Source organism: Pleurodeles waltl, chromosome 6 (genome assembly GCF_031143425.1).
Source record: "Pleurodeles waltl isolate 20211129_DDA chromosome 6, aPleWal1.hap1.20221129, whole genome shotgun sequence".
Taxonomy (NCBI): Eukaryota; Metazoa; Chordata; class Amphibia; order Caudata; family Salamandridae; genus Pleurodeles; species Pleurodeles waltl.
In genome coordinates, this window is record NC_090445.1 from 467,287,992 (window position 1) to 468,441,424 (window position 1,153,433).

The window sequence follows — 1,153,433 nt, forward strand, 5'->3', positions numbered from 1 at the left end:
GAACAGGTGGTAACCAGATCCAAAGTATAAAAGGAGTCCCACAAGGCATCTGGCGTTTTCAAAATGACTGCACTATACGTGATTGCATGGAGGAGGAGAGTCCAGGCCACCCAGCAGAGGAGGAGGAGGCAGAGACCGGAGAGGATATACCAAACCAGGCAGACACTGTTTCAACAAACTGAGGATGAGATTTATGATAAATATAGACTGAGCAGTGCAGTTATCCTAGAGATCATTGAACTGCTGAAACCTCAGCTTGAACGCCAGACAATGCGCGGATGCTCCATCCCCACACATGTGCAAATGCTCTGCTCACTGCACCTCTTGGCCTCGAGTAGCTATCGGGGTGATTGCAGTGGTAGGTGGGGTATCCCAAAGTGCCCTCTCAGGATTCTTCCTACGTTTCCTAGATGCCATACTTGCACACATGTCCAGATATATATACCTTTCCAAGGATGAGGCGGAAATTAACAGCACCAAGTTGGACTTCTACAGAATTGCCAACTTCCCCCATGTAATAGGGTGTGTGGATGGGACACATATACCAATTTGCCCACCAGCAAATCTGGAATATGTGTTCCGCAATAGGAGATGTACACACTCACTAAACATCCAGGTGGTATGTGATGCCCATAATGTCATTACTGACATTGTGGATAAATATCCAAGAAGTACACATGCTGCATACATAGTCAGGCACAGTGGGATACACCAACGCCTAGAACGTGGAGAGTTTGGCGAAGGATATTTATTAGGTACTGTTGAGTACACTCTGATGTCTTAAATACATGTCACTGCATAACCCTGTGATGCCCTGCTAATTTTGGCTCTTTTGTCACACAGGTGACAGTGCATATGCCCTGAGACCATGGATACTCACTCCATACCTAACACCTGGCAATCAGAATGAGAGGCAATACAACATAGGACATCAGTGGACCAGAGCTGTCATTGAGAGGACGTTCGGCTTGTTGAAGTCACGTTTCAGATGCCTGCACAAATGTGGAGGGGCACACCAGTATGCCCCAGAAACTGCATGCAAGATCGTTGCAACTTGTGCCATTCTCCACAACATTGCCACCAGACGTGGGCTATATCTCACCCCTGACTACACAGATTCGGAGGATGAGGAGCAAGAGCTACCACACCGACAGCCTGGGGATGGAAGCATCACAATGGAGGGCAGACAAAGACCAAACCACATTGCAAACCACTACTTTGGCAGGTACGTGGCAACCGTGACAACACTCACTAATGAAAGACATACATAGCCCAGTTGTGTAGTACAACATTTTATCCCTTTAATTTCAGGAATATAATGCAGAAAATATTGTCAACTCAACTGCACGAAGAAAGCAAAAAGTAATGTCTCACACATTAAGTTCATGTGCCTAAGTTAAAACATAGATTGGTAGCTCACAGCCTCCTGCGACTGCGGCCACCATGGCCCAATCCAGGTTGGTCCCCTGATCCTTGCCGGACACTGCTACTCCGCAGGATCTGTGCATCAGAGGCAGATACACTGATGACACTGGAGATCTCCTCGCTATCCTGAGGGGTATTGCCAATGCCCCTTGCTGCCTGGCTGGTCTCTATCAGGTCCACTGCATGGCTGATGTGCCCTAGTCCTCTTGCCACATCACCAGCAAAATGGCCAAGTTCCACCTGCAGCTTCACTGTTTACCTTGACAGGCAGATTGTTGTGGTTGCAAGGCGCCCGATTGATACACTGTCTGTCCAAACGGGCAGCAGTGTTGCGCTCTCTGAGCCTTGCATGTGCCCTACCTGCCACCATTTCCCTGACCAAGTCGTTTAAGGAGCTTGTAAGGTTTGACATGTTTGTGTTCATGGCAGTAATGTGGTTGTTCACATTGGCAAAACCCTGGGAGAGTGTCTGCTGCAGTCTGTTCAGGTTCCTATTCATCACCCGCATGTGTCTGTTTCGCAGCCGGAGACTTTGCAGAAAGGATGCCTCCAGTCTTAAAAAGTGTTCATCGTGACATCCTCCTCACTCGCTGACTGCATTGGGCGTTGCCATCTCCGCAAATGGCCAGCTGACCTATGTGGCCGACTCTCCCTCATCAGTGGCCCCAGTGTCAGGTTGCCTGCCTCAAGACCCAGATCAGTCTCACCCATGTTCTCTGGTGCATGTTGGACGGGTGGTGTAGTCATGCACTCCCCAGAAGTTTCCGTGGCTGCCTCGTCTGCTGTGTGTGTGGCTGGTTCATCTCCCTGCACAGTGGGGTTGTTGGTGGGTCCTTGTGGGAGACCTGTGGGACACAGGTGATACACTGTCAGTGCCTCACATATGTTTGATGTCTCAGAATAAATATTTCTCAAAATTTGGACTACTGTACTACATTGCCCATAATGTACTGTTCTGTAGGTTGCAACATAGGCATGGAGCAAATCTGGAGGATGCATGCTTATGTGTACTGTGGTTGTGTGCATGGTGCATAGAGTGGTGTAAATAAGTTAATTTTGGTACTTAATTTTGGATGTTCCCAGAGCAGAACTGTCAGTCTCCAATTCTGATTACTGCCTCCAGCTCCAGAGTGGTCTCCACCATGGTCTCTATGGCTTAGGGGGTGGTACTGTATGGTGCTCCTCCAGTGTCATGCATCTCCCTCATCCCTTTCCTTGGTCTTGGACCAGAGGTAATACCAACTTTTGCGGACCTCATCTATTGTGTGATGGCTGACTCCAATGGCATTTATCTTGGTAAGGATGTCCTGCCAGATTTTCTTCTTTTGGGTATCAGGGACACTCATTGCTGCCTTTCCAAACAAGACATCATGGTGCAGGCAGCACTCCTCTGTTAGGACCTCCAGCTCCTTTTCAGAAAACTTCAGTTTCCTTTTCCTGCCAGCACTGGGTGTCTCCTTGTCCTGAGATGCCATGGTTGTAGTAGCTCCTCTCAGCTGGGTGTGACTGTGCTGTTTGCGCTGGGTAGGCTCCTCCCTGTTTCATTGGGGTACTTCCTGGTTCTGATGTCATCACTCAGAACCAGGAAGTGTGTTTTTAACAATTTTTTTTGCACCTGCATGCAATTTGCGACCCAGTCGCAATTTGCAACTCCGGACCACACCCTTGGGCAATTTGTGACCTCGCAAATTGCGAGGTCGCAAATTGCGGTGCGACTCCGCACCGAATCGCAATTTGGTATTGCGATTTTTTTCATGCATCTTGTTTTGCGAGTCGGAAATAGTGATTCGCAAGGAGTCACTTTTTCCGACTCGCAATTATTTTTCTTCCTACATCTGGCCCTAAGTCTCTTATCCCCTTAATGTTATTCGGTATGTCTGAGCAGCAATGGCTAAAGTTAATCATTTTACAGACTCCGTCATCCTTTGCTAGAAGGATGTCTAAAGCGAGACGGTTTTGGAGAGTCACATCCACAGCCAATTCAGTATCAATCAGGAGTATTGACCCTGTAAAAGTTGTCAGCATGTTATCCACAATAGTAGACAACTTTCTAATTTTGATTGAGTTCAGGATGACTCCAAAAGAAGGAATCACCGCACCAAATATATCACCCACCATTGCAGAAGAGGATTCTCTTCTCTGTCTTTTATGATGTAATTCAGTCAATTTCGGAAAAATTTTCAAGTCATCTATCTGATAAATCTTTAAGAATACCATCCCCAAATAACATGTCCCATACCATCATCTTTGAAGACGGTAATAAGCATTAAGTCCATTCAGGACCTGTGTATCTTCGACTTGCTATTCTCTTTCTTTTCAACTTACGATCACCACTTAATTCTCCTTCACTCAATTCTTCCTTTCTTTTTGTATCTACTTCTTCTTCTATTGTCTGATTTATAACAATTTTTTTCTTTTTCCCTATTTGCGATTCTGGCCACTTGTCTCCTTTTCTCGTTCCTTCAGCCAATATCCTTTTCAGGATTTGACTCTTCTCCTTTTCTTTCTCTATGGTGTTGTCTATTGATGGACCTGCAACAGGCTCAGGAAGAGTCGAATCGCCTTGACTTTGATCGAGCTCAATTCCTTCACCCTCTGGGTCTGTTGCTTGCTCTGTTTGCTTCTTGGATCGGTCTGCTTCTGGGAGAACCCCTGCTGAGCTATGCTCTCCAACTGTATCAGTTATAATAGACTCTCCTGCTGCGTCAGTCGAGAGAGGTTCTTCTGCACCCTCCTGTAGTTCATCACTTTCATCTCTTACAGGGGTGATAGAACCATCTTCCACAAGATCTGGTCCGACTTCAGGTCCTTTCTGTTCCTTCTCCGGTTCTGGAGCTGCAACTTGCTTCGCAATTGCTGGAGTTCTCAGTAATGCTTCTTCATGATCCAGTGGACATGCCACTTTCTTCATATGACTAGCGTAAATCCAGTTTGTGATTCCTGCACACTTCACAGCTGTCGTAGTTGTTAGGATCAGCTGGTAGGGCCCTCTCCAATGAGGCTCTAAACAAGTCTTGCAAACATGTTTTCGGACAACTACCGATGTCCTGGTTCGTGAATTGGTGGCAGTGTGCTGGCCTCCACCTGGTGAGTGAAAGAGCGAACCACATCAGCTAGACCCTTGCAGTAGTCCAACACCATATCATCCATAATAGTTACAAGTGTATTGGCTGGAACTGCTGGCAACCTCTATGTTCTGCCCATAAGGATCTCGTGGGGTGACAGTCCTGTCTTCCTGTTTGGTGTATTTCTCATTGATATCAATACCAAAGGCAAGGCATCTGGCCATTTCAAATTCGTAGCTGCACACATCTTGGCAATTCTCGATTTTATCTGCTCCACTAGTCCTGATGCTTGAGGGCGGTAGCTACAATGCAACTTCTGCTCAATGTTTAGTGCTGCACACAAATGTTTAATCACTTTAATGAAATGCGCTCCCCTATATGATTCTAAAGAGATCGGAGATCCGAAACGTTGTAGCAACTTTGTAAGCAACAACTTTGTTACTGTGAGACTTTCATTCCTTTGTGTAGGGTATGCTTCAATCCAGTGACTAAAAATGCACACAGTCACCCACACATACTTCAAACCTCCACACTCCGGCATCTCAATGAAATCCAACTGCAATCTGCTGAATGGACCTCCAGCTCTTCCAATGTGGCTCAAATTCACCACAGTCCCTTTTCCCGCATTTAGCTGCTGACAGATTACACAGCGATGGCATACTGCTTCTGCTGCTTGTATAAATTTAGGATTGAACCAGTCAATTTTGAACACTCGAACCATGGCATCCCTCCCAATGTGTGTCTGATTATGATAGTACCTCGCCATTTGTGACAGCAAACTATTTGGCAAGACCATCTGATCCTCTTCGGATACCCATATCTCATCCTGCCTCTAAACACATTTTAATTTTGGCCAAAGTCATTTCTCTTCTTTGTCAACATTACTCTGTAAGGTTTTCAACTCTTCTAGAGTATCAAACACTCTTAATGCAAAACTTGTACATGTTTAATCTTCTTCTGACATCAGTTCCCACTTGTCCTTGAACGATATACAGTTCAAAGTACAAAATCTTGCGACTTGATCCGCATATCCATTTCCCAATTACATGTAGTCTTGTGATTTTAGATGTGCACTGCATTTCACCATGGCAATCTCTTCAGGCAATTGCACTGCCTACAGCATTTCTCACTGATGAACCAGTAGACGTCAGGAAACCTCTCTGTGACCACAACTGACCAAAATCATGAACAATTCCAAATCCACATTGGCTATCTGTATAGATAGTGACTCTCAGCATCGCAGAAACATGGCACACCCTAGTTAGAGCTACCAACTCTGCTACTTGTGCAGAATACACTCCTCGAAACCAGGAGGATTCTAAAGTACCTGTTATTGTGCACACCGCATATCCTGCTCTTAAAGTTCCTGTTCCATCTCGGAGACAAGAACCATCAATAAAGACAATTTGGTCATTTACTTCCAATCAAGTATCTATAAAGTCAGGTCTCGGTTTGGTGCATAACTCAAGACAATCATGCTCAATGTCTTCCTCTTTTTCAATTTCAGCAGTCACTTGGAAGTAAAGTTGCCGGGCTCAGCACTGTACATCTTTTAAGTGTCATGTTAGGAGCACCTAAAATACTTGTCTCGTACCTTGTCAGTCGAGCACCCATCAAGTACTGTGTTTTCGTCCTTATCAGTAAAATCCCAGTTGAGTGAGGGACCATTACCGTCAGGGGATATCCCATCACTACTCCCTCACATTGTGAAAGGCTTTGACCAACTGCAGCTACTGCATGCAAACAGCCTGGTAAGGCTGCTGCAACCAGGTCCAAGGTAGCTGAAATATATGCTACCAGGCGATGAGCACCTCCATGGACCTGAGTCAAAACAGACAATGAACATGTATCGTCCTCATGACAAAACAATGTGAATGGTTTTGTGTATTCAGGCATACCTAATGCTGGGGCTCTGCACAAACGCTCAACTCAGTGAACGCCTTCATCTGCTCTTCGTCTAAGGCTATGGGATCGGTAACATCCTTGTGTGTCGAGATCTCAGCAAAATTTGGAATCCACTGTTGGCAGTAACCCACCATTTCCAGAAACATCCTGACATCTCTGTGAATTCGGAGGACTTCTCTGCAATATCATTGTGATCCTTTCTCTGGTATTTTCCTCAACTCTTTCTCGACTTGGTGACCCAAGTACTTCACCATTTTATGACAGTACTGCCACTTTAATGGTGACACCTTATGGCCAAACTTTCACAAAGGATTTAATATGGCAATCAAGTCATACTTACACTTGTCCTTTGTCTTGAATGCAATCAACAAATCGTCAATATACTGTACCAGAGTCGATTGATATGGTAATTCCAATGACTCCAAGTTCTTTTTCAGGATCTGATTAAACAATGATGGAGACTATGTGTACCCTTGAGGAAGTCTGCACCAGCTGTAGACTCTGTCTAAGAATTTGAAACTGAAATTAAACTGACTATCCTTGTGAAGAGGCACAGAAAAGAAAGCTTCTGACAAATGAACCACTGTGAACCACTCTGCATCGCATAGTATCTGAAACATTATTGCTGCTGGATTTGGCACCACTGGACAACACAGTCCTGAACAATTCGTACTTTCCCACATGGCTTCTTTAAACTTATTATCGTTGAATTTCATTGGCTACTCAACACTTATTTTAAAACTCCCTGCTTTACAAAGTTTCCTATTATCTGTGCCACTTTCGTCAAGACATCTTGTGCCATATTGTACTGTGGAAGCTGCAGAAACACTGCTTTCGGTTTCAAAGTGACTTTAATCGGTTCCAAACCCTTAATCAAACCCACTTCTTTTCCTGTTAAGTCCCACACGTTTTCCTGCACTGTTATTTGCAAATCTGCATGCAACTCTTTCACTGTGAACATAGGGGAAAAACTCAATCAGTGGATACTCTTCATTTTTATTCTCACACTCAGTTTCTAGAGCTGGGTCCTCCTCATCATCGCTATTTGTCTGACTCTCAATTCCATCAGTTGAACAAGTAATTGAAAACCTTGTTTTACACAATAAGTCCCTTCCCAGTAGGGATACTGGACTCGAATCACAGACCACAAACTTGTGTAGTCCCTGGAAGTTGCCAATCTCAACTTGCACTGGATCTGTAATCGGATTAGTCAAATGTTTATTTGATACCCCTACCACCTGGACCTTTCTTCCTGAAAGCGGTAAATTCAGTACTTCACTCCTTACAGTTGAGCGTGTAGCTCCTGTATCTACTAAGAATGAAACCTTGTGACCTTTCCCTGCACATAGGGACCTCGCTGATCTACTTCTAAGGAAGCTGCAAGCACACATGGCTCGTCATCTGAACTATCGCTCATCCATCCATCATTTATTTCATTCTCAATGTGTAACGGGAACTGGTGCACTGTGCTATTATTTCTGTCTTGTCTCTGACCCATGACCTGTGGAGTAAGTATTATCTGTTCCATTGGTGCTTGAGGTATCTGCATTTGTCATCTAGGTACCATGGGAACCTGCTGCTGCATTGGTTGCAACTGTGTTATCTGTGCCTGCAGCACTTGTACTTGCTGCATGGGTTGAAACTTTTGCATAGGAGTCATGTTATTCTGTAAATTTAGATGAACAACTCTCATTCTGGGCACTCTTACATTTTGCATTGTATTGACATCACCATTCTGCTGAACAACACCTTCCTGCACCATCGACGGACACTCTTGCTTTCAGTGTCGCACGGCCCCGCAAATGTGACACGGCAACACCTTCTTCATCCCTTGCACATAATTTTGAACCACCACAGTATTCAAATCTGGGCCACGATTCATATTAATTCCATGTCCCCTACCTCTTGCCTGAGCCTGGAACATAACAGTTCCCTGCTGCTGTGTTATCTGCTGGACAAAATGTCCCTGTGCTCCTGTTTGAGCTGCCTTGATCTGCACAATCATTGCCTTCTCCTTTAACTTTTTCTGCTTCAATTCGATTTCATCACTACAGTATTTCACATACTGCAACACCTCATCAGTGGGCTTTGCTTGCCAACAAATCAAATGACTCTTAATCATCTGACCTATTTCAGGTCTCAGTCCTTCCACAAACCTGAACACAAAATGCAACATATCCTTCGGCTCAATTGCTTCCTTGCCACTGTACTCACTGAACGCTTTTACCAATCTCTCATAATAAGCATGCATTGATTCTTTTACCTCCTGCACTGTCCTGTCAATCCTCTGCCAGTCAATATTTTTAGGCAAAATTATCATCTTCAGGAACTCAACCACCTTATAATAATGCTTCATTACTTCAGGTGATGGTGCCCCTGCAGTCCTGTCCCTTTCTGGTTCACTTGTCAGCCAATCTACTGCTCTTTTGCATTTGACCCAGAAATCAGCTGGAACCACTATTTCCAACAGAGTATTCAGATCTTCCCAGAGACATTTTGAAAGCTTCACAAACCTGTCTGTCTACTGATACCACTCAGCTGGTTTCTCCCTCAATTTCAGATAATCATTTGTGAATGACTGAATGTCACTCCAATGCCAAGGGACATGAACAAACTACCCCCCTGGAATGTCGCTCATTGGCAAAATCTTTACTGGATCATTACTTTCTGTACACTTTCAGACCCTTCTGGAGAATTTTGTTTCCGTTTATCCTTCTTTGCCCATCTGCCTTTCCACTTTTCTAATGCCCCCCAAATTTGTGCCCTCTGCAGTAACTCTTCAAGGTGTGCTTTCATTCCAGCTGATCTCATGTGCTCAAAATCCTTTGCCTCAAAATCTAATCTATACCTCTTTTTCAAGTGTTTTTCTTTTTTTAAATATCTATGTCATGTTTTTCTGCCTAATCTGCCAGTTTCTGATGCATCTTTCTCACCTCTTTTGTAACTCTGGGACAAATGTATCTCAATTCTGCTTGCGTATAGGACTCCAACCTATTCACCCCCATTGATCCCTCAACTAGTTCTGTCACTTCGGTAATCAACCTGACATGATCAATCTGCTTTTCCCCTTTAGACGTATTCTGTGGTGTCTTCAAATTGTCTAACCATTATTTCAACTGCTGTGCTCTCAATCCCTGTAACATAATGTTGCTTGCATTCGGTGTCGGAGCCTGTTGCACCACTGCCCTTGGAGTCTGTGGAGTCCATAACTTTAAGCTCTGACCTGCACTTGGGCCATTTACGGCATCATGAAGTGTGACAAGTGGACTGAGATCCAACAAGGACCTTGATCAAAAGTCTGACCCATAGAAGAGACTACCTGAACCTGTTCACTTGTCCTCCTCCTCACTAGGCTCTGAGACATCTCACCCTGTTCCCCTGTGATCGGTTTCTTCTGCGCAAATAATGTTACTGCTGGACCAACAGTAATTGGCAGCGATATTGCATCTGGAGCTGCTGTAGCACCATCATTCTGTGGGAGAGTTACTCCCATACTCTGATGCATGACTGGAGTCAAATCTGAATGGGTCCCTGTCATTGGGATAAACCTCGGCATACCCTGTGGCTACGCATGGGCATCATTTTCGGAGTCGGCTCGGTCTGGAACAGCGATGGTCTCGGAACCACTTGCTCCGTGGGCACCACTAAGTTTCAATATATCACATTCGATATCTCCTCACCATTAACCTGTACTGGACTCGCTGTCCCCGCTGCCTGTGCTGGGGCTGTTGGAGCAGAACTAGTACTCGGACCCCCTCATGCACTGCATATGGTGGAGGTCGGTCTCCTAGTATCTGTGTAATAAGATCCACAACATCTGAATCTTCTTCTACTATGTAAGTCTTTTTCTTCTTTTTGCTTCCAGACAAACTCTTGTCACTTTTGCTAGTCTTGTCTTTTACTTCTGCCCCATCTTCCTCTGTGATGGCAGGAAACAACATCATGCAATGTCACCGTCTTCCACTTATTCTGTTCCCAATCCCATCTCGCTTCTGCTAACGACTTCTCTACCCTTTTTGTTCTTCTCTGGAACTTTATTTCCTGCTGTTGCCTCGCTATCAGTTCCCAAACCGCTGATGCCTTGAACTGTGCTGGTCTCAGAAGTGGTCTCATGTCATACAGTGACATTCATAAATGATCTAAAATTCTCAAATTAAATGATCCATGCTCAGGAAATGCTAAAACTCCCACTTTATCTGTCAATTTGCACCATTGCTTTAACCAAAGACATGGCGTGACACCTCGCTTCCTCCATCACAATGTAAGCCGGAGAATTTCCCGGTGGGATAGGCTCCCCTACAGTCACTTTAATATACATACCTCCCTTCAGGGCACTCTTTAATGTCTTGAAAAACTTCATCTTGCTTCTGTTGTGTTTATTCAATTCAAATCAGGAAATGACTTTTACTCCCAGGATTCCCTTCACCAGAGTTCTCAACCAATTGCCTCTCACGGACAGCTGCCAATCCGATCGCGACTCTTCTCACTAACCAACCTATCCAGTGCTGCTTCAATGACATCACACTCACACGTACTGCGGCTGACAAAGTCTTGTGGCTTATCCTCCTAAACTCGGAAATCTCATAACTAATGCAAAATATTTCGAGCACTAATCAAAACCAAAATTCAAAACAAATCTGCTGGTTTACTACAGGAAAGGTAGCACAATCGCTTCAGAAGCCTTACGGATTTTCACTGATGGCACTTTCGCTCAGCCAGCTATTCCTCTTTCTCAGTTCCTCAGATTCGCAAGCAAAATTCGACCTGCAAAGTTTACTCTCATCTGGTCAAATGGTCTGTCCTGGTGCACATAATACTCGCCAAATCTCAGTCAAATTTTTTCCCTTACTCACTTTTAACTCCCACACGGACTTGTTGACCATGCCCGATCAACCTACTAAACCAGACAGATTACAACATATACCCAAGTGTCTCCTACACTGGTCGCTATACTCCAGAGTCTTAGACCACACAGGGTCCGTACATCAACAACCATGTGGACAATTTGTGAGCACAAAGCGCCACACACATATGAAGTCAGACGACTTTCCTACTCTTATACTGCAGAGTACGCTCACTCCTACTAAAACTTTACCTGGAGTACGCAGACTCCCTAACCTGCCTCGCATACGTCACAATTCACCTGCAATTTGCATAAGCTGTGCAAGCACAACCTATCACACATTCTGTCACTAAAATGCTGAGAACATACCCAATATAGCTAGCAGGATCCAGGACCTAAGAAAGTCATTTCTGGGCTTAAGGGAACATCATTCTTGCTACCATTGCCATTTCAGAAAACAGAGTCCAAAACTGAATAATGATGAATAACTAACCGAGCTTAAACTACTACAATAACCACTTTGTCACCATATAACTAGTTCTCCAAGGAAACTAACCATCAAGCTGCTACCAAAAACTGCTAGTGCATCGGTCAACTTACAAGATGACGCATATAGGTGGATGAACCTTTTTATTCGCATGGAGTATTCTAGCCACAGTGTGACAAATGTACACAATAATCAATACGCAGCTTCAATAACATTTGTCAAAGGATTAAACAGTTAATCAAGAACATCAAAATGCTAGACATGCTATGACTTTTCAGCCATGAATAACCACACCTCAAGATATACGTTTAGTAAGTCATAAGATTAGTTCAAAACTCGATTCAATAGACTGCGATTAGTTCATCGAAAGATGCCATGAACATAATCTAATCAAAGCTTGTATCAAGATACATTCTAGTGCATTTGCACAAATCAATAAGAAAATCAACTCTAATAACCCAATTAGTGGCATACGTTCAGCAGAATTGTCAGTTAATCAATTGTCATATAATCATGTCAAGTATCATCATGCAAGAGAAACCTTATCTAACCCAGATCAGCATTAGTATGTGGGGCATCATGCGAAAACAATTTAGAACATGAATTTGAAGAAAAATATCTAACTAAGGATATTATATAAACAGCGCAGTTAGTACCTAGAAAGGAAAAGCAATGCAATACAGTCACATTGTCATATCTACCTATCCTCTGTATGGGTCAGTGACAGAATCAGTCTTCGTTCTCAGGTCATCAGTCGATCAGCATCGCATCAGGCTCTCAGTCAGAGTGTTGAGCCCAATGACAGAATCTCGAGTCACCTCTGCAATTTTGATAATGGTCTGCTGTCGCAAACTGTCCCTAACATCTCTCCTTCTCCCTCTCCATCTATCTGCATCTGAGGTCTTTTCCCTCTGTCACGTTGTTATATCAAAGTCACCCAGACTATCTCCTAATTAGTCAATTAGTCGTACGTTATTTACTTAGCCAATTAAATAAACACATCAAATCCATAGATTCTAATATTTCATAGTTCACAGGTCGTTGATTGCTTTGTTTTGCGATGTTCTAATCATCCAGCTCGTCAGGTATCGAAAATGTTGCATCTTCATCTCCAGTCAGTGTCTTATTGTTCGAGTCCTGGGAAAGTACACTCTGTGCGCTTTACACGACAATTGCTACAATTCTGATCCTACCATCTCATGTCTGTCAGTTCACGTGGAAGTCTTCAGCTAAGAAGAATTTCATTAAACAATGAGCAGTTCATGGTTAGTTCAACTCATCAGCATTTTCCATTTACCGTTAGAAACACAGCTTTTGCATGAGGCCTGGTAAGACTAGGCAAAGACATTCGCTAAGTTAAGGCCTACAATTAATAAAACATAGGTTATATCTTTCAGTATGTCATATTACTGCATTTTTTATAACATTTTCTTTTTTTTAAGTATAGCTTAGTCTTCTTAATACTTTTTGTTAATACTTGTGGCCACCCTCCGAGGTCACAATTTCAAACGTGCACATTATTTTCTATATTATTAATTTTTCTACTAATTTCATTATTCAAAATACATAAACATTCATTAATAATTTCTAATCAATACATTTGCTTTAACTCCATTCCTATCAGTGTGTAGGATCTCTGTCGTTTTAGGAGTATTAATGGACAGCATGTCTCTTCAATTTGAGGCAGGAAACGGGTGCAATAATATGACCTGTGTAAAGCATGCTCATTGGTCAAGTGGATATACAGACCCTGTTTTAAGGTCTCACAACCCAGCAACTATTCTCCGAAGATCCTGGATGCAAGACTACAGGCAGAATCTTGCAGAATTTAGGAAAGTGGGCATCTTACAAAACTGCTATTACCTTTTTGAAAAGGCTGTGGCTGTATCTAGAATTAAAAGTGGTGCTGGGGGACGATCTGTTTGCATGAGGTAAAAACAAGCTTTCACACGACAGGATCGCATAGCAGTCAGTATCTTAGGAAACCATTCGGGGAATAGCAGAACAGAGAGAAAGAAAATAAGTAACTTCAAAATAATGCAGTACATAATATGTTGGTGCCCTAATGTACTCAGCCATTGGCCAAGTGTGCCAGAGGCATAGTAAAGAACTCTATACCCTGTTAAATATAACGCATCATTTGCAAACTTCCACAAGGAGACAAATACCAGACAATTTCATCAATGTGCCAGATCAGTGAAGGAAAAGGACGATCTTAGTGCTGTAGCTCCTGGTGCAACAATCTTTTTTTGGCGCCCTCCAATGACCTTCTCCATTGATTCCCATTGTACCATCCTCGAACAGTGCCCCTCATCTCTCCATACCCCCTCCAACACATAAATTTCATTTGTTTAAAAGGTCTACTCATACCAGTGTAGTGTATCAGGGCACGCAAGCAGATTATACAGTGACAATTAATCATGTGTAAGTCAGTGATATGTTCCACCTCAGGCATTCCTCAGTCAAGAAGTGAGCCCTCGCCACATTCTGTGCATGGTGGTCAATGGAGAACAAAAATAAATGAAAAATGAATGTTATTCCATGACCTTACGATCAGTGACTATGCTGCAAATTGAATGCTTGACAGTGTCATGTGCATTAATTACTTTCATGTAACTCAATAGGAAAAAAGACAGAAAAAAAGACAACATTTAAGGTTGCACATAGATGGCATAGAATAGTGTTTCCCAACCATTTGGGAACCACAGCCAGATCATAAGAAAGGCAAACGTCTGCGATCCACATAGCTTTAGTGCACATGTGGGAAATTCTTCAATGTAACTAAAGCATCATGTGGTAGCACCCTTCCATTTAGACACCCCATTTTCCATTAAAATGGCCACTAAATTAGCAAAGACATACAGTTTTACTTATAAAACTATATTGCACACCAATAATAATTTGTGGAAATCGACTTTCTTTTTTTGTGCATCACCAAGTAAAGTCCCTAGATTTATTTTGATCGTACTAAAATCATGGCTTTCATCACACTTCAGAATTCCCCCAAAAAGTGCTTTGTTTGTGCTTTCCTAACTGTTAAATGTGTGTGAGGTATGTTGGAATACATAGCATGGAATTGTAAAGTGCTGACCACTCCTGCATAAGAATGTGCTGATTCAAAAGAACAGGAGTTGAAGCTGAGAAGCTGGAGTAGGCAGACTGCTGATGGATGGCATCTCTGCATTGGAACCAGCTACTCACAATAAAGAGTATACCTCATCAACCAAGTGTGAGTCGTCTACATTTTCACAGTGTACAGTTCATTTAAAATTTGTTGCGTTAAAGAAAAATGACATCCTAGAGCCATTAGGTGGCTTAGCAAGATGGCCACATAGTCATGTTTCCCAGAGCTCCAACGAGCAAACTAACAATCCTGCCTTAATTCTGTTGCTAACGCGTCCCTTTCTAGTTATTTTATTCACTCTGGGACTCGTTTTAGGCCAATGAATCTTTTGATCCTGACTGAAGACACCTCAGGACAAGATAACTAATTAACATGTCAATCAATATGTCAATAACATCATCAATAAAACTCAGAAACCACCATGACCTTTCAGTCATGAATAACAAGACCAGTTTAGTACGATTTTGTGATATTTATTCCCTATTGATTACAATTCTACTAGCAAGTTTATTAGTCTCATAACCATGAAACACATTAGCATTGTCCTAATTTGGCAACTCGAATAAGATTTCATCAAAGCCAAAATCACTAACATTAGAACATAGCACATCAACATAGGTTAACGTCAGCAGAGTATCATTAGCGCATTGATAAACAAAGCATTGAATCAGTCATTTGTCTGATTTCGTTCAATTCAGTGAACCCCTTTGAATTAGCATTGGCATGTTGGGCTTCATGCAAAACAATTTGGTAACACCAATTTAGAAAACATCTAGTTATGGTCTCTGTCAAAAGAAGCAGTTCATACCTAGAAAGGAAAGGCAATCAGACAATTACAATTTCATCATCGTATAGTTACCCTCCGTATTGGGGCAGCATACAGATTCAGTCTTCATCCTCAGGACATCAGATGATTCGCCATCAGACAGGGAATTTAGCAAAACGGGTAAGAAGGGACACTTCCCTCATAAGGAGGAAAAGTATATAACTGGCAAGGCAAGGGCAAGGTTGGTTTGAAGAACCAAACAGCAAAGTCTCTATGCAGAGTGACAAAGTATCTGGGCCATAGCAAAAGTTTGCATCTCCTAATGGCTCCTTGTGTCATAGGTTTTGATCCCTTTTCTGTAGTACAGTCCCCTAATTCTTGATTGGTTGGGGTTGGTACCCCACTGTCTCCATCCAGTAGGTTTGCAATGAGTTCATCAAAATTGTCCCCCCCATAACAGTTCTCACGCAGTTTATTGGTTCTTATGATTGACGTTTCCAGTGGGCAGAATGTCCGGTATGATTTTATACTCTTGTGGTCCTCTCGCATCTTCAGTCAGTAGGTCCATTGTTCGTACCGGTTTAGGCGACCTTGTACCTGTTGTAGTCTACAGTGTTTTATTCGGCATAAAATGTTTCACTAAGCAAGTCGAATTTCATGGGAACGGATCTACTACGATTACATTCATCCTTTAGCTTTGGAAAAACACGAGTAAATGTCTTTCAGCAAGTCAGCACACTGCACGTTAGAAAAACACATTTAGTATGAAAACCCAGGCAGCTAGGCCTCGACTCGTGCTAACTAAAGCCTAATGATTTATTAGCAAAACCTTAACATATAATTCTTAATATTAGTGTAAAACTTATATTTTAACATATCATCTTTTAATTATTAATCAGTTTCATTAGTCATTGTATATATTGTCGGCCACATTAATACATTTTCTATGCAGCATTATTACGCATTAGTTCATAAACATTTCATGTTAATTTTGTGTATAAGTGCTACGCTCTCTTAGTCCCTCCTCCGATGACACTTGTCATCACACAAAACCTTTCCCTTCACAACCTTTCATTTTGTTTCAATAAATGCATTTCATTTTCTTCCCCCGTGTAATTTTTCCCACATTTCTTGGAACATTTTCTCCTTTTCTTTTTCCTCTTTTCTTTCATTGCGTTTTGCCAAATTTCCTTTAAACCTTTTACTAATTTTGCATGACAACCATAGTCTGAATAAACAAGTTAGAACAATCAATATACCCCCTAATATTTTTGCAAGCACCCCATTCCAAATACTACTAAACCAATTCCTTACTTTAGTGATTCCTTTTCCAACCCTTTCCAAGACTCTAGGTTCCTTCAGCTCCTTTAAATCTGCACTATCTCTTGTTAGCAAAAAGATTAGAGGTATGCTTACTAACCTATTATCTGGCATGAATGCACAACAATGGCGGTCATTAAGCATCTTATAGACTCCGCCACTCTTTGCTAAAAGAATGTCTAAAGCAAGCCGATTTTGAAGAGTCATAGCCCTCTCCGCAGCAAGTTCAGTATCCATCAGGAGTATAGCCCCTGTGAAGTTTGTCAGCATGTTATCCACAATAGTAGACAACTTTCAAATCTTTATGGAGTTTAAGATAACCCCCACTGAAGGAATTATGGCTCCAAATATGTCACCTACGACAGCAGCCGCTGTCTCTCTCTTTTGTCTAATATGATGTAATTCAGACATTTTAGGAAGTTTCTTTAAGTCATCAATTTCGTATATCTTTGGGAAAACTATTCCCAAATAACATGTCCTATACCATCCCTTTGGAAGACGGTAATAAGCATTAAGTCCACATATATAATAGATCCCAGGGGTCGCTGGATCCTGTCCATTTAACATGAATGTCCATTTACTCTGGAACAAAACCACATGCCTGCATTCACTCGTTCCCACAAATAGTGTCATGATCAGATTTTCACCTATGTATACAAAGCCTTCCTACATATAATGCATCTATAGCTAATTTGCCCTGTGTCTTTATTGCACTATAAGCATACTCATTTGCAAACGTTCGCTTTTACAATCCCTTTTCTAACCTTTCCTTTAATGCCTTTCGTCTATCATCAGTGTGATCTAAGAAGCTCTTTTCTACAGGCGTTAGTAAGCAGGTTAAATTATTGCGGTGCGCATAAGCTGTTCCAAATGTCAATGTCGGCTCAAAGAAACCTCTAACTATTTTTATGTTATGCTCCTTAGCTAATTTATTCAGAAACTCAATCACACGCACAAACGAAAACACTACATCTAGATTAGAGTAGAAGTATTGAACATGTTCTTGATCATAGAATCTCGTTAATAGCAAACTACAACTTATCCCGTAGGTAAGTGGCAGACTATGGTAAGTAACCCCTTCTTGTACTGACGAAGGAATCGTTGTACACACACAGCAGTTCTTCGCATCCATTGTGTCAACATACTCATTCAGCAAGCGATAGAAGACATTAGTAGATAGTTCCCCCTTTGAATTAGTTCCCTCATGCAAGTACTTTGTATCCTGCTCAAACCTCTCCCATGGTGTTAGTGTAGTAATTTTGGAAGTTGAAGCATTATTAGTTGCATTCTTATCCACCAATGGCATTCCCACCTATAATTATTATTGCACATACAATACCCAAAATAGCACTCAACCAGCCACACATCCTACCCCTATCATTATCTCTAGTGTTACCCATGATCTATAAAAAATCGAAGAGCAGAATAGGATAAAACAAACAATCAACATTGAAGTAGGCTAAAAGCTATTTTTTTTCTCTTTGTGCAAAGTCTCTTTCTCTTAGCAAGTATTTACAGCGTTTCACTCACTCCCAGACCCTTTTTATCAAATCAAGTTAGCAGCTTGTCATAATCGGTTTTCCAGAGTCAATTCAGGTTATCAATGTCAAATCCGGTAATTATCAGTCTCTTTTCTCAGATTTTCTTTCTTTATGCAATTTTCAAATTTAACACAGTCTTTTTCTAGGATTGAATTCAGGTGCCGTAGTATTGACCTGGAATCTATCGATCAAAACAGAATGGCAAGAATTCTTGTTGCCATTCAGCTGATGTTGCAAATGCCCATTCAGGACCTGCGTACCTTCTGTTTGCAACTCTCTTTCTTTTCAGTTTGTGATCACCCTGCAACTCTCCTTCACTGAGATCCTCTTTCCTGGTTGTGTCAATTTCTTCCTCTATTGTTTCGTTAGGGATTACTCTCTCTTTTGCACCTGAACAATTTTTTCTTCTCCTTTCTACACTACACTCCCCATTTATTTGATAGAGAGCAAAGAGGGGAGTAAGCAATCTAAAGGAAATCTAGAATAGGAATTGTCAATATGAACATTCCAAATATGGATGCAGATAGAATCTTAGTTGTGGAAGACGACAGTGTGGACTGGGTAAATCAAACTGATCATAACTACAAGATGCGGTTAACAAGACCGATGGCACATTTAGAAATTTGTGGGAGCAGGGTTAAACTTATGATAGACTCGGGGTCAATGCATACTATAATCCCAGAAGATGCTTTCAAAACTCATTGGTGTGACAATAAATTTATTCCCAAAGACATCAATCCAGTTGGCTATCAAGGTGAAGCCATTGAAATATTAGGGTATTTGAAAGGAACTATTAGGTTTGGCTCACGAGAAGTCACAGGTAAAGTTTATTTGTCAACTGATGGTCCAGCTATTTTGAGGTGGGTACATCAGTATAATTTAAACATAGTGGTCAATCCAAGAGCTTCTCCTCAAGTCACAGTGGTGGAGGACATGTCCTTAGATGATGTGTTGGGGAGTGCACAAGGTCTATTTAAGTGCATAAAATAATTCTAAAGAAAAATGTTGTTCCTGTGCAGCATAAGGTGAGGCGTGTAGCGAGTTTGTTATGGCAGCTGTGCTGACAACGGGATAGAGTCACCATTGCTGACACATGACATATCCCTTGGGTACATCAAAAAGGGCTGTACGTCAACCATCCTGACTCACGACAGCCTACAATAAGGCATCCGCTTGTTATGGGATTGAGGGAGACTATTCTTTTGAGGGGCACAATGGGACACTATTGGGGTCCACCTTCTCCCAGAAGAAGCCGCCTTTGAATCTGCAAAGCAGTCCCAGGAGCGGTATACAGTGGTTGTCAGGATGATGGAACATCAGATTTTCCAAAATACATTAAACAATTGGGTGGGCAGCTAAAACACATGGCTAGAACAGCAGCAAAAAAATCCAACAGAACAACACAGTCTGTGGTTTTTGTCAGCACATCTAAACACACACCACTGAATGGTGCCACAAATGTTAAATTAGACATCATACAAGATATCCCATCCCACAAGCATATTATTTTCCACCCTTGCCTCTCACAAAGCCATATACTCGCACCAAGAAGCTACTACCAACATTCTAAAAATCATAACGTACTGCAGACATTCTATTACATTCATGGGGAGGGGAATGTATAACTGTCGTGCCTCTGCACGCGGCATGAGCCGAACATTTGGCTCGGGCCGCAACACGTGTTTCCCAGACACGGCGCACCCCCAGTCTGCTGTGTGTTTTCCGAGGCCCCAAATTGGGCATGGGGCCTCGCTCTTTTGCTGTGCACACCGTTTTCAGGCATTTCTGACCCCCACTCACCTGTTCTTTTCTTCTCTTTTTTCTTTTCTTCTTTTCTTGGTCATCTGGTTGTGCCTTCCTTTATGTTTTTTCCCCCTTCCCATGCTACCTTTCTCTTCCCAGCATTCCTTGTTCCCTATTCTCTATGGTTCCTAGTCCATTCTGTTCTATGTACTTTTCCCTATCTATAATGGTGTCCTTTTACTTCCTGTTGGTCGTTTCCTGTTTGTTGGTATTTAAGGGCTATGATTCTTTCTCTCCTTGCGCTGCAACACTTTCTGTTTGGATGGTGTCTTTGCTCCTGCTTCCTCGTATTCTTGTGCTGGTTCTCGACAGTTCGGAATACTTTTTCCTGTATTTGCTCTTGTTGATATCTCTTCCTTTCTGTTCCTGTTTTCGGAAAACATATCTTTGTGGAGGTTTTTTCCCCTTTTCTGGTGTTTTTTCCCTTTGGCGCTACTTCTGAGGGACACGGCCTGCTCTTGGCGTACCGGTTGCCTGCAGCACCGTGGCTACCAGAAAGAGTCGCCCCTACTTGGGCCAAGGCCGAACATTCAAGAACAGGATCCACGCCACTCGCTCTGCGGCCTCCAGGGTAAAGCAGCATGTAAGTTGTGACAGATTGCAGCGCCCAATACTCCTGACGTCGTCTAACATCATGGATGATACAGTGGCGGCTGCTACAGATCCTGATCAATCTCTTCTGGCAACCATTCAGCAACAGGCTCAGGAACTGCAACAATTACGCAACAACAATGCTGCTTTACGACAAGCTTTGGCCTTTCGCAGTGCGGATATTCCGGCCGTCTCCACCTCTACTCCTCATTTCTCCGGTGAACCAACTAAGCTGCGAGAATTCCTCGATGCATTAACTGTGTATTTCGCCTTCCGACCTACCCAATTCTCCCACGACAAGACAAAGGTGGGATATCTTATCAGTGCCTTATCCGGTCCTGCCTTGGCCTGGGCAACCCCGATGGTATCCTCCAATGACCCAGTATTATCAGACTATCATGCCTTTGTGAGTCGGTTTAAACAGATGTTCAGTCGTCCAGGATTGGAGGCCTCTGCGGAAGAAGCCTTATGTGACATCCAACAAGGCTCACAAGATGTCCTCCAATATATCACCTGCTTTCGACAGCTAGTGGCTGAGACCACTTGGGTGGAACGAACTCTGGTGACTTTATTTTGTAGAGGACTTAAAGAAGAAATCAAAGGCGAGTTAGTACACTCCACCCGAGTTGAAGATCTTCGTAGTCTGATGGATCAGGCTCTTTCTATCGAATACCGTCTCCAAGAACGACGTATAAAGAAGAGAAAGAGTAGAGGATCATCTCAGCCAAGCACTTCACATGTCTTTATGCATCGTCCCGAGGACCCTCGTCCTCCCGCCAGAGACGCCGACGGCGAACTTATGCAGGTGGATACCACTGGAAGACCACTTTCCGTTAGCGAGCGGGAAGACAGACATAAGAAGGGATTATGCCTGTATTGTGGTGCTGCCGGCCACATGCTCCGGACCTGCCCCATTCATCCTCAAAGGCCATCAGGAAACGCCCCTTCCTGTCCTCTGTAAGAAGGGAGGGGACGGGATCATCAGCTATACCTTCCATCAGTTCCTTCAAGGACATTGCCACTACTTTGTTTATGTTACCTGTGACGTTACATTTACCGGACGGCCGTCAAGGGAGAACACAGACTTTACTTGATTGTGGTGCCAGTGGCATATATATGGGTAAGACTTGGGCCACGACTCAACAAATACCAACACGACCCAAAGAAACCCCAGAACAAGTTCACACAGTGGATGGGTCTTTAATATCCTCTGGTCCAGTTGATACCACCACCATGACACTGAGTTTACAATTTGGAAACCATCAAGAACACATCTCTTTTGATCTAATATCATCCCCTAGTCATACTATCATTTTGGGAATTCCGTGGTTCATAAGACATAACCCTTATGTAAATTGGGAAACCCAGACTATTTCCCTGTCCTCCCAGTTTTGTCATGAGAACTGCTTTGCTTCAGACACTTATTGGTCACCCAAGAGGTTGATGCCTACTGAAAGTATTACTGGATGTTCCATCAATACAGTTCAAGGAGTTCCTGATCACTATCTAGAATTTCAAGATGTGTTCCAAAAACCAACCAGACCTGTGTTACCCCCACATCGAGATTACGATTGTGCTATTCCCTTGGAACACGGAGCTATTGTCCCTTTGGGAGGATGTATTCACTCACTGAACCTGAAAGAGAAGTACTAAAAGAATATCTGCAAGAAAACATACATGGCGGTCTTATTGTACCATCGTCCTCTCCGGCTGGGGCTCCTCTCTTTTTTGTACCCAAGAAAACGAAGGATCTTCATCCCTGCCTGGATTTTCATGGGCTAAATAAAATAACTATAAAGGACCGTTATCCTTTGCCTCTCATTAAGGATATACTAGAGGCAGTCAGAGGGGCTCAACGATTTACCAAACTGGATCATCGTGGAGCCTACCACCTTTTGCGTATTAAAGAAGGAGACAAGTGGAAGACTGCTTTCCAGACCCCATTTGGTCATTATGAGTACAGAGTTATGCCTTTTGGTCTTACTAATGCCCCCTCCATTTTCCAGAGATTTATGGATTCAGTATTCTCTGATCTCTTGAACCATACGGTCGTCATCTATTTAGACGATATCCTTATTTATTCTAAACGTCCTGAACTTCATTCCTCTTACGTTAAACAGGTCCTCCAAAGATTCTGGGAACATAAACTGTCCTGTAAACCCGGAAAGTGTGAGTTTGACACGACCAAAGTCAAATATTTGGGATATCACCTTAGTCCCACTGGCATAGCTATGGACCAAGAAAAGGTACAAGCCATTCTAGATTGGCCTGCTCCTTCCTCTATTAAGGAACACAATGCTTTTTAGGATTGGCAATTTTTTATCAGCAGTTTATCTTGGACTTTGCAGAACAAACCAGCTACATAACACAAACATTAAAAAAGGAAAATCTAAAGAAAGGCTTTGTTTGGACCAAGGCGGCTGAACAAGCTTTTCAGAGTCTAAAAAAGGCCTTCACTCAGGCACCGATATTGAGGCACCCAGATACCAACAAACAATTTATTGTTGTTACAGATGCTTCCGAAAGAGCCATCGGAGCTGACTTACTCCAACAGCAAGAAGATGACGGTCTTGAACATCCTGTGTTCTATTTGTCCCATGTACTTTCGGTGTCAGAACAACATTACTCAGTACTTGAAAGGGAGTTGTTAGTCCTGAAAACAGCCTGCCTTGAGTGGAGACAGTTTCTTATGGGTTCCAAAGAGCCCTTCGAGGTACGAACAGACCATCGCAATCTACAATGTTTGCGTAACTTTGTATGCCAGAACAGTCGTCAGACTCGTTGGGCCTTCTTCTTCAGTCAGTAAGACTTTTATGTCACTTATATTCCTGGATTCAAAGACATTCTGGCTGAAGGCTTATCTCGACGTTATCCAGATTGTACTTCTACCCCATCACAGTATCTTCTTGAGCCCAGTAAAATCATTGGAGTAGCTCAGTCTTTCCTGGATGAGGTACAACTGGAATACTCCAATCTGACTGATCAAGAAATCAAGAAACCGAACATATGTAATATGCAAGGATATTATTATTATAAGAACTTGTTGTTTCTCCATACTAATGGAGTCAGAGAAAAAGCACTACAAATGTGCCATGATTCACCGGTTGCTGGTCATAGAGGCATTAAGTCCACACAAGAACTACTCTTGCACTCTTTCTGGTGGCCTACCTGGAAATCAGATGCCGAAAGATACGTTCAGGCTTGTCCCATATGTGCTCAAGTAAAGATTCCACGTACCAGACCGGCAGGATTACTACAACCATTACCTGTTCCTCCGGCTCCCTGGCACACCATTTCTACTGATTTTATGTGTTCATTACCTCCATCAGCAGGAAACCGGGTTATCCTGGTCACCATAGATTCCTTTACTAAGATGGCTCACTTCACTGCTCTGAAAAAACGACCTAGTTCCCAAGAACTAAATCAGATATTTATCCAATATATTTTCAGTCTCCATGGACTTCCACACAGCATTGTATCCTTTATGTTTTTTCCCCCTTCCCATGCTACCTTTCTCTTCCCAGCATTCCTTGTTCCCTATTCTCTATGGTTCCTACTCCATTCTGTTCTATGTACTTTTCCCTATCTAAGATGGTGTCCTTTTACTTCCTGTTGGTCGTTACCTGTTTGTTGGTATTTAAGGGCTGTGATTCTTTCTCTACTTGCGCTGCAACACTTTCTGTTTGGATGTTGTCTTCGCTCCTGCTTCCTTGTATTCTTGTGCTGGTTCTCGACAGTTCGGAATACTTTTTCCTGTATTTGCTCTTGTTGATATCTCTTCCTTTTTGTTCCTGTTTTAGGAACATATCCTTGTGGAGGTTTTGTCCCCTTTTCTGTTTTTTTTTTCCCCTCTGGCACTACTTCTGAGGGACACGGCCTGCTCTTGGCGTACCCATTGCCTGCAGCACCGTGGCTACCAGAAAGAGTCGCCCCTACTTGGGCCAAGGCTGAACATTCAAGAACAGGATCCACGCCACTCGCTCTGCAGCCTCCAGAGTAAAGCAGCACGTAAGTCGTGACAATAACTCAATAGTTAACATTATTTCACAAAGCTCTAGGTCAGACTATGTAGTGGTGTTTTCTAATAAATTATTTGCACAAGTTTTATTTATGTGAGGAAAATTAGGTTAAGTTGGCAGGTTACTGAGGATGCTACAGTACTTCTAGGATGTGGCAGTCTTCACCAGGCCTTCGGCTGCCCTTTTAGGAGATCCTGACAGCCCAACATGTAGCTTTCTAAATTAGGCATTAAAAAAACGTTTGTCCTGTGCATGCAGGTTCAACTTGGACACCTTATCTTTGAGCCCATTTCTTCTCCTAAGCTGCAAGGGGCTTTGAAGGTAAGTAGAGTGGTCATTTTGTCTCTAATAAAACATGAAGACAAAATCCCACTCACCCATAAGAAATGATGAGGTTTTGTGATGGACGTCATTTGAGGTTGCTAGGGGTCCCAGCTGTGGCCCCTAACTAGTCCCTTGCAGCCCCCTGCACTGCCTTTGCAACCCCTGGCCTCAAAGGTGGTAAAATCAGTGCCAGGAACACAGCACATCTTATCTTTATGGACATCGGTTGGGGGTTCCATTCTCTTTGTTTTTTTACAAATATTCAGGGGCGGCTGGTGTTCATGGGCAAAGGGGCATTGCGCTGCCACCCTCAGGGGACCGGCAAGAACAGGGAAATAACCATGGAGCAACTGAAAATAGATCACTGCTCTGAGACAGTGTGCTGAATCTACTGGGTGGAACTCTAGTGAACTTTGCAGACGTCCTACTGCGCAAGTGCCAGCCCAGCGAGGTTTTCTCCAACCTGAAGGCACAAGTTACAGCAGTAATATTACATGAGAGGGAGTGCTAAATTAGAAAGCCATGGCTCCAGATGCTTTTAGGGCCCATAAACAGTGGCCCTGGAAGGAGTTACAAACCTCCATTCACTTCAGTGGCTGGGGTTGGGGCAGGCATATGAGGACAAGGAGGGAGTGGGTTGCAACAATTTGTTGGTTATCTGAGAGGGCAAGGCTGTAGGAGGGTGCAGAGGGCCTCTCTCGTGGCAGTAACACATGTTTTGTACTGCATTTGGTTTCACTTTGGGGAAAAAAGTTATGGAGCTGAGCAAGACAGCATGCTTCTTACCTCAACTGGACTCTGTAGAGGCCCAAGAGAGGGAAGGAACCAACTGCGGACAACAATTACACTAGTGGACTAACAGGTAAGCGTGCAATTAAGCCTCTGCACCACTTGCATCGTCACCCCCACACCCCACTCCCTGCTTTAGCAGCTACAGAGGGGTTTGGGGTTCTTGATGGGCCTCTTCTGTCTGCAGGTCGGCAGGTAAGGGCTCATAATGTACATGGGAGGTTGAGTGAGTGAAAGGAAGGGAAAATACATGGATGAACGAGTGAAAGGATGGACGTAAGAAGGCTAGAGTGAAAGGAAGAAAGGGTATATGAGTGAAAGGGAAGGTGGATGGATGGATGGGTGAAAGGGTGCGTGGATGGAGGAGTGAGAAGGATGGATCGATGGATGATGAATGGAAGAATGATTGAAAGGGTGAATGGATGAGTGGAACTGTAAAAGGACGGATGAGTGGATGAAGTGAAAATATGGATGACAGAAAGGATGCATGTAATGATGGATTTGTAAAACAATGGATGGGTGAGGGAAAGGCAGGATAGATGGCTGTCTGGATGAAAGGATGGATGAGTGAAAGAATTACTTCATGGATGGATGAATAGTTGGATGAGTGAGTGAAAGGATGTATTGCTGAGTGAAAGGATAAATGGAGTGATGGATGCAAGTATGGATGGCTGAGTGAAAGGGTGGATAGATGGATGAGCCAAAGGGAGGATGATGGAAGGATGGAGTGAAAGGATGGATAGATCAAGCGAATGGACGGATGGATGAGCGATTGGATAGATGGATGAATGAAAGGATGGATGAATTGGTGGATGAAAGGGGGTGGATAAGTGAAAGAATTGATGAGTGAATGGATGGACCGGTTTGATGGATGGTGACCCTGGACCAGTGGTGGATGTCCTTTATGAGCTCCACCGCTACACTACACCCTCCTTGTTTTGTGGTCCATTTTTATTCAATCAAGAGTGAATAATATTCACTCTTGGTACAATAAAAATAATATGCAGACCTGCTTTGGGTCCAACAACAAACTGTGGCAGCTAGTGACATTGTTTGATTGCTGCCACAGGTGCCCGCGCCATTCCAGCACTGTGAGCATGTCGTTGTGACTGTGTGTGAGTTGAAGACAGAGAGAGTCGGTGAAGGGTGTGAGTGAGTGCGAATGAGTGACAGTAAGGACAATTATGTGTGAGAATGAATGAGAGTGATGGAGGGAGAACTGTGTGTGAGACACAGTAAGACTGTCTCACTCAGTCCCACTCATTCTGAATTACTCAGAGTGGGTCAAAGCAGAATGAGTGAGACTGTATGAATTAGTGAGACAAAGTGAGACACGAGTGAGTCAAAGCGAGACAGTAAACTTAGGGGGTTCTTTACAAAAGGCCTGCACCACTGAAGCATCACTTTTTTGTAGATGCTGCAGTGGAGCAGGCCTCACCACACGTGGCTTTACATGGCCTCATAAATATGGAGTAAGGCAAGGCCGCACAAAGCGCTGCATTGCCTTACTCTGTGTCAAGGAGACATTCCATGGGTGTTGCGGTTGATGTTCCCACGCAACACCCATGGATTTTGAAGTTGCTCCAGATTTACAAAGTCACGTAAACCTGGAGCAGCGACAACATTTCATGCCTCCTCAGAGCTGGCCTAATGAGAAGAAATGTTTTCATTTCTCCTTGTTTTATCCTCTTTCCATGTGTGGGCATCACCTCTATGGATTGTTTTTGTGCAGGAATGTGTCTCTTCTTGCACTAAAACAATCCTTCCAACAATGCAGAACAAGAGTGCCTGCATTGTCACTAGGCACCAAAGTGTGCACTGGCTCCGACTCAAAGGACAGGAATGCCCCATATCTGGTAGATACAGTGCATTCCTGCCCTTCCAAGTTAGTGTAGGGCAGTGCAGCAAAAAGACTTGCAAGGCTGCCCTATTTCAAATCATTTTAAATGAGGCCATTAGTGCAAGAGTGTGATAGAACCTTTCAAGAAGATCATTGGAATTCGAACCAAAGATTATGCCCACCACGTTTAAAAGTCACCAGCCTCCACTGCAAGTATATTACATTAATAGTGAATAATATTTTATTATTCACTATTAGTGCAATAAACAAGCATTGGCAAAGCCAATAGGTTTCGCCTATGCTAGATCTATTGTCTTTACCAATGTTTTTAAAGATGTTGCACTGCAGCATGGGTTGCTGTGCAAAATGGCTTAAAGTAAATCAACAAAAAGCTATTGGCGTGGCCATCATTGACCATGCCGTATTACTTTGTTTTTACTTAGTTTAAGGCATAGTGCATATCAGTTTTGACTGCTGTGAAGCATCTTTAAAGCATGTTGACAAAGCCAGTAGGTCTTGCATAGGTGAAACCTATTGGCTTTGCAGGCTTTTTTTCATTCTTGCCACGCGGGGGTAGAGGTTAGATAGCAGAGACAGCAAAAGAAAAGCTCAGCTCATTTTGGGCTCAAAGGTCCATGAGGACCTTGAGCTGAATTAAAGCCAGGCTTCTGTCTCAAGACTTTAGGGGATCGCCATCGCTAGTGGAGACATGTATTTTTGAAAAGGGTGCAGATTTGGGTGCCGGAAAGCTTTGCAACTTTGCTCCCCACCCGAAACCTGAGTCTTTCTAACAGACATAATGTATTTGATTATATGGCGTTACACTGCAAAGTTTATGCCTCCTTCCTGGGCTGGATCAGCTAGTATAGCTCCTGGTTGGATTTAGGACCAGCTTGTTGAGGCAATAGCATGTCTCACAGGCCTAAGTTTTGTCATTGTGAAGGACTGGTTGACAGTTGGTATTGCAGTAAGCAGGCAGAAGGGATAAGGCAGCATCTTACAGCCCCATCAGGTAGTAGAATAACAGCTAAAGGCCCGAACAATTCTACGTTAGGACCGGAGGCTTCAGATTATGCTTCTCTCGCTGTACTGATCATTAACAGCAGCCAAACAAAAACCTTTAAAACACAAACTACTTTTCCAAAGCACCTCAGTAGTCCATACTGAACACCAATCACATGTCTGCCACATGTATATCTGTCCCTGCAAACACAGCCCTTCCTCTTTCTTTGCAAGCAGTGGAAATCATATTACTTGCCTCCTTAGAACTGGAATCCAACCAACAAACTGAATCTCAGACTCCCAAGACGTCGCCTGCCAAAAGTGCTGAAGATTTTGAAACAAAAGTTCTCTTCTGTTGAAATCAATCATTCAGGCCCCTTTTACCATCCACACTTAAGGTCAAACAAAGAAAACAAATAATACCCAATCCAAACCCATGAAACAACATATTGTGCATCACACATCAACAATTTTATAAATAACAATAGAAACGGGTAGATTGTTTTCCATGTGGGATAATCCTCGCCTCCGTGTCCTAATAGAATTAAACATTTTTGACTTGTAAACTAGAATTTCTTTTAATTCTTTGTCAAGACTGGAGGCATGGGATTATGCTAGTTCAAAGCTGTTCCACCGCCGCAGACGCCAGATCAACAATAGGTTTGTAACAAAAAAACATTGAAAGTCGAGTCCAAGGCCAGTCAGCTGCTGTCATAAATATGTCATAATGTCCTCTAAACGAGAACCAGTAGTAAATGCTGTAGCGCCCATGGCTCCCCAAACAGAGTGTGCTCCAAACATAGAAATATCTACCCCAGCTTCCCCCAATAACCATCTGACCCATCTTGCCAGGTGTCCTTATCAGAATTGAAAATTCTTGACGCATAACCTAGAATTGTTTTTATTACCTCCCTTCTACGCTTGGGGAGTTCTGCTGTGGCAAAATGGCATTATGCTTGTGGCACTGAAAACTCCGAAGAGTTCCTGAGAGCAGTGTATAAGTTCATGGTGTTGTGTAAGAAGGTGGACTGATATGCAATTTAACATTCAGGTTGCATTATCGAAGGCGTTCAGCCATCCAACATGCCACCATTAGGAGCATTTTCATGGCACGTTGCTTGCTGGTGTTTTAGAAATCTAGTTATTACACATGCCAAAAGATTACAACCACTTCGTAAACTAAATCAAATCAATTACAATCCAGAGCAATTTTTTTTTCTTCATTAAACCACCTGCGCGGCAGGTGTTTAAATAGGTGAGGCATGTGAGCGAGCATGCTTCTGTGTACAGCACAGTGATTTGCTCATAATGTGCACTGTGCAAGCCATATAATGAATCTATAAATAAAGTGCACAGGGAGAGTTGGGAGAGAAGGGGAGAAGAAAGTGATTAAAAAGATACATACAGTGCACATTTAGAGTGCATTTGTGATGGTTATAGTGTTGGGTCTGAATGTTTTTGAGTACCGGTTATTTCTTATATAGATAGACTTGAAAACCGAACGTTACTTTTAGGTAATTACTAATTCAACAGTTGTGTATTTTTTATTGTGGGCAGCTTTTTGGCATTCTAAAATACAAGTATTTATGTGTGATTTTCTTCTGTAATACTTGATGTGTTGACGTAGAGATATGTGATTTTTCTTTTCTGTTTAAGAAAATGTCACTTTAAGCGTCAAATGGCCTTTTTTATGCTGATCTGCAATGTTTAGAGGGTTGGGCTGTTTATGTATTCCTGGGGCGTGTCAGTTTTGGGGAGGGGAGGCTCAGCAGTAAAAGGCTTGCCTCAGATGGTAATGGGGTGCCCTGAACCACCTGGAATTATGCGGTAGGGGAGGAAGGCCTGATTATGCAGGTTAACACATTTTCTTATAGTATTACTTTGTGCTTGTCATTTAGACATGTGAACCCCCGGGCCCTGGTTATGAGTTTAACATCTAAATGCAGTTATAAGGAACAGATATCTTACCAGTCCACCATTCTAAATGAGCTTGCACTACATGGCAATGAGTTTTATCTTAGTTTTTTTAGTAACTTTTAGAGCATGTCTGCCTGGAACAGGCACATGGTGTGAATAGCGCCCTGTTTTAGCTTCATCCTGTGCACTTTAGATAGTGTACAGCTATCCTGATGCCAGGTGCTAGGGTGCTTTTAGTAGATCAACCAGGAGAAAAGATGGCCTGCACATTCACTCATAAGGAGTGCTCATTCAGAAATGCCAAAATAGTACCTTCACAGTGAAGTAGCCAGTGGAAGGACACTGGCCAGTGACCGGAAGCTGTACTTGGTCTAGGCTCCATACAATCGGCATGGCCAGCAAAGCAGGAAGTAAAAAAGCAGACAATGTGCTGCCCAGTCAGAAGCTCATTAATTAAGAATGACACTGAAATACACCAATGGTAAGTTCAGGTAAATAAGGGGCGGGCGGTTCTAAGCCCCTTTTAAGATTTTTTTAATTATCAAAAGACTGCAAGCACAGTGCGCCAGCGCATGCAGGCAAAACCTAAAAATGGAGAACAGTTAGCAGGAATATGATCTTCCTTGGCAGCCAAGGTAAGTAAATAATTGCTTTTAAATGTATGCTGTGCCTGCTTGAAGGTGAGAGTGTATTTGTGACTGTGTGTGTGTGTGTGTGTGTGTGTGTGTGTGTGTGTGTGTGAATGTGCATGTATGTGTAAGCATGTGTGAGTGAAAGTGAAGGTCAAGGGTCAGGTGAAGTCACTTCTGCTAGCCCTGGCATTTCAGTGAATTGAGGTCAATGAGTTATGTACTTACATATTTTTCAGCTAGAGTTTCTTGAAAGGCTATTTGTGAATCTTACATTCCAATAGCTTTATATTATCTTAGTACTTGTCAGTTGCGCTCAGAAACTTGCCTAGCTCTGTGAGAATTTATTAGTTTGGTTTATTTTTAGCAAGTCTTTGTGCAACATCTAGTACAAGCAAAATTAAAAATATTAGAAAAATATTCAACTTGTGATTACTTTTTTTTATCACATTCTACTGACATCTTTGTGGATAAAACAATTTATTATGAAATGTAGGAGGAAACGTTATTTTAGAGAGACCTTTGTGTAAATACATTATCTCCAGTGTTAATCTATTCTTCTAGAACAATTAGTTACAGTTAGAAATGGGTTCTACAGTTGGCAATGGTTTGCACCCTGCCCAAGTATGGACCTTCACTATAGTCAGGGCAAGGGAGGCTCACAGTTAAGATAGCCCCTGCTCACCCCCTTGTTAGCCCGGCTCAAGCAGTTAGGCTTGTCTCAGGTGCAATGTGTAAATTATTTGTATACACACACATACAGTAACGCAGTGAAAACACCACAAAAGGACTCCACACCAGTTTAGAAAAATAGCCATATGAGTAAAAATGAAGACGATGCAGGCCACAGGGGGAAGTGAGATGCTGGGTAAGCAAAACGATGTGTTGGTTCCTTACTGAGCAGGGGATGTGACGCGTCGATTCTTTCCTTGCTGGAAAGGTGATGCACCGATTTCCGGACACACTGCCTCGGTTCCTTACTGTGGTGTGAATTAAAAATTGGTGCCCAGGGATAATGCGTGTAAAATCCAGACGCGCAGTGCTGATGGGACTGTGGTGAAACAGGCGCTGCGTCGAATCTGCAGCCACAAGACAGGCACTGCATCGATTCTTTCAGCGTGGTGTGTTGATGTGTGGATTTTCTCCTTTAAATCACCAGCTTTCGTTTCCAAGGTCCAAAGGACTGCATATGGCACCACTAGGCAAGTCAGAACTCTCAGCAAGAGAGCTCAGGTGCTGGGAGTGGGATGTCTTTGATGTCCTTGAGACTTCTTAACAGGAGGCAAGCTTAGTCCAAGCCTCTGGAGAACCTTAGGAAACAGAATGTAGAAAGCCAGGTCCAGTCCTTTCACTCTCAGGACAGAAGCAGCAAGCAGCAGGCCAGCACAACAAAGCAACAGGCAGAGTGGCAGTCCCTCTTACAGCATCCAGCTCTTCTTCCTGGAAGAATGTCCTCAGTCCAGAAGGATTCTAACTATGTGGTTTCAGGGGCCCAGTATTTATACCAACTTCTGTCAAAGAGAAGCCTTCTTAGTGCACAAGACCCTGCCTTTCCATGCCCTGGCCCCAGACACACTCCAGGGGGTTGAAGACTGCTTTGTGTGAGGACAGGCAGAACCCTATTCAGGTGCAAGTGTCAGCTTTTTCCACTAGTCTAGCTCAGGAAGACTGGTGATGAGCTATCAGGATATGCAGGGAACACCTCAGCTCCCTTTGTGTGACTGTCTAGAGGGAATGCACAAACAGCCCAACTGTCATCCTGGCCCAGACATGTATTCAGCAGACAGGCAGAGGCACAGAATGGCTAAGCAAGAAAATGTCCACTTTCTAAAAGTGGCAGTTTGAAACTTACAGTATAAAAAACAACTTCACCAAAAGATTTATTTTTAAACTGTGAGTTCAGAGACCCCAAACTACAGATCTGTACCTGCTCTCAATGAGAAATTACACTTAAAATATATTTAAAGGCAATCCCCATGTTAATCTATAAGAGAGATAGTCCTTGCATTAGTGAAAAATAAATGTAGCAGTATTTCACTATCAGGACATGTAAAACACACTAGTACATATCCTGCCTTTTAAATAAACTGCACCCTGCCCATAGGGCTGCCTTGCGCATTCTTTAGGAGTCACTTACATGTAGTAAGAGGGACGGTTTGGGCCTGACAAGTGGGTGCACTTGCTAGGTCGAAATGGCTGTTTAAAACTGCACACACAGACAATGCAGTGGCAGGTCTGAGACATGATTACAGGGCTACTCACATGTGTGACACAATCAGTGCTGCAGGCACACTAGTAGCATTTGACTTACAGGCCCTAGGTAAATATGGTGTACTATACTAGGGACTTACTAGTACATTAAATAGGTCAGTCAAATCACCCATGCAATTTAGACAGGCAGCACTTGCACTTAGGACTGGTCAATAGTGGTAAAGTGCCCAGAGCCGTAAAGCCAGCAAAAATGCAGCACACAGTCAAAAACAGATCAGAGGCAAAAACTTTGGGATTAACCCCTTCATTTGATCAGTCCAGGCTCTAAACCCTGTAAATTATTTCATAAGCATTTATTAAATCTTTTGGCTCAGGTTTGTGGTGTTTACATGTTTTGAACTTGGTTAAAGGACTCTGGTTTTCACTACTAACACTAATTATGTCAGTGTGGCAGGTAAAAATATTTATACAATTGTTTGGAAGGATAATTTTTAGTTAAATTACTTAATGTAACTGGTTTGCCATATTTTGTAATTTCTGAAGCAAATGGCAGCGCCATAAAACACATTTATGAATGTGATTGTGACTAACGTGGGGCAGACGTACTTGGCAAAAAAAAAGTTAGGATCTTTAACCGTTTAAGACGTGTTATTCCATCAGCAATACTAAGGCTTGTAAAATATATTTATTTTGAAATAAACCTGTTGTCCACTTGCTGGTTGTAGGCTATGGTCCACTGGTAGCGCGGGGACTGTGTTACAGGTATATGGACACATCACTGTAGAAGACCTCCAGCACATTTGTTTAATAAAGTCTTTCTGAAAATAAGAATTAATGCTTCACTAGAATCATGTTCGTATGTCTCGTGTTAGGTGCACACTAATCTCTTCCTGGCAGGTGATGGAATACATTTCCAGTGTAACAACATTAATATTTTTATTTACCGTGTCAGGGTTTTGAGCTGGGTCCGGGCAGATGCTCAGGGTTTGCTTAATTTTTTTTTACTCGGAGCTTCTGTAAAAGAAGAAAAGAGTCAGATAGCTGTTCAATGTGTACCAATCGGGGCCCTGTGTCACCATGAAACGTATTGCGCATACATCATGCTTACTTCCGCTGCACTACTCACTGTGTTGTTGCGTGAGGCCTCTTGAGTGTCTGTGGCCATCCCTGAAGTGGACCTTGAAGGGCTCATAGTCTGCTGCGCAGAGAGTTAGTTCAAATACAATAAATTATTATATCCGTTCCTATGTAGTGTTGCATTTGTGAGTCTGGCTGCAAAGTTCCTGCATTTATGGCAGCAACCTGCCTATTTAAGTAATACTTTTTTTGGCCTTCCCAACACATGATGGTTTCCGTAGCTGTTCTTACCTATTCATTGATCTTTATGTGATGCACTAGTAAGTGGGTGGATACCAATGATTACAGCATTGGGATGTCACAAGCTCCAAAGAAGAGATCTGAGTCGCTCAGGGTTAATAATGGCCCGTACAGACCTCCAGTTCCAACATTTGAATGTTTGCTATAATCCCACAGATAGCAGCTTTGACCCCATTCGTTCCTCAGCCAAGCACATATATCAAATGTCTGAACCTGTGGTTCCTCTTGTTCCGAGCAGGATCAATATTGCAACAACACATCAGTAGGGTAAAACTAACCTCATAAAGGGGGGGATTGCTGGCTATGCTGTGAGGTGGACTACCTGTCCCAGGACACCATGCATTGTAGACCCAGGGGCGGAAAGAAGAGGAGGCGCCTCCTGGGAAATGTTTGGTACAGTATAACACGACTGCCATTCACACAGCTCAGCCCACGTCCAAGTAAAAACTCAGGAATGGGCAGACCTCTTCTGACCCCTCAGCGCCAGGAAGAGGCAGGGCAGGGCCACCCTGCTTGGTTCTGCCACAACAACATGTACATCAAACCTGACTGCATTACAACTAATTCAGCAGTAAGATGTACACATTGTTAACAAGTGGGTGAATATCTTTGAAGACAGGAAGAAAGCCCCCTCCATCACGTCCTAGTCATTAACAATTGATTCTATTGGCCCTCTTCAATTTCCAGCAAATCATGGGAATGAGAAAGGTGACAAATGTTCCCAATAGCCAACAAAAAGAGGCCCGAAGCAATAAGGCATGCTGCTGAAAACTGTACTCTACATGAGATGTAGGATTGTGAGATATATGATAACTGATGGTGGAAATAGAGGACATTCTAAATAAAGAAAGGCAACAGCTTCCATGTACGAGTAAAATAACACACTTTTTCACAGAAAACAGCAAACCAAATCATATGAAAGCACAAGAATAAACTGACCCCTGCCATAAAGGAATGACAATTTAATGAGGTATATGCTTGATTCTAGGCACATAAACCACAAACTTCCTAACATACAAAGGAGAGGTGATATGTTCTGCTTTAATAATAAGCAGAGGCTGATCTCCAGAAGAACTTTGTTCATCATGGAAAATCCATCTTATGATTGCCCAGATTTGAAATCACAGGTTGATCCTGACACAAGAGCTGCCATTTATATGAAGAACGTGGCCAAATTAAAACCATGACAGAGGAAGGTCAAGTATGCACTCATCAATAAAACAATCCTTTGGATTCGATCCAACTGTAAGTGTTATTCTATGATACGCAAAGACTAAGGAGCTCATTCTGAGTTTGGGAGTCGGACAAGCTGACTGCCAAACTCGCAGGGTGAGGCAGCCGTCAACGCGGCTGCCTCACCCCACACCATTTTATGATGTTCCCACCAGGCTGACTGACGGGAACATCATATTACGATGTTGAGAGCAATGATACTGGTCTCAATTTCTGTAAGGATTCAGAGGCCAATAATGTAGCACAACACAACCCTCGGAATTGCAAACAGTGCGCATTCCGAGGGTGCAGGGGAGGGGGACAGGAGGCCATGCCACAGACATGGGCAGTGCAGTGGGCCCCCTGTGGCCGCCAGCACTGTGTTGCGGGTTCCCCACCATGGAAAGTTTGGCAGAAACAGGAGTCGTGATCAGCACAGCGTTGCTGAGTTTAGAGCCGCCGTGGCTGACCATGAGTCCAACCACCATTGAAATCCACCTATAGGCTTCCCAGTCCCTACTAGCACTGAAGCGGACTGACTCAAGATTGCCTTGCTCATGAAGGAGGATGGAGGAGTTATCCTACCTTCTATCCTTCTTACTTTTTCAGATGCTGCCAACTTCACTGCCTCCCATATTCAGATTCAAACACGGAAAGATGCAATAGAGGGGGGAAGATTGTTTATCTGATCTGCAGTTGCTGTCATAGAACATAGCAGGGCTGCATGGTAAGTTGTCAGATCCTGACCGGGCTATTTTTATTAGCCAATCTGACTTTATATTGCTCCAAGAGACGTGGTCTACAACATCTCTCAGTATAACTGGATACACAAATTATAGTATCAAAGGCCTGCCCTCAAGATCTGCCCGTCCTTCTGCAGGAGTTTTGATTTGGATATGGACATTGTTAATTTTGAATATCAAACAAATCTCAATAGTGTGTGCGGATGCAATTGGTTTGGTTTTAAGAGGTTCCATTGGTGCAGTTTTAAGTTTATATAATATTAACCGTTACTCTATGGGCTCAAATATGGAATGCTTTACTTTGGATGAGTTACTTTATCATTTGTCAAATAGGTTCTTGTGTTCTGAAATAATCATTGCTAAGAGGTTTCAGTGTAACCTTTCAGCCAATATATTCACTGAAAAAAAATCCAAGGTTACATGGATTTTACAGCAAGTTCCAGAATTTACACACACAAACCATATAAATTCATCTGTTAGAGTTATTTAAATTAACTATAACTTGTGCTTTGGGGTAACTATAACTCGTGCTCTGCCATGCGCAGTTTTCCCATCAATAACTTTACTGTAAATGTTAGTGATATAATCAATGATGTCATACAAGATGTCATGAGTGATGTAATATCTGGGGTAATTAGCAGTGCATGGCGAGGGCGTGAGCTAAAATTACCTTAAAGCACAAGTTATAGTTAGTTGAAAATAACTAACAATAACAGCTGAATTTCTATGGTTTTATGTGTGTAAATTCAGGACCTAACTATAATGTCCCTGTAACGTTTGTTTTGTTTTTTGGTGAATTTTATGTTTTTCTTTAACGCAGCGGGGGGTTGGCCGAAGGGCCTGGCTGCAGGCCAGATTCTGCGGCCCTCCCCCCTAACACTCCATGTAGCGTACACCCTTCTGCCATGGCACAGCAGTGGTTGCCCTGCAGCCAACCCTCCGCATTCATCCAGCCTCGTGCACGCCCTTCGGCCATGTGCAGCTGGGCTTGGCTGCAGGGCCTGGCCTGCAGCCCGGCCCTGAGGCCAACCCCCCAGTAGGCATCCAACCGTGTGCATACCCTTCAGTCGTGCGAGGTTGGCCTTGGCTTAGAGCAAGAAATTAGGATAATTTTAACTTTATGGAAGCAGAGCTTCAAGTGGTACACCTATTTTGGTATATTTGTAATTGCTACCTGTTGTGATTTAATTTCTGTGAAATGAGCATTGGTGCCAGAATACATTCTGAGATGCTTTTTTATCCAAGGAGAATCCAGAATTTTGCGCAAAATGTCTACCCAATGAGAATACTTTCTATTACCTTATTAGTAAGTGTTACCTCATTGGGTAAATGTACACTGTATCTCCTACACTACAGTTCTGTAAAGGACCACAAGCTAATGTCTCCAGTGACCTTGTGTGCCTGTAATTTTGGCAATGTGATAGTTCCTCGAGTGCTTACATGCAGAAATATGCGATACATGAGCCTGTTGTGGAGAAGACGATGATACTACAGAGCTGAATCTCCACCAAGCAGGGGTACTTAAGTGTAGTAAGTGCTTGTTTGTTTGGTGGAGATGTGCTCATATTCCTCTGCTTCAAGAACGCATCTCTAGTGTCGGCACCAGAAGCACTCCAGCTCCTTCCTTTTTTGTACACATCACATGACCCCGGGTCCTGACCCATCTGCGGGCTCATAAAAAAGCAAGCATGGGAACCTGTGCTTGTCTTGTTTTGTTTTTCTCCCCCCATCGGATCCACTGTGGTTTCTGCTGAAAAATGATAAAAAATACTTTTTTTGGCCTGGCAGGACCCCGGGGGGGACCCCAGCAGTAGGGCTAGGGGGTCATTGTAGTCCTACTCTGCACCCCTGTCTCAATTTTTACTTCATTTGTATAGCGACTCAGCGGAGTCGGCTGCCAAGACTTCTTGGTTGAAGTAATGGCAGCCAATCAGATTTAAGCACAGGACTGTCGGATCCACAGAGGCTCCGTGTCCCTAGATATACAAATTTAATTTTCCTTTAATAACTTCAAAACTACTGACAGGTTTACACCAAATCACAAAAAGTACGTTTTCTGGACCAAGACCTAGCTTTCTGCCACATTCGGTGTAATTCCGTCCTGCGATTCAGGCTGTCATTGTGTCTAAAATCTCTATGAAAAATTGCATGAGCAAAAACACAACTTGACCCCCCTTTTTCTTGGCCCCTGCTTAATCAATCACCCCAAAACATTCATGACAGCAGATTAACCGAATGTTGTATTAGTTTTGAAAGTTTAGTTCAGAGTCGTCAAACAGCGTCAAAGTTATTGGCAAAACAAAAAACCCTTTTCCTGTGGATACTAGGTCCTAACTATAACTAGCTACTGGCGACCACTAGTAGGTTATATATATATATATATATATATAAAGGGACTTTATAGATAGGTGAAAAAGTCAGTCAAAACATACCATTTTAAACAAAACCACTGAAATGCTCCAGTTATACTTATCTCAAATAACTATAACTTCAGCCCCTGCCATGCACAGTGTTGTTATCAATGATGTAATTTCAGATGTTGCAGTGAAGCTATCAGTGATGTCATAGAACATGTCATGAGTGATGTAATATGGGAAGTAATTATCATTGCATGGTGAGAGTGTGAGTTATAATTAGTTGAGGAAATTGGTGGTGAATACTACTGGTGAATCTCAGTAGGTTTGTTAATTTAAAACATTTTTTTCACCTAACTATAATATCCCTTTAAACCTTGGGTTTCTTGGTGAATTTCTAAGGTTTTTCTTTTAATTTAAAGTAAGATATTATCACATTTCATAACTATAACATTGCTTCAACCGTTGTGTTTTTTCAGTTAATGTATATTGTTACCTGTAAAGAGGTCACTGACGTGAGTGGTGGGGTGTAGAATGCCCAACTTCGTCCGCAGTCCTTCATCCAATGCTCGCAGTGAACAGCCATTGGCCATATGCGACATGGGTTTAGGCGAAGAGCCTGGCCTGTGGCCAGTACCTGTGCCCATCCCCCCTCTGCCAAATCCCCCCACCCATGGGGCATGTGCCACAATGTGATGGTAACAATATACAGGGGGGTCATTTTAAAAAGGATAGACCTACTGATTTTGTCAAAGGGTTAGAACACCAAAGTATAAAAAACATTGCCTCTTGGCTTTATCGGAGGGTCTGCACATTAATACATATAAAGCAAAGCTATTGTCTTTGTCAAAAGGTTACCAATAAAGTATGGTCATATGTATATTTTATAAATTCACACATTGCAATGTTCAATAAAAGTGATTCCCAAACCATATTTCAAATTGGCTATTTCAAAACATCAACATAGCTTTTTATTTATTTATTTATTGTTTTACATTTTCAGGCCACAAAATGCAAGCCTAGAGTCATCCACAAAGTCACCCTGAGCTCCAGGTGAATTGCATACAGCTCCAGCAGGAGTGCAATAGAAAATATTTTATGCTCTCATGGGGTCATGGATTCTATGACCCAGGAGACTTGCTAAGTTTTTTATTGTTGCTTGGTAAACTCTGCATTCCTTGAAGACCCCACAACATAAAAAATAAGTGGTTGGTGGTGCCCCTGGCTCGTCTAGGGGCACCACCAGGAAGAATAAATATAGTTTATTAAATCCCTACAGATGTATGTGGTGCTCCATGCACTGAGCAGTAAGTAATTAATGAGCAGCTCCTGACACTAATTTATTAATTTTGGGGTTTATTTTTGGTACTTGTGTTCTGGTGCCCACCTGGGGCACCCACATCATATCAAATGCTGGGGGCTACGAAGGAGCTCCAAGGGACTCATACTAGTATGAGCTGGCTTTTTTTCTTTTATAGTGTGTGCCCCCAGGGCCACCCACAAAAGGCAAATAGTCTGCAGCCACTGGCAGGAGTCCCAAGGTCCCCACAGCCTCTGACGTCACCGTAGCCAGCACCTAAGCCAGATGCTGGCATTTCATTAATTTATCTATTTATTTTGCATTGGCCACCCCAGTACCACAAGGAGCACCACAATGCAGATAACGTTAGGAGCCATGGAGAAGTCCCAAGGCTCTCAATGCCCCCAAGCCCCCTGCCAGTTACCCAGCTCCATTACTTTACTCCCATCCCAGCAAGAGCAGTTTATTTCAGGGCTGGAGCAAAGTTGTGTTCACTGCCCAGGTGTGTGGGGGCAAAAAATAAAAGTTATATTCCCTGCCTGCACTTTCCCTAGAAGGGAACACCAGTGGTGTAGAGGATGGGGACCCCAGGGTCAATCTATGTCTCAGGGAGGCGAGCAGAACACCCTAATCCCAAAAATGTTAAACTTTGCCCTGGGGGTTGGGGTCCCAGGGACACCATCAGGCGGGGGCATGAGGGGGCATACCCAACCCCCTTCAAAACAATGGATCACAGGGGATAGGGTCCCTGTGACCTGTAAAAGGCTCAGAAAAGGGGATCACATAGCCCCTCTCCATTTAAATAGTAAACTGTGTTAAACCTTTAAAGGAATTATTCATATACATTGGCAATACCAGCCTTACTTTTAAAAACATTGACTGTAAACAAAGTGAATAACAGAAGAGGCAGCTTAACTGCAAATTAATTATAGCAATTTTGTTAAGAATGGCACCTGCTTTGCAGCTCCTTGAAATGACAGAACCTGTATAACCAACACTATATTAAAAAAATGAGTTCATCACTTAAATCATCCCTTGCTACCAAAAATGAATGTGTTCTTGTGTAATGTAACTGTTGCCCATGTAAAGCGCTGTAATACCTTTGTATTGGGTTTGTGCTATATAAAATGTCTAAAGAAAAAAATAAAGGGCTCCAATATCTTTGTGTCGACATAAAACTGCAAAAAAAAAAATACATAATAATAATCCTGAGCTTTTTCACCTCTGCAAGGACGATGCTAATTAATTATAGCAATTTTGTTAAGAATGACACCTGTTTAGCAGTGCTATGAAATGGCAGAACCTGTATTCCTAAGTGCTGTATATATAAAAAAAAAAAGTTATTCCCAAACTGCCCCAACACGCACCTGACAAAGAACCCTAGAGGAGAGAATGTGGTTTAAGGGCTAGAGCCGCCGACTTTGGAACTGGGGGATTATGGTTCGAGTTGCGGCTCAACATCCTGTTATTCTGGGCAAAGAACTAAATTTTCCCTAGCTACCAAAAAACTTAGCTGGATCCCCACCTCCTGTGGGAGCCAGCATTGCTGTCACAGAGAGGGAGCTGCTAAAGCAGCTCCCTCTCTGTGAGAGCAATTGTTTCCTCTGTCTCTCTGCCTGCATCTCCGTGGGCAGGGAGACAGCAGAAACCTCTGCTGGCAGCTCTTCCTCGCTGCGAGCAGAGTGTTTGCTGTGGCTTGGTGGCAGATGGAAATCTGCAGTCAAGCCACTGCAAACAGGTATGTCCTGGGGTGGGCACCCCCGGTCAGAGCAGGAACTGGTGCTGGGAGGTGGTGGTCCCCAGGGCCATCTGTGGCTCCTTGAGGGGGGCTGGACAGCACCCCTCACATGAGATGAGCCCCTTTCTATTTTTTTTATAAATATTTGCCCCAGGGAGGTGGTGGTCCTGGGGCTGTGGAGGGGGTGAGTCACCCCCTACACCAAGTTTAGTGAATCCCCCAGGGAGGTTGTGGTAGGTTGTGGTACCTGGAGCAACAGGGGGCACGGCCCCCTCATCACATTACAATAAAGCCCCAGGGAGGTGGTATTCTCCGGGGATGTGGGGGAAGCTGGGCAGTCCCCCCTGCATGAGTTATCCTTTTTGCCCCGGGGAGGTGGTGGTCCCCGGGGTTCAGAGGGGGCCAGGATGCCCCCATTTAAAAACAAACCTGTCGGACCTGGCCAACCCAGGCACTTATTAAAAACAAGTATAGGAGCCCGCGCTTTTTTTTTATTTTTATTTTCCTGAAAATTTGTGACAATGACCTGATTTCGCTAAGGGTGTTTCTTCCCTAGCCCCTTTTATTTATTTTGTTGTTTATTTTAGCTCAAGCCAAGTCCCAAGATGGCTGCCAACACTTCCTGGTTTGAAGTGTTGGCAGTCAATCAAAGCTGTGCATTTCCCTACACAAGCTTGTCTTTTTTCGCGATTCATCGCAAAGGATCTGCGGCTCTAGATATACAAATGTATTTTGCCTTTAATTTCTCAGAAACTACTTAACAGATTTACACCAGATTAGCAAAAGCACAGTCTGTGCATCAAAAGCTAGCTTTCTGCCAAAGTTGGTGTAATTCCGTCCAGTGGTTCAGGCTGTAGTTGTGTCTAAAGGTCTTCTGGGAATTAACTTAGGAAAAACAACTTGTTTGGCCCGCCCCCTTTTTCACAGCCCATGCTTGACGGGTCAGCCCGAAACTTTCAATGTGCAATAAGAATCACTGGGGCACTTTTTCATCAAGATTCGTCAAACGGTGTCAAGGATATAGGCAAGTCAAAACATACTTTTTCTATGGGAGCATGGTCCTAACTCTAACTATCTAGTGGCAACCACCACTAGGTAATATTTTCTCTGTAGAGTGAAATTGATTAGGCAGTTTGCTGGTTTTGTCATCTGCAAAGTAAGCCTTTGCAGTCTTCACCCTGAAGGTTATCCTTGTGTGTAAATCCTTTTCATTTTTAGAAGCTTCTACACTTATTTTTCCCAAAGTGAGCCCATTTTTGGTGGGTCAAGAAAGTAAAAGCAATAAATAAAGATGCCTTTTAGTTCTGTTTTTATCTTGTCACATTTGCTGCAAGTGTTTAAATGTCAGGCTATGTCTTCTGACAAATTGCTGCATATTTTTTTTAACATGGGGGTGGTGGTTACAAACTTCTCTCACTTTGCAGTCGGAGAAAGAAAAGTCAAATGAATTATGTGACAGTCTTGCTGGAATACATGGAGTGTTGAAGGATCGGCTGTAGGATTTTTTGTATAAGGATTTTTGCATTCAGGCAACAAACATATCAATAATGGCATATTGTAAGAACCATTTCAATATATCCATGTAAAAGTACTTCAACAACCCAACCCCCACTCCCCTCACAGGTTCTATTTCCTAAAGCAGGATTAGATATAATGTAACCAACTGGTTGTAGCATAGGCGGCCTGGAGATCATTGATGCCCCTCATTGTATTTAGTACTAAGATACCCTCCTTGTCCCCTATGTCAGGCTAACATCATGCACTCTTAATTGGGGGGCATGGCATCAGGGGAATCCAGTAGCTCGTGAGCATTGCCATCCAGGCCTGCAAGTCATCTTCAAGTTTATCAGCCCTGCATATTTTGTGCATGTGGCACCCCTCAGCATTTACCCATTCAGCCATATTTCTCATCCATTCCACATTTGTTGGTGCTACAACGGCCATTTATTTAATGGCAATCCTCAGTTTGGCCAATACAACTTCCTACTCAGTTTCTTTTTCTTCTTTATTGGAATCCGTCCCAAGAGACATTGCCCCAAGTCTCTGGGAATTGACCAACCAGTGGTAGATTTCAGGTACTTCAGTATTGACTCCCACTATTCATCCAGTTTAGAGCATCCCCAGAACATATGTATGAAATCTGCATCCAGCTAAGTAGTGGGGGGGCAGAAGGAGGGACTCGCTAAGTAAATTGCATGCAAAGTACTATGAATGAGATAGACCGGATGCACCACATTATAGTGAATTAACTTAAACCTCGAATTAGAAGAGGTGATCTTCACCCTCTCATAGATATAGTCCCTGTTGGAAAATGGGTTATTGGTAAGGGCAGGTAGGTACCTACACCTAGCAACAAGCCACTAACCTCCACCTAGGTACAGTTAGGTCTCAGTAAATTAATCCCAGCTCAACCCTTGGTAGCTTGGCAACGAGCGTCAAGGCTTAACTTAGGAGACCGTGTGTAAAGCATTCAAATATCACAAAACAGTAATTAAATAAAACACAGGAAACAGTTTAAAAATCCAAAACCAATTTATAAAAATAGTTTATATTTTTATCTTTAAAATGACACAAAAACGAATAAAATCGGATAAAGGGAACCGGAGATATGAATTTTTAAAGAATTATTATTTTTCTAGCGCTTAGAAACAAAAAGCGCCAATCGGGTCATCTGGTTGCACCAGGACCGGGGCAAAGTCAAAGTTTCAGGCCGACCGCGATGGAGCCCTGCTCGGCTACAAGTCGCGGGAGGCCTCGGTTAAAAAGTTACCTTCTGACTTAGTCTTTATTTTGAAGTTTTTCTTCACCGGGACGAACCTGCCAGTTGAATCCGACCTCCTGGAGCCCTTGTCCGGATACGCGATGTGGGTTTCCTCGGTGGAGACTTTTACCTTCGGACTTTTCGAGATGAAAATCCTTCGACCGGGGTAAACCTGGATCTTGATCCGACGTCCGTGGAGCCCTTCTCGGATACGATGGCTGGGAGGTCCCGGTCAACTTTTTACCTTCGGACTTAGTCTCTTTTTCGGAGGTTTTTCTTTACCGGGACGAACCACCAAGTCAGGCCGGGTCGTGGTTGAGGCAAGCCGGCTAGAATTTCCGCGGCGGGTCGGTCCCTCTCTGGAGCTTTTTTTAAAAAATTCTCAAATCTTTTCCAAACTTCTGGGGCTTCACCCAGATGTTCTTTTAAGGTTCTTTTGGGGTCCACAGCTCACCCCAAGGGTCCAGAAGTTCTGTGATGGTCCTTGGGGGGTGCGGACTTCAACTCCCAGAATGCACCTGGCGCAACCTCCTTTTTGGCCACTGGACAGTGGTCAGCTGGTCACTTTTCAGGAGTTGGTGCAGGGGGACTCTGGATAGCAATTTTTCACCTGTAGCAAACAGGGAGTCCCTCCTTGAACCAGTTGAAGCCAGGCAAAGTCCTTCTTGTGGTGAAGCCCAAGTGTGCAGCTGGTGCAGTCCTTCTGAGTGCAGGTTCCAGGTGCAGGCCAGGGGTCCAGCAGGGCAGTCCTTCTTCTCCTTTAGTTCTTTTCTTCTTGAAATCTGGCGGGGATCTGAGGTGTGGGGGCAGGTCTGCCAGTTTTATCCTTGCTCCTGGCTGAAAAGCAGGGGGGTCCTGGTCCTCCAATCAGGTACAGGGTCGTCCCCCTGTGATGACCACTTCCTGGGAAGTGTGGCAAAAATCCATCCCAAAAGGCAACAGTCTCTAAAAATCCAACATGGCTGAATCTGATTTTTGGAGGTTACATCTGGCTAAGCCCACCCACTGGTGTGGCTAAAAATCATAAACACACCCCTCTCCTGCCCTCTCCTACCCTCTCCTAATCTAATCAAGGGGGCACCTAGTTGTCTGGGGTTGTAGGATGTGGGGGTGTTGCTGGGTGCTCCAGATGTCCTTCTCTGCCTTTGAAGACCAGTTTGGCAGCCCTCCCCCTTCCTGCCTCACCATCTGCTGAGGGGAGATTCTCTCCCCCAAGCACATTCCTTTGTGTGAAGCCAGGTCACTTCACACCTCATCAAGGCAGCTTGGCAAAAGCTGCTGCAGGCTGGCCAATCAGAGCACAGCAGCAAAAACAATGCAGAGCTGAAATTGGCAACTTTTTAGGTAAAGTCTAAACTTTTTACCTGAACAAGTTATATTAAATCCAACAACTGGAAGTTGTGGGATTTATTACAACAATTAATTTTATACCAAATTCTTGGTATGCAACATTTAAGGAGACTTTAAAATTTAAAATAAAGTCTCCCCATTCTAGCCTATGAAGGCCATTTACTTCAATGAGGGAAAAACGAATTTGGCTGTTTTTACCTCACCAGGGCTTATAAATCTATTTTTATAAAGTCCCTGCTTATAGTTACATGGCACCCAGCCCTAGGGGCACATAGGGCACACCTTAGGGGTGACTTATATGTAAAAATAAGGTAGTTTAAGACTTTGGAAGTACTTTTAATTCCAAAGTCGAATTTGCATATAACTTTAATTTAAAAGCAGCCAGCAAGGCAGGCTTGCTTTTAAAATGACACTGGGCACTTCAGCAGTGCACCTAGGTGTGCACCACCTATGCTGTGGTCCCTTAACCTACATGCCCTACCATATACTAGGGACTTATAGGTATGTTAACATAGCCAATTATAATTAGCCTAATTTGCATATCCAGTTTACACAGAGCACTGGCCCTGGGACTGGTAAGCACAGCCAAGAGTCAGTAACCACCAGTACCTATCCAAAAAGTGTGGAGGTGATCAGGCAAAAAAGGAGGACTTTCCTACACTGCCCCCCCCCCCCCCCAGATGAAAGGTGATGGGTACTAACCTACACCCTGGTAGTCCTCATCAGCTAAGTGGAAAAACCTGGAAGGCCATCTGCATTGGCATGAGCAGTCCCAGGTCTGTGCTCCACTGTGAAGTCCATCCCCTGTAGGGAAATGGACCACCTTAACAGTTTTGGGTTCTCCCCCCTAATCTGCATCAACCACCTGAGAGGTCTGTGGTCAGTTTGTACACGGAAGTGAGTGCCAAACAAGTAAGGCCTCAACTTCTTCAGGGACCAGACCACAGCAAAGGCCTCCCTCTCAATGGCACTCCATTTTTTCTCTCTGGGGAGTAGTCGCCTGCTGATGAAGGCAACTGGGTGATCATGGCCCTCTTCATTAACTTGTGCTAACACTGCCCCAATCCCTTCCTCTGAAGCATCTGTTTGTACTACAAACTCCTTGCTGTAGTCAGGGGCCAGTAACACTGGTGCTGAACACATAGCCTGTTTTAGGGTGTCAAAAGCTTTCTGACACTCTGGGGTCCAAATGACCTTCTTGGGCTGTTTCTTGGAGGTAAGCTCAGTCAGAGGGGCCACTATGGTCCCAAAATTCTGAACAAACCTCCTGTAGTACCCGGTCAGGCCAAGAAAGGCCCTGACCTGAGTCTGGGTTTTTGGAGCTTCCCAATCCAGAATAGTCTGGATCTTGGGCTGGAGAGGTTGTACATGGCCTCCACCAACAAGGTGGCCCAGGTACACAACAGAGCTTTGCCCTATCTGGCACTTGCTTGCCTTGATAGTCAGGCCTGCTTGAAGCAGGGCCTGAAGCACTTCCTTCAGGTGGACCAGGTGGTCCCTCCAGGTGGAACTAAATACAGCTATATCATCCAGATAAGCTGCACTGAAAGATTCCAACCCAGATAGGACTCTGTTCACCAACCGTTGGAAGGTGGCAGGAGCATTTTTCATGCCAAAGGGCATCACCTTGAACTGAAAGTGGCCCTCTGGTGTGGAAAATGCTGACCTCTCCTTAGCTCTTGGACTTAAGGCAATCTGCCAATATCCTGAGGTCAGATCAAATGTGCTCAGGAATTTGGCAGCCCCCAACCTGTCAATGAGCTCATCAGCTCTAGGTATGGGGTGAGCATCAGTCCTAGTGACTGCGTTTAGACCTCTGTAGTCCACACAGAATCTCAATTCTTTCTTCCCACCTTGGGGATTAGCTTTGGGCACCAGTACCACTGGACTGGACCAAGGACTATCAGAGGGCTCAATTACCTTGAGGTCCAACATCTTAGCCACTTCAGCTTTGATGTTGGCCTTGACCTGGTCAGACAGCCTGTACAGCTTGTTCTTGACAGGCAAGCTGTCACCAGTGTCAACATCATGGACACACCAATTGGTGAGTCCTGGGGTCAGGGAGAACAGACTAGCAAACTGTCCCAAAACTTGCTTACAGTCTTTTTGTTGCTGATCTGTCAATTTGGGAGAGAGTACCACTCCCTCCACTGACCCATCTTTTGCCTTTGAGGACAGGAGGTCTGGCAGAGGTTCACCCTCCTCCTCCTTCCCTTCATCAGTGACCATTAGCATGGTCATGTCTGCCCTGTCCTGGTGGGGTTTCATCCTGTTTACATGCAGGATCCTGTGAGGATTCCTGGGGGTGCCAAGGTCCACCAAGTAGGTGACCTCACCTTTTTTCTCCAGAATTGGATAGGGCCCAGTCCATTTGGCCTGAAGTGCCCTAGGAGCCATAGGCTCCAAAACCCACACCAGCTGTCCTGGGTGATACTCAGGCATGGTAGCCTTTTGATCATGCCAGAGCTTCATGAGCTCCTGGCTGGCTTCCAGGTTTCTGCTTGCCTTCTTCATATACTCAGCCATGCGTGACCGCAGGCCTAGCACATAATCTAGCACATTCTCCTTGGATTCTTTGAGAGGCTTTTCCCAAGACTCTCTCACCAAGCACAATGGGCCTCTTACAGGGTGCCCAAACAGTAACTCAAAGGGGCTGAATCCAACCCCCTTCTGTGGCACCTCTCTGTAGGCAAACAGCAGGCAAGGGAGGAGGACATCCCATCTCCTCCTGAGTTTGTCAGACAAACCCATGATCATGCCCTTCAGGGTCTTATTAAATCTTTCCACCAGACCATTGGTCTGTGGGTGGTAGGGGGTGGTGAACTTATAAGTAACACCACACTCATCCCACATGGCTTTCAGATAGGCTGACATAAAGTTTGTGCCCCTATCTGAGACCACCTCCTTTGGGAATCCCACTCTGGTGAACACACCAAGTAGGGCCCTAGCCACTGTGGGAGCAGTGACTGTCCGGAGGGGTATTGCCTCAGGGTACCTGGTGGCATGGTCCACTACCACCACAATGTACCTGTTACCTGAAGCAGTTGGTGGGTCTAGGGGACCAACAATGTCAATCCCCACCCGCTCAAAGGGAGTCCCAACCACTGGCAGTGGTATCAGGGGAGCCTTTGGTTTGCCTCCTGTCTTGCCACTGGCTTGACAGGTGACACAGGAGCTGCAAAACTCCCTGACTTTTTCTGACATTTGGGGCCAATAAAAATGGTTGACCAGCCTGCTCCAGGTCTTGGTCTGTCCCAAATGTCCAGCTAAGTGGATATCATGGCTTAAGGTAAGGAGGAATTCTCTATACTTCTGGGGGACCACTACTCTCCTAGCAGCCCCTGGTTTGAGGGCCCTTGCCTCAGTGTAGAGAACTCCATCCTCCCAGTAAACCTTGTGGGTCCCACTGGTATCCCCTTGTTCTTGCCTGGCAGCAGTCTGCCTCAGGCCCTCAAGAGTGGGACACTCTCTTTGTCCCTGGCACAAATCTTCTCTGGTGGGCCCACCTGCCCCTTGCAGTTCTGCCAAATCAGGCATAGTTTGCAGGGAAAGTGTCCCTCCCTCAGAGTTCAGATCCTCCCCCTCAGGGTTGGATTCTTCCTGACCCTCTGTACTTGTTGGGACTGGCAATCCAGACCCAGTGCCCTTTCTCTTTTTCTTGGAGGCTTGGCCCATTGTTCCAGGGTCCAAGTGTCCAGCATTTCCCTGTTGTGCTGCCTGTGACCTGGTCACAGCACACACCCATTCAGGGAGGTCCAGCATCTGTGCATGGACCCTTCTCTCCACTTCTGACCATTCAGATGCTTCAAGATCATTTCCCAGCAGACACTCTACTGGGAGGGCAGGAGCTACAGCTACCTTTTTAGGGCCAGTCACACCTTCCCATTCCAGACTCACCATAGCCATGGGATGGAGTTTGGTTCTGCTATCTGCATAAGTCACCTGGTGGAAGACACCAGGTAAGACCTGCTCTGGAGAAACCAGCTTTTCTGTGACCATTGTCACACTGGCTCCTGTATCTCTCAGAGCTTCCACTTCAGTCCCATTGAGTTTAGGCCTCTGCCTATACCTCTCCATGATGGGAGGTAAGGTGGCCATAGTTGCAATGTCCACCCCACCCACGGATACTAAGGTGACCTCTGTGTACCCTGATTCCACCCCTGGGCCAACTTCCACCCCCAACCCTACACTAACAATCCCCTGGGATTGCCCACCAGTGGGGGGCTTCTTGGAGCAGATAGCATCTCCTCTTTTATGTCCAGGTTGATGACAATCAAAACACTTGCCGGCCTTAGCAAGCTCCTGAAACCTTCCTGCTTTAGCAGGATCATAATTCTTTCCCTGATACCCTTTCCCTTTAAAAGTGAATTGGCTCGGGGCTCCCCCTCCCTGAGAAGTTTTTGGGGACTCTTGTGAGGACTCTTTGGGCTTTTTATCATCTTTCCCCTGGTTCTTCCCCTGAGAAGAACCATGTCCTCCCTTTTTCTGATCACCCCCTGGGGGTTTCTGGTTAACCCTAGTGCTTAACCAGTCATCTGCTGCCTCCCCCAGCTCTCTGGGGTTGGTCAACCTAGAGTCAACTAGATACTGGCGGAGCTTCTCTTGGACACAATTAGTTAGAAGGTGCTCCCTCATAATCAAATTGTACAGCCCCTCAAAGGTACTTACCCTGTTGCCCTGTATCCAGCCCTCCAGTGCCTTTACTGAAATGTCCACAAAGTCCACCCAGGACTGGGTGCTTGTCTTTTGGGTGTCCCTAAACTTGAGCCTATACTGCTCTGGGGTCAGACCAAACTTTTTAGTCAAGCAACTCTTCATACTGGGGTATGAGTCTGCATCTTCCCCACTCATGGTTAGGAGCCTATCCCTCCCAGAGTTGGGAACTAACTCCCAAAGAAGTGAACCCCAGTACTGAGGCTTGACTCTCCTCATCTGGAGGGCCCTCTCAAAGGCCCCCAGCCACTTATCTATGTCATCCCCCTCTACATAGGCAGGAACCACCCCTTTGGGTAATCTGGGGGAAAAACCCCCATCCAGGGACACCTCAGCTTCTTTATCGCTGCCACCATCTCTTTTTTCTTTGTTTGCCCACTTTTTCTTTTCTAGGGCCAGCTTATCTGCTTCCAAAGCTATGTATGCTAGCTGGGCCTCCAGCTCTCTTTCTCTGATGGATGGGTTCTCTCCTCCTGAAAGGACCCCCTTCCTACCACTAGCTTTGGGTCTGCCCCTAGTGACTGTATCTACTGAGGACCGTTCTTCCTCATCCTCACTTGGGCTCAGATGCCTTCCCTCCCCTGAGAGGTTAGAGTTAGCATCCTCCCCTTTTTCTTCCTCCTCTGGAGCTTCCTCTGTGCCTAGCTCTTGGGCCTCAGCCCATGCTGTCAGGGATTTAATCAGGATTTGCTTCCTGAGATCAGTGGTTGCAGGCAACCCTCTTTCAATACACAACCCCCTAAGCTGTACTACTGTCAGTGTGGGTAGGCTAGCCAGATCAAGCTCCATGGTTCCCTAGTTTTGTGTCAACAAAAACTTTTTGCGAAAATTGGAAACAAGAATTTAGAAAAATTACAAAAATTCAATAATTGAAATTAATCCAAATTAATAATTATAATAATTAAAAAAAAATAAAATAAAACATTTAAAAAATATATTTTTTGCACTAAGACAATTTAAAGGATTTTTAATTTGTTTTACTTAAAACTGTAACGTGATACTGAACACAAGTACAGGATCCCACCGCTGCCACCAAAAATGTTGGAAAATGGGTTATTGGTAAGGGCAGGTAGGTACCTACACCTAGCAACAAGCCACTAACCTCCACCTAGGTACAGTTAGGTCTCAGTAAATTAATCCCAGCTCAACCCTTGGTAGCTTGGCAACGAGCGTCAAGGCTTAACTCAGGAGACAGTGTGTAAAGCATTCAAATATCACAAAACAGTAATTAAATAAAACACAGGAAACAGTTTAAAAATCCAAAACCAATTTATAAAAATAGTTTATATTTTTATCTTTAAAATGACACAAAAACGAATAAAATCGGATAAAGGGAACCGGAGATATGAATTTTTAAAGAATTATTATTTTTCTAGCGCTTAGAAACAAAAAGCGCCAATCGGGTCATCTGGTTGCACCAGGACCGGGGCAAAGTCAAAGTTTCAGGCCGACCGCGATGGAGCCCTGCTCGGCTACAAGTCGCGGGAGGCCTCGGTTAAAAAGTTACCTTCTGACTTAGTCTTTATTTTGAAGTTTTTCTTCACCGGGACGAACCTGCCAGTTGAATCCGACCTCCTGGAGCCCTTGTCCGGATACGCGATGTGGGTTTCCTCGGTGGAGACTTTTACCTTCGGACTTAGTCGTTTTTTCGAGATGAAAATCCTTCGACCGGGGTAAACCTGGATCTTGATCCGACGTCCGTGGAGCCCTTCTCGGATACGATGGCTGGGAGGTCCTGGTCAACTTTTTACCTTCGGACTTAGTCTCTTTTTCGGAGGTTTTTCTTTACCGGGACGAACCACCAAGTCAGGCCGGGTCGCGGTTGAGGCAAGCCGGCTAGAATTTCCCCGGCGGGTCGGTCCCTCTCTGGAGCTTTTTTTAAAAAATTCTCAAATCTTTTGCAAACTTCTGGGGCTTCACCCAGATGTTCTTTTAAGGTTCTTTTGGGGTCCACAGCTCACCCCAAGGGTCCAGAAGTTCTGTGATGGTCCTTGGGGGGTGCGGACTTCAACTCCCAGAATGCACCTGGCGCAACCTCCTTTTTGGCCACTGGACAGTGGTCAGCTGGTCACTTTTCAGGAGTTGGTGCAGGGGGACTCTGGATAGCAATTTTTCACCTGTAGCAAACAGGGAGTCCCTCCTTGAACCAGTTGAAGCCAGGCAAAGTCCTTCTTGTGGTGAAGCCCAAGTGTGCAGCTGGTGCAGTCCTTCTGAGTGCAGGTTCCAGGTGCAGGCCAGGGGTCCAGCAGGGCAGTCCTTCTTCTCCTTTAGTTCTTTTCTTCTTGAAATCTGGCGGGGATCTGAGGTGTGGGGGCAGGTCTGCCAGTTTTATCCTTGCTCCTGGGTGAAAAGCAGGGGGGTCCTGGTCCTCCAATCAGGTACAGGGTCGTCCCCCTGTGATGACCACTTCCTGGGAAGTGTGGCAAAAATCCATCCCAAAAGGCAACAGTCTCTAAAAATCCAACATGGCTGAATCTGATTTTTGGAGGTTACATCTGGCTAAGCCCACCCACTGGTGTGGCTAAAAATCATAAACACACCCCTCTCCTGCCCTCTCCTAATCTAATCAAGGGGGCACCTAGTTGTCTGGGGTTGCAGGATGTGGGGGTGTTGCTGGGTGCTCCAGATGTCCTTCTCTGCCTTTGAAGACCAGTTTGGCAGCCCTCCCCCTTCCTGCCTCACCATCTGCTGAGGGGAGATTCTCTCCCCCAAGCACATTCCTTTGTGTGAAGCCAGGCCACTTCACACCTCATCAAGGCAGCTTGGCAAAAGCTGCTGCAGGCTGGCCAATCAGAGCACAGCAGCAAAAACAATGCAGAGCTGAAATTGGCAACTTTTTAGGTAAAGTCTAAACTTTTTACCTGAACAAGTTATATTAAATCCAACAACTGGAAGTTGTGGGATTTATTACAACAATTAATTTGATACCAAATTCTTGGTATGCAACATTTAAGGAGACTTTAAAATTTAAAATAAAGTCTCCCCATTCTAGCCTATGAAGGCCATTTACTTCAATGAGGGAAAAACGAATGTGGCTGTTTTTACCTCACCAGGGCTTATAAATCTATTTTTATAAAGTCCCTGCTTATAGTTACATGGCACCCAGCCCTAGGGGCACATAGGGCACACCTTAGGGGTGACTTATATGTAAAAATAAGGTAGTTTAAGACTTTGGAAGTACTTTTAATTCCAAAGTCGAATTTGCATATAACTTTAATTTAAAAGCAGCCAGCAAGGCAGGCTTGCTTTTAAAATGACACTGGGCACTTCAGCAGTGCACCTAGGTGTGCACCACCTATGCTGTGGTCCCTTAACCTACATGCCCTACCATATACTAGGAACTTATAGGTAGGTTAACATAGCCAATTATAATTAGCCTAATTTGCATCCAGTTTACACAGAGCACTGGCCCTGGGACTGCTAAGCACAGCCAAGAGTCAGTAACCACCAGTACCTATCCAAAAAGTGTGGGGGTGATCAGGCAAAAAAGGAGGACTTTCCTACACTGCCCCCCCCCCAGATGAAAGGTGATGGGTACTAACCTACACCCTGGTAGTCCTCATCAGCTAAGTGGAAAAACCTGGAAAGGCCATCTGCATTGGCATGAGCAGTCCCAGGTCTGTGCTCCACTGTGAAGTCCATCCCCTGTAGGGAAATGGACCACCTTAACAGTTTTGGGTTCTCCCCCCTAATCTGCATCAACCACCTGAGAGGTCTGTGGTCAGTTTGTACACGGAAGTGAGTGCCAAACAAGTAAGGCCTCAACTTCTTCAGGGACCAGACCACAGCAAAGGCCTCCCTCTCAATGGCACTCCATTTTTTCTCTCTGGGGAGTAGTCGCCTGCTGATGAAGGCAACTGGGTGATCATGGCCCTCTTCATTAACTTGTGCTAACACTGCCCCAATCCCTTCCTCTGAAGCATCTGTTTGTACTACAAACTCCTTGCTATAGTCAGGGGCCAGTAACACTGGTGCTGAACACATAGCCTGTTTTAGGGTGTCAAAAGCTTTCTGACACTCTGGGGTCCAAATGACCTTCTTGGGCTGTTTCTTGGCGGTAAGCTCAGTCAGAGGGGCCACTATGGTCCCAAAATTCTGAACAAACCTCCTGTAGTACCCGGTCAGGCCAAGAAAGGCCCTGACCTGAGTCTGGGTTTTTTGAGCTTCCCAATCCAGAATAATCTGGATCTTGGGCTGGAGAGGTTGTACATGGCCTCCACCAACAAGGTGGCCCAGGTACACAACAGAGCTTTGCCCTATCTGGCACTTGCTTGCCTTGATAGTCAGGCCTGCTTGAAGCAGGGCCTGAAGCACTTCCTTCAGGTGGACCAGGTGGTCCCTCCAGGTGGAACTAAATACAGCTATATCATCCAGATAAGCTGCACTGAAAGATTCCAACCCAGATAGGACTCTGTTCACCAACCGTTGGAAGGTGGCAGGAGCATTTTTCATGCAAAAGGGCATCACCTTGAACTGAAAGTGGCCCTCTGGTGTGGAAAATGCTGACCTCTCCTTAGCTCTTGGACTTAAGGCAATCTGCCAATATCCTGAGGTCAGATCAAATGTGCTCAGGAATTTGGCAGCCCCCAACCTGTCAATGAGCTCATCAGCTCTAGGTATGGGGTGAGCATCAGTCCTAGTGACTGCGTTTAGACCTCTGTAGTCCACACAGAATCTCAATTCTTTCTTCCCACCTTGGGGATTAGCTTTGGGCACCAGTACCACTGGACTGGACCAAGGACTATCAGAGGGCTCAATTACCTTGAGGTCCAACATCTTAGCCACTTCAGCTTTGATGTTGGCCTTGACCTGGTCAGACAGCCTGTACAGCTTGTTCTTGACAGGCAAGCTGTCACCAGTGTCAACATCATGGACACACCAATTGGTGAGTCCTGGGGTCAGGGAGAACAGACTAGCAAACTGTCCCAAAACTTGCTTACAGTCTTTTTGTTGCTGATCTGTCAATTTGGGAGAGAGTACCACTCCCTCCACTGACCCATCTTTTGCCTTTGAGGACAGGAGGTCTGGCAGAGGTTCACCCTCCTCCTCCTTCCCTTCATCAGTGACCATTAGCATGGTCATGTCTGCCCTGTCCTGGTGGGGTTTCATCCTGTTTACATGCAGGATCCTGTGAGGATTCCTGGGGGTGCCAAGGTCCACCAAGTAGGTGACCTCACCTTTTTTCTCCAGAATTGGATAGGGCCCAGTCCATTTGGCCTGAAGTGCCCTAGGAGCCATAGGCTCCAAAACCCACACCAGCTGTCCTGGGTGATACTCAGGCATGGTAGCCTTTTGATCATGCCAGAGCTTCATGAGCTCCTGGCTGGCTTCCAGGTTTCTGCTTGCCTTCTTCATATACTCAGCCATGCGTGACCGCAGGCCTAGCACATAATCTAGCACATTCTCCTTGGATTCTTTGAGAGGCTTTTCCCAAGACTCTCTCACCAAGCACAATGGGCCTCTTACAGGGTGCCCAAACAGCAACTCAAAGGGGCTGAATCCAACCCCCTTCTGTGGCATCTCTCTGTAGGCAAACAGCAGGCAAGGGAGGAGGACATCCCATCTCCTCCTGAGTTTGTCAGACAAACCCATGATCATGCCCTTCAGGGTCTTATTAAATCTTTCCACCAGACCATTGGTCTGTGGGTGGTAGGGGGTGGTGAATTTATAAGTAACACCACACTCATCCCACATGGCTTTCAGATAGGCTGACATAAAGTTTGTGCCCCTATCTGAGACCACCTCCTTTGGGAATCCCACTCTGGTGAACACACCAAGTAGGGCCCTAGCCACTGTGGGAGCAGTGACTGTCCGGAGGGGTATTGCCTCAGGGTACCTGGTGGCATGGTCCACTACCACCACAATGTACCTGTTACCTGAAGCAGTTGGTGGGTCTAGGGGACCAACAATGTCAATCCCCACCCGCTCAAAGGGAGTCCCAACCACTGGCAGTGGTATCAGGGGAGCCTTTGGTTTGCCTCCTGTCTTGCCACTGGTTTGACAGGTGACACAGGAGCTGCAAAACTCCCTGACTTTTTCTGACATTTGGGGCTAATAAAAATGGTTGACCAGCCTGTTCCAGGTCTTGGTCTGTCCCAAATGTCCAGCTAAGTGGATATCATGGCTTAAGGTAAGGAGGAATTCTCTATACTTCTGGGGGACCACTACTCTCCTAGTAGCCCCTGGTTTGAGGGCCCTTGCCTCAGTGTAGAGAACTCCATCCTCCCAGTAAACCTTGTGGGTCCCACTGGTATCCCCTTGTTCTTGCCTGGCAGCAGTCTGCCTCAGGCCCTCAAGAGTGGGACACTCTCTTTGTCCCTGGCACAAATCTTCTCTGGTGGGTCCACCTGCCCCTTGCAGTTCTGCCAAATCAGGCATAGTTTGCAGGGAAAGTGTCCCTCCCTCAGAGTTCAGATCCTCCCCCTCAGGGTTGGATTCTTCCTGACCCTCTGTACTTGTTGGGACTGGCAAGCCAGACCCAGTGCCCTTTCTCTTTTTCTTGGAGGCGTGGCCCATTGTTCCAGTGTCCAAGTGTCCAGCATTTCCCTGTTGTGCTGCCTGTGACCTGGTCACAGCACACACCCATTCAGGGAGGTCCAGCATCTGTGCATGGACCCTTCTCTCCACTTCTGACCATTCAGATGCTTCAAGATCATTTCCCAGCAGACACTCTACTGGGAGGGCAGGAGCTACAGCTACCTTTTTAGGGCCAGTCACACCTTCCCATTCCAGACTCACCATAGCCATGGGATGGAGTTTGGTTCTGCTATCTGCATAAGTCACCTGGTGGAAGACACCAGGTAAGACCTGCTCTGGAGAAACCAGCTTTTCTGTGACCATTGTCACACTGGCTCCTGTATCTCTCAGAGCTTCCACTTCAGTCCCATTGAGTTTAGGCCTCTGCCTATACCTCTCCATGATGGGAGGTAAGGTGGCCATAGTTGCAATGTCCACCCCACCCACGGATACTAAGGTGACCTCTGTGTACCCTGATTCCACCCCTGGGCCAACTTCCACCCCCAACCCTACACTAGCAATCCCCTGGGATTGCCCACCAGTGGGGGGCTTCTTGGAGCAGATAGCATCTCCTCTTTTATGTCCAGGTTGATGACAATCAAAACACTTGCCGGCCTTAGCAAGCTCCTGAAACCTTCCTGCTTTAGCAGGATCATAATTCTTTCCCTGATACCCTTTCCCTTTAAAAGTGAATTGGCTCGGGGCTCCCCCTCCCTGAGAAGTTTTTGGGGACTCTTGTGAGGACTCTTTGGGCTTTTTATCATCTTTCCCCTGGTTCTTCCCCTGAGAAGAACCATGTCCTCCCTTTTTCTGATCACCCCCTGGGGGTTTCTGGTTAACCCTAGTTCTTAACCAGTCATCTGCTGCCTCCCCCAGCTCTCTGGGGTTGGTCAACCTAGAGTCAACTAGATACTGGCGGAGCTTCTCTTGGACACAATTAGTTAGAAGGTGCTCCCTCATAATCAAATTGTACAGCCCCTCAAAGGTACTTACCCTGTTGCCCTGTATCCAGCCCTCCAGTGCCTTTACTGAAATGTCCACAAAGTCCACCCAGGACTGGGTGCTTGTCTTTTGGGTGTCCCTAAACTTGAGCCTATACTGCTCTGGGGTCAGACCAAACTTTTTAGTCAAGCAACTCTTCATACTGGGGTATGAGTCTGCATCTTCCCCACTCATGGTTAGGAGCCTATCCCTCCCAGAGTTGGGAACTAACTCCCAAAGAAGTGAACCCCAGTACTGAGGCTTGACTCTCCTCATCTGGAGGGCCCTCTCAAAGGCCCCCAGCCACTTATCTATGTCATCCCCCTCTACATAGGCAGGAACCACCCCTTTGGGTAATCTGGGGGAAAAACCAACATCCAGGGACACCTCAGCTTCTTTATCGCTGCCACCATCTCTTTTTTCTTTGTTTGCCCACTTTTTCTTTTCTAGGGCCAGCTTATCTGCTTCCAAAGCTATGTATGCTAGCTGGGCCTCCAGCTCTCTTTCTCTGATGGATGGGTTCTCTCCTCCTGAAAGGACCCCCTTCCTACCACTAGCTTTGGGTCTGCCCCTAGTGACTGTATCTACTGAGGACCGTTCTTCCTCATCCTCACTTGGGCTCAGATGCCTTCCCTCCCCTGAGAGGTTAGAGTTAGCATCCTCCCCTTTTTCTTCCTCCTCTGGAGCTTCCTCTGTGCCTAGCTCTTGGGCCTCAGCCCATGCTGTCAGGGATTTAATCAGGATTTGCTTCCTGAGATCAGTGGTTGCAGGCAACCCTCTTTCAATACACAACCCCCTAAGCTGTACTACTGTCAGTGTGGGTAGGCTAGCCAGATCAAGCTCCATGGTTCCCTAGTTTTGTGTCAACAAAAACTTTTTGCGAAAATTGGAAACAAGAATTTAGAAAAATTACAAAAATTCAATAATTGAAATTAATCCAAATTAATAATTATAATAATTAAAAAAAAGTAAAATTAAAAATTTTAAAAATATATTTTTTGCCCTAAGACAATTTAAAGGATTTTTAATTTGTTTTACTTAAAACTGTAACGTGATACTGAACACAAGTACAGGATCCCACCGCTGCCACCAAAAATGTTGGAAAATGGGTTATTGGTAAGGGCAGGTAGGTACCTACACCTAGCAACAAGCCACTAACCTCCACCTAGGTACAGTTAGGTCTCAGTAAATTAATCCCAGCTCAACCCTTGGTAGCTTGGCAACGAGCGTCAAGGCTTAACTTAGGAGACAGTGTGTAAAGCATTCAAATATCACAAAACAGTAATTAAATAAAACACAGGAAACAGTTTAAAAATCCAAAACCAATTTATAAAAATAGTTTATATTTTTATCTTTAAAATGACACAAAAACGAATAAAATCGGATAAAGGGAACCGGAGATATGAATTTTTAAAGAATTATTATTTTTCTAGGGCTTAGAAACAAAAAGCGCCAATCGGGTCATCTGGTTGCACCAGGACCGGGGCAAAGTCAAAGTTTCAGGCCGACCGCGATGGAGCCCTGCTCGGCTACAAGTCGCGGGAGGCCTCGGTTAAAACGTTACCTTCTGACTTAGTCTTTATTTTGAAGTTTTTCTTCACCGGGACGAACCTGCCAGTTGAATCCGACCTCCTGGAGCCCTTGTCCGGATACGCGATGTGGGTTTCCTCGGTGGAGACTTTTACCTTCGGACTTAGTCGTTTTTTCGAGATGAAAATCCTTCGACCGGGGTAAACCTGGATCTTGATCCGACGTCCGTGGAGCCCTTCTCGGATACGATGGCTGGGAGGTCCCGGTCAACTTTTTACCTTCGGACTTAGGGGGTTATTCTAACTTTGGAGGAGTGTTAATCCGTCCCAAAAGTGACGGTAAAGTGACGGATATACCACCAGCCGTATTACGAGTTCCATAGGATATAATGGACTCGTAATACGGCTGGTGGTAAATCCGTCACTTTTCCGTCACTTTTGGGACGGATTAACACCTCCTCCAAAGTTAGAATAACCCCCTTAGTCTCTTTTTCGGAGGTTTTTCTTTACCGGGACGAACCACCAAGTCAGGCCGGGTCGCGGTTGAGGCAAGCCGGCTAGAATTTCCGCGGCGGGTCGGTCCCTCTCTGGAGCTTTTTTTTAAAAAATTCTCAAATCTTTTACAAACTTCTGGGGCTTCACCCAGATGTTCTTTTGGGGTCCACAGCTCACCCCAAGGGTCCAGAAGTTCTGTGATGGTCCTTGGGGGGTGCGGACTTCAACTCCCAGAATGCACCTGGCGCAACCTCCTTTTTGGCCACTGGACAGTGGTCAGCTGGTCACTTTTCAGGAGTTGGTGCAGGGGGACTCTGGATAGCAATTTTTCACCTGTAGCAAACAGGGAGTCCCTCCTTGAACCAGTTGAAGCCAGGCAAAGTCCTTCTTGTGGTGAAGCCCAAGTGTGCAGCTGGTGCAGTCCTTCTGAGTGCAGGTTCCAGGTGCAGGCCAGGGGTCCAGCAGGGCAGTCCTTCTTCTCCTTTAGTTCTTTTCTTCTTGAAATCTGGCGGGGATCTGAGGTGTGGGGGCAGGTCTGCCAGTTTTATCCTTGCTCCTGGGTGAAAAGCAGGGGGGTCCTGGTCCTCCAATCAGGTACAGGGTCGTCCCCCTGTGATGACCACTTCCTGGGAAGTGTGGCAAAAATCCATCCCAAAAGGCAACAGTCTCTAAAAATCCAACATGGCTGAATCTGATTTTTGGAAGTTACATCTGGCCAAGCCCACCCACTGGTGTGGCTAAAAATCATAAACACACCCCTCTCCTAATCTAATCAAGGGGGGCACCTAGTTGTCTGGGGTTGCAGGATGTGGGGGTGTTGCTGGGTGCTCCAGATGTCCTTCTCTGCCTTTGAAGACCAGTTTGGCAGCCCTCCCCCTTCCTGCCTCACCATCTGCTGAGGGGAGATTCTCTCCCCCAAGCACATTCCTTTGTGTGAAGCCAGGCCACTTCACACCTCATCAAGGCAGCTTGGCAAAAGCTGCTGCAGGCTGGCCAATCAGAGCACAGCAGCAAAAACAATGCAGAGCTGAAATTGGCAACTTTTTAGGTAAAGTCTAAACTTTTTACCTGAACAAGTTATATTAAATCCAACAACTGGAAGTTGTGGGATTTATTACAACAATTAATTTGATACCAAATTCTTGGTATGCAACATTTAAGGAGACTTTAAAATTTAAAATAAAGTCTCCCCATTCTAGCCTATGAAGGCCATTTACTTCAATGAGGGAAAAACGAATTTGGCTGTTTTTACCTCACCAGGGCTTATAAATCTATTTTTATAAAGTCCCTGCTTATAGTTACATGGCACCCAGCCCTAGGGGCACATAGGGCACACCTTAGGGGTGACTTATATGTAAAAATAAGGTAGTTTAAGACTTTGGAAGTACTTTTAATTCCAAAGTCGAATTTGCATATAACTTTAATTTAAAAGCAGCCAGCAAGGCAGGCTTGCTTTTAAAATGACACTGGGCACTTCAGCAGTGCACCTAGGTGTGCACCACCTATGCTGTGGTCCCTTAACCTACATGCCCTACCATATACTAGGGACTTATAGGTAGGTTAACTTAGCCAATTATAATTAGCCTAATTTGCATATCCATTTTACACAGAGCACTGGCCCTGGGACTGGTAAGCAGTACCCAGGGCACAGGCAAGAGTCAGTAACCACCAGTACCTATCCAAAAAGTGTGGGGGTGATCAGGCAAAAAAGGAGGACTTCCCTACAGTCCCATTCCTTGGTTCAAAGTGGCTCTTCCAACATAGTGTGCCACTTGGTATGTATGGGTAGTGCTGGTAGAGGTAAGTCATCTCTCAGTGCCCTATAGATGTGTGGGATTAACATCAGGCCCCTGACATTTTTCAGCAGAGTTACCAATGTGTGGGACACCCTGGGGGCCTCTGGGAAGTAAGGCCATATTCCACAGGCTGTAGCTGCTATTTCAGCAAATTGTAGGAATTGGCTTGTCCCCAGGTGGAATGATTCTGTGGAATCTGCTGGAGTAAAGAAGCATTCATTCAGGTACACATCCCCCAAAGTCACACAGCCACCTTCCCAATAAGTGAGAATGGGAGTAGTGCCCAGATATTGATGTCCAGTGCAAATGGGGCCCTACACAATACAAGTCTGATCGCTTTGTCCCAAGTCCTGCAGACCTGTCTGACTACATAGGGTACAAAGACCGGAAACCTCTCGCCCACCATCAGTAGTTCCGTCAATCGAATGTTGTTACAAGTACCCCTAAGCAACCTTTGGTACCAATTCTCAATGCAGTTGAACCGCTTGATAGTAGAGCTCCAAATGTGTAATTCTAGACCACTCTGACTTCACGGGCACCTTCTGCCCGAGGCCCACAGACGTTTAACAATCACCAGATCCAATTTCACAAACTACATTCTAGGGATTCAACTAGGGTCCCCAGAAAAATATGAAGGCATTGGAGCAACATTATTATTTTAACTAGTTCCAGTTTCCCCATTAAAGACAGGGGAAGGGCATTTCACAATTTTAATGTTGGTTTTAACCCTTCTAGCACCCTACCAATATTTGCAGCTTCAAACTCCAGTTCTTCATGTGTGAGTCTAATTCCACGATACTTGGCACGTTTCATTTCCCAGGGAAGATTTAATTAGGGAAGGTCCCTCTCCCACTTGCCAGGCAGTTCCCCCATTGGGAACAGTTTGGATTTAAAGTGGTTAAACTGCAACCCAGACACCTCACCAAAATCAACAAGTACTGCTAGCATTATGGGTACTGAGTATATAGGCTGTTGTAGGTAGAGTAAAGCGTAGAGGAAGACCCATATGTATTGTCCCCAGTCTGTATTCCCCAGTCACGCAACACCTCCTGGAGTGGGCAAGGCAATGGCTTCTTTGCTAACCCAAAAAGCAGGGGCGATAGAGGGCAGCCCTGTCTTGTTTGTCGGTGTAGAGAGAAGCGGCGCAACACCATCCCTCCACGCTCACTCTTGCAGTTGAGTCTCTGTACAACAATTGCACCCATTTCAGATATTGCTCTTCTACGCCTACCTTCTGCAAAACTATCCATAAGAACTCCCATGATAGTGAATCAAACACTTGTTTGATATCAAGGAGTGCCTGTGCATATTGGTCCACATCGATAACCGGGCCATGCATAACCAATGGAATCCTTCTTAAGTTGTATTTGGTATTCCAGTGTGGCATAAATCTACATTGGTCCTCGTGAACCAATCATGGCATACGCTCCAGTTGTCAAGATGCCAGTATTTTACTAAGGATTTTCACGTCAACATTTAGCATTGACAGGGGCTGATAGGAAGTCAACTCCGAAACATCCTTATTCTATTTGGGCAGCATAGCGTTAAGTGCCTCCCTCAGATAGGCCAGGAGCCGCCCCCTCCCAAAAACTGCCACCACATACCTCCAGTAATCGATCTGCCATTCTTCCTGCCCTCCATTGATAAAATTAATCCAGCAGGCCGTCTCCACCAGGGGTCTTAGCGGTCTTCAACTCCCTTATAGCAACTATTATTTTTTCCCTACTTATGGGGCGTCTAGGCTATCCCTTTCTTCTCTTGATAAGGAGGCCCACCAGATATGTGTACTCTTCCTCCACAAATTGAGGCAGGGCACCAGACAATAAACAATAATCAAGACAACTATGTGTCCCTTTTTCAGGCATGAAGAAGGAATATACTCTGCCTCAATGTAATCTCACTCTCCATATACCTTGCAAACTCAAGCCAGTAATAATCTTCCTGAGAGGTCCCGTCATTGCAGGCTTAGTGTCCATTCTTGTGGGAAGACAGTACAGACCACCATCTAGTACACAGTCCACGTCTCTTGCTAAAAGGACCTCAAGGCCAACACGGTCAGCAGCCACCCTCACAACAGACCCAAACAATTCCACATCATCCACTTTGGTGGCATACACATTCACCAACCACAAATCCCCGGCATCCAGCACTCCCAAGACAATCACATATCTCCCCTTAGTATCCAGTTAAATTCCCTTGGCCACAAGGGGGACTTCAAGGGCCACCCAGACCAGGGGGTCCCCTATGATAGTTGGAATACGAGGTCACAAATATCTGTCCTCACCAGCGTCACTGCAGTTGTGTTATGTAGTCCCACCAAGTGTGAGTTTCCTGCAAGAATGATACAGAAACCCCATTATGCCTTAAGTACGAGTAAACTTGATGTCTTTTTACAGGTTTGTGCAGCCCCCGTTAAAAACTTCCAGGTAGTAGCCACAGTCCTTGTGAAGCACGTACCACTCCATCTCACTGTGCACCTCTCATTCTCCACCCCATAATCATATATTGTGCCATTGTTCAAGCATAGTGTAGCCAATTCTAATCAACTATGCAAACATTCTCACTCAACAGAAACAACTTGTAACCCTGCCAACCGTTAGGCGTAGAGTCCAAACAACTACGGCCCCAGACAAATAGGCAAACTTTATGGTTGCACTGCCCCAGCCCCCTTAGAGGCTGATGACTCAACCTAGTGAAAGGACTTGAGCCGTGCGTCTAGCATCCCATCAGGGTGGCAAGGCCAGGGGTACTCCAACCACCCACAATGAGACTGCAGCACACATGGGCCTCCCTCCAGCAAACAACTTACCACCCATCTTCAATAATTACATTATACAGTTGTCATATCAAAATAGCATTAAGCAGAGTGTCCCCCATATCAGCATTTGTTTCACACATACAGTGGAGTGACAGTCATCGTCACATAGTCCATCCATACCCGCTACCTGGCTGCAAAGGAAAAAAAGGATATATTACGTTACATGTTCAGCCAAGATAGCGGATCCCCACTGATTACTACTCATGGAGTCACTCTGGTCCCTGCTCAGTGTCGGCACTTTGATAGTCTCTGTGGGCCACAAGTATCTGGCACACAGTTTGAGTCCTCCAAAGTTCCATCGGGGCACACCAGGATTTTCCAGGTTTAGTGGACACCTGGGCGCAGAGTCTGCAGAGTGCCCATGTGGTCTTATTATCCTCAGATTGGCACCACTCTCACCTGCTCTGCTGTTCAATGGTCACTTATGCAGAACCCCAACCAACAGATCCAGCCAGCCATTGTCTTCCTCTGGGGTGACAAAAAAATACATTTTTCCCTCATATTGTACTTTGCAGGAAACATGATGCTGTAGAAGAGGTCCCGCTCCTGTAGGGTTGTCTTGGTTGGCATAAAGTCCTTGCAGAGTTTCCTGCACACTCCGGTTGTAATCCAGAAAGATCATGATGTTTCTGCCTACGAACTGAGGGGCTCCGTGGACCTCACATGTTGCAAAATCATTTCCCTGTCCCTAAAGTTAAACACCCTGGCGATGACAGGCACTACCGCCAATGTGCAATGAAACCTCTCAATGGAGAAAAAAATAGAGAAGAAACAACTCTACAGACCAACCATCCACCCACTCAGGGAAGCCAACAAAGCAAAGGTTGTTCCTCCTTTAGTGCCCTTCTGCATCTTCAATCCTGTGTTATATGTGTGTCGTGAGTGTTTGGTGTGTGGGCATGGTCTTTTTCAGTGCCTTCACTTCTCGTTGGAGCTTTCTTGACTTGCCTCACTGCCTCTTTGCCCCTCTCTGAAATTTTGCAGGAGTCAGATTAGAGCAGGCCCACCTCAAGGTCCACAGTGTCAATTTTACCAACATAACCTCTCAGAATCCCTTTATTTCTGCTATGGTGTCTGCCCATCAAGTCCACCGGGGGATCTTATTTCACCTGTTCACCACTGCGCCATCCAGGGTGGGCATAGTTATCAATTTTGTTGGTCTGTACAGACTTTGCAGGTTTATCCTTCCCCATTTCGCACCCCCCAAAGAAAGTCTTCATCTGGTATTCACTGTCCGTGGTCCTGTCACATTTTTTTGTAGGGTCTCACCCTAAAACTTTAGAGGTTGTGGTAATGAATTAAAGGTCTCCTTATATATGGCAGTTCATGACCCAAAGTCTCACCTAGACACAATGTATGAAGATAGCTCTGAATGCCCGTCTCACATCTCAACTTTCTAGGCAACAACCAATTTTATAAGTGCTCCTTTTTATACCCAGGTGGAGGTAACAGCTCCACCAATCCTGCAGAAAGTCTGCCCTTCCCTCTGCAAATGTGCAGTCAGCTCTCAGGGTCAGTAATGTGCACCCCCCCCCCAGGGGCTACAGTGGGTCAGCTCCTCTTTCTACAGGAGTTGATGGAGGAAAAACACAATTACACTCTGACACCACCGGGGCTAACAGGCTTACGTCCTACAGTCTGAGGGCAATCAGGGGTCTATAGTGTTGCCCGTGGGCCAAACTGCTCACAGGCGTCAGCCCTCCTCTGCCGCTCCACTGCAGGATGATTAGCCTCTTATTCAGCCTTTCTGATTCCCAGGCCTCCAGCATGCGTGTGGGGCAGTGTGACGGGCTGACCGCCACGGCATCGGCCCCACAGTACCCCAGGGGCACTGCTGGCTTCGACCCGTGTAACCCGGAGGCGCTGCCGCCCCTCCAATCAGGAACGACTTCCGGGGGACACAGAACTCCAAAAAGCCCTTAGGGAAGTGTCCTGGGGTCGTGGAGAGGAAGACCAGGAAGCACGCCAGGATCGCGATAGGACAAGGAGGATCGTAGGAACCGACGGGAAAGGTCGGATGACCAGTCCGATTCCAGCGACCAGCACAGCAGGCACCCGACTCGACCAGCGGGACACAACGACAGCAGTGGTTTTCCCGAGCCCCGGACCGGAGGATCAGGAGGTGCGAAAACTCACAATCCGGCCACGCTCTGGGGAGAGGGTGGCCTTGGCAGGTACGGTCCCACAGTGGACGGCTCTACCTTTTTCACAGTATTAGGCAGGAGGCGGACATACCGGTTGGTGTTTTTGAACACTATACCAAAAAACTGCCTAGGAGAGAGAGATAAGGGGCTGCATACAATCTTATATCCATTGAAACAGTAAACAAAGGAACAAACTATAAAGGAAAATAAAACTCAAGACCTCAGAGTGTTAAGTTGTTTCAATTATTTTTATTTGCACTAAAGACAATAGGTAAAACAAAACCAAGACGGTTGAAATATATGTATATTTTTTTCTCTCAGTTTTTTCCTTTTTGTTATATGGTAATTTGCCCACATTACTAATAACAGCAATTAGAAGGGACAGAGACAGGAAAAGAGAGAACAATAACTCAGAAGAGTCAAAACTGAGCCTAGAAGAAACAAGAAAAGATAAGTCCAGAAGGAAAAGAGCAAGGAAAGAAGAAGTCTCAGGAAAGTAGAAGATAGGCAAAAGAAAAAATACCTCAGATGAGGTAAGACTCAGAGCAGGGGAGCAGTAGACAAAGAAAAAGAACACTAGATAAGAGAAGAAACAGAAATAGATAAACCAGTGTAGAGGAAAAGAAAACAGAGAACCTTACCATTCCACTAACAGTTGTGTTTTCTCTTCTTTTTCCCACATGCGCCTCCTGAGAATCCACCTAGAAGGAAGAAACCAGAGAAGAGGAACACCTTGTGAATTCCAAAAAGCTGACCACAGAAGCACCTAAGATTATAACCTATGCACCATTGTTACTATCCAATAAAGGGATATTTCACAGCATACAGCTGACTACAAGTCCTCCTTACGGTATCCCCTGTCACAGTGGTGTCAGAAGTGGGATCTCCAAAGATGATTCCCTAACAGACAAGGGACCGTAATGGAAGAGAAACCATCCCTCGTTGATATGATAGCCCACTTAGCAGAAGGACAGCGACATCTCCAGTTGGTATGGGAGGAGCAATTAAAAGAGGCGAAGAAAGAACGAGAAGCGTTACAGACTGCTTTAAAAAGCCAGGCCACAGTTATTGCAAACAATCAACTGGTACATGAAACTGCCTAGGGGAAATTAACAGAAACCTTAGCCAATACTAGGATGCATCTCAACGTTCCGAGCAGTGTCCTTCAAAAGTATCAGGATAATGAGGACCCGGATTCATTCTTTACTAATTTTGAGAAGGTCGCAAGTGCAGCCAATTGGCCCACAGAGAAATATGGCCAGTATATTGCCCCTTTATTAACCTGCAGTTTGCAGGCGGCGTATTAGGCCGTCAACCTAGGAGGAGTCACGCCTTACAGCTAAATCAAGAAAGCTATCCTGGAACACATTGGTCTGGACCAGGAAAGTTATCCGGTTCGTTTCTGTCAGACAAGGTGGATGCCACAGGAAAATCCCGGTACTCTGTATTATAGGGTTTACCATGCTTGGGGAAGATGGCTAAATCCCACTGAGACTTCCAAAGATGATATGTTTGAAGCCATTATTTTAGAGCAATATTTAGATGCCCTCCCACCCGCCACCAGAAACTGGATCAGACAACATCCGGTGCTCAGTAACCGGTCGGCAATAGATCTCACCTGCGCCTTCCACCGAGCTCCCGACTTTAGAGGGGCTCAACCGAAAAACACTCCTCCAAACCCCCAGATCACTACTCCCAAGCCCTTTTTTCCGAAAGCAATAGCAAGTCCCAGTAGTGACAGATCTAGTGTCCTTCGTCCGACTCCCTCCAAAGACTTCATGACGGGTCCACAATGCTTCCACTGTGCAGAGTGGGGTCATATAGCCAGGCACTGCCCATTAAAAAAAAGAGCAGGCCGAACCTATGGAGATAGGTATGACGAAGGGTCGTGTTTTATGGCTAGGACACAACATGGCGAAATATACCACCTCCATGTGGATAAATAAAGAGAGGAGAAGTGTACTTATTGACTCCGGATGTAGCCAGAGTGTGGTAAAACAGGCATACGTGCAACCAGATCAGTGGGTTCCTAATACTCAGGTGCTAATTACGTGTGTACATGGAGACCGAAACACATACCCAGTGGCCACTATAGAGATCAATTGGAGATGGCAGAAGAAGTACCTTTCCATGGGGGTAATTCCAGAATTGGGGGAAGACATGACTATAGGAACTGATTATGAAGAATTTTCCCAGCTACTAAACATGGAAAATCAGGAGAATATAGCGGCCTCTTGTTGGAGGGAGGCTCCTTTCGTATCCTCCAACATAGAAGAAATGAAACCCAGGAGGAAACACAGTAAAAACAAAAAACGCAAACAAAAGCGTTCATTCCAGAAGGAGTCTGATTTTAACACAACTCCTATCTCTGATGTCCCCACAGCGATAATGTCCATATCAGGACAATTCTGGCAGACCCAAAGAGAAGATCCTACTCTGAAGAATGCTTGGGAACTAGCATTAGCACCTGATACCCCTTCCGTAGGTCCTACTACTATACTATACTACTCCTTATACTAAAGACCTCAAAGATAACCTACACAAAGTATGGGAAGAAGCACATAAGACTCTGAGAGAAGCCCAGGAGAAACAGAATTTTCACTATGATGCACATAGTAACCCCCGCAGCCTAACAGTAGGACAAAAAGTGTTGGTACTATTACCATCTACCGAGAATAAAGTACTTGCTCGTTGGCAGGGACCATACACTATTCTGGACCAAATCACGCCTACCACATATAAGATTGAAATCCCCGACGGGTCGGTAACAAATCTATCATATAAATCTGCTTAAAACATGGTATGATAAGAATGAGAATGAGCCCTCCACAAATATGTATATAACCAGTGGTACTGACAATGACATTCCGGTATATCCCACAGAAGAGATCACTCAAACAGAGATAATAATGCCCCAAATTAGTGAGACGCTCTTGATAGATCAAAAGACTCAACTAAAAGAGTTAGTTAGACGTCTTTTCCAAAAAAAACGGCAGAACCCACATGATCCAGCACCATATACGTTCCATAGGGGATAGAATGGCCCGACAACACCCATATAGGATACCCCAGGCCAAACAACAGAAGGTGGAACAGGAAGGTAGGGACATGCTACACACTGGTATCACTGAACCCTCCTCCAGTCCTTGGTGTTCCCCCATAGTCCTAGTACCTAAACCGGACGGGTCTACTAAATTTTGTATTGATTTTCGACAAGTTAATGCTCTATCTCACTTTGACTCCTACCCAATGCCCCGGATTGATGAGTTATTGGAAAAATTCGGACAAGCTACATGAATGACAACCCTAGATTTAACGAAAGGTTATTGGCAAATTCCCCTTAAAGAAGAAGATAGCGGAAAAAACAGCCTTTGCCACCCCCTCAGGTCTCTACCAATGTACTGTCCTACCCTTTGGTCTCCATGGGGCACCAGCCACATTCCAACGACTCATAGATATGGTCCTATGGCCCTTTCAGGCTTATGCCGCCGCTTATTTGGATGATATAGTTATCTGTAGCAATACCTGGGAAGAGCATATCTCACATTTACAAGACATCATACAAGCTCTTCGCACAGCCAACCTCACACCTAATCCTGACAAATGTCATTCAGGCCACGATTCCATTGAGTATCAGGGATATATTATAGGTCATGGAAAAGTCCGACCTCAAATCAAGAAAGTTCAGGCCATCACCCACCTTCCCCTTCCCTGCAGTAAAAAAATACATCAGGGCTTTCCTCGGTATGGTACGCTATTACAGGAGATTTATTCCCCATTTCTCAGAGATAGCTGCCCTTTCACTGACTTGTTGGGAAAGAATAAACCCAATCATATTTTGTCCCTCTCTGACACCGAAATGAGTAGTTTTGAGCAGCTAAAGACCTTTTTGGTCTCCGAACAGGTACTCAGTTGTCCTGATTTTCGTAAACCATTTCAGGTACAGACTGATGCTTCTGATCTGGGGTTGGGTGCCATCTCGTCACAGATGGACGAGGATGGCTTCTATCATACCATTGTGTATTTGAGCCGCAAACTCTTACCCCGCGAACAGCATTATCCCACGCTGGAAAAGGAATGTCTATTAAGTGGGCTGTTGAGTCCCTCCGATATTACTTAGCAGGACGCCCCTTTACCTTGCTTACTGATCACGTTCCCTTGACCTGGTTGGCATGTCATAAGGAGATGAACGCCTGCGTCCTCTGCTGTTTCTTGTCATTGCAATCTTTCTCTTTTCAGGTCCAACATTCCCCTGGCGCCCAGCACAGTAACCCTGACTTCCTGTCCCGTTATCCTTCTGCTGTGTGGCTCCATCAGCCACATTCGAGGGGTGATGGGTGTGACGGACGGACCGCCACGCCGTCAGCCCTGCAGTACCCCAGGGGCACCGCTGGCTTTGACCTGCGTAATCCAGAGGCGCTGCCGGCCCCTCCAATCAGGAATGACTTCCCAGGGACACAGAACTCCAAAAAGCCCTCAGGGAAGTGTCCTGGGGTCATGGTGAGGAAGACCAGGAAGCACACCCAGAATCGCGACAGGACAAGGAGTATCGTGCTGTGCGCCGGTTAACGCAAAAGGATATTACATGGGTTTTCCTCTTCCAGAAAAACAAAAGGAAGAGACTAGATACGTACATTACATTGGAATGCTATATAACTTACAACTTAAAACATTGCACTAGTATAAACAACAGTTTCACTATTCAATACTGTTAGTAATTTATACAGTATTTTAAACATTGAGAAAAAAAACAAATAAAAGCAAAATGACAACGTAAAGCTATGAGAAGCATAGTACAATTAAATTCAGAACAACAATATCCTATACAAAGAACAGGGATACTAAATCAAAAAAACTGTCAAGTTCCCGTCTCACATAAGCACTTCAGCGTACAGTGGAGAAAATAAGTATGGTTCACGTTTAACATGTGTACTAACAGTACAATGGTGAAAACTTCACTGCTCACTTTCATCTAAATCTGTAAGGCTTACGTCTTACACGAGTACTAATGCATACCATGGAGAAATCATCACACACCTTGCCAGCGCTCTCTCGTTCTTTGCACACATCAAAATGAATATCACAATTTTTACGACTATCAACTTCGCTGCCTAAAATGCTTGTACTGGCTGGTGAACGAACCTTCACGAGCTTAGACTTATTCCACCAATGACCACCCTCAACCCTGACGGCATTTCCGCATACTTTATTGACCAACACAGGAGAAGAAAACTTTGATTCACCTTTCTTGATGAAACCCCCAAGCTTGATTTTCACAAAATCTCCAGCATTCACAGACAAATCAAACACTTTCCTCCTTTCATCATAGTGGACTTTCTGTGAAATTTGAGCTCTGGCTAAATGTTTTCTTACAAAATGATCTAAACTCTGAACACACACCTCTTGTTTCAACAACTTGAACATCCACGCAGGCTTAAACTCAGTGGCTGGTTTCCTTCCACGTAATAATTCGAATGGAGAAACCAACGTGGAAGATTGGGGTGTAGTCCTATAGAACCACAACATTGATTGAGTAGCTGAGTAAATATCAACTTTGTTCTGCATGGCCCATTTTATACAATCACCCAGGACTCGGTTAAAGCGTTCCACAAGACCATTAGTTTGTGGATGAAACAAAGAACTTCTTAGATGTTTAATACCACTACTCCTGAAAAACTGTTCCACTTAATTGGAAACAAATTGAACCCTATTATCAGAGACAAAGCACTCGGGGAAAGCCTCCCTCATGCATAAATCTCGGATGAATTTCACTACAGCTTTTGAATTGGGTTTGTTAATGAATCTAACTTCTGGCCATTTTGAATAATAATCTAACAGAACCAAAGCATACTTAGAATTTGATGGCAAGGTGTAAAAGGGACCAATCAAATCAATACCTACTTACACCCAGGGTCTCTCTGGCAGTTCAATAGGCATTAAGGGTGGCACACATGTTTTAAGGACTTTATCGCTAGATGCGCATATAACACATTCCTTGACTACATCATCCACTTCTCTATCCATTTGGGGCCACCAGAAAAAAGAATGTACCCTACGTTTAGTGAAAGTCGAACCTAAGTGTCCCTCATGGGCTTTCGTTATGATTTGATGTTTGAAAATGTGAGGGGGTATCAATTTGTCCGATCTCATAACTAATCCACCCTCCAACGATAATTCCTCATTAATTTAGTAAAAAGGTTGAATACCTGGTTCCAGTGATCTCTCCTTAGGCCAACCTTCGCTGATAAACTTAGAAACGGTTTTTAAAACAGGATCACTGTCTGTAGCAGAACTCCATTCTGCCTCAGAAAATGGACCTAGTTCTACAGACGCTATTATGCAACTTTCATCGTCACATTCATCTTTTAAAACATAATCCGAGGAAACTGCAGGAAACCTAGACAAATAATCAGCTCGTGCATTTTTACCAACAGAAATGTGTTGAATATCAAATTGAAATTGAAGAAGACGAGCTGAGAACCTTGCAATCCTGGGTGAACAATTCTTCACATTCCTCCCACTAAGAATAAAAATGAGAGGTTTATGATCTGTCTTGAGCAAGAACTTTGTACCCCAGAGGTAAGTGTGGAATTTCTCTATCGCCCACCAGCAGGCTAAGAGATCCTTTTCAATTACAGAATAAAGACATTCTGACTCTCTTAAGACTCTGGAAGCAAATCCTACAGTGTTTTCACCCTCATGGGTTCCTTGCATAAGGACTGCACCTAAACCAACATTACTGGCATCAACGGTGAGTACAGACTTCAGCTCAGGATTAAACGGCTTCAGCGCCACCCATTTGGAAAGCTGAAGTTTAATCCACTCAAACCCTTCAACACACTCACTATTCCACTTAAGCTTTAAGTAGGTTTGAGATCGGCCTGACTCTGGAAGCAAAATCCCTTATAAACCGTGAATAGAATTCACAAAGACCTAAGAAGCTTCTAACACCGCTTTTACCAGCGGGAGGAGGCGCTTCGAGAATGTTCTGAACCAAACTAGGTTTGGGACTGACACCTGAACAAGAAATCACATGCCCCAAATACTCAACCTTTCCTTTGAGAAATTCACACTTTCCCCTTTTTAACACAACACCTCATTGTTGTAAAATAGACAGAACTTGTCTGAGTGTGGCATCATGGGATCGACGATCTGGCCCAAAAATCAAAACATCGTCTTGGAAAATGGCTACTCTATCAATGCCTTTAAGTAGATTTTCTGTTACTCTCTGGAAAACTGACGCAGCTGATGCTAAACCGAAAGGTAACCGGCAATACTGATAGTTACCCCGCGGTGAAACAAAAGCCGTAAAGTGCCGGGATTCAGGTTCCAATTCAATCTGGTGATAGGCGGATGCTAGATCTAATTTAGTAAAACATTTAGCACCTGCAACCAGAGCTAACAAATCATTGATTTTCGGCAAAGGATGAGAATCAATCCAAATCTCTTTGTTCAGAGCACGTAAGTCTATGCATACTCTAATCTCACCATTTTTTTTCCTAGCGACAACTAAAGGAGAAAGCCACAGTGAAGACTCTATTTGTTCAATAATACCTGACTTAGTTAAAGAAATCAATTCCTTTTCCAAATCTTCACGTGCGCTAAATGGCACACCCCTCATCTTGTGCTTAATGGCAAAGCACCTTCTTTTACTTTTATTCTATGCTTTTCCCAAGTTCTCCGGAAAAGACTTTGGGAAAATTGGTTAATAAATTTTCAACTAACTCGCTAGCCGGTTAACGCAAAGGATATTACAAAATGTTTATGAACTAATGCGTAATAATGCTGCATAGAAAATGTATTAATGTGTTTTTGCTAAACTTGCGCTTGAAATGTGCCCACGGGGAGTGGCCGCTAATATATACAATGACTAATGAAACTGATTAATAATGAAAAAATGATATGTTAAAATATAAGTTTTACACTAATATTAAGAATTATATGTTAAGGTTTTGCTAATGAATCATTAGGCTTTAGTTAGCATGAGTCGAGGCCTAGCTGCCTGGGTTTTCATATTAACTGTGTTTTTCTAACGTGCAGTTTGCTGACTTGCTGAAGGACATTTACTCGTGTTTTTCCAAAGCTAAAGGATGAATGTAACCGTAGTAGATCCATTCCCATGAAATTTTACTTGCTTAGTGAAACATTTTATGTCGAATGCAAAACTGTAGACTAGAACAGGTACAAGGTCGCCTAAACCGGTACGAACAATGGACCTACTGACTGAAGATACGAGAGGACCACAAGAGTATGAAATCATACCGGACATTCTGCCCGCTGGAAACGTCAATCATAGGAACCAATAAACTATGTGAGAACTGTTATGGGGTGACAATTTTGATGAACTCATTGCAAACCTATTGGATGGAGATAGTGGGGTACCAACCTCAACCAATCAAGAATAAGGGGACTGTACAACAGAAAAGGGATAAAAACCTACGACACAAGGAGCCATTAGGAGATGCCGTTGTGAACTTTTGCTATGACCCAGACACTTTGTCGCTCTGCACAGAGACTTTGCTGTTTGGTTCTTCAAACCAACCTTGCCCTTGCCTTGCCATTTATATACTTTTCCTTCTTACCCGTTTTGCTAAATTCCCTGTCTGATGGCAAATCATCTGATGTCCTGAGGATGAAGACTGAATCTGTATGCTGCCCCAATACAGAGGGTAACTATATGATGATGAAATTGTAATTGTCTGATTGCCTTTCCTCTCTAGGTACCAACTGCTTCTTTTGACAGAGACCATAGCTAGATGTTTTCTACATTGGTGTTACCAAATTGTTTTGCATGAAGCCCAACATGCCAATGCTAATTCGAAGGGGTTCACTAAAATGAACGAATTCAGACAGATGACTGATTTAATGCTTTGTTTATCAATGCGCTAATAATACTCTGCTGACGTTAACCTATGTTGACGTGCTATGTTCTAATGTTTGTGATTTTGGCGAAATCTTATTTGAGTTGCCAAATTATGACAATGCTAACGTGTTTCATGGTTATGAGACTAATAAACTTGCTAGTAGAATTGTAATCAATAGGGAATAAATATCACAAAATCGTACTAAACTGGTGTGGTTATTCATGACTGAAAGGTCATTGTGGTTTCTGAGTTTTATTGATGATGTTATTGACATATTGTTTGACATGTTAATTAGTTATCTTGGCCTGAGGTGTCTTCAATCAGGGTCAAAAGATTCATTGGCCTGGAACGAGTCCCAGAGTGAATAAAATAACTAGAAAGGGACGTGTTAGCAGTTCTGGTAGCAGAGCGACGGTTTAGGCCCTTTGGTGCCCCAGGACGAGGGACCATTGTTGTTTAAAAGTGTTTTTCGAAATAATGCAAATTTGGAGGTATGATGTGTCTCTAAATTCCCCATGACTTTCCCGGAATCTCGGAGCTTGCTTAAGTGAGTTGGGTATGTTCTCAGCGTTCTAGTATGCGTGGTGTAGGATTTGCGCTTGCTCAGCTTATGCATATTGCAGGTGATTTCTGTGAAGTCTGTGTGAAGTTAGGTCAGGTTATGTTGTTTTAGTAGGAGTGGGCGTACTCCGCAGTATTAGAGTAGGGAAGTCGGCGAACTTCATGTGAGTGTGGGCCTTTTTGCTAAAAAATTGTCCACCTGGTTGTTGGTGATGTACGGACCCGTCGTGGTCTAAGACTCCGGAGTATATTGACAAGTGTAGGAGACACTTGGTTTATGTTGTAATTTGTGCGGTTTAATAGGTCAATCGGGCATGGTTGACAAGTCGAGTTTGAGTCAAATTGTGTGATTGAAACCTTTGATGGAGATTTGGCAAGTTCTAAAGTGCACTAGAACAAACCATTGACAAGTCGAGAGTAGGATTTGCGGGTCGAATTCTGCTTGCGAGTGCTGGAGCTTAGAAAGAGAGAGTAGCGGCCGAGGCTTCAAGTAAAATCTCTGTAAAGTTCTGAAGTGATTGTGTTACCCTTCCTGTAGTAAACAGGCAAATTTGAGTTTTTGTTGTTGAGGGAGCTCGCAATATTTGCATTAGTTTTGTGTGAGGAGGACAAGCCGCAAGACTTTGTCAGCCGCAGTGTGTGTGAGTGTGACGTCAGTGGTGCCGCGCTGGGATAGGTCAGTTGCTGAGAGGGGTCGCGCACGGATTGGCAGCCGTCTGTGAGAGGCAATTGGTTGAGAAGGTAGGCGAAGGGTGTTCTGGGAATTAAAGTCACTTCCTGATTAGATTCTAAACTAAATAACTAAATAAAAGACGCAAAGATGAAGTTTTTCAAGGCTCTAAAGAGTGCTTTGAGGGGAGATACATACATTACAGTGAGTGTGGGGGGGCCTACACTGCCTGAGGGTACTCCAGCTTTGGTTAAAGCAGTGGTGCAAACTGACAGAGAAGGAGGGATGTTTAGCGTTTCTGGAATACAGAACGTTTAATGTAAGAATTTTGGAAAATTTACGAATGATATTAAGTGTGCAAAAACCGCCCTGAGACCAGCTCAATATGAGGCATTATCAATCTGGGATTTGATGGCCATACGACAGTGACAGCAGAAATTTGAAAGGAGAATGAAAAGAGCAGAAAAGACTTTAGCTGAGGCTAGATGGGATAATGAGACCAAGATGTGGGGAAGGGGAATAGTTGACAGACTTAAGATGTTTCCGGCAATAAACCAAGAGGACGCGACACAGGGAAAAAAGGCTACTTGTAAGACAGACAAAGGTTCTAGTAAACAAAAGGAGACTCGGAGGTATTGGGCAGACGCAGATGATTCAGACGATGAAGAGTTTCTTAATCAGTTGCTACATGATCGCCCGCCTCCATATGCTATAAATGATAATGGACAGAGTACTAGTGTGAGTTCCGAAGAGCTGATACAAAATAAGGAAATCACAAACATAGTACCGACAAGTGATACAGTTTCGATACAGAATGGTGTCATTGTACCCACTGCGCCTGACACGCAGATACAGTTGCAGCCACCACAGATTCAGAGGCTCTATCCTGATATTCCAGTATTAGAGCAGACGCAGATGATTCAGACGATGAAGAGTTTCTTAATCAGTTGCTACATGATCGCCCGCCTCCATATGCTATAAATGATAATGGACAGAGTACTAGTGTGAGTTCCGAAGAGCTGATACAAAATAAGGGAATCACAAACATAGTACCGACAAGTGATACAGTTTCGATACAGAATGGTGTCATTGTACCCACTGCGCCAGACACGCAGATACAGTTGCAGCCACCACAGATTCAGAGGCTCTATCCTGATATTCCAGTATTAGAGACAACTACGAGTTTGATGGTGCCGTCTGATCCAGTATACACGAAATCAAAGTTAGTGCAGATTAAGCCAACTCCGCAATTGCTGCCCCAGCCGCAGCAACAGCTGGTTCCGAGTTACACTTCTGTTGCAGGACCTCAGTCAGTAGCTACAGCACCCATGATGAATCAAGCTATGGGAGTTAATGCTCCACAGGGTTTGGGAGTTGGTCAGCCCCCAGCCACTATATCACTGCCAATTACTGTTGCTCCACCAGTACCGCTGAATGCGCAATGTAAGCCTATTGTATGTGATCAGGGAGTAATGACCCAAGAGGCAATAAGAGGAGGGTTTACCGAAAATTTGCAGGGAGTGACACAGGGAGGACAGACAGCTGACAGGTCTAGATCTTTGTTGGATTTTTGTCCAATTGGGGTTCCTTTGGAGACAATGAGGCAAGCAGGGTTGGGAACACTAACCCCACAGGTAATGAGTACCAATACGACACAGACGCCAATGATACAGTCTGGAAATGTTTCGTTGCAAGGCTTAACAGCACAACAACTGAACGAGTGGTTAGACAAGCTCAACACTCCGCAGACTACTACCGTGACCGCAGAGAGGTCAGAGAAAGAAGAATACCTGAATATTGTGAGACTGGGTGTAGAAGCCGCTGAATTAGTAGAAGGAACAATGGGGCTGAACAGATTAGGGTCATATACAGAAGCAGAATTGAGGTATCTGTGCCCCAAAATAACCAAGAAAGTGAGCAGGGTGCATCAGAGGTTGGCAAACCTGGCGGACAAATATGATATAACCTAGAACGTACTAAACATTTGAAGAGGAGCTATAGGTTAGACTTTGAACCTAAAGATTCTGATCACATGCGATCTACTGGAATGAAGGCACACCTCAAGGAGATACTGCAGAGTGCTCAAATTTGGGGAGCATTATAGAAGTGGAAAGGCAGATGGGCAAAGAAGAAAGATAAGGAGAAAGGTGACGGTCCAGAACCAAAACAGGCGAAAGCCACACCAGACACAGGGACAATAAAGATGTTACCAATGAGAGAGACAGCCGGAGGGGTTCTAGTCCATGTACCGTGGTCTAGGGGTGACATCCTGTCATTCACAAATGATTATCCCAGGTTGAGGGAGAAGCCGATAGAGTGGTACCAGTAGACGGACAGGTTTGTGAAGCTTGCGAAATGTCTCTGGGAAGACTTGAATACCCAGCTGATTTATGGCTTGAGTGCAAGAGGGGTGTGGACTGACCAACAGAGAAACCGGCAACGGACAAGGTTACTGGAGCACCGTCTTCTGAGGTGATGAGGTATTACCATAAAGTGATTGAGTTTTTGAAGCAGAAGGTGTCGCCGGAAGTGACTGATTGGCAGAAAATTGATTGAACATCACAGGAGACCAAAGAGTCGATACATGCTTACTACGAGAGATTGTTGAAGGCCTTCAAACACTACAGTGGCACTGAGGTCATAGAACCGAAAGACATGAATCATCTTGTGTTCAGGTTTGTTGAAGGGCTGAGACCAGAGATTAGCCAGATGATTAAGAATCATTTGATCTGTTGGCAAGCGAAGCCGATTGATGAGGTGTTACAGTATGCGAAATACTGTAGTGCGAGATTGAATTGAAGCAGAGAAAGTTGAAAGAGAAGGTGATGGTGATGCAAATTAAGGCAGCGCAAGCAGGGATGCAGGGAAATGGAATACAACAGATGGTACAGCAGCAACCGCAGGGAAATGGCATGTTTCAGGCACAACCTAGAGGTCGAGGAGGTTTTGTAAACCGTGGTCCAGACTTGAATACTATTGTGGTTCAAAATGATGTGCAAGGGATGAAAAAGGTGCCACCATGTCACGCGTGTGGGGGCGTGGGGCATTGGAAGTGGGAATGCCCAATGGTGGTGCAGGATGGTGTTGCTCAACAAAGCAATGACATCGGTACATTTCAAAATGTGAGGGGTCCAAAAGTGAAGGGCCGAAATCAGAAATTCCAGAATAACATGGTGCAGATGCAGGGTCTCCAACCCGTGCAACAAATGCAAATGCCACGTGTTCAACCAGCACAAATGCAGCAGGCACAACAGCAGATTCCCATGGTACCTAGACAGCAAATGCAGATTCCATTAGCTCCAATGGGACAGCAACAGGTGATGCTTCCTCCACAGGTCACAGGTCAAACCATGAGTTAAAATAACGCAGTACAACAGTTCCCATTGCGTGGTGAGGATGGAATAAACGATGAATGGTCGGATGATTGTTCAGATAGTGAGGAGTGCAGGCTTGCAGCGTCCCTAGAAGTAGATCAGAGGGGACCATTTGTAGAAGGGAAGGTGATGGGTCATAAGGTTTTGTTCCTAGTTGATACAGGAGCTACACGCTCTACTAAGTGCAGAGGTTCCGAAATTGCCACTTTCGGTGCATACCATAAGGGTGGTAGGAGTAGCAAATCAGTTCCTGACAAATCCGATTACAGATCCAGTCCAAATTGAGATTGGTACTTTCCAGGGATTACATAGATTTGTAGTCTGTGACTCGAGTCCCGTATCCCTACTGGGAAGAGACTTACTGTGCAAGACGAGGTGTTCAATTACCTGTTCCAATGACGGGATTGAGGTGCAGACAAACAGTGATGATGAGGGGGACGATGGTCAGTTTTCAGAGTTAGAGACGGAGACTGCAAATGAGGAATACCCTTTGATAACTCTATTCCCGATGTTCACAGTGACTGATTTACCACCCGAATTACAGGGAACAGTGACAGAAAAGGTGTGGGACCTGACAGGAAAAGAAGTGGGTCTAATAAAAGGAGTAGAACCAGTCAAAGTGGAGGTAAAGCTAAACGCAGTGTTTCCTCGGGTACCACAGTGCCACATGACACAAGATGTCCTTATACAGGTGACGCAGATAATTGCAGACTTTATAAAACAGGGTGTCCTAAAGGAAGTGAAGAGTAGCCCGTGTAATTCACCAATAATGGGTCTGAAAAAGCCTTGTGGGAAAGTTCGAATTGTTCAAGACTTAAGGAAAATAAATGAGATTGTGGTAAAATGTTGCCCCATAGTGCCAAATCCAGCCGTGATCATGTTTCAGGTTCTGTGTGATGCAGAGTGGTTCACAGTTGTGGACCTGTCTCAAGCATTCTTTTCGGTGCCTCTTCATGAGGATAGCCAATTTCTTTTCAGTTTCAAATTCCTGGACAAGGTTTACAGTTGGTGTCGAATTCCTCAAGGGTTTTCTGAATCACCTTCCATCTTCAATCAGATATTGAAGAAGGATTTGGAGTCATGAGAACTGCCTTTCATTTTGACTCTAGTACGGTACTTTGATGATTTGTTAATTGCGTCCAGGACAAAAGATGGCTGCATGTATGACACAATTGCCTTACTGAACCACTTGGGAAAGAATGGACATAAAGTGTCCCCAAAGAAGACGCAATACTGTCAGAAAGAGGTGAAATACTTGGGTCACCTGATTGAGAAAGGGTCGAGAAAAATATCCAAAGAAAGAGTGACAGTCATATTACAGATGAATCCCTCGACAACTAAGAGAGATGTTAGGATGTTTCTGCGAATGGTGGGCTACTGTCGTCAGTGGATTTCCAACTTCTCGATTATCTCTAAACCTCTGGTGAGATTGACTGTTAAGGAAGTTCAGGATGGCCCAGGTGCCATAACCATGTCCGAGAAAGAGATGGAGGCATTCATGGAATTGAGGGAAAGCATGTGCAGGGCACCAGCTTTAGGTATGTCTGATTACACAAAGTCTTTTATACTGTTTTTTCATGAACGTGATGCTTGTTCTTTGTCTGTCCTGACACAGGTCCATGGAGGTGCAAACCGCCCAGTAGCATATTTTTCAGTTACTTTCGACCCAGTCGCAGCAGCCTTACCGGGTTGTTTGCGTGCAGTTGCAGCAGTTGGTCAAAGCCTCACTCAGTGTGAAGTCATAGTGATGGGACATCCCTTAACCGTAATGGTCCCACATTCAGTTGAAATTCTGTTGACCCGAACCAAAACGCAGCATATGACGAATGCTTGCCTTACTAAGTATGCAACAATTATACTGGGGTCACCGAATGTATCCTTAAAAAGGTGCACTGTGTTAAAGCCGGCAACCTTACTTCCTATTGAAAATGCAGACATTGATGATGCCGAGGAGGTAGAACATGATTGTCTTGAGGTAAGCCAAGACCTGATATTAAAGATACCCAATTGGAAGAAAATGATTACATTATCTTTGTTTATGGTTCATGCCTGAGAGATTCAGTAGGAGTACTGAGAGCTGGATACGCCGTGTGTACAATCACTGGTATCTTAGAAGCTTCCTGGCTCGAAAGAGTATACTCCGCTCAAGTGGCTGAATTGATTGCTCTTACTAGGGCATGCCACGCAGCTGAAAACCTGAAAGTCACTATCTATACTGACAGCAGATACGGATTTGGAATTGTACATGATTTTGGCCAGTTGTGGTCACAGAGGGGTTTCATGACCTCTTCTGGTTCACCAGTGAAAAATGTGAGAAAATGAAGGATTTGTTGCATGCGATTCAGTTACCTCTTGTAATTGCCGTGGTGAAATGCAATGCTCATGTTAAGTCACAAGACTGTGGCAATGGGAAATGGATATGCAGATCAAGTCGCAAGGTTTTGTGCATTGAACTGCATATCGTTTCAAGATCAATGGGAGTTGTTACCTGAAACTGAAAATGAAACTTTTCAAATAATGCATTGAGGGTGGTTGACACACTAGATGAGTTAAAACAATTACAGGGGCGTGCTAGCAAGGAGGAGAAACGTTCCTGGCAGAGAAGGCAGTGTGTACAGAGATCTGATGACTTATGGGTCTCAGAGGAGGGGAAAATGGTTTTGCCAAACAGTCTTCTGTCACAATTTGCGAGGTTTTACCATTGTCAAGCACATGTTGGAAGAGACGCAATGATCAGGTAGTTCAAAATCGATTGGTTCAATCCAGAATTCAGACAAGCTGCAGAGGTTATTTGTCACAGGTACATTATCTGTCAGCATATGAATGCGGGGAAAGGGACTGTGGTGAATTTGAGCCACGTTGAGAGAGCAGGAGGTCCATTTAGCAGGATGCAGATGGATTTCATTGAGATTCCTGTGTGTGGAGGTCTGAGATACGTGTTTGTGATTGTGTGCATTTTCAGTCATTGAATTGAAGCTTACCCTACACGTAGGAATGACAGTCTCACAGTAGCAAAGCTGCTGCTTAGGGAATTAATACCACGTTTCGGGTTCCCAAACTCTTTAGAATCAGATAGGGGAAGACACTTCGACAATGAAGTGATTAAGCTCTTGTGTGCTGCATTGAACATTGAATAGAAGTTGCATTGTAGCTATCGCCCTCAAGCATCAGGACTAGTGGAGCAGATGAATGGTACCTTGAAGTCGAGAATGGCAAAAATGTGCGCAGCTGCAAATTTGAAATGGCCAGATGCATTGCCCTTAGTGCTGATGTCAATGAGAAATACACCCAACAAGAAAACAGGAGTGTCCACCCATAAAATCTTAATGGGCCGAGCTATGAGATTGCCCGCAGTGCCTGCAAATGCTCTTGTAAATATCACGGATGATATGGTGTTGGACTACTGCAAGGGTCTGGCTGACGTGGTCCGCTCTTTCTCTCACCAGGTGGAGGCTACCACAGGTCACACCCTGAAAGCCGGTGACTGGGTTGTTGTCAAGAAACACGTGAGGAAGTCGTGTTTGGAGCCACGTTGGAAGGGGCCATATCAAGTAATACTGACACCACTACTGCTGTGAAATGCGCATGTCTTCCTAATTGGATCCATGCCAGTCACACAAAGAAGGTGACATGTCCAACTGATGAGGAACTTGATATGTCCAAAACAACAGTTGCAGAAAAGGAAGTCTCAGGGCCGGAAAGTAATCAAAGGGGAACTGAGACCGAAGGAGAGCCTACTGAGGACGGCTTAGTCACTCAAACAGTAAACGAGATCCAGAGGGGTGACAGTGAGCCTATCTCAGCCGAGGCAACAGGAGAACTGAGACAAGGAGAGGTTCTCCCAGAAGCAGACGGATACAGGTTTGAAGTCGAGCACGTAACAGACCCTGAAGGCGAAGGAAGAGGTAGAAGGAGGTCAAGGTGTTCTGACTCCTCCTGAGCCGCTTGCAGATCCGTTAAGAGAAAACACCATAGTACAAGAGGAGGGCGCTGTTCAACATCCTGAAAGACCAACCGGAAAGAAAACACACAAAGGAGATAACTGGCCGGAGCCACAAGGCTATGTTCATAAATGACGAGGAAATGAGAGAGAGGAGTGACAATGAAGTGGGGAGCAAATATGGATTAGGTGGAGGAGAGGCGGATGAATCTAATGTCAGAGCACAAGGTCTTGAATTAACTGTCAGATCACAGAGGCTTCATAAACCTCCTGCTTATTTTAAAGATTATGTAAGATCATAAGGTCAAGGGATTATATTTTGTGCAGTTTAAGAGCACATAATTGTTTTCACTCAAGGTATTTCCTATGTTGGATTATTATTAGACTATAAGTAATTTTTGCATATGATGTGTGTTATCTATAAATGTTTAACTTCCATCTCATCTTTCTAAATATTATACTGTTAATTTCAATATTCGTGAAGGGGAGGAGATGTGGTATGATGTGTCATGCATAACATTCTTCATGACATCTGGTGGTTCTCGAATGGTGAGGGGTTTACAGGAGTTACGATAGGAGACTGCAGAGAGGAAGGAGGCTAGAAGGTGGTTTGACACCAGGTTGTTGTTCCGAATAAACTTCTGTTTATGCTCCTTGAAGACTGAACCTTCATTTGTGACCTCGTCACTACAAACACCTCGGCTGAAATGTTCTTAGGTGAGTAAGCTAGGGAGCTAAAGAGGAATGCTGCCTTTTTTTTTTTTACAGCTGCATGAAAAATGAAATAAACATTCAATGTTCCACAAGCCATTTAACCAACCCAATTTAGAAGGTAGGTTTTTCACCAATCAATACATGTTTGTGGCAAACATAGCACACAAAAAAAGGTAAAGATTTGAATAGTTTCCTAACAATACTGGAGTTACTATATGCCTTCAAAGGAACAATGGACTATAAACAGTAAATCTGATGTATTAAACTGATATTGGAAAATATTAATCATGCAGATCACAAGCCCAATGGAAAGCTCTGCAATTTAGATCAGTGAGACTGAACATTTTCACTGTTAATGTTCTTGGAATTGCGTTTGTTATACTGTAAGAAATTGTTCTTCTGGCTGGCAGAGGTATTTTCCCTGTCCAAGCAGTAACCACAATCCTAGTCGGGGTAAGTCACACACACACCCTAGGTTAATCTGTGCTCACCCTCTGGTAGCTTGGCACAGAGAGAGCAGTCAGGCTTAACTTAAGAAGCAATGTGTGAAGTATTTGTGCAACGCTTCAAACAGTAAACCAGTGCAAACACCACACAAAATGATACCACTGCTGGTTAGAGAAATATAACTTAATTTAATAAATAAAACAAGACCTAAACAACAAAAATCCAATAAGTACAATTGGAGATATGAATTTTCAAATAATAAACTGTGAAATAGAGCTCGGAAACAAGGAGAGCCAACCGAGGATATATGGTTGCGTCAGACCGGGACAAAGTCAAAAGTTCAGGCTGACCGTGATGGAGCACGGGCCGATTACAGGGACCCTCTTGGGATAGCTGAACAAAAGTATCTTAATCCTGGTTGTGTTGATGTAGAGGATGCGGGGAGCAGACTGAAGTGATCCGTTGGTGTTGATAGCTACAGTGAAGGCGAAATGTCGATCCTTCATAAGCAGTAGCGAAGATGCGTCGATTTTCTCCATTCAACAGCAGTGATGCATCGGGTCTGAGATCAGTTCCGAAGGTGATGGGCCGAGGTCGATCCATGCTGGGGAGGCAATGTGTTGGCCCTTATCCATGCAATGGGGCCGATGGACCGGTTCCGATCAGTAACAGGGGCGATGCGCCAGTTTTGATCTGTGCAGTGGTGGTGATGCGTTGCTTCTGACTTGAGCAACACTTCATACCTACTTCCAAGGACCCAGGACTGGACTGGCACCATTTGGCAGGGCAAGAATCTCAGCTGGCAAAGCGCAGGTGCTGTAGCAGGTGAGCTGGATGTTTTTGTGTCCCTGAGACTTCAGAAAAAAGGAGGTGATCCAGCAAGCCCTTGGAGTCACTTTGGTTCTGGGCTGGAGAGGTGCAGGTCCAGTCCTTATCACTCCCAGGCAAAAGGCAGCAGCCAACATGTCAGTAGAGAGAAACAGGAGTGCAGCAGAATAGCAGTCCAACAGAGTGTCAGTCCTTGTAGCAGCACAGCAGTCCTTTGTCCTGGCACAATATCCACAGGTGCAGAAGTGTACTGAAGAGGTGGTGCCAGAGGTCCAGTACTTATACCCAGGTGTGCCTTTGAAGTGGGGGAGACTTTGAAGAAAGGTCTTAGAAGTGTACAGAGGTCCTCCTTTCCTGCCCTCGCTCCAGACTCAATACAGGGGGTATTCAGGTGTAAGTGTCAGCTCCTCCCTCCTATCCTGCCCAGGATGGCCCATCAGGATGTGGATGGCCCATCAGTCCCACCTACGCTCTCTTTGTGTGTGGCTGTCTAGAGGAAATGCAAAAAGCCCACCTGTCACCCACACCACACTGTATTGAGAGACAGGCAGAAGACACCAAATGGCTAAAGTAAGAATTATGAGTCCAGAGACACCAAAGTCGAAAAACGTATCTCTTCTGGATTGTGAATTACACTTACAAGACATAGGGCCTCATTACGAACTCAGCAGGAAATCCTGCCGAGTTCGGTGCTGGTGGTCGAAACAACGACCGCCAGAGCGCTGAAGTCCCCGCTGACCAAATAAACAACATTCCGTTGCGCTGGCGGGCAGAAACAGTGTTTTCGCCAGCCTCCCCAGAGGAATTCAGGGCCTAAACATTGCCGCCGGCTCCACATGGAGCCAGCGGCAATGTAGCAGTGCGGCGGGTGCAGCATCACCCATCACGCATGTCACTGCCTGTAAATCAGGCAGTGACATGCGCAATGGGGCTGTGCACGGGGGCCCCGGGCACCCATTCCGCCAGCCTTTCCCTGGCGGGCTAAACCACCAGAGAAAGGCTGGGGGAAAACAGGTTCATTATCTGGCGGGCAGCGCTACTTGCAGCGCTGCCCTGTCGGTTAAGGAACTCCGCCATTGCCAGGCTGCCTGGCGGTGGTAGTCTAGCGGTGGTGGAGTTCTGCCTGTGGCGGTCTCGCCATGTTAATTATATGGCGGTCTGGACTGCCATACCAGTGGAGGTAATTTCTGCCACCGCCATGTTCATAATGAGGGCCATAATAAGGTAATCCCAATAGTATCCTATGGGAGGGATAGGCCTTGTTGTAGTGAAAAATTACTTTGGGAGTTTTTCAATACCAGGACATGTAAAACTTAAAGTGCATGTCCTGCTTTTTAAGTACTTTGCACCCTGCTCTCTGGGTTTTCCAGGGCCTACCTTGGGGTCAGTTTATATATATATAAAAAAGGAAGGTTATTTGCCAGGTTGACATGGTAGTGTAAACTGCGCCTGCAGGCTCTACAATGGCAGGCCTGAAACATGTTTAGAGGGCTATTTAAGTGGGTGGCACAATCAGTGCTGCAGGTCCACAAGAAGCATTTAATTTATAGGCTCTGGGCACATGTAGTGCACTTTACTAGGGGTTAATAAGTAAATAAAATATGGCAATTGTGGTTAAGCCAGTGTTAGCATTTTTTAGGCGAGAGAGCACAAGCACTTTAGCGGTAGTAAATTGCACAGAGTCCTGAAGCCAACAAAACCAAGACCAACAAAGTGGAGGAAGTAGGCAAAATGTTGTGGGGAAGACCACCCTAAGGCTGTCAGATCTAACTGATATGTACACAGTGTGTTCCTTTGTGGTCTGATGTTTTCTTTTTCCTTAATAACATTGTAGGAAGCTGGCCCTGTATATACTGTATCAAAATGAGAAACAGTGTGCATAGAGTCCAGGAGTTCCCCAGAGGCTTAACAGAGGCTAAAGTAGATAATACTAATGCTCTCTTTTATGGTAGTGTGGTTGAGCAGTTAGGCTTATCAGAGGGTAGTACAAAGCATTTGTTGTACACATACAGACAATAGAAGAAGCACACACTCAATGACTTAACTCCAGACCAATGGTTTTTATATAGCAAAAATATAGTTTCTTAATTTATTTTTAGAACCACAAGATTCAAGTTGCAGGTAAGTATTTTAATAGTTTCATATTTCACACATGTATCAACAGTACTTTGATTGAAATCAGTAAGTTATACAGTTTTTGAATTTTTGGCAATAATCTGTTTTAAAAATGGACACACTGCAATTTTCTGAAACAGTTCCTGGGGGGAAGAAATGTTAGTTTGATTTGCAGATAAGTACAACACTTACAGTTTCAGTCTCCAGGTTTTAGGAAGTCCACCGGTTGGGGTTCAATTTAACCCCAAACACCCACCACCAGCAACACGGGCCGGCCGGTTGCAGAGGTCAAAGATAAGCAATTTTAACGTGGGCTCCTATGGAGACAGGGGGTACTTGGAATCAGGTCTGCCTGCAGGTAACGACTTGGAGGGCAGACCAGGGGGATTAGAGGAGCCCTGGAGGGGACACAAGTAGGCACCAAACCCACACCCTCAGCGGCACAGGGGTGGCCGGGTGCAAGGTGCAAACAAGACAACAGGCTTCCAATGCTGGTCTATGAAGGGCCCACGGGGTCACTCAGAGGCTGCAGGCGAGGTCCAGGGTGTCTCAAGCACACCACTGGGTGGACAGGGAGGAGGGCTGTCTGCTGAACATTGTTGCACCGGAGGTCGGTTTTTCCAAGGCCTGAGAGCTGCGGGCGCAGTGTGTCTTTAGGCGTCAATAATCTTTGTCCGGAGCTTCGTGGTCAGGGGGGTCCTTGGGATTCCCTCTGCAGGCATTATCGTGGAGGGGTGGAGAGGTCAACCAAGGGGGGGGGGCACTTGCTCGCAACTGCCTGGGGACCCTCTCTAGCTGGGTGGACCACCTGGACATGGGCCGTGGGCGTCAGGTGCGGAGTGGTCAGGACTCACGCATTCGGAGTGAGGCTGGAGTCCTTGGTTGGTTTTTTTTTTTTTTTTTTTACAGGGCCGCTGTCCTCTGGAGTTCTTGGTCTTGGTCCTTTTGGATGCAGGGCAGTCCACTGGAACTGAGCAGAGGTCACTGTGCCCGCTGGACACATTGTTGTTCTTTTGCAGGTTCTTTGAAGCAGGAGGCAGGCTGGTAGGGCTGGGACCAAAGCAGTTGTCATCTTCCTTCTTCTCTGCTGGGGGTTACAGCTAAGCAGTCCTTCTTCTTCTTGTCAGGTCTCCAGGAATCTGGTGAGCTGGGTTCAGGGAGGCCCTTAAATCCTAGATTTAGGGCCGTTTTAGGGGTCAGAGGGCAGTAGCCAATGGCTATTGTCTCCGAGGGTAGCCACACCCTCCTTGTGCCCACTCCATTTGGGGAGGGGGGCACAAACCTAATCCTATTGGTCCCTGTCCTCCAAACCAAGATGGAGGATTCTGCAGGGAGGGGGTAACCTCAGCTCCGGACACCTTAGGGGTGGTCTGGGCTGGAGTGGTCACTCCTCCCCGTTTTTCCTAATTTTCCCGCCGGACTTGCTGCCAAAAGTGGAGCTTTGTCTGGGGGGCTGGCAACTCCACTATCTGGGGTTCCCTGGGGCACTGTAATCCGAGGCTTGAGCCTTTGAGGCTCACCGCCAGGTGTTACATTTCCTGTAGGGGAAGGTGTGAAGTACCTCCACCCAGGACAGGCTTTGTTTCTGACCACCGAGAACACAAAGGCTGTCGCCGCATGTGGTCAGAAACTTGTCTGAAAGTGGCAGGCTGGCAGACTGGTCAGTCCTACACTTGCAGTTTGGCTGACATACAGGGGGCATCTCTAAGATGCCCTCTGTGTGCATTTTTCAATAAATCTCACACTGATATCAAACTTATCAGCACAATAAACCTCCACTGATGCCAAACTTCCCAGTATTCAGTGAAGCCATTATGGAACTGTGGAGTTCGCAGTGACAAACTCCCAACTCATATACTCAATATGGCTACACTGCACTTACAATGTCTAAGAATGGACTTAGACATGGTAGGGCCATATTGCTCATGCAGCAATGCCTTCACCTCTGGTATAGTGCACCCTGCCTTAGGGCTGTAAGGCCTGCTAGAGGAGTGACTTACCTATGCCACAGGAAGTGGTTTGTAGGCATGGCACCATGAGAGGAATACCATGTCAACTTTGTCTTTTTCTACCCCCAGCACACACAGGCTGCATAGGCAGTGTACATGTTCCTGGTGAGGGGTCCCCCAGGGTGACATAATACATGCTACAGCCCTGGTAAACCTTCCCTGACCACAGGGCCCTTGGTACCATGGGTACCTTTTACAACAGACTTAACTGTGTGCCAGGGTTGTGCCAATTGTGGAAACAAAGGTACAGTTTTTGGGAAAGAACACTGATTCTGGGGCCTGGTTAGCAGGATCACAGCACACTTTCAATCAAAGTTGGCATCAACACTACGCAAAAAGTAGGGGAGGGGTAACCATGCCAACAGTGGCACTTTCCTACAAACATTAAAACATCTCCTAGCCAAACACTTGCATAATTATTTGACAGCCACATTGTAAAGAAGGGTATTTCCTATCAAAAAGAAATTAGCAGCATACCCACAGTATGTAAACAGAATACACACAACTCTGGCATCCTGAGGCAGGTTTGAAAACATAGTTGGAATTGACTTAAAGGGGCACCTTTTATTGTGAGATGTTATTTGTTGATTAGCAACATTTGCGTCATGGCAATCATTTCAAACGCATTGGAAGGAACTGCTTTTAAAGCTTGATGCATGGCTCCGTCAACATGAAGGAGCTTCTCATCGAACCTATTTTACTTTTTCAAAAATAAAATCCCAACGCAGGATTTTCTTTTTGTGGATAAAAAAAATGCCCAAAGTATCCATGCCGCCAAGATTTAAATCTGGCCCTATGTAGGGTCAACACTGGTATGAGTGGCAGTGAAAGTGACAAATCAGGCAAGATTTGCTTTTAACACTGTCATTATGGCCGTCCACATGTACCAGCAGGTCCATGTTGAAGCATATCTTTACAGATATGTATAGTGCTGTAATGCTATTAGCATCGCCTTTCGGTGCTGGCAGGCCTGGGTTTATTGTGTTGTATTGTAGTGCCATTTATATGGACCTTCATAAGCCTCACAAGTGATTGAAGGGTTTTATTGACAAGTAACATGCTACTTCTTTTGAATCTTACAAAGTGAAGAGCATGTGATTGTCATGTTGCCTATATGGGCAATGTTTTGTTGACCTTTGTCACGGACAGAGTTGAGTTTCTATAGTTTACAGGTCTTTAACATTAGACACCAGAGTAAGAATGGATACAAGTGTATAAGGATCGTGTAACCTATGTGGAAAAAGTTTTGATTTCGTGACTTATTGGCAGACTTTAGTTAACCGGTGTCACAAGTGTGTGGTTGCACCTACACATATGGTTGTAGGAGAAAAGTGTGACAAAAGACATGGTCACTGATGCCAATACCTGCCATCTTTATAGTAGTTTGTATTTACAGTTAGTCCCACATAAAATATGGGATTAAGGAAGTTCCCAGGGATGAAAGGTGCTGCCACTGGAATGTTGTAGGAGAAAAGTGTGACAAAAGACATGGTCACTGATGCCAATACCTGCCATCTTTATAGTAGTTTGTATTTACAGTTAGTCCCACATAAAATATGGGATTAAGGAAGTTCCCAGGGATGAAAGGTGCTGCCACTGGAATGTATCAACTTGCTTCACCTTGGAATCTATTTAGGTGCCCCAAGAGTACCAATTTTAAACCAGACTTTATATACCTTGAAAACCACCCAGTACCCGCACGGAGCAATAGGAGTGAGAGAGCCACTGAAGGCTTAAGCCAGATGCCTAGCTCTGGCTCATCTTGAGGTCCCCTTGAGCCCAAAACGATCCAAGCGGTCATGTGGCTTCTGATTGCCACTATGTTGTAACGTCTTGCAACAAGAATGATAGGCAAAGTATGTATGTTTGATGTAAAACAGGAGAATGCAGTAGCCATCTAGTGGCTGAATTGCAGTATATGAAACTAAACAATGTGGGCTCAATCCAAGCTTCCCTGCTTGACCAAATTGTGTGGTAATAAACTAATATTTGATTTCACCAAACCTCTTTTTTAAATTATCACATAAAAGAGCATTTTCAAAAACATGAGTCCAGGACGTGTGCAAAGCTCCCTTTAGCATCTTATCTTGATTTATTAGAGTATAACGTTGCTCTATGTATAATGAGAATACCGGCCACATAGGGTACATATACATACTTGCTTTTTAGATAGCTAACGGCATTATCATCAGTGTGGGAGAAGGCATGAGCATTTCCACGTTCATGTAAAACTATCATTTTTATTAAATGCCTCAATGCAGTGATATAAACTGAAGTATAAGGTGAAATGCTGTACAGAAATACACTCTTTAATTCTGAAGATACTGTATCGTGGTTTTATACTTGTTTTTTGCACAATTTGCACAATGACATGCAAACATTTTGTGGGCTCTCAGATTCCAGCAAGACCCTTGGCTTGGATCAGCTATGGCTCAAATCCCCCTGTTATTGCTTTTGGTTCAGCCACGTATGTGGAGCAAAGAGACATGCCATATTTTCTGAGGAGTCCAGCCTGAGCATGTGTGGCAGGGAACAATCCATACGAATGACTACAATTCCTTGGTCCATTCTAAATGGGTAGCAGGTTTCCCACTTGAGATGGTAGCCCAACTCATTGAGTGGATGACATTAGGAAACCAAAGGAAGGAGGTAAATGTGATTCTGTGGAAGGAATGCATTTATGGTACCGAACAACAGAGGAGGGCAGTAGGACTGGTTAAAGGATGAATGTGATGAGGAGAGAACAGGGCAGGGTTTCTAGCCCTAGCCTTTACTTTAACCTATCAGAGGTAAGACAGCTTTATACCCAATAGTACATCTTTGACATTTTCACCCTGCCGACCAGTATTTCTGACAAAACACATCAGCAGCTCCCCAACAGTTGTAACTTACACCTGGATCTTAAGGATCAGTACCAGGGAAGGCCCCAGGATGAAGCATGACACCTGACTGTTGGGTGCGAGCCTTCTGTCCTGAATCTGAGAGTATTCTGAACTCTCCGTTCTCTCTCATCTATGCCCTATATTTATGGCAATTAGTACTGGTGTGCTTTTTATTTATGACATGTAGGATGTACTGGTAGCATCTCTTCCTCCCAACTATTTTGTGATACAAGCAACAGTGAGGCTAACATTGTTGCGCACCAAGGGCATGCACATTCAAAACCTTTTAGACCATTCTTAAGCTGTGGCTCAGCTGCTCCTCAGAAGTTACCTATAAAATTAATGTGACATCACAAAACCAAGAAGTCAAAAACAATACAAACCATAGGTCTCTGGATAGACAGCAGCAGGACTTTCAGGATGTTGATTTTGAATATCACCTTAGTGAGAATGGTGTCAGAACTCACATATTCACTCACTCATCTACCTATACATTCCTCTCAGTGAGTTAAGCCTCCAATCTACAGATTTGTCTGTAACCTCTATGTAATTCATGCCTTAACTGTACATATTCTGTGAGCTATGAAAGCTTCTAGTTGTCTGCCCTGTTGAATATGTTCTACGGGAAATTGAAAATTGTGAGAGAGGGAGGCATACTTTGCTACTGCGATGCTGTGCCTGTTCTTTGAGGAAGCAAATCTTTGTACTGCAGCTGCTCAATTCGTGTGTATTCTGTGACAGCGAAAGTTTGACCTGCTGCTGCTCTAGCTGCACTTTTCCTCTGAAGAAGTAGGACTTGCACTGCTGCTGCCCAATGTATGTCTATGTAATGAAGCAGGAGTGCCGCTATTGCTCTTGTCCCACCTTATAAAGTAACAACAGATTTACTGAATGCCTTTGCACAATATCCCCTATGAACCTGGGACTATTGGCAATATTTTATGTGAGATACTGAGACTATAAACAATGAGAAAAGCACAAACTCCTGAGGGGTAACATATGAGTGCCAAAAAAGGCATAGGGCCTGGTGCTCCATCTTCCTTTTTTTAATCTTGTGGTAGTGATACATCAGTAAAAAAACATTTTAACTCACCACATGCAATTTTAGTTTAGGTCTGACAGTTTAACAAAAGGAGCACATAAATGTAAACATAAGAAACATACCCTCACCCAAACTAGGGAACCCATTCCTAGGAGACTAGTCAACCATTGATCAGTGGTACTCTCAGATGCTTCCTAGTGCTATGTCCAGAACCCAAAGGTGAAGTATATCTCACTAGAGAGACGTGGGCTCAACATCTTATGTAAGTACATGAATGTTTGGTAATGCCATAACTAATAGGTTTGGCTGTTTCTTCCAGAAGTGTGATACTTCTTGTATCTTTGTTTGCAGAGAGTGTACAGCTGTTCTTTAATTCCTCTCGCTTCCTCTTTAGTGTGTTAGCTACCTGTGTTGCACTTGTGTGAGGTTCCTCCTGCAACTCTCACCTGTCCTTCACTTGTTCTTTGTGTTACGGAACGTTGCACTGCTGTTGACCATGTTACTCCCTTGTTGTATAATGAAGTGACGTTCAGTATAGCATTTTGCACTACACAAAAGACAAAAGGATTCACATTGCAATTCCTTGTTTTAATGCATTCTAGGAATGAAAGAATGAAGCCTCGTAAAAAATTTGAGCAGAGTTTAGTTTTGGTTTTATATGTGAAAAAAACATGTTTTGAAATGGACTAGACCAAATAACTAATTCTAATGGGAAGATTGGAGCTTTTCTAAATTCAGTTGAAGCCACTCATCAGTTTTACTGTATTCTGTCTGATGCATTTGCACGACTCCCATGAATGAATCTGGGGATACCAATTTCACTTTTAGCCTCAATTTCAAATTCCTTCACGTTTCATAGAGTGTTTTAAAATCTTAAATTTTTACTTCCTTGTACAGTTTATTAACCTGTTAATATTATTTAATTTTCTAAGCTGCAGTAGCCATCCACTTTAAGCATCGAAGACCCCCAGGTGTCCCAGAAATACCAGCTAAGAACCACTGGGCTAGACAACTTTGTATGTTTTACCACATAGGTGATAAGTAGCTCCATATAATGTATGCCACTTGCATTTCACCTAACAGAACTTTGCATGCTAAGGTTCTGAGGCCATAATGCCATTGCCAAAAGCAAAATCACAAGCCCCGCAATGCAACATGGTGTTGGCTGAAAATCTAGGAATGGCTGATGGTGACTTAGGGCCTGATTTACAACTCATGAATGGGTTACTCCGTCTCAACAGTGATGGATAAACCCGTCTGCCGACACCTAAAGCCCATAGGATAGAATGGGATTTAGATTTCGGCGGACAGGATACACGTTACTGTTGTGCCAGAGTAACCCGTACGCTGAGTTCTAAATCAGGCCCTTAGTGCTACCTGGCAGACTTGTAAAATATAAATGGTTAGAGGGCAGAGATAGCCTTTCACATGCAATGCAAGCAACTCACTGTCAATGGACTAATATTAACAGATCTTAGCCCTCCCAAGTGCCACTTGTCACAGCATAAGCTAGTGCTTCTTGTTAATTTCCCTGGGTCACCATGAGGACCAGTGATTTTCACACTCTCACAGTTGAGCAAACACAAACTAGTAGTGCTTTCTTTTTCCCATGACTCACAATGCTGTCCAGGGTGGCACATGATTCCCCAAAGCACCTGGATATTGACTCCTTAGCTTTGGACTTTGCCCTATTTCCAATATGATTAGCATGTACACTAAGGTTCGACCCTCATTGCAGTGTCTGTCTGGACTGACTCACCCTTCTGACACTGGTTGGGCTATATATGTTTATATGGTAACAGTACGCTCAGAGATGTTTTAAGGCATAGGCAAATTGGGCAATTGCCCAGGGCCCCCAACCACCTTCCAAGGGACCCCTGGTACAGGAAATGGGTCAGTGGAAATTCCTGCTATAATAACATGAATCCCAAAATTCGGATTAATTTTCTCATTAGACAGCTAAGCATGCTGAATAGAAACTGAGGGCCAGATATACTAATGGTTCCCTTTTCTCAGAGCAAATAGTGATTTGTGCCACTTTGCACCAACTGGGTGTTAGTTGGGTGTAACTTGGGTGGATTAGTGCAAGTACTTGAAGTTTTTGATGCAAATCCCTATCTACTAAGGCAGCAGACTGGGGGATTGCATAAAAATATAATGACTCCTGTAAGACTTGTCTGCTTTGGCGTGGTCTCCCTTAACTTTTTGCCTCCGTTTCCCAGGTTGTTGATGTGTGCTGGACTCTAACTGCTAACCAGTGCTAAAGTGCAAGTGCTCCTATACAAAATGTGGATGTAATTGGTTCATCGATGATTGGCATATTTGATTCACTAGTAAGTCCCTAGTACAGTGCACTAGAGGTGCCCAGGGCCTGTACATCAAATGCTACTAGTGGGCCTGCAGCACTGGTTGTGCCACCCACATTAGTAGCTCTGTAAACATGGCTCCGGCCTGCCACTGCAGTGTCTGTGTGTGCAGTTTTAAACTGTAACTTCGACTTGGCAAGTGTACCCACTTGCCAGGCCTAAACCTTCCCTTTTCTTACATGTAAGGCACCCCTAAGGTAGGCCCTAGGTAGCCCCAAGGGCAGGGTGCAGGGCATGGTTAAGGTAGGACATATAGTAATGTGTTTTATATGTCCTTACAGTGAAATACTGCTAAATTCGTTTTTCACTGTTGCAAGGCCTGACCTTCTCATAGGTTAACATGGAGGCTACCTTTAAATATGATTAAAGTGTAGATTCCCTTTGGGAGCGGATAGACATGTGGAGTTTGGGGTCTCTGAGCTCACAATTTAAAAATACATCTTTTAGTAAAGTTGATTTTAAGATTGTGTGTTTCAAAATGTCACACACAAGTGTTGTAAAGTGAGCATTTTCGTGCTTAAACTATTTCTGTGACTCTGCCTGTTTGTGGATTCCCTGTCTGGGTCAGTTGGACAGTTAGGCTGTTTGCACCTCTCTCTAGACAGTGACACAAAGGGAAGGTAGTCTGCATTTCCTGATGAGCCATCTGTGCTAGGAGGGAGGGGGTAGTGGTCACTCACAACTGAAAGGGCTGTGCCTGCCCTCACACAATGCAGTCTCCAAGCCCCTGGTGTGTGTCTGGGGCCTGGCCTGGGCAAGGCAGGATTTCACAAACAAGAGAGACTTTGCTTTGAAGTAAGCCTACTTTCAAGGGCAAAATGGGGTAAGAAGGGCACCCAAAACCACAGACTTTACAACCCTTCTGGAAACCAAGAGGAACCTCTGCCTGGAGAAGAGCTGAAGAGCTGAGGAAGAAGAGCTGCCCTGCCTGTGACTGTGCTTTGTGGAGCTATCCTGCAGTTGCTGCTTCTGCCTGTGCAAGAGGACAAAGACTGGACTGTGCCTTCCTGCTTGTGAAGAACTCTCCAAGGCCTTTAATCAGCGTTTGCCTCCTGTTGTTTGAAGTCTCAGGGACAGCAAAGACTTCTCTCTGCCAGCACTTTGAGCCTCTGCTGAGACTCCTACTCTGCCAAGTAGTGCCCATCCAGTTCCTGGGATCCTGAAAGGAGAAGCTGGCAGACCAAGAGTGAGAGATCGACGCAACTCTAATCCACGGCTGAAAAATTAACGCACTGCTGGCTTTGCGACTGAAAATCGACGCTCGCCTGCAGCGCGACTGAAAGATCGACGCATGCAGCTGGAGAAACGATGTGCAGCATCGCTAACGGAGGCTGGTGAGATCGCAACCCGCGCTGCGTGGTTTTCGGATCATCGTGCGTCAGGATTTCTGACGCAAACTTCCCTGGGCGTGTAAAAACTACGCAAGGCCTGCCCGGACCCAAAAGTGCGGTTTGAATCGACACATCGCTTCCCTGCGAAGAGAAGAGATGACGCACGCCGACTCGACTGAAGGAGAAACGACGCACGGTCTCGCTCGTGAGTAGTATCAAAGCATCGCAAGTCCTTTTTGACGCACACTCGCCCGTGCACTTGTGTATTGTGGATTTTTGTCGTTTTGGTCTTGTTTTGTTTAGATAAATATTTTCTATTTTTCTAAACCTGCGTTGTGTCAATTTGTAGTGTTTTCTTTAAGTTACTGAGTGTGTTGGTACAAATACTTTACACCTAGCACTCTGAAGTTAAGCCTACTGCTCGTGCCAAGCTACCAAGGTGGTGAGCGGGGTTTAGCTGAGGGTGATTAACTTTTACCCTGACTAGAGTGAGGGTCCTTGCTGGGACAGGGGGTAACCTGACTGCCAACCAAAGACCCCATTTCCAACACCTCCTTAAAGCTGAAGCTAGCATGAAGCAATGTTTTAATTTTGTCAAATTATCTACACAATGCGCATCCCCTTTCTCTACCTCATCTCTCTGTTTGTATTTCATTGCTCTTTTTTCCATCCTACAACCCTGTATCTCTCCTCCATCTACTTAACTTCTCACACAACTTCATCTCTATCTTTACCTCACTTCTCTGTTCCCTCTAAATGTCTCTACTACCTTACCTCTTCCTCTTTTTCTATATCATCAACCCCTTTCTCTCTCTCTCACACACACACACACACACAAACACATATCTCTTCCTGGACCTCCTTCACCATTTCAACTCACCCACTCTACCTCAACCTCTTTCTTTATAGATATCTCTATTTCACCATCTTTTCTTCTCACAACTCTCTACTTCTGTATAAACTTCAGCTCTCTTTCTCTATTTGGCCAATGTCTCTCAGTTTCCTCTTTTCGCTCTATACCAGATATCTCTTTATACCCTTCACCCCCTCTCAACCTTTTTCTCTTCCACAATACTCTTTACCTGATCCATTTTTTTATATTTCTTCTCATTTTACTCCAACATTTTGCTCAAGTCTCTCGTTCTACCCCTTGCTGATCTACCTTCCTCTAATTCACCTGTGTCCACATCACCTCCCTCTTTACCTCATGCCTTGGAGTATTTCACAGCTCTATCTACATTCCCTTCTACCTATCTCTCTCTATCATATTCTATAATTGTGCCTATTGTTATATCTCTTTCTCTACTGTTCTTCCTCTTTCTGCCTCTTCTTACCTTTGGTTATGGCTGCCTCTCCTTTCCTTATTTACTTTTCTTCTGTCCGTACCTCACTCATCTTTCTACATCGTCTCTAACTCTACCGACCTTCTTCCGCTACTTCACATCTCTTGCTATACTGTTTTCATTATGTTTCTACTCAATTATTGATGATGCTTAGTCCTATATCTCTTGCTCAACATGGTCATAGGTAAATGTCTAGCCTGAGCAGTGTACACATATAAAGAGGAGAAGGGGAGAATGCAGGGGGAAATAAGTTAGGAGAGATTTATTAATCTTTAACCAACAGCATTTTGATCTTCACCATTCAAGAAGAACATCAGAAGTGAAGTGGGTATATGTGATTACCAACATTCTCAAACTAAAGCTACAATTTTAAACGCTGTTATCATTTGTCTTATGTTAATAGTATGCATGTATCCACTTAACATCTAACATGTCACCCTTGGCATATTTTTCCACCAATTGGAATAACAAGCTGGTTAGACACTGAATTCCACACAAAATGTTGTTTTGTGAGTAAAAAATCTATATTGAAATTCAAAAAGGAATAGCTTTATCAATGCTCGCTTAAGTTTTCTTTTGGCACAATCAGGATAAACTAAAGAGGCAATGTCTAAAGTATTTGTGTGCACACACACACACAGTTGCACAGTAAAAACACTACAAAAGGACTCTAAATTGGTGTAGAACACAGCCAATAGTTATCTCAGTCAAACAATACCAAAACAACAAGAATCCAACATACACAAGTCATGTTATGAAATTTTTAAAGTTACATCAAAATGTAGTGCTTAAAAGACAATAGCTCCAACCGGAGCTATCTGGTTGTGCTGGTCCGGGGCAAATCCAAAAGTGCAGTCTGACCACAATGGAGTACGGGCTCGGTACAGGAGTCACACAGACCTGCTGACAATACCTTTGTTGCGTCACTGCTCAGTGACGATGCGTTGGTCCAGAGGGGATGCGCTGCAGTTGAAGACAAAGCGTTGTTTTCTGATCAGGCAACATTATTGATGTGTCGATGTCCAGAATCTATGAGTACTTGTTCCGATGCATCGGTGCTGTGTCTATCAACCCTTGCTGCATTGTAAATCGGGATCGTTGTGTCATGCAGTCAGTGAGTGGTGTCCAATGTTAGCCTATAGGAGAGTTTGCAATAGTAGAAAACAAATTTAAGAGATTTTCCCTACCTGGACATGTTAAACTTAAAAGAACATGTCCAACTTTTTAAATACACTGTACCCTTTCTTTGGGGCTAACCAGGGCCTACTTTAGGGGTGACTTACATGTATGTCAGCAACTGCCCAATCACCAGAAAAAACGAGATCTCAATAAGTCTCTCTTCTCCCCTGCAGGACGAATACCACCGATTTAAGGGAAGTTAACATTCCGAAGAGGAGGAGCGGCTAAAGGATAAATTCTGAGTACTGACCCTGGTGTCCGGAAGAAAGGAGGGGACAGACTTGGAGACGGCATCTTTGCAATGGCAACCAGAGGCAGAGCCAGGAGAGAACAGTGCCCAGCGACTGGAAGAAGAACAGACACTCTGACATCTTTGGGGTTGACTGGAGTTGAAGAAGACGGTGGGAACTGCCCCCTTCGCTGTGACCCAGAGCAGGAGACGATGAAAAGGAAGCAACCTGAAGCAGACTCAGGAAGCTGTTTGCTGTGGAGCTACATCTTCCCACCACACCTCAGGAGGAGCGTGGCTTTGTCAGGTGTGTAGCCGGGTGCGGGGACAGGGAAAGATGCTTGCAGCTATCCAACCGTCCCAGCAGTTCTAACAGGAGGGAAATCATGTGGTGGAAGGGGGTGGGAGGTGAGGTGGCTCTGTCTTGCATGTCGGGAAAGGGGCATAAGCCTTACTACCCTATTGGGGCACCGTATATGTTTCTTTATATTCTTCTTTTCCCTCCCGTACCTAAAAGGGAAAGAAACCTTTCTTTTCCCCCCATTCCACCCCTTTGAGTTTCAGTGCACATTCATTGTGTTTATGGTGATGGTATTAACCTAAGAAGGAGAATCAAATACTCATTAATACTTACTGTGCTACTCCTGAGGGAACGGCAAACGGACCTCCTCCTTGTAACCTAGAAGAGAGAAGAAAAAGAACAAGCATTACTTTTCATCTGATGTTTATGTTGAAATATCTTGAGACAAATAAATATGAAAAGTGCAATCCCTAATTAGAGTGTGACTAATTCCTAAGATGCGCTGCTAAAGCATCACAATGTAATACAAGCATTTGCAATGCAATGGGTCTTGCGTTTTCTTGAGTTAAAGCTATTAGCGTTGTAAACTCTTACCAGACTGTTCTTGCCACATGAACTGAAAAGTAAAACAGTTTCACATAAGTGAGCTGATGGCAGCTGTGAGCGCAAAGCAAACATACAAAAGGAAACAGAAGTTTGCTCGCAGTGAAACGTATCGGCAAAAGTGCAATTATCCATGTAGCATGTCATGCAAAGTGCTCGACTCCTGCCCAGCAAGATCATGCTGCCTACGAAATAAAGAGAAAAGTAGTCCAGAAACCATACGGAAAACATGGAGCCTCATATGTTTTCAGTAGTTGGCTGGTGCGCTCGAGGTGGGCTAAACACCGGACAAGGCATGACGTATGCATGCCTTTCACTAATTAAATCAAGCAAATTGTAAAAGGCAAGCCCACAAACCAACCAAACTGATGGGCAGGACAGGGGTGTGGTTACAACAACAGGGACAGAGCACTTTGCGCTAGACCCTAAAAAAGGAAGGTTCAGGCCTGGCAAGTAAGCACACTTGCCAGATCGAAATGGCAGTTTAAATTGCACACACAGGTGCTGTAAGGGCAGGCCTGAGACATGTTTGAAAAGCTACCATAGTGGGTGGCACAACCAGTGCAGCATGCCCACTAGTAGCATTTGGCTTACAGGCCCTGGGCGCATCTTTACTAGGGACTAACAAGTAAATCAAATATGCCAATCATGCAGAAGCCAGTGTTACCATGTTTTAGACACAGAGCACATGACGGTTAGCACTAGAAAGCAGTGGTAAAGTGCACAGAATCCTACAGCCAACAAAATGGAAGTTCAACACACAGTCAAAATGGGAGGTCAGAAAGCAAAAAGTCAGGGTAAACCACTCCAAAAGATGCCACGTCTAACAGTATTATTTGGGAGGCAGACATCATGCAGTTTCAGCAGTACTATATAATCCAATCTAAATTTGGCATCACGAGGGCCTGAATGAGTTAAAAATGGCTAAAGAATTCAAAGCCCCAAATTGCCCTAGGTCGCTCGGGGCCTTAAAATGTCACTGAGTAGGCTGGCTGTCCCACACATGTAGAATTGAAAAGCCATCAGCAGGACAGAACCCAAGAGCTATGAAGGAGTAATGGAACGCAGCAACAGGAGTCTGAGATGCGTAATTGGTGAGATGACTCAGTGAATGACCCTGCCACCCCACATACAAGTGATGCCCCTGCAAAATGAGGAGGGTTTTATGTGGGATGAGGACCCCGATCAACCAGCAGCTTGACAGTTAATGTCGGCCTGGCTCACTGTGAGTGGCATGACATCTGCTGGCCCCTATGGCCTGCTGAGTGGGGCTATCTAAGACTCCCAATAGCAGTCAGTACTGAAACTGGCACTGTTTCGCAGTACTGAATTCAATGCATCACCTGGCCTGACTTTGCAAGCTGGCAAAGAGACTTATTTGGACCACTGGTTGGAGACTGCACTGGCTTCCTCTCATGCACCCATGGTGACCTAGCAACATGAATCAATGAGGACAGAAGGATGGGCCACCAAGCAATTGCCAGAGGTAATTCAATCACTGATTGGTGTTCTGGGGGCTAAGTCTGAGACTGCTGACTAGTTCACCACCCTGAGAGTGGCCAAGGAGCTGCATCATTGAATTATTATAGCCCTAGAAATGGCCCCAATTTCATCAGCTGCCTGTCACTGACCAAGCATATGAAGGCTGCAGCCTGGGTCTAACTGCTGCCCATCAACAAGAGCCATAATTTCATTGCCACCACTTGATTTCTAAGTAGAACTTTATGTGAAGTCATCTTTATTCATTTTAACATGGCGTTTCTGTTTTTGTTTACTTCAATTATTAGTCAGTCATTAGGGCTGCTGTAGTACGCATTTAAAGCGTTTTCTTACATTTACTGTTTAAAGTATAAGGAGAAAAAATATCGGCTTTAGATGATTTTTCTAATGGTTGTATGAGCAGGACATTAAAGTACTAGTCATGCTTGTAGAGCTGGCCAGGTGGCAACCCTAAGTAACATAGCTGCCACGGTTTCAGGTTGCTATGTGTGACATTTTCATAATTTCAGTCTATTTATGAGTGACATTTTACCGGCTATAAAAGACACTTCTCGCAAGCAAAATCGAACAATGAAGACGATGGAAACGTATAGATATCAGAAATTACACCCATTTGAGCAACAAGACACTCTAAGAAGATTTTAAAATTGCAGCAAAGCACCAGAAATGGAAGCGCACTAATCAGACTCTGTCCAGGCTCTCCAAGTGGGACCCGACTGTCATAGCTGTCAAGTTTTCAGACTGATTATGAGGGACATTTTCATGGTTCAAGTGCACTTATGAGTGGTATTCAACTGCCAAATGTGTGACACTTTGTTGTGACTAAAACCAACAATAAAGTGCATATAAAAGATAAATAACACTGGTAGGTCAGCAGCAACAATTCCTAGGGGCCGGGCAGGGAGGAAATTGAAACATCCTGCTTTAGCCTGTGCCAACCGAACCTAGTGCCAGGCTCCTCCTGGACCCTGGCAGTCAATCAGTGCGTGCATCGAGACAGAGCCTATCCAAGCAACCTCTGTCAACATCGGACCTGACCGACCAGGCTGAGAGGCGACAGCGTGGATTTCTCAGCTCATAATTAATCAATAATATTATACTGACAGTCTAAGTCAACTGATCCCAGCTTGCCATGGCACCAGCCTGGTGAGCAGTGAGCTACAGGCCCAGGCTGTAAATTAACTATTGTCAATTAGTAGCGAAAATCACAATTCACACAGTCCAGAACTGAGTTAGAGCCGCCAGCAAGGATCTCGCAGCTGCTAACTAATGATCATCTCTCAAGATCCTGCCTCAGACAGACATTGTCGGCAAACGGACACACAACTGAAGTGTTTGCTGCAATCACGTGACTGCCGCCGTGGCCAGCCTGGGCTGAGTATCACCAGCTGCAATTGGGTTAGTGATAACGCGTCCCAATCTAGATAATTTATTCACTCTGGGACTCATTTTAGGCCGATGAATCTTTTGACCCCAATTGAAGACACCTCAAGACAAGATAACTAATCAACATGTCGATCAATAGATCAATAACCTCATCAATATTCACAATAGCAAATCAATCAAATTATTAAATGACATCAATAAGAATTGAAGCACACCATGACCTTCAGTCATGAATAACCACGCCAGTTTTAGCAAATTTTATGATGTTTATTCCCTATTGATTACACTCTACTAGCAAGTTTATTAGTCTCAATACCAGAAAACACATCAGCACTGTAAGAATATAGCAACTCGAATAAGATTTCATCAAAGCAAAGATCATAAACATTAGAACATAGCACGACGTCAACATGGGTTAATCTTTAGCACAGTATCATTAGCGCATTGTTCAACAGAGCATAGATTCATTTGTTTGTCTATTTGCGTCCGTTTAGTGAATTCCTTAACTAACCTCGAATCAGCATTGGCATGTTGGGCTTCATGCAAAACAATTTAGCAACACAAATTTAGAAAACATCTAACTATGGTCTCTATCAAAAGAAGCAGTTAGTACCTAGAAAAGAAAGGCAAACAGACAATTACAATTTCATCATCATATAGTTACGCTCCGTAATGAGTCAGCATACAGAGTCAGTCTTTGTCCTCAGGACAGCAGTTGATTCGCCATCAGCCAGGAAACACAGCAAAGTTCAGCAAGACCGGGCAAAAGGGAATACCTCCCTCATAAGGAGGAAAGTATAGAATCGGGTAGGGCAAAGTAAGGATGGTTTGAAGAATCAAACAGCAAAGTCTTTGAGCAGAGTAACAAAGTGGCTGGGCAATAGCAAAAAGGCACGCAATGGCTAGGGCAAAAGGGCGGCATAGATTGGCTCGGAATGGCTGATTTCTCCTCGTGTCCAAGAATTTTATATCGAACTTGTTGTACAGTCCCCTAATTTCCAATTGGGCAAGTTTTGGCGCACCATCATCTCCATCCAATGGTTTACTTGTCGTTTCATTAAGATTGTCACCCTATAACAGTTCTCATGTAGTTTATTGGCTCCTGTAATTGACGTCTCCAACGGGTAGAATGTCAGGTACAAACGTATAGTTTCTCAGGCTCAGTCAGTAGTTCCATTGTCTATACCAGTTCTGGCGACCTTGTACCTATTGCACGTTTACACTGTTGCATTCGGCAACAATGTCTCCTTGAGCAAGTCGAGTCTTCATGAGAAAGAACCTACTACGGTTACACTCATCTTCTAGCTTCTGGAAAAGTACAACTAGATGTCCTTCAGCAAGTCAGCACATTGCACGTTAGAAAAGCGCATTTAATATGAAACCGGGCAGCTAGGCTCCGAATCATGCTAACTAAGGCCCAGTGATTAATTAGCAAAACCTTAACATATAACTCTTAATACTAGTACAAAATCATACATTAGTACATTAATATTTCATTATTAGTCCATTTCGTTTATCATCGTATATATTGGTGGCCACTCCCCGTGGGCACATTTCGAACGCACGTTTAGTAAAACACATTAATACATTTTCTATGCGGCATTATTATGCATTAGTTCGTAAACATTTTGTGTTAATTTTGATTATCAAACTACACACCAACAATAGTAATGAATGGTGGAGCCAGCACAGGCCGGCATGACCCACACGCCTGACCTTATATTTATGAAATTTTATTTTTGCACAGTGATTGTGTGCACTAGTGCAGTCACACACTGCCAAAGCAGCCTGCTTGCTCATGAGTCCTTGGGTGGCACTTCCCATTCCACTTGTGTCTGTCTGCTCTGTGTGAGTGCAGATGGTATCAAGGAGGCACAAATGCATGACTTTGCATTTTAGTGCAGTGATGCGGACCACCACACTAAAATGTGTTAGTCGAACTCATGATGCATAGTACTTGGCAGGGCTGGGGTAAGGGTCACACACTTTTACACAGGTCTGGTCTTTTGCCCAGCTAATATAAACAGAGAAAATCCCTCAAAGAGATAGTTTCCCAAAAGGCAACCAACTGCTTCAAATTTTTTTAAAAGGGCTGTAATATCTAAAATAGATCTAATTATATAAGCATACCCGATTGAATTAACTCATAATAAAGTGGCACTCAGCATCACAAATAATGTTAAAACTTAGTAGCTATGAAACCTTAGAAGAGCAAACTGACATAACATAAAGATTACTAACCCTAACAATGAAAGCAGACACTGTGAAATAAGAAATAAAAACGATCTGAATGGCTAACACCCCCCTTCTTGAGACTATCTTCGCCGAGATTTGGGTGTGATTTAGGTGGAGCGCCTCCAACGACACTGCCGTTGTTTCTGCATTTAGCCGCACCCCGTCCGAATCGGGTCGGCTGTGTTATGTGCGCATGCGCACAACTGTGCGCATGCGCACCGGCGATTTTGACAATTTCGCCGTCTGGAACTGCTCCCCTCAACGGGCAGTTCTGTAGCACATGCGCGCTTTAAATTTTTAACGAGGATGACGCGCATGCGCATGCGCGTTTTGCATTTTAACGCTCGGCATTGAAAGGGGCACAACGGATTGCGGTCGGAGCAGCAGTACCGCGTTACAGACTCGTCGGAGCGGCGCTACCCCTTCTTTAAGGTCAGTACTCGTGCCGATTATATATTCTATATATATAATCTCGGCTTTCCTCTTTCAGTGACTTTCTTTTGTGTCACTGACCTTCTCCTAGTTACCTGTTCCCGAGCTGCGTCACGGCACCTCATTGGGCCGTTAGAAGCAGCTCGGGACGCCGCACGCATTTTGTGAGCACTAAATAAATGTCAGTTACCGCGATTAGCATTATGAAATGCGAGCCTCTGTTTAGGTGGGGCCAGGCGCGGAGGCATGAATGTTACTGTGAGTAGGGTGACCACCTGTTGGTTATTTCCACGGACTGCCTGTAATTTGGCCTTGCCGCCCGTTGTCCGCAATGAAAGGGTTAAGGGGCGGTATTTGTCCATAATTTTAGCCTTTCACCAAAAGGACAACGGAGGCAGGGCCAAATTACAGGCAGATTAGTTTCCCCAGCTGGACTGTAAGGCAGGGGGTCTCTTGTGCTCCGAGGCAGGGAGGGGCAGATAGATAAGACACTGCCTTCTTGCCAGGGGGTCTCCTTCCCTGAAAAAATGCAAACGTGGGCAACTGGTAAATCTGCAAACATAAAGGGGCTTGAAAACCTGCATTGACTTTAACCAAAGGAGTCACTTGAAGTTTTCTAATAGCAAAGATATTTTCTTTCAGAGAGATACTGTAATGGTGTTCCAAGGTGAGCTGTGGAGTGGGTGGTTTTATTAGACTGTTATAAATAATGTTAGTATTAGGTATAAACTATATATTAATCAAATCTGTATTTGAAAAACACTTTTTTTTAAATTTAACTGGAATGTATTTGCACATTTTGTAGCAGCCTATATTATGATGTAATTGTATTTATATAACGTTTACTACCCCCGAGGAGGCATCAGTTGCATGTTTAAAACAAGGACTTACACATTCACAGTTCTTTCAGGGACATCCGACCTCATAGTACTAACAGGCATTGGCAAAGCCAATAGGTCTTGTCTACGCAAGAGTTATTGGCTTTGCCAATGTGTTTTGACCAGAGTGGCTGCTGTTTAGCATGGCTATAAGTTAGTGGCGTGAAGTTCATTTAGAGTACAGTGCAGTGGGGTACTGTGCAGTTGTTTATAGTGCATTTGCGTAGAGTGCAGTGGCATGGGACAAAGTAGAGTGGAGTAGAGTGGTATACAATAGAGTGGCAGAGTGCAGTAGTGTAGAGTGGTGCAGTGGCATAGAGTGCAGAGTAGACTTGTGTGGCAGAGAGTGCAGTGGCGTAGTGTTGAGTGGTGCAGTGCAGAGTTGATTATAGTGCTGTAGAGTGCAGTTGCGTAGAGTGGAGTGATGTAGAGTGGCATAGAGTGCAGTAGCGTAGAATGCAGTAGTACAGAGTAAATTGCTGTACAGTGGCGGAGAGTGCAATGTTGCTGAGTAGAAGGTAGTGGTGTACAGTGTAGTTTAGAGTGCAGTGGCATGTGGTAGAGTGGCATACAATAGAGTGGCAGAGAGTGCAGTAATGCAGAGTGGTGCAGTGTCATAGAGTGCAGAGTAGACTCGTTGCAGAGTGCAGTGGCGTAGAGTGGTGCAGAGTATAGTGCCTAGAGTGCAGTGGCATAGGGTGCAGTGATGCAGTGTAGTGGCATAGAGTGCAGTAGTAAAGAATAGTGTGGTGTAGACCTCCGACCTGCTTTAGGTCTAGAGCTCACCCCCCACGTCCGCAGCACCACCCTGCTGTCTCGTGCCCCTGACCCCCGCCCACGCTGCTGCTAGCGTGTTCGAGGCCCTCCTCCACCCGCAGGCATCCTCCTGCGCCCCATCCCTGGTGTCTAGTGGGCTCTGTTTAAGCTTCACTGGACCCGTGTGCCGCTTTTCGACGTCCTGTAAGTGTTTTTTCCTTTTGTTTCAGCGCCTTGCCTCCTTGCGCTTCTGCCCCCGATGTGCCCCTTCTGATTGCTGTACCCTGATTGTAATTTGTGCCAGAATTGTATTTTGTGACTGTTTTTGAACTTTTCCTTACTGTTTGTGCCTTGCTTTTTTCCCTGTTTTTTTTGCCCCTTGGGCGCTCCCCCTTGCCGATCCACCCTTGCCGCTGCCTCCCTGCGGCCCGCCCCCCTCGCGCCCCCATTCGCCGCTCCCTCCCGCCCCCCAGCTGCTCCTCCCTCCCGCCTCCCTTCTTAATGGCTGGCGCAGCACGTCGCGAGTGAGCGACCTCTGACCTGCTTTAGGTCTAGAGCTCGCCCCCCACGTCCGCAGCACCACCCTGCTGTCTCGTGCCCCTGACCCTCGCCCACGCTGCTGCTAGCGTGTTCGAGGCCCTCCTCCACCCGCAGGCATCCTCCTGCGCCTCATCCCTGGTGTCTAGTGGGCTCTGTTTAAGCTTCACTTGACCCGTGTGCCGCTTTTCGCCGTCCTGTAAGTGTTTTTTCCTTTTTTTCAGCGCCTTGCCTCCTTGTGCTTCTGCCCCCGTTGTGCCCCTTCTGATTGCTGTACCCCGATTGTAATTTGTGCCAGAATTGTATTTTGTGACTGTTTGAACTTTTCCTTACTGTTTGTGCCTTGCTTTTTTCCCTGGTTTTTTCGCCCCTTGGGCGCTCCCCCTTGCCGATCTACCCTTGCCGCTGCCTCCCTGCGGCCCCGCCCCCATTCGCCGCTCCCTCCTGCCTCCCAGCTGCTCCTCCCTCCCCCCTCCCTTCTTAATGGCTGGCGCTGCGCGTCGCGAGTGAGCGACCTCTGACCTGCTTTAGGTCTAGAGCTCGCCCCCCACGTCCGCAGCACCACCCTGCTGTCTCGTGCCCCTGACCCCCGCCCACGCTGCTACTAGCGTGTTCGAGGCCCTCCTCCACCCGCAGGCATCCTCCTGCGTCTCATCCCTGGTGTCTAGTGGGCTCTGTTTAAGCTTCACTTGACCCGTGTGCCGCTTTTCGCCGTCCTGTAAGTGTTTTTTTCTTTTTTCAGCGCCTTGCCTCCTTGCGCTTCTGCCCCCGTTGTGCCCCTTCTGATTGCTGTACCCCGATTGTAATTTGTGCCAGAATTGTATTTTGTGACTGTTTTTGAACTTATCCTTACTGTTTGTGCCTTGCTTTTTTCCCTGTTTTTTTCGCCCCTTGGGCGCTCCCCCTTGCCGATCTACCCTTGCCGCTGCCTCCCGCCCCCCAGCTGCTCCTCCCTCCCTCCCCCCTCCCTTCCTAATGGCTGGCGCTGCGCGTCCGTGCCTGGATTGCGCCCAGCGCCACCCCCCCCCTGGTCCTCACGCCCCCGCATCCCCAGCCTTCGCTACTCGGCCAGCGAACTCCTCGCCCTCAACCCTGGCCCATCCACAGCCTGCTTCCAGGCCACCCCGAAGCACACCAAAAGACCCTTCTCTTGCCGCACCGGCAAGTTCACCTGCAACAGAACAACGAAGCCTACAACAACCAACACCAACCACCTGAACTGCATCCTCCTCAACACACGCTCCGCACGAAAGCACGCCATCCAGCTCTGGGACCTGCTCGACACCACCGCCCCAGACGTAGCCTTCCTAACCGAAACCTGGTGGAACGACTCCTCGGCCCCAGACATCGCCATCGCCATCCCTGACGGTTACAAGAGCACCAGAAGAGACCGCACCAACGGAATCGGTAGAGGGATAGCCATCGCCCACAAATCTACCCTCAAGATCCACACCCACATGGGAGACACCCTCAAGACAGCCAAACACCTTCATTTCCAGATCCACACGGACCCCAACACTACCCTCAGAGGAACCCTCATATACCGTCCTCCAGGACCAAGAGCCCCCTTCAGCGACACCATCTCCGACCTCGCAAGCACCCACGCCCTCGCCTCAACAGACTACATCCTCCTGGGAGACCTCAATTTCCACCTGGAGAACAACAATGACGCCAACACCGCATCTCTGACCACCAACCTCTCCAACCTCGGACTCAGACAACTGGTCAGCACACCCACCCACATCGCCCATCACACCCTTGACCCACTCTTCTCTGCAAGCAACCACATCTCTTTCAGCCACACCTCCGAACTCCACTGGACCGACCACCACTGCGTCCATTTCACCTTCAAGAAAAACACCGAACACCACCGCACCCCACTACCGCCTCACCGCCGCTGGGGAAAAGTCACCATAGAAGAACAACTAACCAGCACCCTCGCCAAAAACCCACCACCCGACCCCACAGACCCGGACTCCGCCGCCATCAACCTCCAACAATGGATCCTCAACTGCGCCAACATCCTAGCACCACTCAAGAGACCCACCGTCAACCAAGAAAAGAAAAAACCAGCCTGATTCACAGACGAACTGATCACCTCCAAACGCAACTGCCAGAAACTCAAGAAAAAATGGATCCTCGAGCGCACACCCGACAGCCTTGCAACCCTCAAGGAAGCCAACCGCGAACACCACCAACTGATCCGACTCGCCAAACGCTCCCACTTCACAGAACGCCTTAACAACCACGCACACGACTGCAAGGAACTTTTCTGCATCGTGAAGGAGCTCTCCAACCCCAACGTCAACGACGTCCCACCATCCCAGAAACTCTGCGACGATCTCTCCACCTTCTTCTATCAGAAAATCGCAGCCATCCACAACAGCTTCAACACCTCGCCTCCCCTGACCCCCACCCCCAACAACTCCTCCCACGCCGACCGCCTCACCACCTGGACCCACGTAGACGTCGCCAAAACCCTAAAGACTATGAAGTCCATCCACTCAGGATCTCCCTCTGACCCCTGCCCACATCACATCTTCAACAAAGCCGACGTCACCATCGCCCCCCAACTCCGCAAGATCATCAACCTTTCCTTCAACACCGCTACCTTCCCGGACAGCTGGAAGCACGCAGAAATCCAACCCCTCCTCAAGAAACCTAAGGCTGACCTCAACGATCTCAAAAACTTCCGCCCGATCTCCCTCCTCCCCTTCCCAGCGAAGGTCATCGAGAAGATCATCAATGCCCAGCTCACCCACTACCTCGAAGACAACTCCATCCTAGACCCCTCCCAATCCGGCTTCAGACGCAACCACAGCACAGAGACTGCACTCCTCGCCGCCACAGATGACATCAGACAACAAATGGACAATGGCGAACTTCAGCCCTCATCCTCCTAGACCTCTCCGCTGCCTTCGACACGGTATGCCACCGCACCCTACTAAATCGTCTCCACGAAGCCGGTATCCAAGACAAAGCCCTCAACTGGATCTCCTCGTTTCTCTCCGGCAGAACACAGAGAGTCCGACTCTCACCCTTCCGCTCCGAAGCCACCAACCTCATCTGCGGCGTCCCCCAAGGCTCCTCGCTAAGCCCAACGCTGTTCAATGTCTACATGTCCCCCCTCGCACAACTGGCCTGTCAGCACAACCTCAGCATCCTCTCCTACGCCGACGACACCTAGCTCGTCCTCTCCCTGACCAAAGATCCTCACATCGCCAAAGCCAACCTCCACGAGGGACTGAAATCCATCGCCGAGTGGATGAGCAACAGCCGCCTGAAACTAAACTCCGACAAGACGGAAGTCCTCATCCTCGGTCGCTCTCCCTCGGCCTGGAACGACTCTTGGTGGCCCACCGCCCTGGGCCCCCCACCCAGCCACGCACGAAACCTCGGCTTCATCCTTGACTCCGCTCTCACCATGTCCAAACAGGTCAACGCAGTCTCCTCCTCCTGTTTCAACACCCTCCGCATGCTCCGCAGAATCTTCAAGTGTATTCCAACAGAAACAAGAAAGACGGTGACCCAAGCCCTCGTCAGTAGCAGACTCTACTACGGCAACGCACTCTACACAGGCATCCCAACTAAAGACATCCAACGACTCAAACGCATCCAGAACGCATTTGCCCGCCTGATCCTCGACATACCCCGCCGATGTCACATCTCCCACCACCTGAAGGACCTCCACTGGCTCCCCGTGGACAAGAGGATCACCTTTAAACTCCTCACCCACGCACACAAGGCACTACACAACACTGGACCCACCTACCTGAACACCAGACTCAACTTCTACGTTCCCTCACGCCAACTCCGCTGTGTCAACCTTGCCCTCGCCATCGTCCCCCGAATCCAGCGCAAGACCTCTGGTGGCAGATCCTTCTCCTACCTCGCCGCCAAGACCTGGAACTCACTCCCGACCTCACTACGCCAGACCCAGGACCTCCTCACCTTCAAGAGACTCCTCAAGACATGGCTCTTCGAACGATAGCAGTCTCCCCCCGACCCCTCCAGCACCTTGAAACCCTAACGGGTACATAGCGCACTTTATAAATCGAATGATTGATTGATTGATAGAGTGCAGTTTTGTAGTGTCAGTGGAGTGGCACAGAGAACAGTGGCATAGAGTACAGTGGTGCAGAGTAAAGGGCAGCGGCATACAGTGCAGTTGTTTAGAGTGCACTGGCGTAGAGTACAGTGGCATGGGACAGAGCAGTGTCATAGAATACAGTGTGTATTGGTGCAGAATGTATTAGTACAGAGTAGAGTGGTGTAGAGTATGGTGGCGACCAGTGCAGTGTTTCTCAAAGATTCCAAAATTAAATGGCCAGTTTTCAGAGGATCTATACAATCTTGTATTGTCTGACATCTGCCCCATTACTGTTTCTTTCATGGCAAGAAGAGTGACCTTCATTTGTATTACAGACATTTGAGATAAGTAGGTGAGGTACTGGTTAGTTGAGGTACATCATCATACTTAGTATAACTCACATATAGTATAGCTTCCCTGTTAATATAGTTGATGTACAGTTAGCAGCTGAACTTAATTGTGTATGGGCAGTCAATTTCTTCTTTCAGTTAATTGGTTAGTCCAGTCTACTGGTATTTTGTACGAGCATCTATCCTATCTGCTCAGTTTATATTTTTTTCTGCAGGACATATTGTTACAGTGGCTCAAAAATGAGAATCAAATACAATATCTGTATGTATTTTGCGTTTTGCTTATTGTCAAATGTCCTTCTCTTAAGGTTCACCCCCAAATGTTGGCCTTCCTACTCTTTCTCAGACTTTTTCTTGTTGTCGGGCCTCTGAGCACTTTACCACTACTAACCAGTGCTGAAGTGCATGCGCTCTTGCCTTAAAATATGGTGATGTATGCTTAACACAGTTGGCATATTTCATTTACTTATGAGTCCCTAATAAATTGTACTTACCTATGCCCTTAATTTGTAAATTAAAGGCTACTAGTGCGCCCACAGTAATGATTGCGCATCCCAAGTAGTAGGTCAACATAACTTGCTTGTCATTCCAGAGTCTTTGTGTGCAGTTCTAAACTTCCATTTTGATCTGTCAAGTTAAATCTTTCCAGGTTCAAACCTTTATTTTTAAAACATATGTAACCCCTTTAGTGGGCCTGGGACAGATCAAAGGGCAGGGGCAAGTTGGACGTGTATTTTTAATTTTAACCTGTTGTGGTAATACAAAAACTATTACACTTGTCTTTCACCACCGCAAGGCCTAACTTTCACTTAAGCTAACATCAGGGTTACCTTGAAGCAGCCTGTCTAATTTCGAATTGAAAAAAACAAAATTTGGACTTTGGTGTCCATGGACTCGCAATTCAAAATCACAACTTATGGTCAAGTCTAACATTAATTTGTGTGGCTGAAAATGTCACATTAATAAATTTGCCGTTTCATTTTCTTAAATATTTACTGCCTACTGGCATGTCTACCTGTTTGGGTGGGTGACGCATCATCTCTTGTGCATTCCCTCCAGACAGGCACACGCCAAGGGAGCTCAGGTGTGACTGGATCATAAATATCCTGATGGCCCACCCTGGGCAGGATGAAATGGTGCAGCTGGCACATCTAAATGGGCTGGCTATTCTTTCCACACATGGATGCATAATCCCCCTTAGCGAGTCTGCAACTAGTCACTGCACTTCCTGTCCTATTTGCACTTTCTTCAAAGGCCTCTTTTTTAAGTCTCCCCCATTTCAGAGGCACCACTGGGCATAATAATTGGACCTTTTTTTTCCCTTTCACTTGCTGCTTTTCTGTCCTTTTTTCGTTTTTTCCCTCTTGTGTTTACCCCGCAATGCTGTTGTCCCAGCATCCCCACCCGCCCCATGCAAAGCACTTCTCCCACCTCCTTATCGCTGGACCACCGCCTCCATACCTCTCTTCCTTAACGACGGCCGCCACGCTAGTGCGCCACAGGGAAGCATGTTTGTGCATGGACGCCACCCAGCACCAGGGACCCTGGTTCTCACCCCTTCTGCTGGTTTAACGCAAGCACTCTACGTGCCCTCAACCCCATAAGATCATCAGCATGCCACCAAGCTGACCACATGTACAAACATGGATCATTTTCTTGCTGCGCCTGCTCCAGCATACTCCCAAGTACCACCTCATGATTCCTCACTGCTTCTTAACACATGCTCCCTCGTCAAGCATGCACTACAAGTCTGAGACCTCGACTCAACAGCTCTGGACGTCACCATCTCGCTATGAGTTGGATCACCCCTGCAGCTACCACGGACATTGCCACGGCCATTACGCACAACTACAAAATCATACACAAGGACAGAGCCAACCTTCCTGGAGGTGTCATTGCCATAATCTTCTAAAACAACCTCCGCCTTTCATCATCTAGTCACATTCTGTCAACGCATGAGCATCTACATTTCCACATCCTGACCAACCGAAACACCTTCCTACGTGGCACCCTCATCTACAGGCCACCTGCACCTCAACCCCAGTCTTTACAGGACATTGTCAACCTCATTGCCTCTCCAAGCACTCACTTCCTCCTGTTACATCCCACTCTGTGATCTCGATTTACAGCTTGATACCCTCAATGACCCCCAATACATCAAACATCCTGTACGACCCCACAATTCTCGGCGTCAAACAACTAGTCATCGTCCCTACCCAGAAACCCCTTCACATCCTCTACTCCATTCTCTCAGCAGGGGACAACCTCACCTTCATCCATACCTCCAAACACTGTTGGCTTGACCAAGTGCATCTACTTAACCTACTCAAACACTGCATGCCACCACATTCCCTAACCCCCTGGCAAACATTGGGGTATAGTCACGGAAGCACAGATCACCAAACGCTGTCAACCACTCCAATGAATCCGCAGACAAACTAAAGCACTGACTCTGAATGTGCAGCCAATGTAGCCCCCCTAAGGAAATTGGCATGGAATCTACATAGCAAAACTCCCAAGTGGTTTACGCAAGACCTACATCAATCCAAGCGCGCTTGCAGACGATTGTAATGCAAATGGAGCCTCCGCAAATCCACCAAACCGCACCGCCTGCAAAAATACTGACACAACGTACCACCAGAACATACGAGCCACCCAAAAAGCTGCAATTCAAGCATGCCTCAACACCAGCACTCGCAATATCAAAGAGCTCTTCATCCTTCACGAACCGCAGGGCAGAAACCTCATCCATCCCTCCCTCCCAAGACCTCCGCAACGATCTTCCCCACCTTCTTTCACTGTAAGAACTGGGACATCTACAAATGCTTCAGCATACAGAGCCCGCCTTCACCGCTTAGCACCATGGACCTTGCTCCTCCACCAGATACGAACTGCTGAACCACAATTACTGTAGAGGACTCCCAAAGAATAATGAACTCCATCCACTTGGGAGCACCCTCAGATCCATGCCCTCATCACATCCTCAAGCTTGTCATTCCCATCATTTCACCAGAGCTTTGCTGAACCATCAACCTATCGTTTAAGACTGCCACATTCCCCTCAGACTGTAAACACGCAGAAATCCGCCCGCTACTCAAGAAACCCAAAGCCGACCCTAGGTAGCTGAAGAATTACTGACCCATGTCTCTGCTCACTTTCCCAGCCAAGGTAACGGAAAAAGCCATCAACTAGGAACTCGTAGAGTTCCTCGAGAGACACTGTATCCTAGAACTTTCCCATTTCTGATCTGGAAGCAATCACAGCACCGAAACTGTACTTTTGGCCACCACCAACAACATACGCATCATACTGCACAGCGTAGGCACTGCCGCACTCAACCTTCTAGACCTCTCTACTGCATTCTAGACAGTCTCCCACTTCAGCCTCTGTGACAGGCTGCTCGACGCTGGCATCTGAGACAAAGCCCTGAGCTGGATCTGGTCCTTCCTCACCAGAGGGTCAGACTACCACCATTCACATCAGAACTTATATACTTGCTGCAGAGTAGCCCAAGGATCCACACACTGCCTGAAGCTTTTTAACCTCTACATGGCTCGCTCGCTAAGATCATCAAACACGAGGTAAAGATAGTCTCCTACGACAATGACACCCAACTGATCCTCTCCATGTCGGACGACTCTGCTCAAGCCAAGATGCATTTTCCCAATGGGAGGAGAGCAGTCTGCCCTTGGATGGACGTCAGCTGCCTCAAGCTCAACTCAGACAAGAAATGCTTGTGATTTCCTACACCCCATTCTGCCTGGAACGACTCCTGGTGGCCCCCCCACTCATGTTAATACCCCGCCCACATTAACCAATTGCGTAACCTGGCCTTTACCCTTGGCTTCTCTATCAATAACACAACAAATTAATGCTGTCTCCTCAACAAGCTTACACACCCTCTGTAGGAAAATGCCTCCTTTTTGCAGTCCACAACCCCCACCTACCCCAAACACTTTTATCCTGCTATTGATGCTGACTCTACTGAGTACTAAAGTGTGTTGAGATCCTGCTAACCATGCCCCACCACCAGTGTTCTTTCAGTTAAAATGTACCATTATTTCCCCAAATTGGGACACCCCTCGCACACAGATAAGTCCCTGGTACTGACCTCCAGGACCAAGAGCCCCCTTCAGTGACACCATTTCCGACCTCGCAAGCACCCACGCCCTCGCCTCAACGGACTACATCCTCCTGGGAGATCTCTACTTCCACCTGGAGAACAACGATGACGCCAACACCGCATCACTGACCACCAACCTCAGACTCAGACAACTGGTCAACACACCCACCCACATCGCCGGTCACACCCTAGACCCACTCTTCACTGCAAGCAACCACATCTCATTCAGCCACACCTCCGAACTCCACTGGACTGACCACCACTGCGTCCACTTCACATTCAAGAAAAACACCGAACACCACCGCACCCCACTACCGGCACACCGCCGCTGGTGAAAAGTCACCGAAGACCAACTAACCAGCACCCTCGCCAAGAACCCACCGTCCGACCCTACCGACCCGGACTCCGCCGCCATCAACCTCCAACAGTGGATCCTCAACTGCGCCAACACCCTCGCACCACTCAAGAGGCCCACCGTCAACCAAGAAAAGAAAAAAGCAGCCTGGTTCACAGACTAACTGATCATCTCCAAACGCACCTGCCAGAAACTCAAGAAAAAATGGCTTCTCGGGCGCACACCCGACAGCCTCGCAACCCACAAGGAAGCCACCCGCAAGCACCACCAACTTATCCGACTCGCCAAACGCTCCCACTTCACAGAACGCCGAAACAACAACGCACACGACAGCAAGGAACTCTTCTGCATCGTGAAGGAGCTCTCCAAACCCAACGCCAACGACGTCCCACCATCCCAGAAACTCTGCGACGCACTCTCCACCTTTTTCTACCAGAAAATCGCCGCCATCCACGACAGCCTCAACACCACACCTCTGCCAGACCCCACCCCCAACAACTCCTCCCACGCCGACCGCCTCACCACCTGGACCCACGTAGATGACGCCGAAACCCGAAAGACCATGAACTCCATCCACTCAGGATCCCCCTCAGACCCCTGCCCACACCACGTCTACAACAAAGCCGACTCCACCATCTCCCCCCAACTTCGTAAGATCATCAACCTATCCTTCAACACCGCAACCTTTCCGGACAGCTGGAAGCACGCCGATATCCAAGCCTTCCTCAAGAAACCCAAGGCCGACCTCAAAAACTTCCGCCCGATCTCCCTTCTTCCCTTCCCAGCGAAGGTCATCGAGAAGATCGTCAACGCACAGCTCACCCACTACCTCGAAGGCAACTCCACCCTAGACCCCTCTAAATCCGGATTCAGACGCAATCACAGCATCGAGACTGCACTCCTTGCCGCCACAGACGACATCAGACAGCAAATGAACAACGGCGAAACTTCAGCCCTCATCCTCCTAGACCTATCCGCCGCCTTCGATACGGTCTGCCACCGCACCCTACTAACTTGTCTCCACAAAGCCGGAATTCAAGACAAAGCCCTCAACTGGATCTCCTCTTTTCTCTCCGGCAGAACCCAGAGAGTCCGACTCTCACCCTTCCGCTCCGAAGCCACCAACCTCATCTGCGGCGTCCCCCAAGGCTCCTCGCTAAGCCCAACGCTGTTCAACGTATACATGGCACCCCTCGCACAGCTGGCCCGTCAGCATAACCTCACCATCCTCTCCTACGCCGACGACACCCAGCTCATCCTTTCCCTTACTAAAGATCCACACACCGCCAAAGCCAACCTCCACGAGGGACTGAAATCCATTGCCGAATGGATGAGAAACAGCCGCCTGAAATTAAACTCCGATAAGACGGAAGTCCTCATCCTCGGACGCTCACCCTTGGCCTGGGACGACTCCTGGTGGCCCACCGTACTGGGTCCCCCACCTACTCCTGCCAACCACGCACGCAACCTCGGCTTCATCCTCTACTCCGCTCTCACCATGTCCAAACAGGTCAACGCAGTCTCCTCCTCCTGCTTCAACACCCTCCGCATGCTCTGCAGAATCTACAAGTGGATCCCGACGGAAACCAGAAAAACTGTGACTCAGGCCCTTGTCAGTAGCAGACTTGACTACGGCAACACACTCTACACAGGCATCCCAGCAAAAGACATCAAACGACTCCAACGCATCCAGAACGCATCCGCCCGCTTGATCCTCGACATACCCCGCCGATGCCACATCTCCCACCACCTGAAGGACCTCCACTGGCTCCCCGTGGACAAGAGGATCACCTTTAGACTCCTCACCCACGCGCACAAAGCACTACACGACGCCGGACCCGCCTACCTGAACAACAGACTCAACTTCTACGTCCCCCTCCTGCCAACTCCGCTCTGCCAACCTCTCCCTCGCTCCCCGAATTCAACGCAAGACCTCCGGCGGCAGATCCTTCTCCTACCTCGCCGCCAAGACCTGGAACTCACTGCCGACCTCCCTGCGCCAGACCCAGGACCTCCTCACCTTCATGAAACTCCTCAAGACATGGCTCTTCGACCGATAGCACTCAGGGCATCTTAGAAATGCCCCCTGTATTTTACCCAATCCTTCAATGCAAGACTGACTGGTCTGTGCCAGCCTGCCACAGAGGGACTAGTTTCTGACCTCCTGGCGTGAGAGCCTTTGTGCTCTCTGAGGCCAGAAACCAAGCCTGCACTGGGTGGAGGTGCTTCACACCTCCCCCTGCAGGAACAGTAACACCTAGCAGTGAGCCACAAAGGCTCAGGCTTCATGTTACACTGCCACAGGGCACTCTGGCTAGTGGAGATGCCCGCCCCATGGACACAGCCCCAACTTTGGGCGGAAAGTCCGGCGGAGATAATGAGAAAAACAAGGATGTGTCACCCCCTCAGCCAGTTCCACCCCTAAGTTGACCAGAGCTGTAGTGACCCCCTCCCCCTCCTTGGAAAATCCTCCATCTTGTTTTGGAGGATTTACCCAATAAGGATAGGGATGTGCCCCCCTCCCCAAAGAGAGGCACAAGGAGGGTGTAGCCATCCTCAAGGTCAGTAGCCATTGGCTACTGCCCTCCAGCCCTAACACCCTCCTACACTCAGTATTTATGGGCGACCTTGAACCCAGGATTTCAGATTTCCTGAAAACCTAAAGGACTGCTGACCTCAAAACACCAGTGGAGAAGATGGAGACAACAACTGACTTGGCCCCAGCCCTACCTGCCTGTCTCCAGACTCAAAGAACCTGCAACAGCGACTCATCCTGCGGGACCAGCGACCTCTGCCAACTCGGGGTACTGCCCTTCAACCCAAAGGACCAAAAAACTCTAGTGGATATGGGCTCTGTCAAACAACAAGGAAGAAACCATCTTTAAAGTGACACCCACCTCACTCCTGAAGCGTGAGTCCCCACCACTCTGCACCAACGCCCCCAGCTTGTGTCCAGAGAAACCAACATTGCAGCGTGGACCCCCAGGTGACTCCAACGACGTGGCCACCCTGAGACAATCTCCCTGCATCCCCACGTGAAGCCTGCAGAGAGAATCCAGAGGCTCCCCCTCACCGCAACTTCCTGGTAACAGAGATCCCAACGCCTGCAAGAAGCACTGCCCCTGCAGCCCCCAGGCCCAAGAGGAACCAACTACCGCTCCAGAAGTGACCAGCAGGCGTCCCTCATCCTGGCCCAGTCGGTGGCTGGCCCAAGAAGAACCCCATGCCCTGCCTGCATCACCAGAGTGGCCCCTGGGCCCCTCCATTGATTTCTATTCAAAACCTGACACCTACTTTGCACACTGCACCTGGCTGGCCCTGTGCGCCTGTTTGGGACACCGCCCAACCCAGTGCTATACAAAACTCCCCTGGTCTGCTCCCAGAGGACGCAGGTAGTTACCTGCTAGCAGAGTGGAACCGGAGCACCCCTTTTCTCCATAAGCGCCTATGCTACTTTGACCTCTGCACTTGACCACCCCTGTGTTGCTGGTACTGGGTGTTTGTGGTTGACTTGAACCCCCAACAGTCGGCTGTCTATGCCCTGGAGACTGAACTTGTAAGTGCTTTACTTACCTGCTAAATTAACTTCTACTTACCTCCTACAGGAACTGTTGAATTTTGCAGTGTCCTCTTTTAAAATAGGTTATTTGCATATTTGCCAGAACTGTGTACCTTACTGTTTTCATTCCAAGTTCTATATTTGCTTATGCCAAGTACCTTACAATTTATGTACTTACTTGAATTCAGAATCTTGTGGTTCTAAAGTAAATTAAGAGAAGAATATTTTTCTATATAAAAAACCTATTGGTCTGGGGTTAAGTCATTGAGTGTGTGTTCATATTTACTACCCGTGTGTGTACAACAAATGTTCCATTTAATACTTGTCTTTTAATTAAACATCACACGCAAGATAGAACAACTGTTTGTGTGGGCTCTTTGTCTCTTACCCACTATTATTCCTCAGTCTAGTGTGGTGACATACAGCCTGCTAGTCAATATGAGTCTTTAAAGTCACAACATAATCTGGCTGAGGTCTATGCGTTTTTGTGCCCTCTGTTATAAAGTTTCAGTTTTAGACACCCACAGGCTCTGCACCAGAAAGTTCAAGCTTGTACACACCATGGAAGATCCACAGGCAGCTATCAAAATGTTCTGCGCTTGTGTGACTAACGCCTCAACATTTGGTGCTGGCAAGGAAGATCAGGCTATGTGGGATCGGCTCTGGATGTGGATCTTCGCAGACTTGGCGGTAAAGTGCCTTTGGCTTGGTATTTTTTATTTTTTCAGTGCCAAGGTTTGTGCTGACTAACAGAAATGGGAGGGAGTCATTGGGAGGAATGGAGATGGCAAAAGCAACAGCAGTGGTCATCTATGTTAAGAAACCTGCGAAGCTCATGACCTGTTGCTATGTTCATTCAGTGTCTAATGGAGAGCTAATCTTCCTTGCTCCAGCGGGTGTTTCCATCTCTCTTCTGCAGAAGCGCAGAGTAGGTTGTCCTACCTCCAGAGATAGGTTGTGGTTCTTTTTCTTTTTCATTTCTTTGTGCACAAAAAAAACTAAAAGGTCCTTTTGGGTGGTCAGTCAACAGCTACCTCCACAAAGACAATTTCTAAATGCACACCCTGGCTGAGGTGTTGTCAGTGCTCAAACAGATACTTTATAGTAGTGCTGGACCTTCACAATGCTTATTCACACACCCGCATCCTGAATTTTTCACACATGTTAACCGTGTTTCAAAGTGAGCAAGTAGCTTTTTAAGTTTACTGTGATCCTCTTTCATGTCTTCACACAACTGATGATGGTGGTGTCAGCTCATTGGCGTGGGACTATCGTCATCTTTGAGCACAAACAAAGGTTATCTTTCAGTGTTTCCAGCCTGTTTGCGGGTGCCTGACCGATCTTCCATGTTAGTCACCAGCTGTCGATAGTATTTCAAGCAGCTTGTTTCACTAGCAGCCTAAAAATGTTTTTTTAGAGCACACTGAAATCTTACATTTTTTTTTGGATATTTTCTCGTGAACGCCATTTGAGCATAATCACTATGGCCCTCATTCCAACATTGGCGGTAACACCAAAGGTCAGTGATAAACTTGCGATAACACACCGCCACGCTCAAAATACTCTCTTACAAAACACAACCACATTGGACAATTCCAAATACACGCACCTTATACACATACACACACCACTCCCACGTCACCCACAAACCCTTACTACTCGATATATTGACGGAGGCCAGAGAGACAGCACAGCAAAGATGACACCAAACAGAGGCACAAAACACCATCAAACACACACATCCACGCACAAAACACCACACACCCCTAAACATCACCTCAGACATCACCCACACCACCCCATGTTCACCGCAAAGACGCCCCAGGTTTTCTGAGGAGGAGCTCAGGCTCATGGTGGATGAAATCATCCGGGTAGAGCCACAGCTATTCGGATCACAAGTGCAGCACACCACCATAGCTAGGAAGATGGAGCTATGGCGCAGAATCGTGGACAGGGTCAGCGCAGTGGGACAGCACCCAAGAACACGGGATAACATCAGTAAGAGGTGGAACGGCCCATGGGGGAAGGTGTGTTCCGTGGTCTCAAGACACCACATCGCGGTTCAGAGGACTGGCGGCGGACCCCCACCTCCTCCCCCACAACTAACATGGGAGGAGCAGGTCTTGGCTATACTGCATCCTGAGGGCCTCACAGGAGTAGCTGGAGGAATTGGTAAGTCAAAGCTTTCACTACTTCATCCCCCACCCTACTTGCATGCAATCACATACCCTCACCCTCACCCCCCATCACTCCAACTCCTCACAGATGTCCCACCATCTCAAACCACACATCCCAACACCAGGCCCTTCATGCAACAACAAAGCATGGATACACATCATAAATGCATGTCCACTGCACATACCCACACAGACCCCTAAACATCAAGCGCACAAGCTCCTACACAGGAATGCAACCACTGGGGTACAGGGTCACCCACCCATTGCACACCATGGAACACACAGATAAACTATGCCTTTTAACCCCCTGCAGGACCCCTAACCAATGTCACCGGACAGGATGTTCCAGACATGTCCACTCCACCCACAGAAGAGGCCCACATTGATGATAGCAGCTCTGTCCAACTGGATCTAGATGACCAGCCCGGCCCATCTGGGACCTCAGGACAGTCGGTTCCCCTCACACTGGCAGAAGCCACAACAGAGCCTCCCCCCTCTGGAAACACCAGCACCCACCGGGCCCATACCTCTGTCCCCATGACACGTCAAGCAGCAGTGTGTCCACCACTTCAGGGAACTCAGGCTAACCCACCACCCCAAGAACAGCAGGGACTTGGGGGCATTGGCAGTGGGCACACAGTTCATGGGACAGAGGCCCAGGAACACAGGGGAACTGGGAGGGCTGCTGGGCAACAGGGGAGGACAGGCCTAGGGAACCCACTCTCCATGAGGCCCTCCAACGTCATGGGAACCTACCACTATTCCCAGGAGACGATGGCAACAGTACTGTCCAAGTTTCAGGAGATCCAGCGGCTGCAGGAGGAACAGTATTTGGGGTTCAGGGAGAAACTCGGATCCATCAATACCACCCTGGGCACCATTGTAGGGGGTGCTGAAGGAACTCGTGAACACCAGGAGGGACACTGTGGCACAACAAGGGGCCCCTGACACTAGCCTGGACGATGAACTGCCCACCGCCGGCGCTAGTAGACAGGAGGCACCGCCACAGGACCTCGACACCAGCACCCCACCCCCTGCAGATGGAGAACCACCCCGCAAGCGGTCCCTGAGATCTAGGACAAAGACAGAGCATGATGCCAAGACCCCCGTCAAGAAATAAGACCACCCTGATTGTCATCCTTCTATCCCACTTTGTCACCCTGTTCAACCACCAACTGCCCCAGCTCCACTTCCTGTGTCCCTTTGGACAATGCACCTGTGAAACAAATAGACTGGACTCTGCCATGGACATTCCTCCATCATCACCCCTGACCATTTTACAACCCCCTCCACTATTTAGCACTTAAATAAACACACTTAAATCACAAAACAATCTGGAGTCAGTCTGTGCTTTCACAAATGTGTATTTGCAATAACTGAGGAAAATAGCAATATCCATTGTATTGTCAGCATACCTATGTCACACCGCTCTAGTCCATGAGGAAACATAGCAGAGGTCACACAGTGGGACCCACATCTGTGAAATCGAAAGGGAAAGTGACAAATCAGGGTCCATACACTGGGTGAAAGTGACAGACAGATGAGAGGTAGAACAAGTGTATCAGATGTAGCAGGCAGTGATGTCGTCTTACCTGTGTCTCACTGGAAGTATTGATGAATCACCTTGTTTCTGTTGTCGATTTCCTGTTCTGCTTCCTCGTCTTCACTATCCACAGGCTCCACAGCTGCCACAAGACCTCCTTCAGGACCATCCTGCAGAAAAGGCAGCTGTCGTCGCAAAGCCAAGTTGTGCAGCATACAGCAGGCCACGATGATCTGGCACACCTTCTTTGGTGCGTAGAATAGGGAAACACCCGTCATGTAGGCACCTAAACCTGGCCTTCAGGAGGCCGAAGGTCTTTCTCTATAACCCTCCTAGTTCGCCCATGTGCCTCATTGTAGCGTTCCTCTGCCCTTGTCCTAGGATTCCTCACTGGGGTCAGTAGCCATGACAGGTTGGGGTAGCCAGAGTCATCTGCAAATGTTGTTACAACTGTTAGACACACACTTACCCTTAGGGGCAACCCCATTCCCAGACACCTAGTCACACTATATAGGGTCCATGTCCTCACCTAATAGCCACACACAGTGCCTCTGGAGTTGCCCCATCACATAAGGGATGCTGCTATTCCTCAGAATGTAAGCGTCATGCACTGATCCAGGAAACTTGGCATTCACATGGGAGATGTACTGGTCGGCCAAACACACCATCTGCACATTCATTGAATGGTAGCTCTTCCGGTTTCCGTACACCTGTTCACTCCTGCGGGGGGGGGGCCAAGGCCACATGTGTCCCATCAATGGCACCTATGATGTTGGGGATATGTCCCAGGGCATAGAAGTCACCTTTTAACTGTAGGCAAATCCTCCATCTGAGGGAGCACGATGTAGCTGTGCATGTGTTTCAGCAGGGCAGACAACACTCTGGACAACACGTTGGAGAACATAGGCTGGGACATCCCAGAGGCTATGGCCACTGTCGTCTGAAAAGACCCACTTGCCAGGAAATGGAGTACTAACAGCACCTGCACTATAGGGGGGGATACCTGTGGGATGGCGGATAGCTGACATCAGGTCTGGCTCCAACTGGGCACACAGTTCATGGATTGTGGCACGGTCCAGTCTGTAGGTGACAATTACATGTCGCTCTTCCATTGTCAACAGGTCCACCAGCGGTCTGTACACCGGAGGATGCCGCCATCTCCTCACCTGCCCCAGCGGACGTACTCTGTGGAGGAGAACAGCGAGCAGAGGGTCAGCCAACACTGATGTACGAAAACACAACTTTATTGCACACATTTTTCAGTCCGATATGTGCCTGTCTTAGTGTGTATGCAAGGCCTAGGTATGTGTGACGCATTTAAACATAATGCCATGTGGCCCCCTGAAATGGCGGCTGCCTGTCCTGTAAGGTGGGACAATGGGATATGAGGTAACTGCGCTGGCGTTGTACACCGTCGCAGTAGGCGGTCGAAGACCGCGGCGCAATCCTGCATTGGTTAACATTGGGCCCTATGGGTCCCAGGAGCCAATGACGATGTACGCTGGCGGTGACGGTACGCACCGCAGCGGACATGACCGCCATTTTCTATCTGTTCACTCACTTGATACCTGATGTTCAACAGGAGATGACCTACACTGCAAGTGCTGCTGTGACCTCAGTCTGGAAGAGACAATAGCTCATGTGTTTGGGGAAAGGGCCCCTGCCTTCACCACGGAGGAGTTTGAGAAACTAGTGGATGGGGTCCCCCCCCCCCGTACACGCTGCTCTACGTTCCTCCAGACAAACAGGTAAGTACACTGTGAGCATGCTGTATGGGCAATGCCTGTGTGGATGGAAGATGGAAGGGGAGAATTAGGTGTGAATGAAACGACGGTGAGTGTATGTGTGTCATGGCAAGGGTAGGAATGCGGGCCAATGCGGACGGTTATATCTTCTCCTTTTCCCCTGTCCTATTCCTGTAGGTCAGCGCCCACCAGAAGAAGGATATTTGGCGTGTCATCGCCAAGGAAGTCAGGACCCTGGGTGTCCACCACAGACGTAGCACCCACTGCCGGAAAAGATGGGAGGACATTCGCCGCTTGAGCAAGAAGACAGCGGAGGCCCAGCTGGGGATGGCCTCCCAACGGGGGGAGGAGGGGGTTGCTTGGGGGGTGGGGTGCCCGTCGCACCATGACACCCCTGATGTTCCAGATCCTGGTGGTGGCTTCCCCGGAGTTGGATGGGCGCTTGAGAGCATCACATCAGCCACAAGGGTGTGAGTACGCTCTCATTCAGCTGATTCAGCGCACATTGGAGGTGTCTGGTTGGGGGAGGTGGGCTGTGGGTACCCCTTGGCCAGGACGAGTTTTGTAGGCATGTTCCCTCCGTAAGGCAGGCTATGTGGCACCCCACCAGTGTTAAGAGCCATCTACACCTAGTCAGGCTCCTGTGACTCATGTGTGCAGCAGTCGGGCATAGGCCTTGTACCCCATGTCCCTGTGATTAATTAGGGAACTCTAAGTGCATGGCGTAGTGCAGAGGGCTGCTGTGTCTGTAGTGTCCGCCAACTGTAGCGGTATTGCATGCACTGAACATGTCTTTCTTCTGTCTTCCCCACCTTTTTGTGGTCTACCTGTTCTTGTGTGCATTAGCATCATCAGGCAGAGGAGCAGTGGCACCGGAGCAGGAGGGAGCTGCATCCCACATGGCCCTGGAGGGCGAAACAGCGGACGGCGGGCGAGGGGAGTTCCACAGTGGGGACAGGAGCTGAGACCAGCGACACGGACTCCTCAGCACTGATGGCAGCCATTGTCCCGGTGTCCAGCCTCCCCCCTCCAACTTCTACCACCCAGACCTAATTCCCTGTACCTCAGCCTATCCCAAGCACACCATCAGACCAGCATGCACACACCTCAACACACAAGGGTAGCTCTGGCAAACATAAGCACCACACATCCCACAGGCACTCACACAAGCATCATACCCATGCAGACATACCAACATCCACTGTGTCCCCCTCCTCCTCGTCTCCCTCATTCCTCCCTGTCACGTCTCCACTCACACCTGCATGCACTACATCTTCAGCCACTACGTCCATCACCACACACCGCTCATGTGCACACACCACTACCAGTCACACATCCCCAGTTTCCTCTCCCAGTGTGTCTGTGATCCCTCCTCCCAAAGTACACAAACGCAGGCACCCACCCACCCAACACCCATCCACCTCAACAGCCTCCAGCCCATGCACCTTCACCCAAATTCAGCAGATGTACACCTCCTACAACCACTACCTCTTCCTCCACTCCCAAACCCCCTCCATCTACCCTTCCCAGTGTGTCTAAAACTTTTCCTGTCAAACCTTGACCTCTTCCCCCTCACCTCCCCCACCCCTTCCGTCCCCTATGGCACGGCTTTCCAGGTCACAACCCAGCACCTCAGCCACCACATCAACGGGAAAAGTGGTGCCAGCAGTAACCGGCTTCTGGAGTGCACCAAGCAGCAGGGCAGCCAGTGTGCCAAGGAGCCAGACCACAGACAGTCCCCCACCTCAGAAACATAAGAAGTTGGCCACAGCCCGGAGGGAGAAGGGCAAAACACCTGCCACCAAGGGCTCTCCCAGGACTACAGTTGGGAGTGTGAACACAGCTGCGCCACCATCCAAGGTGGGGAAGGGGCACAGAAAGAAAGGGAAGTCGCCGCCAACCTGCACGGCGGACAAGACCGCTTCCCAGGACACTGCCACCACCAGCACTGCTTCCCAGGACACCGCCAGCACCGCTTCCCAGAACACCGGCGCTACCATCACCGCGTCCCAGGACACCGCCGCCCCCAGCACGCTCACTGAGCCACCCACCAGCACTGCAGGCCAATGAGCGCCGCAAGCACCGCCGCTACTGAGGCTGCCACAATCACTGGCAGTGGACACGCCACATATGCCAGTGGCACCACCGCAGATATGGCTGCCATCCTCCGTGGTCAATCGTACGGAGCTGGTGGTCATTTTCAGGGGCCTGGACAGCTTCCATGGCCCACCGTGAGTGGAGATTCACATCCACTACCTCTGTCCTTCACAGGATGAAGCACTCTGGGCACCAAGCCCCCTCCAGAACCAGTGGAGATTCACATCCACTACCTCAGTCCTTGGCAGGATGAAGCACGCTGGGCACAAAGCACCCTCCAGAACCAGTGGAGAAAAGCATCCACTACCTCAGTCCTTGGCAGGATGAAGCACGCTGGGCACAAAGCACCCTCCAGAACCAGTGGAGAAAAGCATCCACTACCTCAGTCCTTGGCAGGATGAAGCACTCTGGGCACAAACCCCCCTACAGAACCAGTGGAGACTGTTATTCACTTGTGAGACTGTGGCTTTGCACTCCCCAGGATGCAGCAGTGGTCATGGAGCCCCCTCATAGATCTGGCGTTGTGCACTCATCCGGCTGAGGTGCCCCCCCTTCCATTCCCCCTGAGGTGCCTGTTGTATTTCGATCTGATGACCCTGCAGTGTTCGCTCCGTTTTGATTGGATATCTTGTGTGGGCCTCGCCCATGCATTTTGGGCCCAGTGGTCCACGGACTATCTATGTGCAGCACATGGACTTTAATTCGTGGTGTATATATTTGTTAATGGTGTGTATATATATTTATGAGTACTGGATTTTTATTGATCAGAATCGTTACAATCATTTCCATTGTCCTTGCATTCTTCCGGGGGCCTTGGGGGGTGTAACTGTAATGTATCAACATGTATTTGTGTGTGTGTGTATGTGTGCTGTAGTGGGTGGGGGTGTTGCGTGTGTGTGTCACTCTTTTCCCTCCCCCCCTCCCCTGTGTCGTAGGTGCAATACTCACTGTGGTCTTCGCTGCTGGCGTTCGTGCTCCTGGTAGAGGAGCAGGAAGACAATGGCTGGTAGAATATGGAGTTCCGGCTCCATGGCATCCTGGTTCCTCGTATGGTGTGTAGAGGTGAGCATTTTTCCTTCCAAGTTCTTTTTCCGCCGTGTTTTTGTTCGCATTGAATCCGCCCCTGAAAAAGTGGCGGATTGGCCTCTCATGATTCTGTGGGCGATACATTGTCTTCCGCCTGTCTGTTGGTGGTGACCACCATGCTGTTTGTTTGTACCACTGTGGCAGTCAGAGTGTTAAAGTGGCTGTCTATGTTGGCGGTTTCCGCCACGGTTGTGATTACATTTTTTTTACCGCCGGCCTGTTGGCTGTTTTACCGCCGCTTTAACACCGACCGCCAGGGTTGTAATGAGGACCTATAGGTTTGTTGACGATACAATATTCTTTTTTTCCCGTAATTACTTCTTACATAAGGGTTAACGAGCATCTAACCCTCTCTGTAGCCACACATTTAACTACCATCTATTGAGGCAAGCTGGTTCTCTTTTTCCAAAAGTGTTCACTCTTTCACGTTGGTCTAAATATTGTCCTGACGACTTTTTCTCTACCTCCTCATTCTTACATATATTTGACCCACAGCAGTCATTCATTGTACTAAACAATGCTAAATGGATGATCAGCTTTTTATTTGCTTAATTGCTGTGAAAATTAGGCAAGCTGATGAGAGAAGAGGACCATCTCCAACTATCTTTTTCTTCCTATTAAAAGGTGCAATGCCTTGGCGAAGAAGCAGACTTCTGATGGCTTATGTGCTCCTCCCACCAGAGCGGAGGCAGCTACTGTGGAGAGATATTCTTATGGTATCCATTTTCAAAAAACGAATGTGTGGGTGCAAATTGTCAATCAGAGGAACACATTATTTACCTTTAACGTATATTCATCCATGTGATTTTATTTTTTTACTATTACGATGTTTAGATTTTCTTCAGTTTATATTTATTTTGTTATTGTAAAGAACAATGGATGCTACAAAGTACAACCAGATTCTGAATTTTATATACGCAGTAATGTGTACCCTGATGATTTCAGTAAAATAATGAAGCATGGATTACGGAGACTTTCCAAAAAAATCACCATTGATGGTAAGTTATTTTTCAAATTACTTTGGAATTAGAAAATTGTTATACATTCATACAATTTACTGTACTTGTTTGAATGAAGCTTCATGAATTGGTGATCCTTTCAATTATATTTATCTACCTACTTATGTGTTAACAAATATTGTTTAGTCTGATTCATTTCATTATATTTTATTTTTTTAAATGATTGTTAGCGTGTGTGTGTGTGTGTGTGTGTGTGTGTGTATATATATATATATATATATATATATATATATATATATATATATATTACGTGCTTTTAATGTATCTCTCGTGCAACATCTGCAGTAAATAGAAATCGCCCTTTAAACGTTCTCATGTTTTTTTGGCTAATTAGGTGAAAAGGTGTTCTTTGTAGGAAAGGGGAAGAAGGCACAAGTTATCGTTGGTGAAGAATTGGCAAAACACATTTTTAATAAGTTACATTCTTCACTAATTGGAGGTCACTCTGGAACTAACAAAACTAAAAAGAGTATTGGCAGCCATTTCTAGTAGCCAAACATGACTGATTGAACAGTGGGTGAGTTATGTGTTGCTAATCTTTCAAAATAAATTCTAGGTAAAACATTTCTTTTCTTTTATGTTTTTATTGAGACATACTTGTAAAGCTATTGTTAGGCAAGTTTTTCATTCCTAATAAAGGTATTTTTGCACACATCAGTCATTTGAGCAATCAGACGCTTTTAAAGGGCGGCTTATCACCCATGGAGGCTCAAATAGCTGTTGCGGACGTGCTAAACACTCTGCGATCCATGTCTTTAGATCCTTTGTGAACTGGTTCAGTGAGTCTGCATGTCTGAGTTTGAGTGGAAGCGTGTTTGACTCGGCTACAAGGTAAGAAAAGCATCTGCCTTCTGATGTGCTCTTCCTGATTCTGTGGCTGGCAGCAAGGGTGGGTTTGGAGGATAAGATCTGCCTGGTGTTCTTTCCCTAACCGGTACCCACAATTGGCACGGCCCTGGCACACAGTTATGTCCATTGTAAATGGTACACCTGGTACCAAGGGCCTGTTGCCAAGGAAGGTCTCTAAGGGCTGCAGCATGCCGTATGACACCCTGGATATCCCTCACTCAGCACAGACACACTGCTTGCCAGCTTGTGTGTGCTGGTTGGGAGAAAATGACTAAGTCGACATGGCACTCCCCTCAGGGTGCCATGCCAACCTCACACTGCCTATGGCATAGATAAGTCACCCCTCTAGCAGGCCTTACAGCCCTAAGGCAGTGTGTACTATGCCACAGGTGAGGGAATAGCTGCATGAGCACTATGCCCCTACGGTGTCTTAGCAAAACCTTGGACATTGTAATTGCAGGTTAGCCATAAGAGTATAAGGTCTGGGGGTTTAACAAGCACGAACTCCACAGTTCCATAATGGCTAAACTGAAATATGAGAAGTTTGGTATCCAACTTCTCAGCACAATAAATGCACACTGATGCCAGTGTGGTATTTGTTTTAAAATACACCCAGAGGGCATCTTAGAGAGGGACCCGGAATACCAGTCCGACTACTAGTGCTAGGCTGACCAGTTTCTGCCAGTCTGACACAACCAGATGAGTTTCTGGCAACATGGGAGAGTACCTTTGTCAATCTGTGGCCAGGAACAAAGACTGTACTGGTGGATATGCTTCTCACCTCCCCCTGCAGGAACTGTAACACCTGGCGGGGAGCCTCAAAGGCTCATGCCTTTTGTTACAACACCCCAGGGCATCCCAGCTAGTGGAGATGGATTCCCCCCCCCCCCACACTTTAGGCAGCAAGGCTGGAGGAGATGATGAGGGAAACAAGGAGGAGCCACCCACCAGTCAGGACAGCCCCTAAGGTGCCCTGAGGTGACTCTTAACTTTTATAATTCCTCCATATTGAGATTGGAAGATGCCCCCATCACCTCAGGGTGGAGGCACCAAGAGGGTGTAGCCACCCGCAAGGGCAGTAGCCATTTGCTACTGCCCCAAGACCTAAACACACCCCTAAATTGAGTATTTAGGGGCGACCCTGAACCCAGGAAATCAGATTCCTGCAACCTGCACAAATAAGTTCTGCTGACCTAAAAGCCCCGCAGAGATGACGGAAACACCAACTGACTTGGCTCCAGCCCTACCGGCCTGTCCCCAGACTCAAACTGCACAGCGACGCATCTGTCGGGGAACAGCGACCTCTGAGGACACAGCAACATTTTTGCAAGTTTTGAAAGAACTCTCCCTTCCCGCCGGAAGCGTGAGACTTCTCACTCTGCATCCAATGCCCCCACCTCGAGCTCCAGAAAACAAATACCGCAGAGGGGACTCCCAGGCGACTGCGATAACGTGAGTAACCTGAGTTGAATCTTGTGGTTCTAAAATAAATTTAAATATATTTCTGATGGATACAACTACCTGTGGATTCCTCACCTTGTAAAGCCTGCTTGAGTGTTGACTTACGTATACCATCGGCAGTGGTTTGTGGTGTGGCACACTGAGCGGTGCAATGTCAAATTTGCCTTTTTCTCAGCACCAGCGCACACAATCTGCAATGGCAATGTGCATGTGCTAGGTGAGTGGTCCCCAGGGTGGCATAAGTCATGCTGCAGCACTTGGGGACTTTCCAGTTAACAGGGCCCTTGGTACCGTGGGTACTTTTTACAAGGGACTTAACTGTGTACCAAGGGTGTGCTGTTGTGTGGACACAATGCTACAGTTTTGGGAAAGCACACTAGTGCTGGGGCCTGGTTAGCAGGATCCCATCACGCTCTATCAAGTTATCACCAATATCAGACAAAAAGTGGGGGGCAACCATGCCAACAAGGGCACTTTCCTACACAGATTCTCTGACTTTCTTCCATGACACAAAAGGAGTGTGCAACAAGACTGCAAAACCATAGACCTAAGAAGCACGACTGACGTGGTGCCAAGCCTGCTGCGCCTGGCCCTTGAGGAGCATCTGACCTGTCCTTCCACTGCAGGTTCCAAAAATCAGGGAGCGCTGTCCGTGCTTCACAAATCACCAAGAAGAACTCTTTTGGATTACATGAGCTGCTGCCCTGCATCTGCAGGCACCCAAGGAAGAACCATGAGGACCTTGACTGCCAAAAACCCAACACTGGGCAACATCACTGCAGCTGAGCTGCCTAGCCCGAGTTGAAGTGGGCCAGTGGTGTCACCATGGTCCCCAGGCGTTTCAGACACAGCCTACCCAGGGCTTGCCCTATGTGGACTTCCTGACAGCGTTTGCAGCCTGATTCTGCAGACCCCTAGCAACAGTGAGTGACAAAGACCCCATGTCTCAGGACACCTCTGCACCCGTCTGCCCTGGGCCTAGGAGAAGAGGACCAAGGCTGTCCCCACATCTCTCTGACTCGTGAGACCTGAGGCCACTTGTTGGCTTGTTCGGACTAAACCCCAAGTCGATGCCTATAGACTGTTTCTACGTGGCTCCTTACAACCACAAGGAACTCCAGCACCAGACCTGATGCGATAAAACACCACTGCACCTGCACCCCACAGCCTGAGGTGAAGTGGATCGGTGGTGTCCCTACGTGCCTAAGGGTCTCAAGGTTCGAAACCCACGTGGGTTCCTCTGATGTGGACTCCCAATCCATCCCTCAAGCAACTTTGTGACCAAACCGGTCCCCATAGACTAACATGGGGCACTTGACGCTGAGCTGTACCCATGCACCCTGCTGCCTGAGGTGAATGGTCCGTGTGGCCGAAGTCCAGGAGATTGATCACGTAAGTCGCTTTACTATACCTGTATGCAGTGCTAGTTCTTCCTTCATAGGATAACTTTACCACATCTGAAAAATGCACTGTATCAAGTTTTGCAAGCTGTAAAAATTAATAAATCAAAATATCAGACTTTATATAAAAGTACATGTTATTACTATAAATTGGTGTGATTTCTTTCAGTGTGTGTCTCACTTACCGTAGGAGTCGCTTGACCACACTACCGAAAAAAGGAGCATTTTGGATGTAATTTGTTCCTCTGATTGCTTTGACTTTTTGCGCAGTGTACCTCGTTTTGGTTCACTATATATGCTGCTTCCTACAATACTCACATACTCATGCACCCAGTAATACACCCACAGAGGCACTTGTGAACTCACACAGACCTGCTCAGAGAATCCCCAAGCACTCACACTCACTGAGGTACTCATGCGCACACTCACAGAGCCACTCAGACTCAGCGACTCGTGCACCAACTGAGTCTCTCAGACCCAAACAGAGACCGGTAACTCCGCTCTGCACAAGTTGCCCTTGCTGCCACCCCTAGAATTGGTAACAATGCAGCCAGAGGGAGATCCTTTTCCTACATCGCAGCACAGACCTGGAACATGCTACCTCGCCAACTCAGTCAGTCCCCCTCACTCTTTATATACTATATCAAAATGACATGCACAGACTCCAGGTGTTCCACAGAGGCTAAAGTAGATACTACAAATGCATTTGTTCTACACACAGACACAATAGAAGAAGCACACACTTAATGACTAAACTACAGACCAGTAGGTTTTTATATAGAAAAATAAATTGTTTATTTCTAGAATCACAAGATTCTCTTTGCATGTAATTACATCAATAGATATTATTTCACATATATATCAATAATATTACTTTGAATGGAATTCATATAGCATACAGTTTTTGAATAAATGCCAATAAAGCTATTTTAAATGTTGACACTGCAATTTTCAGGACACATCCTTGGGGAAGAAACTAAAGCACAGTTTTAGAGGTAAGTACTTGACTTAACAGTTTCAGTCTCTGGGGCTTAGGAAGTCCACAGCTGGGGGTTCAAGTGAACCCCAAGCTCCCAGCAACACTGGGCCATTCGGGTGTAGAGGTCAAATTTGAGCCATTTTAAAGTGGGCTCCTACGGAGACAGGGTGCACTCTGAATCAGATCTCCCAGCAGAAAAGTACCTGTTCTTTGGTGGGCAGACCTGGGGGTAGGAGGGGGAGGGTTAGAGGGGCACTGTTGGGGCCACAAGGAGGCATCAAACGCACACCCTCAGTGGCACTATGGCAGCTGGGTGCAGGATGCAAACAAGGCATTGGTTTTCCAATAGATCTCTGTGAGGAGACCCCGGGGTCACTCAGATGCTGCATGTGAGGACCCGGGGGTCCCCTGGAGCAAACCCTAAGCTAGACAGGGAGGAATGTACCTGTGCTGGAGGTCGGGTTCTCTGGGGGCTGCGGGTGCAGTGGTCTTTTAGGCATCTGTAGGAGGCTGGCCTTCTATGCAGTGTGCAAAACTAGGCACACTATGCAGTGGGTCCAGGCGACCACACTTTGGTTTCCATGAGCAAAAATTAGACCACTTAATGCTACAATTTTTAAGGTAGCTGGTCGAGCAGTTAGGCTAATCCAGGAGATGTACTGATCATTTGTTGTGCTCACAAAACCAATCATGCAGCACATGCACTCAATAAATAACTCGAGACCAGAGTTTATAAAAATACTTCAGTTTTATTTAATTTTTAAGACTAAGATCTTTCAAATACTTTTTTATATATTCGTTTTAAAAGTTGTAATAAAGTTAGTTTTTCTGCCCATAATTACGCATCATTGGAATCAATGTACAGTTACCATTCAAAATCGTACAATTGAGTTACCAGTCTCTTTTGTGTGTTTTTTTTTTTTTTGCAGGGTGGTCGCAGCAGTCAGTAGGCACCTTGCACCAGCCGGAGAGCCTCTTGCGGCTCCCGTTTCCGGCGGGAGCAGTGTAGGAAACGCTTTTGGCACAGGGCCACCTGTAGGGGCCACTTGGAAAAGATGGTTTCTGGGGGTCCCCTTGGGCTGTCGAGGTCGCAAGGGTTTGGGGATCAGTGGAGCACAGCTGGTTCCTTGTTGCGGGCGCAGAGCGGCCGGATGCGGGATGAGATCCAGAGCTGTGCGCAACTGAGTCCTTTTGGAGGTGAGTCTCTCTGGCTGCTTACAGGACACTGTGAGCATTCTGTTGGTAGGTCCCAGGGTGTTATTAAAGTTCCTCTACAGGAGCTTCCTCCTGATCCTTTCAGCTCCTGGGGAGCTGGTTTAAGGTTGTCCCAGGGAATTGGCGTAACTCGGCCACTGGAGGGCACAGTGCCACCAATCTTGGCACACTTGTAGGTCACATCCGGGACGGTAGTTAGTGTGTCGTGGGGTCCGGCTGCAAATTCCGGTTGTGGACATATCGGCCAGCCAGTGAAGCGACCTTCACTGGCTTATTGGATCTTGCTTGGTTTTTGAGTGGTGCCTCCACTCAAAAGGGATATCTGGGGTGATTCTTTAAGCCTGGATATTACCTGGGTTTCTTGGGCTCGGTCCAGTGTCCAGCTCCTCCACAGCAGCAATTTGCAGGTCCTAGGTGCAGCAGGCAGGGTTTGGCGCCTTTTCTTGTGCAACAGGTCTGTAGTTCTTTTGCTTTGGATCTTCTTTGGTGCAGGTCTTCTTTGTATTTTGAAATCTGATTTTTTGTTCTAGGGATGTCCAATAAATACAGAATTTAGTGGGCGTTCTAGGGGAAACCTGGTAATATCCAATGGGACACTTACCTATGGGTGGCTCCACCCACTTTAGTGTCCACTTCCTTTGGGAAGGGTGACTTCCCTAAACTTGATTGGCTAGTTTCCTTCATTTCAAGATGGAGGAAACTGAATTTGAGGGTCCACTTCGCAGACAACACCTTAGAGGTGGTGCATGCTAGGCCGCCACTCCTAATCTTTGTCTGGTTTCCCACCTTTGCTCACTCAAAAAGTGGGTGTTTTGCAAAGTGGCAACCCCTCAGATGCTAGCAGCAGGCCTGGAGGCTCGAGTTTCAGGGGCTGTAGCCCTTTGAAGCTCACTACCGGGGTTTTGCACGTTCCTGGGGGAGTGGGTGGTTTGCTCCTCCACCAAGGGAGGGCATTGATTTACGAACCAGGGAGACTGGGCTCTCCACCAAGGTTTGAATATAGACTGTGTGGGTGTGGCAGGCTGGATGAAACCAGTCAGAAAATATGCCAGGATAGTTGGCTTTTGCAGGGGACACCTCGAAGGTGATCCCTGGGTACATTTTATTATAAATCCAGTACTGGTACCAGTTTGAATTTATCATTCGGAGTGGTTTGATACCAAACAACCCAGGGTTCAGAGTAGCCATTATTTTGCTGGGAATCTTGTTTTGGCCAGTGTCCAGCACATACATTAAAATGGCAGCTCTATTCACTCACTATATCCCAGGTTTGCCAGGGACACGGTGGGAACATACTGCTCATTCAGCTGTGCCCTCACATATAGTATGGAGTATCCTGCCTTAGGTCTGTAAGGCCTGCTATAGGGGTGTCTTACCCATAGTTAATGCAGTGTACGGTGGACCGGGCACACAGGTAGTGTGCCAAGTAGAGTTTGTATTTTAGGTTTGCAGCAGGAGACTGTCTGCTATGGCAGTGCTGTGCACATCTTGATGCATGTCCCTTGAGGTTGTCACAATCAGTGCCACTGCCACCAGGGGCTTATCCAAAGTACTGCATGCCCTGGGTACCTAAGTACCTTTTTACTAGGGACTTGTAGTGATAGCTAAACATGTATCCAATCACTTTTAAAATGTTTTATGTAAAGAACACTGGTACCGGGAACCTAGTTAGCAGGATCCCAGTGCACTCCAGTCCAAGTTGCATTCGGAAACCAGGCAAAAATGTGGAGGTGTACTGCAATAAGGTGCCAGTCTCTCACAGTGCGGGTATATTCATCCAGTGCTTTCGCGTTCAGGGGTTGGGGTCCTCTGTCTTCCCTCTGCAGGCATCTTTGTGGGGGGGTCGAAAGGTCAACCCAGGGTGGGCACTTGATCACAATCGCCTGATGATTCTTTAGCTGGTTGGGCCACGTGGTCACCGGCCGTAGGGTGTCTGGTGCAGGGTGGTCAGGACTCGCGTGTCTGGAGGTGTGCCAGAGTCCCTGGATGTTTCGTTCCTGGACAGGGCCACTGTCCACTGCAGTTCTTGGTCCTTTTGGGTGCAGGACAGACTTCTATAACTTGGTCGAGGTGGCTGGCCCCGCTGGATGCCTCACTGTTTTTGTGCAGGTTTTTTGAGGCAGTCAGTTGTCGTTGTCTTCTCTGCTGGGGGTTCAGCTCAGCAGTCCTTCTTCTTTCTTGTCAGGTCAGCCTGAATCTCATGAGCTAGGTTCAGGTAAGCCCTTAAATCCTGGATTTAGGGGGGTTACAGGGGTCAGAGGGCAGTAGCCAATGGCTACTGTCCCAGAGGGTGGCTACACCCCGTTCTTGTGTCCACTCCCTTTGGGGAGGGGGACGCAAACCTAACCCTATTGGTTTCTGTTCTCCAAACTAAGATGGATGATTCTGCAGGAGGGGGGGGGGCAACCTCCGCTCTGGACACCCTAGGGATGGCCATAGCTTTAGATGGCAGGGGGAGGGGTGAGTTTTGGGGGGGTCACTCCTCCCTGCTTTCCATAATTTTCCTGATCACCTTGCTGCCAAAAGTTGGGCTTTGTCCGTGTGCGGACAACTACACTAGCTGGAGTGCCCCATGGCACTGTAACAAGAGGCTTCAGCCTTTGAGGCTCACCATCAGCTCCTGCAGGTGTGATATTGGAAATGGCCCTTTTTGCAGGGTTATCCCCAAACGTTTGGCTGCCTTCCTACAATATTTTTCTGGTCCGTTTTTGATGGTTTATTGTCTGTGCACTTCACCACTTCTAATCAGTGCGCAAGTGCTCCCTATAGAGCTTGTACCGTTTGGTTTATCCATGAGTGTCATATTTGATTTACTGGTAAGTCCCTAGTAAAGTGCACTATAGTTGCCCAGGGACTGTAAATCAAATGATACTAGTGGGCCTGCAGCACATTAGTAGCCCTGTAACCATGGCTCGGACCTGCCACTACAGTGTTAGTGTGTGCAGTTTTAAACTGCCAATTCGACTTGGCAAGCTTACCCACTTGCCAGGCCTAAACCTTCCCTTTTTACTACTTGTCAGGCACCCCGAAGGTAGGCCCTTGGTAGCCTCATGGGCAGGTTGCAGTGTATGTTTAAGGGAGTACATATATGTAGGACCTTGACTCTGTATATACTATTTCAAATTGAGAAGTAGTTTGCACAGAGTGCAAGGGTTCCCCTTAGAGGTAAGATAGTGGCAAAAAGAGATAATTCTAATGCTCTATTTTGTAGTAGTGTGGTTGAGCAGTCGGCTTATCAGAGGGTAGTGTTAAGCATTTGTTGTACACACACAGGCAATAAATGAGGAACACACACTCAGACTTACTCCAGTACAATAGGTTTTTATATTGAAAAATAGCTTTTCTTAGTTTATTTTAAGAACCACAGGTTCAAGATTTACATCAAACACTTTAAATGCAAGGTACTTCACATAGATACTTTAGGAACTTTGAATAAACACAATATCATGTACAGTCTTTGTAGAAATGGCAATAAGCTATTTTAAGTGGACACAGTGCAAAAATCAACAGTTCCTGGGGGAGGTAAGTAAAGGTTAGTTTTGGGGATAAGACAGACACTTACAAGTCTCAAGTTTGGGGCATAGGCAGCCCACCATTGGGGTTTCAAGGCAACCCCAAAGTTACCACACCAGCAGCTCAGGGCTGGTCACATGCCCAGGAAATAGGTATCCAAAACACATAGGCGTCTATGGGGAACAGGGGTGCTCCGGTTCCAGTCTGCCAGCAGGTAAGTACCTGCGTCCTCTGGGGGGGCAGACCACGGGGGTTTTGTAGAGCACCGGGGGGGGGGGGGGACACGAGAAGGCACACAAGGTACACCCTCAGCGGCACAGGGGCAGCCGGGTGCAGTGAGTAAAGCAGGCATCGGGTTTTAGGTTGAAAACAATGGAGGAACTGGGGGGTGGGGTGGGGTCACTCTAGCGTTGCAGGCAGGCACAGCGGGGGCTTCTCGGGACAGCCACCACCTGGGTGGGCTCGTCAGAGGGTCACCTGGGAGGCGCTCCTGCATTGAGGTTCGATTCCTTCAGGTCCTGGGGGCTGCGCGTGCAGTGTTGGTTCCAGGCGTCTGGTCCCTTGTTACATGCAGTCGCGGTCAGAGGGAGCCTCTGTATTCTCTCTGCAGGGGTCACTGTGGGGGACCAGGGGGGTCATCTCTGGCTACTCACAGGCTTGCAGTCGCCGGGGAGTCCTCTCTGTGGTGTTGGTTCTCTGCATCTCGAGCAGGGGACGTCTGGTGCAGAGTGTAGTGTCTCACGCTTCCGGCAGGAAATGTGCAATCTTTGGAAGTTGTTTCTTTGTTGCAAATAAGTAGCTGGTTTTGAACAGGGCTCCTGTTCACAGGAGATTCTTGGTCCTTAGGTTCAGGGCAGTCCTCTGAGGCTTCAGAGGTTGCTGGTCCCTGTCGGATGCGTCGCTGTTGCAGTTTTCTTTGAGTCAGGCGACAGGCCGGTAGGGCTGGGTCGAACGCATTTGTCGTCTCCATCTTGTCTGCAGGGCTTCAGGTCAGCAGTCCTTCTTGGTTTAGGTTGCCGGATTCTAGTTTCCTAGGTTCTGGGGAGCCCCTAAATACTGAATTTAGGGGTGTGTTTAGGTCTGGGAGGGCAGTAGCCAATGGCTACTGTCCTGGAGGGTGGCTACACCCTCTTTGTGCCTCCTCGCAGTGGGGAGGAGGGCACATCCCTAATCCTATTGGGGAATCCTCCAAACTCAAGATGGAGGATTTCTAAAGGCAGGGATCACCTCAGCTCAGGACACCTTAGGGGCTGTCCTGACTGGTGGGTGGCTCCTCCTTGTTTTCCTCATTATCTCCTCCAGCCTTGCCGCCAAAAGTAGGGGCAGTGGCCGGAGGGGCGGGCATCTCCACTAGTTGGGATGCCCGTGGTGCTGTAACAAAAGGGGTGAGCCTTTGAGGCTCACCTCCAGGTGTTAACAGTTCCTGCAGGGGGAGGTGAGAAGCACTTCCACCCAGTACAGGCTTTGTTCCTGGCCAGCAACATGTCTGGTCTGTGGCAGGCTGGCAAAAACTAGTCCACCTACACTAGAATTCTGGTTGGCATTCAGGGGGCATCTCTAAGATGCCCTCTGGGTGTATGTTAAAATAAATTGCACACTGGTATCAGTGTGCATTTATTGTGCTGATAAGTTTGATACCAAACTTCCCAGATTTCAGTGTAACCATTATGGAACTGTGGAGTTCATGTTTGACCAACTCCCAGACCATATACTCTTATGGCTACCCTGCACTTACAATGTCTAAGGTTTTGCTTGGCCACTGTATGGGCATAGTACTTATGCCCTCACCTGTGGTAGAGTGCACCCTGCCTTAGGGCTGTAAGGCCTGCTAGAGGGGTGACTTACCTATGCCACAGGCAGTGGGAGGTAGGCATGGCACTCTGAGGGGAGTGCCATGTCGACTTAGTCATTTTCTCCCCACCAGCACACAAGCTGTGAAGCAATGGGCATTAGGGGCAATAGGATTAGGGATGTGCCCTCCTCCCCACAGGGAGGAGGCACAAAGAGGGTGTAGCCACCCTCCAGGACAGTAGCCATCGGCTACTGCCCTCCCAGACCTAAACACACCCCTAAATTCAGTATTTAGGGGCACTCCAGATCCCAGGAATCAGATTCCTGCAACCTGAAGAAACGAGGAGGACTGCTGACCTACAGGCCTGCAGAGAAGACTGGCGACCACAACTGCTTTATCCCCAGCCCTACCGGCCTGTCTCCAACTTCGAAAACCTACAACCAGCGGCGCATCCATCAGGGACCAGCGACCTCTGAAGCCTCAAAGGACTGCCCTGGACTAAAGGACCAAGAAACTCCCTTGAACAACGGCCCTGTTCAAAACCAGCAACTTCTTTGCAACAAAGAAGCAACTTTCAAAGACTTCACGTTTCCCGCCGGAAGTGTGAGACTTCACACTCTGCACCCGACACCCCCGGCTCAAGATCCAGAGAACAAACACTACAGGGAGGACTACCCGGTGTCTGAGAGCCAGTGAGTGACAAGAGACGACCCCTCCCTGAGCCCCCACAGCGATGCCTGCAGAGAATCCAGAAGGGCCCCCTGACCGCAACCTCCAACAAGGGTCCGGCGCCTGGAACCAACACTGCACCCTCAGCCCCCAGGACCTGAAGGAACCAAACTTCAGCGCTGGAGTGACCCCCAGGTGACCCGGTGCCTTGTCCAGGTGGTGGCTGTCCCAAGAACCACCCCCTGTGCCTGCCTGCACCACTAGAGTGACCCCCAGGTCCCTCCCTTGAAACAAGACGCCTGCTTTGCACACTGCACCCGGCGGGCCCTGTGCTGCAGAGGATGTATTTTGTATGCCTACTTTTGCGCCCAATCCTCCCTCCGTGCCCCCCCTCCATTCCCCCCCCCCCCCAGTCTGCCCCTAAGGACGCAGGTACTAAATTGCTGGCAGACTGGAACCGGAGCACCCCTGTTCTCCATAGGCACCTATGTGTTTTGGGCACCACTTTGACCTCTGCACCTGACTGGCCCTGAGCTGCTGGTGTGGTAACTTTGGGGTTGCCTTGAACCCCCAACGGTGGGCTGCCTATGCCCCAGAACTGAGACTTGAAAGTGTTTTACTTACCTCCTAATCTAACCTTTACTTACCTCCCCCAGTAACTGTTGATTTTTGCACTGTCCATTTTGAAAATAGCTTATTGCCATTTTTACAAACACTGTATATGATAGTGCTTTTATTCAAAGTTCCTAAAGTATCTAAGTGAAGTACCTTACATTTAAAGTGTTAACTGTAAATCTTGAACCTGTGGTTCTTAAAATAAAATAAGAAAATATTTTTCAATATAAAAACCTATTGTACTGGAGTAAGTCTTTGTTCCTCATTTATTGCCTGTGTGTGTACAACAAATGCTTAACACTACTCTCTGATAAGCCTACTGCTCCACCACACTACCACAAATAGTGCATTAGTATTATCAGATTTTGCCACCATCTTACCTGTAAGGGGAAACCTTGGAATTTGTGCAGACTATTTCATACTTTGAAATAGTATACACAGAGCCAACTTCCTACACATGGCCCCAGAGGTTCACACTCCTACTAAAGTTTTCTGCCCACCTCAAGGACCAATAGGTTTTGTGAATCCTAAGGACTTGCGGTTCTTACTCCCTATCAGTTGGTGGATACTGCTCAGAACTCCGAGGCTACAGCTCACTGTTAGGTGCCTTTGGATTCCAGCTCATCTTCTGATCACCTGATTTCATTGGGCTGACTGGATAAGAACCAGTTTTTTCATCCATACAATGTGAGTCATAAAACTTATTGGTACTAGAAATTGTTTATCCTCCAAATCCAGAGGGTAAAGTACATTGCGTATTTTGTTCCTCATCAGACAACCACATGAAGTCTTGTGTTTTTCCTTCACTTTCTTCTGCCTGTCATTGAAAGTCTTACTGTTACAGAAGCGGCAGCCTCCACTTCATATGTTCTGGAGAACGTAGCAAGGGTGAAAAGGACACTGTGATTTCATACCTGAAATGCCCAAAAAAGGCTCAACCATGTTGGCATTCTAAAGTCTGACCTAAGCAGGGGAAAAGGCTGTAGAGTGTTGTTTGCTGCCCCCAGTTCCCATCTCAACCAGACCTGTATTTTCCTACTTGTATCTTGTTGTATCATACAAAAGTTAAGTACTTCGAAATTGACTGAGGTTCACCTTGCATTAGAGAAACCTTTCAAAAGTCTGTGTATGGATACCTACCTTCCATAAGCCACTACTTTGCCATGCAATCATCCACAACATTTTAGTTCCACTACTTGAGGAAATCGGCGTAGTGACGTCCGTTCTTTTCTGTGCCACACGCTGATGTGGAGAAGAGATACCCTGTTAATTTTTTAAGTGTATTGGACCCTTTTGTCTGTTTTTTGTGTTGACCCTTGGCGCATCATGATGTCCCCGAAGAACGGGTTCAAGCCTTGCGAGGCCTGTCACCATATGATGTTGGGGACAGATCGGCATCCGGTCCGTTTGTGTTTGTAGTGCAACCCGAAGTTGTGCTTTGAGTGCCAGGCCATGCACCCGAAGGCTTTGAGGGAGCGGTCCCTAAAGCTCATGAAGGCCCGACGCTCGACTCTGCATCGTTCATGGTGTCACTCATGAGTGTCTTGAGACTGTTCGAAGTCACCACCACTCATCATAAAATTTGTGTCATTCAGGTCAGAGAAAGAAGTCGTCAAAGAAGGCCAGGCGTTTTCCAACTTCACCGCATCGCTCAGCCGATGCGACGTGGGAGGAGTGTCCTTGCTGTGCTCCGCACCTCCCCAATTTTCCGTGAGCCAGGGCGACCCTTGCCAAACTCAAGGAGTTTTGAGGCCATGCGCCTCATATTTGGTCATTCTGACCCTTCTGTGGCACCTTCGAGGCCTAGGGGTTCATATGAGGGCCCTTTTGGTTCCACGCCAGCGTCTTTGGCCTCTGCCCCCAGTGGTCCCTCCGGATCCTTGCTGACCCTGGTTGTGCCATCGCGACCTTCCCCGACACCAGCTAGGTCATCAGTGCTTCTGACATTGGTGGTGCACACGATCGACGTTGACCCAATTCTTACCCACGATGACCTGGAGAAAGAACGGTGCCTGCCGACGCTGCTTCTGACTTCGATGTGGTTCTCACCCCAGATTGGGTTTGGACCCTTATTACTATGGGTACAAATACAAGGAAGGATAGGAGGGGACACTGGACCCTTTAGAATACCAGCTAGATAACCCTGATTTGGACTGGGCACAGGAATAGGGTGAAGCTAATGGTCTAGATACTTCTCCAGATGCTGGCATGCATTCTCCTCCTACCGTGGCTACGGCGGAGGGAACCTCTTATTCTGTTGTGGTCAGTAGGGTGGCTGAGGTCATTGACATGGAGCTGTCCACTGTAGCGGTCAGGACGAATCTCCTGACGGAGGTGCTTCAAGCTGGGGCTTCTACCGCCGAGCCTCCCCTTCAATGAAGCCCTCATTGATGTCCTTCCGGGTACTTGAGGTTCACTATAAACATGCCAAAGTCTCACCTGACTTCCTATCAGATGCTCCGTTTAATCGGGGCTGTTCTGGACACAGTGCAGTTTCGGACCTATCCTCCCAAAAAGCGAATCAAGAATATTCATGCTATGATTCTGATGTTTCAGCCTCTATCCTGGCTTTCGGTGAAAACAACTCAGAGGGTGCAGGGCCTCATGGCGTCCTGTATCCTGCTAGTGACACATGCCAGATGGCATATGCGGGCTCTTCAATGGGACTTAAGTTCCAGTGGGCACAGCATCAGTGTAATCTCTCCGACATGGTCTAGATCTCGGAGGGGACTGTGAAAGATCTGCTGTGGTGGCTTTGGAATCTGGATCTCTTGCTTCCCCAACCAGATATCTCAGTAGTGACAGATGCCTCACTACTGGGATTGGGCGGCCACATAGGAGAGGCGTAGATCATAGGCCTCTGGTCTCATGCGGATTCTGGGCCCCACATCAACCTTCTGGAGCTCCAGGGAATCACGCTTGCATTGAAATCCTTCCCTCTCTCAAAGGGTAAGTAGTGCAAGTGTTCACAGACAGCACTACTGGCATGTGGTACTGCACCAAACAGGGTGGAGTAGGGTCCTGGACCCTTTATAAAGAGGCTCTGTGATTCTGGAGCTGGCTGGCACATCAGGGCATATCACTGATGGTTCAACACCTGGTGTGATCCCCAAGCGTCAGAGCAGACAAATGCAGTCATTGAGTCAGTCGATCTAGAATGGCGTCTACATCTAGAAAAGGTGCAAGGTCTCTTTCACAAATGGGGAGAGCCTTGGTTATCTGTTCGGCTCTGTAGAGAGCACTCAATGTCAGCTGTTTTGCATGTTGAAGTTTTCATGACTGCACTCGCTCTGCAACGCTTTTAGTCTTGAGTGGATCTCTGGCTTCCTTTACGCCTTCCTGCCAATACCACTTCTGGCCCAAGTAATCTTTGTGGCTCCAGACTGGGCACGGAGAGTACGGTATCCAGAGCTATTGAGCATGGCCACCGATCTTCCAGTCAGACTGCAAATTAGGGAGGCACTTCTGGTGCAGCAGCAGGGGATGGTTCTCCATCTGAAGCTGTCCAATCTTCGCCTTCCATGTGGCGATAGAGCGGCGGCAGTTGACGCCTTTTGACCTTCCACACGAAGTCTGTGAGTTTATCTTGTCAACCAGGAGTCCCTCCACCAAAATGGTATACGCTTGTCGGCATCAATTTGTGTCATGGTGTAGAAACAAGTCTCTTGATTTCCTCCACCGACCCCCTCCCCCCACCACCGCTTCTTTCTCTGCAGTTCTTTGGTTCATCATATCTTTCACCCAGTAGGGCTCTGCATTGGCACTGTTTAAAGGTTACTTGGCGGCTCTCAGCCTCCCTAATGTTGGCGGACAAACATTCTCTTTAAGTCTCCTCTTGTGGGTAGATTACTTAATGGTCTTACCCATTTGTAAACCCCCCCCACTTTAGCACGCCTCAGTAAGACCTTAATGTTGTTCTTACTTGGCTGATATGTGCTTCCTTTGAGCCATTACACAGCTGTTCTGTGCGGCTCCTTTTTCTTAAAACTGCATTTCTGATGGATACAACTACCTGTGGATTCCTCACCTAATGAATTCTCCCCATGCGCAGCATTCAACGGAAACTTCTCTCTAGCTCTGCACGTCGGCGAGGACATCACAATTGCCCGGCTCCGCGTGATGTCATTGTGGAAATAAGAGGTCCTCGCTGACGTCAGTTCACTTTTTTCTGTGCCTCCGATAACGGTTACTTTTCTGTTACCTGTATCATTAGCTCTTCGGAAGGTATACTTTGTGTATTTCCAGGATGTCGGCTCCGAAAAAGTCGGGGTTCAAGCCTTGCAGGTTGCATGTCTGTGACTGATCCGCACAACGATTGTCTTTGGTGCCTCAGTTCCGATCACGACTTCCAAGAATGCGGATCCTGCCAAAAGATGAATACGAAGGCATTGAAGGAACGCGAGGCAGCTTTTCTTGGCAAGGTCCAAGAAGGAGAGGAAGCGGCACCATCGCTCCTCTTCTGTAAAGTCATCCCATAAGAAGTGACGTCATCGTGACTCCCGACGTCAGTCCAGAAGTCGGTCGAGGTCTCCATCGTCCTGGCACCAAAGGTCTTGGGAAGTGAGTCCGACTGTGTCCCCCTCAACCTGTGATGCCGCAAACGTCCCCGGCCCCGTCAGTCTTTGAAGTTGTGGATCCTCAGTCATCTGGCTTCGCCGGTGCATCCTGAACCTGAAGAGTCCAGCCCGGCACCGGGTACACAGGCTTATCCTTCGTTCCCGGCTCCGGGTACGGATCTTGAGGCATTCCTTAATGCCATGTCCAGATTTTTCAAAATATGGCTCCGGGAGGTGGTGCGCCGGCTGGCCCCACTGGTCCCCTGGCTTTCAATCTCGTTCCAGCTCCATATAAACCGACGCCGTTTATACCATTTTGTTTGGCTGGAGATTCAAGTCAGGCCCCTCTGCCGACAGTGTAGCCCTCGACGTCGAGGGAGAGACCTTTGATGCTGGTGTTGGAAGTGATGGGGTCGGATGTCGGCATCGGATGCGGGTGCCTTCTCCATGGCGCTGATGGATCCATCTGCGGCGTCGGTGGATCCGGAGAACCTGTCATGACGCCTTCCCGGCGCCATTCACCGACGTTGCTCTGCTCCATGACTTAGACTTTTAGAGGAGAGGGAATATCAGCAGCAATTCCTCGAAGAAGGGGAGATCACTGACCCCCAGGGTGATTTCCCTGGGTTGGACACAGCAAGTGGTCTTGATACCTCTCAAATATGATCTGGCCTCCCCTGATGAATATACAGAGGAGGCAGCCTCTTACCAATCTTATTAGGAAGGCCGCAGCATTTCTGGATCTTCCTTTACCGACGGCGCAGGTGAAGACCAACCTTTCGACTGAGGATTTGCATTCTGCTACAGCCGTGGTGGATCCTCTTTTACCATTTAATGAAGCCCTGATGGATCCGATCGAAGAGGTTTCGAAGAAGCCTGTTTTTTTCTTTGGCTGATAGGTCGGTGGCCAGGCATTATAGATCTGCACCTGGGGAACCGGAGTTTTTATCCAAACACCCTTCACCAGAGAGCTTGGTGGTGCAAGCATCCTGCTCTTCGAGTGCGGCCCCTGGTTCGTTTCCGGGAGTACCCTCGGACCGGGAATCCAAATGGATGGACCAATCGGCCAGGAAGGTGTTTTCTTTTTGCAGCAGGGCTCTAAAATTGCCAATGCAACATGTATTCTGGGCAGGTATATCCATGCCATAATGGATGCGACGAAGACTGTACTTCCGGACATGTGCCAGGACTTGTGTAGTCTTCTTTCGGACGCTCGGGTGGCGGCTACACAGGTTATTCAGACAGGGCTGGATACCACAGACTCTATTGCAAGAGCCATGGGGACTTCCGTTGCCTCCAGACGGCATGTGTGGTTACGCACTTCAGGATTTTCCACAGACGTCCAGTCTATGTTGCTGGATCTGCCCTTTGATGGGGCAAAACTGTTTGGTTCAAAAGCGGACTCTTCGCTAGAGCGCTTTAAAGAATGTAGGGCCACAGCTAGATCTTTGGGTCTGCAGGCTGCTGCTACCCCATTTCGATTTCTTAGACGGCTGCATGTTTTTGGAAGAGGTTCTTCCTTTCGTGGGAGATCGCAGCAGTCCTCCAGCCTCCCTTATCGCTCATACAGGGGGCGGGGTAGAGTCGGCACAAGAGGTGCGACCCAGCAGCAGCACCCTTCCTCTTCCACTGGAGGGTTACCTCAAGGAAAGAAGCCCTAGTCCTCTCACCATTGTTTCTTATACCTCTCCGGTAGGGGGGAGGCTTTCACTCTTTCTTCCCATATGGGAGTCCATAACAACAGACTTCATCAGTTTGGTGAGAAGAGGTTACGCCCTTCCCTTTCGGGAGATTCCGCCTCACTTCCCTCCCCGTCTTTCCTTTTTGTTCTGAAGATCATCTCTTGCTGTTACAACAGGAGGTTCTCTCCCTATTATTGAAAGGTGCAGTGGAGTTGGTTCCAGAGTAAGAAAGGGGTCAGGGGTGTTATTCCAGGTACTTCCTGATCCCCAAGAAGGATGGTCATCTGAGGCCTATTTTGGACCTGAGGATTTCGAATTGGTTCCTCAAACAGGAGAAATTTAAAATGCTGACTCTATCACAGGTGCTTTTGGTGTTGGACAAGGAGGATTGGATGGTGTTGGTCGGCTTGCAGGATGCTTATTTTCACATTCTCAAGTCGCACAGGAAGTATCTCCGGTTTGTGGTAGGATCGCAGCACTACCAGTTTGCGGTCCTTCCTTTTGGTCTTACTTCCGCACCACGGGTCTTCACGAAGGTGATTGCAGTTGTTGCAGCACACCTCAGGAGAAAGGGAGTAGCAGTATTCCCTTACCTGGACGATTGGTTGATCAAAGCTGAGTCTCCGGGGCTTGTGCTGCGTCATCTGCAGCTGACAACCCAGTTGTTGTTCAGTCTGGGTTTTTCAATAAATGCGCCCAAGTCTCACCTAGAGCCCTCTCAACGTCTCCTGTTCATAGGGGCAGTACTGGACACAACATTGAATCAAGCCTTTCCTCCGCCACAGCGGATACGGGACATTCAGGCGCTGGTTCCAATGTTTCAAGAAGGAGCAGTAGTTCCGGTCCTCAAGGTCCTTTGTTTGCTCGGTCTGTTCGCTTCTTGCATTCTGTTGGTCACGCATGCACACTGGCATATGAGGGCTCTTCAGTGGTGCCTCCGCAAGCAGTGTCTTCAGCACAGAGGAGATCTCGGGGAATCGATAAGGGTCTCCAGAGACACTGCAGCGGATCTCCGATGGTGGGCTGTGGAAGGCAACCTTTCTCAAGAGAAGCCGTTCTCGCAGCCAACTCTGGTGGCCACGGTGATAACGGATGCCTCCACCGTAGGGTGGGGAGCTCATCTGGAGGATCTGGAGATCAAGGGTCGTTGGTCTCCAGTAGAGCCGAGGTTTCATATTAATCTGCTGGAACTGCGGGCGATTTGTTTGGCCCTCAAGGCCTTCCTCCCTTCCCTTTGCGGTCAGTCAGTTCAGATTCTGATGGACAACACAACTGCGATTTGGTATATCAACAAAAGGGAGTGTAGGGTCGTACCTTCTTTGCAGAGAGGCTCTGCGACTCTGGTCCCGGGTGCGGGACCATCAGCTTTGTGTAGTGGCAAACCATTTGGCCGGGGTCTAAAACGTACATGCGGACAAGCTCAGTCGCTTCTTCTCGGACAACCACGAGTGGTGTCTGCATCCGGATCTAGTTCTTTACATCTTTCGGATGTTTTTTTTTCCCTGAATAGACCTCTTTGCCACTCGAGAATGCGCACTGTCGGTCGTTATGCAGCCTCCAGTATCCGACGCAAGGAGCGTTGGGGGGGGCGCGTTTCAGATGTCCTGGTGCGACCAGTTGCTTTACGCGTTTCCTCCCATACCCTTGATTCCTCGGGTTTTGAGGAAGATTCGGCAAGACCGGGCCCAAGTCATTCTGAAAGCTCTGGATTGGCCATGAAGGGTGTGGTATGCAGACCTTCTCCGACTCACTGTACCCGCCGCTCCGTCTCCCTCTCAGGGGCAGGTTCGACACACCACCTCCAAAGCCTGCAGCTTCATGCCTGGTGCTCGAACGGGGCAACCGGAGTTCCTTTTCTCTCCCACCGAAGGTGGTGGACGTTCTTTTATCAGCCAGACGACACTCCACCAAGTTGGTCTATGCAAGTAGGTGGGCTAATTTTGTTCGTTGGTGTGGGGAGAAGAAAATGTATCCCTTAAGTGCCCATCTTTCTGATGTTTTGTTGTTCGCGTTGTCATTGGCTCAGCGTGGTTGTGCTTTTCCCACGGTTAAGGGCTATCTTTCGGCCCTTTCGACTTTTTTTTATATCTTCCAGATCAGCCCTCCCTATTCAGATCTCCTTTGGTTGTTCGATTTTTGAGGGGGCTTACTAATAAATTTCCTCCCAGGCCTTTTATTATGCCGCAGTGGGACTTGAATTTGGTGTTGACTTACTTGCTGCCCATTAGGATATTTGTTTTTCAAAACGGTGGCCATCACTTCGGCTAGACGTGTTAGCAAACTGCAGGCTCTTTCTGCTCACCCGCCTTTCACCACTTTTTATAAGGATTAGGTGGTTTTGAGGACCAGGGTGGCTTTCCTCCCCAAGGTGGTGTCTCCATTTCACTTGGGACAATCAATAACTCTCTTGACGTTCTACCCTCCTCCGCATCCATCTAAGGAGGAGGAAAGACTCCGTCGTCTGGACCCTAAGAGGGCTCTCAGTTTTTATGTCGACAGGACACGAGAGTTCCGGTTGGATGAACAACTCTTTATTGGATACGTGAGGAAGGGGAAGGCCGTCCACAAGAGAGCGATTTCCAGGTGGGCCGTTCTTTGTATTAAAATATGTTACTCATTGGCAAAGGACGATCCTCCTGAGGGGATCAGGGCTCATTCCACCAGGGCCAAGTCAACCTCATCGGCTTTGGCCAGAGGTGTTCCGATGGTGGACATCTGCAAGACTGTGACTTGGTCTTCCCTCTACACCTTTGTGAAGCATTATTGTTTGGATGCAGAGGTGCAAATGGATGGCAATTTTGTGCAGTCGGTGCTGCAGGATTTCCTAGTTTGACCAGACGGACACCCTCCGAGGTGGTACTGCTTTGGGACTCTATTCATTAGGTGAGGAATCCAAAGGTAGTTGTATCCATCAGAAGAGCAAGTTACTTACCTTCGGTAACGCTTTTTCTGGTGGATATATTAGCTACCTGTGGATTCCTCACGGTCCCTCCCGCCTCCCCGTTGTCGGTCTGGTCATACCAGGATCGGCTTGGGTGTGCACTTCAGTTTCAATGTTTCTACATATGTATATATGTTTATAGTTCACATTCAAGTTATTTTCAAGTTTGCAAACCATTCATGTTGGTATGTGCCCTTATTTAAAGAACTGTGCAAAAGTTTTTAGATGAATATTCTCTATAAAGTTTATTCTTGTTAATCTTAAAGGGTGTAGATTGTCGATGTTCTTTATATGTTTCAAAGGCACCTAAAACATTGCATGAATTGACGTCAGCACGACGGCGAGGACCTCTTATTGCCACGATAACGTCAAGCGGAGCCGCGTGGAGTCGGGCAATTGTGATGTCCTCGTCTGACGTGCAGAGCTAGAGAGAGAAGTTTCCGTCTAATGCTGCGCATGGGGAGAATTCATTAGGTGGGGAATCCACAGGCAGCTAATGTATCCACCAGAAAAAGCATTACCAAAGGTAAGTAACTTGCTCTTCTGGTTGCCGTGATCTGTGCTCGCTGGGTGAGTGAGCTTCAGGCTCTTTCTTCTAAACCCCGTTGTTGTCTGTTTTCCCTGACAAGGTGGGGCTCCATACGAGGGCCTCATTCCTTCACAAAGTGGTCACGCCCACTCATGAAGCCCAATCCATCACTTTCCCTTTTTATTCACTCCCACATTCTTCTCACGAAGAGGAGAGACTCCACCGTCTGGATGCAAAAAGAGCCTAGGCATACTACCTCAATCTTACCAAAGATTTCGGGTTGGATGATGAACTCTTTTTTTGGGGGGGGTACGAAGAAAGGGAAGGCGGTGCAGAAGTGTAACATCTCACGATGGGTGCTTCTTTGCATCAAAAAGTGCTACGCTTTGGCTAAGAAGTTTAAAAAAAAAAAAAAAATACGTATTTATTTTTATTTATATTTTTGCCAACTTTATAGGGATTCGAGAGGTACCCATACTTTGTGGGTTCCCCTGGAGGAGAACAAGAATTTATCCCAGACGACTCGGAGAGGCATCGGTCGACTGCACCATCGGCTTCAGTGGGGCCTATTCACCCAAGGTCTGATTCGGAACCTTTTTCCTATGGGGAGGAATTGGATGGATCCCTGGACCATTATGAATACCAGGATGACCATGCTGTGGACTGGGAACAGGATTTGGGCGAAGCCAGTGGTCTGGATACTTCTCCTGACGCTGGCATGCTGTCTCCTCCTACTGTGGCTACGGCGGAGGAAGCAACTTACAGTATGGTGGTCAGTAGGGCAGCTGAGGTCCTCAGCCTTGAGCTACCTACTGTGGAAGTCAGGTCTAATCTCCTGACTGAGGTGCTTCAGCCTGGGGCTTCTACTTCAGAACTCCTTCTCTCATTCAATGAGGCCCTCACAGATGTCCTTTTGGGTACATGGTCCAAACCCAACACAGGGGCTCCTGTGAACAGGACTATTGCTAGCCGCCATTGGCCTGCACCGACCGACCCAAAATTCCTGTCCCAACACCCCACTCCAGAGAGTCGTGTTATCCAGGCGCATTCCCTTCCGTACCCCAGGATAGTGAATCCAAAAAGCTAGAACAATTTGCCAAGAAGTTGTTTTCTTCCTGCAGCCTCGCACTGCGGTCTGTGAACACTGCATGTTTTTTGTGACGTTATACCAACTCCCTGTGGGTTACAGTTGCGCAAGTCCTGCCGCAGATACCGGAAGAGGCCCGTGCTATCATCTCCCAAGCAGTGAAAGATGGGAGAGATGCAGAAAAGTTCACTATCCGTTGTGGGCGGGATACGAGAGACTTTCTGGGCAGATCGGTTGCAACAACCGTGGTCTTACTGTGCCATGCCTGGTTACGCACTTGTGGCTTCTTGGGGGATGTCAAACAGTCACTCATGGACATGCCCTTTGATGGCACCCGTCTCTTTGGAGACAAAGCGGACTCTGCCTTGGAGAGATTCAATGATTCCCAGTCTACGGCTCGGACCCTTGGTCTTTCCTCCGCCACTCGTCCACCGCATTCAGCTTTTCATCCATTTCGTGGAACATGGAAGGGGCACCCTGTCATGTCCTCAACCCAGCCATCGTGCCACGCACGCTGGGCAGCCTATGCATGGCCGAGGTCGCGGAATTCCACGTGGATGTGAGACAGGGAACCATAGGTCTGTCCATTCCACCTCTGCCGCCCCCCCCCCCCATGCAGTCTCCAAACCCTCCTAGTCCGTCCCGTCACTCCTACCCAGTTAGGGGCAGGATCCGCCATCACCTGCCCCACTGGGAACTTATCACCACTGATGGGTGGGTTTTGCAGATCATTCGGAAGGGCTACTCCTCCCCACCCTCCTTTGGAATCTGCAGCACCACACATGCCACCATCCTTCCATCATCTTCCGGAGGATCATTTTGTGCTTCTCCACCAGGAAGTCATGGCTCTCTTGGCCAAGGGAGCTATAGAAAGAGTCCCTGTGCCAGAAGTGGGTTGTGGTTGTTATTCCTGCTACTTTCTTATACCAACGAAGGACAAGGGCTTACATCCAATCCTAGACTTTCGGGTCCTGAACTACTTTCTCAAGAAGGAGAAATTAAAAATGGTCACCCTGGCTCATGTTCTTTCTGCCTTAGACCCATGAGACTGGATGGTAGCGTTGGACTTGCAGGACGCTTATTTTCACATCCCCATCCTGCCTGCCCACAGACGTTACCTACGATTCATGGTAGGTCACGAGCACTTTCAGTTTACCATGCTCCTTTTCGGCCTTACCAGCGCCCCTCTGGTGTTCACAAAAATGATGGAGGTGGTTGCAGCTCATCTGTGCAGGTTAGGGGTCTCAGTTTTCCCCTACCTCAATGACTGGCTGTTGAAGGCGCCTTCTCACCAGACAGTCGTCTCTCACCTTCAGACTATGGCGAACCTCCTGCACAAGCTGGGGTTCACTATAAACGTGCCGAAGTCACACCTGACTTCCTCTCAGACGCTCACTTTCATTGGAGCTGTTCTGGATACAGTGCAATTTCTCGCTTATTCTCCAGACAAGCGAGTCCAAGACCTTCAGGCTATGATTCAGATCTTTCTTTCAGCCTCGGTCTTGGGTTTCGGTGAGTGTGAGCCTGCTGGGCCTCATGGCCTCCTGTCTCCTGCTAGTACACATGCCAGATGGCATATGCGCACTCTGCAGTGGGACCTAAAGTTCCAGTGGGCGCAGCATCAGGGAAATCGCTCAGACATGGTCCAGATCTCGGAGGGGACTGCGAAAGACCTGCAGTGGTGGCTTTAGAATCCAAATTGTGTCAACAGCAGATCCCTCTCCATTCCCCAACCAGATCTCTCTATAGTGACAGATGTGTCACTTGTGGGTTGGTGTGGACACATGGGAGAAGCAGAGATCAGAGGCCTCCGGTTTCCGGCGGAGTCGGGCTCCACATAAAAATGCTGGAGCTCCGGGCTCCGGGCAATCAGGCTTAGGTCAAAAACATTCCTTCCCTCTCTCAAAGGGAAAGTGGTGCAGGTGTTCACAGACAACACTACCGCCATGTGGTACTCCAACAGACAACGCGGGGTAGGGTCCTGGACCCTTTGTCAGGAAGCACTACGCCTCTGGACATGGCTGGAATATCAGGGCATTACGCTGATGGTTGAACATCTGGCAGGCTCTCAACGCCAGAGCAGACAAACTCAGCCGCTGACGCACAGTCGATCACGAATGGCGTCTCTATCTGGAGGTGACGCAAGGTCTCAAGTGGGGAGAGCCTTGGTTAGATCTGTTTGCCTCTGCAGAGAACACGCAATGTCAGCTGTTTTGCACGTTGGAATTTTCGAAGACGGCACTCGCTCGGAGACGCTTTTCATCTCGAGTGGAGCTCCAGCCTCCTGTACGCCTTCCCGTCTAGCCCTCTTCTACCCAGAGTTCGCAAGAAAATCAAGTACGACCGGGCCCAAGTTATCTTGGTGGATCCGGACTGGGCTTGAAGAGTGTGGTATCCAGAGCTATTGAGCATGTCCATCCATCCTCCACTCAGACTGCCTCTTTGGGCGAATCTTCTGTCACAGCAGCAGGGGACGGTTCTCCATCAGCACCTGTCCAACCTCCACCTTCATGCGTGGAGATTGAGCTGCAACAGTTGAATGCATTTGCCCTTCCACCCAAAGTCTGCAATGTTTCTTGGCATCCATCGACTAAAACTGTATATGCCTGTCGTTGGAATAAATCTTGTGGCATGGTGTACCAACAAATCTGTTGATCACATTTGTGTCCCTCTGTCAGAGGTTCTTCTGTTCATTATTTAGCCCAGCAGGGCTCTGCTTTGGGCACCCTTAAAGGTTACCTGATCAGCCCTCACTCTTTAAATCTCCTATTGTCAGTAGGTTCTTAAAAGGGCTCACCCACTTATTATCTCCCACTCCATTTATTATGCCTCAGTGGGATCTTAATCTTGTACTTACTTATTTAATGTGTACCCTGTAGGAAGTTGGCTCTGTATATGCTATTTCAAAGTAAGGAATAGCATGCACAGAGTCCAAGGGTTCCCCTTAGAGGTAAGATAGTGGCAAAAAGAGATAATACTAATGCTCTATTTTGTGGTAGTGTGGTCGAGCAGTAGGCTTATCAAAGGAGTAGTGTTAAGCATTTGTTGTACACACACACAGGCAATAAATGAGGAACACACAATCAGAGACAAATCCAGCCAATAGGTTTTGTTATAGAAAAATATCTTTTCTTAGTTTATTTTAAGAACCACAGGTTCAAATTCTACATGTAATATCTCATTTGAAAGGTATTGCAGGTAAGTACTTTAGGAACTTTGAATCATTACATTAGCATGTATACTTTTTACATAAAACACAATAAGCTGTTTTAAAAGTGGACACAGTGCAATTTTCACAGTTCCTGGGGGAGGTAAAGTAATGTTAGTTTTAACAGGTAAGTAAGTCACTTACAGGTTTCAGTTTTGGGTCCAAGGTAGCCCACCGTTGGGGGTTCAGAGCAACCCCAAAGTTACCACACCAGCAGCTCAGGGACGGTCAGGTGCAGAGGTCAAAGAGGTGCCCAAAACACATAGGCTTCAATGGAGAGAAGGGGGTGCCCTGGTTCCAGTCTGCCAGCAGGTAAGTACCCGCGTCTTCGGAGGGCAGACCAGGGGGGTTTTGTAGGGCACCGGGGGGGACACAAGTCAGCACAAAAAGTACACCCTCAGCAGCGCGGGGGCGGCCGGGTGCAGTGTGCAAACACGCGTCGGGTTTACAATGGTTTGCAATGAGAGATCAAGGGATCTCTTCAGCGTTGCAGGCAGGCAAGGGGGGGGCTCCTCGGGGTAGCCACCACCTGGGCAAGGGGGAGGGCCTCCTGGGGGTCACTCCTGCACAGGAGTTCCGTTCCTTTAGGTGCTGGGGGCTGCGGGTGCAGGGTCTTTTCCAGCCGTCGGGAAATGGAGTTCAGGCAGTCGCGGTCAGGGGGAGCCTCGGGATTCCCTCTGCAGGCGTCGCTGTGGGGGCTCAGGGTGGACAACTTTGGTTACTCACGGACTCGGAGTCGCCGGAGGGTCCTCCCTGAGGTGTTGGTTCTCCACCATTCGAGTCGGGGTCGCCGGGTGCAGTGTTGCAAGTCTCACGCTTCTTGCAGGGAGTTGCAGGGGTCTTTAAATCTGCTCCTTGAAACAAAGTTGCAGTTCTTTTGGAGCAGTGCCGCTGTCCTCAGGAGTTTCTTGTCTTTCTTGAAGCAGGGCAGTCCTCAGAGGATTCAGAGGTCGCTGGTCCCTTGGAAAGCGTCGCTGGAGCAGGTTTCTTTGGAAGGCAGGAGACAGGCCGGTAAGTCTGGGGCCAAAGCAGTTGGTGTCTTCTGTTCTTCCTCTGCAGGGGTTTTTCAGCTCAGCAGTCCTCTTCTTCTGGTAGTTTCAGGAATCTAAAATCTTAGGTTCAGGGGAGCCCTTAAATACTAAATTTAAGGGCGTGTTTAGGTCTGGGGGGTTAGTAGCCAATGGCTACTAGCCCTGAGGGTGGGTACACCCTCTTTGTGCCTCCTCCCAAGGGGAGGGGGGTCACATTCCTATCCCTATTGGGGGAATCCTCCTTCTACAAGATGGAGGATTTCTAAAAGTCAGAGTCACCTCAGCTCAGGACACCTTAGGGGCTGTCCTGACTGGCCAGTGACTCCTCCTTGTTTTTCTCATTATCTCTCCTGGACTTGCCGCCAAAAGTGGGGGCTGGGTCCAGGGGGCGGGCATCTCCACTAGCTGGAGTGCCCTGGGGCATTGTAACACGAAGCTTGAGCCTTTGAAGCTCACTGCTAGGTGTTACAGTTCCTGCAGGGGGGAGGTGTGAAGCACCTCCACCCAGAGCAGGCTTTGTTTCTGTCCTCAGAGAGCACAAAGGCTCTCGCCGCATGAGGTCAGACACTCCCTCAGCAGCAGGCTGGCACAGACCAGTCAGTCCTGCACTGAACAATTGGGTAAAATACAGGGGGTATCCCTCTGTGTGCATTTTTTAATAAATCCAACACTGGCATCAGTGTGGGTTTATTATTCTGAGAAGTTTGATACCAAACTTCCCAGTATTCAGTGTAGCCATTATGGAGCTGTGGAGTTAGTTTTTGACAGACTCCCAGACCATATACTCTTATGGCTACCCTGCACTTACAATGTCTAAGGTTTTGCTTAGACACTGTAGGGGCATAGTGCTCATGCACATATGCCCTCACCTATGGTATAGTGCACCCTGCCTTAGGGCTGTAAGGCCTACTAGAGGGGTGACTTATCTATACTGCATAGGCAGTGTGAGGTTGGCATGGCACCCTGAGGGGAGTGCCATGTCGACTTACTCGTTTTGTTCTCATCAGCACACACAAGCTGGCAAGCAGTGTGTCTGTGCTGAGTGAGGGGTCCCCAGGGTGGCATAAGATATGCTGCAGCCCTTAGAGACCTTCCCTGGCATCAGGGCCCTTGGTACCAGGGGTACCAGTTACAAGGGACTTACCTGGATGCCAGGGTGTGCCAATTGTGGAATCAAAAGCACATTTTAGGTGAAAGAACACTGGTGCTGGGGCCTGGTTAGCAGGGTCCCAGCACACTTCTCAGTCAAGTCAGCATCAGTACCAGGCAAAAAGTGGGGGGTAACTGCAACAGGGAGCCATTTCTTTACATACCCCCTTTGAGCCAATGCATAATTGTCCCTTGCGGATCCTCGCATTCAAACTGTCTTTCTTTGTCGCTATCACCTCTGCTTGCAGGGTGAGTGAGCTCCAGGTGCTTTCTTCAATGCCTCCAAACTTGTCTGTACACCCTGACAAAGTGGTGTTATGCATTAGAGCTTCATTCCTTCCTAAGGTATTTACACCATTTTATGTAGGCCAGTCCATCACTTTGCCTACCTTCTACACACTCCCACACCCTTCCCATGAGAAGGGGAGAGACTCCACTGTCTGGACCCAAAAAGAGTTTTGGTGTTCTACCTCCATTGTACTAAAGATTTCCAGGTGGACAATCAACTCTTTGGCTATGTGGGTGCTAAGAAAGGGAAGGCAGTGCAAAAGAATATCATCTCTCAATGGGTGCTTCTTTGCATCAAAATGTGCTACACTTTGGCTAAAAAGCAACCTCCGGAAGGCTTGCGTGCTCATTCCACCAGAGAAATTACGGCTTCCACTGCGTTAGCACGCGGAGTTCCTGTCCTGGATATCTGTCGGGCAGCTACATGGGCATCCCTGCACACGTTTGATAAGCATTACTGCCTGGATAGTCAGGTCCGTCGAGGCGGCTACTTTTGTCGTTCAGTCCTGCAAGACTTTCTAGTATGATCTTTGTTCGCAGCCCACCACATAGGATGGCATTGCTTGGGTATCAATTCTAAGGTAAGGAATCTGCAACTAGAAGTCTCTATCAGATGTACAGGTTAGTTACCTTCGGTATTTGAAATATCTGGTGGGAGACACATTCTAGTTGCAGCTTCCTTACCGTCCACCCATCCTCCCCGCTTTGCGAAATTATTTCTGGGGACAGGTGTTCCACCCTTTCAGGTCCTTAGCTCTGTCGCACCAATCTCAGTGTTCTTAGCGGCTCTGCGCTCTGGCGTGGAAAGTCGTTAAAAGAAACTGACATCACTGCGCGAGGGTGTAGTGCTTTCCTCTTATTTAGTTTCTAAGCACTAACATAACACAACAGAAATGCACTTCTGAGGTCAAAGAAGACTTTTATTGTTGTTAATTCTTCCCCAACCCCAATTTTTATGTATGACGAATTAGTGGCTTTCAAGTCCGCGTTAATCAAACAAAATATATCAGTTTGCAATATACACAGCAGGTTATATTTATAAGATATTGAATGCAAAACAAAACAAATACTTCACCGTGTGGGAACTATCTACAGCTTAATCTTTCTAAGGTCTGCAAGCTGATGACCCCTGTCAGCCGCGAGAAAGAGATTCATCTACCCACACGGGATTGCTGGCAGCTGGCGCCAAGCTCCAGCACGAGGTCCGGCAGATTCGAATCTGACTCTCTGCAGCCTGTTACATTCGTTACAAAGGTGTGCCCCCTCCTCTCAGACCTGGGAAACTGAGCAAGCCTTTTGGAGACTGGCCAGGTCTCCAAGACTACTCCTGTTCCCAAGCTCAAGCAGAGAGAACAACACCCATGTACTCTCTTATCATGTCTAGTCTACTGTGAGAAAAACATCTTGGTTCTCTTGTGCAAAAACACAGCTTGGAAAAATACAGCTTGGATTCTCAACTGCAATGTCTAACTCCACGTTAAAGGCAATAGGCAGCTAACCTAAATATCAAATGCAATGTCTAGTGTCATATCAAAGCCAATAGGCAGCTGAGCTGAATACAAAATGCAATGTCTTATATCATGTCAAAGCCAATAGGCAACTGAGCTGAATACAAAATGCAATGTCTAATATCATGTCAAAGCCAATAGGCAGCTGAGCTGAATATAAAATGCAATGTATAATATCATGTCAAAGCCAATAGGCAGCGGAGCTGAATACAAAATGTCAAAGCCAATAGGCAGTTAAGCTGAATACAAAATGTAATGTATAATATCATGTCAAAGCCCATAGGCAGCTGAGCTGAATATAAAATGCAATATATAATATCATGTCAAAGCCCATAGGCAGAATATCTAATAGCATGTCAAAGTCAATAGGCAGCTAAACTGAATACATCATGTCAAAGCCAATAGGAATGCAATGTCAAAGCCAATAGGCGGCTAGACTGGATACAGCATGTCAAAGCCAATAGGCAGAATACAGAAGGTAATGACTAATGCAATGTCAAAGCCCATAGGCGGCTCAACTGAATACAGAAAGTAATGGCTAATGCCATGTCAAAGCCCATAGGCGGCTAAACTGAACAAAACATATCATGTGCTACTGGTGAACATTGAGCAACTAATATGCGCAGTGGTGAAACACAAAGTCATTGGTCAAAACAAACTCCATCAAATGGCAGTACAGAGGGCGGCGTCAATGTACTACTCCAGACGTCACCAAGGCATCAGTCGATGCCTGCGGAGTCGAACGCCACCTACAGATGCCCAAGGGTATTGCTCGAAGAAAAATCTCCAGATACAGTCTAACGCCTGGGGGGAAATTCTAAGGTAAGGAATCTGCAACTAGAATATGTCTCTACCAGATATTTCATTACCGAAGGTAAGTAATTTGTACTTTAGGCCTTTTGGGAGCTTGCATAAGGGGTCGCACCCCTTATCAGTATAAAGGTTTAAAAAAAAAAAAAAACATGGTTTCTAGTGGCTTCTGCACCCCACCCCCTGCCAAAAGGGGCAGATCGGCCTAATTAATAAAGGCTAATCTGCCCCCTGGGGGGGCAGAAATGATCTTTTAAAAAAAATGCTTGAGGGGGGGAACAACCCTTGCCTAAGGGGTCACTCCTGTTCTCAATATAAATAAAAGCATCCCTGGTGCCTAATGGCTTCTGCCCTCCCTGGGGGGCAGATCAGCCTATTTCTGATGGATACAACTACCTGTGGATTCCTCACCTAATTAATACTCCCATTGCGCCAGCGTTCGACGGAAATCTTCTTCCTAGCTTCTGCACGTCGACGAGGACGTCGCAGTTGCCCATGCGACGCCGTCTGACGTCATACAGGCAATAAGAGGTCCTCGCCGACGTCAGTTCACTTTTTTCCGTGACATTCGAAACGGTTATCTTCGAGGGAGCTACTGTTGCTGTTCAACAGTTACAGTGTGTTTTTTGGATCTATAGTTTTCTTTGAGATTACAATGTCGCAAAGAAAGTCAGGATTCAAGCCCTGCCATGAGTGTGGGGGCAAAATGTCGGTAACTAACTAAGACTGTTTGTGGTGTCTTAGTTCCGATCATGATGTTGACAAGTGCGATTCTTGTCAACATATGAATCCTAAGGCCCTGAAAGAGCGCGAGGCTAAGCTTTTTCTGGCGAAGTCGAAAAGGAAGGAAAAGAGACCTCATCGAAAATCCTCGTCACCGAAGTCTCATCGGCGTCATCGGGACTCCCGGCGTCATCGAGAATCACGGCGCTGGTCGAGTAAAGAGAGGTCGAGGTCACTATCAACTCGACGTCGGAAGACTTGGGAGGTCAGTCCCACGATCACTCCCCATCCGTCGACGCCGTTGCCTTCTCCAGCCTCACCGACTTCGCCCGGGTCATCGGGCCAACCACTTTCAGTGTTTGAGGTTCCGCAGCCTCAAATATTTTCTCCGTCGTTGCAGACGTCGACGTCGAGGTCGGTGTCGCCTTCGAACCAGGCACCCCAGTACCCGGCTTTCCCGGCCCCTGGAGCTGATAGTACCGCATTTTTAAATGCGATGTTTTCCATCTTCCAGCAGATGGCTCCAGGTGGTGGACCGGCTGGTCCTCCGGGCCCTTTGGCCTTCAACATGGGTGCTCCGGCTCCGCTTCGACCGGCACCCTTTATGCCCTTTCTCCCCCTGGGGAACGTGGGCTCGGCGCTGGTATCGGCTCCGGTGGCTCCTGAGACTTCGGCTCCGGCAGCTTCGATGTTTCAACCAGTGGCGCCGTCTAGACCTCCTGCAACTCCGAAGCAGTCTTCTCTCCATGCGACTCCTCGATCGGCGTCGTTCTTCATCATCCGCTGACGCCATGTTGACGCCGAGGATAGAGGAGAGGCTGCACTCGAGGAGGCTTGCTCTCCGTCTCCTTGAAGAGCAGGAGTACCAGAGACAAAACATGGAGGAAGGAGAGATTGAGGACTCTCGTGAGGGTCTCCATGGGCTGGACACTGCTAGTGGCCTAGATACTTCCCCCGAGTGGGACTTGTCATCTCCTGGGGAGTATACAGAAGAGGCGGCCACTTTCCATTCTGTTATCAGGAAGGCAGCTAGCTTCTTGGATCTTCCTTTGCCGGTAACTGAAGCCAAGCAGAATTTGTTGACAGAGGTGTTGCACCCGGCCTCTACATCGGCAGATCTACTTTTGCCGTTCAATGAGGCTTTGCTGGACCCTGTTTTGGAAGTCTGGAAGAAGCCGGGGTCTTTTTCAGCTGTCAATAGATCTGTGGCTAGGAGGTATCGGGCTGCACCGGCTGACCCTGGTTTTCTTACCAGACATCCAACACCTGAAAGCTTGGTGGTCCAGGCTTCCTGCTCGGCAGGGTCTGCTCCTGGCTCTTTTCCATCTGTGCCCTCAGATAGAGACTCCAAGAAGATGGACATGGCATCCAAAAAGGTGTTCTCTTCGTGTAGCATGGCATTGAAGTCCACCAATGCAACATGTATTTTAGGAAGGTACATTTATGCCCTGATGGACGAGATTGCATCAACGCATACGGAGGTCCCTCAGGGGCTGTTAAATCTAGTATTGGACGCTCAGGCAGCTGCAACTCTGGTTATCCAATCTGGGTTGGATACAACTGACTCCATTGCTAGGGCAATGGGCACTGCTGTAGTTACGAGGAGGCAGGCTTGGCTTCGTAACTCATGATTTTCCTCTGATGTGCAGTCGACCCTACTGGACCTTCCTTTTGATGGGGACAAGCTCTTTGGTGCCAAGACGGATTCGGCCTTAGAGAGGTTCAAGGAGAGCAAGGCCACGGCCAAGTCGCTGGGCTTGCAAGCCACTTCTTCTGCCTCCTCCAGATTTTTTAGGAGGTTTCGAGGATTTGGTTGTGGCTCCTCCTTTCGAGGGAAATTCCAGCAGCCTACCTCTGCTCTCTCCTATAGATCTTTTAGAGGGAGGGGTAGGGTCCGTACCAGGGGAGCCTCTCAGCAGCACTCTGCCTTTTCCTCTTCCTCTGGAGGGGTGCAGCAGGTGAAGCAGCCTTAGGCTTTCACCAATTCCCACTCACTCCACTCTTGTAGGGGGGAGGTTACTGAATTTTCTCCACAAGTGGGAGGTCATAACTTCAGACTCCTGGGTTACCAGCATTGTGAGAAAAGGCTACACCCTTCCCTTTTGGGAGTTTCCGCCCCCCATCCCGCCCACCCATCTTATTGTTCAGAAGAACACCTCCTGTTGTTGGAACAGGAGGTTCAAGTCCTCCTTTCAAAGGGCTCGGTGGAGTTGGTCCCAGAGCAGGAAAGGGGTCAAGGTTGTTATTCAAGGTACTTCCTGATTCCCAAGGAGGATGGTCGGTTGAGACCAATCCTGGACCTAAGGATCTTGAATTGGTTCCTCAAACAGGAAAAGTTCAAGATGCTGACCCTAGCTCAGGTGCTTTTGGCGTTGAACAATGGAGATTGGATGGTGTCTGTCGACTTGCAGGATGCTTACTTTCATATCCCGATACTCAGGTTGCACAGGAAGTATCTCCGTTTTGTGGTGGGGTCGCAGCACTATCAGTTTGCGGTCCTCCCGTTTGGTCTTACTTCAGCACCTCGAGTCTTCACGAAGGTGATGTCGGTGGTTGCGGCAGAGCTCAGAAGGAATGGGATAGCAGTATTTCCTTATCTAGACGACTGGTTGATCAAAGCCAGGTCTCCGGAGCTCGTGTTGCATCACCTGCAGTCGACAACCCAGTTGTTGTTCGACCTGGGCTTTTGGGTGAACATGCCCAAATCTCACCTAGAGCCCTCTCAGCGCCTCCTGTTCATAGGGGCAGTACTGGATACAACATTGAACCGAGCCTTTCCTCCGCCTCAGTCGATTCAGGACATTCAGGCGTTGATTCCAATGTTTAAAAGTGGAGCAGTCATTCCAGTCCTCAAGGTCCTACGTCTGCTCGGTCTGTTTGCTTCTTGCATACTGTTGGTCACGCATGCTCGCTGGCACATGAGGGCTCTTCAGTGGTGCCTCCGAAGGCAGTGGTCTCAACACAAAGGGGATCTCGAAGGCTCGGTGAGAATCTCCTGAGATGCTGCCATGGATTTGAAATGGTGGATTGCGGACGGCAATCTTTCCAGAGGAAGGCCGTTGTCGCAAGCTACGCCTGTGGCCACAGTAATAACGGATGCTTCCACTCTAGGGTGGGGAGCTCATCTGTGGGACGTGGAGATCAAGGGACTTTGGTCTCCAGTAGAACAGGTGTTTCATATAAATCTGTTGGAGTTACGGGCTGTACGTCTGGCTCTCAAGGCCTTCCTCCCATCCCTTCGTGGTCAGTCGGTTCAGGTCCTGACGGACCACACTACTGCGATGTGGTATATAAACAAACAGGGGTAGGGTCGTACCTTCTCTGCAGAGAAGCTCTACGGCTATGGTCCTGGGCAAAGGACCATCAGATTTGCTTGGTAGCAAATCATCTGGCCGGAGTCTTGAACGTACGTGCGGACAATCTCAGTCGCCATTTCTCGGCCGATCACGAGTGGCGTCTCCATCCAGATCAAGTCCGGTTAATCTTCCAGATGTGGGGGTTTCCTCGGATAGATCTGTTTGCCACCCGGGAGAACTCACACTGCCCGTTATTCTGCAGCCTCCAGTATCCGGTACAAGGAGCTTTGGGGGATGCGTTTCAGATGACCTGGTGCGACCAGTTGCTTTACACGTTTCCCCCCCCCCATACCCTTGATTCCTTGTGTGTTGAGTAAAATTCGCCAAGACCGGGCTCAAGTCATCTTAATTGCTCCGGATTGGCCAAGGAGGGTGTGGTACTCGGACCTTCTCTAACTCTCACTGTGCCCTCCGCTCCGTCTCCCTCTCAGGGCAGACCTCCTCTCGCAGTCGCAGGGGCAGGTTTTACACCCCCACGTCCAGAACCTGCACCTTCATGCCTGGAGATTGAACGGGGCAACCTGAGTTCTTTCTCTCTCCTGCCTGATGTAGTGGATGTTATCTCATCGGCCAGGCGACACTCCACTAAATCTATCTACGCTAATAGGTGGTCTGAATTTGTGGTTTGGTGTGGAGAGAGGCAGATTGATCCCTTACGTGCTCATTTGTCAGATGTTTTATCTTTTGCTTTGTCTTTAGCACAGAGGGGTTGTGCAAGGGTTACTTGTCTGCCTTGTCAGCCTTTCTTTGTCTTCCAGACCAGCCTTCTTTATTTAAATCCCCAATAGTACTTAGATTCTTGAAGGGCCTTATGAATAAAATCCCTCCAACTCCTTTCGTTATGCCTCAATGGGATTTGACCTTGGTTCTAACTTTCCTTATGGGGGTCCCCTTTTGAGCCTATGCATTCTTGCCCCATAAGATTATTGGTTCTTAAAACGGTTTTCCTGGTTGCAATTACCTCTGCAAGGAAAGTGAGTGTGTTGCAGGCTCTATCGGTAAAACCCCCTTATACATCTTTTTATGGGGATAAGGTGGTGTTGAGGACGAAGGCTGCTTTCCTTCCGAAGGTTGTTTCACCCTTTCATTTGGCCCAGACAATTACTCTATCCACGTTTTATCCTCCGCCTCATCCGTCAAAGGAAGAAGAGAGACTACACCGCTTGGACCCAAAGAGGGCGCTAAGCTTTTATATAGACAGGACAAAGATTTCAGGCTGGAGGATCAGCTTTTCATCGGATACGTGGGAAAGAGGAGAGGAAAGGCAGTCCACAAGAGAACACTCTCCAGGTGGGTTGCTCTTAGCATTAAAATGTGTTGCTCTTTAGCAAGGAAGGATCCTCCTGATGGTATAAGAGCTCATTCCACCAGAGCTAATTCGGCCTCTTCGGCCTTGGCTAGGGGTGTTCCTGTGGTCGACATCTGCAAGGCCGCAACTTGGTCATCCCTTCATACTTTTGCGAAGCATTACTGCTTGGACTCTGAGGTCAGAAGGGATGGCCATTTTGCACGGTCAGTGCTGCAGGATTTCTTGGTTTGACCATTCAGGCACCCACCACAGAGTGCGGTACTGCTTTGGGACTCTATTCATTAGGTGAGGAATCCACAGGTAGTTGTATCCATCAGAAGAACGAGTTACTTACCTTTGGTAGCGACTTTTCTGGTGGATACATTAGCTACCTGTGGATTCCTCACGGTCCCACCCGCCTCCCCGTTGCCTGTTTGGTCTAAACAAGTAATTCTTGAGTGTGCTCCTCTTGGTTTTGAGGATTTGTATATATTATGTATATATGTTTATATCTATCTATATATATATATATATAGTTAATTTATTTACTTGTTTAAAAAAAACAAATGGTAGGTTGAATTCTCAGAATGATGTGTTTGGAATATCATTAAATATTACTATTGTTCTTTCATCTCAATGGCCTAATATTCTCAGGCACGTAAAAAATGTTGGTACTGATATCGGCGAGGACCTCTTATTGCCTGTATGACGTCAGACGGCATCGCATGGGCAACTGTGACGTCCTCATCGACGTGCAGAACCTAGGAAGAAGATTTCCGTCGAATCCTGGCGCAATGGGAGTATTCATTAGGTGAGGAATACACAGGAAGCTAATGTATCCACCAGAAAAGTCTCTACCGAAGGTAAGTAACTCGTTCTTTAATAGCATTATATCCATGGCAGTGAAGGGGTTAAGGACATGAAGACAACACCCGCTTTAGCAAGAGGTTTCTGTTGACCCAGTGACAAAGTTGATGCATGATACATTTGGGACTTTCCTATGGTAGTAGTATGACTATTTTGCCATTATCATGCTTTTGAATACTGTATTTGAGATTTAAGGTGACATTGCTATTTGCGTGCCCTCCACTTGAACATCATATTGGTTCTGCATGGAATAGTTACAAGGTGTATTTTCTCTTCTAGGGAATGACGGCTCCAAACGGGAATGAACAAGAAGGAACTGACCATTTTTATCTCACGAAGAGAGAGGGGACATAAACATGGACTATGTTATGAATTTAGAGTTTGATAGGTTATGTGGAATACCCCTTCCCTAAGATTTCTGTGAAATAAAGGTTTTTTTTCTAATTGTAAAGGCTGCTGATTAATAAAATGGACAAAGGAAATGCATAATCCATGGCTCCGGTCTTGAGATTGAATCATAGTTCATAATTTCAATAATTATCAAAAGTAAATGTGCTTTGCTAATGTGTCCCTCATTAGTGCTGACCTACCATTAGTATTTTTTAGTGAAAGCTAACTACCCAACTGCATCTCCAATAACTTTTTTTTAACCAGTTTTAAATTGTATTTTCAATATCACAATCTTGAATAAATTACATCTATGAAAGTTACATTATCATTAGTAAAATCCGCAATCCAGCTACATCGTCATTAATAAAATAGTTTCACATCAGTATCAGCAGGAGCCCTTGGTTCAGTCCTTAAACAGCAACATTGGTAAAAACAAGTCATGTGTCGATGTTAACTCACATTCTGCCATTACCATAAGTGCTATTCAATCTTGCTATCTCAAGCAGGTACTGCAAACATTGAAAATCAACAGTGACATCCATGAAGCTATAATGGCCACTAGGAAGCTATTCGGGGACATCAAAGGGTGTAACAGAAGGGTGTTGTCACTCACCCATGGATAGGCTGGAAGGGGTTATGATGGAGGTGTGGGAATGTGGATAAAAGGGGATGGGGGGGGGTTATGTCCCCGCCAGGGTAGGTTTAAGTACGGGCCACCAACTCTTGAATGTGTGCAAGTCAAGTAATAGTGCTTCCCATTCCACATTTCTGGGGTATTTGTGTAGTCCTCATATTTCTTGCCTCCTGAGCTCCTCTCCCTGTCCCCACTTCAGTATTGCTGCACACCAGTGGGCTATATCTAACAATACCTGGGCTTTCCAGTGCATGGCAATTAGTCTGCATGCTATCCGCAATGTTTGGTTTATAAACCGGTTCGCAGCTTTATCTGTTTTTGAGCACCTGAACAATCCCAACAGTGCAACTTCCATTGTGAACACATCCAGTCACCTCTCAGCAAGTTGGACACTGACACCCATAAGGTTAGACTGAGCAACTCCAGAATACGTGCATCGTGTCAGCACCTGCATGTTGGCATCTCGGGCAAACAGAGGAGGACCCAAACATTTAGGACAGAGTTGCAGGAGTGAGGTAAGCTATATGAAATATATTATGCAGGATCTACTGAACTTGGTATTCTGCATCATCCTGGGGTATGTAAGTACTGTTTCCAGTATTTCCTTGTCGACTCGCCACCTAAGCCCCACTCCCTAAGGACTACATTTAACAGGTTGTGTGCGGTGTATGCTAGTGCACAAACAAACCAGGTGACAAGTCTACAGCCTCAACCCATTATATACAGTGTGTGTATGAGAGGGTGCTTATGGGGTTGCCATGGAGCCAAAGATGGCAGCCGTGGAGTAACTTTGCTCCAGGACCTGAATGCCGCAATCAACATTAATCCTGCCATTACACACACACACACACACGACATAGACACAGTGCTGCATCAGACTGTCGACTGGCCAGAACCAACCTTGCATACCATACCGGGGCATGCCCGGGGGAGGGGGAGGGTGTAGGGAGCTGGCTACTACAAAGACCACAGCTGACACTAGCAGACTTTTACCCCACGGAACATGATTTTAGTCATCCTGCATACAGTGATCCAGCAACGTATTGGTGCGGTAGACTTGGAACACGCCATGGGTAAACCGAAATCACCAAAACCTCACCCCCGTCCACCCTAGCCCACACTCCATCATGGGGAGGAGCCTTGACACAGGGCAAAGACCTCCAGCTCTCCACAGGACTTGGGTGAAAAACAGGCCACCATCCTACTTACCAATAAATCCTCTTGCTCATCAGTAGAAGCGCACATAAAGGAGATGTGTGGAATTTGGTCTCCTTCAGAAGGACCTGCGAAAACTGGCTTCCCGGTTCACCAACACAGAAAGTAATATCACAGAGATGGTACCACAGCTGAAGACCCAAAAACAGACCACCCAAGACCTTATGGACAAAGTGCACTTGTTAGGTACATGCTGAGTCATGCCAGGCTAACGCCAAGTGAAGCATGCCAATGAAACTCATGACCAGGTTGTGACCCTGCCATTAGCAGACTACCTGTAAAAACTAAAAACCACGGGCCAGCCCATCTACTTCTTTCTTCAACACTGTAGGCGGCTTTTTAATCAGTCTGCTCCCCACTATTAACGAGGGCTTCCTGAGGCACCATACTGCAGTATCTCTCAGATTGCCAGCCTTACTCTAGCAAATACACAGCTCGAATCCACTCATAAGTGGACAAACCTTGATAACTTCTGGTGTGGTGGTCCCCTACAAGAACAGAAATCACCCTGCCTACAGGCTGGATATTACAATTGCAATCTGCCATTCTTCAGTATGTATCACTCTGACCTACACAGCTAACTGGCCACCCCTATATCATCTGTCGCCTATTCAGTGTAATAGACCAGGCATCCTCACTATATACTAGATCAGCCTAATAGTCTGTATTGATTGAGTCTTATGGAGCACCTGTTTGCGACCCTATCATCCTTCGTTCTAGGTCCATGCCTCCTAGCTTACAACAAACTACTAAACATAAACCTCCCTTCAAGGGTCCAAGTGGGCTGCCTAATATTGCCCCGCTTTCCTGTTGGTTGTGGTTAAACAGGGTTGTCCCATCTCCCCAATCCTGTTCTCCAAATCCATGTAGCCAATGGCGCACTGCCTCAGTTGGAAGAGCCCTGTTTGTGTGTGGGGGGGGGGAGGAGGATACAGCTGCACGGAGGAACTTAGTGTTCCTTTATGCAAATTATGTTCTACTTTACATCTGAGACATGAAAATCGACACCTCCTGTTTGACATCTGCCTTTCAGGACTTCGAAGCGGTGACTGGGCTCCAAGTTAACTAGGGAAAATTCTATACTTTCTTGTTCCGAGGTGAAACCCCACACCGCCAGCATTGCCCCTACACCCTTAGCTTGGAAGTCCACAGCCTTCCGTTACCTGGGGTTCCACTTCACCACTTGCAGGAAGACAAATTTGAGGGCAACTCTGTCAACAGCTCCCCAGAGCCCTCACCGGCAAGATTGCATTCTCAAAGATGATAATCCTTCCCCAATTGCAGTATTTTGTCAACGTACCAGCCTTTCCACCATACCACTTCTGTGATCTAGATCATTTGATGGGGGATACAATCTGGAATGTTGGGTTGACAGTGGTTCAGGGAGGTTTGAGGGGACCCATGTTTTGAGTCTTACTACCTGGTGGCACAGCTTGATTGGGTGGCTCGATGGCTGGTGGGCAAAAACACATTCAAGATCACCACTGATGATGCCCTGCTCCTTTCCTGGATGGTTGCCGTGGAAATGTCTAACCAGAAACTTTCGCCTAACAAACAAACCAGATTGCTCCATATGCCCCTAACATTGCAATACAGGGCCTCACCAGCGTGTAGGGCTCATTGACAAGAGAGCAGCTACCAGACTGGCAGGCACACTCATTTGACACAGTGGAAGACCTCTTCCAGGACGGCCAGCTTTTGACCAGGACTATGCCATCTCCCAGGACAATTCACATACTGATGCCTGCTGCCTCAATGGACTCCCTATGGTAAATCCTTACAGAAAAAACTAGACACAAAGTTGTTTGTACAATATATCAAATGGTACACGGGTGACATCTTATCATTTGGCTTTGTAAAGCCATTGGAACACTTGGACATACCCCTGATGCAACTTAGGCAGTTCTGTACGGAGAACCACAGGAGGCATTTTCATGATCATCAATGTGCCAGGGCCCTGGAATCACATAAGATGGTAAGACATAAAGCATGCTACAAGAATAACCAATAAGTGCTTCTACATAAGGGCTACCTCAACCCCTCCCCCCCCTTAACAGAATATTCCTAGTGGCACACCTCACCTGCCTGAGATGCTCTTTCCCAGTGGTGCACCTTCAACACATGCTCTAGTCCTGCTCCACATTGGCACACTTTTGGGACAAGCTGCATAGCACTTTGGCCAAAGTCCCATAACTTAATGCACTGAAAAAATGGGACGCCACCGCACTAGGATTATTCCCATTGATGGAACCAACACAAAGTACAAGCCAAATTTGCTAAGCTGGCCCTCTTATTGGCCAACTGCCTCCTCTCTTTGTATTGAAAGGCCCCGCAACCGCGTCGCAGGCCCATGGCAATTGGCAGTATCCTGCTAGGATGAGGCAGATAGGCTTGCACTACACTGTTTGTAGGCCGGCTGTATCAGACAGTGCCCCATCGCAGCAGCATGGGATGTGATGTTGCTACAATATAAGGCCCTTACAGCAGGTGCTTCCCCTTGAAAAACCCATAACTCACTAAACTACAGCCTTACCCAATGACAAAGTGGAACCTTACCCATGCCAACGGGAGGCCCCATATTGATGAAGGCATCACGATTTCATCAGTTTACCCACACAACACCTCTCAATTCCCCAGTCAGATGAGAACTTCTCTTGCAATCCCCCTATGCAGGTGTACACATCACAAAGGAGAACCGCCACCGTTCTCCTCAATCCACCCATCCCCTCCTGTTAAAGCAACCTCTCATGTAACTACCATTTATGTGCTCACTGTCACCAGGAACTTCATACAATTAAGAAGCAACCGACACATGGCCAAAGTTTGCCTTTCTGCTCCCAATTAGAGAGTTCATCTCTTTTTCCAAATAATTATTTCTGTTTTATTTCCCAACACAGCACTTATTACATACAGCGTAACTCTGAGTGCTCCTGAATTCCTTGACCAGCAGCCTTCCACCATAGTTAGCCGCCCTCAAATTGCAAATCGTACCAGGCAATTTCCACTGCCCCAACCAGACAGCCCTCACAATGCAGTGCACATGATACCCCAAGCTGGAGTACGGCCACCCTCGAGTGACGTTCCCATGCACACGAGATTGCAAGGTACCTACATAGCTGATAGCTATGTATTGCATGATGTAATTCACTGCCAAATTTCCTTTTCCACTGTATAAACTATGTGTAATGTGTTGTTTGTCGCTGTACTGGCATATTGTCTGTGATGGCCCAGAGTATTTCCACGGTGGCCCAGCAAGCGCCCGTATGCCAAGAAATGACCTGCTGGAAGGGCATGTTCCTCCTGTAAGCATTTATAAGAAAATAATGTACCCCCCTGATACAAAGCAACTAGTGTACTTATGCCTGCCTCTACCCAGGCCCTCGTGCCCACGCTACCAAACATTTTGCTGAATGAGGTTATGTAGCTCAGTGGTATCTCAAGCAAAGAATCTGCGTGATGTATCGCAAGCTCTGATTAAAACTCTCATGGGATCAGCAATAATCCATTAGCATCATGTGAAAGCCTGTCCTGGGAGAGGAAGATCCGCTAGACCACAAAGTGTGCTCGGGCTGCTGTGGGAGATTCAAGTTCTTCTGTGTGATGGCCTGACAAACAACTTGCCGACCAATGCACCTGGGCCGCCAACTAGTAATGTTCAAAATCTGGAGCACCAAATACCCCTTAGTCTAGGGACAACTGTAGTTTACGGAGTGCAATGTGGCAACTCCCCTTGTTTTGAATGAAACTCCTTATGGCCAAGTGTAATGGATGGGATGTGCCTCTGGGTGACACAGACCAGGAGGTTATAGGAAAAGTAAAGTAGCAGAGGGAGCATTACCATCTTAGATAGGGACACTCTACCTTGCAAAGTGCTCCAAAAAGCCATGTGGGGATGCGGGTTGCTATGCTTCTTATAAGGTTGTCATCTATTAGATACTTTGTCTCATGATAGATGTTTATGCCAAGGTATCAAAACGTGCGGGGCTCCTAACACAAAGGATTGGAATCCACAATGAAATGCTGCTGGGGACAGTTCGGGTGCAGCATAAACAGGCATGATTTGGCACAGGTCACCCCCAGGCCAGAAGCAACATGAAACTCCAGGGGTATGTCTTGGATATCAGCTATGCCCTACTGTATGTTTCAGATGTAGAATAATGCATCATCTGCATATAACAAGACTACATGAATCTCCCCAGACAATGGGATACTCCAGGAACGCCCCTGCTGTTGGAGCCTCAGGGATAAGGGCTCCCTTGCGAGGCCAAAGAGCAGAGGGGACAGCGGACAGACTTGCCACATTCCTCTGCTCACTCATAAACATGGGAAGATACACTGGCCAATATTCACCCGCACTGTGCGTTCAATGTATATGAGTAAAATTAACGCATCTAGTCATCCCTTGATGCCAAAAGTAGTCACGGTCAAAAACGGGCAATTTCAATCCACTATATCAAATGCTTCATGCAAGTCCAGCACCAAGCATGCAGCAAATGGCCACTGGACCAGAGGAAGCTTCATTACCCTGTGCAGAAGGTGTATATTTAAAGTGGTGGTGGACCTACCTGTGTGCACCAGACGTGGCATGTGTTCACACAGCCTGCCCGCTATAACCTTGTTCAGGATTTTATAATCAGACCTCAACATAGAATGCGGGTATTAAGAGGCAAGCTCCATGGGGTCTTTCACAGGCTTGGAAAAGGATACTAAGATTTGCGGAGGGTGGGCAGAAGTCAACCGTCTGTTTGGAACTCTTGTTAAGGTTTGAGGAGTTTCAGGGCTAAAAGGTGCTTGTAGGCTTTGTAGAATTAGATTTGGAATCCATACCCAGTGTTTTATGAGTTGCTGTGCCCCGCCTGACACCGTCTCTTTCTCTCATGAAAGGGGTGCGTTAAGATCTTCCCTAGCTAGTGGACGACGGACTACTAAGTTGACAGACGCAAGAAAGTGACATATTGCAACCTGACTGTCCATAATAGAGGGTCATATGCGGTCTGATAATGCATAGTAAATGCCTTGTGAATCTGACTGATTTGTGACAATTGCTGGTGAATCCCTGATTATCGTGATCTGTGTGGGCAGGTTCATGCTGCGCAGGAGCCAGGACAATAAACATCTGCATACTGCTTCGCTTGGTACGCACGGATGTCGAGGTGTTGTAGTTGCTCACTCATTTGAGCATGTCTATGCAGTGCCTTAATCATTGCACCCAGCATTGTACAGTCTGCTTGGGCCGTAGTTTGCAGTGCACCCAGGGATGTCTAAATACAGGACATGTCACTGTGTGGGCCTGCCTTCACCCCTACAACCGCATGGATGCAGTGACCTCTGAGGATAACTTTCATCGCTTCCCAGTCAATTACCTTGGACACAGATGTTCCCCAGTTGTCGAGTAGGCTATGGGAGAGTGTCTCTGCTGTTGTGTCACAGAATACCTTATCTCCAAGCATGGTGGGCTGTAAATGCCTAGTGGGAACCTGTGACTATGACACACCCCACTAAAACTGTACCTGGAGGGGATTAAGGTTGGAATAGGTCTTCCCCCAGATATTCTGCCCTTGATGCCAATAGCCTAGTAGCTGTGACACAGAGTATCCAATCGAATCAGATATGCAAAGCATGTGGTGGTGGTGGTGGTGGTGGGGGGGGGGGCGGGAGAATTAAAGGAACATTCCCTAGAGTGAGTTCAGCAATCTCCTTCAGTCCAACAAAGTCCAGTGTTGAAGCCTACACCGGGGAGTATGGGAGTTGTTGTAGGTGGGATCAATCACGCTGTGGGTCAACTAAACACCTAGAGTCATTGATACAGGGGATGCGGGCCCATTTAGTGAATATGGAGAACAAACGTGAGAAGTAGGCCTGCTATGTTGAATGGAGGGCCCTAAAAACAAGACCGTCCTCCCATCTAGTTGCCCCTCGACCAGCATGGGACCGCCCTTCAGGTCAATTTTGATTACTGTGAGCCTGAAGAGAACACCTGGTCTAAGCAAGATTATGGCTCTGCAAGCAAAGCCAGACTATGTGGTACAAAACATTTCCTTAAAGCATTTTTTAAAACGGGAACCCTCCCCTCCCATGATATGAGTCTCTTATAGCAGTGCAATTTGAACACCCCATCACCTAAGATACTGCTGAACCGCATGTCTGTTACGTGTGGAGCCCATACCATGGACATTCTACCAGATTATGCTAAATTTAGACATGTCAGTATCCTAAGTGGGGAGAGTGTGGGCTCTGTAGCGGATCATAAGCCACATCATCACAGTAATACAAAACTGTAAAAAAAAAAAATCCTACCGTGGACAGCCCTCAAACATTATGATCACCTAAACAGTAAAAAAAAAAAAAAAAAGGCCCATGGCTGAAAAGGTCCTGCATGTTACCAGCATGCATCATGTTTGCTAGGCAAGGGGGGTAGCCAGGCTGTCTTCAGTTTCCACAGTGTGTAAGCAGTCTTCAGTTCTACTCTCTCTGGGTCAGTTGGGACGACCTGTTACTACAATCTGATGAATACAGATTACTTCACCTGAGGTTCTTGTTGTGATATAAGCTCCTCTGCTGTTTCCCTTGTCAGCTCCTGCAGGGTTGCTGAGACCATGCTTTGACATCGGCTGTGCCATAGTCTGAACAGTAAACAAGGGGTGAATGCAGTCTGCCCATAATGTAACCTCCAACCTCAAGTCTGGGTTTGTCCCTCCTTTGCCTGTTCTGGGGTAGATGCCCCTTTGAATCCAGCACCACCATGTTTGCGTGCCCAGTGCTTCTGGCGATGCGATGTTTGTGCCTCATGTTGTCGGCATGGCAGTGAAGGGAAAGCGGATGTCTCAACCCAGTCCCAGGCATCCATGGGCTTGGTAAAGCATTAACTTTTAATTCAAACCATGTCCTTCAGTTTAACTTGAAAAAGGAGGGAATAGTGGAGGTCAGCCTGTCTCAATCTGCACGTCATCCCCAAAAAGGGAGCCCTGCGGCACTGCACTGATATAATCCGGGAAGAGGAATACTGGCATTTTTGTAACGGAATGGCTTTGCTGTTCTAGCTGAGAGCCTGTGCACACCACTTGACCAGCAGCAATGTCAGCCCCTGCTGCACTCTACACCCAGTAATATATGTTGTAAGACCCGAATTACCCCACGTAGCAAAGGGGGACAGGCAGTCCCAGTGCTGCACTGGCAAATACTCAAGTGTGGTCACTATAGGCCCTGGGGAAAAAATGGGTGGTAGCCCGCACCCACTTTCAGTCTGCACTCCTTCGTGAAGCCCGCAGTGGGGTTGTTGGTCGAAGTTCAGGCCCACTGGGTCGCCGGGATTCTCAGTAACTGGTATCAACCAAAGTCTGTTCACTGATGTGTGGTGCAAGCTCCTATGCTACGGCAGTTCAATGTAAGATGCTATCTAAGGTCGCCTATGCCCTGAACTCCCCCGGTATCAGGCCTTTCTGTGGCCAAGAGTTTTGTGGTGGCGGGTGGGTCGCAAAAGGGATGCGGCCTGCTTGGTCAGTTAGCATGACACCAGCACACTCTGATCCCCAAACATTCCAATTCCTGCTTGGGGGTCAACAGCGGATTTGTCAATAATCTCCCACAACTAGTCTGCTTTACCAGCAGAAAAAAGATGTGGAGGGGTATATGGTGGAGAGGTAAGCCAGTGTATAATACCATTGAAAAATGATCATATAAGCTATTTTACAGTGGGATAAGCTTTCTTAAGTTTTAGGTATGTCTCGCCAAAGGGGTTCCAATTGCTTAGACAAAATGCCATCTGCAGTGGTAGTCTGCCTGAAAGTTTGAAATGTGTGGGTTTGAAGAGGTGTAGAGTGTTGAATGGTCCGGTATGTATTGGAGAGTAGTCCTTTAGACCCGTCATATGCGCTCACTAATTTTTCAAGTCAGTATAGGATATGGTAGCCCCAAAATAATTGGAGGGGTGCAATGCCTAATGATGCAGCTGGCAGTACTGTAGCCTTGTTGTTTCAGGGAGAGAGTAATAAGCCTTACACTGTTCAAATGACTTAATGGAGGCTCCCGCCAAGAGGTCTGTTAATTTCCTAAACTCCTCTGCCTCCAAGCTAGTAAATAATGGAGGCAGTAGCACAAGAGTGAAATCCGGGTTGCGTGCAATTGCAGTGTTGGAGGAGGGGAAGGTAGTAAGCCCTCACCTGATTCCCAATCTGTCTCATATGTCAAGTGCCGTCCTAATGGGGGGTAGCTATGTAGGTGCTGAACAATGAAACGTGCTTGGGTAGCCAGCCTAGAACCAAGAGGGGCTAGCAGTCCACTGACAGATCCATGTGGAACCAGTGTTGCGGCCAACTGGCCTGCGTCCAAGGTGGCAGTGTGGGAGTTAGGTTAATACCCCAATATCTTATTGTGTTAAGAGCCCATTGGATCTACTAGGGCTTGCATATCAGGGAGGTCCTTGGGTATAGTTAAATTGAGCAGTATTCCATGTAGGGGCGTGTGCATGGATCCAGCCCCCCTCCATATACGCAAGACTCCGTGTTCTCATAATTTACTCAATGATGGGTTGGCCACTAATTAAACCGGGCCCTTAGTTGAGTGAAACAAGTCCAGTGCAGAGTTTCTTAGCAACATAAAAAACTCCAGTTGTCTGCACATAGGATTCATTCTGCAATCTCATTTTGCACTTATCAGATACAATCTGTGACAGATGACTAGCCCTATAATAAAAACACATTTTAGGAGACGCAGGCCTTCCTTCAGCCTCTGTGTGAGCCTACAGTTTAGTCCTCCGGGTCCTAGGTTTAGTTGACCCCCAATACGAATTGTTTTATCATTCTTTCAACACTCGTCAATAAAGATTTAGCAATTGTAAGCCACAGCATACCATGGACATAACTGAACCTTGATGAAAAGGTAATTTTTATAATCCTTCCATGAGTTATTCTTTCCGGGGGGAGGGGGGCGGTCTTGATTTCTCTTTGCCATGTTCTAGCAACAGGGCATCAAAAACTCAACCTAGACCTTTTCTGCCAGAGCGTCCATGTAATGTTAGGTAATAGGACGTTTGAGTATTGCAGATTTAGAATTTCAGAGGGCTCACACAATAAGGCTCTGTAATGTACCCTGGCAGTCAGACTCACCGAAGAACAAAATAGCCATCTGACATGACATCATAATGTCGGAAATATTTTACAGATTGCCCGAAAAAGTGAGGCCTATTAATATGGAATGGACATAATATGTATATCTCCACGGACTTTCAAATTGGTTAACTTCTACTGTAACCTGGCAATATCTGTACCCCAATCAGGCGGTTGACCATAGACATGATATATTTCATCTATACTTTTATTAGTGTTATCTACATGTTGATGAATAAAAATCAGTTCTAATATGAAATATTTTACATTGGGTGCCATGTCTAGTAGAGTAGTGTTAAAGGTTGAGATCTTCATATATAATTAACTTCCTTAAGAATCGTGGCAAGTGTGTCTGTTTCTGCCCTTGAAAAGACTAGACCACCTTCAGCCATATTTCCAACACCTGTATTGACGTATGAAAGTTTACGGTTAGCCTCTAATCTGTCATGTATATTTTGCTCCACAACAAGTTAAACTCTGATTTAACTTAAAAAGAGAACAAATAAAAACATTTAAAATGATATGACGCATAACAAACAGTCACAGCATCAGTTGCTGCGAATACAGTTATCAATGATATTGGAGGATTACCCACAGTCCAACCGTCATGATCTCTGGAGGTGGGGGCATGAGGGGTGGTTAAAAACCCATTGCACTCAAAGATGTATCTAAAAATATGAAAGTAAAATATGTTTGGAGACCGCCAGCCTCAGACCAGAATTCCAGCCCCTTGGACTCTAATGGTCCTTCTCACTCACCCGTGGGAAAGACTGGAAGATCTGCCCTCATTATACCTCCAGGGAACACAAAGATTACGGAACGCCAAAGATGTTGCAAAACAAGCATTTGCAAAATCAATAGATCTCACATATGCAGGGGTGGAACCTCCGTTAGGTCGGAGGAGCATCGCCCCTGCCAGCAGCGGCAGCTGCCAAACCTCTACAATACAGCAATAATTAACTATGTTTATTATTGTTGTATTGTAGAAGGGGTGGGGCCACGGGCCCTGACGAGCACAGAGGGGGAATACTCAGTACTCCCCCTCAGTGCGCATGTATGTTAGCCGGCCGTCTCAGGCTGGGCAAACATACATGCGCACTAAGCTCTGTCCAATCCAGCAATGCAGTGCTGGGTTGGAGAGAACAGGCAGACTCTCACAGTCTGCCTAGGAGCACCCTGGCTTGGCACTCCCCCAAATCTGAACACTTGTGTCATGATGGTAACATTTAAATTGGCCGCAGGGCAGGCTGGGAGCCTGTGCCTGTTGCCAAGGAAAGAGGTGATGCTTGGTGGTGGTGATGGCGGCAGCGCATTCAGGTAAGTTTTTTTTCTTCAATTATTAATTTTTCTTCACCCCTGCACCAGCCGCCCCCACCACGCACTGCTCCTGCACATATGTAAACTATATTGATTTAGAAGGAGTGGAGTGGCATTGTGTTGCATGGCACTGTGTGGAGTGGAGTGTAGAGGAGTGAAATGTTATTAAGTGGACTTATGTTATGTTGCAATAAGTATAGTGCACTGACTGAAGTGGAGTGCCTTGGCTTGGGGGAAGTGTCATTTTGTGGCCTGGAGTGTAGTGTATTGTCATTTAGTGGACTGGCATGGTTTGAAGTAGCATTGTGCAACATGTAAAAGAGTAGCATTGTGTGGATTAGAGTAGTGTGGTACATTGTGGGATGGAGTGGCACTGTGTGGCTTGGAGTGTACTGGAGTGGCATTAAGTAGTGTGGAGTTGCACTTAGAGGAGTGAAGTACGGTGCCATTGTGTAGAACAGGGGGCCTTCAAACTGGGAGGTGGGTTCCCCTGGGGGGGCCTCAAATGATCCCAGGGAGGTGAGGCACCAGGCTATGGCCAAGAGAAGCATTACGGTGAGAACCGTGCTGTGTCTTAAGCTGAAGAAAATGAACAGTACATGCCTGACCAGAATAGTATGGTTGGCATCATGTATTTGATTGCATTTTTTATAACAGTAACACAAGTTATCTGCAATATTTAAAAAAGTTTAAACATTGCACATTTAATAGAATAATTGTGAAAAAGTTGGTGTGGGTGTGTGTGTCTGTGTGGGTGTATGTGTCTGTGTGGGCTTGGGGTTAAAAAGTTTGAAGATCAGTGGTGTAGGGTGGAGTGGCTTAGTGCTGGTGGAGTGGAGTTGGTATTGTGTGGTGTGGTATTAAGAGCGGTGTAATTGTGTGGTGTAGGGTGGCATTGTGTGGCTTGGAGTATAGTGGCATGGAGTGTAGTCATTATGTGGTGTGAGGTGTGAAGTGGTGAGGCACTGAGTATAGTGAAGTGGCACTGTGTGGCTTGCAGTTGCATTGAGTGGAGTGGAGCCATACTGGAACCCACAGATATACATGGACTTATGAGAAAAAGAGGAATAGCAATATTCCGGCCATAGACACAGAGGAGTACACCAAGTACAAAAGAGGACTACATGTTGGAATTTGAATAAGACACTATTAAGTCAATGCAGTAGCAGTAGGACAACAATAAAAGGGCAAAATAAAATGCAAAGAGTACAAAAGAAACACACAGACCCACCAGCCAAGACATAACCGACAACAAGCATCGAGTAACAGTGCCTAGGGGCCGAGCTGAGCAATGAAAAGAGCAACTGCAGACCAAAAACGGTGCTAGGAGATGGTGGGGCAGAGAAGGAGCCCTGCTAAACAACAAATAACAAGGCATCAACTGGACTAGCAAGAACAGCTAAGGTCACACAACCAAGGGCAAAAAGAGGCCTACCTCTCTATGTCAAGAAAGTTACATAAACACAAACCAGGCTTGGCTACTATTGAGTCTCCAACAAGGTAAGTGCAAGAAATGCATCCCTGCAAGAGTGAGCTACACACTAATGAAATATACTATCATGAGGTGTGAATAAACTGTCATACAGCATGAGCATTGATACATTAAGACAACAGCTCAGCTATATAAGTAAAGATAGATGCAAATAAAGCACCTTGCAGCTGATGCACGTCTCAAAGGAATAAGTCTGTGTTGATTGCGGTAGATAGGATTGAGGTATATCCGGGTAGGCTGCAGTAGAGTGGACTGAGATACACTGGAATGGGGTAAATTGGGGAATAGTGGATTGGGGTATACTGGAGTAGATTGGAGTGGAGTAGTTTGAAGTGGGTTAGATTATAGTGGAATAGTGTAGGTTTGAGTGGATAAGAATAGGGTATAGTGGAGTAGATTGAGGTGAAGTAGATTGTAGTGGAGTATACTGCACTAGACTGTAATGCCGTAGATTGGGGTGGAGTGGGTTAGATTGCAGTGGTGTGTGGTACATTTTTAGTGGGATTGATTGGAGTGAAGTGGGGTAGATTGGGGTTAAATACAGAGTGGTAAAGGGGATTAGAGTGGAGTGGGCTAAACTGTAGTGGAGTACAGTGGGGTGGATTGGACTGAAGTAGAGTGGGGGTAGGTTAACATGGAGTGTGATACACTGGAGCAGAGTAGATTGGGTAATTTAGAGTATGGTAGATTGAAATGGAAGGTTTGAGTGGAGTGGCATAGATTGTAGTGCAGTGGAGTGGGGTAGATTGGGTTGTATTGAATTGGAGTGGAGTGGGGTAGAATGGAGTATAGTGGTGTGGAGTGGAGTGGCGAGCCATGTCATAGAAAGTCTTACAGTGGAGTGTCTTGGAGTGGAGTAGCACGGTATGAAGTGAGGCTTGCATGGAGTAGAAGGGCATAGAGTGGAGCAGAGTGTTGCAGAGTGAAGTGATGTAGAGTGTTGTAGGGAGGAGTAGTGTAAAGTGGAGTGGTGTGGTGTTGCCCTACATAGGAAGCTTATGCCCAGATGTTTATCCTGTGGTCACTGTGCCACTGAATTCAAGCTAGCCTGGCCCATAGGTGGTGATACCCTAAAAACGGTCCCAGAATGCTTGTTTATGGTCCAGGGAGGATCTGGCCTGGCATTTCAGGCTGGACTGTTCCTTGAGCAGTAGGGTAAAAACTGCTTTGCATATGGCAGGTTCCAAACTGGGGTGATATGGTGGCATGGTGGGCAAAAGAAATGTTGTAATGGGATGCTGCCCGAGCAATTTCCATGGGCCGGGATTAATTCAAGCATTCCATCCATCACCTTGTCGTTTTTGCGTCCGGTCCAACAGCAAGCAATGAATAGGCTACAAACCCCAAAAGGTATGCTGTATATATTGCAGAGGCAGTAAATGCACTGTGGGTAGTGCAGACCTAAGAATGGAGAGGAGGTGACCCCCAAGACATCAGACGTACGTACACTCCTAAATCCCATACATTCTTCCAGGCACCTGTGGAATTCAGCTTCCCAGAGTCCCAATAAAAACATAAAAAGAAAATGTAACAGGATATGTATAGTCTAACAGACTAGCTTTGGTCCAGGGGTCCCCCTGGGACCCCACCAGGGCTTAAAGGTATTTTGTTCTTAAATATCTGCAAAATCTGCGGCTGGATCTGTAGATTTTGCAGAGGTTTAAAAAAATGGTCTCCCAAGTTTCACAGTTATTTTTCCCCAGGGTTGGCCAAGTCCTCAGGGTATTATGGCTTAAAAATAGGATGGGGGCACACAGGATCCCCCCTACTAGTGCTTTTAGAAGCCCCAGAGACCACCACCTCCCCAGGGCTAAGCTTAGTAACTATGCAAGGGCTGCGCCTAGCCCCCACACCCTGGAGACCACCACTTCCGCAGGGCTAAAAGTAAAATAATATGATAGAGGTTAAATATAACTTGTGCACTCGCCGTGCGCTGATAATTAACCCATATATTACAGCACTCATTACATCTGTTATAACAAAATTGATTTGTGACCATAACATTTGTAGGAAAATGTTCGATGACATAACTGCATGGCGGGGCGGAGGTTCTAGTTACTGTAGCACGGCTGGGTGCGTCGCGCTGACTGTGGACTGTACGGCCTAATGGGGGAACAAAACCTCGTTGGAGCAAGCTGTACAGTTAACTAGTGTGCCAATACCGCGCAGGCCGGGCACCTCTTTATTTTATAACCTCCGCCCCGGACAACGTATGGTGTCACAGAGCAGGCAACAATGTAGGGGAGAGCCCGGGTGATTGTCTACTTCCCCCACATGTTTAGGTGAACTACTACAAAAACATTCACCCTCGAACAAGGCATATGAATAACAATAACAACCAGAGATACAAAAGAAAAGAGAGAGAAAGGAAAAGAAGATAACAGCAGGAGTTATTGGCTGTACATGCACACCAGTCACTTTTCTTTTAAACACATGAAGTCTCTTAAGACTTTGGCTGGGTTCAGGGTTGGGCAGCAGGTCGTACCTTTCACTTCTCCCGCTCTGCTTCAGCCCTCGTGCGGGTCCCCGATATGGGGACCAGGACCCTTCGAGATCTCTGCTGGGACCTCCGTCACTTCCTGGTCAGCATTCATCTGGAGAACTTGGCTGTGAAACGTAGCCTCCTTCAAGCTCTTCGCCACTCTCCTCCAGCGGGTCAGCTCCTGAATCGCCATCCCGAGGCTCCACCCTCAAGAACCAAGACACATTCCGGGTCACCTGACGCCCCACTTTTGTGGCAGCAGCGATGGTCCCAGCGTTCTTCTCGACTATCTAGATGTCAGGTTCAAAAGGGGTACGGAACTTCCAACCTGGGTGGCGATCCTTCAGAATGACGGATTCCCCCACTTTTAGGTCAGAATGTTTCGCCGTTCTCCTCTTGCTGGACTAGACATTGGTCTGTTTTCGCTTCTCCTGCGTCTTGAGTATATCCAATTCAGTAGGTTTCCACTGCTCATCAGCGTATCTGCAGTCCTGTGGTGGCGAAAGAAACATCAACGCTGCCGGGGCACACCCCGTCGTGCTATGGGGTGTCTGCCGGTATGCCCTCAGGAACGCATGCAGACATTTCTTGGCGTTCTCTTGTTGACTTACTCCAGTTCGTAAAGCAGGGTTCAAGGTCCACATGAAGTGCTCAACATCCCCGTTTGCCTGGGGATATTGAGGGGTAATTCACCAGTGTGATATGGCGAACAAAACCTGAAACTCCTGGCCGTGAAATGGAGGACCATTGTCCATTGTTATGTCCTCCAGCAGACCCAGGAGAGCGAAAACCTTCTCCAAGACAGGATGGACATGCTCAAATGCCGTGGACGTCACCAGTTCCACCATCGGGAACCGGGCGCACAAGTCAGTCATGACAGCCGTCAGCCATCCATCAGGAAAACTACCAAAATCCAGGCTTACCCGGGGCCATGGTCGAGTGCTGGGAGGTTTGGTCATCACTGGAGCAAGGACGGGATCTCGAGCGGTGATCGCACAGGGATCACCTGTTGGTATCAGGTCATCTACCATGGCGTTCATCCTGGGGAACCACACCTTCTCACGCAAACAGTCTTCGCTGTCCCCTGATGACCCTGGTAAGCTAATTCTACAACTCTAAGGTGTAGACTGCGGGGTATTACTAAGCGCTGGCCCTGGAGAGGAAGACCTTCTGGACTCACAGAGAGCTCCAGCCCTCACATTCAAAATCCACTGCATCGTCTTGCGCTCCTCAGAGTCAAAATCGTACTTCTTGTCAAGGAAACATTTCCATGACCGATTGGCTCAGCCGATGACTGCATCTCGGATTGAGGCATCAATGATCTCCGTCACCATCAGCGCTGTGGGACATGCTAGGTTCACAATCATGTTTACGAAACTCTCTGTCCGTCCATCCTCCTCCTCTTCTTCTACCTGCAAGCGTGGCCGCAACGGATGGCGTGATAAGTAATCTGCAGGATTGTTGACTACAGGCCAGTAGACAATGTAAAACCGGTAGGGCTGGAGGAGCACCGCCCACCTTTCAATTCTTGGCGGGGCAATTCGGGCCGTGCCCGCAAAGAGGGATACCAGTGGTTTGTGGTTGGTAACCATCATAAATTTGTGCCCTCAAAAATACAAGTTGAACTGCTGACAGGCCCGTCGTATGGCCAGCGCTTCCAGCTCAATTTGCGCATACCGGGCATCCGTTGCCGAGAGGGCCATGTTGGCATAGGCCACTGGCGTCCACTGCTGTTGGCTCTGTCCTGCAGCAATACGGCTCCGAGCCCAATGGGGCTGTAGTCCACCATGACTTCCGTTTTCTTGTGCGGGTGGAAGTATGCCATGACCACAGAGTCCAACAGTGAACTTTTGACTGCTTGGAACGCCTTGTCCACTTCTATGCCCCACTCCCACGGGGTGTTGGCCTTCGTGAGCTGTCGAAGAGGTTCGGAAAGTGTGGCCAGATTGGGGATGAACCTCCCAAAGTACGTTGCCATACCAAGGAAGCTCCTGACTTCAGTGGCGTTGCGAGGTAAGGCTGCTCCTTGGATGGCCTCTACTTTCTTGGGGTCAACCTTCAGAAGTTCCCTTGCAAAGATGTAACCAGAAAAATTCGATGGAGTTGTGGTACAAGGCGCATTTCTTCCGGTGCAACGTTAGTCCTGCTTCTGCTAACCTCTGGAGAGTGGCTCTCAGCTGTTTTTGATGTTCCTCTAACGTGTTGGAGAAAATTAAGATGTCGATTAATGACACCGGTCAAACCGGACAGTGTCTCCCGTATGGCATTGTGGAAGATATGCACGGCCGAAGAGCCCCCAAAGCTAAGGCACTTGTAACGTCACAGCACCACCTGGTTTGAGAATGTGGTGACGTTACGGCTTTCTGGGGTTAGCTCCCGCTGATGGTATCCCGAGTATAGGTCCAACTTAGAGAACCACTGGGCCCTGTTAAGATCCACAACAATATCATCCATGGTGGGTGTGATGTGGCGTTCTCAATTTATGGCAATGTTGGGAAGGCGCATGCCCACACACAGGCGAATGGTGTCAGGCTGCTTAGGCTTTGGGACGATGACGAGTGGCGACACCCAGGGCGTCGGGCCGGTCACCTTCTCTATGACCCCCACTCCTCAATTGTCTGTAGTTCACTCTCCACCTGGGCTCGTAAGTGGAAAGTCACCCGCCGGTGCTTTAGGGCAATGGGTCGTACTGCAGGATCAACATGTAACTGGAACTACTTTCCTTTCAGTTTTCCTAGCCCCTGAAACAACTCCGGGAAATGGGCCAGCACCGCCTCAGCCAGGGAGTCGTGGACTTGCCAGGCGAAAAACACTAGCTCCAGGTCTTCCACTGTGTGGCATCGGAGAAGGGTTCCTTTCTTGCCTTCCAACACATGGCATTTGGCATGTGTCGAACAGCGCTCACTACCAACAGTAACCTCTATCGCCCCTCGCCGGGGTAAAGGGTCCACGCCCCTATGGGCATATATCTTGGTCCAGCATGGTGTGAGCTCTGGTGGGGGAGATATCTTGCTGTATTGTTCCACATCCATAACGTTTACTGACGCCCCAGTGTCTATGAGCACTGTCGTGCCATTTACCGTTATGGTACACATGGGTGGTGGTCTCCACCTCTGGTCCAACCTGTCAGCAAACGAAACAACAAATATCTCCTTATCTTCATCATCCTCGTAGGGTTTGTTGCCTGGGTATGCGTCAACCGCCACCATCCCAGTTCCATCGTCTGGCGTAACTTGCTTTATTGCCGCCTTCCGGGCCAACATGGTCACGGATCTGGGCCACCTCCCTCGGAAAACTTTGGCAAAATCGTTGGGCTTATCACATTTGGAGAAGTTCTTTCCCTTGGCAGGGCATATTCCTGGTATCCTGTGCTCTAGACCACAGCTACCGTACCTCTTTTTCTCCAGTCTCGGTGGTCGAGCCACATGCGGCTGATTGTAGCATCCTTGGACGGCGTCAACCCGTTCTTCCTTTACTGTGCCCAATTTGGCCTGGCCTGGTGCCGGAGCAGATCGCGCTAGGGCAGCATCCATGTCCTCTGCGACTATTGGACAGATTGTGTGACCTTGCAAGGATAAGTATTTCATCCAGCGATATGCCTGTATATCATCACGTTTGGGGAGGCACCGACAGACGTACAAACTCAAACATACAGGCAGCAGCGGTATTCCTGAGCACCCTCTGACATCAGGGGGAGCGAAGACAGACGGGGATGCGCAGACAGATGGGAATGCGCAGACAGCTAGAACACCGGAAGAGAAATGCTTTTGCATTTCTCTTCCGACCGGGAGGTGGGGTGGGAGGGACAAGAAAGGAAAGGAAAGTCCTTACCTTTCTTGTATCTCACAGCATTTCTGCTGTTTGATCGCAATGCGATTGGGCAGCCGAAATAACCACTAGACACCAGGGAATTTTTATTTTAGGTACTGTCAATAAGGGGAGCAGCCCCTTGGGAAAGGATCGCTCCCTAGGGGTCCATATTATTTTTAGGCCATTTCTGCCGCCCCTGGTGGCAGACAGATCTAATATAATTAGGCCGATCTGCCCCCGGGGGCAGAAAGCCCCTAGACACCAGGGATAATTTTTTTTTTGTTTATTTATTTTTTTTATGTGGGGGAGCAACCCCTTAGGCAAGGGTCACTCCCCGGGAGCCAAATTATTTTTAGGCCAATTCTGCCCCACCTGGGGGCAGAAACCACTAGACACCAGGGAATTTTATTTTTTTAGCATGCTGACACATAAGGGGAGCGGCCCCTTGGGCAAGGGTCGCTCCCTAGGGGCCCGTAATATTTTTAGGCCATTTCTGCCCAGTCCCACCAAACCAGGGGGCAGATCGGCCTAATATGAGCCCCTAGACACCAGGGATATATATATATATTTTTTTTATATGTGGGGAGTGACTCCTTAGGCAAGGGTCACCCCCTGGGGGGGGCAAATTATTTTTAGGCCATTACTGCCCACAGGGAGGCAGAAACCACTAGACACCAGGGAATTTTTATTGTTTTTATAGTTACTCAGAAGGGGAGTGGCCCCTTGGGCAAGAGCCGCTCTCAAGGAGGGGCAAAACATTTGTAGGCCATTTCTGCCCCCACAGTGGCAGATCGGCCTAATATAATTAGGACGATCTGCCCCCAGGGTGGGCAGAAAACCCCTAGAGACCAGGGATAAATTATTTTTTTGTTTCGTTTTTATTTGTTATATGTGGGGAGCCACCCCTTAGTCAAGGGTCACTCCCGGTGGGGCCTAATTACTTTTAGGCCATTCCTGCCCCCCCCCAATTATTTTGGGTCTTGGTTTTATGTTTGGGCCATGAGAGCTTGGTAACTCTCAAAAGTGTGCCACTTGGAATGTTGAGGGCTGCGCTTTTTGGACTTTGGGACGCTGCCATTTAGAAACATCCACAACACCTAGACACATCTGAAAACTTAACATCTAGTTGATTCCAGGATAGTGTGCTTCACATACACCCCACACCATTTTCTTTCCCACAATGCCTTGCAAACCTCCAACTTTGCTGGGAATCACACATTTCTACTACATTTTTGTGATGGAACCTTCCGGAATCTGCAGGAATACACAAACCTCCTACCTCTCAACATTGTCTCATCTATACCGATAAAGATTATGCTGCATTTGTCAGACAACATTTTTTTTATTTCAATCTGCCTTTTTGGACCCGCTTTGTTTCCCCCTCGATTTCCACATGTTTTTGGCTCTTCCCTATCACAGGCACTTGGCCCACCTACACAAGTGAGGTATCATTTTTAACGAGAGACTGAGGGGAACATTGGGTGGTAGGAAATGTGTCCCGGTGGGGTGATCCCAAACAGAAATGTTGGAAATTTTAGATTTTTTAGCTAAATGTGAGGTTTGCTGAGGATTCTGGATAAGAAAACATTGGAGGATCCACGCAAGTCAAACCACCCTGCACTCCCTCTAGTGTCTATTTTTCAGAAATGTCTGGGTTTGGTAGGTTTTCCTAGATGGCTGCTGAATCCAGGAACAAAAACGCAGGTGCCCCCCTCCCCACCAAAACAGGTAGTTTTGTATTTAATAATTTTGATGTGTCCAGATAGTGTTTTGGGGCTTTTTCTGTCGCAAGACCTAGGAGTACCCACACAAGTGAGGTACCATTTTTATCGGGAGACTTGGGGGAAATGCACAGGTTTGGTAGGTTTCCCTAGGTGCCGGCTGAGCTTGAAGACAAAATCCACAGCTAGGCACTTTGCTAAAAACAGCTCTGTTTGCTTTAGGAAAATGTGAAGTGTCCACGTTGTGTTTTGGGGCATTTCCTGTTGCAGGTGCTAGGCCTACTCACACAAGTGAAGTACCATTTTTATCAGGACACTTGGGGGAACGCTGGGTGCAAGGAAATTTGTGTCTCCTCTCAGATTACAGAACTTTCTGTCACTGAAATGAGAGGAAAATGTTTTTTTTGGGACAAATTGTGAGGTTTGCAAAGGATTCTGGGTAAAGGAACTTGGTGAGTGCCCCACAAGCCAACCCATTCTGTAATCCCATAGGTGTCTAGTTTTAAGAAATGTCCTGGTTTGCTAGGTTTTCTTAGGTGCTGAAAGAGCTAGGGGCCCAAATCCACAAGTAGGCACTTTGCAAAAAACACGTCAAATTTCAATGTAAAAATGTGATGTGTCCATGTTACGTTTCCTGTCGCAGGCACTTGGCCTACCCACGCAAGTGAGGTACCATTTTTATCAGGAGACTTGTGGGAAAACAGAATAGAAGAACAAGTGTTATTGGCCTTTGTCTTATTCAACATTTTTTCTTTCCAAATGTAAGACAGTGTGTAAAAAAGACATCTATTTGAGAAATGACCTGTAATTCACATGCTAGTATGGGACCCCGGAATTCAGAGATGTGCAAATAACCACTGCTTTTCAACACCTTATCTTGTGGCCATTTTGGAAATACAAACGTTTTCTTGAATCCTATCTTTCAATCTTTATATTTCAGCAAATGAATTGATGTTCGACCGGAATAGAATGAAAACCCATTGCAAGGTGCAGCTCATTTATTGGCTCTGGGTACCTAGGGTTATTGATGAACCGACAAGCCCAATATATCCCCGCAACCAGAAGAGTCCAGCAGACGTAACAGTATATTGCTTTAAAAAATCTAACTTCGCAGAAAAAAGTTACAGAGTAAAACGTGGAGAAAAACAGTTGGTTTTTTTTTTACATCAATTTTATTATTTTTTATTTATGTTGTTATTTCAGTAGGAAAACACTGTAGGATCTACACAAATGACCCCTTGGTGAATTATAAATTTTGTCTACATTAAAATGGGGTATGTCCCAGTAAAATGCCAAAATTGGGTTGAAAAACTGCGTTTTCTGATTCAAGTCTGCCCGTTCCTGAAAGCTGGGAAGATGGTTATTTTAGCACCGCGAACCCTTTGTTGATGCCATTTTCAAGGAAAAAACATGAGCCCTCATCTTCAGCCCTTTTTTCCCTTGTTTGAAAAAACGAAATTTTTGCTGCATTTTGGCAAATTTCTTTGTCTCCTTCAGGGGAACCGACAAAGTCTGGGTACCTGTAGAATCCCTGGGATGTGGGGAAAAAAGGACTAAAATTTGGCTTGCGTAGCTTATATAGACAAAAAGTTATGAGGGCCTAAAAGCGAAGATCCCCAAATAGACAAAAAAAATCCCTGGCGCCTGAGAAGGAAAAGTCCTGGCAGCGAAGGGGTTAAACACTGGCAGCGACGGGGTGAAACACTGGCAGCGAAGGGGTTAAACATTGGCAGCGACGGGGTTAAACATTGGCAGCGAAGGGGTTAAACACCTCGTTTGAATCTGTGTTGCTGCGAAGGGGTTAAACATTGGCAGCGACGGGGTTAAACATTGGCAGCGAAGGGGTTAAACACCTCGTTTGAATCTGTGTTGCTGTGAGCGCTCGCGCATGCGCAACATCGCGCTGGGGGAGCGGAGACGGGCACCCGAGCTGAAACATTCAGGAAGGAGCTGACTGAACAAGCACCCTCTGACGTAGGGGGTGCAGATTCGGACGGGGGAGCGTCAAGCGTCAGAACACCGTGCGTCCTGCCCTGCCCATTTCGGGCAAACGGCAGTTTCTCCTTGAATAATAAAGTCCAACACGCACTAAAGTTCAACAAAGATCTCCCGGCAAAGATGTGCAATTTCGGTTCAGCGCTTATAAATCATCTTTCGCTCCCTCTACATCTCCACTTTGCGGCGGCAAAGACAATAACTCCCTCACCCAGCTCCATAAGGATTCTAAAGATGAGTTAGTCTAGCAACATGGCGCCCAGTTACGCGACGCTACGTGGAGTAAGTTAACGCTCTAGTCACCTGGAGTGTTGTAGTCTTCAGTCAGTTCCGCAGCCCGCCTCAGCCTCTCCTGTTCCTCCGTAGTTACCATATGTGAGGGTCAGGAAGAAAAGGGTGTGTCGGTTTGAGTACCCCTACCCTGCCATAGGCTGCTTTTTGACAGCTGAGTGTTTTTTTCCCGAGGACGGACTGAAAGCCGGTGGAGAGCAGACCCTCGCTTCCCGGAATCAAGGGATCAGATCAGCGCCTGAGCGGGTAAGAAAATAACTTTCATCCAAGCGGTACGCGTTTAGGATTGCACTGTAGGGACGGGAATTCACCCAACAGTTGCGCGACCCTGTTGTTGTAAGTGCACGAGGATCAACCCTTCCTTCTTTGGGAAATCCAATGGTAAAACGGGTAACAACATCACTTGCTATTTGTAGAGCAGTCTGAAGCGGCCGAATCGTTTCATTAAAAAAGTTATTTTGATGATGTATCGCGATACCCATGTAGGCACGAATTTAGAGCACAAGTAAATGTAAGTAGTAAGCACGATGTAACTGCTACAAAATACAACGAACATCAATAGTTCGTAATAAAACCTGGGCTTACTCGGATAATCGCAGATTCTAGTCAAAATCGAGTTCGCGATAAGATCACTGAACCATCCCAATGCCTTGCAGTTTTACGTCAAGATGATATGTTGCGGAAATGGACAGAACTATAATGAATAACCATCTCTACAAAGTGTTCCTATATGTATGTGACTTTCTGGGTTTGGTGTATAACTCAGTTTATCATGAGCAAAAAAATTGGTGCAATAGCAGACTTCTACTTTTATTTTTTGTTTTACTCTGGGACATTTATTTTTGTCTCTAATTAAAATATCAAAACAACCCAGAGAGTGCAGTTAGTAATAAAGGAAAATTAACTGAACCTCCCAACTGACACTGGACAACTGGTAAGTCGAATTTAAGGGCAGAAGCTTTGTTCCAAGTAAAGTGACATCCTGATGTGTTTCGACACTGTAGATGTAATGTCAGTCTCAACTTGGTTCATGCCATGAATGAGAAGTTCACTTCGTCCTGTGTTTTTCCCTTGCATTGTGAAGTTTTTGTTTTGCGTGTTCCAGTACAAATTAACTACCAGAATGACAAATAATATATAGTGCCCAGTGAATGAATCTAGTGCAGTGCAGTTGGGACGAGCAGATAATGCAGGAAATCAGACCTACAGGTCTGAAAACAGTTTTCAAAGCCTGTACTCTTTTGATTTTTGTTTAAGCAGTTTGCCAGAGTGCATGTTTTTTTCCTGACGTCTCCCTTGTGTGCTTCTCTCTCCTCCCGCTCCTCCGTACTCGGTGTTCCTCTCTCTTTCCTGTGTGCTTCCCCCCTACTCACCTTCATGGCCTTATCACCTGTGTGCTTTCTCCCTGCCACCTCCACATTGCACTCGTTCACTCTCTTCATTTTGTCACCTGCGTCCCTGTCTTGATTCTGCAGTGCACTCGCACCCCTGTGTTGCTTCTGCCCTGCTTTCCCACGTTGCTTCCAACCCCTCCCTTTCCCCTACATGATACTCTCTGTGTTGCTTGCCCCCCAATCGCTTTTAAAAATGTTTTTGTTCTTTTTAGTTACCAATCGCAACACTGTTAGCTTACTAAAAATAAAATAAAAACAGCTGTGTCGAAAGCTTTTTTTTTTTTTTTTCTTTAGCCAAGCAACACAGCGTTGGGGATTCTGTGTCGCATAGCTAGAACCATTGGTAAAACCAATATATTCCAAATACGAGGCTTGCTTTGCCAATGCTTGTTTTGTTTTTTGCTGTGTTATGTAGCTTTATTTTGTGTTGCAGCATTGGTTTGTTGTGGTTTATACCGTTGTAGTATTATGTTGTGGATATTTGTAAGGTGCTAAATATGTCACAAAACAAGCTGCATCATGCAATGTCTATAATGAGGAGCACAGAAATAACAAAGTCTTGCAATTGGCACCAATTCTGTCCTATGAAAGTTGTGCAGCATCTTTTGTCTTGAAAATGCCACTAGAGTCCGGGCTTTCAGATGAAAAGCACAAAAGCAGAAAAACGGTTAAATGGTCATTAAATGAAACAGGTAAGATGTAGGGGTTCGTGAAAGAGAGTGCATTGTACATACTCTAAGATACTTAAATGAATAAAACAGGTGTATAAAGAGATTGGAACAAGCAAGTGCTTTATGTAGCTCAACAAGAAGCTGTTGTAAATTCTAAGAGCAACTCCTAGGCTATACGTGTGAGTATCGTACATACACATACAAATATACATGTAGCCTAAAATAAGTAACATTTCTGTAAGCATTTTATGAGTGGTCTGTAACTGTTACCAGAATCCTGAGATGGACAATATTATACATGTTACCCTTTGTCGTTTTTTTATATTACACGGTTTCATATACACATGTTTATTCTGGGGGAGTTTGAAAACGCTGTTATCTTTAAAGTGCAGCTAACAATGGGTACTGATTGACATTTGAATGCTTAGATTTTGTTTACTTTTTATGAATACATTGTTAAAATAGTGATAAAGGATAGTAGAATGATGCATTTCTGTGTGTACAGTGTTTAACAAAAAATAGGAGTTTGCTATGTTTGCACCACATTTTTCAGATTTTATACCAAACGCTTTGCCTATCTCAAATCAATGAAAATAATACTACTAGAGAATGTGCCATAGACTTTTTCTTTCTGCTGCATAAATTACATAACTTAGCTGCATAATTTGGTCCTCCATGCCATATAATCGTAGTAGCCCTGACAGTGGTTGAGCTCTACAGAGTGGTTTGGTGCCTATTGCCCTTCCCACTCTAGGACAAGCTGAATCTTAGCACCCTGAGGGTAAACCTTCCCATTCCCCACCTGATGCCTATGTATGACTACATTGGACTGCTCCACCTGGCTCTTGGTTGCCTTGATGGTCAGTTTCACCCTTTCTCATTGACAGTAAGTCCTAAAGCAGACTGCCCGTAGCCACTGATCAGAAGCAAAGACATTTTAACCCCTTGGGTGGAGGCGTCGGACACTGGCCAACGCCTGCACTACCTCTCTGGTGTGTGTCAGTGCCAGTGGCTGACCCCTGGGTGGGGGTTAAAAAAATATCCTCCATTGCATTGCACCGGAGGATTAAATTTTTTATAAATTTAAATAACACCGGGAGACACAGAACATCTTCCGTCTCTCCCCTTGCCCCACACCCCTTTGTGACGTCAGCGCACTGCTTGGCTCTGGTGGGGAAAACAGGCCCAAACGGGCCTCCCCAACGTTCAGGAAGACCACGTTTGAAAGGGGAGATTCTCCCCTTTCAAGCGAGGACTTCCTGAAATGGTTTCCTGGCCCTCGATTGCAGCTCAGGGCCAGGAAACCCCACTAGACACCAGGGATTTCAATTGAGGGTCCACTATGGCCCCTAGGGAAACCTTAGAGCTATTAAAAAAACATTTTCTCTCTCGCTCTCTCTCTCTCTCTCTCTCATCTGTATGTATATATCTATATCCAATCCAAACAATGTTGGCGTGTTCTGGCGCACTTGCTTTACGCGGTGGTGCTGGTTTAAAAGTAGGACACCCATTATAAGCTCTAACAATTTCCTTAGCTTCCAGAAAGAAAAACCGCACTCCAAATATGTTGATTTATCTAATGCTTTAATGCTAAGCTCAGTTTAGTTTATAATAGTTACAAAAATGCCTGACGCGTTTCGGTCATTCCGACCTTGCTCACAGGCATTTCCTGTTGTGCCTTTCTCAGTCTTTATAAATGTAAAGAAAAGACGTCATTAACAACTACAAATGTATTCAATATCTCATTTCTACCCTGTTCATGATTTTGAACTTCTTTATTTCATCAATAAGGAAATTATTACTCTATTTTGTTTGAATTTACCAACCATAACTTTTTCACATTTATGATGAATTATGGGTAATGTAGTCTTTTATGTTGCTAGTTGCTTAACTGTTTCAAGGACATTTTTACTTTTATCTCATACTGATGTTTCTTGTCATACACTTTTGCTGAATTCTGTAATTTCTTTATTACCAAGGTGTGAATACAATTTGTTAAAGTTTACATAGCATGTATGGACGATACCTTTTTTTTTTTTTTTACCAATATTGACTATGAGACTGGAATTAACAAATCTCACAATTATATTCATACTCATGCACCTAAGTGTGCAAACATTGTCAAAATACTGAAGACATTTTAGGAATCAGCAAATATAAAAAAAAGCCATAAGGATGTATAATGTTGTGATACATAACGTTCATTCATGTACATGGTCACTTGTGTTAAATTCACCCAAGTTGGAACCTTTCATTATAAATGTATAAATAACTCCTCATCCTGGTTCAGCCCTAAAGGGGTCAATTAGCGAATCTCTAAAATATGTCTTGATTCAGGCTGCCGCAACTTCTTCTCTCTATCACCTCCCCGTTCATTTATGGGAACTTGATCAATTGCATAATACGTCATAAATTCCCATTTACTACTGTGTGCCCGTTCCATATGTCTTGACGTTGCGTAGCTTCTGTACACATTTATAGTGGCCTGAATATGTTCTAAAATCTGTTTTTTTTTTGTCTCACATGTGGTGCTCCCTGCATATTTCAGACCACAGGGGCATTCAATGACTTAGACTGTGAACCGACTCTTACAAGTGATGTGTTGTCGAATTTGTTTCACATCTCCATTGCCAATAGAATATTATTTTGTATTTTTGCCAATTTTGCATGCTTTACAGTCTCCACACTTTCAAAAACCTGATCTTTGTAGACAATTTTTCTTTTGAAAACTAAAATGACTTCTCGTTACTTTGTCCCTTAAATTCAGTTCCCTCCTAAATGTCAATTTAGGTTGGTCCCCCCCATGATTTCACTAACTGTTGGATCCATTTGTAATATTGACCAATGTTTTGCCAACATTTTTCGGATTTCTGTGGCATTTTTAGAATGCGTAGTAATAAAACGTACCTGGCTATCTTATTCCCTTATAGGTAAGGACCGAACATTGTGAATTAATTCCATCCTTGAAACCTGATTGGTACGTTGCTTTGCCATCATAATACATTTCTCTGGGTATTTTCTAGCTATAAATTGATAAATTTCCCTCAAAGATAAAGGTCTCCCAAGACATCACACCCCCTATCCTTCCATTTCTTCATGGACATATCTAAGGCAATCTTTGCAAATGGCTGCATATCCCACACTGGTGCATCCCTTGTGTATGGAGTGCAGCACAACATGCATGACACTGTGCACGTACATTTGTTAAATACCTGTTGTACTATATAAGGGACCTTTCTTGGCGCCGCACGGTTTCCCAATAACTGGGCCGACAGGGGGTACTCCACACACAAGCCCTCTAAGAGCCTCTTCTCCCATTTACTGTCAGGGTCAAACCAATGCACTGCATGCTGCAGTTGGTAGGCAAAATAACAGAGTTCCATACGAGGGAGCTCAGTCCCTCCGCATTCCCATGTCTGCCGCAGCATAGGCAGGCTCACCTTCTCCCTTTTATTTTCCCATAGCAAGTCTAATATTAAACTATATAAGCATGCAAAGTGTGATCTGGGTACATCATAGAGAGTATTTTGTAGACCATATTGGCATTGTGGCAGAATTACCATCTTCGTAATGGCTGCCCTACCCATCAAAGGAAGTGGCAAATCTCTCCAAAATCTAATGGAAGTCCGTAATACCCTGCAGTGATTAAGGTCATAAAATGGATGTGCCAATCAAATCCCTAAGTACCAAAGACCTTCAGATCCCCAAGGTAGTCCCACAGCCGGGAGGGTGTCTCTCTGGTCCTATCGGAAATAAGTAAGACTTTTGAAGATTAACCCTGACCCCCGAGCACTCCCCAAATCGCCATAGGGCATTCAAAAGAATGGGGATTGAAGACTCCGGTGGTGTACGTAAATCAGGACATAATTTGCATATAAGGAGACAACATGCGTAATCTCCCTAATGCGCAATCCCCAAGGGTTCAGTACTGTGAGAAGGAATGCTGCTAATGGCTCCGTTGCCATAGCAAACAAGGGGGGTGGGGTGGAGCAGTGAACATCCCTGTTGCGTCACCCTTTTTTAATTGAACGGCTTTCGAGATTAGTTCCCCATATCGCACACAGGCCACTTGACAATCATATGAACTGAACCCTGGATATATATTTCGGGCCGAGGCCCAGTTAGTTCATAACTTGCCATAGATACCCTCAAACAACCGAATCAAAAGCCTGCTCTATATCTAGGAGAGCAAACACAACAGGGATCTCCCTCTGCAATGAGGTATGATAAATATGGGAGAGGCAACGAAGATTAAACATCATTCTGAGGTGGGGAAGAAACTCACATTTGAGGGATGCCAAATGTGGGAGAAGACGTGTCGCCAGGATACTACTTAGTATTTTAACATTGTTCAGAAGTAATAATGGCCTGAATGTGGCCGGATCTACTGGATCTCTATCCAGCTTGGGGATCAAGGGCACCTATGCCTCTCTCATTGAGTCTGGTAAGCGACCGCAGGGAGTTGCCTCTTGATAAACCTCTGATAGTTTTTCAGAGAGAATGCCAACATAATTTTGATAAAACTCTGCCGGGAGTCCATCTGACCCAGATGTTTTTGACTCTTAAGTGTTTTATGGCTACCTGTATTTATTGTTAAGTGGTAGGTTCATCTAATAGGGTCCTGTTGTTGCGTGTTATTCAAAGGAGCGTGACTTTGTCCAGGAAGGCAGTCTCAGTATCTAATGGCACATTATTAGGCGAGGTGTAAAGTCTGTCAAGGTGCTCTTTAAATACTTTAATTGCTATCTGCGTACATACCCTCTTACCGGTAGCATCTACTAGAGCAGTGACTGGCTTGTGGTCAGGTTGTTGCTTTAGCATGCATGACAACAGTGTACCTGCCTTCTCGCCCTCTGAATGCAAACAATGGTGATATGCTGTGTAAACATGCCTTTACAGGCTTTGCCAATCATTTAGCAACGTTCATCGACTTTTCCGCCATTCCTCAGCACACAGTGGCTGTGTGGGGTGGCACTTCTGTAAGTCCCGGAGCTTGGCTTCACGCCTGGAGATATCTTTCTCAAGCTGGCTCTTGACACTGTAGATAGTCTGAAGACAAAGTCCCCCAGCCACCAACTTCATAGCTTCCCAATCACAGACCCCAGGGGCTACCAATTTCAAGCCCTCCTCCCCCCTCCGCAAAGCCGAAATAAGAGGTCACATAGAGTTGGCCTCCCCAGCGTTTTTTGAAACTAGGAATACAGTTCCCCCACTTATGACTCTCCTGTTACAGTGCCATAGATACATGGTAAAGTTTTTAAGATAGGCATGGACACAGTGACACTTATCCAATTGGGTCAAACAGCATACATTCCAAGATAGTATTGTGTAAGTGTCTGTCATAAGTACAATCTAGTGAATGTATCCAAAAAGGCCATCATATACTTCATGACTGAGAAAAGCACATTTTCAGAATCCAGTACAAGCAGTAGACCTCCCCTTTCAACTTGTAAACTAAGAACCAAAGAAAAAAACATTCCCCAACTTTCCCCCTCCCCCTGGCAGTGACCCAACCCATTCCTGTGTTAACCAGAATTGAGTAGAGGCCAGTGGGCCCCACCCCATTACCCAATTAGATAATGGGGAAAAATATATATATATCCCGGTTAATTAATTATGCAAACAAGTCTGTGAACATTACACTTTATCAGAGGTCATCACTGAGCCAAACCACGAGACAGTGCCTCCAGTGGCTACAACTTCTCATGAACCACTGTAGGGCCAGCCAGCCAGCCCCATATACCATAGTAGGATACGTAGCATTTTTCATCAGGATATTTAGACTTTCACACAATACCAGGATGGAACTAGGCAGTAAGAACGTATCACAACAATATTGCTGCCAATTAACATCTAAACAACCAGTGTAGTTCATCGCATTTCAGTAATAACAATACTGGTACAGACAACTCATCATTCAGCAATGTCAAGGCAGGCCACCCCTGTAGTAGCTGTGTTTGATTCAGGATGGCTTTGCCGATCTACAAAGCTCCTCTGCCCGTAAATGTCATCTTCCTCAGAGGCAAGAGTACCATCAGGTTGCACAATGAGTATAATAGTTAACGCTAAGGATGGGTTACGTACCTCTCTAGTTTCAGGTCTCCCAGCTTCCAGAATATGTCGCGATACCGGTGGAGGGGACATCGCGTCCACCCACTCACTAGCTTCTTGAGGATTGGTGAAAAATTGCACCCTGTTGTTGTGGATTACTCTGAGTTTAGCTGGGAAGACTAAGCTGTAGTGCATGAGCATATCTTGCATCCCTTTCTTGACGTCCATAAAAGATTTTCCTTGGTTCTGAACTTTCTGGGTATGGTCTGGAATGAATAGTATTGGGTGCCCTTCATACTGTGGCTGTCCATTATACTGCACCTGGCGCAGGATTAGGTCGTGATCTTTATAATGAAGAAAACAGGCAATAATCGCAATGGGCGGCATCAGGGCCCTAGGAGCTCTTTCAACATTAAAAAAGGCTGAACATTTCCCCTGGGGAGGGGAGGCAATGAGTCTAGCCAATTCTCCAGGAGTTGTTCCACATTTCGCCCCACAACCCCCTCCGGGAATCCCACAAAGCGTAAATTGTTTCTACGGGATCTGCCTTCTGCGTCTTCTGCCCATTCCTCAGCCCCACAGTGAGTTTCTGAAAGGAGGAGGCAGTATTCTTCAATGAAGCTACATCACAGTGGAGCTCACCAATAGTATCCTCTGCCACTGCCACCCTGTCCACCACCTTATGCAGGTCTGCACACAGTAGAGTGACATCCACCACCATGATGTTTATATTTGTGACCAGCTCTGTGCACGAACCTCTAATTTTTTTCGGGGTATCGGACATGGAGGGCTCCTGAGGATCACAGCCCACCACAGCACTCCGAGAAACGTCTGGGGATTTTGTACCGATCTTATACCTGTCATGGGTGGCCTGCGTATAGTTCAAAATCTTGCTGGCCTGAGGCTGCTGTCCCCTCTTGTCCTTTCCCTTATCTGCTGGGCCATTTCAGTACTAGGACCAATCCTCAGAGTAGGGCACCAAAAAATCTCAAACCCCTCTGGTAGTCCCAAGAATGTATTCTGCAGTCTTCAACGAGCCTGCAGCCCAGCCAGGTACCAAAATACGGTGGAGGTGCTCCCCCATCGCAAGCACAACAAACGCCTCGAATCAGGGAAAGTTTATTGGCATGCTTCACTTTTGTGCCTCAGACTGGGTTCTGCCACACTTCATATGGGCCCCCACAACCTGATGCCTACACTCACAGTAAAGGGAGACTGCTTCAGCCAGTCACCGGGTCTGCCGTTCCCCCTTAATTCATGGCACCTCCAAATGTCAACATTGCGAGAGCTCCAGGCCCAACCACGTCTCCATTGAATTGGTGGCCGTCCTTAGCTGTCTGGGCCAAGTCCAACTGGCCAGGTGAAAGGTGCTACGATCCAAGCCAGTCGGAGGTCCGACACAGGGCACGGAGGGCACAACTGGTCACCAGTTCTCCATTCCTAGCAATACTTGGTAGCTGCCAGCGTTTATCCTGCAGTGTTTGCCGCATCGCTCCCTTCTGCGGGAGACGGGACCCACCAGCCGTATCTGTCTTGCAGGCCACACGACTCCAGGCCCGACAGTTAGTTGCAGCTCAGACAGCACCAGTGCCTGGGCAGGGCTGCTGCCTCCTCGTGTCAGGGGGGCGCACACTGAGTGCTGCCCGTCCGCGTCCTGTGGTCCAGCACTCCATGCACTCCTCTTCCCTGTCCTCCTGTGGGAAGAAGCGGCGCTGCACCATCAGCTCAGGGAAGCCGGCCAGGCCGCACTCCGGAGCCTGTCCGCCACAGCTCTGCGTCTTAAACAAGGTTTTACCCTGACGACGATGCCCTGAGTGTTTCCTCAGCCGGCATTTCACCTTGAAATAGCAGGATTCTCGATATGTATGCAGGATTATTTACGGGGCTGGCCGGAGCTCAACGAAACATGTCTTTGCTGCCATCTTGTTGGCCCCTCCCCTCCAGCAAGCGACACATACGAGTGGCTGCCTTAGACACATCATTCAAAGCCTGTGCCTTACAAGTAATCTCGAAACTCACAGACCTCTCCCAAATATCTTTTCACTGCACATACATGTGCACAAGCTCGTTTGGAACATTGACATGAGCTCCTGAAGAACTGGAATCGCTTTTCCCTGATGGAGCTGTCTTCACTGCCATCCCAAGCATCCCTTTTTTCTTAAGCTATCCTCTCTCTCCAATTCCCCCTCCTTTTTTCTTTACCTGCATTTCCTTTTTCCTGCTCCTCACCCCCACTTTCCCTCCTCATGCACCCACACTTCATGTCTCTCTGTTTTTCTTTCCTATTGGTTTTTGTGAGTACATCTCAGCTTCTCCCTCCCTAATTCCGTGCATTCTTATCATCCTTAATGTTTTGGAGAGTCAACTGCAAGTTCAGTCTCAGCTAGACTTCATCTTCCCAAGGGACTAACTCATGGAGTTGGTGGCAATGGTACCCTGGACATTACTGGCAGTGATTGCCTTGGGGAGTAGTTGGAAAGACAATTTTGGGATACACATCGTGTGAATGTGGGGGAAACATTTGCTATGGGGCTAAGAGAGTCTGGCTTTATACACTCCCTTTTCAGTCCCTATCATGGTGCCATCTCCAGAATCCATCAGAGTTTATTTCCACACCTCTAGTTTCTCCTACTGGCACCTAATGTAACTCAGAAAGATTTTCTTGCTCTTGCTTTTGGGAGCCCTCCACCATGTAGCTAAACACAGATCTCTCAAATGATCAAGGGGTAGGGTGTCGAGACTTCTATGCTTGCATCTGACATTTTGTTGTGCAGGCTTTGAAGAGTAACGGGTAAACTTATTACTCCATTGTTGAAATTTGGAACTGACCTTTCTGACTTCTCACACCACTTGCTGCCAATTGTCAGTCCCTGTTCTGAACATTAAGGGGCTACTGGGTCTTAGCTGTGGCAGGTGAGGTCATTTTACCTCTTATCCCTCAAGGTTTGTCCTATTATAGCTGTGAAAACTGTGCCAAGTACAGTTCATTCAGAATTTGGCTATCAGTGGTAACAATTGCAATCTATCAAAGACTTCACAGAGAGGTAAATGAGTGGATACAGCAAGCTGACCAATCAACAGCGATCCAACAGCATAAAAGCTTTATTATCCAGCCCATTGCTTAGCTTTGTAAAGGAGATTAAAACATATGAAATATGATCTCTTACGTAGGCCCCAGGCAGGCCGCCTTATAGTTCAATCTGTGTCCTCCTTTCTGTGTGGAAAGATTGGCCAGCTGCAGATGTGCAGGACCTCTGCCCCAGACCTTGTTGTCCAGACTTCAGATTCCAGAGGTGGCAGGCAAGAGTGTGGCTGTCTGGGGATCAGAGGCCTCTTCTTCATACACAGTGAGTTGGCAGAAGGTTGGTGAGGCGGTGGCTCAGATAGCCAGACTTCTGCGGTCAATGCAACAATGTAGTCCTGTTTTGACTTCAAGTCTAAGTTGCAGCAGTTGGGCTGCCTGTAGGCGCTTCACAGTTCTGCTGCTGTGGCAAAATGTGATTGGGCTTAATTTAAGTCAGCATCTTGGGGATCAGCATAGTCACTCAGCACACATTGGACAAGTGCGTTGAGGCAGCAGCTTCGATAACGGACTTGTCATCCATACGGGCAAGCTTGGACAAGTGCCATGGGCTTGGTAACAATCAGTTCTTTAGTGGCGCAGGCTGCTCTACACACTTGAGTGAGTGCTGCGAGCTGCAACGGCAAGGGTCCTTTCGGGCAGGTGCCATGAACCAGCAGGTTTCATAGGGGCGATTTAGTTGAACACACCTAGGCAGTGCCACAGATCTTAAACATCACCTTGGGTAAGGGGCTCTGAAATAGGAGAACAAGAGTCATAGTTCTGGGAAGTCAATTTTGATACTACATATGCAACAATGTACTTTGTTTTTGAGATATTAATCACTGTTTTTTTTTCATGACCAAACTCTTCCAACTTCATCAACAACTGATGCATCGATAACTCCATTATAGACAGTAATGCAGCATCATCTGCGTACCCTACTTGAGTGGGTATATCAAGGTTCAGTCTGCGTAGGAATATACCTGTATCATTAATAAATAAACTAACAAGTAAAGGGGGTTAAAATGCACCCTTTCCTGACTTCGGTTAGAATTCTAAATGCGTCAGTGGCCTCTCCCAGTCGTTTGTATATCAGCTTTGTCATTGTATGTTTATGCAAATGGTGCAGGCTACTACTGTTCATTCCAGAATTCCCTGCCCTCTCACACTGTCAGGGCAAGGGATGATCAGTGGATTGAAAGGCTGACTTAAAGTTGATAAATGCCCTGAAGATTCTATGTACAGATCATAATTGAACTGAGCGCATGTTAAATGGTCCCCATGCCTTTTCTGAAACCAGACTATTAGTTTCACAGAATGCTATCATTGTATACCCACTCCTTTATCCAATACAGTAGACATCACCATCAATTTCTTAGCCCCATCAAGCAGAGGAACTGGCTTGGGGTTTGAGGGTTTACAATGAACACCTTTTCAGGTCCTGTCTACATTCAGCTTCTAGCTATCTGTTCTCGAAAGATACTTTGTGAACCATACCAAAAATGCACAGCAGGCTTTGTGCTAGCCCATTTGTTACTGTTGGTTGTCTTTCTTGTCACTGTCATTTGCATGCTTCTTATTCAATGGCTATATATTTCTATTTGTGGATTTATAAAGCATGTAGCTGCCCCAGAGGGCCTCCCAGTGCTTGCATAAAAAGTGCAAAGCTAGATCGCCCAGATTTAAAAAAGCCACGTCTTGAACTGCTTCTGAAAACTCTTCATAGAGGGCACAACAAATACCACAATTTGGAACTAGTTGCTACAAGGTTCAGGATACTGGAGCACAGAGGCTGCTTGGGGCATATCAAAGCACTAGATTTTTAAGATATTGGGGGCTGTTCTAAGTCATGGCTTCATACATGAAGCATAGCTCTTTGAGTTTAGCGTGCTCATCAATGGTAAGCCAGTGCAGGTTCCACAGATGAGTGGAGAGTGAGACATGCCGGAGAACGTGATAAAGGATTCAGGCTGCAGAATTTTGTACAGTTTGCAGCCTCTTCAGCAAAGAATTAGAAATTCTAAAATAAAGTTTCTTGTTGTAGTTATGGTGAGAGATAGTAAGAGTTTGAACTACCTTCCTTTGAGTTGAAGCTTTTAGAAGCCAGGGAACCTCACCAGGCATTTAAGAAGACCATAGCAGCTTGCAGACGCCTTATTAATTTGATGACCTTGTGAAAGCTTGTTGTTCAACCAGTTTACCAAGTCTCTGGCCACTTGCTTCAGAGTAGGGAGTAGCCACCAGTTCTTCTGGTCACCATTGAGCGCCCCGAAGATGGAGTTGGTATTCCACAACTAGAACTTCCGTTTTGTTGCCGTTTAAGGCTGTTATCTTTCATTCTTTGACCCACTATGTCTAAACATGGCCTGAGATTAACGCTTTTATTATCCTCTGAAGTGGACAAAGAAAAGACAATTTGCGTTTGTCTACTTAAGAAAATAATGTAAGGCCATAGTTCTCCACTATGTCTGCTAATGGGGCGACATAAATGTTAAAAAGAGTGGGACTTAGGGAAGATCAATGTGGAACACCAAACAGAATCCTGCGCATGGAGAAAGACAAAGATTTTAATGTAACTTGAAAGGTATGACCTTCCAAGAAGGAGGGAAACCACTGAACAACTAAACCATGAATTCTGCTTTCAGGTAGCCTCTTGAGAAGCACGGAGTGGGAAACCATATTGAAAGCCGCACTCAAATCCAACCGAAGCAATGCTGCCATCCCTCCTGCATCCAAAGTCATTCTAAGATGCTTAGTGACCCCTGGGAGGGCAGATTCACTGAACTTCGGTAAATATAGAAAGAACTGTACACAAGATGGGAGATCAAAATATGGCTCACCACCACCATTTCTGTCCTCACCAGGGGAACCACCCATACCCTGGAAACAATGGAAAAAAATATTTTTGACCTGTATATTCACTATTGGTGGGGATCGTTATGGACCACCTAGAAGGTAAGCCATCCTTCTGCATCATTTAGGGATTGAAGGAAGAAGGGTTTATGAGGATTTACCTGAAGTATCTTTAGGGATGGGAGATGGACAACCTACAAATGTTTTTGATATGTCCATGCAAATGTTGGACATTCAGTTTACTCCAAAAATGAATTTGGTCTTGGAACACAATTTTTCTCAAGAACCCAAAGAGTGGATGAGGATATTGTGTCATATCTATCGGCATTAAAGGGGCTTGCATTATCTTGTTGATTTGAGCAGTTAACTGGTTCATTAATAAGAGATCAGTTAGTCAGATGCACATATAACAAAAAGATAAAGGAAAATCTATTAATGAAGGACCCTAACTTGGAAGAAGCGATACAAATAGCTAAGAGAATGGAACACACAGTTGTCTGGTTGCAAGAAATTGATGGACCAAATAATGAAGGAAAAAAATAGTAAAGTTAACAAAATTGAAAGTAAAAAAAACTAGAGACAAATGTAGAGAAAAGTTAAACTTTTAAAGACAATGTGGAAGGGATTAAACTAAGAATGGGAGGAGAAGAGAGACAGAAGAACAGGGTGGAGCGACGTTAAGTGTTATCGGTGTGATGCCCAGGACATATTGCATCTAGTAGGATGTGTGGAGCAAGAAATGTGATATGTAGAAATTGTGGTAAAAGAGGACATTTTGCAAAAGTATGTAACTTCAAACGTGGTGAGGGAAGCAACAAAAGAATTCAGGCTATAGATAAAGAGATCCATGATGTTTGTGAGAACATTAGAGAAGTAATGGAGTATGAGGACCACAACTTGAAGAAAGATGTTTTGTGCTCAATGGAGGTGATGACACAACAACATCAAGTGAAAATGGAAAGTACTGGTAAATTGGAGAAGCCACATGAACAGATGCTTTTGAACAATAGACCAATTAAGGTCTTAATAGACTCAGAAAGTCTGTTTACCCTCATATCGAAGGAGACTTATGAATCAGTGTGGTCATCTATAGAAAAATCACAACTAGTCAAATCTGATTTAAAGGCTGTTGGCTATGCAGGGAAATAGCATAGCCATTTTAGGAATGGAATGGATGACAATAACCTTTAAAGGTAGGGCTGTATTTGGAAGGGTATATGTTACGGACTGTGGATCAAATTTATTGGGATAGCGTCATCAGAAAGATCTGGGGATAATATTGATTTCCAATGCGAAGGAACCGGTAATGTTAACACAGAAGCAAGAAGTAGGAGAAGTAAACTTTGAGTGCCAAAATACCTTAATTGAAAAATATCCTAAGGTATTTTCAGGTAAATTGGGTTTGCTAAAGAGTTTCTCTCATAAAATGCTATTAAAGGGAGGTGCAAAACCAGTAGCCACAAAGCAAGAAATATTCCTAATATGATGAGGGAACCACTGAAACACAAGATAGAAAAATTGTTATTAGAAGACATAATTGAACCTATTGAAGCTTCTGAATGGCTTGCACCTATTGTGGTAGCACCAAAGGAGGCAGGAGAAATTCGGCTGTGCATTGATCTTAGAGATTTAAACAAGAACATGTGGGTTGATAGACAACCACTTCTAAACACTTCTGAAATGCTGACAATGGAAGGAAAGGGACTTTATTTAGTGTTCTTGACATGTCATCTGCGACTCATCAAATACATCGGCATGAACAAACTTGGCATTTGACATCCTTTCTTACACCACTTGGGGCTTTTTGTTATAAAAGAATGCCTTTCGCCTTGCTTCAGCCTCCACAGTGTTTCAAATGGTAATTGTAAGGAAATGCCTCCTTGGCATGGTTACCCCCTGACTTTTTGCCTTTGCTGATGCCAAGTTATGATTTGAAAGTGTGCTGAGGCCTGCTAATCAGGCCCCAGCACCAGTGTTCTTTCCCTAACCTGTCCTTTTGTTTCCACAATTGGCACACCCTGACATCCAGGTAAGTCCCTTGTAACTGGTACCAAGGGCCCTGATGCCAGGGAAGGTCTCTAAGGGCTGAAGCATGTCCTATGCCACCCTGGGGACCCCTCACTCAGCACAGACACACTGCTTGCCAGCTTGTGTGTGCTAGTGGGGACAAAACGACTGAGTAGACATGGCACTCCCCTCATGGTGCCATGCCAACCTCACACTGCCTACATGTATAGATAAGTCACCCCTCTAGCAGGCCTTACAGCCCTAAGGCAGGGTGCACTATACCATAGGTGAGGGCATAAGTGCATGAGCACTATGCCCTACAGTGTCTAAGCAAAACCTTAGACATTGTAAGTGCAGGGTAGCCATAAGAGTATATGGTCGGGGAGTCTGTCATGCATGAACTGCACAGCACCATAATGGCTACACTGAGAACTGTGAAGTTTAGTATCAAACTTCTCAGAACAATAAATGCACACTGATGCCAGTGTACATTTTATTGTAACATACACCCCAGAGGGCACCTTAGAGGTGCCCCCTGAAACCTTAACCAACTACCCGTGTAGGCTGACTGGTTTTAGCAGCCTGCCACACACCAGACATGTTGCTGGCCACATGGGGAGTGGCTAGTAACAAAGCCTGTACTGGGTGGAGATGCTTATTACCTCCCCCGCAGGAACTGTAACACCTGGCGGTGAGCCTCAAAGCCTCGCCCCATTTGTTACAGCACCCCAGGGCACTCCAGCTAGTGGAGTTGCCCGCCCCCTCCGGCCACGGCCCCACTTTTGGCGGCAAGGCCGGAGGAGATAATGAGAAAAACAAGGAGGAGTCACTGGCCAGTCAGGACAGCCCCTAAGGTGCCCTGAGCTGAGGTGACTCTGACTTTTAGAAATCCTCCATCTTGCAGATGGAGGATTTCCCCAATAGGGATAGGAATGTGCCCCCCTCCCCTCAGGGAGGAGGCACAAAGAGGGTGTAGCCTCCCTCAAGGACAGTAGCCATTGGCTACTGCCCTCCCAGACCTAAACACACCCCTAAATTCTGTATTTAGGGGCTCCCAGAGCACAGCAAGATAGATTCCTGCAACCTAAGAAGAAGAGGACTGCTGAACTGAAAACCTGAAGAGAAGACGGAGACACCAACTGCTTTGGCCCCAGCTCTACCGGCCTGTCTCCCCACTTCTAAAGACACTGCTCCAGCGACGCTTTCCACAGGGACCAGCGACCTCTGAAGCCTCAGAGGACTGCCCTGCACCTAGAAGGACCAAGAACTCCTGAGGACAGCGGCTCTGTTCCACAAAGACTGCAACTTTGCTACAAAGAAGCAACTTTGAACCAACACACGTTTCCCGCCGGAAGCGTGAGACTTTGCACTCTGCTCCCGACGCCCCTGGCTCGACTTGTGGAGAACAAACACCACAGGGAGGACTCCCCGGCGACTACGAGACCGTGAGTAGCCAGAGTTGACCTCCCTGAGCCCCCACAGCGACGCCTGCAGAGGGAATCCCGAGGCTCCCCCTGACCGCGACTGCCTGCTTCAAAGACCAGACACCTGGTGAAGACTCTGCATCCGCAGCCCCCAGGACCTGAAGGATCCGACCTCCAGTGCAGGAGCGACCCCCAGGTGGCCCTCTCCCTTGCCCAGGTGGTGGCTACCCCGAGGAGCCCCCCCCTTGCCTGCCTGCATCGCTGAAGAGACCCCTTCATCTCCCATTGAATCCTATTGCGAACCCGACGCTTGTTTGCACACTGCACCCGACTGCCCCTGTGCCGCTGAGGGTGTACTTTTTGTGTGGACTGGTGTCCCCCGGTGCCCTACAAAACCCCCCTGGTCTGCCCTCTGAAGACGCGGGTACTTACCTGCTGGCAGACTGGAACTGGGGCACCCCCTTCTCCATTGAAGCCTATGCGTTTTGGGCACCACTTTGACCTCTGCACCTGACCGGCCCTGAGCTGCTGGTGTGGTAACTTTGGGGTTGCCCTGAACCCCCAACGGTGGGCTATCTTGGACCCAATTTTGAACTCCGTAGGTGGTTTACTTACCTGCAAAAACTAACAATCATTTACCTCCCCCAGGAACTGTTGAAAATTCCACTGTCTAGTTTTAAAATAGCTATATGTCACTTATGGGAAAACTGTATATGCTATTTTGCTAATTCAAAGTTCCTAAGTGAAGTGCCTTTCATTTAAAGCATTACTTGTAAATCTTGAACCTGTGGTTCTTAAAATAAGCTAAGAAAATATATTTTTCTGTACAAAAACCTATTGGCCTGGAATTGTCTCTGAGTGTGTTTCCTCATTTATTGCCTGTGTGTGTACAACAAATGCTTAACATCACCCTCTGATAAGCCTACTGCTCGACCACACTACCACAAAATAGAGCATTAGAATTATCTCTTTTTGCCACTATGTTACCTCTAAGGGGAACCCTTGGACTCTGTGCATAGTATTCCTTACTTTGAAATAGTGCATACATAGCCAACTTCCTACAGTAATGAAGAACATTTTAGGGGATATGACCCATGTATTTTGTTTTCAAGATGACATACTTGTTGTAGGAAAATATTGAGTGAGCATGATCTTTTATTTGAAGAAGTCATGAAAAAGCTAGAAAAACATGGACTCACTATTAAGGAAGAAAAATGTCAAATTAGGAAACAAGAAGTGACGTACTTAGGACATCTGATAAATAACAGTGGGATCAGACCGAAGAAAAGTATAGTAATAGTGATAACAAATGCACCTGAGCCGGGTAACAAGGATGAATTAAAATTGTTTCTTGGTTTTGCAGAATATTGCTCAAAATTCGTAAGGAATTTTACAGTAGTAGAGCACCTAGGAAAATTAATGAAAAATGGAATAGAATATGTGGAGTGAAGATTGCAAGAATGCTTTTGAAGGTATAAAAAGGTGTATTGTGCAAGCGTCTGCGTGCATTTTGATGTAACAGCAAGGACTTACATCACTACTGATGCAAGTAGTGTAGGTATTGGAGCAATTCTAACACAAGTAAGAAATAATGAGGAATATGTAGTTGGATTTGCATCCAGAAGATTGCAAGGTGCAGAAACATCATATTCTGTCATAGAGAGGGAGGCCTTGGCATGGTGCTGGGGAATCAGTCATTTTTGGTTCTTTGTGTGGGGCTTACCTTTCAAATTAAGGATGGGTCATAAACCTCTGATGTACATTTTTAAGGGTGGAAGGGGTTTGGAAGGAAATATTACACCACGTATTTCTATATGGTTATTAACGGTGATGGATTATAACTTTGAGACAGAGTATTTGAGAGGCGGTAGAAAGGTAATAGCAGATTATTTGTCAAGAATGCCAATTGAAGTAGAGGAAGTTGAAGAAAATGTAACTGAACTGTGGGTGGTAATATTCAGGGTGATGTAGCAATACATTTAGAAGAATGGAACCTTGCAAAAGAGAATGACCTGGTCATGAGAAAGGTTGATGAAAATGTTGTGCATGGGTGGGAGAATAAGGATGGAGTGAACAGTGACGTAGCTGATTATTTTAAAATTAGAGATCAGTTAAGTACACTAAATGGAAAACTAATGAGGCAAAATCATCTTGTTCCTCCAAAAGGCATTTGTAAGCATATAATTGACATTTATACATAAAGGACACATGGGTTGAGGAATGATGAAAAGGAAGGTGAGACAATAATACTGGTGGCCGGGCATGGATCGTGAGGTAGAAGAGGCAGTGAAGAATTGTGTAGCATGTGCAAATAGTGATAAGACTAAGGTAGTGAGGCAACCCCCATTGGCAGCAATGAACTTTCCTAGTAAACCTTGGGAGAAACTGGCTATGGCCTTCATTGATCCAATCTCAAAACTAGGTTTGAGGAGTAGGTATATACTAGTGTTAGTAGATTATCATACTAAGTGATTCATAGTAAAAGCAGTAGAACATGTAAACACATCAATGGTGATTGAGTTTTTGTAAGAAGCTTTCATGGAAGAAGGGATACCCAAGACTTTTATCTCAGATAATGGGGTGCAATTTGTACCTAGAGAGTTGACTAATTTTCTAGATATGATGGGGATAACGTATCAAAGTGTCGCTGTGTTCCGACCACAAGCAAATGGTTTAGTTGAAAAAATAAACTGGGTTGTGATGGAAAACATGCAGCATTCGCTAGCTAATCATCTTCCATGGATGAGAGAGTTAAGAAGAATGATCTGGGCACATAGAACAACTCCTTTTTCTGTGACAGGGCATTTCACCATTTGTATCTCTGAAAGGAATGGAACCCGGAGTGAAAGAGTGTCCCATATGGTCGAGGGAGAAAGAAAAGGTAAAAATAAATCGTGAACTGATAAAAGAGAGTGTAGGAGATACAAGAAAAGAGTATCCAGTATTACAATAATACTGAAAAAGTAAAACAGTGCTGTGTTCAGAGTGTTGGTTGGGTTGTGATAAGAAAGGGGGTATTGTTCAAAAAGGAGATAGCAAATACTCTACTCCACATAAAGTGAAAAAAGTTAGGCGTAATATAGTGATTTTGGATAATGGGGCAACTTGGAGTATGGGAAATGTATACAAGGTTAATTGGTGATAAACACTTGTATGTATAAGAACCTATAGGAAGAGAGCTTGTAAGGGACTAGGAAATACAAAGCTGAAGTTCAGTGTGAAAATTTATTTAATGTGAATAGTATGTTAGCTTATTAAGTTCTCATATTTCTGTTCTGATACTGCTAGTCACTGTTAATAAAAAGTTTTGGTGTCGGAGGAGCTCTGCTGAAGATGTCACACAAATGAAATTAAAGAGAAAGGAATCAAGAGGTTATGAGTGATCTTTAAATAACTCAGCCTGTGGTGGTCTGAGAGCAATTGGACCACCGCCAAAACATTCAGAAGGGCGTGCTCTTTCTGTTTAGGCCATCTTGTGGGTCACGCTAGGTGAGAGGGGACCCTACTATCAGAACCCCTTCCACCATTCAAGGCACATTTAAGTTTTCTCATAGCTAAAATGGTTGTTTTTACAGCTGAGAGGAGTTTGTTTTATAAGAGCCTTGTTTGTAATAGTATATTGATAGTGTTGCTTGGCCTGCGTTGCTCTCTCAGGGCTGAATAATGATTATTGTTCCAAGGCACTCCTAATTCATTTGGCTTGACAGGGGCATCTAGTTATTGCCAGTACTACTTCGCCTTCTGCTGTTGACTCTATATGGACATCTACCCATAACCAGTGGTACTGCATCTTCAGTTGTTGACTCTGCAGAGGGATGTAGCCACGACCATTGGTATTGCACCTTCTGCTATTGGCCAGTGGTACTGCACATTCTGCTGTTGACTTTACAGAGACATCTAGTAATGACTCTTGTGCCACTGACTCCACAGTTAAATGATATTTAAAGGCCTGCTAGGCCTGAAAATGCGTAATACACCATGCCCTCAAGAGGCTGATTACATGATTACACTACAATATTCTTTAACACTCTTTTTTTTTTATACGATTATGCCCTCTAGGGGCTGAATATATGTTTATATGACCATGTTTCCTCCAACTGCTATTTTAACTGGTGCTTTGTAGTGGCTGTTCAGACCATTACAGTCTAATGCCATTTGTATGAAGGAATTCACAAATATAGTTTATTTCTGATAAAGGTTTAATGTGCTGCATGGCAAAATATTTATAAGGTCCCAAATGTGAGGTTGTCATTATCATTTACAACGCCAACAGCTCTAACTCTAGCTAATGCGAGACCTGTTGCACTGCAAATGCTTGTTTTTATTAGCAATTAAAAATAGTTGTTTCATTATTTTTCCAGCTGAGATCCAGTATTAGTATTTAGTATTGCTTCCCAGTATTTCTCTATTGGCCAGCCAGCCATCTTACAGTGAAAATAGGATTTGGGAGCTAGACATTGTAAGGAGATGTTAATATTAAATTTCTACATATCCTACTTTTAAATACCATGCGCTCTGCCTTGTGGGCAACAAGACCTATGTTGGGCTCACTTATTAATATGTAAAAGGGATTTTCTGACCTCTCCAAAGGGTATATTTTGACAGGTTGAATTGCAGTTTTTATACTACCATACTACAGTCAGGTTACAGTGGTAGGCCTAAAGCCATGTTTGCACTGCTGCTTTTGTGGCTGGCTCAGTCGGTGCTGCATTACACTAGTGGTATTTAACTCCCAGGCCCTGGACACACTTTGTACTATATACTAGTGACTTATAGCCAAGGTAAGTATGCCAACTCAACCATGTTTAGAGAGGGAGCACATGTACTTTACTGCTGGTAAGCAGGGCTAACGTGCCTACAGTTCTAAAGCCAGCAATAAAAATAGGGTCAGCAAAGGCAATAAAATCCAGGATGGCCATGCCGAAAAGGCAGATTTCTTGCAGTGGATATTTTTGTAAATATTAAGTTTCTGCTTGTGCACAAACTCTCAGGGCATTCCAGCCCTGGAATAAGTCTTCTCATCCTGATATACAGATTTAGAGAAAGGGGGCTGTTATAAATGGCCTTTTTTGCAGGGTTACCCCAAACTTGTTGCCTTCCTCCTCCTATTATTCTGACCTTTTTTTGTTGGCTTTAGGACTCCAGGCACTTTACTACTGCTTGCCAGTGCTAACGTGCATGTGCTCTCTCCTCAAACATGGTAACATTAGCTTATACTCAGTTGGCAGATTAATTTACATATAAGTCCCTAGTAAAGTGTGCTACATGTGCTCAGGGCCTGTAAATTAAATGCTTCTAGTGGGCCTGCAGCACTGCTTGTGCCACCCACCTAAGTAGCCCTCTAACCATGTTTCAGGCCTGCCACTGCATGGCCTGTGTTTGCAGTTTACTGCACTTCGACATGGCATTTAAAACTGCTTACCAAGCATTAAACTCACCTTTTATTACCCGTATCTCACCCCTGGGGTAGGCCCTAGGTAGCCATCTGTGCAGGGTGTTTGTATAGGTAAAAGGTAGTACATGTACTTTTATGTTCTGCATGTCATGGTAGTGACAGACAGCCTATTTCGTTTTTCACTACTGTGAGGCTTGCTCCTCTCATCGGTTAGCATTTTGAGTTCCCTTACACACTTTTTAGTTGTAATTCCTGATCAGAAAGGAGTACCTTTTTCATGTGTGATATGTTTAGAATGGTGATGATAAATCCTCCTTTCTGGTGAAGTTGGATTCCACATTACTGTTTCAGAAATGCCACTTTTAGAAAGTGGGCATGTCTCTGTGTTTATAGCTCTGTGTGCTTTTCAGACTTTCTCCAATACACGTCTAGCTGGGATGATGGCTACACCTTGTGTGTTTCCTCTAGAGAGCCACCACACAGGAAGGGCTAGGTGTGAACGGAGATACATCTACATTCACCTGTATACTGATGGCCTTCCTGGGAGGAAGGGGGAGAGGTGGCTTACACTTACACATGAATAGGTTGTGTCCTGCCCTCACACAGATGGCTGATTTAACCCCTGCTGATAGCCTGATTCCAACGCTGGGCTGAAAGGGGTTTTTGTGCACTTCAAAGAGCTCTTTGAAGTCCTCCCTAAATAGGCACTTTTGGGTATAAGTCGTGGGGCTCAGACCCCATCTAATCAGACACTGCGTGGGACTTGTAACCAGACACTGCTGGCTCTGCATCTGCACATTGCCAGGAGGACTGCTGTGCTGCCAGGAAAAACCGCCATTCCTGCTAATTGCTTTACTGTGTCGGCTTGCTGCCTGCTGAGTGCTGGACTTCAGGAGGGATGGCCACTGTGCAATTTGCCTGCATGTGCTGGCTTGCCAGTTGCTATCTGTTTTTGTGCCCCCAAGTGTTCTCCAAGCGCTTGATGGCTTGCCTCCTGTTCTCTACGAGCCTCAGGGGCATAAAAGTTTCTGCATCATTGTTACTGCCCTGGGACTCTGAGTCCACCAATTGAAACAAGTTCAAACAAAGCAGCGCTTCAATTCTGCAAGCAGAGTGGTTTCCATTGCCTGATTCTCAGCATTTCTGGTGGAGTAATGAGGTGCTGGTGATTTCATCAGGACCAAGCATCCTGGAAGGTGAAACTGATGCCAAAGTGCCAAAGGAAGCCTGCCAGAGCAGCCCATTCCTTGATGACCAGGGACTATGGGTGTGGGGAGCTTAGCGCTGTCTGATCACGAGTTGGGCTCAGTGCTCCATTGGTATTTTCCTGAACAAGGGCCCATGCTGAAGTGCCAGATGCGGCAGCATCCAAAGTAACATCAGCGTGCTACTTACTGCCGTCAGGCGCAGATGTGTTGCAAGGAAGACTTTTGACCCCTCCTTTTCTCAACAAGAGGCCGCTGCAGCACCGCCTTGATCCTCTGCCACATAGATCCTTTGTGGCCCAAGGGAGGAGGACACCCCTCCCGAGGTCCATGGCAGAGATTCTCCCTTGCAGCAGCCCCGAGTTCCCCTCGACCGAAAGAAAGTACTGCTATCTTTGAGGCACTTCCCATGCCAATGATAGTGGACAGTTCATTTGACAAGTGTGTGGCCGAGAGGGACCAAGGGAGCCTCTTGCGCTCACACTGGGCATTTATCATTGCGAGACAGTCATACCACTCACCAGGACTTTTCCGAACTCTGCTTTGCCCGCTCCTGCATTTAAAATGTCCAGTGGTAAGTTCCCGACGTGGATCATTGTCTTTTGAGAGTGCTCACTGAAAATTACGGTTTAAAGTCCAGTAGACGTGCAGGAGCCTCTCCACCCTATGTTTTCCTAAAGCAATTGCTAAATTGTTCCTGCAATGAGATTCTCTCTAATCCTGCATTACTTGCACTAATTATATGAATCCTAACGTTTTGGCCTTGATGTGTTTTACAATATAGTAAACTATTTTTATAAACACTATGTGGAGTCTCTTCTTGTGGTGTATTCACTGTGTTACTGTGAGTGTGTTTTGAACAGATGCTTTACATATTGCCTTTGTAGATAAGCCTGCCTGTTCTGCGCCAGGCTACCAGAGGGTGAGCACAGGCTATCTTTGGTGTATATCGTGCTCTGGCTAGACCTTGACCAACCAGAAACCCCATTTCTAACTGGCAAAATTGGAGCCTCGCTAGAATCCAAATCATTAGTTAATGTGAGCTCTGGCATAATCAAAACTGTTGTCAGGGCCATAATAATGGGAACGCTTTATTAATTTCCCACTTCACTATGTGGCACAAAAGGGATAAGTGGATATTTTTACAGGACAAGTAGATTTGTGAAGCAGTCCATCCCTTGGGCAAGTAGATAATTAAATTTTATACAGTTCAACTCCCTTAACTCCCCTTGTACAGTTTTCACAAACATTAGCAAAGCCAGAAGTCTTAAGCCAACAACAGATCTTTTGGCTTTGCCAGTGCTTGTTCTTTATAGGAAGCAACTCTCATCTCATTTTGTCTGTAGGACGGAGAGATTGTTGCCACTGTTCTATGCAAGGTGAAGGAGAAAGTGATGCTCATTGCACACCACCATTCCTATGTGATTCAATATAGATTGCAAAAAACAAAAAAGACTTTGTGAGTTGACTCATAATGTGTCTTGATTTATTTCAACCTGCATTTTTGTAATTGCAGAGCATGAGTTTGCGTTTGGCAGGCATTGCAACAGCAGAAATGCTTTATGTCTCTGGCCACAAATTTGTCAAATTCCTATTATGTATTTTTATGAGTTTTAAAAAAAAAACTTTAAACAAAAATCAGATTTCTGTTTGAAGTGAACATTCAGCAATCAGGGTGCATAAATGTAGGCACCAAGAAGGTCAATCAGTATGCATGCGCATTTGCAGCAATATTTATCGAGAACCGATGTGCTCAGCACTCCAGATTTGGTTTAGAAAGGAGAACCACCAGTGACTCTCACATGGAATCCTGTAGTGCACCCGGATTATTTAGAAACGGATTCTGGAAGGAATAGCTCAAAAGGGGGGGTGATTTATGCAGACGGTATACTTACTGTCTTTGTCCTGTTGCTCCCTCGTCTACCAGAAGAAAGAAGCTGTCCAATAGCTTGGAGATGGTTATTGCACTACGTAGTCTGGGAGGGGTTCGCTTTCCTGAAACTGATGGGCTGCAGTGAAATAAGCTTGTTTTAGAAGGAAGCAGTTTGGACAGAGTTTCTTCTGTTGTCACTTCCTTCACATGTCATGATCTGGCTGAGACCAGCGAGCTGGTTGGCAGATTGCCGGCGTCTGGAAGATTTGTAGTGCTTAATGTTCTGCTATAGGTACAGGGAGTGCAGAATTATTAGGCAAGTTGTATTTTTGAGGATTAATTTTATTATTGAACAACAACCATGTTCTCAATGAACCCAAAAAACTCATTAATATCAAAACTGAATATTTTTGGAAGTAGTTTTTAGTTTGTTTTTAGTTTTAGCTATGTTAGGGGGATATCTGTGTGTGCAGGTGACTATCACTGTGCATAATTATTAGGCAACTTAACAAAAAAAAATATATACCCATTTCAATTATTTATCATTACCAGTGAAACCAATATAACATCTCAACATTCACAAATATACATTTCTGACATTCAAAAACAAAACAAAAACAAATCAGTGACCAATATAGCCACCTTTCTTTGCAAGGACACTCAAAAGCCTGCCATCCATGGATTCTGTCAGTGTTTTGATCTGTTCACCATCAACATTGCGTGCAGCAGCAACCACAGCCTCCCAGACACTGTTCAGAGAGGTGTACTGTTTTCCCTCCTTGTAAATCTCACATTTGATGATGGACCACAGGTTCTCAATGGGGTTCAGATCAGGTGAACAAGGAGGCCATGTCATTAGATTTCCTTCTTTTATACCCTTTCTTGCCAGCCACGCTGTGGAGTACTTGGACGCGTGTGATGGAGCATTGTCCTGCATGAAAATCATGTTTTTCTTGAAGGATGCAGACTTCTTCCTGTACCACTGCTTGAAGAAAGTGTCTTCCAGGAACTGGCAGTAGGACTGGGAGTTGAGCTTGACTCCATCCTCAACCCGAAAAGGCCCCACAAGCTCATCTTTGATGATACCAGCCCAAACCAGTACTCCACCTCCACCTTGCTGGCGTCTCAGTCGGACTGGAGCTCTCTGCCCTTTACCAATCCAGCCACGGGCCCATCCATCTGGCCCATCAAGACTCACTCTCATTTCATCAGTCCATAAAACCTTAGAAAAATCAGTCTTGAGATATTTCTTGGCCCAGTCTTGACGTTTCAGATTGTGTGTCTTGTTCAGTGGTGGTCGTCTTTCAGCCTTTCTTACCTTGGCCATGTCTCTGAGTATTGCACACCTTGTGCTTTTGGGCACTCCAGTGATGTTGCAGCTCTGAAATATGGCCAAACTGGTGGCAAGTGGCATCGTGGCAGCTGCACGCTTGACTTTTCTCAGTTCATGGGCAGTTATTTTGCGCCTTGGTTTTTCCACACGCTTCTTGCGACCCTGTTGACTATTTTGAATGAAACGCTTGATTGTTCGATGATCACGCTTCAGAAGCTTTGCAATTTTAACAGTGCTGCATCCCTCTGCAAGATATCTCACTATTTTTGACTTTTCAGAGCCTGTCAAGTCCTTCTTTTGACCCATTTTGCCAAAGGAAAGGAAGTTGCCTAATAATTATGCACACCTGATATAGGGTGTTGATGTCATTAGACCACACCCCTTCTCATTACAGAGATGCACATCACCTAATATGCTTAATTGGTAGTAGGCTTTCGAGCCTATACAGCTTGGAGTAAGACAACATGCATAAAGAGGATGATGTGGTCAAAATACTCATTTGCCTAATAATTCTGCACTCCCTGTATATGTATCATGCCAGCGAGGCATGTGTAATGTGCAAGAGAGGATATTGAGTTTGATCTAGACTTCCACCGGGCATTTTATTGAGTTTGTGTAGGGCATGGGGCTACTTTACTTTATAACTGTGACGAGAGAGTCGACAGCAGTCTGAGGACTACTGATTTGGTAGGTGGGGAGCCCTTCTTAGTTGGTGTTAGACTTGTTAAGTTTGGAGCCCTGCTGAGTGCTGGCTATACTTCTATGGAGCCCATGAGATAAGAGGGCGAGAGTTGTTAGATTTGGGATAGCAATTCCATTCATAATTGGCGTTGTGAATGTTTATGCTGAGGTCAGAGTGTAAATATTAATGGGATTTTTACCATAGAGGGGCACAGCTACGTTGAAGACGTTGTTGTCATGATGCTGTAAGTTTTTCTCCACCTTAGCCTGGATGTTTTTCTTTGTAATCTACCCCTCGATTGTTGGTAGGCATCTCTCCCATAGGGCTAGACTGTCATTGTACTCTGACATCAGTACAACCCTAGAATGTTTTCCTATAATTCGAATGTATGTTTCTCTATATGAATGCATTTGTGCTATGCATTCATTTATGTAGGTTTTTTTGTATTGTTCATACTGCGCACTAAAGCGTTTCTCAGCGCTTCGGAGAATTTCTTCTGCAGATTGGTGCAGATGAGATGTGCTGCATTGTGAACGGCAGAACCTTAGGGCTCCAATACGATTGCAAGCTTCTCAAAATGTCCACGAGTTCTCAACAATCGAGCTCTGACAGTTGCTATGCCCATTCAAATCTCGCCCTCCAGTCACATACCCCAAATAAAGCTGTTGCTTCTTTGCCACTTATGATGGGATATTATTTGCTCATGTAATAATATATTATTAATATGTTTAATTAATGATATACTCCCAGCAGGAGCTGAGTGCTGTGGACAGGAGAAGATCCAACTGTATGTGTAGCTATGGAGGAAACATCTAGGAAAGTACAGGGGTGATAGAACGGATACATTTCCAAGGCACTTGGGAACATCTGGACCAAAACAGATGATTTTGGTCTACAATTCTATTAAACTGTACGGGACCTAGAGGCGTGTTTTGAAAGCTCCAAAATGCAATTTAATTGTGTAGAATAGAGTACAAAAAATAATTGAGTACATTGTAATGCTTTAACTCTTTGTCCACTTTTGCTTTAAAGCACGAAACCTGGACCACATGGACATATATTCTATATAAATAAAATGTAAAATTACAAATATGGACAAAAATGGGAATCATTATATACAAATTATTCAAGCTCATTGAGGTCACGTTGACCTAAAACTGTAAAAATGCATAATTTAAATGAATTTAGATTCATCCTATTTCCCTGACAAATAGGCATTTTGCATAAACTTGCTCTCACTGTCTCTTATCTTTTATTGAGAGTGCAAAACTTAACATTCCTCACTCCCTTCCTCTTACATATTTTTGTTTCCGTGCCAGTCTCTTACAGATTTTTGTTTCCCTGCCAGTCTCCCTGTGTCTATCAGCTTTGAGTGGAGTTTTTTTCAGAATGCCTACCTCATGGAATTATCTTGTTAGGGTGCAGGCTATATAAAATTAGCTACTGTACCTAGAAAAACGTACAGAAATTTGCAAATTATCACCTATTCCAACAAGCAACATTTGAGTTCTCCAGTCAATGAGCTTTGTGTATCGCGCGAATCATGGTAGCAAACATCCAAAGGCACGTAATTTCGCTAACTGAATAGGAATAATCATAATTGGCCAACAATTTCAAACGTCCCTTTCTTTGGAGTGAAAACTTGTGGATTTATTGAGATATCATATGACGCTAGTTTTCTGTTTGGCAGGAAGTTGCTTGTGATATGCCTGGGTGCGGCACATATTCATAGTAAACCGAAAACGTTTATGCAAATTTTGCTAGAAAGAATATTTGTCCATCCGAAAGGAACGAATTTAATGTTGATGCATTTTTATAGCGCTAGAAACACACTAGGGAAATCAACAGCTTGGTAAATGGGGGTTTCTGGTCTATATTAAGATGTTTGGGGTGGGTGGTACTTGCGACTCAATTGTTTTCTAAAGGCTGGTAAGTCGTTTTTTTAATTATTATTTTAACTGGAACAGATGTTTTTTGCGTCTGTTTTTTTTTTAGTTATGTTCCCAAGTCGGGTACCTTTAAATTATGGGCAACACAAGTGATTTGAGGCGTGTTCTGAAAGTTGGTAGCTAGGGGTGTTGATGGGAATCATGCAACTTTTAATATCCACCAGAAGCCTGATCTGTGTTTTTGTTTCTTACCGCTATAGGCCTGGTAATGTTGTTCTCTGATGGCTGCTAGGTTGTATGCATTTGGGAAGGATTTCCTATACAGTCTGTATTTTTCCTTGAGCTTTCTAAAACGCTGAAGGTTGGGTGTGTCATGGTAACCGATGATTCCCAAGTTAGTTATTGAAGACTTGTGGCCTGGTTCAGGTGTTGGTGCCATAGGTCGGGTTTAAATATTTTTCAAGTAGTTGGCTGGTTATTTCTTTGTGTTGTTCTTTGAAAAGTCTTCTTCAGGACCCGTAAGACATGTCTCACCGGTTATGTGATGGTTTCAGAATCGTAAGTTGAATAAAACATCACTGTTTATTTTTGTAGATATACACCGTGTGGGTTTTGTAAAGCGCACACTGCGAAAGAAGCAGTGTTTCTAGGCTTGCCTGTTTGGTGTGCTGTGTTGAACGGAACTTCGAGATAAGAGCCTTCTCGTGCCTGTGGGTGTTGCAATCATGACGTTTTTCTCTGCATTTCCTAGCTGCCCATTAGTTCTCTGGTTATCAGTAAAAGAGCAGCAGGTGCATTTTTTAAATGTCTTCTTCTTCCATTGGTTTTTAGTTTCCGTGGTGACTCAGTCCGCAGGAAGGGCGTCCCGCCTTGGCTGAGTGAATTTCTTGGACTGGAGCCAGCCGCCCCTACACCCCCCCGTTGTTTTGGAGAGGGCTCCAGGCTCATAAGGCGTGATGGCGGCCGGACGAATGGGAAGAGATCGTTCTTTGGTTTCCATCTACTGTGTATGGCTCGCTGCCCTCGTAGTCACTGCTGTGGGTGAGAAACCACTTTTTTCATTTATGTTTTTTTTTCTAGCTAAATATGAAAACAGATTAAGTCATACCACAACATTAGCACAAGCAAAGCAGAATTGAATATTCGATTTTTTTATGTATTGTGTCATAAACCGGGAATTCTCAGTCTGTTGATTATTTTACGATACGCATACTTCTAACAGTGCAATGCTGCCATTGGGGTTGCTTTGAAATTTTATCGACAACTCAACAAAAACTAAACTAAATTTTCATAAACCAACATACCGCATAAGTTCCTGCCCAATTGGACGCTTATGATTCGCATATAATTGTTTTTACTTTACTGCCGTGGTGTGCGCCTGTGCTTAAGAAGTTTCCATTAAAGCATTTGATATGGGCAGGGCTTCTATAATTTATTTATTAACAGCGGGTCTTTTTTTTGTAAGAGTGCCCACAAGGAGCACATGGTTAGTGTTGGGATTTAAAAGGTGGATTTACTTAAATATAAACTACCTAGTTTTCTGTAAGACGCATAATATGGCACGTTACATCCTTGTAAGTGACCTACATTTTGTGACCTAGGGGTAAGTCAGATGCAGGGACAAGAAGAAATAACTTGCCCAGCGCAATATCATGTGGTCAGGTTGGAACAGAAGAATTTGACTCTACGTCTCTTATTCTATAATTGTGAATGTAACGTTTCGGCTACTTAAAAGAAAATGATAGAAAGTTGGAGACTGTTTAAGAGTTGTAGACAAATGGCACTGGTGCCAGTGTTGTTAACACACTTTTTTTCCCCATTCTTTGTTGTAAATTTATCACAGTGTACATGCTTGTGCTTCTGAATAGGACCATTTGACCCAGCACATCACCAAGGGCCAAATGTATCATTCTTAACAATAGTGATTACCTAATTGCGATGTTTTGCGAATCGCAATTAAGTGATCGCTATTGGAATGTATGAAACTCCAGGAGTTTCATACTGCCATTCGCAAGGGCTCGCAAATGGACCTACCTCATTAATATTCATGAGGGAGGTCGCAATTTGCAAGCCATTACGAATGCTACAATCACGGGGTTGGTGGCCTGCTGAGCTCAGCAGACCACCATGTCTGTTATTGCTTTTCAATAAAGCAATTTTTTTTTTTGTTTTTTGTTTTAATGCAGACCGTTTTCCTTGAAGGAAAACGTGATGCTTTTAAAAATGTAAAATGAAAAGTTTTCTCTTCTTCTTCTTCTTCTTCTTCTTCTTCTTCTTCTTCTTCTTCTTTTAAAAAACTTTTTCGCATGCATTCACAAAGGAGAAGGGGTCCCATCGGGACCCCTTCCTCTTTGCGAATGGGTTACCACCAATTTGAAATTGGTGGTAACTGCGATTGTTTTGCGACCGCATTCACGGTCACAAAACAATCATACATACCTCTGCGATTCGGTATTAGGAAGAGACGCCCTTGACATGCCCCTTCCTAATACCAAATCGGTATGTAGTTGCAAATCCAATTTGCGATTCGGTGACAGGTTACCGAATCGCAAAGGGGACTTTTTACATACCAAAATGCATTTTTGCAGTCGCAAACGGCCCAACGCAAAAATGTTTGATACATCTGGCCCCAAATGGACTATTGCACATTCTTACCTTAATTTCCTTTGACAATAGAACTACGGTTTTGAGTGGTGAGGCCCAGGAGAACTATTAATCACAGTCATCCTCAGTATGAGACACTGTGAAGTGGTAGAAGTGAACCTCAGGAACACCACAGACATTCAGGCATTGTTGAGTAGAGACATGGGAAATGCATCCAGGAACATTGGAGGCAACCCCCATGCATCCTGCAGGTGCACAGTAGTGGTTGTCCAGAGCTCCACCCCTCCCCGAGGGGGCAGCACCAAAGGATTACCATAGATCCCTCAAAAGAGAGCCTGTAGGTCTCACCCAGAAGTAGTGGTAGCGTAACCCACAGATTCTCAGTAAAGGGTCTGTGGGGCGCCACCGTGCAGCAATATAGGTGAGCACTAAACTAAAAAATAAAGTTACACTAAGGATGATCTCAGACTGTGCGTGATCAGTCACTTCTTCGACTCGACAGCCTTTAAGGTTGCCCTTGGGTAAACACAGTGGTCTTTCCTTCTGTTTCCATTTAACTTTAGGGTTACCTGGGAGCTATTTATATGGAAAAGATGTTGACCAAATAATAGGCAGATAAAATTGGAGTTGCTGATACACAGATGGTATTAGAACTGTAGGAGCTATTAGTGAGTGAATAATTTGGGATTTTTTGATATACAGATATTGGTACTCGTGATATGCTAATTATATGATAGCTGTAATCTCTAGACAATATTCATATGATGGGGATGATATGAAAGGTATTATGCAGATGAAATGGAAAGCATTTAATCGCAGGCCCTTATTGTGGTGATGATGTGGAGACTATCAATGTGCTGATGATGTGGAAGTTATTAATATGCAGATGATACAAGAGTTGTTAGTACGAATATTTTATGTTTTACATTAATAATCACATGATGGGACTGAGTCACATAAGACGTAGTACTATAGGAATTCTGTTTTACATACTCTTGTATTCCTCTGGAATCAGCCCCTTAACATCCAGCTACGTAATTTGCAAGGGGAGAACCCTTTCGTATTTGTACTAGTTTTATATCCATACCACTCCCCTCCCCCCCCCCATTCTGATATTTTTTGATGATTTGGGGCAGACTCTCAAAGGCACGAGTATTCAAAGAATTCCTTTGTGAATAAACCTGGCTAGGAGGATGTTGATGTGAGCGCCATGATGATGCAGGTATTATTTCAGTCATTATTATGGAGATGTTATTATCCAGATGTTATGTCAGCTGATAATGATATGAGTTGCTTCATATACATTTGTGTAGGAAGCATTATTAAGACTATGATGAAGCCATTAATAAGTAGATGACATGGGGCATGATAATATGGGCCTCACTAATATGCATTTTATATGTGATCTATTACTATGCTGCTCATTTGGGCCATTCGTATTATGGTGATATAAGAAATTTATGTTTAGTTAGTGATGTCAAGGTATGAGTATGTAGAGGATATGGAAGTTTCGGTAACACACTGATTCTATTGTAGTCATTATTGTGCAGCAGCAGGGAGGATGATAATCCCCAGGTGTCAGTCTGGATCCAGATTGTGGTGCTTGGTGTGGGATCATGACTCCAAGGCTTGCAAGGACTGCTGTGCCATGCACCCTAAGGTGCTGAAGGAGCCCTTCTTCAAGCGCCTTGCCGCTCGATATCGGTCAACTCTGTGATACTTGAGTTGCTCATGGAGTCTTTCCTGATGGTTATTGTCACACTTGTTATTCCTGCTACTTTCTGGTGCCAAAGAAGCGAATAGGGCTCCATCCTACCCTGCATCTGTCCCTTCTCCACATCTTCTTGTGGAAAGAGAAGTTCAAAATGCTCACTGTTAGAAATGGGGTTTTTGGTTGGCAGTCAGGTTGCCCTCTGTCCAAGCAAGAACCCTCACTCTAGTCAGGGTAAGTCACACACAATCCAAAATCAGCCTGTGCTCACCCTCCGGTAGCTTGGCACGAGCAGTCAGGCTTAACTTAGAGGGCAATGTGTAAAGCATTTGTGCAATAAATCATACAACACCATAGCATAACACCACAAAAATACACCACACAGTATTTAGAAAAATATATAATATTTATCTGGGTATCTTCAGGTCAAAACGATCAAAGTTGCAATACGAATTTGTAAAGATATCACTGAAAAGTGATAGAAAGTGTCTTAAGTCTTTAGAATATAAACAAAGTCTCTTTCAAGCACAAGTACCTGGTTGGGAGTGGAAAAATCTCCTCAGAGGGCCACAAGAGACGAGGTGCGTGGAAAAAGGGTGTGTGCGTCGATTTCTCCCCAGCACACACGGACTTGCGTCGTTACTTTCCACGCGGGAAGTCTGCGTCGTTTTCCGGCGCGTGGACAGTCTCTTTCTGTGGATCGCGGGGATTACCAGATGTCCCGGGTCTGTGCGTGAATTTTCCTGCTTGTTCTCCGGCTGCACGTCGGTCTGCGGGGCTGCGCGTCGAAATTACGATCTCACGGCAGGCGTTGCGTCGATTTCTCCTCTAGACTTCGATCTGCGGGGCTGCGCATTGAAATTACGATCTCACGGCAGGCGTCGCGTCGATTTCTCCTCTAGAGGTCGGGCGGCGTAGTCCTTGCGAAGCCGTGCATCGGATTTTCGATCGTCCCAAGAGCGTCGCGTCGATCAGCGTCAGAGTGCGGCGTTTTTCTCGCCGCGAAACAAGCTGTGCGTCGAAATTTTCGGCGCACGGAGCGTCCAAGTAAAAGAGAGAAGTCTTTTTGGCCCTGAGACTTCAAGGAACAGGAGGCAAGCTCTAACCAAGCCCTTGGAGAGCACTTTCACAGCCAGACAAGAGTTCAGCAAGGCAGCAGGGCAACAGCAAGGCAGCAGTCCTTTGTAGAAAGCAGACAGGTGAGTCCTTTGAGCAGCCAGGCAGTTCTTCTTGGCAGGATGTAGTTTCTGGTTCAGGTTTCTTCTCCAGCAAGTGTCTGATGAGGTAGGGCAGAGGCCCTGTTTTATACTAAGTTGTGCCTTTGAAGTGGGGGTGACTTCAAAGAGTGTCTAAGAAATGCACCAAGCCCCCTTTCAGTTCAATCCTGTCTGCCAGAGTCCCAGTAGGGGGTGTGGCAGTCCTTTGTGTGAGGGCAGGCCCTCCACCCTCCCAGCCCAGGAAGACCCATTCAAAATGCAGATGTATGCAAGTGAGGCTGAGTACCCTGTGTTTGGGGTGTGTCTGAGTGACTGCACAAGGAGCTGTCAACTAAACCTAGCCAGACGTGGATTGAAGGGCACAACAAGATTTTAGTGTAAAGAAATGCTCACTTTCTAAAAGTGGCATTTCTAGAATAGTAATATTAAATCCGACCTCACCAGTCAGCAGGACTTTATATTACCATTCTGGCCATACTAAATATGACCTTCCTGCTCCTTTCAGATCAGCAGCTGCCACTTCAACAGTGTATGAGGGCAGCCCCAATGTTAGCCTATGAAGGGAGCAGGCCTCACAGTAGTGTAAAAACGAATTTAGGAGTTTTACACTACCAGGACATATAACTACACAGGTACATGTCCTGCCTTTTACCTACACTGCACCCTGCTCTAGGGGTTACCTAGGGCACACATTAGGGATGACTTATATGTAGAAAAAGGGGAGTTCTAGGCTTGGCAAGTACTTTTAAATGCCAAGTCGATGTGGCAGTGAAACTGCACACACAGGCCTTGCAATGGCAGGCCTGAGACCGGGTTAAGGGGCTACTGAAGTGGGTGGCACAACCAGTGCTGCAGGCCCACTAGTAGCATTTAATCTACCTGCCCTAGGCACATGTAGTGCACTCTACCAGGGACTTACAAGTAAATTAAATAGTCAATCATGGATAAACCAATCAGTAGTACAATTTACACAGAGAGCATATGCACTTTAGCACTGGTTAGCAGCGGTAAAGTGCCCAGAAGTCAAAAGCCAACAACAACAGGTCAGAAAAAATAGGAGGAAGGAGGCAAAAAGTTTGGGGATGTCCCCGTCAAAAAGCCAGGTCCAACATGACCCCCTACCAGCCTAAAGCCAGGGGAGAACAATCACTATCCTGATGTACTTCCCTGTTTGAGGCGACAGAACAAGGACCCAGGCCCACAACAGCAGGGGCATGCTCCAGTTCTTCACCTTCCTGACTCCAATTGGATCCCTCTGTCCATACTCTCAAGGCCCACTAAACCAACCCATGGGGAACCTTTCTCCTTACCTGCGGATCCCATCTGTGCAGCACCTAACCTTACTTTGCTCACAGATGTATCCCAGGAGCAGGATAGTACCACCATGACCAACACAGTGGTGTTGCCCACTCTACCCCCGGGGTGTGACACTTGTCCCCTCCCCAGGGATAACTCTGTCCACCCGGACAGCAAGCCACAGTGATTACTGACAGCTGCCAGGGATGAGAGCCAGGCCCCAGGCCTCTCCAACCACTGTGGCTGTGGAGAGTGGGGGACGGTAGCCCCAGGTGCTGGGCACCCTTTAACCACTCTCCCCTTCACCAGGTCAGGGATGACAGCCTGAACCTGGTCCTCCCCTCTGGGGCTCTGTACCCTCCCTCCTGGAGCGGTACCCCCAGAGTCCAACATGGTCAGGGTGCTTACAGAAGTCGCCCTGTACCATTCCTCCACCAGTGCAGGGCTGTTAACCTGCAACTGGCCCTCCAACCTGGGGTCTGTACCTTCAGGTTGGACTAGGGCCCAGGGTGAGGCTTCCCTCCCCCTGCCCTCCCTTCTGGGGTCCAGCACCCTCCAACTAGGAGTGGCTTCCTCAGAAGACAACAGGGTAGGGGCACTGTTATCAGTAGCCCCTCCCTCCAGGTCCGGGGGGACACCCTGAACCTGGTCTTCCAGCCCAGGGTCTGTACCCTCAGACTGGATCACTGCCTGGCAAACCAGGACTTCCTGGGAGGTACACCTACCCTCCACCAGGTCAGAGTTTAACCTCTGCACCTGACCGTTCAACTCAGAGTCACCACCCTGAAGTTGAACAATTGCCTGGCATGCCAGGACTTCCTGGAGGGCACACTGACCCTCCACCAGGTCAGAGTTTAACCTCTGAACTGGGCCATTCAACTCAGTCACCACCCTGAAGTTGAACAATTGCCTGGCGCACCAGGACTTTCTGGGAGGCACACCTACCTCCCACCAGGTCAGAGTTTAACCTCTGAACCTGGGTATCCAACCCAGAGTCGTCACCCTGAGGTTGGGCAACTGCCTGGTACACCAGGTCTTTCTGGGAGGCGCGCCTGTGAGAAAGTAGCCTCTTTCTAGCCTTGTTACCCCCACTTTTGGCCTGGTTGTGAGTGTATGTCAGGGTGTTTTTACTGTCTCACTGGGATCCTGCTAGCCAGGGCCCAGTGCTCATAGTGAAAATCCTATGTTTTCAGTATGTTTGTTATGTGTCACTGGGACCCTGCTAGTCAGGACCCCAGTGCTCATAAGTTTGTGGCCTATATGTATGTGTTCCCTGTGTGGTGCCTAACTGTCTCACTGAGGCTCTGCTAACCCGAACCTCAGTGGTTATGCTCTCTCATTTCTTTCCAAATTGTCACTAACAGGCTAGTGACCAATTTTACCAATTTACATTGGCTTACTGGAACACCCTTATAATTCCCTAGTATATGGTACTAAGGTACCCAGGGTATTGGGGTCCCAGGAGATCCCTATGGGCTGCAGCATTTCTTTTGCCACCCATAGGGAGCTCTGACAATTCTTACACAGGTCTGCCACTGCAGCCTGAGTGAAATAACGTCCACGTTATTTCACAGCCATTTTACACTGCACTTAAGTAACTTATAAGTCACCTATATGTCTAACCTTTACCTGGTAAAGGTTAGGTGCAAAGTTACTTAGTGTGAGGGCACCCTGGCACTAGCCAAGGTGCCCCCACATTGTTCAGGGCCAATTCCCTGAACTTTGTGAGTGCGGGGACACCATTACACGCGTGCACTACGTATAGGTCACTACCTATATGTAGCTCCACAATGGTAACTCCGAATATGGCCATGTAACATGTCTAAGATCATGGAATTGCCCCCTCTATGCCATCCTGGCATTGTTGGCACAATTCCATGATCCCAGTGGTCTGTAGCACAGACCCTGGTACTGCCAAACTGCCTTTCCTGGGGTTTCACTGCAGCTGCTGCCAACCCCTCAGACAGGTTTCTGCCCCCCTGGGGTCAAGCCAGGCTTGTCCCAGGATGGCAGAACAAAGGACTTCCTCTGAGAGAGGGTGTTACACCCTCTCCCTTTGGAAAATGGTGTGAAGGCAGGGGAGGAGTAGCCTCCCCCAGCCTCTGGAAATGCTTTCTTGGGCACAGATGTGCCCAATTCTGCATAAGCCAGTCTACACCGGTTCAGGGACCCCTTAGCCCTGCTCTGGCGTGAAACTGGAAAAATGAAAGGGGAGTGACCACTCCCCTGACCTGCACCTCCCCTGGGAGGTGTCCAGAGCTCCTCCAGTGTGCTCCAGACCTCTGCCATCTTGGAAACAGAGGTGCTGCTGGCACACTGGACTGCTCTGAGTGGCCAGTGCCACCAGGTGACGTCAGAGACTCCTTGTGATAGGCTCCTTCAGGTGTTGCTAGCCTATCCTCTCTCCTAGGTAGCCAAACCCTCTTTTCTGGCTATTTAGGGTCTCTGTCTCTGGGGAAACTTTAGATAACGAATGCAAGAGCTCATCCGAGTTCCTCTGCATCTCTCTCTTCACCTTCTGCCAAGGAATCGACTGCTGACCGCGCTGGAAGCCTGCAACACTGCAACAAAGTAGCAAAGACGACTACTGCAACTCTGTAACGCTGATCCTGCCGCCTTCTCGACTGTTTTCCTGGTGGTGCATGCTGTGGGGGTAGTCTGCCTCCTCTCTGCACTAGAAGCTCCGAAGAAATCTCCCGTGGGTCGACGGAATCTTCCCCCTGCAACCGCAGGCACCAAAAAGCTGCATTACCGGTCCCTTGGGTCTCCTCTCAGCACGACGAGCGAGGTCCCTCGAATCCAGCAACTCTGTCCAAGTGACTCCCACAGTCCAGTGACTCTTCAGTCCAAGTTTGGTGGAGGTAAGTCCTTGCCTCACCTCGCTAGACTGCATTGCTGGGAACCGCAACTTTTGCAGCTACTCCGGCCCCTGTGCACTTCCGGTGGAAATCCTTCGTGCACAGCCAAGCCTGGGTCCACGGCACTCTAACCTGCATTGCACGACTTTCTAAGTTGGTCTCCGGCGACGTGGGACTCCTTTATGCGACTTCGGTGAGCACTGTTTCACGCATCCTCGTAGTGCCTGTTTCTGGCACTTCTCCGGGTGCTACCTGCTGCTAAGAGGGCTCCTTGTCTTGCTCGACGTCCCCTCTACCTCCTGGTCCAATTTGCGACCTCCTGGTCCCTCCTGGGCCACAGCAGCATCCAAAAACGCTAACCGCACGATTTGCAGCTAGCAAGGCTTGTTGGCGTTCTTTCGGCGGGAAAACACTTCTGCACGACTCTCCACGGCGAGAGGGATCCGTCCACCAAAGGGGAAGTCTCTAGCCCTTTTCGTTCCTGCAGAAACCTCAGCTTCTTCTGTCCAGTAGAAGCTTCTTTGCACCCACAGCTGGCATCTCCTGGGCATATGCCCATCTCCGACTTGCTTGTGACTTTTGGACTTGGTCCCCTTGTTCCACAGGTACCCTAGATTGGAAATCCATCGTTGTTGAATTGTTGGTTTGTGTCTTTCCTGCATTATTCCTCTAACACAACTTCTTTGTCCTTAGGGGAACTTTAGTGCACTTTGCACTCACTTTTCAGGGTCTTGGGAAGGGCTAATTTTCTAACTCTCACTATTTTTTAATAGTCCCAGCGACCCTCTACAAGGTCACATAGGTTTGGGGTCCATTCGTGGTTCGCATTCCACTTTTGGAGTATATGGTTTGTGTTGCCCCTATCCCTATGTGTCCCCATTGCATCCTATTGTAACTATACATTGTTTGCACTGTTTTCTAAGACTATACTGCATATTTTTGCTATTGTGTATATATATCTTGTGTATATTTCCTATCCTCTCACTGAGGGTACACTCTAAGATACTTTGGCATATTGTCATAAAAATAAAGTACCTTTATTTTTAGTATAACTGTGTATTGTGTTTTCTTATGATATTGTGCAAGTGACACTTGTGGTACTGTAGTAGCTTCACACGTCTCCTAGTTCAGCCTAAGCTGCTCTGCTAAGCTACCATTATCTATCAGCCTAAGCTGCTAGACACCCTATACACTAATAAGGGATAACTGGGCCTGGTGCAAGGTGCAAGCACCCCTTGGTACTCCCTACAAGCCAGTCCAGCCTCCTACAACGCCTACCTCCCACCAGGTCAGAGGTTAACCTCTGAACCTGGTTCTCCAACCCAGGGTCACCACCCTGAGGTTGAACAATTACCTGGCACGCCAGGACTTTCTGGGGGGCACACCTACCCCCCACCAGGTCAGAGTTTAACCTCTGAACCTGGTCATCCAACCCAGAGTCAACACCCTGAGGTTGGACAACTGCCTGGCACGCCAGGACTTTCAGGGGGGCACACCTACCCCCCACCAGGTCAGAGTTTAACCTCTGAACCTGGCCATCCAACCCAGAGTCACCACCCTGAGGTTGAATCTTTGCCTGGCATGCCAGGACTTCCTGGGGGGCACTCTCACCCCCCACAAGGGACACACCGTCCCCAAGGGCCACAAAAGAGTCTGGTTGGCGCAGGTCTCCCGACCTCTGCCCATCCGGCAGAGTCTGGGTTTCCCCCAAACCAGAAACGGTCCCACCTGGGTCATTCCTGGGGGGCTCTGCTCTCAGAGCTGACCCCTGATTCTCAAGATCCTCCACTGGGGTCTGCCACCCCCTCTCAACCCTATGTCTGGACTTCTGCACCCCCTCACTAGGAGTGGTACTGCCAGACTCCAGAACTGTTGGCATGCTGTCTACAGTCATCCCCCCAAGTTCTTCTGACACTGCGGGGCTTCCCTCAAAAGGTGGCCCTACGGTACAGGTTAGGCTCTGAGACCTACCTGGGACACTACAATCCTCTCCCACCTCACTTGGTCGGGAACCACCTAGACCACTCCCTTCAGGAGCACCCCCAAATGCCTCTTCAGACTCTCTGGTACTCACCCAGAAGTCTGCCTCCATTGTAAGTTCCCTGGGGTCAGAGAACTCACACTCCACCTGGTGTTGGCGTAGCTCTGGAAAATAAGGACCAGACATATGCTCTCCAGCAATTACATCACTCTGCCCTTCACATGTATTAACCACCGTACCCTTCACCCAACCACCCAGTAACTCAACCTTGGAAAAGCACTCTACTTCACCCTCCTGAGACTGGTGAGACAGTATCTGTCTATCCCTGACACTCAACCCATACTCTTCTGGGATGTCTCTACACTCTATATCCAGGACGTCCACCAGGGGGAAACCCTTTTCTCTGTCACTCTCTGCTAGAGTCAGTAAAGTGTCCCTCCCCCCAGTAGGAATATGACTCCCTGTGCCAGTTCCCCAATCCTTCTCAGGGACCCTGTGCATAACGGGAACTACCTCATACCCTTGAACCGCCTGGGGTGTGTCAACTCCCTTCTTCAAGTTGGGCACCACATCTCTGGGCTTGTCCCCTCCTTCAGCAGTACTAGATGCAAGATTTTTGCTGCCACCATCTGAACTGGACTCAGCCCTTCCGGCCTCCAGTTTCAGCTCTTTACAGCTCAGCTCTTGAGCTGCAATCTTTTCTTCTTCCAGGGCTAAGAGTCTTTTTGCCTCAACCTCTGCAAGATACTCCTCTAATTGTTGCTCCTGTCGCCTTTGACATTGGAGCCATTCATCTATTTCTGGGTCACTGTCCAAATCTGAGTTGTCTTCCTCCTCATGTGAGCAGTCTTCCTCCTCATGTGAGCAGTCTTCCTCCTCATGTGTGTAGTCCTCCTCCTCATCTGAGGGGTACTTAGTCATTTGGTTTCTTGCTGCCTCTCTCTCTGCCCATCTTTCCTCCCCCCAGACTATGTAGGCATGTAGCATCTCCGCTTTAGTAGATCTCCTTGCTACAGGAAGGCCCCATTGTCTGCAAAGCTTCCTTAGGTCAGCCTTAGTGAGGTGGTCAGTACGAACAAAGAATGAGTAGGTAAGCAATCCCATTCTGATAAGATCTTACTAGCAAAAACCAAAATCCAAAGTCCAAAATATCAATAGTATATCCAGGAGGACATCAGAGAACCAAAAGGCAAAAAAAGATGAAAAATCAAGTTGACCTTCAACTGTGGGTAGGTAGTGAAATACTTAGCTACTGTATGTCACTGCACAAACACAAGTCCTATCCTCACCGCTGATCACCAATGTTAGAAATGGGTTTTTTGGTTGGCAGTCAGGTTGCCCTCTGTCCAAGCAAGAACCCTCACTCTAGTCAGGGTAAGTCACACACAATCCAAAATCAGCCTGTGCTCACCCTCCGGTAGCTTGGCACGAGCAGTCAGGCTTAACTTAGAGGGCAATGTGTAAAGCATTTGTGCAATAAATCATACAACACCATAGCATAACACCACAAAAATACACCACACAGTATTTAGAAAAATATATAATATTTATCTGGGTATCTTCAGGTCAAAACGATCAAAGTTGCAATACGAATTTGTAAAGATATCACTGAAAAGTGATAGAAAGTGTCTTAAGTCTTTAGAATATAAACAAAGTCTCTTTCAAGCACAAGTACCTGGTTGGGAGTGGAAAAATCTCCTCAGAGGGCCACAAGAGACGAGGTGCGTGGAAAAAGGGTGTGTGCGTCGATTTCTCCCCAGCACACACGGACTTGCGTCGTTACTTTCCACGCGGGAAGTCTGCGTCGTTTTCCGGCGCGTGGACAGTCTCTTTCTGTGGATCGCGGGGATTACCAGATGTCCCGGGTCTGTGCGTGGATTTTCCTGCTTGTTCTCCGGCTGCGCGTCGGTCTGCGGGGCTGCGCGTCGAAATTACGATCTCACGGCAGGCGTCGCGTCGATTTCTCCTCTAGACTTCGATCTGCGGGGCTGCGCGTTGAAATTACGATCTCACGGCAGGCGTCGCGTCGATTTCTCCTCTAGAGGTCGGGCGGCGTAGTCCTTGCGAAGCCGTGCGTCGGATTTTCGATCGTCCCAAGAGCGTCGCGTCGATCAGCGTTTGAGTGCGGCGTTTTTCTCGCCGCGAAACAAGCTGTGCGTCGAAATTTTCGGCGCACGGAGCGTCCAAGTAAAAGAGAGAAGTCTTTTTGGCCCTGAGACTTCAAGGAACAGGAGGCAAGCTCTATCCAAGCCCTTGGAGAGCACTTTCACAGCCAGACAAGAGTTCAGCAAGGCAGCAGGGCAACAGCAAGGCAGCAGTCCTTTGTAGAAAGCAGACAGGTGAGTCCTTTGAGCAGCCAGGCAGTTCTTCTTGGCAGGATGTAGTTTCTGGTTCAGGTTTCTTCTCCAGCAAGTGTCTGATGAGGTAGGGCAGAGGCCCTGTTTTATACTAAGTTGTGCCTTTGAAGTGGGGGTGACTTCAAAGAGTGTCTAAGAAATGCACCAAGCCCCCTTTCAGTTCAATCCTGTCTGCCAGAGTCCCAGTAGGGGGTGTGGCAGTCCTTTGTGTGAGGGCAGGCCCTCCACCCTCCCAGCCCAGGAAGACCCATTCAAAATGCAGATGTATGCAAGTGAGGCTGAGTACCCTGTGTTTGGGGTGTGTCTGAGTGAATGCACAAGGAGCTGTCAACTAAACCTAGCCAGACGTGGATTGAAGGGCACAACAAGATTTTAGTGTAAAGAAATGCTCACTTTCTAAAAGTGGCATTTCTAGAATAGTAATATTAAATCCGATCTCACCAGTCAGCAGGACTTTATATTACCATTCTGGCCATACTAAATATGACCTTCCTGCTCCTTTCAGATCAGCAGCTGCCACTTCAACAGTGTATGAGGGCAGCCCCAATGTTAGCCTATGAAGGGAGCAGGCCGCACAGTAGTGTAAAAACGAATTTAGGAGTTTTACACTACCAGGACATATAACTACACAGGTACATGTCCTGCCTTTTACCTACACAGCACCCTGCTCTAGGGGTTACCTAGGGCACACATTAGGGATGACTTGTATGTAGAAAAAGGGGAGTTCTAGGCTTGGCAAGTACTTTTAAATGCCAAGTCGAAGTGGCAGGCCTGAGACAGGGTTAAGGGGCTACTGAAGTGGGTGGCACAACCAGTGCTGCAGGCCCACTAGTAGCATTTAATCTACCTGCCCTAGGCACATGTAGTGCACTCTACCAGGGACTTACAAGTAAATTAAATAGTCAATCATGGATAAACCAATCAGTAGTACAATTTACACAGAGAGCATATGCACTTTAGCACTGGTTAGCAGCGGTAAAGTGCCCAGAGGTCAAAAGCCAACAACAACAGGTCAGAAAAAATAGGAGGAAGGAGGCAAAAAGTTTGGGGATGTCCCGGTCAAAAAGCCAGGTCCAACACTCACGCTCGCCCAAGTTCTGTCTGCTCCAGACCAGGAGACTGGATAGTAGCGTTGGATTTTATTTCCACATTGCGTCCTGCCTGCCCAGAGATGTTACCTGCAGTTTACAGGGGGGCCAAGAGTATTTTCAGTTTTCTCTGCTCCTTTTGGGCCTTACCAGCGCCTCTCAGGTGTTTATTAAAGTAATGGCAGTGGTTGCAGCTCATCTTCAGAGGTCAAGGTTTCCAGTCTTTCCCTAGCTCGACAATTAGCTGTTGAAGGTGGGCTCGTCTCAAGCAGTCCTTTCCCATCTTCAGATTACGACAAACCTGCTGCACTTACTGGCATTCACTGTCAACACGCTGCAGTTGCACCTGATGCCCTCTCAGATGTTACCCTTTATCAGAGCTGTTCTGGACACAGTGCAGTATAGGGCCTATTGTCCAGAGTGGTTGGTCTGCGATAGTCCAGCTGTGATTCTGATGTTTCAGCCTCTATCATGGATTTTGGTGAGACTGACTCTGAGGCTGTTGGGCCTAATGACCTCATGCATCCTGCTAGTGACGCATGCCTCTTGGCATATGAGGGCTCTGCAGGGGGACCTGAAGGCCCAGTGGGCACAGCATCAGGGGAATCTCTCTGACATGGTCCAGATCTCGGAGAGAACTGCAAAAGACGTTCAGTGGTGGGTGATGAACTGCAATCAGCAGCAGACATCTCTCCCTTCCCATCTGAGGTGACTACGGAGACAGATGCATCACTCCTGGGCTGGGCTGGGGCAGCCACCTGGGAGAGGTGGAGAACTCTGGTCTCCGGCAGAGTCCGAACTCCACATCAACCTGCTGGAGCTCCGGGCAATTAGCTTGGCACTGAAAGCTTTTCTTCCTTTGATCAAGGGAAGACTATTGCAGGTGTTCACAGACAACATCACCGCCAAGTGGTATTGCAACAAACAGAGCGGGTGGGGCTGTAGACCCTTTGTCAGGGGGTCCTGTGTCTTTGCACATTGCTGGAACATCAGGGCATATCTCTGGTGGTTGAACACTTTGCAGACTCTCTGAATACCAGGGCGGATGTACTCAGGCGCAGATGCCTAGCTGATCACAAATGGCATCTGCACCTGGAGGTGGTGCAAGGTCTCTTTCAGCAATGGGGAGAGCCTCGATTACATCTGTTAGCCACCGCCAAGAACTCACAGTGTTAGCAGTTTTGTCTGCTGGAGTTTCCAAGGCGACTTTCACTCTGAGACGCTTTTCACCTTGAGGGGAGCTCCAGCCTTCTGAAGGCCTTTCCAGCTATACCACTCCTGCCCAGAGTTCTCAAGAAGATCAGGAACAACCCGACCCATGCCATTCTTGTGGCTCTGGATTAGGCACAGAGTGTGTGGTATTCCGAGCTATTGAGCATGAATATTGGTCCTCCAATCAGGCTACCTCTTCAAGAGCATCTTCTGTCGTAGTCACTCTGAAGGGTTCTTCACCCGAACCTGCAGCCTCTCCACCTTCATGCACGGAGATTGAACAGTGACAGTTGACAGCTTTTGACGTTCCTCCCAAACTCTGTCATAATATTCTGACAACAAGACGTCCTTCCACTAAGTCGGTATACACCTCCTGTTAGGACAATGTGTGTCGTGGTGTGCTTCCCACAACATTGACCCCCTTTCTGAATGCATAGCTCAAGTTCTGTTGTTTGCATTATTCTTGGCCCTGCAGGGTTCTGCCCTGGGCAGTGTTAAGGGTTACCTTTCTGCCATCTCAGCATTTTTGCTGTTGCCTGACCAACACCCTCTCTTTAAGTCACCCGTATTAGCTAATGTCCTTAAAGGGCTGCAACATATATTTCCCCCTATGACTGTCATAATGCCTCAGTGGGACCTTCATTTGGTCCTCCCTTTTCTCATGTGTGCACCATTTGAGCTTCTCCACAGTGGCTGCTTAGGCTCTTGACTTTAAAAACTGTCTTCTTAGTGGCCATAACATTGGCCAAGAGGGTCAGTGAATTACAGGCACCCTCTGCTCATCTTCCTTATATCACCATCTATCCGGACAAGCTGGTTCTCTGGACACGTGCCTCCTTCCTTTAGAAGGTGATGACTTGATTTCATGTAGGCCAGAACATCACCTTCCATACTTTCTTTGCTCCATCTCATCTCTCCAAAGAGGAGGACAGATTCCATTGTCTTGACCCAAAAAGAGAGTTGTCATTCTACCTTGACTGCACATGAGAATTCCGGGTGGGCGCCCAACTCTTCATGGGCTATGAGGAAGCAAAAAAAAGGGAGGCAAAAGAGAACCATCCCACAATGGATTGTCCTGTGCATTAAGCTCTGATACGTATTGTCCAAAATGCAGCCTCTTAAAGGCTGGGCTCACTCCACCAGAGCCAAGGCTGCGACCACTGCGTTAGCGCTCAGCATCCCAGTCCTAAACATCTTTCACACAGCAACCTGGACCTCACTGCACACATTCACCAAGCGCTACTGCTTGGGCAGTCCGGTCCGTTGTGACAAACACTTGAGCTGTTTAGACCTACAGGACTTTCTAACCTAATTGATTTCGCAGTCCCACTTCCGGGGAGGTATTGCTTGAGTATATAAATCTGCAGCTAGAAATCTCTAGTTAACTCAGATTAACAAATTACTTACGGTGGGTAATGCCCTATCTAGCTGCAGATCCTTTACTGATTCCCCCCCAGCTCTGAGAAACAATTATGGTGTCATAGTTTGCCTCACCAGTGGTCAGTGATCATCGTGGCTCCACGCTCCTGGCGTGGAAAGTTTCAAAAGTAAATGATTTCAGCATGCCAAAGTGCTGCCTATATGTGTACCGTACACATCACTTTCAGTGCAGACAACTCTGGTGACGCCACATGGAGCCAAATGACACCACCTACCAGCACTCTGGGGCACTGCTAGGAAATTGTCCATATCCAGTCTGATGCCTGGGGACTTATTCTAAGGTAAGTAATATGGGGCTAGATTGAGTCCCTACCAGATAAGGTGTTACCGAAGGTAAGTAACTTGTTCTTTAATATCATAGGACCACAGAGTCAATATTTTGTGACCGTCTAGCTCCCAGTGTCTGCAGTGTGAGCAAATAGGGAAAGCTGTGCCCTTCTGCCGCAGAGCTCCTTCTGTCTTCTTTAATTGAGCTGCCTAAACATAGATGGCTGTGTGCACATGCTTAGAAGAGGCAGAGAGAGCTCAGCACCAGGAAGAAGCCCCTTCTGATGAGGGGCTTCTTATGCTTTGCCAGCGCTCCTTATTTTGGGTGTGTGTAGGGGATGCTAACATCCTTATTGCCCTTACTTGCACAGCAGTAAGAACAGTTAATTACACTCCCTCGTTATGCATCCTCTCCTATGGCTTGGACCTATAACTATGTGGAGGGTAAGTAACAGCACTTAATTAAGGCGTTGATGGGGGACTATTAGTGATAGCATTTATGGAGCCACAATGATTTACTTATTTGATGTGTGGCCTACGAAAGAGCTGCTGATACCTGGCTTATCAGCCAGGTACTACAGACATGCCTTCCTTTTATAGTAACGCATTTAAAGCTACAGGGTTATGAATGTGCTGATGTGAGCAGTAGGTTTGGCCCAGACACTGTTTATCTTCTGTAGATCAGCAGCTCATTATGTGCTGATGTGATGTACTAGTTAACTGGTAATGGGTTTTTAATCAAGAGATTTGGGAGGTAGACGTTGAATGGATAGGGAACAATATTTATGAGATAATGCAGTAGATTCAGAGTATGTGATAGATGCTAAACCTGAAAGTTATCCAAGCTGATACTGGATACTTACAGCTGAGCACATTTCTGAGGCCAGTGGGCTGAAATGTATAGCTAAGCAAGAGCAAGAGCTAATTCGGTAGTGTGGAAGGCAATATGTGAGCTGATGTGGGTTGGTTGTTTATGAGTCGTTAATGCACAGATAAATAATGACTGGCATTCCAAGATGACTGACCGAGAGGAGCTCGCCTGAGAAGCTCCGGGCTAAGGATCAAGATTTAGTGTAAATCACAGTTTTAGCCCTGTCCTACATCGCCCTAATTCTGTTTTGCTAATCATATTAAACTGTTTTACCTGACAATCCACCTCAACCCCACTATGAACACACCTGATACTCATACCTGACAATCCCCCTTAACCCCACTATGAACACACCCGATACTCACAGGAGTAACCAGCCTTGATTTGCTGCCCTAAATAGCAGCTGCTGATTTCTTTTTAAAACACATACCCTGAGCCCTGTCCCCTGTCTCGAACATTTGGCGTTACACCCTTGCAGGCAGACCCATCGGAGGAAATTCATGATGACTTGCCCTGATACCAAACTTCATAGCTCTGACATTGAGCGATAATGTCCTAACTCTTGGAGCATTAACTATCCTAACAATCTGTCTAAAACTGTCATGAAACAGTTCAAACATAACCTACTCAAGCAATTTCCGGAACAACTAATAGGGGACACCTACTTCTGTGCAGACAAGGGTTATCGAAAGATTGGTTTCATGTTCTACTCTAAACATCCAGCAAAGTGGAGAAATATTTCCTCTACTCATCTAGAAGTAGCAAACACAACTAAGATCCCTTACGGAACCAAACTTAGCATTACCTCCTCCCAATTTTGCAAAAGGAAGGTCATCATATCCATCTTCAGAACAGGGAACATATTAATCCAAACTACGAAACAACACCCCACCTTCTAAGATTGGTATTTCCCGACACTTATCTCACTTAGTGCAGAAATTGACCCAGCACCAGCTATCCAGCAAGACCACACTGTTACTTTACTCTCCAACTCCCTTCCTGTCATGAGCTCTATTTGTTACACAGCAACCCAGACCACCACTATACACCTCTTCCAGGACAGCGTCTGCCCCAACCCTTGGAACTCCACAGACCTTTCCCCAGCTCCTCTGAACACAAACATGAACTCCAGCAAGGAACCCACCCAGCCTAAACAAACACATTTCACCTCCAACCTGACACCCCTTACTTCAACATGAATATGACTCATCCACCACCTATAAACATTAGCACCGTCACCTGTCCCTTCTCTTACGACGTCGGAACCCTCCCTGACCTACTTAACACTACCCTTAGCCAAATAGAAAATAAAATGAATGCCCTTGCTGAAGAAATCTTGCACATAAAAAGGAACTATTGACCGAATCCAGATTATTTCTCATAGCCAACTCCATGACAGGAAATAGGATGCCCTGTAAAAGACCTCTGAGTGATAATAGACAAACCTCTCACTTAGCTAACAGACCTCACAGAGCCTATAACCCACTATCTCCATCTGAAGTGAAAGCTCTCAGTGAATCATATTGCTCTAAGGCTTCCCAAAAGAACCTTAAGCCTCCAACCAGCACCCCAGTAATTATCGGCACAAGCAGAATCCCGCAAACAAACAGTGCCCAGACCCCAAGCTCAGTATACCACCTTACAAACACACCACTCCCTAAACAATAGCCCTGACCCCTTAAGATGTTTACTCCTGAACTGTCGATCAGCAGTTAAGCATGCAACTGAAATAGCTGAAACCATATGAACAGAGGGAACTAACATTACATTCCTAACTGAAACTTGGCATAATGAACACTCAGCCCCCGTCCTCGGCCTACTCTCACCACCTGGCTATTCTGTTATTTGACAGGACACACCAGGTTGTATTAAAGTCAGACTGGCAATCGTTCATTAAGATGTCATATGTCTCAACACTCTTGAAACCATGAACTGCTCAACATTCAAATACCTGGGAGTTGAACTTATGAAAAAAAGATGTACCCTATCAAATTCCATACCGTCTATCATCCCCGGGTAATTGCTCAACTTATGTTGAAGAACTATCAGACCTGAAAACACAGGTGTCCCTAACCAACACCAATAACGTGTTCTTGGGAGACTTCAGTCTTCACTGGAATGACAATAAGACAGCATGGTCTGTAACTTATTAAACCTACTTGAAATCAACCACCTCAAGCAACATTGCAAAGAACAGACCCACAACAGAGGTGCTATTCCTAGATGCGATAATTACCAAAAGCGAACTTGTCACAACTATCCTGAATCAAGTGCAGATGAAATACCACCTATAAGCTGACCATGCACAACTTTATTACAAAATATCATCCCACAGCGACATCTACATTTGAACACCTCACTAAACAAGACACAAACCTGGCTAAGCAATAATCACCAGAAACTGAACCCCTATAAAACTGAACTCTTACTCTTTCACCCCCAGTGACAAGCCATTGCCAATCCAAGAATGGCTTAAGAGCATAGATGCTTATAACTATTCTCCCACACTCTCTCCCCCTGTGAAGTCCCTAGGAATCATCCTAGACAAAAACATGTCTATGAAACATCACGTCATAAATTCAGCCAAGGGGACACTACACCCTAAAACCACCTCAAGAAAATCAAACAGTTCATCCCCCCTTGCGACCTAAAGAGTGTAGTGCAATCACTGGTCCTTTCGAAACTTGATTACGGCAATACCATAATTACCGGGACCCCCAAAAGCCACCTTGAGCCTCCAAGAATAACTCTTAAAGCAGCCGCTCGTCTCCTTACAGGTACAAAAGATTTGACCACATCTCACCAGCTCTCAAGAATCTCAAATGGCACCCATTTGAAAGAAGATGCATCTTCAAGGCAGCGTGTATCACCCACAAAGCCCTGCAATCTACAAACCCTAAATAGTTAGAAGACAAACTATTAAGAGCAGGTAGATATTAGGCATTGAAGCTCCAAATCGCTCCTCCTCATCCCTCCCAAACTGAAAAAAAATCCCAGAAACGTTCTTTCTTGAGGTAACGCGCCATGGATTTGGAATCTACTTTCTAAAGACCTCGGTGCAATCCTCCTATACTTGTTTCAAACTGAACCTGAAATCACTAATACTGAACAAATACTTAGCTCTCTCCCCTTAGATAATTCAGTGTGGTTGCCAAACCCAACTCACAGTTTAATCTGTCATCATTGCATCTGATGAATATTGTATTATTTGTTACTTTTTTAATGTTCGTATATATTTGTTAGACTGTGCTTTTTATTACTTCCTTATAGACTGTCAACTTGTAATCCTCCATCAGTGCTGTGTCTGTCACATTTCTTATAAAGCTGATTCCCTCGGGTCTAGCTAGCGTTATATAAAACTTACAAATAAATTACTTATGTCCTAGAGGTTTCTTATTAGATAATTGGCAGGTTTAAGTTTAGGGGCTTCTTGTTGAATTTGCAAGTTCTGTTTTATCAACTGGAAAACAGTTGTGTGATAACTATAATAGGATGCCGACTTCACCTCTGTGTGACCCTTGGTACAGCCTGTGTTTTCTTCGATTTCTAAAATCTCTGAATCGAGTGGGCGGGAACTGGGTATTTTATGGGTATTCTGTGGGGTCGTGCTTCCTATGGCAACTCCACCTTGAGACAGCTCCCCTGTTTCGAGGTCAATGGATAAGTGTTGTGGCAATCCGCTTTGGCCTTCTCTGGCAGAAGCATTGTGGGAAGAGCATCAGTGGTGCCAGGCCAGTCTGCCTGTGATTTATAGGTCCATAAACAATGTATACCATTCTTCTCTGCAGTTGCCTCTTTATAGACGCAACGTGATTGGCAATCTAATTTAGGTAGCACAATTTACTGTCACGGGCTGGTTTGTGGTGCTTGGGTGACTAAGTATCAGACAGCTTGAACGGTTTAAAACTACTGTAAAGAATAACGTCCGGGAATTTTGATTGGGGGCGTAGGGGTGTAAAAGCGTGCGTGGCCATGAAGACGAATGGTTGAGCCCAAAAAATGCGAACAACAGAGTTCTTGCGTGATCTGATATTTTAGGTACTGACACTACCCCAATTTTGACATTGTGACTCAGTAACCACCACATAATGAGCTACGTTACATGCTTCATGTTCTCTGTTGCACGAATTCCTGCACTGGTGCTCTCCACTTGGCTGAATGGGAGGGGCGCTGCTTGTCCGATGCAGAAAGGGCGACGAATGCATGTGCAGCAGTAGAAACGCTCACACAAGCCCTTTTTGTTGATTTTCATTTACAAAAAAAAACAACTTTGGTAGCTTAGTATTTTACAAAGCAATGAAGTTAAAAAAATGTGATGCACTGTAACTGTTTTGCCAACCTTTATCGAATAATATAATGCACAGTTTGCTCTTATTATTTTTTTTACGCACATGATTACTGACAAAACCACTGTTATGGTTCTGGCTCAAATACCGAAATCCACTGAAATTCACTATTTATGGATAGCAGTGCACACAACAGACACCATAACCTGTATCGCCCGCCATGTGTGCAAAACATCAGTTTGCCAGCAGAACATATATAAAAAGATCAAGCATATGCGGCGGCGCGATGTTATGTGTACTGTGTATTGTTAACTAACCATAACTAGGGACTATGTGAAATGCCGCATTTGTGATAACTTTGCAAGATGTGATACTGTGCCGCGTATTCCTATGACGAATGCGGTATGAGCCAGCATTATGAGCCAGTTCAGTAGTTTAATATCCCACAAAAGATTCATGGAAGATTCTTTGGCCATGTGAAGCCAGTTGGTTCTCAGTGAATGCATCGCGACATTCTGTGCAGCTTCCTTCTTCAGTTTCTCGGTGTCTGACCTGAATTACTCAGGCCTGCGATCCCTTTCTTTCAAGTCTTTTAAGGACACAAAAGCCAACGATCTTCTTTAAGTACACTGCAGCCGAAAACATTGGCATTACCCACGATTGTTAATGTTTGCTGTCTCAAAAATATACTTCAGTTTCATACTCCCACATCGCAGCAATCAAAGCAAATTTCAGTTATTCTGGATCAGTACTGGGAAGCAAATATTTGTGACGTTTAAGTGAATGCTGTTTACCTACGTGTGTGCGTTGACGCACCAGCACTTTCCCGTTCCTTCTCTTAACCACTTCGCTGCCTGGCTTTTCCCCCCCTCAGGTGCCAGGCCTTTTTTTGGCTATTTGGAGCAGTTCGCGCTTAGGCTCTCATAACTTTTGGTCCACATAAGCTACCCACGCCAAATTTGCGTCCTTTTTCCAACATCCTATGGATTCTAGAGGTACCCAGACTTTGTGGGTTCCTCTGAAGGAGACCAAGAAATTAGCCAAAATACAGCAACAAATATGTTTTTTTTTCAATAAATGGGAAAAAAGCACTGCAGAAGAAGGCTGGTGTTTTTTTTTTCCCTGAGAATGGCATCAACAAAGCGTTTGTGGTGCTAAAATCACCATCGTCCCAGCTTTCAGGAACAGGCAGATTTGAATTAGAAAACCAAATTTTTCAACACAATTTTGGCATTTTACTGGGACATACCCCACTTTTACTATATTTTGTGCTTTTCACCTCCTTCCAGTTAGTGACTGAAATGGGTGTGAAACCAGTGCTGGATCCAGGAAAGCAAAACCTTTCTGAAAAGTAGACAACATTCTGAATTCAGCAAGGGTTCATTTGTGTAGATCCTACAAGGTTTTCCTACAGAAAATAACAGCTGAGATAAAAAAAAGACTGGAATTGAGGTGAAAAATACAGCCATTTTTGTGCACGTTTTACTGCGATGTCACATTTTTTAAAGCAATATACCACTATGTCTGCTGGATGCTTCTGGTTGCTGGGATATATAGGGCTTGTAAGTTCATCAAGAACACTAGGTCCCCAGAGCCAATAAATGAGCTGCACCTTGCAATGGGTTTTCATTGTATACCGGGTATACAAGAAATCATTTGCTGAAATATAAAGAGTGGAAAAATAGGTATCAAGGAAACCTTTGTATTTCCAAAATGGGCACAAGATAAGGTCTTGAGAAGCAGTGGTTATTTGCACATCTCTGAATTCCGGGGTGCCCATACTAGCATGTGAATTACAGGGCATTTCTCAAATAGACGTCTTTTTTTACACACTGTCTTACATTTGGAAGGAAAAAATGTAGAGAAAGACAAGAGTCAGTTACACTTGTTTTGCTATTCTGTGTTCCTCCAAGCCACCCGATAAAAATGGTACCTCACTTGCTTGGGTAGGCCTAATGCCCGCAACAGGAAGCACAACATGGACACTTCACCTTTTTGCATTGAAAACTTACGTGTTTTTTGGAAAGTGACTAGCTGTGGATTTTGATCTCTAGATCAGCCGGCACCTAGGAAAACCTATCAAACCTGTGCATTTTTGAAAACGAGACACCTAGGTGAATCCAGGATGGGGTGACTTGTGGGGCTCTTACCAGGTTCTGTTACCCAGAATCCTTTGAAAACCTCATAATTAGGCCAAAAAAACACTTTTCCTCACATTTCGGTGACGGGAAGTTCTGGAATGTGAGAGAAGCCACACATTTCCTTCCACCCAGTGTTTTCCCCAAGTCTCCTGATAAAAATGGTATCTCACTTGTGTGGATAGGCCTAGTGCCCGCGGAAGGAAATGCCCCAAAACATTTTCTTGACCCATCAAAATGATCAAATACAAAACTACCTATTTTTGCGTTGGAGGCACCTGCGTTTTTGGTCCTGGGTTCAGCAGCCTTGTAGGGAAACCTACCAAACCCAAATATTTCTGAAAACTAGACACCCGAGGGAGTCCAGGGAGGTGTGACTTGTGTGGATCCCCTAGTGTTTTTTTTTATTTTTTTTAACCCAAATCCTCAGCAGATCTCAAATTTAGCTAAAATAATCAATTTTCCCCACATTGCTGTGTGGGATCACCACACCGGGACAAATTTCCTACCACCCAACATTCCCCTCCGTCTCCTGATAAAAATGATACCTCCGTTGTGTAGGTGGGCCAAGTGCCTGTGACAGGGAAGAGCCAAAAACATGTCGAAATTGAGGGGGAACCAAAGCAGACCTAAAAGGGCAGTTTGAAAAAAAAACATTTTTAGGCTGACAAGTGGGGCGGAATTGTTATCGGTATAGATGCGACAATGCTGGTTGGTAGGAATTTTGAGGATTCCTGCAGATTCCGGAAGGTTCCCTTACAAAAATATGGGGAAAATGTGTGATTTCCAGCAAAATTGGAGGTTTACAGGGCATTGTTGGTAAGAAAATGGTGCAGGGAGCATGTGAAGCACACCACCCTGGACTTGCCCAGATGTTTAGTTTTCAGATGTGTTTAGGTCTTGTGGATTTTTCTACATGGCAGTGTCCCAAAGTCCAACAGGTGCATCCCCCACCATTCCAAGTGGGACAATTTTGAGAGTTAGCCAAGCTCTCATGGCCCAAATGTAGAACCAAAACCCAGAATAATCAAATGTCCCCTAGCCTGTCATGAGATAACATGTTTTAGTGTGCAGGGGAGAGCTGAAAGACTGTTACCCCCTTCAGTTGGGGTGGGAGCATAACCATGCCCATACTGATTGGTAGCCACCGGCCCACTATTTTTTTTTAATTCCCTGCCATCTAGTAGGCTTTCTGCCCCCCGGGGAGTGGATCTGGGGTAATTGCCCAATCTGCCCACCGGTGGGCAGAACAAATTTGTCCCCATTTATTTGGGGTGGGTGTGGGGGTGGTGATATGGCCATCCCCTCACCCTCTTTTTTTTTTTTTTTTTTTTTTTAAAACAATTCTTCCCTGGTGGCTTGTGGGGTTTCTGCCCCCCTGCCTTACAAAAATAGGCCGATCTGCCCCCCTGGGGAGAAGAAATCGCCTAAAAACAATTTGCCCCCACCGGGGAGCAACACTTGCCTAAGGGGTCGCTCCCCTTATCAATGTAAACAAAATAATAAAAAAGAAAAATCCCTGGTGTCTAGTGGCTTCTGCCCCTCCTCCTGGGGCAGATCGGCCTAATCAATAAAGGCTGATCTGCCCTGGGGGGGGGGGGGGGGGGGGGGGGGGGGCAAAAAAGGCCTAATAAAAACATTTCCCCCTGGGGAGCGACCTTTGGCAAAGGGGTCGCACCCCTTATGCCAGTTTCATAAAAAAAGAAGATTCCTCGTGTCTAGTGGCTTCAGCCCCCCCCCCCACAGGGGGGGGGGCAGATTGGCCTAATCAAAATAGGCCGATGTGCCCCCAGGGGGTGCAGAATAGGCCTAATAAAATTATTGCCCCCCTGGGTAGTTACCCTTGCCTAAGGGGTCGCTCCCCTTATGAAATAAAACAAAAAAAAACAAAAAACCAATCCCTGGTGTCTAGTGCCTCTGACCTATTCAATATAGGCCGAAGCGGCCTAATAAGAAAATGCCTCCCTGAGGAGCGACCCTTGCCCAAGGGGTTGCTCCCTTTTATATATATAAAGAAAAAAAACTCCCTGGTGTCTAGTGGACATTTCTGCTGCCCTATTGCATCGCGATCGGGCAGCAGAAATGCTCAGAATGACATCCAAAGAAAGGAAAAGCCTTTCCTTTCTTTCGATGTCTCTGTCCGCCCCCTCCTCCCGAGCAGAAGAGAAATGCTTAGCATTTCTCCTCTGCATCAGTGGGAGGTGATCTCTGAGGTCAATCTCGTGCTGATGTCATCATTCCCCTTCCATCCCTGATGGGGGTGTGGGTGGGAAGCCCACCGGGGGGGGGGGGGAGCACTAGCGCTCCCCCCGTAGGCCCAGTGCAGGATGAGGTGGTCTCGTCCCAGGCACACGGGAACCGTGTGCGAGGACGAGACCACCTCTTCCCAGGCACCATAGGTGTTAAACAACCTTATAGACTGACACGCGCATGCACAGAAGATAGAAAAACCGCTTTGGTATGCTACCAAAACTGCACTGAGAGGTTAGACAAAATGGATTGCGCCCAAGTTGCTGTAACTTGTACTTAGTCTTCCGTGTCGACGTTTTGCTACATCATAATGCAGCTCTTTATGTTATGTCTGTCTGCAAATGACCTTTCCATGATATTCATGGCCATTTTGTTTCATTTCGCGTTGACAACATTTGAAATTCACTTTAGATGATCCCTGAACCTCTGTGATGCGTGGCTGACCTTGTACATGCCATATGAAACTGCAAATCTGTAAACTTGAATCCACAGATAAAGTATTTCTGAAAAACTGCTTCCATATTAGCATTAGTGACTGACATGCTTTGTATATCACATGTTAAACGCAAGTTAGATACCTCAGTAGGACAGTGCGCCTGGTGCAGACAACTATGTGTAACCCGTAGGTAAGAGGTTTGTTGTATGTTGAAAAAACTCATGGGGTTCAGTCCCTTGATTTAGGTCTGTGTCTTAAACATTAAAATCACAGATTTAAATTCTAGCGCAATAGCTCCTTTTTACCCTGCTCGTGTCTATGCAAACATCCAAAGACCATTTTTGCATTTTCTTTTGCCCCCTTTTCTCTGGTTTGACGTAGGTGGACATCATGCTTTGATGCTTTCTTTTGCATCATGGGCTCCACTCTGTTCTGTTCATCTGTGGTTCTGCTCTTTTCGGTCTTGTCACTTTTATGCTTTTTCCTCAAGGGCTTGCTGTCCTATTTAGGTCATGCCTAGCTAGTGCATTCTCTCTCGAGACATGCTCTATCTCCTCTGAGCTTTCAGCATGCCCATCGCTTTTCATTGGTTCATCTCAGATTCTGTGTGCCTTTCGAAATTCTTTTAATTTCTGTGGTCAGTTGTTCACGATTGTGCCTTCTTTCGATGTGTGTTGTTCACGACCGTGGCAACTGGCTCTGTTACATGTATTAGTTCTCTTGCGTGTATTTGTGTTCGTGTCGGCGCACTATTTTTTTACTTTGCTTTCTGGCTGTAACACAGGCGCTCACGTTTTGAGTCACTCATGTTTTCATTTTTTAAATGCGTTCACCTGACTTGCTCCCAGAGCACCGTTGTAAACAGGGCTGTTATTATCTGGACTGCTTCATGACTCTGCCCTTAGTGGTAATTGAAGATTGCCATTCTAGACATGAGCTCTTGTGTTTTTTCATTTTTTCATTTAAATGCGGTCACCCGACTTGCTCCAAGAGCGCCGTTTTAAACATCACTGTACTTATCTTTTGTGATAGTATTGCTTCATTATATTGAAATTTGTACACATCAACTCTGTATATGCAAAAGTTTCACCCCGTTACTACCCCCTTCCTCCCGGTCCTTGCCTCCTCGCTCGCATGGTGCCCTCTGCTAGGCTGAACCAGTTCACTGGCTGGTGGCTCGTGTTTTCATTTTTTAATTTAAACACATTTACCCGACTAGCTCAGAGTACCGTTGTAAACATCACTTTTCTTATCTTGGTTTGTGATGCTATCGCTTCATTATATTAACATTTCTACACATTACCCCTCTGTATGTGCAAAGGTTTCACCCTGTTACTACAAGGTTAGCACTCAAATATATTGATAAGCAAAAGTCATTTAACCTCCCCCCCGCTCACCTCTCCACCTTCACACCTGCTCACTCTCATGGTGCCCTCTGCTAGGCTGAGCCAGTCTCACTGGCTGGGGGCTCAAAGTGATGGACACATAGCAACACCCGCTTTCTTCCAGCTGCTGACACCCATTTCAGAACTCTGACCCTTGTTGCAGATGGCCTCCCTGTTTTTTGGTTTTCACTGAGGGACCGGAGCATGGACATGTCACTTACAGGGCGATAAAACCAAGAACTTGCGTGATCCAAGTGGTGAGGGCAAAGTTTAAATACTGGACATCGTCACTATCAAAGGTAAAAACATGTCCAATGCTGAGTAAAAAGCTTGTTGGGGCTGAGGTGTTTAAATAGGAGAATCCCCCATGATACAATTGTGAATAAACATTTGTTACATCAATGTGCTGCATAGCTAACACTTAGAAAGTCCAAAAGGCGAGACCTGTTGGCTATGCCAATGCTTTTTACCTTATCTGTGCTGTATTTGTTCAATTAATTAACATTGTCTCTCCAGAGACCAGAAGGACAACTAATCCAGTGCTTCCATCTCTGATTACTTTCGCAGCGTTTTTTAATACAGCCTCCTTGGAGTGGAATCTTCTATTGAAGCTAACATCATCCTCTTAAATCCTTCTAAAATTATCTATTTCCTCATTATTATCAGAATGATCTTGTTCTAACTTCCTCTTCCCCTTCTATTCACTATCATATTTACTTTCCTTTGTCTCTCTCACACCTCTGTTGTTTGAAACCGTTGCTGTACTAAATAACTCAACTACATACTTTGAAAGTACAGTCTCCTTCATTCTTTATTTATACCATTACCATCTGTGGTTTGTGAAAAATCTACCTATTTGCTAACATTTTCTCAGTTTTAAACTTTTACTACAATCTTGATTTTTTTATCTATTATTGTCTGTTCTTTAAGTTGAGCTCCTTACTCACTCATTTTCAAATGTTTTTTTTTTTATATAACGATTTTTATTGGTTTTATGAAGGACAGATTAACAAATACAAAGGCAAAACATAACACCAAAAGAAAGGAAGGAATAATTAAGCACCCGGGGGTGCTTTGGGACGGTTGAAACAAAACAGTGGTTCCAATAGCACCATCATCAATAATGACGTGTACACAATAAACCCAGACTCTGCTGTTTGAGTGACGCTTGCATAATACTAATGTTAATACTAGTGTTCACATCGTCTCTTGTGCGCTCTGGCTTTGGCAAAAATAGAAAAACTGTGTCGTCTATGTCCATTGGGTAGCTCTTTGCAGATATGTGCGCGCGTAGCAAGTCTCGCACTCTGGTGCGCCAGGCAGGCTACTTATCTCTCCATTTACCCCTTATCTTCTTGTATTTGTTCAGGCATCCCCTGGCTTCATATACAGGCTTTTCACATAATGCACACCAGTCTACACCTCGCCGCCACTTAGCTATAGTGGGCGCTGTGTGGGACTTCCACTCCACCATAATGTCTCTCTTTGCTACCAGGCAGGCCACTCCCAGAAAAATATGATCCGTCCTCCCCAGCCCCACCTCCCCCATTGCCCCCAAGAGGAGCGACGTGGGCGAAGCCTCCAGCTCCACATGTAGGACTCTTTCGACCTCTCTTATGACTGCCCTCCAGTAGGTTGCTATGACCGTGCAGGTCCAGACCATATGGAAAAAGTCAGTGTCTGGGCAGGAGCATCGGGGGCAGTCGGCTGATGATCGCAGGCCTGCTTTGAATAGTCTTTCAGGAGTGAGGTATGCTGTGTGTAGGTAAAAGGTCTGGAGTACCCGAAATCTGGATGTCATGGTCAGGGTTCTGGGGGCCATCAGCACGTCCCTCCAGTCCTCCTCCTGTAAGGGACCCACCCATCCCTCCCATTTTTGTCGTAGACTCGCAAGAGGGGGAGTAGCGTTAGCAAGTAGGGAATGGTAGATCTGGGAGACTCCTTTTCTGCCCAGGCTTCCCATCAAGGTCTTTGCTTCCATGGGGCTATATTCAGGGATGTTGTCTCCCGGTCAGATATGTATCAATAGTGCGTGCCTAAGATGCAAATATTTGTGGAATTGGGTTTTGTTTAGTGAGTAGATTTGTTGGATCTCCTCAAAAGATCGCACGTGTGACCCCTTCCAGACATCTCTGAGGGTAGATATTCCAATGTTATCCCACTTCCGGAATCCCTCTAATGTTGAGACTTCCAGTAAGCGTCTCCCTTGCCACAGGGGGGGTCTGGTGAGTGAGACGACCTGTCACTTTCTGGGCCGCACGCCAACCCATCAGCACCACCCTAGTGACGTCTGGGATGTCGTGAGGAATGGGACCACCGTATAGTGCATTGAAGATCCCGGGGTAACCCATTGTCTGGAGATCGAGTCTATAAGTGGGGTCCGTCCAGCCTCCTCCCACCCAGTCATTGATCACTAATAATTGCATTGCTAGGTGGTAAAAGTATATGTTGGACATCCCCAGTCCTCCATCGTAGGAGTCTCTTTGACAAGTTGTGAAGGCCAGTTTGGCTTGGGCACCATGCCACAAGAACTGTCTTGCCACTGTGTCCATCTCTATAAACCACTTTCGGGGAACCAGGTATGGAAAATTTTGCAGGAGGTATAAAAATCTGGGCAGTATCATCATTTTGTAAAGTGCTATTCTTCCTAGCAGATTGAGGGGCAGCTTCCTCCATTTTTGGAGGTCCTCCTTAATTTTCTTTGTGAGTGGTGTGACGTTTAGCTCCCATGCTAGTTCAGGTAGCAGGGCTATGTGCACACCTAACTACTTGAAGTTACTTCGCCGGATCGGAATATTTTGTTGCCAATCAATGCAGTCTCTGGAGGGGTGCAGCGGGACAAGAAGGGACTTACTGGGGTTCAGGGTCAGGCCATATGCTTGAGAGAAGAGGTCCAGGATTTGTATGATCCACGGACCGCTCGCGACTGGGTTGGAGAGGTATATGAGGATGTCATCCGCGTACAGTGCCACTCGATCTTCAGGGTCTGCCGGCCATGTCCAGCCCTCTATTAGGGGATCCTCTCTCAGTAATTTCGCTAGGGTTCTATCGCGAGCGCGAATAATAACTGGGATAGCGGGCATTCTTGGCGGGTGCCGCGGCATATAGGAAATGGGTCTGAGACCACACCATTCACCTGAACTCGGGCAGTTGGGTTGGAGTAGAGTAGCTTGACAAGGCTGCGGAACTTAGGTCCAATCCTGTTTTTTTGGATGACTTGTTCCAGGTAGGACCAGTCTACTGTGTCGAAGGCCTTCTCAAAATCGAGGAGGAGGAGGGCTTGGGGGGACCGGGTCATGAGCCTGTGGTGTGCTAAGGCATTGTGCAGTCGTCTAATGCAATGTCTGGTGCTACGTGTGGGTATGAGTCCACACTGGTCTGGGTGCACCAATGCAGGGAGTGCGTCTCTCAGTCTGGCGGCTAGCACGGTCGATAACACCTTAATCTCTGTGTTCAATAGGGATATAGGCCGGTATGCCGTGGGGTTGCGCGATGGAGGTTGGGTCTTGGGAATTACCTCAATGGTCGCTTGGTCAATCTTGGGGGGTGGGGGGGGGGACAACCCTCCCTCTCCGCTTCTGCGTACATATTGAGGAGGTGGGGGCTCAAGATATCGCTGCATTTGTGATAGAGTTCCGCCGGGAAACCGTCCGGGCCGGGGGTTTTGCCCGACGATAGGCTAGCTATTGCTCCTGTGATCTCTGCGTGTCTTATCTCTGCATCCAGGCCTTCTCTGATTGCCTGCAAGATCTTTGAGAGTGTAATGTCTTCCAAGAGAGGGTACTCTCTTTCAGCGAGAGGTCTGGGGCGCCCTGCATATAGTTGCGCGTAGTAGGAGGCAAAGCTTTGAGCGATTGGCCTGGCGACGTAGCAATTGCTCCTGATGACTCTGTCTGCGAGTGGCCGCATGGCCAGCCAGTGCAGGAGCTTCCTGTTCCTGTCACCCCAGCTGTATACCCTGGCCGCCATCGCCCTCCAAATGTGTTTTGCGGATTCTAGGACCAAGTGTTTAATCTCTTCTCTGATCATAGTGAGTTGCCTTAGGGTGGAGGTTGATGTATCCCCGGAATCTCGCCGTTCCAGGCGCAGCGCCTTGGCTTCTAGTGCTGTCACCTGTGCGTCTCGGGCTCTCTCCCGGAGGCAAACAAGGTGCTTTGCGTGCCCTTTAAGAGTAGCCTTGCATGCAGCCCAGACCGTGCCCGGTGATCGCACCAATCCTAGATTGTGTATTGGGTGAGGTGGTCTCTAATCTCCAGGGTATACTCACCCTCCTGTAGATGTCACACGTTTAGGCGCCAAATTGGGTCGGGTCAGAGCCGCCTAGTCTGATTCGTACCGGTGAGTGGTCGGAGACCCCTCGTGGTAGTATTTCTGTTCCGGTGACCTTCGCAATGTCTTGTGCAGGCATGAACACAAGGTCTATTCTAGCGTGCGACTGGTGGGCTGCCGAAGTGTGCGTGTATTGTCATGTTCTTGGGTGCCAAGTTCTCCAAACCTCACACAGTCCAAGGCTCTCTGCCCATCCCTTCAAGCTTGAAGCTTGCCCGGATCAAGAAGCAGATATTGTCCCGGAGACATCTAGACTGGGTTCTAGGACGGAATTAAAGTCCCCTCCCAGGAGCGTGGGTCCCTGGGGGAGGCCCGCTAGTACCCGCGGAGTGTAAGTAGGAAGTTATCAAACCCAGTCGGAGGGGGGAAGGCGCATACAAGATTAAACGGTGACCCGGGGAGTGATCCAGTCACCACCACAAACCTCCCTGGCGGGTCGGACCCTGTGGAAGTGACAACCATTGGTAGGGAGCGGTGAAGAAGAATAGCCACCCCCCCTTGATCCCCGTGAGAAGCCTGAGTGATAGACCCTGTTATATCCCCCTCGTGCCAGCATGGGGCAGATGGTGCCAAGTAAGTGGGTCTCTTGTAGCAGGACCACGGATGGAGCGTATCTACTGAGGGTTCTGAATACTGCTGATCTCTTGATTTTATCCAGCAGACCGTTCACGTTCCACGAAAGAATTTGTGTCAATGAGGGCCATGTGTCCATTGTGTCAGTCTAATGTGGTATTGGGAGCCCATCAGAGGGCCCGGAAGTGGCCGTTCCAAACAACTAAAGAAAAGGGAAACACAGGAAAGGAAACTTATTAAACTAACGTTGCTAATTCCCAATACTAACTTCATACCCCCCAACTCCCCCCTCCCCATACTTCTACCCAGGAAGCATCTGTCGCCCAACTACCAGAACGAGGTGACACAGCCAGATGGGCTGTCACTAAGGTGGAGTGGTGGACCCCTCCATTCAGACGGACTATCTACAATTGTTCAACTAAGGCCGATCCCTGCGTGGTGATTGGCAATTACAATTGCGGATGACACATGCGGATGTGCTTCAGCCCATGTGTGTTGGGACTGTTGGCCCCTGCCGCCTCCAGCGGAAGGCACCAGAGATTGTAAACCTGTTGTTAACCTAGCACAGGCGACTGGCTTAAATTGTTACTGTCCAACATTTGCGCCGGAGAGCAGGCTCTCGGAGTGTTCGCACAAGTCTCATCCTTCCGGGGAGGGGTTCCCATTCACAGGTTTCTCCGTGCGGTTCGTTGGAGTCTTTCTTTCTCCTTCGCCGTGACCTGGTGCGCCTATTGATTCTTTGTGTGTTCGGTTGGGTTCCGGTTGGATTTTCGGAGAGGTTTCTTGTCTGACCTGGAGGCCCCTTGCGGCTCCCAACGCCCTCCTCTGTCAGCCAGTCCCATGCCTCCTCAGGCAATTCAAAGAAGTGAGCTTTGTCGGCCATAATGACTTAGGCGTGCAGGGAAGAGGAGTATGTACGAGAGCTGCATCGCTGGGAGTTTTTGTTTGACCTGTTCATAAGACCGACATCGGTTTTTAACTACTCGGGTGTAATCAGGGAATATTAGAATTTTGTGATTTTCCCAGTGGAGGTCCGTAATTTTTCTGGCTTCTCTAAGGATGCTGTCTCGGTCCCTAAAATGAAGGAACCTTGCGATCATAGGTCTTCTGGGCCCACCGAAGGGGGGGGGAGGGGCTGGTCAGTGCTCTGTGTGCTCACTCAATTGCAAACCAGGATGAGAGTGTGTGTTCCGGCATCCAGGATTTGATCCAGTGCTCCAGGAAGTCTAGGGCCTTGCCATCTTCCGCTCCCTCTGGAAAGCCAACGAATTGCAGATTATTACGCCTGGAATGGTTTTCTGCATCTTCAGCCCGTCGGTGTAGTTCCCCGGTGCGGGCCTGTAGCTGAGCCACTTTAATCTTGAGATCGGCCAGGTCATCTTCGGTCTGAGAGACACGAGTCTCTACTTCAGTGATGCGGCCCACTGCGTTCCTGAGATCTTGCCGTATGAGGCCCACGTCTTATCTCACTTCTCCAATCTTGGTCTCTATAGCTAGTTGTGATGTTTGGATTGCTTGGAGGATAGCGTTCACTCCGTCAGGGGCGAAGTCGCCAGCGGGGCCATCTCCATTGCTCCGGAGAGTCGCTGGCGAAGTGAATTGGTCGATCTTTTGTTGGGATGTTGGTGGGTGCATAGTCGTTCTATCCTTCCCCATGGTTGCTTAGGGGACCTGCTGCAGCCTATGGAATGGGAGACGGGGCCTCGGTGCCTTCACATACGACTCTCCACAATGCCCGTGCCCTTCCCTGTCCAGAGGGGGTGGTTATTCACTCAGCCAGGGAAGGACTCAACAACAGGGCGACTCCCCCCCTCCGTCGGCGAGGCAAACAGGCCCGTCGCCCCTCAGGCGAACGGGAGGAGTTCAGAGTCTGCTGCGGCCTTGACTTCGGCTCCGGGCCGTTAATGGGGTTTTAGGTCCGGTCTTAAAGGTTGGATCTGTGTGCAACTGGTTATTCCCTCGTTAGCCGGGGTCAGGGCGGTCAGGTTGGCATATCTCTTTCTATGTCTCTGCCTCGCGGGGGGGATGCTGCCCTCCTACTCACAAGGCCCGGGACCCGAGACCAAGAGGGAGTGCACCTTTCTTTTACCCCTGGGTCAGGGCCCCTGCTTCACCACCACCAAGGAGCTGGACCAGTTCACTCAGTGCAGGCTCCTCAATTTCGTTCTGCCACTGTGTGGGGCCAGTCTCACCTCGCCTGACGAGGATTCCCAGTGCTCTCAAGTATATGGGACGACCTCTGTGCCCGCCGCGCCTCCAGCTCTGGTCCCGACGAGTCTCCCGGGTCCAAGGTCGGGTCCGAGAAGGGGGAATCCTTATGTTGCGTAGTGATGATTATTCTCTGGGATAGTGCAGGCCAGTTGATATATCTCCCCCTGAGTTCCCACCTCACAGAGAGGGGCCAGTCTACAGTGGGGCCAGGGCTCGAGTCCCAGAGGGCGTGTGCCCTGTTCTTACCTCTTATGCCGTCGTTGAGGCGCCGGTTCGAGACAACCAGCGCGGATTATCTCCTTCCAGTTTAGCCACGGGAGAGGTGGGCAACGGCCCGCTCCGCTAGGTAGGGGTTCCCTGTGTCCTCCCGGGTCTCGACTGTCGCTCCTCAGTCGGTTCGCAGCACCGCAAGATCGCCCGGGCAGGATCTCCCCTCCCTCTGCTGCGTTCCTTTGGTTCGGCGTTACGCCTCCGGGAAGACGTCCAGATGGGGGTCCTCGCCTCAAGGGGTGTCTCTAGTTCTGGTACGGGACTCGTCCCCCATAAGGCCCGGGTCGCCGAACAACACCGCTGCACTGCTACCTTCGGGGCCAACCGACGCAGCACACACCTCCGGAGCCGTGTGGGGCCCCCAGTCGGCTCAAGTGGTGGGTCGGGCGGGCCAGTCTGCTGTTTTGTGTCGGGCGCGTCCCGCTCATGAGTGCGCGCCGTACACGGTCCCTCACCAGCTGGCTCGGACTTGGGTCGCCATCTTGATTTGCGGGTCGGTTAAACGTCTGGGCGGCAGTCAGTGCACCGCCGCTTCGGCCGCAACTGTTTTATTGGCAGCATCGATCACTGCACTCCCGGAGACAGCTGTGTGGGGTTTCTAGTCGGCTCAACGGCAGGCCGGGTAAGTTCGTCTGTTCAGGAGTGCGTGTCACAGGCGGGCCCTCACCGTCCAGCTCGGGCTCCGGTTGCCATGTCGATTGCAGGGTCGATCAAACTTTTGGGCGGTTGTCAGCGCACTGCTGCCTCAGCCTCAACAGTTTTGTTGGCAGCAACTATTGCTGCACTCTCCGAGACGGTCAAGAGTGCAAAACAGAGCTCGGGTTTGCGTTTATTTCGACCACATGACGGAGGGGTCCAGAGCACTCTCAAAGTGTGACTGCCATCTTGACGCCCGAAGCCACGCCTCTCCCTCAAATTATTTTTTTAAGTGGAAGATAACTTACAAGTGCATTCCAGCACCTATTCTCCCTTAGAGGATCATTCACACTCTGACGGGATGCCCTGGTACTGAGTAGAGCTGTGATTCACGTTTGTTACTTGGCTACTACCCTGTGTGAAAAGATAACCAACCAAAATGTTCCTTGGGAAGTGTGCACGTCTAAAGGAATACTCACTGAAAATGGGTTTGTTTCCTACAAAAGACCAGAGATGGATGTCTAGTAAGCCACTAATGACCTCGGGAGGAAATTAGTATCCTTATGCACCTTGGATAATGCGTTTTTATCCTCTAGCTGTATGTTTTCAGAACCAAACATACATTTTTAAGGAGCAAGCCATAGATGATAATGGTAGCCTTTGTGTGATTGATTTATCATTACCTGGTGTTATTCGCTACTGTCTACCCACTGCCCCACTGCCTCCCTCTCCTACCGAAGACACTGCTGACCTTTTGCAGTTCTGTAAGGACCAAAGTCCCCTCTACATGTGCAGTTGTGCCATTCACCCCTTTTTTACATTTGTACCTACAAGTTCTCCTTAGCTGTCTGCAACTGTCTGTAGTCTTGTGGGTATGGTGTTTGCAAGATGGACAGCAGCAGGAACCCTTCCCTCACTTCATCTACTTTTTCTATGTCTCCAGAACCTGCCTGGAGGCACATACAAGAATTGCACAGTGTACATGGCTTGTTGTATTTAAGCAGTGGCGACCAATGTGTGTTGCAAGAAGAGGGCAATGAGGCATTCCGGGTAACCTGTCTAAGGATAGAAACTCAGCCCCCACTGGCAAAGGACTGCTACCTAAGTGTCAGGAGTTACAAAATACAGACTGGAGCTCCCACCCATCTTATCAAATACCTAAAGGACACCTTTTGTTTGAGACAGATCTGCTTGGACCCTGCTGTTGGTTTTTCCAGAATGTAGGCTGATTGCTGCCATGTTGATGAGAACAAGACTGAGGCCTTTGGTGGCCTACCCTGCTGCTCACCTTGCCAGTGTGGAAGGCTCCAGCCAGTCCAAGAAGTCTAGGGATGCAGACAAAGCGCCTTAAAATTCTCTCAGCCCCTCAACAGTTATCTGAGAGAGGCTACCTCAAGAACGTCTGCTACAGATCTCATTTATCTGAGTGGTGATTGTACCTGATGATCACATTATTTAGCTACATTTACTTATTTTTGTTATCTTCCAACCCTGCTTTACATGCTGTCCAGCAACCTGGTGGCCCGGAGACTATCTGGATTGAAAAGGTTTGAATGGTCATCATGTGTGACCTTTGTCTAGTTGAACTCAGATCCTTGTCCATGTTTTGCCTCCCTCATCAACCAGGTTGGTCCCCCCGAGTGAGCATCTGCAAACTTAGTGCTGCTAGGGCCCCCTGATTAAGAAATTGAAGCCATATAACCCTGAAACAGCATATAGATTTCTCTTCCAGGACACTGCTTCTCCACTACTCTAAATCCGAGACAATTAATGTTTAACATGCAGGAGTTTTTTTTAAACTTTTTTCTCAACAATCTGATGTGGCACTATTTTTCAATCTTGTGATGAAGTAGTGAATTTAGATATAAATGTGGGTGCCCATTTTTTTCATTAAAACACAAATTATGGTTTGAGGTGCCAATTCCGTCACTCGGTCTAGGCAAAGCAGAATAATCATTTGCCGTTCAATGGTTATCACTTTTGATCGAGTTAGAGCTATTAGAGGTGTAAGTTCCTAACTGGACTTTTCTTGCCAAATAAATTGCTAATGAAAATTAAAATAGTTGACATAAGCAAGTCAATTCAAAGCGCCACAGCCAGCGTGAACGCAAGAGTTATTGGCTCCCTGAGGAATGTCTAGAAAGGCTTGCGGCTGGGAGGAAAGGCAAACCACAACCAGAGGAGGGGCCATCGCATGCTGTAACAGGAGAAAGCATGACTTAGTATGATGTGCAGCAAAGATTTTCTCTTACTGAAATCACCTAGGACGGAACTCGGCACACAAAGAAGGAACATTTAAAAAAAAAAAAAATGCACCAATAAAAATAAACCATTTAAGATGAGCACAACAAAGAATGAATAGCACTAGTGGGCGTGGTTAAAACCCCACATAGAGATTACAACAGGCGCTTGTGCACTAAACCCTAAAAAACACTAAACCTCAATAAACTATAAAAAGGCCATTTAAATGAATGGCTGTCATCTCAAGCTAATTGTACTTTGATTGCCAATGTATTCGTCCTCGTGTTAGTTTTTTTGGGGAATTGACGATTAGCAGGATCACAAAAAGTAGCGATTGTGAACCTGCAACAAAATAACTCAGTTTTGTCTAAAGGAATGTGGTTCTCCATTGTACAGGGTCGAATTCTCTGTCAGAATGCAATCAAAAATGTTACATGTTTATGGACGTTGTAAGGACCAATTATCTATTAGAGCAACATAGTTGGTATTATGTTGTGATTCTCTTTTTCATGACTGCCCTTGTGTTTATCATTTATTGAATGTGAATGGTAGACAGTCTTCATATTACGTGACCCTGGATAATCACAAATTGTATCACTGTTTTTATCGTGATTTGCATGCTTTTTGACCTCTGCTTTTTCTGTAAACATAATTATATATTTTAGGATATGATGAAAGTGTTGAAACTTTTCAAACACTCACCCCCCAGTCACAGATCTGGGATTAATACAACGTTATTTTGCTTGCCACGTAAACCCAGTTCAGACCCAGCTATATGCAAATCAGTCTTGACCCTGCTTCCAATGGGAGCACTCCAGCCCGAACTGCCAAGCCAGGTCCTCCCTGGACAGGATTCAAGCATCCTATGACCGGTTTCAGGGTATCACCCTTCATCAGCCAGGCTAGCTTGAATCCAGTGGCGCAGCAGGCAAGGGACCCACGTGTGGGCACACCCTAGCCACTTAGGGCGCACAAGGCAATATCACAAAATAAAATGATGGACGGAGTGTTGAAACGTTTCAAACACTCACCCCCAGTCCTTTTGTGTTGCCATATAATTAAAGTTCAGAGCTCTGGCTCGCCATTCTCATCTTTACTAAAACTGCTAAAATAGTGTTGTACTGAACATCCGTACGTACCTCCCTCTTAAATCTAGACCATGACTACTTATCCACATCTACCCTGCAAGTCACTCTTTTCATTAATTAGACTACCAGCTCACAAATCGTACCTTTTCCCTATTAAGGGATTATTATTTTTTTAAACCTATAATTTAAAGTGATGCAGTACTTATCCAAACCGACATGTCCTTCAAAATTTTCCCCTGCCTCATTTAGGCAACAGATTCCATAGTTAAATGTTTCACCTGACGCCTTTAGAAGATGTTCATTTGTGGTTTGTTCTTTTGATAAAAACAACGATTAATGTTCATGTGGCTAGCGTGTTTTACTGTGTACATCTTATTTGTATTTATTTGGTTTTTAAATAACCATTTTTAGGTCTAGCTTACTAAGCAGCACAGCTGCCTGTTGGCAAAAAGACCTATTGTCAGTGTACTGTGGGCTTGGAGCCCGCCCGTTGCTCCGGATTGCTTTATTGTGTGGGATTTTCTTCCTCTTCTTGTATTTGTCCCTCCCCTGGAGAATAGGTGCATTACTTGTAACCTTCCACTACTTAGTTTTTAAACACTACTTTTTTCTTTTTGTTTAAGCACTCCACGAGAGTGCATATGCGTTCCAGCTCTCTCCTCTGTGTACTTCTCTTGCCCCTTTCCTGGCTCTGTGTTACTCTCTCTTGTCCGTGTGGTTCTATGCCACCCCTTTTGTGATGTGCTTGCCCAAATGTTTCTCCTCTCTTCTCTGTGTTGCTTTCTGACTGCTTCACCAGCCCCCCATTTCAAGTAGATCTCTCTTGCCTGTGTGCTACTCTTCTCCATTGTGTTCTTGGTTGATCTCTTTCATGCCTCCCCTCCTCCCCCCCGAAGCTGCCCCTCTATGTTGCTCCACTGCCCACCATGTTTCTTATCTTCTTTTTTCTATTCTATATACCAGTGAAATGTTGATTGTTACATAAACAACCATTGGCAAAGCCAATAGGGATTGCCTATGCATGATCTATTGGCTTTGTCAGTGTGTGTTTTTTTACATGTTGCACTGAAGGGCCAGCTACTGTGCAACATGGCTTAACGTTAAAAAAAAAAAAAAAAATGCAGATCAGCCATAGAAGTAGTGTTTTTTTAGTACTACTCTGCTCTTTAATTACAGGAATAGTGGGGTCCAAGGCATGGAGCTCTTGCAGGGAATGTTTCTGTTCACCATATGCATTGTGCATTCCACTTTAAAGGACTTGTACCAGAAGTGATGTAGGGGAATGAAATCTTTCTCCATCTGCACTTGCGTAGATCATGGAAATCCTCATTACAATATGGTCCACACTCTATTAATTAGAAAGACAACATGACAAATATTTAAATTAAAAAACAAAAACAAAAAAAACACACATTTTATTGTAGAAAAATCAATGCTGGCAGCTAGTCAAACAACCTGGCCAGCAAAAGCTTGATGTTTCAACCTGCTTGCATAGCACTTACTCAAGTCTAAGGGTAGTTTGAAGCGCTGAGGCAGTATGGAAGAAGGCTTTCGTTTTTTCCAGTTCATCCCTAGTCACCTCAGCCACTCATCTATGCATTTATTCAGTTGCCTGTGGTCCACTCTACAGTTGTGTTACCACGTACATTTTGTTTGAATAAATACTTTGGTAAGAAAATAAATTCCTTAGAACACAGATGATAGAGGTAGCGGACACAATGGCAGAACAAAGCGCAATGTTATTGAGCCAATGTAGTCTGGTGCTTCAAAGCGCCAGAGGTGAATGTGATGGCATGATATGGTATTTCTACGGCTGTTTAGCTGTTTTGGAGCACTGCAAGCCCAGGAAGAAGGTGTGACAGATAAGAGTATCTGGATGCAGGGGAACTAGAAGAATGTTGTCATGTTGACTGCTGGACGCATAGGCGCCCCTTCCCTCTTTTCCAACCTGATGCAGGAGAAGCATGCAGGTTCACGAATCACCTGCACACAGACTCTGCACAAGGCAAGAGGCCATGCTGTACTGGGGTGTAAAGCAAATAAATGGTTCTTCACTTCACATGCACCTTGCGGGCCTTATCTGCCCAGACAACAACACAACCTTTGAAACTCACACACAAACATATCCTGCGTAAACAAATTGTTTATCTCCTCCCACGGAGAGCGGGAAGATTAATTAGTGCGTAGTCTAATTCTTTTACTGGGGCTGTTAGACAGGAACCTCAACAATGTAAATGTGTGGGCATTGTTGGCTCTGAAGAGTTGGCTGGAAATCTAGGGTCGTGAGTTAATACCACTGCCATGCAGTTGGTTGCTGGGACTCCAAAAACAAAATCTTACTTGAGATACTAACAATGCCTTATGCTTTTACCAATTGTTAAAACTAAATGTGCCCTTGTCATTGGGATGTTCACTAGAATTATGTTTACCGTAAATGATGGCATGACCACTAAATGCTAATTAGGACACAGTGCTGTGGCGAGATCCTCCTTCGCACCAGAAAATGTTATTTATGTTTTGCATAAAGTAGACCCATCTGCCCTTGAAGAGAACAGACAGTGATGGGGGAAGGGTTAACAGTAGGCGGAGGGCAGAGTTGTAGAACAGACAGTGGGGGCAGGGCAGAACGGACAACAGAGGAGAGCGGGGTAAGGGAAACAACTGACAGCGGGAGGAGGGTGAGAGCATGTTAGACAGCGCAAGCTGCTTTGCAGCATGTCTTAAAGTAAAAAAAAAGCATTGTGACACACCCAGCATTGATCATGTCACAGTGCTTTTTAACTTTAAGACATGCTGCACAGCAGCTCGTGCTGCAGTGTAACATGTCTGAAACAATTAAAAAAGCAGTCTGTAGACGCACTCGTATGGATAGCTAGGTATCTAATAAAAGAAAAAATGCGAGGGGAGAGTAATTTTATGGTTCAAATTTCTTTATTATTTTGTCAATGTAGAAAAAGGAAAAAAAAAAGAACTCAAGAGGTGTCGCAGCACCCAACAATCCTACAAGGAAAACAGGCATCAAGCCGTCCCCCGACGTCCTGGGTGCGCCAGCATATAGTCATGTCTATAGGACTAGTAGTGGAGTCTCTGACAAAGCTACCCCTCTGGTCTGCGCTTTAGGAACTCTCCCTTTCTTGTAGACGGAGAAGTCACAAATATTTAGGGCATGTCAATTCTCTGAATTCCCCAGAGAGAAGGGGTGCCACAGCTCCCTATAGGAATTCCCCTGTGATGTGAGGGATAGAGTGAGCTTTTCCATCCCCAAGATCAACCAGACCCTGTGTAACCATCCCAGCTGCGTTGGGATCTGAGGTGTTCCCCAGTGAGTCAGTATGGGGGTTATTCCAACTTTGGAGGAGGTGTTAATCCGTCCCAAAAGTGACAGTAAAGTGACGGATATACCACCAGCCGTATTACGAGTTCCATAGGATATAATGGACTCGTAATACGGCTGGTGGTATATCCGTCACTTTACCGTCACTTTTGGGACGGATTAACACCACCTCCAAAGTTGGAATAACCCCCTATGTTTTGAAGGGCCGCCTCTAGAGCGAGACTCTGTCGGCCCCTGATAGATTTGAGTAGAAATGTCAGGGTGTTTGGGAGGCCTAACATAATATATGCCGGGAAGCGCGGGAGTCGAGTGTTCATGTGGAGATCAATGTCATTTAAGATTCCCTCCCAATATGAGGTCAGCTTCAGACATTCCCACAGGATATGGGTCAGTGTGCCAATGCTGCTGCAGCCCCTCCAGCAGAGGGGTGAGAGGTACATTTGATGGAGCCAGGCCGGGGTGAGATACCAGTAGGTAGCTATTTTCATTGCAGTCTCTGTGCTGGTTGCGCAGCGCGCTGTGTGGTGTGTGAAGAGTCGGGTATCACGTAAGTGTTCTTTATTTCAAGTTCAATGTTCATTAATGCAGAACAGCAAAGTACCTCCAACCCCGACGCTCTCCCCAACCGTTCTCACGTCGTATCTCGAGTCTCGAGGACAGGTTCTCGAATCCTTCCAAGACTCGAGATACGAACCGAGAGAGAACCCAACATATCCTTCCCTTTAACACATGCAAAGTTACATTCAACAGTTGCAAAAAACGTAACAAGTTATGCTAAACTAAAAATACATAATCACGGAACTTCGTAGGAAACCTCCTATTCCTAGTGGAAGATTTCCTTTCCATGTCCATCAACTCAACTTCCTTCTTAGTATGACCTTCCAAATCCTTGACCTTCTGTGGATCATTTCTTGCATCTTGATTTACTTTGGTGGATTCCTTCAAAGATCTGTTCAAGAGTTCCACATCACGAGCCAAGGACAACCTCTCCTTATTCCACCAATTGCCATCTTCCAATTTAACAGCATTTTTACAGATTTTTATGACTTTCTTAGGATGAGAGAATCTAGATTCACCTTTCTGAACAATGCGGGCACTCTTGATTTTGACATAATCACCCAACTTTACGCAAATTGTTTTTCTATAATCACCTTTGTATTTATTCTGAGCAGAAATCCTTTTTCCACTCACTTCCTCAATCAATGCCTCATCAACTCCATTTTCACCCATCCACTTCCTTTTCAACTTAGTACCAGGAGCTCTTCCCTTCAATAATATAAAAGGAGATACACCGGTATCTGCATTGGGTGTGGTCCGCACAGCCCACAACAACTTTTTAAGTTCATCCTTACAATTTAACCCTCCAGCTTTGGCCAACTGGATATTTTCTTTAATCACTCTGTTAAAGCGCTCAACAAGACCATTACTCCTAGGATGATAAAGTGAAGTCTTAACATTTTTAATGCCCATGAGCACTAAAAAATCGGAAAATTGAGAAGATGTGAATTGACTACCATTGTCGGTAAGTATCTCATCAGGAATACCCTCTCTGAGAAAAACAGATTCCAAAAATTCAATGATCTTATGCGAATTAGGTACTTTCACCAACTTAAACTCGGGCCAACGACTATAAAAGTCCATTAACACTATACCATACTCCGCTTGCCCATTGAGCAAATGGACAGGTCCAATCAAATCCACTGCAACCTTACTCCAGGCTTTCCCAGGCACTTCAATAACTTCAACCGGGGAAGGCAGGACAACCTGAGACTTGTCACTGATAGCACAGGCCAAACAATCTCTCACAAAGTGTTCTACATCTCTGTCCATTCCAGGCCACCAGAAATCCTCTCTTATTCTCCTTTTCATAGCCCGCATACCTATGTGTCCTTCATGTCCCAAAGATAATACTTTGTATCTTAAATCCTTAGGTACGACCACTGCATTCACACGCATCAACACGTTATTTACAATAGATAACTCCTCAAAAACATGTTTGTACACTTCACACTGTTCCGACTTGCATACAGACCATCCCTGTGCAATCCCCTTCATGACCTCCTTCACTTGATCATCACTTCCACACGCTTGCCTCCACTCATCTTCCGTCACCGCACCACCCAAATGAAACTCTATAGAACATACCAGTACATCATCTTCTTCTGGTTCCTCATCATCTGACTTATTCTTGCAAGGAAGTCAAGAAAGAGAATCAGCAAGTGTATTCCTTGCACCCGGAATATACTCCACATGAAAATTATACATTTGTAATCTATACTGCCACTTAGCTATTCTAGGAGTGTCTCGATGCGCACCAGAGGTAGAAAACAATTGCACTAATGGTTTGTGATCCATCCTGTCTGTAAAGTGCACACCCCACAAATATGATTTAAAATGCACGATGCCCCACCAACATGCAGGTGCTTCCCTTTCAATAGTTGAGTAAGTTTCTTCAGCACCTCTCAGACTACGTGAAGCAAAGGCTACCACTTCATCCCTACCATTTTTCTTCTGCATTAAAACAGCACCTAATCCAAGTTGACTGGCATCCGTCATTATTACTATTTCATCCCTTGTGTTAAAAGACTTCAACGGAACTGCCATTGCTACTTCCTTTTTAATGGCTGTAAACTCCCGTTCACACTCCAGACACCAATCCAATTTGACATTTTTCTTTAAAAGAGATCTGATTCTATGAGTTTTACTTGCACAATTAGGAATGAACCTTGAATAAAATTCAATCAGACCCATGAAGGATCTGACTTGGTCTTTATTACTAGGGGACTGAAAATCTTCAATAGCTTCAACCAGCTTTTTCTTTGGTTCCAGTCCACACTTAGAAATTTTATACCCCAGATAATCAATACTAGATACACTGAATTTACATTTGTTCGCTCCTAGTACAATCCCCTTTTTATTTAACAAATGTAACACTTGTTCCATTCTTTCATCATGCTGTGCTTGATCCTTGCCGAAGATAAGAATGTCATCCTGGAAAACAATTACACCTTCCATACTCCCGAATAGACTATCCACCACCCTTTGGAATACCGCAGAGGCTGAAGCTAAACCAAATGGCATGCGTCTAAATTGGAACAACCCTTCCGGAGTGATAAAAGCTGTCAAATGTCTTGACTCAGGATGCAGACTAATCTGATGATAAGCCGATGTCATGTCCAACAAACTGAACACGCTGGCCTCATCTAAAATGGATAGAATTTCAACAATGTTAGGTAATGGATGGCAATCCACCCAAATTTGTGCATTGAGATCACGTAAATCAACACACATGCGAATAGAGTTATTGGCTTTACGAGCAATAACTATGGGGGCCACCCAATCTGATGCATCCACCCTCTCAATTATGCGTTGATCACATAATCTGTCTAGCTCCTTTTTCAACTCTGCTCTCAACGCTAAAGGTACTCTACGTACCTTATGAACTTTGGGAATTGCATTCTCCTTTAACTTTATCTTGTGTGCAAATCCCTTGAACATACCAATTCCTTCTTTAAAAACACCTGGAAATGCATCGACCCACATAGAACTAATAGATAACACCTGGTTATAATTCTTGCTCAGTATAACTTGTTCGGGGTTGTTGGGATCTAACAAAATTCCCAACTTTCTTTGGTCTTCCCAACCTAAAAGACAAGTCTCATCATTAGCTACATACACTACTCCCTTAGTCACATTACCTTGGAAACTCAACTCGACTTCATACTCCCCCAAAACTTCCACAGGCTTGCCACCATATCCCACAGGCTTAATGCTAGACTTCCTGAGTCCAACCTGGTTGAAATTTTTCTTCCACACCTTTTGACTAACAAGTGTATAAGGTGATCCAGAGTCTGCAACAACAATTATTTCATGGCCATTAACAATTTACAGGTAGGCCTTTTAGTGTTGTTAAACATAACAACACCACTCTCATTAGAACAACACACAACAGTAAGAATTTCGTCATCCTCATTAGAGGAAGAATTAGATCCATCCAATTTGTCATTGTGTAACTTAAAAACCTTATCCCTTGAAGTGGCACTTGATATGTTAACAGCCCTACATACTCTAGCAAAATGCCCAACTTTGGAACATTTTGCACATTTTTTACCTACTGCAGGGCAATTACTTGCATTACCTAAATGGGTGGAACTACCACACCTAAAACATTCCCTTCTTTTGTAATTTTCCTTCCTAACTGATGTTTCAGCTTTGGCAATTGCTTGGGATTTGTTAAATTTCTGTTTGATTATAGCCACTTTCTCATGAGAATCTTTCTGACTAGTTATATTCATCTGTTGCATATACGTTGTTGTATTCTCAATTCTATTGGCTATCTCCACTGCCTTTTCTAAAGTTAAATTCGGTGTAGACAACAGGGTCTCTTGAACCTTCTTATTATTGGTTTTCTCGACAAGTTGATCTCTAATCATTTCATCCTCACACGCCTTGTAATCACAGGAAACAGCTAACATTCTTAAAGCCCCCACATAATTAGCAACAGGTTTACCAGGAACTTGTTCCCTTTTATAGAATTTGTGTCTTTCCATAATAACATTTTTACACGATCTGAATCTGTTATCAAGAGACTTAATGGCAGAAGCATATTCATCAATACCGCCATCACCTTCACCCACATCTAATGCAACAGTCATCTGTGGAATGTGTTTTAAAATTTTACGTCCCTCTGGACCTAAACAGTGACGTAAAACAGCAAACTTTTTCCTATGAGTAAAAGAGTCACCGTCAATGGCATCTAAATATGCCTCGAAACCTTCTTTCCAGGAATCCCAATCCGCTTCTGAAGAAACAGGATCCGGAGAAAATACAGGAGGAGGAAGAATGGATTGCTGCATATTAAATGTAACCACCCTAAATGTTAATTAAAATTAAGCAATGAGGAATAGTCTAAAATACAAAGATCTGCGTGTCCTGTTAATTTTCAAAACACACTGCGCAAGGAGTGCGTGTCACCGCAGAAAATATTATTGAATTGAATTGTAGAAGACCAATTTAACATTACTATACTGCTAGAAATGTTTTGAAACGCTTGGAAGAAGTAACTTGCAGAATGGAGCCACTTTCCATTAAGTAACGTCAAAATGAAATTTTCACGAAGAATTTGCCGGTTCACTCGTTTCCTGGCGTCTCCGTTGCCAGGAAACAAAGTCTCTCATTAGACGCTCGTTTCCTGGCGTCTCCGTTGCCAGGAAATAAAGTCTCTCATAAGACGCGTACTCAGCGTCTTTCACTCGTTTCCTGGCGTCTGCGGTGCCAGGAAACGAGGTCTCTCGTAAGACGCGTCTCCGTTGCTAAGCAACTAAGTAATCAACGCCGCGCGTGATGGGACGCGTGAATAACGTCAAGAGAAGGCGCGCGTTGAATCAAACAGCCCAAAATCAATGAAAATTTACTCAGACATGTAGCAGGCTCCTCAAAGAACTTCTTTCAGCAGGATTGAAACATTGAGGGCTGGATGAAGACGCCGTGCGTTGAATACCTCCAAAAATTCCACATCGATCTGAAAAGGTACACACGTAGGTCCCGCTGTCCTGCCGTCCTCGTCGCCAATGAAGAGTCGGGTATCACGTAAGTGTTCTTTATTTCAAGTTCAATGTTCATTAATGCAGAACAGCAAAGTACCTCCAACCCCGACGCTCTCCCCAACCGTTCTCACGTCGTATCTCGAGTCTCGAGGACAGGTTCTCGAATCCTTCCAAGACTCGAGATACGAACCGAGAGAGAACCCAACAGTGTGCCCTATGATAGATCACCTCCCAGTCCCCTGGTGTCATGGATCTTCCCAACTCTGCCTCCCAACGTGCCTGACTCTGGATTTTAGGAGTCTGGACTGCCCACTGGAGCAAATCATAGAGCTCTGAAATGGTGTGTTTGTCTGTCGTCTTTGTCAGCAGCCATCTTTCGTATTGTGTGAAGGGTCTACATGCCTTCTCCCTGATTAAGGGGTGCGATACCCAGTGGCTGATCTGGAGATAATGCATTCTCTCTCTGTCTCCGGGAGAGAGTGGGTCCTTCTAAAGTTTTCAAAAGGCAATATTCCCTCTGCGCCAAACAAATGTCCAATGGATCGACAAGAGGGAGATGTCCAAGCACTGTAGGCACGTGGTCCAAGCCTGGTGTGAAATCTGGGTACCCCACAATAGGTGTCAGGGGGAGGGGAAGAAGGTCAGGTTGATTGATAGAGTTGTTTGATACCATACCCTCGTGGTAGCTCTGGTGACGAGTACAGGCCCCAAGACCTATGGCGGCATGGTAGGAATGGGATCTTTCAAAGGGAGGTGCCTGCAATTGTGCGGTCCATGAACAGCCAACGCTTGTCCGAGTCTGATCTGGACCACTCCACCAGGTACCTTAGAAGCGTTGCCTTGTAGTATTGCTGGACATCTGGGATTCCCAGGCCTCCCCTGTGCGGGGGTTGATAAGCCAGAAGGCGAGCCATTCTGTTTTTTGTTTTTTTCCCACCACTTCCCCCATACAAAGCAGTTGATTTCACCCTGCAATGCCTGGAGGGAACCGGGAGGAGGCTCGGCCAGCAGTGCCTTGAATAGAAATAGCGCCCTGGGGAGGAGCGACATTTTAATGGCAGCTATTCTGCCAAACCAGGAGATGGGATGCTTTGCCAATTTGCCAGGTCTGCCTTGACCCCTCTCAGGAGGAGCTGATAGTTCTTTGTTGCAGATTCTGATACTGTCCTAGTTAACCGAATGCCCAACTATGGGATGCAGTCCTTCTGCCACTGGAAGGGATATTGCTGTGCTAATATGTGCACTGTCTCCCTCAGGAACGTGAGACTGAGTGCCTGGGACTTTGAGAGGTTTATCCGGCAACCCAACACCGTCCCAAAAGCCTCCACTTCATCCAGGAAAGCCGGGAGGGCCTTTAACAGGTCATCAAGTGCCACTACCACATCATCTGCATAGAGCACAATGGTATATTCTTCTCTGCCAAATACAACACCAGTGATCTCTGGACTGTCCCTCACCCTCTGCGCAAAGGGCTCCATAGATAGGGGAGACCGCAGGCACTCCTGGCGGGCCCGCGACCCACCAAAAAGGAAGTGGATATCACCCCATTGACTCTAACTGAGGCACTCAGTTGGCTATATGCACTTGCTATCAATGCTCTGAACCGGGGCCTGAGGCAGAAGTGCTCCAGCAGTCTGTGAAGGTGTGGCCAGTGAAGTCGGTCAAATGCATTCCCAGCGTCTATGCTGAGCAGTATTAGTTCCCTCCTTGCTCGCTAGGCTTTGTCTAGTGTGTGTAGTATCTGTTTGGTGTTGTCTTCACACTGCTGGTGTGGGATAAAACCTGCTTGATCGGAGTCTATCAATCCAGGCACCAGCGGGTTCAGGCGAGCGGCAAGAATACCCATAAGCAACTTGAAGTTGACGTTTAGTAATGAGATAGGTCTGTAGGAACCACACTTAATTGGGTCCTTCCCAGGCTTAGGGATTACCACAATGGCTGCGTCCAGCATAGATAGTGGCATTTCTCCCGGGCCTGTGAGATTGTTAAAAAGTCAGGTTAAGATCAGCGCCAACCTGGTACAGAATGTTTTGTAGAAAGAGCAGGGGAAACCGTCTGATCCCAGGGAATTTGAGGCCTCTAATCGAGCTATAGCCGAGATTGCCTCCTCTAACCTAATGGGGGGGCTTTGAGCGGGCTGCCTCTAAGGTCGTCAGTTTAGTCATGTGGGCCTGTTTGCGATATTGCTGTGAGATGCCCAAGTCAGTCTGTTGGGGAGAGTAAAGAGCCTAATAAAAGCTACAGAAGGCCGAGGCAGTCGGAGTGTTGCTCGTTACCTCCAGGTTCCTTATTACTTCCACTGCTGTGGTCTGCCTCTGGGCCCTAAGCCTGGTTGCTAAAAGGCAGACACATTTATTGCCGCCCATGTAATAGGAATGACAGAGTTGGAGAGCTGCGTATTCCGCCCTATCCAGGTCGAGCCCCGCTAATTGGGTACTAGCTGCACTGAGTTGTCTCGAAACTCTCGGGGCCCCCTGTCTTCTTGTGTATCCTCTCAAGTTCCGTCACCTGCTGCTGTAGTTGTTCCCTTTTCTGGCTTCTGATTTTGTTATCTGACACCTATATTGCTATAAGTTCCCCTCTAATTACTGCTTTCAGTGTGTCCCACAATAGAGAGATCGGTGTATCAGCCTTGTCATTAAATTCTAGATAGGTAGCGATACCTTTGGTTATCTGGGCGACCACCTCCGGTCTCATCAGGAGTGTGGTTCTCAATCGCCGTGGGCGGGGGCCTTCGGCCCGGAGGGGGACTTTGAGCGTGAGGGAAACCACCACATGATCTGATAAAGCACAGGGCTCATCGTCTTTGTCACCCAGCATCAGTCCGATTTCTTTTAAACACAGAAAAAGGTCAATGTGAGGGTAGGTCTTATGTGCATGGGAATGAAAGGTGTTGTCTCTAGTGGTAGGGTGCCTGCGGATAGAGCTCCGGTCCTACCATGCCTGGAAGCTGATCTGTCCCATTCATTGTGTAGAACTATGTTAAAGTCAACCCCTATGAGCACCTGCCTGTCATGTGCCGTCATGACCTCTGCTAGTGCCTTGTGAATAAACCCTTCCTGTCCCTCGTGGGGGGCATATATAGGTGCTAAAACCACTTTAGTACTCCCAATGTGTATTCTATAGGGCAGCAGACAGCCCTGTATTTCGGCAATCTTGTCTCCCACCCACCCCTGGAAGGAGCCTGATGCTAGGCATGCCACCCCTGCCACCTCAGTCTGGCATGAAGAAATGTGTTGTATTGGGAAAGATCTGGCACGCATTCTATGATGATGTGCAGGGATTAGTCTGGTCTCCTGCAGAAGGCATAATTCGTCTCACGTGTGTTCTAGATATGAAAGGATTGTTCTGCGCTTGATTGGGTTGTTCAACCCCTTGACATTAAGAGTGACTATTTTAACAGTCTTGTGGGTGGTATGGATAGTGTATCTACCCATAGAGTATCTATCCTTCTGCTTATCCTTTTATCTCCTCCCTCAAGTAAATCTCAGTAGGGATTCTGGTCCTGGCCGTGTGATTGATATGACTGTATGTGATTATCACGCACCCATACCCACCCTTCAACCAAACACATTTAAACAACATAGTCAAACTACGGGGAGCTGGGGTTGCCTGGCGTATTCCTGAGGGTGAACCTAAGTTCCAGGAGCTAGCGCCCAAGTGTTCCAGCGTTCATTGGATGCCCCTCTGTCCCCCTCCCTCGCCCATTGCAGCTACTTTTCCTCCGGGCCCAAGGCCCTCACCCCTTGTCCTTATATGCCTTCTTCCTGTCCCCAGTAAGGGACTCCAGGACTGCTCTTCTTAGCCATAGTCTCTCGGTCCGGCTTGGTGCTCCCATGAGGTACAGTTTGCCAGCGTATGCGTCTCCTGTTCCTCCTCTCTGACTTTATCGAACTTTGATTCCCTTCAGAGGGCTCCTCCAGTTACAGTACATTGTAAGCCTCTTTCAGTGAGCATAGTTGGTGCAATTTACCATGCCATCGAAAAATTAGTCGAAAGGGGTGACCCTAGGAGTAGGGGACTCTTTTTTTGTCTTTAAATGGGAGGTGATTTGGCTAAAGTCTCTCCGTTTTTGTAGGGCGATGGCAGCTAGGTCCTGATACAGGAGCAGCGTGTGGCCCTGGAGGCTCAGCGGGTGCTGCTGTCTTGCCATCCAAAGTATGCATTCTTTCAAGGGGAAGTCGTGGATGCAGGCTAAGATGTCTGTCTGTGGTAAGTGAGGTGGCCTCGGCGGTCCTACCGTGTGGACCCTGTCTATGCGTACCTCCCTGTCCGAGGATTCCCCTAGTATCTGGTGGAATAGGGCCCGTATGTATGCCAATATGTCCTCCTCTTCGGCCCCAGTTGGTGCTCCCCGGATGTGGATGTTGTTCTGCCTCGACCGATTCCCCAGGTCCTCCGTATGTGCCTGTAGTTCGATTTGATGGTCTTGTAGCCAAATTATTTCTTGTAGTTGCTCAATTTCCTTGTCTCTGGTGTTCTCTTGCTGAGAGTAATTAAGAATTTAAAAAAAAGTACAATCAGAAGCATCCCACTGCCCCGAGTGGAAGGAGAAGGGTACCGGATGCAGTACTTGGGCTTGTGGCCAGTCTCCACGGCATGACAACGGAGGTGAGGAGGAGGAGGAGGCATTGACTAGCAAAGAGTCACGTGGGAGCCAGCCAATGATAAGTAGAACAATGTGGGAGCTAACCAATAGTAAGTAATGTGACCTGTGAGCCAGCCAATGGTAAGTTAAGGGAGGTGATGGGTTTGCTCTAATCCCCTTTCAAGATATATATATTTTTTTAAATACAAAAGATTTTTCAAACGCTGCGCCCAAGTGCACGCCATGCAAGTGAAACCTAAAAAGGGAAAACAAGCCTGCTTTGTTTTATAGATGCGCACAGGAGAGGTGCATGCCTAGAGAAATGAGACAGCTGGTCATGTCTTACACTTTTTGTTTCTTCTTTATCCGTACTGGTCAGCATAAAAAATGCTGTGCAGCATAGCTAAAAACTATTGGCAAAGCCAATAGGTCTCAAAGGCAAGGGCAATTGGGTTTGTCAGTGCTTGTTCTGATTCTTAGAGATTGTTCTGTTCTTTTTAAAGTTGAGGTTTCTTTCCTCCAACAAGAAACTGAAGTGCAAGGAGGAACAATTTGTAACTTTGAGACTTTGGCTTTTGACAAGTAGAGTGTTCCACCACTGTAGTTTTTGAGTGGGCAGAAGTTATGATCCTGGCGTACGACTGCCCACAGGTGAGCTCTGCGAAGACACATGCATGCGGTTAACCATCACGTAATTGACACGGTGCTGCAGCTGAACACCAGCATCGGTCTTGTGTTGTTTATGCTTCCGCGACTGTGTTGCTGAGGCATGAGCTATGTGGAGGGGTGCTCTAGGGGTAGAGAGGGTTTACCCTTGGTGGTGCCTCCTGCTTTACTAACAGGAAGCTGTATCACCCTTCTGGATGCAGCTTTCTAGTCCAGCTCAGTCCATCATGGCTCCTGTTTCTTTGCTGTGGTCACATTATGCTTAATCGAAATTGGCAATATTGTTTCCTGAGCCTTCGTTTTTCCCTTTCCAGGTTAGGGCATAATATAAAGGCCCAGCAGCCTTCAGAGTGGAGCAGTGCAGCGCTTCTGGATTTACTTTTCCAGAAATTCCCATGCAATACTCCCTTCCTTCACTTTTTACCCTGATAAATTCTGTTTTTGTCCTGTGTTTTTTTTTTTTTTTTTTTTCCAGAGCCTGCCAATCATGCCTTATGCAATATAGCCTTCATTGAACTTCTGTTATTGTAGGCAAATTCTTTGGAGATGTTATTTTCTGCCTCTGATGTTTTTACTCCTCTTGGCAGTTTTCTTTAGGAGGAACTCCCCAGCTTCGTGTTTCCATTCAGTAGGTGACAAAGTGGCTTTTGTGGGAGATTGCCCCATCTACACATTTAGAACATTCTGGTTGGTAACACAACAGCACATAACAGCTGTAGCCTTGGTAGGATTATTTTTTTTATTTTTTATTTATTCTGTTCAAAATCAGTAATCAGGTCATCAACGACAATGGAAGCTATGTATGAATTAAGAGTTGGCTGAATGGCATACCTCTCCTCTTGGGCATTATATATGCACTCAGCGTGAGACAACCATCTTTCTATGCCTCCCTTACTCCAATAGTGGTATCATGGCCTGATCTCCGTTTAATCCTTGGAGAGGACTTTAATGGGATATTAGATGTGCACCTCGATTGGTCTTACCCTCCCACTGCCAAATATACCAATGTTTACTACGGCAAAAGCCTCACAAGACGGGTTGCAACACTGGACCCCCATTAATGTGTAGCGCCATAGATACCTTCAGTCCAGAGACTACTGTTATTTCTCACCAGTCTACGATGTCCATGTCCGATTAGTTCGTTTTGTAGCCCTCACCAGTCTTATTTCTGATCTACACACTACTGAATACCTATGTCACTCTGTTTCAGACCACAGACCACTATTAGTCCACCCTGACTGAGGGCAGGACACTATACTCATCTCTACATGGAAACTGCAGTGCAGTGCACTTGAAGACCCAGTTTTTCGAGAATCGCTTACAGAGTTTATAGGCACTTATTTCAAGGAGAATACGGATGCATCTCTCCATCACTCAACCACATGGAATGCATTCAAGGTCACCCTAAGGGGGCACTGCATACAGCTCTTGGATGGGCTGAAGAAACTCATAAATGGCAGCCTGACCCGTTAGACTACTGTATCTGAGACTTAGAAAATAAGTTGGTCACAGATGCTACCTCCCTTACTTCTTTTCATGCCACTAGGGAAGAACATGCTGCTCTGGTGGAGAGGAAATGCTGCATAGATTATGCAACACACAGAAGATGATTGATTAATCAGGGCAACTGGCAGTACACAGGAGGTGATTATTTGGGGAGACTACTTGCTTGGTTGAATCCGGACGAGTTAGGCACTATTGTTACCCAGATTGCAGACACGACTGGGTCTTTTCACCAATCCGAGGCATCCATTAGCGATGCCTTTCTTAGGTACGTCAAAGCACTATACACAAACACTGATACTGGCCTAGTTTTTATACCGGCCTAGTTTCTGACATACACACTTGCTTGAATGCCTTTCCCTTTCTCCCACTTCCACATGCAACCATGGCTAAGGTAAGGCATCCCATCTCCATGCGAGAGGTTAATGATACCATATACCATTCACTAACTTGTAGGAATGTCGCGGGAGATGTCCTGCCTTTCAAAGTTTATTTTGCATTCACAGATCAACTAGCACCCAAGCTGGTTGAGCTTTCTAACCAGCCTTTTACAACAGTATGTCTCTCCTGCCCACCACTCGGAGGCATTGGTCACAGCCTTTCAGAAACCTGGTATACCTCATGAGCAGCTCTCATCATATTGCCCTCTCTCCATCCTCAATGTAGACTTTATAATTTCAAGGAAAATCCTGGCTATCAGATTACTTGCGCATATGACGAGCCATATCCACTTTGATTAGAGTGGTATTATTCTGGGCTCAAGCCCATCCCAAAACATTTGCAGACTGTTCAGAATTGCTGATCCTGCCCTGTCGGTGTGGCTCAGCTTGGCTGTGGTAGCATTGGAAATAGTATAAGCCATTTGTGGTGATTGCACTGTATTGTATTTCCTCATGGGGAAATGGAACAGCGTGACATCATTGACATGATGTCATGGTGTTCTGTGTTCCTAGGAAGACGGTTGCTTTCTTCTGTGCCCCTGCTGTTTAGAGATATTTTCTCCTGCTTCTCCTGTACTAATAAACGAAGAAAAGTACCTATTGAAGCTTAATTGTGCCTCTCCTCAATGGCGACGAGGGTGAAACTTGCGATGAACTAAACCAAGACATGAAGGTTTAGTTCAGTGAAAGTGCCTAACTCCGGCTTCAGCGAAGCTTTCTTTGGCTATGCAAACCTGCTGCTGGTTTGACACGGACATCTACAGACTCTCGTAAGTTTTACGGAGCGCTGATTGCATATCGCGGATTACAGATTGCAGGGGCACAGAGGTCATTGATGTTTTCAGCACTGCATGATTTTTTTTTTTTTAATGCGAGCACTCATTACTTATTTATTAGGAGCGCTCACTGTGGTCTTTATTGTTTGAGCAGCGTGCGTTTATCTGCTTGGATTTTCCTTGTCGACGCGTGGAACTGGCCAAGTCGTTATACATATTTTTTTCTTGAAAAGAAAAGCTTCAACGGAGTACGGCATTCACGGCTGTTGCCATGACTCCGTCACAGCGCGTGTGAGGACTCGAGCGCTGCTGCTGGCACGCGGCTCTACGTGCATCAGTACACTTTCTCAGCGCGTTTCTTTACATTCCCGCGGCAGTTTGCACCCTTGTATTGTCTTTTTTTTTCTTTCTTTTTCTCTTCCTTACCGTTTATTTAAGAGACTTCTCTCCAGAAGGATTTTCAATCTCTCACCTTCAGCTCAAAGGATAGAAATAAACGACGGACTACTACTATAAAACTTTTTTTTTTTTAAAAACAGAAAACGGACTTGATGTTTTGGTACTCAGTTCAGCCATCTTCATTTGCGACATTGACAATTGAGTATATTGAGTACTTGTGATTTTAACTGTTTTTTTTTTTAGTACTCATTTCAATCATTTTCTCTTGGGAGCATTACATTAAGTGCAACAACGTTGTACAAGTTCAGTACATTGTACAACAGTGTAAGCATTTTGTACATTAATAAATAGGTTTACAATATACACTGTGTGATTTATACGTACTGAAATATGCAGAATGTTATACCTCCAGCGCCCTTTCTGCAAGATCCAGGAGATCCACCTCTTGAATGGAAACTTTGGTTACGGTCGTTTAAAGCATATCTGGGTGCCATTGATGGTCATAAGTTCAGACCGGAAAGAAAAAAAGAGTTTATTGTATTATCATTTGGGAATTGAGGGCCAGAACATATTTGATCATCTCCCAGCCTATGAACTCGCTGAAGATGAGGAGTTAGATGAGTTTGAAATGGCCATTACTCAATTGGACAAGTATTTAATTAAAGCTAAGAACATTGTTGTCCATCGTTATAAATTTTTCACGAGGTCACAAGGCCCCAGTGAGAGTATTGATACTTTTATTACCGCGTTAAAAGTGCCAGCAGCTAAATGTGAATTTGAGAATTTCACTTCTCAACTCATCCGTGACCAACTTGTTGCCAGGTGTTCTTCGAAAAGAATTCAAGAGAAGTTACTGACATGCAAAGATCCTTTGTTAGATAAATCTATCGACATTGCCAAAAGCATTGAATGTTCATGGAAGATGCCAAACTATTAGAGGCTTCCATGACCAACACAACCATTTCTGGAGCAGTTGTGAATATGCAAAATGATAGCAAAAATAAGCGTTGAGAGAAAAAACAGGATAATTCATTCTTTAGAAGTAAGACCAATCAGAAACGTATATGCTACAGATGTAGTTCTTCCGCGCACGTATCTTTGTTCTAAAACTGTCCGGCTATACAACAACAATGCAGAAACTGCAACAAATTGGGACACTTTGCAAGAGTGTGCAGAAGTGCAAAAAAGAACAATGTTCGTTGTGTGATTAGTGGCGATACAGAGAATGTTGTGGAAGAACAAATTAACGAATATGTGTTAGTGGTTAAAGATTCTGCCAATTTTAACAGAGTTGTTGATCCTGACGTGGATGGAAAAAATATTAGATTATTATTAGACACAGGGGCTTGCATAACCATAGTGGCTCAGGAAAAATACATGGAAAACTGGATCTCCAGAATTTTTTACCCTCCAGATGTTTCTACTGTTGCGTTTGAGGGTAGCAACATTTATCTGATGGGTTACTTCTGGGCCTTGATAACCATTTTTGATAGAACACTGCGTGGTAAAATCTATGTAGCAAAAAAAGGTATTAATGATCTAGGGTTGCTTTATCAGGCTGAATTCAATCTAGCTATCAAGCCGGGTTGAGACAAACCTGTAGTTATAGATGAAGAGAGTTTAAGTCCAGTTAACTTCGTCTCTAATTCAGCTGAAGTATGGCAACAAAAATTTACCAAATTATTTCAGGAACGGCTTGGTAGGATTACTAATTACTCTCACACAATAAAACTCAAATATAACGCTGTCCCAGTCAAGCATAAGCTAAGGAATGTACCTCTAAGTGTTAGATCTGAATTGTCCAAGTTGCTAAAAGAAATGTGCAAACAGGGTGTGATTGAAAAGGTTGAGGCAACTTTATGGTTATCACCCATAGTCCTAGCTAAGAAAGTCAGTTGATTTGAGGATGTGTGTGGGCTTGAGAAGTTTAAATGAGGCGATTTGGGTGGATAGTTTTCCTCTCCTGAGAATTGATGATTTGATTGCGAAGATTGGCTCTTCCCAGTGGTTCACCAAATTAGTCAGCGAATCATCAGGTAGATTTGGATGTAGATTCAAGACACCTAACTGCATTCATTACTCCTGATGGTACTTATCAATTTTGTAGACTACTTTTTGGCTTAGCCTCAGCGGCTGCAGCGTTCCAGAGACTGTCTGACATGTTTCCAGACCATCCTAATGTAGCAATCTTCCAAGTTGACATTCTTGTGTTTGCCAATAATGAGTCAGACCATGAGAAAGTTTTAGAGCAAGTGTTGCACACATTGGAAAACAGAGACGTTACATTGAGAAAAGATAAATGTATTTTTAAGGTTGATGAGATTGAATATCTTGGTCATGTTTTCTCAAAGGATGGCATCAAACCCAAGCCAAGTTTAGTTAAAAGCATACTGGAAGCACCCCCTCCCAAAACCAGGGACCAGCTGTTGTTGTTTCTTGGGTTATGTGAATTCTATGCCAAATTCTTAAAGAACTTTGCCAAAAATACTGAATGTTTTAGAGCTTTATTGAAAAATCCTGTGTTCTTGTGGTCTATTGAGTGTAATGATATGTTTGAACAAATCAAACAAGAAATTGTTAGTGCTCCGGCTTTACAGCCTTTTACAGAAAACAAGAACACCATAGTTACTGTAGATGCTTGCGAGTATGGGTTTGGTGCTGTCATATCTCAGGTGTCCAATGATGGGAAGGAAAGCACGGTAGGATTCGCGTCAAGAACTTAAGGCAGGTGAAACGCAAGTACTCAGTGATCGAAAAAAGAACTATTAGCCTGTGTCTGGAGTACTGAAAAATTCAAACAGTACTTATGGGGTAGGCAATTTGTGTTGAAGATAGATCATAGACCTCTTGTAGAAATTTTATCAGGTAAGAAAGTGAAACGCTCAACAGCACGGATTGCAAGGTTATCTGCTAAGCTGTTGGAGTTTACTTTCACAATAGAGTACATACCTGGTGGGAAAAATAGGAGGGCAGATTGTTTATCTAGGCTACCCATTGACGACAATGATGAACAAGAATGGGAAACAGAAATTGAAGAATGTTTAATTGCCTGTGTAACTGATAGCACTGTGCCTTTAGATGAAAGAGAGTGGGTGAAGGCTGTACTTGATGTTGTGACACTGTGAAGTCAGATCAGGTTGGCCCAAGGAGAAGGGTCTACCACCCGAGTTATGATCATTTTGGAAGGTATCTAATGAGCTGTCCATCGAGGCAGACAAATTGGTTAGAGGCAAAAGGTTAGTCCCGCCAGAATGCGTAAGGAGGAGGTTGATTGCTGCGTCTCATATGGGTCATTTGGGGTCTACAATCACTAAAAGAAAATTGAGATCTGAATTTTGGTGGCCCAAAATGGATTCTGAACTTGAAGACTATGTAGAAAATTGCACAAGGTGCTGTACTAGTGACAAAGTGTTGATCACTGAAGGAACATCGGAGACTTTCGTTCCTTCTCCAGCAAGAGCTTGGCAAAAACTGGGTCTTGATTTTTTGGGTCCTTACCACATTTTACCTCCCAATATGAGATATTTTGTGGTAATAGTTGATCATTTATCCAGGTGGGTGGAGGTTGAGCCAGTCAGGTTCCCCACCTCTCGTCTGGTAATAGATTGCCTGAAAAAGATATTTAGCCGTGAGGGTTTTCCCAAACAAATTCTGACAGACAATGGTGTTCAGTTTGTATTGGCAGAGATGCTTCAATTTTTGGATAAATGCGGTGTGAAACATATTAGAACACCTCTTTACCATCCACAAAGTAGTGGCATGGTCGAACGATTTAATCGAGTACTGGTAGACTGTATTCAAGCCTCGTATAGAAATCACCTGTCTACTGACCAAGCTATTAAGGAATTGGTATGGTCTTATCGCACCACGCCTCATACTGCCACTGGGAAAACTCCATTTGAACTTATGAGAGGGAGATTGGCATCTACTGAGTTGTGCCCTTTTTGGATGGTAAAGTTGTTCCATGGAGGTAGTGATTTAAAGGAACTTAGGCGGGTTGCAGAATTTAACTCCAATGTCAGTGGTCTGAAAAGAGCAACTGGTGTAGGCAACAGGAAAGTAAGTTAAATTTGGCGATTGGGTGAGAGTGAAAAATCCTGTATTAGTCAAAAAAGGATTATCTAAGTTCAGGGACCCTCAACAAATACGTGAAGTGCGGAAGAATGCTGTGAGGTTGTCAGATGGGAGCTGGTGGAACAATTCTCGCATAGTTTGGGACCCAGCTGCACGAAGTCAATCTGATGTCGCTGTTTCTGCCCGTGAAATTATGCCAGACATCAATGATGAATACAAATGTAGAAAAAGCACCAGAATTTATCAAAAGCCAAAAATGTTTCAAGAGTTTGCTATGTAATGAATTCTTTTATTTGTTTTAATTTAAAAAAAAAAAAAAAGGGGCGAAAATAATTGTGGTGATTGCATTGTATTGTATTTCCTCGTGGGGACATGGAACAGCGTGACATCATTGACATGATGTCGTGGTATTCTATGTTCCTAGGAAGACGGTTGCTTTCCTCTGTGCCCCTGCTGTTAAGAGAGATTTTCTCCTGCTTCTCCTATACTAATAAACGAAGAAAAGTTCCTATTGAAGCTTCATTGTACCTCTCTTCACCATTGTCTCTCTTAGCTGGAGATTCTTATGCAATATACTTCAGATCAGCGCTTTAGGATATGACCCCGTCTCTGAACTTATAAATTTCCTAACCAGTAATTTGAGACCCACTGGGTTTTTATCTTTATATTTTTTTGTATCTAAACATTGGCATGTCTTTTATCTGGTGCACCTCATGAAACTAATTGTATTCTTTGGGCCCGATGTAGGTAGCCTTTTGCGCCTCGCAAACGGCGAAAAAAGCTGTTTGTGAGGCGCAAAAGGCCTCACGCGATGCAGAATCACATTTTGCGAGTCGGTACCGACTCACAAAATGTGATTCCGACTCGCAAATAGGAAGGGGTGTTCCCTTCCTATTTGCGACTCGCACCGCGATGTAGAGTTGATTTGTGACCGCGAAAGCGGTTGCAAATCAACTCGCAGTTACCATCCACTTGAAGTGGATGGTAACTGATTCGCAAACGGGAAGGGGTCCCCGTGGGACCCCTTCCCCTTTGTGAATGCTCACAAAAATATTCTTTCAGAGCAGGCAGTGGTCTTATGGACCACTGCCTACTCTGGAAAAAAAACGAAACAAAAATGTTTCGGTATTTTTTCTATTTGTAGCTCGTTTTCCTTTAAGGAAAACGGGCTGCAAAGAGAAAAAAAAACTGCTTTATTTAAAAGCAGTCACAGACATGGTGGTCTGCTGTCTTCAGCAGGCCACCATCCCCGTGAGTGCCTAGACTCGCTATGGGGTCGCCAACTGCGACCCACCTCATAAATATTTATGAGGTGGGTCTTTGCGACCCCATAGCGAGTCGCAGAAGGTGTCTGAGACACCTTTCTGCATTTCCTTTTGCGAGTTGCAAATTGTGAGTTGCTGGGACTCGCAATTTGCAACTCGCAAAAGGAAACCTACCTACATCTGTCCCTTTGTTCTCTGGTGTGTTTTGAATTCTCCAATGTTGCTACATTTTATGATTTTTTTTTTTTTAATTATCTGTACTTTCGTGGCTACGATTGACCCAATAAAGTTTATGACTGACTGGCTTATACAAGGTCTTAAACCACTTTGGCCTGGGCAGAGCTTTTTCTAAATGGATTAAACTTTGGTGTAAACTTTCCACTGCCCGAGCTCATACATGCTGAATGAGCTCGGAATCCTACGAAATACACCAGGGTACCAGGCTTGGCTGCCCCATTTTTTCTCTCTTATTTGCCCTGGCTGTGGAAGCCTTCACATTATCGCTCCTCACAATTGCCAGAGAATGGGGGAATTCCAAATTGCAGGGCAATAGACACAATTTCCTTATATGCAGATGCTCTCTTACTTTAGTATATAAATATGAAGGTCGATTTAGAGGAAGTTATTGGGAAATTGAATACATTTTATGGTAACTTGGGCTTGAAAGTAAACTGGAATAAAACCTTTTGCTGTGGCCAGGGACACCTCCTGCTTGGGAATCCCATCAGGAATACCCTTCCTAGATGGGCAGCCATACCTTCAGGTACCTAGGGTTGTGGGTTTATCACATTGATCTAGAAATTGTAGAAGTGAACATTGGGTGGGCGGTGTGATCTCTTCATTCCCAGGTCTCCGTTTGGCATTCCCTCCCTCTGACAGTAGTGGGCAGGGCAGTGGCCAAAACGGTGATGTTGCTTTGCCTGTTATTATGCACATTTACCCTGCCTTCTGCCATGATAGCATTTTAAAGAGATGGATGGAATTGGTCTGGAATGGAGGTCGTCGTAGAGTGGCTCTTGCTACCTTGAAATGGCAAGTGGACCAAAGAGGGTGGGGAGCGCCAGATTTAAAACTCTATTATCTCTTTGTACAGGCTCAATGGATCGATAGATCACTCACAAGCTGGTCAGTTTACACTGAAGTGAACTAGGAGAAGCGGAGAGCATCACTAGAATGGCTCAAATTGTGAGTTCCGTCCTACATCCCACTAGTCTGCATAACTCTCAACCCTTTCTAAGTAGAGTGTCTCAGCATTGCCCTGGCTGATCCAACACAGTTCTCCTAACTTCACGCCACATACACTGACATACCCCTATCCATTCCCCTGTCTCGTTTATTTGCACTCCTGCCCATCACAAATAAGTTGATGGTAGACCGATGGACCCATACTAGCCTTACTACAGCAGGACACCTCTTTGAGAACGGGGTGGTATCTTCCTTTGAAACTTCGCATAATAGCTCTGATCTCTTTCTTGGAGCCATCCTGAAACGCAGGATGCTCCTAGCTACACTACATGGTCTCTGGCATATTACCACCACCCAACCACAGTCACACAACTACAAGCAAACACTGTTCAGCATAGGCATGGGATGTAGATTAATTATATGGTTTTGCAGATCATTGGTATTGCTCCATGCTTCCGCCCAGACAAGGCACAAACTTTGCTGGGAGAGGGACTTAGAGCACCCACTCAACAACACAACCTGGGATAAACTTCTTGAATATCTCCTGTAGCACAAGATTATAATCAATCCAATACTATCAGCTTCCCTCAGCCCATGTGTCCCCTCATATATTCAATAAATTATAATTATATTTTGCGTTAGCGGCCCCTAACGCAGCGGACTTCTGCCACATGAAATGTAGCTGCCCTGTTGTGACTCAGTTCCGGCAAAAGATTCAAGCTATCATAAAGGATGTCACTGACAAAGGCTCTTACACTACTGAGGAAGCTGTCCTCTTGGCACTTACACTCCACCCTGAGCTGCGGGAAGCAGGCACCAAACGTGCAAACTTCGCACTAATTTTGGCAAAGTGGACCATTACCATGCACTGGAAATCCTCCCTGGGCCGAACTTCTTACAGCTTTCTGTCCTTTATGATTTGAAGAGGTTGTGAACAATAAAAAATCGACGAGGCTTGTCGCATTACTCGTGTTATTTGTTGCTGTTTATGAGTGCAAATTCAACTTGGAGTTGGTAAAAGTCAGTTAGGTGCTGAATTGAGGGTTTCATGTTAGTGGTGGAATGAGCGAGATAGGAACAGTGCCTCGTGGAAGTTAAATAAACAATATGTTGGAAACTGATGCCGTTCGAAGAGTTTCATATTTACCACTTTGATACCTTTGGTGTCTGTGTGGCTCTGGATAACCTTTATAGCTTTGTTTTCGTTGATGTTAAAGACGTACCCGCCTGTGAAAATGTACACTTAAAGTCAAAATCATATTTCTAGCTGTTTCTGTAGCTATTGCTATTTTTTCAGCTGTTTCTCCATAGTTAAAGGAGGATGAAAGCAGGGGCCAATGTGGCCACAGGGATTATACAGTGTGATTCTCCAGGGCCAGGCTTCTTACCTCATGAAAGAGGAGGTTGAGCGTGCATTCTTTTTTAGGTATTTTACTTAAACTATTTCCATCTTTCATGAGCGAATGTTTATCAGAGCCCCGAAATATTTGCGTCATCGCTTCTCTTTATTCCTCCAGCACAGACCAACCGGTCTCTGTAATCGGTTGACGGATCTTCGGAGAGAGCAGGCGCGGAGTCCCCGTGGCACTACATGCTTCCGGTATCAATCTTGGGAGTGCATGGTTCCACTTATACTGATTTCTCCCTTGCAGTCTCGCCCCAGCGCTCTCCCCGTAGCATCAGCAAAACGAGTTATTTCTCTTTTTTTGCCAACGCTGCTTGTCATCAACAAAAATATCATTGGTAACGGCAGTATATCTTCATGGACAGCTAAAAGGCACAGCCTATTGGCTTTTCCAGTGCATGTTTCATGTATGCACCTGAGATGCGTTTCAGGAGTTCGCGGAAGTGCACCATTAGTGGCGACATCAGCCTGTGCTAACATCGTTGCGTCGCCTGTAGCAGTCTCTGTGCGCATGTTGTAGCGCAAACGTTGGTAGATAGTGTTGTGAAAGAAGACATAAAAAAAGCCTGATAGAGAAAAACAAGTGATAAGTGTAGAGAGAAGTGACCGAATTATGTGATGTTTTGTTAAGCTTCTGAAGTGTTTATTACTTTGCAAAGGAGAGAACACCTGCATGGTGTGACTTCAGCGAACACAAGGATGCTGGCTGTTTCACATCACTTGGGACGGAGCTAGCGGACTCCTCGGATGTCACCCTGGGCTAGCTATCACAGAACCCACTAGTATCGATCGGTTAATACTACGAGGAGCCTTGGGTTTCCTGTCCGGAGCCCGCAGCCTTGGAACTGTTCTTTTTACCAGAGTTCTTTAAAGCCCTTTAGAACAAACACCAAAGTGTTCCATCCGCTGTTAAACATATTCTTGTAAAATCTAACTATTCATGAGTTAATTCTAGATCCACCCTGCAAAAAGGTGAATCCTGCCTTCAGTTGACAATATGCCTTGCAAACAATGCAGCAGAGCTAGGCTAGTTGGGAAACAAGCCATCATATTGTTCAGTAGAAGTACAAATAAACACATAAAGGCAGATTCCGGCGAGCCGCCTCAGTGCCCGTGCCTGCATTTTATAAAATAGCGAAGGTAGTCGGTTTGAGCTTCCTGCAGCAGTTTCAGGAACTCATGGCAGGATGTGAGAACCACTCCTGTCGGAAGTGAGGACCTGGGCAGGGCCTCTCATGAGCTTTTCTGTAGTCAGTTGTGCATGTCAACGGTACTTTTACTGTTATAAGTGGTTTAGGATATTCTGAGTACTCAGGCAAGTTCTCCACCAATCGCACCATAATCATTACCAAGTAACAGTCCCCGTTTTAGGTTTTATGAATAAATGGGTACCAGAGCCCTCCAATATTTGCGTCAGGCCCGTTCGTTTAAAGCACCATTGCTTCGATCTATTTCTTTGAAAGAGGAAGTTACAAAATTTCATGTTTAAAACATAAACGTGACATTCCGTTTTTTTGGCCTAGATGCTTCCTTGTTTTAGGGTTTGACATGAAATCACTTAAGTGACTTAGGGGGTCATTACAACTTTGGAGGAGGTGTTAATCCGTCCCAAAAGTGACGGTAAAGTGACGGATATACCACCAGCCGTATTACGAGTCCATTATATCCTATGGAACTCGTAATACGACTGGTGGTATATCCGTCACTTTACCGTCACTTTTGGGACGGATTAACACCTCCTCCAAAGTTGTAATAACCCCCTTAATAAGGATCATTTATAAGTCAGGTGCCAGGTGGAATGCCTATTTTTCAACGTTTTATATTGGAGGGGGGGGACAAGGGGTAGAAGCCAATTGGGTTTGCTAACATTTCAATCTGGGAACAGGGAATGGTTCTTGGCTAGCGTCAGCACGCTTATAATGCTGGACAGCTGCAAGTGATGTGTAAACAGTGCAATCTGTGAACCTCGTTGACTTCTTGGCTCCTAATTTTGTATAAAAGTTTTGATGCCCTCACCACTAACACATGGTAGCTGTTTCCACATTATTTGCCTCATGAGTGGTCAACCCTGCCATAGCCTACCTGATGAACCATTCGCAGGATTAAATGTTTTTCATACCACTATTCAATTGTTTTATTCTATTGACCCCAGCAGACCAGAATCCAAATCCAAACTGAGATAGGAATTCAGAGATGCAAGGTGAGCTAATAGACCTTAAAAAGATGGAGCAGGAGCTTCAGTTTTATATTAAATAGAATATTGATTGTTACCTAGGAAGCAATGGAGGCAACAGTAACCAACTATGTTGCATCACTAAAGAAGATAAGGCAGTGACCCAAAAAATGAAAGAGCTCTGGGTGACGTGGTGGGGTGGGTGAATAGGGAGAATGTATGGAAAGCCCAGGTTGCTCTATTGGTAACAAACCCCAGCACCTACTTACACAAGTTGTTAAGTAAAAAAAAAAAGTTACTAGACGAAATATCTATTTGTATAATTCTTTTTGCTGTGCCAACAAGGAAAGTCTTTTACTGTCTGATAACCTAAAATATAACAGAATGGTAGCATTATTGCCTCATTCAGAACTAAGCGCATTATTTTGATTTCAGTGGACGGGTTACTCTGTCACAACGGTGACTGACTTCCCGTCCACTGAAATATAAATCCCAAAAAAGAGGAGGAGGAGGAATCCAAAAAGTTTTGGGTGACCCTTCAGAAAGGCAGCAGTTTCCCAACACAACCCCCACCAGCCTAAAGCTAGGGTAGACTAATCAATACTTCCCTACTTTGGGCAATAGAATGTGGACAGTGGCCTACTCCTGCAGGGGCACTTGTCAGTTCTATGCCTTTCTGAACTCTTTTGGATCCCTCTGTCTATCTTCTTGAGGGGCCATTGACCTGATCCATGGGGAACACTTTTCATCTGTGGACCCCAGCTGTGAAGCACCTAACCTTAATTTTGTCACAGATGCATCCCAGTATGCAGACAGTACCACCATGGCCAAAAACATGATGTGGCCCATTCCACCCCTTGGGTCTGACTTCTGTCCCCAGCTCAGGGAAAACTCTGTCCATAAGGAGAGCAACTAGCAGAGGCCACTGACAGCTGTCATTGTCAAGAGCCAGGCCCTAGGCCATGCAGAGCTCTCTGACCTCTGAAGTTTCTCAAAGTGTGGGGAAGGGCAGGGGCAGGGGCAGAAGCCCCAAGTGACTTGCACCCTTTCTCCACTCTACCCTCCATCAGTTTAGGGGTGGTATCCTGTAACTGGTCCTCCAACCTAGGGTCTGCACCCTTGGGCTGAGCAGGGGACAGAGGCGAGTCCTCCTTCACCCTGCACCTAAATCTGGCCTCCAGTACCCTTCTCTGGGGAGTGGTACTTCCAGACAACTGAACTGTCAGGGCTCCCTTAGCGGTCACCCTCTCAGTTCTCCTGCCACCGGGGGTAATTCATTCCCCAGAATGCATTCTATGGGCATCTTGGGACTAACTATGACCCTCCTCTGGGTCACCTCCCCACTCCCACTCCAGGTATTCCAGGACCATAAGGTGGTACAAATCCTCCCCATGGGTTGGAGTAACCCTACACACCTGGCCAGTGTACTGCTCTGGGGAAACTACTCTCTCCACCATTATGGTATGACTAGCCCTGGTGTCCCTCAGAGCAGTGACTGGGACCCTATGCACTCCCACCTGGTGGAAGTGATGACTCCCACACTCAGGGATAACCAGCTCACCCTCTAAGTCCCTCTCACCCAACTAAGGGAGATTATGGCATGATCTATGACCTACCCCTGGAGACTGCTTGCTCCAAAACAGCCACATTGGCCACCCCTGTAGAGGTCCCACCAGTGGGTGGTTTCTTTGGACAGAGAGCATCCCCCTGCTTGCGTCCTAGCTGGGAGCACTCAAATCAACTGGGTTGGAAATGGAGTGCCCTGGGCCACGTCCTCCCAGAACCATCACCCTGTTTCTCAGATGGGGCATGAGAACCCTTTCCTCCCCCTTACCATGGGACTTGTCTCGGTCATCTGAAACCTCCCTGTCACTCTCTTGGGGGGAACCTGAACCACCCTTCTTGGGGTCACTCCCAGGTACCTTTTTTGAGACTTTGGTGCTAGCCCAGAAGTTCACCTCCTCAGCAAGCTTCCTGGGATCATTCAGCTTACTGTCAACTAGGTGCTGACGCAACCCTGTAAAACAGATATTGAACATGTGCTCTCTCATGATTAAATTGTATAGCCCAACATAATCATTAACTTTGCTGCCCCGCAACCAGCCATCCAGTGCCTTACTGAAGTAATCATTGAAATCTACCCAGGATTGGCTGTGGAGCTTGTGACTGTCCCTGAATCTTTGGCGATACTTGTCAGGGGTCAGTCCAAATTTGGCAATCAGAATGGCTTTCATGGGAGTTTACTTTGTCTGGTCCTCAATCTCTAATGTTAGAAGAGTGTTCCTCTCCAAGTGTTGGCACGTGTTTCCACAGACCCGCCACCAGTGCTCTTCAGGCACCACATGTACTCTCAGTGCAACTTCATAAGCAGATAAACACTTATCAGTGTCCTCTCCCACCACAAAACTGGGGATCAAATCCTTGAGTATATGAACCTTCTTGTCTCCATCAGGTACTGTATGTATGCTGCCACCACTACTGCTGGACTCTGGCTCCCTAGCGTTGAGGTCCAGCTCTTTCAAACTAATTTCAGGAGACAGATACAGTTTTTTTTTTCCTGCTAAGGCTCTTTTAGCATTTCTCTTCTCTGCCTCCGTTTTTAGTTTTGCCAGCTGCAGATGGAATTCTCTCGCCTTTCCTCTAAGGTCATGCCATGACTGGAGACACACTGCTTGCTGCCCTCCCAGGTAGCACAAATCCAGGGGTGTCTCCCTCAACTGCTACAGGTTGCCACAAGGCTCCCCTAACTCCTCATTATCTTGGGGGTGGGCCTCTGCTCAGACCCTCTGCACCATTTGAAACTCCACCTTCTTGGTGGCTCCTGGGGCACGTAACTCCATCCCTTTGGAAAAGCTTTGCAACTGGTTAACTGTGTAATCCGCCAGCTTAGCCGGCTCAAACTCCATAGCTCCACTTGAAGAACCACCCAGAAACACGATGTATAGGACATAATAAAAATGCAAAGCAGGGAAAATTGCAGCAAAATAAAAACAAAATCGAAATGGTCTTTTAATGTGGGTAGGTAGTGTACATGTAGCTATTGCATGGTACTGCACAAACACAAGTCCTAGCCTCACCACTGATCACCAGTGTTAGAAATTGGGTCTCTAGTCGGCAGAGGTATGCACCTTGTCCAAGTAGGGGCCACAATCCTAGTCAGGGTAAGTCACAACACAACCTAAATTATCATGTGCTTACCCTTCGGTTGATTGGGACAGAGCAGGCAGGCTTAACTTAGAAGGCAATGTCTAAAGTGTTTGTGCAATAACTCATACAGTAACACAGTGAAAGCACCACAAAAATATTCTGCACCAATTTAAGAAAATAGATAATATTTATCTGAATAAAATGAGACAAAACGACAAAGATCCAATGTGCACAAGTCTAGATATCTCTTTGTAAAGGTTTAGATGGGTCTTGAGCCATAAGAATCAGTGGTTCTATCTTTTTAACACATAGCACCTGGGATGCATTAAAAATACCAATGCAGAGGAGGCGATGCATTGGAAAATAAAGCGCTGCGTTGATGTTTCTAGCACGGCGGACGTGATGCATCAATTTTTTCCTCGCAGGAAAGGTGATGCCTTGATTTCCAAGTGCGCAGCCTTGACTCCTTACTGCGGTGCAGGTATATATTCACACCCAGGGACGATGCGTGAAAAATCGAAAATGTGCTGGGAGGATGAAACAGGTGCTTGTCGATCCGGTAGGAGATGTGACGATTTTTCAGCTGTGAGACATGCGCTGCGTCGATTTTCCGATGCAGTGGAATTTCTCTCTCTGATGAATCTTTGATGGCCCTGAGACTTCATAAGAGGAGGCAATCTGAGTCCAAGCTCTTGGAGATCACTTGTAGGGAAAGGCAGAGTCCTTCCAGTAGAGTCAGGGAGCAGCAGGGCAACAAGCAGGAGAGCAGTCTTTCCAGAAAAGCAGTCCAGATGAGACCTTTTGGCAGCACAGCAGTCTTTCTGACAGACTCCAGTTGTAGGTCCAGAAGTGTCTGATTTGATGGGGTCACAGACCCAGTATGTTTACCCAAATGTTCCTTTGAAGTGGGGGAAACTTCAAAGAGTGGTTTTGAAGTGCACCAGTTCCCCTTTCAACCCAGTCCTGTCTGTCAGGAGATCTGACGGGGTTTATCAGTCCTTTGTGTGAGGTCAGGCCACTAGCCTTCCTGCCCTGGAAGACCCATCAGTCTGCATATGAATGCAGATTTAGCTGAGTGTCCTGTGTTTATGGTTGTCTGGGTAAAATACACAGGGGGAGCTGTCAACCAGCACAGACCAGATGTGGATTGAGACAGGTTGTAAGACACATAGAGCAGTAAGTGCTGAGAAATGCCTACTTTCTAAATGTGTAATTCCTAAAATAGTAATGTTAAATCCAACTTTGGGGCAGACAGGCCTGGGTGTGATCTGCATTTGTCAATGACGGGGTAGGTAGCCATTAGAAGTTAGGGAGGGGGCTGACATAAACCTGAGGCATCCCTTTGAAGCACAGGAAGGCCTGAGTACAACTCCCCAGGGCATCCTGCTTGGTAGAAGAACACCTTGCCCCACATCCAAGGTCCTTTGGTCCCCATGTCTAGAAAGAATAGACAACACGCCAGAAGATAGCCATTCAAAGACACATGACTCTGGCATTAAGGCACACTTAGTTTAGTCAGAAAATGACAACTTTCTGACAGCGGCATTTGCAGAATAGTAGCTTAAAGTCCAACTTTACCATTAAAAAGGTTAAAGGGGTTTTTAATTTACCATTAAAATGAGTGGAAGATGCTTTCTCTAGTTTTTTTCCATACTGAAATTATCACTTATTAAGTGTAGTAAAATATCCCAGTGTTAGTCTGTGGGAGAAATAGCCTTGCAACAGTCTAAAAAGAGGGGGTTTTCACTGGCAGGACATGTACAACTTAAACCCACATGTCCTACTTTTCAAATATTATGCACTCTGCCCCTGGAACAGTTATGGCCTACTTTAGGGGTGACTTCGAAGTAATACAAAGAAATGTTTGGGCAAGAGGTTTAGTTTGCCAGTACGAAATGGCAGTTCAGAACTGCACTATAGGTTGTACTGGCAGGTTGCAAACATGTTTTAGAGGTCTAGTTTAGCAGGAGATACATGCAGCATAATTTGCTAGGAAAGTACAAGTTAATTAAATGTACCAATCACTGTATGACAGTTTTACCATGTTTAAGGACAAGAACACAAGCACCTTACTACAGTTTAGCAGGGGTTAAAGTTCACAGAATTCTAATACCAACAAAATTTAATTTGGCAAAAACAGGGGAGTGAAAGCAAAAAGTGTGGGGGAATACAGCTCAAAGGATGTCAGGTCTAACAATCACTGAGATCTTTAAAATATCTACTACTCCTTGTGTGTTCCGGTGTGGAAGATTGGAGACTGAAAAAATGACCTTATTCGTCATCACTATGTATATTCTATTCATGCTTTCCAGCAGTGTCTGCCTCCTTGTTAAAGACCAAGACTAAATCTCCAGGTCCATCGGTTAATCACCATGTGATGAATGCTAACCACAGGGCTTATTACATTTTACTTTTTTGTAAATTCTCTATTTTTTCTCAATTACTTTTAATACCAATTTTACATGCATAGTGTATCAAAAGATGTAAACATGCTTTAACCTTTCTTCTAATGCTTTCCTACCCAGAAGTGTGTTTTAGAGTATGCCTTTTTTTAATCATCTGTATGTCACCAAAATTCTTTGATTTTTAATTGTTTTGATGTTCAATGATTTCTCTCAGCTTGAATAATATTGTCATTGTAACGTTTGACTTCCTTTTGTATTAACTGTGTTTTTAAAAGCTGCCATTGGCAAAAAAAGCATTTTTAGCAAAATCAGCACACATGCGCAACAACTGACATGATCTCTTCCTGCAGTTCTCTGCATAAAAGCAGCCATACCGCTTCTAGGCTGCCTTCAAAACTTAGCTGACTCCATACATGACAGTAACAGCAGAACTATGCTGAAATAGACTACGGCATTATATTTTTTTGATGTAGATGATTAATACAATAAAAATGGCTGCTACTGTGGCACTTAATCTTCAAAGGACATTCTCTTATTCATATAGACATGGTTCTTTCTCACCTTCTGTGCATCATTTGACATCATTACACTGAAGGACCATATCCTCTTTCACAGAGATAGAACACAGAAGAAAGAAGGAAGCATCACAGACATCCCCAAATTAACTGGAATTGTCCTTCTACTGCAGACACCCATTCGCTTTCCTCCTTTGAGCTCTTATAACCATAAAAGGTACGCAAACCAATGCAGTATGCTTCCACATGATATCATGACTGCCAGGCTAAAACATGATTTCCTTGCTCAGGCACATCCACAATCTCATCACCTGAGTAAAGGTACACCACTCCTTCAACAATCTCCCAGTGAATATCAGAATCCCAGAGAATATTGTCAAAAATATCTCAACTCAAAATGAAAAGAAATATGCTAATTTCATGACTACTCCCAGCGTACGCACAAAAGGCTATAAACTTGATCCTCTAATTGACTCTACAAACCTCATCACATTTAATGTAACTTTTTTCTTGTGTGATCAGATTTTTTCGCAAAACCATTCCACCGTACTGTTGAACTCCAAAGTAAATAATAAACTGTACCTCAGATATCATGAGGACACCAAAGAATATTTCCATCCATTAACTTTATCAAGATCTCAAAGGCATACGGACACCATTGAATACATCAATATCTACATAGAGTCTCATGAGTTAACTACAAGACTGCTCTACAGATTATAGTAGACCTGCCATTGACCACAAATATCCTTCAGAGAAAAGCAAAACACTCCTCTGTGTAGCAGAACTTCAACGAAAACCTGAGAAAGCTCAAAATATTCTGGAGACAGGCACAAACTCGAGGAGCACTCCAAGCCTTTAAAGTAGATAAAAATCAGATGAAAATCAATAGAGACTTAACTCTAGTCACTAAATCGAATTGCTGCTGCAACAAAAACAATTAACCAAGTTTGTAAACCATCCTAGAATACTCTTCCAAATGCTTAGACACTGTGCTAACCCAGTGCAGTACTTGAAAATATCCCCTTACTGCCACCAGCAATATTCTAAAATTCTTCTCTAAGAAGATAAAAAATCCACAATAATAATACAATAAACCACAAAGAAACACCATGCCTTCATCCTAAGAAGAGGCATTTGATATTGTCCATCCTTTAGAGAAATGGACATAAAGCCCAACTGCAAATCATAGCCAATGTGCCGTATGCTGATGGCCTCATATTGGCAAGCTCAGAGATTTCCTATTTAATTCTTACAGTCATAAACACTTCACGAGACAGCAGCATTTGATCTTTATTGCTTAAATCAGACCAGATTATACCTCTTGTTAAGAAGGGAAACCAGACCCTGAAAACTTTCAGAGTCTTGGAACAGTGTTAAAAATTTCCTTTAATGGCAAAAATATTGAACTAACTTTCTCAACACAACATCTAGTATAAAACACTTTTCAGTTTGCCCTAATTGCAGCACAGAGTGAGTGGTATTTGATACAATTATCCATAATACTCTTCTGCTCATTCTGTCTCTTAGGATGGGAATGGATGCCAAAGTCCGGAAAAGGCTCTAAGACCTTCTACCCGTAAAGTCCCAAGTCATAAAAATTGTACTCCTGCAGATGAGCGCACTACCACTTACAGCAACATACCACAAAGATCAATTATTTCTCCTTACTTTGTCAGTCTTTTGATGGAACTGCCGGGTGCCATGCTACAACACAACCAAGTCACTATTCACCAGTATGCTGACCTCACTCGGCTGTATCTCAAAATCTTCTGTGCTTCAAATATAACTAACTTGAAACCTTGGTAGAGAAACTGGTATCTAGGATGTTGTCACTTAATCGAAATTCACTCAAAACCGGAATTCCTCTTTCTACACCCTAGAGAATCGCTTCCACCTGTCCAAAAATGGATAGAAAAACTTGCAGTCAGGAAGATCTTCAGGCTTAATGCAGAACTAAACCTAACTATGAAATGGCAAATCGCCATGCTCATTAAAACTTCCTCATTCCAACTACTGCTGCTCAGGAAACATAAACCTTTATACCTCGTACAAGACTCAGTATCACAGTTTAAGCAATTGGGTTCTCTTATCTAGACACAGCAAGGCTTTACTAACTACAAGCTAGTAAAGCTACTAGCTGTCCTTTCAGTAGTGACCATAGGGCCTAGTCAAGGCCATACTCCATATTTTAGCTCAACTCATCACTGGTGCAAAACAGTCAGACCTCATGAGTCCAATACTAAAACAGTTTCAGTGGCTTTGTCTGGATGCCAAAATTAACTTAAAATAGCCTGCATCTTCCCTAAAACACTACATTCAAACGAATCCATCTATCTAACAAACGTAAAATCACAGAAAGAGATAGAAACCATGAAAGGAAAGGTTAAACTTCTACTGATAATTCCCAGAGGTAGAAACCCAAAACTGTGAAACATGTATTCTCCTGTCGAGTTCCAAAGCTAGGGAATAAGATACCTGCATCCATATGTATCAACTGCAAAAAAAATCACCTTTGGGGAAACACTCACTTTTTGCAAACTCTACCTTAAAGCTTTAATCTGTTCTGCTCTTCAGTTTGTAAAACTTCAGCGTCCTTTAGCCAATCTTTTTCTCTCTGCTGCAGGTTTATGTATTCTGTGTTCTTATGCCTCCTTTCATGTTTTCCATTGTTAATTGTGGACCACTTTGCTGCTTTTTTTTTAGGCTGGGGCTGCACTGTGGGGATACATATAAAAAGTAAATAAAAGAAAAACCTTTCCTTTCATTGGCCATACAAGATACATATTTTAAACCATATAACTCCATTTATGTAATGCTCAAGCTGTTCTTCTCAGACCTTACACGTTGGTATTGCAACTCTGAACAAGCTTTGGCAAAGCAAATGTGCAAACTTGTGATTGCATGTGTTACCATATTAAAATTAGTCCTATTAATGTTACTAGTAATTGTTTAGAAGCCAAGTGTTTAAAGTGTTGGCAGACAAATGTCCTGCCAAGCCAGACCTAAACAAGTGTTTATATAGCAGGAGAAGTCGTTAATGTGACCCTCATGAGGGATGTTTATGCCACCATACTAGTAAGTACTTCACTCTTGAGAATGTGAAGGCACAATTCCCATTGGTGACAATAAATAAGCTACATATCCTAAAGCCAAAGCCCTATATAGCGCCTTAAGAAAGTAAACAATTGCTGCTTTTAGCTCTAGAAGCTTTGCATAGATACTCCTTGACATGGGAGATCACCTGATGACTGTTTCGCCATGCCAAGCAGAAGATAAACAAGAGAGGATACGGATAGTGAAAATATTTACATTGTGCATAGAACTGGCAGAGCTGCATATTTGACATGATGCTAAGCAGGGAAGCTGGATTACACTGGAATTTAAAATGTGCGTCCCCAGTGTTTACACAACATTGTTTTTGCCTGCTGCAAAAGCGAAAAATTGGACAGAAACCACGTTTCTATGCCATTGGCATACATGCAAACATTTAAGTAGAGGATAGTGGGAGATTTAAAAAAAAATTATCGGAAGAATGATTTCACCCATTGACTTCTATTGAAGCAGAGGCAATATCGGGTGGGAGATAGCCAAAATAAAGCAGCTTGAAAAATCTGGGGTCTCCCGTCTGAACAGGGGCCATTGACATGTATGCAGTAGTAATGAAAAGCAAAAATGACTAAAGGTGCATTGAAGCCTCCCATCTGTCATAAATTATCCTCTCGTGTACTGTGTGTCGAATAGTGATTGGCCTTGCAAAAAAATAAAAGGAGAATTTTCAGCAAAACCTGACACCTACTCCGAGCAATGCAAACCCCCCGTCCCTCCCCCAACTCGTGATTGAAAGACAACTTATCAGTTAGGCCAGGTGGTAACTGTGTGGCAAACACCCTGTAAACTGTCACTCGGGTGGAGCTCAGGTGAATAACCAAGATAAAAGACAGAAGGACCAGACAGCTCTTGAAGTGGGAGAGAAAACCGCATACTAAACATCCAGGTGTAGGGTATAGAGTGGGGACACAGATGAATTTCCTCAAAAACAAAGTTGTGTTGTTTCGCTAAGATAGAAGTTTATTGAGGATCCACAGCAAGCATACACCCGACTGAACAGGCTGAAGGTCAGACTCCAAGTGCCCAACCAAGAATCCAGAACCCAAAGGTAGATTCTGTTAGCACAAGGGTATGGAACTAACTCAATTGAATACAAACAATACATAAGTAAAGGTAGAAACCAAGTAAGAACAATAAAGCACAGGCAAATACAAATATAAAACAAGTCACCATATGCTACATCAGAGCTTAAAGTGGGCTTGGTCCTGCCACTGCTGAGCACCAGCAATTCTATAAAATAAATATTTAAAATAAAGCAGGTGAAAAATTGTGAAAGCCGTAAGCTCAACCATCAAATGTATAGGGTTCTTTTAGGGCTGATTTCCTTGGGGGCACTCACTGGTAAACACAATTTCAAAGAAGCTCCAGACGAAAAATAAATGAAACAGGCAGTCGGCAAGGAGCTGCTGCAGCGAGACTTTGAAAGAGAATGCTAGGATGCAGTCATGGAAACCCATTAAACCTTCTTCATGAAGAAATGCCTACTTGGAGTATCATCTATTCATGTATGTAACTTCAGTATTCTACTTCTCCAAATGTATCTTTTTCCAATAAAAACATTTTTTGATGTAGCTTGCCAAAAAAGTTGACATGTTTATCTAGGACTTACTTCAAATAATCATTTAGCTAACATGCTCAGTGTGTTGCTTTTATTTGAGAAAGACTTTGGACCAGATGTACAAATAGCTGGTCGCAAAATACTTTTCTTAAATTTGTGACCAGTAAAGATTTTAAGAACTGCCCTGCGTGCTGTTAGGTTGGGTCTTCAAAATTCGAATTGTAGTGGGTTGCAATCCAACCATCGTCATGAATATTAATGAGGTAGGTCACAAATTGCAGCTCACTACTATTGGAGGCCATCGGAGGGAGGAGCAGACCACCATGTCTGTAATTGACTTTCTATAAAGTAAACTTTTTTTTTTTAATGTAGACGTTTTCCGTAAGGGATACAGGAATAAATTTAAAAAGAAAAGTGCACTTTTTGTGTGTTTTAGAGTTGGCTGTAGTCCCTTGGACCACTGCCTTCTCTTCAGCAATTTTTTTTTTTCATATTCACAAAATGGAAGGGACCCTTTCCTAAATGCATTACTACCTCCTTTGAGGTGTTGGTGAAAAATCAATGTTTTGTGACCAGATTTTGGTCGCAAAATATTGATATATTAAATATTGATTCAGTAATTGGAAGGAACGTCCCACCCAGATTCAGAATCCAAAATAATGCTCATAATGCTTTAAAGGAAAAGCATTCTCTGTGAAGTAGAAAGAGACACCAAACAGGCACTGGCATGAGGTGAGAGATGTTTACTTTTCTGAAGCCCAATGTATGTATCTATTTATAGAAAAGTAGTGATAAAAGGTGTTGTAAGCAACTGCACTAACAAGCCATGCCAAAAAGGAGACCCCCCCACCAAATGTTCAGTGTAACAAAGTCTGCCTAATTTGAGACAAAAGACAACAAGTTTGAATACTTTTTCCTTTTACCTATAGAACTAATATCCCATTGAACATGTTTTGAATACCCTGAAATAATTCATCTAAGTGGTTGATTACTGTTGCTACTCGACCTTCTGAGAACGATCTCCCCTAAATCATTAGTTTTCCTTTGTAAAAAGTATGATAAATAATTACAGAAGTGGAAACTCCCCTGCACAGTAAAACCACCCTTGGGTACTCAGAAAATGTCTGTCGCGAACTGATCTGTACTCGGATCTACCCTTCCTTTTTCTTTTGATCCACGTTTATATTTCATTCAGGCCTTATTAACAGAGTGTAAAATGTTGAATGTCAATAAATAGTACTCAATCTCCAGTGTGTAAGGCATCTGTTCTACTTATTCAGGTGTGTTACCCTTTTTTTGTTTTGTTAATAGACAGTTAATGGCCTGTATTCTTATGTGTGTGTCTTAGGTTTTCCTTCCATTATACCCTTTATTTATTGCCCCCTTTACTTTACAAATCTAATCTGTATTATTTGAACCTAAAAATGAGAAACACATTTTGGTAACTCCCTCCTGTTATGTTTTGCCGAAAAGAAAATGACCTATGTTGAATTGCCAAGAAACAGAAATTCCATCAGAGCAGTATGTTCACATTTCGAGAAATCTCCATTTCCCAAAAGAGTAGCAAAGTGTGCCATCTTTGAGGTGGGATTTGATCAATAATGGGACATGACAACCTTCCCAATCCTCTTCTGGTCACTGGGTACATTCAGATGTGAAGCTGATGGGTCTGTAGGGAAATCTGCCAATTTTCTAATGATCCATCTCTTTCCATTCCCCATAGAGAATACATGTATAACAATTCCCAGGGTGGGAAAGAGTCACATTGGAGTGTGTTGTCGTTCCCAAGGTTACAAGGCTAACACCACTTTTTGATGCCGCCTTTCCACCCCTCGCTTGGGATTGGTTACTGCAGATTGTCCTTGCATTTAAACTTGTAACATAGACACACTTATTTGACATATGTCCTATTTTCTGCCTCTGTCGCCAGTTCCTCTTTATTTCCAAACAAGTCTAGTGGCTGTCCCACTTTAGCCACATAATATTAATGCATACAAGCATGTCCTTTCATTGGACTATATTACAATGCAGGGATGAAGATGTATAACCAGTGCAATGGATGACATCACTGTATGGCCATGTTTCGGTCCTGCAGTGCACACTGTCCCTCCTGTCTCGACATCAGTATGTTATAGCTTGCTGTACCAGTAGTTGGCATCTCTTGCTTGTCATGTACAATTTGAGTGGGCATGCATGCACTGCATGGGTCCACATTTCTTTGTGCTAGCATCAGGTAACTATTTTCTGTATTAATATATATTCCAGACTATTTAATCCACTCTGTGATGTCAAAGGTCCCTTTCTCATAAATTGAGTTTTCTGAATGCAATTTCAAAATCTTCGCTCCTCTTCTCTGTGTGAGTTAACTTTGGTACTTAGATAAGATCACATTGGATCTGGGTCTGTTAATTTTCCCAAACCTGTGATATTTCTTGTGTTATTTTAGTCAAGTAGGGCATAATAACACGCCAGTTCAAGCCCCGGTTTATGAAATGATCAGTACAAGAGTATTTTGATATAGAGTCACAAGAGAGCTTTCGTAGATTGTGAGGTGTAAGGTTGTTTCTCTTAAGTCTTCTCTGTTGTATTAGCTGAAATCTTACATTCATTCAAGTATTTTTAGTGTGCAGACTGTCCTTCAGCCATTTGTGGTCTGCAATTTCGGGACCTAGATCTGTTTCTCCCCTTTGACTTAATATGAAGCCCAGGGGCTGCCTTTTGGATCAGCAGACAGAAACATTTCTCAGTTTGCAACTTCTGCCAGGTATGGGCAGGTTGTTGGGCACAGCTTCGGAGGTAGTTACTCAAGCCATCAGGTGGTTATGGGCGCTGTAATCTCTGCATGCCCATTTTCTGGTATTCTGGATCTGCCCAGTCTCTCCCCTCAGCCCATATATCATATCAGTGGTTTCCCAAATGATCAATGCCTGCGTAAATTTAATTGTGATACGGATAAGTGCAAATTGCTAGGTCTTGGTGTGCAAAGTGTGTGGTTTAGCAGTTTCTTCACATGTCAAGTGTGCAACCTGCTGGGGTGTCTGATCTACTGGTCCCCAGGCCAGCGAAGACTGACAAGTTGAACAATTGACATGGCCATTATTGACTTACGTTTTTTTCATTAGTGCTTGTGGATTCCTGTCATCTTCTACCATCCTGTGTAATGCATGTTTCAGGCGAGGTGTCTGGAAATATCTCTAAGGTTTTAACTTGTCTGTAACGGTCTTGTCATTATTGTTTTGCATTTTATGGAGAACTAGTTCATGGAAGTAATTGCCACATTTGCAAAACAACATAAGAAATTTAGCCCAGTGAGTGTCGAACTTATCAGGTTTGTGCCACACACAAAGATTGTCAGTTTTCTATCGCCTTTTCAGTCCTACAGTAAAAGTGTTCCAGTGCACTACAATACATCATGCCCAAAACGTGCAGTTACACCAGGATATACTAAGACTTACTCAGATTTATGTTTCAATTAGAAACGTCAGCCAATTGATCAATTATATCTAAAGTCCATAGAGTGTTACCTGCTGAATAAGTGACATACAGTATCATTTTTTCCGCCATTGGCAAAATTATCAGTTCTAAACCATGTTCCTCACCCCTGTATTTTAGCAGCTAGCGACTTCACAGCCAGAGCGAACAGCATAGAGGAAAGTGACCTCCTGTTTGCAAACTAAGGGCCTGACAAATGTGACAGATATCCCATCTTTCTTATTACAAGTGCATTATATCCTAGAGCACTTGTAGTATGATAGATGTAAGGATATCCACCACGTTTCTGATAACCTAACCTGCCACCAACCTCCAAATCGGGCCCTAAGTTGAGATGAGGTAACGATGCTGGTTCTTGTAGCAGAGAGGTCAATGTGTAACATCTCAATCAAGTTCTGCAGGTATTCTCGCAACAACAGACATTTTAGCAATTGCTAAAGGAAGACCTACAGGGTGGGCTCTGTGGCCTTCTCAGCATCTAGGACTACAGCTGTGGCTGCCACTGGTTATAACTTGTTGAGCTACACAGTATGAGGCCCACTTGATTCTGTTGCACAAAAAATATCATGGGTTGGTGCACCTGGCGGTAATCACCTTGAACCAAATGTTATTGCCAGTGTTAATCTGCAAAAAGTGTTGGTAAGATCTATATTTCCTTCCTTCTATCTATATTGTTTCTTGGTAAAATTAATATTTTTAGAGTCTGAAATTTCCTTTGCAAAGCATGACTTCGTCATGACCTCTACTTTATTGAGTGTTAGTATTGCGCCATAGTATTTTCTGGACTCACCTTTTGAGCCGATAGTACCTTGCTAGACTTCAGGTCAATGATCGGTTCCATTATCGTCACAGATGATTCTAAAGCCTTCATTATTGGGCTCATTTGTTATAGTCACGCGTTATCTCTTCACTCACATCTGCTTCAGGAGCAGGTCTGACAATACCTTTCAGTTAAAGGGCCATACCTCAATTCACTTGGATTCGTGCTGCTGTTGCAACTCTTGAGTGGCTGGTCAGAGAATGGGCGAGAGAGAAGCATGGTCAATTTTGCTTCTATTTGGACTGTGTTATGTCTACACACAGTGCATGAGAAGTCCGTGAAGTAGGATCTGTTGCGCTACTACCAGTTTGTAAGTATTGCTTTCTTTTTGAGAACTGAACTATTTTGAAACGTAACATCAACACAACTGCAGTGAGATAAACACACCTGCATGTGTCTTTTCAATATCCCCACTGACGTTGCTATCTGCCATTGCTGCCACATTCCCTATGTATGCAACATCTCCAGAAAGGACAGATGCTTTTATTTATTTCTTTGTTCTCCTCGCTAAACTTCTGGAAATTTCCATGTATTGGCCTATGGACTGAATTCATAAAAATGTAACTCCCATATTCAGTAGTAGGTGTATCACATGTACCTTATTCACACCTGGTTTATAGTCATTTCCAACCGACATCCCCTTTATTTATTACAGTGCTCCACTACACTGTTAAATTGTGCTTATATATACCACCAAACTCTGACAGATCTGTTCCTTGTTCACCCTTCGAGATAGATTGCATGACCCCTCTTGGGGAGAGAGTGGGCGTGCACCCTTGGACTAAATGTCCTCCTTTTCATCCACATATCGCGTTACTTTAAAACACTAGTGATGAGCTGTGCTGGAGGGAGAACTTACATCTCCATGTACCAAACGTGTTCATACACGTTCTGAAACATTGTATGCATCTGTGTAACTGCACCGCAATTAGAAATCCGTGCAGCAAATCCAGCATGGTCATGAAGTAGGGATGGAAGTAACCTCTTCATACAGTTGTGGACACTTTCATTAACATGCAATAGCCTTTTAAATGGGAATGGGGTGCATCCAAAACTTTAATGCAGCATGTCAAATGAAATCTAACTACATGCGTCTTTGACTTCTGTAACCGTATGCTACAGTTTCTCTTTGTTCAGAGAGAGTTGGTATTATTTTTGGCAGCAGGTATGGTCCTTCAGAACACATCTTCTGTATACTCCTGGACTTCCTGAGGACTTCCGAAGGACTGTTTTGTACCCCAGATGACTGCCTTTCTATTTGAAGGTTGCGTTCCTCCTCGGAAAACGACCCTGCTGCTTGAGGCCTGCCTAGCTGCTTGAACCCGGGACTCTGAGTGACTCCAGTGGCTAGTTGGCTGGCCTCCTGTGTGATGTACAGAGACATAACAAGCTCTTGAGCCCTTTAAGCCTGCAACTGGCCTCTGCTGGAGTGAGTCCTAACCCGCTTCCCCCCCTCCTCAAGGTTGTGCCCCTCCATTCCTGGACTCTTCGTGGTGGTGCTAATGGTGCTGCTCTTGCCTAACCCTAAAAGTTGGGATTTAAAACATTTTGATCAAAAAGTGGCCTGAGAACCTGCAGTGGACTGGGACCTACCTGCTTGCTGTTCTGCCCAAGGTAGATTGCTGGTCGGCCTGACATAGCACTAGGTCCTGCCATGTTCTTTTCCTGAGCAGCAAATCCTGTTCAGCAGGACCCCTCAGCGAAGCTATCCAGCCTTGTGAAGCCCTTGTTGGAGCAGGCCTGTAGTTTCGTCCTGCTGAAGATATTCAACTTCAAAAAAAGGGACAAAGTTCAAAGGCAGAAATCTTCATCGCGACTCCATTCAGTGGCTCATCAACGATGACGCCTCCTCCTCTGACACTGCAGGTTGCTTTTCTCTGTTGAAGGTTACATTCTCAGGAACTTTTCTTCAAAATGTCTTCTAAGTCCGAAAGTAAGCCGAGACTGGGCTCGATCCACCTTGTGCATCCGAACTGTGCTTCATTGCGGTCAGCCCTAACTTTTGACTTTGCCCCATTTTGCACAACCAGAGTCTCATAGTTGGAACTTTGATCTTTTAGCTGCTGTTTTTCACGTAAAATTTTAAATTCATAACTCTGGTTCTGCTAATTGAATTCATTTTGGTGTCAAAATATTCAGTAAAAATTTATGATATTTTTCTAAATAGGTTTGGGTTTTTTCTTGTGTTTTGTATTCACTTTACTGCGTTTGTATGCTGCATAAATACTTTACACAGTGCCTCAAAATTAAACACAGCTGTTTTTATGCCAAGCTGTTAGAGGGTTAAGCATAGGATGATTCAGTGTCCTTTGTGGTTTAAACTGAGGGAGACTGTGGTTGTTACTAAGATAAGTTTCACCCCCCACCCCACCCCCACACACACATCCATACACACACACAACTACTCAATATTTCTTACAGTTATCCAAAATCTTTCTCTGCTCCGGCTCTCTGCTATAATCTTAGCCTTGATTCTCCTTGGTGCCATTCGATAATTTCCTCTGGCGTGTGTGAGAGGGGCCAATCTTGATGGAAAGGACAAGATTGGTACTTTCACTGAGTGGAGTTCTATACAGCTCAGTGTAGGAGGCTGGCCTGGCTTGTAGTGGGTTCCAGAGGTACTTACACCTTGTGCCAGGTCCAGTTATCCCTTATTAGTGTAGAAGAGGTGTTCTTAGCAGCTTAGGCTGATAGAAGGTAGCTATGGCAAAGCAGCTTAGGCTGAACTAGGAGACATGTAAAGCTCCTACTATACCACTGGTGTCATATGCACAATATCATAAGAAAACACAAAACACAGAATTACTAAAAATAAAGGTACTTTATTTTTATGACAATATGCCAAAAGTATATCAGTGAGTACCCTCAGTATGAGGATAAGTTATATACACAAGATATATGTACACAAACCAAAATTAGGTAAGTAATAGCAAGAAAAGTAATGCAAACTGTGTAGAATTACAATAGATTGCAATAGGAGCACATAATTATAGGGGCAACACAAACCATATACTCCAAAAGTGGAATGCGAACCACAAATGGACCCCAGACCTATGTGAGCTTGTAGAGGGTCGCTGAGACTGTAAGAAAACAGTGAGGGTTAGAAAAATAGCCCACCCCAAGACCCTGAAAGGTAGGTGTAAAGTGCACCTACTACCCCCAGAGAGCACAGATGTCGTGGTAGGGGGATTCTGCAGGAAGAACAAACACCAGCAATGCAACAACAGTGGATTTCCGGACCTGAGTACCTGTAAGACAAGGGGACCAAGTCCAATAGTCGCAACTTTGTCGAGAATGGGCAGGAGCCCAGGAAATGCCAGCTGAGGGTGCAAGGAAGCTGCCACCTGATGGAACAAGCGTGGAGTTCTGCAAGAAAGAAGAGAGCTAGGGATTTCTCCTTTGGAAGATGGATGTCCCACGTCGCGATGAAGCTTGCAGAGGTGTTCCCACGCAGAAAGACCACAAACAAGCCTTGATAGCTACAAGGGTCGCGGTAGAGGTTTTTGGGTGCTGCTGTGGCCCAGGAGGGACCAGGATGTCGCCACTTGGAGGAGGAGACAGAGGGGTCGTCCAGCAACTCAGGGAGCCTTCACAGAAGCAGGCAGCACCCGCAAAAGTACCTGAACAGTTAATTGGAAGGAAAGTGAACCGGAGTCCACGCGAAGTCACAAAAGGGAGTCCCACGACGCCGGAGGACAACTCAGAAAGTTGTGCACTGCAGGAAGGAGTGTCGGGGACCCAGGCTTGGCTGTGCATGAAGGAAATCCTGGAAGAGTGCACATGAGCTGGAGCAGCTGCAAATCATGCAGTACCCAGCAATGCAGTCTAGCGTTGGGAGGCAAGGACTTACCTCCACCAAACTTCACTGGTCTGTCGGAGTCACTTGGACAGAGTTGCTGAGTTCCAGGGACCACGCTCGTCAGGATGAGAGGGGACCCAGAGGACCGTGAAGCAGTCTTTTGGTGCCTGCGTTAGCAGGGGGAAGATTCCGTTGACCCACGGGAGATTTCTTCAGAGCTCCTGGTGCAGGGAGGAGGCAGGCTACCCCCAGAGCATGCACCACCTGGAAACAGTCGAGAAAGCCGGCAGGATGAGGCGATACAAGGTTGCTAGTAGTCGTCTTGCTACTTTGTTCGGTTTTGCAGGCGTCCTGAGCAGTCAGCGGTCGATCCTTTGGCAGAAGGTGAAGAGGGAGATGCAGAGGAACTCTGGTGAGCTCTTGCATTCGTTATCTAGTGAATTCCCCAAAGCAGAGACCTTAAATAGCCAGAAAAGGAGGTTTGGCTACTTAGGAGAGAGGATAGGCTAGCAACACCTGAAGGAGCCTATCAGAAGGAGTCTCTGACGTCACCTGCTGGCACTGGCCACTCAGAGCAGTCCAGTGTGCCAGCAGCACCTCTATTTCCAAGATGGCAGAGGTCTGGAGCACACTGGAGGAGCTCTGGGCACCTCCCAGGGGAGGTGCAGGTCAGGGGAGTGGTCACTCCCCTTTCCTTTGTCCAGTTTCGCGCCAGAGCAGGTGTGAGGGATCCCTGAACCGGTGAAGACTGGCTTATGCAGAGATGGGCACCATCTGTGCCCATCAAAGCATTTCCAGAGGCTGGGGGAGGCTACTCCTCCCCAGCCCTGACACCTTTTTCCAAAGGGAGAGGGTGTAACACCCTCTCTCAGAGGAAATCCTTTGTTCTGCCTTCCTGTGCCAGGGCTGCCTGGAACCCTGGAGGGCAGAAACCTGTCTGAGGGGTTTGCAGCAGCAGCTGCTGCAGTGGAGACCCCGGAAAGGCAGCTTGGCAGTACCTGGGTTCTGTGCTGGAGACCCGGGGGATCATGGAATTGTCACCCCAATACCAGAATGGTATTGGGGTGACAATTCCATGATCTTAGACATGTTACATGGCCATGTTCGGAGTTACCATTGTGACGCTATACATAAGTAGTGACCTATGTATAGTGCACGTGTGTAATGGTGTCCCCGCACTCACAAAGTCCGGGGAATTTGCCCTGAACGATGTGGGGGCACCTTAGCTAGTGCCAGGGTGCCCACACACTAAGTAACTTTGCACTCAACATTCACCAGGTGAAGGTTAGACATATAGGTGACTTATAAGTTACTTAAGTGCAGTGGTAAATGGCTGTGAAATAACGTGGACGTTATTTCACTCAGGCTGCACTGGCAGGCCAGTGTAAGAATTGTTAGAGCTCCCTGTGGGTGGCAAAAGAAATGCTGCAGCCCATATGGATCTCCTGGAACCCCAATACCCTGGGTACCTCAGTACCATATACTAGGGAATTATATGGGTGTACCAGTATGCCAATGTGAATTGGTAAATTTAGTCACTAGCCTGTTAGTGACAAATTTGGAAAGCAGAGAGAGCATAACCACTGAGGTTCTGGTTAGCAGAGCCTCAGTGAGACAGTTAGGCATCACACAGGAAACACATATAGGCCACAAACTTATGAGCACTGGGGTCCTGGCTAGCAGGGTCCCAGTGACACATAACAAACATACTGACAACATAGGGTTTTCACTATGAGCACTGGGCCGTGGCTAGCAGGATCCCAGTGAAACAGTGAAAACACCCTGACATATACTCACAAACAGGCCCAAAGTGGGGGTAACAAGGCTAGAAAGAGGCTACTTTCTCACATTCAGCAATTCAGGGTTATTAGAAAGAGCTGAGCCGGTGTCAAGTCAGTTGGTCTGGTATTTGCCCCCAAGAGCGAAAGCACCAGTCTAACCATCAAAAGATTTGGCATGTACATGATACAACAAACGTCTTTTAAAAATATGCTGAATGCTCTTTTAAGTTAAAAATAGGTTGTTTATTCAACACGTTTAATTTTAGTACCTTAGATTATATAACTGCATATTAATCTGCTAGGAAAAGGCTATGGTTAAAATTGGCAGGCAGCCCTGTTATGATGCACTAAAGGGCCTGGCTGAGGGTGTCCATATCTTCATACTACCATTTGGTACTGGAGGCCCTGAAACCTTATTTCCCCACTTCTAGACAGTGCTTAATTTGTAAATAAAAACGTGCAGGTGCCTAAAGCTCTCATCTGAAACACACGACTGCTGCAATTAAATGTGCAAGCAGAGAACACAGAGGAACCCTAATCCTGAAGCCATCTCTGGCCTCTTTAACCCATTTACAGCCACTCCCCGCCCCTTCAGCTCACTCTGGCAGCTTTCTGCTTTATCCCTGTGTGCGCGTTTTCGTTTTTCTCTTAATTCATGTTTCCCATATGTGCCTTTTGCTCGCAGTATATACTTGCGACAGAAAAATAAGCACAGGCGCCGGTGCCCCACCCCGGAAACCACCGACTCTAATTGAGCACTACTTCTAGACCCATTCCGATGTCCATTTCCTTGTTTAGGATTCTCTAGTGTGTTATTATTGATTAACCATTGATAATCCCTGGTGTGTTTTAGAATGTGTCTTGTCTTTCAAGCCCAGGCTGTTAAAATCAGTTGAACTCGAACCCTACCATCCTTTTGCGGATTTACCCTTTACGGGAAGGCGCCCATTGCTTCATCCGAGGTCTGGCAGGAACCCGTGTACAGATCGCGCTATTTTATATTCTTCATAGCGGTGCTACCAGGATCCGAGTACAGCATGTGCTGCAGAATTTCTGGGCCACAGCCAACCGAGCTTACATCACTCCCAGGTTCCAGGTAGTCATTTTGTGCAGTTTGTTTACTTTTGTTGAACAGCGCCATCTAATGCCCGACCATAACGAGAGCAATTTTTTAATCGGACTCACAAATAAGCATTGGCAAAGTCAAAAAGTCTCACCTGCATATCTGTTGGCACTTCCAATGTCTTTTCTTGATGCTGTGCAGATTGAATGAAAGATTATTTAAAATAGGAATGAAAAAGAGAAGCACAATGATGCGGATAATGCCGCTGAAGAAATCACACCGAAGTATACGAAAAAGTGATGAATGGAATGCATGTGGGTATTCAGGTGGTACAGATTTGAGGGAGAGCTAACCTTTGGTTGGACTGGTGAATGTGAGGTTGGTTTAGATATAGTTATGCCAAGAATAAGAGCAAGATAAATATCTGCTACTAAATGTGAGTGAAAAACGTCTAGGGGCAGTGTGTATGCCTAGCTTGTAGCACTTACTGGTTTACCTACTGTAGTTAGTGAGACACCAATTCCCATTTCTCCTGTTAATTCCTTTAGACAGGAAACTCGAGTAACAGGCTTAAATAGTGATCAGTTTTCATTTGTTACATCTTTTAAAGTGCTCAAATATACGCATGATAGACCTGCTAAAGAAATGTGCGAGGTATTAAGATCTGATGTCACTTCTTATGTGTCGCGTCCTGTAAGGTCATGGGTCGTGATGGCACTTCCTGTAATGTCATGAGCGATATCATGTCCCCCACTTCTTTGCCCTGGGTGTAATATCTGTTCTGTGTGTAAAGAGAAAGCGTATGAGCCAGAATCAAACATTACTTGTAGCATGTTAAATAAGCAACAGGGCTTTTGACAACACAGAGTCTATGACTTGTATCCCAAAGTCAGTTTCCCATTTTTGACACATTTTTATTTGCCGTTTAGGAGTGTCTGTTCTTGTAGTTGGATACAGTTCAGTAATTATACCCCAGTCCTAATTTGCTCTAATTAACTAACCCAGTGTAAGGGATTCTCTTTGGGGATCTTGTGGTTCACCCCACATATTTCTCATGACTATGCACATGGCATGATATTGTGTAAAGTTATTTGTATCCAAGTGGAGTTCTTCAATGTCCTTGTCCATTGAATCCATATTTCCATCGTTATAGTGGCCCCCGTAGTGTTTCACATCCCCCCCGCCTTCCACTTAGCTATGGCTAGATTTTTGCCCAATTTTCTAACATGCAGCACTACTCACATTGAAAGCTCCTTAGAATCTGGATATGGTTTACCCTGTTTAGATATAGACACCTTCCAGATCCTTCCCATCCTAGTTATTAACATAAAAAAAATGTGAGGACTTCAGCAACGCCTGTATTAAAACGTGGTGGCTACCTAGAAGGAAAGTATTCAAGCCCCATTATGTTGTGTTGAATTTCATATATGTGGTATAGCTATGGCTTGTCCGAGCAGCAGACATTTTCTTATTGAAGGAGTGCCATTCAGAACTCGAGGTGCTGTTTGTAGAATATATATCAATCCACCTAGTCACCTATTTAACTATTACACAATCAAACACATATTGGGCCATAGGAAGGTCGTACTTCGCTCACATTCAGACGCATTGGTATGATTTGTCTAGCATTTAGGATTAAAACCTACATCTGACGAGATAAAAGACCAGCCGTGTATCCACGTTTGCTCTTCCTCTGGTGACAGACTGCTGTGTTTATGTGCTGCAAGCTATTACAAATGTGTGCTGAGTCTCAAAGCATGGTTGCACAACAGATGACTAGATAGAATGACTTAGTAAGTTCACGTAAAAAGCATAGAAATATTATTCTGGTGTGGGCCTTGAGATTATATGTTTGCGAGCCCACAGCCTTCTGGTGGGGATTTACTGCCTTAATTGCTGCATCACATCTGACTTCTTGCACGGCCAGCCTTTCCTCGTTCAGCTCGGGTGGAATTAAAAACTGCAGTGTTCAGGCACATCCTACTGAGGTAAACTGACTTTTTGCGGTAGTCAACTGTGATTGACGCACGTACACACCTACTTCAATATAGCAACATGACTTATTGATCATGTATGACATTCCACCACATTGTTGAGAATGTGTTGCCTGAGGAAGGTTACGTTTTACCAAGTAGTGTCAGCTGGACTTTCACCCGAAGTCTGACTGCTCTTGCGATTAAAAATGCAGAAGACATACAGATGTGAATTGTCATGAAGCCATCGAGGCTAGTTATTTCCAGGAGTCCATTTTGAAGTAACCCCTTTATAATGTTGGTACTTGTTTCGTTACGGTGTGCGAGTGCTAGGAGTTTGCTTTGCTGCTATTTTCTTTCGTTTTCATGGTCTCTTCAGTGAAACTGTATAGCACTATTAAAATAAAATATAGTGTAAGGTGTAGTGCATGTTTTTATTGACTTTTTAACCAACCAGCAATATTAGGGCATTAAGAGAAAGAGGAGATACAAATGATGGGGTTTGCCTAAACTGAAACATATGTTAACTTCATAGCTAGTGGAGGAGCCAATCCCAGAGAGAAACCTGCCACCTTTAGTGGCTCCCATTAAAAAGATAAATATATGAATTACTTGCAGGGACCAGTGCCCAATTTAAGAGTGAAAACAATGACCTTAAAAACACCGATGTTCTCATGCCATACCTGTTGGATCAGCTCGTGACAAATTAAAGAGTCCTCCTGTTGGACGTTTAAAACGAAAGTTTCCTTCTGATCTGTCACTAGTCTATCTTAAGACATTTGACATTGTCTTGGAGGGACATGCGGGCCCTTGGTACACCTTCCATTAAGGAGCGCTGTAAAAATCGGCCATATGATACATTCACCAGAAATAATGGTAAGAGAGAATACAGATAAAGTTCTAATTGTTCCTTTGTTGTTTATTTTCTCATAGGTGATTGTGGCCCTCCAAAGCAGTTGACGAATGCTTCCATTAACCGTCCAAACACAACTTATGCCATCGGGACCACGGTGACCTACATATGCAATGAAACACAGGGGTATGTTCAGTCCCCTGGGATGCCTGATAGTATAAGGTGTCTAGAAGATTCGACGTGGTCGGAAATTCAAGAATTCTGCCAACGTAAGTATGTTAGGTGCTCACACAGCTCTAATTTGACTTAAAAAACGAATGGGAATTTGCATCAGATGCGAGAACACACACCTTGGTGATGAGCTGTGCGAATCACCCCCACTGCAACATCAAGTGTACAATAGGAGAATGCTCCGATTCTGCAGATCAAATGTGGAGCCAACTGATGCAAGCATGTGGTAACTGTATGCATCAAGAGACGCTCACAGAATGTATGAATGTATAAAAAAGGTATTTATATAGTGCAAACCTAGGTAGGAATCAATGGAGCACTTTACATTACGTAGAAAGTTTGGAGTTGGGAGATGATCTACAAGATCATGTACATCAAGTGGGGGTTACACAAATACATTTCACAAATTATTTATGTATACCCAGGGAGAATAACTGTTTCACACATGTTGTGAAAAAGTAGCTTTCCTGTTTTGCGCAGCAAGCAACTGTTGGTATCCGCCTATATTACTTAGTCCAGAATAGCACAACAAGAATGTACTCATTGACAATTAACGAATGACTTTTTTTTAAGGGTTGTTTAGTTTTTGTGGAAGTGGACTGTAAGTAATCCTATTTTAACCACATACCAAATTACCGTTTGGATTTGGAGAGGATACAAGATGAAGCATAGAAGTGCTCACAGAACCAACTCGTAATTTGCATGTCATTCAAAGGAACTGTTACCCAATTGATAACTTGCAATCCCATTTTTCTACTAAGCCTGGGAATTAGTTGTTAGACCTCGTGTTGACAGTTAGCATTATATTAACAAACTTGGCATTGCAAACTTATATGCGGCTAAACCTTTCCCCCATACCCTCTTTCTAACATCAAATGCGATTCACACTCCAGTGATAAGCCCCAAATGTAACCTAGGCAGATCAGACCGACAAACTAAGCAAGCCTCGAGATTAATTTAAATTTAATTGTTTATTTTTTTCTTTAATTTTACTTCATGCTGATTTGCAGCCATACCGAGCTATTAAAAAAAAGTAAAATCATCAAATTAGTAAAACCCGATATTTAAGATTTGGCCAATTCATTATAAATATTGAATTATTTCTCAATACAAAAGCAAAAATGTATATTTCCACAACTGCTCAAGTATTCTTCAGACGTCTTCAAAGTTCTTCAAACAATGAGCCTCTCTCGGAGGAGGTGATAATTCTTCATCACATCGGTACTGCCTCCTTTTCTTATTTCTCCCTTATGTCACAGGATCAGGTAGCTTCCTCTTTATCAGCTCTTAGGTCAGGATCCCCCTTGGACCCCAACCACCCCCCCCCCCCAGCGATAATGGCCCTAGGGGGTTCAGCGATTATTCCTGTTCTGACGGATCTGATAAATCTTTCTATATCGAGAAGCCTGGTCCCTGATTAATGGAAGCACGCGACAATCAGACCTTTGTTGAAAAAAAACATTTTGGATGCGTAAGTGCTGAAAAACTATAGACCCATATTGCGACTTCCTTTTCCCTCCAAAATATTAGACAAACATATTAATGCTCAACTATCTACATATTTAGAGGACAACAATTTCCTTCACCCTACCCAAATGGGCTTCAGGCCCTCTCTCAACACTAAATCAGCCTTGATCACTGTTAAGGAAGAAGCTAGGAAGAGCATGGATCAGGGACGCCCTTCGGCGATTATACTCCTAGACCTCAATGCAGCTTTTGACACTGCAGATCACCAGCTGCTGTGCAGAGGATGAAAGATATGGGAATTGAGGGAAATGCACTTAACTGTCTTTCCTCATTTCTGAAGGGAAGAACATTCCAGGTTCTGGATCGGTTATACCTTTCCAGTAAATTTCAAAGCAGCTGTGGGGTGCCACGGGGCTCTTCCCTCAGTCCCACATTATTTAACATATATACAAGATAGTGTAGTCATTCAGGGTTTCTCTGGTTTCCTGTGCCGATGACACACAATTTGTGGTTTCTTTCTCTTCCAATTCAGACCCCGACGACTGCCTTTTGCCTTGCTGCTTACAGGCAGTATCAAGATGGATGAACGATAGTATGCTTCAACTAAACAAAGATAAAACCGAAGTAATGATACTAGGCCAGAGTCCACGTGTGGGTATGAACCCCTGGCTGCCGATTTCCTTGGGGGAGCTACCAGCCCGAAGAACTGCATTAAAAGTCTGGGAGTTTGGCTCGACCCCCAACTCACTTTGGAACAGAAAGCTTAGAAAATCTCTGCTACTTGCTTTAGTATAATGAGGCTCTCTGTTTTTGCCAAAAAGGCTCATTGTTCAGGCTCTCATTATTTCTAGATTGGACTATGGAAAAGGATTATTGCTTGGGTCTCCACGATATGTCAAAAGGAATCTGCAAGTAGTTGAAAATGCCATGGCCCGACTAATCTTAGATACACCGAGGCATGCCTCGGTTGAAACTGCTCTTGCTGACCTTCATTGGCTCCCAGTGGGACAACATATAATGTTTAAAACCCTGTGCTGTATGCACAGATCACTATATAACAGAGGTCCTAGACATTTAAAGACCCTTGCATCTTTCTACATTCCTACCAGAAAACTTAGATCCACCTCAGCAGCCCTTGCCTACGTACCTAGAGTTAAGAAATCCAGATGGGGATGCACCACGATGGCTTATCTTGGAGCCAAACTGTGGAATTCCCTCCCCCAAAGTCTTCGCTCCACAAGTCATGAATTGAGTTTTGGGAAAGGACTAAAGACCTGGCTGTTCTAATATGTTTGCTATGCTTTCCTCTATTTGGAGAGTTGTCCCTCTAGCGCTGGGAGGCCTTCGGGTAGCCATGCGCTATACAAATAATGTAACATAACATAACTCCGGTCAGGCCTCTTGGATCCATAGATGGATCATGACTGGCGCCAGTCATACCACCTCAATGTGTGCCTAGTCCTGATGCTTTCACTCCCAGCACCACCGGCACCCTCTGGTGGCGCTGTCCCCATTCTTGACTCTCACTGGAGCCATACCTTCCAGGCCGGAGCCAGAGCCTTATTCTGATGGGCTGGGCCTCTTGGAGGTTTGTAAGGGGTCACTGCACCTTTAAGAATACCAGCCCGAACCATACTTTCCCAAGCTATTATAGATATTAGAGATAAAACCATGTTCACAATCTGATGTGGCCTGGACACTACAGCAGAGCGGTTTCTTTATCAATGGCCTTAGGGCATCATGTCTGGCTGAGAACAACAGGCTGTTTTTGGGATGTCTGAGCGTTGCTTATGGACATGCTCTTTGATAGCTCCCTTCTCCTTGGAGTCAAGACGGACTCTGCGCTGAAACCCTTCAAGGATTGCAGGGCTACATTCAGGTTCTTAGGCCTTTCCATGGCCCCTCGCTACCCCCCACCCTGCCTTTTTCTCCTTTCGTGCCCATGGAAGGGGCTTCCAGACACGTCTTTACCCACCCAGCCTCTACAGCTTGCAAGCTTCCCACCTTCTGCGTGTCCAAGGGTGCAATGGTCGGTAGCCAGAGGTCAGACCAGTCCACCACCCCCCAGCAGCGGCAGCCGCCAAACTCTTTTAGCCTCTCACCATCATGGGCACCCAGTGGGCGGCAGGACCTGTTCCACTGGAGGGCATTAACATCAGATGGCTGGGTTCTTCAGATTGTCCGAAGATGCTGCTCCCTCCCCTTTGGGACCTCCTATTCAGCCTTGCCACCCCCTTGCGACAGGCTCTTTGCTCTGCCAGGAGGTAATGGCTCTCTTGGCAAACAGAGCTATAGAGAGCGTGTTGATGCCAGAAGAAAGTAGTGAATGTTATTCCCACTACTTTCTGGTGCCCATTAAGGAAGTACCCCTTCGTCCTAGCCTAGTCCTGCACCTTCAGTTTCTTCCTCAAAAAGGAGAACTTCGAAACAGACGGGGAGGCCGGACCAATGAAACACCACTAACGGCGCCTAAGCCACTAGTTCCTGGGAGAAGTGCTGTTTTCCTGTTTTGCCAAAGGTGCTTGCTGCTCTCTGGGGAGAGGCTGGAAACCATGAACAGCCATGAGGCACGCAGCATCTTCCCCCAGCACATCTAGTTTGAAGCGCAAGGTCAGGATGCCAAAGAAGGCGGTAGACCCCCACACAATCCTCTGAATCAGGGCCTCGGCATTCCCACAGCGCCGTCCTCCGCCTCGCCTGAAGTGCCGGCCTCTGCCGCAGAGGGCTTCAGGTCAAGTAGAATGAGGAGGTGCTTGGTGAAGAAGATATTGTCCAGGTGTGCTCGCATTTTCAGAGATCCAAAAATACCAGAAGAGCACAGACCTTCTTACCTGAAAGCTTCCTTTCGCCAAGATTGCTTCAATGTTCACGAAAGGTGTTGATTTCCAATGGCAGTCATCAGCCCTGCTTGCACTGTAAGAAGTCATAGAGGCATTCTTGGAGCTTCTGCTCCAGGACTCCTGCTACTGCACTCTCAATGTCAAGCTGGTCACGTTATTTGTTAGTGACATACAGCTGGCACAGCCTCTAAGTGGGTTCAAAAGCAAACTTACGTGAGGCATCACCATAACCGGCCCGGCTCAACCACCATGGGCATCACTTTTAAAGTTGACTCTGTGCTAAAGCAAAGAGTGGGACTTTGGCCAAGACCAGGTACTCTGTCAATATCTGAGTCCCCCAGAGAACTATTAAAAACCACAGAAGAATATTAAGCCCAGTTCTGGCAATGAGAGAATCCAGGAAGCACACCACACTGAATAGAATACTTCATTCCAGAACTGTGAGATGTAAACCAGAGGAATTTTTTTATGTCCCACTGCTGTCAGTATTAGTGTTGGAGAAGCCATCTCTGAAGAACTGCACGATTATATTTGGTTATATTATTTGTCCTGATCCAAGGCGATTGAAGAGGAGTCACTGTAAAACAGTCACTTGCCCTTCCTTAAATCTCCTAATAACCTTCCATAGTGATAAGGTTTTGGAGAGTAATTTCTATCCCTCAGTCACTCTGCAGACTGTTTTGCCTTTCAGTTCAGCATTCTTTCACCTTTTTAGGGTCGAGCGCACAAGCGCTCCGTCCCTGTTGTAATCTCTTTGAGCTTTTAACCACGCCCATTTCAGGCCTGTCACTTTCATTGGTTCGTGGGCTTGTCTTTTAAAATCCACTTAATTTAATTAGTGAAAGGCATGCATACGTCGTGCCTTTTATGGTGTTACGCCCTCCTCGAGCGCACCGGCCAACTACTGAAAAACATACAAGGCTCCATGTTTTCAGCCTGTTTTCTGCTCCACTTTATCTTTTTATTTTCCATGCAGCGCGCTCGCTTTTCTGGTTTTCAATTTCAGTACGATCGCACTCCGGTTTTACATAGCGCGAATGTGCTTGTTTTTTTTCTTTCAATTTATGTGACAGGAAAAGTCCGCTTAGGAGTTTACAACACTAATAGCTCTAACTCGAACAAATGCGAAACCCGTTGCATTGCAAATGCTTGTTTAATGTTTGTATTGTATACTGTGGTGGACCAATGCGCTTAAATTTCTTGATAAGCTGCTTTGAATCTTGCCCACACTAGTGAAAGATGTGGATTGTTGACATTTTAATGAATAGATGTTTTATATTCAGCATTACAAAACCTAATGTATTTTTTTCCTTTACCAGTTGGTGAAACTGTTTGATCTGCATTTCTTTTAATGTTCCCATACTTTCCAAATTGACTTACTCCAGAGTAAAAAAACTGATGTTTTTAGTTTAAAGTTTTATATTTCGATCATTTGTGTACTTGAGTTTAACATTCTCTCTACCATCTGCACTAAGCAGGCACATCCAGATGCAAACAATGCGACCGCTAGTGCTCAACATTTCTATTTTATCTTACAAAATGTTTGTGTGTAAGAGTTTAAATTTTGTCAGTTTCCCTTGCCTACACTGAGCTATTTGCATATTTGTTAAACAAATGTACTAGTTCCATTTGTATTTCACCAGAAGCACACTTTCATAGCATAAAGAAGAAGTCCAAAATGTTCATGCTTGCTCAAGTCCTCTCTGCCCTGGGCCAGAGAGACTGGATTGTAGCATTGTACTTGTAGCACGCATACTTCCACGTTCTCATCTTGCCTGCCCACATGTATTACCTGTGGTTCACTGTATACCACAAGCACTCTCAGTTGGCCAAGGTCTCCGTTAGCCTTCTCATAACTCCTTGTGTGTTCAAGGTGATGACAGTGGTTGCCGCTCATCTGCGGAGTTCAGGGGTGCCAGTTTTCCTGTATCTCGATCACTGGCTGTTGAAGGTGCTTGCCCCCAGCTGTCGTCTCCCACCTCCAGACTATGGCATACCTTCTGCACTCACCGGGGTTCACTATTAACATGCCAGAGCCACACGACCCCCTCTCAAATGCTCCCTTTCATTGTTCTGGACACTGTGCAGTTTTGGGCCTATCCTCCTGAACGATGGGTCCAGGATATTCAGACTAGATATGATGTTTCAGTCTCTATCCTAAATTTTGGTGAGACTGACTCTAAGACTGTTGGGCCTGTATCTCTCTGACATGGTCCAGATCTCGAAGGGAACTGCAAAAGAACTGCAGTGGTGGTTAACAACCTGCAATTGGGTCAGTGGCAGACCTTTCTCTCTTCCCCTACCAGATCTGACAGTGGGGACAGATTTGTCAATTATAAAATGGGGCAGCCATCTGAAAGAGGTGGAAATCGGTGGTCTCTTGTCTCCGGTGGAATCCCTGCTCCACATCAACTTTATGGAGCTCCATGCAATCTGTCTGGCATTAAATTGTTTCTACCTTCCATCAAAGGAAGGCTAGTACTGGTGTTCAGGGACAACACTACCGCCATGTGCTACTGCAACAAACAGAGCAAGGTGAGGTTGTGGACCCTTTGTCAAGTGGTCCTGTGTCTCTGGACATGGCTGGAACGTCAGGGTGTATACCTGGTAGTTCAACATCTTGTGCCTTTCTGAATGCCAGAACGGATAAACTCAGCCGAAGATGCCCAGCTGATCCCGAATGACATCTCCATCCGAAGCTGATGCAAGGTCTCTTTCAGTAGTGGTGAAAGCCTTGTTTAGATCTGTTGGCCACTGTCGAGAACGAGCAATGTCAGCAGTTCTGTGCGCTGGAGATTCCAAGGCGTCTTTCACTCAGAGACTTTTTCCATCTTCAGTGGAGCTCAGGCCTCCTGTACACCTTTCCGCCCATACCACTTCTACCCAGAGTTCTCAAGAAGATCAGGAATGACCAAGTCATCCTTGTGACTCCAGACTGGGTTTAGAGTGTTTGGTCTTCCGATCTGTTCGGCATGCCATCGGTCCTCCAATCAGGCAGCCCCATCAGAAGAATCTTCTGTAAAAGCAACAGGTGAGGGTTCTCCACCCAAACTTGTCAATGCTCCATCTTCATCCGTGGAGATTGAGCAGCAACAGTTGACAGCTTTCGACCTTCCATCGAAGTCTGCAATGTTATCTTGGCAGGCAGGCTTCCCTCCACCACAACGGTATACACCTGCTGTTAGGGCAAATTTGTGGCATGGTGTTCTGAGAAGAAGGTGGACCCTCTTTCTGCTCCCCTCTCTCAGGTTGTTCTTTTTATCCTTTCTCTTGCCCAGCGGGGCCTTTGTGGAACCTTAATCTAGTTCTAACTTTTCTGATGCATGCTCCCTTTGAACCTTTGCACAACTGTCCCCTCAGGCTCTTTACCATCAAGATGCCCTTCCTTGTATCAATATCATCTGCCCATATGATCAGTGAGCTTCAGACTTTGTCATCCAAGCCTCAATACCTGAACATCTAACCAGAAAAACTGGTTCTTCTCACGTGACCTTCCTTTCTGCCGAAAGTGTTCACTCACGTTCAAGTAGACTAGTCCATTACCCCTCCATTTTATGCTCCGCTACATCCCTCCAAGGAAGAGGAACAACTTCACCGTCTGGACCCAGAAGGAGCATTGTCATTAGACCTTGACTGCATGAGAGAGTTCCGGGTGGATGACCAATTCTTCGTGGGGTGTGTTGGCGTGAAGAAGGGAAAGGCAGTGCAGAAACATACCAGATCTTGATGGATCATGCTCTGCATTAAGATCTGCTACTCATTGGCCAAGAAGCAACCCCCTGAAGGTCTGCATGATCATTCCACCAGGGCTAAGGCTGTGACCACTGTGTTACCAGATGGAGTTCCATTTTTTAGACATCAGCCTGGCAGCAATGTGAGCCCCTTTGAACACACTAAGAAAACACTACTGCCTGGACAGTCTGGTCTGTTGGGACAGGCACTTTGCTTGTTTGGTTCTGCAATACTTTTTAGTGTGAAAAAGTTTTGCAGACCCACCTCTGGGGAGGAATTGCTTTGGTATCTATTCTAAGGTAAGTAATATGCTGCTAGAAGTCTCTATCAGATGAACAATTTACTTACCTTCCCTAACATCTTTATATGGTGGAGACTCTAGCGACATATTCCTTACTGACCCAGCCATCCTCCCCACGTTACCAGCAGATTTCTAGGTACAGAACTGTTCTCCTTTCAGGATCCTAGTTTTCCACACTTGTGTTCTTCTTGGCTCTGTGCTCCTGGTGTGGAAAAAAACAGATGTCAGCATGCTGGGATGGCGTCTATATATGCATGCATACATCATTTTCAGCGCAAACACCACGCAGAGCTGATCAACGCCACTAATGGTGCTCGGAGATATTGCTCATGAAAGATTTCTGGATCCAGTCTGACACCTAGAGATAATTCTAAGGTAAGGAATCTGTGGCTAGAGTCTCCACCAGATAGGTCGTTACCAAATGTAAGTAACTTGTTCTTTAATCAGTTCTAAAAGGGCAAATTGGAAATAGTACTAAAAATCTTACATTTATATAAAAACTTTGAAAAAAACGTTGTTTAATACATTTGAGTGAGCATCGTTATTCATCCTTAAAATTCTTATTAACTTGGCTTCTCCTGCACCACCAATGCTGCTGGATTGGTCAGGTCACACTACCGCCCTTATATTCATCCACCATGCACCAAGCTCCTATCATGAATAACCAAAATCAACCAAACAAAAGCACAGCTACTTCAAGGACTTTCCATGAGTTCTTTCAAGCAAAAGGTTCCACCCTGAGGACCACAACTGACACCGTGGGCGATGTTCACTTCCTGCTCAATTTGCTGAACATGACCTTCTAAGCTAACATCAGCACTTATGCTCCCCGTTCCTTTAGCTGCATTCTGTACAATGAGAGTATTTTTTAGCAAGAACTTGTATAACTGAAGCTATGCACGAGCTAGAACTGAAATGGAGCAAAACACAACTCTATGGTACTCTTGCCCGAGTGAAAGATCTTTGCTACTCGAGCAGAACGGTCTTTACTGCAAATAAAGTCACGTAGTGGAAGTAAACCATTGCAGATCGCTAGAAGCACAACCGTCTTGAAAGCAGTCAAACAATACATCAACCCAATGCCGGGCCAATATATTCTACTAACTGCCAGTTGCAGAACCATTAATCGGGGTTTCACAATAAAAATACACAAGATCACACACCACATCAGCAGCACTGAGGGAGTTACTGCATTCCTCTACACAACATACACAAGTGAACCTTTTTTTAAATACTAATAGATAAAGACGTAATGGCCTCCAGACTGCCCTCAAAGTCACCACTGTATGGATGTCTTCCATATTCCAGGACATTCTTTGAGACAGATCCCCATTGCCACTGAAAAAAACACGTCATTGCCACTGAAAAAAACACGTCATTGCCACTGAAAAAAACACGTATGATGCTGATGAAGTTGGGAAGCTTTGACCCATGAAACAATTATTATTTCTCAAAATGATATTCATAAAATAATTTCCTTCCTACGTGATTACCAGTCCTGTGTGAAATCACGTTGCAGCACTGAGACCTGTGGAATGGCTTCAAGGCTTCATTCCTCCTGTCCTCGTGTTCTTCATTCTCTATGAATACAGGACACACCAATACTCTGACATGTAGCTTCAGCTGAATACCACTACCCACTCTCCACATAGCTCAGTTAAATTTGGTGCATCATTGCCTCACCTTCTCCTGTATGGTTTGGTAAATTTAAAAAAATGAAGTAGTGTAACCCCAGCTCACTTTCTTTTTGAAGACAAGGGTAAGCAATAATTTGCTGCCAGGTCTTCTCCGACCAGCACAAAAATAAAATATTTACAATAAAATAAAACCACTGGGTGCAGTAGGCAATGGAGGAGGCAGTGGTGTTTGCGTAGGGACTAGGGGAAAAGCAGTACACAAGGAAGAACAATATGGTGGAGAGGGAGAAGCACGAGTAAGAAAGCAACACGGAGTACGGCGGACGGGGATTCGGTGAAGGACGAATCACAAGTGCTTGCAACACAGAACATTGAGGGGCAGATATTTCGGCATGGTGGAGAAACACAAGGGAGGTCTGAAGGAAAAAGAAAAAAGTAGTTACCTAAAAGTGGGGCTGTAGAGTGATAGAAACCATAGAATAAGAAGCAGGCTAATGAGAGTCAAAATATAGGGAACACATAGAAAGCAATGGGCGGGCTGTAGTACATGTAAATTATGGTAATCTGCAGTAGGTCTTTTGCAGATACACAATTTGGCACGGTCTAGTAGGCTCGATCTAAATAGTTCTGTGTTAAATGCCACTCAAGTCTGTTTCTGCTTTGTGGGCAGCAGTCTCCTAGGAGCCGTCAAACTTTAAAGCTACTACTCAGGGGAAAACTGCAGAGAAGGCATCTTCCCTGCAGTTGCTGGTGCCTCACGGGTGGATCCGCAGGCAAAAAGAAGCCACGTGGGAAGTGTTAGAAGACCCTCTTACAAAAAGCCACTCGTCATCCCTTGTTTTCTTTTAATCCCTTGTATATTTTATTATTTATCTCGCTTTCTTTTGTTGTCACATTTCTTATTGAAAAACTCTTATCATGATAACAGGTTTTAAATTGTGTTCTGTGAGACTGCTGTAAGAGTTTAGGTGCCTGTTTTCTCCTCCGATAGAAAAGAGAGATCTAGCGGCATTCATTCTTGCTGGCTTTAAGGAGAATTTCACAATTTCTGAGATCTATGTGAGACTTATCTTGCTTGACTTTTGTCCATAAAATTCTAAGTGTACAAAATTGTGCCACAAGTTCTTAAGGAAATCTTTCAGCTTTTCTACGTCCAGCTTTCATGTGACCAACTCATGGTGTTCTGGCGCCACTCAGTGGCAAGCTGGAAATTGCTTGTCATCTCAATTCATTTGAGAGCAGACCAGAAGTAATTCTGAGTTAAAATTCCCTGTTGCACGATCTGCACAGGTTTTTTTTCCAGTTTGCCTAAGGTCGTTTGAAGTCTTAAAGTTTTCTTCTGCAAAATGTGTGACTTTTATGAAAACAAACCACAAGTTTGGTAAAGTACACCAAAGCTGCAACGTTTAACACATGCGTGGAAAAACAGTCCTACAAAAATATATTTTAGCGGGAGAATTATTTTTATTGCCACCAAGGTTTTGTGAGAAATTTCTTTAGCAAAAAGCTTTTTGGAGAATGTTTCACCTTGATCAGGATTTTTAGCTGCTGACAAAATAAACCTAGCAAAAATGTCAGCATTACAAAGCTGTTGGTGAAGTTTACATTTCCCTTATTCCTGCTTTAAATTAAACTCTAAAACAATAACCCGTTTTTTTTTGCTTTCACCTTATTACAGAATGAGTGAATTCTTTTAAAGAACAGAACGAAATTCGGGTATGGACTATTAGTATAGGCGGTAGGATACATATCAGTCTGCCTTGTTAATGGAGTTAAGCCATTAAGGGATTATGTAGAAGAACAATAACGCTTGCGTATTTGCAAGGATAATTTTTTCGTTTGATTTGGTACCTTTTTACCCCCAATATTTACTTATTCTTAAAACGCTTGGTTGGCAGTTTTGTACAACTATTTAGGCATAACTTATTCTTTCCTTTTACAAATACCATTGGTCCTGTCAATTTGCGACAGATGTGTGATGGAATTGCACCAGTATGTATTTGAATTAATTCAGCGGCCGCATTAGAATGGAAAAGGAGCCTATGCCGCAACCCAGATCGATTAATCAGGAGCTACCAGCGAGTATATGCGTTTATCTATGCTCGTACAGTTCTTTAGGACTGGTAGAAGAGTCCTGTGCCCGAGTTTGTTAGAAGTATGACTCACCTGGGCCTACGTGGGTGCAAAGGGTTCCTCCAAGAATTGAAGGAAGTGCTCGGTTGCAGCCCAGTACCAAATGATTTGTTCACCAGGTCCCTTTTTTATATTGGATAAGGATAATGTTCCTCTGAACCTGAACTAAGCAATGGGAGAATGTGAGTGAGAGATGGAAAGGGGAGAGTGGCAGTTGGAGGTGGAGCCGGACTGAGAAGGAGGATAGAGACGTAGCTGTACAATGTTGGGGCTGAATCGTTATTCACTTGGATCTTGAAATAAAAGTGATTAAAAATACTCTACTGCCAGCATCGTTTATTACAACAGATTTTGGCAACGAGCCGGGCACTATCTACTCATGCAAGATCAGTCCCAACGTGTGTCCTGGCGTTTTGGACAAATCCATTTGCAGCGCATCTATCCGTAAGGAAACTTTATATTTTATTCCACACCTGACGTTTTAGAGCGCCCGGGTTTCACGGATCCTTATTTCTATAATTTTTACGTTGGGATAATATGCCAACCAAAGCGATCACGCGCCTATCTCTTAACCTCACTACGTCAAACCAACGTGCCGCCATCCTTAAAATAAACTAGACTGCATTGTTTAGTATTTACACACATTCCTCATTATGTTTCAACCCTGCATGTACGCGATAGGCATGCAATACTGAAAGGAAGGATTATTTCTGGCATATCGTTCCTTTGTAGCATCAAGTGTACAAAAAAAAAAAAAAAAAAGTTTTCAAATTGAAATATATTTTATTGATTTTTTTTTTTCATTCAGATTTGGGCTCAGTGTGCAAATTAATTATATATATATATATTGGTGTGCAACAAATTTAATTCTTTTTCTGGTACTGTGTCATAGGCTATGGCTTCCAATGGCTCATTGAATTTGCCACCTCCTCAACCATTCCAACCTGTAGTAGGTGACAATTCAATCAGGTGGCAAGAATGGAAAGAGTATTTCCTAAACTATATTGCAACGTGTGATGAAGAAGATGATTTAATGCCTTCAAAGAAAAAAACAATTCTTTTACGTTGTCTTGGACCCCCGGGTTTAAAAATGTATAATCGCATTGAAAAAAAACAAGACCAGAAAGTCAAGGTGATGTTTTCGCTAATGGAATTGAAGATTTGGACAGATACTATGCACCTACTGTATGTGTTGGCATTGATAGATATAAGTTCTATCATAGAAAACAACTAAAGGAAAAATCTATTGAGGAATATGTATATGCTTTAAAGAACTTGGCTTTGACTTGTAGATTTGGGACGCTACATGATGAAATGATTAGACATCAAATTGTAATGCATGTGGCTAATCCATCTGTACAAGACTGTTAATGGGCGACAATAGAAGCACCCTTATCGGAGGTGATTGAAGTAGTAAAAAAAGCAGAATTAAAGGGAAGATGTGCTAAGGCAGTGCTTTCTGGAAACAAAAGTGAAAAGGAGATTATGAAACAGATTAATAAAATTATAAGTGGCAGGAAAAGTTCAAACCCTGTGCAGGATATTCCTACGTCAAATGATAAACTGAGCAGAGGGCATTTAAAGAAGACCGACGCAAAGAATGACAAATCTACCGTGAAGTGTTATAGATGTGGATTTACAGGTCATTTTACTAATGACCAGAAGTGCCCTGCCCGAAACCAGAAATGTTCAGAATGTGGAATTGTAGGGCATTTCGCGAAAGTTTGCAGAAAGAAGAAAGAGAAATCCGTTAAGCTTTTGGAGAATGACTCGAGTTTGGACTCATCTAGTTCGGACAATGATGATTTAAATATGTGTGTATTCAATGTAAGAGATCAGATGGATGAGGAACAAACCCCCGCTTCAAGGAAAAAACCTAAGTGTAATTTATCCATAGAGGGAATTGTTGTTAGTGTTATTGCAGATTCCAGCTCTCCCTATACTAATGTCAGCCAAGCTTTGTGGATGGATAAATTAGAACCAAAACTGGGAAACAAACTGGTACCATCGGATATTGCTCCAAAGAGTCTTCAGGTGGTTTTACATCCAGAAAGTCGTAGGCTTACTGCATTTATAACCCCTTTTGGTTGTTACCAATTTGCAAGAGTGCAATTTGGACTGGCATCTGCAGCTGCCATGTTCCAAAGACTGATGTTCAAGTTATTTAAAGATGTACAAAATGTCATGTTCTTTCAGGATGATATTTTAGTCATGGGTAAATCAAGGGGGGAACATGAAGCTAAATTGAAAGAAGTTTTGGATATACTTACTGTTAAGGGGATCACTGCTGAGATGTCTAAATGCAACATTGCGAAAAATAAGGTGACGTATTTGGGTCATGAGATAAGTGTGAGGTGTGGAACCAAAATCAGAATTGATAGAGGCAGTAAGAAAGGCACCAGTTCCAACCAATAAGGATGAAGTGAGGGCATTTTTAGGTTTGGCAGAGCTTTATACCAAGTATGTAAAAAATTTCGCTAGCAAGACCTATCCTATCAGGCATTTGTTGAAAAACAAGGTAATGTTTGGATGGACTAATGAGTGCCAAGAGGCACTTGATATGATCAAAGAGAATACTATAAAAGCACCAGCTCTACAAGGTTTTGACCCTGACTTACAGAGTATTGTTACTACTGATGCGAGCAACAAAGGGGTGGGAGCTGTGCTCACGCAAGTTGATGCATGTGGAAAAGAAAATGTGGTTGCATTTGCTTCACGTTCGCTAACTGATACTGAAATGAGGTATTCAGTTACTGAGCGGGAGACCTTAGCATGTGCGTGGGGTTTGGAACACTTCGGACAGTTAATTTGGGGTATTAAGGTGATTTCGCATAGTGATCATAAACCGCTCATTAAGGTCCTTACAACAAATGGTTTGTTTAAGGCATCTCCACGCATTGCAAGATTGTCTATAAAACTAAAAGATTATAAGTATGAAGTACAATATGTTCCAGGAGTGAAAAACATTACTGCGGATTTGTTGAGCAGATTACCCTTGCAAACACATGATGCATCTGGGGATGAGAATGACAAATTTGAAGGTGATTGTTTAGCGGAAATTTTAGAAGAAATTCAAGATATTTCAAATGAAGAATGGGTAACTGCCACAAAGGAAGATTGCGTGTTGTCAGAGTACATTCTTTGATTGTAGAGGGTTGGCCCAACAAGAATAACCTGGAAGGTAGTTTATGTATATATTGGGAATTGAAAAAGAATTGTCTGTAAAAGATAATGTGGTTCTGCGCAGTGGCAGGCTTTTGCCACTAGAAAGTCTTCAGAACAGATTGTTAGATATTTGCCATGAAGGACATTTGGGAATTTGTAAAATGAAGAATAGAGTAAAGAAGTTGTATTGGTGGCCTGGAATAGAAGTAGCTGTTGAGAGGAAAGTGAGGGATTGTGTTTTATGTAATGAATCAGAAAAACATTTGTTGACTTTTAAACCACCTTTAGGTCCGTTAACTTGTCCGGATATGCCCTGGGACAGAGTTGGTTTAGATATTACCAGACCAATTTATGATAATGGGGATGCAAAATTTATTCTAGTATTAATGGATCATTTTTCGAAATGGCCAGAGGTGAAGAGCTCAACAAAAATGGATGCTTCAAATATAGTGAACTTTTTGGAAAAAATATTTGTGAGAGAAGGGTTACCCAAGGTTGTCCTGACGGATAATGGTCCTCAATTTCTCATCTGGAAAGTTTAAGAATTATTTGGAAAGAAATGGTATATTACACATCGGTGTATCACCCTGCTGGCAGTGGTGTGGTGGAACATTTAAATAGAGTTTTAAAGAATGCTGTTCAATTAGCTAACAGTGCGAAGTTGCCATGGGAAAAAGAAGTGTGGAAGACAGTATGGTCATACAGAATAACTCTGAGTGATATCACAGGAAGCAGTCCATTCGAAATTATATGGGGCAGGATTCCTTTAGGTAAGGACAATGTGTGTAGGATTTTAAAAAAAAAACAAGAAGAAGTGATTGGTCTCCAGAGATGATGGAGAAAAATATGCCAAACAGAAGCATACCAAGGCATTGTATGACACGAAACACAAATTCAAGATAGTAGAGATACATGCAGGAGATTGGGTGAGGGTTAAGATTCCCGGCTTTAAAAGAAGGGGAGCAGGAAGATTTTATCCACCACTGAGTTGAAAAGGTTTTGTGTAATTCTGTATTGCTTAGTGACGGGGAAGTATGGCATGTAAGCAGAGTTGCGCCCTATAAGGGTGAGGAAGAATGTAATAATACTTGGTTAAGGGATGAAATGATTAACAAGAGTACATAAGAAACGCAAGGATTGAATAAGGATGGAGTCTTGCAAGAGAACATTAGTTTGCAGGAGTCCACACACCATACCCAAGTGGAGGGAACCAGAAGTCGAACTTCTAGAAATGAAGAAGTAGAATCGGGTGCCTGTGATGATGTTAGTAAATATGAAAGGATAAGAATGAGGTCTAAAAGACTCAAGGATTATTAATTTGATATTTAGATATTTTCATGGTTAGCTTTTATTAATTCATTGTCCTTAGCCAATTGCCATTGTAATAACACAAATGTTTTATTAGTAATCCAGTTGCGTTATTATGAGGGGGAATGTGTTGTATATAGTTGCGTTTGAGTGGCGCATGTGGGAATGTATAGAATGGGAGAATGTGAGTGAGGAGATGGAACGGGGAGAGCGGCAGTTGGAGGTGGAGCCGGGCGGAGAAGGAGGATAGAGATGAAACTGTACAATGTTGAGGCTGAATCATTATTCACTTGGATTTTGAAATAAAAGTGATTAAGAATACTATACTGCCAGCATCGTTTATTTCAACAACACACCTGTGGCGTTCTGGTCCTTCCACATTCTTTTACTTGTTTCTGTGTCATTTGGGCCCAAAAAAACAGGTCTTCAAGATGGTAAAACACATTGACCTCAATATTGAGACAGGGAGCTGATTCAAGGGAAGCTCCCATTGCTTTGTTGCTGCTAAATTAATTGTGCAAAGCCTTTTCAGCCCAGTCCATTCTCACTACCTTTAAGGAGTAATAGGTCTGGAAAATTGGGAAAATAACCTTAGCACGTATTCTCACACCGGCCTCAATACACTAGTAAGATAGCCATCAGCAAATAATTATCAGACCGTTTCATGAACAATATAATATCACAGGCAAAAGTTAATGTTATAGTAGAATGTCCTCTCCCTATATAGGGCAGTCAATACAGTGAAAAAAACAACTGATCCGCGGAATTGTGCACAAATACTCTCCGCTTGCAACCATGTGTTTGCCTTGTAGTGTTGTTCCTGTCTTTTCAGAGGAAACGGAGGACTTTGATTTGTGCGGCGCTGATTTGGCATGCTCTCAAATGGCTTGACGTGTGTGCTAAATATAACGGATGTATGTAGTGAACAGCTATGCACACAATGTGTGCAAGGGGAAGGCCGAGGGGTGCGAGTGGCGCAGAACCAGATGAATTCATTCATTATTCGCAGAGAGATCCTCTAGACGCGCTCCCCTTTGCTTTACCGTTCACGATTCTGGAACAGCTACATGACTCGTGTAAAAAGCGCAGTGCAGACAAGAAACACTTATGTCCAGTACATGCTCTTTGTACCGTTGGCCACGTTTTGCCTAGCCCGCCTGCCGCATTCTCTGCTGCTGCACGGCATTAGGATTTGTAATCAGGTTCGGGCATGGAATAAAGCTATGCTTAGTTCTCCTGAGGGCATTGCATGACATTTGAAGACGCTCAACACCCAGTTCTCCTGTAGTCAGACGACTGGACAATGCCTTTGGCAGTTCTCAAGGGGCTCGGGGCTCAGAAAAACACCTGTATTTGCATAATAAACATGTGAAGAAAAACGGCAATGTAACACTTTAAGCAATGTCCTCAGCAAAGTCATCAGTGATGTCACCCATGTAAAGCATGTTTTATAAATGATAAAGGCTGCTGTCATTTCACATACTAGCAATATATATTTTCGAACATTAATTGTACTTGGGAAGGCCATACAATTAAATAAAATTGCTGGTTTGCACTTCTGGTTCCAGGTTCATATTGATATCTATTGAAAGAACATCTAGTTGGGGCAAGTGTCATTGCATCCTTTCGACAATTATTAAAAGCAGAGGGGATATGCATTGGCAGCACATAATTGCACAGCCTTTAGTATAGATGGCAGCATAATTGGTGGAAAGCCTGAACCAATATCTGGTTTCCCATCCTAATTCGCCAGCATACAGCAAGACTGGATTGTAGCTAGCTGTCCTCTCTGTCTAAGGGCATTGGTGGCTCTAACCGACCGATGCTTGTTGGAATGTTGAATACAGCACCAGGATATGACTTTTGGTAAGGGTTACAGTGCACAGAGTATTACTTAAGACTAAGGGCCTGATTACGACCTTGGCGGATGAGATACTCCATCACAACGTGACGGATATCCCATCCACCGTATTATAAGTTCCTTGTATCCTATGGAACGTGAAAAAATGGTGGGAGGGATATCTGCCATGTTTGTGACGGAGTATTCCATCCGCCAAGGTCGTAATCAGGCCCTAAGCCTTGTGTTCAGCAGGGGACAAAGTATGTGTTGTGTTAATTCATTCATATTTAACAGATGTCCTTGCACAGGTCATATTTTTGCAGTACTGATAGACCCTCCTTCTGGTACTTAACCCAAAGTCTATGGAACACCTTGCTGATTAACGTTAAAATAATTATTGGCTTTAATGTGCTAACACATGAAAACAGTCAAGCACGTATTTGCCTAGAATATTTGTGCCATAGTTCTGCGTAACCTGTCTCTCTGGATCACTTATGTCTGCACCCTGTTTATTATTCACAAAGCTTGCGGAATTAACTAAAAACAAATGCGGTTAAGAGGTTATGTTTGGTTACTAAGATCAGTTCCTCTGTATAGGTATATATAAACATGTATTGACTCAGATTCTGCCACTAAAAAATAAGTATTGTAAATTCCCAGTCTTCACTTGAAACCGAGCCACTGGAGTTATGTGATATTGTGGCTGAAGCATTTTCTGTATAATTATGGATTTGCCTCCTTTGCCACATGATCCATCTTCTGCTGCATAATCTGCAGATTTTAAGAACAATTCTGTTTCTAGCTCAAACGGAACAAATGTTACTAAAAACATAACTGTGCTTTTTGCCACAAAGTGGAATGCCCTTACTTAAAGGTTTACTGGTCTCCTTCCTGTTACTATTGCTGTATTTGGCAAGCTGAATAGCTGTATTATGCTGGTGCTCATGAAGTGAGACCCTTGCCCAACAGCGTTTGCATGTTTAACAAGCATTGGTAATGCCAATGGGTCTTGTTTTAGGACCTTATACGTGTTTAGCCAAAGCAATTGGCTTCGCCGATGTCTTTAAGCTTTATTGTAGAGCAGCGTGGCTGCTATGCAACACGTTGAAAAGTTATAATAAAAAAGCGTTATAAGCGTTATAAGCATTTTTTTCACTTTATATATAACCAAGAACATATTATGTACAACTGAACAACCCCAAAATGGCGGCCACGTAGGAGCACTTTCCTGGAGCTCCGCCATCGTCATCTGTCAGGGACTGGATGGAGTCTCCAGATCAGTATTCACATTTCTGGGGACCCCTGCGGCCGGTGAGCTCAGCCACGGCGAGGGACTGGCGGTGACAGCGTCTTGCTCCTCAGTGCCGCGGCTGGCCTGGGCCGCCAGAGCCAAGTGGCATTATGTGGATTGGAAGACCGGCCGGCGCGGGTAGCAGCGGAATGGGCTGACTGAAGATGGTGAGGGAGAACGAGAGGGGTCAGCGACACAGACTTCTAGACCTCCCCCTTCGTAAAAACCGAGCAAAGCAACTGCAGCACTTGTGGTGCTCTGGGCACCCCATACCCAGCGATCCCGTGCTGGGCATCAGCAGGTCCCCAGCATGGCCGGATCTGGGGAGCTCCAGTATGAACATCACCCATTCATTTTTTTTTTTTTTTTAAAGGACATTAGTGGTGCGGTGCTGAAAACGCTTTGCGACCAGATGGTGTGGAACGGAGCAGGGTCCTTCCGACAACCGAACTGACATCGTTGTCTCCCGCGTGGCCTAGTCGCAGCGCGCAAGCACATCTCTGAGACGTGGGCACAGCTTCCTAAGTAGGGGCAGAATCAGGCCCCATCCTATCAGCAATTAACGGCAGGCCCTATTCCAGGCTCTGTAGAGTGCTTTATATGGTGTTCCATTATAAGAGAGTGGATGTGATTCTGGCCTGCCTTCGGTCGTGCTGCAGACGGCATGGGCCGACCCTCACCAGTGGACTCATACTGAAACCCAGTGGCGCGGCGGTGGGGCTGGCAGAAGATGGGGGCCTCACTGAATGCCTGGTGGTGTCACGACAGACTAAGACAACCGGTTTGCTGTCCCGCCTTTAATGACTTGGGCTCACAGAGACATACCAAGAAGAAAGGCCCTCTTAAGGATCTCTTTGCAAAGACTTCTGCAAAAAAAGACAGATCCTTCTAAAGACTCAGTTGTAGAAGAAGGTGCAGTTGCAGGAGGGGTCCCCTCAGAGGTTGATGATGCACCAATAACGAAGGGGTTCCTTGAGCAACTATTCAGTATTCTTAGAGAGGACTTTGCCACATTAAAGCAGGAAATTGTGACAGAAGTTAAGGATCTTAGGAGAGATGTTTTCGACCTGGGACAATGCACGGACTCACTGGATCAGACACATTATGCTCGTGAAGAAGAATTGGACAGCCACAGGAGGGAACTCATCGCCCTGTAAGACAGAAACTTAGAACTGCAGTACCAACTGGAAGACTTGGAAAACAGGTCGAGGTGATCTAATTAAAGGAGTTCCCTAACAGGCGGTTTCCGAGAACCTTGAAGACTTAGTTATCCGCCTTTTCCATTATGTGGTCCTGACTTTGAAGACTAGGACATTATACTTGATCAAACCCATAGAGCTGGCTGACCTGCCCGCAGCCCGGGACAGGCTCAAGACATACTCACCTGTTTACATTACTATAGGTAGAGGGAGGCTATACTGTCAGCAGTTCGCAAACAAACCACAAATGATTTTGAAGGCCATAAACTGGACCTCTTCCAGGACCTTTCATCGGGGACCTTGCAACGCCGCAGGACCCTTCGGCCTGTGACAGATGTCCTCAGGGAGAAAGGAATTAGGCATAAATGGGGCCACCCCTTTTGTCTACAATTTGTCTGGCAGAATGGAACACGAAGCATCCGCACACTGGAAGATGCCCAGGTGATACCAGACATACCGCTGCAGGTGGGAGACACTACGTCTCAGGGGGCCACACAGGATCAACAGCCAGATGCCGAAGGAGGTCACCGCAAAGCCCTACCACGCAGATATAAATAAAAAATCACATGAACCTTGAGAGCAAAAAAGAGAGGGCTGCATTACTTAAAAGTCTGCGAAACCTAGACAGTGCGTCAGAAGCTGACTCGGAGCATTAGGGCTGCTTTGCCCAGCCTCTACAGATTGTCGCTTACCCTGTTAGTGGTGTTGGTTGTGGGAGTCCTTGCAGCATCTCCTGTTGATAGTGGTGGGTAGATGGCAGGCCATGGTTAGTGGCACTGGACTGGCAGAGCTTCACTTCCCCCTAATAGTGGATGATGAACAATGGACCGAGGCGCCAAATTGTACCCCACAGAAATGTTTGTTTCCGTTCCCAGATGGGTAACTATGTTAATTGTTGTTACATGTTCATTCCTGTTATTCCTATTTTCTTGATGATCACATTAGGTTTATATCTTATATTAATGACTCCTATGGGTATTCATGCTGGAGCCTCTCAACCTATGGTCAGACAATTGGGACATGGCCTAGCACTTTTTATATATCACTGTAATGGCACACATACTTAGGCCCTCATTATTACCCTGGCGGTGGGTGATAAAGTGGCGGTAATACTGCCAATAGGCTGGCGGTAAGTACCGCCAAATTATGACCATGTCGGTGAGAACTCCCATAGACAGCCAATGTACCACACCATCCGCCAGGGCGGAAATAACCCTCACCACGGGAGCAGCCGCCAACAGCCAGGTGGAAGACAAAGTACCGCCCACCATAGTAAGACACTCCGATCTGCCACCTTTTCCAGGCGGAACCAACGCCATCAAAATCCTGGTGGAAACACATCACAGAAGAGAAAGGGCTCTCCTTCGGAGACACAAGGAAGAACAACGCCACCATGGAACCCGAACTGCAAGTTTTCCCGATGATATTCTACGTTATGCTCCACCTGGAACACCAATGCCGACGAAAACGACGACTGTGAGTACAGCCGCCTAGCACACAAGGGAGGGTGGAAAAAGAGAGTGACACACAAACGCACGTCACACGCACGACACGCACCCAACACACACACAACCAGCTGCACACAAAAAACAATATGTTCCTGAAAAATGGAAGAATAATGCAAGGACAACAGGAATGAACGAAAATTATTGTAATCAGATCAAATTCAAAATCAATAATTCGATTTGTCAATGAAACAGATATGTACACCTGTACACAAAGGGACACTACCCAGGTCAATGTTCAAATGGTCCACATGGCCACAGGGCACAGTCTAAGGCCCAACTCGAATCCTGACCACATCCAGATAGTACACTGCAGGGGCATCAGTTTGTAAATAGGCAGGCACCTCATGGGGATTGGGGGGCACCTCTGCCGGATGCGGGAACAAGCCCACTGTTTCTGGATGCGGCAACATGCCCATTGCTCTGTCCTGGGGAGTGCAAGGCCACAGTCTCTCAGGTAGGTGACTTGCCCACTGGTTCTGGAGGGGCCAACTCGCACAGCAGCCCCTGGAGTGTGGCCTATATGGTGTCTGCTGGCGGTGACAGCTGCAGTGTGGTGGTGAATGGTAGAGACTCCTGGATAGCCTTTGCACTGTCTGATGGCTGCAATGTGGTGGTGGCTGGAGGAGCCTCCTGGGCAGCCTCTGCACTGTCTGATGGCTGCAGTGTGGTGGTGGATGGAGGAGCCTCCTGGGCAGCCTCTGCACTGTCTGATAACTGCAATGTGGTGGTGTATGGAGGAGCCTCCTGGGCAGCCTCTCCACTATCTGATGGCTGCAAATCATCAGCTGGCGGTGGGGGCCCGTGACAGCTGGTGGGGGTGGAGGTGTTACCCTGACAGCCTCTGCTGGAGTAGACGGCTTTGGAGGAGGCCAGAGCCTGAACCAATCTCTGTTGGGCCACCAATCCACTGTGGATGCCCTCCAGAAATGCATTGCATTGCATTGCTGCATCTGGGATGCCAGCCCCTGGATGGCATTCAGTATGGTTGATTGCCCAACAGAGATGGATCTCAGGAGGTCAGTAGCCTCCTCACACAGGGCAGCAGGGTTCACTGGGGCAGGGCCTGAGGTGCCTGGGGCGAAGGGGATGCCCACCCTCTTGGGTGAGCGGGCACGGGAAACTCGCTGAGTGGCAACTGGGAGGGCGGTGCTGGTACGGGGGTGGTGGATGTACCTGCAGCCGGGGTGGTCACAGAGGTGTCCGCCGCCATCAGGGAGCTTCCATCGGAGGAGGTATTTGAGTCTGTGTTGTCTCCGCCCTGGTGCTCCCCGCACCCTCTGTCCCACTGGTTTCCTTGGCTTCCGTGGATTCCGCCTTCTGGGTTATTTGGGATGCAGCACCCTCTCGCCGGTGCTCCTTCTCCTCCGCCAGATGATGCTAATGCACAAAAGGACAGGATGACAAAACAAGAAAGGGGAGAGAGAGACAAAGGATACACATGGTCAATGACTGCACCGACACCACAGTTGGCATACACATCACCGTCACACAGAGGGAACAAAGCACTATGCATTGCACTACCATTGATATGGCTAGTCACTAAGGCAAGATGAGGAGCACACACCGCCAACAGCAGCACTCCTGGGACCCACAATGCCCTGTCGCAAATAGACTGCTAACACGCTAGGTTACCTGTATTTGCCATGCAACCATTGCCTTTCAGATGACCCATGCTGCAATGTCTGGCCTGACCTTAGGGGCACCCACTAACACACATCCACCACCCGGATACCACCCCACCAGCCAAAATATGTAATGATACCCACTATACTCACCCTCTTGTGGCTGCTGCCATTCCCTCAGGGTAGGCTACCGCTAGTATGTGGGCCATCGGGTGGGGGGGGGGGGGTCAGGTTCTGACGGGCACCCTTTCCTCTTTGGGAGGCCATTTCCAGCTGGACCTCCGCGGTCTTCCATGTCCAGCGTCTCAGGTCCTCCCACCGTTTCGGACAGTGGGTGCTCTGCCTGCCATAGACCCCCAGGACCTGCACGTCCTTGACGATGGCAAGCCATATTCCCTTCTTTTGATGGGTGCTGACCTGCAGAGGCAATACATGTCCAGCCTGTCTCACAAATGGCCCACCATATCTGTTTCCATCACCATTGGCACACACATAGCCCAGCGCACAACATGCACACCGCCAACAGACAATACCCCCACCCACCCTTACACTATGCTTGCACACACATCTCCATGCATCCTTGCCACATGCATCGTGACCAAAGTGTACTCACCTGTTGGTCTGGAGGCCCATAGAGCTGTCCGTACTGAGGTAGGACCCCATCTGCCAGTCACTTCAACTCCTCTGAAGTGAAGGCAGGGGCCCTTTCCCCAGTCACACAGGCCATTGTAGGTTCCAGACACAGGTCACAGCAGTACACGCAGTGTAGGTCTTCTCCTGTTGAAGGTCAGTAAACAAGTGAGGATTGAGTTAGAAAATGTCGGTCACGTCCGCGGCTGTGTACACCGTCACCGCCAGCGTAGATCCCCATTGGCCACTGTACTCTATAGAGCCCCGTATTATCCAATGAGGAATTGCACGGCGGTGCAAGACCACCTTCCGCCACAACGGCCAAAGTCGGCGGAGTTACCTCACTTCCACCTGTCCCACCCATCCACGACAGGCAGTCGCCATTTCAGGGGGGGGGGGGGAGTGGGAACAGGCATATCGACATTAACTGTGTCACAGCCTAGATTGGCACATACCTCACCATTTACACTGTCCAAATACATATGTTTACCATGTGGACTGATGTTGTGGTTTAGTTGTTCAAATTATGACAGCCTACTCACTCTTGTGCCCCTTAGATACCTACCACTGCGGATGAATAGGAGATGGAGACATACCCCCCCTGTATCCCCTTCGCTGCCAGACCTTTTCCCCCTCCTGTGCCGAGCCTTTTTTTGGCTATTTGGGGCAGTTTGCGCTTAGGCCCTCATAACTTTTGTTCACATAAGCTACCCTTGCCAAATTTGCGTCCTTTTTTCCCAACATCCTAGGGATTCTAGAGGTACCCAGACTTTGTGGGTTCCCCAGAAGGAGGCCAAGAAATTAGCCAAAATACAGTGAAAATTTCATTTTTTTCACAAAAATGGGAAAAAGGGGCTGCAGAAGTATTTCTGAAAAGTAGACTAAATTCTGAATTCAGCAAGGGGTAATTTGTGTAGATCCTAGAAGGGTTTCCTACAGAAAATAACAACTGAAAAAAAGAAATATTGAAATTGAGGTGAAAAAATCTGCAATTTTTCTCTACGTTTTACTCTAACTTTTTCCTGCAATGTCAGATTTTTTTAAAGCAATATACCGTTACGTCTGCTGGACTCTTCTGGTTGCGGGGATATATAGGGCTTGTAGGTTCATCAAGAACTCTAGGTACCCAGAGCCAATAAATGACCTGCAACCTGCCTTGGGTTTTCATTCTATACCGGGTATACAGCAATTCATTTGCTGAAATATAAAGAGTAAAAAATAGCTATCAAGAAAACCTTAGTATTTCCAAAATGGGCACAAGATAAGGTGTTGAGGTGCAGTGGTTATTTGCACATCTCTAAATTCCGGGGTGCCCATACTAGCATGTGAATTACAGGGCATTTCTCAAATAGACGTCTTTTTTTACACACTCTCTTATATTTGGAAGGAAAAAATGTAGGGAAAGACAAGGGGCAATAACACTTGTTTTGCTATTCTATGTTCCCCCAAGTCTCCCGATAAAAATGATACCTCACTTGTGTGGGTAGGCCTAGCGCCCGCGACAGGAAATGCCCCAAAACACAACGTGGACACATCCCATTTTTTTACAGAAAACAGAGGTGTTTTTTGCAAAGTGCCTACCTGTAGATTTTAGCTCCTAGCTCAGCCGGCACCTAGGGAAACCTACAAAACCTGTGCATTTTGGAAAACTAGAGACCTAGGGGAATCCAAGATGGGGTGACTTGTGGGGCTCTGACCAGGTTCTGTTACCCAAAATCCTTTGCAAACCTCAAAATTGGGCTAAAAAAAACACATTTTCCTCACATTTCGGTGACAGAAAGTTCTGGAATCTGAGAGGAGCCACAAATTTCCTTCCACCCAGCGTTCCCCCAAGTCTCCCGATAAAAATGATACCTCACTTGTGTGGGTAGGCCTAGCGCCCGCGACAGGAAATGCCCCAAAACACAACGTGGACACATCCCATTTTTTGACAGAAAACAGAGGTGTTTTTTGCAAAGTGCCTACCTGTAGATTTTGGCCTCTAGCTCAGCCGGCACCTAGGAAAACCTACTAAACCTGTGCATTTTTGAAAACTAGAGACCTAGGGGAATCCAAGATGGGGTGACTTGTGGGGCTCTGACCAGGTTCTGTTACCCAAAATCCTTTGCAAACCTCAAAATTGGGCTAAAAAAAACACATTTTCCTCACATTTCGGTGACAGAAAGTTCTGGAATCTGAGAGGAGCCACAAATTTCCTTCCACCCAGCGTTCCCCCAAGTCTCCCGATAAAAATGATACCTCACTTGTGTGGGTAGGCCTAGCGCCCGCGACAGGAAATGCCCCAAAACACAACGTGGACACATCCCATTTTTTGACAGAAAACAGAGGTGTTTTTTGCAAAGTGCCTACCTGTAGATTTTGGCCTCTAGCTCAGCCGGCACCTAGGAAAACCTACTAAACCTGTGCATTTTTGAAAACTAGAGACCTCGGGGAATCCAAGATGGGGTGACTTGTGGGGCTCTGACCAGGTTCTGTTACCCAGAATCCTTTGCAAACCTCACAATTTGGCTAAAAAAACACATTTTCCTCTCATTTAGGTGACAGAAAGTTCTGGAATCTGAGAGGAGCCACAAATGTCCTTCCACCCAGCTAGGCCCACAAAAGGAAATGGCCCAAAACAAAACGTGGACACATCACATTTTTTCACAGAAAACAGAGGTGTTTTTACAAAGTGCCTACCTGTGGATTTTGGCCTCTAGTTCAGCCGGCCCCAGGGGGGGCAGAAATGGCCTAAAATAAATTTGGTGTGTGTCATAATATAGTGAACAGATATTCGCCACTGCAGCGGTATGTTAGTGTAAGGAAATGCCTCCTTGGCATGGTTACCCCCTGACTTTTTGCCTTTGATGCTAAGTTTTGAGTGCTGGGACGGACCCTGCTAACCAGGCCCCAGCACCAGTGTTCTTTCCCTAAACTGTACCTTTGCTTCCACAATTGGCACAGCCCTGGCACTCAGATAAGTCCCTTGTAACTGGTACCCCTGGTAACCAGGACCCTGATGCCAGGGAAGGTCTCTAAGGGCTGCAGCATGTCTTATGCCACCCTGGGGACCTCTCACTCAGCACATGCACACTGCCTCACAGCTTGTGTGTGCTGGTGGGGAGAAAATTACTAAATCGACATGGCACTCCCCTCAGAGTGCCATGCCAACCTCACACTGCCTGTGGCATAGGTAAGTCATCCCACTAGCAGGCCTTACAGCCCTAAGGCAGGGTGCACTATGCCACAGGTGAGGACATATGTGCATGAGCACTATGATCCTATAGTGTCTACGCCAAACCTTAGACATTGTAAGTGCAGAGTAGCCATAAGAGTATATGATTTGGGAGTTTGTCAAACACGAATTCCAGAGTTCCATAATGGCTACACTGAAATCTGGGAAGTTTGGTAGCAAACTTCTCAGCACAATAAATGCACAGTGATGCCAGTGTGGAATGTATTGTAAATGTAGAGATGCCCCCTGAATACCAAACAAAGCCTGTACTGGGTGGAGGTGCTTATCACCTCCCCCTGCAGGAACTGTAACACCTGGCGGTGAGCCTCAAAGGCTCACCCCCTTTGTTACAGCGCCATAGGTCATCCCAGCTAGCGGAGATGCCCGCCCCTCCGGCCACTGCCTCCACTTTTGGCTGCAAGGCTGGAGGAGATAATTAGGAAAACAAGGAGGAGTCACCCACCAGTCAGGACAGCCCCTAAGGTGCCCTGAGCGGAGGTGTCCCCAGCCTTTAGAAATCCTCCATCTTAGTTTTGGAGGATTCCTCCAATAGGAGTAGGGATGTGCCCCCCTCCCCTCCGGGAGGAGGCACAAAGAGGGTGTAGCCACCTTCCAGGACAGTAGCCATTGGCTGCTACCCTCCCAGACCTAAACACCCCCCTAAATTTAGTATTTAGGGGCACCCAAGATCTCAGGAAATCAGATTCCTGCAACTTGAAATAAAGAAGAAGGACTGCTGAACTACAAGCCTGCAAAGACGACAACTGCTTTGGCCCCAGCCCTACCGGCCTGTCTCCTGACTCGAAAACCTGCAACCAGTGACGCATCGAACAGGGACCAGCGACCTCTGAAGCCTTAGAGGACTGCCTTGACCCCCAGGACCAAGAAACTCCCATGAGCAGCGGCTCTGCTCAACAACCTGCAACAAATTTGCAACTTTTCTACAACTTTAAAGACCTCAGTCTTCCCGCCAGAAGCGTGAGACTTCACACTCTGCACCCGACGCCCCCGGCTCGAGATCCAGAGAACTAACACCACAGGGAGGACTCCCCGGTGACTGCAACCCCGTGAGTAGCCCGAGACGACCCCCTGGACCACCACAGCGACGCCTGCAGAGAGAATCCAGAGGCTCCCCCTGACTGCGACTGACCATTACTTACCTCCCCCAGGAACTGTTGATTTTTGCACTGTCTACTTTTAAAATAGCCTGTTGCCATTTTAACAAAAACTGTATATGTTATTGCTGTAATTCAAAGTTCCTAACTTACCTGTGTGGAGTACCTTGCATTTTATGTATTTACTTCAAATCTTCAACTTGTGGTTCTAAAAATAAATTAAGAAAATATATTTTTCTATACAAAAACTATTGGCCTGGAGTTAAGTCTTTGAGTGTGTGTTCCTCATTTATTGACTGTGTGTGTACAACAAATGCTTAACACTACCCTCTGATAAGCCTACTGCTCGACCACACTACCACAAAATAGAGCATTACAATTATCTAATTTTGCCACTACCTTACCTCAAAGGGGAACCCTTGGACTCTGTGCACACTATTTCTTACTTTGAAATAGTATATACAGAGCCATCTTCCAACAGTTGGTGGCTGTTAGCGTGGTGGTAGGCAGCATTTACCGCCGATGTCATAATGAGGGCCTTAGTCTTTATGTCAGGGGTCTTAATGGTCCTGTGAAGAAGCTGAATACCTCTCCTTACTTTGGGAAATGAAAAGCAACATATGTCTTATGCAAGAAACTTACTTGTTAAGAGTGGACTGGAAACAGCCGTGGTCACAATGGTATGACCGTCAGAACCATTCATCGGGGCAGGGAAGGCGGGCGGGGGTGGCAATGTTACTGGCCACATATTTCCCAGCGAAGGTGGTAGGCATTCAAACGGAGATACCCAGGAGACTTCTGTCCCTACCCAGCAACATACATGGCTGCACAATAACCGTAGCAAACATCTATGACCCCAGTGACGACCAAGAGAGCTTTCTTAAAGACACAATAGGGAGAGCCCTCATCACACCAAACATAGATATAATTGTAGGAGGAGATTTTAACATAGTTTCAGACTCCTAAATAGATAGATCTGCCCCAACAACATGGTCAGACAGGATCCTTTTCAAAAGGTTTCCGGGAATAGCTGTGTGAGGCTGGCCTGACAAACATATGGCACCTGCATCATCCCATAGACAGAACCTACACATTTTTTCCAGCTGCCCACTAAACGAACACTCGTATAGATCCCTTTCTCACCACGCCATGCATTACTAATGCAGTGTCATGCTCTTAGATTGGGGCGGGCCTCCATTTCCGATCACTCTTCTATTACTCTGCATCTCATCCTCCCCACTGAACATGCGATCCTAGTGCTTCAGTACTAAATTTCTAACATATGAGGACATATTCATGATACAATAGGCCATTATGTACTTACAAATGACGACTCCGCGACCAACATTACCAAATTATGGGAAGCCCTGAAGGTGGTTATTAGAGGCCAATTTATAGGTATAGCGGCAAGATTTATCACAATCCGACGCAATAAACAACATCAGCTAGAGGACACTATTTGGGACCTGGAGGCCTCACACCGACTTATGGGGTCTATGGCAACCAAGAGGTTCCTGACCACGACCCGGAATTAGCTGTGAACACTACATATGGATAAGGCAGAATACGCCTTACTCTGGACAAAACAGAAGCACTACGGAGGAGGGGGAATTGGCAGTAGGGGGAGGGGAATAAGGCAGGCCGTCTGCTGGCCCATCGTCTCCGCTCTTAGGCCATGAAGTGGAGGGTGGCGGAGCTGAGGTTGCCCGATGACACCTTGATACTCCGGGAGGACCTGATTCTTAAGCAATTCGAAGCGGTCTATGCTGCCCTCTATGCCACTGATGAACTTGATCTTGATGGTGTGGAGGCTTATCTGGACTCTGTCCCTCTGGCTCCGATCCCTCCATTGGCTCGTGCAAACCTAGACAAAGACATCACTCCTTCTGAAGTACTCCTGGTCATTCAACGCCTCCAAGTGGGGAAAGCTCCGGGTACTGATGGCTTTGGGGCGGAGTTCTACAAGACTTTTGAAACCCAGTTAGCTCCAGTACTGGCTACGGTGTAACGCTTTAGGCACTTCTAGCTCCTCCACCCCTCACTACGATGCAACTGGGCACTATAATGGTCACCCCTAAGCCCGGAAAGGATCCATGGCTGTGCTCCTCATATAGTCCCATCACTTTGTTAAATGTGGACACTAAGAACTTCACGGGCATACAGGCCAATAGACTGGGCCCTTACATGCAAAACTTAGTAGACCAGGACCAGACCGCGTTCGTTCCCGAAAGGCCCTTTGTTGATAATACTAAGCGTCTCTGCCATTTACTGGATAAGATTCACTGCTCGCAACTACCCGCCCTGTTCCTTTCTATTGATGCAGAGAAAGCTTTCGACCGCGTGCTTTGGCCATATCTCCATGCAGTCCTGGGGTATTGTGGCTTGGGAAAATGATTCAATGTAACTATGATGCCCCCAGGGCTATGGCGAGTGTGAATGAATGGAACCCTTTCCCGGCAACTTCCTATTTCTAAGGGCATGCAATAGGGCTGCCCCCCTCACCCCCTCACTATTTGCACTATATGTAAGGAGCCCTTTGCTGAACATATATGACAACATCCAAGCATAATAGGCATTCCTATTGGTGGTAGCACACATAAGCTGGCCCTAAATGTGGATGATGTACTGCTTCATCTGTCCCAGCCATGGACTTCCCTCCCGGCTGTCATGGAAGAGCTGATGGCCTTCGGTGGGGTGTCCGGTTTCAAAACTAACCTACATAAATCATTCATTCTGAATCTTATTATACTGGAGGCGAATAGGGCTTCCTTGGAAGTGTCCCTTCCTTTATCCTGGTTACGTACAGGATTACAAATATGGGGTCTGCAATCCTCCCCACATTAGACTCTACGGTAGAGCACAATTATAACACAATTCTGCAGACTGCTCATGTGGACAAAACTGAGTGGAAAGCAAATAGCCTTTCTTGGCTGGGCCTCTTGGCTGCAGTTAAGATGATGCTCTTGCCTAAAGTGCTGTATATTATGCAATCCTTACCCCTGCAACCGCCCCTAACTTACTGGACAAAATACAAATGCACATCTGGGACTATATGGGCTGGCAAGAAAGCCAGAATGGAGAAGGCTCAAGCATACCTTCCACAGGTCAAGGGGGGAGCTGGGAATCCCACACCCGTTGAGCTACTAGCATGCAGCCCAATTACGCGATTTGGTAGAATGGTCACGGCCATACACCGAGAAGCATTGGTGTTTTATCGGCCAAGACGTGGCCAGTGTACATATTTAGAAGATCCAATGGCTGCCAAAGAAACACCGTCCACCAGGTGTATACATCTTCCCCATCTTGCGAACCACATTAAGGACCTGGGATAGAGTTCAAGTGAGAAAAAGGCTGTCCAGCCTGGTTTCTCCACAGACCCCATTCATTGGAAACCCAGATTTCCCCTCCTGCACAGAGCAAACCATCGTTCGCTGTCTGGAGAGAGGCCAATTGTAAAAGAATTGGCGACCACTTTGATGCAGCTGGGAACATGGGCTTTGCCCAACTACAGGAGGGTTACGACCTTCCAGACACAGCATATTGGCAATATTTGGCTGTCTGCCACTGGGTGACATCCTCAATGATTTGCTCTCATGCGAGCAGACCCCTTACGCAATTTGAAAGATGGTTGCTTACTGATACATCTGATAAACAACTTCTGTCTGACAAATACATCTTTTTAATTAACCCCCTACCCCTACGCTGCCTCAAACTTCATCCATGCATAGATGGGAGATGAAGTGCCGCCTCTCATTGATGGATAAGTAGAGGCGTAATGTCCTTCGTTGGGCACGGGCCACAGCACGCAATATGACTACTAAAGAAATGTTTCTAAAAATAGCGCGCTATTGGTACTATACACCTGCGAGGATTGCTCGGTGGAGAACCAGTAGGGACAGTAAATGTTGGCGTAACTGTGGCCAAAATGGCACGCTTACTCACGTACTGTGGCATTGCCCTAAAATTGATTCCTTTTGCGAAGTTGTTTTACAATCTGGCTACTTAAATTATGGAACATATTAGGAATGGAAAACCTGACAGCAGCTGCGGCTGGCTTGCTGCCCCTTTTTGATAAAATGTGGGGTCTGTGTATCCGATATCTGGCGGAGGAGTTTATGGAACCTTACATTCCCTCTGTACTTATGTATTCTCCGATTGACCACCTCTGTTACTAGCTGACTCTAAATGTGTTAGACTGCTAAGGCTTTAGAGAGAGGCAGCTAAATTGCTTTGTTTACTCCCCAAACTACCTACTGGACTTTACACAGGAATGGTCATTATTATAAGTGTTCTTCCTACCTTCAACCTGAAATCAGTATAATATGTATATGTATATAGAAGCATTAAGGCCAGAGGTAGAGATTGAAAGCAGAGATGAGAGGGTGTGTGTAGGGGTGAAGAAAAAAATTTGAAAGACAGACTGAGTTATTATGAGAGGGGAGCATTAGAATAGAAAGAATGACGTCCAAAGTGTGGACACAGGGTGACAGAGAAATAGAAACAAGAGGGAAAGAGTAAGAAATCGCGTGTGTGTGCTTGAGAGGGACAGAGGAAGTGAGAGAGAGAGAATTAATTAAACCGAGAGGGGGGGGGGGATCAAATAGTGCTTGTCAGAATGAGAGCGACCACAGGAGAGATTAAAATAAATAAAGGATGAGTGCCTCGGTCAAAGAAAGAGAGAAGGCAGAAGACTAGAGACAGAGAGAAAAAAGAGCAGCAAAGAGGAGAGGGGAAATGCTAAGAGGAAAAGTGGAAAGAGCTAAACAGTGGAGAGAAAGAGGAAGAAGAGAAAGTGCGATATTATTCAGATGCAAACTTTGTCTCCTAAGAACAACTTACGAATATTCACAAATTGGCTGCTAACGGTATTGATTTGGTGTGATTATGAAATACTTGAGATATAAATCAACCCCGAATTAGATAATCTTAAGAAAAATTATCAAGGACTACAAATATCACAAAGTGACCGTCTCAGAACCAAACCTCCATAGAGAACGCACGGTCAAAACAAAAAGCCTCCAAGGACTCGACAGGAATTTGTGTAGGTAGCCTGAAACCGTTTGGTCATTGGTCTGTACTATAAGGAAGGAACACGAGAACACACTGTACAAGGTTGGGAGAAATTAAACATTTACAGGCAAATGCTTGTGAAATTGCCAACGTTTGGAAACATTTAGAATGTTCACCTTACATTTTTAAACGTGCTAAACGGCTTTTTGTCTTCCTGCACAAAACAGTTGGTAATCTTACAGCCGGGACACTGAACAAAGACTAATGAGACACTGTTGCCGTCATATGTCAAGACGTTTATAGTTTTAATTAATTCTATTTAATATTGATTTTATATTGTAACAATTTTAGTGAATCAAACAAAGTATTTACTTACTTAAAATGAGCCTCTAGATATGTTTAAGCAAATGGATAGCTGAGAGAGTTGTGTATTCTGAGGGATAGTTCTTCATCGAACTGCAGCCTCTAAGATTTCTGCAACATGTAGAAAGTGCTTGCTCTCAGAGGCCTGTCAAATCTAACATATGACATTGTATTATCTCAGGCATCATCCTGTAGAAGTTTCTCTGTAACCATACGGAAAGCTCTGATGTCATAACCTATAACATCTCTAAAAAGAGGGAGTGCTACCTGAAGGGGCAACTTTACTACTTGAAGCCTCAACATGCGAGTTCCCTGTAGCACAATGGATAGTTACTCTAAGGGTCGTTAGTGTATAAGACGCCAGTAAGGATGAATCTGTTTCCCAAAGCCAGAAAGGCGAGTGCAACGTGTTGGCAAGCTCTCCTGCCTGAAGTACATGCGAGAAGGCATACAATAATAAGATCTGTATAACCAAAACTGTTTATTGAACCTGAGCCATCTTTGCTTTCTGGAGCCCGAGTCTTTAAGATGTGTGTACCATTGGATGACTCGCCACGCTGTAGTCTGAACCTTTACAGTGTCTGTAATCTGAAAGATTGCTTTTTAGACTTCACCTCTAAGCACTCAGATCGGTACCTGAACTTTACTTTTTAAGATGTGTCGCTAGAAGCATAGCTTTTCTGGGTGAATCGTTAGTTTGGGTTGGGTAACCTGGGCAAATGGGTGGAGTCTGTGCCAGAGGCCTCATAAGTAAACAGGGTTGGCTCATGGGTCAGACCCGAAACTTAAAGGGCTACAATTACTTAGGAATGTTGTAATTTGAATGCTCTCGTATTTAGACGGGTGTGCGCTCGTCTGCCTCCTCCCAAACCGGCACTAATGACCCTTCATTGAGATCGACGTGGTATTGCTTGACTTTACTTCCACCAAGCCAGTCTATTTCATTTTTCGTATATAGAGCAAACTTGACGTAAAAGTATTGGAGCGCTTTTTGTGAACACCCGCACATTACACAGGGTCACGTCAGAATCAAGGGACGTTGAACAAACGCCGAGACTGGAACCTGGCTTCATATTCAGCAGTTCCAAAGTCGGCTGCTCTGCCCATAATGGTACATCCTCTCCCTTTGGCAAACAAACTTTTGTACCGCACAGTAGTGAACACCTATGGCGCTCATTTAATGTCGTTTGGAGGGTTCTGCTGTGGACCGGAGCACTCCCGACTGTGCATAATCACCTCGAGGGCCCAGCAGTGAGAAGCAGAAGGAACAACCGGCTTCGTCAAGAACGACCAAAAGAACTTCCCCAAGAGCCCCAACATACACCAGACAATAAACCCTAGGGGAGAGGATGTGGCGTGACAGCCAGAGCTGCCGACTTTGGAGCTGGGGAACATGGTTCAAGTCTTGGCCTGGCTCAACATCTTGTAATTCTGGGCAAATCACTTAACCTCCCCTTGCTACCAGAAATGAATGTGTCCTTGTGTAATCTAACGGTGCTCATGTAAAGTGCCCTAATACCTTTGTGTCGAGTTTGCACTATTTAAAACTGCAATAAATAAAGCAAGCGCTCCAGTACCTTTGTGTCAAGTTCTCCCTACATAAAACTGCACACAAAAATACATTTTAAAAAAACCTGCAGATATCTCAAAGAAACAGCAAGATGCCCAAAAACAAGGAAGAGGAAAAAACAACATACCCCAGGAGTGCAAAGCGGCAAGGGGAAAGAAAAAAAGTAGCACAGTAAAGTGGAACCCCATCCGACATCCATTAGGACGAACAATCCCTGTGTTCCAGTCACTGATTTTGCCACCTCTGACGCTAGGAGTCGCGAAGGCAGTGCTAGGGGTTGCAAGGGGCAAGACAGGGGTGGCAGTTGAGACCCCTGGCAACCCCTAAATGACGCCCCTGCCACTCTCCCCATCGTTTGTTTGTCTCAAAAGCGTGTATCCCACAGATGCTTGGTTTAGGCAGTTTGAAGTCTTTCTCACATTTAATGGTTAATGTGGTAAAAAATGTGGCAGGCAACCCATTCAGAGTGCCCTAAACCCAAGAATAAAACGGGGAAATTTAAGTTCCCCATTCACTTGTATTTTATGAGAACGAGTAATAGCCAGGTTAAACATATGTTCGATGGCATGTGTGGCTGTAGATACACATTCTATGTATAAGCTCGCCATCTAGTGTTTGGTTCGGATTTGGTACAACTTGTTCCCAACATCAATAGCGCACATCATTTCAGCTGTATTCCTTTATTTTTAACTATTAAGCTCTACAGTGGGACGGTTTGGCTGATTTACTGCACACCTTCACTTTCAGGTCAACAACTTGCTGCTCCTGTGAAAGGACAGGGTACACCTGGCATATTTAAGTAACCCCATGTCCGTCGTTTCCCTTTGCGCAAAAACGCACAGTTAGAGTAAGAAGCATACGGTGCCTCACGGAGAGGTGCACCAATTTGACGAACATTTAGATTTTTTTCATTGTTATTTTTAAAAGCTAAGAACCTTTCAATTGTTTGGCTATGAGTCAGAGACTTAATACATTTACAGTATTGCAAATGGAAAAGAAACCGTGCATGTTTACTCTTGAAAATACGTTTTACTTTATACTTGCAGTATCAAATCACTTTGGTGAACTTGGTATTTTTAAATATGCAAGGCACATTTCTCTTATTGGCATTTCTTCTTTTTTTATTTTTCAACAGGTAGCTGTAACGTTCCAACAAGGTTTGATTTTGCAGAAGTCCTGGACATCCATATAAACCAAAATGTGTTTCCAGTTGGCACTAATGTAACTTACAAGTGCCGACCCGGCTATGTTCCACTGCGCAGGAGGGTCAACACAATAACGTGCCTTGATACATTAGAATGGTCCACAATCCCTGAATTCTGTGATCGTAAGTACTTAGCTGTTTTGTGCACAGTCTTTATTATACTGGCTACAATAGTCATATCAAAATCTGATTCCCATGCGAGTGCAAAGGTACAGAAAAATGCTTTATTATATTATGTTTATTATTCACAGATTCTCATATGAATGACTGAATTAAACAGGCATTTTTCATTTGCCGTATAGTTGAAACATGGGGCCTGAGGTATTCGTATCTGTTAACTTGTATGTGCAAATAACTCACACACTGGTTAGCAAACAGTTATGCAATTTGCGATGTGAGGTATAGATAAGGAGGCCGCTTCGCAAATTGCCAATTTGCTGGGGGTTCCAAAACTAACTGCCTAATGTATGTTAATTAGGTAGGTCGGTATTTGTGACTACCTGAAAATGGCTACAACCAGTGCTTTAAATGGGCCGGTACTGAGTACCGGCACTTTTTTATTTTGAGAGGGAGAGTACCGGCATATCTCAAGAAAAACGTCATACTTTTAATTGGAGAGTACCGGCACTTCTCAGAAACTAGCAGGTACTCTGATAGAGAGTACCTGCACTTCTATTTTTCCATTTAAAGCACTGGCTACAACCACACTGATGGTTGCTTGCAAGGACAGAATACCTCCATACCTGCGTGCACATTCACAATCTGAAACATTTATTTTTCAATAAAGCCCATTAAAGGGACAAGTGCTTCTTTAAAAAACAAAAAGTGATGTTATATTATGTTACGTTATGTGTAGTTGGACAGCGCAGAACTCCCTCGGGAGAGTAATAGCAGTGGCAGAGCTGGCCATGTCTGGGGCCTAGCCGAAGAGCCATGTGTTCAGTTTCTTGGGAAAATAAAATGCTGAGGAGGCGCCTCTAATGTGTAGGGGCAAATCGTTCAAAGAGTTGGAAGTGAAGTAGAGGGCATGCCGGTTCGTTCAGGTTCTGTGTTTGCGGGGATGTTTTTTATTTTTTTTATGGAGTTTATACCTTCAGAACCAAATAAACTCAATACAGTGCAAAGCATATGAGACCCCTCATGTACCCATCTCTCAGGAGTATTACTTACACAGACAAAAAGATATATATCAGCAGTGACTGATCTAGCAGAGCATCACAGTGGTCCTCAACGCATAGTTTTACCATAATGAAACCAATTTATAAACAAGCGATACATACCAGAATTTCAATATAAGCATAGCTGGTAGCCATCATCATTATATACATAACTGGACCCCGTTTGGTAATCCCATGCCGTCTCATCGGAAGGTGCACCCTCGTCCCTACATGCCAAGCACATGTGTTGTTCCTCTGCCTCTCCCCACTCCAAGATATCCAGTATTCCACTGATGTACTCCTAGAGCTCATCCAGCCCATGGCCACCCTGCATTTAGCCAACATTAGAGCCAGTTGTGCCACATTGTATGGAATGTTTCACCCCCTGGGCTGCGCCGCCACCACCCCCAGTAGGCATGTCAGTGGCATAAATGCTATGCCCGTAACCTTCGCAACCACTTCCTGCCAGAAACGCTGCAGGATTTAATGTAACATGGGCCCTAATATATAGTGCAATGTGTTGGGTTTATGTCAGTATGATTCTGTACAATTATTTAGTTTCGTAAGGACGCAAGTAGATAACTTGGTGTCCGTAGGATGTACCACAGTATTGGGGGGTCAGTGTCACAAGAAAGCCTGTTGGATATGTTACATTGACAGGTCTTAACTATACCAATATCGATATCGACACCAACCCCTAAAATAACTATTTATTACAGCAATGCGCATACACATTTGTGGAGAGCCCCTTTTGTTGTACATGATTCGAAGGGGCAGCAAGAGCAAAACTGTTCCCAGCCAGCACTACAACATAACTAGCGATTGCAAAACGTGTTTTCAGCCAGCCCTAAAATGTAAAAATGTAGTTTATCTTTAGGAAACATGCATATAATCACAGATGTTGAGAGAATCTAGAGAGGCTCCATATATGAGGTCTTCTTTTAAAAGGAACACCGGGAACAATTTCCCCTAGCGAGAGCATAGTAGAGAAAATGTTTACCTGTAAATAAGATTTTTCTTTTGAAGGTGACTGCCCCATCCATATGGTGTTCATTCCTATGAGGTGAGCAGGGATCTTCCCGTTATATTTAATATTGCTTAAGGGTGTTTGAAAGGTTGTTTGTGACTCCACAAAATGAAGACTTTAGATTTAGTTTCCACTTAACTGTTGACTTGCCAAGCCTGTGCTCTGGTTCTTGCTTTTTCATTAGTAGTACAGTTTGAAATTTCATTTAATTAAAACGAAACATACATTATAACCCAGTTTTCAGCCATATCAAGGGGGTTATTACAACTTTGGACGAGGTGTTAATCTGTCCCATAAGTGACGGTAAAGTGACGGATATACCACTCGTATTATGAGTTCATTATATCCTATGGACCGCGTAATACGGCTGGTGGTATATCTGTCACATTTGGGACGGATTAACACCTCCTCCAAAGTTGTAATAACCCCCCAAATTTGTCAAATTCAGCTCGGAGTCCCTAGATGCCCGACTTGTAAGTGTGATTTGAACAAAGGCTAGAGTTAGGTTTTAGACCTGGCCTAGCTTTAGCTGTCTTGCCAACCCCATGTCTTCCAAAAAATACACAAAATGTATACATATGTAGGGGCTCCCAAGCAACCATTCTTTCACCATTGATCTGCTGATGTGTCACTCAAGTTATACGCCATCCACTGGATGCTTTCAATTTGAGTGACAAAAGCAAAAAGAACATATGATGGGCAGAATGCTGAACAATGCAAACATTCACCCCCAGTCACAAGGATTTGGGGTTAATCCTTTGTTTTTTGCCCAACACGCCACCCCACTTGGGACCCAGCCATATGCGAATCAGTCTTGACACTGTTCCCCATGGGAACAGTCCAGCCCGAACTACCAAGCCAGGTCCTCCCTGGACTGGAGACAAGCATCCTGAGACCAGTTTCAGGGTATCACACGTCATATGACAGGTTAGTTTGAATCCAGTGGCGCAATGAGTATGGGACCCACGTCTGGGCATAGCCTTCCCACTTAGGGCAACAAAAGCAAAAAGAACAGATGATGGACGGAATGCTGAACGATGCAAACATTCACCACCTGTCACAAGGATCTGAGTCGAATCCATTGTTTTTTTTTGCCCAACACGCCAACCCAGTTTGGACCCAGCCATATGCAAATCAGTCTTGACCCTGTTCCCCATGGGAACAGTCCAGCCCAAATTTGAGTGACTGTATTTTCCCTTGCACATGCATGCATGTATACACCTAAAAAATAGTTCCCCAATACCCAAAATTGTTAGACACTTGCACTTTCCAATGACTGCTAGTCACGATGTATAGTAGGGTTACAGCAGCTATTTTCTTAACTTTCAAGACATTTATTGTAAATTACAATGTTCATTCCTCACTGGTTAAAATTGCATGTCCTCAGCTTGATGCAGGTCACTTTTCACAAGGCTGCAGTAACAATGGATTTTTGCATTTGACTTTTAACCCCTTTGCTGCCAGGCCTTTTCCCCTCCTGTGCCGAGCTTTTTTTTGGGGCTATTTGGGGCAGTTTGCGCTTAGGCCCTCATAACTGTTTGTTCGCATAAGCTACCCACGCCAAATTTGCATCCTTTTTTTCCAACATCCTAGGGATTCTAGAGGTTCCCAGACTTTGTAGGTTTCCCTGAAGGAGACCAAGAAATTAGCCAAAATACAGCAACATTTTTTTTTTTTTTTTAAAATAAGAAAAAAGAGCTGCAGAAGAAGGCTCGTGGTTTCTTCCCTGAAAATGGCATCAACAAAGGGTTTGCGGTGCTAAAATCACCATCTTCCCAGCTTTTAGGTACAGGCAGACTTGAATTAGAAAACCCAATTTTTCAACATAATTCTGGCATTTTACTGGGCTATACCCCATTTTTACTATTTTTTGTGCTTTCAGCCTCCTTCCACTTAGTGACTGAAATGGGCGAGAAACCAATGCTGGATCCCAGAAAGCTAAACGTTTCTGAAAAGGAGACAACATTCTGAATTCAGCAAGGGGTCATTTGTGTAGATCCTACAAGTGTTTCCTACAGAAAATAACAGCTGAAATAAAAGAATATTGAAATTGAGGTGAAAAAAACAGCCCTAGGTATCCAGAGCCAATAAATGAGCTGCACCTTGCAATGGGTTTTCATTCTATATCTGGTATACAGCAATTCATTTGCTGAAATACAAAAAGTGAAAAACAGATATCAAGAAAACCTTTGTATTTCCCAAATGGGCACAAGATAAGGTGATGAGAAGCAGTGGTTATGTGCACATCTCTGAATTCCACGGTGCCCATACTAGCATGTGAATTACAGGGCATTTCTCAAATAGACATCTTTTTTACACACTGTCTTGCATTTGGAAGGAAACAATGTAGAGAAAGACAAGGGGCAATAACACTTGTTTTGCCATTCTGTGTTCCCCCAAGTCTCCCGATAAAAATGGTACCTCACTCGCGTGGGTAGGCCTAGCGCCCGCGACAGGAAGAGCCCTAAAACACAACGTGGACACATCACATTTTCACAAAGAAAACAGAGCTGTTTTTTGCAAAGTGCCTAGCTGTGGATTTTGGCCTCTAGCTCAGCCGGCACCTAGGGAAACCTAGCAAACTGCGTAGTTTTGAAAACTAGACACCTAGGGGAATCCAAGATGGGGTGACTTGTGGGGCTCTGACCAGGTTCTGTTACCCAGAATCCTTTGTAAACCTCAAAATGTGGCCAAAAAAACCCCCTTTTTCCTCTCATTTCGGTGACAGAAAGTTCTGGAATCAGAGAGGAGCCACAAATTTCCTACCACCCAGCGTTCTCCCAGGTCTCCCGATAAAAATGGTACCTCACTTTTGTGGGTAGGCCTACTGCCCACAACAGGAAATGCCCCAAAACACTATCTGGACACATTAAAATTATCAAATACAAAACTACCTGTTTTTGCGGGGAGGGCACTTGCGTTTTTGGTCCTGGGCTCAGCAGCCTTCTAGGGAAACCTATCAAACCCAGACATCTCTGAATACTAGACACCCGAGGGAGTCCAGTGAGGTGTGACTTGCATGGATCTCCCAATGTTTTCTTACCCAGAATCCTCAGCAAACCAACCTAACATTTAGCTCAAAGATATCACATTTTTCCCACATTTCTATGTGGGATCACCTCACTGGGACAAATGTCATATCACCCAATGTTCCCCTCAGTCTCCAGGTAAAAATGATACCTCATTTGTGTAGGTGGGCCAAGTGCTTGTGAAAGAGAAGAGCCAAAAACATGTCGATATTTCAAGGGGGATGGGGGAGGGGGACCAAAGGGGGTCCAAAAGGACAGTTTGCAAAAAAAAATTTTTAGGCAGACAAATGCTGCAGAATTTTTATCGGTATAGATGAGACAGTGCTGGGTGGCACGAATTTTGTGGATTCCTGCAGATTCTGGAAGGTTCCATCACAAAAACGTGGGAAAAATGTGTGATTTCCAGTAAAGTTGGAGGTTTGCAGAGCATTGTGGGTACAAAAATGGTGCGGGGTGCATGTGAAACACACCACCCTGGAATCATCCAGATGTTTCATTTTCAGATGTGTGTAGGTCTTGTGGATTTTTATACATGGCAGCATCCCAAAGTCCATAAAGTGCAGCCCTCACCATTCCAAGTGGGACGATTTTGAGAGTTAGCCAAGCTCTCATGGCCCAAATGTGAAACCAAAACCCAAAAATAATCAAATGTCTTCTTGCTTGCTGTGGGATAAGATGGTTTAGAGTGTGGGGGCGAGCTGAAAGACTGTTACCCCTTTCAGTTGGGGTGGGGGCATAACCAGGCCCATACTGGTTGGTAGCCACCACCCCAATATATATATATATATATTTTTTTTTTTTAATTCCCTGGCATCTAGTAGACTTTCTGCCTCCCCGGGGGGTGGATCAGGGGTAATCGGCCCATCTGCCCACTGGTGGGCAGAACAACTTTGGCCCCATTTATTTGGGGTGGGGGTATGGCCATACCCCCACCCTCTTATTCTGGAAAAAAACTTCCCTGGTCTCTGGTGGGCTTTCTGCCCCCCCTTGGGGGCAGATGGGCCTTCCAAAAATAGGCTGCAGATATGGCCAACAGTAATGTGCCCCCCGTGGGGAGCGACCCTTACCCAATGGGCTGCCCCCTAAAGAAAACACATGCATACACACACCAATCCCTGGTGCCTACGTGGTTTCTGCCCCCCTTGGGGGCAGATTGGCCTAACAAAAATCTGCCAATCTGCCCTCAAGGGAGGCAGAAATGGTCTAAATACAATTTTCCCCTCAGGGGTGCAACCCTTCCCTAAGGGGTTGCTCCCTACGGCTAAAAAATAAAACCCCAAAACAAAAAACTATTTATTTTATCCCCGGTGCCTAAAGGTTTCTGACACCCCTGGGGGCAGATTGGCCTAATAACAATAGGGGGTCGCTCCCCCTTGCGTGAAATTGGCGCAAAAAAAAAAAAAAGATGCCGGGTGCCCAGTGGTTTCTACCCGCCTTGGGGCAGATTGGCCTAACAAAAACGACCGATGGTGGCAGAAATGGTCTAAATACAATTTGCCCCCCAGGGGAGCGACCCTTGCCTAAGGGGTCACTCCCTACCTCTAAAAAACTAAAATAAAACCCTAAAACAATGCATCCCTGGTGCCTAGAGGTTGCTGCCCCTCGGGAGCAGATCGGCCAAATAACAATAGGCCGATCTGGCCCCAGGGGTGAGCAGAAATGGCCTAAAATAAATCCCCCCCACCCCCAATACTCCACCCTTACCTAAGTGGTCGCTCCACTTGTGTGAAATTGGCGCAAAAAAAAGATGCCCGGTGCCTAGTGGTTTCTACCCTCCTTGGGGACACATTGGCCTAACAAAAATCAGCCGATCTGCCCCCAAGGTGGGCAGAAATGGTCTAAATACCCCAGGGGAGCGACCCTTTCCTAAGGGGTCGCTCCCCACCTCTAAAAAACAAAACAAAAACAAACCAAAAAATATCCCTGGCGCCTAGAGGTTTCTGGCCCCCCCGTGGGCAGATCAGCCTAATAACAATAGGCCGATCTGTCCCCAGGGGTGCAGAAATGGCCTAAAATAAATTTGCCCCCCAGGGATTGAACCTTGCCTAAGGGGTCACTCCCCTTCCGCAAATTCGCCATAAAAAAATTTAAAAAACTCCCTCGTGTCTAGTGGTTTCTGCCCTTGGGGGCAGACTGGCCTCATAAAAATAGGCCAATCTGCTCCCAAGTGGGGCAGAAACGGCCTAAATATAATTTGCCCCCTAGGGAGCGACCCTTGCCTAAAGGGTCGCTCCTCAACTCTAAAATAACAAAAAAACAAACAAACAAAAAAAAGTGATCCCTGGCGCCTAGTGGTTTCTGTTTCCCCCCCGTGGGCAAATCAGCCTAACAACAATAGGCCGATCTGCCCCCCCCCCCCCCGGGGGGGGGGGCAGGGGTTGGGGCAAAAAAGGCCTTGAAAAATATTGCCCCCCTGGGGAGCAACCCTTTCCCAAGGGGTCGCTGCCCTCATGCCAGTTTCAAATGAAAAATAAATCCCTGGTGTCTAAAAGGCATTTCAAAAGCCGGATCGCTTTATTATCCGGCTTTTAAAATGCTCTGAGAAACTTCAAAGGGAAGGAAATTTCTTTCCTTCCCTTTGAAGCCTCTCAGGCCCCTATCACATGATCGGAACAGAAATGATTTGCATTCGTCTTCCGATGGGGAAAGTGGCCTCTGATGAGCTCAGCGTGCGAATGCTCGCCGGCTTCATCAGACGTTACTGGGGGGGTCAGGGGGATCAGGGGTGGGAGGGGAAGGGCTTCCCCTTCCATCCCTGCCTTGGGGGGGGGGGCGGGAGGGAAGCCCATAGAGGGAGCGCTAGCGCTCCCTCTGAGCTCAGTGCTGAGGACATAATGGTTACGTCCTCGGCACATGAGCACTGTGCCGGTGGACGTAACCATTACGTCCCCGGCGCAGAAGGGGTTAAAGGAACACCTAGTAAAGGCTTGTTGAACTGCAGCTTAATTAAATAAATGCTTTTGCATTAGATTTGTGATGTACTATCAATGTTTTTGCATTTCATATGTGGGGGACACCTAGTAATGACTAATGGAACTGCAGTTTTGTGAAATTGCTAGACAATTGCACTTTCCTATGACTGCTAGTCCCTAGGTATAGTAAGGTTACAGCAACTATTTTCATAATTGTCAAGACATTTATTGTAAATTATAGTGTTCATTCCTCATTATAAACAACCTCAAATATGAATTAGAAAACAAACACAATGGCAAAAGTGTGTATGCAAATTTATATACTAATGCCACACCCCCTCAGGTTGGTGCAGGTCATTCTTCACAAGGCTGTGCAAGAATTGTGACAAGTCATCAGGCCCAGCTCTCTCACCCTTCATACTAGAACTTTCAGTTGTTTTACAATATTAGTAACACTAGTGGTATTAACATAAAATGTGAACTGCATTAATATTTTTGCTTTATGTTGTTTCTTCCCTCCAGCTATACTATAGACTCAGAACTTTTGCAGAGCTTATAAAAACCTTGAACATTAGGATCTCCAATACATTATAATCTTGCGGTAATAGCAGTGTGAATGCTTGAAAATGATTGCCTTTGAACTTAAATTTGAAGCATTGTTGTATGCAAAATTCCCATGTGACTAGGAGATTTCCTAAAACCTCCGCCCTTCCTCTTTCCTTCTTCTATTTTACTCTTTCTCTCCTCCTTTTTCCTCTCTTGTTTTCCTTTATCACAATTTTTGGTTATTCTTTTCTTTCTTACTACTTTTCCCTACATTATTATCAACATTTAATTCTACTATGTCAGCACGGTTTGATGGGCCAACTATGGCCCTCATTACAACTTTTGCAAGCGAGTTGTAACTGCTGCGCGGCCGCACTCCTGCGGTGGCCATTTTGACAGCGGAAACAGAGTTTCTGCCCACCGGCCCAGCGGGGATGATGACCGCAACATGGGAGCCGGCTCCAGATGGAGCTGGCGGTGTTGCAGCGGTGCGACGGGTGCAGTTGCACCTGTCGCGCTTTTCACTGTCTGCTTTGCAGACAGTGAAAAGCTTCATGGTGTTGTGCCAGGGGGCCCTGCGACTCCCCTTCCCGCCAGCCTTTTCATGGCGGTTCCTACCGCCATGAAAGGGCTGGCGGAAAGGGGGGCTGCGTGGCGGAAAACCGACTGGACCTGCGTGGCGGAAAACCACCGGTCCCGGCGGTGCGACAGCGGCGCTTCCGCTGCGGTTGTAATTCCCAAGATTGCACTGCCAGCCTGTTGGCGGTGCAATCGACAAAACAGCCCTGGTGGTCTTTGACCACCAGGGTTGTAATGAGGGCCTATATGTTCAAAAATACCCTCTTTCAATGAACCTTTCTACAGTAGGATTTTTCAAGTGCACTTTCACCCTTGATTCAATCTTGCTCTGCACATTAGTCATGAGTGGTGATAAGACAGGGTTTGAAAATATACCTCTATTACAAATTGTTACTATTTGTATTTTCAGCTTTGAGAAAGGCCCAGCCTAACAGGATTTGTAATGGGCTGTATTAATTTGATATGAATAACACGCAGACAGTTCTGCAAATACCGTGGAAATAGATAAAAGAAGCTTGGAAATACTAACACTGATCCATCAGGGTATTTCTTTTTGATGCATCTGGGGCATAAAAAAATCAAACAAGAAAATACCATTAGGAGATTCAGTACACTTCATTTCTGATGGATACAACTACCTGGGGATTCCTCACCTTATGAATTCTCCCTGTGTACCAGCATTCAACGCAAATTTTCTTCCTAGCTTCTCACTTCGAGGACGTCACAATTGCACGGCTCCGCACGCGACTCCGTCTGACGTCATCAGCGCCATAAGAAGTCCTCGCCGGTGTGCTGACGACAGTTAACTTTTTTCTGCACCTTCGACGCTAATGTTTTTTTTCCTACCTCTTGGCAATTACTGTTTCAAGGGAATTGTTGTAGAGCGCTACAATGTCTCCACTGAAAAAATTGGGATTTAAGCCTTGTAGCGAGTGCGAGGGTCACATGTTGGTGACGTATCCGCATGAAAATTGCCTGTGGTGCCTGAGCTCGTATCATGACGTGGAGGGGTGCGTGTCCTGCCAGCTGATGAACCCAAAGGCCTTGAAAGAGAAAGAGAGGCTAAGCTTTTCTTGGCAAAAGCTAAGAAGGAGCAGAGAGGTCACAGAAGATCAAAGGAAAAGGACACTTTGTCGCATAGATCCTTGAGGTCACATAAAAAGCGATGCCGGCATGAATCTCGATGTCATTCGTCCAGAGATCGGTCTCGGTCTCCTCCGAGATGGAGGGACACTGCGTGGGAGATCAGCCCTACAGTGTCTCCTCAGCCCAAGAGTCCACAGGCTTCTATGGTGCCGATTTTAATTGAGATCTCCAAGTTCCCGGCAAGCCCAGTAGCTAATTTTTCTCCTGCATCCACTCATGATCAAGAGTCGGGTGTGCAAGCATCGGAGCCAGTCCAGCAACCTCAGGAGGAGCAAGGGGTTCCTGCCTTCTCGGCTCCGAGAGCAGATCCATCAGCGTTCCTCGATGCTATGTTTAGCATATTTAACAGAACTATGGCCCAATCAGGTGCACCTGCTGGTCCCACAGGTCCATTGGCATTCATGCTGGGGTCACCGGCGCCGTTTGTACCCTTTCTTCCATATGAAGATACTGGTTCGGCGCTGATGACTTCGCCACTTCTACCCCGAATGATGGTGCCAGCGGTGCCGACGGAGTCGATATCGGAGCCAAATGTATCCCGATTGGCACACAGTGTGGATTTGCCTCCCTCTCCTTTCTACTTTGAAACTGTTGTCGTTGACGTTGGTTAACTCTCCGTCAATGCCACGTTTGGAGTCCAGGCTGAGGTAAAGAAGGAGGGCCTTGAGACTCTTGGAGGAGCAAGAGTATCAAGAACAACTATTGGAGGAAGGGGAAATTCCAGAGCCTGTAGGTGAATTCCAGGGCCTAGGCTCAGCTAGTGGTTTGGATGTGTCCCCTGAGTGGGAATTGTTATTGCCTGGAGGTGAACTCACAGAGGAGGCAGCTTCTTACCACAGTGTGGTAAGAAAGGATGCTGAATTTCTGGACTTACCACTACCAGCATCGAAGCCGAAAACAACCATTTTAACGGAGGTGTTGCATCCATCGACTATGTCTTCTGAACCTCTCCTCCCTTTCAATGATGCCCTCACTGAGCCCTTACTGAGCCCATTTTAGAAATTTGGAGTAAGCCTGTCATGACACTGGCAGTTTCCAAGAGTGTGGCTAGGAGGTACAGAGTTTCTCCAGTAGATGCTCAGTTGCTATCACAGCATCCCATGACTGAGAGCTTGGTGGTGCAAGCCTCTTGTTCTGCACGTTTGGCTCCTGGTTCGTTCCCTACGACTCCATCTGATAGGGAGTCTAAACGTATGGAGGCAGTATGGCCTTAAAGTCTCTGAATGCTACATATGTGCTGGGGAGGTATATCTATGGCCTAATGGACACGGCAGGAGCAGTTGTACCAAATTTGCCTCAGGATGTGCAGAGGCAGTTTAATGAACTCCTGCTGGACAGTCAAGCGGCAGCAAAGCAGGTCATTCAATCTGGTTCTGACACTGCAGACTCGGTTGCCAGGGCTACGGGCACTTCTGTAGCAACCAGGAGGCATGCGTGGCTCAGAGGTTCTGGTTTCTCCTCTGATGTTCAGGCTATGCTGTTGGACCTTCCTTTTGATGGCGAGAAGTTGTTTCGGACTAAAGCAGACTCAGCTTTGGAACGATTTAAAGAAAGCAGGGCTATTGCAAAATCTTTGGGCCTCCAAGCATCATCGTCTGCACCCTTTAGGTTTTTTCAGAGATTAAGTGGATTTGGCTATGGTTCCTCATTTCCTGGAAGGCTACATTCCAAAGTCCCGCAGCCTACTAACCCTCTCTATAGGTCTTTTAGGGGCCATGAGAGGATTAGAATGCGAGGAGCCACACAGCAACCTTCCACTTAATCGTCTTCCTTTGGGAGAGCCCATCAAAGAAAGCAGCCCTAGTTTTCTCCCTGTATTCCAGCATGTTTTACTCTGGGGGGGAAGGCTGTTAAATTTTCTCCACAAGCGGGATTTAATTACATCAGACTCTTGGGTGCTGAGTATAGAGGGAAAAGGTTATGCCCTTCCTTTTTGAAAGTTTCCCCCTCCCTGCCTCCCTTCCCTGTCATTCATTTTACATGGAAGAGCATCTCCTGCTGCTTCAGCAGGAGGTGCATGCCCTTTTGTTAAAAGGTGCAGTGGAGTTGGTTCCATAGCAGGAAAATGGTCAGGAATGTTATTCAAGGTATTTCCTGATTCCCAAGAAGGATGGTCGATTGAGACCTCTCCTGGATCTGAGGATTTTGAATTGGTTCCTCAAACAGGAGAAGTTCAAAATGCTGACCCTAGCACTGGTGCTTCCTTCATTGAACAAGGAAGACTGGATGGTGTCTATAGGCTTACAGGATGATTATTTTCATACCCCTATTCTGAAGTCGCATAGGAAGTATCTCCGGTTCATGGTAGGGTTGTTCCTTTTCGTCTTACTTCCGCACTTCGAGTCTTCACGAAGGTGATGGCAGTGGTGGCAGCAGACCTCAGAAGGAAGGGAATAACTGTATTCCCTTACCTGGACGAATGGCTAATCAAAGCCGGGTCCCCAGAGCTTGTGCTGCATCACTTGCAGGTGACAACCCAGTTGTTGTTTAACCTGGGCCTTACGGTAACCATGCCCAAGTCTCACCTGGAGCCCTCTCAATGCTTCCTGTTCATAGGGGCAGTACTGGAAACAACATTGAATCGGGCCTCCCCTCCCCACAGAGGATTCAGGACATTCAGGAGATTATTCCAATGTTTAAAAAGGGTGCAGCTGTTCCAGTCCTCAAGGTTCTACGTCTGCTCGCTTCCTGCATTCTGTTGGTCACTCATGCACGTTGGTACATGAGTGCTCTCCGCAAGCAGTGGTTTCAACACAAAGGGGATCTCGAGGAGTCGACAACGATCTCCAGAGACGCTGCAGTGGATCTATGAAGGTAGGCTGTGGACGGCGACCTTTCCCAAGGAAGACCGTTTGTCTACCACCTCCGGTGAACACAGTCATAACGCATGCTTCCACTCTCGGGTGGGGAGCTCATCTGGGGGACCTGGCGATTGGTCGCCAGTAGAACAGATGTTTCACATCAATCTGTTAGAATTGCGGGCGATACGTCTGGCTCTCAAGGCCTTCCTCCCGTCCATTCGCGGTCAGTCAGTTCAAGTCTTGACGGACAACACTACCGCGATGTAGTACAGCAACAAGCAGGGAGGAGTAGGGTTGAACCTTCTCTGCAGAGAGGCTCTGCAGCTCTGGTCCTGGGCACAGGACCATCAGATTTGCATAGCGCAAACCTTCTGGCCATAGTTCTCCACGTACGTGCAGACAGTCTCAGTCAGCACTTCTCGACCGATCACATCTCCATCCGGACGTGGTTCTTCACATCTTCCGGAAGTGGAGAGTTCCTCAGATAGACCAGTTTGCCACTCAAGAGAACACACACTTCTGGCGTTCTGCAGCCTCCAGTACCCGGTGGGTTGGGTGTTGAGGGACGTGTTTCAACTGTCTTGGTGCGACCAACTGCCTTACACGTTTACTCCCATGCCCTTGATTCCTCGGGTTCTGAGGAAGATTTGCCAAGATTGGGCTCAAGTCATTTTAATAGCCCTGGATCGACCAAGAAGGTTGTGGTACACAGACCTTCTTCAACTCTCACTGTGCCTTCCACTCTGTCTACCTCACAGGGTAGACCTCCTCTCGCAGTCGCAGAGGCAGGTTCTACACCCCCACCTCCAGAGCCTGCACCTACATTCCTGGAGATTGAACGGGGCAATCTGAGTTCCTTTTCTCCCCCTCCAGAAGTGGTGGATGTTATCTTATCGGCCAGGCGACACTCCACCAAGGCTGTCTATGCCGGCAGATGGGAAAAATTTGTTACTTGGTATAGTGAGAGTCAAATTGATCCCTTAAAAGCCCATTTATCTGATATTTTGCTTCTTGCCCTTTCCTTGGTACAGAAGGGTTGTGCAGTTGCCGCAGTGAAATCCTATTTGTCAGCGCTGTCAGCCTTTCTTTGCATTCCTGATCAGCCTTCCTGTTCCTTAAAGGCTTAACTAACAAGTTTCCTCCCACTCCTTTTGTAATGCCTCAGTGAGATTTGAATTTAGTTCTGACTTTTTTAATGGGTTCACAGTTTGAGCCTTAGACTCGGAAGTTAGGAGGGATGGCCATTTTGCACGTTCTGTTTTGCAGAACTTCTTGGTTTGACCAGTCGGGCACCCAACTCCGAGTGCGGACTGCTTTGGGATTCTATTCATAAGGTGAGGAATCCACAGGTAATGTATCCATCAGAAGAACAAGTTACTTACCTTTGATAACGCTTTATCTGGTGGATACGGTAGCTAATTGTGGATTCCTCACAGTCCCTCCCGCCTCCCCGTTGCCTGTCTGGTCATACCAAGACTTTGTTTATTTTATGTATTTTTGTTTTTTTATAGAAACAGATATTGTGATTTGTGTGAATGTGTGTGTGGATGTGTGTGTATATATATATATATATATATATATATATATGTATATATATGTATATATATATATCATTTTTTTGTTTTTTTTGTTGGATGGGCACATGTTGTGCTTGTGAGAACAGTATTCACCTGTTCGCCTCAAAGGCAGGTAAAAAATGGTGAAACTGATGTCGACACGCCGGCGAGGACTTCCTATGGCTCTGATGACATCAGGCGGAGTCGTGTGCGGAGCCATGCAATTGTGATGTCCTCGTCGACATGAGGAGCTAGAAAGAAAATTTCAGTCGAAATTCATCTCAGAGAATTTAATTTTGGGAGAATTCATAAGGTGAGGAATCCACAGTTAGCTACTGTATCCACCAGAACAGGCGTTAAGGAAGGTAAGTAACTTGTTCTTTCGAGAAAACTTGACACCCACCATAAATACACATTCTTCATAAGGTTGCAGTAACACCATTCTCCTGACTAATAGAACTGCAGATTCATATAATAATTTCAGTGCTTTTGCATTTGACTTCTGACGGACACCTTATAACCACTAGTGGGACTGCAGCTTCAAATAAGAATTTCAGAGATTTTGCATTTGACTTTTAGAGTAACATCTACTAAAGACCCCTGGAACTGCAGCTTATTAAATCTTTTTACTGCTTTTGCATTTACTCTCTGGAATTGCATTTGAAAGACTATAGGGACACCTAGTAACAGCTAATGAAGCTGCAGCTTAGGTAGTGGTAGGCGGATGCACTTCTCAATGACTGTTAGTCCCTCTGTATAGTAGGGTTACATCAACTACTGTCATAACTTTCAAGATATTTATTGTAAATACAATTTTTCATTACTGACAATACACTAGCTCAAATAATTAATCTGTAGAAAACAAGCAAATTTCAAGCGTGTGTATGCACATTTATACAAGATACCCACACCCCATCAGATTGGTGCATGCCATTCTTCACAAGGCTTCAGTATTGTCATTCTCCCCCAGAGGAAGCTTTAGGACGCTTAGGGGGTCATTACGAGTTTGGCGGTCCCAGGAATCATGAGCATGGTGGTCTTCCCTACAGAACACAGCCAAACAACTGCCAGTGCGGACATGCTGCCACGGACGGCGGTAAGCACCTTCAGGCCAGCGGGGACCATGTTTCTGCCAGACATATTACAAGGCTGCACACTGCCAAGGCGGTTGCACCAACACGAAAACCCTGGCAGAAACCAACTCTCAGGATAGGAGTCACTCACGTTCAGGAACACATACCTGGCTGGAGCCGCCATGAAACATGAACTGGACGTCCTCCCACTGCTCCTGCTCGTACAACAACTCCATAACCAGCAACAAAGACAATAACTGTGAGTACACACACCTACCTCACACTGGAGGGTAAACCCAAACCACACACACAACATACGCATCCGGGACGACAGGCAAAACACACCCGCGTAACCACACACCAACATACACACATGCACACCCATACTACACACACCACGGCCAACACACACGTGCCATACACGCCAGCCCGCGCACACACAGCCCCGCTACTGTCTCACACAACCATACACAACAGCACCGATACACACAACTACACACACACTACGCCAAGCAATGTCATTACACACCTCCACATGACTACCCATACTGATAACAACACCAGACAACAATGTAACACATTCACACTGGCAAACAACAAAGCAGACTTCTCAACACACTAACACCACATACAACGCATATGACATGGGCCTTCACCACACACATGGACACGCACACAACAACCACATAAGGGTACACGACACCGTCATTACACATCTCTACAAAAACAATACACAATTCAGTTACACACACGCATTTAACAACACAATCATATCTTACACACATTACACAGCAATGACATTGAGACAAATGGCAGGGCCACACCTACACATTCAGTCCAGGCACAACAGCTGGTACAACCAACACACACACACACACATCACACACGCATAAACCAAAGTCCACAAACACCAAACTGCCATGTAGAAAGAAAGGCAGGACAAGTATGTAAACATCGAATCCAACAACATGTTGTTCCAGATGTATTAATAAATAAGTAAATATGAAATAAAACTGTGTGTAAATAAAAGGCCAACGCCAGTCCGAAGTGCCAAAGGCACAAATGGCACCTAATGCAGCCTCAATTTGACTCCTGACTGCAAAGTGACCTCCATATGGAAGGGACATCAACGGGGCACGTAGGCATCCCAAGGATAATAGGGGCTGGGTGGAGGGGGGAGTTGGGCTGGGGGTAAGGTCCTTGTGCCTCGGTTTGGGAGGGGGGGTCCTTGTGCTTGGGTTTATGGGGAGGTCCTTCTGCCTGGGTTTGTGAGCGGTAGGCAGGGGGAGGGGCAAGGGCACTAGCAGTGGGCCAGGGGTGGACTTGGAGGTAGAAGGGCTGGACTTGGGGAGGGAGGACGAATACTTGGGGGTATCACTGGGTGGGAGAGGAGTAGGGAACAAGGAAAACTCAGAGAGGATATTATTTTTTTGACACACGGGGTGGTCATGGCAAAAGGGTTTGGGAGTGGAGAGAGAGGGAGTGGTAGTATGATGTGTCGGTTTGAATGTTTTGGGTGCAAGTGCGTGCATGGAATGCTTGTTGGTGCTGGGTGTCTGTTGGGTGGGTGAGTGCGGGCTTTTAGGTGTCTTGGGAGGAGGGGGGAAGAGGTGCAGGTAGATGCCATGCTGAATGGTTGACTGTCTGTTGGGGTGGTGTCTGCAGGTATGGTACATGTGATGCATGTGGGGGTGTCGGTGGTTGTGGTGGGTGCGGATGTGGTGACTGTGGTGAATGTCTGAGGGTCTGATATTGTGGTGACTGTGGGTAAGACAGGTGTTGTGGCTGGATCCCTGAATGATGGTTTGGTGGCTGCAGGTTTGTCAGGTGTAGTGTCTCTGAAGGGGGGTGGTGGTGGAGTCTGTGTAGGTAGTGGATATTGTTTGTGTGCATGCCCATGGTGGGTCTTGAGGTGCTTGTCAGTGGTAACCGTGTCTGTTGAGGTGGATGCATGCCTGTGTGTGTATGTGCTTTGGATTGGTTTGGGTAGAGGGGTTTGGGATTGGGAAGAGGTAGGTGGAGGGGGGGACAGTAGACAAAGGGACACTGGTTGCTGTCAGTGAGGAGGCCAGAGCCTAAAAGGATTCTGGAGGACAGCCAGGGCAACGTGAATGCCTTAGAGGAACGCATTGCTCTGTTGGACTTGAGCTGCCAGTCCCTGGATTGCATTCACAATGGTGTGCTGACATACAGAGATGGCCCTCTGGAGTTCAATAGCCTCCTCACTGAGGGCAGCAGGGCTGACTAGGGCGGGGCTAGAGGTGCCTGCGGCAAAGGAGATGCCCAACATCCTGGGTGAGCAGGCACGGGCAACTGGGTGGGGACCTACAAGGAGGGCGGTGGCAATAAGTGGGGTGGCGGACAGTGATGGTGCTGGGGTGGTCCCAGATGGGTTCCCACCTCCAGGGAGTGTCCACTGGAGGAGGATTCTGAAAGAGAGGTGGTAGATCCGGTTTCCCCCGTGATACTCCCCTCGCCCTCCATCCCACTGGGTCCCTCGGCCTGGCTGGTTCCAGCTTCCTGGATCCCGTGGGCTGCTGCTTCCCCATTTGCCTGTGCCCCTTCTCCTTTGCCTGACGATGCTGATGCACACACATAGAGAGAGAGAGTGAGAGGGAGGGAGAGACAGAGAGAGATATAGGGAAAAATGGGTTAACTCTCATACACACTGGTTAACAACCACATCTGTGACAATACTTATCCTGGCTAGGCCATTGCAGGTGCCATTATACATTACCTACATCATGTCACATGTCCCTACTAACCACACCTGTTTTGCAACCCTACTCCTACATCAATATCTAAGTAGGACAGCACAGCTGCAGTCATCCACATGATGACTATCAAAGCCATGTCTGCTGTCACAGCATGCCCTCAATGCACTATCTATAGTATCCCTGAATACATATCATGCCTCTCCATGCCCCTATCAGCCATTGGATGTCCAGCTGACTGAACAAAACATTACAGGCCACTACTGTAATAACACATGGTCAGACCATCCCCTGTGTAACATATCCATAACATTGAAGACCACTCCATTCACAGACCACACTGCGCCTGCCTGCCACATTACATGCCAGACCAAATACTCTGTACAGTGATGCTAATATGGAAATCAACACTTACTTGGCCATTACAAGTTAGACACCCAAACAGTTGACATCTGATGTGTAAAATGCGAGTCTGTGGTATAGTCATTAGAATAGTCTGACCCAATCATACAGCCAGATCAGCAGACACCAAACACATATATATCACAACTGATCATACTGCTAAGTGCATCTAAAAAGTCTGATATAGCACATATGACATATCCATACTCAATCACTGAATGCAGTGTCACAACAGATATACTTCAGGAACACACATATTACATCATGGTCCACTTACAATGCAAACACATGCAATCACACTGCGCAACATGACAACTCCACCCTCAAATTCCAATCCAGAAATGACAATAACTGTCACAGAGGTCAGACAACACACTTCTCAGAGGTTAATGTCAGGATGCATTAGGCACAAATGGACCAGCACCACTGCCTGTGCACCACTTACACATCCCACTACTACATGAACCAACCAGGGGAGACCAAATGCAATATTAGAATCACATCTAGATGCCATGTGACAAGCAATAGGCCAGCCTCTCCTAATCTGCCTCTTCAGCTTGGCCAAGGCAAGCAGAAAAGTCACAGCACATCAGATGTGCCCCCAACTTACCATTAGGAAATTATGTAGGCATTAACAATGTAGCACATCAATAGCTAGGCCATTGTCATCCATCCCATATACATAACATGCTGACATATTCGAGACCTGTGGAGGCACCTACCACCTCTAGTACCATTCCATTGGTTTAATTGTAACTTCCCCACAAGTATTGCACCTAGGAATGCATAGTGGCTGCAACCAGACCTCATCAATTGTACATGTATCAGTTTCACAGTTAGCCTAACTTAACATACCCTGCGGTCAGCAGTTCACCTATATATGACAATACAACTATCAAATCAATGATCCCTTTCCATGAAGGCCATTTCTTTAGTGGAACTTAGATGGCAGACCCACAATCAGTGTAAAACATTCCCAGTACATGATGTATTCAGTCCCTGTGAGAAAACTAAAGTCACACAGTAGCATATACAGGTATAAGACACAGATGGAAGTGGACTGACACCCCAGAGCCACTAATGCAGATGAATGGAGCTAGTGACTTGATGCTTAGGGTGATACTAATACAGACATCCTTTGCATAGGCAGGATGGTCTCACACATGTCAGTGTCATTTGAGCATCTCCACATTCCAGGCCCGAAGAGGTATTTTAATGGGAGATATACATCCATACAGTAAAGCATGCCAACACATCTACCATATATACTCAGCCAGGGTGCATAATACCCATTTCCAATAGTCAATACACAGGATGCCATTACAACAATGTCATTTTGCCTGCAGTGAGGCACAATATCCCTATTAAGCCCAGCTAAGTTCCAGGATCCAGTCTGTACTCACCCCCTTGTGGCTGCTGTGCTGCCCTCAAACGCTCATCCTCTTCAGGGTAAGCCACCGCCAAAATGCGGGCCACTAGGGGGGTCAGGATCCAACGGGCACCTCTCTTGTTGGGAGCACATCCCCAGCTGGGCCTCAGCAGTCTTACGGGCCCAGCGTCTCAGGTCCTCCCACCGCTTTTTGCAGTAGGTGCTCTGCCGGGTGTGGACCCCCAGAGTCCGTGCTTGCTTGGCGATGGCAAGCCAGATCCCTTTTGTCTGATGGACGTTCATCTGCATGGATGACACAGATAGAAAGGGAAAGTCAGGTACACATGCCCCATACAAACCGCATTAGACAATACACATCTGACTCACCAAGTGCCCACACATACCCTCCCTCTCAGCTCACACACCTCTACTTCATACCTCCTGCATCGATGTACTCCCTCCCCAGTACACTTACCCCATCACACACCATATCAAACATGACAATGGCCCAGACTCGTGGAGGCTTGCAAGAGTGTCAGGGGTGAATTGAGCAAAGCTGCTGAAAATTGCGGTCACGGCCGCCGCGTACAGGACTGTCACCGCCAGCGGTGATCACCATTGTCCCCAATACCCTCATAGGCAGAAGTGTTATCAAATGAGAGGTTGCACGTCGGTTTCAACCACCTACCGCCATGACTACATACGCCAGCGCACGTAGGTCACTTCCATCTGTCCTGTGCAGCAAGCCAGGCGGATGCCATATTGTGCACATATCATGCCTTGCAGTCCCTAAATAAGTGTGTCATACACATTTGTGTGCAAACTGTGGACTAGGCCTGTGTTGTGCCATCATAGTTCAGTCAATACATGTGACGAACATGTCACTGTAACGCTTCAGCTTGCCCATAATGGTATGTGTCAGTAGTGCGAGTCACGTCTACAGTGTTCGGTGTGTGTGATGATGAAATTTACTGCTTACATGTGTGAAGTACTCCTCACTCAGTACATTTTCTACTCTCCATCCTAGATACCCTGCCATGAGGAGATTGAGACATGTACCTGTGTACCGACCGATAGTTGACCTTGCAACCATGGAGGAGAGGCATGTCATCCAGATCTAGCATCTGGATCATCAGACCATCATGGATCAATGTGGCCAGTTGGAGCCTGATCTCTTACCTGCCATACGCAATTCCTATGTCATCTCTCCCACAGTACAAGTCCTGTCAGTGCTACACTTTTTTGCCACTGGGTCCTTTCAGAATAATGAGTTGGACAGCAGGGTGTCACAGCCCATGTTCAGTCTTGTGTTGAAGGATGTACTGTGTGGTTTATTGAAACATCTGGACAGTTACATCAGGTCCCCCTAACGTGGAGATTTGGCCTATGTGAAGGCAGACTTATATGATGTGGGACATAGATGACACCCATGTAGCCTTGGTCCCTCCCAGTGCCAATGAACAAGTGTACAGGAACAGGTAAAAAAACTACCACCCGTTCACTGTCCAGGTGGTGTGTCTGGCAGACCAGTACATCACACAGCCAAGTTCCAGGATCTGTGCATGACTCCTACATTATGAGGAACAGCAATGTCCCACACATGACGGCACAACTACACAGAGAGGGTACTTGGCTCATTGGTATGTATGCATTTGGATGTGTCTCTCTGTTATGTCACCTATCATCAGATTCTCCTAGGTGCCTGTACCTGCACTGGAACAGGTCCTACCTTTATGCATACAGGTGACTGGTATTCTAACCTTCCCTGGCTGTTGACACCAATGAGGTACTCTGCCACCGAAGGGGAACTCTGTTTCAATGAGGCCAACGGCAGGGCGAGGCATGCAATTGAAAGGACATTTGGCTTTCTGAAAGCCAGGTTCAGGTGCCTTGACGTGTCTGGATGTGCCCTCCTCTACACTTCCAAAAGGTATGCCAGGTCATAGTTGCCTGCTGGATGCTCCACAATCTTGCCCTGAGACGTCTGATAACATTGCTAGCTGATGATGAGGAAGCAGCTGGACCAGTTTCTGGTGACGCAGACATGGATAATGATGAAGAGGCAGATGAGGAAGGTGCAGCTGACTCTAGGACTGAGCTCATCAATCAGCACTTCCAGTGACATTCAAGTATGCTGATTGTGATAATGCAGATGATGTGTATCCACTTTGATTGCTGACAATGGACCTCCTGATTAATTTAATCAGTGGTGTGGTAATGTGACGCTATTCCTATGTGTGGGTTGGTGGAGGTGAGTGCTTGAATGTAAGGTGCTGAGTTTACATGTATCTTATCTAACGTGTACTCACTGCAGATTGCTAGTTTTCCATCTCCTATGGACATACCTGTGTTGAACTATGTGTCCTGCCTTTTCTAGTCCTCATGTTATTCCACTCACTGACTGTGTTCTGTAATTCAGTGCCTCTGGTACATATTGCTTGAGGCATGTACGCTCATTAGCTATTAAAAACTGCATACAGAATGTTTTTGTGCACATGACAGATGGCAGTTACAGTATATTGTCATTTATTTCCTGTGACTGGGGATGTAGAAATAAAATCTGTTCTGCCCTGCTTTGGTGGCTGTCTACATTGAGCTGGACAACTGTGTACTGCTTTGTGTGGCACCATGCCTTGTATCCTGATGTAACTCTGTGTTATGGTCTCTTTTGCAGGTTGGATGAGTGATTTCACTGTAGTGTGTGCCTGGACTAGTGACTTCCTTACATCTGCCCTGGGACATATCTGTTGTACTTTGTCTCCTGCAGAGGATGCCTCCTTCTGCAGTCCATTGCACTGCCTGTTGGTTTAGGGGGACAGAGCCACATCACATTTTGCTGACTAACAGTTGTAAATGTTCAAATAAAGACACATATCCAGTTGCAGTGACCAATAGTTTTTAATGGGCAAACAGGGGATATGTGAACAAACAATCTATGGTGCATATAGTGACAAATAGGTGATGACTGGGGTCATGGTAGTTGTAAACATCAGAGAAGGTGACACATCTGTAGGTAGCACTGGTCCAGTGTCCAAGGGCCATGGGAAAATGGAGTAATGTCATTGAACAGTCAACAAGATGTCTCAGTGGCACACACGGGAGAGACATCAGGAGAGTTTCACTTTTTGGCAGTGGGTTTTGTCTTGGTATCTGCGCCAGCTGGATGTCTGGATGGATGTCCATGTTTGTGGGAGGGTTCCTCAGCTACAGAGGGAGGGGTGCCAGAGGCCTGTTGTACCCCTGGCAGGGTCTCCATTCCACTACGTGCGGCAGATGTGGATGGCTCAGTTATGTGGATAGTGGAAGGGGCCTGCTGGTGGGTTGAGGAAGCACGCAGGGTGAAGTTGAGGTCCCTGAGCACCCCTGCAATGGAGGCCATGGAGGCATTGTGGGCCTGCCTCTGCTGTATGACCTCCTGGTGGTATTCCCTCTGCAGCCTTTGTTTTTCCCCCAACATGGTGATAATCTGGCCCATCCTGTCTTGGGATTGGTGGTATGCTCCCAGGACTTGGGAGATGGTTTCCTGGTCAGTTGAGTCCCTTGGGGGCCCCATCCTCTGGCCTACAGGTTCCCTCCCACGCCCCCTGTGCCCCTGACATGGGGTGCCCACTCCCACCAGGACCTTCATTGTCTTGGGTGTGAGGGGTCGATTCAGGTCCCTGGTAACTTTTGGATATTAGGTCCTGTGTGATGGTTCACATGGCAGGTGTGCCCTGTTTGCTTGTGGTAAATCAGGCTTGGTAGATGTGGGTGGGGATGGCTGTACATTCCAGCATGGGATCCAAGTGGGAGGAGAGTATGTGTGTATGCATGGTAACTTGACCTGTGTGTGCATTTGGTCCATGGAGTTTCCCTTCTTATTTTCTAGCCCATGCTCAGTCCATTTCAGGGTTGTAGATCTGGATAAGTGGCCATTTGGTTTGGTGCAGGGCTGTGGCTGTGGCTGTGTATGGCCTTGTTTGCCATTGTGTAGTGCCATTGCATTGCTGGCATTGCCATTTAGTGGTCCTCAGTTGAAGCATCCAGTTGGTGTAGCTAGTGCAATAGTCATACATGCAAGGGTTGTGCTGTGAAGTGAACATAGCAGGTTTTGCTGTAGATGGGCTAGTGCATTGTGGGAGTTGTAGTGATTGTTCTTGGCACTGCTATCTGTGCACTTGCCATGGACTGTGTGGGCATTGGGGCTGGGTGGTATTGTGGCATGCAGGAGATGGGCATTAGGTGGTAGGTGTAGTGGGAGATAGAGTAAGTTGGAGAGTGTTTGGGTGGTGAAGAAGCATGCTGGGCAGGATAAATTGTGTCAGGAAAGTGGTAGTTACTTAGCAGAGTCCAGTCGTCTGGGTATTCCAGTCAGGCCCTCTGGATTCAGTATGTCCAAGACCTTCTCCTCCCACAATGTGAACTCTGGGGGAGGATGTGGGGTCCCACCGTCAGTCTTCAGTGTCTTGATGTCATGGAACGCACATTCCCCCATAGGTCGTTCCACCTCTTCCTGATGTCCACCCTTGTGCATGGATGGTTGCCTACTGAGTTTGCCCTGTCGACAATTCTCTGCCTTAACTACATTTTCCTGGCAATGGAGGTTTGCTGGATCTGGGCTCCAAACAGTTATGGCTCTACCCTGACAATTTCATTGACCATGACCCTCAACTCATGATCTGTGAAGAATGGGTACTTTTGACAGGACATGGTGGTGGTGGTGGTTGTGTTGTGTTGTGTTGTGGGTGGGTGTTGTGTGTGTAAGAGTGCTTGGTGGGGTGGGGGGTTTTGTTGTGTGTGATGGTTGTTTTTGTTGTGTGTGATGGTTGTTTGTGTGTAGTCGTGATGTGTGTATTGTATTGTTCATGCAGTTGGGTGGTGTGTGCTGAGTGTGAAGTATATATGTGCCTATGGTGTACAAGTGCTAAATAGTTAGTTTGTGGGTCCTCGCTGTCTGTGAATGTAGTTTTGGTAACAAAAGGATTGTGGGTTGGGTTTTTATAGTGCAGTGATTAGGTGTGTATGTGTATCAGGTCTTGGGTATTTGAACTGTCAAATGTGGTGTGGTGTTTTGTCTGAAGTGACTGTTTGAACATGGTGGTTCGCTCCGCCAATGGTTTTCCTGCCCTCCAGTGTCCTGCCGCCTCAGATTTTTGGCTATACTTTGGCGGTCTTCAGTGTGTGACTCTTAAGATGGCGGTCAGATGACTGCCAACATGGCGGCCTTTTGGTGGCTACCACCGCAGCGATCTTCCGAAAAGATGAAAATGAGGCCCTTAGTCTCAACTAGTGGAACCGCAGGTTGATATAAGAATTTCAAAGCTTTTGCATTTGACTTGTGAGGGATGCCTTGTACGGACTAGTGGAACTACAGCTTCATTTAAAAACGTCAATGCTTTTGCATCCGATTTTATAGGGACACCTAGTAATGACTAATGGAACTGCAGGTTCATGTAAGAAATTCAGTGATTTTACATTTGACTTGTGAGTGACACCTAGTACTGACAAGTGGAATTGCATCTTCACTAGAGGCTATCAATGCTTTTGCATTTGACTTGTAAGGGACACCTAGTAATGACTAGTGGAACTGCAGCTTTGTGTAGGGATTTCAGTGTGTTTGCTTTTGAATTGTGGGAAACATCCTAGTAACCACTAGTGAAATAGCAACTTTCTTTAAGAATGTCAATGGTTTTGCATCTGAATCGATAGGGGCCCCTGTTCAAGACTAGTGGAACTGCAGCTTCATCTGGGAAGCTCAATACTTTTTGCGTTTGACTTGTGAGGGACACCCAGTAACAACTTGCGTAATTGCAACTTCACAAAAGAATATAAATGCTGCACCTTCATGAAAGAATATAAAAACTTTATTAGAGGAGCAGAAGTGAATATGTACATTTTAATGTTGAAGCCACACATCCTCAACTTTGTTAAGGACATTTAAAGCAGTTGGGTCTTAGTCAAGAGGTACATTTATAAATGTAAATTATTGCAGCATTGTGATAGACTTGTTAAGCAGTTGCTTCTGATTTGAGAAGCCATCTTGTGAAGTTCTGAAGGGCTGCAGTCTCATTAGAGACTTAACACTGTTCGTTTTTTTTATGACTCAGAAGGGAAACCTGGGACATCAAGCACTTGAAGTAGTTGTAGTTATGTGAAAGGTCAGACTGATTGGCCTTGTAAGTGCTTGTTTACTCTAGCTTTGGTTGGTTCACCTTGGAGATTTGATCTTCTGCTGTAATAATTGAATACCATTACATTTATGCTCCTTCATGTAATTCTAAGATTTATGCGCGTTGTTTGAAAACACTACAATAAATATTTGTATTTTTTAAACTATAATATCTTTGATTTCTAGGGAAGGATTGTGGTAATCCTGGAGAACTAATGGATGGAGGTGTAAATTTTGAATACGATGTTAATGGTGAGGTTGATACCAAATTTGGTTCAGCAGTATCATTCTTTTGCAACCCTGGGTGAGTAGCCAAAAACCCTATTGACTTTGTCTAGCAGTTTTCTTATGATGGCAGGAGAACAATAAAATAACTTACTGCTACATCTAGTCCATCTTCCCCTAGATTCATCAGATTACTAGGTTGTAGAAACACGTTAATGTTGATCAGAAAATAAATATGTGCTCACTCTGCCAGTGAATGACCTCACTGTATACAGTCTCTGCCTTCTAACCCTCCTTTTGCTGCAAGCTCCTCAGTACCCTTCACTGCCCATTGGGTGCAGGTCAGTTTTGCCCAACTCTAGCTTTTCATTAATTTGCCATCCGTTTTGTTTTTGAACATGGTAGCCTATCAATTAATCCTTGATGTGGGTTTTGCTAGGTGACTGTTGTATTGTTCTTAGCATTGTTTACTGGGCCTTTGAATCTAAGGGGCTTTTTTTAGGCCAAACACTGGGATTCGATTGAGGGCAGCTGTTTTTTCCTGCTTGGCCTGTCTGCCTTATGTTTGCTGCTGGGCCTTGAGCGTCACTCAAGGCACTATGCTACTTACTGGTTCTTGAACAAGGATATCTGTCAGATCAAAACATTTTACTCAATGCACTATACTTGGTTACTTTCCTGCCTTCTAGACATACCAGATGTGACATGGCATGGTGTGCAGCTTATGATGATGCAGCATGGATTGTGCACTTATTCAGCCATTAAGCTCCCTGTTTACCTAGTGCCTGTCATCAAGAGTTCTCCTTTCCCAAGAAACCTCTTTCGTGCTGCAATGTTTTATCCCCTTCCCCTTGCATGTCTTACTTTGAGGGAACCCACTGATGTCTGGAACTTAATTTGACCTTGCACGTTCCCTATTCTGTCATGTTCCTTGGCCTGTCTCGGGTGAGTTCTAAGATGGAAGGTGATTCATCCCCTTTCCAGGCTTGCTCTGTTCTTATCTGGCCATTACCATAATAGTTCTTGGCACCTAATCTCTCTGCAGATGTATGGTCAGCATTTTGCCAAATGTTCTCTTCACCATATCTGTATCCTATCCAGTCTTTGACTTCTCTTGGACTTCCGACTGGCCTTTACTGGCCATGGTCTTGGGGTGCTTTCCTGGTTTCAGTTTAATTGGACATTTCAATGTTTTGTTCTCCAGCTGTCCAGCAACCTCTCAGAGTCCCTTGATCTATGTGGTGTTTGCTGCTCAAAGTTTTCCTTGATTTGGCCTTCAAAGTACTCCATTGCATTTTGTTTGTGCTCAATCTCTTACAGGCTTTTGAGAATGAAACCTTTCAAGGTCTCTGGGCAAAATAATGCCTTCTTGCCACAGGAAACCCTGTGGAGTCTCTGGCACCAGTGTTTATCTGCAAATTGTATTCTGTTGCATCATTGCGTGGGTTTTATAAACCTTGACTCCAAGGTGCCTCCCCAACAGGTCCTTTGGTTGTTTCTTCCACAAACATTTTTGAAACATTGAGTTTGCTCTCCTTGTATTCAGAGTTTGGCATCCTCCCTATGTCTTACTGTTGTGAAGAGGATACAGTGGGTTTCTCTTGAACCATTCCTTCTAGGACGACAGGTCTGTTTGAAGCTGGCATCTTGTCCTCCGTAGATCCACTTCCGGTAAGTTGTTTAGACTTGCAGCTTCTAAGTGTTGTGTGTTCTTCCCCTGACATTTACCTTGTGGTCACATTCACAGGAGCTAGGTATTCAGAAGCATAATTCAACCTTTCCCTGTACTCCCAACTTTTGTTTTAAGACCTTCCTTCATTCCATTGTGCATGGTCTGCTGGTGCTCTTTTTGCTGATTCAGTTAGGCTTCTGGCTTTGCAGGTAAGCAACTGCTTTGGACAACTGGGAATCTGATCTTAAGTTCCAGTTCATCAGTGGCATCCATGAGGAACAACTCCACATGCCATAAGCACTCATTAATTTTGCTGTGCCTGTGGCTGCCCCTGGCCATGATATGTATGCACCTAGTCGTGGTCCCTTTGGGGCAGGAGTGATTCCTTCTTTGTGAACTCAGCTTATCCAGAGACCTCTTAGTACCATGCTCTGGTACAGTGTCCTAAGGACATCACTTGGTGTTAGGCTTTAAGCCTTTTTCTCAGGTACAAATGGCCTTTCAGCCCAAAAGCTACATAGGCAAAAATGAATGCCTTGAATTCAGTTCGGTTAGCAATGGGCAGCCAGTGCAGTTGACGTAAGTAAGCAAAAACTGATAGATATGGCGGAACCTTCAGGATAAGATGCACTACCGCATTTTGAATAAATTGCAGACGATGCATCAAGTAAGAGAGCAGGTCCAGATTTAAGCTGTTTGCCTAGTCTAACTTGGAAGTAGACAAAGAGTGGGCAATGGTCCTACGTGTGACCCTCACTACTAGATGGAGCATCCTCCCGAGTCATTTCAGAGTAGAAAAGCAGCTTGTAGATACAGCTTTAGCCTGTGGTTGAAATGACAGGCCGAAGTAAAATTTAAAGCCTAAGTTTCATACAATTGAAGATGGCGTGGGGTCTTGGACACCAAGCTCCGAAGACCACCAGTTATTGGAGTCTGGGTAGTGATTGGTGCCAAAGAAATTGATTTCCACTTCATCGGAATTCAGTTTAAGGCAGATGTCATTCAGCCTCTCACACACTTATTAAGACAATGCTTAGAGGCATTCAAAGCGTCCACATCATTACCTTAAAAGGCAGAAGAAGTTGAGCATAGAAAATCACACGCAAGCCCCAGACTTCTACAAGGCTAGCAAGAGAAGGCAAGTAGACATTAAGAGGGTCAGGACAGAACCTTGATGCACCCCGCAATTAACTGGCTTAACTGCTGAAGTAAAAGGAGAAAGAAATACCTCTTGTGTTCTGCCTTCAAGGTAAGATTTAAGCCAAGCCCACGACTGACCTTGGACTACAATACCCTTTAGCCTGTTTAGAAGAATAGATTGAGAAACCGTATAGAACACTGATGATAAATCCAATGTGACTACAATTGCCACAGCATTCTGATCAAGATTGACCTTATGATTTCTGAGACCTCCAATAGAGCAGACTCTGTGTTGTAACTTGCATGGAAATCAAATTAAATATTGTGTAAGAGGTGGTTAAGCTCCAGGAAATGGGGGAGTTGTCTGTTGGCACACTTCTCCAGCATTTTGGTGCTGCAGGTAAAAGAAAGATAGGTCTGCTGAGCACCTTGGGGTCAGCATGGGGTTTCTTTAGCATGGGGTACAAGAGAGGGCCTGCTTCTAGCTCCTCAGCACTACAGCGCACTCTAGGGAGGAATTCATCAATTTGTTCAGAATGGGATTATCAAGCGGAGTGGGCAGTTTGAGAATGTCAGGAGGACACTGGTCAAGAGGCAACCAAGACTTATAGTTGGCCAGTATAGAGGATGAGTCCTCTAAGGAGACCGGTTTACAATTGGACAGTAGCCGGCCAGAAGAAATAATCTCACCCAGAGTGGTTAGCAGCACCCCTTGAGTGGGAAACAGGTCATAAATCATTTGATTTTATAAAAAAATAAGTCAGAGAACTCCTCACATAAGTTAGCAAGAGGAGTCAGGTGGTTGCACTGGGGCACAGAAAGGAGTTAAATCTTACACAGTTCCCACAGTTTGTTCGAGGCAGCGGCAATTCAGAAGGAGATGCACTCCTTGTGTGCCCTGCGGAAGACCTTCGAAAGTTCATCAAGGCTCTCTTATCCACAAATTTCACCTCCCTATCATGGGAGTTCCTCCATTTATGCTCAAGGCATTTACATTGTGCCTTTTCCTCTTTTAAAGCAGCCAAGAATCAAGGGCACTGATGGTCTTGTTATCCTCTACGATACAGTTTTTGTAGGGGCAATGAGATCTAGGGCAGAGGATGACCAATAATTATCCTTTTCTACATCTGACTCGAACGAACCTGAAAGTTCGAGTGGGATGGATTGGAAAACCTTAGATTGCAGTAGTTCTTAGTTTTGACAATTGGTGACAATCTTAAAAGGTATCAGGAAATGGTCTGACCAAATTAGCTTGAGGGCTGGGCTAATATGAACATTCAGGGAGTGAGAGAAAATGAGGTCCAAAGATGTGTCCAACCATATGAGTGGGGTAATGCACAGGTTGTTCAAAATGAAATCCCTCTAGAGGAGTCAAAAATTCTTTGCCCACTGAACAGCTTGAATCATCTATGTGTAGATTAAAATCTCCCAACATTAAGGAATTCGAACAACGTCCGAAAGTTGGCCTACCAGGTCCACAAGAAAGCAGAGGAACTCATTGCAACAATTAGGTGGTCTGTAAATCAGGATCCCAGAGACTGCAAAAGAGGGATCACGAGTAAAAGAGAAGAGGGGCCCTTCTATGGTCCCAATATTCAATAGTTTAGATAATGTACACCAAAAAGTATCCTGGTATACTGCAGCCACACCACCTCCCTTATTGTCAGTCCTATTAATAAATTGAATTAGGAACTCAGGCAGGATGGCTAAAGCAATGTCGGGTGCAGTGGAGTCTGTAAGCAATGTTTCTCTCAGAAACAATGTCTTCCACTTATCCTCTACAAGCAAATTACAAATATTGTAAAAATGCTTCGATAAGGGTCTACAATTAATCAAGCAAGGGGAGACAGTGGTTCTTCGCCGAGCCATGTCATTCTCAGATAAGGGATTCACAATTGTTCCTAGCTAGGTGCCGCCCAAAGGAATAAAAGAGAATATGCAAGATGGACACTTAGCCAAAGCATCCTTGCTAAAATAGTCATGGAAATTAAATTTGTGGCCACATAGAGGAGACTTTTGAGCAAGTAACAACTCCTCCCTTGATTATACCTTCACCGCAGGAGGCCCACCAGGCTCACCAGCAGCATAGCTGGTGTTGGATGCAAACCAGATCTGGACTGCACAGATGGACTTGCCTTTGGCGCACCAGCGGCCCACCTGCTGCATGTATCCGCTGCTTTTTCCTGCCTTTTGTAGTCAGAGGTAAAGCCCGAATCCAACCCCTAGAGCGCGTCAAACCAAAAATGGCCCTGTGTGGTGAAATCTGTGAAAACCACGAAGTGCCCTCACAATTGCACAAATCTTGCTTTGAAACAAGTATGGCCAAAATTGATAGCTCTCCGCAATCCAGTCGCCCACCAGCATACAAATGAGGATTAAGATGAGCAGAGCATACAAACAGTCTATTAGCAACAACACAAGCCACTGCACATCTGTGACATTGCCCGCTTTATGTAGTCAGAGGAAAGCCTGATTCCAACCACTAGAGCCCGATGAACCAAACATGGTGCCTCTTTGGTGGAATTGGTGAAAACCAGGAAGTGCCCTCAAAATTGCACATATCTTGCTTTAAAACAAGTATGGCTAAAATTAGTAGGTCTCCACAACCCAGTAACCAACCAACTTACAAATGAGGAGTAAAATGAGCAGAGCATAAAAACAGTCTGTTGCTGGCAACACCAGCCGCTGATCAGTCCAAGGTCTTGCACCTTAACCACTGGGAAGTGGGTTGGTAACCTCTCTGGATGTCTCCTTCTTAATTGGATTTTGAAGAACATAGGCTGCAAGGTCTCTCAAAATTTAGAATACTGAATCTCTTCTTGCTGATGTCATAGTTGTCTTAAATGTACATTGCAAACTTTGCTCCTCTTTTGCCATCTTATTTATGGGATTTTTCTATTGTTGGCCATTTGTTACTGGTACTACCTTATATTACATGGATACACATTTTTAATCCCACAACCTGGATGCTTCTACTATCAGAGTTGCCTGACGAGATCCACAGCATATAAATCCTGATCTCCTCTTTGATACTGGAGTTTTATTTGACACATTAAGTAATAATATTTTGACCTAGCAGAATGGTAATAAAGGATTCAATAAGTGGTTCATGGATTTCCTCTGCTGCATTTTCTGCTATTTCCATATGAAAGTCACACATACTTTTTTGTTGGAGGGTTCAACTTGTTGGTATCTTTCTTATGCTGTGTTGCGTTGCCTTTGAATGCACACTGACTCTTTATGTAGGTATCTAAATTATGGTCTTTGGAGTTAATTCTATTACTCATTCTCTCCCTTAACTTAAGTTTAGTTTTTTGTTTTAAGTACATTGACACTACTTTCATGGGTACCTGTTTGGGATCCCTAATTCGGTTCATACTAGGTGGCCTGAAGTCTGTTACTTGGACTTGTTGCATTGATTCGATTTACTGTGAGCTGCTGATGTAATAGCTTATTCCTCTTGTTGGTTAAAAGAAGAGTCCCTTTTTGCTTATGCTGGGAGGGTTCTCAAACTCCCATTCTTTCTTCACTCTGGTCTTGAATGTCATCAATTTTGGTTTGTGTCCCCACTTGTCTGACCCTGACCCCTTAGTTTGTGGGGTAGAGGGTCTAAAATTCTTACTTTTGATTCCTATTTCCTTGTGTGAATGGCAGCTTAATCCACACCCAATAGGGATACTCCTTTGTTATGATCTACCTAGACAACCGTTTTTTCTTTGTCTCCCTCTCAATTGTGTTTCCTTTCCCTTGGTGTTTCATTTTGGCGGTTTCCCACAGGAGGTGCTGCAGGCCTCCATTACATGACCAGCTACAATTACAGTATGGTATTCCTACATCTGGTATCCCCATTGCCGTTGATGTTTGTACTATCTGGTGCCTTACCACAGGAGTTGTACCTTATCTCGTATATAACCCTGAAGGCTTGGTGAATAATAAGTGGAGAGTGGTGTTACCAAATCATAAATTCATAAATTTCTGAGGATACATTCCTCCAGATTTCACCTGGAGGGTTTGTCCCTCTGCTCACCTCTGATAGTACTGATTGCACCATTACTTGCGGTTTTGTACATTCGCTCAAATCACTACTAAACGATCAGTCATAACATGGGCCTTAGTACCTTCCAGTAAGTCTGAAGAAAGAGGGATTTTCTATAGAGACTCTGAACTAGTAGTCCCAAGACTCCTTTCTTCAAATGACTGAATACTTGTCTATGTGATCCTTGGTCTTCTTTTTGAGTAAAATTGTGGTGTGGGGATTTAGAAACGAGTGGGGTTGGTGGAGTCCGAGCCAGTGTGCAGTTTGGACATATATCTGCCCGAGCTCCTTTTTTAATCATTTTTGTTTTGGCCAACACTGATCTACTTTAGTAACACATGGCATGGAATATCCATGATCCATGTGTTATCCAGTTCCTATTTTTGTAATAAGATTATGTGTTTAGGACGGCAGCACCACTGAGTGCGGGAGACTGAGTACAACCCACATCACTTCATAGCTGTCGGCCTAACTCCTAGCTTGCTCGCAGCGCCTCACCCAAACATGTTGGGGTGAAAGGTGATTTGTGGAACCTGAACCTGAAACTCTGACTCCTCAGGGAACTTGGGGAAACAAATCATATGCCTTTCACTGGGTTATGCATGCATGCCAAGACAAGACACAAAAGGTGAACTGGATTTTAATGAGTTTATTGAAGAAGTCACTTTGTAGTGTAAAAAGCATGTGTTGCGATGATAAGGCAGGTGAAACAGAGCACAGTAACCAAACCAACTTTACAACTAGAGTGAAAAAGATAAACAACCCCACCATTTTGTGTGATTCTAGAGAGTCTAGAGAGTCCTACCAAAACCTTATGTCTAAATCTGAGAGTATAGTGGTTGTAACCCTCTGCCTGACCCGACCTAAAGGATTAGCTCCAGCCCCATACACAAATAAAATAGCTGAGGTCTGCCTGTTGTCTGAATGCCAATCCTCTCAGGAAGCTGGTAAGTCAGCACCAGAATCAGCAAAGCTGTCTGTTGTGTGATACACGTCTCAGGATGGTCATGACCAGAATGCCTTCTACCCTCCTTGGTCCTAAGTGTTGTTTATGTAAAGGCGCGTGGATTGTTCTGAGAACAGTTCTGATGTAATGCTATGTCTCAAAGATAGAAACTGGCTCCTAGGCTGGCAATACAAGTTAGCATATCATGTGCCGTACATGGCAGCCTTGGACGAAGGTGCAGGTTACATGTTGTACATCCGTTGGTTAAATGTTCAGCGTGAACCCTGCCTACCTAGAAGAAGCAGTTGATAAAAATATATATAACAAATTGTTAAAAGCAGTTTTGCTAAAAACATGAATAAAAACGTATATATGAATGTAAAAGGCACAAACCATGAAACTAAGCTAAGATAGGGGTGTCCAGCCCAGGTATTAAAAGGTTTTCATGGCACATGTTCCTAATGGAAGGGGGACTTTAAACCACCAGTACAATAGCCACTGCTGTAAATAACTGCATGATTTTAGCACCTGCCATACTACAAAAGCACACAGAGCACCTTCTCCTAAAATCAGGCACAGGCATATATAAACTCATTTAAAAAAAAAATATTTTTAATACAGTGACCCTGTGTTGCCAGACAATATCCCTTCTCCATCAGCACTTCTATATCTGGCTTGAGAACATTAGCTGTCCTACATACATTTTGCTTACAAAATTTTGAGGGTGGGCTTTGGGTCAGCCCACTTAGGGCCTGATTTATATTCTGGCAGACGTCCCGTTGTTCCTCCATCACAATGGAGTAAATTACTTAGTCACCCTGATGAAGGGACCACCTTCCAGATTTACAAATGACTGCCATGCTATCGCTCGTTGATAAAGCATTGCCAGAAACGCCAATACTTTCAACAGTTTGGCACACGGCTCCGTCAACATGACAAGACCTTGCACCAAACTGTTTAGTTTTGTAAAATGGGTTTTCTTTGTGAAAATAAATAAAAAAGTAAACGGCCCCTCGCATTGGGAGACAGAATTCACTCTCCCTCAACGTATACATCAGGCCCTTTGTCATTGTCCTACTTTAGGCGATCCCCCATTCACAGCCATTGACTTTAGACCTTTCTTTAATCATGTCCTGGGTGAACGAAAAGAAGTAATTTTCTCTCACAGTCATGTTATTAGACATTGGGCGCACTAGCCCACCTCCAGGGAATTTCTTCCATTACAGTGTATGTTGTGTGTTATCTTCAAGAGAAACAACTGCTAAGGACTGGTCTGAAAAATGCAGAAGCCATCTTGGTATGAAGACATGCCCCAGTATAAACAAAACATTGTGCATGGTTAAAATAATGCTTAGTTGAAGCATGATTTGGAGTATTATGTACATGTAGCTTAATACTTTTTATGTCTTACGTTCGAAGAATGTTGTTTTGAAGAGGAAGCTATGTAAACATTTAAAAAGTAGAAAACAAAACTATCGATATATGAGATTTGACAAGTAGTATACTGCATTTACATAATTTTGATATTACTTTAAGTAAATCGTTGTTTATTAGTTTACTGGTGTTGCTTTTAATGCTTTTTCTGCGTTTTGGGTAATTTCCATCCTGACTTGTAGCACTTAACTATTTTGGCAGCGCTCATTTTCCACCTGTATAAAATATAGTCATATGACCTTTGTTTGACTTTTGGAGGTAAAGAAGTTGCCTCCTCTCTCTTTGTAGTCATTCATTTTGGTCTATTTTTTGTTCTGGCTTCTTTATTCTTATGTTGCATCTCTAGTGCACCTAATCATACAATGACAGCAATACTGTACTTTCTCTTAGCAGACCGTGAGAGCCTACCTCCAAGATAGGTAGCCTGAAGCTTTGGAAGGCCATCAAGAGCTGAAATCTTGTTAAGATGGGAGAGTGGCTTTTTGGGACCAGGCCATTTCAGAAACACTAGTCTGTAGAGTAAACACATGTCAATGTATTTTGTTTACTAACAGAATATTGTTAGATTCATTGTTAAAAAATATATATATATATATATATATATATATATATATATATATATATATATATATATATATATATATATATAAAGAAAACTTTAATAGTTCAACTTTTGTTAGTAATTCTAGTAGCTCCTGTTGTAGAGATGGACAGCCTGCAGTATTTTAGGATGGGTACAAGATCTGGAAAAAAGGCGGTTGGAAATAATACTGCAAACGTGCCTTAACGCATCAAACTTTAGCTCGTGCAACTTTTGACCATCTTGATAAGATTATGAAGGGGAAGAATCAAATAGAGGCAGCAAATAAGCCCATTGCATTAGTAAAAAAAAGAAAAGTTGTTCAGACATATATACTTTTGGGACATGCTCTTAGCATAAGTAAATAGTTTCTATGTCTTTAGGAAACCATAATCTCCTTCGTGTATTGCGTATTCTAACTAAAGTCTCTGTATATGTGAGATTTTAATTGCAAGTCTCTGTTTATTTTTAATATCATCACAGTGAACAGGATGGTTGCTTGTGCAGAGGGAACCATTACATAGAATCCCTTCATTTATATGAGCTTACCGCAGTTCATGGAAACTTAAGAATTACATAATAGAAACACATGTTAGTGTTGGAGTCTATACTGACACCGCAGTGCTGTGCACACAAAAGAGGGAAGTATTACATGAGCATGTTTCCATTACAAACAGCTCAGTAACACTTCTATGAATCAACATTTTGAACATTTTCTTACTGGAAATCAAACTTGGATCAACAAAATTTTTAGCACTATTGAGTGATTGACATACTTCCATTGGAACCAGATCATCAGAATTATTTCCACACCCATCACGCTCCTGAGGCCCATTTCCAACCTTAACCTCTTTTGCCAGATTCCACCAGTGTCCCCAACTAACTTTAGTGGCATTGCCACAAGTGTTCTCCAGCTTGACAGGACTGCTGAATTTATTCTTTCCTTTCTCGACAGGGATAGAAGATTTTATGCAAACAAAGTCACCAATCTTGACTTGAAATAATTTAGCGCTCTTCCTTTTGTCATACCACATTTTCTGCTGCTCTTGAATGAGCTTCAAATTTCTCTTCACCAGCTCCATCAACCATTCCACATCAGATTCACTTGTGATCCATCTCGACATCTACGTGGGACAGAAACTAGGAGTGGCCTTCCTGTCTCTAAGAAGGTCAAACAGAGAGTTTGGTGATGGAGAGGGAGGTGTGGTCCGATAAAACCATAACATACTGGGCACAGCTTTAACCGCATCAATATTATAACTGAAAATATATACAGTGACTTTAGCCAAGTCATAGTAGAAATAAATATAGTTTATTTCTTAATTAGAGCTACTCTGTAGTGGAGGGTGGACGTGCAGGAGCACCTCCACTGCCAACCACTGTTTAGCTGTCTGTACACATTTATAAACATTCTAAGACCAATTACATCACAAGGTTCCTAACTAGAATCTCCACTAAAGCATGTTCTAGAAAACAAGTGCAAGCATCCTATACATAGCAAGTATTTCACATCTTCCCTTCTCCCAGTACAACACAAATAACAAAACAAGACCCCAGGAACACACAGACACAACCACACACCACAAACATATAAACCTAAAAAAAAAAGTACATAAACACATTTAAAAGGTGTGAAACCTGCTTGGCTTAACAATTAGAAACCAGTTGGTAGTAGCCGCATGTGTATTGCACGTTCTATGCAAAGGTACAGTTAAGGGCAAGTATGACTGATAACAAAAGTTTAGGGTTGGTGCTTGTACTGTATCATGCACCAACCCTAAATAGGTAACAGTGGGCCAAGGTCCACTGTGCAAATTAAACTAAGATTAAGATACCACAGCACACGGATGTAGGTGTCCAAAAGTAAACATGACAGTACTTCGCTTAAAATTCGGTAAACCTTAGTTCCAAAACAATACGTTTATTGAATCGTAGAAAACTCTGTACATTCCAGTACACGTCACATCACTGTAAAAGCCAGCCAACATGTGTTTTCATCACGGAATGTGCCTTTTTCAAGGCTATAAGCTTCAGAATTTCAGTATAGCCAATATACTAGTGCAATACCATATTTTAGAGAAGTGATATACATAGGAATAAGTGTGAGTACTACTGATTCAGAGAGTGATGATAAAAGGGGTGAAGTGTTCCATAATAGGAAGAAGGGAGAAGACCCATACGAATCGTGTGTAAAAGACAGAAAGAATACCATACGTAAGTAGAGAATACAAACCAAGTAACACCATAGCCCTTGATAGAAATGCTTTTGTACGTACAGGAGTGTCCAAAAAGTGTGAAAACCCAAGACGGAGCCATATGTACAGAACATGAATGAAATAACTCACCTAATGTATACACATCGAGTAACTGATCTGAGCATAGGAATGGAAGTCCTCAAGTAAAGGATAATCTAGCAAAATAATTTAAACAGTATATTATTTTACAGTAGATAACCCAGAATGGTCATACCGTAATCAAGATATTAGAAGGGACTAACCTAAGAAAGCTTTAGAGAGGTAGATCATGTAGTACAGTAGTTACAAATAGTGGTTCCTACAGTAGGGATGAAGAGGTTGTGCAATTGATTCAAAATTATAAACTGGATTAGTAAAAAGTAAGAAATGCGTTGAAGCATATGAAAACATTGTTATCTGCAGTAAAAACACAATATTTACGTATTAAGACAATGTAAAGGTCACTACTGAAGTGAACATGTTTTCAAGTTTTGATTAAACTATAGTACCAGAGGACTTGGAGACTGATACTAAAAGTTGTAGCATGTGGTATAATTGATATGGTTCTCAGGATTATGAACAGCGATACCTCACCCCACTTCGTGTATGCCATCAGCCGGTTTCTGGCAAATGATTGGTTTAGCCATACAAAGTTCCTGCAACTGAATGCCCCTGATTAATGGGATTGATTGGAATGATTGACGTCCTCGTATATCTGGGGTTGGATCAAAAAACCTGTTATGGTTTTGGTGGGCCTATAGTTGGGACAGTTTTGGTCTTTTTGTACGCTAGTACTTGTTTTTTTGTTGTTGTATATTCCTTTGTGTTATGTTGATAATTTAATGTTAGTTGCTCAAGAGTTTTATATCTTATTTCATTATTGTTAAGATTATTGATGGGACTCCCCTGCACAATGTTTGGTTACAGTGTCAGAAACAGTAATGCCATGTATTAGTGTAAGGTAAGTGAACAACTATCTTGCTAAGAAACACATTATTCTTAGAAGCTCAAACGGCTGCCAAAAACACCAACAAATGTAAATGTCAGAACACCAAGGAGTCACATATAGTAATACATCACATAACTAACAATGAAAAACAGACTATTCAAAGCAAAAGATTTGGTCATATTGTTGATGACACTGTTTTGATGGGCCAATTGAAATCAAATAGATATACTTCCTGCTGAGTAGTCCAAATGTGTTCAAGAAAGGAAGAAGAAAAAATAAATAAATGTCAACTTGGAACACTGAACTAGTTAACACAGATTTTTTTGTAGCTGAAACGGCTGCAGCAAACACCTCCAGTGTAAAAAATTAGAATGCCGAGGAGTCAGCATAGTCATGTATCCCAGTTCTAGAAATAAAAAACAGACTATTTAAGGCAAAAGGTCCAACCATATTTTTAATGTAACTGTTTTAAAAGGCTGATTAATTTCCAATAGATATACTTACTGCTAAATAGTCCAAATGCATTTATGAAAGGAAGATAAAGAAATTGTAAACTTTGAAAAACATCCCACGGAGCTTAGGAATATGATAGTACAGATACATACAGTAGAGAAGAAGAAAGAGATTATAAGCATAGTAAAGGGAAACAGTAATCGAACAATATAAAGCTAACTAATGTAAATAATGGAACACATTATGGTGTGTCACACAACTGAAGTATGAATATATACATATGTACAACCATGCCACAAGTAAATAATGTATTGTTACATGCCACACTTAATCTATCTTCCAATGTTATAACCTTTAACCCACCATTGGCACCAAAGTCCTCAACGTTGAAGACGCCAGCGATGCAGAAAGTACTCACAGCAGCAGCCTATTCTCCAGTGCTTGCAGGAGGATTTGGGTGCTTGCTAAAAGCAGTTCTTAATTTACCCACAAACTGGGAAAATCTCCACCAAGCTCCCACCAAAGCCTTAGGAGATGCTTACAAGGAAGGAGTAGTTGTCCTTTGAGGAACAAATTGCCTTCGAACCCATACCTTCCCCAAGGCACATAAGACATAAGGACAGGGGCACTAGCCTTCTCCCTTCTCACCCTCCTCCTCATTCTCTTCCATCTCCCCTTCCTTCCTAATCACTGCCACTATCACACATGCCACCTCCTCCATCTTCATGAGAGGGGTCTCAGCACTTTTCCTATGGCGTGGGCAGCCCATTGTATCCAGAGGAGCCCCATAATGTCCCTATGATCCTGAGCCCAGTGACAATCCAAGGGGCATCTATGATAATGATGCCCATGTGATACTGTCCCTGATCTGTACCTTGCAGAACCTCCCCACCAGATGACTCCACCATGTGCCATGAGGTTATACAAATGGCAGCTACCTTCTATAAAGTAGATATGCACGTCATCCACTAAGACAATATATTTTTGATTGAAACACTTTCAAATGCCCAGCACACACCCTCCAGCTCTTCCCCATGCAGAAGGAAATGCTCAGGACAGATCTTGAGACCTTTAAAGAGCAAGTCAAGCCTAGGGTCATCACACTGAGGATCGTCAAAAAATACAAATCCTCACCCTAAGACCTGTCTTATATCTGCTGCCATGTTCTACCAGACTCTCTAAGGGCCACATGGAGCCAAAATGCTCCAATGCCTAGGATACATCACCCCACCTACTGCCAAGGAGAGTAAAAAGATTGATGAAGCAGGCAAGAGGGTAGCAGTACAGTCAGTCACATACTGATGGATTGATAATTCTGTTAGGCTACTCTCCTGATATATTGGAGAGAGTCCTCCAGCACTTCTGTGAGCAATACATGAGCTGGTTACTAAAGGCAAAACCATCTCAGATGCCACCATCCGCTGCACTCTTGATGGAGCAGACACTGCAGTGTCTCTAGATTTAAGTCAGAAGTAGAACACAATCTTCTGAACCTGCCTTTCAGTGAACAGCTGTTCGGACTGCAGGTAGACAAGATGCTTGAAAAGTTGAAAAAACATAGTGATACATACGGATACAGCCAGGGTAATGGGTGTCCTTCAGACCTCAACTCTTGAGAGGGTCCTATTGTAGGTCATAATATAGGGGGGCAGTAAAACCACTTCCCCAGACACCCACCTCCTACCAGAGGCAGAAACAACAATACCACCTGCAGTCATTACAGGGGAAGACTACTGGGATTTCTCAGCACTGGAAGATACAGAGGTAGCGAAACCAGAGGGGAGGGCGAAAGGAGGCTCGGTCAAAGCAGCCATCTTCTCCAAGCAGTGACTTCTTGCGCTCCCACTCCCCCCTCAATCACACTACACTTGTCAGGGGACGACTACAGGGGTTTTTCAGCACTGGGAAGAGTAACCTCTGACCACTGGGCCCTCTCCATCATGCAACCTGAGACCCCCTCAACAAGTACATCCTCTCAGAACATTTCCTTATGGTTACTCTACAGGATGTCATCCTTCTGCTGCAGCAAGGTGGCTTCATGATGGCCATCGATCTGAAGAACACATACTGTCACATGCCTATCCATCCCACTCATTGTCTCTTCCTGTGTTTTGTGGCAAGTGGTCAGCATTATCAATTTAAAGTATTGCCATTCGGGGCGACCACTGCCCCAGAGTATTCACAAAATGCCTCACTGCCATAGCTGCCGACCCCAGAAGGGGCAGTATTCAAATATTCCCTTATTTGGTTAATTGTCTGTTTAAGAGTGCAAGCAAACAGCAGTGCCTCTCTCAAACCTAGATCACTATCTTGCTTCTCCACATTCTGGGTTTCATGATAAATATCGTGAAGTGTCACCTTCCGCCCTTTTACATTCACCCCTTTTTGGGAGCGTTACTTAGTACAGTCAGTGGCAAGGCGTACCACAGTCTGGCAAGAGTACAAACATCCCAGCAGTTGCTGCCACTTTTTCAGCCAAATTGTCGATTGGCTGTCAAAACAGTTATGAACTCTCTTGGAATAATGGGCTCATGCATACCATAGGTCCCCAAGTTAGGCTTCCCATGCATCCACTCCAACAATGCCTGTCAACACAATATTAACAAGTGGAGGGTGACTGGGTGTATTTAGTGTTAAAACGAGCCAGCAATCATTGCTCTTTTCAGTGGTGGAACAGTAACATTCTGTTGCAGGGCCAGCCCTTTATAGATCATGTTCTGCAGGTGTCCATCACTGTGGACACCTCCCACTCGGGGTGAGCAGTGCATCTGCTTGCTGCAACAAAGGGGAACCCACTTCAATTAACTCGAGCTTCTGGCCACCCAGCAAGCTCTCAGTGCCTTTTTTCATCAGTTTCAACTAAAACTAGCGCTCATAATAACGAACAATATGACTACTATGTATTACCTCCAAAAGCAAGTTGGAACACACTCACCACAGATGTCGGTGTCAGCACAAAACATTTGGCATTGGACACTACACCACCGCATACCTGTTGGCAGAGTACCTTCCAAAAGTGGACAACAATTTGCAAACCTCATCAGCAGGATGCAGCAACAAGTCCACAGGAGGGTGCTCCACCCACAGGTCCTACTCCTGTATTTCTGGAATTGGTTTTTTTCCAGAGATCGACCTCTTAGCCAAAACCCAAAGTGCAAAATGCCAAAGCTTTACCTATAGGTTCCCCCATCTATGATCCATGCTGAATGCTCTGTAGGGTGAACTGGTTAGGGATATTTGCCTAGCTTTTCCTTCTCTCCCTCTCATTTCGTGTGTGGTCTCGAAGTTTCGACAAACATCCCTCACTCTTGTCCTGATGGTTCCCATGTGGGGCAGACAACCATGGCTCTCGACCCTTCTGGAAATGTCAGTGGTTCCCCACATGAAGCTCCCTAGTAGGCCAGAACTCCTCACTCAGAACCAAGGCACAACCAGGCATCACAACCCCAGGCAACTCAATGTAGCATTCTGGCTCCTGAGGTCCTAGAGTTTGGCTATCTTAAACTCCCTCAAGAATGATTTCTAGCCTCAAGGGAGTACCCAGCCTCACTACGCTGCCTGCTAAGCTGCCAAGTGGAGATATTTACCCACTAATACATTCCTAAGCACATAGAGCCACTTAAACCTGCAATTCAGGAAATTGTTTGCTACCTCCTTCATCTACTGAACTCAGGCCTTTACTTAGCTGCTATCCGGGAACACTCTTCTTTATACAGAATCCCCGTCATCAAGGCCTTTATGGAAGGACTCAAATGGGTTATTCCATCCAATTCCCTCCTCCCCTGTCTGGAACCTAAATGTTGTCCTTACCAGACTCATTGGCCCTCCATTTGAACCTCTGCATTTAAGCCCGTTACAAATTCTTTCCTGGAAGGTTGCTTTCCTTGTCATTATCACATCTTTAAGGCATGTTAGTGAATTACAGGCCTTCACACTATAATGCCTTCCTAAGATGGTATCCCCATTCCTTCTCAATCAAACCATTGAGTTCCTGGCCTTCTTTCCACAGCCAGACTCTGTAGTTTGATGTGGACCGTGCCCTCATGTTTTACTTTGATAGGGCCGAGCCCTTTTGCAAAATCAACAACTGTTTGTTGGTTTCACCAACCCACACAAAAGATACACTCTTTTTAAGGTGGGCATAGCTAGTTGGATTGTCAAATGTATTTAAACCTGCTAAATGAAGTGTAGAAGGAATTTGCCTGTCCCGTCCATACCTCATTCCACTCCCAAAAATGGAGCCACTATGGCTCTCCTTCAAAACATAGCCATAGCTCACATATGTAAAGCGGGTACGTGGACCAGTCCACACCACATTCACCAAACACTACTGTGTGGATGTCCTAACATGCCAATAAGCAAGATTGGGCCAAGCTGTCCTAAAAACTTTGTTTCAGTCCTCTGCAGCATCCTCCGGCTAGCCACAGTGTAGGGGTTTTCTGTTTTACAGTCTATGCCGAGCATGAGGCTCTTCAGACACACATGCTATGAACGAAATATGTTACTTGCCTTGTAAGTATCTGTTCGTAGCGTATAGTGCTTAAGATGCTCATATGTCCAGTCACCTCACCTGAAGCCTTTGGTTTTAGCAGATGTATATTTATTTTACTTAAACTCGTTATATATACCTTCTTGCATGGCCAGCCCACTTTCTTATTCTAATGCGAACACTTCATGCTCACCTGCGGTGGGGCAAACAGTTTAACAGTGGAGCCGAAACCCATATGCATTAACAACTAAAAGAGGAGTCGTAATACCCTGTGATGTGAAAGACTTCCTCAAAGCAAAACAAGTTGAAAACATCCAAGCCCAACTCTAGATGGCTGGATTATGCAGGGCATGTGAATCTACCACTCTATATGCTACACATAGATGCTTACCAGGAAAGCAAGTAACATATTCCTTCCACACTAATGGAAAATGAGAAATTTGGACTGTATTAGCCAGTCCAAATTTCTCCTAAGCAGTGTTATATGCCTGTTTAAATATATCCCATCACTTGCTCTTTACTACTTTTTCTAAAACATTTGTTCAAACATTTGGGTATATTTTTTCACTTTCGAACACTGTGCTTAAATTCATGTTTGTTTACATTTTCACTCAATTTAAAGAAAAAGTATGACTCTTTAATGACATTTTGTGCCTTAGTTGGTCCTCTGCCTACTTGATCTTGTTCATAGAAAACCTTATAATTGCTACATAGCAGGACGTTCTGTGAAAAGTGAACTAAGAGAACCACTGTGATCGTAAAAGATATTTTATAAATAGCAAAAAGCTACCTACAAAATTGTAATGTGAGAGTTAGATTAAGCTAGGAACACTTACTTTACTTTGTCACCTTTCCTAGTTACACCTGTAACTCCTTAACTGAGATGTTACTCAACGTACATGTGTTGCTTGCATGGAAATGACCCCCTTGATTGTACCAATATTATTATAAATACACTTATACCCTATTTCTCGTACTCCCCATCCATAAAATGTTTTAATCAGTCTGTTAGTTGGCTATAAAAGTACAATAAATAAAATGTTTCTCTTTTATTCTTTTGGGTTGATCATAACAGTATTTATTTTTTGTGTGTCCAGGTTCAAAATAATTGGACGAGCTAAGCGAACGTGCATGGCAACTGGGTGGAGCAATGCTGTTCCCAGTTGTGAAGGTACGTAGGTACTGCAGAAATTGTAGTAAATATCCAGAATATGTGTTTTGTTCACTGGATTAGCAATAAGTACCATGTACATATCAAACATTCCGCATAGAAATTTATGTACCAAGGTTGTAAATAGCAGAATAATGCATAACACGATATCCAACTTAGGATATGAATCACTCACACACAGGGGATCCCAATGTGAAGTAGATCACCCATCATTAATTTCCTGAGGGTGCAGTGCACAATTAACAGATTTTGGTCTGCTTTCCCTGAAAAAGAAGTAGTTGAAAAGTAGTTAAAAAGTCAAATATATTGTTTTACTTTCATTTCAGAGCATACCTTATACAATTGTTGTCATATTTTGCACACCAGCCAATTAGACTCATTAAAAAAATTAATCCACAATGTTGTTGTACTTTAAAACAGAAAAGGGCGTTTGGCATAACTGCAGATATGTCAGAGCTACACACTTTATTTAACCCTAAGCTTCCCTTGTGTGGTCTATCCGGGAAATAACATGAGCCCCACCCTCTTTAATACAGTCTAAAGTCTGTGCCACGAATGGAGGCTCATTATATTATCAAGACAAAAACATGTTTATAATACTAATGACGCCATGGTCCATGAGGGTCTTGAATGTTGAAACTGAGGCATAGCCTGCAGCAACTAGGATGTTTTCAGCTCAGACAGCCTTGGAGGCCTTTGTGCCTCGGAATGAGTGGGATCCAAAACCCCAGAGTACACACTAACTCACACATTACTCTCCAGACTGACCAAGTTAGGCTACTAGACAAGACTTGGCAAAAATTGCTTCTGAAGGATTTCTGGACCTTGCCAGCATCTAGGTGAACTATTGTCCTGTCACATAGGATTGCATGTAGCTTTGCAAAAAAACGAAGAGGGTAAGGTTTTTAGTACCCTAACTGATGTTGAAATAATCCTCCTTGTGTTAAAAGGACCAGCCTGAATCATAGTCTGACATCTGAAAGCCTCTGTAATAAAAAGAGGCACCACAGCATTTCCAGCTGCCTTGACAGAATATTTAAGGAAAGGTCCAAGTTATCGGACAAGAGCTAAATAGCTACAAGTTATTGACAGAATCCCAAAGGTGAGAATAGATGGGCTCTGGCAGCCTCTTGAACTGCACCCTGGTCATGAGCCCGCAGACGAGCTAATTTTTTCCAATACACAGCACATCAGCGAAGCGTGCAAGTCTTTGATGCCAAATGTGGCAACTTTTCAACAGACAGGGAATGGAATAAACTGCCTGGAAGTCATATTTGTTTAGTTCACAATTAAGAGATGTAGCCTGCACTGATGTTACTCCAAACTCACGTTTTATGTCTCCTTTTTAGTTTCCCTTCAGCCATTTCTCATGTTTTAATCCATGGTTTAGTCAGAAGAGGAGATGGGTGAATATTAAAAATAAATAGAAAAGCAGCATAGGAAACCTGTACTTCCAGAAAACATTCACATCCATTGCATTGGGATCTATAATCTAGCTGTCAAATCATCAGTTGTGTATTTATTCAAGAGACGGAAAATTCTGTCAACCATGGTCTCCAGAAAACGTCAAAACCCTGCCTGGTGACTGATAAAACACCTACTGTTTTAAATCACTAAAGTGATCAGCATTCATCCCCTGGGATGTTGAATATGCTTGGGAATTGTATCCCGACCCGCACGATTTGAAAATCCATGGGAACAGATCGTGGGAAAGCTCAGCAAACAATTTTGGGGTTGTGCCCCAAGTGGAGGATGCTCTGTCAATCCGAATAGCCTTGACTGTCTAACTGTCTTTGGCTATGCTCTTGTGCACAAAAGATCACCCTTCGCCAGCCAGGTTAGCTTGAATCTGGTGGCATAGTAAGCACAGGCCACACGTCTGGGCATACCCTTCCCACTTGGGGCTACAAATGCAAAAACAACAGATGATGGACCGAGGCTTCGGTGCCGGGGACCATTCCGAGGAGCATGGGTGTAATAGTTCCTCTGAGTCCAACATGTCAGAGGCCAGACCGTATGCGGTGGTTGGGCCTCAGATTCAACGTTGGTGGGCATGGGATCAGGGGAAAGATGCCAGGGTCTGCTTGACTCCCCGTCTCCGTTGGCGGTTTTGGGGGAATCATCCCCTAGGTCTGGGGTAGGAGAAGCGACCGGGTAACCTCCTTAAGTGCCAGGGATCTGGGAATCCAGAGGGGAAGGATGGTCATCCACAAATGCCTTTTTAAGGCGTGCAAAGGCATCTTGGTCAACTTCCTGGTTCCTGGCCAGACGTCAAAGGTCAATGACCCAGAAGTGTCTTCCCTCGCTTCGAGGGTTTTTTAGCATTGAACCTGAAGCTGGAGTATTTTCTTCTCCAGGGGCGCCACGGCATGGGAAACAGCTTTGAAAATGGAAACATCCATAATGTGGCAAAAAGTTTTGTTAATGGGGAGCTTAGTAACATTTTCCTCCTCCATGTATTCTCCCAAATCATCCTTTGCCAGGATGCTCAGATTAAAGTAACAATGCAAATTATAGTGACAATGCAAATCTAGGCAAATGCAAGGAAAACGTTGGAAAAAGGAAGGGAAGGTAAGGGAAATATATGTACTTGTGGGGGTAAAAAGCCCTGTGAGTTTGCACAATCCCTGCAGAGATCAGTCAAGGCCCACAGAGAACTGGGGGCGGTACTCCCTTGGTGCTTTGGGAACCGTTTACCTCGCCTGTACCGTGTCTCAAAGGAAGCCTCACAAGAGGCTGATCATTGCTGCTCCGGTGTAAAGCTCCAGGTGGCGGCTCTTGAGACTGTCAATCGACAGCCCTCGAGTGTGGAGATGTGGCCGTACGAGATTCACTTGTCAAGCATAACGAGTGAAATGGCGTACTGGCCACCTGGTGGGTAGGATTCGCAGCACTCATTTAATGGAATGCGTGGGTCCCCTAGCGGTTGGAAGACCAAACTGCGCAGAGAGCCTGCAATATTAGAAGGAGGGGGCGAAGGAGCGAGAATGTTCCTGTGGCTGCATTGAAATATAAAACACACAACAAACATAACGAGCACACACACTATCAAAGTAGGTTAATAAGCGCAGAGCCAGACCTTCAATAATAGGCAAAACAACCCTTTTTAACACCTATGAGAGGAAAGAATGAAAATACTCATTTCAAGCTGCTGGAGCAGCGAAGAAACAGGCGGATAGAACGTCTACAGGGAATATGAAAGGACATTGGAGACCCTGATTGAACTAAATGTTTCTTGTATTCTTTCTCATTGATTCATGGGAAATGTAGTCAAAATGTTAAATGTTATTAAAAATGTAATAGCTGCTGGACTAATAAACAAAGAAAGTAAAGCCTAATCCACGCCTCCTGGTCCTGACATAGGAATTGACTTTTTAGGAGTAGCTCTCTTTGGAGCCCTCTCCAGCCTCCAAGCCCAAGAGACAAAAAGACAGGGGCACCAGTCCTCTACTCTATGTTCCTCCTCCACCTCCTTATTATAGTCCTCACCAGACTCATGTGACCTCCCTTTGAGCCCTTCCACTCTTGTTCCCTCCAGTAACTTTCCTGTAAGGTAGTTTTCTTGTGGCCATATCATCTCTTAGACATATTGGTGAGTTGCAAACCCTCACAATACAAGCTCATTTCTTTCTGGCTCACAAACATAGAGTAGTGCCTAGAACTAACCTAGAATTCCTCCCCATATTCATTTCCCCTTTTCACCTAAATAGAACTGTATTTTTCCCTCAACCCGACTCTGTGGCAAAGAATGCCCTTCACACCCTGGACGTCAATCAGGTTCTCATGTACTACATTGGCAAGACAAAGCATTTACACAAATCAAACAAATTGTTCATAGCATCAGTAAAATCGCACAAGGGCCAACTTAGCTCCGAAGGAGGTATTGCCAGATGGCTAATCGAATGTATCCAGACTTGCTATCTTAAAGTGAAAAGAGCCCTCCCTGTCACACCCGGGGCATACTCTACATGTCAAAAAGCAGCAATTGTGGCCTTTTGTAGGGAACATCCAGCTAGTTGACATGTGTAAGGAATCTACTGGGTAAACCTCACACACCTTTACTAAACATTATTGTGTGGAGATCCTAGCCAGGCAACAAGCAGTGGTTGGCCAAACATTCCTCAGGACTCTGTATCAGACATCTGCATTAATCACGCACTAACCATCGCTTGTAGCAGGGTAGTGCTTTGCAGTCCATGCAGAGTATATGGATTTACAGCAACATATGCTATGAACAGAAAATGTTACTTACCCTGTAAGCATCTGTTCATAGCATGTAGTGCTGTAGATTCACATGTACCTTCCCTCCTCCTCGGAAGTGTGTGGCTCTGATCACAGCATCTACCCTCCTGAAGAGAGTGGCTTCGATCATTGTAGTCTTATTTTTTCCTATTTAACTTCCTTCACCACTGCACGTTAGGCATATTTTCTTTATCTACCACAGCATACTACGGTCACCCACTGTGTGAAAAACTATCTAACGTGGAGTCTGTGCCTATGTACATTGCCAACTAATGGAGGTGTCAGAGAGCATCTGGTGACTCAAAAGACTTCCTTAGAACAAAACCAACTTGCAAACGTCTGACCCCAACACTAGATGGCAGGAGTATGCAGAGCATGGGAATCTACAGCACTACCCACTACGAACAGATGCTTACAGTTTAAATAATATTTTCTTTATATAGTGCTTACTAACCCTAAGTGTTGAAGCGATTTAAGCCGAGCAGTATGCTGCTCTGGAACCCAAGGTTAGTAATTATTGGTTACTGTTGAGTTTTAGGATTAGTCTTGTGAAGAAGCAAATTGCATATTGACACCATCCTATCAGCAAGTGAATATTAAAATCTTTTCCCTTCAAGAAAGCCTCCTCAGCTAAATCAAATACTGTGGCTAATATTCCAAGTATGTCTAGTACTTTATCCAGACGTTTTTCCAGTGATCTCTCTAATCCTTTCCTTGGATCTCTCCCCATTTTAAAAAGATAAGTCATTAACTGCGGATCCAAATTAGTTGTAATAGTCATCTTCTCATCTATCACATGCGTGAACATTCTGTCCCCATAATACTCCTTTCTTCTTTCTCTACAGACTTTATTATCCACTGCTTTATATATTCTGCCACATGATCAATGGTCATCTATCTTTACCTCTTGAGTGTTTTATATAAGTTGGGGCAAATCATTTTCACTCAATGGATCCAGCACTGACGTTTTCTCCTTAGACATATACTTTTTTCCCCTCACCAAAGTACTCTTCTGTACAGTCCCTATAATTTAAATCTAGGATATACTCATCCAAATTAGCCTCATCACTTGTCTGTTCTAAATCATCGTAATGATTTTCCTAATTTGCAGTGTTAAATTACCCCACATGGACACCATTTCTGTCAGAGCTGCTTAGGACTCCCTTCTTACTGGATGCACCTTTCATATGCTTCCTCCCTTTCCTGCCTTTCCCTCCTGGCCCTCTTTTAACTCTCCTCTTTTGAGGATGAAAAATACTCTGTCATCCAAATTAATTAAGCCTCTCTTACTATTAAGAACCTCCTTCACTCTCTCTAGAACCACAGGTTGCCGTTCTTGAGAAATTATTTTTCTTATAATGTTCTCCTGACTATTTTCCCCTAGACTCCTGTTCTGCCATTTCCAGAATCAAATTTAGTTTTTATGTATTTTCCTCCAGGCATATATTGGATTCAAGACTCTCTAGCACTTAACTGTCACCCGTTGCAAAAAAACGCATTTCTTTAACTTCTGATCATCAGTAATGCTATGTGTTGCTAAGCAACATACCTCACATGCCCAGTGCCTTTTGGAAAGAAGCCTGTTTGTCTAAAGTAAGCCCTTTTTGCCTCATGCAATAATATGCTTTGACGTATGATGTCATACATGCAAAGTGTCCTTACTTAACATGGCTGCCTATGTGCACTGCAGCTGAAGCCAATCTGCCCTCACTACTGCAATAATGACCTGCAATTCGCAAGAAGGAACCAGTTAAAAATCTCCTCTCTTTAAAAGTTGAGACCTTACCTGCAGTTCACTGTATAACACAAGCATTTTCAGTTTGCTGTTCTTCCATTTGGCCTTACCAACGCCTCTCGGGTGTTTCTTGAAAATGATGGCAGTGTCTGCAGCACATCTTTGAATGTCAGGGGTCCTTGTCTTCCTCTACACTACCTGTTGAAAGTGGGCTCGCCCCAGGCTGTCGTCACCCACCTCCAGACTACGGTGAACTGCCTAACATCGTTGACACCTAACGTCTTAGCAGATGCTCCCCTTTATCAGCGCCATTGTGGACACGCAGTTCGGTGCCTATCTCCGAGGCTAATGTTTCAATCTCTGTCCTGGATCTTAGTAAGGATAACTCTGAGGCGGCTGGGACTGATAGCCTCCTACATCCTGCTGGTCAAGCACTTCAGATGGCTCATGCAGTCTCTGCAGTGGGGATTTGAAGTCCCAGTGGGCACAGCACCAGAAGGATCTTTCCCATTTGGTCCAGATTGTGGAGAATACTGTGAAAGATCTGCAGTGGTGGCTGCAGGAACATGATTGGATCAGCAACAGATCCCTCTCCTTAACCCACCCAGTGCTCACAATGGTGACCGATGCATAGCTTCTGGATTGGGGAGGCCATCAGGGATAAGGGAGATCAGAGGCTTCTGGTCTCCTGTGGAATCCTTGCTCATACTGACCTTCAAGAGCTGAGAGCCAATCTTTTCGCACTGAAAGACTTCCTGCCGTCCGTCAAAGAGAAGCTGGTGTAAGTGCTTAAGGACAACACCATTATCGTGGTGCTGCAACAATCAGGGCAGAGTGGGGCCATAGAACCTGTGCGAGGAGGCTTTGCATCTCTGGATGTGGCTAGGTGACCAAGAAAGTTTTCAGTGACACACCGTCTGGCAGGCTCCCTGAATGCCAGACTGGGCGAACTAAGTTGTTGATGCTTTACTGATCATGAATGGCAGTTACATATGGAGGTGGCTCAGGGTCTTTTCCATGAATTGGGAGAGCCTAAGATTGATCTTCTTGCCACTGCTGAGAATGTACAATATCCGCTCCTTTTCATGGTAGCATTCCCAAGGTGGCTCTTGCTCTGAGACTCTTTCAACGTATAGTTAACTCAGAACTCCTCTGTGCCTTCCCGTTGATACCTCACCTGCCCTGAGTTCTGGAGAAGATCAAGACCAACCGAGCCCAAGTCATCCTAGTGGCCTCGAATTGTGCACAGAGAATTTGCTATACATAACTGCTGGACATGAGCATCTGTTCTTTGATCAGGTTTGCACTTAGGAAGGACCTCCTGTCACAGTAGCAGGGCAGGGTCCTGCAACCAAACCTGCGCATGCTCCACAGTCATACTTGACGTTTGAGCAGTTGAGCTCTTTTGAACTTCCTTCTGAAGTTGTTGACATCATCTTGGCAGCCAGGCATCCCTCAACCAAATTTACATACGCTTGCCCTTGGAACAAATTTGTGGCTTGGTGTTTTACTAATCAGATTGACCAACTTCATGTTAATCTGTCTGAAGTGATGTTGTTCGTGTTGTCCCTAGCTCAACAAGGATTCTCACTAAGCACTGTTAAAGGGTATCTTTCAACTCTTTCGACCTTCTTGTGGTTGCTGGACCAGCCTTCTTTGATTACATCATCTGTAGTGATGTATTTTCTTAACGGTTTACAGCAGTGTTTCACAAACTATCGGTCTTGACCCAATTTTCGGTGGGTCGCCTAAGACCAGGTCTATATGTGAGCAATATTTAAGGTTCAAAGGTGCTGAACAAGGTGCGTAAGTCCAATTGTAAAACAAATCCTTGTAAGTATTTTCAAGCAAGGCTCTGTGAACCTTCCTGTATTTGTTGCTGCTGTTTGTTTTATATTTCACAAAGACATTTCAACAGACTACTCACTATACATGATGATGCACAACCATTTCACTTGTGCATGACTTTCACACATAAATTGAGAAATATGGATGCAGCCTAGTGGCCAAAGCTTATGACTTTGGATCTGGGGAGTGAGATTTGAATCCCGGTGTGGGCTCAAAATCTTTGATTTTGGGCAATCCAATTAATCTCATGTTCTTCTAACTAGATGAATCAGACCTTCTGTAATGTAGTCTGTGGCTCCAATGCCCTTGGGTTGTTTTTGCGCTATATAAAACTGCTGTACATATACCAACTTATTTAAACACAAAAATAGATATGAGGCCTTCCCCATACTCTGCTGCAGAAGCCGTTTTTCAAATCATTGGTATCAACACCAAGGTTTTTCAGAAGCCTTATTGTTTTAGTGCACTGATGACACAGGCTAGCATCCTACTCTGAAATGTGTTCCAGCTCCAGATTCCAGTTCAGTTCACCATCTGCCCCTTTAATGGGCAGATCAGTATCTTGCCCGCAGTCCTATAGTGAAGGTCCTGGTCAAGTTTGTGACCTTTACAGTCAACTGCTGGTAATATGTTAAAACATTACCTTCAACTCATGTCCATTAAAGCTAGGTGGGTCAAAAAATTGGATTGTGGTTCTAAAATGTTGAGGAAGCACAGGTTTATAATGTGTGTTGCCCCCTTCTCCGTTTCTTATGCCCCATTGAAATTTACCCTTGATCATTCCTCATGTGTGCTCCCTTTGCACCTCTCCAGAGCTATAATCTTTGGCTGCCCACCCTCAAAACAGCATTACTCTTAGTCTTAACATTGGCACAGAGGGTGAGCAAGCTGCAAGCTCACTCCATCAACCTACCTTCATCACCTTCTATCCAAATAAACAGGACTCAAGCCTCTCTGCTTCCAAAGGATGTCGGGCACAACCATATTCTTCTGCCATTCTTTACCCCATCTCATCCCTCTAAGGAGGAGGAGGTGACAATCCATCGATTAGATCTGAAAAGGACCCTTAATTTCTATTTTGATCATACCAGAGAACACTGGGTGGATGTTTAACTCATCAGATTCACTGGAGTAAGAAAGGCAAGGATGTGCAGAAGAGGATCATCTCTTGTTGGACTGTGGTCTACATTAAAATCTGCTGTCCATTGGCCAAAAAACAGCCACAGAAGGCTTACAGGCTCACTCCACCAAAGCCAAGGCTGCTACTACTGCGTAGACACCAGGGGGGCCTGTCCTGGACATTTGCTAGGCAGCAATGTGGGCATCCCCTCTATATGTTCACGAAGCACTATTGTCTGGACAGTCGGGTCTTTTGAGAAGGTCACTTTGTCCTCTCGGCCTTGTAGGGCTTTTTGGTTTGTCTCAGTTCACAGACCCACCACCTGAGAGGTATCCGCTTTTCTATCTATTCAAAAGGTGAGGAATCTGCTGTTAGAAATCTTTATCAGAAGAACACGTTACTTACCGTCTGTAACACTCTTTCTGGTAGAGACTCTATGTAACCTCGGATTCTTCATTGACCATCCCATCCTCCCCGTTCCGTGAACTGTATTCATTTAAACAGGCCCCAATTAGAGTTTGGGACACCGGTCACTAGCAATCTGAAATTTGGATTCCACGTCTGCAGGCATGGATGGTTTAGAAAGCAACTGATCAGCATGAGTGGTGCCTATATAAGGTCATGTGCATCCCTTCCAGAGCACAGATACTTCGTTGGAGAGCTGTGTGTTCCCCACTGACAACGTGCATGGATACTGTTTACGATTTGGCACCTGGGGAATATTCAAAAGGTGAGGAATCTGTGGTGAGATAGTCTCTACTAAATTTATCCTTAAGGCAAGGTCAGTTTCTCATGCAGCATTTTAGGAATATAGTGGATGCCTTTTGAGATAACATGCTATCTGAGGTTGCAAAACTGTAAAAAGAAATAGGATTATTTGCATGTGGGATAGTGCTCTAATTAGCTACTGTCGATAGGTACTAGCATCAGCCGTACAGTCTGTCTGTGACTAGACTACTGTCTAAACACAACTTAAATGTTGGATGCAAAAAGTAATGGTTAGTGGCATGTGTTGGGAAATGTTGAAAGCTTGTATCAATGATTGCATCATTATCAGAGAAAATACAGGGTAGATAATGCAAACATCTAAAATGAGATTCTGGAAATGCTGGGTTGGATGTTTTCTGATGTTCACCCTTAAAGGTTTTGTTTGCAGTATTAATTACAAAAGCAAAATCATATCCTTTTGGATACTCCTGTTTTACCATAGCACAAGAAGGGGATGAGGAGAACCCCCACTCAGACACTGGAAGTTTATTGTCTGCATTCTCATGGCTGGAGAGTAGAATCCAAGACTCTGCAGTCAGGAGGCTGGAGACTGTACCATTCTTACAAATTTCATAAAGACTCTATTTGCAAAGCTTTGCTAATTAGTTCTTACTTAGCACCACCATTTGGTGGATTGTAGAGGTGTGGGTTGGGTCTGCAATTTCTGTTGTTCAAGGTGAGGATGTTTTGCATGACGCTGGTAATTAAATACTTACAATTATTTGCCTAATTTTAATCAATAATATTCCAATCCAGTCTGTAGAGGTTGTTGCACAGGTGTTGACTCGCGTATCGGTGCAACAAGGCCAGACGACCATACACCTTCCTCGGGGCACATGAAGCTGAACCAACATGGGGTGGGTGGGGGTCCTAGAAAAGGGCACCCGTCCCCCCGGTTCTAAGAAGATCATTGACAATCCTAGTTACCATGGCTCAGGATACAGTCAGTCAGCAAAATGTAGATAGATTTCAAAGTACTTCCTCCACTCTGCTGAGCAAAGTTTTAAACTCTCTATACAAGTATGTTATTAAGGGTACGATGCCAAACAGTTCATAAAACCAGAAGGCCACCAACTAATAGAAAAACACTCCTTGGCAGTCCTAACTGACTTTGCGTTGTCTGAATCACACAAATAAATCTTAATTCGGCAAACCCTCACAACAGCATCGGCTAATCAGTTGCACACCAGAACTAATTTCAAACAAGCGCCTGTCCGTGCTGTTACAGGAGGTGTGCCTGTTGCTTTCCAAAAATGCCACTGAGAGGGCGACAGACTGAAAAAGAGAAGGGGGATGTTACTCTCTCTGTTCTTCATCCCAAAGAAGAACATTTGCCATAGGGCTTTTCTGGACTTATAGGCCCTGAATGCCATGCTGTGGAAAGACAAATTCGGAATAGTTACACTGGTCCAGATCCTATCTGCTGTGGACCCAGGTGACTGGAAAGTTTCTTTTGAACGGCAGGTCCGTATTTTCTTATACCCGTACTGTGTCTCACAGATACTATCTACGGTTTTAGGAAGTCAAGGATCAATTTTAATGTGCCATGCTTCTCTTTGGTCTCACCAGCGCCCCTCTGGTGTACACAAAAGTGATGGTGGTGATCGCCGTCTGCCTTTGGAGTTCAGAGATACCTGTATTCCCATTCCTGTACCTTGATGACTGGTTGCTGAAGGTGGGCTTGCCACAGTCCTGGATCACCTCCAGACTAGGGAAGACCTCTTGACACTATAAACAAAGCAGAGTCCCACTTGATTCCTTTACAGATGTTTCCATTCTTTGAAGCAATCCTGAACACAGTGGAGTTTGGGGCTTTTGCTCCACTGCAACATGTCCAGGACATTCTGGCTGTGATCATGACGTTTCAGGCTCAGTCCTGGATCTGCGTCTGAGCAGCTCGAAGGCTCTTTAGCCTCTTAGCTTTGTGCATCCTCTTTTTCAACTATGTCAGGTAGCATGTGTAAGCACTACAGTAGAATTTGAAGTTCCAATGGGCCACCATCAAGGCAGTCTGGCCAATGGTAGGCCTCTCTTCCTTCCCCAAGTGGAACTGACTGTGGTGACGAATGCATCACTGCTGGATTAGGGAGGACACCTGCAGAAGGTGGTGGTCAGAAGACTGGTCACACTACTGGAGTTGCAGGATATTTGTCTGCCACTGAAGATTTTCCTACCATACATTACGGGGAGGCTGGTGGACGTCCTCCTGGACAACACCACTTTCATGTTGTACCGCACCAAACAGGGATAGTGGGGTCCTGTGTCAGTAGGCTTTGTGTTTCTGGAGATGTTTACAGTGCAAGGGCACTTCCTGATTGCATACCACCTGGCAAGCTCCCTGAATACTTGAGCAGATGAACTGAGCATGCATTGTGTGGCAGATTATGAGAGCCATCTGCATCCCGATTTGGTGCAGGACGTCTTCCAACACTGGGGATAGCCCTAGCTCGATTTGCTCATCGCTATTAAGAACATGCAGCGTCAAACAATTTACATGTTGGAGTTTATGGAAGAGCACTTGTGAGGAGATGCATACCGACTGTAATGGAACGCAGAACTCTTGTATACCTTCCCTACTGTGCCTTTTCTGACAGGTTCTGAATAAGATCAAGAAAAAGCAGGCTCAGATCATCCTAGTGGCTTTAGATTGGGCCAGGAGAGTGTGATGCCCAGAGCTCTATGCATGACCATCCATCCTTCGAACAGGCTGCCAAGTCATAAGTACCTTCTGTCTCGGCAGCAAGGCAGAGTCTGCCACCAAAATCTATGCAATCTACACCTATATGGTTGGACATCGAGTGGTGGCAGTTGACTGCATTTGACTTGTCTTCTGAATTGGAAGGTATCATCCTTGCTGCCAAGAGCCCTGCCACACAATACCTTTGACTGGCGCTGGGACAAATTTGTGACTTGACGTGGTGTTTGCTACACTGACACCATACAGGTGAAGCTTCCAGACGTTCTTTTGTTTGTCTTCAGCCAGCAAGGTCTTGAATTGGGCAATATCAGAGGTTTTTTTGTCTGCTCTTTCTGCTTTTGTACTTTTGCCTTGTCAACCGTCCTTGTTGTGATGATGTTTATTAAACTTTTGACACATTATTTCCCACGCCGTTTTTGATGCCACAGTGTTACGTTATCTTTGCCCTTTAAGCCGATGCATAGCTGCATGCTGCCTCTCCTGACCTCGAAGACTGTGTTCCTCATTGCGATTGTCATCTCATCGCATGAGTGAACTTCAGACACTTTCAGTGCAACTGGCCTGCATCACCCTTTTGCAGCGCAAGTTGGTGCTGAGGATTCGAGTGGCCATCTTCCAAGTTGGGCAATTCATCACTTTGCGAGCATTCTTTGTTCCCCTCCACAATTCAAAAGAGTGTTTCGCCCCAAGAGGTCTTTACGTTTTTACGTTGATCGAACTGAAGACAACTGAGTAGACTATCAGCTTTTGTGGGGTTCTCTGGAGCAAAGAAACAAGGTGGTGTAGAAGAGGACCTTGTCAAGATAGATAGCCCTTTACATCAAGATTGGCTACGCACTTCCCAAGAAGTAGCCTCCAGAAGGTCTGAGAACCCATTCCACCATGGCTAACGCTGCTACCACTGCATTGGCAACCGGAGTGCCTGTCCTTGACAACTGCCTCTCTGTGACTTGGGTGTCAGCAGACAAGCTCAGAAAGCTCTACTTTCTTCATAGCCAGGTCGGGCGGGAAGGGCGTTTCACCCTCTTGGTCCTGGAAGATATTTTTGGTCTCATCCCACTGCACAGATCCTGCACATGAGGAGGAGCTACTTTGGTATCCTTTCCAGTGTTTTTCAAACTGTGGGTCACAAGGTGATTTTTATTGGGTCGTGAAAGTCCTATTAATAAATAAAGATGCCTATAAACTCAGTATTTAACTTGTCACATTTGGTGTGCTTCAAATACAGAGGTCAAATGACAGGCTGTGTCTTCTCACAAATTACTGCTTATGCTTTTTAACATGAGGATGGGTGTTTACAAACTCCTCTCACTTTGCAGTCAGAAAGAAAAGTAAATTGAATTATGTGACAATCTTGCAGGGGTACAGAGTATAAATGGAAAGGCCTAATTTTTCGTAAGACACAACAAAATGTATATTCCTGTAAATGAACTGTACTCTTTCAGCTATTAGAAAAGCAAAAGCAAAGCACATTTTTGTTATTCTGAAGTGTGATGGAGCAACTATTTTAATAAGATCAAAACAAGTCAAGACCCTTTACTTGGTGATGTACAAATGCTAAATATTCACTGAAACCATATTTCCACACATCATCGTTACTGTTCAGCATAGGTTTATCAGTAAAACTGTATGTCTGCAAATGTAGTGCCCGTCTCAATAGAAAATGTGCTGCCACATGATACTTTAGTTACATTAAAAATATCACCCCCCTCATAGCCATTGAACCTAACTGGGTCACGACAATTTATCATTCTAAAAAGTTGGGACATGGTTCTAAAAAGCACTGATCTATTCTAAGGTGATGAATATGCAGTTAGAAATATCCCCTGAAGAACAAGTTTTTTTACCTTCGGTAACGCTCTTTCTGGTAGATACTCTAATTGCAGATTTCTCTATGCCGTCCCACCTCCCCATTCTGTTGAGGGGTCTGTTTTTAACATCTAAAAAGGTCCCAAGTTAGTATAAAGCACACATTTACCAACAACTGTTCATGTCCTGTATCTGACGGTGATTAAAGGGTAAAAATAAGAAACTGATGTCAACTTACAGGGGTGGTACTTATATGTGATGCAGCTCCATAACTTCCATGGCGATAGGAGCCAATGCAGAGCTGCACAATGCCACCTAGTGACAAGCATTACTCAAGGTAAATAACTTGTTCATTACATGCAGATTCTGAGATAGCAATCTTTTTTGTCCATTTTTAGGGACAATCCATCAAATAGCGATATTGGAGTTTTGTTCTCAGTTTGTCCATCTGTGGATGGTGACCCATGGGCTTATAATTGACTGACAGCAAATAGGTATTGCCTTATTCCAAAATATCAATATGAAATATATATGTATGTGTGTGTGTAATGATGATTTCAATGAGCCCATGAAGATGAGCAATCTTTTGTAAGTTACCTCTTCTGTTGCTGATGGAAGGTTCTTGAGGGGTGTAGAATGAGCAAGCTTTTTAAAATAACCCATTAGCACTAACAAAGTGGGTAGGCCACTGGAAGAGGGAAGTTCCACAATAAATTCCACTGAGCTCCGAAAACAGATTGTCTTAATATAGTAGTCTAATATGATCTATCTTGGCTTGAACACTCCTCCATTTGTTTCTGCAGATTGGGTCACCAAAACATATGTGTCATTAACTGCCCTGCCATCTTTATCCCTAAATACTCTGATACTGGTGTCTCATGACACAGTGTAATCAGTGTGTTATATAATATAGGTTGTGGCACACATAACCTCTTTGAATGGAACAGCAAATGTTTCTAAAGATTTCATACACTAAAATTCTCTTGCATCTAAAAATTGGTTTAATCTGTTGTTGAGTCTGACATATCTCTTCAAATAACTGATTTGCCTCCTCTTGTTGGCTATGAAGAATTGCTAGATTAAATTGGGGTTTTTTGGTTATTAGTTAAGGTTTTTCCTATCAAGAAGGAGCACCCACCTTACCATGCCTCTTAAAAGGTCGGTAGGTATTCTCATAGGTAAACTGAGAAAAGAACAAAGTACATTGAGCTCGTATCAAATTTAACCATGTCTTAGACTTGAGAGAACATAGGCCCACACTAAAATTATATATGTGCCACCTTCTCACTAATGTCTACAGTGGGCAAACTACCATTTTATATATAGTAGCTCCCTATCGCAAATCATGTAGTTTGATTCTGTAGCTGAAAGTATTCAAGAGTAGAAGGCCACAGGATGCAAAGTGTATGTCTTTGTCAAAGGATGTCCCCAATGGTGATTGCCAGTGCTTCAGTTTCCAGAATTAACTGCTGACTCACATTAGGATGCCTAATGATTTGGGGACATAGTGACTGCCTTCTTCAGCACTCTGAACATTTGCTGTGACCCCCAAACAAAAGACACTCCTTTCTTTTTTGGGTAAAAATTAAAACAGTGCTAGAAAAGTCCTGGATAAAGTGTCTATAAAGATTCTGGATTTATTTTATTGTTGAAGGTTTTGGTCAATTGAGGACAGCTGGATACATTTGCACTCCTGAATTAGAAATCTGAAATCACAATAATGTGATATTGAATGTTTCCAAACTGAATATTTCAAGCTTAGCATATAAGGAGTGACTGCAAAACCGGCCCAAATTCTCTTTCATGTGTTGTCTGTGTTCCATTTGAGTCTCGGGGAAAGCCAAAATATCACCCAGTTAGATTATTTTTTTAAACCTTTATTTTCCATTTTTTTATTAAAGAAACATACAGCAGTGTACAAAGTGTCTGAGGCATTACTGATCAAGCAATATACAAGAGAATACATCATAACAAACCAAAAATACTGTTCTCCTTCATACATTTAAGGGTAACCACTGTAGTACATTTCCCTTCTAAACATGGACATCAAACATCTGACCCGATGACCATAGTTAAACTCCTCCTCCAGGTGTTTAATTCCCCCCGTCTACCATTGAGCTATCCTCATCTGAGGTCCCCACAGGGGACTCGTACTGCAGGAGTTTATCACATAAATCCCTCTAAACCTCGAGATCCTCATTACCCTGTTGTCCTGCCTAGATTACTGTATGTGGAGTTCTTCAGGACTGGCCCAATCCCCTTACATAACTCTACCACTGATTCGGGTTGGGAGTCTTTTATCCCATCCATGTTATAGCTACTCTGCGCTTTGCTAGAACAATTGCAGGAATTTGTATGTCAGCATCTTCTTTTTTGGACAATGTATGTTCCCTAGGATCCAACACTGTGGCATTAGTGCTGCATTTATCCTCACTGTTCTCCTTGAGTCCGCCACCACTTGTACCCAATATTTATGTACCCCCCGGAAGTGCCAGGCCAGATTTAAGAAAACAGCGTTACCGTCTCCGCATCTGGGACACTTATCTGAGCGGGAGGTAGACATTTTGCATAGTGATAACAGAGTTACCTATGTACTATGCAGGAAGTTGTAGTGGATTACTTTCAAGCCAATGTTACAAGAGACCATGTGGGTGAGAGTGTTAAATGAGACCAGTCCTCCTCCCTCAGCTGTTCGTCTAGATCAAGTTCCAATGATGCCCGTGATTGTGGGACGTGACCTCCCTCCCCCGTCCAATCTCATTGCCTTATATAATAATGTAATCAAGTGGCAACATGTCCTGCTTGATAAGAGTACTCCTAGAGTGTGCGTAATTCTAAAGGCCTCTGGGAATGTAGGCCATGTTGCCCTGGCTATATCCACCAACCCGGCATGATGTAGTAAGTGGCCCTGGCCCAGTGAGAATGCCATACAAGCCTCCTCAAATGATATCAAGGTCTCCCAATGCACCATTCCTGAAAGGACACTTCCCGCATTATGTGCCTGACAGGTTTTAGTGTTCAGACTGAGAGCACCCAGTGAAACGGGGCTCTCTTCAGCTCTTTTTGAGTAAACCGTTGCTACAAAGATGCCGTATTTCGCACTATGTACGAGACGTTCGGTGAGGGTTCCGCCCCTTTCATCAGTAGATCTGGTAGACGCTCCACTCTCTAATAATAGGCGTTTCTCCCAGTTGTCATCGGGATCCAGCTAGCTGGCTGCATTCTGTAATTGTGCCGCATAGTAATATAGATCAAGACTCCGGGCCTGTAGACCCCCCCCTCTTTGTATGTTTTCTTCAATGCCATCAGTGCCACCCTTCAACATCCTCCCGCCCACAAGAGTGAAAAGAGTAGGGAGTTCAACTGTTTAAAAATCCACACTGGTATGGGGCATAGTGAATTCTGCAGTGTGTAAAAACACCTCAGAAGCATCACCATCTTCGAGATGGCTAAACAGCCCATCATGGAGTAGGTAATTTGTTCTAGAAGCAAATCGAGGACTTACGTCTGTCTAGGACTCTTTCCACATTCAGTCTAAGCTGTTGTGCAGTTGTATGCGCTACATTTATGCCCAGGTATCTAACTGCTCCGTTTCCCACCTCGGGACCAATAGAGGCAATTCTTCCTGCGGGGTTGCCGAAAGCAAAGCAAGCGGAAACAGTAAAGACTTTGTTCTGTTGAGCAGCCAGAGCAACCATGTCATGGAGATGTGAGGAGAGGACATATAAAATCGAGCATTGTCTGTGTAAAGAGAGACAAATATGTCTGATCTCCCCTAGTGGTATGCCACAACCCTATCGATCCCAGTGCAACCAGATCTCGAACAGCTCAGTAGCGAGTGCAAACAGGAGTGGAAATAGCAGGTACCCCTGTCTTGTCCCTCTTCCCAGTGTCCATGCTTCCCAACGGGTACCCCCCACTCTAATGCTTCTCCTTGGCTCTGTGTAGAGGAGGCTGACCCAGCTACAGAACTGTGGACCAAACCCTATCACTGCTGGACCTCAAGTAGGTATGTATACCCAGTCCACTGTATCGAATGCTTTTTCTAAGTCGATGGCGACCAGTGCCATCTCCTCACCGCCGTCTTAAACCTCGTGTAATATATATGATAGAAGCCGGAGGCTCATTCCTGTGTACCGTCCTGGTATAAAACCGCATTGATCCTCATGCACCAGGTGGGACATGTGCATCGTTATGCGAGTGGCAAGCAGCTTGCATAGCACCTTCATATCAGAACTGATAATTGTTATGGGCCTATATGCAGCCGAGTACGCTAGCTCCCCAACCCCCAAGTTTCAGATGCATGCAAATCTCCCCCCCCCCATGGTCGGCAGCAGTATGCCCTTGTCTCGCGCCTCCTGGAACACCTCCAGCAGCTTTGGCGTTATGGTGGGTGAAAATGCCTGGTAAAATTCATGTGGGAAATCAATCCCCTCCCAGTGTCCTTGTGCGTGGGAGCGCTCCCAGGGCGCTCATATTCTTCCAAATTCAAAGGGGCTTCTAAATCTTCCACTGCCCCTGGGCTGAGTCTCAGGATATCTAGTCCTCCCATGAACCACGAGTATCGCTGTGCCTCAATACTCTGGTCGGCCTAGTACACCTATTGCAAGTGCCATTTGAATGTTTGCACTATACCCATCCTTGAGGTGACCATATCCCCCTTTGGGGTCAGTAAGCATGTAGTTAGTGGAGGGGCCGTCTCCCTGCACGGCATCCAAGCTAGGAGTTTGCCCATTTATCACCCTCCTGGTGCAGCCTCTGTCTGTATTGATGTAGTGTATATTTATCTAGTCTGTCCCAGATTTCAGCAGTTGTTCGCTGGGCAAGGTGTTCCCTGTTGTATACATCGGGGCTGTGTGGGTTCTCTGCCTATGTTCATGGAAGTTCTGTTTCTTCCCGAAGGAGATTTGACTGCAATTGCCTATGGAACACGTATGTTAAACCCAGACAAGTGCCCCTAAACACCGTCTTAACAGCCACCGATTCTGTGAACCGGTGCATTGTTGAGCCCCAGTTTGACTCAAAAAAAGCCAGTGAATGCATTTGATAAATCTTCCATCCCTTCTAGATCGTCTGGAATATCTCCCGGCATCCCCCATGATCTCGCCCCCTGATCTGTCACTCCCCACACAATCCTGCATTTAACCGGAGAGTGATCCGACAGAAGTCGTGCTAGATGACTAAACTTGAGGTTCTCAAGGCAGGAGATTCCTGCCACCAAAACCCTTTGTCTAGTCGACTATGTGTACTGTGAGTTAGTGAGTGGCACATGTATGCTGACTGTGTGGGGTGTTGTAGTCTACAGGCCAAGATTTTGCATTGTCCTGCAAAGGGCCTCAGTCATGAGAGGTTTTGTGCCGGTCCGTGGGGGTTCCTGTCCAGGGTGGGGTCTAACACACAATTGAAGCCCCCCGGCCACAATATTGGCGAGTCCAGAGTTTGAGTCAGTAGGTCCTGCATGTTGGCAAACAACCACAGGGCATCAGAGTTCAGGGCCTAAGTATTCATAGGGAAAGTGGTAAGCAACCTAAGGACCCCTGCAAGAGGATATATCACCCCCCCACATCAGCCTCGGAGTAGGTGAGGAAGACCTGGCATATGAGTAGGAGGAATGATACAGCTGACCCCACCACTTTTTAGCCAGCTGTGCAGCCCAGATCATTTAGGTGGGTTTCCTGCAGGCAGGCGATGACTATTTTGTGCCTCTTCAGGAAGGTAAGTACTCTATAGCCCTTTAAATATGTGCCCAATCCCCTGACATTCCAGGTTATAACTTGGAGATCACCCCTCATCATCATCTACGTGTTTAGTGCTCATTGCCATTCCTGCCGATGTGCCTTACTAATCATAGACTGCTGATAAACAATGTAACCCAATTCAAGGAACCTTCCCCCCATGCATCTTCCCACCCACGGGCAGAAGTAGAATAACCATAACATTACTAATGCTCACCCAAAGCGTGTACCAGGACTCACACCATTACCCAGCCTGCCCAACAGGGAACAGCTAACTCAGTCAATCAACACACAACCAGAGCTCCCAGACAGCCATTCGCTCTCACCTCCCTCAGTTAACCTCACCCAATTTTAACTAGGTGAATGTGGGTGACCCAGCTATGTTGTAGCCCCTGTAGTATGGTGTTAGGGCCTCAGGGCTCGGGACATTCTTCCTCCCCCTGCAGGGCTGGCTTGCATAGAAGTAACATTCATCACTTTCTCATACGTAGATTCAAACCTCTAGCACCAAGCTTTCCAGCACTCGGCAGCCCCATATCCAACCATTCTCACATGAACAGGGTGCTAGCATCAAGTCATTGGCAGCTGCTCTATAGTCCTCCCAGGGTCACCAAGGAGTCTGGCACCTAACCCTTTGAAGGGCCAATCCCCCCAATCCAACATCCTCTTGGGGACTTAACATGTTATCCTCTACCCCACAGGATTGGAGAGTGTTACTCTCTGAGCACCCAGAGGAAATAGATTTTGGTTCTCCCTGCCCACTGGCAATCGACGGGTATTGTTCTTGGGCCTGCTCCTCCAGTTTTATCTTTTGCTGACCCTGCCACCCAGAGCCTTGGCATGGTCCCTGAGTTACAAACACTCCCAAACCTCCTCTGGGCTATCAAAGAAGTGCACCTTTTCCTGAAATATAACTTTCAGCCTTCCTGGATACAACAACATATATTGCATCTCTATGGAGCGTAGTTCCATTGTTCCTGGATGAGTCTTGTATACTCTGGGTAGATGGCGATAGTGTTGCTGCCGAACTGGGGAGTGTTTGTTCCCAGGATGCCTGAAGAATACAGTCCTTGTTGCGATAGTTAAGAGTATAGCAATGATGGCCCTAGGGGGTGCCCCTGATGGCAGAGGCGGTACTAACGTCCTGTGTTCCTGCTCCATGATGAAGAATTCGATGGGCCCTGGTGATTGGGCTCCTTCTGTATCCATTCTTCCAATAATTTTTTGGTGGATAACCCCTCTACTTTTTCTGGAAATCCCAATACTTTGATATTGCTCCGGCTGGAGCGACCTTCTGCATCCTCTGCTCATTTGGGCAGCTCTGCTGTCTTCATCTTTTTATGTGCCTTTTGAGGTCTTTTACCTCCCCCTGAAGGTCCACCATATTTATTTCTGCGACGGTTACTTTATCCGCCACCTTTCTTAGGTCTGCTCGGAGAAGATTCGATTTGGTGTTTGAGCCAACCAAAACTCCGGTATGGCCGCCAGCAGCTTGGCTCTCGAGGGTTCTGTAACCTCAGCGGCGGGCGTGATATATTGAGTGATGGTTTTAGCCGCATGGTTCCAAGCATTTTTATGCTTTCCCATGGCTATGGTAACTAGCAGCAATGCACTGGTGACACCAGATCTCCTGCCGGTACTCCAAATTGGTTCCAGCGCCCCTCCCCACCCAAGGCCGCACGTTGACACCAGGTGTACGATGGGGAACAGAAACCCCTCCAGGTTCCCCGGCTGTGGTCTTTGCTCTCTACTGACTCCTGTAGTGTAGGTTTTGTCTGGGGTGACCTCTTCTTGGAGTTTGTGATGAGCAGCAGTGCACCCGTGGTAGTCCATGTTCCAGATCCCCTGGTCTCTGCCCCCCTGCCCAAGTGAGCACAGCTCGAGGATCGCCCCCTGACTTGCCATTGTCTCAGGTGTGTCCCCGGATCACAGGCCCAGTGCAGGCCAGCCATGTCTCTGGGCCTCCCCGTCCGCATCCAAAAACACCGAAATGCTGCTCACAGCTGCCGTGGGAGCACTGGTAGGTAATGTGTGAGAAGATGTTTAGGGGCAGACAGGATTAGGATATTACAGGATTGGGGAGAATTTAAAGGCAAGGCCAGCCTGGAGCTTAGGGGGATTACGTCCTGTCTGCCATGTTCCTAGGCCACGCCCCCATCCAAATAGATGATTAGGTTTGCATCAAGGATAGCCTTGACAAAATGTTAAAAGGCTGCTAGTGTTTTGCACTGGCCAAACGGCATCAAGACGAAATAAAAAAAATGACCAAACCTTGTAATAGAGGCAGTCTTCCTTTTATCTCCCTCTTGTGTACTAAGTATATGGTGCTTTGTACATATCATGGCATTTGTTACTTGATCAAGTAGGACAAAAATCAAAGGAAAGGGCTGTCTAAATCTAATAGCTGTAAAATGTAAACCCCTCTAGTCTGTGCAAAGTTGAAAGTTGCCATCATGCTTAGGTTTAAAGAATATTTGTTGGCCCTGCAGGAGATGTCAAATGCCTGATTAATCTCTTTTCAATTTTGTTTCTATTTTTTTCCTTTCAAATTGTTTCCTGCTTTGCGGTCAAAGAGTATATCTGTTAAGGGGAAATCCTAGCAATAGGGCTCAAATTGACGGCACTGTCATAACTCCCCTGGGGTGGGGGTTTTATGCCCTCCATACGTCTGAAAACATCAGCAAATTCTTTACATTGTAGTGGTAACTCACGTTCTTCCAAGTTAGTTGTAGAAGGACATCATGTAATAGATGTCTAGTTTCCCAGCCTTTTCTCTGGAAATATCCCTTCTTCAGTAAAGCGATTCTAGTGTTAGATGGAGATAGCCAATCACTGGACTATGCCTTCTGAACCATGATGTACTCGAGTATGGCAAAAGATGGAGCATCCATTTACATTTAACAAAAGAGATGCAGTGTGTCCCTCAGAAGTTGCCAGTGTTATAGGTGCAATTTCCCAAACCGCGTTTCCTGAGGTAAGCGAGGTGCAGTAATACCTTGAATATCATCTTGTTGTTTCCAAAGTAATGGATTCTTAGTTTGACTACTGAACTTATGGCCTTTCAGACAACCATACAGCAAGTAGCTCCACACTCTAGTAAAGCCAGCATCCTTGGAAGTGGTAAATTCGATAATAAAATGAAAATGATTTGCTGGTCATAGTCGAGGGGGTCTTGTTCCCTCCAAAGAAGGGAAGTGTTTGACAAAATGCCCTTCTTTATCACAGTATAAGCAGCCATTTTTGTGCTGAAGTTTTTTTCTTCCTTAGATAAGGAATGTTTTATTCTTCCACTCTGTATTGGTTCTGAAGCATGACTGTCACCTTTTTCTGACTCTGGAATTACTTTAATCAGACCTCTGCGAAGAGGTCAGGTTATTTACATTTTTGAGAGTTTTAGCGGAACTTCTGTTTGATGACAGAGATCAGTCAAAGATCTTGCTGTAGGCCGGTTGGCTACCAAATAAATGCTGTCTTTTGATTCTTACTGAAGTCCATTATGAAAAGAGGCTCTAGCAGCCTCATCCGTCTGAACTGTTTGTTCCTTAATTGCTACAAATGACCTGTATAAACTAAAATATAATGCTTTTCTTGCCTCATGGTCAATAATTCTATCCTATGAGTGCAACTTGCATCATATGATAATGTCCAAAAATTGCTAGAAATCTCATCATGAGGTTGTTATATTAGATAGTTATAGTAGTACCATTTATTAGTGTTATAGTCCTGGTCAAATTTTCTTAAAGTATGTATGAACTTATAAATGCCACCTCACATTTAAGCTGTGAGACAAAAAATAATTTTTTGTGTAATAATGGCTTCAACACATTTAGCACAAATACTCCAGAAAATCTTGAGGTGACATCCAGCCAAGAAATGTAGAACCGTCAGCAAGGCCCTCATCACCAGCAAACTGCACTATGGCAACGCCTCTATCTCAGAATCAACACCCAACTGATCAGAAGACTCCAGACCATTCAAATCTCTGCTTGACTACCTTCTTGCACTCACATCATTTCCACTCAGCCGGGCTCCTACTCACTCACAGCATTAGAATACGTAGAACCAGAGACACTAGCTATGCCTTCCCCTTCCTCACCTCCAAATTCTTCCCTTGCACATCGGACGACTCTTCAGTTCTTGAGTTATACAAGAAAATAAAGACGTGCATCTTAGAACTGTTTATCAGGGCAAAATAACTTCCTGGTTGAGGATTGCGATCTACAAATACACAGAACATAACATAACATAGGATCCCCTGAAAAAAGATTTAGCAGGTTTCAAAGACTGTAATAATGAAACTAGTGGAGTTTGTATACCAGACATGATTGAATCCATTCCAGGATCTGGGGAAGCTTGTGATGAGCTATTCTCATGCAACCAAAGGAGAATCCGGGACAATTAACTTGCTAAGTTCATTCATCAGAAACCCCCCTCTCTTGGTAATCTTTATATCATCTTTTATTTTACTGATGGCTGATGCTATGACTTAGTACGACGTAGCAAACTATCACAAATCAAGCAGGTAGCGAGTGAACTCAGATGTGTGTCCCACACCTCCACTCTGGTATAACCCAGGAACAGAGAACATGAGTTCCTGGAACTATACTCTGTGAGGAAGAGATGGGGTAGGGAGGAGAAAAGAGACATAACTGTTGGATAAGGAGCTACACACACTGTAAGTTCTCACAAGCAACAGCTCATCCCAGTGAAGCGTGTCTCAGCAGGAGAATGGGGAACCAGATGAGTAAAGTACCAGCAAAGACATTGATTGTGATAAAAACATATATATGGAAAGTCATATGATTGCCGAAGGTCAAGGTAAATAGAATTCTGCGTCCATCTGACTGCTTACCCACTTCTCCAAACAATGGCATTGATGAACATTAGGATAACCAAGAAGAAGGGGTAATAGCTTGCTGGGGAGCAAGCACAGGTTAGAGCAGCGAATCTCGACTGGGGAATCACGTTGCAAACCCTAAAGCGAAGGGAACTGAGAAGGGGAAAACAAAACAAAAGCGCTAGGCAATGTTATGTCCTTCTGACTTTGCTTATATTGACCTAACCTGTAAGGATACTTCTCTTCCAGGAGATCCTCATCAATAGTCATACACACTGAATATTCCCACCCAGGTGCGGGGACCCCGGAGCATATACAAACAGACATGTATATGTATGAAATATATATGAAAAATAACATTTTTGTAGATACTTTCAATACAAATATAATATATGCATGTGTAAACAGCAATGCAGTCTATGTTGAGAAACAGGCTTTTTTTTAACATAAATTAAAACCTTCCATTAAAGTTAAAACTTTCTGTAGTCAAAGTAGAAGTCATAGAAAGTATAAGCCATCCATTTTAAAATAAAGGAGCATTATTAGCCAATAGGCTGCATGCAGGTTAATACAGCAGAACCAAAAAATTGGCACTGTGCCTTTAAGTCCCTGAGCACCTCCAGTATCCCACCATTCTCAGGGGTGAGAGTGAGGTGACAGCTGGTTCACAGTTAGGTCAGTACTTTTTATACAGTGATAAAGAGCAATAGACTAGACACATGGTTATCGCTACACTTTGAAAAATCGTGTCCGGGGAGGAGGGTGGGTTGTTTATGACTTTGATGAGGATACCCCTGGAAGAGAACTAGGATTTACAGGTAAGTAACTTATCCTTCTCTTCCAGGGGATCCTCACCAATAGTCATAAACACTGAATAGATTAGCAAGCCCATCCCCTACCTCTGCGGACTGAATGATAGAAGTGCAGGAAAAAGCAATGTGCTATGCAAACAAATTTCTTAGGGAATCTTGACCCACTTGAGTGACTGCTTTGGCATCTGAATCTGTACAATAGTGCCTGGTAAAAGTATGTACAGATCTCCATGTGGTAGTTTTACAAATCTTGGAGATGGGTACATTCTTAAGAAGGGCTGCAGTCGCCGCCTTCCCTCTCGTTGAGTGAGCCTTAGGCCTAACTGATAATTGTTTGTTAGCCAATCGAAAAGTAGTCAAAATACATGAAACTATCCATCTGGACATAGTCGCCTGTCCTCATATGCTCATAGTTAACAAAGAGACAATCAGATTGTCTAATTGACCTAGTCTTATCCAGGTAAAATTTGAGCACCCTCTTAAGATCCAGGGAGTGCAAAGCTTTCTCCGCCGGAGTAACAGGATTAGGGAAAAATGTTGAAAGAAATATCGTCTGATTAATGTGGAAGTCCGACACCACCTTAGGCAAGAACGATGGATGTGTTCTCAGAACCACTCTGTTATCATGGAAAACCGTGAAGGGTTCCCCCGAACGTAGAGCCTGAACTTCACTGACCCTCCTAGCCGAAGTAATGGCTACCAGAAAAGCTGTCTTCCACTTAAGGTGTTCGCAAAGAAGCTTTGTGGATGGGTTCGAAAGGAGAGGTCATGAGTCTAGATAAGACCACATTCATTTCCCATGGGGGGGTGAGGGTTTCCGAATTGGTGGAAAGACTTTCTTCAAGCCGTCTAAGAAATCCTTAACTATTAGCATAGTAAAGAAGGATTTTTGAGAGGGCGATTTACGATAAGCTGTAATGGCAGATAAATGTACCTTAATAGAGGAGAACTGCAGACCTGACCTCACCAGATGTAACAGGTAAGGCAAGATAACTTCCTCCTGTGCCAAAATAGGATTGTGATCGTGCTGCCGGCACCACATGTACAACCTCTTCCACTTGAACGCATAGGAGCGTCGCGTAGACGGCCTTTTAGACTCCTTTAAAATGTTCCTACATTCCTGCGAGAGCCCTAGATGTCCATATTGCAGGAATTCAGAAGCCATTCTGTCAAGCACAGCGAGGGAAGGTTGGGATGTAGAATTTTCCCTCCTAGTCTGCAGAGGAGATCCGGTCTGCACGGCAGCCTCCTGTGCGGCTGCTCTGACAACTGGAGGAGATCTGTGTACCTGTATTGTTGAGGCTATTGTGGGGCTATGAGTATCATCCTGGCTTTGGATCTGTAAAGCTTGTTGATTACAGTTGGTATCAGGGAAAACGGTGGAAAGGCGTAGAGAAATATCCCTGACCAGTCTATCAACAGGGCATTCCCTTGAGTCCCCGGACGGTAGAACCTGGACACAAAGTCTGGGCATTTTTTGTTGACGTCGTTTGCAAACAGAACTAACTGAGGCTGATCCCACCGCTCGAAGATGTCTGCTACAACCTTGTTGTGAAGAACCCAATCGTGGGACTCTGAGAGTTCTGCTTAGGAAATCCGATTCTGAGTTTTGCTGTTCTGGGAGGTGGACTGCTGTGGGGGACATTCCCCTCGCTATCAGCCATTGCCAGATGGTTTGAGATTCCCGTGACAGGGAACGGGATCTTGTGTCCCCTTGCTTGTTTAGATAATACATCAAAGTTGTATTGTCCGTCTAGACCAGGAGTCATTTTCCTTTGATCGATGGTGCAAACGATTTGAGAGCAAGGTGAACCGCTCTCAGTTCCAGTAGGTTGATGTGGTAGCTCTGTTTAGCACCCATTTGTCTCTTGTTATGGCATGCCACTCGTGAGCAAACTTTGTAATACTTCCCCCCAACTGGAGTGGTGGACAGAATTAAGGGAAGCAAATTCTCATTGCTTGCCCGATGCCTTGGGGGTAGACTGGTGTGGCCTGCTTGGTCTGCGATCTCGTGTTGTTTTGCGGGACTGAAACAGAAGTTGTCCTTGTTTCTGCTGGGGTCTTTGGGACCAATGATGGTTTGATCCCTCTGTTGATAAGGGCGCCTGTAATAAGGCCTCTACCTCTGCCTAAAGTCCTTGCGCCTCTCTAGCCCCACTGCTCTCATTGTGTCAACTTCTGACTTCTTCTTAGCCATCTCGTCATCCGTGTGGGCGCCAAATAAGGAGTTACCGTTAAACAGCAGGTTTAGGATGCAGTGTTGTGCTTCCTGCTTTAACCCTGTAAGCCTTAGCCAAGAGGACCTCCTTACACAAATGCTTTGTGCGTAGCCATGAGTGGTCACGTCTGCTCCGTCCGCAGCAGCACTGATAATCTGATTGGACACCAAACTCCCCTCCTGAAGGATCTCTTGGAAATCTTGCCTGTCTTCCCTAGGCAATTTTTCTACGAACCTGCTCAGGGAGTCCCATAGAGACCGGTCGTATCTCCCCAACAGTGCAGAGGCACTCGAGACTTTCATGACTGCCGCTGATGTGCCACACATTTTTCTGCACAATGAATCCAGATGTTTGCTCTCGTTATCTGGAGGGACCGTTGAAGATGAGGCCACCGAATGGGTCTTGCGGGCTGCGGCTAAAATAAGAGTCTGGTGGTGGATCAGCTCTGAGAAATAAAAGATCCTGCTCTCGGGCCTTGTATTTCTTTAAGATCCCAGCTGGCGCTGAACGCAGGCTTGCCGGAGTAAAAAACGTTTCCATTGTCTGTTGCACCAGTGGTAGCAACTGCCTGGCAGATGTTCGATGATGTAGGGTCTCAAAAATCACTGACGAATAGGTTGTCGGTTCTGGAACATCTATGTTTAGTTTCTGGGCCCCTCTAACTAACACTTCGTTGAAGGTTGTTATATCGTCCATTGGGGACACGCAAGCCGGAGGGGAATTCATCAGGGTTGGAGAATAGTCTCTAATAAAGGAGTTAGATGTTGTCGACCACAAAGAAGTTCACCGCTGATGTCGTGATCTAGCAGACCTTGATCTAGACCGTCGCCTGGATCGCAACAGGCTGCGTTGACGTTTAGGACTTGACTGGCCTGATGTTGGCCTTGCTCACTCGGTGTGCGTTGTTTGCGAAGGTGTTCGTGACAACGACGCTGATGGCGAATATAGGAATGAGTATTGTGAGTCTGGAGAAGTCGGGGACTTGTTAAGGCTCTCCAACCATCTCAGAGACCGGTTTATGGGCGAGATGTGTCCTAGCGATGATGCTCTTGAAGCTCCCGATGACCCACTCCGAATAGTGACCATCCGACCTTGTTGAGGTAGCGCTGTCTCTGCAGCTGGTTGTGCTGTCGATGGTGCTTGAGGTGTCGCTCTTTGTGAGACAGGTGTCACTGGTGATGGTTGTCTCGACATCGATTGGCATTGCACAGTCGTCAACAGAGACCTACAAAATCCTGACGTCGACTGAGATTTCGACTTGTCTGGTCTCGACTTCGAGTGTCTCGACAGTGACTGGTGGTCTGTTGTATGGACATGTTTCGACGTTGGCTCGACCCTTGTCCTGTAGATAACTGGGCATACCACTTACTTCGACTCACTGAGAAAAATGATAAGTGGTTGAGAGAATGGTTAAATTAATCAGAATAACTCCGCCAATTGTTAATCTTCCATCACATAAGAAAAAACATTTTTAAATCAGTCTTGGCCCCATGCCAAAAGGGACAGTTCAGGTTAATCTTCCTGACCACGTTGCTGATTTGCATATGATTCGTAAATCTGTAAGTTCATAGACAATTTAAAAAAAAAAAAAACAATGAAGTAGAATGATTCAAGAGTTTTCATCTATTACTCTTTTGATGTCTAGCTATTTATGTGCCGCCACCCGTTTTTTCTAGACCAAAGGCATGCCCAGCAGCGCCTGTCAGAGGACATGAGAACTTTTGAACACCATACAGAAAAAACACACTATTGAAGACCAGTCACATGCCCAGCTGTTTACACTTCCAGAACCCATGCTGCTGAGTCCCTTTATATTTCGTGGGTGATCAGACACAGTTGTGTGAACAACGGCCTTTCCCTACCTCCTGTCGGTTTCGGTGCCTTCTTCCATTGACTGTGCTTAGTATTTTTGATGTAACCTTCCTATAGTAACTGGCTTGCTTAAACACTGTTTAAGAAACACAGTATCAATGTGTAATGCCAGCAGTCGCAGGTGTACAGATATGATTTGTTTTACTTCTTTCAAGTACCATTTGCAGATTTATAAAGTCTCACAGTTTCAAAACGATAGTTGCTGCTTTTGGACACTTTGGGGGTTCCCCTATTGTAACATTTGTGTAGTACTTACTACCGCTGTGTGGGGTGCTAAAACACTTGCCTATGTGGGTAGCATGCTAGAAAGAGTGGTTGGAAGTGTGTTGTCTTGTTTTGATCCTAAGTGGGAAGTTTCCATGTTGTGTGTGATAACTACCAAAGTTTGGTGGTCTTACAGGATGCAGCATTTAGCAGTGTGATGGATAAAGCCGTGTGAGAGAGAGGTGCACAGTTCATGGTTTTATGTAAGCTGGTAGCTTTGAACCATTCTGCAGGCCCCTTTATGGTATTTCCTATAATCATAGTCCAGTTAGCAGATTACGCACTGGATTATCCTTTCTGAAATATTGTGTTTAAAGTTTGTGATACTGAGCTGGCATAGTTTGGACGGCGAAATTATGAAAGAATGTGCCGGATGGACTTTATTAATATTCCAGATCTGATTGTCATTATGAGCTGTCAAAAAAGCAGTCATAGTATTTAGCGTGTTGAGACTTACAATGGTAGACTAAACTAAAGTCCTCAGTTTGCCAACAGCACATAGCAGATCTCTTCAGTTATTCCATGCCTGTTCTGTTGGTGATAGGTGGCTTATTGCTGTGGACTGGTACAGTACTGGATAATGGACATGACCCACAGCAGTTTTATCTTATGTGAGTGTAAGAGTGTCAGTGTATGCAAATTATAGTGCAGCCTGTATGAAATGCAATTTACTGCCCCATTGCTGAGTGTTATGGTATTAGTATTATTGTGGGCCAGTGGGGTTTGTATATTGTGTTGTATTGTAATTACATTTATATAGTGCTTACTACCCCTGACAAAGCATTAAAGCACGTTGGCTGGTTTTTGGAATTAGCCTTGTGCTTTTAAGGAAAACCATTCCATGCATTTACCTGCAGTTTCTATGTAGTAATTTATTTTGACCCATGTACTTTTCAAACTTATTTCCTTTTAGCTGTCTTTTGCCAAAAGCCACCAGACATAGTGGATGGAACACACAGTAGCGCGGGGCAAGAAGAGTTTGACTATCAAGCAGGCGTAACCTACTCTTGTAATTCGAAACAATTGTGGTTGATTGGAGAGGCATCAATTCACTGTACACAATATGGAAATTGGAGTGGACCTGCACCTGAGTGCAAAGGTATTTAAGTTTTATTATTTATTCGTTTGACCCCAAACTTACGTGACTGCAAAGCAACATGCTCATTGTTAGGTCATTATACAGGCAGCCGTTTTTATGGAGAATACTGTTATTACACTTGTGGCCTTCCTGAAAAGTTTGTTGTAGAGACTACTAAGTTACCAAGAAGCATTAGGATGCAAAGTGCAGCAGTTTGAAGGAAAATATATTGAAAATGACCACGCAGATGTGGACCTGCACGTAGGATCTTAACCAAACATTTTATGGGTAACCAAACGAAAAAAAGTGACACAGTAATCGTAAAAGGCGATGATAATGTCCCCCTATTTTGTGGTTCAAAGCAGTTACTGGCCTGCCAGTAGATGTGGCCTTTCTACGTGGTAAATGGCCAGTTTTGGAAAATGAAGATTTCTTTGCCTTAGTGCCTGCAACAAGCAACCCCTTTGCCAAAGACCATGCTTCCAGCCACACTCCTATGTTGATGGCTTGATGCTGTGCCGCCCTGCCCTGCAAAACGTTCTGGTTAGCCCTGTGTTTTTCCAACAGTGAAGCCTGCATTCATGAAAGGACTCTGGTGATGCTTCATCAGTTTTAATTTTGTTGAATTGAGATAAGCATATATATGCCCCTATTCTCCACCTCTAGCCCACAAAATCTTCTCAGGATGAGCCCATCGGATAAACATTTTTTGGGGGAAATGCAAACTGTTCCCCATTCACATAGAGGAAACGATTATTCCTGATTAAGGTGGATCCAAGGGTAGGGAATTCTTCACCTTCAATGCTGCTTCAGTGACCCAGTCTCGTATTTTGAAAGAACATTTTATTGAGGAATTAGATCACTGTGCCACCGCTTTTAAAATCCAAGGGCCAGATGTATCATGCATTTTTGCAGTCACAAACGGCCCGATTGGGCGTTTTCGCCCACAAAAATGCATTTTGGTATGTATGAACACCAATTTGCGAATCAGCAACTTGTTACTGAATCACAAATTAGGATTGTGACTACATACCGATTCAGTATTCGGAAGGGGCAGGTCAAGGGCGTCCCTTCCTAATACCGAATCGCAGCGGTATACAGGAATGTTTTGTGACTGACATGCTTTCACAAAACATTCGCATTTTACCTCCTACTTCAATGCAAAAACATTTTTTAAGAGCAGGCAGTGGTCCCACACACAACTGTACTCTTAAAAGATTCAACGAAAACTTTTCCTTTTATTTTTTTAAATGCATCCTGTTTTTCTTTAAGGAAAACGGGATGCATTTAAAAAAAGAAAAAAGTTACTTTATTTAAAAGCAGTTTCAAACATGGGGGTCTGCTGAGCCCAGGAGGCCACCATCCTTATGATTTTAGCGTTTCCTAATGGGTCTCAAATTGCGACCAACCTTATGAGTATTATTGAGATAGGTCACTTGCGACCCATTAGGAAACGCAAATTGAAACTTCATGAGTTTCATAAATTAGAATAGCGATGACTAAGGGAATCGTAATTAGGTAATCTCAATTTCATAAGATGATACATCTAGTCCCAAGTGCCTAGGATTTTTTGAAAAATATCTTTATTCCTAGGATTTTAAACTGAGTTAGATAAGGTGGGGTCCCAGAGAACCTGAGACTCTGAAAGAAGCATCCAGTGGATTTAGATTTTTTTTATTTCCCCACCAAAGGGGCAGCAAACATGACTTCAGTAGACCTTAAGCCATCAGCATGATATCAAAGTACAGATTATGCCTTCTTCTGATCAAAGGCTGAGAGGAAGACTGATGTGTGTTGTTCACATTTAGTCTATAATACGATTAAATTATAACCTGGGTTGATTGCTATATCCAGACTGACACGTGATTCCAATTAGAATTTCTTGTTTTATCTCTTTAGAAGTGCCAAGGAAGTGTTAATCTTTGTGAACAAGTGGGTGGGGGCCAGATTTCTCAAGGTTCTTCTGTATCCCAAAGCTTTTGTCAGTAATATTTTCCTCTCAGAGAAAAAGGACAGGGAACATACCTCATAATCAACTTCTGGGAATTTAATAACGGGTTTGTCTATCGGCTTTTCAATGTGATGAATGTTCATCTGGCCTGGCAGTTCAGGCTGGACTGTTCCCATGGGGGAACAGGGTCAAGACTGATTTCACATGGCTGGGTCCAAACTGGGATGGCATGGTGAGCATAAGAATTGATGGATTAAACCCAGATCTGTTACTGGGTCTCTTAATGTTTGATTGGTTCAGCATTCCATCCATCATTTGTGTTTTTTTGCTTTTGTTCATCTTCTCAGTACATTCTTTTATGGGACAATTGGATGGTAGGACTAACCTGAAAGATGCATATCTCATAGTCCCTATTTTTGGTCCTTAATACAGATTTAAGCCACTCAAAATGAGGAGATTTGTGTTGGCAGCCCTGTCTGTCTCACCTGGTGCTTCACCAAATTTCTGAAACTATCGTGAAAATATTCAGATAAATAAGTATTCAGCTATGAGTGTCAACCTGGCCCACATAGATTTCACACCTTTGTCCCTTTTTCCACATTTCGTCACAGTTTGCTCTCTTCTTCATATTTGTGTGCTTTTAATCCTCTATTCATCTTTCCTTCAAGTTTAAGCCCAGCTCACCAGTCCTTGAGAAGGTGACCATCTCTAAGTGTGCGTGTAGGTTTTCTCTCTTATTGAACTTCGTTCACAGTTGCCATCTCCTGATGATCAATGCTATTGTATACAAGGCATCCGGTTGTTCCTCCTTTGTAACATTCTTGCATTCGCTTGCATTCACCCCTCCTTTTACGAATCTAGCAGAGAAACTCTTGTTACCAATACTGTTCAGCTCCTATAATTCTTTATTTATGTACGGATGCTCATTGTGCTCCTGCTAGTTCTTTCTATAACGGAGCGTAATTTCACACAGATGGTGTCAACTTCCCAGTCTAAAATCCTTCTGGCACTGTCTGTTGTCCTTTTTTCTACCACATACTCTAAACTGCCTTATCATCCTGGATCATTACTTCTAGCTCAAAGGTATCTCCCTCTGTGACTGGACTAAGCAATACTGTTGCTTTAGCATATTTTTCTCTCATGAATGGTTGTATTTTTCCTTACGAAATTGTCCAGCATATACATTATCAAACCTAGATGTGGAATATGTTGCCTCCTGAACCGCATCTGCCCAATAATCATCTGTACTTCCTCTTTTGTGTTACAACATAATAGTTAAAGGTTTCTATCAGTGTCATTTTGGGGGGTGTTTTAAATTGGTTCTTGATCGCACAGTACCCTGAAATTTCACTTCATTGTGCAGGTCTCCTGCATTTTCTTGTGGATGATCACCCATCACCTCTGCTGTCAGTACTCAACCAAGCGCATAGGTGTCTCTGAGACTAGCTCATTAGTGTCTTCGGTTATCATGATATCATTTATGTAATGTGCCATTCTGGTATCAACATGAAAAATTAACCAAATCTGTAGCTGCGATATAAAGTGAGTCAGTGCACATAATCCATAAGAAACCTTGTATAGGTCTACTGAAACTACCCGTGAAATGCCAACAGATCTTGATTTGATTTATCAATGACAACCGAAAGGAAATCATATGATAAATCTGTCACTGCTTATCATTTCCTCATCTCTTTTCTACAACAGTTGTACTGTTGAGCACTGATGTTGCCGCAGTAGAGGCTGACTCAGTTCTGGTGACACTGATCTTGAATCATTCTCCACATCCCATCAGGTTTTCTCAGGGGCTAAATTGGTGTGCCGAATGAACTAACTGCTGATCTAAGGACACCCACCACCAGTAGTTTACTTATTTTATTAACTGTTTTTATTGTTAGCAATACATAGCATGTGCAGAGAAAAGAGAACAGTCATCCATTTGCTAATGCGTGAATGCAGCCGTGTTTGATGACATGAATTTATAATGCAATAACATGCATATATATTGAGAATAATTATTGATGCGTGATATATAGATCAGAAAGACAGGTTCAGGTTTAAATCTAGAGCCAGGAAAACAACAAGCCCAACAACATATAATCATGTGATCTATGTGATATCTAACAATCATGGTTGGCCTTTATGAAACATATGCCCATCCCCTACTTCCCTTCCTTCCACTCCTCTGTTATAAGTAAAGGTTGTTGTTTCTAGAGCTCCTCTGAGGGTATTATTATTTATATGATATTGTCAATGCTATCAGTTACTCAGTCCAAGATAAAGGAAACTGCAACCACTGGTGCAATTGCAAATATTCCCCCTGTAGTACATAAACCATTAAAAACACTGCCAAAAAACACAATCCCTCCCATATGCAGCCCACTTTGTTTCCACTTAAAACTAGTAATTTTGCTGCTCTGTGCTCCCCTGGCGTGAGAAAACGAGGAAAGGAGCTAGATTTTTATTACACTCCCTTGGGTGTGAGACCCCTCACCCACCAACCTAGTTAGTGGCATGCTTCATCACTGGGGTCCCAACCCAGACATCTAGCTTGTCAGCGGTGTGCTGCAACGTCTGGTTACAGCAGACCTGGAATTTTTGAGTGAAAAAGTGAAGTTAAAATTGTCTAATGGATACTTTACCAGATTGGTATGCTTTATTTATGGTAAACGTGGACAACGGTTAAAACAGTGATGGATGGATGTTGAGGGAACCATGACCTCTTACATCCATAATGTGGGTCGGCATGTTTCAGCCATGTTCTCTTAGCTGCCAAAGGTCAGAATGGCTCTCGTCCGGACCAATTGTTCTGCTTGCACACTACGGCATGCAATAACTACTCACAAGCATCACTTATAACCTTGTCTCAATTTGACATCTTTCTGGTCTTTTGTTCTACTCTATTCAAGTCCCTATATAGATTACAGGGCGAGACAGAGACAAAGATATCACAATATACTGTGGTAAATGCGCATGCAGCAGGGCATCCAATTTGAGCATACATGCCCTGCATTCTTTACGTTCCATGCAAAAGGAACCTCATGCCCATGAGCTTATAGGTAGCCCAATGCTACTTTAGGTTCCTGCATACCACTCATTCAGCAGTGCAGAAAGTTATTTTACCTAGTAATTATTATCATGCAGCGCGCTCTCGTGTTCATGCAAATCCCAGAAATCATCTGCACCGTAAATCCTCTGTATTCTTAATATTACTGGTGAACAAACAGACAAACATTGCAGTGTAGCAGCAGGGGTTGTATTGCTCCTACCGCCATGATCGCTAAATCAAGTAATGTGAAAGTGCCAACCACACATTGTGATCACAGCCGGGCGAAAAGTCCTTAAGACAACAAGACCTACTTCCTTGTAGATGGATTCTTACATCATGGACACTCGGAGGGGTGAGCCCTATTGTCAGACACTATGTAAATTCAAAAGCACAGTTTATAAACCCGCTGAATAATGGAGTCAGACCAAACAGTTAAAGTCAGCCCCCCTCCCGCACTTTCTTTGTCAAGGAGAGTCGCCTGTAATGTTAGCTATACTCAGCCTCCAGAGCTCCGCATCTTGACACTGCCTGAAAGAGTGCTGCACCAGGTTAAATAGGCGTTAAAACAGGCTCGAAGGCTCATCTCATCTGAGGCGCCGGAAGTAGTTACTTTCCAAAGGCATACCGAGAAACCCAGAAGTGTGCCAAACACTGTTACCATGGTACCCGAGGATGCGCACTGTCTATAACGTGCACGCATCGGTGGTGCCTCATTTCTCACGTCGTATGCTGCAGGCAGGTTAAATGGACTGAACTGATCTTTTGGCCAGCGTCTGTCACTCCCCCTGCAATGCCAATGCTGCTGCCTGTCTCCCAGCAGAGCCTGTTGGCTCTGTGTTGAGGCCCGCCTCCACCCGCAGGCACCCGCTGGCGCCTCATCCATAGTGGCCATCGGCATCTGTGAGGTCTGTCTGTCTGCCTTTCTTCTTTGATTGATTTATTTCTTTTTGCTCTACTTTGCCTCTCTCTGCCTTTTAACTTTATTTCTTTAATTTTTGCTTTACTTTGCCACTCTTTCCTCTCTTTCGCTCTCCGTTTTGCTCCTCGCAGCTGCTGCTGCCGCCCCCGTGGATCCACCCTTGTAGTTCCTCCCGCCAACCAGTTCACCAATACCCCCCCCCCTTTTCTTAAGGGTGACTGCTGCACGGTCGTGCCAAAGGCAAGCCAATCTATGCCCGTCCACGCCTATACCGCGCCCATCGCCTTGGACCCTGGAACTCATACCACCCAATAAAACAGTGTGTCCCAATAACCCTCCATGCTCTGAAACCTGGACGCCGGAGAAACTGTCACTCTGCCTCCCCCCAAGAACACCTACGGAGTTTCCTCCTGCCGCCATTGCCACTTTACTTGCTCCACTCACTAAAAGCTAATCACAACAACGAAAGAACCATCTCAGGATCACCTCAAATGCATGCTCACGAATGTCCACTCCCTGCACAAACACGCTGTCAAGATTTGGGACCTGTTAGACATCACTCGCCCGGACATCGCATTTCTCACAGAGACATGAACCAACACAACATCCGGCCCGGACATCGCCATCCCTAGAGACTACAAGCTGGTACGCAAGGACCGCCCTTCCAGACGTGAAGGTGGCCTCGCCATTGTGGGCCTACAAGTCCGCCCTCCGACTGACGGTGAACAAACAGGAATCCACCCCCATCATGGACCAACTGCACTTCGAAGTGCACACCACCCCCAAGACCACGATCTGTGGCTTCCTGATATACAAACCACCTGGACCACGACCAGCGTTCAGTGACGCCATCATCAACTTCATAGCCCCCCACTCTCTCGCCTCCAGCAACTACCTGCTCCTAGGAGACCCCAACTTCCATTTCAATAATCACAGCAAACACAACACCACCACCCTACTTGAGAACCTGAACACAATCGGACTCAAGCAACTAGTTACTTCACCAACGCACACCTCCGGGCACACTCTTGACCCCATCTTTTCTGCAAGCAGCAACTTCCCCATCGGCGTCTTGACCCCGCTACATTGAACCAACCACCATTGCATCCATATTTCCATCTCCATACCCACAGCGCACACTCAAGCGACACTACATCTACAGAAGATGGAATCACATCCCAGAGCAGCAACTCACCAGCTTCCTCACCAACTCTCCTCCCCCTGACACAACAGACGCCAATACATCAGCCTGGAACCTCTGCAAATGGATCAGCAACTGTGCCGACACTCTGGCTCCACTCCGAACGGCCACAGAGAAACACACTTAAAAAAAAAAAAACGAAAACAGCTGGTTCACCTCCTCACTCCAGGAATCTAAGTGCACATGCAGGAGGCTATAGAGGAAGTGAAGAAAGAGCAAGTCTCCACAAGACCTGGCAGCTTTCAAAACTACCACATGATCCCACAACAACCTAATCAGGACCACCAGGAAGGATGCCCTACAAGACTGCATCAACTCCATCATACCAAAGAACTTTTTAACATCAGCAAAGAATTTGCCAAACCGCAGGCTGAGACTACCAACATCCCTCCATCTCCGGAACTCTGCAACAGACTGAGACGCTCTGGACGCTCCAAAAACACTGCCCGCCAGGATCAGCCGGACCCACTCAACTCCTGCACACCTGGATCTCCTGCATGATGGACAACACCCTCTCCATCATGAGAAGCATCCATTCGGAAGCCCCGACTTACCCCTGCCCACACTACGTCTTCAATAACTCTGCAAAACCATCAACTGCTCCCTTGAAGCAGCAACCTACCTTGAAGACTGGAAGCATGCTGAGATTCGCCCACTTTTAAAGAAACCCACAACCTCAAGAACTACCGCCCCATCTCACTGCTACCTTTTCGAGCTAAAAATCGCTGAGAAAGCAATTAACACTCAGCTACACCAACACATCGAGGATAACAGCATCCTAGACGTCTCCTAATCAATATTCAGATCAATACCAAAACCACCTTGCTTGCAGCCACAGATGACATACACTTCCTCCTCGACCAAGGACAGACAGCAGCCTTCACCCTCCTCAGTCTCTCAGCCGCCTTCGATACGGTATCTCACCTTATACTATGCACCAGCCTACACGCAGCAAGCATACAAGGCAAAGCACTTCAATGAATTCACACCTTCCTGTCTGACAGAACTCAGAGAGTCAGTCTATCACCTCACCAATCAGAGCCCACCAACATCAGTTGTGGAGTACCCCAGGGATTATCGCTGAGCCCCACGCTGTTCAACATATACATGATCCCACTCACCACCATCGTCAGGAACTACAGGATGAATATCGTCTCCTACACTAATGACACCCAGCTGATCATCTCCCTGCCTGAGAACCCAGCAACAGCCAGGAAAAATTTCAGAGACGGGATGGAAGCTGTGGCCAGTTGGATGAGGGAAAGCTGCCTCAAACTGAACTCCGATAAAATTGAGATCCTCGTCATGGGACCCTCACCTTCAGCCTGCGACAACTCTTGGTGGCCCTACACACTCGGGAAAAACACCCTCCCCAACAGACCACGCACGCAACCTCAGCGTCATCCTCGACTCAACATGACCAGACAGGTCAACTCCGTCGCCGCCACCTGCTTCCACATCCTCTGGCTCCTACGAAAGATTGTCAGATGGATACCAACCGACTGCCGGAAAACCGTGACACACACCCTTGTCACAAGCAGACTCCACTACGCCAACGCCCTCTACGCTGGAACTTCCAAGAAGAACCTGAACAAACTGCAACAGATCAAGAACGCTGCTGCCAGACTAATCCCAGACATCCACCGCAGAGAACACATCACAGAACACCTGAGAAACCTCCATTGGCTCACCATCAAGAAGAGGATCAACTTTAAACTCCTGGTACTCGCCTGCAGGGCCCAGCTACCTAAACAACCACATCAACTGGTACGCCCCTTCCAGACCGCTCCGCCCATCCCAACAGTCACTCGCCAACATACCCCGCATGAAGAAATCCTCAGCTGGTGGAAAGTCGTTTTCATACCTGGAAGCAAAAGGATGGAACACCTTACCACCACACCTCAGACAGTCGCCATTGCTGCCTCCGTTCAGGAAGGACCTCATGACCTGGCTCTTTGACTGATCTCTGAGGTCAGCCCTCAGCTTCTTGAGACCCTTTGGGTTGAGTAGTATGCTTTACAAGCTCATAATTGATTGATTGATGGAGGACGTTTTGCAGATATATGTGCTCCCAACTCTGGATGAAAAGAGTGGCCAGCAGTTATTTTTTTTTTATTTTTTTTTTTTTAAACGGTCCTGGTGAGGCTGTGTGAGCCCCAGAGCCAGAAAAAGAAAGACGGTGTGCGCTTCATAGTGTGGCCATATGAAATAAAAGTCAGAGGACACCATGAGTTAATAAGTTCAGGGTCATATTCACTGAGAGAGTGACCTGTAGTCACGGCCCCCATCTGTAGAGCATCTTATTATGGCAGCCAGGGGATATCATAAGTCATGGAGAGACCATAAGTTAATTAGTTAATAAGTCCATTGTCATGCAAACCAGGGGGTGACCAGTGACCAAGAGTGTGCCATGATATATCGGACATGTAGTTATGGCCCCTATTCCAAGGAATATTTAATTATAGCAGCACCTTAATTATAACTCTAGATGCACTTATGTGAGTACCGAGACCCCATTGTCCAGTAACCGTATTATTAAGCATGTTAACATGAAGGCTGCACATTCCAGAATTTGTTTTACTGGAAGGTAGAATTTAAGTTTGGATGCTATTCCAAGGGTTATTGTCATTAAATCCATGTTTTTGTGTTGACAGTCGGTAGATCCAACGTTGTTCCTTTGCGAACAACAATCTTTCTGTGTTGTTATCATTGTCCTCCATTTGTTCAGTTACCACCCACTTCATGTCATTGGTGGTATGACATTCTTTCAGGAAATGTACCGTCATTTTCGTTGTACTCCGTTTACACATGATGTTGCTCCAGGGTTCGCAGATGCATGTCCTGACCTTCTTAGTGGTCATGCCCACATAGCAGAGATTGCACAGTGAAGTTGTTAAACATACCACATTGGCAGAATTACCATTGTGTTTCTTGATAGTCCATACTCTTCCTGGTTCCAAGTTGAGTGTTTTAGTGGTCGTTGTCGAATGACAGACACTGCAGTTACCACAGGCGTAATGTCTGACATTGGGAAGTACTGATGCATCCTGCACAGTGGTTCTGATTTCCGGAGTTATTTTTGGATGGGTGGACAAGACTGTCCTTCAAACTTTCCTCTTGAAACAAAATAAGTGTTTTCCCCACCTCAATTTTCTTGTCCGTAGTATTTCCCAATGTTTGTTTATGATTTTTTTTCTCACTATCGGACAGAGTGTTGTAGGTGGTGACACATATCAATGGGACCTCAGTCTTATCCCGTGTGTGATTCTCCAAGAGTGGGCCGCTATTATGGTTCTTTGCTTGTTTCCTGCAGATTTTTATAAGCCTATCTGGGTAGCTGTAGTCCCCTCAGATTGAAAATTTGCCTTACCTTGAAGATTAAAACCTGATTTTTTTGTTCCAGTTTCTTCTAAGTCGAAGTAATTGACCATGAAGTAAGTTCTCCCGTAAGGGGCTGGAGTGAAAACTGTCAAACCTTTTTAGGATAGTTTTATCAGTAGGTTTAAAGTAGGTCTTTGTACAAACTTCCCATGTTCAGCAAAAATAGTGACATCCAGAAATATAATGGATTCCTTATTCATTGTGTGGGTGAATTTTAAATTGTGGTCACACCCGTTCACCCAAGTCAGAAACAGGGGGATTTGGGCACTATCACCTTCCCGTATTGTAAGGAAATGCCTCCTTGGCATGGTTACCACTGACTTTTTCCCTTTTGCTGATGCCAGTTATGATTGAAAGTGTGCTGGGACTCTGCTAACCAGGCCCCAGCACCAGTGTTCTTTCACTAAACTATACCTTTGCTTCCACAATTGGCATAGCCCTGGCACTCAGATAAGTCCCTTGTAAATAGTACCTCTGGTACCAAGGGCCCTGATACCAGGGAAGGTCTGCAGCATGTCGTATGCCACCCTGGGGACCCCTCACTCAGCACATGCAACACTGCCTTACAGCTTGTGTGTGCTGGTGGGGAGAAAATGACTAAGTCGACATGGCACTCCCCTCAGAGTGCCATGCCAACCTCACACTGCTTGTGGCATAGGTAAGTCACCCCACTAGCAGGCCTTACAGCCCTAAGGCAGGGTACACTATACCACAGGTGAGGGCATATGTGCATAAGCACTATGCACCTACAGTATCTAAGCAAAACCTTAGACATTGTAAGTGCACGGTAGCCATAAAGAGTAGATGGTCTGGGAGTTTGTCAAACACGAACTCCACAGTTCCATAATGGCTACACTGAAATCTGGGAAGTTTCCTATCAAACTTCTCAGCACAATAAATGCACACTGATGCCAGTGTGGAATTTATTGTAAAATACACCCAGAGGGCATCTTAGAGATGCCCCCTGAATACCAGTCTGACTCCTAGTGCTAGGCTTACCAGTTTCTGCCAGCCTGTCACAACCAGACTAGTTGCTGGCCTATTAGGGAGAGTGCCTTCGTCACTCTGTGGCCAGGAACAAAGCCTGTACTGGGCGGAGGTGCTTCTCACCTCCCCCTGCAGGAACTGTAACACCTGGCAGTGAGCCTCAAAGGCTCATGCCTTTTGTTACAGCACCCGAGGGCATCCCAGCTAGTGGAGATGCCCGCCCCTCTGGCCACTGCCCCCACTTTTGGTGGTAAGGCTGGAGGAGATAATGAGAAAAACAAGGAGGAGTCACCCACCAGTCAGGGCATCCCCTAAGCTGTCCTGAGCTGAGGTGACCCCTACCTTTAGAAATCCTCCATCTTGAGATTGGAGGATTCCCCAATAGGATTAGGGATGTGTCCCCCTCCCCTCAGGGAGGATGCACGAAGAGGGCGTAACCACCCTCCAGGACAGTAGCCATTGGCTACTGCCCTCCTGACCTAAACACACCCCTAAAAACTGTATTTAGGGGCACCCCAGAACCCAGGAAATCAGATTCCGGCAACCTGAAACAAGATGGACTGCTGACCTGAAAGCCCCACAGAGACAATGGAGACGACAGCTGCTTTGGCCCAGCCGTATCGGCCTGTCTCCTGACTTGAATAAAACTGCAACAGCGATGCATCCGACAGGGACCAGTGACCTCTGAAGCCTCAATAGACTGCCCTGAACCAAAGGACCAAGAAACTCCTGTAAACAGCGGCTCTGGTCAAATCTAACAACAACTTTGCAACTTTCTTGCAACTTTCAAAGACTTCACTCTTTCCTACGGAAGCGTGAGACTTCACCCTCTGCACCCAACGCCCACGGCTCGTACTCCAGAGAACCAACACTACAGGGAGGACTCCCAGGCGACTGCAACCTTGCGAGTAACCCGACACGACCCCCCTGGACACCCACAGCGATGCTTGCAGAGAGAATCCAGAGTCTCCCCCGACCGCCGCTGCCTGTAACAAGGGACCCAACGCCTGGACCAAGCACTGCACTCGCAGCCCCCAGGACCTGAAGGAACCGAACTTCAGTGCAGGAGTGACCCTCAGGTGACCCTCTGCCTAGCCCAGTTGGTGGCTGGCCCGAGAAGCCCCCCGTGACCTGCCTGCACCGCTAGAGTGACCCCCGGGTCCCTCCATTGAATCCTATACAAAACCCAACGCCTGCTTTGCACACTGCACCCGGCCGCCCTTGTGCCGCTGAGGGTGTGTTTTGTGTGCCTACTTTAGTTCCCCCCAGTGCTCTTCAAAACCCCCCTGGTCTGCCCTCTGAGGACGCAGGTACTTGCCTGTTGGCAGACTGGGACCGGAGCACCCATGTTCTTCATAGGCGCCTATGTGTTTTGGGCACCTCTTTGACCTCTGCACCTGACCGGTCCTGAGCTGCTGGTGTGGTAATTTTGGGGTTGACTTGAACCCCCAACAGTGGGCTGCCTATGCCCCGGAACTTAGACTTTTAAGTGTCTTACTTACCTGACAAACTAACCATTACTTACCTGCACCAGGAACTGTTGATTTTTGAACTGTGTTCACTTTTAAAATAGCTTATTGCCATTTTTACTAAAACTGTGTATGTTATTGCTCTAGTTCAAAGTTCCTAACTTACCTGTGTGGAGTACCTTGGATTTTATGTATTTACTTCGAATCTTGAACTTGTGGTTCTAAAAATAAATTAGGAAAATATATTTTTCTATATAAAAACTATTGACCTGGAGTTAAGTCTTTGAGTGTGTGTTTCTCATTTATTGCCTGTCTGTGTACAAAAAATGCTTAACACACCCCTCTGATAAGCCTACTGCTCGACCACACTACCAAAAAAAAAAGCATTAGAATTATCTAATTTTGCCAAGATCTTACCTCTAAGGGGAACACTTGGACACTATCTCTTACTTTGAAATAGTATATGCAGAGCCAACTTCCGACACTTATGATGAGAATATCATCCAAGTATCTTTTCCACAAGATGACATTCTATTTATATGGATTGGCGATATTTATGATATATTTGGTCTCAAAATCATCCAAATATAGTCCTTACACACCAGGGGTGAAAGTGCTTCCCATAGAAGTTTCGATTGTTTGTAGGCATTGCATGCCTTCTTATTCAAAAATGTTCTCAGTGAGGGCAAGCCATGTGAATTTGTGAATAAGTTACTTTGGAGTCTGATACTCCTATGGCCCCATATCAATAGCTTTTTTGATGACTATTAAAGTGTCCTCCTGCAGGAGACTGGTATATAAACTCTCCACATCCAAACTCCGTAATGTGTGCTTTTCGGGATCACAGTCTATATCTTGTATTAAACACAACAGATCTTTTGTGTCCTTCAGATATGTTGGTGTATCTTGTACTGTTGGTTTTAAATAGAAATCGCAGAAACGGGATAACGGTTCAAGTGGGGAACCTATCTCTGACACTATAAGACGCCCAGGGGTGGGCGTTCTATTTTTGTGGATTTGCGGAATCATGTAGAAGTAGGGGGTTCTGGGTTAACTGTTAAAAGGAATTCTGCCTCCTTTTTAAAAATCCACCCCTTTGTTTCAGCTGTTTCAGTCAGATTCCTGATTTCAGCTGCTATTTGAGGTGTTGAATCTGTATGGAGAATCATGTAGTTCTTTCTGTCTGCCAAAAAGCAGAGACATTCTGTAGTGTAATCCAGTCTATCCTGGACAACTACTCCACCCCCTTTATCTGCGGGTTTTATAATTCTTCTTTTGTCAGTCTTCAACTCCTTAAGAGTGTCAGTTTCTGCTTTGCTCATGTTGCGGAAGATATTTTTGTCATCTTCGTGTAGGTTCTTGATTTCATTGAACACTGCTTGTTCAAATGTGAGTACTTTAATTGGGATTGTGGAAGATGGGGGCAAAATGTTGATTTTATTCTCCGTTTTGTGTCACCGCTGTGGTGTCCTGAGCCCCAGAGTTTTCAAACAAATGCCTCCAGTTTGAGTTTTCTAAAAATAAAACTCTGGCAATTCACAGTGCAGTCTGAATTTATCTAGATGGGGCATAGGTGGAACCCCTAACCCTTTGTTTAAAACTTTCTGTTGTATGTCAGACAGTATTATATTCAATAGGTTTGTTACACTTTCGGGTCCTTGCTTGTCCCAGGGAGAGTTTCCCTTGTCATGCTCCTGGTGTTAACCCCTGTCGCCTGATTGTCCAAATGCATTTGTTGGTCTTTTCTTCTCCTCCCTCTCCTTCTGCCTCCCCTTGATTAAAAAATAAATAAAAAATAAATAAAGGAAGCCTGAGAGAGATTGCCCATGTGGGAACAGAGTGCCCCAGCCCAAAAATTAGTGTTGCGGTTGGGCAGGAGGAAAGAATTGTTGCAGGATCCCCATTGGGTTGTTGTAAGGGACAAAGCCTCGCCATGGTTGTACCCAAATCCTATGTCTATTTCTGTCCCTCTGTCTTGCCCTATTCACCTCCCCACTTGGCCAGATATCTGTGTCAGGGGATCTGGTATTGTATGAATTTGTGTCTGTGGTATAATTTCGCTTGTCAGGATTGACATAATCTGGTACTGAGTAGGGGTATACCTTCACATATGAGAATCTCTTCAGATCCTTCTGAAATATATTAATCTTTAATCGGGTCAAATGGTCCTTGTAATCTGCCATATCTTTGTTTACCTCATCCAGTTACTTTTTATGAGGTTAAAGTTGTTTTAAAGTGGTTCTCTGTAGCCTGTATCTCCACTAACATTGCATCTGAGAGCTGTTTTGCTGTCTTTATAACGATTCCTAGTGCAATGCCAGGCTATCTAGGCCAAATCCCTCCCTAAAGCAGCATCTTCAAGAAAGATTCTCAGTGTGTTAGTTCTTAATAAGCCATGTAGAGCAGAGTTTTACCTCAAATATTCTGTCATTATCACTCCTTGCAGAATGGTTTCTTATTCTGCCTGAGAGGATTTCATTAGCATCCTCCTCAGTAAATGTCCTGGATTATCTGCCATAGTTGCATTGTAGTTGTCTGCTGGTTGAGGATCCTAGGGTGGGGTTGCTAATTCACCACTATCCTCTATCACTTATTAACAGTACTCACAGCTGTGCTCTGCTAAATCTAGAATGGTCAACAAAGAGGGTGAGAAGAGAGCGCTTGCTTATCTTCCCAATATCAGCTAACAGCATGAAAATCGAGCACACTACCTAGAAATTTTGCTGCTGTATTGGAATGAGGAAAGTGGCTAGGTTTTTATTACGACCCTTTGTTATTTTTTCACAACAACCCCTTCAGCTTTTGCAAGAGACCCCTCATCCACCAACCTAGTTGCTGGCATGCTTCATCATTGGGGTCTTGCCGCAGACACCTAGCTTGTTAGGGGTGTGCTAGAACGCCGAACACCTTCCCAGATTGGTATGTTTTAAGTATGGTAAATGTGGACAAAGGTTAATAACAGTGATGGATGTGTGTTGAGGAAACCATGACCTCTTACATCCATAATGTGGGTTGACATGTTTCAACCATGTTATCTTAGCTGCCAAAGGTCAGAATGGCTTTCGTCAGGACCAATGTTTTCACATACGTGCTACTGCAATAACCGTCACAACCTTGTCTCCATTTTAGATATTTCTGGTCTTTTGTTCTATTCCATCCACTTCTCACAACGTTTGAGGCATGTTGATATGGCATCTTTGTCTATGTCTCTACTCCTCCTGCCTTGCATGAGTAACCCCCGGGTCACATGGTTTGTCTGGGATCAGCCAAGAGTAAAGACCAGGAACCTTGTCATCCATAATGGGATCAGATCTTTGAAGGTAAATGAGTTGAACACAACAGGGAAATTAATCTTTCTTTAGAGATGATCTGTACTTCTCTCTAGGCAATCAGTCAGAAGGGTCCAGACTCAACAGGAAGGATAGGACTCCACCTTAGTATGGGTCCATCTATGAGAAGAATTAAAGATGAGCCCGAGATATTTGGGAGCAAGGGAGCAAGACTGTACAGACAATGCCCTTCCCTGATCCATAATGTGTGGTACTGTAAACTGGAGGCAAAAGGGTTTGTGCCAGAGGGCGTTGGGCCTATTTGTCCTAGGGATAAAATAAACCTGAAAACATGTTGTCCTTGAGCCTAAACAATATGTCCTGGGCGTCGGGCTATAGGAATTCCACACCCCAAGGAGTGATAACTGAGAGGCTCTGGTGTGGGCTTTAGTGAATTTGTTCATGAAGCTCTACTGCCTTTTATGGCCGGTAAGGACTACTTACCTGCTCGGTCCTGCACGACCTTATAGCCCGAGTCCACACCACATATCCTCCACCTGGGGAGGTAAGTATACTAAGGGGAAGAATCTCTGGTTCTAAGTATCCTCCATAAGAACTGGTTATTTATATTTGGTGATGTTTTTTTGTTGTGGATACTCTATCTAACCTCAGATTCCTCACCACCCTTCCTTTTCCTAGTTCTGTAGAGTAGCCTTTTTTAATTATCTAAAAAGGTTCCACGTTAGAGATCAGCACACTGGTACCAACCATTTGAGGGTGTTTGAGGGTGTGGAAAGGGGAAATAAGAAACTGACGTCAGCATATAGGGATAGGGCTTCTATGTGGTTCTGCTCTCTCTCTTCTTGGGCAGTAGGAAGCCAGCACAAAGGTGCACAATGCCAATTAGTGGCGTGCAGGAGCACTACTGAAGAACGTTTCTGGTTCCAATCTGTACAGTCTCTACCCGGTAGAGTAATCTAAGGTGATGAATGTGCAGTTAGCTAGAGTTTACACCAGAAAGAGGCTTACCAAAGGTAAGTAACTTGTTTTTTTTGTCGTCTAAAGTGTTTCCGGATGTTCTTGCTGAAGGGAAAGAGATTCTCCGAAAACTAGATTTGAGGAGTCACACACTAGTCAACTACCATCTATTGGACTATATTTCTTACTACCTGCAACACATGTGCCGGGAGGTAGACATTTTAGGTTTAACTATTGTTTCTCTTCCTTCAATTTGCAGCAGTCCGTTGTACTAACCCAGATATTTACAATGCAATCAGGACGTCTGGCTTTGGTACATCTCATACGTACAAAGACTCTGTTACGTTCAAATGTAAAGATGGCTTTGTCATGGACGGCAGCAGTATTATTCATTGTGGTGCAGATAACGAATGGCATCCACCACTACCAAGATGCATAGGTAAGCATTACTAAATCATAAATATGGGTTTCTTTGTTTATGTACGTTTGGCAGGGTGTGTTCTACTGTGAGAATAACACTTCTTAATCTTATTTCAGAGTTTAACAATCCTAATAATCTTTTTTGTTGTTTCCTCTGCATTTCCTGTGTAAAGTAGATCCCTCCTTCAAATACCATTTGGCCTTTGATCATTGATACATTTTCATATTTCTTTTCGTCATGCTTGTGCCTTACCATTCAGTGTGTTTTCAGGATGTCCTGCTGTGTACCATCTAGGGTCTTCCATCTGATGAATGTCACTAGGTGTTTCCCATCAAAGAAGTGGTTTCAAGTTGTCCACCTCCTTTGAAATCAGCAGTGCATCAGGACACAAATATTCCCAGCTCAGATTGTATTTTTTTGCCACTGGGGCAGATATTTTAGAGTGCTCTGCTATAGTTATGCTCCACTATAATGTTTGAGACCAGAGGACTGGGGACCGGAAGACTTCCACTGCGGCATCTAGCAGATCATCCAGCACTGAATTGGGATTGCACCGAAAAGCGTGGAGACAGATTATATGACATGTTAAAGGGAACGTTATAAAAAATAACTTTGTTCAAATTGTGACTCTTTTGTAATAGAAAGTGTCCACCATTGGGTTTGTAACCTGTGACTACCTAAGGACCACAATGAAAGCACCTGTTTGGAGTTGAGTGGCTTTCATTGCAAAAGGACATTTCAATACAAAGAGACAGAAGATGGGTTCTGTAGGTAGTAATGCAGCTCTAATACTCTACTGAGTCCCCACTTGGTGCGTTTGCCAAAGATGTGAAAAGATTCAAGGTCAATGACAATTTGGGAAGCCCATCTAAAGGCCAAACAAGATAGCATCCTACAATTTCCATAAGATCCAACTATAGAGGCCAAGCATCTCCAGTGACCCCAGGAAACGGGTAACCTCTACACATGATTAGGATGATACCTCAGATGTCAAGCTCTGTGGTTGAGGTCAAAACATCCCTAGCATAAAATTAATGCTTTACAGATACACGGAGGACCATCCCCATGGGTATTGGCCTTAAAAGGACTCTCAGCTCCATGAAAAGGAATTGCTGTGAGAGAAAGCAATGTCTTGTCGGGTAACCTCTGTGAAAGAAAGCTTGATGTTCCATACCACCTTCTGTGGTTGATACTGCTTAACACTGGAAACATTCCTTGATTCTGAAGAAGCTGTGATGCCGAAATGGGTCCAACTGATGCTCATGCTGAATATGGCTTTGAAGCTGACAAAGACCTCAACAACCAGTAAGGGATTCGACCTCCACACATGAGCAACAACAGGAAGGAAGCAATGTCTTCAGACACCACAACGAGAAATGTGACAAAAGGGCAATCTACATTGATTCCGACGCAAGTCATATTATTGCCTGTCCTCCTCGCACTTCTCAGCTGCTTAATAAAAAATGGAGAGGAAGCCATTTCAGATGAGATCAAGGTCTTCCCCATTTGTATGAAAAAGAAGGTAGCCGCTGCACAACACCACCAGCCTCACAGCCATCTCCACCTCAGTTCATCACTCTGATTCGGAGTGAGACATCTCTGCAGGCCTGCTGCTCCGTATCATGACGCGGGAACAGTAAAATAAAAGAAGGATGTATGACAGGATTATGTGCATATAGATTGGGCCTATAGCCGTACCATGTAAAGGTTTCTTCATCTAATTAATGCATATCACTTGGGGATAGTTAGAGCTGCACAACAACACATGGTTCCACTTGATGCTGAGGTGGATAATTTTCTTAAAGAAATACTCTCCAAATTGAAAGACGTAACCAGTATTTGACCATGGTCAAGTGTTCCAGCAACCCCGGGTGACATTTCTCTGCCCTCTATTGATGAAGGATGAAATGTAGAAACATATGTATGTGCCTAGACATATACAGCACTACCTGCACCAACTTTGGTGAAAAACTACAGTCAAATTTGAAGTAAGTGCTAATTGTGTACCACATTTACCATAATGTAGATGGGTGAACTGTGCTGGGATGTAAGGCAGTGTGCTCTCACCCCCTCCTCTGTTTAAAAGGTTCCCTTGAGCCACCAAGCTGAAGGCCTTTAGAGATGCCCATGTGTGCCTGTGAGTGGTACTGTGACCTGTGAAGATTTAGGCAGCATTTCCAGCAACCCCAGATGAACATTCTCTGCTCTCTACTGATGAAGCACGAAATCCAGAAACATATACTGGTGTCTAGAGATATACAGCACTATCTGCACCAATGGTGGTGAAAAACTGTAGTCCAATTTGAAGTAAGCACTAATTGTGTACCTGATTTACCATAATGCAAAGGGGTGAACTTTGCTTGGATGTGAGACAGTATGCTCCCAAGCCCCCCTTCTGCTTTTTATTCCCCAAGGCTATGTGACACTTGTTGGGGGGGAAACTGTGCGTTATCTTCCTGAATTAAAAAGTATTCTCATTGGGCCCTATGTACCACTGCCCAAGAGTTATTGCTTTAATTTTTTATACTGCTACTTCAAAACACCCACCATGCTCTTACAAACACAACAAAAAAAACATTGAGCTTTTCTTGGAAGAGGTGAAAGTGTTACTTCTCAAAGAAGCAATACAGACCTTGCCAACATGCACCAGCAGTAAGAAAGGGTGTATTCACTGAGTGTCTGAATATCCAAAAGGGACAAAAGCTTGCACCAAGTGCTAGACTTGTAGACACTAAACCACTGCATCATATCCACCACTTCTAAATGACAAAACTGCAGGATGCCATTCCCCTGCCCCAAATATGTGACTATTTGGCAACACTGAACTTCAAGGACAAATACTTTCACATTTACACCAGACCAATGGTCATTACCTATGGCTTCTGGTAAGAGAAACCAATTACCAGTTCAAACCTACCTTTTGGGGGTAACTACTACCCCACAAGTGTTTATCAAGTGCCTAGCCATGATAGTAGTGCATCAGTGGAAAAGCTAGATTCATGTATATCCATACTTAGAATGCAGACTGGTAAAAGGGACAATTCAATCTCAATGTCTTGCTCACACTGAATAGACAGTCTTGCTTGTCCATCAATTGTGTTTCACAATAAATGTAAAAAAAATCCCATCTGTGTCCTCAATTAACGGTTATTGGCTCCGCACTGCAGTCACTGGCAAAGCCTACCTCCAGCAAGGAGAGACTGGTGGCAATGAGACTGCTTCCCCTATAACAGTGTGTCCTTTGGTAGTGAGAATGATTATAAAACTGTTCGGCATGATGGCATCATGTATTCATCTGAATCCAAACAGAGTTACATATGTGTCTATCACAGAAATGTTTTGCGGGACAATGATCACAAACAACTGGATGCACAATTTTGGTGGAACCCATTGTTGAGCACAAACCACAGTGGCAGAACAAAGAAAACTAGTTACTGGGCAGATAGTTTATCATTCCACAACTGCACATACCCATCAACACAGTTGGATCCCTTACAGTTTGAGGGGCAGGAGACACACAAGTAGCTTCAACATTCAGGGCCAATAGTCTCCTTGGCAGTGCTGATTACGCACCATTGTGGTTGAGACTTCTGACTGTTCAGTTAGCTCTATGAGCATTCTAATTTGAACAGACAATATGACCACTATGCATTACTGTCAAAGGGACTCACGTTCTGCACAGTTAACCAAAGTGGGTCAAGCAATCTTCCATTTATTTCTCTGCCTTCATGTACACTTTGCATATTAGTGGAGCACCTTGCTGGTGTCGACAACGACTTTGAAGATCTCCTAAGCAGGCAGCATCAAGAGACTCACAAATGGGAAACCAATTCTCAAGTTCTCATACAATGCTTTTAGCAGTGTGGGACTCCCTTAGTAGTCCTGTTTGCCACCCTCACACACAGGATACCTAAACGTGATCTCAAGGTGAAAACTCTGTCACTGTGGAATGCCCCATGGGTAAATTGTTCATGGATATCTGCATATGTTTCCCCAACACCCTCCTACTGATCACCTATTTAGCGTGAATAATGCAGCGGGAACCAATGACACTCACTCTCATCTCGCCAACATAGGCTTGTCAGCCCTGGTACTCTTTTCTGTTTGAGATCTACGTACATCCACACCAGAATCTGCCCTAGTGTCTAGACGTACTCAATCAGCACTTGAGCTCAGCTAGTGTATTCTCTTCCTAAGTTATTCAGTCAAGTGATTTGGCACCTTTTGCATCTTACTGTACTACTCAACAAAACCTTTGGCAGTACCAGTTCAACACATTGTATACTACCTTCTCTATCTGCAAAAGCTGGATTATCCTTGAGTTCCGTACATGGACATCTAGCAGAAACTGCTGCGTGCCTCCATAACAGTATGTCTTTAACATTCCCTTCATGAAGGTTAATCCCTCCTAGACAATCTCAATGCCTATTTGAGTCCTCAATATCGTCCTCACTAGATTAATGGAGGCACTTTTTTAGCTGCTCCTCTTGCATCCCATGCAGTTCCTTTCCTAGAAAACAGCCTTAATTGTCAGTGTCACCTCTCTCAAATGTTGACTGAACTTCAGACTCTTTCTATGACAGAGCCTTTCTTGCAGGTACTCAAACACAGAATCGTTCTATACTTACACCCTCATTTCATACCAGTAGTCATCTCATAATTTCATGTCAGGGAACCTCTTGACTTACTGGCATTTGTCTTTAAGCCACAGTGTTTCCAGAGTAAACCTTGTACACTTTAGATATGGAAGTTATTATGTACCAGGTAGGATGTACTCAGTCCATTTGAAAGACCAGATGTTTATTCCATTTGCCCAACATCAACTTGCCAATCCTATTTCAAAACCAGACATTGCTAGGTGGATTGTTAGGTGTATTCAGCTAGGCTCTGCATAAGACAGATGCACACAGTACCACAAACATTCTACACGCTAAAAAGGAACAACATAGTGTTCCTGTTCAACATCGAGTTACCAAATATATGTAAAGTTGTAGGCTGGTCATCACTTTACACATCCACAAAATATAAGCAAAAACATAGACATGAACATAAGCATAAACATTAAAATATCTGAGGTAGAGTCTGTGTCCTGGTTCATTATGGTGTTCAAGGGAATTATCAGAGTCGCTTTGAAACCAACAGTTGATGGCAGGAGTGTGCAAAACATGTGCTCCCAGCACTACCGCCCTCAAACAGATTGTTACAGGGAAGCAATGTTTTCCTTTTATTACTTCTTTTATGAAAGGACTTAGCTGCTGTCTTTAGAAAAGTGCGTATGAACTAAAATACATTGATACACTAAGGTTTTCAAAACCTTTACAGGCTTTCCTGAGACACGAAATACACAGCATGCACCTCAGACAAAATTACTAAAAGACTGTTATGTAATCTTTCAAGAGAGTATGTAGATCTATGCGTTGAAGGATGCAGAAACGGTCCTTTCATGCACAGATCAATTTGGTACTCCTTAATGTTGAATTATATCAGAAAATGCTTTGTTCATTTGTAGACTCACGGTTATGACACATATTATGCTGTGTCATTTTTGAAGAGGCCTCGATTCACGGTAACCTGAATGGAGTGTGTCCTTATTTAGTTGCCTCGCCCTAAAGCAGTGGAGTGCTTAATCTAGCTACAAGGGGAAGAAATTAATTATGAAATAATTTTACATTACATTGACTGTGAATTTAGAGTGCTCATACGGGTAAAGTGGATAGTAGTAGCGAGGATTGTTTTAGGGCTCTTAAGGGTAACTGCAAAGTTCTGGTCAGTTTAAAATTCTCAAGTGGAGAATACCAAAGGCTTTGGCATCGCAGGATAAGGTATGGTTTGATGTTTTGCTTTTCAGGGTGGAGTGCGCGCAAGTGCTCTGGACCATGTTATAATGTCTATGTGGGCTTCTAACCATGCCCATTTCACTCCTGTCACTTTCATTAGTTCTTGGACTTGCATTTTAAAAACCGACTGATTTCATTTGTGAAAGGCATGCATACTTAATGCCTTTTCCTGTGTTAAGCCCTCCTCAAGTGCACCAGTAAACTACTGAAAACATACGAGGCTCTGTGTTTTCAGCTGGTTTCTGGACTACTTTATCTTCTCATTTCCTGTGCAGCCCAATCTCGCTGGGCAGAAGTCGAGCGCTTTGCAGGACATAGACTCTGTTACATGGATAATTGCACTTTTGCTGGTTACAAGGATAATTGCACTTTTGCTGGTTACAAGGATAATTGCACTTTTGCTGGTAACATGGATAATTGCACTTCTGCCGATAAGTTTTATTGCGAACAAACTTCTGTTTCTTCTTCACACTCATGGCGACCATCGGCTCGCATATGTGAAACTGTTTTACTTTTCATTATTAGTTTATGTGGCAAGAAAAGTCTGGTTAGGAGTGTGCAACGCTGATAGCTCCAACGCAAACAAATGCGGGACCCGTTGCATTGCAAATGCTTGTTTCAGTATCTTTATGGTTTCCAAAATAGCTTGATACTGGCATCAGCGAAAATTTTGCATTCCAATATTCTGGTCTTCCTTCGGCCATTGTACTTTTGCAATTAGTCTTCAAACTGTGCTGATTATTCCACTTAAATAATTTTATCCTTCCCCAATAAAATGAAAAGACAATTTCCGTATCTTTGTTTTTTTGTTTTTTGTTTTTTTAAACTAGAATCATCAGAGCATTGGTAGTAATGTGCTGAAGTGTTCCCTTGTGATCAGGTTTAACTATACCACTCGCAGAAAAATAATTTGCCATCAAAATTAGGCTGTTTGTTTCCAGTATTTATTTGTTGATTCTGATGTTGTCCTAACTTTTGAAAACAGTGTTTAATTCGTATTTATAAAGGCTACCACTCTTGCCCCGAATCTCAAGCCCCCCTCCAACCTGGCTACACATGTCAGAAGATTTTGCAGTGGCAGATCTACAATTTCAGAGGGGCTCTTATTTTAAAAGTGGGCCCTACAAAGAAAGATATAACACAGCGTTTACAGCATCTGGCACCTTCTAGTAGTATTAGCCTTCCCTTCTCCTACTAACATCTCTGCCACCCTCAGAAAGCTATACAAATAAATGTGCACTGTCTCACTCAGTACCTCATGCTCGCTCTCACACACACTCAATCACTGCCTATTAGCGTGATTTAGATATGCAAACTCACCTTGTTTCCCTCTTCCACTTCTGTTTTCTGCTGAACACACCTGGGCAACACTTGCCGTCACTACTGCTACCGGCCCACTGAGAAAACAACCCCATCCCCCCATGGCTGAACTAGAAGATAGGGATGTCACATTGCTAGGGTACGTTGGGTGGTAGCTGCATGGGAGGTCCAGACCACTGCAGGCATATACGTCACAGTAATTTTCTTTAATCACTGTGACATGCATATTTCAAGGACACAATTGTGTCACACCTGGCTGAGGACACCCTGGTGCAACACACATCTTGCGCACACACAAACACACACACACATTTAATTGTGGTGTCAGTATTCATTGCCAAATGAATGCTGGGGCCACATTGACCGTACATTCACATTTGACTACGGTGTCCATGTGTGCGCAGTTCAAGGGAACCTGTACTGGTAGGTTTGTGCCATATGTTGTGCATGTGAGTCAGTACATTTATGTGTGTGTGAATGTGTGTGTGTGTGTGTGTGTGTGTGCGTGGATTGGCTGGTTGAGGTGGAGTGGAGTGGGGTGGTGTGGTTGTGTCCGTATGTGTGTCACTTATATGTGGAATAGATATTGTGTATGCTGTGTTGCCGAGTGACACATTCATGTGAGTGTCATTGTTGTGTGGCAGACGTTGTTGTGATGTTTGTAGTTGTGTGTAGATGGATGTGTGGTTGTGTTGGTTGTGGCATGTGTGGGTTCAGTGTCAATAGTGTGTGTATGTTGTATCATGTATGTATGTCAGCTTGTCTTTTGGCATGCAAGGGCTGTTCTCTGTTGTAATGGCAAAGGGTTATTGTGTGAATGTGGTGTGTTGTGTAGCGTGTAGTGCAGGGGTACACATATGTCTAAGGGACAGTGTGTGTGTGTCAGTTACCTCTATTCCATATCTCCTGCCATTGTACAAAGTTCATAGGGTCCCGCCGTCGCCTCCCAACGTCCGAAATCTGTCACCAGTCCACCACTTGCACAGCTGTAACTTCTAAATATAGCAGGCGGACCACTGTTGACCTGACGATCTTTTCGGGTCCACCACCGACGACGTAGCTCGGCCATAACACCGTCAAGATCCAAATCAGGCCCTTTATCTTCAAAATATTCTTTGGAAGACCAACACTAGTAGATCTCTTGAGGACATTTCCAAGAGATTAATATAATCTCCTGTGCCGATGAGGAGCTATTACCCTTTAGGATTCTATTTGATTACTGCGTACTCGCACACTCCTAAGCAAATTAAACCTAATTCTTTTCAGCATGCGCCCCACTACTTTTTTGCATTCTTCTTACTTTAATTAATTGAGGCTCTATTATGTTGATATTCACTGTTACCAAGTAGACCCATGCCAAGTGTGATAGTTCTTGTTGACAACCGCTGCTAATTTTTTTAATGAACAGTGTCTGGTACTCGGGACTTTAGTTTCACTTTTAACTCGTAACAATGGACTGAAATAAACAAGCATGTTTTTTGGTTACGAGTGGGTGAAGGTTCTAAGCATGTAATTGGGCTAGCTATGATTATTGCAATTTCTCTATCTGTGGAAAGCGTTCACCACTGCCCTGTGTATATAATACCGACTGGTACTGCCAGTAACCACACAAAGTGTTTAAAATACGTGACCTATCCTATGGGTACTGCCTTGAAGCAGAATGAAAATATCGTCAGAAGTTAAAATATCATTTTCAGTATCTCACATTCTCTGCAGTGTAAAAAAAAAACAAAAAAAACAAAAAGCCAGATATAAAAACTGGTTTCTGAATTCGAAAACAGTGACACGAGGCTGAGAGAAGCAAAAAGGCACAAACATGTTTGTGAGATTGTTAAACCCATCAGTTCAAGCAGATTAATTTTAGACCATCCTTTCTTGCTGCTTTTAGCAGCGCCACTTTGTGGCGAGCTCTTCAGTAGGGGAACCAAATTGACACATTCTGTTTCTCACTTCATTTCCTTTTCATGGCATTTTCGTTTGCGTGGAAATAATCCATAATTATATTCGCTTGCCATCCTTCTTTGAAGGAGGAAATATGTGTTTATCAGTTTTTACTCATTTAATCCTTTAAAGGCTATTCTCATGTGCTTTGACCGGTGTTCGTTGGTTTACATTTAAAGTAGGAAAGTTTAGTTATGTCTAATGCTGCTATTGTAACATACTTAATGCTTCCTTTTGTGGCGAATAGACATTAACATAAACTTGTAACGTAACGAAGTATATAATATTTAGTTAAATCATTGTGCATGGCCACCATTTGTAATAATACCTGTATCGCACAGCCAGACGTGCTACTTGCATCCTAAAATGAATCACAGTAGCTATGAAGAATGTGCACCTAACAGAGTATGATTGTCTTTTGTTCTATTAAAAGCATCCCTGTCAATTCTTACTTTGCAGCAAGTAATTGTTTCAAAATATAATTCTCCATCACTGAATCTTTCATAAATGCACATCCAAATTCACTAACCTTTTCAGTGGACTGCTCCCTTTCTCCATGCAGCTCCACCTGGTCAGTGTTAGAGGTCTTCCTCCACCCGCAGGCTCCTGCCTGCACCTCATCTCTGGTGGTCCAGTGGAAGAGCGTCCTTGCTCTGCTGCTGCACTGCCCTTGGCGCCTCTACTTTTCTTTTTCCCTTTGCTTTTCTTTTTTTTCCCTCCACCTCTCCCCCTTTACTTCCCCTACTGCTGCGATTCCCCCGCAGCCCGCCCCCTCCAGCTCTGCTTTCTCGCTTTTCCTGCTCCCTGCGTTTCCCGCCACCCAGCTGTCCAGCCCGCCCGCACACTCCTTAATGGTGGCTGCTGCGCAGCGCAAAAGGCAAGCCCACCTGCGCCTATCTGCGTCCAGTGGCCCTCTGACTCCCCACCGCCACACCCCCTTCCGCCTTGCGACCGAACGACACTCATGCCAAAACATGCCAAAACTGCTACTGCACCTTCTCCTTCCACTGCACTCCAGCACCTCCCACAGCTCGACCAACAACAGACACGATCGCCTCAGCTGTATCCTGCTCAGCACCCGCTCCCTCCACAAACACGCCATAGAAATCTGGGACTTACTTGACACCGTTTCCCCTGACATCGCCTTTCTCACAGAAACATGGATGAACCTGATATCAGCACCGGACATTACCACCTCCATTCTCAAAGGCTGCAAGATCACTCGCAAGGACCGCACCAACCGTACAAGGGGAGGCATCGCAAACATACACAAAAGCACCCTCCTTCTGACCACCCACTCGGATAACCACACAACCAACTTGGATCAAATGCATTCTTTCTATAGCATATCAGCAGGCAGTATTATTTACATCTGACTCTTGTAACAAACGTGCTGGCAGCACACTATCCCCTTAATAAGGCTTACTAGGCATTATTTTGCGATCATACAGGAGGATTGCAGATGAATGAGGAGTTAGCTATTTCTTTCTCTTTCAAAATCAGGTCTCAGTGTTCATATGGTCTTTTCCAGCCACACACATCCTATAATCCTCCCCAATATCTTTTGGTCAGTAGATGAGATGTGCTAGCCTCCTGAAACATTCTGCTTTCTCATTGCACATAACATGAACTACTGTCCGTGCTCTCTGGTTCTTGTCTGATCCTTTGGAGGGCTACGTGCCGTTTGACCTCGTCCATTGGTAGGCTACATGTATTTCAGCTGGTATCACGTCCAGTTTGATAACTCTAGTTTGAGCTGTCTACACTTCAGCCCTATCGTCATCAGTAGACACCGAAGGGCTTGGGACTACTGAGGCAGTTATTTCTTTCAAGCAGTAGCTGCTATACTATCTATCGCTATTTCCACATTTTCCACCAAAACAAGGCATTCACACATGCAGTGAAAGAACACAGCATGCTGAAAAGTGCTGTGGGAATGTGAGATTATATTCTGCATTATTAATGTGTATCTTGTTCGGGGTAATAAAACATCTGTTAACTAATTTACACTAGATTACTTGAAAACTAGCGTGAAGAAGCTGCATTTTCACGTGTGCATATATGGTCAGCCCATTGATCATCTTCAGACATTTCCCCAGCCTCAGCCTTCTACTTGACCTTTGCTCAGATGTGCATCCCTGTCTGCCCTTGTTGATCTTGATGCACAGATAATGGTGACTATCTTGCAACAAGCAGGTGCAGTTGGAATGTACACCATCTTGGTCTTTGTGGTTGGTTCTAAGGGAAAGTCATTCAGCCAATCCAGCAGCTTTTAATATTATTGTAGCTGATCTAGGGAGGCCCCAAGTGTTTAAGCTTGGAGTCTTACAATAGATCCCAGTGTTCCTAAGGCTCCCATGCTCACAGTCCATTTCGTTCACCATGTCTAGAAGTGTTAAGTTTGATTACTGCGGCCCCTTGAATTTCATAGTTCCATACGTTGAAGGTACTTTCAACAGGTGTGCTCTCAAACCTTTCAAAGCCTGCTGGTATGTCATCCTTGCATATGAATCCAACTCACCCAGCTTCTTCCTTTTTATTTGTTTATAGACTGCTATTGTCTTGATGAAGCCAGTGTATTGGGTATTGAAACTGCCTATCTAAAAGTAGACCAGTACGTCATAGATTTAAGTCAAGCTCTGGCAAAAAGGGTGTAGCCACAGCAAAATGTCTCCTCTAACTCAGCTTGAAATACAATTCACTTTCAACTTTTGAAAATCTAACCATTTCCTGTTCATCAGCATGCCAGTTTCTGAAAATAAACATAATTTTTATCAAATACTTTTTTCGTTTTAGGCAACTGAACTCAATTTTCTAACTTTCTTTTGGGAAAGAAAAATGTTTTTACCTTCAAAATACCTGTTTAAAATGTTTATAAATCCACAGTTAACAAACTTCAGCTTGCATTTTCAACAAGTCCTGTATAAATGCATCGCAGGGATAGAATCTGCTTCAGATGCTCACCAAAATGCCAAGAAAGACTCTTATAATCCAATAATGCTTACCAGTATACCAGAAGCATCAGTTTGTCAAGGCTCGACATAATGGCCAGGCTGCTCACAATACATCAGTCATGGCCATTATTATGCCAGGGGTGGCCAGATTGAAGTCAGTCACATTAACAGTGTGTCAATGATGACTGCCAGTTTGCACAAGTAAATTAGGAATGCTCAAAATATGTCAGAATGACAATTGTTTTGCCAAGGCTCCATATATGCTGTTAACCAACACCTGATGAACCCTGTATGATGAGTAACCACATGTAATTTTGGTGGGCCTTGACACAAGCGATAGCTTCTGGGAGCAACCATCTTTATCAGTAGGACACAAAATGCCAAGCGCACAGACAGACACATAAATGAATGAAACACACAAAAGATGATTGGGGCGGGGGGATGCTTGCAAATAGTCTAAGCACTGGCAATCAAACAGGCTATTGTTCCTTCTCATCGTTCTTTTGCCTACCAGGCCACCTCAGATTGGCCCTAGCTATGTGCAAATCAGGCTTGGTCTTGCTCCAGTCGGAACTGCCTAGTCTGAACTGCCAAGCCAGGTCTTCTCTGAACCGGAACACAGGCAATCGAAGACCGATTCTGGCTGTATTGGGCCTCTTCCGTTGGGTGCAGCTTGCTTTTAGTAACCCGGTGAGTAAGGCACCCACATCTTGGCATATCATTGACCACTTGGTGTGTTACATCAAACACACAAAAGGTGTTGGGGGGAATGCTTGCAGTTACTCTAATCACTGGCAATCGCTTGGGGTAGCAATCCATACACCTGGTTGAAGAGGCCCAATGACTGCACACCTGCACATTTTCACACCAATGACTTGCAGGGCCTCAAACAAGTGCCACCTATTCGTGCCAATGTCAGTTCCTTTCTTACTGCACCAGACGCTGATCCGGAGCTACCCCTAGTATCTTCATGAGACTCTTTCATACAAACACTACTTTAAAAATAAATTGCACAGACTAAAGCCACAGGGTTCAAACCTTCTAAAGAATGTTGCAAGGAAATGTCTGAGACAGCGTCCCCTCCAATTTGTCTTCGGTGTGTGGAAGTTGTGCGGCGAGGTAATAGAGGTATAAGTTAGACATTCCGAGCTCACCCTCATAGGGGCCCAGTTGGCAAGTGGCAAAAGCAAACAAGGGGGGGCGAGTTATGCCACAGGAATGGTTTCGCTACTGAGTCCTTTTTGTTAAACTACTGCTTAGAGAGCATGTGGGGAAAGTTTTGAAGGAGGTAGAGGAAACAGGGCAGTATTATCATCTTATTCAGGGCACTCCTGCCCATGATGTTGAGGGGAAGTGTTTGCAATCTGCATAGGTCCTCTTTAATCTTACATGTAAGGGGTGTGACTTTGAGGGACCAGACCAACTTGGTTTCCAGGGTGACGATGATGCCTAAATAGTGGAAGCTGTTGCAACAGGATTTAAAATAGTTTTTTAATTATTATTGCAAATTAATTTAAATATATGAAAATAAAGTTTTAGTAGTGGAATGCAAGGGATATAGGTATATTATATAAGTAATATAGTAAAAATGATTTTAATAGTTAAAAAATAATTTATACAAATGGATTTAAAGATATAAAAATAAAGTTTGAGGAGCAGGATATAAGGTATCTAGGACTAATGGGTGGAACGTGTATTAATACTCGGGTATCAAGTGTGATACCTAAGCTTTATATATGTAATATAGTGAAAAATAATTTTAATATTTTAAAAATAATTTATGCAGAATAATTTCAAGATATCAAAATAACGTTTTAGGAACGGGATGTAAGGGATATAGAGATAGTGGGTGGGGAAGTGTATTAATATTCAAAGACGTGCGCGGTAATGGTATATGCGTGGTAAAGACTGTGGTAAAAGCATGCTTGGTAAAAGCATGCTTTGCAACATCATACAGCCAAATTTGATAACCGTGTTTAAGTTAAAACCAAAACTGGTTGATTTAAGTGGCTGTTTAGTGCAACACTTTTATATGGAGAGCCCATTCTGCTGCCGGAACACCACTCCTGTTCTTCTATTTTGTGCTAATAATTGATTTACAAATCTCCAAAAATTACACTGGTCATTTCAATTTAAAACGACTTGTAAAATCATTGAGTAAATGCTACCCACGTTTCCACAAAAGTGAAATTAAGATGTTTCTCTCCAATTGTTTTACTTTTCCTTTTAACATCCCATCAAAAAGAGACCCATTATTTACAATCCTTCTATTTATGTTAACAAATTCAGTAGTGGTGGAGCTTCCCCGGGAGTTCTAAAATGTAATTTCTCATCCGATCTCATTTGAAAACTGTGTGCTGAAGAGAATGATCACTAGTAAATAGTTGCTCTATTGTAAACTAATTTAATGCTGAAACCAATTCTGCTGTTAAAGTGTATTCTAGTACTGCCTGTCTTTGTGAGGAAAAATTAGTGTAATTAGGTAGTTGGTCATGCAGTAGTTGACCATTCATAGACCGAAACCTAATCCATGCAAAGCTGTTATTAAGGCTGAGCTCTTTTTGTCTCTTTTTTGCCCTAGAGCAGCAGAGAAAGGAACCTTATGAAAGCTGTCATCCTCTTCATTTTTCTCATCAAAAGATTGTTTTGAGAACGAATATGTATGAAAGCCTCTGGATTATAGCCATATGTTTTTTAATGTCCTACTTGCAACTCCCTGAGCAGGCCTGGAAGGAGATTAAATATTTAATTTTACCTTCTGGGGCTCTGCAATAAATATGAATTCTTATTTAATTACTAAAATAAATGTTAAAAATCTGTAAAGGCTATACTGGGTTTGGATCGCCTCTTGGAGTAATTGTTACTGTGGATGAAAACTAAAGTATACAAAAAGTGATGGGCGGGATGCTTGAATTAATCTCAGCCATTGGTAATTACTCAGGCAGCATCCCAACCATTGTTATTTTGCACACCATTCCCTGTCAGTGTGGACCCTGCTCCTATGGGAACAGTCCAGTCTGAACTACCAACCCAGATCCTCCCTGAACTAGAACACAAGCAACCCAGGACCTGTTTCAAACTTGTTATCGACTCATCAGCCAGTCATAGCTTTGTTCAAGGACACAGTGCGCAAGGGACCGTTATCTGGACATACCCATCCCACATAGAGCGACATTCTAAAGTATACAAAAATTGATGGCTGGATGCTTGAATTGATCGCAGTGACTCGAATCATTGGGATAGAGAAATTGCCAGTGACTGAGATTAATTCAAGCATCTATCCATCATCTTGTTGTTGTTACAGTCGAGGCTCTAAGTGCAGCGTATATGCCCAGATGTGCATCTCATGCTCACTGTGCCACTGAAATCAATCTATACCTGGCTGATGAGCCCTTATCAGGGTTTAACCATTCCTGGATTACTTGGAAATTCTGGCTCACCTTCTAAACAGTAAGAGCAGGAAAATGGATACCACAAGCAAACATAAAACTGCATATTTGCTCAAAGTAGCTAATTCCATAGCTATCTTGGCCAGATATGACAGATTGCTATGGCGTGCCATTGTTGCCTTTATTGGCAAACCTCCAGAGGATCAAAACTTCTGGCTAAGGCTTTATTAAAAGTAGGTGAACCAGCATCATCTTCTGTCATGGATGCTTCAGTGGAATAAGCCAAAACCAATTTACCCAACTGCTCCTGGGTAGTATAGTAATATTATGGCTGGCTATGAATCACTTTGTTAAGACTCAAAGTACAAGCTATGATATTTGACATGCCCTGTAATTGATGTCTCACCTGGCAATCTTTGATGCACTACTGCAGGTGATAACATCCTATATTAAAAGATGTTTCATGGATTTATAAAGTAAGCCAGCAGGTTATTCCTAGGTAAAATCTCCTTATAGACACCTCAGAGGCTACCGGCATGGCTATTGTTAATCCATTCAAGCTGTCTGGGATCTGTGGTTCAATACAAATTTACCAACAACACAGTTGACCTCAGAAAAAAGTGACAAGGTAACAGGTAAACGAAACACACTACCTCCCCCCCTCGAATTCCTACCCATCATAACCTTGCTAGTAGGGTGCAGGATTCAGAAGCATATGCCAGTGAAGCATAATGTAAGATTGAACAGTTGAATATGGTCTTCATACATTTTGGTGGCTCCCAGGAAATTACAACTAAACCTTGCTGCATGCCTCCCTGATGAGCACAGCATCAGCAGGTCCTACAGAAGAAAATACTGAAGATGTTACTGAAAATAATCAATAGAAAAATGCCAAAACATTTGCCAAGAGGCTGGGGAACATATTTAAAGTTTTTCTTAGTCTGGAAGAAAGCTGACGGTAGGCATCATAGTTAAGACCTAAGAAGACTAATGGAATACCATAAAAAATGTGTTCCGATGGATAACGCTACAAGGCATGCTGCCATAAGTGCCCACAATAACTTCTTGCCTTCTATTGATCAAACTGATGCTCATACATATGCCAACAGACCTTAGACACTGGCAGTACCTTTGATTCATGGTAAATAATCATCACTTTTAGTTCAAGGTCCCTTCGGCCTCATATTGGTACCTTTGTCTATTCTCGAAATGTAGGGCTTCTGCAGCTTTACCCGTATTGCTTAAAAATAAGCATTTATTCAGACCAGCATGATTAGCTGCTAAAGGCACCAGTGCAGAGCTGTGCCAACAGGGCTGTTGTCACAGCTTTGCAAATGATGCAACATTTGGTCTTATCGCTAAGCCGAAAAAAAAACTTTGCTATTCCGAGAAAAACTATGCTTTCGTCAAATAGCCAGTGGTCATGTAAAAGAGACTTCAGTACACATAATTGCAGGATTCAGTTTGGTGAAGTTGGCTATCAAAGCCTTCATCCCTGGTTATCAACGAAGCATAGGAAAGGATAAGCACATACAATATGACCTGTTTCTTCTACATCTGCAATCAGTCATGGACTGTATCTCCTGACCTAGAATTGTCAAATTGTGGAACTAGGTGATTAAGACAAATGTCTCTTTAACAGTAAAACACATACATGGATGGCCTTGTCAACAACTCAGTGGATGCTCTAAGCCGAGCTGAAACATCCTGCCCCGAATAGCAGTTAAATGATAATTGGCTACAGCTGATCTCTTTTGGGGAATCACTTTGCCGCCCCTACAATGGGAACTGACAGTTCTTCACATACAGATGACAGTAACCAGGAGAATGGAGGAAAACCTTCCGATTCCTTGGCATATCAAATTTGAATATATATTTCTACTCATTCCCCCTGATTCACTGGTGTTGGGGAATTTCAAAACACAATAAAGGATCATTGGCCTAGTAGTTGAGACAGGCAACTATGTTTCACATATTGCTGTAACCTGTCTGCTGCAGAGCAATACGTTAATACTAGATCTTTTTCTATTGACTAGTAATCAAGGACATATTTACTCAGTATCTCTACATCTAACCGTTTGTCTGCTGAAAGCTTAGAATTTGGATCTTCTGTTTACCCAGGGACTAAGCCGCTCTAGGGGTCAGGTAGAGTGCAATGCACAGTAAAGGCCTATGAGCTTAAATGGAATCGGCTAACAGTGCTGTGAAATCTTCTAACTATTGTGAGCTTCATTCCTGCTTTTCATATTAATTATTTATTAAAATCCTCTCACAATTTAAGCATGTGTATCTACTAAATATGCAATGCTGGAAAAGAAAATGTTTCTTACATTAACCACAGTTTTCCAGTGTTGCTATCTTCCATGAACTCAAATGTGACCCTCCCCTTTCCGTTTTCATCTTCATCAATCTGAGCTATGAGACTGTCTATCTCACTGGCCAAAGGTGCAGTATTAATTTAGAATTGGCAATCACTACTGCTTAACCTTTACTACTGAGAATTCCCATTCTGAAGACTAGGAATACTTCATGCATGTGAATATATGAAAAATGCAAATACCGAAGAACTGAAGTCACAGTTAAATACATTATTTATCCCCTGCTACAAAAGGAAAAATACAGGCCTTCATTGGCATTCGCAGCATGTAAATGTACAGGTTTGAATTAGAAAGCTATTTGCATGTGTAAATGTAGCTTATTTGTGCAAATAGCTTTTTACATGTGTAAAACCAGTTTTCCAATTTCTAAAGGTGATAATAAACTCACATGAAGTCTTTTATGTGAGTAAATCTCCCAGTGACAGGGTGTGAGCAGAAATTGGGCGTAAATGGGTGGAATTCCCGTTGGTCTATTCACACTCACAAACGTACACATTGTTGACATTCACAGACTTCTCTGACTCATCTGCCGTACAAAAACGGATCAAAGATTTAGTCCTGTCAAGGGCACTAGTGAATCCCTTTCCAGGGCCGAAAGGGAACAACCCTCAAAATTGGAAGACGTAGGAGGAATGGTTTCTACCTTCCCCATGGAAAGAAAATGTATTTACACATGAGGGAAGGCTTTCGCCCATAATCAGTTGTAGTTGATGACTAGTTGTGCATGCAAAAAATGCCACTGCTTTTGAAGACTTTGGAATTCCCTAAACTTTTCTAAATGCACACCTGGAAGCCTGTGCATGTTGCTGGTTTCCAGGAATAAATATTCTTAGAATTTCTTTCAACTTACAAAGTTAGACGTCTGCACACTAAGGAGGTCGCAAACCTGTGGGTGCAAATTTTCAACTCTTTCTGTAAATTGGTTCCACCCTGTTTACTCCACCTACTACAACTTTGCACCACTGCTTGTGGTGTGCCACCCAGCTGAGAAGATAGCATTCCCTACTCTTGAGAATGCATTGAACATTTGTCTACTTTCTCAGGTTTTCAAAAAGACATCATTATTATGAGGTGCGATGTATACGACTGAAACCATTTACGTACAACGACAACAAGGCCCCTTGATAATTATACTTAACTACTTGGTTTTCCACTCCCAAGTCTCATGTGGAAATCCCCCAGCTTTAGTTACTTGAGAACACACCTGGCAAGTTCCATTTCAGTTTGGAACATCAGCAATATACCATTGTAACTCTGTTAAATGTATATTGTCTGGAAAACCATCAATATCTTGTGAAATTGAAGGAACCCAGAGTGGACCTACTCTAACACGCAGAGGTATGGAACTCTAAAACTTTAAATATTTTTAAGTCAACGTGCATCATAAATCAGGTTTCTCCTCATTAGATGAGGGTTGTGTTTTTGTACATGGGGTATGGGCTTTCTCATAACAAATACAGTGAAGCCCCCTTTAATAAGACTAACTACAGACTTAGAAGTTTTGCAGTGGCAGTATCTCTCATCTGTCCACATGTAGCGCTCCAACCTCACCTTTTCCAGGGATTTTTCATTTTTTTTCATTTTGGCTATGAACATTCGAGGTTTGGAAGTTCTAGGGTATGAAACTAATAGGCTTTTCACCTTATCCACCAGAGGTGCATACGTGTTTGTTATCAATGCTGTTTTTCATTTACTAGTATTTATTCCCATGAAAGATGCAAATGCTACGAAATGTAACAAATTTGTTTGACTTTCACAAGAGCCTAATAATTGGGCCATAGAATGACTCCCCTACACATTTATGATATTTTGTGCAGGACCTTGAGGAGGTTTTTTGCTTGCAACTTGCCGTTTAACTCCCTTCTCTAATTATCATTTGGGGGAGGTTGGCTCTGTGTACTCAGATGGATGAGAATTGCCCAGATTCTTGAGTGTTATTTGTAGTAGCTAATTTGAAATCTGTAGCTCTAATGAAATTATTCTCTCAGCCAAATGTTTGTTAGAGGAGTTTTGCGGGCTGTGCCGCAATCATTTAGGCCTTCATTACGAGTCTGGAGGTCTTAAGACCGCCTGACCCATGATGGCAGTCTCACGCCGACGATGAAGGACCCCAAATTACAAGTTCGGCAGTTTGGCCTAAGCCAAACCGCCGATACTCTACCCGTCCCACCGCTTTTCTGCGGTCTGCTGGGCTAGAGGTGAGCACCTCCAGCCTGGCGGACACCTTAATACGACACGAAAGACTGCCAGCATTTATCTGGCGGTTGCACGACCAGGAAAAGCTGGCGGTCTTGTATCCCAGTGACAGGACTCTGTATTCCCCCATTCACACTAACATACATACACAAACAGCGCACTCGCGCACACATTCACTCCCCCTCCAGTGCTTATACATTCACACACCCTCCCCTCCTTCAGCGCATTCATACATTCACGCCCCCTACCCCTCTCCTGCACATACATACATACATTCACACACCCTCCCCCTTACACTGCACATGTGCACTTACCAGTGCTCCTCGTCCACTGACACATGCGCCCGCTCTCCCCGTTCACTCACACAAACATGCACCCCCACCCCGTCCACTCAGAAACACGTACCCCACCCCTTTCTATTCACACAAACTCACCCCCTCCCTCATTCACTTATGCAAACACTCACCCCCTACCCCGTCCACTTAATTACACATGCACACGCAAACACGCATTCACCTCTTCCATCCACTCAATCACACTCAATCGCTCACACACGCACTCACCCCCTCCCCATCCACAGTCGCACACCCCCTCACCCTGTCCACAATCACTCACACATGCGCCCACAACACCCTCCCCGCATTCCGCATTCACGCCATTCACACACACACACACTCACACACACACTCACACATGCACACACACACACCCACCCCTGTCGGACGATCCACTTATCTCTTCGGTCGAGAAGGTCGCCTGTGAAGGGACAGGTCCTGGCGCTTCCACTGCCGTCTGCACGACTGGTGTTGGAATGCCACACGATTTCGGGCAGAATACCAATATCAGTTGTAATAGAGCAGTCTTATGGCCGCCAAAGTCGTAATGAGTGCCTAAAAGTTTTCTCTTCAACAGAGGAGGTTGCCTCCTATTTGCCAGAGGGTTATTTGAATGTTTTAGGAACTGTGTTCCCAAGGTTTTATTGTGTTTACCTCAAAATAAGTAATTGCTCTCTCTGGCCTGTTTTGCCATTATCAACTTCTTGATCCTAGAGTTTCTTAAGGAAGTTGAACACTGTTGGTGGGGCCAAATTGTTTCCTGCACCTGGATGTTGCTGACCGGACACTTTACATTGTGTTTTTTTTTTACCACTCATAGTAAATTTGGTTAAACCTGGAGTAGCGGTTATTAACCTTTTGACTTCTAGGGACAGCACTGAATTATTGCTGGAATCCAGGGACCCCCACAGTGTCATTTCGGAAGGTGGCGATCCCTGGCAGAAGCAATTCCTATAATTTGAACTTCATAACAATACACAAAAATACAAAAAATAGATATACACCAAACACATATTAAAATATTTTAATTCACAATCAAATATAGACAAAGTTTTCACCTTTCCAAATTTTCTTCTTCATTTGTATATAGGTAATTAATTTTAATGTATTAATTGTAATATGATTTAATCTTGTAGCATAGTCAATGAAACCTTGAGTAGCCTCGCGGACCCCCAGGGGTCCTTGGACAACAGGTTAAGAACCACTTTAGCAGCAATTGGGACTGATGCCCTTATTTTTCTAGATCTCATAATGGATCCCTGGTAATACTATTGCTCTGGGCCAGTGCTCCTGCAGTCAAGCACACCTACCAGACACGTTTTTTTCAAGAATGACCTCAACTATAATTGTCCAGCGCCTGATGGGCTGTCATCCAGTGAGCTGATGAGAAGGGAAATCCTTGTATTTGCGACCTAGACTCCATATGTTGCATGCCCTTCTTCTTCTAATAAGACTACGAGTTCCAATTCAAACTAAAGATCCAGGCATACTGGCAGCAAGCTGCACTAAGGCCATCAGCTGTTCAGGCCCCAAGGTCTGAGCCCGGGAGCAAGCTCTGATAGCACCTGACCCAACCACAACATTCCTCTGAGGCGTCCACTGCTCCAGAAAAGCCCCTATGAACCTACTGTGACTCACAAACAATGCCTCCCTGGTCGCTCCTAGTAAGCTCCACCAGCATCTTAGAGGTAGGTCTGTGTGCGGCACAAGTATATAAGAACTCCCATTCCTGTTGAGTCCACCCTGGTGGTACTACCCTACCAGGGCGATGGTGAAGCATGCCACTAACTAGTGGGTGAGGCGCCTATACCAAAATCTTGTCGATTTTTCAGTATGTTATCTTATGGGTTCACTTGTAGTTTCTTTTTGTTGATAAAGTCCTGGTTGTCCATTAGTGTATTTCTACTGTTTTGTTATCTGTTCAAAAGGTGATTAACCTACAGTAAGAAGTATCCATCAGAAGAATAAGTTATTTACCTTTGGTATCACACTTACTGGTGGAGATTCCTCATCGGCCCTCCCACCTCCTCTTTCTGTGAAATGTACTCATTTCCACCCAAAAAGGTCCCAAGACGACAGGTCTGCACAATCAGCTGTTGGGCTCTGTATCTGGGGGGCCCAAAAAGCCTAGAAAGCAACTAACATCAGTGCCCATAGGTGGTGCTATATGCAAGTCTGCATGTCTCTTTCAGAGCGGAGCAACATCTGATCAGAGCAGCATGACACCAGCTATAAGCAGGCAGGGCTACTGCTTGAAAACTTCTGGATCCAGTCTTACACCTTCATAATATTCAAAAGTTGGGGAAATTGATGCTAGTTAAAGTATTCACCGGAAAAAGTGTTACCAAAGATAATTAACATGTTGAATATGCCTACCAAATACAGTTTTCCAATCAAATAGCTGGATCAGCTGCCAGTCAGTAGGAATTCGTGTGGAATAATACTGTCTTAACATTGCTTATTTTGCCAGTTGATAGGTATTACCTATTTTTTAAGTGGCTTTGACATGATCCTTTTGCATCTCTACAAGCTTATCTATAAAAGGGAAATATTGTGCCATAGATTTCTATCATATCTTGCTGTTTGCCATGACTTCTTGCATGAGACTGTAAAGGATGAGAATGGATTTCTGGATCTGTACTGAGCTGCACCTGAGATCACTTAATTTGTTGTCAATTTGTTTAGTAGACAAACAGGTAAATGTTCCTGAGCTTTGTACTTTTTCTCAGAACTGGCTGTATTTGTGTGTTTGTCTTGAGCATTGTTTTCATTTATATCGAATGTTCCTTCCAGAAGTGATCTAATAGCATTCTAACCACTAGACTTATCTTTAAAATGAATTAAGAAACTACATTTTTCTGTTATGGCTACAGAAAGGTCAACTGTTTCTTAACCACTTTAGCTATTATTGTGGGATTGTCCAATGTCATCTGGATGGGAATCATTAGGAACACTGTTTGAGTGACTTTTATTAGTTGAATATGTCCCATTCATTAGGTTCAGTAAGCTGTTTGGTACTTGCTGAAAGAATCAGTTAATGAATTTGTTTTCTTTTCAAAATCATCATCTTCGTACTCTTCAGGTAAAGTATGGACTACAGGGGTCAATGTAATTGTTCAGTACATGCTGAGAAGTTTGTTTTGACCTACAGCACGTCATGGCTGCAGCAAAGGGGTTACATTTGGGTGTCACCCTCAGTGACATATGACATACACAAACTTGAAGCATTAAACCTCCCATCTTTTATAAATCTGTATTGCTGTAGTGTGGACTTTTATCAGGCCAGAGAGAGTATAGCTGTCTCTGGCCTCCCTGCCCAGCACTCTTCATGAATCATAAGATGCCTTTGATCTGCACAGTCTCTGCTCCCCTATCAGTGTCGGACTCACCCCAGCCCCAGGAATGTCAGCAGTCCATATCTCCTATCTAGGTGTGCTGTCCATACCTCCATCTTAGAATTTTCTAGCCTCTAGGCTTTGCAAAAGGATCCCAGGGGCCTTTATGTTATGTACTCTCACAGGCACACATACAGGTGCACACACCAACATGTACATGCTTTACAGCTTTCCATTCCTCAGTAGCGGACCAGGCGAGTTGTGAATAAGCCACAGAACTTTAACCGGGTGGGCCCGTAGACTCTACTCCTATGACACGGAAAACAGCCCAGTAAGGTTGACCTTGGTCACAGCATACACAAATGCTCCGTGCATGTCCTATGGCCAATTTTGTAACCAGGGTTTCAGATCCACATGCTGCTGGGGCAATCTGGTCTAGGGGGCACATCCTTTGCCACGCAGGGATCTTTTCAGTCCCAACACAATGAGTTTAGAGGATATTCTAATTCCTAGATATTATTAAGTCATATATTCTCCATACACTTTGAGGGGGTCTGGCTTCATAGAGGTGATACATTTGCCATGTCCGCATGGCATGGTTGACCTGTCACCACATATCTTTCCCCTGATGTGGCTCCTGCCATATACGCAGAAGAAGCCATTTTGGGGGGCAGTTGAGAAATTGTGCAACAGTGATGGGCATGTTTTATTTATATGGCAATAAGAGTACAGTGTCTGGCCCACTGGTCTTTAATTCATACCTCAGCATTTGCAATGCATAAATATACAAAGCTCGAAAAAAGGCTGGATATTTACTCCTTCAAGACCAAAGTAGGGCCCATCCAGGGTGGGAAGAGGGAACTTCCCATTGAGATGGGTGTGTTGGAATGGAAGCTATTTTTCTATGAGGAAAATATTTTCCCCTTAGAGTAAAAAGGCATTCACACACAGGAAGGCATTCCTCCAGCGTCAACTGCACCATTAGTACAACTGAGTATGTGGAAATTTCTCAGTGAATAAAGTAAAGTTAATTCACAGTCGTTTCTTAGGTATCTAACACTTTGGAGCACTCATCTGTTAGGAATTTCCAGGCGTAACATAAGAAACCTTTGAGAGTTCGAAAAAGTCAGAAAACTGCACCCATATCAGGTCAAAACCCATCCTGGCAACTGCTGTCACTGAAACTGTCTACTACTGTGTGTTTGTTCTGCCCTCCTGAAGATAGTATAATCTTTACTTGTCGAAAGAATGAATTAAGAATTCCTCTAGTTTACCCTACTGTGAGAAGGACTTGTCAGACAACAATCTAATAAACTGACAAAAATTAGGATTAGCACTTTACCAACTATCTTAGCACCACCCTTTCTTAATTACACATAAATGTTTCTTTTTTTCAGTTGAAACATGTAGCAATCCTCCCAGTATACTTAATGGTGAACACACCAGTCAGCCTCCATTTCACGTTGGAACATCTGTAACTTATCGTTGCACATCTGCTAACTTTAAACTCCATGGAGAACCAACAATCCGTTGTCAAAGCAATGGGATCTGGAGTTCACCAACTCCAGAATGTAAAGGTATGGAATTGACTATCTTTGTTACTCAGTATGCAACACAAATGGGGGTTCTCCTAATTTAATGAGGATATCTAAATGTATACATTGGGTATATACGTTCTCATAATAGATATAGTGAAAGTAGACCCCTTGCTAAGTCATGTAAGTGAACAGTACCCTTGTGGAATATGTTGTTGGTGCACACACAGAGAACAGAGTAAGATTATTGTTTTGGACTGATAATATTTAAATTGTAACAGTGAATATGTGATTTATGTACTTACATTTCCATGTACCCTAAAGTAAATTGGGCTAATTGCCAGAAAGGTGAAAGTATGAATTCTGAAAAAATAGAGTTGCATTTAGTGTGCAGGATTAACCACTGAGCTAGTGGCTAATTTTACAGAAAATAGCCATTTAGAGGAAGACCTGTAGTGGACTGCTATTAAATGATAAAAACTGGAATGGACCCTGTGTCTGCAAACACAAGCCCTTGTGTATAAAGAATAATGTATACTCAGATTATACACTCATTTATTAGGACTAAATGACGATGTGGAGAGTAATTAACTCTAAATACAATATTGAGTTAGTTTCTTAAGTTTAGTACAGCGTTGACTAAATAAAGCATTGCAAGATGCTTCCTAAAATAATGCACACAACAGTTGGATAGAAATAGTAGTTTTGAAGATGGTAAATGGCACTCATTTAGGTTACGGCATCTCCGTGCACTCATGTACTCTATAAAAATTGAGGATTTTCTTTATATTTCTTCTTAATATGAGGATTATGACATTGTTTCTCAAGCACATATGCACTTCAACCATTACTATCATTTTCAGAAAATGTAGCCTCCATGTCTTTTTAAGACTGCTGAAGTTGGTAGTTATGAGTTATGCCACTAGGTACCCCTCATACATCAACAAACATACGTTCAATATTGGGTTACACTTAAAAGCGCACCTCTGCTGTTTTAAAATGACCTTCAGGACATTGAAAGTGAATGCCAGAGAGTGGAACTATAGCATACACCTACCGCCGTGCTGACGGCCGCCAAGATACCGTGACCTCGGCGGTATTCTGCTATGGGTATTATGACCCACACTAAGAAATCCGCCACTATACAGACACCTACACAAGTCCGCCATACCAAAGGTCAGTGATAAACTGGTGATAGCAAAACCCACACCATCACGCCAACAGGAATACGCCAACAGCATCACGAATCACTGCGGCGGTCTTTCAACCGCAGTAAACCATTGGTGGTACACAACGCCACGCTCAAAATACACACACATTTACAAAACACCACCACATTGGACAGCTCAAACTACACACACCTGACACATATACACACACCACACCCACACACTCACACCACTACAAAACACACACCTACATTACCCACAACCCCTTACAGGGAAAAAAACGATAGCACACAGAGAAACAAGGCAGGAGCACCCACTCAATCAGAGGCACAGAACACCATCACCCATACTCCATCCACGCACATCACAGCATACACCACAACACATCACCCCACACATCCTCACACATATCACTCGCACCACATCCATGGCACCCCAAAGACACCCCATGTTTTCTGAGGACGAGCTAAAGGTAATGGTGGAGGATATCATCCAGGTAGACCCACAGCTTTTCGGATCACAGGTGCAGCAGACTTCTATAGCTAGGAAGATGGAGCTATGGCGGAAAATAGTGGACAGGGTCAACGCCATGGGACAGCACCCCAGAACAAGGGATGACATCAGGAAGAGGTGGAACGACCTATGGGGGAAAGTGTGTTCCGTGCTAGCAAGACACCAGGTGGCTGTACAGAGGACTGGCGGTGGACCCACACCTCCTCCCCCACAACTAACAACATGGGAGGGGCAAGTATTGGCAATAATGCATCCTGAGGGCCTCACAGGAGAAGCACGAGGACTGGCCCCGGTAAGTCATATCTTTACTCTTATATTCCCCACCCTACCTGCATGCCATCACATACCCCCATCACTCCATCACCTCACATATACCCCACCATCCCAACCCACCCATCCCAATATCAAGCCCTGCATGCAACACCAATGCATGGACACCCATCACAGCCCTCCATGGACACCCATCACCACAGCATGCCCAGTAAATCACCACTCACACAAGGCCAAGCTGACAGGGAAATCACAATCATAAGGGGAAACACACCCATGCACAATATGGCCCATGCAGATACAATAACACTGCATTTGCATCCCCACAGGACCCATACTCAACGTCACCGCAGAAGAGGTGCCAGCTACATCCAGTCCCCCCACAGAAGAGGCCCACAGTGACGACAGCAGCTCTGCATGCCTGGATCTCGATGACCAACCTGGCCCATCCGGGACCTCTGGACAGTCTGTTCCCCTGCCACAGTCCCAACCCACCACAGAGCCTCCCCCCCTCAGGAGACACCAGAACAGCATCCACCCAGTGGGCCCATGCCACTGTCCCCAGGACACGTCAATCAGCAGTGTGTCCACCACTACAGGGACGCCAAGCCACCCCACAAACACAGGATGATCAGGGACCTGGGGACAGTGGACACGTGGGTCAGGGGACAGAGGCACAGGATAACAGGGAAGCTGGGAGGACTGCTGTGTGACTGGGGAAGACAGGCCCAGGGAAACCACTCTCCATGAGGCACTCTCCAACATCCTGGGGAGCATAGCACCATTCCCAGGAGACCGTGGGCTAGATACTGGCCAAGCTGCAGCAGACCCAGCGGCTGCAGGAGGGACAGTACCTGGGGATCAGGGAGGATCTAATAAAAATATACACCATCGTGGTCTCCATTGCAGGGGTGCTGGCAGACATGGGCAAGACCATGAGGGAGGCAGTGGTACAACAACGACCGCCTGACACTAGCCAAACTGAGGAACAGCCTTCCACCTCCGTCGGCGCTAGTGGACAGGAGGCCCCGCCACAGGACCAACAGGCCACCAGCACCCCACCACCTGCAGACGGAGAACCACCCTGCAAACAGTACAGTGAAATATAATTTAGGATGACCTCTGGTGGGCAGCAGTACACATAGCAGGAGCCAGAGTGGGGCACAGAGATCTGAAAATGGAGATGGCAAAGGGTACAGTCAGTGGCCATAGACATAGGGAAACAGGCTGCCTTGTACAATGTCCAACAGATAACTGAAATGTTAAGTAAAGTTACAGTGTCTTGCCTGTGTGTTGCTGGAAGTACTGCCGAATAATATTGGTTCTGTTGTCCACATCTTCCTCCTCTGCCTCCTCTTCCTCACTGTCCACAGGCTCCACCGCTGCCACAAGAACATCTCCAGGCACATCCTCCTGCAGAAAAAGCACCTGGCGTCTCAAGGCCAGGTTGTGCAACATGCAACGATGATCTGGCAAACCTTCTTGGGTGAGTAGTACAGGGATCCACCTGTCAAATGGAGGCACCGGAACCTGGCCTTCAGGAGGCCGAAGGTTCTTTCTATAACCCTCCTTGTACACCCATGTGCCTCATTTTAACGTTCCTCTGCCCTTGACCTGGAATTCCTCACTGGGGTCTGCAGCCATGAGAGGTTGGGGTAACCAGAGTCACCTGCAAATATTGAGGAACAAGTGTTAGACACACACTAACCCTTAGGGACTACCCCATACCCAGACACCTACTCATACTGTGTGGGGACCTTTGGCTCACCTATTGGCCACACCCGGTGCCTCTGGAGTTGGCCCATCACATATGGGATGCTGCTGTTCCTCAAGATATAGGTGTCATGCACAGAGCTAGGAAATCTGGCATTCATATGGGAGATTTACTGGTCCGCCAAACACACCATCTGGACATTCATTAAGTGATAGCCTTTTCTACTTGTTCTTTTCTCCGGGGGGGGGGGCAAATGCCACATGTGTTCCATTAATGGCACCAATGATGTTTGGGATATGTCCCAAGGCATAAAAGTCAGCTTTCACTGTGGTCAAATCCTCCACCTTTTGGAACACGATGTAGCTGCGCATGTGTTTAAGCAGGGCAGACAACACTCTGGTCAACACGTTGGAGAACATTGGCTGAGACATCCCTGATGCCATGGCCACTGTTGTTTGAAAGGAACCACTTGCCAGGAAATGGAGCAGTTACAGAACCTGCACTAGAGGGGTGATACCTCTGGGTTGGCGGACAGCAGACATCAGGTCTTGCTCCAATTGGGTACACAGTTCTTGGATTGTGGCACAATCAAGTCTGTTGGGGATGATAGTGTGTCTGTCCTCCATTGTCGCTAAGTCCACCAGGGGTCTGTACACCGGAGGATGCCGCCATCTCATATTCTGCCTCAGCGGTTGAAGCCTATGGAAGAGAACGGTGAGCAGGTTATATTCACACTTATATTGCACTAATGATGAATTGTTGACTTTACAGGAACAGTATGTGAAGTCGAGAGTCCGTTGATGTGCCAATGTCTGCTGTGACGCAGTTCGGTGCCATGCCCTGTGCCCCCCTGAAATGGCGGCTGCCTGACCTGTGAGGAGGGACAAGTTGAAATGAGGTAATTGCGCTGGTGTTGTGCGCCGTCGCGGTAGGCGAATCGCATTGGTTATCATTGGGCCCTATGGGTTCCAGGAGCCAATGGCGATGTACGCCGGCAGTGACAGTACGCACTGCCGTGGACGGCCCGCCATTTTCTATCTCTTCACTCACTTGCTACCTGACCTTCAGCAGGTGAGGACCCACACTGCAAGTGCTGCTGTGACCTGCGTCTGGAAGCGACAATGGCTCATGTGTCTTGAGAAAGGGCCCCTGCCTTCACTGCGGAGGAGGTGGAGAAACTGGTGGATTTGGTACTACCCCAGTATACGTTACTCTACGTTCCTCCAGACAAACAGGCGAGTACACTGTGGGCATGATGCGTGGGCCATGAATGTATGGACTGCTGTGTATGTAAGCCACTTGTAGGGGGGCAGAGGGGTCCTGGCCAGAGTGCAGCATGTAAGGTGGTCAATGTATGTGCGTCAGAGGATGTGTGGTAGGGGATGTGTGGTATCTGGTTGGCAATGAGTATGACGGTCCGGATGGGTAAATAATTCCCTTTTCTGCCCTGCAGGTCAGCGCCCACCAGAAAAAGGGTATTTGGCATGCTATCGCCAAGGAGGTGCGTACCCTGGGGGTCCTTCACAGGCGGAGCACCCACTGCCGCAAGAGGTGGGATGACCTGCGCTGTTGGGCAAAGAAGACATCGGAGGCCCAGCTGGGGCTGGCCTCACAACGAGGAAGGGGTGCCATCGCACCATGGCCCCCCTGATGTTCCGCATCCTGGCGGTGGCCTAACCGGAGTTGGATGAACGCTTGAAGGCATCACATCAGCCACAAGGGGGTGAGTATTGAATCTGAAACCAGACTTTGCACGCATTTGGAGGTACCTGGGTGGGGGATGTGGGCTGTGGGTCCCCCTACGTCAGGGCGAACATGACCAGGTAGGTCCCTTGTTGGGCAGGCTCAGAATCACTCCTACACGAATAGTGTTGGCGGCCATCTAGTCCTGGGCAGGGTCCTGTGGGTTTCAGGTGTGCAGCTAATGGCGTTAGGCATTGAACCCCATGGGCTGGTGACTGTCTTAGAAAATGGTTGGGCATGGCCTAGTGCATAGGGCTGCTACCTGTGTGTTGTGTACGCCAACGGTAGTGTTGTTGCTGGCATTAACCAAATGTATCCTCTGTCTAGCCCCCCCTCCCTTTTTTGTTTTGTCACCCTGTCCTTGTGTGCATTAGCATCATCTGGCGGAGGAGCAGAGGCACCGGCGACGGAGGGAGCTGCATCCCACATGGGCCTGGAGGCCGAATCCACGGAGGGTGAGGGCACCAGTGGGATGGAGTGCGAGGGGAGCACCACGATGGGAAGAACACAGACAGCGACTCCTCCTCCGATGGAAGCTCCCTGGTGGTGGCGGACACCTGTGCCCACCCCAACAACAGGTACAGCTGCCACCCCCCTAACAACACCGCCCTCCTAGCAGCCACTCAGGGTGTTTCGCGTGCCCGCTCACTCAGGAGGGTGGGCATCTCCTTCGCCCCAGGCACCTCAGGCCCTGCCCCAGTCAGCCCTCCTGCCCTCAGTGAGGAGGCTATTGACCTCCTGAGATCCCTCACTGTTGGGCAGTTTACCATTCTGAATGCCATCCAGGGTGTTGAGAGGCAACAAACAAATGCATACCTGGAGGTCATTCACTCTGGCGTGGTGGCCCAAAAGAGAGCATTTCAGGCTCTGGCCTCAGCACTGATGGCAGCCCTTGTTCCTGTGTCTAGCCTCCCCCCTCCAACTTCCTCTACCTAGACCCAATCCCCTCAAACGCAGCCTATCGGAAGCACACTTTCAGACCAGCATTCACCCAAATCAACACACAAAGGTGGCTCAGGCAAACATAAGCACCACACTTCATCTCACAGGCACAAGCACCATACCCAAGCAGACACAGCAACATCCACTGCCTCCACTGTGTCCCCCTCCTCCTCTTCTTCCACCTCCCTCCCAGTATTGTCTCCACTCTCACCTGCATGCACTACATCCTCATCCACTACCTCCATCACCAGCACACCCATCACAACACACCCCTCACTGGCAGTCACCACCCCTACAACCATGCACAGGTCCCCTGTGTCCTCTCCCAGTGTATCTGTGACCCCTCCTTCCAAAGTACACAAATGCAAGCACCCACCCACCCACCCACCAGCCATCCACCTTACAACAGCATCCAGCCCATGCACCTTCACCCAAACCCAGCAGCATGACACCTCCTACAACCACTCCCCCTTCCTCCACTCCCAAATCCTCTACATCTTCCCGCCCCAGTGTGTCTGAAAAACTTTTCCTGACAAACTTTGACCTGTTCCCTACCTCCTCCCCTTCTCAGCCCCGCCCCCCCTCCACCCTGTCCTTCCCCTCTGGCCAGGGTGTCCAGAACCCAGCCCAGCACCTCAGCCACCAAGTCGCCGTCCAATGTGGAATCTGCAACTCATAGAGGCTCAAAGGGGGCACCGGTCAGGAAAGCCAGTGTACCACCAACCCCTGCAAAGGATCAAACCATTCCACCACCTGCCAAGGTAAAGAAGGGGCCAGCATGCAACAAGGGCAAGGAGCACGACCCACCCAGCAAGGCCTCCTACAAACCTCCAGCTGACAGAGCCAAGGGCACAACAGCATCTGCCAAGGTGAGGAAAAGGAAGAAAATCGAAGGCAAGGCTCTTCAGCCGATGGAGGATGCAGATGAAGGCCTGGTGCTCACCAGCAGAACCGCCAGCCCCGCCACCTGCACTGCGTGCAGCACCGCCAGTAACCCCGCCGCAAGCACCGCCATATGCACCGCCGCTGCCACCACTATTGTCAGCAGCAGCGTCCCCAGTGGGCAGCCGTCCGAGGGCAGCACCAGCAACTGCACCACGGCCAGCATCCCCGCCACAAGCACGGCTGACAGTAGGACCACTACCAGCACCAGCAGCCCCAGTGGGCGGCCGTCCGCGGCTGCAGGAGACTAGCTTGAGCCTTTCACCACCACTGGCGGCACCCCCACCAGCACCAGCACTACCACTACTTAGCAGCCTGTTCCTTTAAAATCTCGTTTCTCAGACACCTAGGTGAGGGAATGTGTACTGACACACCTCAAGTACTGTATCACTGAGCACCAAGCCCCCTCTAGAACCAGTGGAGATATGCATCCACTCACCCCCTCCTTGGCAGGATGAAGCGCACTGGGCACCAAGCCCACTCCAGAACCAGTGGAGATATGCAGCTACTTACCCCCTCCTTGGCAGGATGAAGCACACTGGGCACCAAGCCCCCTCCAGAACCAATGAAGATATGCATCCACTCACCCCCACCTTGGCAGGATGAAGCACACTGGGCACCAAGCCCCCTCTAGAACCAGTGGAAATATGCATCCACTCACCCCCTCCTTGGCAGGATGAAGCGCAATAGGCACCAAGCCCACTCCAGAACCAGTGGAGATATGCAGCTACTTACCCCCTCCTTGGCAGGATGAAGCACACTGGACACCAAGCCCCCTCCAGAACCAATGAAGATATGCATCCACTCACCCCCTCCTTGGCAGGATGAAGCACACTGGGCACCAAGCCCCCTCTAGAACCAGTGGAAATATGCATCTACTCACCCCCTCCTTGGCAGGATGAAGCACACTGGGCACAAAGCCCCCTCCAGAACCAGTGGCGATATGCATCTACTCACCCCCTCCTTGGCAGGATGAAGCACACTGGGCACAACCCCCCTCCAGAACCAGTGGAGAAGCCATCCACTTGAGAGACTGTGGCTTTGCACTCCCCAGGACCAAGCAGTGGGCAAACTACCCACTTGAGAAACTGTGGCCTTGCACTCCCCAGGACATCGCTGTGGGCATGGAGCCCCCTCAAAGGAGCAGTGGCGTTCTTCCATCTGCCTGTGTGTTTTTGACCTGATGCCCCTGCAGTGTTCGCTCCGTATTGAGGCAGGAGTCAAGTGTGGGCTTGGTCCATGATTTTTGGCCCAGTGGCCCACGAACATTTGTGAAGGACAATGTACGGACTTCTGTACATGTTGTATATTTGTGTAAATACTGTTTTTCAAATTCTATAGTATATCTACCTTTTTCTAAAATATCACTGGTTTGACTCAATTCCTTTTGTCCTTGCGTTCTTCCAGGGGGTTACATGGTGTATCTGTAATGTTGTTGCATCTGTTTGTGTGTATGGTGTTGTGGGTGGGGGTGGGGGTGTTGCGTCACTGTTTTTCCTCCCCCCTCCCCTGTGTACTAGGTGCAGTACTCACCGTCGTCGTCGCCGTCTTTGGTGTTCCTGGTAGATGAGGAGGTAGACCATCATCAGTAGGACCTGCAGCTCGGGGTCCATGGTGTCCTGGTTCTTCGTTGAGTGTCTAGCGGTGAGTTCCAAACACTGTTTTCGCTGTGCTTTTGATGGCGTTGGACCTGCCCTGGAAAAGCGGGCGGATAGGCTGGTTGTAATGTAGTGGGCGGTACAATGTCTTCCGCCGGTCTGTTGGCAGTGACCAACGCGGTGTTGGTTGCTGCCCCCGGGGAGGTCGGAGTGTTAAAGTGGCTGTCTGTGTTGGCGGTTTCCGCCATGGTCGTGATCCCATTTTTTTTTTTTTTTTACCACTGGCCTGTTGGCGGTATTACCGCCGCTTTAACACCGACCGCCAGGGTTGTAATGAGGGCCTATGTTTCAAAATGTAAATTCATGCAGATTCATTTGGGGGGATTTTGCTCAGCTAACTGTAACTTTGTTAATTTTAGGCTTTTGGTTTAGTTTAGGAACCATAACTTCATTTTAATTGTATTTTAATGGTGTTTCTATGGTTTTGGGAAAGGTACATTGATGAATTATGAGGAAAATAAATAATATCTTACCCTTAACAAAAGTCCATGCTTCTCAGTGAAAAAATAAACTTAAAGGGGAGTTAAGGTTCATGAGGTGTTAAATGTATGAAATGTACAAGTTGAGGTGGCATCTTAACCTCATCTCACACCCTTGGCCGGGTCTTTAAACCTACCACCCCACCATACCTTGTGAAGTTAGAAATAAAATGTGAATGAAAAACAGATGGAGTATGTAGATAAGTGTGTTCAAGTGGGTATGATTGTGTAACCACGTAGGTGAAATGAAGCTGAACTGAAATGGTCTTTGCATATTTGAGTGAGAAGGTAATATTATTTCTTGACCACGTCTGTCATTGTGTACATGATAGGTCAGTTTGTTATAGTTGTGTGGCATTATTGCACATTATTAAAAAAGTTCTATATATCACCGTTAGAAATTGGGTCTCTGGTTGGCAGAGGTATGTCCAAGCAGGAACCACAATTCTAGTCAGGGTAAAACAGAAACACACTAAAAGTTAACCTGTGCTCACCCTCTGGTTGTTTCGCACAGAACAGTCAGGCTTAACTTAAGAGCCAATATGTAAAGTGTTTGTGCAACACGTCAAGCAGTAAAACAGTGAAAAGACCACTCACAAAAAAACACACCTGGTTAGAAAAATAGAGCTTCATTTTAAAAGAAGTCCAAAATGACAAAAATCCAATGTAGAAGCTGCAATATGAATTTTTAAAGAGTAAAATGCAATGCAGTGCTTAAAAGAATAAAGCGCCAACTGGGGATATCTGGTCGCACTAGACCATGGTAAATTCAAAAGCTCAGGCCGACTGAGATGGAGCGCGGGTGGTATATAGTCTCAGGTAGGTCCCGCTGAAGTTTTATCTTCTCAGAATTGAGTCAAAAGTCCTATTAGTGTGAAGAAGTTCGCTGAGAACAAAGAGTGTTGCTGGCTGTGGTCCGTGGGCATGAAGAGTCAAATAAGAAGACTAGAGCCTCGCAGTGACGAGCAGCAATGCTTGCTGTGCGAAGAGATGAACTTGCAGTGGCTTGTGCTGATTCTTCATGCAAGTGGCACGGTTCCAGTGCTAGCGGCCCAGTTAGCGGTCACGAAGAGCCCAAAAGCTTGATTTCAGGAACAACAAAACCACTTTAAAGTCTCAGGACTGGAGGGGTGCCCCTTGGAGGTCAGGAGCTGGCTGAAGACGGGTCTAGGAGCTGTAGCAGGAGTTTTGAAAGTCTTTTGTGTCCCTGAGACTTCAAAAAACAGGAGGCAAGCCAGCAGGCCCTTGGATTCACTTTGCTTCTGGGATGGAGAGACACATGTCTACTCCTTCTCACTCTCAGCCTGAGTGCAGCAGGTCAGCTCAGCAAAGCAGAGTTACAGTCCTTGTAGCAGTTCTTAAATTATAAAGAAGTGTACTAATTTTGTGGGGTCAGAGACCCACTACGTATACCCATTTGTGCCTTTGAAGTGGGGGGGATTTCAAAGATGAGTTTGTGAAGTGCACAGAAGTCCTTTGTTCCCAGCCCTGACTCCAGACTATCAGTGAGGTGTAATCACCCCTTTGTTTGTGGACACGCATTGGCTATTCAGATGTAAGTGTCAGCCCTCACCTCCCTTCCTGCCCAGGAAGAGCCATCAGAATCAGAATGTGTGCTTGTAGATGTCTAGAGGAAATGCACAAAGTGTAGCTGTCAGCCACCCCAGGTGTGTATTGGAGGCAGGCCGCAGGCACACAGAGCTGTAAGAGCAGAGAAAGGTCCACTTTCTAAAAGTGACATTTCTAAAATAGTTATGTTAAATCCAACTTTACCAGTAAAAAGGATTTATCATTACCATTCCAGTGACATGAAACATGATGCAGCTACTCCTTCTCAATCCGGAATTACAGCTTAAAAGTGTAATAAGGAATTCCCATTGTTAAGCTATTAGAGGGGTAGGCCTTGCAGTAGCGAAACATGAATTTGGGAGTTTTTCACTACCAGGACATGCAAAACCTAAAAGTACATGTCTTACCTTTTACTTATACAGCACCCATCCCTATGTGCTACCTAGCCCTTACCATAGAGTGCCTTGTGTATAATAATAGGGGGTTTAGGGCTTGGCAAAGAGTTTTAAATGCCAAGTCAGAGTGGCAATAAAACTGCATACACAGGCTCTGCAATGGCAGGCTTCAGCCAGGGTTAGGGGGTTACTGGAGTGGGTGTCTCAATGAGTGCAGCAGGCCCACTAGTAGCATTTAATTTACATGCCCTGGGCACATGTAGTTAACTTTACTGGGGACATATAAGTAAATTAAATAGGCCAATTGGGGTTAGGGAAAGGTTACCATGATTTGGGGGTGAGAGCACACACACTTTAGCACTGGTTAGCAGTGGTAAGGTGCACAGATTCCTAAAACCAGCAAAAAACAGGTCAGAAACTGCAGGGAGGAAGGAAAAAGGTTGGGGGGAAGACCACCCTAAGGTGTCAGGTCTAACAGTTGTAGTTTATGATCGTAATTTGTGTATTGTATCATGTTACAAATATGTGACCTAAGGCACTATTCCATGCATGTGTAGTCATCATAGATTGCATGCCAGACATTGTATATTGTGCAGTGTTTGTCATTGTAAAAAGTGCATGGTCATGGTGTGAGGTAAGTTTAAGGTACTTACTTAGTCTGTGACATTAACGTTAACCGCCCCAGTAATGTGTTTACACATGCAAAGACAGCACCTAGCTTCTGTCCTAAAAATGTTTAATGTATCCCTAGGGCTTGGTTAGAGGATAAACAATTTACCAGAAGCCTACAGATAATTAACCTTATACTTGGGTGCTGGGAGGGCTAACAAAGGCACACCCCCTGCCCTTAGCTGGCCAATATGAGCAACACACTAAAACCACACCCAGATGTAAGGTCTTTAAATACTCACACCCTTAGCAATGCTGGTGGCTAACCAAAGACATCCCCCTTTCTTGCCAGTGTGATAGGAACAAGTCCATTCTGCCCCAATGGCAACAAGGTAGGAGAAAAGTGGGTTCTAAAGAGTGGGTTTTTTTCTCATAAATGTGGGTGTTAATGTGTTTTCTTTATTGGCATAGTTTGTTACATTATACGTTACGTGATGTGGTATTATAGGTGTGAATACATTTTTGATGTTGAAAAAAACCTATGGCAGGGATGAAGTAAAATTTAGGTGAAGGGAGCTTTGTTGGGAGGTGAGATAAGGGTATTACCTGAACTTGCGGATTACATATCGTTGAAGACCACTACCCCCTTTCTATCATAGAATAAACACATTAATAAAGTAGTCACCACTGTTTGAGTTTCCCACATAAAGTGATGTTTCGTAATGCGTTCATTTAAGCCAGAATAGAATACAATAATTCAAATTTATTTGGCGTTTCCAATAAAAATGTATATAAATTACAACTCCTAAAGAATGCAAGAACTGGAATGCCCCTGAGTGGGATAAGACAAGACGATGTAGGTCATCCCTTTGAAATGAGCTCATTTAAGAGATCGGTAATTTTCAGTAGTGGTAACCTCTGTTGGCAAATCCTAGTGATATTTTCCAGAAAAAAAGAACACCTACATAAATTCAGGAATGTGCTAAAACATTATTATTTGCCATATAAATTGCCCCAACAGGTTCAGTATTATTATCCCTGACATTAAACCCGTGAATAGTGAAAACCACAGGAAACATTCCGTGCTCTACAATTGGCAAAAGTACAAATACCTTTTGCCCTTGTTGAGGCCTTTGCAGATGTGTAGGCTCTGTACTACCTGTATGGGTGAACATGATCATACTAGTAATCTCTGTAACTGCAAGGTTGTCTTCTTTAGGAAGAGTACAATGTAATGCCACAAGAGACTTTTGTGCTCTCATGTCAGTTTTTATTGCCTTCAGTGTGTCCTTGATGTGCCTATCGAATACAGGCTGCCAATGAAAAGACCAATTTGTTGTTCTGGATTGTGCTACTGCCTGAATCGAATAGTGTGGAGCCTTAAAATCTTCGTATGGCTAATTTAGCCAGTTAATAGAAGTTACTTGTGGCTCATTTTTATTGAAGCACCTATAATAGCCAGCAATTTTCTAGATTTATCTTTTAAAATTAAATTAGGAAAAGGATGTTTCTGTTGTGACTTTAGGAAGGTGATACACAATATCATCAGATGGATAATCACAAGGAAAGGACTCTAAAGGACTTCCGTTGGTGTTTTGTCTTGGTATCTTGTAGGCATCCCATTCATTAGAGTCAGTGGACTGATCAGTACTTGGCAAGAGAGGTGTTTCATGAACTTCTTTCTCTTCTACTTTATCATCTTATTATCTTCCTCCTGCTACGCCTCCTCCTCAGATAGTGGATGAATTACATTAACTATTCTAACTTTTCAGTACATGACCGAGAAGTTTCTATCAGCAGTGTTTCTACTTGAGATGCGGCACAGGCTCAGCACCTCCCAGGATTATGCAGTGATTATGCTGCCTAGTAGCAGTGGTATTCCTCTCCAGAGTCTGCTCATCCTTCCAGTAGACAATTAATGTTAAGTACATGAAAGCCTGTCTCTCTTTCGGTTGTCTTGTTTCTTATGCCCGTCAATGAAGAAGGTCTCCATTCTTTGTCACTGTCTTCTCCTTATTGGCTGGAGAATGGCTATTCCAAGAATTGTGCCAGAGAATCAATATGATTTTAATAACTGATACCTGTTTCTACAGTTATGTGGTGGCCTTGACTGAATAATTCTGCAAACCATTTGACAAATGTGTTGGAGTTGTTGATGAAAAGAGTGTGGTAGAAGATAATACCGTTTTCGAGGATGCTTTGGCTGTTTGACAAGAGGTCGTTGGAAGTGAAAAATGATGAATGAGGTAATAGTGGTGAATACATTTTAGTTGTGTATGATGTATATATCAACATTATCATAGGTAATGACTTGCTCATAGATGATGTCACAGATCACACTTATCTTGTAACCATGAATCGTGGACCGATTTTATATCATGACCCAGTAGTATTGCTACATCTGACTGCTTGGCTACTAAGGACATGCAGAACTTGGAACTTCTGCCTGCTTGAGGAGAGCAAATGACAACTAAGAGTAGCTAGAGTCCAGCATACAACAAAACAGATTTTGTATATGCATCTGTTTGAAGAGGCACAAACCATTTTCCATTGCTCCACATTACTTTCTATCTTATCTTCTTCACTTTGCATACCAAGGTGCAAAATTACACTATCTGCTACCTGCTAAAAGGTTTAGTTAGCACCAAAATCATCTCCTCTATGGCTTGTGAGTTGAACACAGTATTAGACAGCTGCTGCCAAGCCACAGCAAACACTCTGCTCGCAGCGAGGGAAAGCTGTTAAACAGCGAGTAGAGGTTTACTTTGTCTCCCTGCCTGCAAAGATGCAGGCAGAGAGACATAGGAAACATTGATCTCACAGAGAGGGTGCTCCCACAGAAGATAGGTAGCCAGCAGGAACAGTGGGGGCCTTCAGGCTCCCCCCACAGACCCTAACATTGTGATGGGGTGCCCTGGGTCACCTTGGTCACATGGCCAGGCCCAGTGGGTGGGGGCCCCGGGGGCTGAGATCAGCCTGGTGACGGGGCTGCCTGGGGTCCCCTCCCTCCCCCCCAAACAAAATATAAATAATTAGGCCATGGCCTGGGCGATGAGGTCCCCGAAGCTAAGATTGGCCTGGGGTCCCCTGGGTCCGGATCAGCCTGAGGAGGGGGGCCAAGTGGATGGAGCAACAAGGCCAAAATCAGCAGAGCTGCGGTGACATGGTCCAGTGTAAGATGGATGGCTTGAATGCCCCCTGTAACCTGGTTTGTGGCAGTACGTTGTTGTAAAACAGAATGTGTTTTTGTTTTAAGAACTGCCCTGACTTGATGATGTGTCTCTTCTGTGTAAGGTAGACATTGTACTCTTGTTCTGTAAACTATCATGTACATCCTTGGGCAGAGCACAGGATGAAATGTCATTCAAAAACAACTAATAACTTCTGCGTGAAAGGGCATCTGATAAAAATAATGAAACATCTCCGCTAAACTGAAGCCATCTAAAATAATAAAAGTAGTAAATGAAAGGAAAAGAGCACAGTCCGCAGGCCCAAGCTAAAATCAGTGTGCCCATGTAAAGCGCTAAAATAACCCCACAACACCCTCCCCATTGTTGATACAAGAGTGCACAGCTCTAGTCTACAAAGCCTATACTGAAATGAATACTCTGGAGTTACTATTTAAACGCAGGCTAAAATATACATAAAAAGAGATATCATGTTCATGTTGACAAGCAGGACAGACCGAGGTCAGGCTAAATAAAAAATGGTCAGTATAGAATTTGAACAAAAATAAATGATCATAAGGCCAAATGTCAAAGTTCAGCAATAGTTGTCATCCCACAAAAAATCACCAATATCATCAGTCGTGATGGAATCCAGGAAATATCCCACTCATGTTCCAGTGCCTCAGCCAGAGGTCTGGCCAAGGAGGGAGCATTCTGTGCAGTGGCAGGTGTAATAGCACCAGGAGCCACTAGATCCACGAAGGGCGGTGAGAAGGAAGTGTCCCGTAGCAAACACAATCTCAAAAGGCATGTCTGGCAATGAACCCTCAGCGAGAACACAACCAGACCCGGATCCAAAGAAGGTACACTTTTGGTGCATGTTCGAATGGGCAACGCAAGCATTGTAAGATGGGCTGCATGCAATTGAGGGCCAATCTGAATGACAGTGACCAGTCTGACTCAAGTTCTTCCAGGAATGGTGCTCCATAGTACTGCAGCATGCGTTCATGACACAGTTGGGCTGGTGGAAGCACCATCATTCCTCCTTGTTGTGATGGGGCAGCAATCGCAAATGAAAAAACACAACAGCAAAATACAGCAAATTAATGCCAAAGTTATTGGGAACCCCCCCCCAAAACACTCAAACACAGTGAGTGTATGGCTGAAGTTATAACTCCAAACACAGTTTGAAAGATAAACTCAGAACCGACAGCCTTCTTAGTGTACAATCCCAGCGGTGTTAGACACATTAAAAATGTGAAAAATCAATTCACCTAAATGTTTTGGAGAGTTGGCGTTTAAAAGGGACTGTACCTCTGCAGAAGACCTTGCTACTTGAAGATCATGGGTCTTGCAGGCAGATGTAAGCTCCGCATGTTTTTGAAACAAAAGAGCCTTCAGGCTTCTCAGACTTGTTACAGTTTACATTAGAAGAAGCAATATGAGGCCATATGTCTGCTACTCTTATCTCTTGTGATGGGGGAAAAGAACATTTCGGCAAAAAGTCACAATTTTGGAGACCAAAACCATGTGTAGGCTCTGCCGGCATGCATACTGCAGCAGCCTTTATTGTTCAGCATCACATAAATCCAATTCAAGAGCATCTGGAACGCTGAGTGAATCAAAGGGACAGGAACGCCTTTCAAATAACAAGCTAACTTTGCTACTGAAGCATTACAAGCTCTGTGCAAGGACAGCTGTTTGCAAATCATCAAGTGGCTCAAAGGAGTCTCACATTCACTGCCACTAAGGGAGACCGCTTTCATGTAATTGAAACATCTTATGTAAAGGATAGCTCCCACACCTCATGATTGTAACTATCTCCTTGCCCAAAACTGCCTACTGGAATGTTTTTCAAACACAAAGTAACTGGAATGTTGAAATTGGCAGATTAATTACTCCATGTATCATCCTCACTGCTGATGGAATTTCCTCCACAGTAAAAGACAACTTTTTTAACTTTTCAGTGTTAAGCATGATATAAGTTGCTTCTTTCTTAGCCATTATCTGTTGTTTTTGTGTCAAATTAAATGTGGCCAATAACTCCCTGGAGTTCACATATTTCCAGGTCATGGAGCCACTTTTAAGAACTTGTAACATCCAACCCAACTGCATAATGGACTAAGTTGAGTCTGTCCATGATGTAAAGATGAAATGTTGTTTTGAATAATGTCAATTGCAGATGGTACAGTGTTATTTAGGGTGTAAATGCAGTTGGACAATGTGTTCATACCATTATTGATAACGGCTAGAGCTTTCTGCAAATTTTCCTTAATTTGCCTTACAGGGCAGCCGCTTCCTTTTGGGAAAGCTTCCAAATTTTATTACACATTCCATATAAGAAACACTCTGTGTGTGGTTTCCTGGGATCTAACAAGAAGTGTTGTAAGTCTATATCTTTTGACAGGAGACTAAGGTGCTCTTTAACAGCTGTTAGGTTGGAAGATTTTAACCATTGTTGACATAGTTTGCCCACGCCATGTGTGATTACGATACCAGAGTGTTGAGTAACGAGGGCCAGGTCGGCTCACTCTAAAACCCTGTGTGGAATTTACAAAACGTGCATGACAACCATTTGTGTCCACTGGCCAAAATAACCACCCGTTAAGACTTTTGTGTTAAATTAAAGTTACCGTTCTAAACCCACCCATCAAAGCTGTTCTTCAGTGACATTTAAAATATTTTGACATTTTTCAAATGTAGCTGTGAGGGAATACTGGGCACATTCAGTTTTATAATTTTCACCAAGTCTATGCAACTTGTTTGCTGTGCAGTTCCACTGAAAAATATAATTGGTAATTGAATAAAGCTCCCCCTACCCTGTATTTGCTGATCTCTAGTTCCTTACACACTTTTCAAGTCAGTCGATTTCAACCAATATTCATAGCCTTCTATAGCCAACTGGGAAACAAAAGAATCATACTAAATCAATTTTGTGTCAGTTAACATAATGTTCCACAATTTTGAAGGTGGCAATATAAAATAATAAGACATTTGTAACATCATGGCCAGTGAAATACAAATGTGATTTGTAAGCTGTTGGTACGGTGTCACTCTCATTAAATGTTATATAGAGAACCCGATGGCACCAGGAATTTCCCTGATGACCACGTTTTTTTTGTTGTCACATGTGTTTAACTGTTTAGCTTCAAGCATGTCTTGTTGTAATGCTCTATGTCTGATGTATGTTTATGTGTCCAATGTTTGCCTGAAAAGTCTGGATGCATTGTGTATAATCTAGAATGTAAGATCTGCCGAAGTTGAAAAAGCCCAATAATGATTGTAGCTTTTTGATGGTATTAGGAGGTTGTAATTGCGCTCACTTTTGTAGAAAGTGGGGGTGCCAAATTCTTTCCCTCATCTGATAACTCATATCCCAAATATAGGACACTGAGAAAAGCTGTTAAATTTGTAGCCCAATTCATTAAATCCATCAACAATTCGGTCCATCTGTTTTAGGTGTGTTCTGAGATACTCTGTGAGGTAGATGTCAGCTACATAGGACAACGCCTTGGTCGGTATCAAGTAATATCGATATTACATGGGCTGAGAACAATCCTGGACTTCTCTTATACCCTTAAAGGAGTCAGCAAAATTTCCTTTGACAGCCAAGTGCACTGAAGGTATCTGTAACCTGACTTTCAGGCACTATGTTTTGGCAGAAAAAAACATTGGAAATATCCTAGGTTGTTGTATTTTTTCACAATAAATTGTTAATAAGTGCTGTGCTGTCTGCATTTTGTATTGCAAATGTACGCGCTTGACTATTAACGTGTCTGTAATCTAAGACTACAGGGAGTGCAGAATTATTAGGCAAGTTGTATTTTTGAGGATTAATTTTATTATTGAACAACAACCATGTTCTCAATGAACCCAAAAAACTTATAAATATCAAAGCTGAATATTTTTGGAAGTAGTTTTTAGTTTGTTTTTAGTTTTAGCTATGTTAGGGGGATATCTGTGTGTGCAGGTGACTATTACTGTGCATAATTATTAGGCAACTTAACAAAAAAAAAATATATACCCATTTCAATGATTTATTATTACCAGTGAAACCAATATAACATCTCAACATTCACAAATATACATTTCTGACATTCAAAAACAAAACAAAAACAAATCAGTGACCAATATAGCCACCTTTCTTTGCAAGGACACTCAAAAGCCTGCCATCCATGGATTCTGTCAGTGTTTTGATCTGTTCACCATCAACATTGCGTGCAGCAGCAACCACAGCCTCCCAGACACTGTTCAGAGAGGTGTACTGTTTTCCCTCCTTGTAAATCTCACATTTGATGATGGACCACAGGTTCTCAATGGGGTTCAGATCAGGTGAACAAGGAGGCCATGTCATTAGATTTCCTTCTTTTATACCCTTTCTTGCCAGCCACGCTGTGGAGTACTTGGACGCGTGTGATGGAGCATTGTCCTGCATGAAAATCATGTTTTTCTTGAAGGATGCAGACTTCTTCCTGTACCACTGCTTGAAGAAGGTGTCTTCCAGGAACTGGCAGTAGGACTGGGAGTTGAGCTTGACTCCATCCTCAACCCGAAAAGGCCCCACAAGCTCATCTTTGATGATACCAGCCCAAACCAGTACTCCACCTCCACCTTGCTGGCGTCTGAGTCGGACTGGAGCTCTCTGCCCTTTACCAATCCAGCCACGGGCCCATCCATCTGGCCCATCAAGACTCACTCTCATTTCATCAGTCCATAAAACCTTAGAAAAATCAGTCTTGAGATATTTCTTGGCCCAGTCTTGACGTTTCAGCTTGTGTGTCTTGTTCAGTGGTGGTCGTCTTTCAGCCTTTCTTACCTTGGCCATGTCTCTGAGTATTGCACACCTTGTGCTTTTGGGCACTCCAGTGATGTTGCAGCTCTGAAATATGGCCAAACTGGTGGCAAGTGGCATCGTGGCAGCTGCACGCTTGACTTTTCTCAGTTCATGGGCAGTTATTTTGCGCCTTGGTTTTTCCACACGCTTCTTGCGACCCTGTTGACTATTTTGAATGAAACGCTTGATTGTTCGATGATCACGCTTCAGAAGCTTTGCAATTTTAAGAGTGCTGCATCCCTCTGCAAGATATCTCTCTATTTTTGACTTTTCTGAGCCTGTCAAGTCCTTCTTTTGACCCATTTTGCCAAAGGAAAGGAAGTTGCCTAATAATTATGCACACCTGATATAGGGTGTTGATGTCATTAGACAACACCCCTTCTCATTACAGAGATGCACATCACCTAATATGCTTAATTGGTAGTAGGCTTTCGAGCCTATACAGCTTGGAGTAAGACAACATGCATGAAGAGGATGATGTGGTCAAAATACTAATTTGCCCAATAATTCTGCACTCCCTGTATTGTGTAGGAATGGTCCGGTTTAGCTATGGGAAACAAAGGGTTATTCATTGGTGATTCACAGAGTTCAGTTACTCTCTGGTACTCTAGTTGTGAAAGTATTTCTCTCACTGTTTTTTAGCTCCATGTTTAAGGGGTACTGTTGATAGACCTGTGGTGTTGACCTTGTTTGTGTAACCTGGTAGGTGGAATTTCTATCCCATCCTACGTGGTTGTGGTTCAGCGCTGGAGACTGCGCCAGTGCACGATCTATGATGTAAGCTTCTTTTAGTACATCCTGAACATGGACTGAGAAAGATGTCAAAATGACATCTTCCCCTCGTGGGAGGTTACGGACAAATTCAGGTGCCAATCTTTTTCTGCCAGGAGAATATCATAACTAAGGCCCTCATTACAACCCTGGCGGTCGGTGATAAAATGGTGGTAATAATGCCAACAGGCTGGTGCTAACAACCGCCAAATTATGACCATGGCGGAAAGATCTCAGAAAGACAGCCACTTTACCACACTGACTGCCAGGGCGGAAACAACAGGTACCACAGCGGTAGCCGCCTACAGCCAGACAGAAGACAATGTTCCGCCCACCGTATTATGACAGCCCAATCCGCCACTTGTTCCGGGGCGGTACAAACAACATCAAAAGTCTGGTGGAAACAGACCTCAGAAGGGAAAGGACTCACCATTGGAGACACAGGGAAGAACCACTCCACCATGGAGCCCAACCTGCAAATATTTCCGATGATCTTCTATGTCCTGCTCCTGCTCCACCACGAACACCATGTGGGCCACAGGGCCACATGACAAAGTCGAAGGCCCCACTTGTCTCCTTCAACAACCCGGAGAGAACACTGAAGGGGCATTTTATGGGAAATAGGCAGGCACCTCAGGGGGACAGAGAACGTGGGGGCCACCTCAGCCGGCAGATGGAACAACACCACTGGTCCTGGACGGGGCAACATGCCCTGTGCTCTGTCCTGGGGAGTGCAAGGCCACAGTCTCTCAATTGGGTGACTTGTTGCCCACTGGCCCTGAAGGGGGGCAACATGCCCTATGTGCTGTCCTGGGGAGTGCAACGCTACAGTCTCCCAAGTGGGTGACTTGCCCACTGGCTCTGGAGGGGACAACATGGCCTGTGTGATGTCCTGGGGAGTGCAAGGCCACAGTCTTTCAAGTGGGTGACTTGCCCGCTGGTTCTGGTGGGGGCATTGTGCCCTGTAATCTTCATCCTGGGGAGGATAGGGTGAGTGGGTGGCTTCCCCACTGGTTCCGGAGGGGGCATCATGCCCTATGATCTTCATCCTGGGAAGCCACTGGTTCCGGAGGGGGCATCGTGCCCTGTGATCTTCATCCTTGGGAGGATGGGGTGATTGGGTGGCTTCCCCACTGGTTCTGGAGGGGGCATCGTGTCCTATGATGCAGATCTTGGGGAGTGTAAAGTCACAGTCTCTCAGCTGGGTGTCATACTCACAGGATTTGCAGGTGGCAGGCCGCACAACAGCCCATGGAGGCAGGTCTACAGAATGTCCGCCGGCAGTGACAGTTGTTCAGTGGTGGTGGTGCTGCTGCTGCTGGTAGTGATGGGGGGAGGCTCCAGTCCATCCCCTGCAGCCTCAGACGGCTGCCCACTGGTGTGGTGGTGGTGGTGCTGCTGCTGGTGGTTGTGGGGGAAAGCTCCTGCCCATCCGCTGCAGCCTCGGACGGCTGCCTTCTGCTGATGGTGGTGCTGCTGCTGCTGTTGGTGGTTGTGGGGGGAAACTCCTGCCCATCCCTTGCAGCCTCAGACGGCTGCCCACAGGTGGTGGTGGTGGGGTTGCTGCTGGTGGTGGTTATGGGGTGAAGCTCCTGCCCATCCCCTGCAGCCTCGGACGGCTGCCCACTGATGGTAGTGGTGGTGATGCTGCTGCTGCGGCTGCTGGTGGTGGTTGAGGGGCGAAGCTCCTGCCCATCCCCTGCAGCCTTGGACGGCTGCACAACCATGGTGGTGGTGGGGACTCCAACTGAGTCCCACCACCAGGCCCCTTGTCCTTCCTGCCTGCTGGTGCAGGCCCCTTGCCCTTCCTGGCAGCAGCTGGGGATGGCTCCTTGCCCTTTCTGGCAGCAGCTGGGGATGGCTCCTTGCTCTTTTTGGCAGCAGCTGGGAAAGGCTCCTTGCCCTTCAGGGCAGAAGCTGGGGTGGGCTTCTTGCCCTTCCTGGCAGCAGCTGGGGAGGGCTCTTTGCCCTTCTGGCAAGCACTTGGGGCAGGCACCCTTTCCGTGAGGCAGCCTGGTGCCCTGGATCCTTTACCACCACGAGTTGCTGTGGACACTACTGGGCCCGTGGACTGGGTGGCTGAGGTGCTTGCCTGAATTTTAGCCACCAGGACGTGGGGGTAGGGAAGAGATTAATGGTGGAGAGCAATAACTTCTTAGGGACATTGGGGCAGGGAGAGGGAGAATGTATGGGAGTGGAGGAAGAAGGAGTGGTTGTGGGAGGTGTCTTTCTGCTGTTTTTGGGTGCAGGTGCATGGGCTGGATGCTGTTGTGAGGTGGATGGCTGTTGGGTGTCTGATTGCTTGTGTTTGTGTACCTTGGGGGGGGGGACAGACACAGTGGGAGACGACACAGCAGACATGTGCATGGCTGTTGGGGTGGTGTCTGCCAGTGAGGTGTGTGTTCTGATAGGTGTGCTTGTGATGGTAAAGGTGGATGTGGATGTAGTGCATGCAGGTGTGAGTGTAGACACAACTGGGAGGGAGGTGGAGGAGGAGGAGGAGGACGGTGACACAGTGGAGTCAGTGGATGTTGGTATGTCTGCATCTGGATGGTGTTTGTGTGAGTGCCTGTGGGATGAAGTGTGCTGCTTGTGTTTGCCTGTGACACTCTTGTGTGTTGGCTTGTGTGTATGCTGGTCTGCCTGTGTGCTTGGGATAGGTTGGGGTTGAGGGGAATGAGATCGGGTAGGGGAAGTTGGAGGGGGAGGGTGGAAACAGGGACAATGGCTGCCATCAGAGAGGAGGCCAGAGCCTGGATTGATTTCTGTTGGGCCGCCAAGCCATTGTGAATGCTCTTCAGAAATGCATTGGTCTGTTGGATTTGGGCTACCAGCCCCTGGATGGCATTCACAGTGGTTGACTGCCCAACAGAGATGGATCTCAGGAGGTCAATAGGCTCCTCACTCAGGGCAGCAGGGCTCACTGGGGCAGGGCCTGAGGTGCCTGGGGTGAAGGAGATGCCCACCCTCCTGAGTGAGCAGGCACCGGCAACTCGATGAGGGGCTATTTGGAGGGGAGGTGGTGGTACGGGGGTGGCGGCTGTACCTGTAGCTGGGGTGGGCACAGAGGTGTCCGCCACCACCAGGGAGCTTCCATCGGAGGAGGTATCTGTGTCCGAACTGTCCCCTCCATTCTCCGCTGTGGTGCTCCCCTCGCTCCTGGTGTGTTCACTGCAGCCCACTACAGGTCTATCCTATGTGCACATTACTGTACAGTTGATTTGCAGTGTTTGAACCTTACTAAATGAATACATACTTAAATCATTTGACATACTCCATACTCATATTTTCTCAAAGTGTGTTTATTTAAGTGCTATGAAGAAAAGAGGGAAGTGCAATGGGTTGGGGTGATGATGGTGGAAAGTTCAGGGTATTGTTCCAGTGTATTTGTAGCACAGGTGCATTGTCCAAGGTGACATAGGAAGTAGAGCAATGGCAGTTCAAGGTGGACAGAGTGACAGAGGGTGACAATCAGGAGAGTCTTATTTCCTGGCGGGGGTCTTGGCAGTAGTCTCTGGCTTCAGCCTGGATCGCAGGGAATGTCTGCGGGGTGGTTCTCCTTCTGTAGGGGGAGGGGTGCTGGTGGCCTGTTGGTCCTGTGGCGGGGCCTTCTGTCTACTAGCGGCAGCGGAGGTGGAGGGCAGTTCCGTAGTCTGGCTAGTGGCAGGAGCCTGCTGTTGTAAGATTGCCTGCCTCACAATGTTGGCCATGTGTGCCAGCACCCCTGCAATGGAGACCCAGAGTGGTGTTAATGGCCTTCAAGTCTTCCCTGATCCCCTGGTACTGTCCCTCGTGCAGCCGCCTGTTCTCCTGCACATTGTCCAGGATCTGGCCCAGCGTATCCTGGTAATGTTGGTATGCTCCCAGGATCTTGGTGAGTGCCTCCCGGAGAGTCGGTTCCCTGGGCCTGTCCTCCCCCTGGCGCACAGCACTCCTCCCAGTTTCCCTGTTGTCCTGTGCCTGTGTCCCCTGAACCGTGTGCCCACTGCCACTGACCCCAGGTCCCTGATTTTCTCGAGTGCGAGGTGTGCCCTGGGGTCCTTGTAGTGGTGGACACACTGCTGATTGAGGTGTCCTGGGGACTGAGGCATGGGTACGCTGGGTGTGTGCTGGGGTCGTGTTTCCTGAGGGGGGAGGCTCTGTGGTGGTGTGTGACTGTGCCTGGGTAACTGACTGTCCAGAAGTCCTTGATGGGCCAAGTTGGTCATCCAGATCCAGGCGACCAGAGTTGCTGTCATCACTGTGGGCCTCTTCAGTTGGGGGACTGGATAGTGCTGGCACCTCTTCTCCGCTGACATTGGCTGGTATACCTGTGGGTATGTAAATGCAGTGTTATTGTTTCTGTGTGTGACATATTGTTCATGGGTAGCTTGCCCTCTTTGGTTGTATTTGCCCTAGCAGATTTCACTTGAGTTGGTATGTGGAGGGCTAGCTGATTCTCTCTAGTGTGCATGCTTCAATCAATCAATCAGAGATTTGTTAAGCATGCTACTCAAGGCGCTGGGAGGGGGGTGCTACTGCTCGAAGAGCCAGGTCTTGAGGTGCTTCCTGAAGTTCAGGAGGTCCTGGGTCAGACGTAGGTTGATGGGGAGGGAGTTCCAGGTTTTGGCGGCAAGGTGGGAGAAGGATCTACCTCCAGATGTGGTGCGGTAAATGCGGGGAACGGTAGCAAGGGCGAGGTTGGCGGAGCGGAGTTGGCGTGTAGGGATGTGGAAGTTGAGGCGCTTATTGAGGTAGGCCGGTCCGGTCTCGTGGAGAGCTTTGTCAGCGTGGATCAGGAGCTTGAAGACAATCCTTTTGTTGACGGGGTTCTTTAGTGATAGGTGTCCATGCAGGTCTGTGAGTGGTTTCCATACATTGGTATGGCATGGAGGGCTTGGCATTGGGATGAGTGAGATGTGATGGTGGGGTGTGTGGGAAGTGGAGGAGTGATGGAAGTGAGGGTGAGGGTATGTGATGGCATGCAGGTAGGGGGTGATAGTAGTAAAGAGTTGACTTACCAGAGTCCAGTCCTCCTCCTACACCGGCCAGCCCTCAGGATTCATGATTGCCAAGACTTGCTCCTCCCATTTTGTTAGTTGTGGGGGAGGAGATGGGGGTCCACCGCCAGTCCTCTGTACAGCGAGTTGGTGTCTTGCTGCAACGGAACGTACCTTCCACCGTAGTTCATTCCACCTCTTCCTGATATCATCCCTTGTTCTGGGGTGCTGTCCCACAGCTTTGACCCTGTCCGTAATCCTCCGCCATAGCTCCATCTTCCTAGCAATGGATATCTGCTGTATCTGTGCTCCAAATAGCTGTGGCTCTATCCTGATGATTTCCTCCACCATGACCCTTAGCTCAGAGAATCTGGGGTGGTGTTGTGGTGCTACGGGTGTTGTGTGAGTAGTGTGGGTGAGGGTGTGTAGGGTGATGTGTTGGGGTGGGTATTGTGAGGTGCGTGGGTGGTGTAGTGGTGATGGTGGTGTGTGGCTCTGGTCTTGTCTGTAGTCGTGGTTTCTGTCTCGTGCCAATGGTTTGTAGTCGTAAAGGGTTGTGGGTACTGTGGGTGTGTGTTTTATAGAGGTGTGGCTGTGTGGGTGTGGTGTGTGTATGAGTATCAGGTGTGTGTTATTTAAATTGACCAATGTGGTGGTGTTTTGTTTGAGTATGTGTATTTTGAGCGCAGCAGTATGTACTGCCAATGGTTTACCGCCATTGAATGTCAGACGTGGTGATTCGTGGGTCATAATGTGATAGGCGTTGTTCTGTTGGCGTAACGGTGTGGGTTTGGATACCGCCAGTTTATCACTGACCTTTGGTGTGGCGGAATTGTGTATGTGGCTGAATAGTGACGGATCGGTGTGTGTGTGTCATAATATGGTGAACGGATATCCACTGCCGCCACAGTATGTTAGCGGCAGTCAGCGTGGCAGTAAGTGGGATTTACCGCCATTTTCATAATGAGGGCCTAAGTGTTAATCGTCCCCAAAATATAACTTTAATTGGGCACTCCATGTCTCCCTCTATTTGTATCTATAATTTGTAAACCCTGTTGAAGGGGGCGATGCGCCTGTCCACAGTTTTGACTTCAAGAAGGTTGTTAGTTGCTGTCAGATCGAGAAGCTCTTCAAGATTCTGGTGAACTATTATGGCCTCTGCTGCGCTGTCTAGCAGAGTCACTGCCCACGTCCTGTTATTCAGTAAAATCCTCAATATGTCCGGCATTCTGAAATGGCTGCAATTTTTTCTTTTTAATTTGCAGTTTTTTGTTGAAGTTTCTCTTCTTTTTTACTGAAATTTTAAACGAGCACTGTGAGTCTTTTCTTGGTTTCACATACTCATTTTGTTGTTCTGACCACCCTCCTAACCTACTGCATTTTGTCGGGTGAGTCCTGGAAGGAACAAGTTTAGCGAGTGTCAATATATTTGTATTTATTGGGAGTTTTTAAAGTTTCCCTATTTCTAAGATTATGGTATTGTATTGTATGGTATTGTAATCGTATTTATATAGCGCTTACTACCCCTGACGAGGTGTCGAATCACTTTGCGATGAGTAGCACGCTACTCTCGAACCCAACAAGAATTAGTGATGGATTAGTATCGGGAAATAAGGAGTACAGTTTTAGTATTATTATGACTTAATTTGAGCTGCGGATATGAGAGTTTGTTCGTTAGATTGACTGGAGTAATGGAGGGGTGGAGGAGGAAAGAAATCCAGAAGTGTTAATTGGGAGTATATCCTTCATTTACTCAACCCAAAGGCTTGGGATGAGTAAAGTGGGGTGGAGGAGGGAAGAGTATGTGGAGGGGTTAGGGAGAGCATAGTAGCAGGGCGAGATAAATGCAGGAGAATTTAGTAGGGTTGTGTGGAAGGTCACAGTAGTAGAGTGAGGTTTGGTGAGTTAAATGTGGAAGCGGAGGGAAGAGCTTAGGCAGAGTTATTTAGGAGATGAAAGTAGTAGAAGGGATTTGGGATGAGTCAGAGTGGGAATGGAGGATAGTTTGATAGAGACATGACATATGATGATGGGTAGATACGTGTGATAAGATGAGAGCAGGAATTCATAGATATCTAGTATAACAACCCACCTAGGAGCCATGCAATGATCCACGAAACATGCCAAGCACAGAAACAACATATACACATACATACATATATACACACACACACACACACACACACACGAGTACACACACATATGCACATACAACACATAATTAGAACCATGGGTAAAAAATACTTAGTCAAACAGGTTTAACCCCTTCCCCGCCAGGGACGTAATGGTTACGTCCATGGCAGCGCCCGTGTGGCACCATGGACGTAACCATTACGTCCGAATGCTGCACTCGGGAGAAGCGCTAGCGCTCCTCCCGAGGGCCGCCCCCCCACCCCCCTAGGTCAGGGCTGACAGGGGAATCCCTTCCCCTTCAACCCCCGACCCCCCCAACCCCCCCTGTGATGTCAGCGCACGAGCGCGCGCTGACAATAACACAACCTCCCCCATCGCGCTGGAAGCAGAGCTTCCAGCGCGATCGAAAGAGAAATGCTCAGCATTTCTCTTTCGATCACGTGGGGGAGGCCCGGAGGGGCTTCAAAGGGAAAGAAATGTATTTCCTTCCCTTTGAAGTCTCTCCGAGGGTTTCAAAAGCCGGATTGCTTGCCATCCGGCTTTTGAAACCCCACTAGACACCAGGGATTTTTTTTTTTTTATATGTAATTGACAGAAGGGAGCGACCCCTTGGGCAAGGGTCGCTCCCAGGGGGTCATTTTTTTTTTAAGGCCTTTTCTGCCCCCCCTGGGGGCAGATCGGCCTAATAATAGGCCAATCTGCCCCCAGGGGGGCAGAAACCTCTAGACACCAGGGATACTTTTGTTTTTTTTGTTTTTTGATTTGTTTTCTTTTGTGTTTTAGGTGTGGGATGCGACCCCTTAGGCAAGGGTCGCTCCCATAGGGGGGAAATTATATTTAGGCCATTTCTGCCCCCTTTGGGGGCAGATTGGCTTATTTTTATGAGGCCAATCTGCCCCCAAGGGGGGCAGAAACCACTAGACACCAGGGAGTTTTTTTTGTTTGTTTGTTTTTCACGTAAGGGGAGCGACCCCTTAGGCAAGGGTCGTTCCCATGGGGGGCAAATTTATTTTAGGCCATTTCTGCCCCCCATGGGGGCAGATCAGCCTATTTTTATTAGGCCGATCTGCCCCCACGGGGGGCAGAAACCACTAGGCACCAGGGATTTTTGTTGTTGTTGTGTTTTACAGATGGGGAGCGTCCCCTTAGGCAAGGGTCGCTCCCCTGGAGGGGCAAATTGTATTTAGGCCATTTCTGCCCGCTTTGGGGGCAGATCGGCCGATTTTAGGTCAATCTGCCCGCTTTGGGGGCAGAAACCACTAGGCACCAGGGATCTTTTTTTTGCGCCGTCACGCAAGGGGAGCGACCTTGTAGGCAAGGGTCGCTCCCCGGGGGGGGTGAGGGGGGCAAATTTATTTTAGGCCATTTCTGCCCCCCCTGGGGGCAGATCGGCCTATTGGTATTAGGCCGATCTGCCCACAGGGGGAGCAGAAACCTCTAGGCGCCTGGGCAAATAGTTTTTTTGTGTTTTTTTTTTGTTTGTTTGTTTTTTTAGAGATGGGGAGCGACGCATTAGGCAAGGGTCGCTCCCCTGGGGGGCAAATTGTATTTAGACCATTTCTGCCCCCCTTGGGGGCAGATTGGCCGATTGTAGGTCAATCTGCCCCCAAGGGGGGCAGAAACCACTAGGCACCAGGGATCTTTTTTTTGCGCCGTCACGCAAGGGGAGCGACCTTGTAGGCAAGGGTCTCTCCCCGGGGGGTGGGGGGGCGAGGGGGGCAAATTTATTTTAGGCCATTTCTGCCCCCCCTGGGGGCAGATCGGCCTATTAGTATTAGGCCGATCTGCCCACAGGGGGGGCAGAAACCTCTAGGCGCCTGGGCAAATAGTTTTTTGTGTTTTTTTTTTTGTTTGTTTGTTTTTTTAGAGATGGGGAGCGACGCATTAGGCAAGGGTCGCTCCCCTGTGGGGCAAATTGTATTTAGACCATTTCTGCCCCCCTTGGGGGCAGATTGGCCGATTGTAGGTCAATCTGCCCCCAAGGGGGGCAGAAACCACTAGGCACCAGGGATCTTTTTTTTTGCGCCGTCACGCAAGGGGAGCGACCTTGCAGGCAAGGGTCGCTCCCCGGGGGTGTGGGGGGGCAAATTTATTTTAGGCCATTTCTGCCCCCCTGGGGGCAGATCGGCCTATTGGTATTAGGCCGATCTGCCCCCGGGGGGGGCAGAAACCTTTAGGCGCCAGGGCAATTTCTTTTTTGTGTGGGTTTTTTTTTTGTTTGTTTGTTTTTTTAGAGATGGGGAGCGACGCATTAGGCAAGGGAAGCTCCCCTGGGGGGCAAATTGTATTTAGACCATTTCTGCCCCCCTTGGGGGCAGATTGGCCGATTGTAGGTCAATCTGGCACCGGGGATTCTTTTTTTTGCACCAATGTCACGCAGGGGGAGCGACCCCATAGGCAAGGGTCGCTCCCGGGGGGGCAGGGGGGTTGGGGGGTGGGGGACAAATTTATTTTAGGCCATTTCTGCCCCCCCTGGGCCCGGCTGAGCTAGAGGCCAAAATCCACAGGTAGGCACTGTTTTCTATGAAAAAATTTGATGTGTCCACGTTGTGTTTTGGGCCATTTCCTGTCGCGGGCGCTAGGCCTACCCACACCAGTGAGGTATCATTTTTATCGGGAGGCTTGGGGGAACGCTAGGTGGAAGGAAATTTGTGGCTCCTCTCAGATTCCAGAACTTTCTGTCACTGAAATGTGAGGAAAACATGTTTTTTTAGCCAAATTTTGAGGTTTGCAAAGGATTCTGGGTAACAGAACCTGGTCCGAGCCCCACAATTCACCCCATCTTGGATTCCCCTGGGTTTCTAGTTTTCAAAAATGCGCTGGTTTGCTAGGTTTCCCCAGGTGCCGGCTGAGCTAGAGGCCAAAATCTACAGGTAGGCACTTCGCAAAAAACACCTCTGTTTTCTTCCAAAAATGTGGATGTGTCCACGTTGCGCTTTGGGGCGTTTCCTGTCGCGGGCGCTAGGCCTACCCACACAAGTGAGGTATCATTTTTATCGGGAGACTTGGGGGAACATAGATTAGCAAAACAAGTGTTATTGCCCCTTGTCTTTCTCTACATTTTTTCCTTCCAAATATAGGAGAGTGTGTAAAAAAGACATCTATTTGAGAAAAGCCCTGTAATTCACATGCTTGTATGGTCACCCCGGAATTCAGAGATGTGCAAATAACCACTGCTCCTCAACACCTTATCTTGTGCCCTTTTTGGAAATACAAAGGTTTTCTTGATAGCAATTTTTTACTCTTTATATTTCAGCAAATGAATTGCTGTATACCCGGTATAGAATAAAAACGCACGTCAGGGTGCAGCTCATTTATTGGCTCTGGGTTCCTCGGGTTCTTGATGAGCCTACAAGCTCTATATATCCCCGCAACCAGAGGAGTCCAGCAGACGTAACAGTATATTGCTTTCGATAATCTGACATTGCAGGGAAAAGTTACACGGTAAAACGTAGAGAAACATTTATGTTTTTTTCACCTAAATTTCAATATTTTTCTTTTTCAGTTGTTATTTTCTGTAGGAAACCCTTGTAGGATCTACACAAATGACCCCTTGCTGAATTCAGAATTTTGTCTACATTTCAGAAATGTTTAGGTTTCTGGGATCCAGCATTGGTTTCATGCACATTTCTGTCACTGACTGGAAGGAGGCTGAAAGCACAAAAAATTGCAAAAATGGGGTATGTCCCAGAAAAATGCAAAAATTGTGTTGAAAAATTGGGTTTTCTGATTCAAGTCTGCCTGTTCCTGAAAGCTGGGAAGCTGCTGAGTTTAGCACCGCAAACCCTTTGTTGATGCCATTTTCAGGAGAAAAACCACAAGCCTTCTTCTGCAGCCACTTTTTCCAATTTTTTGAAAAAAACAAAATTTTCCCGGTATTTTGGCAAATTTCTTGGCCTCTTTCAGGGGAACCCACAAAGTCTGGGTACCTCCAGAATCCCTAGGATGTTGGAAAAAAAGGACGCAAATTTGGCTTGGTTAGCTTATGTGGACAAAAAGTTATGCGGGCCTAAGCGCGAACTGCCCCAAATAGGCAAAAAAAGGCCTGGCACAGGAGGGGGAAAAGGCCTGGCAGCGAAGGGGTTAAAGAGTGTGTGTGTATTTTATTGTTATGACATAGTAGCGATACATATTTTCTAAAGAAACTATAAATAAATAGAAATATACACATAATCTGAAAAATATTTATCATCATAGGCATATACAGTTCATAGTTGTTTGAATATGGTGGTTATGAAGGAAAGAGCCAACACTTGAGTAGTTTTCTGAAGACAAGAAAGTTGTCTGTGGCTCTTATAGTTGGGGGTAATGAATTCCATAGTTTGGCTGCTTGGACAGAGAAGGATGTCCCACCTATAGTCTTTTTCTTGTATGGTGGTGTTCTAAGGTGGGGTGCCAATCGTGAGCGTAGTTTTCTTTGTTGGATGTATTTGGTAATTTTCTTTCTGATAAAAAGCGGTCCTGTTCCATGTATAGCTTTGTGGGTGATACAAAGCAGCTTGAAAGTGCATCTTCTGGTAACGGGTAACCAGTGTAGTGCTCTCAAGGCAGGGGAGATGTGGGCTTGCAGCTTTACATGTAATAGTAGCCTGGCTGCAGAATTCTGGCTATGTTGTAGTTTTTTCATAACAGATAGAGATGATCCATGGTAGAGGACAATGGCATAATCCAGTTTGGATAGTACAAGCAAGATAGTAGCTTGCACCTTGTGTGGAAATCCGAGGTGGGGGAAGATGCGTCGTAAAGTCTTCAAGGTGATGAAGCTTGTTCGTGCTAATTTGTCCACTTGGGCATTCATAGTTAACTTGGAATCCATGGTGATTCCTAGGTTTTTAACTTCCTTGGATAATTGAGGAGGTGGTCCGAGATCGTCAGGCCAGGCGCACAGAGGGTCATAATTCTTTCAGTCACCACATGTGAGTATTTCTGTTTTGGAGGTATTTAGTTTGAGATGGCTCCAGGTGATCCACTGATCAACAGCTCTGAGGCAACTGAAGATTTGTGAGTTTTCAATGTTTTTGGGGCGTTCTAATTTAAGTAGCATTTGTGTGTCATCTGCATAGTTGTAGCATGTGAGATGGAAATCATTGATCAGTTCTGGTAAAGATATCATGTAGATGTTGAAAAGCAAAGGTGAGATGATTGACCCTTGGGGGACCCCTGCTTTTGTGAGGGGGGCGAGTGGATGATATTAGATCTTTTTTGAAGATAGCAAGTGATCCAGTCGAGAGCAATCCCTTGTATGCCGGCTCTGTGGAGTCTTTGAGTTAAGTTGCCATGGCCAGCCGTATCAAAGGCAGCTGAGAGGTCCAAGAGAAGTAGTGCAGCAACTCCATTTCGGTCGACTGTGTTTTTAAGATCATCCCAGATTGCTATGAGTGTAGATTCAGTGCTTCTTCCTGGGTGGAATCCAGTTTGGAAGTCTGAAAGTATAGAATTGTCTTCAATGAATTATGACATCTGGGTGAATGCTGCTCTTTCTATCAATTTGCCCAGGAAAGGTCCATTTGTGATTGGTCTGTAGTTGTTGGGGTCTTGCGGGTCTAGGTTTGTTTTCTTTAATAAAGGTCGTATGTATGCCTTTTTCAGGTCTGCAGGAAAAGTTCCTGTAGTTAAAGAGTTGTTGATGATTCTTCTTACAGGTGTGGCAACAGAAGTAGATAGAAGAATGTTCTTGAAGATTTGTGGTGGGCAAGGGTCAGAAGGACAACCAGACGGTCTGCTTGCTTTGACCATCCTGGGATATTTGTTTGAAGGACTGTAGAGGTTGGTTTGGTTTATTCTTAAAGGGTATTTTAGGAAAGGGGTTGGTGCTGATGGTTTTCTTCTGTTTTAAATAGGAGTCCAATGTGTCTGCCTTGGTTGTGTAGTGAGTTGCCAATTTGTTTGTGAAATCTTGAGTAGTGGGATGACTTCCTTCCATGCATGTAGGTTTTTGAAATTAATTGAGAATTTTATAAAATTCCTTGGTTATAGATTGAGCATTTTGAATTCTGTCTGAGTAGTATCTTTTTTGAGCTTTTTTGATTGATGATTTGTATATCCTGTTAAGTTTGTGTAGCTGTAGTTTGTCTTGACTGTTGTTTGTTTTGAGCCAGGTCCGCTGCAACTTTCTGATTTGTTGATTTATCTTTTTAAGTTCTGTGTTTCTCCAAGGTGTTGGTTTTCTTTTGTTGTGTTTAGTTTTTCTGAGCGGTATTAGGATATCAAAGGCTTCCTGTAGCCACTCATAAAGTTTTGGCACAGAATTAATTGTATCAATATCTGTGTTTGCTGTTAGTTGTGTCTCTAAGTGATCCAAATTGAGTTTGCTCCATGGTCGATAGGTGTATGTATGTAAGTAGTTGTGGGGTGTGTTGATTTGTGGAGTTCTATGTCGGAAAGTTAACATATGGTGGTCCGACCAAGTGATTGGTGTGGTGCTATGAATAGTAAGTAGTTCAGGCTTAGCAAAAATGACATCTAGGATGTGACCAGCAATGTGTGTGGGATTGTGTACAATCTGATGTAGGTTCAATGCAACTAGGCCAGTGGTGATAGCTTTTGGATGGGGCATATTGGGTTTGTCAAACCAAATGTTTAGATCCCCAAGAATGCATAGATTGGAGTATAGTGTAATAAGGTTTGAGACTGTGTCTAGAAAAGCATCTGGGAAAGTGGAGTTGTTAGGTGGAGGTCTGTAAAGGAGGAGAAAGTTACAGGAGGAAGTTGGAGTAGGGTGGCATCTGGTAAGGAGGGCTTCACAACCTTGTATGGAGATGTTGTCTGTTTTACTGAGGTTCATTGCCTGTTTGAATATAATAGCTAGTCCACCTCCTCTCTTGCCTACACGGTTTTGAGTAATGGTTTGATAGCCCTGAGGAATGGCTTTGTGCAACACTGGTGCCATGTCATCTCCCAACCAGGATTCAGTTATGAATAGTAAGTCAGGTTGTGTGTCTGTGAGCAGGTCATAGATGTGGTGCTTGTTTTTTGAGAGTGATCGAGCATTTATGAGCTGCCAGTTTAGAAAAGGTGTGTTAGTGGTAGTGTTGTTTTGTTTAGGAGAAGGGTAAGTAGTATAATGTGAGCTTGAAGCAGGAGTGTTGCTAGTTGTGATAACTGTTTGAGGCTCACAATGGTCTTGCTTTTCAATATAGTGCTCCTCTTCCAGCAGGTTAAGGAGGCATTTTGTTGGGTCTGTGTGTGTGTGGGTGGTGGACTTGGTGGCTGAGAGAGCCATGAGGAGTGTAGTGTTTTTTGTAGGGTAGTTTTATTATGTAACAGACAAGGGGATGCGAGGTTGCTATGAGTGATATGTTTTTTATTTTGTTTGCGTTTGTTTAGTGTGGATGGAGTATGGGTTAGGGGTGGTGGAGGAGCATGTGGATCATGATGTAAGGTTCTAAATTGTGCAACGGAGGAGAGGCGAGTGAATGAAAGTTGCTGGGTTGGGGTGCTTGTGGTAGGTGTTTGTGAATAGTGAGAAAGTAGAGGTGGAGATAGGATGGAATTTGTATTCTTTGTGTAGTCCTGAGGGTGGGAGTGGGTATGACGATAGGTGTAATGTAAGTTTGTGTTGCTTTGATGTGCTGATGTTTGTGGTTGGTATTGTTTTTGTGGAATAGTGGGAGGGGATATTGGTGTAGTTGTTTTTGGTGAGGGATTTGTATGTGAGTTAGTGCTGGTATGTGGAATTTGAGTGTTAGATGGGGTGTTGATGTTTTTGGAGATGAGTGTACGAGGTGTGTAAGAGGTGATGGGTGTGTGTCAGAGGAGTTAGTATTAGTTGCAATGACTGGAAGAGGTAATATGTGTGGTGGATTGAAATGTGGGGATTGTATGGTTGTGTGTAGTTGGTGAAGAGAGGGGAAGAGTGTTTATAGATGGTGTGTTTGAAGGCTGGGTTTGGGCATTGTTATGATGACAGGTGGTCTGTGTGGAGCAAACAGCGGATAGTGTTGTTGGTTAGTATGAGCAGAGAGTGTGTATCTGGAAGGCTGTGACTGAGAGAAATGTATGCTGTAGTTTTGTATTGTGTGGGTGATGGCAGGTTGTGTTAGTGGGAGTGGACAGAGTAGTGTTTGCTGTGAGAATGCAGGTGTTTGACTGTAGTAGTTGTGGGGGATATGTGTATATGTGTTGTATATAGGGTATTGTGTTGGATGAAGGGGCAATGCAATCTGTCTCTGGTCAGTTTGTGATGCATGAGTTGGATGCCTTTGTAGAATGTGTGTTTGCATATTGAGGGATGTGTAGGGGCTGGAACCAATCTTGGTCCACTGAGAATTGGGTAGCATTTCTGGCCCTAGACCTTAGTCCCTACCTGTCCTGAACAGGCCCAAACAGGCAGCTGCCCTTGGCCTCGACGCCCGGGCTGAGACGCACGGAGTCCTAGCCTTTTATAGCCCTACTGGCCAATAAGAAGCTGGTCCTAACCCTAGCCAATCCAATTTCAAGCCCTGATTCAACCAACTAATGGGAGACCCAGCCCTAATCACCAATCACAGCCCTATTCCTGACCACCAGTCACAGCCCCAGCCCAAAAACCAGCAACCAGTCAGATTTCCAGCCCTATCCACCAATCAAAACTGTAGCCCTGGAGCCAGCAACCAATGAAAGACCATCTCCCAACAACCTATCACAACAACATATGCAACAGCCAAGAGGAACTTATATAAGGAGCAAGTTAACTGAAGTCCAGTCCCTGTGGTCAGGGGGAAAGGCAACTGCTGCTGTATTCAGAATCTCCTTGGATACAGACAGGCGGAATCCACACTTCCAAGCTAGCAGGGTCTACTTTCCAGGTAAGGGAGAGATTGTTTAAGAAACAAACATTGCAATAGTGCTGGGCACGCACTCTAAAATCGGGCTTTTTTAAAGGCAAAAATACAGGGGGGCAGACAGTTTTTAAGCACAATTTAAATCACAGAAACAGATTAAAACAGTCTCCTAAAACCACACTCTGCAAGATGTATGTAGCCTTTTTACTTAGAATAGAAAAAGGGGGAAGGGGGGGCGGGGGCCACAAACTAGCAAGGCAATTCACACAGTCACGGCAAAAACGAATTTAAAAAAAAACAAAAATGGTGCTTCTGAGATGTCTCAGAATGCCGAGATTCTCCTCTTTGTTTTTGATTATTTTGTTTTTGTTTATCCCAGTGGCTTTTGGAACCCTGTTATGCTTGTTTGGTACAACTCTGATTGGATTACCTTGTAATTGTGGTTTACCTGGTCTGACTCCCAGACTATCCCTACTGATACTTGTATAGGTTTCAGTGATAATCTTACTCACCTTGCGTTCTTGTTCCTGTTGAGGAATGTCCCGGAGTCACTGGTGTTCTGCCAATGCTTCTCCTTTAATATTACTTAATATTAATGAGGACACTGTGGCATAATTACCCATCAATTGTATCCCCAAATCCAGGGCAGATTAGCCCCATATTCTTTTTGAATCTGCTTTAACACTTCCATAAGATTTGAAAGTGTTGGTGTACCGTGTGATGTAGTGTAGAGTGCAACAAATACCGCACCCCATGTGGCACAATTGTCCACTGAAGGAGCCATCCCAAAGGGCAAGCCCATTGTGAGAATTCTATATTTATCTTTGGGTCCCGTATGAGGAAACACTGCTTCCAGTGCGCTTGTGTTTTATGCTAACTGTTGGACCTGGCGCTTTTTGCAGGGACATTCCCAAACTTTTTAACTCTTTCCTCCTATTTGTTTTGACCAGTTTTTGTTGGCTTTAGGACTCTGGGCACTTTACCACTGCTAAGAAGTGCTAAAGTGCCTATGCTCTCAGTCTAATTGTGTTGGTGATTGATAATCCCTGATAGGCATATTTGATTTACTAGTAAGTCCCCAGTAAAGTGGACTAGAGGTGCCCTGGCCTGTAAATTAAATGCAACTAGTGGGTCTGCAGCACTAATTGTGCCACCCACATGAGTTGCCATGTAAATATGCCTCAGACCTGCCACTGCAGTGTCTGTATGTGCAGTCTTGCACTGCCAATTCGACCTGGCATGTGTACTCACTTGCCAGGCCCAAACCTTCCCTTTTACTACATGTAAGTCACCCCTAAGGTAGGCCCTAAGTAACCCCATGGGTAGGGTGCAGTGTATTTAAAACGTAGGACATGTACTGGCGTGTTTTACATGTCCTGATCGTGAAATACTGACACATTCGGTACTGACTGCCTGTAAATATATTTTAAGTGCAGTTACCCCTTGGGAGCAGATAGAGATGTTTGGGATCTCTAAAATCGCAATTTAAAGATACATTTTTTGGTAGAATTGGTTTTTAGATTGTCAGTTTGAAAATGCCACTTTAAAAAGTGAGCATTTTCTTGCTTAACCATTCTGTGCCTCTGCCTGCCTGTGGAATCCGCGTCTGGGTCAGACTGACAGTTGGGCTGTTTGTGAATTCCCTCTAGACTGTGACACAAAGGGAGCTGAGGAGTGTCCTGCATATCCTGATGAGTCCTCATGGGCTAGAGTGGGGAGGAAGGAGCTGACACCTGCTCCTGAATGGGCTGTGCTTGTCCTCACACAGTGCATTCTCCAACTCCCTGGTGTGTGTCTGGGGCCAGGCATGGGAAAGGCAGGATCTTGTAAACAACAGAGACTTTCCTTTGAAGTTTGCCTACTTAAAAGACAGAAATGAGTATAAGTAGAGAACCAAAAACAACAAACTTTTAGAATACTTATGGATCAAGAGGAACCTCTGCCAAGGAGAAGAGCTGGAGGAGGAGTACTACCTCTTTGCTGTGTTTGCTTTGCTGGGTTGGCCTGCAGTTGCTGCTTCTGCCTTAGAGGACAAAGACTGAACTTTGCTGATTGTGAAGATTCTTCAAGGGCTTGTGCCACATCCAGTCCCTGGGTCCCTGAAAGGCGGAGCTGGTGAACCAAAGGTGAAAATCCATGCACCGGAGTCAAGTGGGATAAAAATCGACACAGCGCCTGCACCGCGGCTGAAAAATCAACGCAGCGCCTGTGAAAAGGATGCATTTCCATCTCCGGCCGGATTCATAGCTGCTGTGCATACAGATTTTTCCCGCATCGTCCTTGGGCATCAAAACCTGCAAATATCACCGCACAGACCTGAGGCTGCTTGTCTGGAAATCCACGCATCTCTCCCATATGAGGAAAGAATCGACACATCGCTAGACCGGCGGAGAGAGAAACAATGCACGGCCTCACTTGCGAGTAAGGAATCGACGTATTGCTTGCTTTTCCAACGCACGCTCACCCGTGCGGCTTTATTTTTGACGCATGCCAGGTACTTTGTGCTAAAACAACACATCCATTGATTCAGACATTTCTGGACAAGATACCACTGGAGAAGAACCCTGAACCAGAACCTGCAACCTGCCAAGAGGAACTCCCTGGCTGCCCAAAGGACTCACCTGACTGCTTTTCTGCAAAAGACTGGTGCCTTGCTGTTGCCCTGATGCCCTGCTGTCCTCTGGCTCTGCTGAGAAGTGCTCTCCAAGGGCCTGGATAGAGCTTGCCTCCTGTTCCCTGAAGTCTCAGGACCAAAAAGACTTCATTTCTGCAAAATAACTCCTTGTGCGGTGAAGATCGATGCACAGCCGGCAAGAAATGACGCACAGCCTGCATTGCGGTGAGAAAATCACCGCACGCCGAACCGGATCGACGCAGCCTGAATTCCCAAAGAGGAAAATGACACAGCACCTGCGTTGTGAGCGGAAATTCGACACACAGCCCACTATATCGACTCAGAGCCGAGCCAGAAGGATGCAGCTCAGCTTCCTGAGAGGAAGTAACGCAGCGCCTACCGCGCAACAGAAATTCCCACGCATCACCCACCGGATCGACACAGCCCCTGTAACTTCGTCCTGCACGACTAGGATTTCAACGCATCGTCCCTGGAGTGTCCGAAAATCCCGCAACCCAAAGAGCATCCCTGCGTGAAAACTCTACGACGCATCATCGGTGTGCTCTGGAAAAATCGATGCACACCTCCCCCTTTTCACACAACTCCTCCTCTGCGTTCCCTTGCGGAGAATTTGAACGCAAACCAGGTACTTTGTGCTTAAGAGACATTGGTTGCTTTTTAAGAACTAAAGACTCTTTATATCATTTTCTAAGTGATATTTCAACATGTACTTATTGAATCTTAATTGTTTTTGACCTGCATTTAACCAGATAAATATTATATCTTTTTCTAAACACTGTGTGGTGTATTTCTGTGGTGTTATACTGTGTTATTGCATAAGTTTGTTGCACAAACACTTTACACATTGCCTTCTAAGTTAACTCTGACTGCTTAGTGCCAGGCTACCAGGGGGTGGGCACAGGATAATTTGGATTGTGTGTGGCTTACCCTGACTAGAGTGAGGGCCTTGCTTGGACAGCGGGTAACCTGCCTGCCAACCAAAGACCCCATTTCTAACAATAAGATAGTGGTATTTCTAAATATGCATATGGTCTGTATTGTGGAGGTGTATTTGCTACAGTGTGAGACGTGTGATCCAATGCCGGGGAAGGTAGCCGTGGCACAACCAGCATTAGGACGGATCCGCGATTGGATCAGGAGGGGCCCTCTGGAGCTGTGGCCGAAGCTGACGACTTGGAACCCGAGGGAGCCCCCATCGACTCACCGGGGCCCAAGGCGCCGAAGGTGGGTCAGACTGCCCAAAAATGAGGTGCATGACCTCGTAAAATTCGTTAAGTTGTGCAGGGGTGACTCCGGTTCCCGGGAAGTCTGGGAAGCGCGGAGCCGACCCAGATGAAGGCTCCGTTGACGGAGGCCTAGAGCGTCGACGCTCTTCCCGTGTCTCATCATCTGATTGATGGGATAAAGTCGAAGAACGCTTGTCCTTCAGCTTCTTCTTTTTGCGACCCGAATGTCCCGAATGTCCCGATGACTTGGAGGACGAGGAGTGGTGGTGAGTCTGCGACCAGTCTCGAGACCTTCCTCTCGAGCGAGACGGTGAGAACCGCGGAGTCGACACTCTGTGCACGATTTCGGGTCATGATCATGCTCCAGGCCCCAAAGACATACGAGGTGCAGATCTGTCACCGACATAGTTCGGTGACAGGAATTGCAGTGCTTGAATCCGGTCTTGTGGGACATCCCTCGATGCAGTCACAAAGTCGTAAAAAACTTTGAAGTAGTCAAAAAATTACTGAGGTAGCTCTCTCTGTATCTGCACGTAGGCTGGCGTCAGCATGCCGGGGTGGCGCCTATATATGACTGAGATGTCATCAGGGCGAAAATGACGCCTGCGGAGTCAACCAGTGCCATCTGACGGCGCGCAGCGGTACTGCTCGAAGAAAAATCTCTGGATCCAGTCTGATGCCTGGGGAAATTCAAAGGTAAGGAATCTGCAACTAGAGTATGTCTCTACCAGATATATCGTTACCGGAGGTAAGTAACTTGTACGTCATGGGAACAAGACTGCTGGTTTTGGGCGGCAGCGTCACTGCATGTGGGGGACAGAGTCTATTCCACACCATTTAGCAGCTGTCAGCCTAACCCTTTCGGCTAGCTGGAAGCACCTCACCCAAACCCAAAGGTAAAGGTGATTTTTGTATCAGCCTGACGCATGATACACTCTGACTCCTCAGGGAAGTTGTGGTGGAAGAGATCTTACCTCTTTCTCTCACTTAAATAAGTCTCATACATGCAAAGACAAACAGAAGTAGGATTTGGTTTGATAGAATAATTGAAGCAATTCCGTTCTAAGTAAAAAGGCATGAATTGTTATTATTAGGAAGATGAAACACAACACATGCTCTTGCTGGCATTGATCCTAGCCGTACGCATTACTTAGCTTCAACTAAAGGCAGGCTGATGTTTGCAGAGGAGAGCCAAATCCACCAGGGGCACGGCAATGACTGCAGCTGTATTTGTTTGCATTCCTCTAACAGACGTTAGCAAGTTTGCAACATGGAAAACTATGAACTGATTTGTGAAACATTTTTGCCTTAATGTGCATATAAGATTAGAGAGCTGTGGCACAGGCATTACAGACGTTTTACTATTGACTGCTCTCTAATCGTAGTTCAAGCATACAAATTTATGAAAAATCCAACGCTGAAGAAGAACAGGTTGCTGCAACCCCGTCCACCTTTCATTTTCTTGAGGTTCTTTCCTTCACGTTTTCTATGAGAGGCCGGGCTACAGAAGCCTCCGTCGGAAGTGGAGCACAGAGCCTCTTTTCTACTTTGGCCAAACTAAAAATGTTCATTCAGTGTGTGTTCTTATCCCTACTATTTAACATTTACGACCTAAGATTACGAGCCTAAAGACAGGAATTAATCACGCATGTTATTATTGAAAGTTACCTGTTGTGGAGAACAGTAGTTAGGGGTAAGCAGCTTCTTTATTCAAGTCTAGGAAGATGGACAATAACATTCACCCAAAATAATACAGATTACCGCCCACTTCTTCGGCCTCATTTAAAGTGCGGGAAAATATTGTTTCTGGTAACATACCCTTATGTTTGTGGATAAGTCATCAGGGGAGTTTTCCAATTAAAGACAGGCCCTTAAACTTCATTAGCACCAGCATTCTTTCTGCCTGCGACCCCACTGTATACTATGGCGGTCTCCAACGTAATAAACTCTCTTTTGACGAGAACCTCTCCTGCTTGTAGAGGGGATCTGTTATTCCTAGAAATGTACCAACCACTTTGGTTGTCTGGCTTCCGGAATAACATCAGTTGTTATAGGTTCGCCATGCAGGCACGGCATGATAAACATGCTGCCACATATTTTTCTCCAGATGTGGTTACTGCAGTGAATGCAGGAGCCCTTTTAGGGTGCCGTAAAAAAATGTGTGCAGCATTGATGGACATGTTTATATTACATGGGTCAGCTGTGGCTGATGTGGAAGAGGCAACAGGGGTAAAGTGTCGGAGCCACTTGTGTTTGATTATTACATCAGCATTTGCAACATATAAATATATCATGCCCGAATCACAATGCTTAAAGATCATGCACACCGACAAACTAAACAAATTGAGGGTATTTCTAATCTTCTGCCCGTCCTACTGTCACCCTGAAAAAGGTTGGAGATTTACTGTGAAGCAGGAGCGATACCCGTCCCGGGTAGGTAGAAGGGAACTTCCCACAAAGTTGATTGTGTGTAATAGAAGGGATTTTTCCATGAGGAAATATATTTTCTCCTTGGAGTAAAAATGCATTCACATTCAGGAAGTCATTCCCCCAATGTCAACTGTATCATTAGTACATATGTGCATGTAGAAATATCTCAGTGTATAAACTAAAGGTAATTCACAATCGTGTTTTAGGAGTATGGCCCTTGCAAACACTCAGCAGTTTTACATTTTCAGACTTACCCAAGGAAACCTTTGTGAATTTTAAAAAGACAAAAATCTGCGCCAATGCAAAGTCAGAAACCTGCAGTTGCAGATTGCCAACTTCGATTTTTTTCTTTATCTGTGCATGAAACTACTACTATGTATATGGTTTGCCCTCCTGAAGATAGTGCACTCTTCCTTAGTAGGAACAATGCATTAAGCATGTGTCTAATTTCCCCTGCTGGGAGAAGGACTTGTCAGGCACACTCAAATGAGTTGATAGGGATTAGGGTTAGCACTTTACCAACAATGGTAACACCGCCTTTTGTTGCTAACACAAAATGCTTCTTTTTTTTCCAGCTTCAGTTGTGGTATGTGGAGATCCTCCAAGTATACTTAATGGTGAACACAGCAGTCAGCCTCCATTTAACGCTGGAACATCTGTAACTTATCGTTGCAAATCTGCTAACTTTAAACTACATGGAGAGCCAACTATCCGTTGTCAAAGTGATGGAAGCTGGAGTTCACCAACTCCAGAATGCAGAGGTATGGAAATGACAATATATTTTTCAGTATGCAACACGAATGGGGTTTCTCCTTATTTAATATTGATGTATACATATATACTTTGAATGAATATAGACATTCTCATAATAGATACAGTGCTCAATCTAAAAACAGACTAATTACTACTCACGTCAACATACAGCACTTGATGATCATATGTCTATCTACACATTGTTAGTTTGTTGTGAATTGGGAGGAAAACTATTACGTGAGCATTGCAAACTTGATGAGCCAAGTTTTAAGAATCAACTAGTAATGCATTCCAAGTGATATAACGTTGTTACATTTGAATCATTTTACTCGTAATTCGTAATCTTGTATAGCCCAGCCAGACTTGATTAAGCAGTGAGATCTGCGATTTAGTTTATCTCATGGAAGACGGGGAAGTAGGAGAGACCGAAGAAATCTTAGACGCACTGAGAGGTGACAATGTGTAAGGAAATGCCTCCTTGGCATGGTTGCCCCCTGACTTTTTGCCTTTGCTGATGCTATGTTTACAATTGAAAGTGTGCTGAGGCCTGCTAACCAGGCCCCAGCACCAGTGTTCTTTCCCTAACCTGTACTTTTGTATCCACAATTGGCAGACCCTGGCATCCAGATAAGTCCCTTGTAACTGGTACTTCTAGTACCAAGGGCCCTGATGCCAAGGAAGGTCTCTAAGGGCTGCAGCATGTCTTATGCCACCCTGGAGACCTCTCACTCAGCACAGACACACTGCTTGCCAGCTTGTGTGTGCTAGTGAGGACAAAACGAGTAAGTCGACATGGCACTCCCCTCAGGGTGCCATGCCAGCCTCTCACTGCCTATGCAGTATAGGTAAGACACCCCTCTAGCAGGCCTTACAGCCCTAAGGCAGGGTGCACTATACCATAGGTGAGGGTACCAGTGCATGAGCATGGTACCCCTACAGTGTCTAAACAAAACCTTAGACATTGTAAGTGCAGGGTAGCCATAAGAGTATATGGTCTGGGAGTCTGTCAAACACGAACTCCACAGCACCATAATGGCTACACTGAAAACTGGGAAGTTTGGTATCAAACTTCTCAGCACAATAAATGCACACTGATGCCAGTTTACATTTTATTGTAAAATACACCACAGAGGGCACCTTAGAGGTGCCCCCTGAAACTTAACCAACTATCTGTGTAGGCTGACTGGTTCCAGCAGCCTGCCACACTAGAGACATGTTGCTGGCCCCATGGGGAGAGTGCCTTTGTCACTCTGAGGCCAGTAACAAAGCCTGCACTGGGTGGAGATGCTAACACCTCCCCCAGGCAGGAGCTGTAACACCTGGCGGTGAGCCTCAAAGGCTCACCCCTTTGTCACAGCCCAGCAGGGCACTCCAGCTTAGTGGAGTTGCCCGCCCCCTCCGGCCACGGCCCCCACTTTTGGCGGCAAGGCTGGAGGGAACAAAGAAAGCAACAAGGAGGAGTCACTGGCCAGTCAGGACAGCCCCTAAGGTGTCCTGAGCTGAAGTGACTCTAACTTTTAGAAATCCTCCATCTTGCAGATGGAGGATTCCCCCAATAGGGTTAGGATTGTGACCCCCTCCCCTTGGGAGGAGGCACAAAGAGGGTGTACCCACCCTCAGGGCTAGTAGCCATTGGCTACTAACCCCCCAGACCTAAACACGCCCTTAAATTTAGTATTTAAGGGCTACCCTGAACCCTAGAAAATTAGATTCCTGCAACTACAAGAAGAAGGACTGCCTAGCTGAAAAACCCCTGCAGAGGAAGACCAGAAGACGACAACTGCCTTGGCTCCAGAAACTCACCGGCCTGTCTCCTGCCTTCCAAAGATCCTGCTCCAGCGACGCCTTCCAAAGGGACCAGCGACCTCGACATCCTCTGAGGACTGCCCCTGCTTCGAAAAGACAAGAAACTCCCGAGGACAGCGGACCTGCTCCAAGAAAAGCTGCAACTTTGTTTCCAGCAGCTTTAAAGAACCCTGCAAGCTCCCCGCAAGAAGCGTGAGACTTGCAACACTGCACCCGGCGACCCCGACTCGGCTGGTGGCGATCCAACACCTCAGGAGGGACCCCAGGACTACTCTAAGACTGTGAGTACAAAAACCTGTCCCCCCTGAGCCCCCACAGCGCCGCCTGCAGAGGGAATCCCGAGGCTTCCCCTGACCGCGACTCTGTGAAACCAAAGTCCCGACACCTGGGAGAGACCCTGCACCCGCAGCCCCCAGGACCTGAAGGACCGGACTTTCACTGGAGGAGTGACCCCCAGGAGTCCCTCTCCCTTGCCCAAGTGGAGGTTTCCCCGAGGAACCCCCCCCTTGCCTGCCTGCAGCGCTGAAGAGATCCCTAGATCTCCCATTGACTTCCATTACAAACCCAACGCTTGTTTCTACACTGCACCCGGCCGCCCCCGCGCTGCTGAGGGTGAAATTTCTGTGTGGGCTTGTGTCCCCCCCGGTGCCCTACAAAACCCCCCTGGTCTGCCCTCCGAAGACGCGGGTACTTACCTGCAAGCAGACCGGAACCGGGGCACCCCCTTCTCTCCATTCTAGCCTATGTGTTTTGGGCACCACTTTGAACTCTGCACCTGACCGGCCCTGAGCTGCTGGTGTGGTGACTTTGGGGTTGCTCTGAACCCCCAACGGTGGGCTACCTTGGACCAAGAACTGAACCCTGTAAGTGTCTTACTTACCTGGTAAAACTAACAAATACTTACCTCCCCTAGGAACTGTGAAAATTGCACTGTGTCCACTTTTAAAACAGCTATTTGTGAATAACTTGAAAAGTATACATGCAATTTTTATGATTTAAAGTTCCTAAAGTACTTACCTGCAATACCTTTCAAATGAGCTATTACATGTAGAATTTGAACCTGTGGTTCTTAAAATAAACTAAGAAAAGATATTTTTCTATATAAAAACCTATTGGCTGGATTTGTCTCTGAGTGTGTGTACCTCATTTATTGTCTATGTGTATGTACAACAAATGCTTAACACTACTCCTTGGATAAGCCTACTGCTCGACCACACTACCACAAAATAGAGCATTAGTATTATCTATTTTTACCACTATTTTACCTCTAAGGGGAACCCTTGGACTCTGTGCATGCTATTCCTTACTTTGAAATAGCACATACAGAGCCAACTTCCTACATTGGTGGATCAGCGGTGGGGTACAAGACTTTGCATTTGCTGGACTACTCAGCCAATACCTGATCACACGACAAATTCCAAAATCGTCATTAGAAATTGATTTTTGCAATTTGAAAAGTTTTCTAAATTCTTAAAAGACCTGCTAGGGCCTTGTGTTAGATCCTGTTTAGCATTTCTTTTAGAGTTTAAAAGTTTGTTAAAAGTTTGAATTAGATTCTAGAACCAGTTTTAGTTTCTTAAAAAGTATTCCAACTTTTAGAAGCATAATGTCTAGCACAGATGTGAATGTGGTGGAACTCGACACCACACCTTACCTCCATCTACAGATGAGAGAGCTAAGGTCACTCTGTAAACTAAAGAAAATAGCAATGGGCCCCAAACCTACCAAAGTACAGCTCCAGGAGCTTTTGGCAGAGTTTGAAAAGGCCAACCCCTCTGAGGATGGCAACTCAGAGGATGAAGATAGTGACTTGGAGGGAAATTCCCCCCCTCCAGTCCTACTTAGGGAGAGCAGGGCTTCTCAAGCCCTGACTCCACAAATAATAGTCAGAGATGCTGGTTCCCTCACAGGAGGGACCAACAACTCTGAAATCACTGAGGATAACTCCAGTGAAGAGGACATCCAGTTAGCCAGGATGGCCAAAAGATTGGCTTTGGAAAGACAGATCCTAGCCATAGAGAGGGAAAGACAAGAGATGGGCCTAGGACCCATCAATGGTGGCAGCAACATAAATAGGGTCAGAGATTCTCCTGACATGTTGAAAATCCCTAAAGGGATTGTAACTAAATATGAAGATGGTGATGACATCACCAAATGGTTCACAGCTTTTGAGAGGGCTTGTGTAACCAGAAAAGTGAACAGATCTCACTGGGGTGCTCTCCTTTGGGAAATGTTCACAGGAAAGTGTAGGGATAGACTCCTCACACTCTCTGGACAAGATGCAGAATCTTATGACCTCATGAAGGGTACCCTGATTGAGGGCTTTGGATTCTCCACTGAGGAGTACAGGATTAGGTTCAGGGGGGCTCAAAAATCCTCGAGCCAGACCTGGGTTGACTTTGTTGACTACTCAGTGAAAACACTAGATGGTTGGATTCAAGGCAGTGGTGTAAGTAATTATGATGGGCTGTACAATTTATTTGTGAAAGAACACCTGTTAAGTAATTGTTTCAATGATAAACTGCATCAGCATCTGGTAGACCTAGGACCAATTTCTCCCCAAGAATTGGGAAAGAAGGCGGACCATTGGGTCAAGACAAGGGTGTCCAAGACTTCAACAGGGGGTGACCAAAAGAAAGGGGTCACAAAGACTCCCCAGCAGAAGGGTGATGAGACAACCAAAACTAAAAATAGTAAAGAGTCTTCTACAGGCCCCCAAAAACCTGCACAGGAGGGTGGGCCCAGAGCCTCTTCACAAAACAATGGGTACAAGGGTAAAAACTTTGATCCCAAAAAGGCCTGGTGTCATAGCTGTAAACAGCATGGACACCAAACTGGAGACAAGGCCTGTCCCAAGAAAGGTTCCACTCCAAACTCCCATCCAGGTAACACTGGTATGGCTAGTCTCCAAGTGGGATCAACAGTGTGCCCAGAGCAAATCAGGGTCCACACTGAAGCTACTCTAGTTTCTGAGGGTGGGGTAGATTTAGCCACACTAGCTGTCTGGCCGCCTAACATGCAAAAATACAGACAGCAACTCTTAATTAATGGGACTAGAATAGAGGGCCTGAGGGATACAGGTGCCAGTGTCACCATGGTGACAGAGAAACTGGTTTCCCCTGGCCAATACCTGACTGGAAAAACTTACACAGTCACCAACGCTGACAATCAGAGAAAAGTACATCCCATGGCAATGGTTACTTTAGAATGGGGAGGGGTCAATGGCCTGAAACAGGTGGTGGTCTCCTCAAATATCCCAGTGGACTGTCTGCTTGGAAATGACCTGGAGTCCTCAGCATGGGCTGAGGTAGAACTAAAAACCCATGCAGCAATGCTGGGTATCCCTGAAATGGTGTGTGTGAAAACAAGAGCACAGTGCAAGGCACAGGGTGAACAAGTAGAGCTGGAGTCTGGAAGAATGGCCCAGCCTACCAAGAGAACAGGAAAGTCAGTTGGGAAACCAACTGCAACACAGCAAAAGAAAGGGAACCTCTCTTCTCAGGAAGAAGTTCTGCCCTCTGAGGGAACTGAGCCTTTGGAGCTTGAACCTTACCAGGTTGAGCTCTTAGGCCCAGGGGGACCCTCAAGGGAGGAGCTGTGTAAGGGACAAGAAACCTGTCCCTCTCTTGAAGGCCTTAGGCAGCAAGCTGCTGAAGAGTCCAAAGGCAAGAAAAATGGAACGCATAGGGTCTATTGGGAAGATGGACTCCTGTACACTGAGGCCAGAGACCCCAAACCTGGTGCCACTAGGAGAGTGGTAGTGCCTCAGCTGTTCAGAGAGTTCATCCTAACATTGGCCCATGACATTCCCCTTGCTGGACATTTGGGACAAACCAAGACGTGGGAGAGGTTAGTCAACCACTTCTACTGGCCCAATATGTCCAACATGGTTAAGGAGTTTTGCCTCTCCTGCCCCACCTGTCAAGCCAGTGGTAAGACAGGTGGGCATCCAAAGGCCCCCCTCATTCCACTTCCAGTGGTGGGGGTTCCCTTTGAAAGAGTGGGTGTGGACATAGTTGGTCCACTAGAACCTCCCACAGCCTCAGGAAATATGTATATCCTGGTAGTAGTGGATCATGCTACCAGGTATCCTGAAGCTATTCCCCTTAGGTCAACTACTGCCCCTGCAGTAGCCAAGGCCCTCATTGGTATCTTTACCAGAGTGGGTTTCCCTAAGGAGGTGGTGTCTGACAGAGGTACCAACTTCATGTCAGCATACCTAAAGCACATGTGGAATGAGTGTGGAGTGACTTATAAATTCACTACACCATACCATCCACAAACTAATGGCTTGGTTGAGAGATTCAACAAGACATTAAAAGGCATGATCATGGGGCTCCCAGAAAAACTCAAAAGGAGATGGGATGTCCTCTTGCCATGTCTGCTTTTCGCTTACAGAGAGGGGCCACAGAAGGGAGTAGGATTCTCACCCTTTGAACTTCTGTTTGGTCATCCTGTAAGAGGACCACTTGCCCTTGTTAAAGAAGGCTGGGAGAGACCTCTCCATGAGCCTAAACAGGACATAGTGGACTATGTACTTGGCCTTCGCTCTAGAATGGCAGAGTACATGGAAAAGGCAACCAAAAACCTTGAGGCCAGCCAACAGCTCCAGAAGTTTTGGTATGACCAAAAGGCTGCACTGGTCGAGTTCCAACCAGGGCAGAAAGTCTGGGTTCTGGAGCCTGTGGCTCCCAGGGCACTCCAGGACAAATGGAGTGGCCCTTACCCAGTGCTAGAGAGGAAGAGTCAGGTCACCTACCTGGTGGACCTGGGCACAAGCAGGAGCCCCAAGAGGGTGATCCATGTGAACCGCCTTAAGCTCTTCCATGACAGGGCTGATGTGAATCTGTTAATGGTAACAGATGAGGATCAGGAGGCAGAGAGTGAACCTCTCCCTGATCTTCTGTCATCAGACCCAAAAGATGGCACAGTAGATGGAGTGATCTACTCAGACACCCTCTCTGGCCAACAGCAAGCTGATTGTAGGAGAGTCCTACAACAGTTTCCTGAGCTGTTCTCCCTAACCCCTGGTCAGACACACCTGTGTACCCATGATGTGGACACAGGAGACAGCATGCCTGTCAAGAACAAAATCTTCAGACAGTCTGACCATGTTAAGGAAAGCATCAAGGTGGAAGTCCACAAGATGCTGGAATTGGGAGTGATTGAGCGCTCTGACAGCCCCTGGGCTAGCCCAGTGGTCTTAGTCCCCAAACCCCACACCAAAGATGGAAAGAAAGAGATGAGGTTTTGTCTGGACTACAGAGGGCTCAACTCTGTCACCAAGACAGATGCCCATCCAATTCCAAGAGCTGATGAGCTCATTGATAAGTTAGGTGCTGCCAAATTTCTAAGTACCTTTGACTTGACAGCAGGGTACTGGCAAATAAAAATGGCACCTGGAGCAAAAGAAAAGACAGCATTCTCCACACCTGATGGGCATTATCAGTTTACTGTTATGCCCTTTGGTTTAAAGAATGCCCCTGCCACCTTCCAAAGGTTGGTGAATCAAGTCCTTGCTGGCTTGGAGTCCTTTAGCACAGCTTATCTTGATGATATTGCTGTCTTTAGCTCCACCTGGCAGGATCACCTGGTCCACCTGAAGAAGGTTTTGAAGGCTCTGCAATCTGCAGGCCTCTCTATCAAGGCATCCAAATGCCAGATAGGGCAGGGAACTGTGGTTTACTTGGGACACCTTGTAGGTGGAGGCCAAGTTCAGCCACTCCAACCCAAGATCCAGACTATTCTGGACTGGGTAGCTCCAAAAACCCAGACTCAAGTCAGGGCATTCCTTGGCTTGACTGGGTATTACAGGAGGTTTGTGAAGGGATATGGATCCATTGTGACAGCCCTCACTGAACTCACCTCCAAGAAAATGCCCAAGAAAGTGAACTGGACTGTGGAATGCCAACAGGCCTTTGACACCCTGAAACAAGCAATGTGCTCAGCACCAGTTCTAAAAGCTCCAGATTATTCTAAGCAGTTCATTGTGCAGACTGATGCCTCTGAACATGGGATAGGGGCAGTTTTGTCCCAAACAAATGATGATGGCCTTGACCAGCCTGTTGCTTTCATTAGCAGGAGGTTACTCCCCAGGGAGCAGCGTTGGAGTGCCATTGAGAGGGAGGCCTTTGCTGTGGTTTGGTCCCTGAAGAAGCTGAGACCATACCTCTTTGGGACTCACTTCCTAGTTCAAACTGACCACAGACCTCTCAAATGGCTGATGCAAATGAAAGGTGAAAATCCTAAACTGTTGAGGTGGTCCATCTCCCTACAGGGAATGGACTTTATAGTGGAACACAGACCTGGGACTGCCCATGCCAATGCAGATGGCCTTTCCAGGTTCTTCCACTTAGAAAATGAAGACTCTCTTGGGAAAGGTTAGTCTCATCCTCTTTCGTTTGGGGGGGGGGTTGTGTAAGGAAATGCCTCCTTGGCATGGTTGCCCCCTGACTTTTTGCCTTTGCTGATGCTATGTTTACAATTGAAAGTGTGCTGAGGCCTGCTAACCAGGCCCCAGCACCAGTGTTCTTTCCCTAACCTGTACTTTTGTATCCACAATTGGCAGACCCTGGCATCCAGATAAGTCCCTTGTAACTGGTACTTCTAGTACCAAGGGCCCTGATGCCAAGGAAGGTCTCTAAGGGCTGCAGCATGTCTTATGCCACCCTGGAGACCTCTCACTCAGCACAGACACACTGCTTGCCAGCTTGTGTGTGCTAGTGAGGACAAAACGAGTAAGTCGACATGGCACTCCCCTCAGGGTGCCATGCCAGCCTCTCACTGCCTATGCAGTATAGGTAAGACACCCCTCTAGCAGGCCTTACAGCCCTAAGGCAGGGTGCACTATACCATAGGTGAGGGTACCAGTGCATGAGCATGGTACCCCTACAGTGTCTAAACAAAACCTTAGACATTGTAAGTGCAGGGTAGCCATAAGAGTATATGGTCTGGGAGTCTGTCAAACACGAACTCCACAGCACCATAATGGCTACACTGAAAACTGGGAAGTTTGGTATCAAACTTCTCAGCACAATAAATGCACACTGATGCCAGTGTACATTTTATTGTAAAATACACCACAGAGGGCACCTTAGAGGTGCCCCCTGAAACTTAACCAACTATCTGTGTAGGCTGACTGGTTCCAGCAGCCTGCCACACTAGAGACATGTTGCTGGCCCCATGGGGAGAGTGCCTTTGTCACTCTGAGGCCAGTAACAAAGCCTGCACTGGGTGGAGATGCTAACACCTCCCCCAGGCAGGAGCTGTAACACCTGGCGGTGAGCCTCAAAGGCTCACCCCTTTGTCACAGCCCAGCAGGGCACTCCAGCTTAGTGGAGTTGCCCGCCCCCTCCGGCCACGGCCCCCACTTTTGGCGGCAAGGCTGGAGGGAACAAAGAAAGCAACAAGGAGGAGTCACTGGCCAGTCAGGACAGCCCCTAAGGTGTCCTGAGCTGAAGTGACTCTAACTTTTAGAAATCCTCCATCTTGCAGATGGAGGATTCCCCCAATAGGGTTAGGATTGTGACCCCCTCCCCTTGGGAGGAGGCACAAAGAGGGTGTACCCACCCTCAGGGCTAGTAGCCATTGGCTACTAACCCCCCAGACCTAAACACGCCCTTAAATTTAGTATTTAAGGGCTACCCTGAACCCTAGAAAATTAGATTCCTGCAACTACAAGAAGAAGGACTGCCTAGCTGAAAAACCCCTGCAGAGGAAGACCAGAAGACGACAACTGCCTTGGCTCCAGAAACTCACCGGCCTGTCTCCTGCCTTCCAAAGATCCTGCTCCAGCGACGCCTTCCAAAGGGACCAGCGACCTCGACATCCTCTGAGGACTGCCCCTGCTTCGAAAAGACAAGAAACTCCCGAGGACAGCGGACCTGCTCCAAGAAAAGCTGCAACTTTGTTTCCAGCAGCTTTAAAGAACCCTGCAAGCTCCCCGCAAGAAGCGTGAGACTTGCAACACTGCACCCGGCGACCCCGACTCGGCTGGTGGCGATCCAACACCTCAGGAGGGACCCCAGGACTACTCTAAGACTGTGAGTACAAAAACCTGTCCCCCCTGAGCCCCCACAGCGCCGCCTGCAGAGGGAATCCCGAGGCTTCCCCTGACCGCGACTCTGTGAAACCAAAGTCCCGACACCTGGGAGAGACCCTGCACCCGCAGCCCCCAGGACCTGAAGGACCGGACTTTCACTGGAGGAGTGACCCCCAGGAGTCCCTCTCCCTTGCCCAAGTGGAGGTTTCCCCGAGGAACCCCCCCCTTGCCTGCCTGCAGCGCTGAAGAGATCCCTAGATCTCCCATTGACTTCCATTACAAACCCGACGCTTGTTTCTACACTGCACCCGGCCGCCCCCGCGCTGCTGAGGGTGAAATTTCTGTGTGGGCTTGTGTCCCCCCCGGTGCCCTACAAAACCCCCCTGGTCTGCCCTCCGAAGACGCGGGTACTTACCTGCAAGCAGACCGGAACCGGGGCACCCCCTTCTCTCCATTCTAGCCTATGTGTTTTGGGCACCACTTTGAACTCTGCACCTGACCGGCCCTGAGCTGCTGGTGTGGTGACTTTGGGGTTGCTCTGAACCCCCAACGGTGGGCTACCTTGGACCAAGAACTGAACCCTGTAAGTGTCTTACTTACCTGGTAAAACTAACAAATACTTACCTCCCCTAGGAACTGTGAAAATTGCACTGTGTCCACTTTTAAAACAGCTATTTGTGAATAACTTGAAAAGTATACATGCAATTTTTATGATTTAAAGTTCCTAAAGTACTTACCTGCAATACCTTTCAAATGAGCTATTACATGTAGAATTTGAACCTGTGGTTCTTAAAATAAACTAAGAAAAGATATTTTTCTATATAAAAACCTATTGGCTGGATTTGTCTCTGAGTGTGTGTACCTCATTTATTGTCTATGTGTATGTACAACAAATGCTTAACACTACTCCTTGGATAAGCCTACTGCTCGACCACACTACCACAAAATAGAGCATTAGTATTATCTATTTTTACCACTATTTTACCTCTAAGGGGAACCCTTGGACTCTGTGCATGCTATTCCTTACTTTGAAATAGCACATACAGAGCCAACTTCCTACACAATGTGACTGAGTGCAGCTAAAAGGGACTTGGTACACAATGTGAAGGCGTGCACTAAAGCCTGTTGTTCAGTAGAGGTGTCTTGGGGTTGTAATATTCATAACCTGAGGGTTTCTGAACAGTGTGACAACTCAGAGAGGAAGATAGCTTCTTTACCTTTCCATACACCATTGTTGAGGGTTCACGTAGACTAACTACTGTGTCTATTTCTGGAGTCTGCATTTGAACATTTTAAAGACAAATAAAATACCTTCTGTTGGATTTGTGCTATTTTATAGACAGAAATCTTACAACGAGAGATGCAGAAAGGTACATCTGTACTGTTTGGTGAAATGGGGGGAAGAGATATGCCTCTGCTGTTTAAGTAATTGAATTTAGACCTTATTTAAGGGAAGCTTTCCTTTCTGAACAAAATGTCATGAAAGGCAACTTTTCTTTGGGAAGGTCAGGGAAAATATAAGTACCTTCATCTCAGTGCTAAGTACCACCTTCCTGCACTAAGTAAGAAAACTGTCATTCTCAGCCATGTAAGTATTTTGTACTGAGTCCTGCATCTACGACCTTGTTCTGTTGTTTCTGTTTTGTCTGATCCAGCTCCATTCTTAGTCATTGTTTTATTGGCAATCCTCTAATTGCATTGAGACCACCATTATCGACTCTTGCTTCTAATTGGAGCTCATGCTTTATTTCTTAACTGCTCCTTGCACAGAGGTCACTTATGCCTTCTGGGAAATATTTTTGGCATTCTGTGAAATCAGTAAGAATACATAATTCGCACACTGATTGCTTTCATAGCATTACTACAGGGTCAAAAAGACACAAAGGAGCACCGAAAAACCCTCATACAAGGGAAGAACCATGGAGGATATGAACGTAATGCAGTGGTGATTTTATTCATACAACTTTGTGTGTGTTGTGTGTTTGACAAAATGCAGGACTATACACTGTAATTTCACAGGGAACCGAGAAATGTGAATTGTTTTAAATGCTTCCTGTGAAATATGAATTTCATCATCATAATGACACCCTAAAACCATCGCTCTACCTACATATGTTAGGGCTATTAGGCTTATTAAGCATGGATGATCAAACTATGCATCAATGTTATATAAATTATGCAATAAAAACAAATTATGCAGAACATTCTCTGTCAGTATTATTTTCATTCAGTTTAACTATAACTTGCAACCTCGCTGTGCATTGCTTAAACCCCCACATATTACATCACTGAAAGCATTGATAGCATCACTGATGGCATCTGAAATTACATAATTTATGACAACACTGTGCTTGGTGGGCACGAATTACAGTTCAATCAATCAAACAGGATTTATAGAGCGTGACTAATCACCCGCGAGTTTATCCAGGCGATGAGGACATAGCTGCTAGTTGCCAGATAGTTAGTTCAAGTCATGAGTTATAATTGCTTAACTATATCAGATGAATTTTCATGTTTTTTTTTGTTTGAAATGTAATGTTACAAATGGCATTGCCACCTAACTGTCACTTTAACCATTGATTTTATTTTTTAATTTACTGAAAAAAATCACAGTTGTGGGAGTTATGGTGGTTCTGACACAGACACACAATATGCGTTGCCCACCATATTTAAAACTTACTTCCAGTGCCCCTTGCAAATGGGTGTTTTGTGTGTGGTGGCTGATGCAAGTTATGGTGTACATTTCATACCTTAGCTGGCATATTTCAGTGATTTTCTGCATTGAGCTAGAACCATAATTCAGTTTGTAAGTGTGTGTTTTTAATGAACTATGTGTTTTTTTTAAATACAACGTCTTCCCAACCCCCATTCTGCATGGCCTTTCTTTTTAGGCCATGCGATCAACCTGCTGCAGTCTACCTGCTGCTGGTGACCAACCTCCCACTGCTAACAGCCTTCGGCGATGTGCAATAATGGGTTGGCTTTGGAGCCTTGTCTGGGTCTGACCCGGGACCCAAACCACTGCTGGCGACTATCCTCAACTGTCAGACACAGAAAAGACGATGGAAGAAATAAGTCTAACCACTGGCAGGGTAGCACTCACGCTCATCGTTCTTTTGCACACAGTGCCACCTTAATTTGGACACAGCTTAACTGATACTCGTGAAGACTGGATAGTTCCTACTTTATAGTGTTCCTGGAACGCATTTCTCTATCAGTGTGTTTGTGCACTCCTTTGCCGGGGTTCTTTTTTTGCAAATTTTGAGTTAGGGTGTTTACCCTAGTAAATCTTTTGTTTTGTACAGTTTTTTTTTTATCCTGTAGAGGCAATACTACATGAAATATATGTGGATTTTGTTTTTTCTAGGGCTTTTGGCCTTCACAGTTAACTGAATAAACAATATATGTATGAATCACTTTCAGCTGTGCAATTAATGACAGCTGTCGATCATAGGAAAATTATCTGAACAACCTAAAGCAGCGGGTTCCTAACCTTTTGACTGATGTGGACCTCCGATGAATCTCTACTGGAAGCCGTTGACCCCTTTATAAGTCGTTTCTACAGGGAGTGCAGAATTATTAGGCAAATGAGTATTTTGACCACATCATCCTCTTTATGCATGTTGTCTTACTCCAAGCTGTATAGGCTCGAAAGCCTACTACCAATTAAGCATATTAGGTGATGTGCATCTCTGTAATGAGAAGGGGTGTGGTCTAATGACATCAACACCCTATATCAGGTGTGCATAATTATTAGGCAACTTCCTTTCCTTTGGCAAAATGGGTCAAAAGAAGGACTTGACAGGCTCAGAAAAGTCAAAAATAGTGAGATATCTTGCAGAGGGATGCAGCACTCTTAAAATTGCAAAGCTTCTGAAGCGTGATCATCGAACAATCAAGCGTTTCATTCAAAATAGTCAACAGGGTCGCAAGAAGCGTGTGGAAAAACCAAGGCGCAAAATAACTGCCCATGAACTGAGAAAAGTCAAGCGTGCAGCTGCCACGATGCCACTTGCCACCAGTTTGGCCATATTTCAGAGCTGCAACATCACTGGAGTGCCCAAAAGCACAAGGTGTGCAATACTCAGAGACATGGCCAAGGTAAGAAAGGCTGAAAGACCACCACCACTGAACAAGACACACAAGCTGAAACGTCAAGACTGGGCCAAGAAATATCTCAAGACTGATTTTTCTAAGGTTTTATGGACTGATGAAATGAGAGTGAGTCTTGATGGGCCAGATGGATGGGCCCATGGCTGGATTGGTAAAGGGCAGAGAGCTCCAGTCCGACTCAGACGCCAGCAAGGTGGAGGTGGAGTACTGGTTTGGGCTGGTATCATCAAAGATGAGCTTGTGGGGCCTTTTCGGGTTGAGGATGGAGTCAAGCTCAACTCCCAGTCCTACTGCCAGTTCCTGGAAGACACCTTCTTCAAGCAGTGGTACAGGAAGAAGTCTGCATCCTTCAAGAAAAACATGATTTTCATGCAGGACAATGCTCCATCACACGCGTCCAAGTACTCCACAGCGTGGCTGGCAAGAAAGGGTATAAAAGAAGGAAATCTAATGACATGGCCTCCTTGTTCACCTGATCTGAACCCCATTGAGAACCTGTGGTCCATCATCAAATGTGAGATTTACAAGGAGGGAAAACAGTACACCTCTCTGAACAGTGTCTGGGAGGCTGTGGTTGCTGCTGCACGCAATGTTGATGGTGAACAGATCAAAACACTGACAGAATCCATGGATGGCAGGCTTTTGAGTGTCCTTGCAAAGAAAGGTGGCTATATTGGTCACTGATTTGTTTTTGTTTTGTTTTTGAATGTCAGAAATGTATATTTGTGAATGTTGAGATGTTATATTGGTTTCACTGGTAATAATAAATAATTGAAATGGGTATATATTTTTTTGTTGTTAAGTTGCCTAATAATTATGCACAGTAATAGTCACCTGCACACACAGATATCCCCCTAACATAGCTAAAACTAAAAACAGACTAAAAACTACTTCCAAAAATATTCAGCTTTGATATTAATGAGTTTTTTGGGTTCATTGAGAACATGGTTGTTGTTCAATAATAACATTAATCCTCAAAAATACAACTTGCCTAATAATTCTGCACTCCCTGTATAACTTGAACTGCAAAACAATAGACAAAAATACATAAACAAGTACACAAAAAACATGTACACTAATTATGTACTATTGTATTTAATTCCTAAACAAAAATATGCTAAAATGTAAATTGTAATAGAAAGTCGGAGCTTTTCAAATTTTAGAATTATAAAAAAAAAAAAAACGAAAGCAGTAATTTTAGACTATAGCGTATCAGTGTCTTCTTACTTCCTAGCACATGCTTTTTTGTCAGCACGTACCTGTGCTCCTTCAATTGAGGCCACCAATCCTCTATACTACATTGTTTGCTGTACTTGCGCTGCTTCTACAAATCAAGATAAGAAAACCAACTTAATTTTTAGGTTCCAGTTTTAAATTCCTACACATTTAGGGAGCGTTTTAAAACTTTGAATTTTTAATCTTGCTTTGTTATGTTTAAGTACTTTATTAATATGCAAAGTTTTATTTTATTTTGTAAACAGTTGCAGGGGTTGTGCAAGACAAAGCTCTTGCTAAGAGATTAGATCATAAGCAGACCAAGTGGAATGCTGGTATTATGATTGGTTTTAAGGTGTCGCCCGTGTGAGAATGCAGTAGCGCATGCGCTCACGCTTGCGGGACTCTTGTCTTTAGTAATGGGTTTGGAACCCGCCCATTGCTTACCATTTGTTTGCAGCATGGCCACTCTTCTTTACTATCTTGTAATTGGGTAGTGCTTGCAATGCATCACTCCTTTTTCTTAGGGTGGCACACAAACCAAACACAGATTAATTCAGTGTAGTGTCCCTCCGCTAGCCATCCCCTGCTCGCGCTATGATGCAGGTACTATTTAAGAAAAGCGCTATAGCGCAGTCATTGCTGGCCTCACCATAGTGCTTTTTGTTTACCTTCCCCCACCCACCCTGTAGGGAAATGCCACTGTTGGCATGGTTACCCCCTAACTGTTTGCCTTTTGTTGATGCTAGTTATGATTGAAAGTATGCTGGGACCCTGCTAACCAGGCCCCAGCACCAGCGTTCTTTCACTAAAACTGTACCTTTGTCTATACAATTGGCACAGCCCTGGCATACATATAAGTCCCTTGTAGTTGGTACACCTGGTACCAAGGGCCCTGTGGGCAGGGAAGGTCTTTAAAGGCTGCAGCATGTATTATGCCACCCTAGGGACCCCTCACTCAGCACATGCACACTGCCTCACAGCTTGTGTGTGCTCGTGAGGAGAAAAAGACTAAGTCAACATGGCACTCCCCTCAGGGTGTCATGCCCACAGCCCACTGCCTGTGGCATAGGTAAGTCACCTGTCTAGCAGGCCTTACAGCCCTAAGGCAGGGCGCACTATACCAGAGGTGAGGGCATAGCTGCATGAGCACTATGCCCCTACAGTGTCTAAGCCAATTCTTAGACATTGTAAGTGCAGGGTAGCCATAAAGCGTATATGGTCTGGGAGTTTGTCAAACACGAACTCTACAGTTCCATAATGGCTACACTGAATCTTGGGAAGTTTGGTATCAACCTTCTCAGCACAATAAAACCACACTGATTCCAGTGTGAGATTTATTAAGAAATGCAATCAGAGGGCATCTTAGAGATGCCCCCTGCATGCCAGCCAAACTGCTAGTGACCGGTCTCTGCCAGCCTTCCACTTCCAGACTAGTTTCTGGCCACATGGGGTGAGTGCCTTTGTGCACTCTGTGCCCAGGAACAAAGCCTGTCCTGGGTGGAGGTGCTTCACACCTCCCCCTGCAGGAACTGTAACACCTAGCGGTGAGCCTCAAAGGCTCAAGCCTTGGGTTACAGTGCCCCAGGGCACTCCAGCTAGTGGAGATGCCTGCACCCCGGACACAGTCCCCACTTTTGGCAGCAAGTCCTGAGGAGATAATGAGAAAAACAAGGAGGAGTCATCCTCCAGGCAGGACAACCCCTAAGGCGTCCTGAGCTGAGGTGACCCCTTCCTTAGAAAATCCTCCATCTTGCTTTGGAGGATTTCCCCCAATAGGATTAGGGCTGTGCCCCCCTCCCCAGAGGGAGGAGGCCCAAGAAGGGTGTAGCCACCCTCAGGGACAGTAGCCATTGGCTACTGCCCTTCAGCCCTAAACACACCCCTAAATCTAGTATTTAGGGGCGACCCTGAACCCAGGAATACAGATTTTCCTGTCGACCTAAAGAAGAAGGAAGACTGCTGACCTGAAAGCCCTGCAGAGAAGACTGAGACGACAACTGACTTGGCCCTAGCCCTACTGGCCTGTCTCCAGACTTAAAGAACCTGCAACAGCGACGCATTCAGCGGAACCAGTGACCTCTGCCGACTCAGAGGACTGCCCTGCAACCCAAAGGACTAAGAAATTCCTGTGGATAGCAGCTCTATCTAAACAACAAAGAAGAAACCATCTTTAAAGGGACTCTAGCCTCTCTCTGAAAGCGTGAGTCCCCAACCCTCTGCACCCGACACCCACTGCAGCGAGGACCCCCAGGCGACTCCCACGACGTGGCCACCCTGAGACGACCTCCCTGCACCCCCACGGTGAAGCCTGCAGAGAGAATCCAGAGGCTCCCCCTGACCGTGACTGCCCGGTAATAAAGAACCCGACGCCTGGAAGAAGCACTGCACCCGCATCCCCCAGGCCTGAGAGGAACCAACTACCGGTGCAGGAGTGATCAGCAGGCAGCCCTCATCTGTGCCCAGTCGGCGGCTGGCCCGAGAAGCCCCCCCTGTGCCCTGCCTGCATCACCAGAGTGACCCCGGGCCCCTCCATTGATTTCTATTCAAAACCTGATACCTTGTTAGCACACTGCACCTGGCCGCCCCTGTGCTGCTGAGGGTGTATTAGGGGTGCCTGTTTGGGACCCCCTCCTCCCCAGTGCTCTACAAAACCTCCCTGGTCTGCTCCGTGAGGACGCAGGTACTTACCTGATAGCAGACTGGAACCGGAGCACCCCTAGTCTCCATAGGCGCCTATGTTATTTGGGCCCTACTTTGACCTCTGCACCTGACCGGCCCTGTGTTGCTGGTGCTGGGTGTTTGGGGTTGACTTGAACTCTAAACTGTGGGCTGCCAATGCTCCGGAGACTGAACTTGTAAGTGCTTTACTTACCTGCTAAACTAACTTGCACTTACTCCCACCCCCCAAGGAACCGTTGATTTTTGCAGTGTCCACTTTTAAAATCGCTTATTGCCCTTTTTGCCAAAACTGTGTACCTTACTGTTTTGATTCAAAGTTCTATATTTACCTATGCCATTTACTTTACAATTTATGTACTTACCTGAATTCTGAATCTTGTGGTTCTAAAATAAATTAAGAACATAATATTTTTCCATATAAAAACCTATTGGCCTGGAGTTAAGTCTTTGCATGTGTGTTCCCACTTATTGCCTGTGTGTGTACAACAAATGCTTAACACTGCACTCTGATAAAGCCTACTGATCGACCACACTACCACAAATAGAGCCATTAGTATTATCTATTATTGCCACTATCAACCTCTAAGGGGAACCCTTGGACTCTGCACACTATCTCTCACTTTGAGATAGTATATACAGAGCCAGCTTCCTACACACCCATCCTGTTTATTCTCTCCCTACCCTCATTATGTCTGTTCTCCCTCCACCACCCTCCCTTCAATCCTCCCTCTCCTCCACCCTCCGCCCTCCACCCACCCCAGGTCCCACACTGACAGGAGTGAAAACAAGCATTTGCAATGTAATGGGTCTCGCATTTGCTTGACCTAGAATGTTGTAAACTCCTAAATGGACTTTTCTTGCCACATAAACTGAAAATTAAAAGAAAAACAGTTTCTAATAAGTGAGACGATTCACAGCGACACGGCCACAATGAGCATCAGCAAGAAGAGACACATAAAAGGAAAAAGAAGTTCGCTTATCAGCAGAAGTGCAGTTAGCCATGTAACAGGGGTGATGGCTAAGGCGGTAACAAAACCTCCCCTAGGAGGGACAAACGTTAACCATTTACCAATGTCATCAAAGGATTTTTGAAGGGCAAGCCCACAAATGAGTGGTAGTGATGGGCGTGAGGTGGGTGTTGTTCAAAGCCCAGATACATACCAACACGTTGCATCAGTTCCACAACAATGGTTAGTGATTCCGCAAGTCCAAAACCTCCTTCGATGTGACTACATAAGTATATGTAACACGCTACGTATATGCAAATTTTAGGACTTTTTTCATTCTCCATAATGCAGTTGCCAAGCATCTCTTTTCATTGCTTTTCCATTAATACACTCAATAGTTTATATTTTGACAGGGTGCTTTCTTCAGGCTTATGACACATCCCAAAAATGTCAAGCAGGTATTGATCTCAAATCCTCATGACTTTTCTCACTGTTGCTTAAGTCTCAGGCATGACTTTGATTTCTGTGAAAAATATGCCCTCATACACTCCAAGCCTACCAAGGAGAGGGAAGCTAGCTCTCCCTCCAGATCTCATTTGCCTAAAAGGGAGAAATGTAGGGACAAATCTTCTCATAATAAGTATCACAAAGGACCCCCCCCCCAAGGTGGCACTACCACTCCAGGGATGAGTTATGAGTTTCCTGTTGAAAAATCTACATGTGGTTTTCACAGCAAATTGCAACAGTTATTCCAACCATGATCCAGATTGCTCAATCCTCTGTCTCCTTCTGGTGACCTGCTGGGCCTCACAGAACATTCAGGACAATCTGCCTTTTTCTCTCTCTTCGGCTCCAGCCTCCACACCTGTTGACCCTGTTTAGAGATGCCCAAGGATTCTTTGGCTGCGCAACAGATCCTATAAGTAAATAGTGCTCCTCAGAATTGGTCAGTTTTGGTCAAGAAGGAGAGAAAGCAACATAACTACTGACCGAAATTCTGCAGGCTGTTTGTTTAGCCTTGCATCCCTGCTGCCTTTTAATAAGGCCCTCATATACCCATTACTCGTGGTTTGGGACAAACCTTTCTCTACTCGTAATTTGTGCTGTCAGGTTGCTAGGCGCTAAATACAAGTTATCCAAAGAACCTCTTTTCCTACCATTAACCTGAAAGCTTGTGATTACAGGCCTCTTCATCCAAGGTGAATCCCACAGTGCTTCTCTTCACTCCTTCTGATAAATATATTTCTCTTCCAGTGGATCCTCATCAATAGTCATAAACATTGAATATTCCCGCCCTTGTGCGGGAATATTCAATGTTTATGACTTTGATGAGGATACCCCTGGAAGAGAACTAGGATTTACAGGTAAGTAACTTATCCATATATATATATAGATACATATATATATGTATGTATGTGTGGGGCCTGGTCCTGTGCTTCTCCAATGCCACCTCCATAATGGAGCACTGATCTCAAACATTGTGTGAGTCTGACAGAATATATGTGTGGTCCTGTACACATTTGGGCAAGGATTGAGAAGAAGCAGCCAAATAAGCTTTGCGACCCAGGCTGGATACAAAGAACTGTTTAGTTAGGTCCATAGGCATGGTCATTGTCATTAGGCAGCAAACATGGACGTCTTAGTTTTTCCTGGTGATGGTAAGGTGAACCTTATAGGCTTGCCTTTCAGTGAACATATTTTCAGAGATAAAGAAAATTCAGCTCTGAACTGCTTGAAATAGAGTGCCACCATGGCATATGCTGGGTCTTGCTTTCTTAGTGTGCTAGTACATCAAAAATTACAGGGGCAACCCATCCAACATGTGCAGCAACCACAATTGTTATTTCCTTGGCTCCAGCTGCTGAGGTGGTGCCGAAGACAGGGAGCAATAGTCTTTCTTATTCTCCTTCCACACCCCTGTTGCAAAACCTCCAGATTGTGGAGACATTTAAGGCACTCTTGCTCAAATTGTCCTGTTATTTTTGCTATGTTGGATAGCAAATCACAGATTCTTTCTAGGTATGTGTGGGCCCTCCTGAGTAGGTGAGTGATTGAGCTGGTTCAGAGGTAGAGAAAAAGCCAGGTTGTTACCTCTTCTATTTGGTCTTTAAGAAGGATAGGGTTGGCTGGATCATCAAGTGCTGAACAACTTCTTCAGCAAGGAAAAGTTGAAAGTGCTCTCTCTTGTTTAGGTCCTTCTGGCCTAAGAATCTTCGGATGGAGCCAGGAGACTATGCAGCTGGACTTGAAGGCAGTATATTTTCACATCCTGGCTCTGTGATACCACAGAAACTATCTGCAATTTTTAGTGAGAACAGTGTGTTGTTAATTTGTGGTACCTCCCTTTGGCATTCAATTTGCCCCTTGGATCATCAAGAGATCTTGGCTGTAGGTGCCGCTCATCTCTTCAGGTCAGGTATACATTTATTGCATGTATTCCCCAAATGGCACACAGACCACGTCAGCCATCATGTCATCCATCCACTCCAGGGCACCCATCGACCCCTGTCCCCACCGGCTTTTCAACCTCAAACCCAACACTATTAGCACGGAACAAACCTGCATCCTCAAAACCTCATCTCCATGGCAACCTTCCTGGACGAATGGAAGCGCTCAGAGGTCAGACCCCTCCTAAATAAACCCTCTGCCGATCCCAGTGACCTAAAGAACTACAGACCAGTCTCCCTGCTTCCCTTTCCGGCCAAAGTGCTCAAGAAAGCCATCAACCAGCAGGTCACTGACTACCTCAAACTAAAGCACCTTCTTGACATCTCACAATCAGGATTGCGGGCGAACCACAGCACGGAGACTGCACTGATCGTCACCACGGATAACATGAGTGCCCTTCTCAACCAAGGAGAGTCAGCAGCTCTGATCCTTCTGGACGCCTCCACAGCGTTTGATACAGTCTCCCACTACTCACTCTTCAACAGACTCCACAACATAGGCATTCAACAAAACACCCTCAAGTGAGTTGCCTCTTTCCTCTCGGCCGCATGCAGAGTCATGTTCCAGGACTCCCACAGAGGAATTAACTCTCGTAGAGGATGAGATCCAGCTTATCAGTCGGTGTTGTGGCTCATCCCCCCCCACCCCGTCAGTATTGTTGAGGCCCTCCATTTAATCTCCAGTTCCATGGGAGTCCGTCTGTCCCCCAGGACACCCCCCAAGCAGTGGGTCCCTGAATAAGCACATGTGGCCCATGCTAGTGACCTTGGCTTGCTTCACCGCTGAGACACCAAATGGTCTAGCCGCCACCACCCAACCCCCAGCAGGTAGGCCTCACCAGTGTCTCCTGTTGTCGCACAGCGGGGGGCTCCCTCTCAAGCCTCATGTCAGAACACTGGGTCCAGCAATCAGTGTGGCCTTCCTCCCCTTTCTCCGCCATGTGTTATCGGCTGGCAGCGCAGCACGTCCCTCATCTTGAACAAAAAGCAGGCCTCCTCAAACCTCAGCCAGGCCAAGCAGGGTCAGTCACCTCTCGCTTAGTCTGTGGCTATCTCTCTAGATCGGGTGGCACCATCCCATCAATGTGCAGCAGCTGGGGAGTGGGGGAGCCCCACCATTTTTCATATTGTGACCTCTAGGAATCTCTCTATTCCTGCCGCTCTGCAACTCAGCAAGCTCCATGAGCTGACCTCTCTGCGCGAAGTGGTAATCCATGGCTCTGCCGCCAGGTCTTGCCATCTGGATGGGCACCCCTTTTGTTATGGCATGCGGTGCATCTCATTATGTCCTCTGGTAGTGTCCACATCCTGGCCGTGCACAGGGCCTGCACTGGCAGATGCCATATTTTGTCTAGGCCTCGTAGAGGGCTTGCACCCTCATCACTGTTTTAAAACCACGGTCTGCTCCTGGCTCCTACCCAGGAGCTGCCTTCAAAGCTCCAGGCCAAGGCAGAGTCCCCAACCTCCTTGGGGGCCACCACTCATTGCAGGATTGATGCAGGCTGGTGGTGACTACTAGAGCGCCCATCTTTTAGCATGGCTAGCCACACGCTCCCCACAACACTTCACTTAACAACACTCCACTCAACAACACTGGACTCTATGATTTTTAACACATTTTTGTAAAAAAAAAAAAAATAACAATTCACTGAAGACACCAAATGCTAAACATTTTTATAGTTAGAAAACTTTATTTATCCTATCTATACAAAGCAAACATAAAATACACAAACATTAGAAATGCTCTAATTATAACTTAAATTCATAATGTACGCTCCACGTTTAAGTTACTTAACTATTATTTTTTTTATCCAAACAAAACTTAAACTAAACAAAATGTAGAAGTTCTAAAGTTACACTCATACCTTTAATTTAGAATTCATGCAATGCCTTCATATTAATGTAGCTTTCGCACCTCCATACACAGTGTCGTCCACTCACTAGCCACAATACATTACCTATAACTTGCCACTCTACCATGCATTTGGTTCTCACAATGAGGTGATTTGTGATGTCATATTTATTTATTTGTGAGTTTTGTATAGAGCTAGCTAGGCCAGAAGGCATCAAAGCACTTTACAATGCTGTTCTGAATGCTATAATTTTAGTTGGTATAACTGATATATGAAAGGGTATAAGCAGTGCATAGAGAAGGTGTGAGTTATAGTTAATGCATTGTGGCTACCTCTAATAATGTCTTAAGGGGCTGTAGCCTGCTAAATCAAGCATCTGTTTGACTGAAGGGACCAGCACTAACCTTTTACAGTACAAGTATCATACTACAGAAAATACCTTATCTGACTCAAGTTATCTTTAGCAGTGGCCTAAGGTACTGCAGGATGCTACAGAAAAGATTTGAGTCTGACTTAAGTCAGGACTAGAATTATGTGGCAGGAGAGGGCCAAATTATGCAGGCGTGTTTATTAAATTATGCGGCAAGAACATGCAAATTATGCAACATAATGCAACACATTTTGTAATAGTATTACTTTATTATTTTGCATTTTCAAACTTGGTAACATCGTTTGCGCAATAGTTGCACCTCATTAGTACAACTTTAATACTCAAATATAGCAATAGGGAACAGAAAGGATACCAGCCCTGCTTTACATAGGGCCTTCCACTGTGCAGCGACATGTGTTGCGGTATTTTTAGTATTCTTAGAACCGTCTGAGTTAGAAACATATTTTCCGTTAAAATGTGCAGATTATGCAGCAGAGGATGGATTATGTGGCAAATGCAACAAATCTATAATTATGCAAAAATCGCCATGGACGCACAATCTCATCATTCCAGTGGCCCTAACTCAAGTGACCTCTAGTACAGGGAGAGATGAAGAAAACTTTGAGTGCATCTGAATGCCTAACTTGGGTGAGGATTTTTGTGTGCTTTGTGTTTTTAAGACTTGATTATATGGCTGGTGCAGAGTATGAAGATTATAATTATTGGATCGGTTTGTGCAATATGAACATTCTGTTGGAATATTTGGAAGTGCTAAGAGGAGCTGGGAGTTGGTGACTGAGGTAGTTTTGACTTTGCAGAGAATGCACTATAGGGAACTTCAATAGTTGTGGAACCTTGGCAGTGATAAGCAATTGATCAGAAGCTGCAATACAAACAACAGGTCATTGACATTTTAAATATCATTCAAATTTAGTAGGAGTCAAAGATGAGATTGTTGGTATAATTTTCAAATTTTTATTTAAATATTTTTAGTAATTGAATTCTTTATTAACATATCATAAAATTTGTAATACAATTACAGAACAAAGCATGAAGCGTGTTACATAAGGATTATCCCTATTCAGCTCAAGATATGTCTGACACTTGGGCTGCTGGAATGCCTTTAACGATCTCTCATGTTCATGCACAGATTCCTTCACCTCTTGCTGAATCCATTTTAGTTTAACAAAATCCAAATCCTTTAGAGTAACTCTGCCTTTCAGAAAAGTAATCACCTCATTATATTTTTTCATCGCACTCAGTGATGGCAAAGGATTTCAAGACTCCCTTGGCGTTTCTGTATCTGGCCAATAAACAGCAATATCCTGGGAGAACATCCCTGGGACCAAGATTTCCCAGATCACAGGGACCGCTCATCGGCAGCAGAACAGATGCAAAATAGGGTCCAAAAGAGGCCTAGGCAATGCTTTTATGAAAGAATCTTGCTATAATAATTTGGGATATTGCACAACGTATTCGATCCGCACTCAGCTGCCACAATCCCGTCCTTTTGCCTTCCAGGAGGTAAGGTCTGGAGATTGTCCTGCAGTAAATGACTTACAAGAGACTCCTGTGACTAGCACAAAACTTCCAGGCATTGGTGCTGGAAAGGGTACTAGAGCCTCGAACCTCAAGCCTAAAAAGGCCTCATCAATGGCCGGTAAGGTGGCAGGAGCTTGGGGAAGGGTCAGAAAAAAGCCTGCTACCCAGATTAAAGTTACGCCATCCTTAAAATCCTTTTTAAAGTTATGTTCTTACTTGTACTCCCACAGAGTGTAGAGGAGGGCATCCCATAGGGGACTTGGGAAGAGCAGAGCCAGGACACTGAGTGCCTGATTATGACCTTGGGTGATGTAATACTCCATCACAAATGTGACGGATACCCCACCTGCCGTTTTACAAGTTCCATAGAATATAATGGAACTTGTAATATGGCAGGCGGGATATCCATTACGTTTGTGACGGAGTATCTCATCCGCAAAGATCGTAATCAGTCCCTGAGTTCCTACAAAGCCTCTCAGGTGCCAATAGCATGGACGCATCAAGTCTATCAGCAGGCCTAGACATGACTGGCCCTACCCAAGCACCGGATGGGTTTGAGTCGAGTGGAGCACAGATAGACAAGTCATTAGTGTCTATTTTAGTGGGCCTTAAAACTGAGATGAAGAACAGATTTGAGATCTCCAAGGCCAATCAGCGGGGGATCCAAGCTTCTTTTCAGGACTTGAGTCAAAAGCTGTACAAGGTTGTTGAACGGACTAGGGTGTTGAAAGAAGAAGCTACTCGGGCCAAGCAGGAGATACAAAATAACTCATTTAGCATCAATAATCTGGCCAAGCAGAAACAAGGCCTAAGAAAGGATTTGGAGAGGACCGAGAACCACTCCAGGAGGATAACACCTTTGATATCTTAACAGACTTTTGGACTTGTGTGTACCACTGCATGAGATTTTCTATCAATTTAGGGAAATCGTTTGTAAATTACGGAAGGTCTCCCCTACTCTAAGGGACATGCGCTCCACCTAGTATTTTTCTTAATAGGAAAGCTGAAGCTTGTTCATCATCTGGGTATCTAAAGACGACTGTAACTATGACTCAGTCACCTCTTCTGTTCTCTTTTTCTTTTCATGTTCTTTGCCCACTTACTTTCGTATTTTTCAAAATCACCCCAGATACGAACACATTTCACGTATTCAATAATATGTAGTCGCATTCCTGAAGAATGTTCATTTCAATATATTCATCATCTGCCTGTGTCCTGAAACTTTCCTGCAATGGGTCGCGCCTGGGAATATCAAAATTATATGTATTTGCCAATTCACTCAATCTGTCATGTATAGTTTCAGCTCATCTTGTAATTTCTTTGCACAAATAAAATAGTTATTTTTCTTGATACTGATTCACATGATCACAATCTAGACTCTAATTATTTCTTCCAATTCTACTTTTAGATTTTGTAATATTTAGGGGTTTCTCCCTTTCTGTACCTTGACTGGTACCTTGACTCTGCTCTTTCTCATTGGCATTTTCTTTGGCAGTTTCGGTGACACAATTTCCACTTGATACAAGTTTGCCTGCCCTGGCGTTATTTGTGTCATAAAGACCGCTCCCCCTCCTTCCCCAAGTGCCTAAATAGTCTGCAGTGGTGCCCCCACTACAATCTGAGAGTTTTTGGAAGTTGTACTAAATCTGGTCACTGTTGCTATTTCAGCTGCCCCTTTAATTACTGCATTTGGAGCAGTAGACTCACACATCTCTACTGGCTGTGCTGTTAGAACTCTTGCAACGGGTGCTGGGAAAGTCACAATGGATGAAGTCTCAATATCAGGCATTATTGCTTGTACATTTTCAACTCAAACAGGCATATTATGCGGGATTACAGGTTGTGCAGCAGGCTGTGTCATAACAGGCTCTGATACTTTAGCCTGTGCTACAGCACGTTGAGTTACAACAGGCTGTGTTATTTGTAATGGTCTCTCAATTTGATATGTGTTTGGATCGACAGGAGCAGTAGCCACTGTCACATGACCAGCTGCTGTCCTTCCAGTGCTCGCCCCAGCGACATCAGTTCCGGGACCCACATACAGTGGAGGACGTGCAGACAACAATTCATTCAAAATATCACTACCTGAATCCGGAACATTATCTGATTTTGTTTCATCTTTTGTTTCTTTCTTCCCTTTAACCTTTTTCCTTTGAACCTTTTTCCTTTTAGGTTTTTCATGTTTTTCTGACTGTTCGTTTTCTCATTTGTAATTGCAGGGTATGATCTAGCTCCCTCTACTACATTGCTCCATCTTTGTTGCTGATCATCCCAAATTGCATCTGTATAATTTCTCATTGCCCTTTTCGTTCATCTCTGGCACCTTTTACTATCTTTATTACGAGCCATTTTCTCTCATGCACTTAGTGCTTCAAATTGTTTTGGTCTAGGAGGAGGCTTCGTTTCACAAAGTGTTTCTCATAATCTCTCTATTTCTCAAATCAGATGTATCCTATCTAGGAAAACTCAGTGGACCTTTTTCTCAGTGATCTTGCACCATTGACAAAGCCATACACATGCGTAACCCTTCCTCGATCATTATAAGGTAAGCTGGTGTACCCTCAGAAGGTGCCTCTTCACCTTCCCAAACAGGAATAGTCACATCAACTCTCATTAAACACCTAATAGCTTTAAAATAATTATGGTTTCAAATTCAGTTCAGCAAAGCAAAGAAATGAAATGCAACTCTTTAATGTTTTGTTTCTGTTCCGTATGTGTCAGCTTTCTTCAAGCCTGTCTTCCAGTCACAGAGCGGATCAATGTACCAACAACCAATCACTGCGCAACTCTCTACACAGCTCAGCCAATCTCAGGGTGGCATTTCACACGAACCGACCAATACCAGCGCAGCACAATGTGATGCAACAACTCACTCCTTCTAGTGGCTCACTTTCATATACAGTTTTCTTCGCATTCACATAAACATCAATTATACTTAGCTAAGCAGTATAAAAAAACAATATTTGAGAGTAATTCAACAATCAGACTTTTCAGGTTTTTACACCTTCCGACTTTTCAATCAACAAGAGTTTGATACACATTCCAGTGAAATCTCAACCAGCGGGAAATCACCTAATAAATGCAGTGTCACCTTTGCGCATCAGGTGTCATCACAATGACCAGCATTAGTACAGTCACAACAATTAATTACTCTTATTTATCTATCCCAGGACCTTGAACTGCTTATAAGTCCGATAAATTCTATCTCTTTGGCAAAAGCACAATAGTATCGGCAATTAATACTCACAATTTCATAAGTTTCAATAATGCATTCATAGTGCATATCTCACAACACAGATTCTCAGAACAAAACTCCAATAATCATTACGTAACAGTCAATATTGGCGCATATCCCTATTGATAATCACACCTCCAATCTGCAACCACTTTAGAAAACCTCACTCCATCAGTCTTCAGGCTGAGGCTTTTTGGGCACTGGACTTGGGAATTATTATCTCAGGGCACTTTGAATTTTTGCAGTTCCTCCTTTCCCTCGCCTAAAACCTACCTGCTACCAACTTTGTCAAGGAAAGGACTATAGGGAACTCCAATAGTTAAAGATTTATTTACCTGAAACATGAAGTTCCTGCACCCAACTGTGCCCTAGAGGTGGGACTTTGGAGGTGATAAGAAACTGATCAGGAGCTGCAATTCAAACAACAGGTCATCAGCATTTTAATCATTCAAATGACAACAGGTCATCAGCATTTTAATCATTCAAATCTAGTATGAGTCAATAATGTGTTTGTCTGTATAGTCTTCAAATTTGTATTTAAATATTTTTAGTAATTTAATTCTATATTATCATATCATAAGATTTTCAATACAATTACAGAACGAAGCATGAAGCTTATTCCATAAAGATTAGGCCTATTCTAAACTAAACAAAGTGAAGAAAAAAAATCATCAGAACGCAAAAAAAATTCTGGTCTTGAGAGGTGAAAGCGTAAAGTTTGTGGCAGATCATCCAGTAAAGAGTGGTTCAAGAAACTCAGTAGAGTCTCAAAACAGCATGAGTTCAAAAGCTGGAATCAAAAATATCTCCCAGAATGAATCTAAGAAACATCAGCAAAGAGTCTGAGTCAGATTGTTTTTGAGTCAAAGTGTTCTCAAGGAAGTCTGCAAAAGGGACTCTCAAGAACTTTAGGAAAAAGCCTCTCCTCTCTAGTCTGGGGACATGCATTTATACAGCAAAGCACATCAAGAAAATGCACAATTCTGTAAAGTTTCATGATGATAGCGGTGTGTCTGGGCCAATAGGATTGCAATGTCTTCATGGGAACAGGACAGCTTCTGTTGATTTAGCAAACTTAACAAAGAATGTCCTATACACAAGATACCTTTAACTACAACTCGTAACATGATTATCAGTTTGGTTTTATTCTTTCAACGCTTCTTTCTATGAGATAAAACAAGTCATGGTAAGTACAACTCATAACTGAGATCCCTCCCATTCTTACACACTTCTATTGACAAACCCCATTCATAGAGGAACAACTTTTAAAGATTAAACTAAAATTCCAATACATTATATTATTTTATGTAGGTCAAATGGGTAAGCAGGCTAAATCCTAACACAATCCCCATTCATACTGCTATTTCAGGAATATATTTGCGTCATAAAAAGATATACACTTATGACCATGACAGAGATCAGAGCAAAAAAAAAACAGGAAAGAAAAAGAAAAAATGCATTAGTCAGTGTTTTAAGCTTAATGCGTGTCTTCATGAAAACCTCTATGTGCAAAGTCACTTTTTAGGGAGCTTTTAGTTGAGACCTACTGGACATTGTACGGGTTATTTACACCAATATTTAATTAGTCAGAACACTTAAGCAGAATTATTTTCAACAAACCTGATCAGAAGTTTTTTTTTAATTGCCCTTGCCTACCTTTATTAGACTGATGTCGAGCAGAAGAAACCCTTTATATGTTCAACTTCAACATCAACAATAATACCTTCATCTGTTTTCTTGAACTAAAGTATCATATTTTGGACTGTATTGGTGGACACCAACTTTAATTTTAAACATAATTTCATCTTCTTGGTACTGTGTCAAACTGCAGAAACGGAGCGATATCTGGTACAGAGGGGAGAGTAATATTATTGATGGAAAACTAACATTGATCATCACAGCCCTAAGCATAAAGGAAAAAGGTCTGAACCATTTACTATCAATCATGTGTCAGCTTGTTTCATTTTCCTTTTGAGCATTACTGCTCCCAATATTACCCCTTTCTCCTTAAGGGGTTCAGTGTTTCATAAAATGCCTGTTGTGCGCACCGTTATTTTTCATAATATTCCTTCCATGAGTCTCTTCTGAAAGGACCCGACTCATTGGCTCCACCCTTCGTTTCCAGTAGCTAAATGTGCCCCGCAAGTTATCAAGTGCGTATTCAGCTCTTGCTACTGATCTCGCTGCGTTTTCTAACTCATTGCTTCATCTTGCAACACCTAATGTCATAGCAGAGTTACAACAATGAGGCGCCCATCTTTCTTTGTGATCGCAAAGGCCCAAATCCCTTATTATCTAGAATTGGAAACTGTAGACACATCAGCAGAAGAAGAAACGCAAGGAGTCTGTAATTTTGAGACAACACATTTAAGGAATAATAAGCAAATTCTGCTGTAATTTCCGTAGTATAGCATTAGAAAAAAGAAAGGAAAACACTTTGCAGTTTTCATGCAAATTTCAGATCTTAACAATTTGCTTTCATGGGTAGGGACTTCACTGGGGTGCCTTATCAGATACCAGCGACGTGTTTCTGATTTTTGTATGCATCCAAATTGTGTTGCTTTTCTCTTATTTGCTAAACTGTTCAAACACTAATTTCACCTCAGTGATTTGCAAAAATGATTGTGTTCACTTTGCAAAATGCATTTTCCCTGTTCACTCCTAGTGAGACCTTACTACATTGGGCAAAATGGAAAAAAAATGTTAACCATTATTCCAGGGCTTGTGGCACATCCCTGAGTGAACATAAAATATTACTTTTAATGCATTGCTTAGGGAAAAAATGTGTTTGAACATCTTCCTGATCTTTCTACTAAATAATTCTTTGGTTTGAATAAATCTGAGATTTGCATAAAATAAGCTGGACATTCATTATCTCCCCAAAGTTAGCACCAGATTATAACATTATCACTTTGGGAAGCGAATGCAAAGGTCAGGGAAATCAGGTAGAGGGTACCTAAAAGCCTTGAGAAAGCTGGTCTCCATGTGTAATTTTGTGGTGTCTTGTGAAAAACACCTGCCATTCCAATTCATATGTTAGTATGTGTGTTAGAAGGCACAAGTTAATGTTTATGGCAAACTGATGACTCCCTCATTGAAGAAAGCCACAATTTTGCTAAAACGTGTGAGCATTCTTTGGCATGTGTTGAAGTGATTCAGAAAGATAACTTTCAGTATATTTGAGGGAAGGTGAGAACTTTAATGTGGCAAATAAAAAAACAAACGGGAAAGATGAATTCAGCAACTTAAAGAGGTTTCAAGGAAAATGACTTAGATTTGGACGTGTGTGTGTGTCCCATAGCTAATTTCAAACAATGTCCAGGTTGGAAAACTCTTTGCAAAACATGTGGAAGAAAGGGTGTAGGAAAGTCCTCCTTTTTGCCCTGGTCACCCCCACACTTTTTGGACAGGTACTGGCGGTTACTGACTCTTGGCTGTGCCCTGGGTACTGCTTACCAGTCCCAGGGCCAGTGCTCTGTGTAAACTGGATATGCAAATTAGGCTAATTATAATTGGCTAAGTTAACCTACCTATAAGTCCCTAGTATATGGTAGGGCATGTAGGTTTAGGGACCACAGCATAGGTAGTGCACCCATAGGTGCACTGCTGAGGTGCCCAGTGTCATTTTAAAGGCAGGCCTGCCTTGCTGGCTGCTTTTAAATTAAAGTTATATGCAAATTCTACTTTGGAATTAAAAGTAGTTCCAAAGTCTTAAACTAACTTATTTTTACATATAAGTCACCCCTAAGGTGTGCCCTATGTGCCCCTAGGGCTCGGTGCCATGTAACTATAAGCAGGGACCTTATAAAAATAGTTTTATAAGCCCTGGTGAGGTAAAAACAGCCACATTCGTTTTTCCCTCATTGTAGTAAATGGCCTTCATAGGCTAGAATGGGGAGACTTTATTTTAATTTTTAAAGTCCCCTTAAATGATGGATACCAAGAGTTTGGTATCAAATTAATTGTTATAATAAATCCCACAACTTCCAGTTGTTGGATTTAATATAACTTGTTCAGGTAAAGAGTTTTAAACATTTACTGAAAAGTTGCCAATTTCAGCCCTGCATTGTTTTTGCTGCTGTGCTCTGATTGGCCAGCCTCTGGCAGCCTAGCCAGGCTGCCTTGATGAGGTGTGAAGTGGCCTGGCTTCACACAAAGGAATGTGCCTGTGGCAGGTAATCTCCCCTCAGCAGATGGTGAGGCAGGAAGGGGGAGGGCTGCCAAACTAGTCTTCAAAGGCAGAGAAGGACATTTGGAGCAACCAGCAACACCCCCACATCCTGCAACCCCAGACAACTAGGTGCCCCCTTAATTAGATTAGGAGAGGGCAGGAGAGGGGTGTGTTTATGATTGTTAGCCACACCAGTGGGTGGGCTCAGCCAGATGTAACCTCCAAAAATCTGATTCAGCCATGATGGATTTTTGGAGAATGTTGCCTCCTGGGATTGATTTTTGCCACACTTCCCAGGAAGTGATCATCACAGGAGGAAGGACCCTGCACCTGATTGGAGAACCAGGACCCACCTGCTTTTCACCCAGGAGCGAGGATAAAACTGGCAGACCTGCACCCACACCTCAGATCCCCATCAGATTCCAACAAGGAAGAACCAAAGGAGAAGAAGGACTGCCCTGCTGGACCCCTGGCCTGCACCTGGAACCTGCACTCAGAAGGACTGCACCAACTCCACACTTGGGCTTCACCAAAAGAAGGACTTTGCCTGGCTTCAACTGGTTCAAGGAGGGACTCCCTGTTTGCTACAGGTGAAAAATTGCTAACCAGAGTCCCCTGCACCAAATCCTGAAGAAATCAACCAGCTGACCACTGGCCCAGTGGCCAAAAAGGAGTTTGCGCCAGGTGCATTCTTGGAGTTGTAGTCCGCACCCCCAAAGACCATCTCAGAACTTCTGGACCCTTGGGGTGAGCTGTGGACCTCAAAAGAACCTTAAAAGGACATCTGGGAGAAGCCACAGAAGTTTGGAGAGGGACCGACCCGCCCCGGTAACTCTAGCCGGCTTGCCTCAACCGTGACCTGGCCTGACTTGCAGGTTCGTCCCGGTAAAGAAAATCTCCAAAAAAGAGACTAAGTCCGAAGGCAAAAAGTTGACCGGGACCTCCCAGCCAGCGTATCCGAGTAGGGCTCCAGGGACGTCGGATCAAGATCCAGGTTTACCCCGGTCGAAGGATTTTCACAGCCACAGTCTCTTAAGTCTCTACAGTGGGTGGGTTGCCTACTGATCAATCCTGGGGAGTGCAAACCCACAGTCTCTCAAGTGGATGACAATATCCACTGGTTCTGGAGGGGGCCTTGTGCCCAGAGTGCTTCATCCTGCCAAGGACTGAGGTAGTGGATGACAATCTCCACTGGTTCTGGAGTTGTCCTTGTGCCCAGAGTGCTTCATCCTGCCATGGACTGAGGTAGTCGATGTCCATCTCCACTGGTTCTGGAGTGGGCCTTGTGCCCAGAGTGCTTCATACTGCCAAGGACTGAGGTAGTTGATGTCAATCTCCACTGGTTCTGGAGGGGGCCTTGTGCCCAGAGTGCTTCATCCTGCCAAGGACTGAGGTAGTGGATGTCCATCTCCACTGGTTCTGGAGGGGGCCTTGTGCCCAGAGCGCTTCATCCTGTCAAGGACTGAGGTAGTGGATGTCCATCTCCACTGGTTCTGGAGGGTGCCTTGTGCCCAGAGCGCTTCATCCTGCCAAGGACTGAGGTAGTGGATGTCCATCTCCACTGGTTCTGGAGGGGACCTTGTGCCCAGACTGCTTCATCCTGCTCGTGGCGGCCTCAGTAGCGTCAGAGCTTTTTGCGCTCATGGGCCTGCGGTGCTTGTGGCGGCGGTGTCCTTGGCAGTGGTGCTTGTGGCGGCGGTGTCCTTGGTAGCGGTTCAGCTGCTGGCACTCCTGTCTGTGGCAGTGGGGCTGCTGGCGGTCACCTCCTGGGCAGTGGGGCTGCTGCTGGCGGTCCTGTCTGGGGCAGTGTGGCTGCTGGCGGTCGCCTCCTGGGTAGTGGGCTGCTGATGGCGGTCCTGTCTGGGGCAGTGTGGCTGCAGGGGGTCGCCTCCTGGGCAGCGGGGCTGATGGCGGTCTTGTCCACTGTGCTGATCTTCCCAGACTTGCCGGTTTTCTTGTGCCCCTTCCCCACCTTGGATGGTGTTGCAGCTGTCTCCACAATCTCAACTGTACCCCTGAGAGCGGCTTTGGTGGCTTCTGTCTTTCCCCTCTCCCGCCGGGCACTGTCCAACTTTTGATGCTTGACAGGTGGGGGACTGTCCGTGCTGTGGCTTCTTGCCACACTGCCTGCCCTGCTGCCTGGTGCACTCCATAATCCGGTGACTACTGGCACCACTGGTCCCACCGATGTTGTGGCTGAGGTGCCAGGTTGGGACCTGGAGTGTTGGGCCCTAGGAGACTGAATGGGTTGGTGAGGTGAGGGAAAGAGGTCAAGGTTGGACAGGAAAAGTTTCTTAGAAACACTGGGACGGGTAGCTGGAGGGGGTTTGGGAGTGGAGGAAGAGGTTGTGGTCCTAGGAGGTGTACGTTTGCTGACCTTGGGTGAAGGTGCATGGGCTGGAGGCTGTTGTGAGGTGGATGGCTGTTGGGTGGGTGTGTGGATGCGTTGGTGTACCTTGGGAGGTAGCTTCACAGACACACTGGGAGAGTACACAGGGGATGTGTAAAGGGTAGCGGGGGTGGTGACTGCACGTGAGTGTGGTGTGGTGGTGGGTGTGCTGGTGATGGACGTAGTGGCTGAAGTTGTAGTGCATGCAGGTGTGAGTGGAGACAAGACAGGGAGAGAGGAGGGAAACGAGGAGGAGGGGGACACAGTGGAGGCAGTGGATGTTGGTGTGTCTGCATGGGTATGATGCTTGCGTGAGTGTCTGTGGTGTGTGGTGCTTATGTTTGCCAGAGCTTCCTTTGTGTGTTGAGGTGTGTGCATGCTGGTCTGATGGTGTGCTCGGGATAGGCTGAGGTACAGGGGTGTGGGTCTGGGTGGAGGAAGTTGGAGGGGGAGGCTAGAGAGACAGGGACAATGGCTGCCATCAGTGCTGAGGCCAGAGTCTGAAAAGCTCGCTGAAGGGCTGCTTGACCAGAATGAATGCCCTCCAGGAATGCATTGGTTTGTTGCAGCTGCCTCTCTACACCCTGGATGGCATTCCAAATGGTAGACTGCCCAACAGTGAGGGACCTGAGGAGGTCAATGGCCTACTCACTGAGGGCAGCAGCGGTGACTCGGGCAAGGGCTGAGGGGGCGAAGGTGATGCCCACCCTCCTGGGTGAGCGGGCACAGGTCAAAGGCTGAGGGGCTGCTGGGAGGGCGGTGCTGGTGGGGGGGGGGGGGTGGCGGCTGTACCTGTAGATGCGGGGGGCACAGATGGGGCCGCCACCGGAAGGGAGCTCCCATCAGAGGAGGAGTCCGTATCGCTGGTGTCAGCTCCTGTCCCTGCCGTGGAGCTCCCCTCGCCCTCCGTCCCACTGGTGAATTCGGAGTCCGTAGTGTCACCCTCTAGGGCCATGTGGGATGCAGCTCCCTCCTGCTCCGGTGCCACTGCTCCTCCGCCTGATGATGCTAATGCACACATGTACAGGGAGACCACAAAAAGTGGGTTGGGGGAGACAGAGACAGAAGAAAGACATGTTGAGCGCATGCAATACCGGCGGACATGACAGACACAGAAGCCCCCTGCACTACGCAGCGCATTTGGGGTCCACTATCCAATCCCTGGGACATGGCTTCCAAGTCTATGGCCAATTTCTGCACACATGGTTGTCACAGGAGCCTGACTAGGTGTAGTTGGCACTGTACCCAGGTGGCGTGGGGTGCCACAGGGACTGCCTGAAAAAGGGGTTTTAACTAGCAAACTCGCCCTGGCCTAGGGGAACCCACAGCCCACCTCCCCCACCAAGACACCTCCAATGCGCGCTGAATGAGAGTGTACTCACCTCCTTGTTGCTGCTGTGATGCCCTCAAGCGCCCATCCAACTCCGGGTACGCCACCGCCAGATCCCGAACATCAGGGCGGTCATGGTGCGACGGGCACCCCTCCCACGTTGGGAGGCCATCCCCAGCTGGGCTTCTGCCGTCTTCTTGCTCCAGTGGCGAATGTCCTCCCATCTTTTCTAGCAGTGGGTGCTCCGTCTGTGGTAGACCCCCAGGATCTGGACTTCCTTGGCGATGGCACGCCAAATATACTTCTTCAGGTGGGCGCTGACCTACAGGAATTGTACAGGGGAAAAAGAGAAGTAATTACCAACTGCACCGTCACAGTCATTGGCCCGCATCCCTACCCTTGCCATGTGGCGCATGCACTCACCGTCGTTTCAGGCACGCCTAATTCTCCCCCCCCCCCCCCCAATCTTTCATCCACCCCACTCCACACAGGCATTGCCCATACAGCATGGTAACGGTGTACTTACCTGTTTGTATGGAGGACCGTAGAGTAGCGTGTACTTGGGGAGGACCCCATCCACGAGTTTCTCCAACTCCTCCGTGCTGAAGGCAGGGGCCCTTTCCCCAGACGCACAAGCCATTGTCTCTTCCAGACTGAGGTCACAGCAGCACTTGCAGTGTAGGTCCTCTCCTGTCGAAGATCAGGTATCGAGTGATTGAACAGTGAGAAAATGGCGGTCACGTCCGCGGCGGTGCGTACCGTCACCGCCGGTGTACATCGTCATTGACTCATGGAACCCATAGGGTCCAATGTTAACCAATGCAGAATTGCGCCGTGGTCTTCGACCGCCTACCGCGACGGTGTACAGCGCCAGCGCAGTTACCTCATATCCCATTGTCCCACTTTACAGGTCAGGCAGCCGCCATTTCAGGGGCCCACATGGCTTTATTTTTTTACTGTGTCACGCATACCTAGGCTTTGGCTAAACACTCATACAGGCAAAATTTGGTTTATGAATAGTTTTCGGAGTAAGCTGTGTTTACGTACCTCAGAGTTGGTTGACTCTGTGCTCGCAGTTCTCCTTCATAGGCACCGTCCGCTGGGGCATGTGAGGAGATGGCGACATCCTCCGGTGTACAGACCGCTGGTGGACCTGTCGACAATGGAGGAAAGACATGTGATCATCACCTACAGGCTTGATCGTGCCACAATCCAGGAACTGTGTGCCCAGTTGGAGCCAGACCTGATGTCAGCTATCCGCCATCCCACAGGAATCCCCCCTCAAGTGCAGGTGCTGTCAGTACTCCATTTCCTAGCAAGTGGGTCTTTTCAAACAACAGTGGTCATAGCATCAGGGATGTCCCAGCCTATGTTTTCCAACGTGTTGTCCAGAGTGTTGTCTGCCCTGCTGAAACACATGCGGAGGTACATCGTTTTCCCTCATGTGGAGGAATTGCCTACAGTGAAAGGTGACTTCTATGCCCTGGGACATATCCCTAACATCATAGATGCCATTGATGGGACACATGTGGCCTTGGTCCCCCAACCCCCACAGGAGTGAACAGGTGTACAGAAACCGGAAGAGTTACCATTCGATGAATGTGCAGATGGTGTGTTTGGCAGACCAGTACATCTCCCATGTGAATGCAAAATTCCATGGCTCAGCGCATGACGCTTACATCCTGCGGAATAGCAGCATCCCTTATGTGATGGGGCAACTACAGAGGCACCGGGTGTGGCTATTAGGTGAGCACCTGGACCCAAATCAGTTGGAATAGTTGTCTGGTTCTGAGGATGTCCCTAAGAGTTAGTGTGTGTCTAACAGTTGTCTCTCGCCATTTGCAGGTGACTCTGGTTACCCCAAGCTGTCATGGCTACTGACCACAGTGAGGAATCACAGGACAAGTGCAGAGGAATGTACAATGAGGCCCATGGGCGAACTAGGAGGATTATAGAGCGGACCTTCGGCCTCCTGAAAGCCAGGTTCCGGTGCCTACATATGACAGGTGGATCCCTATTCTACTCACCAAAGAAGGTATGCCATATCATTGTGGCCTGCTGTATGCTTCACAACTTGGCTTTGCGATGACAGGTGCCTTTTCTGCAGGAGGATGGTCAAGATGGAGGTGTTGTGGCAGCTGTGGAGCCTGTGGACAGTGAAGACGAGGCAGCAGAAGAAGAGGACATCGACAACAGGAACTCAGTGATCCTGCAATACTTCCAGTGAGATACAGGTAAGAAGACAAACCTGCCTGCTACATGTACTTTAAAACTACTACCTCTCTACTGTCTGTCCTTTTCACCCAGTGTATAGTCACTGAGTTGTCACTTTCCCTTACGATTTCACAGATGTGGTCCCACTGTGTGACATCTGCTTTGTTTCCTCATGGACTAGAGCTGTGTGACAGGTCTGTTGACATTACATTTGAAAGAGCATTTTGTCACTGTACTTGCTAATACACTAATTCGAAATCACAGACAGACTCCAGATTGTTTTGTACTTTAAGGGTGTTTATTTAAGTTCTCAATATTGGAGGGGGTTGTAAAATGGTGAGGGGTGATGATTGAGGAATGTCCATGGCAGAGTCCAAGCTATTAGTCTCACAGGTGCATTGTCCAAAGGGGCATAGGAAGTGGAGCTGGGGCAGTTTGAGAATGGACAGGGTGACAAGGTGGGACAAAAGGATGACAATCAGGGTGGTCTTATTTCTTGGCGGGGGTCTTGGCATCAGTCTCTGTCTTTGTCCTGGATCTCAGGGACCGTTTGTGGGGTGGTTCTCCCTCTGCAGGGGGTGGGGTGCTGGTGTGGTGGTCCTGTGGCGGTACCTCCTGTCCACTAGCGCCGGCGGAGGTGGTGGGTAGTTCATCGTTCTGGCTAGTGTCAGGGGCCCTTTGTTGTGCCACAGTGTCCCTCCTGGTGTTGAGGAATTCCTTGAGCACCCCTACAATGGTGCACAGGGTGGAATTTATAGATTTGAGTTCCTCCCTGAAGCCCAAATACTGTTCCTCCTGCAGCCGCTGGGTCTCCTGAAACTTGGCCAGTAGCGTTGCCATCATCTCCTGGGAATGATGGTAGGCTCCCATGATGTTGGAGAGGGCCTCGTGGAGAGTGGGTTCCCTGGGCCTGTCCTCCCCCGTCGCACAGCAGCCCTCCCAGTTCCCCTGTTTCCCTGGGCCTCTGTCCCCTGAATGGTGTGCCCACTGCCACTGCCCCCAAGTCCCTGTTGTTGTTGGGGTGGTGGGTTAGCCTGGGTTCCCTGTAGTGGTGGACAGAGTGCGATTGACGTGTCCTGGGGACAGAGGTATGGGCCCGCTGGGTGGGTGCTGTGCTGGTGTTTCCAGAGGGGGGAAGCTCTGTGGTGGCCTGTGACTGTGTGAGGGGAACCGACTGTCCCGAGGTCCCAGATGGGCCGGGCTGGTCGTCTAGATCCAGTTGGACAGAGCTGCTGTCATCACTGTGGGCCTCTTCTGTGGGTGGTGTAGACATGTCTGGACCCTCCTGTTCGGTGACGTTGGGTAGGGGTCCTGCAGGGGTGTAAAAGCATGATTATTGCATCTGTGTGTGCCATGGTGTGCAATGGGTGGTTGGCCTTGTACCCCAGTGCTTGCATTCCTGTGTGGGACCTTGTGTGATGATGGTTTAGGGGAGTGTATGGGTATCTGTAGTGGACATGCTTTGGTGACGGGTGTCGGACGGGTTTAGTGTTGCATGCAGGGCTTGGTGTTGGGGTGGGTGGTTTGTGATATTGGGACATTTGTGAGGAGTAGGAGTGATGGGGCTGAGGGCGAGGGTGGGGGTATGTGATGGCATGCAGGTAGGGTGGGGGATATAGTAGTGAAGATTTGACTTACCAGAGTCCATTCCTCCAGCTACTCCTGCGAGGCCCTCAGGATGCAGAATATCCAAGACCTGTTCCTCCCATGTTGTTAGTTGAAGTGGGGGGGGGGGGGGGTCCGCTACCAGTCCTCTGTACCGCGATGTGGTATCTTGAGACGATGAAACGCACCTTCCTCCGTACGTCGTTCCACCTCTTCCTGATTTCATCCCTATTTCTTGGGTGCCGTCCCACTGCGTTGACCCTGTCCACGATTCTTCGCCATAGCTTCATCTTCCTAGCTATGGAGGTGTGCTGCATCTGTGATCCGAATAGCTGTGGCTCTACCCGGATGATTTCCTCCACCATGACCCTGAGCTCCTCCTCAGAGAACCTGGGGTGTCTTTGCCGTGCCATGGGGTGGTGTCGGTGATGTGTGGGTTGGCGTGTGTTGTGATGTGGGGGGTGATATTTAGTGGTGTGTTGTGTGAGGTGCGTGGGTGTTATGTGGGTGATGGTGTTGAGTGCCTGTGGATGCTCGTCTGTAGATGGTGGTGTCTCTCTGTGGCCTTCAGTTGCAGTTGTTGTCGTAGGGGTTTATGGGTGATGTGGGTGTGTGTTTTATATTGTATTGGGTGTGTGGGAGTGGTGTGTGTATATGTATCAGGTGTGTGTATTTGGAATTGTCCAATGTGGATGTGTGTTGTAAGAGTGTGTGTATTTTGAGCGCAGCGGTGTGTACCGCCAATGTAATACTGCGGTTGAAAGACCGCCGCGTAGATTCGTGGGTCGTGATAGTGTGGGCATATTCCTGTTGGCGTGACGGTGGAGGTTTTGTTTTCGCCAGTTTATCACTGACCTTTGGTGTGGTGGACTTGTGTGGGTGTCTCAATTTTGGCAGATCCTGAGCAGTGGGTCATAATGACCGTGGTGGAATTCCGCTGTTGCCGCGGTGTGTTCGCGGTCTTCTGCACGGCGGTAAGCGGCTTTTATCGCCAATGTTGTAATGACCCCCTAAGTGTGAAGGTAAACTTTTAACCGAGGCCTCCTGCGGCCTGTAGCCAAGCAGGGCTCCATCGCGGTCGGCCATGAACTTTGACTTTGCCCCGGTCGAGGTGCAACCAGATGACCCGATTGGCGCTTTTTGTTTCTAGGCGCTAAAAAAACAATAATTCTTTAAAAATTCATATCTCCGGTTCCCCTTATCCGATTTTATTCGTTTTTGTGTCATTTCAAAGATAAAAATATAATCTATGTTTATAAATTGGTTTTAGATTTTTAAACTGTTTCCTGTGTTTTATTTAAATACTGTTTTGTGATATTTGAATGCTTTACACTCTGTCTCCTAAGTTAAGCCTTGACACTTGTTGCCAAGCTACCAAGGGTTGAGCTGGGTTTAATTTACTAAGACCTAACTGGACCTTAGTGGAGGTTAGTGGCCTATTGTTAAGTGTAGGTACCTACCTGTCCTTACCAATAACCCATTTTCCAACAAAGGGGCACTCTAGTAAATGTTGAAGATATGGTCATAACTAAGACAGTTGGAGAAGTAGATTGTACTATTAAAGATGACTGTGAATAAGTGCCTTTACAGATAAAGGAATCAAAAAATAATGAAGGGCCTTTTGAAGAAGTGCAGCTAAAAGTCATACCTGTTAAGATGTTATTCGATTCATGGGCACAGATATTGTTAATTCCCAAGGATTTCTTAGTGAGATGCGAAGGACAGTAAAACTGACGAGGCCTGACATAAAACCAAAAGTTTAAGATGGAGAACTAATCAAACTGTTTAGTTGTTTTTGGGGGAGTATAGAATTTGGAGGAAGATTTGTCACTGGGAAAATCTATTTCCATTAAGGGAGATTCCAAAATCAACTGACTCCATCATTAGCCCAATAAAGTGCCATTGGTTAGATTGAAAGGAAAGGCTGAAGTACTTCACTCACTCACTAATGGTTTCTGCTATTAAAAGGATTAACTGGAAGTTTTTACAAATAAGTTGGGTTGTCTTAAAAGTGATCTCCATCTTATCTAAATCAAACCTGAGTCTCAACCAAAAATAAGCAAATTAAGGAATGTTCTTGTTATGGTGAAGGAGGCTACAGCTCATATAACTGAGAAGTTAAAAGAAAATGGCATCATTGAGAAAGCTGAAGCCACAGAATGGTTAGACCCTGTGGCAATGGCATGCAAAGCCAATGGTGAAGCAAGATTGTGCACAGATTTATAAGAACTTAATAAATGTGTAGTTGTTGATCATTACCCTCTACCGAACATATGCCAGGTTCTATAGTTGATAAGCACTTTTCTTCACTAGATTTAACATCTTCTTATCATCAGATTTAATTGCATCCCTAGCACAAGCACATTATTTATTCCCAGCAACATCATTCATCATTCCTTTTAGGACGTTCAAGTGTGTGAGGGTGCTTTTTGTCATCCTTCCATTTCTTCAGTGTACAGAGAATGATGGAATTTGTGGTAAAGGGCTTACCCTTAAGGTTGAACATTTTTAATTTAATGTGCTGGAGACTTAGTAAAGTTACCTCAGAAATAAGACAACCTATGAAGGAACAAGTAGACACAACTAAGAAAATGCCTAGCCCAGTTAACAAGGATGAACTAATTACATTTCTAGGAATGACTGAGTACTGTTGCAAAGTTTGCCAAAAGTAACATGATGAGAAGGTTATTGAAGAAAGGTCCTGAATTTGTTTGGAATCATATTTGTGAAGTAGTGTAAAGGAAAATGTAAAGAAGATACCTTGTCTAAGTAGCTTTGAGCCAGACAATGGCACTATCGCAATGATTGGTGCTAGTTCAAAGGGTTTAGGCACTGTGCTTCTCCAAAGAACTGGTGTTCGACAAAGGACCATCTTATTTCATTTGGCCTAAAGGGAGCTGAAGTTGAATAATGAAAGTAAGCTGTAAATGGTTTACTCGGTAATTAGAAAATTGAGAAAATTTGTGTGGGACATTTGAAATCAAAACTGATCTTAAATTGCTAAAGGAGGTTTCCACCAAGAAAAAGGATTGCCTTGTTTGGAGCAGGATGCACAAGTTGGTAGTTGTTCTCCGGAAATTAGATTTTTCATTGACATATGTTCATATGTTCCAGGAGCAAAATATTTGTTAGCCAATCGTTTTTCTAGGATGTGTGAAGTCTACTCTATGGTGATGTCTGTGATGATGGGACTTATGAGGAAGATGTAAATATGTATGTGAGGTAACAAGAGGCATCATCCTGGAGGAGGGATGTCAAAGGGAGTTAGAAAGCAATTAGGTTTTGCAAGAGGTAATTACCATGTTGAAGGGAGTCGGAGAAATCTAAGAAACGTGTAATGAGAAAAACAAAAACTATTGCAACATTAAAAATGAACTCTTACCGAAGGATGGTTTGGTTTTCGGTGATAGCAGATTAGTGCTTCACATTAATGTGAGAAAGATCCTAATCAGCAATGCTCATGAATCATTTAGGCATATTCAAAATTAGAGTTAGAGAGGTATATTTGTGGCCGGATATGGACTTGATGATTGAGAGAGTGGTAAGAAACTGCTTTGATTATCTTAACAGTGGCAACATTTTTAAATGTAGATTTCAACCTATGGTTTAGCTTAGGCCAGCAAATGGTCTCTTGGAAGATATAGCTTTGGGTATCAGAACATCTAGTTTAAATAGGTTCATTTTACATTGTGTTGATGTGCTCTCACAATGGCCTGGGACTTCATCTGTTTCTTTGATAATTGTTTTGTAAGGAAGATTATCCTTCTACTTCATTGATAAACAATTCAGTTCAAATTGCCTCCAGAGATATGGAACAGTTCTTAAAGAACAGAGACATTAAATATGAAAAAACAGCTTTATAGCATCCCAACAGCAATGGCATGAAAGAACACTTCAAACTGTTAATGGAGTCAAGACAGCAAGCACTTGAAAGTGGGATGTATTGGAAGGAAGAAATGAAGAAAAAAGTATGAGTATATAGATGAGATTAGATACTGAAGGGGATTAGAGTGGAATACCTTGGACAGAACAACTAGCTCATGGGTATGAGATTTAGGCATGCTGGGGGTGGGGTTGTGTACAAGTCCTAGGGTCTCAAGCTGATTCCTAGTCAAGCCACTTCAGATTCAGAGACATTAAGATGAAGTGCCAGTTAGATCTCAGGGAACCCAGCTTTCCAGGGTTCCCAGGTCTGGCTGAGGACCAGAGAGACCACTATCAAACACCCTGTGAATACCCAGTACTAAAGGGCAGCATAGCCAACAATTGGACTGGAAGTTTAGAACTGCTAGAGTATAACAAGAGGCTACTCTGAGGCAAGACAAGAACAAGTGACAGCCTTGAAGAAACAAAATTGCAAATGACCTTTAAGAAAACCCCTAGACAAACTAGCTTTGAGGAAAATATGACACGTGACAGCAAAAGGAACCTTGAGGAGCCTGAGAGTGCCCTGGTAAAAGAGACCTGATCCAGTAGAGACCAAATCATGAGGCAGCCTTGAAGAAAGTGCCAGACTAAGGTGGCTTTTGACCCCACATGCACATTGAGCTAGGTCCAATTTGCAGCATGGATGGTGCTGCAGGCTAAGTTTAATATCAGGCCTCTGGAGTACTGCCTATAAACCTCAGTGTTCTCAGCCACAGTGTTCTCAGCCACAGGTCAGCTGGGGACTAGGCCCTATTCATGGGGAACTGTAGTAAAACCAGTTGCTAGGTTCAGCTGAGCACCTTGGGCTAGTCTCAGTATGAGACCTAGCAGGATGTCTCATGTAATAACCAGGAAGGTTAACACTCTAAGGGGCATTTTTACAAGCCCCTAGCACCACCTGAGCATCACTTTTTGTTATGCTGTAGTGGTGCTGTGCACTGCACCCTATTTACAAGGTGGCGTTAATCCACTTTTTTGTGGCTTAACGACACCTTGTAAATACGGCCCCTTCACATGCAGCACTTTGTGTGGAATGGGCGTGCAATGGGTGTTGCTTGGGCGTTCCACAGCAACATCGATTGCATTTTGATGCTGCCCCAGATATAGGAGGATTCGCCAAAAGCTTGGTGCAACGAGGAGGATTGCTTCAATTTCTTCTCGTTTTTTTTGCTCTTTCTATTTGTGCGTTGACGCTCTGCAGCTAATTTAGCACGAGCGCAGAGAGCAACACAGGGATGTGCTGTATTATTTTAAATATGGTGCATCCCTGCATTTTAGAAGTGATGCAGTGCGCCGCTGCCAATTTTGGCCGCTGCACCACTCTGTGTAAATATGCTACTTAGTCCCCAGAGGGCACCGTGGGTCAGAGAACTTGAGGAAAGGTAAAAGGGATCTTTATTTCCCTTTCTGGGCTTATAGGTCTCCTCAGACCCAGAGGCTTGTGATGAAAGGTGCAAAGCAGCAGAACATTTACTTTCTTCCATAAAGCAGGAAAAACATAGCAGTGGTTCATCAACAGGATAAAGATATGCAAAAAAAGAATAATTTCTAAAAAGATGCACCAAACACATGAGAGTATAATACTTTAGCAGAATTGGATCTTAGCTGGATTGCTTAGAAAGACAGACTAGAGATTTAGAAGCCAGCTGTGCATGCACACCACTTCTTCCTATTTTGTACTGGACATATATATATTGTGTGGCTTGCACTCCTGGATATCCCATGGCGATAGAGAACTGCACATTTCTGTGCCTCCCATTATACCATTTCTGTTTTGAGCAAGTTATTTATCTAGCTTCTAAAAATCCAGCTCTGTCTTTAATTTGTTCTTATATGTATTCAGAGATGATCCCTTCAAACATCCCTAGTTTTTTATTTTTTATCTTGTATTGCCAATCTAGTTGAAAAATGTTTTGATAAAAGACTCCACCAAAACTTATTTATTGCACAAATGCATCCTGGGATGAGTAACTCGCAAACATCTCTTCCCTATAAAGGTTCAACAGGCAATAACCACTACTTTTTTAGCCTTATAGCTAGACTATTTTAAAATGTATCAAAATTGATTTCTGATAGAGATTTCTAACCGCAGATGTCTCACCTTCGACTATTCATCAGACGGGATCCAAAAAAACAGGACCTCTGCGCTCCAGTAGTTGGCATCATTCAGCTCCACGTCTGTGTCGTCAGCATCTGAAGTGACGCTGTGGTGCCTAAATAGGTGCCACCCTGGTGCGCTGACATCAGTTCCTTTGATTTCGAGTCAACAGCACTGATCTTGAGAATAACGTGGTAATTTGTTGGCCAGCTTTTTTATTTATTTTATGTCTAACCTTTTTTGAGCTTTTGCTCCCAGTCTGCCAGGGATTGTCCACTGCAAAACCCTCCAGATTTAAGGCTTGTGGGGATTGTCAGAGGCAGATGTTTGTGTCTGATCTCCACTTGGTTTGTCTCTAGTGTCTGGAGTAGGAGCATGACCCCAAGGCCTGCACAGAGTGCAAGTCGATGTACCCGACAGTGATTTGGGAGTGGGCGGAAAGCTCCCGGTGGCACAGCAAAAGAAGATTCGATGATGTTTCCGGTCCCCTTCTTGTTCCTGTGTAAGATGTCTGGCCTGCTCCAGAGGCGCTTTACTTGCAGGTTGTCATCCCACTGCAAGACCTCACTGTTGAAGTTCGGTAAGTCGAAGAAGCACAAGAAAAAGAACCCAAAACATTCTCCGACTTTACCCGTCGAACTTCCTACTTGGAAGTCCCGCTCCAGCACTCTACCGGAGCGATGACTGTACAACTTAAAGAATTTTGTGACAACACAAATGCCATCTATGAGCCATCGACTCCCTCTGGTGCTCCTTCGGGCTTGACTGGGCTGAGAGGAGTCCCTGCTGTATGCCGTTGCCAATTTTGTCCTTAGCATCAGCTATGCCTTCTGTATCAGCCCCTGGATCTGAACTGATGCCACCAGTGTGCCTCCATCCACCTGGCGCCATTGGACCGATCATTATTCCCAGTGCTGCCTCAGCTCCACTTGATATCGTTGCCGCAGCCACCATCCAGGCCCTACCAATCCCAGGATAGGCCTTGCCTCCACCAGGAGGAGGTTATGATCTCCTGGAGCACCCTAATGAGGATAACTGTATGAGGAGCTGGGTAATTCCAGTGGGATGGAGGACTCTAGCATGCTCTGGGCCAGGCTTCAGATGAAGGAATAACGCTCTCATGGTTTGTAGAGTTCATTTGCACATCTATATCCCATCCTGCCTGAGGAAGAATAAGACTGCACCTTCCTCAATCAAGCTTTGGTGGACTGTAGGGATGCGACAAAGTTCACCAGATTCCCTGGATAGAGCCATGGCTTGTAAGGTGGCACTGCATCGCCATGCCTGGTTACAGTCCTTGGGGATGTCCAGACAAGGCCAGCACGGTGTTCCAGCACTTTCGCAAGAGCTGGGTCACTGCCCAACCTGTTGGGTTTTCTTTATTAACCCGGACACAACAGCAGTCCTTTTGCCCCCACCATGGAAGTTGAAGGGGCAACTTAAGGTGTCAGCAGTATACCAGCTGAACCTGGTCCAGCAGCCTGCCTAGTCCTTTCAGGATTATGGCCTCTGAGCCCAAAAAAGACTAGAGAGACCGTCCCAGCATGCTACCCAGTCCCCCACCCATATGGCTGCCGCAGCCCCCAGCCCTCTTTGGCTGTGCTCTCCATCCAGCACAGCCATTTGTTTGGAGGTAGGATCAGGCTCTCCCCACCCCAATAGTCAGTCATTACAGCTGACAAGTGAGTGCTTTAGATCATGCAGAAGGGGTGCACACTACCATTTGGGGAAATGCCTCTGCTTCTTCACCATCCGAAGAATGGTTGACGGAGGGCCATCTACCCTTACTCCTTCAGAAAGTGCAGACTGTTTTGGCCAAAGGAGCTGTTGAGAGGGAGCCCATACCAGAAGTAAGACGTGGTTGTAACTCCTGCTACTTTCTGGTGCCAAAAAAGGACAAAGCCCTCCATGAGAGCCTATACTAAATCTGTGTCCTCAACTTCTTGGTGAGGAAAGAGAATTCAAGATGCTCACATTGGCTCAGGTTCTGTTTACCCTAAATCCTGGAGACTAGATTGAACTGCTGGACCTACAGGACACATATTTACACATCCATGTCCTGCTGACCCATAGGAAGTACCTGCGGTTTACTGTGGGCCACAAGCATTTCCAGTTCGCTGGGCTCCCCTTTTGCTGCCCTAGTGCTTTTCAGGTGATAACAAAGTGATGACAGTGGTTGCATCACATCTGCGAAGGTCAGGGGTTCCAGTCTTCCTCTACCTTGATGACTGGCTGTTAAAGGTGGGTTTGCCCCAAGCCTTCGTCGCTCGTCTCCAGACCATGGGGAACGTCCTGCATTCTCTGGGGTGCACTATCAACATGCCAAAGTCACACCTAACTCTTTCTCAGACACTTACTTTCATCAGAACCATTCTGGACACAGTGCAGTGCCACACCTACCCTCTGTAGCGGTGGGTCCAGGATATCTAGGCTATGATTTTGATGATTCAACCTTAATTCTGGACTTCAGTGAGATTTACTTTGAGGATGTTGGGTCTCATGGCCTCCTGCGTCCTGCTGATAAAACATGCCCGCTGGCATTTGTGGGCTCTGCAGTGGGATCGCAAGTCCCAGTGGACTTAGTATCAGAGCAGTAATTCCAACTTGGTCCAGATTTTGAAGGTAACTGCGAAAGACCTGCAGAGGTGGCTAATGACCTATGATTGGGCCAGTGGTAGACCCCTCTCCCTTCCTCATCCAGGGCTCACAGTAGTGCTTAGCAGTAGTGTCACTCCTGGATTCAGGTGGCCAAGTGTGCAAGGTGGACATCAGAGGACTCTGATCTCTGACAGAGTCTCAGTTCCACATCAGTTTGATGGCATTGAGGGCAATTCCTTTAGTATTGAAAACCTTATTTCCATCCATTAAGTAATAGCTAGTTCGGGTGATCACGGACAACACCAGGGCTATGTGGCATTGCAACAAACAGGGCACAGTGGGGTTGTGAACCCTTGCCAGGAGGCACTGCACCTCTGGAATTGGCAGGGGCGCCAGGACATTTTCCTGGTCGTGCAGCACCTCACGGGATCTCTGAGCACAATGGCAGATGGACTCTGTCTTCAATGCCTCCCTGATCACGAATGGTGTTTACACCTGGAGGTGGTGCAAGGTCTCTTCCGAAACAGGGTAGAACCTTGATTCGATCTGTTCGGCACCACCGAACCTACAATGTCAGCATTTCTGCATGCTGGAGTTTCCAAGCGGCTCTCTTTTGGAAATGTATTCCACCTCGAGTGGGCCTCTGGAACCTTATATGCCTTTCTGCCGATACAACTCCTGTGCAGATTACTCGAGAAGGTCAGAACTGACCAGGCCCAAGTCATCCTAGCTGATCCATCTTGGGCATAGGGACTTTGGTATCCTGAACTCGAGCTGCCCCTTCAAGAGGATCTCCTCTTGCAGCAACTGGGCAGGGTCTTTCTCTCAAGCCTGTAAATTCTCTACCTTCATGCCTGCGAATTGAGCTGCGACAGCTGAGGGTTTTTAATCTCCCTCCTTAAGTGTATAATGTCATTTTGGCAGCCAGGCATCCATCCACTAAAACTATCTACACCTGCAGTTGAGATAAATTGTAGTATGGTGTTCCTCTCGTCCTGTGGACCACCTTTCTGCATCTCTATTTGGAGGTTTTCCTAGCAGTGTTAGCTATTTGGCTTTTCTGCGGCTGCAGGATCAACCTTCTCTGTTCATTCTTTTGAAAGATTTACAGCATTTATTCCCACCTACACCCTTTAGGATGCCTCAATGGGTACTTATTTTGGTCCTTACTTAATCTCATGTATGCTGTCTTTGTTTCCCAGCATAGCTGCTCTTTGCAGCTTTTGACCATAAAAACTGTTTTCCTGATAGTCATTACATTGTCCAGGCGGGCCAGTGAGCTTCATGGTCTGGCAGTTTACCATTCATGCACCAGCATCTTCTCTGACAAACTGGTTCTTCAGACGCATGCCTCTTCCCTTGCGTCACAGCCATGTCCTTTCATATTGGCCAGAGCTTCACTCTGCCTGCAAGGAGGAGGAGAGACTCCATCGTTTGGACCCTAAGAGAGCACTCTCCTATAGTGGTTGCACCAAAGACCCTTGGGTGGATGATCAACTCTTTATTGGGTTCACCAAAGCAAAGAAGTGCAAGTTCGTGCAGAAATGGCCATCTCCCAATGGATTGTTCTGTGCATAAAAATCTGCTACACATTGGCAGAGGGGCAGCCACCTGAGGACTTTTGAGCTCACTCCACCGGGGTCAAGGCTGCCAATAGTTTGTTAGCGTGCAAGATACCTGTTCTAGATATTTGCAAAGCTGCCATGTGGATGTCCCTCAACACGTTCATGAAGTACTGCTTGGAGAAGTCAAGTCCATTGTGCTGGGTATTCACCCGTTCTGTGCTGCTGGACTTTTTGATCTAAGCCAGTTTGCAGTCCCACCTCCAGGGAGGTATTGCTTGGGTAGTATCTGTTTTAAGGTGAGGAATCTGTGGTTAGAAGTCTCTAGCAGAAGAGCAAGGTACTTACCCTCAGTAACGATAGTAGAGACTATATCTAACCACAAATTCCTCACAAACCCCCCCAGCTTCCCCGCTCTACAAACTGGTCTCTTTACTCAAAAGATCCTTTTAGACACTGCACACTGGTTGAAACAGTAATATTGGTGTTTACTTAGCTTGAAGTTTTAGGCGCAGAACTAGTGTTGAAAGAAACTGATGTCAGCGCACTGGGGTGGCATTTATATGAGAAGTGCAACATCACTTCGGACGCGAGCGATGCTGACGTGGACCCCAATGATGCCACCTTTCGTCATGCAAAGGCACTAATCAAGATTTTCCACATCAGTTTGACTCCTGGGGAATATTTTAAGGTGAGGACTCTGCGGTTAGAGAGTCTCTACCAGAAAAAGCATTACTGAAGTTAAGTATCTTGTTTGTCCTTGCATGGTTGCAGTCATTATCCATGCAGCAGATTAATGTCTGCATTCCATTTTATGATTCTTCTTGAAATAAAACTGACACCAAACCTTCAACCCCAACTCATGCAGAGCAACCTCGGATGTGTCTCAGTCCTATCAATACCCGCTATATTAATAAATTCCATAGGTGAATTTTATTACTTGCTCTGAAATGTTCTTGTACTCTATGTATGATCTTTTTTTTATCATTCTTTTTCTAGCTGAATATTGTGCAGTACCAAATATTCCACATGGGAAAGTCAGTGACCTTACTTCCTCACCCAGCTACAAAGATATAATTGAGATAACTTGTGACAGCTTGTATACTTTGAGTGGCGAAAGCCAGATACAGTGCGGTGAAGACAAACAATGGCATCCGGCAGTTCCAGAGTGTTGTAAGTATAAAGGCTGCTCTAATAGATCTGGTTTTTCATATTAGAAAAATGTGATACTGTTTAATGAAATGAACTAGTTACATACTCAAGTCTTGCAGTGTGTACAGGCCCTCATTAGCACCTCAACTGTGCTTTGTGATGTGACATGGCTTTCCCTCAGATGAAGTATAGTAAAGTGTTTAATTTGTTGTTGTTCTCCACCATTACATAAAATGTAATTTCCCAGGTGTCCTTGTAGCTCAACTTGGTGATACTGGTCTACGTATTTTCATTGTTCTCCAAAGCAGCCTTACAATTAGCTTGGTGTTGGAAGCTATGGCAAGAAGGTAGGCTGAGTGGTAATTTAACCTATGCCCCTGAGAACCAAGGTAGAATCTGCATACCTCTGTGGCTCTTGGGCGGAGGAAACTGTCAGACTTAAGGAACATGAGGTTTTGTAGGAGTGGTCTGGTAATCCTGGGGTAAACTGTCCTCTTAGAAATTGATGGGAGTATGAACAGAACATGGAAGCATACATAAAGTGCATGTATGAAAATAGCAATGGATTAGGCTCAGACTAAGAGCTAGGCAGGGATGTCATTGATAAGATTTGTTTTTCCACAGTTTCTGAATGGTAGGCCACTTGTGCAGGTTGATAATCTGTTGCATTTTTCATTGAAGTCATAAAAGATGGAATCCCTTTTTGTTTTTTGTTAATGGGTTTTGATTTTTGGTCACTTGTATATTTGATTGCAAGCGTCCACACAAATGCCATTCTGTCTGGATGTAGTGCTTGATTTCTGAAAAACTCTAAACCTAGAAAGTCACTTTGTGGACACTTTTTGATTTCTTGATTTTGCATGTCTGGATTCCTTATCTGTCCCCGCAGTTTATTTAGTGCTTTATAGCCCACTCACAAAGGAACATGGCTTTACAGCAGGCCCTATACTCTTTGCCAGCAAAGACTGATATTTTAAAGAATATGTCTTACAACATGCTACCACTTCATATCTACCTGTGGGGGACCCCCTCCCTGACCCCCACACTTAACTGTTGGTGGTGCTGTGGATCCCTCCTTGTGGTCACAGGAATGCCATCAGAGCATAAAGAGAAGGCAGTAATCAAAGGAGACAAGAGGCTCCATTTAGAAATCGGGCCGCCGAGACTGAAGAAGGACTCTAACTTTCAGTTTCTTATGGAGTGGCAATTCCAACAAAAGCAAGCAGGAAGCAGGAAACCAGTGCATAGCACACTCATGAGCAGGACGTCAGGAAAGAGCAGGACTCCACAAGGGGACCAACCTGAGCAGCTGAAGGAGTCCAGCTAAACCAGACGGAGAAAAGCAGGATACATGGGCCAAAAGCTGAGGACGAAGAACCTGCTGATGCTGAAGACGCCCAGGAAACGTGGACGGAGGACTGGTTGATGCCATCAGGAGAGGTCTAGATGCCAACCAAAACTCAGGAGACTTGTGGCAACGCGGTGAATGACCTGTGAGGGCAGGGGATGCCTCGAGGGTTAGGGAATCGGGTTTTCCTTGTTATCTTCCTGGTTGGAGTCTGTAACTATCAGAGTTAATGGAATGGCTGACATCAGCACCAACCCCTTTCCTAAAATACCCTCTAAGATTAAACCAATCCAACCTCTACAGTCCTTCAAACAACTATCCCAGGGTGAATTTATGGATTTGGTCAAAGCAAGCATACCTTTCGGTTGCCCTTCTGACCCTTGCCCACCACAAATCTTCAAGAACATTCTTCTATCTACTTCTGCTGCCACACCTGTAAGAAGAATCATCAACAACTCTTTAACTTCAGGAACCTTTCCTGTAGACCTGAAAAAGGCATACATACGACCTCTATTAAAGAAAACAAACCTAGACCTGCAAGACCCCAACAACTACAGACCAATCACAAATGGACCTTTCCTGGGCAAATTGATAGAAAGAGCAGCATTAGCCCAGATGTCACAATTCATTGAAGACAATTCTATACTTTCAGACTTCCAAACTGGATTCCGCCCAGGAAGAAGCACTGAATCAGCACTCCTAGCAATCTGGGATGATCTTAAAAACACAGTTGACTGAAATGGAGTTGCTGCACTACTTCTCTTGGACCTCTCGGCTGCCTTTGATACGGTTGACCATGACACCCTAATTCAAAGACTCCACGAAGCCGGCATACAAGGGATTGCTCTCGACTGGATTACTTCCTATCTTCAAAGAAGATCTAATATCATCCACTCGCCCCCCCGCCTTCTCGTCCGAACCCTACCTCACAAAAGCAGGGGTCCCCCAAGGATCAATCATTTCACCTTTGCTTTTCAACATCTAAATTATATCTTTACCAGAACTGATCAATGATTTCCATCTCACATGCTACAACTATGCAGATGACCCACAAATACTACTCAAATTAGAATGCCCCAAGAACATTGAAAACTCAGAAATCTTCAGTTGCCTCAGAGTCGTTGATCAGTGGATGACCTGGAGCCATCTCAAACTAAATACCTCCAAAACGGAAATACTCATATGTGGTGACTGGAAAAATGATGACCCTCTGTGCGTCTGGCCTGACGATCTCGGACCACCTCCTCAATTATCCAAGGAAGTTAAAAACCTAGGAATCACCATGGATTCCAAGTTAACTATGAATGGCCAAGTGGACACATTAGCACAAACAAGCTTCATCACCTTGAAGACTTTACGACACATCTTCCCCCACCTCGGATTTCCACACAAGGTGCAAGCTACTATCTCGCTTGTACTATCCAAACTGGATTATGCCAATGGCCTCTACCATGGATCATCTCGATCTATTATGAAAAACTACAACGTATCCAGAATTCCGCAGCCAGGCTACTATTACATGTAAAGCCGCAAGCCCACATCTCCCCTGCCTTGAGAGCACTACACTGGTTACCCGTTGCTAGAAGATGCACTTTCAAGCTGCTTTGTATCACCCACAAGGCTATACATGGAACAGGACCACTTTTTTTAGAAGCAAAATAACCAAATACATCCAACAAAGAAACCTCCGCTCAAGATTGGCACCCCGCCTTAGAACACCACCATACAAGAAAAAGACTATAGGTGGTACATCCTTCTCCGTTCAAACAGCCAAACTATGGAACTCATTACCCCCAACTATAAGAGCCACAGATACCTTTCTTGTCTTCAGAAAACTACTCAAGAGTTGGCTCTTTCCTTCATAACCACCATATTCAAACAACTATGGACTGCATATTCCTATGTTGATAAATATTTTTTTTCAGATTATGTGTATATTTCTAGTTATGTATAGTTCTTTAGAAAATATGTATCGCTACTATGTCATAACAATAAAATACACACACACTCTTTAAACCTGTTTGACTAAGTATATTTTACCCATGGTTCTAAATATGTATTGTATATACATATGTGTGTGTATTCATGTGTGTTTGTATGTTTGTGTATGTATATGTATGTATGTGTATATGGTGTTTCTGTGCTTGGCATGTTCGTGGGCCATTGCATGGCTCCTCGGTGGGTTGTTATACTAGATATCTATGAATTCATGCCCTCATCTTATCACACTTATCTACCCATCATCATATGTCATGTCTCTATCAAACTATCCTCCATTCTCATTCTGACTCATCCCAAATCCTTTCTACTACTTTCATCTCCTAAATAACTCTGCCTAAGCTCTTCCCTCCGCTTCCACATCTAACTCACCAAACCTCACTCTACTACCGTGACCTCCCACACAACCCTACTAAATTCTTCCGCATTTATCTCACCCTGCTTCTATGCTCTCCCTAACCCTTCCACATACTCTTCCCGCCTCCATCCCCCTTTACTCATCCCAAGCCTTTGGGTTGAGTAAATTAAGGATATACTCCCAATTAACACTTCTGGATTTCTTTCCTCCTCCACCCCTCCATTACTCCAGTCAATCTAACTAACAAACTCTCATATCCGCGGCTCAAATTAACTCATAATAATACTAAAACTGTACTCATTATTTCCCAATACTAATCCATCACTAATTCTTGTTGGGTTCCAGAGTAGCGTGCTTCTCACTGAAAAGCGCTTTGACGCCTCGTCAGGGGTAGTAAGCGCTATATAAATACGATTACAATACAATACATTATGTTTTAAAAGCATGACAAACTTAAACGTGTTTTTTTTGCTAAACCTCACAATAAGACTCCCATGGCGTATTTGATTACATTGTGGCCCGAAACAAGCTGTTGAGCAAGGTCCTAGGCTCTCAATTTTTACTTTAGATTTATTTTTCTCCTCTCCTTTCATCCCAAAACTCTTGGGGATGGTTTATTTGATTTCAGTTTTTCGTGATGTAATTTAAAAGTGAATATCAATGCACTGTTGTGGTGGCAAAGTGATTTAGGCTGTCACATTTGGACTAAATCCTACTGTTTTTCCTCAATGGTGTTATGGTGAAGGGAGTTCACAAAACATTAGTGCAAACAGTATACATACAAAATCTTTCTCTGAGGATCCTGGTGGTGCCCACTGTAACAGAAGTCCTGGAGAAAAAGCAGAAGAAAGAAGACCATTCATTTCTTATAAGATTCAGCAACATATATGGCCTGATTACGACCTTGGTGGAGGGGATTACCCTGTCCCAAATGTGATGGATATCCCACCCACCGTATTACAAGTCCATTATGTCCTATGGAACTTGTAATACAGCCAACGGGATATCCCTCACATTTGGGATGGAGTAATCCCCTCTGCCAAGGTCAAAATCAGGCCCATAGTCATCTGTTTTGCACTACACTGTATTGTGGCTAATACACCTTCAGATTAACAAAACAAACTTGCCTCTAAAGCCATACATCCATCTATCCCTCCAACAGTTGATGCCGGAAGTGGGATCAGGGGATATGGACACCTTTGTGAATCGCCTGGCTGAGAGCCAACAGAGACTAGAGAAAGTCATGGAAAAGTTCATAAACACCACTGCTAAGGAAAGGGAATCCTTCCAGAAAGCTATTACCAATCAAGAAGAAAACATTGATAAAGTTGTACAGACCCATGATGCGGCCATTGAACGATGTTTTGAGCCTACAGAGGGGTCATACCCATCAGATGTGTTGCAGAAATACGTGGGAGGAGAACACCAGGACTTCTCCTTTAATACCTCTGAACCTCTGGCACAGGCAGTTCCTGGCTCACAGATCGTTGGGGACAATATTTAGGGTCCCTGTTGATCGGAGATTTACAGACTGCTTACAAAGCCGCCTATCTGCAGGATACGACCCCCTATGAGGATATTAGGAAGAGTATAATGGAGAGACTAGAGTTTAATGACAAAATATACTGAGCCTGACTGCGACAGATGAAAGAAGGAGTACACAAAACACCTAGAACCCTGTATTACAGGTTAAAGGATATGACTGATTTGTGGCTATATCCTGTGATGACTACGAAAGAAGAAATCCTCGAGAAAATCTATTTGGAGCAATTCCTGACATCCTTACATCCCCCAGTGCAGACATGGATGAGGCAGCATAGTCGGGTAACACTGGAGAGTACCATAGAAATTGCCAGTGCTTATAACTGAGCCCAGAAGCACCAAAAGGGCAGAGAAGATGAAGGTGGCATCACAGGATTTCGGGGCCTGTGAGACTCCACAAGCTTAACAACATTATAAGGAAACTAGAGGTGGTACCCCTATTGCCTGGACCCAGTCCCTGTCCCCTGCCATCTGGACTTCAATGCTGTCATTGTTGGGGTGTGGGACATATAGCTAAGTACTGTCCCTAGAAAGTGAAGCCCATGAATGTGAGTGTTTTATGGCACTCGTACTATGCAACTTCCAAAGAGCGACCCACCTGTCACTGCCTCATGAAGCTGAATGAGAAACCCATCCTAGCGTTGCTTGATACAGGATGCCACCAGAGCTTTATACAACTGCAACTCATTCCTGTGGAACCACTTCAGCTAACCGGAACAGTGAACATACAGTGTGTCCACAGGTATTAGAAACAGATCCTGTGGCGGAGATCAATATGCAGCATAAAAGTGATCCAGTCATTCCCCTACAAGTAGGTCTAATTCCCAAGTTACCTGATCCTCTTATTGTAGAAAGGGGCTATCCCAATTTTGACACCTTAGTCAAGGAAACATGGAGAGAAGGAGATTCCTGGTGGGAGACTGCCCCTTTTTCACATCTCGAGGACTGTGACTTGCCCCTTCCAAAAGTACGAAAAAGCAAGCAACAGAAAAGAAATGAGAAACAGGAGATGCGTAAAGCTTTCCATCTTCTACCAAAGATTTTGTTTAGAGTCCTGGAAGGAGCTTCAGAGCAGCCCAGAGGGATGACTCCCCCCCTTTCAGTGAACCTTGGAAGGAGGCTACCGAAGAAGAACACCCCCAAGTAGAAGGTCCTCAGTTTTTTCTTCAGAAAGGGATGGTTTATAAAAAGGGGGTGGAGGCACAGTCCAAACAGTTGCTTGTACCTACGACTTTCAGGAATAAGGTTTTGTTTTTGGCTTATAGTTATCTGCCTTGAGACCCTCACTGGTGAGTAGTGCGCTCTACAAATTCCTGATTGTGGGGGTCATTTGTGGTCCAGAGAAGACAGAATAGGTTATATTAGAGGTTCTATTGGCCAGGCATTCATAGCCAGGTAAGGAAATACTGCTGTGAATGTCCGGTCTGTCAGAAAAACAAGAAGCACAAACCTTTGAAGGCTCCTTTACTTCCCTTACCTGTGATTGATGAGCCATTTTCAAGGGTATGGATGGATATAATTGGGCCACTCCTCCCTTCTCGCAGTGGGTATTGCTGTGTCCTTTTAATGGTTAACTGTGCTGCCAGATACCCCGTGGCGGTTGCCCTCTGGCAACCCAATACTACCCAAGTTGCTGAAGCCATGACTGACATTGTTACTAGGGTAGATTTTCCAAAAGAAATATTGACCAACGTGGGCACCCCATTCACTTCCAGACACATGAAAAAGGTATGTCACAAATTTGGCATTAAGAAGATGCACACAGCAGATCACCCCCAAACTAATGACCTCGTAGAAAGATGTAATGCCACTTTGAAAATTACTCTGAAGAAACTGTTAGAACAAGAAATATGGAAATGGGAATAAATGTTACGTTTGGCACTTTTCTGTATATGCTGTAAAGTTCAAAGTAACACTGGGTTTTCGCCTCTTGAGTTACTGTTGGCAGAAAAACCCATACTCTTGGATATGGCTCAGGAAGAGTAGGAACATAGCAAACAATATGAAGCCTCTTCTAGAGTGATTAACAAATCTAAGGACTCACCTATTTCAAATCAGAGATATAGTAAAAACAAACCTAGAGCAGGCTCAACAGGCTCAAAAAGCAAATTATGACAAAAAGGCGAAACAGAGGGTCTTTGAAACAGGAGACCTAGTACTATTGATGTTAGCATCCTCAGAACATAAGCTCTTGTGTTAGTGGCAGGGTCTCAACCCTATAGTAGAACAAGTAACTCCAGTTACTTATGGGGTTAAGATAAATAAAAAAAAGGAAGACGACCCAAATCTAAAATGTGAATCTACTAGAAAAATTTGAATGTCTACTCCTAGTCCTTCTTGGAGGTAGAAGGGAAGAGGCCAATGCAGTCCTCCAGTGCATTGATCCTGAACTTAAAGAGCCATTAAGGGAGGAATTGAGGAGATATTTGGGACCCCTTGGAAGGTCCTTCCCACCATCTCACCCTCCACACCTTAACTATACCTCGCCACTCTACCGAGCACTGTGTTCTGCCAAATCATGAGATTTCAGATGCCATAATTGTTGTTATGAATGCTGTAGTTTCACATGCTATAACTTATGTAATATGCAGGGTATGACTAGTGTATGAAGAAGGGGCGAGTTATAGTTAATGTGAGTATATGTGGCAGTCTCCAGTAGGTAGTTATAGCTAGGACCTAGTTTCCATAGAAAAACGTGCCCATATCTTTGGCACTGCTTCACGAATCTTTGTGTTGGCGTGATCCATCAAGCTGGGGCCGAGAAAATGGGGGGGGGGGGAGGGGGCAAAAAAGGTGCATTTCCCATGTTGTAAGAAAGTGCCACTGTTGACATGGTTACCCCCTGACTTTTTGCCTAGTGTTGATGCCAACTTTGATTGAAAGTGTGCTGGGACCCTGCTAACCAGGCCCCAGCACCAGTGTTCTTTCCCTAAAACTATACCTTTGTTCCCACAATTGGCAAAGTCCTGACACACAGTTAAGTTCCTTGTAAAATGTACCCATGGGGGCCAGGGAAGGTCTCTAAGGGCTGCAACATGTATTATGTCACCCTAGGGGACCCCTCACTCAGCACATACACGCTGCCTTGCAGCTTGTGTGTGCTGGTGGGGAGAAAAAGGCAAAGTTGACATGGCACCCCTCTCAGGGTACCATGCCTACAAACCACTGCCTGTGTCACCCCTCTAGCAGGCCTTATAGCCCTAAGTCCGGGTGCACTATACCACAGGTAAGGGCATAGCTGCATGAGCAATATGCCCCTACAGTGTCTAAGCCCATTGTTCGACATTGTAAGTGAAGTGTAGCCATATTGAGTATATGGTCTGGGAGTTTGTCTGTTACGAACTTCACAGCACCATAATGGCTTCACTGAATACTGGGAAGTTTGGTATCCAGCACAGTAAACCCACACTTATGCCAGTGCAGGATTTATTGAAAATGCACATAGAGGGCATCTTAGAGATTCCCCCTCTGTTAGCTCAACTGCTAGTGTAGGACTGACCAGTCTGTTCCAGCCTGCCACTTTCAGACGAGTTTCTGACCACATGGGGTGAGTGCCTTTGTACACTCTGTGGTCGGAAACAAAGCCTGTCCTGGGTGCACACTTCCGCCCTGCAGGAACTGTAACACCTGGTGGTGAGCCTCAAAGTCTTAAGCCTCGGGTTACAGTGCACCAGGGCACTCCAGCTAGTAGAGATGTCTGCCCCTGGACAAAGCCCCATTTTTGGCGGCAAGTCCGGTGGGAAAATTAGAGAAAACAGGGAGGAGTGACCACTCCAGCCAGGGCCACCCTAAGGAGTCCAGAGCTGAGGTGACCCCTTCCTTGCAGAATCCTCCATCTTGGTTTGGAGGACAGGGACCAGTAGGGATAGGAATGTGCCCCCCGCCCCCACAAAGTGAGTGGACGCAAGGAGGGTGTACTGCCCTCTGACCCCTAACATGCCCCTAAATCTAGGATTTAAGGGCATCCCTGAACCCAGCTCACCAGATTCCTGGCGACCTACAAGAAGAAGGACTGCTAAGCTGGCCTGTCTCCTGCTTTAAATAACCTCCAAAAGGAACTGCAACGCATCCAGCAAGACCAGCGACCTCTGACAACTCCAGAGGACTGCCCTTCACCTAAAAGGACCAAGAACTCCCGAAGACAGCTGCTCTGTCAAAGGAAACCTACAACCAAGGACTCTCACCACACTCCGGATTCGTGAGTCTTTTTTACCCCTGTGCACCTGTCGCCCACGCCCTGTGTCCAGGTGGTCCATCCAGCAAGAGAGGGTCCCCAGGTGATTGCTAGCAAGTGCCCTACCCGGGTTGACCCCTCCATGATAACGCCTGCAGAGGGAATCCTGAGGACCCCCCCTGACCGCGAGCTCTGCACAAAGATATCAGATGCCTAAAGGACACCCTGCACCCGCATCCCCCAGCCCTTGTAGAAACCGACCCCCAGTGCCTCATCGTTCAGCAGGCAGCCCTCCTCCTTGTCCGATTGGTGGTGTGCCCGAGACATACCCCTGGATCCCGCCTGTGAGTGACCCCCCCGGGGTCACACCATAGACCTGCATTTGAAACCCGATGTCCTGTTTGCACCCTGCACCCGGCCGCCCCTGTGCCTCTGAGGGTGTGTGTTTGGTACCTACTTGTGGCCCCTCCAGTGTTCTTCTAATTCAGCCCCCCCTCCACCCCCCCAGTCTGCCCTCCAAGTTGCGGGTACTTACCTGCTTGCTGACCGGATTCCAAGTACCCACTTTCTCCATAGGAGCCCATGTTAATTTGGTTCCCTTTTACCTCTGCACCCGACCGGCCCCATTTTGCTGGTGGTGGGTTTTTGGGGTTAACTTGAGCACCCAACGTCGGACTACCTACACCACAGATATAAGAACTGTAAGTTGTATACTTAACTGCAAAACTGTACTATCTTTTCTTCCCCGAGGAACTGTTGAAAATTGCACTGTGTCCACTTTTAAAATAGCTTTTTGCTATTTTAAGGAAAACTGTATACATTGTCAATTCTATTCAAAGTCCTCATCATATATATGCAATTTCATTTTATGTACTTACCTGCAAACCGAATCTTGTGGTTCTAGAAATAAATTAACAAAACATATTTTTCTATATAAAATCCTATTGGTCTGGAGTTAAGTCACTGAGTGTGTGTTTCTTCTATTGCTTGTGTGTGTACAACAAATGCTTAACACTACCCTCTGATAAGCCTAACTGCTCGACCACACTGCCACAAATAGAGCATTACTATTATCTATTTCAGCTTCTGTCAAGCCTCTGGGGAACCCCTGGACTCTGTGCACACTACATCTCATTTTGAGATAGTATATACAGAGCCAGCTTCCTAGACATGTTAATTACCATAGACTCTTTAGACATGGCTGAAGCCCGAACCGTTTGACGGAATTACACCAAAGTTGGCAGAAAGGTAGCTCTTAGTATGAAGATGAGGCTTTTTTCTTATTTGGTGTAAATCCGTTCAATAGTTTAGGAGAAATTAAAGGCAATTCAAATTTGTATATTTAAGTTTGCGACAACTTTTCGAATACAGACGAGCTCATGCAGAGATCCAATTGGCTGCCAATACTTCAACCAGGAAGTGTAGGCAGCCATTTTGAGACTGCTTCAGCCGAGCCTAAAAAAGCAATAAAAAAAAAAAGGGTAGTGGGCAGAGAACCTTTACCCTATCCCACTAGCCTTGGTGCAGAGGTCCCCAGGGTCCAACCCTCCCGGGCTAAAAAGCATTTAAAAAAAAACTAAAAAAACAATGGTGGCGGAGATAGCGACTATTTGCAAATTTCGGCGCAATTTATAAAAAATTAATAATAAAGCAAGTGCAGTCTCGCGCGCTGCTTTTCGTTTTGCCCCTGGGTGGGCCAGGTCCTGGGGCATTGCCATAAAATGGGGGGTGGGCGCAACAACCACCCCCCTCCCCCCTTGGGGCTTATCAAAGCCCTGCGGACAGCCACCTCCCTGGGGCACTGCTAATTAACTATGTAAGGGGTGCCTCACTGTACCCCTGCAACCTGGGAACCGCCACCTACCAGGGGCAAACTTCTAAACTTTGTGCGGGGCGGCCCCCCTAAACATCGGTGATGCCCGTGCGGTCCCACTCTGCAGCCACCTCCTCCTTGGGACACTAACTTTGATATATGGGTGGACACGCACCCTCGCCATGCACTGCTAATTACCCCAGATATTACAGCACTCATGACAACTTCTATAACATAATTGAAAATATAAATGAAACATTAGCAATCAAGTTATTGAAGAAAAAGCTGGGCGTGAGTTAGTCACCCTAGGGTGCAAGTTATAGTTACTTGAAATAACTAACTGTAACTGCTGAATTTCAATGGTTTTGTGTGAGTAAATTCTGAACCTAACTATAATGCCCCCGTAACCTTTGTTTTTTTTTGTGAATGTGTGTGTGCATGTGGAGAGAGAGTGGAAGGGAGAAAGAGAGAGAGGGGGATAAATACACACACACACACACACACACACTATATCAAAATGTTGTTCTTTAGGGATCTTTTATATAATCACATGCTTGAACTGTTCCCTGTTTTCAGGAATCTTCTGTAACAGCTTATCACCCTGCACATTAATATGTAACCTAGGCTCTGGTCAAGGAGTTGGAGAGTAGGGGTGGGAGGAATTCGCAGAGTTTCTGTTACATGAAAACTCAGCTAACAGGTGGAAATTGGCATGTCGCACACGTTGCACTGATTTGGAGCACCAGGAGCTTGTCCATGCTGAAAAATCAGTGCGAACAGCCCCACCCAGGGTGCCAGAGGGCGCTGCTTCTTGAGTTGGTTTTGCTGTCCCTCGAGAAGATTTTCTGCTTGAGCGGCAACTGTCTCATTGCAAACGGTCACTACTGTCCGCGTTGGGAAAATCTCGCTGGGTGCACCCCTAGCATCTGAAAATCGCACTAAGGGTCGCCAGTTCTCACTCAAGCTCACCAATTTACCGTTGGCAAGCCGCACCGAGAAAAAACTCCACCATACGGCAAATGGCAGAATTTGGCTGGAACTCTGTGTTACAAGCATAACGCAGAGTGGGCAAAACTCCGCCAACTCAGCCGGCTGAGCAGGATTTATAGCCCACGCCTATTGGAGAAAATTTGTGCTCTACTCCCCAATAACTTCAGGTTTTCTTTTGCACATCAGTAAAGTAGGGAATCATCAAGAGCTGTGCAATTATAGTTCTGAACAAGAAAGACTTTAATTTCTATTTTCCCCTTCCTGAAATTAAGATTTCTACTCCCATGGGCAGGGGAGAGGATAGTCCTAAGCTTTTCCTTCCTTTAGTAGGGCACAGTAGGCTACTTCAAAGTCTGAGAATGACTTGAATTCCAGTGAAGGGCTCAATTTCCCCACTTAAACCGTGAAAGGCATGTGAACTAAACCAAGTATATGCAGATGACCCCCACAATCCTAATGAAACATGTCTGCTGTATACTTCTCTCAGATTTCTCACCGTAAAATATTCTGACGCCAGACTGGTTTAGGAAAACGTAGCCAAGCAGTGGCTCTCCAGTGCATGAAGGTTGCACCATGTGACACCAGTCATAGCTACATCTGCCTCTGCTCAAGATGAATTTGGCTTGTATATGTTACCACCAGTTGCAATGGCATCAGTTGCTAGTTTTCCTCACCTACCTGACGTGTCCTGAGCTCGTATTCAGTATAAAACAATTCCCAAAAGATCTTAACTAACATGGCCAACATGTGAGTTCAGATGTCACCTCCCAAAGTGTCAGGGGGAGGCAGTGGAGGATGTTAAACCCTGTAGGAAATGTCACTCTCTCACCCCCTAAAAAATCTACATTTTGGGTGTCTGGACCCAGTGCATAACCTTCTTCCAGTGAATTGAGTTTCTCCATCCAGGCAAAGGGCATGTGGGGGCAGGAAGGCAAGATGTTCCCTGTTCACATCTGGAAGGAGACCCCTAGAAATGTTTTCTCTCTTCAGGTAAATGTCATAATAGCGAGCAGTCTTCTGCAGGGCCCTCTGTATGGGTTTCCTCTGATTCCACATCTTTCGCAGATCCTTCATAAGATGCAGAGGAACGGTGCCCAACTAATCCCTATTGTCCCAGAGATGGAAAGCAGTATTTGATAATCTGGACTGTTAGAAATGTGTTTTCCTCTCTTGGACAGAGCAGATCGTCTGACACAGCGGGATGGTCAGTTCCTGCAACCCTCATGCAAAAGAAGACTAAGAACTGTGGTGTAGGGGCTACACATATTTTAAGTAATGTTCTATTTGATTGGATGTTAGAGCTCAAACAACATTAGACATCCGTTGCCACGATGCGCCTAAGCACAGTACCATAGCAAGACCTATGGCAACCCCTGCCCAAACCATACAGCATACAAATATTGGAACACTCTTGCACTTGTAAAATCAAATTAATATTGTGGCTTGCTGGTAAGTTTCATGACAGCAGTTAACATAATATAGTCCTTGTTTTCTCCCCTTCACATCAGTAGTCCAGAACTCTTAGAAAGTGGTAAGTAGTTTCTTTACTTAGTCTCACACTATTATTGCATGCAGATGATTCAGCTGACACGTTCTTAATGTCCAAATTTGACTTTTTCAAGGCTATATAGAGGAACCTGTCCCAGATGTCAGATACTGAATCCAAGTATACATGTGCAGTGGTAGAACCAGTACGTTTGGGAAACTAACGTAGGTAGAGACCTGCTGTCTACTACAGAGCTTCCAAATTGTAGTAATATTCATCCATTACTTTTATAAGGTTGTCTCAAAAACAATCACCAATTTTTTTGAGTAATATAGTCTGTCGTTCCCATTGACAGTTGGCCTAATAGCATGAGCTACTTTTGTAAAGTCTATTCCTCGTCGTTAGGGAATCAATATCCATTTTTCTCATACCTTAACGTGTACTCGATAAACAAAAGTCAATGCCACTGACCCTAATAAGTCCCTTATATGTCTTAGACCTTGATAAGTCCTAGTTGTACCGTATGAGCGGAACCAATTTCCCACATGTGTCCTGTCCCGGCTAGGTCCTGCAACCCTATCCTCAACTCTGGCACCTTGTATGGAGATTAAGCAATGCCATCTTGATGTTTTCAGCCTTCCTTCTGAGGTAGCTGATTTTTTGGCTGATTACAAGTGATAGCCAGATCATTGTGTGTTGGCAGCTGGGACACATTTCGATGTTGGATTTGTGGGGGAACTTGTACTCTTTCAAGATCTGCCTTTCTGATGTTCTGCACCTTGCCGTTTCTATTTCCTGGAAAGACATGGCGTTCTCTAAGATTAATGGTTACCTGGCTGCACTGTCTGCCTGCTTGTAACTACTGACATATGTTTTATGCCACAACCTAAGTTATTCAGCTCTGGGTCTTTAACATGTTTTTTCTTTCCTTATGATGTCTCCACTTGAACTGCTTCATAATTACCCCAATGCTCCTATTGACTTTTAAGAACGCATTTCGGGTAGCCATTACTCCATCTTGCTGGTTCAGTGATTTGCAAGTCCTATTCTTACAGCCTACTTATATTGTGTTTTATCCTGACAATTCGGTCATGCATGCTTGTCCTCCTTTACTGCCAAAAATGGTGTTTGCTTTCCTCAGCCATCTTTTTTCCCTCCTCATCCTCTTATAAATTAGGAGGCGCTTCTGCACAGTCTGGACCATATGAATTCCATCTCATTCTGTATTGTCAAGATGAGAATGGTGAGAGTGGAGGATCAGTACCTATGCTGGTTCTAATTAACTAGCTTTGCTTTTTTTTCAGCCTATTTACTCTGGTTGCATATATTAACGTATCTGAGTGCACATTTTTCATTTATAAACCGGTACCTAATTTATTATTGTTTGCACCCATACAACAGATAATGTTTGCTTTATTATAGTTTGATAGTGCATATGTTCATATATTTGCAAAAAGTACGGTTTATAATGTCTAATATAATTCAGTGGGTGTGCAATAAAATGTAATTCTTGCATTTTGCATTATTCATCATTAGACCTGCCATTTTGAAAATAATCAGAAAATGCATTTAAACCTGGTACAGACATATATTAGGCCGAATAGAAGTTTCAGTTTTGTTTCCTGGAAGATTGGTTTGTGTGAGCTGAGCTGCAAACATCATAGGTGAAGGCATCAGCTTGGAACCTGCCTGGTCATTTCAGTTTATGGAATGGCAAAACTAAAACAGAGAGACAGAAAGCAAACTTTTCAAAGAACAAGCCTATTGTTTGGCTAGGATAGGCATGATAAAGGCCGCTTCAAGAAGGTCAGATGAGCACTTTTGTGCTAAAACAGCTTCGCTAGGGGCTAGAAGGAATGGGTGTATTCCCTAGGACTGGTTCTCTCATTAAGTGCAGTGAAATTCTGAAACACTGTCGCAGTGTTGCAACCATACTAATAATCCCCAGGCGCTTGATTGGAACCGCAAACATTTCTTCCCAGCAGTATCTCTCCAGTGCCGCCAGTTGGAACCACACAACTGCATACTTGGCCACAAAGTAACAAAACCGGCCTACATACGGTGATGCTTGTTGAGTTTGCATCAGCTTTTTTCTTTGTTTCTGCAGCCAACGAAGCTGAAACTACAGCAGACAGCAAGCAATAATATTAATCATTAAATACTTGGAACCCTCATATTAAAGGGACTTTGTTAGAATGAGAGGCTAGAGGTCAGCAAGGAATCTGTGGGAAAATACAGCATTGACTAGAAATACAGTTACCAACGCCTAGTAACTTTTTTCTTATGATAGAAATATAAATTTGTCCTGTAGTCTCTTGTGACAATTAGTTCTCGAACAAGGAAACTCAAATCCAATATCAAGGCCTTGGTTGCAGCAACACTGTAGTACGATTGCTTAGCAAGAACACAGTGGAACACAAGGGAGGTTAAACCCAGTGATCCAAGATGGCAGCCACCATCACCAAACAACGTGAGAGTTCACAGATTCCTGGGAATTGTAGTTTTCTTGTTGTGCTCTGTCTTATAGTGTGCTTATGAGAGTTGTGAAACTTTCCCTATTCTTTAGACAGGTCTGACATTATGTGACCACCGCCAGCCTTTTCTTCCTTGGAATGCTGTAGGTGCAAGTGGGTTTGGGAGTATTGCATAGTCATGCCCGAACCACAAGATCTCATAGGACATGCATCCTCACATAGCCCTCGCCTCCAATAGGCCACCGTCTCAGCAGTAAAGCTTCTGGTTTGCAGAACGTTTTGCACCAAGTTTATGCAGCACACGAAGAGGATGAAGATTAAAGGCAGGTTCCCATGAGCTCTCTTCGTCAAACCCCTTTCACGCTACTAAGTGTTGCAGTTGTTTCTTAACAATTACGCATCTAAAATCTTACGTACCTCATATTTACTTACAGCATTCACCATGACTGACAGAGTATGTGCTGGAAGACGTGTATTTGCAGAACATTCTTTCAGCAAAGACACATGGAACACTGGATAAATATCCATAGACTGCAGTTTCGATCATACAGTAACTTGATTGACAATCTGTTCAAGTAGAAAATGGACGCACACATTTGTTTGTAATTATTTTGTAATTATTTTGTGAGTTTGCGTCCCTCCGCCATGGGTTGGGATTGCTTGGGTATCTTATTCTAAGATAAGGAATCTGCGGCTAGTTATCTCTGTCAGATGAACAAGTTACCTACCTCCTGTAATGCCTTATCTCGTAGAGACACAGATTAGCCGCAGATTCCTTATCGACCCACCCATCCTCCCCACTTGCGAACTGTGTACTCTTCAGTCTCGCTTGCAGTGGTTTGGGGTATTTTGCTGTTCTGCTTGGTCTCAAAACATCTCTTTTTTTCTTGGCATATACATTATTGCACTGTTTTCTATTCCATTGCCAGTTTCTCTGTGGCTCGGCGTTGGTCTGCGACTTCAAGTCACTGAAGAAACTGATGTCAGCACGTCGGAGGATGGAATATATTTGGCTCCACTGACATCATGTCCGGGGAAGATATCCCTGCGGAGTTGCTCTATGCCCTCTACCGACGCACATAGGTACTGCTGAAGAAAGGTTTCCAGATCCAGTCTGACGCCTGGGGGAGAATTATAAGATAAGGAATCTGCAGCTAGTCTGTCTACCAGATAAGGTGTTACCGACAATAAACAATCTTTTGCCCCATTTAAAAAGAAAATTAACCAGGTTAAAAAACCATTAACGAGAAATGCTGGGAATGTGTCCATTGAAATCAAGGACTTAATTCATTCACTGCAGTTTCAGTAATTAAATGCAAGCAATTTGTAGTTTTTTCCAATGATTGCTAGTTCTAAGGACTAAGGCACATGATTAACTTCAAACATGTGCATGAGTGCACAAATTCAGAGCCAGAATGAAGTAAGTGCAACATAAAAGTCACCACAGACTCACATGGCGTGCGACTCACTAGCACACAGGGCATAATTATTAGATGACAAGCGTGCACCAGCCAACTCTCCTCTTTTAAAATGCCTGTCTTCTGCAAGTCCCATATAAGAATGCAGAAATTGAAAGTCTTTGAACTCTAGCCCTCTCTGAAACAAGCATTCCTTCTGAAGGCTGTGACCAATCTTCTAAGTACTATCAAACTACGTTCTGGACAGCTGATGAATTTGCCTTCCAAAACCACCTATGAACATAATTTATCATCCATCAAAAGTAAAAAAAAAATCTTTGAACTCCTTGCAGACTGCCTGATGCAAATTGTCTCCCCCAGCTGTGTTCAACTATACTGTCTTTCGGGTAGCCTGACCAATCCGTTCCCATACTTTTCCTCAATCCACTCACCTACTACTCTTCCTTTTGCTGCAAGGGAGCTGAGAACCTGATCTGACCTTTGAAAGACATACAGGCTTTTCTTCTCCCGCAACAAGCACCACAGGCTTTTCAGCCAAAATTGGCACTAAAGTATATAAAATGATGTGGTATAAACATTTATTTATCAACACCACAGCCCATCTCAAACCAAAACAAACCTGACCTAAAGCAGACCAGCCTAGGTCCCTTCCTCAGAGACAGTCCATTTTAAATTGTGAAATAGCCTGGCACCCAAAAACACATCTCTTCTCATCACTCCCAAAGTCAAAAACATTATTGGCTGAGATCAAACTAAAAGATTTCTCCCCTTCACCTGCCGCCGGCCCCAATCCCCCCCCACCCCCCGCCATGACTTAAACCCATTGGGTTTCACACTTCATAGTATCCTATCACTATCGTCATACATAATGCTTGCAAACTATCCAATTTTTATCTCCATTTATTAAAGAAAGCCAAGAACCTTATTTTCACTAGTTTTACTGTTTAACGATTTGACTTTTGAAATACTAATTTGCCCAGCATTCTAGTCATCCATCAAGCCATTGAAGCTTTCTTACATTCAATAGCCAGACTAATTCCAGCCATGAAAACATTTAACAACATTTTATCTGACTTGAGGGGATTTCTTTAGTTGCCCCTGAAGTAATTATCACGTTTAAAACGGCAAGGCCTTACTTCTGGAACGTCCACCATATTTGTCCAGCCTATACCCATTAAATGAGATTTGACAAACAATGATTCACTGTACAAAATTTAAGATAACCCCGGATGTTAAATAAACCTTCTCAGTTAAGGTACCAGTCTATTGAACTCCATTACCACACATTTGAGAACTCAACACACCTTCTTTTCTTTTTAAAACGTGCTGAAAACCCATCTCTTCTGCTTGCATGTAAACTAACCAACCTCCCTGCGCTCCCTCAGACTAGAACCCCATCAGCTTTGTGTCACAAAGGTGATTATTCAAATATAACCCTAATTCAATGCAATTTACAGTTTTCTACTTAACTCGTTCTCTACTTCCACTGTAGCATTCATTCTTAATTTTGCAATAAACTTTCATCAGTAATACTGTACCCGATATTACCTTCTCAGTGCTGGTGGTATTCTGTACCCTGAGAATTTGGAATTTTTGCGGGAACATTGCACCTCAATCCTGCCGTGATAACTTAATAGTTGACTTCTTTCACACTATGAGATTTTGGCTGTTTTTTGCAGCCACAAATAGTGAGGTAGAACATCAAGAATGCACTATTATTGCATCTCCTACAATCCTGATGTGGTTGGTATTTCCCATTGCTTGCCGTATCCAGATTAGAAAGCCAGTTACAATGAGGGCATAGGTGTTATAAAGTCTACCTAATCATTGCTATCATTTCATTATTCTGGTTCTAATGTACCAATTGGTGATATACACCTGTTAATTAAATTAGGCACGCAGAAGCAGGAACTCTGCACATTCGAACTAGAATGCCATGTAATCTATCAGTGGACACTAACAGCTTCCAGACCGAATCAAGTATTCTGACCAGAAAGTACAAACAGATTCTGCATCATGAACCAGCAGTTTTGCAGGTGACAGCCTGGCTGTTGAAGGCATTGACTTTAGGACACTAAATATTCTTTTATAGTCTTGCATGAGGAGTTTAAGAGTGGCCATGGAAAAACAAAGTATCGAAATGCAGACTTTAAAATGAAAAGCAGTTCTCTATATGGTCTAAATCTCATACCCTTGACCTCTATATACAAGCACACAGGCAATCCTGCCCTAGTTTTTGCTTGTTTCCAAATAATGCCTCAGATATTTGCTAATTTGTGTCCACCTGGCTCCTGTCACCAGATACCGAATACTTCCTAATCTATACCTGCTTTATTGGAGAGACACATTCAGCAGTTATACATGATATGTTTTGCATTTGGATGCTTGCAGCCAGATGTGCAAAGCACTGTTCACAGAATATTGGTCGCAATTTGCTGCCAGTGTGGTATTTTGCAGAGCAAGCTATGTACTAATAGGTGGGTTTGCAAAATAATGAATCATAATGGGTCACAATTTGACCTGCCTCATCAACAATAATTAGGTAGGCCACAAATTGCGACTCACTATGATTCGAAGTCTTAATAGTAGTAATAGTGGCAGCTGAGATCAGCAGACCACCATGTCTGTGATTACTTTTAAATAAAACAGCACTTTTTTTAAGGTCAAGTGCGCACATGCTCTGTCCCTGTTGTAATCTCTGTGGGTTTTTAACCACGCCTATGTCACACCCATCACTTTCATTGGTTCATGAGCTTGCCTTTTTAAAATTCGCTCTCATTAGTGAAAGGCATGCTTGTGTCATGCCTTTTTCCAGTTTTAGCCCTCCTCAAGAGCACCGCTAAACTACTGAAAACATGCGAGGCTCCATGTTTTCTGTATGATTTCTGGGCTATTTTGTTCTCTGTTTCGTAGGCAGCGTGATTTCGCTGGGCACTAATAGAGCACTTTTTATGACTGTCTGTTTAATTCTATTGTTTATCCTAGCGCACCTTTGAAAATTTAAGGTTTTAAACAGCGCGATTGCGCTAGTTTAAAAAAAAAAAAATGTATTACTATGCAAAGGCGAAACTGTACCGGTCTTTTTGTTCTGATTAGTCACCTTCACGCTCATGGCGTGGCACTTTAAATCGGCACCCTTATGTGAAATTGTATTACTTTTTATTTTCAGTTTATGTGGAAAAAAAAGTCTGGTTGAGCAAACTCGAGACCCATTGCATTGCAAATGCTTGTTTTTAATGATATGGTTAAAATATAAAATTAAATGTTTAAGTAACATTTTTAGAGTAGGCATTGGTCCATAGGTCCACTATCTACTCTTAAAAATGTTTTTGGGGATCCCTTCCCCTTTGCAAATGGGTTACCACTACATGTGTGTAGTTGATACAATATTAATGCTTTATGCCCAGATTTCGACCACAAAACATTAATATGTCCCAATCTGAACTGGTGTTTTCAAAGGACCCCATCAGAACACTCCCCTTCCAAATAACATCAGTATTTGGTTGCACACCCAAACTGTGATTCATTAATATGTTACTGAATCACAAATTGGTACATACCAAAAAGCCTTTTTGTGGCCGTAAACGCCCGATTTTGCTAATTGGACCCGTTAGGAACACAAAATGTCTTTTTATATCTAGCCCATTATATAGCAATAAGGACCCTGATTAAAAGGCTACTTTCGCTGATTCATAAAACATCCCTCCAATGTCTCCCCCAGAAAGTCTCTCTGTAATTCGCCTTAAATTCCACAGCAATTCCAGAGCTACAAGCATTTACAATAAATACCACTATCAAATATTTTATGTAATAAAAGGTAATTTTAAGAATAAACCTAAACTGCCTGCTAAAAGTGCTGGCATATTTCCATCTCTGGCAAAAAGCTATTTTTCTTGCTTTCTTTCATCACCTCTCGGCAGTGCACAAAGATCCCCCAAATTTGAAAACTAAGGAATTTCATAAATCTCATCAACTATTCTATGGAGGCAAATAAATGTCAATTACCATTGCAACAAGGCCTCGCTTACAGGATAATGCTAGCATTACACTGTGTCAGGAAAAAGCCATCAGACCTTTACAAAAGAGAGTGGGTGCTTATTCCACAAGAGGAATAGCAACAGCAACTGCTGTTTTTGCAGATACGTCCTTGCTGTGTGTTTGTAGAGCTGCAGCCTGGGCTGCAATTCACTCCTCTATCATGGACCAGTGCCTGGATGTGCAAGCAAAATCAGAAACAGCACTGTGTTAAGTAGCACGCGAGGACTAATTCGGAAATGGTGAGCTTTATATCCTACCTTCCATTGTTGTGGTACTGTTCATAGAAATGGTTCAAGCATGTTAATCAATAAAAGATTCGATATTTGAGAAGACAAAGGACTTGATTTAGAGTTTGGTAGAGGGGAACATCCAGCAAAAAGTGGTTCTAATGTTTAACCTAAATCTGTGGGTACTGTTTAAAGGAGTTATACACAATATTGAAAGAAATCTATAGGAAAGAAAGGCAAATAGAACCATCTGTTTCTTTTATATAAGAACGAATTAAATGCCATCCAAATGTTCACTATCGATTGTAATAGTTCTTACAAATGTGTACACGTATGTCTCAAAATGATGCCTTCCAGATCTTGAATCCCTTTGGAATATCTCTGTGAGCAAAACATATTTTTGAAACATGATATGTTTATTAACCAGTAGGAAAAAGAAAGACTCTGTGAGTATCACACCACAAGAAGAAATAAGAATACAATACAGCCTGTTTTGAGAATATGCCTAGCCTTGTCTTTTGAATTGTAATTTTCTCTCGTTATCTTTTGGTTACTAATTATATATTTTTTTCTTTCAATGCACAGATTTATCATCGATTTTCATTGCTTGTAAGTAATTAATATATAAAACAATGTGTATGAATTAAAATGTACCTTAATATTCAGTAAACTAAATGTCGATGTATGTATATATGTGTATATGTGTTTATATATATGGCATTTCGATAACACAAACCTAGCAAAAAGGCAGAGGAGTGATGAACATTGTTATGAATGTTAGTTCATTTCTCAAGACATGTATATATAGTTTCTGAGGTATACCTGCCTTGTCTGACATAATCTCACCTAAAGTTACACAAAATTTAGTTTACAATATTATTCTGTCCAGTAAATGTGAATAACTTGACCTCCTCCTTTGGCCTGGTTCCGCAGTGAAAAGCTTTCACTAAAGGTTATAAGTGGGTTCTGTGTGTGTAGGCTGTGAGAGATAATGTTTGCAAGTTAAATAATGATTGACCAATACAGTGGCTACGTTTTCCTGCAAATTCAGCTTAAAAAGTGATTTCATCATATGTTTATTAGAGCTGTGTGCATCCTTAACTAATCCAGCTACCCTAGGATTGATTGAATCGTGGTAATAGAAAGGAAATCAGTATAATTTAAAATGCTGTATAAGTTCCACCAAGTAAACAATGATGTTGGCAAGCGAGAGAGTCAAGTTACTGGAGACATGGTGAGCATAATACCGTGGACCGGGAAAGAGATTGTTTCCTAAAATGGGTGTTAATTCATAATATCCATGTTTCCATGAGGATTCATAAGGTTCAAATAATGTATCAGAACAGCTGCCCATTAAATATGAAGGAGAGTCCTGGCAGTGCTTAAGTACATCACCTCATGTACCTAGTCTTCACAGGAGTATGGATTTAGGACTCAGTTCAACATATTTAAGCAAAGTAGTTGTAGGTGGTGTATGAGTTGAGAGTTAGAGTGAAAATCCATTTTTACTCTTAACTGTGTAGAATAAAATTACCTACTTCACTTACAATGAAAGACCTGTGCTTAGAACAGAGCAAAGGAATCATGTGTCGAAACTTGGTTAAGTTAATGAAATCAGTTGGGAGTAATGGACCCTGTAATGTAATCTCAGAGTCCAATTACACTCCAAGATGCTTTACAGTTTTACCTAGACAAAGGAAGGGTGTGACAAAAGCTCTTGAATCCGGCTGGAATGTGAGCTGAGGTCGACCCTTCAATGCATACAGGATGAACTCTGTCTTGGAACTGACTAACTGCATGAAGCTATTCCTCATCCACGTAGTCTTTCTGGAAGGTTGTGAATAATATATGTATTTGGGGTCTATTTGATGTGGACTGATGTCGTCTGCGTAGGATTGCAGTATTACTCTGCAAAGATATTAAATATGGATTCTATTCTTAATAATGGCCATTAACAATATTACAATAACATTCTAATAGATGGGCAAGTTGTTCCATTAGTGGATGGTTCCAGACCCCTCTTTGTTACATGCCGAGGACTCTGTACTGTCGGTCTTTGTCTGGCATCCAAGAAGGATGGACTGAGTACTTTTCGCAGGAGGGAGCATATGCTGGAGGTATTGAGGATCTTTAGCTACATTGGTAAAACTATATCAAAGCATCCTCATCAAAGCCACACCTCAGACATATGGCAGTAAAGACAGAGGCTGAAGCTAGATCCTTGGTGAGATATGGCCAGAAATATGCAAATCATTTTTCTCAAAACATCATCACAGTTCTATGGGCCAACCTTGAATATGTTAAGGGGTCTGGGGCTGAGATTGTGAGAGTTCGATGGTGTTCCCAAACATTTTGCTGCCCGAGAGAGGTGGTTATGGAAGAGTTTACTGCTCCTTCTCAAAAACGGCCTCACATCAGCCCTTGAACTGGGTCTGGCATTCAAAACAATACCAGCAAGATTCATAAAGTTCACATTGAAGCAAAGAGGGAAAGTGCCTCAATACGTCATTAGGAATAGATGGCCTGGAGAGTGTACACTGGGCGCAATTTTCATTGCATTTTAGAAATGCGTTCCAAAATTAGTCTGAAGCTGGAGCTTCTCGTGTTGTTCCATTGACTACCAGTTTTATTAATGGGTTGAAAGAAACTTTTATTCATGGCGACTGTAAGCCAAACACTTTAAAAAATTTAAAAAGAGTCTCAAAAATGTGAAAAATGCCCCTATTTGGAGTTGCATTTGTGAAGGATCCGACAAGCCTTAGTTGTAATTGATTGAGTTTACAAATCTCCAAGAACAGCCTTTATAGAGTAGGCAAGCACAAACAACCTTCTCCAAGCAGTGTTTCTGTAAAAAAGAAAGGTGGTGGCCAGCTGTGATTATAAGTATGATTGGTCTTCTAAGGTGGATTTTCTTTATTGTATACACCTCGTGTCCACATTTTCAGGTCATTCAGAAAAGAAAGATGACCCACTATTTCAGCTTCAATCTATTTGTGATCTCAACAATGCTTGTTTTTATGTTGACTGACCTGAACTTCAGTTGCAAAAAAAACTGCAATCTATCTAGCAGGTGGCTGGAAGATATGCATAAAGGAGGTGAAAAAAGAATTTAGGCTGCCACTACAGCTTTGCCTTTTTTGCAGATCGTTGCCCCTCCCTTACAGGCACGTTCAGTGTTCTTTCTTTTGGGCTTAAGGCTTCAGTGCTTCAGAAGACCATGTTCGAGACAATATGCTCTTTGGTTGCATTTTAGTATACAGTTTCTGTTTATGCAACACTTTAGCTTCTATGTGACTGAGTGTTTTTTTTCCTCACATGACTTAGGTAGCGAGCATGTCCATATATTGTATTTGAATAAATATTTGGCCTATTACGCATTTACCATTTTGGGAGTTTAGGAGATTTTTTAGACTTTGCTTTAATGTCTCATGGATATCGGCAAGACTAACTTGTTTAAGGTTTACTCCATGTTCATGTTCCTTTTTTTTTTTTTAAGAGTCTTAACCTTTATTTCAGTTTGTTTTGTTCTATGTTGAACTGTAATGATATCTTGTCCTTCTTGTCCTTTGCACAAAAACCTATTGGCACACCACTAAGATTGTCTGTAACAACTCAGCATTCTATTATTAAACATAATAATGAACATAAATGCAAATCTATGCCACTTTTAGTGCCATCAAATTATTTAGGGATGTATTTGTACTTTTGGGGTTGGCAAACATTTTTCCCATTGCCTGGCATTAAAGCTTTCACATTGGCCTTTGGATTGTTTAATTAAATGGTGGCCATTATCGAAACAGTACATTTTGTGACAATTATCAGCATTAAGATTATGGGGTACCATGTTAATAAATTTGTAAAGCGCAATGATAACCTTAGGTATTCTGGTACACGATAGTCAAATCCAGAAATTAATACACAATACACAAAAGGAATAAGGGAATTCAACATTTTGGAATCGACCAGGTCTTAAGCTCCTATCTAAAAGTGAAAGTCCGTGTGAGAAGGTGGTGACAGTGGTTGTGGCTTTGAGCAAGGGCAGAAGCTCTCCTTCTGGTTGTCAGTGCAGCAACTGCTGCAAAAAACACTCGGTGGTGATTTGCGGCCAAAAGGGGGCACAATCCAATTTTTGCTTCCTCTGGTGGAGTGCCGTTACCTTCAACCAGTAAGTCTTGGAGGTTTGTTTAACAGGGTTATGCCTGCCCTTTTCTTCTTACCTCACCTCATGTTCCTCCTTTTTTGATGCAGACTTCGACAAATCACACCTAATGGCCTAAGAGGCAAATGAGAGTCCGCAAGGTGAAGGCCATGGTTGCTACTCCTAGAAATTCTTGCTGTCCAAGAAATACAAAGGGCCTGAAACTGATCCGAGAGCTTTGGTTCATGAACAATTTCCTTCACAGCAACTTCATGATGCTGAGCCAGGCCCAGGTTCTGTCTACCTAGACCTGTAGGATTGGATGATATCCTTGGATTTGCAGGATGCATATTTTCCCATAACCATCTTGTAGATCCCACAGGAGCTTCATCTGCTTTGTGGCGGGGTCAGATTGCTATCAGGTTACATTGCTGCACTTTGGATCCCCTTGAACTCTTGGGTGTTCAGGAAGGTGAGGGCAGTTGGCGTCTGTCTATACAGGTTGGTAGTACATGTCTTTATGTCTCTTGCTACTGGCAGTTGAAGGTGGCTCACCAAAGTTATTGGCAAACCACCTACAGGGGATGCTCTTAATGCTATCCTCCTTCAGGTTCTTGATTAACAAGCTGAAATCCCATCCTCTGGCCCTATAGAACATACATTATAGGGACTCTCCTCGACCTATTTTGTATTCTTCTTCTGCAGCAAGTCCTGGTGATTTTGGGATACAATCTTATTATTTCAAGCTTGTTCCTTTGTTCAGGGTCACATGGATGTAGACTTCATAGTCCTGTGTAATCTGCTTGTCCCTCATGGCACATGCAAGATCTGCTGTGTAACCTTCAGTCACAGCATTGAAGTTGTCTTTCCTACAGCATCCATATTTCGGAGGAGGCAGCCCCGGGACGTTCAATTGTGGATGAAAGATGACAACCTGATATGCAGCAGGCCATTTCCCCTTCCTTGTACAGACTCTCAATGGTGACAGATGTGGCATCTTTAGACTTGAGTGGTCACCTAAATGAGTCTGAAATCAGAGGCCTCACTCCTCCAGTGGAGCAGGGACACCCTGTCATTCTCCTGGGGCCGTGTGTTATCCACAAATTTGGAACCACAGATTCTGATGAACAGTATGACCATCATGTGGTAATGCAGAAAACAGCGTGGCATAGTGTCCTGTGTGCTATTCCAGGAGGCATCAAAATGGTATTCCCCAGTCGGGCATGCATTGGGTGGAACGTTTGACACACAAAGAAAGCTCAGTGTAGCATTTTGCACCCTGGAGTTTTCACCTCAGTACTTTTTAGGAGATGTGTTCAGCATTCCACGAGTCTCTAGTCTCTCTTATTCATTTTCACCCCTTCTGCTCCTTCCCTGAGTTCTGATGAAGGCCACAAGACCAAGCTCAGTGTTAACCCCAAACTGAGCTCAAAGTGTATGGTACTCTGAATTGTGGAGTCTGTGGTTCTGCCTTCCTCTTTTTCTGTTGCTTCAGAGGACTTGTTGCAAAAACAAGGTAAGGTCCTTCACCTTCACAGACCTACTGCTCCATTCATGGAGTTTAAGTATAACCAGCTGAGTGATTTTGACCTGCCTGCAATAGTTGTGAATGTGATTTTGTCTGCATATTTCTCATCCTCCAGGCTGGTCTGTTTTTGTTTTTGCAAAGTTTGTGGCTTAGTGCGAGGACCTTCTTATCTGTTCACGTCCGGCTAAGCTTTCTGACATTCTTCTATTTGTTCTGTTCGTAGAAAGGCCGTACACTGGGCACCTTTAAAGGTTACTTATTCGCCCCTTCGGCCTTTATGTTTACTTTATCAATCCGTCTTTACGTCACCAGTGATGCTTTTTTTAACTGGCCTATTGATATGTCCCAGTGCCTTTTTGAGGACACAGTAACATATTAATTTGGTCCTTACTTTCTTGATGTGCACGCCATTGGAACCGATGCCCAGGTATTCTCTCAGCTTACTGAACTTTAAGACTTTGTTTCTCTTCATGGGTACTTCAGCACTCCATGGCAGAGAACTACAGGATCCCTCAGTGCAGGTGTCTTAAACCACTGTATCCCAGATAAGCTGGACTTTGGCATCTTTTCCTCTGAAAGTCCATCATACTGCTTACTCTCTTCGCTTGCCATATGCTTCTGAGGAAGAGGAAGAGAAGACACTATCAACTGGGGGCAGAGAGAGACCCTTAGCTTCTATATAGACCAGACTTGCACACACCAAGTGTATGACCAACTTGCTGATGCAAAACATTATAAGGCAGTTTTGGGGTAAATTTTTGAGTTCCCGTCTCGACATGGCTAGTCTTCATTACCAAGATGTGCAACGCCTTGGCCAAAAAGGAGCCACTTGAGGACCTTTAGGGTGTTCTGGTGCTGGACATTCGTAAGACCGATGCACAAACATCCATCCATACCTTTACCAGGCAGTGCCGCTCTAATTCTCAGGTTGACTTGTTCAGTCCTGCAGTACTTACTGTTATAAAGACCACTCCTTAGACCCACCGCCTTTTGTTGGGTACTGGTTGGGTATCTGTTCAAAAGGTAAGGAATCTGCAGTTATTATCCATCAAAAGAGCAAGTTACTTACGTTTAGTAATGCTCTTTCTAGTGGATACGCTATCTAACTGCATGTTACTCACCATCCCACCCTCCTCCCCGTTCTGTGGAGTAGACTTCTGATAGATCATAAGCTTCCATTTTTGATTCGGCACACAACACTGTTTGAGTACCGATTTGCCTGTGACTCCAGTCTGAGGGCACAGAAATTATTTTTAATGAAACTGACAGCATGCAGGGGTGGTGGAACGAGACTGCTGTAGAGTGTAAGGATGCCACCTGTCAGTTTGCAGGAGTTGTTGCAGGAAAAATGTCCAGATCCAGGTGAGAAATCTGCCTCTAGAATAGCCAACAGAGATAACTTTACCAAAGGTAAGTTAAGTAGCTTGTTCTTCATGCCCACTACAGAATGTGTAGAGCCAAATGTATAGAACACAGTTTTATACTGATGCATGTGTAAAACATCTGAGGTATTACTTGTTGATTTGCAAGAGGGCATGGGCATTTGGAAAACCTGCTTTTGTAGGGCTTTCAGCATCTGTATTGGGGACACCACCATGATCTATTTCTATTTCCCTTGTATGATGGGTCCCTATTTTATAATGGAACTCTGCTCAGGCCTGAGCGTTTTCTCCACAGAAGGAACTCTCATTACAGCAGTTAAAAGTAAGTGGAGCTTGTAGGCATTATGAGTAGGTTGTCTATCATGATGTGATATGTGTATATCGTGAAGTGATGAACCTAACTGTCAAAATCTGATAGAGACTTCTAGCCCCAGATTCCTTACCTTTGAATTTGGCAGGTGCTAGACTGTATCTAAAATATTTAGCGTGAGCAGTACCCCTGCACACCAGTAGGTGTTGTCGATCGGCTTCTTAAGGTGTCATCTGAGGCGCCACCTTGGAGCGCTGACGTCAGCTCTTCTTTCCCTGCCAGTTAGCGCTGATTCAGAGAAGAGCTATCCCTGTGACATTTTTGCCAGGATTTTTTTGACATTGTGTTAACTTATTTTTGAGGACTTCTTCATCCTGGTCGTGTCAAGGATGTCATCAAGGAAGATGGGTTTTAAACTGTATGGCACATGTCAGCTTTGAAGGAGCAGTGCCTGAAACTGCTAGTGGCCCAGCAGGCATCGCCATGTCACATGACTCCTCGAAGGTCTTGGTCCCGATTGAGAGGAAGGTCACGGGACTGCTCCAGGAGCTCAAAGTCCTCTTTGTCCCACTCCAAGTCATCAGGACACTCAGGAAAGTGCCACAGGAAGCACAAGTAGTCAAAGCGTCCTTTGACTTCTTTTTATCCGTGGACCAACGCAACAATGGAACATCTGTGTTCGAGGCACGCTTCCTCTGAGCTGTTGCCACATCCGACTCTGTGCCTCCCTGCTTTTCCGGGAGCCAGAGGGACCCCCCGCTCAGGTAATAGAATTTTACAAGGCCATGCGCCACATATTTCAAGGGGCCGACCCCCTCTGGAGTGCGTTTGGGCTCTGCATTGTCAGAGAGGGTCCCATCAGGTTCCACATCGGTGGCCCCAATCCTGGCTCCAATGGGCCCCTGTGGATCTGATCACATATACAGACCGGCGTTGGTCGTTTCACAGCAACCTTCCCCGAGGCCGATGCTTCCTGCTCCCACCTGCGGCGACAGCACCATTGGGATCCCCGAATCTGGCACAGAGCTGGAACGGAGTCCAACGTCGATTTCGCCGCCAACAGGATCCATGTGTCCTGGGTCGGCACCTAAGCCCTATTCTGAAGGACTAGGCCTTGGGCAAGAATGGAAGGGGTCACTAGACCCTTTAGAATACCAGTTAGAAAGACCAGGAAAGTATGGACTGGTGTGAGGAACTGCATGATGCCAGTGGATTGGATAGATCTCCAGATGCTGGTATGCTTTCTCTCCCTACCATGGCTATAGAGGAGGGAGCAACATATTATGTGGTGGTGAAGAGGGTGACTGAGGTCCTAGAACTTGAGTTGCTCTTGGTGGTAGTCAAGACTAGCCTCTTGATGGAAGTGTTACAGCCGGGAGCTTTCTCTTCAGAACCACTACTCCCTTTCAATAAAGCACTAACAGATGTCCTACTAGGAGCCTGGTCCAAGCCTGGCTCCTGTGAATAGGACAATAGCTCGCCACCACCATCCTACACCATGGGACCCAAACTTACTCGTCTAACACCTCACGCCTGAGAGCTTGGTGTCCAAGCCTCTACATCTCATGGTGTGTTCCCTTCCGCACCCCATCACATACAATCAAGGAGACTGAATAGCTTGGGAAGGAATATGTTTTCTTCCACCAGCCTTGCATTGTAGTCGGTGAACACAACATGCTTAATGTGCCAATACTCCCACACTCTGTGGGACATAGTTGTGCAAGTGCTGCCACAGGTCTCAGAGGAGGCCTGGACCATTCTCTTCTAAACTGTCAAGGACGGGAGCCGCCGCAAAGTTCACTATTAAGTATGGTTTGGACACGACTGATTCACTGTACAGAGAAGTTTCATCGACGTTGGCACTGAGACACGATGCCTGGCTGAGAATATCTAGCTTTTCAGGGGATGTCCAGGCTTCCCTCATAGACATGTCCTTTGATGCCCACCGTCTCTTTGGAGAAAACCATCTCTTTGGCTGATGCCAGCACTAGCGTACTTTCAGGATTTGCAGCCTATGGCCAAGTCCTTGAGCCTCTCAGCTGCACCACTTCCTCCCTAGTTTGCCTATCTCTCCTTTTGTGGCTAAAGAAGGAGCATTCAACTACGTCAACCCTATTCCAGCTACTGTCCCACGCAAGCTTCCCAGGCTATGCGTGAGGGTGGGTTCATACTAACCCCGTGGGTCAGGTAACCAGAGGTCTGCCACTACCACCAACCTCGCAGCAGCCTCTGCCCCTAAGTCCTCCTAATCTTGCCTTACAAGATCATGGGAGTCCATTTGGTGGCAGAATCCGCCAACATCTCCTCCACTAGTAGTCCATAATATCGAACATATGGGTCTTACAGATCATTCGGAAGGGCTACTCGCTCCCCTTTGAATCCTTCTCTTCCTCTCTCTTCCGCTCTCCAGCCAGTCGTGCCTCCATTTCACAACTGGCTGACTGGTTGACGGAGGATCATTTGTCCTTGCTCCGCTAGGAAGTTGCGACTCTCTTGGCCAAGGAAGCCCTAGAGAGGGTTCCAATGTCAGAAGTAGGCAGTGGTTGCTGTTCCTCTACTTTCTGATTCCCATAAAGAACAAAGGTATTCACCTTGTTCTAGATCTACGAACCCTCAACCTCTTCCTCAAAAAGGAGAATTTCAAGATGCTTTCATTGGCTCAGATCTTGTCTGCCCTGGACCCAGGAGAGTGGATGGTAGAGTTGGGCTTGCAGGACACTTATTTCCACAATCCCATTATGCCTGGCCATCGGCGTTTTTATTCGGTTTACGGTAGGCCACGGGCGTTTTCAGGTTTACCGTGCTCTGTTTTAGCCTTACCAGTGCCCTTCGGATGTTCACCAAGTTGATGATGGTTGCAGCTTTTCTGCAAAGATTAGGGTTTGCAGACTTTCCCTATCTTGAAGACTGGCTTTTAAAGACTTGCTCACCCCGGACTATTGTCTTCCACCTCCAGACTACAGCGAAGCTCCTGCTTTCTCTGTGGTTAAGTGTCAAGGTGCCAAAGTCACTCCTGGTTTCCTCTCAGATGCTCCCTTTCATCTAAGCTGTTTTGGACACAGTGCAGTTTCAGGCTTATCCTCCGTAGCTTTGAGTCCAGGATATTCAGGCTATGATTCCGATGTTTCAGCTGCTATCCTGGATTTTAGTGAGAATGACTCTAAGGCTGCTGGACCTCATGGCCTCCTGCTAGTGACACGTGCCAGATAGCATATGTGGACTCTGCAGTGGGACCTGAAGTTCCAGTGGGTAGAGCATCAGGGAAATCTCTCCTACATAGTCCAGATCTCGGAGGGAACTGCAGAAGATCTGAAGAGGTGGCTAGCAAACCGAGATTGGGCCAAAGGCAGACCCTTCTTTCTTCTTCATTCCCCAAGCAGATATCAGAGTAGTGACAGATGCATCACTCGTGGGAATGGCGGGGGGCATCTGGGAGAGGTGGAGTTCACAGTACTCTGGTTTCTGGTGGAATCGGGACTCCACATCAACATGTTGGAGCTCCACGCGATCTTACTGGCATTGAAATCCTTCTTACCCTGCATCAAGGGAAGGCTGGTGCAGGTGTTCACAGACAACACCACCGCCATGTGGTACTGCAACAAACAGGGCGTGGTGGGGTTGTGGACCGTTTGTCAAGAGGCATTGCTACTCTGGACATGGCTGGAACAGCAGGGCATATCTGGCAGGTTCTCTGAACACCAGAGTGGACAAACCCAGCCAAAGATGCTTAGCAGATCGTGAGTGGCATCTCCATGTGGAGGTGGAGCAAGGTCTCTTTCAGCAGTGGGGAGAGCCTTGGTTAGATCTGTTCACCTCCACAGAGAATGCACAATGTCAGCAGTTTTGTGGGTTGGAGATAACAAGGCGGCGATCGCTTGAGGACGCTTTTTGTCTCTGGGTGGAGCTCAGGCCTCCTGAACGCCTTTCCGCCCATATCCCTCCTGCACAGAGTTCTCAAGAAGCTCAGGAACAACTAGGCCTAGGTCATCCTTGTGGCATCAAACTATGCACAGAGAGTTTGGTATCCCGAGCTTCTGAACTTGAGCACTGATGCTCTGATCAGGCTGGTTCTTCGTGAGGATATTCTGTCGCAGCAGCAGGGCAGAGTCTTGAACCTGTCAACTCCCCCCCCTTCGTGCGTGGAGATTGAGCAGGCACAGTTGACTGCTTTCGACCTTCCTCCCAAAGTCTGTAATATCATTCTGGCAGGCAGGCGTCCCTCCACCAAGACAGTATACGCCTGCAGATGGAATAAAAAATGTATTATGCTGTACAGAGAAATCTTTTGACCCGCTTTCTTCCTCATTCTCAGATGTCCTTCTTTTTATTCTCACCCTTTTCCCAGCAGGGCTCTGCTCTGGTCACTCTAAAGGGTTACCCTTCTGCTCTGGCTGCCTTCTTGCGGCTGCCTGACCAGCCCTCTTTATTTAGGTCCTCTATTGTTAATAAGTTTCTCAAGGGCTTTGTAAATACGTTAACACTTTCTCCTTTCATTATATCTCAGTGGACCTTAATTTAGTTCTTACTTTTTTAATGTGTGTTCCTTTCAATCATCTCCATAATTGTCCCCTCTGGCTGCTCACGATCAAAACACCCTGTCTTGTGGCAATTATATCTTCCCTGTGGGTGAATGAGCTGCAGGTTTTGTCATCCAAGCCTCCTTTACTGTCTGTTATTCCAGAAATACTGGTGCTTCTCACTAGGGCCTCTTCTTGCCAAAAGTGGTAGCACCATTGCGTGTGGGCTAATCCGTCACATTGTCCACGTTCTACGCTACTCTACATCCCTGCAAAGAAGAGGAGTGACTCCATCATCTGGAACAAAAGAACGTTGTTGTCCTACCTTGACCGCACACAAGAGTTCCAGGTGGATGGCCAGCTCTTCGTGGGGTGTGCTGGTGAGAAGAAAGGTCGGGCAATGCAGAAACGAACCATTTTGCACTGGGTCGTTCTCTGCATCAAAATCTGCTACGCACTGGCCAAGAAGCAGCCTCCTGAGGGCTACAGGCTCATTCTACCAGAGCTAAAGATGCGACCACTGCATTAGCACGTGAAGTCCCAGTACTGGACATCTGCCAGGCAGCAACTGGGCATCTCTCCACACATTTACCAAACATTACTGACAGTTCGGTCCTGCAGGACTTTCTAGTTTATATTTTGTCTGCAGTACCCCATCTGGGACAGTTTTGCTTGGGTATCTATTTAAAGTTAAGGAATCTGTATCTAGAAGTCTCTATCAGATAAACAAGTGACTTACTTCAGTAACACATTAACTAGTAGGGACAATACCTAGCTGCAGATTCCTGGCTGACACACCTATCCTCCACGTTCTGCTCACACATTTTTAGGGTTAAGGATGATCCCTTTCAGGCCCCTAGTGTGGGCACACCAGTGGGAGTGCACTTCATGGCTCCGTACTCCTGGCGTGAAAAGTAACTGATGTCAGCTCACCAAGGTGGCGCCTATATATGTGACATGGACGTCACTCCTGGCGTGGACGCTACCGACATTTGGAGCCGATGTACAAGTTACTTACCTTCAGTAACTAAATATCTGGTAGAGACATATTCTAGTTGCAGATTCCTTACCTTAGAAATTCCCCCATTCATCAGACTGGATCCAGTGATTTTTTTTCCGAGCAATACCCTTGCGCGTCGGTAGGTGGCGTCGGTTGACTCCGCAGGCATCGTTGGCGTTGTAGTCGCCGTGATGACGTGGGGAGTAGTACATAGACGCCGCCTCAGCGCAGTGACGTCAGTTCTTTTTTTTTTAAACGACTTTCCACGTCTAAGCGCAGAGCCGCTAAGAACACTGAGATTGGTGTGCCAGAGCCAAGGACCTGAAAGGGGGATCCTTGTGTAGGAAGTTGGCTCTGTATACAATATCTCAAAGTACGAGACAGTGTGCACAGAGTCCAAGGGTTCCCCTTAGAGGTAAGATAGTGGCAAAATTAGATAAATCTAATGCTCTATTTTGTGGTAGTATGGTCGAGCAGTAGACTTATCAGAGGGTACTGTTAAGCATTTGTTGTACACACACAGGCAATAAATGTGGAACACACACTCAAAGACTTAACTGCAGGCCAATAGTTTTCATATAGAAAAATATATTTTCTTAATTTATTTTTAGAACCACAAGTTCAAGATTTGAAGTAAATACATAAAATGCAAGGTACTCCAGACAGGTAAGTTAGGAACTTTGAATTAGAGCAACAGCGTACACAGTTTTAGTAAAAATGTCAATAAGCTATTTTAAAAGTGGACACTGCAAAAATCCTGGGGGAGCTAAGTAATGGTTAGTTTGTCAGGTAAGTAAGACACTTACAAGTCTAAGTTCCTGGGCATAGGCAGCCCACCGTTAGGGGTTCAAGGCAACCCCAAAGTTACCACACCAGCAGCTCAGGGCCGGTCAGGTGCAGAGGTCAAAGAGGTGCCCAAAACACATAGGCATCTGTGAAGAACAGGGGTGCTCCAGTTCCATTCTGCCAGAAGGTAAGTACCGTCGTCCTCGGAGGGCAGACCAGGGGGGTTTTGTAGAGCACTGGGGGGGGAGGGACACAAGTAGGCACACAAAACATACCCTCAGTGGTACAGGGGTGGCTGGGTGCAGTGTGCAATGCAGGGGTCGGGTTTTGTATTGGGTTCAATGGAGGGACTTGGGGGTCACTCTAGCGGTGCAGGCAGGGCACAGGGGGGCTTCTCGGGCCAGCCACCGACTGGGCTAGGCAGAGCCTGGGGGTCACTCTTGCACTGAGGTTCGGTTCCTTCTGGTCCTGAGGGCTGCGGGTGCAGTGCTTGGTCCAGCCGCCGGATCCCTTGTTACAGGCAGTCGCGGTCAGGGGGAGCCTCTGGATTCTCTCTGCATGCATTGCTGTGGGGGTCCAGGGTGGTTGTCTCGGGCTACTCATGAGGTCGCAGTCGCCTGGGAGTCCTCGCTGTAGTGTTGGTTCTCTGGAGCTTGACCTGGGGGCGTCAGGTGCAGGGGGAAGTCACACACTTTCGGCGGGAAGAGTGAAGTCTTTAAAAGTTGCAAGAAAGTTGCAAAGTTGTTGCTGTTGTTGAGCAGAGCCGCAGCTCACAGGAGTTTCTTGGTCCTTTGGTTCAGGGCAGTCCTCTGAGGCTTCAGAGGTCGCTGGTCCCTGTCGGATGTGTCGCTGTTGCAGTTTTTCGAGTCAGGAGACAGACCGGTAGGGCTGGGGCCAAAGCAGTTGTCGTCTCCGTCGTCTCTGCAGGGCTTTCAGGTCTGCAGTCCTTCTTCTTGGTTCAGGTTTCAGGACTCTGATTTCCTGGGTTCTGGGGTGCCCCTAAATACTAAATTTAGGGATGTGTTTAGGTCTGGGAGGGCAGTAGCCAATGGCTACTGTCCTGGAGGGTGGCTACACCATCTTTGTGCTTCCTCCCCTACCGTTTTGGTGGAGGGACGCCTGACTGCCAAGATAACATCACAGACTTCGGGTGGAAGATCAAAAGTCGTCAACTGGCACCACTCACTCTCCATGCATGAAGGCGGAGATTGGACAGGTTCGGATGGAGAACCGTCCCTGCTGCTGCGACAGAAGATACCCCCGAAGAGGCAGTCTGAGTGGAGGATTGATTGTTGGCCAACTCAATAGCTCTGGATACCATACTGTCTATGCCCAGTCCGGAGCCACCAAGATGACTTGGGCCTGATCGTTCCTGATCTTCTTGAGAACTCTGGGCATAGGTGGTATAGGTGGAAAGATGTAAAGGAGGCTGGAGTTCCACTCAAGACGAAAAGTGTCTCCGAGCGAGTGCCGCCTTGGAAACTGAAAATCACAAAACAGCTGACATTGCGTGTTCTCTGCGGAGGCGAACAGATCTAACCAAGGCTCTCCCTTCTGCTGAAAGAGACCTTGCACCACCTCCGAATGGAGACGCCATTCGTGATCGTCTGTGCATTGACGGCTAAGTTCGTCCGCTCTGGCGTTGAGAGAACCCGCCAGATGGTGAACCACCAGGGTAATGCCCTGATGCTCCAGCCATGTCCAGAGACTTGGGGGGTGATTCTAACATTGGCGGGCGGCGGAGGCCGCCCGCCAATGTTCCCCCGACAAAATACCGCTCCGCGGTCACAAGACCGCTGAGGGTATTTTGAGATTTGCCCTGGGCTGGCGGGCGGCCGCCAAAAGGCCGCCCGCCAGCCCAGGGCAAATCTACCTTCCCACGAGGACGCCGGCTCCGAATGGAGCCGGCGTAGTGGGAAGGTGCGACGGGTGCAGTTGCACCCGTCGCATATTTCAGTGTCTGCTTTGCAGACACTGAAATACTTTGTGGGGCCCTCTTACGGGGGCCCCTGCAGTGCCCATGCCATTGGCATGGGCACTGCAGGGGCCCCCAGGGGCCCAGCGGCACCCCCCACCGCCATCCTGTTCCTGGCGGGAGACCCGCCAGGAACAGGATGGCGGTAGGGGGTGTCAGAATCCCCATGGCGGCGGAGCGCGCTCCGCCGCCATGGAGGATTCTCCCGAGCAGCGGAAAGTCGGCGGGAGACCGCCGACTTTCCGTTTCTGACCGTGGCTGAATCGCCGCGGTCAGAATGCTCGACGGAGCACCGCCAGCCTGTTGGCGGTGCTCCCGTGGTCGGTGACCCTGGCGGTCACCGACCGCCAGGGTCAGAATGACCCCCTTAGTGCCTCCTGACAAAGGGTCTAGGACCCTACTCCGCCTTTTTTGTTGCAATACCACGTCACTAGCATTGTCCGTGAACACCTGCACTACCTTCCTTTGAGAGAGGGAAGAAATGCTTTCAACACAAGTCTGATCGCCCGGAGCTCCAGAAGATTGAGCTCAGACTCCGCCAGAGACAGTTTTAGAGCCCCTTAAAATTTTCCTTTTAACCATTGCAGGAATATTTATCTTTTAACCATTACAGGGAAATAGTGTTTTTTGTCTGCCCTATTTAGAATCTCTGGTAAGTTGTCATCAGTAACAGATATTATCTATGCATGACATTGGTCAGGTTCCTCCTCTTGGAATCACATGATTCTAACTGAGAACAGTCCAGGGATGTTCTTCCAACTTAAGCAGGTAAATGCGTTCTGAATACTTCCAACTGTGAGACCCATCAAATATTTTGATACTAGTTCTATATTCTGGCCGTAAAATCCTTTTGCGTATCCTGTTCCTCACCAGCACAGCACTAGGGGCATTCTGCACTGTTAATATGCATGTTTGAGAGTTCAGGTTCATATAATCAAATACAAAACTTTCTAAGTGTCTGCTTTAACCACTGGGGAAAGAGAGGTATTCATTGTCTATTGACGTGGTACTGTTATTTCCTGATATTGTAACTTTTAGAAGGGTTTTATATCATGCTTGGCCTGTGGCTTCAATTGATATTGGGTGTGCTTCTTTTTCAGTCCAAAGAGGAATCGTGGTGTGGAGTTCCTATCCCACTCAATTTAATTTAATTCTTAGGCAAGCATACAGTTTACCGTGGAGTCCTCTATTGTGCATATTTGTTCCGAAGAGCTTCACATACTATAGGGTCAAATGTTTTGACTGTTGCTTCATTTCCTTATGGCGTGTCGCTTACGAAAGGCAGAGGTCAGCCATCCTCTGCTTGTTTGTTATCATAGGCCTTTGATAAATGTGAACAGAAAGCCATTTTGATTGTGTGAAATATGTTTTTCTCCATTTGGAGCTCTGCAATAAAATATTTGATCTGAGCTTCCTTCTTGCATCACTTCTTGAATATATTGATCAGTTTGTATTGTTGCCAGAATCTCCAGGAGAATCTGGTTTACGGTCTTGATCAGGACCGTGCTTAGATGCAACCATCTATCTTCTCAGTAGGCGAACTTTCCTTTTCTGATGTATGTTATTTCTTTATAGCAGCTAGTTCTGATTCCTTCATTTTCTTAAATCCTAACCTTTCTCCTCTCTTTTAAAACTCAGAGTCTTGTTCTTGTCAAGGTTGCACTTTGTCAAAAGCTTTGTCCCTGGAGTAATCCTACGTCCTCTGATACTCAACTTAGTCACACCTCAACTCCTTTAGACATCTGTGATCCTAGTGTTCTGTGCTTAATGGGAATGAAAGTCACCAGTACACTGATGTAGCTGTTTTAGTCATTTGATAGCAACCACCATCCCCCACGCTCTCTCTGTGGTAATCCAGACCAAGATTTCTCTTTGTCTTTCTGCATTTTCCTACTGTCTTGCCTTTATTCTTCCTCTTCAGCTTTTGGTTTGAGTTAAAGTTTCGGTTGGCAAGTACCTAAGATATCTAAGTCAATGGGCATGTTATGTTTCTTAAATTATTTTCAGCAGTTCCACTTCTGTCTGGTCATGTGATACTTTGGTGAGTGCAGCATGACTCCAGTTTAAGTGTTGCGAAGAACAATATCAGCGCTTGTTTCAAAGTTTTCCATCAATTTCTTTCCCAGATCTACCATAGAGTAGCTCCATGTTCATCTTTAATTTGCTTTATAACCAACCTCCAGTAGCACCACTAATGAAGGTGATCCATCTATGCTTTTCTAGGTATGTACTGTGAGGATATGCAGCTTCCAAGTGATTAAACTTGCTGGAGATCCAAAAGGGTATTTCGGCCCATTTGGTGCGTGCTTTCTCTATTATGCATTAACGGTCTTTGGATTAGTAGAATCATGTGCAGTTTGTGAGCCAACTGTGCTTGTGTTTGACCCGTTTGTGTGCAATATCTACTATCAGAGCTTACTATATACAGATATAACTTCTGTTCACATTGCCACCAACTGATTAGCATTTAAATAATCATGCAAAGGGTGTAGTGTATATTCTGTTGACACTGGCCGTGTACACTCTGAATGGCTTAATGGTCCCAAGCTGACAGACAGGCTGTATAGCAAGAAATAGTTCCCCACTAAACCATTGTGTATATTCCTGTAAATGTTTTAAGATTTCCCAGTTCTTATTTAGTGTATTTCTATCAGCATACTGTAAATGACTATGCCACCCATTACAAGTTTGGCGGGCAGCAGATGCCTGCCACACTCTTACCCCCATCAGGCCGCCTGAGCGGCCTAAACACCGCCGGCCCAACAAAGAGTTCACCATAGGGCCGGCAGGTGGAAACAGTGTTTCTGCCCGCCAGCCCTGCGGTGAACAGGGCCTTAACATTGACATTAGGAGCCGGCGCCAATGTGGTGTGCGTCGCGTTTTCCACTGCCCGTAAGTTGGGCTGCTGCAATGCAAAGGCTGGCAGAAAGGGGACTCATAATCCCCAGGGCAGGGCCAAAGCACTTGTCTTGATGACAAGGAGAGTAAGATGGATTGGCCCTGCTGAAAGGACCTTTATGGGGGATTGCATTATCATTCATTTTAGACAGCCTAATCAAGCAGGAAAGTCGCTGGTAAGAGCGGCGTCACTTACCCCTACTAGCAGGCACATTGTGATTTTTCCCTTGGATTACTTCTAGCGACATATCAGTAGAGCTCCAGATTTTTGCCCTGATCAAACTTTCCAACAGCATCCCACCAACCATTATCCTCCTATTACCACCATCCTGCTATCAAGCAGGTTTCACACTCTGAGTTACATGCAGGAAAATGATTGACATCCATCAACCAAGGTGCCCACCTCCCCCAGGTTAACTGGTAGTGGCGTGCCCGCCTATAGGGACCATAAGAAAATGACATCAGGTTTGGCCCTAGCAGTGGACTTCTACTGTTAGCTCATACCAGAAGCTGTAATCCTATGGCACTAGGGAATTTGGAGGGGTCAGGGTTCCCTAACATTGTGCAGATTAATCTGGAAGAGCTACCTCCATCTAAAGTCCACTTGGAAACTGAATGTTATGGGCAGAAGACGGTATGTCATTTTACATCTTGGAACATATGTGGGCTCCGAAGTAAGTTGGACTCTCCTGACCGGCTCAATATTATTTCAGGTTCCAGTATTGTTTGTATACAAGAGACTGGGTGCATTGGTCCAAATCCCATAAAAGGGTTCACTTTGTTCTTTTTGGGAGCAACCCAGATTTTAATTTCAAAATTGTTATCTGTTGTTATAAAGAATGTGGTACCGTTTTATCCTATGCACTAATTCTTCGGCTGACTCCTAAACATGGACCAAATCTGATTGTGGTCAGTTACTATAATAATGTCTTTGATGCCACACATAGCAATGTTGTCCATGCATTAGATGCAGGAATAGAGGCGCTCATGAAAACAGTCCACTCTAGGTATATTATCCTTTAGGTAAGGAATTTCAACATCCAGAAGTGCGCCCTTCCTGCTAGTTTGGTATGTGGTACAACTAAGGCTATGGGAGATGGAACGCCACATTTGTGTCATAATGAATGAGGAAAAGCCTTAAATTTGTTATTTTTTAAGCATGAACTTATAGTTATGGAAATTAGTGATGTGGATATTAGTGGCCCTATCCCCTCATTTACTGGCAGGACCTGATTAGTTCCATTGACATTGTTCCGACAGGAGCTAGTGACCATAATCCTTTGGTGAGCTCTGTGATACTTTTAGCTTATGAGATCAAGAGGATTACTTGTGTTACTTAACCGAGATACAGTATTGCAGAAACTATTGACAAGGAATCAAGCTGATTTTAAATATTGCCTTGGAGGTTGGTGGACCATTGTACAATGCTAGGTGCTTTCAAAATGACTATCAGGTCACTAAACTAATTACTTACGCGGCCCACACCACAGGGTAACACAATGTTATCATCCCATCACACTCCTGGACTCCTCGAACTAAATTGGGCAAGGACCTCTTGCGTAGATTGGAGGCGTATAACTGAGATGCAATATGGATTCAGGAGATTCTTGGGGACAATGGGAAATTGTATTAATCTTGAATTACTCGTAGGGAAATACACCAGAGCCAAGGATGGGTACTTCTACTTATGTTTTGCCGACCTAAGTAGTGCCTTCAATCTGGTAGATCACCAGGTCTGTGGTTTACGTTGACATGCCTGGGAACTCCAATTAATATAGTTAATTTCCTTGCACGATTGAATGAGAATCTATCCTCAATGGTACAATAGGGCCAGAATAGGGCCCGAATGAGGAGTGCTCTCCCATGTTCAAAATTAAGAGAAGTATCAGACAGGGATGTGTGTTGGCCCCGTTCCTTTTCTTGCTTTTTATTTATGGGGTGGATGAGGTCTTCTGGTCTCTGCAGGCCAATGCATCCACTGTGGCGGGTCGTCTGATTCCAGTTTTACTTTATGCTGACAACGCCAGTCGGCCTGCAGAGGCTGATGGATGCTTTTGGGAATTTTATGGAATCTAGGAAGATCAACAAGGCAAAAACGTATACAGTGATCTATGGGAAGAAAGTAAAGAAGTGTAGGACTTGCACAACATATTTTAAATACTTGACTCAGGATTAACCTAATCTGCAAGGGAATTCTTAAATTTGCACATAAAGTAGGTACCCGTCCAGTTAGGGAAATGGTGGAAATATATATGGCAAGAAGGAAGGCTACTGTTGCCTTTGGTGGGGGCTTGTGGGGCAATGCTCCATGTAATCTCCTACAGATAGAGAACTCTTTCTTCAGGTGGCTGTTGTGTATACCCACCTCTACTCCTTTATTTATAGAACATAATGGAGGTTGAGATTAATTTTCTGGAAGATACACTAGCACTGAAACCCCCCATTACTTTGGCAGTCTATTTGGGCGAACATGGAAACTAGTTTTACTAAGTCTATCCTTCTAGACTATTTAGCATTCACGCTTATAGAATTCCCTGGCTCGCTTATATTGATTAATCATTCACCTTTTTTTTTTATATATATCCATCAAGGGTGAATATTCGTAAAACTTTCACCTTGGAGTAGAGCATAAGACCTTGAGACAGCGGCAGGAAAGCAGGGTTTGTGAGGAAATGAGGAAGCATATGGTGGCTTCTTCTATGACATATGGCTATTATGTGTGATGCTAACCTTATTTAAGCTGGGTGACCAATCTTCAATATCGTTGTGTCTTAACCAGGCTTTGGATGGGCTCTGTACATCAGTTAGTTTCCTTCCTTTCACACACACACAAACACACACACACAGCCCTTTTGATGGTGTATCAAAGCAAAGCACGCAGCACTTTATCTTATTTTCTGGTCTTTATGAGGGTTTGAGAAGGAAATAATTAAAACCCATCTTACTTGCACAAAACATTAGGCACTATTGAGTAGCTATTAGCAGCAGTTTTGAATTGAAAATCCATTGATCTGTTTTAGCACTACACTTTATATCTGGGGATCGATATACGCGAAAAAATGTATAATGCTACTGTAAGCATGGACTTGCGCGTTGATGCTTGCTTTTATTCTTTTATTCGATTATATTTACTGTATTGTATTTATTGATGATGTGTTTTATGTACGTTTATGGCCATTGTGTGTCCCTAATAAAGAACTTTAGCGAAACCAAGGGCCAGCCTATTACAGCAGAAACTATGCAATATTAGAACACCAAATAGCAATCACTCATATGATGACCTTATAAAAAAGCAGACTGTAAATATTATGAAAAAGTTTCACTCCATATTATTAGTATTTCTCGTTCTTACAGAGCACCTGTTATTAATCTGTAGCCACTAAAAAGCTTGCCACTGTGAGAGGTAGAGGAAAAGGTGGAATATAGCAGTCTCATACTTGATGCCAAGGGCAACTCTCCCTCAGTGAGGACAGACCACAGTCTTGGCAGTCTATTATACCAGATGTTCTATTTGCACGATGAGCATGAGAACTGTCCTCATGACACTGACATATGGTGTGAAAAATATCATGAGAATTCTGATACACGCGCAAAGCAGAGCTATGCCTAAATAAAACTCTACACTGCATCATTTACTTATTTTCATGAAAAATACACTATCAGAATAATAAATAAAAAAATAGCTTTATGTGTTTTTGTGGGATGTAAAACATCTTCTGCATAGCTCAGAAGCACATGATCATCTGCCCTCAGATCCACTTAGTGAGTCTCAAAATATTTTTTGTTCTGAAGCATTGGATCTTTCACATATTCACATGCCTGAATTATCCACCTTGTCAGACTGGAAACCCTTAGTAGTCAATATTATCATAGCAGTGTTTCAGTACAGCAACTTGCACTGGAAACAAATGAAAACCCTTCACAGATATTAAACAGACCACCCACCTCATTATCAAATGACCTAAAGTTCAGCCACTCCAACCTTCTTCAGCGGTCCCAACTGCCAGATTTTCTTCTGCTTGGCATCAGGCAGCAGGCAAACCCTCTGAGCTCTGCTCATTTGCTACTCTGCTACTGTTCTTGCATGGATCTGCACGTCAGATCATCAGATATTGGTAATGTTCCTCCCGCAAGGAGCTGAGGTACACTATTTTTGTGATTTATGTCATTTGGATGATGACAGAGTCCTCTCAGACAAGGCCTCTCTTCAAACCATGTGAAGTCTGTGGAAACCAAAATGTATATACTGATTACCCTCATATAAAATGTATTTTTTATCTGCACATGTCAGATCATGGTCCAAAAGACTGTGCCATCACCTCAACTATTATCACTAAGACCCTCAGGGATAAGGGTGGGGGAGCAAGTGTGTCACAAAATGAAAGACAGTTCTGGAATGATATTGCACCATATATTAAAACATTACCAGAGGACTGCAAGGAGAAGCAAAATCTATGTACAAGTGAAATAACGCCATCTGCACTCATTGATGCCTCTTTAGATGCTTATGCACCGCTTTTAGACAGATGGCACTAAATAGTGTAGTTGGCTTTACAACATCTTTTTCCAGCCACAAGTACAATCAAGAGTTGTTGGTATACTCTTTGACGGGCAACAACTCTTTAGCAAGGGTGTTGATGAAGCCTAACAGACAATAAAAACTGACTTGGATATGGCTGAATGTTGAGGACTTTCTCAGAAAATTGAGCCATTCTTGTATTATCGGAGGCAGCAATATGGCCAGTGCTCTTTTCAGTCAGGGGGCTGCAGATCCTTTTGTCATTACAGGCAAGGTTACTACCCTCAGGGACAGGGTAGCACACCTTATATTAGATGACAGCGTAACCCGAGGGGTCATGACTATTAACCTACTTGACAGGAATACACAAGCAAAGATACGAATTTTCAAAGATTAAACTTCAGCATAGTGCGTAGAAACACAGTAGCTCTAGCTGGGGCTATCACGACGTCTTGACGGAGTCATTCTCAATAGTTCAACACCACTCCAGAGGGAGTGAGGGCCGGTCACTGAGTCACACCGACCCCAGGTACAATACCTTTTAAAACGATGAAACAAAGACATTGCACAAAGTCTGGGAGGTGAGGCATCACTGGAGCCGGTGCAGCATCTGTTCCTTACTGCTACCGGGGAGGTGGGCGTTGTTTCCTTACTGCTAGGCAGGGGAGTTGAGGCTGCGATTCCTTGCGATTGCAGGGGGGGTGAGGCAGTATCGGAGGCGACGTGTCACTTCCTTACGATCTGGCGGGGTTGATGAATCCAGCAGATTAAGACACGATGCATTGACTTCGCAGTGTTGGGATCACACCATGGGGCTACAGGTGGTGCGGTGGAGTTGGAGTCAGGTGTCCTGGACGTCGGGGACACAGCACTCAGGACTCACGCTGTGGTGGGACTTCGGAGGCACTGCATCGGTGTCAGCCCTGCAGCGTCTGGTGCAGTCGTTGCACTCAGCGGGGAACACGGCTCTGATGCAGGCAGCGGTGCGGAGTGAGACAGCAGTGCCAGTTCCGAATTCGCTCCCGAGTCCATGTACTTGGTTTCTTCTTGAGTTCAGCCCAACTCACTTCCAAGGGCCCAGGGACTGGATTTGGCCCCACTTGGCAAATCAGGACTCTCAGCAAGAAAGCCCAGGTGTTGTCAGATGACGTTTTTGATGTCCCTGAGACTTCTAGGAGGAGGCAAGCTCAGTCCAAGCCCTTGGAGAATCTTTGGAAGCAGGATATGGAAAGCATAGTCCAGTCCTTTTCACTCCGAGGACAGAAGCAGTAAGCAGCAGGCCAGCACAGCAAAGCAACAGGCAGAGTGGCAGTCCCTCCTACAACGTTAAGCTCTTCTTCCTGGCAGAATGTCCTAAATTCTAAAGTTGTAGGGTAGGGTCCAATACTTATACTCATTTCTGTGTTTGAAGTAGGCAAACTTCAAAGAAAAGTCTTTGTAGTGTACAAGACCCTGCCATTCCTGCCCTGGCCCCAGACACACTCTAGGGGGTTGGAGACTGCTTTGTGTAAGGACAGGCGCAGCTCTATTCAGGTGCAAGTGTCAGCTTCTCCCACCACTCTAGCCTAGGAGGACCCATCCGGGTATGCAGGGCACACCTCAGCTCCCTTTGTTTGTCTGTCTAGAGTATATTCACAAACAGCCCAACTGTCATCCTGACTCAGATGTGTATTCCAGTAGACAGGTAGAGGCACAAATGGTTACATTGCCCACTTGCTAAAGGTGGCATTTTCAAACTTACAATCTAAAAACCAACTTCACCAAAAAGATGTATTTTGAACTTGAGAGTTCAGGGACCCCAAACTCCATATCCATATCTATCTATATCTGCTCCCAATGGGAAACTGCTTTTAAAAGATATTTCAAGCCAATAGCCACGTTACCCAATGGGAAAGGCAGGCTTTACAATAGGAAAAAAGAAATTTAGCAGTATTTTACTATCAGGGCATGTAAAACACCAGTACGTGTCCTACCTTTTAAATACATGGGTGACTTATATAGTAAAAGGGAAGGTTTGGGCCTGCACTTGCCAGGTTGAACTGGCTGTGTAAAACTGCATACACAGACACTGCAGAGGCAGACCTGAGACATGTTTACAAGGCTACTCATGTGGGTGGCACAATCAGTGCTGCAGGCCCACTAGTAACATTTGTTTTACAGACCCCAGGCACACCTAGTGCACTTTACTAGGGACTTACTAGTAGATCAAATATGCCAATGACGGATGAAGCAATTACCAATGCAATTCAGGCAGAGCACACTTGCACTTTAGTACTGGTCAGCAGTGGTGAAGTGCCTAGAGTCCTAAAGCCAGCAAAAAAGAAATTCAGCACAGGATCCAAACATTAGGTCAGATGCCATAAAGACAGGGGAAACCAAGGCAAGAGCTGACAGGGCTAACAGACGCCTATAATGGAAAAAAAAGGAAAGACAATTAGCCACAACCTTGCTGCTTCAATATTGAAGCGATGAGGCCGCTCATCTAATACGCATTGCTCCTTCCCAAGAGCCCCCCATAATGCCCTGGGAGGGCTTTGTTCACAGTTTTGTAGTTCTATTGATGCCCTAAGGAAGGACAGGGGCACCACCAACGATTTATGTGAGTGTTGTGAGGGGCTGCATGGAGCACATCAACCCCCCCAAAAACAGTTAAAGAAATACACTGCAAGTCTCCTGGGTCGTTAATTGGTGACCAAAGGAGAGTTTTGCATCATTTTTAAAGCACTCCAGCTGGAACTGTGGGACTCGTGGTTGGTCCTATGGCTGATTGTGTTGCTTGAATGGTATTAAAGAAAGATTTATGATTGCTTTAAATACAATTGTATTATGTTAAATATTTTACTGACATTTATTATTATTGAGCATTGTCATGCGTGTATTTATTAAGGAATGCACTGGTTTTTGATTAGTGATAAATTATTGTAGTCACAATTTGAAAAAAAGCCAATAGGTCTGCTTTGTATCTGTTATTGTGATAGTCATTAGGCCTGCCTTTTATATTTAGTATTATGACCCTTTGACAAAGCTAGGAGGTCTGCCTTTTTTAAAATAACACCTCTGTATATTGTCAGTTTGCATTAAGAAAAAACCTCAGTTCACTATAAAAAAACAAAGGTTAAAGTGACAGTATTGTTAGGTATGGTAACATACATATACTTTACATTAATAAAACCTCAGAAATTATTTGCAAAAAACAAAGGTTAAAGTGATTTTATACCTAAGTGAAACATCAGTTAAGATGTAAAATTTTAAACTTATGATCTCACATATTACAGCACTCATGACATGTTTTATGACATCATTGATAACATCAGTGATGACGTGAAATAACATAATTGATGACAACACTGTGCATCCAGGGTGTTAGTTATAGTTACTTTGGTTAACTATTCGGTCAACTAGCATTTAAAATGTTACGTTTTAACTGAACTGATATTTTCACCTAACTATAATGTTACTTTAAGTTTTTTTTTTTCATTAAGTATAAACCTGAGGTACCTATAAGGTAAATTGGAAGTGACTGTACGGTGACCACTGTCAACAAGAATGCCACAACCTGAGGTAAATTAAATAAAGCTTTGAGGTCCTTTTGAATGTGCCTATGCCACTGTGTATTTGAGAGTAATAGCAGAACAGTATTAGGTTCCCAGGCAAGGGATGATTGCATACCTTATTTTTGCCAACTACATATCATTTGTAGGGTCTAGGTGTGTTTTGTTTATGATTAAAGTACTTGTTTCTTAATTAAAAGTACTGATTGGGTAGTTATTTTTTGATTGTTATTAAATACCTCATAGAGGTCATACTTTCTATCCAACACCACGTGCCTGAATATGTGCTGAGCTCCTCAACTACTGTACTGTGAGAATCCAGTGCTAAAGGATGTACTTGGTACTCTGTTTTGCTTTCACACATATGGTAATGTCTCAGGACACACTGATAAAATACTCACTTTGTTACAATTTAACAAATTGCCCTGGAACATCTGAAAAAGCCCCCACAATTGACAGTTCACTAGATCTCAGTACTACTAGTCAGTGCTAATAGCATTCTTTTTAATTCATACAATTTTATTGGCTTTTACAAAACATAACATCTGAGAGAGGTACAAAGTTCTGGATGTGTTAAACATATGAGAAGTAGCAATACTGGCTTACAGTAATCATATCATGTATGAGACATTATAATGTTTCTTTCTTATTGAGAGGCTACTTCGCAGAAATACAGATGACAGGTAGGTGATTCTTAGAGCTTGGAAGAGATCAGGAGAGTTGGATCTTGATAGGGGATAGACCTCAAGATACATACCGTTAACAGGTAGTTTGGACTGTTGTATTTTGGTTCCTGACTTGGTTGGTTGAAATGGTAATAGTTGGGTATTTTGTATCCAACGAGATAAAACACTAGATTAGAAGTAATGGAGTGAACATCGAATGAGAAAGACTGAGAACAGAAAGAGAAATGTGTAAGTGGGAAGGGGACTGAAGTGCGTGATCTTATGGCAACTTGATATTGTTGCAGGCCTGTATGGTCTTGTCACGTCTTAAGAATCAGCATGAGTTCACTGTTTTGGTGAGTAAGTGTGAGGTCTAGGAGAGACTGAGATGTAATAGGTAGTCTGATGTGCTTAGGGTGGTTTGTATTTCTATATGTATACATAATTAAATATACACAATTAATATTCCATAGTTGTTTTGTTTATCGTAATCAGTGTTGTTTTTTTTAGAACAGACTGGTATCTGCATACGTAGGGCATCATTACGAGTCTGGCGGTCTGCTGACTGCCAGACTTGCAGGAGTGCCACATTATAACCGCAGGGGTCGTGTCGCGGTAAAACAGTCAGGATTAGTTGTCCCTGCGGTTGTGATGGTCCTAATCCGCCAGGGCAGAGCTGCAGGTAGCGCTGCCCTGGGGATAACGACTTTGTTCTCCGACAGTGATTTCGTGGCGGTAACGCCACCATGAAAAGGCTGGCGGAGAACGGGTGCGGGGGTCCCCCCCTGGCCAGCACCGTTGCAGGGTTCACTGTCTGCTTTGCAGACAGTGGACATTGTGAGGGTGCTGGTATGCCCTGCATCCTACAGCATTGTTGCCAGCCCGATTACGAGCCAGAGGCAATGCTGTAGGGTGTGTCCTGTTAGGCTGGCAGGGGGGAAACTCAGGTTTCCACCCACCGACCTAATGAGAAACTCTTAATGGGCCCGGTGGGGAGGTAGCCACTGTGGCGGCAGCCTCCCCATTGGATGTTTGGCGCACTGGTTAAATTGGCCGCCAAACTCATAATCAGACCCTTAGAGATGCAAAGTCATGTCCAAGGTGTGTTAAAAGATATATTACTTGCATCTTTTCATTCTGTAAGTATTGATTTCACCCCTAGTGTTAAGAGGAGCTCAATCCCTAGGACATCTGGGAGGTTGAGGGGGGGCAGTGTTCATGAGCAAAGATACCTAGGGCCACTGTAGTGAAATCTACTGTTATCTAGATATTAAAACAATTTTGAATTGATTCTTGTATGTAAAGCCGTTGCTTCCTTCACAGCATATGGTCTAAGTCACCAATCCCTTTGTCACAACTGCAACACTGAATGCCTATATCTGCAATTTTTAGGAGTCCAAAACATTTTATGACTTCCCAACACTCTTGTTTGGCTAGGAAAGGGATGACTGTGCAATGAAAGGGGAATTCCAGATCTTATGCCAAGGTGGTGTTGTAATGGAGGGTTTTTTACAGTGTGTGATCCGAAACGATATTTTGTAGGCTGCTTCTTGACCAGCCTAAGTAAACTTTTCTAGTTTGTAAGAGGGTTCCGGAGTGTGGACTGTGGAAAATTATAGAACTGTAGGTCAGAAAGATTGTGTTTGTGATAGTAACTCAGAGAAGGGTCTTATGATGTCTTGTTTGCCTAGGTTCTTGATGAGGCTGATGCATTTTCAGGCCTTGTTCTGCCTGTAAATGGCATTGCCTTCAATCATAATATGTTTAGTGTGTGATAGTGAAGCAAAGCTAGATTTGGGCAGTTGTGCTGCAAGTGTTTTATCTATTTCTTAAATGCTTATATGGTGTCGTACAATAGGCTGTGGGAGTGAATCATCTTGTGGGAAACAGGATTAATATAGTTACACAGAGCAGTAGAGGGTTTAGTAGATGTCTCTCAATTGGGTGCTGTTAGACCTAATAGCCTTAGGGTGGTCATCTCCCAACGTTTTGCTTGCCTGCCTCCCTCCACTTACTGACACTGTTTAGGACTCTGCACAGTTTACCACTCCTAACCAGTGCTAAAGTGCATATGCTCTCTCCATTAAACATGGTAACATTGGTTCATCCCCAACTGGCATGTTGAATTTACTTATAAGTCCCTAGTAAAGTGCATTACATGTGTCCAGTGCCTATAAATTAAATGCTACTAGTGATCGTGCAGCACTGATTGCGCCACACTATTTTAGAAATGCCACTTATAGAAAGTGAGCATTTCTCTGCCCTTAAAACCATCTGTGCCTTACAGCCTGTCTTCCATCAACTTCTGTTCTGTGCTGGTTGACAGCTCCCTTGTGCATTTCATCCAGACAACCACAAACACAGGACACTCAGTCACACCTACGTTCATCTGCATATTGAATGGGTCTTCCCGGGCTGGAAGGGTGGAGGGCCTGACACTTGCAATTCAAATACCAGTGGCCTGCCTTCACACAGTGGACTGCTAATCCCCCCACTGGGACCCTGGCAGACAGGACTGTAGTGAAAGAGGAACTTGTGCACTTCAAAACCACTCTTTGAAGTCTCCCCCACTTCATAGCCATTTTTGGGTATATAAACTGGGTCTGACACCATCAAACCAGACACTTTTGGACCTACACCTGCACCCTTTTAAAAGAGCTGCCTGGCTGCCCAAATGACTCCTCTTTGCTGGGAAGGACTGCTGACCTGCTGTTGCCCTGCTGGCCTCTGACTTTGCTGAGAAGGACTCTGCCTTCCCCAAAAGTGCTCTCTAAGGGTTTGGATTGAGCTTGTCTCCTATTTTCTGAAGTCCCTGGGGCAAAAAGACTTCATCTCTTCAGGAAGCTCCTTGTGTGTTGAAAATCGTCCTACCACCTTCCGAATTCAATGCGAAGCCTGCATTGCGACTGAGAAATCAATGCACAGCCGACCAGAATGATGCAGCCCCGACTTCCCGAATGGAAATTCAACGCAGCAACCAAAAATGTGACGTATTGCCTACCAGATCGACGTAGTCCCTGTGCCTTCTTCAAGCATGTTAAGGATTTTTCCTGCATCGTCCCTGGCCCTCAAAATATCCCTGCACCGCAGTGAGGTACCAAGACTGTGCCCCGAAAAACAATGCAATCCCCGTGCAGCGTGGAAAGAAAAGACACAACGTCTGTGTTGCCCTAGAAAATTTGACACAACACCTTATTTTTTTACGCATCTCCTCCTCTGCGGTCCCCGTGCGTTGTTATTTTTGATGCATACTAGGTACTGCGTGTAACAAAGGGACAACTGATTATTTTTAAGGATTGAGACTCTTTTAAATATTCTAACTGATATTTCAACTTGTGCTTATCGGATCTTTATCATTTTGATGTTATTTTATTCAGATAAATATCATCTGTTTTTCTAAACCTGTGTGGTGTGCTTTTGTGGTGTTTTCATTGTTACTGTATGATTATTACACAACTACTTTACACATTGCCTTCTAAATTAAGCCTGACTGCTCAGTGCCAAGCTACCAGAGGGTGGGCATAGGATAACTGGGATTGTGTGTGACTTATCCTGACTAGGATTGTGGTCAAGGGTGTATACCTCTGCCAACTTGAGACAGCATTTCTAACAGGTGATATATCGGTATGGGTTGCGATTCTGACTTAAGCCACCAAGCACCAAGAAATGCAGTTATGTATCTTTTGAAGTCTGGCAAGTTCATGTCTCTTTTCTGTCTGATTAGTTTTCAGGAAGGCTTCTAAAAGTGTGACCAGTAGCAGTCTGCATAGGAAAATGTCAAGTAGAATAATCAGCATCTTTACCATTTCTTTTCTGCCCCACCACATAATAATTTGGGTTAGGACAGCATCAGTGTGTCTTTAACTTTGGCTATTGTTTGGTTTTCATTTAAATGTATGGATTTGCATATGTTATTACCAAACCAAAATGCCCATGTATTTAACGCTATTCAGCTGGCATTTTAATCATGTTGACCCAATAACCTGTGAAGAGCATTGCATATTTAGTGGGAATACCGCTGCCTTGTCTCCATTGAATACCTTAAGGCTGTTGCATATCTGTTTATTTCTTCAATTATGTTGAGGATAGCTTTGCCAGCCTTTTCCATAAACATTAAGATAGCATCTGCATAGGCTGTTGCTGTTTACCAGCAGGGAAGAGTATAGCATTTAATAAGTTCTTCTGTTTTCAAACACAACCTGCACAAAAAATATCTTATGGTGTGTGGGCAAAAGTAGACCCGAAAAACATGTCTCTAGGTGGGTTCAAGAAGATGTGTTGGTGTAGGTGGTGGCCCATAAATCAAAAGAGAGAGTATTCATAATAGGTTTGATAATGGGCCAATGGCAGAAGAGTGCCTTTACTGAAAAAGCGAAGGCTCTTTGAATCTTAGTGTAAGGTATAGTGTGAGAGACCCCAAAGAAGAGCACTGTGAACATGCTCTCAGAGTCCCTAAGAAGAGGCTTACCATAGACCTTCCCTCATTGTACACGTTATCGTCAAGACTTTCCCCTAGATATTCTGCACCACCCATCCCTAAGGTGCCTCTTTCCCCTGCCTCACAATCACCCTGTGGGTAGATTAGACATTGCTGAGACCCTGAACCTCAGCTGTGCACCCCAGAAAGCAAAAGAGGTCATGTTACATGGACTGAGAGGGAGAAACTCAAGCTACCCCATAAGGAAGAGGAGGAGAGGCCAATGGAGAGACAGGATGAGCTGCACTTGGGAAGAAAGAAAACAGGAACAGGAAAAATGGGAAAAAAATAAAAAAGGCACCTGACTAAAGTGTGGATAGCCCTTGATTAGGCGAAGCTCAGTATAGCAGCAGAAAAAGCTCAGGGAGACCTGGCTTACTATTTTAATCCCTGGGAGTCTCCCTCTAAGATATGTAAAAACTTGAACCTGATGCCCAAGCAGGAGCATTAACTTTTTTTCATCATTGCCATGTAAGATTTGTAAGCAGTATCCCTGCAAACGTTTTTTTTCACAGGGGTACTGTACGTTTTTAGACTGTTTTCCCGCACCATTACCTGTCTTTACATACGAAGGCTGGATTGAATAATGATATGTAACATGCACTTCAAACTGCTCTCTGACTCGATCTGCCTTTCACCTGGCCGCGAGCAGCATGCATTTTGACAACAGAATGCAACTATAATAAGTTATTAATACTTAAGCATTCTATAATTTATTCATTTTTGCTTCAGATTCAGAAACGGTATGCAAGTGCAAGGACAACACAAAATATGATACTTAGGCGTAGAAACAAAACACAAAAACATTACAACCCTAGCCCTCATGCACAACATAAATCACTACCCTTATAGGGCACATGACAAACATACTGTTGCCAAATACAGACACTGTCAAAAGGTGGTTCCTTCCATCTGATTGATGATCTTTTGAGATCCCTACTAGAGGGCATACAGATAGGCAATACTCTGTGATGCCACAACAATGGTGGTTCAAACTATACAAATGTGAATAACATAACAATCCCACAAAATAGCCTGCTACCAGTCCAAAAATCTCGACAGGACCTGAAGCACTGTATACATGCAACTATGGCACAATGCCTCTGCCAGACCTTGGTATGTGTTCACACCCTGGATGAAGTCTGCTTTATTCAGGGTTGTTTTAAACTCGGCTCAATGAAAAGCGCTCTTAAATCTAGTGAAACGTCTCACTTGACATCCCCTTCCGAAGTCTAGCTATCTTGCTGTTCTTGCGAATCTTTTAAACCCTCACTGGTCCTTATGTGTTTGTTTCTAACTGCATGTCAACACAGTTTAATACATAATTGTCTCATATACAAGAAACAGAAGGAATACAGGCTGCCTTTGATACGGTTGACAATGACACCCTAACTCAAAGACTCCATGAAGCCGGCATACAGGGGATTGCTCTCGACTGGATTACTTCCTATCTTTAAAAAAGAGCAAATATCATCCACTCGCCCCCCTTCTCGTCTGAACCCTACCTCACAAAAGCAGGGGTCCCCCAAGGGTCAATCATCTCACCTTTGCTTTTCAACATCTACATGACATCTTTACCAGAACTGATCAATGATTTCCATCTCACATGCTACAACTATGCAGATGACACACAAATACTACTTAAATTAGAAGACCCCAAAAACATTGAAAACTCACAAATCTTCAGTTGCCTCAGAGCCGTTGATAAGTGGATGACCTGGAGCCATCTCAAACTAAATACCTCCAAAACAGAAATACTCATATGTGGTGACTGCTCATATGTGCGTCTGCCCTGACGATCTCGGACCACCTCCTCAATTATCCAAGGAAGTTAAAAACCTAGGAATCACCATGGATTCCAACTTAACTATGAATGCCCAAGTAGACAAATTAGCACGCACAAGCTTCATCACCTTACAGACTTTACGACGCATCTTCCCCCACCTCGGATTTCCACACAAGGTGCAAGCTACTATCTCACTTGTACTATCCAAACTGGATTATGCCAATAGCCTCTACCATTGATCATCTCTATCTGTTATGAAAAAACTACAACGTATCCAGAATTCCGCAGCCAGGCTACTACTACATATAAAGCCGCAAGCCCACATCTCCCCTGCCTTGAGAGCACTACACTGGTTACCCGTTGCCAGAAGATGCACTTTCAAGCTGCTTTGTATCACCCACAAAGCTATACATGGAACAGGACCGCTTTTTATCAGAAAGAAAATGACCAAATACATCCAACAAAGAACCCTCCGCTCAAGACTAGCACCCCGCCTTAGAACACCACCATACAAGAAAAAGACTATAGGTGGTACATCCTTCTCCGTCCAAGCAGCCAAACTATGGAATTCATTACCCCCAACTATAAGAGCCACAGATAACTTTCTTGTCTTCAGAAAACTACTTAGGAGTTGGCTCTTTCCTTCATAACCACCTTTTTCAAACAACTATGAACTGCATATGCCTATGTGGATAAATATTTTTTTCAGATTATATGTATATTTCTATTTATTTATAGTTTCTTTGGAAAATATGTAATGCTACTCTGTCATAATAATAAAATACACACACACTCTTTAAACCTGTCTGACTAAGTATTTTTTTACCCATGATTCTAATTATGTATTGTATGTGCACATGTGTGTGTGTATGTATATATATGTGTATATGTTGTTTCTGTGCTTGGCATGTTCGTGGATCATTGCATGGCTCCTGGTTTTTTGGGTCGTTATACTAGATATCTATGAATTCCTGCTCTCATCTTATCACACTTATCTACTCATTACTCTTATGTCATATCAAACTATCCTCCATTCTCACTCTGACTCATCCCAAATCCCTTCTACCACTTTCATCTCCTAAATATCTCTGCCTAAGCTCTTCCCTCCACATCTAACTCACCAAACCTCACTCTACCTCTGTGACCTCCCACACAACCCTTCTAAATTCTCCTGCATTCATCTCACCCTGATACTATGCTCTCCCTAACCCTTCCACATACTCTTCCCCCTCCACCCCCCTTTACTCATCTCAAGCCTTTGGGTTGAGTAAATGAAGAATATACTCCCAATTAACACTTCTGGATTTATTTCCTCCTCCACCCCTCCATTACTCCAGTCTAACTAACAAACTCTCATATCCGCGGCTCAAATTAACTCATAATAATACTAAAACTGTACTCATTATTTAACGATACTAATCCATCACTAATTCTTGTTGGGTTCCGGAGTAGCGTGCTACTCATCGAAAAGCGCTTCGGCGCCTCGTCAGGGGTAGTAAGCGCTATATAAATACGATTACAATACAATACAATACAAGTATGTGCGAGGCACAGATATTTTAAGGTGGCACCAGAATTACAAGGTTACTTGTAAACCTTCTAATTTGAATGACTAGTCCAAGATAGCAACTTTGAGTTGTGTCCCTCTGGAAGGGACTGGGGTAATTGGAAAGATGCCTAACCATGAGAATCTGGCATATGAGTGTGTGAAGGAAATTCTTATCTAGTGGTTTGATACCTTTAGGGATTCTGTGAGAATACGAAGGCTAGTAAGGATTCCACTTCTGAACTGGTTCCACCACATAGTTCACTGCTGGGGTGAGTAGGTGCAAACGATTACAATCTCCTTAAGTTGCTGATGCTGGTGAAACAACTCTGTAAGGAGTAATCCATCCCACCTAGCCAGTACTTGTCTGATCTGACCGATAAAGTGTCACGGATTCCGGCGGGTCTAATCAGGACTCTAGTTGGGACACCCCTTGAGGTCACCAAATATCCTAAAGAGGTAGTGTACTGCGGCAGAAGAGCAGCTAAAGGCATACATGGAAAGGACAGCTATGGACAGGCATAGGAAACAGGAAAGTAAAAGCAGAACAACCCTTGTGTGAACAAACAGGAAATGGATTACTAATGGACAAATACGCTAGGGTTGTACACAGAGTAGTGCGCAGAACCTCCCACATTTACAGGGAATGTCAATGCGTCTGTGCAGTTTGCTCTTACAGATTGTCACCGTGCGAGCTCCATAGAAAGGAGGCAGCAGGAGCGATTCTGTCTCTGGACCCTAGAGCACAAACAAGGATGTTACTTACATACACAAGACAAGCTCTTGTGGGTCCAGCTGGAAACACAGGGACGATTCCTGGAAAAACAGCAGTAGCACACTGTCACTGTTAGGCACGAAAGACAACGTATAACACTAGACAAGGATGGGGGCCGGAAGTGCCTCCTGGAAACCAGGAGCCAACCCCAGTACGAAGGAGGACACTTATACTCTGGTGAAGACTGGTAGAACACGTATTAGACACAAATACAGAGAGGAAACCGAAACAGAAGGCACAAACTAAGAGGCAGAGGCAGGAACTGGGAACAGGCTCAGGCTAAAGCAAAGGCAGGACTAGGACTGGAAAACAGGGCGCAAACTTCTGGCTGGAACAAACAGAGATAGGAATGGGAAACAGAGAGGAGGCTCTGGCTGGAACAAGCAAGGAAAGGGCTTGAATACAGGGAGTAGGAATAAGCAGAAAACAGGACTGGGAAACAGAGAGCAGGTTCAGGCTGAAACAAGGCAGGAACAGAAAAGAGAAACAGGGAGCGGGCTCTGAAAGAAACAAACAGGTACAAGGCTAAGAGACAGGGAGCAGACTCTGGCTGGAACAATCAGGAGCAGGGCAGAGAAACAGGAAACAGGTTCAAGCTGGAACAGAACAGGAACAAGACTGGAACACCATCCGAATAGGGGTCTGTAACATAAAGGAATACAACTCCAATGCAGGACAAGGATCTTGAGGAAATGGGTGCTTATAAGCAGTTCCAAGCTGCAGAAAACCCCAGTTGGAATCACATGACTGGGCCGCACAGGAGAGGTATCAGGTGCGTGTAGTTTCAGACACTCCTGGCAGTCCTGGAGGAGAGGATTCGGTGAAAAGGAGCAACTGGACTTCTCCCATAGAAAACAGTGGGAAACAGAATCCAGGCTTTCCTGACTACCAGGCTGTGCATTATGGGACTTGCAGTCCAGGTAAGCAAATGTATTACTACAAAAGTATACCATGGCGAAAAGAGAAACAAACGGGAGGCAGCAAGGGTCTCTAGATAAGTGTTCAAGGTGATTCCCAGGCTTCCGACAGTCCCCTTACAGCGCCCCACTAGAAATGGGACGATAGAGTCGTAACATAAGGATCAATAGAGATTTGATGTATTTGACTTAAAGCGATTAGCCAACCGTGTGAAGAAGGGAATGAAGCTGCATGTGTTCAAGCCTAAAAGGAAGAAGGGCTGCAAGGATAGTGATTCCAAACTGAAAGGGAAAGACCAGAATGATTCCCAGTGGACTTGGCGTGGATAGAAGCATAAGAGAAACTAGATTTCTAGTCATAACCATGAAAAGATGGCCAGGAAGAAGACATCTCCCAACCCAAGGTAATAACGTGTTTAGATGCGAAGGGCATTACAAGAAGTATTGTCCAGTTGAGAACCCAACACAAGCGGCACCTTTAATATGCAGTGTGCTGTCAGTGGGAATGGATAGCCCTGAGGGCCCAGTGGCTTCAACTTACCCATTATGGGCATGTGGAATAAGTCCAAGATGCTCTCAAGTGGATTCATCTAAAGGCCCTAGGACGTTGTCAATGATGAGGTTATCAATCAAAGGAAGGTTCCTTCATTGGCTGCTACTGGTTCTTGCTGGACTGTGTCAGAAAGAAAGTATCTCAAACCAGCAGAAATTCTTACTGGGACAATTGGCAGTTGCCTGGTAACCAGTGAAGATGAAATGGAGTACTTGTCTGCTAGTAGTGAATTTGAGGTGAATGCCCTTATGTCCATAGTCTTCGTGAGGGTGCAACAGAAAATGACTGCTCACAGCTTACAGGGTATTGACCTGACTGCACCAAGCTTGAGGCTTACATGGCAAGGGCAATATGCCTATATGTTCCAGGAGGCACGTCAGATACAGGAGGAGGCTGTGAGCACTGCTATGGTGATTGGATCTGAGGAGAGTAGAGTTGTGGAGACGAGGACAGGTGATGAGGAAGTGCTGGCTGCGGTTTCCATTACAGCTGGCCCAGAAGGGGAAGAAGATGATGCCCCAGAGGAACATCGAGTGTTGGAGTGTAGATCTGCTGCCACAACTGCAGAGGTTGTTAGGAGCTGGATGACCATCCAGGAAGGAGTTATGCAGAACATAAGAGGAGTGGCCAGACTTGTAAGCCTATGGAAGTTAGCCCCGTTACTGAGTGCCTCCAGAGTGGGCAGCTACTCATTGAGGTCTGGAAGGATGGGGTTTCTCTATAGTGAGTCCATGGATCAAAAACTGTTTTTAGTAGCCCACGAAGTACACTTAGGTTGGCCCCTGGGTATTAAAAGGTTTAAGGACAGGTTAAAACTGCCAGGTGTAGGCCAACTTATCTGATGAGTGGCAAGATCTGAGGACAACCCAAGCCGCTGTTTGTGCTACTCTAGTTGTTTGTGTGTTGTATGAGAAGGTGAGCATATATGTACATATGTATGTGTGTTGAAATTGTATAGCACAAGCCTAAGTAATAGGCAGCATAGTACAGTGTCAAGACAAGCATACATGCAGTGAGTGATAGAAGGGGTTGCTGGTAACTGGGTGGAGAAGTGTACTGTAAATACATTGTGGTGTAGTCTTCTTTTAAAAGTGTGTCTTCGATTCTTTCTTAAATTTGAGCAGCATTGGGACAGTCCTGATGAATACATGGATGTTGTTCCAGATCCTGGTGCCCATATCGAAAAGGCCTGCTGCCTTTTCCTGGTGCTTTTTTTTTATTTTTATTTTTTACACATATTAGTCTGCAGTTAGATGGTGTGTGGGCTGCGGGTGTGTTGAAATCCACCACCAGCAGGAGTGCTGGGGGGTCTGGCTTTGTACATGATGCTGGTGGTTTTGAGAGTGGGTGGTTTGGCAAGGGGAGCTAATGGTACTTCATCAGGATGGGGTGACGTGGTCATAGTTCTTCAGTTCCTGACTCAGACATGCTGTGGCATGTAGTATACACCTTAAGGGAATCCACTGGAATCAGGGAGGCTATGGACCAGGGGTTTACTACCATCCAGATGCAAGAGTACGAGGGCTTGAACAGCAGTTGTTAGTCACATTCTAGAAGAAACAGTTTCACTTTTTAGAAGCAAGAGCTTGTACCAGGTCATTTTTTGGCATTGTATACTTTGAGGGTGAGGTTGGTGTCAAGGGTGAATCCAAGTGATTTGGCATTCAGTAATAGTTGGGGTTCAGAGCCATCTAGTACGATGTTTTTGAACCAGGTTTGTAATATGTCTTAACTGTTTCTTCTAGGAGATAAGAGGAATTCTGTCTTTGTGGGGTTAAGCTTCAGGTAGCACTGGACATGCAGGTCTAGATGAGGTGCAGGTAGTGTTTGAGACAATGGATGTCCGGAGAGGAGGAGACTTGCAAGTATATATATATATATATATATATCATCAGCAGTTTGGTAAATTTAATGCTGTCACCTTTGAGTAGACCCCCAAGGGGTCCATGGAGGGGTTGAAGATGGCAGGACAGTATGGGGTTCTGAGGACTCCAGAGGTACCAGAGATCTTTTGGGACCTGAATTGGAACATATGAAGGTACTGATGTTGGTTGGTTGGTTGGTTGGTTGGTTGGAAGTACCTCTAAGGAGCACTACTGAGAAGTCCAGGGTTACAGCCCTCCTCAGGGGCTTTTCCAGGTTTAGATTTCCCTGGACTGTGTCATCCAACAGAGGGACTAATTCAACTTCCTTTTAATTGAGGGTAAGGTGAAAGCAACTAGGAGTGGCATACATCTTGTCTACTGTATAACTACGCTAGACCCATGGGTTGGTGGAAGGTGTAAATAAGACCCCAAAACACATGATGGAAATTCTGTCTGCAAATTTTAAGGCAGAGGTGTGATCTCCTTTTTTGATGTGTCTTTTGCGCTTACAGGGCAATTCTACAGAAGGGAATAGAGTATTGACTCTTCACACTTTACTTGGGCATGACCACTGTGTAAGCATTGGCCAGGGTTGGCCACTGACCCAAACTAATGTAGGTCAAAAAGTACTGGAAAATTTGTTCCTTAACTATGATGTCATGGGTTGTTTTCTGAAAGTTAGGATACTAATGTCTTCTCTCGTGAACAAAGGAAAAAACAACCTACAGGCTAGACCAGAAGGCAATGCTAACTGGCTTACGGGATGGTCAGGAGGTACTGGGCTTAAGCCAAATTTTCCTTGTCCTGTGGAGGATAAATGGAGTGCCTTCGCTACAGGATAGTTAGGACGATCTCTGATTTCAACTAACTGTTTGACCATATCTCCACAGAAACGTCACAGTCAGCATCCTAGTAATGGCAAACATTTTTAAGAAGGTGAATGAGACACTCAGAGACCTATTGCATAGTAATGAAAAGATCGTTCAGTAGATGGAAGTAATCTGATCCTGCACCTGATCTGACATTTGAGGAATAGATCAAATACAAAGAGGTCTTGGGGCAGGTTATCCATCTCTTCTCGCTCACCACAGGGTTACCTATTGTTTGTGTGCATGACCTAGACACTCTGGACTGCATGATTGCTACAGGATGTCAGACAGTATCCAGCAGTGCATTAAGTCTGAAGTTGTTGAAAGTATTCGGAGCTCCTGTAGTCCATGGCCAGTCCCTTAGAGCTGGCACCTTACCAAGGGTCAGTGTAAATCTATTTTTTGCATGAACAGTTGGGCTCTCAGCGTTTTCACAAAGACTGATACCCATGCTATCCCCTGTGCTGATGATTTTTTTTTAATCAGAGTCAAGTACCTGAGTACACTTCATCTTACCAGGGGATACTGGCAGACCACTCTTGCGCATGGTGGCAAAAGTAAGACTGCATTCTCCAATGCAGGGCCTCTACCAGTTCATGATGATGCCTTTTGGGTTATGTAATGGTCCCACCACCTTCCAGTGGCTAGTCAGGTAAGTGTTGTCGTGCCTAGATTCATTTTGCTAGGCCCACCTTCCCACACATCAATGTGGTTTCCATTCATTCATAGAAATACCAACCAAATTACCTGACACAGGTGTTGGTGAAGATATAAGGACCAAACTGATCGTCAAGACAACAAAGTGACGGATAATTCAGTCTTCTGTGGTGCGCACTTGGAAACTTTGTGGCAAATGCAGTGTCATCCCATGGAGGCGAAGGCCGAGACTGTACTTGTATGTGAGTTTTCTGTAACCTGCGCAGATAAGAGCTTTTCGATGCCTCACTGGATACTACAGTTGGGTTGTGACCAGCCATGGTACATTATTTGCCACTGTGACAGACCTGAAACCAGGAAACAATCCAGGAAGATGGTCTGCAGTGTGTCATATGGCGATCGATGATGTGAAGACAGCACTCAGCAATGCATCAATCCTGAAGTCAACCCTCAATCGAGCAGAAGGATGCTTCCAACAAGAGAGTTGAAGTGATCCCCACCCACCACAATGAGAACAGCAGGGAGCATCCAGTTGCCTTCATTTGCAAGCTGCTGTATAGAGAGCAGAACTGGTCTGGTGTTGAAAAGCAGTCCTTTACCATACTGTGGGTCAGCGTTTTACCCTCGTGTGGGTCATTTGCAGGTTAGGGCGTTACTTCTTTGGTACCAAGTTGTACACACTGATCACAAACCGCTCAAGTGTGTTGTGGCTAAGAAGGGAGGGAATATCTGAATGCCATGGGGATCAAGCACTTTTCAGGAATTGGACTTTACTGTGAAGCACGTCAGGGCTGCAGCACAGGAATGCAGATGGACTTTGCCACTAGTTTTCCCAATTCAATGACTGGGCGTCTCCAGCAGGTTATTATGTCCTGGGACAGTCAGATGTGGAGTGTTGTCTGTTGGGACGAAAAGGTGTACTGCATTCCTCAGAAGAAAAGGCAACCCTGCGCTGAGTTTCCTCCACCGAGTCTCTGGTTAGTTTTAGCATATGTCAACCACACACACAACAGTCATGCCTGTGCAAATCCATTTTGAAGCTCCTGCGTGTGAGTAGAACATACAATGGAGGGTGAAGACAACCTGCCAGATAGCAGTATGAATTGCAAAGCTCCTCCTATGCATTCAGTCTTTTGCAGGGGACTATTCTGTGCGGAAGATAGGAGAGACAGAGGGGCACTCATAGTATAGGGACATCCCTTCTCCTCTTTTAGCTCCATTCTTCTACAGAAGTGTTTCCCCAACAGATTGTGAGGGAGTTGAGTGAGAAAGCCTTTCTGTCTTCTGTGTTTTTGGTTTTGGGTTCACCTGACAGGGCGTCCTCGCTCCATCCCTTCTTCCTCCTGACACTAGAAGACAAAGACTGTTATTTGATCAGAAACTGCTTGGAACTGGTCCCAAAGCTGACCCTTTTGAATTCTCAATCCCTGACTGCAAGTTTAGTCTAAGTAAGGGGCAGAAATACCAAGAAAAGAGTGCCAGATTTTATCCTTCACCAGTACCAGGAGTTTTACGACACTGGAGTGTGACACAAGGGTTTCAGTTGCTGGCTGCCAGTTCCCCATTTGCGGGTTCAGAAACATGTAACTTGCCAAGTTGAGCTGCCTTGAGCATACCTTGTGAAGAGAAGACAACTGACTGCTGAGGAGTGGTTGTGGCTGCACCTTCTGCACAAAAGAAAATCTGCCTAGAAAAGGAAGACGGTTATAACTGGGCAGATAGAACTCAGTTTGGCCCTCTCTTACCATAGGAAGGATATGCTTTGCACAGACCATGTTTTGACCCTGGTTCTCTTGCTGTGTGTCTGTGCCAAGATTGTCTTGCTCCCCAAATCTGGACTTGGCATCAGCCTTTCAGAAAGCGACCACAGTCAGTTCCCTTTAAAAAACAGAATTACAGGCAAGGTGCTATGACATTTTGGAACTACAAAACATCACTAGAGCGATTAGTGATTTATATTAGCCAGATAAAACAACACCACGAAGTTAGTGTGGGTGGTCCTACTGGCGCAAGAGAGGGCAGTCAGTTGTTACTTCTGCTTGTGCCCACTCTCCTCATCTGACCTGTAGTCAGTCGCCTGCTGACAAAGATATTGTTAGAGGTGAGCACAGTGGATTGTTAAGCTGGGGCAGAGACCAGCACTGCTGCTCCAAAAAAGAACATGTGCAAAAATGCAAAGTGCCAAGAGCAGCGTACCATCCTACAGTGCCTTGCCAGACATACCTGTGCACCAAGCTAAGAAGGTCCACAACAATGTAAAGGGAGTGTAAATGAACTCTCATAGAACCGGGTAGCTATAATCTAGATTAGAACTGAGTGTACTGTGACCACTGTCAAGCAAATAATCACTGCTTTGGGTGAAGGGAGAAAAAGGTATGCCATTGACCCTTGGGAGGGAGGCCTCCTGAATATGCCCTTGCAACTCTGATCTTCTTGAGGTATCTTGCAGAATAGTATTAAGATCCCAGGTCACTGTATCCCTTACTTCTCTCGTAGGAGATTTCCATGTATAGTCCTAAGTGCTGAATAGTTCCACCCGCCTGCGGGGACCTCGGATCATTTCTCTAAAAATATCTTCTTAAGTGTTGATGTTCGCCTTTCTTCAGGAAGGCCTGCAAAGTCACTTAAGAATGTCATTATGCAGCCTAAGGAGAGGCTACAAACCCAAAATTCTTCATCCTTTTTGGTTGAAAAAAGGTCCTGCCAGGCAGATATGCACTTACATGCATTAATATTTTGAATGTTTTACAGAAAAAATCTTTCACAAACCTTTTTGCAATATTACATAAGGGTGAAGAAGTGCAGGGCAGAGTAGCCCATAGGCTGCCATTATACAGAGTAAAAATTTAAAGCTGTGCCTTTAAGAACAGGTGGTCCTCCCATATCCCATCATGCTCAGCAAAAGGCAGTTACCTCAGTTCGTTTTTCTGGCTCCTTCTGACAGGAACCGGAAGCTTGAGCTCCACCTTTTTAGAGGTTTTTTCTCAAAAATTCCTTTTCAAACATTTTAGATTACATCTTCACTCGACGTTTTTGATCTTGCCTGATCATTTTCTGTCTTTTTTTTTTTTTATTCTGACAAAAATGTAAGGTATTTTACCATCAAATGCCTTCACTTTTTGATAAGTGCCCTCATTGTGGCAGGAAGAAGGCCAAAACAGACCCAGGTGAGGTCTGTATTATATGCCTTCCATCTTCACATATACCTAATGCCTGTGATATATATAAAAACGTCTCCGGGTGCACTCTGCATGACATGGAGAGAAAATCTATCTCCAGGCCAAAGAGGACAGCAGAAGAAAGCAGCCTACCGGTAGGACCTTAGAGCAAGGGGAAGGCCAATCTTCAACCAGGGCTCTCATTTCATCGGCCAGTGGACACGGAACATCCCAGAGACGTAGTTCGGGCCAGAAACTACATAGGTCCCAGTCGGTGTAGAGAATACCGACGTTGAGGCAAGTAACAGCGCCGACATGTTCGCCGTCGAGAGCAAGTTCGACGGCGAGGAAGCGACTCCATGAGTCGTCTCAATATTCGTTGAAAGTTAACATGCCGTCGAAGAGGCATGGTCATCCAATGTAAAAAAGTACTTCTCGGTCAAGGTCGCCGTCAGCACGGCATGGATGGTCGACGTCGAGGGACACCCGACGTCATGAAGGATCGACGTCGAGAGGAACACGTCGATGTCTCACATCGACGTATAGGAGCTGGTCGACGTCAAGGAGGTCACGAAGGAAGAGGAGGAGGATTTACTCCACATCTGAATGTACTTCTCTTGTGATGGTCCAATCTGCTTCTCCTCAACCATCTCCTCCTCCTCATACCACAATGCCTTCACTGCTTTCGCCTCCTCCACCTTATCCTCTCGCTCATGTAGCTCCTCCTCCGGTACCACCCTCTGAACTGGCTCCTACGACTCCTATAGCCTCATCAAGACATTCACCTCACCGTTCATCTAGGCGTTCCTCTAGTTCCAGACATCATCTCTGCCACAATAGATCAAGTTCTCGATCTCATCAGTGTCATTCTTCCTCGCTTACCAGGGACTATTCTCCAACTCTGTCTGACTCTCCAACACCCTGAGTCTCTTCAATTGATGATGTGAACACATTTCAAGACGTTCTTGTCCGAGATGCGGCAAAGCTTAATATTCCTATGGCTGCACCTATGCCCACAACATCTGTGATCTTCAAGACTTTGCACCAACGCTCTTCTGCAAGACCCCCTGCTTCCGCTGGTCCCAGGTCCTCCTTGAACCGGCGATGGACTTATTCCTGACACCAGCCACAACCAAGCCCACGCCTTCTAGGCTTCAAAAGAAATATCGTCCTCGATCCTTTATTTCTAAGGGCAGACCAAGCACCAGATTCTGTGGTTATTGTAGCCGCTAAGAAGTTACATTCTACTTCTCCTTCAACCTCCTCTCCACCAGACAAGGAGAGCAAAAAACTGGGTGCGGCAGGCAGCAAAGTTTGCTTGACATATGCAATTTCCATGATGGCAGCCAGTGCCGCGGCCCTCCTGGGCAGATATGACCATGCTCTTTGGGACTCCATCCTTCAATTTGCTGACTATCTTCCCAAAGATAAAAAAGAAGATTTCCTTGAAGTCATTAACAAAGGTGCTATGGTTTTTAATCAGATAATTAGTGCAGTGGCGGATTCTTAGCGGCGCGTGGATATTGTCGTGGAATGTCCCTGAGAAGACACTCATGGCTCCATCTTACTTCTCTGAAGCCAGAAGCACAACAAAGAATACAGAAACTTCCATTTACGGGTGCTACTCTGTTTGATTATCACGCTGATGATGAGATGTCTAGAATGAAATCAGAACTGGACACTCTTAGAGCTGTAGGCATTAAAAAACATAGAGAACAGCGCAAGTTGTTCCGTCCTTATCATCGCATGGTTTTTCTTGCAGAGATTCCAAACTCCACAATGGGTGCCACCAAGATCTCAATAACAACACCAGAGATCTTACCAATCCCAGAGCAAACAAATGCGAGGTCATTCCACTCAACAAACCACCCAAGGAGGACGTCAACCATCTACGTCTAAGTATCTTGCATTACCTGATAGCGTGGCATTGCATCACATCAGATGCCTGGGTACTGAATATTGTGCAAAGTGGTTACTGTCTCAGGTTTCCAAACCCTCCACCTTCCATTCCACCAAAGCCCTCAATGTCACATCTCGATTCTCTCAGGGCAGAGGTCAACTTCCTAATACAAAAGAAGGTGCTAGAACCTGTTCCCACGATCAACGTGGAAAAGGGATTTACTCAAAGTATTTCCAAGTACCAAAGAAAGACGAATTCAGACCTATTCTCGATCTAAGAATAGCCAACAAATGGATTTGAAATGAGAAGTTCAGAATGCTGGCTTTGCATCAGATATATCCCCAGGTTCATCACGGAGATTGGCTATGTTCCATTGACCTTCACAATGCATACTTTCACATTCCCATTGCCAGGAAGCATCAGAAGTTCCTAAGGTTTCCTGTGGGACAAGACCATTACCAATTTGCAGTGCTCCGATTCGGCCTCAGGCCAGTGCCCAAAACGTTCTTCAAATGCATGGCTGTGGTGGCAGCCCATTTAAGAAAACATTGAATCTTTTTCTATCCCTATCTAGATGATTGGCTCATAAAGGCAGCCACATCTGAAGAAGCCCAGCTACATTTTAATTGGACTTAGCAAATTCTTCAATGATTGGGCCTTCAAGTCAACGTCATCACTTGTCCAGCGTTTGCACTATTTAGGTGCCGCCATCAACACCATTCAAGCAAAGGTGTTTCCTTCAGGGGAGCAATGTTTATCGATCATTCTGAAGTGTCAAGCTCTCGAAAAAAAAACGCCTCAGTCAACAGCAAGAATAGTCTCATCTCTTCTAGGATCCATTGCTTCTTGCATCCCCCTCACTCCCAACGCTCTCCTCCGCATGAGGCCCTTGCAGGTGTGTCTAGAAAATCAATGGAATCAGCTAATAAATGATTGGGAGGACAGAATTGCTCTCTCCCCACATGTAACACGGTGTCTCAAGTGGTGGTGTTCTCCAAACAATCTTCTGAAAGGGATGCCCTTCCACCAGCAAGTCATCTTGCGGACGATAGTCACGGATGCATCGTTGCTAGGATGGGGTGCCCATATGAATCATCTGTAGATTCAAGGCTCTCGGTCTCAGAAGGAGAGCTTGTATCGCATCAATCTCCTAGAACTATGGGCAGTTCATCTGGCACTCAAAGCCTTTTTCCTGGCATTCACCACAAACACCCTACTTGTTCAGACAGACAATACAGCCACCATGTATTTATTACCTGACAAGCAGGGGGGCACCAGATCCCGAACTCTTATCATTGGAGGCACAGACAATATGGAACTAGCTTCTGGCCAGGAACCTAACAATAACAGCGACTCACCTTCCGGGCATAGAGAATGTGCAGGCAGATGCTCTCAGCAGAGCGCTGGACGAAAATACCTATTGTAGCTAGCAAAATCTGGTTTGCAATTTTCCTCCATAAAAGTACACCTAGCAGCTCTCACTGCATACAGGAAAAGTCCTTCATAAACCTCTTTCTTTAAAATTCCAGTCATTAAAGACTTCTTAGAGGAGTTAAAGAAGGTTTTTCCTCCTACTAGACATCCATCTCCGCCATGGGAGCTTAATGTAGTTCTTTCACGTCTAATGCAGCATCCTTTTGAGCCCATACACAAGGCATCTCTCCAACATCTCACTTGGAAAACAGCCTTTCTTGTAGCAATTACATCAGCTCGCAGGTTTCTTGATATCCAGGCCCATTGTGCTCATTAATCATATACTGTTTTTCATTCTTCCAAGGTTGTAATGAGAACACATCCAGAATTCCTACCAAAAGTTATATCTCATTTCCATGTAAGCTAGATTTATTTACCGACTTTCTCCTGCAGAAAGAACACTGCACTTCTTGATGTGAAGAGGGTTTTAAAATTTTACTTAGACAAAACTAAATCCTTTTGCAAGTCACAGCAACTGTTCATTAACTATGGTCCAGTTCGAACAGGCCTTGCCCCTTCCAAGCAGTCTCTTTCCGGGTGGCTTGTGTTGTGTATTTTGCTTTGTTACCAGTTAGCCAATAAGTCCCTTGTTGGCCGACCTAAGATACATTCTGCCAGGGGCAAAGCAGACACGACTGCTTTGATGAGAAACATTCCCTTAGCGGATATTTGCAAAGCTGCTACTTGGAGGTCTGCCCACACCTTCACTAAGCACTACTGCCTTGATTCTGATGATAGGGCAGATGCTCAAGTAGGACAGGCTTCTCTTAGAAATCTTTTTGCTTAATGAAATGTCACTCTATTGTTCTGTCTAGTCCACCGCTCTTAGGGGGATGGGCTTGGTACTCTATTCAGCGCTTATGACTATACATGGAAATCCCCTAGGAGAGAAGGAATAGTTTCTTACCTGTAACTCCAGTTCTCTCATAGGGGTATTTCCATGATAGTCATAAGTGACCCTCCCCCCTCCCAGCTAGGAAAGCCTACAAAAAGAACTGAGGTAACTGCCTTTTGCTGAGCATGATGGGATATGGGAGGACCACTTTTCCTTTTTTTTTTGATTACCACATTTCTATTGCTTTGTATACACAGTAACTGGTCGCAAAGAAGGACACACATCATCAGTACGATTAGACATTCATATACAGACTATTGGGCGAGCAAGAACATTCGACAGTCAGGTCCGTTCACATGTTCAGGGGTGAGCAGTGCCAAACCAAACATCGAAAATCTTATGGTATTTACTCTCACATCCCCTTGCCTGGTAGACTGAGCGTTCCACTTGGGCACACCAATCCATCCCCTTTCTCGACTGCTGGGGAAGGGGGACACATAGACGCCCAGCTTCTAGCAGTGTCTCTTTTGGCAATAAGTAGAGCCGTGCCCATTAGTGTGCAAGTTGCATGGGTATTCCCTACGTCCTCCATCACCCCTAGCAGGGCCACCTTATGGGAGGCCATCAGGTTGAGATTCAGTAGTGGATAGTTCACCAAGGACACCTGTCAAGAATCGTTGGATCCTGGGGCATGATCACCATATGTAAGACGTCCGCCGGTGAGTGAGAGCATGACAGTTTTGCTTGAGTCTGGCATGGAACAGTCTGGCTGGCGTCAGACAAGCACAATGCAAAAAATACATCTGGACCATCCGGAGCCTTGCATATATTGCAAGAGTACGTGGCACCATCAGCACATCCCGCCAATCCTCCTCCTCCAGGGGGCCGATCCAGTCCTCCCAGCAGGCCCTCGAGGTCTGGAGGGGTGGACGTTCAACACCAGGGAGAGGTAGATCTGTGACACACCTCCCCCATCCAAGGCTCCCATCATTGTCTTTGCCTCCATAGGACTAAATTTAGGGATCTGGGTGCCATTTCTAATGTGGGTATGTAGTGCAAGTCGGAGCTGCAGGAAATTATGAAATTGTGTCTGATTTAGGGTATATGTCTCCTGGAGTCGCTGGAAGGACATCATGTGTGTATCGTCCCAGACATATCCTACTACAGAGATGCCTATGTCGTCCCAACATCTAAAACCCTCAAGAGTAGCGACCTCATGCAACCACGCTCCCTGCCAGAGCGGGGTGTGTCGGGTAACTCGGCCCAACCACCCCTTTACCCTTTGGGCCATGCACCACCCATATAGAACCTGGCTGGTGATTTCGGTGTATGCCTGGGGATAGGAGAGCCATATAATAGATCCATGAGTCACGGGAAGCCTAGCATTGACAGTTCCAATCGATAGGCTGGGTCGTCCCACCCCCCAGTAAGCCATTCATTAATAGTGAGTATCTGTACTGCCAGATAATAAAGGTATAGGTTTGACATAGCCAGACCGCCATCAAATACGCCACATTGACAAGAGTCCCAAGAGAGGCGGCTCCGGCCCCCCGCCATACAAAGGAGCGGGCAACTGCATTCATCTCCCAAAACCAGTGCTGGGGGATCCGGATGGGGAGATTCTGGAGAATGTATAGAAAATGGGGTTGGATCAGCATTTTGTACAGTGCTATGCGTCCCATCACGTTAAGCAGCAGATTCTGCCATCTCCCTAGGCCCGATTTCATTTTTCGCGAAAGCGGGTTGTGATTAAAGGCCCAGGTAATGTCGGGATCAAGTGCGATTTTAATACTGAGATATGTGAAGCTTAATCGCCTGATAGGAATGGTCATCTGCCAGTCAACCAGTGCCCGAGATTCAGATAGCGGTACCAGCAGAGACTTCTAGCATTTATTTTGAGGCCGGACGCCTCGCCAAAGATATGTTGCAGTTGGAGACACAGAGGGCCGCCTACTTCTGGGTGTGACAGGTAGAGTAATACGTCATCTGCATATAAGGCGATACAATCTTCCTCTCCCGTCTCCATCGCCACCCCTCCAAGAAGGCGTCCTGGCGGGTCATCTGAGCAAGGGGTTCTATGGCGAGGACTAAGAGGAGGTGGGGCAGGGGGCACCCCTCTTGATCTGCATGACCTCCGACAGCCTCCTGTTTACGAGGAAACTAGCAGATGGTGCTTGGTATAAAAAGTGGACCATATGCCGAAAAGGGGATCCCAAACCCGCCGGCCGGAGGACCAGATCCAGATCAAATGCTTTTTCGAAATCAATTAGGAGGAGGGCCGGGGGGCAGCGTAATGTGTATCTATGCGCTAAGGCAATATGAAGCCTCCGTAGGCAGTGTCTCGTGTTGCGGGCGGGCATAAAGCCACATGGATCCGAGTGGATCAGGTGCTGCAGCACTGGCCGCAGACGACTGGCTAGTATATTGGCATAAATCTTAAGCTCAGTGTTGATTAAGGATATCGGGGGATAGTCCATACAGTGCCTGGATGGCTGCTTAGATTTAGGCAACACAACAATGGTGGCTCAGTCCAGTTCAGCAGGAAAGGCACACCCCCTCCAGGGCCTCCGCATATAGACAGTGAAGCTGGGGAACCAGGAGGTCACAGAACCTGGAGTAGTATTCTGCCGGATAGTCATCTGAGCCCAGGGTCTTCCCGGAGTGAAGGTTCATAATGGCCTCCCCTATTTCTTCCTCCGCTAACTGAGGCCTAGAGGGTTGGCATGCTTATCTCATTCAGTAGCGGCATCTGCTGTTCGACAAGAGGTCTAGGTGCTGCCTTGTATAGTGCAGCATAATAGTGGGCGAAGGTCTTCGCTATGTTCTGCAGAGTCGTACGTATCTGCCCAGATCTCACCCGGTATCTGGGGGATCACTCGCCCCTTTAGGGGGCCGGTGGCCAACCAATATAGAACCCTACTGTTTTTATCCCCCCAACCATAGACTCGGGCCTGTATTGCCCGCCAAATCTGTTTTGCCTCCTCCAGGGAGTGGGCTCGAATTTCTTGTCTCACCAGCTCCAGGGCCCGCCCACGACAACCCCCCCCCCCCCGACCCCAGAATACAATGCCTTGCCCTCCAGACCTGAGTGCCCAAGCTTTGAAGGATGTGTTATGGGCTTGTGTCTCTTTTACCTTACGTCGTAGGAGACTTTTCGCATAACCGCAGACTGTGGCCTTACCCGCTACCCAAAGAGTGATACAGGATTGGACCGAGCCAGCATTTTTGCTCAAGTAGAGGTTAGTCTCTTTATGGAGCTCCGTGGAGTAAGTCTCGTCCTGGAGAAACCAGGCATTAAGATGCCACACAGGTCTCCGGTGTTGCTCTGGATGGCCAATAACCATCAAGATCGGTGCGTGGTCGGAAAGGCCCCGCACATGTATCTGGACCCGGGTGACTAGGGAAAGGTCAGTGGCCCTCGTGAGGATCATATCTAAAGGGGCTAAGGTATGGTGCGCTGCCGAAGTGTGTTTGTGTTGTCGGTGTCGAGGTTGCCACATCCGCCAAGTATCAACCAGTCCCATGTTCAGCATCCATTGGGTCAGAGCTCGCGAGCGCCTACGACGGACATCAGACAAAGGGCCCATAACGTCCATCGTTGGGTCCAATACCGCGTTCATGTCCACACCCACGGCTGTGACTCCCATAGGCATTTGTGCGAGGAGAACGGTAAGAGTGTCAAAGAACCCCTCAAGCCCAGCAGGGAGGGCATATATGGTAAGTAGGTTGATATAGCATCCGTCCAGTCTTCCCATCAGGGCCACGTACCTCCCCTGCAGGTCCTCCCAGGTCCTTTGCACTGCCAAGGGGCAGCCCCGGTGGAGTAGTATCGCCACACCCAAGCCCCCCGCATGTGCCCAGAGTGGTAAGCCTGGTCAAAGCCATACCAGGTCAAGAACGGGCATGTGGACCCCAATAAGTGTGTCTCCTATAGGAGGAGAACGGAGGGTCGGAGGTGCTGCGCATAGTACAGCACTGCCGTCTGTTTAACCTTATCAAGGAGACTATTAACGTTCCAGAAGACTATTGTCATGTGTGCCATGTGATGTTTTGAGACGGGGCATCCTTCACTGTCATTTGGACCACTGGAGGGTCAAAACCCCGAAGCCGGACTCTGTGCAGCGGGCAGTGAGCCCTGCAGTCTCTCGGTGCCTATGTGTTCTGTGTGCGTCCCTCATATGCAGCCTCCAAGAGCTGAAAACCAGAAACAAACAACAACACATTAATACGTTCATACAATGATAAGTACCTCCCAACTCCCCCCTCCCTATACTTCCCCTCTCCAGCTGAAGAAGCATCTGTCGCCCCAGAAGACCCCAGCACATCAACAAAAAAGTAAGGTAACTCCTATAATGGTGTGGAGTGGTGGGCCCCTCCATAGCGTCGGATTTCAGCTACACTCCATTAGTCAGCCATGTCAAGCCGATCGTCGCATCAGGGGCCTCAAATGAGCGGGGTCTGGCTCAGCCTTTCCCCCTCCTCTGGAGCAAGGCGCCCCGGCGGTGTCGAGTCTCAGGAGTTCTCTCTCCCCTGAGGTGGCGACAGCGAGGGGGTCTATGCGCCGCCCATCTGGGAGGCCCTCCGGGACCTCACCTCTCCGCCGACGGGAACCAGTCCGCAGGCGACCCGGGTGGCCGGGACCCCTAGAAGACTCCCCCAGGCATTGCCTCTCACGCCCCCTCGGAATGAGAGGGGGCGCCTCCAGCGTCCCTCTGAAGCAGCTGCTCCTCTGTCGTCCACTCCCAGGCTGCGTCCGGTGTGTCGAAGAAATGTGTCCTGTCGGCATGTAGAACTTTGAGGCGGGCCGGGAAGAGGAGCATGTACTTCAGATTGACTGCTCGCATTTTCTGTTTAACCTGTTCATAGGTGTGCCGCTTCGCCTGGACCTCTCGGGAGCAGTCCGGGAAGATCAGGATCCTCGAGTTTTGATAGCGCACGTCCTGTTGAGCACGTGCCTCTCGGAGTACGGCATCTCGACCTTTAAAGTAAAGGATGCGGGCGATCAACGCCCTAGGCACAACTCCAGGAGGGGGCTTTGCAGTAAGAGCTCTATGAGCACGCTCAATGGCAAACCAGGCAGATAACTTGTCCAAGGGCACCCATGTTTTGATTCATTTCTCTACAAACTCTACAAGGTCGGAACCTTCGATGGCCTCTGGGGGATCCAACAAAGCGCAGGTTATTCCGGCGTGAGCGGTTTTCTGCATCTTCTGCTCATTGTTGCAGTCCATGGGTGCTAGTGAGAAGGCATGAAACCTTCTTTTTAAGATCCCGAACCTCATCTTCCACGGTCGACACACGGGTTTCCGCCTCAGTGATTCGCACCAAGGCATTCTGAAGATCTTGGTGCAGCAGTGCCACGTCGACTCTGACCTCTCCAATTTTATTTTGTACAACCGCCTGGGAGGACTTCATGGCGCGTAGGATGTTATAGGTGTCCCCCCTCGATCTGGTCAGCCAGGGTGGAATCCCCCATGCCACTGCCTGTCACGGCCGAAGTGGTGAACTGGTCAGTGGGGGGTTGGGAAAAGGAGGGTTTGGCCTGTCTGTCTTTCTCCATAGCTCCACAGGTCAGTCTCACAGGCGTGTCGTGTACCGCACACCAGGAGAGCCCCAGGGCACGTCTGCTCTGTCTCTATGAAGTCCAGCCACAAGCGCAGCGGTCTCCCCGAGTCGGCACTGGGGGCTGCAATCTAGCCTCACCGTATTCCCACGCCAAGAAGCCAGCCCAGCCAGACCGGCCCCCCTTCAGCGAGGGACGTTCTCTCCTCCGCAGGTCAGGGCGTAGCCCACAAAGCGCAGGTTATTCCAGCGTGAGCGGTTTTCTGCATCTTCTGCTCATTGTTGCAGTTCATGTGTGCTAGTGAGAAGGCAGGAAACCTTCTTTTTAAGATCCCGAACCTCATCTTCCACGGTCGACGCACGGGTTTCCGCCTCAGTGATTCGCGCTGAGGCATTCTGAAGATCTTGGTGCAGCAGTGCAATGTTGACTCTGACCTCTCCAATTTTATTTTGTACAACCGCCTGGGAGGACTGCATGGCGCGTAGGATGTTATAAGTGTCCCCCCTTGATCTGGTCAGCCAGGGTGGAATCCCCCATGCCACTGCCTGTCACGGCCGAGGTGGTGAACCGGTCAATGCGGGGTTGGGAAAAGGAGGGTTTGGCCTGCCTGTCTTTCCCCATAGCTCCACAGGTCCGTCTCACAGGCGTGTCGTGTACCGCACACCAGGAGAGCCCCAGGGCACGTCTGCTCCGTCTCTATGAAGTCCAGCCACAAGCGCAGCGGTCTCCCCGAGTCGGCACCAGGGCCTGCAATCTAGCCTCACCGTACTCCCAGGCCAAGGGGCCAGCCCAGCCAGACCGGCGCCCCTTCAGCGAGGGCCATTCTCTCCTCCGCAGGTCAGGGCGTAGCCCCGGGGGCCTCAAGGCAACCGGCCGTCCCCAGGCCCCACTGGGTGCCGTCCTTCAGATTCAAGGCACCACCAGAAGGGGGCAGGCACAGGGGGAGAGAGAGGGCTGGCACAAACCCTCCTGTAGCCGGGCAACCGTGGTGTCTCCAGTGCCGAATGCACTTCCGGCACAGGCGGCTCACCAGCCCATTGCCCGGCCAGAGCCCAGGGCGGCTGCCGTCAGGGCCCCAGGAGCGCCACCGCCCCGGCCACCGATCCACGGCCCGCCAGCTTCTCTCCAAGCAGCCACGACCAACCAGGCCAGCGCCGCCGTGTTTCGGCTCCCACGTCGGCCACTATACGTCTGCTGGCCGCCGCCACGGTTGTCCGTCCCTCAGGCGCCCCCATCCGGCCCCATGGGTCTAGTCCGCCCAGGGTCCACCAAGGCCCCAAGGAGTAGCCACGGCCAGCCGGCCGGCGACCCAACCCCAGGCAGCACCACGCCGCAGCGGTGAGCCGGCCGCCACGTTAATTGTGTCGGGCACCTGTCTCCTGGGTGCCCCCTCGGCCGCCCGGGGCTGTTGCGGGGATTCCTGGATTCTCCCCACCTTTGCCAAGGCCCAAGGAGACAACTCCGACACAGCGTGGATGGCGGCGGAAGACAGATGGGACTTTGCAGGCCTTCCTGAAGGAAGGGGAACGTCAACACTTAAGAAGATATTTTCAGAGAAATGCCCCAGGGTCCCTGCAGGCTGGCATAATTATTCAGCGCTTATAAGTATCATGGAAATACCCCTACGAGAGAACTGGAGTTATATGTAAGAAACTATTCCTTTTGTCTGGTACAATTCATCTGTACGGTTTGTGGTACAGTAAAAACACTGGTTGGAAAATCTTTTATTGATTGTTATTATATGTTCCATTGAATTCTGAGCGTTTACCCTCATCTCCTTCCTGAGCAGTTTTTGGATCACTTATCTTTGCTGCCCTCACAGTGAAGTATTGAATGGGTGTATATGGTGCCAAATATTGGATTCCACAGTAAGTTAAAGAACCTAGGGCACCGGTGGTGAATGAATTCCACTGTTACAATTGGATGGCTTATCCTTACCCCAAATGTTAAGTGTTTAATGGGTGTACTCCTCTTTGGGTTCAACAATAAGATAAAGCCCCAGGATGCCAGTGGCAATAGGTTTTTACATTATGAGCCCAGTAACCCCAGTTGATATGAGACTCACAAAACGTTTCCTCAGCACTCAATACATTAAAAGCATTCTGGTTGCCAACCACCATAGGTGACAGGATGTAGAATATTGCCTGGATATGCACAATACTAGAGCCTTGAGACACTGACATGAAAATATTTCAGAACTGTCACGTTTGACTGATGTTTGAAGAAAGGCTGAGAAGTAAATATGATGGCTCAAAGGAGGATGTCATAAGAGCTGTGACGTAATGATCCACAACTTGGTAAATACGTAAGTTTCAAGGGGATAAGACACACCTGCTAAAGACATTTTGAGCAACAGTCACGTTAAATGAACCTAAATATCAACATTTGAAAATTTGGAACATGACCAAACTACCATAATAGAATGACAAGAAAGCAATTATTTCTGGGATAGAGGATTAATTTTCAAGGACACCCTCAATTTTATTGTTTTGCTCACAACCTTTCACAGACTCTTTCTCCCCAACAATAGGAATGTGAATCTCTCCATTAGGCAATTCAATAGTGAATACCACAAGAGTTCAAAACTGATAAAAAGATTGCTCAGTGTAAGTGTGCAAGTGCTGAAGCATCCACTAGTGTTTTGATAAGGGACTATGTTGTTCAGTGCAGTTTTACGACCTGATTTTATATCATCCATTCTCATTCACAGTTGTTTATTGTTTTCGTGAGTGGGACCCCAGAGGCCGATCCTGCCCTCCCATCACCAAATTTGCTGATCCCTGACAGTTTAGCTTCCTCTAGTGGAATGTTACTAACGGGTGGAATGTTGTGCTGCCATATATTAGCGTTGATGTGCTTAAGGGTCTCCAGTCTCTGCATTGTCTGCCTTTTATATAAGCGAGAAATTATACAGAAATTGTGAGAAGTGTCAGGATGTGCAGTTAGAACCTTCCTGGAGTGCTTCAACTAATGATTTGAATTATCTTCACTATGAGACAGCCTCCACTGAGCAGTAAATAAAGAACCTTTACCAGCTGAGGCTTATCTTGATTTCTCTGACCGCTCTTTGGTCTTGTGGGATTATATCTTCCTGGTAATAATTTACCCATTTGAACGTTATGATACTGGTCCTTTCAAAAATCTTTGCTTAGTCATCAGTGGGATCGCCAAAAAACAGTGCTGCAGGTAGGCGTACACTTCCGCAAGCTGTGCGTTAAATCTTCCACCTTGATCTTTTTTCCAAGTTCTTAACATTGAAATTCAGGCATTGGGTTTTCCAAATGACCAGCCTCGTTTAATTATTCGTAAGGGAGTATTATCTGTCTCATATTGTTTTGTAAGTGGTAATCATTAAAAGAAGCATGCCTGTATGGTGGGTTTGCCCTTTCAACATGGATTGAACTTCCAGTTGCATCGGAAAATGACAGTATGCTATGCATCGATCATTGCTATGGTCATCAGCCATCCACAATGTACCTAGTCTGTAGTTACATTCATTGGCCATCCCTTTGTTTCCGTAGAAATTAGTTTGGTTGATCCTGCCCACAGAAATTGCAGGGACTGCAAAGTGGGGTATCTCCTACAAAACAATAAAAATACAACATATATACACTGAGTATATTCTGTGCTCAGAAGCTCATAGGTGGTGGTGGTGGGGTGAGTTTAAACAATAATATGGTGTAAGAAATCTGTAAAGGAGGGCTGCCGATCTGCTCCTGCTTTTAATTTAGTTCATAGTACTCTCCTACTTTAGATAGATGATAGTGAATGTGGGCCATTGTTGGCTGCTCGTCACTGTGAGGTTTGTACCAATGCCACAGCAGGCCCAGAGTGCACCCTTCATTTTCAGTGTTTACCATTGACTTCAAGTTAAAGGCCTTTTCACCATCTATGATAGCCTACTAATTCTAAGGGCGACAACTACCCTTTCAGTACCACCACAGATATATCCAGTTCTACATGATGAGTCCGTTTTTTGTCCTGGAGTCTTCTGCAAAAATGTGGATGGGCAGTTTGGGAAAGGACTCTTCCCCCGTTCCTGGAGTCTGAACTGGCAGTAGTTCTTGGCTGGAATGGCAAAAGACGGCATGGTATAAAGATGCTAAAAATAACTGTACATATATATTTATAGTTACCTGCAAGTTCTGAAATCAAAGCAAATCTAGAGGGAGAGTGATATTTGATGCAATATATGAGATGAATGTGATGAATGCGTACTTGATGACTTCTGGCTTGATGAGTGATCTCACATAATGTGATAATTGGTTTTTAGTATCTTCACCTCAGGAGTGATTGAGGTACTATTTTCTTCTTTTAACTACTAACGCTCTGCAAACAGAAGGCGCATGACTACAAAAACGTGCCCAACAGGACAAACATAATTGTGAAGTTGTCTTTTCTGTAAAGTTTTTATTTGCCAAGTCTTTTTTTCCTCACTTTGCACTCATGTTTTCTTTTTTTAACTTATAGTGCCCTGCAAACTAAAGGTGTGTGGCTGGCAAAAGCGTACCCAGCAGGACACAAAAACACAGAGAAGTTTTATTTTCTATAGTTAACTTTTTTAGGGTTGAGCGCAAAGCACTCTGTCCCTGGTGTAATCTCTCTGTGGACTTTTAACCACACCCATGAGTTTGGTTGGTTCCTGTGGTTCCCTTTTACAGTTCGCTTCAGTTCATTAGTGGAAGGCGTGCATACGTCATCCCTTTTCCGGTGTTTAGCCCTCGTCAAGCGCACCAGCCAACTACTGAAAACATATGAGGCTCCATGTTTTCTGTATGGGTTCTGGACTACTTTTTCTCTTTATTTTGTAGGCAGCGCGCTCTCGCTGGGCAGTAGTCGAGCACTTTTGCCAGTTACATGGATAATTGCACTTTTGCCCATACGTTTCACTGCAAACGAATTCCTGTTTCCTTTTGTGTGTCTCCGTCACGCTTCATGGTGGTCATGGGCTCGCTTATTTGAAACTGTTTTACTTTTCAGTTTATGTGGCAAGAAAAGTCTGGTTAGGAGTTTAAAATGCGAATAACTCTAACTTGAGCAAACGCTGGACCAGTTGCATTGCAGATGCTTGTTTTTATTTTGCCAGGTCTTTTTTTTTTCACTTTGCGCTCATGTTTTGTTTTTGCTGGTGGCCGCTGTTCTCAAAAGATGACTATTATCTTGTTCTAAATATTGCAAAGCAATATTGTTTCTTTCTTACGTGTAATTTTCGTAATTATACTTTAAAACATAACCGTGCAGTACGCCCAAATCCACCCCACTCCAATCCAGTCCTCCCCACTCCAAACCATGTAGCTCACCCTGATCCACTCCAGTCCTCATGAACCACCCCACTCTAATTTGCCCCACTCCAATCCAAAACAATCTGCCCAATACAATCCAAAAAACGTTCCCAACTCCAAACAGCAATCCAAAACAATCTGCACTACTCCAACCTGCCCACTCCAATCTAAAACAATCTGCCCTACTCCAGTTCAAAACAATCTGCCTCAATGCAATGTACCCCAGTCCAAAACAATCTGCCCCACTCCAACCCAAAACACTCTGCCTCACTTCAGTCTGTCCCAGTCCAATCCAAAACGATCTGCCTATGCCATTCTAAACAGTCTGCCCCGCTCAGAATCAAAACAATATTTCCCATTTCAGTCTTCCCCACTACAATCCAAAAAGTCTGCCCGCTACAGTCCCAAACAGTCTGTCCCAGTACAAACAAAAACAGTCTGCCCCAATTCACTCTGCCCCATTCCAATCCAAAACAGTCTTCCCACTCAAGTATAATCCACTACAGTCCAAAACAATATGCTGCACTCCAATCAGAAACAGTCTGTCCCACTACAATCCAAAACAATGTTCCCCAAACTGATCTGCCCCACTCCAATCCAAATAATATGCCCACTCAAATCCAAAACAATCTGACCCACTTCAATCCAAAATAATCTGCCCCACTCCAATTCAAAAGAATTTTCCCACTCTAATCTACCCCACGTCAATCCAAAGCAGTCTGCCTCGTTCCAGTCCAAAACAATATGCCTACTCCAATACAAAACAATTGGCCCCACTCCACTACAAAACAATCTGCCCTACTCCAGTTCAAAACAGTTTGACTCACTCTGTTCCAAAACAATCTGCCCACTCCAGTCAGAAACAATCGGCCACACTACAATACAGTCCACCTCACAATTGTAGGAAACTAGTATCTTTCTGTCCTAGTTGTCCCCAGTTTTTGCCTGGTGTCAGTATGTGTAGACTGTTAACCAGGACCACAGTGTCTGCGTTCTCTCCCCTACATTTAGTTGTATGGTAACTTTTAAAGCCCACAGTTGGCATACTGGTGCACCCACGAAAGCCCCTAGTAAGTCCCTAGTATATGTTACTTAGGTACCCAGGGCATTGATACACCAGGATTCCCTCATGGGCTGGACCATGCATTGTGTCACCCATGCGGGGGCCCATGAAAACTGTGACTTCAGGCCTACCATTGCAGCCTGTGTGAAATGGTGCACAGTGCACTCCAGACATAAGATTTGCCTTATATCATGGTCACTGCATTCTGACCCAGTAAGTCACCACTAAAGTAGGTCCTTCATCCTAAGGGCAGGCTCCATGGTTCTAAGTGTGAGGCGCCCCTGCAATTCCTGGGCTTTGTAAGTGTGGGGAAGCCAGGTATGTAGTGGACACTGATCAACACGACTTGTCGAACTACTTAATGGATTCACCCAGCATAGGCATTTTTGGGATCAAACATGTTGGAATCATGCAACAACACCAATTCCAGTGCTAGTTGCATGATACCATGTTTTCTGGGGTTTTCCTAGGGGATCCCCCAAAGTCTCCCTCTACAGCCTTGCAGGGTCTGCATGCCAGCCCATGCTGCTGCCGACCCCAGACACTGTTCTGCCTTCCTGCTGCTGAGCTTATCGCAGGGGAAGGCAGAAGAAAGGATTTCTTCTTTAGAAATAGGTGTCTCTGGGCTGGGGTGGGGGTGTCTCTGAGCGTCACCAGACTGATTTGATGGGCACATTAGGTGCCCTCCTTGCATAAACCTGTTCACACCAGTGCAGGATCGCCTGGTTCCTGCTCTGGCAAGAAACCACACAAAGGGCAGGGAAGTAACCACTCCCCTGTCCAGCTCCTCCATTTGGGAGGTGCTCAGAGCTCTGCCAGGTAGCCACTTGATTCTGCCAACTTGGAAATAAGATAAGCAGAGGCCCCTGGGAGCATCTGACTGGTCAGTTCAGCTGGGTGGCGTCCCTGACCCCCTCTGTTAGGTGGAACACTGCAGTAAGTGTCCAACCCCCCTCTTGGGTTACGTAAGGGCTCCCCTGAGGGTGGGACCCTAGATTCCCCTGCAAGACTTCCGTAACCATCTGGAAGTCTCCTCTGCAAGATACTTCAGCAACCTAAACACCGGAACCGCTGCTGTTCTTCGCTGGAACCAAGAGCAAGACTGTAACCAGTAGGAGGGCTCATACTTTTACTTTGTTTCCAAGTTCTGCAAAGACTTCTGCAACTCCATGGCCATGCATCCTCAAGAATCACAGGAACTCTTCCTGTACTTTGGAAAGCAACCAGGAATCTTCCTTGTAGTGAAGGAGGCACTTCCCTGCATCCTCAGGCACCTCAACCATGACAACCAGCTTGTGGATCCTGCTGTCCCACAGACTCTTTGAGGCTCTACAACACAGGTGGTGGTTCTGTGACTCACCAGAGGTCTGACCTATCTTCCTTGAAAATGGGAAGTCCGTGGTCCCTCACTGAAGCTGCTTGGCTGGAACCCCTGTGCAACACACCTGCTTGTCTTTGCCAAGGCTTGTTGGCTATTCAGTCCGAAGACCTCGTAGCTCCAAGAACCCCTGGTCTCCGGCACTCTCCAGTTCCAAGAACAAATTCCTCTCTGCAGCTCCTGCGACATAGGCATCCCTTTTTGCTGTGCTGTTGAGGCCATCCTGTGACTCCCTGTGCCTGCTGTCAGAGGTTCCTGCTGGGGGCTCCATCGATTCCTGCTAGCTCTCCTGGGTGCTGGCCCTGAACTACCTGCCAAGGTTGGGTCACCTGGACCTTGCTGGTCCCCACAAATCCTGCAAACTCCATGCAACGCTTCTCTGCATTTGTCAAGGCTTGTTGGTGGTCCTGCTGACCACTGACCCCTCTGCAATTTGACGACCGGCGTGGGACAGCTCGTGGACGGCTCCTGGTATCTTCCTACATCTCCTGGACTCCACAGCTGCACCTCTTTGTCCAGCAGGAAAGCATATCCAAGAAGGGTGGGCATTGCCCCGCTGCACCTCTGGGTGGTCTGGACTCTTTCCCATTTTTCCTTAGGTCCCCTTCTTCAGGAATTCATGCCTGGGTTCCACCGACCTGGTCCTCTGGTCACAACAGCTACTGGACAACTGAGGTCCCCGTTGACTTCAAAGAGAGGTTCTGACACAACTTCACCCCTAAGCACCTAGGCTCCCCGGTGTGGGTACTCCTATTCACAGGTGGGGACACAATCCAACCTCCCTTGTCCCAATGGGTTTTCTCAGGGTCCTCTGGGAAGGGTCTTTAAAAGCGAAAAAAAAACAACCACACCTTCCCCATGTTATCCTATGGAACGGGGTTACAACTCTGCACACAGGGGACTGGGGAAATCTTACCTTCTTACCTTTGGGGTTTTAGTACTTCCGCATACCTAAGGGTCCTTGGGTGATAGTGTGGGTTGGGAGTGATTTTTGCATTCCATTTTTTTAATATATGGTTTGCCCCATCCTCACCCCCCTATACTATAGGGAACTACTATAGGGGCCCATGTTATTCTATGCATTTACTTACCTGTTGCTAAGTATATATTTATATGTTCATTTCTCCGGTTAGGAAATATACCAAAGTTAGTTCTAGAGTGTGTGTGTTATAATAAATATAAACTATTTTTCTAACACTGGTGTGGTTCTTTCTTGTGTGGACATCACTGACTGATCTGTGTGGTATTTACGATCACTTTACATCCTCTTGGATAAGCCTTAGCTGCTCTCCACAGCTACCCTTCAGAGAGCTCTGGTTATCTAGAGCCACCTACACTATCACTAAGGATTGCCTGGAGTTAGTACAGGGTGCCTCACCTATGTGTCTACACCATATACTGAGCCAGCCTCCTACAACCATTATCCACCCTATTCCAATCTGCCCCAATCTAATCTGCCTCACTCCATTCCGCCCCAGTTCAATCCAAAACAATCTGCCCCACTCTAATCCAAAAAAGTCTGCGGCACTCCAGTCTCTCCCACTCCAACCCACAACAGTCTGCCTACTCCATTCCATAACAGTATGTCCCACTTCAACCTAAAACAATATCCCCCACTCCAGTCTGCCCCACTCCAATCCAAAACAATCTGCCCCATTCCAGTTCCCCCCACTCCAATCTAATCTGCCCTACTCTAATCCAATCCACCCCACTACAATCCAGCCCACCTCACCCCAATCTGCCCCACTGTAGTCTGCACCACTCCGATCTGCCCCACTCCAAAACAAAACAATCTGCTCCACTCCAATCCACAGTACTCTGCCCCATTCGCACCCAAATCCATCTGCTCCAGTCCATAATAATCTGCCCTACTCCAATCTAAAACATTCTTCCCCCAACCAATGTGAACCCACTCCAATACAATCTGCTCCACTCCAATCTGCCCCACAGCAAAACCAAAACAATCTGCCCCACTCCAATCCAAAACAGTCTGCTCACTCCATTCTGCCCCACCTCAATCCAAAACACTCTGCCCACTCCAGTTACCTCACTCCAGTCCAATCCTCCCCACTCCAATACAGTCCACCCTCCTGGATAAGCCTTAGCTGCTACCCACAGCTACCCTTAATAGAGCTCTGGTTATCTAGAGCCACCTGCACCATCACTAAGGGTTGACTGGACTCATTAGAGGGTGCCTCACCTATGTGTGTACACCATATACTGTGCCAGCCTCCTACAACGATGATCCTCCCTACTCCAATCTGCCCCACTTCAGTCTGATCCACTCAAATCTGCCCCACTCCGATCTGAAACAATCTGGCCCACTCAAATTCAAAACAATCTGCCCCACTCCAATCCAAAACAATCTGCCACACTCCAATCTCTCTAACTCTAATCCCAAACAATCTGCCTACTTCATTCCATAACCGTATGCCCCACTCCAATCTAAAACAATCCGCCCCATCTACAATCCAAAATATATGTCCCACTATAATCCAAAGCAATCTGGCCCACTCAAATTCAAAACAATCTGCCCCACCACTCCAATCCAAAACAATCTGCCACACTCCAATCTGTCCGAGCACAAACCAAAACAATCTGCTCCAATCCAATCTGCCCCAATCCAAAACAGTCTGTCCCACTCCAACCTGCCCGCACTCCAATCCAAAACCATCTTCCCCACTCTAATCCAAACCATCTGCTCCACTCTAATCCAAACCATCTGCCCCACTCCAATCAGCACCAGTTCAATCTGCCCCACTCCAATCCACGACAATCTGCCCCATTCCCATCCAAAATTATCTTCCCCACTCAAGTCCATAATGACCTGTCCCATTCCAATCCAAAACATTCTGCCCCCAACCAATGTGCACCCACACCAGTCCAGAACAATCTGCCCCACTCCAATCCAAAACAGTCTGCCACACTCCATTCCAAAACAATCTGTCCTATTCCAATCGAAAACAATCTACCCCACTCCAGTCCAAAAGAATATGCCCTACTCCAATCCAAAACACTCCAATCTGCCCCACTTCAAGCCAAAGCAGTGTGCCCCACTCCAATCCGAAACAATCTGCCCCTCTCCAGTCCCCTTACTCCAGTCCAATCTCCCCCACTCCAGTACAATCCACCCACTCCAATCCAGTCCACCTCACCCCAAACTGCCCCAGTCCAATCTGCGGCACTCCAATCCAAAACAGTCTGCCCCACTCCAATCCAAAACAATCTTCCCTACTCCATTTCAAAACAGTCTGCCCCATTTTAGTCCAAAACCAACTGCTGCACTACATTACAAACCAATCTGCCCCACTGCCATTGAACTCTACCCTCCTCCACTCAACTCTACGGCACTCTATTTCCTCAACTTCACTCTATTCCCTCAACTTCACTCTACAATACTCTACTCCCCCACTGCATGCTACGACACTCCACACCACTAACATTTAGCCATCCTAAACAGCAGCCACACTGATGTACAACATGGAAAAAAGGATTTTCCTGATCCACCCCTCCATCCCAAATGTCCTTTCAACCAAATTTTGCTTCAAGAAAGGAAGTTGTAGAGAACTTCCTGGTAAGAAGTGCTTTATCTCGGGGGTAAGATGCCTCTAAACATTGTTTACAATACTATGGGCCTATATAATGCACATTGTGTAGGGTCCCTTCCAGGTGTGTAGAGCACTGTTATTATGGCCTTGTGCATATATGATGGAAGTGAGCAAGCATAGGAAAATGAGTTACATAGGCGTTTCAGTTTTGGATCCAATAGTGGGAATAGCATCTTTTTAAATGGCTGCTGTGATACCACATGGGCATGGGTCCTTCCCAATATGTAGTTTAGAGATCTGTGTGATAACCTCCTCCAGTATACTATCAGAATAAAGCGTGGCACATTATTGGGGTAGTGAGGGATGGAAGGTATTTTGTTGATATGTTTGGCCATATATTGCGTATAGGGAGATGTTCTGTCGAGTATAAATCTGTGGAAAATTGTCTGCACCCTTCTCCTATCCCCTTATTTTTGAACGACACGTTCCCTTGGGTTGTGATTATTTGTTCTATCACCCCTCTCTGTTGTTTAGCCCTTAGTTTGCGCTGCATTATTTCTTCCTTTGAAATAAAGCTGGCAATTAATGTGCGTCTTCAAATTCTTCCACTTAATTTTACAATTTGTGTCTTTTATCCCGCCTTTCTTGGTCTACTTTATGGCCAGTGAAATCAGTTCCCCATGTATTACTGCCTTTAGTGTATTTCATAAAATCAGGATCTGGGTATCCTAGTTATCATAATTATGTATGAATGTGATTAATTTTCCTCTAACATAGTTAATGACAAAATCGTGTTTCAAGATATTGCCATTTAATCTCAAACAGGAGGAGACATCTAGTATGGTGCTAACTGGTGTGATCTTAAAAGGTGAATTATCTGAAAGGGCAGGGGCCTTGGTGCTTCTGTGTTGTGTTTTGGATAGTGGAGTTGTCATGTCTTGGAAGTAATGTAGCCTAGTATAAGATTGGTGGGATGCAGAAAAAATGAATAGCTCTGTTGTGATGGGGTTTCATGCACACCAAATATCCACTAACCCCAGGTACTTCATCCACTCTAAGCCACCCTTGGAAAGAGCACCTGTTTAGCTCAGTCATACATTGCAATCTTTTGTTCAGTCTATTAGTAAGTTCAGGTCCACACCCACCAAAATCTCAGAGACTGATGATGTCATAATTTGAGAAAATGCTTCCCCCAGGAATTTGTCTTGATTATCATTGGGAGTGGAGGTAGATCCCAAGTTGAGGGTATAGCTACCTATTGAGATCCGAACAGCTAGGAATTGTGTATCATAGTGTGTGTTGAGCCTCTTCTAATTAAATTTGTTAGCAAAGAGAATTGCCACTTCCTCTCTCATATTGTTACCAGATGAAAACATGTGTCTGGTAAACCAGTGTGATCTAAAGTGGGTCCAACCTTCTCTTTGGATATGTTGCCCTTGGGGACGTCACAGTAAGTTTCCCTCAGCATTGTAAGCAGTGCTACCCTCTTTGCTGTGGCATTCAGACCCCCTAACACGTAAGCTCAGAATTTTTACCTTGACTCTTCACTACTTCAGTATCTGTTAATCACCCCAAGCATAAGGCCTGCTGTGTGAGTGTTTGTCCCGGGGATTGCAGAATTTCATAGATGTAGTGAGTGTGAATATGTATTTTACCTCCAGATCGGATCCCCAACAAATAAACAACCAAGAACGGAGAAACCTTCAACCCATTGGAGTTCCCATTATCTGGGTAAATACTGTATGTCCAGTACATTGGGACCATGTGTAAGTCCAGCTCCTGCCCTGGTTTCAACCCACCCCCATTCCGCCCCAACTTACTTCTTTAGCAACATCTCATTCAGCTGCCTCCAGAGAGTTCTTCTCCTATGATCTTCTTGGCATTCATGCCAGTGGGCACTTACATTGTGGTATCTCAGGTTAGACCTCTCAATTGGGTGCTCATTTATTTGTAGCTTCGCAAATATTGAGAGTTCAAATCTCCCCATCAGTATCATCAACATGTAACTAACCTATGGCTGCCTTTCTCTCATGTTGTATCTCTTCCTCCAAAGGTCTGACCAAAGACTGTATTGAACTTATGGTACCCCTATCTGTGGTGTGTGTGTGTGTAATTCTCTCCTGATCACTGGTGTTCCGCAGGCGAGGCATCTCAGGACTGCCCCTGTAATTCCAGTATAGTTTGTGCCTCTGGTGGTGTATGTACAATATGCATTTTCGTGTTTAAGAGGAAGACTATGCTAAGAGGGTATCCCCACCTGTATTTTAGTTCTTTCTCTTTCAGGAATGCAGTAGCTTGTCTGATTTGTGATGTCCTCTGCAGAATGTTTTGGCAGTAAGCCTTAATAGAGCCAAATAGTGGCCCCTTTAAATAATATTGAGCCAATCCAGCGTGCTGCATCCATAATTGCCTCTTTTTCTTTAAAGTAGTGCACACAAGTAAGAACATGTGGAGGATTGTTTCCCGGGCTGACGGGTCCTCCAGCACAATGGTTTCTATCAAGCTGAATGTCTTGCAGTGCAAGGCCAGGCAGCACGAGGTGTAATAAGCGTTTGACATTAGCCTCTATAATGTTCTTTTCTGCAGCTTTGTGTATGCCTATGATTTATATATTAGTTTGTCGAGTTCTAGTTTCCTAATCTTGTGGTACTGAAGGTTGATACTTTGATCGCAGAGCTCCAGCACCTCTCCCTGGAAAAAGTCCAGCTCTTCCTCCTGAGCATCTCCTGCATCTTCCAAGGTGGAGACTCTTTGTCCCAGATCTTCCAGGTCATGTCTCATAAGTCCTCGATAAATGTGTGTGTAATGCGGGCTTTAGCTATATTTTGTGTGAGGTTGTGGGGTGAGTGTGCTCAGCCTTATTCCTCTTCAGTAGTGTCTGTCAATCCTTCAAGTTTCTTAGCTGTGTTCTTGCTGAGCATGTCCTTCTAATTAGACTTTTTTTTATGTTTGTGAAAGTCCATCCCAAGGGCAGGGCTAGCCCTGCTTATATCACGCAGCAAAATTATCTGATTCTGTTTTTTCGGCTGCAAAGTGCACAATCACTTTATACACTGTGCATGTTGACTCTACCACATTGCACTGCTCTGTTATACATTGTGCAATATAAAGCTCCAAAGATCATGTTGGCCTGCGTGTGAGAGACTTTGTTTACCTCTGAGACTGGATTACTTTCTGCCTGAATCTTACGAGTCACTTAGATGCTTCAGTCCTCCTGTACTCCCAAACACCCATCCCACTGGAACAGTTCTGAATATTTCTTAATGTGAGTGCCAGTGCTACACTGTTGGTGAGGAGAGCCTCAGTAGTCTAAAAGAATCCCAAGGATTCCTCATAGTGATTGACTGACCCTCTGCAAACATGCCACTCTGCCTTCTCGCATTGCCATGTGGTGTGTAGTGTAATTTTAAGTTGTATGTCTGTGTTTGCACTAGGGAACTTACGCCATGCTCTCTCATGGCCCAGGTGCACTGCACCACTGTGTTTTGGCATATGTGTCAAGGGGGATGGTGTTGACTTAAAGCGGGGCAGTTCCCATGGTGATCGCTGCTTGTGTACCCCTCCGTAGGGAGCGAGCGTCTCTCCCATCCCCACCTTGCTAATCTCCCACAAGAAACCAGCCAACCAAGAGAGCAATTGCTCATCACTGGTTTAGGGGATGAGTTCTCGCTTTACCTTTGAGAATGCTCATTTCAATCTCTGGAGGGTTCTCGCTTCACCTTTAACACATGGGCCCGCCAGATTCCCTTGCATCCACCTCTGATTCCATTGTGGGCCCTCACAAGCTCTGCGGACCACTGCTCCCCCCACCCGCTGACGCCACTCCTGGGACCTGTTTTTAATAGGGGTTGGATGTGTGCGCATTGTGTCCGTCTCGGGCCGGCCAAACACACATGCACACTGTGCTCTCTCCAGCCCAGCACTGTGTTGCCGGGCTGGAGAGAGCAGGCACACGTTCCCAGTCTGCCTGGGAGCGTCCTGGCTGGGAGCTCTCAGACAGTCCAAACGCTGCTTTGAGTAGCGTTAGGATTGGCCGCAGGGTAGGCTGGGAGTCTGTGCCTGCCTGCTGCTGAGACAACAAGGATCGAAGGTGCGGCATAAGTTTTTAAAAATGTATTTATTTAAATTTTCATTAATCGTACCCCCCACCCCTGCACTCCGCCCTGTAACTTCTGTGAGCTGCGACTGCTTTCTACATTTGTCCATATCCTACTGGGCATGATCTTCCATCATGCCCAGTGTCATCTGGAAATTGGCTTTGACTACATTCTCCACTCTCTCAACCACCACAGCACCGGGCGTAGTCTCTGACCACACTTTGCACCAAATCCCCAATTCCTGCCTCCTAGATCATGGTCTTTTCCTGTCCCACTGTGATCTGTTTTCTTAATGTGATTTTTCTGCCATGATCGGCACTCACTAAGCCTGTGACCAGCCCAAGCAAACTCTCAGGGCCACGACATGACAAAACTCTTATTACCTAAATAGGAAACACAAATTTGGTGCCAAAACTAATTTAAGAATGATCAAACACCTGCTTTTTCTATGGCCTATTGGCATCAACCACAACTACAGTCGATATCGACCACACTGCAGTATGGGATTTGCCAGCTGTAACTGAATACACAAATAATGCCTAGTATTTTGACGACCTTTATAAAATAAGATGAGCACACTGTTATCAGAGAGCAAAGGACATAAGAAGGATGATGAAAAATAAACAGGAGGAAAGAACAAGGAAAAGGAAGCTTTCAGAGAGAGATGAACTATTGGGTGGAAGAAATCTGAAGTTCAATTCGGCCCAAGCAAGGAATGCTGCATTAAAACATACTAATCAAGATAGGTTAATTGATAAAGCAATATATTTTCTGCTTTGTTGAAATACTGCTTTTCGGGGAACATGGACAAATCATCAATTCATCGGGTGCTATCCACCATAAATACCTAAAGCATAAAATGCTACAGGTTGTGCTCTGAAATGTTGTACACTGTTATGATGAATGCAGTTCAACTGCTCAGATGTCGTACAGTTTCATGCTTAAACCATGTAGTAATACTATGTTCTGTTATCATTTTGAAATTAATCTATGCATCATCTGAACCCTGTTTGTATCCATTTCTTTTCTTTAGGTATTATTTTGCTTGTTTTTCTTGTAATACTGGCTTCCTTCATCTTTTGCTACTGTTGCAATAAGAAGAAACAAGGGTAAGTTGAATTTCATACTTCTAAATGTATTTTTCACTTAGTGTTTGTGTCTTCTTGGTGTTTCCTCTGAACGGATCATAATTACTTCTTAGAGACTTATAACATCTGTTATTTTTTGCAAGACCCTTGTACTATGTTTATGGGAAATATACATTTGCTGCCTATCTTTTGGTTATTAATGTGCTTTGTAACCAAATATTACAGAGTGCACGGGCATGACCTAGAAGCTAATTATAGTAGGTCAATAGATCTAAAGATTTGACTATATTCCCCATTAGAACTCTTAACAAGCAAGACAAATGTTTGTGTTACCACCCAGTATGGCTGCAGCAAAAATAGCATTTTCAGTTTGGTCAGCAATCAACACAAACTTATTTAGTGCATGCGTTGAGCATCCTAGAATAGGGAAAGTATCAGGGACCTCTTTAGCTTCTAGTGCTGTCTTAGTCTCACATTGATGCCATTAGTATACTCGAAAGAGGATCCAGGCCATCCAAACAAACTCACACTCCTAGGTCCAGTATAGTTCTATAGCAGTGGTTCCCAACCTGTGGTGCGGGGACCTCTGGGGATCCGCAAAGCCTCCTCAGGGGGTCCGCGACTGCTTCGAAAATGAAATAATACTAACAGATTAGGCCCCCAGCTTTCAGTAATGACTCAGTGGGGGTCCTCTGATTCCATTAATGATTCAGTGGGGGTCCCTGGTTTCCGGTAATGATAAAGTGGGGGTCCACAGAAGTCAAAAAGTTGGGAACCACTGTTCTAGAGCAAGCGTTTTCGATTTAATTCCTTAATGAATTTTCAGAGAAATACAGACTCAGTAATTTATTGGAAATGACAGAAAGATCCTCATTTTGTGCACTTACAATCTTTCTATTTGTCATGTTGTTTCTCAGTCAATCAATCAAGCAGGATTTGTAAGGTGCGGCTAATTATCCATGAGGGTCTTGAGCATGGATGTCAATTCACTGAAATGCCAGAGGTAGCAGAAGTGACATCACAGGACCTTTGATCTCCACTTTCACTCATACACACATACTTACACATACACACAGATTCACACTTAGATACGCTCTCTCACGTAAACACAGTTTCAGCCACATGCATGCACAAAACATATATTTAAAACAATTATTTACTTACCTGAGCTGACATGGAAGGACATATTCCATTTGTTCAATTTTTATTGCACTAATAGTGAATAATATAATTATTATTTGCTATTAGTTTAATACAAATTTGACAGAAAACAGAGTGGAGCCCCAAATGACGTCCATAGGGACGAGCTGTCACTGTGCTCCTGGCACTGACTTTCCCACCTCTGAGGCCAGGGGTCGCAAAGGCAGGGCCAAGGGGAGCAAAGGGAAAGCCAGGGTTCACAGCTGCGACTGCTGGTGACCCCTAAATGACATCCATGGTCTTCAGGTGCTGTTAACCCTGCAGGAGGGGGAATCAGTTGAACAGCCAGGTCTCAATTCCTTTCCTGAAGTCCTTTAGGGGTATGTTATTCCAGGACTTGGCAGTGAGGTAGGAGAAGAAGTGACCTCCACTGTTACTTTGGCAGACGCAGGGGTTATGTGAGCAAGGAAGAGAAAAATGTAGCGCAGGTGTCTGCTGGGTTGGTGGAAATTCAGGCGGTAATTGATGTATGCTGGTCCTTGGTTGTGTATGGCTTTGTAGAAAAGTATCAGCAACTTGAATTGACATCTCTTCTGATTAGGTAGCCAGTGAAGCTTCCTTGAGGTTAGGAGGGTAATGTAGGTTAATCTGGGGAGGTTGAGGATGATTCTGACAACTGAATGCTGTATTGTCTTCAGTCCTTTCAGGAGATGTTTGGTGATTCCTGCATAGAGTGCACTGCTGTAGTCCATCCAGCTGGTGATTAGGGTTTGAGTGACGGTTCTTCTCGTTTTGATGGGGACCCATTTGAGATGGTAGTATTGGTTGAGGGATGACTTGAAAGTAGCTCGGTCCGTGGGCTTCTTGGTAGCGTGCCATCTCCTTCATGATGCTTGCGTTTAGTGGTTCTCAATCCTGCAGTGTACCAGCAGGCTTAGTTGGAGGGTTTCTTGAGTTTGGTGGATTTGACGGAGATTACTCTATTGGCGCATTTGGTAATTCTGGTGGAGATGTTCTTGACGGCTTGTTCTAAGATGGTGGATGCGTCAGGGTGAACGGCGGTGAGGCTTAAATTTTTTTTTCCAGCTGCGGTGGTGGGTGTTGGGTGACTTGGTAGGGGAGCAGGGGGAATCCCGAGATGGTGAAGTGGACGATGGCGTGGTCTGTCCTGGTGAGCTCAGTGACATGGCTGTACTTGAATCTGTCACTGGCCGTGAAGATGGGGTTGAGTGTGTGTCCTGCTATGTGTGTGGAGTTAGCGACAATCTAGGAAAGGCCAATGTTGTCCATGCTTTGCAAGAGGTTTGAAGTGTTGGTCTTGTTGAGCTTGTCCAGGTGAAAGTTGAGGTCTGCAAGGAAGGAGTAGTGCGTGGAGTCAATGGTGAGCAGGGCGATGAATTCAGGAATGGAGTCGTAGAAGCTGGGGCGAGGTCCTGGAGGTCTGTAGGCAAGGGTGTCTCTGATGGTGGTTTTGCTGTTGGTTTGAAGTTGGAATTTGAGGTGTTACATGAGTGGTATGGTGCGGTTTACGGTGGTGGGCAAAGGATGGTTTCATTGTGGATGATGGCATTGCCACCTCGGCCCTGGCGATACCACCTTTGTCTTGGTGTACCCTTGATTTAGAACTGCTTAGAAGCTTTTAGTTTTCAGTGGGGAGTTGGGGCAAACTGCCAGCAAGTCAGTACTAGTTTCCCCTTCGCATTATGGTAGATTGACAGGGTTTTTATTATTCCCAAGTGGAAAAGAGTTTGTCACCAGTGTGGGTGCAGCTAGTGTTTTCCTTTGTTAGACAGGTGTGTCTTGGTTCTTGCTAGCCTCAAGCAGCAAGTACCAAGTATGTTTGAGGGCGCTTGAAATACTGCTTGTAGTATATCAGGTTATGTTCCATTCTACAGCATGTGGGTGCATGCCATGGCTTATCATCCAAATGATTCCTAGAGAGCCTAACAATAAAATCCTCAAACCTACTTCCTTCTTTCCACTGCCACTCTATTATCATTTTTACTACGAACAGCATCCCAGTCTTACTCTTACATGTGCAAAATGAAGGACACAAGTTTTAGGCTGCTTACAAGCTTACCAAAATAGTAGACTATCTAAATAAGCAAACGTTTGACATCCTATTGCTCATACCTCTATTCTCAGAAACTACTAGAGGATGGTTGGGCCAGGTGATGACCTCTTTCAACACTCATAAAAATGGAGTTATCTTTTCCATAGAGACAGTTAGTTGCATTCAGAACTATCAATATCTCATTCAACCTGGCTATAGTTTATGACCAAGATATGTCTTCCTCTTATGTGCTATATTGACTATTGAAATAGTGATTTAAGTCTCCTCCCAAGCACAAATGCATACAGGAATTACTTAGTTTGAAGGCATGTGTGGCTGTAGAGCACATGCTCTGCATACTCCTGCAATCTATTGTTGTGTCCAGAGTAGTCAAACAATCAATCAGTCAAAAAATGTATTAAGCCCCGAAAGGGTCTCAAGGCGCTGTGGGGCAGGGTGGTAGGGGGGATGCCGTTTACTGCTCAAAAAGACATTTCTTGAGGTGCTTTCTGAAAGTCAGGAGGTCCTGGGTCTTGCATAGGTTGGTGGGGAGGGAGTTCCAGGTCTTGGAGGCGAGGTAGGAGAAGAATCTGCCTCCGGAGGTGGTGCATTGGATGCGGGGGACAGGCGAGGGCATGGTCAGCAGAGCGAGGAGTAGAGGAGGTGCGTGGGAGTTCACTAATTCGTTGAGGTAGGCTGGTCCAGTGTTGTGGAGGGATTTGTGTGCGTGGATAAGGACTTTGAAGATGATCCTTTTGCTGATGGGCAGCCAGTGAAGGGATCTGAGGTGAGCGGAGATGTGTTCGTGGCGTGGGAGGTTGAGGATGAGATGTGCGGCTGCATTCTGGATTCGCTGTAGTTTTTGCTGAAGCTTGGCTGTGGTACCAGCATAGAGGGCGTTTCCGTAGTCTGATCTGCTGCTGATGAGTGCATGGGTGACGGTTTTTCTGGTTTCTATGGGAATCCATGAGAAAGTCTTCCGTAGCATGCGAAGGGTGTTGAAACAGGAGGATGATATAGTGTGGATTTGCTTGGCCATGGAGAGAGATGAGTCTAAGATGATGCTGAGGTTGCGTGCATGGGTGGAGGGTGTTGGGGGTGGTCCTAGGGTGGTGGGTCCCCAGGAGTCGTCCCATACTGTCTTATTGGGGCCGAAGATTATGATTTCTGTTTTGTAGGAGTTGAGTTTGAGGTGGCTTGCTGTCATCCATTTGGCAGTGTCGAGGAGTCTGGCGTGGAGGGTTGTCTTGGCGGTGGAAGGGTTCCTGGAGAGGGAGATGACGAGCTGGGTGTTGCCTGCGTACGAGATGATGGTGATTCCGTGGGTACGGAGGATGTTGGCGAGCGGGGCCATAGTGCAAGTTGTTTTTCTTCAGAGAAGTGTTCTGACTCAGGAGATCAAGTGATTTTGGGCATGGGCATCGACTCCTGTGTTAGATTGTGTTCTCTCTGCTGTCAGGTTCGAACGTCTATGAACTCTCTTTGGTTTGATTTTTTTTTTCCAGTCTTTTTCCAATTTTGACGGTATTGTTATCGTTCGTGCTTCTCTCATCTTAGCATTCTAGTCGTTCTGTCGATTCAGGCACCAACAGATCGACCACCTTCAGGATGCCAGCGCCCTCCTCGTGTCTACCTTCCACGTGACTCCGGCACAGATGGGAATGATCCCTGAAGGAACGGACTCCATTCCGATTCGGTACTTGTTGCCACACCAAGTTTACGCACACAGACTAACACTTTGTGCGCAACCTCTGTCTCTCTCTGGACCATCATGAGGCCAACTGCAAAGCTTGCAAGTCCTTGCTTGAGCTTCTTGGCTGGAAATGGCCCAGAAGAATCCGGATGACACCCCTGACATCTTCGGAAAGAAACATCCTCAGAAGGAATCTGGGCAGGAGGAGAACCCTTTCCAGACAGAACAGCTCCAAGTCGAACGTCAAATCCCACATCAAAAGCCACAAAATCACCCAGCGCGTGAGTACTGTGGCCCCTGCTGTTTGACATAAATCCCCAAAAAACACTTTCCAGCCTTTCCTTGAGGTCACCGGTCAACCACTGCCATCAGGCCATGGTCGGTACCAAAAAACTGCTTTGGCTGCTCCTCCTTCTGCCTCAGCGACAAAAATGGACACCAAGACCAACGCAGTGCATTCAACTTTGACCTCCACAGCTTCGGACCGAGTGATCGTTTTGGTATCAGTCTGCACCTTGGGACAGACCCTACAGCCACCAGCCTCAACTTCTGTGCTGGCCAAGTTTCAGAAACCAAAAACTTCTGCACCCAGGCTTTCAGAGCCAAAAACGTCAGAAACCAGGGACTCAGGACAGTATTCCACCAGCCCATTCTCCAGTCGAGCAGATTCTGGAGAAAATGGACGCTCAACAGCGCAGGCTCCAGATCCAGGAGGGCACAGGTCCTCTCCTGTGTTCCCAAAACTATTCTTTCAAAAGGTTCTGGATATTCCTGTCCCTTCTAAGAGGAGAATCAAGGACAAGGCTACTAGTCCTCCACGTAGGCTTTCTCCCCCACCCCCTCCTTCTCCACCGCCTCTTCCTCCTCCTCCACCACCTCCATCTTCATCTTTACCTCCACCCCCTTCTCCTCCACAATTGCTGACATCACCCACACAGGGGAATTACACTCCTCAGGGTTCTCCACAATCATACACTGGGAGTTTAGGGGGTCCTCAAAATGATACTGACCCTTAAGATGCCTATGACTCTGATCCCATTCCTTCCAATGACGCTGACCTCTACCATGCACGCCCCTCACCGCCAGAGGAAACTACCTCTTACCAAGAGGTAGTTACCAGAGGAGCTGCATTTCACAATGTGGAGCTGCATAAAGATCCCATTGAGCAGGATGTCATGTTCAACACTCTTACAGGGATACACAGTACCTCCTCATGTTTCCTGGCATGCTTCTGTATGTAGAAGACATCTTTAAGGAGCCTGTCCGCTCCAGAGTAATCATGTCATGGTTGGACAAAAAGTATAACGTGGCCTTCTCTGGCCCGCTCTATAACAGGGCACAGGTATCACCCAACTCCATTGTGATAGTGATGGCTAGTAAACGGGCTAATAGGCCACTGTGGATTCTCCTCCCCAGAAAAGGAGAGAAAGAGATTCGATGCATCTAGGAAAAGGGTGGTGGTGCAAGCCACAAACCACTGGCACATAGCAAACTCATGAGCCCTGTTGGCCAGGTACGACCGGGCCCATTGGGACGAAATGGAGGAGCTGTTTTAGTTTCTACCCAAGGAGCATTGTAAAAGGGGACAACAGATTGTTGCTGAGAGTCAAGCCATCTCCAACAATTCAATTAGGTGTACCTTTGATGCAGCTGACACTGCAGCTCACAGCATAAACAGCAGCATAATTTTAAGACCGCATGCTTGACTGCATTGCTCAGGGTTTAAACCTGAGGTCCAGCAGGTAGTCCTCAACATGATTTTTGGCTAAGACCACCTGTTCAGGTCACAGGTAGACAACACTTTAGAGAAGCAAAAAAAGGACACAGAAAGTGCCAAAACCATGGGTGCCCTTCAGACCACTACACAAACAGGCTGCTTTTGTCACCCTGGGTTCAGGGGCTTATATAAGTTCTCTGCTTCAGAGGTGTCTACCTCATACCCTAGACAGCATCAGTCCACCTACACCAAAGGTTTTTACAGAGGGTCCAACAACAAAGGGAGGGGAAAAAGCACAGCCATGTGAGGGTCCTCCTCTGCTACTTAGCAGTGACTACCTCCACCTTCCCAGATCATCCAACTCGTGTCAGGGGAAGACTCCAACAGTTTTACTCCAACTGGGACACCATCATCACGGACCAATGGGTCCTTGTCACTATCCAACATGGTCATTGTCTTGAGTTTATCACCACTCCTCCCTGTGCTTCCCCTAGCACTCACAGACTTTCTCAGGAACACTTGAACTTTCGAAAATAAGAGGTCTATGCCCTTCTTCTCAAAGGGGCCATAGAGCCCATTCTTCCTGAGCATCAGTGTTCAGGAGTATACTCCCTATTCTTCCTGATTCCCAAAAATGGACAGGTCTCTAAGACTGATACTGGACCTCAGGCCTCAAAACAAATACATCCTTTCAGAACACTTCCACATGGTCACCCTTCAGGATGTCATCCCACTTCTACAGCAGGGCGACTTTATGACAGCTCTAGGTCTAAAGGACGCCTATTTTCACATTCCAGTTCCCTCTGCACATCAAAAATATTTAAGATTCATCATTGCTGGCAAATATTACCAGTTAAAGGACCTTCCCTTTGGAGTCACTAAACCTTCCAGAGTATTCACAAAATGAGTAGTCACAGGACACCTGTTCATGTCTTCCCCTACCTCGACGACTGGCTCAGCAAAGCATGCATGTCATGCCAGTGCCAACAGCACACTCAGTTGACAATGGATCTTTTTCACAACATGGTTTTCATGCTCAACATTCCCATATCTCACCTCCAGCCTCTGCAGGTGCAACCTTACTTGGGGGCCATTTTGAACGCAGAATATGGGTTGACATATCCCAACCTGGCTCCTATCCGGAATTTCCGGACCCTCCTCCCTCAGTTTCAGGAGAACCATTCTTACACAGTCAGGACCATAATGCGTCTGTTAGGGTTGATGGCTTCTTGCATCACCAAAGTTCCACATGCCATAATACGGTACATCCCCTGCAGCAATATCTGTCTTGTCAATGTTCACAGGGTCACCTGGAAGATCTAGCATTGTTAGCCTACCAGACTCACTGTTCTCTGCAGTGGTGAAACACCAACAACCTCTTGAAGGGGCTCCTTTTTCCAGACCCTGTGCCTTATGTCTCACTGACCTCAGACACATCACTGACAGGTTGGGTTGCTCATCTTCAAGACCCGACAGGACGGGCCTCTGCGATGCCAAGCACCAGTCCAAACACATCAATCACCTGGAACTTGAGGCGGTATTCCTAGTACTCAAAGCCTTCTTTCCTCACCTGTCTCACAAGGTTGTCCTAGTCCGTACGGGCCACATGACAGCCATGCATTACTTACAGAAATGGGGGAGCACAGTTTTCTGAACTATCATAACTCTCTCAGACCATATGGAAATTGGCCCTTCACCACCGCATTCACCTGGTGGTGGAGTACCTGCTCTGAACAGACAGCGATTTTGGAGACCTGCTTAGCAGGATGCAGCAGCAAGTTCACAAGTGGGAACTCCATCCACAAATCCTGCAGCCATACTTCAAAAAGTAGGGAACTCCTCGTATAGACCTTTTCACTACAGCAGAAAATGCAAGATGCCCAGACTTCACCTCCAGATATCCACACCCACTATCCAAGGGCAATGCTCAATGGATGAATTAGTCAGGGATATTTGCCTACGCTTTCCCACCTCTCCCTCTCATTCCATTTCTGGTTCGAAGGATCAGGCAAATATCTCTCACCATGATCTTTGTGGCTTCCACTTGGGCACACGAGCCCTAGTTCACCACACTTCTGGATCTATCAGTAGTCCCACACAAGAGGCTCCCCAATAGGCAGGACCTTCTCACTCTATATCAAAGACAAATCGGGCATCCAGACCAAGTCACTGACCCTTGCAATATGCCTCCTGAGGTGATAGAGTTTGGCTACCTAGGATTGCCTGCAGAGTGTATGGACATTCTCAAGAAAGTCCATAGACCTCCTACTAGAGCCTGTTATGCTGCAAAATGGAAACATTTTGTTTGCTACTGCCAACCCAAATGCATTGACCCCAGGAAAGCCACAGTACAATAAATTGTCTATTTGCTTCACTTGCAGAAAGCAAATCTAGCCTATACGTCTTTAGATTACATCTAACAGCTATAGACGCATATCTGTAGAACAGACAACATGTTTCACTGTTCAGAATCCCAGTCATTAAGGCTTTCATGGAGGGTCTTAAACATGTACTTCCACCTAGGATACCCCCTGCAAAATCGTGGAACCTTAACATTGTGCTCACCATACTTATGCGTCCCCCATTTGAGCCACTCCATTCATGTCCACTTAAAGTCCTCTCCTGGAAAGCGACTTTCCTCGTTGCCATCACTTAACTCAGACGTGTTCGTGCTTTCCAGGCATTAACCTTGGACAAGTATTTCTTCCAAATTCATAGGGATAAAGTAGTGCTACACACTAATCCCAGATTTGTTCCTAAAGTGGTTTCTCAGGATCACCTTAACGAGTCCACTGAAATACCAGTCAGTTTTCTCTCGGTTGAGAAAAGAGACCTTCGCATCCTAGATGTCAAAGGAGCACTCATGTTTTATATTGACAGAACTAAAGCGTTTAGGAAAACCAAACAAATCTTTGTAGCTTTTTCTCCACCTCATAAAAGTAACCCAGTATGCAAGTCAAACATAGCCAGATGGATAGTCAAATGCATTCAGAGTTGTTATGCTAAGACTAAACAACCTTTTCCTGTTTCTCCTGGTGCTCACTGTACTAGAAAGAAGGGTGCTACTATGGCTTTCCTTGGAAACATTCCTATAGCTTACATTTGTGAGGCAACTACATGGTCCTCACCACACACATTCACAAAACACTACTGTGTGGATGTTCTAGCACGCCAACAAGTCTACGTAGGTCAGGCAGTGCTACATACACTTTTCCAGTCAACTGCAACTCCTACAGGCTAGCCACCATTTTATGAAGGGACTGCCTTACAGTCTATGCAGAGCATGTGTATCTGCAGCCACACATACCATCGAACGGATTGTTACTTACACTGTAAACAAGTTCATGGCATGTAGTGCAGTAGATTCACATGCAACCTCCCTCCTCCCCGGACTCCTGTGGCCATTGCAGTTACATTATATTTGTACATATGTATTTACACTTTGCATGGACATCCTCTTTCCCTACACTTTTCTTCCTTGCACTCCTTTCTTACCTGTCTGCGGGAAAAGAATCTAACAAAGGAGTTGATGCCCATGCTCAATATCACTGAAAGGAGGAGTCACTTGATCTTGTGACTTGGACAACTTGCACCACTCCGGAACCAACACTACATGGCAGGAGTATGCAGAACATGTGAATCTACAGCACTACATTCCACAAACAGATGCTTCCAGGGTAAATAACATAATCCTTACTTTACAATTTATATCCATTTAAAATCGTCCAGCTCTAGTATCTGAGATGAGAGTGGTTAGCTCTTGGAAATTGTTTCCATGCCTAAATGTGAATACACAATTTGTTGGGCTTCAGGTTATTGTAGGAAACTTGGCAGTATTGGCATTGTGCCAGGCACCCTACGCATAGACTGTCACCAGTAGTTTTTGTTCAGTTTCTTCAGTAAGCATCAGAAGGGCCATACATGGTTGTCCTTTATTTGCTTAAAAGCACTCACTTGTAATTATTATGAAAAACGTATACTTTTTGTTTGAAAATAGTAAGAAGGGTCATTGAGTGCTACACTATTATTCTAGAGATTCTCTATGGCTATACTTAACATGATCAGTGATTATTCCCAGGTTTGTGTAGAAACCTTAAGCTAGAGTAAATCAGAATTTGCTTCCTCGATTCTTCTGAACGTATGCATTCCAGTGGTTTCCCATTTCCTACAAATGTCCAGTCATTTAGTTAACCAAATCCATAGAAAGTAATTAAGATAACATTCAGTGTATTCTGCCACAAACTAGGAATGGTTTATTGCTAAATATAAATATTTTTTTTTACTCTTTGTGCTGTAAAAAGTATTTGGGCTGCACCAATCACGTACACCCTGAGTTTGCACTCCTTTCCTTGACTATTTAATCTTTAGAGAAGCTTATTTACGCCCAATCAGCAGTACAAATCCTAGGATTGAACTCTGAGTGTAAAAAGAGCTAGGGGCAGGAGTGCATTTCATTGCTGTCTCCAGAATTGTATCTTTTGGAGATTCACTTGCTTGATCATCTTAGTCTTTGAGCTGGGCGTCCCAGAGCAGCCTCTCATTAGCAGTACCACATCTAGGCCTAAAACACATACTGTTTAGTAGACAGGTCCGATAATGTAAAATAACCAAAGTTAACCAATCTGAGACAATCAGCCTCATGAAAGACACACCCTGAAAGACTATCCTTTAGATTTCTTCCTCTTGTCGTGTGATGGGAGTCCTCTGAGCTCTGCTCTTTTACTCACAGATAAATTATTTTTTCTCGCAATCTAAATCTTTGATATGCAATAAAGATTTATTCTCATTTCTTTGGGATTAACATCTAAGGACAAATAATGCCTGACACCTCTAAAAATAAAATGTCCCTTCATACTTTATTGAACTTGTTTAAAAAAAAAAAGGCTACACACTGAACACCCTCATAAAGAGTTAATTTATGGTCTGTACCATTATCATTAGGGTAAAGAAAGCAAAATATACCATACTTTCTCAACTAAAACCTTAAAGGTTAGAGAAGGAAGACCTCTAATTTAGCTCCAAAAAATTAGCGTCTTCACCACTGACACCAAACCAAAAAACTCCTCAGGTTTTCCATCAATGACTGTATGGATGTACAGTCGACAAAGGCACCATTGGCAGTCCTCATTATGAGCTAAAAAACAGGCAAAAACTAATGTGGTGCCATCCACTGCAAAGATGACTGCTACCTCATTGGTGACAATAGTGTCTTCTACTTCACCTTAATGACGGTTGCAATATACTGTCCTGTACAGTCAACAATTCCACCATCGTAGTCCTCCACAAATCAGTGAATCTTTTAGAACCATCGACAATTATATCATCTACGATCCTGTCTTAGACAATCCAGCTATGCTGCTGCAGTTGACGATCCCACTGTCCACAATAAATAATCTTTTGTCTCCAAAGCCAAATAATCTTCTATTAACTGACAAGGGCATCACACAATTTTGCTGCCAGAGGAAAAACCTGGTCTGCTCCCGGAACAGACATCCCCTAGCAAAATGTCACCAAGTCTGCCGCAAAACTTGTTTGATTCTGAAAGATAGGAAGAAGGTATGTTTGGGTAAGGTTGCCGCCCTAGCAAACAACAAGGACCTGGATGATGACGGTTATGACAAAGGTCATTCCACTATCTCTACAAGGCACGAAAAGAAACCTCTACATCCAGATCACATTATCGGACTTTTCAGAAACATCCGGAACAAGTGTGGTACTACAGCCAAGAACATTTTGACAATGGCACCCAGATTTCAGATCAAGCTAGGATGCAAGTTCCATTAACTTTGTTAAAAGACCTACATCGCTAACCCAAGGAAAATGGTTTCCTCCCCAGCTTGATCACCAGCATCTATATTTCCTACAACACAACCGTCTACTCCAAAAACACCATCAGGAGCACCTCTTCAAATACATACTCCAGATCCTTCACCAGCATCACATATTCTACAGCCAAGGCAACCAGATGTTGATGTATAAACCAATGATGCACATGAAGAAGGGGGACTTCTATCTTCCTATTGGAACTGGTCCAGAATTGGACAAGTTCATCTTTCCAGTGGAAGAGGATACAGAACCAACCCCCTCGGATTCTCTTTCTGATGACATAGTGGGGATTCAATAGCCTGATAGAAAGAATGTCTAGAAGGTTTAATCTTCCTTTACCAGCCAGGGAAACGGATTGCTTTTTGTATGACTTCACAGAACCAACCGGGAAGACAGTTCAAGCAAACCTTTTAATTGACCACACCACATGGTCCCCCCACCCCCACCAACGACGAAGATACTGACAAAACCATGGACTCCATCCACTCACACTCCCCCACAGACCCCTGCCCCTACCACATCTTCAACAAGGCCAGCCCAATCATCGCTCGCCAGCTCTGCGCCGTAATCAACAGCTTCTTCAACGCCGCAACCTTCCCAGACACCTGGAAGCATGCCAAAGTCACCGCACTCCTCAAAAAACCCAAAGCAGACCCGGAAGACCTCATCAACTACCGCCCCATCTCTCTTCTCCCCTTCCCCGTGAAGGTCACTGAGAAGATAGTGAACGCCCAACTATCTCACTTCCTAGAGGAAAACAACGCACTTGACGCCTCCCAGTGTTTCGCAAGAACCACAGCACTGAGGCCGCCCTCATCGCCTGCATTGATGACATCAGAACCAGAGTCGACAAGGGCGAGACCGTCGCACTCATTCTCCTGGACCTCTCCGTAGCCTTCGACACTGTTTGCCACCAGATCCTCCGCACACGCCTTTTCAATGCCGGAATCCGGCAAAAGGCCCTAAACTGGCTCACCTCCTTCCTCGCCGAAAGAACCCAGCAAGTCCGCCTCCCTCCCTTACAGTCCCCAGCAACCAAGATCATCTGCGGGGTCCCCCAAGGTTCCTCCCTCAGCCCTACCCTCTTCAACATTTACATGGCCCTGCTCGCCAACATCCTCTGCCCCCACGGAATCACCATGATCTCATACGCAGACGACACCCAGCTCATCATCTTCCTCACCAGGAACCCCTCCACCGCCAAGACAAACCTCCACGCCGGACTCCTCGACATCGCCAATTGGATGACAGCAAGCCACCTCAAACTCAACTCCAACAAAACAGAAATCATCATCATCATCTTCGGCCCCAACAAGACAGTATGGGATGACTCATGGTGGCCAACCACTCTCGGACCACCCCCAACACCCTCCATCCATGCACGCAACCTCGGCATCATCCTAGACTCATCTCTTTCCATGGCCCAGCAAATCAACACCATATCATCCTCCTGTTTCAACACCATTTGCATGCTACCGAAGACCTTCAAATGGATTCCCATAGAAACCAGAAAAACCGTCACCCATGCACTCATCAGCAGCAGATTAGACTACGGAAACACCCTCTACGCTGGTACCACAGCCAAGTTTCAGCAGAAACTCCAGCGTATCCAGGATGCAGCCGCATATCTCATCCTCAACCTCCCACGCCACGAACACATCTCCGCTCACCTCAGATGCCTTCACTGGCTGCCCATCAGCAAGAGGATCTTCTTTAAAGTCCTCATCCACGCTCACAAATCCCTCCACAAAACTGGACCAGCCTACCTCAACGAACGAGTGAACTTCCACGCACCCACTCGACTATTCCGGTGTGCTGACCTCGCCCTCGCCACAGTCCCTCGCATCCAACGCACCACCTCCGGAGGCAGATCCTTCTCCTACCTTGCCTCCAAGACCTGGAACTTCCTCCCCACCAACCTATGCAAGACCCAGGACCTCCTGACTTTCTGAAAGCACCTAAAGACATGACTTTTTAAGCAGTAATACGGCAGCCTCCCCCACTCCCCCCAACAGCCCCTTGAGACCATATCGGGTGAGTAGCGCGCTTAATAAATGTTTGTATTGATTGATTGATTGACATACGGCCTGAAGGCCTCAGAACCAAGAAAACCCCAACAACAGTTGCAGCTGTGAACGTGTGAGGCTTGATAGAAAAATATAAAGCTCCTGATGACTCTTCGATCTGCCTTTTCGGACACCTATGTGCAGATTCTGTAATACAAGCAGCAGAGAGAACATCGCGGACACCATTAACGCTCTGTTCTGCTCCTCCGGACAGGGAAGGAGGAAGGTTAGATAACAGTGATAAAACATATGCCTTAATGTCAGCCACCGTAATAAGAGGATCTAATGCTTAACTGTACCTTTGCAAAGCATCTCTCTGCACCACAAACTCATTGCTGAAGTTGGATGACTTGAGCACTGGTACAGAGCATGTTACCTCTTCCAAGGTGTCAAGGGTTTTCTGACACTCTGGCATACAGATCATCTTGTTTTGCTTCTGTAAGTTCTCCTCCGTTGGAGGTCCGACAGTGCTCACCTAAACTTTGACAAACCAGTGGCAGTACCCTATGAGGTCTTTAAAGACTCATCTGAATTTGGGTCTTGGGAGGCTCATATGCTACAGTGGTCTGAATTGTAGGCTGGAGAGTCTGCACGTGTTAAGACTCCTCCCCCAAGTATGATGAACTAGTGATCCTTGTCCAGTAAGGCGCCTACTAGACTCGATAGTCAGGCCTGCCTCTTGTAGGGGGTGCAGCATTTCTTTAGGTTGCTTCTTCTAACTGTAGCTGTAGACCACAGTGTTTAGGTAGGCAGCACTTGAGTCTACCCATCCAGATAGGGCCCGTGGCCAACTTTTTGGAATGCGTCAGGGGCTTTCTTCAGGCTAAAAGTTAGCACTTTACTCACCCCCCAAAATAGTTATTATAAAAAACGGATCTGCCAGCGGTAATCCAACTAAAGGCCACCTTGAATCCTTAGTGCCTAAAGGCTGCCCACAAGAGGACGGGGGGGAGTGGTACCAAAGGTGTGGTCTGTGGCCAGTCTTCTGGAGCTGTTGTGGTATTGTCGGTGGCCTGGGAAATCTGGCATATCGGGAGCAAAGTCTGAATCGGTTCTGAAGCTGAGAAATGGCTCTGCGACTTGTAGGTACCCTTGGCCTTGCCCGACTCCAAACAGTGGGATTGACAAGATGAAGGAGAGCTGTATTTACACTTCCAATGTTTTTTACATTTCTTGGACTTACCTGAACTTTTTGAGTTTGATGGCAATCAATTGTGAGATCAGCTTTGGGAGCGAGAAGACGTTGTTGCCCTTGAACGGGACAGGGTCTTATTCAGCTTTCTTCAGAATGTCATTGGACTCTGATTGTAGTAACAAGACTGCTGGATTTTGGTCAGCAGCACCACCCAGGGTGGGTAACTAAGTATGATCCCACACCGTGTGACAGCTGTTGACCTAACCCTTCTGCCTAATTAGCACCACCTCACCAGTATCAGAGGTAAAAGTGATTTGTGGCAGTCTTCAAATGACACTCAGACTCCTCAGGGAAGTTGAGATAGAACAAATGTTACCCCTTTTTCCTCAGTTAGACGAGTCTCATACATGCAAAGACAAAACAGAAGCATGATCGTGGTTCAATAGGTTTTATTGATGCAACTGCATTCTTTGTAAAAAAGCATGAATTGTGATTATGAGGATGCTGAAACACAACACTATTACAGCAGTGACCAGGAAAGTGAAACAAAGGAAGAGTCCCACAATATTGTCACAATAGCTTGTCTAACATCCCTACCTACACTTATAAGGTTCTACATGAGAGCAAATAGCAGTGGTAGCCCTAATCTACCCTTCTGGGCCCAGGAAGGAAGCCCAATCCCCATACCTGTGTTCAAAGGTAAAAAAATAGGTCTGGTAGTCTGCTGGGAGTCCTTCTAAGTAGACGAAGAGTAAGCACGGAGCTTCAGCAGAAACTGAGACTACTTGCAGCATGAGTTGGCAAGCTGCCTGGAATGTCCCCTCTGTGTTAGTGGGGACAGCATGTTGTTTTATAATAAAACATCTTCTTGTTCTGAGAACTGCCCTGACCTGACAACACGTATTTGCTGTGCAGGGTAGGCACTGTACTCTCTGGACCTGCAATACCTGGTAAACTATAGTGTACAGCCTTGGAATGAGCCCAGGATGAAATGTTGTGCAAAGAAATGAATACCAAATTCTGCATAGAAGGGCAACTTATAACAATAATAAAACATTGCCACTAAAATTAAGTGTTGCTAAAATAATAAGGGAAATGAAAATGACAAGTGACTAGGTGAGAGGGCACAGGCCTCAGACCTAAGCTAAAATAAATGTGCCTTCATAAACACTAAAATAACATCTCAACAAAAATTCTGCAAATGCAAGTTTGGCTTTGTGGTCGCAGATGGCCTTTCAGATTATCTTCACGCAGCAGTCACATAACACCAAGTTGTACTTGGAGCCCACACACCAGGTACAGACTTTGTGGGTGTCGGTTAACATCTGGCGATGGAAAAACCTGCTTGCTTCCTCCTGTGATATTAGGGGGAACATCCCTTGCACACTATAATTGCAAGGGAAAGGTATTTTGTCAAAACTGAAATGATAGATGGAGCACCAGATCCACGCTGAAAGTCGCAAAAGGAAAAAGGAACTGATGTCAGCACATGAAGGTGGCACAGATATAGCGTCTCTGATGTCACATCCAGGGAGGAAAGGATCTGATACAGAACAGCACAAAACCACCTACCAACGAGTAAGGAAATTGCTATATAAAATTCTCCAGATCAAGTCTGGCATCTAGGGATATTCACAACAAGAGGAACCTCAGTTAGGAAGAGTCTCTACCTCAAAATACCACAACTAAGATAAGTAACTTGATTTTAGGGTCATCTGCCAGCAACTTAGTCACATCAAATGTGCTGAGAAACTCTCCAGCCCTTAACAGATCAATAAGTTCATCCACTTGGGTCCTGGGATCTAGAGATATGATGTAGCAGTGCTCCCTATGCAGCTGGGTGACATCGTGCAGCTCTTTGCTGTTGACTTCATACCGCTCCAGATATAAGGGTGGGACTGCATATAGGCTTCACCCCGTGCCGTTGTTATTTTCTGTCTATCTGTGCCTGCCAACACTGTTCCAGAGCTCTGCTTCAGACTTAGCTGGTTTTCTGATGACTCCAACTTTTCAACAATGTGCTAGGTAACTATGTCCCCACTATAAATGGCGGGATTCAAGTCATGCTACTACTGCAGGAAGCAGATGTCAGTCACAGTCCTGCACAAGGTGTGTTTTTGGTACTGGTGTTCAAGGCACAACTTCAAATTATGTGAGAACAGCCCCCTCATGTACCCTATGTTGATTTGAGACCAGGAGGTAAAGTTTGATATCGCTCAACACAAGAAGTAGTCATGTCCTTCACCTAGATCCTGCTCCAGCTCCAAATCACAGTCTCTGTCACCGTCCCAGTCATGGGTCCAGTCTCACAACTGTTCCACTTCTCACCAAAGTCGTTCAGTAAGTCCAGTCCAAGTCCAAACACAAGCATAAAAAAGTGAGGAGAACGTGCCAGGCCATCAAGGTCACTGGGCATGAAGCTGATCCCTTAATCAAGACACACCCCAATTTTCCTGGGCAGTTCTCAACCCCTCGTCAGCTCAAGACCTTCAAAGAGGCCATGCTACAAATTCCAGTATATTTTTGGCTTCCTCTGGGGGTGCCTTCAGGCTCAAAAGAACAAAAGGTGCCTCCAGTCGGGGAGGTATCCAGCAGCAGTAACCCAAAACCGTGTGTCTCCTCTGGACCCATTTCTAGGTCCATACAGACTCCAGTGTAGACTTAAACTCTGGCCTGTCCACACTGGTTCGCTTTAACTCTGCTGCTAGTGCATACACCACAGACACTGGTGGATGATATGGTGCACACGTTTATGTTGGATCCCAAATTGATGTTGACTTGAACTTAACCAATGTCATGCTATGAGATTTTGAAAGCACCACCCTTTGACATGCACCCTGACTCTAACCATAACCTATCACTTTGCAGTCATTAGCAGTGACCCCATTTTCTTTTCAGCTTCGATTCCGATCCTGTACCATAGTAGGGTACACCCCACAATATTGATGATGATGATAATGGGGAGTAGGATGAATTGCTGCACCTCATTAGAGTGAAGATATCGTCATTTACAAAAATTCCAGGGATTTTGATACCTTCCATATTGTAGAGCTTTACTCGCCACGTGGACCACCAGTGGGAGAAAGTACCTCATTTGTAGTAGTAGTTCAAAGGGCAGCTGAAGTACTAGAATTACTACCGTCCATAGAGATTGAGACAAATGTTTTGATGGAAATTCAGCGTCTGTGTCTTGCTCCCATTTAATGCTGCCCTCACAGATACTGTGAATGATACATGGGTGAAATCATCCATGTTTTGCCCTCCTGTGAACAGGTGGGTGTTCAGTAGACATAGCCTGGCAACCCAGAATTTTTCACCAAGCATTTCAGAGGGCCTTTTTGTACAGGCCTCAGCCAGTAAGGTGAACTCCAACTCATTTGCAATAAATCCTGCGGACAGATAATAGATAAGGAATTACACCTTTGTAAAACTTGTTTTTTCATGTGTCCGTTTGACAATGGAATACATAAATGTATCACCTAGCCTGCCACTTGCCTGTGGCCTCCAGTTCCTGCTTGTTCCAGCCTGATCCAGTTGCTGCTGCTTGACCAAGTGACTCCACTGCCCGGGTTTTCCCACTCCTGGTTTTTCCAGCCAATAGAAGAACCACCTACCCCAGGACCTACTGAATATAGGCCATAACACAACTTCACTAATAGGCACCTGGGCACCTAGCGTGCCATTTGCCTCTGGCATCTTGTTCTTGCTTGTTCTAGCCTGATCCAGTTGATGCTGTGTGACCAAGAAACGCCGCCGCTGCCCGGGTTTGCCTGCTCACCGTTCTACCAGCCAGCAGAAGCCCCACCAACCCCAGGACTGACTTAATGTATGCTGCAGCGCAACTGCACTAGAAGGCACCTGGGCAGCTAGCCTGCCTCTTGCCTGTGGCCTCCAGATCCTGCTTGTTCAAACCTAATCCAGTTGCTGCTGTTTGACCAAGTGACACTGCCACTGCCACTGCTGGGTTTTCCCAACCAAGTTTTCCTGCTCACCATTCTTCCCACCAACAAAAGCTCAGCTCACCCCAGGATCCACTTAATGCAGGCCACAGCGTGGCCGCACTAGTAGGCACCTGGGCATAGAGCCTTCCACTGGCTTGTGGCCTGCTTGTTCCTGCCTGATCCAGTTGATGTTGTTTGACTAAGTGACACTGCCCACATTTTCCCACCATGGTTTGCCCTCTCATCGTTCTTCCTGCCACCAGAAGTCCCGCCAGCTCAAGGACCTACTTAATGCAGACGCAACGTGACTTTACAGTGGGTGCGCCACAGGCACACCGAAGACAAACCTGTCTTTGTCTGTCTACGTCTGGACTGCGCCCAGCAAGATGGCCTCTGGTTCCTCCCCCCTTCACCCCCTGCAGATACACCATCACAGAGTTTTACATCCTCGACTGTGGATGCCACAACAAACACTGCCACCATGCCGACCAAGTCACCACGGTAGGACCTTTTATTACACCCACTCCCACTTCGCCTGCCACAGAACACACATCAACCCACTGACCAGCCCTGCCCCAAACACAGCACAGACACCTTCAGAACAAAAACACCAACTCACATACACCATTCTCAACACATGCTCACTATGCACACACACCACTGAGATTTGGGACCTCATCTCCACCCTAACATCCAATGCACTCTTCCTCACTAAGAGCTGATTGAACCCCATTTCCACACACGACATCGCCACTGCAATATTCAAAGGATGGGAGATTACCCACTGTGAGCTAATCAACAAGCCCTGTGGAGAGATCACGATCACAGACGAGGAATCCAGCCAGTGCACCACCACAAAGGACATCATGCCAGTCATGGCACACCTCAACTTCCAGCTCCAAACAGACAACAAAACCTTCATCAGTGGCCTACTCTCCTCCAGGACGACATCCTGCATTCTGCAACTTTATCGCTGACATCATCGCTCCTCTTGCCATAGACTCCAACAACTACATTCTTTCAGCGACCTCAACTTCCATCTGGACAACCACAATGATATCAACACTACCAACCTCCTCAACAGCATGAACAACAGCGAACTCCCCCAAATTCGCTCATGACCCACGCATACCACAGGCCACACAATAGACTCCATCGTCACCTCCAGTGACCCCATTAGGTACAGTCACACCACACAACTCACGTGGATTAACCATTTCTTCACTTCACCATTACCAACTTGCGATCCTCCTCTCCACTCTGGCCTACGCCCCCCACTGCAGCTAGAGCCAAGAGCCTGATTTAGAGCTCGGCGGATGCAATACTCTGTCACAAACGTGATGGTTGCCCCCCCTCCCCACCCCGCCATATTGCGATCTCCACAGGATATAATGGGATCATAATACTGCGGACGGGATATCCGTCACATTTGTGACACAGTATTCCTCTCCGCCGAGATCTAACTCTGGCCCTAAGTCTCAAAAGACAAATGAATCAATGCCTTTAACCCCACCCTCCCCATGGCCTCCAACAACCTAGGCCAGAACGTCAGAAACTTCAACAATTGGATCACCAATTGCGCCAACAGTGTTGCTCCTATTGACACCCACAGAAGGTCCACCAAGCAGGCTAGCTGGTTCACCGAAAACTGCTAAACAACACTGTAAGAGGAGATGGCAGACCAGCAAGGACACAACAGAGAATACCTCCTTGAAGACAGCCCTCAACCTCTAACACAGACCGTTGGGAGAACCGAAGAAAAAGGCTTTAGCCTTGGGCCGCGAATCAAGTTCCAATAACAGTAAAAAAACTCTTCAACATCGTCAAAGAATTCTCCAACTCCTCAGCTGCAACAAACAACAATACACACTAACAGAAACTCTGCGAGCACCTTGCAAACATCTCCCATGGCATCTATAGAAATTTCACAACTCAGCCCGAGGCCACTGACTTCTTCAAGCAACACAAAGGCCCCACTATCACCACAGACATCACACTAGCAAACTGGAGCCAATTCATTCCAAAGGACACTGCCTCCATCATGAACTCGATCTACTCATGGCCCATGCCCTCACCACTTCTTCAACCTAAGTGAAGCCAGAATCAGCAACCTACTGACCATCTTGTTCAGAACCTCAATTGTCATGGCCATCTTCCTGAAGGACTAGAAACATGCAGGAGTCAACGCTCTGCAAAAAAAAAATTGGCAGACCCCAGTGAAGTCAACAACCACCGACTAATCTCCCTGATCTCAGTCCTGGCAAAAGTATTAGAAAAAGCCATCAACCAACAACTCTCTTCACATCTGAAACCGAATCTCCTCCTCGACTCTTCCCAGTCTGGATTCTGCAGCAACCACAGCGCTGAGAGAGCCCTCTTTGCGGCTACTGGCAACATCTGAGACCTACCCAACTGAGGAGAGACAGCAGCTCTGACCCTCCTTGACGTCTCTGCAGCCTTCATTGTGGTCTCCCACCACACCCTCATCACAAGGCTGTACAACATAGCCGTCCAAGGAGCCACTGTTTGAAAGATCACCTCTTTACTCAGCAGGAGAACACAAAATGTCTGGCTTTCTCCCTTCACCACCGAACTCAAGGAAATCATTTGTGGAGTACCCCAAGGATCCTCTCTCAGCCCCACCCTCTTCATTACTTAATAGGACAACTCTGACCAGCATCGTCAAAACCCACAGACTCCACATCATATCCTATGCCAGTGACACACAAACAATCATCTCCCTCTCCAAAGACACCACAAACACCAAGGCCAAATTCCACAACTGCATGACAGATGTCGGCAACTGCATGAAGGACAACTGCCTGAAGCTCATCGCGGGCAAGGCAAAGGTGCTGATCTATGGAAACGAAAGCTCCTCATGGGACGCATTCTGATGGCCCTCACAGTTCAAACCCACTCCTATCCCCACTGACCATGCTAGGAACTTAGGCATAGTTCTGGACAACAAGCTAACCATGACAACTCAGGTCAACTCAGTCTTTTCATTCTGCTTTGTAACCCGCTGCATGCTTTGTGAGATATTCAAATGGCTGCGCCAAAGCTCGAGATGCACCATCACCTAGGCCCTCATCTCCAGCCGACTGGACCACGGCAACTCTTCCTATGCAGGGATCTCAGCTCACCTCCTCTGTTGACCACAGACCATACAGAACGCCCCAGCCAGACTTCTCATGGGTCTCCCTAGACAAACCCATATCCTCCCCCTACCTTATTGAACTCCACTGGCTACCTGTACAGAAAAATGCCAGCTTAAGCTCCTGACCCATTCATACAAGGCATACACAACTGCAGATCCATCTACTTGAACCACTGCCTGAACTTCCATCAGCTCACCAGACACCTTCACTCCACTCTGCTTCCCTTTCTCTAACCCTTACCCCACGAATCCAATGTAGCAGACGTGATCACTCCTTCTCCTACCTAGCAACGAAGACATGGAACTAGCTAACCTTTCATCTCCGGACCTTACCATCTCTGCCTGAGTTTCGAAAGTCCCTGAAGACCTGACTGTTCAGCTAATCAATTGGAGCCTGCCAGCACCAGGATAACCTCACAGATGACAAGAAGCGCTCTAGAAATCTATTGATTGATTGAAATGAAATGCAGTCTGTCTCTCTGTTGAGCTGATATACACATGACATTTGGAACATGGCAAACAAGATCTTGCTGACAGTCTTGGAGGGTTTGAGGGCCTATCTAACTCAGACGATATATGGCAAGTGGAGTATTTTTATCTCCGCTGTTCTGGATACCACATATTGCGTTGGCATGGCATGGTACTTGTTTTATCCTCTGTACACATGCATGGATGAGGCCCACCAGAATATCCAGCAAATGTATAGGCTTCGCTAATGGACATGCCTCTTGATGGGTCTTGCCTTTCCAGGGAGAAGGCGGATTCTGCTTTGGTACGCTTTAAAGATTAGAGTTAGTGTGTTCTTTAGGGCTGTGAACACCTTCCACTCAGTTGCTGCATCTGCTCCAGAAATTTAGGAGCTATTGCAGACAGCAGGCATTTAGGCAGAGACAGCTTTCTCAGTTAGTGATGCAGCAGACATCCCAGTCCTCTCAGGACTGTGGATCTGGGAAGCTTTCATCACATTGACTAATGGGTTTTGCCAATTGTTAAGTCTATGCCCCTCACTTCTCTTCTCTCCACCCAATATTCATCCCACACCAGAACTAATTTCTTCCTGAGAAAGGGCAAATTCAGAATGTTCACATTGGCTCGGATCTTGTTTGCTTTTAACCCTGGAGACTCAACAGTGTCGTTGGACCTGCAGTATGTATATTTCTTATACATGTCCTGCAGTCCTGTAGGTGTTACTTGCGGTTCAAAGTGAGGCAGAAACATTTTCAGTTTGCTGTGTTCCCATTCGGCCTCACAAGCACCCCTTGGATGTTCATGGCAGTGATGGAAGTGGTTGCTGCCCATCTTCGGATGTCATAAGATTCTATTTTCCTATAGCTGAAAGAGTGGCTGGTGAAGGCGTGCTTGCTGCATTAATTTGTGGACCACCTGTTGACAACTGCAAAAGTTTGACATTGTTGGGTTTCACCATAAACCAGACAAGTGCCTCTTGGTTCCATCAAAAAGGCTTTCATTCCCTCTGGAATTCCATGGCACAGTGGAGTTCAGGACTTGTCCTACGCAGCAATGAATCCAAGACATTTGAGATATGAGCCTGTTGTTTGAGGCTCAATACATGATCCAGGTGAGTGTGTGGGTCTAAGGCTTCTTGGCATCTTGGCTTGGTGCATCTTTCTTGTCAACAATATCAGATGGCACATGCGACCCCTGCAGGAGAACCTGAAATTCCAATGAGCCCAGCATCAAGGCTGCATTTCAGACTCCATCCAGGTCTCGAAGGTGACTGCTCAAGATCTGCAGTGGTGTGGCACTCTTTCCAGTGGCTGGGCCTTCTCCATGCCCACAGCTGACAGTGGCTATAGACTAATTGGTATGGGGTTAGGGGTTACCCGGGATGGGTGGATATTATAGGGTTTTGGTCTCCAATGGAGGTCTCGCTCCCTATCAACCTGCTGGAGCTATAGACCATTCGTCTGACCCCGAAGGCCTTCATGCCACCTATCAAGTGCAAGGGCAGGCTGATGCAAGTTATCACAGACAACACTGCCGCCAATTGGTACACAAGTAGAGCGGAGTGAGGTGCTGAGTCCTGTGTCTCGAGTATTTCCAGTCCTGGAGGTGGTTAGAGTGCCAGGTGTTCTTTCTTATCACCAACCACCTTGTAAGGACCATGAATGCCTGAGCAGACTAAATGAGCAGAGGTCATCTGGCAGATCATGCGTGGCAGCTACATCGATCAATAGCGAGGTGCCTCATCCGTCATTGGGGAGAACCCTGGCTAGATCATTTTGCCGCAATCGAGAATGCACAGTGGCTCAACAATTCTGTGCATTGGCGTTTCTTCAAAAAGTCCTGTTAGGAGACACAGTTGGCTGGAATGAAACAATGGGAACATGTACACCTTTCTCCAATTGGCTCTCTGGTTCTGAGTGCTAAAGAAGATCAAGAACAACTGAGCCTAAGTCGTCCTGGTGGATCCAGGTTGGGCCAAGAGAATGTGGTGCCCATATCTCCTGAGCATGGGCGTCTGTCTTACGATCAGGCTACCACTTTGGGAGGACCTTGTGTCCCAGCAGCAATGTAAAGTCCTCCACCCAAAGCTGTGCAACTTAAACCTCTGTGCATGGACACTGAGCTGCAGCAGTTAACTATTTTTCATCTGACCCCTTGAATAGTTGCTGTCATTAATACCCGACACCCCTTCACAAAATCCATCTATGCAGAGTACTGGGACACATTTGTACACTGGTGCAGTGTCTGAGTCATTGACACCTTTCAAGAGATGTCAGGCTTTCTTTAGTTTGTTTTGTCTTTTAGCCCAGCAAGGCCTAAAAGGTTATTTGTCAACCTTTTGGTCTTTTTATTTTTGCCAGAATAGCCAACCTTGTGATGAGATTTATTAAAAGTTCGACACACATGTTCCCACCCAAACTATATATGATGCTACAATGGGACCTAAACTTGGTGTTGACATTCTTCATTTTAGTGCCTTTTGAGCTAATTCATAACTGCTTGAGGCATCTACTGGCCTATAAGGCTTGGTTTCTTCATTGCAATTACATCAGCTTGTCACATGTGTGAATTACAGACACCATCGGTGCAATCGTCCTTTACCACATTTTCAAAGAAAAATTGGTGCTGAGGAGTCAGGCAGCTTTTAAAAGAAAAGCAAAGTTGTGACTACTTTCGATGTTGGGCAATCCATAACACTATCAGTGTTCTTTGCTCCCCCACACCCCTCAAAAAGAGGAGGAGAAGCTCCATCGGTTGGACCCCAAGAGGGCTATAAGCTTTTACATACGTCATACCAGGGACCATTGAGTGGACAGTCTATTTTTATGGGATATTTTTGGAGCATATAAGGGGAAGGCTGTGGAGAAGAGAGCACCTGTTGAGGTGGAAAGTCCTCTTCATTAAGATCTGCTTTACACTGGCCAAGAAGCATCCTACCTACTATTCAAACCGCGCTGCAACTACAGGGAAGCCTTTGCTGTTTGGGCTCCAGCAATGATTCAAAGTTTTGTGGCCATTGCCCCTTAACGCACACAAAGGTGTTCTGCGTTTTTTCTAAGATAATAGGACTGCGTATTTGGGACGGCAGAACTTCATAATTTGGAGAACTTTTGTCCCAATTCCTCGTTAGCTCACAGCGCCTCACCTACACCCTTACCCCTGTAGGTGTGTAAGGTGATTGTGGCAACCAGAACATGACACTGACTCAGGGAAGTCATGTTAAACAGATATCGCTCTTTCGCTGTATTACTCATGCATGCCCAGGCTCAACACAAGAGAGATACAAGATAAGTTTTCAATATATTTCTTGAAACAGTACTAATCTTGCATAGAGAAAATGAGCTGCAATAATTAGGCAGGTGAAACAAAGCAAGATAACCAGCATAATGAACGTGGTAAGAGCAATAAACAATCCAGCCATGGAAAATGAGTTCTAGACGTTTCTACCTAACCCTACGGCTGTACTGAGAGCATAGCTGGTGTAGCCTTCTGCCTGCCTGATCTGTAGGATTAGCCTCAGCCACATACCTGGAAATGGTGTCAGAAGTCATCATGTAGTGTGGATAGCAATAGGTAGGTTAGCGCCAGCAAAGTTGCATGTCAAACACAGCATTCTTCCCAGGATGGTCGTGGTTGGAAAGCTACTCTGCCCCTTTCGGGTCAGCGCATCACTTATATAATAAAACCATACTGTGTTGGAAGCCCAGGTTTGATGTAATGCTTTGTCTAGATTTTGGAAGCTGTCTTCTAAATGGGCAATGCAAGCACTAGGATATCTTGTACTGTGTTTTTAGCCTTTGACAGAACGTATTGGTTACAAATCGAGAAAAGACTAACTATACAAGCAAAACGTGCAATATATTGCTAGAATAATATCATGCAAGCACAGTGAAGTGTGTAAAATGCTATTGCTAAAAGTGAGGCAAGTAAAACATATAAAATATGAAATCTAAAATGGAGCTAAGAAAATAGGGAGAACCTACTCGGGTCCACGGTGTCCTCACATTTACTCGTGAAAAAGACAGATTCTAAAAGCCCATACTATAAAAAGAATAAAATGGTCACTCCAACAAAAAAAGCAAACAAACAGAATTTAAAAATTATCCAATTAAAACATAAACAGTTTGCTCTAAACAAGGACAAAATTTAAAAGTTAGTGGAGGCTTCCAAGATGTCATCCATATTGAATGTCAATAGAATCCAGAATGGATCCAGCTGCCACAGAGGACAGAACCACAAGAGCCTTGGTGGGTAAATCAGAAGATGTTCGGTGGCCAAGGTTATACCATCCTAAGAGGTGCCCACAGTGAGTGAGCCAGTAGAAAGGAAACCTGTAGCCATGGCATCTATATCCATTTAGAATGTCTCATAAAAGGTATCCTGAAGCACAGATTAATTTCCATAGATAATACCGATTGTGTTGCAAGATAGATGTTGAGTGCACACTCAAAAGGGCACCAAAGGAAAAGTTAGACCAGTTGTCATTTAAAGAAACACCTAAGTACTGTATCATGCATTCACGACACAGCTGGGCATGTGGCAGTTCCATCGCCATTTGGCTTTGAGATTGCGGAGCAGTAAAAGTAGAATTAAAATACCACCAATTAGGAATAACACAAGTAGTATGCCTCCAAATACACTCGAAAACAGAGAATGTATAAAAGATGGAGTTACTCCAAAAACAGCCTGGAAAGTACTGACAAACCCACAACCAATCACTTGAAAAAAGTGCACAACACCTGCAATATTGGAGTCTTTCAAAATGTGACTCATAAGTACACTGAAATGTCTTGGAAAGTTGGTGTTTAAAAGTGACTGTATTTCAGAGGATGACCTTGCAACTCAAAAGTTCCACGGGCAGATGTAAGCACCCACGTTCTTCTGAAACTAAAGTGCTTTCAGTCAGCTCAGTTTCGTGAAGTTAACATTAGAGGTAGGAATGGAAGGCCATAAGCTAACTACCCTAATTTCATGTGCAGGAGAAAAAGTATGTTCCCACAGCAAGTCACTATTTGAGAAAGAGGAACCACATAACGAATAGCTGCTCTCATCCCACAACAGCCATGATCATTCAGTATCAAGTACCTTCCATTTGAAAGTAACTGAAACACTGGGTGAAACAAGGAAACTGTTACTCCCTTCAAGTAACATGCCAGATTGACCATGGATGCATTACAAACACCGTTGAGTGTCACTTGTTCATGAATCATTTATTGATTTAGACATGTTTTGCAATCGTTTACACTAAGAAATTATTTTTTTTCCCCCTCGCACATTATTATCAAAGGGTGATTCCCACAACTTGTGGATGAAACTATCCCCTAAAGCCACATATCTGCCTACCAGAAAATGTTTCAAACATGATGTAAACTGAAAATTAGAGATTGGCAGTGAGATAACTGTATTAGCCATACTACTGATGGTGTTTCGGCTACAGTGAAAGGCAATTTTTCTAACTTTTCTCTATTAAGCATAGTGTATGTAGCATCTTCCTTTGCCATTATTAGTTGTTTATGTGTTAAATTAAAAGGCAAAAAGTCTGTTCACCTGCTTCTAGGGCACGCAATTTGATTCAAGAACTTGTAACGTCCAACTCAGTTGCATTATTGATCTAAGTTGACTTTGTCCATGCTGTAAAATATATATAATTTTGTATGCTATCAGTTGCAGAAGACACAATGGTATTTAGTGTATAAATATGAGTGGACAATGTATTCATTCGGTTGTCAGGAACAGCCAATGCTTTTTCTAAATTAGCCTGATCTATTTGCCTTATACGTGCTGCAGCTTCCATTTGAGAAAGCTTCCAAATTTAATTATAAGTGGCATACAGGAATCTATTGGAGCGTGGTGATCTAAGACTTAACAAGAAATCTTGCAAAATCATGTCATCAGAGAAGAGAGAGAGGTGCTCTTTTACAGCTGACAATGGAGAATGTTGTAACCATTGCTAACATCGATTCACCTACACTGTAAGTAGCAACAATCCCTGTGTGCTGTGATTTGATATAACAAGGGTCCGGTCTGCTTGCTTTAAAAACCCTGCAAATAGTTTAAAAACCATGCATAACAATTTGTGTGCACTGGCCACAATAACCACCCATTGGGACCTGAATGTGTGAAATTGAACATACCATTCTGAACCATCTCATTAAACTGTTCTTCTGTGTACTTTACCAAACTTTGCCAATTGTCAAATCGTGCAGTTGCAGGGATACTGGGCACATTCATTTCTTTAATTTTTGCTAGACCTAGGCAAGTGGTCTGCTGGATTGTGTCATTCTAAAAAATCATCTGTGGTTGAATTAGACACCCTTTATATAAAGGCATCCATGCCTTGCACTTGCCAATTTATTGTTCCCCAAACTGATTTGAAATCGGGTGACTGTTGAGGGGCTAGAGGTGGGGCCAAACCACATCCCCCAGCAACCTCTTCGGCTGGAGCCACTATGCTACGTTGTCCAACCACGCCAGGAGGCATATAGATTTCAGAGGGCGACTTGCTGCATGGGACAACTGTTGAGGAGCCGGGGGGCACAAACCACATCCCCCAGCAACCAATGTGGCTGGAGCCGCTATGTTACATTGCCCAACTGCGCCAGGAGGCGTATAAACTTCAGAGGGTGAACCGCTGTGTGGGGGGATCGCTGAGGAGCCAGGGGGGTCTGCATACCACATTCCCCAGCAACCAGGGCGGCTGGAGCTGCTATGCTACGTTGCCCAACTGTGCCATGAGGTGTATGAATTTCTGAGGGGGACCTGTTGCGTGGGGCGCACCCGGGCCTGTCTTTGCCCATCCATGCCTGGAGGAGGCTGGGTTGAGCCACCCCTCTGAGCTGCTCTACAAAGGCATTGTTGTTATTGTTCTCAGTTGCCTTAATCTGAGGGACCTCAAGCCGGGCACTGTGCTGTATATGCACTTGGGGATCTTGGGACTGAACTGGATGCTTTATACAGAATGTGAGCTGAGGAACTCCGCTAGGTCAAGTGTGTCAGTGGCATTAGCTGGCGTTGGCCTTGGTTTCTTGCCACTCATTGAGAACCCTTCGATGTGACACGCTCTTTGTTTTATTTAGATTGTTTTAAATAGTTGGATTTCTGCAGCGGGCAGTCCCGAAAGCGCTGTTCAAGTAGCTCTGATGGTGTGGGTAGGGCAGAATTAATGTAATTTTGTATTCGTATGGGAAAGCCCAAATTTACTGCCCCAATTAAGCCGACCAAGCCCCCTGCAACCTCACTGGATGGTTTCATTAAATGAGTGATGGGGGTCTTAGATAAAGAAATCAAGCAGGTTGAATATCGCTTGTCAGGCTTATTGATAACCAAGATATGCTCTACTACTCCCGGGGAGATAATTGTTGAGGAATCTATGAATAAGGCGCAGACCCAAAGACCTGTATAAAGTACAGCTATTGATGACACCCCCCTCATAGTCCCTGGTTTGACAACAGATCTGGGCACTGCTCTGCATACTAATAATAGTAACAGTGGTCCTTCAGCAAAGAGGAAAAGATGTCAGGCCCAACAGCAACCTGCCCGATGGCTTCTCTGCCACTTGGTCATGTAGAGACACCTTTCGACCTCCTGGTGTTAAGGGAGAAAAAAATAGACATGAAATGAGAGACACTTTGAGGGGGCACTTATGGGAAAAATCGAAGACATTATTTCTGACTTGATAGCTCCAATGTATCGCAGGTTGGATTCGATAGAGAATTTGTTAAACAATCTCAGTACAAGAGTGTCCTTCTATCGAGAAAGTCAGTCTTCTTGTTCTCATCAAGGGGAGAGTGACACAGAAACAAATAGTGAACTAAGATCTACTGACACTGATTTGGTTAACCCCAAGGTTTGCAAGTCATGCCAACAGCACCAGCTTCTTCTTTTGTTTCAGTCTACACAACAACAAAATTTTCAGCCCACAATTACTCCTGGGAGGCTAGAGAATATGGACCCAGTAATACCAGGGGCGGATTAAAGCTGGTGTAGACCCACAAATAGTAAACAACTCAATCTTAGACAGGATGTATCCTGCTTTATCAGGAGTAATAGAGACAAATGATACTAGCAATGATCTGTCAAGTGTATTTCTATCTGGGGGAGCCACAGTGCAAAATGAAGGCAGTAGTAGGTCAGATGTCACAGGCGGGGATCAGCGCCCTAATAGGGACATAATTAATCTGCTGCCGGCTTGCTGCCCATATATAGTGGTTATGATAAACGTTCCCCCCCCCCCATTGTTTTAAGGAGTTGAGAGTCATCAACCCAGTTGAAACACAAGTTATTGTATTGGCTGCAGTCTAGAATATTACTGTCTTCCTCAGCAGCAGATCAAATTTTATTTGCACAAAGGGTGGGCTGGATTGGTCCTTCTAATAATTGTGTCTGAGGGGATTTTGTCATAGTGAACTTTAAGCACCCAAGATATGCTGGGAAGATTTTGCACGAGCGCTTGGATGGGTGTTTACAGGCGGACAAAGTCACACTTGTTTCTTTATGTTTTTTTTTTTTTCATAAGCATTTAGAGCACCAGCTGCCTCCCCCACTCTCATGGTTGTTTAACCTGCCCACAGTGGGGAAACAGAAAGATCAATTCACCCTTTCAAATCGGTTTTCCCCTCTGAATGAATTAAAAGATGTAGACTGGCTCACCGAATCTCTAGTAACTGTACGGACCTTGAGAGTTAGCCATCTATCCCAGATAATAACAGAGGGGGGGGAGTATTGTGAATGATAGTATTTAGCTCCATCCTGTCTATAATGGGACCTGTACAGTAGCCTCTTGGAATATTGCTGGAATGAAAAATAAATTAAGTGAAAAGGAGTGGTTAGACCTTACTCATACCTTGCATATTATTTGTATACAAGAAACATGGCAGGGGATTCCCATACACATTGAGCGTTTTATTTCCTTGTTTGTTCCTGCAACTCCTTCAGTGACAGGTAGAGCTAAGGGTGGTCTGCAGAATTTAATCTCAAATTTACTACCAGTGGTCATTGGAAAATCTATGATGCCCTCCCCATATTATCAATTTGTTCGGTTGAAATTTCTGGGGGGTCTTGTCTTGTTATCAGTTACTACAATAATAAGTTTAATTCAACACAGGTTGAGGTAGTAACTTCCTCACAGCAGGATCTTGAGATGTTTCTTAAGCAGGGTAAATCACCTTGTTCATTACTTTGTGGTGGCGATTTTACCATACAACGGTGTTGTTTTTCCAGTGTAAGTTTGTGTGGAGTGACCAATGGGGGAGAAGTGGATGTGTTACACTTTGCACACAGTGATTACGGAAACAGCTTGAATATTATGCTCTATAAACACAACTTGTTACCACTAGGTGAAGTAGAGGGTTCAAGTTCCCCCACTGATACACATTTATGTGGGAGGGGCCAACCAATCTGTTGATCATATTTTGATTTTCACAGCCATGGAGCCTTATATCATGAGCTTCATTGTTAGGCAAATTGCAGTGAGTGATCACAACCATTTAGTATTAAACATTTTATTCCAAGCTAAGGATGGTCAAGTCCTAGACAAAAAACACACGGATCGCCTCCATCAGACCCAATAGTGTTCGTATTTAGTGGTCGGGTATTGAACCTATAGCTATGTTCCGTGACTTCATGTCGTTAGCTGAAAATGAATTTGAGATATGCTTGGCCTGGGAGATGGCCAACGAGGGCCCGGTCCCAGCATTTGAACAAATCATGGTGTCCCTCAACTCTCTCTTGGCCCGCCCAGTAAAGCTCAATCACAGCAAAAAGTATGGCTGGTTCAGCCATCACTCTACACAGGCTCTTAAGCTCCTGAAGGCTGCTTTACACCAAGTACTAAAAGATACGCGCTATAAAAACTCTTTAGCAGCCAGGAAGATTGAGTTGCAGGCCGATTCATGGGCTAATTTAGTCCAGGCTGCTAGCTCCAAGGATCTGACGTTGTTTTGGAAGACAGTTAATACACACTTTTTTAATGGTGACTTAGGCCCTGCTTTAACTTCCCTCGTGGCCCCACAGGCTTGGATTGGCCACTTTAAGACAACCCTTACTCCAGAACACACTGATAAACCAGATGCCTCTAATTTGGCCTTATATCAACGGGTAATTGAGAGCTCCAATTCCTGGACTTTTACCCATCTGGTCTTCACATTAAATGAAGTCCAAGACGCTATAAATCTAAATGCTAAAGGGGCTGTCCCCGGCCTAAATGGAGTTCCGGTTGATACCTTTACATCTTTGTCACTGTGGGCACCTATTCTCACTCGAGTTTTCAATGCAGCCTCAAAGGGTTTATTTCCATCTTCCTGGTCAAAGTCTATTATAGTTCCTATCTATAAGAAAGGTGGTAGGGCAGATCCAAAATGCTACTGCCTATATCCCTCTTGGACTCTTCAGCCAAACTATTAGGTAAGGTCCTCTTAAGGAGATTGGAAAAGTGGACAGATTTGGCCTCCATTCTAATTGGTGCCCAGTATGGGCTCAGAAGGAGTCTTGTAACAATTGACCAGTGTTTAAATTTGGAACTTTTAATAGGCATATATACCGGGGGAAAGCCTGGAACATTGTATCTCTGCTTCACTGACCTGTATAACGCTTTTGATCTAGTTGATCATTCTATCATGTGGAGCATTTTGCGATCATACCGCGCACCATTGGACATCGTTAATCTTATGAAACAGCTCTGTGGGAATCTTTCCACTCATGTTCGCTATGGCCCAAATGGGGAACTGAAGTCCCTATTTGGATTTAAGAGAGACGTACAGCAGGGGTGTATCTTAGCTCCCTTTTTATTGTCCTTATATGTAAATGGGGTAGATGGCTTACTTCGCTCCAACCAGGTTGATGGGCAGATTGTTGGGGGCCGCTTAGTCCTTACGCTTCTTAATGCTGATGATGTGGTCCTCATGGCTAGGATTGCATTGGGTCTTCAGAGAATGTCCGACCTCTTTAGGGGCTATATGGCCTCAGCAAAGCTTAAAATAAATAAGGCTAAGACATTGATCATGATCTGTGGAAAGACCCCCAAAAAGATGAAATCTTATCTTGAAGGTATTCTGATAGCAAAGGTTAAGTCCTTTTGCTGTCAGAGTTCTCTTCACCAGCAGGGGTTCTTGCACTGAGCATATTGACAACACCAGACTAAAAATGAAAACAAGTCACTGAAGGTGTGTGCAGGTTTGTAAGCAACCTGGATAGCCATTCCATCAAAGAGATGTTAACTATTTATAAAGCTAAGGTTCTATCTGTAGTGACCTATGGAGGGGTTTTTGGGGTGATTCGCCTGGTAAATCTTTACAGATAGAGGGAAATATGTTTCTGAGATGGTTTTTATGCTTCCCTACTTCATCTGCGACCTCCATTCTTCACAGGGAAGTTGGCCTACACCACTTGGAAGATACTTCATCATTTAGATCAAAGGCCTTCTGGCGCTCTATATGGGCGAAACAGGAGACCAAGCTTACAAAGGCTGTCATCCAGGACTGGTTAAATATGGACTCCCCGTTGAAAATTCCTTGGCTGATATACATTGATAACAATCTAAGGTCAGCCGTTGGCCTTTCGGGGGTCCACAAACCGAAGAGATACTTTCACTTGGAATGACTAGTTAAAAAGCCACAATGTTGGAACATGGTGCAAGGAAAAGAGCCACAAATGATGAGACAAAGCAAACAGTGGCAAAATACATTTCTATGAACTTCCAATTAGGCCTTCAGCCATATCTAATATGGGTCGCAAATGTTCAACACTGCTTTGTATTGACCAGATTAAGGTTAGATACTATACACCATCTTGTAGCAATACCCACCTTTGACCAAATAAAGACGCTGGCTACCCCATGTCCATGTGATGGAATGTCTAGGCAACGTACAGTACACTTTGTTATTTTGCAGATCATTCTCTTGCCAAACGGCTCATTTCTTAAAACCTATTTTCCTTGCACATAATATTAGGGATTACAAAGTCACTATGCATTTTTTGAGTGCAGGAATCACCAGCCGTCTGCCTTTATGTACCATCTTCTATCTGTAATGCACTTTATGTTAGGAAAAGAATGAGGTAATTGAAATGACCAAATTAAATTAAATATAAGGAGATGGATGGCACTTAATGTCATCCTGATGGCTATATCCTTTTAAAATATTTAAAACATAGTTTATTATTATATATATTAATGGAAATATAAAGTTGTCATTTAATTCTTATCTTAGGATTTATCAGTTATTTGGTTTAACTTACAGTTGTAAAGCACTTTAGGCCAGGGATGATTGAGCTAACATGAATGCTAAATATACAAACTGGAAAATTATATTGTTTTTTTAAATGTCGTTTTTGATATTTTATCTACTGTGTACTTTTTTGTGCTTTTATGGCCTATGTTGATAGTGCCGAAATAAAGATTTTTAAGACTAGGACTAGTTGGGAAATAAATTAATTTGAATAAATTAATTTTGTTTTAGTCAGCTTATTTTTCCTTGCCTTTGAATGACTTATTTAAAAATAATAAAATGCAGGATCTGAAGCATCATGCCCAGTAAAATATGGGAATTTGTTTAAATATGTTTTTGAGCTACCCACTGGGGGAGTTGGGCAGTGTTTCCATTGTGTATAATTGAAAATTATATGTGGAATACTAGCTCTATGTAGCAATGGTACGCATAGTGATGATAACACAACATTTAAACTCAATGGGCTCAGCTCATGTACATATCCTCACTCTCATTTATTGTATAACATTCAACCTCAGAAAGTATTGAAGAAACTGTCTTTACATCCCAATCATAATATACAACACCGGGTGTTATAACAACGTCCATAGCAACTTTAAAGACATATGGAATTTGAATAGTTTCTGTTGGAGCAAATATATCATAGGGGACCTTATCCCAAACAATCCGAACTGGAACACTATAAATGTTCACTAGGGACAAGTCTTTTCGCACTTTAGGAGAAGACAAATGGGGTTCAGTTACCAGTTCTACCGTGAAGCGTTCTGGAAGATTATGTCCATTCAAAAGCACTGGAAAAACTGTTACACATCTAATCCACATGAAAAAAAGCAAACAAAGCAAGCATAATCCACAGATAGGACCACAGACGGATCAGATAAGCATGTTTCAGCCAATTAAGAAATTTGTGTATACCATAGAGTGAAGTGGTAGAAGAGAAGTTGTCAATGTCGACAAAATACCAACAAGCAGTCTGTTTAAAAACAGTAGCCTTAGCAGGTGAATGCGAACTGGTAGACACCTCCAAAGGTGTTCACCATAAACAACTCTGTTACTTTGTGAAGTAGCAGAGAACTGTAGACTTACGTCATGTGTATTTCTTGTATTTGTTGCAGTAACTGTAATCAACAGAAATTCATCCTCTGACCTTCCCAACCTAGGGGAACAGCAATGTTGTTGGTCAGTGCTTGAAAAGGTATTTCCTGTTTGGTAGTGAGTGGTGTTAAGGAACTCCCTTGGAGACCTCGAGGCCTACTATGTAGAATTGTCCACTTGATGCAACTTCTCTTGATCAATCGAGACAAAGCTTTTGTCTTTACAACCAGCAAGCAATAGTAAAATCACAGTTCTGGTACCTTCATTCCAAGGACTGGCACCAGTGCACAGTATGATGGGCCAAATGTTTTCTTCATCGCAATCGTTTTTTTAAATAGATCCCCTACTTTTGGAATCTCACCGGTAGCTGTTGGGTGTACCTTCACTCCTTCAGTGGCATTATGCATAGTAGAACGCTCATCCGGGAAGTCTTGATGTACCTGTAAGACAGTAATACATTAATTGATGTCAAAAGGTGTGTCTGCCGCCACTATGCCAGGAACATCAAGATCTGGGACATACATCTGGATGCCAAACCGGACTTCATATGAGGTTTGGACACCCAAAGATCTTCTTGGCAGATTGTTTAATGCCCTCTGGACTTCATAGATCCAATTGGATCCAACTGAGACCTGAGTCTAATACTCTAGCTGTTATAGACTGCAAGTCTTGGTTCTTCCTCTCCACTGTTGAATTTCCCTCAGGATTATATAGTGAAGAGTGATGTGCAGTCACACCCAGGGTTCCCATGGTGTCCATGCATGCTTTAGAGGCAAAAGCAGGGCCCTTGTCTGAGTGAAATGCAACTGCTTCATATGTCCCAATAAAGACTTACAAATTGTTACTAACAGTGTGAGCGTCAACCAATTACTGTGGCCACAACCAAAGGAATCTGGAGGAAGAATCTACAGCTAGCAGAAAATATTTAAATTAACCAACAGAATTTAGGGGGCCACAATGGTCTAGATATACGCACTGAATCGGTTTGTTTGAAACTAAGAGGGGTGTCTCCGGAAGGCGTTTGATGGTGGAACCTTTAATTTGTTGACATATGTCACAGCTAAGGACATACCTCTTTGTACACTGTAAGGAAATGCCTCCTTGGCATGGTTACCCCCTGACATTTTGCCTTTGCTGATGCCAAGTTATGATTTGAAAGTGTGCTGAGGCCTGCTAACCAGGCCCCAGCACCAGTGTTCTTTCCCTAACCTGTGCCTTTGTTTCCACAATTGGCACACCCTGGCATCCAGGTAAGTCCCTTGTAACTGGTACCCCTGGTACCAAGGGCCCTGATGCCAGGGAAGGTCTCTAAGGGCTGCAGCATGTCTTATGCCACCCTGGAGACCCCTCACTCAGCAAAGACACACTGCTTGCCAGCTTGTGTGTGCTGGTGGGGAGAAAACGACTAAGTCGACATGGCACTCCCCTCAGGGTGCCACACCAACCTCACACTGCCTATGGCATAGATAAGTCACCCCTCTAGCAGGCCTTGCAGCCCTAAGGCAGGGAGCACTATACCATAGGTGAAGGCATAAGTGCATGAGCACTATGCCCCTACAGTGTCTAAACAAAACCTTAGACATTGTAAGTGCAGGGTAGCCATAAGAGTATATGGTCTGGGAGTCTGTCAAACACGAACTCCACAGCACCATAATGGCTACACTAAAAACTGGGAAGTTTGGTATCAAACTTCTCAGCACAATAAATGCACACTGATGCCTGTGTACATTTTATTGTGAAATACACCCCAGAGGGCATCTTGGAGATGCCCCCTGAAACCATACCAACTACCATTGTGGGCTGACTAGTTTTAGCATTCTGCCACACACCAGACATGTTGCTGGTCACATGGGGAGAGTGCCTTTGTCACTCTGTGGCTAGTAACAAAGCCTGTACTGGGTGGAGGTGCCTCTCACCTCCCCCTGCAGGAACTGTAATACCTGACGGTGAGCCTCAAAGGCTCACCCCCTTTGTTACAGCACCCCAGGGCACTCCAGCTAGTGGAGTTGCCTGCCCCTCCAGCCACGGCCCGACTTTTAGCGGCAAGGCCAGAGGAGATAATGAGAAAAACAAGGAGGAGTCACTGGCCAGTCAGGACAGCCCCTAAGGTGTCCTGAGCTGAGGTGACTCTGACTTTTAGAAATCCTCCATCTTGCAGATGGAGGATTCCCCCAATAGGATTAGAGATGTGCCTTCCTCCCCTCAGGGAGGAGGCACAAAGAGGGTGTAGCCACCCTCATGGCTAGTAGCCATTGGCTACTAACCTCCCAGACCTAAAAACACCCCTAAATCGAGTATTTAGGGGCTCCCAGAACCTAGGTAACTAGATTCCTGCAACCTAAGACGAAGAAGAACTGCTGAGCTGACAAACCCACAGAGAAGACGGACACACCAACTGCTTTGGCCCCAGCTCTACCGGCCTGTCTCCCCACTTCTAAAGACCTGCTCCAGCGACGCATTCCACAGGGTCCAGCAACCTCTGAAGCCTCAGAGGACTACCCTGCATCTAAAAGGACCAAGAACTCCTGAGGACAGCGGCTTTGCTCCAAGAAAGAAGCAACTTTGAAAGAACACACGTTTCCCGCCGGAAGCCTGAGACTTTGCACTCTGCACCCGACGCCCCCGGCTCGACTTGTGGAGAACCAACGCTACAGGGAGGACTCCCCCCGGTGACTGCGAGCCCCTGAGTAGCCAGAGTTGACCCCCCTGAGCCCCGACAGCGACACCTGCAGAGGGAATCCAGAGGCTCCTCCTGACCGCGACTGCCTGCTTCTAAGAACCCGACGCCTGGTAAGGACACTGCACCTGCAGCCCCCAGGACCTGAAGGATCCGACCTCCAGTGCAGGAGCGACCCCCAGGTGGCCCTCTCCCTTGCCCAGGTGGTGGCTACCCCGAGGAACCCCCCCCCCCCCCCCCTTTGCCTGCCTGCATCGCTGAAGAGACCCCTGGGTCTCCCATTGGACTACATTGCAAATCCGGCGCCTGTTTGCACACTGCACCCGGCCGCCTCTGTGCCGCTGAGGGTGTACTTTTTGTGCTGACTTGTGTCCCCCCCTGGTGCCCTACAAAACCCCCCTGGTCTGCCCTCCGAAGACGCGGGTACTTACCTGCTGGCAGACTGGAACCAGGGCACCCCCTTCTCCATTGAAGCCTATGCGTTTTGGGCACCACTTTGACCTCTGCACCTGACCGGCCCTGAGCTGCTGGTGTGGTAACTTTGGGGTTGCTCTGAACCCCCAACGGTGGTCTACCTTGGACCCAACTTTGAACCCTGTAGGTGGTTTACTTACCTGCAAAACTAACAAACACTTACCTCTCCCAGGAACTGTTGAAAATTGCACTGTCTAGTTTTAAAATAGCTTATTGCCATTTGTGTGAAAACTGTATATGATATTTTGCTAATTCTAAGTTCCTAAAGTTCCTAAGTGAAATACCTTTCATTTAAAGTATTGTTTGTAAATCTTGAACCTGTGGTTCTTAAAATAAACTAAGAAAAGATATTTTTCTATATAAAAACCTATTGGCCTGGAATTGTCCTTGAGTGTGTGTTCCTCATTTATTGCCTGTGTGTGTACAACAAATGCTTAACACTACCCTCTGATAAGCCTACTGCTCGACCACACTACCACAAAATAGAGCATTAGAATTATCTAATTTTGCCACTATCTTACCTTTAAGGGGAACCCTTGGACTCTGTGCACATTATCACTTACTTTGAGATAGTATATACAGAGCCAACTTCCTACAGTAACAACATACAGTGTAGTGAAATTATGCCAGCAATGGTTAAAAATTTCCTCAGTAGATGCTGTTAAGGAACACCTCAGTCTCCTGTCTAACAACACAGACTTGCAGGATTTCCTGTTAGGTCCTAGAAGACAAAGTAAAAAGCGCTTCTTATATGCAGTTTATAATGAAATTTGTAAACTTTCCCAAGAAGAATCCGATGCCTGGTTAAGGCAAATAGATCAGGAAAATTTACAGAAAGCATTAGCTGTTGTAGATAATGGGATTAACACCTTGTCGACCGCATATACACCTTAAACAACATTGTTTCATCTGCAGTAGACATTGTGCAAAGTGACATGTCATTTTTACAACATGGACAGAGCCAGCTTGAGTCCATTATGCAGTTAGGTTGGACACTACAAACATTGAAATCTTAATGCGTTCCCTGGCAACATGTCAGCGCAAGGGATATTTGTTCAGCATTTATTTGACCCAACAGCAACAAATAATGGCTGTGAAGAAAGCAACTTATGTTATGCAAAACATCGAAAAAGTTAGAATAGTTACCTTTTACTGTTGCTGAAATACCATCCTCTGAATGGTTAATACACAGTGTTATCAATTTGCCTGTTTAAACACTGCAATTCACATCCTGCTTAAAACACACTCCAGTGGGCAGATAGGAAAGACTAGGCGATAGTTACATCCATGAGGTGTGGGATATACCCTTTTCTCACAAATGTCTCAGTGGCATAAAAGAGGCCTGTCTTAGCGGCAGCGAATGCTAGGCTTCTGTGAGCCATTCAGTGGTTTGTAAGCAGCTGCCCTTGCATGGGCGTTCAACACTTCAGAAACAAATTTAGCTTACTATCTGAAAGGAGTTCCAGTCTCCTTGATTAGACCAGCGTTCCAGGTGCTTTCTAATGCAAGCTATGTGCTTCTTAATAGTGAGAGCTATTGCCGAATGCGAGCCGGAATTGCTTTTGTAGTTCTGGTCTCCCAAATTGTCACCTGTCGCAGTTACGTTCTCCCCCCACCCCATGTTGCAGACGAAAGTAGCAGATATTTGGCCTCACATTGCTACTTCAAATGTGAATTTTGACAAGGTAAGCAGACTAAAAGCTTTATTGTTTCAAAAACATGTGGTGCTTATATCTGCATGCAAGACCTATGCCCTCCAAGCGGCAAGGTCATGTGCAGAAATACAGTCCCTTTTAAATACAAACTTTCCGAGACACTTTGGTGAACTTGTGGGACGTATTTTTAAGGCATCCAGTACAACAGGGATTGTACATTTTGTTTAAGGCTATTGGTTTTGGTTTTGTCAGTACTTTCTCCTCTTTATTTATCATAATACCTTCAGCCATACACTCGATATTTTCGAGTATGTAGAGGGGATTTCCAATTACTTTGGCTATAATAAGTGGCATCTGGCTGTTGCTGTTTTTTATTTGCAATGGCTGTCCCATCAGAAAAAGGAGGACTGATGGCGCTTCCACCAGCGCAACTGTGTCGTGAACACATGATGCAGTATTTCAGAGCACCACTCCTGGAAGAACTGGAGTGCAACTGGTCCCTGTCATTCAGACCGGTTTTGGATTGTGTGTAGCACTTGTTTCAATGCCTCTGGGGCCTTTTCAAATGTGCATAAAAGTTTGTCTTTCTACGCTGCACTTACTTTCACTGGACGCTGAACTGTTGATGTTCTTGCTGAGGACTCATTACTAGACATGAGCGTTGAGAGTGCATTTGCTGCGGGAAGCCATCTATGAGCTGCTCTTTGTGGATCATGCAGCTCTTGCTTCAACATAGGGCACACAAATGGTATGCTGCTGCCTCAGCTGGAGCTCAGGCTTTGAAACATGAGTTCTCTTTGGGTTTCCTTGGCACCGATTTGGCCACATTACCACCTGTCGAAGTGGAACATTTCCTTGCTTCAATTGTCCCGACTGTAATTGGGGATTTTCAAAATGACACTGACTCTTAAATTCTGCTTCATTTGCGCCACTGCTAGGATTTGAAATTGTCCATTCCAATTTGTTGTTACACATGCTCAAATATGTTTTGCCTTTTAACATAGGTATTAGGCTACTTTACCATTTCTAAACCGACAAGGGGAGGGTGGTGTAAAGCAATATTAGTGATGTCTGTGGGCTAGGCCTGCTGCCTGTGCCGTTTATCCAAGTCACATTTCATTTTATTTAATTTTATTCTTTTGGAATCAGCCACATTTGTGGTATCTTTTATTTTCCTTTATCTTGCTATTCTTTCATCTAGGAGCATTTACATTTCTTAGCACAACAAACTTTTCACTCTGTGCTTTTTCCAAGGCTGCGATGCAATAGGATTGTCGGCATAAGTGGTACATTGCGTCTCTAATACTTCACAGAAACATATGTATTTTTACCCGGGGCCATTTTTTCATAACACTAGTTGTTTTATTATAAAAACATCTCTCTGTCCCATGCACGTTAGAGGGAGGTCCCTGGCAGATCACCACGCCTGCATGCTGTCTGACTTTGTTACAGCAGTTCCAAAGACTACTGTTCTCCTGGCCTACCTGGGGATGGTGTCTCTATAGACGACAGGCCTCTCCACTACTGTCATACTTGGGCGTGGGGGGCTGATGCTTTCCCAGGGGATTCTGAAGGGCAGATTAGGCTTATCCTGCTGTGCTCTAACATAGACCACTAGTGGTGTGGGTAGGAATCATATATTCTGCATAGTGACAGTATGGTTAGACTTTTCTTGTGTTTCACTTTCTTTGTCACTATTTTGCTTCTAATATGTTTAATCATCCTAATTGTTGCTTTTCATGTTATTCTAAGATGCAGCTGATTCAATGAACCTTATTGAACCTTTCCCTGCTTCTGTTTGTCTTTTCATGTGTGAGACGAATGTAACTGGGAGAAAAGGATTAGATCTGATCCACCATGATTTCCCTGAGATGTCATAATAGCATGCGCCCAGGTGCCACAAATCATCCCTGCTCTCGGGGAGAGATTAGGCGCTGCTAGCTGGCCGGAAAAGGATTAGGCCAACAGTTGTTACATGGTGTGGGATTGGACTCATTTCCCCACAGTTCAGATGATGATGCCGCCCAAATCCAGCAGCCTCATTGGTACACATTCTTTTTGGGGTATGAGTGCAATGGTTGTCCTCGATTGACCAGGCCACCTAAAATTTTGCTGAGGCAGTCTGTGACAGACAGTATGAATCAAGCCACATCATCAGGGTGGGAGTTGATATGATTAGCAGCCTGGCCCGTCATGGGTCTACACCCTTCGTCAGGAAGTTCTTACAATACTGATGGACTTGATGGAGCCAGCCTTTTTGAAGACAAAGCAGATACAGCCTTGGAACGATTTAAAGCAGGGAGACCTACAGCCTGATACTTGGCCCTTCTGTCTTCTGCAGAGGACTACTAACAGTTTTGCAAGTTTTGAGGGTTCTCAAGCGGCTTTACATTTCGAAACCACAGCCATCTCAGCCCATCTAGCAACAGAACCCACTGCTCTGCAGTACAGAGGCAAGCAAAAGGCAGGAGACCCAGCAAACCCTTCTCCTCAGCAAGACCTGGAAAGCCACTTAAGCTACACTACCCCTTCTGGAATTCCCTTATCTCAGACCAATGGGCCCTTCAGATTGTAGAAAGGGGCATGTCCTACCCTATCCCTTCCTCCCAGTCCTGTTAGTCAGAAGACCATCCGCCAATTCGGCAGGAGGAGGTGTCAGCCCTGCTACAGATACGAGTGGTGGAATTGGTTCTATTGTAGGAAATTGGGTAGAAGTACTACTCTTAGTCCTATGCTAGACCAGAGGTTCTTGAGCTTGTTACTGTACAAGGAAAAATTCAAAATGTTGCCCTTGGCTCAGGTACTTCTGGTGCTTGAAGTGAAAGACTGGATGGTGTCCCTTGACTTGTAGAATGTCCATTTATTCTGCAGTCTCAAGTAGGTACCTATGTTTTATGGTAGGGTCCACTCACTACCAGTTTGCGGCCTCATGTTCAGTCTGACATCAGCACCTCGAAACCTTACAGCTGTAATGTGGTGCATGTGGCACATCTCAAGTGGTCGGGGATCTCTGTATTCAAAGCCAGGTCACTGTAGATGGTGTTGAGCCATCTGCTGAGAGCCACAGTTTCCATTTTCCATCAGTGTGCCCAAATCTAATTGAGAGGCCTCCCAGTACCTCATACACCTACCAATACTGGACACAACATATATGCAAGCCTTCCCTCTGCCCTTAGAGGAACATGGACATTCTCTGTACGATTCCAATCTTTCACCTGGAGGAGTTGGAGATCACAAGCCTCTGGTGCCCAGAAGAGCAGGTATTGTTTATCAACCTCCTGAAACTCAGGGGTGATTTGGATGGTGCTCACTCTGTGCAATGTAAAGAAGCTGTTTCCTGTACTTAATCTATGTCATGTAAGTGTCAAAAACATATTGTATTAATATAGTATAGAAAAAAATGAAAATGTAAAAGAGGTTTGGGCCAAGTGGCTTGCCTATTTACTTAAATCATTTAGTTTTCTAAAGGGAATTTTTTTCCTATGCCATTACAAAAGATGGCAAATGGAACATTGTGTTTACATTAGAATTCTTCTTTTTATTTGTATTGATATGCTATTTCCTCTGAGTTCAGCTGGCTTGCACATGTGTGGACCGGTTCATTGTTTATCAGTATTTATGACGAGCACATGATAGAAAAGCAACATTTAGTTTGGCTTGTATTCCCTTCTTATCTCTTTGTACAACCTCCTTTAAAAAAATATCCATTATTATCCCACTGCAAGCATGACAAAGTATTTAATCTGTCTGTGAGGTTTTTCCATGTTTTTCTTGACCAAAATAGTTTATATCCGTTTGTAGCTTTCTGTGCTTTAATCTGCATTTTATTTTACAGGAGCTATCCTACAAATGAACCGAAAGTCAATGGCCATGAAGCAATTCATTTGAAGGATCAAAGTCAAGAGCTGAATGCTTAAGGTAGCCTAATATACAGTATCATGTATACTTATTTCTCATACTCATACCATTGAGAGATCATTATTTTTAATTTGTAACAAAACAATTTTCTGAACAGTTTCAGATCCCTCCTTTTGTTTCCTAGAAATCATCCTCCCCTACAAATGTATTTGATGTCATCTTGTTTATTCTACACTTCGTAACATCATTTTCTATTGCTATCTTTCTCAGACTGTTACCGCTACAAGACTCCTTTCACCTTCCTACTTCCTCCTAGTTTCTAGTTTCCAAATCTTGCTTAATTTCTTCTGCTACAGCTATGTTATTTTCACTGTGTATTCCTAATAGCTGTTATATCTGCATTACTTCAGTTCATTGCTTCGTTAATATTTTTGTACATAAATAATCAAAGCCTGAATTTATCATCTGTCCTCGAAAAAAAGACTTGGCTGGGTCATTTGCTTCAGTTACCATATATTTTTGCTCCATGCCTTCCTAAAGTTACTCACTTTAATTCGGATGAGTTTCTCACTGTGCAGATAGCTGATGATTTTCCTTCACTTAAACAATATAGATTGTGCCCGGTGTATGCCACTGAAACAGCTCTTCATTCTAGCTATTTACATTCTGGCAATGCTAGGCCATTGGATAAGAAAATGTTCTTATCCAATGGCCGCTTGACTCCGCATTGCTCACAGTCTCGTTCGAGAGGAAGGTCAGAAGACCACTCGCGGAGTCATGACCATTTCTCCTCGTCCCATTGCAAGTCCTCTGGACATTCCAGTCACAAGAAGAAGTCGTCATCAAAGAAGGCCAAATGTTCTTTGACTTTGCTCCGTCGCTCGGACGATGCGTCACAGGAAGAGTGTCAACGCTTCGGAGCATGCATCTGGGTCAGCTCTGCGCTTCCCTGACTTTGAGAACCAGAGCCACTCCTGCCAAGTTGAAAGAGTTCTATGAGGTCACGTGCCTCATCTTTGGGGAGACCAACCTGCCCTCTGCGCCTTCTGGCCCAGGAGGGTCAGTGAGGGCCCCCTCTGGTTCTGTGCTGGCAGGCTTCGGAGGGCACCTCTGGATCCACTCCTGGATCCGTATCGAAGCTGATCATGCCATCCCGGCATCGGCTCAGACGTCGACACTCTCAACGTCGGTTGGGGCCACAAACAACAACAATCCTATACTCATCCCCGACAACCCGGAGCTGAAACAGTGTTGCTCAACGCCCAATCCGTTTTCCATGGGCTCTACTGGGCCCAGGATGGATCCTGACCCTTATATCTATGGGTATGGATATAAGGAGAGTGTGGAGGGGTAGAATACCAGCTTGACTCTGACATGGACTGGGTTCAGGATTTGGGCAAAGCTAGCGGACTAGCTACTTCCTGATGCAGGCTTGCTTTCTTCCCCTACCATGGCTACAGAGGAGGGAGCTTCATACTCCATGATGGTGAGAAGGGCAGCTGAGGTCCTGGAATTTGAGCTTCCTTCTGTGGCAGTCAGGACTAACCTCCTGACTGAGGTGTTTCAGCCTCCTACCCTTTAATGAAGCCCTTACAGACGTCCTACTGGGTACCCAGCCCAGACCCAGCACAGGGGCCCCTGTGAATAGGTAGGTCACCCGCCACCATTGGCCTACGCTGACCCACCCAAAATTCCTGATTCAACATCCTTCACCTGAGAGCCTTGTTATCCAGGCTTCCTCGTCTTCTGGCGCATTCCCTCTGGCCAACCCCCCACACCTCCCGCCCTCCCTCCCCGGCTAGGGAATCAAAAAGACTGGATAACCTTTGAAATAAACTGTTTTCTTCTGCCAGTCTGGTGTTGCACTCTGTGAACACCGCATGCCTTTGGGGCCGATACTCCCATACTCTCTGGGATATGGTCACGCATATGTTGCCTGGAGTCCCGGAGGAGGCCCAGGCGGTTCTGTCCCAAGCTGTTACTGACGGGAGAGATGCAGCAAAGTTCATGATTCATTGTGGGCTGGATACAACCGACTTACTATGTAGATAGGTTGCGTTGACAATGGCCTTGCAGCGCCAAGCCTGTTTGAGGACATCTGGCTTTTCAGGGGATGTCCAGCAATCTCTAATGGACATGCCCTTTGATGGCACCCGTCTCTTCGGAGACAAAGCGGACTCAGTGCTTGAGCGCCTTAAAGACTCCCAGGCTACGGCTCGGATCCTTGGCCTCGTAGCTGCTCCTCGCCCCCCACTGTCAGCTTTTCTCCCCTTTCGCGGCTACGGAAGGGACACCCAGCTGCGTCCATTTCCACCTGGTTCAACTGACCCTCGCATACTTCGCAGTCTCTGCGCAGATGCGGGATTCCATATGCTCGCGGTCCACCCAGTCCACCCTCCACCACCTCCAAACCTTCCTAGTCCATTGAAACATCCTGGACCAATTTGCGGCAGGATCCACCATCACCTGCCCCAGTGGGAATCCATCCCCACGGACAATTAGATGTTGCAAATTGTCCCCTTCAACACTACTCCTCCGGCCATGCCACCATCATACGATCATCTGTCAGAGGATCATTTGGCACTTCTCCGCAAGAAAGTCATGGCTCTCTTGGCCAAGGGAGCCATAGAGAGGGTCCCTGTGCCAGAAGTATATTGTGGGTTTTAGTCCTGCTACTTTCTGGTGCTCAGAAAGGACAAGGGCCTTCGCCATATCTTAGCTCTCTGGTCCCTAAATTTCTTCCTAAAGAATGGGAAGTTCAGAATGATCACTCTAGCTCGGGTCCTGTCTGCCCTTGACCCTGGAGACTGAATGGTAACGTCTCTCCCTTACCCAACCAGATTTCATAGTAATGACAGATGTGTCACTCCTGGGATTGGGGGGCCACATGGGAGAGGCGGAGATCAGAGGACTCTGGTCTCCAGCCGAGTCCAGGCTCCACATCAACATTTTAGAGCTCTGGGCAAACCAACCTGCATTGAAAGCATTCCTTCCCTCTCTCAAAGCGAAAGTGGTGCAGATGTTCACTGACAACACCACTGCCATGTAGTACTACAACAAGCAGGGCGGAGTGGGGTCGTGGACCCTCTGTCAAGAGGGTCTGAGCCTCTGGACATGGCTGGAACGCCTGGACATTTCTCTGGTGGTTCAACCTATGGTGGGCTCTCTTAATGCCAGAGCAAACAAACTTAGCCGTCGATGCATAGTCGATCACAAATGGCATCTCCATCAGGTTGTGGCTCATGGTCTCTTTCAGCAGTAGGGGACATTGTTGGTTAGATCTGTTCACCTCTGCAGAGAATGGCCAATGTCAGCTGTTTTGCTCATTGGAGTTTCCAAGACTGCACTCACTCGGCAACGCTTTTTATCTCTAGTGGAGCTCAGGCCTCCTTTACACCTTCCCGCCTCTGCCCAGAGTTCTGAAGATCGGGCACGACTGGGCCCAAGTAATCCTGGTGGCTCCGAACTGGGCATGCAGAGTCTAGTATCACAAGCTATTGGGCATGGCCTCCAATCAGACTGCTCCTTCAGGAGGATCTTCTGTCTTAGCAGCAGGGGACAGTCCTTCCCCCGAACCTGTCCAATCTCTGCCCCCTTGCAAGGAGATTGAGCAGCGGCAGTTGACAGCTTTCGACCTTTCTCCCAAAGTCTGTGATGTTATCTTGGCAGCCAGGAGTCCCCCCACCAAAACGGTATACACCTGTCGGAACAAATTTGTGGCATGGTATATCAACATATCTGTTGATCCCCTTTCTGCACCTCTCACGGAGGTTCTCCTTTTCATTCTCCCTCTTGCCCAGCAGGGCTCTGCTCTGGGCACCCTCAACGGTTATTTGTCTGCCATCTCTGCCTTTTTAAGACTACTAGACCAACCTTCTCTGTTCAAATCTCCCATTGTTGGGAGGTTTCTTAAAGGACTCACCCACTTGTTCCCTCCTATCCTGTTCATAATGCCCTAGTATAATTTGAACTTGGTCCTCACATATCTCATGTGTGTGCCTTTCGAGCTGCTCCAGAACTGTCCTCTGCAGCTTCTGACTCTTAAAAATGTCTTCTTGATTGTCATCACCTCTGCTGACAGAGTGAGTAAGCTCATGCTCTTTCTTCGAAGCCACCATTTCTATCAGTCCATCCTGACAAAGTGGTGCTTCGAACCAGAGCTTCCTTCCTTCCCAAAGTGGTGACACCATTTCATGTAGGCCAATCGAGCACCTTGTATACTTTGTACGCACCCCTACATCCCTCTCATGAGGATAAGAGACTCCACCCTTTAAGGGCCCTAGTTATGGCACACCATTCTGTATAGGCGAAAGTGCAATTAGCCATGTAACAGGGTCGATGTCTAAGGCGGTAACCAAACTGCCCCAAGGAGGGACAAACGTAAAGAATTTACCAATGATAACAAAGGATTTTTGATGGGCAAGCCCATGAACGAGCAGTGGTAATGGGCGTGGTTAAAAGCCCAAATAAATAACAACATGTCGGAAAAGATGATGCGAGCGCCTAGAAAGACTCTGGAGAGTTTAAAGTAAGTAAGTTTTTGCCTTTATACCTTAAACTTGACTGTATAACTTTTTGCTCTTTTCTGGATAATAAAGCCTTCTAGGTATTTAGACTTAGAGGCGGGGGGGGGGGGGGGCGGGAGTCGTGTTACTTTTGTTGACATTATATTTTTGAGTTTCTTGATTTGTAACTGTGCCAATAAGCTGGAAACATCCCTTCTCCACACCCTCTCTGCTTTTTCAGAATAAATTAAACGTGTGCCGCAGTTTAGTGTTTGCGTTCTGAAGAGCTTCAGCCTCTCAGTATTCCATAATTATCTGAACATGTTTTTCTCTTTGGAACATTTTTTAAATCCAATTATAACGAGCTTAAAGTGTTGTGTCTTTATCTTGATACACGTTTTGCTTGTTTACAAGGGCCACGTCGCCGAAGGCTTTTATTGTGGTGCTGTGATGAGCGTTACCTCGAAGCCCCCCGTCCTAACACCACGGGTAGTCTTTCTTTCTTAACACAACAGTGTTGCTGTACATTAAAGCAGCAGGGGATGGGTCTTCATCAACAACTCAAAGGTCACCAGCAGCACAGCGACCACCACAAGAGAGCAAGAGCATCAACAAGGTGCAGCAGGCTGCTTGCTCCTGCCATCCCTTCATTAGCAATGGCCAGACAAGCAGACTACATTTGTTTTTTGCAGTTTTGTATGCTCATCGGAAGACACTGGAGCACTTTACACGAAAAAGAGTTGCATTAATTTTTTTAACCCCTTAGCTTCTGGACCTCCCTATCCTGTCCACCACCCCCCCCCCCATGCTGGGCCCTTTTTTGGCTATTTGGGGTAGTTCGCGCTTAGGCCTTAATAATTGTTTGTCCACATAAGCTATCCAGGCAAAATTTGTGTCTGTTTTTTTTTTCCAACATCCTAGGGATTCTAAAGTTACCCAGAGTTTGTGGGTTCCCCTGGAGGAGACCAAGAAATTAGCCAAAATACAGCTAAAAATGTGGGGGGGGGGGGTTTCAGAAAAATGGGGGAAAAGGGCTGCAGAAGAAAGCATGTGGTTTTTCCCCTGAAAATGGCATCAACAAAGTGTTTGAGGTGTTAAAATCACCATCTTCCCAGCTTTCAGGAACAGGCAGACTTGAATCAGAAAACCACATTTTTCAGCACACTTTTGGCATTTTACTGGGACATACCCCATTTTTACTATTTTGTGTGCTTTCAGCCTGCTTCCAGTTAGTGACAGAAATGGGTGTGAAACTAATGCTGGATCCCGGAGAGCTAAACATTTCTGAAAAGTAGACACAATTCTGAATTCAGCAAGGGGTCATTTGTGTAGATAATTCAACAGCTACAAAAACAAATATTGAAATTGAGGTGAAAAAAAAGAACCATTTCTGCCCACGTTTTCTTCTATAGCTTTTTCCAGCTATGGCAGATTTTTGAAAGCAATATATTGTTACGTCTGCTGGACTTTTCTGGTTGCAAGGATATGTAGGGCTTGTAGGTTCATCAACAACTTTAGGTACCCAGAACCAATAAATGAGCTAAACCTTGCAATGGGTTTTGATTGTATACCGGGTATACAGTAATTCATTTGGTGAAATATAAAGAGTCAAAAATAGGTATCAAGGAATCCTTTGTATTTCCCAAATGGGCACAAGATAAGGTGTTGAGAAGCAGTGGTTATTTGAACATCTCTGAATTCCAGGGTCCCCATGTTAGCATGTGAATTACAGGTCATTTCTCAAATAGACTTATTTTTTACACACTGTCTTATATTTGGAAAGAAAAAATGTAGAGAAAGACAAGAGGCAATAGCACTTGTTCTTCTATTCTGTGTTTCTCTAAGTCTCCCGATAAAAATAGTACCTCACTTGTGTGGGTAGGCATCATTTTTATCAGGACATGTGGGGAAACACTGGGTGGTAGGAGTTTTGTAGATCCTAACATATTCCTGTAGTTTGTGTGACAGAAATGCAAGAACAAATGGAGTTTTTATTTAACATTTCACCTTTGCAGGGTATTCTGGGTAAGAAAGCTTTGGGGAATCCACACAGGTCACACCTCAGTAGACTCCCCGGGTGTCTAGTTTCCAGAAATGCCTGGGTTTGGTAAGTTTCCCTTTATGGTCGCCGAGCCCAGGACCAAAAGCACAGATGCCTGCCTTACAAAACCATTTTGTTTAGTGATAGATAATTTTGATGTCTCCACAATACGATTTGGGCGGTGGAATTTGGGGCTGAACTGAATTGGGGACCTCCCAAGAGAGCACGCTCTCTGTGCTTGCCGCCACATGCACCTGCTCTCTGGGTTGGGCTAACACGCTATTGTCCCTCTGCACAGACTGTGCTTGCGAAGGGACAGCAGGACTGTCCTCATCACCTCCCTCAGAATCACTGGAAAAGGAGCTGTCGGAAAAATCACTCCCAGAGTCTGCGCCACTGTCCTAACCCTCAGATGCTTTCTCAGCCTCTTATTATACGTCAGAGCTGTCCTCTATAACCCAAGTTAGGGCTTGAGCATCAGTCATACAACAAGACACCATCTCCGCTACTGGCTAAACCCTTGATTTAAAACACTAGCATATGTAGACAGTCACACAATTGCTGGTGGGTGTGTGTGTGTGAAGTATGCAACAGTAAAGGTCAGTCACCTTACCTTTTTTTCTTCCCTCAATCAGCAGGTTCTCTCAAAGCACTCATAAAAACTAAAAAGGCACACTATTATTTCACCTTGTCACATACCAGTCGTCACAGTCTTTAGCGCCTCTGGTGCCCAGTCCAACAATCATTATTTGTGTTCCCACTCCCATGACCTCCTCCTTGGATTCCCTCATTACCACCCAGCAAAAGTGTCCTTCATCTCTCCATAGCCCCCCTCGCACATACATTTCATTTGTATTATAGCGCAGGTAATAGCTGGCTTTACTAATCCACTCAGCTATTTACCTAAAATACAGATTTTATATTTGCAGTAGGCATATAAACCTTCTGCAATACTTTATGGCATCACAACTACCACTAGACAAAAGTCAGGTCCTTTTGTAGCAGAAACATAATCACAAGAGTTACTTGACTTTTTTATTGCTGCCTAAAAGCTACAGTTGAAACGTGTCAGTTGAAGTATGTGCATTGCTTTGAAGACACAAGCTGCAACTGCAAGAGAACTGGTGGTATGTCTATATATATATATCACTTTTAAATGTGTGTGTGGTTTTCCTGGAGGCTGATCGCAGCCCCCCCAGGGATCCCACACATGCATTGACAAGTCATCGCTCTCTCTCTATATATATTTATCTCTACATATCTGTATGTATAGATATACATATCTATATATAGATATCTATATAAATATATATCTATATATAGATCTATACATATATATAGATATTTATTTATTTTTTTATAGCTGTATGGTTTCGGGAAACCATACAACTATTAGAAAAAAATTGTCCCCACAGGGGTTCGCCATACTCATGGGTGATCCCCTGTCAATTTCATTAAAAAATATATATATATTTTTGCCGCAGGGGCGGGCCAGGCCGTTTTCAGAGGGGGCTGAACCCACCAAGTGAAATCTTTGGTGTCTACTGGGGTTTCATGGCCCTCAGTCGCAGCTGTGCTGCGAAGGAATGCCAGAAAACCGTTTCAGGAAGACCTTCTTTGAAAGGGGAGGATCTCCCCTTTCAAACAAGGCCTTCCCGAACAATGGGGAGGCCCGTGTGGGCCCGTTATCCCTACCGGAGCAGGAAGCAGCCTTACCTCCGCTTCCTGCTCCGGTGGGGAAAACAGATTGTGACATTAGCGACCCTCGCAACACGCTGAGATTAAGTAAGTGATTTGGCCAGAATGAACGGATGTTGAGTCAAGACTAACTCGAACCTGGTACGGTGGTACCCCAGTTCTAAAGTCATTAGCTGTGACCGTAATGTCATATCCTGTCCTCACACCATTCTGTTAACATCAGTTAAGACGCAAAGCGTCTTATGATACAGTCCATATTTCTTTATTTAAATATCTATAACATTGATTTTAAAATCTGCCCTAACAGTCTATTGCATTGGTTTTCAAAAGGACTCCCATTAACATAAATGTACGGTATTCCCAAAACCTTTACCTTGTTTTCTTATTCATTTAAGGACGTGATGGCCCCTGTTCTCCTTTGTGATTACATAGAAATGGGATCAAATCTTTTTGCTTACTGTTGTCCCGAAGTTAGTCGTTAGCAATGATAAAATTATACCTAATATGAATGGAGTGACGGCTCCTGAAAACCGACTGAGCAGCATTCTTGGCAATTATTAAACCTATTTGTGTTATCCATTAATTTGGCTCCAAGGGTGCGCTGTTTATTACATCATTCACTCCAGGGCCAGTATTACCCAAGGTGCTTTAGGGACACAATAGGTTTTTACACCCATTTTGCACGCCACGGGCACTTTGGAATTACAGAAGGGGCCCCCTCTGCTTGTGTGGCCACTTCTGTAATACAGACAGCGCTGGCGAACATGTAGTGCTTTCTCAGAAGGGCATTCCCTTATTTGCATTGGGGTGTGGTCTATGCAAATGAGGGAATCAGTTTGCTTCTGTTCCTGTGCCTTATTATGGACGCAGCGCAGAGGCAAACATACCCTTAGGAGGCGCACTGAAAGTGCGCCACAAAAAGGTGGCTCAGTGTCAATGTGCACCCTGAAGGCAGCCCTCTCAAGGGATAAAAGGGTGTCCCATGGACCGCCCTGCAGGTGGGTGCCATCACTCACTGCACCTTCCTGCAAGGAGATCTTTAATCCCCTTTGAAAGTGCAGGTGGGTTTGCTGCCTGCACAGAGAAACACATAGCGGCGTTTTGATTGTGCTGCACAAGTTCACTGCAGCCCTGAGGGCAGAGCATTCTTACTAATTTGGTGTACTTTTCCCTGTTTGCATCCGGCACAACCTGCTTTAAGGTGCACTGTGGAGCAAACAGTAAAAGTGTGCTTAATCTGTAACTGGGCCCCTGCAGGTAATAATAAAAATGCTCTGTATAAATACCCCTAGATTTATAATCTGGAAATAAATGTAATAAGTTTATTTTAGCTCCTGCCACTAAATCCACGATCTTGGTAAGGTGCTCCAACATTACCACCATGTCCAGGTTTGCATGCCACATCCTGTTGATTGCTTTCTTAAGATCCCTTAGGTATTTGTACATAAAAGTACAAAGTCAGGAGACAGCTCCACAGTCACCATCACACTACTTTTGCTCCAAGTCTGGTGCAGTCTCTCCTTACTCAACTGTGTGCTTTTCATTGGAAAAGTTTCCAAAGCTGGTACGTGTGATCCTAAACCACTGTACAGAAAGGGAAATGCAATAAGAGCAGCGAGAGTGCAGTATCTTCATTGCATGAAATATTTTCTACACAGACTTCTTTCACAGAACATTCTCCTGTAGAGAAGTGCAAGGAAAGGTGGTTGTCTGATAAACACACTGAGTATGAACCCTTGATTGGAATCATCCCACCGAGATTCACTGACCAAGTGAGAAGAGTTACTAGTGGTGGAGCAGGTCCACTCTTCAAGAAAGCCGCCATGAGCTTGCCCAAAGGATACCTTACAGCTGTGGAAGTAGCCTGGCCGATGTGGAAATCTGCTGGAGCAGGGGGTTGGAAAAAAGTGTTCAAGTCTAGCAATGCTTGTGGTCCTGTTCTCCTCGGTTAGGGACGTCCAGGTGCAGAGGTGGTTTGGACCATCAAGCAAAACAGTCTCCAGAGATGGAGAGGGTCCAAAGGCACTATTCTCCTGTGTAAAATGCCTGGTTCATAAGATGAGTTAGGGGACTTACCAAAGGACAAGGACCCACGTCCTCAAAAGGGGGTGTACAAAACAAGCAAAAGGTAAAGTCCCACTCAAAGAATCTTGAAGTTGAATCCAGTGAATATACGAAAACTCGTGGTTGAGCAACTCAAGTTAGTATTTATTTCATCGTGGTACAGGCGTTTTGATTCCAAAGGTCAAAGAGTCATTTCTTATTCAAAACAAAAATCAGAATGCTGCCCATTCGCGGCGTCCTGTTTTTTCGCGCATTTCACAGAATATGACTTACTCAATATCTAAACCATAATGATTGTTTTACTTATTCGTCTTTGCACGCCTTGAGAAAGACCCGGCTAAATCGCCAGAGGGGGCGAAACACGTGTTGGCTGACCTTTCTCGGATTTCATTTTTGTCTTGAATAAGAATTGACTTTTTGATTTTTGGAATCAAAATGCCTGTACTACAATGAAATAAATACTAACTTGAGTTGCTCAACCACGAGTTTTCGTATATTCACTGGATTCAACTTCAAGATTCTTTGAGTGGGACTTTACCTTTTGCTTGTTTTGGACCATCGGGTTTACCTTCACCGGGGGTGGTCGCAGTGGAGGAAGCCCAGAGAGACAGGCTGGCCAAAACACACGTGAGCCTGGGTCTCACAAGCCTGGTGGACATAGGGACACCAGTGGTCCTTTCTCCTCGGTCGGGGGTGTCCAAGTGCAGTGGTGCCATGGACCGTCGGGTCTCTGTCACCAGAGGCGGTGGTGGTGGAGGGGCAGGGGGGAATATGCAGAATTAGGCTGCAGACACCATCTGGAAGTCCTCAGAGGGCAAGCTCGGGTGGGCTTCGTCTATGGAGAGTTGGGGGACCATCCTGACACCGTTGGACCACTTTGGCTCGGGTGCAGTGGTGATGTCCAGCTTCCGGTTTTTGGTGGTCCCGGTCCTCACAGTTCTTTCTTGGGTGCCTACAGATGCAGGGAAGCAGCTCCTCTACTCCAAGGAAGTTGTTCTTGGTGATTTGCAAAGCACTGGCAGCTCTCCCAGTTTCTTGGAGGCTGCAGCAAGAGAACAGGTCAGTTGCTCGTTACAGTTCCTGCAGGAGGAGGTGTGAAGCACCTCAACCCAGTGCAGGCTTTGTTTCTGGCCTTAGAGAGCACAAAGGCTCTCACCCCATGGGGGCAGAAACTCGTCTCAGTGGCAGGCTGGCACAGACCAGACAGTCCTGCATTGAAGGATTGGGTAAAATGCAGGGGGCATCTCAAAGATGTCCTCTGTGTGCATTTTGTAATAACTCCAACACTGGCATCAGTGTGGGTTTATTATTCTGAGAAGTTTCATACCAAACTTCCCAGTATTCAGTGTAGCCATTATGGAACTGTGGCGTTCGTTTTGACAAACTCCCAGACCATATACTTAATATGGCCACACTGTACTTACAATGTCTAAGAATGGACTTAGACACTATAGGGGCATATTGCTCATGCAGCTGTGCCCTCACCTGTGGTATAGTGCACCCTGCCTTAGGGCTTTTAAGGCCTGCTATAGGGGTGGCTTACCTATGCCACAGGAGGTATTTTGTGTGCATGGCATCCTGAGGGGGATGCCATGTTGACTTTGCCTTTTTCTCCCCACCAACACACACAATCTACAATGGCAGTGTGCATGTGTTAGGTGAGGGGTCCCTTAGGGTGGCACAACACATGCTGCAGCCCTTAGGGACCTTCCCTGGTCACAAGGCCCTTGGTACCACTGGTACCTTTTACAAGGGATTTGTCTGTGTACCAGGGGTGTGCCAATGGTACATTTTTAGTGAAAGAACACTGGTACTGGCGCCTGGTTAGCAGGATCCAAGCACACACTCAAGTGAAGTCAGCATCAATATCAGGCAAAAAGTGGGGGGTAACTGCAACAAGGAGCCATTTTCCTACATTTTCTTTGAAGCTTCCTGCCTTGGAATGCAGATCATACTGTGGGGAGGGATGTGCAATACCCGAGCAGGCTTTGTTTCTGACCTCCAGAGAGCAAAGGCTTCATCCATGGAGGTCAGATTCTCATCTGTTGGGGCAAACTGGCTAGAACTGGTCAGTGAGCTCACTAGCAGTTGGTAGGTTTTCAGGGGGTGCCTCTAAGGTGCCCTCTGGGTGTATGTATTGCTAAATCCAACACTGGAGTCAATGATGGTTTATTAATATGAGATGTTTGATACCAAACATTTCTATTTTCAGTGCAGCCATCATGTAGTCAGGGAACTCGTATTGACCAGTGTCCAGCACATGTTTTTAAAATGGCTTCACTGTTGACTTACTGTGTCTAAAAATCAACATCGCAGGGGCATATCTGCTCCTGCAGATATGTCCGCACATGTAATATAATGCACCCTGCCTCACACAGTCTGTATACCATCTTGTGTTTTCATTTTTAGGGAGAGCCTTGTCACGCAGCCTGCAGTGGCAGTCTGGCATTAGGTTGGTGCTGAGTCCCTTAGAGTGGCATAAGTTGTGCTGCAGCTCATAGGGACCCTCTGCAGCACCTAGGCCCTCGGTGCTAGAGGCACCTGCCTTTAGCGTGAGTGAGCTGCAGGCCTTGTCATCGAAGCCACCTTACTTTTCTGTATATCCTGACAAACTGGTGCTTTGAAGAAGGGCTTCTTTTTTTTTATTAACAGTGGTCACACTCTTTCATGTAAGCTTATCATCCTGCCTACTTGTTACACCTCCCCCACATCCTTATAAGGAAGAGGAGAGACTCCACTGCCTGGACCCAAAAAGAGCCTTGGGGTTCTACCTTGACTGGACCTGTGAGTTCCGGGCGGACGAACAGCTCTTCCTGGGGTATGTGGGTGTAAAGAAAGGTGGGGCTGTGGTGCAGAAGCAAACCATCTCTGATTGGGTCACACTCTGCATCAAGATCTGCTACTCACTGGTCAAGAAGCAAACTCCTGATGTTTTGCACACTCATTCTATCAGAGCTCAAACTTCGACCACTGTATTAGCACACAAAGCAACGTGGCCTCTCTGCACGTTTACTAAACATTACTGCCTGGATAGTCAGGTCCATAGGGATGGGCACTTCAGAACCCGCAGAGTCAAAAGGTACCTCGTCAGATTCTGCACTGACTGCTTCAGCTCCGAGGGGCACCCATGGATCCATGTTTGGATCCAGGACAGCATTGATCGTACCAAATCGAAATTTCCCAACGCTGCACCCGACTCCGATGATCCTGGCACCGCCCATGACCCTGGGAAGTGCTGTCCCCATTCTCATTGCCAACTCCGACAAAGAACCGGATGGGCATCATGCAATGCCAGCGCCAACAACAGCATGCCTTCTTTGTCGCATTCTGAGCCTTTTTACTATGGGCTAGGTTACAGTGAAGAATAGAGGGTGTGGCTGGACCCTTTGGAATAACAGCTTCAGATCCTATGGACTGGTGTATGGACTTGGGTAGACTGGATAACTCCCCAGATACTGGCATGCTTTCTCCCTCTACCATGGCTATGGAGGAAGGAGCTTCCTATTCTATGGTGGTGCGAAGAGCAGCTGAGGACCTGAACCGTGAGTTGCCTTCGGTGGCAGTCAGGACTAACCTCGTGACAGAGATGCTTTACCTGGAGCTTCATCCTCCGAACCTCTGCTCCCCTTCAATGAAATCCTTACAGATGCCCTACTGGGTACCTGGTCCACCCCAGCACAGTGGGTCCTGTGAACAGGACAATTGCCCACTGCTTGGCTCTGGGTGACCCAAGTTTCCTTACACAACACCACACCCCTGAGAGCTTGGTTATCCAAGCCTCCACTTACCATGGCGCGATCCCTTCCGCACCCCCGGATAGGGAATCCAAGAGGCTGGATGCCCTTGGGAAGAAGATGTTTTCTTCCACCAGCTTGTCATTGCAACCCGGGAACACTGCATGCGTTTTGGGCCATTACTCCAAAACGCTGTGGGATCCGTTTGCAAAGTGCTGCCACAGATCCCAGAGGAGGCTTGGGCTATACATTCCCAAGTAGTTGCTGATGGGAGAGACACAGAAAAGTTCAGGATCTGATGTGTCATACCTACCAGGGGGTTAAGCTTATGTTCATTTAGCGACTTTAAGGGGTCACTCTAACATGAGTTGTGTTTATTCTTTGCGGTGGGTAGTTGTGCACTAATAATCCAATTTTTTACACTCACCATACCACTCATCCCCTCTGATGCTATCATTTAAGGTTGTGGTTTAGTAGGCAGCAACAAATGTGGGAGGAAGCAGGCTAGTGCTCCGGGGCTAATACTTCAGTAAATAAATTGACATGATTATTGTTGCACTGCAAACAGAATAATTTCGAAGTGTTTCCTAAACGAAGACTTCATCTGGCGCAAGTGGAGTTCTGTAAAGGAGAACAAACCGCATTTGAAACTCCTCTAGCTCATTGTTGCAATTATGTAAGAGGACTTGCTTGATGCATATTAGCCGACTTCTCCTCAAAAGAGAAGCATGCCACAAGTGTGAGCTTGGGACGGCATTTGCATCATTTAGTGCCTACCTCCTTTCTGATATTGCTGCTCGGTATCTCCATAATGCTTCCACTTGACCAGGAGATTGTGCATATTAAAGGCACTCATATAGGAGACGTGGAAAGGAAGGATGCAACTGAACTATTAACTTGGAGAAAAGGTGCAGCAGTAGCAGCCTAAGGAGGGCTAAAGAGCCAACAGTCTGCCTGGAGGTCTTAAGATCACCGAGCAGTGGGTCAGACAAAGAAGCAAGAGCCCAATTCCCACATCCATCTCTGGGTGTGTTAGTAAATTATGGGACTTATCCTTTTAGAAGTGTTTAGAAAATGAAGCTGTTCGACTCTGCAGATAATGTAATTGCTCAGCTTAATGAAGAGACTTAGAGGAAGACGTTATTTATATTTAGACTTAGGGATGTACCCATCCTGGGCTAAATGTTAAGTGCGGTGTTATGTAAATGTGTTTAGAAGAAAGTAAGAAATATGTTGCTGAAACAAAAGATAATTTGTGCTACATGATTTGTACGTGTATTCTATTTTGACAGGTGTAAAAACAAAATGTGTTTTGCTACTAACTGCTGTATTAAATGATTTTAATGACTATTCCAGCAAATGGAGATAGCCCAACAAAGTATTCAGCGCTTCCTCTGCATATACATGTTTTTTCCATTACCACCAACCTGTAAATCAATCACAAATCACCAGCTCTGAGTTGTGCAGCAATCTGTTGGAATATTAACCCAAAAACTTTGTAGAGCACGTATCTGCGTGTAGTTTACCTGATTGTGACAAGATTACATAAGTAAGATTTATTGTTTAGTTACTTAAAACCAAAACAAAAGTGAAAAAATGAAATAAGCACTATTTAAAAAAAGAAAAATACATTTCTGATGTTACTAAGTATCCATCGAGGGATTATACACATTGTCCAGTCGTTTCGATTTGAGCTCCTTAGGAGTTCGTTTAAAGCAAAATAGAGTGTTGCTTAAGATTTTGCTTGCGCCAGTGTGAGTAGAGCATCGCTTGATGCCATTGTAGTGCATTGTCAGGCATTGAGCTGTGAGCGACCTTCTGTGGATCACAAGGGGGGAGGTGCTGATTGATTAAATCTTGCTTTTGTGACACCTGCATTAGAAACTTCACCAAAGCACAGTTCAACTGCAGGTCCCCAGGTGCAAAGCATGCCATCATTGCTTGTCTCTGTGTCCGTATGCCTTTTTCATTAAATTTGGGCTTTAGTAGTGCTTTTCATTCTAGTGCAAGATGGTTGCATGAGCAGAGGACATGGAGGAGGTCTTCTGTGTCCTCATCACACAGGCGGCAGATATAGGCCCTCATTATGACCTTGGCTGGCGGCTTCCGCTGCCTGCCAAGATCTGACCGCCGGCGGTGTTGCGGCCGCGCTTTTCACTGTCTGCTATGCAGACAGTGAAAAGCTGCATGGGGCCCTGTCAGGGGGCCCGCAACTCCCCGTACTGCCAGCCTTTTCCTGGTGGTTCAAACCGCCAGGAAAAGGCTGGCGGTCGGGGACTCGTAATCCCCTGGGCAGCGCTGCAAGCAGTGCTGCCCAGGCGGATTACCACCCCCGGGCAAATGTGGCGGGAAACCGCTGGCCCCGCCGCGGTCATAATTCCAGGGAGTGCAATCGCCACAACAGCCCTGGCGGTCTTTGACCGCCAGTGTTGTAATGACCCCCATAGTTGGTTAAATCCCTAAGCCAGGGGGCCACATTTAAAGCAAGTGGTAGGAGACCTAGTCGATCCTTTAAGAATGCATCCTTTGTTCGTCTCGAGAAGCCCTGGCCTAGGTATGACTGTGGTGTCAAGGTGTGCAAAGTCATTAATGCATGAGACCTCCATGAGAAGGTTGCTTTGTCCTCCACTAGTGATTGAAGCCTAAGTGATTTCCCAGCTGCTTTCTTGAAGGCGTTGTGCGGGATTGGGGTCCTCTACAAGTCGGTGAGCTCGGTCTTCTTAAGTGAATCATCTAAGTGGGTTCTGAACGGGGAGATATTCTTGCGTTCAAGCTCTTGCAACATATGGTAGTTAAGAGTGCCCAGGGAGGCACCACGGGCTTTGCTCCAGAAGTTTATGTAGGCAACGCATCGAACCAGGGATTGGTTCAGCAGACCAAACTCCAGTCTCAGTTGGGCAAGTGAGGTGTATCTGGGGATGTTAATGATCGTCCAGTAAACTTTGCTCACTGCATGGTTTAAGATATCAGAGTCCCGGCCTCTTTGTACTACCCTCCTGTATGTTATTGTAGAGAGTAGCCTGACTTTTAGCACTTTTAAGAGGGGGGTGTACGAGGGCCCATTCAGGAGGGGTTTTCGTTTTTTTAGAGATAGCGATGTGTCTAGGTTTTTCCCATTAGGCTTTTCCTTTGGTGCGTGAAGTTTCCCAATTTGTCAGTAATGACTCCAAGATATTTATATTTGTTTGTTTGAACAAGTCGTGTCTCACCCCAATACCAGGCTCTTGAGGGTGCCTTTGGTCTAATTGACAGTCTGCGTGTTTTGGCAAAGTTTGCTGTCAAGGTATTAGTGCCTGAATAGTGCCGATTGGCGTTTAGTAGTCTCTGAAGGAATATTTCAGTGTGGCTGATCAGTACGAGGTAGTCGGCGTAAATGAGGCATGGTAGTTCTAGGTCCCCAATTTTTGGAGGGTGCGAGTTTGTGAGGGTGAGTTCACCCGTTAAGTCTGCTAGATACAGATTAAACAGTGTGGGGGCCAGAACACAGCCCTGTTTTAGGCCTTTGGCAGTAGGGATCCGCCTTGAGAGATGAGTGCCTGCGCCCAATTTTATCTGGACCCATGTGTCCCTGTGAAGGGCTATCATCAGGCGTAGGAGTGGATGTCGAAGCCCCCAGGTTTCAAGCTTCTTCCACAGCAGATTCCTGTCCACATAGTCAAATGGGGCCTTGAAGTCAACAAAGCATAGATGGAGCTGATGTTTCAGTGTTACAGCTTTGTCAGGTAAAAGGTGTAGGAGGCTGGACTGGCTTGTAGTGGGTACCAAGGGGTACTTACACTTTGCACCAGGCCCAGGTATCCCTTATTAGTGTAGAGGGGTGTCTAGCAGCTTAGGCTGATAGAAAAGGTAGCTTAGCAGAGCAGCTTAGGCTGAACTAGGAGACGAGTGAAGCTCCTACAGTACCACTAGTGTCACATGCACAATATCATAAGAAAACACAATACACAGATATACTAAAAATAAAGGTACTTTATTTTTATGACAATATGCCCAAAGTATCTCAGTGAGTACCCTCAGTATGAGGATAGCAAATATACACAAGATATATGTACACAATACCAAAATATGCAGTAATAGCAATAGAAAACAGTATAAACAATGTATAGTCACAATAGAATGCAATGGGGGCACATAGGGATAGGGGCAACACAAACCATATACTCTAGAAGTGGAATGCAAACCGCGAATGGACCCCAAACCTATGTGACCTTGTAGAGGGTCGCTGGGACTGTAAGAAAACAGTGAGGGTTAGAAAAATAGCCCACCCCAAGACCCTGAAAAGTGGGTGCAAAGTGCACCTAAGTTCCTCAAAGAGCACAGAAGTCGTGATAGGGGAATTCTGCCAGGAAGACAAACACCAGCAATGCAACAACGATGGATTTCCAGACGAGGGTACCTGTGGAACAAGAGGACCAAGTCCAAGAGTCACGATCAAGTCGAGAGTGGGCAGATGCCCAGGAAATGCCAGCTGTTGGTGCAAAGAAGCTGCCACCGGATGGTAGAAGCTGTGGATTCTGCAAGAACGACAAGGGCTAGAAACTTCCCCTTTGGAGGATGGATGTCCCACGTCGTGAAGAAGCTTGCAGAGGTGTTTCCGTGCAGAAAGACTGCAAACAAGCCTTGCTAGCTGCAAGGGTCGTGGTTAGGGTTTTTGGATGCTGCTGTGGCCCAGGAGGGACCAGGATGTCACCAATTGCGTGAGGAGACAGAGGGGGCGTCCAGCAAGACAAAGAGCCCACTCGGAATCAAGCAGCACCCGCAGAAGTGCCGAAACAGGCACTACGAAGTGGAGTGAACCGGAGCTCACCCGAAGTCAGAAAGGAGGGTCCCATGACGCTGGAGGACAACTCAGGAGGTCGTGCACTGCAGGTTAGAGTGCCGGGGACCCAGGCTTGGCTGTGCACAAAGGAAATCCTGGAAGAGTGCAAAGGAGCCGGAGCAGTTGCAAATCACGCGGTACCCAGCAATGCAGTCTAGCGTGGGGAGGCAAGGACTTACCTCCACCAAACTTGGACTGAAGAGTCACTGGACTGTGGGAGTCACTTGGACAGAGTTGCTGAGTTCAAGGGACCTCGCTCGTCGTGCTGAGAGGAGACCCAGAGGACCGGTGATGCAGTTCTTTGGTGCCTGTGGTTGCAGGGGGAAGATTCCGTCGACCCCTGGAGATTTCTTCGGAGCTTCTAGCGCAGAGAGGAGGCAGACTACCCCCACAGCATGCACCACCAGGAAAACAGTCGAGAAGGCGGCTGGATCGGCGTTACAAGGTCGCAGTAGTCGTCGTTGCTACTTTGTTGCAGTTTTGCAGGCTTCCAGAGCAGTCAGCGGTCGATTCCGTGGCAGAAGGTGAAGAGAGAGATGCAGAGGAACTCTGATGAGCTCTTGCATTCGTTATCTAAAGAATTCCCCAAAACAGAGACCCGAAATAGCCAGAAAAGGAGGTTTGGCTACTTAGGAGAGAGGATAGGCTAGCAACACCTGGAGGAGCCTATCAGAAGGAGTCTCTGACGTCACCTGCTGGCACTGGCCACTCAGAGCAGTCCAGTGTGCCAGCAGCACCTCTGTTTCCAAGATGGCAGAGGTCTGGAGCACACTGGAGGAGCTCTGGGCACCTCCCAGGGGAAGTGCAGGTCAGGGGAGTGGTCACTCCCCTTTCCTTTGTCCAGTTTCGCGCCAGAGCAGGGCTGGGGGATCCCTGAACCGGTGTAGACTGGCTTATGCAGAGATGGGCACCATCTGTGCCCATCAAAGCATTTCCAGAGGCTGGGGGAGGCTACTCCTCCCCAGCCCTGACACCTTTTTCCAAAGGGAGAGGGTGTAACACCCTCTCTCTGAGGAAGTCTTTTGTTCTGCCTTCCTGGGCCAAGCCTGGCTGAACCCCAGGAGGGCAGAAACCTGTCTGAGGGGTTGGCAGCAGCAGCAGCTGCAGTGAAACCCCGGGAAAGGTAGTTTGGCAGTACCCAGGTCTGAGCTAGAGACTCGGGGGATCATGGAATTGTCTCCCCAATGCCAGAATGGTATTGGGGTGACAATTCCATGATCTTAGACATGTTACATGGCCATGTTCGGAGTTACCATTGTGACGCTATACATATGTTGTGACATATGTATAGTGCACGCGTGTAATGGTGTCCCCGCACTCACAAAGTCCGGGGAATTTGCCCTGAACAATGTGGGGGCACCTTGGCTAGTGCCAGGGTGCTAACACATTAAGTAACTTAGCACCCAACCTTTACCAGGTAAAGGTTCGACATATAGGTGCCTTATAAGTTACTTAAGTGCAGTGGTAAATGGCTGTGAAATAACGTGGACGTTATTTCACTCAGGCTGCAAGGGCAGGCCTGTGTAAGAATTGTCAGAGCTCCCTATGGGTGGCAAACGAAATGCTACAGCCCATAGGGATCTCCTGGAACCCCAATACCCTGGGTACCTCAGTACCATATACTAGGGAATTATAAGGGTGTTCCAGTATGCCAATGTAAATTGGTGAAATTGGTCACTAGCCTGTTAGTGACAATTTGGAAAGAAAATGAGAGAGCATAACCACTGAGGTTCTGGATAGCAGAGCCTCAGTGAGACAGTTAGTCATAACACAGGTAACACATACAGGGCACACTTATGAGCACTGGGGCCGTGGCTGACAGGGTCCCAGTGACACATACAACTAAAACAACATATATACAGTGACATATGGGGGTAACATGCCAGGCAAGATGGTACTTTCCTACACAAGGGCAATGGCCATGATGTTCATGATGGTGCTGGTATGTTTGGAGAATCCTGTATGAGTCGTAGGGATTATTCCCTTTTCAGTAGACCATGCAAGCAGATGATCCAATAACAGGCCTGCAAAGTACTTTGCATCATCAGACGATAGCTACCGGTGAGCGACCTGTCCCCCGTTTTCAATACGGGAGAGATTATGGACCCCTTCCAGGACAGCGGAATCATTCCTGTCAGACCTATTTCCAGTTAGACGGGTTCGAGAATTGTAGGAAGTAGGCCCTGTATATACTATCTCAAAGTAAGAGATAGTGTGCAGAGAGTCCAAGGGTTCCCTTAGAGGTAAGATCGTAGCAAAATTAGATAATTCTAATGCTCTATTTTGTGGTAGTGTGGTCGAGCAGTAGGCTTATCAGAGGGTAGTGTTAATCATTTGTTGTACACACACAGGCAATAAATGAGGAACACACACTCAAAGACTTACCTCCAGGCCAATCGTTTTTATATAAAAATATATATTTTCTTAATTTATTTTTAGAACCACAATTTCAAGATTTGAAGTAAATACATAAAATGCAAGGTACTCCACACAGGTAAGTTAGGAACTTTGAATTAGAGCAATAACATATACAGTTTTTGTGAAAATGGCAATAAGCTATTTTAAAAGTAGACACCGTGCAAAAATCAACAGTTCCTGGGGGAGGGAAGTACTGGTTAGATTGTGAGGTAAGTAAGACACTTACAAGTCTCAGTTCCTGGGCATAGGCAGTCCACCGTTGGGGGTTCAAGGCAACCCCAAAGTTACCACATCAGCAGCTCAGGGCCGGTCAGGTGCAGAGGGCAAAAAGGTGCCCAAAACACATAGGCGCCTATGGAGAACAAGGGTGCTCGGTCTCCGGTCTGCCAACAGGCAAGTACCTGCGTCCTCAGGGGCAGACCAGGGGGGTTTTGTAGAGTACTGGGGGGGACACAAGTAGGCACACAAAACACACCCTCAGCAGCACAGGGGCAGCCGGGTGCAGTGTGCAAAGCAGGCATCGGGTTTTGAATAGAAATCAATGGAGGGACCCAGGGGTCACTCTGGCAGGGCACAGGGTGGCTTCTCTGGCCAGCCACCAACTGGACTAGGCAGAGGGTCACCTGGTGGTCACTCCTGCACTGAGGTTCGGTTCCTTCTGGTCCTGGGGGCTGCAGGTGCAGTGCTTGTTCCAGGCGTCGGGTCCCTTGTTACAGGCAGTCCCGGTCAGGGGGAGCTTCTGGATTCTCTCTGCATGCGTCGCTGTGAGGGTCCAGAGGGGTCGTCTCGGGCTACACACGAGGTCGCAGTTGCGTGTTCTCTGGATCTCGAGCCAGGGGCGTCGGGTGCAGAGGGTGTGAAGTCTCAGGCTTCCGGCGGTAAGAGTGAAGTCCTTTAAAAGTTGCAAAGTTGTTGCTGGTGTTGAGCAGAGCCGCTGCTCACAGGAGTTTCTTGGTCCTTTGGTTCAGGGCAGTCCTCTGAGGCTTCAGAGGTCGCTGGTCCCTGTTGGATGCGTCGCTGTTGCAGGTTTTCGAGTCAGGAAACAGGCCGGTAGGGCTGGGGCCAAAGCAGTGTTGTCTTCTGTCGTTTCTGCAGGGCCTGTAGGTCAGCAGTCCTTCTTCTTGTTTCAGGTTGCAGAAATCTGATTTCCTGGGTTCTGGGGTGCCCCTAAATACTAACACTCCCTCTGTGCCTCCTCCCTGAGGGGGGGGGGGCACATCCCTATGCCTATTGGGGGAATCCTCCAAAATCAAGATGGAAGATTTCTAAAGGCAGGGGTCACCTCAGCTCAGGACACCTTAGGGGCTGATGCTAAGTTTTGATTGAAAGTGTGCAGGGACCCTGCTAGCCAGGCCGCAGCACCAGTGTTCTTTCCCTAAACTGTACTTTTGTCTCCACAATTGGCACAACCCTGGCACTCAGATAAGTCCCTTGTAACTGGTACCTCTGGTACCAAGGGCCCTGATGCCCGGGAAGGTCTCTAAGGGCTGCAGCATGTCTTATGCCACCCTGGGGACCCCTCACTCAGCACATGCACACTGCCTCACAGCTTGTGTGTGCTGGTGGGGAGAAAATGACTAAGTTGACATGGCACTCCCCTCAGAGTGTCATGCCAACCTGACACTGCCTGTGCCATAGGTAAGTCACCCCTCTAGCAGGCCTTACAGCCATAAGGCAGGGTGCACTATACCACGGGTGAGGGCATATGTGCATGAGCACTATGCTCCTACAGTGTCTAAGCAAAACCTTAGACATTGTAAGTGCAGGGTAGCCATAAGAGTATGTGGTCTGGGAGTTTGTCAAACACGAACTCAGCAGTTCCATAATGGCTACACTGAAAACTGGGAAGTTTGATATCAAACTTCTCAGCACAATAAATGCACACTGATACCACCCAGAGGGCATCTTAGAGATGCCCCCTGAATACCAATCCGACTTCTAGTGCAGGCTGACCAGTTTCTGCCAGCCTGTCACACACCAGACATGTTGCTGGCCACATGGGGAGAGTGCCTTTGTCACTCTGTGGCCAGGAACAAAGCCTGTACTGGGTTGAGTTGCTAGTGACCTCCCCCTGCAGGAACTGTAACACCTGGCGGTGAGCCTCAAAGGCTCACCCCTTTTGTTACAGTGCCCCAGGGCATCCCAGCTAGTGGAGATGCCCGCCCCTCTGGCCACTGCCCCCACTTTTGCCTGCAAGGCTGGAGGAGATAATGAGAAAAAACAAGAAGGAGTCACCCACCAGTCAGGACAGCCCCTAAGATGCCCTGAGCATAGGTGACCCCGGCTTTTCGAAATCCTCCATCTTGTTTTTGGAGGATTCACCCAATAGGATTACACAGGGAGGTGGCACAAAGAGCTACCCTCAAGGACAGTAGCCATTGGCTACTGCCCTCCCAGACCTAAACACACCCCTGAACTCTGTAATCCGATAGAGAGTTCTAGTTGCAGATTCCTTACCTTAGAATTTTCCCCCAGGCGTCAGACTGGATCCGGAGATTTTTCTTTGAGCAATTCCCTTGCACGTCGGTAGGTGGCGTCAGTCGACTCCATAGGCGTCGCGGTCGCCTTGATGGCGGCGGGAGTAGTACATAGACACCGCCCTCACGCAGTGACATCAGTTTTTTTCTTTCCGCGCCACGTGCTGATCCAGAGAGAGCTACCCTAGGCTATTTTTTGGCCGAATTCGACCATTTTGTCGAGCTTTTTTGTTGTGACCTTGGTGCATCAAGACCGGGTTCAAGCCTTGTCAGGACTGCCATCGGATAATGTTGGTGATGGATCCTCATCGCGTTTGCCTGTGGTGCCTCGAGCACGACCACAACCCGAAGTCGTGCTCCGAGTGTCGGGCCATGCATCCGAAGGCTTTGAGGGAGCAGTCCCTAAAGCTAATGGCTGCCCGGCAGTCAACTCCACGTAGGTCCCGGACTCGCTCGAGAGGAAGGTCTCGAGATCGGTTGCGGAGTCATCCCCACTCGTCTTCTTCGAAGTCCTCGGGTCCAGGTAAGAAGTCGAAGAAGTCCCATCGCTCTCCGACTTCACCCCGTCGCTCGGCCGACACGACGCGACGCGGGACGGGCATTCACGCACTAGGCCTCCGTCCTCGGAGCCTACGTCTGGGTCGACTCCGCGCTTCCCTGAGTTTCCTGGAGCCGTAGCAACCCCCACCCAACTTAGAGTTTTACAATGCCATGCACCTCATCTTTGGGCGTGCCGACCCCGATACGGCGCCTTCGGGCCCAAGGGGTTTGGCTGAGGGGCCTTCGGGTTCTGCGCCGATGGCTTCGGCCCCGGCCACCGAGTTCGCCTCCAGATCCGTGCGCGGATCAGCACCGACGCCGGTTGCACCATCGAGACCTTCCCCAGCACCGGGTCGATTACCGACGCTCCCCACGTCGGTAGTGGCCACCATCGACGTCAACCCAGTTCTCATACCCGACTACTCGGAGTCGGCGCGGGTTCGGCCGACACCGCCATCGGCTTACGGGACCCTATTCGCCCGAGGTTGGATTCAGACCCATTTTCCTATGGGTACGAACACGGGTAGGAATTGGAGGGGTCCTTGGACCCTTATGGATACCAGGATGACCCTACTATGGACTGGGCACAGGACTTGGGTGAAGCCAGTGGTCTGGATACTTCTCCTCATGCTGGCATGCTGTCTCCTCCTACTGTGGGTACAGCGGAGGGAGCTACCTATAGTATGGTGGTTAGTAGGGCGGCTGAGGTCCTTGGCCTTGAGCTACCTACTGTTGAAGTCAGGTGCTTCAGCCTGGGGCTTCTACGTCGGAACCCCTTCTCCCATTTAATGGGGCCCTCACTGATGTCCTTTTGGGTACATGGTCCAAACCCAACACAGGGGCTCCTGTGAATAGGACTATCGCTCGCCGCCATCGACCCAAAGTTCCTGTCCCAACATCCTACGTCTGAGAGTCTTGTAATCCAGGCTTCATCTTCTTCTGGCGCGTTCCCTTCCGCACCTCCGGATAAGGAATCCAAAAGGCTGGAACAATTTGGTAAGAAGTTGTTTTCTTCCTCCAGCCTAGCACTGCGGTCTGTGAACACCGCATGTCTTTTGGGACGTTATTCCCACTCACTGTGGGGTACAGTTGCGCAAGTCCTGCCGCCAATACCGGAGGAGGCCCGTGCTATTGTCTCCCAAGCAGTGAAAGATGGGCGAGACACAGGCAAAGTTCACTATCCGTTGTGGGCTGGATCTGACCCACTCTCTGGGCAGATCGGTTGCGACGACAGTGGCCTTACGGCGCCATGCCTGGTTATGTACTTTTGGCTTCTCAGGGGATGTCCAACAGTCACTCATGGACATGCCCTTTGATGGCACCCTTCTCTTCGGAGACAAAGCGTACTTGACCTTGGAGAGATTCAAGGATTCCCGGGCTACGGCTCGGTCCCTTGTACTTTACTCGGTCACGCGCCCACTACAGTCCGCTTTTCGTCCCTTTTGTGGCCACGGAAGGGGCGCCCTGTCACGTCCTCAACCCAGCCACCGTCCCATGCACGCTGGACAGCCTATGCGTGGCTGTGGACGCGGAATCCCACGTGGCCGTGGGACAGGGAACCAGAGGTCTGTCCTGTCCGCCTCTGCCCCGCTGCAGCCTCCAAACCTTCCTAGTCCGTCCCCTCACTCCCGCCCAGTTGGTGGCAGGATCCGCCATCACCTGCCCCACTGGGAACATATCACCACGGCTGGGTGGGTTTTTCAGATAATTCGGAAGGGCTACTCCCTCCCTTTCGAATCTGCACCACCACACATGCCACCATCCTTCCATCATCTTCCGGAGGATCATTTGGTGCCTCTCTGCCAGGAAGTCGTGGCTCTCTTGGCCAAGGGAGCTATAGGAAGGGTCCCTGTGCGAGAAGTAGGTTGTGGTTGTTATTCCCTCTACTTTCTGATACCAAAGAAGGACAAAGGCTTGCATCCCATCCTAGATCTTCGGGACCTGAACTACTTCCTCAAGAAGGAGAAGTTCAAAATGCCCACCCTGGCTCAGGTTCTGTCTGCCTTGGACCCAGGAGACTGGATGGTAGCGTTGGACTTGCAGGACGCTTATTTCCACATCCCACCCTGCCTGCCCATGGACGTTACCTACGATTCGTGGTAGGTCACAAGCACTTTCAGTTTACTGTGCTCCCTTTCGGCCTTACCAGTGCCCCTCGGGTGTTCAATTAAGTGATGGCGGTGGTTGCAGCTCATCTGCGCAGGTTAAGGGTCTCAGTCTTCCCCTACCTAGAGGACTGGCTGTTGAAGGCACCTTTGCCCCTGACAGTTGTCTCCCACCTTCAGACTACAGCGAACCTCCTGCACCAGCTCGGGTTCACTATAAACGTGGCGAAGTCACACCTGACTCCCTCTCAGGCGCTGCCTTTCTTCGTGGCTGTTCTGGACACGGTGCTGTTTCTGGCTTATCTTCCTGTAAAGCGAGTCTAAGACATTTAGGCTATGATTCCGATCTTACAGCCTGGGTCTTGGGTTTTGGTGAGACTGACTCTGAGGCTGCTGGGCCTTATGGCCTCCTGCATCCTGCTAGTAACACATGTCAGGTGGCATATGCGGGCTCTGCAGTGGGACTTGAAGTTCCAATGGGCGCAGCATCAGGGAAATCTCTCCGAGATGGTCCAGATCTCAGAGAGGACTGCGAAAGACCTGCAGTGGTGGCTTTCGAATCCCGATTGGGTCAACAGCAGATCCCTCTCCCTTCTCCACCCAAATCTCTCTATATTGACAGATGCGTCACTTCTGGGGTGAGGCGGCCACATGGGAGAGGTGGCGATCAGAGGCCTCTGGTCTCCGGCGGAGTCGGGACTCCACATAAATATGCTGGAAATCTGGGCGATCAGGCTTGCATTAAAAGCATTCCTTCCCTCTCTCAAAGGGAAAGTGGTGCAGGTGTTCACAGATAACACTACTGCCATGTGGTACTCGCACAAACAAGGCGGGGTAGGGTCCTGGACCCTTTGTCAGGAGGCACTACGCCTCTGGACATGGCTGGAACATCAGGGCATTACCCTGATGGTTCAGCATCTGGCGGCCTCTCTCAGCGCCAGAGCAGACAAACTCAGCCTCCGACACACTGTCGATCACGAATGGCGTCTCCATCCGGAGGTGGTTCAAAGTCTCTTTCTCAAGTGGGGAGAGCCTTGTTTAGATCTGTTCGCCTCCGCAGAGAACGCGCAATGTCCGCTATTTTGCGTGTTGGACTTTCCAAGGCGGCACTCGCTCAGAGACGCTTTTCGTCTCGAGTGGAACTCCGGCCTCCTTTCCGTCTTTCCGCCTATTCCTCTTCTGCCCAGAGTTCTCAAGAAAATCAAGTACGACCGGGCCCAAGTTATCTTGGTGGCTCCGGACTTGGCTCGAAGAGTGTGGTATCCAGAGCTATTGAGCATGTCCGTCGATCCTCCACTCAGACTGCCTCTTCGGGTGGATCTTATATCCCTGCAGCAGGGGAAGGTCCTCCACCCAAACTTGTCCATCCTCCGCCTTCATGCGTGGAGATTGAGCGGCGACAGTTGACGGCATTTGCCCTTCCACCCGAAGTCTGTTATGTTATCTTGGCAGCCAGGCGTCAATCGACTAAAACTGTATACGCCTGTCGTTGGAATACATTTGTGGCATGGTGTACCAACAAATCTGTTGACCCCCTTTCTGCCCCTCTTTCAGAGGTTCTTCTGTTCATTCTTTAGCCCAGCAGGGCTCTGCATTGGGCACCCTTAAAGGGTATTTGTCTGCCATTTCCACCTTTCTTAGGCTTCCTGATCAGCCCTCACTCTTTAAATCTCCTCTTGTGAGTAGGTTCTTAAAAGGGCTCACCCACTTATTTCCCCCCCCCCTCCCTTCATCATGCCTCAGTGAGATCTTAATCTGGTACTTACTTACTTGATGTGTACCCTCTTTGAGCCAATGCATAATTGTCCCTTGCGGCTCCTCACATTCAAAACTGTCTTTCTCATCGCTATCACCTCTGCTCGCGGGGTGAGTGAGCTTCAGGCCCTTTCTTCAAAGCCACCATACTTGTCTTTACACCCTGACAAAGTGGTGTTACGCACTAGAGCTTCCTTCCTTCCTAAGGTGGTTACACTGTTTCATGTAGGCCAGTCCATCACTTTGCCTACCTTCTACGCACCCCACATCCTTCCCATGAGGGCGAGAGACTCCACCGTCTGGACCCAAAAAGAGCGCTGGCGTTATACCTCAATCGTACAAAAGATTTCCGGGTGGGCGATCAACTCTTTGTTGGCTATGTGGGTGCGAAGAAAGGGAAGGCAGTGCAAAAGCGTACCATCTCTCAATGGGTGCTTCTTTGCATCAAAATGTGCTACGCTTTGGCAAAAAAGCAACCTACTGACGGCTTGCGGGCTCATTCTACCAGAGTAACTGCTGCATCCACTGCGTTAGCACGCAGAGTTCCTGTCCTGGATATCTGTCAGGCAGCTACGTGGACATCCCTGCACACGTTTGCTAAGCATTACTGCCTGGATACTCCGGTCCGTCGGGACGGCTACTTTGGTCGTTCAGTCCTGTAGGACTTTCTAGTATGATCTTGGTTCGCAGCCCACCACCGAGGATGGCATTGCTTGGGTATCTAGTCTAAGGTAAGGAATCTGCAACTAGAAGTCTCTATCAGATGTACAAGTTACTTACCTTCGGTAACGAAATATCTGGTAGAGACATATTCTAGTTGCAGATTCCTTACCGCCCACCCATCCTCCCTGCTTGAGAACTGATTTCTAGGGACAGGGATTCCCTCTTTCAGGTCCTTAGCTCTGGCGCACCATTCTCAGTGGCCTTAGCGGCTCTGCGCTCTGGCGTGGAAAGTCGTTAAAAGAAACTGACGTCACTGCGTGAGGACAGCGTCTGTGTACTACTCCCAACGTCATCACAGCGACCACGACGCCTGCGGAGTCGACCGACTCTACCTACTGACGCGCAAGGGTATTGCTTGAAGAAAAATCTCCGGATCCAGTCTGACGCCTGGGGGAAAATTCTAGGGTAAGGAATCTGCAACTAGAATATGTCTCTACCAGATATTTTGTTACCGAAGGTAAGTAACTTGTACTTTAGGGGCAAACCAGAACCTAGGAAACTAGATTCCTGCAACCTGAAGAAACAAGAAGGACTGCTGACCTACAAGCCTGCAGAGAAGGAGGAAGACGACAACTGCTTTGGCCCCAGCCCTACCGGCCTATCTCCAACTTCGAAAACCTGCAACAAGTGACGCATCCGACAGGGACCAGCGACCTCTGAAGCCTCAGAGGACTGCCCTGGACTAAAGGACCAAGAACCTCCCGTGAGCAGCGGCCCTGCTCAACACCAGCTACTTCTCTGCAACAAAGAAGCAACTTCCAAAGACTGCACATTTTCTGCCGGAAGCGTGAGACTTCTCACTCTGTACCCGACACTCCCGGCTCGAGATTCAGAAATCAACACCTCAGGGATGACTCCACAGCGACTGCAAGCCCATGAGTAACCAGAGACGACCCCCCTGAACCCCTACAGCGACGTCTGCAGAGAGAATCCAGAGGCTCCCACCGACCGTGGCTGCCTGTAACAAGGGACCCGACGCCTGGAACCAGCACTGCACCCGCTGCCCCCAGGACCTGAAGGAACCGAACCTCGGTGCAGGAGTGACCCCCAGGCGACCCCCTGCCTTGCCCAGGTGGTGGCTGTCCCAAGAAGCCCCCCCCCCCCCTTTGCCTGCCTGCACCGCTAGAGCGACCCCTGGGCCCCTCCATTGAAACCTATACAAAACCTGACACCTGCTTTGCACACTGCACCCGTCCTCCCCTGTGCCGCTGAGGGTGTGTTTTTTGTGCCTACTTGTGTTCCCCCCCCCCCAGTGCTCTACTAACCCCCCCTGGTCTGCCCCCAAGGACACTGCTGGCAGACTGGAACCAGAGCACCCCTGTTCTCCATAGGCACCTATGTGTTTTGGGCACCTCTTTGACCTCTGCACCTGACCGGCCCTGGGCTGCTGGTGTTGTAACTTTGGGGTTGCCTTGAACCCCCAACGGTGGGCTGCCTATGTCCCAGAACTGAAACTTGTAAGTGTTTTACTTACCTCCTAATCTAACCTTTACTTACCTCCCCCAGGAACTGTTGATTTTTTGCACTGTGTCAACTTTCAAAATAGCTTATTGCCATTTTTACAAAGACTGTATATGATATTGCTTTTATTCAAAGTTCCTAAAGTATCTAAGTGAAGTACCTTACATTTAAAGTGTTTACTGTAAATCTTGAACCTATGGTTCTTAAAATAAACTAAAAAAAAATATTTTTCATTATAAAAACCTATTGGCCTTGAGTAAGCGTTTGCGTGTGTATTCCTCATTTATTGCCTATGTGTGTACAACAAATGCTTAACACTACCCTCTGATAAGCCTACTGCGCGACCACACTACCACAAAATAGAGCTTAGAATTATCTAATTTTGCCACTATCTTACCTCTAAGGGAACCCTTGAATTTCTTACTTTGAAATAGTATATACATAGCCAACTTCCTACAACTGGCATCAATGTGGGTTTATTATTCTGAGACGTTTGAAACCAAACTTCCCAGTATTCATTGTAGCCATTATGGAGCTGTGAAGTTCATTTTGACAAACTCCCAGACTATATACTTATTATGGCCACACTGTACTTACAATGTCCAAGAATAGACTTTGACACTGTAGGGGCATATTGCTCATACAGCTATGCCCTCACCTGTGGTATAGTGCACCCTTCCTTAGTTAGGGCTGTAAGGCCTGCTAGAGGGGTGTCTTACCTATGCCACAGGCAGCATTTTGTGTGCATGGCATCCTGAAGGGGATGCCATGTCGACTTTGCCTTTTTCTCCCCACCAAAACACACAATCTACAATTGCAGTGTGTGCATGTGTCAGGTGAGGGGTCCCTCAGGGCGGCACAACATGTGCTGCAGCCCTTAGGGACCTTCCTTGGTCACAGGGCCCTTGGTACCATGGTACCTTTTACAAGGGACTTATCTGTGTGCCAGGGATGTGCCAATTGTGGAACAATGGTACATTTTTAAATGAAGAACACTGGTGCTGGGGCCTGGTTAGCAGAGTCCCAGCACACTTCTCAGTCAAGTCAGCATCAATATCAGGCAAAAAGTTGGGGGTAACTGCAACAGGGAGCCATTTTCCTACAAGAATAATTTCCCAGAAGGGACTATTGTGCTTGAAGACTGCGGGTGAGAGGCCATTTGGTCTCTTGGCGCCTTCTCTCTGGCCCTTGACTATCTGATTTTTTTATAGTGACCGAGTCAGTGAGTAATGCGAGTCTAGTCTTTAGTGAGTGCCTGTGTGGGGGAAGACTTCCTGGCGAGATCATGCTTTGTGTGACTGTAGGAAGTTGGCTCTGTATGTACTATTTCAAAGTAAGAAATAGCATGCACAGAGTCCAAGGGTTCCCCTTAGAGGTAAGATAGTGGCAAAAAGAGATAATTCTAATGCTCTATTTTGTGGTAGTGTGGTCGAGCAGTAGGCTTATCAGAGGGTAGTCTTAAGCATTTGTTGTACACACACAGGCAATAAATGAGGAACACACACTCAAAGACCATTCCAGGACAATAGGTTTTTGTATAGAACAATATATTTTCTTAGTTTATTTTAAGAACCACAGGTTCAAGATTTACAAGTAATACTTCAAATGAAAGGTATTTCACTTAGGTAACTAAGGAACTTTGAATCAGCAAAATAGCATGTACAGTTTTCACAAAAATGGCAATAAGCTATTTTAAAACTACACAGTGCAAATTTCAACAGTTCCTGGGGGAGGTAAGTGTTTGTTAGTTTTTCAGGTAAGTAAACCACCTACAGGGTTGGAAGTTGGGTCCAAGGTAGCCCACCGTTGGGGGTTTAGGGCAACCCCAAAGTTACCACACCAGCAGCTCAGTGCCGGTCAGGTGCAGAGGTCGAAGTGGTGCCCAAAACACATAGGCTTCAGTGGAGAAGGGGGTGCCCCGGTTCCAGTCTGCCAGCAGGTAAGTACCCGCGTCTTCGGAGGGCAGACCAGGGGGGTTTTGTAGGGCACCGGGGGGGACACAAGTCAGCGCCATATCTACACCCTCAGCGGCACAGGGGCGGCCGGGTGCAGTGTGTAGACAGGCGTCGGGTTGGTAATAGGATTCAATGGGAGACCAAGGGGTCTCTTCAGCGATGCAGGCAGGCAAGGGGGGGTGGGCTCCTCGGGGTAGCCACCACCTGGGCAAGGGAGAGGGCCACCTGGGGGTCGCTCCTGCACTGGAGGTCAGATCCTTCAGGTCCTGGGGGCTGCGGATGCAGTGTCCTTACCAGGCGTTGGGTCTTTGAAGCAGGCAGTCGCGGTCAGGGGGAGCCTCTGGATTCCCTCTGCAGGTGTCGCTGTGGGGGCTCAGGGGGGTCAAATCTGGCTACTCACAGGGTCGTAGTCGCTGGGGAGTCCTCCCTGTAGTGTTGGTTCTCCACAAGTCGAGCCGGGGGCGTCGAGTGCAGAGTGCCAAGTCTCAAGCTTCTGGCGGGAAACGTGTTGTTTTCAAAAGTTGCTTCTTTGTTGCAAAGTTGCAGTCTTTGGGGAACTGAGTCATTGTCCTCTGGAGTTCTTGGTCCTTTTAGATGCAGGGTAGTCCTCTGAGGCTTCATAGGTTGCTGGACCCTGTGGAACGTGTCGCTGGAGCAGTTCTTGTGAAGTGGGGAGACAGTCCGGTAGAGCTGGGGCCAAAGCAGTTGATGTCTCCGTCTTCTCTGCAGGTTTTTCAGCTCAGCAGCCCTTCTTCGTCTTAGGTTACAGAAATCTATCTTGCTGTGTTCTGGGAGCCCCTAAATACTCAATTTAGTTGTGTGTTTAGGTCTGGGGGGTTAGTAGCCAATGGCTACTAGCCCTGAGGGTGGCTACACCCTCTTTGTGGAGGATTTCTAAACGTCAGAGTCACCTCAGCTCAGGCTACCTTAGGGGCTGTCCTGACTGGCCAGTGACTCCTCCTTGTTTTTCTCATTATCTCCTCCGGCCTTGCCGCCAAAAGTGGGGCCGTGGCCGGAGGGGGCGGGCAACTCCACTAGCTGGAGTGCCCTGGGGTGCTGTAACAAAGGGGGTGAGCCTTTGAGGCTCACCGCCAGGTGTTACAGTTCCTGCAGGGGGAGGTGAGAAGCACCTCCACTCAGTACAGGCTTTGTTACTAGCCACAGAGTGACAAAGGCACTCTCCCCATGTGGCCAGCAACATGTCTGGTGTGTGGCAGGCTGCTAAAACTAGTCAGCCCACACTGGTAGTCGGTATGGTTTCAGGGGGCATCTCTAAGATGCCCTCTGGGGTGTATTTCACAATAAAATGTACACTGCCATCAGTGTGCATTTATTGTGCTGAGAAGTTTGATACCAAACTTCCCAGTTTTCAGTGTAGCCATTATGGTGCTGTGGAGCTCGTGTATGACAGACTCCCAGACCATATACTCTTATGGCTACCCTGCACTTACAATGTCTAAGGTTTTGCTTAGACACTGTAGGGGCATAGTGCTCATGCACTTATGCCCTCACCTATGGTATAGTGCACCCTGCCTTAGGGCTGTAAGGCCTGCTAGAGGGGTGACTTATCTATACCTGTAGGCAGTGTTGAGGTTGGCATGGCACCCTGAGGGGAGTGCCATGTCGACTTAGTCATTTTATCCCCACCAGCACACACAAGCTGGCAAGCAGTGTGTCTGTGCCAAGTGAGGGGTCTCCAGGGTGGCATAAGACATGCTGCAGCCCTTAGAGACCTTCCCTGGCATCAGGGCCCTTGGTACCAGGGGTACCAGTTACAAGGGACTTACCTGGATGCCAGGGTGTGCCAATTGTGGAAACAAAGGTACAGGTTAGGGAAAGAACACTGGTGCTGGGGCCTGGTTAGCAGGCCTCAGCACACTTTCAAATCATAACTTGGCATCAACAAAGGCAAAAAGTCAGGGGGTAACCATGCCAAGGAGGCATTTCCTTACAGTGACCATGCTAAGTGATAGCGGTCCGTTGAAATAGACTCCAAGGGGTTTTGCCCAGACGGCTTCTGGTATATACGATGTAATGGCACCATGATGTGGACGTGTGAGATTGCATATTGTATGCCAGAAGCGTGTGCTGTTGTTACTCCTTGCATCCAAGTGCAGCCTAGCCCACAAGTCTTCATTGCAGCTCCTATTGATAGCCCATTTTAGCTTCTTCAGTGCCTGTTTGTGGTGCCTTAGGATTGTCAGAAGGTCTGGATCACCCATGCTGCCACGAAGTCGCCCTATACTGGAATTGATTTTTCTCTTTGCATCTCGTAGTGCTGTCCTGTGGGCTGTGCCAGGTAAGTTATGTCAGCAGGAGGTGGCAGTCGCCTGTTAGTGATTGGTTCCGCAAAAATTCCACTAAGCCTGGTTGTGGGTTGTACCCATTTCTGCACTTCGCTGTCATTATTTGTTTCTAGTTTGAGTGCGAGATCCATTGCTGCTTCGATGACAATCAATGTTTGATTGCCCAAATTTGACACGTTTACAGTCCATGGTGAAAGTGGTAATGTGTGTAATATTAGTTTTCTCCATTTTGGTTATCCCCAGGATGATGGATCAATCCTGTGGGCAGTGATCGCTCTGGCTCCTGTTACCTAGCTGGAAAGAGGCTACTTGCTTGAAATGTGGAAGGAAAACTAATGTGTAGTCAATTGTGGTAGAGGCTGTGGTTGAAAAATATGTTACTGCTGGAGGCAAGTCCTTAGTAAATCTGCCGTTCAGGGCTCTTAGCTGTAATAATTCTAAGCCATTGAGCTAAGTCCTGCTGATCTTTGTGGGACGGCCGTGTTTATTGGCCCCTTGTATGGGAAGGTCCCAAGCGCTTGAAAGGGCAGTTGTGGTTCCATCTGTTGAGGATCCTAGTAGATGCAAATTGAAGTTTCCTGAGACGATGATGTTGGCTGCGTCGGTTTTGACTCTGCTGCTTATGTAGTTCTCAAGTAGAGGCACTAGATTATTTGTGTCACTGAGTTTAAGTTTGGGGTGAAAGTAGGGGTTTACGAGAACTCTCTCTGCTGTGGGCGCACTCGTCATGGTGGCGATTGACACAATATTGATGAAGGAGGAGGTGGGGTGCAAAGGGGTGACTCTGGCCGAGAGTGCTAAAGAGACATAAGTGGCGTGGCCGCCTTGCGGGTGTCCATACTTGGCCTTCCTGGTTGCTGGAGTGATGAAGCACATATAGCCCTACAGGGGAAATGGTTCATCCAGCCAGGTTTCCTGCATTAATATAATGTCAAAAGTGCTGATGTATTGGATGAAGCTGGAGTCCAGAGGAGGCCGTTTATGTTCCATGAGCACATGTGGAGGGTCTCCCTTGACAATATAGAGTCCATCTTTTTGTCTGAGGTTTGTCACCCTTACCTATTACAGTTGTTGATTGTTTTTGAAAACCACCTTAAATTATTATTGTTTGAAAAGATGTTGGCTGAGGTGATGGATTTCTAGGGCCGAGATTCACCCCTTGCAGTCGTGGAGAAACCTGAGAACACCGGAGAGCAGCCCGACCACTCCTAAGTATGGAGCGTGTTTCACTGCACTGGGGGCCCGATTCAAGGGCAGGAGCCGGTGATGATAGAGGAGTTGGGTAGCCAACCTCACAGTGCGTGGTAATACTGATACCCCAGTGTTCGAAGGTTGTGCTTTCTCCTAGGATTGTTTCGGCAATTAGTCTTGTCTTCCATATGGCTTTAGTATATTCGGGAGCAGTGGTGTTAGTTGGGTGGAGAAAGTCTACTGCTAGGAGATCAGTTGAGTTAAGGCCGCTTGTGGAGGGGATATGTGAAAGTAGCAGAAGAATATTTCCCCTGTTCAGTATATCACCAGATCCCTTGGATTTGTAGTGAGGTTGAAAAATTTGTGAGTTGGTGGTTGACTAATCTGTTTGAGTTTTGAATTTCTACAGCGGATGCAGAGGGTTCCCTGGGGGGGGGAGTATCCTCCCAGATTCCAGCAATTGTTTGACCTACTGGTAGTAGAGTTTCCCTCTTTTGCGTGATATGTGGGACTAGTAGGTATAATAGTTGCTCCCAGTGCCTGTGGAGGAGGGGCCGTTAGCTGGGCTGGGGATGAATTGGGGGAAGTTACTTGTGTAGATTGTCCGTGACTTCCGGAAGATGAAGATTGGAGTTTCCCATTGATGCCCGCCCCTTCAACAGACAGGGGTGGTCGCTTTTGGCAGCGTTCTTCTGCTTGGTGGCCGTTTGCTCTGTCATCGCTTTTTGTTCCCAGGCCGATGGTTGTGGTCTCGAGTGGATCCAAGTGAATCTTTCCCAGGACTTATCTGGAGAGGCCAGGTGAGGGATGCAAGTGTGGATGCTGGCTGAAGGCTCCCATCTTTAGAGATACACAGAGGTTGGTTAGCATCAAAGGTAGTATGGCTAGTTTGTCTATTAAGGGACTACATGAGTAGCTTGTGGGAAGGTTCATGGAGATTTCTTGTGAGTGCACAAAGAGGGATTTGAGGTCGCCTAATTTCTCATCAATGCCTGCTACGAATATTGCCAAGGTGGTGAGCAGGGTTAGCTGTAAGTCCATTTTGTCCGATTGATAGTGGAGTGCTTCAACCAGGAGCTGCATGGTGTTAAGCAGGGAAGCCCAGACACCATCCGTATGCGGACTGAGATGGTTTGAGGCAAGGTCCTGTCCAGTTGTTTATGTGGCGCTTGTGCCCATGCTTGTTCTGGCCCTTGCACCATCATTGGGAGACGGTTGACTAAGAAGTGGAGTAGCCACGTTGTTCCTTGCTTCGTCATCAGGAGACTGCTGGCTGGGTTCTGAGGTGAGTCGAGTGGCAGAAGGAGTCTTGAGAGTAGGCAACAAGCATATCTTCCCACTCTTGAATGTTTAGGTAGGATAGAGTTTCTACGTCCGCCACTGTTTTGAGGCCCTCTGTTTTCATATTTGCTGAAGGAGATGAAGGGAAGGGGGCCGGAGGTCCATCATTTTTTGCGCTTTCCAGGCGAGCATCATCAGGGGCAATTGAAGGTGTGGCGAGAGCGTCTGTGGGCAGCTGTCCCACCTTGTTGACAAAGTCAGGCTGCGCCACTTTCAGTCCACGGAGTGCTAGGTCAATTTGGTGGGCCGCACTCTACTGGGGGAAGGGGAGTCCTCCATGAATTCACTGGAGTCCGTCTGGGCTCCTCGTGTACCTCTACCCTGAGGAATTTTGCAGATTGCCCCAAAGGCGTCAAGATTTTGCTAGCTACGGGAGGCTGAGCAGGGGTTGGGCTTGAGGAAGCCCCCGTTGTCACAGTCATTTCTTGATGGAAGGCTGTCTGCTGTATATGTGAGGGTCAACAGGATTAGTGGTGACTGTAACCCCTGTGTGTCATTGCTATTGGAGAGGAGAACAGGTCTATGGTTTTTTAAAAAAAAGGAGAACTTGGTGTATAATTTTGGTTGGGAGTTGGAGGTGCGGCGTTTTATGGATTGTTCCAGGCTGTTTCTCGGTTCCAGACTGTGCCCAGCATGAGGTCTGGAGATGGGTTGCCCTTCTGATTCTCCCTGGAATGGTTCTGACTCGATCTTAACGAGGAGTGAGGCATTCTGTGCCTCATGTTGGCATTCCGGAGCTTGAGGTCTCCTCTTTCTTTTTCCCATTGCGATTTTGTTGGGGGGCATCTTTCTTGATTTGCCTGACCGCATGGTCATATGTTTTCCTTCCAACACTTACTTCCTTTTCTTTTTTTCCTCCTATGGAGCCCAATGCGTTTCCACTGATGGGGTGATTGTGGTTGTGATTGTGGTAGTGGCAGTAGAAGTGGGAGCATGGAGGAGTTGAAGGTCGGCTGTTGAACTGTCACCCTTGAGGGCACTGGGCTCCACTGAGGTAGAGTCAGACATGGGTTGAAGAGTTTGGGGATCTCGATGCTGGTGCTGCTGATGTTACTGACTAGGCAAGTGGGGCTCAATGGGCGTCCACAAGCTGCACCTACTTCTGCTGATCCAGGGGCACACCCTTTGCGGTGAGTGGGTACAGTCACTGCACTTGCCTGTCGCCTGACGCCTGCACACAGCGTGGTCCAGCCAGTGCCCACCCTCCTTGCCGCCCTCTGCCCGGCCCTGCCTGCTTGTCAGTGCACCAGGGGCCTGACCGGGTCGGGGGGCTCTGGAGGAGGATCGGGAGGTCAAGTGCTCAGTAGCTGAAGGTGCTAGGACCCGGGGGGGCGCAGGCAGCAAGGCGCAAGGCAAGTTCCCGGAGCAGAGGTGGGGGAGGGCCCCAACCGCAAGGTGGTGACAGGAGGGGCTGGAGAGCCGGTGAGGGGGGAAGGGGAGGGCAGAACCAAGAGTGGGTAAGCCGAGGGTAGGAACTTAGGGGCGGAGTGGGGTACAGGTGCCGATGACGGCAGGACAGCAAGCCAGGAGATGGAGGCAAGTGGGTGGAGCTTTCACCCCGCCGGTCCCGCTTGCCCTGCAACCGCAAGCCTCAAGCACCCCATGTGTCCACAGTGACAGCCCGGCCCAACCAGCCTGACCCTGACCCAGACACTTCTTCTCCCGCACACCACACTGCATGTCGCTGCGTCAACCTCCTCCCCCTCTCCACCTCCTTTCCTCTCGCACTGCATCACGCACTCCCTCGGCGCCCCAGCCTTACCTTCCCTCCTCTCTGCTCCCTGTCCTGTCCCGTTCCGCACTCCCACAGGGAACAGAGGCATGCGCGGGTGAGCGTGGATACAGATGGCTGGCGTGCTCGCTCACTCGGTTTGGAGCTGCGGCTCGGCTGCAGTGCTCATTGCTTTTTCCGGGTCAGCGCTCTCTCCTTCCGGGTCCAAAAGGCAGGTAGAAATCAGTCGGAGGCCTGTTGTGGACTGGCACTACCAACTCACTGGGCAGAACGGTTTCATCAACACTGACCCTTAGGTGCCATGGGTGGTTGAGGACGTCTGGCTTTTTGGGAAATGTCCAAGTCAATCTTATGGACATGCCCTTTGATGACACCTATCGCTTTGGAGATAAAGCTGACTCGGTTCTCAAGTGCTTCAAAGATTCTTGTGCTACGGCGAGCAACCCCTTGTCCACCTCATTCTCCTATTCATCCCTTCGTGGTTACCAAAGGGGGACAGAACTGCGTATGTTTCCGTTAAGCCCTGGTGGCACGCATGCTGCCTAGCCTCTGCGTGGCTGTGAATGAGGGATCCACCGACCTCTTGGATCAGGAAGCCAATAGTCTAGAGAGTCTACTGCCCCCCACCCTCCAGACCTTCCTAGTCTGACTCTTCCCCAGCAGGGACCATTCAGAGGCAGAACTGCCATCACCTGCTCCATTGGCAGTACATCACATTGGGTGGGTTTTGCAAATAGTCCAGAGGGACTACTCCCTCCCCCTTTGAGACTACCCCTCCTTCCATGCCACCACCCTACGATCGGATTATGGAGGATCACTTGGCTCTTCTCCAAGAGAAAGTTGTAGCTGTCTTGGGCAAGGTAGCCATAGAGAGGGTGCCTGTGCCAGAAGTTGGTCGTGGTTGCTATTACTGTTATTTTCTGGTACTCAAGAAGGACAAGGGCCTCCGCCCAATCCTAGACCCTCTGTCTCTCAGTGTCTTCCTCAAGAAGGAGAAGTTCAAAATTCTCTGGCTGAGGTTCTATCTTCCCTAGAACCGGGAGACTGGATGGCAGCGTTGGACTTGTAGGATGCTTATTTCCATATTCCCATACTGCCTTCCCACGGAGGTTATTTGCAATATAAGATGGGCCGCAAGCATGTACAGGTCACCATGCTCCCCTTTCAGCTTACCAGCACCCCTCAGGTGTTCACCAAGGTTGCAGTAGTTCAGATCAGAGGTTTCAGTCTTCCCCTATCTCGACGACTGGCTGTTGAAGGCAGGCTTGCCCCTGGCTATTATCTCCCACCTCCATACCACGGCGGACCTCCTGTATTCGCTGGTGTTTACTGTAAACATGCCGAAATCACACCTGACTCCCTGTCCGTTGCTCCCTTTCATCAGAACTCATCTGGACACAGTGCAGCTTCGGCTTTTCCTCCTGAATGGCAAGTCCAGGATATTCAAGCTGTGATACTGATGTTTCAGCATCTATCCTGGATTTCATTGACAATGAATCTGAGGCTGCTGGGCCTCATGGCCTCCTGCATCCTGCTAGTGACACATGCCAGATGGCATATGCGGGCTCTGCAGTGGGATCTGAAGTTCCAGTGGATGCAGCATCAGGGGGAATCTCTCTGACATGGTCCAGATCTTGAAGGGAACTGCACGAGATCTGCAGTGGTGGCTAATGAACCATTATTGGGTCAGAGGTAGATCCCTCACACTTCCCCAACCAGTGTTGGATGTGTCACTCATGGCCTGCGAGAGCCATCTGGGAGAGGCGGAGATCAGAGGCATCCGGTCTCCAGCGAAGTCAGGACTCCATATCAACCTGTTGGAGCTTTGTGTGCTCAGACTAGCATTGAAAGCATTTCTTCCCTCTCTCAAAGAAAAGGTAGTGCAAGTGTTTACGGATAACACAACCACCATGTTGTACTGCAACAAGCAGGGCAGGGTGGGGTCATAGACGTTTTGTCAGGAGGCTCTGCGCTTCTGGACGTGGCTGGAAAAAAAGGGCATTTGCCTAGAGGTTCAACATCTGGTGGGCTTTCTGAACACCAGAGCAAACAAACTCAGCCAACAATGTTTAGTCGATCACGAACGGCGTCTCCATCCAGAGGTGGCGCAAGGTCTCTTTCAGCAGCGGGGAGGGCCTTGGTTAGATCTGTTCACCTTTGCAGAGCATGTGCAATGTCAGCAGTATTGCCCTTTGAGGTTCCAAGGTGGCAATCGCTCAACTGCACTTTTCTTCTCAAGTGGAACTCAGGCCTCCTGTACGCCTTTCTGCCCATACCACTTCTTCCCCGAGATCTCAAAAAGATCAAGAACAACGAGGCATAAGTCATCCTTGTGGCTCAGAACTGGGCACGGAGAGTCTGGTATCCCGAGCTACTGAGCATGGCCATCGATCCACTGATCAGACTGCTCTTCGGGAGGATCTTCTGTTGTAGCATCAGGGGAGGGTTCTCCACCCGTATCTGTCCAGTCTCCGCCTTCTTGCATGGGGTTGAGCAGTGGCAGTTGACAGCTTTTGACCTTCCGCCCGAAATATCTAATACAATCTTTGCAGCCAGGCATCTCTCCACCAAACTGGTATACACCTGTCATTGGAATAAATTTGTGGCATGATGCACAGACAAGTCTGTTGATCCCCTTTCTTCCCATCTGTCTGAGGTTCTATTGTTTATTCTTTCTCTGGCCCAAAAAGGCTCTGCTATGGGCAATCCCAAAGGTTATTTATCTGCTATTTCTGTGTTCCTCCATCCCCATTCATCATGCCCCAATGGGATTTATATTTCGGTCTGACATTCCTGATGTGCTCTCCTCTTGAGCCTTTCCACAATTGTCCTCTCGGGCTTCTCACCTTGAAAACAGCCTTCCTTGTGGCAATTCCATCTGCCCGCAGGGTTAGTGAGCTGCAGGCATGGTCATCTAAGCTGCCCTACCTTTCCATCTATCCTGACAAAGTGGCTCTGAGCACTAGGGCTTCTTTTTTGCCAAAAGTGGTTGTGCCCTTTCATGTAGGCCAATCCATCACCTTACCTACTTTTTACGCATCTCCACATCCTTCTAAGAAAGAGGAGATACTCCACCGCCTGGACCCATAAAGAGCGTTCCCATTGGAGTTCTACCTTGAACGTACAAAAGAGTTCTGGGAGGAAGATTAACTCTTTGTAGGCTATGTGGGTGTGTAGAAAGGTTAGGCAGTGCAGAAGCGGACCATTTCCCGATGGGTCCTACTCTGCAATAAAATCTGCTACGCTCTGGCCAAGAAGCAACCCCCTGAAGATGTGTGTGCTCATTCTGCCAGAGCCACAGCTGTGACCACTGTGTTAGCACATGGAGTTCCATTCCTTGATATCTGTCAGGCGGCAATGTGGGCATCTGTGCACACATTTACCAAACATTATTGCCTGGACAGTCAGGTGCGTAGGGGAGGGTACTTTGCCTGTTCAGTCCTGCAGGACTTTCTAGTATGATCTTAGTTTGCACACCTGCCTCCGGGGATGGTATTGCTTAGGTATCTATTCTAAGGTAAGGAATCTGCAACTTGATGTCTCTATCAGATTGACAAGTTACTTACCTTCTGTAACACTGTATCTGGTAAAGACAATATCTAACTGCAGATTCCTTACCAACCCATCCTCCACACTCTGTGAACTGATTTCTAGGGACAGGGACTCCCCTTTCAGGGACTTAATTTTGACCCACCAGTGGTCAGTGATCTCCATGGCTCTGCACTCCTGGCATGGAAAGGCGAGAAAAGAAACTGACATCAGCTCACTGGGGTGGTGACTACATAGGACCCACAACGTCATAGTGAGCGCAGATGACTGATGTGGAGCCAATCAATGCCACCTAATGGCGCACAGGGGTACTGCTCGAGAAAAATCTCCAGACCCAGACTGATGCCTGGGGGAAACTTTAAGGTAAGGAATCTGAACTAGATATTGTTTCTACCAGATAAGGCTTTTCCAAAGTAACTTGTCCTTTTGTGGCATTGGTTGGCCATTTGCTAGTGGGTCCTATACACTCTGAGGTTAATGATTGTTAGATAAAACAAGGCAACCTTAGCAAGGGCCCTTTCCTTTGAAAGACTGCAGGGTAGGTGGAATGTTGATTTCATCCTGCATTTTTTACTAGTTAGAAATTGAGGCGATGATCTTGAAAGTAGCCAGTAACAGTACTGTGATAATCTATAAGACATGTTTTGAAACTTTTTGGTTTGGGAGTTCAGCAGACCCATTTGGCCCGGTGCTGCTGGTAAGCACACTGGGGGAACTTCAGAGCCTGATTGTAGAAAGCTGGCTCAATATATACTATATCAAAGTAAGGTATAGTGTGCACGGAGGCTTAACAGAGGCTAAAGTAGATAATACTAATGCTCTTTTTTGTGGTAGTGTGGTCGAGCAGTTAGGCATATCAGAGGGTAGTGCAAAGCATTTGTTGTACTCACACAGACAATAGAAGAAGCACACAATCAATGGCTTAACTCCATACCAATGGTTTTTATATAGCAAAAATATATTTTCTGAATTTATTTTTAGAACGACAAGATTCAAGTTGCAGGTAAGCACCTTAAAGGTCTCGTATTTCACACAGGTATCAAAAGTACTTTGTTTGAAATAGTTAAGTAATGGAGTTTTTGAATTATTGGCAATAATCTTTTTAAAAATGGACACAGTACAATTTTCAGAAACAGTTCCTGGGGGGAAGAAATGTTAGATCTTTTTACAGGTAAGTACAACACTTACAGTTTCAGTCTTCTGGTTTTAGGAAGTACACCCTTTGGGGCTCAAGTTAACCCCAAACATCCACTACCAGCCACACAGGGCTGGTCAGGTGCAGAGGTCAAAGTTGAGCAAATTTAACGAGGGCTCTTATGGAGACTGAGGGTACTTGGAATCAGGCCTGCCTGCCAGGCCTACCCGCGGTCTAAGAGGGCAGACCAGTGGGGATTAGAAGAGCACTGAAGGGGGTACAAGTAGGCACCAAACACACACCCTCAGCAGCACAGGGGCAGCCGGGTGCAGGGTGCAAACAGGATGATGGGTTTTCAATGCTGGTCTATGAGGAGACCCCGGAGGTCACCCAGAGGCTGCAGGCGAGGTACACCACCAGTCGGATAGGGAGGAGGGCTGCCTGCTGAACGTAGAGGCACCGGGGGTCAGGTTCTCCAAGGCTGGGGGGCTGGGGGTGCAGTGTGTCTTTAGGCGTCGGATATCTTCATATGGAGCTTCGGGGTCAGCGGGCTCTTTAGGATTTACTTGCTCACAATCACCTAGGGACCCTCTCTTGCTGGGTGTACCACCTGGACATGGGCAGTGGGTGTCGGGTGCACAGAGGTCAAGACTCACGCATCCAGAGTGAGGTGGGAGTCCTTGGTTGTAGGTTTTCTTAGACAGAGCTGCTGTCCTCTGGAGTTCTTGGTCCTTTTGGGTACAAGGCAGTCCTCTGGAGGTGGGCAGAGGTCGCTGGTCCTACTTGACACGTCTCTGGTCTTTTGCAGGTTCTTTAAAGCAGGAGACAGGCCGGTGGGGCTGGGGCCAGAGCAGTTGTCATCCTCCTTCTTCCCTCTTGGGGGTTTCAACTTAGCAGTCCTTCTTCTTCTTGTTAGGTCACCAGGAATCTGGTGAGCTGGGTTCAGGGAGGCCCTTAAATCCTAGATTTAGGGGCGTGTTAGGGGTCAGAGGGCAGTAGCCAATGGCTACTGTCCCCGAGGGTGAGGTACACCCTCCTTGTGCCCACTCCTTTGGGGAGGGGGACACAAACCTAATCCTATTGGTCCCTGTCCTCCAAACCAAGATGGAGGATTCTGCAGGAAGGGGGTTCACCTCAGCTCTGGACACCTTACGGTTGGACCTGGCTGGGGTGGTCACTCCTCCCGGTTTTCCCTAATTTTCCCACCGGACTTGCCACCAAAAGTGGGGCATTTTTGTCTGGGGGGCGGGCATCTCCACTAGCTGGAGTGCCCTGGGGCACTGTAATCAGAGACTTGAGCCTTTGAGGCTCACCGCCAGGTGTTACAGTTCCTGTAGGGGGCAAGCGTGAAGCACCTCCACCCAGGACAGGCTTTGTTTCTTTGAAACTTATCTGCAAGTGGCAGGCTGGCACAGACAGGTCGGTCCTACACTAGCAATATGGCTTACCTACAGGGGGCATGTATAAGATGCCCTCTGTGTGCCTTTTTCAGTAAATCCCACACTGGTGTTTTTTTGTGCTGAGTCGTTTGATGCCAAACATCCCAGTATTCAGTGAAGCCATTATGGAGCTGTGGAGCTCGTAATGACAAACTCCCAGACCATAGACTCAATATGGCTACCCTGCACTTACAATGTCTAAGGTTTTGCTTAGACACTGTAGGGGCATAGTGCTCATGCACATATGCCCTCACCTGTGGTATAGTGCACCCTGCCTTAGGGCTAAAGGCCTGCTAGAGGGGTGACTTACCCAAGCCACAGGCAGTGTTTTGTGAGCATGGCACCCTGAGAGGGGTGCCATTTCGACTTTGTCTTTTTCTCCTCACCGGCAAACAGAAGCTGCAAGGCAGTGTGTATGTGCTTTGTGAGGGGTTCCCTATGGTGGCATAATACATGCTACAGCCCTTAGAGACCTTCCCTGGCCACAGGGCTCTTGGTACCATAGGCACCTTTACAAGGCACTTAACTGTGTGCCAGGGGTGTGCCAATTGTGGAAACAAAGGTACAGTTTTAGGGAAAGAATACTGGGGCTGGGACCTGGTTAGCAGGGTCCCAGCCCACTTTCAATCAAAGTTGTCATCAATACTAGGCAAAAAGTGTGTGTGTGTCTGTGTGTGTGTCTGTGTGTGGGGTTGGGGGGTAACCATGCCAACAGTGGACTTTCCTACACTGATATTTTGAGAACCACTCCTCATGGATGAACAATTTTTTTGTCAATAGGACGGTAGGGGTTTATGGCACCCATCTGGATAGGTTCACTGGTTTTCAAGGCAGGAGAACATGGACTTACTAGAAATGAATTATAAATCTTCTTGTACAGGGCTTCTAAGAAGTCCCTGGTGTCGTATTCCCTACCCATCCAAAGTTTTAACAAAATATTATGTTTTTTCAGAAATCCTCAGAGCCCACAAAGGGGAGGATCTCAAGACCCAGACATGATACCCAGCATGTTGGAGTTAAATAAGGATACTGTGTCTCTGTGTGGCAAGCTATCTGGGATTGGAAAACAGAGGGGATTATTTATAGTTTGGGGATAAGGGACAGCTGCCACAAATTGGCAGATTTCGTGTCCACCCACCCTATTTAGAGTATAAAGAAATATAAATACTCTAAATATACATTTGTATGCACCTAAATTGGACAGCTGGGACATCTGCCAAGTTTTGACAAATATCTTTGTAACAGAAAGTGAAACCTAGAGGCACAGTTATGGTGTGAGGAATTTATTGAATAGAAATAGATAAAATTGTGGTTATAGATAGGTGAGTTGGTGGTCTTCTGGTCTTCAAGGATCACTTTCCCTTTCGGAGGTCCTCTTGCATGACTCTTGTTGAATTACCCTCAGGGAAACATAAAGGGTAAAGGTCCTAAGTCTTGGGCAGTAAAAATCAAGGGAGTTATTACCACCACACCTTGAAAAGGTGTTGTTCCCAGAGTTCTGCGGTGTTTGTGCTGACAAAGCTTTTCTTCTTGGAGCTCAGCAAAAGGGGAATACGTTGTTATATAGTGCTTAGTGATCCTCCTCTTACATGTCACCCAAGTGCTCCCCAGATCATTTCATGCATAGGTAAAGTATTTCCCTAGTGTCGGTGTCACACAGTTATTTGTGGCTTCCTCACATTCCCACCAAGTACGCGTGCAATACCCCAGCAGTAAATAGCATTGAACCCAGCTCTGATTACTTGCCTGAAGCCGCGACTCTGGTGTAGAGCTGCAGTGGCCTCGCCCTCAGCAACTTTCGCCTGGTTAGTCTGGGTTCCGGGAGCTGGAGCCAGGTGCTCGTGGTCTTGTTCTCCCTCTAGCTCCCATTTTGTGCAGGACTCCTCCTCTAGGGATCCGCAGGCTCTGTCGGCTTCCCTGTGTCCTCGGGTGACGATAGTTTCGGTCTCGCTTGTGTTATGTAGCCATTTTAGTTATAGCTTCATGCACGTTATTTTTACACACTGTGCACTTTAACCTAGATATATTTTATTCAGCTTTGTCTTATTATTGTTACAATAACCATTTTTACGGTACATTCTTGATCACTCTATGCTTCTTCCAAGGCTACAGCATGTTACATTGCCGGTGAACGTGGTAGAAGTTTAGTCTCCAACATGCGTAGAAAACACACATCCTTACTTAGGGGCATTTTCTCAGAACATCAGTTGTGTTATTATAAAAACACTTCCTTGTCCTTTACACGTTAGAGGGAGATTCCAGCCAGGGAACCACGATGGTATGCTGATTGCTGAATGCTTCGCTACAGATACTGACGCAGGCCTTTGCTCAGGTATGGGGGTTGATGTCTTTCCAGGGGAACCTGAAGGGCAGAATTAGAGCTTAACATGCTGTGCTCTATCTTAGCCTAGGTAGGAGTTAGTCCATTGGTTATAGTGACAACATGATAGCGTTGTTTTTATGCTTCACTCTTCTCGTCACAATTTTAATACTGTCATGTTGTGTCGTTTTCGTTATTGCAGCTCACGCTTTGCTATCTAAGGTGCAGTTGTTTTATTAAACTCATTATTGAAACTTATACTGCTTTGTTTGTCATTTATGTATGAAACTGAATTGTAAATGTGAGAACGGGATGAGACCTGAGTGACCACGACTTCCCTGAGAAGCCAAATAGGTCATGCGCTCGGCTGCCCACTCATCACTATCCTTGGGTAGAGATGAGGCACTGCTAGTTAGCCGGAGCAAAACCCGGATTAGAGCGACAGGTGTCACCAGCAGTGGGTTAGACTTAGGGGGTGATTCCAACATTGGCGGGCGGCGGAGGCCGCCCGCCAATGTTCCCCCGACAAAATACCGCTCCGCGGTCACAAGACCGCTGAGGGTATTTTGAGATTTGCCCTGGGCTGGCAGGCGACCGCCAAAAGGCCGCCCGCCAGCCCTGGGCAAATCTACCTTCCCACGAGGACGCCGGCTCCGAATGGGAAGGTGCGACGGGTGCAGTTGCAAAGCAGACACTGAAATACTTTGTGGGGCCCTCTTACGGGGGCCCCTGCAGTGCCCATGCCATTGGCCCGCCAGGAACAGGATGGCGGTAGGGGGTGTCAGAATCCCCATGGCGGCGGAGCGCGCTCCGCCGCCATGGAGGATTCTCCCGAGCAGCGGAAAGTCGGCGGGAGACCGCCGACTTTCCGTTTCTGACCGCGGCTGAACCACCGCGGTCAGAATGCTCGACGGAGCACCGCCAGCCTGTTGGTGATGCTCCCGTGGTCGGTGACTCAGAATGACCCCCTTAGTCTCCTACACCGCGGGCGATTCTGCCGCTCAAAATCCAGTAGTCTCATTAGAATAATGAGAGCCTACGCGAAACTTGATTCTGTCCTGTGGCGGTGTCTCCTTCCTTGTGCGGGTCTTTCATTCATCTCCATTCGACGTGCGCCCCAACTCATTGCACGCCAGACTCAAAAGTGGATTGGAACTGCTGGGGAATATGTCACAAGCAAGTACTAGAGAGCTGACCAGAGTTTTCCTGGTGCCCCCGGGATCCCCACCAGAGGCAGTTTTGCTTATAAACTCATTCCTTCCGTCACAATCTTGTATCTGCCAATCTCTAAATATTTAAAGTTTCTTTTGTTGATTCAAGAGAACAAGCTCTCTAGGCAGAGTAACTATTCTAGAGCTCATCATCTGGGACACTGGATCGGCTCTACAACCATCACTTTCCTTTATTCAAGCAGCATCTGCAGGCTCTAGTGTGTAAGGTAGAATCTTCACTTGGTGCTTTAAATTGTGGATGATTCTGCCTCTGCAGTCAGATAAGCAGCCATCTGGGAAGGATTCCATTCCTTGCCTCAGTGACTCACCAGGAGCTTTGCCAAAAGTATTTTGAGATGCACTGCCCCATACTATTACTGACAAACACACAGAGATACAGATGCTAATGCGTCTAGCTCCCTACTTGGAGAAGCCATTCTCTTGGCCATTCATCACTTACAAAGCAACCATTTTGCTAATGCACTCATTTTTTAACTTCTGGGTGCTGCACCAGCCACAAGCACTCACAAACGTATGTGCGCATAAACACACTCATGCACAGACACTCAATTGTACACGCTCTTTGGACACACACATATAATGTGTATTTGCAAAAGCACACATTGACCTCTAGGGGTATTTTGGCACTGAATAAAAGCTGTTTATTGTTACCCAACTGAATAGAACTCATTTAACAACCTCAGAAGGATGAAAGGTTGATTGAAGCTGCTGAGATCAAAAGCAGATTTATGCACACACATGCACAAAGATACACATACAGATGCATGTACACACATACAATTGTGCTCATATGCGCACAACTGTGTGCGCAGACACTCCTGTGCACACACACTTTGCACACATAACATGTATTTGCAAAAACGCACATTTTTCTCAACTCAGTACTACTCATTTTATCACCCTCTGCGACTTTAAAGGCTGAATAAAGCTGTTGAGATTTAAACAGAGATTTCTACACACGCATTTGCATGTGTGCACACACATTCTCATGTGCACACACACACAAGCAAATATCCATGTACAAAATATCTTGTACATTCACACTTGTGCCCACATAGTCAGGAGTACACTCTAATGCGCACACACACTGAGAAACTCAAGTGCAGACTCACATTCTCACACCCACTTTAGTAAGTGTATGCTCACATATACACCTCCACCCTGATGTGCATACACAGGCTCATGTGAACAAGCACACCTGTGCAGACATTCATGCACACTCCCTCAAGGGCCCACAAGTTCACACAGACACATGTCCACACTCATATGGAAGCACTCACTCATACACACTGACATGCATACATACACACACACATTCATTCACATACAAACAACCTTAAACACTTTTTTTATTTGATGTAGCAGATTTGCTTTTTCTTTGGGAGTAGAGCAGCAGCCCCCATCATTATCCCAATGATTGAAAACAGCATCGTACTTTGGAATGCAGAGACCCGACATAGTGTTAGGCCAGGGGCTGCAGGAAGAACGAAGTAGCATTCATGACTAAACTAATGACTCTGGATCGGACTCAGACGAAAGTCTGACTGTTTTGTTTTTTTGTCTGATGAAAGTTATTTCGGTGAGAGGTAGAGGAAACCGCTGAGGTGAATTATGGGTCAGTGTGACGGCCCTGTTGCTACACAGATGCGATTTGAGACGAAACCTGATCAATGCCTTAAGCCAGTGGTTCCCAACCCGTGGTCCGGGGACCCCTGGGGGTCCGCGAAGCCTCCTCAGGGGGTCCGCGACTGCTTAGAAAATTAAATGATATTAACAGATTAGGCCCACAGCTTTCATTAAAGACTTAGTGAGGGGTCCCTGGATTCCAATAATGATTCAGTGGGGGTCCCCGGGTTCCATTAATGATAAAGTGGGGGTCCACAGAAGTAAAAAGGTTGGGAACCACTGCCTTAAGCCCTTTCACAACCTTGTACTCAGCCACAGAAACAGTCACCCTGCATATACCAGACCCATCTTGTCAGCCATCTGGAGCATGTTACTCGACTGACAGTAAATATTGTGAAGTGTTCCAACCCTCCCCCCTCTCCGCCCCCCATGCTACACCAGTCGACTGTCAGGGACATGCCTCCCGGAGAGGAACACACACACACACACACTTTTTGACCATTGAGGTAATTATGGGGAATTCACAGCACTAGTCTATGGAAAGTGATGTTTGAAGCACTCGGGTAGCTCTCACGTCACACACTTAGGCGTTTTTTTTCGCAGTGTCAAGCAGCTTATTTTTTTTTATATATACATATTTTTGACATTTTTATGCTAAAAAAAAAAACAATACAGCATCGCATCTAGCTTAGTGCAGCTTAGATGACTCAATTCACAGAACTCCTGTATACGCTGACTCCATTTGTATTAGCCAGGTTGTTAGAAATTGGGTTTTTGGTTGGCAGTCAGGTTACCCCCTGTCCAAGCAAAAGCCCTCACTCTAGTCAGGGTAAGTCACACACAATCCAAGATAATCCTGTGCCCACCCTCTGGTAGCTTGGCACGAGCAGTCAGGCTTAACTTAGAAGGCAATGTGTAAAGTATTTGTGCAATAAATCATACAATACTACCATATAGCACCACAAAAATACACCACACAGTGTTTAGAAAAATATATATAATGTTTATCAGGATAATTGTAGGTCAAAAAGAATAAAGTTGCAATGGGAAATTTGTAGAGATATCACTGAAAAGTGATATAAAGTGTCTTAAGTCTTTAGAATATAAACAAAGTCTCTTTCAAGCACAAGTACCTGGTTTGGAGTGGAAAAATCTCCTCAGAGGGCCACAAAGGAAGAGGTGCGTGGAAAAAGGATGTGTGCGTCGATTTCTCCCCAGCACACACGGACTTGCGTCGTTATTTTCCACGCGGGGAAGTCGTGCGTCGTTTTCCGGCGCGCGGACAGTCTTTCTGTGGATCGTGGGGATTACCAGATGTCCCGGGTCTGTGCGTGGATTTTCCTGCTTGTTCTCCGGCTGCGCGTCGGTCTGCGGGGCTGCGCGTCGAAATTACGAGCTCACTGCAGGCGTCGCGTCGATTTCTCCTCTAGAGGTCGGGCGGCGTTGTCCTTGCAAAGCCGTGCGTCGGATTTTCGGTCGTCCCAAGAGCGTCGCGTCGATCAGCGTTGGTGTGCGGCGTTTTTCTCGCCGCGGAACAAGCTGTGCATCGAAATTTTCGCCGCAGGGAGCGTCCAAGTGAAAAAGAGAAGTCTTTTTGGTCCTGAGACTTCAGGAAACAGGAGGCAAGCTCTATCCAAGCCCTTGGAGAGCACTTTCACAGCCAGACAAGAGTTCAGCAAGGCAGCAGGGCAACAGCAAGGCAGCAGTCCTTTGTAGAAAGCAGACAGGTGAGTCCTTTGAGCAGCCAGGCAGTTCTTCTTGGCAGGATGTAGTTTCTGGTTCAGGTTTCTTCTCCAGCAAGTGTCTGATAAGGTAGGGCAGAGGCCCTGTTTTATACTCAAATGTGCCTTTGAAGTGGGGGAGACTTCAAAGAGTGGCTAAGAAGTGCACCAGGTCCCCTTTCAGTTCAATCCTGTCTGCCAGGGTCCCAGTAGGGGGTGTGGCAGTCTTTTGTGTGAGAGCAGGCCCTCCACCCTCCCAGCCCAAGAAGACCCATTCAAAATGCAGATGTATGCAAGTGAGGCTGAGTACCCTGTGTTTGGGGTGTGTCTGAGTGAATGCACAAGGAGCTGTCAACCAAGCCCAGCCAGACGTGGATTGTAAGGCACAGAAAGATTTAAGTGCAAAGAAATGCTCACTTTCTAAAAGTGGCACTTCTAGAATAGTAATATTAAATCCGACTTCACCAGTCAGCAGGATTTTGTATTACCATTCTGGCCATACTAAATATGACCTTCCTGCTCCTTTCAGATCAGCAGCTGCCACTTCAACAGTGTATGAGGGCAGCCACAATGTTAGCCTATGAAGGGAGCAGGCCTCACAGTAGTGTAAAAACGAATTTAGGAGTTTACACTACCAGGACATATAGCTACAGAGGTACATGTCCTGCCTTTTACCTACACAGCACCCCGCTCTAGGGGTTACCTAGGGCACACATTAGGGGTGACTTATATGTAGAAAAAGGGGAGTCCTAGGCTTGGCAAGTACTTTTAAATGCCAAGTCGGGTGGCAGTGAAACTGCACACACAGGTCTTGCAATGGCAAGCCTGAGACAAGGTTAAGGGGGCTACTTGAGTGGGTGGCACAACCAGTGCTGCAGGGAACCACTGCACTAGTAGCATTTAATCTACAGGCCCTAGGCACCGGTAGTGCCCATTACTAGGGACTTATAAGTAGATTAAATAGTTCAATCAGGTATGATCCAAGGTTACCATGTTTAAAGGGAGAGAGCATATGCACTTTAGCACTGGTTAGCAGTGGTAAAGTGCGCAGAGTCTAAAAACCAACAAAAACAGTATCCAAAAAGTGGAGGGAGGCAGGCAAAAAGTTAGGGGTGACTACCCTAAGGCTGTCAGGTCTAACACCGGTGTTGTTTTATATTTATGTTACACGTCAATTAACCTTAGAGCTAAAACATCAAACAAACCTTGCCAGCTTATTTAGTTATTCACCCCTTAACTGGTGGGTCTTTTTCCTCCAGGGCTGAGCCCTCTTTTGGCTTTTTGGGGTAGTTGGTGCTTAGGGCTCGATAACTTTTTTTCCCCATAAGGTATTCACGCAAAATTTGCGTCCTTTTTTCCCAATACAATGGGGATTCCAAGGCTTTCCAAGGTTATTTGGATTCCCCAGGAGGGGACCGAGAAAATAGACAAAATATGGCTAAATGTTTAGTTTTTGGGGAAAAAATAGGCAAAAGGGCTCGGGATAAACATGTCTGATTTTTTTCTTCTAAAAATGACATAAACAAACAGTTTGCTGTGCTAAAGTCACCATATTCCCAGCTTTCAGGAACACGCAGAACTGTGTAAAAAAACGATTTATTTTACCACAGTAGTGTCATTTTTTTTTAAAGTGATAGCCCATTTGTTTGCTTTCAACCTATTTCCAGTTTTGGTGGACACCAGTGTAAAAGCATTGGGTCATCCAGGAAAGCAATAGATTTCTGAAAAGTAGACAAAATTCCGAATTCAGCAAGGGGTTTCTTTAGATCCCTCAAGGTTTTTCAAGGGAAACTAACTGTTGAAATAAAAAGAGTAGGTAAAAATGACCATTTGTTACAATGTTTTCATGTGTAACTTTTTACCACAATGACAGATTTACAAAAGCAGTGTACCATTATGCCGACTAGACCCTTCTAGTTGTGGGGATATATAGCGTTTGCAGGTCCTCTAAGAACCCAAGGTACCCAGAGAAAACAACTGAGCTACACTTTTTGCATTTTGTAACAAGTATGGCCAATTCAGATGGTGAAATATGTAGAGTGAAAACGGGTATTAAGGTGAACCTATTCATTTCTGAAATGGGCACAAGATATGGAGTTTAGGAGCAGTGGTTATTTGTACATCTCTGAATATGTGGGTACCTGTATTAGCATATAATTTGAGGATAATTTCCAAAATGTCATCTTTCTCACACACTGGGTTACATTTGAAAGGCACAAATGCAGAGAAATCCAATTGATAACAATAAATGTTGTACTTTCCATGCTCCCACATGCCTTCCGAGAAAAATTGTACCTTACTTGTGATTGACTGCCTAGCACCTGCTAGAGGAAGCGGGCCAAAACACAACATGGATGCTTCACATTTTTTCACTGAAAACTCTTTTTACAATGTGGGTATCTGTGGACTTTGAACCCTCGCTCAGCTGGCACCAAGGGAAACATAGCACAACTGTACATTAGATACCAAGGGGAATCCAGAATGGGGTGTTTTGCATGGCTCCCACCAGCATTTAATTCCCAAAATCCTTTGCAAACCTCATACTATGACTTAAAAACACATTTGCCTCACATTGCTGTAGTGTGGAGTTCTGGAAACTGCATAGAGCCACAATCTTCCTTCCACCTAGCATATCCCAAAGTCTCCCGATAAAATTGGGAACCTGTGGGTAGGCTTAGTGCCTGTGGGAGGAAAGGGCCCAAAACACAACTTGCACACATCACATTGTTCCACAGAAAATTGATCCCTTTTTTTGCAAGGTGGGTAGATGTTGATTTTGGGCCCTAGCTCAGCTGTCACCTAGGGAAACCTAGCAAACTTGCACATTTTTAAAAACAAGACAACCAGCGAAGTCCAGAGGGTCATAACTTGTGTGGCTCTCACCAGGTTTTTTTTTTACACAGAATCCCTTGCAAACCTCAAACTTTGGTAAGAAACACAGCTCCCCACAGTTCAAGTGGGGTAAACAAATTATTCAGGAGTACACCTTTGTATTATGTGGAGAAAGTGGTCACACCTATACATAAAAGAATCTTCCTAAACAAAGCCAACAGTGCAAAACAGGCTGTTGGGTTACTTATACAGTGTGGTAGAGGTAAATAGATTAATCAGGATAAGTACACATTTTTATTGTGTCATGCCACTGCCATGGTCTGCAATCAGTTTAAATGTAGAAGTGTTGGTCAACAAATCCAACTGGAGCATTGTTTGACTTATTACACATACTGTGGTTCTTGTGGGCAATCAGGGTGGTTCTTGTGTTTTATACCTAAGTTCCCATAAAAACACTTCATAAACTAGTCAAGACTTTACATTCTTGCACACTGGAAATTGTGTGACAATGTGGCTTATCTTCTGTCTACAATTATGTTCAGTGTTGGTTGTATAATGCACCTGTCAATCTGCAAACAGAACACCTACCACGTTCTGATAGCAGATAAAGGTGTAGAGCAGGACATAAGCAGGTCCATGATTGACTCAAGTACAGAAAAACATCTTTACTGCTGCTTACCTAGTGAAGTAGTGGCCCACAGCAGGTAGGTATCCAGGCACAGCCATTTGAAAGGTTTAGGCTCAGTCGATTTCCCAATACTTCACTTTTGTACGGTACAACATAAAGCAAGTAAGAAAACACAGGGCTCTCTAAGATGGGCACTGGGAACAGTAAACATGACTCTCCTTCCTCTTTCCTGGCTTAAAGCAGGCTCTACAACAACAACATGGTTGAGTCTTTTTTGGCTGTTTCAGGAATATGATCCATGTCCTTAGGGCTTACCCCCCAACTCCATTTATCTTATGTTGTTGGATAATTGTGCTCCTCTTCAGGGAACCAATCACATTTCCAAAAAAGAAAATGGGCCCAACGGGGGGCGCTTGTATGTCGAGGGGGCAGGCCCCTTGACAATTTGACTTTATTAAAAAAACTAAAACATTTTAAATATTTTTCCTTCCCTTGGGGCTCAGGAAAACACTTTTTTTTATTTTATTTCTGCCCCCAAGGGTGTGTTGACCAAGTAGGTCACCCAGAGGGCCACCTACCTATCCCCCTTTAAACAATTACATTTTTTTAATAACTATTTTTGTACTTCCCCTGTGGGCTCGATTGCACCCACTCCCAGGGGGAAAATCCACTTAAAAAAAAAAATAATTATGACACCCAAGTCCGGGAGTTGGCCCGTTCACCACAAGGGTCGACCACTTTGAATACTAGTCTGTGGTCTAGCGGGTTTCCTGGCTATGGATCTTGGTGCGACTGCGATTCATAAACTCTCCCTTTTTGAATGAGGCCTTATTGAAACGCGGGGAGGCCATTTCAGACATTTTTCCCCACCAGGGCGGGAGATTGCTCTTACCTACCTGCTCCTCTGTGTCTGGCGGGCAATCTGTGACCGCCTCGCGACTCACTGATATCACAGATGAGCAGGAGTGGGGCCAGCAGCTGACACCAAAGCTATTCCACATCTCCCCACCATTTGTTTTGAAAAAAAAGAATCTTGCGGTGCAAGCATGGGGAGATCTTTCTCAGCACTCCTGAGTGTCAACCAATGGCCGACAGGTGCACTGGGGAGGAGGTGTAGTTGGCTGATACCCGCACCAAAGGGGTTTACAGTCTTTTAATAGTGCAGACAAGACCCAGAGGGTGATATAGTACTGTACATAGGAACCATGTTGAACAAGCTCAACAAATAACTTGCTCTATAATAAACTATATACAACATTAGTAAAAAAAAGTAATGTAAAATAATAGTAAAGGTGTGATATGTGATATTGTGAATAAAATAGAACTCTTAAATATATGTTATAAACACGTTGGAGAAGTCCCATAAAGTGAACTTAGTGTACTGATAAAGAGCAGTGTTTGGTCTTGTGGCTAGCAGGGCAGCGATATAGAGTTTATTTGAGCAGTGCTAGATGTATTCCGGAAATATCTGAGAATAGCTCCAATCCACTCCAATCCACCTCAGTCCAATCTGCCCCACCCCAGTCTGCCTCACCCCAATCCACCCCCACTCCAATCTGAAACAATCTGCCCCACTCCAGTCTGCCCCACTCCAGTCTGCCCCACTCCAATCCACAACAATCTGTCCTACTCCAATCTGCCCCACGGCAATCCAAAGCAATACGCACCACTCCAATCAAACTCACCCCAGTCCAATCCATGACACTCCATCCCAGTTCAACCTACTCCGATCCACCCCACACAGACCCAATCCACCCCACTCCAATCTAATGCACCCTACTCCAATCCACCCTAATACAATCTGCCCCACTCCAATCCAAAACAATCTGCCCACTCCAATCCAAAATATTGCATCCCACTCCAATCTGCCCCACTCAAATCTACCCCACTCCAGTCTAAAACATTCTGCTGCACTCTAATTCAAAACAATCTGCCCCAGTCCAGTCCAGTCCAGTCCACCCACTATAACCCAAAACAGCCTGCCCCACTCCAGTCCATTACAGTCAGCCCACTCCAGCCTGCCCCCCTCCAATCTGCCCCATTTTAATCTAAAACAATCTGCCCCACTCCATTCACCCCATTCCAATCAACCCCACTCCATCCCAATTCACTCCACTCCAATCCACCCCCACCAGTCCAGTCCACCCCACAACAGTCCAATCCAGCCCAATCCAATCTAACCCACTCCCATCCATCACCCACCCCAATTCACTCCAGTCCAATCCACCACACTCCAGCATGATCCACTTCAGTATGATCCACCCCACTTCAGTACTTCCCACCCCACTCCAGACCAACCCACTCTAATCAAGCCCACCTCTACCCAGTCCACCTTACTGCTATCCAATACACCCACAATAGCCCTTTCCATCCCACCCCAATACAATCTACTTTAATCCACCCCACTCCAATCTAGCCCATATTAATCCACCCTACTCCAGTCCAATCCACCCCACTCCAAACCACATTAATCTACCCCTCTCCTATCCAGTCCACCCCTCTCTAAAAAATCCACCCTATACCAATCTAATCCACCCAACACCAGTCCAATCCACCACACTCCAATCCAGCCCACTCCAATCCAATGCACCTGAGTCCCGTCAAATCTACCACAATCCACTCCCCTCCACCCCATCCAAATCTAATCCACTTTACCCCTAGCCAATCCTCCCCATTCCATTCCACCACTCAATCCAATCCACCCCACCCCTCTCAATCCACTCCAGCCTAGGCTGGTACACCCCAAACCAGTCCACCCCACACCAATCCACCTCACCTCAATGCAGTCCTTTTGGGTCTATGTTGTCTATAAGTGCTGAAACGTAGCTAGGAGCCAAACTGTCTGGCGCTTTTAATATGATGCATAGCCACTTGAAATCGACCAACACCGCGCTATAGTCAATGAAGCCTAGCTTCCTTCTTCCATTGATGGGTTAACTGGTCGGATTGGACGGAGCGCTCTGAGGCAGTCCACCCCACTCCAGTCCATTCCAACCTCTCCCCAATCCATTCCAACCTCTCCCCAATCCACTCCACCCCACACTACAATCCAACCTACCCCATATAATCCACCCCACAAAATTCCAGTCCACTCCACCCCAGCCTTATCACTCCAATCCAAACCACCCAATCCAGTTCACCCCACTCCAGTCCACCCCACACCAATCCACCCAGTCCACTTAGTCTGCCCCACCCTACTCTACTCCAACCCAACCACCCCACTACCTCAATCCACTCCAACCAAATCTACCCTATTTCACCCCATTCCACTCCACGACACTCCCCTCTACAATACTCTACTCCCCTAGATCACTTTACTTCCTCACTCCACTGATACTCAATGCCACTAACGTTTAGCCATGCTGAACAGCAGCCACACTGGTGTACAGCATGGCAAAACACATTGCCAAAGCAAATAACTCTTGCATAGGCGAGACCTATTGGATTTGCCAATGCTTGTTATGTGTGGGGAACTGGCTGTGAAGGTATGTTTTATTTTATATTTTTTGTTCTCACACTGCAGGCTTGTGCTAGGTTCTCTTAGGGGTTTGACGCCAAATAATTTGGATGTTCTTAGAGTTTTCAATTTAAAAAATAAATGTTTTTTTTTTTTTTTTTTTTGGCATAGTCGTCATTATCCCTCTCCTGTTCTGGTTGTGCTGAGCTATTAGCTGGTTGACCTCTGGCTCTAAATTATAGTACCTGTGAGGCTTCCAGTGTATTTTAAAGGTATCTCTTTACAATCACATTGAAAACCATCATGTAAAATGAGCACTCACTGTTCAAAATACTTTTTCTTTCCTTGCTCTGGGAAATAAATGCAGTTTGTGCGACACTTACTGCTTCGGGCTACATCTATAAAGTTATAGTTAGACCTCTTAATTGTTTTTTTCAGTGATTTAACTGAACACGTAGATATGATGAATATGTTAAACATTATTATAGGGAGCATTGGTAAAGCCAAACATCTAGAGCAGAATCTGAGCACCTACTGCAAAAATATAACAGTATCTGACATTGACAAGGACTAAAAAATATGTGGTTCCTTCATGTTACAATTTATTTACATTTTCTCGAGCTATTGAGGGATATAAATATCAGGTTCACACCATCATTTCAGGAAGTAAGAGTGCTGTAGAATAGCGTCAGCAAGTTTGCAAACATCACTTTAAAAATGCACAGACAATGTTCGACTTTTGGTAGCCTGCTGTAGTTGCCAATATTTACAGAAAGTAAAGTCCTTTTGGGTCTATGTTGTTTATAAGTGCTGAAACTTAGCTTGGATCCAAACTGTCTGGCTCTTTAATATGATGCATAGCCACTTGAAATCAGCCAACACCGCATTATAGTCAATGAAGACTAGTTTCCTTTTTCCATTGATGGGTTAACTGGTCGGATTGGACGGAGCGCTCCGAGGCAGAATGGGAGCCTCTGCCTGCTCTCTCTTGCTGTGTTGGAGAGAGCACAGTGCACATGTATGTTTGGCCAACCCGGGACGGCCGGCCAAACATACATTCGCACTGAGGGGGTGTGCTGTGCCTCCATCCCTGTCATCATCTGCGCCCCCCCTCTCTTTTTACGATAAAACCGTAAAAAACACAGGTTATTATGCTTTTATCGTAAATGTTTTGCAGCTGCTAGCGGGGTGGGGGCGACGCTCCTCCACCAAAGCAGAGGAGCCGCCGCTGTATCCAGTTATCCCAAAATAGCGTCCTTCATATTGGGTCATGCAAAAGGGAGTCTGCCCCAGTGGCGGGCAGTGACCCTCAGCACTGCAGTGGCATCAAGACGAGAGCTAAACCCAGTGGCAGGGTGTGTTAAATTTCACAGTGCCTCTAGGCTCAAATTCCAAAGCTCCCAATCATGGCTCATTAACAGATTTTATAATGGACCGTGACATAGAGCTCTTGAGTTAAGGCTGAAGTCAATGTGAGTTTGTGACAGTGGCTGTCAGTGGGCCATAAAGATAAAAATAAAATGAGAAATTGACTTACCTTTGCTTCCTCCTCCTTGTCTTGATTGCAGTCAGCGCAAATCCTTCTAGAGCCTAAGCAAACTTCCCTGTATGAATCCGGACGCTGCTCTCATGCTGTTGCTAATGCTCCAGCAGGCACTGGTGGAGGGGGGGGCTGTGCCTGCTCATCACCAGCTGTCTAAGACAGTTAGGTGGAGAGGTTTAAAGTGCGCATGTCAGGCTGGCTATCACAAGGTAGCCAGCCAAAGTGAAGTGCGCACTTCGAACTGGGGTGAGCACCACTTCTTCCCTGCTGCCAGTCAGCAACAATGGCCCCGCCCTCAAACACTGCTCGGGCTGGGAGCAGAGACAAATAAAATTGTGAGTCATTTTATTTTTCACTTTTGCTGCACTGGCAGCAGGGGGCGACACTCCTCCTCCCTAATGTATCCCACCATTGAAATCTAGGTTTTATAATCAAGTCAAACAATTTTGCTCCTTTTGGGTAAAGTAAGACCCTAAGGTAGGGAAACACAGGAGAAGACATACAATATTGTGCCCAAATCACAAATTGAAGTTACCACAACAAAAGCAGGTTAACAATGTGAAAATAAGGTGGGAAATCTTGAGAAAGATCTGAACACTAGTTCAGTAGCAGTGGACATTAAAATGAGAATTGAGAATGTCTTCGAGGAAAAGACATCAGGGTTTCTACGCATGTAGTTTCTAGCAGCCTGATAGAGTCTAGAAACAACACCTGGAAATAAAGAGCCTGGCTAATCTGTTTTTTTCCATAAGGGGTAAGCATACAAGTACTCACCTTAAAAACGTTATCCAACAGTTGGCTGGTGCTACATACAGCTTCCATTCTCTTATCACATGTTCTGAAAACTGACACCAGCTAACTAGCGTTTGAGCTGTGGTGAGAGTTTACACAATTTGACACCACTGCCAGCTACACACAAGATGACTGTTAAAATGTATATTTCAGCGCTTGCTTACACCACACCTGCCCCCTGTGACTGCTGATCACTGAATACCTTGAGCAGGTTCCATCTGGAAGTGCTGCAGTTAAACCTTTGTAAGCACCTGGGAAACTGCTATGCCACCAGGTTTCTCCTCACTGAGAAGCAATTGATTCTCCCAGCTCATTTTGAAGGATGTTTTGGTGGCAAAAGACTGAGAAAAAAGAAGCTGTCGGGCTAACAATGAAGGCTAAAGATGGTATCCTGTGAGCTTTTTGGTGACACTTTGTAATCTTGCTTATAGCATGACGCTGGAGGCACTGGGCATTGATCACACCCATTTTGTGCTCTCTCGTAGTCCATCCTGTGAGACACACCCACATATCCCCTGGGTCCGGTGGTGTGCTGCAGTTTCCCCTGGAGCCTTGAACTGTGTGTATGGACGAACACTGATTGAAATCTGTAAAAGTGTCCTTCAGAATTGTTCCTTAAAAAGTGACTTGGTGGTTGTGTTGTAATTGCTTTATCACCCCTTAGGCATACCTCTGCTCTCCTCTATGGTGGTTTCATCCGTCTGGGACTCATTTACCTGTAGCCTTCTTTTAAATTGAACTGCTGACTTCCCACCTTTTCTTCCTGTGGGTTACAATCAAATGAGACCTTGGAGACCTCACATTAAGATTGTAGTGTACAGCTTCTGAGACTAATCTTACATGTTAATTAATTTTTTATTACTATTTTAGCTTGTTTAGCTTCTTTTTTGTTTTACTGCAAGCATTTCTTATTCCAAGTTGATGAACCTTACCTTACAATATTGTTCCAACGGTGACACCCACATATTGTAACATTGCTGTTACAGGTATAACCCAACCACCATTATTTTTAAATGAGGCTGAAGAACCTAGTTTCTCCAGTATTGAATCTTTCATAGATTGACATGCTTGAATCTAACCAGTTTTCATGGTGCGAATTCCACACTAATAATCACAAGTAGTGCATAGAGAAGCATTGAAATCAGTATTAAAAAATCGAGTGGCATTGTTAACCAATTCACATTGTTTTTTAGAACCAAACTCAGCCAGTCAGAGCAAGGCGCCCTGAGCACACTTCCCCTGCAGGGCACCATACCTTAGTTTTCTAACCTCACGTTGTGTGTGAGGGAGTTTCCCTGAGCTCTGCTTGGTTTTACAGTACATCCAGTCAACTTCTGACTTCAAAGATTTATATTTGTTTGTTCCAGAAGCAGTTGCGTAACTACTGGGCTCTATTCTGCTGAATGACAATCATGTCAAAAGGGTCTAAGATAATACATTTTATGCCATGTAAATCATGTGGGAAACCGCCTTTTAAATCATACGGGAAACCCAAGATTATTCTCAGAAGACCCACATAAAGAATTTCAATACTGTTTATATCTCTGCATAAGCCGAAGGCATGTACACATTGCAGGACGTTTTCTGCAAAAACCTTAAAAGACAGCGTGTCAAGGTTATTTCTGTGGCTTCAAATGAAAAAAGCCTCTGGAGAAACTGCAACTGCTAAGGAAGGCTACGGCCCATCTTCGCTCACCCGAAAACATAAACATGAGGCTTATACCTCTGGGGAGACTTCTAAAAAGATTAAGGCCCTCATTACGAGCCTGGCGGTCTGTGACCGCCAGGCTCGCGGTTGGCGGGAGCACCGCCGACAGCCCGGCGGTGCCCCGCAGGGCATTCTGACCGCGGCGCTTTGGCCGCGGTCAGTGCAGGAAAACCGGCGGTCTCCCGCCGATTTTCCGCTGCCCGTTGGAATCCTGCGCCGCCTTGGGGATTCTGACACCCCCTACCGCCATCCTGTTCCTGGCGGTAGGGGGTGTCGCGGGGCCCCTGGGGGCCCCTGCAGTGCCCATGCCAATGGCATGGGCACTGCAGGGGCCCCCGTAAGAGGGCCCCGCTTGTATTTCACTGTCTGCATAGCAGACAGTGAAATACGCGACGGGTGCAGTAGCACCCGTCGCACCTTCCCACTCCGCCGGCTCGATTCCGAGCCGGCGTCCTCGTGGGAAGGTTGTTTCCCGCTGGGCTGGCGGGCGGCCGCCCGCCCGCCCAGTGGGAAACTGAGAATGCCGGCCGCGGTCTTCAGACCGCGGTGCGGTATTCCTGCGGCGCAACTTTGGCGGGCGGCCTCCGCCGCCCGTCAAAGTTGTAATGAGGGCCTAAGTATCATGAAAAATCAGCAGAGGCTGATAAACCACTTAAAAAGGGGGGATCCAGCCCCCCTTCCTCTCCTAACAAGACTTCTTCTGAGCCAGCTTCAACCTTCAAGGAGTCTTCTTCGTCTGAGAAAACAATATTGACGAAATACCCGCCATCAAAAGTTGGCAGCAGATGGGCGCTATGTTAAAAAACGAAAACATTGGTGTCGTCAGCAGCTTTAGACATGGGCAAGGCAAAAATGTCGACAGTGGCATTCTCATCCTCGTTGCCAAAGACAGCGACCATGTCGGCTTCGTTGTGTTCCTGTTGACAAGCACTTAACCGTTGACATCAAAAATGTCTATGGCCCAGACCAATGAGGCAATTGAACACCAAAACCTCCTTCATCGAGATACTGTCAATGGGCTTGTCTACAGTGCAGGAAACCTCAATTTTGATTACTCAGGAAGGCATTCCTGTGACCATCCAACCGCATTGAGCCTCCCAAATAAGGTGTACACCTGCTGGAAGTAGAGGACTCAAAATACAATGATGGCACCTTTGGTTCCGCATATAGTCCCATGCAGCTGCACCTAAAGTTCCAGGAGGAGGAGGAGGATGATGATCAAAATAAAGACATATCCTCTTACTATGAAGGCGATTTCTTTTTTAAGTAGACAAGGATATACATCTTGTCATTATCAATAATTTCAAGAGCATTATCCTTATAACGAGGTACTTGAGGCACAACCTCAGTATGCACAAGATAACATCAGAGTGCCAGTCACATTGACGATTATTATGATAGATTGCCTGAAGCAAATCTCCTGCAATACCAAATCCACTGACTACCCCAGCATGTCCTGGTATTCCTGCTGCCTCCCGGGTGCAGCAAATGCAGAAAAAACCCTGACAAGATATCAGCCTTGCTCAGGTACTCAAGTGTTGTTACTGATCATGATGATTATGTGGAAAGCGATGGTGAGGACCAATCCGAAGAGGGCAAGATACCTCGGGATCAATCGGTCTTGCGGCAAGAATGATACAGTTATGTAGCCCCTCCCACCACATCACCCTCACAACCACCTACTAGTTCCCCTTCACAGGATATCGGAGGATTTTAGGAGTTTTCAGAGAGAACCTCATAACACTTTGACCTGCCAATACCGGTTAAACAGACAGTCTGTTTAAAGATTCAGCCATAAAATCAGTAAAATCCATTCCCATAGTCAATCGAATTTGGGAAGGTATAAAGTTGAGGAAAACTCCACGTTAGGTAGCAGCAGTCTTTCCTAGTCTTGAAAAGAAGTCCAATGCACCAGGAAATTAGCCTTCATGTCTTATTGGACATCCTCGTCCAGATTCAGTGATGATGCAGGCTGCCCAGAGGAGATCTAAAAATCCCTCAACTCCCTGTGCAGTTCCACCGGAAAAACTAGGAAGACATTTGGACAATATGGGAAAGATGTTCTCCACAATGACAGCCATGACTATAAGAGCACCCAATGTACTGCCCATTTTGGGGAGATATGGCAGACAGATGTGGTGTGATACGGCATCTTTCCTCTAGTTCTTACCTGAGGACAAAGAGAAAGAGGCTATGCAAATATTGCAGGTAGGGGAGAGGGAATTCTCAGAGATTATGGATACTGCTATAAACGTAGCTTCTCCAGCTTTTCGAAAAATGGCTGGACTGGCGTTGTTATGTTGACAAGGTTGGCCGAAAGCTACTTCATTTCGTCCAGAAGTTCAGGCCAAGATTCCGTACATGCCTTTTGAAGGGGAAAATCTTTTTTGCAAGCACGTGGGTGAAGCCCTGCAATTCTTTAAGGCTGACACGGACACAGCGAGTTCACTGGGGATCATTACAGCAACTCCATTTGCAGGGCATTTAGGGCAATAGCGGAAGAGGTCTGTTCTCCTCTAGAGGCTTGTATCAGTCACAGTGGTGTCAGCCTTACCCTACAATCCACCGGGGGATTCGGCACAGCATGTCTCACAGCTTCAATATAGAGTGCATCCAGCTGCATCTTATATGAGACAACTCGTATGAAACCTTCAGCGGGAGGAAAAGGTAATGAAGGATCAAAGTATCAGTGACAGTTCTCAGGCAGCAGTCACCGGTTCATCTCTGCAAACACATTCCATCACAGGTCTGACTGATTACTACGGCCAATGGAACAATATCTCATTGTACAAATGGGCACTGGATAACATTTGTCGCTGTCACACCTTGGAATTTGTTCAAAAGCCTCCAAGGAACTTTTCGCGAAAGAGGTCCCATTAACATCGAACTTTGTTACGGGTATAGATCTCACTTCTTATTCACAAATGGGCTATAGAAGAAGTTCCATATATGAATTGGAACAAGGAGTTCTATTCAGATTTCTTTCTCTTAAAGAAGTAGTCAGGGAAATGGAGGCAAATCATAAATTTAAAACTTTTGAACAAATTTATAAAGTAAGAACCGTTCAGGGTGCTTTCACTCAAACTTTTTCAACCCTCGGATCCCTTAACCTATTGGGCACTGGCTACGGCTCCCCATTGTGTTACTTTTTTTGGTGAGTGAAGGATGTAAGGATGCGCCTTGGGAGTACTTCCATTTTTCTCCCTGAAAATAATTGAGGAGGAAGCCCATTAAGGTATTATAATCATAGAGGTAATCCTATCCACTGTTGAGCCCCATGCAGTGTCAATGACTGATTGGAGGGACAAGGGGTTCTCTGAGAAGTGAACTGTTAATGATTACAAATATTGTGAAAACACCTGCCATTGCCTTAGCACCCCTCCAACACTTCGCTGATAAGGTCACCAGCACTGTCTCCCTTATCTTCATCTCATCGCAGCCATCCGTGGTCTCCCCACTCCATGTACAAAGTGGCCACTGAAGCAGTTTTTTTGTCCTACAAATGATTCGAAACCAGCCAGCAGAAAGCAGTAATCCGCATTTAGATCTACAATGCGCCACAACGTACGGTTTCGCTGCACAGTGTACAGCTACAATTTTCAAATTGAACAGCAACTAAAGCAGGTATGCCAATGGTTGAACAGCTTGACATTACATGTTTCATATGTACAAACCTCACGCACACTATGCCTGCATGGTGGGTGTTTCAACAATTCAGCTGATTAAGTGAGAGTACAAAAGACACGCTGAAGGAGGAACACCTGCCTAGAAAACAAAAATGATGTTCATCCGGTCACAGCTTGCCAGCACTTGTGTGACCAAGAGCCGAGCCTTTAGCATTGCAATTTAGTAAAAGAGTAAGCATATCAACCTCTCCCATTTGTTAATCAAGAAACAAGAAAATCTGATAGTGGGTTTCGAGACTGAGAAGGCTAAGTACCTTAAAAAATTTGCATGTATGTAACATGATATGAATAAGAAATACAAATAATGTACGTACCACCCAGACAGCACGTGCTTCTTTTCTGTTCTGTTAAACTACGCAAACGGTGATTGGTTACTTACTAAACACGTCTTTAGCTGTGTAGGACATTCAAAGCACACGTTTTGAGGATTTGCTAGGATGGGAAAGCGCTGTATGACTGCCACAATTCAGTACAAGGTACAACACAGAATGAGCAGCTATTCCAGTGTTTATTCATGGAAAGAAGGGGGCAAGTCCTCTACGCATTGAAGGGGAAGTGTGCATGTTAACAAGAGCAGCACATCTTCTCAGCCCTTTAGAATGTGATGGGCGGTGAACTGCGCTACCACCAGGTCTACTAGTACTGTGACATAGCACTTCATAATTAACAGAAGAGGGGTTTGAAATCTAGACAGTGTTGACAGCGCAGGTTCACTGTTTTCTCTATTAACAAGAGCTGCCCTATGGAAATGTAATGATGATTAGCTGACCGCCACATTCTTTTTAACCCAAATGCATTGCTCAAAATTAAATATCAGTCCAAATGTGGATGCTGTATTTCTTCATTAAACAAAGTAGCCCAAATATAAATGTGCTTTAGATTTAAGAAGACAAACAGCTTGTAATATTATGGAGCCAGACAGCATATCCCCATTAATCAATGATTAAGAGAAATTACTATTCCTTCACAGTGGTCTTATTTACACTCTCCAAAGCATTACTTAACACGAGCTGCATGAAACGTCCCCACTAAAAGGAGGAGGAGTGGCAGTAACCCTGCTTGATTTGGACAGGCATAACATAACAAAACCAGAGACAAAATGGCAGCAAGCTACAATTCTAAATGGAACTTGAAAGCTTGAGAATTAATTTAAGAGAACCGCAATAAATATTAAAATCTGTAATTGGACTCGTCTGTCTTCAGCAGAAAAATGAGAGTGAGAGAAAAGTAGGAGTGGAAGTCAAGGAGACAATACGTCAGTGCAACTTGTTTTCTTTGGAATGGCACAGGCACCGCTCTGCAGCAGCATAAAACATAAAGCCAGAGCCATAAATGGGGCTGGGGTCCACAGATGAGAGGTTAACTCATGTCATTTGTGAGTGCTTAAGGCAGTTAACCAAGCAGTGGCATGCCTTTATTGCCTCACAGTGGTGTTCCATTTAGCTGATGTCTGCAGATTTGAGAAGGAGGCGCATTGTGTTCAACCTACCTGCTCCTTAATGAATCTAGCTGCCCTAGAAAATTTTACAGGTTCTAAACTTGGGAGATTTTATGACTTCTCTAGATCTACTCAGTGTTTATTTTCACATCACCATTCATGTAAAACACAGAAAGTATTTAAGGTTCGAGGTGGCAGGGTGCCATTATCAATTCAAAGTTCTCCCAATTGGACTTCCAGGCTTTTCACCAAATGTATGCCTTTGGTAGCAGCGTTCCTAAGAAGAAGCGGTCATCAAGTATTCCCAAACATAGAAGACTGGCTGATCAAGAATCTGGCTTTCGGATCTACAAGAAGGTCTACGATGGCTTGTGTGAAATCTAGGGCTTCAGCTAGACAAGGAAAAGTCTGATCCCATGCAAATGAATTGCGTTCTGGGGGCGAACCTCAATACAAAGACATGCAAAGGGTACCCCACAAAGGAAAGAATACACTATAATACATCTGGTTTCATCCCTTTCAAGAATAACAAAACACTTTCTGCCTAGATGTTCAAATCTTTGCTGGGAATGAGGTCTTTGTGTATTCCACTAATCCCAAACTACCGCTGCAAAGGAGACAGCGAGAACAACAACTAGATTCTCCGTGGGTCCAGGCACAAGGATCTTTTGAGGACATAGTTCAAATTACATCATTCCTGAAGACAGCAGTGGCATGGTGGAAGACAGAAGTCAACATTTCCCCAGGCCTATCTTTCATTTGCTCTCGCCCTCACTTTATAATGACAACAGATGCCTCATTAGAAAGATGGGGGACACATTGCAAGGACTGTAAATTTACAGCAAACGGTCTCCTCAAGAAATCAACAGGCGCATCAACCTTTTGGAGTAGAAAGCGATGTTTCTAGGGCTTCAGTCCTTTCTTCCCAGAACCAAGAATTCAGGAGTACTGTTATGCACAGAAAATTCTACTACCTTGTTTTACCTGAACACAAAGTGGAAATAAATTGAAAATACCATCAATACAAACACAGCAAATTTGGAAATGGAACCTTCTTCACAAAATCTCCTTGCAGGTAGAACATGTTCCTGGAGTAAAAAACAAACACGCAAATTCCTTAGGCAGAAGTTCAAAGAAATGCCGTGAGTGGGAACTATACCAGTCACAATAATTGGAAATCTTCCACAAATAGTGTACCCCGAATATGGATCTTTTTGCACCAACTCAGAACAAGAAATGTTGATTGTTTGCAAATAGGTATCCACAGAAAATTGCTTGGGATTTTTACCTACACTTTTTGTTCCTTTGGTTCCTGTAGTCCTGCACAAAATGAAACAGGAACCATGTCACCTCATACTAATAGCTCCAGAGCAGCCAAGACAGAATTGGTTCACAGGGATTCTTCTCCTATCCGAATAGCCACACATTCTGTTCAGGCTAACATAATCTCTCTCTTAACAATTAACAACGGACAAGTGGTTCAGTTTATCAGCATGGCTCATAACAACAATGAATTTATCTCTCTGAATATTCCTGAATAATGTACAATGATTCCAGGACAAGCTAGATCACTCACTACAAACAAATGCTATAAAGCAAAATGGTCTAGATTGTGTCATTGGTGTTCAAGTACTCTTTTTTAGCAAATTCTACCTTATTTACTACATATAGCACAATCAGGTTTGGCGCATAATACTTTTAAAGTCCATTTAGCATCAATATCAAGGTTCTCTAGAGGGTGAAGTGTTGATTTCCTTTGTTTTAACAGACTGAGAAAGGATTTCATGAAAATTCTCTTCAGAGTTTTTCCCCATGATTAAGAAACCAAAGATCATATGGCAGTTGAACACAGTACTGTCTCATCTAATGAAAAGCCTCTACAAACCTATTCATAAAGCAGAATTAAAACATGGAAAATAACCCTTTTACTAGCTCTTGCAACAGGCAGAAGAATAAGTGAGATTCAAGCCCTTACAATTAAGGATCCATATTTATAGTTCAAAGACAAAGAGTAATAATAAGAACCAATGCTCACTTTATTCCAAAGGTTCGAACCTCTTTTCAATCGAACGAGCCAATAGTGTTAAGACCCTTTTTTTTTCGAAGCTCCATCTACCATGGCTGAGAAAGCTTTGCATACTTTGGATGTCAGAAGATGTCTGAAATTCTGTATGGAAAAAACAAAGACTTTTAGAAAGACAAGGGCAGCTTTTCATACCCATTGCCCCTCATATCAAAGTTTATGCTGTTTCAAGGAGTATCAGCTTGCTGGGTTTCGACTGCCATTACGTACTGTCACAGCAAGGCTGGCCAACCATTGATTGGCACCGTCAAAGCAAAGAGTTGTTGCTTGTACAGCATTGTTCGCCAGAGTATCTTTACCGGACATTTTCAGAGGAGTAACTTGGTCTAATGTGCATACATTTACCAATCATTACTATTTGACCTCAACTTCAAAATCTGACCCAGCAGTGAGACAAGCAGTTCTACATCATCTATTTCAATGATATGAGATTTCAATATTTTATTGATAACAAGTGTTAGAAACGGGGTCTCTAGTTGGCAGTGGTTTGCACACTGTCCAAGTAGGGACCCTCACTGTAGTCGGGATAAGGGAGCCACACAGCTAAGATCACCCCTGTTTACCCCCTTGGTAGCTTGGCTCAAGCAGTCAGGCTGATCTCCGAGGCAATGTGTAAAGTATTTGTACACACACAGACACACTCACGCAGTAACACAGTGAAAACACCACAAAGCACTCCACACCAGTTTAGAAAAAAAGCCAATATTTACCTGAAGAAAACAAGACCAAAACAAGCAAAGATAAAAGTTTTCAAAGATTAAACTTCAGTATAGCGCTTAGAAATACAATAGCTCCAAATGGGGCTAAAACGGCGGCTTAACTGAGTCGTTCCCAACAGTCTGATGCCACTCGCGACGAAGTCTCAGCCAGTCACGGAGTGGACGGACCCCAGGTACAGTACCTTTGAAAATGATGAAACAAAGATGTAGGAGGGAGTCAGGGAGGTGAGACATTGCTGGAGCCAGGGCAGGGGAGGTGATGCGTTGGTCCCTTATGGTTGCAGTGGAGGTGATCCGGCATCTGTGGCGAGGCATCGGTTCCTTACGATCTGGCGGGGTTGATGAATCCACCAGGTCAAGACAGGAGGCATTGACTTCCCAGTGTCGTGATCACACCACCGGGCCACAGGTGCTGTGTCGGTGTCTGGTGTCCCACGCTGTGGCGGGGACTTCAGAGACACTGCAGTGGCATCGGGCCATCAGTGGCGGTCATTGCATTCACCGGGGACCACGGCTCCAATGCAGGCAGCGGCGTGGAGTTGTTCAGCGGCGCCGGTTACGTAGTCAGTCTGGAGTTGATGTACTTGGTTTCTTCTTGGTTTTACCAGAACTCACTTTCAAGGGCACAGGGCCTGGATTTGTCACCACATGGCAAGTCAGGACTCTCAGCAAGAAAGCCAGGGTGCTGGCAAATGATGTCTTTGATGTCCCTGAGACTTCTAAGATAAGGCAAGATCAGTCCAAGCCCTTTAGAAGCAGTATGTAGAAAGCAAAGTCCAGTCCTTTCACTCCCAGGACAGGAGCAGTAGGTAGAAGGCCAGCACAGTAAAGCAACAGACAGAGTGGTAGTCCTATGGAATCCAGCTCTTCTTCCTGGCAAGAATGTCCTCAGTACAGAAGGATTCTAAAGTTGTGGGGTAAAGGCTCCAATTCGTGTACTCATTTCTGCCTTTAAAGTAGGCAAACTTCAAAGGAAAGTCTTTGTAGTGCACACAACCCTGCCTTGGCCCCAGACACACTCAAGGGGTTTGGAGACTGCTTTTGTGTAAGGACAGGCACAGCCCCATTCAGGTGCAAGTGTCAGCTCATCCCACCACTCTGGCCCAGGAAGTCCCATCAGACTATGCAGGGCACACCTCAGCTCCCTATGTATAACTGTCTAGAGTGAATTCAGAACCAGCCCAACTGTCATCCTGAGACAGACGTGTATTCCACCAGACAGGCAGAGGCACAGAATGGTTAAGCAAGAAAATGCCCACTTTCTAAAAGTGGCATTTTTTTAAAACTTTACAATCTAAAAACCAATAGCATTAAAAGATGTGTTTTTAAATTGTGAGTTCAGAGAACCCCATACTCCATATCTCTATCTGATCCTAATGGGAAATTACACTCACAATATATTTCAAGGCAATAGCCATGTTACCCTATGGGAGATATAGGCCTTACAATAGTGAAAAACAAATTTAGCAGTATTTCACTATCAGGACATGTAAAACACACCAGTACACGTCCTATCCTTTAAATACTGTGCACCCCGCAGATGGGGCTGCCTTGGGCTTAACTTAGGGGTGTCTTACATGTAGTAAAAGGGAAGCTTTGGGCCTGGCAACCAGGTCGAACTGGCAGTTTAATAACTGCCTACACAGACAATGCAGTGGCAGGTCTGAGACATGTTTGCCCACTAGTAGCATTTGATTTACAGGCCCTGGGCACACCTATGGCACTTTACTAGGAACCTACTAGTAAATCAAATAAGCCAATCATGGACAAACCAATACCATTTAGACAGTGGTAAACTGCCCAAAGCCAGCAAAAACAGAATTCTGCACAGTATCAAAACAGGAGGTCAGAAACCAAACAGACATGGGAAACCATACCAAGAGCTGACAGGTCTAACAACAAGCTATAATGATTTGTTTATATTTATATATAGTTTATGAAATCATACATATGTGCTGAACGAATGTGTTTTTTACAGTAATGTTTTACTGTCTATGTTGATGATTATGGTATATTTATGAGTGGCTTGCTCTGCCTACCTCCTCTTTCCTTCGTAATTACTCTGCTGTGCTCAGGTTCAAGCATGTGCATCTATGAAAGATTCAATACTGTAGAAAACAAAATTGTACACTGTGATTCTCCAGTATTGATATCTTTCATAGATTCACATGCCACCGTCTCTCCTCTCCTGGAGACTTCACCACCTCTAGATAGCTATCTCTCATATTTTTATAACACTTGTGCTTGAAATCTGATGTATGGCGGCCGCGCAGGGGAAGAGAGCTCATGGAGCTGCACTCTACTTGGCTGAGTTTTGGTACTAACAAAACAATCTTAATTGGTTAAAAATTTCACTTGAAGTTTAGCACTGCTTCCAGTGCTTCTCTATGCACTACCTGTGTTTATTGCCATGGACTCCCACCATGGTGACGGGGGAGATTCAAGCATGTGAATCAATGAAAGATATCTGTACTGGAGAACCACCGTGTGCAGGTAAGTTACTTATTTTTATTTACCTTGAAAATAATGGGTCAAGCACTTCAAGCTGTACATAATTGTTAAAAAGGTAGGGGAGGTTTCTGTGCTCTTAAGAGGCATCACGTTTTGCTACAAAGTTTAGGACTGAAAAGGGAGAAAGATGTGTGAGAACCTGCATACCTAAATCAAGACAAAGGTTCTCGGAAGAATGTTTTCCAAATAGGTTTTAAAAAATTGGATGATCAGTTTGAAGGAGAATAAATGTAGTGCTAGTACTGCACAAGGTTTTTGGTTGGGTGCAAGTGAAAAATGAAAGTGAGTTCCGTCGCTGTTTTATGAGGACTACCTAATACTTGTGTCTTTGGTAAACTATGGGACTAACTTATTGATCAGCTGGTCATGGCACCACAACTACCACATCAGGTTCAAACAGATGCTCTTTGGGTTGAGCTTGACAGCAGCCATGCTCCAACAAATTATATAGACACTACTTTATACCAAACGTTTTATGGTTCTAGGGTAACATGTTGATTTATGGGAGCAATCTCAATCATAATGACAATACCTGAAGATTAGTATGGATAAATTCAGGAAGCTGGGATCACATTTAAAAAAAACAAATGTCAGTTCTGTGTAAGGTTTGTAATTTAGAAGTTGATTTAGTTGAGGCTTTCAAAAGATTGCCCGTTGCAAAACACAGTGTGGAACTCAAATTCTTCTTGAGCCTTTCAGAATACTGTTTGAAATTTGTCAAAAGTTTAGACAGTGTTGTTGACCCCTTAAGAACTCTCCTAGAGAATGGGCTACATTTTCTGTGGTGAGACAGCTGCCAGTAACTTTTGAGAAAGTCCTTTCTGAAATCTCCAAAGCCTCCCCACACTTAGGGGGTGATTCTAACCCTGGCGGTCGGTGTTAAAGCGGCGGCCAACCCGCCAACAGGCTGGCGGTAAAAAATATGGAATTCTGACCCTGGCGGGAACCGCCAACACAGACAGCCACTTTAACACTCCGACCGCCACGGTGGTACAAACAAACAGCGTGGCGGTCACCGCCAACAGCCAGGCTGCAGACAATGTACCGCCCACACTATCACAACTCACCAATCCGCCACCTTTTCCGGGGCGGGAGCACCGCCGATAAAAACACGGCGGAAACAGACTACGAACGGGAAAACGCTCACCACTACGCACTCCAGGAGGAAGGAGGACAGCATGGAACCCGAATTAAACATCCTACCTGCTCTCGTCTACCTTCTCATCTACCACGAGTACGAAGTCCGGCGCAGACGACAACGGTGAGTACTGCACCTACGACACACGGGAGGGGGGAGGACGAAAGGTTACGGGCACACACATATGCGACCCCCCCCCCCCCAACTATGTACACACCAATGCAGAGCAACAAGTCACAGTGACACCACCCAAACACCCCAGAAAAATGCTAGGACATAATCAAATTTGGAATAAATATTTATGTACCAAAAAGGTCCTGAAAAATATCGTACAACCATGAAAGATATTCACAAGAAAACAAATGACATACACATCAGTGTATAACTGAAGTAACAAGTCCTGCACATCCTACGAATTCATCATGTCCGTGGGCCAAAGTTTTGAGAAACAAGGGCAAAGCCCACACAGGAGACCTGAGTCCTTTGGAGAGAACACTGCAGGGGCATCAGATGTAAAAACTACAGGCACCTCAGGGGGAAGGGAAGGGGGGGGGCACCACAGCCACATGAGTCCACGACGCCAGATCCACGAGGAGCCACCATGCCCACTGTACCATCCTGGGGAGTGCAAAGCCACAGTCTCTCAATGTCTCTACAGTGGGTGGGCTGCCCACTGGACCATCCTGGGGAGTGCAAAGCCACAGTCTCTCAATGTCTCTACAGTGGGTGGGCTGCCCACTGGACCATCCTGGGGAGTGCAAAGCCACAGTCTCTCAATATCTCTACAGTGGGTGGGCTGCCCACTGGACCATCCTGGGGAGTGCAAAGCCACAGTCTCTCAATGTCTCTACAGTGGGTGGGCTGCCCACTGGACCATCCTGGGGAGTGCAAAGCCACAGTCTCTCAATGTCTCTACAGTGGGTGGGCTGCCCACTGTACCATCCTGGGGAGTGCAAAGCCACAGTCCATCAGGTGGATGACAGTCTCCACTGGTCAAGGAGGAGGCATGGTGGGCACAGTGAACCATAAACAGTGATTGAGACGGCGGTGCCCAGCGGAGCGGTGCTTGAGATGAAGGGCCCAGCGGAGCGGTGCTTGAGACGGCGGTGCCCAGCGGAGCGGTGCTTGAGAAGAAGGGCCCAGCGGTGCTTGAGATGAAGGGCCCAGCGGAGCGGTGCTTGAGATGAAGGGCCCAGCGGAGCGGTGCTTGAGACGGCGGTGCCCAGCGGAGCGGTGCTTGAGACGGCGGTGCCCAGCGGAGCGGTGCTTGAGACGGCGGTGCCCAGCGGAGCGGTGCTTGAGACGGCGGTGCCCAGCGGAGCGGTGCTTGAGAAGAAGGGCCCAGCGGAGCGGTGCTTGAGATGAAGGGCCCAGTGGAGCGGTGCTTGAGATGAAGGGCCCAGCGGAGCGGTGCTTGAGATGAAGGGCCCAGCGGAGCGGTGCTTGAGATGAAGGGCACAGCGGAGCAGTGCTTGAGAAGAAGGGCCCAGCGGAGCGGTGCTTGAGATGAAGGGCCCAGCGGAGCGGTGCTTGAGATGAAGGGCCCAGCGGAGCGGTGCTTGAGATGAAGGGCCCAGCGGAGCGGTGCTTGAGATGAAGGGCCCAGCGGAGCGGTGCTTGAGATGAAGGGCCCAGCGGAGCGGTGCTTGAGACGGCGGTGCCCAGCGGAGCGGTGCTTGAGATGAAGGGCCCAGCGGAGCGGTGCTTGAGATGAAGGGCCCAGCGGAGCGGTGCTTGAGACGGCGGTGCCCAGCGGAGCGGTGCTTGAGACGGCGGTGCCCAGCGGAGCGGTGCTTGAGATGAAGGGCCCAGCGGAGCGGTGCTTGAGATGAAGGGCCCAGCGGAGCGGTGCTCGAGATGAAGGGCCCAGCGGAGCGGTGCTTGAGACGGCGGTGCCCAGCGGAGCGGTGCTTGAGACGGCGGTGCCCAGCGGAGCGGTGCTTGAGACGGCGGTGCCCAGCGGAGCGGTGCTTGAGACGGCGGTGCCCAGCGGAGCGGTGCTTGAGAAGAAGGGCCCAGCGGAGCGGTGCTTGAGATGAAGGGCCCAGTGGAGCGGTGCTTGAGATGAAGGGCCCAGCGGAGCGGTGCTTGAGATGAAGGGCCCAGCGGAGCGGTGCTTGAGATGAAGGGCACAGCGGAGCAGTGCTTGAGAAGAAGGGCCCAGCGGAGCGGTGCTTGAGATGAAGGGCCCAGCGGAGCGGTGCTTGAGATGAAGGGCCCAGCGGAGCGGTGCTTGAGATGAAGGGCCCAGCGGAGCGGTGCTTGAGATGAAGGGCCCAGCGGAGCGGTGCTTGAGATGAAGGGCCCAGCGGAGCGGTGCTTGAGACGGCGGTGCCCAGCGGAGCGGTGCTTGAGATGAAGGGCCCAGCGGAGCGGTGCTTGAGATGAAGGGCCCAGCGGAGCGGTGCTCGAGATGAAGGGCCCAGCGGAGCGGTGCTTGAGATGAAGGGCCCAGCGGAGCGGTGCTTGAGATGAAGGGCCCAGCGGAGCGGTGCTTGAGATGAAGGGCCCAGCGGAGCGGTGCTTGAGAGGAAGGGCCCAGCGGAGCGGTGCTTGAGAGGAAGGGCCCAGCGGAGCGGTGCTTGAGAGGAAGGGCCCAGCGGAGCGGTGCTTGAGATGAAGGGCCCAGCGGAGCGGTGCTTGAGAGGAAGGGCCCAGCGGAGCGGTGCTTGAGAGGAAGGGCCCAGCGGAGCGGTGCTTGAGACGGCGGTGCCCAGCGGAGCGGTGCTTGAGAAGAAGGGCCCAGCGGAGCGGTGCTTGAGATGAAGGGCCCAGCGGAGCGGTGCTTGAGACGGCGGTGCCCAGCGGAGCGGTGCTTGAGAAGAAGGGCCCAGCGGAGCGGTGCTTGAGATGAAGGGCCCAGCGGAGCGGTGCTTGAGACGGCGGTGCCCAGCGGAGCGGTGCTTGAGAAGAGGGGCCCAGCGGAGCGGTGCTTGAGATGAAGGGCCCAGCGGAGCGGTGCTTGAGATGAAGGGCCCAGCGGAGCGGTGCTTGAGAGGAAGGGCCCAGCGGAGCGGTGCTTGAGAGGAAGGGCCCAGCGGAGCGGTGCTTGAGAGGAAGGGCCCAGCGGAGCGGTGCTTGAGATGAAGGGCCCAGCGGAGCGGTGCTTGAGATGAAGGGCCCAGCGGAGCGGTGCTTGAGATGAAGGGCCCAGTGGAGCGGTGCTTGAGACGGCGGTGCCCAGCGGAGCGGTGCTTGAGAGGAAGGGCCCAGCGGAGCGGTGCTTGAGATGAAGGGCCCAGCGGAGCGGTGCTTGAGAAGAAGGGCCCTGTTCAGCGGTGCTCTTCTCCACGGCAGGGCCCTGTTCAGCGGTGCTCTTCTCCACGGCGGGCCCTGTTCAGCGGTGCTCTTCTCCACGGCGGGCCCTGTTCAGCGGTGCTCTTCTCCACGGCGGGCCCTGTTCAACGGTGCTCTTCTCCACGGCGGGCCCTGTTCAGCGGTGCTCTTCTTCACCGCGGGCCCTGTTCAGCGGTGCTCTTCTTCACCGCGGGCCCTGTTCAGCGGTGCTCTTCTCCACGGCGGGCCCTGTTCAGCGGTGCTCTTCTCCACGGCGGGCCCTGTTCAGCGGTGCTCTTCTCCACGGCGGGCCCTGTTCAGCGGTGCTCTTCTTCACCGCGGGCCTTGTTCAGCGGTGCTCTTCTCCACGGCGGGCCCTGTTCAGCGGTGCTCTTCTCCACGGCGGGCCCTGTTCAGCGGTGCTCTTCTCCACGGCGGGCCCTGTTCAGCGGTGCTCTTCTCCACGGCGGGCCCTGTTCAGCGGTGCTCTTCTCCACGGCGGGCCCTGTTCAGCGGTGCTCTTCTCCACGGCTGGCCCTGTTCAGCGGTGCTCTTCTCCACGGCGGGCCCTGTTCAGCGGTGCTCTTCTCCACGGCGGGCCCTGTTCAGCGGTGCTCTTCTTCACCGCGGGCCCTGTTCAGCGGTGCTCTTCTTCACCGCGGGCCCTGTTCAGCGGTGCTTATCCAGCAGGTCAAGGGAGCCAGACCTGGCCTGGACTCCCTGCTCAGTCGCCCTCGGACCGTGACGTTTCTGGACCCTTCGGGGACGGACTCCTGGCCTCCTTCGTGTCCTCCTTCCCAGCTGGGATGTGGCATGTGGGGTCCACCTTCTCCGCGCTCCTGCTGCCCTTCCGCTCCTTTGATGGGGCTCTCGGGCCCTTGCCTCCCCTAGATGGTGTGGGTGGTGAAGTGGCCGCACATTGCTCCTTGGGGGCAGCCCTGTCGGTCCTCGCACGGCGGCCCTTGTTTTTGCGGGTCCTCTTGCCGGGGGGGGGGCTGGACGTGTCCTTGCTGCTGATCGATGTGTCACTGCTGGCAAAGGGTGGGCTCCAGTACCCATGCACAACAGTGACACCCGAAGCTGGGCTGGTGGTGGCTGCGGTGCTCTTGGGACTCTTTGAAGATGGATGGGGGAGCTCATCGGGGGGAAAGAGGTCAAGGTTAGCCATGAAAAGTTTTTTAGGGCCAAGGTAAAGGGTAGGAGAAGTGGAGATGGAAGTGGAGGTAGAGGAGGTGGTTGTAGGAGAGTCAGGTGTGCTGTCATTGGGTGAAGGTGCTGGTGCTGTAGGCTGTCGTGAGGTGGATGGCTGTTGGGTGGGTGGCTGCCTGCGTTTGTGTGTCTTGGAAGAGGGGGTGACAGACACAGTGGGAGAGGACACAGGGGACGTGTAAATGGCAGTGGGGGTGGTGACTGCACGAGTGTGGACTGTACTGGAGGGTGAGGTGGTGATGGAAGCACTGGCTGATGTTGGGGTGCATGCAGGTGTGAGTGTAGACGTCACAGGGAGGGAGGAGGGAGACGAGGAGGAGGGGGACACAGGGGTGGCAGTGGCTGTTGGCATGTCTGCATCTGGGTGTTGCTTGGGTGAGTGTTTGTGGGATCTGTGGTGCTTGTGTTTGGATGAGCTGCTCTTGGGTGTTGAGGTGTGTGCAGGCTGGTCTGATGGTGTGGATGGGATAGGCTGAGGAACAGGAGACAGAGAAAGGCTGGAGGCAGTAAGAAGAGGGAGGCTGGAAACAGGGACAATGGCTGCCGTCAGTGCTGAGGCCAGAGCAGTGAACGCTCGTTGATGGGCAGCCTGACCCGAATGAATGCCCTCCAGGTACGCATTGCTCTGTTGCACCTCCCTTTGCACACCCTGGATGGCATTCAAAAGGGTCGTCTGCCCAACAATGAGCGTCCTTACCAGGTCAATGAGCTCCGCACTGAGGGCAGCAGGGGCAGGGGCTGAGGTGCCTGGGGCGAAGGAGACGCGCGCCTTCCTGGGCGAACGGGCACGGAGCGAAGACTGAGGGGCTGCTGGGAGGGCGGGGCTGGTGTGCTGGGTGGCGGCTGTACCTGTAGAGGCGGGGGGCACGGATGTTGCCGCCACCCCTAGGGAGCTCCCATCCGAGGACGTGTCGCTTTCGCTGCTCTCACCAGCGGTCCCCGTCGTGGTGCTCCCCTCGCCCTCCGGATCACTGGTGCCCTCGGTGTCTGTTCCTGGGCCCACCGGGGCCTTGTGTCCTGCAGCTCCCTCGTGCTCCGATGCCGAATCTCCTCTGCCTGATGATGCTAATGCACACATGCACAAGAAGATGAAGAGAAAGGGTGGGGGGAGAAAAAAGAAGACCAGGTTGAGTGCATGCAATGTCAACACCGTTGGCGGAGAGGACAGAGACAGGTGCCTAATGCACTAAGCCGCGCATTCGGGGTACACTACTCAGTACTACTGACTAAGACAACAGGCCAAGAGACGTCAAACGCGCACATGGGAGATGCTGGACCTTCAATGGCTGTACTTGTCACCCTACCGAGGTGGGGGCCGGGGGCACAGGGCCATGCCTAAGGGAGAGGACTACACTACAGAAAGCGCCCTGGCCTAATGTCACCCACAGCCCTCCTCCCCCACCCATACGCCTCCACTGCGCAGAAAGATAGGAGAATGTGCTGATACTCACCCCCTTGTGTCTGCTGTGATGTCTTAAAGCGCCCATCCAATTCAGGGTAGGCCACCGCCAGGATCCGGGACATCAGGGGGGTCATGGTGCGACTGGCACCCCTCCTAGGTTGGGAGGCCATCCCCAGCAGTGTTTCTGCGGTCTTCCTTGTTCCGCGGCGGATGTCCTCCCACCTCTTGCGGCAGTGGGTGCCCCGTCTGTTGTGGACCCCCAAGTTCCGGACTTCCTTGGCGATGGCACGCCAAATCTCGATCTTCTGATGGGCGCTGACCTATTTGACATGTACAGGGTGGAAAGGAGGAAATCATCAATGACCTGCATGTTAGATGTAATTGGCCCCCCCCACCAACTTTGCCATATGGCACATGCTCTCATCTGTCGGGCGTTGCACTCCTCATTCGCCCCCCACCCCACCAACTTACATCCACCCCAATCCACACAGGCATAGCCCATTCCATGTGCACCCGGTGTACTCACTTGTTGGTCTGGAGGACCGTAGAGTAGCGCATACTGGGGGAGGACCCCATCCACGCGCTTCTCCAACTCTTCAGACGTGAAGGCAGGGGCCCTTTCCCCAGTCGCAGCAGCCATTGTATCTTCCAGACCGAGGTCACAGCAGCACTTGCAGTATAGGTCCTCTCCTGTGGATGATCAGGTCTCGAGTGATTAAGCAGATAGAAAATGGCGGTCACGCCCGCGGCGGTGCGTACCGCGGCGGTGCGTACCGCGACCGCCGGCGCACTTCGTCATTGGCTCCTGAAACCCATAGGCTTCAATGTTAACCAATGCGGCTTTGCGCCGCGGTCTTCGACCGCCTACCGCCACGGTGTGCCCCGCCAGCGCATTGACCTCACATCCCATTGTCCCACTTCACAGGTCAGGCAGCCGCCATTTCAAGGGCCTACATGGCTTAATTTTGACTGCGACACACAGGCCTAGGCCTTGCATTGCCACACATACACGCCTTTCAACCCATTGCCATTCTTTAACTGTGCAAGCTGTCTGTACGTACCTGTGGTTTGGCTGACTCTGTGCTCCATGTTGTCCTTCCTAGGCACCGTCCGCTGGGACTTGCGATGAGAAGGAGGAATCCTCGCGTGTACCGACCGCTGGTGAACCTGTCGACAATGGAAGAACGCCATATAATACTTCGATACAGACTTGACCGTGCCACTATCCATGAACTGTGTGCCCAGCTGGAGCCAGACCTGATGTCCCCCATCCGCCAACCCACAGGGATTCCCCCTCTGGTGCAGGTTTTGTCAGTCCTCCATTTTTTGGCAAGTGGGTCATTCCAGACCACAGTGGCAATGTCATCTGGAATGTCTCAGCCTATGTTTTCTAAGATTTTGAGCAGAGTGTTGTCTGCCCTGATGAAACTCATGCGGAGCTACATCATTTTCCCAGAGGAGGGTGACTTGCCTACAGTGAAGGGTGATTTCTATGCCCTTGGACATATCCCCAACATCATTGGTGCCATTGATGGGACCCATGTGGCTTTGGTACCCCCAAAAGACGATGAGCAGGTGTACCGAAACAGAAAAAGTTATCATTCGATGAATGTCCAGGTGGTCTGTTTGGCTGACCAGTACATCTCCCATGTAAATGCCAAGTTCCCAGGGTCAGTGCATGACGCGTATGTGATGCGAAATAGCAGCATCCCCTATGTGATGGAGCAGCTACAGAGACAACGTGTGTGGCTAATAGGTGACTCTGGTTACCCCAACCTGCCGTGGCTACTGACCCCAGTGAGGAATCCCCGGACAAGGGCAGAGGAACGCTACAATGAGGCCCATGGGCGTACTAGGAGGGTGATTGAGCGAACCTTTGGCCTCCTGAAGGCCAGGTTTAGGTGCCTGCATATGACCGGTGGATCCCTAATGTACTCACCAAAGAAGGTGTGCCATATCATCGTGGCGTGCTGTATGCTTCACAACCTGGCTTTGCGACGCCAGGTGCCTTTCCTGCAGGAGGATGGTCCAGATGGTGTTGTTGTAGAAGCCGTGGAGCCTGTGGAGAGTGAAGAGGAGGAAGACTCAGAGGACGACACAGACAATAGGGACAGAGTGATACAACAGTATTTCCAGTAACACCCAGGTAAGAATCACCCACGCCATTTCACAATTGCTTATAGCCTCCTGCATCTGTACTTTCTGTAGTTCCCACCAGATCTTTTTGGGTAATTTTTGTTTTTCCCTTCCCTTCTCAGTGCTGTATGACTCAGTGCCTGACTTCTGCTTGGTTTGCCCATGAACTACAGCGTATTGACATTGGTATGTTGTCATCACTAATTGACAGAACAGATATTGAACAGTAATATGTAATACATTTGCTAATAATACAGCATGACTCCAAACTGATTTGTGTGCAATATGTGATTTATTTACAGTGCTAGATATTGGTACATGTGATTATAAGGGTGATGGGGTGGGGTTGGAGTAATGTCCATGGCAGAGTCCAGTTCTCAGTCTCACAGGTGCATTGTCCTTTTGCCTGTGGAAGGATGGAGCAGTGGCAGTTCATGGTTGGACAGGGTGGCAATGTGGGACAGTGGGAAGAGTTCAGGGGGTATGTCCTGCTGGCGGGGGTCTTGACATCCTACTCTGTCTTTTTTTTTGGATCTCAGGCTCCTCTTACGGGGTGGTTGTTCTTCAGCAGGAGGTGGGGTTCTGGTGGCCTGTCGTGGTGTTGGGGCCTCCTGTCCACTAGCGCCGGCGGAGGTGGTAGGCTGTTCCTGGTCCGGGCTAGTGACAGGGGCCCTGTGTGGTGCCACATGGTCCCGCAACGCGTCTTCTATCCTGTTGAGGGCCAGGACGATGGTCCCCATTGCGGTCCCGATGATTCTCAGCTCCTCCCTGAACCCCATGTTGCGTTCCTCCTGCTGTGCCTGGATCTCCGTGAACCTGGCCAGTACCGTCGCCATCGTCTCTTGGGAGTGGTGGTAGGCCCCCATGATGGTGGTGAGGGCCTCTTGGAGAGTGGGTTCCCTGGGCCTCTCCTCCCCCCCTGTCGCAGAGCAGCCCTCCGAGCTGCCCGGTTTCCCCAGGCCTCTGTCTCCTGGACGGTGTGCCCGCTCCCACTGCCCCCAGGTCCCTGTTGTTGTTGGGGTGTTGGGTTAGCCTGGGTGCCCTGTAGTGGCAGACACACCGCTGATTGACGTGTCCTAGAGACAGAGGCATGGGCCCGCTGGGTGGGAGCTGTGCTGGTGTTGGCAGAGGGGGTCGGGTCTGGTGTGGCCTGTGGCTGCCTGAGGGGAACCGACTGCCCAGAGGTCCCCGATGGTCCGGGCTGGTCATCAGGTTCAGTGTCGACAGAGCTGCTGTCCTCACTGTGGGCCTGTTCCAGGGGTGGGATGGACATTTCTGGACCCTCCTGGCTGGTGTGTTGGCGTTCGGGTCCTGCATGGGGTAAGAGAGTTTGGTTATTGTTTCTGTGTGTGCAATGGCGTGCGTGTTATGGGTTCCCTCGTCCCCCAGTGCAGGCATTCCCTTGAGGGAGGTGTTGTGAGGGTAGTTAGTGGGGGGGGGGGTAAGTGCAGTGGTCATGCTTGGGTGATGGGTGTCCATGGATTGTGTTGGCATGCAGGAGTTGGTGTTGGGATGGGTGGGTTGTGCTGGTGAGACATTGTCAGGGAGGATGTGTGCTGGGGGGTTGGGGGTGAGGGTGGGGGTGTGGGTTGGCATGCTGGTGGGGTGGGGGGGATATAGTAGTTGAGATTGGACTTACCAGAGTCCATTCCTCCGGCTACTCCTGCGAGGCCCTGAGGATGCAGGATGTTGAAGACCTCTTGCTCCCATGATGTAAATTCGGGAGGGGTGGGTGGGGGTCCGCCGCCAGTCTTCTGGACCGCGATGTTGTGCCTGGAGACCATCGATCGGACCTTCCCCCGTAGGTCGTTCCATCGTTTGCGGATGTCCTCCCTATTCCTGGGATGCTGTCCCACCGCGTTGACCCTGTCCACGATCCGCTGCCATAGCTCCGCCTTCCTAGCTATACTGGTGTGCTGCACCTGTGAGCCGAAGAGCTGGGGTTCCACTCTTAGGATTTCCTCCACCATGACCCGGAGTTCTTGGTCCGAAAAGCGTGGGTGCCTTTGGGGTGCCATGGGGTGGTGTGGGTGAGGTGTGGGGTGGTGTATGTGATGATGAGTATGTTGGTGTGTGGTGCTTTGTGCTACTATGTAGTGTGTGTGATGGTGTAGTGTGCCTCAGTGTGTATTGCTATGGATTGTCTGCTGTGTCTCTCTCTCCTTCTCTCAGTAATTGTAGTCGTAGGGGTTTGTGGGTGATGTGGGGGTGTGTTTTATAGTTGATTGATTGTGTGGGAGTGGGTTGTGTATGTGTATCAGGTGTGTGTATTTGTAATTGTCCAATGTGCCTGTGTTTTGGTGCTGTGTGTGTATTTTGACCGCGGCGGTGTGTACCGCCAATGGAATACCGCGTTGGAAAGGCCGCCGCGTTGATTCGTGGGTCGAAATGGCATGGGCGTATTTCTGTTGGCGTGACAGTGGAGGTTTGGTCATCTCCAGTTTATCGCTGCCCGCTGATGTGGCGGCCTGCAGTGAAGGTCGGATTTTTGGAGGTTTGGCCGTTGTGGGTCAGAATGACCGTGGCGGCTTTCCGCGGCCGCGGCGGTGTTATGGTGGTCTTCTGACCGGCGGTAAGCGCCTTTTACCGCCGAGGTCAGAATGACCCCCTTAGTATGTTTGACACATCTAGATATACCATTATTCCCACTAATGTGAGTAATTAAGGCCCTGGAGCACCTCTGTTGCAAGTAGTGGCAGGGAGGGAAGGGTAGGGGTCATATGCAGTGCAAAAAAGAACTACACTGTCGTGGAGCAGGAGGATTTGGTGTGTTTCTGGGTCATACACCATTTCAGAGTATATCTTTGTGAGATTGTCTTTGTTGTGTTTACAGACTGCAAACCCCTAATGTTTACCTTTAGCATGAGACAGGCACAGTATAGCACTCCTAAAGTAGCACGATGGCTCCTTGGTTAGGATAGTTTGTTTTAGAATGGCAACTCAGCAACTCAGGAATCTGGCTTCAGACTGTCTTACATGTCCACAACTAATAAACCTGGTGATGGCATTGAGAAAAAAAATTCTGTCAATTGTTCAACATGTTTTCAATGGGCTGAAGAACGGGAGGCAAATGAATAATCCGCTTACAGAGTGACCAACATATTTAAAGGGGTGTGTTAGCACTGTTCGGCCAGATAAGAAAGATCACGCCAAGGGTGACTGGAGAATGCTGGTGCTCACTTATATTATCATACAGAATTAAAGCTTGCACAGCATTCTACCACAATTATGGGGTTCCAAAGGAAAGGTGGTCACCACACACCCTTAGTACACCCTAGAGTTTTAGCACAACAACAAAAATCTCTGACGCATGTTGCACAGAGTCCAGTGAAAGTCCAAAATTCAGTTGTCACACTTCCAGTCTTTATTACTTTTCTGCTCTCTGCCAACACGTGTTTTGTCACTCAGGTGTGTCACCCAAAACATCATCAAATCTCCATTTATATAGAATATCCATAGCAAATGTTTGTCACTAATAACCCACACCTCGTGACAATATCAGAGTGACCACAACAATTCAAATAAAGTCAATACCATATTGATGTGTCAGTTGTGGAAACCTTACAACATATAATAGTACACAGTTGGTTCATGATATCCAAAACATAAGTGTGTCAGGTTCATAATTATTAAACATTATCACAGTTGGTGCAAAAAAGACATATCAAGACATATCCAAGATTCATGCTCATCCCATTGTGACACTTGCCAATTGCCTCTCCATCACAGTAAAGTGCCAAATTATAGTGAAATCTAAAGGCTCATGCTCTAAATGATGTGCATGCACATACCTTATTGACACTGAATATTAAGTGTAATCTAAAGGAACATACAAATGAAAAATAAGAAATGTTCAGTGGTATCCGTAAGACTACATAAATAACACTAAGGCCCTCATTATGACATTAGCGGTAAGTCCCGCTTACCGCCATGCCGCCATGCGCCAACATACCGCCACCGATGAAGTTTACCGCTACCCATGTTATGACACACACATAGCAATCAGTCACTATACAGACACACACATAAGTCCACCAGCCAAAAGGTCAGTGATCAACTGGCGGTACCAAAACCCACACCGTTACGCCAACAGAACTATGCCCACCACATTATGACCCATAAATCACAGCGGGTGACATTCAACTGCGGGAAAACCATTGGCGGTACATACCGCCACGCTCGAAATACACACAATCTAACATAACAACACCACATTGGACAATTCAAAGAACACACACCTGACACCCTTACACACACCACACACCCACACCACTATAAAACACACACCTACACTACCCACAACCCTTTACGGCTAGAAAGAATTGCCACTAGAGAGATACAGCAAGAGCACCCACACAACCAGAGCCACAGAACACCATCACCCGTACACCATCCACGCACCTCACAGCACACATCCCAACACATCACCCCACACATCCTCACACACACACCTCTCACACTACCCCCATGGCACCACAAAGACACCCCAGGTTCTCAGAGGAGGAGCTAAGGGTCATGGTGGAGGAAATCATACGGGTAGAGCCACAGCTATTTGGAGCACAGGTACGTCAGACATCCATTGCTAGGAAGATGAAGCTATGGCAGAGAATCGTGGACAGGGCCAACGCCATGGGACAGCATCCTAGAGCAAGGGATGACAGCAGGAAAAGGTGGAACGACCTAGGGGGGAAGGTACGTTCCATGGTAGCAAGACACCAGATAGCTGTTCAGAGGACTGGCGGTGGACCCCCTCCTCTTCCCCCACAACTGACAACATGGGAGGAGCAAGTCTTGGCAATACTGCATCCTGAGGGCCTGGCAGGAGTAGCAGGCGGACTGGACTCTGGTAAGTCAACTCTTCACTATTTTCACCCCCCCCCCCACCTGCATGCCATCACATAACCCCACCCCTACCCTCACCCCATCACTTCACCACCTCACATACACTCCACCAACACAACCCACCCCTTCCACTACCAAGCCCTGCATGCAACACCAATGCATGGACACCACTCAGAGACCTGCATGGACACCGATCACCAAAGCATGCACACTTGAGAGAATCACCTACCCAACCAAATCACCACTTACACAACCCTAAGCTGCCAGGGCAATCACAACCATACAGGGCAACACACCCATGCACAAAATGTCACACGCAGAAACAATAACACTGCATTTACATCCCCACAGGTCCCCCACATAACGTCACCGGAGAGGAGGGGCCAGCAACATCCAGTCCCTCCCACAGAAGAGGCCCACAGTAATGACAGCACCTCTGCACGCCTGGATCTGGATGACCAACCTGGCCCATCAGGGACCTCTGTACAGTCGGTTACCCAGGCACAGTCCCATACCACCACAGAGTCTCTTCCCCTCAGGAAACACTAGCACAGCACCCACCAAGTGGGCCCATACCTCTGTCCCCAGGACACGTCAATCAGCAGTGTGTCCACCACTCCAGGGACCCCAGGCAACCCCACAAACACAGGACGATCAGGGTCTTGGGGTCAGTGGCAGTGGGCACATGGTTCAGGGGACAGAGGCACAGGACAACAGGGAAGCTGGGAGGACTGCTGTGCGACAGGGGGAGGACAGGCCCAGGGAACCGACTCTCCATTAGGCATTCACCAACATCTTGGGAGCATACCACCATTCCCAGGATTCGATTGGGCCAGATACTGGCCAAGTTGCAGGAGACCCAACGGCTGCAGGTGGGACAGTACCTGAGGATCAGGGAGGACCTGTGGGACATCCACACCACCCTGGTCACCATTTCAGGGGTGCTGCCAGACATGGCCAACACCACGAGGGAGGCAGTGGCACACCAACGGGCCTCTGACACTAGCCACACCGATGAACAGCCCTCCACCGCCGCTGACGCTAGTGGACAGGAGGCCCCGCCACGGAAACAACAGCCCACCAGCACTCCACCCTCTGCAGAAGGAGAACCACCCCGCAAACGGTCCCTGTGATCCAGGTAGAAGCTAGAGAATATTGCCAAGACCCCTGCCGGGAAATAAGACTTTCCTGATTGTCACCCTTGTGTCCCACTCTGTCACCCTGTCCACCTTAAACTGCCATTGCTCCCCTTCCTATGTCCCCTTGTACAATGCACCTGTGATTCAAATAAACTGGAACTCTTACCTGGACTCTCCTCCACCCCCCACCAGCCAATAGCAATACCCCATCCACTTATTAGCACATAAATAAACATCCTTGTAAAAAATACAAGTATTGAGTCTGTCAAGTGATTGAACTATGTATTCATTTAACAATCTGTAAACATTGCAATTCAACTGTACAGTAATGTATACATAGATATGACGTGTAGTTTGCTGCAGTCAATACACCAGGAGCCAGAGTGGGGCACGTATATCTGTAAATAAATAGACATGTCAAAGGGTACAGTAAGTGGCCATAGTAGTGGGAATATCAGCCTGCCGGTGACAGTTTACAATACAAAACTGCATTGGAAGGTGAAGTTGGTGTCTTACCTGTTTGTCATTGGAAGTACTGTCCTATGATTGATGTTCACTGTCTACAGGCTCCACGGCTGCCACACGCCCATCTCCAGCCCCATCCTCCTGCAGAAAAGGCACCTGGCGACGTAAGGCAAGGTTGTGCAACATGCTACATGCCACGATGATCTGGCAGACCTTCTTGGGTGAGTAGCACAGGGAACCACCTGTTAGATGGAGGCACCGAAACCTGGCCTTCAGGAGGCTGAATGTCCTCTTGATTATTCTTCTTGTTCGCCCATGTGCCTCATTGTAACGTTCCTCTGCCCTTGTCTTGGGATTCCTCACTGGGGGCAGTAGCCATTAGAGGTTGGGGTTACCAGAGTCACCTGCAAATATCGAGGGATACCTGTTAGCCAGATACTAACCCTTAGGCCAACCCCATACCCATACACCAACATATACTGGGTGGGGACCATGGGATCACCTATTAGCCACACCCGGTGCCTCTGGAGTTGAGCCATCACATATGGGATGCTGCTATTCCTCAGGATATAGGCATCATGCACAGACCAAGGATACTTTGCATTGACATGAGAGATATAATGGTCCGCCAGGCACACTATCTGCACCTTCATGGAGTGAAAGGTCTTTCGATTTCTGAACACCTGTTCATTTCTCCGGGGGGTGACAAATGCAATATGTGTACCATCAATTGCCCCAATGATGTTGGGGATATGTCCCATTGCATAGAAGCCAGCTTTCACTGTGGCCAAATCCTCCACCTGGGGGAAAACAATGTAGCTGTGCATGTGTTTAATCAAGGAAAACAACACTCTTGTTAGCACAATTGAGAACATTAGCTGTGACATTCCTGCTGCTAAGCCCACTGCCACTTGGAAAGAACCAATTGCCAAGAAATGGAGCACAGATAGGATTTTCACATGAGGGGGGGGTCCCAGTGGGGTGACGGATAGCAGAGATCAGGTCTGGCTCCAATTGGGCACACAGCTCTTGGATTGTGGCCCTGTTAAGTCTGTAGGTGAGGATAATGTGCCTGTCCTCCATTGTTGCCAAGTCCACCAGGGGCCTGTACACTGGAGGATGTCTCCATCTCCTAATCCTCAGCGGTTGTAATCTAGGGGGCAAACAATGAGCATCTGGTCAGTATTCAACATTTCCAAAATGTACAGTGCATTGCATTTTATGACAGAAACAGTATGTTGTTGTATAGGCCCAAATGGTGCCTGTGTGTGCTATGATGCAGTTAGGTGCCATAGCCTGCCCCTGCCCCATGTGGATGGGCATGTGGAAATTAGGTAATGCCGCTGACGTTGTGTGCCGTTGCGGGAGGCAGTCAAGTACTGCCGTGCAACTCCTAATGTACGCCGGCCGTGATGGTACGCGCTGCGTGGACGTTATCGCCATTTTCTATCTGTTCACTCACTTGCTATCTGACCTTCAGCAGGAGAGGACCTACACTGCATGTGCTGCTGTGACCTGTGTCTGGAACCTACCATGGCTCGTGTCACTGGGGAAAGGGCCCCTGCCTTCACTGCTGCGGAGTTGGAGGGACTGGTGAATGGGGTCCTACCCCAGTACCGATTGCTATGTGGGCCTCCAGACCAACAGGTGAGTAGACTGTGAGCACGATGCATGGGGCATGAATGCATGGAGTGCTGTATGTGAGGGCCTCCTGTAAGGGGGGAGTGGTTGAGGGGTCCTGTGCAGCGTGCTGCATGTATGGTGGGCAATGTATGTGCATAAGGGGATGGTAGGGATATGGTGGGCCATTAGTGTAACAGGCTGGACGGTATGACTGATACCTTTTTTCTATGTGTATTTCTCTGCAGGTCAGCACCCATCAGAAAAAGGGTATATGGCGTGCCATCGTCAAGGACGTGCGGACCCTGGTGGTCTACGGCAGACAGAGCACCCACTGTCGCAAACTGTGGGAGGACCTGAGACGCTGGGCAAGGAAGACGGCAGAGGCCCAGCTGGGGATGGCCTCCCAACGAGGAAGGGGTGCCCGTCGAACCCTGACCCCCCTGATGTTCCGCATACTGGCGGTGGCTGTCAGTGTCACCAGATCCTCGTGGTCTGTGCACGTTCCCAACACGTCCACCACTGAACAGCTCCAAGACTCTGATAGATAAATCACAGAGACTGAGAGAGTTCAAGAGGGGAAGAGGGGATTAGGAAGGGAACAGCTGGGAAGGAGACCTGTAGTAAGAAAAAGGTTAGAACACACGATATGAAAATGATATTTCCTGAAATCAATATTAGACTATGATTCTAAGCCTAGTCACCCTGAAAATATGAACAATCTAAGAGTTAAGCTTAAAATGACTAAGTTTCAAGATGGCCGGATACCTGTAAGGGAATCAAGATAAAATAAATGAAAACTTTCTTATTCAAGTACTTTCCTTTACATGAGAATCAGAAAAAACATTCTGACTAAATTTTATACCAGTCATATCAATCCTGTTTTGAGAAGGTATACTAGGACCATACAATATTGCATCTAGAAACTCTGGCCTTCTGTGTACTCTTAAAATGTTTCAACACAAATTGCGCATATTGCAGATATATATATATATATATATATATAGTAAACACCATAAAAGGATTGTGCACCATGAATAACACAATATGGATTCAGGAAACAAATCACATAACTTGTCAACTTGAATGTTACATAATAAGTGCCAAATGTAGGTAGGTATGAAATTGCGACTTGCAATTTGCGAGTCATAGCTACTCGCAAATTGCAACACGAGATGCAGCAAGGTGTCTCAGACACCTTCTGCGACTCGCTATGGGGTCGCAAAGATCCACCTCATGAATATTAATGAGGTGGGTCGCAGTTTGCGACCCCATAGCGAGTCTAGGCACTCACAGGGATGGTGGCCTGCTGGAGACAGCAGACCACTGTGTCCGTGACTGCTTTTTGAATAACGCAGTTTTTTTTTCTTTTTGCAGCCCGTTTTCCTTAAAGAAAAACGAGCGGCAAAAAGAAAAAATACCGAAACCATTTGGTTTTGGTTTTTTCAGAGCAGGAAGTGGTCCGTAGGACCACTTCCTGCTCTGAAAAAATATTTTTAGTGACATTCACAAAGGGGAAGGGGTCCCATGGGGACACCTTCCCTTTTGCGAATGAGGTACCATCCACTTCAAGTGGATGGTAACTGCGAGTTGGTTTGCGATCGCATTCGCGGTCCCAAAGCAACTCTGCATGGTGATGCGGTCGCAAATAGGAAGGGAATGCCCCTTCTTATTTGCGAGTCGCAGCCTCAAATTGCGAGTCGGTACCGAATCGCAATTTGCGGTTGTGCATCGCGTTTGGCCCTTTGCACCTCGCAAACTGCGTTTTTCTCAGTTTGCGAGACGCAAAAGGCTTGCTACATCTGGCCCTAAATATCTTAGAATAGTGACATACAATAAACAACATGAAATAAACTTGAGGAGAGAATTGTGCGTCTTGCCGATTCGAGTGTCACCATGTAAAGTACCAAGAAATGGTAGCACGCAATGAATATCAAAGTCAAATCATCATTAATCGAATTGCGCGTCTTGCCGATTCGTAAAACCCGATGTAAATGTCAAGAAATAACAGCTCACAATAAATAACAAGATCAAAGTACAATGAAACGAATCGCGCTTCTTTTGTCGATTCTTAAGCCACCATGTAAATGTCAAGAAATGGTAGCGCGCAATGAACAACAAAGTTAAATCCTCATGAAACGAGTTGCGCGTCTTGCCAATTCGTAAAACATCATGTAAATGTCAAGAAATAGTAGCGCGCAATGGACAACAATGTTTAAACACCATAAAACGAATCGCGTGTCTTGCCGATTCTTAAGCCACCATGCCAATGTCAAGAAATGGTAGCACGCAATGAAAAACAAAGTCAAACCTTTATGAAAAAATCGTGCATCTTGCCTATTTGGAAACTACCATATAAATGTCACGAAATGGTAGCGCGCAGGTCATCTGTTACTCATTTAAGAATTAAACCAAGAATATGAAAATTCTCAATAACGGTGTTGGAACAGTCAAACCACCGTCTTACCGCCTGGAACAATGATCACCAGGGAAGGATGAAGGGCAGAAGACTGGAAGATCCAAATAGGCCGCCGGGACAGGAGCTCAGGAAGAAGCTGCTGCTCTGCACCAGGATCTCTGAATAGTGAGCACTGGGAGTTGGGCTGGCTCTCTTTTATAGAGTCTTTAGCCCAGCCCAGAACCACGCCCAGGCATGTTGCAGGGAAAGTCTCTGGAAGGCCCTGGAAAGGGGCCACACCCTAACACACTCTGAAAACCTGCAGCAATACATTGCAAAGGAACAGTATTTGTAAGCATATTAAAAATAAGTTTTCAGGATTGAACTCTGCAATGCAAAAGGTTAAACCACAACATATCAGCTCAATGCATAAATTACTTTGTTTTTGAGAGTGCTGGGTTTTTGCATTTTTGTCGCCAATAGAGCGCGTACTACTCTGGTGTTGACCGTGGCCTATCTGGAGCTGGATCAGCGCTTGAGGGCATCACAGCAGCCACAATGGGGTGAGTACAGTTTCACATTATACCACTTGTGCGTGGTGAAGTGGCCTTCGGGTGGGGGATGTGGGCCTGTTGGTGCCCCTAGGCCAGGCTGGACATTGCAGGGTAGGTTCCACGTTGGGCAGGGGCTGATGAACTCCATCTCCAACCAAGCTAGTGGGCATCCACTACTGGATACGGCTCTGTGGGTCTCAGGTATGCTACAATTGGCGTTAGGTATTACTGTCCATGGCATGCTGACTAGCATTGTGACTGGTAGTGCATTGCCTAGTGTGTAGGGAGGTTCCCTGTGTGTGTTGTGTACACCAACGGTGGTGTTGTTGCTGCCATTGACCAAGTGTATCCTCTGTCTCTTTCCCCTTTTTGTTTTGTCATCCTGTCCTTATGTGCATTAACATCATCTAGCGGAGGAGCAGAGGCACCGGCGATGGAGGGAACTGCATCCCCCAGGGCCCATCATGCCGAATCCACCGATGGTGAGGGCACCAGTGGGACGGAGGGCGAGGGGAGTACCATGACAGGGACAGGAAGGGACAGTTCAGAAAGTGATACCTCCTCCGATGGAAGCTCCCTAGTGGTGGCGGACAGCTCTGTGCCCACTAAAACTACAGGTACAGCCCCCACTACCCGTACCAGCACCTCCCTCCCAGAAACCCCTCAATGAGTTTCCCATACCCACTCACCCAGGAGGGTGGGCATCTCCTTCTCCCCAGGCACCTCAGGCCCTGCCTCAGTTAGCCCTGCTGCCCTGAGTGAAGAGGCTATTGTCCTCCTGAGATCCATCTCTGTTGGGCAGTCGACCATAGTGAATGCTATCCAGGGGCTGGTAGGGCATTTGCAACAAACAAATGCATTCCTGGGGGGCATTCACTGTGGCATGGCAGCCCAAAAGAGATCAATCCAGGCTCTGGCCTCCTCCCTGATGGCAGCCATTGTTCCTGTCTCTAACCTCCCCCCTCCAACTTCCTCTGCCCAGTCCCATTCCCCTCAACCCCAACCTATCCCAAGCACATATTCAGACCAGCATGCACCCAGGACAACACACAGGTGTGGCTCAGACAAACACAAGCACCACATTTCATCTCACAAGCACTCGTGCACCATCCCCATGCAGACACACCAACATCCACTGCCTCCACTGTGTCCCCCTCCTCCTCGTCCACCTCCCTCCCAGTAGCGTCTCCACTCACACCTGCATGCACTACATCCACATCCACTGCGTCCATCACTATCACACCTATCACTACACGCCCCTCACTGGCAGTCACCACCCCCACCTCCATGTACATGTCCCCTGTGTCCTCTCCCACTCTGTCTGTGCCCCCTCCTCCCAAAGTACACAAACGCAAGCACTCAGACACCCAACAGCATCCAACTTACAGCAGCATCCAGCCCAGGCACCTGCACCCAAACACAGCAGACACCTCCAACAACCACTCCCAAACCTACACCCTCTTCCCACCCCGTGTCCCTAAGAAGCTTTTCCTCTCTGCCGTTGACCTCTTCCCTACCTCTGCCACCCCCATCCTTCACGTCAGGCCAGGGTGGTCAGAACCCAGCCTAGCACCTTAGCCACCCAGTCCATGGCCACAGTAGTTTTGGCAGCTACTGCAGGTGTGAGAGGCTACAAGGAAACACCCATCAGCACTGGCAGTGTGCCACCACCAGCTGCGAAGGGCAAGGATGCACCACCAGCTGGCAAGGGCAAGGAGACATCACCAGCCTACAAGGGGAAGGGCAAGAAGGCACCACCAGCTGGCAAGGGCAAGGAGGCACCACCAGCTTACAAGTGGAAGGGCAAGGAGGCAACACCAGATGGCAAGGAGGCACCACCAGCTTACAAGGGGAAGGGCAAAGGGCCTGCCCCTGCAGGCAGGAAGGACAGGAGACCTGGTGCTGGGACTGATTCTGAGCCCCCAACACCAACCATGGTGCTTCAGCCGCCCGGAGCCTCCCCCCCCCCCCCCACTGGCAGCCCGAACACTAGCACCGGCACCACCACCTGCACCGCCACCAGCAGCAGCCCCAGTCGGCATCTGTCCGAGGCTGCAGAGGAAGGACTGAGCCTCCTCCCCACCACTGGCAGCCCCGACATCAGCACCGGCACCTGCACCACCACCTGCACTGCCACCAGCACCGCCACCAGCAGCAGCAGCCCTAGTGGCCATCCGTCTGAGGCTGCAGGGGAAGGGCTGGAGCCTCCCCCCACCACTGGCAGCACCGGCACTGCCACCACTGAGCAGCCGTCGCCGCCTGCAGGCAGTGTGTAGTCTTGCCTCCATAGTCTGTGGTGCATCCTGACCACCTCAAATCGTGTGGGTCTGACACCCAGGTGAGTGACTGTGACCTTGCACTCCCCAAGATCTGCATCACAGGGCACAATGCCCCCTCCAGAACCATTGGAAGAAGCCATCCACTCACCCCCTCCGAGCCAGGATGAAGCACACTGGGCACAAGGCCCCCTCCAGAACCAGTGGAAGAAGCCACCCACTTGAGAGACTGTGGCCTTGCACTCCCCAGGACCAAGCAGTGGGCAAACCACCCACTAGAGAGACTGTGGCTTTGCACTCCCCAGGACCAAGTAGTGGGCAAACCACCCACTAGAGAGACTGCGGCTTTGCACTCCCCAGGACCAAGCAGTGGGCAAACCACCCACTTGAGAGACTGTGGCTTTGCACTCCCCAGGACCAAGCAGTGGGCAAACCACCCACTTGAGAGACTGTGGCTTTGCATTCCCCAGGACTAAGCAGTGGGCAAACCACCCATTTGAGAGACTGTGGCTTTGCACTCCCCAGGACCAAGCAGTGGGAAAATGACCCACTTGAGAGACTGTGGCTTTGCACTCCCGAGTACCAAGCAGTGGGCAAACCACTCACTAGAAAGACTGTGGCTTTGCACTCCCCAGGACATCGCACAGGGCATGTTGCCCCCTTCAGGACAAGTGGTGTTGTATTGTCTTCCGGCTGAGGTGCCCCTGTTTCCCGTCCCCCTGAGGTGCCTGTGTAAGTTCGACCTGATGCCCCTGCAGTGTTCTCTCCGTGTTGATGCAGGAGTCAAGTGGGGCCTTGGCCTATGTGTTGTGGCCCTGTGGCCCACGGACATTATGGACTAGGCAGTGTCCCTCCATTTGTATATATGTAATACTGTTTTGATTTTTGAGGACGTATTTGTAGTATTTTATCTTATTACACTCACTTCAATCAATTCCTTTTGTCCTTGCATTATTCCTGAGGGGTATGGGGTGGATGTGTAATGTTGTTGCATCTGTTTGTGTGTGTGGTGTTGGGGGTGGGGGTGTTGCGTGTGTGTGTCACTCTCTTTTTCCTCCCCTATGTGCTAGGCGGCAGTACTCACCGTGGTCTTCTTCGCCGGAGTTGGTATTCCTTGTGTAGGAGGAGACCAGCATGGGAAACACCTGCAGTTCAGGCGCCATGGCAGCGTGGTTCTTCCCTGAGTGTCCAGAGGGGAGTCCTTTGACTTCTGTGTTCTGTTTCCGCCGTGCTTTTGATGTCGTTGGTGCCGCCCCAGAGAAGGTGGCAGATAGGCCTGTTGTAATACTGTGGGCGGTACATTGTCTTCTGCCTGGATGTTGACGGTTACCATTGCGGTGCTTGTTGCTACTGCAGTGGCGGTTGGTGTGTTAAAGTGGCTGTCTGTGTGGGCGGTTTCCACCGTGGTCATAATTCAATTTTTTTTTTCCGCAGGCTTGTTGACGGTATTACCTCCACTTTATCACCGACCGCCAGGGTTGTAATGAGGGCCTAAATCTTAACTCACCCCGTAAGCAATATTCTTTCCCAAACACATAAGTATCAAATTGTTCAAAATCTGTAAATGTAAATACATGTCCATCGTAGATACGCAATATGAAAGTATACAAAAGCCTGAACCAATAACTACTATCAGTGCCTACCTCTTACAATTAATCGATCAAATATGTAACTGGCAGCCTGGGGAGAGCGCCATGTGTGAACAGCATTCGTGACAGACGCCATCTTGCCCCCTTTAAATAATAACAGCAACTGTGAGAGGACAAAGACTACATCCCCAAACGGCTTGCATCTTGACCCTTTTTTTGTGTCATATTCATTGGATACGCTCCATCTAAACTAAGTATTGTTATAAACACTGAATATAAGTAAATGCTGCAAAGGATAACCAGTCCTTTTATGGCTTATTCTTTCACTTAAACAATACTTAAAATTCGACAAAGTACCTGTTATGCTTCTAGTTAACATACAGCTCAAATGTCTGCCATATTCGGAGGCAACAGTTTCCCATAAACAGCCCTCCATACTGGCTGCTTTAAAACAATTCACATTTTACGGTAACAAAACCTCGCACATCGTGGATCCTGACCAATCTAATCCTTACAATCGCTCTCAAATCCAACTACCATACAACTTATAATAGTACAAAATTTGTTCATGAAATCCAAAACATATGTGTGTAAGGCTCATAATTATTTAATTTTTTAATTTTGTTATAACTGTTTTTATTGAGTTAAGAAAACAGAACCAACAAAAATACACTACAGTGCATATCAATGCGAGATATCACAATATCTTTTTGTCACATTTCTGGAGGGCAGAGTAAACATACAATCAGAAATAGGGATCTATAGCACCCACTGCAACAGTTGTTTCCCTCAGCCTCCCCTCCGAAATAGGATCCTTATGTAACCAATCCTTTCATATATCATGAGTATCGGAGACACAGCCTCACCATAGTTGGTTGTCACCTCTATGATCAAAACAAGATTCACTTAATCAGCCATCATCATCAGGGCTCCACTCAGAACTTGACTCTACCACGCCAGTGACACGTTCCAGTAGTGTCCCCCAAGCAATCACATCTGTTAGGGCCCCCTCCTCTCTTTGTTATCCGCATATCTTGTTCTTCAGCACCACCCCATTCCATTAAGTCTCGGATCCAGTAAGAGATGGAAGGGTTCCGGGCATTAATTCGGCTAATGGCCACCAGACGCTTAGCCAGTACCAGGGCTAGTTGTGTAAACCCATATGGGATACTCCTACCCTGTGGTCTCCACACTACACCTAGAAGACACATTAAAGGTGTTAATTCTAGCCCCAATCCCGTTACCTCCTCTACTCTCCCAACCACCCCCGCCAAAATCGGTGCACCATTCTACAGGACCAAGCCAAGTGTAGAAAGGAGGCATTGAATGCGCCACATCTGGGACATCCAGCCCCTCTTGTTGGATCAATCTTATTAAGACGATCAGGTGTGATATACGTCCGGTGCACAAAATGGAAATGCAAAAGTTTAAACCAGTTATTACATGATACCGTGCACACCAGCGACAACTCCATAGCACAGTCCACGTCCTCCATTGAGTCCCCCAGTTCACGCTCCCAGGCCCTACACACAACACGATCCCCCTGAAGGGCTTCATAAAACGAGTGATCAAATGAGTCTCTTGACCCAATTTATCAGCCCACTCAACACCATCGACCCCGGAGGGGCCACTGGGAAACCTCATCAGATCTCCCGAACAACACTGTCTATTTTGGCATATTGCAAGAACTGACCTGGGCCAACCCAAACGTGCCCCGTGCATCTGGAAAGGTGATAAACTCCCCGTTAAGGTATAAGTCTCCCGCCACTACACATCCTCCCAGTCTCCAGCCATCCAATGACATTAGGTTATCCATGTCCCTAAAGGGGGCTAAGTGCCAAATCTTTGATTCTTTATCAAACGGAGCATGTCGAAGAACATTCCTAACAGCTTGCTCCCAGATCCAGGCAGTTGTTCTGACCAGATAGGGGACAGCAGACTCCCACCAACCACCCGACATCAGTACATGCGCCAACACATTCCCACCCAGCATTCCTGCAAACAATCTCTTCTCCCAATTATCCGATTCAGTCATCCACTTTGCAGCATGTTGTAAGTGTGCCACGTAATAATAATATCTAATATTAGGAATAGCCAAGCCTCCCTCTTCCATGTCCCTCTGCAGTGTTGATAATGCCACCATACTACGCCGCCCAGCCCACACCAGTGAAATCAACAAACTGTCTAGCAGAAACAGAATTCTGAACCAGGTAAAGACACCATGGCAGGAACACCGTCTTAGCCACATCACTGAAAGAGGCAGTCTACTCCAAAACGATACCGAGCGCTTAAGGCCAGTCACCACTCGTTCTACATTATGTTTTCCATGCGCCTCCATGGTGTGAGTGACCCAGATGCCCAAATATCAAAAGCTTTTGAGCTCCCGCTTGTGCCCCAGCCCCTGTAAATCCTCCTGAGGCGCACAACAGAGAGACCCTAAAGGGAACAGAAGTGACTTCTTCCTATTCACCTGGAGACCAGACACTACCCCAAAAGTCTCCAACAACCGCAACAACAAAGGCACCGAAACACTTGGCTCTTGAAGATATGGCAACTCATCATCAGCGTATAAGAAGACAATGTGGGTAATCTGTCCCACCTGAATACCCCAAGGTGACAATTCCTTGCAGAGCCAGATCCCCAGTGGTTCCACCGCTAGGGCAAAAAGAAGTGGCGAAAGTGGACATCCCTGCCTGGTTCCCCTGCCATTCACCCATGGTTCAGAGATCTCCCCCCTCCCGAACACACAGGAGGATGCTGTATACAGCAGTCTCACCCACGCACAGAATTGTGGGCCAAACCCCATTCCCCGCAGCACTGCCAGGAGGTAGCACCACTCCACTGTGTCAAAGGCCTTCTCTGGGTCCAATGACGCTAGCACTAGTTTGTCCTCCACACCCTCCGTTTCATGCAGCACATGTGCCAGGCGGCAAAGTTATAGGTCGTACTACGGCCAGGAGTAAAACCATATTGATCGTCATGCACCAAACCCCAGATCACTCCATGGAGCCGAGTAGCCAATATATTACACGGGATCTTAACATCACTGTTTAGCATAGTAAGCAGGTGATAAGAGGAGGGGTCACCCGGACCACCCCCCCCCCCCCAGGCTTACGCATTAAACACATGATGCCTTGGTGCATGGTTTCAGGCAATATACCCAGCTCCTGTGCCTCCTCAAACACCGGCAACAACTTCTCTCACAGGAGGAGGGGAAACGTTTGATACAGCTCAATGGGGAACCTTTTCCACCCCCACGCCCGGGACCTAGTTTTTGTCAATGCTTCCACCGCCGCACTCACTTCCTCTGCAGTTATCGCAGCCTCCAGACTCTCCATAGACTCCAGTTCCAACCGCGGAAGCCGCATCGGCTGCAGGAACTCTCCTAAATCGTCATCTAGGACTGAGTTGCCAGCACTCGAACCTCCCTGCAAATGTTCCACCAACACCTGAAAGATATCCTTACGATTAATAATCATTACACCTTTGGCATTCCTGATATGTGAAATGGGGGGGAACTTCAATTCCCGCTTTAGGATCCATGTCAATAATTTGCCAGATTTATCCCCCACCCTATGCTGGCACTGTCTGTATGATCCAAATGTTACTTTATCTAGTGTGTCCCAGCAGCTGCTGACTTTCTTGTACAACTGGAGCTGCTCTCTTTCTACCTCCCTTGTTTTTGGTGTCTGGTGCTGCAGGACCGCTAGCTTATTCTCCCATTTATTAAGTTGTTCCATTTGTTTAAGCACCCCACAAGTGGTGCTTATGCATATGCATCTCAGTACAGCCTTCAGGGCCTCCCACTCCATTCCCCTTGAGTTTGTCGTGCTCCATTTCAAGTCCATATAATCTTTAATGGCAACCGTCACCTTATCTCGACACCCAGCATCTATCAGAAAATCTGTAGGCATGCGCCAACTGTGTGTTACACTATTATCGGATCCCCATTACAACTGCAGCAACACCGGTGCATGATCAGAGAGAAACCTCCCAAGATGCTTAATGTCCAACACATGTGAGCAGTTCAGTCCACCAAGAAGAAAACGATCTAGCCGACTATGCGTCTTATAATGACAGGTGTACTCCCTACTCTGCCGGGGTAGTTCCCTCCACCCATCATACAGCCCTAAATTCCTCCTCGAGAGATCTCGTCATCAATGGTTTAGTACCCAATTTAGATGGGTAACAATCTTTTTCACCATCCAAATTGCAATTATAATCACTGGCCCATACAATAGGCGCATCCACCCCGTCACCCAAGTCCAGGCCATCCGCCAGCACATGACTGCGCAAGCCAGGACCGCCTGCCGGAACATGGCCAAAGAAGGGCAGAAAGTCCGACGGGGTGGCCAAGCCAAGGCCTCCCCCTGCGCAGTCCGGCCGCCCTCCACGCAGCCCGAGATGGACTTTCCCGCACACCAAGTTCAGAGTTCCGGGACCCTGGAAACAAGGTTACGGGATGCCGCTATGGCCAGGGCACCTTCCCTTGCCGAGGGGGGGCACCTTATGTCCCAGGCACCCCAGGATTATAGCAGGATTGGGCCGGGATGACGGGAGCTCACTAGAAGCGCGTCCCGCCAGCCATCTTGCTTGGCCACGGCCCAGGCTCATAATTATTAAACATTATCACAGGTGGTGCAGTAAAGACATATCAAGACACACCCAAGATACATGCTCCTCCCATTGTCACACATGCCAGTTGCCTCTCCATCACAGTAAAAGTGCCAAATTATAGTGAAATTTAAAGACTCGGGCTCTAAATGATGTGCATGCACATACCTTATTGTCACTGAATATTAAGTGTAATCTAAAGGAACATAGAAATGAAAAATAAGAAATGCTCAAAGATATCTGAGCGACCACATAGATAACCCTAAATCTTCACTCACCCAGCGGGCAATATTCTTTCCCAAACACATAAGTATCAACTTGTTCAAAATCTGTAAATGGGAATACTATGTAAATACATGCCCATCGTAGAAACGCAATATGAAAGTATGCAAAAGCCTGAACCAGTAACTATCAGTGCCTACCTATTACATTATATCTATCAAATATGTAACTGGCAAACTGGTGAGAGCGCCACGTGTGAACAGCATTCGTGACAGGTGCCATCTTGCCCCCTTTAAATAATAACTGCAATTGTGAGGGGAAAAAGAATACATCCCCAAAAGGCTGGCATCTTGACACTTTTTTTGCTTCATATTCATTGGATATGCTCCATCTCACGTAAGTATTGTTATAAACACTGAACATAAGTAAATGCTGCCAAGGACAACCAATCCCAACTTGGCTTATTCTTTGACTTACACAATACCTATGATTCGGCCAAGTACCTTTTACCTTTCTACTTAACATACAGCTCAAGTCCCCACCATATTGGGAGGCAAGTTTCCTATAAACAGCCCTCCATACGGGCCGCTTTAAAATAATTCACATTTTACAGTAAAAAAAACTCCCACATCAGTGATCCTGACTGATCTAATCCTTACAATAATTCTCAAGTCCGACTACCATCAAAAGCCACCTGGTACCTTGTCAACAAAACATTAGTATTGTCTAAGACAAAACGAGCCGTCATTTTGGAACTGTAGTGTCTCCGTATTATTCCAGTATACATGGATCTAATCACATATTTATCTACCTATATGTGTGTATTCCTATACCAGATTTAAAAACATCAATCCCAAAAGACTATACATATTATGTATCGTCTTGCGTTACATGAGACTAAACATTTAACCAAGTATATATCACGTTTCCAGTTTATGTTCAGCCACGATGTCAGCCATCTCCCATGTATAATCCACCACACTCACCACTTAGACAATCATCATTACGCTGTAAAGTTACCTCTCACAATACTCAAAACTTGGTTCCTATATCAGATGAATATCCTGACAAAGTCAAATAATTATGGTCTTAGGCTATAAATGCTTATTTCATTTTAAAAGTGATCCCTAATTATAACACTACATTTTTTCCTGCCAATATCAAAATATTCACTCCTCTCAACAGCCCCCGTCATAGAAAGAATACTTCACACTATGGATCTATTACTGTCTCACCTGTCCCCCGCCACCCCCCCCACCAAAACCAGGTATAAACAACTGTTAAAGTAAGTTAAATTGTGAAATACACAAATTTTAAAGTTTAATAGATGGAGAGGCAATACTGTATCCGTCACATCACAATCAAAATGATTAGTCTCCAAAAAAGTATTGAAGCTCATGGTCCATGTTCAACACTCTCTCTCCTGCCTTCAATTTCATAGATATAATTCTCTGTTAGCGCCCCTGGGGTGCCTGGCTAAATGATCTATACTATAGAATTGGAAACTTTGGTATTATCTCTATGCTTCACGTTCCATAGCATGAACCACTATGGGATATCTGGTATCACCTAGTTTTGACGCCCGCAGTTGTTGACCAATCCAATCTCTCAGTGCTCTAATTGTGCTCTTCACATACTGAATTATGCTTACACACAGGTATATATATATTTGTTTTGGTGCCATAATTGATATTTATATAAATCACAAATTCCTCTTCAGTTCCATTTCTGAAACATTTAGGGCCATATTTATGACCAAGTTTGTGTTCGTTTGCACCACGCAGCGTGATACATGTGCAGCACAAACCTTAAATGAGATTTGTGAAGCCACACAAGGCCACCTTTTGTGGCCCTGGGTGGATCAAATTGCTTTGTTGCATTACTCTGCGCCAGGGAGGGGTTTCCAAGGGAGTTGCTTGGGTGTTCCCACATAACATCCATGAATTTTGACATATTGCCTGGTTTACCAGAAGTGATAGACCCTGTAATGCGCTAAAAACCTACGCCTCCCCAGGTGAGGCATAACAAGGAGTAATATCTTTATTTCTCCTCATTTTGTTTTTCTGTGTGTGCAGCATATTATTTTTTGCATTCTTCTGATTACCACCAAGTGTGGTGTTCTGATCAACTTTCTGGATTTTATAGTTAGCAAAACAAATTACATGTGCATCATATCCTCTGTCTGGCCCTCATCATTTCACCAAAAGGCACAGACTTACTGTGACATTTTGGGTGTGAGCTGGTTGCATGCAAAAATGAATTACAATATGTTGACTTTTAAAATACCCTGCTGTTAATCTTGTTATTGTTAATATATAACTTCATATCCAAGACATCAAAGTGATCTGTACTGTATTGATATGTGAAACATGTGTTAAAGTTGTTTATATTCAGATAGTCACAAAACGTTTGCGTTCATTCACATCTTCAGTCCAAATCATTGAACAATCATCAATAAATAATCCCCAATAAAACAATATAATCACTCCATTTTGCACTCTGTGGGCCTCAAATCTTCCTCTCCTAAAACAGCCCCACAAAGAGGTTGACATAAGAAGGGGCACATCTGGAGCCCATTGCGGTCCCCTGCAACTGTTCTCCAATATAATTTTAACCATTGCTATCAGCATCTCAGTGTGTTCCATTGAGCCAATTGATCTTGTACTTGGAATCTGTCTGAGGGTCATAATAACCATTCTCATGTTTGATTATCGTATATAGTGAGACAATATCACGTGTTACCATTAGCATACCTGGTTACCATGTCACATTGTTCAACAGATTCATTTTATGTTGTGTGACTCTAATATGCGAAGGTAAGTTAGTTATATGTGGTTATATATGTGGTTGCAAGAAAATGTGTACAAACTGTGAGATCTGCTGATATGATCACCAGCAACTGAAATGATAGGCCTCCCTGGCGGGAAAGTTAAATCATAATGCACCCTACCAAATATGTGGAGACAAGGCTAACTTGGATGATAAACCCGTAAATAGATGCATTCGTCACTATTGAATAGAGCTCGATCATGCTATTTGTTCAATTCACCATTAATTAATTTTGTTAATTCCAATATAAGGTTGAATCCCAACTTCATATAGCACATCTGATCACTCAAATATGTACATAGGTTTTGATCGTAATTTGCTTGGTTCTTAACCACAATAGTTCCCTCTTTATCCGCTTCCTTGATTATTAAACCCTAAGCAGTACGTTCCCCTGGACTAAGGTTATCTCTGCCCCTGCCAAATCTTATCATACTCTTCCTATTCCACTTATGAAGATCTGCTCAGACCAGTTGATAGAAACGTTTCAAATTATTCTATTGTGGTGTCCCTCTGGTCTTTAAGGGGCATATTTATGCTAAAACAGCATAAATGTAACTTCATATTTATATTTTGACGCTAGGCACGTCTGGCATCACAATATTGGAGTTTGCACCATTTTTTGGATGCGTGAACGCACCTTGCATCAATGAGATGCAAGTTAGGTGTTCCCGTCCAAAAAATGACTCTAAGTCCATAGCACCATAGTTATCCCCATGCAAAAATGGCACACTTGTGGGAGGCGGACCTAATTATTTAACACCTGGGTCAGAGCAGGCATTAGGGTAGCTGTTGACCCATTTCCATGGCTAAACACCATGGAATGGGCCCTTAGATGCCACCACATGCCCCCACCCACACCAGAGGGACACCAGAGGATGGGGACCCCATCCTGGGTAGGTATGGGGAAGTATAGGTAAGTATACAATTAGGCTGTGCCATTCGGGCCCCTTACATGGGTCCTCCTGCATGGCACTGGGTCCAAGGGCCACACCCAGGGGACACTGGACCCTGGGAATGGTGATTGGGGTGGTGGGCATGACTCCTGTCTTTGCAAAGACAGGAGTCATTTTGGGTGCTATTGCGTCAAGAAATGACGCTAGGCTGGTTAACACAATGTATATATTGACGTTAACCAGTCTAGCGTAATTTCAGGCACCCTAACGCCATTTCCCCCTACTGCCCAGCTAGCGTGTTTTCTTTTGACGCTAGCTCATTCTTACCGCCGGCTTGCTCCATTCCATAGATGTGGCACCCGGCTTGCAGTCAGGAATAGCGCAAGCTGGCGGTAAACTTTTTAACACAAACTGCGTTTGTGCAGTTTTGCATCAAAAAGTATAAATATGGGCCTAAGTCTACTATCTATGCTGAAATTGGTACTAATATCAAAATAAATAAGAACCTTGGCGATTGGAACCGGATCGTCTTAACAGTCTGATTGTTCATAATAACCTGAAAGTATCATGACTATCCTGTATCGGTATTTCACTATGAACCGTATCCACTTTAATGGTATTGTCTACTTTATTTGCTATTGGATTCGAGCAAAAATACTTTTTTTTTATTTTCAGTCTCCTGATAAATTTGAACAAATCTATTTTCAGATATCACAGGTCCCCACTAGTACCTGGATAAAAACTCATCCCTTTCTTAAGTAATGATTGCATGTTAGTACTAAGGGCATGATTTAGATCTTGGTGGAGGAGAATACTCCATCACAAATGTGATGGATATTTGGTCCGCAATATTATGATCACATTATAGCCTATGGCGATCGTAATATAGCAAACAGGAAAATCCCTTGTTTGTGACAGAATATTCCATCAACCTAGATCTAAATTAGGCCCTGAGTTCCTTATTGGACATAATTAATAATAGAGACATCTAAATAAGCAGGGAGTGACATCATGTTTCTATTCCCTATTGCTTCTTGTTCTAGGACCTTGTCTGTATTCCTCTTCTCTCGCGTCCCTCTTCTCCCTCCTCTTTTCTCCCCTTCTTGTTTTTTTGTATTGTCCATTTTTATTCTTGTATTCTGATCTCGATTGCCCCTTCTGATTCGCTGCACTTCTTTTAAAGAGATTTGCCCTGGATAGCACGTGTAAATGAAGATTTTGATTTATTCCTAGCCCTGGAGAAACATGTGGCAGAGAAGTAATAAAGACTGGAAGTGTGACAGTTGAATACTGGACTTGCAATATACTTTTAATGGACTGTTTATGCGATGTGTGTTCAAGGAATCTTGTTGTTCAGATAATAAAGATGTCCTCAATACAGCTACCCTTTCTAGCATGAATTGAACTTAGAATAAGGGAATTGTGGTGAGGTGACACATGGTTTTCCTCAGTTTTCCAAAGGGATAAAATAGTGGACTTGGCTCACAAAGAAAAGAGCTTTACAAAAAGTCGAATCATGACAGAATATTAGTGACCATATATGCATTCTCACATAGAGCAATGGTTTAAATCTTGCATGGCCTACGCAGCTTCCAACAAAAGAAATGTGACTCACAAACTCCTGCTTGCATATTGTCAGCCAGCAAGCCCCGGAACATGGTGGCAATAGATGACCTGGGACCTGTGAGAGGAATTCAAATTGAAGAGAATTATGTTCTGGTGTTGATTGACAGTTAAGGTGGGTGGTAGTTAACTTTGTATCCCAAACCACAATGAATGTACTCTTGTAATTCTTGAGAAAAGTGCTTCCAAATGAAAGTGTTTGTGATAAATTTGTCACCGGCAATGGAATCCAGTGACATTGTAATGCTTTTCTATGTGAAAAGTCTGGTAAACACTCGCAGCCACTCTTGGAAGTGTTCAAGAGCAAAAGGCCTTGTTGTGAAAATGAAGAGGGTGACAAACGAGTGTCTGCAGTTATCCTAGGTGAATAGGATTCCACGCCTTACTGGATAGATCTGGACCTACTGTACTACTCCAGATAAGAATTTAAGCATGTCCCCTTTTCTCTCCTTAAAGGTACAAGCATTGCTCCAGCATGGTTGAAAAATTAGATAGTGGAAGTCTTTGACACAAGCAGCAAATGAAGGAGAATCGGCATAATTATGCCTTTATTACTGTGTGTCAAGGCCCTCAATTGAAGGTTGGAAACTGAGGGCTGTATTTAGTGTTTGGTTGATGAGATACTCCATCAGAACACCGAGGTTATTTTGTGAGCCATATTACAAATGACATAGGCTACAATGCTATCCTTATTAAAATGAGTGAACATTTGGTTAACTTGGATAGTGGCCAAATCTGGTGTATGGACATGGTTAGCACGTTAAGTGGGACCTGCTTATCCAATATCTATAGCACTACACCAGCTCCTGGTACGAGGGCCATACCTTGGTCTGAACACCAGAGCAATTAACCTTCTTGGCAACTGGAATTTGTATGAAATATTTCTACCATAATAGGATCCTATTGTGTATAGGTTCTTAGACTGTGACTGTGACTTGTACTTTTGTTTTCGTTTTTGCCCTCTCCACAGAGATGCATTGTACATTTTCTTTCCAGTTTTTCTTCTCTTCCTTCCTCCCTTTGCGCCAATGTAGTGTTTCAAAAAGTGGAGAAAATCAGGGCCTGATTCTAACTCTGGAGGACGGTGTTAAACCGTCCCAAAAGTGGCGGATATACCACCTACCGTATTACGAGTTCCATAGGATATAATGGACTCGTAATACGGTAGGTGGTATATCCGCCACTTTTGGGACGGTTTAACACCATCCTCCAAAGTTAGAATCAGGCCCTAAGTCTTGAATTGAGATTTACTTTCCTGCACAATTTTTGATTTGCATTGGAAAGTAGCCCTTAAGTATTGAAAAGGAGCATTTTGTGCTACTTTGCATCAAGTGAGCATCATATGGGTGGTACTTGAGCTATCCCATGTACACACACATGGATTTTCACACAAAGCTCTAGCTGCTAAAAAAAAAAAAAAAAGGTAGATAAGGCTTTGTACAAAAAGTAAATGCTTCCTTTAGGGAGGCGTAACACTTGAGGAATGGTTTCTTTTCGCAGAACATTTTTTGTGTGTATGCACTGTAATGTACTGTAACATACTTTGTATGTGTACTGTGACGTACGGCACACATACAATGTTAGAAAAGTTTCAAACTATGTCTAAGCATACTGGATACGGAAAGGGCACCTTAGTAGACATGCCACTATCCTGCTCTCTCCCTTTCACACAACGCAGCACAGAAACTTTGGTTGCTGCTCAGTGTTGCATGATTTCTTAGTACATTTGCCTCTTTTGTCTCCAATACTCTCCATAAGTTATGGGTTTTGGCACAATTGGACCATCCTTCAACCGGTGACTCGTATTTCTACTGAGGCTTGATGATGTGAAATAATGTTCTCCTTTGCTGTATCAGTGTCATTATAACTGTGATAATCTAAATAATAGTGTAAGTAAATCTTTTTACGACTGGTGAGTGGGAAGAAAATCCTGATTTTGTTTTACTGTACACAAAGACTAATGTTATGCATATAATCTATCATTGCCACCCATAGTGGCTGCTACACAGTATAGGAATTGAGCATATTCAAACATTCAAAACAACATTCATAAAACTAAAAACACAGAAACATTTTATCTTCATTCTTAGAAAGCTGCAAATAGAAAGCAATATAACTATGAAATATTACTTGAAATATTACTTTATGCAATCAATGTCAACTTCTTCTTCTAAATCCAATGAAGACGTAAATCTTTAACAAAAATCCTGTGTCTGATTTTATCTTCTTTACATTAGAACCAATACAGAAAGAAGCATTAAACGGAGGGCCTGTCAAAGGAGGGATAGTTAAGGTCCAGCTATAGAAAATCTGCAGTATGTGGCAATGGAAAGAGGCGAAAGTTATGAAAGATCAGTTACCTTGCACTTACATCACACACTGCTCTCTCAGCTTAAAATTGGAGATTGAAGTGTTTACACACTTAATCATCACTCTAATCCCAACTGGAACAAAGTAGAACTCTGTTAACATTCCACAAAGAGGCCTATTTCATATGTGGCAACAGTGCAAATTTTAAAGTTTTTTAAAAGGTCTATACATTAAAATAGTCTGCCCTATAGATATTTAATTTAGTAAACCATGCCCTGCAGCCAAATTACATAGATTAACTATCTGTACGTAAGACCCTTCTGGTGTAATTCTGCTACAAAATTTTAAACCACCACTACCTGAGCTGAAATGGGATCCAAACCTCTTTCCACACCCACATTAAAACCATTTCTACCAACACAGTCTGTGTGGCCTCCTCAATCCTGGAAAACAGGATTCCGTAAGAAGGCTTTTAACTCCTGAAAAAAATCTTCAAGACCATTATCATTAGATCGGCCTGAATCTTCAAATCATACAATTCACCTTTTGTTCCCTCTAGCATACCCAGGAAACAATATTGAGCGCTCTTTTGCCCTATCAATTACCACTGAAAAATGCATGTAGGATCTCCACAAGGGAGTAACAAAAACAACATACTCTCTCATCTTCCTAACCTCCACCACCCACAGAATTTTAGTAAAAGGCATAAGGTCTCATACCCTGCCATTTCTAAAGAAACATCTACTTGTATTGTCTCTGGATCTGAACCCCAACTGGAAAATCTTGTAACCTAAGAATTCATTGTGCTTGTAAACAAATACACCCCAAATGGATGTCACTTCCTCTGAATCAGAATCATCAGACAGTGACTCGTTGACCCTCAAATTACTTGAATAGCAGTCAATAATTGCAAAATCTTGGACGGTTTTAAGATGATTCCCTTCCCAGGAACGCCAGAACATTCTTGCCAACTCTGCTAGTGTCTTCCATTCAGGTCATCCGATCTTGTGTACATTTCTTACTTTTGACACACTGTCCACCATTACACAGTTCTTAACCATGCTCTGCACAAAACCTTTCACAAAGGAACCCAATGGTTCAAAGCAATTGATATACTTTTCCTCCTCAACCACCTATGGCCACCGACCCACATCTTGGTGAGGTAGTTATCATCCCACGTGAACTCAGAAAAGCTGTTGTTTGTAATTCACCAGGTACGATAATTGACTATAATTCTGATTTGCTCTCTGAAAAAAAGAATGCTACATGGAATTTGTGCTCATTGCACGATATTCTGCATGCTTCGGAATTTAACTTCCATTTTCCCTATGATAAATTCCGCATTACTTTTAATTCCAATTGCTGTATAAACCGGGATTTGCATAGGGTTTGGAATTATTCAGGGCACTCATAATGAAGGCTAAGCCTACATCCAATTTTGTCAGCATATCCAACCTCTCTCACACTAGGCCAACGGTTGCAAGCTTCCACATTTTTCACTTGCCAATACAACTTGTGTTGTACTTAGTGAATAAGCTTCATCACATATGCACGGTGCTTCGGCCCTTAGTCTTTATTATCCATCATAAATATGTTGCTTATAAGTCAGGACACATTTCTGACAATCTGCACAATTCTGTCTTTAAGAAGAAGATACTTTACCTCCTAATCCTTTCAACAATCCTTAAATTCATGCACAAATATATTTGGAAATCTTTCCTGAACTAGCTAATCTTTAAACTCCTTTTTGTATCACTGAACCACCTGAAGTCTACACAAGTATTGGGTAATTTCCATCCATTTGTCTAAAAAATCATGCAAGTCTGTCACCTAGTCTTAAGGAGATGCACAAATTGCCTTGATTTAAACATATGTGGTGAAGCCAGAGCATAGCGCTCTATATTCCTCTGTTTTTACTTTTCTTTTGAGAAACAAGTGCTGTAGAATTGTGCTGCTTCTCTACAGTGTTAGTAACATTATGCAGCAGTTGCTGAGGTAAATATCTTGACTTTGACTGACCAACATACCTCGCAACAACTTCATGAAAACCTCTTTCACTGAGAATTTTATTATTGTATTGTTCCTTTGTGTCATGTTAAATGGCCCACCTTAATTGCTTTTGCCCAATATAGAAGTAGCATGCTGTGGCCTATTGGCATAACTCCTTTACCTCCACCCTCTTCCGGATGTCCACATCTTTCACCAAATCAAATACGTCTGTCCAAGAACCCATGATATAACAAAAAGTCGGTTCTAACAGGTTTTAAGTCTTTTATCAAAAACCTTATAAGTCTTTACAGGTGAAAAACAAAACTTTACAATCTAGCTCTGACAACAGCGTCACCTTCACCTTTTATAAAAGGGAGAAGACCTTGGAAACAAACATCTTACTGTATTCACACATCTGTAGAATTCTGCCTTCCTATGCAGTAATCTGGACGTTCTGAAACAGTTTGAGTCAGCCACAATTCAGATCAAAGAATATAACATTAATAAGGAGTCCTAAAAGTGGCCTTTAACTTTTTCCTTTGTTATACACTTTTGTCCAGGAACCATATACTCTACGAGTACATCCCAAATACATAACCCCTCCTATTCAGTCATATTCTGAAGACTACCATATTTCTACCTCTACGTATATCACAAGAAATAGCAAACATTGGCAAAACAACAGCCCTCTGCAGTGATTTGTTTTTTTGCCTAACCAAGCCTTTTTTTTTATTATCAGCCATAACCGTGTGTGTATCCATGGCAGCCATCCTTATAAGGGGTGTTCAAGCATTACAAATGAATTCAAAGATGCTCGTCATGGATGTGCATGCATCTACAGTGGGCTGTCTTTGAATGCTTTTGTAATATTCTAACAACCAGTCAACCTTGATACAGAGTCCCTGTGTGCATCCGCAGTGGTAATCTTTGGATGCATTGTGATATTAGAACAAACCCATTCAAAGATGGCAGTGTGCACAGCTTTTTTCTTTGAATGGTTTTGTTAAAATAGTTCAAAAACATTTCTAGTTGACTACTGCAAATGCGTATATCTTGAAATGGGCAAAACCTGAATTTTAGGATAGATCCCTGCCAATAGCATGGCAGGTGCAACAAAATAATAAAAAAAAAAAGAAACAAAGTGGAAGAGGTAAAAGGGCAACAGGCCTTCTTGATTTTAAAAAAATTAAAAATTAGCAGGATGGGTAGGGACATGAGCAACAATGGACAAACCAGGCCTAAGTGTGCAGGGAGGAACAATACGGAGAGTGAGGGGGCAACTTTAAGGAGGAAGCAGCACAAGGAGAGAGCGTAGGAAATCACATACACTTCTGTGGATTGCTCAAAAAGAAAACAAAGAAAGTAGGTCCCTGCATGCAGGAAGCCTGAACAGTGAAAAGAAACAAGTCAGCAAGTTAGAACACTATGAGATTAAAATGCTCCTGGGCAGTACAAACAAAGGAATAGGGACAAAATCCTTCTAATTAGGAGGAAAAAACTAATATAGACCTCAAAAATATACATTAATGAGCAATGGGCTGACCCAAAGTCCACCTTGTGTATACTGGAAGCAACAGGTCTGGCCAACAGCTAAAGCTGTCTGTTGCAGAGACATAAAAAAAAGCCATTTTTATCCACTCTTGTTATAGAATGGAATACCTTGTGGCCTTTAAAATAACCAGGTTGGGGGGCGTGGCCAAGATGGTGGCGTGAGCGGACGCGTGGTCCGATATCTACCGCCCAGGCCTCTAAAATCGCCTCGGGACTCCCGACCTGGAGAGCCGCCGGGCCCGGTAGTGGTGCCGAACGTGAGGGGACCGCAAGGCGCCTTAAAGAATCGGGAGCGCCTGCGGCTGGACTGTTGTGCGCGTGATGTGGCGCGTCCTGAGCTGGTCCCTGCGGCCGGCGCGGGAGGAGAGCTGCGGCCCTGCTGCGGCGCGAGCCTGGGATCCGGTGGCTTGCTGCTCGCCCACGGGGCGCGGCGGCGCACTGGGCCGAGTGCGTTTGGAGAGGAGGGTTTGAGTGGAGTGCCCAACGCTACGCCTGGAGCTGGACCTGGGAGTGGATCCATCTGTCTGCTGGGCCTATTGGAAACGGGCCTGAGAGGACAGAGAGGACGGAGGTACAGCTGTCCTGCAGGGCGCTGTGTTTGAAGAGCTGGCGGGCACTTGGTGGGCCTCGGCCTTTGGTCAGCGGTGCGGTCGGCCCGCGAAGGCCTAACATAAAGCTAAGTTGGAGGTTATTGTGAAGAAGACAGTGGGGCTCCCCGCAGCGTGAAAGGCAGACGGCCACTGGCTGGAGCGCACGACTAGGAGCACACGACCCCTGGGAGTGACCCGCAGGGGTTTGGCTGCTATACCTGTGCCTCCGCAGCCCAAGGGCAGGGGTGATGGCGACCTCCAAGGCAAAGAGGGACCGGACGGTAAGGGACATGCTCACTGGGGGATGTCCGGTTCCGGGAGAGGCTCATGGGGAGCCGCCGTTCACGAAGGGACCTGAGACCCGGAGGGAGACAGCAGAGGATGAAGCAGCACCAGTTACAAAAGGTTTTCTTACCTCCCTGTTTGAATCTCTCCGCAGCGACTTACAGGAACTCCTTTCAGGAGGTGAAGGAGGTACGGGCAGAGCTTACCTCCTTGGGCGAGCAGATAACACAGGTTGAAGATGATGAAACGGCCCGTGGTGAGGAGGTGGCGGACCTACAACAGGAGGTTCTTCGTTTGCCGGAGCAGCAGGACCTCCTTCAGATGGCGGTGGAGGACCTGGAGAATCGATCACGCCGGCATAATATCCGCATTAGAGGGGTACCGATCGGCGCTGAGAAGGAGGACATCGTGACTTTGTGGTGGCGTTGTTCCGCTCGGTCCTCGATCCGGAGATTCCTCGAGAGATCGTCCTGGACAGAGTCCATCGTGTGCGTCGTCCCGGGGGAACTGGGGACCGTCCGCCGGATATTTTGGCATGTGTCCACAACTTTGGGCTGAAAGAAAGCATTTTGCAGAGAACTCGCAACCTCCCTCAGGTCCACTTTAGAGGTCATCAACTCCAATTATTTCAGGACCTTTCGGTTCGGGCTTTGCAGTGGCGGCGTGAGTTTAACCCTATTACAGAGCACCTGCGAGCACATGCAGTGTCGTACTCGTGGGGTCACCAATCGAGTATTTAGGGGCTCCCAGAACCTAGGTAACTAGATTCCTGCAACCTAAGACGAAGAAGGACTGCTAAGCTGACAAACCTGCAGAGAAGACGGAGACACCAACTGCTTTGGCCCCAGCTCTACCGGCCTGTCTTCCCCACTTCAAAAGACCTGCCCCAGCGACGCGTTTCACAGGGTCCAGCAACCTCTGAAGCCTCAGAGGACTACCCTGCATCTAAAACGCGTGGTAAGGACACTGCACCCGCAGCCCCCAGGACCTGAAGGATCCGACCTCCAGTGCAGGAGCGACCCCCAGGTGGCCCTCTCCCTTGCCCAGGTAGTGGCTACCCCGAGGAGCCCCCCCCTTGCCTGCCTGCTTCGCTGAAGAGACCCCTGGGTCTCCCAGTGAACTCCATTGTAAACCTGACGCCTGTTTACACACTGCAACTGGCCGCCCCCTTGCCGCTGAGGGTGTACTTTTTGTGCTGACTTGTGTCCCCCCCGGTGCCCTACAAAACCCCCCTGGTCTGCCCTCCGAAGACGCGGGTACTTAGCTGCTGGCAGACTGGAACCGGGGTACCCCCTTCTCCATTGAAGCCTATGCGTTTTGGGCACCACTTTGACCTCTGCACCTGACCGGCCCTCAGCTGCTGGTGTGGTAACTTTGGGGTTGCCCTCAACCCCCAACGGTGGGCTACCTTGGACCCAACTTTGAACTCTGTAGGTGGTTTACTTACCTGCAAAACTAACAAACACTTACCTCCCCCAGGAACTGTTGAAAATTGCACTGTGTCTAGTTTTAAAATAGCTTATTGCCATTTGTGTGAAAACTGTATTTGCTATTTTGCTAATTCAAAGTTCCTAAAGTTCCTAAGTGAAATACCTTTCATTTAAAGTATTGTTTGTAAATCTTGAACCTGTGGTTCTTAAAATAAACTAAGAAAATATATTTTTCTATACAAAAACCTATTGGCCTGGAATTGTCCTTGAGTGTGTGTCCTCATTTATTGCCTGATTGTGTACAACAAATGCTTAACACTACCCTCTGATAAGCCTACTGCTCGACCACACTACCACAAAATAGAGGATTAGAATTATCTCTTTTTGCCACTATCTTACCTCTAAGAGGAACCCTTGGACTCTGTGCATGCTATTTCTTACTTTGAAATAGTACATACAGAGCCAACTTCCTACATCTGTTTCTTACAGGAGACACACTTGCTGCACAGAGATACATTCTGCATGTGCTTGCGTTGGTTCCCTAGACAACTTTGGTCCTCGGCAGCCACGAAGCATGCTGGGGTGGCAATTCTGCTCTCAAGGACTTTTTCCGGGGAAATAGTAGGGAAGGTACACGGAGTGCAAGGCAGGTTTCTGGCTAGTAAGACTGGGTTCTTTTTTCTTCACAGTTGCCTCTCTCTATGCTCCAAATGCCCAGCAGGAGGCATTCCTTAGATGGGTGGTTTCCCCGACACTTAGCTCGCCGGATAGCGCCATTTTGGTGGCGGAGATTTTAACCTAGTGATGGACAACGAGCTTGACCGTTCAGGCCAACACTTTGGGCAGGGAGGGGCGTTATCGGAGGCGGGACGCCAGTGGCTGGCTGAATGTGGGTTGGAGGATGTGTGGAGGAAGCTACATCCTATGCAGGGAGATTATTCCTTCTATTCAGCAGCATCCAAGACCTATGCACGGCTTGATCTTTTCCTGGCTTCACACGAGTTTCTGCCCCGAGTCAGGGAGGCCTCGATTGAACCGAGGGCCTTGACTGATCATGCTCCGGTTACCATGGAGGTGGGCCGAGTGGGTACACCGACCTGGCGTTTTAGGGACTCCTTGCTGCAGAGCGAGACAGTGGTAGAGTTCCTCCGGCGCGCGATCGTGGACTACATTAGCTTCAATGACGATGGTAGTACTTCTGTGGCGACGGTTTGGGAGGCCCTGAAGGCTGTAGTGAGGGGTGAAGTAATGGCACTATCCGCAAGAGACAATAAGGCACGGAGGGAGATAAGGGAGAAGTTGGAGCAGAGGGTGGCTATACTGGAGCATTTCCATAAATCCACTGGTGCACCGAGAACTTGGCGGGAACTAGAGAAGGTGAGGCAGCAGTTGAAACGACTGGATTGGGACAGGGCGTAGTGTGCGACTTAAGCATAAGTATTATGTTGGCAGCAACAGGTGCAGAAAGCTCTTAGCGCACCGACTACAAGTGCAATGGGCGGCGTCGGCGATAAAGCTAATCCCTTCGCCTTCGGGGGGAGGCCCACTCGAGTGACCAGATTGCAGAGGCTTTCGCAGACGTCTACCGGGGTTTGTATGCAGCGGATGTACGGGACGACGCAGCTCTGGAATCTTATTTAGAGGACATAGCAGTTACCCCTCTTGGGGAGAGGGAGGCGTCTCTGCTGGATCAGCCGATGAGGTTATATTGGCTATTTCGCGCTTAAGGGCCAGGAAGTCCCCGGCTCCCGATGGGTTCACAGCGTTATTCTATAAGACCTTCTGCGCAGAGCTCGTTCCGCTCCTTGTGCGCCTTTTTAATTCCTTTCAGCCGACGGGCACCCTGACGCCTAGTATGTTAGATGCTACCATCGCTGTATACATAAGTCGGGTAGAGACCCAGAAGAGTGCGCTTCATATAGACCGATCTCGCTCCTGAACATTGATGCCAAGCTGTTCACTGAGATTCTTGCATGTCGCCTCTATCCTTATATGCCGGGTCTTATTCATCCGGATCAGTCAGGTTTTATCCTGCACTGACATTGTGGTGATAACACGAAGCGGCTTCTGCACTTGTAAAATAGATCGATCTCGTAGGACAACGCTCTTTTTAGCTATAGATGCCGAAAAGGCATTCGACAGGATTCACTGGCCATACCTTTTTCAGGTATTGAAGCGCTTTGGCCTGGGCCCCGGGTTTAGGTTTTGGATACGATGCGCCTATCAATCCCCTAGGGCAGCGGTTCGGGTTAATGGCGTGCTTTCTCTGCCGTTCCCAGTTAGGCATGGGACCAGACAGGGATGTCCGCTCTCCCCCCCTCTTGTTTGCGCTATATATGGAGCCCCTCGCGCAGCGCTTGCGGGACAGTCCTCTGGTCTCCGGTGTGAAATTTGGTGGAGACCATCATCTCATTACTCTTTATGCAGACAATGTTATCCTTACAGTGGTGGAGCCTATGACCTCGCTGCCCGCGCTTGTGGGGATACTAGATGAGTTTAACCAGGTTTTGGGATTTAAGGTGAATATGCAGAAATCTCAGATTCTGAGTCTATCGGTGAACCCGGATCACGAGGAAGACTTGAGAGCTAGATACCCCTTCCTGTGGTCGTCTTCACGCCTTTCCTACTTGGGTGTAGAGCTGGCGACCTCTGCAGCGAAGACAACGAGCTTGAATTATACGAAACTGGTCCGCGAGGTACATCGGGATCTGGAGTCGTGGGGGAGACCCAAGCTGTCTTGGCTGGGCAGAGTGGCGGCGGTTAAGATGACTGTTCTACCGTGTATACTCTATGTATTCCAAGCGCTCCCACTGACCCCACCTCCCCGGACAATAGCTACTCTTCAATCGGCGGTTCTGAGGTTTATCTGGGAGGGCCGGCCGGCGCCTTTGCCGCGACAGGTTTTGTATCGCCCTAAGAGCGGGGGGATTGGCAATTCCGTGGCTTCTGCGTTATTTCTAGGCAACATAACTGCGTTTTCTTTTAGAGTGGAGTCGCCCGCTCACGGAGAAACATTGGTGCTTTATGGACCAAGCGGATGGAAGGAGCCTTGGCTCCTACGTCGGCACAGAGCGGGGGGACTTTATTCTTTCCCGATTACGGGAGCAACGTTGCGAATATGGGACACCGTGGCTTGTCGGTCGGGGTTGATGTCCTTTCCGTCCCCGATGACCCCCATTGTCGCTTATCCGGACTTTGAGCCTGGACTCAATCTAGAGGGACTGAGGCGCTGGTACGAGGGGGGCTGTAAGAGAGTGGGAAGCCTCTTTGATGAACATGGGGTTCTGTCCTTTGACCAGATGAAGGAGATGTACGGCTTACGGGAGGCAGATAGGCTGATGTATCATCAGGTCGTGCTATTGGGCCGTATTACCGGCTAATAGAGCATTAATAGATAGGCCTCTTACACCATTCGAGAAATGGCTGCTGCTAAAGAAGGACAATAAGGGTGTCATCTCCGAAATATATCGACTCCTGCAGGGGGAGAAGCGCCTGCCCAAGTCAAAGGGGCAGCTGAGATGGAGAGAGAACTGGAGAGAGAATTTACGGAGTGGGACAACAGAGACATCATACAAGGTGGCCTCCTACTGGTATTATACTCCAGCGTGCATCCATGCGTGGAGCCCTGGTAAGTCGGGCCTGTGTTGGAGGAGTTGAGGAGCCACAGGTACATTGGTGCATTTACTCTGGCACTGTCCCAAGCTGCATCGTTATTGGGAAAGCATACTAGACGATATAGATACAGCATTTCATACTGAGATCCCAAGGTTCCCATCGTATATTGTGCTGGGGTTACCCAATCCCCTTACTTTCCCCCTAAGATCGCTAAAGGGGAGGCAGATGGCTCTGGCGCTTAATGCTGCATTACAACAGATTCTAGCTTTCTGGGGTACAGACAGGGTCCCGACACTGGAGGCATGGCTACAGAAGCTGTGGTTTATCCTGGCTATGGAGAAACTCACTTTAGCCTCCCAGCAGCGAATGAGTGATTTAAATGTACTATGGGAACCATTTCTTCAGATTCTATTCTCAGAGTTCACGAACTGATGTGCCCGGTCTATTTGAGAGTTTTGAGATTGACTTGAACTGGGTGCAGGATATCAGGAGGGGAGACTTTGGAGAACTGGAATTGGAGGGGGGAGGGGAGATGACTTGGCTCTAGAGGGAAGCATTGTTAGTTTGATTTATCTATTTGTCTGGGTGGTTCACATTAGCAGGACCCCCAATCTGGAAGCTTACTGGACGCTGCTTGCCTACTCTCTGGGTTACGATATGGGGGATGGCGAGGAGGCTGTTTTTCGTACGGTCCAGAGAGTAAGAGCTTAACGGGAGGATCTTCTGTTGACAGAATTGTGGTCTGTGCTGGAGCTATATATTTCATTTAATGTCCTGAGTTGTGTTGTGTTGTATTTTGTATGTTTATACTCGCAAAATAATAATAAACAGATTTGATCCATAAAATAACCATGTTGTGCACTTTCAGCACTAACTCCTGCCTTTTTAATGTGGGTGTCTAACGCTCCGTTATAAGCATAAGCCTTTTAAGTGTAAATATTAGGCATCTGTGTTTTTTCCCTGAGATGCCGTTCCACCATTCTTCGCATAATCTATCCTGCTGATTGTCACTTCATTAAGCAATCTAAGCCTCTCTTTTGTGCTCGCTAGCACACTATCTCCCCTACAGTTTAGGTCTTAATCTGATGGAACATCTATCTCAAATCTCACTTCCATAGATCCCCTATTTTCTGAGCTATTCTTTAACTGGCTTTCTAATGGTTCTATCTGACTTTAAAAACACCTTCAAATTCACACCTTAAATCATTATTTTCTCCACAACAAACCTTGTCTAATATAATTCTGTACTCTCACAACTATTTATGCAACCAGAGCCAAACATATAGGCTACTAAAAACTGTGCAAATGAAAAACCATCTTAATATAAACTTGCCACAAGATTTTACTTAAACTTCCTTTCAACTTTCCCTACATATTCTCCCAATCTGTACCTTAACAGTCTTCCCTCAAACAAACTTAACTCTCAAAATGGCTGTTATATTTAGCACACATTTCTCCTCCATCCTACCTCCTTTCGCAAAACACATGCCGTACAGTGTTGCTCTTGTTTTCTAAATGCATGCAAAGGATTGCCTCACAGTCATTCCTGTTGGTGCACAAACAATGTACGCTTTAGTACCATAATTGTAAGCACTTCTTCTTATGCCCCGCTTTGAAGAGGCCTTCTGTCACTCACTCTAAGAAGCAAAAATGCTGCAAGCTGTAATGGTGATTCTTAAAAAAACACCCCACATCCTGCTTTACTTATTCACGTTATTATGCCTAAGAGGGTTTTTAAGTTCGCTGTAATATTGTCTTGTTGGATACACACTAGATTATCGGCTATATTGTTGTAAGTTCTGTTTTATGTAGTAAATCTCCTACCAGCAGCAACTGTCTATACTACCTATTCAGTTTCATTGCGGGCCACTCTGGCTGAAAAACTATACTGATACATGTGCTGCCATATTGGGAGAGGCGCTCTCCTGCATGCACGTAGACATCTATATCTTCCCGTTCTTCTCTTTGTGAAATTCTTTCATCCTGAGGCAAGCTCAGAGGTATAAGCGTTCCTTTCCGACATGTTTAGATGTTAATAAGTTGTGTTTGGCTCCACTACGTGCAACTAATACAGCTTTTGTTGCTTATGTACACAGGTAAACCTCTGATTTTTACCATTTTGGGGCCGAAACTGGGTAGATGCAAGAGCTAATATTGAAAATGAGATTGATAGATTATTCGGTTTTTATGGATACAGTTTTTTGAGACTTGACTTTTCCTTTTGAGGAAGTTGGTGATGGATGCAGTAAACTCCAACCAATACTGCTATTTAACTAATTTCACTTCACCCAAAATGTAAAGCATTTTAAACCGCAGATATGCAATACTTGGCCAGGGAAACTGAGGGAACACTGGGCTCTGCATCCGCTTTTCCTCAAGTTTGCTGAAGTTTGTGTTTATAGTAAGAGATCTCCAGCTCTCCTCATGGCAGTTTGAAGTCCCCTCTCCCAAAATGCAAGCCTCATGGATGCTGATAACTGGACAATAAAACAGCAACAGACAAGCACTCAAAGCCAGGTACAAACAACTAGACCCAGCATCCCTTCTCATGGATTGGTTTTATTGACTTGAAGGGACCGGCACAGTCGTGCTTTCTGTGCAGTGCGTTACTACCAGAGACACAATGCAATGCACTTTTGCATTGTAGTTGGAACAGCCAAATTACGAGTCCTAGAATCCAAAGTGCTGTTGGTGAAAACTCCCAGCTGGATAACGGTGAACAGTATGAAATTGTGCTTTCTTTTTTGGAGGACCTGGCAGCTGCAAGTTTCTGTTGGGCTGCCCCTTTCAATTGGATACTGCTCCAAAATGATTTCTGCTTTCTTGGAACAATAAATACAAATTTGAAAAATTGCATCAGCGAAGCATGCTTGCAATTACGTCATCACACTGCAGGTTTTTTTTGTTTGTTTGTTTGTTTTTGCCAATTTTACTCCACATCAGAAAACAAGCATTTTTTCTTGTTCTGCCTTTTCGTGAAGTGCAACAGCATCAGCAAAGCCAAAAGTCAGGTAAAGAAAGTGAAAGGTGCAACCTGTTGGCTTTGCCAATGCTTGTTTGAAGTTTTTCACTCATATGTCGAGGTGAGTGGTTGATGCAAACACTGAATTGTCTGTATCTGACTTCTGATGCACATAGGAGTAAATATATTCCTTTTCATACTTTTCCATGTCCTATTTTCTTTGTTGCCTTAATGATGACCCTAGTGAATGTGGTCAGACACGCCATACATTTTTGGGGTAGAAACGTTGATGATTATATTTCTGCTGTATCTTTGAGACTGGCTGTTAGTGAGTTTTGCATTTATGAATGTACAGCCACTTCTGCAATCATGAGATGGACAGTGTTCTGAATAATGTTCAAATCAACTGCACATTACTGTTTATAAACAGACAAAAACTACTTGTACGTGCACTTTGCATTCACTTCTCTCGGAGCACCTGTCCTTTTACTCTGAAAAATGATAATTTGTAATGGATTGTTTTAAGATAACATTAATTTATGTTTTCAATTTCTTGCCAATGTGTATATGTATGTGTTTGTGAGCAGCAACAAATGAAAACTATTTCAGCATGGGCAGTATTTTTGTACATTGTGTTTGAATGCTACAAATGCCTTTTTGTTTACGTCTTGTTGCAATTAAGGAGGATATGCATAATGTAACCTCGGGACTTGATTTAAAACCATAATTGTATACATTGTCGAGAGCAATGCTTTTTATGCTGGAGAAAATGCTATGTGCTTGTTTCATTAACTGAACGCTTACAGTACCGTCGCATGCAACGCGTGAAATGATTGTGCTATCTTTTTTGTTCTTTTCTAGGAATTGACACATTACTCCAAAGTTTCGCCTGCTGGAGTGCTCACTGCTGTACTTGCTTTCCCGGAAGATGAAGACGCCAGTGTATTGTTGGTCAATATTTAAGAGACATTTTCAGGAGTCAATTTTGGAATTTTCATGCTACCGTGGTTACTTGCACAGATGAGCCACCATGGCAAACCTTCAAATCATTTTTATATAAATATCAGACTACTAGATTTTGAATTTCTGTATGTATATGTTCCAAGGATTAAAGTGCCTAGTGCTAAAGCAACGTCACAAGTACAACCGGATTGGAGGTGGGCAAAAAATTACCTCACGACTGAGTTATAAATCATGAGTAGATCTTGTAATGAAAACAAAGTTACAAAATTGTCTCGTGTTTTATTAGCGTCAGTTGGAACAACCAAGAATACAGGTTATCCGGGGTTTCGACAGATAATTCTGTGCTTTTCAAAAGCCCTGTATTTTCAGTACAGTGACATCCATCATTCTGCGAGCCGAATGTCAAGGCACTAGGCTGGGGTGAGGAAGCCACTATTTTCCAACACAGTTACTTAACGAGCTGTACGTTTGTAGGGAAACCGCTTTCCTTTTCATGCCTCAGTTGCCCAGCTATAAGTTGCATGCTGCTAGAGATGGTTTCGTCTATAAAGTTATCTACACAAATTAAGGGCAGACTTAAGAGCTTCTAGTGCCTCCTTGCGCCACATCAGTGTTATTTTTTTTATGCTAATGTGGCCCGAGACCATAATTGCAGCGTCAAATTTACAAAGTGGCTCAATGCATGCTTTGCGCCACTTTGTAACCCTTTGCGCTACATTATGCTTGCGCCAGACATAATGTATGCAAAGGGGGCGTTCCTCTGTTAGGTGGACTGAAAAAATGCTGCAGTGAAATCTAAGAGATGTCTTTGCGCCATTTTTTTCGGCACTTTTAACGCCTGCTCAGAGCAGGCATTAAAAGGAGGCACACCATTGTTCGCAATGGGCTTTGCAGGATTAGCGTCTACATTTTTTACGCTAATCCTACAAAGCTTCGATCTAACGTAAAAAATGTTGACTCTAGTTTCCCTAACTACCGCCATAGTGCACTGTATGTTTGATACACCGCACACATGGTGGCGTTAGGGGGGCACTGAGGGGGACAAGAAAAGTGGCACTGCACTGGGTGCACACCACTTTTCTTAAATTAGGCCCTTAGGCCCATATTTATACATTTGAGTGCCGCATTTGCATCATTTTCTATGCAAAAGTGGCGCAAACTTACAAAAATGCAATTATATTTTGTACGTTTGCGCCGTTTTTGCATAAAAAACAATTATGCAAATGTGGCGCTAAAAAAGTATAAATATGGGGCGAAGTTCTTTATTTCTCGGAGTTGAAACAGGAGAGAAAGACACACCTGTTGCATTTATTGGGTGCACACCACCGGGTACAAATAGGTAATTTGATTTCTCGTCACACACTTATTATAAATTAACAACAATATTTGTCACCATTACACACCATACTCAAACATCCAACAAAACACAGTACACAGAATATCTCATACACACCAGCATATCTCAAAGATGCACCACAGCCAGCAACATTAGACTAAGGCTAGTTCAGATCACTGGCCGAATGGCAAGTTACCAAACCAAAGAGATCCATAAGCAGTTGAAAAGCTGCCCAGTAATCCACTCCAACACCCAAAACACTGCACTCAACAACACTAGAGAGTGCTACTAATGCAGACTGTGTACTATACGATTGCAAGGAACATAAATTAAAACCTCTTAAGTGAAGCATGTTTATTTCCCATTAGCAGTAAAAGGCCATTGCTGCTAAACTGTGCCTTTCAGATTCAGTAGTCCAGTTGGCATCTTAGTATTGTCCAATCTGTACACTGAAAATATTTGTGCAAGAATGATAACATTGTAAAACTACTGTTAAATATTGCGTCACAAATTCTAAACATATTTTTTTCGAGAGTTAGTTGCTAAAAATGGATCTAGGCTTCATGGAGACTCGTATCCTTCGCATCAATAAAATACAGTTGGTCCTGCCCCATCTTGTGGGCTGTGCATGTTAGCCTCTTTTTTAATGTTGATCTGAATTTTCTTATATGTCCTTTGGTTGAACTCCCAGCCAGTGCACCTATATGCACTGTAACAACCATCAAGAGGAATGTATGTGTTGAATATTAAGTTATTGTCCCATTGTTACCACCTTCAGTTGATGCCCTCCAATCATTTTTTGCACTGAAAACTTAATGTATGACAAAGTGCTGTTGCTTATAATGGATTTCCTTAATTTTATAGTGTTTGTATGTTGACAAAGTATTTACATACCTAGTAAAATCAATTGAAGTGAGTGCCTTTCACTCACTTGGGATAGATTTACAACAAACACCAATGGTGTACTTTCTATGCTTACCTTAAAGATACCTATTAAATGCATGGTCATTAAATATCACCAAGTCTCATCTTTTCATTTGGTTTGGTTCACTGACATTTGAGGGCTTTTCTGATAGAAGCTCACAATCTTTTGCATTGCTTGTATGTGAGTCAGGACGCTACTGGAATAAGTTAGCATTGTCACTTTGGGGTTTGTTTTTGTTTAGATCCGATGCTGGGAAGTAAACTCTATCCCTATCTAGATATTCTGGGATGGGTGCACAACAATAGTTCAATGGTTAATACCACTGCAAGTGTGCTATCCTTTTTTAATGTTAATGTTTTGTTATGTTGCAACTATATCATACTGTCACCTAGGCCAAGTTTAATGCTGAATACTGTTGCATGTCACAATATCAAATTCTAACAATATCGAGAGCACAGTAAAGACTCATTATATCATCAAGCGGAAGTATTGATTTACTAGTCATATTTTCCCATCTCCTTACCTTGCCGACATACTGGTTGTCAATATTATTTTACTCGTGATATTATGCCCCACCTCCACTCTGCATATCTATTACGGATGTACGCTTCTAAAATCGTTGTTTTGCTGAGATTTTGAAAATACATTTTCCAGTGAATTTAATTATTTATGATACTCTGTACAGAATACATATTAGTAACTTTAGGCTTCTTATATTTATATTCTAAAACATTGAGGGGCATATTTATGAGCTCTTGTTCTGCTGTTGCACCACTTTTTGTGACGCAACAGCAGCACAAACCTTGAACTCATATCTATGAGGCCACCCAAAGCCACTTTGTGTGGCTTTGAATGGCCTCATAGATATGGAGTAAGGCAAGGCAGTGTTCTCACTGCATTGCCTTACTCTGAGAAATGGAGGTATTCAATGGGCATTGCAGTGGATGTTCCCACGCAACACCGATGGATTGTGACGCATCCCCAGATTTACAAGATCTTGTAAACCTGTTGATGCGCCAAAATCTTACACCTCTGCAAAGGAGGTGCAGCAAGGAAAAGTATCTTTACTTCGCCTAGTTTTTTCCTCTTTCTATGTGTGCTGCATTTGCAGCACACATAGAAAGAGACAAAAGCCTCCCAGGATTATTTTTGTGCAGGGATCATGCCTACAACACAGGCACCATGGTGCAAGGGTGCCTGCATGGGCGACAGGCTGCCCAGATGGCACCAGTACAGTGAGGAAGGACAGGAATGTGTTGTATTGCTTAAATATGGCACATTCCTTCCCCTTCCCCTTTCCCTTTGATGCATGGCAGCGCAGCAAGGAGACTTGCTACCCTGCCCAGCACCAAAAGGCCATAAATAGGGGCCTGAGTTTTCAGAGTATTTATTGCAAAACTATATATTAAGCACATAATTATGTAAATCTGGACTGTCATTTTATCAGAAGTATAAGTAACTATTGATACACATTAGCTACAAGATATGATCTAATATTGTTATTTTGTATTTTATTACCAAACAGAAGAACTATGCATACACATTTCAATGTTTCCTTAAATACCCATTACATTTCCAGGGTTGGACAGGGTGATTAAATGGAAACATTGGTAAAACATTCAAAAGAAAGTAAATAGTAAATAAGTTTTAAAAAACTTGTGTACCATACTGAAATACAATGCATTTACTCTTACGTTCTGTCTCTTTCCTGTTATCAACCTGTGATAGTCATTCTTTGTCTGTTTTGATACAGCAGTTTGCAAGCTTGTTCAGCATATGCCATATGTTACACGCCCTGTAATCCAAAAGAAGGCATGGAGATTTTTCTAGTTGAGTGCACTCTGCTTCCCAACTAATATATCCAAGTTATTAAGGAGAATGACCTCACTAAAGCCTATTTTTTTGTGTTCCTTCTCTGCCAACCAAATGGGCCCCCCTCTGGGCAGAGCAAATTGATCGTCAGTGGAACTGAGACACCACGCCTGACTGAGAACCATTGGCTTTTCGGTAAATGCCCAAGCTTCGCCTTTAATGGTTCTCGCCTCTTTGGTGAGAAGGCAGACTCAGCACAGGAGCCATTTAAGGATAGCAGAGCTTTGGCCAGGTTCTTGGAACTATCCATGGCCCCTCGCGAACAACAGTCTGCCTTTCACCCCTGCCATGGCTATGATAGCGACTACGAACCTCCCTTTCCCACCCAGCCACTAAGACCAACAGGCTTTTCAGTCATTTTGTGCCCATGGACGTGTTCCCACAGATCACTTGGGACCAATAGCCAGAGATAGGGCCAGTCCACCACTGCCCCGGCAGCTGCAGCCTCCAAACCCCTTCTGTTTGCCCTTATACCAAAATGGGCACCACACCCTCACCTGCCTCACTGGAAGTCTGTAACATCAGATAAGTAAACTGTACAGAGGGGCTACTCCCGCCCCTTTCTGGAAACCCATCCATCCATGCCACCCCCTTACAGCCGGTTGACTGAGGACCATCTTTCCTTGCACCGTCATTAAGTGTTGAATTTCTTTCCCAAAGGAGCCATCAAGTGGGGGTTGGAATCAGAAGTATGCTGTACATTGTTGTTGCTATTCCTGCTACCTTCGGGTGCCCAAAATGTATGGAGATATTCGTCCTATCCTAGACTTGCGCTGTCTCAACTTCTTCCTGAAAAAGGAGAAGTTAAAAATGCTCACTTTAGCTCAGATCCTGCCTGCCCTGGACCCTACAGACTGGACAGTGGCATTGGATTTACAGGACTCATAGTTTCACATCTCCATCTTGCCAACCCACTGGTGCTTCCTGCAGGTCACTGTGGGCCAGAAGCACTTACAATTTGCAGTACTCATCTTTGGCCTCACCAGCGCTCCTCGTGTTCATGAAAGTGATGGCGGTTTTATCAGCAGCACATCTGCACAGGCCAGGGGTTCCAGTCTTCCCCCTACCTCGACGATTTGCTGTTGAAGAATACCCCCACCCCCAGGCAGTTGTCTCCCACCTCCGGACTATCTGGTGTTAACTATCAACATGCCAAAAGTAACACTTGACCCCCTCTAAGATGCTCTCCTTTATCAAGGTCATTTTGGACAGAGTGTAGTTTCAGGTCTATCCTTCCAAACAGTGAGTCCTGAGTATTCAGGCTTATTCCGATGTTTCAGCCTCTGCACAGGATTTCGGTGAGAGTGACTGAGGCTACTGGACCTCATGGCCTCCTACATCCTTCTTTAAACATGTGGCGACTGGCATATGATGGCTCTGCAGTGGGACCCGAAGTTCCAGTGGGCACAGCATCAGAGGAATCTCTCTGACCTGGTTCAGATCTCGGAGGGAACTCTATAAGACCTGCAGTGGTGGCTGACAAACCATGATTGGATAAACGGCAGACTCCTCTTCCTTCCCCAACCAGAGCTGACTAGTGACAGATGCATCACTCCTAGGCTTGGGCAGCCGTCTGGGAGAAGTGGAGATCAGAGCACCCTGGTTTCTAGCTTCACATTAACCTGCAGGAGCTCTGGGTGATCCTGTTGGCATTGAAAGCCTTTCTCCCTTCAATCAAGGGAAAGCTAGTTTAGGTGTTCAGACATCACAACAACATATTGCCACAAACAGGGTGGGGTTTTGGTCCCTTTGTCAAGAGGCCCTGCGTTCTGGACATCGATGGAACGTCAGGGCATTTCCCTGGGGGTTCAACACCTGGCGGCTCTCTGAACGCTAGGGCAGATGAACTCAACAGTCGATGTCTAGCAGAAAACTAATGGCATACCCACCCGCAGGTGGAGCAAGGCCTCCTTCTAGAGTGGGGAGAACCTTGGTCAGATCTGTTTGCCGCTGATGAGAACACGCAATGTCAGCTGTTTCTGAGGCGGTTCTCGCCTGGAGACGCTTTTCATTTTCAGTAGAACTCTGGTCTCCTGTATGCCTCTCAGTCGAAACCACTCCTGCTCACAGTGTTCAAAAAGGTCAGGAACGACTAGACCCTAATCATTCTTGTGGCTTCAGATTGGGCACAAGAGACTCTGGTCTCCCGAGCTTCTGGGCATTGAACATCTGTCCTCCATTCAGTCTGCCCCTCCAGGAGGATTTTTTGTCGCAGCAGCAGAGCAGGGTTCTGCACTGTTCCTGCACATGCTTTGCCTTCATGCTTAGAGATTAAGCGATAACGGTTAACAGCTTTTGACCTTCCTTCCGAGGTCTGTGATGTTATTTTGGTTGTCAAGCGTCCTTCCACAAAGATGGCCTGCCGATGGGGCACATTTGTGTCATGGTGTGTATCCAAGGATATTGATCCTCATTCTGCAACCTTATCCCAAGTTCTCTTGCTAGTTCTTTCTTTGGCCCTACACGACTTTGTTCTGAGCACTGTCCCATGATACCTAGCTGCCATTTCGGCATTCTAGCAGTTACCAGACCAAACTTCCTTGTTCAAGTCACCTGTAACTAGATTCCTCAAAGGCCTTCAACACGTTTCCTTCCAGGCCCTTCATCATGCCTCAATGGGATTTTAATTTGGTTGTCACTTTTCTCATGTGCGCACCGTTCGAGCCACTACACAGCTGTACTCTGCATCTCTTTACCATAAAGAAAGCTACTTTGGTGGCCATAACATAGGCCAGGAGTGTCAGTGAAATGAAGGCTCTTTCCGTTTAAACTTCTTACACCACCTTTTACACAGACAAACTAGATCCAGGTGGATGATCAACTCTTTGCAGGGCATGTTGAGGCTAAGAAAGTGAATGCTATGCAGAAAAGGAACATCTTACGATGAATAGTTCTCTTGCATGCTTGCATGTTCATTCTACCAAACCCAAGGTGGCGAGCACTGAGTAAGCTCACACAGTCCATGTCCTCTATATCTGTCAGGCAGCAAAGTGGCTGTCCTGGCAAATGTTCTCCAAACATTACTGCCTATAGGGTCAGGTCGACTGTGACAGACACTTTGCCTGTTTGGTCCTGCAGGACTTTTTGGTTTAATCTGTATCACGGACCCACCTCCGGTGAGGTATTGCTTGGGATCTATTCTGAGGTAAGGATTCTGCAGGTAGAAGTCTCAATCGGATGAACAAAGTTACTTACCTTCAGTAACGCCTTGTCTGGTAGAAACTCTATCTAGCCACAGATGCCTTACCGGCCCTCCTATCCAACCTACTCTGTGAACTGAGTCTTACGGTCACCTTTCCTCTGGTGCGGATGGTGCCGCAGACACAGAGTTGAAAAAGGTAGTCTACTGGCATGCAGGGCTACTGTTCAAAAATTTCTGAATTCAGGGTGATGCCTGGGAATTATTCTAAGGTAGAGAATCTGAAGTGAGATAGAGTCTCTACAAGATTTGGCGTCACCGAAGGTAAGTAACTTGCTGAACTGCGTCCAGTTTGTTGTTTAAACCTTTTTACCTTATTTTTGTTTTACAAGTAATTACATTCCATGGCATGTAATAATGGAGTTGCTTACATACAATTCCACAGGCATGAGGTTCGGTTTTCACATATCATCATTATATTTTATATACACACAACCAAAAACATAAAACCAGTCAGTTTTTTTTTTTCTCTTCAAAGAATCTGAGAATCATGCCGTTAATCCACTCTGTGTGGCATGGGGTACACCTTAAGTAATTCCTATAGTTTATGGCCTCATCCTAAATACGGCAATATATTACAAAGAAGTGTGTCAGGTTGTTTCATGTGCCTCATCTTCTTAAGATCTCGCAAGCTCAGGTATATGTGTGGCCGTACATTTAACAAAACTCTGTATTACTCCACCCTATTTATCTGAAAATTGTGTTTACGCAACCCTCACTACTCTTCTGGAACAACCTGCTTCTACATGTACGTAATGCTCATAACCATCTTTGCTTTAGAAAGCAGCTGAAAGACCTTGCTGTTTGCAGCATAGGTCCTTCTGTTTTGGTAGGCTAGCACTGAGAAGACCCATTGTCGACCAGCTATGCTCTTTAGTAAGTCAGTATTACATAACATTCTTCTACCCACTTTTTTAGGTTTGGGACGAGTGAATCTACTTAGTAGGCAAAACTCTGGTTTACAGTCAATCTCTCCGTCTGGGGTCCCTCCTAATTGCTGAATTATTTGGGTAAAGTATGCTCTAATTTGAGGGCAACCCCAACCCATGGGGAAGTAGTCTGCTTCAAGTGACTTATATCGAGCACAAGATCTAAACTTGCCCCCATATACTTCATCCATTTTCATGGGGAAGCGATATATCTGGTAAAAAAAAGTTAAACTGAGTATACTTTAGTCTATTTCCAAACACTTTTCGTGAGTATTTCAGTTTTCTTTCCCATTCCCAGACATGTTCACCTCATTTCTTTGGCTTTATCTACTCTTTCTGATGGATACAACTACCTGTGGATTCCTCACTCATTGAATTTTCTCCATGCGCCAGCTTTCGGTGGAAATTTTCTTCCTAGCTTCTGCACGTCGACGAGGACGTCACAACTGCCCACGCGACGCCGTCTGATGTCATACAGGCAATAAGAGGTCCTCGCCGGCGTGCTGACGTCAGTTCCCTTTTTTCCGTGCCTCCAAGCAACGGTTATTCTTCGAGGGAGCAACTGTTTCTACTCTGCGTAGTTACAGTTTCTTTTTTCGAGATGTCTCAGCGAATGTCGGGCTTTAAGCCTTGCAGGGAGTGCGGTAGCAAGATGTCGGTGACAGACCCACATGTGGATTGCTTGTGGTGTCTCAGCTCCGACCATCACGTGGGGAAATGTGATTCCTGTCAACGCATGAATCCGAAGGCGTTGAAGGAACGGGAGGCGAAGTTCTTTTGGCAAAGTCCAAAAAGAAGGAGAAGCGGCATCGGTGCAGGTCATCATCGCCTAAGTCTCACCGGCGTCACCGTGACTCCCTGCTCCGTCGTGAATCTCGGCGCCGATCAAGTAGAGAGCGTTCACGCTCGAGGTCGCCTTCGGTTCGGCGCCGAAAGACATGGGAGCATAGTCCCACCATCACTCCTCAGCCGCAGACGCCTCCCGCATCACCGACTTCACCTGCGACTCCACCATCTGTCTTCGAGGTACCTCAGCAGGAACAGGAGTTCTCACCTGCTTCAGAGGCGCCGGGGCCGGCGCCGTTATCACCTCGAGCTCAGGCTCCGCAGTATCCGGCTTTTCCGGCTCCAGGTGCTGATAGTTCTGCATTTCTGAATGCGATGTTTGCCATTTTTCAGCAGATGGCTCCAGGTGGTGGACCGGCTGGTCCTTCGGGGCCATTGGCCTTTAATATGGGTGCTCCGGCTCCTTTGCGTCCGGCACCTTTCATGCCCTTCCTTCCTATGGGAGGTGCTGGTTCGGCGCCGGTTCCCTTGGCGTTGCCCACACAACCTGCGACTTCGATGAGATCTGCTGTTCCGGCGCCAGAGAGTTCTTCGCCTGCACATCCTTTACCTCGATCGGCGCTGAAGAAGACCACGGCGCCGATGGATCCAGCGTCGGATGGATCAGCATCGGGCATCGACGTCGACGGACGCCCTGTCGACGCCAAGGATCGAGGCCAGGCTTCATTCAAGGAGGCTGGCTCTTCGCCTCCTTGAAGAACAGGAATATCGAAAGCAGGCCTTGGAGGAGGGGGAGATTGAAGAACCTCTTGGAGATCTCCAGGGTTTGGACACGGCAAGTGGCTTAGACACTTCTCCAGAGTGGGACTTAACATCTCCTGGAGAATACACAGAGGAGGCTGCTTCTTTCCACTCTGTTATAAGGAAAGCAGCTGACTTTTTGGACCTTCCTCTTCCAGTGGCTGAATCAAAACCCAACTTGTTAACGGAGGTGCTACATCCGGCATCAGCAGTCGCAGAGCCACTTCTGCCATTTACTGAGGCTCTCCTGGATCCGATTCTAGAGATCTGGAGGAAGCCGGTTTCATCTACGGCTGTTAATAGGTCGGTGGCACGCAGGTATCGTGTGACTCCTGCGGATACAAGCTTTTTGTCGAGGCACCCGACTCCAGAAAGCTTGGTAGTACAAGCTTCATGTTCATCTCGCACTGCTCCAGGCTCTTTTCCGGGTGTGCCTTCGGACAGGGACTCTAAAAAGATGGACCAGTCTTCTAAGAAGGCATTTTCATCTTGTAGTATGGCTCTCAAGTCTACCAATGCCACATGCATTTTGGGTAGGTACATCTACGCCCTTATGGAGGAGATCAAGTCGTCTCATTCGGATGTGCCTCAGGAGGTGTTGAAGCTTGTTTCTGATGCTCAGGCTGCGGTGACCCAAGTAATCCAGTTGGGGCTGGACACGTCTGACTCTGTGGCCAGAGCTATGGGCACTACTGTTGCTACGAGGAGACAGGCCTGGCTTCGTTCTTCTGGTTTTTCATCTGATGTTCAGTCAGCCCTGCTGGATCTTCCCTTTGATGGGGATAAACGTTTTGGATCAAAGGCGGACTCTGCCCTTGAAAGATTTAAAGAGAGTAGAGCCACTGCAAAATCGTTAGGCTTGCAGGCCTCCTCTTCTGCTTCTTCTAGGTTGTTCAGAAGATTTAGAGGGTTTGGTCGTGGCTCCTCCTCCTCCTTTCGGGGCAGATTTCAGCAGCAGGCCGCCACTGCCCTCCCCTATAGATCATACAGGGGGAGGGGTAGAGTCCGAACCAGAGGAGCCACCCAGCAGCACTCTGCCTCTTCCTCTTCCTCTGGAGGGGTGCAGCATGGGAAGCAGCCTTAGTCATCCACCAATTCCTTTGCATACCACTCCTGTAGGGGCAAGGTTAATGAACTTTCTCCACATGTGTTCAGAAGAACAGCTCCTGTTACTAGAACAGGAGGTTCTGGTCCTCCTTTCAAAGGGTGCAGTGGAGTTGGTTCCAGAGCAGGAGAGGGGACAGGGTTGTTATTCAAGATATTTCCTGATCCCCAAGAAGGATGGTCGGTTGAGACCAATCCTGGACCTGAGGATTTTGAATTGGTTCCTCAAACAGGAAAAGCTCAAGATGCTGACCCTAGCTCAGGTGCTTTTGGTGATGAACGAAGGAGATTGGGTGGTGTCTGTCGACTTGCAGGATGCTTACTTTCATATCCTGATACTCAAGTTGCACAGGAAGTATCTCCGGTTTGTGGTGGAATCGCAGCACTATCAGTTTGCGGTCCTTCTGTTTGGTCTTACTTCAGCACCTCGAGTCTTCACAAAGGTGATGGCAGTGGTTGCAGCAGAGCTCAGAAGGAAGGGGATAGCGGTATTTCCTTACCTAGACGATTGGTGATCAAAGCCAAGTCTCCAGGGCTTGTGTTGCGTCACCTGCAGTCGACAACCCAGTTGTTGTTCGATCTGGGCTTTTCGGTGAATGTGCCCAAATCTCACCTGGAGCCCTCTCAGCGCCTCCTGTTCATAGGGGCAGTACTGGACACAACATTGAATCGTGCCTTTCCTCCGCCTCAGCGGATTCAGGACATTCAGGCGTTGGTTCCAATGTTTCAAAGTGGAGCGGTCATTCCAGTCCTCAAGGTCCTTCGTCTGCTCGGTCTGTTCGCTTCTTGCATTCTGTTGGTCACTCATGCTCGCTGCGCATGAGGGCTCTTCAGTGGTGCTTCCGAAAGCAGTGGAATCAGCACAAAGGGGATCTCGAGGGATCGGTAAAGATTTCCAGGGACGCTGCAGAGGATCTTCGATGGTGGGCTGCGGACGGTAACCTTTCCCAAGGAAGGCCGTTCTCGCTGCCTCCTTCAGTGGCCACAGTGATAACGGATGCTTCCACTCTAGGGTGGGGAGCTCATCTGGGGGACCTGGAGGTCAAAGGTCATTGGTCTCCAGTGGAACAGATGTTTCACATAAATCTGTTGGAATTGCGGGCGATACGTCTGGCTCTCAAGGCCTTCCTCCCTTCCCTTTGCGTTCAGTCAGTTCAAGTCCTGACGGACAACACTACCGCGATGTGATACATCAACAAGCAGGGGGGAGTAGGGTCGTACCTTCTCTGCAAAGAAGCTCTGCGACTATGGTCCTGGGCAAGGGACCATCGGATATGCTTGGTAGCAAACCATCTGGCCGGAGTCTTGAACGTGCGTGCGGACAGTCTCAGTCGGCACTTCTTGACCGATCACGAGTGGCCTCTTCATCCAGATCTAGCCCTGTATATCTTCCAGATGTTGGGATTCCCTCGGGTAGATCTTTTTGCCACTCAGGAGAACACGCACTGCCGGTTGTTCTGCAGCCTCCAGTATCCGGTGCAAGGAACGTTGGGGGACGAGTTTCAGATGTCCTGGTGCGACCAGTTGCTTTACGCGTTTCCCCCATACCTTTGATTCCTCGAGTTCTGAGGAAAATTCGGCAAGACCGGGCCCAAGTCATCTTAATAGCTCCGGATTGGCCAAGGAGGGTATGGTATTCAGATCTTCTCCAACTCTCTCTGTGCCCCCCGCTCTGTCTCCCTTACAGAGCAGACCTCCTCTCGCAATCGCAGGGGCAGGTTCTACACCCCCACCTCCAGAGCCTGCACCTTCATGCCTGGAGATTGAACGGGGCAACCCGAGTTCCTTTTATCTCCCACCTGAGGTAGTGGATGTTATTTTATCGGCCAGGCGACACTCCACTAAATCTATCTACGCTAGTAGGTGGGCTAGATTTGTGAGTTGGTGTGGAGAGAAGCAAATTGATCCCATACGTGCCCACTTATCGGATATTTTGTCTTTTGCGTTGTCCCTGGCACAGAGGGGTTGTGCAGTTGCAACAGTTAAGGGCTACTTGTCGGCTCTGTCAGCCTTTCTGTGTCTGCCTGACCAGCCTTCTTTGTTTAAATCTCCTTTAGTATTGAGGTTTTTGAAAGGCCTCACTAATAGATATCCTCCCTCTCCTTTCATTATGCCTCAGTGGGATTTGAACCTAGTTTTAACGTTTCTTATGGGCTCACCGTTTGAGCCGATGCATTCTTGCCCCTTGAGGCTATTGGTTCTAAAGACTGTTTTCCCTGTTGCTATCACTTCAGCTAGAAGAGTGAGTGAGCTAGCTACAGGCTCTTTCTGTTAAGCCCCCGTATACATCCTTCTTTGGGGATAAGGTGGTGTTGAGGACCAAGGCTGCTTTCTTGCCGAAGGTTGTTTCACCCTTCCATATGGGTCAGTCTATTACGCTCTCCTCTTTTTATCCTCCTCCTCATCCTTCTAAAGAGGAAGAAAGACTGAATCGTTTGGACCCGAGAAGAGCTCTGAGCTTCTTCGTCGACAGAACAAAGGAGTTTAGATTGGAAGATCAACTCTTCATCGGGTACGTGGGAAAGAGGAGAGGAAGGGCAGTCCACAAGAGAACACTCTCCAGGTGGGTCATTCTTTGCATTAAGCTGTGTTGCTCTCTGGCAAAGAAGGAACCCCCTGATGGAATAAGAGCTCATTCCACCAGAGCTAAGTCGGCCTCTTCGGCCTTGGCTAGGGGTGTTCCTGTGGTTGACATCTACAAGGCCGCAACTTGGTCATCCCTCCACACTTTCGCAAAGCATTATTGCTTGGATTCGGAGGTTAGGAGGGATGGCCATTTTGCACGGTCGGTGCTGCAGGATTTCTTGGTTTGACCATTCAGGCACCCTCCACTGAGTGCGGTACTGCTTTGGGACTCTATTCAATGAGTGATGAATCCACAGGTAGTTGTATCCATCAGAAGAACGAGTTACTTACCTTCAGTAACGCCTTTTCTGGTGGATACACTAACTACCTGTGGATTCCTCACGGTAACACCCGCCTCCCCGTTGCCTGTCTGGTCTTACCAAGTTATCCTGGGGTGAGCTCCTGTTGGTAATATGTTGTTTTTATATGTATATGTGTATATATATATATATATATATATATATATATATATATATATATATATTTATATATTTAAAAATAAAAAAAAGAAGAGATTTGTGATGATGTAACTATATATAGTTTATGTGTATATATATTTTTGCGTATTTACATATTTATGCTGATGTTTTCTCTATTTGGTTTAATTAAATGTTATGATAGAAGATTTTATTTGAGGCATTTGTTACAATTGTATATATATTTTATTAGTATTTGCCTGTTCGTCTCAGAGGCACATAAAAACAATTTTTGGTAATGATGTCAGCATGCAGGCGAGGACCTCTTATTGCCTGTATGATGTCAGACGGCGTTGCGTGGGCAATTGTGACGTCCTCGTCGACGTGCAGAAGCTAGGAAGAAAATTTCCGTCGAAAGCTGACGCATGGGGACAATTCAATGAGTGAATGTATCCACCAGAAAAGGCGTTACCGAAGGTAAGTAACTCGTTCTTCTTCACCATCTCGTTAAAACCATGAAACCAGGTGCCTACCGTTCCATATTGTCATAAGGAACTGAAGTAGTGCATGTTGTAGAGGTTCAGCCTGTTCTATGCTTAACAGTCCCTCAAATGTTCGTCTCAGAGCTTCATAGATACAAAACTGCCCAGCAGTCTGGCCGCATTCATCAGTAAGTGTCTCCAGAGAGATAATTTCCACATTTAGGTAACAGTCTCCCACACTGAGGATTACCACCTCTGTCCAGTATATTAATTGTTGTGCAGTGAAGAATCAAGGTGGCTCCCCAAGCAGAAGGCTGTTCAGAGGCACCGCTGGACCATGTCGAGGGGGATCAGAACACACATTTTTCTAGCATTTCTATACTGCAGATAATATTAATCAGTGTTCAGCGGTTTTAGTGGATTTCTGCTTCCAGAGTGCAATCAGGGCCCCTTGATGTGGCTCCTTCCCAAATCTTCAGCATTTCCACCCTCCATCCAGTCAACGTGTCACCTATTGCAGTTTGGCTGCCTGATAGTATAGCTTGAGGTCAGGAACACTAAAGGCCACCCTTCACTATTGTGCATTTGTGTGTCTCTAAAGCCAACCTCTGTCTTTCTCCATCCCTTATCAGTTCTCTAATAGCCCTGCCAAGTGCCTTGCACCTGGGCTTAGACAAAATAATTTTTGTGTGGTGATCCGCATCTCCACACTAAAATGCAAAATTGTGCATTATTCTAGCATCTTAACGCCACCTGAGCACACTGCTGGGGATGAGGCACGAGCTGAGACTTGACCGCGAATAAACGGGGGTGGGGGAGGGGAGTAAGTGCTGTGGTCAGTGCAGTTTGCACTGCACACTCAAGGCTGTAGATGAATCTCATCGAGACCCACACAGTTACAGACTTATTCAATTTGACACTCTCTCTTACAGATGATTTAAGCAGCCTAGAGCCAGTGCAATTATCCTCTCCTTGCCTTTCATTGAGGCATGGCCCATCAGCCTTGGCACTGCTGATCCATGATTCCAGTTGAGACCCCTCTGCAGCAAAACCAAACACTGTGACTGTAGGAAGCTGGCCTGGTGTGTGGTGGATACCCAAGGAACTTACACCTTATACCAGGTGCAGGTATCCCCTCTTAGTGAAGTGTAGGCAGTGTCTAGAAGCCAGGCCCTCTAGAGGTAGCTATGGATGAGCAGCCAAGGCTTATCTAAGAGACATGCAAAGCTCATGCAATACCACTACAGTCACACAGTACTTACACACAAGAAAGAAAACACTTGGTTATACAAAAAAGAAAGGTACTTTATTTTTGGAACACAGTATCAGAAAATACTAGAGGCAACCTTCCAATAGGAAGTAAGTAAATACACTATCTATATACACTAAAACAGTCAGAGGCATAAAAAGGTTAAAAAACACTGTAAAATAGCAATAAGCAATAGTAGCCCTAGGGGAGCCCAAACCAAATACTAAGAAAGTGGAATGTGAACACAAGGGGCCCCACCTAGGTAAGTAAGTCGTGTAGAGAGGAGCCGGAAGTACTAAGAAACCACACAGGTAAGTAATACAGCACCAGCGACCAGGAATGCAGGAGTAAAACACTGGATTTCCCCAAAACCACTCCAACGGATGAAAAGGAGAAAAAGAAGACACCCAGACCAGCCTGCTAGAAATCAGCAATGGATTACCTAAGAAAGAGACCTGTGGAGAAAGGGGGCCAAGTCCAGAAGTGTCTGTGGAGTTCAGGAGGAGCAGGAGATACCACCCGACCAAAGGTACCTTTTGGAGTTGGTCAACAAAGAAGGAAGACAGGTCAGCATTGCAGCACAGAAGCTGGAGAAGAGTTCCTGATGCATGCAAAAGGTTTCCCACGCTGAAAGTTGGATTGCAGATGGGTGTTGGTGAAGGATTTCCACCGACAAAAAGCCGAAAAGCAATTCGATGCCTCGTCAGGGGTAGTATGCGCTATATAAATACTATTACAATACAATACAATACAAAACAACAAGCCTTTGCAAAGGCAAATTCACGGTTGAAGGAAAAGAGGTGCTGCCAGGGACAAGCAAAGTCCAGGAGGACTCTACCCAGGAGTTGGAGCCACAGGGGACCCTCTGCATTGCAGAAGTCCGACAGGAGCAGAGGCAGCACCCACAGATGTACCACAGGACAAGGACACAGAAGTTGCTGAAGCAGCCCACACAGCACCACAGAAGTTGCTCCCACGTCGCCGGAGGACCATGCAGAGGTCTAGAAGTTGCATGAGGGAGTGCTGGGAGCTGGAGCTACATGTTGCCTGAAGTTCCCCTTGGAGGTAAAGCAAACAAGCCTTGGCAGCTGCAAAGGACGCAGTGCACGGTCTTGCGTGGAGTGGAAAGGACTTACTACCACCAAAGAGCGACAGCTGGTACAGAGGACCAAGGAAGACTCTCTGGACCACCACCCGTGATGCATGACCCACTCCACTCAGGATGAGGGGAGATCCACGCAGCCAGTCGTCGTTGCAGCCAGGTACCTGTAGTTACAGGGTAGTGATTCCTTCACCCCAAGGGAGATTACTTCTTCTTCATGTCCAGGCAGAAGAGTTGCAGGCTTCTGAGGATGCACAGCCAGGGAAATGTAGCAACGCTGGCAAAAATTCTGGATACAATGTTGCAGAAGAGACTTCCTCGTGGATTTGCCACTTGTAGGTTCCTGGAGGTTCCAGTCGCAGTGCCAGAGGCCAGAAGTCGAAGCAGAGGTTGCTCCGGAGTCCCGCTGGAATCTTGCAAGCCAAATCAGAGGACCCACATGGCCCAAAGAGGGGGCTTGGTCACCTAACCAGGTAACTACCTATGATGGTGTCTCTGACGTTACCTGCCTGGCTTGGTCACTCAGACACTCCCAGAGTGCCCTGCCAATCTTTGAATCAAGATGGCAGAATCCAGGGACCCTCTGGTGGAGCTCTGGGTACCACCCCTCGGGTGGTGAAGGACAGGGGAGTGGCCGCTTCTCTTTCCATTGTCCAGTTCCGTGCAAGAGCAGAGACTGGGGGTCCCTGAACCGGTGTGGAATGGTTTATGCACAGAGTGCACCAAATGTGCCCTTCCAAGCAAAACCAGTGGCTTGGGGAGGTTACCCCGACCAAGCCAGTCACACCTATTCCCAAAGGAAGAGGGTGTTACCTCCCTCTCCCAAAGGAAATCCTTCATGGGCTTGATCAGATCAAGCAGCAGGAGGGCAGAAACCTGTCTGAGGGGTAGCAGCAGCTGGGCTGCCCGGAAAACCCTGTAGAACTGGTGGTAGCAATGCTAGGGGTCCTCTAAGGAGCCCCCAGAATGCATGGAATCATACTTCCAATACTTGCAACAGTACTGAGGTATGATTCTGACATGTTTGATACTAAACATGCCCAGGTTTGGAGTTACAATTATGTAGCCGGACATAGGTAGTGACCTATGCCAGTACTTATATAAAATGACGTCCCCACACTCACGAAGTCCAGTAAAATGGGGTTGGAGTTCATGGGGGCACCTCTGCTAGTGCAGCGGTGCCCTCACACACAGTACCTGCACCCTGCCCTCTGGGCTGAGAGGGTCTACCATAGGGGTGGCTTACAGTGACCTGTAGTGAAAACAGGTGCATGCACCCATTTCACGCAGGCTGCAATGGCAGGCCTGCAGAACCCTTTGCATGGGCTGCATATGGGTGGCAGAATAAGTGCTGCAGCCCATAGGGATCCACTGGAACCCCAATGCCCTGGATACCTAGGTACCATATACTAGGGATTTAAATGGGGGGTCCAGTATCCCAATTGTGGGGAGAAAAGTTTAGTAGCAACCACATTTAGAGGAGAGAGCATAATCAATGGCGTCCTGGTTAGCAGGATCCCAGTGAACACAGTCAAACACACTGACAACAGCCAGAAAATGGAGGTAACCAAGCCAAGAAAGAAGGCATTTTCCTACAAATGGTCATTCTGGGCTGAGAGAAGGGGAGGAGGAGCACACCCACAGTTGTAAACGCTGTGCCCTGGCCTCACACAAAGGGTTCCTTTACCCCCAACTGATGTCTGGAGCATGTGCTGGGGGAGAGAGGGGACACTCCTGGAACCAGTTGTAACTGGTTGGGACCTCCTTTCCCCTTCTTTGTTCACACCGCACAAAACTGAGTAGTGGGGATTTTTCCCCCATAAAGACGCACAAGAAGCATACTTTGAACTGGTCACATAATGCTTTTGGATGGACTCACCAGGAACCACCATGGACTGCTGATGCTGTGCTGACCTGTGACCCGCTGGGGCAATAGGAGGAACTGCCACTGTCTGCATCCCCTTTGTGCTGACCTGTTGATGGGCCCTGCCACCCTGCGGTCCACCTTTGTGTCCCCAGGTGCTGGGTGCTCTGGCCCGTGCCCCCTACCATTGTCTGGTGAATCGCATAAGGGAGCACTTAATTTTAATTGCATAGCACAAAGGAGCGCTGAGCCCTGATTTCGGAGGACCTGAGGAGCACTTTTCTTTAGTTTTGTGAGGGCAGCTTTATTTCCTAGAAGCACCTTGTAGGAAAGTACCATCTTGCCTGGCATGTTACCCCCATATTTCACTGTATGTATGTTGTTTTAGTCCTTGTGTCACTGGGACCCTGCCAGGCAGGGCCCCAGTGCTCATAGTGTGTGCCCTGTATGTGTTCCCTGTGTGGTGACTGTCTCACTGAGGCTCTGCTAACCAGAACATCAGTGGTTATGCTCTCTCTGCTTTCCAAATTTGTCACTGCAGGCTAGTGACTAAATTTACCAATTCACATTGGCATACTGGTACACCCATATAATTCCCTTGTATATGGTACTGAGGTACCCTGGGTATTGGGGTTCCAGGAGATCCCTATGGGCTGCAGCACTTCTTTTGCCACCCATAGGGAGGTCTGACAATTCTTACACAGGACTGCCAAAGCAGCCTGCGTGAAATAACGTCCACGTTATTTCACAGCGATTTACCACTGCACATAAGTAACTTATAAGTCACTTATACGTCTAACCTTCACTTAGTGAAAGTTGGGTGCAAAGTTACTTAGTGTGTGGGCACCCTGACACTAGCCAAGGTGCCCCCACATCGTTCAGGGCAAATTCCCCGGACTTTGTGAGTGCGGGGACACCATTACACGTGTGCACTATACATAGGTCACTACCTATGTATAGCGTCACAATGGTAACTCCGAGCATGGCCATGTAACATGTCTAAGATGATGGAATTGTCACCCCAATACCATTGTGGTATTGGGGTGACAATTCCATGACCCCCCCGGGTCTCTAGCACAGAACCCGGGTACTGCCAAACTGCCTTTCCGGGGTCTCCACTGCAGCTGCTGCTGCTGCCAACCCCTCAGACAGGTTTCTGCCCTCCTGGGGTCCAGGCAGTCCTGGCCCAGGAAGGCAGAAAAAAGGATTTCCTCTGAGAGAGGGTGTTACAACCTTTCCCTTTGTAAATAGGTGTGAAGGGCTGGGGAGGAGTAGCCTCCCCCAGCCTCTGGAAATGCTTTGATGGGCACAGATGGTGCCCATCTCTGCATAAGCCAGTCTACACCAGTTCAGGGATCCCCCAGCCCTGCTCTGGCGTGAATCTGGAAAAAGGAAAGAGGAGTGACCACTCCCCTGACCAGTACCTCCCAGGGGAGGTGCCCAGAGCTACTTCAGTGTGTCCCAGACCTCTGCCATCTTGGAAACAGAGGTGTTGGGGGCACACTAAACTGCTCTGAGTGGCCAGTGCCAGCAGGTGACGTCAGAGGCTCCTTCTGATAGGCTCTTAGCTCTCTTGGTAGCCAATCCTCCTAACTTGGTAGCCAAACCTCCTTTTCTGGCTATTTAGGGTCTCTGCTTTGGGGAATTCTTCAGATAACGAATGCAAGAGCTCACCAGAGTTCCTCTGCATCTCCCTCTTCACCTTCTACCAAGGATCGACCGCTGACTGCCCCAGGATGCCTGCAAGACCGCAACAAAGTAGCAAGATGACTACCAGCAACATTGTAGTGCCTAATCCTGCCGGCTTTCTCAACTGTTTCCAGGTGGTGCAGGCTCTGGGGGTAGCCTGCCTTCACCCTGCACCAGAAGCTCCGAAGAAATCTCCTGTGGGTCGACGGAATCTTTCCCCTGCTAACGCAGGCACCAAAAGACTGCATCACTGGTCGAAGGGGTCCCCTCTCATCCTGACGAGCGTGGTCCCTGGAACACAGCAACTCTGTCCAAGTGACTCCCACAGTCCAGTGACTCTTCAGTCCAAGTTTGGTGGAGGTAAGTCCTTGCATCCCCACGCTAGACTACAAAGCTGTGTACTGTGTGATTTGCAGCTGCTCCGGCTCCTGTGCACTCTTCCAGAATTACCTTCGTGCACAGCCTAGCCTGGGTCCCCAGCACTCCGTCCTGAAGTGCACAACCGTCTGAGTTGGCCTCCGACGTCGTAGGACCCCCTATTGGAACTTTGCGTGGACTCCGGTTCACTATTCTTCTAAATCCCTGTTGGGGTACTTCTGCGGGTGCTGCCTGCTTCTGTGAGGACTCTCTGAGTTGCTGAGCGCCCCCTCTGTCTCCTCCTCCAAAAGGCGACATCCTGGTCCTTCCTGGTCCTCAGCAGCACCCAAAAACCTTTACTGTGACCCTTGCAGCTAGCAAGGCTTGTTTGCAGTATTTCTGCGTGGGAACACCTCTGCAAGCTTCATTGCGACGTGGGACATCTGTCTTCCAAAAGAGAAGTTCCTAGTCCTCTTCTTTCTTGCAGAACTCCAAGCTTCTTCCATCTGGAGGCAGCTTCCTTGCACCTTCATCTGGGGTTTCCTGGGCTCCTGCCCCCCCGGACACTGTCGCGACTATTGGACTTGGTCCCCTTGACTTGCATGGCCTCAGGTCCGGAAATCCATTGTCAGTGCACTGCTGGTGTTTGTTGTTCTTGCAAAATCCCCCTATCACGACTATTGTGCTCTCTGGGGGTAGTAGGTGCACTTTACTCCTACTTTTCAGGGTCTTGGGGTAGGGTATCTTGGACACCCTGACTGTTTTCTTACAGTCCCAGCGACCCTCTACAAGCTCCCATAGGTCTGGGGTCTAATCGTGATTCGCATTCCACTTTTGGAGAATATGGTTTGTGTTGCCCCTATACCTATGCTTGCCTATTGCAACCTATTGTAATTCTACACTGTTTGCACTACTTTTTCTAACTCTTACTTACCTATTTTGGGTTTGTGTACATATAACTTGTGTATATTACTTACCTTCTTACTGAGGGTACTCACTGAGATACTTGTGGCATACTGTCATAAAAATAAAGTACCTTTATTTTTAGTAACTCTGTGTATTGTGTTTTCTTATGATATTGTGCATATGATATAAGTGGTATAGTAGGAGCTTTACATGTCTCCTAATTCAGCCCAAGCTGCTTTGCCATAGCTACCTTCTATCAGCCTAAGCTGCTAGAAACACCACTATTTTACTAATAAGGGATAACTGGGCCTGGCACAAGGTGTAAGTACCTTTGGTACCCACTACAAGCCAGGCCAGCCTCCTACATTGGTCGTGCAGCGGTGGGATAAGTACTTGTAACTACCTTACCACTTTGTCATTTTGTACTTTTCATAAGAGAGTCATATACCAAACAGTTCAGTGTATGTGCACATAACCAAAAAGTTTGCTTTTCTATTCTAAAAACATTTTACAAAGTTCTGAAAAGTTTCTGAAAACTTCTAAAAGTTAGAAAAAGTTTTTTTTCCGTACTTTCTCAAGTTCTAAAACTTTTTCTCTCTTCTCCCTATCTCTAAACCTTTTGCTATCATGTCTATGGTAGATTCTGCTCCCAAAACTGTCAGTGCTACTTATGACATTTTGAACTACAAGAGCTTAAGGAGTCTCTGCTTAGATAGAGGTTTAGTTATAGGAAAGAACCCTACAAAAGAGTTTCTGTTTAACATGCGTATGCTGGATGACCAGAACCAGTCTGGCCCATCCAATGAGAGGGTAGTAGAAACTTCCCAGTCTGATTCAGAGGAACACCTTGAGGAAGCTGGGGAGGGTTCTGATAAGGGTCTGCCCCCTAGCAGGGCACCTTGTAATGCTGGTAGTAATGGAGGGTCCCATCACAGTAGGGCATTCTTTATTCCTAGAGGCCAGGTTACCAGAGTCCAGACAGTTAGGGACAGGTCCCCCTCTGAAGTTTTCAATTTGTCATCTGTGTCAAAGCATTTCCAACCCAACCACCCTGAGGATAACTTGTTAGAAAGGGAACTCAAAAAGTTGAGGGTTGAAGAGACCAGACTGAAGCTCAAACAGCAACAGCTGGCCTTAGATAGGCAATCCCTGGACATTGAGAAGGAAAGACAGAGGTTGGGGTTAGGACCTCATGGTGGCAGCAGCAGTATTCCTGATAGTAATCCTGTTAGAGAGCATGATTCCAGGAATCTGCACAAGATAGTCACCCCTTACTAGGAGGGGGGTGACAACAAGTGGTTTGCTGCACTTGAGAGGGCCTGTATGGTACAGTTGGTCCCTCAAAGGCAGTGGGCTGCTATTCTGTGGCTATCTTTCAATGGAAAGGGCAGGGATAGGCTCCTTACTGTTAGAGAAAGTGAAGCTAACAATTACACAGTATTTAAGGATGCACTCTTGGATGGATTTGGCTTAACCACTGAACAATACAGGATTAAGTTCAGAGACACCAGGAAAGAGTCCTCTCAAGACTGGACAGATGGTGTGGACTGATCAGTGAAGGCATTGGAAGGATAGTTACATGGCAGTAAGGTATATGACTATGAAAGCCTGTGTAATCTTATTCTGAGAGATCATATTCTGAACAACTGTGTGTCTGACTTGTTGCACCAATACCTAGTGGACTCGGATCTGACCTCTCCCCAAGAATTGGGAAAGAAGGCAGACAAGTGGGTCAGAACAAGGGTGAACGGAAAAGTTCATACAGGGGGTGACAAGGATGGCAAGAAGAAGGATGGTAAGCCTTCTGACAAGGGTGGGGACAAAAGTAAACATACTGAGTCTTCATCAGGCCCACAAAAATCCTCTGGGGGTGGTGGGTCCAAATCCTCTTCCAATAATCAACCTAAATAGCCTTGGTGTTATTTGTGTAAAGTCAAAGGCCATTGAGCAACTGATTCCAGTTGTCCAAAGAAAAACATTAAACCTCCCACCACCACAACCCCTGCCAAATTCTAGTGCCCCTGGTAATAGCAGTGGTGGTAAGAAACCTACAAATAGCCAATCCAAGGGTGTAGCTGGGCTCACTATTGGCAATGTAGTCGGGTTGGTCTTGTTAGGGAGACCACAGAGTCTGTTTTAGTCTCTGAAGGTGCCATTGATTTGGCTACCTTGGTTGCTTGTCCCCTTAATATGGATAAGTACAAGCAACTTCCCCTAATAAATGGTGTTGAGGTCCAGGCCTACAGGGACACAGGAGCCAGTGTAACTATGGTGATAGAGAAACTGGTCCACCCTGAACAACACCTACTTGGTCAGCAGTACCAAGTGACAGACGCTCATAACAATACTCTTAGCCCCACCACCCCCCCGGCTGTTGTGAATCTCAACTGGAGGGGTGGTTACTGGTCCAAAGAAAGTTGTGGTTGCCTCAGATTTACCTGTAGACTGTCTACTAGGGAATGATTTAGAGACATCAGCTTGGGCAGAAGTGGAGTTGGAGGCTCATGCAGCAATGCTGGGCATTCCTGGGCATATTTTTGCTTTATCCGGGGCTCAGGCCAAAAAGCAAAAAGGACAGTGTAACTTGGATCCTGGAACAATGGACCAAGTGCTTCCTAAAGCTAGGGGTAGCAAGGGCAAATCCCTACCCACTATCCCTCCCTCTACAGATGATTCCCCTTCTGAGGAAGAGGAATTTCCTCCCTGTGCAGAACCTTCCCCAGATGAGCTGGCAGCAGACACTGCTGAGCTTTTGGGTGGAGGAGGGCCTGCCAGGGAAGAGCTGAGTTTGGCACAGCAAACCTGTCCCACATTAGAGGGTCTCAGACAGCAAGCTGTCAAGCAGCTAAATGGGGATGTCAGTAACATCCATAGAGTTTACTGGGAGGACAACCTCTTGTACACAGAGCAAGGGACCCAAAACCTGGAGCAGCCAGGAGATTGGTCATTCCCCTGCAGTACAGAGAGTTCCTCCTAACTCTTGCACATGACATTCCTTCGGTTGGGCATTTGGGCCAGATCAAAACTTGGGAAAGACTTGTCCCCTTGTTTCACTTGCCTAGGATGTCAGAGGACACTAAAGATTTTTGCAAGTCTTGTGTGACCTGCCAAGCCAGTGGCAAGACTGGTGGCACTCCAAAGGCCCCTCTAATCCCACTTCCAGTGGTTGGGGCGCCCTTTGAAAGGGTAGGGGTTGACATAGTTGGTCCCATTGACCCTCCTACTGCTTCAGGCAATAGGTTTATCTTGGTGGTTGTGGACCATACCACAAGATATCCTGAAGCAATTCCTCTAAGGACCGTAGAGCTCCTGCAGTGGCAAAAGCCCTCCTGGAAATCTTTTCCAGGGTGGGTTTTCCTATAGAGGTAGTATCAGACAGGGGTAGGAACTTCATGTCTACATACTTGAAAGCAATTTGGAAGGAGTGTGGTGTTACCAATAAGTTCACCACTCCTTACCATCCACAGACTAATGGACTGGTAGAGAGGTTTAATAAAACTTTCAAAAGTATGATAATGGGACTCCTTGAAAAACTCAGGAGGAGATGGAATGTCCTGTTACCTTGCCTCCTTTTTGCTTGCAGGGAGGTACCAGAGAAAGGAGTGGGCTTCAGCCCCTTTGAACTTCTTTTTGGACACCCTGTAAGAGGTCCACTCACTCTTGTGAAGGAGGGTTGGGAACAACCTTTAAAAGCTCCTAAACAGAACATAGTGGATTATGTACTTGGCCTAAGATCCAGAATGGCTGAGTACATGAAAAAGGCCAGTAAAACCCTTCAGGCCAGCCAGGAGCTGCAAAAGCAATGGCATGACCAGAAGGCTGTTCTGATCCAGTACCAACAAGGACAGAAGGTGTGGGTATTGGAGCCCGTGGCCCCAAGAGCACTCCAGGACACATGGAGTGGACCCCATCTAATTGTTGAGAAAAATGGCGAAGTTACCTGTTTGGTAGACCTGGGGACTGCCAGGAGTCCCCTTAGGGTGATTCATATCAACCACCTGAAACCCTACTATGACAGGGTTGATCTCACCCTGCTCATGGCAACAGATGAGGGACAGGAAGAAGAGTGGCCCTCTTCCTGATCTCCTTTCCACCACTGAAGCAGATGCCTTAGTGGAGGGAGTACTTTTAGCAGATTGTCTGACTGCAGAACAGAAAGACAACTGCATCAATCTCCTAGGACAATTTTCTGACCTCTTTTCAATTGTGCCAGGTACAACATCCTGGTGTGAACACACAATTGATACTGGAGACAGCCTGCCTGTCAAAAGTAAGATTTATAGGCAGCCTGACCATGTCAGAGACTGCATTAAACAAGAGGTGCAGAAGATGTTGGATCTGGGAGTGATTGAGCCTTCTGAAAGCCCATGGGCTAGCCCAGTGGTGCTTGTACCAAAGCCTCACACCAAAGATGGAAAGAGTGAGATGAGGTTTTGTGTAGACTACAAAGGTCTCAATCAGGTAACAAAAACTGATGCTCACCCTATACCCAGGGCAGATGAGCTCATCGATACACTGGCATCGGCCAAGTATCTTAGCACTTTTGATTTGACTGCAGGGTATTGGCAGATCAAATGGCAGAAGATGCTAAACCAAAGACTGCATTTTCAACTATAGGGCACTACCAATTTACAATGATGCCCTTTGGTTTGAAAAATGCACCTGCCACTTTTCAGAGGTTGGTGAACACAGTCCTGCAAGGGTTGGAGGCTTTCAGTGCAGCATATTTTGATGATATTGCTGTCTTTCGCTCAACCTGGGATGAGCACCTGGTCCACCTTTGGAAAGTTTTGGAGGCCCTGCAAAAGGCAGGCCTCACTATCAAGGCCTCAAAGTGCCAGATAGGGCAGGGAAAAGTGGTTTATCTGGGCCACCTGGTAGGCGGAGAACAGATTGCACCACTACAGGTTAAAATCCAGACAATCATGGATTGGGTTCCCCCTACAACTCGGACCCAGGTGAGAGCCTTTTTAGGCCTCACAGGGTATTACAGGAGATTCATTAAAAACTATGGCTCCATAGCAGCCCCTTTTAATGATCTCACAAGTAAGAAAATGCCTAAAAAGGTATTATGGACAGCTAGCTGTCAGAAAGCTTTTGAGGAGCTCAAACAGGCCATGTGCTCAGCACCTGTCCTAAAAAGCCCATGTTACTCCAAGAAATTAATTGTTCAAACTGATGCATCTGAATTAGGGGTAGGGCAGTCTTATCACAACTAAATTCTGAGGGCCAGGATCAACCAGTTGTTTTTATCAGCAGAAGGTTGACCCCTAGAGAAAAGCGTTGGTCTGCCATAGAGAGGGAGGCCTTTGCTGTGGTCTGGGAACTGAAAAATTTGAGGCCATACCTGTTTGGCACTCACTTTATTTTTCAGACAGACCACAAACCTCTACTTTGGCTAAAATAAATGAAAGGTGAAAACCCTAAAATGTTGAGGTGGTCCATATCTCTACAGGGAATGGTCTATACAGTGGAACATAGACCTTGGAGTACCCACTCCAATGCAGATGGACTCTCCAGATATTTCCACTTAGATAATGAAGACTCATCAGGTCATGGCTAGTCTTATTGTCCTTCGTTTGGGGGAGATTGTGTAGGAAAGTACCATCTTGCCTGGCATGTTACCCTCATATTTCACTGTATGTATGTTGTTTTAGTCCTTGTGTTACTGGGACCCTGCCAGGCAGGGCCCCAGTGCTCATAGTGTGTGCCCTGTATGTGTTCCCTGTGCGGTGACTGTCTCACTGAGGCTCTGCTAACCAGAACATCAGTGGTTATGCTCTCTCTGCTTTCCAAATTTGTCACTGCAGGCTAGTGACTAAATTTACCAATTCACATTGGCATACTGGTACACCCATATAATTCCCTTGTATATGGTACTGAGGTACCCAGGGTATTGGGGTTCCAGGAGATCCCTATGGGCTGCAGCACTTCTTTTGCCACCCATAGGGAGCTCTGAAAATTCTTACACAGGACTGCCACAGCAGCCTGTGTGAAATAACGTCCACGTTATTTCACAGCCATTTACCACTACACATAAGTAACTTATAAATCACCTATATGTCTAACCTTCACTTAGTGAAGGTTGGGTGCAAAGGTGCAAAGTTACGTAGTGTGTGGGCACCGTGGCACTAGCCAAGGTGCCCCCACATCGTTCAGGGCAAATTCCCTGGACTTTGTGAGTGCGGGGACACCATTACAGGCATGCACTATACATAGGTCACTACCTATGTATAGCGTCACAATGGTAACTCCGAACATGGCCATGTAACATGTCTAAGATCATGGAATTGTCACCCCAATAGACAATTCCATGATCCCCCGGGTCTCTAGCACAGAATCCGGGTACTGCCAAACTGCCTTTCTGGGGTCTTCACTGCAGCTGCTGCTGCTGCCAACCCCTCAGACAGGATTCTGCCCTCCTGGGGTCCAGGCAGCCCTGGCCCAGGAAGGCAGAACAAAGGATTTCCTCTGAGAGAGGGTGTTACACCCTTTCCCTTTGGAAATAGGTGTGAAGGGCTGGGGAGGAGTAGCCTCCCCCAGCCTCTGGAAATGCTTTGATGGGCACAGATGGTGCCCATCTCTGCATAAGCCAGTCTACACAGGTTCAGGGATCCCCCAGCCCTGCTCTGGCGCGAAACTGGACAAAGGAAAGGGGAGTGACCACTCCTCTGACCAGTACCTCCCAGGGGAGGTGCCCAGAGCTCCTCCAGTGTGTCCCAGACCTCTGCCATCTTGGAAACAGAGGTGTTGGGGGCACACTGGACTGCTCTGAGTGGCCAGTGCCAGCAGGTGACGTCAGAGGCTCCTTCTGATAGGCTCTTACCTCTCTTGGTAGCCAATCCTCCTAACTTGGTAGACAAACCTCCTCTTCTAGCTATTTAGGGTCTCTGCTTTGGGGAATTCTTCAGATAACTAATGCAAGAGCTCCTCAGAGTTCCTCTGCATCTCCCTCTTCACCTTCTACCAAGGATCAACTGCTGACTGCCCCAGGACGCCTGCAAAACCGCAACAAAGTAGCAAGACGACTACCAGCAACATTGTAGCGCCTAATCCTGCCGGCTTTCTCAACTGTTTCCAGGTGGTGCATGCTCTGGGGGTAGCCTGCCTTCACCCTGCACCAGAATCTCCAAAGAAATCTCCCGTGGGTCGACGGAATCTTCCCCCTGATAACGCAGGCACCAAAAGACTGCATCACTGGTCCTCTGGATCCCCTCTCATCCTGACGAGCGCAGTCCCTGGAACACAGCAACTCTGTCCAAGTGACTCCCACAGTCTAGTGACTCTTCAGTCCAAGTTTGGTGGAGGTAAGTCCTTGCCTCCCCACACTAGACTGCAAAGCTGTGTACCGCGTGATTTGTAGCTGCTCCGGCTCCTGTGCACTCTTCCAGGATTTCCTTTGTGCACAGCCTAGCTTGGGTCCCCAGCACTCCGTCCTGAAGTGCACAACCCTCTGAGTTGGCCTCCGACGTCATGGGACCCCCTTTTGTAACTTTGCATGGACTCCGGTTCACTATTATTCTAAGTGCCTGTTGGGGTACTTCTGCGGGTGCTGCCTGCTTCTGTGAGGACTCTCTGAGTTGCTGAGCGCCCCTTCTGTCTCCTCCTCCAAAAGGCGACATCCTGGCCCTTCCTGGTCCTCAGCAGCACCCAAAAACCTCTACCGCGACCCTTGCAGCTAGCAAGGCTTGTTTGCGGTATTTCTGCGTGGGAACACCTCTGCAAGCTTCATCGCGACGTGGGACATCTGTCTTCCAAAGGAGAAGTTCCTAGTCCTCTTCTTTCTTGCAGAACTCCAAGCTTCTTCCATCTGGAGGCAGCTTCCTTGCACCTTCATCCGGGGTTTCCTGGGCTCCTGCCCCCCCGGACACTGTCGCGACTATTGGACTTGGTCCCCTTGCCTTGCAGTCCTCAGGTCTGGAAATCCGTTGTCAGTGCACTGCTGGTGTTTGTTGTTCTTGCAGAATCCCCCTATCACGACTATTGTGCTCTCTGGGGTAGTAGGTGCACTTTACTCCTACTTTTTGGAGTATATGGTTTGTGTTGCCCCTATACCTATGCTTGCCTATTGCAACCTATTGTAATTCTACACTGTTTGCACTACTTTTTCTAACTCTTACTTACCTATTTTGGGTTTGTGTACATATAACTTGTGTATATTACTTACCTTCTTACTGAGGGTACTCACTGAGATACTTGTGGAATTGTGTAACTCTGTGTATTGTGTTTTCTTATGATATTGTGCATATGATATAAGTGGTATAGTAGGAGCTTTACATGTCTTCTAGTTCAGCCTAAGCTGCTTTGCCATAGCTACCTTATATCAGCCTAAGCTGCTAGAAACACCACTATTCTACTGATAAGGGATAACTGGACCTGGCACAAGTTGTAAGTACTTTTGGTACCCACTACAAGCCAGGCCAGCCTCCTACATGCCTGAGTAGCGCTTCCCTGAAATCCTGCTTCATGAAAACCACCACCACAACCCGAGCAGGCTTTGTTCCGAACCGCGTCTGAAAACCTATTCGCTGGGGCATGGCCAGGTGAACACAGGAGCGAACGCACTCCGGACGCTGCCCCGGGGCGACAGGCCCTGAGGAAAGTGCCCCCAGGGCACCAACCAACTCCTACTTGTGCTAGGTATCACCACTGCGGCCCGGGGCTACCAGAACACTTGTGCACCAGGTCGCTGCGGGCAAGTACGTTGGAGCAGCCCAGGAGGGAGGGAGACCTCATCAGAGGTTCCTCCCCACTTTTTGGCCACCCCAGGGTCAGTGGTGGTTTGGGGTGTGCTCGGGGGGAAGGCACGTGATCCTCCGAGGGTCAAGAGGCTGCCAGTGCCCCTCTCCTCTTACCGGGTGGTCGGAAGACCTTAGTGGAGGTCTCGCCCGGCATAGAGGGTGTGTGTGGTCCCCGCAGGAAGGAGGGGGCACCTAATGAGCAGAACACGGGGAGACAGAGGTAAGTTCCCCTTTACCCCTTGGTCACTGCGAAAGGAGTGCAACACTCCAGTCTTAGAGGTCTGCCTTTGCCCCGTGTGGGTCCCCTTGCCTCTGTAAGAGCCGGTCGTGGTCCCGGGGGCCCCTAGGGATTTATTGGGACCCAGAATGGCCACTGGCCCGTGGAGGGCCATCTATAACGGAACGGAGGGGGGTGTACTGTCCTCCCTCGGTCACTCATCACCAGGCGGCCCCCGTTTTGGCACGTGCGGTGCGCTGGGGGGCCCCTTTTGCCTTTGACCCAGCCAGGAATGTCCTCAGTCTTGGGTGACATTTACACAAGAGGACAAGCGCTTTACATTACCAAACCTTGTTGGTGTTATGGGCAATGATAGGAATATGATTTTGCTGATGCTGCATATATTGTCTAGTGTTCCTTTTATGGGCATTTAGGCTGATGTGTCTCTCATGACTTGCCAAAGGTTACCCGATGTGCTTTTTATGGACATCCCTGTTTATTATAACCTTATGCATTTCTGGTGATTTGTGTTTTACTCTGATATGTGCATCATTCTAGTTATGTTTTACCAGGGCGATATGTTTCTGTTTTTATGACTTGCCATATATGTCCTGATGTTCCTTGTATGGGCATTTATGATGTTTTTTTAATGACAATGGCATTTTTTTTGTAACGTTTTACTCACTACTGCTTATGTTGCAGAATAATCTGTATCCTGTGTGTCATATGTGACTACTGCTGGTTTTCACTAATGCTGTGTAATGTTCTGACAATTGCTTGGGTAGTAGGGTATTACTGACACGTTGTGTTTGGTCTAATTGTGGTCTAGTAATGTGTACAATACAGTTTATTTTTATATAACTTGGTGTTGTGTTTCTTTTGTGGTTGGGATAGTGCGTCACAGGTGTTGTGTGTGTTGTGCAAACGCTTTACACCTTGCCTCTGGGATAGGCCTAACTGCTCGTGCCAAGCTACCAAGGGGGTGAGCAGGGTTTATCTTGGGTGTGTAACTCCCTTACCCCGACTAGACTGGGTGGGTTCTGCCTGGCTTAGGTGCATACCTTAGCCAACCAGAAATCCCATTTCTCTAACAGTGACATTTCACAACAAAATAGAAGTAGTACTACAATTTCAAATCGCAGAGGACGCAGAATAACTCAAAAGATCTTGCTCACCAACATAGAAAAGAGGGGCACACACTAGATATAACTATTGCACAGAGAATCATAAGTGCTAATTAAATTGATGTCTGAAAAGACTAGTACCTATTTTTGCACTGGAACTCATAAAAGCTTGTTCACTGGAGTGTATCGAAAAATCTGAGACCGATAACCAAAAACCGTGACTGTCCAGGCAAATACGGGACGCCTGGTTACCCTACTGCAGCATCCTCAGAGGCTGCAGAAAATCACATGGCCTGCCTACATCCTACAATTGGCTACAGATTGAGAATGATTTCCTGCAGTGCCCACACGAATCCAGGGGGCAGTGTCTTAAGGTGCCTGCTGTTTTTGTTTTCCTCCAACTGGCGCCACCACACATGTAATGTAATCCAGTCAAACTACGAAAAGACACCATCAAACCTGGGCAAAATTATAACTGATGTGTTTTAAGTGGTTTTCTACTTGGGAATAGGACGTAGCCAAAATCTGATAAAATTGTGTTACGGAAAAGCGCCCAAAATCACATTTCAAAATGGCGGACATGCCATAATGGATTGTTTTTTGTTTTGTCCTGGAAAATGAATGTTTCAATGGTAAAAAAAAAATACATCTATTAAAAATGATTTAAAAAACAACTTTATATGCAATATATTTCAGAATATCAATAATACATATAATAGGTTCTTAAAGAAAACATAAACAATGACATATGAAGAACCGGGTTGCATCATATAACCCACAAACATGATAACACAAAATGCAAGAACATGACAACCCAAAACAAAGATCAATCATCTGCATTACTGATGGCTGGCTTCATATTCGTTAGTAACACAGTAATCGCAGCCACTGCCTTGGCACTCTTCACTATCAGCAGAACAGGGCATCACCTTCTTTTTGTAAGCACATCTCATGGTTGCACAGTGTGTCGTGCAGGAACAACGTATCATATTCAATAACAAGTCCAGAGCTGGTGGCAAGTCACATATTGTGGGTCTAAATTAGTTATCTTTTTCATACCACCCCCATTCTTTCGGACTGAGATTCTCTTCGTTTGATTGCCATGCTCTGATTTGATAGTAGGTGCGAAAGCTGTGATACTTTGTTGGAGTTTCTGTAGGCGGCAAGCGTTCTGGTGTAACAAATGATTTGGCAGCTACTACCTTTTCTAACAACATTCGATGATGAAGTGTGTTAATGGAATCCATTTTTATGCACTCATACAATACCAACAGGGCATTCTTTCCAGCGTTTTAAATGTTATCGTATTGGAAATCTTCCAAACAGAAAATGTTTGCAACTACTTGGAGCTCCTTTTCCTTTAGTATATGACCGAATGTGTTGACCTTTACAATAAAAAAAAAAAATCCGGAAGTTGTGTCGCAACCTGTATAAATTTGTAGAACTAGCAGGTACTTGCAAACGGCAGGCCGAGCAAGGCTTGAATACCGAGACTATCATAGAATGGATTCATAGATGATCCTCATTTTATGTCGCTACGATAATACAATTTGAAGCAATAACTCTTGGCATGATACAATAGAAGAATTAGCAAATCTGTATCTTCCCCTGTATTAGTAGTGGATGAATATTCGGAAGAAAAAATCGCAGCATGAACAATATCAACATCAGCATGTTGCACGGTACACCCATGTTCCTTTAACTTCGCAGCATAAAAATATTAGCTGTTTGTTTTTGTCACTTGACAAAAACTTATCTTTCTGGCCAACAAACTTCATATTTATTGTAAATTTGACAGCCGTGCTCATCTGAGAATTGTGTTGCCTTCTGTGGGTCATGTCCTTGATGGATGGAGAATCATTCTAACCATCAAACACAATGATAACTTTCCCATACTGTTGAGTGAAAGTAGCGTAGGTGTTCGCAATGTTCTCATATCATGTTTGTGCCACGGAATGTGTTGCAATAGTGAACCGCCAACTACGACATACTCATCAATAGATTATACTTCAACAACCTCAGTGCGTACCTCATCATACTTCTTTAATATTGTAGAATGCCTATCCATATCCAAAAAGGGACTGGAACCAAATGCAGCATTTCATCCAAATTTAGCAACTTTATTGTAGGAAGAACAGAATCCCACGTTATGAAGAACGTCAGTAAGGTATCTTGATCTGAAGTTATGGTGAAGTTGAATGCCAAAGACCGGTCTGGAGCGGACATATTAAGGCCCTCATTATGTACTTGGCGGTCGAGACCGCCATGCCTGCAGCAGCGGAAATTTCCAGCATGGCGGTCGAAACCACCACATAATGTACACAGTGGAGACCACCACAGGCGGCCTTCCATCATCACCAGGCTACCGCCGACAGGCAGCCTGACGATGGCGGAATTCTTCATCCGACAGGGCAGCGCTGCATGCAGCACTGCCCTCCAGATAAAGAACACTTGTTCTGCCAGCCATTCCCTGGCGGGTTTCAGCTGCCAGGAAAAGGCTAGCGGAAGGGGTGCACTTGGCATGGGCAGTGCAGGGGCCCCAGTGCACAGCCCTTTCGCGCAGGTCACTGTCTGATTTACAGGCAGTGATTTGCGCGACGGGTGCTGCTGCACCTGCGGCACTGACGATGACTCCATATGGAGCTGTTAGCAATGTCCAGGCCCAGCATTCTGCTGGGCCTGGCGGGCGGAAACGCATTCTGCTGGGCCCGCCATCCCAGCGGAATGTTAATTATTCAGCCGGCGGGGTCTCAAGGGGACTGGCGGTCTGTTCATAATGACCCCCTAAGTCTCTTAGGCGGGTAGCTTGAATAATGCTCTGCACCCACTTTAGTTGAGACAACATTTTCTACAAATAACTTGTAACACTGCAATCTCAAACTACTGGGAAAGTAATTCAAAGCACTTTCAGCATTGAGGTCACTTATAGCTCGATATACGTCTTCTCTTGCAGAGTGAGATGATTTGACATCACTTTTGATTAGTTTTGCCGCAGCTTCTGTTATGTAGATCTTCTGCAATTCAGTGTCACAATCCTTTGGCTTGGAATGATAAATTTGAAGAATGTTATTAGCTGTTTCCTGAAGTTACCACATCAGCTTTTTCTCTTTCCCCTGATATAATAATACCATCTGCATAATATTCTACAAGCTTCCTTTTCATGTGCCTACCATCGTATGCTTGAAGATATTCTTCCATTTGTGATATTAGGTCTGCAATGTGCATTGTTCTTAATTATTTGAGTCTAGGTAATTGTACTTGTTCAGAAAGCTTCATGTTGTTCGTCATTACTTGGATGCACTACTTTCAACTTCTTTGATTGCTGTTCACCAGTTGAATATTCTTTGGGGATGTTTCTTTCGCTTCGAAAGATAACACTGCAAGATTGGTGGTAAACACAATCTGTGGCATAAAGACCTGAAAGAAATTATTCAGTATGGCCTCTTACTACAAAGGGCCATTCATCACCCCGACTTTCACAACACCTTTTTATAGTTTCAGAGAATTCTAATATCTGTACATACACATGTCCTGTTCTCTGCTTGTCCTTGCACAAAAAGTTCACATGAGTTCCGCAAAACAAATAATCGCACTGCAGAATGCCCCAGCAGCTAGTAGAGCACCTCGCTTTGTAATAGATGCTTGACTTGCCTCGATTCTTTACATCTTTCTTATCAGTAAACCTCTTCCAACATGAAATGCAAGCTCTGGTTCCAGAAGTTATAACAACATCACTTCCACAGTTTCGACTGGCAGTGTTGATGCCCTCAGCTCTTGCTTAGTCCCCAACCCCCATAGGCATGAACAAATATACATTTACTCACCACAACAGTCCTGATGTATCATTGAGGACGTCACTTCAGTTTAACATCCTACTATGCATATGTGTCATCGACTTGTATGCCAGCAGTGCTGATTATTTAACGTGTTGGGCAGATGTGTATGTGTTCCTCGCATGTGTTCTCAACTCCTCCTAGGTACAGACCCATGTGGCGAGGGAGAGCCCCATTGGTGTACAGACCACTTGTTGATTTGGGGACCATGTTGGAGTGTCACATCATTATCAATTACAGACTCAACCGTGCTACCATTCATGAACTTTGTGCATTACCGGATTCAGCTCTGAGACCGGCTAATCAGAATCAGCATGACATCCCTACTGAAGTGCAAGTGCTCTCTGCACTCCATTTCCTGGCCACGTGCTCATTTCAAGTGACAGTGGGCATGGGTGCAGGTTTTTCACAGCCAATGTTTTGCATTATACTGTCCAGATTCCTGAATGCATTTGTACGACACCTGCAGTCCTATGTGAGGTTTCCCCAAAGTGCTGACCTCCCTGCCATCAAGTCAGACTTCTATGCCTTTGCCAACATTCCCCATGTGATATGTGCCATCGATGGAACCCACATAGCTCTCATCCACCCAAAAGTAAGTGAACAGGTGAACAGAAACAGGAAGAACTTTCACACTATGAACATTCAATTGGTGTGTACTGCTGACCAGTACTTCTCCCATGTGAATGCCATGTTCCCTGGTTCAGTCCATGAATTCTTTGTGCTGCGGAACAGCAGTGTGCCACAGATGATGGAACAACTACAAGGGGACAGAGGATGGATCATAGGTAAGTGTGTCTGACACTTTTTGACATGTAGCAGACAGCCAGGCTGTCTGCAACTGAGGGTTGTCAGTGACAGTCCTGTTTTGCCCCCTTTTGCAGGTGATTCTGGCTACCCCAACATGTGTTGGCTCCTGACACCAGTGAGGAATCCTAGGACAGATGCAGAGAGGAATTACAATGAGGCCCATGGACGTACTAGGAGCGTGATAGAGCTCACAATAGGTCTCTTGAAGGCTAGATTCTGTTGCCTCCATATCTCTGGTGGGATCCCTGACCTACGAGCCTGAAAATGTGTGTAGAATAGTGGTGGCCTGCTGCATGCTGCACAACGTGGCTGTGAGGAAATCTATTCCCCTCTTGGAGGAGGAGGGGACTGTATACCCAGACCAGCTTCCTCAGAGAGGGGATGAGAGTGATGGTGATGATGAGGAGGGGGAAGATGTACACTCCAGGAACCAACTGAACCAACTGTACTTCCAGTAACTAAGTGGAACTATTTGATGCTGTTGCTGTCTGTGCAGCATACTGTTAGTATGGCTTATCCTCAATGGGGGTGTTGGGTCTATAGACATTGTCACTATGACCAGGTTTGCATGGGACATGTGACATTATGGACAACTTGTTTGACATTTCTGTTGGCACCCAACACCATGGTATGCATGGGGTGCCATTCCTGCAATTAAAAATATAAATGATTTCAATGACAATTGCATGCACACTTCCATTTGATTCAACACAATGACAGGGGACATTTACATTGGTGAACAGGTGTTTTATTTGGTGTCACGGATGCCATGTTGCTCTTTCCAGTGATGGGAGTGGGCTACTGGTGGATGTCCATATTGGCTACATGGCCTCAGCGATTGTTGGCAGTGGTAATTTGTCCATCTGTTATTTACAGTTTTTGGGGTTGCTATTGCACGGTGTGGACGGTGGTTCAGTGGTACCCTTGGAGGACAGTTCTTGTCAGTCACTTCTTAGAGGAGGCCTTGGTCTTGGCAGGTGTTCCAGTGCCATATTTGGGCCTTGGGACTGTTGGGTGCCTGGTGTTGGCCTGTACGGGTTGAGGTGCAGGTCTTGTGTGTCCCCTCAGATGGGGGCAGAAGTTCAGTTGCTGCTGCTACTGCTGTTGGCTGGGCTGTATTTTGGCCTGTAGTAGGGGCTACCTGGTCTGTGGGGGTCTCAGGCTGGGTTTGGACAAGGTGCAGCAGCGCACCTGCTATGGTGGCCATGGTGGTATTGTGCAGTTTCCACTGCTCCATGGTCTCTTCATGTTGCAACCTTTGACTCTGCTCCAGGGTGGCCACAATCTGGGCCAATCTGTTCTGGGAGTGGTGGTATGCTCCCAGGACTTCAGAGATCATGTCCCGGGCTGCAGCATCCATCCTGTGGCCTCCCCCTGGGCCACTGATGCCCTCCCACTGGGCCTAGCCCCCTGTGCCTGTGGGCAGGTCTGGCGGTACCACTTGTCCTGGGGCCACCGTCTTCCTGCCTGTTGGTAGGTGGTGACTGTGGCCTCCCTTCTTGTGTTCCACCAGTCTGTGGCCTGGATACACATGTGTGCATCTGGTTGCCCTGGCCTGATGTTGGTGGGTGTGTGATAGGGGTGTCAGTGGTGTCCTCGGTGGGGCTGCTGGATGGTGACAGTCCAGGACTGTGTTGAGGGCCTGTGTATTCCTCACTGTCCAGGGTTCCCTCTTCAGGGTCCTGGGTGGTGCCTCTGTCTCCATGTAGGGCACTGCCACTCCTTGTCCTGTCCGTCAGCGTAGCATGGGTGGTGGTGCCTGTTGTGGGGAATGGGCATGTCTGTTACAATTGCATATTCGGATGGGGTGCACAGGGCTGGGCTGTTTTGGTCAGGTTTCCCACTTTTGGGCCATGCAGGGTGCCTTTGTGAGGTTGCCATTGCATTTTGCTTAGGATGTGGAGGTGTATTGTGGGTGGTGTAGTGCCTTTGTGATTCCTTGCAGGGGTAGGTGGCTGTGCACAGGGGTAGGGATGTGGGCCTGTTAGTGGGTTTGTGGGCATGCAGGGTGACTGGATGTGGATGTTGTGGCCTGGGTGGGGATGTGGTCCTGGTGGTAGTTGGAGGAGGTGGAGTGGTGCATCCACTACAGGTGTGATGGATATGGGGTAATTGTAGACGACTTACCCAAGTCCTTTCCTCCAGTGAGTCCAGTGAGGCCCTCAGGGTGCAGGATGGCCAGTACCTTTTCCTCCCAGTCAGTGTAGTCGGGTGGTGTTGGTCCTCCCCCAGTCTTCTGGACTGCAATGTTGTGCCGGGATCCCATGGACCTCACCTTCCCACGCAGGTCGTTCCATCTCTTGCGGATGTAGTCCCTCATGTGTGGATGGTGTCCCACTGCATTGACCTTGTTGACAATAGCCTGGCATAACTCCATCTTCTTGTCGATGGGTGTGTGCTGGACCTGTGCCCCGAATAATTGTGGCTCGACCTTCAGTATCTCTTCCACCAGCGTATTTAGCTCCCTTTCTGTGAATGGTGGGTGCTTGGGGGGTGCCGTGGTGTGTGTTGTGAGTGGTGTGTTGTGTGGATCTGGGTGAAGGTGCTGTTATGTGGTTGGGTGTGTAATTTGTGTGTTGTGGCGTTCAGTGTCTGCTTGTGGGGTTCTCAATCTCAGTTGTCCTATTGACGATGCAAAGGATTGTGGGGTATGTCTGTGAGTGTTCTATACTGTTGTGGATGTGTGTCAGGTGTGTGGGTTTCAGACTTGGATTTCATTGCTGGCCGTCGCGGTCTGTACCACCAATGGTCGTTCGACTTCCACTGACTGCCGCGGTGATTTCTGCATCATTATTTAGAGGGCGGGGAGTTTGTGTGCTCAGCGGTGGCGGGGTGCGATGTCCTTCCACAAGGTACTGGCAATAACTGGTGGCTGGGAAATTTTTGGCGGATTCTGATTTTTGAATCTTTATATGCCAAGTTTCTGTTCATCGTCGCCACGGCGGGGAATGCTGTTTACCGACATGTTCATAATGACCCCCACAATCTAGTTTACACCCACCTATCCCTCCCTATTTTGCGTATTTGTCTGATAGGGCTAGGGTTTATCCCCTTCAGGGCCCTAGTTTTGCACAGACAAACTGTTGGTTCTATCAATGACTCCACGCTTCTGGTGTGTGAGTTCATGGGTAAAAGAACTGACTAACGCACGCCGGGGTGGTGTCTTTATATGCAACCGTGACGTCACAGACTGCTCCAACAACACTGCCGACGCCACATGGATCCGAACGGCACCACCTGACGGTGTGCGAACAGTACTGATCAGCAAAAAAGTCCTGATTCAAAGCTCATGCCAGGAAATTCCAAGGTAAGTAGTCTGCAGCTAGATAGAGTCTCTACCAGATAATGCATTACTGAAGGTAAGTAACTCGTTCACTACTGGTGGCCTGTGCCCCCAGGAAGGAATTGCTGCCGCCAGGCCCCGTACACTGGAATGCCAGTGTGGACAAGTCGATTTGTGTCCTCCTTGACACGTGCTGCCATGCTTGTGTGTGAGGGGTTGGGTGGGCGTGATAAGGAGGCACTTGTGGGGGGAAAGGGATCAGCTGTTTGTTGTCAGTGAAAACTTGTTGTGTCTTACTGTGTTCTTTAAAAGGTACACAGAACAGGTCTGCTTTAAACTTGCCAGCGTGCCATGCCATAAGCTCTCACCAAGAATTCTGCAGACTGCGACAAGACCATCATCTCTGTGCCAGTCTGTCGTTACTCTGGGCTGGCACCTTTTACTACTGACTAAAGCAGCTGTAAGCGTGTGAAAATGTCAGACATAAGCAATCTGAAATCTTGGTAGCTATGGCCTAATCAGTGTGTTAAGTTTCCAAAACTAAGTGACAGAAACCCAGAATAGGTGGTTAATAAATAAGCATTGGCATAGCCAGCAGCACAGCCAATAGGACTCGCTTTTGGGACCTTATTAGTGTTCAGCCATAGCTATCAGCTTTGCCAATGTTTTTAAGCTATGACTATTCGATAAATAACACAATTTTTCCCACTCAACAAGAATACAGCGAACAAAAGAAGCAAGAGGGGAAACTGAAAAAAGGCATGTTTTTTCCTTTTACTACTGATGACAGACATGCAGCAATTATGGTGATAACCAAGGAATACTAAGCAAGAATCCAGGCTCTGTTTACCATATTTTTGTAATGTAAAAATGTTTGCAGCACAACTTTTGTATTTTTTTTATTTATTATTTATGTATAGTGTAATTCAGCCACAAATTCTTGGTGTACTTTATTTAAAAAAAAATATTATTGGCAGGTGTTTTTCTGCCCGCATAACAGCAATAGAAGAGCGTACTTATTAAAAAACACAGCACCTCGTTCACATGACCTTAGGCACTGGCCAAGAAATCAAAAGAAAAGCAGTCTGTTAATATGTGTCCTTGCAGGCAGGTTAGGATTGGGTAGATTTATTTTTTGGGCGAGGCTTTAAAATACCTTAGTAGTTTCAAAGGCAAACAGGTAAATAAGGTTAAACAATGGCTTAGTGTGGTAATAAAGTGTAACTCAGAAACTATGGGTGCTGGGCATAGGAAAACCTAAACACAGCTTAGATGTAGTGACATTTTCAACCAGTTACTTTTTGACACAGTGCTTCAGTTCCCTGTGTGCAAAAACTGATAGCACTTAACAGACAGCATTATATAAAATACATCCACCGAAGATAAAAGATAAACAAGCAAGGCGTAAGGATATAGTACTTGGCTGGTGCTACGTGGGGGGAAACAAAAGCCAAAAAGGAGGGAGACAGGATAGAACATTAGCAAACAAGGATTTTTTAAAGGAACTGACAATAGACAACTGAAAAGCAATTGGTAAACTTGAAGCCGATAAAATATATACAACAGGTCTCGAAGCCCGACCAAAAATGTAGGTATAATACGCTAATCCAGTGGTTCTTAACCTTCTGAATTCTGAGGACCCCCATTTAATCATTACTGGAACCCCCACTGAATCATTATTGGAATCTGGGAACCCCACACTGTGTGATTCCTGGAAGCTGGAGGCACCAGCCTAAATATTTTCCAAGATTTTAACTGCAAAACAATACAGAAACAAGCATTCATCAAATCAATACACAAACAATAAATAATTTCACTTAATTCACAAGCACATATAAATTAAAAAGTTTAATTTAAGAAGGTTCTTGTGTTTCTTAAATTCAGTTGAGGCCATTCATCGTCCATATTATATTCTGTTCGATGCACTCGCACAGCTCATAAATCAAACTGAGGAGCCAAAATAATTTTTATCACCAATTTCAAATTCTTTCACATTGACAGTACGTTTTCAAATTTTTCAGTTGTACGTTTTGCTTCTTTATTTATATACATAGTATTAGTCTGTTCATAATAATTCATTTGCTAAGCAGTCACAGACCCCTGAGTAGGCTTCGTGGACATCCAGGGGTCCCCAGACTACAGGTTAAAAACCACTACCCTAATCCTTCTCATTCCCCAATCTCATTCTATTCATTACCTCATAGAGATGATTCCATCTGATGTTAAACCTTCCCTCGATCGACTGAGGGTACCAGTGCATCACAGTATAAGGCTACATTTGTTGCATCTAGAATTCTATATAGTCTTCTGGCATTACCCAATGTGCTGCAGGTTGGGATGAATCCATTTTGGTCCCTATGGATCAAGGTGGATGTGTGCTAATAGAGACTTTTTGCCAAAAGGTGCTAATTATTTTATTATTTTAAAATCCAGGTTCCACATTGAAAGATGTCTGCAGGATGCTGCAGTGTGTCTCAATGCTTTCCTGGTTTAGGAAGTGGAACTACAAGGAAGCGGGAAGCTCACCCTTCTCCAGTGGTTCTGCATAAACCCTTCCCTGATGTGGCACAAATAGATATGGACGAGGGAAGTAAAACTGGTACCACATCTACCTGGTGTTTCACCTCTGGCTATTTCTCTAATGGCACGTTTGATCTTGTTTTCCACGATCAGGGCCTCCATGTTTTCCTAGTCGAAAATACTCAAAGGTGTCCTATGTAAGAATGACTGCACTTCTGTCGTTGCCCCTTCAGACTGAGGGGCATATTCATGAAAGCCATGCGTCACGTTTGTACCACGATAAATGGTACATGCATGACGCAAGGATTCTAGTCAGATGTAAAAAGCCAGGCAAAGCCATATTGCGTGGCTTTGAGTGGCCTCATAAATCTTGAGTAAGGCAACACAGCGCAAATCGCTGTGCCGACTTTCTCTTTGCAAGGGAGGAGTTCCATGGGCATTGTGGTGGGTGTTCCCACGCAACTCCCATGGGTTTTCAGGTGTTCCCAGATTTGCAAGGATATGTAAACCTGGGAGTGTGTCAAATTCTTATGCCTTCCCCAGGGCAGGAGTATTGAAGAGAAATATCTTTATTTCTCCTAGTTTTTCCCTCTTTATCTGTGTACACATAGAACACTTATATGGATTGTTTCTTTGCAGGAAGGTGTTCCTTCATGCACTTAAACAATCCTGACGACACAGGCACCCTTGAACCATGGTGCAAGGGTACCTGCGTTGGCGCTAGGCTGCCAAAATGGAGCCAGCACTGGGGGAAAGGACAGGATTGCACTGTGTTGGATGAATACAGTGCACTCCTGCCCTTTCACTTTGACTTAGGGAAACGCAGCAAAGTGACACCCAATTGCCATAAATGGGGCCTGGGCGTATAAAGCTTTATAATATTTCGTGAAAGTATTATTAATTTGAGTGTATGGACAAATCAATCAACCATCAGCATATTGAATATGTGTGATCAATGTCTCTCAAATCAATCTGCCACCAGAATGCTGAATATGTGTGATCAGAGTCATTCTACTTTCAAGCCACACCAGCCATGCTAAAAAAAAACAGAGGTTTACCCTCCCCTTCATGTACCTTGTTTGTGTTCTCTTTACAATTATAACCCCACAACTTATCAATGATCTGGGTACACATCTCCCTGCTTTCGGTTAATTTAATCCTAACAGTTATGTATTTTATTTAGTATACTCCCAACTCATAAATTGTTTGATCTAGCACTTGCAATTCATCATCCAGTGCCCTCCTGACACCTGTTGTCTTACCAATACAGTTACCACACACTACCACCTTGAATGCCTCCCATTCAATCATAATGTCATATGCCGTACCCAGTTTAATGCAGAAATACTCCGTAATTACATCCTCTAATGAGGCTTTAAATACGGCATCTGTCAAGGCACCGGGCTGCAACATCTACACTCACCATAAGCAGATTATGGTCTGACAGAGTTTTACCCAAATAATCTTGAGCTTACCATGTGTTGACATAATGTACCAGAGAAGAACACCACTTCTAATTAATGGAATAAAATGAGTAGTCTCGATCGTATCTATGATGGAGCCTCCAAACACCTACCACTTACCAATCTGCTATCTAATTAGTAAAAGCCTTGGCCACTTTAATAGACTGAGCCCCCACTACTGCTGATGTAGAGTGATCCAGATGCATATCACTAGCGCAATTAAAAATGATCTTAAAAAAGCATAAAGGCACTAGGCATCTGGGTCAGTTGTGCGTTCAGTCAAGTAAGGAAATATATTTGGTCCTGGGTAGGTGCATATACATTGTCTAGTAATAACTCCTGTCCATCCAATCTGCATGCCACCAATACATACCTCCCCTCTTTATCCACCACAGTTTGTGTGGCAGAAAATGGGACTCCGGCAGTGATCCAAATAAGATCTCTGTTTGCAAATGATGAATATCCAGTCACAAATATTTACTGTCACTTCATCCTTGTGATCTAGGGATCTCAGCATTAGCACAATGTGTCTCCTGGAGGAGGGCAATATAAGTGCCCTTTCTTTTCAGGTACTCACTGAACTTATGCCTTTTAACTGCCTCACCCAATCCTCTCACATTCCAAATAAGAAGGGAAAACATATTTTTTTGTGATGCCATATGAAGTACTCTGGCAGAGGTCCATCCTGCCTTTATGTCAGAAAGAGTGACCCTCAGTAGTTTGGACACTTCATTGCTTGAGCATGTGAGAATGTGGTCCCCCACTCAACACACCTGCTCAGAAAAATCATGACTGGACTCACAAAACCTAACATGACAAACCAACAATCAAGCCCAACTCCCATACGCCAGAGCAGCACAGCAATGGCCCACCACCCAAACAAATGAACATTTGTCGTCATCACAACTGACAACGTATCACCCCGATACATCCTCTAGGTGGTCGAGGGGGGGAGCGCACTGTGTCCTAAAACTTCTGTTATCGCTAGGCCTGACCCCTCTCCAATAAATGAACCTTATGTACCTGAGCTAGGTCAAACAGGCCACTCATGACACAAATAAGTTTTGCCCCCGTTCCGGGTTGACCTGCCTGAGAATTTCATCCTCCCACGTTCCATGTTCAAAAAAGAGCATCAACAATGCAGCCAGTGATGAATTCCAATACTACTACTACCCCCATTTCGAAGCATCAAATCCTTCCATAGGTACCCCCTCTGAATCAGAACCAGAGTATCTGCCCGTTTTCACGACTGTTGTTGCAATCCGACTGCCCTAGCAGCTATAACTATCGCAGCCTTCTCCTTTTCCATCTGTGATCTCATTGTTTTTTGACATTCCGCTGAACTTGCCGTCTCTTACTTTTTCTGTTTCTTTAGCTGCTGGGGACACTGGCCCTGTGCATGTTGCTCTTTTCATTTCTGTATAATTCAAGCCAGCCCCATGTTTCAGATAGTTCCATACAAAACAATGATTTATCATCTATCCTGACCTTAAGCTTAGCTGGAAACATCAACATGTAGCTCAGGCCTTCCTCTCTTAATAAGTGTTTGACTTCCTGGAAAAAGGCCGTTTCAGGCAGTCATATGTTGTTGCATTGGTTTTGTCCCTCGGAGCCCTTTGCCCCATGTTCCAAAATGTACACTCTGGCAGTGAGGGTTTGTTAGAAATGGGTGTCTAGTTGCAGTGGTTTGCACCCTGTCCAAGTCGGAACCCTCACCTTGGTCAGGGTAAGGGAGTCATATAGCTAAGATAACCCCTGCTTACCCGCTTGGTAGCCTGGCACGAGCAGTCTGGCTTATGTAAGAGGCAATGTGTAAAGTATTTGTACACAAACACACACAGTAATGCAGTGAAAAAAACTACAAAAGGATTCAACACCAGTTTAGAGAAATTGCCAATATTTATCTGAGTAAAAGAAGATCAAAATGACAAAAATCCAACATACACTAGTCAAAATATCTCCTTTTAAAAGTTTAAGTAGGTCTTAAACCATAGGAATCAATGGAAGTATCTCTTTGGCACAAAGTACCTGGGATGCATCAAAAACAAAGTCAGTGCGGGCCACAGAGAAGACGAGGCACTGGAAAAGCAAATCAATGCATAGGTTCTTTAGTGCACGGGGAGGTGATGTGTCAATGCTTTCCTCGCAGGAAAAACGGTGTCGATTTCTGGGCACGCTGTGTTAATGGGATTGCAGTAAAACAGGCGCTATGTCAAACCTGCAGACGTGAGACAGGGGCTGCATTGATTCTCCAGCCACGGGGCAGGTGCTGCATTGGTTCTTCAGCTGCGAGACACATGTTGATTCTTCTGGCGTGGTGCCTTGATGCATGGAGTTTCTCCTTCAGATCACCAGCTTGCACTTCCAAGGGCCTAGGGACTGGAGGTGGTGCCACCTGGACGGAAGTAGCAAGCAGCAGGCCAGCACAACAAAGCAACAGGCAGAATGGCAGTCCCTCATACAGCCCTTCTTCCTGGCACAATTTTCCACAGAAGGATTAAAATTATGTGTGTCAGAGGTCCATTTCTCTCTTTGAAGTAGGCAAACTTCAAAGAGAATTCTTTGTAGTGGACAATACTCTGCCTTTCCCTGCCCTTGCCCCAGACACACAACTCCAGGGGGTTGAAGACAGCTTTGTATGATGACAGGCATAGCCCTATTGAGAAGCATCTGTCAGTTCCTCCCACCACTCTAGCTCAGGAAGACCCATCAGCCCGGTGACAGGCCATCATGATATGCAGAGCACACCGCAGCTCCCTTTGTGTGTCTGTCTAGAGTGAACACACAAGCATCCGAACTGTCATCCTGGCCCAGGCGTGTATTCAGCCGACAGGCAGAGGCACAGAATGGTTAAGCAGGAAAATGCCCACTTTCTAACTGTGGCATTCTCAAACTCACAATTCAAAAAACAACTTCACCAAAAGATTTATTTTTAAATTGTGAGTTCAGAGACCCAAAACTCCACATCTCTATCTGCTCCCAATTGGAAATTGCACTTAAAAGATATTTCAAAGTAATCCCCATGTTGCCCTATGTGAGAGATAGCCCTTGCAATAGTGAAAACTGAATTTCGCAGTATTTCACTATTAGGACATGTAAAACACACCAGTACATTTCCTACCTTTTAAATGCTCTGCACTCTGCCCATGGGGCTGCCTTGGGCTTATTTAGTGGTGAGTTACATGTAGTATAAGGAAAGGTGCACTTGCCAGGTTGCCAAGGCAGTTTAAAACTGCACACCCAGACACTGCAGTGGGAGGTTTGAGACATGTTTATAGGGCTCAATCAGTGCTGCAGGCCCACAAGTAACATTTGATTTATAGACCATGGGCACACACCATGCACTGTACTATGGACTTAGTTGTAAGCCAACTATGGCAGTAATGGATAAACTAATCACCAATACAATTTAGACATGGAACACTTGCACTTTAGCACTGGTTAGCAGTGATAAAGTACCCAGAGTCCTAAAGCCAACAACAACAGGTCAGAAAAAATAGGAGAAGGAAGGTAAAAACCCTGAAAAAAGGACCTGGTCCGACAGGGTTATTACCTGGTTCTTGTCTTAAACACCGGGCTCATTACTTTAATCTGTACAGCAAGAGTGTAATAGGGAAACAATGACACTGAACCACTCTCCACCTTAAAGAGACCAGCCTCTGTTGCCCTTTGCGACAGTGTAGGAAAATGGCTCCCTGTTGCAGTTACCCCCCACTTTTTGCCTTATATTTGATGCTGACTTGACTGAGAAATGTGCTGGGACCCTGCTAACCAGGCCCCAGCACCAGTGTTCTTTCACTAAAAATGTACCATTGTTTCCACAACTGGCATACCTCTGGCACATAGATAAGTCCCTTGTAAAAGGTACCAGTGGTACCAAGGGTCTTGTGACAAGAGAATAAGGGCGGCAGCGTATGTTGTGCCACCCTTAGGGATCCCTCACCTAACACATGCACACTGCCATTGCAGATTGTGTGTGTTGGTGGGGAGAAAAAGGCAAAGTCGAAATGGCATCCCCCACAGGATGCCATGCACACAAAATACTGCCTGTGGCATAGGTAAGTCACCCTTCTAGCAGGCCTTACAGCCCTAAGGCAGGGTCACTATACCCCAGGTGAGGGCATAGCTGCATGAGCAATATGCCCTTACAGTGTCTAAGTCCTTTCTTAGACATTGTAAGTACTGTGTGGCCATATTAAGTATATGATCTGGGAGTTATTCAAAAACGAACTCCACAGCTCCAAAATGGCTACACTGAATACTGGGAAGTTTGGTATCAAACTTCTCAGAATAATAAACCCACACTGATGCCAGTGTTGGATTTAGTAAAACATGCACACAGAGGGCATCTTAGAGATGCCCCCTGTATTTTACCCAATCCTTCAGTGCAGGACTGACTGGTCTGTGCCAGCCTGCTGCTGAGAGATGAGTTTCTGACCCCCTGGGGTGAGAGTCTTTGTGCTCTCTGAGGCCAGAAACAAAGCCTGCACTAGGTGGAGATGCTTAACACCTCCCCCCTGCAGGAACTGTAACACCTAGCAGTGAGCCTCAAAGGCTCAAGCTTCGTGTTACAATGCCCCAGGGCACTCCAGCTAGTGGAGATGCCTGCCCCCTGGACACAGCCCCCACTTTTGGCAGCAAGTCCAGGGGAGATAATGAGAAAAACAAGGAGGAGTCACCCACCAGTCAGGACAGCCCCTAAGGTGTCCTGAGCTGAGGTGACCCCTGCCTTTAAAAATCCTCCATCTTGATTTTGGAGGATTCCCCCAATAGGAATAGGGATGTGCCCCCCTCCCCTCAGGGAGGAGGCACAAGAAGGGTGTAGCCACACTCAAGGACAGTAGCCATTGGCTACTGCCCTTCCAGACCTAAACACCCCCCTAAATTCATTATTTAGGGCACTCCAGAACCTAGGAAACTAGATTCCTGCAACCTGAAGAAACAAGAAGGATTGCTGACCTACAAGCTTGCAGAGAAGGAGGAAGAAGACAACTGCTTTGGCCCCAGCCCTACAGGCCTGTCTCCAACTTCGAAAACCTGCAACCAGTGACGCATCCGACAGGGACCAGTGACCTCTGAAGCCTCAGAGGACTGTCCTGGACTAAAGGACCAAGAAACTCCTGTGAACAGCGGCCCTGCTCAAAACCAGCTACTTTGCAACAAAAAAGCAATTCCCAACGACTGCATGTTTCCCGCCGAAATCATGAGACTTCTCACTCTGCACCCAACGCCCCCGTCTCGAGATTCAGAGAACCAACACCTCATGGAGGACTCCCCGGCTACTGCGAGCCCGTGAGTAACCAGAGACTACTCCCCTGAGCCCCCACATCGACGCCTGCAGAGAGAATCCAGAGGCTCCCCGTGACCACGACTGCCTGTAACAAGGGACCCAACGCCTGGAACCAGCACTGCACCCGCAGCCCCCAGGACCTGAAGGAACTGAACCTCAGCACAGGAGGGACCCCCATGTGACCTTCTGCCTAGCCCAGGTGGTGGCTGTCCTGAGAAGCCCCCCCAGTGCCTGCCTGCACCGCTAGAGTGACCCCCGGGTCTCTCCATTGTTTTCCACCTGAAACCCGACGCCTGCTTTGCACGCTGCAGCCACCCGCCCCTGTGCCGCTGAGGGTGTGTTTTGTGTGCCTACCTGTCCCCCCTGTGCTCTACAAAACATCCCTGGTCTGCCCCCCGAGGACGCAGGTACTTACCTGCTGGCAGACTGGAACCGGAGCACCCCTATTCTCCATAGGCGCCTATGTGTTTTGGGCACCTCTTTGACCTCTGCACCTGACCGGCCCTGAGCTGCTGGTGTTGTAACTTTGGGGTTGCCTTGAAACCCCAACGGTGGGCTGCCTATGCCCCAGAACTGAGACTTATAAGTGTTTTACTTACCTCCTAATCTAACCTTTACTTACCTCCCCCAGGAACTGTTGATTTGTGCACTGTGTCCACTTTGAAAATAGCTTATTGCCATTTTTACAAAGACTGTATATGATATTGCTTTTATTCAAAGTTCCTAAAGTATCTAAGTGAAGTACCTTGCATTTAAAGTGTTTACTGCAAATCTTGAACCTGTGGTTCTTAAAATAAACTAAGAAAATATATTTTTCTATATAAAAACCTATTGGCCTGGAGTAAGTCTTTCAGTGTGTGTTCCTCATTTATTGCCTGTGTGTGTACAACAAATGCTTAACACTACCCTCTGATAAGCCTACTGCTCGACCACACTACCACAAAATAGAGCATTAGAATGATCTAATTTTGACACTATCTTACCTCTAAGGGGAACCCTTGGACTCTGTGCACACTATTTCTTACCTTGAAATAGTATATACAGAGCCAGCTTCCTACAGACAGTATATCTTGGTCACAGTAGTGAATAAGCCTGGCCACCACCGATCAAGGAAGGCCCCCAGGTAGAGGGTATCTTGCTGACACTCTGTGTGCCCTATCCGGGGTGTAGGATTCAACAGATTTTGAAGTGCCACCTTTACTCATTGCCAATTCTCCAGATAAGCAACCATGTCAGAGCCCTCCACCCTTTCACACAGCCGTACCACACATATCTTGTGTTGGTTTTGGCCCTCTGAGCCCTCTGCCCTATATTCCAGAACTTAGACCTCACAGTGAGGGCTATTACCTGATTCGTGTTCTCTTATACACCAGGCTCATTTCTTTGTAGGGATTTCTTATTCACTTTCACTTTTTCTGAACTTATGCTGATCTGCTCAGTGGCCCTCCACCTCCTATTTTTATTTCAAGCTCCTCTCCTGAAGCAGAAAAAACGTCCAATATTTTGTCCAGCATTTCTGCAGCGGATCGGGAAAAGGGTTGCGTTTCGGTGCGCTGCATTGGACTCGATCTCCACTTACTGATAATGCTCACCTCTGCCCTGGTTCCCCACCATAATTTTTCTGTTATGGTTTGACTATTATGTCTACTTCCAAGTGATAGTCATCTACTTCATGTCCCAATGTGCAACTACTATGTCTCAACCTTTATGCCCTAATTCCAGTGTTGTAAATCTGGGACGTGATGGTCCCAGAGGGCTACCCTCCTTCAGCACTGCACTAATTACTGACACGTAATTCTGTGTCCCATTAGGTCCTCATCTCTTCCAACCTCAGTTTTAATTGCACTCGGTCATCTCCGTTATGTGGGGAATACTCAGTCGTGCTTAATCACAGACAGTATTGGGTCCTTCATTAATATCAGTGCTATTCTTTTGTCTCAGTGTGCTCTTCCCTTGCTGTGCAAGGGGGGTCTCAAAAGCCACATTCTCATCAATGTTACCTGGCTCTCCCAGTTACCCAGACTGGGGCACCCCTCTGCAGTTCATGTCACTTCTCCTGCACCCCTACCATGCCCGACATGGCGCGACTGTAGGTCATGGCTCACAGGTAAGACTTTATTATGAAATACAGCCTAAATATCCAGCAGAACCATCTGGTACATTTTACTACCAGCACCTCCCAGACCAACTGTCCCCCCGAAGGTTCTACATTCTCTTACCCAGTCACAACATTCCTGAACCATAGTAACATAGACATTCCATCCATGGTTAAGTCCCAACAGTAACCTTGGCCTGTCCTAGTGCCCCTTGGCATGGCAGTTGGGTGGGGTGGGGGGTTCCTGAATTTGGTCTGATATGTCTGTGTCACGATTTTCTCATTGACCAGATCTCACTGAGATTTAAACTGAAATACTGTTGCAGATTTACCAAAGAAATAGCAAATCTGCACCCATAGAAACACTCCTTGAATTGATGAAAGTTTACAGCTTATTAGAATTCACAGCTATTGGCAGTAGCAGGCTTGGAAATCTGTGCCAGTCTCAGGTTTACAGGGATACTACTGCCAATCAAACGCCCAAAAGGTGATTGGATGAGTGCTTGCAAATAGTCTAACCACTGACAAGCCCTCAGGGTAGCATTCCAAACCACTGTTTATTGCTGACTGTGCCACTCTAGACAGAGGTTATGTCCGCTATTCTGTCTTTATTCTGCCTGCCAAATTCAGATATGTCTGAAAATATCTCTAAATATTGGCAGGAACGGCAGTTCCTGTCAATATAGGAAAGGTTGTCTTTTTTTTGGTTTGTCCCCTTTTGCAATCGGGAGTGAGAACTCGGGTAGAATGCTGGCTGATGCACAACAATTGTCACCCTTCTCTCATCCTAAGCGTCCCCCACCTTGTTAAGGCCTCCTCCAACATTGGCTGTGATCTTCGATTGGGCCTCCAGTGATCTTCATTTGTTGGTTCATCAGTCATAACCACTGAACACTGGAAAATCTCCTTTGTGGAAGTTTATGAATTTTTGTCGCTTATGTTATTCCCAACCACCATCCCTCCAATGGCCCCCACATTTCTGCCCTTTTAGTAGATATGCATTTACGATCTAGTTTACTAAATCTCTGTGCAGAAATTGCCCGGTCTTTAAACCCTATAGATGTGTGAGAAACCCTTTACTTGTTGCGTGCACTAGGCCTACCCACACAAGTGAGGCACCATTTTTATCTGAAGACTTAGGAGAATGGTGGGTGGAAGGAAGTTTGTGTCGCCCTGCAGATTCCAGAACCTTCCCTCACAGAAATGTGAGGAAAATGTGTTTTTAGTGAAAGTTTGAGGTTTGCAAGGGATTCTGGGTAACACGATCTGGTGAGAGCTATGCTTGTCATCACATCCTGGATTCCACTTGGTGTCTAGCTTTTAAAAATATACAGGTTTGCTAGGTTTACTTAGGTACCGGCTGAGCTAGGGCCCATAAACCACAGCTATCGTTTTTAAAAAAAACAGGGTCATTTCGTGAGGAAAAATTTGATGCATCCATGTTGCGTTTTTGGCCACTTCCTGTTGCAGGCACTAGGCCTACCCACACAACCGAGGTACCGTTTTTATCAGAAGACATAGGAGAATGCTAGGTGGAAAGAAGTTTGTGTTGCCCTGCAGATTCCAGAACCTTCCATCACATAAATGTGAGGAGAATGTGTTTTTTGTGAAAGTTTGGGGGTTTGCAAGGGATTCTGAGTAATACAACTTTGTGAGAGCCATGCAAGTCACCACATCCTAGATTCCCCTGGGTGTCTAGTTTTTTAAAAATGTACAGGTTTTCTAAGTTTCCCTAGGTACCGCCGGAGCTAGAGCCCATAAACCACAGTTACCGACTTTGCAAAATATGGGTCAGTTTCGCGTGGAAAAATTTGATGTATCCAATGTTATGTTTTGGGCTGTTTCCTGTCCTGGGCAATAGGCCTACCCATACAAGTGAGGTAACATTTTTATCAGAAGAGTAACGAGAATGTTGGTGGAAGGAAGTTTGTGGCTCCTTGCAGATTAATTCAAATTTCGTTCATTCATTAAAATTAAAACTACTTTACATTAAAAAAACACCAAAATTTACTGAAAAAAACAAAGGTACAGGGACATTATAGTTACATTCTGAAGTTACTTGCACAAAACCGAAGAAATTCTGCAGTTATAGTTATGGTTATCACAAGTAACTATAATTCTTGCCCTAAGGTATCTATAACTTGCGACCTCACCATGCACAGCCTATTACCCCACATATTACATCATTGATGACAACTTTTATGGCATCATGGATATTATCACTGCAACATTTGCAATAAAATTATTGATAAGAAAACTGTGCATGGCGGGGGCACGGGTTATAGGTACTTGAAATAACTCTAAAAGCTGCATTTCTATGGTTTTGTACATTTGAAATGTGATCCTAACTATAAAGTCCCTGTAACCTTTGGGTTTTTTAAGCTAATTTCTATGTTTAAAAAAAAAAAAATTCTAATTATAACTTCCCTGTAACCTTTGTTTTTCTTTAGTGAATTTCTATGTTTTCTAAATGTAATGACTATACGTTAACCCCTTCCCTGCTAGACCTTCTGACCTTCCCACCTCCTCAGGTGCCAAGCCTTTTTTTTGGCTGTTTGGTGCAGTTCACACGTAGGACTTCATAACTTTTTGTCCACATACGCTACCCACACCAAATTTGCATCCTTTTTTTCCAACATCCTAGGGATTCTAGAGGTATGCATGCTTTGTGGGTTCCCCAGACGGAGACCAAGAAATTAGCCAAAATATGGCAAAGTGTTTTTTTTTAAAAAAATGGCATCAACAAAGGGTTTCTGGTGCTAAAATCACCATCTTCCCAGGTTTCAGGAACAGTCAGACTTGAATCTGAAAACCACATTTTTCAACACAGTTTTTGGCATTTTACTGGGACATACCCCATTTTTATTATTTTTGTGCTTCCAGCATCCTTCCAGTTAGTGACAGAAATGGGTGTGAAACCAATTCTGGATCCCGGAAGGCTAAACATGTCTGAAGTAGACAAAATTCTAAATTCAGCAAGGGGTAAGTTGTGTAGATCCTACAAGGGTTTCCTACAGAAAATTACAGCTGAAATAAATAAAAAATTGAAATTGAGGTGAAAAAAGCTATTTTTCTCCACGTTTTATCATGTAACATTTTCCTGCGATGTCAGATATTTAAAATCAATATACCGTTATGTCTGCTGGACTCTTCTGGTAGCGGGGATATATAGGGCTTGTAGGTTCATCAAGAACCCTAGGTACCCAGAGCCAAATAATGAGATGCACCTTGCAATGGGTTTTAATTCTATACCGGGTATGCAGCAATTCATTTGCTGAAATATAAAGAGTGAAAAATAGGTATCAAGAAAACCTTTGTATTTCCAAAATGGGCACAAGATACGGTGTTGAGAAGCAGTCGTTATTTGCACATCTCTGAATTCCGGGGTGCCTATACTAGCATGTGAATTACAGGGCATTTCCTATATAGATGTATTTTTTTACACGCTGTCTTACATTTGGAAGAAAAAAGTGTAGAGAAAGACAAGGGGCAATAACACTTGTTTTGCTATTCTGTGTTCCCCCAAGTCTCCCAATAAAAATGGTACCTCACTTGCATGGGTAGGCCTAATGCTCACGGCAGGAAACGCAACATGGACATATTACATTTTTACATTTAAATCTGATGTGTTTTTTGCAAAGTGCCTAGCTGTAGGTTTTGGCCTATAGCTCAGCCGGCACCTAGGGAAACCTACCAAACTTGTGCATTTTTAAAAACTAGACACCTAGGGAAATCCAAGATGGGGTGACTTGTGGGGATCTCACCAGGTTCTCCTACCCAGAATCCTTTGCAAACCTCAAAATTTGGCCAAAAAAACACTTTGTCCTCCCATTTCGGTGACAGAAAGTTCTGGAATCTGAGAGGAGCCACAAATGTCCTTCAACCCAGCATTCCCACAAGTCTCCCGATAAAAATGGTACCTCACTTGTATGGGTGGGCCTAGCGCCCGCAACAGGAAATGCCCCAAAACACAACCTGGGCACATCACATTTTCCCAAAGAAAAGAGAGCTGTTTTTTGGAAAGAACCTAGCTGTTGATTTTGGCCTGTAGCACAGCTGGCACATAGGGAAACGTACCAAACCTGTGCATTTTTTAAAACTAGACACCTAAGGGAATCCAAGATGGGGTGACTTGTGGGGCTCTCACCAGGTTCTCTTACCCAGAATCCTTTGCATACCTCCACATTTGGCCAAAAAAACACTTTTTCCTCTCATTTCGATTACAGATAGTTCTGGAATCTGAGAGGAGCCACAGATTTCCTTCCCCCCAGCGTTCCCCGAAGTCCCCCGATAAAAATGGTACCTCACTCGAGTAGGCAAGGCCTATAGCTCAGGCCGCCCCTAGGGATACCTACCAAACCTGCACATTTTTTAAAACTAGACACCTAGGGGAATCCAAGATGGGGTGACTTGTGGGGCTCTCACCAGGTTCTGTTACCCAGAATCCTTTGCAAACCTCAAAATGTGGCCAAAAAAACACTTTTTCCTCACATTGAAGTGACATAACGTTCTGGAATCTGAGAGGAGCCACAAATTTCCTTCTACCCAGCGTTGCGCTAAGTCTCCCAATAAAAGTGGTACATCACTTGTGTGGGTAGGACTAGTGCCCCTGGCAGAAATGCCCCAAAACACTATGTGGACACATCAAAATTATCAAATACAAAACAGTTTTTGCGGGACGGGGCACCTGCGTTTTTGGTCCTGTGCTCAGCAGCCATATAGGGAAACCTACCAAAACCAAACATTTCTGAATATTAGACACCAGAGGGAGTCCAGGAAGGTGTGACTTGTGTGGATCCCCCATTGTTTTCTTACCCAGAATCCTTTGCAAACCTCACAATTTGGCTAAAAAAACACTTTTTCCTCACACTTCGGTGACAGTTTTGGAATCTGAGAGGAGCCACAAATTTCCTTCCACCCAACGTTCCCCCAAGTATCCCGATAAAAATGATACCTCACTTATGTGGGTGGCCCAGGTGCCTGCAACAGAAAAATGCACAGCGAGTTGACAAGCACATATTTTTCTGTTATACATCTTTTAGGACGACTCTGCTTTGCGGACCCACACAAGTAAGGTATAATTTTACTTGGGAGACTGGGGGGAACGCTGGGTGGTAGGAAATTTGTGCCGGAGTGGTGATCCTACAAAGAAAAGTGAGGAAAATATGCTTTTTAATCAAAGTTTGAGATTTGCAGAGGAGTCTGGGTAAGAAAATGTTGGGGGATCCAGGCAAGCCACACCTCCCTGGACTCCTTGGGGTGTCTAGTTTTAAAGCATGTCTGGGTTTGGTAGGTTTCCCTAGATGAAGGCTGCACCCAGGACCAAAAACATAGGTGCCCCCCCAACCAAACACAGGTAGTTTTACAATAGATAATTTTGATGTGTCCACGTACTTATGTGATGTTCCAAACACAAAAATTGTGAAAAGAAACGCACTTAGGTTATGTTAAAAATGACCCACGAACCAAGTTGGTGGCATGCTTCATCATCGGGGTCCCACCCAAGACACCTAGCGTGTCACGGGTGTGCTGCAACGCCTCATTACAGCGAAGCAGGTTTTATTATTTTTACCACGCATACTGGTTGAGTTTGGCACGAGGGTGAGGGATGGTTCAGTAGATCAAATTTTATTAACAAGCGATTTCACAAAAATAAAATGCACTGTTAATAACTGAAAGGCCAAAAAAAGGAACCAATGGCTCACAGCTCGTGACCTGTAAAGCCACAACAAGGCACCGACCGCTCTACAGTCCATTCACACACCTTTCATTTGTGACATGCACAAGACCATTCATGCCGCCAGCCACGGGCACAGCACATTACAACACTCGCATCAACCGACAGCGCCACTCAATGGCCCATCACTTACATACACGCCTGATACACCAAATCACACCAGCTGATTGGAGTGTGTGGACTGGCGTTTGCCTGGCAGTGTGTTGCAGTAGCCAACAGCAAGTCAATATTTACACTGACAGCCAAGCGCCACCCCACTCACACTCCAGCCAAGCACCACACCACGCACACCGCCAGCCAAGCACCACCCCACGCACACTGCCAGCCAAGTGCCACCCCACTCACACTGCCAGCCAAGCGCCACCCTACACACACCACCAGCCAAGTGCCACCCCACGCACACCACCAGCCAAGTGCCACCCTACGCACACCACCAGCCAAGTGCCACTCCAAGCACACCACCAGCCAAGCGCTAACCCACCCACACCGCCAGCCAACAACACCCCATGCACACTGGCAGCCAAGTGACACCCCACGCACACCACCAGCCAAGCGACACCCCACGCACACCATCACTTTTTTTTTGTTTTTAAACAACAAAGAAACCACTTATTATAAAGCTCTAACTGAATACATGACAGTAATGCCAACCTCGAAACTGAACATATGAAAATATAAAACAGCAGTTTACGCTCACGGTATTTCCAAATAATTCTTCTGTGTGTGGTGGCTCCTGAAACAGCCACCCACACACAGCCCAGGCTTTGAAGGACAATCAGGGCAGTACATCCTAGTCTCCTTCCTGATACCTCTTCGAGCACAGCTTCTGCATCTCTTAGCAGGAAAGTATTTTGGACCGTGGGAGGAATGTGCTCAGCAAAGTGACAATCTTTCAATCTAGCCACATCCTCCACCACTGCTTCTCTAGGAATTCTTGCCTGTTCCAGCACAACAAGGCTCGCTATGATAGACTCCTGAAATTTCACAAATGTCATCCTTGACTCTCGAGAACTATCCTTGAACACAACAAAAGCATTAAAAGTTGCCAAGTGAAACAGGTGAACCGCTAATTTCTTATACCAAACATAAGACTTACGAGCATCAGTGCAAGGTTCCATCCTCTGATCTACTCTATCAACACCACCCATGTGCTTATTGTAGTCTAAAATGCACACAGGTTTGCGCACTTCCGCAACTTGACTTCAAACAGCCAAATGTGAAGTACTCTCATCATGGTAGTTAGCATGTACCCTCCTGTCTACAAATTTCAAAGCTAGCAGCTCATCATTCCGCAAGGCACTGCACTGTCCCTTCCCAAGTTTCTTAACAGACAAGCTCTCTTGGATAGCCTTTCTGATTAGAGCAGATTGTGCCACAAGCAACAGTGTCCACTCTGAACAACTCCTTGAACAACTGAACTCCAGTGTAGAAGGTATCTACATAATAAATGGTGACCTTTGTTAAAGAGTCGTCCACTAAGTTCCCACACAATTTTCTCACTAACTCCAAAAATGGGTGGACAACCAGGGGGGTCAATACTGGAATCCCTACCAGTGTAGACCCAGAAATTATAAACATATCCTGTACTACTTTCAGACAACATATACAATTTAATTCCATACCGTGCCCTCTTGCTAGGGATGTACTGCCTAAAAACCAAACGACCCTGGAACAGGACCAAAGACTCATCTACAGATATTTCTTTGCATGGAACATAGATCTCTGAAAAACGATCTACCAAATGATCAAGGACAGGTCTAATCTTAAAAAGACGGTCTGACTCAGGGTGATCTTGTGGCAAGGCTAAAGCATTATCTACAAAATGCAACATCCGAATAAGAAGCTCATACCGGTTACTCATGATTGCAGGAAATATAGCAGTTGCCATCAAGGGACTAGTAGACCAATATGAAGACAGTGTTGGCTTTCTTATCAGCCCCATCAAAAAAGTTAACCCCCAAGAACTTTTTCAACTCATCCAGATTTGTGGGAATCCACCGGCTAGCTCTAGAGTGTGGCCTAAGTCTGGCAGCGTTGTCCCTCAAATACTGCTCTGCATGCAAATTAGTCTGCTCAACAATCTCTTCAAAAAATATATCGTCAATAAACATCTCAAAGAAGTTGACAGGCAAAAAGGTTTCCGTATTAACTCGACACCCTGGTAAACCTGTAAACACAGACAACTGTGGCTGCTCCATGTTTGGTGCAACCCACGTGTCAGGTCTTCCAATGGGAAGCCTCTCAGCCGCTGCACTATTGGCACATCAGTGTCCTTCTCTAAAACAGGCCCTTCATCAGCACTGAAAGTGGCTTCATCATCAGATGATTCCTCTCTGACAAAAAATTCCCTTCCAGAATCTTGCACTTCCTCCTCTGCCTCAGATGCAGAGTCAGTCTCATAATCATGGTCAGAAGACAACTCAAAAAGCACACCAACAACCTGCTGAGCGGTTATCCTACGGCTAGCCATGATCCTTCCTAAAAAAAGTAACTGGACAAATGCACCATCAACAACCAGCACTGTGTAAGATAAGTAATAATCAAAGTGTAGCTTTATCACTAAGAGTTATAAACTCAAAAACTATACCGCTCACTTGCCTGAAAAAGCTTGACTCACCAGCAACTACTCTGCACAGCCGCAGCAATCACCAATGATATCCCACTAAAAAGAAAAAAAAGCAAATTAGACATAAGACAACACAATAATCATTGTGCATAAATCTAAGGGCAGTTTCACACACAATCCTGCATTCAATACACCACCTACAAACATGTCATTCATGCGTGGCAACAATAGTCCTTCGGAGTAAATTTATTTACTTACCTAAAAATGCAACTACACAAACTGCAGGACAACCACTGCCAAAACCGCAACAACACACATCAAAGGAAGCAAAAGCTTTGAACTAGAACATAAAGGAGAAATAAACTGTTATTATCATAAATGCAAATACTTCGCTAGGTGACAAATACCCCGCCACCAACCATTTTAAAATTTTCCCTGGTGTCTAGTGTTCTCTGCTTTGGGGCAGATGGGCCTAAAAAAAGGGGGCAGAAATGCCATAAATATATTGCCCCCTTTGGGGAGGGGTGACCCTTGCCAAAGGAGCCCCCCCCACACAAAGCACACCAATTATCCCTGGCGCTAAGTGAATTCTGCCCCCCTTGGGGGGCAGATGGGCTGAAAAACAAACCTAGGCCGATCTGCCCTCTAGGGGGGCAGAAATGGCCTAGATTATATTGCCCGCTTTGGGGGGGCGACCCTTGCCCAAGGGGCCACCCCCCCACACAAAGCACACACACACATGATCAGTGGCGCTAAGTGGATTCTGCCGCCTTTGGGGGCAGATGGGCCTAAAAAAACAAATAGGCCGATCTGTCTCCAAGGGGGGCAGAACTGTCTAATAGTGCTTTTTACCCCTTGGGGCGACCCTTGCCTAAGGGGGCTCCAACCAACACAAAAAAATCAGCCACAAAAACAATCCCTGGTTTCTAGTGGCTTTCTGCCAGGGCGATCTCCCCCACGGGGGCAGAAACAGCGATAGATACATTGGCCACCAAGGAGAGCGACCCTTGCCCAAGGGGTTGCTCTCCCACACAGTAAACACACACACACACATAAACAAATCCCTGGTGTCTAATGGGTATTCGATCGTGCAGCAGGAATGCTGAAAGAGACATCAAGGGAAAGGAAAACCCTTTCTGTTCCCTTGATGCCTCTTTTTCAGAAATCCCCCCCCACCGGAGGAGAAACTCACCCCTCCTTGAAGACGCGCTGGAAGCAAATGGCTTCCAGCACGCCTTGCACCCTTTGATCGCACGCTGACATCATTGGAGGGGTGGAGGAAGGGGGTTGGGGTGGAAGGGGAAGCGATTCCCCTTCCAACCCTGACCTGGGGGGTTGGTGAGGGCGGCACTCGGGGGGGGGAGCACTAGAACTTTCCCCGAGGACTGGTACATGGACGTAATGGTTACATCCGTGGCACCTGAGAGGCGTACAAGGGGTTAATCCAACCACCGCTGTGCATAGCTCTTGGCAAACCCCCCTATAACCACAGGAGCCCCGCAACATGCATGGCCAGGCCCTGCAGCCAACCCCCTATACCCACACCAACCCCTGTCATGCACGTCCAAAGGCTGTGCATGGCACGTGATCTGGAGACTAAAGGGGGCAACATCAAATATATATATTGAGGGGGCAGCCCCCATCCTCGGGGACCACCACCTCTGCGGAGCAAAATTTTTGGGTCACAAAAACCACCCTGTGGGTGTTGGAGATCACCCTTTGGCTACCAAAAAAAAATGTCGGGCTCTCGTGGACCCTACCTGGCCCCAGGGATCACCTCCTCCCCGGGGTAACCAAAAATAGTTAGCGGGGGGCACGCGGACCCCCAGGGACCACCACCTCCCCATGGATACCTAAAACAATTGTTGGGGTGATTTCATGTGGACACTACCAGGCCCCAGGGACCACCACTTCCCCGGGTCAACCAATTACAGATAGTTAGGGGGGCCGTGCTGACCCTTCCTTCCCCTAATCCTCCTAAAATCACATACCCATTGAAACAGTAAGACAAACACTCTTACAGTGATTTACACACCCAGACACTCACACCCACTCTCATATCCAGAGAGACACTCTCGCACCCACTCTCACACTCAGTCACTCCAACACCCACTCTCACATCTGGACACTGTCACACCCACTCTCATATTCAGGCAGACAGACTCACACCCAAGCTCACACCCACTCTTACATCCAGACAGATGCTCTCACACCCACTCTGACACCAAGAGAGATGTTTTCGCACCCATTCTCACATCCAGACATTCTCACACCCACTCTCATACCCAGACACTCTCACACCCACTCACACCCAAACACTATCATACCCACTCTCACAAAGAGAGACACACTCTCACATCCAGACACCCACTCTCACACTACGACACTCTCACACCCACTGTGACACCCAGAGAGATGCTTTCTCACCCAGTCTCACATCCAGACACTCTCACATCCGCTATCACATCCGAAGAGACACTCTCACACCCACTCTCACATCCAGACACTCTCACATCCAGAGAGACACTCACACCCACTCACACACCCAGACACTCTCACACCCAGAGAAACGCCTCACACCCATTCTTACATCCAGACACTCTCACACCTAGACACACCCACTATCACATCTGCAGAGACACTCTCATACCCACTCTCATGCCCAGAGAGACACTCTCACACCCACTGTCACATCCAGGCAGTCTCACACCCACTCACACCCCAAGAGACACTTATACTCACTCTTAAATTCACATAGATGCTCTCACACCCACTTGCACATCCATAGAGACACTTTTATACCCACTCTCATGCCCAGAGAGACACTATCACACCCACTCTCACATCCAGACAGACAGTCTCACACCCAGACACTTTCACATCCACTCTTACATCCAGATAGTCACACACAGACACTCTCACACCCAGAAACCCTCTCACACCCACGCTGACACCCAGAGACACAGTTCCACAACCACTGTCACTCCCAGAAGGACACGCTCACACCTGTTGTCACACCCTGAGACACCCTGTCACAGCAAGGCACTGTCACACCCAATTTCACACCTACACATATTCTTTCAAACCCACTCTCACATCTAATGATACACTATCACACCCACACTCACATCCAGGTAGATAGTCAGACACACACACACAGACACTCTCACACCTACTCAACCCCCAAAGAGACACTCTCACACCCAGAGAGACACTCCCAGATGGATATTCTCATACCCATTCTCACACTGAGACACCCTCCCACACCCACTGTCACAGCGAGACACTCTCACACCCACTCACACATCTAGAGAGACTCTCACACCCACTGTCATACCCAGAAAGACAATGTGACACCCAGGCAAGCAGTCTCACACCCACTCACACATCCAGACACTCTCACACCCAGAGAGAGACTCTCACACCCACTCTTACATTCACACAGATGCTCTCACACCCACTATCATACCAAAGACACTGTCACACCCACTCTTGCATCCGGGCAGACAGTGTCACACCCTTGAGAAACGCTCTCACTTCTCTCACATCCACTCCCACACCCAGAGACACAGTGTCAGAGTGAGACACTGTCACACCCACTCTCACACACCTACACATACTCTTTCACACCCACTCTCACACCCAGACAGAAACTCACACCCAGAGAGACACTCTCACACCCATTCTTACATCCAGACACTCCCACACCCACTTTCACATCCAGAGACATGCAGACACCCAGATGCTCTCACCCCCACTCTCACATCCAGAGAAACACTATCACACCCAATCTCACATCCAGGCAGACAGTCTCACACCCACTCACACACCCAGAGAGACACTCACACCCACTCTTACATGCAGACAGGTGCTCTCACCCCCCCTCTCACAGCCAGAGAGACTCTCACACCCAGACACTTTCACACCATCTCCTACATACAGACAGATGCTCTCACACCCAGACAGATGCCCCAACACTTACTCTCACACCCAGAGACATGCTCACACCCACTCTCACATCCAGACACACTCTCACATCCAGACACTTTCACATGCACTCTCACATCCAGTCTCACACCAATTCTTAAACCAAGAGACACCCTCCCACTGTCAGACCTAGACTCTTTCACACCCAATCGCACACATACACTTACTTTCACACCCACTCTCAGACACTCTCACACCCAGATCCACACACTCACATCCAGCCTTGCACTCAGACACTCTTGCACCCCCTCTCACACCCACTGTCACTCACATAGATCCTCCAACTCTCATATCCAGACTCTCACACTGTGTCTCACTCAGAGACATCCTCTTGGACCCATTTCTCACATCCAAATACTGTTACACCCACAGACACCCTCTCACATACACTGGCACACTCAGATACATACTCTCACACCCACTCTCACAGCCAGACACTCTCGTACCTAGGCACAGACGCTCACATCCAGACACAAGCTCTCATACCTATTCTCACTGTCAGACACTCTCACAGCCAGTCACATTCCGACTAACACTCTCACACCCATTTGCACACCCAGATACTCTTACAGTCTTACAGCCACTGTCATATCCAGTCACACACTCTTATGCACACTCACACAGATACTCATACAGTCTTGGGTAGCTGCAACCTGCAAGGCAGAGTTCTAGCTGCCATCTTGTTCTATCAGGAAAGGGTCCTGAGGCTAAAACGTGGGCAGTAATACATATGAGGGGGCCAGGGTAGGAATTCCCCGACCACAGGTGTTGACATAAATGTGGCACATTAGGATACAATGCATACAGAATGCCAAATATATATATATATATTTTTTTTCAAGATCAGTGGGTGGATTTGTGCAATAAATCATACAATAGCACCATAAAGCACCACAAAAATACACCACACAGTGTTTAGAAAAATACATAATATTTATCTGGAAATCTGCAGATCAAAACGATCAAAGATGCAATAAGTAAATGTAGAGATATCCCTGAAAAGTGATAAAAATTGTCTTAAGCCTTTTTAAAGCAAACAAAGTCTCTTTCAAGCACAAAGTACCTGGTTTGTGTGAAAAATCTCTGCAAAGGGCCCGCAGAGGAGGAGAAGCGTGGAAACAAAGGGGTGTGAGTTGATTTCTCGGGCCGCACACACCGATGCGTCTCTTAGTTTCCACGCAGGGATGGCTGTGCGCCGATTTCCAGTGCTCGGTCGTGGATCCTCTTTAGGTTGCGGGGTTTTCAGAAGCCCCGGGGTCTGTGTGTGGAATCCTGGGCTTGCGGAGCGAAGTCACAAGCGCTGCATCATTCCGGTGGGCATTGGGTGGACGCTTCTTCCGCACGGCAGGCTCTGCGTCGATTTCCCCTCTGGAAGTCGGGTTGCGTCATCCCAGGTTGGCTGTGTGTTAATCCAGTGGGCCGTGCGTCGAAGTTCCGGTCGCAACACAGGTGGCGCGTCGATCTTCTCCTTGCGAAGTTGCGCTGCTTCGTTCCGGTTCGGTGTGCGGTGAGTTTCTCACCGCAGGGCAGGCTGTGCGTCGGTTTTATCAAGCTGTGAGTTTAATTTTCGCCGCACAAGGAGTCCAGTTGCAAGAGAGAAGTCTTTTTGGTCCTGAGCCTTAAGGGAACAGGAGGAAAGCTTTATCCAAACCCTTGGAGAGCACTTCTTTACCACAGCCAGAGAGAAGCAAGGCAGCAGGCCAACAGCAAGGCAGCAGTCCATCACAGAAAGCAGTCATGTGAGTCCTTTGGGCAGCCAGGCAGTTAGTTCTTCTTCGCAGGATGCATGTTTTGGTTCCAGTTATCTTCTCCAGGAAGTGTCTGAGTTGGAAGGGGCAGAGGCCCTGTTTATATACCCAAATGTGCCTTTGAAGTGGGGGAGACTTTAAAGAGTGGCTTAGAAGTGCACCAGGTCCCCTTTTAGTTCAATCCTGTCTGACAGGATGCCAGTAGAGGGTGTGGCAGTCCTTTGTATGAGAGCATGCCCTCCACCCTCCCAGCCCAGGAAGACCCATTCAAAATGCAGATGTATGCAAGTGAGGCTGAGTATCATATGTTTGGGGTGTGTCTGAGTGAATGCACAAGGAGCTGTCAACTAAACCAAGCCAGGCGTGGATTGTAAGGCACAGAAAGATTTAAGTGCAGAGAAATGCTCACTTTCTAAAAGTGGCACTTCTAAAATAGTAATATTAAATCCAACTTCACCAGTCAGCAGGATTTTATATCACCATTCTGGCCATACTAAATATGACCTTCCTACTCCTTTCAGATCAGCAGCTACCACTCAAATAATGTATGAGGGCAGCCCCAATGTTAGCCTAAGACGGCAGCAGGTCTCACAGCAGTGTAAAAACGAATTTAGGAGTTTTACACTACCACGACATGTAAACTACATAGGTACCTGTCCTGCCTTTTGGCTACACAGCACTCTGCCCTATGGGTTACTTAGGGCATACCTTAGGGGTGTCTTATATGTAGAAAAGGGGGAGTTTTAGGCTTGGTAAGTACTTTTAAATGCTGAGTCGAATTGGCAGTGAAACTGCACACACCGGCCTTGCAATGGCAAGCCCAAGTCAAGGTTAAGGGGCTACTTAAGTGGGCGGCACAATCAGTGCTGCAGGCCTACTAGTAGCATTTAATCTACAGGCCCTGGGCACATATAGTGCACACTACTAGGGACTTATAAGTAAATTAAATAGTTCAGTTGGGTATGATCCAATATTACCATGTTTAAAGGGAGAGAGCATATGCATATGCACAAGGCTGTCAGGTCTAACAGTCACCCTTAAGGGTATCTGGGTGCCGAGGGTGCCATGTCTCCTTCGAAAAGCCACATATAGAGTCTCCTTCTGAAATCCACAAGGGAGGGAGCTGTTCACCTTGTATGCAAGTGTGAGGGTTTTGAAGTTGCATCTCTTCTGGATGGGGAGCCAGTGAAGGTTCCTGAAGTGTGGGGTGATGAGACTGGCTGCGGTATGCTGTAGATCTGGAGTCTTTAAGAAGAAGGGAGGACACTTGCGTAGAGAGTGCTGTCACAGTCGAGGTGGCTGGTAACTAGGGCATGCCCGACTGTCTTTCTGATGTCGTTAGGGATCCATCTGAAGATTCAGCAGAGTATATGGAGAATGTAGAAGTAAGAGGAGATGACTGAGTTTGCTTGTCGGTTCATGGACAGTTGGCAGTCCAGGATGATGAGGTCATAAAGTCTGGATGTTAGCAATCCCTAATGTTTTCAAATAAAGGAAGCAATTGATGCTACATTAATCCTCTCTGGCCAACCCAAGTAATATACACATTAGATAAACCCATGTCCCTGTCAACACCGCTCTTTCTTGCACTCTATCTGGCCCAAAACACAAAGCTGTGTACCACAATCCACACTGAGCATTTTGGAGGGAATGTGGAGTAGCACCCAGGAGAAAGCTGCAGCTGAATGAAGCAGAGTTCAAATTAAATGCAGTTAAAATGGAGACTACTAGTTAGAATTTGAAAGGACACATTCAATTGTTTGTCGTATATATGTTTGTTCATGAAGCTAGATAGTGAGATTGGTTGAAAGGTAATTAAGCCCCTCATTACAACATTGGCGGTAAATGCCGCTTACCGCCGTGCAGAAGACCGCCAACATACCGCTGCAGCCGCGGAATTCCGCTAAAGCTATTACGACTCACAGCTCGGAATCCACCAAAATCTAGACACCCACACAAGTCCGCCACACCAAAGGTCAGTGATAAACTAGCAATAACAAAACTTCCACCGTCATGCCAACAGAAATACGCCCACACTATCATGACCCATGAATCCACGGGGCGGTCTTTCAACCGCAGTATTCCATTGGCAGTACACACCGCCGTGCTCAAAATACACACACACTTACAAAACACAACCACATTGTGCAAATCAAAATACACACACCTGATACACATACACACACCACGCCCACACACCCAATACAATATAAAACACACACCCACATCACCCACAAACTCTTACAACCAGAATTGCGACAGAAGGCCAAAGAGAGACACCACCATCAACAAACTAGCATCAACAGGCACTGAACACCATCACTCACACAAAATCCAGGCACCTCACACAACACACACAAACACATCCCCTCACACATCACAACACACACCACCTCACACATCACCCACACCACCCCATGGCACCACAAAGACACCCCAGGTTTTCTGAGGAGGAGCTCAGGGTCATGGTGGAGGAAATCACCCGGGTAGAGCCACAGCTATTTGGATCACAGGTGCAGCACACCTCCATAGCTAGGAAGATGGAGCTATGGTGCAGAATCAATTATCACACAAGGTCCTACACAAGAATGTAAGACTGGGGTACAGGGTCACCCACCCATTGTACACAGTGGCACACACAGATGCAATAATCATGCCTTTACACCCCTGCACGACCCCTACCCAACATCACCGGACAGGAGGTTCGAGACATGTCCACCCCCCCACAGAAGAGGCCCTCAGTGATGACAGCAGCTCTGTCCAACTGGATCTAGATGACCAGCCCGGCCCATCTGGGACCTCGGGACAGTCGGTTCCCCTGACACAGTCACAAGCCACCACAGAGCCTCCCCCTTCAGGAAACACCAGCACAGCACCCACCCAGCGGGCCCATACCTCTGTCCCCAGGACACGTCAAGCAGCAGTGTATCCACCACTACAGGGAACCCAGGCAAACCCACCAACCCAAGAACAGCAGGGACCTGGGGGCAGTGGCAGTGGGCACATGGTTCAGGGGACAGAGGCACAGGAAAACAGAGGAACTGGGAGGTCTGCTGTGCGACAGGGGGAGGACAGGCCCAGGAAACCCACTCTCCACGAGGCCCTCTCCAACATCATGGGAGCGTGCCATCATTCCCAGGAGACAATGGCAATAGTACTGGCCAAGTTTCAGGAGTCCCAGCGGCTGCAGGAGGAACAGTAGTTGGGGTTCAGGGAGGAACTCAAGTCCATCAACATCAACCTGGTCACCATTGTAGGGGTGCTGAAGGACCTTGTGAATACCAGGAGGGACACTGTGGCACAACAAGGGGCCCCTGACACTAGTCTGGATGATGAACTGCCCACCCCCTCCGCCGGCGATAGTGGAAAGGAGGCACCGCCACAGGACCACGACATCAGCACCCCACCCCCTGCAGATGGAGAACCACTCAGCAAACGGTCCCTGAGATCCAGGACAAAGACAGAGAACAATGCCAAGACCCCCGGCAAGTAATGAGACCACCCTGAATGTCATCCTTCTGTCCCACTTTGTCACCCTGCCCATCCTTAAACTGCCCTAGCTCCACTTCCTATGCCCCTTAGGACAATGCACCTGTGAGACAAATAACTGGACTCTGCCATGGACATTCCTCCACCATCACCCCTGACCATTTTCCAACACCCTCCACTATTTTGCACTTAAATAAACACCCTTGAATCACAAAACAATCTGGAGTCAGTCTGTGCTTTCACAAATGTGTATTTGCAATAACTGAGGAAAATAGCAATGTCCATTGTATTGTCAACATACCTATGACACACAGCTCTTTTCCATGAGGTAACATATCAGAGGTCGCACAGTGGGACCCACATCTGTGAAACGGAAAGGCAAAGTGACAGGTCAGGGTCCATACACTGGGTGAAAGTGACAGACATATGATAGGTCTAACTATTTTATCAGATGTAGGAGGCAGTGATGTATTCTTACCTGTGTTTCATTGGAAGTATTGCTGGATCACGTTGTTTCTGTAGTCAATATCCTCTTCTTCTGCCTCCTCTTCTTCACTGTCCACAGTCTCCACAGCTGCAACAAGACCTCCTTCTGGACAATCCTCCTGCAGAAAAGGCGCCTGTCGTCGCAAAGCCAAGTTGTGCAGCATACAGCAGGCCACGATGATCTGGCACACCTTCTTTGGTGAGTAGTAGAGAGAACCACCTGTCACATGGAGGCACCGGAACCTGGCCTTCAGGAGGCCGAAGGTCCTTTCTCTCACTCTCCCAGTTCGCCCATGTGCCTCACTGTAGCATTCCTCTGCCCTTGTCCTGGGATTTCTCACTGGGGTCAGTAGCCATGACAGGTTTGGGTAACCAGAGTCACCTGCAAATGTTGAGGGAAAACTGTTAGACACACACTATCCCTTAGGGACAACCCCAGACCCAGACAACAATTCACAGGGTATAGTGTCCTTGTCCTTACCTATTAGCCACACACGGTGCCTCTGGAGTTGCCCCATCACATAAGGTATGCTGCTATTCCTCAGAATGTAAGAGTCATGCACTGATCCAGGAAACTTGGCGTTCACATGGGAGATGTACTGGTCAGCCAAACACACCATCCTCACATTCATTGAATGGTAGCTCTTCCGGTTTCTGTACACCTGTTCACTCCTGCGGGGGGACCAAGGCCACATGTCTCCCATCAATGGCACATTTGATGTTGGGGATATGTCCCAGGGCATAGAAGTCACCTTTCACTGTAGGCAAATCCTCCACCTGAGGGAACACGATGTAGCTGCACATGTGTTTCAGCAGGGCAGACAACACTCTGGACAACACATTACAGAACATAGGCTTGGACATCCCTGATGCTATGGCCACTGTTGTTTGAAAAGACCCACTTGCCAGGAAATGGAGTACTGACAGGACCTGCACTAGAGGGGGGATTCCTGTGGGATGGCGGATAGCTGACATCAGGTCTGGCTCCAACCGGGCACACAGATCCTGGATTGTGGCACGATCAAGTCTGTAGGTGACTATTACATGTCTCTCTTCCATTATCGACAGGTCTACCAGCAGTCTGTACACCGGAGGATGACGCCATCTCCTCACCTGCCCCAGCGGACGTGCCCTATGGATGAGAACAGCGAGCACAGAGTCAGCAAACACAGAGGTAGTAAAACAACAATTTTATTGCACACATTTGTCAATCCGCTATGTGCCTGTCTCTGTGTGTATGCAAGGCCTAGATATGTGTGACGCATTTAGAAGTAATGCCATGTGGCACCCCGAAATGGCGGCTGCCTGAACTGTAATGTGGGACAAGGGGATATGAGGTTGTACACTGTCGCGGTAGGTGGTCGAAGACCACAGCGCAATCCTGCATTGGTTAACATTGGGCCCTGTGGGTCCCAGGAGCCAATGATGATGTAAGCCGGCAGTGACGGTACGCACCGCCGTGGATGTGACCGCCATTTTCTGTCTGTTCACTCACTTGATACCTGATCTTCGACAGGAGAGGACCTACACTGCAAGTGCTGCTGTGACCCCAGTCTGGAAGCAACGATGGCTCATGTGTCTCGGGAAAGGGCCCCTGCCTTAACTTCGGAGGAGTTGGATAAACTAGTGGATGGGGTCCTCCCCCAGTACACGCTACTCTACGGTCCTCCAGACAAACAGGTGAGTACACTGTGAGCATGCTGTATGGGCAATGCCTGTTTGGAGTGGTGTGGATGGAAGATACGGGGAAGGGGGATGAGGCGTGCATGATCGGACGGTGAGTGCATGTGCGTCAGGGCAAGGGTGGGAATGTGGGATTATGACTGTGACGGTCCGGACGGTTAACGTTTTTTCTTTTCCCCTGTACTATTCCTCTAGGTCAGCGCCCACCAGAAGAAGGATATTTGGCGTGCCATCGCCAAGGATGTCCGGACCTTGGGGGTCCACCACAGATGGAGCACCCACTGCCGTAAAAGATGGGAGGACATTCGCCCCTGGAGCAAGAAGACGATGGAGGCCCAGCTGGGGATGGCCTCCCAACGTGGGAGGGGTGCCCGTCGCACCATGACCCCCCTGATGTTCCGGATCCTGGCGGTGGCATATCCGGAGTTGGATGGGCACTTGAGGGCATCACAGCAGCCACAAGGGGGTGAGTACCGTCACATCCATCTGACTCTGCGCGCATTAGAGGTGTCTGGGTGGGGGAGGTGGGCAGTGGGTTCCCCTAGGCTAAGGCGAGCTTTGTATGCAAGGACCCTTTGTGAGGCAGGTTAAGTGGCACCCCAACCCCACCAGTGGTAAGAGCCATCTACACCTAGTCAGGCTCCTGTGACTTCCATGTGTGCAGCAATTGGGCATAGGCCATGTACCCCATGTCCCTGTGATTAATTAGGGAACTCTAAGTGCATGGCTTAGTGCAGAGGGCTGCTGTGTCTGTAGTGTCCGCCAACGGTAGCGGTATTGCATGCACTGAGCATGTCTTTCTTCTTTCACCCCCCCCCTTTTTTGTGGTCTCCCTGTTCTTGTGTGCATTAGCATCATCAGGCGGAAGAGCTGTGCCACCTGAATATGAGGGAGCTGCATCCCACATGGCCCTGGAAGGCGAGACAACGGGGTCTGAACTCACTAGTGGGACGGAGGAGCTCCACGGCGGGTAAAGGAGCAGAGACCAGTGACACGACTCCTCCTCTGATGGGAGCTCCCTTGCAGTGGCGGCCCCTCTGTGCCCACCGCATCAACAGGTACAGCCGCCACCCCCCCTACCAGCACCGCCCTCCCAGCAGCCCCTCAGTGTGTGACCTGTGGCCGCTCACCCAGGAGTGTGGGCATCTCCTTTGGCCCAGGCACCTCAGCCCCTGCCCCAGTCAGCCCTGCTGCCCTCAGTGAGGAGGCCATTGACCTCCTGAGATCCGTCACTGTTGGGCAGTCTACCATTCTGAATGCCATCCAGGGTGTAGAGAGGCATTTGCAACAGACAAATGCTTACCTGGAGGGCATTCATTTTGGCCAGGCAGCCCAACAGCAAGCATTTCAGGCTCTGGCCTCTGCACTGATGGCAGCCATTGTCCCTGTGTCCAGCCTCCCCCCTCCAACTTCCTCCACCCTGACCCAATCCCCAGTACCTCAGTCTATCCCAGGCACACCATCAGACCAGCATGCACACACATCAACACACAAGGGTGGCTCTGGCAAACATAAGCACCACCCATCCCACAGGCACTCACACAAGCATCATACCCATGCACACATACCAACATCCACTGCCTCCACTGTGTCCCCCTCCTCCACGTCTCCCTTCTTCCCCGTCATGTCTCCACCCACACCTGCATGCACTACATCTTCAGCCACTACCTCCATCACCAGCACGCCCATCACCACACACGGCTCACGTGCAATCACCACCCCACTACCATTCACACATCCCGTGTCCTCTCCCAGTGTGTCTGTGAGCCCTCCTCCCAAAGTACACAAACGCAGTCACACACCCACCCAACAGCCATACACCTCATGACAGCCTCCAGCCCATGCACCTTCACCCAAAGTCAGCAAACGAACACCTCCTACAACCACTACCTCTTCCTCCACTCCCAAACCCCCTCCACCTACACGTCCCAGTGTGTCTAAAAAGCTTTTCCTATCAAATGTTGACCTCTTCCCAACACCTCCCCCACCCCGTCCGTCCCCGAGGGCCCGCCTTTCCAGGTCCCAACCCAGCACCTCAGCCACCACATCACCGAGCACAATGGTGCCAGCAATAGCCGGATTTTGGAGTGCGACAAGCAACAGGGCTGCCAGTGTCCCAAGGAGCGAGGCCAAGGACATTCCCCCACCTACAAAACAGAAAAAGTTGCCCACATCCCAGAGGGAGAAGGCCAAAACACCTGCCACCAAGGGCTCAGGCAAGACAATTGTTGGAAGTGGCAAGACAGCTGCGCCACCATCCAAGGTGGGGAAGGGCCTGAAAATGAAAGGCAAGTCAACGTCGCCGCCAACCTGCACGGCGAACAAGACTGCCACCGGCACTGCGAAATGCACCGCCGACATGGACACCGCCGCCAGCACCCCAGATACTGAGCCCTTCAGCAGCACCGCAGTCAGTGAGCTTGCCACCAGCACCGCCGCTACTGACACCACCGCCAGCACCACAGTCAGTGAACCAGCCACCAGCACCGCAGTCAGTGAGCCAGCCACCTGCACTGTCGCCACAATGACCGCCGCAAGCACCGACACTACTGACCCCGCCGTGGTAATTCGTACGAGGCTGGTGGTCAGTTCCAGGGGCCTGGGCAGCTTGCATGTTTCACCACCATCAGTGGAGTGTCACATCCACTACCTCAGTCCTTGGCAGGATGAAGCACTCTGGGCACAAACCCCCTCCAGAACCAGTGGAGAAAGACATCCACTACCTCAGTCCTTGGCAGGATGAAGCACTCTGGGCACAAAGCCCCCTTCAGAATCAGTGGAGACTGTTATCCACTTGAGAGACTGTGGCTTTGCACTCCCCAGGATGCAGCAGTGGGCAAACCACCCACTGTAGACATCAATGGGCATGGAGCCCCCTCGTGGAGCTCGCGTCGTGCACTCATCCGGCTGATGAGCCCCCTTCCCCCTGAGGTGCCTGTTTTATTTCGATCTGATGCCCCTGCAGTGTTCTCTCCGTTTCGATCGGGTATCGAGTGTGGGCCTCGCCCATGCATTTATGGGTCCAGTGGTCCACGGACTATATAGGTGCAGTACCTGGACTTTAATTCTTGGTGTACATAATTGTTTATAGTGTATATAATTTTTGACTAATGGATTTTTCTTGATTACAATGGTTACCCTCATTTCCTTTTTGTCATTGCATTCTTCCGGGGGGAGCTGGGGGGTGTAAATGTAATGTTGCAGCATGTATTTGTGTGTATGTTGTTGTGGGTGAGGGTGGGGGTGGGGGTGTTGTGTGTGTCTGTCACTCTCTTTTCCCTCCCCCTCCAATGTGTTGTAGGTGCAGTACTCACTGTGGTCGTCGCCGCCGTCTTTCGTGCTCCTGGAAGAGGAGCAGGAAGACTATCGCAGGGAGGATTTGGAGTTCAGGCTCCATGGCATCCTGGTTCCTCGTGGGGTGTGTTGAGGTGAGTGTTTTCTCTTCTAATTCCTGTTTCTGCTGTGTTTTTGTTCGTGTTGAATCCGCCCCGGAAAAGGTGGCGTATTGGCCTGTCATAATAGTGTGGGCGGTATACTGTCTTCCGCCTTTCTGTTGGCGGTGACCGCCATGCTGTTTGTTTGCACCGCGGTGGCGGTTGCAGTGTTAAAGTGGCTGTCTATGTTGGCGGTTTCCGCCATGGTCATAATCCCATTTATTTTACCGCCGGCCTGTTGGCGGTTTTAGCGCTGCTTTACCACCAACCGCCAGGGTTGTAATGAGGGCCTAAATGTTCGATTGGCTTTAGAGAAATTGCAGACAGTATTAGGGCCTGTGATATGTTTATTGTTTGAAAAATCAACCACACCTGCTAAACTTGATTTAAAAGTAAGCATGGTGCATTCAGAAACTGTTATGAACTTGTGACCTGCGGCAGCAGAATGTTGCAGACTGTGTTACCATGGTAGCACAGCTACAGGAGCATGAGAGGGAAAGGAATAGAAAAAGACTTGACTGTGAATTTGTAGTCACAAATCTAGTGGAAATAATGCATTGAAAATATTATTTGGTGTGGATATTTCTTTTCATAGAAAAAGGTGTGCATATGGCATTGTTCTTGAATATATTCTAAAAATGAATATCGTACTCCTGCGCAAATCCACCCGCGGAGTTACAAAGGCGGCCGCACAGAGCGCTGCATTGGAGCTGCAAATACGGCGAAAAACAGTATTGAATTGGGCTATCTTTTGAGGAGTGTTGGAAAGAGTTAATTATAAGATGCAGTCAGAAGATGTATTGCAAAACTTAAATATGAAAGAGGCATTCTGATTCACTTTGCGATTGAGTAACCTTGAAAGCAAGGCTGAAAAGGTTGTCATAAATTTTTGCCTTGTGTGAGAGTGCGCTTACTAGTCTTGTGCTTGGTTTTTATGCATTTCCCAGTGAGAAGAAATTTTAGTTGATACTGAAAGACAAACATACACTCCAACAAACATACCTAACAGGTATGTGTAGTGAAATGCTGTTTAAAAGTATTATTAAAGGAATGAGTGTATATTAGGGGAATGAAAGTGAGCAGTATATTGATAAAATGCAAAAACTGATATAAATTTAACATTTGTGATTCATATTAAGAAATTGTACAACTCATTTAAGAAATAGCTAAAGGATTTAGTTGGAATTAGAAAAAACACTCGGTGAGTGTTTCTCTTGTCTTTTAGCATAGCAAACCTACCTCTGAGCTAAGTTCTATCTAGGATACAGAGTACAGTGATTAGTAAACATGTGGTACTGAGTTTTAAAAATGTATATTTGTATGTACACACTGATATGGACATTTATGTATGCAATGTCGAACTCACAGGGAGAGTCACATATCTATTTAGAAACTGTAGAGGTTCTCTCACACCCACTTAAGAAAACAGACATGACTGAGGCATACTACTGCAAACGCTAAGTGTGAAGGTGTACTGTCCGCTTCAGTTAGCATTAGAAAACCCGCTTAAAAAGCCTTAAAGTATTATTTTTCTTCATAAAACTTAGCACTCAGCTAAACTGTAGGCAGGCCATAGAGGAGGGTGCTGTGTGCTTAAACGATAAAACATCTCATTTTAAGTTTTACTGACATAAACATGCAGTTTTACACCCCTATGTTGAGTTATATATGCTGTCTTTCACCTATACTGTATACGTGTACCTAATTACAAAAGCATGAATCCACAGTCAGTTAGACACAGGAAGGGACACATATGTTCATGTACATATACAGACAGTAGCTATATGTGCTGCAGTATGAGACCTGGTTATCAACAGTGCAATATGTAGTCATCTACTCTCATAACATAGTTGCTTATACAGATACTTTCTCCTTTAAATATGATTTGGGTTACTAATGAGGAGCCTGAATACACAGTTTTATTCTTAGGTCGACATGCCGTTAGAAAAGCTGCTTGACTAGTTTTTTATCTTCCTTTTCGCACACAAAACCTTACCATTCGGTAGGCTATAGGCAGGCCATAGAGGAGAGTGCTTTGTGCATTAAAAGTTAAAACATGTCCTTAGTCTAACTGATTAGATCTGAACTTAAACACCTCTGTGCCCAGTTACATATGTAGTTTAGTACATATACTACAGCTCATATAGCTAAATAGAAAAGCATAGAGTTATTCATACATGTAGTCAAATACTGAGAGAGCCACTTGTGTATTCAAGTAGACACCCAGACAGCTCTTATGTATCAACTAGTATTGAACTCATTTGCATTCACGGTTAGCTACCTTTGTATTCCTAAGTATAGCCAACCAAGTATATACTGACCTAAATCCACATTTATAGGCCTATATACTTACTATAAAAACAGATATATACTCCAATATTTACTTAAACATCTAGTGGTCACCCATAGAGGGACTAATACACTCACTCAAACATGCAGGCAATTATTGACACAACTTAGTTACCTATGTAGAGAAGTAGTCCTTCAGGCAAGGCTTGGGTACACTATTGAGCTTCCTGAGTGATAACTATTTATAAAATTAGAGAGCCACCGACACACCTAATCAGAGATCAGCCACTAATACATTGATGCGCGCATCCAGATACCAACTATATATACTGGAGTATGAGACCTAGTTGGCAAATAATGCACTCACTCCAATATAGATTCAAGTATTTTCATAATCTAGTTGGTCAGTTAGAGAACTGTGCTTTTAAACATGGTTTACGCCTACAAATGGTAAGGCTGAGTGTACAGTTTTACTGTAAGCTCAAATTTGCATTAGAAGGGGCACACAAGTTTGCCACACATCTGTGAGGCTCCTGCAACCTGGGGGCAAAATCCCCCAGAATAAGCAGCATTTTGTGCATATTTTACATGCAAAGTGGTGTCCTGCTTCTTGCCGAGGCCCTGCTGCTGGGAGCGATGCTCAGCCGGCAATCAGATGGATGCAGAGGCAGCACAGGATTCATCTGAGGCCTAAGATGGTGGCCATACGGTGTCCGGACCCTGTCGCCGCTGGTGCAAACCCCTACTGACTGATGGCACTGCGCGCCGACATCAGAGGGGGACACGCCAGCCGTCAATCATGCATTGGGCCTGTTGTGTAGCCATTTTAGTTATAGCTTCATACACGTTATTTTAGCAAACTAAGCCGGCCGATATGCACTTTAACCTAGATATATTTTATTCAGCTTTGTTTTATTATTTTAACAATAGCCACATTTGTGGTTATGTTTTAATTTCTCTATCTAGCTATTCTTTGCCTAGGCCATCACTGCATTCTTAAACAAGACATTTCTTTCACTCTGTGCTTTTCTCGAGGCTGCAGTAAAGATAGGTTGCCGGCAAAAGTGGTACGCTTTGTCTCTAATGTCCACAGAAACATATACACCCTTATGTGGGGATCCTTTCTTGGAACATCAGCTGTTTTATTATAAAAACACTACTTTGACCCATGTACGTTAGAGGGAGATTACAGCCAGATGACCACGATTGTATGCTGATTGCTGAGTGCTTGACTGCAGCTGCTTATGTAGACTACAGGCCTCTTGCTCAGGTATGAAGGATGATGTCTTCCAGGGGGAACATGAAGGGCAGAATTAGAGCTTAACCTGCTATGCTCTAACATAGCCTAGGTAGGAGGCATTCTTAACGATCATAGTGACAATATGATAGCGTTATTTTTTATTTTTTATTCTCCTTGTCACAATTTTAATCCTGTCATGCTTCATCATCCTAGGTATTAGGACAACAGGTGTCACCTGTAGTGGGTTCAGACTCAGTCCCCCACAGTGCAAGTGATTCTGTTGCCCAGATCCAGTAGTCTCAGTAGGATAATGAGAGCCTACGCGACAGGCCCAGATTGACATCAGCTGGACGAATGGTTCTGCTGAGCGGCGAAGAAGAGGAGCGATTAGATGGTGACAACGCTGAGGCCGAGCCTTGTAGCTGTGGAGGAGGTGCTGGCCTAGGCTTGTGCCACTCGACCTCTGGGTCTGGCGAGGGACCATCTTGGCACGGGGCGGTGAGTGCGGCAGGGATGACAGTGCAGATGAAGAAAAGCGTACATGCGGGATTTCAAAGAGAAGCACGCTGTACCTTTCTTGGAGGTCTGCATGCCCAGTAATCGCCGCACAACACAATGGACATAGTTACTCACGCTGGGCCTCACAAAAGACATTGGGGGTTATTCTAACTTTGGAGGAGGTGTTAATCCGTCCCAAAAGTGACGGAAAAGTGACGGATTTACCACCAGCCATATTACGAGACCATTATATCCTATGGAACTCGTAATACGGCTGGTGGTATATCCGTCACTTTACCGTCACTTTTGGGACGGATTAACACTCCTCCAAAGTTAGAATAACCCCCATTATGTGGATGAGGTGCACCTGCACAATCATCTTGAGTGTGGGGCATGGAAGGGCCCCTTGATATTTGAGCACTCGGCGAGGCTACCCCACTGACAGCCATGTCTGATGTAGTGCCATAATCTCCTGAAGCTGATCATATAACATTGGATGCTGGGCCCCTGAGCATTTGAGCCACTAGTGCAATTCTGCTTATTTACCTGCGAGGAGGGGTGAGTCTGTGCTGATACGGCACACAAGGTGTAGCGAAGGGACAAGCAACATATAGTACTGTTAGCTTTTACTGCAACTCACACCATTGGAGTGGTGTAGCGGGCCTGAACTCTGATCCCATACACAGGTGACTGGACTGCCCTGGTCTGAGTCGCCACTGGGCACTGATTGTACTCCTTTGTCGCATAGGCGGCTTGCCGAAAACACCAAACTTTGCACCAATGGGCCTTCTGCGTTGCTATAGCCATGCCGTGGTGTGGCATAGACATGGGCAAGGCTGAAGGTAAGCAATCCAAAATGCAATTTGAGAAGCGGAGGATGACGAGGCTGACAAGTGACAAAGCAGGAGCTCCTGAGGGAGAAGAGCGGCTCCAAAACATTGCTGGTTGCTATGAAGAACAGACTATCGTCCATTGAAACCAAAATGGGTAATATGTGCTCCAGGCTGGATATGAAGGCTCACAAGCTGGAGAAACATGATGGGTGACTGCAGAAAGCGGAACAGCGGCTTTCACAAGTCAAAGACATCAAGGTCTCCAGCAAAGAGCAACTTTCGAGCATGGAAAAAGTTTTAAAACTCATAGCGATTAAAATAAGAAGACCTGGAAGTGCCAGAATCATCAAACACTGGGAAAATGGAGGACTATATAGAAAGGCTACTCTTTGGTGATTCCTTCTCCAGGGTGTTGGTGGTCGAGAGAGCCCAGAGGTCCCTTGTGGCACTACCACCGCCGAGAGCCACTGCATGACCAATAATAGCTTGGCTCCTAAATTACAAGGATCACGATGAGGCACTCGGACTGACCAGGAAACAGCGGTCCTTGAACTTCAATGGTAACACTCTGTCAATATATCCTGATTTTACCCCCATGGTGCAGGAGGCTCGGAGAAAGTTTGTTTCAGTAAAGCAGAAACTCCGGCAGGGAAATTTTCTATATGCAATGCTGTATCCTGCCCAACTGTGAGTCACCTACCAGGGAAAGGACCGGGTGTTTGCAAACCCTCAACAAGACCAATAATTTCTGTGAAAAATAAGTACAGGTCTACAAAAAAGGACACTGCAGGGATGTGATACATATCAAGGTCATCTACGCTGGACACAGACTAAGGTACCCTCATGTGGATGAGGGCGAACCCTTCTGGCACTTGGAAAGTTCCCAACAGGTTAACCCTATTGTGTAGGATTTCCTAGTACTTGCAAGTTTGATGTATGGGAAAATTTGATGTTAGCGGGAGGAAACAATCATACATGACAGGTTTGGACCCTCAGAGTGGGAGGAGGGTGGGTTTTGGGGTTGTTAACAAGGTTTGTTGCTTTAACCTCAATCTGCACAGGGCACAACAGGGAATGATGTACTAGTATAGTTATCAGTCTAGTCACCGCACAGCACCCACCCGATGACCTCCACGGGACGCCAATATACTGTACTGTTGACACCTGCAATGCCCAACTCCCACCCCGTGAGCCACTGAGATGCCTGATGTGGAATGTAACAGGCTTGTGGAATCCATCAAAGTATAGGCATATTCTAGCCTACCTAGACAGACATAGCATTCACATAGCCCTATTGCAGGAGATGCACTTTTCACCCTCTACAGGGGCGATGTTTTCTACCAGATTGGCTGCATGTAGGCAATACTCCACCCACTCCTCATACGCTAACGGCACAATCACAGTAAATTGTAGGGTAGTTCCCTTTCGGCTCCACAGGTCCCTCAATGACGAACAAGGGCAACACTATAGTTTGGGGCAGACTGAGATCCCATGCTGTTGTCATAGCTAATTGTTAGGGTCCCAACGTTGATGACCATGTGTTCTTTGATGGGCTGTGGGGGCTTATTGCAGACAACGGAGCATGCCTCGTACTCTGGGGTAGAGACTTCAATGTGACATTGAACGTCACACAGGACAGATCGGCGTCTGCCCACTCAGCATGCAGTGTAGCGGCTAAGCACATCATAGATATAATGGCACAAAACTTACTAATTGATGCATGGAGACTGGTCAATCCCAAAGCTCTGGGTTACTTGTGTGTAAGCAATAGCTAGTCTCCCATATACTACTGGTTCATTTCCATGAAAATGGGTCTCTGGATATGGGAAGCCAGGCACCTTGCGAGAACATATTCTGATCACTTGCTTGTGCTGTTGGTACTGAACCTGCCTACCAAGACTGGTAATAGAACCTCTAGGAGACTGAACCCTTAAATTCTCCTAGATATGCCTTTCTGTGGGTAACTGAACCAGGAAACTGAGGAATTCCTAAGCAGAAATTTTGGATCTGTTCCTTCTATTGGTACGGTATGGGAAACCTTTAAGTTACCGTAAGAGGAGTTTGTATGTCGAAAAGCTGTGGAGTGCTGTACACTCTTCATGCAGACCTTCAAAAAGTAGAGGCTGAGTTGGGGCGCTTTGAGTCACTCCTGAGAACTTCCACTAATACCAATACGCTAACCACTATAACAGAGACCCTATCCAAATACAGAGACGTGGTGGAGAGAAAGTGAATATACAGAGGCAAATCTGCCAGTGCCTGTGCCTATGGAAAAGGAAAAAGTCCAGGCTGCACGTTGACAGCTCGCCAGCCATTACCAACAAATGATATTCTGGAAATGACATAGCAGGGGGGGCATTCCCATTGAGACACCATGAACATACCACGTATCTTTACGTGCTTCTGTGAGGGTCTTTATGGCTCACTCAGGGTTGGATGGGCTGACTTCACCAAGTGGCTAGATGAGGTAGTGCTGGGCTGGATCAGTGACGTGCAGCGTGAATCATACAGTTGTAATCTGGAAAGGCCCCAGGTCCAGTTGGCCTCCAAGCCAAGTTTTATAAGGCCTATGCTTACTTATTGATACCCATACTAGCCAAGGTATATCAGGAGTCTAAGGAGACCGGAGTGCTGCCACCTACTATGCGGAAGGCGCTGATTCTCACCTTCTTGAAACCTGACAAACCCCCAAACGAGTGTGACTCGCATAGACCCCTATTGCTCATCAACTGCGAAGTCAAAATCCTAGTTAAAGGCCCGACCAAATCAGGTTTGTTCCGGGGAGATCAACTTCAGACATCTTGCAAACACTCTTTGCAGTAATGAATGTTATCGACCCAACATTGGCTGCTATGGTTATATTCTTAGACACCACTAAGGCGTTTGATTCCCTTCAATGGGACTTTCTGATGGCAATGCTGAGACGGACGGGGCTCCTTGAAGGATTCCTGGCCTGGATAACCCTCTAGTACTTGCAGCCCACCACCAGAGTACGAGTCAATGGCTCACTCTCAGACCCAATCCACATGTCTAGGGGTACTAGGCACTGCTTTTTTTGTGCTAGCTGTGGAACCCTTGGGTGCTAAGTCACGGCAAAAGCACCAAGGCTATGTTCTCCAATACACCTCAAGATGATGTTACACTATACCTGAGGGAAATGAGACATAGCATGAACCAAATGCTGGGTGAATTTGTTTATTTTGGGGAACTATCCGGCATACAGGTTAACTGGGGGAAATCACATATCTTCTGCTGCAGTGGTGTTCTGCAGAGTTCAAATACCTTGTGGTTACGATTACTTTGAATAAAGATAAAACGCTTAGAGCGAACTATGGAAGTGCCATCCCAACAATCACTGACAAGGTCACCAGATGAGTATCTCTGCCTTTGTCCCTGGCTTGTCAGATAGGTCTAATGAAGATGATCATACTTCCTAAACTCATATCTTTTTCTCAACATACCATACCATCCTAGGCGTGCCTTTTTCCGCGCACTCTGCACTCAAATTATTAGATTACCATGGGCAGGAAAACAACTCCATATTAACTGGGATACCCTTACTCTCCCCTTCTCCTAGAGAGGGTACAAGGTCCTGAACTCTGAGTTTATTATAATTGTGCACAAGCTCACCATGTGCTATATTAGTTAAATCCCACCCCTTACCTGCCACACCTTGCAGTGGAGGAGGGATATATGGCTCCGGTTCCAGCTACATCCTACCTAAGTGATTCACTACATTTTCCAAACTCAGTGGATTCCACGGTGGTGTGCACTACAGCTGTATGGAAAGCCCTTGCATGTTATGCAGAAAAACCTATGCTATATTCTCAACTTGTCCGCTTCCTTATAATTCTTTTACCAACCACACACAAAGCTGCATGCCAAAAGCTTTTAGGTAGGCTCAACTAAAGCATGTGGGGCGATTTATATATAAATGGCACGTTCAAAACCAAGGAGCAACTTTTGATGGAGGTACCCCCCTCAACACTGAATATATTTTTAAATATCAGGCTCCGGCACAATGTGAAAGCAGCTACCCTCAAGTTTCCTGAAGAACCACCCACGCTGAAAACTCTACACATACTGTTACAAGCCCAGGTGCCACGTTTCTTTGTTTCCACATTATACTGCACTATAGAAACAGAGGCACACTCCAGAAATATAGAGGCTCATGATAAATGGCAAACTGAACTAAGGATGAGTTGATGGATGGCATCTGGAAGGAACGCTGTACCCATACTGAACGAGTCTCTTCCAGTAGCCATCTGTGCATCACTCATTACAAATTTTTACACAGAGCCTACTACACACCACATAGGTTGTAGGGATATGGGCTGCGTGAAGACGACAGATGTCAGAGTTACAACATCGAGGGTGTGTACTTCCCATATTTAGCGTGGGAATGCGGTTGCAGAGGAGAATATTGGCGTGATATAGAAACAGCATTGAGGGAAATGCTAGACCCAACTCTCAAACTCACTCCCCTGCTGACTTTGCTGGGTTACTCAAAGCAGATTGAACCTTTTTATATAAAGTTTGTAGCTTGGCATTATTGCTGGCAAAATGTAGAATTGCTAGATGATGGGGGAGGGGATGGGCTCCAAAATTCAAGGCGTGGTTGTCGGACCTTATATATTGAAATTAACGTTTGACGCGCCATGCAGAAACCCTGCCTTTAAATTCCAGGCCACTGGACATTTGGAAACCCTGTGCAGCTATCTGATCTCACATATGGATGCCCTCTCACTCACACGACTGGCTAAGCCCTAGCTCATACGTAGCGGGAGATACAGTCTATGAAAAGAGATGACTGATGAGCCACCTAATAACCTTAGCGGACTCTGGCTAGGGGCCTGGACAACATGCATACCTTGTGGATTAACCACCAGCTGACAGATTGCTGAGTGGCGCTGCTGATGTCTTGGTGGTCCCAAAGATGACAGATGCAGCATACAGTAGTGCTTGGGGGAAGGTTGACTGCCACAACAGGATTGGAATGAGGTATTATTGTTCAATCCGTGATATGCTATTTCGAATCAGAAGTCTCCCTGTGCTGAATACTATAGCAGCTGGTATTACTTGTCATGTAGACTATTTTCCTTTTTTATTTATTTTGTTTTGTTTGAATTTCAGTTTGTATGTTATAGAAAGTCAACAAATAATATATTTAAAAAATTGCATTAGAAAAGCTGCTTAACAAACTTTACACTCCCCTTTTAGCATACAAAACTTAAGACTTGGGTAGGCTGTCGGTAGGTCATAGAGGAGTGTGTTTTGTGATTAAGTGGTAAAACTTGTCGTTCTGATGCCTGTACTGGTAGAACAGATATACATTGATGCATACAGTAAAAAGTGTAGGTACACACTGATACACTGACACAACCAAGCATAGGCTAATGCATGCACTGACATACCAGGCACACACTGATGTACACACTGACATATCCAGGTATACACTGATGGATACACTAAGACACCCACGCACACAATCATACATACACTAACACATCCAGACACAAACTGATGCATATGCTGACACACCCAGCTGATTCATATACTCATACGTATATTTAGAGAACAATACAGTTACTAAAAGAACCAGTTATGTAATGTATACTTACTTGAACATCTGCTGACACAACCATAAATGGACTGATATACTCACTAAACTATGTAGGTAAGTATTGACATTACCTAGTCACCTATCCAGAGAAGGAGTAATTTAAACATGATTTGGGCCTACTACTGGTAATCCTGAGTGTGCAGTTTTACTATCACCTCGACTTGGTATTAGAAAGACTTTACACTCCCCTTTTATTACCCAAAACCTACCCCTCAGGTAGGCCATAGGTAGACATAGAGCACAGTACTTTCAGATTTAAAGGAAACATCCTTCTGACTTTAACTGCCTTAGATGTACACTTTGCAGACCGGAATGCCCTGGTATATGTGCACTCTGCCGCCCATACTTCAAGTCACATACCTATTATCAAAACCATACCACCACTCACACACCCATTCAGACATTGAAAGAGCCATTTATACATTTGTGCACACATTCAGACAGCAGCTATGTATGATGTAGTATCAGATCTAGTTGCCAAAGGATAGTCATTCTGATATGCAGTAAAATGCTGTCATAACATAATCGCTCATTCAGACAACCAGTCATTTAAACATGGTTAACGCCTACTACTGGTAAGCCTGAGTGTGCAGTTTTTCTGTCAGCTCAAGTTGGCATTAAAAAACCTGCTTGAGAAGCCTTACACTTTATTTTTACTACAAAAAAACCTAGGCCTTACGTAGACTCTAGGTAAGTATACAGCAGGGTGCTTTGTGATTAAAAGGCGAAACATCTTTCTGCGTTTGACTGAGTTAGATGTGCACTTGCAGACCAGTATGCCCAGGTATATATGCCCTCATTCACCCATACTACAATTCAGATACCTATTAACAAAAGGATACACCCCCCCCACACACACACACACACACAGAGTCAAACACTGAAAGAGTCACTTATACATTCATGCACACGTCCAGACAGCAATGTAACCTATGTAGGGAGTAACTAGTATACTCATTTGTAGATGGATATTGAAAGATGTCTACACCTATATAGACACTAAAATACCAAACTATGTAGTTAGTTAGCTATTTACTTTATGTAATTTTATATGATGTTCTGTTGAGCTAAATGTATTGTTTATTTGTTTTCTAGATATCTGCTTCCAATTAAATAAGGTTGAGAATTGAAGACTTTGGAAAAGATGTAAACAAGTTCAGTGTACTATCTTCTGAGAAACCCGAGTATGCTTATATTTTTTGTAGCTGTACTCACTACAAAAAAAAACTTGTAATGTAGTTGTATTTTCAAAAACTGAGCAAGATAATGATGAGTGGCAGGAATTGGGTGCATATCTATTTGTAGAAGAATGCTTTGATTTAGACACCTTGCAAACAATATGTAAGTATTGTTATAACAAATTAGAGGAGGATAAAAATGCCAGCTACAGCAATTCATAATAGATTATAATTGGTACCAATGTCACAATAACTTGATCAATTAAACATATATGAATCAATTATAATACAAAATGTCCATCCATTTCAAGCAATCATTTGAATGGAGCCGAAGACAAGGAATCTGCCCACCAAAAGTAAACAAAGTCTGGCAAGTTAGTGGATGTGAATAAAGTGAAAAAAGCCAATTTTACTTGAAAGAATATAGGCCCTCATTACAACCCGGGCGGTCGGTGGAGAAGTGGCGGTAATACCGACAACAAGCCGGCGGTAAAAAAAAAAGACATTACAAGCATGGAGGTGACCGCTATGCTAAACCGCCACTTCTCCACTCCGACAACCAGGGTGGTAATGACCGCTGGGCTGGAGACTTCGGTCTCCAGCCCGGCGGCTGACTCTACACCACCAGCGGTATCATGACCCCGCATACCGACATGGATTTCGTGGGGTTCTGTACCGCCACGAAATCCATGGTGGTAGGCACTATCAGTGCCAGAGAATTCCTTCCCTGGCACTGATAGGGGTCTCCCCCACCCCTTTCCCCCTCCCCAGAGTCCTCCCCCCACACCCACGACCCCCTAACACCTCCCAAAGGTGGCAGGACCCCCTCCCCTCCCCCCAACATTGACACCCCCCCACACGCACACATACATTACTACTACACATACCCGCACACATACACACAGACATACCCGTACACATACACACAGACATACACACGCACATTTTCCAAACACACAACACCCCCGCATGTATACTTGCACTCACACACCCCCTCTACACACTCACACGCACACCCCCATGCACGCACACAACACCCCCTTCCCTCCTCCCCCTCTCCTAATGGGCGATCACCTTACCTGGTCAGGTGATCCTCCAGGAGGGAACGGGATCCATGGAGGCTGCTCTTCCGCCAGCTCCCCGTCACCAGAACACCACCACACCGAATCATGGGACGTGATTCGGTGGACGGTGTTCTGATGACGTGGCAGTGGAGGTGGAGCAACCGTCTGAAAAAGGGAAGAGGGCTGCCAGCAGTCATGATACACGGTGCGGGAAACCGTCTGCACTGGCGGTCTTCAGCACGGCGGTACCTCAGCGGTCTTGCTCAAAGACCGCCGAGGTTGAAATAAGGCCCTTAATGTTTTTTTGTTGTTGTTTTTTTACAAAAATGTTTATAATATTGGAGATGTAAGTTGCATCGATGAAGTACTACAATCAAGTGGACAAACAGAAATAGTGGATAGGTAGAAGTCAGAAGAAATATATGAGCACTACAGTATCCTTCCACTTCATTAAAAAAAAAGCTGTTGGGGATGCCATGGATCTTTTCTTATTGAAACAGGCTAGAGGAGCTCCAATGAGTCTGTGGGGGAAAAAAGTTTAGAGGCTCATTGTTTTCCACAGCTGTTCCCACTGGAGTAGGTGGCCGGTACAATTACCAACATGTACAAATACCAGCAACTGAATAAAGATCAACAGGACTATATTCAGAGGACCCTAGGTTTCTACAACGTATTCCCTATAAATTCCATCTGTTATTTGAGAGTGACTTGTCAGGACTCTCTTGTGCTCTGAACCATATTCTTAAAACAGGAGTTAATCCGCAGACATTTTCTGCAAGGGAGTTTGTTGTTAAAATACAAGGTAAGGATGAAAATCTGGAGTGCAACTTAATTAATTTGATGGCTTATCAACGTGAGATTAATCGCCATCGTCTTGGAGAACTTAAATGTAGGCTCCGAAACCTAGGTCCACCTACTTGGTTTGTAACAGTTGCGCAGCGCACTCTTAGGATGAATTAATAGAATTTCGAAGATAAGCAAATGCTAACATTAAGGATATCCATTTGAAAACACCAGGAGAACTTTGCTCTTTGAATCCTGCTAATATATGTAGGTATTTCAATCACATGTTTCCAACGATGCTGGGTTTTATACGGAATAAAACAAATCCTCCTCTTGGAGAAGTTACAGATTTTTGGGGCAAATAGAATACCATGCAAGAGGTGCTCCTCATATACTCATGCTCTTATGGATAAAGGATGCACCAAATTATGGAACTGATACTGATGAGTATGTACTGTCTTTCATAGAACAATATGTAACATGCACCATCCCAGATGAGAATCATAATTTAAAAAAAACCTACAACAGCAACTTCTATGCTTCCAAATACATAGATGTGGCAAGTATTGCCACTGAAGATACAGATGTAAAGGAAAGCTTTATAGAAGGTGTTTTTTTGGATTTCCAAGGCTTATTATTTCCAAAGGAAGAGTGAACATCTTTTTGTCTGCAGTCAGGAATGCACTGCCAAGAAAATCACAAAAAAATACATAAAATCTCAGAGGAAATGAGGCTTCTAAATATGGTAATGATTATAATCCTGTCAATTTCAAATTATGGAATGCAAATATGGACATACAGTTTATTGCAGACAACTCCATTGCTGTTGCTTGCTATGCCACTTCATACATCACACAATCCATGAAAACAGGGACGAAGGAAGCCTGGGAGGAGGTTTTTGCAGAAAAATCTCTATCGAAAAAAATGTTACAGTTTCAGCTTGAAAATGCCTTCACACAGGAGGATAAATTCCTTTCAGTGCTGTGACAGGTTGAGTTCAGCTAGGTTGTATACAAAGTCTAGGAGAATTGTTTGGGTTAGTCTAGGTTTTGCCATCACACGAAACAGAGTCTTGAAGTCTTTCCCAGAAATTCAGTACCTAGGACAGTTCGATCCGGAGACTACAGATGTTGTAAAAACAAATATGTTGGACATCTACTATCCAGGAAGCAGTTCACACCTCGAAAATATGTGTCTTTATGAAATTCTGCAACACTAGAGGTACAGAAACAATGTGCCAGAAAACATCAATGAAGGCAAATATGCTGTAGTTGGTTGCAATGGTTGTTTGGTTTGGCATGCAAAAGGTAACTTAATAAACCATAGAAAACTTACCTGTCAAACTACTGAGAAAAAATAACTTTTCTATTTAGCACTTCTGCTATTTAAACCTTGGCGTTCTGAAACAGAGTTACTTGGACAATATGACTGCTATGAAGACTCTTTCAATATACAGCATTGAGCGTCAATCAATCAATCAATCAATCAATCACTTGTTAAGCACGCTACCCACCCGCTAGGGTCTCAAAGTGCTGGGAGGGGGTCATGGGGAGGGATTTGCTACTGTTCGAATAGCCAGATCTTGAGGCGTTTCCTGAAGGTCAGGAGGTCCTGAGCCAGACGTAGGTTGACAGGGAGGGAATTCCAGGTTTTGGCGGTGAGATGGGAGAAGGATCTGCCGCCGGCTGTGGTACGGTGGATACAGGGGACAGTGGCGAGGGCGAGGTTGGCAGAGCTGAGCTGGCAGGTGGGCACGTGGAAGCTGAGATGCTTGTTGAGGTAGGCCGGGCCTGCGTTGTGGAGTGCCTTGTGAGCGTGGATCAGGAGTTTGAAGATGATCCTCTTGCTGACGGGTAGCCAGTGAAGGTCTCTGAGGTAGGCTGAGATGTGTTTGTAGCGAGGGAGGTTAAGGATGAGACGTGTGGAGGCGTTCTGAATGTGCTGAAGTTTCCTCTGGAGCTTGCCCGTTGTTCCAGGATAGAGTGTGTTGCCGTAGTCCAGTCTGCTGCTGATGAAGGTGTGGGTGACTGTTCTTCTGGTTTCGATGGGGATCCATCTAAAGGTCTTGCAAAGCATGCAGAGGGTGTTGAAACATGAGGATGAGACGGCGTTGACATGCCTGGCCATGGTGAGCGAAGAGTCCAGTATGAAGCCGTGGTTGCGCACATGGGTGGTGGGAGTTGGAGTGGCTCCTAGTGTGGCAGGCCACCAGGAGTTGTCCCATGCTGATCAGTTGGAGCCAAGGATGAGGCTCTCCATCTTATCCAAGTTCACTTTAAGGCGGCTTATCTCCATCCAGTTGGCGATGGCATGAAGTCTGTTGTGGAGATTGGTCTTTGCGGTGGTGGGGTCCTTCGTGAGTGAGAGGATCAGTTGGGTGTCGTCCGTGTCGTCCGTGTAGGAGACGATGTTGAGGCCGTGGGATCGGACGATGTTGGCGAGTGGCGCCATGTAGACGTTAAAAAGGGTAGGGCTGAGAGAGGATCCTTGAGGTACTCCGCAGATGGGCTGAGTTCTGCCGGAGAGGAAGGATGTGATCCAGTCCAGGGCCTTGTGACGGATTCCGGCGTTGTGGAGGCATGTGCAAAGTGTGTGGTGGCAGACGGTATCAAAGGCTGCCGAGAGGTCAAGGAGGATAAGGGCCACGGTTTCACCTTTGTCGAGCATGATCCTGATGTCGTTGGTAGCTGCGATGAGAGGGGTCTCGGTGCTGTGGTTCTTTTGGAAGCCGGATTGGGAGATGTCGAGCAAACTGTTGTCATCTAGGAAGCGGGATAGTTGGCTGTTGACTATCTTCTCTATTACCTTCGCTGGGAAGGGGAGGAGGAAGATAGGCCAGTAATTTTTAAGGTATTCGGGGTCTGCCTTGGGTTATTTGAGCAGGGCGTTGACTTCGCCGTGTTTCCAGCTCTTCGGTAGGGTGGCGGTCTCAAAGGAGCTGTTGATCATAGTACGAAGTTGGGGAGTGATGACTTGGCTGGCTTTGTTGAAGACATAGTGAGGGCAGGGGTTGGTGGGTGATCCGGAGAGGATGGTGCTCATGGTCTTGGTGGTGTCCTCGTGGTTGATGTGGGTACAGGCGCTCAGGAGGTTGGTGTGGTTTGGTACGTTGGGGTTGGTGTTGGCTGTGGTGGTCGTGGGGATTGGGGAGATGAAGCTGCTGTGGATGTCCATGATCTTGCGGTGAAAAAAGGTGGCAAGAGAGTCGCAGAGGTCTTGCAAGGGGGTGGAATCAATGGAGCAAGACTTGGGGTTGGCAAGTTCTTTGATGATGCTGAAGAGCTCTTTGCTGTTGTGCGCGTTGTTGTGGATTCACTCTTTGTAGAATGATCTTTTGGTGAACAGGATGAGCTGGTGATGCTTGCGGATAGCTGTCTTGAGGACGGCGTGGTTGCTCTCAGTTTGTTCATGGCACCATATTTTCTTGATTTTCTGTCGAATATTTCCTAAGTACCAGGAAATGTTAAATGAAGAAACAAGAGGAAACAAGTCCTACTGAGATAGCAAAGAAGAGTTCACAAAGCAGCCAGAGTTCCGGACCTCTTAGTAAAGATCCTCTCGGACAGCCAATAATCGAAAATGAAGCTGTCATAGCAATGAATGTGGTGGAGACAGCAATGCAACAAGCAAAAGAAGAAAATGTTGACACAGAACACTTGGTAGAACAACTGAATGATGAGCAGAAAGAAATATAAACAAAGTCAAAGGAAAAATAGAGCATGGATTCCTCCACAAAAACAATCAGTATAAATGTTCAAGTTTTAAGCCAATTTGTTGTATGTCAGTGGACAAGCTGGCACTGACAAAATCTTGGCAATCAAAGTTCTAACCACTTATTTACAGAAGACTACAGACTCCACTTTGTCGTGTGTAGCAACAGCCCCTAATGGATTAGCTCCACATAATATGAAAGGAACTACCTTGCATCGTCTACTTACGCTACCTGTTGAACACAGAAATAAACTGGAATACCAAAAGTTATCTGGTGAAGCTTGTCACAAAGTTTCAAGAGTCGTTGATCATTGATGAGGTGAATATGGTCTCAAACGTAATGATTGTCTTTGTGCTTTTGAGAATGCGGCAGATATTGAAGACAGACTATAATGTACTTTTTGGTGGAAAGCATGTAATTGTTTTTAGTGATTTATTGCAACTTACCCCCATGAAAGGACAGCCTATGTTTAAGACACTGTTATATGAAGAAACTTGTAATTCTTTAGGAAGCATTGGAAATGAAAACATTTGGTTGAATTTCCAGTACAAAGAACTAATGAGAAACATGTGTCAAGCATCTGATGTGCAATATGGAAATATTCTGAAGGATATTAGAGTAGGAATACTGTCAAAAGAAGGAAAATGTTGCTTACAATCCTGACTCAAACAGCCAAATGTGAAGTACTCTCATCATGGTAGTTAGCATGTACCCTCCTGTCTACAAATTTCAAAGCTAGCAGCTCATCATTCCGCAAGGCACTGCACTGTCCCTTCCCAAGTTTCTTAACAGACAAGCTCTCTTGGATAGCCTTTCTGATTAGAGCAGATTGTGCCACAAGCAACAGTGTCCACTCTGAACAACTCCTTGAACAACTGAACTCCAGTGTAGAAGGTATCTACATAATAAATGGTGACCTTTGTTAAAGAGTCGTCCACTAAGTTCCCACACAATTTTCTCACTAACTCCAAAAATGGGTGGACAACCAGGGGGGTCAATACTGGAATCCCTACCAGTGTAGACCCAGAAATTATAAACATATCATGTACTACTTTCAGACAACATATACAATTTAATTCCATACGTGCCCTCTTGCTAGGGATGTACTGCCTAAAAACCAAACGACCCTGGAACAGGACCAAAGACTCATCTACAGATATTTCTTTGCATGGAACATAGATCTCTGAAAAACGATCTACCAAATGATCAAGGACAGGTCTAATCTTAAAAAGACGGTCTGACTCAGGGTGATCTTGTGGCAAGGCTAAAGCATTATCTACAAAATGCAACATCCGAATAAGAAGCTCATACCGGTTACTCATGATTGCAGGAAATATAGCAGTTGCCATCAAGGGACTAGTAGACCAATATGAAGACAGTGTTGGCTTTCTTATCAGCCCCATCAAAAAAGTTAACCCCCAAGAACTTTTTCAACTCATCCAGATTTGTGGGAATCCACCGGCTAGCTCTAGAGTGTGGCCTAAGTCTGGCAGCATTGTCCCTCAAATACTGCTCTGCATGCAAATTAGTCTGCTCAACAATCTCTTCAAAAAATATATCGTCAATAAACATCTCAAAGAAGTTGACAGGCAAAAAGGTTTCCGTATTAACTCGACACCCTGGTAAACCTGTAAACACAGGCAACTGTGGCTGCTCCATGTTTGGTGCAACCCACGTGTCAGGTCTTCCAATGGGAAGCCTCTCAGCCGCTGCACTATTGGCACATCAGTGTCCTTCTCTAAAACAGGCCCTTCATCAGCACTGAAAGTGGCTTCATCATCAGATGATTCCTCTCTGACAAAAAATTCCCTTCCAGAATCTTGCACTTCCTCCTCTGCCTCAGATGCAGAGTCAGTCTCATAATCATGGTCAGAAGACAACTCAAAAAGCACACCAACAACCTGCTGAGCGGTTATCCTACGGCTAGCCATGATCCTTCCTAAAAAAAGTAACTGGACAAATGCACCATCAACAACCAGCACTGTGTAAGATAAGTAATAATCAAAGTGTAGCTTTATCACTAAGAGTTATAAACTCAAAAAACTATACCGCTCACTTGCCTGAAAAAGCTTGACTCACCAGCAACTACTCTGCACAGCCGCAGCAATCACCAATGATATCCCACTAAAAAGAAAAAAAAGCAAATTAGACATAAGACAACACAATAATCATTGTGCATAAATCTAAGGGCAGTTTCACACACAATCCTGCATTCAATACACCACCTACAAACATGTCATTCATGCGTGGCAACAATAGTCCTTCGGAGTAAATTTATTTACTTACCTAAAAATGCAACTACACAAACTGCAGGACAACCACTGCCAAAACCGCAACACACATCAAAGGAAGCAAAAGCTTTGCACTAGAACATAAAGGAGAAATAAACTGTTATTATCATAAATGCAAATACTTCGCTAGTTGACAAATACCCCGCCACCAACCATTTAAAGATTTTCCCTGGTGTCTAGTGTTCTCTGCTTTGGGGCAGATGGGCCTAAAAAAAGGGGGCAGAAATGCCATAAATATATTGCCCCCTTTGGGGAGGGGTGACCCTTGCCCAAGGAGCCCCCCCCCCCTACACAAAGCACACCAATTATCCCTGGCGCTAAGTGAATTCTGCCCCCCTTGGGGGGCAGATGGGCTGAAAAACAAACCTAGGCCGATCTGCCCTCTAGGGGGGCAGAAATGGCCTAGATTATATTGCCCGCTTTGGGGGGGCGACCCTTGCCCAAGGGGCCACCCCCCCACACAAAGCACACACACACATGATCAGTGGCGCTAAGTGGATTCTGCCGCCTTTGGGGGCAGATGGGCCTAAAAAAACAAATAGGCCGATCTGTCTCCAAGGGGGGCAGAACTGTCTAATAGTGCTTTTTACCCCTTGGGGCGACCCTTGCCTAAGGGGGCTCCAACCAACACAAAAAAATCAGCCACAAAAACAATCCCTGGTTTCTAGTGGCTTTCTGCCAGGGCGATCTGCCCCCACGGGAGCAGAAACAGCGTTAGATACATTGGCCACCAAGGAGAGCAACCCTTGCCCAAGGGGTTGCTCTCCCACACAGTAAACACACACACACACATAAACAAATCCCTGGTGTCTAATGGGTATTCGATCGGGCAGCAGGAATGCTGAAAGAGACATCAAGGGAAAGGAAAACCCTTTCTGTTCCCTTGATGCCTCTTTTTCAGAAATCACCCCCACCGGAGGAGAAACTCACCCCTCCTTGAAGACGCGCTGGAAGCAAATGGCTTCCAGCGCGCCTTGCACCCTTTGATCGCACGCTGACATCATTGGAGGGGTGGGGGAAGGGGGTTGGGGTGGAAGGGGAAGCGATTCCCCTTCCAACCCTGACCTGGGGGGTTGGTGAGGGCGGCACTTGGGGGGGAGCACTAGAACTTTCCCCGAGGGCTGGTACATGGACGTAATGGTTACATCAGTGGCACCTGAGAGGCGTACAAGGGGTTAATCCAACCACCGCTGTGCATAGCTCTTGGCAAACCCCCCTATAACCACAGGAGCCCCGCAACATGCATGGCCAGGCCCTGCAGCCAACCCCCTATACCCACACCAACCCCTGTCATGCACGTCCAAAGGCTGTGCATGGCACGTGATCTGGAGACTAAAGGGGGCAACATTAAATATATATATTGAGGGGGCAGCCCCCATCCCCGGGGACCACCACCTCTCCGGAGCAAAATTTTTGGGTCACAAAAACCACCCTGTGGGTGTTGGAGATCACCCTTTGGCTACCAAAAAAAAATGTCGGGCTCTCGTGGACCCTACCTGGCCCCAGGGATCACCTCCTCCCCGGGGTAACCAAAAATAGTTAGCGGGGGCCCGCGGACCCCCAGGGACCACCACCTCCCCATGGCTACCTAAAACACTTGTTGGGGTGGTTTCATGTGGACACTACCAGGCCCCAGGGACCACCACTTCCCCGGGGCAACCAATTACAGATAGTTAGGGGGGCCGTGCTGACCCTTCCTTCCCCTAATCCTCCTAAAATCACATACCCATTGAAACAGTAAGACAAACACTCTTACAGTGATTTCCACACCCAGACACTCACACCCACTCTCATATCCAGAGAGACACTCTAGCACCCACTCTCACACTCAGTCACTCCAACACCCACTCTCACATCTGGACACTGTCACACCCACTCTCATATTCAGGCAGACAGACTCACACCCAAGCTCACACCCACTCTTACATCCAGACAGATGCTCTCACACCCACTCTGACACCAAGAGAGATGTTTTCGCACCCATTCTCACATCCAGACATTCTCACACCCACTCTCATACCCAGACACTCTCACACCCACTCACACCCAAACACTATCATACCCACTCTCACAAAGAGAGACACACTCTCACATCCAGACACCCACTCTCACACTACGACACTCTCACACCCACTGTGACACCCATAGAGATGCTTTCTCACCCAGTCTAACATCCAGACACTCTCACATCCGCTATCACACCCAGAGAGACACTCTCACACCCACTCTCACATCCAGACACTCTCACATCCAGAGAGACACTCACACCCACTCACACACCCAGACACTCTCACACCCATAGAAACGCCTCACACCCATTCTTACATCCAGACACTCTCACACCTAGACACACCCACTATCACATCTGTAGAGACACTCTCATACCCACTCTCATGCCCAGAGAGACACTCTCACACCCACTGTCACATCCAGGCAGTCTCACACCCACTCACACCCCAAGAGACACTTATACTCACTCTTAAATTCACATAGATGCTCTCACACCCACTTGCACATCCATAGAGACACTTTTATACCCACTCTCATGCCCAGAGAGACACTATCACACCCACTCTCACATCCAGGCAAACAGTCTTACACCCAGACACTTTCACATCCACTCTTACATCCAGATAGTCACACACAGACACTCTCACACCCAGAAACCCTCTCACACCCACGCTGACACCCAGAGACACAGTTCCACAACCACTGTCACTCCCAGAAGGACACCCTCACACCTGTTGTCACACCCTGAGACACCCTGTCACAGCAAGGCACTATCACACCCAATTTCACACCTACACATACTCTTTCAAATCCACTCTCACATCTAATGACACACTATCACACCCACACTCACATCGAGGCAGATAGTCAGACACACACACACAGACACTCTCACACCTACTCAACCCCCAAAGAGACACTCTCACACCCAGAGAGACACTCCCACACCCACTGTCACTCCCAGATGGATATTCTCATACCCATTCTCACACTGAGACACCCTCCCACACCCACTGTCACAGCGAGACACTCTCACACCCACTCACACATCTAGAGAGACTCTCACACCCACTGTCATACCCAGAAAGACACTGTGACACACAGGCAAACAGTCTCACACCCACTCACACATCCAGACACTCTCACACCCAGAGATAGACTCTCACACCCACTCTTACATTCACACAGATGCTCTCACACCCACTATCATACCAAAGACACTGTCACACCGACTCTTGCATCCGGGCAGACAGTGTCACACCCTTGAGAAACGCTCTCACTTCTCTCACATCCACTCCCACACCCAGAGACACAGTGTCAGAGTGAGACACTGTCACACCCACTCTCCCACACCTACACATACTCTTTCACACCCACTCTCACACCCAGACAGAAACTCACACCCAGAGAGACACTATCACACCCATTCTTACATCCAGACACTCCCACACCCACTTTCACATCCAGAGACATGCAGACACCCAGATGCTCTCACCCCCACTCTCACATCCAGAGAAACACTATCACACCTAATCTCACATCCAGGCAGACAGTCTCACACCCACTCACACACCCAGAGAGACACTCACACCCACTCTTACATGCAGAGAGGTGCTCTCACCCCCCCTCTCACAGCCAGAGAGACTCTCACACCCAGACACTTTCACACCATCTCCTACATACAGACAGATGCTCTCACACCCAGAAAGATGCTCCAACACTTACTCTCACACCCAGAGACATGCTCACACCCACTCTCACATCCAGACACACTCTCACATCCAGACACTTTCAGATGCACTCTCACATCCAGTCTCACACCAATTCTTAAACCAAGAGACACCCTCCCACTGTCAGACCTAGACTCTTTCACACCCAATCGCACACATACACTTACTTTCACACCCACTCTCAGACACTCTCACACCCAGATCCACACACTCACATCCAGCCTTGCACTCAGACACTCTTGCACCCCCTCTCACACCCACTGTCACTCACATAGATCCTCCAACTCTCATATCCAGACTCTCACACTGTGTCTCACTCAGAGACATCCTCTTGGACCCATTTCTCACACCCAAATACTGTTACACCCACAGACACCCTCTCACATACACTGGCACACTCAGATACATACTCTCACACCCACTCTCACAGCCAGACACTCTCGTACCTAGGCACAGACGCTCACATCCAGACACAAGCTCTCATACCCATTCTCACTGTCAGACACTCTCACAGCCAGTCACATTCCGACTGACACTCTCACACCCATTTGCACACCCAGATACTCTTACAGTCTTACAGCCACTGTCATATCCAGTCACACACTCTTATGCACACTCACACAGATACTCATACAGTCTTGGGTAGCTGCAATCTGCAAGGCAGAGTTCTAGCTGCCATTTTGTTCTATCAGGAAAGGGTCCTGAGGCTAAAACGTGGGCAGTAATACATATGAGGGGGCCAGGGTAGGAATTCCCCGACCACAGGTGTTGACATAAATGTGGCACATTAGGATACAATGCATACAGAATGCCAAAAAATTTCGAGATCAGCGGGTGGATTTGTGCAATAAATCATACAATAGCACCATAAAGCACCACAAAAATACACCACACAGTGTTTAGAAAAATACATAATATTTATCTGGAAATCTGCAGATCAAAACGATCAAAGATGCAATAAGTAAATGTAGAGATATCCCTGAAAAGTGATAAAAATTGTCTTAAGCCTTTTTAAAGCAAACAAAGGGGGTTATTCTAACTTTGGAGGAGGTGTTAATCCGTCCCAAAAGTGACGGAAAAGTGACGGATTTACCACCAGCCGTATTACGAGTCCATTATATCCTATGGAACTCGTAATACGGCTTGTGGTATATCCGTCACTTTACCGTCACTTTTGGGACGGATTAACACTCCTCCAAAGTTAGAATAACCCCCAAAGTCTCTTTCAAGCACAAAGTACCTGGTTTGCGTGAAAAATCTCTGCAAAGGGCCCGCAGAGGAGGAGAAACGTGGAAACAAAGGGGTGTGAGTTGATTTCTCGGGCCGCACACACCGATGCGTCTCTTAGTTTCCACGCAGGGATGGCTGTGCGTCGATTTCCAGTGCTCGGTCGTGGATCCTCTTTGGGTTGCGGGGTTTTCAGAAGCCCCGGGGTCTGTGTGTGGAATCCTTGGCTTGCGGAGCGAAATCACAAGCGCTGCATCATTCCGGTGGGCATTGGGTGGACGCTTCTTCCGCACGGCAGGCTCTGCGTCGATTTCCCCTCTGGAAGTCGGGTTGCGTCATCCCAGGTTGGCTGTGTGTCAATCCAGTGGGCCGTGCGTCGAAGTTCCGGTCGCAACACAGGTGGCGCGTCGATCTTCTCCTTGCGAAGTTGCGCTGCGTCGTTCCGGTTCGGTGTGCGGTGAGTTTCTCACCGCAGGGCAGGCTGTGCGTCGGTTTTATCAAGCTGTGAGTTTAATTTTCGCCGCACAAGGAGTCCAGTTGCAAGAGAGAAGTCTTTTTGGTCCTGAGCCTTAAGGGAACAGGAGGAAAGCTTTATCCAAACCCTTGGAGAGCACTTCTTTACCACAGCCAGAGAGAAGCAAGGCAGCAGGCCAACAGCAAGGCAGCACTCCATCACAGAAAGCAGTCATGTGAGTCCTTTGGGCAGCCAGGCAGTTAGTTCTTCTTCGCAGGATTCAGGTTTTGGTTCCAGTTATCTTCTCCAGGAAGTGTCTGAGTTGGAAGGGGCAGAGGCCCTGTTTATATACCCAAATGTGCCTTTGAAGTGGGGGAGACTTCAAAGAGTGGCTTAGAAGTGCACCAGGTCCCCTTTTAGTTCAATCCTGTCTGACAGGATGCCAGTAGGGGGTGTGGCAGTCCTTTGTATGAGAGCATGCCCTCCACCCTCCCAGCCCAGGAAGACCCATTCAAAATGCAGATGTATGCAAGTGAGGCTGAGTATCATATGTTTGGGGTGTGTCTGAGTGAATGCACAAGGAGCTGTCAACTAAACCAAGCCAGGCGTGGATTGTAAGGCACAGAAAGATTTAAGTGCAGAGAAATGCTCACTTTCTGAAAGTGGCACTTCTAAAATAGTAATATTAAATCCAACACCAGTCAGCAGGATTTTATATCACCATTCTGGCCATACTAAATATGACCTTCCTACTCCTTTCAGATCAGCAGCTACCACTCAAACAATGTATGAGGGCAGCCCCAATGTTAGCCTAAGACGGGAGCAGGTCTCACAGCAGTGTAAAAACGAATTTAGGAGTTTTACACTACCAGGACCTGTAAACTACATAGGTACCTGTCCTGCCTTTTGTCTACACAGCACTCTGCCCTATGGGTTACCTAGGGCATACCTTAGGGGTGTCTTACATGTAGAAAAGGGGGAGTTTTAGGCTTGGTAAGTACTTTTAAATGCTGAGTCGAATTGGCAGTGAAACTGCACACACCGGCCTTGCAATGGCGAGCCTGAGTCAAGGTTAAGGGGCTACTTAAGTGGGCGGCACAATCAGTGCTGCAGGCCTACTAGTAGCATTTAATCTACAGGCCCTGGGCACATATAGTGCACACTACTAGGGACTTATACGTAAATTAAATAGTTCAGTTGGGTATGATCCAATATTACCATGTTTAAAGGGAGAGAGCATATGCATATGCACAAGGCTGTCAGGTCTAACAGTCACCCTTAAGGGTATCTGGGTGCCGAGGGTGCCATGTCTCCTTCGAAAAGCCACATATAGAGTCTCCTTCTGAAATCCACAAGGGAGGGAGCTGTTCACCTGGTATGCAAGTGTGAGGGTTTTGAAGTTGCCTCTCTTCTGGATGGGGAGCCAGTGAAGGTTCCTGAAGTGTGGGGTGATGAGACTGGCTGCGGTATGCTGTAGATCTGGAATCTTTAAGAAGAAGGAAGGACACTTGCGAAGAGAGTGCTGCCACAGTCGAGGTGGCTGGTAACTAGGGCATGCCCGACTGTCTTTCTGATGTCGGTAGGGATCCATCTGAAGATTCAGCAGAGTATATGGAGAATGTAGAAGTAAGAGGAGATGACTGAGTTTGCTTGTCGGTTCATGGACAGTTGGCAGTCCAGGATGATGAGGTCATAAAGTCTGGATGTTAGCAATCCCTAATGTTTTCAAATAAAGGAAGCAATTGATGCTACATTAATCCTCTCTGGCCAACCCAAGTAATATACACATTAGATAAACCCATGTCCCTGTCAACACCGCTCTTTCTTGCACTCTATCTGGCCCAAAACACAAAGCTGTGTACCACAATCCACACTGAGCATTTTGGAGGGAATGTGGAGTAGCACCCAGGAGAAAGCTGCAGCTGAATGAAGCAGAGTTCAAATTAAATGCAGTTAAAATGGAGACTACTAGTTAGAATTTGAAAGGACACATACAATTGTTTGTCGTATATATGTTTGTTCATGAAGCTAGATAGTGAGATTGGTTGAAAGGTAATTAAGCCCCTCATTACAACATTGGCGGTAAATGCCGCTTACCGCCGTGCAGAAGACCGCCAACATACCGCTGCAGCCGCGGAATTCCGCTACAGCTATTACGACTCACAGCTTGGAATCCACCAAAATCTAGACACCCACACAAGTCCGCCACACCAAAGGTCAGTGATAAACTAGCAATAACAAAACTTCCACCGTCACGGCAACAGAAATACGCCCACACTATCATGACCCATGAATCCACGGGGCGGTCTTTCAACCGCGGTATTCCATTGGCAGTACACACCGCCGTGCTCAAAATACACACACACTTACAAAACACAACCACATTGTGCAAATCAAAATACACACACCTGATACACATACACACACCATGCCCACACACCCAATACAATATAAAACACACACCCACATCACCCACGAACTCTTACGACCAGAATTGCGACAGAAGGCCAAAGAGAGACACCACCATCAACAAACTAGCATCAACAGGCACTGAACACCATCACTCACACAAAATCCATGCACCTCACACAACACACACAAACACATCCCCTCACACATCACAACACACACCACCTCACACATCACCCACACCACCCCATGGCACCACAAAGACATCCCAGGTTTTCTGAGGAGGAGCTCAGGGTCATGGTGGAGGAAATCACCCGGGTAGAGCCACAGCTATTCGGAGCTATTCGGATCACAGGTGCAGCACACCTCCATAGCTAGGAAGATGGAGCTATGGTGCAGAATCAATTATCACACAAGGTCCTACACAAGAATGTAAGACTGGGGTACAGGGTCACCCACCCATTGTACACAGTGGCACACACAGATGCAATAATCATGCCTTTACACCCCTGCACGACCCCTACCCAACATCACCGGACAGGAGGTTCGAGACATGTCCACCCCCCCACAGAAGAGGCCCTCAGTGATGACAGCAGCTCTGTCCAACTGGATCTAGATGACCAGCCCGGCCCATCTGGGACCTCGGGACAGTCGGTTCCCCTGACACAGTCACAAGCTACCACAGAGCCTCCCCCTTCAGGAAACACCAGCACAGCATACCTCTGTCCCCAGGACACGTCAAGCAACAGTGTATCCACCACTACAGGGAACCCAGGCAAACCCACCAACCCAAGAACAGCAGGGACCTGGGGGCAGTGGCAGTGGGCACATGGTTCAGGGGACAGAGGCACAGGAAAACAGGGGAACTGGGAGGTCTGCTGTGCGACAGGGGGAGGAAAGGCCCAGGAAACCCACTCTCCACGAGGCCCTCTCCAACATCATGGGAGCGTGCCATCATTCCCAGGAGACGATGGCAATAGTACTGGCCAAGTTTCAGGAGACCCAGCGGCTGCAGGAGGAACAGTAGTTGGGGTTCAGGGAGGAACTCAAGTCCATCAACATCAACCTGGTCACCATTGTGGGGGTGCTGAAGGACCTTGTGAATACCAGGAGGGACACTGTGGCACAACAAGGGGCCCCTGACACTAGTCTGGATGATGAACTGCCCACCCCCTCCACCGGCGCTAGTGGACAGGAGGCACCGCCACAGGACCACGACATCAGCACCCCACCCCCTGCAGATGGAGAACCACTCCGCAAACGGTCCCTGAGATCCAGGACAAAGACAGATAACAATGCCAAGACCCCCGGCAAGTAATGAGACCACCCTGAATGTCATTCTTCTGTCCCACTTTGTCACCCTGCCCATCCTTAAACTGCCCTAGCTCCACTTCCTATGCCCCTTGGGACAATGCACCTGTGAGACAAATAACTGGACTCTGCCATGGACATTCCTCCACCATCACCCCTGACCATTTTCCAACACCCTCCACTATTTTGCACTTAAATAAACACCCTTGAATCACAAAACAATCTGGAGTCAGTCTGTGCTTTCACAAATGTGTATTTGCAATAACTGAGGAAATAGCAATGTCCATTGTATTGTCAACATACCTATGACACACAGCTCTTGTCCATGAGGTAACATATCAGAGGTCGCACAGTGGGACCCACATCTGTGAAACGGAAAGGCAAAGTGACAGGTCAGGGTCCATACACTGGGTGAAAGTGACAGACATATGATAGGTCTAACTATTTTATCAGATGTAGGAGGCAGTGATGTATTCTTATCTGTGTCTCATTGGAAGTATTGCTGGATCATGTTGTTTCTGTAGTCAATATCCTCTTCTTCTGCCTCCTCTTCTTCACTGTCCACAGGCTCCACAGCTGCAACAAGACCTCCTTCTGGACCATCCTCCTGCAGAAAAGGCACCTGTCGTCGCAAAGCCAAGTTGTGCAGCATACAGCAGGCCACGATGATCTGGCACACCTTCTTTGGTGAGTAGTAGAGAGAACCACCTGTCACATGGAGGCACCGGAACCTGGCCTTCAGGAGGCCGAAGGTCGTTTCTCTCACTCTCCTAGTTCGCCCATGTGCCTCACTGTAGCATTCCTCTGCCCTTGTCCTGGGATTTCTCACTGGGGTCAGTAGCCATGACAGGTTTGGGTAACCAGAGTCACCTGCAAATGTTGAGGGAAAACTGTTAGACACACACTATCCCTTAGGGACAACCCCAGACCCAGACAACAATTCACAGGGTATAGTGTCCTTGTCCTCACCTATTAGCCACACACGGTGCCTCTGGAGTTGCCCCATCACATAAGGGATGCTGCTATTCCTCAGAATGTAAGAGTCATGCACTGATCCAGGAAACTTGGCGTTCACATGGGAGATGTACTGGTCAGCCAAACACACCATCTGCACATTCATTGAATGGTAGCTCTTCCGGTTTCTGTACACCTGTTCACTCCTGCGGGGGGACCAAGGCCACATGTCTCCCATCAATGGCACATTTGATGTTGGGGATATGTCCCAGGGCATAGAAGTCACCTTTCACTGTAGGCAAATCCTCCACCTGAGGGAACACGATGTAGCTGCACATGTGTTTCAGCAGGGCAGACAAAACTCTGGACAACACATTACAGAACATAGGCTTGGACATCCCTGATGCTATGGCCACTGTTGTTTGAAAAGACCCACTTGCCAGGAAATGGAGTACTGACAGGACCTGCACTAGAGGGGGGATTCCTGTGGGATGGCGGATAGCTGACATCAGGTCTGGCTCCAACCGGGCACACAGATCCTGGATTGTGGCACGATCAAGTCTGTAGGTGACTATTACATGTCTCTCTTCCATTATCGACAGGTCTACCAGCAGTCTGTACACCGGAGGATGACGCCATCTCCTCACCTGCCCCAGCGGACGTGCCCTATGGATGAGAACAGCGAGCACAGAGTCAGCAAACACAGAGGTAGTAAAACAACAATTTTATTGCACACATTTGTCAATCCGCTATGTGCCTGTCTCTGTGTGTATGCAAGGCCTAGATATGTGTGACGCATTTAGAAGTAATGCCATGTGGCTCCCCGAAATGGCGGCTGCCTGAACTGTAATGTGGGACAAGGGGATATGAGGTTGTACACTGTCGCGGTAGGTGGTCGAAGACCACGGCGCAATCCTGCATTGGTTAACATTGGGCCCTGTGGGTCCCAGGAGCCAATGATGATGTAAGCCGGCGGTGACGGTAAGCACCGCCGTGGATGTGACCGCCATTTTCTGTCTGTTCACTCACTTGATACCTGATCTTCGACAGGAGAGGACCTACACTGCAAGTGCTGCTGTGACCTCAGTCTGGAAGCAACGATGGCTCATGCGTCTGGGGAAAGGGCCCCTGCCTTAACTTCGGAGGAGTTGGATAAACTAGTGGATGGGGTCCTCCCCAGTACACGCTACTCTACGGTCCTCCAGACAAACAGGTGAGTACACTGTGAGCATGCTGTATGGGCAATGCCTGTTTGGAGTGGTGTGGATGGAAGATACGGGGAAGGGGGATGAGGCCTGCATGATCCGACGGTGAGTGCATGTGCGTCAGGGCAAGGGTGGGAATATGGGATTATGACTGTGACGGTCCGGCCGGTTAACATTTTTTTTTTCCCCTGTACTATTCCTCTAGGTCAGCGCCCACCAGAAGAAGGATATTTGGCGTGCCATCGCCAAGGATGTCCGGACCTTGGGGGTCCACCACAGATGGAGCACCCACTGCCGTAAAAGATGGAAGGACATTCGCCCCTGGAGCAAGAAGACGATGGAGGCCCAGCTGGGGATGGCCTCCCAACGTGGGAGGGGTGCCCGTCGCACCATGACCCCCCTGATGTTCTGGATCCTGGCGGTGGCATATCCGGAGTTGGATGGGCACTTGAGGGCATCACAGCAGCCACAAGGGGGTGAGTACCGTCACATCCATCTGACTCTGCGCGCATTAGAGGTGTCTGGGTGGGGGAGGTGGGCAGTGGGTTCCCCTAGGCTAAGGCGAGCTTTGTATGCAAGGACCCTTTGTGAGGCAGGTTAAGTGGCACCCCAACCCCACCAGTGGTAAGAGCCATCTACACCTAGTCAGGCTCCTGTGACTTCCATGTGTGCAGCAATTGGGCATAGGCCATGTACCCCATGTCCCTGTGATTAATTAGGGAACTCTAAGTGCATGGCGTAGTGCAGAGGGCTGCTGTGTCTGTAGTGTCCGCCAACGGTAGCGGTATTGCATGCACTGAGCATGTCTTTCTTCTTTCACCCCCCCCCCCCCCCTTTTTGTGGTCTCCCTGTTCTTGTGTGCATTAGCATCATCAGGCGGAAGAGCTGTGCCACCTGAACATGAGGGAGCTGCATCCCACATGGCCCTGGAAGGCGAGACAACGGGGTCTGAACTCACTAGTGGGACGGAGGAGCTCCACGGCGGGGAAAGGAGCAGAGACCAGTGACACCGACTCCTCCTCTGATGGGAGCTCCCTTGCAGTGGCGGCCCCTCTGTGCCCACCGCATCAACAGGTACAGCCGCCACCCCCCCTACCAGCACCGCCCTCCCAGCAGCCCCTCAGTGTGTGTCCTGTGGCCGCTCACCCAGGAGGGTGGGCATCTCCTTTGCCCCAGGCACCTCAGCCCCTGCCCCAGTCAGCCCTGCTGCCCTCAGTGAGGAGGCCATTGACCTCCTGAGATCCGTCACTGTTGGGCAGTCTACCATTCTGAATGCCATCCAGGGTGTAGAGAGGCATTTGCAACAGACACATGCTTACCTGGAGGGCATTCATTCTGGCCAGGCAGCCCAACAGCAAGCATTTCAGGCTCTGGCCTCTGCACTGATGGCAGCCATTGTCCCTGTGTCCAGCCTCCCCCTCCAACTTCCTCCACCCAGACCCAATCCCCAGTACCTCAGTCTATCCCAGGCACACCATCAGACCAGCATGCACACACATCAACACACAAGGGTGGCTCTGGCAAACATAAGCACCACCCATCCCACAGGCACTCACACAAGCATCATACCCATGCACACATACCAACATCCACTGCCTCCACTGTGTCCCCCTCCTCCACGTCTCCCTTCTTCCCCCTGTCATGTCTCCACCCACACCTGCATGCACTACATCTTCAGCCACTACCTCCATCACCAGCACGCCCATCACCACACACGGCTCACGTGCAATCACCACCCCACTACCATTCACACATCCTGTGTCCTCTCCCAGTGTGTCTGTGAGCCCTCCTCCCAAAGTACACAAACGCAGTCACACACCCACCCAACAGCCATACACCTCATGACAGCCTCCAGCCCATGCACCTTCACCCAAAGTCAGCAAACGAACACCTCCTACAACCACTACCTCTACCTCCACTCCCAAACCCCCTCCACCTACACGTCCCAGTGTGTCTAAAAAGCTTTTCCTATCAAATGTTGACCTCTTCCCAACACGTCCCCCACCCCGTCCGTCCCCGAGGGCCCGCCTTTCCAGGTCCCAACCCAGCACCTCAGCCACCACATCACCGAGCACAGTGGTGCCAGCAATAGCCGGATTTTGGGGTGCGACAAGCAACAGGGCTGCCAGTGTCCCAAGGAGCGAGGCCAAGGACATTCCCCCACCTACAAAACAGAAAAAGTTGCCCACATCCCAGAGGGAGAAGGCCAAAACACCTGCCACCAAGGGCTCAGGCAAGACAATTGTTGGAAGTGGCAAGACAGCTGTGCCACCATCCAAGGTGGTAAGGGCCTGAAAATGAAAGGCAAGTCAACGTCGCCGCCAACCTGCACGGCGAACAAGACTGCCACCGGCACTGCGAAATGCACCGCCGCCATGGACACCGCCGCCAGCACCCCAGATACTGAGCCCTTCAGCAGCACCGCAGTCAGTGAGCTTGCCACCAGCACCGCCGCTACTGATACCACCGCCAGCACCACAGTCAGTGAGCCAGCCACCAGCACTGCAGTCAGTGAGCCAGCCACCTGCACTGTCGCCACAATGACCGCCGCAAGCACCGACACTACTGACCCCGCCGCCAGCACCGCCAGCGGCCCGCAACATCCTGAGCCAGTGGCACCACTGCAGACATGGCTGCCGTCCCCAGTGGTAATTCGTACGAGGCTGGTGGTCAGTTCCAGGGGCCTGGGCAGCTTGCATGTTTCACCACCATCAGTGGAGTGTCACATCCACTACCTCAGTCCTTGGCAGGATGAAGCACTCTGGGCACAAACCCCCTCCAGAACCAGTGGAGAAAGACATCCACTACCTCAGTCATTGGCAGGATGAAGCACTCTGGGCACAAAGCCCCCTTCAGAATCAGTGGAGACTGTTATCCACTTGAGAGACTGTGGCTTTGCACTCCCCAGGATAAAGCAGTGGGCAAACCACCCACTGAAAAGACTTGAGAGACTGTGGCTTTGCACTCCCCAGGATAAAGCAGTGGGCAAACCACCCACTGTAGAGACTTGAGAGACTGTGGCTTTGCACTCCCCAGGATGCAGCAGTGGGCAAACCACCCACTGTAGACATCAATGGGCATGGAGCCCCCTCGTGGAGCTCGCGTCGTGCACTCATCGGCTGATGAGCCCCCTTCCCCCTGAGGTGCCTGTTTTATTTCGATCTGATGCCCCTGCAGTGTTCTCTCCGTTTCGATCGGGTATCGAGTGTGGGCCTCGCCCATGCATTTTGGGCCCAGTGGTCCACGGACTATATAGGTGCAGTACCTGGACTTTAATTCTTGGTCTACATAATTGTTTATAGTGTATATAATTTTTGACTAATGGATTTTTCTTGATTACAATGGTTACCCTCATTTCCTTTTTGTCATTGCATTCTTCCGGGGGGAGCTGGGGGTGTAAATGTAATGTTGCAGCATGTATTTGTGTGTATGTTGTTGTGGGTGAGGGTGGGGGTGTTGCGTGTGTCTGTCACTCTCTTTTCCCTCCCCCTCCAATGTGTTGTAGGTGCAGTACTCACTGTGGTCGTCGCCGCCGTCTTTCGTGCTCCTGGAAGAGGAGCAGGAAGACTATCGCAGGGAGGATTTGGAGTTCAGGCTCCATGGCATCCTGGTTCCTCGTGGGGTGTGTTGAGGTGAGTGTTTTCTCTTCTAATTCCTGTTTCTGCCGTGTTTTTGTTCGTGTTGAATCCGCCCCGGAAAAGGTGGCGTATTGGCCTGTCATAATAGTGTGGGCGGTATATTGTCTTCCGCCTTTCTGTTGGCGGTGACCGCCATGCTGTTTGTTTGCACCGCGGTGGCGGTTGGAGTGTTAAAGTGGCTGTCTATGTTGGCGGTTTCCGCCATGGTCATAATCCCATTTATTTTACCGCCGGCCTGTTGGCGGTTTTAGCGCCGCTTTACCACCAACCGCCAGGGTTGTAATGAGGTCCTAAATGTTCGATTGGCTTTAGAGAAATTGCAGACAGTATTAGGGCCTGTGATATGTTTATTGTTTGAAAAATCAACCACACCTGCTAAACTTGATTTAAAAGTAAGCATGGTGCATTCAGAAACTGTTATGAACTTGTGACCTGCGGCAGCAGAATGTTGCAGACTGTGTTACCATGGTAGCACAGCTACAGGAGCATGAGAGGGAAAGAAATAGAAAAAGACTTGACTGTGAATTTGTAGTCACAAATCTAGTGGAAATAATGCATTGAAAATATTATTTGGTGTGGATATTTCTTTTCATAGAAAAAGGTGTGCATATGGCATTGTTCTTGAATATATTCTAAAAATGAATATCGTACTTCTGCGCAAATCCACCCGCGGAGTTACAAAGGCGGCCGCACAGAGCGCTGCATTGGAGCTGCAACTACGGCAAAAAACAGTATTGAATTGGGCTATCTTTTGAGGAGTGTTGGAAAGAGTTAATTATAAGATGCAGTCAGAAGATGTATTGCAAAACTTAAATATGAAAGAGACATTCTGATTCACTTTGCGATTGAGTAACCTTGAAAGCAAGGCTGAAAAGGTTGTCATAAATGTTTGCCTTGTGTGAGAGTGCGCTTACTAGTCTTGTGCTTGGTTTTTATGCATTTGACAGTGAAAAGAAATTCTAGTTGATACTGAAAGACAAACATACACTCCAACAAACATACCTAACAGGTATGTGTAGTGAAATGCTGTTTAAAAGTATTATTAAAGGAATGAGTGTATATTAGGAGAATGAAAGTGAGCAGTATATTGATAAAATGCAAAAACTGATATAAATTTAACATTTGTGATTCATATTAAGAAATTGTACAACTCATTTAAGAACTAGCTAAAGGATTTAGTTGGAATTAGAAAAAACACTCGGTGAGTGTTTCTCTTGTCTTTTAGCATAGCAAACCTACCTCTGAGCTACGTTCTATCTAGGATACAGAGTACAGTGATTAGTAAACATGTGGTACTGAGTTTTAAAAATGTATATTTGTATGTACACACTGATATGGACATTTATGTATGCAATGTCGAACTCACAGGGAGAGTCACATATATATTTAGAAACTGTAGAGGTTCTCTCACACCCACTTAAGAAAACAGACATGACTGAGGCATACTACTGCAAACGCTAAGTGTGAAGGTGTACTGTCCGCTTCAGTTAGCATTAGAAAACCCGCTTAAAAAGCCTTAAAGTATTATTTTTCTTCATAAAACTTAGCACTCAGCTAAACTGTAGGTAGGCCATAGGGGAGGGTGCTGTGTGCTTAAACGATAAAACATCTTATTTTAAGTTTTACTGACATAAACATGCAGTTTTACACCCCTATGTTGAGTTATATATGCTGTCTTTCACCTATACTGTATACGTGTACCTAATTACAAAAGCATGAATCCACAGTCAGTTAGACACAGGAAGGGACACATATGTTCATGTACATATACAGACAGTAGCTATATGTGCTGCAGTATGAGACCTGGTTATCAACAGTGCAATATGTAGTCATCTACTCTCATAACATAGTTGCTTATACAGATACTTTCTCCTTTAAATATGATTTGGGTTACTAATGAGGAGCCTGAATACACAGTTTTATTCTTAGGTCGACATGCCGTTAGAAAAGCTGCTTGACTAGTTTTTTATCTTTCTTTTCGCACACAAAACCTTACCATTCGGTAGGCTATAGGCAGGCCATAGAGGAGAGTGCTTTGTGCATTAAAAGTTAAAACATGTCCTTAGTCTAACTGATTAGATCTGAACTTAAACACCTCTGTGCCCAGTTACATATGTAGTTTAGTACATATACTACAGCTCATATAGCTAAATAGAAAAGCATAGAGTTATTCATACATGTAGTCAAATACTGAGAGAGCCACTTGTGTATTCAAGTAGACACCCAGACAGCTCTTATGTATCAACTAGTATTGAACTCATTTGCATTCACGGTTAGCTACCTTTTTATTCCTAAGTACAGCCAACCAAGTATATACTGACCTAAATCCACATTTATAGGCCTATATACTTACTATAAAAACAGATATATACTCCAATATTTACTTAAACATCTAGTGGTCACCCATAGAGGGACTAATACACTCACTCAAACATGCAGGCAATTATTGACACAACTTAGTTACCTATGTAGAGAAGTAGTCCTTCAGGCAAGGCTTGGGTACACTATTGAGCTTCCTGAGTGATAACTATTTATAAAATTAGAGAGCCACCGACACACCTAATCAGAGATCAGCCACTAATACATTGATGCGCGCATCCAGATACCAACTATATATACTGGAGTATGAGACCTAGTTGGCAAATAATGCACTCACTCCAATATAGATTCAAGTATTTTCATAATCTAGTTGGTCAGTTAGAGAACTGTGCTTTTAAACATGGTTTACGCCTACAAATGGTAAGGCTGAGTGTACAGTTTTACTGTAAGCTCAAATTTGCATTAGAAGGGGCACACAAGTTTGCCACACATCTGTGAGGCTCCTGCAACCTGGGGGCAAAATCCCCCAGAATAAGCAGCATTTTGTGCATATTTTACATGCAAAGTGGTGTCCTGCTTCTTGCCGAGGCCCTGCTGCTGGGAGCGATGCTCAGCCGGCAATCAGATGGATGCAGAGGCAGCACAGGATTCATCTGAGGCCTAAGATGGTGGCCATACGGTGTCCGGACCCTGTCGCCGCTGGTGCAAACCCCTACTGACTGATGGCACTGCGCGCCGACATCAGAGGGGGACACGCCAGCCGTCAATCATGCATTGGGCCTGTTGTGTAGCCATTTTAGTTATAGCTTCATACACGTTATTTTAGCAAACTAAGCCGGCCGATATGCACTTTAACCTAGATATACTTTATTCAGCTTTGTTTTATTATTTTAACTATAGCCACATTTGTGGTCTTGTTTTAATTTCTCTATCTAGCTGTTCTTTGCCTAGGCCATCACTGCATTCTTAAACAAGACATTTCGTTCACTCTGTGCTTTTCTCGAGGCTGCAGTAAAGATAGGTTGCCGGCAAAAGTAGTACGCTTTGTCTCTAATGTCCACAGAAACATATACACCCTTATGTGGGGATCCTTTCTTGGAACATCAGCTGTTTTATTATAAAAACACTACTTTGACCCATGTACGTTAGAGGGAGATTCCAGCCAGATGACCACGATTGTATGCTGATTGCTGAGTGCTTGACTGCAGCCGCTTATGTAGACTACAGGCCTCTTGCTCAGGTATGAAGGATGATGTCTTCCAGGGGGAACATGAAGGGCAGAATTAGAGCTTAACCTGCTATGCTCTAACATAGCCTAGGTAGGAGGCATTCTTAACGATCATAGTGACAATATGATAGCGTAATTTTTTATTTTTTATTCTCCTTGTCACAATTTTAATCCTGTCATGCTTCATCATCCTAGGTATTAGGACAACAGGTGTCACCTGTAGTGGGTTCAGACTCAGTCCCCCACAGTGCAAGTGGTTCTGTTGCCCAGATCCAGTAGTCTCAGTAGGATAATGAGAGCCTACGCGACAGGCCCAGATTGACATCAGTTGGACGAATGGTTCTGCTGAGCGGCGAAGAAGAGGAGCGATTAGATGGTGACAACGCTGAGGCCGAGCCTTGTAGCTGTGGAGGCGGTGCTGGCGTAGGCTTGTGCCACTCGACCTCTGGGTCTCGCCAGGGACCATCTTGGCACGGGGCGGTGAGTGCGGCGGAGATGACAGTGCAGATGAAGAAAAGCGTACATGCGGGATTTCAAAGAGAAGCACGCTGTACCTTTCTTGGAGGTCTGCATGCCCAGTAATCGCCGCACAACACAATGGACATGGTTACTCACGCTGGGCCTCACAAAAGACATTATGTGGATGCGGCGCACCTGCACAATCATCTTGAGTGTGGGGCATGGAAGGGCCCCTTGATATTTGAGCACTCAGCGAGGCTACCCCACTGACAGCCATGTCTGATGTAGTGCCATAATCTCCTGAAGCTGATCATATAACATTGGATGCTGGGCCCCTGAGCATTTGAGCCACTAGTGCAATTCTGCTTATTTACCTGCGAGGAGGGGTGAGTCTGTGCTGATACGACACACAAGGTGTAGCGAAGGGACAAGCAACATATAGTACTGTTAGCTTTTACTGCAACTCACACCATTGGAGTGGTGTAGCGGGCCTGAACTCTGATCCCATACACAGGTGACTGGACTGCCCTGGTCTGTGTCGCCACTGGGCACTGATTGTACTCCTTTGTCGCATAGGCGGCTTGCCGAAAACACCAAACTTTGCACCAATGGGCCTTCTGCGTTGCTATAGCCATGCCGTGGTGTGGCATAGACATGGGCAAGGCTGAAGGTAAGCAATCCAAAATGCAATTTGAGAAGCGGAGGATGACGAGGCTGACAAGTGACAAAGCAGGAGCTCCTGAAGGTGAAGAGCGGCCCCAAAACATTGCTGGTTGCTATGAAGAACAGACTATCGTCCATTGAAACCAAAATGGGTAATATGTGCTCCAGGCTGGATATGAAGGCTCACAAGCTGGAGAAACATGATGGGTGACTGCAGAAAGCGGAACAGCGGCTTTCACAAGTCAAAGACATCAAGGTCTCCAGCAAAGAGCAACTTTCGAGCATGGAAAAAGTTTTAAAACTCATAGCGATTAAAATAAGAAGACCTGGAAGTGCCAGAATCATCAAACACTGGGAAAATGGAGGACTATATAGAAAGGCTACTCTTTGGTGATTCCTTCTCCAGGGTGTTGGTGGTCGAGAGAGCCCAGAGGTCCCTTGTGGCACTACCACCGCCGAGAGCCACTGCATGACCAATAATAGCTTGGCTCCTAAATTACAAGGATCACGATGAGGCACTCGGACTGACCAGGAAACAGCGGTCCTTGAACTTCAATGGTAACACTCTGTCAATATATCCTGATTTTACCCCCATGGTACAGGAGGCTCGGAGAAAGTTTGTTTCAGTAAAGCAGAAACTCCGGCAGGGAAATTTTCTATATGCAATGCTGTATCCTGCCCAACTGTGAGTCACCTACCAGGGAAAGGACCGGGTGTTTGCAAACCCTCAACAAGACCAATAATTTCTGTGAAAAATAAGTACAGGTCTGCAAAAAAGGACACTGTAGGGATGTGATACATATCAAGGTCATCTACGCTGGACACAGACTAAGGTACCCTCATGTGGATGAGGGCGAACCCTTCTGGCACTTGGAAAGTTCCCAACAGGTTAACCCTATTGTGTAGGATTTCCTAGTACTTGCAAGTTTGATGTATGGGAAAATTTGATGTCAGCGGGAGGAAACAATCATACATGACAGGTTTGGACCCTCAGAGTGGGAGGATGGTGGGTTTTGGGGTTGTTAACAAGGTTTGTTGCTTTAACCTCAATCTGCACAGGGCACAACAGGGAATGATGTACTAGTATAGTTATCAGTCTAGTCACCGCACAGCACCCACCCGATGACCTCCACGGGACGCCAATATACTGTTGACACCTGCAATGCCCAACTCCCACCCCGTGAGCCACTGAGATGCCTGATGTGGAATGTAACAGGCTTGTGGAATCCACCAAAGTATAGGCATATTCTAGCTTACCTAGACAGACATCGCATTCACATAGCCCTATTGCAGGAGATGCATTTTTCTCCCTCTACAGGGGCGATGTTTTCTACCAGATTGGCTGCATGTAGGCAATACTCCACCTACTCCTCATATGCTAACGGCACAATCACAGTAAATTGTAGGGTAGTTCCCTTTCGGCTCCACAGGTCCCTCAATGACGAACAAGGGCAACACACTATAGTTTGGGGCAGACTGAGATCCCATGCTGTTGTCATAGCTAATTGTTAGGGTCCCAACGTTGATGACCATGTGTTCTTTGATGGGCTATGGGGGCTTATTGCAGACAACGGAGCATGCCTCGTACTCTGGGGTAGAGACTTCAATGTGACATTGAACGTCACACAGGACAGATCGGCGTCTGCCCACTCAGCATGCAGTGTAGCGGCTAAGCACATCATAGATATAATGGCACAAAACTTACTAATTGATGCATGGAGACTGGTCAATCCCAAAGCTCTGGGTTATTTGTGTGTAAGCAATAGCTAGTCTCGCATATACTACTGGCTCATTTCCATGAAAATGGGTCTCTGGATATGGGAAGCCAGGCACCTTGCGAGAACATATTCTGATCACTTGCTTGTGCTGTTGGTACTGAACCTGCCTACCAAGACTGGTAATAGAACCTCTATGAGACTGAACCCTTAAATTCTCCTAGATATGCCTTTCTGTGGGTAACTGAACCAGGAAACTGTGGAATTCCTAAGCAGAAATTTTGGATCTGTTCCTTCTATTGGTAGAGTATGGGAAGCCTTTAAGTTACCGTAAGAGGAGTTTGTATGTCGAAAAGCTGTGGAGTGCTGTACACTCTTCATGCAGACCTTCAAAAAGTAGAGGCTGAGTTGGGGCGCTTTGAGTCACTCCTGAGAACTTCCACTAATACCAATACGCTAACCACTATAACAGAGACCCTATCCAAATACAGAGACGTGGTGGAGAGAAAGTGAATATACAGAGGCAAATCTGCCACTGCCTGTGCCTATGGAAAAGGAAAAAGTCCGGGCTGCACGTTGACAGCTCGCCAGCCATTACCAACAAATGATATTCTGGAAATGACATAGCAGGAGGGGCATTCCCATTGAGACACCATGAACATACCACGTATCTTTACGTGCTTCTGTGAGGGTCTTTATGGCTCACTCAGGGTTGGATGGGCTGACTTCACCAAGTGGCTAGATGAGGTAGTGCTGGGCTGGATCAGTGACGTGCAGCGTGAATCATCCAGTTGTAATCTAGAAAGGCCCCAGGTCCAGTTGGCCTCCAAGCCAAGTTTTATAAGGCCTATGCTTACTTATTGATACCCATACTAGCCAAGGTATATCAGGAGTCTAAGGAGACAGGAGTGCTGCCACCTACTATGCGGAAGGCGCTGATTCTCACCTTCTTGAAACCTGACAAACCCCCAAACGAGTGTGACTCGCATAGACCCCTATTGCTCATCAACTCCGAAGTCAAAACCCTAGTTAAAGGCCCGACCAAATCAGGTTTGTTCCGGGGAGATCAACTTCAGACATCTTGCAAACACTCTTTGCAGTAATGAATGTTATCGACCCAACATTGGCTGCTATGGTTATATTCTTAGACACCACTAAGGCGTTTGATTCCCTTCAATGGGACTTTCTGATGGCCATGCTGAGACGGACGGGGCTCCTTGAAGGATTCCTGGCCTGGATAACCCTCTAGTACTTGCAGCCCACCACCAGAGTACGAGTCAATGGCTCACTCTCAGACCCAATCCACATGTCTAGGGGTACTAGGCACTGCTTTTTTTGTGCTAGCTGTGGAACCCTTGGGTGCTAAGTCACGGCAAAAGCACCAAGGCTATGTTCTCCAATACACCTCAAGATGATGTTACACTATACCTGAGGGAAATGAGACATAGCATGAACCAAATGCTGGGTGAATTTGTTTATTTTGGGGAACTATCCGGATACAGGTTAACTGGGGGAAATCACATATCTTCTGCTGCAGTGGTGTTCTGCAGAGTTCAAATACCTTGTGGTTACGATTACTTTGAATAAAGATAAAACGCTTAGAGCGAACTATGGAAGTGCCATCCCAACAATCACTGACAAGGTCACCAGATGAGTATCTCTGCCTTTGTCCCTGGCTTGTCAGATAGGTCTAATGAAGATGATCATACTTCCTAAACTCATATCTTTTTCTCAACATACCATACCATCCTAGGCGTGCCTTTTTCCGCGCACTCTGCACTCAAATTATTAGATTACCATGGGCAGGAAAACAACTCCATATTAACTGGGATACCCTTACTCTCCCCTTCTCCTAGAGAGGGTACAAGGTCCTGAACTCTGAGTTTATTATAATTGTGCACAAGCTCACCATGTGCTATATTAGTTAAATCCCACCCCTTACCTGCCACACCTTGCAGTGGAGGAGGGATGTATGGCTCCGGTTCCAGCTACATCCTACCTAAGTGATTCACTACATTTTCTAAACTCAGTGGATTCCACGGAGGTGTGCACTACAGCTGTATGGAAAGCCCTTGCATGTTATGCAGAAAAACCTATGCTATATTCTCAACTTGTCCGCTTCCTTATAATTCTTTTACCAACCACACACAAAGCTGCATGCCAAAAGCTTTTAGGTAGCTCAACTAAAGCACGTGGGGCGATTTATATATAAATGGCACGTTCAAAACCAAGGAGCAACTTTTGATGGAGGTACCCCCCTCAACACTGAATATATTTTTAAATATCAGGCTCCGGCACAATGTGAAAGCAGCTACCCTCAAGTTTCCTGAAGAACCACCCACGCTGAAAACTCTACACATACTGTTACAAGCCCAGGTGCCACGTTTCTTTGTTTCCACATTATACTGCACTATAGAAACAGAGGCACACTCCAGAAATATAGAGGCTCATGATAAATGGCAAACTGAACTAAGGATGAGTTGATGGATGGCATCTGGAAGGAACGCTGTACCCATACTGAACGAGTCTCTTCCAGTAGCCATCTGTGCATCACTCATTACAAATTTTTACACAGAGCCTACTACACACCACATAGGTTGTAGGGATATGGGCTGCGTGAAGATGACAGATGTCAGAGTTACAACATCGAGGGTGTGTACTTCCCATATTTAGCATGGGAATGCGGTTGCAGAGGAGAATATTGGCGTGATATAGAAACAACATTGAGGGAAATGCTAGACCCAACTCTCAAACTCACTCCCCTGCTGACTTTGCTGGGTTACTCAAAGCAGATTGAACCTTTTTATATAAAGTTTGTAGCTTGGCATTATTGCTGGCAAAATGTAGAATTGCTAGATGATGGGGGAGGAAATGGGCTCCAAAATTCAAGGCGTGGTTGTCGGACCTTATATTTTGAAATGAACGTTTGACGAGCCATGCAGAAACCCTGCCTTTAAATTCCAGGCCACTGGACATTTGGAAACCCTGTGCAGCTATCTGATCTCACATATGGATGCCCTCTCACTCACAGGACTGGCTAAGCCCTAGCTCATACGTAGCGGGAGATACAGTCTATGAAAAGAGATGACTGATGAGCCACCTAATAACCTTAGCGGACTCTGACTAGGGGCCTGGACAACATGCATACCTTGTGGATTAACCACCAGCTGACAGATTGCTGAGTGGCGCTGCTGATGTCTTGGTGGTCCCAAAGATGACAGATGCAGCATACAGTAGTGCTTGGGGGAAGGTTGACGGCCACAACAGGGTTGGAATGAGGTATTATTGTTCAATCCGTGATATGCTATTTCGAATCAGAAGTCTCCCTGTGCTGAATACTATAGCAGCTGGTATTACTTGTCATGTAGACTATTTTGCTTTTTTATTTATTTTGTTTTGTTTGAATTTCAGTTTGTATGTTATAGAAAGTCAACAAATAATATATTAAAAAAATTGCATTAGAAAAGCTGCTTAACAAACTTTACACTCCCCTTTTAGCATACAAAACTTAAGACTTGGGTAGGCTGTCGTTAGGTCATAGAGGAGTGTGTTTTGTGATTAAGTGGTAAAACTTGTCGTTCTGATGCCTGTACTGGTAGAACAGATATACATTGATGCATACAGTAAAAAATGTAGGTACACACTGATACACTGACACAACCAAGCATAGGCTAATGCATGCACTGACATACCAGGCACACACTGATGTACACACTGACATATCCAGGTATACACTGATCGATACACTAAGACACCCATGCACACAATCATACATACACTAACACATCCAGACACAAACTGATGCATATGCTGACACACCCAGCTGATTCATATACTCATACGCATATTTAGAGAACAATACAGTTACTAAAAGAACCAGTTATGTAATGTATACTTACTTGAACATCTGCTGACACAACCATAAATGGACTGATATACTCACTAAACTATGTAGGTAAGTATTGACATTACCTAGTCACCTATCCAGAGAAGGAGTAATTTAAACATGATTTGGGCCTACTACTGGTAATCCTGAGTGCGCAGTTTTACTATCACCTCGACTTGGTATTAGAAAGACTTTTCACTCCCCTTTTATTACCCAAAACCTACCCCTCAGGTAGGCCGTAGGTAGACATAGAGCACAGTACTTTCAGATTTAAAGGAAACATCCTTCTGACTTTAACTGCCTTAGATGTACACTTTGCAGACCGGAATGCCCTGGTATATGTGCACTCTGCCGCCCATACTTCAAGTCACATACCTATTATCAAAACCATACCACCACTCACACACCCATTCAGACATTGAAAGAGCCATTTATACATTTGTGCACACATTCAGACAGCAGCTATGTATGATGTAGTATCAGATCTAGTTGCCAAAGGATAGTCATTCTGATATGCAGTCAAATGCTGTCATAACATAATCGCTCATTCAGACAACTAGTCATTTAAACATGGTTAACGCCTACTACTGGTAAGCCTGAGTGTGCAGTTTTTCTGTCAGCTCAAGTTGGCATTAAAAAACCTGCTTGAGAAGCCTTACACTTTATTTTTACTACAAAAAAACCTAGGCCTTATGTAGACTCTAGGTAAGTATACAGCAGGGTGCTTTGTGATTAAAAGGCGAAACATCTTTCTGCGTTTGACTGAGTTAGATGTGCACTTGCAGACCAGTATGCCCAGGTATATATGCCCTCATTCACCCATACTACAATTCAGATACCTATTAACAAAAGGATACACCCCCCACACACACACACACAGAGTCAAACACTGAAAGAGCCACTTATACATTCATGCACACATCCAGACAGCAATGTAACCTATGTAGGGAGTAACTAGTATACTCATTTGTAGATGGATATTGAAAGATGTCTACACCTATATAGACACTAAAATACCAAACTATGGGGGTCATTCTGACCCTGGCGACCGGTGGCCGCCAGGGCCACCGACCACGGGAGCACCGGCAACAGGCTGGCGGTGCTCCCACGAGCATTCTGACCGCGGCGGTTCAGCCGCGGTCAGAAGTGGAAAGTCGGCGGTCTCCCGCCGACTTCCCGCTGCTCGGGGGAATCCTCCATGGCGGCGGAGCGCGCTCCGCCGCCATGGGGATTCTGACACCCCCTACCGCCATCCTGTTCCTGGCGGGTCTCCCGCCAGGAACAGGATGGCGGTAGGGGGTGCCGCAGGGGCCCCCGTAAGAGGGCCCCACTGTGTATTTCAGTGTCTGCAATGCAGACACTGAAATACGCGACGGGTGCAAACTGCACCCGTCGCACCCCTGCAACTACGCCGGCTCAATTCTGAGCCGGCGTCCTCGTTGCAGGGGCATTTCCTCTGGGCCGGCGGGCGCTCTTTTGGAGAGCGCCCGCCGGCCCAGAGGAAATGTCTGAATGGCCGCCGCGGTCTTATGGCCGCCGCGGTCTTTTGACCGCGGTGCGGTCATTTGGCGGCTCCCTCCAGGCGGGCGGCTCCCGCCGCCCGCCGGGCTCAGAATGAGCCCCTATGTAGTTAGTTAGCTATTTACTTTATGTAATTTTATATGATGTTCTGTTGAGCTAAATGTATTGTTTATTTGTTTTCTAGATATATGCTTCCAATTAAATAAGGTTGAAAATTGAAGACTTTGGAAAAGATGTAAACAAGTTCAGTGTACTATCTTCTGAGAAACCCGAGTATGCTTATATTTTTTGTAGCTGTACTCACTACAAAAAAAAACTTGTAATGTAGTTGTATTTTCAAAAACTGAGCAAGATAATGATGAGTGGCAGGAATTGGGTGCATATCTATTTGTAGAAGAATGCTTTGATTTAGACACCTTGCAAACAATATGTAAGTATTGTTATAACAAATTAGAGGAGGATAAAAATGCCAGCTACAGCAATTCATAATAGATTATAATTGGTACCAATGTCACAATAACTTGATCAATTAAACATATATGAATCAATTATAATACAAAATGTCCATCCATTTCAAGCAATCATTTGAATGGAGCCGAAGACAAGGAATCTGCCCACCAAAAGTAAACAAAGTCTGGCAGGTTAGTGGATGTGAATAAAGTGAAAAAAGCCAATTTTACTTGAAAGAATATAGGCCCTCATTACAACCCGGGCGGTCGGTGGAGAAGTGGCGGTAATACCGACAACAAGCCGGCGGTAAAAAAAATGACATTACAAGCATGGAGGTGACCGCTATGCTAAACCGCCACTTCTCCACTCAGACCACCAGGGTGGTAATGACCGCTTGGGCTAGAGACTTCGGTCTCCAGCCCGGCGGCTGTCTCTACACCACCAGCGGTATCATGACCCCGCATACAGACATGGATTTCGTGGGGTTCTGTACCGCCACAAAATCCATGGCGGTAGGCACTATCAGTGCCAGAGAATTCCTTCCCTGGCACTGATAGGGGTCTCCCCCACCCCTTCCCCCCTCCCCAGAGTCCTCCCCCCACACCCACGACCCCCTAACACCTCCCAAAGGTGGCAGGACCCCCTCCCCTCCCCCCAACATTGACACCCCCCACACGCACACATACATTACAACTACACATACCCGCACACATACACACAGACATACCTGTACACATACACACAGACATACACACAGACACACGCACATTTTCCAAACACACAACACCCCCTCATGTATACTTGCACTCACACACCCCCTCTACACACTCACACGCACACCCCCATGCACACACACAACACCCCCTACCCTCCTCCCCCTCCCCAAATGGGCGATCACCTTACCTGGTCAGGTGATCCTCCGGGAGGGAACGGGATCCATGGAGGCTGCTCCCCCGCCAGCTCCCCGTCACCAGAACACCACCACACTGAATCATGGGACGTGATTCGGTGGACGGTGTTCTGATGACGTGGCAGTGGAGGTGGAGCAACCGTCTGAAAAAGGGCAGAGGGCTGCCAGCAGTCATGATACACGGTGCGGAAAACCGTCTGCACTGGCGGTCTTCAGCACGGCGGTACCTCAGCGGTCTTGCTCAAAGACCGCCGAGGTTGAAATAAGGCCCTTAATGTTTTTTTTTTACAAAAATGTTTATAATATTGGAGATGTAAGTTGCATCGATGAAGTACTACAATCAAGTGGACAAACAGAAATAGTGGATAGGTAGAAGTCAGAAGAAATATATGAGCACTACAGTATCCTTCCACTTCATTAAAAAAAAAGCTGTTGGGGATGCCATGGATCTTTTCTTATTGAAACAGGCTAGAGGAGCTCCAATGAGTCTGTGGGGGAAAAAAGTTTAGAGGCTCATTGTTTTCCACAGCTGTTCCCACTGGAGTAGGTGGCCGGTACAATTACCAACATGTACAAATACCAGCAACTGAATAAAGATCAACAGGACTATATTCAGAGGACCCTAGGTTTCTACAACGTATTCCCTTTAAATTACATCTGTTATTTGAGAGTGACTTGTCAGGACTCTCTTGTGCTCTGAACCATATTCTTAAAACAGGAGTTAATCTGCAGACATTTTCTGCAAGGGAGTTTGTTGTTAAAATACAAGGTAAGGATGAAAATCTGGAGTGCAACTTAATTAATTTGATGGCTTATCAACGTGAGATTAATCGCCATTGTCTTGGAGAACTTAAATGTAGGCTCCGAAACCTAGGTCCACCTACTTGGTTTGTAACAGTTGCGCAGCGCACGCTTGGGATGAATTAATAGAATTTCGAAGATAAGCAAATGCTAACATTAAGGATATCCATTTGAAAACACCAGGAGAACTTTGCTCTTTGAATCCTGCTAATATATGTAGGTATTTCAATCACATGTTTCCAACGATGCTGGGTTTTATATGGAATAAAACAAATCCTCCTCTTGGAGAAGTTACAGATTTTTGGGGCAAATAGAATACCATGCAAGAGGTGCTCCTCATATACTCATGCTCTTATGGATAAAGGATGCACCAAATTATGGAACTGATACTGATGAGTATGTACTGTCTTTCATAGAACAATATGTAACATGCACCATCCCAGATGAGAATCATAATTTAAAAAAAACCTACAACAGCAACTTCTATGCTTCCAAATACATAGATGTGGCAAGTATTGCCACTGAAGATACAGATGTAAAGGAAAGCTTTATAGAAGGTGTTGTTTTGGATTTCCAAGGCTTATTATTTCCAAAGGAAGAGTGAACATCTTTTTCTCTGCAGTCGGGAATGCACTGCCAAGAAAATCACGGCGTTGACATGCCTGGCCATGGTGAGCGAAGAGTCCAGTATGAAGCCGTGGTTGCGCACATGGGTGGTGGGAGTTGGAGTGGTTCCTAGTGTGGCAGGCCACCAGGAGTTGTCCCATGCTGATCAGTTGGAGCCAAGGATGAGGCTCTCCATCTTATCCAAGTTCACTTTAAGGCGGCTTATCTCCATCCAGTTGGCGATGGCATGAAGTCCGTTGTGGAGATTGGTCTTTGCGGTGGTGGGGTCCTTCGTGAGTGAGAGGATCAGTTGGGTGTCGTCCATGCAGGAGACGATGTTGAGGCCGTGGGATTGGACGATGTTGGCGAGTGGCGCCATGTAGACGTTAAAAAGGGTAGGGCTGAGAGAGGATCCTTGAGGTACTCCGCAGATGGGCTGAGTTCTGCCGGAGAGGAAGGATGTGATCCAGTCCAGGGCCTTGTGACGGATTCCGGCGTTGTGGAGGCATGTGCAAAGTGTGTGGTGGCAGACGGTATCAAAGGCTGCCGAGAGGTCAAGGAGGATAAGGGCCACGGTTTCACCTTTGTCGAGCATGATCCTGATGTCGTTGGTAGCTGCGATGAGAGGGGTCTCGGTGCTGTGGTTCTTTTGGAAGCCGGATTGGGAGATGTCGAGCAAACTGTTGTCATCTAGGAAGCGGGATAGTTGGCTGTTGACTATCTTCTCTATTACCTTCGCTGGGAAGGGGAGGAGGAAGATAGGCCAGTAATTTTTAAGGTCTTCGGGGTCTGCCTTGGGTTATTTGAGCAGGGCGTTGACTTCGGCTTGTTTCCAGCTCTCCGGTAAGGTGGCGGTGTCAAAGGAGCTGTTGATGATAGTACGAAGTTAGGGAGCGATGACTTGGCTGGCTAGGTTGAAGACATAGTGAGGGCAGGGGTCGGTGGGTGATCCGGAGTGGATGGTGCTCATGGTCTTGGTGGTGTCCTCGTGGTTGATATGGGTACAGGCGCTCAGGAGGTTGGTGTGGTTTGGTACGTTGGGGTTGGTGTTGGCTGTGGTGGTCGTGGGGATTGGGGAGATGAAGCTGCTGTGGATGTCCATGATCTTGCGGTGAAAAAAGGTGGCAAGAGAGTCGCAGAGGTCTTGCGAGGGGGTGGAGTCAATGGAGCAAGACTTGGGGTTGGCAAGTTCTTTGATGATGCTGAAGAGCTCTTTGCTGTTGTGCGCGTTGTTGTGGATTCACTCTTTGTAGAATGATCTTTTGGTGAACAGGATGAGCTGGTGATGCTTGCGGATAGCTGTCTTGAGGGCGGCGTGGTTGCTCTCAGTTTGTTCATGGCACCATATTTTCTTGATTTTCTGTCGAATATTTCCTAAGTACCAGGAAATGTTAAATGAAGAAACAAGAGGAAACAAGTCCTACTGAGATAGCAAAGAAGAGTTCACAAAGCAGCCAGAGTTCCGGACCGCTTAGTAAAGATCCTCTCGGACAGCCAATAATCGAAAATGAAGCTGTCATAGCAATGAATGTGGTGGAGACAGCAATGCAACAAGCAAAAGAAGAAAATGTTGACACAGAACACTTGGTAGAACAACTGAATGATGAGCAGAAAGAAATATAAACAAAGTCAAAGGAAAAATAGAGCATGGATTCCTCCACAAAAACAATCAGTATAAATGTTCAAGTTTTAAGCCAATTTGTTGTATGTCAGTGGACAAGCTGGCACTGACAAAATATTTTTAATCAAAGTTCTAACCACTTATTTACAGAAGACTACAGACTCCACTTTGTCGTGTGTAGCAACAGCCCCTAATGGATTAGCTCCACATAATATGAAAGGAACTACCTTGCATCGTCTACTTACGCTACCTGTTGAACACAGAAATAAACTGGAATACCAAAAGTTATCTGGTGAAGCTTGTCACAAAGTTTCAAGAGTCGCTGATCATTGATGAGGTGAATATGGTCTCAAACGTAATGATTGTCTTTGTGCTTTTGAGAATGCGGCAGATATTGAAGACAGACTATGATGTACTTTTTGGTGGAAAGCATGTAATTGTTTTTAGTGATTTATTGCAACTTACCCCCATGAAAGGACAGCCTATGTTTAAGACACTGTTATATGAAGAAAATGGTAATTCTTTAGGAAGCATTGGAAATGAAAACATTTGGTTGAATTTCCAGTACAAAGAACTAATGAGAAACACATGTCAAGCATCTGATGTGCAATATGGAAATATTCTGAAGGATATTAGAGTAGGAATACTGTCAAAAGAAGGAAAATGTTGCTTGCAATCCTGACTTATAAAGAACATACTTCCTTCCAAAACATCTGCAGCACACCTAATGCTTGAATTTATTCAACATCAAAAATCCATTGTATGTCTAATGCATACTCTTCAAGAATGTACCTCTTTCAATTAACAATCACTACAACTGGAGAAAGAACAAGTATTGAAACTGACATCAATTGATAAAATGGAACACCAGGAAGTGACAATAGTGTGGACTGACAAACTACAATCAAATCTGAATTCTTTGGAGAAGTCTGTTTCCAAAACTGAGGGATTAGAAAAGTGTTTACATGTTTGTAAGAAATGTAGGGTGATTTTATGGCGTGATTTAAATGCTATGGAAGGATTTGTTAATGAAGCCATGGGTAAAATGATTGATTTCATTTTGTATCCAAACAGAAATGAGGTTTAATACTCAGCAGTTAAATGTGATGAACTTGAAGGTGTAAAACAAATAGGAATGGTCTGTTGTGTTTTTTGCTTGTAAAAGAGTTGTATGTTCGCAGAAAACTGTTTCCGATATCTCTAGCATATGCTGTTACAGTACATAAGTCTCAGGCTTTAGGTGTAGATGCAGCATTTATTAAAATTGGTAGCAATGTATTCAAGGAGGGTATGTCATATGTAGCATTGTCATGGGTTAGAACTTTGTCCGGTTTGTATCTGATAGAGTTTGACGACAGTAAATGCTGATTTGAGGTGTGTTATAGAGTATAACCATTTGAGAAGCCTGTATTCTCCTCGTTTAAGACAGTACCCAGTTAACGAAAAGCAGAAGCAAATTTTTGGGAAGAAACATAGTGACATTCCTGAGAAAAAGAGGAAAGAGAGAAGAAAGAAGAATTGAAGACAAAAATGCAAAAATATTCATTAATTGTGGTTACCAGTTCTCACACCTCTCTGGAGTCAACTGCTACGCCAATGTAGTTCTCAATACGATATTCTCTGTACCTCATCCGGTTCATGCAATTAAACACAAAAAAAAGATAAAAGAATTGTCCTCTGCACTCTTTAGCTTGTTAGAATGTTTGTGCAGTGACAGAACAAAAACATGTTGGTATCTTTTATTAGAGATCTTGCAGATCTGTTCACTGAGTCTGCAAATTTCACTCAAAACACTCAAGAAGATGCACTAGAATTCTTGATGGTACTACTTGGTATTTTAGAAGAAGAGATGGTACCTAATGATGACCTATTTGGATTAAGTTACTCTTGGCAGCATGATTTTCAATATTGTTCCTTTTCTTCAAAAACAGAAATAGATTCAGAACAATGTGCTTAATGCTACTTGACTGTAAAACTGTTGGTTTTGAGAAACTGTCAGAATTATACCTACACGAAATGTACCTCAGATCTTGTATGAACTTCGACTATAAGAAGAACTGGCAAGTATATCATCTTAGTGCTACACCGATGTGCTGCAGATGGAACTAAGTTAGAAACACAAATTACAAATTTTAAAGCTGGACAGATCTCTACTTCTGGTAAAACATATAACTATATCACAATTATTTTCCATGAAGGAGTGAGTGTTACATCTGGACACCACACCACCTACTTCAAAAATACAACTGAAGAGACAGTGTGTAATGACAGCAACCTTACAGTCAAACAGAGATTACCCTATAAACTACCAAATTCTTACCTTCGCTCTCTTAAACCATCATAGACATCATACAGTCTACCAACGGTGATGTCTTCATAATGGATTCTAAATCTTGAAATGTTCTTACTAAACCAAGGAAACAACAGAGATAACTATAATATACATTATATCATTTATTAAGTGTAGGTAAAACAGTAAGGTAAATATTTGTAGTGAGCGTGATGCACAATAATGTTAATTTGAAATTATGTGCTATGTACTTATGGTTCTGTTTTAAAACAAATCTATATGATTGCCGCCCCCTTCCTCACTGTTCAAGGATGAGTATACACACTTCATTTACAGTGTAAAGGTATAGAAGCTGAGAACAGTGAAGGAAGGGAATTCAACATCAGTAAATATTATGTTCAATTGCCACACAATGATATATATTTCTTGTGTTTTATGATTAATAATAGCTTTTTTATTACGGATTATGAACCTCTGAGAATTTTTTTATAATATGAAACACTAACTTCTATTTATGTTTTTGTCACTTTCTACACAGATTAAAGGACATCTTTTCTGCAGTAATGTAGGTAACTAATTACATCTTTCTTAATTCATACACCATCTATACATATACTTTGTACTGATAGTTAATTATGGTAAAACAACAATATACAAAAATGAAAACACACCCTGCCATACACATATGCATACAATGGCACATACAGGCACACACTGATGCATACACTCACCCGCAGACACACACTGATGCATACACTCACACCCCAAGGCACACAATGAAGCGTATACTGACACACCCAGGCACACACTGAAGCGCACACTGACACACCCAGGCACACACTTATGCATTCACTGATACACCAAGGCACACCCTGATGAACACACTGACACATATAAGCACACACTGATACATACACTGACACACCCAGACAAACACTGATGCATGCAACGTCACCAAGGTGCACCCTTATGGATACATTGACGCACCCAGGGAAACACTGATATATACACTGACACATCCAGGGACACACTAATGCACACACTAATACACACAGACACACACACTGACATACCCAGGCAAACACTGACACAATCAGTAACACATCCAGGCACACACTTATGTACAGACTGAAACACCCAGGCAGAAACTGACATATATCCTGACATGTCCAGGCAGACACGAATGCATACACTGATAAACCCAGGCAAACACTGATGCATACACTAACACGCCCAGACATACACTTATACATACACTGACAAACAAAGCCACACACTGATGCATACACTGAAACACCCAGACACTAATGCATACACTGACATACCTAAGCAGTGACAAATACAGTAACACACCCAGACATACACTTATGCTTAAACTGGCACACCCAGGGAAACACTCATATATACACTGACACACCCAGGGACTCATACACTAATACATACATACAGACACATACTGACACACCCAAGCACACAATGATGCATACACTAACACACCCAGGGAAACACTGATATATACACTGACACACCCAGGGATACACTGATGCATACACTGACACACCAAGCCATACACTGAACACCCAGGAAACACTAATATATACACTGACACACCAAGGGACTCACTAATGGATACACTAATACAAACAGACAGACACACTGATGCACATACTGACACACTCAGGCAGACACGGACACACCCAGCCACACGATGCACACACTGACACATCCAGGGAACGATGGATATATATACAATGACACACCCAGGGACACACTGATGCATACATTAACACACCCAGGCACACACATATCCATACACTGACACACCCAGGCACACAATGGCATATATGCTGATATGCCCAGGCACACACTGATGCACACACTGACACACCCAGGGAAACACTGAGCTATACAGTGACAAGCCCAGAGACAAGCAAATACATACACTAATATACCCGGACACACACTGATGTGCACACCTACACAACCAGGCACACACTGACACGCCCACACAGACACTAATGCATACACTGATGTACCCAGGCAAACAGTGACACATACACTAACACACCCAGGCACACACTTATCCATACATTCACACCCAGGCACACACACACACACACACATAAGTGATGACATGCCCAGGCAGACACTGAGACATGCAGGCACACATTCATCCATACATTCACACCCAGGCACACAGTTATCCATACATTCACACCCAGGCACACACACACACACAAATAAGTGATGACATGCCCAGACAGACACTGATGCATACACTAACACACCCAAGCACACACTAACATATATGGTGACATAACCAGGGAAACAATAACGCAAACACTAACACACCAAGCCACACAGTTATCCATACTTTCATGCCCAGTGACACATTCACATACATGTTGACATGCCAAGACAGACACTAATACACCCAGGGACACACTGACACACACCCAAAAAGACACTGATGCACACAGTGACACACCCAGGCGCACACTGATTCATTCACTGACTCACTCACACAGTCACTCATATACACACTAAGGCACCCTCATACAGATTGATAGATACACTAACACACCTACAGAGTTATTCATAGACCAAACACCTTATTGATGAAAATACAGAAGAAGGATAAAAATTCAGATACAGCTCTTTGTTTAATTCAATGGTGGTTCTAACAAGAACTGTTTTTTTTAGATTTGTTTGTTTAAAGTTTTGATTTAAAAAAATTTATTTGCTAAAAATATATCAAATAAACTTTCAAATAATAAATGTAGAAAGGTTGCATTTTCAAAGCGCAATGGTGCTGTAGAAAAGTTGGTTCAAAAACTAAAATGTGTAAAAAAAACTAACAACATACTTCTTCACCTGTGAAAAAAAATCAGTGACATCCTTCACTTTTCTGGCAGGTGGTGCAGTACATAACCATTCCTCTTAATTCGGTGCATGTGACTGGCATACTAATGTTTGCAGGAGTGACACGGCCAGATGATAATGAGCCTGGTTCAGCATTCAAATCTCTTCCTTCCCTCTCTCTAATTATTCGCAGATATGTACATTCCTCGATTGTGTGCACATGTACCCACATACTTGACGTCTCCTGGCTGTATTGGTTTTATTTTAAGTACTACAGGAGTTACATTTTACAAATCTTGCAGTAACCTTTTTCTCACCACTAGGTATGATAAAAAACTGCATTATCTCACTCTCTTTACGTGAACATGAAGGCAGCTCTTCCTATTCTTCTCCATGTGCAGTATACAAATCTTCTGCAGGTGGTGGTGCAACACTGCCCTCAGCCATGATAAACTCAACTGTTCAAAGAGGATGTTCAAAATGAGCTTTCTCTCACAACAGCCAGAAAAATAATAACTGTTTTAGGGAGTGGCCCTAATCAAAGCAAAGTGTGGTCCAAAATTAACCAATGAAATAGCAGAACCCTCTGGTGACATCGAGTGGATCTACGGCTCCCGAGCTGCAGATTTGTGGTTTCATGGAAATCGTAAAATGACTTATTAAAAACTAAATATACAGCACATATTTAGAGCTTCCAAATATGTCCACCCTCATGTCAAAATAATGAACAGTGGTTATTATATACTTGAAAAATATTTTAAAATTCAATGAACAAGGAACTGAACTGCAGATTAATTCCAATCAGGTGATCAGATGAAAAACTAATGGGTTTCACCCTTCTATCTTTGCTGTTCCACAGAGGATCAGCGGATTTTAAAAAATGCATCAATATATCTAGACCATTTCCTCGGCCCATATGTATCGGGTTGGCCTTGTATTGTAGAGATACATCAGATTTTTTTAGTACAATCCAACATATTCCATGGAAATCTAATTATGTTATGGTGACAATTGATGTAGTAGCACTTTATTCTTGTATCCCACATGATTTAGGTATTCGTGCCTGTAAGCATTTTTTCAGGGATTAACCCATCAGGCTATATGAGCATTCTGAATTACTTTTGAGGCTATTACAGTTTTGTCTGTTTTTTTTTTTTTTCTGTTTGAAGATGATTGGTTTAGACAGATGTCTGGGACCTCGATGGGAAGCTGCTTTGCCCCCAGTTATGCCTGCCTTCATATGGGATGGTGGGAGACTCAGCATGTCTGGGTTGATGAGAACGAAAAATGGTCTGAGCATATTATTATTTGGACCAGATACATAGATGATATTTTTCTTATTTGGGATTGTCCAGAACCATTATTGCATGATTTTCTGAACTGGTTACCCTCAAACGATTTGAACTTGAAATTTACACATAAGATAGATAAACAAAGCATTGATTTTCTTGATGTAGAAGTTTGGGTGGAGGATGGTACTCTTCAGACAAAGTTGTTTAGAAAAAGCACATCTGGTAACAGTATTTTACATGCATCGAGCCATCACCCGCCAAACTTAAAATGGAGTATACCTTATGGTGAACTTCTTAGAGCTAATAGGAACTGTAGTACTGCTCAGGGTTTCATGAATGAACAAGGGAAGGTGATTCACAGATTCAGATCGCGGGGCTATCCTAAAAGAGTTTTAGCCAAGGCATGCCAGCAAGTAGCAATGTCCCAGCGAGATGGTCTCCTTCATCCGAGAGACAGGGGAGATAACACCAATACTCTACGTTTTACAGTATAACAACATTCAATGTACAATCCCTCGCAGTAGGAAAAATTCTGTTTAAATATTGGCATCTAATCAGAGCTGATAAGGTGGTTGGCCAGTTAGTAAGCCCCCAGCCCTGTGTGACATATAGAAGAAGTGACTCCTTGCGGGACATGTTAGTACATAGCTACTCCAAGCGAAATAGGGAGACCTTCCTGGATAAACAACAAGGTTTCTATAGATGCACAAAGTGTAAGGCCTGTAAAAATTGTAGAAATCGCAAGGACTATGTTTTGCCAACTGGAAAAACAGAGAGGATTACGAAATTCCTTAGTTGCAATTCTGATTTTGCGATTTACATTATTCTGTGCCCATGTGGAATACAATATGTAGGGAGTACCATTTTTCCCTTAAAAAAACGGATTCTAGAACATTGGCGGGCTATTAAGAATAATGATCCCGTCTATCCTGTAACCCGCCACTGTAATGCAAATCATGTAGGTTTGAGCGATAGTATGTATGTTTTTGGAATAGACAGGGTACTTCCCACACCACGAGGTGGAGACAGAGAAAAAAGACTCAGGAACCTAGAATCTGAATATATCATTCGCCTTAATAGTCATCATCCTTGGGGTCTTAATAAGGATGAGGAACTTTTTGTTCACATTGGCTGATATCCATCATGAATTTGCATGAAACATATTATAATTTGATGTAGTAAATAATTAGGGATGAGTGTCATGTAAAAAACATATATTTTCTCATTTTTTTATTTTTATTTTTTTGGGGCCTGTAGATAAGAATTATAGAAGCATGATATACAATTTCATGTTTAGTAGGGTAATGGATGAATAACTGCTTGATGATATTAATGCTGATAAGGATTATTAAGTGGCCCATGTGTTGGTATACAATGGCAGTTTAATACTGTAGGCATATTGGTGATTAACCATGTGGGGAAGCAACATTGTTAGTTATGTGTGTTCACAAATGCAAATAGGTTTCATGAAATTTTCATAGTATTTCTTTTATGTTAATGCACTAGGTTATAAAGGTTAAGGGGAGGGAAGATTGTCATAATGACTTTGGCTGTTGACAAAGACCGTTATGGTCGAAACGCGTCCAGGCTTCACAAGCCTTGTAGAATGGCTTTGTAAATAAATCTCATCATTATTCAGCAATTGTTGGGAGTGCCGTTTTCTACAATTCATCTTGAGCCATTTAAATGTGGGTCCTGCGCCCATAATGGTGCACCAGCTCAGCTCCGTTAGGCTAGCGTTGGAAGAACAGCAGGAGCAGTTGAAATATATATATATATATATATATATATATATATATATATACATATATATGTGCATATTTTTCCTAGTGGCAGTCGCCACTAGGTAGTTATAGTTAGGACCATGTTTCTATAGAAAACGTGTTTTTTGACTTGCATATATCTTTGGCACAGTTTGACGAATCTTCACACAATTTTACAAAAGAAAGTGTCTCAGTGGTTCTTGGTGCGCATGGAAAGTTTTGGGGTGATTCGTCAAGCGGGCCGAGAAAAAGGGGGCTCAAAAAACATTGCGTTTCCCATCTTAATTCCCACAGGATCTTTCAACACAACGACAGCCCGAACCGTTGGACGGAATTACACCAAATTTGTCAGAAAGGTAGCTGTCGGTATGCAGATTGTGCTTTTTGATAATTGGTGTAAATCCATTCAATGGTTTTTGAGAAATTTAGGGAAATTCAAATTTGATTATCTCTGGCCGTGAAGTATTCACGAACAAAGACGAGCTTGTGCAGGGAAATGCACCGCTCTGATCGGCTGCCGAAACTTCAAACCAGGAGGTGTTGGCAACTATCTTGGGACTCGGCTTGAGCCGAGTCCCAGCAAAAAAGTAAAAAAGAAAGAAAAGGGCCAGGATAGTGTCACCCTGACTCCTTAGCACAAGCTCCGGATATTTTCAAATTTGTGGCAAAAATAATTAATTAAAAAAACAAGTGTAGGCTCCTGCGCTTGTTTTTTATAGGCCCCCGGGTGAGCAATGTCCTGTAGCATTAAAAATGTAGGTTTTTTAGGGGGGGGAAGAGAAGGAGCCTCCAGGCCTCCTACCCACAGCTCTGGGGACCACAAACTCACCGGAGTGTTCATTTTTTTTTTATATGCGTGGGTCCTGCGGCCCCCGCGCTGCCTTGGGGACTGCTACCTCTCCAGGGCTTTCCTTTATGAATATGCAGGGGCCCATACCCCCGCACCCCTGCTGCCCTGGGGACAGCCATCTCCCAGATCATGCTTTTAAAATATGTGGCGGGCCCACGCCCCACCCACTGCCCTGGAGAATTGCCCCCTCCCCAGGGCTTTCATTTAAACTATGAGGGGGAGCCTGTGGAGTTGAAAGAACTCTAACTATAAACTATGATTTTGTACAAATAAATTCAAAACCTAACTTTAACGTCCCTGTAACCTTTGTTTTTTTCAGTGAATTTCATACATATATCTATATATATATATATATATATATATATATATATATATATATATATATATATGTATATATATTCACTGAAAAAAACAAAGGTTACACAAGCGGTATAGTTAGGCTCACATTTTTAACTTACAAAACCATAGGAATTCACCTGTTAAAGTTAGAGTTATCTCAAGTGACAATAACTCGAGCCCTAAGGTGACTATAACTGCCAACCCCACCATGCACAGTTTTTTCATCAAACATTTTACTGCAAATATTGCATTGATATTATCAAGTATGTTATCAAAGGTGTCATGAGTGCCATAATTTGAGGGATGATTAGCAGTGTTTGGCGAGGGTGGTGTTATAGATACCTTAGGGCACAAGTTATAGTTACTTAAGAAAACAATAATACGTGAATTTCTATGGTTTTGTACATTTAAAATGTGAGTCCAACTATAACGTTCTTGTAACCTTTGGTTTTTATGGATCAAATCTGTTTATTATTTCAAGTTATTAGCATATCAATTACATCTCTTCAAAATAAGGCAAACACATTACTGCAGTACTAGTCTGGAAGTGTGGGGGTAGGCCATAACAATCCACTCCTGGAGAACCATGTCCCAATAGGCCACCTCTCCACCTCCTCCATGTACTCTCACCCCCAGAGGGGTCATCCACTATCATATGTTGCAGTATGAAGTGAACTCCATACATAGTAATATAAAACATAGAAATGATTAGTAAAACACCAACATTGTTTCCCTGAACCGGCCCGCCATACAACAATCACTCGATTCCCCCACCATACCCCTATGTGGTCCCGATTCTCCCAGAATCTCTCCCGGCAACACACTCCCAAAAGCTCAGGTCAAACCCAGCACTCTCAAATAAGCCGGGCATGTCAACTCTGTAAACTCAGTGGATAAGATCTGTAAGAATGGTTGACATAGGTCCCTGAAATCGCCGCTACGCTGCTGTGCGGTCAGAGTAAGCTTCTCCAAAGCAAGAATGAACCACAGCTTATGAAGCCATGATGTAAATGTCGGGATCCTGTCCATACCCCACATCGCTAATATCAGCTGCAGCGCCGCATTGAGGGCCAGGGCCATCTGCCGCCCTTTCAATGATCTCAAGGGGAAGGTGAGCGGGTTGGGCAGGCCCAACAAGATATACAAAGGGAATCTGGGGATCTGAGTACCAAACGCTGCATCATTGGTGTCTATAACACTCTCCCAGTATCGATGAAGTTTGGGACAATGCCAGAGTAAGTGCACAAGCAAACCCCCACCCCCACACCCCCTCCAACAGAGGCTAGACTTAGTGGGATCCCAAGCATGAATCCGTGCTGGGGTGAAGTACCAATAGGAGGCCACCTTATAGGCTGTCTCTGTGCCTGCCGCATTGTAAGCCGTATGGTGTGTCCTGTAAAAGATGCTATCCCAATCTTCGTCAGACAGTTCCCTTTCCAGTTCCCTCTCCCACCGCAACTGACCCTTAGATTTGGGCGGGCGACCCTCCCCCTGTAATAGTCCGTAAAGCTCTGAGATCACCCGCTTCTCATCCTTCTTCACTAGGATCCATTTTTCAAACGGCGTTAACGGCCTATCAATTAATGCTCTATTAGCTGGCAACAAGGCCCAATGCCGTATTTGATAGTACATCATCCTGTCTGCCTCTGTTAAGCCATATGTCTCCCTCATCTGGTCAAAGGAGATCACCCCCTGCTCGTCAAAGAGATATCCCACCCTTTTACAACCCCCTTCATACCATCGGAGCAGCGCTTCCACTTGTAGGCCCGGTCCAAAGTCAGGGTTCGTGCCCAGGGGGTCATGGGAGATGGGAACGTCGTCAGTCTCAAGCGACTAGCCAGCGCATCCCATACACGCAGCGTTACTTTCGTAATCGGAGATGCATAAAGACCGTTCGCCTTATGCCGGCGACGGAGCCAGGGCTCCTTCCATATATGGGAGCCCGCCCTCGCTTGGTCCATAAAGCACCAATGTTTCTCGGTAGACGGGCGACTCCATTCTAGTAGAAAACGCAACTGCGCTGCCTGAAAATATCGTAAGAGACAGGGAACTGCTAATCCCCCCATCCCCTTGGGGCGGTACAAAACCCGACGTGGAAGACGCATCGCTCTACCCTCCCAAATGAATCTCAGAACCGCCGTTTGAAGGGTTGCAATCGTTCGGGGCGGGGGCGTCACGGGAAGCGCCTGGAACACATACAGGACACGTGGCAAGATGGTCATCTTCACCCCCGCCACCCTGCCCAACCAAAACAGCTTAAGTCTCCCCCAGGTCTCTAGATCTCGCTGCACCTCCCGAATCAATTTCGTGTAGTTCAGAGTCACCGTTCTAGCAACGGAAGGTGCCAAATCAATCCCCAAATAAGGAAGCCTCGAGGATGACCATATAAAATGGAATCTGGCCTTCAAATCCCTTTCATGCTCGGCGCTAATAAACCGGCTCAGGGCCTGCGATTTCTGCATATTCATGCAGAATCCCGAGACCCGGACAAATTCATCAAGTATCCCCATTAGCGCAGGCAGCGAGGTCGCGGGCTCCGCCAGGGTAAGAATCACGTCATCCGCATACAGGGAAATGAGATGCTCATCGCCCCCGAACTTCACTCCAATGATCTGAGGACTATCACGCAGCCGCTGCGCCAGGGGCTCCATATAGAGCGCAAACAAGAGAGGTGAGAGCGGGCACCCTTGCTGGGTCCCTCGTTGGATTGATAGCGTCCCATTGACCCTGACCGCAGCCCGAGGCGCCTGGTAGATACAGCGGATCCATGCCATAAAACCCGGGCCCAACCCAAAGCGCTCAAGCACCCTGAACAGATATAGCCAGTGGACTCTATCAAACGCCTTTTCGGCATCAATAGAAAGCAAAAGCGCCTCCCTGCGTGAGTGATCCGTTTTATCCAGTAGATGAAGCAATTGCTTTGTATTATCACTACACTGCCTGTGCGGTATAAAACCTGCTTGGTCAGAATCCACAAGGCCCGGCATGTAATAATTAAGGCGATGTGCAAGTATTCCTGTAAATAATTTGGCATCAATATTCAAGAGCGAGATCGGCCTATAGGAGGTGCATTCCTCGGGTCTTTCCCCGGCTTAGGAATAACCACAATAGTGGCATCCAACATACTGGCTGTTAGAACTCCTGTCACACGGAAGGAGTTGAAAAGCTGCACTAATATCGGTACAAGTTCCACACAAAAAGTCTTATAAAAACGTGCTGTGAAACCATCCGGACCAGGGGACTTCCCCACCTGCAAACGCGAGATTGCTGATATGACCTCTTCCACCCTTACAGCTTGATCTAATGGAGTCACCTCCCTCTCACCCAGAGGTGTAATTGCTATACCCTCTAGAAATGCCTCAGGAGCCACATTACCCCGTTCATCAGCCTTGTACAATCCCCGATAGAACTCCGCAAACGCCTCCTCAATTTGATCGCTCGTTCGCGCTTCCGCTCCAGAGGGAGAACGGACCAGCTTTATCATTGACGCCGCGCGTTGCTCTCGTAACCGGTGTGCCAAAAGCTTCCCACATCTATTACTTCCAATATAATACTTGTGCTTAAGGCGTGCCACTGCATACTCTGCCCTGTCCCAATCTAGCCGTTTCAGCTGCTTCCTTAGCTTCTCAAGCTCCCGCCAGACTCTGGGGGCACCCGTATGTTTAAGGGAGCGCTCCAGTACCACCACCCTCTGTTCCAGGTCCTCTCTCATCAATCTCCTTGCTTTATTATCCCTAGCGGACGACATCACCTCACCTCTCGCCACCGCCTTCAATGCCTCCCACAACGTCGCCAAGCAGGTGCTCCCATCGTCATTAAAACTAAGGTAATCTGCTATTGCACGTCGGATCGCCTCCACTGTTGCGAAATTCTGAAGCATCGAGTCCCTGAATCGCCACCCCGACGCCCCCACCCGCTCCATGTTCATAGCAACCTCTACAGTGACAGAAGCATGGTCCAACAGGGCCCGAGGCTCAATCGCCGACTACCTAACTCGGGAAAGGAACTCTTGCGAAGCCAAGAAAAGGTCGAGCCGAGCATATGTCTTGGTCACAGCTGAGTAAAAGGAATAATCCCTAAGCGTGGGGTGTGCCCTTCTCCACACGTCCTCCAAGCCACACTCACCCAGCCACTGACGGCCAGCTGCTGTCAAGGACCCTGTCTGCCCATGGCGGTGACCGGAGCGGTCCAGATCACCATCCATCACCAGGTTAAAATCGCCCCCCACCAAGATGGCGCCATCCGGCGAATGCAGCAGCGGGGTCAGAGCCTGCTTTAGAAAAACCTCCTGCTGGGTATTAGGCGCATATAAGGAAGCAATAGTAAAAGAGAAGGCCCCCAACCTCATCCTCATGGGCAAAAGCCTGCCTTGCACCTCATGTGATTTTGCCACCACTTCCCCGGGAAATGAGCGCGCTAATAGTATCCCAACCCCTGCATGCTTCGAGGAAGCTGAAGACCAGAATTGCCTAGGGAACCACTTAGAATGCATGCGGTAGATGTCCCTCTGCACGAGATGTGTCTCCTGCAACAGGCAAATGTGACTCCCCGACCTCTCTAGGGCCGACTGGATGGCTAACCTCTTAGTTGGATTATTAAGCCCACGGACATTCAGTTTATGCATTTAATAGTCATACCCTAAAATGAAAAAGGCGGTCAAGAAGGGAGAGACCTCATGGGAAAACCACACCCCAGACCACACCATCAACCACTTCAAACGCCGGGGCCCTAGCACACCTCCGCACAAAGGCCAGCATCGCAGGGAAACACGCCAACATACAACCAATACGCACAACAGGTGCTCACAACCAAAAAGTCCTCGCACATCCATCTCCATGAGGTAAAGTCTCCACAGGGCTGTAGAACCACTCATGTTCATCGAACCAGGTCCATCGCCCCCGCTGCCATGGCCCCTCTTCAGCGGCCCCCAGGACAAAAACAGTGCGACCATCAGCAGTCCAGATCACCTCGGTCACCACTCGCCTAGGCATTAGTTCCAGCGGCCACACTGCTCAGAACAGATTCCCGCTCCGACCTCAGCTCCGAAGCCGTAGGGAAACTGTAGTTTCCTCCTTTTCTCCTTCCGCCGCCAACGTGGGCGATCCCCGCCGGCCAAGCTCACTTTTTCGCCCGAATCCTGGCTGTGGTCCTCCAAGCCCAGGATCCAGTTTGCCTCCGATAAGGACCTCACCTGCCGGAGCTGATCCTCCCACCAGAAGACATGGCGGAACGGATGGCCCCAGGAGTAAGACACCTTATGCGTTTTCAGATGCTCCGTAATGGGTTTAAATTCTCTTTGCCTCTGCAAGGTCCGCACAGAGAGGTCCTGGAATAATTGGAGCTCGTGACCTCTAAAATGTACCTGCTGAAGATTGCGGACCCACTGCAAGATACTCTCTTTAAGCCCATAGTTGTGGACACAGGCCAGAATGTCCGGTGGTCGGTCTCCAGACCCACCAGCACGACCCACTCGATGAACTCTGTCCAAGGTTATCTCTTGGATCTCATCTGGGCCAAGTAATGAGTGAAACAGGCCCACCACGAAGTCCCCAATGTCCTCCTTCTCAGCCCCTGTTGGGCCCCTCTGATGCGGATATTATGTCTCCTCGAGCGATTTTCCAAATGCTCGACCGCTATCTGGAGGAGGTCCTGCTGCTCCCGCAGGCGGACGACCTCTTGTTGCAGGCCTGCCACCTCCTCGCCACGGGAGATCTCGCCGTCTTCCACTCCCCCAGGGACGTAACCTCACCTCACAGCTCTCTCACCTCTTGAGAAATGTCCCTACGAAGATCCTGGATATCACTCCGGAGCGAGTCAAACAAGGAGGTTAGAAAGCCCTTCGTGACCGGGGAGTTCTCATCCAGCTCCATCTCCGCTCGCATCTCTGGGGATTTTGTCACCGGTAGGTCCTCAACAACGCCACCCGATGCTAGACGGGCCCCGGTCAACATTTCTCTAACTGATCGCTCCGCTTGGATTTGGACGCCGCCATGGCACTTGTGTGTAATCTCGATCGAACAGGCAGCTCTCCTGGGCCCCCACTCAAGCTCCCTCTGGGACCAAACTGCCAGAAGCCCCCGTGCCCGAGACTGCCACTGGCCTTGCATTCTTGAGCCTCCTCTTGCCAATCGTCACATCACTATGTCGCCTGAACCATCACTCAGGGGCCCGATCCTGCCCCTCCGCCTTGCGTCTTCTTACTTCAACTTCGAGGCGAGCTGGTGCCCCCTTGTGCCTCTGCTACCTCCTCTAGGCCTCCCAACGATCCAGGAGAATCCAGCTGGGGGGGAGCCTCAACCCGATCCCCAGACAAGCCCAGCAGACAGGGCACCATCAGCTCCCGGGGGCGCCCACAAATTTCAGCTCTAAGGCCCCAACTCTGGCCCCACCGCACGCGGGGCTCAGCGCCGTCCTCCTGGGGCTCCGCCCCCACAGCCCCGTGTCTAAGGGAGCAGCCGGAGCAGGGCCCACCACGTGGCTCAGTCCGCCGCCTCAAACGCTCGGCGGCCCCGGGCGCAGGGCAAGACGGGCCGCTCCTCTCCCGCGGCGCACGGTGCCCATGCTCCCGGTCTCCACTGGGCATCCTCTGGACCGCAGCACCGCTCACAGTCTCCGGGGGCCCCAGGCCATCCCCCGCCGGGCCGCGCGTTAATGTTCTGGGCCAGGGCGGCAGAGCTCGGACGAACACGTCCACTCACGCCGCCATCTTGGCCACGCCCCAACCTTTGGTTTTTAAGGTGCATTTTTATGTTTTTTTAAATTGTATTTCCTAACTACAACATCCCTGTAACCTTTATTTTTTTCAGGGAATTTCTATGGTTTTTTAACGTGTTGTAATTTTCATTACTATATGTTAATTCAACCACCGCCTAACATGGCCCTGTCCTGCGGCCAGTCCCTTCGGCCAACATCCCTAACAACCCAACTCTGAGAGAGAGAGAGAAAGTGAGAGACTGAGAGAGAGAGCGATTTAGGCTTTGATGAATGATGTACTTGGAATGATATATTTCCAGACAAATTGAAAAGAATAATGTTTTTGTTAATTAAAAAGAGTGAGATCACCTTTCTGTACGTAACTTTATTATAGTTGAAAAGAAACTAAAGCAGGAAATGACCACAGACTCACCTAGACTAGGACCCTAAACCTTTAGTGCGCGTGTCTGAGACCTTAACCACTAGACTAGGGCTGTGCAGTGTCCAGACTTAGTTTTGACATTCAACCCACACATTTTGAGGGTAAAAAGACTTCAGTGTTCCATCACTAGGAATGATTGACAATGAAAACACTAGAAAATAAACAGACACTGGCAAGCGATACTAGGATTTGAACCTTCAGCCTACTGAGTGACAGCACACGACCTTGACAATTAGGCAGAAGTGACTCTGTTCTACTTTGCATCCAAACTTAACTTTAACTTTCGTACCATACATCTTGCTAGTCTAACTCTTTGAAATCATTGTATGGAGAGACCATTGAAATGACAATCTCTCTCTCTCTCTTCCATCTCTTTATGAGATGGAAGAGAGAGAGAGAGAGTGACAGGACAGCGGGGGAGCCTCAAGGCCCCCGCAGTCCTAGACGGTTCCCCACATCCTGCCGGAGCTGGTATTGCTCCTACAAACTGGGAGATGCTTTAAATAGCAGTTCCCTGCTTGAGGGAGCAATGTTTTCATTTGTTTCAGATGAAAAGTCTGTCGGAAAGTGGACTTTGTTTGCTTTCTTCCCACCAAGCAATAGGAAACAGCTATGTCCCAGGAGTGGGCACCCTGAGACACAGACGGAGCGGGCCTTGGGAGGTGGCAGTCCCCAGGGCCATCATTGACTCCTTGAGGGGGGCCATGTGGCACCCCTCCAGCGAGTATTGCCCTGAGGATGTAGTGGTACCCGGGTCCGGGTGTCGGAAACTGACCCCCCTTATTATTGCATTTTAGCCCCCGGTAGGTTGTGGCTGCTGGGGGAGGTGTCCCCCACATATTAAATTAGCCCCAGGGAGGTAGTGGTTCCTGGGGCTGGAGGGGGGCTATTGACCCCCCTACACACACACACACACGCACTTACATTTTCTCCCCAGGAAAGTGGTGTTCCCGGGAGCCCCATAAAGGACCCCCTTTATTATTTAAATTGAGTCCTGGGGAGGTGGTGGTCCCCAGGGCTGCAGGTAGGCCAGGTGGCCCCTCCACAGAAAGTGACACTCCGGCAGCACAAGCATCTCTTAAATAAGTCCCATAGTGTCAAAGTCCAGTTTATGACACTGAAGGAGCCATTGTAAACTCAGAGGGCATTTACAGTTTCAAGGATAAAAAAAAAGAGACCTAGCAACCTGTATACCTCTATATCCTTAAACCATTCAACCACAGGACAATGAATTATCAAAAGTAGATGCTACAGTGTCTACATTATTTGGGCTGACTCCTGAGGATATTGCACAGGCTCTCTACACAGAGAAAAGAAGTCTGCGTGGGAAACGTCCCTTGCCAGTATTTATATTGGAGCAACTTGTCTCCTAATTCAGTCTGTCACCATCTTCATCAAAGATTACCTCGTGTATTATAGAAATCTGTTGCATAAAACTGCTCACACATTCATACTCCCTTCCCTGGGTTGGTGGATCCTGTAGTCTGTATGCTTGCTTTTCATTCTCATCATAAACATATATGATGCTTCAAATCAGAATCTTAATCTCCTTCCTAAGTATCTTCCTCTGTAGTATCAAACGGCTGAATAAGTCTGGTGAATCCAGCTTACATGCTGGTTTTGAGTTGGTCTCCTAACTGCACTCCATTTTGGTGGACTTTGCCTTTTTGAGCATTTTTTCGAGGAAAACTAGAGACAACAGCTAGCACACTGGTGATGTAGAATAAAAAATGTCCATGAGGAGAGTGTGGCTTGGATGGCGTGGCGTATGGCGACCTGACTTTGCTGCTCTAGCAGCCGGGAATCTACTGAGTTGCCCCATGTGGTCTGCATTCCTTTCTATGTGACGAGCATGCCAGATTCTAAAATCGGAGACGTACGGCCATAAAATGAACCCGTTTCCACGGAATTTACATGAGTGCTTATCAATGATTATGCATCACCAGCTACAAGATGTTTTGTTTCAGACTCTAAAATAGCTGCCGCCTTCAGACGTGATCAGGCAACTCATTGAGATGCATTTGGAAACAATCAAGTAAATGTAATTAACTATGTCCCAAAGAAGCCAGCCATCTTAATACTTATTGGAATCCTTTTTTTCTTGAGGAAATAAGTGCGAGGACACTACATAAAATATTAACAGTTCCTGTTTTCACTGCCTGACCCTAAAAAAGCGACCGACCATGAGGCCTTACATTAATGGATACTGGAAACACTGAAAACGATCTAAGCCCGATCTAATCAGTCCCACGATCTATCTTGATCATCCCTTGGCCTTAGCTGGCAATCTCTGCTGCTGATTAGATAATGTTACAAAGGATACTTGTCGTATGACATACTTTATTTTGAGCTCATCAAAACAAGCCCAAACTGTCCAAATCGCTTGTTGAACTGAGTCCTGTGATTCCTATATGACTACTTGTGATCTCTTATCATCATTTGTAATCCCTAACAGCCTCACTTCTGCGTTATACGTCCTTGTACCCCTAATAACCTTTCTCACTTAACACAGCTTCTCTAACCATGGTGCAAAAATAATTTATATCAAGCCACAAGAGCACCAAAGCGGGCCCACCTCTGCCTGACTCATCCATCAAAGGGAAGGCAGACATACAAAATACTATGGACATGGTACTCAAAAAACTTGCTGAGCTCTATGATCTAGCTAAATCTACTAAAACCAATACTGATATAATGCACAAGCAATCAGATCTGACAGCAACACAATCAGTGCCAAACTGTCTGCTGCAGAGTCACGTATGCGTGCTCGAGAAGATAACTTAAATATCTCTGACAAGGACATCTGTAAATTACTACTGACTTTCAAATCTTTACAAAAGGATATAGCCAAACCGGAAAATTGAAATCGAAGAGGAAACCTGCACAGTTTTGGAATACCCAAATGATTGGAGGATTCCTCAAGATCCTGCATTGCCTTCCTGGAAGAATGGGTCCCTCAAACCACCGGCTTAAACTTCATGAAAGACTTCAAGCTGGAAAGGGCACGTTGTGTACCTACTTTCAAAACACATAGGGCCATATTTATACTTTTTGACGCACAACTGCGCCAACGCAGTTGTGCGTCAAAAATGTTAACGCCGGCTAACGCCATTCCAAAGCGCCATGCGGGCGCCTTATTTATGGAATTACGTTAGCCGGCGGAGCTGACTGGTGTGCGTAAAAAAAAATGACCCACACCAGGCAGCGACGGCGTAGGGGAAAATGGAGCTTGGGCGTCCAAAAATGGGGCAAGTCGATCTGAGGCAAAAAATCTGCCTCAACCCGATTTGCGCCATTTGTTTTGACTCCCACCCTCCATTGACATGACTCCTGTCTTAGCAAAGACAGGAGTCATGCCCCCTTGCCCAATGGCCATGCCCAGGGGACTTCTGTCCCCTGGGCATGGCCATTGGGCATAGTGGCATGTAGGGGGGCACAAATCAGGCCCCCCTATGCCACAATAAAATAAAAATAAAAATACTTACCTGAACTTACCTTAAGTTCCCTGGGATGGGTCCCTCCATCCTTGGGCGTCCTCCTGGGGTGGGCAAGGGTGGCAGGGGGTGTCCCTGGGGGCATGGGAAGGCACTTCTGGGCTCCTTCCGAACCCACAGGTCCCTTAATGCCTGCCCTGACCAGGCGTTAAAAAATGACGCAAAAGCGGCTGGACGTCATTTTTTTTGACCCGCCCACTCCCGTGCGCCATTTTTGCACGGGAGTTTAAATAAGGCGCACATGCCTTGGAGTCATTTTTTAGACGGGAACGCCTACCTTGCATATCATTAACGCAAGGTAGGTGTCCACGCTAAAAAATGACGCAAACTCCAAGATCTTTGGCGCTAGACGGGTCTAACGCGAAAGTATAAATATGGAGTTAGCTTTGCGTCGGATTTGCGTAAAAAAAACGACGCAATTCCGGCGCAAACAGAGTATAAATATGCCCCATAATTTCCCCAGATTGTATGCGAACCTTTAAGCTATCAACATACAGAACTCATCCTTCAGCACATGCACAAAATCATTACATGTGGAAAACCCACAAAATGTTTATCTTGCAGGATTACTCCAAACCAACTGTAGAAAATAGGATGGGTTTGCTTCAACTCGGGCTCAGACATAAAAACTTTTATCTTCACTATTCCTTCACTGGCCCAGCTAGATTTAAAATCCTGGCAGATGGGAAACCCCACATCCTCAGCAAATTGCTTTCCTCTCTTGATAAAACAGGCAACCTCCTCTAATTTGAGTACATGATCTTCAATCTATATTAATCTTCATCATGCCAGACTCACCGTTAAGATGCCTGCACTCGTAATCGCTTCATTAAGCAAGTTGGTGTGTCTTACTCCCATTGAGCTTTCTTGTGACACTAACTTCAGTATTTCAGGTTCTCCTTTTGTTATTTACCCGATGTAAGGTTCCAGTTGATGCAGCCTAATGTTTATCTCCATTTTGTCATTGTCTTTTGTTATATGACTCAATTACTATTTGCTTAGGCTTATCATGGTCGTTGGCTATTCTCTGTAGTACATGCTATGCAATTTTCCAATCATCATTGACCTTTGGAACTTAACAGTACAACTTGATACTTCCACAAGTTGGAGGTATGTCTGTCTCCTCTTTCGTGCATGCATATGTATCTATACTGATGACATAAAATGTTGTAATCTATTTCACTACTATTCCGAACTAAACATGTTTGGACTTTCTAAACGTGGTACACGAATTGAGGTTTCTTCCCTTTCACCTTATACTTGTCATTGTTTTTCTGCCTGCCACCACACACATCTATCTGGTGGCATTGACATCTTTATTGCTAAGAAATACCATATATCACTCTTTGGAATGCTCTCACTTGTACTCGTGCTATAGAAGGGCTATATTTATAATTGTGGTTTAATTTAAGACACATCATCAGTTAGCGGCACTGGGTCTCTCTCTTATTCACAAAAGTCATGTGTACTCCAGTTCACCTTAGACATTATGGCATTTGATCATATCGGCAATCTCTGTGACTCATGTTTTCCATCTGTATATTCTGCACAGCCTTGAAAAAGTCAATTCTGACGAAACACGTGTCAGCTGTTTGTCTTCTTTGAACATGAGATTGATATTGGCCTTTGACACCATGCCCACTGTGTATTACTGGTTCTGGCGATGTGTTTCCTGAGATAACTCAGAGGAATACATTGAAATTCACACATATCTGCGATGTGCTGTGGTTCTTCTTCTCTTCCAGTTACTATTTGCATTTACCTAATATGCACTATGGAAAGAAATGTTACCCTAATGTGTTGGGGGATCCATCACCCTATAGTACCTACTCAAGAGTAGTTTGTTCCTTTTGTCTTACACTAATATTCTCACAATCTCTGGTGCACTGCACTTATTGCGAGCCCTACAATATAGGGCTTTAACACACATTGCGGTTACGCCTAAGCATGTTCTTATACCCATATACCATATGATTTTTCTTTCACTTCAAAGTTTCTCTTTGTGCAGACCATGATATATCCATTGCTTATTTACGTTTGTATCATGTCGCAGTTGGGTTTCTCCCCATTGTCGTCTACCTCACATCCAACTTTCTGGGTTGAGTGGGTTTGCGGAGGGGAAATGGATCAGGTTTCTTCTTATTTTCCTTTTTTGTAATTTGTTTCTATATTTTATGTTCTTTTATTCTTCTGGTACCAAAGTAATTGATATTGAAATTTGGTATGGCTTGACCTTACAAAATACATTGATACACACTACTGGGAAACAAGTCATTATCCTACATGTCTGAAAAGAGGTTTTTTTGTATCAACTTTACCTTATCTGCTGGATGCTATGGCCACTTCTGTTACTTTGGGTTCCCAAAGATCAATATGTTTACCCTTACGCCAACACCATCTCCAACCATTTGATTACACAAGCCACAAACATGTCTAACAATCCCTTAGATGTAAACTTAAAGGTGCTATCACTAAATGTTAAAGGCCTTATTCATCCAGTTAAGCGTGAGAAAATAGAAAATTACCTTTATAAACTCAAAGCAAACATAATCCTAATTCAGGAGACCAATGTCACCCTTAAAGAAATGTCATTATTATGTAAGATTAGGGTTAAGCAGATCTTGTGCTCTCCTGCCATAAAAAAGGAAAGGAGGACAATAACGTTCATCACAAAAAAGTCAAAACTATCTCATGACTCACACATCACAGACTATGATGGTAGATGGATAGTGACAAAGCTTTCAAAAAATGCAAGATGCTTTCATATTCTTAATATATACGGCCTGAATGTGCATGTGATGACCAAAACATCTTGAAATCCATGACAACAGTTCTAAAACAAGTATGTGTTGAAGAGCTAATCATCATGGGGGCGATTGTAATCTACTTATGGACCCCATCGTTGATAGACAATCCAAGGCCCCATTCCTTCTCCATAAATCACACAATTCACTCCTATTCCAGAATTGATTACCTATTAATTTCAAAGACACATACCCATATAAACATACAGACAGCCTAACAATGTTGTTCTTAGATCATTCTGCTCTTTCTCTTTCTCTACTAGGTACAAATGTGAGACCGTCAGGTAAAATCTGGAGGTTTAACGAATGTGGAAAAGTACCCTCTTTCTTCGCATGGTTACCCGCATTTTCTGCCTGTTGTCAGTGTGTTTGACTGTGTTCACTGGGATCCTGCTAACCAGGACCCCAGTGATTATGCTCCCTCCCTTCTAACTTGGTAACTTGTACAATTTTCACCCCACATTTCGCATACCAGTGCCCCCATGTAAGTCCCTAGTATATGGTACCCAGGGAATTGGGGTACCAGGGGATCCCCATGGGCTGCAGCATGTATTATGCCACCCATGGGGAGCCCATGCAAAGTGTTCTGCAGGCCTGCCATTGCAGCCTGCGTGAAAGGGTGCATTCACCCTTTTTCACCATAGGTAACTACACCAGGTCACTATAAGTCACTGCTATGGCAGGCCCTCCTAGTCCAGAGGGCAGGGGGCACGTACCTGTGTGTGAGGACACCCCTGCACTAGCAAAGGTCCCCCACAAACTCCAGTGCCATTTTCATGGACATCGTGAGTGCAGTATCACTATTTTATGCGTGTACTGGACATAGCTCACTACCTATGTCCAGCTACATAATGGTAACTCCGAACCTAGGCATGTTTGGTCTCAAACATGTTGGAATCATACCCCATTACTGTTGCCAGTATTGGAATTATGATTCCATGCACTCTGGGGGCTGCTGCCACCCCTCAGACAGGTTTCTGCCCACCTACAGCTCAGGCCCAGGAAGGCAGAAGAAAGGATTTCCTTTGGGAGAGGGGGGTAACACCCTCTCCCTTTGGAAATAGGTGTTACATGGCTTGGGAGGGATATCTTCCCCAAGCCACTGGTATGCTTTGAAGGGCGCATTTGGTGCCCTCCATGTTTAACCCAGTCTACACCAGTCCAAGGACCTCCAGTCCCTGCTCTGCCACGAAACTGGACAATGGAAAGGGGAGTGACCACTCCCCTGTCCATCACCACCCCAGGGGTGGTGCCCAGAGCTCCTCCAGAGGGTCCCTGGGTTCTGCCATCTTGAATCCAAGGTTGGTAGGGACCTCTGGGAGCATCTGAGTGGCCAGGCAGGTGACGTCAGAACCCCCTCCTGATAGGTGGTCACCTGGCTAGATGACTAACCCCCCTTTCAGGGCTATTTAGGGCCTCTCTCTTGGGTTGGTTCAGCTTGCAAGATTTCAGCTTGCAAGGTTTCAGCAGGACTTCGACTTCTAGCCACTTGAACCATGACTGGACCCTCCAGGAACCGACGATCCGCATCCACGACGAAGACTCTGCTTGCAACACTGTTTCCAGAGCTCCTGTCAGCTTTTGCAACATTTCCCTGGCTGTGAATCTTCTGAGGACAGCAAGTCTTCAGTCTGCACAAGAAGGAAGAAGGAATCTCCCTTGGAGTGAAGGAGTCACTCCCCTGCATCCACAGGCACCAACTATAACGACGACTGGCTCCATGGATCTCCTCTCATCTTGAGCTGCATGGATTCTGCATCATGGGTGATGGTCCGGATTAGTCCTCTTGGTCCTCTCTGCCAGCTGCCCATCTTTGGCAGCTCTTGCCTTTCCACGTAGGACAGTACCACCGTACATCGCGTCTCTTGCAGCTGCCAAGGCCTGATTGCATCTCCTCCAAGGGATCTTCAGGCTCTGTGTAGCCCCAGACCCCAGCACTCCTTCCTGTGGTGCACAGCCCTCTGCGTGCATCTCCTGCGGCACGGGCTCCTCTGTGACTCCTGGTTCCTCGTCCTGTGGGGGCTGCCTCTTCTTCTGTGGACTCTCTGCTTTGCTGAGGGCTCCCCCGGACTCCCCCTGTGGATTGAGTCCTCTAGACCTTGCTGGCTCCCGGCAGCTCCACTTTTGTTTCACCGCAACTTCTGCCTTTGCCAAGGCTTGCTGGTTGCTTTTCCATGCCACTGACTGACTGCAATCTTTCATCCATCGTGGTACGTCGACTGCATCCTCCAGGAACTCTCCATCTGCTCCAGGGCTGCATTCCTTACCATCTTCGTCTCACCGTCGACCAACTCCTGAATTCACAGCTGGGTGGGTAGTAGCTCCTACTTCTCCTGGACTCTGTGAATTCTGGACTTGGTTCCCTTCTTCTACAGGTCTTCCTTTTCAGGAATCCATGTTTAGAGGCCATTGTTAGAGGCTTTGGTAACATTCAATCTACATTAAATAAAACCCAAAACAAGATCTTTATAAATCTAGAGATGGAGATTAAAAACATGGAAACGGCTTACAACTTAAATACCCCCAACTCAGTCTCTTCTCAATGTGAAAAAATATGAATACAATAGAATACTCAGCAAAAGAGCGGTTGCCTTGATTAATAATAAGAGTCTTCAGCTATGAAAATCTAACAAAGCTGGCAAAATCTTAGCATCTTACTTAAAATATAGACAGAATACTAAAGGGATTAACGCCCTCAAAGATAAAAATAATGTAATACATATGAATCCCCAAGATGTTTTAGATATTTTAGGGATTTTTACAAATCACTTTTGAGGATGACTCCACTACATCTGTAGAGAAAAGCAGGGAATTTCTCAATAACTTTCAATTAACTTCTATCTCTGACCTCGAGCACAAAACACTAAGGCCCGTATTTATACTTTTTTAGCGCCGCATTTGCGTCGCTTTTTTACGCAAATGCAGCGCAAACTTACAAAATACAATTGTATTTTTTACGTTTGCGCCGCTTTTGCATCAAAAGCAGCGCAAATGCAGCGCTAAAAAAGTATAAATATGGGCCTTAGTTCACCAATAACTCCAGCAGAAATAGATATGGCTATCAAATCTTCTGCTAGCCCCTGGTCTAACACTCGGTTGGGTCTCCGCATCCCCAAGTAACCATGTTGTTCATATGTGTGTGAATGTGTGGGGGTGTATGCATGTGAGTGTGCATGAGTGAGTGCTTCCATATAGTGTGGGTATGTGTCTGTGTGAACTTGTGGGCTCTTGAGGTCATGTGCACAAATGTTTGTTCATCTGTGCTTGTGCACGTGAGCCTGTGTATGCACATGAGGGTGTGGGTGCATATGTGAGTGTGTACTCCTGAGTATGTGTGCACAAGTGGGAATGTACATGATATTTTGTACATTTGTATATGCTTATGTTTGTCTGGGTGTGTGTGCACATGAGAATGTGTGTGGAGAAATCTATGTATGAATCTCAGCAACTTCACTCAAGTCCCTGAGGTCAATAAAATGAGTATCACTGAGTTTGGGTAAATGTGCGTATTTTACAAATACTTGTTATATGTGTGCAAGGTATGTGTGCACATGACTGGCCATGCACACAGGTGTGTGCACATGCGCATGTGAGCACATGAATGGATGTGCGTACATACATTTCTATGTGCGTATGTGTGCATAAATCTGTGTTCGAATCTTCTCAGCTTCAATCAACCTTTCATTATTCTGAGGTTGATAAAATGAGTACAATTATGTTGGGTAACAATAAACAGCTTTTATTCATTGCCAACATACCCCAAGGGGTCAATGTGTGATTTTGCAAATACGCATTATTTGCGTGTGCAAAGTCTGTGCATTTGAGTGCCACTGCACGAGTGTGTGTATGCGCACACACTTTCCGAGTGCTTGTGTATGTCCCAGTGGCTGGTGCAGCACTCAGAAGTTCAAAATTGAGTACATTGGCAAATAGTTGTTTTCTAAGTTACGAATGGCCATGTCAGTGGCAACTCCAAGTAAAGATCTAGATACATTGTCATCTGTAATTCTGTGTGTGCCAGTCATAGTACGGGGCACTAGTAAGGGGCAGTACATCTCAAAATACTTTTGGCAAACCTCCTTGTGAGTCACTCAGGCAAGGAATGGAATCCTTTCCTTCCAGAGAGCTGCTTATCTGACTGCAGCGACAGAAGCATCTACAATTTAAGGCTCCAAGTGAAGACTCCTGGGACACCTGCCTATTGGACCTTACTTGCTGGAGCCTACAGATTCTCCTTCAGTAAAGGAAAGTGATGGCTGTACAGCTGATCCAGTGGTCCAGGTGATGAGCTCTAGAATAGTTACTCTGTCTGGAGAGTTTGTTCTAGTGAATCAACAAACAAAACTTTGATTATTTTGAGTTTGGCGGAGACGAGATATGCGTCAAAAATTGGCAGATGCCCCATCCAGTGAATTTAGGTGCATGCAAATGTATATGTAGATTATTTACACTTCTATATACTCTAAATAGGGTGGACAGGACATCTGCCAATTTGTGGTGGCTATCCTTTTTCCCCAAACATTAAATAATCCCCATTGTTCTTCCACTCCCAAATAGCTTCCTAATCTGCGTCACAGTATCCTTCTTTGACTCCAACATGCTGGGTATCACTTCTGGGTACTGAGATCTTCCCCATTGTGGGCTCTGGGGATTTCCGAAGACATGTAGGATTTTGTTAAGACTTTGGAAGGATACGGAATATGACAGTAGGAACTCCTTGCAAGTCCAGAACAAGAGATGTATGATTCCTTTCTAGTAAGTCCACGTTGTCCTGCCTTGAAAACCACTGAACCGATCCAGATGGGTGCCATAAACCCCTATTGTCCCACGGACAAAATAATTGTTCGTCCATGAGGAATGGCTCTCAAAATATCAGGCTTTGAAGTTCCACCAGTGTGCCCACCAGCAGCAACTGGCCAACTGGGACTACTGAAGTCCAAAACCACACACTTTCAAAACATCCCAGTACTGCTACTGGCTACTTTCAATCTACTCGCCTCTATTTCTAACTGGTATAAAATGCTGGATGAAATCAAGATTCCATCTACCTTGCAAACAGTCTTTCAAAAGAAGGGCCCCTGCTATGTTTGCCTGTTTTGTGTAACAATCATTAACCTCAGAGTTTAGGACACCTTAGCAAATGCCAAACCAGTGCCACAAAAATATGGGTAAGTTCATCAAGAGTATAGGGCTCAATGCTCTGGGATGCTATTCAACCATCCTGAGAGGACTGCACAGAAACCGGCTCAGCTGTTGGGGGTGGGACGCCAGGCCCCCTTGGACTTCACAGTGCGCCCGCTTTGCGGGACGCACAGAAACCGGCTCAGCTGCTGGGGGCGGGACACCAGGCCCCTTTAAACTTCTTCGCGCGCCCGCTTCGCGGGACGCACAGAAACCAGCTCAGCTGTTGGGGGCCGGACGCCAGGCTTCTTTAAACTTCTTTCTGCACCCGCTTCGCAGGACGCACAGAAACCGGCTCAGCTGTTGGGGGTGGGACGCCAGGCCCCCTTGGACTTCACCGTGTGCCCGCTTCGCGGGACACACAGAAACCGGCTCAGCTGTTGGCGGCGGGACGCCAGGCCCCTTTAAACTTCTTCAAGCACCCGCTTCGCGGTACGCGCCTGGGTAAAGCCCGGGCCAAGGGCGGGCCTGTCCTGCGCCCGTCAGCGCCTGGAAGAGGTTGGGCTGGGCCACACCTCTTTATTTTTTGTTCTGGGGTCCAGAGATTAGATTTTGTATTTATAATAGTGAGGCATGTGGACTTTAAGCTAATTCCAGCTACCAGGATCCCCGCCGTACCTTTAGAATGCAGATGCTATCAAGCGTGCTACGAAGCCTGGGCTAAGGGCCCAATTGAGACCATCTGAGGCCGGGCTGGGCACCCCCTCTGGGCCCTAAGGTACGGTCGTGGGGTTCTTTGATGCAGTTGCGCTTATTTCCTCTTTTCTATTTAAATCGCCTTATACTGGTGAAGAGATATTTGTACAGGATGGGAAAGCGCAAAGCGAGAACTAGCCCGGAACTGAGCGCCTCCAAATAAAAAATTTCAAAGCCCAATAAAGTCACGCAACCTCATTCTAATTGTGTGTCTAGAGAGATTGACAATTTAATAGAAGAAGTGGAGTTGATCCTTTATAAAAAAGAGAGGAACGTTCGGAAGAGGCTGAAATCGGGCACTCTATTACCGTTTTTAACTACTGGAAACCGCTCTTCTATTGAAGCCCAGCTCCCGAGTGTCCCACCCCAAGTACCTGCTTCTAAAAGCCCTTCTAGAAATGACAATTCCGCTTTACATCCTGCACCTAACTCCAACTTGGAAGCCCCAGACACCGATATTATTACCCATGGGATTTCCTGTTCAAACCGTTTCTCCATACTGGAACAACAAGATTTGGATGGTGTTCAACAGATTCCCACGGTTGACTTGCTCTCCAATTGTGATCCTCCTAGAGAAGAATTTTTAGCATTGGTTCTTATTTTAAAGGGTGAGGTAGGAGAGTTGAAGCATTTATTGCTTGAAGCCCTCAGGCTTCTTAAGAAGTTTGATTTACCCCTTTCTAACGTACCGAAGCTGTTGCCTTTGCCATGCAATCATTCCTCGGCCCCTGTGTCCTTGCCAGCAGATCTGCCATTGAATCCTGAGGCTGTCCAGGGTCTCAAACAAAGGTCTAGTCATAGTAGAGATGTTGTGCCACCTCTGACAAAACCTATACCTTCCCTTTCCAACTCTGATCGGAATCGGGACACTATATTAGCATCTTGACAGTTTTCTTATAAGCCTAATGAAAATTATATTTACATGTGCAATGTCCCTCCGCTTTCAGTACATTCGCGGGAAGACAAATTTTCTTTAACTAATAAGGTTTCACACTGGATTCGTCATGTCAGAGGTTGTGGCTCAATTATCCATGCCGACATTGTATTGGCCAAACGGCTAAGTGGCCGATCTGGCAGGCGGGATATTATAAAACGTTACCTTTTACGTCCCCACTTGGTCATGGGCCTACTACAGATGGAAGCACGCAGTTATACGAGGAAGGAATTAGACATATTCTTCAGTGCTAGCTGCCCTGCATTGGGAACCATGAGTTTGTCCTCTTCTTTAAATATAACTATGCCAGCATCAAATAACGCTGCAGGCCATCATGCTCTTATTGGTTTGACATCTAGCTTAGCTGTTGAGTCTGATACGGGTCCCGTTTCCAAATGTATTATTGTATGTGAGACTCATACAGGTCCCGTTTCCAATCGTATTATTGCATGTGATTCTGAGTTACAGGGGGCCACTTCGGATGTTGATTGACTATGTTCTTCTAGCTCTTGTAATTCTAGTATCAGATCTGATCTGCAGCCTCTATCACATCCAAGAATTTTCCCAAGTTTAGGAGTTCATACCCTACGAGATCCTCTAACTGTTCTTTCTGGGAATCCTAATTCTGCACCATATACCGAGCATACCAACACTTATTTCCCAGATGCTTCAACTAGTGAACCTACTTGCTGCACTGTACACTCAACAGGTAAGTTCTTGTCTTGGAATGAGGCTGGCATTAAAAGTAAACTAGTCGACTCTGATTGGGGGGCTTATGTTGAATCTTTTTGTATTTGTATGTTCCAGGAAACGTGGGCGACGGAAAGTGTGTATAGGCAAGGGTTTTGTTCTTATATTAAAAATGCTATACAGTCTCCAATAGGCAGGGCAATAGGGGGATTATGCACCTGGGTTAAGACGACTGAGGTGGGAGTAGTAAAGGAGATTTTTGTAGATTCCCCTGATATTTTAGCAATAGCTATACTGCCCAACTCAGGTAATCCAGTTCTATGTATTAATATTTATAGCAGACCAATCCCCCCCCCAACTGTCGGTCTGCAACCATAGATCTTCTGCATAACTTAATTTTAGACTTTCGCCCTAAATATCGTGTTATTATTGTGGGCGATTTTAATGCATCAATCAAATTCAATTCTGTTTTTATTGAGGCCATGAAGATTGAAGATGAAGCATGGAACATCCCACCTCTTTTAATTCAGCCAGTGTTATTTACTGTTTGTAGTAGAGTTTTGCAGATATCAGATCTCACTATAACTTTTGGTCTTCGTCTTGGCAATGGTCTCTTTCCAGCTGACACCCCCGCTAGACCAACTTTTTTTAGGGGATCATATAGCAGTATCCTGAATTATGTCATTTTCGATTTTAGGGTCTGGCACTCCACAACAGATGTGAAGGTAGGTCCACAGCATACCAGTGATCATGCGCCTCTCCAAATTGTATATGACAGATCTCTTCTTTCAGGAGCTGGGTCCTTTTGTGTTTCCAAAGCTCATGGAGCCTTGAAGCTATCTAGCAACAGGCGTGCTTTGAGATGGGTCTCGTTTCAGAAGTCTAATAAGCTATGGGACAAACTTTGTGCCTTAGTCTCCAGACACCAGCTTTTCGACGACCATTTTTTATTAACTCCACTGGAAGTTATGTCCTCTCATGAGGACCTCTTTGTGTCCCTTAAGGAGCTCTTCATTAAAACCGTTACGAATTGAAGTAACCCCTTTCCTCCATCCAGCAGCAAGTGGTTTGACAAGAGGTGCCGAGAGGCCAAGAGTTTCTTGACTAAAGCATTAAGATCCAAGGATCGGGAAGCTATTGTGAGGGCAAGAAGAATTTATGTCTCCACCTGCAAGATGTGCAAACTCGAGCATGAGAAGAGATTATGGGGTGAATTGGCTGAGGCTGCTAGGGCCCACGATGCCAAACTTTTCTGGCTTCTGGTTACACGCAGAGATTCAAACCTTTCACTTACTCCAGAATGCCATATTGCAGCTGACATTTGGCTAACTCACTTTAGGGAGCTGTATGGCTCCACACCTGATTCCGTTGCCATTAGTTCTGGAGAGACATTGTCACCTTATTCATCGGGATTCCTCTGCCTCCTTTCACTTTAAAAGAAACTGAGGTGGCAATTATTGCCCATAAACCCGAGAAGGCCTCCGGCCTGGATGGAATTTCCTCAGATTTATATAAATCAGATTTGCTTAAATGGAATCAGTATATAAATAGTATCGGAAGTGTAAGGAGACGCGGGGTATGGCCTGTAATATGTGGCAGAGTTCACGTCCGGGGCAGCATGTATTACTGCCGCCCCGGACTGATACAATCGGCTTTCCGAATCTGCCACATATTACGGGCCATACCCCGCGCCTCCTTACACTTCCGATACTTGCCTACGATGGCATCCTTATTATTATTGATTGGACATTACTACGCCCTGAAGAAGCCCCTTTTGTTGATGGGCGAAACGCGTTGGCTGTCGACTCATTGTACATGATGATTCAATAAGACTGCTATATGGATATCAAGTTTCTGAATTGATAATAAATGGAAGATTTGCCTCATCCTCACTACTGGATTTTTGGACTGTGTTCTTACTATATTTAAATAATTGCTTTCCTTGCGGTGCACCAACTCTTTTGATCCTATTAGGATTGGGGCTCTTCAGCTGGGTGGCTTTGCACGCCTTCTGATATTTACAATTATTGTTTGTCCACTTAGTATTATCATTAACAGGATACTTATAGGGATTATGGGGGTTATTACAACTTTGGAGGAGGTGTTAATCCGCCCCAAAAGCGACGGTAAAGTGACGGATATACCACCAGCCGTATTACGAGTCCATTATATCCTATGGAACTCGTAATACGGCTGGTGGTATATCCGTCACTTTACCGTCACTTTTGGGACGGATTAACACACCTCCTCCAAAGTTGTAATAACCCCCTATGTGCGTTATTCCTGAGCTTGCTGCATGTTGTGCTGTTGTAGGATATCGGATATTGACTTGTCCAATAGGTCTTACCCCGACTCTTGAAAGGAGGCAATAATTGTGCCCATACACAAGAAAGGTGAGAAAAATCTTCCAGGGATTTACAGACCTATCAGCCTACTAGATAATTTGCAAAAAATATGTTGCTACCAGCTGTTAAGTAAACTGAAGCATTGGATAGCAAAAAACCAGGCACTAAGTCATCTACAAGCAGGGTTCAGAGACAAGGTCAGTACTATTGACCAGGTCTTCCACTTTATTACTATAAAATGGAAGACCATAGACGTGGACTCAGGCCACCTTTTTGTGCTATTTGTTGACCTGAAATCTGCTTTTGACCTCGTCCCGCAGTTTAAACTGTGGGAAGTTATGAGCAAAGCTGGAGTCCTCTGGTCCATGCTTAATATAATTGAAGATATTTATTCAGACAATTGTGCCAGAGTACGATGGGGTCTGGCAGGCGAACTAACATCAGCATTTCCCACAGTTCGCGGTGTGAGACAGGGTTGTGTACTTGCGCCCACCCTGTTTCCTTTATTCATCAATGCATGTATTCCCTACCTTTTGGATTGCTCTAGTGATGCTCCTACCATGGGAGGGCAGAAGTTTCGAGGTCTTCTATTCACTGATGACACCTTGTTACTTTCTCGAACAGCCATGGGCCTTTCAAGTCTGCTTGCAAGATTAGTGGAGTTCTGTAATGATCACGGTCTGGAAATCAACTCATCAAAAACAAAATATATGGTGTTCGGAGACAAAAAGCATAAAATGAAAAGACTTGTTTATTTAGAAGGCGCCTTATTGGAAAGAGTGGGCACTTTTGATTATTTAGGTGTAAAATTAGAAGATTCCCACTTCTGGCACGCCCACCTCCAGAAATCCTTAACATGCCTGACTCCTGCTCTTGAAATATACAAAGCACAAGCCGGGGGGGGGGGGCTTTGTATGGTGCTGAGTTATGGGGCCACTGCAATTTGGAGGATCTGGTTAGGGTGGAAAATCAGTTTTTAAAGATGTTAAGAGTTCCCTCAAGTACGCCCTCTTTGCCTATCCGAATGGACTTAAATCTTTTTCCATTTAACCACATCGCCGCCTTAAGGCCACTACTGTTCTGGATCCAGTTATGGTCTTCAGATGTTCTTATTCCATTTAGATGTGGGCTGCCCAAATTGGTGGGCTCTAATTTTATTACTAAAATCAAGTGGTGTGCCTATGTTGAACGGACCTTATTTCATCTTGGCTTGGGGTCCTACTGGAAGGACCCCTCCTCTATTCCTAAAAATGCCGCTTAGATCTTGAAGGACGCTTTCTGGCTCAAAGTCCAAACTGCCCAATTAACTGAAGTTGTGCCCTCCTCCATGACTGATATTTTTTTGCAATTTAAATGTCATTATGCGTTTGAGCCCTTTACGGATGTAGTACTCTCTCCAGTTGCGCGTGCTCTCTCCGTCAGATTTAGAATAGGGTTTCTTCCTATGTGTTTTTTAACCTATAAATGCCCCAATTATATTAACAAGTCTAAGTTATGTCCGATGGGTTGTAAGTATGAAGAGACCGCTCTCCATGTTTTTTTTCAGTGTTGTGCATACGGTAAACAAAGGGCTCTTTGGATCATTCTCTTATGTAAACAAATGGGCTTTAGGAATTGTCTGTTTGCTGAGAGAGTATTCAAATCAGACTCATCTGTACAAATAGTCTGCCCTGTGGCAACATTTTTTTAATCAATTTGGCGTTTTAGATTAGCGGTTTTAAAGAATAAGACTTGGTAGCAGATTTTAGAAGTAGGCATATAATGCACAGTCGTTGTATTTAAGTGTAAGTCCACTAGTTCGATGTTTTAGTTGGGACTGGATGTTTTTTAAGCATTATATTTATGGAAAAAGAAAATTTCTTATGCTATTGCTTTATTTCGTTTTTAATATTTCTTTTTTTAGAGCTTGTGATCTATTTTATTTGTACTCTTTTTACAATTTCTCTCCTGGACTGTATGTATTGTACTTTTATGGTATTTTTTTTACCGAAATAAAGTGAAGTGATGATGATGAGAGGACAGTTAGGCTGTCCTGATCTTCAAGGACTTAGCTGGAGTGAACAACATCATCCACCATCCAGATCATTCCAATGGGGCCTTGTGAAAACTAGCCAGCTTACCATCAGACTGGGACTTCCATGGAGTCCAGGAGAGAGACTGGAAACTGGATTGACTCAATGACCTGCCTTGTATGTGTACTTGCTAGTGTATTACACATGATTGTAGCATTGTATTATGCCATTTTGCAAAAGCGGCAATCAAGTTATGCCATTTTGAGTGATTAAACTAGTAAATAGTCCTCTGCTTGACTTGTGCAATTGTCAAGCATGGATTTATTATTTAACTGGTCTTTGTAGTATATTCTTCTGAGGCACAAAGTTTCTTTTGCGAGCTTATGGTTTTATGCATTCAATAATGCTACCAATAATGTTTTCCAAACACCAAATTCCCTGTAACTCAGCCCCAAAGCAAACCATGCCCCATTCTCCCACTGTCATTTTTTGGTTGGGTACAAGGGGGACTGAGACTTCCCAACAAGCAGTGTAGCTGCCACCATAGAGTACGTTTTGTGCCATGAAATACCTCCAAACCTTTAATCTCACTATTTCCCACTCCTACTATCCATCGCCTTAGGACTCCAGCATGCATCCACTGTGGCAGGCCTGCAGTCTATTTCGCTCATCCCCTTTCTGAAGCCTCCTTCCTCAGTAGCTTAAGGAGAACACTCCAAAGGACGTCCTCCCACCTACTGCAATGAAATGGAATAAGATCCGCCAACTGCATGATGCTAATATTTCTCTCACAGACACACAATTTTTCAGGTTTAAGAGCTTAACACACCATTATCTGGTTTCAGTAGGTAACTTTAGAAGAGCCAGTACCCACTATTCCCACAGCATGTGTTTCTTTTCCAAAATAAATAGATAAACTTAATGCATTTTACAGGCAAAATTAGTATTTTAGGGTCACAAGAATGCATTGTCTTGCAAAATGTCAGGATGTTAGAGCAATCAGGAGCCTTGTTCTTTTTTAGAAGAAGAGAGTGAAAGTATGTTTCTGAAACAGGGAAGGTTCAATATTTTACTAAGTTTGGTCCATCACCATCTATTTTACACTGTTAGAGTACATAGACACAGAAACACAACTTTTCCAGTTCTTTAAAATTAACTGTTTTCAGGTGTGTTAGTGATACTAAAGTGAAAAAGACTAAATGTTACAGAATACATTGATTTGCTTTATGAAACTCCAGAAATAGAAATGATGTGCCCTGGTGACACTGAGCCATCTGCTAACCCTAAGTATACATACCTCAAGTAGGTCTTGGGCATAACCTCCTTATGGGGGCAGAGCCTGAGGAACTGTGTTAACAGCACCAAGATTAAGTTTCGATTGTTTTAAGAAACATTCTCTTTTTACTTGCTGTTTTAAGTCTAGTCCTAAAATATTTTGGGAAAGTTAAGAATTGCACCAATATTTTTTTTTTAAATGAAGTTAAAATGCTGTAATTCAGATTCAGTACAATCTAGGGATTGTTGTCCTCAGGCTTAAACATTTACAGTAACCACTGTGCTAATACATGCTTTACTGTATATGTATACATAAATAACCACTGTCCATTTTCCACGTTAGAACATTGTCATTCAGGGTCGGGATCAAAACTGTGTTCAATGCAGTGCACTTTGATGGGGAATGGTGCATTTCCTAGCTATCGTAACAGAAAGTTTCAATTCTGTTAAGGACTCGGAGGCGAGGATTATACTTGCATTTTCTTCATTTTATTAACAGCAGCCACTTCATTGCATCAAACAGAAAAATAACATTTCCCTTGAGACACTGGGAACTGGTGAACACAAACAACCAACAAAGCAATGAACAGTTCACCAACAGCCAATCAGAATACAGCATCTGCACCATAGTCCTTTGGCTCGTTCTTTAGTGCCTCTTTCATCGCATGAGTCACAACTTAGCCCTGTCCTCACAAGCTCGCAAGTCTTGTTTTCCAGTTTCCGTACCTGGAAATAGAGAATAATTTACCAAGAGAATTCCAGCAGACAAGGCCATTCGAATCAAGGTAAGCATCATAAATATCTGTTTAATGAGCACCAATTCTCAATAGTCATCAGACTCAAGAACAAAGCAAAAACGTACTAGCTTCAGGGAAGTTCTTCCAGATCAGGAATATTTGGGTGGGATAATCATTGCCTCCAAGTCCTTAATAGAATTGATCCTTTCAGTTACAATAGATAGGATATTTTTCATTCTAGGTCAGGACCAGAGGAGATGATTATGCTAGTTTAAAGCTTACTCACCACCAGATGAGCCATATCCAACACTGGTTTAAAATAAAATTGTTAAAAGGTAGAATCTGAGGACCATTCTGCTGTGTTCATAATATCTTCGAGGCGGGCACCCAAACTGAACGTCTTTGAGGCCACTGCACTGCGGGTGGAGCGTCCACCAAAGATCTTGAGATCCGCCCCAGCTTCCTGCATAACCAAATGGCCTGTAATCGGGAAGCCTTGTGCAGTTTCTTGAGAGCATTCAGAAGCTGCCTTTCTCTGAGAGGCCGGAAGGCCACACACATTTCCTTGTAGGCTTTAAGACACTGAACCACACATAATTTAGTATAGTCCAGAAAGGCTGGGGTATTCTATGACCCTAGTATTGGACTTAGTGTGACTGCATATCATAAATGACATCCCAGAAGGAGAAAAAGCTCTTCAGTAATATTAAGGGCCCGAACATCTGAGTCCCTTCTGCATAAAACCATGCATAGCAGCTGTAATGAAAATAATTATGTTTGACCACTGACTTTGTGTTTCACCACTGTGCATATTAGTTGTTCAATATTCACCAGTAGCACATTACATTTTGTATTCAGTTTAGCTGCCTATTGGCTTTAATGTGGCATTAGACATTACATTCTGTATTCAGTTTAGCTGCCTATTGGCTTTAACATGGCATTAGACATTACATTTTGTATTCAGTTTAGCAGCTTATTGGCTTTATCGTGGCGTTAGACATTGCAGTTGAGACATTGCAGATGAGCTGTGTTTTTCCACATGGTAAACTAAGCTTGAGTTTTTTGTATTTTCTCTTACCGAACACGAGAGCATGATAAGGAAGCACATATTTTGTGTTTTTCTCTAGTGCGGCCTTGGTAGAGACAGCCTTGAAAACTTGGCCAACTTTCAGCAGTGTTTTTTCCAACTCTGACCTACAGCAGCCAGCATGTTTTGAATATTATAAAAGGTGTCCCTGGGCAGCAATGAGGGGGAATTTTCCGAGACTTCAGTCAGGAGTGGACGTCAACTGCTGACCTGTCCCGTGAGGGTGGAAAATCTCTTTCTCACAGTTGAACAGGGGTCATCAACTTGCTGGCATGAGAAAGATTACGAGCAGTGATAGGCCCTAAGGTGATGAATTTTGACTTTTATTCTTTGTTTGACAGTTATGCTATAGTATAATCACATATATTTGCTGTGTACATTGCAAATGAGAATCACTTTGATATATTTTCCTTTCATTGCTGTGACAATTTTTAAACGTGTGCCTCCAACCTACTAATCTCCTCTCTCAGGAACCTCGTGGTGAAGTAATAATAAATGTCTTCTTTAAACTAAGAAGTGCATTCCAGAGATTTGTGTCAGCTCGGTCATCAGTGAAAGCAAAACAGCAGCACAGCCAGCTTCATTGAGAATTCTTTCCTTGACAGGAACCTATTGGGTTGCCAAGACAGGAGAAGATTAAGCACTTTATTGACATAGCAAAGTGCTAAATAACGGTGTTCTGGAGGAAGCGACAACTAGATGCCACATAAAAGACAGTATAGCATGCTCCCCTGCTGGGGACCCTTCCACGTGCATATGCCCCGCCGAGTAGCCAAGTTAAAGGCGGCAAGCACAAAGAGATGCTCCCCTGCTGTGGACCCTTTCACATGCATATGCTCCGCCCAGATGGCTGAAAGGAAGGTATTGATGAAATGACAAGCAAGACACTTCTGTGCCAGACTCGCTAAGAAATTCAGAACTTTTAACAATGTCTGCGCCCACGGGATCACAGCCCTGTTGCACACACTTACAGCACCATTCTTTCCAAGCAGACATATCGCTTGATAGTATCCTTGGACCATGCCTTTGACAAAAGATCCTCAGCCTGTGTCGGAAGTCCCAGGAGTGACCATCGACCCATGTAGTCCGCCGTGTCAGGCGGAGGTACCCTTCCAGCACCATCTGATGGAGGATCGGATCCGGGTTGAGAAGAAGAATCGGAAATAGGGGGAGACGGACTGGAAAATCCCAAGAAAGTTCCGGAAGAACTGGAAAACAAACTTGAGATTTCCACATTGGGGTGATCAAAATGACCCCCGCCTCTTGGCGCCTAATCTAGGCCAACACCCTGGTTACCACTGGAAACGGGGGGAACGCATACCCTTTCTCTGGCTCCCAATCTTGTAGAAATTGATCCGTAGCTGTAGCCAGTGGGGCCGGTGTCCAGCTGAAGAACCTGGGAAGTTGATGATCCAATCTGGAGGCAAGCAGATCCACTGAGAAACAAACCAACTTCTTCTGAAGGCTGGCAAATACTTCCAGATGGAGTTTCCTAGACTGGAATCCAGAAAGAGACGGGACTGCCAAACCGCCACCTGGTTCTCTTAACCAGGAAGATACTCCGCTGTGACTGATATCTGATGGTCCAGGCAGAATTGCAATAAATTGGTCTCCAGATCCGAGAGTACTTTGGATTGAGTATCCCCAAAGTGACTGATATAACTTACCACTGAAATGTTCTCCATTTAGAGAAGCACACAAGATCAGATCCAACAGCAGACTGCAAAAGATTCCGCCAGGAGTTACAGGCAGTTGATGTGTAATTTCTGTTCTTGAGAAGACCACAACCCTCCTGTGGAGAAACCTCCACACTGAGTGCCCCAGCCTGATCTGCTGGCGTTGTATTTTATAACGAGGTCTGGAGCAGAGCCAATGATCGCTTTCCTGTTCCAAGTTTCCAAGTGGGAGAGCCACCAGTGAAACTACTTCCACGCGTCGCTTGAAAGGATGACAGATTGGGAGGATGTGAGTACTCTTCTGAGGTATGCCGCCTTCAGTCATTGAAGGGTGTGACAGTGCAGGGGACTTGTAAAAATGGCAGATGATAAAAGGCCTACCAGAAAAGCAATCTGTCTTAAAGAGACTCTATGGTGGGTCAGCGTTTGTCGAAGATCGTGCCAAGTCTTGGTCACCTTTCGAGAAGGAAGACTCAAGGTGGCCTCTGTGGAGTCTATGATGAACCCTAGAAAAGTTGCCCTTTGGAACGGTATCATGATGGACTTCTTGTTCACAACAAACCCCAGGTATTCTAGCAGGTTGACTGCCATCTGTAGCTGGAGCAACAACTGTTGAGGGTCTTGTGCCAGGAGAAGCATATCGTTGAGGTAAATTATGAGGCTTATTCCCTGCACTGTAGGTAATCCATAACTGGTCTGAGCACCTTTGTGATGCACCATTGAGCTGAGGAAAGGCCAAAGGGCAGAGTCACAAATTTGAACGTGTGTTGCTCCACATGAACTGGAGGAACCTCCTGTAAGGTGGGAAAATCAGTATGGCCAGGTAACATCCTTCAGACTGAGGTGGACCATCCAGTCTGCAGGATGGAACACATATAGAAGGAGGTGGATGCCCTCCATTTTCAAGTGGCGAAACACTAGCCACTTGTTGAATTTGCATAAAATGTATTAATGGTCTCTGCCCCTGTCGATTTTGTCCACTAAAAAGAGGTAACTTATAAAGCCAAGAGGATGAGGGGTGGATGGGCTTGTGGCTGCTTCGACCGGCCCCGTGGAAAACCAGAGGGGAGAAAACGCTTTTTATGGAGGAATGGGCTTTGTCCAGTGATTTTAAAGTACTAACAAACTTTCCTAGCTCTTTGATAAAAGGCTCCCAGAATAGCTTCCCTTGGGCCGCAGTCCCTATTTCAGAATCTGCAAGGTCCTCAAGTTTCGGGTCCACCTTGATCAAAAAGGAACGTTGTCTTTCGGTGGACAGCATGCAATTGGTATTGCCCAAAAAAATGATTGCATGCAGTGCCCAAACAGAGAGCACCTCAGGGGCTATGAGGGAGCCGGAAGCCTTGGCATCCTCTTCCATGTCGAGGATTTTTGTTAAGGGGCCAGGTGCGTCCAGGAGCTTATCCTGGCACACCCCCCAGAATCTATCTATGCCCTTTTTAGGGTGCTTGATGACTTTTGCCAAAAAAGTGGCCATTCTGGGGTCCCATTCAGGAGTCTGGGCCACCTTCCAATCCAGAGAGGGTTGAGGGCACTCAGCTTTGAGGTGCCTATAGGCTTCCTTCCCTAAAGGGGCTCAAATCTGTCCCGACATGTAGTTCGCCACCATAGTGGAGGGGCCCACTCAGATAACCAGGGATGGAAGATCTCTTCCGAGTCTAGCATATCTGATCCATCATAAGGGTCATTAGGGTCAGTGGGCGGAGACGAAGCAGAGGGACTCCAAGGCCTGGAAGTGACGCCCCCATTATCAGAATCCTTGTGGGTATGATCATCTATAGGGTCTGGGGATACAGAGCACAGTGACTCATTCTTGGGGTCATTGATATCCTAGGGCATGAGGGGTGGGGTGTTTTGCAAGAAACACCTGTTACAAAGGAGTAATGGTCCACCCATTCCTCACTGGGGAGCTTGGCAGGAGTTGGGTCGGTATCCAAGCGCTGGGCAGAAGCAGGGGTCCGGGGCTATGAGACCCTGTGGAAATGCCATTTTTTCACATGTATGAGCAATTAGTTGCACCAAGCACTGCTCCATGGGGGCCACAGTATGATAGATAGAGGTGTCTAATTGCCTCGTAGAACTCCTCATCCTATTGGAAGAAATTCAAGGTGTTACTGTCCCCAAGAGTATCTCCGTCAGTGTTCATACCACTGACCTTAGGGAAGGGAGTGCTTCAGATGCCAAGGCAGCGCGGGTGCTGTCAATTTGGTGCTATGAGGACTCGCTTCAATGTCAGGGCAGCATGGGGTGTTGCAAATTTTGGTGCCGGGGGGCCAGAAAGTTATTGGTGGGACGAGCCACACGTTTTAAGGGGTCTGAGCCTCGGGGACACCACCCCTCGTGGTGTTTTAAAATTAATACTATGGTGACCTAGCTCGCCTGGGAGAGTGTTCTTTAAGGTTGCAACAGCCTAACAATAAGCAATACAGACCCCCAAAGGGAGTACTTTGCAACACACACTACCGACCCTTTGTCTGTCAAAGGGTGTCACAGTCCTTCACTTTCAGGCTTAAGTTGCTTGTGCAGAACCCAATCAGCAGGGCGCCACTCTCCAGGGGCGGCAGAGGCTCAGATAAGCGGCGCGCAATTCTGGACCCTTTTGATGAGAGTTCCAAAATCATACGTGACAACCCTAGGAAAAACATGCTACCACAGCGCCATCTAGTGGAGCGAGGACTCCATCGCACTCTGCCAGCACCAGAAAAGTCAATCGATTGTGTTGGGGCGCATAAGTGGCCCAGCGCCCTGGTAATTACACACACACAGTGGTCACAACACTCGTTGCCAATCTACACAAACTCTATTCAAAGTCAAGAGAGGAAACAGTGGGCTTATCTGGGCTGCAAGCAGTGAAAAAAGAGGCACGGAGGACAGAGGCAAAGGACTATGTAGCAGACGCTGTCATCTGATTGGCTGTTCATGGACTGTTCATTGCTTTGTTGGTTGTTTGTTTTTACCATATCTCAGTGTCTCATGGGAAATGTGTTTTTCCTGTTTGATGCAATGAAGTGGCTGCTGTTAATAAAGTGAGGAAAGCGTAAGCATAATCCTCGCCTCCGGTCCTGACATAGAATTAGAAAGTCTTTCTTCTTTGCCCTGAACACAAAAAAATCTGATTATTAATCCATACCAAAGCAGTAAAACCATGTAATCTCTGCGTGGAACTCTCAAGTCATGTGTGACATAGTTAGATAATTCTGGCTTTTTAACACATTGCATTCTGTTTCTTGTAGTTAGTCTATTGGCACTGCAAGAGCAGCAGGAAAAGCGTGATGCCATAAAAAGCTACAACTGGCTGAAAATCTCTTAAATGACATGGGGTTACTCTACTTACAGCTATGTGGGTATCTTTAAATGTATAAAAAACAGATGCTTTCGATTGCTTACATAACTACAGTGCAGAACCTTTGCCATCCAATTTGCCAACATCAAAAGGAAAGGGCACTTTACGCTCACTATGCATTTCCGTCTCTCAGATGAAGCATTGACTGTTGGCAATAAACTGTAGATTCTGCAAACCAGATGGTGAAGGAGAGTCCTGATTGTATTAGACAAAGCAGGCGAACATTATGCAATCTCTTCTCTTGCTGACTGATGAAGTGCACCTTCAAAATACACTACATTACCCATAATCCTGTTCCTCAGAGCAGGAAATAATATAAAAGATAGACATCACCTCACTGTAAATAGGGGCAGTCCATCAAACATGTCCTCTTTTCTTGACGATTAAAGTTCTAAATCCATAGAAAATTGAAACAGTACAAAAATAACAGGAGTCCCAGAAGTAACCGAACAACTCCATCTTTACCTTGATGAACTTCCATATGGAAAGTCTCCTCCATCCGAAAGGGGTGTATTCCTTCAAACACATCGCCAGTTGGTGCGTCGGACCATTGGCTGTTTGGTCATGATTGACACTAGGAATAACTATAAACATTTAATCACCATCATCGGGGTGGGCATATGCCTTAGTGCTGGGATAATATTCATCTCCTTTGTCTTTCATAAAATCAAGACTCTCCTTCGCCAACGGGCTAGGAGAATCTTCAATTTTATTTCAAGACAGGAGGCTCATAGTATGCATGTTTATAGCATATTAATAACTGTCATTGCAGCATGCTGAATCTAAAAGGTCTTAATGGTGCCGCCCTTGACCAGTGGTTCTCACGAGGACCCCTGGGGGTCCACAAAACGTATTCAGGGGGACAGCTGCTGTATAACAAAATTAAATACTATTAAAATTAAAAGATTAAAATGATTAAACTATACAAATAAAGAAGCAAAAATTAAAATGTGAAAACTTTGTCTATATTTGTTTGTGAATTAAACAAAATACTTAAATACTTGAGCTTTTGTTTGGTGCATATTTGTTTTTGTATGCTTGTGTATAGTTTTCTGGTTCATATCATAGAACCCGCTTATACCGGGATCCCCAGCTTCCATTAATGACTCACTGAGGGTCCCCAGATTTCAGTAATGATTCAGTGGGGGTCCACAGAAGTCAAAAGGTTAAAAACATCTGCCCTAGACCAATTTGCTGATTTAACGATATCCACCAATCCAGCCTCTAGCCAAAATGCCTTAGATGCTTTGGCCACCTGGTCCAAGTGAGTTCCAAAACACCTCAGATCTACCACCACAAAGGCCCAGCCTCTTAAGGTTGTTGCGGATACTGGAGTAAATCGTCTGCATAATTAAATCGTTGGGGCAAAGATTCTCAGGGCCCCAGTCACCTTTACATAATGTTTAAGGCACCTCAACGTGCATAATTTAGGGTCAATGGGAATGAAGAAAACTCTATAGAAGTGATAGTATTCTTGGTACATCTTGTAATGGTAAAATGGCCCCTCACTGAGGAGAAATGCATTGTAGAAATATACAGGGATCTAACATCTGCTACCCGTGTAAATGATATCAAGCACAGTAGCATAACCAACTTGCCAGACAGGAGCCCACCCCAAATCAGTAATTCATAATATCCCATTTGGTCAGATGGTGCGTGTGAGACGCAACTGTAGTACCAATGACACATTCCTTACACAAATTGAACATGCTAAACAGAGATTTACCAAGAGAGGGTACAATGGTAAGACTCTATCTGATGCGAAAAAACGGATCATGAGAATTTCTAGGAAGGAGACTTTGATTGTGAAATCTTGTAAAGATAAAAAGAAACGCTCTGACCAGCTGTCTTTTGTGACCCAATATTCAGTCCACAGCCAGGATATTTTTAAGATCTTAAAACGTCACTGGCATTTACTCATGGACATACCGGAATTGAAAGGGCATATATCCAAGATACCAAAGATCACTTATCGAAGAGGCATGACACTCAGGGATCAACTATGCCCTAGCTATGTTGCCATTCCTAATAAAGTTACATGGCTCTCTACGAACCCAAAGGGTTTCTATATATGTCACAAATGTAATATTTGTGTCCTGGTTTTGGATAAGTCCAAAGACTATTGTTACAACACTACTAGGACATACACTATTAAGCATTTTATCAATTGCAATACGAAATATGTGATCTACATCTGGGGCTGTACATGCAACAAAATCTAAGTGGGAAGTACTGTGCGGTCTCTTAAACTAAGAATACAGAAACACATACGTGCTATTAGAAACAAGGACACAAGATATCCATTAACATCCCATATAATGCTATCTCATCCAGATGATGCACGTATCTGGCTCCAAGGGGTATATCACATCCCACCCCACCCAAGAGGAGGAAACAGAGAACTCACCCTGCGTCAAAAGGAGGCAGCATGGATTTGCCGCCTACGGGAGGCTGAGTTGGGTCACAATATGGACCATGAACTTTATTACTACCTATAATAATGTTTCATACTTGTATCACCAGTATAATAAATCTAAATGTTTATATTTATGTTCATGTACTAACTTAAGTGACGTTCCATTATGTTCTTGGATAGGTGGATGTATCACAAACAACTTGCACACCAATTTGACATGAGACTATGTGGATATCTAGTTCCACGATCTTTTGCAACCATGTCATGTAATTGTATCACCAATTCGATAAATGATGATGTGTATAATTAGGCCTTGCATCTTTTTCAGATATACTAACCATCTGATAGTATCGAATATTATGGAACTATATCTGTCTTTCTGATTACGACGTCAAATCGTTATTAGTTGTTGTTACCATTATTCACATATACTTCTGTGCATACCTTAGCATTTTTTTTCTCTTATCACCAAAGTTAACCCAAGACAATATGAGTTGCTTATAATAGCACCTTCATTTCGGCTTAGAGACAACTGACATACTGGGCCCCCTATTCTTTAATAGAATTTCTGTTTTCTTCTTGGGGTATATTGACATTGTTTAGAGAACACTAAATTATTAGGGATACCCCACGGGACACAACATAAAATGACCACAAACACAGTGACAAATATTGTCAACCCTTAGTATGACTGTCACATTTGACATATAATTCATATACCCTTTCTGGGTCAAACAATAGATAGATTACTCTATTCTAACACCATATACATAACTCCAAACAAGATGGCCGCCTTTTTTCACACACAGTCTGTTTGATATTCTGGTTTTCTAGGGTGTGATCTTTCACCACGCATTGATGGAGTGATACACATTACCAATATGGCCGCCACTCTCAGCCCTATGGTCCACTTTCTATTTCTACTCATCGGTCCCGGACTTCCGGGATCAGAAGGATCGCATAGCAAGCACCCTCACTTAAGGACGCCGACGGCGGCGGTAAATTTGAAACGGTGCCGGCGAATTGCAGACAGACTTTTTCTGCTTCGAATGGTCCCCTAACCACAATGAGGGCCATGGATAGTTTCTAACCGGCACTATGAACTCACCTCGAATATTTGGGTAAGACATTTTACCTTTCGTGAGCTCGCCCATATTAACGGATGATTCAGTACTAATAATACAGGTCGGTCTATATAACCAACCATCTGACTATGACCATCAGTGGATGGTCTATATAATGTAAGGGACTTTTTTGCAAACCGTTACCATATAAGTGACACGAGTTCCTTTGCCTCACACTTTTACATTTTCAATAACGATAAACGTATTAATGACATGACAGGGGGGCTAGGCTAGAGATAATTGGTTCGATATGCTGGCACTCACCGCCTATGGCTCCTTCCGGTCTGGTCATACAATGGTCTGGTTCTGTTTTCCTCCTCCCCACCAGATTCACTAGGAATATGTATGTGAAGACATGACTAAATCATAGACAAAAACGAAGGTACACTGTTCCAAATATAGACAGAAAGAAATCTAGGGAACCTGATAATTCAGGAGCAAAAGCCCTCATGCATCACAATGGATGACTAGCATCATCATTGGGAAATGCTCCACGTCAGGCCGGCACTGCTCCCCAAATGGGGGCTCTAAGCTGTGTTGTTCTTATGGTGATGCAGACTCTAATGACCGTCAATACAAAAGGGAGAGCCAGCAGAAATTTTAAAATTTTAAAATTGGTTACTCATCTCTCAATCACATAATCAATTTAATCAGTATAGAAGAAATTAAGACCAAGGTTAAAAACAAAAAGGAAAGTAACAAATGAGTATAATGCTCAACAACTTTCAATGCAAAACAAAAAGGCCACAACACGGGGTCGACATGTTTCACGTCTAGCGGTCCATCTGGATCCATCGACGCTTCATCAGGACCAAAAAAGCTTCTCCAGTTATTAATTATCAAAACAGTCACTTACATTTAGTCAACTGCTAATGTCACGAAAAAAGGTCGCCCATCCCCAAGTTAGAGATGTAGCTCCATGGGAAGCGCAGACCTAGGAATCGAACGGACTACTTCAGTCTGAGGTCCTTAGTGATGGACCTACCCTCCGGTATGCGTTCCCGTCTAATGACTAAATCATAGCCAACCAGAAAATGAATAGGTAGTTTTACGCCTGGCAATTATGGACCATCACATGATTAAGAATGCACAAAGTCAGCCTCTGACACTGGGGATAATAATAAATATTTTATTATACTGGGTATTCCACCATTACTTAAAATTTTTAATACCTTTTCATTTTTGATTCACGTTTACATTCCTTTGCTCGTCTCCTATGTCACAACACTGTGGTTTTACTGTTGTCCATTCAAATCCAAGTAATGTTTTAGACTCACGTCTTTGTATATATTTATATACTTATATGTTTATTCTCAATTTCATTTATATTTGTATTTACACTCACCCTTATGTTTTGTCTCATAATTATGTGGTGTTTTGATTATGTGTACAAGTGTTGTTTGTTTCTTCATTTTTGTTACACGTTATGTTACAGCCCTGAAGAAGCCCTTTGTTAAAGGGCGAAACGCGTTGGCTGTTGTTACTATGTACATTATGTATCACCAAGAACAATATGGAAGGAAATAACTGAATGGAAGAAAATAAAGAGAAGATTTGTTGTATCCATATTACAAGAGAACTGGACTTTCTTTATATGTGAATTGATCATTTTTAACAAGTGGTGCACCACCATTATAGTTTTCATTATTGTTTTTTTCTAATCTTTCTAGCACCTTTGCAGCAGGTGCCTTGGTGGAGCTGCACACTAAGGACATTTGAATGTCCCATTGTTTGGATAGTGGGAAACCTATAGGGATTGGTGCGTATCTTACGAGCCTGCTGCGTTTTGCTGTTTTATAGTTTGACTTGCCAGACAGTAACTTAAAAGAAAGGTTATCATTATCCTCCCATTTGTAACACCAAATTCACATCTCATCTCATAAAGTAGAATATCTAATCCAAGGGTCTCCAACTTTTCTGTAGTAAGAGCTACTTACGTACTATGAAAATCATGCTGAGCTACTAATGTTATTAGAGTTTTAATAGTGACTGCATCACTCAAGATTACACAGTGACAATATAAGACAACCAGTGTTAATCACCTTTGTGCGTCATGCAGGGTTGCTAGTTATAACATAAAAAACGCAATGTCAATGTGAAATCTCTTTACATGGGCAATTGCTGCAATGCCCCAAGCACCACGTTAATGATATTAGTAATAAAGTTCCCCAACACTGCATGATGTTTCACTCATATATCAGATTAAATATATTTGGAAATTTAACCATTCTTCTTCAGCCATCAGCTTATGTGTTCCGAAAAGAAACACATTTTCGTTTCAGATACTCACTTTTCAATTATAGTATTCATATATTAATTCAACCAAGCAAAAACATCTAATTTAGTAGGCTGAGCAGCATACAGCAAAGCTACTTACGGGTTGCTAGAGAGCTTCCAGTAGCTCATGAGGAGCTCATTAAAGTCTGATATAAACTCCTTTATCAATCTGCAAATGAAAGGATGCTCCTCAACCAGACTACCATAAATTTTGTGATGCCCTGTTGGTATCACTGACCTGCACTCATTAACAGTTGTATAGGATTTCTGACTAGTCACAAAAGAGGCTTGGAAATTTAGAATTCCTGTGGTATATAATGAAATGGGACCAATACCCTGTTCCATTCACTAGCCATTCCAAACATCCCAGACTGAGTTATAGGACTTAATTGTTCCTTGACCCGAGGACACCCTAACATACCCCGAAGGAGACTCTGACAGTCCCTTCATGTCTGCAAGCAACCTAAGAGGGTCCACACAACCAATGTCAGGCTGCTCTCTAGTACAAGCATGTGATACTATCCTTCAGGACTCCTCATTAACCAGCAGCACGGGAATTGCAGGTGATGGACCGGACAATCCGCTGTGAGCTTAAAGAGGGAGGGATACTAAGGCTGCGTCATCCAGAGTGGTGATATCAAGACCACCCTCACCAACTGTGTGAGCCACACACCTGGGTACCATGATGAAAGGCGGAAAATCATTATGATTTACACTGGACCAATCTTGAAAGCAAGCATCTGTTTCTTAAGCTTCTGGATCTAACATTGCACTGAAATATCTCTATAGCTGAGCGGTAATCTAGGAGGTAAATAGGTCTATGTCGAATGGGCGTAGAACCATGCTCTATGTCTAGAAAATCTGTCCATCCAGATGGCAGCCTCTGCCATTGTAGAGGCACCTCGAGTATCAAGTCTGCCACCAAATTACGTGGCCTTAGAAGACAGTCTGCCTTTGGCAAACAAAACTCCAACAGTGCTGTGGCAAATTCTGCTACCGTTTTTGGACTTGGTCCCCCATGTCCCATCTGTTTATGTACCTAACTGGTAACAGACTGTCCATGCATAGAAGGACTGAACATTTGACCTTGGTTTTTACCAGACTCTGAATTGCAAATGAGCCTGCAAGAAGCTCTAAAAAATTTATGTCCACTGATGACTCCATCCTGGTCCATCCTCCTCCAGTTAAGAAGATGCCACACCTGGTGCCCAACCCCAGAACTTGCACCTGATTCTAACAGTATATTTGGAGACGTTAGAAAGATGGCTATTCAATTCCATGTATCTATATGGCATAACCAACTGCTTATTTCTTCTCTTGCTTCTATGTCTGACAGATCCATTTCTGAGAATTCGAGACCCTGCTGCAACTCTCTTATCTTAGAGTCATTCTCAACTCTTTCTTGATTACCTTCAACTTCACATCCGAAAGTAAAAGGACCTCTTTTCCTGAATCTACAAAGAAGCCTAAAAATTCCATCAATTTTGAGGGCTCCAGATCCAACTTTTCCACATATATCATAAAGCTCAAATACTGGGCTAATTCTATGGCCATCTGCACCTGCCTCATCAAGAGCTTCTTCTCCTGGCCCAGGAACATCTCACTGTTCAAATAAACCACCGCCCTCGGTTAATGGGACCTCAGAACTGTCTCAACTGGTTTTAACAACTTAGTAACACATCAGGGAGCAAACCTGACTGCTCAGGCCCACTACGTGCACCACTTGTTCCACGCTACATGCTCACTACCACACCTCAACCTTGAAGCAGGCGTGAAAGTCCCCAATCTTGCTCATACAGGCACAGAATCCTACCAGAGAGATGCACACAATGGTCCTGGAGCAGATTAGCCACACTGACTGGTACTGCAGCAATCTAGCCACCACATATCCCTTTGACTCACCACTCAAAACTATTAATCACATCAGAGCATGGGGACCTGAATCTACCTCACAAGGAGCAATGTATGGTTGACTATTTCGCTGCAGGCCAGTTCTTGAACTATGAAGAGTTTGTGAGTGACAACACTTTGATGGACTCACTGGTTTATAGCCGCCTGCAGAGCGCAGTCAAAGAGTGGCTTTCTGCATTTCCCTGAGTGGGCCCTGCTCATAATTAATATTGCAAATCTCCATAAAACTCACTTGAGCTTCAGAATCTATAACAGCACCATACAAATGTGGGACCATGGCTGTCTCACCATGAAGACCAAATGTGAATAGGATCGAAGTCACAATGGGCCTGATTACAACTTTGGCGAGGGGGTTAATCTGTCCCAAATGTGACAGATATCCTGCCCGCCGTATTACGAGTCCATTATATCCTAAGGAACTCGTAATACGGTGGGCGGGATATCCATCACACTTGGGACGGATTAACCCCCTCCGCCAAAGTTGTAATCAGACCCAATATTCCTAACCTACAATGGGTGTTTTGCTGCAAACAGATTAAAGACCTCTCCCCAATGAAATATTTAGACTAACCCCACTACACACCACACACAGAGCATATTACACTCCATGCAGTTTGCAATGCTATGGCCTCCTAGAAAACTCAAATCACTGGAGATGCTAAGCACCCAGTGCTGACCTATTGCATATGCTGTGGGGCTGACCTCCCCTCCATAACTACTGGACCCACAATCCAGGAAATCACTGGGACTTGAGTTTTCCCTGTCTCCTGTGGTAGCGATTTTGGAATATGTCTGGGACATCCCAAGGACATACCAGAAATGTGTTGCACTAGCACTCCTTCTGTGCAAGCGACAGATCAATATGAGGTGGAGCATCAAGGCTAACTCTACCCACACCAACTGATGTCCACTTGCAATAAACACTCTGACACATATGGTGAACTTCTGCAAAGGACACCCTTGCAGATGTTCCTAGCCAGTAACACTACATAAACAGTGAGCACGAGATAGATGGATGGGACATTACACTGTATGATTTTCATGACTGAACACATTTTATACTGCTGCATGGTGAGTCTGCTCCCTTATTTAGACCACTATTTATATTGTACTTGTCTTACACCTTTTTACTAATAAACGAATGGTGTGACAAAAATACGGCAAGGTCAACAATCACTGTGCTATTATTTGGAAAATGAAAATGAACAAAAAAAAAGAAGACAACAGGAAGCGGAAATTAGACCAAAGTATATGAACTTGAACCGTACACTTGTCCTAGCCATGACTGTGACAAACTGATACTGTCAAATAAGCGTCCTTCAAATCCAGATGCATCATCTAGTCCCATGGAAAGAGGATATCTCTGGGTCTGGCTATTGTCTCCATTTTGAAATGATGATAGAGGGCAAGATGGTTGAAATCTTTCATATTTATTACTGTCCAAAAGTTTTTTGCTCTTCTTTTGAAGTAAGAATATATTGCTTACAAACTCTTCTGGGTATACCAAGCAAGTTTCTATAGAGCCTCTCTGGAGCATCTCCTGCACCTCTAAAGAAATTAGCTCTATCCCGTCCCAGGAGAACTGTTTTGGAATTGGAAAAATAGTTTTCTCTGGAGTGGCATAAAACTATATGGAACTCCTGGACTGTTTGTGGAACCCAAGGATCACTTGAAACCAACATTCAATTCTGCACAAAAAGGGCCAATCTGCCACCTACTCTGACTAGTGTGGAGGAGATTACTTTTACCTTGAACTTCCCCTCTCCTTGCTTGTCCTGCACTGAAGCTAAAATATTCTCTGTTCCTTCTCTGTGGAAACAACTTCGGCCTAGTGTATCTGTACTGCTAAAGTAGTAGAAAAGCCCAGCAAAGAGAACCCTTTATCCAACGGTCCTGGAAGAGACCCAACCAAACACCTTCATCAGTGAGAGGCGAGCCTTATCCAGTGAAGTAAACACTTGCAACAAGTCAGTCTTAGTTTTCAGGTCATCAATAATCAGCTACAAATCAGGCTCACAGAGTATAAACCAAATATCAGCACCTCGGACAGCGTCTCCTGACGTCATCAACTTTCTCCTCGCAGTTCTGGTTCCTCACCTGTCATGACTTTTTACTAGGGTCTCCCAGTCCATTCCACTAATTGCTAATTGGTCAATCGGTCAGAAGATATGACTCTAACCAATAGTTTTTATTTACCAAATCATATTCTCATATTTCACGAAACGCTGATTGGTTCCTCTTGCGATGAGGACATCATCCGGCTCTTCAGGTATCAAAATTGTTGTACATGGTTCTCTAGTCAGTGCTTCCATTGTTCAAGTCCTGGGAAAGTACGTTTAGCCTACACTACACATAATTGTTTCAACTTGTCTTCACCATCTCCTCTCCGTCGGTACACTGCAGAATGTTCTAGCTAAGCGACTTGAACTCTGAGCGGTTTAAGGTCTCTGCTCCAGTTACCAGTACTTTGCAAAGCGTTCGAATTCTCCATGTTCAGAGCGAGCAAGGCCCAGTAAAACTAAGCCTCTGGTACGGCAAACTTAAAACTACTGAATTAATACAAAACATAGGTTATACATCTCATTATTATTATAAGATATTAGTACATTTTTTCTCATATATTTTTTATTAATTCTCATATTTAGTCACTTTAGTACATGTGGTGATGACTTCCAGAGGGCACATTTCTAAACATGCACATTATTTTCTATTATTAATTACTCTATGCATCTTTCTCATTAGTATACACACATATAAATCATTAATAATTTCTTAATTAACATATCTGCTCCATCAGTCCCTCCTCTGATGACTAAATATGTCATCACACCCTTCTTGTCAACACTTTATAATTTTGTCTCAAATGTATTTTGCCTTCTTCAGTTTTCCCTATAAATTCATCTCCTAGGTGGTTCTTCCCTCCTCCGATCATTCTTAGATTTCCTTAATTTTATATTTTGCCATAATTTGCATGTACCCCATAATCCTAATATGGAAACAATCACAATTAATATTCCATGGACAATTTTCCATAGTACCCCATTCCAATTTTGGCTAAACCAATTTCCCACAGAGGCAAATCCATTTCCAATGTTTTCCCAAACCCCTGGTTCCTTCAAATCCTTGCTTGAGTTAGTTACGTTAGTAAGTAAGGGCCATATTTATACTTTTTGACGCAAAGCTGTGCCGGCGCAGTTTTGCGTATATTTTTTTACCGCCGGCTAACGCCATTTCGATGCGCCGTACGGGCGGCAAATTTATACTTTGATGCATGGCGGCGCAGCCAACAGGTGGGAGTAATTTTTTTTGACGCACACAGCGGCGTCAAGTTGTAAAGGAAAACAACGTTAACGCGACGTAAATGACTGTGGGTCGATTTACGACAGCGCAACCCGGAAAGCACCATTTTTTTGTATGCAATAGTGTCAAAAATACCCGCGAACACTGCCCTTTCAGCAGAGGAGAGCCAAAATGGATCCCAGATGCCACTACAGACCCCAGGAAGATGACAGCAGACCAGGAACCAGCCAGGATGATCCATACAGGAACCAGGACATATATAGAAAAAAAAGAAAGTGTCGCTTCAGTGCAGAGGAGCAGGAAATCCTGGTTAAAGAGGTGACGGAACACCAGCACCAACTGTTCATCACCTCTAAGTTGCCAATCAGCAGGAGAGAGGCCATATGGCAACAAATTGTTGACAAGATCAACAGTGTGGCTGAAGTACGCAGGACAGTCACTGAGTGTAAGAAACGCTGGCATGACTGCAAACGTAGGACAAAGGAAAAAATGGCCAGGAAGGCAGCACTGCAGACTGGAGGGGGGAGTCCAGCACACCAGGAGGCCCTGGACACATGGAGGAGATGGTCGCAGCCGTCATCCCTGAGGAGATCGTCACAGGGATTCAAGGACAGGACAGCACAGACTACCACGAAACAACGCACATGCAGGGTAAGTCGCATGGGGAATTATAATGCAATAATGTTAACTGCAACCGGGGTGGGGAATACCTACTACACAATGCATGTAAGTCAGCATATATATGGAGTGGCATGGGTAAAGGGGCACGGCAGGGGGGCATGCCCAGCACAGACAGAAGCTGGGGCACGACATAACACAACACCAACCACAGTCCCATGGGGGCATCCTGTCATGACAACAATGGAGCTAAGGGAAAGCCTCGACAGGTGGGAAGGCCACTACGTCAAACTTACATCCTGGCACTCATCAGTCAAAATATATCCTACATCAACTAGGTCCCTATCAGTAATCCAGTAGCCAAAACAACAACTGCAATGTAACTGCAACAACAGTTGACACTAACACCTCTGATCTCTGTGCAGCTATAGTAGCCAATGGCAGTAACCTCCCCATGGAACATACATACCTAAATTAGGGGGTGAGGATGACATCTGCAACAATCTCCAGAAATAAGACAAAGGCACCAGTACACTCAAATGTCAATGCCCATAGTTGACACATACATCAGCCAAAGTAAACAGCAATAGGAGCCACACAGCACTAAGGACACACACATGCTGCATACGTCAGGGTCCCTCACGTGCCTGGCTAACAAAGCAACATCACAAATGTCATACTGCTCAGACAACAACATTGAGGATGGGACACATGCAACTGGTCACTGAAATACACCTGCACAGTCAGAGGACCAAATAGGACATTGATACGATAAACAGGGCAATCCAATTAAACACACATTACCCAACATCAGCTGGAAACATTAACAATGTCTACATCCATATCACATCGTAACATTGCCATGCATAGGATATGCCACATAACAATTACAATTAGGTCAATGTGAACAATCAGATTTTGGGGCAGGTCCTGAGAGGCAAGTGTGCTGCCAGGGCAATCACAACACCCACAGCCAGTGAAAGGTCTCACCATACGAATAGATAGACACGGAGGGTCGAGTAGGACAAAAAGATGGCTATTCCCTAATTGGTACAAAGCAACACCTAGAGGCGATTAGGCAGACAAGTCTGATAACTCTATATCATACATGTGACACACAGGTGGGCCATAGGCCTATAACAATGCCCATATGAAGGACAGCAGATACCAATACCAAACAAGATCACAAAGTAAATTCATCCAATGGCTTGCATGTTACGGCAAAATTGTCACAACACAGACACACTAATTGTACCCTGTTTCATTGCAGAGGAACATGGATTTCCTGACGATATGCCTGTCCCTGATTTCCCTGATGACATGGATGACGAGCCTATAAACATTCCCCAGGAGACCATCCAAAAGGTCCTTGAAACCCTCCAGACCCCACCTTCAGTCACAAGGAGGAGCACAGAACAAGCAGCCATCACAGAAGAACCACCCACCACCCCAATTGCAAGACCTGCCAGCTCCTACACAGCTGAGGACTCTGACGACACTGGCACCAGCTTTGAAAGAACTGTAGTTGGTGTACAACGGGAGCTGGCCAAGGAGGTGCGGGTGGGGATGCAAACTATGGCAGCCAGCCTTGAGGGGGTGCGCTCGTGCATGTTGTCATCTGCAGATCAGGCAGCAGCTATGCAAGCTCTAACATTCATACTGCAAGGACTACAAGAAACTATAAAGGAATTCACCACTGCAGTAAGGGAGTTGCCACAACACCTCGCACCCCAAACTTTCCACTGCATGCACGAATGCAATCATGACTCCCTCAGGGCCGACCTGGCTGCCTACCATCGTGATGTGGCTTCTATTCTCAAAAACCAGCAGGCCCTCCTTGCAGCAGTACTGCCCTTAAGAACTTCACAGGGAGCAGCCCCCGGGATGTCTGACTCCACGTCTTCTAACACTGAGGTGTGTGTTGCCCCTTCACAACCAACAACAACAAGGACAAACCAGGCAACACACACATCAGAAGAAGAAGACATGGAACAGATCACATTCACAAGGAAGAGTACCCGGAAGCACTAGTCCCTGCACCATGGCCTACTTTGACCAAGGTCCTAAGTTTTGTCAAATGCCAGTCTCACTACAACTATACTCAATGACTGTTCTGCTAACCACTGTATGACTTGTCAGCATTGCCAGTGAATGTCTCTCTCCTACTATTCAGCAAATCCTGTCCCTCTGCACTGTCTGTTACATCACCCCAGCATGTCAGGAGCATCATCCACACCCCTTCTGTAGGATCACCATGTAAGAATGCACCAGAACGGACTCAGCAAACATGGACAATGTACATTTTGCACTACAGCACCTATCAATAAATAGCACTTGCACACCTAATATGTCTCTTTGTAATTTGACACATCAACTGTGCAGTAGATAACTCTAAAGTGCCTGTGTGACAACCATGTAGCTTGTCAATACAACTGTCCTGACATCATGTAGTCAGATACATCTGTGCAGTGGCCAGGATTGCATCATAGCCTGACCATCCTGAGGAGAATAACTGATGAAGGGACAAACCACTCACAATTATGCTGTGTTGGACAGAATAATGCTCCATCTATAGCAATCCAAGTCAACTAATGGTGTCTGATAAATGTAGGCACCATGCAATACTAAAAAATGAAATTATGCAGCATAATCTAAGCAAACACAACTAAACACTGCATCAATCACCCTTTCTGAGTATACTTCCATGAAGGGAAGTCATGCTGAATTTTTACACACATGATCTATGTCAGCAATGAAGACAACAAGACAAGAGTGTTAACAATACCTCATCAACAAAGATGTCCCTGAACATCACACTGCAGTCCGACCTAATAAATTACCCACAATACCAAGGGGGTGATTCTGATTCTGGCGGGCGGCGGAGGCCGCCCGCCAGAATTCCGCCCCCATTATACCGCTCCGCGGTCAGAAGACCGCGGAGGGTATTATGAGTTTTTCCCTGGGCTGGCGGGCGGTCTCCAAAAGACCGCCCGCCAGCCCAGGGAAAAACTCCCTTCCCACGAGGATGCCGGCTCGTAATCGAGCCGGCGGAGTGGGAAGGTGCGACGGGTGCAGTGGCACCCGTCGCGTATTTCAGTGTCTGCAAGGCATTGGCATGGGCACGGCAGGGGCCCCCAGGGGCCCCGCGACCCCCCCTACCGCGGCTTTCCCGCCATGAACAGGATGGCGGTAGGGGGGTCAGAATCCTCATGGCTGCGGAGCGCGCTCCGCAGCCATGGAGGATTCAAACGAGCAGCGGAAAGTCAGCGGGAGACCGCTGACTTTCCGCTTCTGACCGCGGCTGAACCGCCGCGGTCAGAATGCTCGTTGGAGCACCGCCAGCCTGTTGGCGGTGCTCCCGTGGTCGGTGGCCCTGGCGGCCACCGGCCGCCAGGGTCAGAATGACCCCCAAGTCTGGAAGCACACTTTGTGATGTAGAATACCTACTCATCAACACAAATCCTTGGCTGATCCATGTAAACTACTAATGGTGGGTCTACCAAATGGTGGATACTTACCAAGTTAGCACTGGGGTAGCTGCCATGTTAAACCTCCATTTTCTGTGGTGTGTAGCATAGGACACAAATGTTATAGAAAAACAATCCCCTACACTGATGTCAAGCCCATGATCATGTAGCAGTTAACGCATAATGCAAAGGGTTAACTATATGTTTATTCCTATGTATTCACACCAGAGACAACTAAGGGAAAAGTCATACCTACACTAATCTAACCTGACTACTCCTAACCCACAACTGTCCCTAACTAACCTAAGCTAAACTTACTCTACACATATAACAAATCGATCTAAACATCAACCCCCCACCCACCATTATGAGACAGGACACATGCAGGACAACACATACTAACCTACACACATACTATACTATCCTAAACAATCATATATATATATATATATTTTTTTTTTAATACATTTTTTTTTTTTTTTGTCTAAACAGACAGGAATCCCAACATTGACCCCCCACCCACCCACCCGCACAAAAATGAAAAATAGAAAGAATAAGGGCCCCCCACCCTCCTCCCCAACACTAACTAAGCTAACAACCTAGACTAACCTAACACTAATCCCCAAAACCCAACTATCATAACAAAAAGGAAAGAGGAGAGAGGGGAGGGATACATTTTAAAAAATCAATAAAGTCCTAGAGGTTGGCCCTCCGTAGGGTCCGCCTGATGGACCGAACTCTTTTTTTAATGTAGGCCACATCCTGGCTTAGCTTGTCCACCTTACTCATCACCTTGTCCATTTTCCTGTTTAAAGCCAGGAATGCCGCAGGGTCAATAGGAGAGGCTGCTGCTGTCTGTGTGCTGGCAGAGGTGCTTGGTGTGGGAGTTGTTGTTAGCCCACTGGACTGTCCAGCAGCTCGGAAATTGCTGGGTCCAGGTCGTGTTGCAGAGGCGGGGTCAACTGTCTCCACCGTTTGCTGGGGCCACTTGGGAAGAACTGGTGGATGTGGTGGTGGTGGCTGTTGTGGGCAATGTTGGGCCACCCTGTGGTGAGGCCCACCATGCTCCGGAAGCCCGATCCGCTTGGTATTTTCGGGCCATCCTTCGGAACCCCGACTGCACCTGCAGGATGTGCTGGTATCTCATTGCCCGCCTTTCAAACTGATGTCTCTGTGCGGCACTCATGTTTGCAGCTGTGAAGAGAAAGGGCAACTATTTACCATAGGAAATGCATTGGGTGGAATAGCACAATGGGTCAATTGCACATTACTTTTACTGTAGTTGTAACAGCTATTTTCACAACATAGATCATTGAAAGTCTCAGAGGAAGTACATGGGAAGCCTGCATATAAAAGGGCATCTCACACCTAGCATATCCATGTCTCTACATGATGGGTGACATCAGCCTAAACGTGTCATCCAAATAATGGGTAATGCAGCTGACATTATGGCTGTACCTCTTCCGCCTACTGACTTCACTACATATGTCACTCTATGTGATAACAATCACAAGCCTAAATATCTGCCATTTGTAATTGTTTTTTGCTAATATAGAACTCATGTGCCATAACCGAGTGTGTACACTAGGTTCAAAACAAAGTTGCAAAAGGTCACAAGTATGTGTAACATACTGGTTGCTACAGTCCTAGGTACCCTATTCCCAAACACATGGCAGTCTTTGAGGGTGGGGTGGGAAGAACAACCAACAATCCCATATTCAATGCACTCCCAGGAGTGTATAGAAAGGTCAACAAGTATTTGCCTCCACACACAACACCAATGAAGGGCTAGCAACAAATTGGAGTCAGCTAAACCTTGTCCTATCCAAGGCCCACACATGTCAAAATGTACTGACTTGGGCCAACATCACATACTACCAGTGAGGCATATTTTACCACACACACAGAGGAGCAAGAACACCCATGATCATGAGTAGAATGAACACCTAGGCCATTGCACTCTAGTCCCACACACTTCTAGTTCAACTTGTGGAAGTACATGCCCCCGGAAGATCCAACCTACAGTGTACTCAGTCCATCCTCAACTAGGGAAGCTGCATATTTAAGACAAGCCTTTTGCTGAAGCTATCTGGGAGAATGTCAGTCTGAAATGCAGACTCAGTCCAAGCCAAGTCCCAGAGCAACTCTTACATTAACCAGTGTATTCCACATGACTAATCCCACTCCCCATAGCGGACCCGACTGGAATGGCCTACAGACCCAAAATCTGAAAGAGGGATAAGCATAGGTCTACTAAAACTGAAGTGATATTTGAAATCCCACCAATGGAACAATACTAATGAATGGCCAGCGCATCAAACCTTGAATTCCGTTGAACACACAGTAGTCCATCATGCATCACTAGCAAACAATAAAAATAGCACACATGCAACACTCACTGTAGGTGCCGGGGTTCGCAAAATGAGCCACCTCTCCCACAGTGTACGGTGAAGGTCCACCTGTAAAGCATGGAAGGAAGAATATACTCAGACTCCGTGCACTGACAAACAATTGCAATTACAAAGACAATGTGAGAATATGACATGCGTAATGAAACACTTTCACACATGCTCATACTGCATGGAATAATTCTTGAGCAACATTTACATTGGATGAGTCTCCTGCTACAGTTACACACCCTACTACACACATGCAGTGGCCTAGACAGTCATGTGGTGTCAAAGATGCACCTCCATTAGTATGCCCCAACAATATAGGGATGCATTCATCTCATCATGTGCATCCCAGAGAGACATCCAAAAGCTGGTTACTTGAGGACTGCATGACCCCTCAAACTCAAACAGCCTATATGGTCATTTTCAACACACACCAACCAGACACACATGTGACATATGTGTGGACAACACAGCTAACTTCAATTGACGTGAAGGCAGCACTCATTTATAGCATCATATGGGTTTACAAATTTCAGTCTAGCTATGGCGTCTACATATGTAGGTATGATGTTTCAACATCCATTTTTCACTGGCTATTGTGAACTGTAGAGTTCAAATTGAGGCATTAATGTGTCGCTTGTCTGACACAAAGGCAACACTACATTACATACAGCTAGAGGCAACCAGTATGTGTAGAAAACATGAGCTACCTGACTGCTAGCATTTGTCTTCCTTCACATTGTGCAACAATTACCCAGTAGGTTTCCCTAGCATTACACACAGTCAGCTACTTATCTAGCAGATTGGGTAACAATCATCACATGTCCCCACACATCTTTAAATTGTTCAAATGTAATTGATGTGTACTCACCAACATAGCCACCAATCCTGATTCCCAGGTGGTCCAGCAGATCTTGCTCCCTGGATATCAGATCAGCCCAGCGGTGCTTGAGTTGATGGTCATTCCTCAGGCTACCATAGACACGGACCAAGTGATGGCGCACCTTCCCCCACCGGACTTTACGGGCCTCCGTGTGATACCCCTGTATCACACGACCCCCAGCCTCCAGCATGAGTGGGAGGAAATGGCAAACAAGCCATATAAATCCCCCCAATTCCTCCTCACCCATCCTGGCAAGCCGTGGCCTACCTGACATCTCAGCACTATCAAAGTTGAAAAAGTTGGAGAAAAAGGAAAAGGGGGAAATGGGGAAAGGTAGAGTAGTGAAAAACAAAGAAAACTGAAGAATAAGAGCCCAACTAACCCCAAAATTACACTACCCAGAACAGACTCCCACAGACAATAAAAGAAACACTGGACTTGACAAAATTATACAATACAGACTCAGACAGTATTCAACAACAAGACAATGATGACAAAAGCACAATAGAGAAGTACACTGGACACAAAAGCACTAAAACACAGGACAACACTTTCCACACAGCCACACAGTCTAGAATAATCTGGGACTGCAAAGTGAAAGTGAAAGTACACCACAGTACAGATTCTGTAAACAGGATATCCTATTACATCACATCCTGCATAAAATGGCCGCTGTTTTTCCCCCCCGTTATGCGTCATTTTTTCACGCATACAGATTGTGCATCATATTTTTTGACGCATAAGAGTGCACATAATGCAGAGTCAAAATGTTTTTCATCATTGTTCCCTTATATTTGTTTGAGGCTTATTTTACAGTTCTAGAGTTGAAATTTAAGCCGCTGGCAAATATGATGACCAAATATGAAAATTAATTTTTACTCTGCATTATATGCACTTCTGTGCGTCCAAAATGTTGACGCCCAAGCTGTATGCGTGTAAATATGGCGCATTATAGAAAAATATGGTGGCCATGTAATGCTGGTTATTAATATATTTATTTTAAATTGATATTTTTTGACTCCGCATTATGTGCACTCCTGTACGTCAAACAATTATGACACCCAAGCTGTATGCGTGGAAATATGACGCATTATAGAAAATATGGTGGCCATGTAATGCTGGTTATTAATATATTTATTTTAAATTGATATTTTTTGACTCAGCATTATGTGCACTCCTGTACGTCAAAAAATTATGACGCCCAAGCTGTATGCGTGGAAATATGACGCATTATAGAAAAATATGGTGGCCATGTAATGCTGGTTATTAATATATTTATTTTAAATTGATATTTTTTGACTCAGCATTATGTGCACTCCTGTACATCAAAAAATTATGACGCCCAAGCTGTATGCGTGGAAATATGACGCATTATAGAAAAATATGGTGGCCATGTAATGCTGGTTATTAATATATTTATTTTAAATTGATATTTTTTGACTCAGCATTATGTGCACTCATGTACGTCAAAAAATTATGACGCCCAAGCTGTATGCGTGGAAATATGGCGCATTATAGAAAAATATGGTGGCCATGTAATGCTGGTTATTAATATATTTATTTTAAATTGATATTTTTTGACTCAGCATTATGTGCACTCCTGTACGTCAAACAATTATGACACCCAAGCTGTATGCGTGGAAATATGACGCATTATAGAAAATATGGTGGCCATGTAATGCTGGTTATTAATATATTTATTTTAAATTGATATTTTTTGACTCAGCATTATGTGCACTCCTGTACGTCAAAAAATGATGACGCCCAAACTGTATGCGTGGAAATATGACGCATTATAGAAAATATGGTGGCCATGTAATGTTGGTTATTAATATATTTATTTAAAATTGTTATTTTTTGACTCAGCATTATGTGCACTCCTATGCGTCAAAAATTATGACGCACAAGCTGTATGCGTGGAAATATGACGCATTATGACAAATATGTCTTTAATTTGGCAAATTGTGAAAAGAAATTTGTCATGACCAAACGGTGCTAAGTGATACACATTTGGGGTTAGCTATGGCACATGTCCCTTATAGGATGTATAGAAGGTATTCACAGTGCAATAGTAATGATTGCTCAAAATGGTTATTACCCATAATTGGACACATATTTTGGGTAATTGCTGATGGCTAATTTCAAATGATGAATGGGATACCAGGATGTATTCCTTAGCAAAAATGTGTCCACATTTATCACAGTAATCCAAATTATATATAGCCAAATAGGTAGTGCAATTGTCACCTACACTTTTTATGGGGGTAACCATGTCCTATTTATGAATTTGTGTATCTTATATGTGTTTTACTTTTGACATGTAGGCCACACATGCGCCTTATGCATGTGTGTACTTCACATGTGCATATTTCATGTATGTTTGGGGGGCGGTAGAGGTGGACTTAGGCCCCCAGCACCCTAGGGTTTGCCCTTCCAGACTTGAAAATTTATCCAAGGGTTTCCCTAATTCAGTAATGCTAAACCTGCAGCAGCAGGCTCATGGAAGCCCATAGGGTATGATTCACTGTTTGCCATTCAATAATCCCATTTGCCCATTTGACGTTTGCCCTATTGATTCTTTGGAGCAATCTGACATACCATTTTGCATTGATAATTTTTGCTAAATCTCCACTTTCCTCATGTGCTGATGACAAATAGGTTGTTGATGTATGTGGCCCTTTATGCATTACCTGGTTTAGTGGCATGTTTCATTCTTCCTGCTAGGTTCCAACTGGGACACTACTGTGATCGGCTGCTTGCAAATATTTTGTTGATTGGATGGTACGTGTTTATATGTGTGGTCCAATGTAGATCCACTATCAACTGTCAGGGTGTATGTTGTCACTGTAACTTCCAGGTCTCCTCATGAGTTAGTGGCAGCTAATCTTGTTTCAATTGGGCATTGTTTGTAGCAAAAATGGAGAGAAGCCATTGAGGACATGGTCACCTACACATGGATGGTCCCACCCTGTCACTGAACACGTGTAATGAGACTTTCGAATGGGCAACCTTTTTGTGCTGAATGAGAGAATGTCTCAGGTGTCTGGATCTGGCATGTGTCATTGCCACATTTGTACTCCAGTTGGCCTCTGTGGATGGTAATGTATCATGATACATCATAGCCTCTGTGCAGAAGTAAATGGCTGGTATTCAACACACGACTCATCTTTATCATTTGAAAAAGTGTGACTCAGCGTTTTGAACAGTCAGGGTCCTCATATGTGTTGACTTTTCATGGACATTATCTGAGGTTGCTGGCTTTGTTGGAGGCCATTTACACCATCATACACTATGGTCCTGGTCCACTGTAACACTTTTAAGTTTAGGTATTAATGAAGGTCAGACAACGGAAGGGCCAAGATTTGGCTATTCATGGGCACTGTCACAAATCTGATGCAAATGACAGTCAGATGATGCACTACTATGTATTTGAGTATACATTGATGAGGCTAATGACAAATTAGTGTCTGAGGTACAAAAGGTTTTGGACAGCATGTGTGGTCCATAGGTGGACCCCAGGTATCTGTAGATTGACCCACGGACAGGTGCCAGTCAGGCTGACAGGATGCTGGGTCAATCAGGTGCAAGCTCTTTCAGTAATCACATGATCACGTGTTCTGACTAAGACTGGTCAGAGGGAGCATTAGACAGTTGAGATGTCACACTGTGTATGTCCTGTGTTGCTTTGAAGGTGACACATGAACCCTGATAAAGTGTTACACGGCAACATTTGTGTCAAAGCATAATGATGTAATGGCTCACCTTCAAACATGTATGCAGTAGGAGGCATCTGCAGGGACGGCATGTACATTTGGGTGGTGTGCATGGAGGGGATCACAGGTGTGGCCTCCATCTGTGTCTCACTAGTCCTGTCAGATGGGATTAGCTGATAAATAGCCTACAGTACCTTTCACAGAAGAATCAATCTACAGGTGATACCAGGCCTTATATACTCCAAGGCAGTGTATTATATGAGCTGTGTTCCATGCAGTGAGATGGTAGTATGACAATGGTAGGCATAGTAAAGGGTGTGGCACACTGGATGACTTAGTTGTGTGCCATCTGCTGCGATGATCCATGTTTACTACATGTATGTGAGTCATATGTGTGGTCCTCAGCTATTGTCCTTCAAAGGTGAACTGTACAGGATGTCTGTCTATTACATGGTGTGTGTATTTGACCATTGTATGGTGGCCATTACATTTGTGGTGTATATTTTTTGTGGGATGATTGTTATGTCATTATTGCTCAATGAGACGACATTCTTCTTCAGCAATTTCAAACTAAAGGTGGGCAGAAATGAATAGGCCAAACCATGATGTGGTGTTTGTTATCTGTGTTTATTTACAATTGTGCATTAAGTGGTGATAGTGAAAATTAAGAAAATAAATTATTTACAATCTGTTGGCGCCTACACACTCCAGCAGCTGTGTTTGGTTGTTCCCCCTCCTGTTGCAGGCCAGCATCCTCCTCTTTGTCGTCTTCAGGCATGTATGGGTCTGGTTCCAGGAGGGGAATGTTCCTTTTTACACAAATGTTGTGCAATATAGCACAAGTGAGTATGATCCTACAGACCATCTCGGGGGAATATAGTAGGCTACCGCCAGTGATGTCAAGGCAGCGGAACCTTGACTTGAGGATCCCAAAGGTGCGCTCGACAATGCTGCGTGTCCTCTTATGGGTGTCGTTGTATGCCCGCTCTGCAGCAGTAGTCGGGTTCCCAAATGGTGTCATTAGCCATGGTTGGATGCCATACCCCTGATCAGCTGAAAGAAAAACACAGAATGGGATCATGTAGATGTAGCTGGCACTATTGAAAAGACCTTTAATGGCAGTAGTTGTCTTGTGTTGTCTGTGACTCTTTTGTGTACTAATGTGACAACCTATACTTGTAGGCTATACCTTCTGCATTGTGTTTTTTCCTTGGCTAAGCAAGTGTTTGTCTGCTAACCGTTTGTCAGCAGTATGTTTTGGGATTTGCAATAGAGTGTGTCCTCCCTAGCATTGTGACTTGTGATACAGGTGTCCGTGTGTCTTCACTGGGGGTGAGATGATAGTTCCATGCATAGTTAAAATTGAAAGTGTTGTTAACACGTTCATATGGAAGTACCCTGGACATCCCATCCCTTGAAACTTATGCAATATATTAATGTAAAGGTTATTGTGACACTTACAATTTGCAAGGTGACTTATAGGCAACCACACTCATTAATGTCTTAACATTAAGCTGTACAGTAAATTCCAATGTGTGACAGGTTCAATTCTGACTTAAGAAACATGGCTAGTGATGTGAGGACCTCAGTGTGTTCCTGTCTAGGTGTTGCTGTTGTGGTGTATGTGTTGTGTGTCCTAGAGGGTTGCTGTGCAGTGTGTATATAAGTAGGTTTTTGTACTTACCAACAAGTAGTCCATTGCCATACCGTCCATCCTGGAAGTGTTGGTTGATGGTGCTGTGACGGAAGATGAATGAGTCATGTACACTCCCAGGATATTTAGCCACGATGTTGGTGATCAATCCCTGGTGATCGACTATGGCCTGCACGTTGATGGAATGTGTGTGCTTCCTGTTGCGGTAGAGGTGTTCAGTTGCAGCAGGTGGCACAAGGCGTACGTGTGTACAGTCGATTGCACCAAGGACATGTGGGAAGCCACTGATGGCGTAGAACCCCTGTTTAGTTTCCTGCTGCTTCTGCAGTGTGTTAGGGAAGCAGATGTGGAGGGGTGTCAGGCGAATGATGGCATCCAGTACTTTTGGCAGAAATGCGGAGAATGATGGTTGTGATATTCCGCCAACCACGGCACCAGTTGTTTGAAACGAGCCACTTGCCAGCAGGTGAAGTACGGCAAGCAGCTTTGTTTCTGTTGGGATAGTGCGGGGTGTCACCAAAGTGGGGGCCAACTGCTGTTCAATGTTTCGCAGCAGCTGCTGAATGGCCTGCCAGTTCAACCGGTACCTCTGTATGATGTTGTGTTCCCTGAGGCCATGCAGGGTTGTTCTTGGGCGGAATATCCTCTCCTGCCTTCTGCGCTGCCTTTGGGGTCCCTGCTGGTGTTGTTGTAGCTGCTGTTGTTGATGCAGGGCTCTGCGTCTATGTGCACGCTGGATAAAAATAACCTCCATGTCTCCCTGTTGCTGCTCTGCTGCTCTGCTGCTCTGCTGTTTGTTCTGTGTGTTCTGATTAAATACAGGTGTGTTTGCCCCATTTTAACGCCTGCCCTGACCCAAATTTTGACGCACATCAGGCTTTGCGTAATTTTTTTGCTCCGCCTCCCGGCCGAGAGTCATTTTTGCCCGGAAGCATAAATACGACGCACAGCCGTGTGTGGAGTTTTTTGGAAGGGAATGCCTACCCTGCATATCATTAACACTGGGTGGGTTGCCGCATCCAGAAAATGACGCACATGTCGGATTTTTGTCGTCCGTGGGCTCGGGCGTCAGGGTTTAAATATGGGGCAACGTTTGCGCTGATTGTGCGTCAATTTTTTTTACGCACAATCGGCGCAAACGGAGTATAAATATGCCCCTAAGTCTCTTATCTCCTTATCATTCTCTGGAATATAGGAGCAACAATGCCTAGCATTAATCATTTTACAGACTCTGCCGTCTTTCGCCAAAATTATGTCTAAAGCAAGACTGTTTTGAAGCGTCATAGCTCTATCCTCAGCCAATTCAGTATTTAACAGGAGTATTGCCCTTGTAAAGTTTGTCACCATGTTATCCACAATAGTAGACAACTTTCGTATTTTAAGTGCATTCAGAACAACTCCTACAGAAGGAATTACTGCACCAAAAATATCTCCCACAATTGCAGAAGAGGTTTCCCTCCTTTGTCGCTCATGATGTAACTCAGTCACTTTTGGAATTTTCTTTAAATCATCTATCTGATAGATTTTAGGGAAAACTATCCCCCCTTAACATGTCCCATACCAGCCTCTGGGAAGGCTGTAATAAGCATTAAGTCCACAAATATAGTAGATTCCAGGAATTGCAGGGTCCTGACCATTCAGCATAAATGTCATTTACTCTGAAACAAAAACACATTCCTACATTCACTCGTTCCCACAAATAAGGTGTCAGTGCGTGATTTCGGTTCATGTATACAAAGCTTCCCTACATGCAATGCATCTAAAGCTAGTTTCCCTTGCATTTTAATAGCAGTGTAAGCATAATCATTCTTATAAGTCCTTTTCTCCAACCCCTTCTCTAGCCTCTCCTTCAATGCCTTCCTCCTGTCATCAGTATGCCCTATAAAGCTCTTTTCTAATGGGTTTAATAAGCAGGTTAAATTGTTTCGATGCGCATAAGCAGTTCCAAATGTCAGAGTTGGCTCACAAAATCCCCTAACTAATACAATATCATGCTCTCTAGCTACTTTACTCAAATATCTAATAATAGGAACAAAGGAAAACACTACATCATAATTGGAATAAAAATATTGAATATACTCTTGGTTATACAGTAGAATCTGGTTAGTAGCAGACTACAAGTTATGCCATATGTTAAAGGCTAGTTATGGTACGTAACCCCTTCTTCCACAGAGGAAAGAATTTGTGTACACACAAGGCAATTCCTTGCATCTATAGTCTCCATATACTCACTCAACAACCGATAGAACACATTAGAAGAAAGCTCTCCATGTACATTAGTATAATAATGCAAATATTTGTCATCTAACTTAAACTTCTCTAAAGCTGTTAATGTAGTAGTTTCAGGAACAGAAGCAATAGTAGCCTCCTTTATTTCATGAACAGACATACCCACAATCATTATTTTGAACATTATTCCACACATAACTGCCACTCCAACACTCAAATACCTACAATATCTAATATTTCTAACGCAATTATTTAATTCAGCTATGATCTGTAAAGAATCAGAAAGCAGAAATAACCCTTAATTAAAGTGCAACAGGAAAAATCAAAATTGGGAAAATCAAAATGTTTCTTTCTCACAGTTCAGTTTCACACGCAGGAACCCTTTTCTCCTTTGTCAAAAATTGGTTAGCAGCTTGTCACATCCGGGTTTTCAAATGTCTTATCAGGTTATCAATGTCTTTTCCGGTTTTATTTCAACAGCCTCTCTTTAGATTTTTCTTCAGATTGGCTCAACAACTCAGTCTATTGATTCCCTTCAGGTTGCATCAAAGTACTGATTCGGAACTTCTCTGTCAAAGCAAAAGGACATGAACTCGTTTTGCCATTCTTTTGTTGCCGCATATGCCCACTCAGGACCTGTGTATCTTCGACTCTTCTCTTTTTCTCTTTCTATGGTGTTTTCTCTTGATGGACCTGCAATGGGTTCAGGAGGAGTCGGACCCCTTTGACTTTGATCCGTCTCAACTGTTTCACCCTCTTGATTTGGCACTTGCTCTACTTGTTTTTCAGCGCCGTCTGCTTCTGGGAGAACCCTTGCTGTGCTCGGTTCCCCTGCTGTATCCGTTGAGTTGTTAGACTCTTGCTCACCCTCTTCTAATTCTTCACTTTCATCTCTTACAGGGGTGATGGACCCATCTTCCACCAGTTCAGGATCAATCTCAGGTTCAAAATGCTCTTGTTGCGGCTCAGGTACAGCCACTTGTTTTGCTGCTGTTAGTGCTCTCAGCAACACTTCTTCATGTCCTTGCGGACTCACCACTCTCATTGTATGGCTTGCGTGTATCCAATTCGGCAAACCTGCACACTTCACATCTATCGTAGTTGTCAGCACCACCTGGTATGGACCCTTCCAACGCAGCTCTAAACAAGTCTTTCGAACATGCTTTTTGATGACGACCCAATCTCCAGTTCTCAGATTGTGACCTGGGTCATGGATGGGTGGCAGGGTAACAGCCTTCACCTGCTGAATGAAAGATCGAACCACATCAACCAGACCCTTGCAGTAGTCCAACACCATATCATCTCTAATATTGACAAGAGAATTAGCTGGAATTGCTGGCAACCTCATTGCTCTGCCCATGAGAATCTCATGGGTGACAGTCCTGTCTTCCTGTCAGGAATATTTCGCATTGACATCAACACCAAAGGTAATGCGTCTGGCCATTTCAGATTTGTCGCTGCACACATTTTGGCAATTCTTGATTTCAGTGTACCATTCATTTGCTCTACAAGTCCTGATGCATCTGGGCGGTAACTGCAATGCAACTTCTGCTCAATGTTTAATGCTGCACATAAGAGTTTAATCACTTCGTTATTGAAGTGTGTTCTCCTATCTGATTCCAAAGAGATCGGAAATCCGAACAGTGGTATTAACTCTCTAAGCAACAGCTTTGCTACTGTGAGACTATCATGCCTTCGGGTGGGATATGCTTGAATCCAATGACTAAAGACACATACAGTCACCAACATGTACTTCAAGTCCACCACATGCAGGCATCTCAATGAAATCCAACTGCATTCTACTGAATGGTCCTCCTGCTCTTCCAATGTGGCTCAAGTTCACCACTGTCCCTTTCCCCACAGTTAGTTGCTGACAGATTACACATCAATGACATACTGCCTCTGCTGCTTGTCTGAATTCTGGATTGAACCAATCAACTTTAAACAGCCTCACCTTGGCATCTCTTCCAATATGTGCTTGGCCATGGTAGTAACGGGCCATCTGAGTCAACAAACTGTTTGACAGCACCATCTGACCCTCCTCAGAAACCCAAATCTCATCAGGTCTTTGAACACACTTGAACTTCTCCCAAAGCTTTTTCTCTTCCTTGTCTGTATTTTCCTGCAATGTTTTCAATTCTTCTAGTGTATCAATTACTTTCAAAGCAAAACTTGCACAGCTATTTTCTTCTTCAGGCATTAGTTCCCACTTATCCTTAACCGATATACAGTTCAATGTGCAAAACCTTGCGACTTGATCTGCATATCCATTTCCCAATGAAATGTAATCCTGTGTCTATTGGTGTGCACTGCATTTTACCACAACAATTTCTTCAGGTAACTGTATTACGTACAACAACTCTTTGATTCAGTCGCCATTTCTCACTGGGGTTCCAGTAGAGGTCATAAAACCTCGCTGCAACCACAACTGACCAAAATCATGAACAATTCCAAACACATATTGACTATCAGTATAAATTGTAACTCTTAATCTTGCAGAAACCTAGCATGCTCTAGTAAGAGCTACTAATTCTGCTACTTGTGCAGAATATACACCTGGAAGCCATGAAGCTTCTAATGTGCCTGTAATTGTGCACACAGCATATCCTGCTCTCAGTGTGCCTGCTCCATCTCTGAGACACGAACCATCAACAAAGACAATTTGGTCATTTTCTTCTAAACGTGTGTCTCTAATTTCAGGCCTCGGTTTTGTACACAGCTCAGTTACCTCAAGACAATCATGCTCAATATCTTCTTCTTTTTCAATTTCAACTGTGTCACTTGGAAGCAAAGTCGCTGGATTCAACAATATACATCTTTTCAATGTTACTTTTGGAGCACCCAATATGCTCGTCTCATACCTTGTCAGTCCTGCACCGGTCAAATATTGGGTTTTTGTTCTTGTCAGTAAAATCTCAACAGAGTGTTGTACCATTACCGTCATAGAGTATCCCATGACTACCCCCTCACATTGGGAAAGACTTTGACCAACTGAGGCTACTGCGCGCAGACAACCTGGTAAAGCTGCTGCGACCGGGTCCAAGGTAGCTGAAAAATAGGCTACTGAGCGATAAGCACCTCCACGGACCTGTGTCAAAACAGACAAAGAACAAGCATCACGTTCATGACAAAACAATGTGAAAGGCTTTGTGTAATCAGGCATTCCCAATGCTGGAACCCGGTATAAACTCTTTCTCAATTCAGTGAATGCTTTCATCTGATCTTCAACTAGGGTAATGGGATCTGTAACCTCCTTATGAGTCAACTGCTGCAAAGGTTTAGCAATTTCAGCAAAATTTGGAATCCACTGCCTACAGTACCCCACCATTCACAGAAACATTCTGACATCTCTCTGTGAAGTTGGGGGACTTCTCTGCAGAATCATAGTAATTCTTTCCCTGGAGATTCTCCTCAATCCTTTCTCAATCTGGTGTCCCAAGTATTCCACTGACTTTTGGCAATACTGCAATTTCACAAGTGTGACTTTATGTCCAAATTCTCCCAAATGATTCAACAGTTCAATCGAGTCATGTTTACACTTGTCCCTTGTTCTGGATGCGATCAACAAATCATCAATGTATTGCACTGGGGTCAATTGATATGGCAATTCTAATGACTCCAGGTTATTTTTCAAAATCTGATTAAACAATGATGGTGACTCCGTATACCCTTGTGGAAGCCTGCACCAGCTGTAGACTCTGTCTAGGAATTTGAAACTAAAAAGAAACTGACTATCCTCATGAAGAGGCACAGAAAAGAAAGCTTGTGAAAGATCTACCACTGTGAACCACTCTGCATTGCAAGGAATCTGAAACAGTTTCACTGCTGGACTGGGCACTACCGGACAACATTTAACCACCATGTCATTCACTTTTCACAAGTCTTACACAACACGCACTTTCCCACATGGCTTTTTCAAACCCATTATCGGTGAATTACATGGGCTGCTCAGCTCTTCTTTCAAAACTCCTTGTTTTAAAAAGTCTCCAATTATTTGTGCCACTTTAATTAAAACATCTTGTGGCATGTTATACTGTTGTAGCTGCGAGAACACTACATTGGGCTTCAGAGTGATTTTAATCAGCTCCACTCCCTTAATCAGACCTACTTATTTCCCTGTCAAATCCCAAATCACTTCCTTCACTGTTCCCTGCAAGTCTGCATGCAATTCTTTCACAGTAAACATTAGAAAAATTAAATCAATGGGTATTCTCCATAGGCATTGTTAACCATCATTTCAGTCACTTGATCTTCCTCGTTGTCAATATTTCTCTGGACTTCTATTCCAGTGTCAGAACAATTAATGGAACATTCTGTCTTACACAGTGGGGCCCATATTTAAACTTTATTAGCTCTGCATTTGTGTCATTTTTTTACACAAAAGCGGCGCAAACTTGCAAAATACAATTCTATTTTGCAAGTTTGTGCATTTTTTGCATCAAAAAGGGGTGCAAATGTGGCGCTAAAAAAGTATAAATACGGGCCTAAGTCTATTCCCAGAAGGGATATGGGCTTGAATCGCACACCACAAATCTATACAATCCTTGATAATTTCCGATTTCAACCTGCACTGGCTCTGTGATTGGGTTGGTCAACTGTCTATTCTCCACACCCACAACTTGAACTGTCCTGCCTGAAAGAGGTAAATTTGGGACTTATATGCTTCTTACTGTAGAGCACGTAGCTCCTGTATCCACTAAGAATGAGACCTTGTAGCCCATCACTTTCCCCTTCACAAAAGGTCCTCCCTGATCTACTTCTAGGGAAGCAGCAAGCATACAAGCTCCTTCATCCGAACTGTCACTCATCCATTCTTTGTTTATTTCATCCTCACTGTAAAATGGAAACTGATGCACTGTGTTATTACTGTTGTCTTGTCTTTGACCTGTGACCTGCTGAGTAAGCATCACCTGTTGCTGCTCCATCGGGACTTGAGATATCTGCATTTACTTTCTAGGTACCATGGTGACCTGCTGCTGTACTGGTTGTAATTGGGTCAATTGTGCGCGTGGCACCTACATTTGCTGCACCGGTAAGAAATTCTGTCCTCAATTCTGAACATTAGGAATGAATCCTTTCATTCATGGGACCTTCACAGTTTGAAATGTACTGATGTCACCTTGCTGAACAACACCATCCTGCGCCATCAACGGACACTCCCGCTTCCAGTGTCCCACGTTTCCGCACAAATGACACAGTGACATCTTTTTCATTCCCTGCATGTCATTCTGAGCAACCATAGTCCCTAAATCCGGACCACGCATCATGTCAACTCCACGCCCTCTACCTCTCACTTAGGGCTGAAACATAACAGCTCTCTGCTGTGGCGGCATAGGCGGTACTATAGCCCCTTGCACTCCTGTCTGGACTGCTTTTATTTGCATCACCATTGCTTTTTCTTTCAACTTTTTCTGCTTCAATTCAAACTCATCGCTACAATATTTTGCAAATCAAATGATTCTTAATCATCTGCCCTACTTCTGGTCTCAAACCTTCGACGAACCTGAACACAAAATGTAGCATGTTCTTCGGTTCAATTGCTTCCTTACCACTGTACTGCTTAAATGCTTTCAACAATCTTTCATAATAGGTATGTATTGACTCTTTAGACTCTTGGACCGTTCTATCAATCCGCTGCCAATCAATGTTTTTGGGAGAAATCCTTGTCTTCAGAAACTCAGTCACCTTATAATAATTTTTCATTACCTCGGGTGAAGGTGCACCTGTTACTTTATCCCTTTCTGGTTCACTTGTCGGCCAGTCTACTCCTCCCTTTCACTCAACCCACAAGTCTGCTGATACCACCATCTCCAATAGCTTATTCAAGTCTTCCCACAAACATTTGGAAAGCTTCACAAATCTCTCTGTCTGTTGATACCACTCAACCGGTTTCTCTCTCAATTTTGGATAATCATTTGTAAATGACAATATATCACTCCTGTTTCATGGACCATGAACAAACTGCCCTCCTGGAATTTCTCTCATTGGAAGCATCTTAACTGATTCTCCCTTGTCGACAACTTCAGACCCTTCTTGTAAATCCCATTTTCATTTATCGTTTTTCTTTGTCCATCTACCTTCCCACTACTCTAGTGCCCACCAAATCTGTGCACTCTGCAGCAATTCTCTCAAGTGTGCCTTCATTCCTGCTGATCTCATGTGTTCAAAATCCTTTACCTTAAAATCTAATCCGTAACTACGTTCTAAATGCTTTGTTTTCTCAATCTCTATATCATGCTTCTCTGCTAATTCTGCCAATTGCTGATGTATTTTACTCACTTCCCTTGTAATCTTTGGGCATAAGTACCTCAGCTCTTCTTTGGTGTAAGATTCCAATCTATTCACACCCATTGTTCCCTCAACTAATTTGGTTGCCTCTATATTCAACCTCACACAATTTATCTGATCTTCACCCTTAGATGCATTTTGAGGTGTATTTAAGCTACCTAACCAATCAATCAACTGCTGAGCTGACAATCCCTGTAATTTAATATTACTCGCATTTGGCACTGGTAGTTGTTGCACCACTGCACCTGAAGTTTGCGGGGTCAAAAGTTTCAAACTCTGACTCGCATTCTGGCTTTTCACTGCATCTGGAAGTGCTGCAAGTGGACTAAGATCCATTAAAGTTCTAGATCCATTGAAAGTTTGTCCTGCAGACGACATCATCTGCACAGGATCACTCACTCCCCTCCTCACAAGACTCTGTGACATTTCATTCTGTTCTCCTGCGTCTGATTTCTTCTGCGCAAATAAGGGTACCGCTGGACGAACAGTAATTGGTAGCAATATTGCATCTGGAACTGCCCTAGCACTTGCACCTTGCGGGAATGTTACCCCCATTGCCTGATTCATGACTGGTGTAATATCTGACAGCGCTCCTGTCAGTGGTGTAAACTTCGGCAAACCCTGCGCTTGTGCTGCAGGCAATAACATTGGTGTCGGGTCTGTCTGAACCAGCATTGGCTTCGGAAGCACTTGCTCCCTTGGTACCATTATGCTCGAGACTGTCTCAAGAACTGACACATCTGGATAAATTCTCTGCACCGAAGGTGGATGTATCTGCGCTCGGACTACAGTAGTAGTTCCTGCATTGGGTGTACTCTGCACTACCCCTGGTATCTGTCTGCCTTCTGCCTGTACAGCTCCCTCGGCTCCCTGGGCTTGTGCCAGAGCAGCTGTAGTGGCAGTGGCACTAGTGCCTGGACCCCCGAATAGGTCTTTAAAGGTGGAGGTCAATCTCTTACCAGCCGTGTAATGAGATCCTCAACATCAGAATCTTCATCATCAACATAAGACTTTCTCTTTTTCTTTCTTCCTGCACTCTCATCCTCTTTAGCACTATCTTCCTTCGCTGCCTCATCTCCCTCCGTAATTGCAGGAAACAATTTGACATCCTGTAAGTTCACTGCTCTCCATTTCTTTTGTTCCCAACCCCAACTAGCTTCAACTAAAGATTTCTCTACTCGCTTCATTGGTGTCGGGTCTGTCTGAACCAGCATTGGCTTCAGAAGCACTTGCTCCCTTGGTACCATTATGCTCGAGACTGTCTCAAGAACTGGCACATCTGGATAAATTCTCTGCACCGAAGGTGGATGTATCTGCGCTCGGACTACAGTAGTAGTTCCTGCATTGGGTGTACTCTGCACTACCCCTGGTATCTGTCTGCCTTCTGCCTGTACAGCTCCCTCGGCTCCCTGGCCTTGTGCCAGAGCAGCTGTAGTGGCAGTGGCACTAGTGCCTGGACCCCCCGAATAGGTCTTTAAAGGTGGAGGTCAATCTCTTAACAGCCGTGTAATGAGATCCTCAACATCAGAATCTTCATCATCAACATAAGACTTTCTCTTTTTCTTTCTTCCTGCACTCTCATCCTCTTTAGCACTATCTTCCTTCACTGCCTCATCTCCCTCCGTAATTGCAGGAAACAATTTGACATCCTGTAAGTTCACTGCTCTCCATTTCTTTTGTTCCCAACCCCAACTAGCTTCAACTAAAGATTTCTCTACTCGCTTCATCTTCCTTTTGAACTTCATCTCTTGTTGCTGTCTGGTCAAAAGCTCCCAAACCGCTAAAGCTTCAAATTGTGCTGGTCTCAGTAATGGCTTCATGTTGTATAATGACATTCGCAATTGATCCAAAATTCTCAAATTTAACGTTCCATGCTCCGGAAACACTAAAGACTCTTGGTTTTTAGTTAACTTACACCATTGCTTCAACCACAAACACAGTGCTACACCTCACTCCTCCATCACAATGTAAGCCGGAGTATTTTCCGGTGGGGTTGGCTCCCCCACTGACGCTTTAATATAAGTATCACGCCTTCATCGCACTCTTAAATGCCTTAAAAAACTTCATTTTGCCTGCTTTGTTTACTTTTGATTCAATAATGAAATGACTTTTACTCCCAAGATTCCCTTCACCCGCTTACTCAACCAATTCCCTCTTACGGGTGGCAGCCAATCCGCTCGCGGCTCTTCTCACTAACCGACCTATCCCAGCATGGCACACTCTGATGTCACACTCACACACAGCGGCTGACAAAGTCTTGCGGCTCGTCCTCCTCAACTCGATTCACACAAATGATGCAGATTATTGTGATCACTTACCAAAACCAATAATTAAAACAAACCTTCTGGTTTACTACAGGAAGGGACACAATCGCTTCAGAGACCTTACGGATTTTCACCAATGGCTCTCTTGGTTCATATAGCTATTCCTCTTTTTCAGTCTCCCACATTCGCAAGCAAAATTCGACCCGCAAATTTTACTCTCAACTGATCAATGGGTCTGTTCTGGTGCACATAGAAATCACCAAATCTCAGTCTAATTTTCTTTGACTCAATTCTCACCCACACCGATTTGTTGACCACTGCCGATCAACCTACTAAACCAGACAGTTTACAACATATAACCAAGTATCTCCTACACTTGTCAATATACTCCGGAGTCTTAGACCACGCAGGGTCCGTACATCACCAACAACCATGTGGATAATTTTTTAGCACAAAGTGCCAGATACATAGGAAGTTCGACGACTTCCCTACTCTCATACCACGGAGTACCCACACTCCTACTAACCTCAACTGTAGTACGCAGACTCTCCACTTACCTCACATTCATCACAATTCACCTGCCCTTTGCTTTAGCCTATGCAAGCGCAACCTACAACTTATCTCACTGTCTCAAAATACGCCGAGAACATACCCAACTTTACTAGCAGGATCCAGGATACGGGAAAATCATTTCTGGGCTTAAGGGGACATCATCCTTGCCACAATTGCCCTTTCAGAAAAACAAAATTCAAATCTCATAAAAAATACGAACAACTAACCCTAACTTAGATTAATACCATAACCAGTAATCGCCACATAAGCAGTTCTCCAAGTAAACTAGCCATCAAGCTGCTACCAAAAACTTCTAGCACGCTCGGTCCTTAGTAAGTAAACTTACAAGGGGACGTGTATAGGTCGATGAATGTTTTGAATCGCATGGAGTATCCTAGTCACGCAGTGACTACTGAACCAATAACCAACATCAATAAAAACGATAAACCCTTTATGGAACCACAATAGAAACCATACTAATCAGAAATAACCATTACTCATGAAAAGGGTTAACATATTTTATTCCCTATTGCTTACAATTCTAATCTTCTGTTAATTCAATCTTTATTCAAATCAATTCTTTATTAATTCATCAGTTATAAGACATTATTTCTTAAAGAAAACATATGCCGCAAAGCAACACCATAAGCTATGATTATCAGCATTAACAATGTAATTCAGCAATTAAGTTAGTCAGTCATTTGTCACCGTCAACATCACCCCTACCAACCTTTCTAACCAGGATTAGCATTATCATGGGGGTCTTCATGCGAAAACAATTTAGAGAAAACATTAATTTGGAAAAATCTACCTAAGTGTGAATCTTTATAAAACAGCGCAGTTGGTACCTAGAAGAAAAGGCACAACATTGTCAGTCACATTTTCATAGCTACCTATCCAAGATGGATCAGCAACAAGTCAGTCTTTGTCTTCAGGTCATCAATAATCAGCTACAAATCAGGCTCACAGAGTATGAGCCCAATATCAGCACCTCGGACAGCGTCTCCTGACGTCATCAACTTTCTCCTCACAGTTCTGATTCCTCACCCCTTGTCATGACTTTTTATTAGGGTCTCCCAGTCCATCCCACTAATTGCTAATTGGTCAATCGGTCAGAAGATATGACTCTGACCTATAGTTTTTATTTACTAAATCATATTCTTATATTTCACAAAACTCTGATTGGTTCTTCTTGCGATGAGGACATCATCCGGCTCTTCAGGTATCAAAATTGTTGCACATGGTTCTCTAGTCAGTGCTTTCATTGTTCAAGTCCAGGGAAAGTACATTTTGCCTACACTACACATAATTGTTCCAAATTGTCTTCACCATCTCCTCTCCGTCGGTACATTGCAGAATGTTCTAGCTAAGCGACTTGAACTCTAAGCGGTTCAAGGTTTCTGTCTCCAGTTTCCAGTTCTTGGCAAGGTGTTCGAATTCTCCATGTTCAGAACGAGAAAAGGCCCAGTGAAACTAGGCCTCTGGTACGGCTTAAAACTATTGAATTAATACAAAACACAGGTTATACATCTCATTATAACATATTAGTACATTTTTTCTCATATATTTTTCATTATTTTGCATATTTAGTCACTTTAGTTCTAAACATGCACATTATTTTCTATTATTAATTTCTCTATGCATCTTTCTCATTAGTATACACACATATAAATCATTAATAATTTCTTAATTAACATATCTGCTCCATCCTCACCCTGTCACATGCTTTGTGGATAGCAATGCACGCATGCCAGTCCCAAGCCCTTGAATTTTTGGTGATGTGTGATTCTGAAACGATGAAGCAACAGAGCCCAGATTAAGTGTCAGGGAGGTGTTGTTGGCTCGTTGCCAGAAAACACCCTGGCAGAGTTGGACAAACAGCAATGGTTTCAACTTTTCTGGTTCCAATTGTGCGTTATGTGTGGCAAGCTCAGTCTTTGGCAGGTGTTGTTTTAGACACTACTGTGGTAAAATAAAACTTTCAATTTACACACCAGCACTGCCTTTGATACCCTCTGAAACTAGAGGCCGCAAGGGAAGAGCCAGGGAGAAGGAAGAGTCAAGCAAAGGGTTCACAGATTTCTATGAAATGGAGTTTTAAAGAGGGAACATACTGCAATCAAAAATATCAAGAATACAAAGTCAAACCCTCAATGCGTATCCCTCACTGCCACTAGTGAGGGAAACAAGCTTCAGTGCACCTCACAACGGGAACACCAATTGGTCTGTGTTACCATGTATTTTCTGTTTTTACACCAGGTTGCCAGTTGTGTGATGTTGTAATAACACCTGTTGTGCATGCAATTATAGTAAAATGTTGATATTCTCCCAACAGGTGTGTTATTTTAAAATTTGGAAAAACAAATTAAATAAATGTGCCATTTTGAGTTCAATGTATATATGTTTTCTTCTGTATCTGCTTTCTGTGTGTAATCTGTTCACTGTGGGAGTTTTTAGAAATGAAAGTGGCATTGTCTGAGTAGCAGTTGACTGGTGATGTGAGTGCATGTGCTGGTGCCAGCTGATGTTGTATGTAGTGGTGGTTGATTGGTGGTGAGTGTATGTAGTGGCAGTTGACTGGCTGTGTGTATAGCGGTGGGTGACTGGTGGTATGTGTGTGTAGTGGCAGGTGACTGTGTGTGTGTGTGTAGTGGCAGGTGACTGGCTGTGTATATAGTGGTGGTGGGCAGTATATGTAGTATCTGACTGCTTGGTTTGTGTGGGTAGTGGCGGTTGACTGTCAGTGTGTGTACGTGTTCATAGGGCATAGTAGTGTGTCTGTGTAGTGGTGGTTATCTGCTGGTGTGTGTAGTGATGTCTGTTGGTGTGTTTGTAAGTTGCTTGATGTCTGCATGAATGGTGGTATGTTGGTTGTATGCCTTGAATGGCACTGTTTGTTGATGTGAGTGGTGTATAGTGTAGGACCCACAGCTGACGGTGTAAATGGTTTTGTGCGTGTGGTGCATGAAGGGTGCGTGAATGGTCTGGAAAATGTTTGGTGCCTTGTCATTTCACGAGCTGCGAGTCACAAGATCAGAATTCTGTCATTTCAATCGTATTAACAGTGATTACTGCGATTACGGATTTTTAAAACCATTCATTAAAAAATGTGCCCTCCCATGAGGTTTTCTTACCCAGAAGCACTAACAAACCTCAAACATTGGCTAAAAACACATTAACAGTGCTACCCTTTGTGTGTGGCTGGGCCTGGTGCCTGCAACAGGAACTGAACAAACTCACGTCAATGGGAGTTCTTGCGAGTTCCTGCAGTGTTTTGGGGTCTTTCCTGTCGCAGGCCCTAGGCCTACCCACACAAAGTGAGATCCCATTTTTATAGGGAGATATGGGGGAATGCAGGGTAGTAGGAAATTTGTGGATCACCACAGATATTAGATGTTTTCCTGACAGAAGTGTGAGGAATAAATGTGCTTTAACCAAAGGTTGAGGTTTGCAAGGCCTTCTGGGCAAGCAAACCCGGTGAGAGTCACATAAGTCATGCCACGCTGGACTCCCCTCAGTATTTAGTTTTCAGAAATGTATGGGATTAGTAGATTTTCACTGAGTGGCACTGAGCTTGGGGCCATCATACACAGTTACCCATATTGGGGAAAAAAAAACGTGGTCACGCTTGGAGGTTCTTTGTGTTGCAGGCGCAAGGCACAGCCACACAAATGGGAAACAGTTTTTATCAGGAGGTATGTGGAAACAGAGTTGTAGAACACTTGTTATTACCAACTGGAATTGCATTTGCAGCTTCCAAATGTAAGGCCAGAAAGTAAATATTTTGCAAAATACCTTCTAAATCTCATGATATTTCGGGTAATCCCAAATTCAGAGGTGTGTATATAACTACTGCTCCAAAACTCAGTATCTTGTGTGTGTGTTTCAGAAATACATGGATTCCCTCCTTTACCATTTTTCATGCCTTTTTATGTTACCCTTTGATTTGCTGTATAGTTGGTACACAATGAAAAATCATTGTGAGGTGCAGCTCAATTGTTGGTACCTCAGGTCTAGAAGAACTTATAAACCCTGTGTACCCCGGCAATCTGAAGGATTGCTGGACATAATGGTATTTTGTTTTTGTAAACTGGCTATGGTGATAAGAAGTTACAGATGAAAATGTATTCACAAATTTCCTACTACGGATTGTCCATTGTTAGAAATGGGGTCTTTGGTTGGAAGTCAGGTTACCCCCTGTCCAAGGAAAGACCCTCACTCCAGTCAGGGTAAAATAGAATCACCCTCAGCTAACCCCTGTGTACCCCCTTGGTAGCTTGGCATGAGCAGTAGCCTTAACTTCAGAGTGCTAGGTGTAAAGTATTTGTACCAACACACACAGTAACTTAATGAAAACACTACAAAATGACACAACACAGGTTTGAAAAAATAGAAAATATTTATCTAAACAAAACAAGACCAAAACGACAAAAATCCAAAATACACAAGTCAAGTTATCGCTAAAAATGCAAAAAGAGTCTTCATGTAATTTTAAAGACAACGATAACACTGTTAGCGTGAAAATGTACCTTTCGTGCGTCAAAAATAACCCCGCACGGGTGAGTGTCAAAAAGGGCTTGCGCTGCGTCAATTTCACTCACGAGCAAGACCTTGCATCGTTTCTCCTTTAGTCGGCGTGCGTCGTTTCTTCTCGCTGCAGGAGAGTGATGCATTGATCCAGTCAGCACTCTCGGGTCCGGGCAGGCCTTGCGTTGTTTTTACAAGCCCAGCAGTGTTTGCGTCTGAAATTCAGCCACACAATGGTCCGAAAACCACGCAGCGCGGATTGTGATCTCACCAGCCTCTGTCAGTGATGCTGTGCGTCGTTTCTCGAGCCTCGGGCATCGATCTTCCGGTAGCGTTGCAAACGAGCGTCGATTTTCAGCAGCGAAGCCGGCGGCGCATCAATTTTTCAGCCGCAGATCGGAGTCTCGTTGATCTTTTCACCGCACGGCGGTCTGTGCTTGGATTTCTCACTCTTGGGATGCCAGATTCTCTTCTCAGGGCCCCAGGAACTGGATGGGCACCACTTGGGAGAGTAGGAGTCTCTCCAGAGGCTCCAGGTGCTGGCAGAGAGAAGTCTTTGCTGTCCCTGAGACTTCAAACAACAGGAGGCAAGCTCTAAATCAAGACCTTGGAGATCTTCACGAGAAGAAAGGCAACACAAAGTCCAGTCTTTGTCCTCTTAGCACAGGCAGAAGCAGCAACTGTAGGACAGCTCTACAAAGCCAAGTCACAGGCAGGGCAGCTCTTCTTCCTCAGCTCTTCAGCTCCTCTCCAGGCAGAGGTTCCTCTTGGTTTCCAGAAGTGTTCTAAAGTCTGTAGTTTTGGGTGCCCTTCTTATACCCACTTTGCCCTTTGAAGTAGGCTTACTTCAAAGGAAAGTCTCTCTAGATTGTGAAATCCTGCCCTGCCCAGGCCAGGCCCTAGACACACACCAGGGGGCTGGAGACTGCAGTGTCACTGTCTAGTGAGAGGTGCAAACAGCCCAAATGTCAAACTGAGCCAGACAGGGAATCCACAAACAGGCAGAGTCACAGAAATGGTTTAAGCAAGAAAATGCTTACTTTCTTAAAGTGGGATTTTCAAACACACAATCTTGAAATCAACTTTACTAAAAGATGTATTTTTAAATTGTGAGCTCAGAGACCCCAAACTCTACATATCTATCCGCTCCCAAAGGGAATCTTCACTTTAATCATATTTAAATGACGCTCCCATGTTAACCTATAAGAGGGTCAGGCCTTGCAACAGTGAAAACAAATGTAGCAGTATTTCACTGTCAGGACATATAAAACACATTGCTATATGCCCTACATTAACCATACACTGCAACCTGCCCATGAGGCTACCTAGGGCCTACCCTAGGGGTGCTTTACATGTAAGAAAAGGGAAGGTTTAGGCTTGGCAAGTGGGTACATTTGCCTAGTTGAATTTACAGTTTAAAACTGCGCACACAGACACTGCAGTGGCAGGTCTGAGGCATGATTACAGAGCTACTTAAGTGGGTGGCACAACCAGTGCTGCAGGTCCACTAGCAGCATTCGGTTTACAGGCCCTGGGCTCCTCTAGTGCACTTTACAAGGGGCTTACTAGTAAATCAAATATGCCAATCATAGATAAGCCAATTACATACACATTTTGTATAGGAGCACTTGCACTTTAGCACTGGTTAGCAGTGGAAAAGTGCCCAGAGTAACAAAAACAGAGTCCAGCACACATCAACAACCTGGGAAACAGAGGCAAAAAGTTAAGGGAGACCACACCAAGGATGAAAAGTCTAAAATCCATGGATTTTGCACCTGTTTTCACAACAAACTCTACGTAGGTTACAACCACAAAAATTAGGGAAAATGGACTATCTCTTGGAAAAATGAAAATAAACATGGTTAAAAAATGTTTGATACAACTGTGCTTGTTCCTGAAAGCAGGACAGATGGTGATTCCAGTATAGCAAATCTTTTGTTGACATCATTTTTAGGGAAAAATATTTGCTTTCTTGCACATCGATTTTCTCCTATTTCGCTCAAACTACCCCCCTCCCCCCAGCCCTCAAAATGTAGCTTTATTTGGACTTTCTTCTCAGTCCACTTGGGGGAATCCACAAAAAATGGGCATCTTTAGAATCCCCAGGATGTTGGTGGAAGAAATAAAAGTCTTAGCATTATAGGGTGAAAAGGCTTCGCAGCCAAGGGTTAAGATAATACATGTGCAAGGGGCTAGCTGTTTGGCAACAATGGTTGTGGTGACTCTCGATACTTGCTGTAGATCACACCTAGCTATTCTGCTCCCTCACCTTTGTTGTTTCCTCCCTCTCTTGTTCCCTACATCTCCTTTGGTTTCCAGCATTTCATCATTATGTGTAAGTTGCCTTCCCTCTACCAGGCTCCACCTGCTGCCGTGGAATTCCATATATGCTTGAGCGGTACCCCTGGCATGGCTAGGCACTAGTTACAACTCATCTATTACTTGGATTGGGTAGGCCCATACGCCCTTTGTGCATATTTTATCTCCCCCACCTTTGGCTTGACCCCTTCACTGATGTGTGTCCTCTCGCCTAGAGGTGGAACTTGGTTGGACTTCACTTGTGATGAAAGGCCTGGGCCGTGTGTAATCCAGTCTGGATTTCTGACAACCAATCTACAAAAGCATGCCTCTCTTTCTCCTTCCTAGAGCCCTCTTCCTATAAGTATGGGTCCTATACTATCACTTCTAAGATTTTTAACAGCAGAGCAGGTGAACTCCTAGAAGGGGAGAGGGCAGATTGACCTTGACCTCCGCAAGTCACAGTTCTGAGAGTGACAATGTGACCACATCCTCAACGCTAAAGTCTTTAAGATGGCAGATCAACTTCCCATCGGCTACCCTGATACATAAAACCTGATGTCACATTTGCATGCTTGCTTACGGAAAGAGATTGTAGCACAGTGGAATTTTGTTACCATTGCAATCAAAATAACAAGTTTTAGGTGGGGAAGTTGAGTTAGCACAAAGTTAAGGAAATTCATCTACTAACTCCCCCAAAACCTGTTAAAAGTGTGCTACACATCATTTTAAAAAAACAGTGTCTCAGCTTAATATTGATTCTCTCCTTTGGGAATATTAACGTTGTTTTTAACAACTTTGTCTTTAACACTAATTACTTATAGCCCCAAATATTCCTCACTGCCATTTATGCGGTTTTGCAGAGCTTTTGCTGCTGTCTCCCACCCAAAGGTTGCTGCTGTTTCACCTTCATCTGTGCCGTCCCATCATCCTGCTGCTACAGCCCCTTATTGCCGATGCGACCAGCTCTCTTTTTTAAAAAGCACCAAGCTTGCTTTACTTACAGTCGTGTTGGGTAATGATATTGGTTTTGCCAGTGCTAGTTATTTAATACATTTACTCGTGCTCAAGAAGCTCTCACATTATGTGGCCATGCTGGTTGGTCTTTGTGAATTCGTCAGACTTGAAAAATCTGTGATCACTCGAGTTTAGATGAGCAGAAGGGCCTCCTGATGAAATTAAAACATTTTTGATGGATTTGTCAATTGAACATCAGCCTACAGCACTTTATGCTCCATACGCCAATGGTCTTGTTGAAAAAATGAATAGACTTATAAGAGATTGTGCTCAGTTAGCTATGACAAATAGAGCAGAGTTCAGAAATATTTTGAGGGATAATCTGTGGGTCCATCATACCGCTCCAAATCTTTTGACAAAGGAATCTCCATTTCAGTGTTTGAGAGGACGAGTGGCAGGGTCTAAGGTGTTCCCCAAGTATTTAGGACGCTATGGTAATGGTGAGAGTTCGGATGGCCGCAGAGTCTGTGTACTTCAGGGGAGGTATAAAGAACGATTTGATAACAAACACAGTGCAGTGGTCAGGAACTGGAAAGTAGGAGAGTTGGAGTTTGTAAAGAAACTTAGGTAGTCAGGCAAAGGGGAGTCTAAATTTAGAGGACTTGAGAAGTTAAGGAACTTAAGAAGAATGTAGTGATCCTAGAGAATGGAGAAGTTTGGAGCATGTCTAGACAGGCTATGTTTGATTTGAATACTAAATTGGTGGAAGCCAAACTGTGTGCTGATGAGCTGGGAGACAGTGGAGTAACCTTACAACATCATAATTCTGTTTTGTCACCCAGGGAAGTTCGCACTCGAAGGAGGCCAGAGTATCTCAAAGACTATGGCCCTCATTATGACATTGGCGGTAAGTCACGCTTACCGCCATGCCGACCGCCGCCACGGTGGATTACCGCTACCCATATTATGACACACACATACCAATCCATCACTATACAGACACACACACAAGTCCGCCAGCCCAAAGGTCAGTGATAAATTGGTGGTACCAAAACCCACACCGTTACGCCAACAGAACTACGTCCACAGCATTATGACCAACAAATCACTGCGGCGGACATTCAATGGCACTAAACCATTGGTGGTACATACCGCTGCAATAAAAATACACACACACATACAAAACTACACCACATTGGACAATTCAAACTACACACACCTGACACACATACACACACCACACCCACAACATTATAAAACACCCCCCCACAATACCAACAACTCCTTACGATGAAAAAATATTGCCAACTGAGAGAAACAAACCAAGAGCACCCACAGAACCAGAGCCACAAAACACCATCACCCATTCACCATCCACGCACCTTACAGCACACACCCAAACACATCACCCCACACACTCTCACACACATCACACACACTACACCCATGGCACCACAAAGATACCCCAGGTTCTCAGAGGAGGAGCAAAGGTCCATGGTGGAGGAAATCATCCGGGTAGAGCCACAGCTATTCGGATCGCAGCTGCAGCAGACATCCATTGCTAGGAAGATGGAGCTATGGCGGAGGATCATGGACAGGGTCAACGCCGTGAGACAGCACCCCAGAACAAGGGACAACATCAGGAAGAGGTGGAACGACTTACGGCGGAAGGTACGTTCCGTGTCAGCAAGACACCAGATGACTGGCGGTGGTCTTGGCAATGCTGCATCCTGAAGGCCTGGCAGGAGTAGGAAGAGGACTGGACTCTGATAAGTCAACTCTCTATTACTATCACTCCCCTACCTGCATGCCAACACATACCCCCACCCCTGCCCTCACCCCCATCACCCCACCACCTCACATACACCCCACCATCACAACCCACTCATCCCAATGCCAAGCACTGCATGTAACACCAATGCACGGACCCCCATCACAGAACTGCATGGACACACATCACTAAAGCATGCACACTTGAGACAATCACCTAGACCAACAAATCACTACTCACGCACGGCTAAGCTGCCATGGCAATAACAACCATAGAGGGCAACACACCCATGCACAAGATGGCACACACAGAAACAATAACACTGCATTTAGATCCCCACAGGTCCCCCTTCCAACGTCACCAGAGAGGAGGTGCCAGCAACATCCAGTCCCCCCTCCAGAAGAGGCCACAGTGAAGACAGCAGCTCTGGACGCCTGGATCTGGATGATCAACCTGGCCCATCAGGGACCTCCGGACAGTCAGTTACCCAGGCACAGTCACACACCACCACAGAGCCTCCCCCCTCAGGAAACAAAACCACAGCACCCACCCAGTGGGCCCATACCACTGTCCCTAGGACACGTCAATCTGCAGTGTGTCAACCACTACAGGAACCCCAGGCCACCCAACAAAGACAGGACAATCAGGGACCTGGGGTCAGTGGGCACACGGTTCAGGGGACAGAGGCACAGGACAACAGGGAAGCTGGGAGGACTGCTGTGCGACAGGGGGAGGAGGACAGGCCCAGGTAACCGACTCTCCAGGAGGCACTCACCAACATCCTGGGAGCATACCACCATTCCCAGGAGACAATGGGCCAGATACTGGACAAGTTGAGGAGACCCAGCGGCTGCAGAAGGGACAGTACCTGGGAATCAGGGAGGATGTGAGGAACATCCACACCACCCTGGTCACCATTGCAGGGGTGCTGGCAGACATGGCCAACACCATGAGGGAGGCAGTGGCACTCCAACGGGCCCATGACACAAAGCAAAATGATGAACAGCCTTCCACCTCCGCTGCTGCCAGCACCCCTCCCCCTGTAGAAGGAGAACCACCCCGCAAACGGTCCAGAAGCCAGAGAACATTGCCAAGACCCCCGCTAGGAAATAAGACTCTTCTGAATGTCACCCTTGTGTCCCACTCAGTCACCCTGTCCACCTTGAACTGTCATTGCTCCATTTCCTATGCCCCCTTGGACAATGCACCTATGATACCAATAGACTGGACTCTACCCTGGACCTTACTCCATCAGCAACCCAGCCCATTGCAATACCCCGTCCACTTATTAGCACCTAAATAAACACCCTTGGAACAAATACAAGTGTGGAGTCTGCCAAATGATTGAAATATGTATTCATTTAACAAGCTGTAAACATTGCAATTCCACTGTACAGTAATGTATACATAGGTATGACCTGTAGTTGGCAGCAGTCAACACACCAGGAGCCAGAGTGAGGCACAGATATCTGAAAATAGAAATGCCAAAGAGTACAGTAAGTGGCCATAGTAGTGTGAATATCAGCCTGCCATGTACAATGTCCAACACAAAACTGTCATTGGAAGAGAAGTTACGGTGTCTTACCTGTGTGTCACTGGAAGTACTGTCGTATGCTTGCTGTTCTGTTGTCCTCATCCTCTGCCTCCTCTTTGTCACTGTCCACAGGGTCACTGCTGCCACACGCCCATCCCCAGCCTCATCCTCCTGCACCGGCGTCTCAAGGCAAGGCTATGCAACAAACAGCATGCCACAATGATCTGGCAGACATTCTTGGGTGAGTAGCATAGGGAACCACCTGTTAGATGGAGGCAACGACACCTGTCCTTCAGGAGGCCGAATGTCCTCTCGATTATTCTTCTTGTTCGCCCATGTGCCTCATTGTAACATTCCTCTGCCCTTGTCCTGGTATTCCTCACTGGGGTCAGTAGTCATGAGAGGTTGGGGTAACCAGAGTCACCTGCAAATATCGATGGATACCTGTAAGCCAAACACTAACCCTTAGAGCCAGCACCATACCCATACACCAACATATACTGGGTTGGAACCATGGGCTCACCTACTAGCCACACCCGGTGCCTCTGGAGTTGAGCCATCACATATGGGATGCTGCTATTCCTTAGGATAAAGGCATCATGTACAGACCCAGGATACTTTGCATTGACATGGGAGATGTACTGGTCCGCCAGGCACATTATCTGCACATTCATCGAGTGACAGCTCTTTTGATTTCTGAGCACCTGTTCATTTCTCCGGGGGGGGGGACAAATGCAATATGTGTACCATCAATAGCCCCAATAATGTTGGGGATATGTCCCATTGCATAGAAGGCAGCTTGCACCGTGGCTAAATCCTCAACCTGGCAGAAAACAATGCAGCTGCACATGTGTTTAATCAGGGCAGACAACACACTGGTCAGCACTATTGAGAACATTGGCTGAGACATTCCTGCTGCCAAGCCCACTGTCATTTGGAAAGAACCAGTTGCCAAGAAATGGAGCGCAGATAGGACTTGCACAAGAGGGGGGATCCCAGTGGGGTGATGGATAGCAGATATCAGGTCTTGCTCCAATTGGGTACACAGCTCTGTGATTGTGGCCCTGTGAAGTCTGTAGGTGAGGATTATGTGCCTGTCCTCCATTGTTGCCAAGTCCACCCGGGGTCTGGACATGGGGGGATGTCTCCATCTCCTATTTATCTGCAGTGGTTGTACTCTAGGGGGCAAAAGAGTGAGCAGCTGGTCAGTATTCCACATTTCCAACCTGTACACTGTATTGCATGTTGTGACAGAAACAGTATGTTTTTGGATAGGCCCAAATGGTGCCTATGTGTACTATGACACAGTTAGGTGCCATGGCGTGCCCCCTCCTGAAATGGTGCATGCCTGTCTTGTGTGGATGGACATGTGGAAATTAGGTAATGCTGCTGCTGCTGTGCACCATTGTGGGAGGCGGTCGAGTACCACCGTGAAACTCCTCATTGGTTGTGATTGGGCCCTATGGGTTACAGTAACCAATGGTGAAGTACGCCAGCGGTAACAGTACGCACCGCCGTGGACTTGACCGCCATTTTCTATCTGTTCTCTCACTTGCTACCTGACATTCAACAGGAGAGGACCTACACTGCAAGTGCTGCTGTGACTTGTGTCTGGAACCGACCATGGCTCGAGTCACTGGGGAAAGGGCCCCGGCCCTCACCGCTGCAGAGTTGGAGAGACTGATGGATGGGGTCCTACCCCAGCACCGAATGCTGTATGGGCCTCCAGACCAACAGGTGAGTACATTGTGAGCACGATGCATGGGGCATGAATTAATGTAGTGCTGTGTGTGAGGGCCTCGTGTAAGGGGGGGGGCATTGTGGAAGGGTCCTGGGCAAAGTCCTTCATGTATGGTGGGCAATGTCTGTGCTTAAGGGGATGGGAGGGCAATGGTGGGAAATGAGTGTAACAGGCCGGACGGTATGGCTGATACCTTTTTCTATGTTTATTTGTCTGCAGGTCATCTCCCATCAGAAAAAGGGTATATGGCATGCCATCGCCAAGGACATGCGGACACTGGGGGCCTACGGCAGGTGGAGCACCCACTGTCGCAAACGGAGGGAGGACCTGAGACGCTGTGCACGGAAGTCGGCGGAAGCCCAGCTGGGGATGGCCTCCCAACGAGGAAGGGGTGCTCGTCGAACCCTGACCCCCCTGATGTTCCACATACTGGCGGTGGCCTATATGGAGCTGGATGGGCGCTTGAGGGCATCACAGCAGCCACAAGGGGGTGAGTACAGTTTCCAAATCTACTACTTACGCCTGGTGGGGTGATCTATGGGTCAGGGATGTGGGACTGTGGGTGCCCCTAGGCCAGGCCAGACATTGCAGGGTAGGTCCCATGTTGGGCAGGGGCTGATGAACACCACCTCCTACAAAGCTAGTAGGCATCTACTACTGGGCAGGGGTCTATGGGTGTCAGGTATGCTGCTCTTGGCGTTAGGTATTCCTGTCCTTGGGCTGGTGACTAGCATTGTGACTAGTAGTGCATTGCATAGTGCATAGGTCTGTTCCCTGTGTGAGGGTGCTGTGTACACTAACGATGTTGTTGGGACAGCCATTGACCAAGTATATCCTTTGTCTCTTCCCCCCCCCTGTTTGTTTTGTCACTCTGTCCTTATGTGCATTAGCATCATCTAGTGGAGGAACAGTGGCACCGGCGATGGAGGGAGCTGCATCCCACATGGCCCATGAGGCCGAATCCACCGACGGCGAGGGCACCAGTGGGATGGAGGGTGAGGGGAGCACCACGGCAGAGACAGGAGGGAACAGTTCTGACAGTGATACCTCCTCCGATGGAAGCTCTCCGGTGGTGGCGGACCCCTCTGTGGCCACCCCATCTACAGGTACAGCCGCCACCCCCGGTACCAGCACCGCCCTCCTGGCAGCCCCTCAGTGAGTTTCCCGTGCCCGCTCACACAGGAGGGTGGGCATCTCCTTCGCCCCAGGCACCTCAGACCCTGCGCCAGTCAGCCCTGCTGCCCTGAGTGAGGAGGCTATTGACCTCCTGCGATCCATCTCTGTTGGGCAGTCAACCATAGTAAATGCCATCCAGGGGCTGGCAGGCCATTTGCAACAAACAAATGCATTCATCGAGGTCATTCACTCTGGCATGGCGGCCCAACAGAGATCAATCCAGTCTTTGGCCTCCTCCCTGATAACAGGCATTGTCCTTGTCTCCAGCCTCCCCCCTCCAACTTCCTCTACCCAGTCCCATTCCCCTCAACCCCAACCTATCCCAAGCACACATTCAGACCAGCATGCACCCAAGACAACACACAGGAGTGGCTCAGGCAAACACAAGCACCACACATCATCCCACAGGCACTCACACAAACACCATCCAGATGCAAACACACCAACATCCACTGCCTCCACTGTGTCCCCCTCCTCCTCCTCGTCCACCACCTTCCCAGTAGTGACTCCACTCACACCACATGCACTACATCCTCATCCACTACCCCCATCACCATCATGCCTATCACTACACACCCCTCACTGGCAGTCACCACTCCCACATCCATGCACACGTTCCCTGTGTCCTCTCCCACTGTGTCTGTGCCCCCTTCTCCCAAAGTACAGAAACGCAAGCACTCAGACACTCAACAGCCATCTACCTCACAACAGCATCCAGCCCATGCAACTGCACCCAAACACAGCAGACACCTCCTGCAACCACTCCCTCTTCCTCCACTCCCAAACCTTCACTCTCTTCCCACCCCAGTGTCCCTAATAAGCTTTTCCTCTCCGCCGTTGACCTCTTCCCTACCCCTCCACCCCCGTCCTTCACGCCGGGCCAAGGTGGGCAGAACCCAGCCGAGCACCTCAGCCACCCAGTCCACAGCCAGAGTAGTGTCGGCAGCTACTGCGGGTGTGAGAGGTCCAGGTAACCAGTCATCAGCACTGACAGTGTGCCTGCATCAGCTGCCAAGGGGAAAGGCAAGGAGGCACCACCAGCTGCCAAGGGGAAGGGCAAGGAGGCACCACCAGCTGCCAAGGGGGAAGGCAAGGAGGCACCACCAGCTGCCAAGGGCAAGGGGCCTGCCCCTGCAGGCAGGAAGGACAGGAGGCCTGGTGCTGGGACTGATTCTAAGCCCCCAACACCAACCATGGCAGTTCAGCCATCTGAGGCTGCAGGGGAAGGGCTGGAGCCTCCCCCCACCACTGGCATTCCCGGCACCAGCACCGCCACCAGCACCACTGCCTGCAGCACTGCCAGCAGCAGCAGCCCCAGTGGGCAGCTGTCCGAGGCTGCAGGGAAAGGGCTGGAGCCTCCCCCCACCACTACCTGCACCGCCACCAGCACCAATACAAGCAGCAGCAGCTACAGTGGGCACCTGTCCGAGGATGAAGGGGAAGGGCTGAAGTCTCCCCCCACCACTGCCTGCACAGCCACCAACACCACTGCCAGCAGCAGCAGCCCAAGTGGGCAGCCGTCCGAGGCTGCAGGGGAAGGGCTGGAGCCTCCCCCACCACTGACACCAGCACCACCACCAGCATCACTGCCTGCACCACTGCCTGCAGCACTGCCAGCAGCATCAGCCCCAGTGGGCAGCCGTCTGAGGCTGCAGGGGATGGGCTGGAGCATCCCCCGCCACTGCCAGCACCGACACCAGCACCGCCACTGCCACCACTGAGCAGCCGTCACCGCCAGTGGGCAGTGTGTAGTCCTGCCTCCATGGACTATAGTGCATCCTGGACCCTGCAAATCCTGTGGGTGTGACACCCAGGTGAGAGACTGTGACCTTGCACTCCCCAAGTGCTGCATCACAGGGCAGAAGGCCCCCTCCAGAACCAGTGGAAGAAGCTATCCACTCACTCCCTCCTTGCCAGGATGAGGCACACTGGGCGCAAGGCACCCTCCAGAACCAGTGGAAGAAGCTATCCACTCACCCCTCCTTGCCAGGATGAAGCACACTGGGCACAAGGCCCCCTCCAGAACCAGTGGAAGAAGCTATCCACTCACCCCCTCCTTGCCAGGATGAAGCACACTGGGCACAAGGCCCCCTCCAGAACCAGTGGAAGAAGCTATCCACTCACTCCCTCCTTGCCAGGATGAGGCACACTGGGCGCAAGGCCCACTCCAGAATCAGTGGAAGAAGCTATCCACTCACCCCCTCCTTGCCAGGATGAAGCACACTGGCCACAAGGCCCCCTCCAGAACCAGTGGAGAAGCCATCCACTCACCCCATCCTTTCCAGGATGAAGCACACTGGGCAACAGGCCCCCTCCAGAACCAGTAGAAGAAGCCATCCACTCACCCCTCCTTGCCAGGATGAAGCACACTGCCCACAAGACCCCCTCCAGAACCAGTGGAAGAAGCCATCCACTCACCCCCTCCCTGCCAGGATGAAGCACACTGGCCACAAGGCCCCCTCCAGAACCAGTTCAGTAGCCATCCACTTGAGAGGCTGTGGCTTTGCACTCCCCAGGACCAAGCAGTAGGCAGACCACCCACTAGAGAGACTGTGGTTTTGCACTCCCCAGGACCAAGCAGTGGGCAGACCACCCACTAGAGAGACTGTGGCCTTGCACTCCCCAGGACCAAGCAGTGGGCAGACCATCCACTTAAGAGACTGTGGCCTTGCACTCCCCAGGACATCGCACAGGGCATGTAGCCCCCTCCAGGACCAGTGGTGTTGTACCATCTTCTGGCTGAGGTGCCCCCCGTTCCCTGTCCCCCTGAGGTGCCTGTGTATTTTCGACCTGATGCCCCTGCGGTGTTCTCTCAGTGTTGTTGCAGGAGTCAAGTAGGACCTTGGCCTATGTGATGCGGCCCTGTAGCCCACGGACATTGTGGACTGGGCTGTGTCCCTCCATTTGCAAATATGTATATACTGTTTTGATTTTGAAGCACGATTTTCTAAAATGTTATATTATTACCCTCACTTTAATCAGTTCCTTTTGTCCTTGCATTATTCCTGAGGGGTACGGTTTGAATATGTGATGTTACTGCATCAGTTTTTGTATGGTTTTGGGGGTGGGGCTGGGGGTGTTGCATGTTGCATGTGTGTATCACTCTCTTTTTCCTCCTCCCCTCCCCTGTGTGCTAGGTGACAGTACTCACCGTGGTCATCTTTGCTGGCGTTGGTGTTCATAGTGAACAAGGAGATAAACGAGCATGGGGAACACCTGCAACTCAGGCTCCATGGCGGCGTGGTTCTTCCTTGTGTCTCCAGGGGTGAGTCAAAACACAAAAAGGGAGAAGGATCACATGTTCTTAATGTTCCTAAGATATCCATCACTAGATCATTACAGAGACCCTAAACTGTTCAGTTGTGAAGATTATCCAGTTAACTTTCATCCGTTATATTCTGGTACCTGTAGTGCTGCATTTAAAATGGCAAAAGGAAAACAAGTACCAGAACAGTGTGAGGGACAAATACAAGATTATTGCCTGACCTAAGGTAACGAGCTCTTTGCAAAAGAAATTATTTTGGGAATGTTTTTGTAAATCACTGGTGGATTTTGTGAGAACAATAAACAATTTGCTTAGTTTCATTTGTTCATTTCACTTTATATTTGAAAACACAAATGTAGTGTATGCCAGCAAGAAAAGCTGATCATGCGCATACACAAATACATATTACATTGTTATTTATGCATAGACGTACCATAAATGTTATGGCAGTTCTCTCTTTCCTACTAATATATGTCTATTTTCCAAAGAATACCAGTTGGGAACATATGCTCTTATTTTGCCTCCTGGTTGCTCTGGTTTTCAAAAATTGTAAAGAGAGTATAATTAATTTTCTGTTGTTCTCCTTTTACTGTCTGCAGTTCAAGTCATGAGAAAATTAGAACGCATTTAATTGAAGATGTTAAAATTGTTTAGCTGCCTAGTAGCCCGTTATCATGCAAGCACACTACCTACTCTTTACAGTTTTTAGGAAATGTGTTTAAATGTCCAATATGCTTGGTGAAGCAGGCTAAAACAACACGCTCAGCACTGGCTGAATGTCTCTGATAAGACGTATCACTTGGTAGTTATGATAATTGAAGTTACCCACTTGATATAAGAGCTCTACGACTATACGGGCTGGTATCGTGATGCTTCTGCGCCGTACAGTCGCCCGTGGCCTAAACTTTGTTCTCTGATGATGTCCCCGTCTGATGAGCCAGCTACAGTGCAGGGACTGGCCGTTATGGGTGCACAGGTTGGCAGAGGCGAGAGGGGAGAGGGGTACCCGCCATGAGGAGAGGCATTCTGCAGCTCTACAACTTCGTCTAGGAAGTCTGCAACAGACAAAAGGTACAGGTACCCAAATCAATGAAATGCAGAAACTGGCCTGAGAACGCTTAGAGCCGAACCAGCAAGATGTCAAGCGCTGCAGTCGGGTCACTCTGTGAATCATAATATTCGGGGCTAACTGACTTGGCTCAGCTGAGCTGCCAACTCTTTCAAAGTCACTGTCAGAGATGGCGGGCGACCCTTAGCTTCTGCAGTGCTTGCGGCAGTAGATAAGTTCCATTCTATATCCAGCACTGGCAGCAGAACGCATTACTATGCACTCACCCACACACAGACAAAAAAGTAGTGTATTAACAGTGCACACAGCACGTGTAACTCACTAACAGAACTGTGTCCCAGTGCTGTCCGCTGTCCTGGGGAAGAAGAACATGATACACTCGCAAAAGAGCAGCTGCAAACTACAGCTTAACTTGTAAATCTACTGACTGACTGCTTGAAGCACAGGACATGGCAAACTTTTCGATGCATTTAAGGATTAAAAGAACAGATATCCGGATCTCAGCTGAGCGGATTCATTTCAGATGTTGCAGTAAGCTCATATGCATTACTCCTACCTTAAATATGTGGCACTTGACAGGACTGGCTCTTTTGTTAATTATTTTGCGAATTCTTACTGAAAACAATACAATTTGTAGCAGCATAGCCATAACAAATAATAGTATGCTATAAAATACAAATATTTGTCTGTGTGGCAATGCCTCAAGATCAATATCATGCAATATTGATGATACACGGGCAGAGAATAACCAAAGGATGTTCTTATATCCTTGGGAGAGTCAACAAAATTGCCGTTGTGAGTGGAGTGCCGAAAAAGCAGTTAAATACCTCCTTTCAGGCACTAAATTTTGACAGAAAAATCCATTAGAAATATCCAGGACAATATTGTTCATTAAAGCTGTGCTACGTGAATTTTGTATTGCAAATGTGCATTTGTGGCTGTTAAAATGTCTGTAATACAAGAACATTCTGTATGAATGGTCTGGCTTAGCTACGGGGAACAAAGGGTTGTTCATTAGAGATACACAAAGTTCAATTACTCCCTGGTACTCAAGTTGTGAGAGAAACTCCGTCACTGGGGCTTTTGCATTGTGATTTATTTGGTACTGTGAGTGTACTTGTGGCTGGACTATAGAGGTATAACATGGTTATGAGAGTCCCTATCCCATCCCACGTGGTTGCAGTACAGTGCTGGAGCTTGTGCCAGAGCCTGATCTGCGGCAAAGCCTTGGTTTACTGAATCTAGAACTAGGACTGAAAAGAGATGGCAAAATGACTCTTTCCCTCTCTGAGAGCGTTATGACAATTTGGCAGCCAGTCTTTCTCTGCCAGACAAATGTCATAGCTGAGTGTTTATCTTTCCCAGAATATTACATTACTTGTGGGCATTATATCCCCCTCAATTCAGATGTTTAATTTATAAACATGATTTGGAGATCTGGGGTTTCAACTTCAATCTACTCGTTAGGTGCTCTCACATCCAGAAACTCCTGAAGATTCTGGCAAACTATTGTGACCTCTGCTGCGCTGTCTGACAGAGTCACTGCCCACATCCTGTTCTTCAGTAATGTCCTCAATATGTGTGGCATAGTTACCAAAATCCCAGCCACCACCTTCTTTTTAAATGGTGTCTTTTGTGGAAGTTTCTCTTCCTTTTTATGGGCGAGCGCAAAGCGCTCCGTCCATAAAGTAATCTCTCTTTGGGCTTCAAACCAAGCCCAGGTCACGGCAGTCTCTTTCATTGGTTCCTGGGCTTGCTCAATAAAATCTGCTTGCTTTCATTTATGAAAGGCATGCATACGTCATGCCTTTTCCCGTTTTTAGCCCGCCTACACAGCACCGGTAAACTACTAGAAACATACGAGGCTCGATGTTTTGAGCCTGGTTTCCGGACTACTTTATCTGTTAATTTTCTCACAGCACAATCGCGCTGAGGTTTACATAGCGCCATCGCGCTGTGTTTTTTTTCTTTTAATTTGTGTGGCTAGAAAAGTCAGATTAGGAGTTTACAACGCAATTAGCTCCAAATCGAGAAAATGCGAGCCCCTTTACATTAAAAATGCTTGTTTATTGTGATGTCTGAGGAGTGCTCTGAGTCCTTTTTCGGTTTCACATACTCTTCTTTTCTACTGTCTGACCGCCTGCCTTTCCCAGTCCATTTGTTGGGTGGGTTCTGAAAGGAAGAAGAAGGGCATATATCAGTATAGTGATACATGTCAGGTTGTTTCAAATTGTCACAATTTCTTAAATCATATCTTTTAACCGAGATCTCTGAAGGTAGAGATTCTCGCTGTTGTTTTATTTTATCTTCATTAGGTTTTGGTTTGTCCCAGCACTTTTTAAAAGACTCCTATGCATGCTTGCTGCTGCCCTTTTCGGAGTTCCCCTGTAATTGTGGTTTATTTGGTCTGGCCAACAAATTATCCCGACTTATACTACTATAACTCTCAAAGATTAATTTTGATAGCTCACGTTCCTGGTCTATCTGTGGAACTTGTGAAACCCGTTGATGTACTGCCAGTGCTGCTACTTCCCCTTTTTTAGTTCCTAAATTAATTGAGGAGACTGTGGCAAAATTGCCCATGAGTTTCATCCCCAAATCCAAGGCAGCCCCATGTTTATTTTGAATTGGTTTTAACACCACTGGAAGATTCAACAGAATGACGCAAAAACTGTGCTCCCTGTGGCACAATCATCAACGGAGGGTACCATCCCAAATGGCTGGCATTTTGTGAGAATTCTAAGTTTATTATGGGGTTCCGTATGAGAAAACACTGCTTACAACTAATTAGTTTTTTGTGCAATCCAGAACAGAAATTTTCACACCTGCCGGGGACTTTACCCATGATGGAATGAATGGTTACTGGGTTTATCACCTGTGTAGTCAACTGGTGTTGGGCAGCTCAAACAGCCATTGTTGAGGTAGTATACAATGTTTGCATTATGAACTGTATTAAGCGTCTGTATATTCTTACTAAATTACTATATATTGGCCGTAGATCTGCTGTCTGCAAATTTTGTATATTTGGATAAGAGGATAGGTAGCCAATACTGGCCATGAAGCCCACTCATTACTGAGGGGCCCAATTAACATGTTCATCTATATGTGGAAGGGTGCCTTGGAACCAATTTTAATGATCCTGGTATGTTAATGGTATTTCTAAATAACTGTATGTCCTGTATTGTGCTGGTGGATTGGCTACTGTGTATGTGTGAAATGTATTTGAATTATCATTGATTGCGGGAGAAGTGATCCATGAGTAAAATGCTTCAGTTCTGTGTGTATTGTGTGCCTCAACCATGAATGTAACATCTCTATCCCTGTTCTGTGGCCCATTTGCTTGTAAGTATTGTGTGACAACATGTCTACAATTTACTGGAATTAACACTGGTTGTGCCATTGTTAAAACTAAGTTTCCAGACATAGAAATATCAAATGGGGTATCCTTTTTAAGTTCAAGCTTGAACAACCTACAGAGTAGTATAGGTGCTACCCATATAGATAAGGAGGATTTTCCCTAACACCACGAACGTCTCAGTATAAAATGGTGTATAAGGCACCTTTGGAATATGAGAGAGCTACTCACGAGATCTGTTAAATAAGTACCTGACCATAAACGTTGGTGACGCTGTGTTATGTGGTTTCCATTTTGGTAATAGAACTGCTTTAAGGATGGAAGCCCCATCATGGGTGGGGGGCTGAGTACACCCCTCCTCTTGGCAGCTATCAACCTAACTTCTGGCTAGCTCGCAGTGCCTCACCCTCACCACCAAACCTGTTGGGGCAAAAGGTGATTACAGCTACCTGAACATGACACTCTGACTCCTCAGGAATGTTGTGGAAACAGATCACACCCCTTTCACTCAATTACTCATGCACACCAAGGTGAAATACAAGATACAAAATGGATTTCAATGCATTTATTGAAGTAATCCCATTTGAGTATAAAAAGCATGATCTGCAATAGGCAGATGAAACAGAGCACACCAACCAACACAACAGCAAAAGAACATAAACAACCCCACCATATTCCAGGTTTCTACCAAAACCCTATGTCTAAATCTGAGAGTACAATGGTTGTAACCCTCTGCCTGGCCCAACCTAAAGGGTTTGCCCCAACCCCATATCTGAACAGAACAGCAGGGGTCTGCCTGTGATGCAATCTCCTCAAGAGACTGAGATATCAGGACCAGGGTCAGCAATCAATCAATCAATCAATCAGTAAATTTCTAAAGTGCGCTACGTACCCGTTAGGGTTTCAAGGCGCTGAGGAGGGGGGGGGGTTTGCTATTGGTCGAAGAGCCAGGTCTTGAGGAGTCTCCTGAAGGTGAGGAGGTCCTGGGTCTGGCGCAGGGGGGTCGGGAGGGAGTTCCAGGTCTTGGCGGCGAGGTAGGAGAAGGATCTGCCGCCGGAGGTCTTGCGTTGGAATCGGGGAACGATGGCGAGGGAGAGGTTGGCAGAGCGGAGTTGGTGGGACGGGACGTAGAAGTTGAGTCTATGGTTCAGGTAGGCGGGTCCGGCGTTGTGGAGTGCTTTGTGCGTGTTGGTGAGGAGTTTAAAGGTGATCCTTTTGTCCACGGGGAGCCAGTGGAGGTCCTTCAGGTGGTAGGAGATGTGGCATCGGCAGGGTACGTCGAGGATCAAGCGGGCGGAGGCGTTCTGGATGCGTTGGAGTTGTTGGATGTCTTTTGCTGGGATGCCTGTGTGGAGTGCGTTGCCGTAGTCAAGTCTGCTACTGACGAGGGCCTGGGTCACCATTTTTCTGGTTTCCGTCGGGATCCACTTGTAGATTCTACGGAGCATGCGGAGGGTGTTGAAGCAGGAGGAGGAGACTGCGTTGACCTGCTTGGACATGGTGAGAGCGGAGTCGAGGATGAAGCCGAGGTTGCGTGCGTGGTTGGCTGGTGTAGGGGGGGGTCCCAGTGCAGTGGGCCACCAGGAGTCATCCCAAGCCGAGGGGGTGCGTCCGAGGATGAGGACCTCCGTCTTGTCGGAGTTTAATTTCAGGCGGCTGTTTCTCATCCACTCGGCGATGGATTTCAATCCCTCATGGAGGTTGGCTTTGGCGGTGTGTGGCTCTTTGGTGAGGGAGAGGATGAGCTGGGTGTCGTCAGCGTAGGAGAGGATGCTGAGGTTGTGCTGCCGGGCCAGTTGTGCGAGGGGTGCCATGTAGACGTTGAACAGCGTCGGGCTTAGTGAGGAGCCTTGGGGGACGCCGCAGATGAGGTTAGTGGCTTCGGAGCGGAAGGGTGAGAGTCGGACTCTCTGGGTTCTGCCGGAGAGGAAAGAGGAGATCCAGTTGAGGGCTTTGTCTTGTATTCCGGCTTCGTGGAAGCGTGTTAGTAGGGTGCGGTGGCAGACCGTATCGAAGGCAGCGGAGAGGTCCAGGAGGATGAGGGCTGAAGTTTCGCCGTTGTCCATTTGCTGTCTGATGTCATCTGTGGCAGCCAGGAGCGCAGTCTCGGTGCTGTGATTGCGTCTGAAGCCGGATTGGGAGGGGTCCAGGATGGAGTTGTCCTCGAGGCAGTGGGTGAGCTGGGCGTTGACGATCTTCTCGATGACCTTCGCTGGGAAGGAGAGGAGGGAGATCGGACGGAAGTTTTTGAGGTCGTTGAGGTCAGCCTTGGGTTTCTTGAGGAGGGCTTGGATATCAGCGTGTTTCCAGCTGTTCGGGAAAGTCGCGGTGTCGAAGGATAGGTTGATGATCTTTCGAAGTTGGGGGGCGATGGTGGAGTCGGCTTTGTTGTAGATGTGATGTGGGAAAGGGGTCTGAGGGGGATCCTGAATGGATGGAGTTCATGATCTTTCGAGTTTCGGCGTTATCTACGTGGTTCCAGGTGGTAAGGCGGTCGGTGTCGGGGGAGTTGTCGGGGGTGGGGTCTGGCGGAGGTGTGGTGTTAAGGCTGTCGTGGATGGCGGCGATCTTCTGGTAGAAGAAGGTGGAGAGTGGGTCGCAGAGTTTCTGGGATGGTGGGACGTCGTTGACGTTGGCGCTGGGGTTGGAGAGCTCCTTCACGATGCAGGAGAGCTCCTTGCTGTCGTGTGCGTTGTTATTTAGGCGTTCAGTGAAGTGGGAGCGTTTGGCGAGTCGGATTAGTTGGTGGTGCTTGCGGGTGGCTTCCTTGTGGTTTGACAGGCTGTCGGGTGTGCGTTGGAGAAGCCATTTCTTCTTAAGTTTCTGCCAGGTGCGTTTGGAAGTGATGAGTTCGTCTGTGAACATAGCATAGCTGTCGGTTGAAAGAAAAACATCCCAATATGGTCATGACCGAAATGCCTTTAACCCCCTTTGAGTCTAAGTGTAGTTTATCTAATGACCCATGCCTCATTTGGGCAGTAGCTCTGATATAATGCTGTCTCTCAGAGATAGAAACTGAGTCCTGGGCTCCAGTTCCGGAGAAGAGAGGATACTCGTAACCAGGTTGTCGTTGCAGTTGGTGCCTGCGGATGCAGGGGAGTGACTCCTTCACTCCAAGAGATATTCCTTCTTGTGCAGGCTGAAGATCGTTGTCCTCAGAGGATGCACAGGCAGGGAAATGTTGCAGTTGCAGGAAGGAGCCGGAGAAACAATGTTGAAAATGTTGCAGAGCAGAGGCTTCTTTAGAAGAAGCAGCTGAAAGAATATATACAAACAATTGCTAAATGCAGGCTTGCTAAAATATGAATAAAAAATATGTGTAACTGTAAAATAAGGTGAAGGAAGCTAGCCCGGTATGTGTTGAGCACCTATGATGTTATCACCTTATACCAGGTCCAAATATCCCCTATTAGTGAGGTGTAGACTGTGTCTAGTAAGGCTCTCTAGAGGTAGCTGTTGATGAGGAGCCAAGATTTAACTAGGAGACATGCAAAGCTTTTGCAATACCACGACAGTCACACAACACTTACCAACATGAAAGAACTACACAGTGTTACAAAAATAAAGGTACTTTATTATGGTAACACAAATAATAAAATAGTGAGTAGGCAATCCTCCACTAAAAGGTGAGTAAACACACTATCATATACACATTAGAAGTCAGTGATTAGCATCAAAAGCAATAGCAAACAGTAGAAAATAGTGAAGGCCCTAGGGGAGACCAAACAATATACTAAGTAAGTGGAATGTGAAAGGCAGTCCCCCACACAAGGAAGAGGAATCTGTAGAGGGGAGCTGGAGGAACTAGGAAACCCAAAAGTAAGTTCCATGGTGCCCTCCAGCAACCAGGGGAAAAGAGGTAAGTCCTTGGTTTTCGCCAAACCCACAGGAGAACTTTGGAAAAGGACTGTGCAAGATCCAGAAAAGACTGGAGGAACCCAAAGGTGGCTCCTGACAGAAGAGGACCTGCAAAAGAAGGGGACCAAGTCCAGTTTGAGTTGGAGTGTCCAACTGTGGCAGGAGCCACTACCCACCCTTCTGTGGATGCAAGACCAGGTCGACTGTGGATGAGGAAAGTCAGCAATGCAGCACAGGAGCAGAAGAGGAGTTCCATGAGTGATACAAGTGATGTCCCATGTCGGCGGTCATGATGCAGTCAGTGAGTGGTGCTGGAGAACCACCAACAAGCCTTGGCAAATGCAAGAGTTGGTGAAGACTGTTTTGCAAGGCTGAAGAGAACCAGCAAGCCCCAGGGGACTCAAGGAAGGGAGTCTGAGGTGACCCACAGAAGCTGGGAGAGTCACAAGAAGAGGAGGCAACCCCACAGGCGACCCATGAGCAGCAGGCACAGGAGTCGCAGTGAGGCCCACTCAGCACACCTGAAAAGGAGACCCATGTCACTGGAGCAGCAGGCAGGAGACTGTGCTTTGCATGGAAGAGCTACACGGAGTCTGAAGATCCCCTGGAGGGGGAACAAACAAGCCTTGGTAGCTGCAAGAGTTTTGGTGCACAGGTGTACTGTCCGGTGAGGAAAGGCAAGGGCTTACCGTCTCCCAAGTTGGACAGCTGGTAGAGAGGACCAAGGGAACCATGCAGTTCTGGAGGAGAGAGGATCCACGCAGCTGGTCATAGTTGCAGTTGGTGCCTGCGGATGTAGGGGAGTGACTTCTTGTGCAGGCTGAAAACTTGTCGCGCTCAGAGGATGCACAGCCAGGGAAATGTTGCAGTTGTTGGGAGGAGCCTGAGAAACAATGTTATAGAACAGAGTCGTCGCTCAAGTTGCAGATTGGTCGGTTCCTGGGGGGGTCAAGTTGCAGTCCCGGTGGCCAGAAGATGAAGTAAATGATAGAGATGAGTTCTGCTGGAATCTTGCATGGCGAATCTGAAGACACACCCTGGAGGGAGACCCTAAATAGCCCAGGAAGGGGGATTTGCCACCTAGCAGAGTGACCACCTATCAGAAGAGGGCTGTGACGTCACCTGCCTGACCTGGCCACTCAGATGCTCCCAAGAGCCTCTGCCCACCTTGGATTCAAGATGGCAAAATCAAGTGGCCACCTGGAGGAGCTCTGGGTACCACCCCTGGGGTGGTGATGGACAGGGGAGTGGTTAATCCCCTTGCATTGTTCAGTTTTGCACTAGAGCAGGGACTGGGGGTCACTGGACTGGTGCAAACCGGTTCATGCAAGGAGGGCACCAAATGTGCCCTTCAAAGCATACCAGTGGCTTGGGGAGGCTACCCCTCCCAAGCAATGTAACACCTATTTCCAAAGGGAGAGGGTGTTGCCTCCCTCTCCCAAAGGAAATCCTTTGTTCTGCCTTCCTCTGCTTGAGCTGGTTAAGCAACAGGAGGGCAGAAATCGGTCTGTGGGGTGGCAGCAGCGCAGGCTGCCCGGAAAAACCCTGAAGACTGGTAGGAGCAATGCTGGGGGTCATATAAGCAGCCCCCAGAGTGCATGGAACCATACGTATTGGGGTATGATTACGACATGTTTGATACCAAACATGCCCAGGTTCGGAGTTACCATTATGTAGCTGGGCCTAAGTAAAATGACTTCCCCACACTTACGAAGTCTGGGAAAATGGAGCTAGAGTTCGTAGGAGCACCTCAGCTCATGCAGGGCTGCCCTCACACACAGGTACTTGCCCCCGCCCTCTGGGCGAGGAGGGCCTTCCATATGGGTAACTTACAGTGACCTGGTGCAGTGGCCTGTACTGAAAAGGTGCATGCTCCTTTTCACGCAGACTGCAATGGCAGGCCTGCAGAAACATTTTGCATGGGCTTGTATGGGTGGCACAATACATGCTTCAGCCCATGGAGACTTACATGGGGCACCAGTATGCCAATTGTGGGGTATGCTAAGCCCTAAGCAACCAAAGTTTGATTGAGAGAGCACAGTCACTGGGGTCCTGGTTAGCGAGGATCCCAGTGAACACAGTCAAAAACACACTGACAGCAGGCAAAAATGTGGGGGTAACCATGTCAAAAAGAGGGTACTTTCCTACACAAGGCGCGAGCAGTGAAAGTAAGCCAAGTGCCCAACCCGGGATCTAAAAGGGCCTAACAACAATTTCAGGGTTCATGAACTGAGTGCTGGAAAGAACTCCAGAGGAGAGATCTCTGACAGGTCTGTCTGACTCCTAACTCTCCTACCCAGGAAAATATAACTCAGCAGGAGGGTTGATAGATGCCAGCATTTTTTTGTTTTCTACAATATGATCATGGTTTTCTTTTGGAGCTTAGGAATTCTAGCCCGTGTGACCTCAATGATTTTAGGGAACGTGATGGTGGGAATGTCCTCAATACAGTTTATAGGTTAGGTTAAGTATTCATAGAGCGCAATGGTCACCCCGGAGAGCAAATAAAAAGTAGAAATGAGATATCACAGGACCTGAAATGACGCCAAGGGCCAAAAACTATGGAGACTGAGGAAAAAGCCAGATTTGTAATGCCTTTATGAATTTAATCCAGTTTGCCTCTGGATGCACGGAATGGAGCAATGTGTTCTATAAAACCACGGTGGTCACTGAGAAAGCCCTAAGGGAGGCCCTACTGGCTGGTTCTAAGTCAATCAGGAAAACCCACAATACTATTTTGGCAAAAAGGGGAGAAAGGGGCTTCAGGGGCAGAAGAGGGAGAGCACATCTGGCAACCCACACCAAGCAGCAGTTCGGCCCACACATTTTTTTACTTTTTCCTAGCACAGCACACTTGCAGCTCCACAACACAGGTAGTTTTCCTTTGCGCTCTCCTCTCTCTCTGGAAACATGGAGAGGTCCTAGTAATATGCTCCCCCTTGGAGTTGAGAAGTATAGCAGAGGCAGTACTCTATCAGGGGGCAGACTTCAATTCTCTAGGTAGACTCCCCTGCTGCACTGGTTGCAGGAGCTGCATCTCCACAGTACTTTAAATAAATGTAGGCAGGTTTTTATCTCAGACTGCAATCTAGCTCTTCATCAAATGCACGTAACTGCAGGTCTTTCTTCCTCAGTCCTGTCGCTTGGCCCCAACCGCTACAGAGGGAACGGCTAAGCTTTATATCCCTGGTCCCAACTTTCCTCAATTCTTGTTGACAGTTTGCTCACCGCAATTGTCTATTGCCAGAAATCATGGTTGCCGATGGCACACAGGCTAGTTTTGAAGTGATTCAGTTAATCAATGCCACAAGAATCTTTTTTATGGTTTATAAGTTGCAGAGTCAATCTCATACCACAACGAGTGCAGACATCCCACTTAGCCTTTAACCATCCCAGAGCTAATCAGTGACTACCTCTGGGTTAAAATGTTCTTATTAGTGCTAGGCATAAGAAGCGTCAGATATACAGACAGCCCATCTTTTTTGTGAAGGTGTAAGGTTGTGGCCAAGTCCCTGGCCACAGTTCCTTGCTCACTACTCTTATCTTGTTTCACAGACTGACCTGAAAGAACACAAATTACCTTTCCTCCTACATTGACGCTGGTTCACAACCACACACACAGTACCTAGCTAACAATGACTGGTGCAATGTCACGGGAGGAGAAATCCGAGAAAGGAGGTATGCTTGAAGACAACAAACCATGAATTGCAGCTAGCATGATAAACTACACCACACACCAGGTGGAACACACATTGTGACCCTATTAGCACTGCTCCCCTCAAGTACACAAGCATTCCTCATACATACCCCACAGCCAGGTAGAACAGTGGACAAAATAATGATATTATACAGATTTTGTGGGGTGGGGATGGGTACAGAGATGGGAAATACAGATCAGGGAGGGCCAGAACGACAAACTATCAAGCAGCTGCCACAACCACTAATCATGTAATGGCACATGCATACAGATGATAATAACCGTGTTAAAAAGGCTGAACCCTACTTTCCAGCTACTGTGCCACATGCTATCATTCCCACCAAGGGTAGGTGTTAAGTGGGCAGAAGACATTTTCTGATACGGAATAACACTTTCACACACATTATTTGAAAACATATATTTACAGATAAACTAATCTTTCATTAGCCTGACAAAGCCCAAACGCTTCCTGCGCATACCCACTGTTTGAACTGGATATTTTTCAGGTGTCACTTTTTAATTTCCTGACCCCTCTGTGACAGTGTACCATTTAGGTTTTTTCCCTAAAACAAGTGAAGGTTACTTTGTACCTCTTTCAGGGACTCCTGATATTAAGGTGTTTCATACAGCTACTCATCCGTTAACGGAAAACACATATTTACCATGTCAAAGCAAAGCATATACGTACCAAAGGTACCAGACACTTCATGAGGAATGTTGGATCTGTTTAAAGTGAAAAGGTAGGGGAGGAGGAGGGGGTCTGAATTGCCAGTGAGCCAGACCTACTTTGAATCTGCACAAAACTTGTGATGCTTCTCGATAACAGTTCAGTCAATACAAACTCCCTGTCCTGCATGTGAGGTATATCTGTTTGAGGGTGATGATCCTGAAGGACTCTGGGGTCCTAAGAGTTTTCAGAAGCAAAAAGTTCCTTGGTCAATTGTCTTGTTACCATCTCTCTAGAATTGGAAGCAGTTTTTGTACCCACTTTGCGCTGCTGAGTGTGCACCTCAGTTCAGGGATGCATATTTCTGATGTGTTGATACTACATGTTATCCAACAAGCTAGTATGAATATTATGAGACTCAATGGTCTATATAGGCATTTCGCTTTCTGAGCAGAGGGATACGTCACCAATGATTGAGTTTCTCGAAGCGTGGGTGTAGAGCTTCACACCAACCCAATCCCTCACATCACACTCTTCCATGGAGAGAGCACACCGGGTCCCAGCCTGCAAATCCCTCCACCTCTCCATCCAGTGGTAGCAAGGATGCTCCACAATAAAAATAGAGATGCTATCCTACAAGCAGCACGATGTGCAGCCCCACCGGAATACGAAAACTGCCATATCTCAATGTTTCCAGACTATACGGTAAAGACCAAGAGGCACCGTTCCTCTTTCTTTGCAGTGAAGCGTTGACTTTGGGAGTTGAACATCCAATGCTCCTTTACTGTTCCCAGCGAAACTGAAGATAACAAACGACAAGCGCACCATTGCTTCACAGATCCTACCTCAGCCTGGGACTGGGTGGATTCCCATTTCGAGAGTAGCCTCCTTCATCCCACCGCCAAAACACAAAGGCTGGAGAAATAGACCTCGCAACAGACCCAGCAGCGTGCTCAGGAGACCCTACCCACAGTGCACTATGTCAAAGCCAAAAGTCAGCAATAAAGATGGCTTCTGCCCTACGCCAATCCTCACCGGCTCAACATACAGACTCTTGTGACACAGAGAGCGAAGATGACATGTTACTAGATGACAAGCAGCGAGAGGGGCTCCTGGCAGGTTTGATAGTGACGCCATAGTCAGTAGATGATCTACACTGATGGGTGTCCCTAGAACCTATTACAAAATCACCAACTGGACAGTGACAATGATACCTAGTTAACCAGGGACCTACCGGCGACATAAGGACAGCTTGCAGGCCCGACCTCAATATGCCAAAGATTGCATGTCTGACGACCCCCATGCCACAGCATCTACATGCAGAGAGGTATTCCACCATCACCCCAGTTTCATGTACTGGCTACTAGAGCAGAAGTGTGGCCGTGAGGCCTCAGGTCTCAGGCCCTGGTTTTATTACAGTGTTACTGTTTGATACCTGTTCTCTTTTTAAATGCGCAAGTGACACATGACGCTCCTCTTAGTGGACTGGCACAGACGAATGGGTTGGGCACATATACACACATTTAGACGACAAACTTGTGCTATTAGGATGCATCTATGCCCCAACACGGAGCAGACAATATGTTGGATTGTCTTGACAGAGGTGCTGTCCCAATGGGTGGGCATGTCCTTGACATTTCCATTGACCGTTCCCATCCCCCATTCCTTTGTTCCCCAGCCTGGCATCACTCCCAGCAATTCTCAAGATGGGCACAACAGTGGACCCTAATGAACACATAGAGAATCCACAACCTACAATTGCTCCTCTACTCATTACTCCATCCCTCATGACCTTTATGTATGCCTGGACTGTTTTATGTGCTCCCAAGACCTGATCTCACGACTCCTTCACTCAAGACTACCTGGGTCAGGTACTATCGGATCACGCCGCACATATCATAGATCTCAAGTGGGGGGGACCCTCAACTTCCAGTTCCCACTTGCAGACTATCCAAAGATACCATAGATGACCCAGTGTTCTGCGACTCGCAACTCAGTCATATAACCCAATACTTCGAAGACAACAATGACATGGCCTCTACTCGAGCTGCCGAGTGGGATGCCTTTAACGGGATTTTGCATTAAATATATAGCCGGCGTTCGACGGGAACTGTCCGGGGCTCTCTGAGATGCAGACAAGGTGGTGACCACACATGCTAACCACCCTCTTCTCTATGTGATAGCATGACACGCTTTACCTAACGGCATGAGGGAAAAAGCCTCCTTGGTAAGGCGCCTCCGCTGTTATAATTTCACTGAATACATGGCCGCCCCAATCTGAGGCCCAGGCTACTGCTCACAACAAATGGGGTCAGGTTGGAATATGTGCCTGGGGCCCTGGTCAAGAGCCATCCTGTGCCCCATTGTCTGGTCCCATCACATTGCTTTCGCTCTCCACCCAGCAGCGATCTCTGCTTCTTATTAGACCCCCTTGAGGGCCGCTGACCCACTGGGGCACCAATGGGGGAGTCTCTAAAGGGGGCCCTGACCAAGACCCCACCTCGTTGGGACTATCAACTTTGCATCCAACACTACTCCGGTGTTCCAGCTCAGCTGTTCCTGTAGCTGCATCTGGTACAAACAGGCTAACTCCAGAGATATCCGGGGACTGTTGATATCTTATCTCCAACCATGGGGAAGGAGAAAACCTCCCATTGTTCCTTCGCTTAAACCTGCAAGGAACAATTCACTATTGGCTCTAACACAGGGAAAGGCTGGAGCAATTAAAACGTCACCACCATTAGGAGATCTGGCCACAATTCTTCGAGTAATACAAACCTCCCAGGCAACAGTGGAAAACAAAATTGGAGAGGACCGAGTGGATGTGGCACTGCTGTGTCAAGACCTCCACAATGCTACGGCTTGGATATCTGAAGCTGAAACATGTTTGTCCATGGTAGGAGACAAAACTAACTCCCTTTAAGTGCAGGTCTCAACTCTTCTCACGCACACTTCTGAACTGCCCCGCCGAGCTGAGGACACCTAAAATCATTCTCGGAGCAACAACGTGTGCATAACTAACATCCCTGAAAATGTGGAACCGCAATCAATGGTAGACTTCCTCAAACAATGGATCAAGACTTAGATGTCCTCCAGCAGTCTTTCTACCTGGTTTGCACTTGAGCGAACACACCGGGCCCTGACCCCTAAACCACCACCAGGCTCCTCTTCAAGGCCAGCAATAGCTCGCTTTCTTAACTTTCAAGACAGAGACGCAGGCCTTCACGAAGCCCGATCACACACTGACTTGCACTGCGTCACCCCTAAAGTTCTCCTTTTTCCGGATTACACCTGCAAAGTCGAAAAACTCCGCTGCTCCTACTCGGAAGTAAACCAGAAACTCAGAGCAATGAGTGTGCAATACCATCTCTTATTTCCAGATAGGTTCTGAGTACTTTATTACAACAAATTCCACTTCTTTGAAACACCAGCGACGGCCTGGACATGGCTCACCGAGGAGCTTCAGATTCACATGCTTCAGTTGGGATCCTGGAGTAACCCTGACCCAACGGACAAAGGCCGCCCCAACCGAAAACCCAGGCCCCAACGTAAACGGACTCGCTCATGGAAACCAGAAACTCAGCAAAGCTCGAGATCCGTCTCACCGACAACTCCAACCCCTGGTTGACCTGCGTACCAGCGAGTGGCGGACGAAGGGGTAACCTCAACTCCTGCCTGAGAGACTCCAGCGGTGCGGGCCTCTCCGGAGCAGCCAGGAACACAAAGTGATAGAGATCTCTTGTGAAGTCCTATGCTGTGCTGCTCGTCCAAGGTCCAGGACTTATGCTTACCCTGGGACACACACTTGAACACATTTTCTTTGAACTGATGGCCAACATTTTTGTCTTTATTTCCCTGGTTAAAATTGGTTATGAGGGCTAAAGATGCTTCTGGGGTGAAGTATGGGGTGGAGCGGGAGTTGGGTGGATAGGTGATCCTAGGGGTTTTATGTTTTAATGTTGCAATATGTTACTACTTTAAACAAACAGTTTCTTTCAGGTACTGACAGACTCCTGGTGGGACACGCATGTCAAGCCCTTAGCGCTTTCACTAAAGCAATCTCATACTTTACCTGTTTGGCACAGGCTGGGGGTCTCTTTTGAGATAGGGAAGGCCTCCCATCTGACCTGGTTCCATAGCTTTACTGACTACTATGACTGCACACACCAGGTTTCTATCCTGGAATGCTAATGGGCTCCTGGACAGGATAAAACGTACAGCGGTATTGACCTTTGTCCAACAACATAATTCTGTTTTCCCGTTTCTCCAGGAGACCCATCTCCTGGGCGACAATTGTACCTTCCTGGCGTGTAGGGGATATGATAGGATATCCCACATAGGCTTCACCCGAGTCTTCAGGGAGGTGTGACTCCTACTTCATTCTTTTCACTTTATAGATGACAAGGTGGTGAGGGACAGGCAGGGCTGGCACCTGCCCCTCACTGGTACAACAGAACGGCCCACGCTCAACCTTTTGAGCATCAACACTCCTCCACTGGCCCTTTGCTCACTTCTGGGTGACCTTTCAAAAGTCCTAGATCTTCCACAAGGCACTACAATAGTAGGGGGCGACTTTAATGCAGTTCCTAACCCTGGCATGGACATTTCTAACCCACCCTCTACATCCGATGCACCACAGCTCAATATCAATGATGGACTCGCCTCTCTTAGGCACTGTAACAACTGGCGGATTTGGCACCAAAGGCGTCAACAGTTCACACACACCTCAGCAGCACATCACACACAGTTACAGATTGACCTCCTACTTATTCCCGCCCTAGACTGCTATAACACTATAACTGTAGAGATCTTGCTGAGAGACATCTCTGACCATGCTCCCATAGCCTTCATATTGGCCCCCGCCACAGGGGATGCATCCCATTTGGCGAGGGAATGCATGGTGCTTACTAGACAAGGAGTATGATCAGTTTCTCTGAGAGAAATCTCAGGAATACTTCACCATCAATGAGGGCACCGTCACTTTGATAGGCACCCTTTGGGCAGCCAGCAAAGGCTGCCATGGGCCAAACTGGAACACATCACTTGGCTCGAGGTCCAAGCTCTACGCCAAGACATTACCTTAACACCCACTTCCAAGGTGGTGGCTACCCACCAGCTCGCATTTTTGAGGGAAGAGATATGGTTTCAGGCCATGGGAGCTGCCAAACATCTGTAGCGGGCATCTACTGCGCGGATCTATGGCTGGGACTATAAGAATGGGAAACTGCTTTACTGGCTAATTTCCCATCAACCTACCTCCAGAATTATCCCTGAAATATGGTGAGAGCGTGACCCAGACCACTCTCTCAGAAGTGGCAAATGTCTTTGCCAATTACTACCAACAGTTATATGCAACCTCCTAAACTGTCGAACCAGACTATTCAGCCCAATTCCTTGACGAGATACCCCTCCCCGACTGTCTCCTACAGAGACTTAGACGCTAGATGAACCTCTCATGCTGGCAGAAATAGAATTGGCGATCTTCACAGTAGCTGCAGGAAGACCCATGCCCAGACTGCTTTCTGACTGCATATTATGTGACGCTTCGGGAGACACTGCTCCCCAACCTCCTGGCCCTCTATGGAGAAGTGGACCAACTGGCTGCTTTTCCAACCGGCATGGATATGGCCACCATCGTGGTCATCCGCAAGACTCACACCCCCACCCGCAGTCTTGTTCTAACTACTGGACAATCTCTCTTATTAATGGAAATGTTTTAGTGGCTTGACTCAAATGAGTACTCCACATCCCGATCAGTGTGGCTTCATGCTCAGTCGTGGAACGATGTACTACATCCGCTGCCTCCATGTGGCCCTGGCGCACCACCACAGACTGCCCCCCTATCTAGCACTGTTGTTTATCGACTTCAAAAAAGTGTTAAACAAAGTAGATGAGAACTGTCTGGGGCTTGACACTACGTCGAGCCAGGATGGAGGCGCGTTTCTGTAGATTGGTTCATGCCTTATACAACAATCCCACAGCCCGGGTCCAGATCAATTGTGTCCTTTTATGGCTGTTCCCTATTCAACGAGGCACCCAATAAGGTTGTCCCTTGTCTCCTCTCTTCTTCGCTTTGGTAACTGAACCTCTAGCTCAGGAGCTGAGGGGAGACTCTTTATGGACTGGGTGGCAATGGGGAGTCAGACACGAAGACCACGTAGCCCTCTATGCTGATGATGTCCTCCTCTACTTGAGCAACCCAGCTGCCAGTGGATCCAAATGTCTTCACCTCCTTTGCTGCTTTGCAGCCATCTCAGGTTTCCGTATGAATCTATCTAAATCAATTATTATGCCTCTTGCCCTCTATAAAATATACATTACGCCCAGGAATGGGATCCTCTGTTGCTTGTTTGGATTCTTTAGGAACACATGTTGCACAGTCATGTGAATCATCCCCATAGTCCAATATAGGGTGCACGGAGTTCACTGTATGGCATTTTACAACTTTTAAGGATGGGAGTGACAGCATTACCTGATACTCTCTGTGTAGTTATATCATCAACATATTGCAACAAAGTATTGTCACACTGAAAGTTTGACAGGCCATTTTTCATCACCCTGTTAAAAATACTTGGGGGATTCAAAATATCCTTGAGGCAAACGGGAATACAAATACTGAGTCCCGCGATAGGAGAACACTGTCAAAAATTACTGTCTATAGAGGGATGGTGAAGAGGGCATTCTTAAGATCTAGAAAAATTTGGCATCCTGAGGGATATTTGTCATAATAATGGAAGGGTCAGGGACAATTGGGAATTCTGGTACCACTACATTGTTCAGGGGTGCAGGTTTTGACCCATATGCCAAGTATTACCCTTAGAGTTCTTAACTGGGTAAATCGGAGTATTACAAGGGGACACTCCAGGGTATATTACTCCTTGCTCTAGTAATGCCTGTATGGTGGGGGTGATGCCCTCATCTGCTTCTTTGGAGAGGGGATACTACCTTACCCTAGGCAGTATAGCATCCTTCTTTAACGTTACTATGAATTTGGTGGTGGCACGGATAAGGCCTATGTCATAGAGACCCTTGGTTCACAGAACGTCTGGTACTTTGGAAATATCTGCATCCCTCACAGAATCAAAGGCTCTACCTGGTCTGGGCGTCCTGATTTCCTAAACTATCCTTAGCGGTATGTCACCCTGAAAAACTATAATCATTTTCTTATGATCATCATCAAACAGCTGGTCATCCAATATTTCCTTGACCATTTTACCTGGCTGAATAAATATAATGTATGTCCACACGGCGTGGTTATGATCACCAGCTGTCGAAGAGCCATAGGTCGATTTTATTTCTAAGGCCTCTAGTTGTAATATCAGTTCACTGTCAGGTATCCAGGAATCCTGCCCCTGCCATCAGAAAAGGAACTACTTGTGTAGCTACTTGTGTAGCTGGACCTACCTTCCCATTGGGGTTTCTGCTAATAATGTGTATATCGCTGTGCTAAATGCTTCTATCTATGTCAGTGGGTCAATCTCTGATTTGGTCTCCAGTGGAAGAATCTAATGTTACAGCCATGATCCTAGCAGGTGGGACTCCAGGGGTTTAACAAATCATAGTACAGTCAGGCTCAAAATGGAAAGTCATATTTAGTTTAGCCATATTATCCCTCCCCAATAAACAGGCAGGGGTGGCCACTGGAAATAGTAAGCGGCCATCAACAACCTCCCTCCTATCTCCATCTCCATCTGCTTAATATATTAACCCCTCATTACCGCCCCACAGAATCCTTGTGTGTCCATTAATCTGTTAAAAATTAGGAGATCTCCCTCTTGGATAAGTCTGGTTGATCCCGTATCTATGACAAATGCATTCCTCTTATTATTGATAGCTATCATCACAGTGGGTTCCTCATCTAGCCTGTGCATCACTGACAATACTGGACGCATGGGACTACTCTGTAGGCATCTTCAATGCGTATTCCCTCCCACTTAATATGTTTGGAAGGGGTTTCCTTCTCTCACAATCACACCTCCTTGTCCACCTTGGGGTGGAGTCACCATTGTGGGTGCTTTGTAGCTTTGCTGTGGTGCCATTTGTTACAACTGAGGCATAACTGGGTGCTGTGTATTTTGTTGTGACGACTGGGATACATATATTATTTGTGGGGTTGCTTGTGTTTGCATTACTGCATTCCCCAGCTGGTTATGAACCCGTCCTTCCACCTTGTTCATCCTGTATCTTTGTCCAGCATTATTTAATAAAATGTCAATTTCTGTGACAATAATGACATGTCTGATCCATCCTCTAGGGACCTATCCTACCCCTTCTTATACCTGCTTGCTCCCCTCTGCTACTACCTTGTGCCCTTGCACTATTTTGCTGTTGCGGCTACTGTTGCTAGGCGGTCTCTTGGATCAGTCTCTGGGATCGGACCCTCGGACACCGCAGTCATCTGAGTTGTGGCTACTACTACAGCCCCTTCTGTTGCTTTCTTCTTTGTCAGTTTTTGCTGCACAAACTTGGCTACTGCTTTCTCTGTTACCTCCTGCAGCTTCTCTCTCTCTCGTTTCTTTTTACAAAAGTGTAATATGTCTACCTGTATCTTCGTCCAGGGTTTAGTATCCAGTGCCACCATACTGTTGAGATTATTCTAAACATTAGAGGGTAAACCTTTCTTACCTACATTACAGAACAATACAGAACTTCACCCTGTTACTTCCCAACCCTGGCCTACATCTTAGATCAATTTCTCTTTCATCCTGATGAGGCTTGGGCAGGGTTCTCAGTGGGCAGCACTGATTGAGCCATGAAAGCCATGAGAGTCCCCGTGTCTGGCCCATCGGGATACATTTTCCTCAGCTGGTACCAGACTACTGTCTGAACCAAGTTAAATGGGGACCCATCATCCTTGGTTTCAGTAAGTGTGACATCTCACTACAACCTTATGGAAGACAATGTCTGTCTCATCTCCTATAAGGGACCTAAAGAGACACTTTATGTCCCATATTGCCAGGGTGACATCTGCAGTCTGTTTTTCAAAGGTCCTAATCCATTTCCCTGCTCCCTCAGTAAACGGTGGAGGTTTCCTGTATCCACTTGTGGCCAGGGAACATAACGAGATGCCCCAGGTCCCTTATGTATCAGGGGCATCTGGTGTATGGAGGGGGGTTTGAGGGGTAAAGGCATTATTATAAATTATAAAATAGAATCTAAAAAACAGATTATCTTGGAGAAAACCAACCATTTCTCAGATAAAATCCTTCAACCTAAGAATTATTATACAGAACTGTTTAAAACTGTTCAGACTCTCAAGCTCACTTCATAATCGTACCTTGGTCCCTTGTCAGCCGTTCTGTGATCAACATGAGGACTTTAATAAAAAAAAAACAAGGTAGAAGATATTTTTGACAATCGAAATAATAAAGGTAGGATTTTAGTTTCAGACTCGGGATCAACGACTTCAGTACTTTGTAAACGGTGGAAACTTTTCAAAAGTATTTTTACATTGGATAGAGTAACTGATATTATGAAGCTAACAATATTGGGGGCCCCTCTGGCCCTTGAAAACAGTTCATGAGATTGTGGGTATTACCCTCCCATTACTGTTCTAGTGAATGAAATTCTAGAATATGGCCAGTTCCCGTTGGAATGGAAAAATGCTTCTATCTTCCCTCTACTGAAGAACCCTTCTTTTGATCCTACAGAGGTGAATAAGGATCACCCGATTTCCCAGTTACCCTTTTCAGCCAAAATTCTTGAAAAACATCTGAACATGCCTTTGTTTACATTTTTGGAAGAAAAGGACATTTTAGATTCAGTAAAATTTGGCTTTAGGCCAAATCACTGCAGTGAGTCTGCACTCGTTGTAGCCGCAGATGAATTTAGAACTATCTTAGATAACGGAGGGAAGGCATCAACGATTCTGCTGGACCTATCAGCAGCCTTCAACACTGTTAACCATGCAATCCTTCTGGGACACCTGCAAAATGCTGGAACAGGAGGCTCAGCATTGAAACTGCTCATGTTTTTTCTTTCACTTATGGAACAATTGGTTGTCCTTGGGCATTTGGTCTCCTAGACCTCTACTTTGCCATGTGGGGTCCTGCAGGGCGTGTCACTAAACTCTATGTTGTTTAACATTTATGTGGCCCCTTTGACAAAATTAATTCAAGGTTTTGGATTTGCTCCTGTAGCATACGCTGATGACACACAGATTGTAGTGTCCAGCTCAGAAGAGGTAGGTGAAATGGTGAGTAATTTCAATGGTTGTGTGGGAGTCATCGAACAATGGATAAACGCTAACGATCTCATACTTAATGCAGCCAAGACTGAGGTTCTTCCTATATCTTGGGATCAATCCTGGTGGCCCCTGACCCTGGGTACTCCTCCCACTCTTGTATCATCATAAAGGAATTTGGGTATTAACTTTGATTCTTCTTTGTCTTTTAACGCACAGATAACAAACTTACTTCTTCCTGTTTTTCTGTTGCACAAGATTATAATAATCCTCCCTTTTATTACCTATGAAGTCCAGAAGTTGGTAGTTTCCACCTTGGTGTTATCAAAGCTGGGCTACTGTAATACATTGTATCTAGGTGTACTTCAATGTCCACTGAAAAAACGTCAATGGTTGCAGAACGCAGCAGCTCATCTTTTAAAGAAAATTCCCAAATGTATGTCAATGTCTGATACATTGTGAGAGTTACATTGGCTCCCAGTGGAGAAAAGAGTCAGATTTAAAGCTCTGCATCTGGCACAAAAAACTTTAAGGAGATGGTCCTGCATATCTGAAGGGAAAACTAATATGGTATAGTCCTCCTCAAACCTTACTCTTTACCTGCTCTAAGAGTGTTAAGATTGGTAAATTCAGGAGGAAGATTTGAGGAGGCAGGAGTTTTGTGTATCTTTTTGTACATCTCTGGAATAACCTACTTGAATATCTAAGAGGTCAATCTAATCTATGAGTTTTACGAAACACCTGGAAACCTGGTTTCCAGCTAGTTAGTTATGACTGTAGAACGAGTTACTTACCTTCAGTAACTATTTATCTGGTAGAGATATATTCTAGTTGTAGATTCCTTAACTAGAATTTCCCCCAGGCATCAGTCTGGATCCAGAGATTTTTCTTCAAGCAGTACGCCTGAGCGCCTTCAGGTGGCGTTGGTCGACTTCACGTCCATCGCTGGTGTCGTGGTCACAGGTCGTACATAAGCACCACCCCGGTGTGCTGATATCAGTTGATTTTCACGACTTTCCATGCCATGCCAGAAGTGCAGAGCCATGAAGAATACTGATGCTGGTGCACTAGAACTAGGGCCCTGAAAGGGAGGTTCCTGTCCCTAGAAATAATTTTGCAGAGAGGGGAGGCTGGGTGGGTCAGTAAGGAATCTGCAGCTAGAATATGTCTCTACCAGATAAATTGTTACCAAAAGTAAGTAACTTGTTCATCTGAAAGAGACTTCTAGTTGCAGAGTCCTTACCTTAGAATAGATGCCCAAGCAATATCACCCCCAGAGGGAGTTTTATGAACCAAGATCATACTAGGAAGTCCTGCAGGACTGAATGGCCAAAGTAGCCGTCACTGTGGACCTGACTGTCCAGGCAGTAGTGTTTTGTGAACGTGTGCCAGAATGTCCACATTGCTGCCTGCCAGATGTCCAGGAATGGAACTCTGTGTACTAACATAGTGGTTGCAGCTGTTGCTCTAGTAGAGTGAGCACGCAAGCTCCCTGGGGTTGTTATTTAGGCCAACTCATATGGAGAGGGTTCTTTTCTGCACTGCCCTACCTTTCTTCGCACCCACATAGCCTGCAAAGACTTGATCATCCAACCAGAACTCTTGAGTACGACTGAGGTAGAACGCCAATGCTTTTTTTAAGTCCAGGTGGTGAAGTCTCTCTTCTTTAGAGGGATTGGGGGCACATAGAAAGTAGGCAAGGTGATGGATTGGCCTACATGAAACGGCATAACCACTTTAGGGAGAAAAGAAGCCCTAGTACAAAGCACCACCTTGTCAGGGTTGATGGAGAGGAAAGGTGGCTTAGAAGAAAGGGCCTTTAACTCACTCACTCACCCTCGGGCAGAGGTGACAGCCACAAGGACGGCTGTTTTTAGGATAAGCAGGTGAAAGGGGACAATTGTGAAGTGGCTCAAAGGGAGCAAACATCAAATAAATGAGAAAAATCTCACTAGGGTATTATGATACGGGGAAGGAGGAAATATGTGTAAGACCCTAAAGAAATCGTCCAACAATGGGAGATCTAATAAGGAGGATTGGTCAGTCAAACAGAGGAAAACCGAGATGGCAGACAAGTAACCCTTTAGGGTGCACAGAGCAGAGCCCTGCTGGGCCAAAGAAAGAACAAATAAAAGAACCTCATAAAGAGCGGCAGAGAGGATCAACAGACTTGTTAGTACACCACGTCACAAACTTGTTCCATCTACAAGCATATACCACATTGGTGGAGGGATGCTTGGCTGTCAAGATAACATCACAGACTTCAGGCTCAAGGTCAAAAGATGTCAACTGCTGCCCTGCAAACTCCACGTAAGAAGGCAGAGACTGGACACGTTCGGGTGGAGAACCATCACCTCCTGCTGCGACAGAAGATCCTCCCAAAGGGGCAGTCTGATCAGAGGATCAATGGTCATGCTCAAGAGCTCGGGATACCATACTTTTCATGCCCAATCCGGAGCCACAAGAATGACTTGGGCCCTTGATCTTCTTGAGAACTCTGGCCAGAATTGATACTGGCGAAAAAGGGGCCTGAGTTACACTCGAGACCAAAAACATTGCTGAGTGAGTGCCGTCCTGGAAACACCAATGCACAAAACAGCTGACATTCTGCATTGTCTGGGGAGGCAAACAGATCTAACCAAGGCTCTCCCCACAGAACTTGCGGCACCTTCGGATGGAGACGCCATTCGTGATCGACCAGGCATCAACAGTTGAATTTGCCCGCTCTGATGATCAGAGAGCCCACCAAATGTTGAACCACCAGGGACATTCCCTGATGTTCAAGCCATGTCCAGAGGCGCAGAGCCTCCTGACAAAGGGTACACAACCCCACCCTATCTGCTTGTTGCAGTAACACATGACAGTGGTGTTGTCCATGAACACCTGCACCACCTTCCCTCTCTGAGAGGGAAGGAATGCTTTCAATGCTAGTCGGTTCAACCGGAGCTCCAAAATGTCGATGTGGAGCCCGGACTCCGCCAGAGACCAGAGGCCTCTGATCTCTGCCTCTCCCATGTGGTCACCCCATCCCAGGAGTGACGCACCTGTCACTACTGTCAGATCTGGTTGGTAAGGGGAGAGGGATCTGCCTTTGAACCAATCGTGGTTCAAAAGCCACCACCAGAGATCTTGCCTGGTCCACTCCGAGATACAGACCATGCCTTACAGGTTCCCCTGATGCTGCGCCCACTGGAACTTCAGGTCCCACTGCAGAGCCCGCATATGCCATCTGGCATGAGTCACTAGCAGGATGCAGGAGGCTATGAGGCCCAGCAGCCTCAGAGTCATTCTCACCAAAATCCAGTATAGAGATTCAAACATAAGTATCATAGACTGAATAACCTGGATAGGCCCGAAACTGCACTGTGTCCAGAACAGCTCAGATGAAAAGGAGCGTCTGAGAGGGCGTTAGATGTGACTTCGGCATGTTTATAGTAAACCCCAGCAAATTCAGGAGGTCGGCCATAGTCTGGAGGTGGGAGACGAGAGCTTAGGGTGAGCTCGCCTTTAACAGCCAGTCGTCAAGAAAGGGGAAGACTGAAACCCCTAACCTGTGCAGATGAGCAGGCCATGGGGCACTGGTAAGGCCAAAGATGAGTTCACAGACCGGAATGCCAGGCTGGAGGAAGAAAACATCTTCTTCCCAAGATGGTCCAGCCTCTTTGATTCCCTTTCTTCGGGAGCAGATGGGAATGCACCATGGGTGGTCGAGGCATGGATGGCCAAGCTCTCAGAGGTAGGGTGCTGGGTCAGGAAAGCCGGGTCATTAGGCACAGGCCTATGGCGGCAGGCGATTGTCCTGATAACAGGGGCCTGTATGTTGGGCTTGAACCATGTTCCCAGCAGGACATCAGTGAGGGGTTCATTAAAGGGCAAAAGGGGGTTGGATGTGGAAGCCCCGGGCTGAAGCACGTCTGTCAGGATGTTAGTCCTGACAGCCACCAAAGGCAGTTTGAGGCCCAAGACCTTGGCTGCTCTTCTCATCACCATGGATTAAGAAGCTCCCTTCTCCATAGCCATGGTAAGGGGAGGAAGCATACCAGCATCAGGTGAAGTATGTAACCCACTGGCTTTGCCCAAGTAATGAGCCCAATCCATAGGATCTTCCATCTGGTATTCTAAAGGGTCTAGCAACCCCTACATACCCTGGTCAAAGTCAGACCCATAAGAATAAGGGTATAATTCCAATCTAGAGACCAAAGGCCCTGCCGTGGACAAGTGACGGACTTCCGGCTCCATGTCAGGGTTGGCGATGAGTATAGAGTCTATGCTGCCTTGCGGGCCTGAGTGACGTTAGGAGAGGTGACACCTGAACCAACGTCGTGGAAGGTTAAGGTACGGACAATGCTGGTCCGGATCCGGAAGCAGATCCTTGGCTGTCCCTCGGAACCGAAGATACTGGCGCAGAACCCAAAAGGGCTCCTGCCAACCAAGCAGGCCCTAAGGGCTCACCGACATGGCTGGGCTGCCCACAAATGAGGCGCATGGCCTCGTAAAACTCTCTGAGTTGGCTCTGGCTCCCGGAAAGTTGGGAAGGGGTGGAGCCAGCCCAGAAGTAGTCTCTGAAGATGGAGGGCTAGAGCGACTACACTCCTTATCCCTCATCATGTCATCCGACCAACAGGGTGAAGTCAAAGAGAGCTTGTGCTTCTTCAACTTCTTCTTAGCCAAGTGTCCCGGAGATTTGGAATTGGATGAAGAGGAGTGTTGGTGGTTACTCCGCAAGCAGTTTCTGAACCTTCCTCTCAACCGGGAGCGAGAGGGAGCCGGATACCGTGCCGCGAGCAGCTTTAGGGTTATCTCCCTCAAAGCCTTCGGGTTCATGGCCCTGCAGTCTGAGCACGACTTCTGGTCTTAGTCATGCTCCAAGCACCACAAACACAACAGGTGCGAATCTGTCACTGACATCATGCGGTGGCAGGAATTCCAGGGCTTGAAACCGGTCTTCTTGGACATCCCTGATGCACCAGAAAAGTAAAAAAAAATTGACAAAAAGTTGAAAATTCTGTCAAAAAACGACTGAGAGTAGCTCTTCTCCAGATCTGCACACAGGCTGGCACGGAAAGAAAAGAACTGATGTCGGAGTGCCGGGGTGGCGCTTATGTATGACCCGCGATGTAATTTCCGGTGACCACAGCGCCAACTGCTGATGTGAAATCGACTGACGCCACCTGACGGTGCGCAGGGGTACTGCTCAAAGAAAAATCTTCAGATCAAGCCTGACGCCTGGGGGAGATTCTAAGGTAAGAAATCGGCAACTAGAAGTTTCTGTCAGATAGATATGTTGGTTCTCTCCCTTTCAGTAATTTAGTTATCAGCGCCAAGATGCCATTGGCATTTGTTCACTCTACCAGTAAATCAATTTCATTTTGATGGGATGTTGGGGATTATGCTGTTTGACACACTTTTGCCACATATCCAGACTCTTCCACATATAGGGATAGTCCTAGTATGGATCCCCCTTACCATGGAGGATACAATCCTTGGCGTTTGCCATGGCGCATGGATCAAAGGACCCTTATCTCGGCCATGTGCTCATCTACAGGGCTAAACCTTCAGTCCACCCTGCTAAATTGCTGTACAGGGTACAGCATTATCCCAACTGTTTTCCCCTTGGCCGATTATCTCATTGGGGGTGAGATCATTGCCACATGGAGCCGACTGAACACTCATCTGTTGCATCAGTCTATCACGTATTGTCAAACCCCTGGCATCCTCATAAGATCCCATTCTGGGATATGGCTGACCATGTGTTTCCTGGAGCTATACCTCTGTTGCTTGTGGTCACTTGGTATTAGAGAAAGTGCCCTGCGCTCCTTCTCCAGTGGTTTTTATAAACATATTACTATGGCTGGGCAACCCCACTGATCCATCCATATGGTCAAGATCAATGAGAGGCCTCTCTCGGGTACTATTGTTTTAAGTGGGGTGCCCAGCCTCCGGTGACTGAAGTATTTGACACATGTTATCTATGTGCCTAAGTACTGATTCCATTCTGAATGTCATCCTCCCAAAACCTCCCTGAGTTTGTTTGGATATATTATCGCAAGTCCTTCTCTCTCTGCATCCGTCACATCTCTTCTGTCTTCACTTTGTGACAACGATTTCTGAATGCTCTCTGGTGGAACTATAATGCTTCCCATCTTCTTCTGCCAAGGTGGTTTTTTATGTCTTTTTATGGTCTTCATCTTTTCCTTGAGGTGCTGGCCATCAGGCCATAGTAACAGCCCTATCTACATAATCATTTCACTCTGCATCTTCTGCATCTCACGGTTGTGGTATGAGCACCCGTTCCTTGACTACCCTCCCTGTTATGTCTCTTTTTTTTAAATAATAGGTGTGACGTTGCTGATGAGATGAGTGACTGGTCATCGTTATACCCTGGACCCTGCCCTTCATCTCTAAACTCCTGGGAAGAGACCCGATCTGAATGTAAAGTAAACTGTACTTTCAACTGTCCTGAAAACTGACAGTCACCCACCCTTGTTTGGTGTTTGGGAGTGCTTGTGTGTTTTGGCTTTGGTATCTGTAGGGCAACACTAGGGGTTCCCTTCAGAGACTGTGGAGGGGTCTCAACCTTGGGATTCTCAAATCCCACTGCAGCTTCCTGTAACTCCGCTACTAGTGGATAAATGCCGGATACCTTGGGACAGATATTTATAGGGCCACATGGAGGTGGGAAAGCAGATGAGGTACAAGAAGTGCTGGTATTTGCAGAGTCTTTAGACTTGTCACAAAAGACTCACCACAGGGCTTAGGTAGCCTCTCGTTTCAGCACCTTTACTCCTGTATATTTGCTTTGTAGATGTGTGTCATTATGGTCTGATATCTTATCCACAAACATCCCTTCCTGTTGCAAGTGATATGTGTATCTCTGGGTAGCCTTAAACCTTTCTTTGCAGTGTTTCTGTAACTCTTTCTGGTCACCAGAAAAGTTATTTTGTATGTGTTCCAAGGAAGTCTCCATAGTCCCCTGTGTTTCTGGTAACTTTTGTAATTTGGCTTTTTATCTCTTCACTCAACGTTTGACCTATTTAGAACTTTCTTTCCTGAATTTTTATATTGTCCCTCTCAAGATAAGGAATCCATCAATTTGTTTCTTAGTTATATGTTTTGTACCATAAAATCATAAAATTACATTACCCTGTGGACATATTTCGGTTTACATGTGCATACATATATTTATCAACAAAAGGTTTTTCCCTTAGATATAAGGGCTTTTCTAACTATTTATAACAATTCCTTGCCCTAAACAACACACTATGGGCCTGATTCTAACTTTGGAGGACGGTGTTAAACCGTCCCAAAAGTGGCGGATATACCACCTACCGTATTACGAGTCCATTATATCCTATGGAACTCGTAATACAGTAGGTGGTATATCCGCCACTTTTGGGACGGTTTAACACCGTCCTCCAAAGTTAGAATCAGGCCCTATGTGAGTAGTTTTTGGTTGCTTCTCTCCATACTCAGGAGGGGATTAATTCATTCCCTGGACCTCAGAGGCCAAAGAATGACTTCCAGACATAATGTCCGGGGTCTGCTGATTTAAGTGTTCTGTTCTTACTCAGATGTAAAGATTAAGGACATTCTGGCCATCCATTGTGTCAACATTGTACTTAAGTAATATTGTTCTATATTACATACACAATCTTGCATGTGATTACACATTACATATCAACTATGTTTACCACTGCCAAAGAAAAAGTAATGTAATATATAAACATGAAACGGAGTCTGCATTGGCCTCACCCTAAAGATGGCAACTCCAGGTCCTACCCGCCCCAGTGAATAGGGAGAACTTTAGTTAACATGATATCTGTTTACCTTGTCATATATGTGCAATAGTCTATGCTGTGGGGGTAGGTGGTACTCCGGTGGTAGAAGTTGGTTGAGGACAAATGGGATCCCTATCTAGCTCAACAAATGTTGAAGAAAAACTTAAATAAAGAGAGACAAGATTTCTCTTGCAAGGCAAAAGTAGGTTTAATCACAATGACTGGGAGACCAGATACCTCTGTAGAGCTGAAAAGCTGCTCTCAATGACTGCTTGCAAGCAGCCCTTTATATAGTCACAAAAATGGTGACTTTGTAATATTATCTTAAAAACCAATAAAACGTCACAGAAACAAAATTAATAATATACTTTCAGATAAACAGATCACTTGCGTCCTTAAACTTTGGGCTTCTCTAGGTTCCCCCTTTTCATAATCCTGGCCGAGCTTTGATAAACCATTAACCTTCCTTCCCAGAGTGTGTAAGAGTTTATTGCTCTGTTCCCAAGACTTCTTATCTAACTCTGTATACTCTTGACTAAAGTTACCTTTGACCAATATTTTCAAAGTCATGTCTCTATTGACAATGAGAATGAAAAACCTACTTGTGCACTGTGATCATAAACTCTTCAAGGCCTGTTAAACATGTTTTCCATTTAACTGTTTCACGTAGGCTCTCATTATTCTAATGAGACTACTGGATTTTGAGCGGCAGAATCGCCTGCGGTGTGGGAGACAAAGTATGAACCTACTACAGGTGACACCTGTCACCCTAATCTGGGTTTTGCTCTGGCTAACTAGCAGTGCCTCATCTGTACCCACGGGCAGGGATGATTGGGCAGCCGAGCACATGACATAATTGATTTCTCAGGGAAACTGTGGTCACTCAGGTCTCATCCGTTTCTCTTAATTACATTAGTCTCACTTACACAATAACAAACAGAGGCAGTATATGTTTCAATAAGGTTTTAATGAAGCAACTGCATCTTAGATAGCAAAGCATGTACTGCAATAACCAAGACGATACAGCATGACAAGATTAGAATTGTGACAAGGACAGTGAAGCATAGACATAACACTACCATATTGTCACTAGAGTCAAAAGACGAATTCCTACCTAGGCTATAATAGAGCACAGTATGCTAAGCTCTAATTCTGCCCTTCAGGTTCCCCTGGGAAGACATCATCCCCCATAATTGAGCAAAGGCCTGAAGTCTGCATAAGAAGCAAAGCGTTCAGCAATCAGCATACAGTCGTGGTCCTCTGGCTGGAATCTCCCTCTAACGTGTAAGGGACAAGGAAGTGTTTTTATAATAAAACAGCTGATGTTCTGGGAAAATGTCCCTATGTAAGGATGTGTGTTTTTTATGAATACCAGAGACAAAACTTTTACCACCTTCACTGGCAACCTATCTTACTACAGCCTTGAACGAAGCACAGAGTGAGCAAGAATGTGTTGTTTGAGAACGTAGTGCTGACCTAGGCTGACAGCTAGATAGAGAGAAATAAAACAAGACAGCAAAAGTGGCTATTGTTAAAATAATAAACAAAGCTGAATAAAATATATCTAAGTTAAAGTGCACAGCGGCAGGCCTAATATGCTAAAATAACGTACATGAAGCTATACCTAAAATGGCTATACAACACCCTCACCTTGTCGGTTGAAGGTGGCTCAAAGCCTAAATATATATAAAAGTTACTAAAACTCAACCTACGATACATGTGTAAAAAGTGTCAATAATGACAAGTTAAAAGGACACATGAGCATATATAAACAGACATTTTAAAATGTTAACATGTGGCTGAAAAAGGGCAGAATTTCAAGAGTCAGAGTCATTTTTAAAATTGCCAGTTTGATCCGGGACAATGGAGGACAGGAACTCTTCCACTTCGGCAGGTGTTAAAGTTGGAAAGGCATCGCTGAGAAGGACCTAGGAGCAGTCGTGTTCCATAGCCTGAGCCTCAGCCAAGGCAGGAGCATTCCGTGGTGTGCCCAGTAATGAGTTTAGAGCCGCATCCTCCAGGAAGGGCAACTCATAAGCAGCTTCCCATGGCAAACGCACACTCAATGCGCCTGTCCGGTAATTAACCGTCAGCGAGAACATCAACAAATCAGCGTCCAATGAAAGCTAGTGCTGCGTGGAAAGGCAGACTTCCAGTGCATGTTTGAACGAGCACCAGAGGCACCGAAACATGGGCTGCACACAATGCAAAACCGGTCTGAATGAGAGGCCAGTGTAGTGATATTTGTGTGTTGACCACTGATGTCATGTCGCACCACTTTGCACCTGGCTTAGCTGCCCACTGTCACTTTAGTGGTCCCTGGTTATAGACTCCATTATGTATTCAGCCTAGACTCCATTTTGTGTTCACCTTAGCTTCACCGCCACGTTAAAGATGTGACTATTGTTCCATACAAAAATGTTATGCAACGTGTTTTCTATTTCTGCGTGTTTTCCTTTCTCTCCGAAGAGCTAGGGCATATTATCACCTAGGACTGGTACTTAATATGTAGGAGGTAAGCAGTCAGCACGATAAGAATGTACCAGATTGATGTTCTTTACTGCAAGCAGGGAACGGTTTGGCCTTGAGAGAGACAATTTGAGAAACTGGCCAGTTCCAACCTGTTTCTTTCAACTCTGACCTACATTCGGCAGCATTTTTGAATACTTCTTTTTTATGGGAGGGATTTTTTCCAGAAAGCCCTTTCTACGGTTCTTTCAGATATAAAAAGATGGCCCTGCTCAGTAGCAGTGAATTCTGAGACCTCGGTCAGGATTGGACGTCAAATGCCTGACATCTGTCCCATGAGGGTGGAGATCTTTTTCTCGCAGTTGAACAGGGTCATCTTCTTGCTGGCATGAGAAAGATGAAGCATCTGACAGGCCCTACGGTGAAGAATTTTTATTAGTTTTTTGCTTTGTGTATGAATATATATCTATACATCAATATAAGTGTTTGTAACCTTGCATGTATATATTTGCTGTTCATAGATTGAAGATTCTTTATACATGGTCTTACGTTGTTGTTGCACATTTTTAAAGTACTCTTTTTACTATTCCAACCTTCCTTCACAAACCTTGCAAAAAGCTATAAGAAATGTCTTCTTCAGATTAAGAAGTGCATTCCAGATAATCTTTTCAACTCCTTTCAGTGTGTATATCTTGGCTCAGTCAAAAGTAAAGCAAAACAGCCAGTCACACTCCAATTCCTCTAGGAGTGTTGCTCCAAAGTACTGCATTATGCGTCCATGACACAGCTGCGCAGGTGGGAGCGCTTTCATCCCTCCTTGTTGCAGCGGACAGCCATTGCGCAGAAAAAGTAGCAACAGCAAAATGCCAACTATTATAGCCAAAGTTATTGGAAACCCCCTGAAAATACTGGAGAATATTGAGTTGATGGTTGATGGTATTAAACCGAATATGCAGGAAAAGGTGTGACCAAAACCAGAACCAACAGCCTTAATGACATTTGTGATTCCAGTAGTACTGGACGCATTAAATATTCGTCCCACAAGTTCACCAAAGTGTCTCGGAAAGTTGGTACTTAAAAGGGACTGTATCTTTGCTGACGACCTTGCCACCTGAAGTGTGTAGGTCTCACGTGCAGATGTGAGGGCCACATGTTTTTGGAACTGTAAAGCTTTGAGTCTGCTCAACTTGTGAAAATTCACACTAGAAGTAGCAATATGTGGCCAGATGTCAGCTACCTCTTTTAATCTAGTGGGAGGAAAAAGTATGTTCCCCACAGCATGTAACAATCTTAGAGACCAAAACAACATAAACTATTACGCTCGCATCCCACAACAGTCTTCACCATTGAGGAGAATAGAGCTGTTGTTTGAAAGCACCTGGAACGTAGGTCTAATTAAGGGGACTGGAATTTTACTGCAGATGCTTTGCATGCCCTGTGAAAGGACAGCTGTTTACAAACCAATGAATGGCTGACTGAAGTCTCGCATTCACTACCGCTAAAGAAGACTTCCTTCATGCCACTGAGACATTTGTATGAGAAGTGCAGCTCCCACACCTCATGAATGTAACTATCTCCCAGCCTTTCATAGCTGCCTACTGGAATGTGTTTTAAACAGGGCGTGAATTGTAGAGTTGAAATACGCAGATTAATGACCCCATGTATTAACCATTCAGATGATGGTATTTCAGCCACAGTAAAAGGCAACTTTTCTAACTTTTCGATGTTTAGCATGACATAAGTCGCTTCTTTCTTAGCCATTAGTTGTTGTTGAGTTAAGTTAAATGTAGAGAATATGTCCCTTGCACTAACGTGTTGCCAGGGAACGCGACCTGTCTTCAGTGTTTGAAGTGTCCAACCCAACTGCATAATGGACCTTAGTTGACTCTGTCCATGGTGTAATGAAGACATATCAGTTTGTATTATGTCTATTGCAGAAGAGACAATATTATTTAGGGTATATATCTGGTCAGACAGGGTATTAATCCCATTATCTACAACAGCTAATGCCTTCTGTAAATTTTCCTGGTCTATTTGCCTTAACCGGGCAGCAGCTTCTTGTTGGGAAAGCTTCCAAATTTAATTATATACTTCATATAAGAATCTCTTTCTGCGTTGTTTTCTGGGGCCTAACAGACGGTCCTCTAAGTCAGTGTTATTAGACAGGAGACTGAGGTGTTCTTTAACCGCATCTAGTGAGGAACTCTTTAACCATTGCTGGCATAGTTTCCCTACATTGTATGTTGTTACTATACCTGCATGTTCGGATGATATATAACGAGGGTCCTGCCTACTAGTTCTAAAACCCCCCGTGGAGTTTATAAAACGTTTATGACACCCATTGGTATCTATTGGCAACAATAACTACCCACTAGGGTGTGACAGTGAAGCATTAAACATGCCATTCTGGACCCATTCATCGAGCTGATTATCAGTTGCATTGATATATTTTTGCCATTTATGAAATTTTGCAGGGGCAGGAATGCAGGGCGCATTCAATTCCTTAATCTTAGCTAAGCCTAAATGACTGGTTTGTTGTACAGTTTCATTTAAAAATATCATTTGAACGGGTATCAGGCATGCTCTAAATAATGCTTCCTTCCCCTGTTTTTGCCAATGTTTAGTTCCCCACACACTTTTTAAGTCAATCTACTTCAGCCAGTATTCATAGCCTTCTATAGTCAACCGGAAAACAAAGGAATCCATATAAATACATTTTGTATTTGTCAGTAATATGTGTACATTTTCTATCAATGGCAATTTAAAATAATATGATAATAAGCATTAACATTGTGCCCAGAAAAATATGCAAACTTTTCAGAGTATGTTTTAAAACTCCCTTGTGGTGGAGTTGGACAATGTTCCCTTTGTGTGTAATTAAAAATAGTCTTTGGGGTACTTGCTCTGTGGATGAAATGGTGTCTATAATAATTATAGCAAAACATATCACCATAATTGTCTTTGATTAGTAAACATCTTCGTTTTCAAATACAGTGTAATACTGCAATTCAATCATCATAGATTCAACTGTTTTCACATCCCACCTCCGGGTATTATTACATAATTCATTGAAAGTTTAAACACATATGGTATTTGAATTACCTCTGTGGGGCCGTATATATCAAATGTTACTTTATCCCAAACAATCCCATCTGGAATTGGTACAGCGGATATGTTCACTAAAGGCAAGTCTCTGCGGACCTTATGAGAAGAAAAATTTGGTTTTAGGACCTCACCCACCAGTTCAACTGTAGATCTATCAGGAAGAAAATGACCATGCATTAATAAAAAGAATGTTATAACAAACCCAATCCAAAGTAGGAAAGCCAGTACAGTCAAAGAAAGCCACAGATAGTTCCATTGAAAAATAAAGTACTTTGTTTTAAGCCAATTTATCAGCTTACATGTTTGTGACAGTTCAGGAGTACAAGAAGCAAATGAGTCTGAAACGGTGTCGTTGATGTCGGCAAAGTATTCAGAAGCAGTTTGTGCAAAAGCTGGAGCCGTGCTTGTAGGTGGAGAACCGGTGGGTGTTTCCCGCAGTGGTTCAGATTAAATGATGCCATCCGTCTGTGTTGAAGTTGTGTCAAATCGATCAATTATTTCTGTATTGTTTGTTGAAACAGATGTCAGTGGAACCAATGCAAGATCATTTTTCACCCTCCCCAAGCTCAGAGAGGTCTCAGTGTTGCTACTTACAACTTCTAGAGGAACGTCCTGACCAGCAGTGAGAGGGATTTGTGAACTACTGGCTGTTCCTTTTTGTCTGCTGTGCAGGATTGGCCACATGGTTTAACTTGACATTGTCGAAAGATACAAAGCGGTTTTCTTTAGCACCAGCCAACGGTGGTAGAATGACAGTTCTGGTACCGTGTATTCCTAAGACTGGGACCGGTGCACTATAAGAAGGATCAAACTCTTTTTTCACAGCAACTTTTTCATGTACTAGATCCCTAATTTTAGAAATCCAGCCTGTAGGCATTACCGGTACATCGTTAATTCCTATGGAGGCAGCACTGGCAGAAGTGTTGTCGTCACGGAACTGTTGCAATTTCTGTAAGACAGTGACACGTTCATTTATGCCAAAGGGTGTTTCTGCCGCCTCCACGCCAGGGTCATCAATATCTGGAGCATACATTCGGGTTCCAAACAGGCACTCATAGGAAGTACGACCCCCCCAGGGACCTTCTAGGCAGATTGTTAAAGTGTCAGGAATAAGGCTGTGCGTGGTCCAGGTCCTGCATGAAACTCCGCTACGCAGATTTGCGACGCTTTATGCGCACCACTTGTCATCCCTGCTTGTTCCAAAAGTGGTCATTAGTGTTGTCTGCCCTGTGGTAAAGCTCATGTAGCTGCAGATTCAGGACATTGGTAGACAAGATGCACTTATCAGTGCTATCCTATGAACGGACTACAATTCCTTTTTAGAGGCAGCAGCCATCTTGGGGTGTGGCAGGCCTATAAAGCCCAGCCACACCCAAGCACATTGCTCACTATTTTGAAGACTTTGATGCAGCCAGACCTCATGGGGGTTTCTCTGGAGAAGAGCAGAGTTAATGAATGGCAGGGTGTCATCCAACTGAAGTATCCTTGATTCCATGGTGAATTCAATAACGAGTAGGTCGTACTCGTAGCGGTAAGGCCTTGCTGAATCCAAGTTTGAAGGAAGTCGTTACTTCCAAAAGGTGAAGCGCCCCTTAGCATAACGAGCAAAGCGTTTCAGGCCACAATGGTAAGGTGCTCTGGACAAGACATTTAAAGCGCTTCAGTTCACAGGAGTAAAGCGCACTTGGCATGGTATTCAAAGCACTTCAGTTCACAGGAGTAAAGCGTACTTGGTACGACATTCAAAGCGTTTCAGTTCACAGGAATGAAGCGCACTTGGCATGATATTCAAAGCGCTTCAGTTCACAGGAATATAGCGCACTTGGCATGACTTTCAAAGCGCTTCAGTTCACAAGAAGTAAAGCGCCCTTCGCACAGCAATCAAAGCGCTTCAGTTCACAGGAGTAAAGCGCACTTGGCATGGTATTCAAAGCGCTTCAGTTCACAGGAGTAAAACGCACTGGGCATGACATTCAAAGCGCTTCAGTTCATAGGAGTAAAGCGCACTTGGCATGGTATTTAAAGCACTTCAGTTCACAGGAGTAAAGCACACTTGGCACGGCATTCAAAGCGCTTCAGTTCACAGGAGTAAGGCGCCCTTGGCACAGCATTCGAAGCGCTTCAGTTCACATGAGTAAGGCGCCCTTGGTCCAATAATCAAGGCGCTTCAGTTTACATGAGTAAAACTTTCAGGCCTAGGTGGCAAATGTGAAAACATTTAAAAGATAAGCAAATTATAGTTTCATTGTTTTTGAAAGCATAATATGTTAGATACATATTTAAGTTTTTGATGATAGGTTAGATACATACTTTAAGTCTTTGCGAATTTCTAGGCTGAGACCAAACGTTTTATGTTTATCAATGCATAGTAGTTGCATGATTGATGTTCAGAGTATGTCCATGGTCCAAGCTCTTGCCTTCTCAAGGTTCAGAGGTCTCAGTTCGTACTTGTTCCATGATTTAGAGAAGGGCCGTGCCCAGTTTTGTCTAAAGTTCATGACATTCTGAAGTATCATGATTTTACTAATTGTTCTTGTTCCATGATTCAGAGAAGGGCCACGCCCAGTTTTGTCTAAAGTTCATGACATTCTGAAGTAGCATGATTTTACCAATTGTTCTTGTTCCATGATTCAGAAAGGGGCCACACCCAGTTTTGTCTAAAGTTCATGACATTCTGAAGTATCATGATTTTACTAATTGTTCTTATTCCATGATTCAGAGAAGGGAACCGCCCAGTTTGGCCTAAGACTCATGACATTCTGAAGTATCATAATTCTACCAGCACTTGCATCCACGGAGACGCCTTTGTCTATTCCATAAGGGTCTCAACTCTTGCATCCACGGAGACGCCTTTGTCTATTCCATAAGGGTCTCAACTCTTGCATCCACAGAGACGCCTTTGTCTATTCCATAAGGGTCTCAACACTTGCATCCACGGAGACGCCTTTGTTTATTCCATAAGGGTCTCAACACATGCATCCACGGAGATGCCTTTGTCTATTCCATAAGGCAGTGGTCCCCAAACTTTTGATTTCTGTGGACCCCCACTTTATCATTACTGTATCCCGGGGACCCCCACTGAATCTTTGTTGGAATCCGGGGACCCCCCCACTGAGTCATTACTGAATTGTGGGGACCTAAACTGTTAAAATGATTTAATTTTCTAAGCATTCGCGGACCCCCTGAGGAGGCTTTGCGGACCCCCAGGGGTCCTCGGACCACAGGTTGGGAACCACTGCCATAAGGGTCTCAACTCTTGCACCCACGGAGACGCCTTTGTTTATTCCATAAGGGTCTCAACTCTTGCATCAACTGAGACGTCTTTGTTTATTCCATAAGGGTCTCAGCACTTGCATCCACGGAGACGCCTTTGTTTATTCCATAAGGGTCTCAACACTTGCATTCACAGAGACACCTTTGTCTGTTCCATAAGGGTCTCAACTCTTGCATTCACGGTGACGCCTTTGTCTATTCCATAAGGGTCTCAACTCTTTCATCCACAGAGATGCCTTTGTCTATTCCATAAGGGTCCCAACACTTGCATTTACGGACACGCCTTTGTTTAAGTGTATAATTGAATGTTAATGCTGTTATGAACAAGTATATACATACATGCTTAACCATATTTCCTTTTCAGATCTCTCTCCCTGCTGTTCCCTACCCTAATTCCCTCCCCCCGACTGGCTTCACCATAACTCTGTGCTATAATAGCTTTCTGAGATGGTGACGCCAGAAGGTGGGCCTTTTGTTCGGCGGCGTGCAGATCCTGAGGAAAGGACACTGTGACAGAATAGTGAGCCGACGATTTTTATACTTTCCTCTCGGTCTGTACGTCGGCTGATCAAGATGGCCACCTCAAATACCCTCATACAGATAATTAATCAAGTGCAAAGTGATCTAACTGAATCAAAAAAAATTCAGACAATTTGGTTGATAAAGTTCAGTGTTTCCTCACACAGGTGGAATTGCATTTTACTTGTTGTCCCAATGGCTTTCCGGACCCACAATCTAGAATTGTATGCTTCTTATCATATCTGACTAGTGATGCTGCTATTTGGACAGTTCCTTTAGTGAAATCAAAGAGTCCCCTTTTGTATCATGGGCGTCTGTTTGTCGAAGACTTTGAAAAATTATTTGACAGACGTTAATTTACCATATCCGCAGACAAAGAGTTATTAGGATTACGTCAAGGAAATAAAGACTTGATGATGTTTTTATCACATTTCAATCAGTTAGTGGTGGAAACCACTTGGCCAGAGGAAACATTAAAGAGCCCAAGAAAAAACGAAGGGGATATCTTGGGCAAATTGACAATCCCTTCAGTCTGTTCTTGCACAAATCGCCATACCAAATATTTTCGAATCCTAGAACAACAAACTGTACAGATTTTAATAGAGTCAGGACCAGTCAAAACGTTTGTGGATCAACAGACAGCACTGGATTTGCAGATGCCCAGTGTCAAGGAGAGGGTCCCTGAGGCTGTTCGTGCAGTTCAGGGTAGTGAATTAGCAGAGTGACCCACACCAAAAAAGGTATGTAACATTCAATGTTTTTTGGTCTTTACAAAATTTTATCAACATGGCCGGCCTAACGTCACACGAATCTCAAGTGTTTTTGCTCACTGAAGAGTTAATGAAGAGAGATTTTTGGTGGTCTACATTTATTCATGACTTAAAGCAAATACTACAATCATGCAAAGTATGTACAAGATATAAAAGTGAACACAGTAAACCTAAGAGTCTATTGATACCTCTACCCGTTCCCAACCATCCATGGGAACATATCACTCACAACAACTCCCCCCATTCTTCTATAGACTTAACTCCTTTCTATGGCTTATGTGGACCTCGTCCTCACATTTTACCCATCAGGCTGCCTGTTTCTGCGCAAACAACACCAGTTGTGGTCAAGAGTGAAAATATGTTCCATCCAAAGTTCATAGGGGCCTACAAAGTACTTCGACAGGTGAACCCTGTAACATACAAATTAAAGTTGCCATCGTCCTTAAAAAAATTAACCAGGTGTTTTACACTTCACTTCCGAAAACCTGCTTCGTCCTCAAGTGTCGCACAAACTGCTTCTCCATTGGGCCAGGGTCATTGGGAGTATGAGGTAAGATCTATCCTGGACTCCGGATGTTGTGGGTCTTGCCTTTGGTACTTGGTGTCCTGGAAGGGATACGGACCGGAGGATGACTCTTGGGAACCTGCGAGATATGTCCATGTACCGCGTTTTGGTGTGACAATTTCACCTCCTCCATCCTGATAAACTGGGCCCTGGACCGCGCTTGGGAGAGGGGTGTAATGTCAGGAATAAGGCTGTGCGCGGTCCAGGTCACACACGAAACTCCGCTGCGCAGATTTGCAACACTTTATGCGCACCACTTGTCATCCCCGCTTGTTCCAAAAGTGGCCATTAGCGTCGTCTGCCCTGTGGTAAAGCTCATATAGCTGCAGGTTCAGGACATTGGTAGACAAGATGCACTTATCAGTGCTATCTTATGAAGCGACTACAATTCCCATGTTTTTAGAGGCAGCTGCCATCTTGGGGTGTGGCAGGCCTATAAAGCCCAGCTACACGCAAGCACGTTGCTCACTATTTTGAAAACTTCGATGCAGCCAGACCTCGTGGGGGTCTCTCTGGAGAAGAGCAGTTCCTGAGTGGCAGATTGTCATCCAACCGAAGTATCCTTGTTTCCATGGTGCATTAAAAAACAAGTAGGTCGTACTCGTAGTGGTAAGGCCTTGCTGAATCCAAGTTTGAAGGAAGTTGTTACTTCCAAAAAGTAAAGCGCCCCTTAGCATAATGAGCAAAGCATTTCAGGCCACACTGGTAAGGTGCCCCGGGCACGACATTTAAAGCGCTTCAGTTCACAGGAGTAAAGCGCACTTGGCATGGTATTCAAAGCGCTTCAGTTCACAGGAGTAAAGCGCACTTGGCATGGTATTCAAAGCGCTTCAGTTCACAGGAATAAAGCACACTTGGCATGGTATTCAAAGCGCTTCAGTTCATAGGAGTAAAGCGCACTTGGCATGGTATTTAAAGCACTTCAGTTCACAGGAGTAAAGCACACTTGGCACGGCATTCAAAGCGCTTCAGTTCACAGGAGTAAGGCGCCCTTGGCACAGCATTCGAAGCGCTTCAGTTCACATGAGTAAGGCGCCCTTGGTCCAATAATCAAGGCGCTTCAGTTTACATGAGTAAAACTTTCAGGCCTAGGTGGCAAATGTGAAAACATTTAAAAGATAAGCAAATTATAGTTTCATTGTTTTTGAAAGCATAATATGTTAGATACATATTTAAGTTTTTGATGATAGGTTAGATACATACTTTAAGTCTTTGCGAATTTCTAGGCTGAGACCAAACGTTTTATGTTTATCAATGCATAGTAGTTGCATGATTGATGTTCAGAGTATGTCCATGGTCCAAGCTCTTGCCTTCTCAAGGTTCAGAGGTCTCAGTTCGTACTTGTTCCATGATTTAGAGAAGGGCCGTGCCCAGTTTTGTCTAAAGTTCATGACATTCTGAAGTATCATGATTTTACTAATTGTTCTTGTTCCATGATTCAGAGAAGGGCCACGCCCAGTTTTGTCTAAAGTTCATGACATTCTGAAGTAGCATGATTTTACCAATTGTTCTTGTTCCATGATTCAGAAAGGGGCCACACCCAGTTTTGTCTAAAGTTCATGACATTCTGAAGTATCATGATTTTACTAATTGTTCTTATTCCATGATTCAGAGAAGGGAACCGCCCAGTTTGGCCTAAGACTCATGACATTCTGAAGTATCATAATTCTACCAGCACTTGCATCCACGGAGACGCCTTTGTCTATTCCATAAGGGTCTCAACTCTTGCATCCACGGAGACGCCTTTGTCTATTCCATAAGGGTCTCAACTCTTGCATCCACAGAGACGCCTTTGTCTATTCCATAAGGGTCTCAACACTTGCATCCACGGAGACGCCTTTGTTTATTCCATAAGGGTCTCAACACATGCATCCACGGAGATGCCTTTGTCTATTCCATAAGGCAGTGGTCCCCAAACTTTTGATTTCTGTGGACCCCCACTTTATCATTACTGTATCCCGGGGACCCCCACTGAATCTTTGTTGGAATCCGGGGACCCCCCCACTGAGTCATTACTGAATTGTGGGGACCTAAACTGTTAAAATGATTTAATTTTCTAAGCATTCGCGGACCCCCTGAGGAGGCTTTGCGGACCCCCAGGGGTCCTCGGACCACAGGTTGGGAACCACTGCCATAAGGGTCTCAACTCTTGCACCCACGGAGACGCCTTTGTTTATTCCATAAGGGTCTCAACTCTTGCATCAACTGAGACGTCTTTGTTTATTCCATAAGGGTCTCAGCACTTGCATCCACGGAGACGCCTTTGTTTATTCCATAAGGGTCTCAACACTTGCATTCACAGAGACACCTTTGTCTGTTCCATAAGGGTCTCAACTCTTGCATTCACGGTGACGCCTTTGTCTATTCCATAAGGGTCTCAACTCTTTCATCCACAGAGATGCCTTTGTCTATTCCATAAGGGTCCCAACACTTGCATTTACGGACACGCCTTTGTTTAAGTGTATAATTGAATGTTAATGCTGTTATGAACAAGTATATACATACATGCTTAACCATATTTCCTTTTCAGATCTCTCTCCCTGCTGTTCCCTACCCTAATTCCCTCCCCCCGACTGGCTTCACCATAACTCTGTGCTATAATAGCTTTCTGAGATGGTGACGCCAGAAGGTGGGCCTTTTGTTCGGCGGCGTGCAGATCCTGAGGAAAGGACACTGTGACAGAATAGTGAGCCGACGATTTTTATACTTTCCTCTCGGTCTGTACGTCGGCTGATCAAGATGGCCACCTCAAATACCCTCATACAGATAATTAATCAAGTGCAAAGTGATCTAACTGAATCAAAAAAAATTCAGACAATTTGGTTGATAAAGTTCAGTGTTTCCTCACACAGGTGGAATTGCATTTTACTTGTTGTCCCAATGGCTTTCCGGACCCACAATCTAGAATTGTATGCTTCTTATCATATCTGACTAGTGATGCTGCTATTTGGACAGTTCCTTTAGTGAAATCAAAGAGTCCCCTTTTGTATCATGGGCGTCTGTTTGTCGAAGACTTTGAAAAATTATTTGACAGACGTTAATTTACCATATCCGCAGACAAAGAGTTATTAGGATTACGTCAAGGAAATAAAGACTTGATGATGTTTTTATCACATTTCAATCAGTTAGTGGTGGAAACCACTTGGCCAGAGGAAACATTAAAGAGCCCAAGAAAAAACGAAGGGGATATCTTGGGCAAATTGACAATCCCTTCAGTCTGTTCTTGCACAAATCGCCATACCAAATATTTTCGAATCCTAGAACAACAAACTGTACAGATTTTAATAGAGTCAGGACCAGTCAAAACGTTTGTGGATCAACAGACAGCACTGGATTTGCAGATGCCCAGTGTCAAGGAGAGGGTCCCTGAGGCTGTTCGTGCAGTTCAGGGTAGTGAATTAGCAGAGTGACCCACACCAAAAAAGGTATGTAACATTCAATGTTTTTCGGTCTTTACAAAATTTTATCAACATGGCCGGCCTAACGTCACACGAATCTCAAGTGTTTTTGCTCACTGAAGAGTTAATGAAGAGAGATTTTTGGTGGTCTACATTTATTCATGACTTAAAGCAAATACTACAATCATGCAAAGTATGTACAAGATATAAAAGTGAACACAGTAAACCTAAGAGTCTATTGATACCTCTACCCGTTCCCAACCATCCATGGGAACATATCACTCACAACAACTCCCCCCATTCTTCTATAGACTTAACTCCTTTCTATGGCTTATGTGGACCTCGTCCTCACATTTTACCCATCAGGCTGCCTGTTTCTGCGCAAACAACACCAGTTGTGGTCAAGAGTGAAAATATGTTCCATCCAAAGTTCATAGGGGCCTACAAAGTACTTCGACAGGTGAACCCTGTAACATACAAATTAAAGTTGCCATCGTCCTTAAAAAAATTAACCAGGTGTTTTACACTTCACTTCCGAAACCTGCTTCGTCCTCAAGTGTCGCACAAACTGCTTCTCCATTGGGCCAGGGTCATTGGGAGTATGAGGTAAGATCTATCCTGGACTCCGGATGTTGCGGGTCTTGCCTTTGGTACTTGGTGTCCTGGAAGGGATACGGACCGGAGGATGACTCTTGGGAACCTGCGAGATATGTCCATGTACCGCGTTTTGGTGTGACAATTTCACCTCCTCCATCCTGATAAACTGGGCCCTGGACCGCGCTTGGGAGAGGGGTGTAATGTCAGGAATAAGGCTGTGCGCGGTCCAGGTCACACACGAAACTCCGCTGCGCAGATTTGCAACACTTTATGCGCACCACTTGTCATCCCCGCTTGTTCCAAAAGTGGCCATTAGCGTCGTCTGCCCTGTGGTAAAGCTCATATAGCTGCAGGTTCAGGACATTGGTAGACAAGATGCACTTATCAGTGCTATCTTATGAAGCGACTACAATTCCCATGTTTTTAGAGGCAGCTGCCATCTTGGGGTGTGGCAGGCCTATAAAGCCCAGCTACACGCAAGCACGTTGCTCACTATTTTGAAAACTTCGATGCAGCCAGACCTCGTGGGGGTCTCTCTGGAGAAGAGCAGTTCCTGAGTGGCAGATTGTCATCCAACCGAAGTATCCTTGTTTCCATGGTGCATTAAAAAACAAGTAGGTCGTACTCGTAGTGGTAAGGCCTTGCTGAATCCAAGTTTGAAGGAAGTTGTTACTTCCAAAAAGTAAAGCGCCCCTTAGCATAATGAGCAAAGCATTTCAGGCCACACTGGTAAGGTGCCCCGGGCACGACATTTAAAGCGCTTCAGTTCACAGGAGTAAAGCGCACTTGGCATGGTATTCAAAGCGCTTCAGTTCACAGGAGTAAAGCGCACTTGGCACGACATTCAAAGCATTTCAGTTCACAGGAATAAAGCACACTTGGCATGGTATTCAAAGCGCTTCAGTTCACAGGAGTAAAGCGCACTTGGCATGACATTCAAAGCGCTTCAGTTCACAAGAAGTAAAGTGCCCTTCGCACAGCAATCAAAGCGCTTCAGTTCACAGGAGTAAAGCACACTTGGCATGGTATTCAAAGCGCTTCAGTTCACAGGAGTAAAGCACACTTGGCACGGCATTCAAAGCGCTTCAGTTCACAGGAGTAAAACGCACTTGGCATGACATTCAAAGCGCTTCAGTTCACAGGAGTAAAGCACACTTGGCACGGCATTCAAAGCGCTTCAGTTCACAGGAGTAAGGCACCAATGGCACAGCATTCGAAGCGCTTCAGTTCATATGAGTAAAGCACCCTTGGTCCAATAATCAAGGCACTTCAGTTTACATCAGTAAAACTTTCAGGCCTAGGTGGCAAATGTGAAAACATTTCAAAGATAAGCAAATCATAGTTTCATTGTTTTTGGAAGCATAATATGTGAGATACATATTTAAGTTTTTGATGATATGTTAGATACATATTTAAGTCTTCTGCGAATCTCTAGGCTGAGACCAAACGTTTTATGTTTATGAATGCATAGTAGTTGCATGATTGATGTTCAGAGTATGTCCATGGTCCAAGCTCTTGCCTTCTCAAGGTTCAGAGGTCTCAGTTCGTTCTAGTTCCATGATTCAGAGAAGGGCCACGCCCAGTTTTGTCTAATGCTCATGACATTCTGAAGTATCATGATTTTACAAATTGTTCTTATTCCATGACTCAGAGAAGGGCCACGCCCAGTTTGGCCTAAGGCTCATGACATTCTGAAGTATCATAATTCTACCAACACTTGCATCCACGGAGACACCTTTGTCTATTCCACAAGGGTCTCAACTCTTGCATCCACTGAGATGCCTTTGTCTATTCCATAGGGTCTCAACACTTGCATTCACGGAGACGCCTTTGTTTATTCCATAAGGGTCTCAACTGTTGCATCTACGGAGACGCCTTTGTTTATTCCATAAGGGTCTCAACACTTGCATCCACGGAGACGCCTTTGTCTATTCCATAAGGGTCTCAACTCTTTCATTCACGGAGACACCTTTGTCTATTCCACAAGGGTCTCAACTCTTGCATCCACGGAGACGCCTACCTTGCCAGGGAACTACCTGGAGGGGGCCCTGTCCCTCGAGGCTACTGGTCTCTGGTATCCAGGAGAGGGAGTGTCCCCTTACAGTCAGACATGCATCAAAGGAGGCGCTCACTGTGCGCCTATACCGTCCTCTCCCTGGACCGCTCCTGGATACCAGAGGCCAGTAGCCTCTAGGGACAGGACCCCCTCCAGGTAGTTCCCTGACAAGGTAGGCCCCCCTCTTTTGCTTCTTTTCTTTAACTGTTAACTACCGGACAGTGTTTTTCATATACTCCTACCGTGAGTATTAGGGATCCTTTGCCCTGATGAATGCCCCGAGACCTTCCTAAGCTCACTACTGAGGGCATAAACATGTCGGCTTTCACTCTTTAGATAGGTGACCCTGTGAGTCCTTGCTCTCACAGAGGTGTCCCAATCTCCATTTTTAATCACACCAAACAGACCCTACTATTAAAATACTTACACAGGTATCTGTTTAGGTGTTTTTATTCCTTAGATTAGCTGGATCCCTACATTTCCAGACCCAGATTTGATTTACGCACTCCCTTCTGTTCCTTTAGCAGTGAGGTTGAGTCCGCCCAGGTGGCACTGTCCTACCTGGGTGGGGCTAGGTGGTCATATGATGAAGCATGACACTATATAGTGTGTGAGACCACCTAGTCCGTAAAGGAAACTCCCCCCTATTCTCCAGACCCACCGCAGCTCCACATCACAGTGATACCCTGCCTCCACTAGAGGACCACAAGGAATCTGGTGGCACAACTGGTGCACCACAGGTCTGTCCCTCGTTGTAATAAAAGAACCCCATACTCCTTTTTGTGTGTTTTCTTTAATGACAGCCATCTGTACAGCAGTGAGAATTTTCTCAGTGGGAGCAAAGCGTTGTTCTGCTGCTGAGTACAAATGTGATTTGTTAGCAATCGGGACAGTCTCACCCTCATTGAAAGTTACATAGGTGAAACCGATGGCACCAGCAATTACTCTGATGACCAGATGTGTTTTGCTGTCCCTTGTGTGTAAGTGTGGTCCTGCAAGCATGTCTGTTTGCAAATCTCTGAGAATGCGCGTGTGTTCGACTGTCCAATATTTACTTGAAAAGTCAGAACATATCAAGTCATATAATGGTTTTATGCGTGACGCATAATCAGGAATGTAAGTTCTGCCAAACTTTTGGAAACTCAATAGAGATTGGAGTTTTTTAATGGTATTTGGAGGTTGTAATTGTGCGCATTTTTCCAAGAATTGTGGCGCCAGGCTCTTTCCTTCACTTGATAGCTCATATCCCAGAAACAGGATGCTAAGAAAGGCTATTTTATTTTTATTTTTATTGAATTTGGTACCAAATTCAGCAAATCCCACAACAATGCGGGCGACCCGTCTTAAATGTTGCAGCAATTCATCATCCATGAGACGGATATCATCTACATAAGACAATGCTTCAGGGTCAATGTCGTGCAATTTTGAAGTCACATGAGCTGCGAACAGTCCTGGACTGTTCTTATACCCCTGAGGTAAACAGAATTTTTTTCTGGGAGACTAGTGTGCTGAAACTTGTTAAGTCTCTACTCTCTGGCGCTATATTTTGGCAGAAGAAACCATTGGAAATGTCCAGTGTAGGTTTTTATTTTTTGCGCACTGTGTTGGTCATCAGTGGTGTGCTATGTGAGTTTTGTATAGCATATGTCCAAATACTGCTTCTAGCGCATTTATTGTTTGAGATAACCAAAATGGTGTTTCTTCTAGTTTGGTGGGTACTTTACCCATGATCGAATGTCGCAGCATTAATGCCTGGCGTTACTGCATGTGGTTGCGCCAAAGCAGCACATGCTGGGTTTGTGTTTAATGTTTGCATTACAAACTGCACTAATCATCTGTATATTGCTGTCAGATCAGTATAAAGGCGATGGACTTCTGCTACCGTTAGGTTCGCTACAGCCGGGTGAGGTGTATAAGTGGCCAATAAAGACCAGGTAGGACCATCATTACTCAGAGGACCTAACCTAACAGGTAAAATTGTGTGGGGTATGACGCCATCAAGCCAATTAATATGTTCTTGATAAGATAATGGTATTTCTTAATATGCATATGTTCTGTATTGTCCAGGTGCGTTTGCAAGTGTAGAATTATGAAATGTATTTATGTTCCCATCGACTGCTGGAAATGTGACCCAAGAATAAAAGAGTTCTGTTCTATAAACTTCAGGTGCGTCAACCACAAATGTGACCGGAGCCCATGGGCCAATAGGCCATGTGCCAATAAATGTGCAGTAAGGTGTTGTCTCATATTGACTGCAATTGCTACCTGTTGAGGATTCGCCATATTAAATGGTACATGTGTTCAGAGATAAGCACACCAAATGGGGATATCCTTTTAGAGTTCAAGCTTGAACAACCTCCAGCGTCAGAAAGGTGTTCCCAACTTAGCTGAGGAAGAAATCCTCAATACCACGGATGTCTCCGTATATAGTACTGAGGCGTCTTTGTATATAGTGAGACAGAGATACTCAGGAGGACCCGAAAATTAGAGCCAGACCAAACGTTGGCGGCGCCATGTCACGTAGGCTCTCATTATTCTAATGAGACTACTGGATTTTGAGAGGCAGAATCGCCTGCGGTGTGGGAGACTGACACACTCATTACAACCCTGGCGGTCGGTGATAAAGCAGTGGTAATACAACAAGCCTATGCCAAATAATGACCATGGCAGAAAGAGCCCAGACAGACAGCCACTTAACCACACCGACCGCCAGGACGGAATCAACAGGAATCACAGCGGTGGCCGCCAACAGCCAGGCGGAAGACAATGTTCCGCCCACTGTATTATGACAGGCCAATCCACCACCTTTTCCGAGGCGGTACCAACAACATCAAATGCTTGGTGGAAACACTGCACAGAAGGGAAACGACTCACCATTGGAGACTGAGGGAAGAACCACGCCGCCATGGAGCCTGAACTGCAGATCTTCACATGATATTCTACGTCCTGCTCCACCACGAACACCAACGACGACGAAGATGACCACGGTGAGTACAGCCACCTAACACACAGGGGAGGGGGGAGGGAAAAGAGAGTGACGCACAACACACACACCCCCACTTCCAACACTTTACACACAAGCAGATGCAGTAACATAACATATTTACCCCGTAGCCCTCAGGAATAATGCAAGGACCACAGGAATAGATGAAAGTGAGTGTAATAATATAAATACATCAGAAATACGTACATCCAATCAAAAAGTATATACATATGTACAAATCAAGGGACACTGCCCAGTCCTCAATCTGCGTGGGCCACAGGGCCACATTACAACATCCAAGGCCCCACTTGACTCCTACAACAACACGGAGAGAACACTGCAGGGGCATCATTTGGAAAATAGGCAAGCACCTCAGGGGGACGGAGAACGGGGGCACCTCAGCTGACAGATGGAACAACAGCACTGGTCCTGGAGGGGGCAACATGCCCTGTGCTTGGTCCTGGGGAGTGCAAGGCCACAGTCTCTCAAGTGGGTGATTTGCCCACAGTTTTGTCCTGGGGAGTGCAAGGCCACGGTCTCTCAAGTGGCTGACTTGCCAAGATGCTCTGGAGGGGGCAACGTGCCCTGTGCTTGGTCCTCAGGAGTGCAAGGCCACAGACTCTCAAGTGGGTGTCTTTACCACTGGTTCTGGCGGGGGCATCGTGCCCTGTGTTCTTCATCCTGGAGAGGATGGGGTGAGTGGGTGTCTTTACCACTGGTTCTGGAGGGGGCATTGTGTCCTGTGATCTTCATCCTGGACAGGATGGGGTGATGCCCTGTGATCTTCATCCTGGGGAGGATGGGGTGAGTGGGTGTCTTTACCACTGGTTCTGGAGGGGACATCGTGCCCTGTGATGTTCATCCTGGGGAGGATGGGGTGAGTGGGTGCCATACCCACTGGTTCTGAAGGGGGCATCGTGCCCTGCGATCTTCATTCTGGAGAGGATGGGGTGAGTGGGTGTCTTTACCACTGGTTCTGGAGTGGGCATCGTGCCCTGTGATCTTCATCCTGGGGAGGATGGGGTGAGTTGGTGCCATACCCACTGGTTCTGGAGGGGGCATCGTGCCAGTGATCTTCATCCTGGACAGGATGGGGTGAGTGGGTCTCTTTACCACTGGTTCTGGAGGGGGCACCGTGCCCTGTGATCTTCATCCTGGGGAGGATGGGGTGATGCCCTGTGATCTTCATCCTGGGGAGGATGGGGTGAGTGGGTGTCTTTACCACTGGTTCTGGAGGGGACATTGTGCCCTGTGATATTCATCCTGGGGAAGATGGGGTGAGTGGGTGCCATACCCACTGGTTCTGAAGGGGGCATCGTGCCCTGTGATCTTCATCCTGGAGAGGATGGGGTGAGTGGGTGCCTTTACCACTGGTTCTGGAGTGGGCATCGTGCCCTCTGATCTTCATCCTGGGGAGGATGGGGTGAGTGGGTGCCATACCCTCTGGTTCTGAAGGGGGCATCGTGCCCTGTGATCTTCATCCTGGAGAGGATGGGGTGAGTGGGTGCCTTTACCACTGGTTCTGGAGTGGGCATCGTGCCCTCTGATCTTCATCCTGGGGAGGATGGGGTGAGTGGGTGCCATACCCACTGGTTCTGGAGGGGGAATCGTGCCCCGTGATCTTCATCCTGGACAGGATGGGGTGAGTGGGTATCTTTACCACTGGTTCTGGAGGGAGCATCATGCCCTGTGATCTTCATCCTGGGGAGGATGGGGTGAGTGGGTGCCATGCCCTTTGGTTCTGGAGGGGCATTGTGCCCCGTGATCTTCATCCTGGACAGGATGGGGTGAGTGGGTGTCTTTACCACTGGTTCTGGAGGGGGCATCGTGCCCTGTGATCTTCATCCTGGGGAGGATGTGGTGAGTGGGTGTCTTTACCACTGGTTCTGGAGGGGACATTGTGCCCCGTGATATTCATCCTGGGGAGGATGGGGTGAGTGGGTGCCATACCCACTGGTTCTGGAGGGGCCATCGAGCCCCATGATGCAGATCTTGGGGACTGCAAGGTCACAGTCTCTCAGGTGGGTGTCATACCCACAGGATTTGCAGGGGGCAGGCCGAACAACAGCCCATGGACGCAGGACTACAGACAGTCCGCCGGAGGTGACGCATGCTCAGTGGTGGTGCTGCTGCTGCTGGTGGTGGTGGGGGGAGGCTCCTGCCCATTCCCTGCAGCCTCGGATGACTGCCTACTGGTGGGGGTTGGTGCTGCTGCTGCTGGTAGGGGGAGGCTCCAGCCCATCCTCTGCAGCCTCGGATGGCTGCCCACTGCTGGTTGTGGTGCTGGTGTTGATGGTGGTGGTGGGGGGGAGGCTCCTGCCCATCCCCTGCAGCCTCGGATGGCTGCCCACTGCTGGTGGTGGTGATGGTGGTGCTGCTGGTGGTGGTGGTGGGGGGAGGCTCCTCCCCATCCCCTGCAGCCTCGGAAGGCTGCACCCCCATGGTTGGTGGTGGGGGCTCCGACTGAGTCCCAGCACCAGGCCCCTTGTCCTTTCTGCCTGCTGGTGCCTTCCTGGTAGAAGCTAGGGGTTCGTCCTTGCCCTTCTTGCCAGCAGCTGCTGGGGATTCCTCCTTGCCCTTCCTGGCAGCAGCTGGGGATTGCTCCTTGCCCTTCCTGGCAGCAGCTGGGGGTGGCCCCTTGACCTTCCTGGCAGCAGCTGGGGTGGCACCTTGACCTTCATGGCAGCAGCTGGGGAGGGCTCCTTGCCACTCCTGGCAGCACTTGGGGCAGGCACCCTTTCCGTGTGGCTGCCTGGTGCCCGGGATCCTTTTCCACCACGAGTTGCTGTGGACACTACTGGGCCTGTGGACTGGGTGGCTGAGGTGCTTGCCTGGGTTTTAGCCACCTTGGGCCGATGTGAAGGATGGGGGTAGGGGTAGGGAAGAGGTCAATGGTGGAGAGGAATAGCTTCTTAGGGACACTGGGGTGGGAAGAGGGAGAAGGTCTGGGAGTGGAGGAAGAGGGAGTGGTTGTAGGAGGTGTCAGTCTGCTGTGTCTGAGTGCAGGTGCATGGGCTGGATGCTGTTGTGAGGTGGATGGCTGTTGGGTGTCTGAGTGCTTGCATTTGTGTACTTTGATAGGAGGGGGCACAGACACAGTGGGAGAGGACACAGGGGACGTGTGCATGGATGTTGGGGTGGTGACTGCCAGTGAGGTGTGTGTTCTGATATGTGTGCTGGTGATGGAGGTAGTGGATGAGGATGTAGTGCATACAGGTATGACTGTAGACGCAAATGGGAGGGAGGTAGAGGACGAGAAGGAGGGGGCCACAGTGGAGGCAGTGGATGTTGGTATGTCTGCATCTGGATGGTGTTTGTGTGAGTGCCTGTGGGATGATGTGTGGTGCTTGTGTTTGCCATGTCCACTCTTGTGTGTTGTCCTGTGTGTGTATGCTTGTCTGCCTGTGTGTTTGGGATCGGTGGGGGTTGAGGGGAATGGGGTTGGGTAGAGGAAGTTCAAGGGGGAGGGGGGAGGGTGGAAACAGGGACAATGGCTGCCATCAGAGATGAGGCCAGAGCCTGGATTGATCTCTGTTGGGCTGCCAAGCCAATGTGAAGGCCCTCCAGAAATGCATTTGTCTGTTGCATTTGGGCTGCCAGCCCCTGGATGGCATTCATAATGGTTGACTGCCCAACTGAGATGGATCTCAGAAGGTCAATAGCCTCCTCACTCAGAGGGCAGCAGGGCTCACTGGGGCAGGGCCTGAGGTGCCTGGGGCGAAGGAGATGCCCACCCTCCTGGGTGAGCGGGCACGGGCAACTCGATGAGGGGCTGCTGGGAGGGCGGTGCTGGTACGGGGGTGGCGGCTGTAGCTGTGGTGGTCACAGAGGTGTCCACCACCACCAGGGAGCTTCCATCGGAGGCGGTATTCAGGTCCGAACTGTCCCCTCCAGTCTCCACCGTGGTGGTCCCCTGGCCCTCTGTACCACTGGTGCCCTCAGCGTCGGGGGACTCTGCCTCTTGGGTCCTGTGGGATGCAGCTCCCTCTGTCGCCGGTGCCTCTGCTCCTCCGCCAGATGATGCTAATGCACATAGGAACAGGGTGACAAAAGAAAAAAGGGGGGGGGAGAGACAAAGGATACACTGGGTCAGAGGCTGCACCAACACCACCGCTGGCGTACATACCACCCACACACACAGGGAACAGCCCTATGCACTATGCAATCGACTACCAGTAACACGGGCCATGGTAGGTTCCAGACACAGGTCACAGCAGCACATGCAGTGTAGGTCCTCTCCTGCTGAAGGTGGGGTAGCAAGTGAGTAAACAGGCTGTGACGTCCGCGGCGGTGCATACCGTCACCGCCGGCGTACATCACCATTGGCCACTGTACCCCATAGGGCTCAATATTATCCAATGAGGTGTTGCACGGCAGATCCCGACCGCCTCCTGCAATGTCGCACAACAACAGCAGAATTACCTCCCTACCACCTGTCCCTCCATACCTGACAGGCGGACGCCATTTCGGGGGGGGGGGAGGCAATGCATGGAACATAACTGCGTCACAGATCACAATTGTACATACAGGACATATGCCACTAATACATTTAAAATTGACATCATGCATTGAACTGTAGTGGCTACAATGTACATTTTATGACCGGCTCCTCACTCTTTTGCCCCATAGATTGCAACTGCTTCGGATTAATAGGAGATGGAGACATCCCCCGTGTACAGACCCCTGGTGGACTTGGCAACAATGGAGGACAGACACATTATTCTCACCTAAAGACTTGACAGGGCCACAATCACGAAGCTGTGTGCCCAATTGGAGCCTGAACTGATATCTGCTAGCCGTCACCCCACTGGGATCCCCCTCTTGTGCAAGTCCTATCTGTGCTCCATTTCTTGGCAACTGGTTCTTTCCAAGAGACAGTGGGCTTGGCTCCAGGAATGCCACAGCCAATGTTCTCAATTGTGCTGACAAGAGTGTTGGGTGCCCTGAATAAAACACATGTGCAGCTACATTGTTTTCCCCCAGGTGGAGGATTTGCCCATGGGGAAGACTGAATTCTATGCAATGGGACATATCGCCAACATAATTGGGGCAATTGTTGGAACATATTTTGCATTTCTACCCCCCCGGCAAAATGAGCAGGTCTTCACAAATCAAAAAGGTTTTCATTCGATGAATGTGCAGATGCTGTGTTTGGCGGACCAGTACATCTCCCATGTCAATGTTAAGTATCCTGGGTCGGTGTATGATGCCTTTATCCAGAGGAATAGCAGCATCCCAAATGTGATGACCCAACTACAGAGGCACTGTGAGTGGCTAATTGGTGAGCCCTGGTTCCCACCCAGTGGATGTTGGTATATGGGTATGGTGTGGGCCATAAGGGATAATGTGTGGCTAACAGTTGTCCAACTATATTTGCAGGTGACCCACGTTACCCCAACCTATCATGGCTACTGACCCCTGTGAGGAATACCAGGACAGGGGCTGAGGAACGTTACAGTGAGGCACATGGGTGAACAAGAAGGATCATTGAACGTACATTTGGCCTCCTGAAGGCCAGGTTCTGGTACCTCCATCTGACTGGTGGATCCCTATGCTACTCACCCAGGAAGGTCTGCCAGATAATTGTGGCATGCTGCATGTTGCATAACCTTGCCTTGAGATGCCATGTGCCTTTTCTGCAGGAGGAGGAGGCTGGAGATGGCCATGTGGCAGCAGTGGACCCTGAGGACAGTGAATATGAGGAGGATGAGGATGAGGACAACTGATCTGCAGTGATTAGACAATACTTCTAGTGACACACAGGTAAGAGAGTGTTACTTCACATTTAATTGTCAGTTTTTTTGTTTCACATTGTCACTGACAGGCTGTGATTTCCCACTTCTATGGCCACTCACTGTACACGTTGGCAACTCTTTTTTCAGATGTTGGGTCCCCACTATCTGTTGCTCCTGGTGTTGTCACTGAGGCAACTACAGGTCTTTCCTATGCTAACATTACTGTACAGTTGAATTGCAATGTTTAAACGTTGTTAAACAAATGCATACTTCAATCATTTGACATACTCCATACTTGTATTTTTGTAAAGAGTGTTTATTGTAGTGCTATGAAGAAAAGGGAGAAGTGCAATGGGCTGGGGGTGATGATAGAGTAAAGTCCAGGGTATAGTTCCAGTCTATTTGTAGCACAGGTGCATTGTCCAAGGGGCATAGGAAGGGGAGCAATGGCAGTTCAAGGTGGACAGGGTGACAGAGTGGGACACAAGAGTGTCATTTCATGGTGGGGGTCTTGGCAATAGTCTCTGGCTTCTGTCTGGATCGCAGGGAACGTTTGTGGGGTGGTTCTCGTTCTGCTGGGGAAGGGTGCTAGGGGCCTGTTGGTCCTGTGGCGGGGCCTTCTGCCCACTAGCGGCAGCGGAGGTGGAGGGCTGTTCAGTAGTCTGGCTAGTGGCAGGGGCCCCCTGTTGTGACACTGCCTCCCTCATAATATTGGCCATTTCTGCCAGCACCCCTGCAATGGTGACCGGGGGGGTGATAATGGTCTTCAAGTCCTCCCAGATCCCCTGGTATTGTCCCTACCACAGCCGCATGTTCTCCTGCACGTTGTCCAGGATCTGGCCCAGCGTATCCTGGGAATGTTGGTATGCTCCCAGGATCTCAGTGAGTGCCTCCTGGAGAGTTGGTTCCCTGGGCCTGTCCTCCCCCTGGCGCACAGCAGTCCTCCCAGCTTCCCTGTAGTCCTGTGCCTCTGTCCCCTGAACGGTGTGCCCACTGTCCCTGATTGTCTTGGGTTTGTGGGTGTGCCCTGAGGTCCCCGTAGTGGTGGACACACTGCTGATTGACGTGTCCTGGGGCAGAGGTATGGGCACGCTGGGTGGGTGATGTGGTGGTGTTTCCTGAGGGGGGAGGCTCTGTAGTGGTGTGTGACTGTGGCTGGGTAACCGACTGTCCGGAGGTCCCTGATGGGCCAGGTTGGACATCCAGATCCAGGCGAGCAGAGTCGCTGTCATCACTGTGGGCCTCTTCTGTGGGGGGACTGGATGTTGCTGGCATCTCTTCTCCAGTGACATTGGTTGGGATACCTGCGAGGATGTAAATGCAGTGTTATTGTTTGTGTGTGTGACGTATTGTGCATGGGTGGGTTGCCCTCTATGGTTGTTTTTGCCCTGGCAGCCTTCACTTGTGTACGTTGGTGTATGGTGGGATGATTAGTTCTCTATAGTGTGCATGCTTTAGTGATGAGTGTCCATGCAGGTCTGTGAGGGGTGTCCATGCATTAGTAGAGCATGCAGGGCTTGGCACTTGGATGAGTGAGATGTGATGGTGGGGTGTGTGGGAAGTGGTGGAGTGATGGGAGTGAGGGTGGGGGTATGTGATGGCATGCAGGTAGGGGGGTGATAGAAATAGAGAGTTGATTTACCAGAGTCCAGTCCTCCTGCTATTCCTGCCTGGCCCTCAGGATGCATGATTGCCAAGACTTGCTCCTCCCATGTTGTTAGTTGTGGGGGAGGAGGTGGGAGTCCACCGCCAGTACTCTGAACAGTGAGTTGGTGTCCTGCTGCAATGGAACGTACCTTCCCCCGTAGGTCATTCCACCTCTTCCTGATGTCATCCCTTGTTCTGGGGTACTGTCCCACAGCATTGACGCTGTCCACGATCCTCCGCTATAGCTCCATCTTCCTAGCAATGGATATCTGCTGCTCCTTTGCTCCAAATAGCTGTGGCTCTACCGGGATGATTTCCTCCTCCACGACCCTTAGCTCCTCCTCAGAGAATCTGGGGTGTTGTTGTGGTGCCATGGGTGTTGTGCGAGTAGTGTGGGTGAGGGTGTGTAGGGTGATGTGTTGGGGTGTGTGTTATGAGGTGCGTGGGTGGTGTATAGGTGATGGAGGTATGTGGCCCTGGTTGTGTGAGTGGTCTTGCTGTCTCTCTCTGGTGGCAATGGTTTGTAGTCATAAAGGGTTGTGGGTAATATGGGTGTGTGTTTTATAGTGGTGTGGGTGTGGTGTGTGTATGGTTGTCAGGTGTGTGTAGTTTGAATTGAACAATGTGGTTTTGTTTTGTATGTGTGTGTGTATTTTGAGTGCAGCGGTATGTACCGCCAATGGTTTAGCGCCATTGAATGTCCGCTGTGGTGATTTGTGGGTCATAATGTTGTGGGCGTAGTTCTGTTGATGTAACGGTGTGGGTTTTGATACCACCAGTTTATCACTGACCTTTGGTGTGGCGGACTTGTGTGTGTGTGGCTGAATAGTGACGGATTGGTGTGTGTGTGTCATAATATGGTGAACGGATATCTGCCGCAGCGGCGGTATGTTGCCAGCAGTCAGCATGGCAGTAAGTGGGATTTACCGCCAATGTCATAATGAGGGCCTAAGTCTTAACCCACTACAGGTGACACCTGTCGCCCTAATCTGGGTTTTGCTCCGGCTAACTAGCAGTGCCTCATCTCTACCCAAGGGCTGGAATGATTGGCCAACTGAGCGCATTACATAATTGATTTCTCAGGGAAATCGTGGTCACTCAGGTCTCATCTGTTTCTCTTAATTACATTAGTTTCAGATACACAATGACAAACAGAGGCACAATATGTTTCAATAAGGTTTTAATGAAGTGACTGCATTTTAGATAGCAAAGCATGTACTGCAATTACCAGGGCGATACAGCATGACAAGATTAGAATTGTGACAAGGAGAGTGAAGCATAGAAATAACGCTACCATATTGTCACTAGAGTCAATAGACTAATTCCTACCTAGGTTATATTAAAATACAGCATGTTAAGCTCTAATGCTGCCCTTCAGGTTCCCCTGGAAAGACATAATTCCCCATACCTGAGCAAAGGCCTGAAGTCTGCATAAGCAGCGAAGCAATCAGAATACAGTCATGGTCCTCTGGGTGGAATCTTCCTCTAACGTTTAAGGGACAAGGAAGTGTTTTTATAATAACACAGCTGATGTTCTGTGAAAATGTCCCTACGTAAGTATGTGTGTTTTTCTATGAATACCAGAAACAAAACTTTTACCACGTTCACTGGCAACCTATCTTACTACAGCCTTGAACTAAGCACAGTGAGCAAGAATGTCTTGTTTGAGAACGTAGTGCTGGCCTAGGAAAAAACAGCGAGATAAAAAGAAATAAAACAAGACCGCAAAAGTGGATATTGTTAAAAAAATAAACAAAACTGAATAAAATATATCTAGGCTAAAGTGCACAGTGGCAGGCCTAGTATGCTAAAATAACGTGCATGAAGCTATAACAAAAATGGCTAAAATAAAAAACTGAAACTTGCTGAGTTCATGTTCTGTTTTCTGGGGATCTCTCACCTACTTTGTGTCCCTGAAGCTGGGGACCTGTAGTGCTTTTTAACTACGTATAGATCAACAATGCTCTCTATTGATGTCTGTGGTGGTGAGATTTCCTCCATTTTATTCTTTCCTTAACAGCTTAAAGGGGGTCATGGGGTGGAACAGAGACTAAAAATTACTTAGTCCATGTTGGCCTGGCTGTGTCAGTCTGATAAGCTGTCTGAAGCAACAGTGACAATAATTCACTGTTGCTGCAGACTGAGCAGAGATGGGAAAATCAACACAGTAACAGGGAGAGCAGAGCCAGAACCAATTCAAGGGTCGGGCATGGCTCTAAAAGCCTGTGCACAAACTGATATGTGATAATATTTGCCATGAAACTCATGCAACAAACATCATATAAAAAATATGATAAAGTCGCTTCCAAAATGTATTTCTTTAACATGCGATAAGTTTTCAGTACTTAAGTTTATATGAAAGCATTGAGAGGCATTTATTAGGAGTAGTAGTTTTAAAACATACACTTAGAAATATTCATACTACCTCCCACTCTGACGACACTGCCACTAGTGAAATCCAAAGCAAATCGGTTGTTTGTGGCTTCGTTTCGTATGTGGATGGCACAACAATATAATCTGTTAAATACAAGAGGTTTTTGTACTACACACTTTCTGAACTCACACATTTGAAGGTAGTCTTATCTGTGATAATAAAGAAAAAGGCTTGGTGATGTGAAATGTTCTCCTAGGATCACTGAATGTGTTTATGCGGGGAAGCAGAGACTGAGCCAGATTTTCTGATTTCAATTCAGCAACTAGATAGATGGACATCTCTTTCTCTCCCAATTTTAACATCAGAGTTCAATGCTTTGTTGTTAATTTTTGGTGCCTGAAGATAGCACAGTGATACTAAAAGTAGGGCTCGGGGGCCACATGTGGCCCTTCTGACCTTTGCATGCGGCCCCTTAGGCAACAACAGCACTGGACTGACTCATTAAACATTAAAAAGGTGTTACATAAACAGAAAAGCATTTATTCAAACGTTAATTTAAGTTAACAAAATAGCCTGCATTTAGAAACAAATTTTTAAGACATTTTTGCAACAAAAGAGTAAAAATATTATAAAGTCTGGAAATGAGGCAAATCAGTTGTTATGTGTTACTGGTTAGCCTGGGTTTACATTATGATTTATTAAAACAAACACAGGAGAAGGTTTTGTACAGCACACATCTTGAATTCATGTATTCCAAAATCCTCGTATGTCGTAATAAACAAAGGAGGGAGAATGAAATAAAACAATTGCCTAGGATCACACAATTTAGCTAAGTGGAGAAGCTGGGTTTAATCCCATATTTGTGGTTTCACATTGTGCAATTCAGACACTAGATGTATATACTACGCTTACTCTACATCCATCTTACTGACCCAAACCCTGCCACTCTGCTGGCATCAATGCGGACCTCCTACATCACTGGCCAACCTTTGTGGCCCCTAGGAAAATGTTTGCGAGTACTCTAGAACATGTGGACAGGTAGATGCCACATGATAGCTCAGCTTGTTTTCGACTTGAGGGTCCAATGTGAAGTCGAGATGTGCCACAGCCAGGCATCTGACTCAAGTTGTCAGTAGTTCACACACCTGTAAGGTTGGGTCTGGGATTACAGAAGAACCTACAAAGATGTGTGAGGACATGGATCTGATTGGCCCCTGCCCATCACTCACTCCACAGCAGTGTGCCGGCTGCAGGGCTTTAAGTGGGTCGGTTTCTGGCAGGTCTCAACTGCAGTAATTATAATGTCTGACATGGGTCCCTATCAGCTCCTATATCCATGTCCTTTACTGGCAAAACCAATTCTCGAATTCCCAACGACCGTAGAAAGCCTTGAGATAATTCATAACAGCGATGCAGTGCTTGTTTAAATTACATTTTAACTTCAACTTGCATTCCCAGTGATTATGTTTTTCCCCACATTTTGTGTTTATGTAATTTTTTCATGAATTCTTATGTGAACCGAGTCTGGGTGAGTTCCAGTATTCATGACGGACACGAGTGGGAGCCCCGGAGATGAGTCTGAAGGCAGTGTGAAATTTTTACAGTGCCTGTCAATGTGTTGTAAAGGTGTTCAGACGTATGCACATGCAATCTCGGCTACTAAAAGACCTGCTCTTGCTGATTCCATCATTAGCCTGGCCTGCTGATGTTAGATATCTGCTTATGCTACCCTTCTCTCCTGGGCCTCTCTGCCATACACTGACCTGACATTTCCCACAGAGTTATACACTGACTGGCCTGACTTTTCCTAATAATAAAAAAATGAAGCCCTTAATGCTGTGTCTTACCACCATCTAGTGGCACCGGCCTCCCTATCTTCTTTATTTGGGTACACCTTGATGTTTGTTGGGAAATCTCAGATTCACACCCCCTAACGGTGAATAAGCTACTCAGTTTTACATCTGTTAAATCGGTTTTAATTGTATGCTGGTGGAGCAAAAAAGGTTGAGTAGAGGATTTCTCTGCGAATTCTAGGTTATGACACAAGAGAAGGAAGTCCCAATTTTCTAAGTTAGTTTGTAGCTATCCTCAGGGTTAATGAGCAGTGCTTCACACCATTCACAACAGTGAGCAGGGCTAGTAGGAGTTAGTCAAGCCTTCCTTTACTGTCTGCCTTTTTGTTGACATCCAACTCTTTGACAGTTTGATGATCTGCCCAATTCACCTTTTGGTATCTGTAGAAGTGATCTGGACTGGGCTGCAAGAGCACTACTGGATGTGAAAATATATGCTTTCTAGGACCACAAAACAAAGTAGGCTAGTATATCAGTGTTCCTTTATCTGCATCTGAAAGGTAATATTTAAGTTCCCACCAAACAGCTTCTCCCCATTAAGCAGCATGTGTAAGATATCAGAGTAAAAATCAGTGCAATGTGACAAGTCATGCCTCTTTAAGAACAGCATTTTACATGTATGCCAAAAACTTATTAAGCCTTTGCAGCAGTGCAGTGTCACCAAATGGGACTCAAACCTACACAAGGGCTTGAACTGGTGTATGAAAGCTGCATTTTTCACTGGATTATTTTGCCTTCTGCTGAAACCTGTATTTTTGCAGGCTTTAGACCGCTGTGCAGTGTACCCCTGCTAACCAGTAGTAAAGTCTCCGTGCCTCTCTGTTACCACTGGGCAAATTGGCATGCTCCTAATTGACTTATCTAACTTGCCTATACATCCCTAGGATATGGCACAAGTTGTACCCAGCGTCTGAAAGTTTCCATACGTGACTCCCCTGGCCAACATCGTCAGATCGCATGGACTGAACATCATATCCTACGCTGAGCTACTACTTAACTCATCCTCTCAATATAAGTAGGCCACACTAACTTCCACAGGTGCACTGACGAACATCGCCAACTGGATGAGAGATAACTGCCTACAACTCAACACAGACAAGATGGAAGTGCTGATCTTTGGGAACATCCCATCCCCATGGAACAACAGCTGGTGGCCCGCACTAGGACACTCACTCACTCAGACTGACCTTGCTTGCAATCTCGGCATCATCCTTGACAGTAAGCTCACCATGAAAAGGGAGATCAACGCAGTCTCTTCCACTGTTTTCCTCATCCTTCGCATAATCTGCAAGTTTTTCCAAGTGGCTCCCCATCGACACCAGACGCACTGTTACACAAGACCTGGTCATCAACCACTTGGAGTATGACAGCGCACTCTATGTAACAAACACATTGCACCTCCTTAAAAGACTGAAAACTAAACATCAGTGATTTTCAAACTTTTGCCTTCTGTAGACCCCACTTTATCATTACTGGAACCTTGGGCCCCCCATTGAAACATTAGCGGAATCTGGGGACCATCCACTGAGTCACTACTGGAATCCGAGGACCCACCCTAAACACTGTCAATGATTTGAACCTCAAAACAATACACAAAAAATGCAGAAACAAGCATTGATCAAACAAATACACAAATAATAACACATTTTATTCAATTTGCAACTTTAACAGGAAGGTTGGAGCTTTTCTAAATTCAAAGATTTTAGATTGAAACCACACATCATCCATACCATATTCTGTTTGATGCACCTGCACTGTTCGCACAAATCAATCTTAGGATATTCATTTCATTTTTAGCCTTCAAATTTCAAATTCCTTGACATTTACAGTATGTTTTACAATTTTCAATTGTACATTTAGCCACTTTTTTATATACACTTTATTAAACTGTTAATATTATTTAATTTTCTAAGCAGTTATGGACCCCCAGGGGTCCCTGGACCAAAGGTTGAAACCATTGCTATACAGACCTCAGCAGCCAGACTCATCCTAGACCTCCCTAAATGGACCATCACCCCCACCTCACGAAGCTCCACTGGCTGCCCATTCCGAAGAGATGCCAGTTCAAGATGATGATCCACATCTTCAAAGCCCTCCACAATCAGGGACCAGCATACATTAACCACTGATTGATCTTCCACCTAACATCCAGACACCTGCACTCCACCTCCCACAGCAGTGGAGGGCGCTCCTTCTCCTACTTTGCTGCATAGTCCTGGAAAGGCCTCCCACTTCACCTGCAGACCACATCATCTTTGCTGGAATTCAGAAAAGAACTCAAGACCTGGTTGTTTGACTCGCTCCCTGCAGCAGTACTCTCAGCTCCTGCAAACTCAGGGGTGATTAGCCGCACTATATAAATCCAGATTGATTGACTGAACATTTAATGCCACTGGTGGACTGTAGCACATATTGTGCCATTACAAACATAGCTTTAGGCCTACCCGTATAGCCTGACTGAAGCAGTGTAAAAACTGCAAATTTGACCTGCCAAAATAAACCCCTTTGACAGGTTAGGTAAATATTAATTAGTCACCCATATGTAGACTTTGTTACCCAGAAAGTAGGCTACATGGTATTTAAAATTAGCACATGTAGAAATGTAATGTTAAAATATCCTTTTGGTGGCTGGCACTCAAAAGCTATTTTTCACTGTGGCACACATAGCTGTCCTATGTACAAAACCAGAGAATAGAATAAAAAATTTAATACTGTATCTGTATCTCGGAAATGGGACTAGCTAGAAAAATAATTGAACAACTATTTAAGAGTTATTCAAAATCCAATTCAATGATGATGTTCAATTTTTATAAACACTAAGGAAAAGTAACTTTTAGAAAATTAACTTTCCCTTGCTGAGCATACCTGGAGGATGTATTTGCATTTTCTCTCCTATGTCTGCCAGGCAGCAATTATCATTTGAATAGGTGTGAAAAGGCTGTGAAATGCTTCCTAAGAGCAAACAAGATGACCTGAAGGGGCAAAGATGACTTCACTGAATCTGACAGAATATGCAGAAAAGGGAACAGTGAGCATCCCTTTTGAATTAGTGTCAAATCCTGCTTGAATGTCAAATCCTGCTTGACAGGTCTGCCGGTTAACATATAACACTTGTGGCGCATATGAAAGGAAGGGAAACAGGATGCATAAACAATTCTTGTGTATTCTCTGTCTGGTTTCCCAGGACCGTACCTGCATTCTACCAGACTTCTAATTCTCTGTATTCAATATAACAGAGAGGGCAAGCTGAAGGGATGAGGGACAAGGGTGCCAAAACAATTCTTGTGTATCGATTGTCTAGTTGCTGGAAAACCCTACTTTTGTTCTACCAGACTTATGTCTCTAGATTTACTGTGGGTATAGTGGCTGCATCAACTTAGATTTTAGTCTTAGATTCAGTGGGGCACTTACAGTACAATAGTACACTCCCTACTCACCCACAGCCCTCACAGTCCAAATGTAGAGTGGCCAAAGTCTGTTGCCATCATGAACACACTCAAACTGATTATGGTTGACCCCTTGGATTTTAATCTCATTGGTTAGGGCATGCCCAGAAGTCATTCCCACCAACTAGCTTGTGCCAGCCATAAATGTGGCACCAGCAGACAGCCACTGCATAACACATGGACCTGTGGAAGATCAGAAGAACACGGCAAGAATCATAAGGCTGAGCTTTTAAAGCAACAAGGAGACAACACGCTATAAGAAGGCTTTTCCTGCAACTATCCAGTTAACCAGTATCAACTGGACGTGGACTTGACTCTGCTATTCTGTTTGGACTCTGCTTCACACCCTGTAAGTCTGTGAGTTGTGTCTCCCTGAGGTCCTTTAGAATGTTGCCCCCATGGTGAATTGGGACTTAAAGGACTATAGTCGGAGGTAAAATCTTTGACCAGGTTGAACCTGGTTTGTGTATCCGACCATTGCAGTCTGTGTCAAATTGCGACTAGGTTCCAGTTTAATTATATAATTGGCACTATATGCTTCTTGGCACAGGTTCTGCTTAAAACTTTTAAAAAATCATATTCATATCTCTTGATCCACCTATTGGATTTTTGTCATTTTGGTTTAATTTTGTTTATTCAATTTACTTTATGTTTCTAATTCAGCTTGTGATTTATATTGTGTTCCATCTCAGCTTTACTACTGTTTTGGTACTGCATAAATACTTTACACATTGCCCTAAGTTATGCCTGTCTGCTCTAGGCGGTTGAGTACAGATTGATTTAGTGATTGAGTGTTCACCTTGACCAATGCTTTGATTAAACCTAGAAGCGATTAGTCACCCCCACGCAAATAATAATCCAGTTTTACAGTTCATATTTACTATCCAGACAAATCTGGATCTGGTAACACAAAGTACTAGTTTACATCAAGGGGGTGTCTGGGGGACAGGGGTGTTCCTCTGCAACATTTCATAGGTTCTGATGCCAATTCCTATCTACTAAAACATTTGGGAGGGCTTTATAATAAATATTTACAACTCCTCTAGGAAAACAAGATTAAAGACAGATTTTTTACACCACAGGTTTCCAACTTTTCTTGTCTGCTGTACTGTACAACAAACCTGGAAACATTTTAAACTATGTCTAAAATGTATTTTGCACTGGGAAGGAATCCTTCTAGTACAAAATGTATGCGAGCCATCAAGCACACATGCTTGCACTATGGTCTAAGGCTATATGTGGTGTGTAGGGTTACCTAAAGTGCGCCAGTGCAGTGGGAGAGATAAACAGCACTATATCTCAATGGATATGGTGTGCTTCTGCTATCTCCTTTTGACGCAATGCTGTTACTTTGGTGGTTGCGTAAATAGAAGTAAATCTGGCCCTGAATCTGCTAGCTCTAGGCACATTTTTAGTCATTGATCAGAAGTTAATCTGCCCTGAGTAAAGCATTCTATGCTCCTACTTACTTCTCCTCTGGAAGATATGGAAGGAATTTGGACATCTGGTCCTAGTTCTATCTGTTGAACAAAACTGAATTCCCAGCCCTAACACTAAGTAAAGCCATGGTGCAAAATGTCACCCTATCTTGAAGCCTTTTCCAATAATTATCCATGGAACCAAAGAAATGGACTTCAAATAATATTTGTGTGGGTGCTCACACTGCATAACATAATTTTGTACGGTAAATGCCAGCTTCATTTAGCGTTGTGTTGTTTCACATGAGTGCCTGTGCAAAACTTTAGTAAATATACCCAAAAGTGCACAGACTATCTCTGACTGACTGCTGCCACTCCAGATTTATGTCCCAGCAGAGATCAAATCTCAATGGAGTGGCATCTGTAGCCCAATTTGGAAATAAGATTATGGTTCCGTGGTCTCAAGACACCACATCGCGGTACAGAGGACTGGCGGCGGACTCCCACCTCCTCCCCCACAACTAACAACATGGGAGGAGCAAGTCTTGGCTATTCTGCATCCTGAGGGCCTCGCAGGAGTAGCTGGAGAAATGGACTCTGGTAAGTCAAATCTTTACTATTACATCCCCCACCCTACCTGCATGCCATCACATTCCCTCACCCTCGCCCTCACCCCCATCACTCCAACTCCTCACAAATGTCCCAATATCACAAACCACCCATCCCAACACCAAGCCCTGCATGCAACAACAAAGCATGGACACCCATCACCAACGCATGGCCACTGCACATACCCATACACCCCCCTAAACCATCATCACACAAAGTCCCACACAGGAATGCAAGCACTGGGGTACACACACATGCAATAATCATGCTCTTACACCCCTGCAGGACCCCTACCCAACGTCACCGGACAGGAGGGTCCAGACATGTCCACACCACCAACAGAAGAGGCCCACAGTGATGACAGCAGCTATGTCCAACTGGATCTAGACGACCAGCCCGGGTCATCTGGGACCTCGGGGCAGTTGGTTCCCCTCACACTGGCACAGACCACCACAGAGCTTCCCCCTCTGGAAACACCAGCACAGCACCCACCCAGCGGGCCCATACCTCTGTCCCCAGGACACGTCAAGCAGCAGTGTGTCCACCACTACAGGGAACCCAGGCTAACCCACCACTCCAACAACAACAGGGACCTCGGGGCACTGGCAGTGGGCACACGGTTCAGGGGACAGAGGCCCAGGGAAACAGGGGAACTGGGAGGGCTGCTGTGCGACAGGGGGAGGACAGGCCCAGGGAACCCACTCTCCACAAGGCCCTCTCCAACATCATGGGAGCCTACCATCATTCCCAGGAGACGATGGCAACGGTACTGGACAAGTTTCAGGAGACCCAGCGGCTGCAGGAGGAACAGTATTTGGGCTTCAGGGAGGAACTCAGATCCACCAATTCCACCCTGGGCACCATCGTAGGGGTACTGAAGGAAGTCCTCAACACCAGGAGGGACACTGTGGCACAACAAGGGGCCCCTGACACTAGCCTGGACGATGAACTGCCCACCACCTCCGTCGGCGCTAGTGGACAGGAGGCACCGCCACAGGACCACCACACCAGCACCCCACCCTAGCAGATGGAGAACCACCCCGCAAACGGTCCCTGAGATCCAGGACAAAGACAGAGAATGATGCCAAGACCCCCGCCAAGAAATGAGACCACCCTGATTGTCATCCTTTTGTCCCACCTTGTCACCCTGTCCATCCTCAAACTGCCCCAGCTCCACTTCCTATGCCCCTTTGGACAATGCACCTGTGAGACTAATAGCTTAGGGCCAGATGTAGCAACTTTTTTTTACCCATTCTATGTCTGTGGGAAAAAGTGTTCGTACATATGGCCCTTGACCTCTGCCATGGACATTCCTCCACCATCACCCCTCACCATTTTACAACCCCCTCCAATATTGAGCACTTAAATAAACACCCTTAAAGCACAAAACAATCTGGAGTCTGTCTGTGATTTCGAATTAGTGTATTAGCAATTACAGTGACAAAATGCTCTTTCAAATGTAGTGTCAACATACCTATGTCACACAGCTCTAGTCCATGAGGAAACAAAGCAGATGTCACACAGTGGGACCCACATCTGTGAAATCATAAGGAAAAACTCAGTGTCAATACACTGGGTGAAAAGGACAGAAGGTAGAGAGTTAGTAGTGTTAAAGTACATATAGCTGGCAGGTTTGTCTTCTTACCTGTGTCTCAATGGAAGTATTGCAGGATCACCGAGTTCCTGTTGTCGATGTCCTCTCCTTCTGCTTCCCCGTCTTCACTGTCCACAGGCTCCACAGCTGCCACAACACCTCCATCTGGACCATCCTCCTGCAGAAAAGGCACCTGTCGTCGCAAACCAAGTTGTGAAGCATACAGCAGGCCACGATGATCTGACACACCTTCTTTGATGAGTACAATAGGGAACCACCTGTCATATGGAGGCACCGGAACCTGGCCTTTAGGCGGCCGAAGGTCCGCTCTATAATCCTCCTAGTTCGCCCATGGGCCTCATTGTAGCGTTCCTCTGCCCTTGTCCTGGGATTCCTCACTGGGGTCAGTAGCCATGACAGGTTGGGGTAACCAGAGTCACCTGCAAATGGCGTGGGACAACTGTTAGACACACACTAGCTCTTAGGGATATCCCCAGGCCCAGACAACTATTCCCACTGATTTGGTTCCAGGTGCTCACCTAATAGCCACACACAGTGCCTCTAGAGTTGCCCCATCACATAAGGGATGGTGCTGTTCCGCAGGATGTAAGCGTCATGCACTGAGCCAGGGAATCTGGCATTAACATGGGAGATGTACTGGTCTGCCAAACACACCATCTGCACATTCATCGAATGGTAACTCTTCCGGTTTCTGTACACCTGTTCACCCCTGCGGGGGGGGACCAAAGCCACATGTGTTCCATCAATGACACCTATGATGTTGGGGATATGTCCCAGGGCATAGAAATCACCTTTCACTGTAGGCAAATCCTCTACCTCAGGGAAAACGATTTAGCTGTGCATGTGTTTCAGCAGGGCAGACAACACGTTGGAAAACATAGGCTGATGCTATGGCCACTGTTGTTTGAAATGACCCACTTGCTAGGAAATGGAGTACTGACAGCACCTGCACTTGAGGGGGGATTCCTGTGGGATGGCGGATAGCTGACATAAGGTCTGGCTCCAACTGGGCACACAGTTCCAGGATTGTGGCACGATCAAGCCAGTAGGTGATGATCACATGTCTTTCCTCCATTGTCGACAGGTCCACCAGCGGTCTGTACACCGGAGGATGCCGCCATCTCCTCACATGCCCCAGCGGACGGTGCCTATGGAGAACAGAGAGCACAGAGTCAACCAACTCTGAGGTACGTAAACACAGCTTTTTCAGAAAACTATTCATAAAACGAAATTCGCCTGTATGAGTGTTGAGCCAAGGCCTAGGTATGTGTGACGCAGTTAAAAATAAAGCCATGTGGGCCCCTGAAATGGCGTCTGTCTGACCTGTAAAGTGGGACAATGGGATATGAGGTAACTGCGCTGGCGTTGTACACTGTCGCGGTAGGCGGTCGAAGACCGCGGCGCAATTCTGCATTGGTTAACATTGGACCGTATGGGTCCCAGGAGCCAATGACAATGTACGCTGGCGGAGACGGTACGAACCGCCGCGGATGTGACCGCCATTTTCTATCTGTTCAATCACTCGATACCTGATCTTCGACAGGAGAGGACCTACACTGCAAGTGCTGCAGTTACCTCAGTCTGGAAGAGACAATGGCTTGTGCGTCTGGAGAAAGGGCCCCTGCCTTCAGCACGGAGGAGTTGGAGAAACTCGTGGATGGGGTCCTCCCCCAGTACACGCTACTCTACGGTCCTCCAGACAAACAGGTAAGTACACATGGAGCATGCTGTATGGGCAATGCCTGTGTGGAGTGGTGTGGATGAAAGATGGTGGGGGGAGAGTGAGGCGTGCATGAAACGACGGTGAGTTCATGTGCCACATGGCAAGGGTAGGGAAGCGGGCCAATGACTGTGACGGTGCAGTTGGTAATAACTTCTCTTTTTCCCCAGTACAATTCCTGTAGGTCAGCGCCCACCAGAAGAAGGATATTTGGCGTGCCATTGCCAAGGACGTCCGGACCCTGGGGGTCTACCACAGATGGAGCAGCCACTGCTGGAAAAGATGGGAGGACATTCGCCGCTGGAGCAAGAAGATGGCGGAGGCCCAGCTGGGGATGGCCTCCCAACGTGGGAGGGGTGCCCGTCGCACCATGACCCCCCTGATGTTCAGGATCCTGGCGGTGGCGTACCCGGAGTTGGATGGGCGCTTGAGGGCATCACAGCAGCAACAAGGGGGTGAGTACACTCTCATTCAGCTGATTCAACGCGCATTGTAGGTGTGTGGGTGGGGGAGGTGGGCTGTGGGTTCCCCCAGGCCAGGGCGAGTTTGCTAGTTAAGTCCCCTTTTTCAGGCAGACCCTGTGCCACCCCACCCCACCTGGGTACAGTGCCAACTACACCTAGTCAGGCTCCTGTGACATCCATGTGTGCAGAAATCGGCCATAGCCTTGTAAGCCATGTCCCGGGGATTGAATAGTGGACCCCAAGTGTGCGGCGTAGTGCAGGGGGCTTCTGTGCCAGTCGTGTCCGCCAACGGTAGCGGTATTGCATGCACTCAACATGTCTTTCTTCTGTCTCCCCCCCCCTTTTTGTGGTCTCCCTGTACTTGTGTGCATTAGCATCATCAGTCGGAGGAGCAGTGGCACCAGAGAAGGAGGGAGCTGCATCCCACATGGCCCTGGAGGGTGAGACTACGGACTCTGAATTCACCAGTGGGACAGAGGGCGAGGGGAGCTCCACAGCGGGGACAGGAGCTGACACCAGTGAGACGGACTCCTCCTCTGATGGGAGCTCCCTTGCGGTGGCGGGCCCATCTGTGCCCCCACATCTACAGGTACAGCCGCCACCCCCCCTACCAGCACCGCCCTCCCAGCAGCCCCTCATCCTTTGCCCCGTGCCCGCTCACCCAGGAGGGTGGGCATCACCTTCGCCCCAGGCACCTCAGCCCCTGCCCTGTCACCCCTGCTGCCCTCAGTGAGGAGGCCATTGACCTCCTCAGGTCCCTCACTATTGGGCAGTCTACCATTTTGAATGCCATCCAGGGTGTAGAGAGGCAGTTGCAACAAACCAATGCATTCCTGGAGGGCATTCATTCTGGTCAGGCAGCCCTTCAGTGAGCTTTTCAGACTCTGGCCTCAGCACTGATGGCAGCCATTGTCCCTGTCTCTAGCCTCCTCCTCCAACTTCCTCCACCCAGACCCACACCCCTGTACCTCAGCCTATCCCAAGCACACCATCAGACCAGCAAGCACACACCTCAACACACAAAGGAAGCTCTGGCAAACATAAGCACCACACATCCCACAGGCACTCACGCAAGCATCACACACATGCAGACACACCAACATCCACTGCCTCCACTGTGTCCCCCTCCTCCTCATCTCCCTCATCCCTCCCTGTCTCGTCTCCACTCACACCTGCATGCACTACATCTTCAGCCACTACCTCCATCACCAGCACACCCACCACCACACCCTGCTCACGTGCAGTCACCACCCCCACTACCATTCACACATCCCCTGTGTCCTCTCCCAGTGTGTCTGTGAGGCCACCTCCCAAGGTACACAAACGCAGCCACACACCCACCCAACAGCCACCCACCTCACGACAGCCTCCAGCCCATGCACCTTCACCCAAAGTCACCAAACGTACACCTCCTACGACCACTACCACTTCCTCCACTCCCAAACCCCCTCCATCTACCCGTCCCAGTGTTCCTAAGAAACTTTTCCTGTCCACCCTTGACCTCTTTCCCTCACCTCCCCCACCCCGTCCGTCTCCTAGGGCCCGATTCTCCAGGTCCCAACCTAGCACCTCAGCCACAACATCGGCGGGACCAGTGGTGTCAGTAGTCACCGAATTATGGAGTGCACCAGGCAGCAGGGCAGGCAGTGTGGCAAGGAGCTACAGCACGGACAGTCCCCCACCTGTCAAGCATCAAAAGTTGGCCAGTGCCCGGCGGGAGAGGGGGAAGACAGCAGCCACCAAAGCCACTCACAGGGGTACAGTTGGGATTGTGGAGTCAGCTGCGACACCTTCCAAGGTGGGGAAGGGGCACAAGAAAACCGGCAAGTCTGGGAAGATCAGCACGGCGGTGAAGACTGCCATCAGCCCCGCTGCCCAGGAGGTGACCGCCAGCAGCCACACTGCCCAGGAGAAGACTGCCAGAAGCAGCCCCGTTGCCCAGGAGGCGACCGCCAGCAGCCCCACTGCCACAGACCGGACCGCCAGCAGCAGCCCCGTTGCCCAGGAGGCGACCGCCAGCAGCCCCACTGGCCCAGACAGGACCGCCAGCAGCTGAACCGCTGCCAAGGACACCGCCACCACAAGCACCGCTGCCAAGGACACCGCCGCCACAAGCAACGCTGCCAAGGACACTGGCGACACAAGCACCGCTGCCAAAGACACCGCCGCCACAAGCACCGCTGCCAAGGACACCGCCGCCACAAGCACCGCTGCCAAATACACCACCGCTGCCAAGGATACCGCCGCCACAAGCACCGCAGGCCCATGAGCGCCAAAAGCTCTGACGCTACTGAGGCCGCCACGAGCAGGATGAAACACTCTGGGCACAAGGCCCCCTCCAGAACCAGTGGAGAAAGACATCCACTACCTCTGTCCTTGGCAGGATGAAGCACTCTGGGCACAAGGCCCACTCCAGAACCAGTGGAAAGATACATCCACTACCTCTGTCCTTGGCAGGATGAAGCACTCTGGGCACCATGCCCCCTCCAGAACCAGTGGAGAGATACATCCACTAACTCTGTCCTTGGCAGGATGAAGCACTCTGGGCACAAGGCCCCCTCCAGAACCAGTGGAGATTGACATCCACTTGGGAGACTGTGGCTTTGCACTCCCCAAGATTGAACAGAGGGCAACCCACCCAATGTAGAGACTTGAGAGACTGTGGCTTTGCACTCCCCAGGATAAAGCAGTGGGCAAACCACCCACTGTAGAGACTTGAGAGACTGTGGCTTTGCACTCCCCAGGATAAAGCAGTGGGCAAACCACCCACTTGAGAGACTGTGGCTTTGCACTCCCCAGGATAAAGCAGTGGGCAAACCACCCACTTGAGAGACTTGAGAGACTGTGGCTTTGCACTTCCCAGGATATAGCAGTGGGCAACCCACCCACTGTAGATACTTGAGAGACTGTGGCTTTGCACTCCCCAGGATTGAACAGCGGGCATGGGACCCCCTCGTGGATTTGGCGTCGTGCACTCAACTGGCTGAGGTGCCCACCTTTTCCCTTCCCCCTGAGGTGCCTGTTTTATTTCTATCTGATGCCCCTGCAGTGTTCTCTCCGTCTTATTCGGGTATCTTGTGTGCCTTGCCCATGCCTTTTGGGCCCAGTGATCCACAGACTATGATGGTGGACTCCCTTGGACTTGTGCTCTTGGTGTATTTAATTGTATATAGTATAAATGTATATATTTGTAAATATTTTGGATATTGCATTCTTCCAGTAGGTTTGGGGGGTGTAACTGTGATGTATCATGATGTATTAGCGTTTGTGTTGTAGTGGTTGAGGGTGGGGGTGGGGGTGTTGCATGTGTGTGTCACTGTTTTTTCCATCCCCCCTCCCCTGTGTCGTAGGTGCAGTACTCACCGTGGTCTTCGCCGCCTGCGTTCGTGCTCCTGGTAGAGGAGCAGGAAGATAAAGGCTGGAAAAATCTGGAGCTCTGGTTCCATGGCGTCCTGGTTCCTTGTGGGGTGTGTAGAGGTGAGCGTTTTCCCTTCGAAGTCCTGTTTCCGCCGTGTTTTTGTTCGTGGTGAATCCGCCCCAGAAAAGGTGGCGGATTGGTGAGTTGTAATTCTGTTGGCAGTACATTGTCCTCCGCCTGTCTGTTGGCGGTGACCGCCGCTGTGTTTGTTTGTACCGCCGTGGCGGTCGGAGTGTTAAAGTGGCTGTCTATGTTTAACCGCCGGCCTGTTGGCGGTCTTACCGCCGCTTTAACACTGACCGCCAGGGTTTTAATAACCACCATAGTCTTGAGGACAACACCAGTCCCAATCCTATGTCGGCGCTTTATCACTAGATTATCATTAGATTAACTAATAAATTAATTTGAACAGTTTTGTTGGAATATATGGCATCTAACACAATAGATTAGGAGAATAGTTGTTCCCCTTCCTTGGATATGTTTACACTCTTGGATCTTACGGTCTAGCTAAAGTGAATTATTCAGAGTGTTTCAGTGTTCCTGAAGCAGTTCTCAAGCAAAGGAGTGAGAGCGTTAGTAGGGCAAATGCATTGTGACGGATTCTAGTATTGACCGAATGCATTGTGGTACTTGTAGTATGAGGATGCGGGTCATTGTGGTTTTATTAATTATGGTGTGTGGGCTTTTGGTTATGTGGTTTTGATTTGCAGGTTATTAGGATTCTTAGGTATTGTGATTTTGTCATATTTTTTTGTTAGATTACTACTACTCGTGTATTTGGAGGCTGTTGCAAAATGTGAGGATTCTATGTATTGAATGCAAAGAAAATATTTAATTACTGTGACGGAAGTTAATATTTTGGAGTTTATGTCTTTTGATAAACTGATTTGTTGAAATCCAAGATTCTGAGAGATATTCATACAGTTGAAATTTTGTCTAGTGAAGGTGTGCATTGTGACAGGCCACATTCACACCACAATTGGTTATTTTCCTGAGTTGGCAAAAGTCTAGTTATGCATGTGTTCTTTTTTGATTGGTGAGTGTTTATTTTTTGGAGCACAGGCCTATGCATGCTGATCAAGGGTGGGCTACCGCTTGTTAAGAGCCTGCCTTGGAATGATTATTTACAGTTTTGGGCACTATTCTCTTCCAATAGTGGGACTGACTTCCCTTTTTTTTACTTTAGGTAAAATAGGCAAGAAATGTGTTAACTGGGGTTGTTTGCCTGCTAATTCTGTTTGTGGTTCTGAAAGCAATACGTCACAGTGAGCCATGCTGTGATTGGTAAATTATCACGGTGAACCATGCTTTGTCGGGCTGATTATCGCTGTGGGTTGCGCTGTGACTGGTTGATCTTTTCATTAGCTGCAGTGTAATTGGCTGGTTATCGTTGTTTATATCACATGGTTAATGAAGAATCAGATTAAGCAAACATGAGTTCTGCATTAAAAACGTATTCAACTTCTTTTATCAAGGGAGAGAATATACCTCCAGAGAATTCTCTTGCATATGAAATTAATCTAAATTCAGAGTGTCCTAAGTGTTTGTGGTTCAAAGAAAGGAACAAGAACCCATCTTATGACGAGAACATGCAATTTCCCCTGCGGGGTACCTTTAGTATGAGAAAGCTGGAGAATGGATGAAAGAAAACTGCAGCCTCGATCTGCAGAGTTTGAAGCACTAAATGAGTGAGTTCATACAGCAACTGAAAAGGAATGAAGAGCCGGGTCAGAAATGGTGTGAGTCATCAGTTAGATTTAAGATTGGGAATGCAGAGAAAAACATGTGAGAGGATACAATGTTGGGAGTGGGTGTGTCTCCTGGAATTGTTAGTGTGCCAGATAAAAAGACAACAGGTGACAGAAATAAGAAAGAAAACGAAAAGAATGTTTTGGAAGAGGACAAACTTTTAGGTGATTTATCAGACTCAAGGTGACCTCCGTATAATGATAAAAACCCAGACTGCATGATCAGGATATAGGGGCAGGAGTACGAGTACACATGCACCAGAAGTGCTAATTGCACACCCGAGAAAGAAGCATGTCCTCGTGGGATTATTTCTACTAATGTCATTACAATCACTGACAGCTACCCCTATATTGGTACTGTTACTACTGTTAATACACTACAATCAAGTGAACTAGTAAGAAAAATACATTTATATTGTCCTATTAAAAATTGAATTTAAGGAAAATTTTCAAAGTACAATTGGCATGGAAAAGCTTCCTTCATACAATGAGGATGAATCAATATATCTGTGCAAAGAAGAAGCTACATGTACATGTGAAGCATATGGAAAGCGTGAGAACTTAGCTGAAGAATATAACATTGATTTATACAAAAACAAATAACTGTGCAGAAAATACAGAATGCATATGAGTGAAGATGAGGAGAAGGTAATGGGTCTTTTTGACTCTGCTAGCATATATAAAAGATTTAGGGCCATATTTATACTTTTTGACGCAAAACTGCACAGACGCTGTTTTGCGTCAAAAATTTGACAGCCCGCTAACGCCATTACTGTGCGCCGTGCAGGCGTCAAATTTATACTTTGATGCACGGTGGCGCAAACCACAGGTGTAAGTCATTTTTTTTTACGCACACCGCAGCGTCACGTCGTAAAGGAAAACGACGTTAACGCGGCGGAAATGACTGTGAGACGATTTACGACACCGCAAACCGGATATGCAGCGTTTGTTGACGCAATAGCGTCAAAATTCCCCGCAAACACGGCCATTTCAGCAGAGGAGACCCAAAATGGATCCCAGATGCCTGTACAGACCCCAGGAAGATGACAACAGACCAGGAACCAGCCAGGAGGAACCACACAAGACCCAGGACAGGGAGAAGAAGAAAAGAAAGTGTCACTTCAGTGCAGAGGAGCAGGAAATCCTGGTAAAAGAGGTGACGGAACACCAGCACCAACTGTTTGTCACCTCAAAGTTGCCAGTCAGTAGGAGAGAGGCAATATGGCAACAAATTGTTGACAAGATTAACAGTGTATCAGAAGTACGCATAACAGTCATCGAGTGCAAGAAACGCTGGTATGACTGCAAGCGCAGGACCAAGGAAAAAATGGCCAGGAACAGGAAGGCAGCACTGCAGACTGGAGGTGGGAGTCCAGCACACCAGGATGCCCTGGACCACATGGAGGATATGGTGGCAGCCGTCATCCCTGAGGAGATCGTCACAGGGATTCAAGGACAGGACAGCGCAGACTACCAGGAGACAACGCACATGCAGGGTAAGTTGCATGGGGAAATAAAATGCACTAATGTCATCTACAACCGGGGGGAGGGGGAATACCGACTACAAAATGCATGGAAGTCTTCATATACATGGAGTGGCATGGGTAAAGGGGTACGGCACGGGTGCATGGCCTGTACAGACAAAAGCTGGGGCACATAACACATCACCAACAACAGTTCCATGGGGGTATGCTGCCATGCCAACGATGTAGCAAAGGTAAAGCCACTATACCCCCTACATTAACTAGGGCCCAATTAACAACCTCTAGCCATACCGACAACTGGAATGTAACGGTGACAACAGTTGCCACTACCACCTCGGCTGTGTGTGCAGCTCAAGTAGCCAATGGCAGTAACGTCCCCATGGATCATACACACCTAAATTAGAGGGTTTAGGATGACAACGTTAACAATCCCCTGAAACAAGACAAATGGTCCAGTCCTGTCAAATGTGAATGCCCATAGTTGCCGCAAACATCAGCCAATGTCATCAACATTAGGAGCTACACAGCACTAAGGTCACACCCATGCTGCATATGTCAGGGTCCATCCTGTGCCTCGGTCACAATGCAACATCCCAAATGTCATACTGCTCAGAAAACAGCATTGAAGGGGCATTGAGGGACCACATGTAACTGGTCACTGAAATACACCCTGCACAGTCAGAGGAGGAAATAGGACACTGCTACGACTATCAGGGCAATCCAATGTACCACACATTCCCCTACATCAGCTGTACACATTACCAATGCTGACATCCATATCGTGCCATAACAATGCTATGCATAGTATACGCTACATTTCAACTACATATAAGTGGATGTGAAAGATCAGAGCATGGGGCAGTTCCAAATTGTTAAGTGTGCTGCTAGTGCCATCAGAGCACCCACAGCCAGTGAAAGGTCTCACCATGAGAATGGATGTAGACAGAGGGTTGAGTAGGACAAGAAGGTGGCAAATCACTATTTGGCCAAAACCAACACCTAGAGGAGATGATGCCGACAAGTCTAATAACTTACCACAATACATGTGACATGCAGGTGGGGCATAGGCCTGGGAGAAGGCCCATCTTAAAGACTGGATCAATGAACAGGAACCAAGATCACAATGTGAAATCATCACAAGGCAGGCATGTCACAACACTAATGCCACAACACAGACACACTAATTGTACACTATTTCACTGCAGAGGACGATGGAGCTCCTGCGGATATGCCTGTCCAGGACTACCCTGTTGACACGTATGATGAGCTGACAAACATCAGCCACCAGACTCTCCAAGATGTCCTTGGAACCCTCCAGACCCTACCTTCAGTCACAAGGAGGAGCACAGAACAAGCAGCCATCACAGAGGACTCACCCACCACCCCAAATGTAAGACCTGTCAGCTCCAATACAGCTGAGGACTCAGACGACACAGGCACCAGCTTTGAGAGAACTGTAGTCGGAGTACAGCGGGAGCTGGCCAAGGAGGAGTGGGTGGGGATGCAAAATATGGCAGCCAGCCTTGAGGGGATGCGTTCGTGCATGATGTCATCTGCAGATCAGGCAGCAGCCATGCAAGCACTAACATCCATCCTGCAAGGACTACAACAAGCTGTAAATGAATTCACCACTGCAGTAGGGGAGTTGCCACAACACCATGCACCCCAAACCTTCCACTGTCTGCACAAATGCAATCATGACCCCCTCAGGGTAGACCTGGCTGCCTACCATCGTGATGTGGCTGCTATTCTTAAGAACCAGCAGATCCTCCTTGCAGCGGTACTGCCCTTAAGACCCCCACAGGTAGCAGCTACTGGGATGTCTGACTCCACGCCTTCAAACACTGAGGTGTGTGTTGCCCCTTCACAACCACCACCACCAAGGACAGAGGAGGCAACACACACATCAGAAGATGAAGACATGGAACAGATCACCTTCACACGTAAAAGTACCCGGAAGCACTAGTCCCTGCCACATGGCCACCTATTACCAAGGTCCTGCGCTTCGTAACATGCCAGTCTTGCAACAACTGTACTCAAGCACTGTTCTGCAAACCACTGTATATCTTGTCAGCCTGCCTTGTAATTGTCTCTCACTAACTCATTGTCAAATCCTGTCCCTCTGCACTGTCTGACACATCACCCCAGCATGTCCAATGAATTGTCCTTTAGCACTTGTGTAGGATCACAATGGATGATGTCACTATAATGGACTCACAATCATGGACAATGTAAATATAGCACTACAGCACTTTTCAATAAATAGCACTTACACAACCACTTTGTCTCTGTGTAATGTGACACATCAACCGTGCAGTAGACCACTGAATTTTGCCTCCTGTCAAATTACATAGCTTGTCAATACAACTGTCCTGAAATAATGTAGCCTGCTAACTATGCACAGTGGCCTGGATTATACCATACTCTGCCCTTCCTGAGGGTAATATCTGATGAATCGAGAAACTATACACCATAATGCTGTGTTGGACAGAATAATGCTTCCTCAAGGGATATCTAAGCCATAAAAGAGTGCCTGCAAAATGTTGCCTCCATGCAAAACTAACACATATAACATTGCCCACAAATCTAAGCGAACAGTCACCAAACTGCATGAATGGAGGTGTCTGAGTTTACATCTAAATAAGTAATCATGCTGAACAGTGTAACAAATGATCTATCTGAGTCATGAACACTATACTACAAGAGTGCTTACTACCACTCACCTTATAAGGGTTTCCTTGAACATCAGACTGCAGTCAGACATAACACAGTGTCCCCAATACTAAATCTGGACGCACTGTATGTGACATTGAAAACATAATTATTGAAAAAAACACATTGGTATCCATAGTAACTGTGATTGGTGGTTGCAATGAATGGTCTAATCTTTGCAAGGTAGCTTTGGGGCAGCTGCCAATGTTACAGCTCATTTGGGATTTGTTTGTAGCATAGGACACAAATTGTAATACAAAAGAAATCATGTACACTCATGCCAAGGCCCTGATCAACAAGCATGTCACACATAATGTAAAGGGTTTACTACATATTTATTAAACTGTAAAAACAGAAGAGAAAATTCGGGGAAAAGCCTTACCTACCCTAATCTACCCTAACTTCTCATTACCCACAACTGTCCCTCACTAACCTAAGCTAAACTTATTTATCACATTTAATGAAACGTTCTAAACATCAACCCCCGCCACAGTTATGAGACGGGACACATGGAGGACAACAGATACTAACCTAAACACATACTATCCTATACTAAACAAATATATATATATATTTTTTATTTTTTTATTTTTATATATTTTTTTTATATATATATATTTTTTTTTTAAACACACAAGAACCCCAACATTTTCCCCCACCCACCCACACACTCAAAAAGAAACAGTATAAATGATCAAGACAGCCCACCCACTAACACTAACTAAACTAACAGCCTATACTAACCTAACACTACGCCCCCTAAACCCACAAAGTATAAGAATAAGGAAAGAGGAGGGAGGGGAGGGAATCATGTCCATCAACATGTCTATAGGTTGGCCCTCCAGAGGGTCCGCTTGATTGACAGCACCCGCCCGTTTACATGTCGCACCTCCTGCCGCAGTCCACTCATTTTACGCAGGACACGGCCCAATTTACGCTGCATCTCACCAAAAGCAGCAGGGTCAATAGCTGCAGCTGGGGTGGTCTGGGTGCCAGCTGAGGAAATGTGGGTGTAGGCGGGTGTCCTACACCTCGCCTCCAGAACTGCAGCCTTGGCGCCGGAGGAGTCTTTCTTCCCTCTCCATGACGCGTTGTCATGGAGACGCATCGGAACCGCGCCTCGGGGCGAGGCCGGACTTCCGGGTTGTCGGCTCTGAAGACGCCGAAAGCCGGATAAAGGGAGACGCCGCAGCAGAGACGGAGAAGGAGGACGAGAGGAGTCAAGAAGGGGAGAACGTGATACCACCGGCAGCCAAACCCAGACGGAAGGAGCAGCAACCCCGCACTTACGCCGGAGAGGGAGAAACCTTCCAAGAAGACGAAGAATCCTGCCACGACCCAGGAGGGTCGTGGCTCAACAAGGTACGGGGTTTATTCAGGGACACTTACTCAAAAGGGGCAGGAGGGAGGAAAACGGAGGGAAAAGGAACCGGGGAGGGTAGAAGGGGAACAGGGCAGTTTTGGTTGGGGAACTGGGGAAGTCACAAAGCACGTCCACTGCCTGGCACTACCCTGACACAGACCCAATAGTCGTCCACCAAAACCCCCCTAACTACACCAACCCCTATCGGTTTTTCCCTCACACCCCTCCCTTCTATTAATAAGATATAAATATAATACTTACCGTCCCACTTACCGTGTCTTGTCCTCTGGTTCTGTCGAGAGTCCATGTGCATCCAAGGGGAAGCCGTCAGTGGAACGACCCTAAAAAGAAAGAAGGAAACATTGAGGACCTGCATACACCACCGCACCTATAAACAGAGACTCCTCTGAGAAAAGACGCAAGAGAAGACCAGTTTCAAGTGTTTATTTTTTTTGTTTTTGATAATTTTTCTCCTACTAATCAATAAAACCCTGGCTTCGGCCTTATAAACCCCTATAAAACTGGGTCTGAGCCTCTGTACTAGCAAGCCCAACATCCACGCCCCACCACAGTGGGGCCGTGTAGTGTCCATGGCTGTGGGCTGCCCTGTAGGTGGTGCTGTGTTAGGGCCTGGAGCACTTGCTGAGGTGGTTGCCGCTACGATCCCAGCTGTTGGTGGTGCCACCTGGGTGGTAGTGGTGGTGGTGCTGGTGGTGGCTGTGGTGAGCAAAGAAGGGCCGCCTTGTGGGAATGCCCTCCAGGCTCCGGAGGCCAGTTCGTGTCGGTATCTGTGGGCCATTCTTCAGTACCCAGACTGTACCTGAAGTATGTGCTGATACCTCATTGCCCGCCTTTGAAATTCCCGCACCTGGATGGGTGTCATATTTGCAGCTGTGAAGACAAGTAGAAAAACTAACATTAGGAACTGCATTGTGTGAAATGGCACAAGAAGTAAATCAGACAATACATCCACTGTACTTGTAACAGCTCATATCATCATACAGATCATTGATTGTCCCTGAGGAAGTACATGGCAGGCCAGCCTCCAAAGCTTCTATCACACATAGCACATCCAAACCCTACAAGATGGGTAACAACTGGCATGTTTTGGCATCATAGTTCTGACAGTTGTCAGCTAACAATCATGCATCACATCGTCCACCAATGCCAGGGCTACAAATGTCATTGTACGGGATGGAAATCTAGCGCCACGTGAACTGCAAGTTGTAAATGGACTTGCTAGTATAGTACTCATGTGGGAAAAATGAGTGTGTATAATAGGTTCAGACAAAAGATCCACTGATTTTCATGTCTGTGTACCAAACTTGTATCATCAATCCTAGGTACACTATCCACAAACCCATGCCTGTGTTTGAGGGTGGGGGGGTGGACTAACAACTAACAGTTGCAAACAACATGGACACCCAGGAAGCTTAGGAAAGCTGGACATGTGTTTGGCTCTACACACACACCACAGGTAAGGTGTATCTACAAACAGGAGACAGCAAACCCTTGACCAATCCCAGTGCCACACATGTCTGGAAATGCAGACCTTTGTCTGCATCATATACTTCTAGTAAGCCATGACTTACAACAAACACAGAGATGCAAGAACACCCCTGGCCATGAGTTGCATGCACACCTAGGCCATTGCACTCTAGTGCCACATACTCGTAGCACTACATGTGGAGATACATGCTGCTAGGAAGTTCAACCTACAGTTTAATAAGTACATTAGTAAATTGGGAAGCAGAAGTCTGTGGGTAAGCATTTAGCAGCCCCATTCTGGGAGAATGTGGGTCTGACAGGCTGACTAAATCACAGATTAGGTCCAGTGCGGCTCTTGCTGATACAAGTGTTATCCACATGACTCATCCCCATTCACATTGCGGGACCTACAGGACTGACCTAGAATCCCTAAATAAGACAAGAGGATAAGGATTGGCCAACTCAAAGATGGTGATAAAAGGAAAACACACTCATGGAACAAAACATTGTGTTAAACATACAGGAGTCCATCACACATCACCAGAAACACAACACATAACAGACATATCAACACTTACTGGAGTTGTCTGGGTCCTCGAATGTAGCCACCTCGCCAACAGTGTAGGGTGCGGGTCCACCTGTAAGGCATGGAAGGGAGAAATGTGCTCAAATTCTGTGCACTGTCCAACAATTCCAAAGACAAATACTATGTGTAAGATTACATAAGTAAGTAAAGCCACTCAAACATGATGATACTGCATCCGATATAGCACGGCTAACATGTACATACCATGGTACCATGGGTCTCCTGTGAGTTTTACACACATATCTGCACACATGCAGTGGCCCTAACTACCATGTGGTGGCAAACATGCTCCTTCATTAGTGAGCAGACATAATAATGGAGTGTATTCGTCTCATAATGTGTATCTAAGAGAGACATCCAAAGTCACTTTCCTTGAGGAGTGCATTACCAGTCAAACAGCCATTGTACCCATGACAAATTTATGACACACAGGCACAATGTACAGAGGGGCAGGGACAGTTGTAAGCCCTCATGTTGTTACAGTTTCTTCATTTGATGTGTCCCACCTATGATGAGTTGCACCAACCATAGAGATATGAACCCATGTGCATACTTTTGGCCAGCCATCCGTAAACGAAAGGTGGAACAACAAACAACAAATACCAGTCTAAGATGTTAGCTGAGGGCAGCTTGAACTTGTTCCCTATGTCTCCAAATCCAGATCTGACATGTATCCGAAATGACGAAGGGCCACAATAATCCCTAAGATTTTTAGAATTTACGTGATCGCTTTCCTTACACACTCACCAGACACAGATGAGACATATGTTTGGGCCACATTGCTATCATCAATTGACGTGAAGCCTGCACTCATTTTCAGCCTCATGTAGTGTTTCAAAAGTCAGTCTAGCTGTTGCATCAACAAATGTTGGTAATGATACCTATATCTATACATAATTGGCTCCTGATTTGTGTTGCTGTTTGACACAAAGGCGGCACCAACTTACATTAAGCAAAAGTATTCAGTAAGTTTGCAGAGCACTTGCTTCCTAACCGCTCGCAAATGTGGTCCTTAACATAGTACATAAATGACCCTGTATGTTTCCAAAGCATTCCACACACTCAACAACGTTGCCTGCAGATATTGTACAAATCATCTGATGTCACTACAGAGCATTTAATTGTGCACATGTACATGATTTGTACTCACCAACAGGGCCACCAATCACAATGACCAGGTGGTCCAGAAGATCTTGCTCCCTGGAGATGAGGTCAGCCCAGCGGTGCTTCAGCTGGTGGTCATTCCTTGGTGCCCAATAAATGCTTTGCAGGTGATGCAAGAACTTGCCCCACCGGAGCCTCCGTGCCTCAGTGTGATACCCCTGTATCACCCGCCCACCTGCCTCAATCATGAGGGGGAGGAAATGGCACACCAGCCATATGAAACCACCAAGCTCCTCCTCACCCATCTTGCCAAGACGAGGCCTACCCAACATCTTAGCAGAAAAAGGGAAATAGGGGATAAATGGGAACAAATGAGAATAGGGGGAAAGTAGAATATGAAAAACTTAAACTAAACAACTAAAACAGCCCAACTAGACCCAAATTATTACTACCCACAACAGAATCCCAAAAACAACAAAGACAATACAATACAACACAATTGTACACAATAAACACTCAGACAGGATACAAGAACAATATTTTATTCACAGAATGTCAAGAAATGGACCACACAGGAGACAAAAGCACAATTTAACCAGACAAAACTCTCAACACAGCCACACAGTCTAGAAGAAAAAAGTGAAAGTGAAATTGAAAGTCATCCCACTGTACATAATCTGTAAACAGGATATCCTATTACATCACTTCCTGCCTAAAATGGCAGCCGTTTTTATCGTTATGGGTCTAAAAATGTTGATGCATACAGTATGGGCGTCATATTTCGACGCACAGGAGTAGAAATGAGCCGGCATCCATATATTTGGAAATAGTCTAACACTTAAACAATTTTCCGAGGTACAGTGTGGAAGAGTCAATGGTGTTTACAGGGCATTATGCGTAGTTTTTCGGGCATAAGCATCATTTTTTGTCACTTGTGCGTCATTTTTTAACGCGTATACGTCAACATTTTAGGGCATTAACTGGGTTTGGGTCATTTTACCATTTTAATGTTATGTAACATTTTAATGTTATGTAACATTTGTGACACAACTGAGATAGGTTGATTGCACCCACTTTGGTCTTGACGGCGTATGGGCACATGTGAGACATCATACTACTGCGGACCATGATCTGCTACTTCATTAACAAGATTTTCACTCTTGGCTGACGCACTAGATGGCCATAAGTGTGGCCTACATATATGTATTGCACAAATTGGGCATCTTTGGCATCAGGAGAGGAAAGCAATGTGACGCACATAAGTACAATACCTCAATGCCTATGGCTCAATGTGTGTGCATTGGCTACTAATGTAGTTGTTGACCCAGTGTGTGTTCATCACAAGATGCATTATTGCACATATGCTTGTATGAATGTGAAGTCAATGTGTCCAAACCTCAGAAGCAAGTCAGTGTGGAAATGAGAGAGGACATGTGTTAGTCAAACATGTAGCAACATCAGTTGTGTGCACTTCCAAGATTTTGGGTAAAGTAGACACCACAAATGACAAAGCATGCACCGGATAGATGGCAGACGCTTGTTCATGTCAATGGTCCAAAAGTTGCCCATCACATGTCCTGGAAATTTGGATACTGCTTCCTAGGCACTTGTTGGTGAACCCACCGTGAGTCAGGCACATATACAGACTAAGGCCCATATTTATACTTTTTTAGTGCTGCATTTTGACACAAAATCGGTGCAAACTTACAAAATACAATTGTATTTTGTACGTTTGCGCCAATTTTGCATCAAAAAGCGGCGCAAATGCGGCACTAAAAAAGTATAAATATGGGCCTCAGTGGGTACCATGTTATTAACACGGAAAGCCAAAGGTGAACCACAAGTGTAATATAACGCCACAGTTGTGGTCATATGACTGAGCCACAACTCTCCTGTGGCAGTGGTGGACCAGCAGATGAGGCATCACATGGCCACATATTTCCATTGATCAATTGCACAGAGGTGTCTGGTTCATGTGTGTGGTCCAATGTTGATCCTGAATATTTTTAGGGGTCTATGTTGTCACAGTTACGTCCAGGTCTCATCATGAGTCAGTGGAGGCTATTCCTGTATCTACTGAGTATCCTTCGGAGATCAATGGAAGTAAAGCCAATGAGGACATGAGAACCTACATATGGATGGTCCCACCCTGTCACTGCAGACGTGTTATGAGACTGTCAACAGGGCAACCTTGGTGTCCTGAGTGAGATCATATCTCAGGAGTCACGTTCCGGCAGGTGTCATTACAACATTTGTACACAGGTTGGCCTGTAAAGTTCCCACTGCATCTGGGAACATCATAGCCTCTGTGTTGATTAATCTTGCAGCTATTCAGCACGCACAGGCCATTAATATGTTGTGAGCAATCTCAATCAGCGTGTAAACTGTCAGGGTCCTAACATGTGTGGAATTTTCATGCACATTATCACAGGTTGCTGGTTCTGCTGGAGGCACCATACCCAATCCCTGGACACGGCCCTGGTACACTGTCACACTTTGTCACTCATGTATACATGAGACCCAGACAAGGGATAGGCCATGATTTGGGTACTTGGAGACAAGTTCACAATTATGGTACAATAAAAAAGCAGATTACGCTATACAATGTATTTGAGTATGCATTGAGGAGGCACCTGACAAAATACCCTCAGAGGAATGTGAGGGTTGGGAAAGCAAGTATGCTACATATGTAGCCACAAGAAACCTTTAGGGTAACGCACAGACAGGTGCCAGTCAGGCTGACATGATGCAGGGTCAATCAGGATCCAGCAATTTCACAAGGTACATACTCAGTGGTCTGACTAAGACTGGTCGGATGAAGAACAAGACAGTTGACATGGAAAACTGTGTTTGTCCTGTGCTTTGGAAGGTGACACATAAACCCAAGGGCTGTGTTACACGGCTTATTTTTCTAGCAATGCATAACAGTGTAATCGACAAAATGGCAGCTTCTATGCTGTTCCAAGCATCTGCAAGGGCGGTGCATGTTCAAATGGGTGGTCTGCATGGAGATGCTCACAGGTGTGTGCTGCATCAGTTTCTCACAAGTCCTGTAGGTGAGATTTGAGTTCAAATGGCCAACAGTACCTTTCACATGGGAAGCAATCTACAGCTGATAACAGGGCTTAGAAACTACAAGCCAGTGCATTATTTAACCTGACGTCCATGCAGTCAGATGTACTAGGACTATGGCATACCATACGAAAGGGTGAAGCACACTGGATTACTATTGTTAGTCTGTGTGTGTGTAGAGGAAGGAATATCTGGGTACACATATTACCATACCAGGGACCTCTTAAGACAGGTGGGGTGAGACCAGGAGCATGGGTGTGTCAGGAGTTAGGGCATGGGCAGACATGTACATGGCATGTCATGTGCGCAATGCTTGTCATAGGTGTTGCACTTTTGCTGTCTATGTTCTGCTTATATAGAACTCTAGTCACAGATAGTCCTTGCAAAGATAGGTGCAGTACGACTTACTGCTGTCAAGGGTCTGGTCATACATTCCTGTTACCAATGCAATAGCACATCCACTGCCTCATGTATGATGCATTTTTTCCCTGTTATTGACTGATGGTGTCTTAGTTGTGTGCCATATGCTGCGATGAACCATGTTGCCACATGTATGTGTGAAACAGGTGTGGTCCTCTGCTATTGCCTTTCAAAGGTGAAATGTACAGGATATATGTCATTTACAGTGTGTGTGTATGTGACTGTTGTATAATACGCATCACAATTGCTTCGAAATTTTCTGTGTCCTGATCGGTATGTCAGCAATGCTCCATGACGCTACACTCTTATTCTGATAGTTAGAGATAAAGGTGAGCAAAAATGATTAGCCAGACCATGATATGGTGATTATTTTTGGTGTTTATTTACATATGTTCCTACAGTGGTGATGGTGAGTTGTTTAAAAAGAAATTGTTCACAATATGTTGGCGCCTACGCGATCCAACAGCTGTGTTTTGTTGTTCCCCCTCATGTTGCAGGCCAGCATCCTCGTCTTTCTCCTCTTCAGGCATTTGTGGCTCTGGTTCTAATAGGGGAATGTTCCTTCGTATACAAATGTTGTGCAGGATGGCACATGTTAAAATGATCTTACAGATCATTTCTGGTGAATATAGGAGGCTGCCACCAGTGATGTCAAGGCACCTGAATCTCGACTTGAGGGTGCCAAATGTCCTCTCGACTATGGTGCGTGTCCTCCTATGTGCCTCATTGTAGGCACGCTCTGCTGCAGTGCTTGGGTTGCCAAATGGTGTCATAATCCATGGCTGGATCCCATTCCCCTGATCAGCTGAAAGAGAAAATGAATGGGATCATCTTGACATAGCTTGCCCCATTCATATCACCTTGCATGGCAGTAGTTGTCTTGTGTTGTCTGTGGCTCTTTTGTGTTATTGTGTTGATTCGTAGGCTTCTAGGATTCACCATCTGCATTGGGTTGTTTCCTTGGCTGAACGAGTGTTTGCCTGCTGACCGGTTGTCAGCAGTATGTTTTGGGATTTGCAGTACAGTGTGCACTCCCTAGCATTGTGACTTGTGATACAGGTGTCCCTGTGTCTTCACTGGGGGTGAGATGATAGTTCCATACACAGATTCAATTTGACAGTGGTGGTAACACGTTAGCATCTATGTACCCTGGACATCCCATACCTTTAGACATATGCAATGGATTAATTTAAACATCAGTGAGACGCTTACATTTTACAACTTGACAATTAGCCAAACCTCTCCATACGTTGTGATCATTCAAGTATTGACATTAGACTGTTCACTGATTTCAGATGTGTGACACGTTCACTGCAGACCTATCAAACATGGCTAGCGGTGTCGCAACCTCAGTGTGTACCTGTCCATATGTTGCTGTCGTGGTGTATGTGTTGTGTGTCTTAGAGGGTTGCTGTGCTGTGTGTATATAAGTAGGTTTCTTTACTTACCAACAAGTAGTCCATTGCCATATCGTCCATCCTGGAAGTGTTGATTGATGGTACAGTGACGGAAGATGAATGAGTCATGGACACTCCCAGGATACTTTGCCACAATATTGGTGATCAATCCTTGGTGATCCACAATGGCCTGCACATTGATGGAGTGTGTGTGCTTCCTGTTGCGGTATAGGTGTTCAGTTGCAGCAGGTGGCGCAAGGCGTACATGTGTGCAGTCAATGGCACCAAGGATGTGTGGGAATCCATTAATGAGGTAAAACCCCTGTTTGGTCTCCTGCTGCTTCTGCTGTGTGTTTGGGAAGCAGATGTGGCGGGGTGTGAGTCCGATGATGGCATCCAGTAATTTGGGCAAGAAGGTGGAGAATGATGGCTGTGATATCCCGGCAACCAAGGAGCCAGTGGTTTGAGAAGGAGCCACTTGCCAACATGTGAAGTACAGCTAGCGGCTTGGTTTCTGTTGGGATGGTGCAGGGTGTCAGCAAGCTGGGTGCCAACTGTGGCTCAATGTTGCGCAGCAGCTGCTGAATGGCTTTCCAGTTCAACCTGTACCTCAGGATGATGTCATGTTCCCTGAGGCCATGAAGACTTGTCCTGGTGCAGAATATCCTCTCCTGCCTTCTGCTTTGCCTTTGGGGTCCCTGCTGGTGTTGTGGTAGCTGCTGTTGTTATTGCTGTGCTCTGCGTCTATGCTGGATGGGAAGCACCTCAATGTCTCCCTTTTGCTGCTCTGCTGTTGCTTCTGTGTGTTCTGATTAAATACAGGTGTGTTTGCCCCATTTTAACGACCTGCCCTGACCCAGACATTAATTTTTGACGCAAATCGAGCTGTGCGTCATTTTCCGACTCCGCCTCCCAGCCGTGCAGGATTTTTGCCCAGAAGCATAAATATGACGCACGGGCGTTTAAGTCATTTTTTGGACGGGAACGCCTACCTTGCATATGATTAACGCAAGGCGGTTTCCCGCATCCAGAAAATGACACACACAGCGGGATTTTGACGTCCGCAGGCGTCAAAGTTTAAATATGGGGCAAGGTTTGCGCCGAATGTGCGTCAAAATTTTTGACGCACATTGGGCGCAGAGAGAGTATAAATATGCCCCTTAGAGCCTAGACCGCCAGGGTCATGGTGGCGATTGGCGGTGGTCCGAGCGCCATTTTACAACTGCAGCAGTAATGCTGCGGTTAAACCGCCAGCACTGCCAGATTACGACTTAACATCGGCTTGGCGGTGCTGGCGGTCCTAATCTGCCAGGGCAGCGCTGAAAGCAGTCCTAGAGATAGACCAGAGTGGCTCATATGTAGATGGTGAAGTGAATGGCTATCATCATTTTTAATTCATACCCCCCTCACAGTTCGACCCAGGGAGGTTACTAACCTACCTGTCTCAGAAAGAGATGTCCAATTCGTTGCTATTTCAAACAAGCAAATCACTAGCAAGGTCCCAGGAAATGTTTCTGTAAAAATTGGCCCCTTTCTGAATGACCATCAATTCATAATATGTGATACAACTCCTATTAATCTATTAGGTAGAGAACTCCTCTGCAAAATGAGTTATAATATTTACTGCACACCAGACAGTGTAGCAATGCAAACGCAGTATGAATTTCTGATTTTACAATACTTTCACATGAGTTAAAAGTTGATTTATTTCCAGTCCTGACAAAAGAGGATTTACCTCATGATTTAAGATATGCATTAAAAGAGGAAGCATATTTTTTTTATATGCAAAGAAACTGGAGTTTTTAAAAGTGCCCAGCCAGTGAGAAATACAGTAACACAAAAGGAAGTTTACCCTGGAATTCCTCAGTACAAACTTACATAGGAAGCAGAGGAGGAAAGGAAACTTGTTAGTAAAAAGATGATTGAGCAAGGCACTCTAAAAGAATTCTCTGCTCGGATTCGGATTCTCTGATTATAGACAGAAAAAATAAGTAGCAAATGGAAGGTGGTTCAAGACCTGCAAAAAAATTAAGAATAGTGTAGAGCTATGTTGTTTTGTGGTGCCTAATCCTGTTGTCATTTTGTTTCAGAATCCAGCTGATGCAGAATGGTACACAGTCATTTACTTGTGGCAGGAGTTATTTTCCCTTCCTCGTTATAATCCTAGCCAATCTCTCTTCACGCTCAAATTCTTAAATACAATTCTGGTTTGGTGTTGTATCCCGGAAGGGTAGATTCAAACCCTATACATCGTTAACCAAATTTTTTAAAAGATTTTAAAAATCTGCAGCTGCCCTGTAACTCAGCGCTGGTTCAATATATAGATGACCTAATGGCTGCATCTAAAACCAAAGAAGATTGTAATTCAAATACAATTGTAACCTTGAACAATCTTACTGAAAATGGGCGTAACATCACCTACAAAAATGCAAAATTGTATGAAATAAGTTATCGATGTGGGACACCATATTGAAAAAGGGACAAGAAAAGTATCTTAAGAGGTTGTTTCTGAAATTCTGACAATGAATCTGCCAACTTTTCAAAGAGATGTGAGGATGTTTCTGCGAATTCAAAAATTTTCCCTGATTGCAAAGCTTTTATTGAGGCTTACCCACAGTTATGTAAGTGATCCAGTGTCATCTGACAGTGATAGCACGCGTGCCTTCATAGAGTTCAGAGATAAACTATGTAGTGCACCTGATTTAGAAATGCCAAATTACAAAAAAAGAACTCTACTTGTGCTGCTTTGAAAAAGGAGGGTGAGCACAGTTAGTAACTATGCAAGAACATTGTGAAATGAAATGGCCTGTGTCTTATTTCTCTGCCACATTGGATGCAGCTGTAGTACTTACTGGGTTTTTAAAAATCGGTGGCAGCAGTTTGTTGTGTAATTCAGCAAAGCAAAGGTAATGTGATGGGTTATACACTTATTGTGTTAGTCCCTGTCACAAACGTCTTGTCCTGCACTTCTGGGGCCAGTTGTTGGGGGCGCCTGAACATAGTACACTTACTATGTCATCTGGCATCCTGCTGTTGTTAAGACAGCAATGTTTTACACCACCTGCACAATGTTTATTTTTATAATAATGCCCTCCACCACCAGACCTTCTACATTGGGCACAGAGGGTCCTGCAACTTTGCCAACCTTAACTGTAACTTGCAATGTTCAAAACTGGACTCCCTAAGTCATGTGATACATCAGCCATTCTGGATGGGCAAAAGTATTTAAACACCACTTGATACACAAGGCAGTTGCTTGCCTTTCTTGTGCATATCTGGAGGTGTTGAAAGCGGAGTTGAGTTCTCCTGACTTGCCTGCCATTCCTTTCCCAGACATCTTATCCAGCTCTTGAGCAGTACTCCAGTCCCTAACCTAGATCTTTTTTCAGCATGTATTTCAAAATGTGAAAAAATAAATAAGTTACTTACCTGTAACTGTAGTTCTCCAGTATTGGACACTTTCATAGATTCACATGCTTGAATACTTCCTCGTCGTCGAGATGGGAGTCCCCGGTGGAATACAAAACTAGGCCTGAAGATGTGTGCACACAATACATGAAGTAGGCCTCAATACAACAACCCATCCTAGTCGTTTTGTAAAATATACCCAAACTCAAACTTAAACCAATCAGATTGCCTCACCCCTGTACAACCTCCTGTGAGGAGCTGCCTTCCCTCAGATTTTCCGAGCACAAGTGCTGAAAAAGCCCAGCACACTGAAAAGAGAGAAGGTGAGCTCCCCAGGGAGGTGGGCGGGCCACATGTGAATCTATGAAAGTGTCCAATACTGAAGAACTACAGTTACAGGTAAGTAACTTAGGGCCATATGTACGAACACATTTTCCCATAAGGACAGAATGGGTAAAACCCTTTGCTACATCTGGCCCTTACTTCTTACTCCAGTATTGGAACTTTCATAGATTCACATGCTTGAATAGTAGCAAGCAGTAAGTAACACATTTTCTGTACCAAGAAATACTGTCTATGTCAATCATTATAAAGAGTGTCATCAGACAGTTACATGCATAACAATAAAATAACGTTGTAAACACAAATATATGAATATGCAAGAAAGGTAAGTAAATAACAACCAGAAAATGTGATTAAATCAGAAGAGGATGGAGGGAAACAAACAGCTCACCTTTTCTGAACCAATGTCAAAGAATTGCTTGATCCACTGCGGCATCATGGAGCGATTCAGCATCCAGGTACTAGTGCTTCGTGAAGGCGTGCGTTGTCCTCTACGTGGCTGCACGACAGATGTCTGGAAGGGACACTCCAGAGAAGAGTGCACAAGAAGTGGACACTGCACGTGTAGAATGTGCACGAACTTTACTGTCCAGTGGTTGACCAGCTTTTTGGTGGCAAAAGGCTATAGCACTAGAAATCCATCTGGAGATGGTTTGTTTAGAAACTGGAAGCACTCTACTGGGTGCACTAAATGCCACAAAAAGCTGACTGGATCTTCTGATTAAGGATGTGCCCTGCAAATAAAATTTAAGGCACCACTTGACGTCCAAACAATGCAGCTGTCACGTACTGCGCTGGACTTCTCACCTCTGGATTTCGGATTGGCGAATACACCAAGGGGGTCATTCTGACTCCGGCGGTCAAGGACCGCCGGGGCCGGGGTCGGCGGGAGCACCGCCAACAGGCTGGCGGTGCTCCGCCGGGCATTCTGACCGCGGCGGTACAGCCGTGGCCAGAAACGGAAAGTCGGCGGTGTACCGCCGACTTTCCGCTGCCCATGGGAATCCGCCATGGGAAAAAACCCCAACACTGGGGAAAAAACCTCTAACAGGAACTCCAGAAGGAAAACAAGAAAAAACAGGACTTGACAACAGGAAACAAAAATAGGCAATATCCAGGGTACAAGGCAGGAAAAAAGGAACAGGCAAAAATATCCCAAGGCAAAAGCAGGAACAAAGAACAGGCAAAAATCTCCCAAGGCAAAAACAGGAACAAAGAACAGGCAAAAATCTCCCAAGGCAAAAGCAGGAACAAAGAACAGGCAAAAATCTCCCAAGGCAAAAAGCAGGAACAAAGAACAGGAGCGAACAGCACAACCAGAAGGAAGTGTTTGCAATGCAAGGAGGAACAAGACTGACTGACTTATATACTGAGAAAAGGGAAGTGACATCACAGGAAAGGGAAGTAACACCATCTTGGATTGGGAAAAGCCCATAGACCAGTATAGGAAAAAGGAAGTAGTATAAAAGAAAAACAGAGCATGCTGGGACTAAAACACGAAGAAGACAAGATGGACACAACATGGAGAGAGACAGGCAAAAGGCCCAACAAAAAACCCACCACCAACAATAAAAGAAGAAAAAAGACTACAAGTAAGTGTAGCGCGACCGGGAGCGAAATATATGCTTCCCAGAAAGCTTAGTCAAAAAACGCGGGGAACGGCGCTCTGAATATCGGTAGGACGTTCCACCCGCGAGGACAGAAAGAGATGCCGCTTCAGAGCGCGGCGTTACAGCAGCGATCTTTCTGCCCCAGTCTTGGGCCGTTCAAAGAAAGTCCTTAGGACCACTTGCTCGTTCATGTGGTAATCAGTTGGCACCTTTGGGATGAACTTCGGGTTTGTTCGTAGGATGACTGTGTTGTCTGTAAACCTCATGAAAGGCTCTTGGATGGTAAAGGCTTGAATCTCGCTTACTCTGCGAGCAGATGTCAATGCTAAGAGGAGCGCTACCTTCCCGGTAAAATACTTAATGTCTGATTTATGAGTAGGTTCCAATGGCTCCTTCATCAAATGAGTTAGGACTGTATTCAGTTGCCAAGATGGAGGAGGTCGTCTGGCTGAGGGAAAGGATCAGAATAAGCCCTTCATAAACTGTTTTATCTGCCGATGAGACCAGAGAGACGGTCCTTTGGATGGTCGTCTATATCTGGAGATAGCAGCTAAGTGGACCTTAATGGAAGCATGGGCGAGACCAGACTTCGCCAGTTTGAGAAGGTACGGTAAAACCTGTTCTGGAGCAGATGTAAGCGGATGAATACCATTTGCAGAACACCATAAACAAAACCGCTTACATTTTAATGTATATGTGTTATTGGTGCTATCTGCATGAGCTTTAGCTAAAACTGTTTGACAGTCCATGGGAATGTTTAGATGGCCGAATTCATTGAACTCAAGAGCCATGCACATAACCTGAGATGCTTGGGATCCGGATGCCTCACTTGGCCCTGGCTGATGGTGAGCAGGTCTGGAATGGGTTCTAACTTGATGGGAGGACACGGGGATAGCAACAGAAGCTCTGTGTACCACGGTTGATGTGGCCAAGCACAAGCAATTAGAATTATCTGGCAGGGCTCCGATTTGATCTTGCTGATGATCCGAGGAAGAAGGGGTATCGGAGGAAAGGCGTAAGCATAATTCCCTGACCATGCTATCGAAAGGGCATTTCCCCACCACCCTGGCTGGGGATGCCAGCTTGCATAAACCCAGCATTTCGCGTTCTGAGGCGTCGCAAAGAGGTCCACGTTCGGTGTTCCCCACCTGCGGAAGATTGCATCCAGCGTTGTTTGGTTCAGTTCCCACTCGTGTGAAGATGTGCTTAGCCTGCTTAGAGAGTCTGCTGTGGTGCTGCTGACTCCCAGGAGATGTTCCGCCCGTATGTGCACTGAATACTGAATGACCCAGGCCCAGATGAGCTGAGCTTCTATGGTGGAGAGTAAGTGAGACCGAGTTCCGCCTTGCTTGTTCATGTAGCGCATGGTGGTCGTATTGTCCATCTGGACCAGCACCAACGAACCTCTGATTCTCTGTAGAAAAGCTTCTAGTGCAAAGTACACAGCTCTGAGTTCGAGGAGGTTGATGTGCAGCGTCGCATGAGAATTGGGCCATCTGCCACTGACTTGCAGATCTTGGAGACATGCTTCCCACCCCTCCATCGAAGCATCCGTCGTGACGGCGAACGGAAGGATTTGATTCAGGAACTCCAGACATACTGAAATGTTTGCAGGCGTTGACCACCACTGGAGGGAGTGGACCATCCTTGGCGTTACGTGAATGATGTCCCCGAAGGACCCTTGCGCCTGCTTCCACTGTTTGTCGAGCTCTTCCTGTAGAGGGCGCATCTGAAGACGATTAGGTCGATACAGGAGGACATCATCCCCAGTAATGATTTGAACCTCCAAACTGAAAGAGACTTCTTTCTTCAAACTGATTTTGCCAAGGTAAAAAGCTTGAGTTGCCGTTCTTCTGCAGGAAAGGCTTTTATAAGAGTTGTGTCCAATATAGCACCCAGAAACACTATCCTTCTGGTAGGTTGGAGCTGTGACTTGTCTCTGTTGAGAGTGAGACCTAGTTGTTGGAAAAGACATAACGTGGTCTTGAGGGAGTGACATAGAGCAGAGATATTGGGAGTCTTTAGTAACCAATCGTCCAGTTATGGGAATACCTGGTGCTTGAGACGTCTCAGATATGCAGCCACTGGGGCTAAGCACTTTTTGAAAATCCGGGGGCGGATTTGGGCCCTAAGTTTAGCACTCTGAACCGAAAGTGCTGGCCGGCTACCATGAATCTCAGACATTTCCTGTGCTTGGGGTGAATGGGAACGTGGAAATACACATCTAGGGAAGCCATAAAGTTGCCTCTGTTGAGAAGCTGTAGTAACCATTCGAAGGGTTGTTTTTTGAGATATTTGTTGAGTTGCCTCCGATCCAGGATGGGTCTCCACAGGCGGAACTACTTTCTGATGAGGAAGAATCGAGAGTAAAAACCTCTTCCTCGCTGCGAAGAGGGTACCATCTCTATCGCCCTTTTGGACAACATGCTCACTATCTCTAGGAGGAGAAGATGCAGATGTTGTTCGCGCTTCCGGGAAGGTGGAGTTTCGGGAGGCCTGGAAGTGAATTCTAGTAGATGGCCATGAGTTATGATGTCCAGAAACCACTTGTCGCTTGTGATCTGACTCCAGCGACGTAGGTGACGAGACAACGAGGGATGGGTAGCCGGCCCCTGGAGGCTGTCATTGCCTGTGCGAGGCATCCTTGGACTGTCGTCCCGATCTTCCTTTAGGAGTTGGTCTGCTGTATGCTGCACCCAGAGGCTGCCTTTGATGGTACTGGGCCTGGACGACTGATACTGGGAAGAGTAGGGTAGATAGCAAAAGGACTGGTAGCCACCTCGAAGAGAGGACTGGCCTCTTCCCCTGGCTCCCCGAAAGGGAGTACGCTTGTACTGTAGGGATCCCAACGACCTGGCAGTATCAGTATCAGACTTGATCGCCTGAAGGGCATCGTCGACATGCTTGCCGAACAGGTCTTGGCCATTCGTACGGGAGATCCAGGATCTTTGTTTGGACATCTGGCCTGAAATTAGTGGCTTTGAGCCATCCCTGGCACCTTAAGACGGCTGAACCAGCCAGAAGCCTAAATCCCATGGCAGCAATGTCCAGAGCGCAGTTAATTACTTCTGCAGATGCTCGCTGACCCTCCATAATGATCTTTTTTGCGACCGACTTGTTGGTATCTGAAAGATCCTCTACAGAGTGGGAGATGTCAGACCACAGCTGCCTGTCGTATCTGCCCAGTAGTGCTGCACGGACCACAATTACCAACATAGAAGAGAACCTCCTCCCGATATTGTCTCGGCGCCTTCCATCCTTATCAGGAGGGGCCGATAAAGGCGCTGAAGGGTTCTTGGAGCTTCTCTGGGTTGCCTGTGAAACCACAGATTCTGGTTTAGGGTAACCCACTAGGGACGCAGGAGCGTCTTCGGTTGCCTTATAATTTTTGTTCAGCTTTGGTAACACCACTGGTACTGTCGCCGGGTTTTTCATAATTTTTAGCCTTTGACTCCAGAAATGGTCAATGATTGGGATTCATACAGAAAACAGTCCTGCTGCGTAGATGGCAACTGCAGCTCAAACCTCATTGCAGCTTTCTCTAAGAGGTTATGGAAAGAGCCAATATCCTCAGGAGGAGATTCGACTGCCAGTGGCTCCGGAGAAGGGGGTGCCCGGGAGCACCTACTCATCCCATTCGTCCTGGTCAGAGAGAACCTCTCCTTCCTCTGCTGCTTCATCAGAAGAGGCCTGGACCTGAGGACTCTGCGGAGCCTGAAGAGGAACTTGTGGCATCGTAGGAAAAGCTGGCCGGAGTAGCTGGAGCGGAAACTGCTGGTGTGGGATCTTTCCTCGGTTGAGGGTAGAAGCGTTCTCTGTAGTCCGCCAGCATAGCCTGGAGTTTGGACACCAGACCGGAGGGCAGAGATACTGTTCCCTGCTGTTGTGGTACTGGGTCATAGTACTGTTGGCCATAATATGAATCGTCGTCCGAGCACTCCTGGCATTTCACATGTAGCTGCGAAGGACTTCTAGCTACTCCAAACATTGTATCTTGATGTGGGCCCTCATCATCATCGTCGACATCTAAACACCTAGATGGCAAGAGTCTTGAAACTTTGCTCGAGATGTAACAAAGGGTGTTAAGCGAGCTTTAGAGATCTTTTTAAGCGGAGTATGTTGCGCAGGTTGACCCAAAAGTAATGTAAATGGTCTTTGTCGTTTTGTTGGAAGCAATCCTGGTGTTGAAGACAAGAAACCACTTGTCGTCGACAGGGGCGTCGACGTTACCGACGTCGCTGGAAACATTGTCACCGACGACGGTTGGACCGTGGACGAGAGTGTCGTCGACAGAGGCGTTGTCGGAATCATCGCCGACGGAGGTGTCGTCGATGAGAGCATCGTCGACAAAGTCATAGTCGATGGGGGCATCGTCGACGGGTGTGTCGTATGTGAGAGAAGCGTCGACGAGATGGGGAGCACCGTAGACGAGGATGATACTGTCGTCGACGACGATCCTGTAGCACCTGCCGTTGACGAAGAGATGATTACCACCAACGGCGTCAACGATGAAATGGTCGTTGACAAGGGTATCGTCGACGGGTGCAGAGCTAGGCTTCTTAAATCTGTGAAGCACTTTAGGAGGAGGAGTGGCCGGCTCTGAAACTGTTTTCTTTACATTTTTGAGGGATTCTGTACCCAGTCTTTTCTTCTGTGGAGAGCCATGCTCTGATGTCGTTTTCCTAGGTGGCTCTTGCCCCTCAGAACTTTCTTGTTTTCTTTTAAGAGGTGTTTTAGGGGCAGAAATAGAAGAAGAGGCAGTGTCCTCATCAGAGGCAGAGTGTCCAGTCTTACCTCTTTGCAGCCACAAAAGAAGGCGACCCTCCCTGTCCTTCAGGGTATTGGTAGAAAACTTCCTGCAGATTTTGCAATCCTTAGTCTTGTGGCTCGGGTACAGGCAGTAAATACACTCCTCATGTGGATCCTCCACAAATAATCTCTTTTTTAAGCATGAAGCACAGGATCTGAAAGGGCCTTTCTTTGGTGTCTCTGACATGGCAGCCATTTTGATTCACCAGAGTAGGTAGAAATATCCAAAAGCTGTAGAAACAGGTCTTCTGACAGAAAAGTTTGAGCAGAGCTCAAAGGAGACGCCTCAGCACAACGTGGTGGAAAATCTGAGGGAAGGCAGCTCCTCACAGGTGGTTCTAGAGGGGTGAGGCAATCTGATTGGTTTAAGTTTGAGTATGGGTCTATTTTACAAAACGACTAGGATGGGTTGTTGTATTGAGGCCTACTTCATGTATTGTGTGCATACATCGTCAGGCCTGGTTTTTTATTCCACCGGGGACTCCCATTTCGACGACGAGGAAGTATTCAAGCTTGTGAATCTATGAAAGTTCCAATACTGGAGTAACAAAAGAAACATTCTCCAAGCTTAGAAGAAGTCTTTTATAAAGAAAACTATTCTGTTACTAAAAGTCAATATAAATCACAATACACAAGACATTAAAAGAAGGAATCTGACTGATTGGTTAAAAACATTCAGCTTTTTATAGAAAGTAAGCTAAACAAGAAAATAACAAGTAGATCTAAATTGTGGTTAAATGTTATAGATAGCAATTGTGTAGTACATGCTAATTGCAATCCTTATGTCTTCAGTTGCATGATAAACTTTACAACCAAAGGAGCATTTGGTAACACCCAGAGAAAGAGAACAGAAGAATAGTGAGAAGACTCTTCACATCGAAATAACTAAATTTACTGCTTATCTCCACCCCATTCCTCTGGTGGAGTAGCTCCACTCACCGTAACCTCAGAGGTTGGTCATACAGAGCAGGGGTAATGGAGAGGTTTGTGTCACTCCCGCAGCAGCCATCTGAAATGAACAAAATAACTTAATGAGCTTGACAGAAAACCAAGCCCACAAATTCTTGCTGCCTGAGTGACATGAATCCAGATGACGATCTAATAAATACAGTAAGGCTTGCAGAATCCCTAGAAGAAACCTCACTGACTATGCCCAAAATGGCATAGACCCTAAAGATACTGCAGATCGAGTTACAGGCCTTGGGTCAAAAGAACTAGTATTTGAAACTAGAACTTGATCGATATTGTCCTCAAGGTGATACTTGGCAATTATCTTTTCCTAAGGACTTAAGAACTCCCCCATGATCAGTTTTAAAACCTGTGTGGCTGTTAACTCCTGAGCAGGCTGGAGGGGAGTGCATTAGCCCCATTCTCTATGAATCCACCTACCTAACTGGTAAACATAGCTCTTACAGTGCCACCACCAGTAGCCCTTGTTCAGCCTGAAAAGTTTCAACAGTAATAGAGCCAAATATTCTTTATTAAGAATAATTGTCAACTCCAGTTCATCTGTCGACCCGCTGCCTTTCCCGATGACTCAATCAAAGTGCCATTTATCTTGTCCTACCTTGTAGGAAACACAGCTTTCTTGTCAATCCCGTTAGTTGAGGGCCACAACCCACTGCTTTACAATATGCGTTAGTTGAAATAAGGTATGCCTTTGCTAAACATACTTACACACAAGCTGATGATAATTAGTCTTAGGCAGGGAAATGAAGATTTAATGTCGTATCATGCCAACTTTAAAAGGCTGGACAGAGAACCCATCTAGCGGGAAAGAAAAAGAATGTCCTTAATTTATTTATAGCGTACTCAACAACATGAAGGATGCTCCTTCACAGATTGCTGACCCTTCTAAAGAATGAAATGATTGTGTTTTTAGTTGTAAAATTAGATCACAGAACTGGCATAAGAAAAGGTGAAAGGTCCTGTAATACTCTTAGAGTAGTTGTTGTTAGACAAGAGAAAAAAACCTATAGAGAACAGGAGCTCAGATGATATAGAGCCTATGCAGATTGGTGTAATATGCGAAAAAGCAAAAAAGCAAAGGACTACACAGCTAAACCTAAGAATCCCAAAACCCTAAGAATCCTAATACAGTAAGGGTAGTGTAATCCCAAATACAGAGAGAGTTAAAAAGCTAAAACCCTTGGAGGAGGCAGAGACCATTTCTACAAGGAATAATTCTTGCTTGTTCTCTTAAAGTCAAGCCAATACTTTGGCTCAATTACCTAAACAGCTGACTATTCCTGTGACACTCGTTCTGTCCCTTCAACGCAGACAAATTTGGAATATCATGTTAGACTTGGGAGAAACAGGAAATTTGTAGAGACCCCCTCACTAGCAAAAGACCTGGGAGATCTTGTGTGGAAACAAAACCCTGAACCTGTGAAGCAGTAGATGGGTCTAAACTCTCCTATCGCTTAATAACCATGAAACTAAAGATGTCACCATGCTCTTTAACAATGGGTACACAGAAATCTTTTTTTTTGGCTTAACTAACACCCCTTTGAATGAGGTAATCTTTGGGATCCTTGGCTCCAATTACAAAATCCCTGAATAGACTGGCAAAAACAAAAAGAGACCTTAGATTCAACTTACAGCGTTCACTCTTCTTACCACAACACATCTGATGTGGTTTTGCCCTTGTCTTGTGCATTGGTAGATTGTATTCAGAAAGTGAGTTATATATCTGAGGTTGTCCTGGGTCCATTTTAACATGATGGTTGGGCACACTTATTTTAGCTTCAGGCCTGTGGCTTGTGCCCTTTTACCTAGCTCATTTTAATGTATTCCTTTATTGTTGTAGCACGGCTAAATTTTAGCGGTGATGTTTTATTATTTTTTTTAAAGTTACTTTTTCATGCAGGATTGTTATTAGTTATTTTTGCACGACAGTCTCATTTTGTGCGCTGCTGAAGGCTGTATCTGATAATCTACCAAGTATTGCCTGTCCAAGAGAATACATAGTCCACCTTATACAGAAAAGTCATATTATCACGTCAGGCCAGTCCTTAGACAACAACATGTTCTATTTTCAAAACACCACACTGGCAAAATTAGGTTAGAGGGGACATTCGAGCTATCCATCTTATGCTGTACCATGTCATTGCAGCTCTGCTGAACTTGTCCTCATCGCTCCAGGCACTTGAGAGGACTGCCAGAAAATCACAGGCAAACCGCTGCTCATTATTCAGATATGGGGCCAGGGCGCCCTCTCAGAGACCAAGTACAGGCAGCGAAAGGGGTATCACTGCTACACTGTCATCTGTAAGCTAGAAGTGTAGGTAGGGATTAGATTCACTAGAGTGACAGGATGCTGGGACTTTTTATTGTTTCACACTCTTGGTCACAATAATAATAATCGTATACTGCTTCATTTTCCTAATAGCCTCAGCTGAATCTTTTCTTACATAGAATGCAGTTCAATAAAATATACTGAACCCTATCCTGCATTTCTCTTTGTCTTGCATGTATGAGACCATGTGCAAATGAGAGAAAGGGGTAAGATCCATTCTACCACGACTTCCCTGAGGACTCAGAGTGTCATGCGTTAGGCTACCACAAATCACCTTTACTTTCTAGTTTTGGATGAGTTGCTGCTACCTAGCCAAAAGGGTTAGGCCGACAGCTGGCAAACAGAGTGGGATGGACTCGGTCCACACGCTGTGGTGCTGCCGCCTAAAACCAGCAGTCTCCTCTCTATGGTGAGATTCATACAACATGATAAGGTTTGAGCTTCTGTTCTTCATCTTATAGAAATTACAGCTGTCAAATAGATATGTTTCCAGGGTCAAAATTGCTCTACAGAAGAATTTAACCCTTACTGAGCAGGAAAACCAGCACCTAAATAATTATTTGGAAGAGTTATTGGCAAACATTTGCATTCAATATTGAACTTCTCCTGTTTCTTCTCCACTGTACTTTGTGTCAAAGACAAGTGCAGAGCTCAAGCCTTGTACTGATTATCACACTCTGAATCAAGTGACTATTAAAAATCAGTACCACTTGGCTTTAATTCTTGTGCTGCCTGATCAGGCACCATTTATACTAAACTGGATCTCTACTGGGCATATCATCTCACCACAGTTGGTGAAATTAGTGAAGTATGAAATTCAGAATAAACATACTGTTACAACAGAACATGCCCACTCTATGCGGACTTGTGCAAATGTTTGACCTATAGGTACCTAGGGCCAGATGTAGCAAAATAACATTTTGTGACTTGCAAATTGCGAGTACTAGCGACTCGCAATTTGAAACTCACAAAATGTTATGCAGAAAGGTGTCTCAGAATATTAATGAGGTGGGTCGCAAATTGCGGCCCCATACCGAGTCTAGGCACTCGCAAACATGGAGGCCTGCTGTCGTCAGCAGACCTCCATGTTCGTGACTGCTTTCAATAAA

General features: G+C 46.0%; 1 protein-coding gene and 2 long non-coding RNA genes across 4 annotated transcripts in view; 2 read left to right on the forward strand and 1 right to left on the reverse strand.

Annotated features, from left to right (window-relative positions):
• Positions 1–107,654: 107,654 nt before the first annotated feature.
• On the forward strand, positions 107,655–170,105 carry LOC138299905 (uncharacterized). The gene is made up of 2 exons (XR_011204846.1): positions 107,655–107,779; positions 169,890–170,105. It is a non-coding gene; the product is annotated as an uncharacterized lncRNA (long non-coding RNA).
• A 23,567-nt stretch (positions 170,106–193,672) lies between these two features.
• On the forward strand, positions 193,673–831,254 carry LOC138299906 (membrane cofactor protein-like). Of its 2 annotated transcripts, XM_069238620.1 has the most exons (15): positions 193,673–194,307; positions 224,734–224,943; positions 316,599–316,787; positions 353,830–354,021; positions 380,544–380,661; positions 399,613–399,686; positions 430,559–430,744; positions 448,184–448,363; positions 473,428–473,607; positions 517,081–517,266; positions 568,403–568,576; positions 591,007–591,030; positions 660,466–660,541; positions 705,674–705,756; positions 828,799–831,254. In XM_069238620.1, the coding sequence occupies exons 2-14, from the start codon at positions 224,859–224,861 to the stop codon at positions 705,753–705,755; spliced, it is 1,746 nt and encodes a 581-aa protein (XP_069094721.1). In that variant the 5' UTR covers positions 193,673–194,307; positions 224,734–224,858; the 3' UTR covers position 705,756; positions 828,799–831,254. The 2 variants fall into 2 exon arrangements, with proteins under 2 accessions (XP_069094721.1, XP_069094722.1); XM_069238621.1 differs by lacking the exon at positions 473,428–473,607.
• Positions 831,255–1,032,873: 201,619 nt separating this feature from the next.
• The window catches only part of LOC138299907 (uncharacterized), a 770,123-nt gene continuing 649,563 nt past the window's right edge, over positions 1,032,874–1,153,433 (reverse strand). The window contains exon 14 of the long non-coding RNA XR_011204848.1: positions 1,032,874–1,033,070. This is a non-coding gene — a long non-coding RNA (uncharacterized lncRNA). The remainder of the gene's footprint in view (positions 1,033,071–1,153,433) is intronic.

What these genes read in the sequence shown, in the direction of transcription:
- LOC138299906 (XM_069238620.1), top strand. Translation starts at nt 224,859, where the DNA reads ATGGCGGCCGGACGAATGGGAAGAGATCGTTCTTTGGTTTCCATCTAC. An exon ending in AATTCAAGAATTCTGCCAAC is followed by an intron (nt 316,788 to 353,829) that starts GTAAGTATGTTA and finishes ATTTTTCAACAG; the next exon opens with GTAGCTGTAACGTTCCAACA. An exon ending in ATCATCGATTTTCATTGCTT is followed by an intron (nt 591,031 to 660,465) that starts GTAAGTAATTAA and finishes TCTTTTCTTTAG; the next exon opens with GTATTATTTTGCTTGTTTTT.